This window comes from Triturus cristatus, chromosome 2_2, assembly GCF_964204655.1.
Source record: "Triturus cristatus chromosome 2_2, aTriCri1.1, whole genome shotgun sequence".
In the NCBI taxonomy this organism is placed as follows: domain Eukaryota; kingdom Metazoa; phylum Chordata; class Amphibia; order Caudata; family Salamandridae; genus Triturus; species Triturus cristatus.
In genome coordinates this window covers 480,928,542-482,081,974 of record NC_140582.1, presented here as the reverse complement: position 1 = coordinate 482,081,974, position 1,153,433 = coordinate 480,928,542, and the positions used below count along the sequence as shown (strand labels likewise).

Sequence of the window (1,153,433 nt, the reverse complement as noted above, 5' to 3'; positions counted from 1 at the left end):
ATGCTTCATAATTAGGAACCTCCTCATATCATGATGCCTGGTCACGATACAGACTACGACTCCCCTCACTGAGAGGGAGGAGCTATGGGATGTTTTCGTACTAAGGGAGGTATACTAAATATGCAACTGATGAGCTCAGGATAGTGAGGGCAGCAAAGCAAGTGAAAGTGATGGTTCAAACTAACTACAGGGTTCACAGACAACATTATTGGGGCAACCCTGGGCTACGATTAAAAACAACATAGCACTGCAGGAGTGATGAAACCCACTTTAGTGTCACGAAAAAGGTAGACATGTTTCAGCATGTGACTCAGAAGGGTGTTGAGGTTTGCTTCAGGACCTATAAATAAGCGCTGCTGCTCAAAAGTGGTAAAATCAAAAGACAAAAAAACATATTGTCGATAGATACAAAACCATCAAGACCTGGCTTTTTGACTGAACCTCCATGGACCAGCAGCCCACACCCCCCCCCCCTCCAGTGCCTTGAGACCCTCACGGGTGAGTAGCCGCACGATACAAGACCCTGATTGATTGAACCATCCAGTGATTGACCTTTTTCGTGACACTGAAGCGGGTTTTATCACTTCAGCAGTGCTATGTTGTTTTTAATACTGGCCCAGGGCCACCCCAATAAAGTAATCTGCAAACCTTGTAGTTAGTTTTAACCATCACTCTCACTCGCTCTATTGCCCTCACCATCCTGAGCTCATCAGTTGGGTATTTAGACCTTTGTTCTGGCCCTTTCTTCTCCCTTCTGACCTTTATTTTGCTTCTTTCAGCTTCTTTCTGACCTTTATTCTGACTCTAGTTGCTCATTTCTCACCTTTTTTCTGCCTCTTTCTGCTTGCTTCTGACCTTTAGTCTGCCTCTTGCTGCTCGTTTCTCACCTTTATTTTGCCTTTTTCTGATCATTGCTGACCTTTATTCTGCCTTTCTGTTCGATTTTGACCTCTATTCTGCCTCTTTCTGCTACTTTCTCACCTTTATTTTGCCTCTTTTTGCTTGTTGCTGTTCTTTATTTTGCCTCTGTTTGCTCATTTCTGACTTTCATTTGACCTCTTTTTATCCGTTTCTCATGTTTATCTTGCCTCTTTCTGCTTGTTGCTGACATTTTATTCTGCCTCTTTCTGCCTGTTTCTCACCTATATCTTGCCATTTTCTCATTGTTTCTAGCCCTAATTATGTCTCTTTCTGCTCCTTTCTGACTTTTTCCGGGACCACGAGGGGAGCCTCAAGGCCCCGGCGGTCCCAGCCGGCTCCCCGCCCCCAGCAGGAGCCAGCTTTGGTGCTGCATGGCAGGAGCTGCTGGAAATGCATGCAGGAGCAATACTTTCATCTCTTTACCTGACCGAACGTCTGTGGGCAGTGAAAGAGATGAAACCTTCGCTTCCAGCAGGCTGGTGCACTTTGATAGCTCCCACCCGCTGGAACCGGAGTGTTTGCTTTTTTCTTTTTTTTTTGACGCAAACTGTCAGTTCCTGCCAAGCATAAGCAAATAGCAATGTCCCATGGGTGAGCACCCCAGGACATAGCAGGAGCTGGCTCTGTGGGGGTGGTGGTCCCTGGGCCTTTATTGACTTCAGTAGCAGCCCTATTCCTTCTCTTTTCACAGGCTGGCCCAGGAGAGATGGTGGTCCCCGGGGCCCTACATTGCACAATAGGGGGGCCATATGACCCCCTCCCATAAGTATTTTACTTGCTGCCCCAGAGAGATTGTGGCCCCCGGGGTATGGGGGTCCATGTGGCCCCCGCAAATTATTCATATTAATCCCCGGGAAGGTGGTTGTCCCTGGGGCTCCAAAGAGCCTTAGGAGGGGGGCTCGTGCACCCCCTCTTTCTTAAATAAATGTCCATTGCTGCAGATTCACTGCTCAGTCGTTTTCCCAAAGCAACCTTTTTTTTAAAGTGCTTTTTGGCCCTGTCAGGGTCACAGAGGGGCCCCTAGCACCACAGTTAGGGGGTCAGGGATTCCTACCCTGCTGCCTTTTCTTTTTGTTAAACGTTTTTTGTGGGACTCAGCTGCAGCAGAGTCCAAAGATGGCTGCCAACACTTCCTGGTTGAAGTGTTGGCAGCCAAACAGTTTTCAAAACGGGGGACTGTCTGATCATCGAAGGATCTGCGTCCCTACTTATTAATATATATCTCCCAAACCACTGATCAGATTTACACCAAATAACAAACATAGGGTTCTTTCTGGCCCAGGAGCTCCACCTTACAGGGAGGTTATACATAGGCTCAGATTTCACTCATACAAAATTATAGAAATTCAGCAGTTATAGTTAACTGAGCTAAATATAACTTACACCCCCCGAAATGCACTGCTTATGACCTCACATATTACATCACTCATGATATGGTCAGTGACTTCACTGATTACATTTCAAACGACACTAAACTGTCTGGCCCCCATGCAAACTCAGCTACCATAGCTTAAAAAAAACTGTTAGTATCTGCGGTTTCACCTCTCCAATGATCATGTGTGAGCTGATGCTGCACCAGTATTCAAATCCTAGCAGACAGGACCAGGCTAGGTGGATAAGCACCACATAATAATACCAGCATCCTGAGCAACAATGGTACCTGGTTGGTATCCTGTACTGTTTTTCTGACGTGAAATATGCTTGATGTAGGAACTTGAAATGAGAAAAGCATTCCTATAGTTCATGTAATGCATGCAATATTTTTTCAGTTTTACATTTGCACCCCAGCTCCGTGCAGATATTGGTTTCCCAGGCCTGTTTGCTATGACTGAAGCCACCTTCTCTAGCAGCAGAAGCCATTGTGAATAGTTTAGGCACCCATCTTGTAGTGTCTGGGAATCTCATCACCTGGGCTAATGCACCGAATTTCCATGGTTCCTCATGTCCCAGATGGTGTGCCTTAGTGGAAGCTAAATACATATCCAAGGAAGTGGAGTCACAACTCATCTTGATTTTATGTGAGAAATTTCCCATCAACATACAAGTGGCCCATATTTGTCAATCCAGCCTTAGTCAAAGCCTGCATCACCATGTGTTCTTTGGTGAGTAAAAGGAATTGGTTTTGAGCCAGGGGTATTGCCGGCGAGTATGGAATAAAAACATTTAAGGGGCCAATTCATGAAAGCAATTATATGTATGAAGAAAAGTGCTACAGGAATACCTTTTTACATACTCTAACATGCATTTGTGAATCGTCCCCGAAACGGCCAGCGCCCTATCAGTAAGAATGCAAAGAGGACACATTCCTTTCTACATGTAGGAATTGTGTTGGACTATTCCCCAAATATTTCCATTTTATTTACATTTTAGTTATTTTGGGGCAAATACACAAAGGCAGGTAAGTGAATCCAAATGATTACTAAAGGAGTATTAATATACATACTCTAAAGTTTCATGCTCAACAGAAGTAGGGGTGGGCGGAATTTGCGGAATTAACCTTCGCAAATTATCGCGAGAATGTTTAAAATTATCGCAAACAAGCAGAAATATCGCAAAGATGCGGAAGTTTTTTTCCGGCATGTTCGCGAGATTTTCTGCATGGTTGCGGGTCGCCAACTTACCCATGTGGTTGCTTGCGGGCGCGGCCATCTTGTTTTGAGTTGTTCTCGCGGTGCATGATCGCGAGAAGAAAGACGTGATCGCGCGACGCATGACGTCACTGCGGGCGCGAACTGTCGCGAGACAGCGCAAATGGCTAAAAACAATACAACATCTCATGGAGAACGCGACCGGATCAAGAAAACTTGTCGGCGAACGCAGGGATTCAGGTAAGGCGATCGCGCGCGCGCGAGAATGTATCATTTTACAGCGCGAGCAAGAAACAAATTATCGCCAAGCTGCGGAAACCGGAATTTTTGACATTTTCGCGCTCTCCGCGGAACGCAAAAATGTCAAATTATCGCAATTTCCGCGAACGGAACGAAATTTTTGCCCAGGCCTAAACAGAAGTGCCCAGTGGCACCCACACCCAGTCCAAGCTGCAATAGTGAAGTATTCTTTACGCTCCTATAGAGGAGCACTCTTTGAGAGTACTTGACACATTTGACAGGTGGTCTCATGGGTAGTCGACATGACCCTCTGTTTTATGATTCCTTCTATAAGGGAACCCTGGACTCCAGAAAGAGAAGCATGAACACGGTGATAGTGAGCCATGGATGCTGATTTATGTAAAACATCCAGTGTTATTAAACTTGGCATCATTGGCATAGTTTTCCCTAACTTTATTGCCCTCAGACCTCCTGTGTTAGCTGAATTCCTTTTTGCTGGCCTTAGGACTCTGCACACTTTACCACTTCCAACTAGTGCTAAAGTGCTTGTGCTCCTGCCCTTTAACATGGTAAAATTGGCTTATACCTAATTGGCATATTTGATTTACTTGTAAGTCCCTAGTAAAGTGTCATTACCTGTTCTCCGGGCCTGTAAAATAAATGCTACTAGTGGGCCTGCAGCACTGATTGTGCCACCCACTTGTGTAGCCCTTTAACCATGCCTCAAGCCTGCCATTGCAGAGCCTGTGTGTGCAGTTTTAAACTTGCATATCCACCTGGCAAAAAAAACTTTTTGTCATGACCAAACCTTCATTTCGAATACATACAATCCACCTCTAAGGTAGGCCATGGACAGCCCCAAGGGCAGGCTGCAGTATATTAAAAAAAACTTAGAAATGTACATCTAAGCTTTACATGTCCTGATAGTGAAACACTTTTAAATTCGCTGTTCACTACTGCAAGGCCTAATTCTCCCATAGAAAAATATTGGGATTACTTTTTTAAAAGTTGAATTCTAAATTCCAAATGGGAACAAGTGGCCTGTTCATGTTTGGTGCAATTGTAATGAAAAATCTTAACTTATGGTGAAGTTGCATTTCAAATTACAATTTTGAAAATTCCACTTTTTGAAAGTTGGCATGTTTTTTGCCTTTGCCATTTGGTGCCTGCAGTGTGTCTCGTAGTCACATGACTTGGTGTGGCTGGCAATTAGGCTTTTTGTGTTCCTTCTAGATAGCCAGACTCAATGGGAGCTTAGGTGTGACTGGATGGACCATCACTAGCAGGATGGGAGGAAGGAGCTCGGCCCAGCACCACTTACACTTGAATAGGCTGTGTCCTGTCTCCTCACAAAGGGATCCATACCTTCTGTAGTTAGTCTGGAGATAGGGGCAGGAAGGCAGGGCACATGTGCCCTACAAAGGTAAGCCGTTAGAAGCTTCTCCCTACTTGAAAGGCACAACTGGGTATAAATAATGGACCTCAGACACTACCACTTGAGTACACATCCGGACTTGTGGATACTTTGCCAGGAAGAAGGATTGCTGTGCTTCAACAAGGGCTGCCACTCTACTGGACAGCTACTCTGAAGAAACTGCTGCCTGATACCTTCTTGCCTGAGTGAGAAGAACTTGACTTGCATACGTTGAACCCAGAACCCAGAGTGACTCCAAGGCCTAATTGGCTGGCTTCCTGTTCTGAAGCCTCAAGGACATAACGGGCTCCTGACAACCTTGCACCTATACCTGGACTATGTCATATTTAAGTCTACCTTGTCAAGTGGTACCACCCCAGTCCTGGACCCTTGGAAGTGAGCTTAAGGTGCTCTGGCAGACTCTGTGGGTTCAGCAGAACTGATGCATTTACTCTGCTGTGTAGTGTAAACCCAATCAGAACCAACACATCTCAGCTGTTGCGTGGATTAGACCCATCACAAAAAACAGCATTGCATCACAGCTCTTCAAAACCACTGCATTGCCGACTGTGCAACGCTTCCACAGCGCAGGCCTTCGCATCCGTCATCAACAGCAGCTGATGATGACATCGGATTTTAGGAGCTGACACATTGCCCAGACTGCACGCTGCATCCTCGACCCTGAAATTTGCATCGCAAGCCCCATTGATGGGATCCTCGATGAAGATGCAGGTCCTCGAATCTCAGTCTCACCACATCTCAGAACCGATGCATCACTTCAGCTCCACAACGCATCTTGAACATGGATCCTTGCAGGGCTCCGCAAACCAGAATTAAAAATACTTTGTTCAGTGGGCCTAATAGGATCCCTGTAGCCGGCCCATGCTTCATCATGGTCAGCCTGACTTGTGGCGTTGTCCTGGTCCGGCACGACCAGATATGTACAGTTGGAGATTTGTGCTTTTTGGAACTATTTTCTCTAATAGCTTTAAAATTGTATTTCTGCGATTCTACTAACTGGATTTTTGTCATTTTCGTATTGTTTTACTTACTAAAGAAACTTCTCTTTTACTAACTTGGTGTGGGATCCTTTTGTGTGTTGTTTTCACTTTATAACTGTTTTAAGTGTTGCACAAATACTTTATACATTGCCTCTAAGTTAAGCCTGACTGCTCTGTGACAAACTACCAGAGGGTTGAGCACAGGTTGATTTAGAGCTGGCTTGTGCCTCACCCTAACAAGGATTGTGGTTGCTGCTGGACCAGGGCTCACCCCCACAGTTGTAAACATCACCCCACAACTTCATTTGGATTTTAAACCATATGTTGATATTGGACCTTTTTGACAAAAGAGGAAGGTGCACCAGAAAAAAGTCCAAAGCTTGAATGAGTCCTTAGAGTTCCTTTTAATTTTCATATATGTTACTTTCTTTTCATAGAGTAAGAGATCAGCCAACGCGTTTCGTTCTTTGAGATAAGAACTTCTTCAGGGCTGAAACAAGTAACAAACAAATATATAGACATAACTACAAATATATACGCAACATATATATACATATATATACATATATATACAACCAAAGTATTACATACATTACATAAGACCATACACAAAAAAACATTATTAAACATATAGATATAGACAAATATGCATAAGTATATACAAAAAAAAAATATATACAGCGAAATTCACATAAAAACGAGAATAATATAAGTATGCATAAAAACAGCAGAGTAAAAAGACTATATATATATATATATAAAATAAGAAGAGAAAAAATCTCATTCATTATTCAAAGAGTACTAGTGCAGTAAACAAATGCACATAAGTATGGGATTTATGTGAGTGTATTCAAAAAAATATATATAGTATAGAGAGGGAATACTGTCCATAAATCACAGGACGTGGACGGATTAAAAAAATCTCAAAAGATGGCCACTTATAAGAGACAAAAAAGTATTTCAATGTATCTCACCGGTGTTTAAGCGTAGTAGAATAAGAGAAAAGTGGTCATTTCTCTCTAATGTTAAAGAAACTAAAAAAAGATTTCAGTATAGGGGGTATGATAATAAAATTTTGGATAAAGCTGAACAAAGAATCCTGTCTACGGCCAGGAATTTGACACTACTCGACAAACCTACAGCTAACAACAGTACCAACAACAGAGCAAGATTTAATACACAGTATACCACACACAGTGATGGTATCTTTAAAGCTCTTAAGAGAAATTGGTACCTCTTAACCTCTATTAATGGCTTGAAAGATTGTATTTCTATTACACCTTCCATTACATACAAAAAAGGCTTATCATTGAGAAATGAACTGTGCCCTAGTTATCTTACTACTTCACGAACTATGGGTACTTGGCTCCCTGAAAAACCTAAGGGATTTTTTGTCTGTGGTAGTTGTAATATCTGTCCCATGGGCAAACATAAAACCAAGACGTTCTCTTACAACAGTGGACGCAAATTCAACATCAACCATTTTATTAATTGCAATACTACCTATGTTGTTTACATTCTTGGTTGTGACTGTGGTATTATATATGTGGGAAGTACCATTCGCCCCCTAAAGATACGTATACAGGAACACAGGCGAGCTCTTCTAAATGATGACATCAGATACCCCATAACTGAACACTATAGGATCAAACATAATGATCACTCCTCTTTCTGGTTTCATGGCATTGAACATATTCCTATATGCAAAAGAGGTTCAAACAGGGAGCTGATCCTTAGACAGGTGGAAGCGAAATGGATATGTCGCCTACGGGCTACTACTATGGGACACAATTCTGATACCGAGATGCATTATTTTTTGTAATTATGGATAATTACTTTCTATTATGTTTGTTAGGACAGCTTGTGTTATCATATTTGACTCGACACTTGTTAGGCATAGTTCGTTCTTTAATCTTTGCTTGCCAATACTTTCTATATATATGTACATGCTTTATTGTTTTATTTTGCTCTACTGTACATTGGTTATACAACTATGTTTTGCCTGCATACGGGCCCTTCTCCATTCTTTACATATCTGTATATCAAGATCAATCTGGACATATTTCTGACAGTACTCAAATATGATGTCCCTTTAGTACTATCTTAGGATTCATTCTTTAGCCATTACTTTATTATTATTCTGTTATTACACATATCTTCTCCTACTTCTGTCCGTTTTCTGTTACTTATTTCCATATTTATTTTTTATTATACTCTCTTATTCTCCAATTGTTCTCCTTATTATGTAGTTGCCGCCTTGGAAATGTGTAGTACATATTCAGTTCGATCTCTTTATTATTAGCACTTGACCTGTGGATACGTTTTTCATATATATCGTTTGCACTTACATATAACAACTTGGAAGTGGTTATAGTTTTTTCAGGCATACCATACATATTGTAATTCTATAAATATGGAGATTTTTTTCTTTACATTTATATATGGGGTTAAGCTATTATCTTTTTCCCCTTAGTATCATGATATACATGATTAGCGTGTTATTTCTTCATGCGCACTGGTATACTCTGTGGTTTGTATATCTAGTTGGTCTTCAACTTTGAGTATTCAATTCATTTTGCCCAATACACCTTGTATTTTGGTGCTTGTTTCAAACTTTGTATTTTTAGACGATGTCCGTATATGGTGTTTATCTTTAATCTTTGAGTATACCACTTTTTTCAAATATGGCGCTTTTTTTGTGTAAAGGTGACGTTTCTAGCTTGGACATGTATATTATGTGGTATGCATATCCGGTTGGTTTCTCAATGTCTGAGTAAACAATTCGATATTTCCCAAACACCGTTAAACTATGGCGCTTTTTTCATACTTTTTACCTCTTGACATTGCCCGCCTCTTTTTGTGTTAGTTTTCATTTTATTTGTATACTACTTGGTATGCTCTCAACACCATTCAAACATGGCGCTTGTCTTATTCCTGACGTAATACTTGACGTTCCTACCTTGGTCAGGTGATATAATGGAGTACTTGCTCCGCGGCTCTTTTCAAGCTGTGCTTGCCGATCTTATTGTGGTATCGGTCTCACGCCCTCTCGTATTTCGATTTGGGTAAGTTTCTCTAATATTTTACTTACTAGTGTGCTGCTACGCTTTCCGTATACCCAGTTATTTCTTATTTCGAGATAATATTACTCGGCATGCCATTAACACTGTTCTAACATGGCTCTTGTTTTTAAAACATCTATTCGTGACGTTAGGTTATGTCCTTACCCTGGTTAGGTTTTATCTTGACTCACTTTGTCCGCGTCTGTTTTGTGAATTTGTCTATTGATTTGACCACGGTTTTGCTTTCATGACTTTTTCGTATCTTGAATTGTACAAGTTTCTCCTATTTTTGCTTCCTTGTATACTGCTGTATTTACACTCGCGTTTGAGAGATGTTATTCTTGTCCTCGGTGTGGTACTTCGACCAACATGTTTACATTATATTGAGTATACGGGTTTGACTCTTGAGGTCATAAAACAGTTATTATACTGCTTGCAGCACTGTTTCTCTTTTTGGTGTATTCTTCTCTTTTTTTCTCCTCCTTTTATTTGTTATATTATTCTCGGTTCATTTGTAGTACTCCTTTGCTTAGTATCTTTCTATTTTTTGTCATTTGGTTACCTTTAGTGCGTGGAATTTTCATGGTATATACCCATGAATCCATATTATGGGATCATGAGGATATGGACTCTCTAGTATCCTTCGCCGTGCAGTGATTCTTATTTGTTAGCGTCCTACCATTTCAGGTGAGATTTATTGTTATCTTTTTGGTATTGTCTTGCATTTGGCATCCATGCAGATGTCTTAAAACTTTGGAAGACTTTTTTTGTGCTCTTTGTTATTATCATTTATTACTTTTTCATTTTCCTTTTCTCTCTCTTTTTCTCCTTCTCAATTCTGTTCCCCCCCCTTTTTTTTGTCCTTTTCTCTTCCTTTTCCTTTTCTCTCTTTTTTTCTCCTGTTTCAATTTACTTTACAGCATATTGGAATCCTTGCAAAAATTATCCAGTTGAATCTATATTAAGGAATTTTCCTGTTATTGATTGCACGGCGAAAGATATATGTATTACAGACTTCTGGATGACCACTTTTCTCTTATTCTACTACGCTTAAACACCGGTGAGATACATTGAAATACTTTTTTGTCTCTTATAAGTGGCCATCTTTTGAGATTTTTTTAATCCGTCCACGTCCTGTGATTTATGGACAGTATTCCCTCTCTATACTATATATATTTTTTTGAATACACTCACATAAATCCCATACTTATGTGCATTTGTTTACTGCACTAGTACTCTTTGAATAATGAATGAGATTTTTTCTCTTCTTATTATATATATATATATATATATATAGTCTTTTTACTCTGCTGTTTTTATGCATACTTATATTATTCTCGTTTTTATGTGAATTTCGCTGTATATATTTTTTTTTGTATATACTTATGCATATTTGTCTATATCTATATGTTTAATAATGTTTTTTTGTGTATGGTCTTATGTAATGTATGTAATACTTTGGTTGTATATATATGTATATATGTTTTCCAAGAGGTTGCTATCCAGAACGTTGAATAACTACCAGCGGCACACCCAGGGACGAAGTCAATAAAGATTTATTGCCTCAGAAAAACAACAGTACGACGCGTTTCGGCGAAGCCTTTGTCAAGCAAATGACCTGTGCCCAACTCCCCATAGAAATAGGGGGTTACGGTTAGTCAACAGAAAGGAAATACTTTCAAAATAAGGGGCTTTTGGGAAAACAGACTAAGGACATCGCTTAGAAAATATATAAACATAATGTAAATTAAATACATTGAAAATATTATGCATTGGTTAGAAAAACAATATTATGCTTCCATAAGCAATTGCTTTCAGAGAAACAAAAATTACATTTCATTTCTTGACTCGCGGTCGCTACATAGCGCATTTCCTATTCAATCTGATAGATCATTAAATATGTCAAGTAATGGGAGCCACCTGAAAGTAAAATAATGGGTAATGTACCCTTTACAACCAACATAATATCTGATCAATGTATCAACACAAGGGTAATGTACCCAGATTACGTTCATCATTGCGATGCAAAGTTAGTACCCAATATCGAGCAAATAAATTAAGAAAGCAATAATTCCTTCTAGACTGCATACCAAGAATTCCAATGCATTTGTATGTGATACATATAAGAAGGATTTCAAATAATCACAATAGAATTCAAATGAATTGATAATAAGATCCTGATCTGCACATAAACATTGCAGTTAAGTACATCAATCATCGAATTAATTGGTTCCAAAGGGGGCGCAGGTAAGTTACTGTTGTAAGTGCAATTTTTTGTGAGATGATAATGTGCAGAATGTAAATAAAAATAAAATGAAGTGAAAGAAAGTGTAATGAATTGTAGTAATTACATTCAAAAAAGAGACGAGGAAAAAAGGGACCCCGGGTGAGGTTAAATGCAGAAAATTATAGCATGAAACCAACTACACTATTCCTAGTGCGGTGGTCATGGGTCGTTTGTTAGAAACTAATTACCGGATCCCACGGCCAAAAACTCATTGGGGGTCACTATCTCGACGACTCAGACATAAAAACGTGATACAGCAAATGCTGAAACACCATACAGGCAAAGTGGAAGGTGGAGACAAGAGATGCAATTATCTGTGGCCAATGTGAGTTGCTAGCTCCTCCCCATAATTCATGCCAAACGGGATTTTCGTGTTGAGATCTATGATGTATTTAGATTCTGTAATGCGTAGGAGTTTCTCTCGGTCCCCCCCTCTTGGGTGTGGTGGGATTCTGTCAATACCATAGAACCTGATTAGATCCGCATTTCCCTGATGTTTTTCTTGGAAATGTCTTGCGACTGGGTAATTGAGATCAATGTTAGTGACTGCCCTCATATGTTGTAGTACTCGCAATTTAGGTTGTAGTTTTGTGCTCCCTACGTATCTTAGGCCACAGGGACATTCTAAGACGTAGACGCAAAATTCACTTGTGCACGTTATGAATTTATTGATTGTTTTTTGCTTCTTTTTTCTATTCTGGCCTGTAAAGTAGCTATCTCTGTTAGTGCTGTTTTTGCAGGCCTTACAGGAATTACATTTTCTGAAACCCTTTGTAGTTTCCAACCAGGTAGGTATACTAGGTGTTTGCTGATAACTGTGAACCAAGTGGTCACGCAGTGACTTGGCTTTCCTATACGTGATCGCAGGGGCTTTACCTACTTCCTTGCCAATTACGGGATCCATTTCTATGAGTCCCCAATGCTTTCTCATTGTTCTCCGTAATTGATTGGATCTTTGATTAAAGGTGGTAATTAATCTGGGCCTTTGGTTGTCATTAATAGCTGTTTTGGTTGAAAAAAGAGCTTAATTGCGAGTGAGAGCTTTAACTTTGTCGCTGGCAGATTTAATGACCTTATGTTGGTAACCCCTTTGCCTGAATCTATCTACCATAGTCTGTTGTTCTTTCTCAAAATTGTGGTTGGTGCTACAGTTCCTCCGAGCCCGGAGGAACTCCCCATAGGGTATACTATTTTTTAGGGGGGCAGGATGGTTGCTGTTTGCGTGTAATAAGGTATTCCCAGCCGTTTTCTTACGGAAAAGGCTTGTAGTCATTTTGCCTTCTTGGATGGTAATGGCAACATCAAGAAACTCACAATAGGACTGACTGATGGAGTGGGTGAATGTGAGATGGAGATCGTTTTTCCCTAGTTCTTGGATAAATTCCAAGGCCATGTCGATGGGTCCATCCCAAATCAGGAACAGGTCATCAATATACCTGATCCAGATAGGGATGTGCTCTGTATATTTGTCGTTGGCTTCCACCCACACTACACTACATTTAGCGGAACTGTGTCCGCTGCTGGCACCGGCGTCGACAGGAAGGTGAACAGCTTCTCACAGAACTTTCTGCACGATATATGTATATATATGTATATATATGTTGCGTATATATTTGTAGTTATGTCTATATATTTGTTTGTTACTTGTTTCAGCCCTGAAGAAGTTCTTATCTCTAAGAACGAAACGCGTTGGCTGATCTCTTACTCTATGAAAAGAAAGTAACATATATGAAAATTAAAAGGAACTCTAAGGACTCATTCAAGCTTTGGACTTTTTTCTGGTGCACCTTCCTCTTTTGTCAAAAGTGTTTCCTCATCTGATTTTCAGTGGAGTCCCTCCGCGGCGGACTTTGGAAGAATTGTGCACAGGACATTTACTATTGTATACTAGGTTTGAGGTGCTGAACCAGTGGTCAGCCGTGGTGGTTTCTTTTGTCAAGTTGATATTGGACCTCATTAACTGGTTTCTCAGTAGAACAATAAGCATGTAAATAGTAGTAGCCTTTACAAAACTTCATGTCAGCAAAATATGGTATTCTTAAATAAATTATACAAATGATGCGTAAATGGAGGGAGTCTAATGACACTGACATACAAAATTTCCTTTGGATAATTAAGGAGAGCTTTTACACAATAAATATTAAGTAGAATAAAATTACAGTTGAACACAAGAAGCATGGTCTTCCTCAAGAGTACAATTCAAAGTCCTGGGTTACTAGAATCATTATAGAGAAACCTTCTCTTTTTGCCGTGAGACATCGTGGAAGCAGTGGCTAAAGCAGGACATTGGAACAGGGGCTGAATCTAAAAACCCCACCGGACGCCACAAGCAACTACTCCTCGCATTTCCTGCTTCGCGGGAAACGCTCGCACCGGGACCAGCGAGTAGTCATTTCAAACTTGACTACATCTCCCATAAGGCAGTGGGGCACCTTGAACATCGCCAGCAACGCCCAGAGCAGACCAGGTGCTTTAAATCTGCACCGGAGGAAGAACCTTTGGGAAACCTTCTCTTTTTGCCGTGAGACATCGTGGAAGCAGTGGCCAAAGCAGGACATTGGAACAGGGGCTGAATCTAAAAACCCCACCGGACGCCACAAGCAACTACTCCTCGCATTTCCCGGTTCGCGGGAAACACTCGCACCGGGACCAGCGAGTAGTCATTTCGAACTTGACTACATCTCCCATAAGGCAGTGGGGCACCTTGAACATCGCCGGCAACGCCCAGAGCAGACCAGGTGCTTTAAATCTGCACCGGAGGAACAACCTTTGGGAAACCTTCTCTTTTTGCCGTGAGACATCGTGGAAGCAGTGGCCAAAGCAGGACATTGGAACAGGGGCTGAATCTAAAAAGCCCACCGGACGCCACAAGCAACTACTCCTCGCGTTTCCCGCTTCGCGGGAAACGCTCGCACCGGGACCAGCGAGTAGTCATTTCAAACTTGACTACATCTCCCATAAGGCAGTGGGGCACCTTGAACATCGCCGGCAACGCCCAGAGCAGAGCAGGTGCTTTAAATCTGCACCGGAGGAACAACCTTTGGGAAACCTTCTCTTTTTGCCGTGAGACATCGTGGAAGCAGTGGCCAAAGCAGGACATTGGAACAGGGGCTGAATCTAAAAACCCCACCGGACGCCACAAGCAACTACTCCTCGCGTTTCCCGCTTCGCGGGAAACGCTCGCACCAGGACCAGCGAGTAGTCATTTCAAACTTGACTACATCTCCCATAAGGAAGTGGGGCACCTTGAACATCGCCGGCAACGCCCAGAGCAGACCAGGTGCTTTAAATCTGCACCGGAGGAACCACCTTTGGGAAACCTTCTCTTTTTGCCGTGAGACATCGTGGAAGCAGTGGCTAAAGCAGGACATTGGAACAGGGGCTGAATCTAAAAACCCCACCGGACGTCACAAGCAACTACTCCTCGCGTTTCCCGCTTTGCGGGAAACGCTCGCACCGGGACCAGCGAGTAGTCATTTCAAACTTGACTACATCTCCCATAAGGCAGTGGGGCACCTTGAACATTGCCGGCAATGCCCAGAGCAGACCAGGTGCTTTACATCTGCACCGGAAACGCGTTCCGCGGGACGCGCGCGGGACACGCCGGGCTAAGCCTGGGCAAAGGGCGGGCCCTCTTAGGCCCTCAGAGGCCCGAGGAGACTGGACTGGGCCAGGGACTCTGGTTGTTCCATCACATGACCATCGGACATTGTAAGCAAGCTTATTTTAATATTTTGCATTTAATATAGGACTGTTTTACATTAGTGCCTATATTTAGATGTGGAAAGAATTGTTTAGAGGATATTAGATATTGGTGTACCACCATTATTCTTCTAAAAGGGATTCCATTGCTACTACTGCTATTGGCATAGCTGTTAGTTCAAAAGATTCAAAACCCTCTTTTGCATTTCATGTATTTGTTATTTAGATCATATCGATATGACTTCACGCGAAACAAGAAGTAGTAAAGCCGTGGCAGGTAGCTCAAAATTAACAGGAATATTAGACGATTTTATAGTACGTACCAACACACTAATAGACCAGGGTATTGTCCTCATGGAGAGAAGGGTTTCTCAAGACCTCGCTTTAGCTAAAAGGTCCTCCATGGGTCACATTGCTACAGTTCGAACCCCAGTCCGCACCCCTGATAACACCTTAAGCAATTCTAACATCTTACATATAAATGCGGTGGTCCATAGCACTACCGGTGCACATTCTGATTTTCAAGACTGTAGTGTTCTTGACTTGCAGGGTTTGGTAACAACAGGAAGCACCTTGCTAGCCCCACAGCTAGATATCCAGGCAGATAGCAATAATATCTTAATAAGAGGGAAAAGGGAGGGAGCTATCCCCCCCCCAAAAAAAAGTACGTGGATTTACAAAAAATATCCCTCTATAAAAACCATTAAAGTTGTAGAGATAGGGAAGTGTCATGAAAATGATATAGTCAATGCAAGAGCGGCAAGGGAAAGTCAGGGCCATGAATCTGGGAAAGAAGGGGCTGGCCCCAAAATATTACCGCTGAATATTATAGATGACATTTCTATAGACAATTCCCTAGCTGATATCCTATCAGATAGCCCAACAGCTGATAGTACAAGTATAAGTATAGGTAATGAAGATCCACTTATATCATCCTTGACAAAAATATTTAAGACCCTACTCACTCCTATAGAAGTAAGATTAGATGGGATAGAAAAACAACTTATAGAATTGAAGAAAGAGATAAAAAATGATTACACTAGCCAGTCAAAAAAGGTAATTCAGGTACCAGTCCCTATTAGTAAAGTGCAGATATTAAAAACACCTGATAATGAAATGGAAAAAGGCAGAAATTCAGCATCTAAGGTCCCTACATCTAACCTTACCAATACTGATGTAGGTAAAACCAGTGCAAAGTCTCCTCTGGCACATGGAACAGTAGTAAAAAAAAACGCTCTCTACAGTATACCTACACATAATGATGATAAAACACACATAGAAAAGCGTAGGAATATTAATCTACCCCCAGAAGCATGTGATTACGTAGTCATCCTAACTGGGGTTCCGGAACTAGGCCCTTCAACAATAGAACCGTATGGGGCGCTCAAAAACAAAGTGTCACATTGGCTAAATACTAATCACCCATTACCACCAACAACAAGAAGTAACATCTTAATGGTAGAGAGGGCCCCCTGGGTAGGTTACAATAGAAAAAGAATACAAGGGGATTGTGTGGTCGTATCATTTGAAGACCCTCGGTCAGTGGGACATATTTGCTCGGGGGTGCCTAGAAAAAACGGTTCATCGATTGTGGCAAGACCCCTGGCTTATTTTTATACGCCAATGGAACAGCCTGATAATAGATGGAGCTGGACCAGGGACACAAATCAAGTTAGGGGTGGAATTGGGCGGGAGTTGTATAGGGACTCAAATTTTAATAGTTGGGAAGTGGGGGGGATGACGGCTGGACTGTAATACAACGTAGGGCCGGGAGGCCTCAATACGGTAGTATGCAGCACCGTGGAGAATGAATGGGCCCGCAGTTTGTTCAACCCTTCATCCCCTGTTACAATAGGTTCAGTGGATTGGAGGCCGTTTATTGACTCACAGTACATGGGGAGGAACATACATTTATTTTCTGCCCATCCGTCTCACCGGTCATTTCTGTCACGTCTGTTACCAGTCAACCCAGGTCATCTGATCATCATGATAGCTCGCCTCGATTGCTGTCGCCCGGTATACAGGGGGAAAATACCACATTTACAAAAGAACTTAAGGAAGTTTCAGGGCCAATATTAGGAGTCGACCGTATAGACCAACCAGAGCTGAGTGAACAGAACTGTACCAGGCCAGGAGCACCTAGGAGGCCAAGTAAAACCTCACCAGCCGTTAGCAGCAGTTTAAATCATGGCCCCTCTTTAGCTAAGGTTGTTTCATGGAATGTTGCAGGAGTGGGCTCACAAATAGGTGACCCTGATTGGAACCATTATATAAATTCTTTTGATATCTGTGTTCTACAAGAAACATGGGCTACGAAATCCATGCACAGAGTTGGGTATAGAACTTATCAGTTGGATGCAGTTCCATCAGTGAGAGACCGTCCATCAGGAGGGTTGATAATATGGGTTAGTGTGTCTATTAATATAGCCATCCAGCAACTAAGAATTGATTCATTAGATATACTTGGACTGGAAATGGTTACCGTTGATAAACGGGTGATCCATCTTTTTAACGTATACAATAGACCGTGCCCATCTTATAAGGAGTCACTATGTATTGACAAACTAGAGTCAATACTGGATACTCTGGACCCGGAAACAAGCACGATTATATGTGGGGACATGAATTGCAATTTTGAGCCCATTGTAGGAATTAACAATTTGTATGAGGATGAAGATAATGCTAATGGTATACCATCCTTATCTAGTAATGGGGTGGTTGCTGGTACTACCTTAGCTTTTCAAATCACAAGGGTATTGGCAAGCCATGGACTGAGGGCATGCAATGGGCGTTTACCATCTGATAGCCCCAAGGCACCTACTTTTTTGAGACGCAATTGCCAAAGTATAATTGACTATGTTATTATTTCCTCGGACTTGTGGCCATATACAAAAGACCTGACGGTCAAAGTAAGGACTGACAGTGATCATCGTCCCCTTGAAATTAGTTTTGTAAAGAGTTTAATAATGGGGTTGGAAGCTAAAGAGGGAGGATACCAAGCAGCCCCAGATAATGTTACATTAAGCAACAATCGACGGTCTGGTAAATGGGCATATATCCTAGAACAAGAGGAGTTAGTGGCAAATATTTATAGCTGCCTTACCAACATATTCGATACCTATGATCCCTTTAAAAGTGAACCTGGTCAATTTCTTAAATTACACAAAGTGTTCTTTAATGAACTATTAGAACTCATGACTAAAAGACCAAAAAAAGGGAGGGGTGTTGTGAACTTACAGCCTGTAGGTAAATTATGGTTCAATAAAGAATGTTGAATAGTAAAATCTGTTTTGATTGAATCGGTTAAAACCAAAAACCCACTGGCAGTTAAGGAAAGTAGGAAATTATACAATAAGGTGCTGGCCAACGCAAAGTCTTTATGGGACGAGGAATTATGGTCCTGTATGCTGACGGCAGCTAAAATGAAGGACCAAAAGTTATTTTGGGAAACAGTGGCCAAGGGTAACAAAAGGGAGAAGGGTTCAAGAGAGGTTTTTCTTGATGAGGCAACTTGGACTGACCATTTCACGAATTTGTATGCCGCTCAAGGGGCCGAAGGTGCAGTGCAGGAAGAGTATACTTTGTCGCTTGTAGATGACGAAACCACACAAATAGTTTTTGACTTACAGGAAACATAATTAGCTATTAACTCAGTCAAATACGGGAAGGCTCCAGGGCTTGACAAAGTACCAGGCGACCTATTCAAGCATGAATTGGACGTCTGGGTACCATACCTTAATCATTTGTGTAATACTGTTGCAGCTGGGGAAGCAATTCCGGATACATGGAATGGAGCGGAAATTATTACTAATTTTAAAAAGGGCGATAGAAGCAATCCTGCCAACTACCGCCCTATAAGCCTTTTAGATATAACCCAAAAAATCTATGCTAGGCATATATTAAATCGCATTAATACATGGTTGGAAGATGAATTAATTTTAACAAAATACCAAGCCGGGTTCAGAGCAAAAACAGGAACCATTGACCAAGTCCTAAGGTTTTGTTGTTTGTATTGGAAATATGTCACCCTTCGCAAAGGCCACCTGTATGTGGCATTTGTTGATTTACGGGCGGTATTTGACCTTATCCCCCGAGAACTTTTGTGGGAATCATTGAAAACTCAAGGACTTCCAGTAGATTTATTAAAATTGGTCATGGGGCTACATATGGACAACTATACCAAGGTTAGGTGGGGTCCAACTGGGGAACTTACAAAAGCTATTCCGATTAAGAGGGGAGTACGCCAGGGGTGTGTACTGGCCCCGACTTTATTCTCCCTGTTTGTTAACGACATTCCGTCTTACATGGAGAGCAGTGATAATGATTCACTAAGACTGGGGGGCGAACGGGTTTCGTCCCTCCTTTTTGCGGACGATACCATCCTTATTTCCCAAACACCACGGGGCCTTCAAAACCTACTGGAAAGGTTTCAGTCCTATTGTATCTCGAAAGGTTTAGAAATTAATATGAAAAAAACTAAATACATGGCCCTGAGCCCGCATAAAAATTTTAGGAAATATTTAATGTTAAATGGACAGAAGCTTGATTATGTGCAGAATTGTATTTATTTAGGTGTATCTATAAATTCATCCTTAGCATGGAGATCACAGCTAGAAAGGACTAAGATAGTCTTTAAACAAAACTGCCTCCCAATCCTTAAAAGACATAATAAATGCTTGAACAAGGCAGTAACCCCTGCCCTAGAGATCTTCAAGTACAAGGTACAATTAGCGGTACTATATGGGGCAGAATTATGGGGACCCGCATGTAGAAGTACATTTGAAAGCCTTGAGAACAAGTTCCTCAGGGGGTTGTTAAAACTATCTACTAATACCCCATTGACACCCCTCCTCCTGGATCTAAACATTAAAAAAACAGATCAACACGCAATATTAAGACCATTCTTGCTGTGGGTCAGACTGTGGACGATTCCAGAATTACTTGACTACAAGAAAGGCTTGAAAGAAGTTATGGATCTCGATTGCTGTAATAAAGTTTATTGGTTCAAGCACGTTAGAACTTGGCTGGGCATGATTGGATTAGCCCATTTTTGGAATGATCCTGAGGCTATGAACTCGTGCTCTAGGAAAATTGTTAAATTATCATTTTGGTCATACGTGAGCTACGAGTCAGTGTACATAAAAACCCATGGTCCATTGGCTGATCATTTTTTATTGTTTAAAGATGTATCACTTTTTTAATCTTTTTTAGATGAGATCCATCCGCCGTTATCAAAAACTCTGTACCTAAAATTTAGATATGGTACACTTAGAACCAAGGCGCTTGAAAAAAGCTGGGCGAAGTCAAGTAGTGATCTTTGTACTTCATGTACTCATGATACAAAGGAAGATGATATACATATACTTCCCTTTTGCTCCAGCTATGTAACACCAAGGAAAAAGTGGATAGTGCCGCTTTGTCTTAAAATTGGTTCGAGATCCTATAAGGAGGCTGGCAGAATTCTAAAGACTGACACCAGCCAGGTGATAGTTTTTGGAGTCAGTAGATTTCTTCTTGCTGTTAACTTCATTAGAATAAAGTTGGGCCTACATTTTTAATATAAATGCACAACTATTGTTCATCAAATATCTCAAAATGATTAGGATGATCATGTACTCAAATCGCATGTCTAATTATCCAACCTGGAGGATTGCTCAAAAGTTTTAAACTTATTTTTTTTTAAATTTGGTATAACCTTTTAAAATTATGTCCTAGCGGTTAGTGATTTAATTATTCTTTTTAATAGTTCTTAAATTGTATGTATTATTAATTGTATTATTAATTGTTGTATCATTTTCGCCCAGGTAAATTGTGTTTGTTAAAGAATCTTGTAATTAGATATTGTGTACTCGGACGCAATGAATACACATAGAAATAGGTTAGCTTAATTGATCCTGTCATCCCTTTTTTGTGTTAGGAAATGTCAAATTGTAAGAGAAATGAATGTTTTTATTGTATCTTTTATGATGCCAATGCGTCGAAATAAAGATTTAAATGAAATGAAATGAGTTAATAATTGATATTCAGGATTTTTCAAAACCTTGGAAAGTTATGTATGACCAAACTCTTAATTTCCGGACCCTTCCCTGTATTTCCTAATTACAATGTAGTGGGAGGGTATTTAGCTTACAACTGAGAAGGTTTCTTCTATTCTGTCAAAAATCTAGATCGACGAAATACAACGGTTTGCACCAACGTTAATGTGTAAATATTTCCACTTCGCTTGGGCCGCCGTTGACACACAGAAGCTTATGCAGTTAGTGAAATGTCTTCTGATTATGAATGGACGTCGGTCCCTTGCTCTCCATGCCACTGGAATCAAGCTATCCTGGCTGAAGAGGGGTGAAACCCCGAAACCGGTCCTAGGATGCTTGTTTCCAGTCCAGGGAGGACCTGGCTTGGCAGTTCGGCCTGGACTGTTCCCATGAGGCACAGGGTCAAGACTGATTTGCATATGGCTGGGTTCAAATTGGAACGGCATGGTGAGCAAAAAAACGATGGATTTAGGCCCAGATCTCTGTACTGGGGTGAATGTATGACATTGTTCTGCATTCTGTCCATCAATTGTTGTTTTTGCATTTGTCACCCCGAGTGGGAAGGGTATGCCCAGACGTGGGTCCCTTGCTCTCCATGCCACTGGAATCAAGCTATCCTGGCTGAAGAGGGGTGAAACCCCGAAACCGGTCCTAGGATGCTTGTTTCCAGTCCAGGGAGGACCTGGCTTGGCAGTTCGGCCTGGACTGTTCCCATGAGGCACAGGGTCAAGTCTGATTTGCATATGGCTGGGTTCAAACTGGAACGGCATGGTGAGCAAAAAAACGATGGATTTAGTCCCAGATCTCTGTACTGGGGTGAATGTATGACATTGTTCTGCATTCTGTCCATCAATTGTTGTTTTTGCATTTGTCACCCCGAGTGGGAAGGGTATGCCCAGACGTGGGTCCCTTGCTCTCCATGCCACTGGAATCAAGCTATCCTGCCTGAAGAGGGGTGAAACCCCGAAACCGGTCCTAGGATGCTTGTTTCCAGTCCAGGGAGGACCTGGCTTGGCAGTTCGGCCTGGACTGTTCCCATGAGGCACAGGGTCAAGACTGATTTGCATATGGCTGGGTTCAAACTGGAACGGCATGGTGAGCAAAAAAACGATGGATTTAGTCCCAGATCTCTGTACTGGGGTGAATGTATGACATTGTTCTGCATTCTGTCCATCAATTGTTGTTTTTGCATTTGTCACCCCGAGTGGGAAGGGTATGCCCAGACGTGGGTCCCTTGCTCTCCATGCCACTGGAATCAAGCTATCCTGGCTGAAGAGGGGTGAAACCCCGAAACCGGTCCTAGGATACTTGTTTCCAGTCCAGGGAGGACCTGGCTTGGCAGTTCGGCCTGGACTGTTCCCATGAGGCACAGGGTCAAGACTGATTTGCATATGGCTGGGTTCAAACTGGAACGGCATGGTGAGCAAAAAAACGATGGATTTAGGCCCAGATCTCTGTACTGGGGTGAATGTATGACATTGTTCTGCATTCTGTCCATCAATTGTTGTTTTTGCATTTGTCACCCCGAGTGGGAAGGGTATGCCCAGACGTGGGTCCCTTGCTCTCCATGCCACTGGAATCAAGCTATCCTGGCTGAAGAGGGGTGAAACCCCGAAACCAGTCCTAGGATGCTTGTTTCCAGTCCAGGGAGGACCTGGCTTGGCAGTTCGGCCTGGACTGTTCCCATGAGGCACAGGGTCAAGACTGATCTGCATATGGCTGGGTTCAAACTGGAACGGCATGGTGAGCAAAAAAACGATGGATTTAGGCCCAGATCTCTGTACTGGGGTGAATGTATGACATTGTTCTGCATTCTGTCCATCAATTGTTGTTTTTGCATTTGTCACCCCGAGTGGGAAGGGTATGCCCAGACGTGGGTCCCTTGCTCTCCATGCCACTGGAATCAAGCTATCCTGGCTGAAGAGGGGTGAAACCCCGAAACCGGTCCTAGGATGCTTGTTTCCAGTCCAGGGAGGACCTGGCTTGGCAGTTCGGCCTGGACTGTTCCCATGAGGCACAGGGTCAAGACTGATTTGCATATGGCTGGGTTCAAACTGGAACGGCATGGTGAGCAAAAAAACGATGGATTTAGGCCCAGATCTCTGTACCGGGGTGAATGTATGACATTGTTCTGCATTCTGTCCATCAATTGTTGTTTTTGCATTTGTCACCCCGAGTGGGAAGGGTATGCCCAGACGTGGGTCCCTTGCTCTCCATGCCACTGGAATCAAGCTATCCTGGCTGAAGAGGGGTGAAACCCCGAAACCGGTCCTAGGATGCTTGTTTCCAGTCCAGGGAGGACCTGGCTTGGCAGTTCGGCCTGGACTGTTCCCATGAGGCACAGGGTCAAGACTGATTTGCATATGGATGGGTTCAAACTGGAACGGCATGGTGAGCAAAAAAACGATGGATTTAGGCCCAGATCTCTGTACTGGGGTGAATGTATGACATTGTTCTGCATTCTGTCCATCAATTGTTGTTTTTGCATTTGTCACCCCGAGTGGGAAGGGTATGCCCAGACGTGGGTCCCTTGCTCTCCATGCCACTGGAATCAAGCTATCCTGGCTGAAGAGGGGTGAAACCCCGAAACCGGTCCTAGGATGCTTGTTTCCAGTCCAGGGAGGACCTGGCTTGGCAGTTCGGCCTGGACTGTTCCCATGAGGCACTGATTTGCATATGGCTGGGTTCAAACTGGAACGGCATGGTGAGCAAAAAAACGATGGATTTAGGCCCAGATCTCTGTACTGGGGTGAATGTATGACATTGTTCTGCATTCTGTCCATCAATTGTTGTTTTTGCATGAATGGAAACTTAGACACATTTAACCTATCTTATTTATTGATCTATAGCCTAATCTCTGAAATGCTAGTCATAGTAAGCGCAACACGCTTGCTCTGCTTAATGTTAAAGAGCAAACGTTGCTAAAAGTAGATACCTTTAGTGGTGATACATGACCAGATTCCCACATTTCATACCATGTACCATTTAATTCTACATAAAAGTGAGAAGCATGATGTGCGCTGTCCATCATCTCCTTGTGTTAGGTTTGTTTGCCCCAAGTTAGCAGGGTATGCCTAGACGTGGGTCCGTGCTCACTTTGCCTCTAGATTCAAGCTAAACTGGCTGATGAGGGGCGTTACCCCAAAACTGGTCCCAGGATGCTTGTTTATGGTCCAGGGAAGTCCTGGCATGGCAGATGGGGCTGGGCTGTTCCCGTGAGGAACAGGGCCAAGACTGATTTGCATATGGCTGGGTCTGAACTGGGGTAGCGAAGTGAGCTAAAGAACAATGATGGATTCAACCCAGATTTGTGACTGGGGGTGAGTGTCTGAATAGTTCCAGTGCTCCGTCCATCATCTCCTTGTGTTTGCTTTGTTTGCCCTAAGGTGGCATGGTACGCCCAGACGTGGGTCCCTTGCCACTGGATTCAAGCTAGCCTGGCTGATGAGGGGTGTAACCGCGAAACCAGTCCCAGGCTGCTTGTTTCAGGTCCAGGAAAGACCTGGCTTGGCAGTTCTGGCTGGACTGTTCCCATGAGGAACAGGGCCGAGACTGATTTGCATACGGCTGAGTCTGAACTGGGGTGGGGAAATGAGCTAAAGAATGATGCTAGATTCAACCCAGATCTGTGACTGGGGGTGAGTGTCTGAATAGTTTCAGTCCTCTGTCCATCATCTCCTTGTGTTTGCTGTGTTCACCCTAAGTTGGCTGGGTATGCCCAAACGGGGGTCCCTTGCTCACTTTGCCACTGGATTTAAGCTAGCCTGGCTGATTACGGGTGTTACCCCAAAACCGGTCGCGGAATGCTTGTTTCCAGTTCAGAAAAGACCTGGCTTGGCAGTTCGGGCTTGACTGTTCCCATGAGTAACAGGGCCAAGACTGATTTGCATATGGCTGGGTCTGAACTGGGGTGGCGAAGTGAGCTAAAGAACATTGATGGAGTCAACCCAGATCCGTGACTGGGGTTCAGTATCTGAACATTTTCAGTGCTCCATCCATCATATCCTTGTGTTTGCTTTGTAAGAAACCATCAGGGCCTGCACTAAGTATGGGTAGTCTAGGCGGCTGCCCGTGGCCCTCTCTCAGCTAATTTATATGAGGCCCTTCGCCTGTGTTCTGCTCTTTTTCTTGCTCCCTCTGCTAGACATTTGTGCTGGTCCATACCTGCGAGGCCCAGGGTCAGGAACCCCCCTCCTTGTGCCTCACAGCTGTGACCCAGAGCTGCGAGGCACAGAAGAGGGAGAGAGAAAAAACACCCATGCCCCTGGGCCTCACAGTACTTAAACCATTGCAGTGTGGCCCAGTGAAGTGGTCCCCCTTCACTGGGCCAATAGAGTACCAGGTTGTAGCATCAAAGCCAATGGGAGGAGAGTTCCTCCTATGACTCACAGTGCTTGTTCATAGCTGCGAGGCCCAAGGGTGGGAACTAAGGGGTGGGCAATCCTCATGAAAGGGTTAAGCAGAGTTTCGCCAGCAGTTGAAAATAGGCATGTCGCACTGCCCGTGCTATGAATTTGTGCTTGGAGTGCAATCCATGCTGAAAAATCAACGCCAATGGCACCAAGCGGCATCCCAGAGGATGTAGGTACTCGAATTGATTTTGCTGCTGCTCGAGTAGATTTTCTACTTGAACAGCAGACTTCTGGTCACCCGTGTTAGATAAATCACGCCAGATGTTTTCCTAGCAACTGGAAATAATGCTAGGGAATGCCAAATCTTGCTTGTGCGTGCCAACTTACTGTTCTAGAGCTGTGCTCAAGAATAAATTCCACCATGCAGCAATTAGCGAAATATGGACGGAACTCCACGCAACTCACCAAAATGTTGCCAATCCCCTAGTGGGAACCCCATTCTCAGGTCCCACAGCTATAACCCATCATTGTGAGGCCAAGCTGAGGAAGGGAAATAGGGCCCTCCTCCCATTAGCCTCACAGCACTAGATCAATGTGGGAGACCCCAGGGAGTGTGGCACTAAATCATGGCTGAGGCCCCCTCCACTGACAGTGATGTGTCAGAGCCACAAGGCCTAGTGAAGGAGAGTCTCTTGCTTTGGGCCTCATAGGGCTAGCCCATGCCGGTGAAGCGATGGGCCTTGCAGTGCAGAAACCATGGCTGTGAGGTCCAAGAGAGGAGGACCCCTCTCCATAGCTGCCAAGTTTTCCGTTTTCTTTTGTGGGACATTCAACTGCCAAATGTGTGACACTTAGGTTGACATTTTCTCACGAGTAAAACCAAGCAATGAAGTGCTTTGAAAGAGATAAATATTAGAAATTACAACATGTTGAGCAATGAGAAGCTCAAAAATAACTTGAAATGCCTGAAATGAAAGGTCACCAACCTACAGCCTCTTTAACAGATGACCACACTGCAAAAACACAAATGGGGCACCATCTTACATTGCAATTGAGACATAATATGAAGACATTTGCAGTGGGCCTGCAGAGCCAATTACATAGCTTGACAAGACACCAATGGTGGATCAACACCCAGCAATAGGCATTGAGTACGTTTTAGAGACCAATGCATCTGAAAATACTAAACTGTTAAGAAAAACATGCCTCTGGTTGTCAGTAAAATATAACAAAAACTGGAAGGGTGGCCTGGTTAATGCACATGGTGCTTTGATGAGTGGAGTCCAGTGTAGAAAGAGTGCTCGACTCACTGGAATAGACTGTGCCACCACACCTAAGGAGAGCCTCTGCCAGAATCAGTGTCTTCCAATTTCTTTGGCAGGGCTGAGCAGGGAGGTCACGAGGCTGCTGCAGCAGGCAGTGCTAATTCATGTAAGGCTAAGAAGCTGTGGCCGGCCCAGACCTGAGCTGTCAGGGACCTCACTTGATCAGCCAGAGAGGAATCGTTTATAAACCCCCACCACCCTCCAGGTCGAAATGAGACAAAATCATACCAAAATAAAGGTGACACACATTAGCAGATCAGATAGTTAAAAATGTGGTCCACATTTACATAACAAGCAGTTTTGAGCCTGTGAAGACATGCTGTATAGATGTTTTGCACGGTATGGGAGACTGCATGCATTTATATTTGATGCCAACAAGGTTTGTGGTAATATCAGTGAATCAAGGCAAACAACCTTTACATGGCGGTCATTACACCGCAATACATTTACATCGCAGTCATTACAACGCAAGTCGTTGACTTGCGCTGGATGGTGCTATACACAAAGGAATAGTATGATTTCCTATTCCAACACCTTCCCTACTGTTACGTAGGCTGGAGTTGGAATAGTAAGTCCTACTATTCCTAAGTCCAGTGCCTCTAGCGCAAGTCATTGTAACAACTTGCGTTGTAATAACCGCGATGTAACGTACCGCGATGTAAATGATCGCGTTGTAATGTCACATATTTGTGAATCAACAATAAAGCTTGGCACAGCAAACTGAACCTTTAACACCTGCCTTTTGGGGACTGTAGTGGCCCGGTGCGGCAAGGAAAAAAGAAACTGCAGCCCACCTCCTCATACGCTCTGTAGGTATTTTGCAAGGTATGAGAGACAGCGTGGAGATTTGAGATTGCTGCAGGAAAGGTTTGTGATAAAATCAGGAAAATCAACAGTAAAACCCAGTGCAGCAGACCCAAGAGGCCCACAAACAGCCAAAACATGAGCCCACACACTCTTACTTTGGAGACTGCGTTGGGGGGTGGCGCGAAAGGAAAATAAAATTGCTGACTCAAAGTGTCAACAAGGTATGGATGGGGGAGCACTAGCTTTAACAGCTTGTTGCAGGCGCGTTTTGTTGTAAAATCATGGAAATCAAAAGTAAAACCCAACGCAAGAAACCTAACAGGTCAAGAAATGCCAGCCCACAAACTGGTCTGTTCAAAACCCTTACCGCTTCTGAAGTTCTTGCTGATCCATAATTTTTTTATTTGCAATTTAATGTAGCGCCAACATTTTCCAGATTAGTGTGGCACAAACTCGAGCAGAAGGTATCAGCGCGCTGTACATCAGCACCAGTAGCACACATTCATTTTGCGAAACGGAAAATGGGATTAGCTCAGAATAAAAGGCTGTTGAGCTGAAGCTGAGACTCAAACCTGGTTCCCGCGCTTCAAAGCCAGCCGCTCAAGTAGTTACACCACATCTTCTCCTAGTGTTTATAAAAGGAAGCGCGTAGCTAGGGGGGGGCGGTGGGGGCGGACCGCCCCAGGCGGCACTATATTTAGGGCGGCTGCGGCGGCGGCGGCCTTTTAATTTATTTAGGGACACAGTGTCACTAAATAAATTATAAAGTCCGCCGTGGCCGGGCGGCCCAGGTATAGTGCAAGCAGCGCGCACTAACCTGTAGTGCTGAGTGCGCCACCATGATGATCGTTAATCTCTCTGCCCGCGGCGCCGCCCATCCCAGCCTGCTCCACTCCAGGGCCGTCAATCGGAGAGCGCGCGCCAGCGCTACCAATGACGGCCCTGGGCTACATTTTTGCCCGGCCCTCGCGATGAGAACGTAGCGGTGACGCGTCACGCGCTTCACCACTACGCACTCTCGTGAGGACCTTGTGGCCTGGGGCAGTCTGCTGAGCCTGCTGCGTGGATAATTCGTTTTAGTGCAGACTGCAGTAGTAGGTAAGAGAATGTGTTTCTTTTCTGTTTTTTAAATATGCGCAGGTCCAGCAGGACACGTACTTCGTGTCCGCTTCATTTAAACAGTTTTTATCATTATCATGGCCGATGCATTGGGCAAAATATTCCTTGCCACCACCTCCTGTTTTTACCGGACGAACTTTCCACTTACTGCACAGGCACATATATGAGACTGTCGTCCCAATTGCCCGATTTCCTGTCAGGTCAACACCGGTTTATTCCAGTTCTTGACAAAAGATAGCTGATGTAACAGAGCAAGAGTGGCTCTATCAATACTTGTAGTATAGTTTGATAACATTAAAGTTGTGTGCGCACTTGATGGTTCTCATTAAATGACACTGCACATCATTGTAGCTAGAGTCGGGCTTGTTGCCCCACAAAATAGTAAAACAGTTATGCTCTCATACTGCCCAACAAACATGCAAATGGTCGCCACTGGCAGTCATTACATGTGCATTCGATTTATGCATATATCTTATAGAGTACCCAGGATATCTACCTGGATTTCACTACTGAGTGGGTGGATGAGCCCAGCTTTGGATAAACATTGAACATCTGCTCTCCCTTGTCAGCCTGGATCCTTAGCACTGGTTTTGCACAGTAGATTCCTACTATAATCCTTGCTGATTGCTGTCGCGCCTAAAGTGCTCCGAGGCAGGCGAATGGTGATTAGTAAAGCCCTGCAGAAACCGTAAATAAGTAAGAAACAAATAAATTAAAAACATTTGCAGAGAATCGAAGCATTTCAAATAAAATGTTACTGAGGACCGTTTTTTTAATCTATTGATTTTTTTAAAGCCTGTTTACCACTTTAAGCCCACTCCCTGGTGCATTGGTGCCAGGGATTTGAGAAGGTTTGAAGAGGCGAGAGAGGTAGGGGCTGGTGGATCAGACTGATTTGCGCTCGAAGCAATTCCAGACCCGTGATTGGGTTGGGTGGACTGCAAGGCATGTGTTTTTGGGTGTTTAGTGGGTGGCTCTACGCTGCTGCTCCTATAGATCCAGGCCATAAGCAATGTGGAGCAGGAGGAATTTGAGACCAGGCCTGATGTTCATGAAGCTCTACTCTGTGTGGAGGTCCTGGGTGCGTGCCTTGCACAGGATTTTGGGCGCAGAGTCCTTCCCTCAAAGTGCTTGGGAGCATATCAGCAACAACCGGCGATAATTATCGCTAGGCACACTTAGCGCTAGGATAATTATCGCCGGCTAACGTGGATTTTTATTGCTGAGATAGCGTGCTATCAGCAACGTTTATCTCAACAGTGATAAAAATCCTAGCGCTAACTGCTTAACGTGAGATTATCACTGGAAACCCAGTGATAATCTCATGAAGTTTGGCGTTAGCTTGTTGATAGGGCCTCACATACTTAGCCATGATATCCACCTTCCATAGGCTATCATGGCTAAGTCAGTCCTGAAGCAGACGTAAGGAAAGTAGCGATAACAGGGGTTATCACTACTTTTCTTGCCACTACGCTTCATAGCGTGGGGCTTGATGATAGGAGAAATGTCGCTTAGTGACATTTCTCCTGTCATGTTAGGTCAGGAACGCCCACTTAGCATCTCATTAGAGATGCAAACCTGGGCGTTAAGAATCTGGGCACTAATGCAAGGTTTCACGCGATAGCGTGACCTTGCTAATTAGGCGATTAAATTAGCGACACTTTTCGCCCGACAACGGACGCAAAAGCGGCGATAATTTTATATCGCCTCGTTGCTGATATGCCCCTTGATTTCACCCAGTGGAGCCACGATCTGCTTTGGAAGTGCGTCTGACTAGTTATTAAATATTTATTTATTTATTTGACTTAAGATGCACCAACATGTTGGATAGGCCATTTCACAGCGCAAAGAGGAAGGTGAAGGGAGGAAGCAAGTAAATCTTTCTTATACATTTTGGGAAGCGTTTCATGTGTCCATATTATGTTACATTACCCAGAAAAGGAATTTAAATGTGCGATAACAAGTCTGTTGATGAAATCGTTGATAGTTAAGGAAGTTGGGCATATCAGCAGGCGCGTAGCTAGGAGGGGCGGTGGGGGCGGACCGCCCCAGGCGGCACTATATTTAGGGCGGCTGCGGCGGCCTTTTAATTTATTTAGGGACACAGTGTCACTAAAGAAATTATAAAGTCCGCCGCGGCAGCAACGGCGCGCGCGGCCGGGCGGCCCAGGTATAGTGCAAGCAGCGCGCACTAACCTGTAGTGCTGAGTGCGCCGCCATGATGACTGTTAATCTCTCTGCCCACGGCGCCGCCCATCCCAGCCTGCTCCAGGGCCATCAATCTTGGAGAGCGCGCGCCAGCGCTACCAATGACGGCCCTGGGCTAAACTTTTGCCCGGCCCTCGCGATGAGAACGTAGCGGTGACGCGTCACGTGCTTCACCACTTCGCACTCTCGTGAGGCCCTTGTGGCCTGGGGCAGTCTGCTGAGCCTGCTGCGTGGATAATTCGTTTTAATGCAGACTGCAGTAGTAGGTAAGAGAATGTGTTTCTTTTCTTTTTTTAAATATGCGCAGGTCCAGCAGGACACGTACTTCGTGTGCGCTTCATTTAAACAGTTTTTATCATTATCATGGCCGATGCAGGACAACAATAAGACAATAAAAGATGCCCCAATAACGCTGGTGATTAATGATTGGCTTGAGAGCAATTATTTGTCTGTTAGTAGTTTTTAAATTCTTATGAACTGTATTTTGTGTGGAAGCTCAGTGGGTTGCTGCCTTTGCCACAGAGATCCTTGTGTTACTTGCAGTTCAGAAGTTACAATCCTAACATAGGACAGTGACCAATGAACTGAGTCTGTCACCAAAGAGCTGCATACAAACGTGAATGGTATAGATTTGTTTTGTGATATAGTTAGAACTTCCTCAGTCTTTCATCATTCTAATGTTGCTAAAATGAGTATGTTTGGGCAGAGATACATTTTTATCAGTAAAGCTGACCCCCATGGAATACTCTTTTAAATCCTAAGGTTGTGTTTCCCCAGACCAAACCCTCTCAAAATATACTGCCCACCAGTATGGATGACACGGACCTACTTTGAAATACAGTGCGGCAAAGGCTATCGGTAATGCTATTTCCAGGCCTGCCTCTCCACAATATTTTACAGCCCATCTTAATCTGAGCCCATGAGTGAAAGCTCCGAGATCGAATGCTATGTTAGCTTTTTCTCAACATTAAGCAGTTAAGAAACCACAAGAGTCTATCACCTTCCTCCGTCTCCAAATGGATTTGAATGAGCTTACGCTCCATTTAGAACAATATATTTCAGCAGTAACGAGGGGTGACATTCTAGACTGGCACCATGTACATCTTTTTTAGCACTGATTATTAATTCAACCATTAAGTGGCTCAGAAAACATCCTGCAGAGTAAAGAAGTTGACTATATTTTCCATTTCCTCTTTTTTTAATCCCTGACAGGCAACAAGATCAATTGCCCTAGGAGTAGTTGAGAAACATCTGTGGCCAATAAAGCACGTTTCTTCTTCCTTTTTAAAGAATAATGACCATGTTTTGGTCAGAATAATCATGTTACGAGTAGGCCTATGCATTACCATTTAACACCTGCTGGTCATGGCAGAAGTGTAAGTGATTAAATGAAATTTAACTAATTTCACCTCTGATGTGGCTATGTGATCTTCAGCTGCTTTCATTTCCCTTTGTGTATTATAATTTTTGTTTAATTTAAAACATGTATCAAGCTGTGCACGCTGTGCAACGTTTCAACAGTACATTGTATGGCAGCTGTTTGATGCAAGTTCCTTCAGAATAAAGCAAAAATAAAAATTAATTATGCAGGGTAATGGATTCAATGAAATACGTTTGTAGCTGGTCAGGTACAGTTCACATTAAATCACACAAATTAATAATTAAATGTGGCTTCAAAATAAATTATTGAAAAAGAAAAAAGGTATTAGGATTTTGCAGCAAGCAGGAGTGTGTGCAGTTGAAATAGCATACACATAAAGCAACACTTGGAGTGTTTTGCTGCAAATAATCTTTTATTGGGGAGGTTTTTAGAGACATTTCATAACAAATCACACTTTTGCTTCCCTCCTCGGCATGTTTAATTCCATTTTGCTAACATTACAACGAAATCATTGTATCTGTAGCAATGAAACAAGATGAAAGAGGGTGTGGATGAATTCAAATGTGAGCGCTTTGCAGAGACAAGAAAAGACAAACAGGGGCATATTTATCAAGGTTTTGCGTCGTCGAAAGGGCAAAAAACGGCGTCACAAAACCTAAATGAGATTTATCTAGTCCCGCAAGGCCACCTTGGTTTGAGGAATCTAGAGTAACACTAGGCAGCGCAATCGCTGCCTTGCGTTAATCTGCAGCAGGGAGGCATGCCTCAGGTGGAGTATAGGTGTTCCAGCACATTTAACTATGGATTCTGACACATTCCCAGATTCACCACCATTAGTAGACATGGGAATGTATCAGAATTGTACGCCTCCCCACCAGAGGCACAACGGGGAGAAATATCTTTATTTATGGTTGTTGTGTCCTCTTTCTAAGTATGCAGCAGATTCCTACACCTTGTAATCCTCATTGGCTTATGTGACATTCCCTGTAGACTGATTTACATACTTGTATGATTCATTGTCTCTGTATAATGTGTTCGTGGTGTAAAGTGCAGACACACTACACTGATATGAGTAGCGCTAAACAACAAATGCATATGAGAGAGGGGCTACGGAGCGATGAGGGGCACAGGTGGAGGGTGGCAGTGAGGGAATCTGAGGAGGAGGTAGTTGGAGGGGCTGTGGAGCGATGAGGGGCACTGGTGGAGGGTGACTGCAGGGCTCGAGTCTGGGTACCAGGCGGGTGGATGGCGTCCCCTCACTTATTTTCACGGGAGCTCGATAACTGGAGCCACACATTTACTCTTTGGCCTCTCTGGGGCGAGATCGGAGCTCATTCAGAACGCTGCTCACGCGCTGGCTTCTCTGATGCAATGGCATCTAAGGGGTGAGCGAGGGGAGGCAATGAGTCTGATGGTGCAAGCCACCTTTCGTGACATCACTTGCTGTTGTGACGTCAGCGTCCCCCCACTTCTTTTTATAGGACTTGTGCCCTGGGTGACAGTGAGGGAATCCGAGGAAGAGGTCATGGTGTGGAGGGGGAGCTAGGGTGAGATGAGGAGCACTGGTGGAGGGTGGTAGTGAGGGAGTCTGAGGAGGAGGTCATGAGGGGGAGAGGCTACAGAGAGATAAGGGACACTGGTGGATGGTGGCAGTGAGGGAGTCCAAGGAGGAGGTCATGAGGGGGAGGGGCTATGGGGAGAAGAGGAGCACTTGTGGTGTGAGGCAGTGAGGGAATCTGAGGAGAAGATCACTAGGGGGGCCATGGAGGGATGAGGGGCACTGTTGGAAGGTGGTAGTAAAGGTATTTACGGAGAAAGAGGTTATTAGTGTGGCGCCAAAAAAGACTTTCGCATCAGTGCTAAAGCCGGCCCTGTCATGGCCTTTCTGTTTTTGTTTATTTAATTAGCAGTCGGGTCATAAGGGCTACTGTGGAACATACTTTAAGTGCATGCTAATTATATTTACTGCTATATTCAATGTTTTAAGTTTGAAGGTGATTTTACTAATGTTTTTACCGGGAAAAAGCAAAGTGGAGCCCGATGGGGCCTGATATGGGGCTGGGGGCCCAAGGTCAGCTGTGAGATAAGGTGCACTGGAGAGAGGAGTAGTGGATAATCAAGCCTGTAAGGGAGAGCGTTGCCGAGTCCGGGGTCAGGTGGAGGTAGTAATGAAGAGGGATTCTCCCTGAAGGCTCGCACAGAGGGAGCCTGTAAGGGAGTGCGTTGCAGAGTCCGTGGTCAGGTGGAGGTAGTAATGAAGAGGGATCCTCCATGAAGGCTCGAACAGATGGAGCCTGAGTAGTATCACTTGCCTGATACTCCCACCTCAGAAACCTCATCTTCCCATCAAAGGAACATTACATGGAAAGTGATAATATTTAGAAAGAGATTTGGAAAAGAGTGAGTTTTACTGGTCCTATTTTTCTGGTTTCTTCTGAATATTCAAGGAGTGCCGCAGCGCCGGAACAGTTTGTCCTGGGTCTTGGATAGAGTTGAACAAGTTCCGATGGCCCCCACAACTGTGTTTAAGGATTGTGATCATAATGTGTCGCCCCTCGCTGTATTTTAGCTTTGGGCCCCCAGGCAGGCTGTGCACCATGTGTGTGCTGAGGCTGCTGTGAAGGAGAGATGCACTATTACAAGCTGGTTTTGGGTACCAAGAGCACATGTCTTTTCATTCCCAGGGAGTTGGTTGCTGCTGCTTGGAAGTAATGACAGGGAGCGACCCCTGGTTGTTGCCTTTGGGCCACCAGAGTGGGCTTTGTATCCGGTCTGTGTTGGCAAGGTGGAGCTGACTGACCCCTTTGTGCTTCGTTTAGTTTTAAGGGCACACAGTGAGTCATTCCCTGTGAATAATTAATTTGCTGTTTTTGAAAAATAAAAAAGAATCACAGGCTTCGACACTGTTAAGTTGGTTTTGGGTCCACAGAGCACATCACGTTTGTGCAGGTCCCCACTGCTTTAATGGGGGGGACCATGATGAATGGTCATTTAATGTCAGCTGTAGATGAAGGTCACATGAACAGTGTCATGAATGTGCATGTTTGCATTGTGTTGAGGGGATTACCAGGTAATTGTTCACGCAGCTCTCTGATGGATGTCACATGCAGTTTTTATGAGTCCCCAGATAGATCATGCAGTCTGTGTGTTCTCTTTTGTACTGCCAGTCACCGGTGTTTTCAACTGTGTAGCCTTGGACCGTGTCATGTATGTGCATGTAACTTGTATGATCAAGGTAACTATTAGCGGCGATACTACGTGTCTCTCGGACCTCTTTGAAGTGCATGCCCTCCCGCCCCCCCCTCCTCCCCCCCCGGGGGGGGGGGGGGGGGGCGGCAATCTGAGGGATAGCCCCGGGCGCCACAAGCTCTAGCTACGCCACTGCATAGGGGAACAGTAAAGGGGAAAGCTTTTGACAAACTGGGAGACAAGTATTTCCCCTCCACACGTCGGTTGATAATAAATGCAGGCGGTGGCAAGCAGCAAACATTGAAAGTATAAAACAAGCCAGGATTTGACAAGAATCACAAGATTTTAAGTTTGCTGCCAAGACTTGAACCCAGTTTCCCATTTTGAAAGTCGGCTGATCAAGCAGCTACGCTACAGCCTCCCTAGTGCTTACAAAATAAGCATAGTTGAACAGTAAACAGGAAAGCTTTTAACAAAATAGGAAGCAAGATTTTCCACTGGACACACATAAAAAATCACATCAACCGACCATATTGATTCATTGATAACACTTTTAAAATCACTGCATAAAAATGTTCCCCCAACACAAAATCATTCTGTCAGGAGATTTCAACATGCACCTCTTACAAACAAACAGCCACCCACCCAAACAACAACAGTATGTGGCAGCTATGAACCTATTACCACCAGTACTTGCACATCTTAAAAAAACAGACCGCTATGGGTTATGTACAAAACCGCCCTTGAGGAAATTGGCCTGTGTTCACTTCCACAAGATCAACCAGCCGCCTTTACTAGGACCTCAAACAAAATTATTCAATATCGGATTAAACATTTGTCGTCTCACAAATATTTGATAAGGTCATGAGTTATTGCATAATACCCTGAGTCGATCGCAACCACTTCCCCAGGATGTAGAGCTCTTAGTTCACCCCGCAAGTGCTTCCCATACCAACAATCTGATGGTGCAACCTTGTGTCTACAATCTAAAACGCCTAGCCTGGAATGGAAGGATGACTGCCGAGATAATGAACTATGCAATCACGTTCCCTTCCCATACAACGGACATCGAACAGGCGCGGTGGACTTAATGGTAATCTCTTACTGCAGCACTAGCTACCAACTGGCCAACCAATTGCTTGGTACTAGATAGTCCTTCGGAGAAAAAAAAGGGAGCTAAAGAAGGAAATTAGGCAGCTGTGAAAAAATGACCCAAACCTTAGTCATTCCACCAAGAATCAAATGGCAGTACTGAGGCATACTTATAAAAAGGCAATCTGGTCAGCCAAAAAGCACATCAAGAAAACATATGGTTAAAAGTACTGCACACAAATAAAACAAAGAATAGCAAACAGTTCTGCGCAGAAATCAACACACTTGCAAACAGCAAATTTTGAAATCACAGTGCCAGAATTTCAGAATAAGTCTGGGCAACTCACATCAAAGCGGCCTGCCCAGGACAGGTAGCGAACAACACAATCATGAAAGGCACAAACATGAAAGGATCAACGTCCACAGAGATACTGTAAGAGGGAAAATGGTAGAAAAAAAGACAAGTCGAACACTCCTTGAAAAAACTGAGATCAGATTGCGCTCTGGGACCAAATGGTCTCCCAAATGCCCTTTTCAATTCCGATCAAGCTTTCGGGGCCTTGTACCTTACCCCCTATTTAACCTGGCACTCTCCACCAATACAATTCCCACATCGTGGAGAGGAAGAGGAAGCATCCACCATCCCATCTTCAAGTCAGGCTCGTGGACAAACCCAGCAAACTACAGATTAATTGGCCTTATGGCTGTCGAAGCCAAACTTTATGCCGCCAATGTATTATGAGATCTGGAAGCTTGGGCATCAGCCGAAAACATCTTCCCGGCCACAGAAGCTCATTTTAGGGCAGGCATTAGCACAAACACCAATATTCTTGCCCTCAGTCTCCTCATTGAAAAGGTCAAGCACAAATCCTCCAACCTATACACTTGTTTTGTTGATCTGAAAGCTGCATTCAACATGGTATCACAGGACTTTCTCTGGGCAAAAATGGCCAGATGGGGTGCCCCACCGAAACTCCTCGAAGCAATAATCAACTTATACACAGATGCCTTGGTTTGAGTAAAAAATGGGTAGGGGTGATGGAAAGACAAAAAATATACCCACTTTCATCTTCCTAAAACAAGGATGTGTTCTCGCTCCCTGCTCTTTCAATAAATATACAGCAGACTTGGACAGCCCTCTATCAGAAGCTTCGAGTGACCCACCAAAACAAGCAAAGAGACCAGTGTGTAGCCTACAATATGCAGACGACATTATCTTATGCAGCCAGAGCCCAATCGGCCTCCAGCGCCAAATTACAACTCTCCTCAAATTCACTGAATCACCAGGCCTCAAATTAAATTATAGCAAAACAAAAACCATCTGTTTTTTGTCAAAAAGCAGCCAGCAAAACATAAAATTTAAATGGAAAGCAGCAGGGAACAGCCTCGATTTGGTAAACACAAATACTTAAGGGTAGAAATGGACACACGATTACCTTTCAAACAGCACTTAGTACAAAGAAGGGCTCTAGTTAACAAGCTACACTTCGCTTTCAACCAAATATAAAAAAAAGTTGGGGAGCTTAACTCAGTCAAATCTGTTACAAATTATGGGAGTGAAGTTTTACCCTCATTGATTTATGGCTCAGTGCTGCTAAAGGGCAAGGACGTAACCACCGTAAAACAATTATAGTCCGTTTTGTTCAAACAAATCTTCCATTTACCACAACACATTTCTCAAGCACAAGTGCAACTGGAATTCGGGCTCTTTCAACAACGCCTGGTAAGAATGGCTGCCATAACCAAATTGTGCTGGAAGATGAGAGCTGCACCCCCGAATCCCTGGCTGCCTTGTAATGGGCTGAAATGGAGAGCCAGCACACCCAACAAAACGACTTCCAAACAGTGCTCTGACAAGCCCTAATAACCCTTGATCTCTCCAAAGTCTGGGAGTTAAACATAAGTTTCACAGCTTTTAAGAAAATTGCTACCAAAGCGGGCAAGTTAATCCTGGATGCCCGACAAAGCAGAAATGGCTAAGAAAAAGCAAGGCTCATCAGTTTTACAATCCTACACCAACTAGGGCCCCCAACCATACCTCATATACCACATTTCCCAACCCATCCAACACTTCCTCCTACTAATCTGTATGGGAGTTTTCTTCTCAAAAGATCAGGTCCCACCCTGAAAACAAGGTTGTCCAGATTCCCTTTTACTGTTTATGTGGTCAATTTGAGGAAAGCCAGTTACACTTTCTATGCATTTGTCCTGCTGTGAACCAACTTCGACTGAAATTACTTAGCCCATATTTATCAATAAATCTTTTAAAGTTTGAGAAAGGTCAACATACTTGACCAGTTCCCAATTACGAAATCATTTTCAAAGAGTTCTGTGGCAGGAAGTTTGTAAAGATCAAAGTTGACTGTTGTCATGGTGCTGTGCTTGTTTAATATTAAATGCATGCCCACTTTGTACAAATTTAGGTTTCGTTGTTTAGGAGGCGGCCTTTCTCTCCCCTTCTGATCTGTGAGAGGGCTAATGGTACCCCACTCACACTAATACGTCCGTGCACTCACTTCACAACACCTTCACTCCTGGTCCTGATGAAACGCCAAGGATCTCCTAGACCAACATAGGCGTGAAACATGTTGACCTCAGCATAGTTACCCGGGTACATTGCGCCTCCGCTGGTAACTCTCAACCTACGGGTTTTTTATCCGCCAAGGGTACCTCATTATTAAAACTCCCTTTTGGTAACCCTTAGGCAGTTTTAACACACACTGCACGCACTACCTTCACCTCTCACAGAGGACTTTTTACCCACACACCCACATGCACCCATCGGCAGTTCTCTAAAAAGATCTCCGCCAAAGAGACCCTTCTGGGGACCCGTAGGGCATTGCACCGCCGGCCCGACGAGGAGCAACCGCCCGATGATAAAGCATGACATCCCCCGGGATGTGTGAGGGCAACAAGAGACAATTTGTGTCTCTCCCCACCTCGATCACTAAGTCCCTGACCTAGTACCTCCTTCTGTCCCCTCCTCTACCTTTGTAGTGTAGGTTGACTCTCCGCAAAACTCAGTACGGAACAGTGCCCCCCTTTTTGATTACCTCATTAACCCTGCGGAGCAGGGGCACTGGACCATCAACAGGCTCCTGGTCCCTCCTTCTCTCCTATTTTGACTTGGGCTCATGTCAATGTACCCACCCCTTTTCCATGTGCCTTTCAACCATGCTACAGGGCCGCAATACCCAGGAAATGTCCTTTATGCCCAGAGCCTCAAAGCGGTGGCTGAGCCTTGCATGGCCCAGGGAGTTGGGGCCTTCTCATGGACGTCACAGTGCTGAATAATGTCTGCAAGGGCCCTGGGTTGGGGTCACTTTTAGCAGCGCAGCAATCACCCATGCAGCAGGGACTGTGGCACTATGGCTCAGGGATGTTAAGGACCCAATTGCACCAAATTATGGCTCTGTTTCACTTACCACCAAGTAGAAGGGAGTGCAATTTACTTTATTTGTATCAAGGCCAAGTTGCAAGTTGAGCACCCTTGGCACCTTTCACACAGGCCTCATAGCCAAGATCCAGAACTACAAGGCCCAGGAGAAGCACCTCCTACCCTGGGCCTCACAGTACTGGAGCATGGATGTGAAGCCGAGGAGAAAAGGCTTTCTGAGGGCCATATCTTTCAAAAGTGTAGCAGGTGCAGTGGCACCATGGCTCTTTGGGGTTATAGACCCATGGCATCCACATTACGTTTGTATTTTACTGCCATCCAGTAGACAGGAAGGCTATTTACTTTGCTTGCACCAGGGCTTATAGCATTATTGCTATATCATAGGCTCCCTTCCATGCGACTCTCAGTCATGGTTCTGCATTGAGAGGCCTACGAAAGGGAGACCCTCCTCTGGACCTCACAGTTGTGGATCATGGGCGTGAGGCACAAAGGATCTCACCTCCTACCCCCTTGGTCCTCTCACACATGGCCAAGGGCTGCGAGGCTTAAGAAAGGGAGGGCCATTCTCCGATCTTGCAGAAATGATCATAGATATAGACCTTCCTGTACCAAGCATGAAAACAGGTTTGTGTTGATGAACTATTTTGAATAAAAATGTATGTAGTCTTCCACTTTCCCATGATATACTTAGTGTACATGACTTTCAGTTTAACCGTTGCTTTCTCACTTTCTAGTGCCAAGGTCTGGAGATAAAATAGACACAATGATATGCTACATTTATTTGCAGAGCGCACTTACACTAAGCTACTTCGTGCAACAATGGGTAAGATAACTATCCTATAGAGAGACATACAATTTATTGATTAAAGAGCCAGGGTTTGATGGTTTTCCTGAATTTGATTGAAATAGGTTCTGAATGAATGGTAGCTGGGAGAGAATAGTGCAATTTGCAGCCGAAAGAAGGATATTTCCCCTTTGGTAACCATTCTAGTGTGTGACATGGTTAGTAAGAACTGATTGATAGAGTATGGGATTCTATGTGTCCGATAAGGTGAAAATATGGAGGATAGAAAGGTAAGACAGTGGTGAGGTAAGGGTGTTATATGATCATAAGGGCTCTGAAGGAAATTCTAGTTCAAATTGGTAGCCAGAGCAGTATTCCTAGGCATTGTGATATTCTACTTTGGCTTAGGATGCCCAATATGAGCCTGCTAGCAACATTTTTCTGAAGTAGGAGCTAATAAAGGGGTTTGTCAGGGCGAGCTAAATAAATGACCAACGCGTAATACAACGTATACTGAATCAAGACTTTAACTATTGGTATGTGCTAGTTGCTGACTGTCTAAGGTAAAGGTTTGTTCAAGATCTTGAGCTGGCCAAAGCATATACTGGACACTTTTGTTGTTTGTATTTCAAGTGATAAATTGGTGACAAGACGGATGCCCAGACTGCGTATGACCTTAGATGGGGATGGAGGAGGTTGCATACATTCAGGTGATCAGGCCGTGAGCCAGGAATATGTTTTACACATTAGCACCACCTCAGTTTTGGTAGAATGTAGCATCATGAAGTTAGAGGGCATCCACTAGTGTGTTAGAGCAAAGCAGTTGGTCAAAGTCTTTCCATCTTGTGTTAGAATCTCATTTGATATCAGATTAGATTGGCTAAATATGATTTGAGTATCATCACATGCATTTAGAAATGGCCCCCAAATGTTGCAGCAAAATGGATTAAAAAGTGAGGGGCAGGACTGACCCAGTGTGACATCACTGTTAATTGCTTAGGTGTGGAATGAAAAAGTGGTAACTTGTGATCTGCTGACAGTCAGATAGAAAAAATGGAATCCATTTGTTACTAAGCTGCCTAGTCCCACTTCATCCAGGGAAGGCTGCTGGCATTTCTAAACGAACCAGCGCTGACCAGGCTGCTAAGACCATCCAAAACCTGTAGGATCACCAGTTCTTAACTATGTCCTAGCAGGAATCTGGATTGGAAGGCATTCAAATGATTACTGTCTTTGAGAAATTGCTGGAGCTGTTTTAAAACTAGTCTTTCCAAACATTAGCCAATGATTGGCAGAAGAGAAAAAGGCAACTTGTGGGTCAAGGGTGGGTTTTACAATAGCACTTTGCTATGTGATGGAAGATATTGGTTGTCCTGTAGGACAGTTAGACAAGTCCAGCAGTTGGGTTTTTAGCAAACAGAAAAGAAGTTTCATTAATTTAGATGAGCAAAGGCAGGTCGGGAGACAGCTTGTAACAGAAGCATCAAGACTGGCGTCTATCAATTCTGATGAAAGTTTGTAGTAGTCACAATTTGGATTTTATGAGTGGTCTTTAGAAAACTATCAGGTGAAGGGTTTTTCTGCCTGAGTGTTGTCAAGTATTTGCTTAATCTTGTTGAAGAAGAACTGAACATGACTATCACATAGTTGTTCGGAGTGGTGTAAGATAGCTGAGGAAGTTGAAGGTGATTGTAGTTCTGAAACAATATGGAATAATTATGTTGACCTGACGAAGCTTGGGAGATATGCTTAGAGAAGTAGATTCTCTGATTTCAGATCTATATGTTGCAGCTCTGGTGTTGTACTCTATTCTTTTATTCATGTCTTTACATCATTGTTGCTATATTCTTCACACTTCCAGTTTTAAATAGAGAACCAAGAAAGGTTTGTTCTATATGGTTATATTCCATGAAGTTCTTTTAAGATGTTTGGTTTTTTTGTTCTGCAGAGAACACAAAAAGTGATCCGAGGCAGTGGTGTACGAAACTGGAGGGGGCCCCTGCAAAGTAATTAGGGGAACCTCTCACCCTCCAGACTCAGTTGGGAGCTCTTAACCACTGCCCGTGCACAGTGCCGGAGTGGGCAGCCTGGTGTTTGGGATCGCCCACACCGCGGGGCCTGCAAGGCTTTTTTTATAACGCCACTGATCTGAGGAATCCTTGAATGAATCTCAGACACTGGTCATTACTTGGGTGGAATTCCAGTCCATGTTTCTAATTCATTGCAAATCCTCCTTAGTCCTGCTCAGATAGGAACAGTGACACCATGTCATGTCCCCTCTCAACAAAAACACAGGCAACCCCAAGCTGGCCTCACCTTTATTAGGCCTCCTGAATGAGGTACAGATTGAGAATTGTGGTCCAATTAGCTCTAGAGTCCACATCTGGGTATCCCTATTGCACTCAGAAAGTTTCACTGAGAGGAAGAACAAGGTGATGGGCATAATACTTGGATTAAATGTATCCCTCTGGAATTTATTGTAGTACAAATTCCTGGCAATCATTTTTTGTTCAGTGTGCTACAGATGTGGACCAACCATATGTAATAAGTCTTCGACTTCCTGAGTAAAATGGAAAAATACTTGCTTTTTCTCCTTTTATCCACTTTTCCTCTTATTTAAACATGAAAACAGTGGCCAAGCTGATACAATAATGGCCAGGTAGCAGCTCCTTACCTGTTCTTGGCAGTTATAGTCCTAAAGAAACCAAGGTCCCTCGAGTGCAAGATGAAAAACTGGTTGACACACAGAGATACAATCACGTCTATATCTGATATCCAAGTGAAAGAATCTTTGCATTTATTAAATCAAAATAAAATAAGACATTACAGCAGGAAAACAAACAAAAAGGCACAAATAGGTACACAATGCTGAAGTCCCAAACTGTAAGCACCTATGCTATTATGGACAAATGAATAATTACAACAAATTGAGTCAAGGTACTCTGGTCCCTGAGAACCCCTGGGTTTCCCTTGTTCTTGGAAATGTTGCAGTTATAGTCCAGCACTGAGGCCTGAGGAGAGTCGGGTTAGAGAGCCCGACGTGCAGCATAGTTTAATTGCATTTGGAAGTTTCTTTTCTAGGTCCGTTGTAAAATTGAGAAAAATCACTGTGTGCAAGTGAAACTATATATATCTCCAAACTACTAATTAAATATGCATCATGCTAATATTATATAAGAAAACGTACTCTTGAACTTGCTATGTTTATGCTAATAATTAGTGTCAGAACTTTAAAAGTTGGGGAGAGGCTCAATTGGAAATTTGTGGCCAGAACCCAGGGCACATGCGATTGAATCGTTTTAGCCTACATTTTATGGTTTTCTGGTATTCTCACATTTAACAATGTTAGTTTGGGTGAACAAAATCCCAAAATGCTAATACCTGTTCAGACAAAACCTTAAAAAAATCATGATTTGTTTGTACAGAACTTTTCCTAGGTTTGACCTATCCTTTATTAATCTTTCAAAAAAGGGTACATGTATCAGAACTTAGATTTAACTCACTAGATACCCATTACTTGATTTTACAGTGACTCGAGTGATGCTTTTAATTGAAGTCAAGCTGTTTTCAACTGTTTTGCTTTGATATCTTTCTTGCACAGGAAACATCTGTGCCACACACCTTATCTTGCACTAAGTGTCTGGGAAACGTTGAACTCTTAATCCTGCCTGCCCCCTAAGAACATTCTACATGCTGCAGCACATCTCAGTAGGAATTAGGAAGAAATATGGCCACGTTTTCCGAATCCTTGATGGACTGTTACGCTACACATTAGAGAGGTCTGGTTTGACAGTGCAACTGTATGCAAGACCTATTGCATGCAATATACGCTGAGTGTTTTTTGTGACGTGCATTGTGAAAGCTGGGGTGACGAGGAGACTATGAAGCCCTCACTCCAGTTCACCTAAGGAAATGGGGACTGAATTCCCCTGCGCTTCAAGTTTTCAAAAACCTGCTTCGCGCAATAACTACACTCCACGCTGTTTCTTGAAGCGCAAAAGGCCATTTTATTAGGACAAGGTTGCAATCATCTAACTTTTATTAACAGTACATCAATGCAAGAAATATACGTTCCCATCCCATACCCACTCATTCTCCATTCTGCCATCTCAAAACCATCTCACCTGTTTGACTCTTCCCCATTCACTCGATAACCTTCTTCCTTTCCCCATTCTCACCTTCACTTGCCCTCCAAGCATCCTCTGTTGACTTTGCCTTCATTGCTCATTGCCTCCCGCGCCCCGCTAACAGTCACCTTTGTACTGTTCTCCCCCCCCGAGGGTGGACCCGCCCATATGTGACTCCCCACCCCTCCAAAGTACCGTAACGCCTCTGCTCCGCAACCTGCCCTAAACTGGCACTCTCAGACCCAAAAACCAACCTTAGTCCGTCGTTGAAATCCTGTAGGGTGGGCGGGTGGAAAAACTTTCTAAACTTCCCGGCGGTGCTCAGGTGTCAGGAAGAGGCCGGATCTACCTCTCCTGACACCTTATATGCCCTCCCAATCCCACCCCTTCCTTTAACCCCTTTAGTCCCACCCCCACCTTGTCCTTCCGCTATTGCGTGAATACCCCGGGGGAAGACTGGTCTGCGACCTTCACTTCCCCTAGGGGCCGCATCGCGCAATGACTACACTCCATGCTGTTTCGTGAAGCGTAAAAGGCCATTTTATTAGGACAAGGTTGCAATCATCTAACTTTTATTAACAGTACATCAATGCAAGAAATATACGTTCCCATCCCATGCCCACGCATTCTCCATTCTGCCTTCTCAAAAACATCTCACCTGTTTGACTGTTCCCCATTCACTCGATAACCTCCTTCCTTTCCCCATTCTCACCTTCACTTGCCCTCCAAGCATCCTCTGTTGACTTTGCCTTCATTGCTCATTGCCTCCCGCGCCCCGCTATCAGTCACCTGTGTACTGTTCTCCCACCCCCGAGGGGTGGATCCGCCCATATGTGACTCCCCACCCCTCCAAAGTACTGCCAACCAGGGAACCCCCGTAGGGCGGTTACCTGCCCCACCCCCCATTGTCCTGAGCACCTTTTGCCTCCTGCCAGCTGACCCTGCGGCCCACTAGTGGACGACCATCCACCACCTCAACCTGTGTCCTGTAGCAAAAGTACCATTCTTGGGACAAACGTTCATCGCGAAAGGTGCCCATTCGACATGGGCCCACGTGCCCTTCAGTCCTGTGCGCCTAAATCTGCCCCCATTCTGCAGCACCTGGTGAATGACCATCCACCTAAACATGCTTCCCCTGCAAGTCAGGAACGTTCCCGGGCCAAACCCCAGCAAGGTAAGATGCTATCAACGCGGTGATAGTCCATCACCCACCCATACCTGCGTGCCTAATAAACAAACAACATCCCATGGGGGCCTCTCCCTGCCGTAAACGGCACCCCCCAACGCGGTGAACGACCATCCACCACCTGGACCAACGCCCTTATAAATCAGCAACATGTTCGGGCCAATCACTTGACCGCAAAAGGTGCCCCCTGGCCTGCATCCCGCGGAAACCGGTAACCTTTCAGGGCCAATCTCTGTCTGCAAAAAAGGCGCCTCCCTCACCGTGAACAACCAGTCACCACCTGGACCTGGGTCCCATGTACAAGCAACATTTGTCAGGCCCAATCCTTGACCAAGAGACAATTGCCACCCTTGCGGCGAACGACCATCCACCACTTGTACCTGTGTCCAGTGGAAGCAAGCAACATCTGCGGGCCAATCCCTGTCCACCACCAAGGTACCCCCCAATGCAGGGCCCCCCATACACCACCCAGACCCCTGTCCCAGCAACGCAAGCAACCTTTTCGGGCCAATCTATTGGTCACCCAAGGTGCCCCCCCCGTCGAGGTGAACGACCATCCACCCCTTGTACCTGCATCCCTTGCGTCCCTTGTTAACATCAAGATTTTTGACCACTCCTGGCCCGTAAAAAGGTGTTTCCCCCCCGCAGTACAGCGAACGACCATTCGCCACCTGTGCCTGCCTCCTGTACACAGAACATTCTGGGTCCAATCTTCATCCATGAGAGGTGCCCCCGTGGATGACCATCCACCACCTGCACCTGTGTCACAAAGTAAGTGAGGAACAGTACCCGACCATTCTTTGACCATGACAGGTGCCCCCTCCCAGAACAAGACTCCTCTGCCCTTTCACCTCTAAACAGTCATCACCAGTGTGCCATGACCTGGCCCTTCAAATCCATAACCCCTCAACCCATTTTCTGCAAAGCACAATTCATGCACGTGGCCAGATTGCCCCCACGCTCCGTTCCCTCGAACCATATCCCCGGGCCAAGCATACTAGGATAACGCCAGACCTGACATATCCCAAAAACTTTTTCCCCCGCTTGTATCCTCAGCTCGGAGCAACCTCGGATTCCCTGCAATCCAATGTCAGCCGTAATGGCCACAAACACCCCCCACAAATTTCATTTGACTGAGTCCCCCATCCTCTCACAGTCCGATGATTGTGGCCCCCGCCCATTGATGTCTGTACATTTGCTAGTGCGCCTCTTGTGCTGTCCAAAAAGCCGGGAGAATGGCAACCCCATACAGGCGACTGCCCTGGCTCCCGCTCTACTTCCAGGTCCTATGGCAGAAAAAGAAAAGTTAGTCCTGCAAGAAATGCATCGTTGTCCCCCAGCCCTCTTACGGCAGTCGTCCTAAACCCCTCTGAAAAACCCATAACTAGTACCTACGTCACCACAGACACCGTACCGTACTCCCGTCGCCCTCAGTCAGCAGCCCCCCCCAGACACCACAGCCGTTACTGCCCGAGTACCCAAGGACCATATGCCTCCGCAGGATAGCCCTGCCACAAAACACCCTGCCTACACACGAGGCCAATAATGACCAATAGAAATGCCTCTCCCCCTCGGAAAACAACGTCCCCCCCAACGTCTGTCACCGCCAAAGTCCTGTAATGTTGAAACACACCCCCCGCGAACAAACCAACACCAACAATGCCTCTACCCCCGGCCCCAACTGCCCAACGTCCGGGCACACCTTTCACCTCTGTACCGCACCGCCGCTGCTCTGCTCGAAATGCATGTGCCCCAGATGGCACCCCCAACCGCCCGGCACTACCCAACCTGTCCCTCCCCAACCATCCTCTTATCTGCAGCTCCACCTGCCCCATAACTCCCGCCTCCAGGGCGCGCAGTACACAACACCCAGTTATGAAAAAACTCGAAGACGATATAACACAGTGGCTCTATCCCTCTACCAAAGCGTTCCATCTTCCTGCCCCCTCACTCTTCGGCCATCCCCGCGCAAACACCACATTTCGCGCCCCTGTCAGATCATGCGCGCTTCTCCAAACAATGGCCACCTCAAGCTTCCACCTGCACCCCTGCCTCGGGCCTTCAGAATCTCCGCCCAAAAAATACCACCCCCTATAATACGGCAAAAATTCCCCTATCCATGCCGACGCGTCAGTCGCCTGTCAATTTAATACTTTCATCCCACGTAACCCTTTGCGTAGCACGGTCAAACCGGTGTTCTGTCGTAGACCGTGCCTTCCATCATGCACTCTGCTCAAGTGACCCCCCGCCCTCAGGAAAATGCAATGCAACAAGTCCCAGATACTAAACCCTTGTACCTTCCCTTATAGCACGTCGCAACCGACTCCCCCCTGGGGTGGACAGCCTATCCGCCAAGCCTCCACCCCCACATATGATGAGCCATGACGTGAAGCATGCCGCCTCCTACGACATGCACCAAAAAAACTTGGCTTCCTCTCAAGAGACATCGAGTGCCATGAACCCATGGCCTCCAGTTAGCCAGGAAGGACCCCCTGGCCTCCGACTTCCCCCCCCCGCCGCAACCGTGGTGGGGGGGAAGTCGGACCTGTCTGTCATAATATGTACTGCGGAAACCTACACCCCACCCACTCTGCTCTGTCCCCCTCTCTGCTCCTGCCTTGAGCCCCACGTAATGCTGCCAAACTCGCCAGCACGCCTGGCTGTAGGTAGTGTCTGCATCTTGCTGTAATGCCCCCCCACTGCCGGGGCGAGTGACCAACCCTTGAGCCCCACCATCATATGAATCCCCAATGTTCAGCCACCAACGACCGCTTGCGAGCCGACCGGCCCCTTTGGTTGCCATATTGTCCTCCCTGACCCATGCCCAACATTGGTATACCCATCATTTTTTCTGCAGCAGCAGTAGTTGTATCACCGCAACATCCCCCCACCCACATAACACGCCTCAGCCGACCAGCCAATGTCCCCCCCAAGCAGCTTTCTGCTACCCCAGGCCTCAGCTGTAATCCCGTACCTGAGGGTTAATCCAGTACATCTTCCATTTGTTCGGAGCCGCAGCTCCCTCAGTGGCCGTGCCCGCTGGTCATCCCATGGCCGTACTTGACCCCTGCAACCACAAAGAAAGTCCGGTTACCATGCACCCCCCCCTGCCCCCGCAGCCATCCACTCGGCCACAGCTTTTTCCACTACACCTTCCATTCCACACATCCACCCCATCGCACACCATCCCAGAGCCCACTTCAACTTTCACAACCGTGTCAATCGACCCCCACTTTTCTTCAACATCTATGCATCTCTCACGCCCTATATTTGTAACATTGTCCAACTAAGAAAGCTGTATTGTTTGCTGAGCGATCCCCCGATGGAGGGCAGGCCGCCGTGGACCCCCCTACTGCTTCTGGCCAGCGCTCTGAGGCCATTGTGCGCCCCGCTGGCATCCCCTTACTGCCGGGATCAACCACCGGCCTTGGTTCCCCCCCCACCGGGTCGCCACAACCAGGTAGGCCCAAGCACCACCGGGCCTCATGCCGTGCTGGCAGTCCCTCACCCCTGTCCTAGATACCCCTCGCAGCACCCCAACACACAGACAGCAACCCGACACCTGACCCCCCCACCTCCCTCCTATGCCGAAACCCTCCGGGTGGCTCCAGTGCACCCTGAACCAAATAAATGGTGTAGGTCCAAGAATTGATGGGCCCATACCTCCACCTCGCCACTGGTAATGGATAAATGCAAGTGGGCTCTACTGCCGGCTCCGCGCATCGTCAATAAAAGATACTCACAAACCCCTGCCTGCCCAACTTTACACGATGCCTGCTACGAACATAATGTGCCCCTTATGGAATGGAATACCACCGAAAGCGAGGAACCGCTGCAAAGCTGTATTTTTTTTGCATAATTATATAGCGCAAACTCGACTCGAAGGTATTGGAGCGCTTTACATAGCTCCGTATTTCCATTACACATTCAGGCATGGGGGGTTAAGTGATTTGCCCAGAATCACAGGATGTGGGCGCGACCTCGAGGCTCTAACCCTGGTTCCCTGTACCAGAGGCGGCAGCACAGCCGATCTCGCCTTCCCCGCCTCAAACCCCCCGCCTGCCGCCTCTACGGGGCCCACAGCAGCAGCGTGCACTGGCTCCAGTCCCCCCCCCCCCACGGGCGAAAGCAGCATTCAACAGCACCAGCCGGTGGGCGCGTGGCAGGGCTCTGCCGCCTGCTCCCCCTCCCCGGAGAAGGATACCCCCTCCCTACCTGCCACATCCAACGTTCTGGTGGTGGCTCCTCCTCACAAGTCACCACCGCCGCAGCAGATGATCCGTCCCTCGCATGCCACCATCCGCACGACACTCCAGCCCTGCGCCTGCTGGACACACCCGGCCGCAAACACCTCACCCAGCCCGATCGGACTCGCGCACACATTACGACCAAGCCAGCCGCCGCGCCGTATTTTTTCCTAGGGGCATCGCAATCAGAGACACTCTCCCTAGCCCAGCCGGGACATATCGCTAATCCCCGACCACCAGCCAATCGACCAATCGGCCTCCTGCCCCCAGCCACCCTCCAACCTACAAACTTCCTAACAACAAACTTTCTAAACTTCCCGGTGGTGCTCAGGTGTCAGGAAGAGGCTGGATCTTCCTCTCCTGACACTTTATATGCCCTCTCAATCCCACCCCTTCCTTTAACCCCTTTAGTCCCACCCCCACCTTGTCCTTCCGCTATTGCACGAATACCCCGGGGGAAGACTGGTCTGCGACCTTCACTTCTCCCGGGGGCCGCATTGTTGAAAGCCAGTTGAGATGGGTTCGCGAAAGTCAATGGCAGGCTATGATAAAGATCGCCAACTTAATTCTTCTGTTGCTTCGTTCCTAACTAACGGGATGGGGCAATTAATCAGGAGATAGTTACTGTGGAGCAAAGGCTCGGTACTGTTAGGAAATCAACAACAGGAACTGCAACCAATGAGCAGCACACAGACAGGACAGTTAGTGATCCCACTTCCACTACAAGCTACATGGCTTGCCCAGGTTTACTAGAGGCAAGATCAAAGGGGAAGATGGCTAATCCTTGTATTTCTTTTACGTCTTACTCTTGATTTACGGGATAGTACTGGTGCCACTCCTGTAGCTGACCTAGTGGGCTTGCCCTCAGCAAAGAAGAACAAGCATTTGCAATACAATAGGTCTTGAATTTGCGAGAGTTAGAGCTATTGGCGTTGTAAATGTAAATGTTTTTTACTTATGTGCTTTGCAGTGGAGAGGATTTATGTGGTGTGTAGTGGAATGGCATGCAGTGGAGTTATGTGGATAGTATTTATGTGGAATGGGACTGCGTGTTATGGAGAGTAATTATATGGTATTTTATTTTTTGTTGTGGGTTGTTATGCAGTGAGGTTTAATTATGTGGTGTGCTTATGAATTTTGTGGTGCGATGTGGAAGTATGTGGTGTGGATTGTATGTATGTCCTGTGTAATGAAACTGTTGGCATTGAGTGAAATTATGCTGATTGGAATTATGTGGCATGGTGTGAAATGTATTTATGTGGATTGCTGCTATGTAGCATAGATTTGTTTTATGTTCAGGGTATTTATGTGGTAGTGACAAAATACATGCACTCTTATGGGGTGCTTAAGAAAGGAAAACAGCAGTTCACTAAAAGTAAGCAATGGAATGATACAAGTAAATTAGGAATGCTCCAGGGGAGGAACAGACACAAAATGGACAAGGCAATCCCTCAATTAAGAAGCATGAAAATGACTCGGTTACTTACCGGTAATCTTCATTACACCGATGTTAGACTTGGGGGTCTCTAGTGGCACAGGTATGCGCTTGTGACAAATAGGGACCCTCTCCTCCAGTCAGGGTAAGGGGGTACACTCCTAAAACAACCCCTGCTCACCCCCTTGGTAGCTTGGCACGAGCAGACAGGCTTATCTCAGAGGCAGTGTGTAAAGCATTTGTGAACACATACAGTAACCAAGTGACAACACTACAAATGGACACCACACAGGTTTTATTTAAAAAATAAGTACTCTTTATATAGATTTACCACAAGACCATTAAACGACAAAAACACACAATACTGTTACTTTAGATGGTAGAATTTTGCTTAGTTCTCTTTAGTTCTTAAATGCGACACTTTAAGTCAATGTACCTTTTAGATGCGACACGCAGGGCAACGAAAGTGTTGCAACGATGTTGATGCGATGAAGTTTTGGTGCAAAGAAATAAAGACGTGAAGATCTTCCAGAGGCGTTATGCTTCTCCGATGTTGCGAGAAAACTCGACTCGATCCTTTAGCTGCAGCGGCGACACCCTTTACGCGATGCGACGACAGCGGCCTTGGCAGCGACACTCTTCTCCGATGTTTGCGAGACGCTTCCGCTCGATGCGATGTTGCAGCGGCGACACCCCTTTACGCGATGCGACGACAGCAGTTCCGAAGGCGGCACGCTTCTCCGTGGATGCGGTGCAATGCGACAACCATGATGGCTGCGATGGCGACACGCTTCTTCGGCGTTGCGAGACACTTCCTGGATGATGCGGGATGCTTCCGCTCGATGCAATGCTGCAGCTGCGACACACTTTACGAGATGCGACGACAACAGCTCCGACGGCGGCACGCTTCTCCTTCTTGAGTCACGCTTCCAGCTCTTTGCGACACGCAGTCCCTCAGAAGGCCCAACAACAGCAGCAGGCACTTCCAAAGAACTCTGGGGAGCTGGGGGGTGAAGTCTGTTGTTCCTGAGACTTCAGCAGGAGGCAAGCTCTTTTCCAAGCCCTTGGAGATCCTTCACAAGTTGAGTAAAAGTACACACAAATTTCCTTTCTCCTCTCTTTGGCAGTAAGGCAACCACTGCAGGCCAATCCCCCAGGTTCAGGGATAGTTTCCTCCTCAGCTTCTTCTGGTTCCTCCCTCAGCAGAGGTTCTTCTTATTTTCCCAAAGTGATCTAATTTCTTGGGATCAGGGTCCCAATATTTATACCCAGAAATCCTTTGTCCTCTGAAAGCAGAGGGGCCTTTGCCCAGTCCAAACCAGTTCCTGAGCACTCTGTTTACCAGACTTCTCCTTTCCTTTCACAGTGCAGGGCAGGAACATTAGACGCCACACAGGAGGTGGAGCCAGCATTTTGGAAGGCAAGTACAGCCTTGGAGCACTTTGTTGACAGGATTCCTTCTCTTCATTCACTGTGCAGGGCAGAGACATCAGCCGCTCCCTGGGAGGTGGAGCCAGCATTGTGGAAGGCAGGCACAGCCCTATTCAGGTCCCAGGTACAACTCCTCCCACCCATCTAGATGCAGATCTCTCTATTCACCACTGGGGCACCTCACCCTGTCTCTTGGAATTCCCTAGCCCTGTCACTCAAACTCCAGACAAAGGAATACACAGCCTAGCAGAGGCAGGTTTGAATGGTTAGACAAGAAAATGCCTACTTTCTAAAAGTGGCATTTTCAAACACAGAATGTTAAAACCAACTTCACTAAAAGATGTAATTTATCATCCCGAGTTCAGGCATACTAAATTCGAATTTCTACCATGTTCTCTGAGTCAGTTAGGATTATAAGATGTAATAACCAAACTGCCCATTCTGGCCTATGGAGAACAGGTAGCCTTGCAATAGTGAAAAACGAAAATGGCTGTAATTCACTAATAGAACATGCCACACACACCAGGGCATGTCCTACCTTATCCTTATAATGCACCCTGCCCTTGGGCCTACCATAGGGGTGTCTGATATGAAGAAAAGGGAAGGTTTAGGGACTGGCAAGTGGGTGCACTTGCCCAGTCAGCATGACAGTACAAGACTGCACGCAGGCTCTGCAATGGCAGACCTTAGACACATGTTTACAGGCTGCTTCTGTGGGTGGCACAACCAGTGCTGCGAGCCCACCAGTAGTATTTGGATTACAAGCCCTGGGCACTCCTGGTGCACTGTACTAGGGTCTGACAAGTAAACCAAACCAACCAATCATGGAATCACAAATCATACTTCAATTTACAATAGGGAGCACTTGTACTGTGGCACTGGACAGCAGTGGCACAGTGCCCTGAGCAACTAACACCAGCAAAAAATACATGAGGCACAGCGAAAAATGGAAGGGAGACTTACGCCAATGTGCCAGGTCTAACAACCGAGTTATAGTCTTCCTCGTCACAGTCACCCAGGAGCACCTGGTGTTCCAGGCACAGCATTCACAGATAAACAACATGTCCCCATCCAATATGGTGGCCTGACAGGAAGTATCTGTCACCTGACCTATAAGGGTGGGGCAAACACAGGAAACATCCTGAAATACACAAGCAGAGAAAACCAAAAAGAAAGCAAAACATTTTGTTCGTCCCCCCACACCCAAGGGCTGGCGGGAGGGAATAGGACTGTGACGTGGAAGACTATGACTCGGAGTAATGAAGATTACCGGTAAGTAACCAAGTCATTACCTTCCTCCTCCATCTTCCTTGTCACAGTCACCCAGGAGTGTATACCCAAGCGCCAGACGAACAAAAAGACACCAAAGATGCCAAGGAATATTTATTGCAGACAAGTACACACAATCAGTGAACAGCCGCAAGGACAGCGGAACCAAAATCCCCAGAAGAAACCTCCCTATCTGCAACTTATAATGGAAGATGAAGGTATGGGGGGAGGACCAAGTGGCTGCAGCAAAAAGATCTTTCAAGGAGGCCCCTTTAAAAGAAGGCCAGGAGGAAGACATACCCCGGGTGGAACGACCCTGAATGACCAGGGGAAGAGAGACCCCCAAATGCAGGTAGGCCAAGGAGACAGCGGACCAAACCCTACGTGAAAGAGTAGCCGTGGTAGGCCGATGACCCTGGCGGGCAACCCCAAAGGTGACAAACAAAAAATCCACCTTGCGAAGGGAGGCCATACGCTCAAGGTAGATCACCAGAGCCCGAGTCAAATCCAGGGAATGGAGACGGATCTCCTCCTCCGTAGAGGGTGCAGGAAAAAAGGCAGGAAGGAGTAGTAGAGTTTGAATTCCTAACTTTATAACTGCTAAATGCCATTTGTGAATACCAAAAATCGTAAAGTTAGGATTTTGTCACAGTTTAGGAGTAGTAACTTTAGGAATCCTAACTTTAATACTCCTAAATGCCTTTTGTGAATACCGAAAGTCGTAAAGTTAGGATTTTATCTCAGATTACTTTTGTGAATCGGGCCCATTATAACTATAGTTAGATGAAAATATGTAAACCACTAATTTCACTAAATCTTAGTGTAAAATAATGTGTTTACACATATAAGTAATGGTTATGTGTGTTACAAGTCAACATATTGTTAAGTGCAAAAAATGATCGCGACTGCATCACCAATTTTCTCCCTCTGACGGCTTGCAGAGCCATCATACAAAACATTCACAAATGTTTTCAAGAAACCATTTGTTGACTGTTGTTGCTTAGTCCTAGAATCCTCTACCTTCTTCACCTCATCATAGACACAACAATGAATGTCTTCCAATTATATTTCTTCCCTCTTTCTTTTCAATCCTTTGCATTTGGTTGATTTCTCTCCAACTTTCAGTTCTGTATTCTTTTCCCATCACATCGACTTTAATTCCTTTATCATCATGAACAAATAAATCCTACAAAGTCTGAGAATGAAATTAGGTTTTAATATAGCTCTCAGAAGTCGACCACTTAGTCCCCTTAGCCATTTACTTACTGCTGAAAATCCCTTCCATATTACTTCCATAGCACCATGATGCTGGCAGATGGGTACACACATATCAATCCTTTGCTTGCATCAAACGAGAATACTCAAGCAAAAGGTTGAAAAATACATTTGTTGTCAAAATTGACACTGTTGGACTTGGCCTCTTTTGGCTAAAGATCCCTAAACTTTTTGCCTTTCACCTAGACCTTTTTTTCTGACATGATGTTGCCAACTTAGATGCTTTGGGCACTTTGCCACTGCTGATCAGTGTCAAATTGCAAGTGCTTCCTGTATAAAGTGTGATGATATTTGGTTGTCCATGATTGGTATGTTTGCCTTACTAGTAAAGTCTCTAGTAAAGTGCACTATGTGTGCCAGGGCTAGTAATGCAAATGCTACCAGTGGGCCTGCAGCACTAATTGTGCCACGTACACCAGTAGCCTTGTAGAGGAAACTCAGGCCTGCCACTGCAGTGCCTTCACACAGTTTATTAAACTGCCATGTTGTCCTGACAAGTGCACCCACTGCCAGGCCTTCCCTTTTTTTGCACATCAGACACCTCTATGGTAGGCCCCAGGTACCCCCCTGGGCAGGGTGCAGTGTATGTGAAAGGTAGCACATGTACTGAGATGTCTACCATTTCCTAGTAGTGAAATACTCTACATTTCGTTTTTCACTGTTGAAAGGCCATCTTGCCCATAGGACAAAATGGGGAGGCTGTGTAATATGTTTCCAGCCTATCTCCCCATAGGCTTAAGATGAAGAGGTGAAGTTTAGTGTGCCTGAACTCACAATTTAATAACACATCTTTTTGTGAAGTTGGTTTTTGCATTGTGTGTTTAGAAACCACTCTTTTAGAAGTGGCTGTTTTTTTGTGTTCTAACATTTCCGTGTGTCTCTGCCTGGTTGTGGATTGACTGTCTGGATTTGAAAGTGATAGGATCTGGGGAATGTCTTGACCCAGGAGAGGAGGTGAGACAGCAACAGGCTGACCTGCATCTGGAGTGCAGGGGGGGGAGGAGTAGCCCCTGGAGGTGAAAAGGCCTGGACTGCTGCCATAAAACAACGGCTCCATCCCCTGCTGAGTGATTAAGGATCCAGACCCCCCACTATCAAAGGAATAAGGTGTCACTGGCAAAGAGACACCCAGAACTGGTTTGGACAGGGGTCAGTGCCCCCCTGAACACAAAGACTTAAACGACATTTAGGGGTATAACTATGAGAGCTGAAACCCCTGAACGGGAAAAATGGAATTGGACTGATCAAGACTGAAAAGGATTGAAACTACTTTGTGGTCAAGAGGAACCTCTGCCAAGGAAGAAACAGCAGAAGCGACTGAAGGAAAGGACTGCCCATTGCTGTGTGTTCTGGGGCTGGCCTGCAGTTTGCTGATTTAACCAAGGAGAGGTTTAAGGGACTTTGCTGTGTGCTGTGTCCCCCTGCTTGAGAGGACTTTGCTGTGTGCTGTGTCCTGAAGTAACTTATTCCCAAGAGCCCGAGGAGAGCTGGCCCCCTGTTGTGGAAACTCAGGAACATAAAAGTTTCCAGGAGAGTCTCAGCGATGCTGTGTGCGTGTGCTTTATGCAGCCTGAGACCCTCATCTCGCATATGTTGGATTTTTATAGTGTGGTCTCATCGTATATTCTTTTATATAAACACATAATTGTTTTTAAATAAAACTTGTGTGGAGTCCATTTGTGGTTTCATCATTGGATTGCTGAGAGCGTGGCTGAAAATACTTTACACACTTGCCTTGAAGATAAGCCTGGCTGCTCGTGCCAAGCTACCGAGAGGGTGAGCAGAGGCTATCTGAGAAGGTGTCCTTCCTTTCCCTGACTTAGAAGTAAGTGTCCGTATTTGGCCTAACGTACCTACCTCCACCAACTAGAGAATCCCGGTTCTAACATTGGTGGTCAGCGGTTTGGGATTTGAACGTGTATTTGCAAATTCACTCACAGTGATTGGTGTACATCACTAGGTTAGCGCAGACCACGACGTAACCACATATTGTGTTTTGATTTTTTGGTTCTATTTTTGAGCGACTTTTGTGCCACACATCAAGTCTCAGAGGAGTCAGGAAGCCAGTGAGGCTGCAGAATTAGAGTTCGTCATTGAGGCTTTGCTCACCTACAAAGTTGATCAATTGAGGCAATTCTGCAGAGCTTTGGGATGTCCCATAAAAAGTAGCGCCAAGAAGGAGGCTCTGCAGATGGCCTTGAGGGTCTGGTGGGAAGCCAAAGAGGCTCAGGAGACAGGTGATGTTGAGGTGGATGGGATAAGGATGGTCCAGGGAATGGATTTGGTCCACAGGATTTGCCAGTGGAAGGACCAGCCTCAGGGGCTGGTAGTAACCATTCAGGGAGGTGTTTTCCCCCAGAGGAGCTGGAGGAAAACCAAAGGGTTAGAGAGCATGAGTTGGAGGATGTAAAATCTTAGGGCTCAAGCAGAAGAGAAGAAGCTGCTCATTGAAAGTGAAAATCGAGTAGAGGAGAGCAGGAACGCTCTCGCCTTGGTAGAGAAAAGGATTCTCTTCGCTCATGAGTTAAGCATGAGGGAACTGGACATTAAGGTTAAACAGGTGGAGTCCGAATTAAATGGTGGCAGCGCACAGCCAGTGCAAAGTGTGGATGAGTACAACCGTGCACTGGAAGATTGGGTGTTGGTTAGCCTGGCATATGATTTGAAGGGGCTGCTCAATTTGTCCCCCAGGGAGCCTAGGCTCAGTAATTGTTTTCCAGGATTGAGCCAACCCGTGTTAGGGTGCGAGCTCTTTGTTTCCCGGGAGCTGGCTAAAGAGTCCTACCCCTGGTCATGGGTCCAAGGGTCTGAGGAGGCATTAGAGAGGGAAGAGAAGGGAAGTTGTGCAGTTAGGTCCCAGAGTAGTGGGGGAGGCATGCGGACTAGCACCCTGTCTCAAAAGAGAGGGAGGGAGTGTAAGCAGCGTCCCCAGGGGTTCACCACCCCACCCCAGAGACTGGAGGGTTCTGCAGAGGAGCACCAGGTGGGAGGCCTAACAACTACTTGCTAGCTGTGTGAGGAAGAACACCTAGCGTCAGGAGAGCATGGGACATCTGTAACCAGAGCTCCTGCGGTCCTGAAGTTTGTGGGTGCCATTCGTAAATGGCAGGCACAGAAATCTAAATGGAAGGTTAAGAGAGGGAAGTGTCCCTCACTGGGAAACACCGTGGGACAGTGCCCAGCCAGTAGGGCTAGGTCTCCTAGAAGTGACCAGGGTAAACCCACTTCTAACCTGGAGGACAGGATGACTCGGGACAGTATCCTGACTGATGGGTCTTCCAGGGGTGCCGCTCTAGGTCGGAGTTGGCAAGGGAGTACCCATGGAGCAGCATAGTTGGCCCAGGGAGTAGTGACCAAGAGAACCCCCTGGGGTCAGGAAGGCATAGAACAGGGCGGTGTCCCTGCAGTAGCGGGCCTGCGTCTGTTTTCTATCGCCCCAAGCAGGGAAGTCCATCAAGGTAGTTGATTGGTCTACCCTGGCTTTAGGCTGGGAGGGGGTTGTGTTGGACTTGGTCCTTTTTGGCTAAAGTTCCCTAAACTTTTTGCCTTCTCCCTAGGCCTTTTTTCTGACATGCTGTTGCCAACTTAGATGCTTTGGGCTCTTTGCCACTGCTGATCAGTGTCAAAGTGCAAGTGCTCCCTGTATTAAGGGTAATGGTAATTTGTTGTCCATAATTGGTATGTTTGCTTTACCAGTAAAGTCCCTGGTAAAGTGCACTATGTGTGCCAGGGCTAGTAATGCAAATGCTACCAGTGGGCCTGCAGCACTAATTGTGTCACCCACACCAGTAGCCTTGAAGAGGAAACTCAGGCCTGCCACTGCAGTGCCTGCGCGCAGTTTGTTAAACTGCCATGTTGTCCTGACAAGTGCACCCACTTGCCAGGCCTTCCCTTTTTATGCACATCAGACACCCCTATGGTAGGCCCAAGGTACCGCCCTGGGCAGGGTGCAGTCTATGTGAAAGGTAGGACCTGTACTGAGGTGTGTACCTAGCAGTGAAATACTCTCCATTTCGTTTTTCACTGTTGTAAAGGCCATCTGGCCCATGGGACAGAATGGGCAGGCTGTGTAACATGTTTCCAGCCTATCTCCCCATAGGCTTAAGGTGGAGAGGTGAAGTTTAGTGTGCCTGAACTCACAATTTAATAACACATCTTTTTGTGAAGGTGGTTTTTGCATTGTGTGTTTAGAAACCACTCTTTTAGAAGTGGCTGGTTTTTGTGTTCTAACATTTCTGTGTGTCTCTGCCTGGTTGTGGATTGACTGTCTGGGTTTGAAAGTGATAATATCGGGGGAATGTCTTGACCCAGGGGAGGAGGTGAGACAGCAACAGGCTGACCTGCATCTGGAGTGTAGGAGGAAGGAGTAGCCCCTGGAGGTGAAGTGGCCTGGACTGCCGCCATAAAACAATGGCTCCATCCCCTGCTGAGTGATTAAGGATCCAGACCCCCACTATCAAAGGAATAAGGTGTCACTGGCAGGGAGACACCCGGAACTGGTTTGGACAGGGGTCAGTGCCCCCCTGAACACAAAGACTTCAAAGACATTTAGGGGTATAACTATGAGAGCTGAAACCCCTGAACAGGAAAAATGGAATTGGACTGATCAAGACTGAAAAGGAGTGAAACTACTTCGTGGTCAAGAGGAACCTCTGCCAAGGAAGAAACAACTGTAGAGACTGAAGGAAAGGACTGACCCTTGCTGTGTGTTCCGGGGCTGGCCTGCAGTTTGCTGATTTAACCAAGGAGAGGCTAAAGGGACTTTGCTGTGTGCTGTGTCCCCCTGCTTGAGAGGACTTTGCTGTGTGCTGTGTCCTGAAGTAACTTATCCCCAAGGGCCCGAGGAGAGCTGCTCCCTGTTGTTGAAACTCAGGAACATAAAAGTTTCCAGGAGAGTCTCAGCGATGCTGTGTGCATGTGCTTCATGCAGCCTGAGACCCTCATCTTGCATATGTTGGAAATTTATCGTGTGGTTTCATCGTATATATTTTTATATAAACATATAATTATTTTTTTATGAAACTCGTGTGAAGTCCATTTGTGGTGTCAGCATTGGATTGCTGAGAGCGTGGTTGCAAATACTTTACACACTTGTCTTGAAGATAAGCCTGACTACTCGTGCCAAGCTACCGAGGGGGGTGAGCAAAGGCTATCTGAAAAGGTGTCCTTCCTTTCCCTGACTTAGAAGCAAGGGTCCCTATTTGGCCTAAGGTACCTATCTCCCCCAACTAGAGAATCCTGGTTCTAACATTGGTTGTCAGCGGTCTGGGATTTGAACGTGTATTTGCAAATTCACTCACAGTGATTGGTGCAGGGGCGTAACACAGGCCCCCGCAGCCCCCGCAGCCCCCGTGGTCCGGGGGGGCCCCCAAGCTCCAGGGGGTTCCACCAGCACAGCACTCTGGCTGCAGAGCACCTGATTGATCCCGGAGGGGGCCCCTCAACGTGCCTTGCAGGAAGGCTCCCTCGAGTTTCATTACACCAGTGTGCTCTACCCTGCCACAACTTTTCATGTTACGTAGTAAATCACATCTTCCTGTGTGATTTGATAGTGTTTGCATTCCAAATTTGAAAACTCATACACACACAAAGTATAACTGGGAGATCTGTATGTTAGATATAAATAACATAGACGAGAGAGTCAGGGCAACAGCTGCACGTCATACATTCCTATCCAGGAGAGATACGTCTGCAGGGTATGATGCCTGCAGAGTACAATCAGCACCTGTAAGACGTCTGGTCTGTAACAGCAAACGCTCGAGAGGAAACAATGTAATGTTAAATTGGGTAAAATGCATTTTGTGAGTTTGTCATAGACAAAGAGACATGAACCCATCCACAGTATGCCAAAACGTGGTAAAGAATTTACCTGTCCATTGGCCGATTTGATTTCTGGTCTTCTTTCAGAAAGTGACTGATGAGAAATTTTACTTTTCACATTGATAATAGGGAGGAAGGGAGCAGGTGTGTAATGTATTGTGACATGGACAAAGGTTAGGTGTGTTTTCTGTCCTTAATTTTACTTTTTTTTATTTGTGCATTACGTCTTTCTATGTTTTTATTGCATACCGAACCACCACACCTGCAGTTCAAAGTTATGTACTTTGCACTATCGAAGAGGAGAGGCACCGTTGTGTCATAGTCTCGAGCCTTCTCTCGATCCTGCTCACGCTGCCACATGCTCTTGATGCAGCGCGGAAACCTGGGTAACGAGAATCAGGACAAAACCCCGTACATAATATCCTCCCTTCGTCACAGACCAAATATCACATTAACACATTCACTCGTACAATCATTGGTGGGGCCCATAACACCAACATTCACACTTCGCTTCTCACTGGTCTGCACTTACAGGAGAAATGAATGTTCCAAGCGCTGACATGAAAGGAATACCTTATAAACTATAGAGAGAAAGATTATTTACATTTCTATACACTAACACCCTTATTACTGCACATCTTAAACCTAGACATTAAGATACTCCTCCCACGTAATCGACGGATCAATTAGTTGATTTGGTATTGATGATTTAGTCCAGCTAAAGCATACTCAATGATCCTGATCTACCTCCTTTCAATAAACGACCAAACACATTTTCTTGTTTATCAATATTTTTGTTTATCTAAACAATGCAAGAATTTTAGTTCCATCTAGTAAATTTATTAATCATTATGCAAATCACAGAACACCATATGTACCTATTCTGGCTATCGGTCGTCCTCTAAGTCATCTAATTTGTCGTCAGCACGCTACAGTCCCAAATATCGGGTCAAGGACCAGAGACGTGCAGGTATTGATCAGTGCCCATAGATTTTCGGAAGTCTTTAGTTCATCAAGAAATTGAGCAGCAATTCAGTCTGTCAAGATTCAGGAACACAGCCGTCACGTAGCGTCACCGTCGTCTCCGTCAGCAAAAAGGAAATACGAGATAGAGATGAACTGTCCTCTCTATTCTAATGTCATTTATATAATAGAAATAAGGTCTAAAAGATACAATTTAGAGAATTTGGGCTCATCCCATTGGTCGGTTGGGATAGTCTGGTGAGGTTTCACACAGTTCTGGATGTTAGGTCATCCTACATGTTCCATCCGGTTTTTATAAAAGTCTTTTGTCGAAACACTTGGCAGGCATCCCGTTGTGACCTTGCTTGGGTACATCGAGTCTGGGGTCATATCGAGGCCACTGGTACGTGTGGTTGGCGCAGGCGTACTTCACCCGAAACCTCGTGGAATGGTGGCCATCGCGTCGAGTATGTCAGGCGGCCATCTTGATTTTAGGCCCAAAGGACAACTTAAGCGAAACAAACACAAAAAGTAATTAAAACATAGAAATAACGAATAAAATGTTAAACCCTCACTAATTCCCCTATGTGCTTGTAATTATCTAGCATATGGCGACATTTAAAGCGTTCATATTCACCCAGTGATGTCATCTGGTGCAACTTACGATAACGTCACAAAAGCAACATATATCATGCGATATTCTATTTTTCTAGTATTAGTATGCGTACATATGTTAATTACAAATTATTTTAGCCATGCAAAATGCAAATCCCACGTGTATCTCGTACATTAGTAATGTTGGTTATCTTCACACAAACACATTAAAAGTATTACAATTAATAGATTATTCAAATTAGTATAAACATGCAGAATGGGGGGTATACAAAATTTTGTACTACCCGCTCCATCACTCTAGATACCAAACTTTCAGAATTAACATGCCAGGATTTCTTACACCCTTTTGATAGCTTTTCGGCTGCAATTCACTGCAATAAAATCTGGTTATTAAAGGTTCAGCGGAATCATCAGCTCCACTAGCCTAGAGTGATTATTTGAGTGTCTGATTTTAACTATTTTGTCATAATTCCGGTTTTTTTGCTTTTTTTTTATAGCGAACTCGACCCGGAAGTATTGAAGCGCTTTACATGAGCACAAGTTCCATTATACAAGGAAGAATTCATTTTTTTTGTAGACAGAGGAAGATTAAGTGATTTGCCTAGAATCACAGGATGTTGAGCCAGCGCCAAGACTCGATTCCGGTTACCTAGTTCCAGTCGGCAGCTCTAGTTGTTACACCACATCCTCTCCCCTTATCTTTGGGCCGAGTGCCCACACCCCCTCGAGGTGTCTGCGAGAAGTGAATGCAGCCCAGCAAATGTGCATATGCACTAGTGGGAAAATATGCGTGCACATGTGCACAACTAGCGGACTTTCCACGAAAGAAAATATTTTAAAAGCAGTGCTTAATTTGTAGAAAATTAAGTACCAGAGCCCTTGTCAGGAGGCCACTACAGCTAGCACCACCCATTGCCCCTGACATCACTGCCAAGGACAGTACCAACCGAACTACAAACCATCACATTTCTACAAGTGTGACAGTTCAGAATATTCAAGAAATGCAAAAAAAACAGTAATAGCCTGGATGCAGGTATTTGTCATTTCTAATGTATAATTTATTATTAAACAACTGTTGCTGTTCTGATCTGTGAATTAGACAAAGAGCACCCCCATGTGGCAGACTGTCATAAAAGCCAGTGTAGACAATAAAGTGCCTTGGCTGAGCACCAGAAACCACTCGTTCAAATAAAGCACTGTTCACTGTTCAAAAGACGCCCAATGATGCATTCTTGCTTGTGCTGTGTGCGTCTGTGGGTGGGGCATGTGCACAGCACAAGCAATGACCTTCTCTATTGGAGCTGCATCATGATGCCGTTCGATGAGGACTAAAGATGCACATATGTTCTGTTTATTTTTCTCTACATTGTACTATCTACAGCACATAGATTAACTCAAAAGATCTTGGGGTTTACTGCATGGCTTTGGACTGAACAGCTCGGAAATACAGGGTAGTAATCAGTGCTTAATTTCAGCCAGTGGTTTCTGGTGATCAGGACCAACACCGGTGCATTTCACGAGTACAAGTTAAGACACATTCAGTTATGGTAGACAAGGGGAGATTGAGTGATTTGTCCAGAATCCCAGGATGTAGAGCTGGGACTCGAACTTGGTTCCTCAGCTCTGAAGTCAGCAGCTCTGGCAACAAAACCACGTCTTCTCCCCACTTTCATGCTAAGTAGTTGGTTCTGTTCTAGGCAGGTGCAAAGTCAGAAAAGAAAGGAGAAATAAAAACATTTCTGTTAGCGCCAACTCGGCGATGCAGCGAGCGCAAGTTAAGTGGTTTTCTTTTTAAAATTTTATTTTCCCTTGTTGCCGTCTGTTGACTCCTCTCCCCTGCCCTTACTTGCACCAGCCGCAGCTACAATTGGGATTACCATGTCAAATGCATCATAAATTAAGGAGAGAGCACTGGCACTGTGGCCTGGTAAGCAGGCTCCAGTAAATACCATCAGCATTGGGGAAAGAATTGCGGGGGTGACCATACAAAAAGGGCAGTTTCCTCAGGGCCTTATCTGCCCACCCTCTGGAGATGCCAGTAGCAGTCAGGCCTGTGGAGTATATGCAGGGCAGCAGTGCAACAGGGAGGTCACGAACAGCGATGCAAAACAAGCACAGCAGGTAAGTGACAATTACTGCTGTGAATGGGGCCCGAAGGGGGCAGGAGTGTAACTTTAAGTGGCTTAGGATCTCCAGAGAGCTGCATGAACCAGCGTTCTGGGGGAATGGCCGGCATACTCTATGGCAAATTCGGCGCTGCACAGGCAATAAGTGCTGTGCCAGTGCTTTCATGGGTGTAACACAGGCCCCCGCAGCCCCCTGCGTTGCGGGGGGCCCTGAACTCCAGGGGCCCCCTCGGCACACAGTACATTCACTGACAGCAGGGTCCGTCTGGAACATAGTTTTAAAGTTACGCCTGCTGCCCCGCCTCATGAATGAAATGGTGCGTACGTGCTGCATGGTGCGCTGCACGCAGCTGCGTGGTTTTCAGCCTCATGGTGAGGGCTAGGGTGGGGCAGGGCTGGGCCAGTATTGTCATGAGCAGCGTAAACTGCATGTGAGGTGGCGAGTGGGTCCCAGGCACTGAGACGGTCAGACCATAATTTAATAATTGTTGGCCATGGTCTTTTGCAGCCCAGCCGTGCCAGCCACCGAAGCTGCAGGCCTCAGCTGAGTCAGAGACAACTAGCAGTAGAAACCTATGCTTGTTCTACTTTTCTGCATTGAGGGAATCTGATTATAGGCAGTAATGCGTTCTAGGGGTTCAGATTGCTACTATTTTCTTTTGTTGCCACTTTCTTTTGCGCTACCACCTATTTGTAGAACCAACCTATTGCTTCCTTATAGACAGCTTTCTGAAGGCTGCTTACATTGAAGTGAAAAGAAGTTTAATTATTTTCAACACAATTCTGAGTTGTGTCTGAGGACCTCTGTATTCCCTGGTAGGCTAGCAGTAGTTAATCACAAGTTATTGTGAATGTGTGTCTTCTTTAGTTTGCTCCTGCTTGCATGTTTAAGCACTTAATATTGGTAACTAAGCATAAATCCAAGTCTTATTCTGCTAATTTGCCATTTGTCAAGCCAGAGACACAGCCCCAGGAACTCTGATAAAGGCCCTCTCTTCTGCATTCAGGTATTAGTGGTCCACTTTATGGAAATTTTATTTTCTTCCGTGTCACAGCACAATTTTAGGGGTGGTCTCTCTGTCCAGCATAGAGTGTAAGAAAACAACAGTGAAGGGCCTGCATTGTGTCTGTAGAATCATTTAGAAATTCTTGGGTTCCTGCAGGAAGTATAGTGTCACAAGAAGAGACGAGGTGACTAGGCACTACTGGAATGAGGCCATGTCTACATCCAAGGGCAAAGACCAAGCAGCGGCGACCGTAAAGGAGAAGGCAGCAGGAGCACCAGGCCAGTGGCATAATATAGGAACCTGTAGCACCGGACGGGTGGGGGGGCAAGCTCCAAAGGCCCCCTCAGCACAATACCCTGACCTTAGAGCACCTATTTCAGTCCAGGGGGCCGCTTCCACGTATCTAGCAGGGGGGCTCCCTCAAGTTTCGCTATGCCACTGGATTGGTGTACATCACTAGGTTAGCGCAGACCACAATGTAACCACATATTGTGTTTTGATTTTTTGGTTCTATTTTTGAGCGACCTTTAAGCCACACATCATGTCTCAGAGGAGTCAAGAAGCCAGTGAGGCTGCAGATTTAGAGTTTGACATTGAGGCATTGCTTACCTACAAAGTTGATCAATTGAGGCAATTCTGCAGAGCTTTGGGATGTCCCATAAAAAGTAGTGCCAAGCAGGAGGAGCTGCAGACGGCCTTGAGGGCCTGGTGGGAAGCCAAAGAGACTCAGGAGACAGGTGATGTTGAGGTGGATGAGGATGGTCCAGGGAATGGATTTGGTCCACAGGATTTGCCAGTGGAAGGACCAACCTCAGGGGCTGGTAGTAACCATTCAGGGAGGAGGTTTTCCCCAGACGAGCTGGAGGAAAACCAAAAGGTCAGAGCATGAGTTGGAGGATTTAAAACTTAAGGCTCAAGCAGAAGAGAAGAAGCTGCTCATTGAAAGTGAAAAGAGTGCAGAGGAGAGCAGGAACGCTTTCGCCTTAGTAGAGAAAAGGATTCTCTTAGACCATGAGTTAAGCATGAGGGAACAGGACATTAAGGTCAAACAGGTGGAGTCCGGATTGAATGGTGGCAGTGCACAGCCAGTGCAAAGTGTGGATGAGTACAAGCGTGCACTGGAAGATTGGGTGTTGGTTAGCCTGGCAAATGATTTGAAGGGGTTGCTCAATTTGGACCCCAGGGAGCATAGGCTCAGTAATTGTTTTCCAGTATTGCGCCAACCCATGTTAGGGTGCGAGCTCTTTGATTCCCGGGAGCTGGCACAAGAGTCCTACCCCAGGTCATGGGTCCAAGGGTCTGAGGAGGCATTAGAGAGGGAAGAGAAGCGAAGTAGCGCAGTTAGGTCCCAGAGTAGTGGGGGGGGGGCATGCGGACTAGCACCCTGTCTCAAATGAGAGGGAGGGAGTGTGAGCAGAGTCCCCAGGGGTTCACCACCCCACCCCAGAGACTAGAGCGTTCCTTAGAGGAGCACCACGTGGGAGGCCTAGAGCCTACTTGCCAGCTGTGTGAGGAAGAACACCTAGCGTCAGGAGGGCGTGGGGCGTCTGTAATCAGAGCTCCTGCGGACCTGAGGTTTGTGGGTGCCATTCCTAAATGGCAGGCACAGAAATCTAAATGGAAGTTTAAGAGAGGGAAGTGCCCCCCAGTGGCAAAACTCGTGGGGCAGTGCCCAGCCAGTAGTGCTAGGTCACCTAGAAGTGACCAGGGTAAACCCACTTAAAACCTAGAGGGCAGGATGACTGGGGACAGTATCCTGACCAATGGGTCTTCCAGGGGTACCGCTCTAGGTGGGAGTTGGCAAGGAACCAGCACCCCTGGAGGGCCCAACTGTGAGGAAGTACCCATGAAGCAGCACAGTTGGCCCAGGGAGTAGTGACCAAGAGAACCCCCTGGGGTCAGGAAGGCATAGAACAGGAGGCTGTCCCTGAAGTAGCAGGCTTCTGTCCGTGTTCTATCGCCCCAAGCAGGGAAGTCCATCAAGGTAGTTGATTAGTCTACCCTGGCTTTAGGGTGGGATGGGGTTGTGTTGGACTTGGCCCATTTTGGCTAAAGTTCCCTAAACTTTTTGCCTTCCCCTAGACCTTTTTACTGACATGGTGTTGCCAACTTAGATGCTTTGGGCACTTTGCCATTGCTGATCAGTGTCAAAGTGAAAGTGCTCCCTGTATAACGTGTAATGGTAATTTTTTGTCCATGATTGGTATGTTTGCCTTACCAGTAAAGTCCCTAGGAAAGTGCACTATGTGTGCCAGGGCTAGTAATGCAAGTGGGCCTGCAGCACTAATTGTGCCACCCACACCAGTAGCCTTAAGGAGGGAACTCAGGCCTGCCTCTGCAGTGCCTGTGCACAGTTTGTTAAACTTCCATGTTGTCCTGGCAAGTGCACCCTCTTGCCAGGCCTTACCCTTCCCTTTTTATGCACATCAGACACCCCTATGGTAGGCCAAAGGTACCCCCCTGGGCAGGGTGCAGTGTATGTGAAAGGTAGGACATGTAGTGAGGTGTGTACCATGTCCTAGCAGTGAAATACTCTCCATTTCGTTTTTCACTGTTGAAAAGGTCATCTTGCCCATAGGACAGAATGGTCAGGAAGTGTAATATGTTTCCAACCTATCTTCCCATAGGCTTAAGATGGAGAGGTGAAGTTTAGTGTGCCTAAACTCACAATTTAATAACATATTTTTGTTTAGGTGGTTTTTGCATTTTATGTTTAGAAACCACTCTTTTAGAAGTGGCTGGTTTTTTGTGTTATAACATTTCTGTGTGTCTCTGCCTGGTTGTGGATTGACTGTTTGGATTTTAAAGTGATAGGATCTGGGGAATGTCTTGACCCAGAGGAGGAGGTGAGACAGCAACAGGCTGACCTGCATCTGGAGTGTAGGGGGGAGGAGTACCCCTGGAGGTGAAGAGGACTGCGCTGCCGCCATAAAGCAATGGCGCCATCCCCTGCTGAGTGATTAAGGATCCAGACCCCCAGTATCAAAGGAATAAGGTGTCACTGGTAGGGAGACACCCAGAACTGGTTTGGACAGGGGTCAGGGCCCCCCTGAACACAAAGAATTCAAAGACATTTAGGGGTATAACTATGATAGCTGAAACCCCTGAACAGGAAAAATGGAATTGGACTGATCAAGACTGAAAAGGATTGCAGCTACTTCGTGGTCAAGAGGAACCTCTGCCAAGGAAGAAACAACTGAAGAGACTGAAGGAAAGGACTGACCCATGCTGTGTTTTCCGGGGCTGGCCTGCAGTTTGCTGATATAACCAAGGAGAAGTCAAAGGGACTTTGCTCTGAGCTTTGTCCCCCTGCTTGAGAGGACTTTGCTGTGTGCTGTGTCCTGAAGTCACTTATCCCCAAGGGCCCGAGGAGACCTGGCTCCTTGCTGTGGAAACTCTGGAACATAAATGTTTCCAGGAGAGTTTCAGTGACACTGTGTGCGTGTGCTTTTTGCAGCCTGAGACCCTCGTAAGAATTGCCCTGTGGCCGTGGGCTCCTGGAATCCAAGTGAGTCTCAGCAACGCTGTGTGCGTGTGCTTTGTGCAGCCTGAGACCTTCGTGATAATTGTCCTGTGATCGTGCACACCCGGAGTCCAAGTGAGTCTCAGCGACGCTGTGTGCGTGTGCTTCGTGCAGCCTGAGACCTTCGTAAGGATTGCCCTGTGATCATGCGCACTCAGAACACAAGTGAGTCTCAGCGACGCTGTGTGCGTGTGCCTTGTTGCAGCCTGAGATCTTAGTCAGCGCCAATGGCCCGGGATCAACAAAGTCGCATCGGAGGCCCAAGTCACGAGGAGAGGAGAGCGAGGTCGCGCCCCCCAGGTAATGTGTGTCACCGCCTGGGACGGGGTGCGGGCTCGGAGAGAGACGCTCTCGGCCTTTCCCATTCTCACAGCGCAAGCCTCTGCTCAAGCTCATATCGTGGCCCGTACTTGCAAGGAGGGGCAGTACCAGGGCCGGAGTGTGGAGCTGTACTTTGGTTTACACCATCCCGTGTTGGGGGAAGATGTTGGCAGAAGCTGACCGCGAGTCAGTACGAATGGCATAGAGACCGTCCAAAGCACCGTTATCGGTGCCAGAGCGCATTATTTTTGCATTATTTTTACATACAGAACTGCCTGATTGTTGCATTATGCATTGCATTATTTTTGAATAACGAACTGTCTGATTGTTGCATTACGCATTGCATTATTTTTGCATTACAAACTGCCTGATTGTTCCATTACGCATTGCATTATTTTTTGCATAACAAACTGCCTGACTGCTGCATTACGCATTGCATTATTTTTGCATTACGAACTGCCTGATTGTTGAATTACGCACTGCATTGTTTTTGCATAACGAACTACCATATTGTTGCATTACGCATTGCATTATTTTGGCATTACGAACTGCCTGATTGTTGCATAACAAACTGCATTAATTTTGACATTACAAAGTGCCTGATTCTTGCATTATGAACTGCATAGCATTGCATTAGGACTGCAGGGGATCAAAGAGAAGTGCTCATTAATACTGCAAGAATCTACAAGGGCTTGCTGCCCTAATAACCTGCAAGGTGAAATATTACAAATACGCATATGTTGGATTTTTATTGTGTGGTATCATCATATATCTTTTTATATAAACATATAATTGTTTTTTTTATGAAACTCGTGTGGAGTCCATTTGTGGTGTCATCATTGGATTGCTGAGAGCGTGGTTGCAAATACTTACACACTTGCCTTGAAGATAAGTCTGGCTGCTCGTGCAAAGCTACCGAGGGGGTGAGCAGGGGCTTTCTGAGAAGGTGTCCTTCCTTTCCCTGACTTAGAAGCAAGGGTCCCTATTTGGCCTAAGGCACCTACCTCCGCCAACTAGAGAATCGGGGTTCTAACAAACACCTATAACTTTTTATCCCCAAAGGGGTGAGGTTTTGTACTTTCACCGTACTTACAATAGAACAGGTAGCATACTGTCAATTGAAAAAGATATGTGGTGGTTATGCACCTCTCCTTTACCATTCGGCCCACTCTGGCCTACCTTCAAAATGGCACCAACTGTGTAATCTTCTTCCCCTTTCAGTCAACACCATTATGATGGACCAGACACTAGATCTCTGAAGGTTTAGAAGACCAGGAGCTGTTGAAAGGTGTCTGAACTCTGGAATGGGTTCTACTGAACTTGGGAACTCTGACTCGCAATAAACCTCTTGGTATAAAAATAATACTGCTCAAGCGGGTTGGGGCATGTCAGGATTAAACGGTCGTTGAATCTGCATATTTGGAGCTGGCATAACATTCACATTAGGCCCTTGACCATAAAACTGAACTTAATTTGGATTTGATCAACACTTGCTTTTCCATTGGCCCAACTAATTTTAAAAATGACACGGCGTGGGTTTCTTCAGCACGGTTATATCCATCCCCTAATTTTAATAAACTCCTCCTTGTAGGAAGCCATTCCCACCCTGCATCATCAGACTTCCACCTCCATATCCAATTCCCTGCATTCCCTTACCACTGCTGAAACCATAACTAGGTGGGTGCTGATCACTCCGAAATCCATACTGGACTAACTTTGTCTCACCCAACATGAATTTCTCATTAATTTTCTTTTCTCTGCTTTCCAAATCATCACTGCAATATTTTGCATTTCACAGGATTTCATCTAAGTGCTTGGACTGCCAACAGATCACATTCTGCTAGATGTGTTAACTAATCTCTTGATGCAACCCAAGAACACACTGCAACACAAAATTACTGAGATTTCCTTGCTCAGGATTATCAAAAGCCACTATGCTGACAGAAAACCTGCATAATATGCTTCTGGGCAACCATAGGGCCTGATTATGATCTTGGTGGACAGGGTCACTCTGTCCCAAACATGACGGATATCCCATCAACAAGTTTGGAAACCGAGCAAAAGGGTTTTCTAGGGAGTCAACAAACATGTGAAAGTGCTAGTGCACATCGAACAAAATATTTCAAATTGAATTCCAGGTTTTCATATTTTCTCTTTATTTCTTGAAAGAAACTTCTTGGATGCAAGCCCACTGCCAGCCAACACGTGTTTCGTCCTGACTAATAGGTCATGGACTTCATCAGGGCTGGAAACAAAGAAATAACCGAGTTTCATAACGAAATTACTTAAATGTAACAACAGAAAGTAAATGAACATAGTGACATCTGACATTAAGGCAAAATATGGAGCTATTAGGGCATTACAAAACCTAATAGGTAAACATCGTGGTTGGAGCAAAGATGTGAGATAAATTGTCAAACAACATTTAAATTTCGCAAATGGTGTGCAGAGGAAAGAAGGGAACCTGCAGAAAAAAGGTGCTAATTGTAAGAGGAGAGGTGGTTCGAGGCGAGGCATATCTGGGGCCCTTCCGGTGCCAGCTGGCAAGAATACATAGTGTTCCTTGGTCGCTACATAGATGACTGTCTATTAATATGGACAGGGAGCATTGATGAACTCAATAGCTTTTTTGAATATTTAAACAACAACCCATTTAACATGAAATTCACGATGACTCACAGTAAACATAGAATTGTGTTTTTAGATGTGGAACTTTTTGTTGAAGACATGTGTATTTATAGCCGTATGCACAGAAAAGAGACAACTTGCAACTCAGTATTGCACGCAGCGAGTGCTCATCCTAGGACGCAAATAAATTCTATTCCCTATGGAGAATTTCACAGAGCACGTCGCAACTGTAGCAAGGACATTGATTTCATTAAAAATGTTAATGATATAGAAGTCAGATTTTTGAACAGGGGATATGATAAAGATATAATCAATAGAGCAAAAAGACGAGCAAATCAACTGAATAGAAATGATACTTTGAAAACATATCATAACCCTGATGATACACAAGTACATCAAGTGAGAATGATTACAAACTTTCACCCTTGGTCCCACAAAGTGTTCAATATCCTCAAACGACATTGGAAACTCCTAACATCAGATCCTGATCTTAGCAAAATATTGACTAACAGCCCTAGTCTTGCTTACCGGAAGGGTTTATCTATTCGAAATATGGTTAGCCCAAGTTATCCAAAGAAAAATGTGGCCACTGTGTCTTGGCTCCATAGTAGAAGTTTGGGTTTCCACAAATGTGGAGACTGTAGTATGTGCAAATATGCCTTGTCTGGAACAAAAGAATTTTCTTATAATGGGTCAAGAAAGTTTCACATCACTGAGTACATCAACTGCAATACGAAGTATGTAATTTATGTTATTATTTGTAAATGTTCCATGATTTATGTGGGTAGCACAGTTAGAAATCTCAAAACCCGTATTGCAGAACACTTCAGAGCGTTGAAAAATATGGATGATAGATACCCAATAGTACACCATGCACTAGAATGCTCAGAGCAAAATCAACAACAGAGCTTTAAATTCCATGCTCTGGAATCGGTATCTAGTGACATTAGAGGTGGCAACCGTGAACTAAAGCTGCGGCAGACTGAAGCTCGATGGATCTTGAGGTTGCATGCGGTTAAGATGGGAATTAACATTGAAAATGAATTACAGTATTTCTTGGGTACTTAATTTTATGGTAATATTCCAATCATTCCCATTATATGAAAATTTAAGGTTGTGAAGTTGAATTAAATCTGTTTTTGTAAATATTAGTACTTATATTGTGGCATGTTTTTGAAGATTTATGATGTATTTCTCTCCTTATGCCTAACCTTGGTTTACCAGATAATTGTATAATTTGTAAATTTGCAATACTTACTAATTGATTAAGTACTGTACATTACTTGAATCTTGTATATGTATGCCCTTTCTCACAGAATTTTGTACTGAGGTGGGGTTGCTATGGTTTTCTTAACTCCTTTTCCGCTGATCAGACTCCTTTTACTGTTTTTTCTTCATTTATTAAATTCCTACATCTTACTTTATTTATCAGACAAAGGGTAACCTCCCTTGGGGTCGGTTCAGCGATATATAATAGTATCAATTACATTAGCATACACACGCAGGACTTCTTAGTTCCTATAAGATGGCATGTACTTTGGTTTATTTCATAGTAGTTTGATCCCTTTCCAAGATGGCGCTCAAATTTAGACGCCCGGATAATATAGCCCTAACTTTATTTGTTGAGTAATAGGTTTTCGTTTTAGAAGTCGGTTTAGTGATATTTGATACTTTCAATAATTTTCTATATATATACGAGGGGCGTCTCAGCACTTGTAATATGGCACGTAATTTGTATCTTTACACAGTAGGTAGTTCTATATCCGAGATGTCGCTTATATTCAGACGCCCGATATAATGACATATGACTTTGAATGGTTTTAATACTCTGCGTTTTGGCTATTGAATCCTTCAACTGTTTCTATTGATTTAACGTAATTACTAGCTCAATATGGCGCCCATACTAGGAGCTAGCACCTAATATGTAGTCCGTCATCAGTCAGTCTATATAATCCCATACGAACATGGCGCCCATTGCAGACGCCGGTACTTTACACGAGTGGTCATGATATAGGACCCTTCGCTTTACTTTCAGGTATTTATGAGTGTACACGTATGATGATTTCTTTTATTTGATTGTGAAACTTGAATATTAGCTTATTATTAGTTCTTAGACGTTAGTATATTTAATCTATGGTCCATGTTGCTGATATATTAGTGATGCCGTCTTAGAGTTCTGTTACTAGGTCACAAATTCTACTGTTATATTTAATTTACCAGCAGCTTCCTTAGTATTTTCTGTTGAGATTGTTAGACATTTATGCTTGTACACTGGCTGACAACGTGAAATTTAGTTTAACTTTCGTTCTAGGTTACTCGAATGACACCTTCTACCGAATAATTGCACCAACTGACCTTGCTTTAATTTGAATTTATTGGATATCGTGGAGCCGTTATTTCGAAGTTTGATAGGTATGTCTTTAATACCTACTTGTTGTAGTTTACAACATTTTAGTGAGTTGGATTGATTGAAAATATTATTTTACATGCAGGTTGCGATCGCTAAGTCCTTGGCTCCTGGACTAACTATACTTATAGATTGACAATACCAACATGGTGAGTCTTTAGCCACATATGTTTCGTGTACAGGTTTTTAGAGAGTTTCTCACACTGGTGGTTAGCTGCAATTTTGGTAGCTTTTCTTCGTATGGTTTGTCTTGGTTTAAGAGACACTTATTTACATTTGTGCTTGGATTATAGCACGGGTCTCAAGTGTCACTTCTTTTCTTCCCACTTAATATTATTTCCCTTTACTTCTTTCTAAATTTATCTTATTATGGTACTCAGTTCACTGGGTTCGCTCTCTCCTCTTACAATTAGCACCTTTTTTCTGCAGGTTCCCTTCTTTCCTCTGCACACCATTTGCGAAATTTAAATGTTGTTTGACAATTTATCTCACATCTTTGCTCCAACCACGATGTTTACCTATTAGGTTTTGTAATGCCCTAATAGCTCCATATTTTGCCTTAATGTCAGATGTCACTATGTTCATTTACTTTCTGTTGTTACATTTAAGTAATTTCGTTATGAAACTCGGTTATTTCTTTGTTTCCAGCCCTGATGAAGTCCATGACCTATTAGTCAGGACGAAACACGTGTTGGCTGGCAGTGGGCTTGCATCCAAGAAGTTTCTTTCAAGAAATAAAGAGAAAATATGAAAACCTGGAATTCAATTTGAAATATTTTGTTCGATGTGCACTAGCACTTTCACATGTTTGTTGACTCCCTAGAAAACCCTTTTGCTCGGTTTCCAAACTTGTTGATGTTTGTGGTTAACTGTAGTTAGCTTATATTACGATGTTAGTGGTCGTCGTATTGTTAACCTGTAGCAAGGGTTTGTATTGATATATCAATTTGACTCATCATTTCTTTGCGCAATTGTCCCTACCACTGAGGGTTTAGGTTATGACGGATATCCCATCTGCCAAATTACAATTCTATTATATCCTATGGAACTTGTAATATGACGGACAGTATATCCCTCATGTTTGTGATGAAGTATCCAATCCACCAAGATCGTAATCAGGCGCTTAGTTTTCAAAAAGTTAGTCATCAGATACTATTTCTTCATAGCTGCTGCAAAGGGAGCTAGAGTTTCCGTCTGAGGCTCTGAATATGCCCTGCACAGACACCTTACGCTCAGCCCACAAGCCACTGGGAACAACAATTTTAAAGAAAGTATTCAGATTTACCAAAGCACCTTCAAATATTTCACAAATCTGTCATCCTAGGTGTACAATAGAGCAGGTTTTTCTCTTAATCTCTCAGTTTCAGAAATGGATTTGTAAATGTGAAACAATCACCACAACTCCAAGTCACATTCACATATGCATCCCCATGTACCTTTCTCAAAGCATAAGCTCTAACCTTTGAGTCATTTTTGCTAACCCCACCCTCTGGCCCTCCAGCATCACTGTCCTTGCTCTTGGTATTTACCTTGTTAGCCTACCACTCTTTGATCTTTGGGTGTCATTCCAATTCTGAATGCTTCCTACCAATTCAACTATGTTCTCATATTTGAAAGGATGTCCTGGGTTAATAACATCCTCACGTTGCAGTGCAGAGTTTAACTTTTGGACAAATCGACTCCATATTTTGCTGCTATTTCATGAGCCTCAGAAGCAGGTCTAGCAGACTTTCTACACAGGATAAGGAGTTCCTCTATGTTATACCCATTTATAAATTCCAGCTTCAGAGTCCCCTTTAAGGTTTCCTCAAATTCAATTTTTGTCTTTACTGAGGTGTCCTCCTCCTCTGGGGCATCTGGCTCCGAGACTTAGTTTACTTCAATAACAGACACACTCGCTACAGGAGTCATTGTTGCCCAGGGTCTCTCTCCGGGATCTACAGTGGTGCTAGTGGTCGGGATAACTGGAACAGTTACACCTGGAGTACTGACTGAGGTTGGGGTTATTTATCACACTCCAGACATTGGCACAAACTCAGTTTGAACAAAGGTGGGGTTGCTTATTTTGGTTGATGTTTCATTTGAGGGAAAGGTTATGTGGTCTTCTTTGAATTCATCACATTTTCATTTATTTTGGATTGGGGAAAACAAAAAACAGTTTTGCTGATCAATTTTTGTAATGGTAAATTTGATAGATCTAATTCTGATATTGTTATTTTGTTGCCTGGGACACTAGATCTTTCTTTTGGAAGTCATGTCTGTGATGTCCACATGGTCTGGTGGGGGATTTTAATATTCAACTTTGTAAGTCCCTCTCATCTATTTCCTGTGGATATTCTAGCCCTATTGGTGAGGCTCTGACACACTTCCGATACTATTTATGGGGATGATTTACTCATTTATTGACTGAATATAATGTCCAGTTTACCTAAGATATGAGCTCTGATTCTGTTGCCCAGAAGTCAACTTTCACTTGTAGGGGCCATTATAGATTATATCTTGTTTTCAGGTGCTATTACTGATTGAATCTTCAATTATATGGTGCATGAAAATGTTTTGAGTGATCACAATTATCTTTCAATTTTTTTAAGATGGAGTGGTAAAAGCTGTAAGATCATTTGAATCTGACTGTTCACATGCTCACAGCAGACTTATGGAGGCATTCAAATCAGAACCCAGAGATGGGAACACCGTTCATTATATATCTGCTTATCAGAAGGACCTTAAACACAGGGGAAGCGTGCGTCGTGGCAGGTTATCAATCTTCCCTTTTTTAGGGATTCAACTCACTATACCCCAGATACGCTGATCTCCTTTGACAAATGGGTGAGCAACATCACCGAGGTTTATACATGTTTACCAAGTTACTTTGAACCAAATTGTAGGGTTGGGACTTTCTCTGTGATACATCCTCAGCCCTTGATTTTGAACCCGCTGATGAGTCAGCTGCCATAAGTAGGTGCCGAAATGGTAAGGCACCCAGCTCTGTTGGGGTACCAGCACACTTATTTAAGAATTATCTGATGACAACCAAACATGAGCGACCACATGCTAAAATGTGCTGCAAAGTGCACACCGCAACAGTCCTGGGCACATAAGACTATAGTATTGAAGGGCGAAAAAGGTTAGCTTAGATGTTACCATCCTATCTCTGCATTGATTCAACCGCAAAAATAGCACAGAGACTTTTACTGGATCGGCTTTAGCAATGGGCTGAGGGAATTCAGATTTTGTTTGGCTATCGTCCTGGGTAGGTTACTAAAGAGCAATCTGTGAATTTGCACCTCTTGATAACTAATTACACTAAAGCTAAGCCTGGAGATTCATATTTGTTTTTCATGGATCTGAGCTTCGCTTTCGACCATGTAAGTTGGATGAAACTTTGGGGCATAATAAATGAAATGGGGATTGACAAGCACATTGTGAATTTCTTAAAACAACTGCACTTAAACGTTACTACTAGTGTGAGCTACGGTTCAAATGGGGAGACAGTCTCTGTCTTTCAAGCTTGATAAGGGTTGTGACAGGGCTGTGTACCTGCCTTGTTTTTATTTACACTATATATTAATGGATAGTAGAAATATCTGTTAAACTTTAGTATTGATCTTGCCCAAATAGGCTCACAACAGATTCCAGCATTGCTGTATGCAGATAATGCAGTGTTGATGGCCAGGACACCCATTGGTCTGCAAAAATTACTGGATAGGTTTACTTCTTTCATGGCCCAGCTTGATTTGACCATTAATCAGAGTAAAATACACATAATGATCTTTGGTTTTACACATCTGCCTATACAGTTAACACGTTGCGGCTTGGTATAACATCTCCTTTCATAACGGGGGGTCTTGTTTGATGATTCTAAAAGGTAGGATTCTATTGGTATCACCAAGAAGGCCAAGTATGTCAATAGCACTAAACCTTTTATTCGGCTGCCATCCCTGCTTACTTTGATGACAAGCTCAACATCGCTGTGGCTCTCTGCACACCTGCAGCCAGGACACAGGTATGAGACGAAGATGTGCAATAAAGAAAAAAAAAAAAGGCTTTCCTCATTTGCGCACTGAGGTTCTGGATTAATTTTAGGGGTGGGCGCAACTCGTGGAGTTTCACTCTACAGAATTATGCGGGGTTCCACAAAAACTCTGTGATATTCCTCAGAGTTCCAACAATGGTCAGAAACTATGAAAGTTGCGCTGTTTGTGCTGCAATGTAGCACCAGTAGTGCAAACAGTGCTGAAAAATAAGCACAAACTGCAAACGTGCACTGCCATTCGAGTTTATTTTGCTGCTGCTTGAGTAGAAAATCCACTTGAATGGCAGCAGCCATCTGACTGCGATCAACCGCCACCACCTACACTGGAGAATGCCACTAGGGGATGCCAAATCTGGCTTGCATTTCTGGAGCCTCGCAAAACAAAAGTCTGACACACAGCAATTGGCAGTATTTGGCTGGAACTCTGTGTTACAAGAGTAATGCGATGTTGCAAAATTCAGCCAACACCCCAAATTAATATCCCTGTATCCATCTGTAGAGCCAAAACCAGCACCAATTTACAGCTGCATACTCACCTTTTAAAGAAGTCTACATCATGATACCGTGATAGTCCACAAAACAGTAGGCTACTTCTCACTAAAACATGCTGTTTGCTTCTTTGCCTTTACAGCTCTCTTCTGCACATCTGAGAGAAATGGGCCATGCTTTTCAACCAAGTCTGACTAATATGATGAATTTTTACTTAAGTGGGGTTTAAGATATACTTATTTTATTAGGATTATCATTTCATCATTTAATGATACCTGGACCTGGGCAGCTCCTTCTTTTAAAGTCACTTCAACAAAGTATTAATAGAAAATTTATAGTATAATTGAGGACACTTCCTGATTGTGTCATTTCCTGTGATGTCACGCTGTATGCAACTTAAAGGGGCCTCACACATGCCCTTTCTGACCGAGGCCCCAAAAATCCTAGATACGGCTCCGGAAACTATTGAGTGGTTGTACAGTATTTCTAACTGCTTGAGTATTACAAGTGTTCTTTGGATGCTTAGAGGACCCTGTAATTACCTCTACCTTCTGAGTTACTCAGGACACCCTTTTGTACCCCCACCTTTCTTCGTCTAGCTTGAAAGTGTAACTCTCGTCAGATGTAAGGTGATCAACCTAAAAACAAGATTTCAAGGTACTACAGAGACGTATGTTGGTACTGCCCATATGTTGGGAGCCTGAAGTACATGTTTTGATTGGACTAAAGTTGTGTTCTTTGACAGAAGACAAGTGCTTCCCCTCCATGAATATGTGATTATTTTGTTTATTTATCCAGCTGCCTGAGCCAGAACAGTGTGGCTACCTGAACTTGAACCTTTGAGGGCACATACATGGAATTGTAATGCTGGTAACGTGTTTTACATAACATGATAATTTACAGTGTTTTTCTCTAGCAGGAGATTGTAAAAGGGAAGTCAGGAGAAATATTTGCAGTCCCAGTTCGTATCCCTTCCATCATTATCATTAGACTTCCGACTACAGTTTTGTTTTTGAGAGCAGTATGGAATGATCGGAGCTACAGTAATTTACATGAAGTTTTAGATGAGTCTTGACAGTACAGTGGTGACCTGACCTTATCCGATCAACCAAAAATAGCTTTCGGGGGGGGAGGGCGTGGCTTGCCGACAACCAAGATGGCCGTTCTGGGGTAGGGATCCGGTCGGCCGCCGGCTAATTCCCCACAAAAATCCGTTACACAGATCCGCCAGACCGGAATCATCGAGGTCAGAAGAGCGCCTCGAGCCACTGATCATCCGGAGCTATCCTTGAGTCAATTTGGTCAGCGGACGCCAGCGCCAGCATCAACTTCATTCCACAGCCACGGGACGAGGGCGGGCCTGGCGGTGACGACGCACGACCTGGGCTGAGGCTGGGGAGCGTGCTGTGAGCCGTCGGCCCGGTAAGATACCTGAGGCTGCCGAACTTCCTTGCCGGAGGAAGGCACGGACTGGACACATCTGACTACACCGGGAACCATTGAGCTGTGCTCCGGACTGCCGGTGAGTTGCACGAGCCCGGGTCGCCCTGCTCAATGCACCTGGGCTGGGCAGCTTACACAGGACATTGCTGCTTGAATGATCCGATCGCTGAGTGACGGTCGGTGGACGGCCTTTACAGCTATGCGACCTCGCCTGCTCTGGGGGATAATGTGGAGACCCATGGACGCCTAGAAGCCAGTGGGGTGGTTCTCTTGGTCCAACTTCCCCCCCTCCCTCCCTTTCTTGTCTCCAGCTGATGATCTGCCACTACGTGGAGTGGGGGGCACAACTCACCAGCAGCGGGTAGTGACGCTCCTCGGACTTTCCTGTGCACTGTTACCGGGGCGGCATTAACCCCGAGAAGAAGATCTGCGAGGCCCAGGCTGCACCGCTATAAACTTCACCGGCTGCCATTTTGGGACATGTGCAACCCATCGCAGTAGGGACAAGTGCCCAGCAGCTGAAAGACAGTTTGTGATTGTGTTCACGCGTCCCCTGCATATCCTGACTCCTGCTATTTCTTGCTTGAGGTGGAGGAGCAGGACACAATGGCCACATCAAGGGGACCAAGCCATCCACTCTCCAAAAGTTGTCTAAATACGCCAACTCCAAATCAGGGGACTCTGAGGTGAAGCAACCGGAACAAGTAACAAAACGGCAGTCAACTGATGAAGGCCTGACACTAGCAGACATAATGGAGGCGGTACAGGGGGTCCACACAGCGCTGGAGCTCAAAATCGATACTGTCTCCATCAATGTCAATTTGATCCGTACTGATCTGAGAAAAATGGGGGACCGAGTCAAGACAAATGAAGGGGCCATCGCTATGCTCACGACCTCCACTGCACGCCTGGAGTCGGTGGTCAAGAATTTGCAAGCCCAGACTACTGATCTCAAAGCCCGGCTGGAAGATTAGGAAGGGCCCGCAAGAAGGAACAATGTCCGCATTTTAGGAATTCCCGAACCGGTGGAGGGGCCGGCTACTGATTTTTTCATTGAGGACTTGATCCAAAATCATCTGCAACCACATCCCTTTCCAACTACTTCTCCGTCGAACGCGCCCACAGAGTACCGGGTGGTCATCCGAAGCCGGGCGCTGCGCCTCGTCCCATCCTGGTGCGAATCTTCAATTTTAGGGACCGCAACATCATCCTCCAGGACGCTAGGAATGGACCACCCTTCAAATTTGAGAATTCCAGCATAACCTTTTTTTCGGACTTCACTCACAAGGTGCAGTTGAAACGTCGCTCCTTCCTGGAAGTCAAACGCGCTCTTCGGGGGGACAATTTGAAATATGCCATGCTCTTCTCAGAGAAGTTACGGGTGCAGGTGGACGGCAAGTCGCTGATCTTCCAGTCCCCAGAGGAGACCTGGGATTGGCTGGAGAGGTGGAGACCAGGACGCTACTTCCCGGGAACACACACAAGACTCCCAACGTCCTCCAGGGAGACTTAGTTGAACTCATGCGGTGCAGGTAGCAAAGTAACCAACGTATAGTGGGACTCATTTCTTGTATTTTGTAAGTGATTGAGACATTGTTTGAGCCCCTGGGTTGCACTCCTGGGGTGCTGTGGACGAGATTCGTTGTTAAGTGCATATGGGGTTATGTATATTTGTCTTCAGGTGATTATTTTTGGTACATCTTTAGTCCACTTGAAACAGACTCTTGGAATGTATAGAAATGGTGGGATGAGGTTTATTGAGGTGCTCGAGATCATAGACTCCCACTTCGAGTTGCCCGTTCTTTAGAGTTAGATTCTGGGCAGATATATGGTTCTTTTGGGGGAAGAAGGGCGAATCTTGGGTCACGATGGTTGGGTAGTGTTTCTCTCTAATTGGGTTCTTTATGGGTATTCAAGCGCTCGCCAAATTGGGGTGGTGGGCAGTTCTGCATCCACGTTGTAGGGAGGCAGGGTGGGGGGTGATCCAGGGCGTTCTACAATGGGGGTTGTTTGTTTTTTGTATTATGTCTTAAGCAATCTGTCTGTGATGCTCATATACATTTATATGATGGTAGCTGATGCATATGGCGATTTTATCTATACGTCCTGGTATGGTGTCCTATTGTATAATATGTTTCGCTGGGCCCTGTGGGAGGTGGGGCTCTTGTTTCAAGATCCTAATGGGTGACACTCTTGCATTCTCCACTCCCAGGGGTCGAATCAAATTGATTACCTGGAATGTTAACGGATTAGGAGATCGAATCAAAAGGGGGTTAGTCTTACAGTATTTGAAGCTACACTCCCCAGACCTTATACTGCTTCAGGAGACACACATACAGGGCACTACATATAAGGCACTGAACCGCTGGGGCTACAAACCACTCGCTCATGTGGGGTACACCAGGGGATCCAGGGGGGTGGGTATCCTTGCAAGGTCCTCCCTTCACTTTCAGGTTAAGAAAGTCACACCCAACCCGGATGGACGATTTGTCAACATCTCCGGGGATTGGGAGAGTCGATCGCTCAATGTGACCTCCCTGTATATTCCCCCTAAACTTCACTCTTCCACTCTGACCACGTTGGGTTCACACCTGTTAAATTTACCTGAAGGAGACACCTTATTGGGGGGGATTGTAATGCCGTCATGGTCGGAGAACTAGATCGTTTGCCATTCCGCCGACCTGAGCCACAGGGGAAACTGCTATAGGAATTTTTATCAGCCCATGGACTAATTGACAAGTGGCGTACTCTCCACCCCTTAGATCGGTAATATACCTTTCTGTCCGGGCTCCATGGGAGTCTGCCCCGTATTGTTTATCTTTTTTGCCAAGCCTCTTAGCTTTCCATGTTTAGCCACATTTCATTTTTACCCAGGGGCATATCCGACCACTCCCCGATCCTGGCGTATTATGGTGGTGCTCCTCCCCGCTCACAGTGAGAGATGGCCCTTAACCCATTGTATGTCAGAGTTCGGGACCTATGAGATAAGTTGATAAAGGCCACATCTGACTATTTTGCAGAAAATGAAGGCTCCGTCGATTCAGATGTAACGCTGTGGGAGGCATATAAGACGGTGGTTCGGGGGTGTGGGGTGGCAGCAGTGGCAGGCCACCGAAAGGAAAAACGTAAGCGACTAGAAGAGATTGAATTAGAAGTGGTTAATCTTGAATGGGATCTTATTACATCTGCCTCCCCAGACACTTCGCATAGGCTTGCAGTGAAGCAAAAGGAATACCACGATATTGCTAGTGAGGCAGCCCAGGCGCATTACCGTTCTACTCTATATAGGGTGTATGAAATAGGAGATAAAGTGAGTAAATTATTGGCATGGTTAGACAAGCGAGAAGCAGCCAATAGGTGGGTGGCTGAAATTACAGCTCCGGACGGAAAGAGACGTAGCGACCGGGACGGAATTGCAAAGATTTTTGCCAATCATTTTGGACGTCTCTACGTCCCTACATCTACTTCTACCCAGGAGGAGGCCGCCGACTTACTTTCCACCCTCCCCCTACCGAGCTTAGACCCCCAGGATGCGGCGGAACTTGACGCTCCTCTTGATCCTGAGGAGGTGTCAAAAGCTATTGGGGCCTTGCGTTCTGGGAAGGCCATGGGGCCTAGTGGCCTCCCAATCGAGCTCTACAAAGTGGCCCCACCGGTTATAGCTCCGTACCTCCTGCGAATGTACGATGAAAGTGTGGAGCATGGGACCCTCCCCGAGACACAGTGCTTGGCTAACATAGCAGTTATATACAAGGAAGAGATCAATGCGGCTACTACCGACCGATTTCCCTTCTCGACCCAGAGGTCAAAATCCTAGATAAACATTTGGTTCTTTGCCTGCCTCCCCATCTACATAGGTTGATCCACCCGGACCAATCAGGATTTATGCCGACCAAAAATACAGCATCTCTGCCACCTCTCAGGGCTGTCCCCTGTCGCCGCTGCTCTTTGCGTTAGCCCTGGAGCCCTTAGCGGTGTGGATTAGAGGGGACCCGTCTGTCCATGGACTAAATTGGGCTCCGGATTGGTCGGATAGAATATCCCTCTATGCAGATGATATTCTTTTGTATTTAGCCAGGCCCTGGTCTTCGTTACCCTCAGTGCTCCGTATCTTGGCTCTTTTCCGGAAATACTCGGGCTACACTATTAATTGGGATAAATCCTTGATATATGTCCTCAGTGGGATTCCTCCATGGCTCCCCTGGGGTTGCATGGCCGGTATTGTCACGGAGGGATTCCGTTATTTGGGTATCTATGCTACGAACGACCAAGATGCCTTTCACAAGAGAAATCTCCTTCCTCCCCTACATCACCTCTCAGCGGATGTGCAACATTGGAAGATGTTACCCCTTACCCTACTTGGAAGGGCTGCCCTTTTTAAAGATTGATTCTGAGGTCCGCTCTCTGTTATGGAATGGCGGCACTCCCTGGATTGGGTTGGATAAACTCCCACGTAGTTGGTACGATGGCGGTATTGCTCTCTCCGCAATTAAAACGTATTATTGGGCCTCTCAATTGGTGGTCCTCAATCACTGGGCCCATCTCCCTGTGACAGATCCAGCGTATAGAATGGACCGTCTTAATATGCAGGCAGGTAATTATATGAGGGCACTATACGGTGGGCCCAAGCATGTACCTATATTCCCACCCACCTCCACTACAGTTTCTGTCTGGCATGCAGCCACCACCACGCTGGGTTGGAAGGGTAAAATTACGCGTGTTACTCCTTTATTGGAATCCTGTCACCTAGGGATGTTGTCAAATCCTCCTGGTTTTGATAAATGGGACCTGATTGGTCTCTCTGCAGTTGGGGACATGTGGGGGAAGGGCACGGTGGTTCCATTTGCTGAACTACAGGCTAAATACCAGTTGCATGAGGGGGAAACATTCCGTTATCTACAAGCACGTAGCGCAATCACCAAAGCCATCCCAAAGGGTCTGATCTCCCCATTTCATCACCTCTAGAAGATAGACTCCTAGACGACTACCTGCCGGATAAGGCTATTTCCCTAACTTATCGTAAGATACTTAATAATCTGCCAGAACCACTTGATAAAATTTGTATGAAATGGGTGGCTGACTTAGGGGACAAAGCAGATGAGGATTAGAGGGAGGCGCTGGCATCTCCCAGGTAGGCGGCCATCAGGTCCCGATTTAAATTCATCCAAATGAAACTATTACATAGAGCCTATTACACTTCCACAGCTCTGGTTAAGATGGAATTCACAGCCTCCTCACTTTGCCCCCGTGATTGTGGTGCCATGGGTACTTTTCTATATCAATGGTGGGACTGCCCGGTTCTCCAACACTACTGGAACAAGATCATATCCACTATGTCCCAAATATGTCAGAAACCAATATAGCTTTCCCCTAGGCTCTGTCTCTTAAACATCTGGGACGCCACAGATCTGAATCGCACCGAACAAATGTGGGTCTCTCTGGGCTGTATTGTAGCAAAGAGGATTGTTGCCAGAACATGGAAGGGAGGAGTCGTGCCCCGCCACATGGACTGGGCTGCAGATATGGATTGGTACATGGAAGCCGAGAGGGTGATATACCAAGGTAGAGGCTGTCCGGGCAAATGGACTAGACTATGGGGCCCATGGAATGAATATAGAGGACTTTTATATACCCCCTTCGCAGATGATACTCCATATAATGTGGATTGGGAGTCCACTTAAAGATTTGATACTATGATATATCTATATGTCATCGCTACTGTTTACTTTGACTTTATTGATCATATATGTGAGGCATTTATTTTACATTAGGTGTCCTATTTGACAATTGCTTCTTTTATGTGGTTGTTTTTTATTGTAGTGTTATTTTTTGTTTACAATAAAAAGATATTTAAATAAAAAAATATAGCTTTCAGAGTACCACTGAGAGACGGGCTTAGTCTCCATGCACATGTTGGCTGACTACAGGATTTGATTGGGCTAAATGTGTGTGCATCTACTAAAAGGACTGCTCATATTACATGTTTTGGCTTGTGGCAAAGCTTATACTTGATACAGCAGGACTAAGTTAGTTATGGGGAAAGCCAAAGATCATGGCTATAGGCCCAATCCATTTTTTATGAAATGCTATGATAAATGTACTAGGCCTGACATATTTATTATAAAAATCATATGTTGAAGTCTATATGCATTTGAGTGTGCATTGTTATTACTTTAGATTGCAGCCTTCCGATAGATATTTTGTTACCAGGAATCTTACGGATAGTAGGCTAGTGTTTTGGTGTTAGTTACCTGATTTGACAAACCATGCATATAGAAGGTTTTCTCTGTGCTAATCTTTGTTAGGTGCTCTTAGCTGGGATAGCACTTTGCTTAGCCAACTATACTTTTGTATACATTTCTATTTTTTTATTTTATGACTGTGTGCCTGATGGCTGCCTTGTGGAAACGTTTACAATCAATACTGTAGGCCTGAGTTGTTTATAGTGACAAGCTACTGGCCTGATTGGTGCACTTGTAAATGTTATGTCCGATGTCATAGATCTGATCTGCTTACTATGAAATGCTATGACAAAGCAGTTGGCCTTATTTATTATGAAAAGTATTTGTTACAGGCAGTAAGCCATTAGCAGTTGATTGTTATCACATTGTGTTACAGACTACAGGCAGGTAATTTGTTACATGTTATCTCACCGATTTTCATAGTAGGCAAGTGTTCTAGCTTTGGTCACCAGCACTGACAAACTTTAGGCGTTTTTACTATAATGAGTATTGTTAGGCCCTCGTTGAGTGGGGCCGAAATTTTTTGCAGGCTGTATTTCTCAACTTGCTTGTAATTCTGTAACTGTATTCATGATGGCTGCCCGTTTATGTGTATTTAAATAGGCCGGTGTTGGTTATGGTGCAAAGCCAATGGTAAAGGGTATAGGTTTCTTCGATTCACTGAGAAAAGTAATTCCAGATTTCATAGGTTTGAGTTGGTGATGGTGACAAGCCGATGATAAAGGCTTTAGGCCTGGTTACTTAATATGAACCATCACAATGAAGGCAATTGACTTGGCATAATGCTTGTGAATATGTTAAGTCAGTAGGCATTTAAGGGTAGATTGTTATTATTCTATATTAAAACCTACTGATTTTTAAGTACGTGGAAAGTCACAAATTACATTAGTAGGCAAGGCTTCCGTGCTGGTGATCTACCTGAAAAGACCATGTGGATAGAAGAAAAGCACTAAAATAATCTTTGTTAGGCGGTCTTTGGAGAGATACTACATTCCATTGGTGAACATTTGTACTTTTATTACTGTATACCTGCTCATTGCCTTGTGTGGAAAGCTTTTTACAGTAGTCTTGAGTTGGTTATGGTGACATGCCAAAGACAACAGCTGTAGGATTGGTTGTTTTGAAGGGACAAGTTATGCAAGATGCCGTAAGTCTGGTCTGTTTATTATAAAAAGATATTACAAAGACAGTAGGCCTAGCTTATTTATTGTGAAGAGCATATTGTAAAGCCAATCAGCCTTTTTATCATATTACATTACAAGTTGTAGAAAGGTATCAAGTTACATGTAATGTAATGGATTACCATGGGTTTTACTGTTGGTCAGCCACTCTAAGGGCCCGATTCACAGAACAAACTTAAGACTAAATCCTAAACTTAGTACCATTCTGGTATTCACAGAATGCACCTAGTACTTCTGCTATTCACAGAATGAACTTACTACTTTTGCTATTCACAGAATGAACTTAGTACTTTTGCTATTCACAGAATGGATTTACGACTCCTAAACTTACGTCCGCACTCGGGCCGGAAATTCCGGCCCGGAGGCGGAGCTTCCGGCCCGGAGGCGGGGCTTCCGGGCCGGAGGCGGAGCTTCCGGGCCGGAGGCGGAGCTTCCGGCCCAGAGGTGGAGATTTCGGCCATAGCTAAATCGGCCGGAATCCCCACCTCCGGGCCGGAAGCTCCACCTCCAGCCCGGAAGCTCCGCCTCCGGGCCGGAAGCCCCGCCTCCGGGCCGGAAGCTCCGCCTCCGGGCCGGAATTTCCGGCCCGAGTGCGGACGTAAGTTTAGTAGTCGTAAATCCATTCTGTGAATAACAAAAGTACTAAGTTCATTCTGTGAATAGCAAAAGTAGTAAGTTCATTCTGTGAATAGCAGAAGTACTAGGTGCATTCTGTGAATACCAGAATGGTACTAAGTTTAGGATTTAGTCTTAAGTTTGTTCTGTGAATCGGGCCCTTTGAAACCCTGGAGTAGAACTCACTGTCGAGATTGTTGTTAGGACCTACTGAGAGGGGTTTTATATCGTTCTGCCACTGTAATTTTGCACAAATTTGTAAATATTTGACAGTGTTGTATACATGTATGCCTGAAGGTTACCAGCTTATGTGCACTTCAGGAGGCCTGTATTGTACAAAGTATCAAGCTATTGGTAGAGGCTTATCAGTTCACCTGGAAAAGTTATTTTTTTATTCCTGAGGTGTGATCTGTTTCTAATGAAATGTTATGACAAAGCTAGTAGGCCTTACTTATTGTGAAAACCATGTGTTAAAGACAATAGACATTTAAGTGCGTATGGTTATTTAACTATTCTAAAGCTTCTAGGCAGGGGTTTTGATACTTGGAATCTCAAAGAGTAGTGTATTAGGCAAGAGTTTTGGTTTTGGAGACCCACACAAACAAACCATGGGGATAGACAATTTGTACTATATTAATCCTTATTAGGCTCTATTAGGAAAGATTTTGTATTGTTGTCACAACTGTATTATGTACAAATTTATAATTTTATTATGGTATACTTGATGGTTGCCTTGTGAGAAGGCTTATGACGAACACAGGAGGTCTGAATTGGTAATGCTGGCAAGACAATCTAAAGGTTACAGGCCTCATTGTTTATAATGAACAGTTATGATAAAGGCAGTAGGCTAGATATATTGACTGTGAAAAGCATACACTAATGTCAATAGGCATTTAAGGGTGGTTTGTTATTTCTATGTATTAAAGTCAATGGGTAAGTATTTTGTTAGATGGAACCTCACAGAATACTGTAGTAGATAAGGGTGTTTGATGCTGAGTACCTCCTATGACAAACTGTCAGTATGGGAGATTTGCGTCCCTGTTAGGCCCCCATAGGAGAGAGAGTATTTTTCTTTGCCAACTGTAATTTTGAGTGCAACTGATAACAGCTAGAGGCCTGATTGGCTTTCTAGGAAAACCATATTTCTGATGCCATAAGACTGATATGTTCTGTTCATTATGAAAAGTCATGATGAACGCAGTATGTCTGACATAATGATTGTCAAAAGCATATGTTAAAGTCAATAGGCATTTAAGTGTGGGTAGTTATTTTTCTGTATTAAAGCTTACAAGTATCTTGTCAGCTCTGTTCTGCCATTGGTCTGTTTGAGTGTCATTCACACTCTGCTTCCAATCATGACAGCGTACTGTGTGAGGTAATGGTTCAGTCTTCAGCAGTCAATGGCTCTCTTGCCTTCTGAGTGACACCAACTTCTGATCACATGTATACATCCACCTAAAAATTAGTGAGCATCAGTGCCAGGGCTGGTTGGCCAGTCCTTTAGTTTTCAATGTTCTAAATGTATAGTTCCCTTTTCATTTGTTTGCTTCTCCTTTTATTTTTATGTTTCTTAAGAGGATACTACAGTTGCCCAGACAGCGCTAATGGGTTACGTGGTTGATGCTCAGTTCATCAGCACTGTGCCACATCCCATATTGGGCCTCATTTACAAGACCATTGCGTCACCGATGCATCACTTTTCTTGAAGCGCAGTGTGCCTGCCCATATTTACAAGGCCACATGAAGTCACCCTGTGTGACTTTTCATGGTCCTGTAAATATGGGCCCCTTTCACGCATCAATCTGCGTGAAAGGGAAGTTCCATGGGTGTTGCAGTGGTTGTTCTCAATCAACATCCATGGAACCTGACACATTCCCAGATTTACAAAGTTTTGTAAAGCTGGGAAGGCATCAGAATCCTACACCTACCTAGTGGCGGTTTATTAGTGGCGCCAGGTGAAGTACAACTTATATTTCTCCTCATTTTTCCTCTTTCTATTCATGCTGCAGAATGCAGCATGCATAGAATGAGGAAAATGCCATCAATTATTGTTTTTGTGCAGGAAGGAGTCCCTTCCTGCACAAAAACATAATCCCCGCAACATAGGCACCTTCGCAACATGACACAAGGGTGCCTGCGCTAGTGCATGGCAACCAATTGTGCACCAGCACGGGGAAAGCACACAGATGCGTCGTATTCTTGTTAATGCGATGCACCCCTTTGCTTTTAAATTGATGCAGCTCGCATCAGCAGCAAAATGGCTTGCGGCGCCATGCTGTGTCATTTTCCTGTAAATGAGGCCCATTGATTCTAAATATGGTGGCCGTGCTGGAACAATAGACTATTTCCAATACCTCTTTAAGATGGACACACAGTACTATCTTGAGTTTTGTTATTGCAAACATATGCTTGCCATGCTTAGACGGCAGTATGTTTTCTTTTTCTACTTGTATTCTTTTCATTTATCTTGGATATATATATATATATATATAGTTGAGTTTGTGTGTGTTTTTTGTGTCAAGGTTCAGGACCGGACTGGGAAAGCAAACCAGCCCTTGCAAAACCGGCCCTCAGTAACAAAAACTGCTCCTGCTGGTCCAGAACCAGCCCCCACCCTTCCGGCCCACTGGGAAAATGTCCAGTGCGCGCTACGGTCAGTCCGGCCCTGCAGAGGTTGAATGCATGAATAAGTCAGTGGATGGGTGAATCGATGCATTAGTGTAAATTGATGACTTAGTTTATATGATGACTCAATGAGTGCCTTAAACTATTAATGACACAAAAGGCACTTCCATTCACAAGTCAGATCTATTGGTATGCCAATGCGTTTTCGTATTTACTGTGAAATTGTCAAATCAGTTGCTTTGCCCGAGATGGGCATGTCTCCAGAATTATGCAGACGGAGCTCAGTTATTGTTCCAGTGACCTATGATTGCTCAAATGATATAAAATCAGTGCAGGGCAACTAAAAGGTTATTTACAGTTTGGCGGATGTAGGAGGGAGGCTGCTGGGTGACTCTACAGCCAAATATGCACTCGAAATTAGGGCAGATGCTCTGCTTTTGCTAAACTCTAGTAACACACTAAGGGCCAGATTTATATTTTCGTGGATGGGATACTCCCGTCCGCCATATTACAAGTGCCATAGGATATAATGCACTTGTAATACGGTGGATGGGATGTCTGTCACGTTTATAGCAGCGTATCGCAACCGCCACGATCTAAAGTCTTTGATGGGTGATGTCCGATTGGTTCAAAATGGCGATGAAACATAAGTCTTGGTATTAAAGCTTTAAACATCATTGACTATTTTGCACCAGAGCATGAACCATTCTCAATTAAGGGTTGCAGTGTTTTAACATTGCTTTAGAAGGAAACATTTTATTTAACACCTGGCCCAGAGCATCCTATGGCTAGAAATTGTTACTATTGCCTCGTTCATACAGAGAGAACATTCTTTTTTGGAGAAAGCGGATGCCACATTTGATGAAGCAAAAGCTGGTTCATGATTTGATTGGTGCAATGTTCGGAATCTCTGTATTTAAAAGATACAAAACTGATGGCGCAAGTGCAGCCTATCCAAGGCATAGTGTCTAGTACTGCAAAATGTATACAACACTGTTAAATATTTACAGGCTTCATTTCTTACCCGTCAATCAGCAGACCCATTTAAACATCAAGGCCCAGATTGATCAAAATTAGACAAAACGCAGCAAGACAACTTGCTGCACTGCATCAAATGGAGAGGGCAGGAATGCGCCATTTCTATCGAGATATGGTGCATTCCTGCTCCCTCCATGCACTTGTATGCTCAGTGCAGCCTAGCACCATGCATGCATCCTTGCATCATGGTGCACTGGTGCCTGTGTTCCTGGCAGGATTATTTTTGTGCAAGAAGTGAGGCCTTCGTGCACCAAAACAGTCATTGGAAGCGTTTTCCTCTTCTTTCAAAGTGTGCTGTAGAATGCAGCACACTTAAAAATACGAAAAAACAAGGAAAAATAAAGATATTTCTCCTTGTTGCACCTCTATCAGGAAGGCGTAGCATTTAGACAAAGTCCCAGATTTACCTGTCTTGGTAAATCTGGGAATGCACCAAAATCCATGGGTGGATGCATGGAAAGACCCACTCTTCACTCATGTAACAGCTTTTCTGCACAGAGTAACGCAAGGCAGCGACTTGTGATGCGTTGTGTCACTCCAGATTTACCAAGCAACGAAGGGTGATGCAAGGTGGCCTTGCATGGCTTGGTAAATCTGACTTAAGGATTCTGTTGCCCTTGTATCACCCAGAATAACGCAAGGGCAATGAACTTCTAAGATAAATCTGGCCCCTCGGGTGTACCACACGAGATTCTGGTCCTCCATCTTTGTTTATTTGTAAAACATATTTAAAGGTGCAAACCAACTGGGCAGGAAAGATCTAGAATAATTCTAGAAGGTTCTAAATTCAAAACAAGCATGTCAGGTGACTGATCCTTGATCGTCCTAGTGATACATTTTGGAACAATATTCCCTGAAACTTTCACCAAGCGCTACATCCATTTTACAAAAAAAAAAAAAAACTAATTGTCCTCATTCCACTGGGCTCCTATTATGAAGGAAACTCGCCCAATTCTAAAAGTGCATGGACGCTTCAATATGTTTAGCACTCGACCAGTGATACAAACCAACAAAAATTAAAGTAGGAAACACTATAGAAACAATGTGTACCGAACATTAACACAAACTTTGAACAGGAATTGTCTGGGTCTTGCTTTTGCAGTGAGAATGTTTGTTTATTTATAGTTGTATAGTCCGGTGAATGAATCTAAAAAAAGATTAGGACCCAACTCAAAACACGTTTGGCTCCTTTTCAACATCTTAGGACTTCTGCTTTATTGTCACTGTTGCAAATACGTTGGTTTTACTTCACATCAGCGTAAGGTATGTTTCTGCTGAGTTTACTTCAGGCCGTTTCAAATTGTTTATTTTACTAGAATCGAACCTACGCTATTAAAAAGGTGTGTGACTTTCTCAAAATTATTTAGAAGTATTGTTGTTTTAGACTGAGCTCATATTTGTAAAGGGTTGCCCCAATAAGATCAGGTGTGTCTCTTTGCACAACGGTGGCCTGGCCCCTAATTTGCAAATAGACTACTGTCTTTTTTGGCCACCATTGTAGCTAATGTAGTTTCTGAGTCCGTGCCATGCAGCATTGTTTGTATTCGCTGGCTGCGAAAACAAGCATATCCAATGTAAAGAAAGCTATAGGAAAGCCTCAATATCCTGCTGCCAAGCAGCATTTTTTGATTTGGTAAACAGCACGATTTATGTTATACCTCTGTTGTGACAGTGGGTGTGTCGCTTCTGTGGAAAATAATTAGCAGCTACACATACTGTAAGTTGTGAACATTTTAAGATGGTGCATCTCCAAAGAAAATACCTGAAAAACAAGAAAGGACACCACAATCAATAGTATGTGCACAATGTGACATTCACCCTTCACCATTTCCAACATTTTTCTACCCCCGCTATGTCCAATAACTCTCAGAGTCATGTTGTCCAGGGCGTAGCCTTTTATTCACATTAAACCAGGTAATTCATCACAGACCAATAGGAAAAAACCATCCTGTTAGGATATATACATTATTCAGAGCATCATGCTTTAGCCGCATCAACCTATCAAAGGCATTAATTAAACCAGGCACGACATTATTTGAACTTCAGTTTTGGCCATACACTTTAGCGGCAACATGTCAACAATAGTAAGAACATGAGGCACAACATTTCACCAGCACTTGAGCTTGACCTTACAATGGAACTTGACCAATTCATCCCGCCAAGCTCTCCACTCAGCTGCGCACATTGCGCTGGCAGGCCCCAATGCACAACAGTTGCATCACTTGAAATCCAGGGCACCGCATAAGCCCAACCTTTCACCAGCACTTGAGCTTGGCCTTACAATGGAACTTGACCGACTCATCCCACCAAGCTCTCCACTCAGCTGCGCACATTGCGTCAACAGGCCCCAATGAGCTACAGCAAACAGTTGCATTACTTGAAATCCATGGCACCGCATAACGCACCGGACCACCAGGGTGCCTGAACACAAGGTTTGACTCAGTCCATACGTTGCGGGTTAGTGCAGTAAAGTCCAGGACCTGCCTACCCTCTGCACACGTGGATCGTACCCCCTCCTGGGGTCCATCCAGTCGCTTAACTTCCCTTGTTGTGCATCCTCCTTTGTTGTTAACTGTCAGTGCTCCACCACAGGGTGAGAAGCTACCCGGCGTACTCACCCTCTCCCCTGGTGCTGACAGTGCTCCCTAATCGCCACCAGTATAATATAGGTAAAGAGCTTATGTGCAGATGCCCCCCCTCTTTGCAGAACGAGTCCCATACATCTACTAGAGCAAGTTGTGCCAACTTGCACCTGTTGTGGCGCCCGCCAGAATTCCTATAATGAAATGGGTTACCTCTACCGATATTATTGCCTGAACAGGGACACCTTCAGCCCATACTGCTTGCGGTATTACTTCTAACCAAATGTGTGAACCAGGCCTGCTGGAAAATATGCTTTCCTAATTAGATTAGCACCTTACCACCATCAACAATGACTAAGGCACTGATTGGGGAATGGCGTTTGATTGTAGAGCTTGTTTAAGCCAACCCAACCTAACCTGGAATGTTATAGACTTTAATTTAATGGCTGTAAGAAAAATTAGGCACGGCCAACCACTTGAACCTGGGCTGGGGTACCTGCCTATATAATGTACTCCACCCAAATTAAAGGACGTGCTGCTTTGCTCTGCCCCCAAATAATGGCTATCTTAATATGTTGCCAACGCTGAAGTGTCAATGCTGGAGACAGAAACCCTACATGCCACCTATTTCCTGCTAGTGATTGCTTTATGTATGAAAGGAAGCCTGTTCAGAAAACCTAATTTTCCCCCTTGTCCAGGCTCTCTGTCACCCCCAAAAGTGGGGACTCTAGCGCTACATTTTCTAAGAATCACAGACCAATAGGAGAAACCATACTGTTTGGATATATCTTCATAACTTATGCTTTAGCCACATCAATCTGTGAAAGGCATTAAGCTAATCAGGCACGACATTAGAAAATTAGGCACCCAAATAATGGCTATCTTAATATGTTGCCAATGTCGAAGTGCCAGTGCGGGAGACAGAAACCCTACATGCCACTGATTTCCCGCCAGTGATGGCTTTATGTATGAAAGGAAACCTGTTCAGAAAACCTAATTTTATCCCTTGTCCGGGCTCTCTGGCACCCCCAAAAGTGGGGACTCTGGCCCTACATTGTCTAAGAATCAGAGACCAAAAGGAGAAACCATACTGTTTGGATATATATTCACAGCATTATGCTTTAGCAACATCAATCTGTGAAAGGCATTAAGTTAATCAGGCACAACATTAGAAAATTAGGCCCCACCTTATACCTGCATTTGAGCTTGGCCTTACCATGGAAGTTGACCAACCCATCCCGCCAAGCTCTCCACTCAGCTGCACACAATGTGCCGGCAGGCCCCAACGCTCTTCAGCAAACCGTGTCAATACCCGAAATCTAGGGCACCGCATACCGTACTGGCCCACCGGGGTGCTTGAAACTGGGTTGTATTGAGTCCATACATTGCTGGTTAGGGCAGTAGGGTCCAGGACCACCAGCAGGTCAGTCCTCCCATTGCCCCTACCTTGGCCATAGAATAGAGCCCTCATAACGTCACTGGATTCCCGGAATCCCACTATGCTTGACAATTTAGTAAAGCCACCCAATTGTTGAAATGTTACCCAGCAATCCCTATTGCATGTGGAGTATGCCTGAAATAACTCACCACCCGTTGCTAGGATGTGGGCCCCACCCATTGCTCCACATTATGCTGATAGTGCTACATATAACCAGTCTTTTGTGAAGTCTGCCGATAATGACAAGAAGAAGGAAGACTTGGCTGGTAAATAATAGGCAATTGCGTTTAGCCCCATAACTGAATCTGTTATTGCGATGTGCTTATATAATTAATTTCCATACCACCCCATTGCCCCTACCTTCACAATAGAATATAGCCCTCATAATGTAAATGTATTCCCTAAATCTCACTATGATTGACAATTAAGTAAAGCCACCCAATTGTTGAAATGCTACCCAGCAATCCCTATTGCCTGTGGAGTATGCCTTAACTCCCCACCCGTTGCTAGGGTGTGGGCCTCACCCGTTGCGCAACATTATGTTGATAGTGCTGCATACAACCGATCCTTTGTGAAGTCTGCCGATAATGACAAGAAGAAGAGAGACTTTTCCGGTAAATAATAGGCAATTGCATTTATCCTCGTAACTGAACCTGTTATTGCGATGTGCTTATATAATGAATTTCCTTCCCAAGGCCCACTCCCTAGTACTTATGTTGCATCCCAACACACCTCCGCTATTATGATGCATGCCCTTCCTGAGGCCCACTGCATGTTACCCTGTGCTCACTAGGAACTACTGACCTTTAACAGAATAACGGAAATTCTGATTATAATTATTTGGTAATTGAGCACATCCCAATTAAGGAAAGCCCTGTTAAGTAGCACATATATGGTAATGAATATGCGCAATGTATTTCCTTCCCAAGGCACCCTATGGGTCCTTACCAAGGACTGTTGACCATTCCTCACAAAACCTGTGGCTTATGACCCAAACAAAGCGCTACTTGTTATTGAGATGAATTCCTAAATTGTATTCCTTCCCCAAGGTCCGCCCATTGTTAACTGTATAGCAGACCATCCACCTTCGCAGAAGTCTGCTGCCACTTGGAAGAAAAAAGAAAAACCTGCATAACAATGTTTGACAATTACGTAAAGATACATGTTTATCCTTATGGGGATGATCTTGAAAATGCATGTATTCAAAGCCTGGGAGAAGGCAGGTTCCGTATAGCAACGCCACCTCTTCCGGGGTGATCCAGCTCTCAAACAATGGCATCACCCAACGTCTTGTTATATATTGCCCTTTCTTTAAATACCTCTCCTGGAGTATGTGCAGCCCACCTTGAGGTGATGCGCGACCAAGAACACAAACCGAACATTGGACTCACACTGCACCAGAGGTAAAGGGAACCCTATTGCTGTTTTAGATACCTTATATAGGTAGCCCTAGAACCCTGATTTATATCATTTCCGCAGTAAAGAACCCATACAATATTATATACAATTGTTTCAGCGGTTTACCAACTGAAATACACCACAGAAGAAACCTGCGGACGAGAACCTTATAACGTTGATATGGTGTGCCTGAGTGCTGCCATCCTTCTAACCCTTGTCCCAACCGGCAAAGAGTTACTACCAATTTGCTGCAGCCCATCCATATGTCAATACCTAGCATGCTTTGTATTTGCCTTGGGTTGACCCCCCCCCCCCCCCCACAAAGGGAAGCGGCATCTTGGCAATGAATAACAGATGCTTGTTTTGCTAACTGGTTGTTGCTTAGTAATCCACCCCCTGGAGATGAAATGTTAAGCTTACCCACTGGGCGTTGAAACCTGTTACATGAGGTTGAACACCGACCCTTGTAATACATGGGTTATTACACCATAGGAACCACATGTTGACGTGGATCCCGCCACATATCAAAAATAATATTGTGTGCAAGGAGTCACTCCCAAATTGCAGCTGCCCATACCCCATGGGCATATTAGCACTTAATAACAGCTGCTTAATTAACTAATATAATCATGTGATTTGTCTACCTCCATGAAGGTGAGATCCTAAGTGTACCTCACCGGGAATTAAACCCATGACCAAGAGACGGCCCGCCGAGCCCTGCAATGGATGCGGTAAACCATAAATCTCTCTGGCCCTGTCTGACGACCCATACAATAAGCTGTGGAAAAAGGAACTACATGTCTGTTGCCACTATTAAGACATATGAATTGGAATCTGAACACCTTTTGGTGTAGCCCCTGAACCATAAATGCTTATGTGGAGAGAGAAACATGAACCATTCAAAAGGAACGCATTTAGTATACTGGAACACCAACCTAAATGAGGATTGTACCAAGTAATCACTAACATGCGACACCAACGCACCTCCCGACTTTGCAATCACTGTATACAGCAGCTTCTGCACTGTTTGCCCTATAGGGGTGGCTCACTGCATTTATATACATCCAAACATGTATTGTACATAACGGAGCTCTGCCGTGTGTCATGAAACCTGGCCCCCCGGCCTATGGATAGAGGGCCTCTGTGGGATCACAGACTGATAACCTCCCAATAACATATTCGAGTCCAACCAAAAAAGTGAGCCCAGGTTTTCTTCAAACACATCCCGTAAATGAAAATCGCGTCGCTGTCACTTTCCTGAAATTAGTGTATTACCCCGATATCTTCTTTTGTGATAGGTTGTGTTACTAAACATTTAAACTTTAGAGAACATACTTGGTAACTGTTAAAAAAAAAAAAACGTCACCATGCACTGACGCTTTCCGTCTTGCTTGAGCTTCACACAAAAGTTATGTTGGGCATTAAAAATTACTGCCACGGAATGCTTGTCTTAGGAGTCCCCCTGAAGACACTGTGGGAGTCAGAATGGCATCTGGCCACCTCCAAAAGCACCAGCAGCCCTTCCTCCCTGGCAGGTCTGAAACAAGGCCAGGAAATATGGTGTTAGCCAAACATTGAGCCTCAAACAATGCAAGTTTGTAGCATTCATGGCAGCTAAAATGAAACAAGTAACTCACTGTCTCAATTTCAAATGTAATTAAGAAATGCATTACTCCTTAACTGTGGAAACTGACTGCAGACGCAGAGTAGGTGTGTTTAAGTACACTTGCGGAAATGAGATGAACTTCAAAGTACAGCTCACACCAACTGAGTGTGCCTAATGATCGACAAAGCCGTCAATTCACCGATGCAGGGTAAGTGTGTTGAATGTTGCAGAAGTGAGATAAGCTTCAAAGTGCCGAGCATGCCAACTGAGTGTGCATGAATGACTAGTGTTAGTACAAGTCACACATATTGAATACCCAATAAGCCAAGACGTGCTTTGCGGGCCAATAATAACCGCTCAGAATAAGGACCGGGCTTTCCTAATGACTGAGGAAACAACCAATTCACCGTCTCGGACTGCGCAAAATGATATTACATTAGAGACTTCAACTAAATCAACCCCATAACATGAATGCATATACTTAATACCTCTGCCTTGTCAGACTCACCAGTTCTACCAAGGCATGACGCATGGATGTACAGCAAATACAGGAAGCCGACGGCATGATGCGCAGCAAAGACTTCTGATACTACGCGATACAACTACACTCAAAAATACAGATCACAAGGAAATTGAATACAAAGAACTGGACTAATGTTGCCTTGAAAACGTTCTTTGGCATGAAGCGCATTGGCAGATCTCCCGCTTACGTGTCTGGGACCATCCCTATCAGCCGTCCCTGCTCTGGATAACAATGCGGAAGCCGCGGGCCACCTCTCACCGCATCTTAACTGCTACGGGGGCACCCCCCTCTGCCACCGTGAGCTAACGTCTGCCTGTTTTGAGCGAAGCGTGCCTCGCAAGTTGGGAAATAAAGGGGGGGGGAGCAAGCAGACACAAGACCACTTTCTGTGTGTGAAAAAGGCTGCTTTATTGAAACAGGTGCATATCACAAATTTCAACCCTTGGCAATTGCCTTCCAAAACTAAGAACCTCACTATACAAGCATTTCCTGACCCCTTGTTCCTCCCCCCCACCCCTACGATCCCCACATCAGATCCCCCACCCCACACAATACAACATAACATTCCATACCATAATCTTACCCAATCCTACACAATGTAGCATTTCCAAATCCTAAACTCCCCTGACCCTAATCCCTACCTGCCTTTGTGCTACTGTAACTAACCAACCTCTAATCTAAACTTATCCTACCTGGTTACCCTTTTCCTTCTCCTGCTCACAAACTGCCAACATATAACAAAAAACTACAGCCAATCCCGGACAACTGTCAACCACCCCACCTGCACCTGTTCCAAGCGACATATACCATACATAACAACCCCTATGTACCTGTTCCAACAAATGCTGCCGACAAAAGGCCGAAATGACATATAGAAGACCATAAAAAAATGCCTCATCCAAATACTTAAAAACTGGGGAGGGAGGGGGGGGACAAAAAACCTAAACTATGTAAGCGCTCCCAGCCACCAGGTCACCAAACCTAAAATGGTGGCTGCGGAGGCGCGAAATTGACCTAAATACCCCTTGGGCTACATCCTGATATTGGGCTACTCCCAATGTAGCCCAAAAACGTCTAAAATGGCCGCTCGCCGGCCACTCCCCCCCCTTCCCAATGTGCCAGGGGGGCAGACCTCGCCTTGCTCGGCTGCCCCCCAAGCCCCCATTGGTAAATAAAGGGGGGGGCAAGCCGACACGAGACCACTTTCTGTGTGTGAAAAGGGCCGCTTTATTGAAACAGGTGCACATCACAAATTTCATCCCTTGGCAATTGCCTTCCAAAACTAAGAACCTCACTATACAAGCATTTCCTGACCCCTTGTTCCTCCCCCCCACCCCTACGATCCCCACATCAGATCCCCCACCCCACACAATACGACATAACATTCCATACCATAATCTTACCCAATCCTACACAATGTAGCATTTCCAAATCCTAAACTCCCCTGACCCTAATACCTACCTGCCTTTGTGCTACTGTAACTAACCAACCTCTAATCTAAACTTATCCTACCTGGTTACCCTTTTCCTTCTCCTGCTCACAAACTGCCAACATATAACAAAAAACTACAGCCAATCCCGGACAACTGTCAACCTCCCCGCCTGCACCTGTTCCAAGCGACATACACCATACATAACAACCCCTATGTACCTGTTCCAACAAATGCTGCCGACAAAAGGCCGAAATGACATATAGAAGACCATAAAAAAATGCCTCACCCAAATACTTAAAAACTGGGGAGGGAGATGGGGGACAAAAAACCTAAACTATGTAAGCGCTCCCAGCCACCAGGTCACCAAACCTAAAATGGTGGCTGGGGAGGCGCGAAATTCACCTAAATACCCCTTGGGCTACATCCTGATATTGGGCTACTCCCAATGTAGCCCCAAAACGTCTAAAATGGCTCGCCAGCCACTCCCCCCCCCTTCCCAATGTGCCAGGGAGGCAGACCTCGCCTTGCTCGGCTGCCCCCCAAGCCCCCATTGGTAAATAAAGGGGGGGCAAGCCGACACGAGACCACTTTCTGTGTGTGAAAAGGGCCGCTTTATTGAAACAGGTGCACATCACAAATTTCATCCCTTGGCAACTGCCTTCCAAAACTAAGAACCTCACTATACAAGAATTTCCTGACCCCTTGTTCCTCCCCCCACCCCTACGATCCCCACACCCCACACAATACAACATAACATTCCATACCATAATCTTACCCAATCCTACACAATGTAGCATTTCCAAATCCTAAACTCCCCTGACCCTAATCCCTACCTGCCTTTGTGCTACTGTAACTAACCAACCTCTAATCTAAACTTATCCTACCTGGTTACCCTTTTCCTTCTCCTGCTCACAAACTGCCAACATATAACAAAAAACTACAGCCAATCCCGGCCAACTGTCAACCACCCCGCCTGCACCTGTTCCAAGCGACATACACCATACATAACAACCCCTATGTACCTGTTCCAACAAATGCTGCTGACAAAAGGCCGAAATGACATATAGAAGACCATAAAAAATGCCTCACCCAAATACTTAAAAACTGGGGAGGGAGGGGGGGGGACAAAAAACCTAAACTATGTAAGCGTTCCCAGCCACCAGGTCACCAAACCTAAAATGGTGGCTGGGGAGGCGCGAAATTGACCTAAATACCCCTTGGGCTACATCCTGATATTGGGCTACTCTCAATGTAGCCCAAAAACGTCTACTCCCCCCCCTTCCCAATGTGCCAGGGGGGCAGACCTCGCCTTGCTCGGCTGCCCCCCAAGCCCCCATTGGTAAATAAAGGGGGGGGGCAAGCCGACACGAGACCACTTTCTGTGTGTGAAAAGGGCCGCTTTATTGAAACAGGTGCACATCACAAATTTCATCCCTTGGCAATTGCCTTCCAAAACTAAGAACCTCACTATACAAGCATTTCCTGACCCCTTGTTCCTCCCCCCCACCCCTACGATCCCCACATCAGATCCCCCACCCCACACAATACAACATAACATTCCATACCATAATCTTACCCAATCCTACACAATGTAGCATTTCCAAATCCTAAACTCCCCTGACCCTAATACCTACCTGCCTTTGTGCTACTGTAACTAACCAACCTCTAATCTAAACTTATCCTACCTGGTTACCCTTTTCCTGCTCCTGCTCAAAAACTACCAACATATAACAAAAAACTACAGCCAATCCCGGCCAACTGTCAACCACCCCGCCACCCAGAAAAAGGCGGGAGTATAGGCGGTTACGCTGCCTCCCCCCCTTTTTCTGCCCCCCACAACAACACCCCAACTCCCCTCTCAACGCCTGTAAACACCCTGTAACCTGGCCAACACCTCTCTCAACTCCAAGAGGTACAAGTCCATGCCCAAAAGAAAGGAAAATACCTGCCACAAATTGATAAAAGAACAAGGCCCTATACAGGGTCCAAGCAATTAGTACCCACGGCCAGTAGGCAAACCAGGACAATGAACAACGAAGTAATGATAAGAATAGATTTATTGATCTTTTAATTATTTTTATTATATCATTTTTTATATGTATATACACTGATTTTTTGCGTGTATTGGTCAACATCAAAAACCAAAGGTGGATATCAAAACATTACAAGATTCATATACATAAAGTTGCTAACAATCCCACACAGCTCCTTCAAAACAACACGATCATACTAGCACTCACTCAACAGCGACATCATGCACCACATCACATCAGTACACAGAAATAAAAACATATACATGATTAAATAGCAATTCTGCTGTTCAGATTCAATGAATAAAGTTTCAACAGCCCGGTGGGCTAAAAAGCGCCAATGAGCACAATTTCAACAGCCAGGTAGGCTTAAAAACGCCAACGCGTGTTTCGGTGTCAAGCCCCCACAGGGGCTACACCTTCATCAGGGCGAAGGAGGGCAGGTGGGGTGGGACAGAGAAAAAATAGAGAAAATACAGATGTATATATGTACATGTTCAATTGCCCAAATACTGTTAAGGGTCAAACAGCAAATAAATGATACATGGTAAAAATTTCTTCTAGAGTATATGGCTATAGTTCATAGTCTGTCGGTGAGGCATGCCAAAAAGATCAATAGAGCCTATATATTATAGATTAATTGTCACGGGAGGTTTGCCATCGGTCAAAAGGGTTAAATATGAGAGTTTGAGGATAACATCTAAAAATTGGAATAAAGTGCAGAAACAAAGGAAGAACCAAAAACATATACATGTGTGTTTTAAATATATACACATATATATGGGTAGACGTGCAACAAGTCCATGCCCAGCCTGGATAAGTGGACCCCGTAATCCCTGAAAAATTCCGTCATGTCGTATCTAATATCTTTATGCACAATCCTGCAAATCCCCGACTGCCAACAAAATCTCACCATTTCCGTGTTCAATTTCCTCCTGGCCTTGTCCACCGCACCCGCCCCTCTCCAAACCCTCTGGGGGACAAACTCTGTCCAGACAATAGAACAACCAGCCCATTGAGCTTTAATCAAAGCCAAGTCCCTCTTCATGCAACGCATAAGTGCCAAACCCGTCTCCCTGACCATGTCATTCTCCCCTAAGTAGAGTACCAGCACATCCAGGCACCTACCAGCCACCAAAATCCTGTTAAGAACCTGTAAAAGCTTGTTCCACCGCATGCCACCTCTACCCCGCCAACCCACAGAAAAAAGATCTTTATTGAACCCAAAACTTTCCCCAAAATAGCTGGAGCGGGCCTGGACTTGCGTCCTTTTCACAAAGGAATGGCCGATAATCCAAATGGACATCTCCCTGGCGTGGGGACCCATCACCGAACCTGCAACAAGAAACATTAATGAACAACGGGAAAAAAGGGGGAACAAACGCGTTATAACCCCCCAGGTATGCTGCGCACATAATGCTGATAGCAGTCCGAAGACCACCTGCCCAACCTTATGATGTCCCCTCGCTCCCAGCCTCTAGAGTGAGCTTCTGAAGCTGCACAATCCGAAACGAATGCGTCTCAAAAGCCTTCCCGTCGATCCCCAGCCTGCCCAATGCTTTCCGCAGCACCGCCAACAGCTGTGAAGACTTGACGCATCGCCCGTCCCCATGCCCAAAGACAAAACCCCCAAAAGCCCCAGAAAAAGACCTCCACCTCAGACCCCACCGATAAGGACAAACCTGCGAAGCCAGCCCCTTTTACAAAGAAACCCATTTTCCTTTACCCCTCTGATCCGTCTTCGCTTTCCTCAGCCATATGTGCACCCTGTCCACACCAAAAGAAACCTCCCGCCAAGACAACCCCTGTTCAGCTTTAGTGCCCAACAATTCCGAGACTCGAAAGGCCCTGAAAAACATCCAGGACATCAATGTGGAGAACAGGACCACTTCCCCAACGTCAAAGCACAACCCAGGCAACACCCCAATCACCCCTTCCAACAGCTCCCAGGACAAAGAATTCCTCACCCGGGATGCCCGTCCGCATTCACGCAACCAACCTTCCAAAATGCAAGCCCCAAGTTCCCCCGCGGAGGGGGCATAGCCCCACAATAATTTCCTGACAAAAGCAATCCCCGCCAATTTGCCCGCTATCATGACCTTCGTGAGACCCTTCTCCACCAAATCCAGACTAAACTGCAGAACATCTTCCTGTCTAGCCGCCAAAGAAACCTGCCGCCATGCCCCGGAGCGCAGAAATTCTTCCCATGCCGCCCGATAAGCTGTTTTCGTGGAGTGAGCTAAAGAACCTAAAACCAGTTGCAACATCTACGTACCACTGCTGGTGCGGCATTCTGGTCGGGGTCCTGTCCGCGTCCTTGGCGAGCCCACTGTGAACGAGACAAAGCATCCGCAATGTCATTGTCCGCACCTGGCACATGCACCGCTAGAAAAGCAATATCATGCTTCAAACAGCCCAGCACGAAGATCCGCAACAACTTCAGAACCTGCTCATCTCGGGCAGACTGGCGATTTACAATGTGCACCACTGCCATATTATCAATTCGGAAAGTGACTTTCTTTTGCGCCAATAGTTCCCCCAAAGTGTGATTGCCACCACCAGGGGGAAAAATTCCAAAAAGGCAATACTCTTGCCCCCTTCCAACCACTCCTCAGGCCACTGCTCTGCACACCACCTCCCTTGCCAGTACAAACCAAATCCAGTATTCCCCGCCGCGTCCGAAAAAATTTGGACATCCCACAACATGTCAGCCTCCCTCATCAAAGGTATGCCATTGAAATGACGCAAGAAAAACTGCCACATCCTCAAGTCCTCCCGCACACCCACTGACAGTCATACATGATGATGCGGAGGCCTCTGCCCCGTAAGTGCCCTACACAGTCATCTACAAAAGTCCTCCCTACTCTGACTACCCGACAAGCAAAATTGAGGTGACCCAGCAGCACCTGAATGTCTTTAACTGTGACCTTGTGTTTTGCCAAAATTATCTCCAGCAGCCCCAACATCTGCTGCTTTTTGTCTACCGGAAGTCGTGCCTCCATCAACCGTGAGTCCAATTCAATTCCCAAAAAGGAAAGGACCGTGCTAGGTCCCATAGTCTTCTCCAGTGCCAACGGCACACCCAGTCCCCTCATGAGCTCATGGAAACTGTCCAGAGCTCTCTGGCAGTCCGCGGAGCCCGAGATGCCAACAAAAAAGAAGTCATCCAGGTAGTGCGTAACTCCTTGGTGATCAGTCCATTCCGTAAACAACCATTGTAGGAACGTGCTGAAACACTCAAAAAGCGCACATGACATAGAGCAGCCCATCGGCAACGCTTTGTCCACGTACCAGTGACCGCCAAACTGGATGCCCAAAAGATCCCAGTCATCCGGGTGAACTGGAAGCAGCCGGAAAGCCGACTTTATGTCACACTTTGCCATCATTGCTGTTGTTCCCGCGGTCACTACCAGTGACATGGCTATGTCAACAGTTGAATACGACACAGCGGCCTCCCGCTCGTCAATGAAATCGTTCACCGAACCTCCTTCATGCCACGACAAATGTTGAATGAGACGAAACTGACCTTGCTCTTTTTTAGGCATCACACCAATGGGTGACACAATCAAATTAGATAAAGGCCAATCAGGAAAGGGACCCGCCATGCGGCCCTCCCGCACTTCCTTATCCAGCTTGTCTTGCACTACCTGAGAGTGCTCTCTTGCCGATTTTAAATTGTCAGACCACCTCCTCACCCTTGGTCCCTCGTGCCCAAGTCTGAAACCCTCTAGAAACCCCAGTCGCAACCGCTACGCAGCCTCCCTCTCTGGATACCCCTGCAAGGCTGCCAACAAGTTATCTACATTAACCGGAGAATGAGCCCTTGGGCCCAGGCCCCTTAGCCCCTCGCCCCCCTCCCATCTGCTGCTGCTGCTGCTACTGACCCCCTGCTTTAAAACTTCCCGTCTGCCACTGCTGGGAGCCCTGCACCTGCCCCTGGCTGCCCCAACAGTTGACCAAAGCATGTCTTCTTCCACACCCGGAGCAATCATGCCGGAAACGGCAATACTCCCTGGTGCACAACCCTTTGTTATAATCCCAGCAAGCCCCTTTTGCCCCCGGCTGTCCCCTGCCTGCTCCCCAACCCCCCCCCACGGGTGGGGCCCCCTCCTAAGGGACGATACACAAGCAGGAGCCTGCTGGCTGTAAAAATAGTTTTTCCAGACCCCGCTAGCCCCATCGTATGTTGCCACAAATCCGAATCAAGCTCTCCCCATTTTGCCTCCGAGTCCCACGCCATGCGTGCCTGACATTCCTCATCACACTGTGCCCAGGCGAAGCCACCACACATAATTTGAGCCTTCCTAATGACGTCCATGTACTTAAACATGGCCACCGACCTGTCTGGGAATTTTTCGCAGTCTACGCTAGCGTATATGAGAAGTGCCGCCGTCCAATTTTCAATCGTCAACGGCACCTTTGGCCTCTTAGCCAGCTTGAATTCCTCCTCTTTGGAACGCTCCTTTGCCCGCACCTCCCTATGGAGGAGTTTGAGCATCTCAACGTACTCCCCTTTCCAGATCTTTTCCTTGGTGGATAACATCAGATGCGCACTCAAAGGTTTAGTCACCCCATGTACGGCAACCGTTTTATTTTCACCTCCTTACTCTCTAACTTGGTCTCCCCGTCCCCTGTCTAAACCTCCCCGTCACCTTCTTGTCCGTCATGCTCTCCACATCTCTGACCGTCTTACCTGACCCTCCGACTGCACCCTTACCTGCCTCCTCGGTTCCTACCCCAACATACATCACATAAGCACCTTTGTTCAACCTACCCCCGTCCCCTCCTCCCCCCCAGCCCCACCCACTCCCACTGACACCATCACAGGACGCCCGCGCAGTGACTTTTTACCTGGCACCAAAGACTCCGTCCGCCGTTCCACCCTGCGTCCTGGCCGAGGGGCCGAGCTGTCCTCCCATCACGATGTCCGACCCGTGGGCAGCGCCTGGCATCGTGACACCTGGAAAATACTAGACACAACATTACTCGGCCCCCCTCTCCGTCCAAGTCAACATCTCGCACCTCTCCCTCTTCCATACTATCCTCATAATCTAGTTCCTCCTGTCCCACACCCCCAGCGCTCCCCGCTGGTGGCGCCGAAAAAAAAGAAAAAGAACACTCATCCTCAGCATCGCTCCTTCGGCCGCGTTGCCCCCGGGACGTTGTGTGCCCGTGGGAGTTGGGGTCGGCGAGCCCGTTCCGGGCCTACTTATGCCAGCCACGCTGGGATGCCACGCTGGGACTGGGTACGCCGCCCGAGGCTCCACACCCCCTTCTCCTTGGTGCCATTGGGCCGCTCCCAGCCCTACCAAGTCTGGCACCCCGCGATGTTCTGGTCGATGCTCCACCGCCTGTAATAAAAAGGGATGGTCTGGTGTGCTGGGCCTACCTCTCTTCTCTCTCCCATCCCAACCCCTCTTACTTGCCGCCCCCAACGTGCTCGCCACCCATGCCTGCCCTACCGCGCTGAGGTCTACTACCTCCTCCTCGATCCCTCCGTCTTCCTCCCCGCCACTCCACACCAATCCCCTTGCCCCAGACCCCCTGCCATCTTGGTCCAGCCCCTCCTCCTTGAAATCCCCACCCGCGTCGCAAAGCCATCCCCCTTACCATAAACCTCTGTACCGACCCCCGAACGCAACCCATCCTGTTCCCCCGACCCTACCGTCCCAGAAACCCCTTCCGCCCACGATGGAAATATGTTCAAACCCCCCCAATCCTGTTCGCTCCCGTCCGACTCTATGAGGAGAGGTGACTCCCCCCGACCGCCCCCCCCCCACCCCCGAGAGACCTCCTTCTCCCCTTTCAGGCCTCCCTGCCCCCGCACCCCCGCTCCCCATGCCAAGTGAGCCTGCGCCCCTAACCCTAGTACCCCACCCCCTCTCCCCGTCGCAATAGGCACCTGCTGTCCCCCCCCATGGCCGTCAACTGCATCTGTGCCATAACTGGGCTCCTTGCACCTCCCCAGGACTCCATACCAAACCCCCCACCTGTTGCCCCAACCGGGGCCGCTCTTCTCATATAAGAGTGGCCCCTCTCAGACTGTGAACGCGGAGGGGAGCCACGCGACGCGCTCCGCCTCCGCTGCTGACCCCCACTTTGAGCACTGCCGGCAAAATCCCCCCCGCTCCGCCTCTCTAAAGAAGTCGCGTCTGCGCTTTGCAGACAAAAAACCTAAACTATGTAAGCGCTCCCAGCCACCAGGTAACCAAACCTAAAATGGTGGCTGGGGAGGCACGAAATTGACCTAAATACCCCTTGGGCTACATCCTGATATTGGGCTACAATTGGGCTACTCCCAATGTAGCCCAAAAATGTCTAAAAGGGCCGCTTGCCGGCCACTCCCCCCCTTCCCAATCTGCCCGAGGGGCAGACCTCGCCTTGCTCGGCTGCCCCCCAAGCACCAACTGCACAGATAGTACCGCTCCCCCCACATACGGGCTCGGCCCCACTGTGTAGAAGCGGGAGACCAGTAGACTATGTTTAAAGAGGCGCTTTTACCTCACCTCAGCCAGCTGCGAGCAGCTTCCAATGCCCATAGGACAAAATGAATAGTGTGCTGTACTACACTGTTACATCGAAAATTACATTGCAGCCGCAGGGGTCCATTCCGCAGAAATCAGTTGTGTAACACGGTATAGACGCTGCTTTAAACAAACATTTGCACCATCAACCATGAGTGCAAACGGCAAAATCATTCAAAAACCCTCAGCGGGAAACCAAGCGAGAACAGAGGCGCGTCCCCCACATATGGCAGTGGGACGCTTCTCACCATGAGCCACATCTTTTCTGTGACGGTGCGGGAAACCACGTGACAACAAAGGCGTGTCCCCCGCTTTAAAACAAACCACTGCACCATCAATTATGTGAAAACAGCAATATTATTCAAAACCCTTAGTGCAAACGGCAAAATCATTCAAAAACCCTCAGTGGGAAACCACGCGAAAACAAAGGCGCGTCCCCCGCATATGGCAGCAGGATGCCTCGCACCACGAGCCGCATCTTTTCCTTTACGGCACGGCCCTCTGAAAGGAAATACACATGTAAACAAAGGCGCGTCCCCCGCATATGGCAGCGGGACGCCTCGCACTCCAAAATGAAATATTTTTTTACATACACGATCGTAAACGTATCCGATAACTAAAAGACCCAATGTGGGCGAGCTACGGCTAGGCCTCCACAAACCTCCCATGCCACGCATGGCACGTCACCGACTGGAACTCTCTTATGGTCGACGACGCGCCTCTGGAGGTTGCCAGAGGTCTGAGTGGACAAAGAGGCCGACTATTCCAGGGCGCAGCCTTAAATAACTCTCCCATTGCACCCTGATGACGTCACGTCCCGCCTCACGATACACCCCATTCTTACCCAACCCGTATGGGGCTCAGTCACATGGCACAAACTAAGGGCGCCCCTCCCCTAGGCACAGGGGGCTCCTGTTCATTACAGTAAAACAAATTTTTGAATAGAAAGAAAATATTTTGTTTGTGGTTAAGGAATTTCACATTATTGTTTTGTTAGTTTGAGGCATTCTAAAGCATCTGAACAGTCTGCATGCCTTTTTTGATTTGGTAAACAGCACGATTTATATTGGACCTCTGTTGTGACAGTGGGTGTGTCGTTTCTGTGGAAAATAATTAGCAGCTACACATACTGTAAATTATGAACATTTTAAGATGGTGCATCTCCAAAGAAAATTCATGAAAAACGAGAAAGTATTCAAAGACACCACAATCAATTACAGTAAAACAAATTTTGAATCGAAAGAAAATATTTTGTTTGCGGTTAAGGAATTTAACATTATTGTTTTGTTAGTTTGAGGCGTTCTAAAGCATCTGAACAGTCTGCTTGCCTACTGAATACGTTCATATATTTTATCTTCATTGCAATGAAGGCCTGGGGTTGCTTGGATGTACTGCCTGGTAACACTCAGCTCAGAGCTAAAAATGTCTTGAATTGTCTTAAAATGCATTACCATGCCATACATGCTAATACTTAAACAATCTGATATTGAATTAAAAATGAATTATACAGCTCTAAATATCACAGTTTTGTGTTTCTAAGCACTATGATGTCCAGGAGTTACTATAACATAATTTAGGGGTACTCATTTTTTTAACCTCAGAAGGATGAAAGAATGAGCTTGTTCTCTTAGGATTCGAATTGTTGCATGCAAATAACAGTAATGATCACTTAACTCACTACATCATCTTGTCATACCAGTTCCTAAGTTTCAGGAAAGCTTTCAGGGAGATTTGCATAAAAGAGTATTTAAAACAAATTTGATTAAACTTAGAGAAGATCATCTTCCTTTCCAAAGATTTACTTCAGAATATGTAATGCAAATTTTAGATGCATTCCATCTACCAGAGGCAAGCGTTTGGTGCCTCTTAGCTTTTGTGATGTAAAGGTGATATATAAGTATATGTATGTATTCACTGAAAAAAAACAAAGGTTACATGGACTAGGATGACATTTCACTTGTACAAAACCAGAGAAATTCAGCAGTAATAGTTAGCTGTGCTAACTATAACTCGCGCTCTCGCAATGCACTGCTTATGACCTTATATATTACATCACTCATGACATGGTCAGTGACATCACTAATTAAATCACTGATGACATCTCAAATGACATCACTGATGACATAAGCCACAGAATCTGATGCAACCGCTCATACTCCCATGTAACTATTCATACACCCACTCTACTTAATAGCTAGTTTTATTTTAAATAATTTTGTAAGTCGACACAACATTGATGCATTTACAGTAGAGATTCTGTCATCAGTAAATGTACTTCACCTATTGAAAGATACTCTTAAAGACATTTTTTAAACAAAGTTTAACGCTAAATATGTAGTAGAATATTCCTTTAACTTTTCTTTCTATGATCAATTTAGAAGAAAGCCACCTACTCGCAACAAAAAAATGTATTTGCGACTAGTGATGTAATTGAGATGGTGTCCGTAGTTGTGAAGCGCACGTGGTTTATACAAAGTGTAAAACATATATATAGACATATTCGACAGTATATTCAACAGTAGAGGTTTATAATGTGAGTTTCCAGAATAATCACCTCCAAACACTTTTTCCCTTTTCTGCAAAGGCAGCGATAGTCAGGATGACGTCGGTAGTCGTGGATAGCGCGTGTTTTTTAACAACTCTAAAACATTTATTTAAAGGTAGTGTTACAAAGTTTAGTTTCAATTTTAGAGACAACCACTTCAAACTTTTATTTTGCATTTGCGCTTCACCACAGTATCCGCAACTATTTCGGTCACCGCGAGTATCACTGGATAATATTCTTTTCAACAAAATCAAAAGGAAGTACACACCCACTGCTCCTTCTTGAATCTTCTTTCACAGAACTTTATTATGATCAGGTGAATTAATTTTTCTGTGCAAACTTTCTGGTCGTTTTTTTTATATCAGAAATGGAAACACAGCAAGGAGATGGGGGTCAGCAAGAAACACAGCTGGACCAGGATGTGGAGGAGGCAGACACTGAAGATGTGGATGAAGAGGAACCTCCACAAAAGAGAGCCAGTGTGGCACTGGATTATTTTACAATCCCATCAGGTCAATAACAGCTGCCACGGTTTTGCAACGCACAATCTGCAAGAAGACCCTCTCTAGAGCAAATAACAAGAAATAATCATGTGGGACAACGTCCATTTTTCTAAACACCCATCATAAAAAACCTCTCCAACTGGCAATCAAGCAGAGGGAAGCTGGATGACCATCTACTTTAGTGGCAGCAGCAACAATTCCTCATCAAAAACTCCCTTCTGAGGTGGAGAGTACTGCAACATATATGGCTCCAGAGATGTCACGAATGTCCACGTACTGCATGGACTATAGTGTTGTCATAAGTGCTGGTGAGCAGTCTCTTACAGCTATTCACAATGCTGCAAAACAACATAAATGTTAATGTTTTCCTCTTTTATATGTTTTGCACATTTTTCAGTGCACGTTTCTTTAATTCCTGCTGTCCCAGTTGCCAGTTTTGTTATCAAAAAACAAAACAAAACAAAAAAGTTTAAAACTTTACAATTGTTTTTAAAAAAAGGTTTATTTTGAAACCGCCTTTTACAGTTAAAAAAAGATAAAGTATGTATATATGTTGGATTTACTGTATGACTGGTGTTTGGATAATTGAATGAGTGCACAACTGACAAATGGTTGTTACTATGAGTGCAGCAATGGTGCCTGAGTAAATCTATGAGTGCATAAGTAATGCCTGAGTGATTGTATGAGTGCAAACATAGTGCCTAAGTGATTAAATGAGTGCAAACATAGTGATTGGGTGATTGCATGTGTGCATGGGTAGTGTGTGGCTGAATAAATGAGTGCATATGTAGTGCCTGAATGAATGGATGAGTGTCTGTATAACAGTTGGGTGAATGAATGATTGCATAGATAGTGCCTGGGTGATTGGATGAGTGCATGGATAATGCCTGGGTGAATAGAGAAATGCATGGGAACTGGCTGCGTGAATGGACGAGTAGAAAGGTAGTGCCTGGGTGATTGGATGTTTGCATGGGCAGTGCCTCGGTGAATAGATGAGTGCATGGGTAGTGTCTGAGTAAATGCATGATGGCATGAGTGAATGAATGAGTGTAAGGGTAGTGACTGGGTGATTGGATGAGTGCATGGGTAGTGCTTGAGCGAATGGATGAGCGCACGCGTAGTAATTGAGTGAACAGATGAGGTCAAGGGTAGTTCCTGAGTGATTGGAAGTGTCCATGCATAGTGCCTGGGTAAATGGATGAGTGTGTGGGTAGTGCCTGAGTGAAGAGATGAGTGCATGGGTACTGGCTGAGTGATTCGATGTGTGCATGTTTAGTGCCTGGGTGATTGTATGAGTGCAATTGTAGTGCCTGGGTTTGATCAGTGTTTGGATAGTGCATAGTGCCTGAGTGAATGGATGAGTGTAAGGGAACTGCCAGGGTGATTGGATGAGTCCATGCATAGTACCTGGGTGAATGGATGGGTGAATGGATAATGCCAGAGTGAATGAATGAGTGCATGGGTAGTGTCTAGATCATTTGATTAGTGTATGGGTAGTACCTGAGTTAATGGATGACCGCATGTATACTGCCTGAGTGAATGGATGAGTGCAAGGGTAGTGCCTGAGTGATTGGAAGAATGTATGAGTAGTGCCTGGTGGATTTGATGAGTGCATCAGCTAGGCCCATTGCATCAACAGAGGGTGTCCACCAGGGATGCATACTAGCACCTTTTTTTAAATAATTTACACTAATGGTCTAAAAGCGTTCCTGGTACAGAAAAATCTTGACTGTCCACGCATTGAGAATGTCCAAGTACCGCTCCTCTCTTATGCAGACGACACTGTTCTCATGGCCCTAACAGCAAATGGCCTTCAAAAATCTCTTGATGCTTTCTCCGAATTTATGCTATCGCTGTACTTAAAGGTCAATTCTGTGAAATCATATGTCATGGTCTGTGGACCTCAAACGACCGAAACCAGAAATCATGAAGTTGGCTCATTGAGAATTGATAAAATGAAAAGTTTTAACTATTTAGGGAATATGTTTACTAACAAGCTGAAATGGGATTCGCTTGTGACATCAAGAATGCATAATGCTAGTAGGGTGGTTGAGGGACTTTTTCGCATCTAAATTAGGGCAAAACCTGTGACCGAGCTTGTTACAATTTATAAGGCCAAATGTGTCCCGGTGGTAACATATGGTGCAGGTGTCTGGGGGTACCATAACAGCTGCCAGCTGCAAACTATGGAGAATACATTTATTAAAAGGCTGCTGATGGCTCCAAAAGGTGCCCCTCCTACCTTCTGTCATCATGAGGTGGGGATTGACTTTGTTCAAGATTCTATAAACATTGCTCCCCTACTTTGGAGGAGCTAACATTTACTAGAGATATTATCATACACTGTCTTAATCTTGATGGTGTATTAGATATTCGCTGGCTATCTTTTGTCAGGGAAAATTTTTATAAGTTGGGCCTGGGACAATATTTTGATTGCCCTGCAATCATTCCTGACAATGCGAAAATTATTATTAAAGAGGCATGTTACGGCAGGTCAAATGCCCGTCATTCCCAACCAGAGGTAGAACATCCTCTGTGCTTATTTCCGGCCCAACAGCAATTTTATTTAACGTTTATCTCAAATATTCAGACTCACTTTTACCTAACAAGATTATGCTATTGACCATGCATTTTTTAGTAGCTTTTCCGACACAAGCTGGTTGGACCGACAACCTAGTGCCCTGCCCCTGCAACAATTTGGCAGTTCAAAGCACATTGCACCTTATGCTTTTTTACACCCTATATAAGGAGCCTAGGAGCAGAGTTTTAGTCCCAATTTTAAAAAGCTCTAGGCCAAGCTCTTATACTGAAGGTTTTAATCTCTTGTATTCTTTGGCCACATCAGACATATGTATTGGGGTTTTCAATTTTATTAAGGTGGTAATTGCTATCAGAAAACGATATTGATATCTGTAATTGATTCACATTATTTAGAATTAATAATGAATTTCCTTTAGTGTTGTTTTAGACTGATTTTAAGGATGTTATTCTTAATTTGTATTTCTTTTAATAGTTGAAATAAGTGATTATCATGTGTATGTAATTGAGCTATGGTAACTACAAAATGTATAGTTGATTTTATGTACTTTTATGTGGTTTTTTTTTCTCTGAAACCGAATAAAGTTACCTTGATGATGAGTGCATCAGTACTGCCTGAGTGAATGGATGAGTGCATGGATAATGTCTGGATAAATAGAGGAGTGCACGAGTAGTGCCTGGGTAAATGGATGAGTAGATGGGTAGTGCCTGGGAGATTCGATATGTGCATGATTAGTACCTGGGAGAATAGATGAGGGCATGGGTATTGCCTGGGTGAATGGATGAGTGCAAGCATAGAGCTTCCGTGACTGCGTGAGTGTGAGGGTAATGGGATAAGTGCACAGGTAGTGCCTGGTTGATTGTATGAGTGTGTGAGTACTGCATAGGTGACTAGATGTCTGCAAGAGTAGCACCTGTGTGATTGGATGAGTGCAAGGGTAGACCCTGGGTCATTGGATGAGTTCAAGGGTAGTCACTTGATGATTGGGTGAGTACACAGATAGGGTCTGAGTGATTGGGTGAATGCATAGATATTGTCTACATGATTGGGTGAGTGCATGAATAGTGCCTGAGTGATTGGATGAGTCCAAAAGTAGTGCCTGGGTGAGTGGATGAGTGCATGGGCAGTGCCTCAGTGAATAGATGAGTGCATACATAGTGCCTGGGTGTTTGCATAGTGCATGGGTTATACCTGGGTGATTGGATGAGTGTCTGAGTAGTGGCTGGGAGCTCAGATTATTTCAAGTACAGTACCTGAGTGATTGGATGAATGCTTAGGTAGTGGCTGGATTAATTGACTAGTGCAACTGTTGTGCATGGGAGATGGGATCGGTACATGAGTAGTAACTCAATGAATTGAGGTTCTGGACTTTTAAGAGTCCAGAGGTGTCAGGGAAACAACACCCGAAGACCCCTGAGTTCCTCCTGTCTCGGTGCACAAATAAACAGAGACACGGGCTTCTCGATGGCGGCGTCAAAGACCAAGGTTTATTTACTGCAGGGACACAGAAATCATAGGAACCACACAGAGGCAGAATCTACGAGACTGTTCAAATTGCATTAAGTGGGTCACTCCTTAAATACACGCAAATTGTCTTTAGGCAACATTACACGAATATTTCTCATGCCCAGCCCGGTATCCCAAACAAACAGTAAATTTGACATCAAACAATAATTAGTCGTAGGTTTTCAGTATTCGATCAGATCCCCTCGACAGTTCTCCATTCTTCGCCCGATCCTCCCCATCATAAAAATCGTAACCTCCCCATTGTAAAAGCCCAGAAGGAAAGGAGCAGAGCCAGGTGCAAAGGATTGAAATGTAGGATAAGAGGTGTTTATGGATCATAAACGGGCATGGCTACCGTCTTCGGCCTTTCAGTCAGGACAACGGACACAAGAACCAGTATAGCAGGACTGGCCTCAGGCAAGGGAGGCAGCTTGATTCTGCCTAGTCATGCAGCGTCAGCCTTTCTCGGGCTCGAGCTTACGTGTCCTTAACAAGGTGATTCTGCCGAGGTCATCGTCCGTTCATTGACTATGTGAGGGCAAGAAACAAGATGGATGCCGTAACTAAAATGGATGCCATGACTTTTACGACAGAATGCCCTATTTCCCAGTGAATTCATGCTAGTTGCGCAGCGAAAACACTGTCATGTATACAATGGATCATTTGCGGTTCATTGGTACCGAAATCGTGTCAGTACTACGATACCGAATTCACGGGTTCGGATCGCTACAGAACCTCAGACCGTCCTTTTGCCCTTACATAGGCAATAACTCACTCTATGTCAGAGTCCATTTCTATGTTCATCAGGTCACTGATGTGTTGTTGCAGCATTACTCTATCTCGTGGCGTATCTCTAAAAACAGGTGGTCTTCTTACGCATGTTGAAACGCAGAGATTACATAAGGCAGGACCACACTGAACAATGAGACAGCACGAAAATAAAAATACTAACGCAACACCAGTGACTATCAGAACCTTCCATCCCCACGCGGACAACAGACTTCAGAACCATCCCATTAATGACCAGTTACCTTCCTCTACATGAATAGAGTCAGAAATCTTATGTAACTTAGAGATGGCCTTGTATACTGTTGGCGCATTATCTGGAATAAAAACGCAGCAACTTGATTGGATCATCTTACATACTCCACCTCGATCTGCAAGTAACACATCAAGAACCATACGGTTCTGTAATGTCATGAGGCGATCCGCTTGAAGCTCAGCTGTCAAGTTACTAAGGGCACCCGCAGTTTCAGTGATGGTGGATTCAACTACCCGTGTTAGTTGGCGTAAGTTTCTACTGTTGGCCATAGGCCCCCAGAATGGGAGGAAACCCTTGAAAAAGTCTCCTGCCTCTTGGCCAGCAGTATCTTCTTTACTGAAAACACCTCTCACAACTCTAGTTTTGTGATAATCCGGTGCAGCAGTATATGTTGGAGGTAACAGTTGAGCGATATAACATGAGCCTGAGAAGTCAGCAGGCAGCCATGTATATGCTCTGTCTTGGCAAACAAAATAGGTACCCTTAGCACCTAAGAATGCAGGGGAAGACTGTGACGGGAAAACATATGTTTCGATACAGTCACTTTTCCCTAGTCGAGCTTTCGGATTCCTCCCATTTCCTTGCAAACAGACTTGACCTTGGTGGGGTACGACCCAAATCGGAGTTGAGCTCTTACGTTTGTTCTCACCCAGAGTAATGCCGTATTCCGTAACATTCCAACCCATGTAAACTCGCAATTCATCCTTGGGAATGTACGGAGTATTATTGACATCTCTCACCATGTCAGTGATTCCTTTTACCAAGGCTCTATTAGCAGAGCTATACCGGGTGGAACGCGGAGGTCGTGGGGGATAGGTCTCTAGGGCATAAGCGAACATGGTCTGAAATGCCCAGAATGATCCATTATAACTAAAAGGCAGAACCAAATAAGGGATGCCCTTGTCCATGGTATGTGGTATCAGACCACATACCCAGTAGTTTGTTGTGTTGACCACTAGTTGATGTTGGTGCAAGAGCTGAATGAAAGTGTTATTTATAAACTCAGAGCGTCGAGCTTGCTCGTGGGCAGAAAAAGGATGGAAAGAATGAAGAGAAACAACAGTCGGAGAAACAGGAGCATGGGGAGATACTGTGGATGCAACAGGTGTAAAGATCAACTGAATACAAAAAATAATTCCGCCTACCAAGGTAATTAAGACAATCAGAAGTGTCAGAGTGCATTGCATTAGGAAACATTTACTGTACAATATGTCATGTAATTTTGTCTTGTGCACATTTATGACATTAACCCGTCGTAATTCAGGAAGCTCCATCTTCTACAACCGTTCGCAACGGATGGTTTGTACCTGTTAAAAACTTGCCTCTGTTTATCCTGGGAGTTCCCAAGACAAACAGAAGAAAACGACCTAGTGTCTGATTCCCTGCAAATTAAAACAAGGCACACGTTACGACCCTACGGTAACCCAGATGGCAAGGTGAGAGAAACAGAAAAAAATAAAAAGATAAAAATTCTAGCAAACTTCCTGATTGAATGGAATGCAGTACGATCAAAACAGTTTTACAGTCTTCAAACAGAAGGGTAATAATGCAATGTCATTAGTTCATAACATGAGAACGTAGATTATATCTGTACTTTCCGGGTCTTGTCTGGTCTTGGAATAGTTGGTCTACAGGTGTGGAAATGTTCAACTCCACAGGTGACAAGTGTTCACTTTGTACGATACTCGGTTCAGGGTTCAAAGGAGCAGTTCCTGCTGAAGTGTCAAAGTTCTGTGTTTCTGTTCGTGGGTGGTCCGTTAGGTACTCTGCGTCACTGAAAGGGATGTGCCTAGGAACAGGTTCTGTCTCGGATACACCAATTCCCTGTCTAACCCAGTTGTCATAGGGGAGTGGAAGAGGGACACGCTTCGTATGGCTGGCGTGCACCCAATTCTTCCTTCCAGCTAGGCGTACTGCAGTTCTGGTTGCGAGGAGGACCTGGAACGGGCCCACGAATCTTGGCTGAAGGTTCCGGGTACGTTCAAAGTTCCGGACTACAACCTGGTCGCCGGGTTTCAACGTGTGGCCTGGACTCTCCGGCAGTTTAGGCAAGGATTCGAATACCTGTTGATGAATAAGGCTCAATTTAGCAGTCAGATCATAAAGGTAATCAATCAACATTGGGTATTCAATCTGTTTAAATTCCTTTGGCCTAGGGACTCCCCAAACATTAGCAGGGCGGCCAAACACAATCTCATATGGGCTAAGCCCTACTCGAGAGTGTACAGTCGCTCTGGTGGACAGTAAAGCTAAAGGCAGTGCGTCTGGCCAAGAGAGACCAGTGGAAGCTTGAATTTTCGCAAGTTTCCGCTTCAGGGTGCCATTGTACCCTTCAACCAAACCCGCTGACTGTGGGTGATTCGCACTGTGGAATTTCTGAGAAATACCCAGGCCCGCACACACACTCTTCATAACTTTCCCTACAAATTCACTTCCATTGTCCGACCAAACAATCCGTGGCATACCATACCTAGGGAAGTATTCTTTGAGGAGGATTTTGGCAGTGGACATAGCAGTGTTATCCTTTAACGGATATGCCTCAATCCATCTTGAGAAGGCACAGACTACCACTAGAACGTATTTGAGATTGTTACACCTGTCCATGTGGATAAAATCCAACTGAATCACTTCAAAGGGACAAGAAGGGGGAGCAAAATGACCAGTTGGGGTTGGGGTTCCCTTGCCAGGATTATGCATCAGGCATATCATGCAATTTTTCACCACTCTTTCTGCACACTTAGTAATTCCATCGTTCTTCCATACTGGAGCTAACATTTTACAGATCACTTTCGAACTTATGTGCGCCGCTCCATGCGCCATCGTGACTACTGCAAGTACATACGCATCAGGTAACATCCAACGCTGCTGTTTAGACAAATCGACCCAACATCCACTTGAATCCATTTTACCCGTTTTCTCCTTCCATTCATTCTTCTCATTTTCAGTTGCTTCATTCTGGATTGCTTTCACGCTGTCAATCATATTCTCACACATTCCTGATTCAGCAATCCATCTTGCAGATGTTGCAACGTACATTCGGCTCGTCATGTTCTTGGCCGTTTCTTTAGCGACCTCATCAGCAAGCGCATTTCCACGGCCAACATCATCCGTAATCTTCCGATGTGCACTGCACTTCACAATTGCAACTTCATTCGGTAGAGTCAGGGATTCCAATAGATCGCTGACTAACTGTCCATGTTGGATCTTAGTCCCATGTGACGTGAGAAAACCTCTTTCTCTCCAGAGACGCCCAAAATTGTGTGCAACGCCGAAGGCGTACTGGCTATCAGTAAACACATTCACTCTCTTTCCCTCAGCTAAAACACACGCTCTTGTTAATGCAATTAATTCTGCAGCTTGGGCAGAATTCTGACTCACTCTTGCAGTCTCAACAATCGTACTCAAAGTCGTAACTGCATACGCGGCCGTCACATCACCATTCTGCAACTTAAAGCATGACCCATCGACATATAAGGTGCCGTCTGGGTCTAGTAACGGAGTGTCTTTTAAATCAATCCTACCTTTTGTCTCTTCCTCAGTTCTGAAACAACAATCATGGGGCTCTGAATCACTCGACTCCTGAGTAGTCGGCAACAGCGTTGCTGGATTCAATATTTTGCATCGCTTGATCTGAATGTGACTCGCCAAAAGCGTCAGCTCATAGCCTGATAGTCTGGCACTGGTGAGGTGCTGAGTTTTCGTTCGATTCATGAGTGTATCCACAGCATGTGGAACCATGACTACTAACATGTTGTTCATGACTAGTCCAGCAGACTGTCGAATAGACACTGCAGCTGCTGCTGTAGCTCTCAAACAACTTGGCAATGCTCTGGCTACCGGATCTAATGTGGATGAGAAATATGCACAAGGCCGCTGCTTGTCACCAAATTGTTGCGTTAATACACTCAATGCACAACCTTCTCTTTCATGGACATATAGAGTAAACGGCTTACTGTAGTCAGGAGTACCCAACACAGGAGCTGAACACAGCGCATCATGTAAGTCAGAGAAGCTCTGTTGACATTCATCAGACCATGGCAAAGGGCTCGGAACACCTTTTCCAGTCAGGGCTACCAACGGTTTTGCCATGAGAGAAAAATTTGGGATCCATTGCCTACAGTATGACGTAATACCCAAAAACGCACGCACTTCTCTTTGTGTGCTTGGTACAGTCATCTGCGAAATTGCTTTGATTCTCTCTGGGGTCAACCTTCTTCCCTCCTTTGACAAAAGATGACCTAAGTAGGTCACTTCTTGGCAACAATATTGCAGTTTAGAAGGTGACACCTTGTGATGTAAGTCTGACAAATGACGCAATAAAGAAATTGTAGCTGCTTTGCAAGTTTCCTTGTCATCAGCGGCTAGTAAAAGATCGTCTACGTATTGGATCAGAGCAACACCATGAGGAAGTACAAGGGTATCTAATTGACTCTTTAATGCTTGACTGTAAATTGAAGGGCTCTCACAATAACCTTGTGGAGCGCGTTTGAATCTGAAACTGCGACCTCCTAAGGAGAAACCAAAAATGTCTCTACTTTCTTCGGCTATCGGAATGCTGAAAAAGGCCTTTTTCAAATCAATCACTGTAAACCATGAAGCTGAGGCAGGAATCAACGTCAGTAATGCAGTGATATCTGGTACCACAGGAAACTGTGGAATCACTATTTTGTTAACTTCTCTGAGGTCAATCACAAATCTGTAAATTGGAGGTTTGGAAGGGTCAGTACGTTTCAAAATCGGAAGAACAGGACTATTGCAGACGTTTCCTTTAGTTTCCTCAATCACATCTTTCTGTATTAGGTCTTTCACAATCAGTAAGAGTGCTCGTTCACCCTCATTCGAAATCCGATACTGTGGGATTCGTGGAAATTTAACATTAGCTTTCAGACTTACCACATAAGGGGGAATTTCCAAGAGGCCTACATCGTTAGGACCAGTTGCCCAAAGAGTATCAGGGAGAGAACGCAGCTCCGGTGGGAGCTTATCCATCGACATATACATTGGAGAGATGACTCTTTTGCCTAATGTGAGCTGTACTCCCGAAGGAGAACAGTACAGTGTCGCATGCAGGCGTTTCAACAGATCTAAACCAAGCAGATTCTCATTACAACCGGTTGTTAGAATAAGGGGTGCTTCTAGTTCGCATGGTCCAACAGAAATCGACAAAGGACTAGAAACAGGATTGTGAACAGGGGCGCCTGAGAAACCTACTGAAGTGTTCGTTAAGCCAGACAAAGGTGCGCCAGGGAGTTTCGTATGCATAATTGAACTTTTTGCCGCACCAGTATCCAACAGAAACGGTTCGACCACGCCTGAGGTAACTACTGCGACATAAGGTCCACTCTGATCAACTGGAACTGATACTACTCCCTCTCTCTGTCTGCGGCTGTCCTATTGCTCGTTTCTTTGAATCTCTTCATTATGATCATAGTAATCTTCAACATGATACTGTGGAGATCTACCTGGTTGCGTAGGTTGTATATTTCGCTGATCGAAATAATTCGATTGGCGATCAGTCTGTGGTGTCATCATACCACGCCCTCTACCTCTAGGAGCTTGCATAAACCCAACATTACCTCTCTGAGCTGGGACACCACTAGTTTGTGGGTGCAGAACTGGACACTCATTCTTATAATGACCCTCCTTTTTACAATAAGCGCACTGGTTCCATGCTAACTGCTGTCGGGGAAAACTATAATTAAACCTTTGGGCTATCCCTTGCTGGAATTGTGGCTGCTGCTGAAACTGGGGTCGTTGCTGTGAATCTGACTGATTTGAACGAGGCGGATATGCCTGTTGCAGAAGAACTTTGGTTATTAAATCTTTCGTTTTCTTTTCTGATTTTTCCTTCTCTTCTTTCTCTCTATTCTCGTAATACTGAGCAGTTGCAAGTATCTGTGCTGTCGTTGACACTGCCCATGCACTTTCAGAATCTTTTAACTTGTTACTAAGCTCAGGTAGTAAATTAAACACGAACTTGTCGACAAACAATCTCTGGCCTCCCTCAGTACTCATATCTTGCCCACTGTGATCTACAAAGGTCTCTTCAAATCTAGTGAAGAAGTCAGAGACGCTTTCGTCCTTCTTTTGCTTGCATGCCGATAATTTATCCCAATTGACTCGTAACGCTGGCATCAGCGTTTTCATCAGAGTAATTATTCTGCCAGGTAAGTCAGCAATCAGAGGTTCAGGTTTAGCACCGCCAATTTGTTGCGCATCTGCCGCTATAATAGCTGGCCAATCACCTCCTAAGGCGACTGGGTGGTTCTCTTGCCGAATTTTGGCCCATATAGGCTGTGGCACCACATTGCCAAATAACATTTCAATGTCTGCCAAATTCATGATACACGCTTGAACTGTCTGCGTTAACTCTTTGTAATAACCAGCAGGATTTTTACGTGGGTCTGGTAATGCTTGTTTTACTGCTAATACTTCGGCCCGTTTCCAAGGGATGTGTATCCACACTCTTTGGAAATGTGCCGGGGCAGCTACAATATTATTAGCCCCATCAGCTTGAACTGCATCACGCCATATCGGTGGAACTTCCCTCATTGGATATTGTCCTCGTTGTTTCCTAGTAGTACTCGGTGAACCATCAGAGTCTCTTGTCGCTCGAAGAGGGGACTCATCCCTATAAGCTAAAATCAGTTCTATCGCTCCCCTTACTTCTGGACCTATCACCATTCCTGCGGCAAATTTCTGCTGAATATTTATCAGGTCAGTGGGGACGGAGTCTAAATCATCATCTTCCCATTCCTCACGCACAAGAGAACACATCACGTCAAAAACATAACGTTGAGTCGGCTCATTCCATTGCATAAATGTCTCTAACACTCTTCGTGCATCATACTTCGCAGCTTTCGACATCCACCTAAGAGCTGTCGAATCTAAATTGTCTCGTTCTTGGGAACCAGGAAGCTGGCTACGTCTCTGTATAGAGTCAGAAACGGGGGTCCCAATTAAAGACCCGTAGAGAGGAGTTAAGATTTTAGTTACAGAGTCGGTTATTTTCCGACGAACAGAAAGCGGAGTTAGAATGTTCACAGGGTTCGGGGACAAGGTAGTTGGAGCAGATGAAATAGTAAGGGTGGGAGTAGCAGGTAAAGCAGTTTGCGAAACGACAGGCAAAGGTGGAACAGGCGACCCAGGAAGAGGGGGTGCCGAAGGAACATTAACCACGGGAAGGATAGGAGCTGCAATCAAGGGAAGTGGAGCAGCTATTCCAAGCTGGCCAGCAGCTGGCTGTACAACAGGTAGTAACTGTGGTACTGTAATACCCTGTGCATACGGTGGAGGTGAATTCAACAGGTAAGACAACAGAGGATCCTTTTCATGATCCTCCATTGGCTTAGCAGGACATGATGGCAATACAGGGTAACATTTATCAATTGCCAAATTATATTTTCTATTCGCCATCTCCATTGCTTTCTCGGTCTCGTTGACATGCAGCTGCCTAGCAGACTCCATTAAAGTCAACCCTTTCTCTTTCTGTTCTTTCTTCGTTTTCCTAATTTCTCTCTGTTTGGCTTCTTTACGCCATACGCAAAAAGAATCAAACATTGCCGGCCGGGCTTTTCTCTTGAACAACTTCATTTCTAGATTGTCTAGTATTTCCGTTTCGAAACTACCATGCGGTGGCCAACTAAGGACACCATCTTTTTTGGTATAACGCACCCATACTTCATTATACGTGATAGGACCCACACCATGTTTACAATAGAGCTCATACGTAGGAGTTCCAATCGGAGGAACCGAACATGAATCCTCCAACCGGGAATCCCCGTTGCAACGTAACCAGGACAAGAAACAATTACTACCGGTAGTCATGACAACAAAAACAAATTCCAACAAATATGCGCAAAGAACTTAGGCCTACCAAAATGAACCAATACCAAAACAAAGATTATCTAAACAAGAGCAACCAATGATAATCTACGAATCAAACCAGAGCAACAAGGAACAACCAAATCGAGCGTAACTAAATACTTAACTGAAATATGGAAGACGTCACCAAGGAGAACCCGTCTACGTCTCGCCGTACTAAGGTCTGCACCTCGGGTCCAAGACAGGGCGACAGTCAAGGCAGCGGTCCTCTGTAGCCGTCTGGGAACGGGAACCCTCGTGGAAGAGATCGTCGGGCCACTTTTACGACATGCAGGGATCGATGAAGCGTGGTACCTCCCTCCGGAATCTTCACACGAAACTTCTCGAACTTTTCAGGCTTTGGACCGGTACCGGATGACGTCGCCCCACGTTGGGCGCCAATTTGAGGTTCTGGACTTTTAAGAGTCCAGAGGTGTCAGGGAAACAACACCCGAAGACCCCTGAGTTCCTCCTGTCTCGGTGCACAAATAAACAGAGACACAGGCTTCTCGATGGCGGCGTCAAAGACCAAGGTTTATTTACTGCAGGGACACAGAAATCATAGGAACCACACAGAGGCAGAATCTACGAGACTGTTCAAATTGCATTAAGTGGGTCACTCCTTAAATACACGCAAATTGTCTTTAGGCAACATTACACGAATATTTCTCATGCCCAGCCCGGTATCCCAAACAGACAGTAAATTTGACATCAAACAATAATTAGTCGTAGGTTTTCAGTATTCGATCAGATCCCCTCGACAGTTCTCCATTCTTCGCCCGATCCTCCCCATCATAAAAATCGTAACCTCCCCATTGTAAAAGCCCAGAAGGAAAGGAGCAGAGCCAGGTGCAAAGGATTGAAATGTAGGATAAGAGGTGTTTATGGATCATAAACGGGCATGGCTACTGTCTTCGGCCTTTCAGTCAGGACAACGGACACAAGAACCAGTATAGCAGGACTGGCCTCAGGCAAGGGAGGCAGCTTGATTCTGCCTAGTCATGCAGCGTCAGCCTTTCTCGGGCTCGAGCTTACGTGTCCTTAACAAGGTGACTCTGCCGGGGTCATCGTCCGTTCATTGACTATGTGAGGGCAAGAAACAAGATGGATGCCGTAACTAAAATGGATGCCATGACTTTTACGACAGAATGCCCTATTTCCCAGTGAATTCATGCTAGTTGCGCAGCGAAAACACTGTCATGTATACAATGGATCATTTGCGGTTCATTGGTACCGAAATCGTGTCAGTACTACGATACCGAATTCACGGGTTCGGATCGCTACAGAACCTCAGAATCCATTACTAAATTAGTGATTTGACACAAGTTATGAAAATAAAATGATTCATGTGCACAGTACAATAGCCACTTATGAAAACATACACTAACCAATGTATACATAAATAGTGTTACAGCGTATGAGGCATTGGTATTACACCATCTATTGAACAGGATATTTATGGTTTTTTACTCTCTTCCAAATGGTTGCTATTTTTTCCCATGCATTGATGCAGTTTGTATTGAGAAGTCCTACTTTTGTGTTATTTCACCTCTATGTAATGCACTGTCAGTATCTACTCGTTGTGTGATCAAGTCAGTTTTTGCTGCCGAAACATGTTGCAATTGAGTAAAGATTTGTACAAACAAACTCTTACACCGAGTCTGCGCTTTATTGCACTCAATGCTGTCTTTCACAGTGTTGAAAGAGTCTTCATAATAGTCAAATTCTCCAAGTAGCAAACTTTCAGATCACTATGGCTTAAACAAATGTAACAAGGCTAAATAGAAAAACTCTCTTTGTCAGGAGTTTGGCAGCTTAGCTTTCGTTGGTTGATTACATTTCCTTTGTTATGTCTCACCAAACATCCTTCATATCGAGCTATAGCAAATGTACCTTCATCTATATTTTCACTGACATTACTTCTGAAAGTATAATGTTGAAGTATTTCATAAAGATACATCCTTCCAAGATGATGACGTCTTCATGGATAGTACGTATCCAGCATGTTACTCTTTAGAATAACTGTAATGTGTGCCACAAATTCTGCAAGATATCGAATTTCTGAAAATACTTCAGTACTCTGTTACAAGTATTAGCAAGGCTGAAATTAACCCATATAACTCCTTTAGATTTAGAAAATAAATCAGCTGAGCTTAACCGGTCTACACATTCATAGGAGCCTATCTCTCTGTGAGAAAGCATTTTCAAACAAAAACTGTACAATTTCTTCGTCAGACTCTTTTCTGCTGAAATCTCCTCCCACATCTCTTTCATCTCAGTTTTGTATGACTTATGTTATATAAGATACCAAGCAACTGCAATTGAGTTGTCTGTAACAAACTGCACATCCGTGTTTGCATTCCACATCTTCAGAATCACAGTGTTCTAGTCATTAATGTACTTGGAGGCCTATGTTCTTCTTGAAAGTATTTTTCAGTGCTTTTCCTGTATTTCTTTTTTTTTTTTTTTTTAAAACCTTTATTCGCATAAATCAGATACACAGCTATTCAGCCGACATCCCGGAGGTTCGGCAGCTAAACAGTCAACACGTGAAGTCCTCCATAGCTCTAATGCAGGAGAATGACAAAGGTCTCATTTTTGAAAACTACCTACAATAAACACAACAAGCAAGGCAGTATACACCACAAAGTCGTGCCAGTTTCCAGCGGGGGCGCGGCCCCATTTCCAACATCAAATCAAAGCCACCGATCGGGAGGATGAGGGAGAGCAGAGGCACTAACATTCTAACGGAGGTGCATCAGAAAAACCCAAGTCGGAAGTGAGGCTAGGGGGAAAGTTGCTCCTCTGGCGGTTCAATGGCAGGAGGCAGACATATGCCTCCCCTATATTGGTTCCAACTTCCCCATACCTTATGCCATTTCTTAGGCCTCCCCCGTGCACTATACACCGTTTTCTCCCGAAACATGCTCCAGTCCATGTTTTCCTTCCATGCATCCAGGGTGGGCGGGCTATGGGATCCCCACAGTCGTGCTATATCTCGCTTAGCCACCATATTGCCTAGGGTCACCCATTGAGTCTGCGCTGCGTCATAATCCGTAGGACCCCACACATTCAAAAGACAGCGCCGTGCCTCTGGGTGCAGTACTATACCCGTGACCTCCTGCATCACCACGTGAATCCGCTTCCAAAAGTCCGCAATCACACCACACTCCCATATGATATGTAGAAAGGTGCCCACCATCCCGCAGCCCCTCTTGCATAACCCATCCTCGGAAAAGCCCATATGAACCAGCCGGGGCCCAGTGACGTAGACTCTGTGCAGTATCTTAAGCTGGACCAGCCGTAGTCTGGCGGGGATCGCGACCTCCTTAGGAGAGGAGACGGCGTATTGCCAATCTTCATCGTCCAGCTCAAGGCCGTCCCTAGTCCACTGATCCCGAACCCCCATGAGGAGGTCGGTCCGGACATTCACAAGCTTTTTGTAAATTAGGGAGATTGTGCTCTCCGGCATATGGCCGTCCAGGATCCGGTCCTCCAAGGGAGAGGACTCAGGCACCCTTTGCCCCTCAACGAGCACCGACAGCAGCGCATGGCGCACCTGCGCATACCGGAAATATTCCGTGCCCTCCAGCGCATATTCCGTCCGTAGTTCGTCAAACGACTTAATCCGCCCCTTGGCCAGCAGGTCGCCCACCCTGGAGATGCCAATCAGATCCCATTTCTCGAATCCCTTAGAGTGCCAAAGTTTCCCCAGCATATCTGAGTCATACAACGGAGTGGCGAGGGTGAGCCTATCTTTCCAGCCCAACGAGTTCGTGACTGTCTTCCACACATTCACCGCCACCCCGGTTGGCCCCGTGAGGGACCCAGCTGGGGGCCTCGAGTAAAGTGCTCTATAGTAGCCACCCCCACGCAGCAACCACCGGTCGATAGCAAAGCCGGGGCTAAGCGCCGGGCCGTAGACTCCATGGTTGATCGCACTCAGCTGGGAGGCCCAATAGTATCTTCTGATGTCGGGAAGCGCGATACCCCCATCGTACCAAGGAAGAGTTAGTTTTGCTATCGCTATACGCGGACGGCCGTCCCACAGCAGCGAGCGCTGGAGACTCTCGACCTCCCGAAAGTAGCTGGCCGGAACCAGCTCCTGGGTGTTCTGCAGGACATAGAGAAAACGGGGAAAAGACATCATTTTGAATAGCACAGCGCGGCCAAGGAGGGAAAGCGGCAGCCGCCGCCAGCCCGCTACATCTCGCCGCAAGCGCGCCAGCGGAGGGACCAGGTTCCTCTCATACCGTACCATTGGGTCGGTGGAGATATAAATCCCTAGATACATGAAACCCTCCCGGGCGATCTGGATCGGGCAATTCCGCGGGGGAACCGGGACGTCTCCACACAAGGCATACAGATATGACTTCCCCCAGTTAATGGTTAGTCCCGAATTCCTCCCGAAGGAAGTCAAAATGTCGCAGACAACTATGAGGGACTTCCGGGGTGAAGCGAGATAAAGCAGGATATCATCAGCATAGAGGGAGATGCGGTCCTCGTGGTCAGGTGACCAGCGAAGCCCCCTCACCTCCGGGTGCCATCGTATCCAGGCCGCCAGCGGCTCGAGAGCAAGAGCAAACAACAGCGGCGACAGAGGACAGCCCTGCCTGGTACCTCTCCCCAGCCCGAAAGGGCGGGACGCCCTACCGTTGACCGCGACTTTAGCGAGAGGCTCTTCATATAATAGTCTCACCCAGCCCATAAATCCGGGTCCAAAGCCGAATTTCGCAAGCGCAGCCCACAGGTATTCCCACTCTACCGTATCAAAAGCCATCGTTGCGTCGAGCGCTGCCACAATGTCCGGCTCCCGCATCGTCCCCACCCTTGCGATCACTCCGTGGATGCGCCTAAGGTTCAACGCGGTGTTACGATGCGGGATGAATCCGGATTGGTCAGGGTGGATCAGATCACCGATCACCCTGACCAAACGGTTAGCGAGGTTTTTAGCGAGGATCTTCGGCTCGGCATTAAGGAGCGAGATCGGCCTATATGAGCTGCACCTGTTCCTGGGCTTACCATCTTTATGTATGACCACGATTGTTGCCAGGCGCTGGTCGCGTGGGAGGCATCCCGTCTCCCGCGCCTCCACGAACATAGCTCGCAAATGCGGAGCGATCTTATCTGGCCGGAGTTTGTAGAACTCAATTAGCAGGCCATTCGGGCCCGAGGCCTTGCCCGAACGTAACGAACGGATAGCCCCCGCGATTTCGTCGACTGTGATATCGCCATCAAGATCGTCCCTGTCTATGTCGGAAAGGCAAGACAAAGCAAGATCACGCAGGAGTTCACACGAATCCCCCACTGGCCTGTCCGACACGGAGGTATAGACCGTGTGGAAGTAATCCGCAAAGCACTGGACTATGCCATCCGGCTCCGCGACAACGACGCCATCCTCCGTCACGAGGTCTGGCACAACACGATTGACCCGCTCCTTTCTATCCAGCCACGCGATTAATTTCCCGGCCTTGTCCCCGACGTCGTACAGACTGCCCCGCTGTTCCCTACTCAAGGCTTTGGCCGCGTCCGTCACAAGGGCCTTGTACTCCGACTGCTTAAGGGTCAAATTGTGCAGCGCCGCCGCCGTAACCTCCCCCTCCAATGACAGCTCCAATTCCGCGATCTCCGCCTGTTAGACCTGGCATCATTGGCATGAGTCTCTCCTCCATTTTTTTCTGTTTGCCTCCTCTGTTTACGATGTTTTTGCTGGATTATTGCTTTGGGCACTGTGCCACTGCTGATCAGTGCCACAGTGCAAGTGCTCCCTATGCTACCTTGTTACGTTGATTGGTGTTACCATGATTGGCTTGGTTGACTTACTGTTCAGACCCTAGTCTAGTGCACTGCGCGTGCCAAGGGCGTGTAAGTTAACTGCTGCTGGTGGGCTTGCAGCACTGGTTGTGCCACCCACAGAAGCAGCGTGCAAAATGTGTCTCAGGCCTGCCACCGCGGCGCCTGCGTGCAGTCCCTGACTGCCATGTCGACTTGGTAAGGAAACCTACTTACCAGTCTCTAAACCTTCCCTTTGCCACATTTCAGACACCTCTATGGTAGGCCCTAGGGCAGGGTGCATTGTTGGTAAAAGGTAGGTCATGCCCTGATGTGTGTGGCATGACCTAATAGTGAATTACAGCCATTTTCGTTTTTCACTATTGAAGGGCTACCTGCCTCCAATAGGCCAGACTGGGCAGACTGATTATTAACTCCATTATAATCTATCTGACTCAGGGAGCATGGTAGCAAGTCGAGTTTAGTATCCCTGAACTCAGAATTTAATAACACACCCTTTAGGATGGATGGTTTTTAAATTCTATGTTTGAAAATAGCACTTTTAGAAAGTGGCTATTTTCTTGTCCAACTATCTACCGGTCTCTGCTGGTTTGGTGTGTGTGTCAGGGGCTGGGTGGCTCCAGAGGCCTGAGTGAGTCAGTGTGGGGTGAATGGGGCGTTTACACGTAGAGTGAGGGAAGAGTAGCCTGCCCTGCCTGACACAATACTGGCCCCGCCTCCTGCTGGGCGACTGATAGCCCTGCTCCTACCAGTGACAATACTGGCTCCGCCTCCTGCTGGGCGGCTGAGGACTCTGCCCTGCTCAGTGAATAGGCCAGGTGCCTCTGCCTGGCAACACCCACAACAAACCTGAGATGGTGGGAATCTCCCTGCTTGGACAAAGGGAACAAAGGGAAAACGGGGTATAAGAGAAGGACCCCTGAACCAAGAACTCAGATCACTTCTGACAAGGAAACCTGTACCAAGGACAAGAAGCCTGCTGATCTAAGGACTTGCCTCCCCTTTCTGCCAGAGTGCTGTTTTGCTGTGGAGGAACCTGAAAGCTGCTTCTTTATTTTTGCCAAGGAACAAGGAGAGAGGAACTTGGTGTGTACTCTCTGAACACTTGCTAGAAAATCTCCAAGGACTGGAAGAGTGCCAGTCTCCTGTTGAAGTCACAGGGCCAAAGGACTTCACCATCTACTGAATTGCTGAATTGCTGGAAAGTGTTGTTTCCAGTACACAAGGGAAAATCTGCAGTCTCGACGCCAGCAGCAACGCCAGTGAGCAGTGGGTATCGGCCCCGGCTCCAAGTGACCCCGTCTCGACGCCGGTATCGACGCCAGTGAGGAGTGAGTATCGGCTCTGCCTCCAAGCGACCCCGTCCCGACGCCGCTGCTGATCGCATCGACTCGACGCCCGTCTCGACGCCGTGAGCGCTGCTCCGGCCCGACATCCCTCGACGCCGCTGCGGATTGACCCGACTCCGAGGCACGATCGACGCCGACCTCGACGCCGACACCTCGACGCCGACATCTCGACGCCGTGGATCATCGTCTTCTTCGTTTCACAAGGTACTGTACTTGTGGGGTCTGTTGCGACTCCAGGCTTGACGTAGCGCTCCTCGCGGTCGACGCCGAACCTTGGGAATCTTGTAGACTCGACGTCGTGTGACTCCTGTGGGGGTTACATTGTTGCCAAAGAACTGTGCAGAAGAATACTTTGCTAAAGAACTATTTGCCAAGAAGAAACCTTACTTGAACTATTATTTTTCCTTCCGAAGAGTACTTATTAAGACTGTGGTATATTTTTGTCGTTATTTGGTCTTGTGCTAAGCCTTATATAAAAATACTATTTTTATAATAACTTCTGTGTCGTGTCCATCTGTAGTGTATTCACTTTATTACTGTATGTGGTCATAAATGCTTAACACACTGCCTCTGAGATAAGCCTGTCTGCTCTGCCAAGCTACCAAGGGGGTAGCAGGGGTTATCTGAGTGTGTAATCCCCTTTCCCTGACTAGAGTTGGTTGGTCCCTATTTGTCAGAAGTGTATACCTCTGCCAACTAGAGACCGCCGGTTCTAACATTGGTGGTCAGCGGTGAGGATTTGAACTTTGCATTTATGACTCATGTGCAGTGATTAGTGTACGCTACATAGTGAAAGCAGACCATAACGCAGCCACAGTCCGTTTGGTAGGATATTCTATTTTTGTTCTCCGCTTTCCTGGAGCTTATTTTCTTAAACACTGCCAGTTTTGACCATGGAGAATGCCGGAGCTGCTACACCTGTGGAGAATGTTGTGGGGGAATTCGATAAGGAGAAGATAGATTCCTACACGCTAAAAGATCTAAAAGGATTTTGCAAGCAGTTTAAAGTTCCTACCTCAGGTGTCTCAAAGAAAGAGGGCTTCCTCAAAGCGCTGAAGGCCTGGTTAGAGGCCAGAAATCCCTCTGATCCGGTGGTGGTACCGGAAGAGGAAGAAGAAGAGGAAGAGGAAGAGCCCACAGGTGGGCCAGTGTCATCTCCAGGCAGTAGTGCGTCCTCTAGGAGCCTTTCCCCCGAAGAATTAGAAGACAGGGAGAAGGAGAGGGGGTACAAGTTAGAAATGGCAAAACTTAAATTAGGAGGGCAGTTGGAATTAGAGAATGCGAGAAGCAAGAGAGAAGCTGAAATGGAGAGCAAAAGATTAGATTTTGAGAGAGAGAAATTAGCGTTTGAACGTGAGAAGATGGTGAGGGAGATGGAGCTTAAAACTAAGAGTTTAGAGTTGAATCCCTCTGGTGGCAGCACTCCATCTGTGCCTGCAGAAAGTAGGTTTTATTTTCCTAAAGATGTGATCAAGGATTACAGTAAGAATGAAGATATTAGCCAATGGTTTAAAGCGTATGAGTTAGCATTGTTGGCCCACCGGGTCCCTGAGAAGGATTGGGGAACGGGGTTGTGGAGCCGCTTTACAAACGAGGGGAGAGATACCTTGTTGAGCCTTCCTGCTGAGGATAGGATGTCTTATACTCATATGAAAGATGCTTTAATGCTGAGATATGGCTTAACTCCAGAAAAGTACAGACAAACCTTTAGAGAATGTAAGAAGTTGCCTGGTACTACGTGGGTTGAATATGTGTCTTTTTTCTGCAGAACCATGGATGGTTGGATAAAGGGTAGCAAGGTTGATAGTTATGATGATCTTTATGATTTGTTCGCTTGGGAGCACTTGTCTAATAACTGTTTTCCAGAGCTACGCCAGCACCTTGTTGATAGCAAGCTATCTAACCCTAGAAAACTTGCTGAGGAGGCGGACCGCTGGGTCAGTACCAGGGTCCACAAGGGTCCAGTGGGAGACTCAGCCAAAGGTGGGCAGGGTCCCCAGCAGAAGAGTGGGGGGGACAGGGGTAAACAGAGGGAGTTTCAGAAAGGGCCCCAAAGTAGTCCCCAAGGGAACCAAGGGAAGGGTTCCCAGCCTCCCCCTGTAAAGAAGCCAGAGGCCCCGACAGGTAAACCTGTTCACAGGGGCCCCATGACCTGCTATGCCTGTAAGCAGGTGGGACACCGTTATTATGATCCCCAGTGTCCCATGAAGGATTCGAATGCACCGCCGCGTGCACCCCCTCGTCAGGTAGCGAGTGTAGCTCTGGGAGGGGAGGAGATGGGTGCCCCCGGTGGGTGGGGTCCCGCAGAAATGTCCCTGGTCTCTTTAGGAGACGTGGAAATGGTCCCTCCTACCCCTCTGCCTAGTAACACTAAGAAATATAGGCAGTGGGTGACCATTAATGGCCATAGGGTGGAAGCTCTCAGAGACACCGGAGCGAGTGTGACAGCTGTCAAGTGTCACTTGGTGTCCAGAGAGCAGGTGGTCCCTCATGCATTCTACCCCGTTGTAGCTGCTGACAACTCACAGAGTCAGTGTGAGGTAGCTCAAGTTCCCTTTGAGTGGGGAGGGGTCTCGGGTACTCTTCAGGTTGCTGTGAGGCCCGCCATGCCTGTTGATTGTCTCTTGGGCAATGATTTAGAAGACTCCCCTTGGGCTAAGGTGGAGAGAAAAGCGCATCTGGAAATGTTGGGTCTGCCTGAGTGGGTGTGTGCGACCACCCGGTCCATGTCAGTCAGTAAGGGTGTTGATGGGGGCCCGGAGCCTGAAAGTATGGCCCAGGTCCCAACCGTGAAGAGAAGAGGCAGGGGGCGCGGGAAACCGTCCCCCATCGTTCCCGCGGTCCAGGAGGGAGCAGACCCTGAGGGGGATGCCCTGGAACCGACAGGAGAACAAGTGGCCGAACTGGGAGACCTGCCCGAGCTGACCCATTGGCAGCAGGATGGTGGTCCCTCCAGGGAGGAATTTTGTGCTGAACAGAAAGTGTGCCCTTCTCTTGTGGGTATGAGGCAGCAGGCCTCAGCCCAAACGACAGGTGATCAGTCAGGATCACATTGGGTCTACTGGGAGAACGGCCTCCTGTATAGCGAGCCTAAGGCTGCTGAGCCTGGGTCAGCCCGTGTGCTGGTGGTACCCCAGCGCTTCAGAGCCTTCCTACTGGGGTTGGCTCATGACGTTCCGTTAGCTGGACATCTGGGGCAGGACAAGACCTATGACAGGCTTGTCACCCATTTTTATTGGCCTCAGATGAGAAGGGATTCAGATATCCATTGTAGGACCTGTCAAACTTGCCAGGCAAGTGGGAAAAGTGGGCGGAAGCAGAAGGCTCCCCTCCAACCTTTTCCCGTCGTCAGTACCCCCTTTGAGCGAGTGGGAATTGACATTGTGGGGCCACTGGACCCCAAGACAGCCATGGGCAACAGGTTTATCCTGGTCTTGGTGGACCATGCCACCCGGTACCCGGAAGCCATCCCTCTCCGAACAGTGACGGCCCCCGTGGTGGGACGGGCACTGATGGGTGTTTTCTCCCGCATGGGGTTCCCCAGAGAGGTGGTGTCAGACCGGGGCACCAACTTCATTTCGAATTATATGAAGTCTCTGTGGAAGGAGTGTGGGGTAACCTACAAGTTTACCACTCCTTACCACCCTCAAGGTAATGGGCTGGTTGAGAGATTCAACCGGACCCTAAAAGGCATGATCATGGGTCTTGAAGAACCAATGAGGCGTAAATGGGACGTCCTCTTGCCATGCCTGCTGTTTGCTTACCGTGAGGTGCCACAGAAGTCTCTAGGGTTCAGCCCCTTTGAGCTTTTGTATGGTCACCCGGTAAGAGGACCTTTGAGTCTGGTCAAAGAAGGCTGGGAGCAATCTCCCAGGAAACCTCCCCAGGATGTATATAGTTACATGCTGGCCTTTAGGAACCAGACTCGGCGCTTCAGAGATCTTGCTCAGGCAAATCTGGAGGCCAGCCAGGAAGAGATGAAGCGGTGGTACGATCAGAATGCCACTCTGGTTGAGCTTCAACCTGGTCAGAAAGTTTGGGTCATGGCCCCTGTGGAACCTTGTGCGCTCAAGGACAGGTGGACTGGACCATTTGAGGTTGTGGAGAAAAAGAGCGATGTCACCTACTTGGTGGACTTGAAGTCTCCCAGGAACCCCTTAAGGGTCCTGCATGTCAACCGGTTAAAGCCCCACTTAGAAAGGTCCGAAGTGGGCATGCTCCTTGCCACAGATGCTGGGATGGAGGAGGAGAGTGAGCCTCTTCCTGACCTCCTGTGTGCAAATGAAAAAGATGGGTCAGTGGATGGTGTTGTCCTCTCTGACACACTGACCCCTGAGCAGCAGCAAGATTGTCGCCATCTGTTGGTGCAATTCCCTGATCTGTTCTCCTTAATCCCTGGTGTCACTCAGTGGTGTGTCCATGATGTGGACACTGGGGACAGCACTCCTGTGAGGCACAAGGCCTACAGGGTGACTGAAAAGGTCAGAGCATACATCAAGGAGGAGGTCTCCAAGATGTTTGCCTTAGGGGTGGTTGAGTCCTCTAGCAGTCCTTGGGCCAGCCCAGTGGTCTTGGTCCCAAAGGCTGCAGCGCCTGGTGCTTCACCAGAACTTCGGTTCTGTGTGGATTACCGAGGACTCAATTCGGTCACCAAGACTGACGCGCACCCCATCCCCAGAGCTGATGAGCTCATCGATCGGTTGGGGGCTGCCCGGTACCTTAGTACGTTTGATCTAACGTCTGGGTACTGGCAGATCGCCTTGACTGATGGGGCAAAAGAGAGGTCTGCATTCTCCACACCAGATGGGCACTACCAGTTCCGTGTGATGCCCTTTGGGATGAAGAATGCCCCTGCCACATTCCAGAGGTTGGTTAACCAGGTACTGGCCGGGCTGGAAGATTTCAGCGCCGCCTACCTGGACGATATAGCAGTGTTCAGCGCCAGCTGGGAGGAACACTTGCGCCACCTCCAGGAAGTGTTGTTGGCCCTGCGCAGAGCAGGCCTCACAATCAAGGCTAGTAAGTGCCAGATTGGGCAGGGTTCAGTGGTGTACTTGGGGCACCAAGTAGGGAGTGGCAAGGTGGCCCCCCTGCAACCCAAGATAGATACCATCCTGGCTTGGGAACCGCCCAAAACCCAGACTCAGGTGAGAGCCTTCTTGGGTCTCACGGGTTACTACAGGAGGTTTGTCAAGGGGTATGGCAACATTGTGCACCCCTTGACCTCGCTGACTTCCAGGAAGCAGCCGAGACTTGTGATCTGGACTGACGCCTGTCAGAAAGCCTTTGACACCCTGAAAACTGCAATGTATACAGCACCGGTCCTCCAGGCACCCGACTTTTCAAAAGAATTCATTGTCCAGACGGACGCTTCAGAGCATGGTGTGGGGGCTGTTCTAGCACAGATGAATGAGGAGGGCCGAGACTTACCTGTAGCCTTCATCAGCCGGAGGTTACTTCCCAGGGAACAAAGGTGGAGTGCGATAGAGCGTGAGGCATTTGCTGTGGTCTGGGCGCTGAAGAAGCTAAGACCCTACTTGTTTGGGTCTCACTTCCGGGTTCAGACGGACCACAGGCCCCTCAGATGGTTAATGCAGATGAGGGGTGAGAACCCAAAGCTGTTGAGGTGGTCCATTTCCCTACAGGGGATGGACTTTACGGTGGAACACCGCCCTGGTACAGATCACGCCAATGCTGATGGTCTGTCCAGATTTTTCCGCCTTAGTGATGAGGACTCCCTGGGTGAAGGGTAGTTCTCCCCACATTTCAGCTGGAGGGGACACGTGTTAGACCTGGCATCATTGGCATGAGTCTCTCCTCCATTTTTTTCTGTTTGCCTCCTCTGTTTACGATGTTTTTGCTGGATTATTGCTTTGGGCACTGTGCCACTGCTGATCAGTGCCACAGTGCAAGTGCTCCCTATGCTACCTTGTTACGTTGATTGGTGTTACCATGATTGGCTTGGTTGACTTACTGTTCAGACCCTAGTCTAGTGCACTGCGCGTGCCAAGGGCGTGTAAGTTAACTGCTGCTGGTGGGCTTGCAGCACTGGTTGTGCCACCCACAGAAGCAGCGTGCAAAATGTGTCTCAGGCCTGCCACCGCGGCGCCTGCGTGCAGTCCCTGACTGCTATGTCGACTTGGTAAGGAAACCTACTTACCAGTCTCTAAACCTTCCCTTTGCCACATTTCAGACACCTCTATGGTAGGCCCTAGGGCAGGGTGCATTGTTGGTAAAAGGTAGGTCATGCCCTGATGTGTGTGGCATGACCTAATAGTGAATTACAGCCATTTTCGTTTTTCACTATTGAAGGGCTACCTGCCTCCAATAGGCCAGACTGGGCAGACTGATTATTAACTCCATTATAATCTATCTGACTCAGGGAGCATGGTAGCAAGTCGAGTTTAGTATCCCTGAACTCAGAATTTAATAACACACCCTTTAGGATGGATGGTTTTTAAATTCTATGTTTGAAAATAGCACTTTTAGAAAGTGGCTATTTTCTTGTCCAACTATCTACCGGTCTCTGCTGGTTTGGTGTGTGTGTCAGGGGCTGGGTGGCTCCAGAGGCCTGAGTGAGTCAGTGTGGGGTGAATGGGGCGTTTACACGTAGAGTGAGGGAAGAGTAGCCTGCCCTGCCTGACACAATACTGGCCCCGCCTCCTGCTGGGCGACTGATAGCCCTGCTCCTACCAGTGACAATACTGGCTCCGCCTCCTGCTGGGCGGCTGAGGACTCTGCCCTGCTCAGTGAATAGGCCAGGTGCCTCTGCCTGGCAACACCCACAACAAACCTGAGATGGTGGGAATCTCCCTGCTTGGACAAAGGGAACAAAGGGAAAACGGGGTATAAGAGAAGGACCCCTGAACCAAGAACTCAGATCACTTCTGACAAGGAAACCTGTACCAAGGACAAGAAGCCTGCTGATCTAAGGACTTGCCTCCCCTTTCTGCCAGAGTGCTGTTTTGCTGTGGAGGAACCTGAAAGCTGCTTCTTTATTTTTGCCAAGGAACAAGGAGAGAGGAACTTGGTGTGTACTCTCTGAACACTTGCTAGAAAATCTCCAAGGACTGGAAGAGTGCCAGTCTCCTGTTGAAGTCACAGGGCCAAAGGACTTCACCATCTACTGAATTGCTGAATTGCTGGAAAGTGTTGTTTCCAGTACACAAGGGAAAATCTGCAGTCTCGACGCCAGCAGCAACGCCAGTGAGCAGTGGGTATCGGCCCCGGCTCCAAGTGACCCCGTCTCGACGCCGGTATCGACGCCAGTGAGGAGTGAGTATCGGCTCTGCCTCCAAGCGACCCCGTCCCGACGCCGCTGCTGATCGCATCGACTCGACGCCCGTCTCGACGCCGTGAGCGCTGCTCCGGCCCGACATCCCTCGACGCCGCTGCGGATTGACCCGACTCCGAGGCACGATCGACGCCGACCTCGACGCCGACACCTCGACGCCGACATCTCGACGCCGTGGATCATCGTCTTCTTCGTTTCACAAGGTACTGTACTTGTGGGGTCTGTTGCGACTCCAGGCTTGACGTAGCGCTCCTCGCGGTCGACGCCGAACCTTGGGAATCTTGTAGACTCGACGTCGTGTGACTCCTGTGGGGGTTACATTGTTGCCAAAGAACTGTGCAGAAGAATACTTTGCTAAAGAACTATTTGCCAAGAAGAAACCTTACTTGAACTATTATTTTTCCTTCCGAAGAGTACTTATTAAGACTGTGGTATATTTTTGTCGTTATTTGGTCTTGTGCTAAGCCTTATATAAAAATACTATTTTTATAATAACTTCTGTGTCGTGTCCATCTGTAGTGTATTCACTTTATTACTGTATGTGGTCATAAATGCTTAACACACTGCCTCTGAGATAAGCCTGTCTGCTCTGCCAAGCTACCAAGGGGGTAGCAGGGGTTATCTGAGTGTGTAATCCCCTTTCCCTGACTAGAGTTGGTTGGTCCCTATTTGTCAGAAGTGTATACCTCTGCCAACTAGAGACCGCCGGTTCTAACACCGCCTCAATCTGGGCGACCTCCGCGTCTCGCCGACGCTTGGCCGCTACTATCAAGGAGAGGGCCTCTCCCCTAAGCACTGTTTTGAACGCTTCCCACAAAGACACAGCCGACGTGACCGAGCCGAGATTCTCCTGGAAGTAACGATCGACCGCCTTCAGCACCGCACTACGAGTCATAGGGTCCCTGAGATACCACGGGTTAATTGGGGCCACCCTACCCCCCATTCCTCTACCAACATCCATACAGATCCACACGTGCGAATGGTCAGAAATACCCCGTGCCATGTGCCTGGCCTCAGAGACAAAGGAGGCGTGTGCAGCTAGGGTAAGCACATAATCAATTCTGGAGAGACTGCCATGCGCCCCGGAATGGAAAGTGTATTGCCGCTGTGTGGGATGCAGTAGTCTCCAACAATCAACCAGTCCAAGGGTATCTACAAAGTCCGGAAGCCATTTCTGAGCCCCCCCCGAGCTCCTTGGCGGGTGTCTGTCAAGCAATCCGGAGCCTACCGCATTAAAGTCGCCACCCACCACCAACATTCCCTCTGGGAGATCCAACAAAGTCCTCTCTAAGTCCGCAAGTGTGGAAGGTTGCAGTGCAGGAGGGACATAAACCGACACCAGGACCAGCGTCCTGCCCTCCCACCTCCCCGCTACAGCCGCAAAGCATCCCCTCTCGTTAACAGTAGTGGAGTCAACCTCGAAGGGCAGGGAGGACCTGACGAGTATTCCAGCCCCTCTAGACCCCGAGGAAAACCCGGAGTGTGCAACAAACTTGTAGCCTTTCCTATTGAGTGCATAGCACATGTTACCAATCAAGTGCGTCTCTTGCAATAAGACAATATCAGGGGTACATCGCTTCAGGAATTGCAGGACAATCCCACGCTTAATACGATCCCCCAAGCCATTTACATTCCAACTGAGTATTTTTAAGCCCCTACCCCCCATCCCAACATGTAAGGAGACCACCCCCCCGCGTGGAACCGCACTAGAGTCACAGAAGCTTGCATCCTTACGCCTTGCATAACCAAAAACAACAACAACCCCAACAACAACCCCAATCCGGCCCCCACCCTGCACCCCTGCGTAAGCTCTAAAATGCCCCCCAACTTGCAGTGTGCCTGTCGCCCCATACAAAGACTAATCTACAAAAAGAACCCCAGAGGAGGAAAAAGCTCCCATACTGCCCCCGCTACCCCCCGGACTGTCACCCTCCCGGGGAACCGGAGATCTGGTACTTAAGTCCAGGCTCATTGTTCATCGCCGCCACCGTCTGCTCCACCGGAGCGTTCCACGTTAGTCCGTCCTTGGGGCAATGTGTCCAGCCAATCTCCGACCATGTCTGGTGATTCAAAAAAGAAAGTCCGCTCTTCGAACACCACACGCAACCTGGCCGGGAAGAGCATGGCATATTTCAGTCCCATCTCTCGTAGCCTTCTCTTGACCGCCAGGAAGCCTTGTCGTTGCTTCTGTACCATCTGGGTAAAGTCCGGATAGAAACTTACAGTGGTGTTCTGGAATAGCGTCGGGCCGGACACCCGTGATGCTTGCAGAATGGCATCCCGGTCCCTGAAGTTAAAGATCCTGGCGACAATTGGCCTCGGAGGGGCCCCCACCTTGGGCCTCCCGCCAGAAACTCTGTGGGCCCTTTCAACAGTAAAAAACTTACTAAGGCCTTTGGGCGCCAGATGGTTCACCACCAGGTCCTCCACAAACAGGTCCACTGACTGTTCCTCCGAATTTTCCGGGACCCCAATAATGCGCACGTTATTGCGCCTTGCGCGGCCCTCGAACTCTTCCAACCGTCGGGCAAAGTGATCATTTGCAGTCCGCAAGGTACGGACTTCCAGCTGAAGGCCGGAGACGTCGCCCAGGAGGCCTGCAGTCTTGAGGTCCAAGGACTGAATCCGCTCATTAGTTTTCCCCAGGTCTGCCCGAATCAGATTGACGTCGATCGATATGGCATCCACTTTATGCGCCAGGGTCTCAAATTGTTGTCCGATAGAGGACTTCATCCCCTCGATGGCCCCCATGATATCTTGCAGGGTTGGTTCCGCGGAGGGGGGCGACACGTCCTTCAAGGCCTCCAGTGTCTGTCCCGATCCGCCCGGTGACCCCTTCTGGTGGGCATAGCGGTCCATGTTGTTAGTCTGGGTGTAGCCTCCCCGCCTGGTACTTTTGGGCTTCTGTTTTTCGGCGTCCGATTTACTCAACATCGCTATCTGCCGCGGGGACAATCTCTTTGCCCATACAGAGTAGACAACCATGCAGCCAGTGACTGGCGCTACCCACGTCCAGGCCGGGCGCGGTGGAGACAGGAAAGCGAAAGCGAAAGTGAAAGTGAGGACACCTTCCTTCCGACGACTCGCCCCTCGCGTGGCCGCTGTTGTTCAATTAGTGCACGGGCACTGTGCCAACGCAAGTCCCGGGCACCTTCCGGGGAGTAGGCCACAAACTTCCAGGCAGTACAACTTCGGTCTCCGGTGGGCGATTTCGATCCGGACAACGGCTCTCGCCTCAGCAACGGCTCCCCTCCAATATTCCGGGCATCAAAAGCAGGATACTAGACAGGATATCTGCCGGAGGGAGCGAGGGTCTCGGGAGCTCTAGGCTCACGCGGCCATCTTGATCACGCGCTAAGCTCCTCCTGATTTCCTGTATTTCTGACTGCAGACAAAAAGCTTCCTTGTGAGATGAGCGGTCATAGGAATCCAAATCAACATCTTGTATAAAATGTCCCTTTTGCTCTGTATCTTTGCTGACAGTATTTCCTGCATCTATGATTTTGGAATCGTAGAACTTGTTGTCTTAAAATGTTGGCACTACTCTCTTTTGGGATGGAGCAAGTTACATACTGCTCAATAAAAGGCAACACGGACTCATCACTGTCTGTTCCAAACTTTGGGGCATCTTTTGCCCACAACAACATGTGAATATGGAGAGTACCTCTAGCTTGGTACTCTCTTTATTCCAAAATAAATCAATGATTTAACCAAGAGGAGGTTTTGTTTTGTTCAAGATGAAAGCCATCATTGCTTGAAATCTGTCATTAAAATCTGCAAACATTGGCAGGATCTAGTGAGCACAATTTGCTGGTGTCTTCAGATGAATGTCTTTTGTATTTGAATTTGCCTCCTGCAAGAATTCTGGCAGGTCATCCCACACATATTCAGCACAACTCAGCATCAGGAAAAAAGTAGGTTCTCCAAGGTTCCTCAACATGCACTTGAGTTCACCATGACGCAGATACCAATATTCATTAGTCCCACGCTCACATGCCAATAGGCATTTTAAATTAGATTCAAAGTGCTAATTTTTTCCTTGAACTTTTTCCAAACGTTCTCCTGCTGATATATTATACAAATTAGTTCCTGTTGTCAGAATATGATTCACTATATATGATTCAATGTAGAATACACTTGTGAAATCTAGGGTCTTCTGAATAAAGTCCATGACATCTATACTCAGCTGCAGTCATTTGCACAGGCCGCTCGTCATACCTGCCAACTACTCCAATGGGGAAAAGATGTGGGAAACACCAAGCTTCTAAACTTTTTGTCCCACACACTGAATGTAGCTCCTGTTGCTTCCTTCATTTGAAACAGCTCAATGGCATCACCAATAACCTTTTTAGAATGCAAAGTGTGGATGCTATAATGTTGATCAATTTCTCCTGTCCTGGACTGATCCACCCACTCAATGTGACCTGTTGATGGGAATGTCTGATCCTCCATATGTGGGATATCTTGCAGGGTTTCCACATTTCTATAGTAAACATTGTTTTGTACCAGATATAAAGTTGCTTTTTTAACTTTGGTAACATCTACTAACTCCTGCCATATCTTCTTTTTCTTGGTAGGCACACCATTTACAAGAATTAGTAGTCCTTCCTCTAAATCTCTATCTACCCCTACCGTTTTCATGTTTTTCTTGACATCTAATGGCAAATACACTACTCTACCTTTTAGACCTTTTGCAGCTCTGTTGAGGGTAACTTGCCTGTCTTTGGCTCCATAAGTACTATAGCCTGAAATGGATGTATAGTTCGGATAAGAATGGACTCATAAGTATTTAACCCCTTGGGTGCCAGGCCTTTTCCCCCTCCTGTGCCTGGCGTTTCCTTCTCGTAATTGGCACAGCGCGACTGTGCTCCATGACGAGACTATCTCGTCATGGGCACAGAAGAGGTTAAACCTTGAAGTACTTCTGGAATGGGAACTAGTTCTAACTTGTTATGCACAGCTCTAGCAGGCATTTTATTTTCCTCTAATGTATTGCAGCAGTACTTACATATAACTTGTTGTGTGGACAAGTAAAATTTTTCATCTACAAAGAAGTACAGTGCAAACTTTTGCGAGTTATCATTATTCTCTATTTCACGTTTTAAATATAAGTCAACAATCTGCGTTTGAATCTTGCAGTGAGTGCGTCAACAGCGTATATAAAACATATTCTGTTTTTTCAGCACATACTGGCTTAAATTTTGTAATCTCTTTTTCAAAACTATCAATTGTAGTACCTGTGTCCTGTTCTATAACTCCTTCTGTTATCAACTCATTCCTGGTCTGAACCAAAGAAACGAAACTGCACATCATCACAAACCTTTTCCACCTCTGCCACATTACCATGCAAAAGTGCCCTATTCATTTCTCGTAAACATAAAGCAGGAGTTTTCACATAAAACAGCCTCCTAACTAAAGTTTGCATTGTTGAGCGGTGTACAGCTAACATCCTAAAATGATGAAATGTGCTTGGGCACACTTTCTTTGATAAACAAGCAAGTGAGTTGCCCTGCAAATTTGTATGCTTTCTCAGCTTGCAAGGATCCAAAAATTGTAAAGTACTTATTATGTTTTTAAACTTTGTATTGAAGATGTACATAGGATGATATTTAATATATCAATGGATTGCTGTCTAATACTACAAATACTACTACAATTCCATTTGTATACAGGGGCCTGACTACGTCTTCCTTGTACATCTTCTGCTATAACTTCTTCTACATTTCTAGGTGCAATCACCTCTTTTCTTATAGGACTGCCATTCTTCATTTCATAACACCGTCCACTTTCCTCAATAGCATGAACTAATCTGTTATCCTGGAGATAGCTTTCTTCATTAAAGAAAGGTTCTGTACTAGAAGTATACATTAATTCTCCACTAAAAACTGTACAAAAGTTACTTTTATTCACTAATCTTTTCTTCTGGTTTTGTCCCTTCATGCACAACACTATTTTGTCATTCTATTTAGAATCAAAATGAAAAGCTTCCTCTTCAAAGCAAAGTCCTTATCAACTATTCTCTCAGCTCTTCTCTGTTTCAGTGCCTCCCTCCATATTCTATACTTTTTCATGATTCTCTGTAGATTTATAACCACTCTACTACAAAACAATCTGGCTCTGATATACTAAAACTGCTTCTGTCTCTTGCTTAAGTAGCGTCCATGTCTTTTACAATATTTTCTGTTCTTGCAATGTACAGTTTGTCTACTATTATTGTTTCTTATAGTCATAATTTCATTTTTTATTTTGTAATTTTTGTAAGTAAGTGCATATACTTTTAAGAAATTACTTTGTCCTCTTACCAGTAGCTCTTTTTTCTTTCACCAATTTTTCAGCATATGGCTTCTTTTGTAACTAATTTCTGAAAGCATACTGTAGTTGCTTCTGTTGCTTCTCATCCGAGCTTTTGTTGGCATTGTAACTGTGTAGTTGTGTAGATATTGTTCTGTAAAAAATATATATATATATATGTTTTAATTTTTACCCTATTCAATCTACCAAATACTTTGCTACTACCTTACACATAATACAAAAACAGTCTTCATGTTATGTTGCAGACTTAAATCTACAGATGAAGCTAAAAATATTACTACATGCACTTACTTCAATTTAACAAACACAGGGCAAAACAAAAATACTTTTTTATTAGTTATCTTTTAACATTTTTGCATCCTCTTGTACAGCACAGCTACAGAATATCTCACTTCTCTCTTATGCATGGTGGAAGAACAGTTTATCCCTGCTGTAGTAAATTTTAACAAGGCAAGAAGGCACATTTACCAGCCCTTTCGTAATGTGGTGCACTATATTTACAAAGTCACATAAAGCCACTCCACTTAGTTTATCCTGGCTTTATAAATACAAGTACTTTTCAGGCAGCACTTTGTGTGAAAGAAGCATGGCATGGGTGTTGCTGTGGGCGGTGCTCCCAAGGGGAGGAGTAGGGAGACGCAACAAGAACAAATACATTTCCTTCTCCTAATTTTTTCCTGTTTCTATGCATGCTGCATTCTACAGCATGCATAAAAAGAGAAAAATACCTCTTATGCTTGTTTTGTACAGAAAAGTGTCCCTTCCTGCACAAAACAATCCTCCTCACTAAACAGGCACCATGGTTCAAGGGTTCCTCCGTTAGTGCATGGCAGCCAGTTCTGCACCAGCACAGGGGAGAGCATGGGAATCCATCATATTGTTGTAAACATGATACATCCCTGTGCTTTGAAAGTAATGCAGCATGACACAGCCAACAGGCTTGCAACTCCGCACTGCATTACTTTCTTCTAAATGTAGCCCCAAGTGTACAAGTACATACAGTGCCTCAACACTATGAATACAAGCACAACATAATAGATAATGGATGCCTCTCTACCACTGTGTTAGTGCTCTATTAACTATCTGAGTACTGTTCTACTTAAATGTATCAAATTTACATTTTGGGAAACGGTGCATATGAAAACCTGCACGTTAATGTCTATCAAAGCATGCGCATCACTAATTCTTCCAACTGCATCTAAGAGTAAGTCACAGCTTCATATATAATTCCCCAGATGGTTCTAAAAGACTATATATTGTTCATTAATACTTGTAAAAATATGTATTTGTGGTTGAATACATTAATACTCCCTGGATGATTGAACTGGTGCATACACGGTACCTAGGTGATTCTTTGAGGATACAGGCACTGCCTACGTGATTCCCAGAGTATATCAGAACTCCATGGGTCGTTCCAGATCTGCATAGTTACTGCCTGCATGTTTACATGAATATAGGGGTGGGCGGAATTTGCGTAGTCACGATACGCAAAGCTCTGCGAAACAGTATAAAATCTCCGTGAGCACGCAGAGTTCCGCAAACAAGTGAAATTGCTTGATCTACCTGTTCACAATGCTTTTTTCCTGTTCGCGAACGCTATTTGCGTGCTCGGGGGGGAATATCTCGCAAACACGCATTTTGAAAGCTCGAAAAAGCAAAAAATTCCACGAAGCCACGGATCGCGGAAATTTGGGCATTTTCGCATTCTCTGCGGAACGCTAAATTACCCAAATTCCGCAAGCGGAACGTAATTTACCGCCCAGGCCTAATGAGTATATCACTACTATCTGGGTGTTTGGATGAGTGCATGAGTAATGACTGGGTGTGTGGATGAGTGCATGTGTAATGCCTCAGTGAATGAATGAGTGCAAGGGTAGTGCCTGCATCTTTAAGTAAACTCAAAAGTCCCACCGTATATATAGCTATGTGCAACCACAAGAACCATATCTCACCATCTAAGCATATGCAAAGCGGTCATATAAGTTAAAAAACATATTGGCAAACACTTCCTAATACATACCTAACAAGTATTACTTCTTTCTAATTCATATACAGGCGGACAGCATGTCTCATCTTTTAATTGTGGCTGCCCTACTTCTGTGATATATCTTTTCATATTACTGTGATACTCTTTATTACCAAACTCCCATACACATCTATTTTTCTTATGAATTTTTTTTAAAGAATTAAAAAGTTATGTACATACCAGTGAATTCAGTTTGTAGACTATATTGTTGCTTTAACTCTTTGTGGATAGTTTTGACACTGTTAGGTTTTCTGAAAATTAAGCACAAGAATGGTACACCACTCACATACAAAGCAACCATAAAATGGCAACCACTTCATGAGAAAGGCAGCAAATGAAAGCATGTCTTTCATTTTACACTATATCTCTTCATGTAAATGGTTAGTATCTGTTAACTCTTTCCCTCTCTTTCAAAGAGAGTCCTATCTATGTGTGTTTGCAATGTTTTTGCAATGTTTTTGCGATCATCGCGGAGAAATCGTGAAAATTAACGGGAGTGTACACCTCTATCTAGCTTCATCGTTTAAAATTTTTTAAATACTACATAACAGTTTATTACATAGTCCTGAGTTGGAAATTAAATCTTGCCATTACTTAAATTGTGTCATCACTCTTCAACTTTAAAAAAATGTTCTGTCTCTTTAACACCCTTCCCCCCAATACACTCTTACCTCAATGGACCTACCAAACCAGTGCAACCAGTAGGTCACAAGTTTATAACACATCATAGAAGGAACATGCTGCTTCCAAGTAAGATACAGCAGGTGTGCTTTACTCCACAGATTCAAAAGCATATCAATGTCTGTATTACATTTCTTTCCTTAAACAACAACCAACAATAAGACTTCTTGCTAAGACATCCAACACTCTACCAAAAGATCTTTAAAATAAAACCACTACATTTTAACTGATTTTTATTTGGGGAAAACTACCTTATTCAGGTCCAGCCTTCTCCTAACTGCTATTGCTCTTTCACTTCAAAATGCTCAGAGTATGGATTGTGGGCCACAGCTATATCTATTGAGCTAAATAGGCTGCAAAAAAGAGAGGTATTGACAGAGACTTGGGTTTGCAAAATGTGCAGATTACTTGGTTTGACCAGAGTTGGTTAAAGTTTCATAATTTGCTGGCTTTGGTTAAATCCATTGTGGATTCCCAAGCCCCTCACCTTATGATTGTGCACTGTGGTGACAATGACTTAGGCACATTGACTGGGGTTGGGCTGGAAATCCTAATGAAAGAAACCTTTGCAGAACTGATGTCCCTTTTCCCTCACTCTGTCTTGGTGTACTCTAATATATGCCAAATACAGAAAAGGAAGTGGTCAGATCAGTTCTGTCCACATAAGGACAAAGCCAGGAAATATTTTAATAAAACTGCTTCTGCATTCCTCAGAGACCATCGCATGGGCTATATCTATAATAGCAATCTGCGTTTTGACATGCATGGAATTTAAGGAAATTATGGATTGCACTTTACAGATGAAGGCAACAGGGTGTTTTTAACTAACCTTAAACTCTGCATTCACTCTTATGTTTAGCAGCCATATACACACAACCAAAGCAACGGCTCTTGCCAGAGCCACCCTAGTCCCCGAAATATTGTGAGGTTTTTTTTCCTCTTAGTTTTTGAGGATCTTCACGATGATGATGCGATCCCTGTACGTCACAAGAACGGAAAACAAAAGCAGACATTCAATGACCACCAACACACCCAAAAATATGTACAAAATCCATTCTGAACATTGCACTACACATATTACTATGTACATACTTCTTTCAAAGCATGTTTAAATCCATGTTTTTGTACTACTTTCTTTTAAAACCATCTTTCAGACTTATTTCCCGTTTTCATGGTTATTCTGAACATAGAGACGACGTCGTTAACTGCGACAATTTTACCTTCTCCATAAAGTGAAAACATATGCATGCATAGAAATTACAGTATTTTACACACTAGAGGTTTAGTTGAGATTCAGAATCTCAATATCTCTATAACAATGTGCATAAATGATTTACAAATATTCGCAACAACACCTTTAGTCGCGACGTTACACGGCGTTGTTGCGAATTATGGGCACATAACTTATGTGACTAACACCTCCATTTCTCAACCATGGGGTCAGAGTATCTCCACCCTGACTTCTTATGTGGGCTTTCACGCACATTTTCAGTCCCGTGAACCATTCCTGACAGATAAAATGGCAGCCGCAACTTTCTATTCAGGTTGCGACCAGCCAATCAGAGCATTCCCCTTGGTGCGTGCATTTGCTATTCATTGCGAAACCTCCACAAAATATCCGTGGCCAGAGATACCACTATAATTTTAAACTTACATTTCTGCAAAACTACTGACTGGATTTACACCAAATAAGTAAAAGGCACTTCCTTGAACCGACATCTACCTCCCTGCCAAATTTGGTGTAAGCCCATTCAGCGGCCCGGGCTGAAGAGGTGGCTAAAGGTTTCTAAGGGAATTAACATTACAAACACCACCTTATATCATGGCCCAAATTCTTGGCCCCCACTGTACGGATCACCCACAAACTTTCTGAATCAATAGAACCCACTGTGACACTTTTTGGGCAAAATTTCATACAGATTGGTCAAACGACCGTAAAGTTATAGCCAAGTCAAAAAATGCTTATCATATATATGTCTGTGTGTATTATCTACTGGCGGAAGCGGCGGCCGCCATTTTCTCTCTCGCACTCTTAAGCGGAGAGGAAAAACAAAGCCAAAAAACATGTAAAGGGACTGTTTAGACAGCTCCTTACCACCTAGCCTTGATTAATGGGTCCCCACAGTTCCACCAAGATCAAAAATTTCATTTCTTTATTTTTACGAAAAATCGCCGTTTACGCTTACCGTACGCGTACAGTAAAAATAATAAACTAAAAAAAAAAATATCCACACTCTCCCCACCCCGTGTTCAAATGGTGCCCGCAGTGCACCATTTGGGCATGGCCCATAACATATGTCGCAAATGTAAAAGCTTACATTTCACAGCGAAGCGCATAATATGTCCCGCATGTGCGCACGGTGCGCGAAGCGCATCCTGCGTACATGGCACATCCACGGCACTAACTGCGTAAAGTGGGCGCACCGTGTGCTCACTGCGCACGCACGGTGCGCAAAGCGCACCTTGCGCGCACGGAACGAACTGCGTTAAGTGTGCGCCACCCCGTGTGCAAATGGTGCCCGAATGGCACCATTTGTGCATGGCTTATCATTGTTGCAGAAAATGTAAAAGCTTACCTTTCACAGCGAAGCGCATAATATGTCCTCCATGTGCTCACGGTGCGCGAAGCGCATCGTGCGTACACGGCCCATCCACGGCACTAACTGCGTAAAGTGGGCGCGCGGTGCGCGAAGCGCACCGCGTGCTCACTGTGCGCGCACGGTGCGCGAAGCGCACCGTGCGCGCACGGAACGAACTGCGTTAAGTGGGCGCGCACGCCACGAATGGCGTAAAGTAACTTAGCATTTAAAAAAACGTACAAATTCACTGAAAAAACCATAGGTTTCACACACGTTATAGTTAGGAATTAGCATTTAAAAAACCTTAGAAATTCAATGAAAAAACCAAAGGTTTCACACATGTTATAGTTAGCTGGACATTTCACTCGTAAAAAACCAAAGAACTTCCCCCGTTATAGTTAGTGCAGGCAACTATAACTCACGTGACCGCAATCCTCTGCTGATGACATATGTGTCTTTATGAAAAAAAAATATTTGTAATATATGTATAGCTAAAATTTAATGGAAGAAGACATGGGCAAATAAGTGTCTAAATACAGTATTAGCATCAGCAGAGGATTGCGGTTGCGTGAGTTATAGTTGCCTGCACTAACTATAACGGGGGAATTTCATTGGTTTTTTACGAGTGAAATGTCCAGCTAACTATAACATGTGTGAAACCTTTGGTTTTTTCATTGAATATAGATATATGTATATATATTCACAGAAAAAACCATAGGTTTCAGGCATGTTATAGTTAGGAATTAGCATTTAAAAAACCTCAGAAATTCACTGAAAAAACCATAGGTTTCAGGGGTGTTATAGTTAGCTGGACTTTTCACTTGTACAAAACCATTGAAATTCCCTCGTTATAGTTAGTTCAGCTAACTATAACTCGCGCGCCCGCAATGCACTGCTGATGACGTCACATATTACATCACTCATGACATGGTCAGTGACATCACTCATGACATCACTGATGACATCTCAAATGACATCACTGATGACATCATCCAGTGAATGTGTGTTTTTCTGAAAATTAAATATGTTTTATATATGTATATCTCAAGGTCGATGGAAGAATAAATGGGTGTATAAGTGTCTAAATGGATGAATTGTTTTTGAAAAATTGATTGTGTAACTGACTGATTAAGTGTATCATAGTGAATACATGGCTTAGTGAGTAATGATTAAATATGTAAATATCAGTATCAGTCTCTCACTTTGTGTATAAGTGGCTGCATGGGTTGGTGAGTAGCTACATGGGTGTCTATATAGGTTATTAGTTGGTTTTTTGAGTATCAGTCTGAGTGTCTGCATGGTTCGGTGGGGGGTATTACGTAGTGCATAGGTGCATGAATGAGTGACTCACTGTTTGTGTGTGTTGAACACAGCATGTGTGCAGGACTGTATGGGTGGATGAGTGTGTGTATGGGTGTGTTAGTGAGTGAATGACTGTCTCAATAGTGTCTTTATGAGTAACTACATATGTTTTAAACTAGTATATGTGACTATTGGTGTATATATGTGAGTATATGTGAGAGTGAGAGATTGAAAGAGTTCCTGTATGAATAAGTATGTGTTTCTATAAGTGATTGTTTAAAAGACTAAGTATGTGTAAGTTTCCGTAGAAGTAAGTGTGGTGGTGTGTGTATAACTGTATATGCAAGTAAATGTATGTTTGATTCTTTATTAGCATGAGTGACTATGTGTGTGAGTAACTCTATGGATGAGTGGCATTGTGTAACAGGATGTATAGGTGTATGAGTACATATGATGAGTGAGTACATGTATGAGTGACTGTATAGGACTGTTGGTGAATGATGGGATGTGTATGTGGATCTTAGAATTACTGAAGAGGTTGTTGTAACTGGTATTGGTATGTCCATTGTTTTGAAAATTGTAGTCTCTATTTTTGAATGTGTGTATCAAAGGTTATATTAGGGCGAGAGGAGGTCTGCCACTCTATCACAAGAATGATGTCATCAGTGATGTCATCATTGATGTCATTTGAGATGTCATCAGTGATGTCATGAGTGATGTCACTGACCATGTCATGAGTGATGTAATATGTGACGTCATCAGCAGTGCATTGCGGGCGCGCGAGTTATAGTTAGCTGAACTAACTATAACGGGGGAATTTCAATGGTTTTGTACAAGTGAAAAGTCCAGCTAACTATAACACCCCTGAAACCTATGGTTTTTTCAGTGAATTTCTGAGGTTTTTTAAATGCTAATTCCTAACTATAACGTGCCTGAAACCTATGGTTTTTTCTGTGAATTTCAAAGGTTTTTTAAATGCTAATTTCTAACTATGCCTACAGAGATAGGACATGTGAAGAAAGAAGAAAAAATGCACAGAAAGAAACAAAAGAAGTGCAGAAAGAAGCAACAGAAGTCCTCAAATATGAAGATAAGTGCAGGAAGAAGGATAACGTGCAGAAAGAACAAAAAGAAGAGCAGAAAGAAGCCTTGTTGCAAAATCATCCTGTACCCTCAACTTTTTCAGACGGATACTGGTGGTAACTGAGTCTGACTAACCAGTCCTAGAGCCAGTGCTATGTTAAAAGACACTTAGAATACAGTGAAAACACCTACATACACTAGGGAACATTATGTGTTGGGGTCCCCCTGTTATTAGCATGACCTCTTTTGTAAGCCCTTAGTATATAATAGGGCATGGGGATTAAAACTACCTCTTAAAACAGGCCACAGGGCGTTTTTGCACACGTTAACTCAGGCACCGTCCCCTCCCTTCACCACTGTGTAAACACGCCCTGTGTCCGTTTTTAGTTGGGAGATTAAGTTCATTTGAATCCTGAGGGTCCCTAGGGTCCAACTAGCCCACTAGGTACCTCCAGTAAGTGCCACAGAGCTGCGTTGCAGAGAGGTGTAAAATGTGGCACGGCCTGGACCACCTCTCTGCAATGCAGCTCAGTGGCGCTTACTGGAAGCACTTGGTGGGCTAGTTAGCCCCCAGGGGCCCTCAGTATTGAAGGGAAATTATATCCCCAATTTAAAACGTGCCATAGTGCGTGTTTGCACACGTCACCTCAGGCCCCGTCCCCTCCCTTCACCACTGTGTAAACGCGCCCTGTGGCTGTTCTAAGTTGAGAGATTAAGTCCCCTTGAATCCTAAGGGTCCCTAGGGTCAAACTAGACCACTAGGTACCTCCAGTAAGCGCCACAGAGCTGCGTTGCAGAGAGATGTAAAAAGGGGCTTGGCCTCAGAACACCTGTCTGCAGCGCAGCTCCCTGGCGCATACTGGAGATGCCTGTTGGGGGCGCGTTTGCAGAGTGCTGCAAGGAGGGGGCATGGCCTCCGGCACGATGCCAGTCTTTTATTTATTTTAAATTTTTAAGAAGGGGGGCTGTGTGGTTCCCCTTCTTATTCTAATTTATTGGCCCTGATGACCCCATCCCCCAGGGCCTGTCTCCTAATTATATTTTTTTGACCCCAATCCCCAGGGCCGGCCACTGTTTTTTAATATTTTAAAAAAATATATATTTATAGACACACCTAGGACATGCTGGACAAACCGTACGTACCTATCACCATGACGATTTGCGTGATATTCATTAAAAGGCGACTATCCATGCAATGAATCCACGTAGAATGTATTTACACCGCTAGTGAAGCTCTGACATGTCTGATGCCCTACCGTGCCTAATCCCGGTAGACACCCTTGTCGTTTATTTATACAAACATGGGTAGCTATTGACGGGCACATTTAATACACATGCACACCAAGCCATTCAAAGGGGATTCGACAAAAATTCAACCAAAACTATGCAAGAAACCCCCCTCATGGTTAATAAAACACACATCCACTGCCGGATGTGTAATACTTTTAATTTTACTCTCTGGAAAGGGGACGAACATCACTTGAGAGTCACAGCGCGCTCCTGACAGAGCCCAATGCTGTGTTACACCCACCATTTCCTGCCGAGTGCCACACACCTCTGTGTTGTATTCCACTAGCTAGTGCATATGCTATGACACTCTCTAGCCCATGTGCACTGTAACACCACCCCGTGAATATGTCATGCCACACTTGTCTTCGCACGGGTTATATTGCCCCATCTAACGTGCCTTCCTCGATGCCTATGTTATAACGCACAGTGCTATGCCATACATATTACAATCTGGGATCCATATCTTTGTCACAGTGCATATGCAACGTTACACTCCCCAGCACATATTTTATATTACAACTTTAGAGACTAGTTAGGTTACACAACACTGCCCAGTGCATATTACACTCCAAGGCGCATATCGCATAGCACGCGCTAGTGCCTGTGCTATCTCGCGCTCTCCAATGAATCTGTCATTGCGCATAATGTATTGCATATTATATTTCACGCCCAGTTCATCTTATATCACACTTTTTGGTGCATAGTTTATACCATACAGTCATACACTATATCTAGTTTTCATTTTCAATCGTGCTCTCAGGACTATGTTCTATATAACACTGTGTTCACCTACCCTTTTCACGGGCATTACATTTTGCGATAGGGGGTGGAGGGTCAGGGGGTGTTTCTGCCACGTGATCCCGGAGTCACAGTCACAAACGTCCTCTTCTTCCTGAATAAAAGTGAGATTATGCTGCATACTTGTTCATATTTTAAGTAGTTCGCACAGACACAATGTTTTAAAAACAATAAAGTTCCTAATACCCGCCTTCTCTGAACAGTTAGCTTGCTGCCCCATCCCCCTCCTCCATATCCTCTGTTGTGTGAATCCATGGACTAGCCTCCTCCCTCCTGCCATGCATGGTCTGATGTGCTGCCACTGCCTCAATTTAGTATGATGTACCAGTCCACTCCCCCTGCCCTCCATTGCCCAATTCTATGCCCCATCATTGACCTCCTGCTTAAACTCTGTGCTTAGCTTGCTGCCCCTATTCTCCTTCCCCCTGCCCTCCGATGTCTTTGTGCATGCCCCTGCTCCATCCTTTTTGCCCACCATGTCCCATGGACCTGCCACTCCTATCTACTCTGAGTGTTCTGTTGAACTGCCACTCCCCTCCCACCTGCCTAGCATTGTCAGATGACTGTAACCTGTCCCTGCCACCTCCACCCTGCCTGTCCACATGCCATGCCCCTATCCTCTTCCTCCTGTCCTACATGGTCCATTGTACTGCCACACCGTTCTGCCCTCCCTGGTCTGTTGTGCTGCAACTGCTCCTCCTGCCTGCCCCGTGTGGTCTTTTGTGAGGCCCCTTTCCCTGAACTCTCTTGTCTGTGCACAGGTTCTGACCCTCCCTTCTATCCTTCATCGTCCTTTGTGCATGCCCCTGCACCCTCCTTCTTGCCCATCATAGCCATTGTGCTGCCACTAACCCTCCCACTTGCCATGCATGGTCTTCTGTGCTGCCATGGCCCCTCCCACCTTCCCTGTGTGGTCAGTTAGCTGCCCCTGACCCCCTCCCACCTTCCCTCCATGGTCTGTGTGTATGCCATCACAGTCTCACTGTTGCTCTTCATGGTGTGTCTTGCTTCTAGTGCCCATCCTGCCTGACCTCCATGGCTATCTTGCTGCTCCTGCCCTGCCCCCTTGCCCCCAGCCCTCTGTTTACATGTGCAGACCCCTACTCCCCCCCTCCTGGCTTGTCTGTTCCATTGTAATGCCCCTGATCCGTCCCTCCTGCCCTTTATGGTCTGTTATGCTGCAGCTTTCTCTCCTGTCTGTCCATTATGGTCAGCTAGCTACCATTGCCTCTTGCCCCTCTGTTCTATGTTGTCCATGTGCATGGTCCTGTCCCCTCCCTCTTGCTTTCTATGGATTGTTGTGCTGCACTCCCATCCTGCATGCCCTGTGTGGTGTATTGTGCTGCTGCAAACCCTGATGCCTGCCCTGCAGGGTCAGTTTGGTGCACCTCTCCATGTCCCTCCTGTCCTCTGTTATCCAAGTCCATGTCCCTATCCCATTTCCTTGCATGATCCAATGTACCATACTTGCGAACATTTTGAACTTGGTAAGAGGGAGATTTTGAAAATAAACTGGGGTATTGATTTTCCCCTTTGAGTTACATTGAAAAAGAGGAGATTGTAGACAGGAGACAGATCAAATAAAGCCCATTTGAGCTTAAAAACATTGGACGTTTCCTGGCTGAATCGGGTCTGTTAGCATGTATGGTTGTACTACCATTGCCTCTTCCTTCTGCCCACAATGCTCTATTACATTGCCACAGCCTCTCTTGCAAGTCCTGTATTGTTGGTTTGTTGCCCCTGCCCCCCTTTTCACTGCCCTCCATAGTCTGTTGTGCTTCCACGGCCCTTCCTGCCTGCTCAGTGTGGTTAAATTGTTGCCTTTGCACCCTCCTACCTGCCTTCAATTTTCAGAGTCCGTGCCCCTGGCCTCTGCCTCTCAACAGTATCCTAATGAACAACTAGATTGCTAACATTCTATATTTATTACATAAGTGTGGAACGCCTGACATCATCTTGATGTAATCAAAACTGTAATACCTAGAGCATTTCCTTTAGAAAGTACATATATGAGAGGGTCTTATTGGCATCAAAATTATGGTTAGTGCTCTAAAAGACTAAAATAAGGACATATTTTCTGAGTTTTCAAATAGCGACAAAGCACTTTTAAATTATTTGTTATCTTTATGTTTTTTTATCCAGTTGACCACTTGATTAAATGTTGCACTTAGGGGAGAGGATGTGGTGTTACTTCCAGAACTGCAGACTTTGCAACTGGGGAACCAGGTTGAAGTTTCTGCTTCAGGTCGACATTCTGTGATTCTGGTCAAATCACTAAGTCTCCCCATGTCTACAACCAAAATGAATTTGTTCTTGTGTGATGTAACCAATGCTCATGTAAAGCACTCCAATACCTGACAAGTCTGCACTATATAACACTGCAAAAACACAAAATAATAAGTGTTTTGCACACTTCTGTCATTGGGCTATATTTCGGCTACATCTGGGTGATTTTGGGCTACATTTGGGCTCTTTTGTCTCCGGTGGCCATCTTGGGAGATTTATTTGTAATGAAGTTTCCTAATTTCCTCATGTACTGCAGTCTCCTCAGTAGGAAATGCTTTCAGTTTTTTACTTTGATTCCATCATGAAGGTATTCAGATATGTCACACATTTGCCATAAATTCTGAATGTTAGCACTCTAGTTGCTCATTAGATCACTGTAGTAAAACTACTGTTCACCATGGAAGTCTGCTCCTGGTATTAAAAGTGCATGTTTCAGTCTGCATGTCAGAATATTTTAATGAAATAGAAGAGGATTTGAGAAGTCACTCAAAATGTGCCCTCATTTTCTTTCTTCAGCATTAATCATAATTTCTATGGCAAAATGAACCCCCTCATTGTGTTCCTTTTTAAATTAAATGTTTTAAGTGTTCCCAGTTTATTCCAATCAAGATGGCTTCAGGTGTGCCATACTTTTGTCATAATGAAGACAGTAAGCGCTCTAGTTGTTTTTAAGAACATTCTGGGACATTCTGTCATTGGGCTATACTTGGGCTACATCTGGGTGATATTTGGGCTACATTTGGGCTCTTTTGTCTCTGGTGGCCATCTTGGGAGACTTATTTGTTATGAAGTTTCCTAATTTCCTAATTTACTGCAGTCTCCTCAGTAGGAAATACTTTCAGTTTTTTACTTTGATTCCATCAAGAAGGCATTCAGATGTGTCACACATTTGCCTTAAATTCAGAATGTTAGCACTCTTTTTGCTCATTAGATCACTGTAGTAAAGCTACTGCTCACCAGGCAAAACTGCTGCTGGTATTGAAAGTGCATGTTTCAGTCTGCATGTCAGAATTTTTTAATGAAATAGAAGAGGATTTGAGAAGTCACTCAAAATGTGCCCTAATCTTTCTTTCTGCAGCACTAATCATACTTTTTATGGAAAAATGAACCCCCTCATTTTGTTTCTTTTTAAATTAAATGTTTTAAGAGTTACCACTTTAATCCAAGCAAGATGGCTTCAGGTGTGCCATACGTTTATCATAAGTAGGACTGTTAGTGCTCTAGTAGTTCTTTGGAACACTCTGGGAAGCTGCAGTAGAACACAAAGGAATCAACTGGCAGTCTCTGCCCTTGTTGGATGTACATGTTTTACTGAGAATGTCAGACTTCATTCTCACATGACTGAAAAAGATAATGTGAATTTACAGAAAATAAGCTCTCAGTTTAGCTTATAGATCACCTTCCAAACCTCTGTGGTAAAAGCATGAGAAAATATTTTTCTCTCAATCATGATATCCCAGCAGAAGGCTTTTTCACGTGGTGAAATCACCTTAGAACATACCATAATTCCTAAAATTAGTATGGTACCATCAACAAATGATTTATAATGTAACTAAAGTCTTAAAACCTTCTATTAACTGCAATGCGTTTTAATGAAGTGCTATCATGTATATTGGTCCCAAGATGGCTGCCAACACTTCTTGGATGAAGTGCTGACAGCCAATCAGATCTCAGGATGAGATGTGTGGTTAGGCTCCGCCCACATATATATATGCTTTTAAATGCTATTTTCTCAGGAAATACTGAACAGATTTACACCAGACCTGCAAAAGGCACTTCCTTGACCTTATGGCTACCTCTCTGTATTTCTGTTCAGCCGTTCGGGCTGTAGCTGTGTCTAAAGGTCCTATGGAAAAATGCAGGGGGAAAACGCGTTTTGGGACCCCCCTTTTTTCTCGGCCCCTGCTCGACGAATCACCCCGAGACTTTCAGGGTAGGAGCTGAACAGAGCGCCCCATTAGTTTTGAAAATTTCGCGAGGATTCGTCAACCGGCGCCAAAGTTATTCAAAATAGAATTTTGAGATTTCCTATGGAAACTAGGTTGTAACTATAACTATCTACTGGCGACCGCCAGTAGATAATATAGATATGTGTGTGTGTGTGTGTGTGTGTGCGTGTATGTGTGTGTGTGTATATATATATATAGGTGTGTGTGTGTGTACATATATATATTATCTACTGGCAGTCGCCAGTAGATAGTTATAGTTAGGAACTATTTTCCATAGGAAATCCGCAACATTCTATTCCCAATAAGTCTGGCGCCGATTGATGAATCTCGACTCCACTCCAACCCTGAAAGTTTCGTGGTGATTCGTCAAGCGGGGGCTGAGAAAAAAGGGGGGTCCCAAAACGCGTTTTCCCCATGCAATTTCCCAAAGGATCTGTTATCGCAGCTACAGCCCGAACTGCTGAACGGAATTACCCCAAATTTGGCAAAGAGGTAGTCCTCAGTTCAGACTCGTGCCTTTTGCATAAATGGTGTGAATCTGTTCAGTAGTTCCTGAGAAAATTAGGGCAAAATAGTTAGTGATATCTATGGCCGGGGAGGATCCGCACACCCTACCCGCACCGTAAGCGCACCCTCCCGAACTGAGTGCATACCCTGACAATCACGTGCTGAATGCTAATTGGCTGTTGAGTGTCTGTCTACATTCGAAACCAGGAACTGTTGGCGGCCATTTTCTGCCTCGGTAGAAGCGAGGCTGAAGAAGCAAGGGGAATAAGTGTGTAAAACCTATAAAGGGGGCAGAGTGGAAATACTCTGACCCTCTAGATCTGCTTAGGGGGTCCCAGAAGGACCCCCTGGGGCTCCCTTTTTTTTTTTAACAGCAAAATGTGCGCAGGGTGCGCGCATCGTATCGCGTTGGGTGCACGGAGTCTCTCTCGTTGGGTGAGCAGTTCCTAACGCGTTGGGTGCGCGGTTCCTAACGCGTTGGGTGTGCGGATCCAAAAAACATGGAAAAAATATATAAAATAAAGTTTTGAACATATAGTTAAAAAAATATTTTAAAAAAAATATGTTTGAAAAGCCCAATAAAAAAATTTATATTTTTTAATTTTGAAAAGATTTAAATGAAAAAATAGGTTAAAAAAATAGTGCTAAACAAGAATTTCAAAAAAACATAATTAATGAAATTGACACACTGAAATTGAAAAATATAGAAATCCAATGAAAATCATTAAACATGATATCTTTAGAGATAAGTTATAGATAGGAATTAGCATTTAAAAAACCTTTGAAATTCACTGAAAAAACATAGGTTTCATGCACGTTATAGTTAGGAATTGGCATTTAAAAAACCTTTGAAATTTACTGAAAAAACCAAAGGTTTCAGCGGCGTTATAGTTAGGAATTGGCATTTAAAAAACCTTAGAAATTCACTGAAACAACCATAGGTTTCAGGGGCGTTATAGTTAGATGGACATTTCCCTCATACAAAACCCTAGAAATTCCCCCATTATAGTTAGTTCAGCTAACTATAACTCACGCCCCCACAATGCACTGCTGATGACGTCACATATTACATCACTCATGACATGGTCAGTGACATCACTGATGACATCTGAAATGACATCACTGATGACATCACTGATGACGTCATCAATGTGATAAATTAGTGCATCTTCTCACACCTTTTGATATACTCAATCAAAATTTCAGACGTCCATTCTCAAAACCATAGATACTCCAATACCAATAACTACATACCCACTCATTGACTCTTAGATAAACACACACATCCACTAATTCACCTGTACAGTCACTCATACTTACAGTCACTCAGTACAGGACTATCATATGCATTTATACACCTACATTGACACTCACACACCACCAATCATCCATAGAGGTACTCTCACACCTAGTCAGTCATGCAAATAATTAATCACACTCCCATTTACTCACCTATGCAGTTATACACACACAAGTTCACTTACTCATAAACATAGTACCACATTCTTACGCTCTTATACAATCATTGATACAAGCACACACTCATCCATACAGCCACTCTCACAATCATACACTCTCACATATACCCACTTATATACTCTTACGCACATATATACTGCCTTTCACATATGTAGTTAGTCACACATGTACCACTGAGATATACATTCAATCCCTAACACACCCATACATACACTCACCCAACCATACAGTCCATCACAGATGCACTCTTAAAACCATGCACCCATAGAATCACCCACTCACACATGTATGTACAGAGTCACGCACACCCCACCCACACAAACACTCAGGCACCCATACAGATACTCAGACAACCAATCAATAACCCATAGAGACACTCATATAGCTATTCACAAAACCATGCAGCCGCTTATACACCAACAGACAGACAGATACAGACATTCACACAGTTTAGTCACTAGTCTGCAGTAGGATACGTTTAATGACTCACTTATAGAGTCAGTCACGCACCTACTAAATCATCCATTCTCACACTTATACACCCACTCATTCTTCCATAGGTTTTTCCCTATATATATATTACACATATTTAAAATTTACAGAAACACACACTCACTGTATGACGTCATCAGTGATGTCATCAGTGATGTCATTTGAGATGTCATCAGTGATGTCACTGACCATGTCATAAGTGATGTAATATGTGACGTCATCAGCAGTGCATTGCGGGGGCGTGAGTTATAGTTAGCTGAACTAACTATAACAGGGGAATTTCTAGGGTTTTGTACGAGGGAAATGTCCAGCTAACTATAACGCCCCTGAAACCTATGGTTTTTTCAGTGAATTTCTAAGGTTTTTTAAATGCCAATTCCTAACTATAACGTGCATGAAAGATATGGTTTTTTTCAGTGAATATATATATATATACACACACACAACTGATCAAAAAGGAAACTAGAGAGAGCTTAAATGATATAGATGTTTAAAACATTTATTTAGCAAAGATTCTGATAAGTAAAATGGAAACCCCAGATATCCATTTGTTGGGCCACAGCAATATCGAACCCCATAGCATTAAATCAGTGTAAGGATTTAGGCGAATGAGTGGGTGCAACACAGCTTGATGTAAACAGCCAGTTGCAATCACCCTGTACTCCAAAAAAGATTTAGAAGACCCTTTACAGGGTGAAGAATCATAATATCCACTCTCGGTCATATGTTTTGTTGTGTGATTAGGCATTCCTACAGAACCCTGAGTCAGGTACTATCTGTTCAGTCCACTGACAGTACTCCACCCCACACACCATTCCAATATTGACATCAAGTACAACACAAAGTCACTTATTGACAAGGGGAATACAAATAGGGAAGAAAATCACCCTAATATGGCACCTTATTTACTTACTTACTTTAGTGCAGCAGCGGATGGCCTGCTCAGATTTGTCTAAAGCACTTTGCTGCAGGCAACCCCATTGCAAACTATGCTGTTGGGGACCATGTCCTTACTCAGCAGGTGCCTAAAAGGGCAGTGTACTTATCTCGTAGCGCCACCTCAAGGAAACTGCTCTTAGCTTACCCCTGCTTGGATAGCTCGCAGCGCCACACGTCTCACTGTAGGCTCCAGACGACCTGCCTTTCCATCACACAATATCCTCAGAGCTTGGTGCTCCACAAAGCAACGGGAATCAAAAACTAATTTGCGCAATTCTGCCCCTGCATAAATCCAAGAATTACTTAACGGGAAAAATGAGCCACACTGTATTTTCACACACCAAAGCCAGCGAGTATTAATCCAAGAAGTATGGTCAGAACTAAGCCTGCATCATGCTCCTTGGCTGAGGCCGCTTCCGGCAGCACGTGGGATCCAAGATGGCAGGCGCTGCATTTGGCCACTCCTTGAGGGAAATATAAGCCTCATACAGATATCCTTCTAGGTGTAGCTGTGCCGATTTTTGGTAACGGCATTCTGTGGAACTGCTGTATTATTATATACATTTTGCTATTTTAAAGTTTTATTTCTTGTTTTATTTATTCCTTATATGAAGGGTTTTCTCATGATGTGTTACACTGTTGTGTATTTATAAATAAACACGGTTGAGTTTGATTGCCACGGTGCGTGCTGTTTGGTTGGCATTCCTTTTTGGACGGCTGATTTGGACAGCAGCTCTCCCGACTCTTCGTGGGCTTGATGATTACATGTTAATTAAACATTTTGGAGACTCAGCTGGACTGGGTGTCTTTCTTTTCCTCTGGAATGCAACATTGTTTGGCGATGAGTTGTGGAAGCTAACCCAATATTGTTTTCGAGTCATCAGCCCATCGAGGAGTCATCATGTGATTTAGTGTACCACATCGCCAGAGCAGCGGGCTGGAGCCTGTTTCTGCAAGCTGGACTTTCTTTTTGCAATTGTTCTGTGTTTTTGGGCTATTTCTTCTTCTGTGGCTGCCCCATCGGTGGCACGAGTGGTGTTAGCATGCAGCTTTAAGTCCCTGTGGGTTTTATTTCAAATGGGACTGGCGTTCGTACGCTTGTGCGGCCACCTCACATGATATCCATTGTCAGCTGGTTATTAGCAACTGTTCTGATATCTCTGTGAGCCAATAACATTTACACAGCTTCCTTTTATATGTGCCGTCATCTTTGTTTGGTTTACTCAGTCAATTATAATGGTTAACTGCACTGTTTTCCAACATATATTATTATAGAGGATTATGGGGCTTTTTAGCCACTGCTTTGGGATATCTCTACTTCAGCTACTTGTGCGGATTACTAGAGCTTACATTCTTCAATGAAAGTTTATTTTTCACTTTGTACTATTCTCAATTTTAAAGGCTTTCTATTCTTATTTGGCTTTTTTTGCTTTTGTCACATGGCTTCTTCGGCAGTTCATATCTTGGGATGAATAAACTGAAGCAGTCAAGAGGTTACAAACAAGATTTTCTGATCAGCCTGACATCATAATTGAAAGGCACAGTTTCTTAAATAGGAAGCAATAGGTTGATAAAACAATTAAGGAATATGCATTCAGTTTGAGCATTATGACTTCCAAGCGAGATTTTGGTATGAACTTTGATGTATATTTACGTGATCAATTTGTCTTTTATTGCTCCAGCAAGAAAATACAGGAACAGTTACTTGCTTGCAGGAATCCCACACTTGCTGAAGCAATTGCGAGATTTGGGCTTCTCCATGCTGATGATGCCCTGATCTACTTGCGAGATGTGGGTTTCTCCCTTTGGGTCTGAAGCAGTTCTTGGACAATTTTGGTACAATCTCTGGCCTCCGGGTCAACTGGACCAAATCTTATTTGTTCCCCCTGGTGCATGTACCACAAGACGACCGTGCGGCACACCATGACTCTCGATTGCAATGGTGCTATGACAACTTCAGATACTTTGGCATACAAATATACCATTCTGAGCACGATCTTAAGGAGGGGAATCTGGACAAAGCAATTAGTTCCACCCTTCTGGTGCTTGCTTCTGCTATCCCCAAAATGTTATTACTTCCCCACCTGCTTTATTATTTTGCAGCCCTCCCCATCATAATTCCTATGGGTGATTCCCGTGACCTTCATGGATTACTATTGGAATTGATCTGGAACACGGGCTATCGTCAGGTGGCAACACCCACTTGCTGAGGGTGGACTACTGGGAGCACTCAATTTCAAGTTATACTACATCGCGCACAACTACAATGGCCTCTGGCCTGGTTGAGCACACCGACCAACCCTGAATCTACCTGACCTACTCATACCTGCAACGCTACGGGCACAACTATTTACACCTGTCTTTCTGACTCGATCCCCCGTCCCGTGCTAGAATTCCATCAAATGACAGTGGCCTGCTACTGCTGGCGTAAGTGCCTACACCCCAAGGGCCCACTTCTGCCGCACTCCCTCTGGATCCCTGGACTTACCACTCTAACAATGGTCGCCAAGGCATTTTGACCCGTCCCCATGGACTGAGGCTACAATTACACAAGCAGATGATCTCTATAATGAGGGAAAACGTATGTCTTTCCAAAAGCTGACTGAGTTATATGAACAAAGCACTTGTCAATTTTTTACATATTGCATAATACAGCGGGTGCTCCATGAGACATGGGGCATTGGTGAGTCTGAACCACCTACGAAACAGGCTTTACACACACTATTAACTTCTGACACCAAACGCCATGCCATCACTTTTCTATACACCTCTCTCAATACTGCTCAACCCGATCACGCCGCAAGAGCACAAGCCTTATGGGATGCAGTGCTACAACTTCCATTAACGAATACAACATGGACATACGCTGTGCAGATGACCAAGAACATATCCCATAACCCTAGGTTGCTCTTCACAGCATTTAATTGCATTCACCAAACTTGTATTACCCCAGCACACATACAGCATATGTTGCCTGCACTTTCCCAGGCCTGCCAAATGAGAACTTTATGCAAATGGTATGGGCTTGTGTGCTGATGGCACATGCATGGACGGAGGTTACCTCTGTGCTAGGGGACTTTCCACACATTTTCTCATGCCAACCCCTGAATCCTGCTTACTGGGGCTGCACACCCGGGCAAAAGGGCGACAAACACTTACAATGACTTATTGACTTGTCGTTTGTTTTATTTAAGCGAACCATAGCTATGGCCTGGAAATCTCTGGCTCCCCCAGCAATTCAGGGCTGGCTTTGTGTTTTATGTACATGACCAGAGCGGAAACACACACTATAAGAATGCTATGTATGAAAGGGGACTCTCGCACCGATGGTGAGGAATTGGGAAACATACTTAATTGCTGTTGAAGCCAAAACTGATGAACGCCCACCCTGAACACGCTGAATTTTAAATGCATGCACTTTAGCTGCAGTAATAGACAGCCCCTCAGGGATTAGCACCATACTCACCACTAACTGTTCATGGACCTACTCAACATACATTCCTCCCATGACCTCCTTTCTCCCAACATGTGCTCGCTCGCCTGCGAACACCCCCATCGGTCTCCTCCCATGGCCTGATACTTCCTGCTCCATAGCGTGTTCGTGATCCCATGGGGCTCCATGTCTGTCCCCCACTGGTAAGGACACACACTCGTATCATCTTTTGGAACTGTGTAGGGATATGCAGTTGTTTTGAATATGAACGGCCTTAACATGCTAAAATTCATGTGACATGTACTGTAGAGCTCTCATCATGTTGGATTGTTGTTCTTTTTTGTTTTTTCAATTTTTGCTTTTTTGACTCTCCCTCATCCCACTTCCCTTTCTTTGCTTCCTACACAGCAGGAGTCCATTGCCTTATCCTACTGCACTTTTCACAGCTTGCTAAATGTGTTGGTTACCATTGTAATGTTTGTAATGTGTCTAGTGGATTGAATATATTCGCACTGTAACTTACAACGCCAAATATGTGATATGCTACATTATTCTATGTGCCCAACCCAGTTTCGGAGCCAGTGCTCACCGTTCTACACTGTAATTAAATACATTAATAAAAACATCTTTAAAAAAGAAAACAGTTTAATAAGTCACTATTGCAAACTGATGTTCATTTAAAAGCCTTTGGGGGGAGGGAGGAGCCTAGCGCGCATCCAAGATGGTCGCGTGAGCACAGGGCTCCCCGGACCCTTTCTGCTCCTCGGAATAAATCCTGAGAATATCCTGCTTTGGTGTATGGAATCTGAGAGATGAAGACCAGCTGACTATATATCTCTTTTCAAAACTCTAATCGGACCTGGGAATCCTGAGTTATCGTCGCCGGAACTTTTGGGACCCACCCGACGGAGGTGGCCGGGGTGAAGGTGACCCGTGGGGCCGGGCTGCAATTGAACAACAGCGGCCTCAGCGCGGTGCCAGTTACCGATTCAGCACTTTCGGTTTCGGTTTTGGCCTTCAGGAGATCAGCTGGCGTGCGTGCTCGAGGTGGCGAGGTGCCTCCTGGGCCTCTGCCCGAGGTTTGCTTCCATCTGCTACTGGCGGGTCTGACGCCTCCGACCCCTACACCGACAGTTTGTGGTCCTTTCGCTGGTACCCGCGCACCCCTTGATCGGAGGTCCCATTGAGTGACTGCGCTCACATGGCGGGCAAAGGGGGTCCGGAGGGGCGCAAGACCAAGGCTTCACTGCGCGGGGGAGCGGTCCAGAGCAACAACATGGACCGCTATACCCAGGGCAGGGGGTCCCCTGGCGCTGCTGGCCTTTCCCCGGATGCTGCGGGGGGAGGCACGACCGTCGCTGCGGAACCTTCCCTACAGGACATTATGGGTGCCATCGAGGGCATCAGGGAAACGATCGCGACGCAATATGAGGCCCTGGCCCGTAAGATCGACACTGTCGCGATCGACGTCACCCTGATTCGGGCCGACCTCTCTAAAACCAACGAGAAGGTCCAGGCCCTTGATACACGGACCTCCACCCTGGGTGCGGAGGTGTCGGATCTGCGGGCCGCGCTTGGGGACATTAGAGTGGTCAACGACCATATGGCCCGGCGGCTTGAGGACTTCGAGGGACGGGCCCGACGCAACAATATCCGCATCATTGGGGTACCGGAGTCCTCCGACAGCCGCCCGGTGGACCTCGTGGTCGAGGAACTTATCCTGCAACAGTTGTCCCCGGTTGGCCTAAGCAAATTCTTCGCTGTGGAGCGGGCCCATCGAGTTCCGGGCGGCCGGCCGCGGCCGGGGGCCCTCCCGAGGCCCATCGTGGCTAAACTGTTCCACTACAGGGACCGCGATGCTATTCTGCAGGCTTCACGGACCCGTGGCCCGGTCCGCTACGAGAACTCGACCATCAACTTTTACCCGGACTTCACGCAACTGGTCCAGAAACAGCGGATGGGATTCCAGGGGGTGAAGCGCCGTCTCCGCGAGCTAGGCCTGAAGTATTCGATGCTCTACCCGGCGAAACTTCGAGTGGAGCATGGAGAGCGGACAGCCTTTTTTGACACTCCTGTGGCCGCAAGTGACTGGCTGGACTCGCTGCCGGACGGGGGTGGCCGGCCCGGGCCCTCTGGGGGCACCGCAGGTGACGGGTCCCCTTAGACTGACCTTTGGTCCTTGCTTTTGCGGTTTTGCACTGTACAGTTGGGTCTTACTTCTTTTGCATACTGTGTTTTACCAGGACCCGTGAGGGGTGCGGGCGGGTTCGGGTCCCTTTCCTCCTCCGGGGTCTTTTTGTAGAATGGGGTTAGTGGGGCGACAGGCACACTGCAAGTTGGGGGGGGTCTTTGGCCCGCAGGGGTGCAGGGTGGGGGGCGTTGGACTTGGGGTGGGGTTGGGGGGGAAGAGGGGTTGTTTATTTGTGTGTTTTTTGTTTACAGGGCGAGGTATTGATTTTTATCCATATTTGGGAGCGGTGCTGCGGGCTGGGGGCCTCTTGACCCATTGGAGGGGATGGGGGGAGACGGGTTGAGGCTTATGTCGTGGAACGTCAATGGGTTGGGGGACCGCATTAAGCGGGGTGTTGTACTGCAATATTTGCGTCGTTTGACTCCTGATGTGGTGTTTCTCCAGGAGACGCATTTGGTCGGCAATGTCTGCCATGCGATGAACAGGGGGGGATACCGCCTCGTAGCCCATTCTGGTTTCACAACTGGCTCCAGGGGGGTGGGCATTCTCCTGCGAGCCTCCCTTCCGGTGGAGATCACGAGGATAGTCTCAGATGACAGAGGGCGCTATGTGTGTCTGATTGGGAGGTGGGAGGGGCAGCCCCTTACCCTGGTTTCAGTCTACGTCCCCCCGGGCCTCCAGAACTCCACCTTTACTGATTTGGGTCGAATGCTGCTTGACCTCCCGGACGGCCTCCTGCTCATGGGCGGGGACTTTAATTCTGTGGTTTCCGGTGAACTGGATCGTCACCCACCGAGGACCCTCCCCGCTGCCCAGTCATGGCTGGGTGGGATGTTGGAGACCTTCGGCTTGGTGGATAGTTGGAGACTAATGCATCCGACCCAGTGCCAGTTCACCTTTCATTCGGGGGCGCATGGGAGTCTCTCCAGGTTAGACTACTTCCTTATGCCCGCGGCGCAGACTGGTCGGATTCGAGAGGTCAGACACCTGGCGCGTGGTATCTCCGACCATTCTCCGCTGTGGCTTGTCTTTGACACCGGGTCGCGGTCCGTAGGGCGGATAGCTCCCATTAACCCCTGGTACCTGCGGGACCCTGTGATTCGTGACAGCCTGGTTAAGGCCATGGACCAATACTTCAGTGAAAACGAGGGGTCGGTGTCGTCTGCGTTGTCCCTTTGGGAAGCCTTTAAAACTGTTATACGTGGACACGCCCTCGCCCAGATAGTGGTGGCCAAGAAGGTTAGGAGCGAGGCGGTGGTGAAGCTGGAGACTGACATCTCGGGGCTGGAGTCGGCCTTGGAGGCGAATGTTACTCCGGACGGGCTACATGCCCTTAGCCTGAAACAGTTCGAATATAGGTCCCTGGTCACTGACGCGGCCAAAACTATGTATAGGGAGCAGCAGGGCCGATTGTATGACGCGGGGGACAAGGCGGGAAAGTTGATTGCATGGCTGGACAAAAAGGAGAGAGTGAATCGTGTGGTCCCCGAGTTGCGTGCTGCGGATGGTGTGTGTGTGACTGTGCCGGATGAGATTGTGGAATGCTTCGCTGACCACCTCCGGGCGGTGTACTCCCCGGTGACTGACAGGGACGAGGACGACTCTCGCCTCCTACTGAGAGATATTGCTCTGCCCGGCCTGTCCGTTGAGGACCGGGAGCGGCTGGACGCCCCCTTATCGTCGGATGAAATAGCGACCGCGATTCGTTCCCTTCGCTCGGGCAAGGCTATGGGTCCTAATGGTCTGCCCATTGAACTATACAAATTGCGTCCTGATAAGCTTGCGCCCTTCCTCAGCCGCATGTTCCGCGACTCTCTTGCGGCGGGTTCCCTCCCGGCCGACCAGCGCTTGGCCACTATAGTCGTTCTCCCCAAGGAGGGCAAGCCGCGTGACCGCTGTACCTCTTACCGGCCTATTTCACTGCTCAATGCGGAGCCTAAAATCCTGGCGAAAGTCCTGGCCAATCGATTGTTGAGTGTCGTGTGCGACCTTATTCATCCGGACCAATGCGGCTTTATCCCGCACCGCAACACCGCTCTTAACTTGCGGCGTCTGCACGGGGTCCTCGCCAGGGCGGAGCTCCTCACCGAACCGGCCGTGCTGGTTTCTTTGGATGCCACGATGGCATTTGACACTATTGAGTGGCCATTCCTCTGGGCCGTCTTGGATAAATTCGGCTTTGGAGAGGGATTTATTGGCTGGGTGAGGCTCCTTTACACGGGACCCATGGCTCAAGTGGTGGTGAATGGGCGGGTCTCTCGGCCCTTTGCCCTCGGCAGGGGCACGAGGCAGGGGTGCCCGTTGTCCCCGTTGCTTTTTGCTCTCGCCCTGGAGCCACTCGCTGCCTGGCTCCGTTGGGAGCCCTCGCTCAGAGGGATCCGGTGGGGCCCGGGCTTTGAAGATCGGGTCTCGCTGTATGCGGACGACATTCTCCTGTATCTCACCTCACCGCGGCAGTCACTCAACGTCCTCTTTGACGTTCTGACCTCCTTTGGGAACAATTCGGGTCTCACGATCAATTGGTCTAAATCCTGCGTTTATCCCATCGCTGGTGGTCCTCCTCTCCTGCCGCCTCGGCTCCCGATTCAAATATCTCTGAGCGGCTTTAAGTACCTGGGGATATACGTTTCGCTGGACCCGGTGGCTCGCTACGAACAGAATCTTCTGCGTCCACTTCGGCGACTGCGTGAGGACACGGCCCGGTGGTGCAGGCTGCCCCTGTCCCCGCTGGGTCGGGCCGCGCTGTTTAAAATGATGTCCCTTCCCAGGTTCCTCTATGCACTCCAGAACTCCTTCGACGTTATCCCAGTGGCCTACTTTCGGGAGGTGGAGAGCCTGCAGAGGAGACTGGTGTGGAACGGCCGGGCGCGTATTGCTCTTGCCAAGCTCACTCTCCCCTGGTATGACGGGGGCATCGCGCTTCCTGACATTCGCAGGTACTATTGGGCCTCGCAGCTATCTGCCATTAACCACGCCACGTATGCGCCCGGCTCGAATCCGGCGTATGAGATGGACAAGTTCCTGCTTCCCGGCGGGAACTACAACAGGGCACTTTATTCCCGCCTGGCTGACCGGACCCTTACGGGTCCTACTAAGATTGCTGTGCGGACCTGGAGGGCTGCCACTGCGGCCATGGGCTGGAGTGAGCAAATGACATGTGCTACTCCCTTGTTTGCCTCCGACCGCCTGGGCAGCTTGTGGACCACCAAGGGGTTTGACCAGTGGGACACGATTGGTATTAGCAAAGTGGGAGACCTGTGGCACAAGGGCGCGGTCAAGACTTTCGCGGTGCTCCAGGCCGAATACGAGCTGACCGACAGGGAGTTCTTCCGCTACGCCCAGGTTCGACACGCCCTGCTCTCGGTCTTCCGGGAGGGGACCAAGATCCCTGTTTCCTCGCCCCTCGAGGACCGCGTACTTGACGGACATGTCCCTGATAGTACTATTTCTTTAATTTATAAAAAATTGATTAATCACCGGGCGGATCTCCTGGTGCGCCTTCGGGAGGCTTGGACTGGGGATGGGGTCGAATTGGACGACGAAGACTGGCAGTCTGCACTGTCGTCCCCCAAGGAGGTTGCCATTCCGGCTCGTCTCCGGTTGGTACAGCTCAAGATTCTCCACCGGGTGTATGTTACGGGTCCGCGCTTGGTCGCGATGGGATTTTCCGACGACGGGCTCTGTAAACGAGGCTGCGGGCTCAGCGCCACCTTTCTTCATATCCTTTGGGAGTGCCGCGAGGTGGCGGACTACTGGCGCCGGGTCCACACGGTTATGGGACAGGTCACCGGGGTTGTGCTGCTGCCGGAGGTGCGTCGCTGTGTCCTGAATGTGTGGGAGCCCAATGACTACAACGCGGCTCAGACTCGGTGGGCGGCCCTAGGGAACATGATTGCCAAGAGGGATATAGCGCAACTTTGGGGCGCTCACCGGCCGCCCACCGTGTCAGTATGGAAGGAGAATATGGACTGGTGTATGTTTCGGGAGAAGACAGTGTATGTGGCCCGTGGCAAGCCGGGGGCATGGGGTAGAATTTGGGGTCAATGGAATGCGTATCGCGGAGGCATCTGTACGCCCCCCCTGGTAGACACTGATATCGCCATGTCCCCCTGACCCTTGACGGCTCCTGGCGCTTTTTGTAACAACTACATATGGACGTTCATCTCCCTTGACCCCCTTTCCCCCCCCCCTCCGTCCCCGGCCCCCCGGTACTCCTCTCTTTAGCGGATTGCTCAAATGTTCTGACTGGAGTTTCCCGGGGGGAGCCTGAACCGCACTGGTATCCCTCGTAACTCGCCTTTTGTTTTTATTGTTTTTCCTTTTGTTTCTGTTCTTGCTGGACTGACACTTGCTGTTCTTCGAGAACTATCTTGAACCACTGCGGGGCAGTGCCCTGGGAACGGACTGCAGCCTTGATATGTGTATATTTCCTTATGTACCTAGCGGCCGGCCCGGGTGGTTGTAGGCCCATACTTGTAACCGAATTATTGTTCAATAAAAACTTTTTCAAAAAAAAAAAAAAAAAAAAAAAAAAAAAAAAAAAAAAGCCTTTGGGGGACAAGACATTGTGATGTTGGGATATTTTGTTGAGCACCTAAGTGTTCGTGGATGCAAAATACTTAGTTGGCAAGAAGGATTTGGTTATAATGGTATCATTCTCAAGCCAGGAAGTGATCAATCGCTTGTTTTGGGCGAAATGCCTATTGCCTCAATTGATTTATCTGAAGATGAATATACTTGTGAGATCAATTATATACATAGTAAATATAAAACCATATTTGAGAAAAGAGTAGGTTGTGTTAAAGGTGTAGTTCATGACATAAAGCTCAAATCTAATGCTGTTCCTGTGAGGCACAAAGCTAGACCTGTTCGGCTTAGTGTTAGAGATCAATTGAAAACACTAGTGGATGGATTGCGCAAGTATGGTAAAATTCATTCTGTTGATTCTTCTGAATGGGTTTTTGGCTATAGTTTTGGCCAAGAAAAAGGATGGAAATTTGAGTTTATGTGCTGGCTTGAGGCCACTCAACAAGAACTTTGTGGTGGATTGCCATTTATTTCCTAAGAGCCAGGAAATGCTAATGGCAATTGGTGATGCTAACTTCTTTTCCATCTTGGATCTCAAATCAGCAAACCATCAGGTAGCCGTTACACCTAAATCATAGGACTTGACAACGTTAGCTACACCCTTTGGCGCCTTTACATTTTTTAGACTACCATTTGGACTAGCATCTGCCGCTAATGTTTTTCAGAAACATTTGGATTCATTATTTAAGGGCGTCAAGGGTGTACAGGCGTTTCAGGGTGACATCCTGATTTTTGGCAGAAACATCATTGAACACAATGCTGTGCTTGATAGAGTTCTGAGTATTTTAAGTAGTTAAGGTATGATGGAGTCCAAAGAAAAGTGAAAGTTTCTTGTTAAGGAACTTGATTACTTGGGACACATGGAGGTATTACGCCTAAACAGGATTTAATTGATTCCATCCGTAAAGCACCAGCACCATCTGAAAAAGACTCACTGAGATCTTTTTTAGGTCTCAGTGAGTATTATTTTAGGTTTGTGCAGGGATATGCCAGGTTTGTGGAACCCTTAAGATGACTTTCAAGAAAGAATGCAAAATATATTTGGACTGAAATGCATGATAAAGCTTTTTCTCTGGTTAAGCACATGATTTTAAATGCGCCAACTTTGCAACCTTTCAATAGTGCATATAAGAGTTCCGTCATTGTGGATGCACGTCCCGTAGGTCTAAGAGTTGTGCTCACACAAGTTCATTATGGCAAAGAAATCACCATAGCTTTTAGTTCAAGAACTCTCAGTAAATCAAAAACACTCTAAAGTGAGACATTAGCCTGTGCATGGGCTGTTGAGAAATTTAAGACTTATGTTTGGAGACAAGATTTTGATTTAATTACGGATCATAAACCTCTCACGTTTCTAATGAATGATAATGACACAGGTGCAGCTTCATCTAGGTTAGTGTGATTATTATCTAAATTGCAGGAGTATACCTTTGATGTGAAGTATATTCCAGGATGAAAAAATTACAGAGCAGATTACAGCGAGGGACGAGATTAATGGGAGAATTCCGCTAACCTTTCGTTTGGTCCCTCTTCCTCACTTTGACCAGCGGCGTCAATATGGGGGTGCGGGGGATGCGGACCGCACCGGGTGACACCCTCACATGGGGTGACACCAACAGGGCCAGTGTGCGCAGAGCAACCTAACCTTTTAGGAGGAGCAGGTGCCTGTGCACAGTGCGCACTGTCTCCTCTCCTTTCTTTTATTTGCTTCCCTGTGAAATGGATCAAAAAAAGAAAATCACTTTTGCTGGAAATCAATGTCGTATTTTTTGACATTTAATTCCAAAATGCAGCATCGGGAATAAAAGTTTAAAAATATGGAAAATAAATAACTAAATAAAGTAAGACAGAGTGGTGGCAAACTGTCCAGATTGATTTTATTCACACCCAAACACATTAGCGCCACTTTTACAGAGTTTGCCAGTGAAGTGCCATTTTTGTTGGCTTTGTTTTCCCTGGGCTTGGAATTAGTGCACCAATCCTGGAGGTACTGCAATGTGAGGATTGAAAAACAAAGTTTTTCTGCTGCTCTGTATCTAGGGATGTTGTCTTTTTTTACCATACTGCTTACGTTTTGCAAGGATATAAGCAATGGCCATTAAAATGGGTCCATTCAGGGCCCTGTTGTCATGTCCTTAACTTTTCAGGCAAAAGCACTCACTGATTTCTGAACAGAATGAATGAATGAAATGAATGAAAGGAGACTTGTAAACGCGCAACTTAGCCCGAAGGCGTCAAGGCGCCTAACCAAAGACAATGCAAAAAGTATGGCAGATCATGTCTAAGCGTAGGCCTTGGCGAAAAGCCATGTCTTAAGAGCCTTCCTAAAAGCAAGCGCCGAGGGAAGAGATTTTATCTCCGAGGGCAAGGTGTTCCAAAGCCTTGGAGCAAGAGTAGAAAAGGCTCTACCTCCCCAGTTGGCCTTACGTATCCTGGGAACTTGGAGCAAGAGCTTATTGGACGACCGGAGGGTCCTAGAGGGTGTATAGGGGACTAACAGGTCCCTAACACCTCCGGACCGATTAGTGGCCAGGGCTCTATAAATCAAGATCAGGGACTTGAAGGAAATCCTGGCCTCCATTGGGAGCCAGTGTAGAGTCCTTCTTGCCAAGTGAGCTGAGGCCCGTTTGGGCAGGTCCAAAACCAGTCTAGCGGCGGCATTCTGCACCATTTGGAGACGGGTTACCAGACCCTTGTTAATGCCTAAATAAAGAGCATTACAGTAATCGAGTCTGGAACCTATCAATGCCAGGACTATATGTTTCCTGGCCTGGAAGGACAGATAGTGCCTGATCCTTCGTAAGATGTTTATAAGGCCCCAGCAGGTTGAGATGGTCCTCTTTACCTGCTGATCCATCCTCAAGAGGGGATCGATCAGTACACCCAAGTTTTTAGCCAGAGTAGTCGGTGAAGGGCACACCCCCATAGTGGAAGGCCACCAATCAGCCGACCAAAAATCCTCCTTTCCCCCGAACACCAGAATCTCTGTCTTTTCTCCATTAAGCTTCAATGAATTACAGACCATCCATTGAGCGACCGCCTTCATACAGTTTTTAAATTTAGAGGCGGCCAAGATAGCGGGTTGGGTAAAAGACAGCAGAATCTGTGTATCGTCGGCATAAGAGATTACCTCCATCCCAAAAGATCTAATAAGCCTGGCAAGTGGGGTGACATAGATGTTGAAAAGGGTCGGACTTAATGCCGACCCCTGAGGGACCCCACAATGCACAGGAAGGGATGGAGATAAGAACTCCCCCAGCTTTACTCTCTGTTCCCTCTGGTTCAGGAAGGATGCCAGCAAACTAAGAGCCGTTCCTTCCACCCCTATCTCTCTCAGCCTTGATGTTAGAACAGAGGGAGACAGGGTATCAAACGCAGCCGAAAGATCCAAGAGGATGAGGAGAGTGGTCAGTCCCTTGTCGACCCTGGTGCGGATGGTATCAAGCACGATGGTAAGGGCAGATTCGGTGCTGTGTTCTCTCCTAAATCCGTGCTGCGAGTGATCTAACCTGTCATGGGTTTCCAGAAAGTCGACAAGATGCTTATTTAGATGAATTTCCAGCATCTTGGCGGGAGCTGGGAGCAACGAAATAGGGCGAAAGTTTTTGAGCACACCCGGGTCCAGTGTGGATTTTTTTAAAAGAGGTTTGACCACCGCTTTCTTCCACTGTGGGGGAAAGGACCCTTCCTTCATTGCCCCGTTCATCACACCCAGTAGGGGTGGGAGGAGACAGTCCTTGCACTGTTTAAGGAGTTTAAGAGGGCAAGGGTCTAAGGGGGACCCTGACCTAACCTTGGCCAAGAGAGCTTCCAGTTCCAGTAGGGAAAGGGAAGGAAAACTAGACAGACTCCCATGGGACACCTCCTCAGATAGAGGCAACAGGGTGATGGGAGAAACTGTGGATATAGATAGAGCAGCCTTTTGTAGCTCCAGTGCTGAATGAATATCTACAATCTTGGTGTTAAAGAATTGTGCAATATCATTACATAGCTGTTGAGAGCTAACCACAGGATCTGGCATCTTTAATGAGATGAGCGTGTCCACGATTTTGAAGAGGTCTTTGGGTGAGGAAAGGGAAGCGGTGAGGGAGGTAAAGTATTCCTGCTTGGTTTTGATTACCTCCTTCTTATAGGACTTCAAAAGAGTTTTATGTTTGTCCCTCTCGCACAAGGCTCCACTAGACCTCCAACGACGTTCCTGTCTCCGTAATCCCTGCCTAAGCAGTCTAAGTGATTCGGAGAACCATGGGGCCGAGGGGGTTTTTCTGGCAGAGTAACACAAGGTGGCCGGTGCAAGTTCATCCAGAACTGATATAACACCCTTCTCCAACCTCTCCACTGCCGCAGTTACGTCCTCCCCAGGAGTAATCAAAAGCCCTGTAAGTTTGGGGGCGAGTAGATTATTAGTCAGGGTCTTTAAATTACGTCTCCGTTCGAATTTACTAGGCTTATTGCCCCTATTACTTGACAAGGAGGTCGTTAAGACCAGGGGAATGGCATAATGGTCTGACCATGAGAGGGGCAGAGGTGATTCAACGACCAACCTAGTGTCGTTGGAGAATACCCCGTCAAGCGTGTGGCCCGCCGAGTGGGTGGGTCCTCTGACTAACTGTATCAGCCCACACCCAGAGAAGGTGTCCAAAAGAGATTGGGATTCCGACGAGTCCGCCTTCTCCAAATGGAAGTTTACATCCCCCAAGACAGTGAGTGTAAAAGCGTTAAGGTAACCATGTTGTTCCTGCTTACATTTCACATGGTTTGCAAAATTTTGCATTCCCTATGATTGTTTGCTTTTTCCAGGATGCTGTCACTTTTTTTTGTAGGCCACATATTGCTCTTGCCCAGTGCGTAATTTAAATTGAGCCGCATCCAGGTGTTTATAGATGGCAACAATTGGGTTGTAGTTGAAGGCAGTCTGAGTTTTTCTCAGTGGGGCAGTATGGTGTTCAGTGGGGGAGAGGATGTGGCACTATGGCCAGAGCTGCAGAATTTGAAACTGGGGAACCAGGTTCAGCCTTAATAACCAGTCCGCCAGACCACTCTCCTGAGAGAGCACGATCTCATGCTAGACCTAAGAAGGCTTCGCAAGACGTTAGAAGCCCCGGTGTCGTAGCACCAGCAGGTGGACCCTAGCATGACAAGTGTAGGTTAATCTTCAAGGCTTGTTCCCCACTATTCATACTGAAGTTCACCTCCAGTCTTGCGGACAGGCCTATGAAGCAGTACACCCTAGAACAGTGACCCTGTCACTGAGATCACAGGACCCTTGAGAAGGGCCAGCTCTAGGGCGGTGCAACCGGTGTGACCGCACCAGGTGCTCACTTTAGGTGGAGGCATCATTTTTGCAAGTATATTATGCTTTTAAAAGCGCTTGCTGCCTCCTTCCTGGCCTCCAGTAATTTTTGGTAACAATAAAAATGTCATGATGACTCTGGTGATTAATGTTCTTCCTAGAGAGAGATCGGAATTTTGTCTAATGGAAGATTTGACTCATGGAAAGGTAGCTCAGAGGGTTAATGTACCTGCTGCAAAGAACATGTACCATGCAGATCACAAAGTGCACATAATGTAAATAGGTCAGTGGGCTACTGCTTTTGTCAGAGAGATCATTTTGTTACTTACAGTTTATTAGGTAAAATCCTAACATAGAACAGTGAGCTATTAACTGTCATCTACACCGCAGCAACACAAGTCACATTTTTTATTAACTTTTGATACGTTTGAGCTACAAACAATTTATTAGTTTAAATGGTCAGATCATGCTGCAGATCTTGCATTATGAGGCAAATATGGAAGAGCCATTATTATTTAGAAAACATTTGCAAACTAGGATTTTTAGCCATTCATGTTTGCACTGCTGTTTTGGAAAAGGGAGAAGTGCTGATGACATAAACTCCATGGCTCGGAGACAAATGGCTTGTGCTTCCACATTTTATCGTATTTGGGGACATTCTGTGATTAGAAGCATATCTCACTTTGTGAACACATTTTACTGTCAATAACTCATTATAACCTTAAATAATCCTGTGTATCCATTGGTTGATAAAACTAGGCAGTGAAACCAAACAAATACAAAAAATTGGGATGTTTGCGCATTCTGGCCACGCCTCTGGCTCTGCCCACTGATCCAATCCTTGGGTTATTCCCGCCCTCTGATTCTCCGCCCACAGTTCCCCTACTTCTTTCCCCCCACTTCGACCACTGATATATCGTGTTGCTGGATAGTGGGAACACCACACCAGTAAAAAGTACCATACCTATGATATTATAAATTCCAATAAACTGTTGACTAGCAGGTAGCCCACTGTACAACCTGATTTATGAATCATTATCACACTGTTTTTAACAGGCACATTTTGTAAATATAGGACCTACATTTACAAACGTTACTAAGGATTCTGTATGGTCCTGTTATTTGCCAACTGTGTCCACTGGCGGACTCGGGGCAGAGGAGGTCCATGCGGTAAGTCGTGACACCATGAGTTACCCGCACCGGGTGACACCAACCCTAGTGACGCCACTGACTTTGACCACTCAGAGAACTGGCTTGAAATCGGAACTAGCTTGGCGCGGTGATTAAGGTGGCTGCAGACACTTGGGGCCAGATATACGACGTGATTTTGTATGCTCAAATGGGTTTGCAAACTGGTTTGCGCATGCAAAATCACTGCTGGCCATGTACAATTCCTAAATAGCGAGTCACAATTTATTTGCGACTAGGAATTGTGACTCGCAATTAGGAAGGGACGTTCCCTTCCTAATTGAGTCCACAATGCTATGTGTGAATGTTTTGTGACCACAATTGCACTTTGTGACTGTCTCTAAAAATATTTTTTAAGGGCAGACAGTGGTCCCAGGGACCACTGCCTGCCCTTAAAAAATGAAACGAAAACATTTAATTTCCTTTTTTTTATTTGCATCCCGTTTTCCTTTAAGGAAAACAGACTGCATTTTTTTTTTAAAAGCTGCTGTATTAAAAAGCACTCCCAGACATGGTGGTCTGCTGAGCCCAGCAGGTCACAATCCCTGGGCGGGCTGGCATTCCCAATGGGCTCGTAAATTGCGTGAGGTTCATTAATATTAATGAGCCTTGCAATTTGCGACCCCATTGGGAATCGCAAAACAGTGTAATAACACTGTTGCACATTTCATTTAGCGACTCGCAATTTGCGACTCGCAATGAGTCGCAAATTGCGAGGCGCTAAATGAAAGGGACGCACATCTGGCCCTTGGTCATTTCTAACAAAGCTTCCTCTCCCTATCCTCTCCTAAGATTTTCTAAGCCACTCTTCTGAATCACCCTGTAACTTTTTGGTTTTTGTAGTAGTATCTGGGCTGGATCAGGTTGGCTTTTACCTGTGGAGAGAAGACGTGAGTCAAGTGTGCAGTAAGAGGTGCAGAGCAAGAAAACCTATAGGGAAGAACCAAGTCACTGCGGCAAATCAAAAACATTTCCGTAGTGCTATCTTTCCTGATTAATCAATGAGTACTCACAGTTTGGTGTTCTAGAGTACGCTACACTAGGTTGATCAGCAGTTTACAAGCAGCAGTAAGATCTGCAACTCAGGGGTGAGCATTAGGCTCTCCTTGGGGTGGAGTAAATTGGTGGATAGCCATTGATGCGGCCTATGTAGTCACAGGTGTAACTTGTGGAACCCACTTGCATCTCCCAGTGCTGGGTTCAAATTACAATGAAAAGTCTTTCAGGAAACCCAACAGCTTAGACTCGCTCTACTACCAAAGTCCGTGCACAGAAGGAAACATTGCAATTACACATCCTTCACTAGGGGAGCCGGACTTAGATTCCACAAATTAGAATTCCCTAATTTGTCACTGGATTGGATATCAGACCATTTATTTGGTCTAGGAAAGGACAGATTGGCTCTTGAATACCCAAGGGGAGAACACATCCAGGATAAAGAACCCTAGACTTCTAGGGGAGTCAAAGCGAAGGGCTCCTCGACTCTAAATGCACCGTGACTTAAGCCAGCCCCAAATGGTATGGAACCCAGTGTGTGTACAGTGGAGAGTATGCTGGAACTTCTTGAAGTAGGTGAGTGGGGGCCAAGCCACCCTCCAGATTGCGTTTAAGGATTCAAGATGCAGCAAGTATACCACTTGTTCTCTAACAACAGCTCGAAAAAGCAACGCAAGGAGGCAGGCCATTCGACGACGAAAGACAAAGAGTTTAATATGGATTGTGACAAGCTTAAACCAACTCCCGACACTCAGGATGGTGGAACATGCCTACATCAAGCACTTAGCATCCCCTCTTTAGCTATGGTATGGGATAGCTTGAAGGTGAATGATGGCACTGTGCCACAAATATTGGCTGCAATTTCCAGCCCCCCACCGCCACCCCAGTATAAGCCCAAGCACAAACCTTTGAGGCAGGAAAATCCTAAGTTTTATCAATAAACATACTTCTTCATCTGATCTTTCGTGAATTAAAGTCAATGAAAATCTCCAATGATGAGGCACACAAAACTACAGAACAGTATCCGAACAATAATATGCAACAGCTTACTGCACGGATCTCTAATGCTGAACAACGAGTTTCTGATCTAGAAGATGCCAAGCCTCAGCAGAAATTACAAGCTGACAAACTACAATCTGAACTGGCAGAGACATCACAGAAAATAGATCACATCAATCCAATCTAAGATTTACATGGATACCCAAAGGGCATGAAAACAACCAAACAGTTGATAGCTTAATTTCGGATCTTATTACTAAACAGGTCTACCACAAAGCGGATGCTCAAAATCTCGACCTAACTATTAAGTGAGCCCATTGTGTTCCTGCTGTCCAACCCCTCAACACTAAATATCCACAGAAGATTCTAGTCAACTTTGGTGAATATCGAATTAAGGAGCGTGTCGTTGCCAACACGAGCAGAGGAAAAACTTAACAGCCCTCTGAGGATTTTTCTTTAAAGATTTTTTCCGATATGTCTGTTTTTTCTGTACGACCATGTAAAGAGTATAAAGGCATGGTCAGCTGCTTCCAGAATCTCGGGGCCCCTGCAGGCATTGTTGAGCAATCAAAGATGAGAGTTCTCTACAAGGGGCAGTCACACATCTTACAGTGTGTAGAACAAGCCGGGGACTTTTTGCACTCTGTCCAGCATCCTGGAGAGAGAATAGGGAGAGTGGGATCGGGACAAGCGACTGGCAATTCGGGGATACCTTGAAATGTTCAGTCTAAGCTACCTCCTTTTGTTTTTTTTCTTTAGTTTCTTGATTCAGGTTGGGGAAGGAAAACACTCCACCTAGGTCCAGTTGCACTGGTATTCATACTATTGCAAATATTAAGGGATCTTGGGGACATGCCAAACATTGCATGGTCTAATCAATTTCAAGTTGGCTGGAAATTCAGACCTTTAGGTTTAGTGTCAGAAGTTGACACTAAGGTATGCAAATGTAATAAGATAGCATGCTCAACTCCGGGATGGTAGTGAAATATAAGAGGGTTGCCTCTTGCGACACCAATGGAATCAATAATTATAGCAAGTTTAAAGATCTAAACTGTCATGGCATGAGTCTGCTTGAACTCAAACAACTTTGCTCCAGGAGACACATTTGAAAGTTTCTGCTAAGCTACCAACAATGCCCAAATTCGTATCTCATGCATTTTCTGCATCCGCAAATGCGGCAGTCAGAGGGATGGCCATTTTGTTGACCCATAACTTTCCTGGCAAAGTGATGCAAGTAGTTTGAGATCGCAAAGCCAGGTGGATTCTGGTTAGCCTGCAGGTCTACGAGCAAATCATCCATTTAGTTCGTTTTTACAGACCTTTAGAGGATGAGGCGTCCTCCTTAGAGGAGGTCTATAAAGTCCTAGTCTCTCTCATGGGATTAGTATTAATTGAAGGTGATTTTAACGTCGGACAGGATGTTAAATAGGATTGCTCTTGCCAAAATAAAAGATAGAATAAACCAAAATCAGCTAGGGTTCTCGCTAATGGGACAAGACCGTGTTGTGCTTTGGTTGATCCCTGGCCTGCTGACCACCCTACGGGACACGAATATACTTGTTTTTCTAAAGGTTTCAACTGTGCATGGCGCTTTATTTCTTAGTATCATATAATTGGGAAAAAGCTTGATCGGACATTCTTTCTAACCCTTTTTCGCACCAATCTGTTCCTTTTGCGGAGCTAAAAATGAGCAGCTTGCTGAAAGAGTATCCACAATGGTCATTAGATAAATCTTTATTAATGCAGGATGGTTGGATTTCAGCCATGCGTGTGGAGGAGTTCTTTCAGAGAAATGTTGGCACAGCCTCCAGCTTCTCTTTTTGGGGGTGCGTGTAAGGCCTTTATTCGGAGGAAGCGATCTACTGTACAGCTCAGGCTAACAAAGCAAGAAGTGAGGAAATTGCCGCCCTGCAACAGGACTTAGAACAGGCCCAAAGGCAGCTGCGGTCCATGCAGGTAACATCGTGGGGCGGTGGGGTTGGGTAAGAGGGGATTTCGAGGGACAATGCAAAGGGAAATTAACTATTTAATTAATTTTCCATTGGCATCGACCCTCGAAATACCCCCTTACCCGGGCCCATCACTGTTACCTGCACGGACCGCAGCTGCCCATAGGGATCATGTAAGTTCTCATTGTATTGAATCCAAAGCTAACTTGATATTGACAAATCAAAGACTTTAAAGCACTTTTCACCTCCAGAGATCTGGTCAATCAGCAGTCCTGCTTTCAGCAATTTTATGAAGAGAGTGAACATGCATGGTGCTATTTGGCGTGGTTGGTCAACAAGGAACGTAATCAAGGGACCATCAAAACAACTTTGATGAAAAGCAGAATTGTATGATGGGTAGATTGGTAGGGTGTTTTTAGAACACTAAGCGGACCTTTACGCTTCTTCTTGTAACCCCTCGTCAAGAAAGATCAGAGCCTTCTTCCACCTGATTAAATTACTCTTGCTCAATGGTGAATTTCTAGAAAGGGTGGGGCCCCAATTTAATTTACGGGAATTAAAGATGCCATCAAGCTTTTGCCTAATGCCAAAGCATGCGACAATTACTTCTTTTCTGCCGAATTCTATGAATCATTGCGCCAACATTAGCCCCTGCCAGGGCAGGACTGGTGATTCTGGTCACCTGGCAATCCTCCGGTAGGCAGGATGGTGTGTGGGCCGGTTTTATCAGAGGGGTCGGTTTTGCTGGGGCTGTCTAGGGTGAACACATGGCGCTGACTCTGCTATGATCTTGCGCCCTCCCCGCCCTTCTTCACACAGATGGAAAGTTAGGCTCCTTCCCGTCCTCGTATTCCCTCAGTTTACAATAGTTTCTTCCGAGTAGCACTGTCCCTGGGCGGTAATCCTTGTAGTTATTAAAAATAGACGTACCTGTCTCCGGCTCTCAGATGTTTTCCTGTTATGTCTCCAGACGATGGCCTTCCCAGGTCCAGGCATGATGACTGCATCACGTTAGTGATGTCAGCAGTGCACGCCTGCCTTTCACCAGGGAACGTCATTATTCCAATTGGAATATTTATATGGTTGAGGGCGTCTGGTGGATGAGTTGGGTGCGAGGCAGGCTGGGAAAGTCTGTTGAGGTCTGAGAAACTGAAAGTGCATAGCATACTTTAACAGCTCGCACTTACTTACCTTAAAATGAAACCAGATGAAACAAGCCACACATATCGTGGCCTGGGCCCACCACCAAATGCAGGCTGACATCAGTGATGGTGTGCAGTGCACATGCTGCTTTGCACTCGCAGCACTGTGTGAAAACTGCCAGCTCCAGCATGGTGCCTCCCAGCAGTGCAAGGTAAGGGAAGTTTAGAAAATGCCTCAAACAGGTGTATTAATAAGAAGGTGCACAGATGTAATTGGCAAGAACTGTAAGTTATGCTTTCACGCTAGAGCCTAGATAGAGGTTGATTTTTCGATAAAAAATCCTAGATACATTGGTGCAAGGGAGAGTATGTTTCACTGAAGGCAGATCAGAGTAAAGGGAGGCTTAATGGCGTGGAAACGATGGTAGGTGTCTTAAATAAACTGAAACAAATATACTTTGTTGTGAATTTTTAAAAAACAGCAAGGTGCCCCTTGTCCAGCGGCCTGCAGAATGTTGCACTGTGTGTCCGCACAGCTGCCCCAGGGCCCATGTTGTGTGCAGCACCTTCAGATAGACCAGGCTTTGTAGCCAACAGCACTTTGCATCCCGAGACTTGAAGGCCTGCATCTCTAATGGAAAGTCACTACAAGTTCCAGAGCGCATCGTGCTGCTCAGCTAGACTGGTGCTCGGGCTCTGTCTGCTGGATTCTGGTGCAGTCCTAGTTTACTAGTCTGAAGCTCTTCTGAAAAGCGTGGACATGATATTTTGTATTCTGCTGCAGACGTGGACCTGACTGCGCAGGACTAATCGATAAGCCAAGCACAAGGGCCTTTGAGAGATGTCTGCGCCACGAGGTAAAATTGTTTTTCAACCGTAACACCACAGTCAATTTTCCAATGTTATTGTATTGTTTTTTAATGCACAATAAAGCCCAGATATGTTTCTGTTACTTTATTGCACCATCACTGATGTACCAAGGACGAAATAAGTGTAGGCTTTAGAAGGGATGTCTTGGCACGCGGTGCAGGGTTCTTGTCAGCCACCCCTGGTCTTCTGATCTCCCTCTCTTTTCCTCCCTTTGACCCCCATTCTCTCTGCGGTATTTGGTGGACATAGAAGAAAGAACACTCCGGGAACTCATAGACTGGGGAGTCTCGGCCCTCAGATTTTATTTATGATACATTAAGCTTAGAGGGTGAATGTGCCAGTACTTAATTTGTGCCAGTGGCTACAGGTGGAGCCTATCGGCACTTGTTTTTGTGGACCAACACTTGTTTTAACTCATCACACTTGGCCGCAAAGCAAGAGGGAGAAAAACAGAAGAGGAAGAGACGGACAGAAAAAACTGTGACAAACAAAGATAGCAAAGGTGAAAGAGAAGCTGCAAGAGTGAGATCAAGAGGAAGGGGATGTCTGGGGGTGGATTAAAGCGGCATGAGGTTGCATTAAGGCTATGCAGCCTTGGTGTTCGACTCCTCTGACATTTTGCAGCTTTGAGCAGCACTGTGAGCACCGGCACTTATTCTTTTACAAATTAAGCACTGGATCTTGGGCAATACTCTATCTGGTTGTGTCTCGTTACTCTGATCTACCGAAGTTTGCATCATTTTAATCTCGTTCATAGGCTCGCACTAGGCTCTATTTAATAACAGAACGTTTACATATTTCAAGTGTTCTATGCACCTTTACATCTCCGCTCCAATTACTCATCAATCTTTGGAAACAATAGTGTGCAAGATCACCCTCGCCTTGGCCCAATGTATGCATCTTAAGCCTTCACGCTGTACAACTACAGTACCATTTATGCATCTCTTGATTTTTCACCAACCACATGTGACACGTCATTCTGGACCACACAGTGTTTGTTGCTATTGTCTTTTTTTTTTTTACAGAGTTTTATATAGCACAAACTTGACCCGAAGTTATGGGGCGTCACAACTCTTTACACAGGGACCAGTAATGTTACATGAGGACACATTCATCTTTTTTTGTTAGGCACAGGTACATTAAGTGATTCGCCCAGAATCACAGGATGTTGCGCATTCTTGCTAAAACTCGAACCCAGTTCTCCAGATTTGAGGTCGACGCCCTATGCCATTAGGCCAACTCGATAGAGTTCTGATAAATACTAGACATTTGAAAACTTGCATCCTTAACATAAAATACACAGCTTTGAAAACAGTCATTGGTGTAAGCCAAAGTCCACTTGCTCTGAATACTCACAGAGGGGGGATTTGGGTCAGAGCCATGAGCCATTGGCTTGTTTGGGGCTTCAGACCATCTCCCAAGCATTGTAATAATATTAACTTTTGTTTTACGTAGAACTATATACCGCACTTCTGCAACACGAAATAATGGATATTGCTATTGCCCTATTCATGGTACTTAATTTATTAACCAGGATGGAAGATCAAGTTTGTCATCCCAGAATTCAGAATCATTCTCACAAGCACATCACACTTTGACCACAGTGTATGTTCTATTCACTGAGCCATCACGTTGCTTATGATCAATGGTGAATTTTCTATCTCAAGTTTATCCTTCCTTGACCTTCTGTTGTCACTGGAAGTGTCTCACGGAGGGAGGCAGATAAGCCGTCACCACATAATGTGAAATGTGCTGCTGATGGACTGGCCAATGATTTATCTCATGTTGAAGCTTTACCTACAAGTTTGCTATCTTGGCCGATGCCCCTTGATGGAATTTGTGTGATGGTAAAGTGCACTCTAGACCACTTATTGAATAGCGCTTCCCTCCTATAACATGCTTGCTGCACTCTTTGCATTTTGTTATGTGCCTAGGTCTATTCACTCAGTAAAGTCAGCTCTACTAGTATTAGGGAAAGTCTAGGTGGCTGCTATGGAGACGTTGTCATCATTTTAATTCAGTTTTAGCCTGGGTCCCCTTGGTTGGGCTAACTCCCGGCCGTGATTGCCCTTTTGAGTTGGTTATACTTCTGTAGTAAAGCATTGCAGAGCTAATCTGCAAGTTCTTCCTTACTGGTTTTCATCAATGTGGCACAACATCCCTCTGATACTAGGAGATTGTAAGTGGATGGGATACCATTGTCTGCTGAAGGCCACAGATTGTCCGACAGACTGTGTGAGATATACAGTCATATATTCCATGCAAGAACTGAGAGAAAGCTCTACAAAAGGATGTAGGTTGTGACACAGAATCAGCAAGGCTAGATGTCTTTACCTCATACCTGCATAATACAGAAGTTGTGTTTATTTGTGTCTTTTAAATATTAAACAAGATAATAAATGTTGTTTTTAGTGAAACTGAATCATTCTAAGGATAGGTTTTTCAACTGCATTTTAGCCTTTATTTCACAATCCGAGTTTTCTATGCCCACACTAACATCTCTTGGAAGCCTAGTACTCACTACCATTACAAATACTGCCCGTCAAGTGCTTGAGGGGTTGTATTTGACAGTGTTGCTAAAGCAGAATAGGATGGATCCTGGAACAGGTGGACCAAACATGCCTAGATTCCAGAGCTGAGGCCCACTAGGTCAGCCCTGCCACGTGGACCCCCAAATCCCCTGACTTCACTCTGTATCAAGAGGCCACTCAATATTTCTTAGGTATATGAATTAAAATAAAATCAGGAGCCTTAATTTCATTTTTTTAATTCCAATGATGAAAACTGGAGAAGAGCTGTGAGAAATTGTAAACATTAACAAAGAGCAAATGTTCAGTAGCATCATACAATAATGTATATAGTATATATAATTTCCAAAGAGTCACAATATTGTATTAAACATTTTCTTCAAGGTGGCGCAGCAAGATCAGCATCTTCTGCCTCAACAGTGTTTCCACTCAGCCGTAGGATGCAAGATCCCAAGCCTTCAGTGGGATCAGCACTCCTGTCAATGTGGATTGTCTTAAAGCTGAACATGGCCCATCAGGTTTATTTGGCCCGCACCCTCGGCCTCTCCCTCTCCCTGAGGACACCAGATCAACAACATCCAGCAGAGTCCTATCCCCATTACCTACATCATTGCCCACAATCCTCACACCTTCAGCACCTGTCACGGTTCCTGTGTGAACCAGAGCCATACCATCTGCTGTGCAGTCAGAACACATACTATACCTGTGACCATGCATCTGCTGCTAGCAGTGTCTCAGAAATATCTACAGCAGGCAGCTGCACATAATGCGGGACACTACTGCCCACAAGGCCATGTGTCATCACCCCCCTTTTGACACTCAAGCCACTTCAGTATCCCTTAGGATCAATTATTCATCTGGCCCAGTTGTAAACCAACACCGACGTCACCCTCAGCTCTGCCGATCACCTGCACTTCCAGATCCACACCGATCCCAACACCACCCTCAGAGGAACCCTCATCTACAGACACCCCGGACCACGAGCACAGTTCAGCGACTCCATCACCGACTTAGTCAGCACACACGCCCTCGCCTCCACGGACTACATCCGCCTCGGGGACCTGAACTTCCACCTCGAGAACAAAAACGACACCAACTCCTCCACCCTGATCGACAACCTCGCCAACCTCAGACTCAGACAACTCTTCACTACACTCACCCACTCCGCCGGCCACACGCCTGACCCCATCTTCTCCGCAAGCTCCCACGTCTCCTTCAACCACACCAGCGAACTCCACTGGACCGATCACCGCTGCATCCACTTCACCTTCCGGAAACTCACCACGCACCACCGCACCCAACAGATGCCACACTGCTGCTGGAGCAAAGTCACCGAAGACCAGCTTTCCACCTCCCTCACCCGGAACCCACCCACAGATCCAACCGACCCCGACACCGTCGCTCACAATCTCAAACAGTGGATCAACGACTGCGCCAACACCCTAGCCCCCCCAAAGAAGCCCTCCAACACCCACACTAGCAAGAAAGCCAGCTGGTTCACCAAACACCTCCAGACCTCCAAGCGAACCTGCCGAAAACTCAAAAAAACCTGGATCCGCGAACGAACACCGGAAAGCTACACCGCTCACAAGAACGCCACCCGCAGACACCACCACCTCATTAGATCCGCCAAAAGGACCTCCTTCAAAGACCACCTAGACAACAACACACACAACAGCAAAGAACTCTTCAACATCGTGAAGGAACTCTCCAACCCCAGCTCCAACAGCAACAACATCCCACCCTCACAAGACCTGTACGACTCGCTGGCCACCTTCTTCCATCACAAGATCGCAGACATCCACGACAGCTTCGACACCGTCACCACCCCAGCAACCACTGAGACCCGCGCTCCCATGAAAACCACCCGCCTGATCTCCTGGACCAATATCAACGACGACGACACCATCAAGATCATGAACACCGTCCACTCCAAATCCCCGAAAGACCCCTGCCCACACCACATCTTCAACAAAGCCAGCAGCACCATCGCACCCCATCTCCGGAAAACCATCAACAACTCCTTCGAGACAGCGACCTTCCCGGAGAGCTGGAAGCACACAGAGATCAACGCCTTACTCAAGAAACCCAAGGCAGACCCCAAGGACCTCAAGAACTTCCGACCCATCTCCCTGCTCCCGTTCCCAGTGAAGATCATCGCAAAGGCCGTCAACAAACAACTGACCAGCTTCCTCGAGGAGAACAGCATCCAGGACCCGTCCCAGTCCGGGTTCTGCAGCAACCACAGCACTGAAACTGCCCTCATTGCCGCCACCGATGACATCAGGTCCCTGCTAGACAACAGAGAAACTGCGGCCCTCATCCTCCTGGACCTGTCAGCCGCCTTCGACACAGTCTGCCACCGCACACTACGAACACGCCTCCACGACACCGGAATCCAAGAGAAAGCCGTGGACTGGACCTCCTCCTTCCTCTCCGGCAGAACACAGAGCGTCCGCCTCCCCCTTTTACTCTGAAGCCACCGACATAATCTGCGGCATACACCAAGGCTCATCCCTCAGCCCAACGTTGTTCAACGTCTACATGGCACCACTCGCCCACATCGCACGACGGCATGACCTCAACATCATCTCCTACGCCGATGACACCCAGCTGATCCTCTCCCTCACCAAGGACCCCCACACCGCTAAAACCAACCTCCACAAAGGAATGAAGGCCGTCGCCGACTGGATGAGGAACATCCGACTGAAGCTGAACTCAGACAAGACGGAGGTCCTCATCCTCGGATCCACCCCCTCAGCCTGGGACGACTCCTGGTGGCCGACTGCACTAGGAACACCCCCAACACCCACCGACCATGCACGCAACCTGGGAGTCATGCTCGACTCTACCCTCTCCATGACGGAGCAGGTCAAAGCCGTCTCCTCCTCCTGCTTCAACACCCTCCGCATGCTTCGTAGGATCTTCAAGTGGCTCCCCACTGAAACAAGAAGAACGGTCACCCAGGCCCTCGTCAGCAGTAGACTGGACTACGGAAACGCACTCTACGCAGGAGCCCCAGCCTAACTCCTGAATCGGCTTCAACGCATCCAGAACACCTCCGCACGCCTGATCCTCGACATACCTCGCTGCAGCCACATCACACCCCTCCTGAGAGACCTACACTGGATCCCTGTCAACAAGAGGATAACCTTCAAACTCCTCACCCATGCACACAAGGCACTCCACAACACCAGACCAACGTACCTCAACAGCCCACTCAGCCTTTACACCCCCACCCGCCAGCTCTGCTCAGCAGACCGCGCCCTCGCCACCGTCCCCCGCATCCGAAGAGTGACCGCCGGTGGCAGATCATTCTCCCACCTCGCAGCAAAGACATGGAACACCCTCCCCATCCGCCTGCGGCAGACTGAAGACCTTCTGACCTTCAGAAGACTTCTCAAGACCTGGGTCTTCGAACAGTAGCTGCTTCCCCCCACCCCCCTCCCCTAGCGCCTTGAGACCTTCGCGGGTATGTAGTGCGCTTTACAAATGCCATGATTGATTGATTGATTGATTAAATAACCTACTACCAAGAGTCAAGAAAAGGGATCTCCCTATGTGAGCATCTATACTATTCTCCTTGTCCACCTGATGATCAAGTATTTTCCATCGGCTCATGGACTGTTGCCTGGAAAATGACTTGAAGCAGCTGTCCCAGGTTGCTTGCGCTCCAGTATAGAGAGGATGTGGCTTGGCAGTTCAGGCTGGACTATTCCCATTGGAGCAGGGTCAAGACTGATCTGCATATAGCTGGGTCCAAACTGATGTGGCATGGTGTGCAAAATAAATATAAACTGGGATGTGACCCGAGTAATTACCAGTGGCCAAGATTAATTTTGGAATTTTATATATCACTTTTTGAATACTTTAGTCTAAGCAGTTATTTGTTATTTTCTCAGAAACATACAACTAAACATTTGTTTTGAAAATATTACAGGGTGTAAACTTATTTTAACATTTTTTTCATTATGACTGAGTACATACATGAGTAGAAATAATGTGTGCAATGACCTCCTTCTTTTAAGATTTTGTCGAATTATATATTTGTTCACATCCCATACATACTACCAAAAAAGTTAAAACGTCTGTTAATCATATAGTCTACACACTCAGTACACATTTTATGACTACAACTAAACCCAATATGTAAAACAACACCAATTGTGGTTTGTCAAAATCCAAATTTACATTTAGGGCCTCATGTAGGTAGCCAAATACCGGTCGGTAACGGCCTATTTTCGGTAAATATGCCGTTACCGACCGGTATTCAGACAAGTGAGATGTAGGAGTCCAAAAACAACTTTTCGGTAAATATGAGGCGGTAAATACCGATTCATATTTACCGAATTCCAAAATACCGAATCAGATTTACCGAATACATAATTAACGATTCGGTAAACATGAAGTGGTAAATATGAAGTGGTAAAATTTAAAATGACATGTAGGAGCACTCGGTAATTAAGAAATCCAGGAAAATCGGTAAATAAGAGTCGGTAATTAACACGGATTGAAAGCAGGTGGTAACCATCAACAATGCATATAGGCAATCCCAAAATGCAACAGCGTGGACAACATGGCCGCCATGTACGTCATTGCAAGGCGCCTACGTCTACAGGCAGCAGGACTGAGGGTGTGGCGACGGGAGGAACAAATCTACAGACAGCGCATCACACTATTCCAGCTGACTGATGCAGAGATACATGAGAGGTACAGGCTACACCCCGAAACCATCATGGACTTAATCAGGGACCTACACCCACTCCTGGACCATCCAATAAGAAGGGCGCACGCCATACCCCCACATGTGCAGGTGCTCTGCAGCCTACATCTGTTGGCATCCGGCAGTTATCAGGTGGTGATAGCTGCGGTGGGTGGGGTATCCCAGAGTTGCCTGTCACGTTTCTTCAGGAAGTTCCTGGATGCCATGATGCAGAGAATGCACCACTACATAAGCTTCCCAAACACACAGGCTGCACTGCAGAAAACAAAAACAGACTTTTATCACATGGCACAGTTCCCCCATGTCATCGGCTGTATTGATGGTACACACATCCCAATCTGTCCACCAGCTGATACAGAGCACATCTACAGGAACAGGAAGTCCACCCACTCCATCAATGTGCAGGTGATCTGTGATGCAGGGAACATCATCACAGATATTGTTGCAAAGTTTCCTGGGAGCACCCACGACTCTTACATCTTCAAGAATAGTGGGATCTACACACGACTGAGTGCCGGAGAATTCGGAGAGGGATACCTGCTAGGTAAGTAACAGTGACGCCCCTTGAAACATGCAAATCATAGTGTATAGAGGCATGTTACTGATGGTTCCCTTTTACTCATCCAGGCGACAGTGCATATGCATGCCGGTCATTCATCCTCACTCCCTACCTACACCCAGCAACCCAGAGTGAGAGACGATACAACGTGGCACATAAAACAACACGCAATGTGGTGGAGCGCACGTTTGGACTACTGAAGAGCAGGTTCCGCTGCCTGCACAAGAGCGGAGGCGCACGCCAGTACAAACCCATCACCTGCTGCAAGATTATTGCCACTTGTGCAATGCTGCACAACCTTGCCACGAAAAAAGGCACAGATGTGGAACTAACATATTTTGAGGACAACGAGGATGAGTCAGGCCAGCCAGAGGGCAACGCAGCTAGAGTGCCAACTGCAATCGATGGGAGAGAGAGATGGGCAGAGATCACATGCAACTATTTCTGAGTAAGTGAGGGGACACAGCGAGTTGTGAGAAGTCCTGACGTAGTTTTAATGTGGCACCACGCCATGAACACATGAACAGGCCAATCAGGCAATATACCATCTATACAAGGAGTATGTCCAGGGTTACGTCACCCAATGGGAAGTGGCTTAGCAGGGCTACATCAATGTTTGCGCATACGCGCTGCAGTGGTGGATTGCACGGCCTGTGCATCCTCACTAGAGCCAACCCCAAGCCGCCTGCTGCTCCTGCGTGCTTCTGGGACGGGGGGTGTGATGCTGCTGCTGGTGTCGATGCTCTCCGCAGCATCCCCTGCAGCAGTTGTCGACGCCTGACTAGTCAATAGCACCCCTAGTGCACTTGTCACCTGCACCATCCCCCGAGACAGGTCGCTGCAGCACTGTGTTAGGCCCTCCTGCATCGTCACAGAGCGCCGGCACAGTAGAGAAGTCGCAGTTGCCAGACGGTTGAGTGCCCTGCTGGTAGTGTCCCTTCTCTGGCGTTCCCGGCGCCGTGCTTCAATGTCAGCATCTAATTTGCTGCACAACTGCTGGATTGACTGGGACATGTCCCGAATGCCCGCAGCCATGCCGCTAATGTTAATGTCCATGTTGACTAATGTTGTCTTCATCACCCGCATGTGCCTCTGGACTGACATGACTGCCTGTGATTGCAGGCGCTGTTGTTTCAACATTTGGCCCTCGAGCCCCAAGAAGACACCATGGCCATCAGTGGGTGCTGGTGGACTCTGGACACGCGACCTGCGGCGCCCTCTTGCTCCCGTCTGTGCTGCCTGTGAGGTGTGGGGCACAGTGGCATGGCTCCCTTCCTGGGGCCCGGTGCGGTCTTCTGGGCCCATGCTGTCGTCTGACGAGGTGTCTAAGGCTCGTAGCCTGGCTGCTGGACGCCTCCTCATTCTCACACCTGCAAGCGGAGATGTGGCCGGTGATTCGAACATGAGTGGCGATGCTGGCTCTGGTTGTGGTGATGCTGGCTCTCGGTGAGGTGATGCTGGCTCTCGGTGAGGTGATGCTGGCTCTGGGTGCGGCGAGGCTGGCTGTGTTGGTGGTGCGGCTGCCAGTGGGCCTGCTCCCTGGTCTGAACTTGTGCTGGCTAGAGGTGATATTTGTGGCCGGTGTGCCGTCTCTCCTGCAGCATGCCCTGTCCTGCATGATGTCACATCTGTGGACAGAAATACAACATTGGCTCAGTGTCCCCGAAGGGCTGCATTGCAAGCGTCACAATCAATCATTTCACATTCCAATATGTCCTCTGTCTCCTTGTGCCTCGAGTGCGTGACATGCCTTGTTGCCCTGTAACATTTACGTCATGGTTAGTGTTGCCCTGACTACATCTCCCGGAATGCATTGCCTGTCTGCACTGACACGTGTGGACTGCAGTGTGATTCTCGTTTCACAATGGGGGATGTGGGATAGGGGTAGGGGGGGCTACATTGCTGTGCTTTCGTCTTACCTTGGTGTGTTGCGGCTCTGGCAGAGCTGTCGGCGTCCCCAAGACCCACGACGCTCTCTTGCTCAATTGTGGCCGCCACCAGCTCCTCCAGTTCGGTGAGGGCAGGTGCCCTGTTGGTTCCACCTCCGGTCTGGCTGGCCTCCTTCTGGATGTCGCCCATCTTCCTCTTGGTTACAATCCTCAGGTCATACCAGCGCTTTTTGAGGACCTCAATGTCCCTGTGGGTCACTCCCACAGCATTGACCTGCGCCTGGATGGCCAGCCATATGTTGCGCTTTTCCGCCTCAGGCACTTGCAGGGATTGCCTTCCAAACAGCTTCTGGTGCTGCTTCACCACCTCCTCCACCAGCACCTGGAGTTCCTTGGGGCTAAATTTCAGCTTCCTCCTCCTTTCCCCTCCGTCTTTCTGTGTTCTCTGGCTGGACATGCTGTTCGTTTACCCGCTCGCACATGCAACGGCTCCCTGCCTCTCCTCTGCACTCCAAGCCTCTCCAGGGTCGGCTAATTATGTACACCTGCCTGGGTGTGGCCACTTCGGCTAATTATGTACACCTGCCTGGGTGTGGGCACTTCCTGGTTGGGTGGGCTGTCGTTGCACAGGATTAGCTGTTTCGTCAAGTCATGTGATTTTATTTACCGAATCCGTACATACCGATTCGGTATTTTCCGATTCGGTAAATACCACCTCGGTATTTACCGATTCGGTGAATTCCGATTCGTGATTACCGAATGTTACCGAATCGGTAACTGTTACCGAATTTTTACCTACATATAACTTACCGATTCTAATTTACCGATTCGGTACGGCTCGGTATTTAAGAACCGGTAAATTTTATTTACCTACATGAGGCCCTAAATGTGTTACACATCCAAAATCCCAGCAACAGAGGTGGAAACATCAACAATGTGTACAGACAATTGTCTACATACAGACCTTGCAGAGAAGACATAGCATTAAGAAGTATATATCTGAATAGAAAAAGTTGTACGGGGTATGATGAAATATGATTGTTCTAATGAAAGGTATGTAAGGAATATACCTATTGAGAAGAAATAAACTCAGAGTTACATGCCAATGACAACTGGCATGTCTTAATACTGTAGGAGCACTGAGAGAGTCTTTAGACACACATTAAACTGTCCCTATGTTTTCCACAGACATTATGCTCAGGCACAGCCATATGCTACACCACATTTCCACAGATTTGCTACAGCTGATAATATCAAGTCCACGTTCTAGACTTTGACACACACACCACATGTCAGACATCTTTACGAAACTCATATACATTATCATCACTCCATTACTGCGAGGAAGTGTACTGCTAAATGGTCACAGCCATTCCACCAACAGTCAGGCAACATTTGCTGCAGATCTGTCCAAAACCTGTATCTTTGCAACACTCCAAAGTGTCCAAAATGGTGTAAACATAATGGCTGTAACTTATCATCAAGCCAAGCTCTCCTCATTGCATGGCCTGCCATATTTTGTGGAATGCAGCTGTTCCATGGCATCAGTGAGTCATGGCTGGTACCTGGAAATGTTGTACAGACACTGGTCTGTCATTGCAAACCAACTGCACATTGATGGAGTGGAAATGATTCCTATTGCCGTACATTTGCTATCCAGTTATGAAGTGGCATCAGTGCAACATGGGTTCCATCTAGGCACCCCCCACATGTGGAATTTCTCCCAATCCATATAACTTGGCCTTTATATTGTTTAGTGTAGCATTATTCATTTGAAATTGTATATAGTCAATCAGGCCTCTAAACATAACATCCAGGACCCGGTTAAGTACTGCTGAAAAAGCTGGCTGATACATCCCATTAGAGTACTGTACCTGAATTGAGCCAGTAGCACAGAAAAGTAACAATGCCATAATCTTCACAATGGGTGGCATGGCAGTCTGAACTCTGATTTATGTCACTACTAGTTATTTCAAATTATTTTTATTGGGTTTTTCAATAAATCGTTAACTATTTTGCACTGTTACACTGTTCAAAATTAAGCATCACTCCACAATGAACATATGATAATGTTTGTTAAACAAATGCAACACAAGTATTCTACAGAAGGTAAATATGCTGTATTCTCAAGCTTTCAGTCTCCCATATAATGTTAGACACTTGCTTTATAATGATAGGGCTGCTGCAAGCTAATATCTCACAACCATAAAAGGTTCCATCCCAAAAAGCTTGACTGATGCATATGGTATGCAACCCTTGGCCAGAATGTCACACATGCAAACATTCTATGTGCTCCTGTTGTTTGTCAGATGACCTGGCACATTGTGGCACCATTCTTTGCATGAGTGGTTCACAGTTTCAGCCCCAGTGAGTGATTGCTTGGACTACTGACAGGGAGCTGGCATTAAACTGCAGGTTAGGAGAACTTGTGGAGATGATGCACACTTAGAAAAAAGGATAGTTTATTTGGAAATTCAGCCCCTATAATAATAATAATTCCTATTTGTAAAGCGTGAACATACCACCTCTTAAGGGTTTCTAGGCACTGGGGGCTGTCGGGGAGATTAAGTGAGCTATTGCCCAGAGTCACATAATACTGAGCTGAGCTGCCGCCGCAATCGAACAGTGAACCACGCGCTCCAGATTCAGCCACTCTGGCCTCTGTACCACACCTCTCCCTTGTATGAAGAGGGTGTATTCACTGTATTTTGAGAGAGCCCACCGACTATTTTCACATTATTTATGCAAGAAGGTAAGCCACTGTACATAAAGTTTGCTCATGTTGCATGGATTTAAATAGTGGGCACTATAAGCAGCACTTCATTACACTAATACTCACTTCTTAGTGCTCTGGTAGACTGCTCCTACATGTGTGTGCTTTACATATACCACCTTTATTCTGTTTTGCCCTTAAAATGCTATTAAAAAGTATTGTTCTGAGAAGCCAGTGCCTTCTAGTTCACAGTTCTATATGAGGTCAGCACAGAGCTTGCTACTCCCTAGCCTTGAAATAAGGTGGCAAACTCAATACTACAATAGTAACTAGTTAGGAGACACATATGAGCATGCAACACACCTTTAAATGCAAGAGAGGTGGAATTTTGATCCTCCATCATGTTTGTATTACACATACCTTAGCAAAGCGGCAGTTTAAAGAGTACAGTATGACTGAGAACTGTAGTGTGACAGTGACAGACTATTACAATATGTCAGTGTTAAATCAGCCTGTGTTGGAGAGTTATGATCGCATCAAAATACAAGAAAATGTCTCAGACTTATTAGGAATGTGACAGCGCCAATGAATTGGCCATGGGATGAGGGTGCTGTAACCAAATAAATGTGAGAGCTAATCTCAGAATGAGGCACAGAGGCTGGCAATGAAAATGAGAAAAGGCGATTTTCCAAATCATTCCTTGGTCAAGTTATCCATTGAGGTCATACATCTTACTCAATCCAATTGTCTGCCATTAGATATTGAATAATTCCCGACAAACGCGTATAGTACAGTTTCATAACAACTATCCATGGTTTCTGTAGGTTTGTACCATTTTTGTTGGATTTACCATGATTTGGGGAATGCAGTAGGCGGGGTGAGGGGCGGGGTGATGAAAACTTTGGGTGATATTAGCTTGGTACGGAGTATCCCCAAATCGTTCGACCTTTGTAAGCTCCTAGATTTCCAGGTGGTCACATGAGAAAGATTTGTAATGACCAGTATACCAGTTTTCTCCATGAGGAACCCTCTTCATCGACATCTCCACAATGTTTGGGGGTGGTGGTCTTTTCCCTTTCCCATCCTGGAAAGGGATTTACTCAAGCCCTTGGCAAAAGCAAACATTTACAGGGTGGAAAAGGCTAAGAAGGAAGTTTGTAAATGGCTACAAACAGGCATGTTTCTGGGTTTTCCCAAATTTTTAAGATATACCATACCTTGAAACGCCCACTACCAACTCCTTGCACTGGATTTGCTCCCATGGAATGTTAAATATGGTTTGTGTAATATTCTGTGGGTGTTAAATGGTTTACAAGTTCAAGGTATCCTTCTGTGAACATACTACGCTGAAACATCCAGGTATTTGCTGTAGTAACGGAGGTTTACAAACACAAATTAGTTTGAGGATTATGCTCTGGGGCGCTCATTTAAGAAAACAGTGCATTCTGAAAGTTGTAGCGTTGGTTAAAAATGTGCACCTCGTTGAATGTGCTGGAGCAGAGTTTTCATTTAGAAAATTCAGGGGCTTTTGAAGCTCTAGCATGTCTATTCGTTGTACTAAATTTTTTAATAATTAATAATTAATTATTTGTCTTGTGCAAGTGTGTTTTTATTAATCAATCCGTTAGTCTTAACATAAGAGAAAGTTACACGAGGGTTAGCATGCGTGTGCTGTTTCTGTTTTCTAAAAAATAACGTGCAAGTTTTCATGTTTAAACGTTGCTGTGTGCTGTTTATTTTGAGCACAAAACGCTGTCTGAATTAATGCTTTTTTATGTTGCAAAAGCTAGATAAATACATACACATAAGGGTATTAGTGGGGTTAACACTGTTTAATCACTATGCTGTAGTAACGTTTATTTTGTCTTTTAATTAAGATGGTCTATTGTGGCCTATGGAGGCCTGTGTAAAGATGGCTGAATTTTGAAGCCTGCCCGTGATTTGTAAAATGAAAGACGTGACGAGGGAGACCCCTGCTGGAAATGGTCCTGAAGTCAACTGACCATGGTTCTTGAATGAAAACTTTCCATGAGGACAGCAGCAGTTTTGGAGGATCTCCAAAAGAAATGGAACATTCAGGGTAGCCTTGGGAAACAAAGGAGTTTTAGAAATAAACAATGAACTGTGGTTCGGCTGCCGAGGGAAGTTGAACAAATTAGATACTTTAATAGTATCTTGGTTCCTGTTCCGTAGTTTTCGTCGTGTGACTTTTCCTGAGCGGAGATTTTCAGATGTAGCAATGTTACATTTCTTCCTTTTCGCTCTGCTCAGTGATTCAGTTAATATTGTAAGCTTTATGTGTGTTTCCATTGTAATTTTTACTATAAAAAATGTTAGCTTAGGGAGGCCGTGGGCTGATTTTCTGCCACTTGCCATTTTGCCTTTGCTGCGTGAATCTACGTTGCTGAGGATCGATGCTGAGGACTTCGTCTTGAGAGACTTTACCGAGAGACTTGTCCTGACCCGTTCTGACACTTAGTTAGAATAGGTAACTATGAGAATTGATTTATTCTGATTGATTTACTTAGACTAATTTAGATAAAGCAATATAATTTTAAACATGGTGTTGAATATTATTCCGTGTCAATTATTGGGTTTATATTTTTGATCATTATTGTATATGTTGTATAGATTATGTTATTGATTAGGACAGTCACAAAACCAGATCTGATCGACCTGATATCGATGCAGGGTGTTTAGGTGTTTTCTTTCCACAGGTTTATTGCTGGTAGAGTATTTGAGCGTGTGTTTGTGAAATGGGCCCTAGCGTATGATGAATGTATGTGCGTGTAACTGTGTGATTACTCTATCCGTGGTAGTGGGCATATTTTGGATACCCTTTTCCCTACCAATTTCCTGGTAGCAGAGTTTGATGGTTTTGATGGTTGTCTTGATCTGATAAGATTGCTTGTACATTAGCTTATTGATTATTGATTTTATTTTGACGATATTGGTATATGTACTAATACTATATGTTGAAGTCGTCATGTTGAGTTATATGTAGTGCTTCTGGAATTTGGAAGCTGGTAGCAGTTCCGTAGTAGGGCAGAGGAAGGTATATGCTGCTCTCGGGAAAGACGGAATTGGGGAATAACGTGTGACAATTGAAGTTGCGCGTCACATTGTCTGGGTTCGGAATTAGTGACATTGTCGTATGTTACTATTAGATATTTCTAGTATATAAGGAGTGTGTATGATAGTGAAGGTTATCTGTGAAACTCTGGTCTTAAGTCCCAGGGATCCGTAAAGATTTCCGTTAAAGCTTATCGCGGGAGGAGTAATAGGTATTCTCTGAGCTTGTTTGAGAAACTGGACAGAGGAGAGCTGTTTAGTTGATGTATGTTATAATTCTGTAGTAGAGCAGATTGTCTGTTCTCGGGAAGCAGGATTCTGTGCATATGTACTATATTTTCTTGTAGGAGTGAATGTGCGTGAATGTTTGTACATTTAGTTGATTGTAAGACTCTTTGGATAAGTCCTAGAGGAAACAGTTAATGAATGTATGTTAGTAGGGCAGAGTAGAGGAATTGCTACTGTGTCAATGAAAGGTTTCTTATGAAATAGATTCTTTACTATTCTGTGGTTAGCGAAGCAGACAATGGAGATGTTTTTATGTTGTAACTAATAGATTTTTGTAGAAATTTTGACACGAAGTCTACTGAGAGATTTTGTAAAGGAGGGGTAGACGAGTGACAGAAGACAGGAGACAGAGGCTGCAGTCAGCGACTGTTGACGTCAGAAAGTCCGCGCTCTGATTGGATAGTGGATCAGAATAGGGTTTGCGCTAGGATTGGTGCGTTAGTGTGAGTCGCGCAAGGATTGGAAGAGCTATTTAGTGACGTAGACGCTCCAGGATTGGTGCGTTAGTGTGAGTTGCGCTGCTATTGGTTGAAAAATTCGTATTGTATATTTATAATACGGGAAAGAGTAGAGAGTTTTGGTAAGCGCTAAAATGTATTACCAAGAAGAGAAAAAGGAAAAAACGTTCTTTGGAAAAGTTAAAAAGTGGTTTAGCAAGGATAAAGAGGTTAAAACGAGAGAGGGTGAGTTGCTACCTCCAGCGAAAACACCTGCATCCTTCATGGCTGCGAAATATGGATTACACACCTGTATATGGTTAGAGAATTGGGTTAGGTATACTAAAGAAGATGGTGTTCTAGCATTTCCAGAACATGGTTCATTTAATTTGGCCGTGTTGAGAAATTTACGGGAAAAGATGGTATGTCTGGACCCAAAGCCAAGACCTACACAGTTCGAGGCTTTAGTGGAATGGGAAGAGGAAGTTCATGAGCGAGAAAAGCAAAGATCTGGAGGGTACTACAGGCATATGTTTGGGAGGAGACATGATCGTGAGACACATCATGATCGAATGAAGAGATGGCGAGATGCTAATATGTCAGAGGGATTATATCCAATGAGAACAGTTGAAGGAGGAGCAGAAAGGGTTCCTGAGTCAGAAATGAGAAAATATGGAGAGTATGAGGATGAAGTCTTGAATGACATGATTTACAAGAGACCACCTCCATATAGACCAGAACCAGATGAGAGTACACCAGTTGTTTCTCCGATAAGAGATACAGTCTGTATTATTGAGAAAGAAAAAGTGACTCCTGAATCAAGAACTACCTCTTGTAGTAATTCTTTCAGGGAGAGAGAGAATTGAAGTGGTGACGAAAATGCCAGACAATTAGCCAAAACGACAACAGAACTGACTGAGAAAATTAAAGAGTTAACGAAGAATCTAGAAGCTGTTACGGTGCCTGTAACTATAGGTCCGGTTATTCCTGTGTATGATAAACAGAGGACAGGTGAAAATGGATTGGTGATTCCATATGTTTGGAATGATTTGACAAATTCAGTTGGTCCTTCAGGAGATTCAGGTAAAAGAACAGAAAGAAGTGACCTGAGACAAACTAGACATGACACATATAGTGGAATATTGGATGCTAATGAACCAAGTTGTTCAGGGATGCCAATTTTAGAACCGCAGAAAAAGGTGGTTCCAGTGAGAAAAACTGCTGAAATAACAGTTGATGATTTGAATGATTGGATGAAGGTTCTTCAGAAAAAGGATAAAGATTCGCAAGCAATTGATGTGGCTAAGTTACGGGTAGAATTAGAAGAGCTTGTTACAGGAACAGTTCCAACAGAAATCCTGAAGAGTCATCATGATGGTGAGCTGATGTTTATGAGTAAAAGTATTACCTGGAGAGCAAGACATACACATGACAGGCTGAGAACAATAGCAAATGAGCTAGGAGTTGACATTGATAAAGTGAAAGCTTTACAAAAAACCTACAGGATGGATTTTACTGAAAAGGATATTGAAAATTTGAATGCTTCTGGTAGAACAGGACAGATTAAAGAAATGGTGGCATTATTGCGAAGATGGGGTGATGTAGAAAAGTGGAAGGATAGGTGGTATAAGAAAAGAGAGGAATCTGAAGATAGAACAACGTATTCAGCATTTCCAGTGAGAGAAAAGGAGAAACCAGTGGAGCATTATCCTATGAGAGAAATACCTGGAGGAGGATATGTACATGTTCCATGGACCAGACAGGATATTTTATCATTCACGAATGATTTCCCTCGATTGAGAGAAAAGCCCGTCGAGTGGTATAGGCAAGTAGACAGGTTTGTGAAATTGTCAAAAGTGCTGTGGGTTGACCTGAATAGTCTGTTTGATATAATTGTTCCAGCAGACTTGTGGACTGAGTGTAAAATAGTTGTGAGTTGGCCTACTGAGGAGTATCCAAGAGATCCAAGAACAGGGGCACCAGATCCAGAAGTAATGAGAAAATATGATCAGGTGATGGTATACCTGAAGAGTAAGGTTCCTCCAAAAGAGACAGACTGGGTTAAGATAGATCGAACGCAACAGGAAGCAAAGGAATCAGTTCATGCTTTTTACGAGAGGCTGATACTGGCTTTTAAACAATTCAGTGGAGATGAACACCTGGGTGACAAAGATTTGAGTCATTTTGTATACAGATTTGTATATGGCCTAAGACCTGAAATTGGTGAGAGAATTCGTGAGCACACAGTGGATTGGCAGAGTAAGAAAGTAGATGAGATCCTGAGGCATGCAAAATACTTCAGTGATGAAATTGAAGCAAAACAAAGAAAGCTGAAAGAGAAAGCAATGTGGGCACAAGTGAAAGTTGCAGAAAGACAGGAAGCACAGTTGGTGGAACAGGCAAATAATCCAGGAAATAATGCAGGGAATAGACCTAGGTATGCAGGAAAAGGAAAGGGAAGTCTTGAGGAAGCAAAGAAAAAGTTCCCGTGTCACAACTGTGGCCAACTGGGACATTGGAGATCTGAATGTCCTAATCCACCATTAGTGAATAATGAGGGTAAATCCTTAAATCAACAGGTGCAGAACGAAGGAAATAACCAACAGCAACAACAACAGAAAGTTGTGAGACAGCAGAGTCAAGAGCCAAAACCGCCCTTGCCGCAGAATAGAGGGGTACAAAAGTATAATCAGGATTCAGGATTCTACAATGATGAACAGGTAAACAAACCAAGACGTTCTAACAAGGTACAACAGTACTTGTTAAAGAGTGAAGGGAGTGAATCTGAGGGTGATTATTGACGGTGCCGAAGAGAGGAGGAAGAGTGCATACTTGGTGCAACTCTAGAAATAGACCAGGCAGGACCATTTGTGGATGGGAAAATAAATGAAGAGAGTGTTACTTTTTTGGTAGACACAGGTGCGACAAGATCAACTGTCAGGTCAACAGATGTTAGAAATCTTCCTCTCTCGGATGAAGCAATCCAAGTAGTTGGTGTAGCCAATACGCAAATCAGAACACGTCTTACTGAACCTGTAAGAGTACAGATAGGGAAATTTTCAGACATGCACAGATTTATTGTCTGTGACACGAGTCCAGTGAACCTGTTAGGTAGGGACTTGTTGTGCAAAATGAACTGCACAATTTTCTGTACACCGGATGGAATAGCTTTTGAAACACCAGATGATGATGTTTTCTACCGAATGACTCTAGAAAATAGAGAAAGTGAGTTAATTGGTGCATTTGCTGTGTTTAATCCGGAGGATTTGCCTCAAGAGCTGAGGGACACAGTGAAAAGGACAGTTTGGGATTTTACTGGAGAGGATGTGGGATTGATGAATAATGTAGATCCAGTGAAAATTGCAGTAAAGGAGGGAATTACATATCCTAACATTCCTCAGTACAAAATGACACCAGAAATAATAGAAGGGATAACTCCTATAATTGAGAAAATGATTCAGCAAGGAGTCCTGAGAGAACTACTGAGTAGTCCGTGTAATTCACCGATAATGGGACTGAAAAAGCCCAATGGCAAATTTAGGATCGTGCAAGATCTGAGAAGAGTTAATCAAATTGTGGTGGCATGTTGTCCTATTGTGCCAAATCCATCAGTGATTCTGTATCAAATACCACATGATGCTGAGTGGTATACAGTGATTGATTTGTGTCATGCGTTCTTTTCAATTCCATTACATCATGATAGCCAGACGATTTTTGCATTTAGGTTTGGCCAGCGTATTTTAGCATGGTGTCGAATCCCACAGGGGTATACAGAGAGTCCTTCGATATTCAATCAGTTATTGAAGAAATCGTTGGAAAGTTTGATCATGCCCGAGAGCTCAGTACTAGTGCAGTACATTGATGACCTATTGGTGGCATCAAAGACACGTGAAGCTTGTGAAGTGGATACCATAGCTTTACTGAATCATCTGGCAGATGGAGGGTTAAAGGTATCTCCAGCCAAATTGCAATTTTGCAAGAAAGAGGTACATTATCTTGGACACAATATTGAAAAAGGTCTGAGAAAAGTGACTGATGACAGAATCAGAATCATCAGAGAAATGAAAGCTCCAAAAACCCAGAGAGAAGTGAGAATGTTCCTGGGTATGGTGGGTTATTGTCGTCAGTGGATAATTAATTTTTCCTTGATAGCAAAGCCACTGATTAAACTGACAAAAAGTGAAATGACAGATCCATTGAATCTGGATGCAGAACAAATGGCAGCATTTGAAGAGCTCAAAAGTAAAATGTGTGAGGCTCCAGCTTTGGGTATGCCTGACTATGAGAAAGAATTTGAGCTGTACTGCAGTGAAAGAAATGGATGTGCACTTTCAGTGTTAATCCAGAAACATGGACAATTGAGAAGGCCTATTGCATACTTCTCATCGACACTTGACCCTGTAGCTGTGGGTTTACCAGGTTGTCTGAAATCTGTGGCTGCAACATGCAGAAGCCTGGAACAGAGTGAGGGAATCATAATGGGATATCCTGTAAGGGTATTCGTACCTCACAACGTGGCAATTCTTTTGACAAGAAGCAGAACTCAGTACATGTCACATAGTCGGTTGACTAAGTATGAAAAAGTGATCCTGGGAGCATCAAATGTGTCTCTTGAGAGATGTGTGAATGTGAATCCAGCGACACTTTTACCAGATATTGAAAATGTGGGTGTGAAAATGGAAGATGATCATGATTGTTTGGATGTACTTGAGTACTGTACAAAACCGAGACCAGACATAAGGGATCTTCCCTTACATGAGAGTGATCATGTGTTGTTTGTGGATGGATCATGTCTGAGAAATGATGATGGTGTGTTATGTGCAGCATATGCGGTGTGCAAAGTTTCAGAGGTTATGGAAGCATCACCATTGAAAGGAGTGAAGTCTGCGCAAGTTGCTGAATTAATAGCATTGACAAAAGCTTGTGAAATTGGGAAAGATTTGAGGACGACTGTGTTGACCGATAGTCAGTATGGATTTGGAGTGGTGCATGATTTTGGCCAACTTTGGCTACAGAGAGGTTTCTTGACATCAAGTGGAACTCCAATAAAGAATGCTGAAATGATTGGTAAATTGCTTGAGGCGATACAGCTGCCTAAGGAGTTAGCAGTTGTAAAGTGTGCTGCCCATGGTCAGGGGGAGGATTTCATAACGATTGGAAACAGATATGCCAACGATGTTGCGCAATACTGTGCCAAGACGAATCAGTCCATCAACAGGGACAGAGAAGGGGAAATGTCTTTTCTCTCTGTGATGTTTACTAATGTCTTAGAGACCTGGGATGAAGTAAAGCAGTTACAAGATGAGGCAGGAGAAGAAGAGAAACAAGATTGGATTAAGGCAGGATGTGCTCCAAGAGAAACAGACCATGTTTGGGTCTACAGAGATGGCAGACCAGTAATGCCCAACTCAATCTTGTCGTCAATGGCAAGGATGTATCATGGCCAGGGACATTTGGGGAGGGACGCAATGGTTAGGTCGTTCAAACAAACCTGGTACAATGCAAAGTTCAGGACAATTGCAGAGAGCATCTGTCAAAGGTGTTTAATTTGTCAGCAATTTAACACTGGGAAAAAGACAGTGGTGAGTCTAGGGACAATAGGCAGAGAAGGAGGTCCTTTTACAAGAATGCAGATTGATTTCATTGAGATGCCCCAAGTAAACAGACTGAGGTATGTTCTAGTGGTAGTCTGTTTGTTTTCAAGGTGGGTGGAAGCTTACCCGACTAGAAGAAATGATGGATTAACAGTGGCAAAATTACTGTTGAGGGAGTTGATTCCTAGGTACGGGTTTCCAGTTACAGTTGAGTCTGATAGAGGTAGACACTTTCAAAATGAACTCATAAGTTTGATTTGTGAAGCATTGAAAATACAGCAGAAGCTACATTGTGCATACCGACCAGAGGCTTCTGGTGTGGTTGAGCAGATCAATGGCACAATTAAGAATAGGATTGGAAAGATGTGTTTAGCCACTGGCATGAAATGGCCAGATGTTTTGCCTCTAGTTCTGATGACTATGAGATCTACTCCAGATAGAACTACAGGTTTAAGCCCGCACGAGATAATCATGGGACGTGCAATGCGCCATGCATTCGTGCCTGTCAATAAGTTGGTGACAATAACTGATGACATGATTTTGGATTACTGTAAAGGCCTGGCTGACGCAGTTCATTCTGTGTTTCACCAGGTTGGAGAAGAAGCTACCACACTTGAGAAGAAGCAAGCCCATGATCTGAGTCCAGGAGACTGGGTGAGGATAAAAGTTCACAGAAGAAGAAATTGCTTGATTCCAAGGTGGGGAAGGCCGAGACAAGTTATTCTGACTACGACGACTGCAGTAAAGTGTGCTGGAGTGAAACACTGGGTACATGCAAGTCATACTCTGAGAGTTCCAAACCCGAAAGAAGGGACTGGTAAAGAGTATTTTGAAGAGTCAGATTCCAGTGATGATGAAGATACAGAATCAGTGGGGAAAGAAGTAGGAAAAGCTTCGAATGAACCACTGCGAGTATCAGAGAAGAGATCAGATTCTGTAAGAGAGCCTGAAGTTTCAAACAGCAGTAAAGGAAAAAGAAAAGAAAAGAGAAATCACACAGAGACTACTCCTGAATCAGAAGAGGAGGAGATTGAAGAACCACTTGAGATTATACTTGAAGAAGTAGGGTCAGAAGAAGATAGAGAGGGACAGATTGCGGAAGACCCCCGAGGAGGTGTAGGGAACTCTTCTAATAAGCTAGGTGAAGGGACAAGTAGACAGCAAGAAGATTGCGTGTCGGAGACCCGAGGAGGGACAGAAGTAGGGAAGTCTCAAACAGTGGTGAAAAAATCTGTGGAAAAGAAGAGAGCTGCTGGAAAACGGAAACAAGAGGCACTTGAAACAGATGATGAAGATGAACAAACAGAAGGTCGAGTTCTGAGAAAGAGAACTTCGATTGGAGAAAGAAGTAATAAAGAAATAAAGCCGAAAAAGGTGTTAAGAGGAGATCGTTGGCCTAACAACAGAGTTAAGAGGCTGAGATACAAAATAATAAGAGCAAATACATCGAAAGCTGAACAAGTGAATGAAGTATCAAGTCAAAGTTCAAAAGCTGAAGGAGAAGAATCAAAGGAGTCAAAAGAACCAGTAGAAATAAAAAGAGTAAGAAGACCCAACCAAAAGTACAGATCACCGGAATGGTCTTATGTGGCACTGTCTGAAGGAGGAAAAGAAGAAACAGTGACTCGAGATAATCCGGAAGTGGTCTTGAGAGAAGTGGTTGAGGAAGATACTGGTGAAATTCTAAAAGTACTCTTGACTGACATTGGAGAAGAGTCGAATACTGAGGATCTTGATGTCGGAGATCTAATACAATTTGATGTCGAAGAAATTGAAGTGAAGAATGACAAGTATCCAAACTGAATAAAGGAGGATTCACTTGGATTAAGTGAACGGAAAGATCATTTGGAAAACTGAAAGCTGAAGAATTACAGAAGAATTGAAGAAGTTCAAACAGTAGTGGAGTAGTAGAGGCTAAACTAAAATGGCTAACATAGAGGATAATAGAAATAGATGTGCCTTCTTTAAGAGGTGGTGTAGGATGTGCTGTTGCTGTACTGGATTATTAATGCTTCTATGGGGTGTTTTAGTCTTATTAGTGACTTTTAAGGTTGAATTAGAGATGAATACAGAAAATGTGACAAATATAGAGAAGAGTTCACAAAAAGTAGTTCCAATTAGAAGTAGTAGTTACATACACGAAGATAGGTCAATTAATAATTTTTCTAGTAATGTTTTTTCTAAACTGTTATATGAATATGTGAAAACAATGGAAGTGAGGGATTGCTACGTTTGTATGCTATTACCTGCATCCGTTTCAGAGGGTGTTACTTATCACCATTTACCAGCTACATATGGTATTTCCTGTAGTATTTTAAGTAGTGTTTTTTATTTGTTTGGGAAAGTAGATTATAAAATGTCTAACAGAGATAGTATTTTTGGGCATTTGCCAATGAACAAAGAGCTGAATCCAGCTAAAGAAGCTAACACTTTTGGTGAAATTTTTATTGAAGAAAAAGGATTAACCTTAGATTACATTTTTAAGAATAATTTAACTTGTAGTTTGAAAGAAGAGGAGAAAGCTTTCCTGGATATGGTAGAGGAAAGGAGAGTGAACATGCAGGAAAAAGTGGGAAAATATAAAGTGAGTGAGACAATTTGGGACATTGAAATGGGAAAAGAGTTGAAGAATGGGGCTAGTCCAACTTTAGCTCTAGATGCACCGCAGAAGGGTAAACTATGCATTACCAGAAGGAAATCCCAATATGATACATATTTTGTGGGGACTAGTGAGTGCCATGATACATACTTCGTTGCGACAGGTTGGGGTTTCAGAGGTGGAGAAGATACAATTTTTCCAGGAATGTACTATGTTTGTGGGAACAAGGCTTATTACAAGTTGCCTGACCATTGGTATGGCACGTGTTATGTGGGCCTGGTTTTTCCTAAAATTTTTCATACAGATAAAATAAGAGATGTAGAAGATATTAACTTATTAACACGTTTTAAGAGAGAAACTTGGTCTGAAATTGTGGGTGACATTTTTGGGGTTTTGATTCCAGCAGTGGGAATTTCTTTAAATGCTTATGGAATTCGGAAACTGTCCACAGTGGTTGATCGCTTATCGACAAATACCGCTGGAGGGTTTCTTTTGGTGAATACGGAATTAAGTGCCGTACGTGCCATGTCTATGCAAAATCGACTTGCCCTTGATATTCTATTGGCCAAGGAGGGTGGAGTCTGTGGAATATTGAAAGTTCAACATTGTTGCACTTACATTCCAGACGAAAGTAAAGACCTGAAGGTCTATATCAAAAATATTACTGATTTGCATGAAGAATTAGTACCACTTGAAGCTGAGAGTTTATGGACTAAAATAGCTAATAAAATGATAGCTGTTAAAGATTTTATTGCAAAAATAGGTAGTACTATTATAGGTAGAATATTGTTTCCTTTGTCTTGTATAATTGTTGCTTTATTGATAATAAGATTGGTGTGTGTGTGTTGTAAAAACAGGGGAGGGAAGAAAGTGAAGAAGGAAAAGAAAAATAAGAGATTGAAAAGAGAACCTCAAGAAATTGAATTAGAAGAATTGAGGGAGAGTGTTTATTTAGAGACAAAGAGAGATGATGAAAGAGTGACTGGTGTGTAATGTTGTCTAAGGGGAAAAGACATTTCCGATTTCTCCTAAAATGGGACTAAATTTTCACTAATTTTTTTTTTGGGTTTATTTGGTGATAAAATCACCAAAGGGGGGATTGCTGGAGCAGAGTTTTCATTTAGAAAATTCAGGGGCTTTTGAAGCTCTAGCATGTCTATTCGTTGTACTAAATTTTTTAATAATTAATAATTAATTATTTGTCTTGTGCAAGTGTGTTTTTATTAATCAATCCGTTAGTCTTAACATAAGAGAAAGTTACACGAGGGTTAGCATGCGTGTGCTGTTTCTGTTTTCTAAAAAATAACGTGCAAGTTTTCATGTTTAAACGTTGCTGTGTGCTGTTTATTTTGAGCACAAAACGCTGTCTGAATTAATGCTTTTTTATGTTGCAAAAGCTAGATAAATACATACACATAAGGGTATTAGTGGGGTTAACACTGTTTAATCACTATGCTGTAGTAACGTTTATTTTGTCTTTTAATTAAGATGGTCTATTGTGGCCTATGGAGGCCTGTGTAAAGATGGCTGAATTTTGAAGCCTGCCCGTGATTTGTAAAATGAAAGACGTGACGAGGGAGACCCCTGCTGGAAATGGTCCTGAAGTCAACTGACCATGGTTCTTGAATGAAAACTTTCCATGAGGACAGCAGCAGTTTTGGAGGATCTCCAAAAGAAATGGAACATTCAGGGTAGCCTTGGGAAACAAAGGAGTTTTAGAAATAAACAATGAACTGTGGTTCGGCTGCCGAGGGAAGTTGAACAAATTAGATACTTTAATAGTATCTTGGTTCCTGTTCCGTAGTTTTCGTCGTGTGACTTTTCCTGAGCGGAGATTTTCAGATGTAGCAATGTTACATTTCTTCCTTTTCGCTCTGCTCAGTGATTCAGTTAATATTGTAAGCTTTATGTGTGTTTCCATTGTAATTTTTACTATAAAAAATGTTAGCTTAGGGAGGCCGTGGGCTGATTTTCTGCCACTTGCCATTTTGCCTTTGCTGCGTGAATCTACGTTGCTGAGGATCGATGCTGAGGACTTCGTCTTGAGAGACTTTACCGAGAGACTTGTCCTGACCCGTTCTGACACTTAGTTAGAATAGGTAACTATGAGAATTGATTTATTCTGATTGATTTACTTTGACTAATTTAGATAAAGCAATATAATTTTAAACATGGTGTTGAATATTATTCCGTGTCAATTATTGGGTTTATATTTTTGATCATTATTGTATATGTTGTATAGATTATGTTATTGATTAGGACAGTCACAAAACCAGATCTGATCGACCTGATATCGATGCAGGGTGTTTAGGTGTTTTCTTTCCACAGGTTTATTGCTGGTAGAGTATTTGAGCGTGTGTTAGTGAAATGGGCCCTAGCGTATGATGAATGTATGTGCGTGTAACTGTGTGATTACTCTATCCGTGGTAGTGGGCATATTTTGGATACCCTGATCCCTACCAAATGTTTTTTGTAGGAACCGCAAGGAAGTAGAGTCACAGTGGATACTTTCTTATTATTGGTCTTTTCACTGATCATTAGGTAAGAAAGGATTGTAGGAATAACCCAAAGCAGCCTTAGAGATGGAATGTGACTCTTGCAAACAGGGAAGGGTTGAAGCAGATATAAAGATCTCTTGGGAGTCTAGGCAGTGTCATGACCTTTTGCGTGCTTATCAGTTCATATGCTGTTCTTGCACTTGCTCGGTGTTAAGGGACATTACCGTAATTTGTGTATGATCAGCTTTGTAAATAAATTGAACGATGAATGCGTCATTACAGGCTGCTCAATCTTGATTGTGTATATGAAGGGTCAAGTTAGTTCATCCTAGCGGCAACCATATGATGCATGCACACGCACGGTGGTCATCTTGAAATGTTTTTTCCATACACCTTCATAAAAGGCATTTTAAAATGATCACCAGCTAGCTAAAAAAGCATTGGTACAGCCAATAAGACTTATCCTCAGTATCACAGGCGAGACTTATTGACTTTGCCAGTGCTTATTTCTCATGGCCGTGATCCATTGCAATCAGTTTATTTCTTGGAATCTGCAGCGTAGCCTTTTTCTATTTCTACTTTCTCCCTTCCTCTGACTCCTTTGTGTCTATAACGTACAACTCTCATGAGCGTAACAACTCAGATTCTTCAATCTGCAGTCTCCCGCCGGCAGCTCGTATCAACGCTTGTGTTTCCACCTGCACTCTACGCTGTCTCCCGGTTCCTGACTCCCTTCCCCTGGATTTCCGGTCCGGTCCGGTCTCCCCAGTATCCCCAGCGCTCCCGTCCTGGCATCTCGATGATTGGATTCAGCCCACTGCTCCTGCCCAGGCAGTCAACGGGCGATTGGCAGCAGCAGTGGTAGTGTTGCTGGCGATAGGCAGCTGGCAGTGGAGCTGGCGGTGGAGCTGGCGGAGGAACGGCATGGGGGCCCAGTGTGGAGACCCGGCAGTCTAGCTGTCTAGCTGCCCAGAGCGCCCGAGCCCAACCAGTGGACATGGCGGTGAGCCGGTGAGCCAGGGGAGCTGGGGAGCTGGTGGGCTGCTGGAGCGGTGGGGAGCTGGTGGGCTGCTGGAGTGGTAGGGAGCTGCTGGGAACAGGGAATAGGGGACAGCTGAGCAGTGGAGTGAAGGCCGGCAGGGGCAGAAAAAGGCCCCAGAGTTATTAGTACGGGCCCAGTTGACTAACAACAACAATGTAACTACTGAGTTTGGTGCGGACTATAAGACCAAGTAAGCTCAAACTAATAAAGCTGGTAACGTCATCAAGTCTGTAGAACAGACGGCAGAGACCCACACAGGACCTTAACACTGTTTTGGATTACTCTTGGACTATTGGCTCATTATGAGATCTAGTCGACAGTGTGGCATATTGCCAAAACCCCCACCAAAATGGCGGCGAAAGTGTGAAGAATGTTTAGGCATAGGAGGGAAGTTATCGCAGGAGACAGCTAAAGAAATTCCCTCTAAGGCTCCAGTCACTCCAGCGTCTGCCTTTAAAACTATGCTCAGAGAACACGATAATTCTGCCCAGCCCAATCAATTGTCAATTAAAGGCTTCTTGAAGCTGCAGCAAAAATCTGCAGATAAGGATAACTGCAAATGGCCGTCTGCTGCATCGTCTCCATTTATCAGTCCAAAGAGGGATTACCCAGAGCAGACGATTACAGGTCCTTATTCTCTTCTTTCTTCAGAAATAAAGGTGACGAAAGATGGTAGCGAAAGTAAAGCCTCCGGTCCTTGTTCGACATCTGCGAATTGAAACCCGCCTTTAAAACCAATCTGTAAGATACAGACAAAAGCTCAAGTGCATGCTCATGACCATGACCATGGTTTTCTGGTCCCAACGATATCTATGGCTGAAGCATTTCCATCTACACTATCAACCGGACAAAAGGACATTTTTAACTCACAGGTTTGCTGCCAAGGCTCAAATGGTTCTGTGACAAAAAAAAACCCCTGGCATGGATCAAAACTTAACTGATGATGTTTTTTTGTTTGCCCCCGCCTCACTTGAGGAAGAATGCAATAGGGGGGGAAATACATCAATACCATCGATACCAGAATCATCATCCAGTCCTAATTGCCCAAATAGTAGTAAAAGGTTATTTAACCTGGACCAATCAAGCATAATGTTGGAAAACTGTTTTATTAATATTGATAATAAGCCAACAGTTATTGCCAGGAAAGTTGGATTTGAAAATTTGCCCATCTCAATGGAACAAAGCAAACCTGCACAAGTTCAAGCAGCTTCAAATAACTTCTTCAGCGCTGTTGATCTATCATTACTCGCCAAACTTGGAGGAAATGGTTGCGACAGGGAAAGTAATTTTAATAAACAAGATCGAGGCATATGGAAGAGTCTACTTAATACAATGGACAGTATTACTAATGCTCTTAACTTCCACTCGGACAAATTAAACATACAAGTAGACTTATTAAATATACTGGCCATCCACATAGTTGAAATAGATGCACAAATTCTCCAACTGACTTATTTAATAACCAAAGTTCAATCAAGCAAAGAGAATCAATTGATATCCTGTACTTGTGAGCAGCTGATTGATAAAATTTCAGATTTACCGTACAACGTAAGCTCTATGGTACAGGAAGTAAAAGTGATGTCGGGCAGAATGGGCCAAAAGAAAATAATTTCGAACGATCTCTTAGATGATTCATCCTTGGAAACAAAGTCCTCCAATCCATTGGAAGAGAATGGGATCAAACAAAAAAATGAGAACGGAGGTGATACAAATAGAATAGCTAATTCTCCCACGGGTAAAATTCAAGTACAAAACTCAATTTCATCAATGTCCAATGTTGCAGAAAAAAAAGATCGACTTCCAAACAATTAAAAGTTTTAAGGTATTCGTGTGTGTTAAAACAAATCACCACAAGCAACATGTAACAATGAATTGTAAGTCCAATCTTCTCTCTTTTTCTTTTTATTCAAAAGGCATTCACAATAGTTCCCAACAGCCAACACGTGTTTCGTCGCGTAAGGAATGTAGTCCCACGACTTTCTCAAGGCTGTACAAGTAAAAAACATACAAGAGGCCAATGTATGGAATCCAATTTTAAATTAAATAAATTACAGTCATATTAAGTTTAACACCAAAGTAAATACTGTGTATTCTAATATACAGGTGAACTGTTATCTTCATAGAGTATTTCAAATTGAAAAACTCACGATATTAAGAATGATTGTTAATACCAGCGATGATAATGGGGATTTGAGGCTATAACCCAAATATAGATGGAGAGAACAAAAGGTTTGGGCCATATAGACCAGACAATTTCGCCGTTCATTTTCAAGCTTCTAGTGAAAGTTCTAATGAGTGCGTCACACCAAAGTGCATTTAAGGTCTTAACACACATTCCGTGACGTGTACCCGTTTATTAGAGGTGCCTAGTGTCAAGCTAGTAATTAAAGCATCCATAACATCACACCATAACACCCTTTCAAGTACTGAAAAATACCTAATTTCTCAGTGTTTGTAAGCTCCTGGAAATAAATGAAAAATGGGGAAGGGGTAGAAAAAAACGTGTGTCAGTTCAAACTGGAGAATCTGGTTATATCATAATCTGCAATCGTAGCTCAGATAATACCCCCATTACCTACTCAGTCTGTGGTGATGATTTCGGACCACAACGGGTTTCTGTTTCGACGGTGTCTTTGCGAAAGTCTCACTTCGTGCTTCCCAAAAACACGCCACTTTCAAGTATGCTGTAAAAATTATATATATACCTATATAAGTTTCTGAAATGTGTGCAAAACCAACCATAATGATATGAGTAAACTCTGAATAGAGTATGTAAACTATAAAAGGCTGATCCTATCTCGTCACTGTGATCGCGCTAGAACCATATTAACATGAGCGGAGCAGCGCACTACTCAAAATTATTATTATCGTTTTTAAGGCTAGAGAACTACTCACACGTACAAGTCAATCGACAAAATATTTGACCATATCACAGAGTCCTCCTTAATATTGTTACAATTATAACCCCACTAACGTTATGTTAAGCCGGTATTATCACTTCCTCACCTATGGGTATTTTCGTTAGAGTCTGGACACCGCCATACGGACGTGAAGCATGCAAACCGAGTGCAGCAGCATGAATCGTATCCAACATCCGGCTGCCTATAAACCGGAAGACTCACTCACGACGACGTTAGGCGTCTGGCGTAATCCAATTCTAATAGACATAGAAACAAGACTTGAACTCTCCTCTCTCTTTCAATACTTGTGTAGTGGGAACATTGCCTTAATCTCTTAGAAACATTTCTATTTATCACATACACAAACATCAGTACTACTCACTCTTATCCCGGGTGCCATTCATTTACTATTCCCCTTTATTAAAGTGTTTAACCGTTATAGTGATGCTCTCATACTATTTTTTTTCAATGTAAATGTCGTGATTTGTGTCCTCATAAAATAACGCCGTAAAAAACGGAAATGTCTGTTATTGCTGCTCACTTCACACGTGTCATTCCTATCCTGAGTTGTGTCCTCAAGTCTCTCCATTCATTGAGGTCAGTACAATAGTATAGTTAAGATTAGCAATCACTTGTGTCACATGGCAAATACATATGGTTACATCACAAAGCATATAGTGGAAGGTTGTGTATAAGATACAAAAGGACATATTGCATTTATTATTTTCTTTGTGTTCATCTCTGTTTACATGAGGTTCTGAAGGCAATAATATGGTTAGAACATTTTGGTGTGGTAAGCTGTATAACACCAAGACATGCTTATGGTCAGATGGTAAATCCTATATTGAAATGTCAAAACATGTTAGTATAGTTCATGAATCGTTTAATCAACTATTCGAACAAACATCTTATCTGCCTAAGAAGGAGTGTAGTTCCTGATCGATATTTAAACCACACTCCGTGCTTCTCAATTTTAAAATCCAAAAGGCTTCCTTTCTTCGTAGTGTCAGTTCTCTATTACCCCCCCTTGGGTGTCTGGGTACATGGTCTATTCCATAAAAGTCAAAACGTTTGTTAGTAGTCTGTTCCGAACATATTAATATGTGAGCAGCTAAAGGGTATCTCATGTCCCCATGTCTTACTGCCCGTATGTGTTCCCCAATTCTCTCCCGTAGTGTTCTGATGGTAATGCCAATGTATCTCTTGCTGCATCTACATTCAATGGCATAGACAACAAATTTTGTGAGACAATTGATATTTGTTCTAATCTCATATATTCTACCACCTGGTCCTTGGAATTCTGTTTTCTTGAGATAGGCCCACTTGCATGCCGCGCAATGTCCACAGCCAAAGAAACCCCGAGTGTGTTGGGTTAACCAGTTCTCCCTATTCTTAGGTATAGGATAACTCGGGCTTAAAATGTTCTTAAGTGAGAGGCCTCGTCTGTAGGAGATGTTTGGTTTGTCTGTAATGACGTCCCTAAGGGATCCATCGGCCTTTAGTAAATGCCAATGTTTGTTCATGCTGCGTTTGAGCACCCCTGACCAGTTGTTATATCCAGTGACCATTCTCATCTTGTCCTCGTCCTTTGTTGTCACTGACCTGTCTTTCAAAGTGTCATTTCTTTTGATACGATCAATTCTTTGTTCTGCTTTTCTCAATGTCTTTCTGTCATATCCCCTGTTCTTAAATCTCGTAAGGACTCCCTTCTTACATGTCTCAAAATCTATGTCCACACTGCAGTTCCGTCTAACCCTGACTAATTCTCCGTAAGGGATAGAGCGTATCTGGTGCGGTGGATGCGAACTGGAAGCGTGAAGTAAAGAGTTGCAGGATGTTTCTTTCCTAAAAAGTCTGCTCTGTATACAGTTGTCCCTTACATAGAATTCTACATCCAAGAACGAGATTTTACACTTGCTCTGTTCAGAGGTGAAGTGAATGTTATATTCATTTGTGTTAAGATGTTCGATAAACTCAGTCAGTTTGGCTTGAGATCCAGTCCATATCATGAAACAATCGTCTATATAGCTTCCCCAGTACAGTTTGGAGTCATTCCAATTGGTACCCAATGGGCCTCAGATTCTCATCGCCTCGACCCAACCCATGAAAAGATTCGCATACGAGGGAGAAAATCTGGAGCCCATTGCCACACCTTGTTTCTGCCTATACCATCTCTCTTGAAACAAAAATACATTGTTATCCAGTATTAGTTCCACCATCTCCATTAGCATCTCTGTGTGATTCCAAGTGCTAGCAGATCTGCTATTCAGCATCTTTCTGATGGCCACTAGTCCCACTTCTCTCTTGATGCTAGTTTATAGTGCTGTTACATCTAAGGTCACCATGATCATATTCTCATCCCAATTAAAGTCTGCCAGTATGCTCAGAATATGTTTAGTGTCTCTGATGTATGATGGTAGGTTTGACACCATTGGCTTTAAAAATATGTCCACGTATTCGGATATCCTTTCAGTAGGGCCCCCAATGCCCGATATAATAGGTCTACCTGGGGGAAAGGGTAACGCCTTATGAATCTTAGGTAATGTGTAAATACACGAACATCTAGGCCTATCCACTTTTAAAAATGTAAGTTCATTGTCATCTTTGAGACCCTGCCCATGCCAACGTCTCAATTGTGTGTTAATGTGGTCAGTGAGAGCCCAGATCTGGGAATTCTGTTTTCTTGGGATAGGCCCACATGCATGCAGCGCAATGTCCAGATCTGGGCTCTCACTGACCACATTAACACATAATTGAGACGTTGGCATGGGCAGGGTCTCATTGATGACAATGAACTTACATTTTTAAAAGTGGATAGGCCTAGATTTCCGTGTATTTACACATTACCTAAGATTCATAAGGCGTTACCCTTCCCCCCAGGTAGACCCATTATATCGGGCATTGGGGGCCCTACTGAAAGGATATCCGAATATGTGGACATATTTTTAAAGCCAATGGTGACAAACCGACCATCATACATCAGACACACTAAACATATTCTGAGCATACTGGCAGACTTTAACCCCTTCCCCGCTCATGACAGAACCGTTCCGTCATGAGCCACGGTTGGCGTGTGCTCATGACGGAACGGTTCCGTCATGACAATCCTGTTGGCGGCCGCTCCGCCTGCGCGGCGCTGTTTCCCCGCCTGTGCGGGGCGACAACGCAAATGGGCGGAGTCATGACGGAACCGTTCCGTCATGAGCACAGCTCAACTGTGGCTCATGACGGAGCGGCTCCGTCATGAGCACAGGCCCACCGCGCTGCCCCCCTGCCCCCCCCAGCGCTGCAGCGGAATGTCCGCAGCAGCGAAGGAGTTAATTGGGATGAGAATATGATCATGGTGACCTTAGATGTAACAGCACTATACACTAGCATCAAGAGAGAAGTGAGACTAGTGGCCATCAGAAAGATGCTGAATAGCAGATCTGCTAGCGCTTGGAATCACACAGAGATGCTAATGGAGATGGTGGAACTAATACTGGATAACAATGTATTTTTGTTTCAAGAGAGATGGTATAGGCAGAAACAAGGTGTGGCAATGGGCTCCAGATTTTCTCCCTCGTATGCAAATCTTTTCATGGATTGGTTCGAGGCGATGAGAATCTGGGGCCCATTGGGTACCAATTGGAATGACTCCAAACTCTACTGGGGAAGATATATAGACGATTGTTTCATGATATGGACTGAATCTCAAGCCAAACTGACTGAGTTTATCGAACATCTTAACACAAATGAATATAACATTCACTTCACCTCTGAACAGAGCAAGTGTAAAATCTCGTTCTTGGATGTAGAATTCTATGTAAGGGACAACTGTATACAGAGCAGACTTTTTAGGAAAGAAACATCCTGCAACTCTTTACTTCACGCTTCCAGTTCGCATCCACCGCACCAGATACGCTCTATCCCTTACGGAGAATTAGTCAGGGTAAGACGGAACTGCAGTGTGGACACAGATTTTGAGACATGTAAGAAGGGAGTCCTTACGAGATTTAAGAACAGGGGATATGACAGAAGGACATTGAGAAAAGCAGAACAAAGAATTGATCGAATCAAAAGAAATGACACTTTGAAAGACAGGTCAGTGACAACAAAGGACGAGGACAAGATAAGAATGGTCACAGGATATGACAACTGGTCAGGGGTGCTCAAACGCAGCATGAACAAACATTGGCATTTACTAAAGGCCGATGGATCCCTTAGGGACGTCATTACAGACAAACCAAACATCTCCTACAGACGAGGCCTCTCACTTAAGAACATTTTAAAGCCCGAGTTATCCTATACATAAGAATAGGGAGAACTGGTTAACCCAACACACTCGGGGTTCCTTTGGCTGTGGACATTGCGCGGCATGCAAGTGGGCCTATCCCAAGAAAACAGAATTCCAAGGACCTGGTGGTAGAATATATGAGATTAGAACAAATATCAATTGTCTCACAAAATTTGTTGTCTATGCCATTGAATGTAGATGCAGCAAGAGATACATTGGCAGTACCATCAGAACACTACGGGAGAGAATTGGGGAACACATACGGGCAGTAAGACACGGGGACATGAGATACCCTTTAGCTGCTCACATATTAATATGTTCGGAACAGACTACTAACAAACGTTTTGAATTTTATGGAATAGACCATATACCCAGACACCCAAGGGGTGGTAATAGAGAACTGACACTACGAAGAAAGGAAGCCTTTTGGATTTTAAAATTGAGAAGCACGGAGTGTGGTTTAAATATCGATCAGGAACTACACTCCTTCTTAGGCAGATAAGATGTTTGTTGGAATAGTTGATTAAACGATTCATGAACTATACTAACATTTTATGACATTTCAATATAGGATTTACCATCTGACCATAAGCATGTCTTGGTGTTATACAGCTTACCACACCTAAATGTTCTAACCATATTATTGCCTTCAGAACCTCATGTAAACAGAGATGAACACAAAGAAAATAATAAATGCAATATGTCCTTTTGTATCTTATACACAACCTTCCGCTATATGCTTTGCGATGTAACCATATGTATTTGCCATGTGACACAAGTGATTGCAAATCTTAACTATACTATTGTACTGACCTCAATGGATGGAGAGACTTGAGGACACAACTCAGGATAGGAATGACACGTGTGAAGTGAGCAGCAATAACACACATTTCCGTTTTTTAAGGCGTTATTTTATGAGGATACAAATCACGACATTTACATTGAAAAAAAATTAGTATGAGAGTATCACTATAACGGTTAAACACTTTAATAAAGGGGAATAGTAAATGAATGGCACCGGGATAAGAGTGAGTAGTACTGATGTTTATGTATGTGATAAATAGAAACGTTTCTAAGAGATTAAGGCAATGTTCCCACTACACAAGTATTGAAAGAGAGAGGAGAGTTTAAGTCTTGTTTCTATGTCTATTAGAATTGGATGACGCCAGACGCCTAACGTCGTCGTGAGTGAGTCTTCCGGTTTATAGGCAGCCGGATGTTGGATACGATTTATGCTGCTGCACTCGGTTTGCATGCTTCACGTCCGTATGGCGGTGTCCAGACTCTAACAAAAATACCCATAGGTGAGGAAGTGATAATAACGGCTTAACATAACGTTAGTGGGGTTAAAATTGTAACAATATCAAGGAGGACTGTGATATGGTCAAATATTTTGTCGATTGACTTGTACATGTGAGTAGTTCTCTAGCCTTAAAAACGATAATAATAATTTTGAGTAGCGCGCTGCTCCGCTCATGTTAATATGGTTCTAGCGCGATCACAGTGACGAGATAGGATCAGCCTTTTATAGTTTACATACTCTATTCAGAGTTTACTCGTATCATTATGGTTGGTTTTGCACACATTTCAGAATCTTATATAGGTATATATATAATTTTTACAGCATACTTGAAAGTGGCGTGTTTTTGGGAAGCACGAAGTGAGACTTTCGCACTGACACCGTCGAAACAGAAACCCATTGTGGTCCGGAATTATCACCACAGACTGAGTAGGTAATGGGGGTATTATCTGAGCTACGATTGCAGATTATGATATAACCAGATTCTCCAGTTTGAACTGACACACGTTTTTTTCTACCCCTTCCCCATTTTTCATTTATTTCCAGGAGCTTACAAACATGGAGAAATTAGGTATTTTTCAGTACTTGAAAGGGTGTTATGGTGTGATGTTATGGATGCTTTAATTACTAGCTTGACACTAGTCACCTCTAATAAACGGGTACACGTCATGGAATGTGTGTTAAGACCTTTAATGCACTTTGGTGTGACTCACTCATTAGAACTTTCACTAGTAGCTTGAAAATTAACGGCGAAATTGTCTGGTCCATATGGGCCAAACCTTTTGTTCTCTCCATCTATATTTGGGTAATAGCCTCAAATCCACATTATCATCGCTGTTATTAACAATCATTCTTAATATCGTGAGTTTTTCAATTTGAAATACTCTATGAAGATAACAGTCCACCTGTATATTAGAATACACAGTATTTACTTTGGTGTTAAACTTAATATGACTGTAATTTATTTAATTCAAACTTGGATTCCATACATTGGCCTCTTGTATGTTTTTTACTTGTACAGCCTTGAGAAAGTCGTGGGACTACATTCCTTACGCGACGAAACACGTGATGGCTGTTGGGAACTATTGTGAATGCCTTTTGAATAAAAAGAAAAAGAGAGAAGATTGGACTTACAATTCATTGTTACATGTTGCTTGTGGTGATTTGTTTTAACAAACGCGAATACCTTAAAACTTTTAATTTGCGTGTGCTGGGGAATAAGTTGAATATATGCTAGCTGACGCTTTCTTTTGTGGAGTTTGTGGTTCTCCGCACCTTACAGCACCGTCATAATAATTGGATGATAGGAGATTTAATGTGTGAATCTTTTCAGTGGCGCAGAAATACCTATACCCAATACCACGTGCCCAATTTTTAAACGACTTCCAAACAAAGCTACATCTCAAGACGAGTCCAAAGGCAGTAAATCTACGGTCAAAACATCAGATGATGTGCTAAATGAAATGCAAATTAATGCCAATCAGTCCTGTACTACAAGCAAAGACGGTTTATCGAAAAGGGCGAGAAAAAGATTGAGAAAAACTCATAACAAATTAACTAAAACAAAAAATATCAAAAGTAATGACGCAACTATTGACCTCAAAAAGAAAGAGTTGTATCCGATTTTCAGACGCTCTGAACCAAGCAAGGCCAAACTGTCAGTTGAGTCAAAGGGTCAGATTACCAGACTCCCAGCTCCCGACGTGTTTAATGACAGTATATGGTCCAAAATTACAGTAGCATTAAGGCCAGGAGATATCGGGCAAAATGAGGCACTTAATGGAGTTGATAAACATTGTGTTGAGTAAAATCCAACTACTCAGAAAACCACGGATATTACTCATGAAATTCACAATGATTATAACACTAAGGTGATAACCACCCCTGAACAAATTATAACTAATGTTCCCGTATTGGGAAACTCATCTACAACGGCTCAGATACCTATTGCAAGGAAGAGGGAATCATTCAATCATATAAATAAAGATAAAATAAGGGCTAGTGATTACTTCGGTGAGTCCAGAAAAGTAATTTTTTGCCCACAATATACAACAAGAGGATCTTATGATAGATTGAACCGTGGCAATATTTTAAAATTACTGAATGCAATTTCTGATTTGAAAGATGTAACCTCAGATGACTTAGATTCTGTCGAGTTTAGGAAAGATCAGATTAACCCTAACAATGAAATAACAGTAACGACTTGGCATCATGAGGAAACCATTAGCAACATCTTAGCCAATATTAATCAATTTGAGAAATGGGGTATTAAAGTTTGGAGATTGTGTGAGACTCAATACCCTACACTGCTTATCTCGACGACAGTATCTGATAGCCCTGACCAAAAGATCAGTGTACACAAATCAAGACTGGAATCTGAAGTCATAGTTCTGAAAGGAGCCGTAGGTCCATCATTAAAATTAGACCTGTCACTTGGGATCAATGAAGTACTCCAATTTTTGAGACCCCAGAGGTGCTAGGGGTAGCACCCTATGACTTCGAGTACTTCCTGATGTGGTATTATAAAATTCTGCATATCTTGATAATATAACAAAGAACTTGGCAACAGAAGCTGAAATATGAAAAGACATCTTTATTAAACTCAAATGAGTGAGACTACGTCGCACAGAAGCCTTAGCAACTGAATGAGGCAGTCTCCAGAACAGAAACCAGTCTCCTCTTTTATGGAGAATGTTACGCTCTGGGCAACACCGCCCTTCTCTTGCAGTTGGTCATTCACATGTATACATTGCAAACGAAAAGGCAGAGTCATGATGACCATCCCACATTCCAGTTAAGCCAGCCCGTAATTATTTACCCAGCAAGGCTCAGATCCCACATCAGATATCGATAGGCCCCAATAAACATGAGCATCTCCTGTTTTGGGAAACAAGAGATAAAGCAGGAACAGTCAGGTGTGAAAGAGATTAGCCGGAGGCTTGTGTAGGATGAAAAGACTTTATGGTGTGTCAAGCCCTGATGCTAATCACAGGTGGCCAGAGGACGGGGAACTCGTGAGACCAGTTTGACCTGGGGTGGCGGAGCCAAGCTGCCCAGGTCACAGAAAAGTCAAAGAAAGGCACATGTGCTCTAAAAGGCCCGTTTTCGCTTCATGCTATATAGCCTATGTGAGGGCAACCATAAGATGGCCACCGCTACAAAATGGAACCCACGGAGTCAATGTATAATAACGTATACATAGTGCATTCATAGCTAAAACGTTACACAAAGCACTTGTACATACCGCATTGACCATTCGCGGTTCGCTAATACCGGGATAGACAGGGGTAGGGCCCTGCCTCCTACGCGGTCCCAAATTTTAAAGTACGACAGACCCTCCTTTTGCCCTTACATAGGCAATAACTATACTCTCATCAATCCGAGTCCAGGTCTACAGACATGAAGTCATGGAGATGTTGCTGTAGCATCATCCTATTACTTAGCGACTCTCACGGGACACGCCTCCTTACACATGTAGTAGCACAAAGGCCACATATGGCAGGACAAAATATGGAATACCTCTATCTAGGTGGCATAAGATCACACCCCCAACAATTAGTGATGTTTACTACTAACTAGTGTCGATGCAGAAGCTGTACAAAAGAATTGCTTACGAATTCTGATCTTTTAACCTGCTCATGTTCAGGAAAAGGGTGAAAAAAGTGCAAAGAAACAGTGGTAGGGAAAGAGATAGGTTGGGAAGAGGGTGCAGAAGTCAATTGAGTAGAGAAAATCAATCCCACCCATAAATGACAACGTCATGTTTCAAAAAACACTAGAAAACTCGTTATTAAAAACATATAGACAACGGGAGAAAGTAGTGACCACTATTACAAATGAAATGATAATTTTTATGTTCAGGTGAAACAGTGGTGACCCTCATCAATGCTCTGAGGTGAAAAGGGGGTACCCTTCCACAGAAAATGGATTTTATTCTGCTTATACTAGACAATGCCAGCAAAACAAACAGTCTTCTAACACCTAGTCTATACAATCACACGGAAACCTCTTGTGAAACCACCTATGCCCAGAGTCCGTTCAAAAAGCCTCTCTGGCAGGCTTCTATTGTCCATCAAATCTTCTTCTGTTGTTTTCTTTTGCCTGGGCCTCTTCATTCAAGCCTTTCATGAGAAAAGTACTGCTTAGTTGGAATGCCCTCCTGGCAAACACCCACAGCTCACTCGAAAAAGTCTCAATGTCTCAAGGCAGTGCGCCAGTATTTTTCCTTTGCGGCAGGCACTACAGGTAGTGTGCTCTCCATTGATCAAGGGCACAGGTCATCTCGTGCAGATTCGGGACCATTCTCAGACTCCAACACTCGTCATTCAATGTCAGAGGACACTCAGGCTGCTCTTCCATGGGCACTGGAATGTAGTGCCTTCTGTCAATCTTGGATCCGCCGGTGCACTGCACTTCCATTGAAGCAAAGGAAAAGAGGGGGGGTGTGTGGCCAAAAACTCAGGCCAAGGGGCTCAAGGGACTGCACACTGTCAGAGGTTACCAGCACATGACAGGCGCTCTTTTGCACTGGAATTCTGGTTCTGTGGCAAAACCAGCTCCTCCCTCTTTTCTGATGTTGAACGCCTTCTGATGAAGCAAGTGTGATGCTTTAAACAGTTCGTTGTATAACAAGGGGACTGTAAACACGTGGCCTGTGATTTTCAAAGGAGTGGCCACACGCCATGGGACAATTTTCGTCTAGAATACACTGTCTTTCTCAGGAAGCAATACAAATAAAAAGGCAGTGGGCAAAACAGTGCCTCTAAGCTTTTCAATTGGGTTTCCGTGTGAGAGCCTCCATCATCTAAGGGTAGATAACTACACGAGAATTCTATCTAAATGGATGTCTTCACATATGGTGGCATTGTCTAATAGGGCAAACACATTTTTTTCAATGATTATATATAAGTGTTTCTAAATTCCTTATCTAGGACATCTCAATAGAGAAATCACATGGTACAGATTATCATAGGCAGGTAGGAACCTTTCACATCAGGTGCACTAGGCAATACACAGGCTAATAGTCAGATATGAAAACAAAAGACAAGAACTAGAGGGTCCTGATATTTGCATGATTAGAAACTTCTGATCCCACCGAAAATTAAAGCAGCAGGAACAAAAATGGTAAAAACCACATTAAAAAATAGACATTGAAAATTCGTCATGTTCAAAAAAGGTAAACGTAAGTTATCTCCTATCAGGATGGAAAACTTGTCTTACTATAGTATAATATACTTGACAGTCAGGCTGGAAAACATTGAAGCAGGCCTAGGGACAATTCTTGAAAACCAGTCTGGTCATACAAGAGGGCATTATACATAATATGGAGGTTCCTGGTGCATCGCTGCAGTCTGGAAGTGTGTACCTGAACAATACACCTACAATAATAAATGGGCTGACTGGTGAAAGGAATACGGAAAAGGGAATTGAAACTAGGACACAACTAAAATCCCCAATAACTAAGCATGATGCGACATAAGACGCAACAAAAGCAATAAAAAAATAAAAATCTATAGGAAGGACAAGAATTTACTTGGGTGATAGTCACTACACCAAGAGTACGGGTGGTACACAAAAGGCCAAAGTTACATACATTTTACCTCTACCGCTGGCGACTACACCATATACGGTAATCTTAGCTAATGTTCCAGTTCCTTCTGCAGGGAAAAATGAAAACCTAGTTTTCTTTTAAGAAGCAAAGGCCATATGCTACTTAGGAGACAGGACACCATTAACTAATGTGATATAGAAATTAGGCCACCTTGAGTCACAGATCTATAATTTCATCCTTAGGTCCAATCAAGGATACATAAACGTAGGGCTGCCTGTTCCTTTAAAGGAAAAGGGGCAGTAACGTGACTAACTGCAGGTGACACACTTTGATCCTGTAGATCTCTTTTAGTTTTCTGTAATACCATTATAGCCAATTTAGACATGCACTGGTGAAGTGTTGTCTCTCATGTTCACTGCATGAAATATCATTAGCTGTGGAATTTAGTAACCAGAACAAGTTCAACCAACTGTTGCGTAGCGATGGGCATCGTCATGACCATCCCCTCACAACACAGGTAAACTTGTAATAGTATAAAAAGCAGCAACAAAAAACAACGAAAACATGCAAAAAATAATAAAAACACACAAAACGTCAAGCCATCAGATATACTTGCTGTATATCCAGCACAAAAAGCATAGACAAAACAATAGCATATGTAAAATAAGCGGTGACACACAACACCATGTCATGTACTTTTATGCACTGTAAACCTGCAGCCCAAAACCCAATATTTGGGCCTGTTTAATTTGTCAGGTTTAAAATCCTTACCCTCCTTTTTGACAGTAGATCACCAGGCAATGGAAATCTGCTGTCAAATATACTGTCTCTCTTCTAACATACAGGACTAACAAGAACAATTCATGATAGCAATTCGTTCACATTTAGGCATGTAGCCTTAAAAAAAATTTAGAATCTTTTTGTCTGTCTAAGACTTAATGCAACACTCCGTTTTCTGTTAAATAAGAGCTAATAGCAGGCATCATTCTCTTTTTTTTAAATTGTTTTTAGAGCGAGACGCAAATGTATCAGTTCTGCAAAGCATTTAACATGATGTTTGGGCTTCCAAAGAAACCCCTTTGCTATATTTTCCCTTTGGAATTAAGTTCTTTAGTTTTATTGATGTTCTTATGGAGAAACCAGAAACCCCACCTTCAGAGGCCCGTGTAGCAAGGTCATTCTGCATTCCACAGAGGCAAGGCCCTAATTTAAAAGGTCATAAATGTCAACGTGGCAGCCTACTCCATTGAACTAAAGATAGCATCTCAACAGCGTAACTTGAGCCAGCCTCTGCAGCTCTCCAACCCCCAGCTCCTGCCACTCTGAATTTGTCAAAGCCAGAAGGCCTTCCTAATTCCTCCTATCTTGCAATAATTCACTCTATTTTGAAAAATAATTTCTCCTTTTTAGGCACTAAAAAAATTATCTCTATTCCCAGATTATTAAACTACATTTACTGTGAATAATTCACGAAACTTAATAACACACATACCACTTTTTAGAATAAATCCTTGTTACAATCCTATGTAATGGTACACATTTCAACAACCTTAAATGAATGAACGTCTCAGTAGGCCCAGCTAAAGTTAGACTGAACTCCAGCAATTGGGACCGCTTTCTGCCCCAGTCCACTGGCACTGCGAATTGCATTTGCAATGAGTTTTGATATTTTCTTCATCATTTAGTCACTTGCCTTTATTCAAGCTCTGTTTGTCGCTTTCATATTAGCATATGAAACTCAGTGCCTCCCGTTAGGTAATTACAATATTTTCACCCCTACTGCTAGAACCTGCAATCTCATCTTTCCCCTCCTACTTACTCAAACCGATACCGCATTCCTTTTTATTCCCTTCGTCAATACAACCTTCCTCACGCTACTCTTCATGTCTTTATTACTCCCCTTCATCATCTCTCTTCCCTCCACGGCATTCTATTTTCCCAATTGTTCTTCTCCTTCCTACGTATTACCTAGTTCCTATAACCGTAATTCTACATTTCTCCACCCCTCTATCATTACAGACTTCATCACGTACCTGCTCACAAACATCCTCTTTTTCCTTCATCAAAAAATAATTCTCCATTTCTCTTTCTCTATGTGGGTGCTAACTCCATTAAGGCCGTTTTTTATTAACATCAAATAGTTGCGGGTTGCGACACCATATTTTATTTTATTTCTCCAAGTTTTAAAAAGGTCCTGTTTTTCATAGCGTGTTCAGTAGTATCGTGACAGACACAGCTAAAGTTAGAACCTTCAACCCTGATATTAAAACAAGCCTTTGTACTGGCACATTGACTCACTGAATCATAAGAAGGCACAACCTGTAAATATATATCAAACCTAAACGTATGCATTTACTGAAGTCTGAGACACTTTAAAAAGTACTCTGAATGGAAGAAAATGCAGTTCAAACAGTGTTTTCTACCCAAATTCGACTTTCATTCTTTTGGCATTAAAAAATGAATATCCTACAATTTTTTTGCATAATATGCATTACCAGAATGTTTATTACATAACCCATGAGTCAGGCATTGGAAATAATAACTTATACTTTATAGAAATGAGCTTGTTTGCGCCTGCGCCAAGGGAAAATTGTACACGCGAATGCTTGTCATTGTAGTGATGCAACACAACTTAAATCAAATTTTAATGCTAGGAGGTCATAGTATGAGTATTAAGCTTTATAAATATCAAAAAACGATTTTGAAAAGCACTTATTTTTTTAAAATAATTTTTCCATGATTAATAATTTTCTTTTTAAAAAAATCCCAATTGTTCGTTTTTGTGATAAATCCATGTATAAAAAACAAGCTGCATCCCTAGCCTATCATTTTGGACACATTAACTCACACGCCTAAGCGCATAAGCCCAACTTGAAACGCGTCACATTTTTGCGCCACTTTCATTTAAAAGGACGGTTCTGCAAAATTCCACCCGTGTTCAACTGGGAAGGTGCTGGCTGAATGAACATTTCTATCAAATATACTGCAGCTGAAAAGTTTGCCTGTGAACATCTAATACAATGCATCTAAGGAAAATGCTGTAAATTTATTTACTTTTGATAATTTCGTTTTTGGGGCCTGATTTATATCTATTGAATGTGTTTCTAATTTTATCCTTTAAGCATTTAACGGCAGTTTTGTATATGTGCACAATTGCTCATTCTATAAATTAAAGAGCACCATATAGCTATTTTAGCACGTCACATGGTTCGTTTCTGGATTTCTTTTTTAAGTTTCTACTTGATATTAATTAACCAACAATTTGCTTAACAGACTGAAAACATCAGATGACCCACAAACACATATTGAGCTCATTTCAGACATAAACAGAAAGGGGGGTCAAACAGACAATGCAGCGTGCTTTAGCCATTTTTCATAAATAGCGCCGTCGCAATTTACTTACGGAAGTTGCACTAATGATAAAAAAACCACAGACATTTAAACACACAGTTGACTTACAAATCAATACGCATGACAGAAAGAAAGAACAGCTCACAGACTATACTTGAAACAAACCATTTGCAAATACTAGTTGTAAGTCATATTTACAAGAAACGCTTCTCAATAGTGTTCCAAAAGGCTGCATAAACAGCCCCACAGACAGATGCATGTCCAAGAAGTAGTGAATGCGCTCAATTCACTAGCTTTGCCTAGCAGAACACCACACAAAATCGTTCTGCATATCTTTATTCATGAAACTGCGCAGAACGAAGGATCCTTGTTTTGTATTATGTCATATTTTAATTCCCTGGGGATACAAAATCACCAAGGAAGAAATATGTTTTTAAATTTAACCTATTTAGATATTTCCCACACTATGGTACCTTTCAAAACAAAAAGCAACACATTTTTCCATGTGAGCTCACAAACAGGCATGCCAAAAATACTGCGGAAAACGCAAGTATTATAATCAAAACCAAATGGAGAAATATCTCCTCATTACCTGCCTACACAAATTGCAATTCGAATATCCAAACCTATACAAACCAAAAGCTACATTTCCAAATTTGCTAAGATCAGGCATCTTATAGCTCACTAATCTAGCTTCAAACTTCAAACTTCAAGGGGTTATCTCTACCAATACACTCGCAAATATGCGAGACCCTCGGTTTTGGTAATTGCAATGACCAAATCAGAAACCAAGAAACCAACCCCTCGGCTTTGGTAATTTGCGATAACCAAATTAAAGACCCAAAGAACCAAAGGACTGGGAGCGACCCACTTATACTTAATTCTTATTCTTAATAATCAAAAGGTTATCCAAATTCTAATTGTCAAGTTCTACATGACCAAACGTCTTCTATAATACTCACGCCAAAAGGGTTCTTTTTCTCACCTTTTGAGTGACATCATGTGGAGGATCAAAATCAGGAAGAGCAGAAATATACCGGGCTACATAATCAAAGAATCTCCAGAATCCCTGTGCACAGAGTACCTTCTTGGTAGAATCCCGTTCTGTCCTCCTCAGTAGATTTCAGTCTCCTGACAAGATCACTCCCACAGACAGTCACTTCTCTGATGAGGCCGCGCTGGTGGGCGCCAACTGAAGTACTCCAATTTTTGAGACCCCAGAGGTGCTAGGGGTAGCACCCTATGACTTCGAGTACTTCCTGATGTGGTATTATAAAATTCTGCATATCTTGATAATATAACAAAGAACTTGGCAACAGAAGCTGAAATATGAAAAGACATCTTTATTGAACTCAAATGAGTGAGACTACGTCGCACAGAAGCCTTAGCAACTGAATGAGGCAGTCTCCAGAACAGAAACCAGTCTCCTCTTTTATGGAGAATGTTACGCTCTGGGCAACACCGCCCTTCTCTTGCAGTTGGTCATTCACATGTATACATTGCAAACGAAAAGGCAGAGTCATGATGACCATCCCACATTCCAGTTAAGCCAGCCCGTAATTATTTACCCAGCAAGGCTCAGATCCCACATCAGATATCGATAGGCCCCAATAAACATGAGCATCTCCTGTTTTGGGAAACAAGCCATAAAGCAGGAACAGTCAGGTGTGAAAGAGATTAGCCGGAGGCTTGTGTAGGGATGAAAAGACTTTATGGTGTGTCAAGCCCTGATGCTAATCACAGGTGGCCAGAGGACGGGGAACTCGTGAGACCAGTTTGACCTGGGGTGGCGGAGCCAAGCTGCCCAGGTCACAGAAAAGTCAAAGAAAGGCACATGTGCTCTAAAAGGCCCGTTTTCGCTTCATGCTATATAGCCTATGTGAGGGCAACCATAAGATGGCCACCGCTACAAAATGGAACCCACGGAGTCAATGTATAATAACGTATACATAGTGCATTCATAGCTAAAACGTTACACAAAGCACTTGTACATACCGCATTGACCATTCGCGGTTTGCTAATACCGGGATAGACAGGGGTAGGGCCCTGCCCCCTACGCGGTCCCAAATTTTAAAGTACGACATCAAGATCAGGGACGGCAAACCAGGCACTTGTACATGTGAAGAGCTAAAGAAATATACCCCTTTTACTGATGATTGGAGCTGGCTCCCAAAAATTCTGGCTACAGGGAGTCCCACAAAGCATGATTGATGCCCAAATTCCACTAACAAAATACTAAAACCACTGAATATTTGCTCCTGGAACACAAATGGCCTCAAAACACTTGTAGAGGATCCTGATACAATAAGCTTCCTTAGGGATTTTGACATATTAATGCTCCAGGAAACATGGAATGAGGAAAGTGAACCCCTTATTGGCTACTATGAATATCCAAATGTCGCTCGCCGTAAGGCTGCTTTTGGTCGGGCAAGTGGAGGCCTCTCCACCTACATTGCATTAGGCTTGGATGTAAAACATTTCAAAATTGATTTTCAAGTGGCATGGCTACAGTGTATTAAATTCGTTTTTAACCATCCTATTATCTTTTTAAATATTTATATAGGCGCAAAAAATCTGGACAAGGCTACTCAATTCTCAAGCTTGTGGGAAATAGTAAAGGTGCTATACTATGACCATTTAGACTCAATGATATTTATTTCTGGCGATTTTAATATGCACTTTTTTACTCGTAATAACCACAATATACTGACGAAAACGCTATCCCAATTGAATAATTCACAGTTTTTAAAATGTAATCTTAAACTGCTATTGGATGTTGGTCAAACCCCTACATTAAAAAAAATGGGTAATTCTACTATTATTGACTATTCAATAATCTCGAATGAGCTAGTGAACTCGCTCTGTAGCTACCATGTAATGCCAAGGATAGAAAGTGACCATAATCCGCAAAAAAATTCTTTGGCACTTCTGTTGGATTACTTACCAGAAGCGAGAATAATCAAAACTATTCCTACATCATTTAATCTGAAAAGGCTGGTATGGAATCAGAGAAATAAAAAGGACATATTGAAAGTTTTATCTTCTTTAATCGAAAAAGCTCAAGAAGAAATAGTAGCAGGAAAATCTATGGTTGATCTTTGGCCTCGTTTGTGTACTGCCCTTGTGGACCATTTTCCTACCCAGTCAAGTACGAAAGGTGCGACTGTGAGAACAAAAAAGTCAGGATGATTTATTAACCAGCTGCTCCATCTGAAAAGAAACCTTAATAGAACAACTAGGGCATTTAGTAGAAAAACGAAAGGATCACTTACATTTTTTGAATCACAAGAATTGTTAAAGCAAAGAAAACGATATAAGAATGAAAAATGGACAGCTAAACAAGTGTACTTTGAAGGAATCTGAACCAAATTGCATCATTCATGTAAAATAAGAGATTCAAAGAAATTTTGGGGCATTATTAATAATCTCGAACTTGGCAATAATAGAGGGACCAATGCTAATATTGAAGAATCAAGTTGGGCATCATTTATCTATAATCTTTATGTTGCTCGTTCGGTTGGTCACTCCAATCTTAATGGCGTTTGCCAAAGAATGAACTCATCGGGAAGCAATGAATACAGGAGATTTTACTCTGGGCAATGTAACGAACGAGAAAAATCAAAGGATGATGGTTCGGGCTTCGAAGCCTTCAATCCGCACAGCATACAAGACAACGAGCCTTGGCCGGTAGTGCGAGTTAAAAAGGCAATAAGGAGGATAAGATCAAATGGAGCACCGGGACCAAATGGAATTCCTAACTTCCTATTTAAGGCAAATCTAAATCACTGGCCTGAGATTTTAACATATTTATTTAATGAGGTTCATAAATCGGGAACTGTCCCTGAGTCTTGGCAAGGAAGCATTATACAGCCAATATACAAACGCGGCACACAAGACAATCCGGCTAACTATCGTCTGATTGCCCTAACGGATGTAGAAGCAAAAATATTTGCGAGTTGCCTTCTTGAAGAATTGGAAGCATGGGCATCGAAGAAAAATCTAATCCCGATTTTTCAAACCGGCTTCAAAAGGGGCGATTCGACAAATACGAACTTGATCTTATTGTCTTTATTGGCCGATAGGGACAAATATAGGAAACAAAAGTTGAATATATGTTTTATTGATTTAAAAGCCGCCTTTGACTCGGTACCACGAAACCTATTATGGGCCAAGCTTATGAATTGGGGTATCCCCAATCACCTTTTAGATATGATTCAGCTTTTATATACTGACACTTGGGTCCAGATTAAAGTCGGCGATGGTAGAAGTACAACACGCCGGCTAGAAACAAATACAGGTCTAAAACAAGGCTGTGTTTTAGCCCCTTGTCTTCTTAATCTTTTTATGTCTGACCTCCCTACCCATTTTAAAGATGTTAATGCCCACTCCCCAACTATACTAGCTAAAGATATCAAATATTTGCAATATGCTGACGATGTCATTTTATTGAGTCAGTCAGCTATAGGTCTAAGAAGTATAGTTGACTCTTTTAATCAATATATTACCCTGACTGGTCTCAAAACAAATGCTAAAAAAACTAACATAATGACTATAGGAGGAAGAAAATCAGATATGAAAGTATGGAACATCAATGGGTTATCTATTGAATCGGTAAAATCGTACAAATATTTAGGATTTACATTTGATGATAACATGTCGTTTAGGCAGCATTTTAGTAATCTTGAGGCAAAGGCAACATCCTTATCATTTGCTTTTAGAAAGCTAAGAGATAAGTTATCATGCCCAAATCACGAGCACCTCTTGAAGGTAATGAAAACCAAATTGATTCCATTTTTTGATTACGGCTTGATAATTTTTCGAGGCAATGATGCAAAAATCCTCGACGACATCCAAATAAAAGTATATAAATCAGTTTTTAGGATTCCCAGATACATAGGCCGTGCCAATGTAAGGTTAGAATTTGGTCTGAAAAGACAAACCTTGGCACGGCAATCTACTTACTTAAAAACGTTATTGTCATTATCACGTTCAGAAGAAGGTTCTCTCGCAAGTCAGTGCTGGCATGAGATACTGAGGAGTAATTATGCAAGTAGTTGGCGATCATTTTTAAATGATTGTTTACTTAAATTCGAATGCCCAAATCTAGAAGATCAAAAAGTTGAGATATCACGCACACCGGTTTTATCCACAGTCATTGTTGACATCGTCTTATCTTCTCATAGCGTTTTTTCCCTTTCAAAGATGGCCGCCACACTTTTAGTCCATCTTTTCTGTCCATAACCCTTTTTTCTGCTCATAACCCTGTTACACGCATAGCAACACTCTTCCGTATCGTCCCGAGCATTTGGACAATGCTCGTCTAACGTCTAACCAAGGTAACTTTTCTTTAACGAACACTCGGGTGTCTATAAACTTTGGAATTCGGGCTTACTTTCACTTTTTGGCGCATATCTTCAACTCACTGTTTGTTGTCCTTTGGTGCACCTTTCGGCGTGTTTTTCGATAACATGAATTCATCACAACGCTTTAGTTAGCTATATCGTTACAACAAACAAATGATGGACGGAATGCTGACAATGCAGACATTCTCCCCCAGCCAAGAGATCTGGGTTAAATCCATCGTTCTTTTGCCCACTACGCCACCCCAGTTTAGACATGGCCATATGCAAATCAGTCTTGACCCTGTGCCTCATGGGAACAGTCCAGCCCGAACTGCCAAGCCATGTCTTCCCTGGACCGGAATCAAGCATCCTAGGACCGGTTTCTGGCTATCAGCTGTCATCAGCCAGGATAGCTTGACTCCAGTGGCGTAGTGAGCACGGGTCCCACGTCTGGGAATACCCATCCCACTTAGGGCGAAAAGCGTTACAACAAACAAATGATGGACGGAATCCTGACAATGCAGACATTCTCCCCCAGTCAAGAGATCTGGGTAAAATCCATCGTTCTTTTGCCCACTACGCCACCCCAGTTTAGACATGGCCATATGCAAATCAGTCTTGACCCTGTGCCTCATGGGAACAGTCCAGCCCGAACTGCCAAGCCATGTCTTCCCTGGACCGGAATCAAGCATCCTAGGACCGGTTTCTGGCTATCAGCCGTCATCAGCCAGGATAGCTTGACTCCAGTGGCGTAGTGAGCACGGGTCCCACGTCTGGGAATACCCATCCCACTTAGGGCGAAAAACGTTACAACAAACAAATGATGGACGGAATGCTGACAATGCAGACATTCTCCCCCAGTCAAGAGATCTGGGTTAAATCCATAGTTCTTTTGCCCACTACGCCACCCCAGTTTAGACATGGCCATATGCAAATCAGTCTTGACCCTGTGCCTCATGGGAACAGTCCAGCCCGAACTGCCAAGCCATGTCTTCCCTGGACCGGAATCAAGCATCCTAGGACCGGTTTCTGGCTATCAGCCGTCATCAGCCAGGATAGCTTGACTCCAGTGGCGTAGTGAGCACGGGTCCCACGTCTGGCATGGTGAGCAAAAAAACGATGGATTTAGGCCCAGATCTCTGTACTGGGGTGAATGTATGACATTGTTCTACATTCTGTCCATCAATTGTTGTTTTTGCATTTGTCACCCCGAGTGGAAAGGGTATGCCCAGACGTGGGTCCCTTGCTCTCCATGCCACTGAAAATCAAGCAAGCCTGGCTGAAGACGGCTGAAATGCCAGAAACCGGTCCTAGGATGCTTGTTTGCAGTCCAGGGAGGACCTGGCTTGGCAGTTCGGTCTGGACTGTTCCCATGAGGCACAGGGTCAAGACTGATTTGCATATGGCTGGGTTCAAACTGGAACGGCATGGTGAGCAAAAAAACGATGGATTTAGGCCCAGATCTCTGTACTGGGGTGAATGTATGACATTGTTCTACATTCTGTCCATCAATTGTTGTTTTTGCATTTGTCACCCCGAGTGGAAAGGGTATGCCCAGACGTGGGTCCCTTGCTCTCCATGCCACTGAAAATCAAGCAAGCCTGGCTGAAGACGGCTGAAATGCCAGAAACCGGTCCTAGGATGCTTGTTTGCAGTCCAGGGAGGACCTGGCTTGGCAGTTCGGTCTGGACTGTTCCCATGAGGCACAGGGTCAAGACTGATTTGCATATGGCTGGGTTCAAACTGGAACGGCATGGTGAGCAAAAAAACGATGGATTTAGGCCCAGATCTCTGTACTGGGGTGAATGTATGACATTGTTCTACATTCTGTCCATCAATTGTTGTTTTTGCATTTGTCACCCCGAGTGGAAAGGGTATGCCCAGACGTGGGTCCCTTGCTCTCCATGCCACTGAAAATCAAGCAAGCCTGGCTGAAGACGGCTGAAATGCCAGAAACCGGTCCTAGGATGCTTGTTTGCAGTCCAGGGAGGACCTGGCTTGGCAGTTCGGTCTGGACTGTTCCCATGAGGCACAGGGTCAAGACTGATTTGCATATGGCTGGGTTCAAACTGGAACGGCATGGTGAGCAAAAAAACGATGGATTTAGGCCCAGATCTCTGTACTGGGGTGAATGTATGACATTGTTCTACATTCTGTCCATCAATTGTTGTTTTTGCATTTGTCACCCCGAGTGGAAAGGGTATGCCCAGACGTGGGTCCCTTGCTCTCCATGCCACTGAAAATCAAGCAAGCCTGGCTGAAGACGGCTGAAATGCCAGAAACCGGTCCTAGGATGCTTGTTTGCAGTCCAGGGAGGACCTGGCTTGGCAGTTCGGTCTGGACTGTTCCCATGAGGCACAGGGTCAAGACTGATTTGCATATGGCTGGGTTCAAACTGGAACGGCATGGTGAGCAAAAAAACGATGGATTTAGGCCCAGATCTCTGTACTGGGGTGAATGTATGACATTGTTCTACATTCTGTCCATCAATTGCTGTTTTTGCATTTGTCACCCCGAGTAGAAAGGGTATGCCCAGACGTGGGTCCCTTGCTCTCCATGCCACTGAAAATCAAGCAAGCCTGGCTGAAGACGGCTGAAATGCCAGAAACCGGTCCTAGGATGCTTGTTTGCAGTCCAGGGAGGACCTGGCTTGGCAGTTCGGTCTGGACTGTTCCCATGAGGCACAGGGTCAAGACTGATTTGCATATGGCTGGGTTCAAACTGGAACGGCATGGTGAGCAAAAAAACGATGGATTTAGGCCCAGATCTCTGTACTGGGGTGAATGTATGACATTGTTCTACATTCTGTCCATCAATTGTTGTTTTTGCATTAGTTAGCTATATCGGCACACTTGGGTCTAATTCTCGATCTGTTTTCTTGTTTAAGCTTTCACAACTCAGTGTCTGTTTTTTAGTTCCTTTATTGGTGACCATTCTAGCACTCGTCTTACCATTTCACCCTATGGATTTATCAATGAACTTTCACATCTGTTGTTAATAATATTGACTGTTAGTTTAGCACATTACGGGGCAAGCTACATTGACTCCTATTTCTTTCGCAGGATTCCTCCTGACGAAGGGTTAACACCCGAAATGCATTGGGGATTTTCCTTCATTATCGTTTGAAACAACTTGTGATATTCCAAAAATTAAGCGTTAAGAATGCTGTACCATGATTAAATGAACATGATTTAAACTTCATTGGAGTTACAACATTTTTCAATCTGGTAACTTCGTTACCCATCAACGCTGTGCTTAAAGAGGGACACTACCCTTGACGGGTTAGTGCAACATTCATCAAATCTAGAAGATGAAATTCGTAGTAAATCCGTTTAAAAAAAACAATAAATCAATCAGTTAACCTACTGTCAACTATAACTGATAACGATGAGCTTAGGAAAAAAAAATCACTCATGGTCAATTGCCAACTCTTTTAGCAATTTGAAACCACAACCGTATTTGTTGACTCACTTAAAACTGATATTTAAGAATAAATTTATGCTGGTACGGTTTGGGAGATACCCAACTAAAGATGGATTTTGTCAAGAATTCCTGTCATGCGAGGGGAGGAAAACACGCCCTTATGTAAACAGGAGAGCTGTTACATAACCCAAGGAAAGCACGCCCTTATGTAAACAGGAGAGCTGTTACATAACTCAAGGAAAACACGCCCTTATGTAAACAGGAGAGCTGTTACATAACTCAAGGAAAACACGCCCTATAAAGGGAGGAACCGGGAGGTACAACGCTGTCGGATATTGTGTTTACACCGACGTACCTGCTTCGTGAAGAGCAGTGTTCCGGAGTGGAGCTCCAGTAAGGCAAGAACGGAGGTAGGTCGAGTCGTTACTCCCTGGGCCGTGTCTTGCCCCATCGTCACCTGTGAAGGACCCGGAAGCTCTACCGGTCAACCATTGAGCTTCGCTTTTTGACTCGGCTGAGTCAAAGCGCAGTGGCGCTTTTGCTGGTTGGAGTCGTAACTCCCAGCCCGACCAGAGATACAGGGACTGCCAGCTGTAACGCACACCAGGAGGTGTTTATCGCGTTACAGACTCGGAAGTCCACAGGATCGATCGAGCGGCTGCTCTCGGTTCAGTCTTCTTGGTTTTGATTGGGGTATCGGTGACGCATCACCAGGAGGTGACTCCGCGTCCCGGTGCAGTCTGAGGAAGAGGTTGAGCGGCTGCTCCCTTCAGGTAGAGACCCCGGCTGGGTGTTTCCCTGACTCCTCGATTCTCCCCAACACTCTTCGTGCCCCTCACAGCCTACCGATTGGTATTGTCGGCCATTTCATTTCTGCCCTCTGTTGGCATACGCCGGGACCGGCGTATATGCAGAGGACGGTTAGGACCACCCGTGCTGTGGGCTGGTAACGTACTTAGCCTGGAGGATTCCAGTGACTATAACTTTTGTTTCTTCTTTGTGTTATTTTTGCCTTCATTAAAATAACTAACCCTTCACAAGTGGTTGCGTCCTCATTATCGTGTCTGTTAAACGATCCCGAGACGTTCAGGGCGTTACAAAATATCCGACCTTAAATAACACTAACTGTCTCCCGGTCGATAACAGACATGGCAACACTTGATGATGTGCTGGCTGCTTTAGCGACCGTGCAAGCTGAAGTGGCTGCCTCTAGGCAAGAAACAGCCGATGTAAAAGCCAGACTGGATGCTATCCAATTGGACCCGCTCACGCCCAGCACCTCCCTCACGAACCCGACCCCTGCGGTAGTAGTGGAAATGCCGGTAGCCATCCCCTTGGCAACACCAGAGAGGTACAGTGGGGATCCTAACACAGTGCAGGTATTCCTCACACAAGTGGCGCTACATTTAACGTGCAAACCAAGGGCGTTCCCCACGAGTCAGGCTCGTGTGGCTTTCCTTATTTCCTATTTGGCTGGAAACGCGGCACAATGGGCCGTACCTCTGGTAAGCAGGGACGACCCCATCTTATGTGATTGGGGTGCTTTTCGCGAGGAATTCCTGAAGGTGTTCGACAGAAGGGCTGACTCGTACACGGCGGACCGTGAACTGCTTGAGTTGAGACAGGGATCCAACGACCTGGTGCAGTATCTCAACGCGTTCCGAAGGCTGGTTGCGGAAACCAAGTGGCCTGTTGCTAAACAGACGGCGCTCTTCTATCAAGGGCTGTGTGATGAGCTCAAGGACGCCGTGGCTCATATTGACCCTCAACCCAAGACATGTGAGGGCCTTATCAACCTGGTATTACGGCTGGAACATAGGCTAGGTGAAAGAATGGCCGGTGCCCCAAAGCGTGAAGGACGTCCAAAGTTTCATTGGCTTCGCCAACTTTTACAGGCGGTTTATAGATGGATTTTCAGGATTGGTGGCCCCAATCACACAGCTACTGAGGAAGTCCAAGGAGTTTGTCTGTTCCCCTGAGGCGAACAAAGCCTTTGAGGCCCTGAAAAGCGCCTTTGGTAAGGCGCCGGTGTTGGCTCACCCCGATCCGGATCTCCCCTACGTGGTGGAAGCGGACGCATCGGATGTGGCGCTGGGGGCTATCTTGTCCCAACGCAACCACGACACAGGGGTGCTTCATCCCGTTGCGTACATGTCCCGCAAACTCAACGACGCCGAACGCAACTACCATATTGCGGAGAAGGAGCTTCTCGCAATCAAGGACGCCTTCACCGAATGGAGGCATTGGTTGATGGGGGCAAGACATGTGGTATCGGTGTACACGGACCATCGGAACCTGCAGTTCATGACGGCCACAAGACACCTTTCTCCCAGGCAGCTGCGGTGGATGATCTTCTTTGCGGGGTTCAACTTCCGCATCACATATCGGCCGGGGACGGAAAACCGGAAGGCGGACGCCCTGTCCCGTCAATCTGCAGTTAAGGAACCATTGCCTGCGACCGAGCGTTCCATCATTTCCCCGAGGATGGTATTGGGGGTTATCCAACCGGATACTTTCCTGAGGGGAATAAAGAGAGGGATCAGGTCGTTCGCATGGCGGAGGTGGCTCCTCAGTCACAGAGAATGGCAGCTGAAGGACGGGATACCCCTGAAGGGCAGGTGCCTATTGATACCCACGCCTAGGCTAAGGAAACAAGCATTCATCTGGTGCCATGACTCTCCATGCGCAGGTCATTTGGGCTTTGAAAAAACGGTGGCTAGCATGGGACGGCATTTCTGGTGGCCAACCATGAGAGTGGATGTCCGGAGGTGGGGACAGGAGTGTCCTACGTGTGCTACCATGAAGGCCGACCATGGCCGAACCCAAGGGCTCTTACATCCACTTCCGACCCCGGATAGACCATGGGATAGCATATCACTGGACTTCGTGGTGGGCCTACCGGTAGACCAGGGGATGACGGCGATACTGGTGGTGGTGGATTACTTGACGAAAATGGGGCACTTCATCCCCTGCAAGAGAGTCCCTACGGCCGGGGAATTGGCGTCACTACTCCTAAAGAATGTGGTACGACTGCATGGATTACCGGGGGTGATCGTGTCGGACCGGGGGTCGCAGTTTACTGCGCAATTCTGGAAGACTTGGTGCACTGCGCTGCATGTTAAGACCGCCCTGTCCACCAGCTACCACCCTCAAACGGACGGCCAAACCGAGCGCCTGAACCAAACGCTCAAACAGTATCTGCGATGTTTTGTGGACCAGGGCAGGGAAGAATGGGTCGACTTGCTATGGGTTGCAGAGATAGCCTATAACAACGCCACTCACAGCTCCACACAGTCATCTCCGTTCTATAGCAACTATGGCCAACATTCCAGGTTCTTGCCATTTCTACATCCGTTCAGAGAGGACAGGATTCCCGCCACAGCGGACAGGGTGGCACACATAAAAGACACGTTGATGCGCTCAAGGGCTGTCCTAATTGAGGCCAAGAGAAGATACAAGGCTGCGGCAGACAGGAAGAGAAGGCCCGGGCCACTGTACCGCACTGGAGACTACGTCTGGATATCCACAAGAAACATGAGGTTTCGAAAGAACAGTGTGTTCCATCCCAAGTACATGGGCCCCTATCGAATTACCAAGTGTATGGGTCCCGTGAACGTGAAGGTGTGCTTGCCCCAGTCATTGCGGATACACCCTGTCTTTCATGTATCATTGCTCAAACCAGCACCCTCCAAGCCGTCTGGGACACCTAGGCCGGTATGCGTGGAGTCGGAGGTGGAGTATGAAGTGTCGGGCATACGGGCGTCCAAATGGAGCAGGGGGAAGCTGTGGTACCTGGTGGCGTGGAAAGGCTATGGCCCGGAGGAGCAATCATGGGAACCGGCTGAAGGGGTTCATGCTCCGCGCTTGGTCTCCTTGTTCCATCGGCGTTTTCCTGCCTGCGCTGGACCCGTGGGGAGCCGCTGAGAGGGAGGATGTACTGTCAAGAATTCCTGTCATGCGAGGGGAGGAAAACACGCCCTTATGTAAACAGGAGAGCTGTTACATAGCCCAAGGAAAGCACGCCCTTATGTAAACAGGAGAGCTGTTACATAACTCAAGGAAAACACGCCCTTATGTAAACAGGAGAGCTGTTACATAACTCAAGGAAAACACGCCCTATAAAGGGAGGAACCGGGAGGTACAACGCTGTCAGATATTGTGTTTACACCGACGTACCTGCTTCGTGAAGAGCAGTGTTCCGGAGTGGAGCTCCAGTAAGGCAAGAACGGAGGTAGGTCGAGTCGTTACTCCCTGGGCCGTGTCTTGCCCCATCGTCACCTGTGAAGGACCCGGAAGCTCTACCGGTCAACCATTGAGCTTCGCTTTTTGACTCGGCTGAGTCAAAGCGCAGTGGCGCTTTTGCTGGTTGGAGTCGTAACTCCCAGCCCGACCAGAGATACAGGGACTGCCAGCTGTAACGCACACCAGGAGGTGTTTATCGCGTTACAGACTCGGAAGTCCACAGGATCGATCGAGCGGCTGCTCTCGGTTCAGTCTTCTTGGTTTTGATTGGGGTATCGGTGACGCATCACCAGGAGGTGACTCCGCGTCCCGGTGCAGTCTGAGGAAGAGGTTGAGCGGCTGCTCCCTTCAGGTAGAGACCCCGGCTAGGTGTTTCCCTGACTCCTCGATTCTCCCCAACACTCTTCGTGCCCCTCACAGCCTACCAATTGGTATTGTCGGCCATTTCATTTCTGCCCTCTGTTGGCATACGCCGGGACCGGCGTATATGCAGAGGACGGTTAGGACCACCCGTGCTGTGGGCTGGTAACGTACTTAGCCTGGAGGATTCCAGTGACTATAACTTTTGTTTCTTCTTTGTGTTATTTTTGCCTTCATTAAAATAACTAACCCTTCACAAGTGGTTGCGTCCTCATTATCGTGTCTGTTAAACGATCCCGAGACGTTCAGGGCGTTACAGATTTCCAAAATGGGAAAAAAAGTGGTCCTCTAAATCATGTAGGCTGTGTGGTTCATGTGATGAAACATTAGTACATATTGTAACTCTGTGTCCCCAATTGCTAGACGAGCGGAAATTTCTCTTAAGATCCTTTTTTAATGAATTGGGGGTAAGAACTTGCAGAAATGCTATCATCACATGCCTTACTGTCGCCTCGCCTCGAATGATTTTTTGATTTGTTAAGTTTATTCAAATAGCTGAAAAGAAGCTATTATTCTGTGAAGAATCAGCATTATAATATAGGGATAAATATTATTGAGGCGGTTGTAATTATGAAATGAAAACTAAGTAGTCAATTATTAAATTGCTATAGTATCTGTCAATCAGTATAAATGAATTTTAAAAAATGGTTGAATTATAGCAAGGATATTACAATGATTTCAATTGCCAAGTATATTTATAATATATAATTTTAGGTCAATGTATTGTATATTTTATATTATTACCACCAGTCAATACGCCTAGAGAAAAAAAAGTTGCATGAATTATAGTCGGGATATTACAGTTGCAATGTTAGCACAAATTCACTTTACTTTTTGTTGTTCTTGTCTATTGCAGAGTATATTGATAACACACAATTTTAGGGTTATATAAAGTATATTTTAAATCTTAGCTATTAAGAATTGTTACCACAAATGCACCTTACTACCCAATGTCCTCTATTGCTGCTAAGTCAACTGTGTTAAGTTTCCTTTACTTAGTGTACATAATGATTTTGTAAACTTTGTTTTTATGTAAATTTTACGCAGTAGCCGCCAATAATAGGAATTGGTCAATTATTCCCATGCTCTATGTGATTTTGATGCTATATTGTTGTTTTATTCTCATTATATATGTGTGGTTGCTATTGATTGTAATGATTTTATATAATCAACAAATAAATGTACATATATTATTATATTATATTATTGACAGATTCTTCAATCTAACCCATGCAATGCCATGTTCACCAAACTGAACTTAGAAAACTTTATGTTTACACATACTTTTCATTAATACTACATTGAGGCTTACACAGAGTGCCTATTAAGAACTTTAAAGTCTTCCATGGCAATCATTGGTACATTTCCCATGAAGGTATCTCTCAGCGTGGCTCTATTTCTTCTGTTCTCCAATAAACCATTTTTACTACCACAAGTATAATTTTGTTTTTAATGTAAAAATGTATTACCTTTAGTACAAGGAACTCAATGCAGATATCACAAGGAATTAGGATAGCTTAAGTAGGTAACAGTTGGCAATTATGATAAAATGAAGGGGTAAAAGTAAATGTAATACAATAGATGTCAAAGGAACTAAAGTTTACAAAACTTGATTACAATGCCATTTCCTCCTCACCTGTCTGCTTGTCCCAGTTCCTACCTGATGTGCATTTGTGTCTATACAGAGACATTGTTTATCTATGTCAGCAAAACCAAAAAACCCTCTTTGAAACCCAATCTTCTTCTCTTTGAGATACTAAAATATAACGCCAAACCTACATGCTTCCTGTTTGATTTTCTGTCTCCTAGACAATCGTGTTGCCTAGATTAGCACATGCTTAAGGTAAGAACGTTTTTCATAGTTTTGATTATTATTTATATCTGTAAGATAGGACCTGGTTTAGCAGTCCAATTTATGGTGTATATATATATATGTGTTACCTACTGGCGGTTGCCAGTAGGTAGTTATAGTTAATGGTTCGGCCCTCTCAGTTTCTTTGTTGAAAGTTTCGGGGTGATTCGTGAAGTGGGGGCCAAGGAAAAAGGGGGGTCCCAAAGCGCCTTTTCTCCATTTTAACAGGCTACAGTCCGAAGTGCTGAACGGAATTACACCAAATTTGGCAAAAAGGTAGCTCTTGGTTCAGAAAGCACCCTTTTTTTAAATGGTGTGAATCCATTCAGTAGTTTTTGAAATATTAAAGGAAATAAAATATAGATATCTGGGCGGAGCCTGACCACACATCTACTCCTGAGCACGAGCTTCATTCTAATTGGCTGTCAACACTCCAAACCAGGAAGTGTTGGCAGCCATCTTGTGCCTCGCATGGAGTGAAAATCAAAAAGGTGAGACATACATTGCAAACAAGAAAAGGGGGCATGGTAAAAACACTTTGACCCCTCAGGCCTGCTCAGTGGGGACCCCAGGTCCAAAAAAAGCATTTGTTTAAAAAAAGTCCGAGCGGGGCCGCGCCTGTGCGCAAATCCATCCCAAAATTTAAAAAATGAAGTGCGGGCTCCCGTGCTTTGTTTTTAAAAGCCCCTGGGTGGGCCAGGTCCCGGGGCAATTCGATTTATGCAGCAGGGGCCCCTGCAGCCTCGGGGACCACCACCTCTCCGGGGCCTTCTAATTTACTTGTGGGGGGCACATGGCCCCCTGAAGCCCCGGGGACCGCCACCTCCCCGGGGCTTGAAATCAATAAGGGTGGGGGGGCCTCTATATTTAAATACGGAAGTCCATTATGGACCCCCTGGGACTACCACCTCCCCAGGGCTTTAGAAACATTGGGAGGGGGCCACTCCCAGGGCTGGCTCCTGCAATGTCCTGGGGTGCCCACCCCTGGGTCATTGCCATTTGCTATGACAAACTCTGCTTCGGTTTTTGGAAGCGAAAGCAGGAATCCTGCTCTTGCTTCCAAAAACCGAAGCAGAATTGCTTTTGCACAAGGGGAGCTGCATGTTAGCAGCTCCCCTTGTGCAAAAGCAATGCCGGCTCCCTCAGGAGGCAGGGAGCCAGCTGGGACCGTGGGGGCATTGGGGCTCCCCCCAGGGTCACCAACAGTGAGGCAAGGCCCCGGGGAATGCGGTCCCGTTGTCAGAAGTGGCCCAGGAGGGGGCCACGTGGCCCCCCTCGTCTTTATTTTATTTTTTAAATGGCTGGGCCCCGGGAGATGGGGTCCCCGGGGCCAATAGTGGAATGAGGAGGGGGGCCACGCAGCTCTTCTCTAAAATTAAAAATAAAGGGTGGCCAGACCCAAGGGAGATGGGGTCCCCTGGGCCAGAAGTGGCCTAGGGAAGGGGGGCCATGCAGCTCCCCTCCCGTAATTAAATAAAAAACGGACAGCTCAGTGTGAAGAGAGCCTGCTGCAGAGACCTAGTGCTCAGCCTTTCATCTTTTAGGAGCAGGCAACCATGCTGCTACATCCGTTTGGCAATTTTAGACTATAAACTACTGCTTAATGTGCGCCGGGGTCCACCAGTGCGCACATAGGCAACTTAATCATTAGCACTTGCTCTTTGGACATGCTGTGTAACAGACTTGTTAGGGAATATGCTGTTTCTGTTTTATAACACACAACACACAAAGGGGTGAGTGTAATGATGCTAAGGCACAAGCCCACATAGACGGACAGCTCAGTGTGAAGAGAGCCTGCTGCAAAGACCACGTGTTCTAGTGCTCAGCCTTTCATCTTTTAGGAGGAGGCAACCATTCTGCTACATCAGTTTGGCAATTTTAGACTTTAAACTATTGCTTAACTTGCACCGGGGCACCGGGGTCTATCAGTGCGCACATGGGCACTTAATCATTAGCACTTGTTCTTTGGGCATGCTGTGTAACAGACTCGTTAGGGAATATGCTGTTTCTGTTTTATAACACACAACACACAGACTGATGCTAAGGCAGAAGCCCACATGGATGGACAGCTCAGTGTGAAGAGAGCCTGCTGCAGAGACCACGTGTTCTAGCACTCAGCCTTTCATCTTTTAGGAGCAGGCAACCATGCTGCTACTCAGTTTGGCAATTATTGACTTTAAACTACTGCTTAATTTGCGCTGGGGTCTACCAGTACCACATGGGCACTTAGTCATTAGCACTTGCTCTTCGGGCATGCTGTGTAACAGACTCATTAGGGAATATGCTGTTTCTGTTTTATAACACACAACGCACAGACTGATGCTAAGGCACAAGCTCACATGGATGGACAGCTCAGTGTGAAGAGAGCCTGCTGTAGAGATCACGTTTTCTAGCGCTGAGCTACCAATCAATAGCTATGCACTTATCCAACCACTCTGTGAATACTCAGGCAGTTATAAAATCACCATGCACTATCCTTGCACTCCTCCAATGACCCAAGCAATACTCATGCACTCCTGCATTCACCCAGATACTAACCATGCACTCAAACAATAATCCAGGCATTACCCATAAACTAATGCAATCGGTCAAGCATTAGCAAAGTAGTCTTCCAATCACCCATGCAGTACCCATGCAATCCTCCAATCACCCAGTTACTATCCAAGCACTCATACAATCACTCCGCCACTACCCAAGCACTTATAAAATCGCCCAGGCAGTACTCATGCACTCCTCCAATCACCGAGGCACTACTCATGCGTTCATGCAATCACCCAGGCACTACTTATACATTCATGCAATCATCAAGGTATTACCTATAAACTCATGCAATCACTAAAGCATTACACATGCACTTGCAAAATTAACGAGGCATTATGAAAGCACTCTTCCAATCACCCAGGCACTACTCATCCACTGATACAATTATGCAGGCACTACCTATGCACTGCTGCAATAACCCATGCACTATCCATGTACTCCTGCAATCAACCAGCTAGTAACCATAGACTTATCCAAGCATTCCACCAATACCCAAGCACTTATAAAATACACACTGCTCTTCCACTCTTGCAATCACCTTGACACAACCTGTGCACTCATGCAATCATCCAGACATTACCCATAAACTAATGCAATCAGTCAAGCATTACTGATGTACTCTTCCAATCTTTTAACCAAGCAGTTACAAAATCACCCAAGCACTACCCATACACTCCTACGATCACTCAGGCACTACTCATCCACTCATGCAATAACTCAGGCACTACTCATGTGCTGCTCCAATCAACCAGGCAGTAGACATGTACTCCTCCAATCACCCTGGCAGTAGTCATGCACTTATGTAATCACCCAGGCATTACCTATGCACTCATGCAATCACTCAGGCACTACCGATGCACTCATGCAATCACCCAGGTACTACCCATACACTCATGTGATCATCCAGGTATTACCCATAACCTCATGCAATCACCCAGGCATTACCCATGCACTTACAAAATCACTCAACCAATACCCATGCACTTACAAAAACACCCAGGCATTACAAAAGTGCCCTTCCAATCAGCCAGGCACTATTCATGCACTGCTGTAATATCTCAGGGACTACCCATACAGTGCTCTATTCACCTGTGCACTACCCATGCACTCCTCCGATCACCCAGCTACTAGACATACAGTTATCCAAACACTCCACCAATACTGAAGCACTTATAAAATCACCATACACTACCCTTGCACTCTTACAATCATCCAGATGCTACCCATCCTCTCATGCAATCATCCAGGCATTGCTCATAAAGTAATACACTCAATCAAGCATTACCCATGCAGACTTCCAATCACGCATACATTACCTCTGCACTCATGCAATCACCCAAGCAGTAAATAAGCATTTTCAAAATCACCCAGGCACTACCCATGCACTCTTCCAATCATTCAGGCAGTACTCATCGACTCATGGAATAACCCAGGAACTATCCATTCACTGCTCCAGTCACCCATGTACTACCCATGCACTCCTGCAATCACTCAGTCACTAGCATGCACATAAAAAATCACCATGCACTATGCTTGTACTCCTCCAATCATCCAAGCACTACCCATGCACTCATGCAATCCCCTAGGCACTACTCATGCACTTCTCCAATCACTCAGGCAGTAGCCATGCAATCACCAGGCATTACCCATGCATTCCTCCAATCACCAGGCACTACCCATGCACTCATGCAAACATTCCACCAATATCCAAGCACTTAAAAAATCACCACGGTTTACCTTTGTACTCATGCAATCACCCAGGCACTACTCATGCAGTTATAAAATTACCCAGGCATTACCCATGTACTCATGCAATCACTCAGGCACTACCCATGCACTCATGCAATGAACAAGCATTACCCACACACTCGTCCAGTACCAGTCAGCAAAAAGCTGGGGGGTGCCCAGGGCACAGGATGACTTTGCAACAAGGCCTCTTTCTGCACTGGTGATGGTTCTTTCTGCATATCTCTTGCTTCTTTCTGCACCTTTCTTCCTCTTTCTGCACATGCCCCACCTATGAAGGCAGAGTTAGAAATTAGCATTTAAGAAACCTTTGAAATTCACTGAAAAACCCATAGGTTTCAGGGACGTTAAAGTTAGAAATTATCATTTTAAAAACCTTTGAAATTCACTAAAAAAACACAGGTTTCAGGGACGTTATAGTTAGAAATTAACATTTAAAAAACCTTTGAAATTCACTGAAAAAAACATAGGCTTCAGGGACGTTATAGTTAGAAAATAGCATTTAAAAAACCTTTGAAATTCACTGAAAAACCATAGGTTTCAGGGACGTTATAGTTAGTTGGACATTTCACGCGTACAAAACCAGAGGAATTCTGCTGTTATAGTTAGTTGAGCTAACTATAGCTCACGCCCCCGAAATGCACTGCTGATGATGTCACATATTACATCATTCATGACATGGTCAGTGACATCACTGATGCCATCACTGAAGACATCACTGATGACATCACTCAATCAGGCTGACTGTTTATTACTAAGATTGGACTGCGATGGCTTTTCAGGGCATGCTCTAGGGGTCGCATCTGAAAATCAAGAAGGACTTCCCCCCTCTCAAAAATGTAGTTGAGGAGATGCCTGCTTCACCCAATCAAGTGTCTCCTTTGGCTGTTAGCATAGTGTAAGCTGTCCCCTGTAGCTCCTGAGGAAATGGAGAGGTAAACATTGTTAGGGAAACATCGTTTACAATGATGTCTTAACAAATAATGCCTTTACAAGGAAGGTGCTACAAGTAAAATGGCTTAACAATGGATACCTTTACAATGAATTTTGTTGTTAAAGCATGAATGGTGAAGGCATACTTGTGATAAAAAAAGTTCCATGTAAATGTAAGTATTCTTGTAAGTATTTAAGGTAAATATTAAGTGGTTTATATATTGTAAGTTCGGAAGTAGAAACAGATAATGAGGAGGCATGGCACATGGTTCAAGTGGAAGATGAGCTGCGTTTTTTACTATGGAACTGCAATCTAAACCTCCGACCCCTGGTGGAACGTGGCAGGAATCCAAGAGGGGGAGGTAGGGGAAAGGAAATGGAAAAACAGAAGATTCGGCCAAAAAAGGAAACAAACAATCAATTGGACAGAATAGGAAGCAAGAAATGATGACATCAGTGAAAAGATCATCAGTGTATCGGATTTGGAACTGAGCAGTGAAGAAACTCTAATTCTATCATTAGGATTATCATACTGAACTCTGACAAAATGGAGATCCTCATCCTCGGGTCCAACCCCTCAGCATGGGATGACTCATGGTGGCCCGCAGCACTGGGGACCCCCCCGGCCCCTACCGACCACGCACGCAACCTGGGAATCATCCTCGACTCAAAACTCACCATGACCAAACAAGTCAACGCAGTGTCCTCCACCTGCTTCAACACGCTCCGCATGCTCCGCAACATCTACAGATGGATCCCAACAAACACAAGGAAAACAGTCACCCAGGCCCTAGTCAGCAGCAGACTCGACTACGGAAACGACCTCTACGCCGGAGCCTCATCCAAGCTCATCAACAGACTGCAGAGAATCCAGAACACCTCTGCACGCCTGATCCTCGACGTCCCGCACCGCAACCACATCGCCCCCCACCTGAGGAACCTGCACTAGCTCCCCGTCGACAGGAGAATCTCCTTCAAGCTCCTGATCTACGCACACAAGGCACTCCACAAGACCGGACCAGCCTATCTCAACAATCGACTCTCCTTCTACGTACCCAACAGGAAACTCCGCTCTGCTGACCACACCCTGGCCACTTCCCGCGCATCCGTAGAACAACTTCCGGAGGCAGGTCCTTCTCCCACCGTGCCACCAGGACCTGGAACACCCTCCCCCTCTACCTTGACAAACCGAAGACCTGCTGACCTTCAGGAGACAACTCAAGACCTGGTTCTTCGACCAGTAGCTGCACCCCTCCCCCCCGCGCCTTGAAACCCTTACGGGTATGTAGTGCGCTTTACAAATTACTTGATTGATTGATTGATTGATTGATTGATTGATTGATTGTTTCAAATTTATTAGAAAGCTGAAATTATGTCGGTTTTTCAATAATAATGTGACTATGAAAAGTAGTTTACAGGATCAAGAAGAAAGTGTTAATCTTGCTATCTCAGATCTGAATTCTTTACGTGATATGAATAGTCTCTCTAGAGAGGATCAATATGAGGCCTCAGACGATTGGCTTATTCAGCAACAAGGATCAAATGTCAAATCCATTTTTTCACCTGTGATGCCCAGAGATTCAATTGACATATTTGCTGAAGCTATAGTGAACGATTTAAATACATTGCAAAGCAACAAACAGACCACCCAAAAGATGTGTAGAGATAACAGACAGATACTGTATAAGTGTTGTATACAGAAAATACATCGGAGAAAAGATATTGCGGTGAGACAGGCAGACAAGGGTGGCAACATTGTACTTTGGCCTCTGGCTATGTATATGTAGAAGGCCAAAGGACAATTGGGTGACACACAATGTCATGACAAAATACAAAGTAGTGAGGCACTAAAATCAACAATGATTTTCATAGTGAACTCTCTAGCTGGAGATCATCAGTTTAATCACACAAAATAAATTCTTTTTCCTCAAAACATTCAAACCAGTGTTACCCATTCTTTATCTGATACCAAAGGTACATAAGAATCTTAGTAAACCTCCAGGTCGGCCGATTATTTCAGCTATTGGAAGCCTGTTTGAAAATACTTCTAACTATGTCTTTTTTTTCTCCAGGACTCAGTAAAAATCTATCATTGTATATGAAAACACCAGGGATTTAAAAAAAGACGATGAGTACAACTTAATGACATTAGCTGTATCATCACTTTACACAAGTATTTCCTATGAGGATGGCATAAGAGCAGTTAAGGACTCTTTGAGCTCAAGGCCACTTACTTTGTATAAACAGACATAGATGATCAATTGGTGCCTTAATAACAACATTTTCCGATTTGGATTAGACCTCTTTCGCCAATTGAGGGGGAAAGCGATGGGCACCTGCTTCACCCCCCAGTTATGCTAATTTGCATATGGACTGGTCAGAGGAACAGGTGCTGGCACAGACCTTTTCACAAGAATTATCTGAGAATGTTGTTATATGGTGAGGGTCATTAGATTCAGCTGAGAAATTTGTCACGAAAATCAACAACAATGAACTTCATCTTCATCTACATTTTACTTCTCATATTAGTGAAAAATCAGTGGAATGTTTAGACCTAACTGTATATATTGATCAGCATAAGTTACACACGAAAACCTTTAGGAAGTGCACTGCTGGTAATACAATTTTACATGCTCAGAGGTTTCATCCTAACAATCTTAAATACAACATTCCGCATGCTTAGAATCTACGCATGCAAAAAATTGCAGTGATGCAATATAATTAGAACATGCCCAACGGGAGCTGAAAGTAAGATTCTCTACATGTGGATACAATGATAAGGTTCTCAAGATGCGAAGTCTATAGCAAATTTGAAAGCATGAGATAAGCTACTTTTTACATAAGGTTTGCAAGATGAGACAAAAACATGAAATACGTTTTATTACAGGTTACAACACCCATCATGTAAAATTGAGAAAAATCTTTCAAGAGCAATGGTCCTTACTATGCAGTGTTCCAATTATTGGTTCAAAGATTCATAGCTAACCCTGATGACTTTCCGAAGAGCAAGATCAATGAGTGATGATCTTGTAGAGAATAGCCCAGAGATGCAGCAGGGAAGATCATGGCTTATGGGCAGAGGAGGTTTTAACAAATGCCATAGATGTGAGGCCTGCAAATATGTGGTAAACATCACGCAATTGGCTATACCATCACTGTATAAAGATTGGGAAATCAAGCAGGCACTACATTGTAAAAGTGATTATGTGGTATATGTATTGAGGTATACCTGCCATAAAATGTACATTGGCAGCACAATTTTACATCTGAGAATACTACAGCACTTACGAGCAATTGTAAATAGAGACCAAGGGTATGCAGTGGTTATGCACTTTGAGGAAGTACTCAGGAGTAATGTGGAAAATCTGTAATATTTTGTCATAGATCAGGTGCCCGATCGAGTAAGAGGAGGTAACAGAGAGCAATGTTTGAGGCGTTTGGAGTCAAGACACATTCTTAGATTCAACACCAAGATTCCAACAGGTTTGAATATTGAAGAGGACCTTTATGTCCTATTGTGAATAATAAACTAATGGATTAAATGTTAAAATTGAGGTCAGTCTGTAGTAGGAACTGAAATGAAAAAAAATGTTGTTTGTTTTAGGTTTGGACACAAGACAATTTATGATTTTGAATTGGTGAATTTAGATAGCATTTAAAGTTGTTGCACAAATGCACATTGCACTTTAAGGAACTTGCCAAGAGGCGATGTTTTTGAATTAATACAGATTGCACTTTCAAACATTGGGCACTTGCCCTAGAAGGATGTTAGCACAGTTTTAACAACAATGTCAAGATATTTATGACAATGAGTATAGAGTTCGGTGAGCCCCAATTTAGTTCAAAATTGCTATTTATTTTTCTTATATATCATCTTGCACTTTGCACTTTAATTTGTGGAAAAATAGTAATTTGCACTTTATATTTGCTTATATATTTACATTATAAATAAGAATGATTAAGAGAACGCAAAGGGGACAAAAATAGAAACAAAATATGAAAGCAATATTGATAGGTAATGTGGTTATTTAAAACATATGCTGCTAAATGTGAAATGTTCACCAATCACTTTAAAAAAAATACTTTACAAAAAGTTTTTAAGGACACGCTTCAAATTGTAACTATGTGAGTTTTTATAATTTAGTCAGGCCCTTTTGCAGAGTGGTTGAGAAAGTAGGCAGGGCCTCCAATGATGTCTCAGCAGTCCTGCTGTGGGGGACTTACTGGTCGCAACAATAGGGGTTCTTGGCCCCCAACGACCCTCAACAGCAAAGGGGACTTCATCCCCCAACCAGTAGTATGCCAGGATGCTCCCTGGGCAGAGTGGCTTGGGAAAGGCGGTGGGGTTTCCAATGATGTCTCAGCAATCCAGCTTGGGGGACTTATTTGTGGCAACAATAGGGGTTCAAGGCCCCCAACACCCTGAGTAGCCAAGGGGACTTCATCTCCCAGTAGCACGGCAGGAGGCCTCTGTGCAGAGTGGTTGAGAAAGGGGGCGGGCCTCCAACTACAACTTAGCAATCCCACTGTGGGGGACTTACTTGTCACAACAATAGGGGCTCTTGGTCCCAAACGACCCTCAACAGCCAAGGGAACTTCATCCCCCAACCAGTAGTACACCAGAAGGCCCCTGTGCAGAGTGGTTGAGAAAAGAAGCGGGTCCTCAGATGAAGTCCCAGCAATCCAGCTGTAACGGACTTACTTGTGGCAACAATAGGGGTTCTTGGCTCTCAATGACCCTCAGCAGCCAAGGAGGCTTCACCCCAGAACCAGTAGTGGGCCAGTAGGCCCTCAGCAGTCCAGGGAACTCTTTTTGGTCATTTCTGAACTTTATTCTGCCTCTTTCAAATTGTTTCTGACTCTTATTTTGCATCTTTCTGCAGGTTGTTGACCTTTATTCTGCCTCTTTGTGCTCGTTGCAGACCTCTTTTTTCCCTATTTCTGCTTGTTGTTGACCTCCATTTTACCTCTTTCAGCTCGTTTCTCAGCTTTATCTTGCCTCTTTCTGCTAGGTTCTGACCTATATTCTGCCTCTTTCTGCTCCCTTCCCACCATCCCCAGTACTGTGGGGGTAGCCTGAATGCCCCAGCAGTCCCTGCCAGCTCCCCACCTCCTGTGGTATCCAGCATTGCTCTCATGGACAGGGAACTGCTAAACATGCAGCTCTCTGTGAGAGCAATCCTTTAATCTGTTTCTCTGCCTGCTTGAACAGTGGGCAGGATCTACGGTATATGTACAAATGGTATAGAGGGATAGATCATGTTTACTTTCTGCACAAGTGTTTATTAATTACCTCGGCAAAAAATCAATTTCTTCTGACAAGATTAAATGATTATAATACAGGCACAAGTATCAATCGGTGAACATCCAAACACATAATGTAATACAGTACAGTCAATACATCTAATACAAAACAATTTCTATTTACACTACAGCACATATATACAAACTCATATACAAAATAATTCAATCAAAACTCCTTTCCCTATTGGCTCATTTCATCAAACATGTGTGCACTTAACATTGCGTAGTGCTACACTGGAGGTAGTCCTATCAGCAATACACAGATATAGTATTTCCTCTAGATTTGTAATGCCAATACAATTTATGTATTTATTCCACAATACAGTGGACTCCTCCTTAGTCAAGGTGTCGACGCGTTCGCGTTTCAGCCTCCTACTTTCGTTATGGCTTCCTCAGGACAGGGATATGATCTACAAAAATAATAACGCTAAAGTGAACTTTAAAAACCTATGTTGTACTTTTTATCTATTTGCGCTGTGTTCTATCCCTTATTTGCCCAGACAGTGCTGTTGGAAGAGGAGAATCTGCGGGGATGTGTGAAAATGACCTCCAAGCCATTTATGAACATAAATCAAATTAAGAAACATAACATAAATCATGCAGGCTAGTGGAAGGAGAATCCTACTAATTTGCTTAATAAGTGTCAATGTGAGTGCTCAGAACGCGCACTTATGCATGAGGAACAACAAGCACTATAAACGAAGCAACCTGAAGGACATGGTTCCAGACGTCACAGAACCCAACCAGAAGAAGTGAAACACACGCGGGGTCCTAAACCCCTTCTATACACCGCCACCGACTAAAGTGCAAGGCATCACCGTGAGGACCTAAGATAAACGGGTCCTGACTCGGTTGGGGGCCAAAGTACCTGTGGGTTCTAATGTGGCAACCTGGTCTCGTTAATTACCGGTCAGCTTATACTCCGGTCCCACACGTCAGTTGGAAGCTCCTATATACGGGAGAGAACATCTATGAAATATCTATGAAATATCCCCTGTGCATCAGGCAGGGCACTATGTCAAGGCTACTAAAATAAGGCACCAAACCTCGGCACTTGTATCTTCTCAGGAATTCTGGGTATCTTCGATTCCTTCGAGCAATTTACGGTCACTAAAACCAACAAACAAAAACAAAAACAAACCACCTGTCATACAAATGTCCGGGTAGTCTATCACTCTAAAAACTCTGCTGCGTCTCTCAAACTCAGGGGCACTGACAATCTCAACTTACATGTATTATAAGTCCTTATCACCGACACTGTGCTCCTTCGGCGTCCGTCATCTCCACGAGTTGGCGTTACTGATTAATGGCGAACCGTCATTAAATACGTAAACGCGTGATAACGTGGGGCGTCTCTGGTTAACCAAACACAAACGAGGGACTATTTTTCGAGTAGCCGTACAACTTAAGTCCCTGTTAAACTGGAGACCGTAATTCTGTCTATGTCCATTCTGGCCGTAGCGGAGTGGCCCTACTGTATCCACTAGCAAATGCGTGCGTCAATTCCAACTCTGCTAATTTGGAACCATAAACAAAAAAACAAAATCATATTAAACCAAATGAAGGCAATAAATGGCAACACATCCGAACCAATTCTCAACTCCTCCACATACGTCTAGAGCTGTACAGTGGGCAGGGGCACAGACAAAACCTCAGATTCCAGCAAGTGAGAGCATTTTCTCTGACTTGGCGTAGCTGTCAAAGCTCCCGCCAAGGCACTGCAAATAGCTATGTCCCAGAGGGTGGGCACCCCTGGACATAGCAGGAGCCAGCCTTGGGAGGTGGCCGTCCCCAGGGCCATTTATGAATTCAGGAGATGGGCAGCGGGCCCCCTTACTTCTCTTTGCATGGGCCGCCCCGGGGAGGTGGTGGTCCATAGGGCCGAGAACAGCCCAGGAGGAGGACCACGCAGCACCCCTCCTTAATTGAAAAAAGGGAAAGCCACGCAAGGTGGTAGTCCCATGGGCACGGGGTTGTCCACACCACCCGCTCTATAAAAAAGCTAGCCACGGGGAGGAGGTAGTCCCTAGGTCTTGGGGGTCTGCGCAGCCCCCCTAAGCATTTCTTGAAAGCCCTAGGAAGGTGGTGGGGCCAGGGGCTCGCCGGGGTCCGTGGATCCCCTTAAGCATTTAATTAGAAGCCCAGAGGAGGTGATGGTCCCCAGTAACTTTTTAAGTCCTTGGAAGGTGGCCCTGTGCACACCCCTCCATTTTTATATTAATCCCTGCATACTACGGAACCTGGCCCATCCTGGGGCTGTAATTGAAGCAAGTGCAGGAGCCAGCGCTAGTTTTTTAAAGAAAATTATCGCAAATTCACGACATTCGCAAATTCACTACAATTGTTTTTTTTTATACCTTTATGTCATGGCTGGGTCCCAGGAGACCCCAAGACCAAGGCTTGAGGGTCAGGGTATTCCTATCCAGGCCACTTTTCTTTTTTAACAATTTTTGGGTGGGACTCGGTTGAAGCCGAGACCCAACATGGCTGCCAACACTTCCTTGTTGAAGTGCCAGCAGCTAATCCGAGCTCTACATTTCTCTGCCTGAGCCCTCATTTTTTGCAGTAACCTCATAGGATCCATGGCCACAGAAATCACTAACTGTATTTTCTTACATTTCTCAACAACTACTTAACAGATTTACACTAAATAACAAAAAGGACAATCTGTGTAACCAAATCTACCTTTCTGACCAAAATGGTGTAATTCTGTCAAGCGGTTTGGGCTGCAGGCATGTTTAAATCACCTATAGGAATTAACATGGGGAAAAGCACTTTTTTTGGACCAATTTTTCTCAACCCCACCCCTTATGGATCACCCTGAAACTCTCCATGAACAACAAGAATCACTATGAATTTTTTTTGTGTCAATTCTGTGAAGATTCATCAAATGGCACCAAAGATATAGGCAAGTCAAGCAATGCTTTTTTTATGGAAACATGGTCCTAATTATAACTACCTACAGGAAAGCTTTTTATTGTTTTGCCAAGAACTTTTGCGCTGTCTGACAAATTTTAACAACATTTTCGAAATGACTACAACAGTTGGTTCAGCTGCTGTGTTAAAAGTTTCAGGGTGATTCTTCAAGCCAGGGCCGAGAAAAAGGGGGGACCCAAAATGTGTTATTCCCATGCAAAATCCATAGGGATTTTAGACAGGACTACAGCCCAAACCACTGAACGAAATTACACTAAATTTGGCAGAAAGGTAGCTCTTGGTCTAGAAAGCGGCCTTTTTGTAAATTGGTGTAAATCCGTTCAGTAGTTTGGGAGAAAATAAAGAAAAAACAAATTTGAAAAAATAGGGACGCAAAGGCTCTGCTAAGATCTGATTGGCTGCCAACACTTCAACCAGGAAGTGTTGGCAGCCATCTTGGGACTTGGCTTCAGCCTAATCCCTTAAGAAATGTTTTAGAAAAAGAACAGGGGGCAGGGTAGGAATACCCTGACCTCTTTACTCTAGTCCTGGGCTCCCAGAGGGACTCCACCAGGACAAATAAAGCATTTAAGAAAACATAAATTCCTTAGAATCACAGCAGATCTGTAACTCCAGTAAAAAAAATTAAAAAAGGAAGCTCAGGCTCCTGCTCTTGTTTTAAAAACGTCACCCACGTGTGCCAGGTCCCTGGGGCATTTTATGAAAAAAGGAGGGGACGCACAGGACCCGCCTCCTGAGGCTCTCTGAGCCCAGGGAAACACCACATTACCAGAGCTTTATTTTAAATAATGGAGGGGCCCCCTCCTGGGATTCCCAGATGCCACGGGGACCAACACCCCCCTGGGGCTTTTCTTTTAATAATGGAGGGGGGCCACGCGGACCCCACTCCTGGGCTTATTAGAAGCCCAGGGTCACCCGCTTCCTGGGGCAATACATTAAATAAATAGTGGGGCTCCCCATGCACCCCTTGGTCCACCTCCCAGGGTCCAAAATAAGATCTTAAAGTATTAGGGGAGCCCATTTGCCCATTTGAGATGTAATCAGGGATGTCATCAGTGATGTCACTGACCAGGTCATGAGTGATGTAATATGTGAGGTCATAAGCAGTGCATTGCGTGGTGTAAATTATAGTTAGCTTAGGTAACTATAACTGCTGAATTTCTAAGGTTTTCTATCAGTCATAACGTCCCTGTAACCTTTGCTTTTTCAGGGCTGAAATGCGTTATGGCTAAATGAATTGAAGGAAATTGAAAATCTGCAGCTGAGTCAGCTCCATTTGTGAGAATTCCTTTCAAAGGTGTAGTTGATTATATATATGCTGTTGGATATGTTACTATTCTGTTTGGACAATAATCTTTTTTTATTCAATGGCCAAATGTACCAGCAGACACAGGGTGTAGCCATGGGGGCCAGTTTTTCTCCCAGCTATGCTTGTATTTTCATGGGCTGGTGGGAGGAACTGGTCCTCATGCGCCAATTTGAACACACTTACAACAACAACGTGATTTGTTGGTTAAGGTTCATTGACGATTTATTTATTGTGTGGAGGGGGACTGAGATTGAAGCCATTGAATTTATTGATCAGATTAACCATAATGATATCAATTTAAGATTTACTTACACCATCAGAAAGCAAACTGTGTCCTTTCTTGATGTGCAGGTTACAGTGGAGAATAATAGTCTAACCACTACACTATTCAGAAAGCCCACTGCAGGGAATACTGTTCTGCATGCATCGAGTGCCCACCCTCCGCATTTAATTAAAAGTATACCATACGGGGAGATGCTCCGTATACGGAGAATATGCAGCAGTGAGGAAGATATGAAAACTAAACAGTCAGAGAGTCGGACTAGGTTTTTAGCAAGAGGGTACAACATGGGAATAGTGGATGCAGCCATCAGAAGGTCACGTTCCAAGGCAAGGGAGGAACTTTTAATATACAAGGCCAATCTATCAGAGCAAGGGGTCACTGCCGCCGCTCAACCTGTGAGATTGATTCTCTCATATTCTAAACATGAAAGACAAATCAGAAGTATTGTCAAGCGGAACTGGCATTTTATTAAAGATGACCCGGTGATAGGAAGTCATATGCTTGTCAATCCTTCTATCACTTTCAGAAAAACTAAAAGTTTGGGAAACAAATTAGCAAGCAATAGACTAGATGAGGGTCGTAAATATATGTGGCTCACTGCAAGAAAAGGTTTTTTTAAGTGCTCAACGTGCAAAGCTTGTAAATTTGGAAGCAATGTCAAAACATACACTACAGCTTTCTCATCTAAGATCCGTGAGATTAAGCAACACTTAACTTGCAAAACTGAGTACGTGGTGTATGTTTTAGAATGTAGTTGCCATCTATAGTACATAGGGAGTACTAGATTAGCTGCACACAAGAGAATACTACAGCACATACGAGCGATCATTAACAAGGATCAAAATTACCCAGTGGCCAGACACTTTCAAGCCATTCACGATAGTGATCCCAGTCATCTTAAATACTTTGTCATAGAGGCTATCCCTATCACCAAAAGGGGAGGGGACAGGGAAGCTAAGTTAAGACGTCTGGAAACCAATTATATATTGGAATTTGATTCCAAATATCCTGGAGGGCTTAATGCAACCGAAGACCATTACACATATCTGTAAGTTCAACCATACCAGCATAGAGAGCCAATCTAGAAAGTGAAATTATGAATTGTTAATTATGTACATCGTTCTTGTTTGATTATAAGATAACTTATTGTTTTTAGTATTTATATTGTTCTTATTCCAATATTTATTGAGGCTTAGACCTTTTTAGAATAACATTTTAGACATATAGTTTTTACTTATTGTGTGTCTATTATTTGTTCTGATGGTTTACAGTCTTAGGATATTATATGGTAATTTGAGCATTATCTAAGTTACTATGTTCCTCTCTAGAACCACGGGGGCAATCCAACAACCCTCTCCTTAACATCTTTATGAACACTGGCACATATGCATATTTATTTACATTCCTCTGTACATATCTATCTCACTATATATGTTTTGCACTAGAGGTCCATTTGGATCAGTATTGCACTATTTGCACTTCCTTTTTGCGCCTTCGGATTTTATTATTCTTCCATCTATTTTTGATTTTATATCTATTAAACATCTGGGTATTCTGCAATGATTATCAATCAGTACACCCTTTTTTTTTAACTGCATACAAGATGAGGCCTCAGGTATATGCAGTTAATTTCAAATATTATCCGGGGTGCATTCACCAGGTATTTTGCACAGGTATTGGGCAAGCACATCTCTTTCTTTTTTACACACACACACAGGTTCGAGATAATGAATGATTAAAATATCCCTACCAGGTCTTATTCTTTTATTGGTATTTAACAGGCATCAGTAAATATTATATATGTTCAAAACTGTAAACATTTGAGTTTATTGGTCCATAGGATCTGTGTAAATTAGGTATTTTACTTGTATGTATTTTTACACACAAATGTCGTACATATTTAATGTATTATTTTATCGACATTAATCTGGTACCTATCAGTCTGTTCTCTATCTCTATGAACTCAGACCATGTGTGTGGAGTTGTTTTTTCAAAGCACTAGCACTTTAAATTCTGAGTAAAACTCTCTGAACATTGTCATGTGATCAAGGCCGCTGTGACGGCTGAAACGCGTAATGGCAGACGAGGAGGAATAAAGCATCTTTGAAACTATACAAAGAAGGTCTACGTTCGTTCTTTTTTCCCTGGAGAAAACTGTGAGCGAAGAGAGCTCATATATATATATATATATATATATATATATATATATATATATAATCTACTGGCGGTCGCCAGTAGATAGTTATAGTTAGGACCGTGTTTCCATAGAAAATCTGAAAATTCTATTTTGAATAACTTTGGCGCCGGTTGACGAATCCTCGCGAAATTTTCAAAACTAATGGGGCGCTCCGCTCAGCTCCTACCCTGAAAGTCTCGGGGTGATTCGTCAACCAGGGGCTGAGAAAAAAGGGGGGTCCCAAAACGCGTTTTCCCCATGCATTTTTCCATAGGACCTTTAGACACAGCTACAGCCCGAACGGCTGAACAGAATTACTTGAAATTTGGCAGAGAGGTAGCCCTCAGGTCAGGGATGTGCCTTTTGAAGGTCTCGTGTAAATCTGTTCAGTATTTCCTGAGAAAATAGCATTTAAATCAATATAAATATCTATAGGCGCGCTCCGAGCGCGTACCGTAAGCTTACCGTACGCGCACGCTGCCGTGCGCGAGCGCGATTCTGATTGGTTGTTAGATCTTAGTAAACATTCGAATCGGTCGAATCCAGGAAGTGTCGGCCGCCATTTTGTCTCTCGCAGTCTGAGGGGGTGAAAAACAAAGGTGGAGAACGTGAAAAGGGGGCAGGGTGGACAGTTCCTGACCCCCTAGCCTTTGTCAGGGGGTCCCAGAAGGACCCCCAAGGGCAAAAATTAATTTAAATTTTTTTTTGAAAAATCGGGGAATGCGCGTAGCGTGCGCGCACAGCGTAAACGGAGAAATTCCGCGAGAAAAATTCCGCAAACTTCGCGTAACTATTCCGCGATTACGCGTACCGTGCGCGCACGGCAAAAAAAAAAAATTCAAAAAGGAAAGCTTAAAAAAAAATAAAAAAAATTGTGAGGTAAGGTTGGCTCTTAAAAGAGCCGTTGGGTTAATACAGGGATAGAGGAAAGAAAGAATGGGAATATTATGAACGTCTACAAACGTGCTGGTCTATCTTATTGTTAATAAGGGAAACACTGGTCTCCCCAAAAACAATAAGACCACAACACGTTGTACACCTCATTGAAACCCTCCGAAATCGAGGGTTAATGTCCAGAGGAGCTGAAGAAGGTGATGCTCCCACCTCAGAGGAAGGGCTCAGCTGAGCTGCCGATGATGTACTCGGCTGAGCTTCTGAGGTTGGGCTCCGGTGACTTACTGAAGAGTTTTCTTCAGTATGTCGAGCAAAGGTCCTGGGATGTTTATCCCTAAGGTGTCTCATCATAGAGTGATTTCCAAAGGAATACTTCTTCCTTGGATCTCCTCTAGATAAAACACGCTCACAAAGTCTGCAAGTGACCAATGGAGCATTGACCTTTTTCTGCCCCTCTGGAAAAGTAAAATACTCCCACACAAAAGAATCCTTTTGTTTCCTCCTTCTCTGTCTGATGATGGTGCTGCTAGGCTCACTCTCAGAAGAGGACTGCTGTTCTGCCATTGTATCTCAATGTCAATTCAGCTCCTTCTCCCAGGGGATCTCAAGCAGTAATGAGGGGAATGGGTGTGGTGTGGGAAGTTGCTGGAACTGAAAGGAGTTTCAACCAATGAAAAGTGTTCTTTGTGGATCACATGACCTACCGTGCGCGCTCCGTAAGCTTACGGTACGCGCTCGTAAACAAGTATGCATGCGCAAACGTGAGGTAAATATGCGCTTACGGAGCGCTTACGGAGCGCGTACATAGGACGTACTCGCGCATGCGCATTACACGCACCCGCGTAACCGCGACGTTGGTTCCGCGCAACGCGCATGCGTGTACGCATACGTCACGTACGTATTACGTAAGCGCACCATACTTATGACGTACGGAGCGTGTAGCGTCAGCTTACCGTATGCGCATCATATCACGTAAGCGCACCGTACTTATGACGTACGGAGCGCGTAGCGTCAGCTTACCGTACGCGCACGGCAAAAAATGCATAAAAAAAAAAAATACAAGTTTCAAGAGTTGTAGAAGATAACAACTGTATGTAAACATTAACCATTCCATAATGCAGGATATAGTACATATATTATTTTATACATAGGTTGGATATTATTTTTTACCAAAAATCTCCCCAAAAAAATTTGCATTTAAAAAACCGTACAAATTCACTGAAAAAACCATAGGTTTCACACACGTTGTAGTTAGGAATTAGCATTTAAAAAACCTTGCAAATTCACTGAAAAAACCATAGGTTTCACACATGTTATAGTTAGCAGGACATTTCACTCGTGAAAAACCAATGAAATTCCCCCGTTATAGTTAGTGCAGGCAACTATAACTCACGCGACCGCAATCCTCTGCTGATGATGTCAGATATTACATCACCGATGACATATGTGTCTTTATGAAAAATAAATATTTGTAATATATGTATAGCTAAAGATTAATGGAAGAAGACATGGGTAAATAAGTGTCTAAATACAGTGATGTAATATCTGACGTCATCAGCAGAGGATTGCGGTCGCGTGAGTTATAGTTGCCTGCACTAACTATAACGGGGGAATTTCATTGGTTTTTCACGAGTGAAATGTCCTGCTAACTATAACATGTGTGAAACCTATGGTTTTTTCAGTGAATATATATATATTATATATTATATATATATATATAATTGAAAAAGTCCTGTCCGCCGAATTGAAAGGCGGAAAACCTCAGGCTCGGACCTCCCAACTCCTTGTGGAGACAAATTACGGACTCCCACACTGAAATAGTGGGTAATGCAGTGCAAATTTATTTTCAGCATGGATGAATGCTAGGACCAGTGTCCTCCATGATGCGTTTCGCTCCTCCTGGGAGCTTGATCACATGATATATATATATTCACTGAAAAAACCATAGGTTTCAGGGACGTTCTAGTTAGTTGGACATTTGACTCATATAAAACCAGAGAAATTCGCCCGTTATAGTTAGTTGAGCTAACTATAACTCGCGCGCCCGCAATGCACTGGTGATGACGTCACATATTACATCACTCATGACATGGTCAGTGACATCACTGATGACATCATTGATGACATCTCAAATGACATCACTGATGATATCGCTGATGACACCATCCAGTGAATGTGTGTTTCTGTACAGTTTAAACATTTTTCATATATATCTATGCCAAGGTGTATTGAAGAATGAGTGAATTTACAAGTCCCTGAATGGATTATTTAGTAGGTGTGTGCCTGACTGTATAACTGAGTGATTGAACATGTGTTACTGAATGTATGGGTTAGTGACTAAACTGTGTGAAAGAATGTATTAGTGTCTCAGTTGGTGTAAAAGCGGCTGCATGGGTTGGTGAGTAGCTACATGAGTGTCTACATGGGTTATTGATTTGTTGTCTGAGTATCTGTATGAGTGCCTGAGTGTCTGTGTGGGTGGGTGGGGGGTGTGACTCTGTGCATACATGTCTTAGTGGGTGATTCACTAGTTGTATGGATTCAAAAGCACATCTGGGAAGGGCTGTATGGGTGAGTTAGTGTGTGTATGGGTGTGTTGGTGAGTGACTGAATGTCTCACTGGTATATGTGTGAGTAACTACATATGTTTTAAGGCAGTATATGTGAGTGTTGGAGTATATAAATGAATACACGTGAGAGTAAGTTATTTGAAGGAGTGGGTGTATAAAAGTGTCTGCTTGTATCAGTGATTGTATAAGACAGTAAGTATGTGTTAGTATCTGAATAAATAAGTGATGTGGTGTGTGTATAAATAACGCAGTTGGTGTGTATAAATGTATACATGAGTAAATGGGTATGTGATTGATTCTTTGCATGACTGACTAGGTGTGTGAGTAACTATGGATGAGTGGCGGACTGTGACTGTATGTATAGGTGTATGAGTGCATATTATAGTACTCTATTGATGAGTAACTGCATGTATAAGTGAATGGACGTGAGTGTAGACCAAGGAAATAGTGGGTGGTGTGTAGCATCTGGCATTGTTGTGTGTATGGTTTCAAAAATACTAGTCTGTATTTTAGAGTGCGTGTATCAAAGTTTATATTAAACCATCAGTATGTGCATCAGATTATCAGGTGGATGATATCATCAGTGATGTCATCAGTGATGTCATTTGAGATGTCATCAGTGATGTCATCAGTGATGTCACTGACCATGTCATGAGTGAATGTAATATGTGATGTCATCACCAGTGCATTGCAGGCACGCGAGTTGTAGTTAGCTCAACTAACTATAACGGGCGAATTTCTCTGGTTTTATATGAGTCAAATGTCCAACTAACTATAACGTCCCTGAAACCTATGGTTTTTTCAGTGAATTTCTAAGGTTTTTTTAAATGCTAATTCCTAACTATAACGTCTGTAAAACCTATGGTTTTTTTCAGTGAATTTCTAAGGTTTTGTAAATGCTAATTCCTAACTTTAACGTCTGTAAAACCTATGGTTTTTTCAGTGAATTTCAAAGGTTTTTTAAATGTTAATTTCATATTTTAATATTTATAAAACGTATATTTGTTCTATTATTTTGTAATATTTAGGAACTCTATTATCCTTTTTTGTTTTTAATTTGAAAAATATGTAATGTTTGATATCTTCAAAAGAAAGTATGTATATCTTTTTTTTTTTTTTTAGAAAACTGAAGTCCCGTACCGGTAGTGTACCAAGCTCCATCAGCACGCAAATCCTATCAGCCATATTGCTAAACTTGTAAAGGATGCGCATTTCGTATCTGACGGGTTCGTGGTACCGCGTCCTGCGTAACATCATATACGTATGTGGTCGTGCCAGCTGCTACTTTGGTATGCGCCTTACGTCATGTACATATGGGGTCACGCCCGCTGCGCGTTGTGTATGCGACGAGTGCATGCTGCCAGGCCCTGTGTTACGTCATAGACGTATAGTGTTGTGCCGGGAACACAATTCCCTCATTTTTTTTTTCATTTCAAAACTATATCTAAATAAGTTTAAAGTGTATATGAGAACAGGCGATAATCTAAAATATTTTAAACATTTATATATTTCTGACTGCAATAAACTTATATTTCCTCAAAATCGCGTCGGGTGCTGCCTCCTTGCGCGCTCGCTGCGACATTGCCATGTGACCTTAAAGAAAAGCATTTGATTGGTTCATAACATTTCCTATTGTAACAGTTGGAGGACCCCACCCATTTTTGCCATTCTCTCTACAGCATTTGATGAGAGACTCCTCTTCTGCTTACACAGCTTTTTTGAAAACTTTTTGCTATGTACACATATCTGACTGTACACACAACAAGCAACCATCATCTTCATCAATATTCATGCTCTGTAAAGCAGCCTTTTACCTGTGATAGCCATGCATCTAAAAGCTACATAACAGAACTTTTACCCACTGCCAGAGGTAAAGTGGTTGCATACGCTGTCCACAGCACAATGTAATGTGGTACGGCCCAGCGGCAGTATCATGCATACATAATGAACACACGGACACAGATAGATAGTGGAAGTGGGTACGGGCACGTGCGCTCGACTAGTTTTTATTACCAGGGTCACATAATCCAGTGACGTCTGTGCTGAATGTGTGTGGGGTGAGTGTAAACCAGCCCTCAGGGAATGGTTGCTGCTAGCATCAACTACAACAGTAATCATTGGATCACACCCAGAGATTCAATAATAAAAGGGTCAATAGTTTGTGCTGCAGTAAGGTAGGGACACTAGATGTGATATAATACAGAAAAGATTCTATCGTAAAAGAACCATAACTTGTGGTATACAGGCAGTAGATCTGAAATAATACACAAAAGGGTCCATCAGGTCTAGTGCACTTAGATAGCCACATCAAAAGCATTCAGCATGTGCACAGCCAGCGATGATGTGTGCTGTGGGCGGGCCGTACTAGGAGCAATGTCTGTTGCCTACAACATTACATCCTCTGCAATAGCAACTCGATCTGAATTGTAAACACTGCTGTCTGCAGTGTAGGCCAGAGAGCGGTCAGCAAGGGCCCACAGCCATGTGGCGTTGACTTGAGCTGTGCTGTTTATCGTACCCGAAGCAACAAAAACCGTGTGCGGACCCTGTGATGATGCGTATGCGTGGTGCGAACAGAGCACACTGGAGCAATGTCTTTTGCCTACAGGACTGCGTCATCTACAATAGCGACTCGATCTGAATTGTAAACACTTCTGTCTGCAGTGTAGGCCGGAGAGTGGTCAGCAATGGCCCACAGCCACGTGGCGTTGACTTGAGCTGCCCAGTTTGCCATACGCGAAGCAACAAAAACCGTGTGCAGACCCTGTGATGATGCGTATGTGTTGTGCAGACAGAGCACACTGGAGCAATGTCTTTTGCCTACAGGTCTGCGTCATCTACAATAGCAACTCGATCTGAATTGTGAACACTGCTGTCTGCAGTGTAAATTGAAGGCAGTAGTGAGCACTGTCTTCCATCAATACTTTTTCTCACGTCCTCTTCACAAAATACAACATAAATTACACAAAACTCTGCAATAAATAAATTAAAACAATTCGAATTGCGATCTCTGCTGTCCACTGTGTACACTGTTATTTAGTGTTCTCTACCACTACCAAGAAGAATTTGGTCATTGTACTAGACCTATAAGTCATCTTAAAAAGCTTCTTCAAGCAAGTATACTAAAAGGCTATTGTGTACATTTCAATAGATGTTGTAGTTAGTTGCCTACTGGATTCTGTAATTAAACAATCACCACTCGATCTGAATTGTGAGTCCTGCTGACCGCACTGTATGCCAGAGGCAGTGGTCATTAACGCCTCACAGCCACGTGCCGTTGGTTTCGGAAGCACGCAGTTGGTTGCACCTGATTGGAGTGGGTACACAGAAATCATCACAAACTATATCTTCTGACATCCTCAATCACAGAATCAAGACCCCGTTTCACTGTTCCGACCTACTGTACCACGGTGTACTCCATCGACTGCAGTCAACCAAGCCCAATAACCATGTGCAGCAGTTAGCTACGGAAGCACAGAGTCTGATGAACCTCAACAGAGGGAGTTCTCTCAAAACCAAGCAGCAAGTAATATCGGACATCGGCCATTTTGGGATCAAGACACCGTTCCACTGTTGGGACCTAGAGTTGGTTGCACCTGGTCGAAGGGACTACCTTCATCTCCACTCTCAGATACAATTCTAACATCGTCCATTGTAGGATCAAGACCCCGTTCCACTGTTTGGACCTACTGTACCACGGTGTACTCCACCAACTGCAGTCAGCCAACCCCAATAATCATGTGCAGCAGTTAGCTACGGAAGCACAGAGTCTGATGCACCTCAACGGAGGGAGTTCTGTGAAAACCAAGCTGCACGTAGTATCGTACATTGTCCATTTTGGGATCAAGACACCTTTCCACTGTTGGGACCTAGAGTTGGTTACACCTGGTCGAAGGGAGTACCTTCATCTCCACTCTCAGATGCAGTTCTAACATCGTCCATTCTGGGATCAAGACCCCTTTCCACTTTTCGGACCTGCTGTACCGCGGTGTACTCCACCGACTGCAGTCAGCCAACCCCAATAATCATGTTCAGCAGTTAGCTACGGAAGCAAAGAGTCTAATGCACGTCAACGGAGGGAGTTCTGTGAAAACCAACAAGCAGCAGGTAATATCAGACACCGTCCATTGTGGGATCAAGACACCTTTCCACTGTTGGGACCCAGAGTTGGTTACATCTGGTCAAAGGGAGTACCTTCGTCTCCACTCTCAGATGTAGTTCTAACATCGTCCATTGTGGGATAAAGACACCGTTCCACTGTTGGGACCTAGAGTTGGTTACAGCTGGTCGAAAGGAGTACCTTCATCTGCACTCTCAGATGCAGTTCTAACATCGTTCATTGTGAGATCAAGACAGCGTTCCACTGTTGGTACCTCTTTGACTACTGTGTTAGTAGTATACAGAGCACTTTACGGTGCTGGGCCTCAGGCTGGGTGCTGTCTGCCTGTGTCGCGGTGGCCAGCGTTGATCTGAGAAACCTTCCGACCTCCCAGACCTCGCCCCAGGAGCTTCCGCCGGCACGTGGTGGGCCCTCTTTCACATACGATGGTGTCGAAAGGTGAACAGTGGGGCATATGTGTGTCGCAGCGGCCATGACGTTTTCTGGGTAGCAGCAGGCTGAGAGCATTATTCCCGCAGCCACCTTCACTCACGGCATCAGCCTTGTGGCGGTGTAAGCTGCGTAGACCTGACAGACATGTTCGCCATTCTGGAAGAGAACCACACCCAGAGAAACGTGCCTTTTATTCATACCCCTACGCTAGCCTGGTGTACGCCGAGCCAGCCCACTACGCTAAAGATTTGGGGGGGGAGGGGGCACATACATGCTATGTTTTCGTAATCTTCCCTACTGACTGTACTATTATGGTTGCGTCCACTGTCGACTTCACTTAATAGACCATCAGTGTATGTTGACATGTAAATGTCTGTGCTCTGCATACTCAAGTCTGTCCGGCACATCCCCTCAACACTTTCCATTGTATACTTTTATAATCGAGAATCACTTGCCACCTTCGCACATGCTTTGCTCCCATCTCTCCCCGCATTCTGCATTGTGTGGCAGAGGTGCCATGCTATGTTTGGTTTGTGTACATGGCTGGCCACGGTTCCCACAGTATGTAGTGTTGTTCTGTCTGCTAGGTGGAAATGTTGTCATGTTGCATTTGATTATATAAGGTAGCACGTTTATTCACGAGCAGTGGTTTCTCCCCTTTACATATCGCTGTCTTAAAGAGGATACCGAAGTTTTTCTCACAGGTGAAAAGTGGGACCACATTGGCAATAATTCCTTACTAAGCAAGAATGTCCAACTGCACGACGCTTCTAAGCTTACAGCCCCCAATCGTGCGTGCTTTCTTAAAAGCACGCCAACTCCCACAATCAGACCAACATTCACACAGCTTTCTAATGGCAGTTATCTGCTTCTTAATAACATGGACTGCTACACAATGTGAGCTGGCATACCGTATGTCCTTACTGCTTCAAACCGTATAACTTCCTCTGGCAATCTCTATTCCCACCCACACAAAGTAACTCCCAAAGTTCAACTTGGCCTTCAATACCTACTTTGAAAACAGATTTTATTAAACGGAGCAAACTGAAAGCGCTTTTGTTTAAAAAAGAAGTGTCCCTCACTTCTCCAAAAGTAATTTATCGACTGCAGATAGCACGAACTTCAAGTAAAATAAACTCCCTTTTAAATATGAATCTCCCATTACACTTGACATGTAAGGTCTGGCACACTTTTTTAACATTGTCTCCTCCGGCCTTCTCACAGGCTTTCAAACTGTTTTTAGTCTAATACCAGACTTCATTCATTCGATCATCTCTGGAATAACAGCAACAGTGCCCATAATTCTCGCTCTGTTTGCGGCCATCCTACTACTATTTTAGCTTGTTAAAAATGGCTGCACTCCCTGTGGTAACAAGCATGTCCGACAGAATAAGCCTCTACGCTAAGCTACATCAATACCGTGAAAAAATGGAACAACTTTTCGGCTGCCTGCCTCTATCTACTAATCGGAGCCAGCTACAACATGACATTTATTTACACATATACAATCTGCGTGCAACCATCTTTTTATTGCAAAACTTGCCCAATCGACTGGCGAATGGATCTATGCCTTGCCAACATCCCACCAAACGCTCCCAATATCCAGCAGGTAATGGAGTATCATGAAAACCATGAACTTAATTGTTCGGGCAGTGGAGCAATGGCGGATGCAACGCAAAAAGGTATCCTGGCGGAATGGGATTTCTGCGCAGCCGCGAAAGATCTCCTGCAACGTGCAACCTTTGACAACATCGCAGATTGCCTGCCAATTCAAATTGCTGCTCCAACATTCGAGGAACATTACTGTCCCTTCGAGGATATGAATTGGATCGCTTCGCTTCGCTACGATGGCAACAATCGCCTCTTGGAACATTACGCATCTCAAGCCGCTGAACAACTTCCGGGCTGCAATCTCCAAGACTTGTAAGAAATTCACTTTATTCTTGGATTTATTTTTTCCAACTATTTTTACTTTTTCCTATTACATTTTTTAACACTCTTCAATTGAACTATTTTCACATAATAACTTTCTAAGTATGCTTAGCCATTTGAATTCTGTTTTCATTATTGGCCCTTACCTCTCCACACTAACCAGGGATGGATGATGTATGGCCTATGCAAATACGCTATTTACTTGCTAAATTAGCCTAAATCCGACATCCATTTTGAAACCATTTCCATTCTTTGTACACATGTCTCTCTGCCTGCCTGTTTTCCATGAAGCCCTTTTACACAAATTAGCTCATCCTCAGCCTCTGCTTACGAGCTGGCGATCAATATAAAAAAACACTGCATTGTTTAGGAATTGGTCGGCACAGTGTGGTAATCGTATCCTACCTTTATTTTCATTATACAATTTACAGTCATTCATGTCTAATAGGTATTGTTTATGTCACATAGAACTGTAACATGTAAATGTGGAATTGACTGATGCAGGAGCTTAGGTTTGAATACAGCAGAAGGGGTTGGAGTTTGTCTTCTGTGGCATTGCAACATTCTGCATTATATTCCTCACGATTATTTCTTTATTCCTACTTGCTAAAACACTTCATTCGAGTCTTCAGACCAGTAGGGGTGAGTAGTTTGCTTCCCACTCCTGCTATAGTCTAAACCCATATTAACACCACTTGCACAGCTATGCTACAGCTGCCAGTATGCTACAGCGCCCAGAGCACATCAGTTTACAGCAATCAGCTCACCGTTTCATCACAGAGTGTACCGGCACTTCACCTCAGCACCATTTCACTCTGGGAAAAACAGCACACTCCCTGTATAGCACACCCTAACCACCCCACAGACCTCACAGCACTCCTACCCTCCTCTTTCTTACTCTTTTTGCCCTTTTTCCCCCTTACTCATTTCGACGGAATCACAAAATGGTGGCCAACACTTCCTAGTTGCAACCGCTCGCAGCGCTCACAACCATTAAACAGCAAGCTCGTGCTCGTAACGCCTCAGCCAATCAGATGGCAGAATTCCCAAATATCGATATCTGTACATTTTGATTTTTTTCAAAAACTACTGAACGGATTTACCCCAAATAAACAAAAGCGTGCTTTCTAGACCAAGCCCCATCTCCCTGCCAAATTTGGGGTAATTCCGTTCACCCGTTCGACCTGTAGCCTTTTCTAAAGTTTCCTATGGAAATTAACATGGAGAAAACATGTTTTGGGACCCCCCTTTTTTCTCGCCCCCCCTTGATGAATCACCCCCAAACTTCCCACATAGGAGCTGATATGAACAAAGAATTAGTTTGGAAAATTTCATGAAGATTCATCAAACGACGCCAAAGTTATAAGCAAAACAAAAAATGTTCTTCCTATGGAAACTTGGTCCTAACTATAACTACCTACTGGCGACTGCCAGTAGGTAAAATAAATAAATATATATATATATATATATGAATGAAACTCCATACACGGCTTCGTCTTCTAGCGGTAAACACCAATGGAGGACGGACCACAGATAAGTGCAAAGTTTTTATTTTTCCGCTCCCTTTCAACCTCTCTCTCGCCTGACCCGTTTCGATCCTCTAGGGATCTTGATCACATAAATATATATATATCATAGGCAGGGACCCTGTAGAAGCCCGGCCACGTCCACTTGACAGGGCTGGTGCAATGCAGTGGGTACGGGTCACGTAAACAATGTAGAAGTGGCGCCTCACATGTCAGTGGGTCACAAAGGAGATTTCACTCAGCGTACTGCTTTCAGATTAATATATTTCCGGCATGTATATTAATAAAAAATAGAAATGGGATTAGGATTACCTGTTACTTTTCTACCACAAATATTCCTTTACCATGCAACAGAAATGTAAGTATTTTATAATAAGTATAAACCCATTATACACACATACACATATATATGTATAAACTTACCTGTAAAATACTTACATTTTCGTGGAAAAGGCATTTGTAGTAAAGTCATACTCATGGTAAAAAATTTAGCTGTAAAGACAATTGCTGTAAAAACACTGTAGTGGTTCTAGCATAGTTGTAATGGCATTCGTGGTAAATGCCCTCGTTGTTCCGTCATTAATCCAATTGTTTATAATGCAATCCTCCGCAATAAAAAAATATGCAAATATGTGGTAAGTTAGTTGCAGTAAAAAAATATGCAAATATGTGGTAAGTTAATCTTCCTATTACTTGCAGTTACACAATGGAAATGTTTATAAACTGCCAACTTGTAATATAAAATCTCTCTTGAGTCAACACTATTATGTTTTATAAAAAGATTAGATTATTCTCGATATTATTCACAGAAAGCTCATGTTATATCATATAGACCTGGAAAACAATTTTGATCTAAATTTACTAAGCGAAAGAATCATTGTGTCATTTTGTACAGCACTGGGCTAGTATCCACAGCACACAATTATTGGATTGAGGCAGATTAATTTAAGAAGTTCACAATTATTTTGTCTGCTGATGACCTTTATCATTTGTCTATATTATTCTAGAAATTTATTTGCTAAGCCATTGCTTCATATTTGTTTCAATATGTTTCAGCCTGTCACATTATTTTAGTAAGACTCCTTTAGGCTGTACCTTCACTGGGCTCTCTCTGATTGAGGCAGTTAGGGCATCAGAACGCCAATCTATTTCTGTACTGGTATCTCATCTTCTGAGGTTTTTTTTCCCTGTGGAGAACAGTCATTCATTTGCCTAGTCCCTTTCGGAATCTTCACGCTAAATTCAGTTGACTTTAAATTCCTTTCATTTAAGTGTTTTTGTGGCAATTTGTTCAAGTAGGTAGATTGAGTGATCGGCCCTTTTGTAGTCAGAACCATTTATCCATGTTTCTATACAGACTGTGTGGTGCAACATCCAGTTCCCTTTTTCAAAATTTCATTGTGCTTAGGGTTTGCTTCTTTCAATTTTTTCTCAAACCCTTATTCTGCAGCAGATTCTAGCCTTCATGAACTGAATGTACATAGAGCACTGTGAATTCATTTGACCAGAACAGCATCTCTTAGCAAGGTTGAAGCTTTGTTTGGAGCTTTTGGAAGTTCGAATTAGGTCTTCATCCCTTTACTTCACCTTGTATTCACTTGCTCAAGGAACTAATTACCCGTCTTACTCTTCTAGAGGAGAGGTGTGTGTCAAGGCAGATCCAGTAGGGTGATAACTGCTTCATTTACTTACCACTTATCATCATTACTCCAAGTCTTACTTTTCGATCAGCACAATCCTAGTCTTTCCACTTTCCGAGTCTGGAAGTTGGTGGGGCATCTGAAGTATAATTATTTTCTGAGCATTAAAGGAAGCATTCAAGTATCTAAATGGGGAGAAGGCTGGGCCTCAAGGAGGAAGCCAAATTGAAGTGTTGTTTTGGTTTTGCTAGGACAGGTAAACAATGTTTATGCAGACAAATGCTCATCAAGGAAGGGAAGTGATGAGGAAGAACTGCACTAGGAGTAATGAAGATTACTGGTAAGTGTCCTGACCATTCACACAAAAAAAGGTAAAGGATGACGAAGTGCAGATTTCAGCATTGTACAACAGGATGGGCAAAGCACTACGCTACGCTCGCGTAGTTTGCGAAGTTCGCGCTACTTCGCACTACGCGAATTGCACGTAGCACAGTGCGAACACGCGTAGCGTAGTGTTGCGTAGTGCTGCGGTCATTTTTTGCTTGCTCGCGGTCCTCAACGTCAAGTTGGTGACCGCGAGCAAGCAAACCGACATCCCGGCGAGACTTTTTCCTTGTTTGCGATCAGCAACATCAAGTTGGCGATCGCGAGCATGGAAAATAAACCTCCCGGCGAGATTCCCAACGCGAGGACGTCAGGTTTCTCATTGCGAGTGGTCGGGTATGCTCGCGACCGCTCGCGATGAGAAACTACCAGTTCGCGTTGAGAAAGCTGCCGCTCGAGTAAAAATCTACTCGAGCAGCAGAAAACTACAGCTCGCACTGTGCAAGATGCCATTTTCAATGATTGCACAGTGCCGGTTGCTTGTCCGTACTGTGCAATCATTGAAAACGACATCTGGCACAGTGCGAACAAGGTGCTACGCAGTTCGCGAAGTGCTACGCGTAGCTCGCGTAGTGCGAAGAGCACTTTGCGTAGCTTCGCGAAGTGCTACTTCGCAAACTACGCCCAGGGTTAATTACAAGTTAACTCAAAACAAAAGCCCCAAATTGTTAGCAAGATATAATACAGAATATGTCAACATAGATACACAAAGCAGTCGCTATGGGAAGAGACAAAAACACGTATAAAGGATAACTGCTCTTTTTCCAAAGGTCGCATCACTTTTTCAATTCCTTGTGTCAGTTAGTACTGGGTTTTTATTCGGTTAAACAGTGGGAAAAGGGATGCAGTTGGATTCCTTAAAGCTTAATGTTTGCCACAGCAGACATCTTACAAGAACAAGAAGCAAACATTGACAATTTTTGAGTTTGAGTTTTCAGAGTATTTATAAAGCTATAACATTCAGCTCAGGATATTTTGGCCCTGATATGATTATATCTACAAGAGAGATCAACGGAAGTCATCTGTGGGCAAAAGAGCAACATCATTAAGAGCTTCTTTAAGCACAAGTAAGAGTGTTTGCGAATCAATGGGGGGGGGGGTATTCCAGCACCGAATAGGTTCTTACTCCTGCAGTGATTTTACACAATTTGGAGACACTTTCAGCATGAAGGCCTTTTCTGTGCTCAGATTATGCCTCTGAGTAAAAGATGAAAAGTCTTTAGACAGGGGGCTGATCCTACTGCTATGAAAATATTTATGGACAAGGCACTGGCTTAAAATGTAATCCTTTGGCCAATCAGTAACCAATGGAGCTAAACTAGGCCTTCCATTATGGAATCACATTTCTGCACATTTAACAGTAATCTGGCAGTTATGTTTTGTACCAATTGAAGGTTATGGATTGCTTTAGCTTGATGAGTGAGATATATTGAATTAAAGTAATCCAGTCTAGCAGAAATTAATGCACTTACAAACTGTAATCTTTGTTGGATGGAGAAAAACTAGATGACCCTTTTCAGGATCAGCATCTGGAAGAAGCAGGTCCTGACTGATGAATTGATCTCATCTGCTAAAGTCACGCCTGTGTCTACTTTGATTCTGTGGTTCTTAGCACAAGACACATGAGTGGGCTTCTACCCTTAGAAACAGGCCAGAATGCACAGTCCCAGACACAGGATTGCTGGATAGGGAGAAAGATTTCTGTTTTACTCCATTCAGCTGTAAGTGATTGTAGGCCATCTATTTCTGGGCATTGGATACACAACAAAGCCAGTAGGTCTGGAAATAGCAAAATAAGGCATAAAATACTTGTAAAATGTAGGATAAATAAAGGACTGGCCCACAATCCAAGGTACTGGAGTGTGTTCCTTTTGGCAGCTACACACATGTGGTCCACTGAAGTGGGCTGACTCATTGTCCAATGCAATGTCCTGTGATGGGGGATGCAAACAGTGACTGATGCTTGAACAGACAAATAAATTAAGAGAGATTACTGAAAAACCCATCTATGTAAATATTTTTATTATGAATGTTGTTGATTACATGAAACTTGGGAGACATCTAGAGATGTGAGTTGGCCAGGCCCAAAAAGGAGGCCAATAAATGATTTCATTTTATCCCAAACCGAAGCTCATAAGGGGCATCAACCAGGCAAGGAATGAAACATACTTGAATTTGGTAGAAGATTAGAGATGGGTAAAATGAGAAATCATGACTTGAGACCAATAAAAAGGATTTAGCAGAGACATTTTAAGGCAAGGGCTAATTGGGTATTTGCCAAGGGCCCCCACCTGCCTGCGGACCCCGTTATAAAATAAGAGGAGAGCGAAACGAAGCAGGAAAAGAGAATTAAGGAGAAAATATATAGATTTCACCCTATGGAATGTGGAAAACCTCGAAGCAGTGTTTTGATTTTCATCGCTGCAGCAAGAATACCAGTTGTGAAGGGGGATTCATTTGCCATTATGATTTTCTGGCAACCAAAGCTAAAACTTCAAGCTACATGTTTTTGTGACTTGTATTAATATTATGCACTAGCCCACTAAACATCCACCAAGATAACCTTACTGTATTTTTCCTACAACAGGAGGAAGAGACACAGAATGCCACAAAAATGATTGCAAAACAAAAGAAAATAGATCCTAGTGCAAAACGAGCTTCATCAATGCTTGTTCAAGCCTTCTTTAAGCGTGTTTTGGCTGGTGGATGCTAGGCAGCTTGAGCTTTCAGCTGTTTTTTCATGCACCCATTTTTGAAAGTTTAACTATAATTAAATGTTTGTTTGGTGTCATGAGGGTTTGAATTATCCACATTTTTCCAGCCCGGCTCGAGCTGTGTTGGAGATGCCACATTGGTTTGCGGTCTTGTGGCCACAGCCGCCTTGGAAAAACTGCACTGCCTTGGAGAACTTACCCCACTCCCAGTCACAGCTCTTTCCTGTCGGCACTCGCCGATGTTGCCAGGTGCTGGAGAGGGTGCTCGATCGGAACGGTAGATTAGCGGTTGCCGCGTCTACCACGTTTACTGTGTCTGCCATTAGACGGCACCTGATACCCTGCTGCTGGTTCCCTGCATCAGGTGGACTTTGCGGGTACCTGCCAAGGTTTACTTGCTATCCCATTTACTGCGACGGCCCTTGGTTACCTGCTTCTGATTCCAGGGAATAATGCAGCACCAACGTTCTATACGCCTGGAGAGAGGTGAGCACAGTGTGAGAGGAGAAAGGAGGAGTGTAATTGACTCAAAGGGCTTCTATATCTGCGGTGAAATTGAAATAAAGGGCATTTATATCTTACAGTACCTCTGGCATTCTATACACAAATACTCATTTAGAACTGGTTTTCCAGGGTGTTGGAAGTGCTTTTAGTGCTCTGCTCTTAGGGTAGAGTCGGCAGGGTGCGGAAGTGGTCAATCTAGGTCTGTGGTGCAGCTTGCACTCTGCTGCTTACTCCCAGACCCTTGGCTTTTATCTGTGATTCAGCTTCCGGCTATAAAATCTGCCACATCTCTTCATATAATAAGCATGACAGCCCGGAGATTACATTCAGGCAGATTGATTCTTATGAGAGCTTCTAAAAAGACTAAATCCAATCCACTTAGAAACAAGATGGCTAGTTCAAATTTGTTGAAAGGCTCTAATCCGATCTTCTCCTTTTTTCAAAAAGAGAGCTTCCCGCACGAGGCTAAGCATGCTGACCCCCTTGAAATATGGAAGTCCTTTCTACTCCTGTAGTGGCAGAGTTCATCTTAAATTATGCTCCAGCCCTTGCTTAGCACTTACCTGTTTTGGGAACCGTAAACTTGGCATCTGACGAGTCTGGAAACCTTCTCATTGAGGACTTAACCTTACCAGATGTAGACATCAAGATGAGAAGTCCTATACATATGACCAGTGGTTTCCGAACGACCCCATCCGATTCTTCGCAGGTTACCGATTTAAAGCTCTATAGTAGTACTCCATCAGATCAATCATCAATAGTACTACTGACTTCTGTGACACCCAACTTAGAAATCCTTCCAGCTCCATCCTGGGGACTCCGTCGAAGAAAAACCCGTGCAGAGAACCCGCCCCAAGGGAGAAGAGTGGAACACGGTGGCTGAGAGAGGCGAAAACCCTCCTACCAGCAAGAGTGGGCAGCTGATCAGTGAAGTAGAGGCCGTGACTATGAGGATCCCAAAATGGTGGCGCCCACTGGAAGGCACTGAGGGCAGCGCCACGGAATAACTCAGACAAGCGAGCAGGACACTTGGTGGACAGGAGTCGCACCCACCTACGAGATTTGCAAATAAGGTCCCCCTCCTTCTTTTGAGCAGCACGACCCCCAATGAGGAACCAAACAAGGAACCGGCCGGAGTAGAAGAGAGTACCACGGGGCAGCCCAGGGACCTCTCCTTTGGTAGACTATGCGCCGAAACGAAGAAAAGATGAGCTGCCCCAGCTGGAGAGCCACAAAGGAATTTGACGGGAGTCGGTGACGGCGTCCCCCGGACTCCTCTATGCCACGAGGTGAGACTACCTGCATGCGGGGCTGGGAGGAAGATGCTCCAATGGTGGAGTACCGGACCTGACATAGCCCGCACGTGCAGCGCTGCAGCAAAGGAAAGAGTCGAAGGGGTAATAAGACTGCGGGGGACCCTGAGGCCGAAGCAGAGCGAAGAGTGTGGAGAAGCTCTCCTCAAGTGTTCCAACGCGGCCTGGAGAATAACGAAAGGGAAGAAATGGGCTGTCTGGAGGTCGGGCAGAAGGGCTGCCAGAAGTGACTGAGACCTTCCCAGAATAAAGAGCACAAGTGAGAAGGGGCAGCCAGGGAAGGAACCGGCCCAAACAAAGTGAAGCCCTGGGTTGAGTACATAACTAGCCCCCAGGTGTCATTTTCTTTAGGCTAGTCCTGTCATGTATACCCCTATTTACTTATATTGTCCCATTCAACACGACAATAATGGTTCTAAACAGGTGACTTTTACCTAGTAGCTTGCTCCTGTCTCTTCGACACAAGACACCTAGTATGCTATCATAAACCCTGTACCTGACGTACATAAACATGTCCTCAAGCGCAGCATAATTATTCTGTATAAGGGTCACCACTTTTTTCAACCTTGGCCAACAACCCGTTGTGTATGATCGCATTTGTTTGGAAAAACATTTATGATTGTTTTCAAAACATTTAGGATTGTTTTCAAATATCAATTCTAGAAGGAATCCTGGAGTTACCACTCTAGTATTTAAGACCCTTATTTCCCCCTAAAAATTAGAGGAGAATTCCTTCCAAGCTGACACAGGGTCCTGCATGCTGAATCTTTGACACGCAGCAGTCTGACATCCCTTGTGGGGTGTCATCCTTTAAGCAGATACGGGGTCCTTCATTCTCAACCATCAGATGAGGTTGATGGTTCTTGCCGAGGGTTTTTTTGGCTATACATAAGCATATACATGCTACACATACAGATCTGGGCCAGGTACATTTAGGCAAATTACTTCGGGTGCACATTTTAGGAATATGAAAGTGCTACTGTTTTTATCTGAACTGCTTATGTTCATCTTATTATTAGCACTATGGTAGAAATGTATCTACTATTTACTATATTGGTACTTGCAATCTCTTTTGTATGCTTCTGTCTCCTGATTGTCGCAGCAAATATGTTTTACAAAAGACTGACGCTGGACCAATAAATATATTGATATGTCCCAATCGCCATCCTGTGTATTTTCTGAGAATAAGCAAGCACGAGTAACTGAGCGAAAAGTACTGTGCTGTTTTCCACGATCCCTGAGAAATCAAGGTTGTCATGTTCAGTGGTTGCCAGAAACTACCTACACCACTGTAAGATACAGGAGGGTAGTAGTGGCACTGTAGAGCTAGGTGGTCTAACGGCTGACATATCCTGCAGGGGTATCCGGAAGCAATTTGGACACCAATCCCTCAGTTTAAGTCATCCTAAACGTGCTGGTATTGGGGATTTCTAGGAACTACATGATATGGCGCCACCAACGTTGGTATGGTTTTTATATTAACAGGTAAAATAAGTGTAATTCAATCGTGCTTTCCGCGAAGGAAAATACACCTCAGCTGAGCAGATATATCCTGTGTATTGGCTGAAGTCTTAAACAAGCTTGTGAGGATAAAAGGTTTCCCACATTGTGCAAAATGGCATAATTAAAAAAAAAATAAACATTTATTCTTCTCCTTTTTAGAATGACTGAGTCCACGAGAAGTGGATCAGGCACAGGGGAAGACGAATTTGCAAATGCTCTTAACATTACAGAGAACTGCAGAAATGCAGTAACTATTAAATAGAACCCGGCATACCTGCAACCGGTGACTGTGTTACCTTTGTTATTGAGGCACATGAGGTGTTCGGATCAGCTGTATTCTATTCTTGGGTTGTTTCTGCCTGCAGATTCTCAGACTAAATTGTTTCTCACATACATTGTAGTTGAACCACTGTAAGAATACATTCCAAACAAAGATATTGAAGTCCCATTAACTTACCAACAACACAGACACTGGTTTAAAGGTGCCCTACCACACACAACATCTGTTGTGATACTCGGTCCACTCAGTGTAGAAGGAGCAACCTGGCCAGTCTTAGCGACATACACTCCACATCCAGAGATAGAAACACTACCAATAGATGAAGTCCTTACAATATACAAAGACATATTGACACTGTACAGACAAATTGTTCAGTTCGTCATGCAAACATTAACAGTTTAACCTGCAAGAAATGCTCCAATCGGTCCATATCAGACCATACCAACCATTAACCCACAGACACTAAAATCAGTGACGGGAGCAATACCTTCTAAAACAGGAGCAAATTCCGTTCTGGATAGCACAAAAAAATGGTACAGCTGGAAGCAGTATTTCCCCCATACGGGTCCGCAGGAAAAACAGAATGCTAACTATTTGCTTGCCAATGGGAATGGTTCAGTTGAATGAAGATTGTACCACTTGGGGAACAATCTTTGCTGCCGTATACTTTAGAATACATTAGAATACATGGTACCCCTTCCATAGCAGTCGTTCCAGAAGTATTGAAACAGATACAGAATGAATTTTGGGCAGGACCTGCTCTGGACTTGGGAATGACACTGATGAGTAACTTTGCCCAAGACATAAGGAGCAGGAATTACTAAAAGTTATTGAAGAAACCTATGCTGTATTAGGTAGAGATAGTTTGGGACCCAAACTAGGGCAGATACAAATGGCGGGTAGTCCTGAAAAGGACAATTCGAAGCAAGCAAAAAAGTAATGGGAATATAAAAACTCTGAAAATAACAATTCAGAAAAGAATTCAGGATCAAGGGGTGGGTCTCCCCAATGGGTGTCCTCTGAAAAAAGGAATCGTGATAACATTAGGAAACCTGACAGGTATCAGGACACTGATGCACGTTCCTTTTGTTCCTTTCAGGGTTTATAAAAAAAAACAGAGAGGGATGGGCAATCAGAACAAAAGGAGGAAGATTGACCAAAAACAAAAAGGGAAACACATCGAAATTCACATAACATTTTCAAACAGGAAAAGAAATCTAATGCAAAACCTCAATTCAAAAAGAAGAAAGTATCTGGCTTGAAAATAAAATTAGACATGCCCAGGTTACTGAGGACTCAGCTTCTGAACGGAGAGTGGGCTCTGACGATGCTAGACAGCGCAGCAGAAGCAAAAATAGCTCACCAGAACCTGAAGGATTTTCTGACAGCAGTATTGAATGAACACATCACGGTGGAAAACACCTGATTCAAGAGTTAGTGTCCCACATCGATTACACAAAATTACACTCCAAATACAGGGGGACATCTCAAGAAAGGGGAAAGGTCTCTTTTGGGAGAATTTAACATCTGAATGTGACATACTACTAGCAGAAAAAGATTGGCCACCTGAGTTTGTTATGGATTGCCCAAGAGGGGAAAGCATAATTGTGCCTGCTTTCTTTGAAATTGTTCCAGAATTTTTAAAACATTCATACCCACAGGAGTGGGCACTAGTGCTCGCTCGGGCATTATACCGCAACCATGTAGAGTGGGACGTTAAGTTCATTCATCACAAAATCCCATTAAAATCTACTCCAAACCCACAGAGACAGTACCCTATTAAAAATGATGCAAAAAGACAGGTCAAAGAAATCTTAGACCAACTTGAATACCAAGGTGTTATTGAGACTTGCACCTCCCCAATTAACAATGCTTTGTTTCCAGTAATGAAATCTGACAACACATATCGTCTAGTTTTAGATTACTGACATTTAAACACATGATGAACACAAACCTTTGCAGTTCAAAATGCACAGAGAGCAGACATTTGACAGCATTTTCTACCCTCTGCACTCAGAGTCACTTCCGTTGTTTGCCCCAGGGGTATAAGAACAGCCCGGGCCTATTCTCGGCAAGAGTGTCAGAATTATTACAAATAGGTGACGAGGAGGCAGTGTCCTATGTAGATGATATCTATCTGATGGAGGATGAATTACTTGAACACATGAGCAGGGTAAACAACATAATTGTGGGTTTCGCCAATTTGGGCTATAAATTTAATTTTAAAGAAACAAAATTTGCCCATCTCAATGTCCTATATTCGGGATATGAGCTCTCAAGTGAAGGCAAGAGCCTGGTAGCCAACTTTTTAGAAAAGTGCGTGCTGCTCCAACCTCTAAAGACTCTTAAAGGCTTGCAATCCATTTTAGGTTTTCTAAATTGTGTCAGAACATCCATTCTGGATTACGCAGAAAGAATAAAACCTTTCTACGACTTAATCAGACCTGATTTCACAGCACATCAGTGGGCACAGCAACATACACATTCTCTCCGTTCAGTTCAGGCTGACATGATAGCATCAAAACATTTGCACACACGTGTGAATTCTACCAACTAGGTGATCCGGGCGGTCCTAGGTTTATTAGGATACATCACTTTCAATGAAGGTGAGACAGTCCCAATTGTACACAAATCACATTTATATACAAATGCTGAAATGTGACTTGCAGCAACAGAAGAAAATACTGACAGCAGTACAGACTGCTGTAGTGAGATAAAGAGCACTAGCACAGGGGAAACGTATATTCGTTGTTACCCCAGTACCAACTTTAGAAGCTTTTACCAAAGCGAGCATTCCAAATGTAAAAGCACCACATCTGCAATGGATACACTGGGCTAATTCCCTCACTGCAACAGATGTCGATTACAAATATGATTCTACACTAAAAACACAAGCTTTCCTGCAGTACGAACAGGAATACCCTCTCCCGAATGAAATCTTGCCTCTAGAAAAGTATGAATATATCATCTAACCTGACGGTTCTGTTCAGCCTGCCATAGGAAATTAACAACAGTATAGCGCAGCATGTGCGATAGTGAAGGGATGTGTGCAGGACGGTAAGTTCCTTCCCAGCAATATGACTACGCAAACTCTAGGCGATTGTACGGCACAGCTGGCAGAGCTGAAACCCCTGATACTAGCACCACAGTATACAGATTGGGAATTCTGCACACTGATAGTGTGCGATTTGTTTTACTGTGTGCAGTCCTATAATGAATATCTTCATTACTAGGGCCTGAATGGGTTTAGAGATTACAAGGGTTGCACATTTGAACATCAATTGTTATGGGAACAAGTGGCAAAGCTGAAAGCATGCCTGCCACGGGCTCAAGTTATTCACACCTTGAGTGAACAGTGTGTTGGCATACACGTTGAAGGGAATTCAGTGGCTAATAAAGCCGCCAAGGCGACAGTGCGAACTGCTGCCTTTGCTGCGATCACTCATTCTAGCACGAGGATAGACGGAGACATATTGATAGCTGTCAACACCTCAAAGAACGGCTCTGCCGTACTGAAAGGCTTCCCACTCAAATATTCCTATAAATTAGATGTGCAAAATACACTGTGTGCTCAAATTCCAGGAGTGGGGGATAGAGTTTTGCCAAACATAGATCGCAGATTAGATTTAATTCTAGCTGCACACAAGGGTCTGGACTCAGCACATGCAGGAATCAGTGCTATAATTTTATTACTGAAGCGGCGATACCGGTGGCTAAGTTTGTCTAAACAAACAAAGACTTATGTCTTAAGGTGCGACATCTTTCAGCAGATGAAGGGTTCCACCTTAGCACGGCCACCGCAAACACCATGAATTATTTCAGGCAGACCTCTTGCATGTGTTTATTTGGACCACTGCTGCCTCTTAAATTCAGATGGGGCTTACAAGTACATCTTGGTGGTAGTGGATTCATGCTCTAGATTTCTATGGGATTGGCCTCAAAGCTGGGCTGACGCTCAAACTGTTATAAACGATTTGCGAGTCTCCATCAGGACAAACACAATTGGCACGTTACATTCCGAACGTGGGCCTGCATTTAGCTCACTGGCTTAAAAGGAAGCCATGGAAGGTATTGGCGTGGCCTTGTGGTACTCCTCCGACTACCATCCTGAGGGAAATTCAGTGGTAGAGAGGAAAAATGGGGACCTAAAGCAATCCTTAACAGCAAGGGCATTAGTTGCAGGTGGTAGTTGGATCAATCACCTATATGGGGTCCAGATGGCAATAAACAATATGCCAAGAAATTCCTTAGGAGGACGTACCCCCTATAAGATCCTGTTTGGGACAAGAATGTTGGTACCTGGCCTTGATTGTGCCAGCGCAGTGGCGGATGTAAAACCATTTGAATTGAATGATCGTTTGACTGTTTTACAGGAACTCAATAAATTCTGGGCATTACAAAGCAATGTCCTAGTAAAACGCACCGCCACTGGGGAAGTGAAACCGGTACCGGCAACACCTGTCTGGGTCCCAAAGCTTGGGGACCTGGTCAGAGAAAAGACCGTGGACAAGAAGGAGTTTGGGCCATCTTACAGAACACCTGCACCTGTCCTAGCGGTTCAAGGAACAAAAACAGTACTTCTTTCGCCTCTTGCCGGCAAAAAAGAAAGAAGATTCGTCTCCATTGCTCTGATCAAACCACACTATGTGGCCGATTCTCAACAGTAGGCCATGTGGAGTCCTGAGTAGCCGCATATCTCCTCTTGCTACTATACAGTAAGTTCAGATGGAAAGACTAATAATGCTTCAAGACTCCTCTGCTCAAGATGCAGGAGTAACAAATAACAGAGTATGAATTACACCAGTTGAAACTAAACAACATCCAAATACCACTGAAACGCAAATTGCAATTCAGCCCAATAATGAAATTTACCTCAAAGTGCCTTCACAAGAAGCACCTGCCAGTTCTACAAACACAGCTGAGCTCCCAAAGATAGATCGAACTGCTTCTGGTTATTTCATCAACTTCGATGATTTTTCTTCAGATCCAAGTGAACCTGAGCAAATGCCACCAATTTCCTGAAAAGAGAAATTTCGACAATTCTATCTTTGGCTGAAAAATATCAACTTTGTCTCCCATTGGTTGCATCTTTGGTTTGCATTAGGGATCGTGTTCCTGTTAATTTGGATTGGTATAGTAACTGTCTTTTTCCTACTACTGAATGGATATTACCTCCCACAACGCTCTGTAGTGCAAGCTGTGAACTTGGTCCTGAAACCACATACGTCATCACATCATGAACAAAGAGACCTGCCCCTGGTGAACATTACAGCCATTCCAGTACCAGATGGTATAGTGTTTCATGTGATGTATTTGGTCCTACTGAACATTTGAAAATACGTGCGTACATTAGAGGGTTCAATACATCAGACCCAATGTCATATTATTATAGGTTTACGCAAACGAATGCAACTGCAAAGAAAATGACGCTGACAAATACCAAGCATATAAATTCAGCACCTTTTATCTCCCGAATCTCTATACAAGGTTTCGACTATTGGAGGGACACAATAGACACAAAATTCATGTGGGTGATGAAAAATTGGCAGATTCAGGTAACAGAGGCTTTATTTAGGGCTTGTCTCATACCGTTACATATAATTTTCCTGAACAGAAAAGTGCAACAGACTACCTGTGAATAAAGTGGCCCGATTAGGGTCACCCGGGTCACTCACAACCACCTCTCAGCCTTCCATACCGAATGCAGCGTCGGTCGGACAGTAGAGGATACAAACCAATATCTGTTTATTCAGGTACACTCAGAGTGGAGCCCAGTCGATTAGCAGTGCTGCAGAGGGACTGGCATCAGCAAGCATAAATATACATTATGTACATCCTGGAACCAATGAAGGCATGCCCACTGTGGAATTTTCCAAGCAGATACAGCAAAACAGTGAAGTACAAAGAATAAGTTTTGATTATGAGCCTGGGTACACACCATCTACTACTCAAGGTCGCTCTGCCTGTGCCCGCCACTGGACAAGTAGGAGAAGGCCTCTATCTAGAGGGAAAGGTATGCGCTAATAAGAACAGTATTTATTAGTGAAGCAAAACTTAGCCTAGGAGAAACACAACTCAACAGAGGCCTTTTCTCAGTAATAGCAAAGAATAAGTTTAGATTATAACTCAAAATGGCGACGACATAGAAAATGGCACCGCAAATGCTAGCATACATAGAACAATGCGCAAACATGAATTTTTCTATTCTAACAGACCCTCCTTTTAGAATGAACTAAACATTTTCTAGTAATAGCAAAGAGCATATAAATCAATAAAACAGAGAACCATATGTAAACTTCTTAAGAGCACTCCATATTGTCAGCATCAGGAAGGGTGACCATAAGGTGGGAAGAAGTCTCGAACATGCCCTCATCCATCTGCATGAGGTAATCGATCTCCTTTTAAACCATAATTGCAGCAATGGTATCATGAATCAATATTTTCCTCTTTGGAGTGAGAAGAGTGGTGCAATAAGAACAACAGAAGTGAAGGCATTGAACAAGGACACAGCAAGAGACCAAGATCACATTGAAATAAATCCCCTTTTCAAGGATCCAACCCCAGCTGCCAAAAAGAGACCAACTCCAGTTCCCACTTTCCATTCCTTCAACATTTTTTAAGATGTCTTAAATGTGTTGGGTAATATTATTTTCCATATTTGTGATCCCGACTACACACTGGTCTCCTACTACGACAACACACACCACCACTCTTAGCTAGGATAAAATCGACTGCATATCTAGTCTGCTCGGAATATATTTGCATACTTTCCAATTGGGTGGTGATGTCACGCAAAGCTGCTACTGTGGAGTTAGACAATATTTGCACCTTACATCCAAAATATTCTCTAGTTTTCTCACCCGGGCCATAGCAGTACCACCAAATGTAATTATGGAGGAAATAATGTATCCAAAGTAATACCATTACTATAGTTATTGATTTCGAGATCTGCCACTCCTTCACAGAATGCTTTGATCAATGTCCTCTAAATCCATCTTACTTTATGCTTCACATGTTTGCAAGGTACAGACAAAGGCAGTACCATCCCAAGTGCCACATCATCTGTACCATTATGGACATTCAAAGAAGTCCCATTAGACAAAGAGAAAAACCCTGAGTGTACATACACCAGTCTATCATAATCTAATGCTGAATACCTGGAATTCCTTCCAAAGGTACTGGGGTCCTTTGTATTTAACAAAGAGTACATGCCCTTACGCAATACTATCCCTGAACAATTGACATACAATATAGTGTCAGTAAAATTGATAATTGGACAACAAGCAGGGTAATAACCAGCTTCTCGGGGAACTGTCAAATACTTATTCTGGCAACCCACCAGAGTTACAATCTGTTTTCCCATATAGATGTTGTCGAAAAAAGTGTTGTTGTCACACCCCGGATACCCCATGCCTCGTGGGGTTCTATGATACAGACAAGGACCTGGATAGCCAAACCCAAATACTCCTTGCACTTCTGCGAAGTCAAGGGGCAGAGTAATTGACAATTTACAGTGGATATGCTGTCCATAGACTACTGGCAGATTCAGTGGGGTAACAAGCAGTCCATTCTCCAAAGAACCTCTTGTGTGCATCTATGAACACATTGCTTGGGGCTGTCCTTTTCTTTTAGACTTGAGGAACAACCTTATCCTTACTATGTAAAGGTACACTTTGATCACGTTCCAAATCCCAGGATACCCCACATAACATGATTAACCACAAAATCACAAGGGCAATACATGTTAACTTTTGTTTACAGGTCAACACTGCATTGTGCTGGGCAACAAGAATCACTGGCTGCTCTTCCTCAGAAACCATTCTACCAAAGGGATGCATAACGAATAATGAAATGGTGGCAAAATACAAGGAAATATGCAAGCTCCCAGTGTGTGTCAGAGCCTCACTGGTACAGGCTCCCATTGTCCATCAATATGTTGGTGCTCTTGAGCACCAGCATTGGAGCTTGCTCTTTCTTAGGCTAGTATTCTACGCCAACCAGGATAATATCCACCCAAGGGATACTTCGATCTATCCTGTCCAATGTTCAAACAGTGCACAAAACTCTCATCACCCTAAACTAACTCTGTTGGTACTATAGCAAAGTACGTCCTGAATTTCACAGTCCATCCCTAACTAATCTTTCTTCTCCTTTGGTACACCGTCCCCCAGCCGAGGGCGCAAATTGTACCTGGCGGCCCTAGGCATTTTAGGATCAACAAACAACGGCTCTTTGATAACTCGTATTTCCGGAGGAACAGCCGCATTCAGCACATTTTCATTCTCCTGATCCGTTTGAGTCCAAATTAGCTGGGTATCGCTGGATGGGACAAACCGAGGCACCTGCTCAGTTTCAGAGTCCCTGATGCCGTCTTTCACCCACTGATCATAGGGCAAAGGCAGAGGGACCCTGCGACAATGAGTCGCGTGAATCCAGTTCTTACGGCCAGCGACTTTTACTGCGGTGCTCGTTGCTAACAAGACCTGTTCCGGCCCACTCCAATGTGGCTCTGTCAAGAATTCCTGTCATACGAGGGGAGGAAAACGGTAACCAGCGAAAATGGACTACATCTCCCAGGATGCTTAGCGGTTGAGAGGTTATGTAAACAGGAGAGCTGTTACATAACTCAAGGAAAACACGCCCTTATGTAAACAGGAGAGCTGTTACATAACTCAAGGAAAACACGCCCTTAAGTAAACAGGAGAGCTGTTACATAACTCAAGGAAAACACGCCCTTATGTAAACAGGAGAGCTGTTACATAACTCAAGGAAAACACGCCCTATAAAGGGAGGAACCGGGAGGTACAACGCTGTCGGATATTGTGTTTACACCGACGTACCTGCTTAGTGAAGAGCAGTGTTCCGGAGTGGTGCTCCAGTAAGGCAAGAACGGAGGTAGGTCGAGTCGTTACTCCCTGGGCCGTGTCTTGCCCCATCGTCACCTGTGAAGGACCCGGAAGCTCTACCGGATAACCATTGAGCTTCGCTTTTTGACTCGGCTGAGTCAAAGCGCAGTGGCGCTTTTGCTGGTTGGAGTCGTAACTCCCAGCCCGACCAGAGATACAGGGACTGCCAGCTGTAACGCACACCAGGAGGTGTTTGCCGCGTTACAGACTCGGAAGTCCACGGGATCGATCGAGCGGCTGCTCTCGGTTCAGTCTTCTTTGCTTGTGATTGGGGTATCGGTGACGCATCACCAGGAGGTGACTCCGCGTCCCGGTGCAGTCTGAGGAAGAGGTTGAGCGGCTGCTCCCTTCAGGTAGAGACCCCGGCTGGGTGTTTCCCTGACTCCTCGATTCTCCCCAACACTCTTCGTGCCCCTCACAGCCTACCGATTGGCATTGTCGGCCATTTCATTTCTGCCCTCTGTTGGCATACGCCGGGATCGGCGTATATGCAGAGGACGGTTAGGACCATCCGTGCTGTGGGCTGGTAACGTACTTAGCCTGGAGGATTCCAGTGACTATAACCTTTGTTTATTCCTTGTATTATTTTTGCCTTCATTAAAATAACTAAACCTTCACAAGTGGTTGCGTTCTCATTATCGTGTCTGTTAAACGATCCTGAGACGTTCAGGACGTTACAGGCTCCAAACTTTTCTTCCTCTGGAAGTTTTTAATCAAAATGAAATCACCAGGCTGGATGCTGTGCCCAGGCCCCTCTGGCCTAGCTTTCAGTGTATCCTGGACCTGTTGGTGAATAGAACGCACATTTTCTGTTAACTGGCCAAGATAATCAACCAACAATGGATATTCAATATCAGAAAAATGCGAGGGTGCGGGACGCCCCAGACATTTGCCGGGTGTCCAAACACAAAATCGTATGGTGACAATCCTGTTCTAGAATGTGCTGTCTTTCTCATTGACAAAAGAGCTAGCAGTAAAGCATCTGGCCACTTTAACCCTGTGGTCTCCTGAATTTTTGCCAGTTTGAGCTTGAGAGTCCCATTGTACTTCTCAACCAAACCTTCTGAATGTGGATCATTGGCAACATGGAATTTTGGCTTTATGTGTAAAGCTTCACAAATCAATTGGATCACTTTTGCATTAAAATGACTTCCGTTATTAATACAAATCAATCTGGGCAAACCGAAACGAGGAAAAAACTCTTTCAGGAGTACCTTTGCAGTCGTAATGGCTGAATTGTCTTTAGTGGGATAAGCCTCAACCCATTTACTAAATGCACAGAGGACCACCAAAACATAATTCAAATTATTGCATCTCTGTAGTTCAATATAGTCCATTTGAAGGACTTCAAAAGGAAAGGTGGGCGGTGCAAAATTACCAGGCGGTGTAGGGGTACTCTTTCCAAGATTGTGCATCATGCACACCATACAGTACTTCACTAAATGTGCAGCTGTCTTAGGGATATTGTCATTCTGCCATACAGGGTCCAACAACTTGCAAATACCCTTAGCACTAATATGGGCTGGACCATGGCCATCCTAACAACAGGGAGAACATATGCATCGGGCCACATCCATCTCTGCTTCCCTGACTTATCAATCCAACATCCCTCATCGTTCAATTGTGCTGTACTTTCCTGCCACACTGCTAACTCTTCTATCGTGACTTCGCTTTGTATCTCTTTTACATTCGCAAGGATGTACTTGAACTTGACAACTTCAGGCACCCACCTAGCCGGACCTGCTAAAAACATTTTGTTCATCTTTGTCTAAGCAGTTTCTTTAGCTGTCTGATCTGTAAAAGCATTTCCCCTACCTACATCATCCATGACCTTCCGGTGGGCGCTACACTTCACTGTTGCCAATTTCTTGGGGTGCATTAAAGTGGACAAAAGTCTCAATATAAGGCGCCCATGCTGGATTCTGGTGCCATGGGAAGGTAGGAACCCACTCTCAGCCCAGAGTCACCCAAAATTATGCATGACCCCAAAGGCATACTGGCTGTCAGTATAGATATTCACAACCAGACCCTCACTCGATTTGCAAGCTCGAATAATGGCAGCAAGCTCAGCAACTTGAGCTGACTGATAAGGGACTCATGATGTCTCTACTACTGTTCGCAGCGTTGTAATAGCATAAGCTGCAGTTGTAGTTCCATCAGGTAATTTGAAACAAGAGCAATCAACATATAGTTCCCCTTGTGGGTCAGATAAGGGAACGTCAGTCAAGTCTACCTGTTCTTTTGTCTCTTCTTCCGTCTGGAAGATACAGTCATGTTTGTCAGCTTCATCACTCTCAGAAGGGTGGGGTAGTAACGTGGCTCGATTCAGAGTAGCACACCTTATGATCGTGATATGTTTAGCAAACAATGTCAATTTCCTAGCCAGTAAGACGTGCACTGGTGAGGTGCTGTGTCGTTGTCTTATTCAGAAGTGTATCCACAGCATGGGATACCATGACTTTGAGGTCAGTATCCAGTACAAGCCCAGCCGATTGTCTGATAGAAGTGGCCACAGCCGCGACCGCTCTTAGACAACTTGGGTGGGCTCTAGCGACTGGATTAAGGACAGCAGAGAAATAAGCACAAGTCCGTTGCTTATATCTAAATTTTGGTGTTTTGATTAGTAGGGAGTAGTTAGGTATCCACTACCGACAGTAGGATGTGATACCTATAAAAGCGTGCACATCTTTCTGAGTCTGTGGAATAGGCATTTTAACAATGGTACTGATGTGCTCAGGGGTCAACCTCCTACCCTCCTTCGACAGTAGGTGACCTAAGTATGTTGAGCCAAATGCAACACTAATTTAACTGTACTAACTTTACAACCCAGCTCTGTATCAGAAGCAAAAAGGAGGTCATCAATATACTGCACCAATACATGACCTGCTGGAAGCGAAAGGGAATCCAACTGACTCTTTAAAGCCTGACTGTAAATACTTGGAATCTCAGTATAGCCCTGATGAGCTCGACAGAATCTAAAGCTTCTATCAGCTAGTGTAAAGCCAAGCAAGTACTGGCTATCTGAATGAATAGGAATACTAAAAAGTGTGTTTTTCAAATCAATCACAGAAAAGAATTTGGCAGTGGAAGGACTCGTCGTCAAAAGGGTGGTAATATCTGGAACCACAGGAAACTGGGGAATCACTATTTTATTAAATTTGCATAAGTCAGTCACAAAATGGTAAACATCTTCTTGATCATCAGGAGAACTCAAGGGTGGCCGTTTGAGAATCGGAAGAATGAGACTATTACATATACTGGCAGACGTCTCTTCAACCACTTCTTTCTTGATAAAATCCTGAATCATTTGCAATAAGGCTCGCTCGCCTGCCTGTGGTATTTTATACTGAGTAATACGAGGCAAAATAGCATTGTCTTTGACCTGTATCAAAACCGGTGGTATATGCAACAGCCCTATGTCTGTATCACCTGTCACCCACAAAGTGGGTGGCACATCAGCAAATTCAACAGGAAGAGGCGCGTCCTTGGACAAACACTGTTTAACACCTACGTCTGGGCCCATTGTCATATAGACACCTGCCGGGGAACAATAAATAGTGGCATGCAATTTCTTCAACAAATCCAAACCCATCAAATTCTCACTACAATTAGATGTCAGCAAAAAATGGAGAATCCGCAGTGAAAGGACCAATAGTTAATGAAATGGGGCTCACAACCGGTACACCTGAAAAGCCTACCGAAACATTAATATGGCCAGACAGAGTTGCCACAGGGACCATATTTCGAAAAACAGAACTTTTTGTCGCACATGTGTCCACCAAAAATTCCTTAGTCGAACCTTGCAGATCCACTGTTACATGAGGACCACGCTGGTCTACAGGTATCGGAACTGGTCCTCCACTCTGTGTCTGGCTGTCCTAGCCGTAAGACATTCCTATTGTTTCATCCATATCATAGTCATCATGGTAGTACTGCCCATCGCGGGGGGGTCATCAAAATATTTATCATCGGAGCGACCCTGTGGGGCAGCAGCAGCCTGAGCCCGATCAGGCCCTCGCGGAACCACGACCTTCTGCAAAAGCACTCGCTACGCAAATGGCCCACTTCCTTACAATATGCACACTGATGTGGCCCCAAAGGAGTTGTGGGGACTGTCTACTAGTGCATGGAAGTTGTCTGGCAGGACCACCACATCCTCTACCATTCCCTCTAAACGCTCGCTACAACAGCACCTTCGTCTTGAAATCCTTATTCCTTTTATCTGTCTTTTCTTTCTCTTCTTGATTATGGTGCTCATAGTATTGGGCCATATTCAAAATAACAGAGGGGGTGGAGGTGGTCCAGGTACTCTCAGACGCCTTTAAAAGAGTCAAACAAGTCGCAATTTTGGGAAGCAAATTAGAAGAAACAAACCTGTCAATAAACAATCAAACACCTCCTTCAATATACATATCCTGCCCGCTATAATCCAAGAATGCATCTTGAAATCGAGTAAAGAAATCAGACACACTTTCATCTTTCTTCTGTCGGCTAGCCGTCAGCTTGTCCCAACTTACCTTCTTAGGGGGGATAAGAAAGTGCACATATGTAATAATGCGACATGGCAAAGCAAGTATCTCAGCTCGAGGCTTATCACCTGGCTTTCTTTCCTGGTCCCATTCTTTAATTACATCCCATGTACCTCTCAGCCCCGCAACATGGTCTAGAGTATGAAACTGGCTCCAAATATCAACCGGAACAGGGAGATCAAAGAACAGTTCAATGTCAGCAAGTGTCATTACAGTGGAAGAGGCAGTTGCAGTCAATTCTTTATAATAAGCAGTTGGATTTTCTAGGATCAGGCAAAAGAGCTTAAAGGGCTAAAACCTCGCTCTGTTTCCACGGAGTATAAACCCACTGTTCTTGGAAACGTGCCGCTACACCCCGTCTGATGACAATTCCATGCTGATCCGTTAATTCTGGTATTCCTGGGTGATATATAGGATGAACCTCTTGCATCGGAAACTGAGACACTGGGGTAGGGCTCTTCTCATGCAACCTACCTCTATAAGCAACCAACGTAGGAATGTTTCCAAAAACTTAGCCTGGGTCCAAACCACTGGAATACTTGCGATCTCTAATATCGAATAACATTTGTGACATGTCGTCCCCAAAATGTTGCTGCCAAAGGCCAATCAACATAGAGGACATGCTGCTGTATAAAAGACTCAATCTTTCATCACACCCCAAACATCCTCCATGCTGTAAATAGGATTATGAGGCCACTGCGCAGCCTGATTAGCTACTACCTTCTTCTCCTCATCCCCCACCGCAGACCATACAAAAGGGCCCATACGCTCATTAAATTTGGTCAAATCTCTATCCTCAAATCCACGTGTTGGCATCTCAACACCCAATAATGCTGGGAAATGAACCATCAAAGATAGAGAAGTAACAGAAGCATTTTCGCAGGCGGGTGTGCTGCAGGAGAAAGAGCTGAAGACAGGGATGCCGAGACAATAGGTGTGATAGGAGTGTTAACACTCACAGTTGCCACGGACGGCAAAGACAAAGAAGGAGGAGGAGGAGCCGAAGCCACAGCCGTCGAGACCACAGGAGTAGATACAGGGACAGTGGGAACAGCTCGAACAGGTGGCTGTGATAGCACAGGGACAGTGGGATATATTCTTAGCGGGGCATATGGGGGCGGGGGGCGGGCGTCTAACAATTCTTTCAACAAAAGTTTCAGTTTCCTCTTGGGCCATATACGATTTATTGACATGCAATTGAAATCTCCTATCTTCACATTCAACTCCCTTCTCCTGTTTTCTCTATCATATGCTACAGCTTTCTGAGTCAGTGTCTGCATCGTCCCTTTCTCCATCTTCAATCGTCTCTGCCTAGCTGCTTTCTGCCAATTTCTAAGGGAATCAAACATAGACTGTCTAATTTGCCTCTTGGACAAATGTTCCAGTAAATACCCAATCTTTTGTTCATCGAAAGTGCCCGTCAACGGCCACTGCTACTCGGCATTGTCCCTCGTATATTTGTGCCATAATGTACTAAACATAATAGTGCCAAGACTACTCTTCAGATACATATCAAAATTAGGAGTGCATTCTGGAGGGGCCGGCTGAGCTTCTTGCAATCGAGCATCTGCAGAACAACAGTGACAGCACAAAGAAACCTGTTCAGTGATACCAGGTATTCTCAAAAGAAAAGCCCGTACCAAATTCAAACCAAAATGGTACCATATCCACAAAGAACCAAGGCAAACTCACCAAGTCTGCAAACTAATTCTTCACTGCTGACTCTTCAGACTAAACAGTCAGATCCAAGGGTTTTGCCATTTAGGGCTCCAGTCGGAATGACTGCTGGGCGATGAACCGTCCGGCGGTACAGAATGGGCAGCTGCAAGCATCAAAAATTCTTTGTGCAGGGATCCCTAATTCGTCAGTCTGACCCGACGATAGCCTCGACCTACCCCTGGCCGCGGAAGGGGATGGGTCATTCCCCCGAAGGAGTCCCTGTTCAGGCACAAACTGAAGGGAGTGGCCCGATTAGGGTCACCCGGGTCAATCACAACCACCTCTCAGTCTTCCATACCAAATGAAGAGCCGGTCAGACAGTAGGGAATACAAACCAATATCTGTTTATTCAGGTACACTCAGAGTGGAGCCCAGTCTGCCCAGTCGCTTAGGAGTACTGAAGAAAGACTGTCATCAGCAAGCATAAAGACACATTATGCTTATAATAATAACAACATTCCGAGGCAACTGAGAACCTGGCGAAAATCAGGTCCTATACATATAGACTGATAAATACAGGCTCAGTGTACTACCATGAAGCTGTTAAAAACAATTCATTTTATTCATACAAAATTTTAAAAGAAGTTCGACAATACCATTCGTAATGACATAACAATGACATCACAACCAATATAACAATGCATAAAATTAAATTAAATTCACATACATATCACAGCAATATATAAAACAAACATGCATTTTGAGGTGGTATGAACCACAGGTGGCTAGGCTTTGTAGATCGAGATATTATTCTCTACGCGCGTTTCAGCATGACACACGCTTTCTTCAGGAGAGGCCACTTTAATTTCTACACGAAAAAAATCATACAACATGACATCAAACATATAACAATGCAGTACACTGAGACTGTAACAGATTATACACTGTACACTGTCCATACATGCGGTGAACTCCATATATACAAAAAAATAATAATAACCTGAAAAAAACAACGAATATCAAGTGTTTCAGGTCTATAAAACAAGATGGAAGCAAGAGGAAAGAAGAAAAACCTGAGATTTTCCACCTGATAAGTGAATGAAAAATATAATTGATTCTGAGGCCGGGCACACACGATCTACTACTCAAGGTTGCTCTGCCCGTGCCCGCCACAAGACAAGTGGGAGAAGGTCTCTATCTATGTGCTAATAAGAACAGTGTATTCATTACTGAAGCAAAACTTAGCCTTGGAAAAACACAACTCAACAGAGGCCTTTTCTCAAAAATAGCAAACAATAAGTTTTGATTATAACTCAAAATGGCGACGACATAGAAAATGGCACAGCGAACATACATAGAACAATGCGCAAACATGATTTTTTCTATTCTAACACCTGCGACGGGTTTGCAAAAATAATAGACCTGAAAACACCAGGCATCTCCTTGCCTATATATATTAAAGGTATATTAAAAGACACACTAATAAGTGAAGAGATGCTGGGTGCAATGATACAGAATGGTACGTACAATGCATCAGCTCCCAATTGGAAAGGTTGGTTGGTTTGTACTATAGACACCAATAGGTGTCAGCCAAGATTCAAGGGTACCACCCGAGGGTTTAGTATCCATAGGCCTGACCCACGCTATATACACAGAGGCTATCTTAGGGATTTTTTGTTAGGTCCCAAGAAACAGCGTAAAAAACGCTTCTTATATGCCATCTACAATGAACTATGGAAAGTCTCCCAACAGGATGCTGCTGAGAGGTTGCGTGAGATTGATAGAATTAACCTAGAAAAGGCCGAAGCTGTGGTAGGCAATGGAATGACCACACTTTCCTCACGTATTTATTCACTGGGCAACATTATGTCCTCCGCCATTGATATAATGATTTGTCTATTTTACAACATAGGCAATCTCAATTGCGCTCCATTGTGCTTTTAAGCTGGACACTACAGTCACTGCGTTCTGGCCACGTGCCATGGTTGTACATTAACGTCACAAATCTGTTTTCAGCTTATAATCTGACCGACAGACAAATGACCATGGAATGTAGAGATGCAAAGTACACCTTGCTGCTCATTGAGAAATTAGAAAAGTTAACCTTTTACAGTAGAAGAGTCAAAATCTACGGAATGGTTAATTCATAACTATATCACACTGCCGAGCATGACATTCCAGTTCCAATACTGCCTTAAATACCTCCAGGTAGGCAGGTATGAAGCATAGGGTGAAGGGTACATACAGGACACCTGAGAGTTACCATACAGATATAGGGGTAGAAATAAGGACACTGAAGTTTTCTTAAGTGGTACAGACTGTGAGAGGGCTCTAGGTGGGTCTTTTGTGTGTAAGGAGGTCTCGCTTCACGGAGCGTGTAATGCTTCAATACCGAACTTATCTTGCTACTTGAAGGGCTCCCCAGCTGCAGTGATTCATCCAGTTTTTGAATTATTCTTGAATGGGAGTTATTTAATGCTGAATGATCAAGGCATCGCATATCTTGTCACAGTAAACTCTAGGGTTATTTGTTGTAAGCAAGTATTGTTTCCCCCAGCTCGCCTAGTTAGGGAGGCACCACTGTGGCCTTCGCTGATTCTTTCCAGAATAAGGTTTGATTCGCTGAGCAGACTGAAAGCCATGTTGTTTGAACAAAATGTGGCCTTAACTTCAGCCCGAGAGACTTTGGATCTCCAGTTTGCAAGATCTTCAGCAGAGATACAGGACCTGGTCCGTACGAACTTCCTGATCCATTTCGAAAAGATGGTTCAAAGTATCTTTAACATGTGCGATACGAGTGGGATTGTATACTTATTTAAGAGTCTTGGATCAAGTCTCTTAACCACCTTTCAGACCATCTGTCATTCCCCCGAAGGAGTCCCTGTTCAGGCACAAACTGAAGGGAGTGGCCCGATTAGGGTCACCCGGGTCAATCACAACCACCTCTCAGTCTTCCATACCAAATGAAGAGCCGGTCAGACAGTAGGGAATACAAACCAATATCTGTTTATTCAGGTACACTCAGAGTGGAGCCCAGTCTGCCCAGTCGCTTAGGAGTACTGAAGAAAGACTGTCATCAGCAAGCATAAAGACACATTATGCTTATAATAATAACAACATTCCGAGGCAACTGAGAACCTGGCGAAAATCATATATCATATATGTGGTAAATAATTTAATTACCGGTACTTAATTTGATGCGGAAAACTAATAAGATCAGCTCAGTAAAATAAGAGGCAGAATCCGTGATATTAGAGGTTCGGAACGGGCTTTATTCCTATACAAAGGAACATAATTCGAATTATGGGCCTTCTATTCCATCACCACGAAAGTTCAGGAAGGAAGGAACAATACATTATTGACAGGTAGGCAGTTTTATAGAAAATACATTACATTGGGTCATTGAAACATATTGCATAAATACCTTGTCAGCTCAAGCAGCAGAGCTCATCGCTCTGACACAAGCCTGTATTCAAGCCACAAATAAGAAAGTCAACATATACACTGATTCACGTTATGCATTCGGAGTTGTACATGACTTCGGCGTGCTGTGGCGAGAGAGAGGTTATTTAACTTCTCACGGTGCCCACATTCAGCACGGACCCCTCATTCATGCCTTATTAGATGCAATACATCTACCTACTGCAATATCAATTATGAAATGTAAAGCTCATACGAAAGTTACTGATATCATTTCTCAGGGTAATGACCTAGCTGACAGAACAGCTAAACAGACTGCTCAGAATAAAACTCACACATCTGACATGACAAAGACAATAGTTCCGACACCAACACATTGCATGACAGTTAAGGATCCCGCTCTTGACGTAATTGACATACAGACACACGCTACACCAGAAGAAATAAAGAAATGGACTGAATTAGGAGGGATCCAAACAGATCAGGGATGGATGACGAAGGAAAAATCTATATGGTTTCTTCCCGACTCTATGGTTCAAGTTATCATTAATACAATACATAGTCCAGCGCACCTAGGAGAAAAAGCTATGCTAGACAGCATTCAACACATTTGGTTTAACAAACACTTGCGAGCCGCAGCTAAACAAAAAGTTCGTACCTGTATGATATGTTGTCAGTTTAATCCAGGTAAAAGCATCCCCGTAGAACAGGGTGGATTTCAACCTCCTAATCATGCTTTTGAAGTCCTCCAGATGGATTATATCCAGATGGAACGATGTCGAGGATTCAAATATGTTCTCGTAGTTGTCTGTGCTCTTTCCCGTTGGACAGAAGCATACCCGGTTTCAGATTACACTGCCCCGACTACTGCCAAACAGTTAGTTCGAGAATTCTTCCCACGGTACGGTTTACCACGTGTTGTCTATTCAGATAACGGCCAGCCGTTCTCATCCGAACTAATGAAACACGTTTCCCTTCTATTAGGATATCAATGGAAATTTCACTGTGTCCGACATCCCGAGGCAGCAGGTCTCGTAGAACGCCATAATCAAACTTTGAAAATTAGATTGTCCAAAATATGTAGAGAAAAAGGAGTCGATTGGATAGTAGCCTTACCAGTTGCGCTCTTTTACATGAGAATGGTAGCACATTCTCGAACAGGGCTATCCCCGTATGAGGTGATCTTCGGTAGACCACCAAATATGTGGGGGACGCCTATACCACGCAAAATAACTGACGTTGACTGTAATATGCTGACAGATTACCTGGCTTCCTTGATGTCTGCACTACAATCTTGTCGTTCACAGGTAGCTGCAGCCTTTCCCGACAACACCGAGGTGAAACCCCATGACGTAGTTCCCGGGGACCTGGTGTTAGTGCGAAATTTTGACCGGAAGACTCAGCTGGATCCTAGGTGGAAATCGCCTCAACTTGTACTGCTCACCACGAGGACAGCCGTGAAGATCGAAGGTCGCAAAGGTTGGATACATTCAAGTCATATCAAGAAATTTTATGGACTACCATCCGATATAGAGACTAAACCCTGTATTTCCTCAAAGACAGACTCAAAGCTCCCTTTGGTTGAGCAATCGAACTCAGAACTATATAGACTAAAATTGAGGTCCAGTCAGTCAGACAATTTGATTGTTTAAGTCCTCTCCAAGGTGAATCGGTTGAATGTGTCTCTGACATGTATCCTCTGGACCGGAATAGAGAAAGAAATAATCAAATGTTGCTCAAGAAACATGCGTACTGTAAATCACTGCGTAGTCATTGCACAGTGACGTTATTAATTTTGTTTTTCTTAAGTCTTCTAATAATCACTGCAAGTATATTGTTGCACATATATTATCCTATTTCTAAACATGTTTACAATGTTACGGCTGAACATTCTTTTAGTGAATTACCCCCGCATGAGTTGTCATATAGATTTGCGCTGCGCAATAACACTTTTATTAGTATGTTACATCATTCCCATCAGACTAGCAATGCTACAAATTGTTGGATATGTGGCCGACTCCCTCCCTATCAGAACTATAAGGGAGTTTTGCCCCTCTTTCCCTATCCGTTCACACACAATGGCTCCTGTGGAGCATGGTTTAGTTTGATCAATTCCCTAGATTCGAATTCCGCAGTTTATCAAGACAACTGGGTATGGGGAAACCTGAACTTAGTTTTGCTTAAAGTCTGCTACCCTAACAAGGAGGGACTTCCTAAAAGAACAGGAACTGATCTAGAAAATGAAGTATACGGATTAGGTAATTTTACACTTAACCTCATGATCCTGAACGTTGAATATGAAGCTACACCAATCTTGTCCGCCATGCCCGTATTCCCAGTAAAAGGGTAACTATGTATAAGAAAGAATGGCTCCATACACATGGGCCATAGTAAATGCACCACTGTAATAAAATTCAGTGATCAAGGCAAGTCTACATTTAGAGCTTCTCGTCATCCCTACTTTATATGTGGCCAGACCGCATATATACGCCTACCTCTAGATTGGGATGGTACCTGTTATATAGCATTCCTCCTACCACCTGTTTTCCTAGCTCCTCCTGATTATCATAGAAATACCCATTTAGTACACAATAGACAGCAGAGAGATCTCCCAATCGTCGATTACACTGAAACAGCATGGGAAAAATACACAGATTTCAATAAAGGTTTCTTCCCCTATATAGGTACAGTCACTAATAGTAAGCTGATACGTAGATTAACGAGAACCCTTGAAGCAGTAGTGAACGAAACTATTTCCGCCTTAGGCAATTTAACAGAAGAACAGTCTGCTATGCGGATTGTTGTGCTTCAAAATCGTCTTGTCCTTGACGTCATCCTGGCCGATAGGGGCGGAGCTTGTAGGGTCATCGGATCAAGTTGTTGCATTTTCATACCAGAAAATTCACCGTCAGTATATAAAGCCATAACCCGCCTTCATAAGATTGTAAGCCAGATACACCAGAGTCCAGGCACCTGGACTTGGTCCGGTTGGTTCTGGGGCGTGTTGTCAGCCTGGGGATGGAGAATGCTCTCCTTCCTAGGTATTGGCTTTCTCATCCTATTCAGTTGCTGCTTATGTCTACAATGTGGACCAGCGATTTGTGGTCTGTGTGCCACCTCGTGTATCCCACATCCAAGTTTTCGTTCAAGATCCCGGAAGAAGAAAGAAGAACAAATGATGTTATATGAACAGATCGATGGATTGATGAAGATTGATATCTCCTAAGGGCCAGTAGGGGACAAGAAGGGAATGTGGAAATATGGATTTTTATGGTCGGTTATGTCCCCTATCTTGGACCCCAACGGCTTCATGTATAAATCACAAGTACATGTATGTTCCCTCCAGTTCCAGTTATGAAGACGCAAATACATGTGCGTCCACCATCAACATGTCCTCTTTCAGATCCGCCATGAATGAGCCGGATATTCTATTCCTAAGTATGAAAGGCCACCGGCTTTATATGGTTCATTTATCCCATTTTACAGTCCAGGTGAGTAGGCCCTGATTCTGCCACCAAGCCTTTTCTTGCCTTCTGCCTCTGAAAGCTCCAGTCTGAGCCTGCATCTGTGACCATGAACTTTGTCTTACTCCCTGCGCGGCTAACGGTGCCTGATCCAGCCTGTCTGCCTGCCAAAAACTGTATTTCACCTTCAAGATTATCTGCTCTGCTCCGCTCCTCATCCAATACATTCCTGTCTAGTAGTTTAGGTAAACATTCCTCCAACTACCGTGCAAAGGGCCAGGCCTCGCTGCCCTCATGCAAGTAATTCATAACCCCGTTACCATGGAATATTCCTACCCCCTCGCATCTAGTGTAGACACTTAGACGCTTGTACACGCACTAACAGTCAGTATAGTCAGTATAGAATAAGATTCTATCCTAAGAGACCTCTCTTTTTGGATAACACAGTTCTTTAAACATAGGATATTAGATATGATTTGGGATTAGGTTGACATAACCCCAGACTTTTGTCTCCACATGTAGAGCTAAATGTCAAGCCCCTTCACCCTCTCGTTGCACGTCAATCACACGTCATGCGGCTGCGCGCGCATCTCTGCCAACTATTTCTGCTGACATTGCAGGATTCTCTTATGGATCCACCCACTCATGACATCATGTATGATGACGTTTATTAAATTACGCCCTCTATTAGCTACGTATGCACCTTTATCAGCTGTTACGCCTCTTGCATCTGCTTTACTGTAATGTATTTTCTATAAAACTGCCTACCTGTCAATAATGTATTGTTCCTTCCTTCCTGAACTTTCGTGGTGATGGAATAGAAGGCCCATAATTCGAATTATGTTCCTTTGTATAGGAATAAAGCCCTGTTCCGAACCTCTAATATCACGGATTCTGCCTCTTATTTTACTGAGCTGATCTTATTAGTTTTCCGCATCAAATTAAGTACCGGTAATTAAATTATTTACCACAATAGCACAGGGACAGTGGGATATATTCTTAGCGGGGCATATGGGGGCGGGGGGCGGGCGTCTAACAATTCTTTCACAAAAGTTTCAGTTTCCTCTTGGGCCATATACGATTTATTGACATGCAATTGAAATCTCCTATCTTCACATTCAACTCCCTTCTCCTGTTTTTCTCTATCATATGCTACAGCTTTCTGAGTCAGTGTCTGCATCGTCCCTTTCTCCATCTTCAATCGTCTCTGCCTAGCTGCTTTCTGCCAATTTCTAAGGGAATCAAACATAGACTGTCTAATTTGCCTCTTGGACAAATGTTCCAGTAAATACCCAATCTTTTGTTCATCGAAAGTGCCCGTCAACGGCCACTGCTACTCGGCATTGTCCCTCGTATATTTGTGCCATAATGTACTAAACATAATAGTGCCAAGACTACTCTTCAGATACATATCAAAATTAGGAGTGCATTCTGGAGGGGCCGGCTGAGATTCTTGCAATCGAGCATCTGCAGAACAACAGTGACAGCACAAAGAAACCTGTTCAGTGATACCAGGTATTCTCAAAAGAAAAGCCCGTACCAAATTCAAACCAAAATGGTACCATATCCACAAAGAACCAAGGCAAACTCACCTGATATATGCAAGTCTGCAAACTAATTCTTCACTGCTGACTCTTCAGACTAAACAGTCAGATCCAAGGGTTTTGCCATTTAGGGCTCCAGTCGGAATGACTGCTGGGCGATGAACCGTCCGGCGGTACAGAATGGGCAGCTGCAAGCATCAAAAATTCTTTGTGCAGGGATCCCTAATTCGTCAGTCTGACCCGACGATAGCCTCGACCTACCCCTGGCCGCGGAAGGGGATGGGTCATTCCCCCGAAGGAGTCCCTGTTCAGGCACAAACTGAAGGGAGTGGCCCGATTAGGGTCACCCGGGTCAATCACAACCACCTCTCAGTCTTCCATACCAAATGAAGAGCCGGTCAGACAGTAGGGAATACAAACCAATATCTGTTTATTCAGGTACACTCAGAGTGGAGCCCAGTCTGCCCAGTCGCTTAGGAGTACTGAAGAAAGACTGTCATCAGCAAGCATAAAGACACATTATGCTTATAATAATAACAACATTCCGAGGCAACTGAGAACCTGGCGAAAATCAGGTCCTATACATATAGACTGATAAATACAGGCTCAGTGTACTACCATGAAGCTGTTAAAAACAATTCATTTTATTCATACAAAATTTTAAAAGAAGTTCGACAATACCATTCGTAATGACATAACAATGACATCACAACCAATATAACAATGCATAAAATTAAATTAAATTCACATACATATCACAGCAATATATAAAACAAACATGCATTTTGAGGTGGTATGAACCACAGGTGGCTAGGCTTTGTAGATCGAGATATTATTCTCTACGCGCGTTTCAGCATGACACACGCTTTCTTCAGGAGAGGCCACTTTAATTTCTACACGAAAAAAATCATACAACATGACATCAAACATATAACAATGCAGTACACTGAGACTGTAACAGATTATACACTGTACACTGTCCATACATGCGGTGAACTCCATATATACAAAAAAATAATAATAACCTGAAAAAAACAACGAATATCAAGTGTTTCAGGTCTATAAAACAAGATGGAAGCAAGAGGAAAGAAGAAAAACCTGAGATTTTCCACCTGATAAGTGAATGAAAAATATAATTGATTCTGAGGCCGGGCACACACGATCTACTACTCAAGGTCGCTCTGCCCGTGCCCGCCACAAGACAAGTGGGAGAAGGTCTCTATCTATGTGCTAATAAGAACAGTGTATTCATTACTGAAGCAAAACTTAGCCTTGGAAAAACACAACTCAACAGAGGCCTTTTCTCAAAAATAGCAAACAATAAGTTTTGATTATAACTCAAAATGGCGACGACATAGAAAATGGCACAGCGAACATACATAGAACAATGCGCAAACATGATTTTTTCTATTCTAACACCTGCGACGGGTTTGCAAAAATAATAGACCTGAAAACACCAGGCATCTCCTTGCCTATATATATTAAAGGTATATTAAAAGACACACTAATAAGTGAAGAGATGCTGGGTGCAATGATACAGAATGGTACGTACAATGCATCAGCTCCCAATTGGAAAGGTTGGTTGGTTTGTACTATAGACACCAATAGGTGTCAGCCAAGATTCAAGGGTACCACCCGAGGGTTTAGTATCCATAGGCCTGACCCACGCTATATACACAGAGGCTATCTTAGGGATTTTTTGTTAGGTCCCAAGAAACAGCGTAAAAAACGCTTCTTATATAATAATAATAATAATACTGATATTTGTAAAGCGCGAACAGCTACCTCACGAGGAGGTGTCCCGGCGCTATAGACCGCTGGGGAACCCGTCCCGGCTATCCCTGTGAGATGGTCCCTTTCTGGGTATCTCCAAGGTGAAACCAGGCATCCCCAGCATCTGTGGGGGGCCGTTGTAGAGATGAGGCAAGCTTAATGCCCAGAGTTGCCGAGTGTGTTCCTGGTTAGAGTAGGTACCGAGGCGAGAATTATCGAGTCCGTTTTGACCCTGGTCCACAACCCTGCCGCGTCGGGAATTGAACCCTGGTCCCTGGCCAATTCTCTGCTTACGGGTCTGCCGCCTCTAACCAGTGAGCCACACCTCTCTACATCTACAATGAACTATGGAAAGTCTCCCAACAGGATGCTGCTGAGAGGTTGCGTGAGATTGATAGAATTAACCTAGAAAAGGCCGAAGCTGTGGTAGGCAATGGAATGACCACACTTTCCTCACGTATTTATTCACTGGGCAACATTATGTCCTCCGCCATTGATATAATGATTTGTCTATTTTACAACATAGGCAATCTCAATTGCGCTCCATTGTGCTTTTAAGCTGGACACTACAGTCACTGCGTTCTGGCCACGTGCCATGGTTGTACATTAACGTCACAAATCTGTTTTCAGCTTATAATCTGACCGACAGACAAATGACCATGGAATGTAGAGATGCAAAGTACACCTTGCTGCTCATTGAGAAATTAGAAAAGTTAACCTTTTACAGTAGAAGAGTCACCATCTACGGAATGGTTAATTCATAACTATATCACACTGCCGAGCATGACATTCCAGTTCCAATACTGCCTTAAATACCTCCAGGTAGGCAGGTATGAAGCATAGGGTGAAGGGTACATACAGGACACCTGAGAGTTACCATACAGATATAGGGGTAGAAATAAGGACACTGAAGTTTTCTTAAGTGGTACAGACTGTGAGAGGGCTCTAGGTGGGTCTTTTGTGTGTAAGGAGGTCTCGCTTCACGGAGCGTGTAATGCTTCAATACCGAACTTATCTTGCTACTTGAAGGGCTCCCCAGCTGCAGTGATTCATCCAGTTTTTGAATTATTCTTGAATGGGAGTTATTTAATGCTGAATGATCAAGGCATCGCATATCTTGTCACAGTAAACTCTAGGGTTATTTGTTGTAAGCAAGTATTGTTTCCCCCAGCTCGCCTAGTTAGGGAGGCACCACTGTGGCCTTCGCTGATTCTTTCCAGAATAAGGTTTGATTCGCTGAGCAGACTGAAAGCCATGTTGTTTGAACAAAATGTGGCCTTAACTTCAGCCCGAGAGACTTTGGATCTCCAGTTTGCAAGATCTTCAGCAGAGATACAGGACCTGGTCCGTACGAACTTCCTGATCCATTTCGAAAAGATGGTTCAAAGTATCTTTAACATGTGCGATACGAGTGGGATTGTATACTTATTTAAGAGTCTTGGATCAAGTCTCTTAACCACCTTTCAGACCATCTTCGGAGTAATTCCAGCTTTTATACACTCCATATTTGGAAACGATTTTGGAGGGCTTCCTTTGGTCCTGCTATCAGTGGCAGGCATCCTGATTTTAATCCTATTGATTCACAATGGACATCTCAAACCCTCAAGACATGGCAAGAACACTGCTGGAACCACGTTGTTGTGAGCGTATGGTGCTCTACGCTGAGTGAGCATTGGTGCCTGTCTTTTAGACCAGTCTGGCTAGACTGTGTCCTGCCTGTGTTCCGCTGCCTCTTCTGCAGATTTGGGTGCATGTTGGATCTGTGTCTGACACTTCCATTGGTTGCACCACCGAACATAGACGTACTCCTGGAGCCCTTGCAGGGGCACATGTACAGTTGTCCACAGCGTATTCCCATGTTGATGACAGCATTTCTAGAGCATCCAAGCTTCCACTCCTGTTAGCAGGGAAATTGGCTCGGCTCCAGAGGTACAGGCACTCGACATTATATTGGAAGTAGTGGAGGGATTACCACCTGTGGATGGAATGTTCAGCGATGTTGATTCTTAGGCACAGGATTCATAAACAATCTGACCTTTCCTGTGGTGGGAACTATTCGCCATTTTTTAAACATTTGCAAAATTGTAGGTCGTAACTGACTTTGTTTTATTTTTCTCCTCTGCTCTAGCTGAGCTTAATGGCTTTCAGGGTGCTCAGTGTAATAACCACATATACAAGTTTAGAGAACCTTTTGAACGCTTTTAGGGAAAAGATAACTTTACTTTTATGGACATTTTTTTCCAGGTTTTTTAAAGTGCTTTAAGTACTTTAATGATGGTTTTTATGCTTTTCAATGGCCTTAGATTTATCATTATCTAGCTGACCCTGTTGACCTTTTGATGAGGAGTGGATGTCATGTCCTTTATGCTAGTCCTGTCATATATACCTCTATTTACATACATTGTCCCATCCACACGACAATAACCGTTCTAACCAAGTGACCTTTTACCTATTAGCTTGCTTCTGTCTCTTCGACACCAGGCTCATAGTATGCTATCATAGTCCCTATACCTGACATACAGAAAAATGTCCTCAGGCACGGCATAATTATTCTGTATAAGCGTCACCACTTTTTTCATTCTTGGCCAACAGCCTGCTGTGCATGATTGCATTTGTTTGGAAAAACATGTATGATTGTTTTCAAAACATTTATGATTGTTTTCAAAACATATCGATTTTAGAAGGAATCCTGAAGTTAGCACTCTAGTATACAAGACCCTTATTTCCCCCTACAAATTAGAAGAGAATTCCTATCACGCTGACGCAGGGCCCTGCATGCTGAATCTTCGACATGCAGCGGTCTGACATCCCTTGCTGGCTGTCATCCACAAAGCAGAGACGGGGTCCTTCGTTCTCAACCATCAGGTGAGGGGGATGGTTCTTCCCTAGGCGTTTCTTGACTATACATACAGATCTAGGCTAGGTACATTTAGTCAAATTACTTAGGGCACACATTTTAGGAATATGTAAGTGCTACTGTCTTTATCTGAACTGCTTATGTTCATCTTATTAGCACTATGGTAGAAATGTAGCACTATGGTAGAAATGTATCTACTATTTACTATATTGGTACTTGCAATCTCTTTCGTATGCTTCTGTCTCCTGATTGTCGCAGCAAATATGTTTTACACAAGACTGACACTGGACCAATAAATACTTATTGAAAAGTCCCAATCGCCATCCTGTGTATTTTCTGAGAATAAGTAAGCACGAGTAACTGAGTAAAAAGTACTGTACTGTTTTACACGATCACTGAGGAATCAAGGTTGTCATGTTCAGTGGTTGCCAGAAACTACCTACACCACTGTAAGATACAGAGGGGGGGTGGTAGTGGCACTGTAGAGCTAGCTGGTCTAACGGCTGACTTATCCTGTGGGGGTGTCCAGAAGCAGTTTGGACACCAAGCTCTCAGCTTAGGACATCCTAAACGCGCTGGTCCTGGGGAATCCTAGGAACTACATGACACAGGGACATATACCTACGTAGTACTAACTAATAATACTTACAAAGGGCGGAAGTGACATGCCATCCCATAGCAGCGAGCCCCACCAAGCAGCAAACCAGCACCAAGAGGGCTAGAAGGGACAAAAAGACCTGGCAGTACAAAAGCTGCCCACCGAGGGCCGGGAGGCTCTGATAATAGTTCATGACCGCAACTGCATGCCCAGGCGAAGAGGCCTGGTGCCAGAAAGACAAACATAGGACATATACGGGTCAAACCTGCCTTGAGTCACCCACAGGGTGCGAAAACTGGATTCACCAATTGAAAACTGCCCATGCGAATGCGAACTGGACAGACTGTAACAGTAAGTGGGGTCAACATCTTGGGAAATCAAACAACCGGGAAGGAAGACACATGAGTACACAGCGTACAGGGGGCAAAAGATGGGAAAAGTACCAAGGAAGAGGGACAAAGAGAGAGCCATAGTGGAGAGAGCGACAGAGGGGAATGAAAATCCCCAATCCAAATAGAACGCCCGACAGACCCGACACTCCAAGACATACAACAGGTCATAACCTCTTCAAGAGAGCAGCTAAAGGCCAAGATAGATTCCATAGATACAGACCAGGGTATCCTCAGAGTAGACTACAAGCACTTAACGGAGCGAGTATGTTGCTGCAATGAAAAAGCAACTGGCAGTCCTTGAGACAAGCATGCGCACACTTGAATCCCGAGCAGAAGACGCCAAAAACAGATCGCGCAGGAACAATCTTCCCATAGTGGGCCTGCCTGAAAAGTGGAGGGCCCCAGCATCGTGGACTATCTTGAAAATGGATAAGGTCCGACGAAGGACTATCAGAGTTCTACGCACTAGAGAGAGCCCTCCAACGAGACCGCCTATACCAGGAGCCCCGCCACAGGTGGTAATAGTGAAACTAGTCCACTATAAGGGCAGAGACCATATTTTAGCCCAGGCACACCAAAAGGGAGACATAAACGTGAACAATGCAATAGTACGAATCTTCCCGGACTTCTCCAGAGAAGTGCAGAGACAATGGAGCTCCTTCCATAGCGCAAAGCAAAAGCTGTGTCAACTAAATTACAAGTACATGATGCTTTACCAGGCCCGACTGCAGGGGACCGCGTCGGGTGGAATGGTGCTCCCCGACGTGATGCCACAAACAGCAGACAGCCTTATTTAAGACACACATGGCTCCAATAACCAAACGGGGACCAATAGGGATACATGAAACACCTGATTAAGCAACACGGTATTGGCGTTCCTATGGGGATAATGTCACAGGGGCCTCTTCAGGTTCCTGAGCTGGGGGGCGGCTGTGGGTACTGGAGGAGCAATGGACCACCCCCTTTGACTGAACGAACTGTAAGCAGTCACTTGCGGACTCACCTTTCTAGTTTGGATGGGAGGCGTTTACCTACTTGTCCTGGGGAGCGGGAGTTGGGGATTTGTTTATTGTTACTAATGGGGAAGGCCTTGAGTTGCCCTGACTGCTAGGAAAGCATGCCAGCTGAAGAGGGGGGAAAAGGTCCCACATTTTTCGGGGACCATAACATATGGCAGACACACATAAATATGAATATATGACCTGGAACATTAGGGGCATGCATAAAGTGGCGAAGAGATATAAAGTGCTATCCCACCTTCGCTGGCGGGGGGTCCAGATAGCTCTACTGCAGGAGACACACCTCATGCACAAAGAGGAAACAGCTTTACAGAGGTGCTGGATGGGCCAAATTTATTACACCATGTACTCGGCTTATGCACCGGCAGTATTGCTATGGATCCAGGCAGGGGTCCCATTCCAGCTCATAGAATCACTAATTGACCCGGAGTGCCGCTATGTAGCAATTCGGGGACAGTTAGACAGCCGCGAACTGAACATAGTGAACGTCTACGGCCCCAATACTGAATAGCCTGCCTTTTTTTACCCAATTGAATCATTTCCTGGCACCATATTTGACCAGCGCCATGATAATTGGGGGACATTAATAGCGTAGGCGATATACACATGGATCGATCCCAATCCCACTGCGAGGCTCTCAAGCCATGCAAGCTTCTCCAGCATTTAGTGCTTGGAGACACAGCTGGGGATTGTTGAATACCAGCAGAACCCTTCATCCCCGAGACAGGGATTACTCCTATTTTTGGCAGTCCATGAGGAACACACGCGACTAGGTGCCTTCCTATGCGCAGCAGACATACAAAGTCTAGTCCTTAGCACAGAATATCTATCACGCACAATATCAGATCATAATCCAGCTGTGCTGACTCTGGGGTGGGCGTGCCCCAGACTGGCGATTCCCACCTGGAGGCTTCGCCCAGATGTTCTAGAGGATCAGGTGTCCCAAGAAGAGATCAGAGGTAAAATCACACAATACTTACCTGACAATGCAGGACGGCATCTCCACCGCAGGCGGAGTGGGATGCCTTCAAATTGATATTACGGGACCAGTGTATAGCGCAAACAATGGGGGTCATGGCACCCTCTTAAGGGAGTTCGAAGAGACAGGTGAGACTCTCAGGGGATTGGAACGCAGGCGGCCAGACCACCCAGAACTCCAGCAGGCAGTACTGGTGGCCAAAGAGGAGGTAGCGAAGCAGACAGAGGCTCAGGTGCTTTGATTACAAACATTATCTTGACAGACTCACACAGAAAGGGGCAAGTCTGGGTCCCTTCTAGCATGGTTGGTGAATCCAATAGGTATGGGTGCCCCATGGGTTGAACTAGAGGACGAACAGGGTACCAGACACTATACACAGGCAAAGATTATTGATGTCTTTGCTAAATACTATGCTGGGTTGTATAAGGGATCAACGCAATGTGACAGAGCCATGGCCATAGAATATCTGGAGGGACTGCAGCTGAGATGCCTAGATCCAACAGAGACAGAAGAATTAGGAACTGATATTGAGTTGTAGGAAGTGCAGGCTGCCATCAAGTGTATGGCCGGTAACAAGACCCCAGGCACCGACGGGTTACCAGCGGAATTGTGGACTACATGGCAGAACTGGCCCCCAGACTGGTTTCATTATATCAGACTGCCCAGGATACTACCAGAGAGCACCAGAGAGGCCCTCATTGTCCCAGTTTTAAAACCAGGGACGCTGGCTCATGACTAAACGGCTTACAGGCCACTCCCCATGCTGAACATGGATTATAAAATATTAAGTAAGATACTAGCAACCCGACTTTTGCCACACATGCCGACATTAGTCCACACGGATCAGACTGGGCTTATCCCAGAGCGGAATACTGCTGTTAATATACATCGACTCCTAGCTATCATGGACCCAAAAGATTACGACAGGCCAAAGGTGGCAGTGTTCGCTGTGCACATCGAAAAGGCTTTCGACAGCCTGGAGTGTCCCTTCCTGTGTGAAGTGTTGATGGCAATGGGATTGGGGTGAGGCTTCTTTGCATTGGTAAAACTGCTCTACACAAGCCCACAAGTATGCACAGGGAAAACTATCTCCCTTAGGCAGGCAGTGGAGAGGGGTACAAGGCAGGGGTTTCCCCTCTCCCTGCAGTTGTTTGCCCTTGCCATGGAACCTCTAGCTTGCAGGGTAGAAGCGGGCAATATTACAGAGGACTGAGGTTCAGGGAGATGAGGCATTACATAGCCCTATATGCTGACAATTTCCTGCTGTTTCTCTGGAATACATCTACAGACCTGACAGGACCTTGCCGCTTTCGGTGGCCAGACGAACAGCTGTCCTAAAGATGGTGGCACTTCCAAAACTGTTGTACTTTTTCGGTACCCTCCTCATGTGGATACTGTGAGCGACATTCTGGGACTTAAACTCAGTGATTTTATCCTTCATTGGGGGGGTGGGATGCAGGAGGGTAGCGCTGACCACCTTGCAGCATGCCACAACAGAGGGTGGTTTAGCAGTCCCGGACTTTGAAGTATATTAAATAGCAGCTCAACTGAACTGGATGATCAAGTGGCTGGTGGCTGGGAGGAACCTGGATAGAGAGCAGTACCCACTCACGCCGACCACCCCAAAACTCGCGAAAATAATGTTGAGAGTACAGAGGAGCTTGTTGGGAGACACAATCGAAACTAGGGTGGTGCTGGGCTCGGTACTGGAGGCAGGTGAGTGCACGAATACCCTATTCTTCGGTCCTACCCATAGCTCTGATTTGCTGCCTCCTGCAGGGAGGGCACTGGGCGGGACTGGAGGACTGGGAAGAGGCAGGTATGAGAGTGATGGGGACCACTACCGGGACTCCCCTTTGAAGAACTCCAACGGAATATGACTTACCAAGAGGCCAGTTCTTAAAACATAGTGCTCTCACACTGAGGATACGGAAACACTGGGGCACGGGCAACACTGAACCCTGAGCGCTTGAGGGTTGCCGGTACATCACGCTTTCGGCAGGAACGATAAAAACGGTTTCCTGCCTCTACAAGGTGATCAAACAGGACATATAGAAACCACTGGACCACTTGCAAGCGCAATGGGGAGGATCGGAAAGACAGATCTCTGAGAAAGACTGGGAGACTATAGTGGGGAGAACCCCGAAAGCATCGAGAAATGCGTGGTTCAAACTAATAAATTACCACATGCTCCACAGATCATACCATACCTCGACTCGAATAAGACGATACTTTAAAATAGAAATGGCAGCATGCCCAGGTGAAGGGAGAGGGAAGCCCATATTCTGTAAATGTTTTGGGATTGCCCTACTTTGCGTGCATAGTGGTAAGAGGTACGACACACAATAGAAGACGTCAAAGACAATGACCTGCCGCAAACCCATGACCATTACCTACTAGGGTGGTTCCTGCATACAGCCAAAAATCAAACAACTGGGAAATCCCAAGACTGGGCATATGTCCTGGCCAAACAGGAGATAGCTAGACATTAGAAAGCTCCAGGGGGACCTCGAGCAGGAACATGAAAAAAGGAATTAGAAAAGTGGGCGGGCGAAGGGAGACTTTTACTCAGAGAAGTGAGGCGGGGCATAGGCAAAATAGACACGCAAGAGCATGGGAGCGCCTAGTCTGAGAGCGGAAAACTAATGAGCACAAAACCAATAGAGCAGGATCCCCACAGTTTATAACACTGGACTGGCAAGGGGAGGCAAATGAGTTGGTAGACCAGGGGTGGGTTGACCAGATGACTGTACCATAGCGATATGAGAACTATAACATCAGGGACTAAGACAAGATCCATACCAGGCACGCAGTGGCTGAAGAGACATTCATCTGGAACTGAGTGCAACTCAAGGGAGGGATGGGGGAGGGAGGGAGTTTATTTGTGTTAATGTTAGAATACACCATATCATACATGCCAAATTCTATATGTGTAACACCAACGAGATTTGAGGTATACTACGAATATCTGAAAACCCAATAAAATCTGGTAAAAAAAACAAACATACTAAATCCTCTAGATTGTAAAGAGGTCGAACCTCCTACAGCTGATTAAGTTTCTTCAGATCAGGGTCTTTGGAACTGAACCCTATAGCGGATCCTTTTTTTGCTGTGCCAAAGGGAACCTCAAACTCCATGCGATGGAGTGGAAGTACACCTCCATCCTCCTATGTATCCTCTCATGGTTCTGCAAACACATTTAAGTTATATTTTGTGGCTTTATTGACTCTGATTTGACTATGACATCTCTCTTGTGTATTTATTGCACTTCCACAGAGTGCGGAAAACAAGGGTTCAGTTCTATTAAAAAATTGTTGTAAATCTGATTCTTCAAAACAATAATTTGGTCCAATGTAGATATACCGATGTAATCCACATTTTTGGGGAAAATATAATATTTAATTGGCACCATGTTACCTCAAATTATGCAATGTCTGATTATCACTTATCTCTAAATTAGTTAACTACTGGTGATTTAAAAAGCTTGTCTGTCTCCTTAGTGAATGGAGGGAGATTAGTAGGATATCTTCGGTCTAGTGTCCCTGGTATTTCTTCCACCCCAGTAAAGGATGAATATATGAAATAGAATTGGTTAGCCGGTGCACTTAATGGTACCCGGGCATCGGGTCACAAACCAAAGCCCCCTCATTAGCAATAACATTAAAGTGGCTTCCTGTAATGCAACTGGTCTAATGAATATTCCAGAGAAAATAGAACTTTTAAACAACTTAAAAGCAGATTTGATCTGCATCCAGGAAACCTGGTGTGCTTTGGATATTTTGTGTGATGGCTATTTTGTCTTATGTTGTAATGCCCTCCCTTCTAAGAAAGGACATGCAAAGGGAGAAAAAGCTATCCTGCTGACTAATGAGTTAAAGTGGGAAAATAATATCTTTAAAGACCCCTCTAGCCTCTTCAAGGATATAAAGATTTCTCCAGCTGTAGATGGAGGTGTGAGAGTTCCACTACTGGTGGTGAATGCTTATATTCCCCAAGATAAAAGCTATAATAAGATGCGTCTTGATATATTCTCCTTCTTATCGATAATTAAGAACATTGAGGGGGAGCATCAAGTCTTGTTGGTTGGAGTCTTAAACTGTAAGGTATTCAACCATTCCATTATTTTATTTTCTGACATTGAGAAAGAAGCTGCATTTAATATCTCTCCATTACTTGCTCCTTTGAATCTGAGAACTGACATAAGAGGGCTTTCACTACTTGGCCATCTAAGAAAGAATGATTATGTAACTTTAAAGGGTAGATGTATCCAGGATTTCCTGGCTCATTTCACTCTTAAATCACCCCAGGAACCTCTATCATTAATTATATTATTGGTTCCTCCAGTACAACAAAATTATTGACAGATTTGACAGTTGTAGATTCCCCACTCAGTGACCACATATTACTTGTTTGTTCTCCAGAATTCAACCAGTCCCCAGTTGGGCCATAGACTTTTGATGGAATCAGCACTCAATTTGATAAGAACTTGATTAGGACGCAGTGATCCCCTTCTAAAATCTCTAGTTTAAAAGGGCTACTTGAGGCGGTAGGCCTTGATTTACACATTAATGAAACGGATTGTAAAGGATAACTGTTCGATATACCCAAAGTCCTCTCGTAAAGTGTTATGTCAGCCATTGCTTTCCCTGAATAGGGAAATCAGTAGGTTGACTTAAATGTAATTTATTTCCTTTTCGAAGGAAAGAGATAGAGTTATTTCCCTATTAAAGAGAAGGAGGGGGGTGGCTTACCGCGCAGTGAAGATGGGCGCGTCTTTGTGAGGCTCCGGTGGACGACACGGATGCTGGCGATGCGACGACGGCCCCCTAGCATTATTTTTAGCTGTGTGACCCTTTTCCAGTGGAGATGCACGGCGGTTGTGTTTTTCGCCCTCTAAGTCTTGAGGGGGCTCACAGAACAAAATTAAAATGACTGTTTCCTCTACCTCAGTTCCAGCCGCCATCTTAACTGTGAGAGAGACCTGCATGTTATCTGAGGAAAGAAATTACCAAGCTCCTCTCCAGAAGGCCGTTCATACTCCTTAAAGGAAATGGTTATTGTGAAGAACCCTGGTGTCTTAAAGGAAGTGTTTCATATGAGGTTTGTTTTCTGTTTTCTGGACTTTCTTTCAAATTTTGACCTACATCTTTGCTCTTCTCCCATCCGGACGCCAGAATTAGGCTACTGCGACATTTTAGGCAGGTGTCTTGCTATTGAGAGAATGCTGTGGAGATTTTTTTTCATTGATATGCCTTTCTTTTTTCTGTTTTTTGGCATGCCCGTAATTGAACTCTTTGAACTCTTTATCTGCTATGTCAGAGCATGACATGTATGTGGAGGAATAGAATTACCATTAAATTGAGACTGGTGTTTGGTATTTTTTTTTTTTTTAATGTGACGCAATTACATGGGCAGGTCCAAGTATCTTCTTTCTTCAACTCAAACTTCCTCAGGGAAGCTGAGAAGACAATCTCCATCGCAATGGATAGCCTCACCTCAAACGCTGGGTCAACCATGGCCTCTTCTCCTGTCTTGCCTCAGGGCCATCTCAAGCCCAGACCAACAAATGACATGTTAAGCGGCTCAAAAAAGATCCCCACACCTACAAAAACTGCACCTGCTGCCTCACTAGATATTCTATTGGAAGACATTTGGGCTTTGTGCCCTTTTATCGTGGACACTAATGCTAAATTACAAACTCTGACAGTTGGTCACTTATGGAAGAAAGTTTTTCTTTGGCGGAGTAACAAATAACACAGCTTAATGATACTCCTTGCAAGTACAAGTCTCCTCACTGCAAAGACAAGTCGAAGACCTTAAAAATCAAAATCGACGTAATAACTTACGCATTTATGGTCTCCCTGAAGGCACAGAAGGGGTAGATAGGATTTCTTAATTTCAAATCTTTTATACCTTAGATCTTACAATTACCGGGGAACTTACAACTTAACATACTAAAAGCTCACAGATTAGGGCGCCAAAGCCACAGCCGATGAGACCTGCCCTGCGTTCAATGGGAGCCCAATTTGGCTTTTTTCACCCATGCTCTTTCAAAGCCACACACAATAATAAAACAATGACTTACGAGGACCTCTCCTGTTTGCAAGACTTTCTTGCATACCAGGGCTGATGTTATGGATATCGTTCCCTCAGTATCTACAAAATGACTGCCTTTTGCTGTAAGTTCTGATGTTGCTAACATGACCTTTCAGATGTAACTACGCTATTTTTGTTATGGATTAATTTTTCTTGTTGTGGTATCATTGATTAATAGATTGGTGTTTCTCTTTTAAATGTTCTCAATTTTCCCTTTCATCCTTCGGGTAGTGTATTTTTGTCACGAAATGTCTCCGTTCCCCACTTTTTGTCGCATCGCCTCCCTTTTCGAATCATGTCACCCCCTCCAGATCGGATGTGGTGTCTTCCTCGTGTGGTCCCTCCCTCACCTCTATAGGGTTTTTGTTCGGTATGTTATCCTTATTGTCTTTTTGCTTACCCTATTGTGTTTTCTTAATGTATGTTGCAATCTCTTGCATTCCACGAGTTATTACATTTCCTTTTTTTTCCTTCTTTCCTGTTCTCTACCTTTTCGTTCCTCTCTTTTCTTACAATTTCGAACCCATCTTATTTGCTGTAGATTATTCTCTTTTCCTTCTCTTCTCAGATTTAGTTATGCTCTTTTTCAACCAAGGTCTGATTGTTTTATGCATTTTTGTCTGTTTACCATGGTCTTGACAATGGTTTCCTGAAATGTCAGGGGCCTAAACTCTCCTATCAAGAGACAACATGTTCTCACTCACTTAGCAAAACTTAATGCACATATAATTTTTAGAGAGAATGGGTGGATGAGGTTTTTTACTCTTCCGCTCTGGGGAAAAAGCACAGAGTTGCAATACTTTGCCATAAGTCCTTGAAAACTCAACTGATTTCTATGGAAAAAGACACAGAGGGTAGATGGTTAATACTTAAAATGCACTGCGATAAAACACCAATTGTTATAGTTAATGTATACAGACCCAATGCACCTGATTGTAAATTTTAAACTCTAATTTCTCAGAAGCTCTTACAATACCCAGATGACAGTCTAGTTCTTGCTGGTGACTGTAATTTACCCATTGATCCTTTTTTGGACAGACACTCTACATCGCATTACGTTCCTCACAAATTGCAGAAAACATTTGCACAAGCTATCCAGTGATGTAAACTAACCGATGCATGGCGCCTATGCAACCCCCACCCTGAGGGCATACAAGTTTTTCTCTCCTATTCACCATACGAATTGACTATGTCTTTGTATCACATCATCTCACTCGATCCTTACATTCAGCAGATATTGGTTCCATTCTGATATCCGATCATGCCCCAATTTTTGACCATTTAGACATCATACCTAAACCTATTTCCCCCAGAAGATAGAGATTCAATATCTTCTTTCACCTCCTCATTCACTGCTTTTGCTCCTCAATCAAACAGAAGACATGTCTTTTCCCATTATTTGGCACACATTCAAGGCCTCAGCTGGTATTTTTATCATGAACTTTGTTTTAAAAAAAAGATGTCTGTCACAATCCCAATTCAATTTACTTATTAATGAAATAAAAGTTTTAGAACATTCTTATTATACATCCAATTCGCAACAAATCCTAAATAAGCTAATTAAAGCCAAAATTTATTTCAATAAAGTCTCCACTGACAATGCTGCTTCATACCTCCTCAAATCTAGTGCTAAGTTTTATTGAGATCAAAATGGATCTGGAAAACTCCTACCTAATTACCTAAAAATTAAGCAAAACAAATTATTTATTGAATCAATTATTGATGGCGATGGTTCCTCTCATCACAATGACCAAGATATCTTAACAGTTTAAAAAATGTTATACAGACCTTTATACACCGGAGCATTCATCTTCTGATTCTGACATTTTAAATTACCTCTCCTCTACTTCAGAGTCGGATTACTCTCAAGTCGATTTCTCATCCTTAGAGACAGATATTACTCAAACTGAGCTTCAACCAGCGTTACTTTCTCTTAAAAAAGGCAAGGCACCTGGGCCGGATGGCCTTACAGCTGAGATTTATACATATTTTTCCAAACTGCTTCTTCCTAAACTTTGTTCGTTAACTCGCTCTTTCCCTCAATTCGGACACTTCTTCCAGCTCGTTTCTAGATGCTTATATATGTTTAATCCCAAAGATAGGTAAAGATCCGCACTTTTGTAAGAACTATTGTCCCATATCTTTAGTTAATTTAGATTATAAAAAAAATGCTAAAGCATTGGCCTTGAGACTGGAAACTCTTCTGCCTGACTTGTTAGGTAAGCAACAATCTGGCTTTGTCAAAGGTACATTTCTTTCAGATAATACTCATTTATTTTTTTATATTATTTATAGATCTGCAAATTTACCCAATTCCATAGCGGCCATTGCTTTAGATGCCGAGAAGGCTTTTCATCGTGTCACTTGGTCCTTCATTTTTCAAGCTTTAACTTGGTTTGGACCAAAATACATGACTCTCATTTCTTTTCTTTACTCTTCCCATAGGGCAGCTATTTGTGCTAATGGACTCATATCCTCCTTTTTTAATTTACACAGGGAGGTCCGACAAGGCTGCCCTCTTTCACTCTTCCACTTTAATCCAGCACTGGAACCCTTTTTATCTCGGATGCGTCAGAACATTAACATAACAAGTTTCATCCACGGCGCGGATCAGGTTAAAGTAGCTGCATACGCTGACGACATTTTATTATTCATTTCTCAACCGAACTACCCGCTTCCCGCTTTTATGTCAGAAGTTGATTCCTATTCATCTGTAGCTGGGTATAAGCTAAACACTGACAAATGTGAACTTTTACATCTCAATAGATTTACTTTTAGACACAAATTTTCTCCCTCCTAATTTACCCAAACAACTTAAATATCTCAGCCTTCAATTCTCATCCTCCATCGGTACATCTTCTTTGCCATACTGTAGAATTCTTGTCTTTTGTAAAGAAACCTTGGAAAATGTTCAACCCTATTATCAATAACACTTCCAAATTGTTATCTTCGATAATTCATCTTTCACCCACTGATCTCCACAACCTTTCTCAAATCTACAATATGGAATAACTCACTTATTCAATTGAAAGAGCATCTTATTTATTGGCATTGCTGGAGGATTAAGGGAATGATTTGGGTGCACCAATTACTCGATCAGGATTCTTTTCTTACTTTTCCTCAATTACAGAATCTTTTTAATCTTCCATCTACCTTCCTAACTAAATTTCTTCTTTTACAAGAGATTGTGATTCAAGTCTATAATAATTTCAAAACCACCTCTTTCATTAAATCTCCATCACCTACAAAATTATCTGAAATTCTACCTAAGTGCCCTAAAGCATCACTTATTTATTCTCACATAATCAATTCCACTATTTCAAGATCCAAAACCACGACAGAACTTAAATGGGAAGAGGACCTATCTACCACACTATCTATACTCTCATGGAAACGTATTTGGATTAAGATTAGGAAATCCTCCTGCGCTGCTTATACTACACAAACACTTTTCTTCATTTACAACAGACTTTTCATTACACCTCATTTCCTGCATAGTATTAACCAAGGTATCCCTGACACTTGTTGGACTTACTCTGCACCACAAGCTGACTTGATGCATTTACTCTTTACCTGCCCCTTAGTTTCAAATTTTTGGTTACAAGTTTGGCGCCAAATTAATCTTATTTTTCAAAGCATCGTCTCTTTTTCCTTCTCCTAGGTGTTTTGGGTAGTGTTTCCGAGGACTGGGCTAATGCTCCTTTTCATATGCCAATGTTAGATTTGTTATTAGCACTTGCTTTCCAACAAATATTGGAAAGATTTTACACAACTATCTTTTAAGGCATGGTGGTATGCAGTTTACCACAGTCACCGATTAGATACTGCTTACATGCACCCTTTATCTCTTGTGTTAAAACATAAAGCCCTATGAACACCTGGCACTCAATTTCTAGATCACTCCACTATTACAGCTTTTGCTCCCCCACCTATTCTTCAAGACGTTTTACAACCTCCCTGACTTCCGCACAAAAGTTCTCTAAGACCTGTTAGTATCAATTATCTCCTTATATTCTCTCAGGTTTGTAAAGTTGACAAATTATCAGACTGTAATGTTTTGTTTAATATGCAATGTACTTTGTTCTCTCTCTCTTCTGCTTTTCTTATTTTTATCTTGCCCTTTATGTAATTCTTGTTTTATTGCTTTGTACTATTTTAATGTATACCATTTTAAGTTGAATAAACTTTTTCTTAAAACTTAAAAAAAGAGAAGAAGGAGGCGTCTGAAGGTTGGTCTTAGAAGGCAGAATGCCGAGCATAGGTGGTTTGACCTGAGAGAAGCGGCTTCTATGAAAAATACTAGGACAATTTGGGCAGGGCCGAACTGGGAATGCAAACCAGCAACGGAAATTGAGCCAGCCCAGCTGTGGTGGACACAGAGGTGAGGTAGGAGGGTGCTGGTGGGAAACACTGCTGCTGCTTTTGGTACAGGGGGTCAGTATTGCAGCACTGCTGCAAAATCGGCCCTCTGTCCAAATAAATCCCCCCACCTGTCCAAAACCAGACCCCACCCTTCTGGCCAACCGGTAAAATGCACGGTGCTTGTTACGGCCAGTCCGGCCTTGATTTTTGGCAATTATTGCCGATTATTGTGGTACTAAAGTGAGGTCTTATCCATCTCCCTATCCTGAAGACATTTGGAAAGGTTTTATTCTTTCGTTATAGACAGAAAAACCTGAGGTTAAATTTCAACTTGAAGATACATCTGTTGGCTTTAAGATGGTAACTGTTAGTTATGGCCCCCCTTTAGAGAGTGAAATTGAGACCTCAATGACAGCTCTGCGATCTTCAGGCTCAATGGGCACTGATGAGGTCCCAATCTCAGTTATCAAACAAGAGGCAACCCTCTAGGCAGTGATTCTTCAACCAGGCTTTGAATATTGTAACCTTAAAGGTCCCCTCTTCATGGGTTGGAGGAGTCATTATCCCATTATATAAAAAGGGGATAGAAACTCACCTGCTAATTACCGTCAAACTACTCTGTAAGATGTAGTCAGCAAGGTCTTTACCGTGTGCCTATTAGATTACCCTAATACCTATGTAGAGAATAGTATGATTATTCAGTTGGAACAAACTGGCTTCAGGAAATGCCACGTTATGCTAGCTAACATTTCTTCTTTGCAGCACATAAATGAAAAATACATAACTATCAGGGGCTCCTCAGTCTATGCCACGTTTATAGACTTCTCCACAACCTTTAATAAGGTTGATCGTCCAACATTGTGGGAGAAGCTATTTAAGCTCAGCATTCCAGCAACTTTTCTGAATTTAGTTATAGCTTTGGATCGTCAATGGATCGGGGCCTATCCATTGATTTCCCTACAAAAAACTGTCTGAAGCAGGGGTGTTTACTTGCTTCTTTGTTATTTTCATAATATATACATGATTTTCCAGCTTCATATCGAAAGTTACTGGTTTTTCACCAAGTATTGGAGGTTGCTCTTTCACCTGCCAAATTGATGCAGATGATATTGTAATTTTCGATCTTACTCCGAAAGACCTAAACAGCTCTCAAAACAATGAGCGGCCGTATATTACCAGAAGATAAACTCATCAAAAAGTCAAATATTATGCTTCCATAGGAAAAAAAGTGTGTAAAATTATTAACTTCCCATGGCATGTGGGCTCCCAAAAACTAGAGAAGGTCAAATAATATCACTTTCTATGAAAAATTATGTCTAGCACCCTCAGTGACTTACATCATATATCAAACAATGTGGGTAAAGCCACGTCTCACGCTAAAGGGTTAGATTCATTTTTTAATGCAATAGGCAGGAGACATTTTCACATCTTCTCATGTATATCAAGCCAAGATCCCTTACACCTTGTTGTATGCAATGGAGGTAATAGATGTGGCCCATTGGAGTTTTCTGAATAAGACCGAAGGTCAAAAGTTACGATGACTGACTTCATGTATTACCTTAGCGTCAAATGCCGCTCTAAGACTATAGTTTGGGATCAAATGTTCTTTTGTACAAGGGTTAGTAGGAGTGATACGATAGGCTTCTTGTTAGATGCGAAGCAACGCTTCCTTACTAAGGCACTTTATATATAAGGAGATATTTGACCTGAAGAGACAGAAGTTAAATACGCTCTAGAACAAATGGAGTTAGACCAAAATCTGATATCTTTTTCATCACCAACACAACTACAAGCATGCCTAAAACATGTTTTTATAAACTTAAAACATTGGCTGGATACTGTTTACTGTAGTCAAAAAAGATATAGGAGGTTTTAGTAAAATCTGCTATTGCAAAAAGTCCGCCACCATATCTGGCATGGAATTTGTAGCATGGGATTAGGCATTTTTTGTATTTTAATAAGATTGGACATGCTTCCATTAAATGTTCTAACTTCTTAATAGTGTGGTACCTCAGATGTTTGTAATCTATGCCAAAATGGAATCCAAGATTTGAAACATGTCTTATTTGTCCTGCTGTGTTGTTATGTTGATAAAAGTTGTTGAGACCTCCTTTTTTGAAGTATTGCGTACGAACCACAGCAGAGGCTCTCCAATTGCTATATATTATGTTTTGGTATCATGTTTTTAACTTTTTTAAATCTATTTTAAATTTGTACTGAATATTTTAAAATGAATCTCCAGCTTCCAAATCCGTTAATTCAATGGTTTAAATTGTGGGTAGCACCTCAATCTGTTATTAAGAATTATTTTTTATGTGTTTTATAATTGAATGCCTTTTTGGAGCTCCTAGGAGTTCCAAAGCATAAAATAAACCTTGAAAACTAAATATTATTTGTAATATATTTAATGTTTTTCGCTCAATGGGCCTCAAAGTATGTCCTGCCCAGGACCCCAAAAATCCTTAAGATGACACTCGGAGTTAGGTGGCAAATAAATCTGTAAAAGTGAAAAAGAATGAGGACATTTCGGAAAGGCATGATGCCTCATAAGTCAAAATATAAAGTATAATCCTCTGGAAAAGTATAAAGTAAAAAACACTTAGAAGTGGTGTGCTAGGGAGGAGCCTAGCGCGCAACCAAGATGGCCGCGTAGGTGCGAGGCTCCCGAGGACCTCCGCGACCTCCTGAATTAATCCTGGCGATATCCTGTCCTTGTTGAGGGGACTGTGTTGGGGAACCGGAGCTGAGGCGCCACCCGTTTTTTGGGCTCGAATCGGACCCCGGACGCCGGTGGGAGCATCGATCGAAGGTTGTGGCCTTCTCCTCGCCGGCCCCCCGGATTGGAGTAGTGGGGCGATCCGGGGACAAAGTGAATAACAGCGGCGAACGGGGCTGGGCGGCGACTGGCGTACCCCGCACTTTCACTTTCGCTTTTGCGCCCTCCTAGCTCTCAAGCGGGGTCGGACTGCGGAGCGGGGTGTGGTGGTGTGGCTTTGTCCAGGAGCCCGGCTGACCCGCCGGCGGTGGGTTGACCCGCGGTTCGGTGGTCGCCCCTGCCCCCCCCCTGGCACCCGTGACTGGGTATAGCGGCCCGTTTGGGGTGCTTGGTACGACGGTGGAAGAGCCAGCATGTCCACCAAACAAGATGGCGACCGGGCGAAGGTGAAGACGACCCGCCGTGGCACGGCGCACCAGGCCAACAGTATGGACCGCTACACGCTCCAGAAGGGTTCTCCGGAGACATCGCGTACATCCCCGGTGGGCCCGACGGAGGCATCCGCTCATCCGGTGGATCTGACCCTTCGGGACGTCATGGGCGCCATCGCAGAGATGAAGGCCTCGGTGGACCAGCGTTTCGACACCTTAGCGCAAAAAATAGACTCGGTCCTGGTGGATGTGAGCCTTGTGAGGGCAGATTTGTCCAAAACAAACGACCGAGTCGACTCCCTGGCCCACACCACGACGAGCCTCACGACAGACGTGGTGGCCCTCCAGAAGGAGGTGCGCCGGCTTGGCCAGGCGAGCGCCCTGATGGACCGGCGACTGGAGGACTCCGAGGGTCGGGCCCGGAGGAATAATGTCCGTATTGTGGGGGTGCCGGAGGGACGAGAGGCGGAGGCGGCGGATCTTTTCGTGGAAGAGTTGATCCTGACCCATCTCCAGCCCCGGGGGCTGAGTAAGCTTTTTGCGGTGGAGCGTGCTCACCGGGTCCCCGGGGGCAGACCTAAGACTGGTGCCCCGCCGCGGCCTCTCATTGCCCGGATTTTTAATTTCCGGGACAGAGATGCTATCCTCCAGACCTCCAGACAACAGGGACCGGTCAAGCTTGACAACATGGAGGTACATTTCTACCCAGACTTTACCCCGGCGGTCCAGAAGCAGCGGCAGAGCTTTCTTGGTGTTAAACGTCGCCTGAGGGACCTGAACCTCAAGTACTCAATGCTCTTTCCAGCTAAGCTGAGGGTAGAGGTGGATGGTCGCACGCACTTCTTCGACCGGCCCGAGGCGGCTGGGGACTGGCTGGACACTCTGCCTGGAGATCGGGGCCGGGGGGGCGGGGGGGGCGCGGCTGGCGAGGAGGGCCCGCCGGAGCAGAATTGAGGGGTGACTGCATAGGCCCTGCTCTGGACGTTGTTCCTTCACCATTTATTGATTGCGTATTTTTTCCTCCTATGGAGGTCGTGCGGGGTCTGTTGGGGGCTTCCCTCCTCCTCTGGGGGACTAGTTAGTATTTTAGCTATGGGGCGACAGGCACACTGCACTTTGGGGGGGCTGTCTGGGCTCATGCAGGGGTGCAGGGAGGGGGGAGTTTTGTTGGGACCGGGGGGTGGGGGGGGTGTGTTGTTTGTTAGCACCGCAGGGCAAACCCGCTACTATGTTGTTGTTTTTAGGATGCTCGATGGGGGACGACCGATTGTTTCGACGTATGATGGGGGGTAGGGATTTGGCTGTGTTGTCATGGAATGTTAATGGCCTGGGGGATAGGATTAAGCGTGGTGTGGTCCTGCAGTACTTAAAACGTATTTCACCAGATGTTGTCTTCCTGCAGGAGACGCACCTTATAGGTAACTCCTTTCATGCAATGAACCGGCGGGGATATCGTTTGGCGGCCCATTCTGGCTTCACCTCGGGCTCGCGGGGGGTGGGTATTATGATCAAGAACTCGCTCCCGTTGGAGATTGATGAGGTGCGCCATGATGAGAGGGGACGCTACACGGTTCTGGTGGGAAGAATGGAGGGTAGAGTGTTTATCTTTATATCAGTGTACGTCCCGCCTGGGTTACAAGCCACCACATTTGCGGACCTGGGGCGCCTCCTTCTGGACCTTCCGAGTGGCCTGCTGGTGGTTGGAGGGGATTTTAATGCGGTAGCCTCTGGGTCTATGGATCGCCATCCCCCTAGGGACCTCCCCCGGGCACAGGCGTGGCTGCCCGGCCTTCTGGACACGCTTGGCCTGGTGGATTGCTGGCGATTAAAGCATCCTGCATTGCGACAGTACACCTTCCACTCGGGTGCCCATGGTAGCCTCTCGCGGCTTGATTACATCCTTGTCCCGGCGGCCCACGCAGGGAGGGTGGGGGAGGTGCGCCATCTGGCGCGGGGTATCTCAGACCACTCCCCATTGTTGTTGCACCTCGACGTCTTCCCGAGGGGGGATGGCAGGGTGGCCCCAATCAATGCATGGTATTTGCGCGACCCCACCATTTGTGCCGATTTGATCAAATCCCTACAGCGATATTTCGATGAGAATGTGGGGTCGGTCTCTTCGGCCATCTCCCTGTGGGAGGCTTTCAAGGTAGTCCTTAGAGGGGAGGCCCTCTCCTTTATCTCCCATGCCCGGCGGCGCGAGCGGGAGGAGGTGACCCGGGTAGAGGCCGAGATTGCAGAACTGGAGGGTGCCCTGGGAAGCGGGGTAACAGACGACAAGTTGCATGTTCTACACCTAAAACAGGCGGCCTATCGGGCCCTCGTCACGGAGGCGGCCAGGGGCCTCAGTAGAGAGCAGCAGGGGCGATTGTATGATGTGGGTGATAAGGCTGGCAAATTGATTGCGTGGTTGGATAAGAGAGCGAGCCGTGTGGTGCCTTTGATTGAGAGTGTTGATGGTGCGTGTGTCACTGAGCCGGAAGCCATTGTCTCCTGCTTCGCGGATTATTTCCGCGAAGTCTACTCCCCGGTTTCCCCCTGCTCGGAGGCAGACTCCCATGCCCTGCTTCGGGACATCGCACTGCCCTCCCTAACGGTGGAGGACAGGGATTCGCTGGACGCCCCTCCCACCTCGGACGAAATTGCCTTGGCTATTCGCTCGGTTGCATCCGGCAAGGCCATGGGCCCCAATGGTATTCCCATCGAGCTCTACAAGCTACGCCCGGATGTGTTGGCGCCCCACCTGCGCGCGATGTTCCTGGCGGCCCACTCGTGGGGTTCCCTCCCGCCGGACCAGCGTCTAGCCACAATTGTGGTGATCCACAAGGAGGGGAGGCCCCGTGAACGGGTCACATCCTATAGGCCGATTTCGCTTTTGAACGCGGAGCCCAAAATCCTCGCCAAGGTGTTGGCCAACAGGTTGGTTGGCGTGGTAGGCGATTTGGTCCACCAAGACCAATCTGGCTTTATACCGCACCGCAACACGGCGCTCAATCTGCGGCGCTTGCACGGGGTGCTCGCGCGTGTCCCATTTGTGCGGGAGCCGGCCATCTTGGCGTCCTTGGACGCCACCATGGCGTTCGATACGCTTGAATGGCCATACATCTGGGCGATGCTGGCAAAATTCGGGTTTGGCCCGGGTTTCATTAGCTGGGTCAAATTGCTATATTCGGGCCCATTGGCGCAGGTGGTAGTGAATGGGCGCGTCTCGGCCCCATTCGCGCTGGGGAGGGGTACGCGACAGGGCTGCCCCCTGTCGCCTCTCCTGTTTGCTCTGGCCCTGGAGCCCCTGGCGGAGTGGCTGCGGTGGCACCCTTCTATCCGTGGTCTCCGCTGGACCCCCGAGCATGAGGACCGTGTGTCCCTCTATGCTGACGATATCCTTCTGTATCTCGCCTCCCCGCGTAAATCACTGATCGTCCTGGTTGATGTTTTGCGTTCATTCGGTCGCAACTCAGGCCTGGTCATCAACTGGGCGAAATCCTGTGTATATGTGCTTTCCGGGGAGGCTCCGGCCTTACCACGGGACTGTCCGATCCAGATTGCCTCCCAAGGTTTTCGGTACCTGGGTATTTATATCACTCTTGACCCGGAGGCCCGCTATGAGCGGAATTTGTTACCCCCCCTTCGGCGTTTGAGGGAGGACGTGGTGCGCTGGCGGCGTCTGCCGCTCTCGCCGCTCGGCCGAGCGGCCTTGTTTAAAATGATGTCCCTGCCACGCTTCCTCTACGCCCTCCAGAATACTATGGACTTGGTCCCGGCACGCTATTTCCGTGAGGTGGAGGGCCTCCAGCGGCGCCTGTTCTGGGACGGGAGGCCGCGTATTGCTCTGGCTAAATTGACGCTCCCGTGGTACGATGGGGGGGTCGCCCTCCCTGACATTAAACGGTATTACTGGGCCTCCCAACTAGCTGCAATTAATCATGGCCTTTACGGGCCCGCCTTGAACCCGGCATTTGAGATGGATAAGATGCTCCTGCCCGGTGGCGATTACAATCGAGCGCTCTACGCGGGCGCGCCCGACTCCCGTTTGACGGGACCGACGCGTGTCATGGTGCGTGTCTGGCACGCGGCTAATGCAGCTATGGGGTGGAAGGACCGTTTGACCCGGGCGTCACCGCTGTATGCGTCTGAGAGGTTGGGCTCCCTGTGGACGTCGAAGGGCTTCGAGAAGTGGGACACGATCGGAATCAGCACGGTGGGAGATCTCTGGACGAGGGGGGGATTCAAAACCTTTGAGACGCTGCAGGCGGAGTTCCAGCTGCAGGGCCGTGAGTACTTTCGGTACCTACAGGTCCGGCACGCGCTGGGCTCCGTCTTCCCGGATGTCGCATCCATTCCGGAGTCTTCCCCCCTGGAGGACAGAGTCTTAGATGGCCATGTCCCGGACAGCACGATCTCCCTCATATACAAAAAACTGATCAACGATAGATCGTGCCTGCTGACCAATCTCCGCGAGGCTTGGGTTGCCGACGGGCTGGAGCTGGACGATGAGGATTGGATTTCCGCGGTGGCCTCTCCGAAAGAGGTGGCCATCCCGGCTCGCCTTCGTTTCGTCCAGCTCAAGATCCTTCACCGGGTTTACGTGACGGGGCCAAGGCTTCTGCGTATGGGTTTTGCTGGTGACGGAATGTGTAAGCGTGGCTGTGGTGCGTTGGCGACTTTCATGCATATACTGTGGGAGTGCCCGAAGGTGGAGCGATTCTGGCGTGGTGTGCATGAGGTCCTGCGTGTGGTGACGCGTGTTGCGCTGCTGCCTGAAGCGAGGAGATGCTTGCTGAATGTATGGGAACCGAATGACTATTCGGTCCCGCAGACGCGGTGGGTGACTCTGGGATACATGATAGCCAAGCGCGACATTGCTCAATTGTGGGGATCCCAGAGGCCCCCTGCGGTGTCGGCCTGGAAAGAGCATATGGATTGGTGTATGTTTCGTGAAAAGGTGGTGTATGTGGCGAGAGGTAAGCCTGGGGCGTGGGTGAAACTCTGGGGCCCCTGGAACGCCTACCGCGGGGGTATTTGTGAGCCACCACTGCTACTGGCTGCCTCGCCTGCTCCATCTCCCTAGACGGCCCCCCTCCCTCAGCCGCGGGCGCGCGGTCCCCCAGTCCCTGATCTATTCCCATTCCCCCCTCCAGAGTTTTGCTACTGGTTTGGATCCCCCACTTATGGAGCACGTGCTGTTATTTTGGATTGCGGGTTGCCTTGCGGGTGTGGTTTTTTGGTGTTGTTTTGTTTCAAGAAAAGGGAACCGTACTGTGGGCTTGGAGCTGTGTGGCCTGCACCATTGATTACTCCTGTTTCACTGCTCTGCACTGCCTAGAGACTTTTACTGTATGTGTGCAATATGTTTTTGTCATTCTAGCGGCCGGCCGGATGGTTGTAGGCCCATACCTGTAACTTTTACGAACTGCAATAAACGGTTTCAAAAAAAAAAAAAAAAAAAAAAAAAAGAAGTGGTGTGCTAACACACATAGCCAGAACAATCACACTTTAGATCTTTGATGTTACAGTGAAAGAGGGGAAAGATGAGAAACGTCTGTGAGGCAGTTAGAAAAACTGCAGGATGGTCTGATTGAAAATGTTTGATTGACATTCTGTATGTTTCCATGCAACAAAAATCAGTTTTCTTGAAAACTGTACGAGAGCTGGAAGAGTGAAAGGAGTTCACTAAGAATATCTCAACAGCTACTGACCCGAATGACTGTTGCATCCAGGAACGGTTGGCCTTTTACCTCTGGTCCCTCAGCATGCTCATGTTGGACTTTTTTTCCTCTGATCCCTCAACATGCTCATTATGTAGGACCGTGTAGACATTAATCTCATGTCAGAAGATGGAACTCGCCCTGGATTGGGCTTGGTGAAGGAATGGGGGAGCTGGATAGAGATAACCTCTAACTGGGCACCAACAGTTCGATTATCAAAACTTTCCATCTTCGTATTTAAGCTTCTCTCGAGACCCTGTACCAATCAATCTACAATCACTCAGTCTGCTGCTGGTTTCTGGGGTAGTTAAAGGGCATGACAGTTTAACACAAATGCTTTAATCCCACTATTGCAGGTAACATTAACTGGTTGACCATAGTTTCTCATTAAATGCACATCTGTCTCTTCAGGAATCCACCAACACATCAGCTAAAGTAGCATGACTGTAGAAGACGAGTAAGGGGCTCACCTATACAGGAAAGATGATGATAGACTCACACTCAGTCCATGCTCTGGAAAACACCAGCTCACTCTGATGAACAAAGATTAGATAGCAGCAGTTCAAAATTGTGGGACAGGCTGTGTAGGCCTGGGTGGGCACCAGTGGTCTCTGCTCTACTCCTGCTTTTATTTGCCCTTTTGAGTGCACATCGGCCATCAAACTAGAAGCCTGAAGGGGGCAAATGGCCTAGTGTGTCTCATTAGTGTATCAAAAGCATGTTCATCTTGAACATCCTATGAATTCTATTTTCTTACACCCTCCATGAATCAACAAGTGATTGGTTATTTGATTTACTAGTCAGTCCCTAGTACAGTGCACTGTGTGTGCCCAGGGCCTGTAAATCAAATGCTGCCAGTGGGCTTGCAGTACTGGTTGTGCCACCCACACAAGCAGCCCTTCAAAGGTAACTCAGACCTACCACTGCCAGGTCTGCACGCAGTTTGTAACTGCCATGTCAACTTGACACCCACTTGCCAGGTATACCCTTCCCTTTTCTTACATTTTAGTCATCCATAAGGTAGGCCCAAGGTACCCCTGTGGGCAGGGTGCAATGTATGTGAAAGGTAGGACATTCCCTGATGTGTGTGGCATGTCCTGATAGTGAATACTGCCAATTTCGTTTTTCACTATTGAAAGGCTATCTGGCCCGTAGGAAAGCATATGAGCTAATTTAGAACATCTTATAAATATAACTTCCCATTGGGACTAGATAGGAAAATAAAGTTTAGTATACCTGAACTCAGAATCTAAAGATGCATCTTTTAGTAAAGGTGATTTTTACATTCTGGGTTTGTAAACACCACTTTTAGATAGTAGGTATATTCTTGCTTAGCCATCCTGTGTGCATCTGCTAGGATGTGTATTGACTGTCTGGCTTTAGAGTGACAGGGGCTGGGGAAGTACAGTGGCTCCAGAGAGTCTGGTCAGGGCTGGGCTGAATAGACCTTGGCTGCATTTAGAGTAGTGGGAAGAGATTTCCTTGCACCTGAATGGGCCTGGTCTGCTGCGGACAATACTGTCTCCACCTCCTGCTGGGAAGCAGGACCAGAGAGGACCAAACAGGTTTGGACTAAACAATGACACTCTCTGCCTAAGAAGACAAAGGAATTTGGGGTATAAGTATTAGGGACCAGACCCCAACTTTAGAACGCTTTTAGAACCAAGAAGACTGCCAAGAAGAAGAGCTTGAGAAGCTGTGAGGGGCACTACAACTTTACTGTGTGCTTTGATGTGTTGGCCTCCAGTGGCTGCTTTTGTCTTGGGCAGTGAAAGTACTGGACTGAACTTTCTACAATTTCTTTTTGTGAGTTTCTTCAAGGGCCTGAGGTAGAGCTTGCCCCCTCTTCAAGAAGTCTCAGGAACAGCAAAGATTTTAAGTTATTCTGCCATCAGTACTGGGGACAGGTGTATTTTGTGCTACAACAGAAGAAAAAGAAACTTGACGCCGTCTATGACGTCGCTGCTGGCTCTATTTCCTGAAGGCACCACAGAGGGCACCGCCGCATGCTGCACCACAACCCTGGTCTCACTGATGACATCACCTGACGCTGCCACCGAGCCGCTGTTTGCTCCACGACCTGTGGGCCCCGCACTCAGCCCCGCTGTGCTTCACACCGTCGCCTTGGTATCCCCGACGATACTCCATGCAGACATCTACGCTGCTGCTTGCACTGTGGTTCGAGGGCACCACTCATAAGTTACACAATGCACCGTCCTTATCCAGCACCGCAGCCTTGACCTACCAACGCCCTTGTGACCTGCAAGCACCGCGACCAGCACCCCATCACTTTGCACCGCAGCCATGGTCTCATCGACGCCGCTGGACGACCGTCACCCAGCTGCTGCCTGCACCACGACCCGAGGGTACCACATGCCGTACTGCTGCACTTTGCACCGCAGCCCCAACGCCGGTGCTCCCGACTTCAACTGCAAGGAGTTCAATCTGCAACATTTGTGACTTCAAGGGACCGACAACTCCTGCACCGACATCCAGAATTGACGCCTGCAGATGCCAGCCCTTCGGGCCTCACCGAGAGGTCACCGATGCCCTACATTTCTAAAGATACTGTTTTGCGGGTCTTCCCAACACCGTCGTTGGTTCGCAACACCGCAGTCAGCCAGAATTGTTTGGATTTGTTGTTCATGACGCCGTGATAGCCCCAGACATAGCTGTTGACTTCAAGTAACTGTATTTCACGTCTATTTTGATTAAGGAAGATGTCTGAGAACTATATGGTAGATTTTTATCGTTTTTGGTCTTGTTTTGGATATATAAAAATATTGGATATTTTTCTAAACTGGTGTGGTGTCCTTTTGTAGTGTCTTTACTGTATTACTGTTGGTTATGTGCAAATGCTTTACATAGTGCCTCTAAGATAAGCCTGACTGCTACCATGGGAGTGAGCAGGGGTTATTTTAGAAGTGTAACTCCCTTATCCTGACTAGAAGGAAGGGTCCCTACTTGGACAAAGGTGCAAACCCTTGCCAACTAGAGACCCCAATTTCTAACACCAACTCTTTTATGGAATCCCTGGGTGTAGGGCCAGAGTGGAAACCAACATCAGCAACTTGAATGGTTGAATCATGGCAGTCCAACATGCTCTGAAATCAGCAACCAGCCTGCCTCCTACTGGGGTAATGCCAGAGCAGCAGAATGACCCAGCCTAGTTGTGATTCCTCTTGTTACTATGTTGGCACTACCACATCACTCTGTCTCTATTGCACCACACTGCCACTTCTGGCAGCAGATTACACTGTGGAGTCACTTGATGTATGCTAGTACAAACACCCTCAGACCATCTACTACCATAGCAATTTAGAGTTTTACCTGAAGACCACAATTCTTTCTCAGAGCACAGATCCTGAACTTCCAAATATATTGTGATTTGGACTTCTGAAATAAGGAGAATTGCTGATGCATGCAGGCACTAAGAGAAAAGAGTAAGAAGTCCTAAACTAGAGCACGCATTTTGATGCAGTAGCTACGAGGCTATTATGTCACTGTTTTAATCACTGTAGAGCAGTGTTTCCCAAACTGGGGTCCGAGGACCCCCAGGGGTCCGTGGCTCATTCCCAGGGGGTCCGCAGGCAGCAGTTTTAAAAGCACTGCAAAGTTCCTTGTAAAATTAGCAGTTTTTGAGCAACTATAAAAGTGTCAAGAAAATGCCAGTGATTAATGTACATGCTGGAGAGAGATGAGTGTTTTGTCCAGTGGCAGCTTTAACTTATCTAATGTTACACAGAGGGTTAATATGTCCTACTGAGAAGAACATGTACATGCATTTTAAAAAACAGTATTTTATGTGCACAGGTCAGTGGGTTACTGATTTTGTCGCAGAGATTCTTTTGTCTTTGTGCAATTCATAAGGAACTATCGTAATCTAGCAGTGTCCTATAAACTGTCATCAAAGAGCTGCTTGCAAACTGCATGGTAAAAGTTAGCAACATATGTTTATTCCCAGTCCATCATTATCCTGATGCTGCTATGTTCCCACTTCCTGCACATGAACAATTTTGTAATGTCGTTTTGTCACATCTATGTGTGCTGCCTAATGCAGCCCACATGGAAGTTATAAAACGTAATTTGTATTAAAGATTGTTTATGTGCAGGAAGGGCCACCCTCCTGAACATAAACAATCAAAGGTGTTTTGCTTTTTCCGTTGGAAAAAGCAAAAACGAGGAGAAATAAGGCAATTCTCCTCATTTTGCCAAGTTAAGACCAGGTTTTTCATGGTCTTAATTTTGGTGCCGTCTTCTATTTAAGCTGACCTTGTAAATAGAGGGCAGCGTCAAAATTAATGGGTGTTGGAGTGAAACGCCCACTGCAACTCCCACTGCCCACCTTTTTCACGCTAAGCATTGCGTTAAGGGGGGCCTTATTTACAAGGCAGCGTTAAGCCACAATAAATGGCTTAACGCTGCCTTGTAAATAAGGCGAAGCCCCCATTGCCACAGGAACATCGCAAAAAGTGACGTTCCCATGACGATAGAGACTTGTAAATATGCCCCTAAAATCCTTAGTAATTCGAGTATTTGTTTTGTGTGCACACGTGTGTTTATTTTTTTCGAATTACTGTTTTAATGTTTGAAATTTAAATCCTACAAATTGCTTGGGGGTCCCCGGCTCCCAGTGGTGACTCAATGGGGGGTCCTCAGGAGTCAAAATTTTGGGAACCACTGCTGTAGAGTATGCAAGTGTGCAGAGTGGTATTTAGCTGCACTATTTTCTTAGCACAAAATGTGGCCTCACATCCATTTTTGGACCTAGGGGTGCATTTTCCACAAAGAAAATAGGGCCAAATGCCCACTCCGACCCCTTGTGGAATTCTGCAGAATCAAGCGACATTTTAATGTAATTCTGCATAATTCCATGGAATCAAACTCCAGGAATTCCGCTGACCCTACCAAATAGCTAAGCATTGTTTTGATTCCACCTGATGCATCTTTAATCCACCACAAGGCACTTTCACCTATGCTTTCTCCCTTTGTCACTGTTTTATCCATCTTTCTCTTCTTCCTTCTTTCCCCCTTTCATGTTTTTCTCTCTTTTGCTGTAGGGTAAAGTCTGTTGAGGTACAATAAGTGTAGGTCTTCAAAATTTTGCTTTATTTGAGCTTGTGGTCGAGGTGTGGGCCACTGGCACTAACTATATGGGGACCAGCACAACTTTTTACTCATCAGACATTTCCCAAAAGCAAGAGAGGGATATACACAGAAAAGATAAAGAAGGAGGAAGACAAAGACGGAAAAAACCATCACAAAAGGAGAAAGCAGGAACCTGCAACAGCAAGGTAAAGAGTAAGGGAGTGTCTAGTAGTGGATTAAAGAGGCATGAGGTTGACTAAAGACTACACTGCTAACCAAGCTCATGCAAACTGACACTGCAGGCTGCAAGTCTTGGTGCAGACAAAATTAAAAACACGACATGGCACACAGCCTGTGTCCCCTTCTGCTGACACAGCATGCATGAGCAAATATGCCCCTGTACAGGTAAGTTCCATTTCTGCCAGTACAAGTGACGAGAGACGCCGTTTTAAAAGCATGTGCTGGACACTGGTGAAAAAAGTTCCCCAGGTACACGAGGGCATCACTGAAAATAGGGATGTTTGATATCAGGCATCTCGTATTAATCAGCCCATGCTGATGCCAGTGTCTTATTTAGTAATACAAGCACCCAGGGAGCACCTTAGAGGTGCCACCTGAAACCCTACCAGAGACAGGTGTGCTGACTGACTCGTTGTCAGCCTGCTACCAGAGACAGGTTTCTGACCCACAAGGTTGTTCTCCGGGGGCCATAAACCAAGTCTGCTCGGGCAGAGGATGCTTGACACCACCACCCGTAGGATGACCTGCGGTTTAGAATTCCAAGTCCAAGGGAGATTCCAAGCGGCCCACTGCCTTTGGTATGCCAATCTGGCTTCTCTCACAGGAAAGGAAAATGACCCCCTTTTGTCCAGAGCCCTTTGGCACCAGGACAGGCAGGACAAATTACTAGGCTAAACAGGTGTGTCCACATTCAGATGAGCACTACGCCTGAACTGGGCTTACTGAAGTGGATGTTACTTTTCAGATGGGACCCTCTTGGTGATGGCAGATTTAGGATCTCTGAGACAGGTTTATACCCACTTCCCCCAGGAAGCAGTCATATAGGTGGTGTAGTGGCCCTAAAGGTGAGTGCCCATTGGCTACTCCCCTATGCCTCTAAATTCAGTATTTAGGGGAGCCCTGGCATTGGGAAATCAGATCCTGCTGACCAAAAGAAGAAGAAGGCCCGAAGAGCTGTGAAAGGAAGAACTGCAGAAGAAGCAACTGACTTGGCACTAGCCAAGTCAGTTGGAGAAGGGGCAGAGGATGCTTAGGTGGATGACGTTGACAATAACACCAACAGGAATCTTACCAAAAGCAACACTGGGATACTGACGGTACCTCAGGAGAAGTGATCTTCAAAAACTAGCCAAGAGGCTAGCCTTAGAGGTAAAACTCCTAGCTATAGAGAAAGAAAGAGCTGAGATGTGCCTATGGCCGATCTTTGGCGGCTGCAAAATAATATATAGTGAGAAAGATGAAGCTTTCAAACCTAAAATCCCCAAAGGGATTGCCCCAAATATAGAGAGTGATGATATTACCAAATGGTTTACAGCCTTCCTGAGGGCTTGTAAAATGAGGCAACTCAACCAAAAATATTGGGGCTCTCTTCTCTGGGAGCTGTTCTCGGGGAAAGTGCAGGGATAGTCTCCTGACACTGAACAAGGCTGATCTTGAGTCCTATGACCTCATGAAGGATACCCTGGTTGAGGGCTTTGGAGTCACCGCTGAGGAATACAGGATCAGGTTCAGGGAGACTTGAAAAACCCAGAGTCAGACCTGAGCAGATTTTGTAGACTTTTCAGTAAAAACACAAGGTGGCTGGATGAACGGTAACAATGTGCATGACTGTGATGGGCTTTATAATCTTATCATGAAAGAGCATCTGCTGAGTAACTGTGTGCCTGAGAAATTACATCAATACCTGGTAGAGGTAGGTCCACTTTCTCCTTAAGAGTTGGGGAAGAAGGCAGACCACTGAGTCAAGACAAGGCAAACCAAGACAACTTATGGTGGGGGTGACCAAAAGAAAGGGGTCACTATGCCCTCAAGGGAAAGATGGTGACCAGTTGAAAAACAAAACCAAGAGTCTTCTCAAGGCCCCTAAAAACCTGTTCAGGAGGGTGGGCCCTGAGCCAGTACACAGTCTACGGTGGGTACCAGAGTAACAACTAGGATCCCAAAAAGTCTTGGTGCTTTAACTGCAAGGCCAATGGTCACTAGACTAAAGACCCTAGCTTCCCCAAAACAAAATAATCACCTTAGTGCACCTGCAGTGAATGCAGTGATAAGTCTCCAGAAGGGATCCCAAGTGTGCCCTGACCATGTCAGAGAGCTCACTGAAGCAACTTTAGTCTCTGAGGGTGGGGTGGATGTAGCTGTCCTGGCTGTCTGGCCCATTAATATGGAAAGATACAGACAACAGCCCGATATAAATGAGATAAAGGTTGAAGCGCTGAGGGATACAGGTGCAAGTGTCACAATGGTAACTGGAAAACTAGTATCCCTTGGACAATACTTGACTTGTGAGACATTCACAGTCCACAATGCTGATAATCAGGCTAAGGTCCATTCCATGGCGATGGTGTCCTCAGAATGGAGAGGGGTTACTGGCCAAAAGAAGGTGGTGGTATCCTCTTCAATTCCTGTAGAATGTCTGCTAGGCAATGATCTGGAGTTCTCAGCATAGGCTGAGGTCAGGAAATCAGATGCCGCAGACCAAAAGTAGAAGGTCCGAAGAGCCACGAAAGCAAGCAAGAACTGCAGAAGAAGTAACTGACTTGGCACCAGCAATGCCTGCCTGTTCACGTATTCTCGACAAGTGCATCAAAGTCATCTCATCCCTGCAAGCTGCTGATCCTCCAAAACCTGAGAAGAATGCCTGCACTTCTCTAAAGACTCAGGAACGTCTGTGGAACAGCTGAGCTGTTCCCCTGAATTTTGCAGGTACCGAAGACTGTGGAAATTTGACACCAGAAAGCACCACTGCACCTGAACCGCCTAGCCCGAGCTGAAGTGGGCCATTGGTGCCAATGTGGTCCCCAGATTCCTGCCAACCTATGAAGAAGGACACTGAAGAGCCGCAAAAGCACAGACTAAGAAAGAAGCAACTGACCCAGTGTCATCCCCACCGGCCTGTCTCCTGTTCCCATCAGTGTGCGCCAATGGTTGTCTTGTCCTGCAGCTGCTCTGCCTTCAATTCCTGCCTGCCTTCAACAAAGAACCAGGGACTCCTGTGGAGCAGCGGAGCTGCTTCCCTGCATTCTGCAGACAACCTAAAGAAGACTGTGAGACTTTTGGAACCACAAAGACCCAATGCTGCACAGCACCAGTGTACCCGCGCTTCCTACCCCGAGATTAAGTGAGGCAATGGAGCGAATGTGGTCCCCCAGGCCCCCAGAGACAAAGTCCACCTTGGACTTGCCTATTGTGGACTTCCTGACACCGCCTGCAGCCTATGTTTGCAGGCCCCCTCTACCGCGGGTGCTCCCGGTGATGAAAATCAGATGCCTAAAGACACCTCTGCACCCACTGCTCCTGGAGAAGAGGACCAAAGGCATCCCCCATCCCCAAGCATCGCCCCCATGTTGGTTCAGCCAGACTGGTTCCCTGGTCCAAGCCTGCAGCCTCTTTTCCGAAAGACTCATCTTCATAGACTTGAATGGGCCACCCGACACTGTAAGGCATCTCTGCACCCGGTCGCCCCAGTTCTGTCTGAAGTGAACTGTTGGTGGTGCCTTGGCCTATGTCCTATACTTACCTTAAGTCCAGATGATTAGTCCCGCAAGTCACTGTTGAGAGCTCGAATGTAATAAATGTTTGTCCTTCCTAGGTTAACATTGACGCAAAGTGCCTCAATTACAATTTAAAGTATCAAAAACCTGTTTTCTTCAAGCCTGTAATTGTAAACAAGCATTGGAAATGCAATCAGTCTTGCATTTGTTTGAGTTAGAGCTTTTGGCATTGTAAATGGCAATGGGGCATATGCATCAACATTGGCATTTGCGATTCCTTATTAGCGAAAATTAAGGATTCGCTAATAAGGAATAGCAAAAGGCTATGCATGTAGGAATCGCTATTCAAATAGCGATTCCTTAACTTTCCTTAATTGCTACTAGCAAATTGCGAGTAGCAATTAAGGAATGCCATCCCAATCATTCCTATGGGCCTCCAGGCCCATAGGAATGAATTGGAGATTGCATGAGCAAATAGCGAGTACCAGTAGGTTCTCGCAAATTGCTCATGCAATTTCAAGGGTGCAAGGGTGTCAAAATGACACCCCATTGCACCCCTGAAATTGATATGTGCACATATGTTGCACACACACATGCTCTAAGGGCATGTGTGTGCGCAACATGAAACTTTGAAAAATGCACAAAAGTGCATTTTTCAAACTTTTAGTAAATTACCATGCAGTTCATCTTCATGGTAATTTGCTCCCCCTATTAGCGAATTCGCTAATTTTTGAACTTTCATGCATTGCATTTAAGGAATCCCAAATTGAGATTCCTTAAATTAAGGAATCTCAATTTGGGATTCCTTAAATGCTATCGCTATTTAAGGAATCGCTATTTAAGGATTCCTTAAATAGCGATTTTTGCTTTTGGGTTGATGCATTGGGATTGGGTATTTTTAACTCAATACCGGGAGCTATTAGCGAATCGGTATTTTACCGACTGGATTTTGGCTTGATGCATGAGGCTGAATGTGTTTTACCTATGTGTTATGGAGTGTATGTATGTGATGTGTAGTGGAGTTGTGTGGGTTGCATTGGCTTAGTTAGTTATGGAATTGTGTGGTGTGGAGTGGGTTTGTGGAGTTGATTTATGTGGCATGGTGTGCTGTGAAATTATGTGAATTATATTTGTGTTATTGATTGTATTATTGATTGTACTGGAATTCGGTGGATTGGGATTGTGTGTTATGGAGTGTAATTATGTGGAATGGTATGTAGTGAAGTTTAATTATGTAGTTTGCTGTTGAATTTTGTAACATGATGTGGAATTATCTGGTGTGGATTGGATGTATGTGGTGTGTTGTGTTATTGTGTTGTTGAGTTGAATTATGTGGTTTGGTGTTAAATTATGTGGTGTGGATTGGAAATGTGTGGCGTAGAACTGTGCGGACAGCTTTGACTTTTTGGTGTTAAAAAAATCAAATAGGTAGGAGCTAATCTCTAGATGCATGTTTGTGGGTGTTTTTAAAAATAAGAAATTGTGCAATAAGTACACAGAGAAATGGACATGACAATGATATAGTCGGATAAAAACACATGTGCACACACGAGGACAGGGAGATCCTGACAGTAAGGACCCAGACGGGTGTGCAAGGAAACATTACTGCTTACACAAGGAAAGTGAATGATTGGTTCACAGATTACAAAAGGGAGGCACCATACAGTCACACCAGTCTCATTAAGAATATTCCACACCACACCATCCTTGTGCAGACCATTGCCACCCAAACTGTTCCATCTTAACCATTTGTCAAATTCCTGGCTCCAATTTCTGTGTACTCTGTCTACATAAAAGCTACCAACACACACGTGCCAGATACAACACCTCTGACGTTCTAGTACGTTGCCACAATATCCATGTCAGAAATTGTCAGACATAAATATGGTTATCGGTTACCAAAATATCACCACATTAGAATTAATAACAGAAAATCTCCACATAATGGGACAATATTTTGGGGGGGGGGGGGTAGGTGGCCAAGCCGACCAAGATGGCGGGCGCATCTCCCTAGAGCTCCGCTCGGCAGCCCGCGCCTTAATCATTTCTCTAATCCCCAAATGCCTTAAATCTTCGCCAAAACCCTATGCCTGAAAGACAGCTACAAAGGGGACAACCCGGGGCGCCTGGGCGAACGGCAGCGACCGCAGTCTCATGAGCAACTTCAACGGAGCCGCCGGATCATTCCCCAAAATGGTGAGCCCGCCGTAATCCGCAAGCTTACTGGGACGGTGAGCGGAGCGGGGATCAGACGACTGCCCCCCGGTCCTGCAGTGTCACGAAACACAGGTTAAGCCGTATGGGCAGCACCGGGCAAGAAAGGTGAGAGCAACAAGCGCGCAGGGGACGGTCCGGCATACCCAGACGAGCGGCAGCGACCTCAGCCTCATGAGCGACTACAGCGGAGCCGCCAGATCATTCCCCAACATGGCGGGCCTGCCATAACTCTACAAGCATACTGGGGCGGTGAGTGGAGCGGGGATCAGGTGACCATCCCCCGGTTTGGTAGCGACACAGAACGCGGGCTGAGCCGTGGGGAAACACCATGCGAGAAGGGTGAGAGCGTTGTTGACACTCGACCCCGTGCAGGCGGGAGGGCACGCCATCTACCAGGCCGCGCACAGGCCCAAACCCCCGCATGTGACAGGCCAAACCACAGGGGTCCACCACCAATTCAGCGCCGAGACACCCCCAACAGCAGCGACCCCCTCCTTGCACGGCGCCGGGACTTGAGGTGCGCAAGGGAGGGGGGCATCTCACAGGGGACGTGGCAGATGGGCTCCCGTGGTGCACACGACAGGAAGGAAGACAACCCCCCGCTGGGGAGGACACCCAAGCAGCACACAGGCCCCATGCAAATCACTCCTGAACAGGTGCAGCGATCGGGGGAATCCTCACCTCGCCTTACACACGAAGAACCGGAGCTGAAATACGGCGACCCCCCTGCGGACGGCACCGGGACTCGAGGTGCGGGGGGGAGGTGGAACAGTGAGGAGGAAAAGAGGAAGTATCGACGCCCACGAGTAATCACAGTGAATCCAGTGAATATAACAACTCACGAGTCATTGGTCCGTTTGCAGGTGCTCCGAAGAGACAGACCAAGGCTCGAATCTAGGCGCAATTGAGTTGCGAGCAACCGGAGGCTCCTTCTGACTCCCTGAATCGCGGAGGCATTACAGGAGACAATCTCAAAATAACATGCTCTAGACCAGAGGTCTTCAAACTGTGGGGCGCGACCCCCAGGGGGGTCATGGAGTCCTAGGAAGGGGGTTGCAGATTCCCCAGCTTCACTTGTCTCTGTAAAAAGACAGCCGTCCTGGAACGGCTAATTGAGATCGTTATCAGCTACTTGCCTGAATGAAAGGCAAATGCGCTGGTAATCTGCAAGTGTAAAGGATGCTTGGGAGCAGTTTTGGCTCTTTCTGAAGACAATGATGTGTGTGTTTTTTTTAGTTGAAGTGCGAAGAGTTAACTACTGGGCTGGGAAGTTCTTGCTTTTAATTTTAACTACATTTACACAGCTATGTAAAAAAAGGAAAACTGCATTACATACGCTCTGGTATTATTAAAACTTACATTTTGAAAGCACCATTTTATTGTAAAACTATTCACAAGTTTTGCAGCATTGTATCTTACACTGTGTGTAATGCAAGTATAAAAAATTTACTTACATATTCACAGTGCTTTCCGTCACAGGCTGTGACTTCGTAGCACTAAAAATACACATCACTATTCTCCACTGCACTAATCAAGATTTAATTCTGCGGTTCTCTGGTTACACACAGACCACTGCAGTGCATTAACTAATAGATGTTTCATAATGTACTACAGTCCATTTCCCACTGAGCAATAACTTATTTTATTTATTTTTCATTTACACTGCCCATTATTTTATATGTAGATACCTGAAGGTGAAAGACCTAAAAACTTACAGAATATTTTAGGTTTACTTATGAGAAGCTTGCATTGCCAGAGCATCACTTTTTTTGATGCTCCGGTGGCGCAACCATCTCAACCATACCTTGAGGCAGTGCAAAGCCACCCTGCATGGCTTTGCATTGCCTCATAGATACGGAGTAATCAGTAAGACATAGCAGCGCAAGTCACTGTGTTGCCTTACTCTGCGTCAAGGAGGTGGTCCATGGGCTTTGCGTGGGGTTCCCACGCAAAGCCCATGGATTTTGATGCTGCCCCAAGAAGACTTGCAGCGCTGTCCTACGCCAATTCCTCATAAATAAGGCTCTTTCTAGCACATGCATCAAAAATGCCATTTGCGATTCATTATTAGCGAAAAATAAGGATTCGCTAATAAGGAATCGCAAAAGCCTATGCATGTAGATATCGCTTACAAAATAGCGATTTCTAAATATTTCTTAATTGCGAGTCGCAAATTGCGAGTCGCAATTAAGGAATACCTCCCCATTCATTCCTATGGGCCTAGAGGCCCATAGGAATGAATGGGAGGACGTTCTCAATTTGCGATTCTCAATTAGAGAATCGCAAATTGAGAATGCAATTTCAAGGGTGCAAGGGTGTCAAAACGACACCCTGTTGCACCCCCAAATCGATCTGTATACAAATGTTGCGCACACACATGTCCAAAGGACATGTGTGTGTGTGTAACCTACCACTTTGAAAAATGCATTTTCGTGCATTTTTCAAAGTTTTTGCAAATTACCATGAAGTTCAGCTTCATGGTAATTTGCGCCCCCTATCAGCGAAATCGCTAATTATTTTACTTTAATGCATTGCATTTAAGGAATCTCAATTTGCGAATCCTTAAATGCAATCGCAATTTGAGAACTCGCAATTAATTGCGAATTCTCAAATTGCGTGTGCCTTGACCCTTCATGCATCGCATATGTCCTTTTTGCGAGCGCAAACGGCCGATTTTTGCGAATCGCACCGTTTGCGCTCGCAAAAATGGTTGATGCATGTGCCCCTTTGTTTTTAGCTACACCTTTGGCTACACCCCCCACGCTCACTGACCATTGGTTTGCTAAACACTGTTTAATACAATTTCCCCACTGTAAAAATATTTGCTGTGGTAATTGGGAGCTGTTAGAAATGGGGGTCTCTGGTTGGTAATGGTTTGCACAATTGTCCAAGTAGGGACCCTTCCTTCTAGTCAGGGTAAGAGGGATACACTACTGAAATAACCCGTCTCACCCCATTGGTAGCTTGGCACGAGCAGTCAGGCTTATTTCAGAGGCAGTGTGAAAAGGATTTGCACATAACCAACAGCAATACATTGAAAACACTACAAAAGGACACCACACCAGTTTTGAATATATAAAGTATTGGATATTTTTCTAAACAAGACTAAACCGATAAAAATCGAACATACAGTACTTAAAAATATGCACTTTGTGGGGAGCAGGCGTCGGTCGGTTGGTCCAGACTGAGGTGTGGGATGGGGTAGTGTGTCGCAAGGCTTCCGAGCAGTGCCCCCAAGCCACGGTGCGGTCACGGTTGTCGAAGTCAGTGACGGCGTCGTTGAGAACAGGGCGACGAAGTGAAGCGAGGCGGTGCGGAGTGCAGTGCCCACAGGTCACAGTGCAAGCAACAGCTCAGCGATCGTCATCAGTGAGACCAGTGTTGCGGTGCAAGATGCAGCAGTGCCCTCTGCGGTGCCTTCAGGGCATTGAGCCAGTGGCAGAGTCAGTGACTGAGTCGGTTGCTTTCCCCCCTCTGTGGCAACTGAAACCACAGTTCCAGAGGTGGTACCCAAAGGTCAGTGAAGACTTTGCGGTCCCTGAGACTTCAGAACAGGGGGCAACATGTAAAGAAAATTCAGACCAGTCCTTTCACTGCCAAGGCAGAAGCAGCAACTGCAGGCCAAACCAACAAAGCAACAACACAGCAAAGTTGCAGTACTCCTCCTGGCAGTTCTTCCAGCTGTTCTTGGCAGGTTCCTTGATTCCAGTGAGTTCTACAGTTCTAGGGTCTGGACTCCAATATTTTTACTCAGTTTCTCTTTGTGCTTTTGGGCAGAGAGTGCCTGTGCGCAGCCCAAACCAGTTCCATCTTCTCTGGCCCAGCTTCTTGGCAGGAGGTGGATACAGCATTGTCCAAGGCAGACCAGGCCCAATCTACTGCAAGATAATCTCCTCCCACTACTATAAATACAGCCCAGGTCTATTCAGCTCAGCCCTGACTCATCCAGGAAAGGAAGGACACACCTTGACCTCCCCAGTAGCTGTCTGATGAGAATGCACATCCCCAGCCCCTGTCACTCCAAAGCCAGACAGTCAATCCACAAAGACTGACATAACCCAAGCCCTCTTTCAAAGGGAACAACGCTGGGTGTTCCGCTTACGTACATGGGACGTAGGCTTGAATGACGCAATTCCTTGGCTTCAAGTGGGAAGGTAATTACCTGACATATAAGGATGGGAATAAATAACAACTAGAAACATTCGTTCCATATTCCCTACACAACATATACCAGATACTCCGCAGTGGTTTCCTCCCTTCTGCGGCTGTATGGTTTACATACCCCCTTTCTGTCTGGGGTGGCGCCTTTATATCAAGATCACATATGTCAGGGTGGCCCCTCTACATTGAAATCATATTAGCCTCTTTTGAACATAGTGTCTCCCCAGCTAATACAAGCAGTCCACACGTAGACACTGAGATTACTCTCTCACACCATTCTATGTGTACTTTTATTTATGGTACACATGGTCTTTCCATATGTAATGTTTACCTGACAAGTATATCATGATCGTAAATGTCAGGATGGCTCCTTTACATTAAGATAGTAGTAACCTCTTTTGAATATAGAATATCTCCGCCGCTAATGCAAGCAATTTATATGTTGATATTGAAATAACTGTCTTACATCACTCTATGTGCACTTTAATATTTGATATACATGGCCTCTCTGTATGTAATGTTTACTCGAGAAGCCCCTGACAGTTGAGCAAACAATGTTTTAACGAGGCTTACTCTCGGCACTGTGCCTGACTTCCGCTCCCTCCAGCACTCGGGACGTAGTCTTCCGGTTTTTGCCCCTCCCCCGGTGGTAACGTTAGTGTCTCTTAGCACACACGAAGCGGTGTTGCCGTTCCCTCCTTTAAACGCGCATCGAGCTTTTTCTGATCCCAGTAATTAGACACCTCCTTTGGGACTACTTGGATGTTTTGGGCAATGTTTCTTCAGGTTATCTTGATATATTGCTCCGTAGCGTCACATGTTATGACGCTCTTTCCCCCGGAAGACAGGCCGAGCCAGGCAGTTCCAACACTGAGAATGAATGGGACACCGGATCTCATCATTGGGTCTCGTAATTACATTACTATCGAGTACCTCCCATTAATTTACCAATTAAGATGGCTATTTAACAGAGAGCTCTTCCCCCACTTACTTGTCACCGGGGAGTGTGGTACACAGCTAGGTGATCCCGAGGAAAACGCACCTTGATGAAGTAAGACGCAGCTTTCTGGATGAATGAGAGTGGGATGCATGTCGAGTAGGGTATGGTGTATAATATCATGCCCCCCTCTCCAGTTTTTATCATTGTTTGGCTTCAATATACTGCCTAAATTAGTTTCTCTTTTTTGCCATTTCAGAGTTTGACTATAGCGGTTCTCCTTTACTCCCCCTCCCATGGAGTACATGGAGTTTAGGTTGTAGGTAAGAAATGGGGAGTACTTGTGTTCCTCGTGTGTTTTCTCACTTGTGTATTCACGTATGCCAGTCACGTGTTTTACACTTGCACTATGCGCACATTAGATAAGATACAATTGCGCCTGTTCTGATTCTTTGAGAATGACCCCATAACCTATTGGTTGCTGCGTTTGTGTTATTTTATATTTCCTTTTTTTCTACAGGGTACTTTTCTGACCCATATACACACAGTGGAGAGTAACCATGGTCTCTCCACCGATGATTCCATTTAACCAATAATTTGGTAAGAGTGGAGCCCGTTTCTTGGTAATATATTTAGGTCCTGATGAATGCCGAGTACCTCTGTTGACATTAGGCAGAAACATGTCGACCCACTTTCAGACCAATGACCACACGGCGAGGGAATAATAATTTCTCCCAATTGCGCCGTACACCTGTTTTTATAGACCATATAGTTTCCGTAACCATTAAATAGAGAATGAGGTTACTATAATGGCTTTTAATCTCACTTATTCACTTTGGGCCCCACTTAGTTAGAAGTGCATCCCTGTCGTCAGGTGTATGCCCGCCCTCTATCAAACCAAGTTTTTAGAGGGCGAGGACTGGCCGATGATGAAGCATGACACCAGGTGGTGTGTGAGGCCAGTCCGTAATTTTTAGTGAGATGTCCACAGTCACATAACACTACTCAGCTGTTCGCTAGGTCATTCGGATAGGAGCGGCCCCATTTGTGTATATCAAGTTGTGTTGGAGGCAGGCCGTCTCCTATTACCCTAATCAGCCTCTAGTTCCCTCCCCCAGCGAATCTGGGGTTAGTGTGCATAGTCAATCCACAAACCCAGCAGAGGCACACAGGATGGCTGAGCAAGAAAATGCCTATTTTCTAAAAGTGGTATTTTTCAAACACAACATAAAAAACATCTTTACTAAAAGATGCATTTTTATATTCTGAGTTCAGGCATGCTAAACCCCATTTCTCTATCTTGTCCCAATGGGAAGATATGCTCATAAGACGTTATAAGTAAACTCCCATTATCCTATGAGACAGATAGCCTTTCCATAGTGAAAAATGAAACACACTGTAATTCACTACCAGGACATGTCACAAACACCAGTACATGCCATACCCTTAATATACACGGCACCCTGCCCACAGGGGTACCTTGGGCCTACCTTAGGGGTGACTTACATGTAAGAAAAGTGAAGATTAGGGCTTGGCAAATGGGTGCACTTGCCAGGTCAACATGGCAGTTACAAACCATGCAGACTCTGCAATGGCAGGTCTCATAACCTTTTTCAGGGCTGCATGGGTGAGTGGCACAATCAGTACTGCAGGCCCACCAGCAGCATTTGATTTACTGGCCCGACACCCTCAGTGCACTTCACTAGGGACTTACTAGTAAGTCAAACATGTCAATCATGGAAAAACCAATCCATAATACAATTTACAATATGAGCACTTGCACTTTAACACTGAACAGCAGTGAGAAAGTGCGCAGAGACACTGAACCAGCAAAAACTAGGTCAGAAAGGAAAAAAACAGGGCAACATGCCAAAAGATGGCAGGTATAACAGGGGCATTTATAGTTATCGATAGATGATGTTGATGATGAGGAGAACCAGTTTCTAGAAACTTTTGTCCGAAGGGGTCCTGACACCTAAGAAGGTCTGACAAGGGGGTCTCGACAGCAAAAAGTTAGAAGACCACTGCTCTAGACATAGATGGCACCCCTTCCCTATTAGGACCCCCGGCTTCCCCGGGACAGCCGGATGACCTCTCCCTATTAACATAATTTACGGATCATGGCAAAGCCCAACGAGCTGGGTGTCCCCGCTTTCCAAACACCTGGATCCCACGGCTCAGATACCGAATTACGAAGCGCACGCCAGGAACACCGGATTGAACAAAACACATCACTGATTCACCGCGCTATTCTTCAGGGACCACTCTGATCCCCTGCAGTGACTGGAGCCAACCTGTGCAGGAACACCACGATAGAGGCACGCTTCGGGTCCGCACAGAGGACTAAGATCTACTGGGCAGTGAACGACAGTGGACTAAAAAGGCGCGGCGGGGCAGTGACTGAAGAAGGGACAGTGGACTCTAGGGCTGCGAACACTTGCCCGACCACCGATAACTCCCATCCGTACCGGAAGGAGAAACAGGCGAGATCAGACCCCCCCCTCGCAATCTCTAGAACATACAGCCAATAAGACCCACGAGGAGCCTTGGGCGGACATGAAACAACGCTATCCGTTGATAGACTCAACACGGGATTCCTTCCATACGACAGAGAAAGGGGATAGCACCCCAAGAGGCGCTGGACACAGAAGTCCGCCATCCCCAAAGCAAGACGTAGAGAAACACGGCTCAAGACCCCGTCCACTACAGACCACGAGAGGAGCGACTACCATAGGTCACCAATGCGCAACAGGAACAGCGCAAATCTAGGGCATCAGAGAATGACTTCCCCAGACCCCAACGGCGCCCGATCGCACGGAGAACCATCCCACCAGTATCCATGTCTGACAAACTAGATAAAGTCATCGCAGCCATAGAACATTCCAGAGTAACTATGGAAAATAAATTTGGCGAACTGGCCACGGACCTCAACCTACTCTGAGACGACCACAGGAAACTGGCAGACAAAGTCAACCAAGGGGAAAAAACGCTACACAACATAGAACCACAGATACAGCAACAACAAAACGTCTTGAAAGACCTACAATCTCGGATAAAGTTCCTGGAGAATAAAACAGACGACCTAGAAGGGCGCACTCGGAGGAGCAACATACGCATCATGAATCTCCCGGAAGGCGTGGAGGGGTAAAACCCGATCCGATACATCACAACATGGATCGCAACGTTTACACAAGCAGCAGACTTGACCCCTTACTTCTCTATAGAGACAGCGCACCGAGTCCCGGCCCGTAAACCACGACCAGGACTACCACCCCGACCATTCCTGCTGAAGCTATTCCATTACCAAGACAGGGAAACCATCTTCCATGCAGCCAGACATATTGGGACGCTTTGTGTAGGAGACAAACAGGTCATGCTATTCCCAGATTATTCCCGAGCCGTCCAACAGCAGAGAGCTACCTTCCTGGAAGTTAAACGCACCCTGCGCCAAAAGAACGTACAATATGCTCTATTCTTCCCTGCCCGTCTCAAAATTATCCATGAAGATGCTACACACTTCTTCACAGACCCTGAGGAAGCACAGGCCTGGGTGGAACACCACGTGACAACCCCGGGACACCCTAGAAGTATGCAGAACTACCGCTCATCTAACCGCCCAAGGCGTCAACTTAAGAGAGTCACCCTCACGCATCTAATTACACGGACCTGCTCAGCTACTAACATCTCTCCTGATCTAGAACAAATCATAAAGGAGCGCAGGAGAGCACTACAAGAAGTAACGGAGGTGAAGTTAATGGGAGAGAGCTCAGACGGAGACAGAGGCCCGCTCTTGTTCAGCTCGGAAGAAGAAGATAGCAGCGATGCACACACGTCCCGAGAGGGCTCAGTGACCCCCCCGATAGTGACCCCTTAAACGGTGGACACACTAATATAATAGACATAATGCTCCGAGAGACAAAGAAAGCAAAGATTTGAATGGCAATCAGGACGTCCAGGGCAAAGAAAATGCCACATCCAGATGTAACAATGCCACAGGCGACTAGGACTATCGCGAAACCACAAAATGAATGCTAAACTTAGACTGAAGTAAATGGCAGTGACCAGGAAAGGCACCTTTGGGTAGACTCACTACGCCGTCTATGAGCGGGCGGCCGCGTGGCAGCAACCGGCGAAGATGCACGGCCACCCTCCCTCTAGCAACAAACGAAAGTTTGTATATGGAATACAGTTTGGACGAATCACCTCGCACGATAGGTCCCCCATGTTGGGAATGTTTCCCGTTGTTTAATGTTACCCCCTTCCTCTCCCCAAATCCTCAGAAATCCACAATGGAGAGAGAACTCGGACATGGTAGAAACAGACGATGTGCAAGCGACTGGCGATATGCTGAGGGAGGAGGGCAGTGGGCGGGGAGGTCATTCTATAAAGGGAAACCCCGACTAACCATCAGACAGGCTGACAACTAAGATCCCTAACACAGATATCAAATTCATCACATTAAACCTAAGGGGTATGTACATGGCAAACAAACGCTACACCATATATGCTTACATAAAACCGCCTACATAAAAAATGGCGCGGCATAATATGTGCCACAACATACTCCACATTTGCCAGAGATGCCCTCATCTGGATTAGACCAGGGGTGTCGTTCCGGGAACAGACACATGTAGTGGGCAAAGAAGGGCGATACTCTCTGCTAGTAGGGTTAATAGAGGGTCAACCATTACTAATAGGAAGCATATATGCACCCAATGTAGAACAAGATCAATATTGGAGATGCCTCACAGGAATATTGACCCAACACACACCGATCCCATGGCTCCTGGGAACACCTCCGAAAATGGGCGGATCATTGGGCATTGGTGGACGCCTGGAGAGCACAGAACCCAACCACGCAAATATACTCCTTCCATTCAATACCACACAACCTACGAATGAGTCTAGATAGATTTCTGTGATCCGCAACGCTCCTCCCTAAGGTACAACACACAGACTACCTGGGTAGAGTGGTCTCAGACCACGACGTGCATGCAGTGACCCTTAGATGGAAACCACCTCACCCCGTGTACCAACATAGAAGCTGACATGAGAGTGTCTTACTGACCAGGCATATACATGGAGATCATATTCAAGAACAATTCACACTTAACACCGGCACGGCATCCTCCAGATTAGTAGAATGGGATGCATTCAGGGTCGGAGCCAGGGGGCACTGCATCCAGCAAATAGTGGGAGTACCTAGAACAGTGGAGAACGCGCTACAAAAAGCAGACGCTAAACTGACAGGTCTATCGAAAGCCCTCGATAAAGGGGAAGCCACCCCAGCCCAAGTATCAAACGCTGAAACATCGCATGCTGAAACCATGCGCGACCTCCGTAAATACAACTTCAGGGCCTACGCAACCAGAGTGCACAGTAAGGGTAATAGAACCGGGACACTCTTAGCTTGGTTAGCTAAGCAGGACACAGAGGTAAAACCAATCACGGAACTCGGAGACAAAGAAGGAAGCCCTAGATACTCTCAGATAGACATACTACATGTATTTCAAGGCTATTACTCTGAAATTTATAGATCCCCGACACAAGCAACACATCAGGAGCTGACTAAGTTCCTAGGCCCATCACCTATGCCCAGCGTCTCACCCGCAGATAAAAAGGAGTTAGAAACGAGAATCAAGCCATCAGACATAGCACGCGTGATCAGAACGCAAGAGCGTAACAAAGCGCCAGGAATGGACGGTTTCCTGCTCGAGGATTATAGCACTTTCGCGGCCCAGCTAATGACTCGGATGGCAGCCATGTTTGAGGATGCGTTGACCAGGGGTGAAATCCCGCGCTTGCTCCGCGAATCGATCTTAGTGACTTTCCTGAAACCGCATAGGGACCCGACATTACCCGCTTCCTATAGACCAATCACACTATTGAACGCGGACTGCAAAATACTAGGTAAGATACTAGCAGATCGTTACAGTCAAATTCTCCCAACACTGGTACACCCAGACCAATGCAGGTTTGTCCTAAGGCGCAACACCTCGCAGAACCTACGCAGACTGTTCCACATCCAAGATAGGGCAAGAGACCAATTCCCGCGGGCAGCATGCCTAATCTTAGACCTTGAAAAGGCCTTCGATACACTACTATGGCCATATTTGTTCGCAGTCCTCCGGAAAGTAAATGTAGGCTCTACTCTACTCTACTGGCGTACACACAACTCCTGTATGGGGGCCTACTGGCGTACACACAACTCCTCTATAGGGGCCTCACCTCCAGGGTCAGGATAGGCAAACTTATTTCTGCTTCTTTTCCGGTGGAGCGGGGAACAAGACAGGGATGCCCCCTATCCCCCCTCCTGTTTGCTTTTGCGGTAAAGCCCCTAACAATACGGTTAAGACGGGAGGGGGAAGTATGGGGAATTCCAATAGCTGACACGGTGCACTGTGTAACGCTATACGCAGATAATCTCCTGATCTACGTCCGACACGTTACCAGTGACCTCACCCCCATATGGTCAACACCGTAAGACTTTGAAGCAACCTCCGGTCTCAAAGTCAACTATGACAAATCTACGATCTTCCCGCTTAGCCCCCACCTGGCACCTCTAGACATAACAGTTGGAACCCAGACAATCACCTAGAGTACCGTAGCCCCACGATACCTGGGAGTGCGACTGTATCACTCTCCCGAAGATCTATACGAAGGAAATCACCGAAAGACATAAGCAGAACTGCGAACAGCGGTAAGCTTCTGGAAGGCATTACCCCTGGATCCCATTGGGCGCGTAGCCATCGTTAAATAATTATGGTACCTAGACAACTGTATCAGTTCGCAACCCTCCCAGTCATACCACTGCGTTCCTTCTTCAGGGAATTAGATACACTACTCACAGCATTGATTTGGGGGGATGGACGACATAGGATAGCCTTATCCACACTACAATTGCCTACAACCCGGGGGGGGGGGGTTGGGAGCTCCATCCTTCGAGGCGTACTTCCTTGCGGTGCAACTCCAAAGGCTCTCACTGGACAGCAGAACGGCACATAGGGGAAACAATTGCAGGCGAAAGCCTGTATACCCCTTCCAGCTATCCGGAGGCTGTTGATGCCGGGTTCCAAGCCATTGCGCACACACCCCCTACAGGTGTCCCTAGCCCGCAAATTTATGCTACGAATACACCGCATGTCGAAAGGAAAACCCCTGTACTCCACATTGCTCCCACTAGTGGGATTTCCCCGAAAGGACAAATAATATACTACAGGAGCCCTTCGAATATGGACGGACCAAAATATGACCGAAGTTGCGTCCCTATTTGAAGGAGGACAGTTAAGGACGTACGCCCAACTGGTGGAGCATTATGACCTCCCACCAGGACAATTCCTAACACACAGGCAACTCTTAGATAACGGCCAACACTACTGGGATCTTCGAGAGGGGGAGCCCCCGACACATCCAGTCTTACACACAGTACTTTGTATGGGCACAGGCAGACACCTGGTTACCTGGCACTACAAAGCGATCTGAGAGCTGACCAATACTCCCCTAGACACGCTGCAACAAACATGGGAGGACGAGGTGGGACGGGTGTTCCACGATAAAGAATGGGAAAAGGTGCTGGAATACCCAAAAAAGGTCTCTAGGAATGCGTGCTTCATAAACATACAATTCAATGTCCTAGAAGAGGCACTAAGAGAAGAGGAAGTGAAAGGAACACGAAGCATCCCATCTCAATGGAATGGGCACAGCTACTATTCCAATTCACACAGGAAACGACATCTCTAATTCCCATAGGATAGATACCAGCCTCCCCTGTATAGCAATTAGACACACACAACCAATAACATGTCCAAGATGTGTCAGACGCATCCCTACGTGACCCTTCATACGGCCTTTCCTCCCCCCTACACACGCAACGGCACAGTCACGCAGAATCACAGCCAGTCACATCACTGATCGCCACGGCGCATAATCCGACCGCTCCCACTCCTCCCTTACACCTGGCTTCCCTCCCACAGTTCACAGTTTTGTTTGTCCCCCTTTGGCATTTCCAAAACCATCTTCAACCGCCAGGGAATACAGTCACGAACCCTATAAGAGGTGACATACAAGGGTAAAGGTGAGGGCGAAACACTAACCCACACCCCCGGGATACATGCCCAACAAAACATCACATAACATATTAAAGTATGTTGAGTCAAACTAGAAGATAACCCCCGGACTATTGTAAGCTATCTTATCCAAGTTGTATTGATGTATGAGAAGATTGTGGACTACACTGGTAAAAATAATAATAACCAAATGCCTGCAAATGTATTATATAACATGTCAATGATGCAATAGCAACTTGTAACAGGAAATGTAAAAATCCCAATAAACAGATTTTTTTTAACCCCTTCAGTGCCACGCCCTTTCCCCCTCCTGTGCCGGGCGTTGCACTAGTGGGTGGGGTTCATGACGAGATAGTCTCGTCATGGGCACAGTGCAACCGTGCTCCATGACGAGACTATCTCGTCATGGGCACTGAAGAGGTTAAAAAAGACAGTATTTTTGCAAAAGATATTTAGGGCACGATATTTATGTCAACAACATTTTGGCATACAAATGACGCTCCAACCTACACTTCACACCATTTCTATTTTGTTCCAACTTTAACAGCCAAAGTCCAGTTCACTTTGCAAAGTGTTAGTGTCAGAAGTAGACTCAAAACATATTTTTTTCTAACGAACCAACCAACTATTACAACCTCTACAGCATGTTCACAAACAGAATAGTGGCAGAAAAAAACATCTGGCAATGTACCACTTTCAGTAATACATAGATACACCTCACCCCAGTGTTGCCCTCTTCCCCCAGCATTGCCGCCGCCTAACAGATCATACACTGCATGAACACCTCAATAGGTACGTGGTCAGCATGCACATCACTTTCTTCTAGTCTGGTTGCACCTGCATCAACAGAACAGCCTCACTCCCTGGGGCGGATCTGGAGCCTTCCAGATCCATGCAGTTACACAATTATCCCACCTGAAACTGTAGTAACACACCCAATGCTTAAGTACTGCTGGTTTTTACAGGTGATGGGTGCCAACAACCATTTTAGGCGACAGCAGGGATGCAACAGAAACTTCAAAAGTGATATAAACAACAGAAAGTGCAGCAAATCTAGGCAGTTAGGGCAACTGGCGGAGTAGTAGCGAGCCCCAAAAGAAAGCTTTGGGGCCCTGCATTTATGATTTGCAATAACTAATCAAGAAGCACGCCAACAGCAAAAAAGGTGTGGTAACAAGAGGCCACAATAGCCCAGATCTTGCAGCAACATAGAAATAGCCAAGAACGTTCAGTAATACGTGGCTGGTCAATCCAAGCCTGCAATAGCACACACAAGTGTGTACTCGGACACAGTTAAAATGGCAGGAACCTACAGCAATGCACAGTCCAGGATACACCATTTTTTGCGGTTATTCAGCTGGAGGAAACGAAAAATGTGTAATAACATGCAGTCCAGACAGCCTACAGACTGCTTACAAGAACTGACAACCAACAATGTACCGTGGCAGAGATTCCATTCAGTGCACAACCAGCTCACATGCACAGTCAGTCAACACTGAGTAGTGACACGCAGTCTACACAGTACACAGCCTACTCACACCGACGGATAGCCTACAATGTGCAGTAGAACACAGTCCAGACAGCCCACAGCCACACTCACTGACAGTCAACCTTGTGCAGTGACAGTGTAGACAGCCCACAGCATGCTCAAACACATTGACAGCCAACCATGTGTGATGAAGCATAGTCCAGACAGCCCACAGTGCACTCACATGCACGGACAGCCAATAATGTGCTTTGGCTTACAGTGTACACAGCCCACAGCCTGCTCCAAAGCACAGACTCCCAACCATGTGCAACGAAACTCAGTCCAGACAGCATGCTCACACTCACGGACAGCCAACAATGTGTAGTGACGCACAGTGTACACAGCCAGCAGGCTGCTCACACACATGGGCAGCCAAATATGTGCAATGTGCAAAGTTTTATATCGCGCTGGCTAGACCCGGCTGGCTTTACATGCGGTAAGCATTATCAAATAGTTAAATCAGTTACATTTTTACATAGTTACATCAGTTACAAGAAGGAATCATGGCATGGAGAAAAGCCGAGTTACATAGTTACTTACATCCATTACTAGAGCCTTAAATATCATAGAAAACAAGTCCAATGGTGCATAGAGTGGGGATAGTGGGGAGTTGGAATATAAAACAGAACTAGGCAAATGGTCATGGAGGATCGAACATCAGGGGAACACAACACAGTAAGCGAGTAGAAAACAAACCGGAAAGTGTGAAATAGAACAGCAACATCCAAAGCCGGACCCCTCGCTGCATCGGGTTGGATTAGAAATGGGAAGGGATGGGTAAGGAGGGGGAGAAAGGGAGCATAATGGCGACCATATGAGTAAAGCGGGGTGCAGGAGTTCCAGCGGAGAGATCAATTGAGGCAATGGTCAGACTGGAACGCACAAGGCGCTGACCGGAGGAAGGAGTCAATTTGAAAAATTGAACAGACCGCAAGATGGAGGATCCAGGAATGAACCCCGTTACTTTTGCGAAAAAATGGAATAGAGAACAAAAGTCTGGTCAACAAGTTCTTAAGAAAACCTACCCACCGGAGCAGGGCTGAAGGGAAAGGCAGTCACCAGATCTGGCAGGGGAAGGCTGTAGTTCATCGATCGTTGTAAGGTCGTCGAAGTCAGGGGGAAATCAGCATGGATGAATAGGTAGTGGCCCCGGGAGAGGAAGGCAGCTGCGGGTCAGCTGACTTGGATGAAGAAGGGGGAAAAAGGCTCATTGGTACAGGGCAGCAACGGTTGTGGCAATCTCGTTGTTGCTGTCGGAGGGGCTAGAAAATCCAGCCGCAGTCCCAGTGAGGTGAAGCAGGACACCATGCAGCGCTGTCTCAGGCCCGGGAGGCAGAGGAACGGCCAGAGAGGAGTTCCCCCGTCAACTCACCAGCAACCACGAGGCAGAGATTACTAGCCATGTACCTGCAATGTGCGTTCTTTTAGCAACATGGCGCCCACTGAGCTTCATGAAACATGATGCCCGGCAGCCGTGAAGCGGGCGCTGTGCTAATAAAAGGCGCGCAGCCGCACATGCACCCACATAAGTACACATTGAAAATAAAAATAAATACTTAATAAAGATAGTTTGAATTTAGTCAGATTTGGTTTGTTTTACTGTAGTGTCACTTGTGAAGATTCCGTTTTTTTTTTAACTTGGCGGCCGCATTTCACTAATTGGGGCCTTAAGAGTTGATCGAAGTGCCGAAGTGCCAAAGTGTGAATGTTGCCATAGCACCTGTGGTTGTAAAGCCAAATCAAGTGAAACGCTTCTGTTGCATTGGGGCAAAGTATACATACCGTCAAAAGGTTTCTTTCAAGCTCATCATCGTGTGGCAATTACCTCGACGCGCCAGCGATATGCGGCCACAGCGTTAAGTGTTTTCTGCATCTGTTCTTTTTAAATCGCCACGGCACGAAGACACGCAGCTGCAGCCATGTGGATAGGAGCAGCGACGGCGCACGGAGAGATTAGGTGCTGATGGGCAGGGGCACCGAACAAGGAAGTAGTCCCTAAATAAAAATATAACAGCCCAGCAGCGGAGCTAAACAGTAGTTGGTCGGTGCTGCTTCCTGCAAAAAGGAAGCAAAACGGAAGTGAGGTATCGGACCACCAGCCAATCAAGGAGCGATATAAAAAGAGCAATGCCACATTTAACCAATGGCAAAAGACAAAACAAATAGAAACGCAATGGGTGGAGTTTCACCACTTATACTGATTACTTGATGCTTCGTAGAGGCAGTGCATGCGCTGCCTATGCGAGACCTAAAAAGTACTTACTGGATTTTGATGATTTTAGTGCCTACAGTATATAAAGATAGGTGTTATTTTTATAAATTGGTATGAATCTCCTTTTTGAGTCATGTGCATCAGTTGTTGACTGTGTATACCACAGATGTCTAACACTCCTCTCTGATAAGACTAAGGCTGCTCGACCACACTACTCCTACGGCAAGTCACTGTCCACACGCAAGGAAATACCTGGACCCTTTGCATGGTATACTTCTTTTTGGTATACAGCATAAAGAGACAGCTTCCTACAACGAGCCAGCAATAATAATACATGCTTACATATAAGAACAAGCAACAAAGCGAGAGGGGGTTGGGGTTGGGGCATGGAACAGGTGCCCTGTGAAAACAGCATCTGAGATTTGATTTCGACCTTTGAATGCCATATGCGAAAATTGTCACCAAAAGCAATAGGAGAACACGAGCAAGCAATAATAATAAAAGACATCACCAAAAGCAATGGGAGAATACAAGCAAGCAATAATAATACATGCTTACATTTTAGAACAAGCACCTAGGCGGGAGGGGTTTGCTTCACAGAACCGGTGCACTGTTAAAACAGCGTCTGACATTTCATCTGTCGTTCAATGTTCAGCAAATGTGAGGAGATAAGAACACGTTTTACAGTCCTGTTTACAGCCACGCTCGGAGCAAGTGAAAACATGACCGCTTCTGAAGAGGGATCTTAAACAAAGAAAAAAGAAGCTCCCAAAATGGTCATTAAATGGGAGCAGTGGTTGATAGTAGTAATTGGTCCATGCTCTCGGGGAGGGCTAAGCACAGGAAGAGGCATGAGGCAAAAGGCGAGAAACAATAGAAGAGCAATGATGGAGCCAACAAATGAGAAGCCGACTGGCAGGTTGAAGCCACCAAAATATATAGATGTCTCTTCCGAGACAACGCATGTGCTGTCGAGAGCCGAGACCTAGAAAGGGCACAGTCAAAAAAAGCACAGAAAGAGACAGGTTATAAAGAGACACAGCACACTTTTTGTGCATGCCTTCATTTACATGCGTTAGCTACAAACTGCCATAATTTTGTCCCAGTAGAGGGCTGAAACTGCCATATCACTGTAAGCATGATCGGGTTGCACTTACCATTCAGCTCACTGGTCACTGCAACTATCATAGGCCCAAAAGGGGCTAATTCTATCTTTATCACCATATAGAACTGCATTTTCAAAGATCACAGTTTACCTGATAGGGTCTGCTACTGCCATCGGCAGAACGGGGCCACACCACTGTGGTCCAAGACAACCACTGTGGCCAGATCTGCAACACTGGCATAAATGTGAAAACACAGGACTGAGTTAGGATGGTGCGGCACAGACACACATTCCTGACCTACTGGGAAGACTGCAGTACTTCTAGCACAATACAGGACACAGTTACTACCACAAGTGCTTCAGAGCAATAGAAGTGTTTGGTCCCTTATTGACAATGAGGACTGAGATGGGGGTCCACCAAGGCAAGAGGGATAGATTTAGTTTTATAAGTTAAAGTTGCAAGATGAATATCAGATCTGTAAAAATCAAAATATTACAAATATTTTGCAGTGTTACCATTTCATCAAACTCATCTCAATTTTTAATGACAAATGTTAAGCCAGAAACAAATTAACTTAAAATGATTAAAGGATAAAATATCATAGAAAACAAAACTGTAACCACTGTATCGGATTTGCTGCATATGAAAGTGCTAATAAAAATTATTTGGAAAAAAATACCAGGCTATCTTGAGGAATCCTCTCTCCACAACAGCTGCATTAGTGGGCCAATCCACACTGTTTGAGAGGTACGAGAAGCAGACAATTACCTACCAAATAGAACAGAAGGGGTAAGATAAAAACTATCTCGAACTGAGTGCACATGACTGTGGGAACTGTAAGCGACTGCACCTGACCCTGCATCATCCTTAACATTATTTCCAGAAGGGGAGAGGCAAACAAAGCAGGGCCATCAGGGTATGAATAGTAAAGGGGGTGAATCAGGGGTATAGTGACATGGAGGTTCACACCCAGGGACACTACCCTGTATAACAAATGAGACTATGAGGTATCTAGTGTCACTGTGTGATTAAAAGTACTTTCTTCCCCTGAAAATCCAAGCATTTGGCAGGACATCAATGTTTTTGTTTTGTTGATTATTGAGTGCCAACCTCGAGCACCCCACAATACTTTCTGAGATGCTTGTGACTTCTCACCCCTGCTACCTTAAGAGTAAAATGCAGAAATGCTTGTACTTGGCTCAGTTTCAGGAGCCATAGTTGGATGGGCCCATGGACTTGAGAGGCAAATGACTTCAATCACAACAGACGGGACCCAGCTTACCATGTCTATATTCGGGAGAAGGCGTGTGAGATCTGCAAATGCCAGTTAAAACTTTCTTGAACAGAACAATACGTTCTGAACACAGCTTTACCAGCACAGTACAAAGGCCGACACAAGGCTAGTACAAGCAGACGTTGACACCTTGTACTTAGATTGGTTAAGTCATTAGTGTGTGGTGGAGGACTCCCAGGAAGAAGGATAGGGAGGTCCTTCTAGTTTTCTTGAGGACCAGTTAGAGAACCAGGATAGTAGGGTAGAACCAGTGATGAGCCGTACAGAGGGTATCGTGGAAGGAACCCTAGGAAGCAGCACGGTGGTGTCCCTAGTGTGTCTCTAAATATGTTGTCCAGAATTTCCCCAAGGATGCCCTGCACCAATTTCATTGTTACCACCATCATCAATTGCAAGAGTTAGTCCCTTGTATGGGTTAAGTCCAGCTGAGACCCTGAACTTGCAGTCAGCTCTTCAGAAAGCTAAGACTGAGGAACAGGAGAAGACCAAGAAGCTCAAGAGAGAAACACTGACATTAGCTCTCCAGGAACAAGAGGAAATGAGGCATATGGACCAATAAGGAAAGAAAAAGGGAGTGAGGGAAAGGGAAACTCAGGAAAAAGGGAAAGCGAGATAATTGGAAAGAAAGAGACAGCTTTGGTGAAAAGGAAACTCAGTATGGTAGCAGAGAATGCTAGATTTGGGAGAAGAAATTCCCCCTCAAACACGAGTACCTGACTAGACTCCAAAAGAGCTTGAGCACATGTATGTTGATGACCAGGATATTTTGGAATGGTGATATGGCTTATAGACTGCAGGCTTCAAACAATGACTAAGAGAGGCAATTTTATGAGTCACCTGCCAATTGAAGGCAATGCAGTCATTAGGAGAATAGATGTAGCTGGTCAAATGAACCATGACTGAATGAAGGAAGCTTTGATCAGATAGTTTGTTTTGAAGCTAGCTCAGTACCTTCAAAGATTAAAAGAGAACAAGAGGGCAGGAGTGTTCCATTTGAAACCCAGTTTCATTGTGTATCTGGAGTGAGAGGGATGGAGGCTCACGATTTTCGTGCCGTTAATTACTCAATGGGGACAAAGCAACTCAAGCAAGAGTGCTCAATCTCAAAAACACAGTACGTCTTAGACTCAAAAAAGGAGGATACAGAGAAATCTGCAGTGTTGGCTGACAAGTTGTTTGCTGACAGGCTTAAACAAGCATTTGAAAATCTAATAGGTCTTTGCCAATGTATTTTAGCCATGTTGTACACCAGTGTGGCTGCTGTTCTGCACAACTAACAGTTAGTGGCATAGAGGAGATTGGCGTGGAATGTCGTAGAGAGGAATGGCGAAGAGGGAAATAGAGTGTCGTAAAGTGGCATAGAGTGGCGTGTATTGGAGTGGCATAGAATTGAGTCAGATAGTGTGGCGTACACTGAAGTGGCATAGAGTGGTGCAGCATAGAATTCAGCGGTGTACAATGCAGAATTGTATGATGCAGTGTTATAGATTATAGTGTTGCATAGTAGAGTGCGGTGGCGTAGAGTGAAGCAGTGCAGAGTGGAGTGGTGCAGATTAGAGCAGAGTAGTGTAGAGTACAGTGCTGTAGAGTGCAGAGTAGAGGGGCATAGAGTGGATTGGTGTAGAGTGGAGTAGTGTGGTGGAGAGTGTAGTATAGTGACAGAGTGCAGTGGTGTAGAGTGGAGTGCTGTAGAATGCAGTGTCGTAGAATAGAGTGTTGCAGAATGGAGTGCAGTGGTGCGGAGTGGTGTAGAGTGCAGTGGTGTAGAGTAGAGTGGCAGATTGGATTGGTGCAAAGCAGAGTGGCAGAGTGTGGTGGAGAGTATAGTATGGTGGCATAGAGTGCAGTGGAATAGAGTGGGGCGGCATAGAGTGCATTGGCATATAATGCAGCAGTGCAGAGTAGGGTGGCATAGAGTTCAGTGGCAGAGGGTGCAGTGATGCAGAGTAGAATGCTGTAGAGTGCAGTGGTGTAGAGTGGCGTAGAGTGCATTGGCATAGAGTGCAGTGGTATAGAGTAACATTCAGAACAGTGGCGTAGAGTGCAGTGTCGTAGAGTGTTGCAGAGTAGAGTGCATTGGTATATAGTGGCATACCGTAGAGTAGAGTAGAATGGACTGGTGTAGAGTGCAGTGACAGAGTGCAGTGGCATAGAGTGCAGAGTGTAGTAGCATAGATTAGAGTGATGCAGAGTAGAGTGCAGTGGTGTAGAGTGGTGTACAGTTGCACAGAGTAGAGTGGACTGGTATAGATGCTGCTTAGAGTGCAGTGGTGCAAAGTGCAGCCACATAGAATTCAGCGGCATACAATGCAGCATCGTAGAGTGCTGTGGCATAGATTAGAGTGGTGTAAATTGGAGTGCAGGGGTGTAGAGTGCAGTAGTGCAGAGTAGAGTGGCATAAAGTGCAGTAGAAGGGAGTGCAGGGACTTACAGCGCAGTGGTGCAGAGTAGAGTAGACTGGCAGGGAGTGGCAAAGAGTGCAGTGCTGTAGAGTTGTGCAGAGTGAAGTGTCGCAGAGTGGAATGATATAGAGTGCAGTGATGCAGGGTAGAGTGGCATAGAGTGCAGTAGTGCAGAGTAGAGAGAGTGGTGGGGAGTTCAGTGGTGTAGACTACAGTGTTGCAGAGTAGATTGTCAGAGTGCAGTGGCTTGGAGTGAAGCTGTTTAAAATAGAGTGGCATTGAGCGGAGTGGCGCAGGGTAGAGTAGAGTGGCATAGAGTGTAATGGAGTAGAGTAAAGTAGTGTAGAGTGAAGTGGCACAGAGTGCAGTGCTGTAGAGTAGATTGGAGTGGTGAGCAGTGGATTGGTGTAGAGTGCAGGGGCGTAAAATGGAGTTATACGGAGTAGAGTGCATGACAGAGTGTAGTGTTGCAGAGTGGCGTAGAGACAAGTTGTGTAGAGTAGAGTGGAGTGACCTAGACTGGAGTGGTATAGAGTGCAGGGGCGAAGAATGCGGGAATGTAGAGTAAGGTGGCATAGAGTAGAGTAGAGAGGCATAGAGTGATGTGGTGTATAGTGCAGGTGCATAAAGCTGAGTGATGCAGAGTGGAGTAGAGTGCAGTGGCATGGAGTGGGGCAGAGTAGAGTTCAATGGTGTGGAGTAATGAAGAGTGGAGTAGCGTAGAGTGGAGTAGCGTAGAGTGGAGTGTGCATGGTGTGGCAGCACTGTGTCAATACAGGCAACACGTTTTTAATTGAAATGACCATTACATTTGCATAGAGATACAGTTTTACTAATAAAACTATAAAGTGCAGAAGCGATTATGTGTGGAAATTGCATCACCTAGTGTATTGATTTGTTTTGATCAAATTAAAGTACGTTTCTAACACACTTCAGAATTAACAAAAAGGGGCTTCAATTGTGCTTTCCTAACTGTGATATAAACTGAAATACTTGTACAATTCATTTAAATGTTATTTAGGGATCTTGGCCTCAAAGGACACGAACATTGCAGAGAGCTGGTTTTACTGGCTCCCTATGCTGCGCTAGCCTTTCACTTTGTTCCTATCTAGGCTTCTCTCACCCTTTGCACAGAAGCCCAGTCTTTCCCCCACTGGTCTTCAGAGGGTGTAAGGGGACAAACCTCTCTTGTCCTGGGGGACTGCCCAACTGGTCCTGGGGTCAATCAGAGGCAGAGTCCTTTATCCAGATGGCAGTCAGAGGGCTCTTTCTTCCAATTGCCCATAGCATCAGCCTCCAGTCCCAGTGTTCAGCAGAAAAACACATCCAAGAGAGATTCACCCTACTGCGCCTGACCTTTTAAGTGGGGGCGAAAGTGACCAGCAGGACTGCATCTCTGGCTTATCTTGAGGTGCCTCATCACCTCTCCGCCCCGGTTTCCACCTTCCTACACAGCTTTCTGGGATATTTCAAGATGGCTTCACCCAGGAGTCACTTGCCACATGTGCTCTGGGGGTCTCAGCTTGACCCCTCGCTGATATCACTGCCGGGACCTGCCACAGCAACACTTCAAAAGGAGCCCCACTCATGGTTTGGCTTCTGGGCTCCATCTCTTTGTTTAGTGGGCTTGAGCATGCCCTCTTCCTGGCACAGGGTAACAGCTGGCTGATTGATGCAGAGCAATCGACCCCACCTATTCCTATTGAGGAGGACCTAATCAAGCTTAATTGCTTCCTTTGTGGGGTAAGGCCTTTGTTCCTGCTGCAGGAGGTAAAGGCATTTAACCCTGCCGAGCAGGGTGATAAAAGGCCTGGGCTCTCAGAGCTTCTGAAACCTTGGCTGGTGTTGTGGAACATTGTAATTGTAATTGTAATCAGTCTTATATAGCGCGTAGTTACCCTCGGGCATCCCAGCGCTTGATCAGACACACCCTGGCCGAGACCTAGTCAAACACATCACAGAGGAAATAAGTAGGATTTCAACAGCTTCCGGAAGCGAAGAGTGCCAATTTCTGAACGCAACTCCAACGGGAGCGCGTTCCAAAGGGTGGCTGTGTGGACCACAAATCTTCTACCGCCCGTACGGGCCTTAGACACCCTAGGAACCTGGAGAAGGAATTTCTGGTCAGAGCGTAAGGCTCTGGAGGCTTTATAGGGCACCACCAGCTTTCTTAAAATAGGGGGGCCTTTACCCTGCAGGATTTTATGTGCTATGCAGAGGGACTTAAACTTGACCCTCTCCCGCACAGGGAGCCAGTGCAGAGTCTTCAAAGCTGGTCTAGCCGACTGTCTCCTAGGCACATTGGTCAATAACCTGGCCGCGGCGTTTTGTACTTGTTGGAGCTTCCTCAGCGTTGCTTCCGGGGCACCAAGGAAGATCGCATTACAGTAATCAAGCCTTGATATAATCAACCCCTGAATGAGTAACTTCCTTGAGGTGGGAGGAAGAAGGGGCAGGACTTTGCGGGCAGAACGAAGGAGCCCAAAGCAGATCCCTGCCGTTTTCTTCGCCTGGGTCTTGAAGGAGAGATCCTGCTCCAACCAGACTCCCAAGCTCTTAATCTCCTGCTTAGGGCAGGGGGGGTCCCCCAGGCAGCTAGGCCAGCTAGACATAGGGAGTGTGGAAGCCTTATGCCCTAGCAACATAATTTCGGTTTTTGAGCCGTTCAGTTTCAGCGCTGATTCGCACATCCAGGAATACACCTGGGACATGCATTGGTGCAGTACATCCGGGTTCTTCACCAATTGGGAAAGAGCCACCACCAACTGGGTGTCATCGGCGTAGCTAACGATTTTTATCCCAAATGGTGACACAACATCTTCCAGGGGGGCCACGTACACATTAAATAATGTGGGGCTCAAGGAGGAGCCCTGTGGCACCCCACACTGGAGGGGGATTGGTGAAGACCGCTCGCTGCCCTCCCAGACCTGATAAGTCCGGCCAGTAAGGAAGGAGCGAAGCCACTGCAGCGCAACGCCTCTCACTCCCGCATTAGACAGCCGTTGGATCAACACTTGGTGGTTGACAGTGTCGAATGCTGCACTGAGGTCCAGGAGGATCACTGCCACTGACCCTCCTGAGTCCAGAATGCTTCTGGCTTCGTCCACAACTGCCAAAAGGGCGGTGTCGGTGCCATGACCCGGACGGAAGCCGGTTTGAGTCTCTCGTAGCAGACCGTTGGACTCCAGAAAGCTGGACAGTTGATAATTAACCAGCCTTTCTGCGATCTTACCAATTCCCGGCAGCAGAGAGATGGGCCTGAAGTTAGCCAAGTCCGAGGGATCCAGACTAGGTTTTTTCAGGAGAGCCTTAACAACAGCTCTTTTCCAGCCCGATGGTACCACACCTTGAGTAAGGGACATATTGATGAGGTTCATGACCGGGGCCGCGATGACAGAAGCCACTTGTTTCAGGAACCTCATCGGGGCAGGGTCCCCTGGAGAGCCGCTCTTCATAGCGCTAAGCTCCTTTATCACTTCCAACTCTGATATCGGGTCAAACAAATCAAGTAAAGCATGTACCCCTCTTCCTTGGCTCACTACGTCAGTGCTCTGTGAAGCCCGAGGGAGCAGAGATAGAATATTCTCGATTTTCAGATGGAAGTAGTCCGCGAGTTCCCTGCACTTCTCAGCGGGATTGTCATAGGTAACTGGTGGCTCAGGTATTTTAAGGAGCTCCTTGACCACTTTAAAGGTCTCTCTAGAAGAGTTGGACGCGTTTTTTATTTTTTCCTCGAAAAATTGGGCCTTAGCACCGCGTAGGGCATTCTTATACATCCTAATAGCTGCGCGATATTCCCCCCGACTGGCCACCCCCCCAGTCCCTTCTCCAGGTCCTCTCCAGCTTCTTGCATCCTCTCCTCAGGGTTCGCAATTCTGGAGTATACCATGGGGCCGAGCCCGTTCTGATCCCACTCTTGGCCACTCTCTTTTTCGGCAAAATGGCATCTAAGGAGTTGGTCACTCACTGATCAAAGGCCAAATCGGCCACTGCCGGGTCAGCAGCCAAGGGAGGGCATGAACTCTGAAGCTGCGCAGTCCAACTTTCAACTGAGAGTTTAGACCAAGCTCTTTCCAAAGAATAGACTCTGGGGGACAGAATGGACCTTGGGTCACATTGCAAGGTCATAGGTATCAAGAAATGGTCTGACCATGGTATAGGACAAGCGGACAAAACCTCTAGGTGCGGAATATTTGCAATGATAGGATCGAGAAGGTGACCCTTAATATGAGAGGCACCGCGATTGCTTAAGTTCAGGTTGTATGCTTTCAAGTCACAGCACAAATCTGCAGCTATTAAATCTGAAGGCTCATTAAAATGGAGATTTAAATCCCCCAACACCATGAAATTAGTGGTAGAAGAGGCCAGCAGCGTGACAGTTTCCATGAGGGAGCTGATAAAGCTCCCCAAGGCCCCTGGAGGTCGATATATCAGGACACCTGAAACTGTGGCGGTAGGGGAGGTCCGTAAGGAGAACTGACAGCTTTCACAATCCTGTGTCTCACTATTTTGAGCCCTGCATACGAACACCTCTCTGTAAATGATGGCTATGCCTCCCCCTCGGACCCGGGAGCGATCCAAATTGTATATTAGAAAGCCTGGGGGGAGGGCACGAACCATATCCGCCCCTGAATTGGCCGTAATCCAGGTTTCTGTCAAAAACAGAATGTCCACTTCATGGTCCTGTATCAGAAAGTTGATCTCTAGCGCATGACAGGACAGAGATCTATGATTTAACAGGGCCATTGACAGAGTGTTCTTGCCCCTGTCAGCTTGTGTCACCTTACAGCTCCTACATGCAAAAAAGGGTTTGGCTCCCTTGTAAATGTACTTACATGCTGCTCTTTTAGGGGCGCGCAGCGACATAATTTCCTCCCGAGAATATTTCAGGCACTTTTCTGTAGATGGGGCCAAGAGTCCTGGCCCTAAGCCCGTCCTGGCTCGGACGGGCGCAGACGGGCTTGCCTCTGGCGCGCCCGCTGCGCGCTTGCATTCCCCTGGTTGAAATAGTCCCAGCCACTCAAGCCCAAGCAAAGATGGCGCCCGTTAATTGGCCCATCGAAAGAGGAGGATTCTCGCAAAAGCGAGTGAATAGTCTGTTTTAAAGTGCGGGTAAGCGGACTGTGCAAATTTTTAAAAAGTATATAACACAACGTTCTCCTAATAAAACAGATTAAAAAGTTTAATTAGCAGCAGGTTTTAAGGTTAAAAAGCGCAAAGCTAGGGCTTCCAACCCTCGTGGTTGTCCCCGTTCAATGAGAGCGTACTGCAGCGATGTGCGGGTGCAAAGTTGACTGTCTCTGATCGTAGGCTAGCGCGCTTGCATTCCCCTGGTTGAAATAGTCCCAGCCACTCAAGCCCAAGCAAAGATGGCGCCCGTTAATTGGCCGGATCGAAAGAGGAGGAGTCTCGCAAAAGCGAGTGAATAGTCTGTTTTAAAGTGCGGGTAAGCGGACTGTGCAAATTTTTAAAAAGTATATAACACAACGTTCTCCTAATACAACAGATTAAAAAGTTTAATTAGCAGCAGGTTTTAAGGTTAAAAAGCGCAAAGCTAGGGCTTCCAACCCTCGTGGTCATCCCCGTTCAATGAGAGCGTACTGCAGCGATGTGCGGGTGCAAGGTTGACTGTCTCTGATCGAGGTTGACTGTCTCTGGAAAGGGTCTTCTGGAAGAAGATCCAAAAGTTTGAAATCGCTTTGAGTAGTCTTGTGAAAAAGCTTCATAAGGGGAACGAACTGTCGTCGAGAGGCAAGCCAACTACTTCAAACCACAACTAATCAGCTGAAAGCACCAGAGTTCTTCATCGTCAACGATGAGAACCAAGACCTCCAGCAACTCAAAGCTTCTGGTACCTTGGCTGGTGTTGTGGAACCTTTAAGACCCCCAAAGGACCTTCTGGAAGAAGATCTAGAAGTTTGGAACCGTTTGAAGAAGTCTTGTAAAAAGAATCTTCATAAGTTGACCGACCCGTTGTCAAGAGGTAAGCCAAATACTTAAAACAGCGACTCAGCCTGAACTTCAGGTTCGCCCAGCAGAAAGCACTGGAGTTCTTCCTTGTCAACGATTAGAACCAAGACCTCCAGGAACCACCAAGGCCTCGAGCTGAAACAAGCCGCTGCTGTTGAACCACAACCCAGCCTGCTAAGGAGACTCGTTCGACATCGAGGGAAAACAAAAATAGTGGATACGTGCAAAGTTAAACTTTTGCATAAGCCCAACCACCCCTTCGTTTCTCACCTGTCCTCCACCATGGTCGGCCTGAAACTTTGACTTGGTACCGGTCAAGTGCGACCAAATGTCCCCGGTTGGTGCTTTATGCTTTTAAGCAGTAGGATGCACATTTGTAAATTTAATCTTAAACAATTTATATCTCCAGTTACCTCCATTGGATTTGTGTTATTTTAGTGTAATTTTAAGTATAAAAATATTACCTCTTTTAATAAATTGGTGTTGCATATTTATTGTGTGTTGTGTCTTACTTATTCACTCTTTTGGTGATATTAAATGCTTTACACACCTGTCTAACTAAGTAAGCTGCTCATGAGCCAAACTACCAAGAGCATGAATACATTTATTGAGACTTTAGTGGAGCTGATTTGGGATTGTGATGTTATTACTAGCTGTGGTGTACTGTATGATGAGCCTCAGGAAGTTGATGGAACAATACATGAGTCATGGGAAAAACATCTTCAGGCAAGCGAAGAGCTGATAAAGGAGTGGTAGGACCAGAAAGCAGCACTGTCTGGGTATCAACATTCAGAGGTAGCACAAATAGGTGACCAGGCAGAACACTCCCTTGATGATGTAAGTGTGATTGTGGTGAGGCTCCATTGACCTCAATCCCCTCTTCAAGCTCTACACCAGCTTTATATTTCTTTATTTACAGTAATCTTTCGCTATAGCGAGCTCTACATCTACCACTCTCTATGCGGCTTAGCAACTATGATTAGGGTAAGACTGACTAGAGTATGAGTGCATTACAACTCTACAAATTATAAAGAGTGAGCTGAGTCCAGAGTGAGCATTATCACTACTTTGCATGCATTTGCAAATATTTTTATTATTTTCTATGGAGCACAACCTCTTTTGGCACATTAGCATTCAAGCAGAGTGATGTGACTCCTAGTGTACCAGATATATATATATATATATATATATATATATATATATATATATATATATATAATACAAACACATTCAACAACAAAACAACAAAACAATGGTTAAAACTTAGTTATAGTTAGGAAAACGTTATTTATTGTTTCTATATAAACCAAACTTAAACTACACAAACATTAGAAACACTACAATAACTAACTAAAGCCTTTACAATGAACAGTGTTTTCACGAATGATAAAAGTGTTGTTATGACAGCTATGATTTCACACAGTTTAAGTGTCGTAATATGAAAGGGTATATTCAGTGCATCGTAAAGGTGTGACTTATAGTAATTTGTAGTGTGGCTAGTGAGTTAGCAGCACTGTGTTTGTAGGTGGATGAGTTATAGTAATTTGAATCTGGTGGATAATTTATACATTTACGGTTTAACTAGAACTTTAGAAATTTTTAAGTTTGGTTTGTATGGAAAAAATAAATAAAGTTTTCCTAACTATAACTAAGGACCTAATCTAGGTGTTGGCAGAAGGGTTATTCTGTCATAACGATGATGGATAGTCTGTCTGCCGAAATATAAATGCCATTATATCTTATGGGATTTATATTTCGGCAGACAGGATATCCGTCACCGTTGTGATGGAGTAACCCATCCGCCAAGAGCTGAATCAGGCTCTAAGTTTTAATCTTTGTTTTTTTCATTGAATTTCAATGGTTTTTATTTTGTAATAAAAAAAGTGTTTAAAATCGTATTGTGGAGTGTCATCGACTGGAGTGTTGTTAAGTGGAGTGTTACAGAGTATAGTGGAGGACAGAGTCATACAGTGTAGTGTCATATAGTGGAGTGTCGTCAAGGAGAGGCGAGTGGTGAATAGTGGACTAACATAGAGAAGAGTGGCGTAGAGTGGTGTCCAATCAAGTGGGGTAAATTTGAATAGCTTAGACTGGAGTGGCCTACAGTGGAGTGGAATAAAGTAGAATGACAGAGTGGAACAGCATCAAGGCATAGACTGGAGTGGCATAAAGTTAAGTGGCATAAAGTTGAGTGGTGTTAACTGGAATGGCATGAGTGCAGTGGCATGGAGTGGAATGGCGTGAAGTGGAGTGGCATAAAGTTGAGCGGCATACAGTGGAGTGGCATAAAAGTGGAATGGTGCAGAGTACAATTTGTATAGTGGAGTGGAGCTGCATACAGTGGAGAGGCCTGCAGTGGAGTTGCCTATAGTGGAACACCATGGACAGGAGTGGCGTAGAGTGGCATACAGTGGAGTGGCCTACAGTGGAGTGGTGTAGGGTGAAATAGGGTAGAGTGGAATGTCGCAGAATGTCGTACAGTGAAGTGGCATAGAGTGGAATAGCAGAGTGGAGTGGAGTACAGTGAAGTATCATACAGTAGAGTAGAATGAGAGTGGAGTGGCGTAAAGTGGAATAGCATAGAGTGGAGTGGCATAGTGTAACTAAAACACATACAAAAATGGATGATGAAGAGCAATTGAAAGCCTCATTTACAAGGTGCAAGGATAACGATTACAAAACTAATGGTTACTCTAGATTAGTAAAGGAATATACACACGTCATGGAAGCAAAAGGCTGCTATTTCTGTGCTCATTTACAATCATCAGCCACTGAGGAAGTCACATTTTATTGGGGAACAACCTTTACAACGCAACTTTTACAACGCACTACCTTTACAACGCATTTTTTACAACGCATAATCCATTACAACGCATGACATTACAACGCATGACACTACAACGCATTTTTAAAAACTACCTTTACAACGCATTCCATTACAACGCATACTACCATTACAACGCATACCATTACAACGCATAATATTACACTACACTATCCAACACTTACCCTACTGTTGCACCCCCTGGAGTTAGAATAGTAATTTTTACCCCTATACTATCCAACACTTACTCTGCTGATGCACCTCCTGGAGTTAGAATAGTAATTTTTACCCCTATACTATCCAACACTTACCCTACTGTTGCACCCCCTGGAGTTAGAATAGTAATTTTTACCCCTATACTATCCAACACTTACCCTACTGTTGCACCCCCTGGAGTTAGAATAGTAATTTTTACCCCTATACTATCCAACACTTACCCTACTGTTGCACCCCCTGGAGTTAGAATAGTAATTTTTACCCCTATTCTATCCAACACTTACCCTACTGTTGCACCCCCTGGAGTTAGAATAGTAATTTTTACCCCTATACTATCCAACACTTACCCTACTGTTGCACCCCCTGGAGTTAGAAAAGTAACTTTTACCCCTATACTATCTAATACTTACCTTAAATGTAATTTAATATTATGCGTTGTAATGGTATGCGTTGTAAAGGTAGTATGCGTTGTAATGGAAATGCGTTGTAAAGGTATTTTTTAAAAATGCGTTGTAGTGTCATGCGTTGTAATGTCATGCGTTGTAATGGATTATGCGTTGTAAAAAATGCGTTGTAAGTGCATGCGTTGTAAAAGTGTGCGTTGTAACGTCATACATCCCATTTTATTACATATCATTATCATATGCAATTTCCTGTTTCATACTGCTTTCACTTGTATATAAGCAAATATTTACATTCCAACCATGATATAATACTTCCTAGTGCCTCTAATGAAAAGCATGAATTTGCCCCCACAAGCAAAAGAAATGGACGCAGCTTGGTAATACTTTAAGCCACAGAGGCCTATAGCTAGTGGTCAGGGTTATCAAAACAATGTAACCTGCGTAGTAACATCACTAGAGAAAAGAAACACTAATATTTCACGTAGTAATGGCAAACATAGTGATATTTTTTTTAATGTTTGGAAGAAAGAAGAAGAGGATGGTTTACCCAAAATTAAGACTAGACAGTCAACATAAAGGAAAAGGAAACAAAATAGCATTTATATTTAAAAAAAACATCTAAACAAACCAGACATGTAGGGATTAATAGTTGTGAGCACACAGTTGAATTAATGGGAGGATCACGGCAAAGTTTACAGGGAGAAGTATTTGAAATTCCAGGAGTTTATTTTGTTTGTGGACAGAAAGCATATTTTAGTTACCTGCTGATTGGGAGGGTATTTGCTATTTAGCTGTATTGTTTCTTAAAATGTACCATGTGTATATTATAGATACATTAACCATGACAACAGCACAAAGACACATGCATAGTACAGAAAGTGAAGTTCAATCAGTAGGAGACATATTTTGTGTATTCCTACCACCTGTAGGATTCATAATAAATGATTAAAAGATTAGTAAATTGTCACGGTCACGGTTATTGACAAGCTGGCAACCAGAATGCAAGATGCTCAAATTAGCCCACTGTTGTTCATAGATACCTTATGAAAGTAAAAAAATAGAGGAAATTACAAAGAATTTTTCAGACCTGAAACCTGAATTAGAAGAGTTGGAAACACCTTGAATTTTAGAAAAATCTAAAAACAGTTTTTTACAATTGTAAATTAGATTTCCCCCAATTTTATGCTTTCCAGACTCTTGGTTTTCTGGCTTAAGGATTCTGTACACTTTACCCCTGCTAACCAGTGCTAAAGTGCCTGTCCTCCCTCCTTTAAACATGGCAACATAGGCTTGCACCCAGTTGCCGTATTTAATTTACTTGTAAGTCCCTAGTAAAGTGGTACTGTGTGTACCCAGGGCCTGTAAATTTAATGCTACTAGTGGGCCTGCAGCACCCATTGTGCCACCCACTTAAGTAGCTCTTTAAACATGCTTCATGCCTATCATTACAGCCTGTGCTCAGTTCTGAAGACGCTAAGTAAGATGCAAATTATTTAGAATTAAGCCACATGTGCAATGATTAACGTACATTTTAAAGATGAAATCATGCATTTTAAATGTGCAGATGGCACTATGCAGACATTATTATTAATATAGACCACAGAAACGCTTAAATTAAAGTTTTTCTTTAGTTAGAAGTGAACTTGACAATGCTGAAATGTGCACAATGGAATTTAGAGACCTGACATTAATAATGTGACATTCCTGGAAATATTGGTCATAACTGCAGAATGTTTTGGTTTAACAAACTGTTAGAAATGGGGGTTTCTGGCTGACAGAGGTATGAATCTTGTCCAAGTAGGGACCCTTCCTTCTAGTCAGGATAAGGGAGTTACACACTTTAGATAACCCTACTCACCTCCTTGGTAGCTTGGCACAAGCAGACAGGCTTATCCCAAAGGGAATTTGTATGTGCACCCAGACACACAGAAACACAGTGAAAAGACTACAAATGGATGCCACACCATTTACAAAACATAAACTATCTGTATCTAAACCAAACAAGACCAAAACGACAAAAATCCAACATACACAATTCAAAACATGACTTTTGAAAGGTTTCAAGCAATTCTGTCCGTAGAAAACTATGGATGACTGACTTTTACACAAAGTACCTCAAATGTGTCGAAATCCACAAAGCAAAACAGCCGCAGAGCAGAGATGCGTTGGAAAAAACAGTTCCTGAGTCCTTGGGGAGAGGAGGCAGCAGTTCTGCTGCATGCAGGAGAAGTGATGCATCGAATCCGGACTGTAGGGGGAAGTGATGGGTCGATTCCAAGATGGTTCTGGTCTTCGAGCGATGTGTTCGAAAACTTGCTGCACTGGTGCGATGCGTTAAATTCCAGGATGCGCTGGAGGTCGATGTGGTGGCAAACAGGGGACATGCCGATTTTTTCAGCCGCGGTCCCATGATGCGTTGATACCTTCAGCCTCACAGCAGGGTCTGCGTCAGAGTTGGTGCGGTGATCTCGGGCTTCGGAGGCCGGTGCACCGAACTGGGTGTGTGGCACATTTTTCAGCTGCTGGCAGGTGCTGCGTTGAGTCTTTAGCCACATGGTAGTGGAGCGTGGAAATTTCTCACGCTCTGTGGTCCTGCGTTGGAAAACAGGCGCTGGAAGGGCAATGAGCCCAGTTTTTTTGGTTTCTTCATGCTTTTTCAGCTCCCTGCAACAGGAACAACCTCCAGAGGCCCAGAACTGGGACAGGCACCTCCTGGCAGGTCAGAACTCCCAGCAGTGGAGTTAAAGGAAGCTGGTGGTGAGGTCTTCATTAGGCCTGAGCCACAATTCCGTTCTGTTCGTGGAAATTGCGATAATTTGGCATTTACGCGTTCCGCGGAAAGCGCAAAAATGTCAAAATTTCCGCATTCCGCAGCTTAGCGATAATTTGTTTCTTGCTCACGCTGTAAAAAAATACATTCTTGCATGCGCGCGATCGCCTTACCTGAATCCCCGCGTTCGCTGACAAGTTTTCCCGACCCAGTCGCGTTCTCCATGAGATATTGGATTGTTGGTAGCCATTTTGCGCTGTCTCGCAACAGTTCACGTCATTTGTCACGCGATCACGTCATTCTTCTCGCGATGATGCACCGCGATAGTATGAGAAGATTGAGATCTCGAACACGTCATTCTACACCGCGAGCGAAAGGGTGAGGACGCGGACACGTCTAATCGAACGCGAAAAGGAGTAAGAGACCCCAAACACGTCATATCCAACGTGACAGGGAGCAAGAGAACGCGATCATGTCATTTTCGACATGCCATTGACATCCGGCGGAAGTAATGTGAAGTTCAAGAACTCGAACATTTCAATTTGGAGAAGAATATCAGCTCTAGCAGCATGAAACCTTCTGCAAATGCTGATTTTGGATGAAAACAACTCCTCAGATTGACATTTGGCTGTCCTTTTTTGTGCAAGGAGTCCTTTTTTAAAAAGGTGGGGAGAGGGAGGAAGTGACACAGAATCTCCAACTTCCTGTTCCTGTCCAGCGGGCTCCTCCCAGTGCTTTGTCCATCTCCTGCTCATTCTGCCTTGGGATTTGGAGCTGGAAAGATCACTCTTTTTGTCTGCTGCATCATTGCAATTGGATTTGAGGATTTTTTGAATAGGATATTTTACAAGTAAGTGGTTGTTGTGTCTGTTTGATTGTGGGCATTGCAGTTGTAACTACAATTTATTTTTTATAACTATCATCATTCCTTTTTTTTTTTTTAAATGTTGTGGGTAGTAGTAGTAGGCCCGAGCTAGTCATGGCCTCATGGGTGTGTGCATGATGAAGCAACTGTTCCTTTGGTGTTTTTTTAATGTATTTCATTTTCAAGCATCATTTAGGGCATGGATGGCATTGGATTGAGTTGGGGAAGTGTGTTTTTTTGGGGTGGGCTTTCTGATGTTGTTGGGCCTGGCCATGTGTCTGGTGGCCATTTTGAAGCCTAGGCCTGCAAGCTTGCCTGGCCTTGTCTGCCAACAGGCCTGCTTTCATCCACTAGGATCAGAGCAGGTAGCCACAGCTTTATTAATCAAGAGTTTTCTGTGTGGTCTGTTGAATTTAGACATCATTTAGGGAATGGATGGCATTGGATTGAGTTGGGGAAGTGTGTTTTTTTGGGGTGGGCTTTCTGATGTTGTTGGGCCTGGCCATGTGGCTGGTGGACATTTTGAAGCCTAGGCCTGCAAGCTTGCCTGGCCTTGTCTGCCAACAGGCCTGCTTTCATCCACTAGGATCAGAGCAGGTAGCCACAGCTTTATTAATCAAGGGTTTTCTGTGTGGTCTGTTGAATTTAGACATCATTTAGGGCATGGATGGCATTGGATCGAGTTGGGGGAAGTGTGTTTTTTTGGGGTGGGCTTTCTGATGTTGTTGGGCCTGGCCATGTGGCTGGTGGCCATTTTGAAGCCTAGGCCTTCAAGCTTGCCTGGCCTTGTCTGCCAACAGGCCTGCTTTCATCCACAAGGATCAGAGCAGGTAGCCACAGCTTTATTAATCAAGTGTTTTCTGTGTGGTCTGTTGAATTTAGACATCATTTAGGGCATGGATGGCATTGGATTGAGTTGGGGGAAGTGTGTTTTTTTGAGGTGGGCTTTCTGATGTTGGTTGTCTTAAAGACATGCTTTTGTTGTATGTGTCTGGTCACTGGTGTGTTGTTGGTGTGCAATGCATGCACCCTGCAGACCTTTTTGGGGCCTGTGAATGTTCGTATTTCCATTGTGTTGCATTAAAAAGGCAGAGAAGTGTGCTTTAGCATGCATCCTTTACCTGGCTTTTATAGGCCTTTTGTCAGCTCCTGGTGTTTCCCAGGCCCCCGGCTTGTTTGTGATTTGTGAGTGTCCATGTGGGTGGTGGCCTTTTTTTTGTGTTTGGACTGGGAGTTATTAGTGTCCTGCTTTTGCCATAGGCCTGCATGGTTTTCCTATTGGCTATTTGGCTTACTGCTTCCATCCATCCACCCCCTTTGCCAGCAGCAGCTCCATGGATGCTGAGATGCTCAAATAATTTAATGGCAAATAGGGTCCACCCCACTTCCATTACATTTTTATTTCGGTGGTTATTATTAACTTTCCTATCCTTCCTGAGAGTGTAGTGTGTGACACAGTAGTATAACATAGCCCTAGTTAAAAAAAAAAAAAGTCATAAATGGCTAGACTCTCTTTTGTTTGCACTAGTACAGTACTAAGTAACTGAACCACAACAACAAATGCAACATTTCACTGATGTTCTTCTCCTGGCGTATTTGCTTTTAGGTGCACAAAAGACAGAGTAGGAGGTGTCATCAGTATCACCTGGCTACCCGTTGTACTGACAGCCAGACAAAAGTCCTGCTGCGCATCACATCCACGTGTGACCAGAACTTGTTGTGCATCTGCATCCTGCCTGACATCTGAAGAAGATGGCCCCAAAGAAAGGTACCAGGTCCAGTACCAAGAAAGTTGCTGGTGAGAAGAAGAAACAGAAAAAGGAAGTGCCGTTAACCACGACTGGTGGTGTGCCGGCCAATGTTTTTTTTGGCACCAAAAAAGTTACGCCTGCAGCAGCGTTGTCCGGGAACCAAGCTGGGAGCAGCATAGCGGTCCAACCCCACCAACCTCGGCCCAAGGGCTTTAGTGTCGCAGAGGTAGCCAGTCTACTAACGAGCCGCGATGTTGAAGAAATGTCATTACCGCAAAGTAGTACACAATCAAGTTAAACGCAGGCGCAAACTCAGCAGATCAGTGTGCAGCCGCCACAAGAACAGCAGCAGCCGCAACAAGAACAGCAGCAGCCACAACAAGAACAGCAGCGGCCCCAACAGGAACAGCAGCGGCCCGCAACAAGAACAGCAGCTGCTGCAACAAGAACAGCAGCAGCCGCAACAAGAACAGCAGCAGCCGCAACAAGAACAGCAGCGGCCGCATCAGCCCACCATAGTAGTTGTTGCTCCTGACATAGGGGCATTTCAGGAAATCGAGCTTCCTGCAGACAAAGTGAAGCAAAGTCAAACCACTGTTTCAGAAGATCTATTGTCTTCCAGACCACCAGCAAGGAAAAGGAGGCTTAGTCCATCATCATCTTCTTCAAGCCCCGCTTCTGATGATCATGATGCCACTTGGCTCCCACCAGCTCAGTCTGAGAGTGATATACGCCACAAGATAATGTTTCTGAAAAGGAAGGTCCCAGAAAAACTTAGAGTTATGGAGGTAGATGTAGAAGAGGGGGGTGATGATGATGATGAAGACGAGCCAGTCATCACGCACATTACTCCCGCCCCAAAGGGATTGGAGACCAACATTCTCACCCTATCCAGAAAGGCTGCTACTGAGCGGGATGTAGCACGGATATCACCAACACAGGTTACACCACCACTACCTCCAGCTGCCATATTTTCCAAGGCCCGACAGGGACCTACATCCAGCTCAACCATCTCAGTAGGTAGTGGTAGTAAAAGTCACAGTCTAGGTGCACAGGGTCACATTTCAAGCACACTCTCCAGTTCATCTGGTATTGAAAGTGGCACATCCAGCAGTGCCAGAAAGTTCTCCTCCCCAGTTTGGGACTTCTTTTCTGTTAGCGCCAAGGAGGAGAACGTTGCTATATGCTCAATTTGTCGGCAAGGTGTTCGGCGTGGTAAGCTTGGTACAAACTATGGTACCGGAGGACAAGCAAGTCATCTTAGAATACACCACACTATCGTGTGGGAGGATCACCTACTTAAGTTAAAAGAAAGTAGAAAAACTCGACCCATTGAAGTTGGTCAGGATGAATCAGGGAGCGATATTATTGCAGTGGCAGGTGAAGAAGAGGGAGGCATTTCTAGCCCAGTCCCCAGTAGTGCAGTGGGAACGCCCACATCCTCCTCAGTAACATCAGAGTGGCACCGCAGTAAGAGCCATACTCAGAGTCAGGCTGAGAGTGAGACACCAAGGCGACCGAGTACCGCAATGAGACAATCTGTGTCGTTGAGCCTTAGTGGGTTAATGAAAACAGCACCACAAAGGAAAGTAATCCAGCCTACCACTGAGAGCATGTTTAGGTTGGAGGGGCAGTTCCAACACAACCACCCAGCGGCACGATTGTACAATGCGAAGCTGGCTAAAATGTTAGCGCTGGACCTTCTTCCTTTTTCATTTGTGGAAGGGGTGGGTTTCCTTGAATTTGTGTCTGCCATCTGCCCTAAATGGAAGGTTCCCAGCCGGTCCTATTTCGCAAGAATTGCTGTTCCGGCACTACATCATGATGTGCCCAATATCCACCTGACAACAGACATGTGGACCAGTTGCCAAGCCACAGATTACATGTGCATCACTGCACACTGGATCTCTTTTGTGGGGGTTAGAGATATGCTATCCGCACGAGGTGCTGTTGACACAGCTGCGATTTTTAAAGGTACTCGGAAACATGCAACTGTAGCCATGTTTGCCATGGAGAAATCTCATACGGCTGAAAACATTTTACACATATTTCGCAGCAACGTTTTGGAATGACTGCGGCCAAGAGGGCTTGGTATTGGTTTTGTTGCAACAGACAATGGCTGTAATGTACTTAAGGCCATGGAACTTGGTTCCTATTTCAGGGTTCCGTGTTTGGCGCGCTGCATAAACATTATAGTTCAAGACTTTCTGAAAAAAGAACCCATAGTCAGCAATTTACTGGCCACCTGCCGAAGAATTTGCACTCATTTCAGCCATTCTTTTAAAGCTCGGAAGCAGCTGAGGATCATCCAACGTGAACATAGGATGCCAGTCAAGGCACTCATCCAGGAGGTGGCAACACGTTGGAACTCAACGTATTACATGCTTGATCGTCTGTATGAGCAGTACAGGTCACTCCATGAATATGTCTGGAACAGAAGCGGGGATGCTACTGTTAAAGGCATGAACCTTGAGATGGATCAATGGAGCCTAATTAAATGCCTGACTGATATGCTGTGTCCTTTTGAGGTCTTCACACGTGAAGTCAGCAAGGAGGACTGTACAATGGGCCAAGCTATCCCATTATTGCAAATGCTAGAGCATCAGCTGAATAATGTGTCTGAATCATACAAAGGTGTAGAGGACAAAAGGCAAGCCCATGACTTAGTGGAGAGCTTATCCCGGCGCTTAAATGAAAATGTAAGGATACAAAATAAAATTTTGTCACAAGAACATTACATTTGTGCCACAATTCTGGATCCACGTGCAAAACTTGGACTGAAGACATTCTTTGATTTTTCCGAGATTGATGTTGCCCGCTACAAAAGTTGTATAGCTGAAGCAGCCAGTAAGTTGGAAAACGAACGGCTGCCAATTAAAAGCCCGTAAGATCAACCCACAAGAAGTACTGAAGCAGGCCATGCAGGATCAAGTGCAACTTAGTCGGCTGAGGGCAGTGCGTTTGGATCACAACACTCACCATCACTATCGACCACAGAAACAATAACTGGATCATTAGGCCGAGTACAATCAATACAGGATTGGTATGTAAAGTTAAGCATTAATAAGCACAGTGCTGATGCACAGAAAAAAACAGCACGAAAGCTTACCAGCAGCAACCCTGAACATTGAGCGGATGGTCCAGGCCTATCTGGACGACCCAACAGAGGTGTACATTGATCAAAACCCATTGCAGTATTGGTATAGGAAACGGTCTGAATGGCCACAGCTCAGCAGGCTGGCGTTAAGCCATCTGGCTTGCCCTGTCGCAAGTGTCTCTTCCGAACGTGTTTTCAGTGCTGCTGGTTCCATTGTAACATTGAGAAGGACCAGTCTCTCGCACAAAAATGTGGAGAGGTTAACAATGATCAAAATGAATCAGCACTTCATACCACCGAATTACACAATACATGAAGCAATGGAGGAAGATGAAGACAGCGGCTCAGGTGACGGAAGTAGTATGTCACATGATGATTACCTACTACTGGCTGACCCCCCAGAGTTTGAGGACGAGCTATACTTCCCTGACAATTAGGCTTGCACTTACTGTCTTCCTCCCTTTTTTCCCACCGTTGTTTGTGTGTCTGTCGTTCCGGTTACAAACTTGTGAATCACAACAAATCCATTACCACCGTCTTCTACTCTTCTTATTTAATATACAGTTTTCAGGTGTCTGCAATTTGACAGTACAATCCTCCGAATCCAGCTCCTCCGCTCCATCATACTGAATCTGCCACCCAAATCCATTGCCCTCATGAATGATGATTGGATGATGGTAAAATAGTACTACAAGAAAAAAATCAAACTTTCCTAGTCCTGCCAAAAGAAGTGGAGCATGAATCAGATGACTACTATAGCTATCCTCCTTTTAAGAGCCAAGAGAGACTGGCCATTACCTGAAAATAAGATAGAACAGGTAATGATTGATGCCATGCTTTGGACGCAGAGTCGCAGACAGAATGATTTTGTTGTGTTTGTTGTGCATGAATTTATGTAATTGTGCACTGCCACTAATCAACTTTCTACAGAATACACTAAACTTAATTCAAGGTGAATTCAATTTTTCCCTTCTTGCAAATAAGAAATTGCTTTTAATTCAATACAGGAAGGGGACTCACTATATCTGCGCAATGAGTATGATGACACAACAGCACCGCCCATCATGATGATGGCGAAATAGACGGCCCGTTATTTTAAGATGAGAAGGAACAGGTAATGACAATTAATGGCATGCATTGGACACCTGGCTCTGAGCGATTGGTCTTTGTGTTTTTGTTGTTTGTTTGTTGTGCACAAAGTGAAGTCAAAGTGTACTAGTAATCTATCTTTCTGTACACACTAAAGACTGACTCAAGTCAATAAGATTTCTACTCTTGTTGTGTAATAACAATTTTACTTCTACTGCAGGCCGATCTTCACAGTCAGTCAGTAAAAGTATCGGAAATGATGATGAAGTCAGGAGGACGTTTCATGAGTGGCATAAACTTAAAAGCCTAAAGATAAACACGCCAACAACAACCACAGCAGACCCAAAAGTCTGTAGAAGTGGAATAGAGTGTAGCGGTGGGATGACTGCGGTGCATTGATTTACTAACTTAAACTGTAAAATGCTATGTTTGGAATGGATAATGTGCTTTGCCTTTGTCCAACTCTTAAAAAAAATAAAAAAAAATCTAAAGTCTTAACGTAGGATGTGCTACTGCTAAGCACTGTGGGCCTGCTCTCTCCTGTTATTGTTGAAGGTCAATGCTGGAAACAGACTAGAGTAGAAATGATACATACATGCCACCTCGGAAAGTGTTCTTGTTGCACTACACCATAACTTGTGCATTTGTTTCAACTTTGTTTCTCAATATCCCCTTTGGTTTTCCACCTACAATTACAGGCCGGGCCTTGCCCTATACTTTGGAAAACATTACAATGCACACTTACCTTACCAATAAATCGGCATTTGTGTTTCCAGCCAGGCAGTGGTGAGGCGACACACCCAAGATTGATGGACGAGAGGAGGACCAAGAGGAATGCTGAGATGCATATCCAGTCCACATTTTTTACCAGGATAACACAGTAACAGTATACACTTTTATCTTCTTTTAAATAATTTGATTAATATTTTGTATACAATCTTTACAACAGTGTGTTCTTGGAGTTGTTATTATAATCATTAGGTTTGCTCTCTGTCTACGATTCTGCCCTACCAATATTTAAAATTTCTTTTTGCTATCTATAAAAGTATTAAGGCCGGAACAACAGAACAAGAACTAGAAGTGTATGTAATCCGGGTCTCTCATCATCATGCATGCATTTCCTTTTTCTCCCTTAACATATGGATATGGTCGTCTTCAATGATTGTCGTTTGTTTGTCCATGCATACTGTTTTTCTATGTCAAACCTTTCCCAAAAACCCCCTTCCCATCCATTCAGCAAACCCTAACCCTCTTCCCCCGGGCTGTGTGACTTATTGTCGAGGTGTGACTAAATTAAATGTACACCAATACCTAATGACACACTTGCTGGGGCGGATGTGGCGAAAGCAACATTACTTCAATTTCAAGGCAGAGCGATGATCTTCTTCTGCTTGCCCACCCATGAGTAGGATATTTTAGGTTATTTTATTTAACAAAGGAACATATACCTCAGCATGAATTGCCGGCATTGATTGGATTTGTTTGTTGTCATTCCTCATATACAGCACTAACTGTTAGGCTGTACGCCTAGTCAAGTGACTCGACACAACTATAGTTTGTAACTCTGTCTAGTAGGCTATCCCAACCACCATTATGTTTTGTTGTCTAATATTTGAGCATATTATTGTTACTCGGTAAGTTCTGTACTGTACTTCATTCTACTACTCCTCTAACAGTCTCTCAAAGGCGATTGACTGTCTCATTTTCTTTTTTTGCAAATGCTGCCGCCCTGCCAGTGTCTACTACTACTACTACTATACTATCACCACCACCACCCCAATTATGGCATGTTAGAAAAAGGAAACCATCTTCACCATGCAGCCATTGCTGTGCCACAGTTGGACATAAACATCAAGCACAGGTAAGAGAGAAGTTTGGGGGAGGCAGAATTAATAATGGACATGTTGTTAATGATTTCATTTTCACACACCAGTCCAGATAAAGAATGCATAGACTAGAGGACAGACTGAAAGTACTAGAAGGACAAGTCAATCACTGAGGTGTGTCGCATCTATCTGTTTGTGTCTTACACAGTCAGCCAATTATTTAAATCAAACACAGGCTATGGGCGGCCATGCACCAGCAAGGAAACAGTGTGATGTAAAACAGTTACCCCACCTACAAAACATTAACAACATTGCATGTAACATAGAAAAATATATTTAATTTTCCCTAACAAAAATAAACTAAACCCACAAAAGCTGACCCACCCCCCTCCCTAACCCCAACCAATGTCCAATTGTCCATAGGAGAAAGTCCGTAAAGAAAAAATCCCAAACCCAACGCCCAAACAAGTTCCCACCCACCCAAACAAGAATTAAAAAAGGGGCAGAACTTAATGACAGGGACTATGGTGTGGGGCGGGACTCAAGGAGGACACGCATTTGGTGCTCTAGGCGGGCGGCGCGACGTCTTAGGGCGCGGCAGTTGCAGCCACAGTGGGGGGGGCACCAGAGATGGAACTACGGTGGCGGCGGGCAGCCGCCAGACGGTGGCGCCGTACCACCGGAGGGCGGTGGCTGGGGCCCGGGGCACTGGAGGAGGCTTGAATTGCTGCCGCAGTCTCCTCCTCCTCCTCGGCTAAGACCACCAGCCGCCGGTATTACCGCTGGATTGCCTCCAGCTTCCGGCGCCGTGCCTTGGCGGCCAACTCCTTGCGGTTTAGTTTAGGAGTAGCTGTGTATCAAAAAGAAAAAAACAAGACAATTGTAAAATATACCCTTAGAAAAACAGTAAGACAAGTTAATTATTTATACACATAGTGGCATGGTAGAGTAGCACTATAAAGCACAGTAGTACATAACATTTTAAATCTCGCCCGTCCTTCTTACTTCTACCCGTCTTTCACTTTTTAGTTGAACAGTGCACCAGGTGCTCTTCTCCATAAAACTTTCAAAGCGGAGTTGAAATCAGATAGATGAGGCCATTGGTTACTCAATACTCCCGCTCCTATGCAAATTAAAGGGATTGTAGTCTTCTAGTTCACTCTTCAAACGTCCCCAACAACTCATACTTACTGGAGAAGTGTGGCTCAATGATTAGAGCGGCAGACATGCAGAGGTCTAGCCCGGGACCATGGTTCAATTCCCCGCCTCGGTGGGTCTTGGGCTCAAACAAATTCCACGGACATGATAATTCTCGCCTCGGTGCCTATTCCAATCATGGAGTCCCACTCTGGGCAATAGCTTGCTTAATCTCCACAACGGCCCCCACAACGCTAAGGATGCCTGGCCTCCACCTTGGGGGTGCCCAGGAGTGGACGCCTCACAGGGAAAGCCAGGATGGGTTCCACAGCGGTATTCGTACAAGCGCCTTGAGACCCTTGCGGGTGAGTAGTGCTCTATACAAGTATCAATTTACATTTACCTTTTACTTATGACATCGGATGGCGGCCGGACTTTGTCCGCCCACCATGCTAAAAAGGGTGTGGGTCCCGTGGGGACAATTAATTAGGATGATGCGCCCGGCACAGTGGCGGGCACATCCTGTTTTTTTTTACATTCTGGTTGGCGGTGCCGAAAGCAATGCTAAAAATACATGTTGTGCTGCTTTTCCAAGCACAACATGATGGGCCCCGCACGGAGCCTGTCACGTTTTGCTTTGAAAGGCAGGGGGGTACCATAGCATAGGTAGGTACCCTCCATGAGGGCCCCCAAGCATACTCTGCAATGTCTGCATGCCTTTCCGTGGTGGACGGCAATGCCGCCACGCAAAGGCATTCCAAAATGCAGATTATATGGCTGGCGGTGTGTTCAGAGAGACACCACCGCCATATTGAACCCTTTTCCGCCTGGTCGACATATGGGGGGGTCTGACTCGTTTCTACAGGGATGGCGGTAGGTTTGCCCCTGTGGTGTCGGCGGTGAATACCGCCGGCCCGGCGGGGCCAATACGCCCGCCATCCTAATGGGGCCCTAATTCTCAACAGTACAGTATACATATACATACAGTACACCCTTGCAGTGAGTGTACTGTCAAGTTCAACAATAGTTAAGGATTATGAATCTAACTTACCACCGCCCACCACTGGTGCTGCCACTCCCCCTACCGCTCCGTTGCTATCTGCAGCAACTGCCGCATCCTCACCCTCCGCGTCGCCTTCGCTGGCCCCGACAATGGTGGTCGGTAGTGCGCCTAGAAAACATTACACATTGATTAGGCGTCATACACACCTCCCCCCTATTGATCAGTAGCAAGGTTGAAAAATGAGTTAATACTAACATACATCACTAATACAAATCAGGTAGTAGTAGAGTCGACACTAATAGTTATATATGGTCATTATTGTAGCCTTTGCTTAATTAGCCCGAGCCATGCTACCATTTTACCTTTGTGTCTTTTATTTTTGCACATGTGACGTTACCTTGCAGCTTCTTGTTTAAGACACCTTTGAGCCCACATGACCTGCCTCACACTGCTACTGTCTAGTCTACACGCTGCGTACAAGCGGTCAACAAAAACATTAACAAGCCACTTTTTTAGGAAGTACTGGTGTACTGTTAGTTACTAGTCCATATTGCTTATCCATAAATGCTACACTTTTTGGCACGGCTGAGAAATGCTTGTAAGTTGCAATATACTAACGCACACCATTTCATTTTTCGCATTACAGACGGAAGATTCCCTTCTACGAACCAGAGCTTTGCAGAGCTTCTGAATGATGCAACAACTACCAGTACTAGGTTCTCTTAAGGTGAGGGGTCCCTTCACTCACATCTTCATTTATAAATTTATATAAACTACATTCCTAGGGGATGCTGGTGCTGCCTTCCACCACTGTTCAGTTATCATGATTTAATTCCCAACTGTATAAGTGTAACAATGTTTATTGTTTTAATGTTATTGATTTTCCAGGTTGGTGCTACATTTTATAATAAAACAATGTACAGAGCTTCTCAATTCAAAATAAACATTTTGAACTTACATAGACGTGGTGGTATTTGGTGTGGACTAACTTACACGAGTGAGCAAATTAAAGTAAGGGTGTGCATGTGCATTGCTTCCACGACTGAGAGGTTGGGTGTGTTATGTTCTGAGTTGTCTACTTGTTGGGTATCTTGGGGGGAGGGTTCGGAGACCTAATAGTTATAACAAGACAGTACTATAGTCGAGCAGTGGAATTGTGGTGGGTGCTGAATTTCTGATTGTGGTGTGTGAGGAAGGTCCAACCTACCATCACCAACATCCTATTTTCTTGTGCAAAGGTCTGTGTATGTGCAAGATCCCTACAACAGTAGTTGTATGTCATATAGGCTATCCTATCAAAATAGTAATAAATCTGGTTGGGCTTTTGTTGCTGTGAATTTTCAATGCCTCAAGATCAATAAGACTAGAAGTAGTACAAGACGACGACCCAAAGGATTGGACTCAATGGCTAGAGCTACTGGTGAATATGAGTTTTATATTACAACCTTTCACATAAAGAGTGGCACTGGCCAACTCGGCAAGACTAGCTACTACAGTACAGACAGACTGATAGTATTAGTAGTACTGTCTGAGAGTCATCATAGCATAGGCAGGGATAAGATTTTTGAAACTGTACAGATCGAAGGATAATTGTTGGTAAAAAAACAGCATTTGGAAACTGAAACAATAGTTTGTGAAAAATATGGTGCAGTAAACGTTATGGAATAAGAAATATTATTAAAAACAAGAAGACTTACTGGGGCCAGCAGAGGAGCCCTCATTGGTGTCCTCCTGGTGCTGTTCGGACTGTTGTCCCGCCGAACCCCCACTCCCTGTCTGTCTGCCCCTGGGTGCTGATGAACAGAAAAGATATAAGAAAGAGACAAACATTGATGGATGGTGTCAAACAAATACAATATTTTTCAACAACGGTCAAAAAACACTCATGTAAACAACAATTGCAATAGCTAAATTGACCAATCTCATCTGGTCAACAAGTAGTATTGGGGGATTCGCGGATCGACTACTTAAGTTACTATTTATCAACAGTAATCCTGTCTTTCATTCTGATTCCAGAATACTAAGTTACAACTAAGCCTAAGTATGACGTACCACCCAACCTAGCCCACCTATTCCAGGCATGCCAATTGTACATTAAGTATGCATTTCCACTTCTTTTATTCCTCAACAATGCATATGGTCAAATGGAGGACACATGACTACATTTTTTGTATACACCAAATTTTGGGTTGATTGATTGATGCTGATGTTCTGCTAGTGCTAAGCCAATTACCACCACTCATTGAACAAACTAGAAAAGGTTCTCATAAAGACTGCCGTAGTCATACTTGCAGCACGTCACGTAACTGAGGGGGCATCACGCATACCACTAACAAATTAGAAACTCGTACAAAGTACCTAAACCTAAGTATCAATCCACCCCTATCTATTAGTGACAGGACAAAGTAAGGAGTGGACTAGAGTCACTGTAGCATTACCCAACTTAATTTCTCTAAAATAAACTCGTACAGAATCACGCTAAGCGAGCGCAAATGCAAAGTTGCAAACAATTAAGATTAGTAGTAGCGCAGAAGAGCACCTGTGTCATAAAAAAATCACAGAAGATTTTTAAACGTAATTAACCTGGAATGGAAGCAGCAACATTCTAGCTGGTTGGAAGAAAAAAAAGATATTCGCAATATATAACACAGAGCAGAAGAACAGACACAAAGTAGTAATAATTAAATAGGTACTCACCAAGCCCCGGGACCTCCACTCCTAGCGCAACTTCCCCCACCGCTGCCGACGCTCCCGGAGGCCGTACCCAGACCCAGGCCTGCCACCTGCTGCCAGGGTTGAGGGGAGGTGGCGCTGCACAAAGAAAATTAGTGCAGCCAACTCCACCTCCCCAAATAAGGCCCGTGCCTGCACCCCTTGTGGGCGCCGCCTTCCGCAAGGAAGGCGGTTGCGGCTCTGGCTGCGACGGCGACCAGCCCTACCGTTAGACATGGTTCTGGGGTAAGAAAAGGTAATAAAATTAAAGAAGTAAAGGAAATAAATAATAGCAGGCAATAGAAAGAGAAAAAGTAGCTAAAAAACAAAAAAAGGAGACAAAAACCAAAAATATAGAAGCTGGAAAATAGTAAGAGAAATAATAAATAAGAAAGATAAAAAAAAGTAGGTTGAAACAAAGGATTGAAAAGATTTGGAGAGGATTGAAAATCAGGCCCCAGAACCATGCAATAGAGTGAAAAACAAGATGGCCGCGCCCACTGCAACCACGTGCTCAAGTTCGCGCGATATTTTCTCCCCGAGCAAGCAAAAAGCAACGCGATCAAGTAAAAGCGGTCGCGAACAGGAAATATCTATCTCGAACGGGTGCGAACATGCATTGCACGACCCGGAACAGGAAGTAAGCATCGCGAGAGGGTGGGACAAGTGAAAACAAGATGGCCGCGCACATGAGCAACCGCATGGGTAAGTTGGCGACCCGCGATCACGCAAAAATTACCGCAAACAGGCGGGAAAAAACCGTCCGCATCTTCGCGATATTTCCGGCGTGTTTGCGAAGATTTTTAGCATTTTCGTGATAATTTGCGAAAGTTAATTTCGCAAATTCCGCCCACCCCTAGTCTTCATGTCCCCGAGACTTCAGAACAGGAGGCAAGCACACAAAAGCCCTTAGAGATTCTTCACAAGCAAGTTCACAGCAAAGTTCCAATCCTCTGCTTGCAGAAGCAGCAACTGCAGATCAACCCAGCAAAGCAACAGAAAGCAAAGGGGCAGTCTTCTCCTCACAGCTCTTCAGTTCTTCTTCCTTGGCAAGGGTTCCCCTTTATTCCAGAAGTGATTTAAAGTTCTTGGGATTTAGATCTAAAATGTATACCCCATTTTCTCTTTATAGTTTTTGTTGCAAGAGTCTCTGAGCTCAGTATAAAACAGTTGTGTCCTCCCTGGCCCAGCTTCACTACTAGAGGTGGAGACAGCATTGTGCAGAGCAGACACGGCCTGTTCAGGTGCTAGTGAAAGCTCCCCCCACCACTCTAAATGCAGAAAGGTCTTTTAAGCCTGGCAATGAGTCACCCAGGAAAGGCAGGACACACCTCAACCTCCCTTGTGACTGTCTAGAGTGAATGCACATCCCCAGCTCCTCTCACTCCAAAATCAGACAGTAAATACACAAACAGGCAGGGGCACACAAGCTGGTTAAACAAGAAAATGCCACTTTCTAAACACACAAATTAAAAACCAACTTTAATAAAAGGTGTGTTATTAAATTCTGAATTCAGAGAGCCTAAACTCCAAATCTCTATCTAGTCCCAATATAAAGTTACACTTGTAAGATGTTACAAGGCAGCTTCTATGTTAACCTATGGGACAGACAGGCTTTCAATAGTGAAAAACAAAATGCACAGTATTTCATTATCAGGACATGCAAAACACACCAGAACATGTACTACCCTTCACATACATTGCACCCTGCCCATGGGGTTACCGTGGGTCTACCTGAAGGGTTTCTTACATGTAAGAAAAGGGGAGGTTAGGGCCTGGCAAGTGGGTGCACTTACCAGGTCGACATGGCAGTTAAAAACTGCATGCACAGACACTGCAGGGGCAGGTTTGAGTCACGTTTGAAAGGCTACTATTGTGGGTGGCACAACCAGTGCTGCAAGCCTACTAGTAACATTTGATTTTCAGGCCCTGGCATACATAGTGCACTTTACTAGGGACTTACCAGTATATCAAATACACCAATCATTGATAACCAATCATGATCACAATTTACACAGAGAGCATATGCACTTTAGCACTGATCAGCAATGGTAAAGTGCCCAGATTCCTTTTTTTTTTCCTTTTTCATGAATACAACACAAAAGAAAAATCATAAACACATACAATATCTCTCAAAACTTATGAAATAAAAGTACACAATGGTACCATACTAAATTCAGTCTGATGAAATAATAACAAGCAATGAAGGCAGAATCCAACATTAAACATCCCAATGAGTTGAAACTATAAAAGATTACAAATTTAAGAAAAAATGAAACAAACATTTGAATAATGCGGACACATCCCAAATCCAGGCATCTAGCCTGCCACTGGTGCCTTGATTCCAGTAGGGATCATTCTAACTGACCAGCCCCCCTCGTAGTGGCAGGTGGAGAAGGAGTCTCTCGAGCTTGAGATGTCATATAAGTGGTGTACAGACTCCAAATGTTTTAGGGCGATTCCTGGGAGGCAACAATTCACTATACACTTCCATTTGGTTATTACAAAACAACATATCTCTGGACCACTGCGCCAAGGTGGGAGGGGGACCACGCGACCAGTGCATTGCAAGGTCGCTCTTAGCGATTGACTGGGCCATATCAACCAAAAGCCTGATTGGTTTTTGCAATTTCTTGGAATAGCCAAGCAGAGCTAATAACGGATCAAGGCTATAGTGGGGCACAACCAGGCGAGATGTATAAAGTCAGCCTCCCGCATCCCACACCTCTCACAGTCAGCTGTCTCTCGCAGCCCAAATCTGCGCAATCGCACAGGTGTGTGGTGTATCCTATTAAGGATTTTAAATTGTATAAGGCGGTGCCGACCATTGAGAGAGATTCGCTTGGTAGCCTCACAACAATATGTCCACATGGTGTCATCTATCATGATATCTAGGTCAGCCTAGCATTCAAGCCTAGCTTTTGTGTACGTGTAACGCTGCAGCTCTATGGTTCTAGAATAGATCAGGGAAACCAGTCGCTTTGGGGAACTAGCTCGAACCAAAGCAGTGAAGGAGTGTACCTCTGGGGGTTCCTGCATTTGCTCTCCGAGCAATTCTCGCAGAGCACTGCGGGCTCTGAAGTAATGGAAGGTGGGTAAAACAGACGGTGAGGGCTCGATCTGCAACAAACAGTCAGCATCTCTACCAGCCCCATCCTCAAAGAAATCCCCAATAGTATCCAGACCCAGGGAATGTAATGTACTAATCATTTCTGGTGCAGTGAGCGTCAGCAGCCATTCACACCAAGCAATCGGGGTAGCTGGGGAGTATAAAATTGAAAGCGCGTGACGATTAAGAAGGTTATGCCAGGCATGCGTAGTGGCGTTGATTGAATCAAAGACACCTGTCGTGCGACGCGGGGCATGGAAGTTCTGTAGCCAAGGCTGCGGGGGTTGTAGATAGTCGCTCTATGAGCAGATGTGGACAGGGCGTCTGTTGGTGTAACCAGTAATATGCATGCAAGGCCTGCGCCGCTCAATAGTATAAGTCAAGGTCGGGAGCACTAAGACCTCCCATAGAGTATGGTAAAGTGAGAACGTTCCAACAGGCCCGTGGTTGTTTGTCAGCCCAGGTCAGCCTAATCAGCAGTGTCCAAAGAGTTTTAAAGAACTATGCGGGTAATACCATCGGAATATTAAGAAACGGGAATAAAAATCTGGGAAGGACCACAATTTTTATGAGGGATATTCTGCCCAAAAGAGAGAGAGGAAGGCGGATCCACCTCGCAATATCCTCCTTGAGCTTACTAATAGCCCGACCGTAATTCTCTTGGAAAACCTGGACCGGGTCCGTGTGGACCTGAATATCCAGATAGCGTACTGGGTCTGTGACCCACTGAAGGGGGAAATCTAATTTGTCAGGAAGCGTTGCCGGGGTGAGAGGAAATATAACCTGGACTGGGTCCGTATGGACCTGAATACCCAGATAGCGTACTGGGTCCATACCCACTGAAGGGGGAAATCTAATTCATCAGGAAGCGTTACAGGGGTGCGAGGTAATATAACAGATTTCTCCCAATTAACTTTCAGCCCAGAGCATTCACCAAACCGCACCACCTCACGGAGGACAGGAGATAAGTTTTGAGCAGGGTCGCGAATATAGATCAGAGTGTCATCCACGTATGCCGATAAAATGAGTTTGTACCCCGGGTATCGAATCCCTCTGTGGCTGTGATATTCACGCATTGCACAGGCCAGCGGTTCCGCCACTACTGCATAAAATAACAGGGAGAGCAGGCATCCCTGTCTGGTTCCCCGCGATATCTGCAGTGGGGCCGTGACTACATCTCCCACCCCCAAAGTGCCCGGATTCCTATAGCCAACAAAAACAGGGTCAGAAAAATAGGAGGCAAAGGGCAAAAAGTAAGGAGATTATCCTGCAAAAAGGGCCAGGCCTAACACAAAAATTAAATTTTGCTAAGAAACATCTGTTTGTGATAACCAAACTTCCTATTTACCCCATATTTCACATAATGCTTGAATAGACTAGTTGTATATTTATTTTAAAACAGTATTTCTTGTTTGTGTTAATGAAATGCATTGCTAAACAGTATTTTTGCAAGATGATGTTTCTTTTCTTTAGCATTGTTCATTGTTTACGCAATTAAACATTTAACATGAAAAGATTAAACTGTAATCAATGCCTATGGGAACGAAGGCTTAACAATCGAGAAGCTACATACGTAAGATGTCTGTAACATACTTTGTGATAAAACTTTGCAAACTACATGTTATTTCGTGGGAAAAGAAGAGCTGCACTCTGACAAATTCTGCTGCTTGATTGGATCCGAAGAGGAGAGACCGGACACACATTTTGCAACATTAATTTTGCCCTTTATATTAGTGTGTGTTCCAAGTGTAGAACACTCATTTCCACATTACTATTCCCATACACTCATTCCATTCCCCTTGTTCTCGATTGATAGCAATGGCTACCACTTCTGCTGTTCTTCCCTTCCCTTATTATTGATGCTCTATTTTAATAGATTTCTTCTACAACTGTACACTTATTTGCTTGAATTATTGCGACTCGATTGAGTTTCATGAACTACTTTTTGATGAGCGGTTTGACTACTTTAATTGAATTTTGGGCTTTATGCTTTCGTTATCTCACTCTTTTCCTTTGATTTCGAACTTATCATGAGTTCTACTGAATCTAAAACTCTGGTTCAGTCTTAGAATAGGGTATTTGTCCTTTATGGAACGCACTCTATGCATTATTTGATGTTTTATTCTAAATATATTTTAATGAGATGTCTGTAAACTTACTTGAATTTATCTAATTAAAAAGAGCAAAAAGAATCCTAATAAGAAATAACTTTAACTAATTTTAACTCTCCCCATTGACTGAACTTAGAAATGTAATTGTGATTTAATGATGATGAAATAGCTCCAGATTTAAATCACAGCGGCAAAGAACCGCCACCTGAAGCGTATTGTACTCTGAAGTCATCACGGGAATGGGGCTTATCCCTGAAATTGATGGGAAGAAAAAGATTGAAAATTACAAAATGCATGCCTGGTACTAAATTTATAATGCAAATTATTTAACATACTTGTAATGGAGCTGCCAAGAAAAGAAGGAAAACCTTGTTAATACAAGAATACTTACTCGCCCGAGCGTGACATGCTTCATCATAGGGTTTCCTCCTAACACCCGGACTGCAAAGTCCATGGTGTGGGCTACAACTCCCATTCGGGGAGGAGCTGAGGTGTTTTAGGATGAGTGATGTAATGTGGTCAGTGAGGGACAGAGTGCGAGAGATGTAAAAAGTGACTAAAACTATCTCGAAGGGGTCAAATAAGCTTTATTGGTGGTCCGTTGGGACAGAATAAAAGAAATGGGACTTGGGGTTTTCTTAAGCAAATATACCCCTCTCAATGGTCAACATGTTTCTACCCATATATGACCCCAGCGGAATTCCGGGGAATTCGTCTGGACCTAAAGAAACGTTTCTATTGTCACTCTGTATGGATAGAAGCAAATTAAAATCAAAATATACTGGCCACCATAGGAACTGAGCGGCCAGAATAGTGATGGCCTGCATATATTCTGGGTCTTCATCTTTCTGATAATAGGATGGATAATGCCCACTCTCAAAGCCCTGAGATTGTCTCAAAAACGCTCAACTCCTTGGTCGGTGCGGCTTGCAGACTCTGTACCTAAGGCTGTGGCTGATCGCGTTGGTGTAGGTCTGTCGTGGCAACCGACACAGTTGCGATGTGAAGCGTAGCCCTCAGATCGCGGTGCAGGCAGCGGCTCGGTGATGGTTGCCCAGCGGCGGCAGTGAGACCAGGGCTGCGGAGCAAACGGAAGCGGTGCTTGTTGCAGTGCCCACAGGTCACAGTGCAAGCAGCAGTGTCGGTTGATGGAATCTGGCATCGGTCAGCCCAGACTGCAGTGTGGGATGGGGTGGGGTGGTGCATCGTGTGACTTACGAGCAGTGCCCCTAATCCACGGTGCAGAAACGGGTGTTGAGGTCAGTGAGCAGAGACATCGCCGGTGAGACCAAGGCAGCGGAGTGAAGCGAAGCGGTGGGGAGTGCGGTGCCAGCATCGGTGTTGATGACGTTATCGGCTGCTTTGCCCCTCTGTGGCAACTGAAACCACGGTTCCATAGGCAGTACCCAGATGTAAGTGAAGTCTTTGTTGTCCCCGAGACTTTGTGAACAGGGGCAAGCTCTATTTCAATCCCTCGGAGATACTCAACGACAAGTGAAGAAAGTTCATTCCAGTCCTTTCACAGCCCAAGGCAGAAGCAGCAACTGCAGGCCAACACAGCAAAACAACGACACAGCAAATGGGCAGTAATCCTCCTGGCAGTTCTTCCAGCTCTTCTTGGCAGGTTCCTTGATCCAAGTGAGTTCTAAAGTTCTGAGGTCTGGGTCTCAATATTTATACTCAGTTTCTCTTTGTTCTTTTGGGCAGAGAGTGTCTGTGCTCAGCCCAAACCAGTTTGGTCCTCTCTGGTCCGGCTTCCTGGCAGGAGGTGGAGACATCATTGTCCAAGACAGACCAGGCCAATTCAAGTGCAAGGAAATCTCCTCCCACTACTCTAAATTCAGACCCGGTCTATTCAGCTCAGCCCTGACTCACCCAGGAAAGGCGGGACACACCTCGACCCCACCTCCAGTGGCTGTTTGAAGTGAATGCACATCCCCCAGCCCCTATCACTCCAAAGCCAGACAGTCGATCCACAACCCAGCAGAAGCACACAGGATGGCTAAGCAGGAAAATACCAAATTTCTAAAAGTGGCCTTTTCAAACATAGAATATAATAAATCGTCTTTACCAAAAGATGAATTTCGACATTTTGAGATCAGGCATACTAAACTCCATTTCTCTATCTTGTTCCAATGAGAAAATATACTCATAAGATGTTATAAGTAAACTCCCATTATATCTTTTCCTTTCCCTCGTGACCCCGTTCCGCCCCGGCTCTGTGCCGTTTGTGCGGCGGGTCAGCTTGAGGAGCGTCACTTCCTGCTCGTGACACCACTTCCGCCCTGCACGAAACCTTCGCAGGTTAGCGGTCTAGTGCTCCCTCACCCCCTAGTATTTAATGGCAGTATGGAGGATGCGCAGCGGACGAGCGCAGCGGGAGCGCAGCGGGAGCGCCGACTTCGCACCGAAGTCGCGCACAAGTCAAGCCCGTCTGCGCCCGTCCGCGGCCGACCAGGCCCAGGGCCCTGTCGTAATGCCCAATCTTACTCTTATTCCTCCTCCGATCTCCTGAGACTCAAATCCTCAGGACCCATTCCCGCCCGTGCTTTCAGAGCGGCTCAGGCATGTGGCATATTTGTTCCATCTGACTTCTCGGCACTTGATTCTCTTCACGACCCTTCCCCCTCACTACCGCAAATCTCCGCCTCTTTACTGATTTACTATCTTAATACCCGTTCCCTTATCCGCCATCAGCTTGAGATCTTCCAACTATTGCATCAGAGCTCCATCGATATCCTTCTGTTAGCAGAAACCTGGATCACTGAAGACTCAGCCCCCGACATTCTCGCAGCAATCCCTACGGGATACTACATTATGCACGCCAACCGGCCCGCGGGGAAGACTGGTGGAAGCTATCATCCGCTCTGAACATATCTTCTCCGAGATCACGGTGACTTCTATCCCTAAAACTGATTACTTAGCACTAAAATTTACCTCCCCTAAGTCGTCTTTTATTTGTGTTCTTGTATATAGACCCCCCGACTATATGCCTCTCTTTCCCAAACTCTTCAGCGACTCTATCGCCCAACTAGCAATCAACCACGCCAACATCGTGGTGATTGGTGACTTTAATTATTGGCCTTCTGATGTCCATGAAAGCCAATCGTCGGTGGAATTCACTGACCTTCTAAAAGGCATGAATCTCTCCCAACACATTCACACCCCCACCCATCAGAAAGGTCATATCCTCGACCAAGTCTGGACATCTAACCTCGACATTTCACCTCCTTCAGTTCTCCCTTGCTCCTGGTCTGACCATTACTTCATCTCCTTTCACTTACATCTGCACACTCTGTGTCCTCCCCCCCGTATTAAGAATCTTATGGCTCGCAACTGGAAAAGAGCCAATCTGCCTGAATTTCACGACTCACTGGCTTCTACTGCACCCACGTCTTTGACCTCACTAGAGGATCAGGCTGACAAACTTGATGAATGGATACGTCAGGCTAGTGACAAAGTTGCCCCTTTAAAAAAGATCAAAGCTAAGCGCCCCCACGACGCACAACGATGGTTTACGGACCAACTCAAAGCGGACAAACTTGCCCTGCGGCAAGCTGAACGCTGCTGGCGTCGCCACTATTACCCACAGCTTAAACTTGTTTACACTGAGGCTTTAAAATCTTATAAACAATCGATCCTGGTAGCTAAGACGGCATATTTCTCACAAATAATCCTGGACTCAAACAACAAAACGAAAGATATTTTTTCAATTGTAAATGAGCTCTCCTTGCCGGATAGGGTCACCCCCCAACCCCAGCCGACCCAAACCCTCTGTGACTCGCTAAACTCCTACTTCATAGAGAAAATTACAACAATAAAAAACAACATCCCGACCCCGGCATCTCCTACTCCCCCTCCTCTTCCCCCTAGAAATACCAGCACCTTGTCGGAGTTCCCACCTATCTCTTTACAAGAATTCGCCTCACTCCTTCACAAAGTCAGTTCGGGATCCCCCAATGATTGTTGCCCCCCGCAGATCCTGAGAGAAGCCTTTCTCGCATGTCCAGGCCCCCCCCTAGCACTACTTAACAACTCTCTTGCTACTGGGGAGGTCCCTCTTTCCTTCAAGCAAGCTGCCGTCTTACCTATCCTAAAGAAACCCAACGCAGATCCCACAATACTCAGCAACTACAGACCCATTTCCCTCCTCCCCTACCTAGGAAAGATTCTGGAGACCTACGTCACCCGCTGCCTGAGCTCTTTTATAGAGAAATCCTCCTTCTTGGATCCTCAACAAGCGGGATTCAGACCCCTCCACTCCACCGAGGCGGTCATAGTAGCAGTCATGGACACCCTCAGGAAGGGCGCTGACAATAACACCTCCCAGGCCCTTGTCCTATTAGATCTCTCGGCGGCATTCGACACGGTCGATCACACCCTCTTGATCGACCGTGTCCACAATGCCGGCATTCAGGGAATGGCCCTTGACTGGCCCAGATCTTTCCTTCACCAGCGATCACAGTCCGTCCATCTTTTCACTTTTTCCGCACCCTACACATCCCTTCCCTGCGGCGTCCCACAGGGCTCTGCACTATCCCCTCTTCTTTTTAATTTGTATCTCCAACCCCTCTTAGCCTCCCTCCGCAACTCCCCGGTCACAATTTTTAACTACGCGGACGACCTCCAGTTAATTTTTCCCAGAGATTCCATTCCTTCCTCCAGTCTTAACTTCCAGTCCACCATGCTGACCATTGCGGAGTGGATGTACCACAGCCACTTAAAGCTGAACCCTACCAAAACTGAGCTCGTCCTGGTAGGAGGCCCCAATCACCCATGGAATTCCACCTTCTGGCCAACATCTCTGGGGACAGCACCCACTCCTGTGACCTCAGTCAAAAGCCTGGGGGTGATCATTTCTGAAGATCTTTCGATGAGACCGCAAATCAACGCGGTCACCTCAGCCTGCTTCTTCCACCTCAGGCGGATCCGCAAGATCAGCAGGTTTCTCACCAAAGAAGCCCTGACCCAAGTTGTCATTGCACTCATCACCTCCAGGCTCGACTATGCCAACATGCTGTACGCGGGAATTCCTGCATGCCACCTTCACCGACTACAGCTGGTGCAGAATCAAGCTGCCCGCCTGATTTTCCGCCAGCCCAAACATCAGCACGTCACTCCCCTCCTCCATAGTCTGCATTGGCTCCCTATTTCCAAACGTTGCATTTTCAAACTGGCATGTTCTACCTTCAAGGCCCTCTCGGATGCAGCCCCCGCGTTCATCTCTTCGGGCTTGACCCGTCACATCCCTTCTAGAGTTCTTCGCTCAGCATCATTTAATCTCCTTGAGGTCCCCAAATTCAAAAGAAAAAAGCACGGTGGCTTGAGCTTTTCTGTCCAGGCCCCCTCCACCTGGAACTCCCTGCCACCTTCACTCCGTCTCTGCCCAAAGTACGACTGTTTCCGCAGACTTTTAAAAACCCTGCTTTTTCAATCCGCATATGACTAACCCTCTCATCCTGGATCACGTTACCTGTCAATGAGCGCCAAGAAACCGATGGTGATAGTGCGCGTTACAAATAATTTTAACGTAACGTAACGTAACAGATAGCCTTTCAATAATGAAAAACTAAATTCACTGCAATTCACTATGAGGACATGTCATACACCAGTACATGTCCTACCTTTCCCATACACCTCACCCTGCCCACAGGGGTACCTTGGGCCTACCTTAGGGGTGACTCACATGTCATAAAAGGGAAGGTTAAGCCTTGGCAAGTGGGTGCACATGCCAAGTCGACATGGCAGTAATACCTGCGTGCAGACACTACAGTGGCAGGTTTGAGAACCCTTTGAGAGGCTGCTTGTGTGGGTGGCACAACCAGTGCTGCAGGCCCACTAGCATTATCGGAGTTATAGGCCTTGGCACTCCCAGTGCACTTTACTAGGGACTTAGCAGTAAATCAAATACACAAATCATGGAAACACCAATCCATAATACAATTCACAATAGGAGCACTTGCACGTTACCACTGAACAGCAATGAGAAAGTGTGTAGAGATATTAAACTAGCAAAAACAGAGTCAAAACCAGGAGATCACAAAGCAAAAACACAGGGGAAACACGCCAAAAGATGCCAGGTCTAACAAACTGCTACTCTAGTGCCCTGCTGCCCTACTGTCTGAGTGAAATTCTGAACCTGCATCTTGAACCCAGGACCACCAGAGTGACTCCAAGTGCCAGTTGGCTGGCATCCTGATCAGAATTCTCAGGGACAGAACAGGCTCCAACCACCTTGAACTCAGGACCTGGACTCAGTCTTCAGTGTGTTCTGTTCCCCCCAAGTGGTACCTCCCCAGTCCTGGTCCCTTTGGAATGGACCTGAAGGTGACCCGACAGCTGTAGTCCTTTGAGAAGAATCGATGCAGCGCTACGCATCTCCTTGCAACCGCTTCGGATCCACCACAGTGCGACTCATCCCTGACAGTGAATCTTACATCGCATCCCGTTGTCTCCTAGGAACCGCCACTGCACGACACATCCTCGATACAGGCATTCGCATCACAAGTCCCTCGTTGACAGCATCCTCAATGACAACACAGGACTCTGCATCGCAACCGGGCATCTTCTTTGGAATTGCTGATGCATTCTGCATCTTCGACACAGGACTTTGAATTGCAAGCTCCTCGTCGACAGCATCCTCGACGACCATGCAGAATTTGCAGATTTCTCTGAACTGCCGCTGCGGAATGCATCCTCAATGCGAGATCTTGCAATGCTCCACATAATCAGGATTTAAGGTACTCTGTTCAGCAGGCCTAACCTGGTCCCTGTCTCTGGCCCACTCTCTATCACAGTCGGCCTGAACTTGTGACTTTGTGTGGTCCGACGTGACCAGATAACCACAGTTGGCGCTTTGAGCTTTAAGGCACTATTTTCACTTCAATCTTTAAAATTGCATATCTCAGTTTCTACTAATTGCAATTTTGCCGTTTTGGTCTCAAATAATTTGAGACATTTTAATCTGTTTTTCGAAATTGGTGTGGAATTCTCTTGTGTGGTGTTTTCACTTTATTACTGTTTGAAGTGCTGCCTAAATACTTTACACATTGCCTCTAAGTTAACCCTGACTGCTTTCTGCTGAGCTACCACAGGATTTAGCACGGGTTCATTGGGGGTTTGCTTGTGGTTCACTCTGACAGAGACTGAGGTTGCTGCTCGAGTATGGTTTTATCCCCGTAGGATGCTGGCTCACTATATAGTGTCCTCCTATGGTGAGGGAATGTGCACTGAATCCAGGCAAAAATGGAGCCCTGGAAAATGAGGGTCAGGACTATGGGCCCCAGTTTCAGGAAGAACAGGACAAGGAGGACCAGCAGCAAGATGATACGGACCAACAGTAGTACTAGGATCTGTGTAAACACTAAACAACCAGGACCATGAAGACTGAAATAAGCAGGACCAAGAAGACTAGAAGGACCTGAACCTGAATGATCAGAAAAAGATGGTAAGCAGGACCAGGAAGACCAAGGCCTTGTGAATCAAAACTAGGAATATGAAAAGAACCAGGAGAACAAGGCTGCCAGAAGGATCAGGAGGACACAGGACTGGTTGACTAGTGTAGGTAGGAAAAGGATCAAAAGGACAGTGTTGTGAGAAAGAGGATCATGGAGACGAGCACCAGGAGGTTCATTACAAGGAAGAGTACAACAAAAAGGATCAACAGAAACAAGAGAAGCAGGAACATGACTAGGTCTAGGAGGGGCAGGTTTCTTTTTGGGAGGGTGGGTGAGGTTCTTGGCCAGGAAAGATTGAATTTGACCAGGGCCAGGAGGAACATGAAAAGAGGGTCAAGATCCAGAGGACCTGGACCAAAAAGATGAAGAGAATGAGGACCAGCAGGACAAAGACCAGAAGCAGGGTTGTTAGAAGCCACAGGGAAGTGGCGGCTCAAAACTTGATGGAGGCCCTGGGGATGCTTCTTCCGTTTTGGCCAGGTGTGATAAGCTGCTCCGGTTTCAAAGTACAAAAGAAATATACTTCAGGGAAAGAGAAATCATGGAGTCTAGCTCCATCTAGCAGTCGGGCAAGACATGGTGGCTCATTGTTAATAAAGGGGGCTGGCTTGTTTGGAATTAAAAATCTATAAATAATTATTGGTGAATGAGAGTGGGGCCCTTAAGGGTGTGCGGGGGCTGGGGCATAATGCACCTAATGCCCATACCCCTTGTAATAGCCCAGCCGTGATGAGGCACCATGGATACCAGGATAAGAAGGCCCAGGAATGTGAGAGGCTAAAGTACCAGCATCATGGGCGCCAGACCCAAGAGAACTAGGACCAAGACCAGGACCAGAACAGCCAATTCAGGACAACGAAGAGGAAGACCAGCAGGGAGAGGAACAGTAGGCAAATCAGGATGACTGGGAGGAGAATCTGGACTAGGAGTAGAAGGACCAGGACGAGGAGGAAGGCCAATGAGAGGGGGGCCAGGACCTGTGGTGAAACAGTGTTAGGATGACAGGGTTCAGGACCTGAAGAAACAGAAACAAAACTAGGATGCAGGGAAGGGTGCAAGTATTATGCCTGGAGGAAAAAGGACACTGTGCCAGGGCCTGGAAGAGGACAAATAGAAAAGCAGAGGTACTCTGGCGAGACTCACCGCCACCCCACTTACTACTGTTTTTGGCGAGGCACGTGATTATTATGAGATGGGAGTAAGGTAAATGTGCGGAGGTACGGGTGCAAGGCTGGTATGACGACACAATTGGCAGATGCAAATGTGCGGGAGGGGGGCGAGGGGTTAGGTTTGCATTTAGTAACAGGCAGTAGCAACGCGAAGGGGTATGCGGAAGTAAGCGCATGGGTGTCCTGAGAGGTGCACAACACGGTAACTGCATGCAGCGCGGGGGCAGTTCTGAAGCTGAATGCGACCAGTAACCGCGGTTCCAGGAAAGCGGCTCCCTCAGAGACTGAGGGAGGAAGCGGGGCGGGCTGCTCTCTCCGCTCGCGACCAGTGCCCTCGCTGCTAAGGGAGGAAGTCGCAGTGTGAGTGAAAGCGGTAGACCAGCCAGTGGAGGCGGAAAGCAACGGGTGAATGCTGCCAAGCGGCATCACCCACTGAGAGAGAGAGAGTGGAAAGGCAGGCTGCTCCCGCCGCCTCCCCGGGGCCAGAGGAGCAGTCTCACCGCAGGGAGCAGGTGTGCAGGCTGCAGAGAGACGGCGCACGGGCACCACCGCCTTCAAGCTGCCTGGGTGTTCTCGGTCTCGGCGGAGGACTCTCGCAAAGGCGCCGTGGCAACCTATGCCATGAGGTTGCGGAATGGCAGTGCGCTAACACTCCTGTGCCTAGCCACCTTCGTGTCCGTCTCGTGGATCACCACCGCCTGGTTCAAACAGCGAGGTAAGGCAGGCTACTAGAATGCAAAGCCGCTGCTCGCCGCCGGATCAGTTGAGCGCACCGGCGGCATAGATAAGTCTCTCAGCAGAGCGGGCTTGGCGTGTTTAACGGATAGCAGGTGTGTGCACATCCTCGTGCTTTTCCACAGGGTCTGACTCTGAACCGATCTCACAAGTCAGTGTGTGGGCCCGTTTATTATTTACTTGTTTGTGGTCGGTTTTTACTGTCGATTACCCCGATGTGATATTAAAACAAATGTTTCCTGCAGCAAGCTCAAATAAATATATGCCACCTTTGCAAATACTAAAACAGCGTATCATCATTAAGAGTTAAAAACTGGACCACTTTTTAGATTTCTATTTTACAAATGGGGACACTTTTAATTTTGGTACCCGGGTTTATTTTCTGTCCCAGTGGAACCTGCTTTCCAGTTTGGTCACCGGAGAAGAACTAGTTCAGCCAGGCTCGAACGACCTAGAGGGCAGTCTGACAGTGCCAGAGGGGCTGACCTGACTGGTTTGACAGTTTGTGGTCCTGTTTTATTGTCTGGTGGGCGGTTTTTTAGAGCTTATTATCCTGACAAGCGTTACCTGCAGCAAGCGCAAATGCATGCAGATTTTGCACAATACGTATACAGCATGTCTTAATACGTTAAATACTACGCTGATTTGCTAAAGGGGCTACTTTAAAAAAAAAAAAATTATTTGCTATAGGGGCCCAGGCATATTTCATGTCCCAGTTTGACCCTGATTGCATCCGTTTACACCACCTACCCTGGGATAGATGTTTACACCTGTGTGGCGGAGCTTTCAAGTGGGTCGCCAATCATAATAATACTTTAGAATAAAGTTCAAGGCTGCAGTTTTGCTGTTTCTACGTGCACAATTTAAGAGGAATTAATACCACCTGTTTGATGTTACTAAATGGACTGACCCCCAGTATGATGAGAGGTCGAGTTCGCCTGTTTTCAACCTTGTTTCCTGCTGGTCACATAAGATGTCAGAATCAAACACTCAGCTCCCTGAACAGGGTGGGCAGGTTGACGTCATCCTTCCAGCTCCTTTTACGTCGCTGTACAGCGGCCACGTGGTTTCTCGTTGGCTTTAAGGTCATGGATCATACATACAGTTTTCGTGTACCCCTCCTAGCATAGGCTTAACTATGGTGAAAACTAACGTGGCAAAACCTTCAAGTAAACAGCAACTGATCGGTGGCCGTGAGCAGTGAATATTGACATTGTGAAATGGAAGGGTGAGGTGATGCCAATGGTCGTGGACCAATGCCATCCTCAGGTCAGCCCCGCTGTTTCACATCACCCGTTTTGCAAACCACAAATTTGAGCTCTGAACGTAAAGGAGGTCTTAAGACCTGTGAGCACTTTGATAGCAACGCAAACACAAAGGGGAAAGGTAAATTCCCTTAAAGAGTCAGTCAGCTTTCCCAGAATAAGTGCCTGTAGATTACATTTATGTAGAAAACAACAGGAGCGACACTGTTGGACATGCGTACAGTGTACTAAAGCAACAGGGTCCAACCATGTGTCATTAAATATCCAAATTGGAAATGCAAGACAGTTAAGAAATATATCTTTGACTCCATCAATATATCAAGCATAGTTTTAAAAGGAGTCCCGTATATGCAACAATAGTTATTGTATATTTATACAAAAAGCAAAATTAAAGCAGGAAAACTGGCAACAGTCAACATAAAAAGGTAAAAGAACTGAAAAGTGAGGATGATCGCATGGTGCTAGTGAAAAAGAAAGTATTTCTGAATAAAGTGATTGAGTGAGAACAAGAGCGGTAGACAGAATATGTAAGCAAAAACAAGTTAACAGAGCATCCTGTAATAATTTGATCAAGTTGTAATCCATATAATCCTTAGGGAAAAGTGATTTTTTAAAAATGTTTCTTGTGCCTTAGGTGTCAGCGGCGTTTTGACCCCTGAAAGAGTCACAGAGTCATCATCAGGACAAACAAAGGACAAGAAACCTCAATTGCTCCTATGTCACAAAGTGCAAGTAGGGCTCAGTATGCTGGCTTAGTCATAAGTAACCAGGAGGTAAAGGGGTTGCAGCCCAGGAGCTTATATGTGTTACTGTCAAGGGACTCTAATGACAAAGAATCACTGCCTGTTGCTTTTGGGAAGCCGTACCTGTCTGTATCTGGACTCCTGTTGGCCTTATGTTTTGAGGCAGTCCATGATCAATGTAGCTGCCCCTATGGCTGCAAGCTTTGAATCCATCTTTATTCTGGATTTAATACCTTATTGACATTTATTATTTGGGGACTATCTTTCCACGAACAGTCCCCAAAATAAATTGTGCCCTTCACTATGGCAGCTTCAGGGTTAACTTAGCTGCCTTGGTTTAGATTTAACTTCCTAAGACCAGCAACCATTGATTCTTCGGTACAGTAGTCCCTCCAGAGAAACACCTATAAGCTGCTGGGCTCCAGGCTCTTTCATAGTTGGAGTGGCTGTTTACGACAAGATCCGCATACTGCAACCTACTTGCAGTTAGTGACATAGGACCGATATAGTGCTTGTTAGAAATGTGGTTTCTGTTTGGCTAGGGTATGCAGCTAAGCCAGGCAGAACCCACCACTCTAGTCAGGGTAAGTCAGATATACACCCTAAATTAACCTGTTCACCCTCTGGTGTCGGGCGTGGAGCAGACAGGCTTAACTTAAGAGCCAATGTGCAAAGTATTTGTGCAACACCCACATAGCAAATCACTGAGACACCACAAAAAGACTCCAAACAGTTGTACAAAAATAAAGGATGTTTAAATAGTTAGACTGAGGCCAAAAACGATAAAAATCCATTTAGCAGGTCAAGAGGTGTACACTGGTACAAATATTAAAGCAGTACATTTGTGACGGAATGAAGCATTGCTGTAAAATCAGCAGGGCTCCTTTTAGAGCCTTTACGGTAATTCCCTAGCGTTTTATGAACAGTATGTGTCCTTCGACATGCAAGGATCGCCATAAAACAATATCAGGGCTACTCTAGTCTGATTTTAGTCACAGGCAGCATAGAATTACACTCTGCTGTGAGGGTTGCAGTGAAATCCTTCAGACCGCCTGGATCACACAAAGAGCACAATAGTAAGCACAGTTACTGCGGGGAGTGTGTCCTGCCCCTTTGGAGTGAGAACACTTAGCAATATCCCCAGGTCACTCCATGGGGCACAATACAATCTCTTGGAATGCCCTGGTCCGCAAACACAGACACTAGGGAGCGGCAAGGCGGCGTACACTCATTAACTTTTTAGTGGTGAGGGCGACGACGAGACGACTCACGGGGTCGCCGTGCTGGCTGGGCACTCTCGGTGGTGTTCCCTGGACCCGGAACATAGTGTAGGTCCCCAACCCCTCGGCTGGAGCAAAAAAACAATGTCCGGTCCACCGAGATTGGGTGCACGAGGGCCGTGCTGAAGGGGGATTATGTAGGTGTGGCAGTGAAGGTGTCTGCAGCTTGCTCCATAAGGGGGGCCAGGCAGCAGGGGGATTTTGTGGTGGGGCATTGAAAGAGGACTGTTGCGACCAGGGAGGCACTCAATGCTTGGTGCTGGCCGATTGAGTCGCAATTGACTATCATGGGGCATTAAACAGCGTGAACTTCTTGTAGGCCCAGTAGTGTACTAATTTGCTAAGGCCAGAGCCCTCTTACTTACATCCCAAAATGTCTTTGATGTAGGGGTGACTTCAAAGGGGCCTTCAGAAGTGCGCAAGGGTCCCTTTTGGTCCAGTCCTAGCTCCAGACTACTGGTGGAGGGTAGATTAGCCTTTTGTGCGAGAGCAGGACACAGCCCATTTAGCTGTAGGTGTGAATCACCTCTCCTTTTCCTAGCCCAGGAAGGCTGTCAGTATGCAGATGTGTCCCCTGTCACCCAACCCTTCCTGTGTTTGTGGCTGTCTAGAGAATATGCATTGAAGTGTAGCTGTCACCCAGGCCACACGTGGTTTGGAGACAGACTGCAGGCACAAAGAGCAAGTTAACAGCAGAGTAACATCCACTTTCTAAAAGTGGCAAAATAGTTCTGATAGATCCAGCTGTACCATTAAAGAGGGGTTATCATTACCATTTTAACCATACCAACCATGACAGAGCTACTCCTTTTCTGATCAGGAATTGCTACTTAAAAGTATAAAAGGGAATTCCCAATGCTGGCCTGTGGAGGAGTAGGCCTCACCGCAGTGAAAAACAAATTTAGCTGTTTGTCACTCCCAAGATATCTAAAACCTGAAAGTACATTGCCTGCCTTTTTTTTACACAGCACCCTGCTCCTATTGTCACTTAGGGCCTACCTCAGGGGTGAGGAGAGGAGTTTAAGGACTTGGCAAGAGGTTTTAAATGCCAAGTCGCAGTGGCTGTACTCTGCACACACAGGCCTTTCAATGACAGGCCTGAGACAAGTTTGAAAGGCTACTCGGGACTGGGGGTTGCACAACCAGTGCTGCAGGCCCACTAGTAGTATTTATTTTACAGGCTCTGTGTATATGGTATACCACTTTACAAATCACTTATAAGTAAATTAAATATGCCAAACAGATGTAAACCAATTATACCTTTTTTTAAAGAGGGGAGCACACGCACTTTAACACTGATTAGTAATGGTCAAGGGCCCTGAGTCCTAAAGCCAACAGACAGAGGGTGAGAAAAATAGGAGGAGGGAGGCAAAAAGTTTGGGGTAACCCTGCGAAAAGGGCCAGGCACAACAGTGCTCTTCCCCTTTCGTTTGACCTGATAATGACCCAGTGACTCTTTATGAGGTTGAAACGCCATGAACACTTATGGACGCAAAGACATTTTCCAAAATTAAATCTTCCCTAAAAAGCACATGAATTATGACTTGACCAAATTATTACAGGATGCTCTGTTAACTTGTTTTACATATATGTTATGTCTACAGCTGTTGTTCTCACTTGATCTCTTTATTCAGGAAATAAGTTCTTCTTTCCTAGGACCGTGGGATCAACTTCACTTTTGAGCACTTGTACATTTTGTCATTGATTAGTGCCTACCTCTCATGCTTTAATTTTGCTTTTTGAACTAAAAAAAAATATTGTTGATATATTTATTGTCTTATTTTTTTTTTTATTTAACGTGCATTTCCAATTTGAATATATAATGACACCCGGTTGGACCTGTTTTAATATATAAGTAAAATGTATGCACAAAGGGCCTGGATGGCGCTGGGCCATGTGCATATAGTTAGTGAGGTTGAAGGTCTCTCTTATTGCCGTCTTCGGGGGACATACATCATGGAGTACAAATGCTGGGAATGGTACCCTCGTGTCTTCTTTCAAAACTATCAATTCTCAGGATTAAAGAAAATCCGAGAATTTGCGTTGGTAAGTTACACGATTTGTTTATATTATTGAGGCACCGCCATCAAATTTTGTATACAGAGAATTGATTCAAATCTCCCCATACAAGGGGCGTACCGCGTGCCCTTAGATCTCTGTGTGGTCGGGGCCCCGTGTATATGTGAGCAGCGCTTGCATAGATCCCAGTAGTGGCATTTGCACCTTGTATGTTAGGAATTCCAGCTGTTCCTGACCTAAACACATTAACAGCAGCAAAGGGGGCCATTGTCATGAGATGTACGACACTTTAAACCAGAGATGTTTTTTATTTTATAACTTATTGCTCATTCCAGGCTGGAATTTTGAAAACGAGGTATTAATTCAGTGGTAAAAATGAAACTGCAAGTCCCAGAATGCAAGTAGTTTGATTAAACAAAAAAAAGACTATAATACAGGTGTCACAAATAACGTGTGGTACACTTGGGTGCTGTGCATTTCTTGCAAGGGCAGGGGCTGCCATTGGAGCGTTGGACCCTCAGTGTCCCATTCGTCGTCCTTTTTGTGGAAAAACACCCGTTTATGTATATACAGTTTTTGAAAAATGAAATGTTTTTACTGAAACTGTAGTGAAGTAACTTTTACTTTAGGACAAATTGTCATTTACTCAAGCCACAACTCCCTGGCAAGAGTTTATCATGTAGTAAGCACTGTAAATTATTAGCCCTAACGTTAATGTCTTACCATCAAACTGGAGCATTCATGTATTTGAAAGTGCCACAAGGGTTGTTTGTCTGTCTGATGTTCCCAAATACCTTCGCTGCAGACACATGGGTGTGGGTCTAGCTTCCACATGTAGGGCGCAGTCTTAATTACATTTATTAACAACAACAAGTCTGTATTTATCATTGTAGCTGCTGATTACACAACCAGTCACTGACTGTCGTGTGTGTTTCATTTATTGCGAAACTTATCTGAATTGCATTGTTGCTAGGCTACTCTATCATAGATTCCGGTCGCTGACAGCCATACAGCAAATTTCTACAACCAGCCCTTGTGCTCAACAGCACAGCACGCGCTCAAATCAGTAATGACGTTCAATATGCATGAATTATCCTAAATGTATTAGTGCCCCAGAGAACTGTCAGTCACCACTTGTAAAGTTGCTGTGTTCGTCCTGCCTGAAATTGCCTTCAATTCATGCTCCGTGGCATTAACACGCGCACATACGATGCATAAAATAAATAATGCAGCGCGGATGGGGTTTGTTCAGTAAAATACCCCCTTGAGTGCTGAAGGCTATTCTAGATATTGTCTACAACTCGATAGCATAAAAAAGTAGTTTGATGTATGTTTTTTATTATCAAAGATGACACAGTCTGTTCCTGATTCTTTACTGGTGTGTTCAGTACCACTTGCCAGTAGTTTCTCACTTTGGGAACACTTGCGCGTGTTACTCCTGTCAAGGGAAGAAGTCAATGCATTTCAAGAATGTGAATAAGAAGCAAAACCACAACATTTAACAGGTGCGCAGGGGTAGGGATTTTCCACAGGCGATATTTTTTTCTCCCAGGAAAAAAAACCCCATATTGTATAAACTTTAATTTGCACCAGATGTGTGCCTATGCATAATTTCCTACATTGATGTATGTGAATACACCTGGAAAATTAGGATTGTCATAGGATTTTAAAAATACTCACGTCATTCTTTGAGAATGTGTACTATGCCTGAAATTTGCTTCAAGCATAGGTGTAAGCACTGGGGCACAGTTCTGAAGTTCTTTTTCTTCCTCCTAATTATTTTTAGCCTTTTGTACCTTTTCTTATGTTTTTTATATGCCTGTATAACATCTCTTCGCATTATATTTTTACTTCCTCCAAGCTATGACCATTTTTTACAAATTCCAAGTATATTGATCTGTCAAACTTTTTGTTATTGTTCTAGCTTCAGTGATCTACTGGCGGGATCATGTTAACTCATTGTATAGCGATTCTTGGACTGTCGAGATCTGCTACAGGACTTGAAACGCGCTATGGATGGTTTCAGGGTTCGCCAATTCATGTTTTCTCATAGGGTCTGTACTGATACTGATGTTGTTTTGAAGTTTTCTTTTTGATAGTGAGTACCACAGGATATCACTTCTGTTTTAGTTCCCATCCACGCTTCGAGTCTGTATTGTACCTGATAATATCTCATTTAAAAAAAACAAATTGTCTTTATAGTTACTGTACAAAACTACACGTTTGGCCTGCTAACCGTTCATCAAAATACTTTGAGATCGGACAACCCAAATAACAACATGTTACTTACGCGAGTGATACCTAGGCAGTTTGACCACTGGTCTCTGCACTGTGAATTGTAATCCACCTGTAGCTATTGTTTTAGTGTTGTAATAGGTTAAGATTTGCAACTCTTGTTTATATGTGTCATTGTTTTGGATATGTCAAATCTAAATCCATGGTCCAGGTTTCTTTTATGGATGCTTTTGATGAACTAAAATTCCATTCCTAGTGGGAATGAATTCATTCTCATTCAAGCTTGAAATCTCTAGCAAAAAAGCAAATGTCTCTGGTATGTCAAAGATATCTAACTACAATAAGTTAAGTTCTAAATAAATAGTAAATATGTTTTTATCGGCAACGACCACAGTATCTTGTGCCAATATATAATACACTGACTCAAATTCTTTAGACTTAGATTTCTACTGATACCACTTTGGGAGTACAGTACATCATGGGAATCCAATAGTTGCAGACACGATAAATGCCAGATAGGTCAAACATCGAAGGAACCTCTTATAATTTCTGGGCTTGATTTACAAAATAATTTACGAGTATGGGAAGTAGTAACAAAGGACTACTCTTTCATGTTTTCTTGCATGCCTTCGTGAATTGACCTTGAAACAGCTGTCTGTTTGTAGAACACAGTTCTCTCTATTTGTACTAATTGTATATGAATATAACACAAATATTCCCGTTTTAGATGTTCTGGAGCATTGGTATTGTGAATCGTTTCCATTGTGTATATATGCCAAGGGAATTTCCAAGAGACCTAAAAATGTCTCAAACCAATGTTCTTCCAACGAGATTCTTTTTTTGGTGTTGTCAAACTCTGTTTATTCATTTTTTTGTTGATTATGGGTGCAGCATCGTTCAGATAACATACAGCTGAAGGAAGTCAATGAGCATCATATCGAAATAACAATGACGTATAAAGGTGCTCTAAACATAACTATTGCCAATAAAATATACATAATCCAATGTAGCAGTGTCATCTGAGTAGCAATATAAGAGCAATTCCAGTGCCCAATAATCCCCCCACCCCAATGAACATTAAACAATAATCCATCGGTGACAATAAGAAACTCATATAGTGTGCCATGTTTAAGGGACTTTGTTAGGGCCAGGGTCACAGGAGCAGACCCAGGTCCTCAAAGAAGCGGTCCCCAGGGTTGCCTAGAGGATCAGATGTGAAAGAGATTTAACAGTCTCGTTCGAGTTGGGCAGGCCGTAAGTGGTAGTCTTTTTGAGAGATAGATAACTAATGGGCCCCAGAGGTTTTCAAATTTTTTGTATGTTCTGCAAGATGTCTGCCGTCCTTTCCATTGTGAGTGTGTGCCAAAGCGTAGTGGGCCATTATGTGAGCTAAGGTGCAGTGGGATTCTTCCATGCGTCTGCCCAGGCTGTCTTAGCGGCTCCTAGGCAGAGCCACATAATGGAGGGTTCACTCAAGGCTGGGCGTTTTAAGGTAGGGAAGGTGATAGCCCAGTATAGTTTTAATTTGTCCTAAAATTTAATTCCAGAATGGTTGAATGACTGGGCAGTCCCACCAGATATGTCTAAAGTCCCAGAGTAAGGAACGAACCCTCCAACAAAGATCATATTTGTTAGGGAAGATCACTTTCAATTTAGTGGGTTAGAGGTACCAGTTAAAACAGAATTTTATAATGGGCTTCTCGACATCTCATAGAATGATCATATCTGGGGTTGTCTTTCCACAATTTCTGCCACTGTTTCTCAGCTATTGGGTCACAGAGGTTCTAATCTTAGAATTGAATATGTCGTGGTGTGGTCACATGGAAGATGTTAAACAGGTGGGAATACAGGAAAGAGATATCGCCCTCGGCACCACCAGCTTTTCGTACACATTTTTCGATTGGGGAAAGGCTCTTAGTGGCTGCCAAATGCATTTCAGGTTGTAGGACCCAATGGTTTAATTGAGTGTAATGATATCTTTTGGAGTCAGGTAACCCTAAATTGCGCTAACAATGTTCAAAGGTAAGAATGCACCACCAGTGAAATAAAATCAGAGATGACAATGGATCCACCTTCTCTCCAGAGAGCGAAGGGTTCCGGTGCAAGGGCCAGGAAGATGGCATGATTGAAGTGAATAGGGGTATTTGGGGAGGGAAAAGAGGTCCACCCTGAAACTCGAGTAACTGTATCCCACACTTTTAGAGTTGTTCAGGTAGGCATTCTCAAATATGCATTGGGGGTTTGATCAGATTTCAGCTTTCAAAGGACATCCCACACATATTGGCCCACTACTACTCTGTCCATGTGGAGCCAATGTTTATCTGATTCTCTCTGGCCCCGTTCACAAATGACTCTTCATTGCGTAGCTTTATAGTACAAGTGGAAGTCAGGTAAGGCTAGGCCCCAGCCTCCTTTGGTAGCTTTAATTGTTTATAGGGGAGTTGGGCTCTGCCATCCTGCCAGATGAAGTGTATCACTAGGGAGCGGACCTTTGTGAAAAACTCCCTGGGGCACGTCAATTGGAAGACCTTGGAAAAGGTATGAAATACACAGCAGAACTGTCATTTTAACTGCATTAATGTGTCTCAGCCACAATAGGTATATGGTGGCCCAACGTTTAAAATCCAGTTTCAGCTGATGAAGTAGTCGGGAGGGGTGGGGGAATTATGCGTCCGTCTCCCTGGTACGAATCCTGATTGGTCAGGGTGAATTAAGTCGGACAGAATATTTTCTAATCTAGTGGCCAGAATCTTGGTGTAGAGTTTCACATCTAAATTAAGCAGGGCTATGGGCTTATAAGAGGCACACAAATGTTGGTCTTTCTCCAATTTAGGTATAACTGAAATGAGTGCTTCACTCATTAGGGGGGTAACCATTTTAGCAGCTGCCATCTGATTAAATAAAATTGTAATGTGGGGTATGAGTTCAGTGCCAAAGGTTTTGTAAAATCATGCCGAAAACACATCGGGTACAGGAATTTATGTGCCTTGAGGCCAGTGATGGCCATTCTAACCTCATCTTCCTTGATTGGACTGCCTAGTTCCTCATTCTGGTCCACTGACACTTGGGATAGCTTCACCTCCTGTAGGTATTCCCTTTGAGTTGCTACGCAGGATGGGTCAGAGGTATATAGGGTTTTGTAAAAATCATGAAAGGCTTGAGCTTTATCATACTCTGAGGTAGCCAGCTCCCTTGTATTCTTTTTGATTTGTCTAATATAATCTTCCTCATGCTTTATTCAGAGCTGGCATGCCAAATGGGTGCCCACTTTGTTCCCCTTACTGTATATTGTGTGTTTGAGGCGTAATAGGTTGAATTCGGCTCTGTTGGTCCATCTAGCATTTAGCATCTCCTTTTGCAAAAAAAACCACTCCCTTCTGATTCACCATAAGCGGTTAGGTGTATAAGGACACCCATGTATTTTACAAGCTAGTGCTCCCGTGTATTTGTAGGTCGTAGCACACACCTGTCTATAGAGGGCAGGGTTGGACCCAATGATGAAGCATGCCACCAAGGGGAAACCCAGGTGGGTGAGGGTTTTATGAAAAAGAAAAGAATTTCTTTTCAGTTGTTTTTCTGCAAGGTAATATCATTTCTTTCCCTTCTTACTCCTTCCTATAGAGGGTACCTCTTTTGATTATTTGCATAGAACTGTGGAGGACAGGTCCCTTAATTTCCTATCTCTACTCTCCCCTTTGTGTTTTTGATGTTATATAATAGGAACAACATAATAGTTTATCAAAGGAAACACAAGATAAGGTTTTGTATAACACACACACTGAACTTGTGAAGTTCAAGGTGCTCTTCTATGTGGTAATGAAGAAAAAGGAGTCAGAGTGAAATTAACCATATACCTAGGATCACACAGTTTGGTCAAATGTGGAAGCCAGGACTGATGCCAGGTTTTCTGGCTTCACATTTTGCAATTCAGCCATCAGATGAGCATCTCTCTCCCTCTCACATTGTACATTAGAAGTTAATGTTTTGTCTTTAATTCTTGGTGCATGAGAATAGAGCGTCAGTGGCAGGCAGAAGTCACATGAAGGCTTGGTTTGTTGCCCACACCATGCATCTGCATCGCGTCCCCCTATGCCCACCTTTCATCACCCTGACCCTCGCCTGGCTGGCATCAGTGCGGGCCTCGGTCAGGCCACAGACAGTACGTTGTGGCCCCCGGGGAAATGTTTCCGAGTACCCATGGCCCAGAGTGTGGGAATTTAGAGAGAAATTGAAGAGGAGGGCTACTCTGTTATGTTTGGTGGGGGCTGAGTACCAACAGATAACCGAGTAGGCCTTTTGGCAAAGCCTACTTTCAACGCTGCATTTAAGATGGGTTTCTTGTAGTGCCATTATATCATAGCACTTATCAATAAGGTCTTTCCATAGTTTTTGTCTTTTGGCTGGGGAATTGAGGCCTTTAATGTTCCAACTTAGTGTGGTCAACCCCATTGTCATGGTGGTTGGATAACTTGGTTAAGTAGTGTCTCCATGTCACTCCCGCTGGGGCTTTGCTGCACTTTACCGCCTACCCCCACCCCACCAGCACTTCAAAAAAGTGTCAGTCACACAACTACAAATGAATAGCAAACCAAATCTTAAGGGAACAATGTTTCCCAACATTTGAGAAAGAGTCGTAAAAACTGGGAAAATGCGTGCATGTAAGTCATGAGCCAATTAAAACGTTTATATCTGAGTAACTAATAGTCAAGGTAACAAGTTATACATCGAAAACATAAAACATTGGTTGGACTCTTAGGGCGCATTAGGCGTTAGATATGCCCATGCTTTCAAATCATCCTCCAGTCTCGCATCTCGACTAACATGCCCCATGTGCACAGATTACAATAGTAGGCTTGGGATTTGATGGTGGTTATCCCCTGTGACAAACCATGGTGATAGAAGATTTGCACTGCAATAATCAATGTTCGGCCCTCTTAGGAGAGAGTGTATTTTCCTTTGTCATCTGTTATGTTGTATGCATTATTATTTTATGATTGGATGCTTGACAGTTGTCTTGTATGAAAGCTTACACGGAATACACTAAGTCTGAGTTGGTTATAGTTACAAGCCAATGATAACAGCCTTAGGCTTGATTGGGTCACATGAAGCAATGTCCAATGTCATAGGTCTGATCTTTTATTATGGAAAGTTATGGCAACAGCATTAAACTTGGCTTAATTGTGAAAACATTTTTAAACCTAATAGACCTTTAACAGTGGATTGTTACAGCATTGTGTTACATGCAGAAGACAAGTATTTTGTCTTATACATTACTGTAGTAGGCAAGGATTTTGTTGTTAATCACCACCTCTTGCAAACTCTGCAGGTAGAAGATTGTCATTGGCATAGATTTTGTTGGGCCCTTTTGAGATATATTGTTTTCTAACTGTAATTGCGTGCATATTTGTAATTTTATTACTCTCTTCATGATGCTTGATGACTCCGGTGCACTTCAGTAGGCCTTCTTTGGTTATTATGTAAAGCCAATTGTGAAGGCTATAGACCTTATTAGGCCATTGGGAAAAGTTATGGAAGAGGCAATAGGGTTAATCTATGTATTCTGAAAAGGTCAACATGTTTTGTTACATGGAATCTTACAGGTTACTGTAGTAAGGCCAAAGATTTTGGTGACCCACTTGAACAAACCTTGGGGATAGATTATTTACATTATAATAATTCTTTTTAGGCACTCATAGAAGGGAATTTATATTGTATTGCTACTGTGCATGTGTACATATTTGTCATTTAATTACAATTTACATGATGGTTACCTTATGAGAAAGTTCATGTTCAGTGCCGTAGTTCTGAGTTGGTTATGGTGGCTCGCCTTTAAGCCTGATTAGTTCATTGAGAAAAGATATTTCAAATGTCATAGGTCTGTGCTGTTGATTATGAAAAGTTTTGTTAAAAGCTGTAGGTCTGCATTATTTATTAAAAAAATAATATATTTAAAGCAATGGGTCTTTAAGGGTGGATTGTTATTCCGCTGTTTACTCATTTTGTTACATGAAATGCTGCCTATTCCTTTTGTAGGAAAGCATTTTGATATTGATTTGCCACTTTGACAAACCCTTTGGGTGAAGATTTGCATTGTAATAATTTTTGCTAGAATCTCTTTGGAAACTCTCTCTTTCTTTTTCCATTTTCATTCCCTCTTACATTACACAATGACCACTGTGTAGTTATAGTTAGGTCAAAATTTTCCTACAAAAAGCATTTTTGTTTTGCTAATAACTTTTCCTTCAACTCTTCTTCTTCCTGGAAAGTTTTGGGGTGATCCATCAAGCAGGGGCTGAGCAAAAGAGGGTCCCAAGTCATCGTTTTTCCATGTTTTTTTAAGTTAAATGTTTTTATTGACAATACAGCTATCACGTTACAACACATGTCTGTGGAGCTTCCATCATATACATACATGCATACATTCTGACATTGGGGCTATTGTGTTGCATTAGATACGTTTACCACATTGAACAGTTTGTGGTAGTAATGACAGGATTGGCTGTATGGCCTTCAACTATGTAAAGAGAAAAAAGAGAGAAGAAGAGAGGAAAAAAGGAAAGAAAAAAGAAACCGTAATCAAGTCGTCCATTTGAGAGCTCTGAGGTCCATAAGAGACAGCTGGTAAGATATGGAAACATCACACATATTTAAAAATGTTGTTTTTGTTAGTCAAGACAGAAGCCGGTACATCATTACTGCAAGTATATATAATAATGCGAAGGGATACCTTGTTTGCAGGTCTGGTTTTAGCCCTGCGTGCCACAGGAGGAGAGAGAGAGAGGTGACAGGGTCACTGGAGGTAGGCTAGGTGGGTGGTGTTGTTCAGGGAGTGGGCGGGCATCAGGGGGCTTGTGGGAGTGCCACTAAGGTAGAAAACATTGTGTAATAGATAATAACGTTGGGACATTCATGATGCCATCCATTAGTTTGCCATGGGTGTCTGTGGGTAATATGTCATTAGTTCATGGAGGTCGTTCGTATCGTTTTCCGATGTTAATTCCCACAGGAAATTTTGGCTAATGAAACAAGGCTGAACTGAATTGCACCAAATTTGGCAAAGAGTTAGAACATTACTCCGAAAGCGTGCTTTTCATTATGTAGTATAAATCCGTTTCAAGAAATTTACGTTTAAATAGGTGTTTAGAGTGGCCTTGAATTAGTTACCAAAAGGTGTTATTTCTTGGTGGTTGGTCCCGCAAAATTCCCACAGTACCGAACATTTAAAAAAGAAAATTGAGCAATCTGTTCGGCCGAGTGAGCATTTTGTTCCATCTTGGTTCCAGCGGTACCAAGTAATCTGACTAGCTGTCCACAACTTCAACAAAAATGTTGTGGCCGTACTTGTAAGACTCATGAATTCAGTCTCTGTGTCCAGAAGACAAGAAAAAACATATGTAAGGGGAGAGGGAAGGGACATCATGACCCACAGGCCGTTATATGGGGATCCAGAGGAATCCTTCCAGAGGCCAAAATGTAAAAAACAAAATTGAGCATGGGATTGCAAAGGTACTCTCCTGGGACACAGCGTGGCCCTCTTGTGCAATACCACTGTATTCTTCAGAGAGCAAATTGTAGGATTGTGAAAGCTACACTTGTTGAAGTTTGCACCATTCTGTGGTACCACAGGGAGTGACACTTTGTCATAGTACCACAGGAGTACAGAAAAATTAGTTTTAAACATAAATCTGATTAATGTAGGGTGGGGTAAGCGGGGGCATGGGCAGCCACAATGGGTTTAGTGGCGTGCCTGGCCACAGACTAGACACTGTGGCCAACCAGACGCCGGGCACAGACACAGACTGTGCATAGCGGGGATGTTGGCCACTGGGCAAGGCTTCATCTCAGACTTTGCGCCCAACCCCAACCTCCAAAGTTGGGGACTCAGACCCTTTCTCCTGGAGTTCAGTAAAAAACACATGCACAGGTGCAGAATAGTTGTGGCATTCCTATTGCTGGATGCCTAGGGCATATTGTTTGGTGTCAAGGACAACAAGATTTCATGTTTATTTTGTCCAGTAGCGTAACAAAAGCACCTGCTGTTCGGGGCCCTCCGGACTCCATGGGGCCCCCCTCAGCAAAAGTTGTATTTATGGTTCAGTATACAAAACTTTTATTATTAGGTAAAGCGCCCTAAGGAATGTTGTAAGTTCTGACTGCACTACGGACACTGGTTCCATTTTAAAAACATGTACACACGTTTGCAAAGTTTAACAATAAAAGGTTTCGTATAATGCTTCCAGGATGCTCTCTGATTATATGAAAATCTACGCAAAATCGTGAAAGCAAGATTGATGATTCTTTGCTTTTGAACTAAAATGTTCATAAAAAACATGAAACCAGGAAAGAAATGTTTTGCTGAACTACTGTGAAATTTTAGGTACAAGTTTTTGAAGCATCATTTAGTAAAATGTGTTGATGCATGCTAGTATTTCCCAAAAATATTCATAATGGAAAAATCAATGTAACCGGTTTCAACAAAATTATTGGAAACATGAAAATAAACAAACATTGGCAAAGGAAATAGTTATGACATTGGTTGTCATCCCTTTGGTTTTGTAAATGAGTGTCTTGTTTTGACATGGTTTTTGCAAAACGTTATTGTTGTGGGAGCTGCCTGGCCCTCATCATTTTAACAAACATTTGTAAAAGCAAAAATAATTTAGGTCTCAAAAACCATACATTGCCAGAGTAGTTGCTGGTATTGAACCACACTACTTTGCGTGCTGATATGCTCCTTGTGAAAGAGCAGAATGCTGTCACTCACAATAAAGACAGAGAGAGAGAGATAGAATTTTAATAAAAACAAAAGGTCTTGTTAATGCCAGACCTAAATATGTGCCCAATTCTTAAAGCCACAAAAGTGCACCCATGGTATATGTTCTTGCATTAGTGCAGATCTTTGGCTTTCTTGAATTCACAAGAATTTACAGAAGTAGGTCGAGAAATCATACTCCTAGAAAAGATTTGGGAACTGCATTTTAACACGAGCAAATATGCATGTGTAGATTTGCTCATACGAAAATCTGTTGAGCGGTAACAAGTTCACATTTCCACCAACCACTCTTTTCCCCAACTCTGGAAGAAGTTTTACTTCTACCCTTGTCGGGAGTAAATTTCCTACATTTCTCTGTATGGGAAAATATTAGAAATGATCTAATGAAAACCCATAAAGCATGCAAGTGAGTAGGTGTGCAGAGACTCAAAAGGGCATTGCAAACATGGGGAACTGTTGTTTACTGCTACCTCCAGCCCCAGTATGTAGACCTACGGAAAGGTGGCAAAATAAGGGAATTGCTAGTATTTAAACCCTACTCTAGCCTATTCAGAAAGGCTATTATTAGAGCTATTCTATAATTTTTCTTTAAAACAGAAGGCATGGAATAGCTTTCCGGTAGCATAGTGATGGCAACATCTTTGTCTAACATCGAATAAGTTGCCCCCCACCCTTACCTGTGAGTCAGTACATAGGAACATACATTTTCTCAAAAGTCATTGCGTCTGAATGCCTCAGCATTGGGCACTCGGTGGCGGGGGAAGGAGGGGGTCCTAGTTAGTCGCCAAAGAAGTTCCTTCCCCCCGTGGACTCGAGTAAAAGATACGTTGTCACAAGATGAGTGGCAGCTGAGAGTTACGGCAGTGTTCCTGTGGGTGAGGGTGCAGGTGTAGTGGACTCAGGATATAAAGCTGTCTGGAAGTGTATTTCATACCCGGGCTGTATCCAGTTTGCCCACCCCACGTATGGCCTTTCTCTGCAGTACTCTCCCCTGCCAGCTCGCCCACTTCTCATCTCCCTTATCTATGTAGCTAGTCAGGGCCCCCCCAGTCAGGGCCCACCCAACTTCCCCTCTGCCTTCCCGGCGCCTTCCAATTTCTCATGATTTCTCGCTTGGCCAGTATGAACACCAGGTCCTGGAATTTGCTGGTGGCTCTCTTCTTAGACGTATGAGGGAACCATCCTAATGGCCAGTGGCCTGGGATATAAGGATCTGCCTTTCAATAACAGCCTCAACCGTTTTGAATGATTTCCTCCCAGAAAGCGCCAATTGCTTGACAGGACCAGAACATATGCAAAAAGGGGGCCCAAGTTACGCACAGCGTGGACAGGATACCTCAGTCGATGGAAATACCTCATTATATGCTCTGGAGTTAGATACGACCTATGAAGGACAGAGTAGTTTATGGGCTTGAAATGGGTATTTCTAGATACTTTTTGGGATCTCTCTAAGATAGTGGCCCAGTTCTTAGCTTCTATAGGTGTCCCCAAATCTTCCCATCTCCGCCGTAAACGCTCCAGTGGGTGGCCAAGTTCCGTCCGGAAAGCCGCATATAAGCACTCAATCACCTTTATGGTACCTGCAAAGAGGGCCATATAGTGACATTCTTGGTTTGGTGGAGCCAGCCCCCCAGTGTTTTGTAGGCATTGCCATCAGCCCTCTGTGGAGCATAAAATGGCCTCTTGGTAGGTCAAATCCTTGCAGAGGTCCTTGAACAGAACCAGTTCATAGTCTTTGTATAAGTCTCCAATCCTTGACACTCCAGCCTCCATCCACGCATCAAGACCCCTCCAGCAACGCCCATGCGGCAACTCCCTCAGCATATCAAGGAGGAGATCAGGTGAGAATAGCACCTTTGTATGCATTTTCTACAAACATTGGTTCCAGCATTTAGCAATCACTCGAAATTCGTGCGTATCCTCTGTAGCCGAGCGCCACACCCCGAGGGACCCCCTAGTGAGAGAGATGAGATTCGGTGTGAACAGGTTTTGGGGTTTAGTGGGTCTCTTTTACTTGCCATCCATTGCACCATCCATTGTAGGTACGCCGCGAGATAATACACCTCGAAGCAGGGCCGGACTGGGAACCACAACCGGCCCTGGCAAAGTGCTCGGCCGCCCCCCCACCCCGGTGGGCTTCGAGATTCGAGATAATTGAACAGAGGCCTTGGGATCCAAACAAGAAATGCGTTAAAAAAGTAGACAAGGCAAGGCAGTGTCACCATTTTTCTCAAAGCTATTCACCTAAAACTGCAGCGTCTTCTAAAAGTCCATGTGGGACCAAAGGGTGCGGGCAGCCTGCACCGCATTATCTTCCAAGAGATCCTGGCGATCATGGTAAATCTTGACCACCAGGTAGGTCAGAAAACGGGGCTCCCTTTGGAGATGATCCAGACCCTCGTGGGGGGGGGCACCACAGGTAAAAGCTTATCTTTTTGCCAGTTCATCCATAGCCCAGACAGGAGCCCAAAAAAGTCTAGCATAGTCCTGGCACCCTCCAAGTCCTCCACAGTATCGCAGAGAAAGATTATTAGGTCATACGCATAGAACGCAATGTGGTGATGGTGATGATGAATGGACAGTCCCCGAAATGCATGGCCCTCCTCTGGCATATCTGGCCAAAGATTTAATGGCCAGCGCAAAAAGCAGGTGGGACAAGGAACAGCCCTGTCTCGTACCCTACCTCACTGAGTTCCTATCTGATATGATCTTTCCGGTGCGGACTCTAGCGGTCAAATTTGTGTACAGCAATTTAGTCCAGGCCAAGAATTTCCTGCCCATCCCCATGCGCAGCATCACCGGATATAAGTAGTGCCATTCCAAGCTGTCAAAAGCTTTCTCTATGTCAATAGCAAATATTGCTGCACGCTCTTGATTGTAATCCTTGGCTTCCAGTATGTGCAGTAGCTTCTGATGTTGGTGCCTGCATTGCGCCCAGGTATAATCCCTGCCTGGTCGTATACGCTTAGTCATGAATGGTATCTATCTAGCCACTAAAATACTATTAAGGTTCTTATAGTCTATGTGCAGCATTGAAAGTGGCTGTTTAGCCCTGTGATCAGAACCAGGTTTTACCGGTTTCAGAATGGAAACCATGCTGGCTTCACAGGTGGTATCCAGTTCGCATGTTGAGTCTCCGGCCGCTGTATAAACGGCCACCAATGTGGGTGTCAAATCCTCAGAGTAGGCAGCATAGAACTTTGCTGGAAACTCACCTATTCCAGGAGTCTTATTCCGCAACATATTTTTTATTGCACACTTAAACCACTACTGTGGAGTCATAGCCCCTCCCAAGTCGTCCGCTTCGTGTTCCTCAAGATGCGGGAGATGCAGGTCTCCTAAGTAGGCTTGCAACGCCAAGCTGTTGTGAGCTGCGATACTTTGTCATAGAGTCGAGTAATATTGAGTAAATTGAGCATTTATACCCTGCTGGGAGTACACTTTATTTCCCCCGTCTGCATCAATTTCCACTATGGGAGAGTCCCGCTTAGCTGGGTTAGCCAGCCAATTCAGGAGGGATCCAGTCCTGTCACACTCAGCGTATCTTGTTGGTGTACTGCCGGTAGTCAAAGCCCCAGAGCCTTTCGGTGTGAGCTGCTACGGTCTTTTTTTGCCCTTTAAGAGGTCGGGCTGCAGCTCTGGATGTCCCGGCCTACGCTTCTCTGCCTCCCTTGTGCGCTCCTCCGCCAACAGCACGTTCTGCATTATTGATTGTTTGATCCCCTTTTATTCTGCTATACAATGGCCCCAGATGACTGCTTTAAAGGATTCCCACTCCACGTGTGGGAGAGGATGTTTGATAGACGTTAGCATCCAAATATTGGCTAGGTCTTTCTGTAATCGTTTCCCTAAAGGCCTGGTCCACAAGGGATTCAGGTTTTAATCGCCATGTAGGGATGGAATGATGTGCATGAGCCCATTTAAGATATAATAATATAGGGTTGTGGTTAGATATTATGCGGGCTAAGTATTCGACCGAGTGCAGAGCACCATGTATATTTGGAGTGCATAGGAACGTATCAAGTCAAACATGAACTTCATAGAGGCTAGGGAAAAAGGAATAGTCTCGCACTCGAGGTGTATCTGCCTCCAGAAATCGATAAGTCCCCAGTGTTGTTGCCATGCTTGGAATGCTCGGGCCGTTCGGTTTGCTTGAGAGTCCTGTAAGGGGGGGTGACCTATTTAGTTGTGTGTCCACCATGCAGTTAAACCCCTCCCCCTCCCCATGATGGTTGGTTTGGTAAGGCGTGGTGCCAGTGGTCATGACAGGCCTTCCAAGAAGGCACTCTGGTCTGAGTTTCGGGCATAAACATTCACCATTACTGCATCCCTACCCTCTAGGCGACCCCACACCACTACATCCGGGTCTATCAGGATGTCTGTACAATGGAAGGGCACTCCCGCAAAAATCCATATGAGGACTCCTGTCTCATAAGTGGAATAAGTGGTGTGGTACACCTGGCCCCTGCAGCGGCCTCGTAGTGCTTCTCCCTTCTTGGTCGTTAGGTGCATCTCTTGTAATAGTGCTACCTGGATACCCTTCCTAGTCCGATAAGAAAACACTTTATAGCGCTTGGACATAGTGTGCATTCCCCGGATGTTCCAAGAGAGGCATTTATACATTAGTGGGGTTGCCATCTATGAACCAGGTCAGGTGTGTGAGGACATACAGTCTTCCCCTCCAGCCCCCCAGTCTGTAAATCCCCCTTCCACAAATGCAATTCAGACAATCTGATCATCCTAGTGTGACTCAAGCATCCCAAACTGATAAAACAAAAACCCCAACTCGCACTCCCCAGGACAAGTAGGTCTCCGCCCCCCCATCCAAACAACTAAACTATAACTGAGTAAGTGCCGGAGATCCCCTGCGGTTGTCTAAGAGGGGACAGGCATGAGCTCCTCCCAGACAGTGAGCCCTCCAACTGGTATAGAGCCTACAAACTGTTTACCCAGCCCAGGTGTAAGATATCAAGAAGAAAATTTACACAGATCCCCAGTAAGCATAGGTTCATATCGTCCATCCCATAGTCATTTACTAATGTGGCCACATGCTATATTCTATCACCCGGACGACCTAGGGGTAATTTTAGCCATCATCAGGCTTAAGGGCGCGGATATACAGGAGTTTTGATCAATCATTTAAGGCAGCACACTGGAATATCCTCCATGGCGCCCAGATAACAGGAAGCAAGTGTACAAATTCACAAAAGTTTGACGGGGAGGGCATCAGGGGCATGTCTGCAGACACTCCTCTCAGGCCTTCACACCTGATCCTCAGTTTGGGAGTAGCTAGGTGGTCTTCCGCCCCTCAGTATAAAGCTGCCGGGCCAACTGTTGATATGCGTGTTGTCTCAACACACACCCCCAGGCCTCCCACAGGCAAAACCCAACACACAATCAGGGGGGCAGAGGCCGTGCTATGGCACCAGTGTCACCGCCAGGCGCAGCCAACACTGGCCCCGGGAGAAGATCACCACAGGCCCCCGTGATCACAGGTCCACCTCGCTCCTCTCCCTTCGTTGATGTGAGATCCAAGGCGCTGCTCTCTCGACGATCTGGTTAAAATATCTTGGGGTGGGCACTGCCTCCGAGGCCCAGCACCCTCTTCTTCAACACCAGGCAGTGTCACGCCTCTCTAGTGCTGCCCAAGCAGGGGTCAGGGCGATGTCGCTGCAAGGGGTATGTGGTTCTGGAGCCTCCAACACCTCCATCAGGTGTAGTTCACCCACTCCATTAAATCAGGGCTCCAGCAGCAGGAGCAGTGCAGCACTACAGGTTATGTAGTCAGGACTGCAACCACCGCCATCTTGGGCAGCAGCTTCGCCACACATCCACGGCTAGAGCAGACCCTGGGCCTGCTCGCCCACCGCCAAGGGACAGCAGTGCCCAAACCCCCGCAAGTAGATAGCAGCAGGCAGACTTTTGGGGTCCCAGGGCTGGTTTCATGTTGTCAGAATGGCACTAGATAGGGCTCGGCCGTCGTAGCTCAGAGCAATGCTGCTCACTCCACACTCTCAGAGCTCTTCTATAATAAGATTACAGCCATAATTTGTCACCGTACAAGTAGATTTGAAGCAACCTGTCCCATTAACAAGTAGATATTTTATTAAGTTCCACACCCTAGCACGGGATTGTGTTGCATGACCCAGCAGTCCCATGGGAGTGATGCTTCCTTTCAGTACTATGGGAGTTCTGTGGTACTGAAAATGAAAATAAAAAAATAAAAAGATGGAAAAATGTGGGATGGATATCTGCAGGAAATTTGTAATCAATGGGGGGTTGGGCAGGCCTGCTGGCCAACTAACACCATTAATGGCCTTCAGTGTGCACGGCAGGGGTTTGGCACCCACTGCAGGTGTGATGGAGGATTTCACCTCAAGTCGGTTACTGCAGCCACCCCGTAGCTGGGCAGAGGGTTGGGACCCACATGGGGTTGGGCAGTTGCGGGTAATTGGGCGCAGGTCTTAGCCAGAGGTCAGTTACTGTGGCCAACCTACACCTGTGGACAGCCAAAAGCTAATGTAATTTTAAAAAAAACAGAATTTACTAAAACAAAAAATGAAATGGTTAAAGGGACGTTTTAGTGAGTGGTTGAAATGTTTAAAAACAATAAATAAAACACAGAAATAAACCAGTTATAGTTTACTGAGATAACTAAAAGTTGCACTTCTGTCATGCACTGCGTAGGACCTCCCGTATTTCATCACTCATGACATGTTAAATAACATCATTGATGTCATCTTCAATGTAATCAGTGATGCAATCGTTGATTACATCACTAATCATCGTATAGTCGTCGTGACTTCATCCTGCAGGACTTGTGGACGTGAAGTCATTGAACACACTACACCAGTGGACAGATTTTTACTCACCCTAATGAGATTACCCTTTAAAAGACTTCACATGAACTGCAAGTTTAAGTCAAGAAATTGACAAATATATATTTGCCACAGTAATGATACCTTCTGTTAGGCCTTAAGGAAAACGATTTGTAAATACACTACAGACATTCCTAGGATGGGCACAATAGTATACAGCATTAGAGTCCTGCTCCTAGCTTTAGTATTAGATAAGCCACCTCTAAGTGGGGCACCCCTACCTTCTAGCATTATTCAGTGATCTGCAGTGCCTTAAAGGTTTTAGTGAAGTTCTAGAAATAAACTTGCATAGCTTATAGAATTTGTCTGCACCTTAGTATTACAACTATTTAATATGGGACTGCACCTTGATATCCACTGGTGCTTAATGTATTGTCAATCGAGGCTTTGGCCTTTCTCACTGACTTTTTTAGATCAGACTTCGGCTTTGAGCCACAACCTACGTTCAAACATACCTCTGCAACCAACATCAGTTGCATGAATTGTTTTTAATCATTAATTTTGTACTATTTCAACATCTAACTAGAATATCTCTTTAATCTTTGTTTTTTTCAGTAAATTGCTGATTTCTAAATATAAAGTAACATCCTATTACCTTACCTAACTTTCACTTTAGTTTTTTTTCTGTGAAATTGTATATTTTATGCATTCTGCGTTAAATTATATATGTCTGCTGTAATGAATAGATTGTGGTACATTAATTTGAATCTTACATTTTTCAGCATAGATTTTGAGTATAAATGATTTGTGTTTATTCCTGGTAAGTAATATTCTCATTAACATCAGTCGCGCATGTATCTCTTATCTCTCGAAGACTTTTTGTCAACTTAAGTAGTACCATCAATCTGGTTAACCCTTTTTTCTTGTGGCTCATTTCCAGCACTGTTTCCAGTATGGTGTAGGTCATGTGGGCTACTGAGTTTTGTGACATGTGCTTGTGTTTTTCTTAATTTATTTTTTATTCTGATCAGGGCAATAATGGTTATGACTTGACCTGCCTCGTTGGGTTATTCCTGTAATAATGTATGAAATATGTGTAGTTGTCTAGCTTGCCTATGTTTGTCTGCAGTCCTAGAGGCTTCTGAGGGTACTCCATAAAGACAATAGAGTGCCATAGGCCTCCTTTGTTTTAGTCTTATATAAAACTCTATGCTAGCAGCAGTTAGAGACCATTAGGGCTGTGATATCAACACTTTCTTTTGGTGGATGCGAGAAAATGCTGATCGATAGCACCAGTGATGTTTGTATTTTGAACGCCTCTGGAGAGGATGGTTTTTTAGCACATCGTGCAATCTACTGCAATCATCTAGCTGTATAATAGCTTTTTTAATTTGGATGCATCCAGGCCTGCCTCAGTTGAGGACCTTGTACTTTGGTGAGGGATAAGCTGCATCTTTGGGCTCGCCATGTCAAGTCCATCAATACCATGGCTATCATTGTTAAGCACATAAGTGGGTATAACAGTATGGTGGCAAACAGGCAAAAACACACATGTTATGAGAACTATCTTGGCACTGGCTATTCTTTGCATCCACAAGATGGGGGAGGGGATTATTCCAAAATGTCACAGATGTCAGAGTTTTCATCAACAGCTTACAATCATTGTTCAATATGGAAATAGGGTGGTAGGATGACACCTTCAGTGGGTCTAGGTGTGATTTAAGCACAGCACCCAATATTGCTTACCTGCGGGTATTTGGAAATGACCATTGCTTAAGGCGAGCTGGATGAGATGCCAAGCTGGATGAGATGCCATAAAGTAGGGGAAAGTATGCCACTGTATGTAGTGTAGAATTCATATGTCACACCGTTACTGCTTGGGGTCTTGCCAGGCAATTGCGTTTATAGCTGCTTTAATTTCACCCAGCCTTGGTGTTTCATTTAAAGTTGGGTTTAGTGTGAATGTGAGCTGCCACAGCTGTAATTGGTTTAGAGGCTTGTGTATTTTATCTGGGTCAACCATTGAGATGCACAGCTCGTACCCGTCCAGTTGCGTTTGTCGGACTATATGAATGTCGGGATTGTGCCAGACTGATTCTGTGCACAACCTCAGGATATTTTGGCCTGTAGTCCTGAAAGCCCACAGTGCACCATCCATAACCCTAACCTCACCGGGTGACAAATGTGTGTGCAACCCTAGAACATGACAACCGTGAAACCCCACGGAAATCGTGGTTACGAATCTAGAACATTTTGTTTAGAATCTCATCCATACCCAAAGAAATACAGAGAAGTTACGCAGCAAGGCGTTTCTATATTTATTGAAGCATTGTGATTTTTTTGTATAAAAAATGTGCTCTGCTATAATTAGTAGAATGAAACAGGTTAGCGTAATTAGCAATACAAGAACAGTAAAAAGGACGAACAATTCCACCATTGTGCTAAGACAGTCTCTATATTCTGGCATATACGTACTAAGTATAGTGTACTCCTACGTAACCCTCCCTAACCTAGTCTTGCCTTGGGTGGGTGATGTGCCAAATCTCTGCCAGGTGGACTAACTCCCCATTACCCGCAGGTAAGTTTAATCAGGCTGTCATTCTTGGTGTAGAGCTGGACATTCTTGGTGTTGGTAAACGGGAATCAGCTGAGCTGGAATTCTGGCATGCAGTGACCTCACATTGTCAGCTGAGTGCTCTTCTCTCCTAAAGAGTAAAATTGGTACAGTATATATAATAAAGAGCACCCATGTCGCCATGTCGCTACCCTTGTCAGGCCGCAATTGTTTATTCTAGTTGGATAGTGTCGTCGTCTACTGGTCAATAGCAATAACGACATTTGTGCAGTAAACTTTATCTCTTGTCCTGAATGTTCAAGGCGTCGTGATAGTGTGCCTATGAAGTAGAAAAATAAGCAATGCCGATTCAGAGAATGTTATCCTGAATTGTCATTCACACAAATGTATGTCAAAAGTCATCTTGTGTGAAGAGAAGGCAACATAAGCATGTAAATGGCTGTGTTCCTTACCAGGCCTATCCTGACCACATGACACCAAAAACACCAAAACCTGTCATCTCAGTTATTACAAAACAACCTTCACCTGCTATAAAACCATCAATACAGATGTTCTGAAATCATCATCCTGAGTATCCTACAATTACCATCATGAGTATGCTAAACATCACCATTGAACGTGTCCTAACTCCACTATCACATGCACCTGTAAACAACATGCAGGATATTCTAGATCCACCATCAAAGATGTCACAAAAACACTTCTTTGATCTCTCAACATCACCATTGTATCTGTTGTTGAAGCACCAGCAAAGGTGGGTGTGGATTAACATCATGATAGGTCTCCTACAACTCCTATCAGTTGTGGCCCAAAATCCTTTATCACAGGTGTCCCAAAACCCTCATCATGTGTGTCCTGAAACAATCAGTGGCTTATTCAACCCAATAATTACACATTTTATTACAGGAGCAGCTTCAAAAGCGTTTCACAGTGCAAAAAAGCAAAACAGCTGGCATTGGCAGTGAGTGTTTCCAGTAAGGACCAAGCACAGCACTTAGACATCACTTTAATATTAGATTGCAACTATCGTGAAAAAAGATTCTGTTTTTGTGTTTCATTTGTGGCATTTAGATTGTCTTGTGGAGCCATAGTTAATGATGACGTTCTTGCTGCATCTACAAATGGGATTGAGGTGTGGGCCTGAGCATAATGCACAAGTATATTTTTCTGATTCTGTTGTAAAGCTCTCTAATGCCTTGTGCCAAGCTCGCACTACATAAAAAAGATTGTGGCAACTCTGACGGTACAAATTGAATTGGTAGGACATTAAGGCAAATTCAAATGCTAGAGTAAAACTGTATGTCAATTATTCAGGGTTTCGGATACCCAAGCCCTCATTAATGGCAAGCTGGGAACTGAAATGTTAGAGTTATGTATCAGAAAAAAATTGGAGTCAATTTATGACCAGATTGCATTACTTATTATCACACCTCAACCCTTGCACCAGCAGCACATTGATCATGGACCATCTTAAAAGGAGTTTAGGGAGTGAAATGGTGGAGGGCTGTATTTTATTCTGCTTTTTTATTTGTGTGGCATATCCTTGCTATAAACAAATAAAAAAGAACAATCATATATCAGTTTTCCAAGGCGAGACGTATAGGATTTTCCTATGCTTTTTCTAAAATTGCATTGGTTTATATAGCTTTTACACCCCATTTACTCTGGACAGGGTGACGCACGCTCACTGCACTCTGGCACTGGGTTCCCTGTCTAGCTGGTATGGCCATGTTTTGGATTTTGGTTGCCAGCTCATCAGTGGATGCAGTTCAAAATCTTCATCTTTCATGTGCACAAAAACCAGCCGAGAGGCCGCCTGTACAACAGTCTGACTAGGAGTTTTGCGGAAGTGTTGAAAGATTGTAAAATTCTAGTGGCTACGTGGTTAACAACCTAGACAACGAGTGTACACACTTTCATTGTTCTGCAAAATGATCGAGAGCAGAGGTTGTAGGCCTTTACAAGGGGCGTAAAGAGTTCATTTCACAATGCCTCTGCGCATGTCTGAGCAGAATCACTAAAGCTGACCAACAGCTGCTGATCACAGGCACTGTTGTTCTGCCTTAAACCGGTACCGCTTCTCTTCTGCAACAAAACACTTCCTGTGCGTCTGCCTTAGAGACATTCGAGGCAACCAAACACTGCTTCTTTTTCTACATCACATACTTCCTATACCTCTGCTTTAAAGGGGCTGTGGGTAAACAGCACTGCTTTTCTGCACCAAATACTTCTGCTTTAAAGAGGGCTGAGACCACACACAAAACACTGTCTCTTTTTTGCAACTTCCGCTTCCTGTATTTATATTTCAGAGAGAAGTGAGGCTACCCAACACTCACTGTCTCTTTTTTTTAACACCAAACACCTCGTACGCTACGTCCAAAGAGGTAGCATTGGTGATTGCTTGAAGACGTTAGCATGGCTAGCACTAGCTAGATAGAGAGATTTCTTGCCAGATGTAGCAATAGTGATCTATGTAGATGGACATGCAGTCTGTTTAAATTCACTTTAAATCATATTTTGCAAGCTAATGCAATGGAATATTCTCGTAACTACATGCATTTCTGGCTGTGTGAAACCTCCTGGTACAAATAAACGCACTTGTATTTATTCACAAATTTATTTTCTTCAGAATTGAAGTGTAAATTCTGAGAACAGTAATTACCGCATTAAGATTAAACCAGTGTAGCCACAATTCTTTTGGTCTTTTCCCAGAAAAAGCTGACCGTTTGTTTGCTAGGTCTTGAAGCTGCGGTTTGATTGGTTGGTCAACAGCTTGTTATCGGAAGCTATTATTATTAAGGAAAGCCAGTCTGGAAGGAGCTTATTTTGTGTTTTCAGATTGAGGAATGTTGAAACTCATTGGATAATAAGCATTGTAAATGCTGCACCGTATCGTCCCCTATTTCATGTGTTTTGGCGTTAGGTACCCCATCTACTCAAATGCAGCGTCCCATTATCTCTAAGCTATACGAGGAATTCCAGCCTCAGCCTTTGTCAGTCATTGTATTTTCAATGGAAATGCTGCTGGGAGCTAATCTCGTAAGGGTATATAAAAGACGTGTAGCATGGGAGAGCTCAGCAGGGTGATGGTGGATAATGCACACGTTGAGCTATTGAAGATGGTTTCGCTATCATCATGGGGACATCATCAACAAGCTTAATGTTATCATCAACAGTTTGCTCGGTCTTGAAGCTACGGGTTGATTGGTTGGGCAGCATCTTGTTATCCGAAGCACCAGGGAGTGTTAGGATAGATGTTTGGCCCGACTGTGAAGAACACATGAAGTCTGTGGCACTAAAGCGAGGTTAGGCAGTAAAATCAGTTTGATTTCTTGTTCCTGTCCATCAGTCTGAGGAGGGCTAAGCGAAAGAGATTTCAGTTTTTTTCCAATACTAGCAGCCTGGAAAAATCATCTATCTTAGCACTCTCTTTTCTCGTGGGTGCATGCCACAGAGCAGCGATTGACAGGCACTCTGACTAATCACTCATCCACTCACCTTAGGCAGTCTCTGAAACTCTAGCCGCTTAGTGTGCAGGGAGGATCATGCACACATTCAACCATTGTGGATGGTTTCACTAGTCATCATAGAGATATAACAGCCTACCTCACAGACTCTCTGCACAGGCAGACCACAAAAGGTGCATAGAAGATCTCAGCTGATTTCTTCGGTTTAGCAGAACTGCAACCTAGAGGCTTGAAGTGCAAAATATTCAGACCTGTAGATAGTATACAACAGAAACCAAACACTCATAATTCTTCATTCACTCACAGGTTAGCCTTCAGTATGTCATGGCTACATATATATTGCTACAATACACGGAAATTGAGCTTCAGTTTAAACATGATATATCTAGAAATACAGTGGTGAGGAGCGATTCTCTGAGAGGAAAGAATGAAAATTTAAATAGTGCTTCAGGAAGAATGTTGTAAGAAAGCAAGACCAAGATGTATTTATATGAGGGTACTTCTTGTCTGGAAAGGCACAGTGGACAAACAAAGATGGATAGGGATGCAGCTCAGATTAGGAGCCAGTGGCTGAAAATAATTAAAGCAATCCACCTGTCACCTTTTTGTTTTCTAATGCAACACTCTAAGTGTGACGGGCATGCCCATTCTTGAGTCCTGTGCTCACAGTACCCTAGGAATCAAGTAGCACCTCATTAGCCAAATAGGGTAATGCTAGTTTGGGGTTGCTGGTTTCCTGTCACAAGGGGCGCGTCTAACTGTTTTGGACTGGACATATCCTATTGCTGAAGGTTCATGCTTGATTTGGGTAGGGGTGGGTCTAGTAAGGGGTGGTACAGTGTGCAGACATATGATGTGGCCCACAGTTGTAACCAGTGGGTGAAACTAACTCACGCTTGTCACACATCTCCTTTTTGTTTTCCCTCATGTTATAAAAAGACTATCAAAAGAGGACACCAATGGGTATAGAAGTGCTCTAATGGTAGAGCTATTTTGAGAAAGAACGGATAGCGGATGTGAAATCAGTGTGCAAGGAGAATGGTAGAGTAGACATGCAATAAAACCTTGAATAATATCAAGACCATACTCTTAAGATTTCGAGACATTGATCAAATCATCAGGAAATTGTCAAACTAACTATTTGCTGCTAGCATGACAGAGTTAGAAAGGTATGCATTATGACCTGGAACAGAGGCCACATTAAAAGACAGTGTGTGTGTGTGTTGTTCATCAACTTCACTACAGCTAAGGATGTTCGCATCACAAAGGCATTCACCTCGCATAGTTGAAGGTCTGTGAGTTGCTCAGTATGTGGGAGAAGATGGCTGAGCTGTTTGGCACCAAGTTACTCAACCATTTTCTTCAAGGTATCTCGCCAGTAGTTTACCTAATTCATTAACTCCCTCACTTTTTCCAAAAATTATTGTGAAATGTATTCACCCTCTCAATAGCAACTGCTGACCAGTTGTTCATTTCCTAGTGTTGCCATTTCCCCCTAATTAAGAAACGCTGGAAACAATGTGCCTCGACTGAGGCGACATAGTTTGAATGAGTTTCTGAACTCACCTCTTTTTTTAAAGAAACCTTCAGTGGCCTGGAGGACAGACACGTCACGAGATGGACATTCTTTGTGAGCACGAAACATCACACCCTCCTCAGAACCTCCTTGTAATTGATTTTGTGTAGTTAAAAACATCTCACACGCTGTGCCCTGGGATATATATAAAAAGTCGCAGGATGCAGATTCTGTGAGACGATTTCGAAGGGCAGAACCAACGCCCCCTTTCCATTACGAGCACGTCGGCGGCATTCATTCTTCCAAATAGAAAGTTGGAAAAAAAAAAATTGGGAACAGCCTGGGGGTATGAACGTTGCCATATTTTTGCAACTGAATGTTTCCTTTACTCGCCTTCTCAGTTCAATGAAAGTTAAGCATTTAACCTGGAGAGCTATTTTTAGACAGGAAATGGCGCTATCTATATATTCACCTTGTGCCCAACCAGGTTTTGGTGGCCCTGCAGCACGTGAGGGGCGAAGGGGTTGTGAGTTTGTGAGAACGGTCTCTACACCTGCTGGAGCCGGAGTCCACAGCACCACAGAAGTGACTTATCCGTGTAAAAGAAGGACGAGACGCCATCACCCTACGTAACCTTTGTTGTGGCTTCCTAATTATTTAACAGTTTTCGGAGAGAACGGAACCCCGTGCCAGTGGAACTAGAGAGCAAACATCAGGGCCGTACTTTATAAATGTGCTAAGACAATACCATACGAATGCGGGTAGCCTCGCAATGGGTGCCTAAATATATCAATAGTCGAGCAGGTGCATTGACACTGTGGCCCAGTGTGTGAAGTGGCCATTATTTCTCAATCAGTGACTTTTTTTATTACCACAGCAGGGGATGGGGGAGGGTGGCAAATTCCGTGCTTGCATTAGGGCTTGCATTCACTCTAGCACTCTGCCACTTTTAGGTCTGGCGTTGGCCAAGGCCTTTCTGATTTTACTGACATCCTATGTATAAATATACTTACTAATAGTCTTTCAGCCAGCCCTGTTCATCCATTGATCTGTTGTTTTCATTCACATTTTACTTCTGCCCTCCACAGCATTCAGCATGGGCCCGTGGGTCAGTTTCCTTCAGCCACTCTGCCCTTTCCATCCATATCCCCTCCGGGTGCTAGTAAGGCACTGTCTGCTTTTTGAGACCTAAACATCTGTTTGCAAATCCCTACGTTTTTCGTATTCTTAAATTGAGGGAAAAGGCTGACAGCCACAGCCAACGCCAGACCTGTTGGCTTTGCCAGTGCTTGTTGTGAATGTCTTTGCTAAAAGCTTGCCCTTCAGAACTTTTCGGAAGATAAGCAGTTCAAACAAAACCAACATGGTGTTTGCCAGGTGAGATTAGATATGATTGTTTCCTTTCTTAGGGAGTTCTTCTCAGCCCACTGTTGAGCATAGTTGAGTTATGCAGCAAGAAAGGGGAGTGTATTAGATGTTTCAGCGTCTCGAATGAAAAGCAAAACAATCTTGTCATAAAACAGCAAAAAACTAAATGACCTGTGATCTCATCGGAGCTCTCAGGTTTTCCAGCCCCGTGCTTGAGTCGCTCATGAAGCCAGTGGTTTGCTGTCCTGTGAAAGCCATTTTAAACCCAGGACGACAAGACCCAGAATACAAAAGTCTAACCTGGACTGTTCTGCCTTCTATGTTTGTGTGTACTAGGGAGTTTCAGGCTGATTGCCCGAAGGCAGGCCTAAAGGGGTGGAATGCAACATTTTCAGGGTTATGGACAATGGATTGTAAACGTTCACTGTATTTGTCTCACAGAAATCATCGGGCCTTCACCGCGTTGCTGTGTTCTGAGTATCTATTTTTCAAGATTATTGCAGTTTATTTAGCCCACACTCTGTTGACCAATTTCCTTTGATCAGTCAATCAACTAATCTTTTCTTTTTCTTGGTTGTTGGGATTAATTGGCCTCCACGATCTCTGTGTTTTGTCACATTGTTTGGTGAAATATCATCTATGTGGAGAGATATTTTTGTTTAATGAGTTGAGTGGGTCCAGGCAGCACCTTGTTTCAGGGGAGAGCAGCATTTGATGTTTAGGTGATCAAGAATGATTGAGTGAGTCGCCCTTGTCTCGGCAGATATGTATTGCAGTTTGTGGGGCTCTGCATTTTGGGGACATTTTACCGTGTGGTTTACCATGTGGATGCAGTCAGTATGAAAAACATCTTTTGTTAATTCTAGTTGTATACTATTCTCCATTTGTTGAAGTCTGATATACTGTGTCGTGTATTGTTGTAGTGCTAATTCAAGGACTTTTTATAGGAAGAATGTGCCTTGTCCTATTGTGCATAAAGCAAGCTCAGTACAATGTTCCCCTTGCCATTAAATGGTCACTGCTTTCTGTGATTGTAAGTTCTGACAGCGAGGCCTTGGATGTGAATCATTGTTGTTGTCCTTACCTTCTCCAAATCCAGCCAGCTGTTTTTTTTGGTGTTCATATTTCTCATTACCTAGTGCATCAGAAGACCTCATAGCCTTAGGGTCTAAAGTGTCAGCTAGCATGGCAACCTCATGTCAATGTAATTATGAGTATTTGGATAAAATATCGAAAGACAGAAATATCGGGAAAATATTATCGTGATACAAAAATATTGTGATGCAGAAATATTGTTGTCAACCATATAATGTTTTCAGGTAAGAATATTTTAGTTGTTAATAACATTTTCAATAATAAAGTTGTAAAGAATATAGGGCTTGATTACGATGGCGGAAAGCCCGCCACTGACAGCCTGTCAGTGGCAGGCCCTCCGCCATCGCACAACGCTTTTCCGCCCGCCATATCATGATGGCTGGGGTAAGCGTTGGTGAAGCGTGGCGGTCGGTCTTTCTGACTGCCTGCTGGAGCAGCAACATAGGGCAGCATTGCGGTGGTGCCTGCCAGGCACCGCAGTTGGGATCATGATATCCCTTTCCGCCCTCTTTTTCATGGTGGTTAACCTGTACTGAACAAGTTGGCGGAAAAGGACCTTGGGGGCCCTAGCGGGCCCCCCTTCAGCACAGGCACTTTCACGAGGGAGTCGAGGACACCTATGGTGCCCCCCTACATTTCCATGCACCATGTGGCAGGCACCGCATAGTGCCTGCCACGTAGTACAGGGAAATGTAAACAATGCGCAGTGGCGGTCGCATCGTAATGCAGTAGTTTGGTGGGCCAGTCCCACTACCACTGCGATGGCGGTCGGACAAAAGTCTGATTGCCATCATTATGACTCCCATAGTTTTTTAAATATTTCTATGTGTTTTAGTATATATATATATATATATATATATATATATATATATATATATATATATATATATATATAATATTATCTACTGGCGGTCGCCAGTAGATAGTTATAGTCACAACCTAGTTTCCATAGGAAATCTCAAAATTCTATTTTGAATAACTTTGGCGCCGGTTGACGAATCTGCGCGAAATTTTCAAAACTAATGGGGCGCTCCGTTCAGCTCCTACCCTGAAAGTCTCGGGGTGATTCGTCAAGCGGGGGCCGAGAAAAAGGGGGGGTCCCAAAACGCGTTTTCCCCATGCATTTTTCCATAGGACCTTTAGTCGCAGCTACAGCCCGAACGGCTGAACAGAATTACATGAAATTTGGCAGAGAGGTAGCCATAAGGTCAAGGAAGTGCCTTTTGCAGTTCTGGTGTAAATCTGTTCAGTATTTCCTGAGAAAATAGCATTTAAAAGCATATCAATATCTATACGTGCGCACTGTGCGCGCACCCTGCCGTGCGCGAGCGCAATTCTGATTGGTTGTTAGATGTCGGTAAACATTCGAATCGGTCGAAACCAGGAAGTGTCGGCCGCCATTTTGTCTCTCGCAGTCTGAGGGGGTGAAAAAAAAAGGTGGAGAACGTGAAAAGGGGGCAGAGTGGACAGTTCCTGACCCCCTAGCCTTGGTCAGGGGGTCACAGAAGGGCCCCAAAGGGTGGAAAAAACCATTTTTTTTTAAAATCGCGAGGTGCGCGCACGTTGCGCGCACCGTGAAAAACCTGAAAATAAATAAATAAATAAATACATAACTTAGCATTTAAAAAACCGTACAAATTCACTGAAAAAACCATAGGTTTCACACACGTTATAGTTATGAATTAGCATTTAAAAAACCTTGCAAATTCTCTTAAAAAACCATAGGTTTCACACATGTTATAGTTAGCTGGACATTTCACTCGTAAAAAACCAATGAAATTCTCCCGTTATAGTTAGTGCAGGCAACTATAACTCACGTGACCGCAATCCTCTGCTGATGACGTCAGATATTACATCACTGATGACATATGTGTCTTTATGAAAAATAAATATTTGTAATATATGTATAGCTAAAGATTAATGGAAGAAGACATGGGTAAATAAGTGTCTAAATACAGTGATGTAATATCTGACGTCATCAGCAGAGGATTGCGGTTGCGTGAGTTATAGTTGCCTGCACTAACTATAACGGGGGAATTTCATTGGTTTTTTACGAGTGAAATGTCCAGCTAACTATAACATGTGTGAAACCTATGGCTTTTTAAGAGAATATATATATACCCGAGGGATCGGATATCGCAGGACCGCCACAGAACTAAGACAGGCAAGCGACTACTGTCATGGACAGCCCGTGACTTCACGGGGTAGCTGGAACACTGAATCCTAGCTACATGGCTCGTGTTGACTTTGCTTTGGTTTTGGGGGCTGGAACGTTGGGGACCCGAGGGAATGCTGGACTGTAATCTACGGGACTGCTTCATATCTATAATATCCCCACCATTTGCCAAGGATCTACAGCGTTCATATTGAAATTGAACATTTTTTGTCTCCACTAACGGAACTTACCAGAATATTGCACCATGGGAGCTGAAGTTCACAGACATTGAGCCTCAGCTGACGGTGATTAATGGGTGGAGCCAGCTGACCTCCCCTGATTGGGAGGGCCTCAGAATAACAAGGGTGGTAGAAGGATGGTTCCCGTTCAAGTTAGCGGCATCTGACGAAGGCAAAGACGCCGAAATGCATTATGCCACATCTAACCGTCATTAAAGCATTCCTGAAACGCTTCCCGCTGTGTCCTCTGGCTTCTTATACGGAGGGGTCTTTGTTGGATATATATATATATATATATATATATATATATATATATATATATATATATATATATATATTACCTACTGGCGGTCGCCAGTAGGTAGTTATAGTTAGGACCACGTTTCCATAGGAAAACCTCAACATTCTATTTTGAATAACTTTGGCGCCGGTCGACGAATCCTCGCGAATTTCTCAAAATAGGTGGGGCGCTACGCTCCGCTCCTACCCTGAAAGTCTCGGGGGGATCCGTCAAGCGGGGGCTGAGATAAAAGGGGGGTCCCAAAACGCGTTTTTCCCATGCATTTTTCCATAGGACCTTTAGAACGAGCTACAGCCCGAACGGCTGAACAGAATTACTCAAAATTTGGCAGAGAGGTAGTCCCTAGGTCAAGGAAGTGCCTTTTGTAGGTTTGGTGTAAATCTGTTCAGTAGATTCTGAGAAAATAGCCTTTAAATCAATATATATATCTGAGCCCGCTTACGGTACGCTTACCGTACGCTTACGGTAAGCGTACGGTGGCGTGCGCGAGCGCGATTCTGATTGGCTCTTAGATCTTAGTAAACATTCGAATCGGCCGAAACCAGGAAGCGGCGGCCGCCATTTTCTGTGTTTCACTCTGAAAAAAAAAGAGTGAAAACAAGAAAAGGGGGCAATGAGGAGAGTTACAGACCCCCTTACATTTGTGAGGGGGTCAAAGAAGGACTGTAAAGTACAAAACAAACCTTTATTGATTTTTAAAAAAAATCACGGGGTACGCGTACGGTAAGCTTACGGTAAGCGTACGGAAGAAACATGGCGTGCGCGAAGGAGATTCTGATTGGCCCATAGATCTTAGTAAACATTCGAATCGGCCGAAACCAGGAAGCGGCGGCCGCCATTTTGTGTGTTTCACTCAGAAAAAAAACAGAGAAAACAAGGAAAGGGGGCAATGAGGAGAGTTACAGACCCCCTAACATTTGTAAGGGGGTCAAAGAAGGACAGAAAAGTACAAAAAAAACATTTATTGATTTTAAAAAAAATCACGGGGTACGCGTACGGTAAGCTTACGGTAAGCGTACGGTAAAAAAATAAAAATAAATAAATGAAAAGCAGATTTAAGAGTTTAGATATTAGGGAGCTCTAAAAACTGCGTAAAGTGGGCGCGCGGTGCGCGAAGCGCACCGCGTGCTTACTGTGCGCGCACGGTGCGCGAAGCGCACTGTGCGCGCACGGAACGAACTGCGTTAAGTGGGCGCGCACGCCACGAATGGCGTAAAGTAACTTAGCATTTAAAAAACCGTACAAATTCACTGAAAAAACCATAGGTTTCACACACGTTATAGTTAGGAATTAGCATTTAAAAAACCTTGCAAATTCACTGAAAAAACCATAGGTTTCACACATGTTATAGTTAGCGGAAATTTTACTGATAAAAAACCAATGAAATTGCCCCGTTATAGTTAGTGCTGGCAACTATAACTCACGCGACCGCAATCTTCTGCTGATGACATATGTGTCTTTATAAAAAAAAATATTTGTAATATATGTATAGCTAAAAATGTATGGAAGAAGACATGGGCAAATAAGTGTCTAAATACAGCATTAGCATCAGCAGAGGATTGCGGTCGCGTGAGTTATAGTTGCCAGCACTAACTATAACGGGGCAATTTCATTGGTTTTTTATCAGTAAAATTTCCGCTAACTATAACATGTGTGAAACCTATGGTTTTTTCAGTGAATATATATATATATATAATCTCCTATACCTGGTAGACCCATTATTTCTGCTAGGAATAACTTATTGGAAGCCATGTCCAAATATGTTGACTTTTTTCTTCAGCCCCACATGACCGCCCTGCCATCTTTTATAAAGGATACGGGTGACTTCTTGAATAAAATACAAGCAGTGGAATGGAAGTCTGGTTTTGTACTAATTACGCTTGAGATAGCCTCCTTGTATACTAGCATTGTACACACGCAAGGTTTGGTAGCTGTCAAACACTTCCTTAATTCTCGTGCCATCAACCTAGATGAACACAACTCTATGCTTCTTCAAATGATTGATCTCTGCCTAAACAACAATGTATTCCTATTTGACAAAACCCTATATCGACAACTGAGGGGGTGGCTATGGGGGCTTGCTTTTCTCCAACCTATGCCTGCCTTTTGGTTGGTTGGTGGGAGGAGCACATCCTCATGGTCACCCATAAGGAAGCTTGGGACATGCATATTCGTTATTATGGCAGATACATAGACGATATATTTATCGTTTGGGAAGGCACTGAACAGGAGGCGGCTCTATTTATAACATCCATAAAAGACAATGCCATGAATTTACAGTTTACTGCCACCCTCAGTACTCAGAGGGTGGAGTTTTTGGATGTGGAGGTTTACATTTTGGAGAATCAAATAGAAACCAAACTTCACAGAAAGTCTACTGCTGGCAACTCTATATTACATGCCAGCAGTGCCCATCCTCCTCATCTTATTCACAGCATACCCTATGGTGAATTTCTCAGTTTACGGCGCATATGTAGCCGTGAATCGGATTTGGAACACTGTCAAAAAGAAGCATTGAATCGCTTCTTAGCCCGGGGTTATAAATTGTCTAATTTGGAAAAAGCCCTAAACAAAGCTAATGCCCGTCCCCGTGAGACGTGCCTTGTGACCAAACAACAGCAAATTACATCGAACATGGGTGGTGTAATTAAAGATGATATACAACCCATCAGACTTATCACCACATATTGCAGACAGGACAAAACCATTTGCAAGATAATTTATAAACATTGGCCTATCATTCTAACTGACATTACTCTAAAATTTCTATTGCCTGTACTCCCCAACATTACTTTAAGAAGGGCACCAGTCCTGAACTTATGTTAAAAACTACTTGGCTATCTCAATCTGGTTTTTTCAAATGTTCGTCCTGTCGAGCATGTAAATTCGGAATTAATGTATCTGAGTATTGCACAGCCTTTTGTGACATCCCAGTCCCCATTAAAAACCATTTTACATGTCGGACGGATTTTGCAGTATATGTGCTTGAGTGCTTGAGTGCACTTGCCATCTCAAGTACAATGGCAGTACAAAATTGCCAGTCTTCAATCGCATATTACAACATCTGCGTGCGATTGTGAACACGGATTCAAATTATCCAGTTGCTCGACATTTTAAAGCCATTCACTCAAAGTATTTTGTAATTGGGGCAGTTCCCCCATCAATTCGTGGGGGGAACAGGGAAAGACAGTTACGTCCGTTGGAGTCTTTCTTCATTCTTTTACTCGATACTAGAATGCCTAATGGACTAAACACCAGTGAAGATCTCTATAATGTTTTATAAAATTTCATCATTAACTTATTTGTTAGGCCTCCTTGATGTGCGATTTTTCTGCAGTACGTAATACTCTAGCAATTACAAATTACTCTTTGCTATTGGGTTCTTCCATCCAAATAATGATGTGATCACATTGGATTTGATCTTACCAGTTTACCTTTTGCCCGCTGATTGACCTTTTAAGATAATTTATATTATTGCACATTTTTGCACTTTTTCATTGGCAGCTATAAACATAAGCATTAGCACTTTATTGAGTGTTGTTTACAATGTACAGCTACCTCTGGCACCAGCCCCACCTTTTATATGTGTTTTCTATCTATATTTATTTCGGTTTTTTATACACTTCACTACCTGCACTTAGTTTGGGGTATATTATTAAGGAGCTTTATCACATTTGTTCATTAGCAGCCATTGTATAACAAATTATCTACATTCAAACTCATAAGTCTCCTGAGTAGATCGTTAATGAAATTATTTTTATCATTTTGCAATTTTGCTACATATATTTATATAAGCATTTGTGAATCGTCTTTAGCACTATTGGGCACTTGCCATTATTTTAGCTATAGTTGGTACACGCAAAATGAAATTCATATATACAAAAAAGTTTTATGTTACGATCTGCCATTTTTCAATTTTGAATATTTTTGTAGGTACTCTCAATCACAAGATGAGCTTATTTGTTTTTTAACATTTTAAACATCATGGTTTGCTTTTAAATAATTTTTGAGATTGAATTTTCTCAGTCTTTCTCCTTTTGTGATTTTATGCCTCCTTACTTATGTATGTCTTCTTTGTCTATTATCACATTGTTACCAATCTGCCCTTTTGATTGGATGCACATAATTTAAAAAAAGGTTGTCTGGCATCAGCGCGTCATGTGATCAAGATCGCGGAGGCGATCGAAACGCGCCTGAGGCGGACACTTGTCTGGATTAACATGGTGATTAAACAAGCAAAATGGTACTTTGGAACCGCCTTCGTTTAATTTCTGGGAAACAACTTGATTGTGGTCTGTACCTTCTCTGCATTCCCTACGTGGCACTGGAGGGTCAGGAATTTATATATATATCTATAAATACATATCATTAGTCCCCAAACAACCTGTGAGTTCTGCACTAAATCAAACAAATGACAAATGTAGATTTATCCAATGCTGACTTGAGTTCGAAGGCAGCTCGTCCATTCAACAGGTACAGCTACCAACGAATTTCACCCCCTCTGAGGAATTGGGTTTTTTAATCGAAGACCGCCCCCACACATTGCGGCCGAGACCTCCCCAGAAGAAAACCGGCGTAGGACAAATAAACGCCGCAAGCAAAGGCGCAAATGCAGGAGGCAACAACAGGGGCAGGAGGGGGAGGGGAAAGCAATGGTTCCAACAAGAAGTAATCCACCAAGTGCTGAAAACACTGTCATCAACCTATCGGAAATCGAGTTGAGTGCTGCCGAAACGCATCTGTTATCACTAGGACTGTTCTTCTGTCCAAAAAATGGTTTTAAATATGTGCAATCTCGCATTGACGTCTTCAAATTTATACGGAAGCAAAAATTGTTAAAGCATTAAAAATTAAATAAAGTCCGAGAGACCGCCGCATCAATCATTGCTTCAAATCAACCAAGCAAAACCCTTCAAGCTTCAGACATCACTACGCTGAGATCGTTGTATGCATTGGCTGAGAACAATGATGAAACTATTTCAGACACACAAGAAGAACTGCAGGAGTTGGGTATTCAAAGTACTTGTGCAGCTGGTAGTCCTTTTCGCCCCCCGTCTACATTCATTCCCCGTATGCCAAAGGATTCGATAGACACTTTCAGTGACTGTGTAATTGAAGACCTGAAAAAACGAAATCAGTGTTCTGCGCAAATAAAATCAAAGGAGATATTCAGAAATACAGTACTCCAAATTAATGCGGAAAATCAAGGATAATGGGAATGTAATTGTGAACAAGGTCCACAAAGGAGGGAATATAGGGCCAGATGTAGGTAATCCACAAATACCGAATTCTTAATACCAAATTTCACTGATTCGGTATTAAGAAATCGGTATTTCTAATGTAGGTAATGAATCGGTAAAAAATACCGATTCCTTAATATTCATTATTACCGAATCGGTATTACCGATTCGGTAATCAGGAATAACTACCCATTCATTCCTATGGGCTTGGAGGCCCATAGGAATGAATCTAAAGCCATTCTGTATTAGCGATTCGGTATTACCGAATCTGTAATACCGGGAGGTATTTCAAGGGTGCCAGGGTGTCCAAAGGACACCCTGCTGCACCCCTGAAATGTGCTTGTCTGGCACACATACATGCCCTAAGGAATTGAAACAAATCAAAGATCTAGTGTTCAAGGAACTAGCGCAGTGGAAAAGAGAAGGACTGCTAAGTAAAAATGAGTAAAATTTTCTTAAGAATGATCATCCTATTACCCCGACCTTATATTTCATTCCTAAGGTCCATAAAAAAGTCACTCCAGTGCCTGGAAGGCCCGTCATTTCTGCGCAGAAAAGCCTTCTTGAAGCAATGTCCAAATATGTGGATTTTTACTAAAGACACAGGACATTTCCTCTCAAAATTACAATCAGTTACCTGGAATGAGGACTGCCATTTTATAGTTATGGACATATGTTCCCTGTATACCAGTATACATCATACTAATGGTTTGGAAGCTGTAAAATATTTTCTAGCTAAAAGGAACATACAATTCTTCAAACACAACGCTATGTTATTGAAAATAATTGAACTATGCTTATTGAACAACATCTTTTTGTTCAACAAAAAGGTACACCAGCAGTTACCTGGGGTGGCCATGGGGGCATGCTTCTCTCCCAGCTATGCAAGTTTGCACGTAGGTTGGTGGGAGGAGCATGTCCTCAGGCACACCCATGGGGAACTGTTTGCGACCCATGTACTCAAATGGTGGCGATTCATAGATGACGTGTGTGTGATTTGGCAAGGTTCAAGAGAATCTGCACAAAATGTTGTAAATGCTATTAACAGCAATGATTTAAATCTTGAGTTTACACCTAATATAAGTAACAAGCGGGTTGAGTTTCTTGATGTGGAGTTATATATTGACAACAATGCTATACAGACAAAACTTCACAGAAAAAGTACAGCAGGAAACTCTATATTACATGCTAGTAGCTCCCACCCCAGACATTTTATAAAGAGTATCCTGTATGGAGAATTTTTAGGAATTAAAAGAATCTGCAGTTCAAATATAGACCTTGTTCAATGCCAAGCAGAAGCATTACAGAGATTTCAAGCATGGGGTTACATAATAAAAGATTTAAATACAGCATTACTTAGGGTCAACAATACTAACAGAGAGACATGTACATCTAATTCGGTCGAAGAAATAACTCCCAAAAGTGTTGAGACGAATGGCAACCCACATAAAAAGAATGACACGGTTAGATTAATAACCACATATAGCCGCCATGAAAAACAAGTAAGGAGCAATATTTATAAAAACTGGCCAATAGTAAGAACAGATATAACTCTTACATCAATTTTGCCAGAAGTATCCTTGATTACCTTCAGAAGGGCACCCTCCATGAGGGATGCACTGGTTAAAACCAGCCCAGAGGTACTTGCTCCTAGTCACTGGCTATCAAACAGGACCGGTTTTTACTAGTGTAGCTCATGCCCAGCGTGCAAGTTTGGAGTCAACAAGCAGGAATACACCGATGCATTTGGACAGATTCCCTCTAAAATCAATGGAATGTTCACTTGCAAAACAGAATTTGCGGTGTACGTACTCGAATGTTTCTGTCATTTACAATACGTAGGCAGCACTAAGCTGCAGGTGTTTAATCGTTAATTCTGACCCCAGCTACCCTGTTGCTCGGCATTATAAGCTAGTTCATAACAACACCCTAAAGGATTTGAGCTACTTTGTAATAGATGCGGTACCTAGGTCAATAAGGGGAGGCAATAGAGAAAATACATTGCGTCAGTTGGAAACACAATATATCTTACAACTTGACACCAAGATGCCGAATGACCTCAATACCGGAGAGGATTTACACAATGTCTTGTAAAATAATGTATATATGTCTCTGCATCCGTTTCCCGCCTTATATGAATTGTGGTGATTTGTATATTCCAGTTATCCGATTGATTTTAGCCCTGGTTTAGCTCAATTTTTACCTGGTTTTACCTGATTTTATCGGTATTACTTGGTTTAAGTTGGGCGTTTACTTGGTGATTTTAATCGGTTTTAGAATACTGTGAAGGATTCCCCGAATCATTGATGTACTGTATGACTATCGGCACTAGGTAACAGTAAGGTCCAACATCTGCTAATTTGCACTGCCTATTTTGCACATTAGACCGACATCACTCTCTGAATCTGCACCCCATTAAACGTCAAGCTGTGAATCAACTTTGGTGCAGTATCTAATGGCTATCATTGATGTCCGGTTTTTGCACTATGTTCAAATAGTGCACAAGCACTTTTATATACTGAAAACATGTTTACAGGCATAGCACAGCCATCCATTTATTTCTATCAAAGTTTCAGCTATGATGAATTTAATAGCTGGTTTTACATTTGACACAAGCATTTTTTAAGCACTAGCTCTTTAATTTTAAATTTGCACTAATTTTCTTCCCGATTCACGATATCTGCTTAACTATGGAGAAATCTTTCAATTTAAATGCAGTTTTCTTCTCTGTGTTGTTATCCAGCTCTGACAGTGAACTATCGCATTTAGCAACTTGCCTTTATATATAACATGAATTGTTCTAATTGTATAATGGATGCTAATAGTCGCTACATTTTATTGGTTTTCATACTTTTTGATTAGATTATCCGTAAATGTACACATGTAGTATTTTGTTTAGCTCTATCGTGTGAGAGGGAGGGGCTTTAGAATCAATGTGTTACTATAAAACACCGTTACAGGTTTAGGCACGTCATGTGATCAAGACCGGGGAGACCCAGTCGAAACGCGTCCTGCTGTGGATTTTGCAATAAAGCACTTCAAGTTCAAAGGAAACAAAGAAGGGTTTACAGTAATGCGGTATGCAATGGCGCCTGCTCATGTGTACGTGCGTGTGAAGCAATTGTAAGTTGGAGATGGTGCCACAGGCTGGGGGATAACCCTGAACCCCAAGGCAGACAAAAGTCTATGACTAAATGATACAGGTGGCCTGTGCACACGTAATCTATGTGTACAGCATAAAGTACAGACATACAAATTCACAACAATAACAGTAGTCCAATGTGGCGTTTTTTTCTTTGTTTAATGTAGATCAGACGCCCAGCCAACACGTGTTTCTTCAGGGTATGGACCCACGACTTCTTCAGGGCTACAAGGATGTACAATGGCATTGTGTCAAACACTGTTACATACTGCCCAAAAACACTGTAAAACGTAGGCGAAGACTGTGACTAAAGTGAAACCTACACCCGAATTGACAAATTCAAAACCATTAGACTTCGTGAAAAACAGGAACGTAAAGAAATGTGGATCACTGAGGGGCCCGTGGGGTGTGGGTGTGTTAAAACATTTTTTTTCTATGATGCTAATACACAGACAAATCTATTTCAGCGCAACTACATAGGTATTAGATATGCCACTGTATGTATACCAAAGGTTAGTGGATCCTCAATAAATGGTTAATTACTAAGGTTGAATACATGGTTATTCTAAATATATGAGCGAATTAACTGGATCAGCCAAACATTAGGTTACATATGATAGAAGGACAGAGGATAGTCCAAGAGCAGAAAGAAAATTAAGGGAGAAGGGGTATTTAAAATGTATCTAAATGTTCTCGACGAGAAAGGTTCACTAATGACTGGGAAATATTCTTCCCTATTGGACTGATGGACTGAGAGGAGATCAATCTGTAATTACAAAAATGTGTGATAGCCCAATACGTAATGGACCTAGCCACAAATTAATAATGTGATAAGGATGAGTACATAGGGGTCTGGAGGCTCACCTCTCTGCCGGTTGTACTTCCGTCCCGGCTGCAAAGGGTGAGTGCCTCCGGAGGATGGACGTCCATTCAAGGAGTGGTGAGTACCACAAAGGAGTGCACTGAGGACAAAGGTGGGAACGATACGTGTCAGGACAGAGCAAGGATGTTGGTGCCAAATAATGCACACGACCTAAAACAAAAGCTGCGCCAAGCATTACTTGAGCCCTGTTAGTAACGTAAATCGAAAGAGACTGGTGCCACTGCTGTCAGTATATTACTGTAAATATGGCCAAAGGCTGAGATGAATTGGTGTAATGACATGGAAGCTGCTTCATTCGAATAAAGAAGGGGAGATCCAGCATGCGTGACGCCACGGAAGCAATGTGGTAGGGAAGTACTACTCCTAGGTCACCTAAAATCAGGCCACATGTGCTGGAGTGGATGGCGGGGTACGCCAGGTAGACACGGTTATACAGGGCGCCTACGGAAGGCAAATAACCCAAGCCAGCATGGGTAAGATTAACCTCTAAAATACAGTGGCACGTAAAATAATTAAAACAGACGGAATTGTCCGTAGCATAAGATAAGCTGCTAAACGCCGGTATAGTTTTAGCGTGCACTCCAGTGATGTGCGGTATAGGCAAAATCTGCAACAAAGTTAGTTGCACTTGTACTTCCACAAAAGGAATTCTTATAACGATTTTAATCTCCAAGTTCTAAGTTCATCATTGTCAGTATTTCTTAATTTATTAAGTTCCCCTTGATAAGGTCTCCATTCAGGCTGGAAGCCTTCCTGTCCTTCTCCTTCTGAATCCTAACTTTAGAAGATAAAAAAAGGAATAGCAAAATCAAGAGACTATAAAAGCCCTGAAGAAGCACAGTGGAGCGCGAAACACGTGTTGGCTTTGTACAGACTGCGGCTATGTTTTGACTGCTTAAGAAAAAATAAATAACAAAAAGAAATGAACTAAGAAGATTTGATTTTTATTGATGTCTTATGTTTGTATATCTCAGTGATGCTTTTTCATATACTATATATATTCCATTTACTCGTAAACTCCTTCTGGAAACCAAAGCCCATTGGGGGGGGGGGGGGGGGTGGCGCATTTTGCTGGCGGAGAAGTACCAACATTCGAATCATGCAGTGAGTTCAGTATAACGCGCTCTCAGGTCACAAACTTCAAACAGCGTTCCAATTAAAGATAAGGGGATTTATTGCTCATCATAACTCCTCCGTATGATGTGCAATCCCCTTATCTTTAAATGGAACGCTGTTTGGAGTTTGTGACCTGATAGCGCATTATACTGAACTCACTGCATGATATATTTATATATATATATATATATATATCAAACACCACACAAGTTGCCTGCTGAGGAAGACATCGCACCACTGGTAAGTAGATTGCCAAAATTCGTTTATTCATAGAGAGCTGCAGCCTGTAGATAACTCGGTTCACAAGTCAAAGGTCCAACCCGACGCGTTTCGTGATATACTTCATCAGGGGCATTGGACTCGAGTGAAGCAGCAGAGCAGTTTTGGCGGCAACTCCTGTCTTTCAAATACCCTGCCTCAGTGGGCGTGGCCTTCGCACGAAGGCTTGCTGGTACTTGTGGTTCCGCTGTATTTCTCAGGTGAGTTGCCTGCTGCTGACTCGAAAATTAAAAGTTCATATCCCAGTGGATCGTGGCCCAAGGTTATTGTTCATGTCACAGATGTGGATCTCTTGAAAAACGGCACCAGTGCCATACGTCAGTCTGCCGGTTAACGGACCAACAGGAATGCTGGAACAGCATCGGAGCGTCTTCCGCGGCTCAGGCCAGCCGCTTAACTTCAAACACCACACAAGTTGCCTGCTGAGGAAGACATCGCACCACTGCTAAGTAGATTGCCAAAATTCGTTTATTCATAGAGAGCTGCAGCCTGTAGATAACTCGGTTCACAAGTCAAAGGTCCAACCCGACGCGTTTCGTGATATACTTCATCAGGGGCATTGGACTCGAGTGAAGCAGCAGAGCAGTTTTGGCGGCAACTCCTGTCTTTCAAATACCCTGCCTCAGTGGGCGTGGCCTTCGCATGAAGGCTTGCTGGTACTTGTGGTTCCGCTGTATTTCTCAGGTGAGTTGCCTGCTGCTGACTCGAAAATTAAAAGTTCATATCCCAGTGGATCGTGGCCCAAGGTTATTGTTCATGTCACAGCTGTGGATCTCTTGAAAAACGGCACCGATGCCATACGTCAGCCCGCCGGTTAACGGACCAACAGGAATGCTGGAACAGCATCGGAGCGTCTTCCGCGGCTCAGGCCAGCCGCTTAACTTCAAACACCACACAAGTTGCCTGCTGAGGAAGACATCGCACCACTGGTAAGTAGATTACCAAAATTCGTTTATTCATAGAGAGCTGCAGCCTGTAGATAACTCGGTTCAGAAGTCAAAGGTCCAACCCGACGCGTTTCGTGATATACTTCATCAGAGGCATTGCACTCGAGTGAAGCAGCAGAGCAGTTTTGGCGGCAACTCCTGTCTTTCAAATACCCTGCCTCAGTGGGCGTGGCCTTCGCACGAAGGCTTGCTGGTACTTGTGGTTCCGCTGTATTTCTCAGGTGAGTTGCCTGCTGCTGACTCGAAAATTAAAAGTTCATATCCCAGTGGATCGTGGCCCAAGGTTATTGTTCATGTCACAGCTGTGGATCTCTTGAAAAACGGCACCAGTGCCATACGTCAGTCCGCCGGTTAACGGACCAACAGGAATGCTGGAACAGCATCGGAGCGTCTTCTGCGGCTCAGGCCAGCCGCTTAACTTCAAACACCACACAAGTTGCCTGCTGAGGAAGACATCGCACCACTGGTAAGTAGATTGCCAAAATTCGTTTATTCATAGAGAGCTGCAGCCTGTAGATAACTCGGTTCACAAGTCAAAGGTCCAACCCGACGCGTTTCGTGATATACTTCATCAGGGGCATTGGACTCGAGTGAAGCAGCAGAGCAGTTTTGGCGGCAACTCCTGTCTTTCAAATTCCCTGCCTCAGTGGGCGTGGCCTTTGCACGAAGGCTTGCTGGTACTTGTGGTTCCGCTGTATTTCTCAGGTGAGTTGCCTGCTGCTGACTCGAAAATTAAAAGTTCATATCCCAGTGGATCGTGGCCCAAGGTTATTGTTCATGTCACAGCTGTGGATCTCTTGAAAAACGGCACCAGTGCCATACGTCAGTCCGCCGGTTAACGGACCAACAGGAATGCTGGAACAGCATCGGAGCGTCTTCCGCGTCTTCCGCGGCTCAGGCCAGCCGCTTCATACGACGTAACTGCTTGGAACATCGGGAGCCAGTTGTTGGAGGAGCGAGCGAGTGGTGCAGTATTATCCAGCCCCGCGCCACAATCCACTGTGATTTTAATAAGTGCTTTTAATTTGGACAGAACGCCAGCTCACTCGAGAAGATTTAGGCACTTCAATTACCACAGGCCACTGGGGTGGCCACGCCCACCTGGGCGGGGACTATTACACTTAAGGCTGTGCCGAATTCATGGCTGCTCTGTTCATTGCAAAGCTGAGAGCCCCAGAAGAAGTGAAGCACTCACGAAACGCGTCGGGCACAATGCTGGTGGACTGGGCTGATTTGCTGCATCTCTTCCTCCAATAAAGATCGAGGCTGATACTCACCTGGTGTTGGGCCTTTTTCTTCAGCAGGCAACTTTGTTTGATGGTATTTAGCGGCTTGCCTGAGCCGCGGAAAAGCGCCCAGCTGCTGTTGTGGCAGTCCTGTGGAGGCGTCATACGACGTAACTGCTTGGAACATCGGGAGCCAGTTGTTGGAGGAGCGAGCGAGTGGTGCAGTATTATCCAGCCCCGCGCCACAATCCACTGTGATTTTAATAAGTGCTTTTAATTTGGACAGAACGCCAGCTCACTCGAGAAGATTTAGGCACTTCAATTACCACAGGCCACTGGGGTGGCCACGCCCACCTGGGCGGGGACTATTACACTTAAGGCTGTGCCGAATTCATGGCTGCTCTGTTCATTGCAAAGCTGAGAGCCCCAGAAGAAGTGAAGCACTCACGAAACGCGTCGGGCACAATGCTGGTGGACTGGGCTGATTTGCTGCATCTCTTCCTCCAATAAAGATCGAGGCTGATACTCACCTGGTGTTGGGCCTTTTTCTTCAGCAGGCAACTTTGTTTGATGGTATTTAGCGGCTTGCCTGAGCCGCGGAAAAGCGCCCAGCTGCTGTTGTGGCAGTCCTGTGGAGGCGTCATACGACGTAACTGCTTGGAACATCGGAAGCCAGTTGTTGGAGGAGCGAGCGAGTGGTGCAGTATTATCCAGCCCCGCGCCACAATCCACTGTGATTTTAATAAGTGCTTTTAATTTGGACAGAACGCCAGCTCACTCGAGAAGATTTAGGCACTTCAATTACCACAGGCCACTAGGGTGGCCACGCCCACCTGGGCGGGGACTATTACACTTAAGGCTGTGCCGAATTCATGGCTGCTCTGTTCATTGCAAAGCTGAGAGCCCCAGAAGAAGTGAAGCACTCACGAAACGCGTCGGGCACAATGCTGGTGGACTGGGCTGATTTGCTGCATCTCTTCCTCCAATAAAGATCGAGGCTGATACTCACCTGGTGTTGGGCCTTTTTCTTCAGCAGGCAACTTTGTTTGATGGTATTTAGCGGCTTGCCTGAGCCGCGGAAAAGCGCCCAGCTGCTGTTGTGGCAGTCCTGTGGAGGCGTCATACGACGTAACTGCTTGGAACATCGGGAGCCAGTTGTTGGAGGAGCGAGCGAGTGGTGCAGTATTATCCAGCCCCGCGCCACAATCCACTGTGATTTTAATAAGTGCTTTTAATTTGGACAGAACGCCAGCTCACTCGAGAAGATTTAGGCACTTCAATTACCACAGGCCACTGGGGTGGCCACGCCCACCTGGGCGGGGACTATTACACTTAAGGCTGTGCCGAATTCATGGCTGCTCTGTTCATTGCAAAGCTGAGAGCCCCAGAAGAAGTGAAGCACTCACGAAACGCGTCGGGCACAATGCTGGTGGACTGGGCTGATTTGCTGCATCTCTTCCTCCAATAAAGATCGAGGCTGATACTCACCTGGTGTTGGGCCTTTTTCTTCAGCAGGCAACTTTGTTTGATGGTATTTAGAGGCTTGCCTGAGCCGCGGAAAAGCGCCCAGCTGCTGTTGCGGCAGTCCTCTGGAGGCGTCATACGACGTAACTGCTTGGAACATCGGTAGCCAGTTGTTGGAGGAGCGAGCGAGTGGTGCAGTATTATCCAGCCCCGCGCCACAATCCACTGTGATTTTAATAAGTGCTTTTAATTTGGACAGAACGCCAGCTCACTCGAGAAGATTTAGGCACTTCAATTACCACAGGCCACTGGGGTGGCCACGCCCACCTGGGCGGGGACTATTACACTTAAGGCTGTGCCGAATTCATGGCTGCTCTGTTCATTGCAAAGCTGAGAGCCCCAGAAGAAGTGAAGCACTCACGAAACGCGTCGGGCACAATGCCGGTGGACTGGGCTGATTTGCTGCATCTCTTCCTCCAATAAAGATCGAGGCTGATACTCACCTGGTGTTGGGCCTTTTTCTTCAGCAGGCAACTTTGTTTGATGGTATTTAGCGGCTTGCCTGAGCCGCGGAAAAGCGCCCAGCTGCTGTTGTGGCAGTCCTGTGGAGGCGTCATACGACGTAACTGCTTGGAACATCGGGAGCCAGTTGTTGGAGGAGCGAGCGAGTGGTGCAGTATTATCCAGCCCCGCGCCACAATCCACTGTGATTTTAATAAGTGCTTTTAATTTGGACAGAACGCCAGCTCACTCGAGAAGATTTAGGTACTTCACTTACCACAGGCCACTGGGGTGGCCACGCCCACCTGGGCGGGGACTATTACACTTAAGGCTGTGCCGAATTCATGGCTGCTCTGTTCATTGCAAAGCTGAGAGCCCCAGAAGAAGTGAAGCACTCACGAAACGCGTCGTGCACAATGCTGGTGGACTGGGCTGATTTGCTGCATCTCTTCCTCCAATAAAGATCAAGGCTGATACTCACCTGGTGTTGGGCCTTTTTCTTCAGCAGGCAACTTTGTTTGATGATATATATATATATATATATATATATATATATATATATATATATATATATATATATATATTCCACACACCGTCTTCAAGTGACAGAACCCCCATCCCTGCAGGACGACTTCGGAACGGGCATGGAGCAGCCCGTGATAAGTCATTCACAAGAAGAACATAACGAAGCTCAACTCAATGGCATAATGGCATTTTATTCTTCAGAAAATGCTGGCAGCATGTCCTTACGCGTTTCGGCTGATTAAAAGCCTTGATCACAGGTGAGCATGTGCATCATGCAGGTAATTGCGTGCTTAAATCATAACCAACACGTCACCAAGGTCAAATCCTGCAATTACCACAATGCACCATTAAAACCAATACAATATCGAAGACTAGTAACACCGTGTAATTTGTGCTGGATAGCATTTTTAAATGTTAGTCTCCAAGTAGTAATTCATCTCGGAGCCTGTGATTGAAAGTAGTAGTCACGGTCATTTTCCAAAATTCCATATCTCTGCATTGCTCATTTTACTGCTGCCATTCAACACAATCCATGTAATGAAATGTAACCAAGGAGGCTGCTATATTTAATGAAAGACTGACAAGTTTGCACATTTCGCAGAAGTAACACGACCCAGAAACTGCTGAATAAAAAGGTGTTTTTTTTCAAGTAAAATCACGTGGTCAGTCAGAGAAGGAGAGAGCTCACCTGTGATCAAGACTCTCAAGAGAGTTGAAACGCGTAAGGATTTGGAAAGTAAACTGCTGCATACTCCGAAGAAAAATAAAAGCACTTGAAATACTTCAAATGGGAAGTCGGCGTCTTCTTGTGTGTAAGAAGGTTTGTTTTATATATATATATATATATATATATATATATATATATATATATATATCAACAAGAAAACCTCCGAATGGGGAGCCCCCGACCCTGCAGGGCGGCCTCTTTCAGAAGGGCACGGAGAGGCCCGACAAATCCACCCCAGTGAAGAGACACACACAAGAGGCCCGCTTCAGCAGTCAGAAAGCATTTAATTGGGATTTCAGCACAACGTTCCTGTTTCCCTACTAGTTTCGGCACTTGCAGCCTTGATCACGGGCAGGAAGTTTCACCAGAGTGTTTGTGCCTACGAATTTATAATGTTTGCAGTCACCTGACTGATTATAGCATACAGTTCCAAGAATGCATCATATATTGCGGGTAAGTGTTATTTTGAAAGTTCCTCATTTCAGCTGTCAGTCGGTAACATACTGCTCAGCACCCTGATGTAATCACAATTTTTTAATACATCCAAGTTGGAAATCAGTCAGATTCCTCGTGGTAGCAAATGCTGCGTAATCAAACATCTCGACCAACGCGCTTCTGTCACCTGAACGATTGGAAGGGGAGTCAGCCCCAACCAAATCCCTTCCAGCGCTGCCGTTGTTTTCACCATGTTGGCATCTCCTTTGTAGGTTTGGCGGCAGCGTGTGGGTCATGCTCCCCCATTTAACATCAACAAGAAAACCTCCGAATGGGGAGCCCCCAACCCTGCATAAAAGGTGTTTTTTATCAAGTGAAATCACGTGGTCAGTCAGAGAAGGAGAGAGCTCACCTGTGATCAAGACTCTCAAGAGAGTTGAAACGCGTAAGGATTTGGAAAGTAAACTGCTGCATACTCCGAAGAAAAATAAAAGCACTTGAAATACTTCAAATGGGAAGTCGGCGTCTTGACATGGAAAAGGAATTAGACATAAAACTACAAGCATCTACCATCCAGCTGGCAACGGAGCCGTAGAGAGATTTAACAGGGTGATAAAAGGAATCATCCAGTTGGCTAACAATAACAAAAAATGCTGGAGAAAGGAATTGGGAAAAATGGTATGGAGCTACAGGATAACACCGGGAGAAAAAACCATGGTGAGCCCGTTTGAGATGCTGAGAGGGAGAACTCCCATATCCAAGGACAATATTGGTTGGCTTAAAAGCGCAAGGAAATCAGAATGGTCTGTGGAAAATGTGAGAAAGAAGATACAAGAGACTAAAGACCAGAGTAAAGGGAGATTTGACAGCAAACATAACTGCAAGGAGATCAACCTGGAAGAAGGGGACGTGGTGAGAGTAAGGAGAAGTGGTAATGTTGGTAAAGGACAAAACAGGTTCTCAAACCCGTTAATAGTGGAAAAAGTATTTTGCAATTCTGCACGACTCAGCGATGGGAAAGTATGGCATGCCTCAGCATTGTCGGTTTGTAAAAGGAAGGATAAGGGTCCTAATGACACAATGAGTCATATACACATGAGAAAGGAAGAGAATAGAAAAGAGTTAGACAAGCTGAGTCGAATAGAACTAGACTCTACAGATTCTGAGGAAGATGGTGATCACATGCAACAGCAACACGAGGGACAAAGCAGTACAGACGGACAGAGAAGTGAAGTTATTGAGACCATAGGTGTTAACAGAGAAGTGACCACAAGTGAATCTGGGTCTTCTGTGAGTCATGGTAGTGATAATGAGTTGGAGAGTGAACAGGAAGCTGTGGAACTAAGTGGAGACAGATGTGTTCCAATTGCCGGTACACCTGGAGATTCCAAGGAACCTAACGAAATGCAAGACCCCAATCGTGAACCGGGGTGGAAGATGGACAATGTAGAAGAAGATGCTACCACAAGTAGATGTGGACGTGTCGTGGTTAAACCCAGCAAATACAAGGATTTTGTTTGTGAATAAGTTGCTTGTTACTCACTATTATCCATGCTTTCCTTTTTCACATTTTTTCCCCTTCCTTGAGGCAAGTAATATATGTTACTTGCCTCGTTCCTCCGCGCGCCCCTCCCTCCTGCGCGCGGCACCTCCGGCTGGAATGTTGACAGCCGGACATTCGAAGTGACAGTTGTGACAGTTGGTATGTAATGTCATTTTGTGCTGGTTGCACTTAGCCTCCGGTTGAGTGTGTCGTTACGTGAGTAATAAACTTGCTTAAGCTTAACCTAGTGACGCCTCGTCTTTACAATATTATCTACTGGCGGTCGCCAGTAGATAGTTATAGTTAGGACCGTGTTTCCATAGGAAATCCGCAACATTCTATTTGGAATAACTTTGGCGCCGGTTGACGAATCCTCGCGAAAATTTCAAAATAGGTGGGTCGCTCCGCTCCGCTCCTACCCTGAAAGTCTCGGGGGGATTCGTTAAGCGGGGGCTGAGAAAAAAGGGGGGTCCCAAAACACGTTTTCCCCATGCAATTTTCCATAGGGACCTTTAGTCCAAGGTACAGCCCGAACGGCTGAACAGAATTACTTGAAATTTGGCAGAGAGGTAGTCCTCAGGTCAGGGATGTGCCTTTTGCAGGTCTGGTGTCAATCTGTTCAGTAGTTCCTGAGAAAATCAAAAGTAAAATCATATATATATGTGGGCGGAGCCTAACCACACATCTCATCCTGAGATCTGATTGGCTGTTAGCACTTCATCCAAGAAGTGTTGGCAGCCATCTTGGGACCAATATACATGATAGCACCTCATTAAAAAGCATTTCAGTTAATAGAAGGTTTTAAGACTTTAGTTACATTATAAATCATTTGTTGATGGTACCATACTCATTTTAGGAATTGTGGTATGTTCTAAGGTGATTTCACCATGTGAAAAAGCCTTCTGCTGGGATATCATGATTGAGAGAAAAATCTTTTCTCATGCTTTTCCCACAGAGGTTTGGAAGGTGATCTATAAGCTAAACTGAGAGCTTATTTTCTGTAAATTCACATTATCTTTCTCAGTCATGTGAGAATGAAGTCTGACATTCTCAGTAAAACATGTACATCCAACAAGGGCAGAGACTGTCAGTTGATTCCTTTGTGTTCTACTGCAGCTTCCCAGAGTGTTCCAAAGAACAACTAGAGCGCTAACAGTCCTACTTATGATAAACATATGGCACACCTGAAGCCATCTTGCTTGGATTAAAGTGGTAACTCTTAAAACATTTAATTTAAAAAGGAACAAAATGAGGGGGTTCGTTTTTCCATAAAAAAGTATGATTAGTGCTGCAGAAAGAAAAATTAGGGCACATTTTGAGTGACTTCTCAAATCCTCTTCTATTTCATTAAAAATTCTGACATGCAGGCTGAAACATGCACTTTCAATACCAGCAGCAGTTTTCCCTGGTGAGCAGTAGCTTTACTACAGTGATCTAATGAGCAAAAAGAGTGCTAACATTCTGAATTCATGGCAAATGTGTGACACATCTGAATGCCTTTGGAATCAAAGTAAAAAACTGAAAGTATTTCCTACTGAGGAGACTGCAGTAAATGAGGAAATTAGGAAACTTCATAACAAATAAGTCTGCCAAGATGGCCACCAGAGACAAAAGAGCCCAAATGTAGCCCAAATATCACCCAGATGTAGCCCAAGTATAGCCCAATGACAGAATGTCCCAGAGTGTTCTTAAAAACAACTAAAGCGCTTACTGTCTTCATTATGACAAAAGTATGGCACACCTGAAGCCATCTTGATTGGAATAAACTGGTAACACTTAAAACATTTAATTTAAAAAGGAACACAATGAGGGGGTTCATTTTGCCATAGAAATTATGATTAATGCTGACGAAAGAAAATGAGGGCACATTTTGAGTGACTTCTCAAATCCTCTTCTATTTCATAAAAAAATTCTGACATGCAGACTGAAACATGCACTTTTAATACCAGGAGCAGACTTCCATGGTGAACAGTAGTTTTACTACAGTGATCTAATGAGCAACTAGAGTGCTAACATTCAGAATTTATGGCAAATGTGTGACATATCTGAATACCTTCATGATGGAATCAAAGTAAAAAACTGAAAGCATTTCCTACTGAGGAGACTGCAGTACATGAGGAAATTAGGAAACTTCATAACAAATAAATCTCCCAAGATGGCCACCGGAGACAAAAGAGCCCAAATGTAGCCCAAAATCACCCAGATGTAGCCCAAATATAGCCCAATGACAGAAGTGTGCAAAACACTTATTATTTTGTGTTTTTGCAGTGTTATATAGTGCAGACTTGTCAGGTATTGGAGTGCTTTACATGAGCATTGGTTACATCACACAAGAACAAATTCATTTTGGTTGTAGACATGGGGAGATTAAGTGATTTGACCAGAATCACAGAATGTCGAGCTGAAGCAGAAACTCCAACCTGGTTCCCCAGTTGCAAAGTCTGCAGTTCTGGAAGTAACCCCACATCCTCTCCCCTAAGTGTAACATTTAATCAAGTGGTCAACTGGATAAAAAAACATAAAGGTAACAAATAATTTAAAAGTGCTTTCTCGCTATTTGAAAACTCAGAAAATATGTCCTTATTTTAGTCTTTTAGAGCACTAACCATAATTTTGATGCCAATAAAACCCTCTCATATATGTAATTTCTAAAGGAAATGCTCTAGGTATTACAGTTTTGATTACATCAAGATGATGTCAGGCGTTCCACACTTTTGTAATAAATATAGAATGTTAGCAATCTAGTTGTTCATTAGGATACTGTTGAGAGGCAGAGGCCAGGGCACGGACTCTGAAAATTGAAGGCAGGTACGAGGGTGCAAAGGCAACAATTTAACCACACTGAGCAGGCAGGAAGGGCCGTGGCAGCACAACAGACTATGGAGGGCAGTGGAAAGGGGGGCAGGGGCAACAAACCAACAATACAGGACTTGCAAGAGAGGCTGTGGCAATGTAATAGACCATTGTGGGCAGAAGGAAGAGGCAATGGTAGTACAACCATACATGCCAACAGACCCGATTCAGCCAGGAAACGTCCAATGTTTTTAAGCCCAAACGGGCTTTATTTTATCTGTCTCCTGTCTACAATCTCCTCTTTTTCAATGTAACTCAAAGGGGAAAATCAATACCCCAGTTTTTTTTCAAAATCTCCCTCTTACCAAGTTCAAAATGTTCACAAGTATGGTACATTGGATCATGGAAGGAAATGGGGTAGGGACATGGACTTGGATAACAGAGGACAGGAGGGACATGGAGAGGTGCACCAAACTGACCCTGCAGGGCAGGCATCAGGGTTTGCAGCAGCACAATACACCACACAGGGCATGCGGGACGGGAGTGCAGCACAACAATCCATAGAAAGCAAGAGGGAGGGGACAGGACCATGCACATAGACAACAGAGAACAGAGGGGCAATAGGCAGGACCATAATGGACAGACAGGAGAGAAAGCTGCAGCATAACAGACCATAAAGGGCAGGAGGGATGGATCAGGGGCATTACAATGGAACTGACAAGCCAGGAGGGAGGGAGTAGGGGTCTGCACATGTAAACAGAGGGCTGGGGGTAAGGGGGCAGGGCAGGAGCAGCAAGATAGCCATGGAGGTCAGGCAGGATGGGCACTAGAAGCAAGACACACCATGAAGAGCAACAGTGAGACTGTGATGGCATACACACAGACCATGGAGGGAAGGTGGGAGGGGTTCAGGGGCAGCTCACTGACCACACAGGGAAGGTGGGAGGGGCCATGGCAGCACAGAAGACCATGCATGGCAAGTGGGAGGGTTAGTGGTAGCACAATGGCTATGATGGGCAAAAAGGAGGGTGCCGGGGCATGCACAAAGGACGATGGAGGATAGAAGGGAGGGTCAGGACCTGTGCACAGACAAGAAAGTTCAGGGGAAGGGGCCTCACAACAGACCGCACGGGGCAGGCAGGAGGAGCAGTTGCAGCACAACAGACCAGGGAGGACAGAAGGGTGTGGCAGTACAATGGACCATGTAGGACAGGAGGAAGAGGATAGGGGCATGGCATGTGGACAGGCAGGGTGGAGGTGGCAGGGACAGGTTACAGTCATCTGACAATGCTAGGCAGGTGGGAGGGGAGTGGCAGCTCAACAGAACACTCAGAGTAGATAGGAGTGGCAGGTCCATGGAACATGGTGGGCAAAAAGGATGGAGCAGGGGTATGCACAAAGACATCGGAGGGCAGGGGGAAGGAGAATAGGGGCAGCAAGCTAAGCACAGAGTTTAAGCAGGAGGTCAATGATGGGGCATAGAATTGGGCAATGGAGGGCAGGAGGAGTGGACTGGTACATCATACTAAATTGAGGGCAGTGGCAGCACATCAGACCATGCATGGCAGGAGGGAGGAGGCTAGTCCATGGATTCACACAACAGAGGATAGGGAGGAGGGGGATGGGGCAGCAAGCTAACTGTTCAGAGAAGGCGGGTATTAGGAACTTTATTGTTTTTAAAACGTGTGTCTGTGCGAACTACTTAAAATAAGAACAAGTATGCAGCATAATCTCACTTTTATTCAGGAAGAAGAGGACGTTTGTGACTGTGACTCGGGGCTCACTTGGCAGAAACACCCCCTGACCCTCCACCCCCTATCGCAAAATGTAATGCCCGTGAAAAGGGTAGGTGAACACAGTGTTATATAGAACATAGTCCTGAGAGCACGATTGAAAGTGAAAACTAGATATAGTGTATGGTGTAAACTATGCACCAAAAAGTGTGATATAAGATGAACCGGGCGTGAAATATAATATGCAATACATTGTGCGCAATGACAGATTCATTGGAGAGCGCGAGATAGCACAGGCACTAGCGCGTGCTATGCGATATGCGCCTTGGAGTGTAATATGCACAGGGCAGTGTTGTGTAACCTAACTAGTCTCTAAAGTTGTAATATAAAATATGTGCTGGGGAGTGTAACGTTGCATATGCACTGTGACAAAGATATGGATCCCAGATTGTAATATGTATGGCATAGCACTGTGCGTTATAACATAGGCATCGAGGAAGGCACGTTAGATGGGGCAATATTACCTGTGCGAAGACAAGTGTGGCATGACATATTCACGGGGTGGTGTTACAGTGCACATGGGCTAGAGAGTGTCATAGCATATGCACTAGCTAGTGGAATACAGCACAGAGGTGTGTGGCACTCAGCAGGCAATGGTGGGTGTAACACAGCATTGGGCTCTGCCAGGAGCGCGCTGTGACTCTCAAGTGATGTTCGTCCCCTTTCCAGAGAGTAAAATAAAAAGTATTACACATCCGGCAGTGGATGTGTGTTTTATTAACCGTGAGGGGGGTTTCTTGCATAGTTTTGGTCGAATTTTTGTCGAATCCCCTTTGAATGGCTTGGTGTGCATGTGTATTAAATGTGCCCGTCAATAGCTACCCATGTTTGTATAAATAAACGACAAGGGTGTCTACCGGGATTAGGCACGGTGGGGCATCAGACATGTCAGAGCTTCACTAGTGGTGTAAATACATTCCACGTGGATTCATTGTATGCATAGTCGCCTTTTAATGAATATCACGCAAATCGTCATGGTGATAGGTACGTACGGTTTGTCCAGCATGTCCTAGGTGTGTCTATAAATATATATTTTTTAAAAATAATAAAAAACAGTGGCCTGAGGCCAAGCCCCTTTTTATATCTCTCTGCAACGCAGCTCTGTGGCGCTTACTGGAGGTACCTAGTGGTCTAGTTTGACCCTAGGGACCCTTAGGATTCAAGGGGACTTAATCTCTCAACTTAGAACAGCCACAGGGCGCGTTTACACAGTGGTGAAGGGAGGGGACGGGGCCTGAGGTGACGTGTGCAAACACGCACTATGGCACGTTTTAAATTGGGGATATAATTTTCCTTCAATACTGAGGGCCCCTGGGGGCTAACTAGCCCACCAAGTGCTTCCAGTAAGCGCCACTGAGCTGCATTGCAGAGAGGTGGTCCAGGCCGTGCCACTTTTTACACCTCTCTGCAACGCAGCTCTGTGGCACTTACTGGAGGTACCTAGTGAGCTAGTTGGACCCTAGGGACCCTCCGGATTCAAATGAACTTAATCTCCCAACTAAAAACGGACACAGGGCGTGTTTACACAGTGGTGAAGGGAGGGGACGGGGCCTGAGTTAACGTGTGCAAAAACGCCCTGTGGCCTGTTTTAAGAGGTAGTTTTAATCCCCCTGCCCTATTATATACTAGGGGCTTACAGAGGAGGTCATGCTAATCACAGGGGGACCCCAACGCATAATGTTCCCTAGTGTATGTAGGTGTTTTCACTGTATTCTAAGTGTCTTTTAACATAGCACTGGCTCTAGGACTGGTTAGTCAGACTCAGTTACCACCAGTATCCGTCTGAAAAAGTTGAGGGTACAGGATGATTTTGCAACAAGGCTTCTTTCTGCTCTTCTTTTTGTTCTTTCTGCACGTTATCCTTCTTCCTGCACTTTTCTTCGTCTTTGAGGATTTCTGTTGCTTCTTTCTGCACTTCTTTTTTTCCTTTCTGTGCATTTTTTCTTCTTTCTTCTTTCTTCACATGTCCTATCTCTGTAGGCATAGTTAGAAATTAGCATTTAAAAAACCTTTGAAATTCACAGAAAAAACCATAGGTTTCAAGCACGTTATAGTTAGGAATTAGCATTTAAAAAACCTCAGAAATTCACTGAAAAAACCATGTGAGTAACTCTATGGATGAGTGGCATTGTGTAACAGGATGTATAGGTGTATGAGTACATATGATGAGTGAATACATGTATGAGTGACTGTATAGGACTGTTGGTGAATGAGTGGATGTGTATGTGGATCTTAGAATTACTGAAGAGGTTGTTGTAACTGGTATTGGTATGTCCATTGTTTTGAAAAGTTTAGTCTCTATTTTTGAATGTGTGTATCAAAGGTTATATTAGGGTGAGAGGAGGTCTGCCACTCTATCACAAGGATGATGTCATCAGTGATGTCATCAGTGATGTCATTTGAGATGTCATCAGTGATGTCATGAGTGATGTCACTGACCATGTCATGAGTGATGTAATATGTGACGTCATCAGCAGTGCATTGCGGGCGCGCAAGTTATAGTTAGCTGAACTAACTATAACGGGGGAATTTCAATGGTTTTGTAGAAGTGAAAAGTCCAGCTAACTATAACACCCCTGAAACCTATGGTTTTTTCAGTGAATTTATATATATATATATATATGTGATCAAGTCCCCTGTGAGGGACGAAACGCGTCATGGCTGCTGCGATCTTTTGGGAGCGAAAATAATTATTGCAGTATGACGAACTTCAGTGGTCCGTGCTCCTTCTTCACTATTAAGAAGACTGGCGGAATGAGAAGGAGTGTGTTTGGATATGTATATATATATATTCACTGAAAAAACCATAGGTTTCACACAAGTTATAGTTAGCTGTACATTTCACTCGTAAAAAACCAATGAAATTCCACGTTATAGTTAGTGCAGGCAACTATAACTCAAGCGACCGCAATCCTCTGCTGATGCTAATACTGTATTTAGACACTTATTTGCCCATGTCTTCTTCCATTAAATTTTAGCTATACATATATTACAAATATTTTTTTTTCATAAAGACACATATGTCATCAGCAGAGGATTGCGGTCGCGTGAGTTATAGTTGCCTGCACTAACTATAACGTGGAATTTCATTGGTTTTTTACGAGTGAAATGTACAGCTAACTATAACTTGTGTGAAACCTGTGGTTTTTTCAGTGAATTTGCAAGGTTTTTTAAATGCTAATTCCTAACTATAACGTGTGTGAAACCTATGGTTTTTTCAGTGAATTTGTACGGTTTTTTAAATGCTAAGTTACTTTACGCCGTTCGTGCCGTGCGCGCCCACTTCACGCAGTTCGTTCCGTGCGCGCACTTTAGGCAGTTAGTGCCGTGCACGCACGGTGGGCACGCGGTGCGCTACGCGCACCGCGTGCCCACGTTACGCTTGATGGGCCATGTACGCACGATGCGCTTCGCGCACCGTCCGCACACGGAGGACATATTATGCGCATCGTTGTGAAAGGTTTTCTATTACATGCTCAGTTCTAATATGCCATGCACAAAAGGTGCTCTGCGGGCACATTTTGCATACGGGGGCGGGGAAAGTGTGGAGTTTTTTTTTTTTTTTTGGTTCATTTTTTGCCGTACGCGTACGGTAAGCGCTTTTGCCGTTTTTTCAAAAAATAAAAAAAAATTATTTTTGGCCTGGGGGGGGCCTTCAGGGACACTACGACCAAGGCTAGGGGGTCAGGAGCTGTCTAGCCTGCCCCTTTTCATGTTATCCAACTTTGTTTTTCCAACCCCCCCTCAGAGTGCGAGAGAGAAAATGGCGGCCGACACTTCCTGGTTTCGACCGATTCGAATGTTTATTGAGATCTAACAGCTAATCAGAATCGCGCTCGCGCACGGCACCGTACGCGTACGGTAAGCTTACGGTGCGCGCTCGGAGCGCGCTTACAGATATATATATTGATTTAAATGCTATTTTCTTAGGAAATACTGAACAGATTTACACCAAACCTACAAAAGGCACATCCTTGACCTGTAGACTACCTCTCTGCCAATTTTCAAGTAACTCTGTTCAGCCGTTCGGGCTGTAGCTGTGTCTAAAGGTCCTATGGAAAAATGCATGGGGAAAACGCGTTTTGGGACCCCCCTTTTTTCTCAGCCCCCGCTTGACGAATCACCCCGAGACTTTCAGGGTAGGAGCGGAGCGTAGCGCCCCATTAGTTTTGAAAATTTTGCGAGGATTCGTCAACCGGTGCCAAAGTTATTCCAAATAGAATGTTGCGGATTTCCTATGGAAACATGGTCCTAACTATAACTATCTACTGGCGACCGCCAGTAGATAATATATACATACATTGGGTTTTAGGGATTTTTATTCATCAACTCTTTTAAATTTAAATATATATCTATTTATTGACCTATTTATTAAACATGATAACATATTGTTCAAACATAATATTATCTATTTTAGACTATATTATGATATTTACTGATTTGTCCTTTATGTATCACGATATTCATTTATAGATTCATATATGTATTTATTTATTTATTTATTCAACCATCGAGTACCCTACCCTCCTAGTGATTATATGTAAGGCTACACATCGTTCATTAAAACTTTATAAGCCTGATCTCTTCAAAGGAAACAATACCATCTACAGCCACGCACTAGTCCTTAATATTAATGTTCACCTTAGGAAGACACTCGTGTGTACTCATACAGATTATTTCAACTTTGATCCTGTGGAAAGGCCATCTACAATCACTTATTGTGTTCTTGATACATTTTGCAACTCATTCTGTTTAACTGAAAAGTATCACTAGATTGTCTTTGCAAATGTCATTCATATTTTACATATCTGCGTATTTGTGACCTATATATTTCATTTTACTTTCTCCAAGGCAATCTGCATCCTAATACTCCAATAAGAGCTGACCACATACAAAAAATACATCTAAAAAAATTTTGTTTTATCAATTACTAGACTCATGTAAATGATATTGTGTTTATGCTGGACAGACCGTAATTGCAACTTCAAACAGTATCACTGGGGCTCCAGTAACCATTGTGAGGGAATTTTTTCCTCATGGATATCTATATGCATACAATCGCATATATTTGCTCTGTCCAGATGACAGTTTTCGCAAAGAAACTTACCTATTTGCATTTAAACTAGCGGAATTACATATATTTACATTTGCCTTTTTGCACTCAGAAATTATGCACCAACCGGGGGTAATATTGGTATAATAATCAAACATTGGCATATGCTTATAAACTATGCCCTACTTGACATCTATATTATTCACCTTGACCAAGGAGGTATCTTATGGTTTCCTACTATGTACCCCCACAGGCATTCATGCACTTTTTTGCACCTTTTTGCACACTTTTTTCTTACATTGGTTTTAATCTTAAATATTCAGAGTTCAAGCTCATATGATCGATTAATATGCATTTAATTACTGTCAGACTAGCATTTTGTTCCAATGAAACCATGGCCTGTGTATTCACACCAGAAATCTATTTTATTTAATGTTTTATGGTTTTAATTGTTTTTTATAAACTTCTCTGGCTAATCACATGTAATTTTACCTATTGTATTTTACACGTAATTTTAACCGATAACGAGTATGTAACTACCAACTACTTGCTAGCAGTCTGTCATCTATGTCATTTGTTATTTGCAGTAAATGCCAATCAACTTGCTTGTTACTCACGTCATATAAACCAATGAAATGTATTGTTACCGTGTCATGTGATCAAGGCCCATGCTCGGGCTGAAACGCGTCATGGCGGCATGGTGATTTTTGCAATAAACTGAACTTTTGCACGATTCTGTGGTCCGTATCCGTTTGTCTGAAGCGACACTATCGGAGTTCCTGGATATATATATATATATATATATATATATATATATATATATTAAGAAACAATATTTTTTTACTTTTTTTTAAACAATTTTAGTGTGAAATAATAATTTGTTTACAATATTTTTGTACTTAGCATCACAAGGATTTGGGGCCATATGTATCAAAGGGTTTTACCCATTCTGTGTCTATGGGAAAATGAGGTCATACATATGGCCTTTGGAAACCATATTTTTGTAAACTGTATTTTTGCCACAATATTTTAGTTACAGAATATTATTGATTCTGATATTGTGTTAGTGATCCTCCATTATGATTTCTAAGAGCCTAACCACCATTTAGGTGTGTCCAAACACTAGAGTATAGTATCTGTAAGACACAATCGAAGGAAGCGTCTGAACATTATCAGTTGTGGAGAGCTGGCAAAGTCAAGGAACATCTTCACCCTTTCCACTCATTTATCAGGATGGAGTAAAAAACAAGAAGTTGAGCTATGGGAGTGTCTTGCTAGAAAGGGTTGCTTCGACTCGCTTCCTCCCGTTATAGACTCCAGCATTATCTTCCTCATCCACTGCTCTTGCTTTAGGTTGCCCCTAATTGGCACACCTAACAATATATTGTGTGTCAGCTGCAAACAGTAAGGATGATGGGCTGGGCTAAGCTGTGTCAGCAGGGAACCAACTTGCTCTGTCTTCTTAGTGTGGGACGCTAGCCTGTGTTATGAGACAAGTAGGAGAGGTGTTGGGAGAGGAGTTGGCCTAACGGCTAGGGCGGTCGACATCGAATCTGGGGAGATGGGTTCGAGTCTCGGCAATGACGCTGAACATCCTGTGATTCTGGGAAAATCACTTAATCTCCCCGTGCCTAACAAAAATTAATGTGTATCCTAATGTAACGTAACTGGTGCTATGTAAAGCGCTCTGATACCGTTTCGGGTCAAGCTCGCGCTATATAAAACTCTGCAAAAAAAAAAAAAATGTGAATTGGGAAACAAAATCCAGTGCTTGAAGGTTTCCTTTGCCAAGAGACTGCCAATTTATTTACAGGCAGACCAGTGTTCCTTTCACACGTGTGAGATAACCTGAGGTAAATGTGCTGCTATCTCTGGACTGGCTAATCTAATATTCCCATCACACATCTGCGCCTGCCTTTCGAAAGGGAGAGACCTTTGCTGCCTCTATATAGGTCAACACCTATTAAGAGTATGATGTAGGGACAGTTATTGATACTTCCTGTTGCTCGGATTTAACTTTAAACTATCCTCACTGTGCATTTCAAGTTATAGCTAAAGAATATCACTCAGGTAGCCATACAAACAAGGCAGGAAGACGTACACCCTCACAGTGTGTACTACCCGATTGCATATACTGCCTTAGATCAAACTGTGGCTTGACATCAGGTGACAGGGTTCAGGCTTGTACTATCCTCCTTTGAACATTTCAAGTCCTTTCAAGCTAATGAACCCCTTCAAATAATTAGAAATAAACACCTACTTCAATTGGGGTGATTCGTTTGTTTCTCGCCACCAGATTTATTCTCATACTCTCAACCCTGCACATTTCAAGCTTCAAATGATTATTCTCTTCACCTTATTCTCCTTATATGCCAGGAACATGTTTTTAAATTCCTACTGCCTTCTTCCATTTCTTACCATATCGGAAATTCAGAACCGTGCTCTTGGTGTCCCCATCCTCTGATGCAAGTACAGTCCTTATATCATGACATTCCTTGAAGACACAACCCTATCATTTATTTGTATAAATTACACAAAGACTCAGCATTATTCTATAAATCCAATCCTGTGTCATCCACCTTAATTTACCACTCTAACCTCCATGACCCTTCCTGCACATCTAATTCCTCTGGCCAGTCAACTTATTGGACCTGTTTGTGGTAGCCATAAAATTGATGAATCGCTTTTGGTAATAAAACATGTAGGGAAAATGTAAAATATTGATCACCTCAGGATCTCTCTTTGTTTCATATTTATATTATTTATACTTCTACTCCAAAAATCACAGGATAATTATGGACAAATTGTTCTGCACTCTTGCCTCTTGCATGTTTTAAAGTCCTCAAAAGGACATACTCAACTAAACCAAGGTTATCGCAGCTAAACGCTTTATCACAGGTTGATCTAAAATCAGAGAGTCATCTTATAAACATCATATATCCCTAAACATGAATATTTACAACGGTAAAATAATACTGCAAGTATAATATGAGCATCTGAAATCATCTTAACTTAATTTCAGAGACATCAAGATGGTCACTGGTTTAATAAATTGCAGGACAAAATGTCCTAATCTCTATTTACCAAAGACCTACCCGGACCCTCCGAATCAGTGTGTCCAATGGCACCAATTGTGTTAAGAAGAACTCCTCTCTCCATTAAATGGAAGGTCCTACCAGTTGTGTCATCCAAAGTCTTAACCACCTCAAGGCAGGTGTGAACATTTTCTCATTCCCAGACATCACCTGCAGTTTTGAAACCCATTTGGCCACCTGTTTCACACCCTTCAACTTTATTTACTAAACCTACATCCACATGAACCAGCCTAGAGAATAATAATCATTTGACACCCCCCTTCCAAACTATTTGGTAGGAGGACTCATCAACGAAAGCCATAAATGCCTACCTACATCTAACAACTTGATCACTGATAAAACACTACTTTTACTAGCTTTCATGCAGCGTCGATTCAATTGCAGGCGCTTGCCTTTTATCACAAACTTCACTTCACCACTTAATGTTAATACATCTAATGTATAAACAAAATTTGAGGTATGACAGTAAGAAGTAATCCTCCTCTACCAAACCTGTACAAGGTTTAAGCAGCAGTCTGTGCTGTCATTTGGATTGCTTGAAAGGTTGCTGGTCAAGTGCATCATCAGCACATCCTTTTTGTTTCCACATTGGTCTAGCACTCTGCGAAAATTGCGTTAGCTCCTTCAGACTGACCTTCATGATTTGGCTTAATACATTCCAATGGTCTCGAGGTAAGCATTTTTATTGGGGCCAACTTGCACATCAGGGCAACACAGTCACTTAATTCAATTCAGTCGACCTTATTCGGTCTAATTAGACCATACAAGTGTATAAACGTTACACAGAACATCGATTAGATAAGAATCATCAAATAACAATGTTACAGCATCAGAAAACTGTGAACCGCAAAAATAAATAGTCAAGAAAGACATAAAGACAGTAAAAGCAGTTCTAAAAGGAGGATTAAAATGCCACATAAGAGCAACAGCCCTGTGCATGATGGCACGTTCAATGTGAACAGCAGTTGAAAAGCAAATCTTGACAGAGGGAAAAGTTTGCAAAAATGTGAAGGCTTCCCGAAATTAGTATATATTCATCTCCTTTAAAATGAGTAACAGATATTGTTTTCTCAATAATTAATAATATTTACAAAAACACATAAAATGTATCGAGCTCTGGGCTGAGCGGTCATCACAAGGACACACTGTCAAAAAAGAGAAATGGGAGCCCTGAACAGGTAAGGCAACAAGAAAGTGAACCGTGCATAATCCCATTCTGATTAGTAAGAATGTGTGATGCTGGCTGCCCACCCATGTTAAATATGGTTCAATGCTAGTACTAGTGCAAATCCCCATTTAAGTCAGGACCATTGGTTGTCTACAGCCCTCCGCATTCTCTTCTCCAGGCACCCAGTTAGAAAGGTATTCTTCACTGCGGTGAGAACACTAGCTGACATAGCACTTGGAGAGGTTAACAGATCCTCCGGGCCCATACTAAGGCAGATTTTTCTAATGTACCTTAGCCAGGGAATACTCAGGCATCGGTCTAATTTCAAGCAATCAGCAAGGACAGACCTGTTGACAGAGGTCTGGCTCTGTGTTCAGATTCTGAGCCATACGAGGTGTGGCTGCAATTTAATGAGCTCACTAATGTACCCAATCCCAGCCTCTAAATGGCAAATGAAAGAGCTGGCACTCTTTTGAACAGCTAATAGCCTCTTGATAAAATCATTCTCTATTGACTCCAAGTCCCCCCCGTTCACTAATACCTCACACCCTGTCCCATAGGAAGCAACAGCACAGCACTTAGCTTTGTATATGACTGTGAGTTCCCTAATAGGCACAGTCACTCAAAAAATCATTGAGTGCTTTATACAACTGCTCAAGTATTCTAATGGTTTCACTCTAAATCTCTTCACTAATTCAGGCTCTAAGATTACTTGTTAAACCCAAATTAACAATGGAAAATAATGCACAGGAACAAAATCAAACAATTGCCAAAGTCCTCTCATACACAAATCCTCTCACATAATAATCTGAACAAATCCTTAACTGGTTTTGTGCCTTATTGGTTAAAACACTACTTGACCAAAGAAATGGTTGTAATCCGCTACAAAAATCTACATTTCTTTAACAAAGGTGAGCCAACTACTAAGCTTGGTTCATATTGAGACTAAGGAGAAACTTTTACATACAGGATTTTAAAATCTCTAACCTCTGAGTACCCCATCTGGCAACTCTTCCCTCCCAAATCCTTGATCAATTTTTTGTCATCACAACTCATCTGACACATCTAAAAGCAGGTAAATGAAGAGCTGTATCAATAAGGATAAAATGTGCCTTAATGATGAACAACAATTAAAGAAACTCTGGGGTAGAGCTCTTGGATAGCATTGAAAAAAGTGACTGGTACCTACAGACTGCAGCAGCAGCAGAAAGCATTCCTGCAGTTACAAGTTAGCTTGCCTCAGAGTCAAAAAGTATCTCTAGACATAAACATTTCTGGATCTATAGGGATTTGGTATCACTAACCCTTCACAGTATCATTAATCCCTCCCAAATTACCTCTACAGTAAATAAAACTGACATCCGCAGAACAAGCATTGCCAAGCCCGCATCCCTTGTGACCCCCTGCAGCTCCCCTGAACTCCAGCCTCCCATCATACTGTGAACTCATTCCTATCTGCAAGCCTCTAAATTCAATAATCCTTCAAAATGTCTATTAAATTTACATTTGTAACCTAGCAATGGTGAAACTAGACCTCCCCATCTTGGCGCCAAGCATGACCAAGCTTATTAACCTGTTGAATTACACAGGCAAAACATATCTTTATCATCCCGATCCAAAAAAACTAATACTTTTTCTGAAATACTGACCTTAAGCCAGTGTCTGGGATTAGTCTTGGTAGCTAAACTCTTCTTCCACCTCAAGAAGTATAATTTGCTGCCTGGCTTCCAGTCTGGCACCCCCTTTCCACAGTACTGAATGTACACTTGTACATATCTCAGAGTAGCTCTTCACCACCAGAGACAAAGCACAAGGGTGCAACTTGATTTGTCTCTCTCAGTAATTCGCTATGCAGCGATTCATAAAAACCGAAATGTTGAAGTGTATAATTTATGTATTCTTAACCTTACTCCTATCACAATGTGTGACACAAACCCAAGATAATATTTTGCCTTCTCTGAAACTGGACAAGGAAGGAGAGAAAATAGGTCTAGCAAATTTCAGTGAAAACATCATTTTGTTCTCTTTTTAGGGATCAGGTGAAGTTGAATGTTTGTTGGCATTTGTGTTAAATAAATTTTGTAGTTACATTGAATGCAGTAATTTTGAAATGCATGTTTGGGTGGGAAGTGGTTAAAATGCGCATCAGAAGTACGGAATGTAGTTATATTTGAGCTTAAGATAAGGATAAAGAACAGTGAATAACAAAGTAATGACACTCCAGTGACGTGAACGCTCTGAAGTAGGGTGATAAAAGTGTCAACATTAGGAAAGCGTGTTGTGAAAGATACACTAGCAAAGAGAATGTGTGTTAAATATGGTGAAGGACAAGGTGGTGATAAGAGTGCTAAAGAAACTGCATCACTGTGCATGCATCTCTTCTGGGGCATGCTCTACACTACAGTGTGCACACAAGTGGTGTAGCTACTCAGTTGTCAAGCGTTTAATAAACAGTTGTTACTTGCGGCTCACATTGTATTGTACAATTTTGCAGTGCAAGTTACCAGTCACCCTCGACTTGTTTCTTTTCAGCAAACATTTGACCAGTTGCTGCAGGGCACTTTTCTGGTTTCACGAACATTTAGGGTTGTTTTGATCACCTTTCTATGTGTGTGAAGGTTTTTTTTCCCTTGCATTTCTGCAGTCGGAATTTCAGTCCTTTGCAGGATATGGAAATATGGTATCTCTGCGGAGAGCCCAATAGAACAATGGAAGCAGGAAGTACAGCCGACTAATTCTCGGATATTTTTAAATCTGCTGCTTCAGATGTGGCCACGTGAAAACTTAGAAAGAGGCTACAGTTCTGCTGCCAAGTTATTACAGACAATGAAGCTCATTTATAGTATCAAAGATTTCCTTAATTCAAATATATCACTGAGGGGTTTCAGCAGCTTATTTAAATCCAGAGCGCCTTTCAAAATGGTACATCTTGGAGAATAATGTGAAATCACGAAAACTAGTTACTAATCGGTGATATCGAGGTGTAAATCATAGATAAAAAAGATGATTTTTACACAAAACTATAAAATGCCACACATTAAATTGGTTACATGTGTTAAAACGCAGTGTTGCGAAACAAAATGACATTTGGTTATCACATTTTACCCAAAGCATTATGTATGTAATGACGTTTAAATGTGTGCGTATAATTGAAGAGTAAATGATGGGTCTAAAAATGAACACATGTAAACATAGTTACAAAGAATCTCCTGGCCGGATTGTCAAACCTGCCCAAACGGTGTGAGTTTGGATCGAGCCACCACTCATTACATTTTAGAGAGGGGGCTATTTTGCTCCATTACATTTTCTGGTGCTGAGCACTGTTTTTATGCAGCAGTAATTAACTTCCATGTTCTGTTTCCTTGTACAAAATCATTACTTTACCTTTTCAAAGTATTTCGTTTCCTGCGGTGGCGAGGCAGTTTATTTACATTTAGTGTTGATGCATTGTATTTTTATTAGGTACGTTGCTCTTTGCCCGGCTAAAATAATTGTTTTTGTGCCATCCCAACTCCCTAAAATTCTGATTGAATATGTGGGAATTTCTTTGTAATCAAAGTGATCTTTTTAAAAATAGCTCAATATTGATCCCAATTTTTTTTTCTCAATGCCGTAATAAGGAGGTAGGGTTTCTGTGATTCCCAGTGAACAAACTGTGGGAGATAACCAAGACACTGTATGCGTCCCATTTTTGGGAGTCTGGAAGGCTGACAGGTTAGAAGCAGTGGTGGGGGAGAAGCTCGCTTGAAGCTGTGGCCTCATTTGCACGGCAGTGATATTCTACAAAGGACCATCATAAACGTACTCATCTTGTGTTCTTGGTGTCTTCCCTTTTCTAAAGAAGTATTGGATTACCAGGTCTGTTTAAGAAGGTTATTCGACACTTGAACCGGAGAGCCTGTGAACAAGAGGTGGATGTATAGGTGTGGTGTAGCTGCTTGTACTCTGATTACAGTGCCCCTTCCACGTCTCACAAAGAGGGTTTGCAAACAATAAAATAAGTAGGCCTGGTTTTTTTTTTGTTTTGTTGTAAATGGCCCGGCCCTTGTTTGTCCTTGATACATTGGAGCGCATGACCTACTTAACTCAAATGAAGCCTTTTGGTATTGTTCTTTCATGTTCTAAGTGCCACTTTTTACCTTATTTCATATATTTCATAGTGTTCTTATACAGGGCAAAGTTTACCATAACTGAGAAACGGTGCACGCGTTATATTTGTTTCCCTATAACTATTACACATGTAAAATGTCTAAACTGAGTAGAAGGGTACTTGTCCTGACGATTAATTGTTGATATTACACCTTTGATCTTTGAGAATGCTTTTGTGCCCCAAGCATCGTGAACTAAATTTGAGGAACTACAAACGCATTGTGACTTTCAAACAGTGTCAGAAAAAACCACTTCTCACGACCTTAACAGGGATGCCTCTAGTACTGTGCATTGATACTGAAATAAAACCACAGCTGGCTACTGAAATACAGCAATTTGCGTTACATGCATGCTTGCTTAAGTGTGTCACTGTTTGAAAGGGCAGCTACTATCAGGCACTCGGTACCTGCAGTTCTTAAATTTGGACAGGATAGTACAGGCACTTCTCTGCAGCAAACGGGTACTATGGAACAAGGAGTAGCCACACTTTTTTAAATTTCCATTTCAAGCACTGAGTAGCACTTGCATATTATGTTTATCAATTTTATGTACATGTTTTAAGAGATATTCTATTCTATAAGCACTTATATAGCGCATAGCTACCCGGAGGCATCCCAGCTCTACTAGTGCGGAGCGAATGTATTGATGCATCAGAGGGGGTTGTTCTGGGACAGCCACGTTTTAAGTAACTTCTGGAAAGCTAATTCATTTGTAGTCAGTCTTAAAGAGGTGGGGAGGGAGTTCCACAGTCTGGCCACATTATAGCGGAAGGACCGGTCTCCCCATCTAATTTTTCTGGTCAGAGGGATCTTGGCCGGGAAAGCAATGGAAGAGCGCAGGGTTGCCCGGGGAGGTATGGGGAGATCAGTGATCGGGAGATCGTGGGCCCTGTTTACGAGAGTTCTCTATGGGCAATGCAGAGTGATTTGAATTTGATCCGTCTGCCACAGGAAGCCAATGAAGGGTCTTGAGGCTTTGGCTAGCAGAGTGGTGTCTAGGGTCATTCAGAAGAATTCGGGTGGCTAAATTCTGCACCACCTGCAATTTTATTTAGTGCCTTTTTAGGAGCATCCAAGTAGATATTTTGGGATAAAGCAACTTTCCAAACCATGACAATGAATGAAAAATGAGTATTATGTTGAATATCTTAAGAATGTTTGCTAATACCAGAGCATAAGGGCATTGAAAAGATAATAATATAATTGGCCGTAATTAAAAATGAAACAATTCTTATGAGGCAGTTACTGGAAAGGTATATATTGTGTACAACTTCTGTGACAGAGAAGGCTGTGCATCAAGTGTCTGAGGTCTCTTACTAAGGAGTCCTAATAGAATGTTAGTACAGTAAATAATGTTAATATGGAGGATTCATTGTTGTAGCCGCATTAAAGCATATTGGTCTAAGCACTGCAGTTGTTGCACTGATTGCCTTGATGTTGGGATTGATATGCTGGTCTGATTGGGGACTTAATGTGTAAAATTATTTATGGGGTCCGGCATGGCTGCTGGTCATTAGTGATACCAGTAGCCCTTACTTCTGGCATGAGCAGCTCCTACACCCGTTGGAGCTGGTGGTGGTGAATAGGCCTTGTACTAGTAAGCTCAATAAAAATCCCCCACCACTAAGAGATAAAGGTCAGGTCAGGCTGGCAGATCCAGCAAAAATCAGCAGAGTAAGGTGATCAGAAAACCGCACAACACCGGCGGATACTTTTTCTAGTCCTGGGATTCCCTTCAATAATCTAATCCATTCTGGGAGTGATAGTCGAGGTTATTTTCAGCTCACTCAAATCGACAAAAACTCCTGAAAACAATGATTGGTAAAAGGAAAGGCAAGAATCTGGTATCTCTGAAGCCATTCAATCACCTCAATACCATACTGTGGAACAACATTGATCACTATCAGCACAGTAGGGCTACTGCGGGCACTGAGATATCTCATCTGTCTTAGAAAGGCTTCAAGGACAACTAAATGTTTGTTGGATATGGTGCCGAAGAGTTAGGGTGACAATAGTCTGGTTTCCTGCATCCATATGAACAATGAAGGTCTGATCAGTCTAAGGAAAGGGCAGTTCTTTTGCATTATTGAGACAATTGGCTCTCATAGAGATGGTAGAAAAGTGAACTGGTATTTTGTCTATACCTTCTGTCTTCAGTATTGAAATGAGGAGGAGGCTCTGAAGTGTTGAGGGAGGTAATTCCATGCCATGAGTGTGATGTGGGAGATTGAGCAACCTTCTGTTTTTTCTTGCGGATGCGAGTGAGGAAGAGCGTAGGTGTCTGGTGGGTTGGTGAAAGTGTATGCGGGTGTTAAGGTATTCTGATCCTGTGTTGTGTAGGGCTTTGCAAATAAAAGTTAGGACTATAACTTTATAATTTCCAAAGTTTGTGTAGTCTAAGTTTGGTTTTTATAGGGAGAAAAGGTTTTCCTAACCATAACTAAGCTTTGACCTTTGTTTTTTTACTTACTCATTCTGGGATCTTGGCTTTGCATTGCAACAGCAGGCTACTCCGTTGTTTCTGTAGGATTATTTGCTTCTCTATGTGGCCAAACAGGAAGATATGACACGTTTTGACACAGAAACGTCTGATCGCATGATACCTCTCTCTCCAATGAGTGTATTTACAAAACTGAAAATGGACTGTGAAACAAATCCATCATGGAAACTTTCCCAAGAAATGAGCAATGACATGGATCTATCCCAAAATAATTCTATCCATCAAACCTCTATCTGCTTAAGAAAAAGTGTGCAAAAATCAACAAAGGGCCTGATTTAGATTTCGGCAGACGGGATACTCCGTCACAATGTTGACGGATATCTTGTCCGCTGATATATAAATCCCATAATATCCTATGGGATCTATATTTCGGCAGACATGATATCTGTCGCTGTTGTGATGGAGTAACTCGTCTGCCCTAAGTTTTGAAATACTCTTGCACATGAGTCTATTATTTAGAGCATATAAATACTTCAAAATAACATTAACAAACTAATTACTGTAATTGTCAAACTCATATTGCATTCATATATTTAAGGTGACGGTGATATAATATATAACAAAAGTCATACAGTAGTAGCCCACAATCCAATGGTTTGCCATCCGCTTTTAACCTTAGTCATGGCACTGGTGGCCCAATACTTGGCACTTATTCGGTATTATAAATAAACATCACACATTTTACATTCTTCCATGTTATCCACTCCATAGTCCCATCATCCTGCTCGAAGATGTAGCAGAAACAAGGAACAAACTGATTGGGACGGAGAGGTGCAGTACAGACACTGACAAATTTTGGTGTGTGAAAAAGGCCGCTTTATTGAAACATGTGCACATCTCAAAACTTCCTGGCAAAACTGAAACCTCGCTTGCCCCTAGACCACCCCTATGCCCCCCCAACATTCCCACGCTGCAGCAAACTCATTTATCTGAATTACATTTCAACATTTACAACTTTCTATTCCTCCAACATTCTATGAGCATCTGTATGAACCTGTAAGTAACCAAATGTCCTAAACTGAACCTTGAACTACCTGCCGACCCTCCCCTTGCACATGGTGGTCCAACTGCCAACTCCTGTCAAACTTTTCATGCCCCTGGAGCACCTGTTCCAAGCAACAGCATACACATACCTTACCCCTGTGCAACTGGCTCAACAAAGAGAGCCCCAACCAAATACCAACCAGTAATTTGCACCCCTGGAACCCCTGGATAAAGGGATAGGAGGGGAAAATTCGCTAAACTAAGCTCACGCTACCAGCCACCAGATCACCTGAACCAATCATGGTGGTTGGTAGCCCAACCTGACCCCTAAACATAAGTTGGGCTACAATACAAAATGGCAGTAGCTGAACTGCACCACCCTACCAATCTGCACAGGGGCAGACTTCCCTCCGGTCAACTGCCCCCCAAACCCTTATTTTACTCTATTTTTGCTGCTGTCATAAAAAGTAGAGGGCAAACTTATTTTGGCTCCTGCTTATGACCAAATTTTTACATTCTATATTCTATCTTATCTAAAAGCAGTGAATATAGAACAAATTCCGTTAGCTCTAAATTTTCTCTGGTGTAGGTAACATTTTACAGTATGTATTAGGACAAATCCAAATTGCTGACATTCCTTTTAAGCAAATAGCAAAAATTATCAAAAACTATTCGATCAAATATTATTAGAAACACCACAAAATAAAAGATGTCATCTGGCCTGAGCCTTCAGTAATGATGATAATCTGTTAAAAGCTGTACCTCCTACAAAGCAAACTGAATTGTATTAAGTTAATATTCGATCAGCAGCACTACACAAGCAAATGGGTCTCTCTTTTACACTTTTACATTTTTGTTTTATCTTTATTACTTCAAAATTAAGCAAGTTTGGGTCTGTCCTACTAGGGCCAACCCTTCTTTATAGTGTATGAGTTGATGCAAGGAAGTAGCACCGTCTTTACTCTGTCGGAACATTTACAATAAAATAGATTATGGGCAGTGCTTAATTTGAGCCGGTGTTTGCAGGTAGGTCTCACTGGTACTCCTTTTTGGGGACCGCACTTATTTTTCCTCAACAAACTTATATCCAGAGGAAGAGAGAATAAAATCACAAAAGGAGGACAGAATGAGGAATCAAGACTACACAATCTTAGTTTGTTATATAATGTATTTGATAATGCAGGCGGACGGGTTCTTATCTCATGAACAGTTTTGTCACCTACAGAGGTCTGTGGGCTACTTTCATGAAGATGATTGAGCACCTTCTTCTACAAACAAGCATTTGCAATGCAATCGGTCTCGCCTTTGGGACCTTATATTTATTTAGCTATGCAGCACATTAGCCTGGGTGCTGAAACATCTACTGTTCTTTAACATGGAGAGAAAGCAAGCACCAAACTGTGTGACATGCCAGGTATGGGAACACATAGAGAGAAATATTGCCTTTCAGCTGGAAATGGTATAGTCCAAAGCTCTGTTTTTAATATAAAAGCAGGGCCTTCAGTGATCATATCACTGAAAATACAAGATTAGAAAAAATTATTATTGTCTACGGGTGCTCGTGGAAGACAAGTTCTATGGACTGGAATCTAGAGAATGCAAACTTATTCTGGTATTTTACTGACCTCTGCTGGTCGTTTTCTATCTAAAAAGTTAAATAGAGGCAATTTCCAGAAAAAAAAGAAAGTCCCTCAGCAGGAATCAATTGTGATATTTTACTGTCCTTTGCTAGTCGTTGTCTATCAAGACAGTGAAATAGAGGCAGTTGAACAGAAAAAAAGTCCCTAAGCGGAAGCAGGCAAGTCCTAGGGCTGATCTCCACAAAGTACATACACATATAAGTATATACTAAAGTATATATACTAAAGTACATACAAGAGGTCTTGAATGCTCGACCTAAAAAGCAGAGCCTACAGTCCCACAGGAGCATGCTATCTCACTGCTGATCACATCATTGTCTCAGATTGCAGCCTCTTAGGCCACAGATGATAAAATGCTTTTTGCAAACCAGAGCCTACTTACAGCCCACTGTTGCTGAAAAGATTTTCTCAAACCAAAGCCTCTAGTCTTACTGCTCATGTAATCAATGTTCCAGGCCAGAAGCTACTGTCCCCTCTATGAGGACTTTAATGACTTTAATGTCCCAAATGAGAGCCCGTGTCCGACAGGTGATGGCAGCATTGTCTCAAGTCTGAGTCCGCTGTCCCACATGTGATGACATCACTGACTGAAGCCAGATCCTAGGTCGCACAGTTGATGACATCACTGACTGAAGCCAGAGCTTACAGTCCCTTTTCCTATTCAATCAGTTACCCAAAATAGAGGCTGCTGTCTCACGTACAAATGACATGAGAAGGCAGGCCCTGGTGTTCTGAGTGTGGGACAGGTTTGACTCACAGAGGAGAACCGGAGAGAGGCCACTGAAAATGTCACGTAGTTTAATTCTTGAAGTTGAAGTCAAGGTCTCGACCCAGAGCCCTACCCTCTACCCTGGGGGCTGCTGAGCTGAGACTCCGAGCCCTTCTAAATCAGAGGTGAAGAATGGGAGATTACAGGGGTGGGACTGGCCCGAGGAAGCCGTCATCACACTAAGCGCACAGCTGGTTTGGAGACGAGAAGGGCAGACCTGAAAGTCCAGTTTTGCAATAGAGACTGGGCGTTAGACCTCTGAGCGGACTAATAAAGTAGTACTGCCCCCAGCAGAAAACACAGAGGAAAATGACAGGCCTTTGAAAGGACAGGAGGACAGGGGCAGAGTCAGCTGCAAGTCGGGTACAGAGGAAGGTGGCGACATGATAATGCTCCCAAAGTCTCTAAAATAGCAATATTGCAAATTAACAAGGACTTTATCCAGCTGCAGAACACAGGGAACGCGAAGGCCATTCCCTAACAGTATAGACAAAAGTTGTTTCTACTTCCACTGTGAGTTTGTGCCAAGGCCTCTTCTGCTGTGCTTTCCTCAATTTGCATTAACTCCAGGTTTTGAGTAGAGTGCGGTACTTGCTGCCCCGATGCCAGCAGAACAAGTGACGCAAGGGTGATCTGAATGCGGAGTTCGAATATTTGGGCTTGGCCCAGCACGCATCTAGCGCTTGGAGGTAAGACTTCAATCACTGAGCCCTGTTCCTTCACTCTTTGAACCCAGCCCTAACATCAGTACATTTTTCTTTTTTTCTTTTAGAGCTGCAGTTGTTAAAACTCGGTTTCGGCAGAGGCCTTACAGACTCCCCGAAGAACAAGTTGCTTAAATGTACCTCATGCAAAAACAACAAGCGCGCGCGCAGCAGGGTGGAGGGGAGAGAGGAGGGGGCCTGCACCTGTTTCCCTTGCGGGAGCGAGCAGGAAGCATCTGTCAAAGCTCGCTCCCACAAGGGAATCGCCAAACATGCAAGCGTTGCCAATCAAAGCAATGCAATGCGTGCACGTTTTTGCCTGCAAAAGTGAATCAATTGCTAAAGGTCTTGTTTCAATGGTGGTGTCAGAAACACAGGGAACACAAAGTGCTCATAATCAATCAATCAGGGATTTATATAGCGCGCTACTCACCCGTGAGCGTCTCAAGGCGCTGGGGAGGAGAGGGGGGGCAGCTCTGGATCAGTTGAAGAGCCAGGTCTTGAGATCCTTCCTGAACGTGTGCAGGGTCGGGGAGCATCTTATGTTCACAGGGAGCACGTTTCAGGTCTTGGCTGCGATGTGGGAGAAGGCTCTCCCGCCTGTTCATTTTCTGTGGATACGGGGGACCTCTGCGGTCGGCTGTTCCTCTTGGGTGCGTGGAAGGATAATCTTTCATTGATGTATTTGGGTCCGATGTTGAGTGATTTGTAGGCGTGTGTGAGGAGTTTGTAGGTTACCCTCTTCGCGACAGGGAGCCAGTGGAGGTCTCGTAGGTGTTGGGTCATGTGTTCGTGACGTGGTGTCCCGAGGATGAGTCTGGCTGCAGAGTTTTGGATGGTTTGGAGTTTGTGTAGAAGGGTTCTGTTGATACTGGCGTATAGGGCGTTGCCATAGTCCAGTCAGCTGGTTATGAGTGCGTGGGTGACGGTTCTTCTGCAGTCGGGGGCATCCATTTGAAATTCTTGCGGAGGATGCGTAGGTAGTTGAAACTGGTGGAGGCGACGTTGATCTGGCGGTTCATAGAGAGGGAGGAGTCGAGGATGATGTCGAGGGTTTGTGCCTGGTCTCTGGGGGTGGATGGGCTCCCGAGGGCGGCGGGCCACCATGTATTGTCCCAGGCGGAGGTGCAAGGTCCGAGGATGAGGGCCTCTGTCTTCTCAGAGTTGAGCTTCAAGCAGCTGTCTCTCATCCAGGCTGCCACATTCTTGAATTCCTTCTTGGAAACAGAGTCTGGTAACTTCACGCTTCTTCGTGAGTGAGAGGATGAGCTGGCTGTCGTCGGCGTAGGATACAATGCTGAGCCCATGCTGTTTGACGATGGCGGCGAGGGGGGCCATGTAGATGTTGAATAGCGTGGGGTTGAGCAACAATCCTTGGGGTACTCCGCAGATGATATTGGTGGGTTCGTAGAGGAAGGGAGGGAGTCCTCTGGGTTTGGCCGGAGAGGAAGGATTGTATCCAGTCGAGGGCGGTTCCTTGTATCCCTGCGTCGTGAAGTCTGGCTGCGAGTGTGCGATGCGAAACGGTGTCGAAGGCTGCGGAGAGGTCCAGAAGGATGAGGGCTGCGGTGGCTCCCTGATCGAGTAGCATGCGGATGTCGTCAGTTGCGGCGAGGAGGGCGGTCTCGGTGCTGTGGTTGCTGCGGAATCCAGACTGGAAGGTGTCCAGGATGGAGTTCTCTTCGATGAAGGCGGTCAGTTGCATGTTTACGAGTCTCTCGTGACTTTGGCAGTGAAGGGGAGGAGAGAGATGGGCCGGTAGTTCTTCAGGTCCGTTGGGTCGGCCGTTGGTTTCTTGAGTAGGGGTTTAATCTACGCCTTCTTCCATTCGCCTGGGAAGATGCCGGACCTGAAGGACGCGTTGATGGTCCGTCCAAGTTTGAGTGCGATGGCAGTGACAGCCCTGTGGAATATGTGCAGTGGGCAGGGGACCGTTGGTGCTCCTGAGTGGGTTTTCTTCATGGTGGCGGTGATGTGTTCTATGGTGTTCTATGGTGGCAGGATTCCAGGTCAAGATGGACGGCTTATTGGCGGCAAGGGGGTGGGGGGTGGTGTCCGGCGTCTGTTCGTTGAAGTTGTTGTAGAGGACCTTGATCTTCAGATGGAAGTAGGAACTGAGCTTGTCGCAGAGTTCTTGGGAAGGTGTGACGTCCGTGGCTTCACTGGGGGTTTTTGCAAATTGCTGTATGACTTTGAACAGTTCCTTGGCGTTGGTCTCGACTTTGTCTCTTATGAAGTTCCGTTTGTTGTCTCTTATGTGCGGGTGGTAGTCCTTCAGGGCTCTCCTGTGATTGTTCCGTGCTTCCGTGGTTTTCTGGTTTCGCCAGATTTTCTCTAGGCGTCTGCAGGAGTGTCTGGCTTCTTGTAGTTTGGTGGTGAACCAGGCAGCCTTCATGGAGCGTTGTTTGGCAGGGCGGCGGAGGGGTGCGAGTTTTTCTGTGCAGCAGGAGATCCAGCGGTGGAATTCCCTGGCTGTGGAGCTAGTGTCAGTCGAGGCACTGGGAGGGGGGGGTCAGCCTAAGGGTGGAGAAGGTTTGTCTAAGGAAGCCATGACCGTCCTTGTTGGTGGTTGAGGATGCTAGCACTGGTTATCTGTTGTTGACAGTGCAGCGTATATGCACTACAGTATCTATTAATTGTCTTGACTTTGAGTTGTTTTTGGACCTACTGAATTATGGGACAGTAAGACTGTAAGGATATGTATTTTTTTTTTATTGCAAACTTGATGCAAAAAGTGGGGAGCAGAGGTTTTTTTGCATGTTGCTATACTTCATGAAGGGGAATGGGAGTGGATTAGCCCAGTACTTCGGTATTTATTATCTTGGGTCCTCTTGAAAGAATTTTTGGGGATTGGCTATTTTGATCTTCTTATTTCGTCTTTAAGTTGGTGGGATTCTGACCGTGGCATTTTTCTATATAAGTTCACACTACCTTTTTCAGCCATGTGAGGATAAAGTTTGATATTCTGCGTAAATTATTTACTTCCAACTGCAGCAGAAGTATTTCAATTGATTCCCCAGTGTTCAACTGCAGCTTCCCACAGTACAGTAATGAACAACTAGAGTGCTAACATTCAGTTTTCAAGACACAACGGTGGCAGTCTGAGTGCCATCTTGATGGAATCTAAGCTGTAACACTGAAAGGAATTTCCTTTTGAAATGCCCAAAACGTCCTATCGCAGGTAAAAGATGATGCAAACAAAAAGGTTGCTCTTTATTTAGATTTTGAAAAAGTCTTTGATAGGGTTAAATGGCTTTCCTTGTTGAGGGCTCTAGAGAGGCATTGGCTCAGTGAGAAGTTCTTCACCAGAATCTGATGGCTATATACTACCCTGAAGGCAACTGTGTGCTCCTTATGGCGATACCTCCACTCAGTTCTAAATTCACACAGGTACGAGGTAGGGATGTCCACTTTTCCATCTACTATTCACCCTGGTGCTCAAACCATTGGCTATAGTCATCAAGCGAAACAAGAAAAAAGAGGGGATAGCAACAGCTGGGGGACCCCTTAAAGCTCTCTTATACACAGACGACATACTAATTACATGGTCCAAACTGACCACTTTGCTCCCTAGGTTAATCATGATGATATTTCGGTTCTCTGTGTTTTCCGGCTACAGAATTAATTGGTGCCCCTTATCTATACCACAACCATAACCGCAATTGGTGTCCACCACTTCAAGTAGTAACAGACAAAGTCCAAATACCTATGGATAAACCTGACCACAGGATAGCCCCGAACATTGAACAATAACATAGACCGATGATCTTAGGCCTCAAAACGGACCCGTCGAGATAGTCTCAGCTCCATCTCTCCATGTGGGGGAAAGTTCAAGTTTTCAAAATGAATGTGATGCCTCACCTGAACTAAATATTTTCATTGATACCACTACGGACATCATCCAGTGTGGTCAAAGAATGGATTAATATGATGAAAACTGTGTGGAGGGGCACAAGCCATGACTCAAACTGTGGAAGCTTCATGCTGCAACAGAGAACGGCAGGCTACTGTTGCCCCACTGAGAGTCCTACTGGCTGGCATTCCAGCTCACCCCAATTGAACACCTGATCCACGACACTGCAATCACCCCAATGTGGGTACCCTCTGAAAGTTAATTCTCGAAAATGGTTGAACCCCTGCAAATACGGTACACAACAGATACTGAGAAACTAACCCCCTCTAATCTTATTATCCGAGCTATGATGTATGCACAGGGGGCACACCTTAGTGGGTGAAAGCATCCTTTTACATACGTAAGCCCTGCTTTGGCATAATACCTGTCTGAAACTTGGAAGCGTAGAACCTTCAGGGGCATGACTATAATCACGGGCCATTACAATCTTAGACGACTTATTGGTGGACGGTGAGGTGAAAACATTCGTGGAGGCCCAGTGGGAATTTCACCACCTGGATACAGCTTTTTAGAGATTTTACTAAATAAGCCACAGCAACCCAATAGCTTTGGGTGACACGAACATACTCAAATTTCTTCACACTTGGGGAACATCTAAGGGCACAGTCTCGGGTCTCTACCAGATCCTTATAAAACATGTTTTCTCTGCCCCCAGTAGTACAACGTCTGAAAGACTTGTGGTCGAACAGATTCAAGGTACAGTTCACAGGAGAGGTGGACAGAGATTCTAAGCACTCATGATAAACCTCTTCATGACGCCTTACTGCAGCTAAGCTACTTTAAAATTCTTCACAGGTGCCCAAACGTATGAAGGATGTGCATATTTGGGGAGAGGAGTTGGGCTAACGGCTAGGGCGGTCGACCTCGAATCTGGGGAACTGGGTTTGATTTTTGGTAATGACGCTGAACATCCTGTGATTCTGGGCAAATCACTTAATCTCCCTGTGCCTAACAAAAAATGAATGTGTGTCCTCTTGTAACATAACTGGTGCCATGTAAAGCGCTCTGATACCCGATTCGGGTCAAGTTCACGCTATAGAAAATTCTGCAACAAAAAATATATATATAACACCGAACACGAATTGCTGGATATGCAATACCCAGGATGGCGACATAGTCCATCTTCATGGAATGCCCCAGTTTGGCATCATCCTTCAAAGGAGTGTGGGACATAATGAAGATCACGCTAGACATTCTTGGACACACCGCAGTAAGGCAATTCTCCTACATTACTACACGGACTTCCCTGACAGAATGCACCAAAGAGCCTGATGGTTTGCCACCGGTCTCGCGGTGGGCAAGTTGGGAATCCTTAGATAACAGAGAGTGTCCTGCATCCCAAATCTCGAATCCTGACTGCGGGAGATGTATATCACAGCACAGTGTGAGCAGATAATAAACAGCCTAAATGACAATTTGGACAAGATTGGAGCAATTTGGGGAAGATTCCAAATTCTTCCCTGAGATTAACCTAGGCACTCGTGGATAGGAAGTCTGTCCATCACTAGGGTGTCTGCAATTTCGAGTCATGTCTAGGAATGTCATTTTAATGTCACATGTTACATATTATTCCTCCATACATATTACAGCAAGCTCGGTATGATTTGGCTGGGGCACCATTATCTTCTGATCAACCCCTACCACCCATCTTCACCTCCTCTCAGGGGTGGAGGAAGGATAGAAGGGACAATCCTTCATCCTATTCTCAGCCACTCTGTATCTAATTTTGCTGCCTTCCAATTCACTGCACTGAACCTGCTTGTTGGAGTCCACCGGCCCCCAGCAATTGTGACCTCAGAGATGGGACTGTGAAGATGAGGTTATAGCAGGAATGGGTCTCCCTTCTTTGTGGTTGTCCTAGGATCTTTACTTCTAAATGCGGAATGTTGGAGATAAAACCGGTATGTTTGTTTATCTTTATTATTGCTTATTATTATTGTATGGTTATATCATTTTGGCTGTGATGGATAGTATGGATATGACCCATTGAAGTATGTGAAATCCGTATGAACTTGTGGTACATGGGTGAACACATGACAGTGAAGGGGTGATGGAGATTGGAGTTTTTAAACTTTTTGTTCCAATTGCAATGCAAAATACTTGCACTATTCTGTAACCATTCTATTTGATTTATGACAGCTGTAACATGTTCCTCGACAGGAATTAATAAAGAATTGAGGACAAAAGGAAGAAATTAATGAAACACGGAGGCTCATTTTGTCATAACAATTATGGTTAGTGAAAGCTAAAATGAAGTCAGATTTTGTATGTAGTTCTCAAATATCTTTCTCATCCGTGTCAGTAAAACATTCTGACATGCAGACTGAAACATCTACTTTAGGTTTAAATCTTTTATTAAGGTTTTCAACAGAGAAAAATATAGCAGCAGGCAGTTACACTGTCCCCCGACCCCATCAGGGATAAGATCAACTTAGCTCGCTTCCACCACTAACAGCCGGGTGGGAAATCGAAGGGACGCTTGCTAGGCCCGGCAGCCGCAATACTTTTCCTCCCCCCACCCCTAACCCGAACCCCCAAATAACCCCCCCCCCGCCTTCCCTCCACGCCCACCCCCATACCCCTGTAACAAGAAAGTCAGAGAAGAAAAAGAAAAAGGAAGGAAGATAGGAAGTGAAACCGCGTCTCAGGATCAAAGGGACCTGAAAGCCGAGCGTGAAGAGCCACCCCTGGGCCAATGTTCCAATCATGATGTCTAAGTGGTTTCCCTATCTTCCGGGTCAGCACTGAGCCGGAGGAGGCGCAGGTATCGGGGACAAGTCAGCTCCCGGAAGTCCTGGGTAAGAAGGGACCGGAACGGTTGCCACAGTTCCGCAAAGGAGGCACCCTTTCCCGCCAGTGTCAGAGAGATACGATCCATCCCTAAGATATGCCAGAGGCGATGCAGCCATTCCAAGTGTGTGGGTATGCGGGATGCGTTCCAGCAGGCTAGCAGGCACTGTGTGGCCGCCCCTAGTGCCAGGGCTATCTGTTTCCCCCTATGGGACTTCAAGGGATAAGTAATGGCGTTGGGGACCCCCAGGATGATGTATGCAGGGAGTCGGGGCAGCTCTGTATCAAAATATCTATCCACCTCATCTAGGATTTGTTGCCAGTACGAGGATAACAAGGGGCAGTCCCAGAGAATGTGTACCAAGGTGCCCAGCTGACCGCACCCCCTCCAGCAATCTGCGCTGCGTGAGCTGTCCATGCGATGTAGGCGTTCCGGTGTGTAGTACCAATAGGTCACCAATTTAGTGAATGTCTCAGTAAGCCCTGTGTGTGTAGCCGTATGGCGAGCTCTGTAGCAGCTACCCTCCCATTCCTTTTCCAATAGGTCCTTTCCCAGGTCCCTCTCCCATCGTGCCCTCCCTGCGTGGTATGAGTGATAATGTGACGAGAGGAGCGTCTTATAGAGATCCGATGTCAGCTTTTTGTCCGTATGCCGTGTGATCAGCCAGCGTTCGAACGTTGTGAGCCGGCATTGCGCTGCCCGTTTCTCCCGCGGCTGCGTGACCCAGTGTTTGATCTGCAAGTAGCCGATCTGGTCCTTAGCCGTAACTCCATAATCCGCTGCCAACCGCGCCAGGGGGAGGAACCTGCCCTCATTGTACAGGACCCCCAGTGCTCTGCAGCTGGAGTATCGCCAACCCGGGAAAGAGGACTCCGGGAGCCCCTGCGGGAAATCGGAATTCCCGAACAGGGGGGTCAGGGGTCAGGGGAATGACGTCAGCTCTTGCCCCTCGCCGGTCTGATCCCAGATCCGGACCACTGCCTGGGTCACCCAAGAGGCATATAAGTTAGGGGGCCGCTGTTCCCGGTGCAGAAACGGGATCGCGGCCAGGGTAGTCCCCGCCACCGCCCGGTCCTGGAACAGCCAGTGTTTTTCGGATTCAGGCCTCATCCATTCCACCAGATACCGTAGCTGAGCGGCCTGGAAGTAGAGCTTGAGATTGGGGACTCCGATGCCCCCGTATTCCGGCGGGAGAGAACTAATCTGGCGTTTGAGGCGGGGTTTCCTGCCTTGCCAAATGAAGCCCGCTAATTCGGATTGGACCCGTTTGATCCAGCCCTTCGGTGGGTATATGGGAAGCGTGTGGAACACATACAGTATCTTAGGCAGTATCGTCATTTTAAGGGCCGCCACCCGCCCAAGCCACGGGAGCGGCAGGTGTCGCCAGCGCTGGAGATCTGTTTTGATGGTGGAAGAAAGACGCTCGTAGTTCAGGGTCCGAATGCTCGGAATCGTAGGGGTCAGCTGCACCCCGAGGTAGGGGACCGGCTCCGACGACCAGGGGACCGGGTAGGTTGCCCGGAGGTCTGCCAACGCTCCCGGTGTGAGAGAGAGGGAGAGCGCCATTGATTTAGCAACGTTAATTTTGAAGCCAGATATTTCCCCAAACGCGGTGAGTTCCTCGAGGATCGCTCCCAGGGACACTAAGGGCTCCCTGAAGGTCAACAGAACATCGTCGGCGTAGAGGCAGATCGTGTGGGTGTCCCCCTCGAAACGAATGCCGGTGATCCGGCTGTTTTGGCGTATATGCTGGGCAAGGGGCTCCATGTACATTGCGAAAAGCAACGGGGAGAGGGGGCAGCCCTGCCGAGTGCCCCGTGAGATCTGAAATGGCTCAGAAGTGTGGCCATTAACTCGGACCGATGCGTGGGGTTCGCGGTAGCAGTTGAGTATTCGTGCCCGCATTTTGTCCCGCATGCCAAACCGTTCCAGGACCGCTTCAAGATAGGGCCAATGCACCCGGTCAAAGGCCTTCTCGGCATCCACCGCCCGGAGGGCATAGTCGGCCGGGCAATGAGATGCAGGACCCGTTTCGTGTGATCGCTTGTTTGGCGGCCTGGTATAAAGCCTGCCTGATCCGGATCTATAAGGTTCGGCAGATGCGGCGCAAGACAGGCCGCTAAAATCCCCGTGTACAGCTTAAGGTCCACGTTTAAAAGGGAGATCGGTTGGTAGGAACCGCACTGTGTGCTATCTTTCCCGGGCTTGGGGATCACCACTATTGCGGCGTCCAACAAGTAGGAGGGCAGCTCCCCGAACGTGTCGAACGAATTGAAAAGTCGCGTGAGGATCGGGGTGACCAGGGGGCAGAATTGCTTGTAGAAGAAAGCCGTAAAGCCATCGGGGCCCGGGGACCTGCCGAGTTTGAGCCTCGAGATGGCCGAAATCACCTCCTCCGGCCGGATCGGCGAGTCCAGCAGCTCTGCCTGGAGTGTAGAGAGGCCTGTCACCCGTGCTTGGTCTAAGTACGCGTCCAGCCCACTGCCATCGAGCGGCTGCTCGTCATAGAGCCGGGCATGGAAATCCCGAAACGTCGCAGCGATCTCCCCGTCGTCGGTGTGCAGGACCCCGTGCGGGTCTACTATTGCCTTGACACCCTCTCTCGATCTGCGCTCCCGAAGGCAGCGAGCCAAGAGGCCCCCACATTTATCACCTCCCACATAGTAGCTATGCCGAAGGCGTAGCGCTGCATATTCTGCCCTGTCGCGGTCAAGCGCTTCCAACTGCGCTCTCTGTGCTTTCAACAGCCGCCAGACCCTCGGTGCCCCCATACGGCTATGCATACGTTCTAGCTCCCTGACTTTCTGTGATAGCTCCACGCGCTTCGCCTGCCGTTCTTTGTTCTCCGCCGCGGAGAGGGCTATAATGGCCCCCCGACCACCGCCTTCAGAGCCAGCCAGCACGTGGGCAGGGCTGTATCTCCGTTGTCATTGAATCGAAGGTATTCCTCAATGACCCCTTGCAGCTTTTTGACCACCACAGGGCGAAGCAGGAGTGTATCCCGCAGACGCCATTGGCGTTTCCTCCTGCCCATGGGCGGGAGCTTCAGCGTCATAACCACCGCTGGATGATCAGAGAGGGATGCCGCTAAAATCTCCACTTCAGAGGCCTCTTGCCCGAGTGCGCGGGTGGCCAGGAAATAGTCCAGGCGTGCATACGTGCCGTGTGCACTTGAGGTGTACGTATATTCCCGGGCCGAGGGATTATACAGCCGCCAGAGATCCACCATGTCTAACTCCTGTAGCGCCGTGCGACCCGTCTGTGACAGAGCGCCTACCTGCCCCGTGCGTTGGGCAGAGCGGTCCATCACATTGTCGAAGACCAGATTCAGGTCACCCCAAGTAGTAACCTCCGGTCTGTGGAAGCCGACAACTCCGTCAATGCCGTGTGGAGGAAGCGTTCAGGTCTGTCGTTTGGTGCGTAAATCGTGCCCGCTGTGAATGTGTAATCTCCCAGCTGGAATTGGTACACCAGCTGCCTGCCCTTTATCTCTGCCACCTTGTGCATCGAAAGCCCCTTGAACTTTGGTGCTAGAAGTATCGCCACCCCCGCCCGTTTTGTGGAGTCGCAGGAAAAGAACTGTATGGGGAATGACCTAGACTGCATCCGGTGCACGTCTTTCGTAAGCAAATGCGTTTCTTGGAGCAAGCAGAGCTCCGCCCCTGACTGTGCAAGAAGGGAAATTATGGATCTTCGTTTAATAGGATTGTTAAGGCCCCGGACATTGAGCGTAAGGATCTTAATTGTTGTTGGAGGCATTCCCACCGGTCAGTAAACGCAAGCTAGTGTTATGCATCCCTGTGGTGAGCGAAGTGTGCCCGAGCCTTCCAACCACCGCCCCTCGAGCCCGACCCAGGAGAAAGAAGGAAAAGGAAGAAAAGAAATAGAAAAGAATAAATCCCCAACTGACCCCGCGCATCCACCCTCCCTCTCCCCAACAGTCTTAGGCGAACCAAAAGTCCATCTTCCAGGGAAGATCGAAATGTTCAATGTCAAAGGGGGAAACGTGGCGTCCCAGAGAGCCTCCCCTCCCCCGCCCGCCCACCCTTGTGCCCGCCAGTGATGCCCCAGCGAGCTGAGGGGCAATGTAAACCAGAAGGGGACTACCATATCACCTCTCTCCGGCGGCCCCCCTCAAGGGGCTTCGACCTTTGGCGCCAACGAGTCTGCCACCGAGGCTAGGGCCTCCTGACGTCCCTGGGCAATCTCCTCGGGGGGGAGCCTCCGCCCTCTGGCCCCCCTGCGCCGCTGCTTCAGTTGGCTCCAACCTGAGCTTGGGCCACCGGCTTTCTGAGAGCCCGCTACCTGACCCTCCTCCTCCTCCTTCGGGCAGTCAATGTCCAATAGCTTGCACGCCTCCGTCAGGGAGCGAAGCTGATACAGCCGGTCCTTGTGCCGAAAGATAAGACGAAACGGGTGGCCCCAAGAGTATTTAATGTCCCGTTGGCGGAGAGCTTCCGTGACAGGGCGGAAGGTTCTGCGTTTTTGTAGGGTCAGAGCGGAAAGATCCTGAGCACTGGGAGACAACCCTGAAAGGTGATGGGGTGTTGTGATCTGGCCTTGCGGAGGATCTCCTCCTTCGTGGTGTAGTCCTGGAGACAGACCAGGATGTCGGCCGGCAGGGCACCATCCGGGCGGGGGGGGCCCACCCGATGGGCCCTATCCAAGACGAGCGCCGAGTCCGCCGGCCTCCCTAGAATCTGGTTTAAGAGCCCACGCGTGAAGGCGAAGACATCCCCCTCTTCGGCGTTGCGTTTCACCCCCCTGATGCGGATATTATGCCGTCTCGACTGGTTCTCCAAGTCCTCCAGGTGTGTTTGAATGTCCACCTGCTGGTCATGGAGGCGTAGAAGATCCTGGTGTACTAGGGAGAGCTCCGTGTCCTGTGCATCCATCCTGTCTTCCACCGCTTGCACTCTCTACCCCATACCATCCAGGTCCCTCCGTACCTCCCGTAGCTCCTCCGCGAGTTCCTGCTTCATGCATTTGAAGTCCTCCCGTTGTTCCGCAAATAGCGACATTAGGAACGCCTTGGTGATCGGTTCCTCCCCGTCGTCCCCGGCCCCCTTCGGCCGCGTCGTGTCAGCCACGGTCGTCTGGGTCTCCGGAGCCGCCGCCGCCGCCCCCCCCCTGGGACTTGGCGAACAACTCCTGCAGCGACTTGCTCTGTGCCTTGTCTTTGCCTTTACCCCGTTGGGTCGCCATCGTTCCAGTGGGCTCACCGTGGTATCGTCCCTCTTGGCGTGGCACCAGGGATCAGGCCGCAAACCCGCCGGTCAGGCCCCCGAAGACTGTTCTCCACAGCGCTCTGCCCGCTGCAGGTCCCGGCCACTGCTGGAGGGATGCACGGCCCACCCTCGTGTTCGGCGCCGTCCACCCCCTCTGCTGGGGGAGCCCGTCCCAGTGGCAACGTCCGTGGGCCCCTGTACCTCTCTCCGAAGCGGCCTCTGAGGGGGGGCAGGCAGCGGCCGCAAGTGTTCTCCGACTCTTGGGGGTCACTTCCCCCCCTGGTGTGGGGTAAGGTGGCGGCCGCCCCCGCCCGCTCCTGTCCCGCTGTCGTGGCGGCGGGGCCCGTCCGCTCCGACCCCCGCCCCTCGGTCACCTCCCGGCTCCTCCTCGCTCCTGGGGGTTCGGTTGTCGCGTGGCCCCGTTGTTTCCTCCGCAGCTCGCAGGCAAAGAGCTGTCGCACCTCTGGGGGCCCGGCGTCACCACCGCACCTCCGGCCTCGGGCACGGACCCTCCGCCGCCGGCCCTCTCACCTTCGGGCCCCAGTCCGTCGTCCTGCGCAGATGGCCACCAACCAGACCGGCTCTCCGTCCGTCACCAGCCAGGTGGCCCCCGACTCCAAAGTGGATGCTGGGCCTCCGCCTCCACCCGCAGGCGCTCCAGACGCGTCGCCTCCAGTCTAGGCCGGCGCCGCTCCGCGCCCGGCTAGGCCTCAGGTCCTCCCGTCGTCCAGCCGCCCCTGTGTCCTCCGGGCCCGTGCTGCTGGCTGTGGCACCCTGCCGCTATACCCGCTGGAGTGCCGCCCCCACCTCCTCCTGGTCTCCGGGGGTCGGCAGAGCGTCCACGCGCTGCTGGAGCTGCCCGGGGGTCCCTCACCTCCGCCGGCGTCTCGGAACTTTAGGCCGTGGCTGCCGCGCTCGTCACTGGGCCGCGGCCGGCCGCAGACCCCTCCCGCCACCAGACGGTCACCACGGCTCCAGGGGGCACCGGAGAGGTATCGATAGGCTCACCCCTCACTCCGGCGCCGCTGGCGGTGCTGTGTGCCAGAAACGGGGGAAGTGATCGGCCCCGTTTCAGCGCTATTCTCGGGCGTGCGAGGGAGAGACAGGGAAATGCGTCTCACCTCGCCGCCATCTTGGCCACGCCCCGAAACATCTACTTTAAACAGCAGCAGCAGGATGTCAGTTAGCACCCTAGTGATCAATTGCACTCTCACCACAGAGGTCTAAGGAACAACTAGAACACAGCACAACACCTGAACGCCATCTTGATGGAATCAAAGCTGTAAAACTGAAAGGAATTTCCTACAGAGTATGCTACAGGAAATTAACTAAATGAGGGATTATTTTTATCCTAGAAATTATGGTTAGTGCTCCATAAAGATTAAAAGAGGACAAATTTTCTATGAGCTCTTAGATAACTTTCTTGTCGAGTTCAGTAAAACTTTCTCACATGCAGAGTGAAACACATACTTTCAACACCAGTATCAGTCTGCCAGTTAAATCCCTAGTAATACATTTCAGCTTCATCATAGAGTTCTAATGGACAAAGAGAGTGCTAAATGTTTGTATTAAAGATAAGTGTGGCACTCCTGAACCTCATTTTGATGGAATAACAGCTGTTGAGTTTAAAGTCTTTCCTGAGGCTCCTACTGAAGTAAATGAGCACTGCGATGTTAGTTTAGCTTTGAAGAAATTTGCTACACTGCAGGAAGTTGACTTGAAAGTCATTTATTGCAGCTTCAATAGCTCCACTGACGCGTTTGTCAACGGTTGGTGAGCCCTTCATCACTGCTCATTTTTATACTCAATCCCATGTTACAGCATTTTTGGAATTGTAGTTTGCAGTGTCATTACATCAATAATTCTAATGAATAACCAACTCAATTCAATTCAAATACCAGAGACTGATTACAATTGTTCATTGCCTTATAAGTCATGATAGCACATTATCAATACAATGCATACATTATTATTTTAAAAATCAGTTTTATCTATTAGATGTGTTGCCGTCCACCATATCAGCCTCAATGCCCTGTCTAGATTGATTTATTTATAATAAATCTTGCCACCAATATATGCAATATGATATTGGGAATCCTAATATAGGTCTCAATGAACCAATTACGAGTTTGTCTTGCAGTGTAAGATGTTAGATTGATTTGCGACAGTTGATTCCTGTAATCCACATACTCCATGCTGATTTCTATAAATGTACATAGAGCTCTTCGTCATTGTTGTCATCGTTGGTTGTTTGGTTTTTACTTCAATACTATAGCGAGATTCCAAGTGCCTCAGTTTTCTGATTCTGTTTCCACCAAGTTCCCAATATCATATTACACATATTATACTCCCTGCAGCCCTCAACATTTTTTTTTTATTTTAGCCCTCCACAACATTAAAAATTACTTGATGGTGCCCCTGCTCGGACCAGGATCAAAAAATATAATATGACAGCCCTTTCATGGCATTATGGGGCGTTCCTTGCCTGGAGCAGTGAATAACAGAGTGGCTCCTGACACTCATTTATTATTCCTTTACCGTGTAAATATTTTTGCATGTACTTGTCCCACCCGGGACACCCACACTTTAAATTCACTTTGGGACTGTGGGGGGAGCCTCAAGTGCCCCTCAGCCTCTGCTGGCTCTCCAGCCAGCATATATACTGAGTGCTGGTTGAAGCCGGTCATTATTTTACTGTGAGGGCCCTGGTGCCACCCGGGGCACCCACACCTTTGATAAATGTTGGAGGCTGCGGGGGTAGCTCCAAGGCCCCTGTAGCCCCTGCCAGTTCCCCAGCGAGCACCCAACCTGGGTGCTGTCAGTAGCCGTCCATTATTTTACAGTGGGTGCCACCTGGGGCACCCACAACATACAGCTGAGTAGTGTCTTGCAGAGATCTGCAAGTACATCCCCTGGGTAGGCACTCCAATGGGTAATCAAACTAAGTTGATTCATGCAAAAGTGAATCCTTTTAAGATGCGTGTTTTTAAATGCTTTTATTCAGCAAATTAGTTCAATTCGATATTGTTTGGCATATCAAATGTTCATTTGTAATCCATACTAGCAGATCTATGAATCTTGATCTCCTATGCATTTCGGGCTGGGACGCCCTTGGTCACGGAGCACTGTTGAGGAAGGGAGGGAGGGATGAGTCAGTGAGGGTATACCGCCTGGATTTACACGTGCTCAATGTGACTAAGTGCAACAATAACTAAAACGGGTGTGTTTGCTAACGTTTTAGTGACTGAGTGAAGGTACTGGGTAGTGCAATGGAAATTACTGCGTGTGTTGGTTGAATGCGCGCTGCGCAATGACATGCTGGGTTCTGTAGCGCTGTGGGCGAAGAACACTTACTTCATAGATACCGGTGGCAAAGCGTGCCGTCCATCGCTTAGTCGAGGGGTCTGCGTGTGGTACGGGCGGGTGCTCGTTATGTTTAAACACTCGGTGATGTGACGTGAAGAAACGTAAACATAAACAAAGGACTACTCGGAAGTATGCACGGTGGCGGCCATCTTAGAATGTGGGGAGATAGAGTACAGGTAATGCAAACTGGGGAGAATGCAGAGAGACAATGTCAAAAAACAGAAGTAGTATTACGTGAATAATCAGTAACATAATAAGCAATGCATCATATTAGTATTACAGGTAACAACTATACTCAATACGGTCATTAAGACCATGCGGCTTCAGAGTCTGTAGCAGATAAATCCATTCAAGTTCTCTTTTTAACAAGAGTTTATGATTGTCAATCCCTTCTCGTTTGGTGAGGGTTTCAAGTACTATGAATTTTAATTGGGCGATGGAATGCCGAGCCTCAGCAAAATGCATGGCGATGTTGGATTTCTCAACTTTCAGCCTGATGTTAGATTTATGCTCGTTGAGACGAGTTTTAATTTTCCGTTCGGTTTTACCGATGTACAGCTTTCCACAGGGACATTTCAAAGCATATATCAAATTCATCGAGTCACAGGTAGCATCAACTTGAAGTTTAATGTTGTGACCTTTCATTGGGTGCTGGATACTGTTGCCTTTGATGACACTATTGCAATGATTGCAATTGAAGCAAGGTATGGTGCCACGGTGTTGTGTGTGGGTTTCAGTGGGTTTAGACAAAATTTCCTTGAAATTTCTGCTTCTTGTGTGTGCAAAAATTGGTGGTTTCTCAAAAATGCCCTTGAAGTCGGGTTCACTTTGTAAGATGGGCCAGTGCTTCCGTATAATCTTCTTGTATGTAGGGCTGGCTGTGGAGTATTTGGATACTATCACCATACGTTGTTCTTGCACTCTATTGCTTTTCAAAAGGCTATCTTCTCTGGTGATGAGAGCAACTCTAGATTGTGCTTCATTCAGAGTATGTTCAGGATATCCTCTAGCACGGAATCGTTCACGCATCTCATTAATGCGCATGATGTATGTCTGTTCGTCTGAAACGATGCGTTTAACACGCAACATTTGCGAATATGGCAGGTGTTGCTTCAGGGACCCTTGGTGGAAGCTGGAAAAATGTAAGGTATTGTTTCTGTCTGTGTTTTTTCTGTGTAAATCGGTAATGAATCCCTCTGGTGTGATCTTGATATTGACGTCAAGGAAGGAGATATCTGTGTCACTTATGTGCCATGTTAGTTTTATTCTTGGATCTTTGCTGTTGATTTCTGTTAACAGATCCTGAAGAGACTCTTTGGTGTTGGACCACATGAAAAACAGGTCATCTATATATCTGACGTACATTTTGGCATAATCTTTGAACTTAGAGTTGGTATATATGTACTGTTTTTCAAAGTTCTCCATGTACACATTAGCATACGTTGGGGCAGCACAATTTCCCATCGCCATTCCGGATAGCTGTAAAAACCATTGATTGTCTAGCTTGAAGTAACTGTGATAGAGAATAAATATCATCAGTTCCATGAGGAAGGCCTGCATGTATGTCTTTATCTCACTGTTAAGCAAAATTTGTTCGATGGCTTCAATGCCTCCAAGGTGAGGTATAGATGTATAGAGAGAACTCACGTCTGCAGTGCATAAGATCAGTGGTGGCATATTGTTGACTTGGATGGATGATAGTTTCACAAGGAAGTCTGTAGTGTCTTTGATATAACTAGCTGTGTTAACAATGAGAGGTTGGAGGTACTTGTCGAGAAATTTGCCAGTATTCTCATGTATGGATCCTTTTGTTGACACTATTGGTCTACAGGGTGGGTCTGTAAGATTCTTGTGTATTTTGGGACACATGTGGATCGTTGGACTTCTTGGATGTTCTGTTATCAAGTAATTTTTAGTTCGGTCTTCAATTGTACCAGCTTCATGGGCTCGATTAATGATTTCTTTAAGTAGATTCTGGAACTCAATGGTGGGATTATTGTCCAGTGCCTGATAGGTCTCCGTATCTTGTATATGTTCCCATAGTTTTTGTGTGTACATACTTGAGTTCATAATTACTAATGCACCTCCCTTGTCAGCCTTGGTACATTTTATTTTGGGGTTGTTGGCCAGTGCTTTAAGTGTGTCACGATCCTTGTTGGTAAGGTTGAATGCTCTCCTTGGTGCTTTGTAATTGATCGTCTGTAGATCGTTGCGTACTAGTGTTTCAAATAAATCAATACATTTATGACTACATGGAGCCTGGTAGGTGCTGGGGGGTCTTAAGCCTTTAAGCTCATCCTCTCTTGTGCTAGTTGTGGTGTTTGTTACTGGTAAGACATTGTCAAAGAAATGTCTAAGTCTTAATTTCCTTGTGAACTTAAAGGTACTGACCTCTAGTTCAAGCACATTAGTCACAGTGGTTGGAATGAACGAGGTACCTCGTTCAAGCAAGTTCATTTCATGGCTCGAGATTTGTATGTCAGAGATGTTAATCACTAGACTGTCTTTTTTGGTTTCAAGTCCTTTTTGGCTACCATGCTTCGGGTGTTGGGTGGGCTTTTTTCTTTGTCTTTTGGCCTGGCTGCGCCTGAGTCTTCGAGTTCGGTGGTGTCCACCTCTAAAAAATGACTCGTCGATGTTTGCTCATGACTAGTGGTTGAGGTGCTAGCTCTTTCAGAACTTGGTGCTGGTCTTGGGCCAGTGGTGGATTTTCTTGAAGTGCGGCTAGTGGTATCGGAGTCAGAGGATGATGTGTCAGTTTGAGCATTAAAGGGTTTGTTGCGTCGCCTTTGGGCGTACACGTCGGCCCAGGAGTAAACCTCATCAAGCTTGTAATCAAGCGTGTCCCGTCGGAACTTTCTAATTTTGCGTTCATTGATGTCTTTTTGGTGTTTGTCCAGAATGCCTTTGATGTCTTCTAAGGTAGACGATAGTTCCTCGGATGTGAGAAGATTTTTCATTTCATTGTCAATTTCTTTCATCTCTATTTCCAACTCTTTTAGAATGCCGGCTAGTTCCTCCACTATCAAGAGTATTAAGTCCAGGCTGCACTTATTCAATATTCCATTCCATTTTTCTAGGAAAGGTTTCGAATTTTTGCAAAGGGAAGGCTTCAATGCTATGCGCAATCCACGTGGGATTCTGAGTGCCCGGTGGTATCTCAGTAATGTGCTCGCGTGGAGCTTTTGGTTGATATGACGCTTGGATAGGTATAACAACTGTTTAATGCATTGCTCCTTGTTACGACTGGTAGGAGCAGGGGTGATGTCTTCCTCAATCAGTGAATATATTCGTTGTCTCTCAGTTTCATCATATGCTAATGTATGGGCTCTCGCTTCGGTGCTTTTACTAATTTCCTCGAATTGCATTGTGCTTGAAGTGCGTGCTAAACCACCTCGGGGCGGACAAACGTAGAATACAGAAAGAGGCGTGGGTGGTGCACTGCATAAGCTAGGTGAAAGGTATTTTCGTTCAATAAGGTCTGGGTGCGCAATCAGGGTGGTGTTATCCGTCCTAACACCATCAATAAACAGCTGAGTAGTGTCTTGCAGAGATCTGCAAGTACATCCCCTGGGTAGGTGAGGTTTACTCCTGGGCCGACGTGTACGCCCAAAGGCGACGCAACAAACCCTTTAATGCTCAAACTGACACATCATCCTCTGACTCCGATACCACTAGCCGCACTTCAAGAAAATCCACCACTGGCCCAAGACCAGCACCAAGTTCTGAAAGAGCTAGCACCTCAACCACTAGTCATGAGCAAACATCGACGAGTCATTTTTTAGAGGTGGACACCACCGAACTCGAAGACTCAGGCGCAGCCAGGCCAAAAGACAAAGAAAAAAGCCCACCCAACACCCGAAGCATGGTAGCCAAAAAGGACTTGAAACCAAAAAAGACAGTCTAGTGATTAACATCTCTGACATACAAATCTCGAGCCATGAAATGAACTTGCTTGAACGAGGTACCTCGTTCATTCCAACCACTGTGACTAATTTGCTTGAACTAGAGGTCAGTACCTTTAAGTTCACAAGGAAATTAAGACTTAGACATTTCTTTGACAATGTCTTACCAGTAACAAACACCACAACTAGCACAAGAGAGGATGAGCTTAAAGGCTTAAGACCCCCCAGCACCTACCAGGCTCCATGTAGTCATAAATGTATTGATTTATTTGAAACACTAGTACGCAACGATCTACAGACGATCAATTACAAAGCACCAAGGAGAGCATTCAACCTTACCAACAAGGATCGTGACACACTTAAAGCACTGGCCAACAACCCCAAAATAAAATGTACCAAGGCTGACAAGGGAGGTGCATTAGTAATTATGAACTCAAGTATGTACACACAAAAACTATGGGAACATATACAAGATACGGAGACCTATCAGGCACTGGACAATAATCCCACCATTGAGTTCCAGAATCTACTTAAAGAAATCATTAATCGAGCCCATGAAGCTGGTACAATTGAAGACCGAACTAAAAATGACTTGATAACAGAACATCCAAGAAGTCCAACGATCCACATGTGTCCCAAAATACACAAGAATCTTACAGACCCACCCTGTAGACCAATAGTGTCAACAAAAGGATCCATACATGAGAATACTGGCAAATTTCTCGACAAGTACCTCCAACCTCTCATTGTTAACACAGCTAGTTATATCAAAGACACTACAGACTTCCTTGTGAAACTATCATCCATCCAAGTCAACAATATGCCACCACTGATCTTATGCACTGCAGACGTGAGTTCTCTCTATACATCTATACCTCACCTTGGAGGCATTGAAGCCATCGAACAAATTTTGCTTAACAGTGAGATAAAGACATACATGCAGGCCTTCCTCATGGAACTGATGATATTTATTCTCTATCACAGTTACTTCAAGCTAGACAATCAATGGTTTTTACAGCTATCCGGAATGGCGATGGGAAATTGTGCTGCCCCAACGTATGCTAATGTGTACATGGAGAACTTTGAAAAACAGTACATATATACCAACTCTAAGTTCAAAGATTATGCCAAAATGTACGTCAGATATATAGATGACCTGTTTTTCATGTGGTCCAACACCAAAGAGTCTCTTCAGGATCTGTTAACAGAAATCAACAGCAAAGATCCAAGAATAAAACTAACATGGCACATAAGTGACACAGATATCTCCTTCCTTGACGTCAATATCAAGATCACACCAGAGGGATTCATTACCGATTTACACAGAAAAAACACAGACAGAAACAATACCTTACATTTTTCCAGCTTCCACCAAGGGTCCCTGAAGCAACACCTGCCATATTCGCAAATGTTGCGTGTTAAACGCATCGTTTCAGACGAACAGACATACATCATGCGCATTAATGAGATGCGTGAACGATTCCGTGCTAGAGGATATCCTGAACATACTCTGAATGAAGCACAATCTAGAGTTGCTCTCATCACCAGAGAAGATAGCCTTTTGAAAAGCAATAGAGTGCAAGAACAACGTATGGTGATAGTATCCAAATACTCCACAGCCAGCCCTACATACAAGAAGATTATACGGAAGCACTGGCCCATCTTACAAAGTGAACCCGACTTCAAGGGCATTTTTGAGAAACCACCAATTTTTGCACACACAAGAAGCAGAAATTTCAAGGAAATTTTGTCTAAACCCACTGAAACCCACACACAACACCGTGGCACCATACCTTGCTTCAATTGCAATCATTGCAATAGTGTCATCAAAGGCAACAGTATCCAGCACCCAATGAAAGGTCACAACATTAAACTTCAAGTTGATGCTACCTGTGACTCGATGAATTTGATATATGCTTTGAAATGTCCCTGTGGAAAGCTGTACATCGGTAAAACCGAACGGAAAATTAAAACTCGCCTCAACGAGCATAAATCTAACATCAGGCTGAAAGTTGAGAAATCCAACATCGCCATGCATTTTGCTGAGGCTCGGCATTCCATCGCCCAATTAAAATTCATAGTACTTGAAACCCTCACCAAACGAGAAGGGATTGACAATCATAAACTCTTGTTAAAAAGAGAACTTGAATGGATTTATCTGCTACAGACTCTGAAGCCGCATGGTCTTAATGACCGTATTGAGTATAGTTGTTACCTGTAATACTAATATGATGCATTGCTTATTATGTTACTGATTATTCACGTAATACTACTTCTGTTTTTTGACATTGTCTCTCTGCATTCTCCCCAGTTTGCATTACCTGTACTCTATCTCCCCACATTCTAAGATGGCCGCCACCGTGCATACTTCCGAGTAGTCCTTTGTTTATGTTTACGTTTCTTCACGTCACATCACCGAGTGTTTAAACATAACGAGCACCCGCCCGTACCACACGCAGACTCCTCGACTAAGCGATGGACGGCACGCTTTGCCACCGGTATCTATGAAGTAAGTGTTCTTCGCCCACAGCGCTACAGAACCCAGCATGTCATTGCGCAGCGCGCATTCAACCAACACACGCAGTAATTTCCATTGCACTACCCAGTACCTTCACTCAGTCACTAAAACGTTAGCAAACACACCCGTTTTAGTTATTGTTGCACTTAGTCACATTAAGCACGTGTAAATCCAGGCGGTATACCCTCACTGACTCATCCCTCCCTCCCTTCCTCAACAGTGCTCCGTGACCAAGGGCGTCCCAGCCCGAAATGCATAGGAGATCAAGATTCATAGATCTGCTAGTATGGATTACAAATGAACATTTGATATGCCAAACAATATCGAATTGAACTAATTTGCTGAATAAAAGCATTTAAAAACACGCATCTTAAAAGGATTCACTTTTGCATGAATCAACTTAGTTTGATTACCCATTGGAGTGCCTACCCAGGGGATGTACTTGCAGATCTCTGCAAGACACTACTCAGCTGTTTATTGATGGTGTTAGGACGGATAACACCACCCTGATTGCGCACCCAGACCTTATTGAACGAAAATACCTTTCACCTAGCTTATGCAGTGCACCACCCACGCCTCTTTCTGTATTCTACGTTTGTCCGCCCCGAGGTGGTTTAGCACGCACTTCAAGCACAATGCAATTCGAGGAAATTAGTAAAAGCACCGAAGCGAGAGCCCATACATTAGCATATGATGAAACTGAGAGACAACGAATATATTCACTGATTGAGGAAGACATCACCCCTGCTCCTACCAGTCGTAACAAGGAGCAATGCATTAAACAGTTGTTATACCTATCCAAGCGTCATATCAACCAAAAGCTCCACGCGAGCACATTACTGAGATACCACCGGGCACTCAGAATCCCACGTGGATTGCGCATAGCATTGAAGCCTTCCCTTTGCAAAAATTCGAAACCTTTCCTAGAAAAATGGAATGGAATATTGAATAAGTGCAGCCTGGACTTAATACTCTTGATAGTGGAGGAACTAGCCGGCATTCTAAAAGAGTTGGAAATAGAGATTAAAGAAATTGACAATGAAATGAAAAATCTTCTCACATCCGAGGAACTATCGTCTACCTTAGAAGACATCAAAGGCATTCTGGACAAACACCAAAAAGACATCAATGAACGCAAAATTAGAAAGTTCCGACGGGACACGCTTGATTACAAGCTTGATGAGGTTTACTCCTGGGCCGACGTGTACGCCCAAAGGCGACGCAACAAACCCTTTAATGCTCAAACTGACACATCATCCTCTGACTCCGATACCACTAGCCGCACTTCAAGAAAATCCACCACTGGCCCAAGACCAGCACCAAGTTCTGAAAGAGCTAGCACCTCAACCACTAGTCATGAGCAAACATCGACGAGTCATTTTTTAGAGGTGGACACCACCGAACTCGAAGACTCAGGCGCAGCCAGGCCAAAAGACAAAGAAAAAAGCCCACCCAACACCCGAAGCATGGTAGCCAAAAAGGACTTGAAACCAAAAAAGACAGTCTAGTGATTAACATCTCTGACATACAAATCTCGAGCCATGAAATGAACTTGCTTGAACGAGGTACCTCGTTCATTCCAACCACTGTGACTAATTTGCTTGAACTAGAGGTCAGTACCTTTAAGTTCACAAGGAAATTAAGACTTAGACATTTCTTTGACAATGTCTTACCAGTAACAAACACCACAACTAGCACAAGAGAGGATGAGCTTAAAGGCTTAAGACCCCCCAGCACCTACCAGGCTCCATGTAGTCATAAATGTATTGATTTATTTGAAACACTAGTACGCAACGATCTACAGACGATCAATTACAAAGCACCAAGGAGAGCATTCAACCTTACCAACAAGGATCGTGACACACTTAAAGCACTGGCCAACAACCCCAAAATAAAATGTACCAAGGCTGACAAGGGAGGTGCATTAGTAATTATGAACTCAAGTATGTACACACAAAAACTATGGGAACATATACAAGATACGGAGACCTATCAGGCACTGGACAATAATCCCACCATTGAGTTCCAGAATCTACTTAAAGAAATCATTAATCGAGCCCATGAAGCTGGTACAATTGAAGACCGAACTAAAAATGACTTGATAACAGAACATCCAAGAAGTCCAACGATCCACATGTGTCCCAAAATACACAAGAATCTTACAGACCCACCCTGTAGACCAATAGTGTCAACAAAAGGATCCATACATGAGAATACTGGCAAATTTCTCGACAAGTACCTCCAACCTCTCATTGTTAACACAGCTAGTTATATCAAAGACACTACAGACTTCCTTGTGAAACTATCATCCATCCAAGTCAACAATATGCCACCACTGATCTTATGCACTGCAGACGTGAGTTCTCTCTATACATCTATACCTCACCTTGGAGGCATTGAAGCCATCGAACAAATTTTGCTTAACAGTGAGATAAAGACATACATGCAGGCCTTCCTCATGGAACTGATGATATTTATTCTCTATCACAGTTACTTCAAGCTAGACAATCAATGGTTTTTACAGCTATCCGGAATGGCGATGGGAAATTGTGCTGCCCCAACGTATGCTAATGTGTACATGGAGAACTTTGAAAAACAGTACATATATACCAACTCTAAGTTCAAAGATTATGCCAAAATGTACGTCAGATATATAGATGACCTGTTTTTCATGTGGTCCAACACCAAAGAGTCTCTTCAGGATCTGTTAACAGAAATCAACAGCAAAGATCCAAGAATAAAACTAACATGGCACATAAGTGACACAGATATCTCCTTCCTTGACGTCAATATCAAGATCACACCAGAGGGATTCATTACCGATTTACACAGAAAAAACACAGACAGAAACAATACCTTACATTTTTCCAGCTTCCACCAAGGGTCCCTGAAGCAACACCTGCCATATTCGCAAATGTTGCGTGTTAAACGCATCGTTTCAGACGAACAGACATACATCATGCGCATTAATGAGATGCGTGAACGATTCCGTGCTAGAGGATATCCTGAACATACTCTGAATGAAGCACAATCTAGAGTTGCTCTCATCACCAGAGAAGATAGCCTTTTGAAAAGCAATAGAGTGCAAGAACAACGTATGGTGATAGTATCCAAATACTCCACAGCACTGGCCCATCTTACAAAGTGAACCCGACTTCAAGGGCATTTTTGAGAAACCACCAATTTTTGCACACACAAGAAGCAGAAATTTCAAGGAAATTTTGTCTAAACCCACTGAAACCCACACACAACACCGTGGCACCATACCTTGCTTCAATTGCAATCATTGCAATAGTGTCATCAAAGGCAACAGTATCCAGCACCCAATGAAAGGTCACAACATTAAACTTCAAGTTGATGCTACCTGTGACTCGATGAATTTGATATATGCTTTGAAATGTCCCTGTGGAAAGCTGTACATCGGTAAAACCGAACGGAAAATTAAAACTCGCCTCAACGAGCATAAATCTAACATCAGGCTGAAAGTTGAGAAATCCAACATCGCCATGCATTTTGCTGAGGCTCAGCATTCCATCGCCCAATTAAAATTCATAGTACTTGAAACCCTCACCAAACGAGAAGGGATTGACAATCATAAACTCTTGTTAAAAAGAGAACTTGAATGGATTTATCTGCTACAGACTCTGAAGCCGCATGGTCTTAATGACCGTATTGAGTATAGTTGTTACCTGTAATACTAATATGATGCATTGCTTATTATGTTACTGATTATTCACGTAATACTACTTCTGTTTTTTGACATTGTCTCTCTGCATTCTCCCCAGTTTGCATTACCTGTACTCTATCTCCCCACATTCTAAGATGGCCGCCACCGTGCATACTTCCGAGTAGTCCTTTGTTTATGTTTACGTTTCTTCACGTCACATCACCGAGTGTTTAAACATAACGAGCACCCGCCCGTACCACACGCAGACCCCTCGACTAAGCGATGGACGGCACGCTTTGCCACCGGTATCTATGAAGTAAGTGTTCTTCGCCCACAGCGCTACAGAACCCAGCATGTCATTGCGCAGCGCGCATTCATCCAACACACGCAGTAATTTCCATTGCACTACCCAGTACCTTCACTCAGTCACTAAAACGTTAGCAAACACACCCGTTTTAGTTATTGTTGCACTTAGTCACATTAAGCACGTGTAAATCCAGGCGGTATACCCTCACTGACTCATCCCTCCCTCCCTTCCTCAACAGTGCTCCGTGACCAAGGGCGTCCCAGCCCGAAATGCATAGGAGATCAAGATTCATAGATCTGCTAGTATGGATTACAAATGAACATTTGATATGCCAAACAATATCGAATTGAACTAATTTGCTGAATAAAAGCATTTAAAAACACGCATCTTAAAAGGATTCACTTTTGCATGAATCAACTTAGTTTGATTACCCATTGGAGTGCCTACCCAGGGGATGTACTTGCAGATCTCTGCAAGACACTACTCAGCTGTTTATTGATGGTGTTAGGACGGATAACAACCACCCTGATTGCGCACCCAGACCTTATTGAACGAAAATACCTTTCACCTAGCTTATGCAGTGCACCACCCACGCCTCTTTCTGCACCCACAACATACACATCAATGCGGGCTGAGGGGTAGTCCCAAGGCCCCGTGACTCCTGCTGGCTCCAAAGCCAGCACCCATCCTGGGTGCTAGCATGAGCTGGCTCTGTTGCTTTGCTCCCAACCAATCGGGAGCAGCTTTTTCTCTGCTCCCAATGGGCAGGAGCAAAGCTGAGTTAAGTTTATATTTACTGGCCACACTCTCCTGGGCAGGACAAAAGAAAATGTCTCAGTGGATGGGGTTCCTAGGACACTAGATGGTTCAGGGAGGGCCTGCGCCTATATCACCTTCAAAAACCAAATAACCTTGAATGAGGCTTGGGAGGGGGGCCACACACTCCCTTCCTATGATAATTACTTTCGCCCTGGAATTCTGTCCTCTGGGTCCGTGGATGGCTTGGGGACAGGGGCCCTACTTCCGTCTCCTTAAAGGTGAAGGTTCAGTTAGGGGGGAGTGCCATCAAAATTAATTCAGCCCCCAGAGATGAGGTCCCCAGGGCCTTTTAGTGGTTCAGCAAGGGGGGGGGGGTGCCACATGCCCCATCCTTAATTTTAATAACTGCGCCGACCAGCCTCCCTTCCCCGGGCCCTGGACCACCTTTGGGGAAGTTTATTTAAAAAGGGCACAAGAACGACATTTTACTTTTTTTAATTGTGGATACTAAGCTGATCTGTACCGTTTGGAAAATAATTTGGTTTTGGCCTAGCAGCACAATGTACTTCCTCACAGATTTACTTTACAGACTAGTAAGTCAATAGCCTCCTCAATGTGATTTTACCTTACAGCTGAAATGTAACCTTTTCATCCTGGTTTTGGTTAAATACTTTTTGTAAAAGCGTGTACACATGAAAAAAACACCCATGGCTTAAACCATATATGCGGATGTGCAGCAGCATGTAGTATGTTATTGATTGCCATTGATAAAGGAGGGGAGGGGCATCATGATTCACTTATAGCTTTGCCTCTTGGTGTCATGGTCCCTCCTCTCACTCAACCGTGGTAATAAATAGCATTTATATCGGCCTAAAAGTTCTCTGATACTAAAACGAAGGACTGGTTATCAAACCTGCAAAGGTTTTGCATATGTCTGTTTTTATTTTCACAGGCTGTTTTACTGAATGGTCTGTATAATCATTAACCTAAGACTTTCCCTTTTTGTTTGCCTAGTTACACCCTGGGTCACACTCAATTAACTTTAATTTCTGTTCTTTATTCAATGAGTAATTTCTGGTGTTTGTGGTTTAAGCAAATATGGTCAAACCGCAGGTTTTGTGTGCTGTGTGAGATGTTTGGAGACCTTGTGCATTATCTCAATGTTGAAAGCGTGAGGGCTGCAGCTGTACTGGAAAGACAACATTCTATTCAAAGCGCATCAGCACTCTTCATTTCCGAAAGCCATAAACCTGGCAACCCATCTCCAGACCACATCTGACCAGACAGCAAACACACTCTCAACACTTAAACAAAAAATCTTGCCAAAGGGGTATCCTTGTTTCCTCAGTGTCTGGCATAGGGGCATACCACTCCTGGGTGCAGCAGAAACCGTGGCACCTTACCCCAGGGCTCTAATGGGTGTTTTGCACCCCAATTATTTTTAATGTTCAGCATTGTGATTTATTACTAATTTGCTAAGAATATGTGACCTTACAACGCGGTCGTTAGACCGCGGTACGTTACATCGCAGTTATTACAACGCAAGGCATTACAATGTAGGGAAGGTTTTGGAATAGTAAATCATACTATTCCTTAGTGAATATCCCCATCCAGCGCAAGTCGTTGTAACGACTTACGTTGTAATGACCGCAATGTAACCATACCGCAGTGTAACGACCACGTCGTAAAGGTCGTTCTCCATTTACTAACCAGATCCGAGGGACCCAGGTTAGAACCTCAATGGAAAGCTTGGCGCATCTGTGTATAGCATCTCTGTAGATTTTTATATTCTTCATTTTGATTTTGAGTCTTATGGGCTGGTTCAATTTTTCATCCAGGTTTTAGTATAATACCATGATAAACTTACAAAATCAAATGATATTCATTGTTTGGGTAAACAAAAATCTTCACTTTGCCTGGGAATAAGAAGAACATCTAAAAGGAACAGTAACAAATGGGATCAAAACAAAAGGAATTAAAAAAAAAATAATCATTAACTTTCATTAAAACATGTTAAGGAATATCAGATAGACCAGAACAAAACCATCAGTTGATTAATTACACTTAAAAAAGAAACTGAATGCAATGAAATATGAATAGCAAATCCAAGGATTTTCAGATGACCTGTATAAAAACAAAAACAGAGATGTTTGGAGACGACTTATTTCTGAAAGAGACCAAAGCGGCCTAGAAAACATTTCTGCAATCTACTTTCTTCATTTATGTATGTGTCTGTCATCGCGTTCCTGGAGCAACTGCTCAGAAGGCAATTCAGATCAGTTTAAGGTCTTTTTTTGGGAGAGAGTGTTCCCCAGAACTATGGGGACCTTCAGGATGATTTATTGGATCACACCACAGCCTTTCCAATGCATAGTAGATGAATGAGATATCTGCGTTTTGTGGCATTAGTTTCTGAGAGAAGAATGGCGATAGGCTTTTCAGATAAACTACGGTGTAGAGGAAATAGAAACATATGAAGGAGGCACCAGAGTATGACAACCCTACCTGCTCATGTATGGATGCAGTATTTGATAGGAGCAGGGTAATAGAAAGAAACATTAGAAGTTTACAGCAGGCAGGCTTCAAAGAGGGTTCACAATTAAGACAAAGTGCCATGATTGTTGGTGATTACATGATGTGGAAGCACAGCCATCCTACTACACCTTCTATGGGGGATAATATTGAGTCACTGGGACTGCGCATGAAAATTTAGTTGTCAAGATGGTGCAGTCCGTTAATTCTAGATGTTGACATCTGCAGTGATCTGAAGGTCGTTGGAGTCCCGGCGAGACAATGTCAGTCTTGCATCATTCCCAGGCCAGTAAGTTGGCTACCATTAAATTAGTGTGGTAACTAGGGCTGGCACCATCTCATTTAGCATGTATGCTCACCATGTCATGGAATTGTCATAGTTGGATTCTGTGTGAAATGTTAGTGTTTGAAGTAATGAACTGCTGGCCTACCCTGTGGAGGATGGCTGAGATGTCTTTCCTGTATTGAGAAACATAGTAAACCTTCCACCTCCATTACTAGCTCCTGACCCATGATTATGCAGCTTTAACACTGGTGACGGGATTAAAAGGGAGAAGAGGAAAGGACATCTCAACATCAACATTCATCTCCACTTCTTTGCTGTATGTTTTATTCGTGACCTGTGGGACGCACACTGCTGTGATCTTGCCGCTGGACTATGCAACACTTATAACATCTATTAAAAGGTACTGTGTGTGCTTACTTGTATGCAGGGAGATTTTGAATGGTGGTTGACAGCGGCTGTCAACGTGCATGAGAGACACTGTGACATCTGCACAAGTCTCATCATTGGCACCAGTCTTGCAGGCCACGAGACAGGAGCAATCGTAACACCGAGAGGCAAGAGACTGTGTCAGCTGGAGGAGTTGTGTGACACTGCGGAACAAGGAGCCAAAGCTGCAGGCTGAATGGTGCTTAAGTGCCTGACTGTGATGTGCATGCATGTGAGACAGGGTTGCAAGCTGGAACAAGCTCAACTTTCTGTGACATGTGCACACGAGGTGAGGCCACAGGCTGAACCAAGCTCTACGTCCAGCAGGTAGCTACCCAGATGGATATCAAAGCGGCCATTTTAAAGGGTTGGGTTCAACCCCATTGATTTACCTGGTGGCTACGATGAACAGCGCGGCGATAGGCATATCACGATTGGTGACTCTCCGGGCATCTGATGTTATTGATTGGAACCTGCAATATTCACGGCGATAGGCATGCCATAAAAGTGCCTCCCCTGGCAGCCATCTATAATTATTTATTGCTGACATTTTTACGCTTCTGGATTTTGGGAGTTATTTTGTGCCTTACACCGTGATAGGCACGCCTTTACAGCATTTGATTGCTTAAATGTCTCTTTGGAGAGAATGTTGGACCATGCCTGGAGCAGTGGCCACCTGGATGAATAAGTCCTGCTTGAAGCTTAATGGAACTAAGACAGAACTAATGATACTGGGAAACAACTTCTCTACTCAACAAGTCACAGGCTGCCCTTCTAGCCTGCCCCCACTCCCAGTCCCCAAGACGGCCATAAAATATTTAGGCATGTGGCTTGAAAACACCTTAAGATGGAAGCCCAGGCTATTAAAATTTCCTCAAGCTGGTTTAGACTGTTAAGGGTGTTGCGTAAGATCTTGCCTGTGCTTCCACAAAACACTAGACAGGTGGTAGTGCCCTTGTTCTCTCGTGTCTAGATTATGGCAACTCACTGTACTTGGGTCTCCTAAAGGAGTGACACGTACAAAAGTAACTTATTCGCGGGATGAACTCATGTCACTAAATAATGGTAAGTGTTTGTTGCCGTGCTTGCTGCTAACGCATGATACAGTCGGTTCCAACTGTTGTTTAACATGTGGCCTAAGAACATCCTTTTATCCATCTACATGCATAACCAACATCATATGCAACACCTCTACTAGTCAGATGGCCTGCCGCACAGACTGTACAGATACTTTATCACCCCACCTAATTTCTAGTAAGACTGCATTTAGCACTAACGAGCTTAGTTGCGTTTTATTCAATACAAGATCGATGTCCAAACATAAATACGAATTAGAGGATCTTATATCCTCAACCAGTCCGGACCTGATTTTCCTTACGGAAACATGGTCAACAATCTCTTCTGCACCAGATTGGCAAATAGCAATTCCCCTAGGCTACTCACTGGCACAAGTAGACAGGACCTCAACGGTTGGGGGAGTTATTGCGCTCATTTATCGCTCCCATCTACAAACTGTTTTTAAACAAGAACTCACATTAGAAGCTGAAGCTATGTCATTCACGGTAAAATTCAATAACCATGAACTCCTATCCGGTCTACTGGTATATAGACCCCTAGGAGCAAGAGCTCCTTTCATTAAATCCCTCCAGACCTTCTTAGAATCCTGCTATGACACTGCAACACTTACGGTCCTAGGTGACTTTAACTTTCATTTAGATGACTTAAATAACTCTGACTCATCTAATCTAATTGACAACTTGGCAGGTTTCGGACTGGGGCAAATTATATCACGGCCCACCCACGTAGCGGGGCACATACTTGATGGAATCTTCACAAATAACCAAAAGATTGAAGTGAAAGACATATTACCGGTCCCCTGGTCAGACCATTCAGTAATATATTTTAAAGTTAACTTGCCTTTGTCAGCAATCGGACGGAAAGTCCGTACTCGGCTAACAAATACTCACCCATGGAAGGATATAAAAAGTGAGGAATTGGTCGGTATTCTGACTAACTGCCCTCCCCATTTGGAGAACAGTGATGAAGGGGCCACTAACTTCGACTCCTGGATCCAAAAGGCAATAGATAAATTGGCCCCTGTAAAACCCACTCAATCCAAAAAACGATTACTTACCTCGCCTTGGTATACAGCTGAGCTTAAGCTAGCTAAAATACAATGTAGGCGACAGGAACGCCTATGGAGACTAGACTATAGCCCCACATCAAAGAAGGAATACAATCTCACTTTGGAAAAATATAAATCACTAATTAAACAAGCCAAAGTGACTTATTTCACTAACAAAATCCAAGAGGCAAAAAATTCTTCTAAGGAACTTTTTAAAGTAGTCACCACTTTAAGCAAAAGTCCTAATGACACCACTTTTTGTCCTGATCAAAATTTTGTTGATAGTCTTGCTATCTTCTTCCAACGTAAGATCCAAGACGTCTACAATGATCTCCAGAAGCTACAGACTGAACCCAACAAAGACACAGGCAAGCCCCGGGAGAACCGACTCTTGCTAAACGGTCTGTCTAAATTCTCAACTTTTAGCATAAAACAGGTCAATGACGCACTACTTCAAATAAAATCAGGTTCCCCCCTTGATCCGTGCCCCTCCTATATATACCATTTGGCCCCCATGGAAATAAGTGCATCATTAGCCCCCTTGCTTAATAAAATCACTAGTTCAGGTGTTTTCCCATCAAGTTGGAAAAAGGCCTGCATCAGACCCATTCTCAAGAAGCCTTCACTAGACCCACAGGATACTAAACACTATCGCCCCATCTCCTGTCTTCCATTTCCTTCCAAAGTTGCAGAAAAAATGATCAACCAGGAGCTGATGCAATTCATTGATTCCAACAATTTACTAGATGCAACACAACACGGCTTTAGATCACGCCATTCTACAGAATCAGCTTTAATTATGGCTACGGAGGAAATTCGAAAAGTCATGGACAGTGGAGGCAGGGCCACTCTTGTCCTTCTTGATCTAACAGCGGCTTTCGACACTGTTAACCATAGAGTGTTACTGGAAAGATTGAACGAAATAGGTATTAGAGACACTGCTTTGGCGCTTCTGCGCTCCTTCCTTGATGCAAGATCACAGCAAATCCACTGGGAGGGACTTCAGTCTGCTGAACTCTCTCTCCCTTGTGGTGTTCCTCAGGGATCAGCACTATCCCCTACGTTGTTCAATCTATATGTTACCCCATTGGCTAACATAATTAAAAATCATGGCCTAAAGTTAGTGTCGTATGCAGATGACACCCAGCTGGTGGTGTCCCTGACACAAAATCATGAAGCTACTGCGGAGAGATTTAGAAGCTGTCTTGCCGGAGTAATGAGATGGATGAGTTCAAACTTTCTTAAGCTTAACACCGAAAAGACGGAGGTGTTGGAATTCGGTCAAAAACCATCCATCTGGAATGACCTCTGGTGGCCTCCAGAGGCGGGCGCTTGCCCTGTTCCTGCACACAAAGTGAAGAACCTAGGCTTCATGGTGGACAAAGATCTCTCATTAACCCACCAAGTTAATCAGGTCACCTCTGCCTGTTTCCTAATGATTAAAATTCTTCGTAAAATTCTGCCTTTTATCCCTCCGTCCCTAAGGAAAACTGTAGTAGGAGCTCTGGTCCTATCTCGTATAGATTACTGTAATGCACTATACTCTGGGATTGGTGAGCGACAACTCTCAAAACTCCAATCTCTGCAGAACGCAGCTGTAAGAGTATTGCTGGACCTCCCAAAACATCATCCCACCTCAGCAAGCATGAAGAGGCTTCATTGGCTTCCTGTGCGCAATCGTATTCAATTCAAGATCCTATGCCTAGTGCACAAAGCAGTATATGGAGGCGGTGCAGATGACGTGGAAACGTTATTTCCTCGGTACGTTCCTAGTCGTACACTCAGATCCATGAGTAAGGGCCTGGTTGGCATTTCTAAATTCAAAAGGGCCCGTTGGGGAGGCAAGGCTTTCTCTTTCCAGGCAGCAAGCCTATGGAACAGATTACCTACAGAACTTCGGCTAACAACAAGTAAGTCTCAGTTTAGAAAGGCCGCGAAAACCTGGCTCTTTACCAAACCATAGATATTCTCCTCGTACCCCTTTCCAGCTCAGCGCCAAGACGCCTCGGCATAAGTGCGCTTAACAAATATTTCAGTCAGTCAGTCAGTCATATTGCAGGTCCTGCAAAATGCAGCTGCATGCATGGTACTTGAGATCCGTAGATTGCAATCAATCAGACCTTCACTGGGTCCCCATTGCGCAGCGAATAGAATTGAAGTTGCTGTGCAAGGACAAGGTCCACCTATTATACGCCAATTTGTTTCCCCCTGCATACCCAAGAGACGATTACGGTCGTCAAAACTCCCTTTGGCCATAGCCGTCCCCAGTGTCAAAAGAGCCGGATATAGAGGATGAGCTTTCAACCTCAACGCAGCTAAGCTCTTGAACTCCCTTCCGCTAGCTATTCGAGCAACAGATGAAGAACTATGCTTTCAAAAAGTCCTTAAAACTTCCCTTTTTAAATAGTAACCATATTAAGTTGCCATTCTGTTCTGTATGGTACATCTTCTCCAAACCTAGCGCTGGGATGCCTTCAGGTCTCCATGCACTTTACAGATCCTATAGTATAGTATAGTGTCTATGTATGAATTCCGATAGGCGCACCTCTACCCTTCTCATCAAAAGGTACACTCTTGCACATATCTAAAAGTACTACTCGCATGAACAAGTTTCTCATGCTTTGGGGCCCTGGTGTATACACCTTTTTCTGATTCTCATCTACAAAGTATGTTGTGGCCCTTGTGATGTGGGTCCTGTGATGTGCTTCCTTTTCATGTAATGTAGCTTATGCCTATTTTTTTTTTAACTGGAAAAAATATTACCAACATTTAAGGGGCATAGGGTTGGTAAGAGAGTCACCCTTTTGGTATTTTGCAGAATGTCACGGCACCTTTATTTTTCTTGTCCAGTCCTGGAAATCCACCCATTAAATGGGCTAAATGGAAAAAAAGTGTTTGCGCGCTATGCGAGGGTTTGGGGCACTTCTTTAAGCACTGAGAGGAGAACAGCACTTCTGTTTCACTGTCTTGGTTCGGAAGGACAGGAGGTATTTGACAACATTCCAGATGTGCCAGAGAGTGAGGCTGTTGATCTTAATGAGTACAAAACTTGCATACATAAACTGGACTTACATTATTTCCCAAAAGTAAGCACCATCCTGGAACGCTATTATTTTTGGCAAAAGGGTGCAAAAAGAGGGTGAGTCAATAGAAAATTATGTCACGGAACTTAGGCGCTTAGCGTTCTCCTATAAGTTTGATTCTTTATTGGATCAAAGAATCAGGGATCAGTTCATGTTAGGTTGTTACATTGAGAAAGTGCAAGATGAATTGTGGCTCTGAGATGAGCCCCCCCCCCCCCCCCCCATTGATGAGGAGTTGCTCATTGCTATGAAAATTAAACATTCCATGAAATGTATGGCCGTGATGAAGAAAGACTCCACTGAGAAGGTGCATGCTGTTGGATGTGGGAGAAGAAAAAAGAGTCAGTTAAGGTAGACATAAAGAAGGAGTATAAAAACACTGGGGGTACAAGTAAACAAGCTGATGTGGAGAGGAGATGCTTCAGGTGTGGTAGGGCAGGTCATCTTGCTAATGACAGAGCGTGTCCTGCTCTCACAGCAGTTTGCCTTCATTGTAAGAAAAAGGGGCACTTTGCTTCGGTCTGCAGAATGAAGAACTTAAAACAGAAAGCAAATGAAGTGGAAGCGAGTGACATTGAGAACAGAGAAAGCTCATATATAGAATGCAGACAAACAGTTTAACAGGTCGGAAGCAATGGTAATAACCTTGACCACATTGAGGTTGAAGGAAAAAGAACCAGAGTTTTTCTTCACTCTGGGGCTGATTACTATAGTGGCGAGTAAATTCTATAAAGACAAGCTGGTAGGGTAGGTGAGAATGCATACTGTGTGCTTTAAGTGAAAAGACCATGAAGCCCAGGGTGCAACTGATGGTGATCAGAAAGTGCCCTAGCGGTCCAGGTAAATACATTTCCTGGAGATTCTAGGGGCTCATCCACGGGTAAGGTCATAAAAGATAAGTTATTGTCGTGATGGAATTATTTTCCGGGCGGTCATAGGTATGTTTTTCCCAGGGCATTGTGACACGACATGTAATTGATTTCTTCAAAGACTAAATTGCAAGGGAGGGTTTTCCTGAAATGTTGTTAACAGACAATGGGGTGCAGTTGATGTCCAGGTAGATGAAGAGTTTTCTTCAAAGGTGTTGTATTAGACACAAGAAATGTGAACTCTATCATCCTGATTCCAACAGGATGGTAGAGCTGTGATCATGTTGTTTATTTATCCAACAGCCTGAGACTTTCAGGGGCACACACATAACATTTGAATGCTATTAAAGTGCCTTAAATAACTAGACAATTTATGTTGTTTTTTCTCTGGCAGCAGCACAGATGGGGGAGGGCAGTCATTAACCTATATGGACCTTTTAGTCTGGCTTGACAGTGTAAACAGTATAACAGTCACATAACCCTGTTTTTATTTTAATATGTTTATTAAAGTTATAATAGAGTATGCATAAGAACAAAAATACAATTCCATTAGCACAATATTCAAAAGTAAAGAGAATAAGTAATCAAACATGGTTAACAGCAAATGAAAAAATAATAAAGCTTATCTCTAGATGCATCTCAATGGAAGGGCAGCAATATGAATACGTTATGAGGAGAGTTGGAAGGAAGATAGAGAAAGTAGAAGGATATAGAGGAGAAGAGAAAGGAGAAAGTACCCAACAATATACAATTCCTATAACAGTATTTGAATTTATCTATGATAAAAAAAAGTCAGGAAAACATAAAAAACAAATAAATATGAAAAACAAATAAATTAGGAACAATATGCTATACCTTGGAAATCAATCAAGCAGTATCACATACAAATGAAGACAAATATCTGGTAAGTAGTGCCCATGAAATATCACCTTTGACAGATAAATGATAAGAATGTAAATTACATCAATCCAATCGATATTTATGACAGACTAAGTTCCACCGCTGTTGGCGAGTGATATTGTCTGTAGATTTCCATTTGGAGGTAATTACCTTTAAACCAATCGCGATTAAATGATCCACCATTTTTCCGAACATTTAATATGAGACCAGAGAGTGTGGAAACCACCCAGGAATAAAGGAGCCATTGAGAATGGTGTACAAATCCCAGTAATAACTTCAAATCTTGTCTAGAAATGTGCCCAAAATTCAGGTAAAGAAAGAACAGATGTGAATAGGTACCAGAATTGGTGTTGCATCTCCAACAGACATCTCGTTTGATAAGTTTTAGTTTAAAAAGGTGTGCTGGCATCTAAAAAAGTCAATTGTAAAAATAATATAGGGTTTGGGTATGGTTGGCTGGACGAGCAGTAGAATTAATCTTCTCCCATATTTTATTCCATAAGGTAATAGGTCAACTAGATTGTAATTTGAATTCCCATAGAAGTTCAAATTTAGATTTAGGTCTGTCTGTCTGAGGCTTTCTTAAGGTTTTATTTATGAGTGGAACTTTAGAGGGATTTGTGATAGAGATTGGGGTGATCTGCAAACCATTACCCTGAATGAGAGGATAAGAAGAACCCAAGTGCAACTGTAAGCACTGATTCTAAAAGTTGATATTGTTTAAGACACTTAGGAAGAAGATTAAAGGAAGATGAAATTGATTTAAATGGAGTAACTGCAATTATTATAGTATAGTAATTGAGTAACTGTAAAGGGACCCATGTCCAACCAAGTCTGCCAGATGAATGACTTTCCATTTTCTTGAGTCAGTTGCTATACCAGATGGGACTTTGGGCATATTGCTCATATGGGAGAAAATGAGCAACCAAATACGGCCTAAATATAGAACCGAAATTAGATATAATTGAAGGAATCCAGTATTTAAGAAGGTGATACACATGAAGAATGTGCTTGTGAGAAAAAGGTGAAATCATGGCTAGCTCCAAGTGATAAAAGCAAACACATGGAGATGATGGATGGAGAGCTGAAACTTTTCAGACACTTACCCCCAGTCACAGATCTGGTTTGAATCCATCATCTTTCTTTAGATCACTTCGCCACCCCAGTTCAGACACAGCTATATGCAAATCAGTCTGGCAGGGTATGCCCAGACGTGGTTCCCTTGCTCACTTTACCACTGGATTCAAGCTAGCCTGGCTGAAGAGGGCTGCTAGCCCGAAACCTGTCCCAGGAGACTTGTTTCCGGTCCCGGGAAGACATGGCTTGGAAGTTCGGGCTGAACTGTTCCCATGAGGCACAGGGTCAAGACTGATTTGCATATAGCTGTGTCTGAACTGGGGTGGCAAAGTGAGCTAAAGAATGATGATGGATTCAACCCAGATCTGTGACTGGGGGTGAGTGCTTGAAAAGTTTCAGCACTCCGTCCATCATCTCCTTGTGTTTGCTTTGTTTGCCCTAAGTTGGCAGGGTATGCCCAGACTTGGGTCCCTTGCTCACTTTGCCACTGGATTCAAGCTAGCCTGGCTGAAGAGGGCTGTAAGCCTGAAACCGGTCCCTGGATGCTTGTTTCCGGTCCAGGGAAGACATGGCTTGGCAGTTCGGGCTGGACTGTTCCCATGAGTCACAGGGTCAATACTGATTTGCATATAGCTGTGTCTGAACTGGGGGGCAAAGTTATGTTATGTTGTGTTACGGAGATTTATATAGCGCAAGATTACCTGAGGGTGTCCTGGCACTACCCATTATTCCTGAGCATGGGGACGGAAGTTTGCCATTACACATTAAACAGACAGTCTCTTCCTAAAGGCCAAGAGATCAGGGCACATTCTTGGGTATGGCGGAAGGGTGTTCCATGCCTTTGTGGCTCGCAGAATGAAACTTCTTCCGCCCCAGGAAGCCTTCCTTATCCATGGTACTATAACGAACTTGGCTTCCATAGAGCTTAACGTCCTTTTAGGCCGATACCATTGGATATTTTGTTTCAGGAACTCCGGGCCTATGCCCTGAAGGGCCTTAAAAACAATACAAAGGGCATTAAAACAAACCCGCCTTCTAACGGGAAGCCAATGCAGTTTACTGATTTCTTTAGAAATGGACGCAAATTTGGCTGTGCCTGACAGTAGCCTAGCTGCCGTGTTTTGAAGCATTTGCAATTTATTCATATAACATTCCTGTAGGCTCAAATAGATACCATTACAGTAGTCAATCTTGGATATCAGAAGTGAAGTAACCACTGTAAGTTGACTGTCAGGCGGTAAAAAAGGGAGGATCTTTTTAATCATCCTAAGGACGAAAAAGGTGGCCGATGAGATAGAGTTAATCTGGTCACCAAAATTAAGCTTGTCATCTATCAGGATTCCTAATTTTTTTTTTTTTTTTGACGGCGTGGGAAGAGTACCAAGGGTGGTAGGCCACAAATTTGGGGTCCAAAAGTTTACATCATTCCCAAACAGGATAACCTCAGTTTTGCCTGAATTCAACTAAAGGCAATTTTGTGACATCCACATTCCCACAGCTTCCATGCAATCATGGAACTGATTTCCAGCTTCCATATCCTGACCTGGCCGCAGTGACACAACAATCTGTGTATCATCTGCATAAGAAGTCAATTTAAAACCAAAAGAACTGATCAGTGAACCAATTGAAGAAACATAAACATTAAAAAGTAGGGGACTAAGAGACGACCCCTGAGGCACTCCACAGGGCAGGGAGAAAGGCTTAGGATGAAAATTATCCAGTGCTACTGTCTGTGAGCGCTCTGATAAAAAGGTCTTTAAGAACAGCCAGACTTTACCTTGAACACCACAATCTAGCAAACGGTTCATCAATAAGCCATGATGGACTGTATCAAAAGCTGCCGATAGGTCAAGCAATACCAGAGCAGCCTTCCCTCCCCCATCTAAGGCTTCCCTGATCTCTTCTGTTGATTTTATAAGTGCTGACTCCGTGCTGTGACCCTCTCTAAAACCATATTGCGTGGGGTCCAGCACTTTGTTATCCCGTAGGAAAACACTTAGTTGCCTATTCATTTCCTTCTCCAAGATCTTGGCTGGGAAAGGAAGGCGAGAGATCGGGCAAAAATTATTTGGGTCCTTGCAATCAAGATTTGCCTTTTTTAGCAAGGGTAAAACTGAAGCGATTTTCCACGTTTTTGGGAAGTGTCCTATGTCAAAAATACCGTTAAAAAGGGGGGTGAGAACTTGAACTACCGGGTTTGGGGCGGATTTAATTACTGCCACCGGGCAAGGATCAAAGGGCGAGCCTGATCTTACTGCCATGAGGAGTTTATTAGTGTCTGTTGGGGATATATCGGTAAATGTATTAAAAACCTGGGGGGAATCCTTTCAAAGTTCTACTCCCTCCTGACGGGGTAACTGGTCTGTACTAATAAAATGCGTGAAAGCGGAAAAAATTATCTCCACCTTGTTCAGAAAGAAACTCGCAATATCCTCACAGAGTTCCTGACTTGATTCAATTTTCCCTGACCGAGGGGAGACCAGCTCAGATACTGTTTGAAAAATTTATTTCGCCTAGTTTTTTGCCAGGTCAATTTTATTTGTGAAGAAACATTTCTTGGCATTAAAAATTAAACCCTTATATAATGCCAAACTCTGTTTATATCTTCTTCTGTCTGACTACTCATATTTTGTTCTCCAGCTACGTTCTAACGATTTACATATACGTTTCTGGTTTTTCAGCTCCTCCGTGTACCAGGGGGTTGTTGGATGCTGTCTTTTAGGAGTGCAAAGTTTTTTTGGGGCTAGTTTCTCACAGGCTGCTACCAGCCAATTCGTATAAAAGGGTGTTGCCTCCTCTATTCCCATGGGAAGCGGACGCAACGTTGCTACCAGTTCTTCCTCTAGATCTTTACCCTCAATTTTATTCCACGATCTGCTCTCATATTGTCTCTTGGACTCCCCCTTGTTGAGCCCGTGATTTGGACAGGTGAGTTAAAAAAACACAGCACAGTGATCAGTCCATGTAAGAGGAAGCACGCCTGTACATATCAGCTGAGGATCATTAGAGAAAATACCGTCCAATGTATGGCCTGCTGAATGAGTAGGCTCAATCACTCTTTGGGTCAGATCTCCGCTCTTCATTGTTTCCATGAGAGTCCTAGTATCGGGATCATCAAAGGCCTCTAGATGGTAATTGTAATTACCCAAGATCGTAAAGGAATTGAGGCATAAGCCCGCTTCAAGCAGATTTCCCAATGGACCCAAGAAAGTTATTTCTGGGCCCAGGGGGTCTGTAAAGTAAAATACCCTTAAAAGTGTAGTGATCCGACAGGGAGAGGCTAAAAGAGAGCGCCTCACAAGAAGAATTCACCACCGCACAAAAACCTGTCTTCAAAGAGTTGTGAAAGATTATAGCTAAACCCCCACCTTTCCTGACTGGTCTACTCATTATGGCACAGAAACCCTGGAGGGGTTGCTTTAACAATATCAGGCCCAGATGCTTCATCCATTCAGTAATGAACGCAATTTTGATACCTTTTTCCACAATTAGATCAGCACATTCTATACTGTGTTTAACTAAGGATCTGGCGTTCAATAAGATACACTTAACAACTATATTCTCTGATGCTGTTTTGTTCACCCTCTTGGAAGTAGTGGGGTTAATACTTTGGTTGAAAATTTTGGGTAGGATACAATTACAGTTTGTGCAAATAATCTGGGGTGTGGAAGGACATGAATCACACCTAAGGCATAAACAGGCAGGAAATATCAGAGTAGATCTCACCTTAAGTAACTGTTCTTTGGTATAACTTTGAGCAGGATACAATCTTGGTTTGAAAGGAGCAGGGGGGCTGACGCTGAGCGTGGTCCGGGCATGGACGGGCGCAGACGGGCTTGCCTAAGGCGCACCTTCGGTGCGCACGCTGCGCGCGTCTGCAGCGCAGCCGCCTCGGCAAGCACATTTAAAGGTATCCCGGGCGAAAGACTAGCCAGCTACCCTGTCCTGTCAAAATGGCGGCTCTACTCCCTCACACAGCCCTAGTGCGAGCACCACCTACAACGAATGACCCCAGGGCGGTCCGGCACTGAGCTGTGCAACGGAGCTCCACTGAGCTTAGGTAAGTTAATAAAAAGTCCCCCCAGTCATGGACTTGATTAAAAACGAACTAAAAACAGGTAGAAGCAACAATAATAAACTGGAAGCCGCAGCAATAATAACATCAAAGATTAAAACGGACCTTCCTAGCAGTCCTTGAAAAAAACAACAAAAGAACAACAACAATATGTGCAAAAGCGCAGTGCAAAATACAGTCTCCTGGCTCAAGCCTCAGGAGATAATAGATCTGCGTGGCCGCCTCGGCAAGCACATTTAAAGGTATCCCGGGCGAAAGACTAGCCCGCTAACCTGTCCTCCCAAAATGGCGGCTCTACTACCTCACACAGCCCTGGTGCGAGCACCACCTACATCGAATGACCCCAGGGCGGTTCGGCATCGAGCTGTGCAACGGAGCTCCACCGAGCTTAGGTAAGTTAATAAAAAGTCCCCCCAGTCATGGACTTGATTAAAAATGAACTAAAAACAGGTAGCAGCAACAATAATAAACTGGAAGCAGCAGCAATAATAACATCAAAGATTAAAACGGACCTTCCTAGCAGTCCTTAAAAAAAAAACATAAAAAATAAAAAAACAACAATATGTGCAAAAGCGCAGTGCAAAAAACAGTCTCCCGGCTCAAGCCTCAGGAGATAATGGATGGAAAGTGAGCTAAAGAATGATGATGGATTCAAACCAGATCTGTGACTGGGGGTGAATGTTTGAAAAGTTTCAGCACTCCGTCCATCATCTCCTTGTATTTGCTTTGTTTGCCCTAAGTTGGCAGGGTATGCCCAGACTTGGGTGCCTTGCTCACTTTGCCACTGGATTCAAGCTAGCCTGGCTGGAGAGGGCTGTTAGCCCGAAACCGATCACAGGATGCTTGTTTCCGGTCCAGGGAAGACATGGCTTGGCAGTTCGGGCTGGACTGTTCCCATGAGGCACAGGGTCAATACTGATTTGCATATAGCTGTGTCTGAACTGGGGGGGCAAAGTGAGCTAAAGAATGATGATGGATTCAACCCAGATCTGTGTCTGGGGGTGAGTGTTTGAAAAGTTTCAGCACTCCTTCCATCATCTCCTTGTGTTTGCTTTGTTTGTCCTAAGTTGGAAGGGTATGCCCAGACGTGGGTCCCTTGCTCACTTTGCCACTGGATTCAAGCTAGCCGGGCTGAAGAGGGCTGTTAGCCCGAAACCGGTCCCAGGATACTTGTTTCCGGTCCAGGGAAGACATGGCTTGGCACTTCGGGCTGGACTGTTCCCATGAGGCACAGGGTCAAGATTGATTTGCATATAGCTGTGTCTTAACTGGGGTGGCAAAGTGAGCTAAAGAATGATGATTGATTCAACCCAGATCTGTGACTGGGGGTGAGTGTTTGAAAAGTTTCAGCACTCCATCCATAATCTCCTTGTGTTTGCTTAGCTCCAAGTGATACCACAATTTGGAATCAGAATCGGGAAGGGACTGAATTACATAACCTTTTAACCTACACAATGCTAGTCTACAGTACTTTGACACAAATCTATTAACCTGCTGTTTACTTGTAATGCTTCACATTACCATACAACATTCCTTTAAAGCCAGACCTATTGTTCATGTCAATGCTTGTTACTTTCGTAAAGCAAAGTTTTTATCCAGTTGGTTTGCAACATAGTAGGAAAACAGTGTTATTGCCAACCAGACAAATTCAGTTTTAGCCTATCTAAAATAACTCGCTTTCAAAATATTTTTACATGTAGGATCAGCTGGTGACAAAGAATTTAATTTTCTTGGCAAACTAATTCAATTTTAATACAAGGATAAAACCCTATCGACTTCTGTAGACATAATATTTGTTTTTATACATAACAAAAGTTTGTTGTTTGTTATGTGCACCCACATATGGAGTGCTTTTGTCTAAGTATTGAAGGACAGCATAAGTAAGCAATTCCCTCAAGAATGCAAAGAAGTGGGGGAAATGTGCTTTGAGTCACTTACCGAATCTGAAGTAGGTTTCTTCCCTTCTGTTCCTTCTTCAGAAGGCAAAGAGTATGTTCCATCTAGAAAGTTCTAAAATTGGAAAGATGTGCATTCTTTGCAAAAGTCTGAGCTGACCTGAACTACCTGGTACAATCAAGATACTACAGAATAAAATCTTGCAAGGGCATAAATGTAGAAACTTGAATGGTGCCTGGTTGAAGGGTATGATAACACCCCAATCAAGCACTGGTGACTACAACTAAGCTTTTATCATCAGAACCACAGTCGTGACCATCTTGTAACGGCCCAGTTCACCCTTATTACATGTACTGAGCTTCTTTTCACTCCAGCCAACCTTGTCACTTTGTTCCATGGCTAATCAATCTTTAGACTCTTTCGCTGAGCTACCACAGAAGCGTTCCTATGTAATTGCACAGTAACTCTGCAGCATCCAACTATACTTATTTATTCATTTAGAAAAAGGTGTGCATCACCAGATGTGTGCCAGCACAACCTTTCAAGGTCTCTTTTGAAAATAAGAATCACTTATAACAGCTGGGAACTGCACCAGAGTGATCCCTTGCATTCATTCGTCAGTTGGGCATCATAAAATGGTTGCAATCTCATCACCTACCAGCAGGCAAAAATCTATCATAATCTCTAATCGGAATCTGAGATATATAATCTGAAACCCATCCCTGAAAATAGTTTCTAAAAATTATTTCAATTATTCTACAAGCCAGCAGACACCAACATAGTTGATTGAGGGATTGCTTGGTAAAATAAACGGCCTGATTTAGAGATTGACAGGCTGGATCATCCCTCAAATGTGACAGATATTCCATCCGTTTTATTACAAGTGCCATTGGCTATCATGCACTTGCAATACGGTGGACAGGATAACCCCCCATGTTTGTGGTGGAATATCCCATCCGTCAACCTCTAAATCAGGCCGAAAGATACAGTCTCCTGTACCTTTCAGCTCACTTTTTTATTTTTTCCTAAACTCTGAAACACATTACTACCAGAATCTTACTTGATTAGGACACTAGCTTAAAATACTATCCTCTGCCAACCACCTAAATGAACGGACTCGTTCATCAACTTTTATATTCACTTTCCAACTAAAGATTAATGATTCCAGCACCTTAGCCTTATCTAATGCCTTGAAAAGGAAGCCTACCAACTATCAGTGAACACACACATGAACAATGTTACACCTTTGTATGCTTCCAAAACCACATCCCCCAAGTGCCATAATCCAACCACCCAATACTTTGAACAGAGCAGCACCCCTACTCCAAACAAAATATGGTACCCAGAACAGAGGCAAAATGAACAAGAAAAATCTCCAAGACAATAGAAGATCACAAAGAGCAACCCCCACTGATCTGAAGAGAAACTAAGCCTTCACCCAACCTGTGGCACTCACGAACAAGAACAACTGTCATTCAACAAAATAATTGCTGTCACTTTGCAGTCTTAAACTTGCAGTGTGAGTAGCAGGTGCTTAATGCATCACTGAAAAATGAAACATTTCCTACTGGTATAAGTGAATGTTGGACGAGAGCACAGATTTCCAGAGCTCAAACATGCAAGTGACCCAGTTTCATACTTGAAGCCGCGGTTAGCTCCCAAGCGAAGAATCAAGCTGATGGAACCCCGCCGTTGTGTACATTGAAAATCCGTCATTTCACTAATGCTTCTGCGTTTGTTTTGCAAGTCATGTGCATGCACAAGCATGTGCATGTGCGCACATACACACACACACACACACATATATGTTCACCTGTAGTCAATAATGACAGAAACCAAACTCATACATAAAATGTGAATATATTAGTGTAATGATCTACCTTTGTCATGTCTTACCTCCTCTGGTCTGCTAAACTCGTGTAGTTATGCTATGGAGTCACTGTGTTGCTAGATTGGCATTCTGAGAGAGTGGGTTAGCAGAGACAGTAAATGTGACTACGTGTCTCTGCTCTTCAGACAATGTGCAGCAGTGAGTACGTTTTTGGCATTTGTCCCTGGTCCTATGAGAATGCAAGGAAGGGAGTGTGTGCAGTGTCAGACTACAGTTCTACAACTGTGTCTAGTAGCGGGTAAGAAATGAGTATGTCATTGGTTTTCCAAGTGGTAAGTGTAAAGCGTGAAATTGCTGTATATGTCCCCAGTCCTGCAAGAGTGTGTAGTAGAGAGTAGATCTTTGGTCCTACGATTGAATTCAGTAGAGAGTGAGATACTTTGATATGTCTCTGCTTCTAGGTGTAAGTGCAGTACAAGGTGAGAGCTTAGTATATGTTCCTGAGCCTGCAAGAGGGCACCCTATAGGTTAAGGGTAAGGCCATGGCTACCTGGTCCTTGAAGGTAATGTAGTGGAGGATATAGGTGAATTACATGTTCCTGCTATTGTGAGCAGGAAGGGTGAAGGCAGTATTCCTTAGGTCCTGAGTACAGTGAAATGATATTGCATGTCTCAGTTCATTGTATGGGGTCTGAAAGGTCTGTGCAAGGGTCTATGTTCCTGTGCGTGTAGCATTGCTACTTCCAGTGCTCAGACTGTCAGGGAGCGCGCGCGGGCTCGTCGTTCCGGGTCTTTATAGAGATAAAAGGGAGGTGGGAAAACTCATTTTCTCTTTTCCTGACAGGTGCACCAGACAGCCCAGCAAATGCATCAATGACAAAAGAGGTCTATTTCTTTGATTTAAGTTAGTTTTTTTTTAAGAGGCCAGCAGCACGCAGTATCAAACATGTGTGATGTTTCACGTTGGAGTGAGAGGGCGAGTATGTGGAAATACTGCCAGAGCTGCTGACTTTGGAACTAGGAAAACAGGTTCCAGTCTTGACTGGACGCTCCAATGCTTTCGGTGTTTGCTACATAAAAATACAAAAACTAAATTAATCTTTTAGGAGCTTTCTCAGTTCAGTTAACAAACTAACTTTTAGTAATTCCTTTGCATGCAATCCGATGTACTATGGTCAGGGCCACTGGAATTATGCTGCAAGGGAGCACCAAATTACGTTGCAAATTTGACTAAATTATGCGACAAGAAATCCGTTTGACCTAGAAACAATTTTTTTTGTCAAAATCTGCAGATTATGCAACAGATGATGGATTATGTGTCAAGTATGGCAAATCCATAATTATGGGGAAAAAGCCATGGCCGCAGAATCAAAAAATTCCAGTGGCTTGTACTAAGGTGAAACGATTCACGTTTAAATATTTGAATTTTGAAAACGATTTACCATATTCTTACATGTTCTGTGCTGCATGATTGAAATACCACATATTGTCAAAGCTCTGCTTAAGCAGGGGCTCTTAAGAGCTAGAGCCAATCCTTGGATCTGTTGTCCCTGTTAAATTGTTGGCTCTCCCACCTGAACTTTGCACCATAGTCAGGGCCACTGGAAATATGCAACAGGAGAGAACCAAATTATACATCGGGGTTAAATTATGCTGCAAGAAAAGGCAAACTATGCAGCTCAATGTGGCACATTTTGTGATAGTACTACTATATTATTTTGCCATTTTCACAATTGTTAACACTGTCTGCGCAAATGTTGGACCTCATAAGTACCAATTCAACACCCAAATACAACAATTAGCAACGGAAATGTGACCAGTTAACCTTTGCTAAGAGTCTTCCACTTTACAGCAATACATGTAGTCAAATTTCTTTTTTTTTACTTTTGATCAAGCTAGAATCCCTTTTTTTGGTTTAAAATCTGCAGATTATACCGTAGATGATGGATTATGTGGCACATGTAGCAAGTCCATAGTTACACGGAAAAGGCCATGTCCTTGCATAATTCCAGTAGCCCTGACCTCATTATAAGAGTGTGAGAGTTCTGCCAAGCATAGGTTTTGTTCTGAATGGGGATCCTTCTAGTAATAAAAATGTTCTTCAAGACTTGTCCTACTGCATGCATACATATTTTTATTGGCATTTCTAGGTTTCATTAACAGGATACATTTGCAAATATGTGTATCAAGCAACTTTGTATAGCCCTCAGTAACAATCCGATCAGAAGCCTCCATTCATGGAAAATCGTCCTGACATACAATAATCATTGCGCACACGCATCCATTGTTGCCCGATGACGCGCAGGTGGTACTACCCACATGTACCGCAAATCCTTGCAGTGTGCCACCCACTAGTTCCGCCCTCATGCTTCCTTATCAAGGTAAAAGATGGCATCATGAATAACAGTACAGACATGCAGAAGCTCCATCTCGTAATCAAGGAAAAGAGCAGCAAACCTAACATCTCTACCAAACTAACTCCCCTCCTCCCTCCCTCCTCCCCCTCCCCCACAACTCCCCCGGCATGACTTATTGGTTGAATACATAACAAGGCATTCAGTTCTTTACTCAGAATAGCAGCTCCTACCACTACGAGTTACACCCTGGACTTTCCTAACACAGGACCGCTAACAGCCTAACTGGGATAACGCCTACCCTCGCAACTCTTTTCTAACCAGACCCAGGGGAAGGCGGATCTTGCGTTTCGCTCGTCCCCGAGCCCACATCAGTATCAGAGTCTGTGGGTTTCAGTAATTCTGTCAAAGCTCCCCAGGCTCGGGCTGAGTCCATTGCCCTATCACTATGAGCTTGGGTAGCCGCCTGCAGCCGGAGAACCGATTCGCACCCCGCCCACCGAATGAATTCCGCCCTCCACTTCTGTAACCTCGGCCCATGCTGAGCCTTCCAATTAGCAGTAATTTCCCGCTTGGCCAGTACCAGCCGCAAATCTATAAATTTACTAGTTATTTTTGTCTTCGAGGTGTGGGGAAACCAGTGTAACAAGCACGGACCTATACCAAACTCAATCTCCCTTTCCGTAACATCGCATAGCAACATCCACACCTCCCGCCAGTAAGCCCCAATCCGAGGACAGCTCCACAACATATGGCGGAAGTCTGCCCCCTCTTCGTGACACCGGGGACAAGGCGCCGCGAGTGTGTGAAAATAGCGTTGGATTCTAACTGGAGTAAGATAAGCCCTGTGCAAAATAAAATATTGGATCTGTCGGAAACGAGCATTCCTAGAGCATTTCCAGGGACGTTCAATCAACTCAGCCCATATTTTATCAGGTATTTCCCCTTCAATATCCTCCTCCCACCGCTGCTTCAGCCTTATAAAGGGGGCCAGTTTTTCACAAGTCATCAGTCGGTATAAACAAACAACAGCTTTAATGGTTCCAGCCACCATCACCACATACTGACAAGCCATGGATGTCTTAGGCTCAGATAGCCCTCCCTGCCTTCCACCCTCGTTGTATAGCCGACACCAAGCCCGCATGCAGGAGATAGTCCCCGCGAGGGAGATCGAATCGCTCACGAATGGACTCGTAAGGCAACAAAACATTGTCTTCGTACAGATCTCCCACTGCCGTCAAACCCAAATCACACCCCCCCTCAAGCGCCGACCAGTTGCCTCCATGGGGCAACTGCCGACACATTAACAGTGGGATCTCCGGCGCGTACGGGCAGGTGATCCGCGCCCTCTGCTGGCTCCTATTCCAGCACAACCGCAAGGTCTGCACCTCGCTAGAGATACCCCCATGGTGCATCGGCTGTTGTAAAATAATCCTAGATAGCAGGTAGGCAGGAATCCGCCCCCCCATCCCGGCCCCACCCCTCCGAACTCTCCACCGCCTGGGTCAACCACTGCAGCTGAGCGGCTAAATAATTAGGTTTCCAAGTCCAGAACTGCTAACCCTCCCTCCCCTCGCATCAACGCACGCAAAGCTACCCGACGTCTGCCAGCAACCCAAAGAAACCCCGTTCTCATCTGTTGGAGTTTGTTAAACGTCGACGCAGGGATCCAAACAGGGAGCGTCCGACAGTAGTACAGCAACCTGGGGAGTGCCACCATCTTAAGAAGCGCTACCCTCCCCATCAGGGACAGCGGCAGCGACTGCCAAATGTCCATACTGCCCCGAAGACCTCGCACAGCTCTGCCAATATTACCCTCCACCAGGTCTTTACGGTCATGGTAAATACGTGTCCCCAAGTATGTTATACAGGTGTATTCCCACTGTACCTCCTCCGTATATCGAGGACCCTCAGCTAACTTGGAGGTGGGGAAAAGACATGATTTTGACCAATTCACTTTCAGCCCCGCCAATTCTTCAATGCATTGAAGCAGTCGCTTAGCTCCTATCAACTCCCCCTGGGTATCGGCCAAAAACAGAAGGGGATCATCCGCGTAAAGGGCTATGTAATGGGTATCATCGTGCACCTGGAGCCCCTTAAACCATCTTCCCATTCGGGTTTGGGCCTCCAGCGGTTCTATGGCCAACGCAAACAACAGCGGGGATAAGGGGCACCCCTGGCGCGTCCCCCTACCCACCGCACAGGGGGCTGATATCTGACCTCCTGACTTAGTTCTAGCCGTGGAGTCTCTGTACAGCAGAGCCGTCCAAGCCACAAAGCGTTCCCCCAGCCCAAAGGTACGCAAGACCTGGAACAAATAAGGCCACTCCAAACTGTCAAAGGCCTTTTCTATGTCAACCGAGAACACAGCAGCGGTGCATACGTTTCGGCCTCCAACACCCGGAGCAGGCACCGAACATTACCAGCTGTATTGCGTTTGGGTATAAACCCCGCCTGATCTACATGGACCAGTCGAGTCATATACGGCAGGAGGCGCGAGGCCAGTATCCGACTCAGGATCTTATAGTCGGTAGTGAGCATGGATAGCGGACGGTAGGAGGTCATGTCAGTGGGAAGCTTCCCTGACTTCAATAGCGGAATTATAAGCGCCTCACGCATCATGGCCGGAAGCTGGCCCACCCTCCGCGACTCGTTGTAGAGGGTCACCAGCCTAGGAGCCAACAACTCCACGTATGATGCATAAAATTCAATCGGTAGCCCATCCACCCCTGGAGTCTTCTTTTGCGCCATATGTTTGATTGCACCCCGTACCTCCCCCAGAGTGATGTCTTGACCCAGCTCATCTGCTGCCGCTTTGGGAAGGGCCGGCAAGTCTCCCCCAGCCAAGAATCCCCCCAGTCGATCCTCATCCAAGTCCACCCTACTAGCATATAGCCCCTCGTAATAGCTGGCAAAAAGACGATTAATACCCTGCTGGGTGCGACACGTATGCCCTTCTGGGTCGCTTATCGCCAATATGGGGGCCGCCTGTTTCAGTGGACTCGCAAGCCACGCCAACAATGCCCCCGCCTTATCGCGCTCTGCATGGGCCCGTATCAAATACTGGTTGTAATCGTAACACCGTAGCTTCTCGACCCCCACCGCGACTGCCTCCCGGGCCGCCAACTCTTCTCCCTGTCCCTCTGGACGCTCTGGGCGAGCCCTCTCTAACACACGCAATCGCTGGTCTGCCGTATCTATGTCCTGAAGGAGAACTCTACGCGCACCAATCTTATGAGCTATACATAGGCCCCTCACCACCACTTTAAAAGCGTCCCACTCCACAGCCAACGAGGAGGCTGAGCCTGTGTTCTCTTGAAAGTATTGGGTCACCCCCTCACTTATCGCCTCTCGGAATACCGAGTCCTCCAGCAGCTCCAGGTTTAAATGCCATAGCGGGATCTCTGAGCGCTGGGGGACCCAGCAAAGCCTCAGCAGCAGGGGGTTATGATCTGAGATTGTTCTGGTCAAATATTCACTGTGCTGAACCACCGTGTGTATATCAGGTGAGCAGAGAATGGCGTCTAATCTAACATGTAACTCATGAAGTGAAGATAAAAAGGAATAATCCCTCTCACCTGGGTGCTGCTCCCTCCAAGTATCCAACAACCCCCAATTCAGTTGCCATGCCCCTCGAGCCCTAGCAGCCGCAGCAGACGGCACCGTCCGAAGCGGCGGATGGGACCTGTCAAGAGCGGTGTCCGTCACTGAGTTAAAGTCACCCCGAAGCATGATTGGGCCAGATAGGTAGGATGACAACTTACGGGACAGTAAAGTAAAACATGCCTGCTGCTCAGTATTCGGGGCATAAATACTGCCCAGTGTGACATCTCTCCCATTCAATCTACCTTGCACTAGTACATACTGCCCTTCTGGATCCACAATCTGATGCACCAGTTGAAAGGGGACCCCAGCTCTAATCCACACCAATACTCCTCGCGCAAATGCGGAGTACGAAGTGTGGTAAACCTGGCCCCTCCACCTGCGCCGCAGCGCCAGACCCTCTGACCCCGTAATGTGAGTCTCCTGGAGGAGCGCTACTTGTATCCCCCTCCGCACAAGGTAGGCGTGGACCTTATGTCGGCGGCTCATGGTGTGCAGTCCCCTGACATTCCACGTTATACACTTCAAATCACTCAGTGCCCCCATGGTGCATGATACTTCCATCACCTCATCAATAAATCACAATTGTCATGCCAGAGACCCCAATCATGTGTCACTAACTACAGATAAACAGACTACCTTCCCATTGCATTCACATCGTGCACCCAATCATTTCCCTGCAGTGAAGCCCCCAATAGATTCCAACCTCCCCACCATAGGGTCATATTATCTCATCCACACTTTGGGGTGTAACCACCGGAAGTTTCGTGCTGCTACCCGTAGAATTGTCCGTTCCACTCTCCGCAGAGTCCTCAGCAGACCCCCCCTCTCCAACCAACAGAGGTGGACTTGCAGAGCCCGACACAGACTCCACCGCCCATAGGGCAGCTGCCCTCTCCAGCCCTGTCTGCACAGTGGAGGGCCTCGTCCAGGACCCCCACCGCAGCCGCCGCGTTCCAATCCCGCCGGTCAATCAACTCCGTGGCACGACCTCTCGTGTCTGTCCGTGGCCACCCGCCCGCCTGTATACCTTTCCAGCCACTCCCAGGCCTCCGCAGGAGAATCAAAGAAATGGGATGCACCCTCAAAAGTAACTCGTAGCCGTGCTGGGAACAAGAGGGAATACTGCAAGTTCTCCTTCCTCAGCACCTTTTTAACCTCCAAGTAAGAAGCCCTCCATCGTTGGACCTCCAGGGTATAGTCCGGGAACAGCGTGACTCTACTGTTATCCACGATAAAGGGGCCCATCGTTCTCGCCCTTTGCAATAGTAGATCCCGGTCCCGGTAATGGAGGAGGCGAGCAATCACCGGTCTCGGTGGCCTGCCCGGCTCAAGCGGCCTAGCCGGGACCCTATGGGCCCGCTCCAGCGTATAGAAAACGGAGAGACCCTCCGGAGCTACCACAGTTTTAAGCCATGTCTCTAAATACGCCACCGTGTCAGCTCCCTCCACTCCTTCCGGGAGCCCCACTACTCGGACGTTGTTCCTCCGATTTCTGCCTTCCGCATCGTCCGCTCTGCGTTCCAAGGTGTTCACTCTCGCTGTGAGTGCGGTCAGCTGGTGGGCCGTATCTTTGCTAGCCGGTAGCAATTCCGCTATGCTGGTTTCAGGTTCTTTGACTCTCCCCGCCAACTTCTTATGTTCGTCACGCAGCAGGCCCAGCCCAACCGCCACCGTGGTAATTTCCTGGTGGAGGGTAGCTTTAGTGTCTGTAATTGCTGCCAGGATTTCTCGGAGCTGTCGCTGTATAGGGTCTCCCGCATCCACCTGCGACAAGTCTGTCGCCACCTCCTCGGACTCTCTGCCCGTGTCAGTGTTCCTGGGCCTAGGCTTACCCATAGCGGCGGACCAGCGTTCCAAACTCTACTCTAGAAGCCACTCGTCCGCAGGCCAAGAATCCTCAGGTCGGGAAGGCTCCGCCACACCCCTCTCCGCTCGCCTCTCAACGTCGACAAAGAGGCCCCAGCGGCAAGAGTTCACAGGTTCCCCCACGACCTCCCAGTCCACACTCCTCACTTTCCAATGTCAGAGAGGGGGCCCCCGCCTCGCCCGTGGACCGCAGCCAGGCCGCAGCAATCTTCGACCCACAGTTAGGGCCAACCAGCGTGGGGCCACAAGGAGCTCCGGTTTAGGGTAACTGCAGTGCCAGCACCTACATATCCCCCAGTTCCGTCGATCCAGCGAACCGCTCATCGAACCACTGAGCGCCGTCACCACACTCAGGCCCCAGCACCAACCAATCAGAGACCAGGAAGGGCCACACCGGCAGTATCCCCCGCGGACCCCTCAGTGCCACAGAGAATTGTGCTCCCTCTCCGCTCAGCGGCGGCGGGCCGCTCCAGGCCAACGATGGACTCCCCGCAGGCACTTCAGCCAGCTAACCGTCCACAGCAACGATCGTCAACGATGCCAGGGGGATGCAGTAAGTGGCCTGATCACTTCGTGGGCCAGCAGGGCGAATGCCCAAGTCCGCGGTTTCAGTGCCCGGTGTGCAAAGGCACCACTCCCTTCAACTGCAGGTAAGCACATCCGGCAGCGTCTGCAGCGCGGCCACCGTCGAGGCGCCGCACATACCACAGCCTTCAGCGCTCCACGTGAAGCCCAAGATCTACCGCTGTGGACTGCCGCTGCACCCCAGTGCCGGCCAAGGGCAGGGCGTGACAGCCCCAATCTCCGTCCTCCAAGTGCGTGCTCTCCCTGTGTCACTCACAGCCTGAGCGAACGTCGCACGCACCCCCCCCGGGGGCCGGGGCCGCTACATCCGCAGGCAGATCGTCACAGCGCATTGCCGGGCTGACGGCCCCCAAGCCACCGGGCACCAGCAGAAGCCCCCACACAGCAATCGAGGGCAGCCACTCGCCACGTCAGGGGGCATTTGCGGGCAGCGCCTCCAGATGCAGCTCCCAGCAGGGGTCCGATTGCCGCAGCCTCACCTCCTCGCCAAGGATACATCTCCCGGCGCCGTCCCCCAGACAGGGGCCCGCACGCCTCGTGGGCACACCGACCTCTCCCAGTGGCGCACGCCCAGTCGCGGCTCCAGGGGAAATAGCCGGCACCGCGGCGGCAACTCGCCAAAGGTAGAACTCCAGCGCCGCTTGCCTCACGCAGCCCAGGATCGCAGTGAGGGTGGTAAAGGTTGTTAACTCCTTGTAGCGGGAGTTTGGCAGGATCAGTATCAGTTAGTCAGGAGAAATTAGCGGATGACTGAGCCGAGCTGCAGGAGCCTCACCACAGCGCAGCCATCTTGTTCCTGCGCCACCTAGCGCCCCCACAAACTTTGACATTTATGGAGACTTTTAAAATTTGTTCCACTGTTATTGACTGCCTTGAGGAGACATACTTGTTTTGCTAACATCCCTGTTTGTAAATGTTAGTAGATAGGGATTTACCTCAGAACCCATGCATGGGAATGACCATGTACCACCCATGGTACGCTCCCTTGATGTAAAGAGGCGCAAGGTAGAGCATTCTACTACTTTGCTTTAATGTGGGCAACTTTTCCACACAAATCATGATTTGTGTTGGAAAGTAAAACCCAACACAACATTGTGTGCTGGGTTTGCATCACTTTTGTGATGCAAACTCAGCACAAGGTGTCCGTTAATCTAGACCTGAATCTCTAAACAGCAACTTGTCAATATTATTAGGACGCTTTGTTTTCTTACTGCAAGCTAATGCAAGGTTACTAATTGACCAATTCAGAGCAAATGTTCCTGTACTGTGTAAAAATAGAAGGCAATGGTGGTCTCTTCCTCTGGGAGGGGTTCAAACAGAGAATGAAACAGGTCCCAGGCAGGCACTAGTAAAACTCAAAACAGAGGATATGGCGGAGCAGAGGCCAAACATTCATTCAGTGGGCTGTGCAGGAGCTTGTCATATGGTAGAAAAGAGGACAAGGAAACAGGGTGGAAGTTGATAGAGGAGGCCAAAACGCAGCAGAAATGAAGAAAAACAGAAGGGTAAGATTAAATGGAGGTGCCTAGAATGAGGGGTTAGAAGAAGGAGGTCACCTGTGGAGGCAAGATATTAAGGGTGGAAAGAATGGAGGGTTGAGATTGTGAGATGAAGTGGGGAGAGTAGAGAAGGAGGAGAGAGTGTTAGAAAATGAACAAGGAGATAGTAAAGACAGAATGGAAAGAAAAATGATGGAAGAGTAGAGAAAAGGAGAAAAGATAAATATGTGTATTGGAAAGAAAGAAAAGATACTAGATAGGAAAGGAGAAAAATAATAGGAAGATGTAGAGGAAAGAAGGTGTGGGGGTGTGAGGGAGATGGGAAATGTGAGTATAGAAAGAAAAGGTGGCAAGTGAGATAGAAAAAGGATCAAGTGAATGTGCAGAACAGAGAGAAAAAGAAAGAAAGGGGAGTTACCTGTAGAAAGAAAATGAAAAAGGTAGGGAAAGACGTATGGAAGAAAAGGTCAATGAAACAACTAAAAGGAGATAGGTAGTCCAAGAGGTGACAAACAAAGAGGTCGAAGACATGAAGACGAATGAGGTGGGTAGAGGGAAGCATATTCAAGATATAGATTTCACAGAGTTAAGATGGAATGAGAGAGAACAGGGAGATTAGAGGGAGTATGTGGCAGAGAGAAGGGAAGCAGGGCCGGACTGGTAACCAAAACCGGCCCTGGCAAAGAGCTCGGCGGCACCCCGGTGTGCCGCCGAGCTCTTTGCCAGGGCCTGTTTTCCGCCGATTTTGTTACAGGCCCGATTTTGCAGCTATGCTGCAAAAACGGCCCTGTAACAAAAACGGACCCTGGGGGCCCAAAACCGGCCCCCACCAGTGCGCGCACCGGGGGATTGCCCGGTGCCCGCTAGGGCCACTCCGGCCCTGAAGGGGAGGATGTAGATTGAAGAGAGGAGACAGGACAAGGGAGAAGTGGAGTAGAGCAGAAATAGAGAACGAAAAGTGAAGAGGGTAAGAAGGAGCAAGGCTAGAAGAAATAATTAACAAGCATTAAAAATGCAATAGGTCTCGCCTTTTATTAAGTTAAAGCCATTTGCTTTGCTATACAATACCATTAGCAAAGCAAATAGCTTTAACTTAATCAAAGGCGAGACCTATTGCATTTTCAATGCTTGTTTTGGTTGGTCACTTCTGGCCATGTCTTGACTCCTCACTCGCACCCCCTCCCGTCACACTCAAATGCAGCGTCCATCCATGTCGTTATTTAGAGGTGGAACATTTAGGACCTATTCTACCGGCCTCTGGCCTGCTGAAGAACTTCATGGGATCCCGGGGGTAAGATAAGATTGAAAAAACATCTGCAATGAAATAGATTTTGCATGACTGTAAGTTTGACCTATTGGCATTGCAAATAATAATGCAACGCCAGTAGCTCAAACACTCAGTAATACGAGACCTACTGCATTACACATGCTAGTTACTCCTTTGACTTGTGTAGAATGTGAAAGTTGGGGCAGATAATTTTTGGAGAGGCATACATAACATACAATGATAGATGGGTAAAAAGTAATATTACAGGGACGTTTTTAGGTCTCGGCTAGCGAAGGCTGCGCTTGCGCAGTCTCGCTCGCGAGATTTAATGACTTGGAGAAGAGGGGCTTGAACCCGCCCCTCTTCTCCATTGGCTGGCCTCTTAAATGCTGGCCAGCCATTGGAAAAGAGGTTTGTCTCGCAAAACAGGCCCCGTCCTTTTCGGATTCGGGGGCGTTTTTTTTTTATACTTTTCGCTGGGCGTGTTTTTCTCTACTCCAGCCAATGGCAAGAGGAGAGAAAAAGAAAAACACGCCCCCGAATCCGAAACCGCCGCTGCCTTTCTCCGAGGCATTTCTGCTTCACCTCGGAGAAAGGCAGTGGTGTGCTTGTTTTCTTAAGCCACTATCCGACTTTCGTCTCCTAGACCATATTACACAACCAGACTTTGGAAAAGCTAACTGTAACAGTTTGTAATCCTATTCATTCAGCTCACATTTACTGGTTTTGTGCACTTCTGGTCGCACGCGCAGAGAGCGGGAGTCGAACGATAATATTCACACGCATTAGAACAAAATTGCATATAGGAAATACCAACCCCCAAAAAATGACGTACTCACACGTTACCCGAGCCTCTGAGAGGATGACAGCCAAAGGGAAACAGGAGAGAAAGCCAAGGCAGCGAACACCGAGCCACCTCATCCTCGGAGCAAGGAAGGGAACTCGCGGGTCACGGTCCTCGCGCTCCCGTCACGCCTCAGACGTTCCTCTCAGGCCGTTCTCCTAGTTTGCGAAGAGTGTCGCAGTTACCAGTCTCCTTCCTCCCCCGCTGTGGCCCGTGGGAAATAGATTCTGCCTGAAAGTGTTTTCAGCTGCCAGAGGGAGTGCTGTGGTGTAATACGAGGGGAGGAGAGGGCCCGGGCAATGTGATGAGCGGCTCAACAAAAGACCTTTCCCGGAAACATTCGCTTTGAGCTAAACTGCGAGGTTTGCCAAATGTTCCTACTTGGGAAAATATCATTTCTGGAGACGGGGGATCTACGTGGATCTATTTTAACTTTTTGTTTTTTCCCGGAGTTTAATATAGCACTTTACACGAGCACCCGTTGCGTTACACAAGGACACAGTCATTTTTGTTAGACACAGGTAGATTAAGTGATTTGACCAGAATCATGGCCGTCAGCGGTGGGGTCTGCGGATTCCGCGGACACGTCGGATCCTTCTGCGGGCAGGCGGGGACATTTTTTGTCTGTCTGGGTGCCCCGTGCCACCAAACCAGGAAGAAAACTACCGCCGAAAAGAGTGCACGGACAGAGATGAAATGCCCCACTACGGTTACTTTTAATTGCATCAAAAATGAGGGCCCCTATTAGACGGAGGCGGGGGGTTCGCGATGACAGAGATCCGGCCACAGTTTGAAATTTTGGCGGGACGGAGCGGGCTTTGTGAAACCGCTCAAGTCGAGGTTCATCATCCCCTCCACTTTAATTGGAATATTGTACGCAGTTAAAAAAGTTTGTATACGAGCCCTACTCACCCACTGCTGTCGCTTTAGCCTCAGACTCCCTCCACCCAGGATGGCTGTCGCAGCAGTTTACATTTTGGTATTTATTTTTGTAACTCCCCCGCCACCTTTGCTGGGACCATCATTGCATCGTCCAATGCACCTTTCCCCGTACATTGATTTTACTACTCATACCGGTGACACTGTCCATTCTGCGCACCTCAACCTTATGACTTTACGAAAAAATTGCAACTCAGGATTTGGTTAGAAGGTGTGGATAGACACCGGGCGTTGGGGCAGTAAGGCGGGAAGCGAAGGGAGTGGAAGAATACCGTGGTCGGGAGACATTCGGAGATGGCGGGAGAGATGCTTGTAAGTTGTAATCCATTTGCTATGTTGCTCTCACTGCATAACGGAATTGCTGTAGCCAGGGCTTTAAGTGGGTTGGAAAAACGGGGGGGGGGTCGCTCAAAGGGGCGTGGCAAATATAATTAAGGGCGTGGCTTAAACACGTAAATTAAAAATCTGTGCTTAGCATAGTATGCCACCCGGCTTGTATTTTGCTGTTTCTGTCATTTTATCCAGATATATGATACAACAAGTAGCATCAGACCTACAACAAGTAAGGACTATTGGCTTTGTCAGTGGTTTAGTTGCACAAGATAAATAAGCAGCAACTATGGCTTAATATATGTAATATTGAAAAAGCTTCCACTTTAAGCCCTGGCGACAACACGACGATGTTGCTGCTCCTGAGTTTCAAGAGAAGGGAAATCTTTAAAGGATACAACGCTGAAGCAAATTTCTCCACTAGAGAGAAGTGAGCACGCACGTCAATGTGCCTGCTGTGACACAAAACTGAGAAAAAACGGACCGCTGGTGCCAGGGCACAAAACAGAGCCCGATAGAGACCCGTTTCGAGGCACCATTTAAAAAACTGCCGATGCTCTTCACTGGTGAGACCCGGCCCTCTTAAAGTCCTGGCTGTAGCGTATATGTGTGTGGGAGGTTCTGTGTGTGTGTGGGAGGCTGTGTGTGTGTGTGTGTGTGTGTGAGGCTCTGTGTGTCTGTGTGTGTGGGAGGATCTGTGTGTGTGTGTGTGTGTGGGAGGCTCTGTGTGTGTGGGAGGCTCTGTGTGTAGAGTGCTCTATGTGAGTGGTGGGGGTAACTGTGTGTAGGTTGCTCTATGTGAGTGGCTCTGTATGTGTAGGTGGCTCTGTGTGTAGGTGGCTCTGCGTGTGTAGATGGCTCTGCATGTGGCTCTGTGTGTGTGGCTCTGTGTGTGGGTGCAAATGCAATAGGTCTCGCATTGGAGAGTGATTAAGCTATTGACATTGTAAATAACAATGCCAATTCTTTAAATGTTTTAAAAACAAAAACATACAAGAATGTCATGAGCAATGCCAACAGCTCTAACTTTAACAATGCCGAGACCATTGCATTGTAAATGCTTGTTTAGCTCTAGGTTCAGAGTGACATCATAGCTTGAAGTTCGCACTTGCTATCTGTTTGAAGTCACTCAAATCACCGAAAAACCTCCCTGAAATTCAGTTGTCCATCTATAATTCCACAGTTTCCAAATAAAGAAGGGTTTGTTTGAGTTGCTCAGCCAAAGCGGTGGCAGAGACTCTAATCAGCCCTAGGTCAGGTCTGCCGTCTTTGATTTACGAGCTAGACCCTCGGAATTCTCTCCATCCACTGCTTTCCCCGCCTCGGCATTGCATCACGATGCGTTTCCTCTACACAATGTGGCTGCTCGTCACTTGCACGCCCCACTCTCACATCCCAAATCCGTCATTTGCTGTCTTCTGGGATGTCATTCGCATTCAGGAGTCTGAATTGTGCCGGAATAGTGATTTTTTATGAAATGTCAAAAACCTTTACCTTTGTTGCGTGCTTTTCAGTCTGACAACGCTTCAGCTCCTAGTCTGCGATCTGCATAAGATTTCTGCAAAAACCCTTTCCCATATCCTCACAATTCTGCTTTGAAGTTTAAAGTTGCAGATCTGCTCATATTTTATGCACCAAACCGACAAAGGATGGCATGGGGGGGTCGGTGAGTACCAGCGCAACGTGAATAAAACAGTGCTAACTTGATCAACTTTGAACGCAGTAACTTTGGGTGAATAAGCTGCACTGCTGAAGCGGCATTTTCATTGCTTTGACAGTGAAACGAAAGCTTCGCAAGATGGCGTCGGACTGTCCACAGTCCGACGGACAAGCGCATGCTGTCTGCTATGGACAAATGGCAAGAGCAGCCATGTTTGTCCATGCAGACGCGTGCACGCAAGCCCTTCGCAGAATCGATTCTAAATGGTACTCACAATAGCGAGCGCACTGCATGCGCTGCTTTCGCTAGGCGAGACCTAAAAAGGGGGCATCAGAGTGGGTGGTTATCACACCAGCTAAGACATCACCCTGACTAAGAGTTCACCTGTCCGTAGACGCGATCACACACATGACCTGCCGGTTTATCTGCTTAACTCTGAATATGCGCCTGTGATGTAAGCTGTCAGGACACCATATGGTCTAGGTGCTAAATTACTGGCCCGGGAACCCAGAGTTATCGCTTTGGCCATTGACTACATTGTGGGCAATCAAAACGTACGATTTTACTCAGGATTTTGCTGGAGAATTTTCATAAATCTTACTAACTGAATTTTAAACGATTATGTTCAAATCTCGATGCTTGATGTGTATTATCTAGCATGGTAAGTGCAATGGAGTTAATTTTTTAAAAAAAATCCGTTAGGTGCTTATAAGGTAAATAACAAACGTGGCGTAAACACATCCATAGGAAGGACAACATTTGTCAAGTATTAAAAGGACATCGACGCTTAGTTGGTCATTCTGCAAACGGTATAAAAAATAGGGTAGACTGACAGGATGCATTTGGAGATTAAGGGGGGAAGGGGGCCAAGCCGACACCAGACCACTTTATTGTGGGTGAAAAAGGCCGCTTTATTGAAACAGGTGCATATCACTATTTTAACTCCTTGGCCACTGCCTTACAAAACTAACACCTCGCTATACAATAATTTCCTGACCCCTTGTTCCTTCCCCCCCACTCCTACGATCCCCACATCAGTTCCCCCATCCCCCAAAATACAACATAACATTCCATAATCAACATATAACCCAATCGTACACCATGTAGCCTTTCCAACTCCCAAACTCCCCTGACCGTAACCCCTACCTGCCATCTGTGCAACTGTAACTATCCAACCTCTAATCTAAATTTATCCAACCTGGTTACCCTTTCCCTGTTCCTGGACCCAAACTACCAAACCTATAACAACAAACTCTCGCCAATCCCGGCCAACTGTCAACCACCCCGCTTGCACCTGTTCCAAGCGACAATACATCAAACTACCCCTATGCACCTGTTCCAATAAATGCTGCCCACCAGGATTCCCCATTCTCAGTCCAACGCCCCTAAAACTAACGCCCCTTCAACCCCTAAAACCTTAGGGTGGGTGGGAGGGGAAAATTTTTTCTCTACTAGCGCTCCCAGCCACCAGGTCACCCAACCTAAAATGGTGGCTGGGAAAGCGCGTAACTGGCATAAATACCCCTTGGGCTACTTTTCTGAAATTGGGCTACATTTGGGCTATCCCCAGATGTAGCCCAACATTTACAAAATGGCCGCTCCGGCCACTCCCCCCCCCTCCTCCCCCCTCCCAATCTGCCCGAGGGGCAGACCTCGCTGTGCTCGGCTGCCCCCCAAGCTCCCATTCTACGTAGAATACAGACAGTTTTAACTTTCATGACAATGTGCACGTAAAGTTCGGCAACACCACCACAGTACGAAACCCCTCCCTCCTACGTCAGAAGCCATGAATGCTGCTGCTTTGGGTTCGAATCAGACACTATTTTGGCTCTAGCGTTTGCTTGATCTACACACCCATAGATGAACATCATTAGAAAAGGCCATTTCTGCAGTTGAAATAATTTATTGCATTCTACATTAAAGATGGAGCAATTACACCCTCCAGATGTAAATCCATTCTGAAATGCTTTACGATCAGGCAGCAACCGTCGTTTACTTAAGAAAACCGTCAGAGTGCCCTTGGACACGACCTCTCTCCACGCACCTTATGATGTCAAGCAAGGTTTTCCAACGCCTGTGGAGGTGACACAATGGACAAAGGGCAGATATTTCCTGTTGAGTATGATAAGCGCAACTTTGAAAAACGGCAAGAAATAATTTTCTGAAGTCGCGCTGCAGAACGTGTATGTAACCTAGAGTTTTGGGCTCCCATTTCGGCTTTGGTACCTAATCAAATGTTTTATTATTGTGGAAAAAACTCCATCATACTGTGTCTGAATTTACCGACATGTGTAATGTAAGTAAATATTAAAAAACAAGCGGCCGCGAAAGTGATCGCGATCGCGATCAAACATCAAAGTGAAGGTAATTGCGGAAAAGCACGGCGCGCGCCCGTGCACATGCACTGTAGCTCTAGGCTGGCCTGGTAGCACTTTTTGGAGCCGGACGAGCTCATGCGCTGGGTCAGTCGAGACCTAAAAATGTAAGAAGGAGATAAGGACAAGGGAGAGGGATTGAGTGGTAGTGGACAGAGGTAAGAAAAAGGTGCAAGGAGGAGATAAGAACGGCATGGAGAGATCAAATTGAGAGGAATTGTGGGTAGTACAATTAGGGCAAAAGATGCAGTGGCCCCCATGGCCAGGGATGCAAGGAGTCCACTGCGACCCTGTAAGGGTGTATTTTAATACCAACCCGAAGGTAAGAGGGGCATTTTTTCTCATTTGCATTAGGGCCCAGAACACCCTTTCTAAGCCAATGATTTTCGTAGCTTGCACACCGCACATGCTTGCATATAAAGTTGTTACTTGTTTTCAGCGCACGCAGCCTTAACTGCAGTGCACGGAGCACCTTTATTGGCGCACACAGAGGAAACATTTTGAGGGAACATTGGTAAGGGTATGTTTTCGGTTTTGTGTTGATGGATTTGGAATCAATTGCTGTGTTTATAATTGGTTAAGCTTCTCTGTATAGGTGTCTTGTGCTTTCATTTAAGAAATAATGTGCATTGTGATCTTCAGTTGTTTTCAAGCCTTCTCTGCTCTGCTTAGCCAAGCTCATGAGGTCAGGCAGTGTTAGAGAGTCACCATATGTCTGGTCCGGGATCTCCAACCTTTTCTGTAACACATAACAGCCACAGCAGCAATACCTCTGGCACCAAGGTTATAACATATGTAGAAAGTATCCCAAAAGTCATATGATTTATAATTTAAATATCCGCTTTAAATATTTTTGGAAAATTCAACCATTTTCAGTTATGAGTTCTGAAAACAAGCTAATTTTTGTCTCAAATATACACTGTCAATTTTGGTATACCTTTACTAATTCAGCCAATGAAAAGCTTCTAATTTAAGTAGGCGGGGCTGCAGGTAGGAGACTGCTTCCAGGTAACCTATATCTCATGAGCTACTCGTTGGATAAGCCTGATCTGGGTAGACTGTTGGAAACAGTGTGGGCCCAGCAGACAGTGTGCTTCTGCTGAACCTGGTGGGGTATTCTACTGTGTAATCTGTAACCTGCTTCCTACAATAAATATCTTTCTCACCTAATCTGCTATCCATTGAATTGACTGCTTGGCTCCTGCTTTGCAAAGGCAGAATTGGTTAAGACTCATAGATCTTTTTTTTTGGATAAATTGGCAATCATCATACGTGTTGTTAATATTATAAATGTTACTTGGGACTTCGCGCTTATTCGGGCATGCATATGACATCGCACTCCACTCTGCCCTAGGGCACCTTGCAAGACCCTCATTATTTGTATGTATTCACCTCTCATAAAGTGCGTATGGTAGCTGTTTGCTTTTGACAGTCAAAATATTTACCTGAAGGACAGGGGTCAGGGTTCATGGCAGGGGTCATGACTTCAAAAGGCCAACACAACTAATACACATTCATTCAGGTAACCGGTGCATCAGGTCTAGACACTCTTCTGCAGACAGCCCTGTTTACTCTGTTAGAATGAGCCACTTGGACTTGTTGGAAAAAGGAGGGGTGAACTACGCCTGCTATCAGACAGCGGAAGTCACTGCACACATATAGGAAGCACAGCCACCCGCACGGACATCCCCTCTGCTGCCTCCCCCCCCCCCCCCCTACACACAGTGTGTGCAAGGCCACCGTAGTTCATTGTGCTGTTGCTGTTGCTCTAATTCAAATACTTAAAGTATTTTTAGGATAATGTTCAGAGGTTGCCGAAACGGCTTCAGAGATGTCATATGGGAGAGGGCAGACAGCTTCGACAAGTGTGTCTTCTTCATGAGCAACCGGTCTAAGGAGTACCGCTGAGGGAGTTTCAGATACAGCTGTGACGCAGCATATAAACGTTAATTTTACAGGGGCGATAGCTCTGCTCGGCTGGCGTATCTCGAGTCAGTTGCCAGGACCGATAAAGTTCAATAAACCTTTATCTTGGAAGTTGCAGGGTATGAACGAAGGTCGTATTACACACCCCGCCGAAAGCAGAGCTGGTACGGATTGTGAAAGCGGTTCCAACAGAGTTTCAACAGTTAGTCCCGTCCTCAGCGTCACTGACCTAATACCACATCAAGAATTCTGTTGCAAGAAGCATGCCCATTAATTTACATCACGTAAGGAGGATATTTCACAAAATGGAGAGAGCACAAGACTGGGAGTAGGTATTTGGACAAAATGGGCCTCAACTCAGGGCTTGATGTGTGTCTGTTAATTTTAGTATTTTCCAGAATCTGTGTTCTGTGTGATCGAATGGCAGTACTAAAAGTGACCACAGGTTTTCAAGTATTGTTTCCCGGAGCTTAATTTCCCTTTTTTACCCAGGCTGCCTTTTGCTTTGCACGGAGAAAAAGCACTTTATTAACTTTATTAAATAAATAACTAGCCAAGGGAAGGAGGATCTATTGATAACGTCCAGAATAAATCAACAGAAACAAATCACCTCAGCTCGCTGACTAGTTTAAACCTATTCTAAACAACTGTACATGCCATATAACTAACGTCCAAGCCCTTATTTTCCTATGCAACACCTGTTAATAAATTGGCTTGTTGGCCACCTGGACCCTGCCTTCCACCCCAGGCAGAAATACCCTGTTTAGTCTAATCCTTCAATCCACTTTAATCGAAATCGCTTTGACTACATAACTAATTCCTGAACGTGCGGTTGTCCTTTGCTCAGTTACATTACAAATGAAACGTCCACTCTGAGAATTTATATGCCTATTTTTTTCTTAATACAACATACTATAAGATTTTAAATTAATGCCTTTCCTTTACCTTAAATTTCTCTATTCTTCTTGTTTTTCGTTAACAGGGGAGTTACTTTGTGGTTTCTGCTTTACAAACAATCTATACATAGTAGTATGTAATAAACGTTTACCTTTTGTAATTGCCCAAATAGTACTGGATTTAAAATCCAAACATCAGAGGAAATGTGGTCATCACCTTGTTAATGGTATGTGGTCTTACTGAGCGCTCTTTCACCACGTGCTCCCCTTTGGCAGGATAGGTCTGCCGACTAGAGAACACTGATAGCTACCCTAGCTCAGTGAAGGAAAAGGAGAGTTTTCAATTTTTTCCCTAAAAGGAAGTAAGTTGCTTTCTAGGTTTAGGTGTAATAGAATAATGATGGTCCAACGTTTGGCTGCGAAGATGCAGACAGATCACAACATTGGACTTTATAATTTACCTGCTGCATAAGAAGCAGAGTGCCTCACTTGCTGGCCAATAGTGAGACATGCACCCTGACTCGGATTTTAACCTAAATCTGTAAAAGATGGGGCAAGGATTCTGAATTAAATCCATTGTTTAACGGAACAATTACAGGTCATGCATAAGAGGCAAAGTATGCTTTATTGGTTTGGAACTGGTTGGTAGTCATACATTGAATATAGTGCAACTTAGACCCCTTTGCAGTAGTCTACCCTGAAGTGAATGGCAAGATCACTTATTACCCATTTGGAGTTTTTGGTAAAAGTGAAAGCACTTAGTGAAAAGGATTACATGGTAATGAGAGGACAAGCCAACCTCATTATAGTGAAGGCCAAGTGTAGGTTCTCGATCGATATTTACACCTAGGGGCTGCAGTGGAAGTCTCGAAGGAGGAAACAAGTTGATATAGTCTGGCCTGTGTTTGAATGACAGTGGCTTGCTGGCAAGAGAATGGAGAGCCATGAGAGGAAAATCAGTCACAATACAGGCACTGGCTCAAGAAACAGTATTTGTATGGAGTTTTCCTTGGAGCCAGGTTAGAAGAAGACTGCCCCAGGCTCCTCCTGTACTCCTCTAAAGGCCAGCACCCTGGGCATGGGCTCAGCTCGCACATGTTAAAGGCCGGCCCTGGCTAGTGTCTCCAGGGATGTGGAATTGTTTTTGTCAGCTGTGAGATGCAGATTAAATAGTACTGATAGTAGGGCAGGTTCTGTGCTGTGATGAGGTGCAGGTGTCTGACGCCTAAAGAAGGCACTTAGGATGAAGCACTCTGGCTGACCAATGGTTACTTTCCTAACTGTCTAACCGTTTGCCAAGTTAGAGTAGATTTGAGAGTACACAATGCCGAGTTATTTCTAAATGGTTTAAGAGAGTTTTTTATTTTTTGTTACCGAAGGTGACTTGACCACCGGCGTAATCTCTTTTTAGATTGAATCATTGCTGTACCACATGACTGAGGGTAGCTGCAAGTTTTTTCTAGAATTATTACAAAAGAAAAGTCAGCCGGGGTCCCTGAAAAGTTTGTGTTTCATATGAGGGTTAAAGTTTCCTCATGCAACAGTGGGGACAGTTGGTTTAGGAAGCAATATCAACAACACCACTAGTTCATGGCACGGCAGCAGGACCGCAGAACGAGAGAGGCTTAGTGGGAGATAACTTTGCTTGATCCAATGCCATTTTGACAGAACTGGACTTACCCTTGAAATACACGTAGTATGTTGCCACCGAGGAGCATAGCAGGGAAGAGGGCTAACAGTAATTCATTGGAGGCTGGTGGTTATCCCGAGAGATGGAGATATTGTGGGCTGATTTATATGAATAGCAAATTATGTATTTCTTTACCCCCAAGGATCTTGGCCTTGTAAACTTTAAAATGATATAGATTGTACAGGGTTTGGTGACCTGAGTCACCAGCATTTTGTGGCTTGTTTTATTGGCTTTTATATGTCACTAGATCATTAGAATAGCATTTACTAGTTTGTGATCCTGCCTTGACCCCTAGAGTATCAGATGAAACCAACTGCTCAAAGCCCAATTAGAAACCTATTGAACTAACCGAGAAATTAGGGGTAGAGAAAGGTGATCAGTTCAGATGTTGCAATATCTTGCAAGCACTAGCCAGTTGGATTTGATGATTAATGGATAAAAATGAGAGCGACCCCACTTTTTAGCACAGGTTGCCCGCAGGGTGATCAAGCACAATCAAGGGAACACCAACTGTGAGGAAGAGATCAACCAATTTAATTAGGATTGAAAACAAGCATTTGCAATGCAATTGGTCTCGCATTTGTGAAAGTTAGAGTTATTAGTGTTGTAAATGACAGTGTTTTTACTTTTGTTTTCTTGTTTGCAGTGGAGTGATATTTGCATATCGCTATGGCCATTTGTATCACCTATTGGCGCTGGAGAAGTAGAAAATGTGTAAAAGGTTACGAGGAAGGGGAGGTGGAAAATAAATGACAGAAATGGAAAAAGGAATTAAGAAAATAAGGAAGGATTTGGTGTAAAGGGTTGGGGATAATGCATAACAGGAGAGAGTTTTATACCAGAGCAGGATATGAGTGTGAGAGACAAAGAGAGCGAAATGGAGTTTATAGAGAAGTCTGCATGAGTGACAGGGAGAAATGAGGGTTGGAGAAGAATGAGGCAGGGGAGAAGGAATAGGCCCTGAGGGCTTCGTAGAGGGTGGACCTCCTGGAAAAGGGAGATTGGCAATCTACCTCAATGGCACCTAGACAAACAGAAGTAATGTTTTTTCCAACTTGTTTACTTTATAGCTTTAGGATTCCTTTTCTATCAAACTGTGGGATATCTAAATGCTAGATAATGCTGCACTTTACCACATAATCAAAAAATATGGCATATTACTGGCCTTGCCTTTCTAAATAATCTGGTCCTGAAGTGCCACATCATCTTTCTACTTCCAAAAGTACATATTAAGAACTCTTAGAAATAGTGTGGAGGCCAGAGTCACACCCAAGCTGTTGGTCCGACAGGTTACAGTGAATTGGTCCAGTGGCTGGCCTGGAACAAGATTCCATTTAATCACTGTTACCGATCAGCAGTCTCTAAATAAAAAGAGTAGTAAGATTTATTCCAATAAGTCAAGAAATCATCAGCCTTCGGTGTATACAGGTAAGTGCTGCGGTGCTGGGCGCATGTTCATGGAAATAGACACCCACGAGCAGGGGCGCAGACTTTACTTTTCACTGTAACATGAGTATGAATAAAACAACCAATGCAACGCATGCAAACTACACCTGCGGCCAAAATCTTCCTTTGCGCAACCATTATAAGTTTCCACGTTATCACTGCTTGCTCCTCACAGCTCTCCAGAAACTACAGCGTCCGACAAAGGCCCACAGATGCCAGTGGTGGAGTCCTGGGATTAACAGCAATGGTACTGGTGCAGTTTGTGTTCCTCTATTTCCCCCTATTACCACGGACAGAATGATTCCTCAGTCTCACACACACACACACACACACATCATACGCTGGTGGGGCCCATAAAACCAACATTCATTCTATCAATCTATCCGTACCTTACTCAGAAGGGAATATTGGTTCCGAACCACACGGTTTCCTTGATGGGAATTTATCACTTTCCCTGCTTCAAACCCTAGCATCCCTTCCCACCAAGAAATAGGTCGATAAATCATTTAGTTGGATTTAGTTCAATGACGCCTTTATACTCTAAATTATTCGAAATACATTTCAAGGAAAATAACCACCCAACACATTGATTCAATTAAGGTTTTCTTTATCTAATTCAAAATTGCAGGTTAAATCCTAATAATTCAATTTATAATCTTGTGTCATATTTACCTATTCTGGCTAATTGTCGTTTTCTAAGTCAGAATCTGGTCCTTAATCAAATCGTCAAAGTTCTGTTCTATCATGCAGAGTCACCGTCCTCTCCGTCAGCATAACTTCAGGATACTGGCTATGACGTTCTCTTCTCTCCGTACCGTCAAGCATCAAAAGGGGTGTGGTTACCTCTCTATTCTACCGTTATTTATACTAATTTTCATTTATAAAAGTATCAAAAAACAAGTTTAAGGGGCTCTTATTGGTCCATTGGAACACGTCTTGGTTCATCAAGAAACATTCGATGTAGTTCCCATGCGGGAAAAGTTTCAATGAAAATGTCTATTGTCAATTTTATTAGTGTAAAGTATCTTTGTTGCACATCCAGGTGAACTGGCGCTTCGCCCGGGTGGCCTTGCTTGGTACAGTTGTGGCAGGTCACCGAGAGGGTACGGCTGCTGAAGTCTACGCAGGCGCACTTCTCCTTGTTCCATTCACGGATGTCACTCTATGTAGTCGAAATCAGTCGATAGCCATTTAATGGCAGGCCCAAATGGTCAACTTAAGCAAAGAAACACAAAACGTAATTAATACATTGAAATGTTTTAAACAGTGTTATTCCCTTACTAATACCCATACGTGTGTGTATTTATCTAGCCATTTGCACCGTTCAAAGCCATTAGTACTCGTTTATTTAAGCATAAATCACAATAACATCACATAAGCAACGCTTATCATATTAATATGCATACAAACTTAGTTCACAAATTATTTTAGCCATGCAAAGCATTCCCACGTGTATTCTTTCTGTTAATAAGGTTGATTAGTCTCCATACAGCAAACCATTAATTATTATAATTAATTATTAATCGATTTAATACAAACATACATAAATGGATTGGGTACATAAAAAGAAAACATATTACCCGCTCCATCAATCCCCCCTTTGGTGATTTTATCACCACAAAACAAAACCCATGAATTCATTTTATCTTCCCCTTTTACGGAAATTCAAATGTTTTCTTGCTCAATTAAAATTCTGTTTCCCCTTCATCTTCTCTTTTAGTTTTGTCATACATACTCTCCTTCCATTCTTCCAATTCTATTTCTTCAAAATCTCTTTCTTGATTCTTTTCCTTCTTTTTGATAATTTCTCGTCTAATTTTCTTTTTATTTCTTTTATGTCTGCAACACATACATCCTAGTCTAAATATTAATAATATGAAAATTACACACGTTAATGGAAATAATATTTTCCCTAATATAGTACTACCTAATTTACCTAAGAAATTCTTAATAGCAGCCATTATTAATTACTAATTTTAGTCCAGATACTTTCAACCTCCAGTGGTACTATTTCATCATGCAATTCTGTAATATGTTTGATATAAACCTTTAGATCTTTGCTTTCATCAGGATTGTAAGTGCAACAATGTTGAACTTTCAGCATTCCACAGACTCCACCCTCTTTTGCCAATAAGATATCAAGGGCAAGTCGATTTTGTATTATCATAGCACGCATAGCAACCATTTCAGTGTTTACCAAAAGAAATCCTCCAGCGGTGCTTGTTGACAAGCGATCCACTATTGTCGACAGTTTCCAAATATTATTTGCATTCAAAGATATTCCCACTGCTGGTATCAAGGCTCCAAAAATGTCACCTACAATTTCTAACCAAGTTTCTCTTCTACTACACATTAATATGTTATTTTGTCCATTATTTTCTACTCTATCCATGTGAAAGATCTTTGGAAAGACCAGGCCAACATAACATGTGCCATACCAATGGTCGGGCAACCTGTAATAAGCCTTGTTCCCACAAATGTAGTACAACCCAGGAAAGACTGGATCATCTCCGCCTCTAAATCCCCATCCGGATGCAATAAAATATGTATCATGGCACTCACTAGTCCCTATATAATAATAATCATATTGGGATCTTTCCCTCATAATACATAATTTGCCTTTCTGTGGTGTATCTATAGCTATTGTTGGACTAGCTTCATTTTTCAGCTCCTTTTCTTCGTCTATGTCCCAAACAGTTTTCCTCAATTCATGTCCTTCTGCCTTTTTATGCATTCTTAATCTCCTTTCCTCAACCATATCTAAAAATGTTCTCTCTTCTTTCTTCAAACTGCAAGTTAAATTGTTTCTTAAAATATATTCTTATGTTAGTTCCTTAGTTTCTATAAAAATCTCACCTAATACATTAGCAGTTTTAGCAGGATTCAATCCGTTATTCATGGGCAATTGCCCAAGAATGTTATCTATATTTGACAAATGATATTCTAATTTCCCTACTTGATAAAATATACTGGTTAAAACACTACATGTTATTCCATAAGTTGCTGGGAGGTGATGATAAGTCACTCCTTCTGAAACAGAGGCAGGTAACTGCATACATACGTAGAAATCCCTTACGTCCATTGTTTTTACATATTCATACAATAATTTTGAAAACACATTGCTAGAAAAATCAGTTATAGACCTATCCTTGTGTATATGTTCAGTGCTTGTTTTAAATGGAACTACTTTTTGTGAACTCTTCACTATGTTAGTCATATTCTCTGTATGCCCTTCTAGTGTATCTAAAGTTACTTTGAAAGAGATCAGTAGAGCGAGTACGCTCCAAAGAAGCATTAATAATCCTGTACAACAACAACACATTTTACACCATCTTTTCATAAAGGTGCATCTACTCTTGTTATCATCTATGTTAGCCATCTTGTTAAATTGACCGTGTCTTTTGACTTAGCCTCTTCTACTCCACTCCTTGTTATTTCACCTGAAAGCACTGAGCACTTATCAGGTTATCCCAGTCCTTCGATTTCTTATTCAATTCTTTATTATTATTTTTTTCTACAAAGACCTTTTTGAAATTACTCAGTTTGGCATTTCATCGTTTTTTACTTCCTTCTCGTCATCCAAATACAGAAATTCCTGAATTTCCACTTCTTCTCCAATATCGGATAAGATAACTCTCAGGATTTCCGCTGTTTCTTCTTCCTCCACCACTTTCAGTAAAGTCTCCTCTGGATTTCCTTGACTATCTACCTCTTCTCCTTGTTCAGGCAGTGCCACATACGTCCATTCAGGTGACTTATACTTTTGGTTTGGTTTTCTTGATCGTTTGTTTTCTTCAGACACCTCTGTCTCTCCCTCTTTTGCTTTGTGCTGACTTGTCACTTCGTTCACTTGTTCAACTTTTGAGGGTTTAACTCTTGTCAATCGATATCTCAGTCACTTTATCTTATTTGACCAAAGGTCTCCTTTAGCATTTCTTCTTAGTTTGCCTTCTTTAATGTTTCTCTCCTCGATCCAAGTTCTCTTTCTCAGAACTCGACCCTCTGGTATTTCATTTTCACTGTCTTCAGATTCTGTCTCAATTGGCTTCTCCTTTCCAACAGTTTCCTTTTCCACCTCTTGTTTTTGCCCTACTTCTGTCCCTCCTCGGGTCTCCGACACACAATCTTCCTGCTTGCTACTTGTCCCTTCACCTAACTCAGTGTTGGATGTCCCTACACCTCCTCGGGGGTTTTCTGCAGAAATCTGTCCCTCTCTCTCTATTTCTGTCCCTTCTTCCCCTTCAAGAATTTTCTCAGGTGGAACTTCTCCTACTCTTTCATCTGGTGTAAATGTCACCTCTGTTGGAATGTTCTTTTCTTTTCTCTTCTTTTTGTGTTCGCCACTGGTATTTTGCTCGTCTCCAGAATCTGAACTTGTATCTGAAATTTGCAATCTTTTCCTCAGGATTTCTCCTCGTGGAATTGGAGCTAGTCTTGGCTCTTTCTCCCCCCTTTCGGGATTTTCTCTTGTCTTTGAATTCTCGTTGTCTGAATCAGCACTCGATTCTGAATTATCAAAATATTCTTTTCCAATGCTGTCTGCTGGATTTGGAACTCTCAAAGTGTGACTTGCATGTATCCAATTTTTCAGTCCAGCACACTTCACAGCAGTTGCTGTGGTCAGGACAACTTGCCTTGGCCTTCCCCACCTTGGAACCAAGCAATTTCTTCTTCTGTGGACTTTTATTCTCACTCAGTCCCCTGGGCTCAGGTCATGGGCTGGTTTTCTTTCAAGGGTAGTGGCATCCGCTCCAACCTGGTGAAACACAAAATGAACTGCGTCAGCCAGGCCTTTACAGTAATCCAAAACCATGTCATCAGGTATAGTCATTAACTTGTTGACTGGAACAAACACGTGTCTCATGGCGCGTCCCATGATAATTTCGTGGGGACTCAACCCTGTGGTTCTGTCTGGAGTAGATCTAATCGTCATCAGGACTAGAGGCAAGACATCGGGCCATTTCATTCCTGTGGCTAAACACATTTTCCCTATTCTGTTTTTGATCGTACCATTCATTTGTTCAACCACACCAGAAGCCTCTGGTCGATAGGCACAATGTAGTTTTTGTTGTACACTCAATGCTTCATAGATCAATCTCATGATTTCATTGTAAAAGTGTCCTCCTCTGTCTGATTCGTTTGTCACTGGGAACCCGAAACTTGGGATGAATTCTCTTAACAATAGCTTAGTCACTGTTATTCCATCGTTTCTTCTTGTTGGGAATGCCTCCACCCATCTGGAGAACAGACAGACTATCACCAAAACATACCTCAACCTGTTACAAGGGGGCATTTCAATGAAATCTATTTGCATTCTGGTGAAGGGCCCTCCCTCTCGGCCTATTGTACCTAGTCTCACCACTGTTTTCCTTCCAGGATTGTATTGCTGGCATATCAGGCATCTTTGACAGAGACTCTCTGCTATCAACCTGAATTTTGCATTGTACCAGGTCTGCTTAAAGGCCCTTATCATGGCATCTCTCCCTATGTGTCCTTGGCCATGATACATCCGTGCCATGGTTGACATTTGTATTTGTACTTGTATTTGTAGGGGTATTTATAAAGCGCGGCGTTCGCTCCGGAAGGAGCATCTTGGCGCTGAGACTCCTTGATGACCGGTCTGGGGACAGAGAGGGATTAGATGGCTGCTTTAGTGAGATCATCGGGGAGGCTGAAGATCCAAGTCTTCAGAGCCTTTCTGAATGGTTTTTCTTGCGTTAGTTGCCTGAGGTGTTTGGGCAGATTGTTCCATGCTTTGGTGGCCAGGTAGCTTAGGGTTTTACCTCCCTTCGTCTTCAGATTATACTTTGCAGGCAAGATGAGGTTGTCCTGGGACGAACGGAGAGATCGCCTGGGGGTGTAGTGGGGAAAACGTCTGTGGAGGTATTTTGGACCGGATTTATTGAAAGCTCTGAAGGCGACGATTAGTATCTTGAATAAAATTCTCTTGTGGAGAGGTAGCCAGTGTAAGGATCGAAGGGCTGCGGAGATGGAAGCTCTACGGGGTAGTTTGAGTACAAGTCGAGCAGCTGTATTGAGCACGCTCTGGAGTTTCGCGAGAGTGCTCTTTTTTGCCCCTGCCAGTAAGCCGTTGCAGTAGTCTAGTCGTGAAATTATAAGGGCTACTGTTACACTCTTTCTGGCGTCGAGAGGGAGGAAGTTGAAGAACTTTCTTAAGGATATTATTGTCCCGAAGCATTTGCCGGTTACAGTCTTAGCATGTTGATCAAAGGAGAGATCTGAGTCGAAAATGACGCCTAAATTCCTGGCCGTAGTTACAGTTTGGGGGGGGGCGATTGAGTCGTCTGGCCACCAGAGGGCTGGGCGGAAGGAGGTGTTCTTTCCAATTGGGAGAATCTCCGTTTTATTTGAATTACACTTCAAATGATTTGCGTTCATCCAATGGAAGACCTCCGTTAGGCAGTTCTTGAGGTTGAGTTCGGCGCTGGTGGAGTTACCATCCAAGGGCACGATGAGCTGGGTGTCATCTGCGTAGGAGGTTACAGGTATTCCAAAGGATTCAATCAAGGACAGGAGAGGAATGAGATAGATGTTGAAAAGGAGGGGACTTAGGATAGAACCCTGCGGGACGCCTGAGGAAATCGTTTTCTCTTTTGAATGGAAAGGGCCCAGAGCGACAGTCTGTGATCGGTCAGCAAGGAATGATTTTAACCAGGATAGACCATCCTGATAGACCCACACATGATCTTTCTCCCTTGGTGCACAACCTGCCTTTACCCACTGTTTCATTTCTTCATCTCCTGCTTCATCCTGTAACTGCCTCACTTCTTCCTATGTTCCCACAACGTTAGTAAACATTAAGGAGCAAGAAGACATTTCTTTTTCCTTTGCCCGATTGATTGAATACTGGTTTCGTGCACAATACTGGGCCATGTCATTTGCATATTGATTCCCTGTAGTGATGTAATCACTACCTTGACTATGAGCAGCACATTTTACAACAGCCAGTTCTTTAGGCAGCTGTATTGCTTCAAGCTATTTCCCAACCACTTCTGCATTCTTTATAAGAGTTCCACTGGAGGTCAGGAAACCTCTCTGCAGCCAAAGTTGGCCGAAGTCGTGGACAACTCCAAAGCCGTACTGGCTGTCAGTAATCACAGTCACTCTCACATTCTTCCCAATTTTGCATGCCTTTGTCAGTGCCACTAATTCTGCTACTTGAGCGGATTTAACTCCTTTCAAGTGCGATGCTTCTATGGCAGCTGCAACTGTGCATATTGCATAGGCTGCACTCAACAATCCTTCATCCGTTCTCAAACAAGATCCATCCACAAACATCACATAATCACTTTCTGGCAATAGTAAATCTCTTATGTCTGGTCTGGGTTTCGTGCAAAAATCAAGCACATCCAAGCAATCATGATCAACATCATCTCTTACCTCCACTCTCTCTGCCTCTGGCACTAGTGTGGCTGGATTCACATTCACACATCTCTCCAGACTCACATTGGTTGCACCTAGAATGCCTTTCTCATACTTAGTCAGCCGACTATGTGACATAAAATGTGTTCGGCTCCTTGTACAAAAGGATCGCCACATCATGAGGTACAAACACTCTTACTGGATCTCCCATCACAATTCCTTCACTTTGCTCTAGGCTTCGGCATGTAGCAGCTACTGCTTTCAGACATCCTGGCAAACCTACAGTTACTGGATCTAGCATTGACTAGAAATATGCAACTGGTCTCCTCAATCTTCCATGTTTCTGTATTAACACTGAGAGTGCACATCCGTTTCTCTCACTGCAGTACAACTCGAACTCTTTCTCATAGTCTGGCATACCCAGAGCTGGGGCTTCACAAAGGCTGTCCTTTAATTGTCTAAATGCTGCCAATTCTTCTTTGTTCAATTCAAGGGGTCCTTAACCTCACTTTTTGTTAACTTTACCAATGGTTTGGCAATCAGGGAAAAGTTACTTATCCACTGACGACAGTAGCCAACCATCCCTAGGAACATTCTCACTTCTCTTTGTGTCATTGGGGCTCTCATTCCTCTGATAATCCTGATTCTGTCTATTGTTACTTTTCTCAGCCCTTTTTCCATGTTATGTCCTAGGTATTGTACTTCCTTTTTGCAGAATTGCAATTTTGTCGGGGATACTTTTAGTCCTCCATCTGCCAAATGATTCAGCAAAGCTATGGTGTCTGTTTCACAAGCTTCACGCGTTTTCGATGCCACAAGTAGGTCATCGATGTACTGAACCAAAACTGAATTTTCAGGCATTGTTAGACTTTCCAGAGATTTCTTCAGCAACTGATTAAATATTGAGGGGCTCTCTGTGTACCCTGTGGGATTCGGCACCATGCCAAAATACGCTCTCCGAACCGAAATGCAAAAATTGGTTGACTGTCATGGTGCAACGGAATGGAAAAGAAAGCATGACACAAATCAATTACTGTGTACCATTCTTCATCATGGGGAATCTGATACAAAATCACTGATGGATTTGGTACAATGGGACAACATGACACAATTTTGTTAATCTTTCTCAAATCCTGCACTATTCTGAACTTTCCATTAGGCTTCTTCAGTCCCATTATAGGTGAGTTACATGGACTGCTCATTATTTCCCTCAAAACTCCTTGTTGAATCATTTTCTCAATTAAAGGTGTCACTCCATCAATTATTTCAGGTGTCAGTCTGTATTGTGGAATGTTTGGATAAACTACTCCTTCTTTTAATGTAATTTTTACTGGATCTATATTTCTCATAAGGTCTACATCTTCTCCAGTAAAATCCCAGACTCCTGCTTTCACAGACTGCTTCAATTCTTTGGGCAATTCATCAGGGTTAAATACTGCATAAGTTCCTGTAACTTCATTCTCTTGATTAGCTATTGTCATTTTCTACAGTACATCCTCATCTGGTGTCTCAAATGCTATACCATCTGGGGTACAGAATACAGTGCAATTCATCTTGCACAAAAGATCCCTTCCTAGCAAATTCACAGGACTGGTGTCGCACACCACAAAACGATGCATGTCTGTAAATTTCCCTATTTTGACATTTACTGGTTCTGTAAGGTATGTCCTAATCTGTGTGTTTGACACACCAACTACTTGGATTGTTTCATCCGAAAGAGGAAGATTCTTTACATCTGCTGACCTGACAGTTGATCGCGTAGCTCCAGTGTCTTCTAGAAAAGTAATATTTTCATCATTAACTTTCCCATCCACAAATGGTCCTTTCTGATCTATTTCTAGAGTTGCGCCAAGCACGCACTCCTCTTCCTCCCTTCGGCACCGTCAATAATTCTTCTCTGAATCACTCTCGTCATTTCGCAGCCAATATTGTGAAACAGCGCTTGCGCGTTGCGGTTTGTTTACCTGTTCTTCATTGTAGAATCCCACTTCTTTACTATATTTCTGGGTGTTTCTGCTTTGCGGTAATGGTGGTTTTGGCACCTGATTCTGTGGATTAACATCCCTCTGCTGTTGCTGCTGTTGGCCACTCACCTCACACTGCACCTGTGGATTCAATGATGGATTTTCATTATTAGTACTTGGTGGATATTTACACTCAGATTTCCAATGCCCTAACCTACCGCAATTGTGGCATGGAAACTTCTTTTTAGCTTCTTCTATATTACCTTTCCCTTTTCCTGGGCAAATCTTGGTTTGATTCCTGGGTTATTTGCTTGTTCGACTAACTGAGCTTCCTGTCTTTCTGCAACTTTCACTTGTGCCCACATTGCCTTTTCTTTTAGTTTTCGTTGCTTTGCCTCAATCTCATCACTAAAGTATTTAGCATGTCTCAGGATTTCGTCAATTTTCTTGCTTTGCCAATCGACTGTGTGCTGTTTTATCATTTCACTAATTTCAGGACGTAATCCATATACAAATCTGTATACAAAATGACTCTGATCCTTTTCACCAAGATTCTCATCTCCACTAAACTGCTTGAAAGTTAGTATTAGTCTTTCATAGTAAGCATGAACTGATTCTTTCACTTCCTGATGTGTTCGATCTATTTTTACCGAATCTGTTTCTTTGGGAGGCACTTTGTTTTTCAAAAATACCATAACTTGTTCATATTTCTTTATTACCTCGGGGTCTGGTGCTCCTGTTTTGGGATCTCTCGGGTATTCTTTAGCTGGCCAATCTATGACTATTTTGCATTCTGCCCATAAGTCTGCTGGCACTATTATATCAAATAGGCTATTTAGATCAATCCACAGTATTTTTGACAGCTTAACAAATCTGTTCACCTGTCTGTACCACTCGACGGGCTTTTCTCGCAATCGAGGGAAGTCATTTGTAAATGACAAAATGTCCTGTCTCGTCCATGGGACATGCACATATCCCCCTCCTGAAATCTCTCTCATGGGAAACTCTGTCACTACCTTCTCCTTTTCTCTCACAGGAAATGCTGGGAAAGTTCTGTCTGAGGTATCATCTCGCTTTCTATACCACCTACTTTTCCATTTATCCACATCTCTCCATTTTCTCAACAATGTGATTATTTCCTTAATCTGCCCTATTCGTCCTGTAGTGTTCATGTTTTCAATATCTTTTTCCGTGAAATCCACCCGAAAAGGCTTTTGTAAAGCTTTCACCTTGTCCATGTCAATTCCATTTTCACTTGCTATTTCTTCTAACCTGTCATGTAAGTTCTTTGCTCTCCAAGTGACACTTTTGCATAGAAACAACAGCTCCTCATCCTGGTAATTTTTCAGCTTTTCTGTGGGGATTGTCCCTACTATTAATTCTTCTAACACCATGCGTAATTTTGCCACATCAATTGTTTGGGATTCCTTTTCTTTTCCTTGCAAGCCCTTCAGCCATTCGCTCAATTCGTCTGTAGTTATACCTACTGATTTTTCTACATTCCCTTGTTCTGTCACTCTTTGTGGTTCTAATATTGATCCTCCTACTATTCTGTTTCTTTCTACAGAATCAGGACTATAAAATGGGTTATTTGACACATTCAGTTCACCATCACTCATTGTATGTCTCCAAGGATTCTCCCTTGCTCTCATTAGGGGTTGTTCCACTTGTCTATTGCTTACATATGGAACTGTTAGGCCATGCTCGCTTTCTTTCTGCTTTTCAAAAATGGGCATAACTGGACCTATGGTTACAGGGACTGTAACTGCCTCTAGATTTTTTGTCAATTCTCTTATCTTTTCTGTTAGTTCTAACGTGGTTTTTGCTAATTCCCTGGAATTTTCACTACCAGCCTTATTTTCCATCTCTTTCTCTCTTTCCCTAAGGGAATTTCTTCTCTTCACCTCTGGAGTCATAACCTCTGTTTTGATGATTCGCAGGGTTTCTTTCACTGGAGTACCGGAGGTTAATATCTCTGATTCCGGTCTATACGGTGGTGGATTTTTGTAAAACATATTATCTAGAACATCATCCTCTGATTCATTTGCTCCATACCTTCTAGGTTCTACATTATGTCTTTTCTCTATACATTTTCTTCCTTCATTTTCTCCTGCAGCTCTTACGGGAAACAGTCCTTCAGTCATACTTGTGTCTCGCCACTTTCTCATTCGATCACAATGAGTTTCACGATCATTTTGCCGTCAAAACATATATCTATATCTACTGCCATTTCTCTGTTTTTCTCGCTCATGCATCTCATCTTCCCACTCAGTCAATGCTTCAAATTGTGTCGGTCTAGGTCGTGGATCTAAACTCATCATTCTTTCCCGCAAATTCCTTAAAATTGCCAAATTAAACGAACCATTTTCTGGGAACGCTAAAACTCCGTCTTCCCTTGTGTACTTTGCCCAATTGTCTAACCAAATGCAAGTATGGTATCCATATTTCGCAACCATGAAGTAACTGTCCTTCCCTTGTCACAATCTCGTTGTCTTTCACAAACCATCCTTTTATTTTACTAAACAAGCATTTTTTCTTCTTTTCGGCTGAATGATAATACATCTTCCTTTCTTCCATGAACCCCTAGTCTTTTCTTCAACTGTACAATCTTTAGTCCAATAGCAGCGCGATTCTCACTAACGCACCAATCCTGGCGCGTCTACGTCACTGTTACAATCCTCAAATCCCAGCGCGACTCACACTAACGCACCAATCCTGGAGCGTCTACGTCACCCTGTTCTTCTTCCAATCTCTGCGCGGCACACACTAACGCACCAATCAGGGCGTTTCTGCTGTTCTGACCCACTGTCCAATCCCAGCGCGGTCTTTCTGACGTCAGCAGTCACTGCGGCAGCTCCTGTTTCTGACTCCTGTCTCCAGTCTACCCCTCCTTTACAAGACTGCTCAGTAGACTTTGTTTCAATTTTACAATACTGTTAGTTACAACATATAAACATCTCCATTGTCTGCTTCGCTGACCACAGAATAGCAATAGACCTTTCTCACAAGAATTCTGTCTTTCTCGAGAGCAGCGCTTACCTCTGCCCTACTACAGAATCATTACTTCCGTTGATAAAGTAGCACATCCCTCTACTTTACCCTTCTATCAAGCATCCATTAACTGTTTCTCCAGAATTAAGACACATAGTTGGAAACGCAATGCTCCTGAGAAATAAAACCAGAGTTTCACAATTAACCCGAATGCCTTTACATTCACGCACATTCATACAAGAAAATGTAGTACATTCACACAGAATCCTGTCTTTCCCGAGAACAGCAGCGCTTCCCTCTACTTTGTCCTTCTAACAAGCTCAGAGAACACCTGCTACCTTTTCAGTGATAAGCGTTATCGGTATGCCAATTGGTTTCCTGGTACTTAAAGACCAAAATTTCTCACTTACCCTTTGCTATCATACACACTTCTCTCACACAGAAATGTCTCTAACGGCAACACAAAACGATGTCACCAAATCGAACCCAAGCAATGCGACGCGCAACTTCAATTGTTACACGTTTCTCCCTGTGTACTTACAGGGCCAACAATTCCGCCTTTCCCGAGAGCAGCATTTTCTTTTCTCTGCCCTACTATGGAACTGTTACCGACTTCCTACATCCCAGAAGCCGTACAGACTACATAAAACTCAATACGACTTCAACATATAGTGTTAGTACACATATCAATACCAATCAATAATCGATAAGCTATATACAGGCAAAAATCATTAAACCAAAACAATAAAAACCATCTCTAGCTACCAGAAAAACTGGTGCAGTTTGTGTTCCTCTATTTCCCCCTATTACCACGGACAGAATGATTCCTCAGTCACACACACACATCATACGCTGGTGGGGCCCATAACACCAACATTCATTCTATCAATCTATCCGTACCTTACTCAGAAGGGAATATTGGTTCCGAACCACACGGTTTCCTTGATGGGAATTTATCACTTTCCCTGCTTCAAACCCTAGCATCCCATCCCATCAAGAAATAGGTTGATAAATCATTTAGTTGGATTTAGTTCAATGACGCCTTTATATTCTAAATTATTCGAAATACATTTCAAGGAAAATAACCACCCAACACATTGATTCAATTAAGGTTTTCTTTATCTAATTCAAAATTGCAGGTTAAATCCTAATAATTGAATTTATAATCTTGTGTCATATTTACCTATTCTGGCTAATTGTCGTTTTCTAAGTCAGAATCTGGTCCTTAACCAAATCGTCAAAGTTCTGTTCTATCATGCAGAGTCACCGTCCTCTCCGTCAGCATAACATCAGGATACTGGCTATGACGTTCTCTTCTCTCCGTACCGTCAAGCATCAAAAGGGGTGTGATTACCTCTCTAGTCTACCATTATTTATACTAATTTTCATTTATAAAAGTACCAAAAAACAAGTTTAAGGGGCTCTTATTGGTCCATTGGAACACGTCTTGGTTCATCAAGAAACATTCGATGTAGTTCCCATGCGGGAAAAGTTTCAATGAAAATGTCTATTGTTAATTTTATTAGTGTAAAGTATCTTTGTTGCACATCCAGGGGAACTGGCGCTTCGCCCGGGTGGCCTTGCTTGGTACAGTTGTGGCAGGTCACCGAGAGGGTACGGCTGCTGAAGTCTACGCAGGCGCACTTCTCCTTGTTCCATTCACGGATGACACTCTATGTAGTCGAAATCAGTCGGTAGCCATTTAATAGCAGGCCCAAATGGTCAACTTAAGCAAAGAAACACAAAACGTAATTAATACTTGGAAATGTTTTAAACAGTGTTATTCCCTTACTAATACCCATATGTGTGTGTATTTATCTAGCCATTTGCACCGTTCAAAGCCATTAGTACTCGTTTATTTAAGCATAAATCACAATAACATCACATAAGCAATGTTTATCATATTAATATGCATACAAACTTAGTTCACAAATTATTTTAGCCATCCAAAGCATTCCCACGTGTATTCTTTCTGTTAATAAGGTTGATTAGTCTCCATACAGCAAACCATTAATTATTATAATTAATTATTAATCGATTTAATACAAACATACATAAATGGATTGGGTACATAAAAAGAAAACATATTACCCTCTCCATCAGTACCCTTCAGTTTCCTCGCCAAGCGCTTGCCATACCCCGGCCCAACTGAAGCAGGAGGCGGGTGCTGAGGATCCTGCAGCTGTTGGACATGCCCAGGAGCAGGGGACTGCAGAGGAGTCTACTACTTCTACGTCGGCAGGAAGTGGAGGGAAGGGAGCTCAGGTGGTTCCGCCTCCTCTCGCTTCCCAGTGTAGGCCAAAGGACTCGCACAAAAGCTCCCGCCAAGGACCGGGCCAGGCTTTTCTTTCTGCAGAGGAAGGGCAACGCGGAAAAGGTGGTGTCAGGCTCTACAGTCATCCGAGGAGGGGCTGAGAGCCGGGTTACGGCCTCTTCCAGCATGGCCATGTTGGCCTGGGACGTCAGTCGCTTCTCTTAGTGGGACCTATGCCGGGAGCTGTCAGCTGACGGAGATTTTTTTCCTAAACGAGAGTACGTGTCTCCAACAAGTTTCTTGCCAGGATCTTCATCATGGGAGCGAAGGAGATCTGGATGTTTGTTTATCCTTTACAAATAAGTTGGTTAAGTGGTCATTTTTTATCAAGAAAAGTGGAAACACATATAACGGTTTAAACTAAAATACATTCAGAAGATTAGGTAGACGCTTGTAAGTTATCATTTTAAAATTACTACGGTACATAGCGAGGACATATGTTCTATGAGACTGCAGAGCTCTTTTGATATCAATTAGCTGTCTTTTTAAGTTCATGTTGGGGGGGGGGAGGGGAGGCGTGTCAAGAAGTTAAGGGTTGGTCACATACAATTCCCTAGAATTTTTTCTGAAAAATTGGTTAGTGAAAGTGACGTTGTTGAGTAAATACATACAGGAGCTACACGTGCCCTGGGTAATCCTATACTTGACCTTAGTACTGTTTCGGAAAGCTCTATATAAATAGTCCCTTTGGAATATGCTACAAACACCCTTTTAATGATAAACGCCAGATAGGCATACTTTTCGCCAGCATAATCCGTGTGGAGTAATTGGCCGTGAAGATTTGGCCTAACCCTTTCTTCCGATGCGTCTTTTAATGGCAGCGTGGTTTGTCTCTGCAATGCCCAGACAGGAGGAGGGAGGAAGGGCCATCACACGCTGTACAGTGCGATGACCAACCAAAATGTTTTCTGTGCGAAATCCACAGAAAGAAAGTGAAGCACACAAAGGAGGGACATTTACAGAACTGCAACAATAACAGGCAGCATTTCTGAATGCCATAGATAACAACCAGTGGCAATTGGTGGGTGTGTCGGAGCCCATAGAAGAGGATGCAGCAGATCTTAAAAATAGAGCAATCGCTTTCGAGGCTCGACTAGGCTGGGGCGTGCAGTTTCTCTCGGGAACTACTTTCGATAATTCAGAGAAGTTCCACTTTTACAGATTTAAACCTGGTGAAAGTCTCCAAAAAGAAAGATTGGTTACCTGAGGATTTTGGCCCAATATTGCCATCTAGTAATATGGTGAAGGTTACACCCACCCCACAATACTATCTCTGACTCAATGAGGTGCCATTCAAAATTATTTTTAACAGTGTGGGGTACTAAATTCCTCATTACACATCGGTTGTAAATGCCAAATCTCTGTCCTGGACAAGGAGCTATATAGTTCATGTGTCCCTACAAAGTGCACTGGCTGCGAGGCATGATTAAAAACTTTGTTTGTTTTCTACTACTTATACTTCCCCGAACACATTGATTTTTTTTTTTGTTTTGGGGTCATCATCCTCCAACAATTGGTCAGAGATTGGCATTACCCCTGTGCCTAAAGTCCTTCTCTTTTTTGTAGTTTGTTGCCAGGTAGATGTGGAATGATAAACCTCTGAACTGAATTTTTCCCATATAACCTACCCCCTTTTATCTCCGGTTTTTCTCCATCCCCCTCACATCCTTCATATTGCATATTTGTAGCCATCAGATTCTGAGGTGTTCTGTTGAGCATGGCTTGATGTTAGGGAAACGGGAGCAGATAACTGTAGCCATTTGGACTCTGTTTCCTGTTTCTTCCTGGGGGTGAAATAGCCACACCAGGGCTTTAGTTTGGGACACATGTTGGTCCCTCTTTCTACAAAGGCAGAATTGGGCTCTATGAAACTGTGGTTTGTCCAACCTTGTGCCCCATGTTTAAGACCTTCCATGTTCATGTAATAAGGTAGCGTTAGACTTGCCATTGAAGAAATGGAGGTGTGGGATTGTGTTGGGCTTCTACTTTCTATGGACTATGGCAGAGACGGGGAAGAGAAGCCACTCACATAAGCCCCTCGGACCGCCGAGGTCCATCTCTACCTGTGGGTGAAGCCATAGAACAAAACCCTTGAACCCCACTTGGTGGCAGGGAGGTAGTCACTATGAGATTTCTACTGACTTGTAATCATAGTAAGCAAGAAGTTATGAATTTATCTAATTAAAAACATATTCCTGTCTCTGAATGTACCTCTATCTAGCAAGTAAATAAACATAAATGTTTAACCTTATAAGGAAAAACTAATATAATTTCCCAGGCTGACGGACAAGGATAACAACCAGTTCTCGCCTTTCAGAGGTAGGTGCCCGAGGAATGGGGTGGTAGTGCATTTGGCAATATTGGATCAGAGTGTGTTGGAAGGATGGGCAGGCCATTGAGTGGCATTTTGTACTGTTTGATGAAAAAATATCTGTAGAGTAGGAAGTCAATGACCAATTAGTATATTGAGTGAATGGCTGCAATTCACACACACACATAAACACACACAGAAAATCGCCAATAGACACTCCCAACAGCACTGGAAGATAAAGTGGTTTATCCTGGATCTCATATAATGATTAAGTGTCACGGTCTGGCACTTATGTACTAGGTCACATCCCCAAGGGACATTGCAGGATTGAAGGTTAGGGGCTGTTTTCTTTCTTCAGACTGTTAGCAATGCAGTTTGATTTCAAGAAAATAAAAACGAATGTTTAAAGAGAAAAAAACATGCGCCTATGGACAAATATTTCATAGCGCTAATGGCAAGTGAATCTTATTTGGAGGGCTTGAGCCCCATAACACTGTGCACCTACAAAATATTCTTCCAATTAAATAGATTTTAATGGAAAGTTCAAGGTGCAGCATCATGAATTGTATTGTATTGTAATTGTATTTATATAGCGCTTACTACCCCTTTGTCCTGCACTTCTAAATGCTAAATAAAATGGCAAGGACATATGCAGACCTGCGTATGCTGCCCAAGCTCGACCTAAACATGTACAAAGGCGATTAGTGGGAACCGTTTACACATTTTTAACCGCCTTTTTTTTTTTGCCTCCCCTTGCCATACCGTTACCATGGAGATTAATTACTTCGCAATAAATTATTAATCCATGACACCAGTTTTGGTATGAAAACGCACATATCTTGAAAGTGCAGCAAATACAAATATTACAGGAAATGACAGGCCCAACGCCCTAAAATTACTGTAATTATATTATCGCTACTGCGCATACGAACGACATGATACAGCACTCTGACGAGCGTCTGGCCCTCCCAGCAAATACAATATGTCTTCGCACTGTGTTCTAATGGCACTTTGGACTAGAGCACTTTAGGAGCACCCATGTGGTTCACTTTAAATTCCTCGGTGATGAGTGTGAAGCGTCGGTCAGAAACCGAATGCTCTCTAAGGTGCTTTATGCAAAGTGCTGTAGCTGCCGCCTTCCTTCTTTGTGGTTTCCTGATGTTTGACAGCCAACTAAATAAAGTCTAATTTGTGTGGCGATAAGGGCTGGCTGACATTAACCACAATTTTAGTTTCTGAGAAATGTTTATTCAAAGGTTTCCATTGCAGAAAAGCACCCACGCCAAGTTTCAGTAGAGGAAATTCACAGTGCTCTTCAGAGAGCTTGTTATTTTAAATGAGTGTGTGTGCGACCAGGTTGTTTCAAAGCACAGGTTAGAAGAAAATGGAATAAACATTTTTGTCTTAAGATGTGCTTAAAGCTGCATTGCATCTTGATTATTTATATCCGCCTGAATTTGGCGTTTCTTAGGTGCCAAACTTTTTATTTTAACTGAGATCCAAAAAACAATGCTTTTGCACCTTAGTGTATTTTTTAGGTCTCGGCTGATCCAGCGCTTGCGCTGATCTGGCCGAGACATTTTGTATACAGGCTTTTCAAAGTGCTGCCGTGGCCTAAAGCTTCAGTGCACGTGAACGTGCACGCGCGCAGCGCCATGTGTCTTTCCTCCGTAGCACGCGATCGTAATCTCGATCACTTTCACTTGTGTATGTTAATGCTTTTGTTATCGCGGCCGCGTCTGCTTCACTTTCGCGGCGCCGCCCATGCTTGTTGTTGTACTACTTGATATCAGGCTAGTCATGCTGGAAATGAGCAGTGAAAGGTTTTCAATGTCGCCACTAGTTTCCCTATGATGTCGCATCTCCTGTACCCTACTGATCTTAGACACGGGTGCAAAGAGGTGGAACAATGGCGTTTCAGCTAGCAACAGTCTACGGAGCTGGTCTGTGCTGCGGCATCACAGCGGCACAGAGCTGGCCTTTGTTAATACTGCTGAGATAGCATCAGAGCCTGCACTGAGAAACAGTAAGCGCAGGAGCCCAAGGATGTTCTCGTGAACTCGTAGCCAGAGCTTCCTAACACCAGGAACACCAAATACTGGGGCCACGTGGTCTTCATTCCGCCATAAGCACTTTATTCCAGCACCCTACTCTTTCTGCCTCTTCACGCCACTTTTGAGGGTTCTTTTTCCTCTTTCGCCCTTGTCGTTGTTTTCCTATTTTTCTGTTCCTCCGTTTTTCGTCTTTCTTAATTGACTGGCTCATTTTCTTTTTTTTGTATAAAAAGAAAGCTCGTGCCTGCCACGGCGCAAATTATGCTCTGTCCTTGCATCCAAGACCTAGAATGGATCGAGTGGACAGTGTGTTCTTAACGAATGCTTCACTTGCTTTTTATGTTACCTTGAACAAAGAGGTAAACCGAATTAAAGAGAAAAGTTTCATTTCCATAAAGTGCCGTCCTTTTGGCACAGACCTGGCAATGAAATAACACGTGTCTGTAAAGCAAAAAAGGCCCTCCTGCTGGTGTCCGTTTTTCCAATATCAGTTGCTATGACAGCATATTGGGGCGATGGCATCCCCTGTACATACAACATCTCCATGGAGAGAGGGAATGAGAGGCTTGTTTTCTGTTGCTATCACTCACTACATTAGATCCTCCTGTGACCATGGGCAGAAAGGACATTGACGGGATGCCATATTATACATAGCTGCTTAAACACTCTGCTAATGCGACGATTGTGTGTTCTAAACCCACAACTACGACATCTCCATATTTTATTATCCCATAGATTGCATTTAATCTACTCCCCAAAATCTCCCAAACCGAATCCATTCACTTTCGGCTTTTGATTGAAAAAAACAGAAAGGATTCCTTGAATTACGCATACTTTTTTGTTTTTTTGTAAAGGCTGCCTCTTCTTTTCTCATTGTTGTTTTTTAATACATAAAAAAGCGGCAAACATCACCATATTCACCAAAACATTCACTCTGTTGTCCTGTTCACACCTCAGTGTGTTTTTTAAATATTTGTTGTCAAATCTCAACTTTATAAAAATATTTTTGCCTGTAAATTTAATTTGGTAATGGTGGCACTCTTGACCCACAAGTCTCCTTTTTTCGTGGGCATCATTCACATAGTAAACCACAAAGCAATTCTCCACATATTAAAAAAAAAATGAATTTAACTCATGCTGCAGCTGGAACTCAAGAGAAGCCCTACACTGAGATAATTAGTATGGATAATAAAAGTAAACAAAATAATACAGTTGTCTGTACAGAACTATTTGAACAAGCAAGATTCAAATTTCAAGACTAAAAATTAATTTTGAAAAATATTCCTTTAAAAAACGCAGGAATAGAAATTGTACACAATTATAACAAATAATAAATGTATGATTTGACTGTGGGATTCTAAAATGGGGCTTGTCAATAAAAGCGTAGTGCATAGGTATAGGACTCTAAGAAAAAAGATAAGTTGTAGAAAAATTACTGAAATGTTCGTATAGAGCATGGACGACATTTAAGGGTCACTAGCGTTGACATCTGTGATCTGGCTTGCGCTTGCTACCCCTGACAATGCTCTTGCAACCCATGGCCTCAGAGTTTGAAAAGGCAGCACCAGTCACTGAGGAGTTGGACACTTTGGCAGCAGAAATACATTCAAAAATAAACTTGGGATGAATTCATTTCTTTCCCGTTTATGTAAAAAAATATAATAAAATGCAAAATAAAAAAATCAGGCCCTCGAGGGTGCTGCTGGCTGGGGACAGGGTACAGTTGAAACCTGTTACTATTTCATCTTGTCAATCAGCAATGTGCCACCTAGCAACATGCATGTCAAGGCTTTGCAGGACCCGTGCTCCCCTAAGCACTGTGAATGTTTGTGCTGCAGGCTAGGGATTTTTATGTTTTTCTACACTGGTCTCTAGTGGAAAAGGTATGGATTAGAAGGACTTGTAGCTTCAGCAGTTTTCCTGGGTTTCCAGTTTTGCTGGACCCTAGAAGTGATTGTGGGCCTGTGAGCTGTCCTTCCAAAAGTTCAAAAATGCAGCATTTTTCAACCTACTAACTGTCCAGCCCTGAAAACACTCAGCATTTTCTTTTTCCTTTTTTCATTTGCAATAGTGTTCCTTTATATTGCCTCCTTTGGTACCTTATGGGTGCCATACATTCCCTATGCTTATTTGTGATATTTTCTGTTTGCTTACGTGAGGTTTTAATGCCCTCTATGCAGCCCATTGACATTATGAGGCAATGGAGTCCCAAATTATCTTGTGTGCACTTTCTGTGGTAAAATTAGTATTCCATTTTGACATTTTAATATACGTCAATACTGTCATTAGGACCAGTTTGTCAGAATCATATGATAGACCTTCTGTTCTGTCATTGGGGTCAAATGATGTGACGCCCATGACAGAACACCTACTATTTTTGTCAATCACGTCCAGGGTATAGAGACGTACCTTTTGTGAAATTAATGCAGGATACCCCTCTCAATTGCTAACTAATTCTATTTTGTCTTGAACGCAAATCATGCCCTTTTCTGAACAACTTCCAACAATGACCTCAATTGACCAGATATGTGTGTGTACATTTCTTCTAGTTCATGTATGCCTCCACTGCTCAATCAACATGTATTCCTTTTTTACTCTCAAAGGTTAGTGTGTAGACTTATATAACTCGATTGTGTTACTGCACATAGGCTTTATCTTTATCACAATTTTAGAACAGCTGTCTGAGATATTTTTATCTCACTAGTGGGCATAACTAAGCTTTGCTATCAGCATATGTCAGAGAAACAAGCAAACGTTACTTGGTAATACGCATCATACGTGTGCTTCAGGAGAAACCAAGGCATAGGCAGGTTTGACTCAGGATGGTTTTGCCAGCGGTGAATCATCCCACTCACATTGGAGCAGGATTCCGATCTCTGCCTATTTGGATCAAAAAGGTTGCCCATAGCACTATACTTGAGGTAGTACCAAACAATGGAGGGTCTTGCATAGGAGCAACCAATGCATTGGACAGCACTACAAAGAGTGGTCATGACCAATAGTACATATCTGTCCCCCAAGCTGTGATCACTTCCACAAATGCTTTCCATACTATGGGAAAACAGGTAGCATAAGACTTCATTGTTCTTGAAGCAATTAATTTGACACACATGCCAATAGGAGAGGCATTTCTGCTCCTGATGATGAAGTGGTTAGCTAAGCAAGTGATGCATAGGCAAATGCACTACATTAGAAAGTAGGGAAGAGTCAAAATCTCTTAAATTAGTGCTAAAGAGGTAGTGTCCTTTTTTGTTGGCCTGATCTGTTGCCTCGGTTTCTAGAGTAGAATATGGTTAAAAATGGCAATTGATTTATAGAAGGGCATATCTGCCAAAGTTTGGCCACTCTTTCAGCTCAGTATGGAGCCCTATCTTCCCATAGATTTGCATTGATGTTCTGTGTACCCGAATCGTATGAAAAACAAGCATTGACATAGCCAATAGGTCTCACCTATGGGACCTTACAAGTGTTTAGTTATCCAGCACAATATCCTTTGTGCAACAACATCAAGTTTTGCAGGGCTAAACACTTATAAGGTCCCAAAGGCGAGATCTATTGGCTATGCCAATGCTTGGTTTGAATTTGTCTCGGTATGAGTTTTTTTCCTTAAAGTGTCTATCTGTGTGTCTTTGCAAGTTTGTGGCTTTGTGCGTCAGTGTGTGTGTGTCTCTTTGGGTGCCTGCTTTTGTGTGAAAGTGCATCTGTGGGTAGATTTTTAAGTGTCTTTCCAAATTAGTCTGTGTGCATGTGTCTGCCTGTGTATGCCTATGTGTGTTTGTAGGCGCACCAAATTGTAAACTTATTTCCTGTTTGTAATCTGTAGACAATATCTCAAATGGCACATGTGGTTACCCTGTTAATTTAGACACATGAGACTCCATGTAATGTTACACATGTTCTGCTGAGTCTATTTGTGGCTGTTTTATTACCAGAATGGTATGCTTTTCTAAATTCTGTACTTTTGAAATACGTAAGTAGTGGAGGTACTGATCCTAACAAAAAGCAGAGAAAACAAGCATTTGCAATGCAATAGTTCTCGAATTTGCGAGAGTTTAAGCTATTGGCATTGTAAATGACAATGCCTTTTATTTATGTTTTAAAAACCAAAACATAAATAAAAGGCATTATCATTTACAATACCAAGAGCTCAAACTCTCGCAAATGCGAGACCTATTGCATTGCAAATGCTTGTTTTTTTTTTTTTGTGTAGTGCCAGACTGATTGACTGGAGAACTTTTGAGTTGCTATTTATTCCATAAATACAGTTTGGCGGAGGGTAAATGAGTGTTCTCACAGGTAATTCATAAGAATCCTCCAACTCACATAGCCTTGTTGAACAGCCCATCCAAGTGATGACTAACCTTGAAAAATACATGAAAGCAAGTGGCTGAAGGGGCTGACCCAAAACCCACCATCTCTCTGTGCTTTTTATTGTACAAACTATATAAGCTTTACATGACCAGATAGTATAAAAAGTGGCAAGAAACGTGTGACCTTATCATGAATGGGTGCATTTTCTTTTGGGAGTTTTATATAGCGCGAACTAGGCCCGAAGGTATCAGAGCACTTTACATGAGCTATTATGTTTACAAAGGCTATTGAGAAAATGTTTTCTCTTGCCCAAAGGGTAGAGAGGATTATAGGTCAGAGTAACTCCTCCCAATATAAACAATTACACAAATAATTTTACTCCAACTAACCATTCGATGGTCACTATTGTCACATGTAGATGGAACGATATGAAGAACTAGGGAACTTATAACTTCACCACTAGGTGAGCAAGGAAGCAATTCCTTTTGGTTTAGGTACCCTCACACACCCTAGTGGTGTCATGCTTCATCATCGGGTCACCCCGACGCCTAAAAGTCGGGGTGGGCTCAACCACAATGTTGGGAGCTCACTTTACATGAGCACCAGTTGCATTATAGACAGACACATTCATTTTTGCTAGGCACGGGGAGATTAAGTGATTTGCCCGGAATCACAGGTTGTTGAGCGTCCCTGCCGAGTTTCGAACCTGGATCTCCAGCGTCCCTGCCGAGGCTCGATCGGTTGACCGCTCTAGCCGTTTGGGCCACATCCCCTTTATGGCAGATCATAGCTATGTCAAGGCAATGACTGTTCTGTTTCTGAACTGTGCTGTTTGCAGTTCATGCACTAACATGGAGAATTTCCTAGTTAAATGTATGCATTTTAGACAGAGAAGTGCCTTAAAAGTGATACACAGCTATGCTTTCCTCCAGCTCACACAATCACAGTTTGGTTCCAGAATTTCAAAAACTGAAACTGAAAGTTCACTGAAAATACCCCCAGTTTTCTGCACTTTAGTGCTTGCATAGATTAGAAGATAATTGTATTTACAGGGGAGAGGCAACGTAAGAAAACTAATGTCAGATATACCCTCATCCTAGCTCCCTGATAGCCATCCCAGGCAGAGCAGGAAAGTGGTGCCTCCTCTTTCCTCCCGCCCCCCCATGTAGGGTTTACCAAAGGAAATAGCCTTTTTATCCTATGTGGCTTAAACCTAGAGAGAATAATGTCCTGAGGAAACATTGTTAGCTTCATATTAAGATAAGGATTAGAACCAACTACTGTGCTTGCTCATCTACACCTTATTCAGTGAATAACATGTATAGATAACATTTCTACTGAATTTAAAATCGTTTGATAAGGGGGCCCTGAAAAAGTCTTCTGTTGTGTCTTAAATGTTAAAATCTTGAGTAAGAAACAGAGCCTATGAACATTTGTAAACATATTACTCCCTCATGTGAGAACCATAATGTGATGAAGGTGGTAATGTAGGATGCATGATGACCAACCGACAAGCAGACAAGGGACACAAAGTAATATAAAGTATTTGAATTTGAAAACAATGTTCCACCATATCTAGGCCCAAAGGCTTTATTTTGGTGTTCCCACCTGACAAGACTGAAAATATTCAATGATCAGAATGCATAGGACATGTGCCCACAGAGACAGTTTTTGTTTATTTAAATATTCTTTATACATTTAAAAATGTTAGCCTGAACAAGAAATTAACTACATTCCCATTCAATAGCACATTATCCCAATGCTCTAGATGGTTGTAGAAACAATAACCTGAAAAAACAACAACATATATCAGAGAGATTGCGTTTAGTGCTCTAGAAAGTTAAAATGAAAACACATGTTTTATCAGTTCTCAAATATCTTCCTCAACCATTTCAGTAACATGCATACTGAAATATACTTTCAAGGATAGCAGCAGTCTGTCACTTAACTTCCTAGTAATCAACTGCTGCGTAGCCACAGAGTTCTAATGAGCAATTAGATGACTAATATTTTGTATTTTGTAAGACAAGTGAGGCACTCCTGAACTCCATTTAGCTAGATGTTGGGGCGGGGAGAGTAGTGAAAAGAATTGAGCTCATTAGTCTATGATGTGTATTCTCCAAAGGTAAGTCTTCAAATATTTTTAGAAACATAATTGGTTACAGTTGAGCCCATTTGTGTCTTGGGTGTGATTCCAATATCCTGTTCCTACATCCTGGTAGAGTAAGACAAGAGCAGGTGTGGTCTTGATTCTTACTTCATTTTTTATTTGTATTTCCAGTAGTAGACAGGATTTGCAGCTTTTGTTCTTTTTGCTTCCTGTGGTCTGCTTTTTGCCCTTGTGTAGGTCAGTAAACTAGAGTAAAGAGCTTGGTGTGTTTTGCGAGCCACTAAAAAGTTAATTCTTGCCCCAAGATGGAGCCAATGAACCTATTTTACCTTACGGGTGATGTGGGGTGAATGTTTTGTGCTGTCACCTGTATTTGCAGTGTCACATCACAAGTGGTGGGATAAGAGGCACAATATGAAGAGTGAGCTCAGCACCAAGCCGGATGATTCTCTTCTCATGCTAAGACAGAACTTCAGTCTGTGATTGACAGGCCAGTACCAACTCTGCTCCTAGATTTTTAGATTCCATTACTAAGTGAAAAACGTGAACAGGTCTGGATTCTCTCACTTCCTCTCAAAGAGTTACCCCTTGGAAGACTTAGAAGAACAGTTTCTGCCTACTCCCTTGGTGAATTTTCTCTCTGGCTGATGCATGCACATTGCTTCTAAGGAAGCTATAACAGAATCCTTTCATCAGACAACCAAAGTTTGACTAAAGTAATCCTAATTTGGTATGAACCTTTCATTGAGAGTGGGTTCTTATGCCATGCATGCCACTCAGTTGCTCTTGAAGGATTATATGACAGTACGCACAAGGGTAAAAACTGCATTTTTCAGCTAACCTTCTTGGAACTCGTGAGTGCGGTCCAGTCCGGATGTCTTTGGATAGGCTGTGACCAGTGGCAACACCTGTAAGGGCTATAATAGATTCAAGGTGGCATCTATGGATAGCTAGGTCAAAATTGGAGACTGCTAGGAGACCTTCATCATCCTTCCAGCCTGGGGCCCAACATCTTTTGGTAAAAGCTCTTTGGGCACAATCCAAATAACTTGAAGCAAACGGCAGAAAAGATGCTTCAGCCTTTTCCTCATCACAATATTCCTTGTCATTCTTCCTTAAGGCAGAATATCAACGGCATTGAGGGTCATCGTTGGAGGCTGTAGTCCTCAAAAATGTCAGTCCTCTTGCAAGGTACTGCCTGTATCTAAGGCATGATTGACTCAGACAGCTTGGTGGGTGTCCATCTTTTCAGATATTGTTTCAGGTCAGACACCATTAAGAGTTTACTTTATGTTTCCATGATCTTATTGTGTTGCACTATATCATCGATTTTAGTAGCCTTTCTTCACATCCCCTTTTCCATCATACCCACATGTCCGGTCAACCTACTGGCCAATGGAGGTCTTGTTTTGTCACTTTTTACAGAAGAAACCTACAAAGGAAGAGTATGCAGTGAGGAGTGTTGGTTGAGGAATGTGGGTTGAGTGTTAGTTGAGGTGTGAGGTATCAAGGGATATGGTTACAACACTGGAGGAGTAAGGGGAGAAAGGTGAGGGCAAGGAAGCACAAGGAAGGCCAAAATTGGATGAGCGTCTGCATAGACCTTCGTCCTTTCCCGGCTATTTCCAGTGAGGCATCCATAATGTTGGACAGCTAAACTGGAGTTTGTGTCGAAAAAAAGGTTCTATGTAATTCAGCTTCATGCTTATTGTAAAATACATGTTGATATATTCAGGTGCACTTAGGATTATGACATTGTTTTTGCATAGGACAGTTTGTTCTGTTAAATTATTAACCTATGTGAAAAGGCCAAAATCAATTGGACTTGAATTTAGAAATGGTACGATGTTTGTACAATACTGCGCAACATTGTTGGGTCTTTCCATCATTATTTCCTAACAGTAGAAGACTAGATGGAGTTTGTTTCCAGTTCAAATTATCAGTTTTAAAGAAGCACTACAATTTTTCACAGTTTTGTCTAAATAATAACTGATAGATATGAGCATAGAATCTTTATATTTATGTAAGTGTTCTTTAAAAATGTATCAATTATGAGTGTAAGATTGAATGTTTAGTTACATCCATGCTTATTCCGCAAACATACTGAAAATCGGTAGTATTACACAATTTTAATTCATATTTATCCGTGATATTTCAAGGCAAAACAACTTAGAAGTCTAGCTCCTTGTCCATTATACTTATACATGTTCGAAACAGTTACGGCACCATGAAAATATTATGTTCCACCACTTTCTTTCTGGCAATACCCCCTTATGATTGGCTGAATGTGTCTCCACACCCCAGCCATTTACTTGGCCCTATTATGCTCTTCAAATCGTGGTGTTAGTTCTGAAATTGAGAAACTGAGTCAGCGAATAAAATAGAAATTATCAAAGAATGGCACTGTGACTGCGCGCTCTCTGTCACGGTTTTGAGCAGCTTCTAAAGTCATTGTTCCTTTTCTCAGGGAATCTGTAGTATAGACGTTTAGAAATTCCCAATGGTAGGAATCCTCAAAAGTTTTTCATTCTTCCAAGCATCATGAAATGTAGTCTCTTTTAGACATACCTAATGACGTGGTCCTCAGGGTTCTTTGTGTAGCCTCATCACTTTTCCACAAAAAACTCTGTTTTTCAGCAGATATAATTGTTCTTCCTCTCCAGCAACCGAAGCAGTAGTCAACCTGTTGCGTAGAGGGTTTGGCAATCTACACTTTATGTCCTTCTTATTGACATAAATTCAGTTTCTATCATGTACCCTTTATTTTCTTATCCTTAAGAAAATTCCTCACCCAGAGATTAAGGCTGCGAGTGATATGAGGACAATAACAGCGGTGGCTCCTCCGCTCTTGCGGCGGAGCTTCGGCCCCCTCTGCAAGCAGCCTCAAATAAATTAAAATAATAAAACAATGATAAACCGGGTTTATTATTGTTTTATTTTGTTTCCGGGCCGAGTCTTTAGAGGCGGAGTCAGGGAGGATGACAAGCCTGAGGGAAGTGCTTAAACACACGTATCAGGATGGACAACTGATGTGCACTGAAGCTGTTTCTGCAAGGCTGCCAGGGGGGGGGTTGCGCGGCAGCCCCCCCTAAAAGGGCGACCGCCTTAGTGCCACAGGAAGGCACGGGAGGCACCGGTCCAGTCCCTGGGCCACGGCCAGGGAGGACGTCCGGTTGACCCACTTCCGGGAAAGGGGGGGGACAAGGGTATTTAGGTTGTCCCCCCGTGATGTTCGCCCTCTTGTCCCTCGACGTCTCGCCTTACGGTCGTGCGACTCAGCCTTGCGGTCCTCACTGCTCGTCTCGCCTGATTCTTCTGGTCGCGCTGTCCCCGGGTTGCGACAGTGTATAGGTCGGCTCCGGGGCTGGATCGCGTTGTGCCACTGGTCGAGTCCGATTTGAGTACGGTGAGTCAGGGCAGATCTTTAGCCTGTGGTGCAGTGTCGGGGGGGGGGCGCGAGATGATTGCCCCGCGGGGGTTTCCCCCCTCCCCCAGCCCTCGCCTCGTGGTGTGATAGGCCTTGATTGTTTTTCAGGCAGATTGCGTGAGGCGGCTTGGACTGCAAGAATGGACCAGTGCTGCTCCTTCAGGGATGGGGCGCTAACTTCAAATCTTTACGATGTGGGCAAATCACGGCACGCGTTTATGGTTGGGGCTGGGGGTGTGCCGGTTATATTCCCGGTCTCGTAGTCGGCACCCCTTGTTTACTTAATTTAATTTATGTAGTGCAATTTTGATTGCGTCACACCCGCGACCGGAGTATGGGGCTGGGCAACTCCGGTGTGCCCCGCCCGTCGCGGCACTGGGTCGGGACTAGTATAACCTCTCCATTGTCAGCAGCCCCGGAGAGGAAGTACCTTCCCGGGGCTGGTAATAGTGTTGGGCGGCCTGGCCCTGGTCAGTTTGGGCCTTGGCCCCGTGGGGCGCTCTTTGAGATTGCGGTTGCTGGATCACATGTGCTGTTGCGGTCTGCCCCCCCTGCAGCATAACAGGAGGGGGGGGAACCAGCGTCGGAAGTTTGTTCAGCGATGCTGCTTTACTGTGATTTCAGCCGCCATGCCTCAGCAGGCTTGCCCTGTAAGCCTGCGGTGCGCTCCGTGCCGTGTGGTGCAGTGGGTGTTGTGTGAAGAGCATTACGCTGGTTAGAAGCATAGCCTATCGAACGCACGATCCTGGGGGGACCTGAACCGCACCGGGTCCCGAGGTGGGGCGGACGGGCATTTTGTGTTCTCTTGCGCACGCGACTACCTCCTAGAATAGGCAGCTTTCGCGGTATCCGGATGCCCCCACATGCTGCTGGCTGTCTCAATAGGCGAGACTAGCCCATGTGATCAGTTTTGCCCCGCGGTGCGACGAATGAGGGGCCTTGCTTCACTGTCCGTGATGTGAGTGCACGCAGGTCGTGGTATGTCTCATTGTAGAACCTGCGCTGGTATCAGCACGAGGGGGAAACATGCACCACCGCAGTCAGCGTCGGGGCTAAGAACAATTAGATTTGCGTGCTGGTTGCCCAGGCTATTGTGCCTCTATATATGATCTGCTGGCAGGCAGGCAATTCGCTCTTGCCCGTAGGTTGCATTGTTTTCATGTGCTAACGGCTATTGTGACGCCATAGATGAGCAGTTAGGGAGGCGGGTAAGTTACTTGTGCCCATATGAAGAATTGTTGTCACATTGGTGACATAGCCCAAGCGTGTAGAGTTTAGGAACCCAGGTTCACGAGGTGGTCCGATCCCTGAGGGGCCTTGGGGTGCGACGATAATTGGTATAGTATCGCACATCTGAGCAAAGGCATAAGGCGGCGTTCAGGAGAGCTTGTCGCTAGGCTGTCCGGAGTACTTGGCGTTTTGGGTGCTTCTGTTGATGTATCACGGGAGCTATGAAGTGAGTAGCGGGTTTTCAAGGCTACGTGCTTATTTGGTTATACATAGAGCACTAAGATTGGGTAACGTGTTAACAGCTGCCGACCGCTGCTTGAATGAGTCGTAGCGCGTGGTTGGAGGGACGAGTTGATCATATGTCGTCTAGCATACCGATTGTAGGTGAATGGAGGTAATTGCCTTGCCTATGTACTAGGTAGGGCAGAGCATGCAGCGTTACGTTATAAGCCATTGGCGCTATACCATTGGCCAACTGCATATCCCGAGTGGGGGGGTTGGCAGCGCGGGTCGACATGCACAATGAGTTCTCTAATGCCAATGTTTATTTCAACCCGCATCTTGTGTGTTTCAAGGACGTGGTAGCGCAAGTTGGGACAGGGGGACATGACGAAGCACATGGGCGGAGGACAGCGTAGGGCTTATACGTGCGCCCGACGCTACGCGCGGGCAACATTGATTAAGTTGCGGCGGCGGGGTGTGGCAAAGCCCGAGACACAGGCGCACAGCAATGGTGTGGGGCATTTTGGCGGCCCCAGGCAGCTTGCCTATGTAAGCGCGGCGCTCGCTGGTGGTAAGTCCTGTAGAGCTATCTTGGTTTATTTAAATGGCGTGTCGATGGCAAGCTCGCCGAGCCGTCCTCTTTCACCATGATAGTCCTGCAGCACAAGATCAACACTAGTTCTGTCTCCTTTCCTGTCGTTCGAGCATAGGACTTGTGCCATAGGTTATGTAGGTCACTGGGAGGTAGCGCTGCTCTGTTTGACTGTTATTATAACGGCAGGTTGTGGAGCACTGGGAACATCATTTAGGCCTTCGCGTGCTCCTCTGTTTTTAGTAATATCATGCGGCCGGAATTGGGAGAGGAGGTGGTCTATCGGCTGCGCTGCCGCCTCTGGTGCAGGAAACCAGGGTTCGAGCCTCGAGCTTGCGTCCACATCCCGTGAGTCTGGGCAAATCACTTATCTCCCCGTGCCTGAGTGTGTAATTTAAATACGTTGCTATGTATAGCGCTCCTATACCTTCAGGTTGAGTTCGCGCGATATATATATGGTGTGCAGTAATGCAGAGCCTGCCTGGATCTGTGTGGTGTAAGGAAGGCGGTGCGTCAGGGTCGCCCAGGCTTGGAAGGGGCTCTTAGTGGCAGCCAGGTAAAAGGTGGTCAGCTTCATCGCCAGCACTAGGTGCACATCGCCAGCTGGCTGCTGCTTTCCAGTCCGGGCACGCGCACTCTGACCCTGTTCTTCATTCACTTCTGCTGGTCTCAGCTGGTTAGTCAATAGTTGGCCTTGTGGTAGGTGGTGCTATTTGTAGTAAATATAGGGATGCAGCGACATGTGCTCAGTATGGCATGCAACTGGAGCTCATGTTTACGTTTCTACACCTTTGTGTGCACACACATTTACTTGTATAACTGAGATGTAATTCTCAATGCGCGTTAGATTAACGTTATGAATGGTGTTCAGTTAGGCCTTTCATCGAGCGGGACAACTAGCAAATGTACGGTGTGCTGGTGGCCGGGCTGCATGCCATAGTCTTTGCCTGAGCTAGTTGGGGAGCCCTGCAGACCAGTTTTAACTTTTAATCATTCTTGAAGCTTGTGCAGGGCGCACGTGGCTCTGTTGGTTCTTTCGTGTAGAATTGGCTGTTTACTGGTGTGGGGGGACAGCCCAGCTTTCGTATTCGCAGGCAGGCTGACATGAGGTAGAATACTCTCGGTGGGCCTTGCAACTGAGCTAGGATGGGGAATTATTTCACTATATGCAATTATAGGCACTGATCAGCCAATAGATGGGCTTGGTGTAGGTAGTGCTCCTCGCGTAGTAAATATAGGGATGCGCTGTTATGTGCTCAGTATGTCATGTAACTGGAGCTCATGTTTATCGTTTTAACACCTTTGCGCCCACATACACGGACATTTGTATAATCAAAATGTATTTCTCTATGCGCATTAGAGTAACGCTATGAATGGTGACCATGCAGGCTCTCAAGGAGCGGGACACCTAGTATATGTGCGGTGTGCCAGTGCCGGCCTGCAGGCCATAGTTATTGCATGAGCTGCTAGGGGAGCATTTATAGTAGGCATCTAAGAAGCAGTGACGTAGCCAACATATGGGGCCTTGGTTGCAGGGACACAGGAGGAGAGATGGGAGGTTGATTGATAGTATTTCGTGCCGCAGCGGGGGACTGGGCCTGTTTTTGGGGGGGGCTTGGTTGCACTGCTTTGTTTCATTGGCAATTGAGACCGAGTGGACTTGGAACACCTAGTAAATGCGCGGTGTGTTGGTGGCTGGTCTGTGTGCCATAGCCAGTGCCTGAGCAAGCTGGGTAGCCCTGCAGACCAGTTTTAACTCTGGAAAACAATTGTAGCTTGCGCAGGGCTCCCTCGGTTCTGTCGGGGTCTTTTATATTAGCCGGGTGCTCCTGGGACGCTTCACCGCTGTAGTCGGGAGCAGGTGGGAGGTGTCCCTTTGCCTTCAGCATCTATGCTAAGCGAAGAGTTAAGCTTAGTGTTGAGTGAGTTTTACTGTTCCCGGGTCGTTCATTGGGGTCCTTTGGGTAGGATGACCTAGCGGCTAGGAACAGCTAGGGTGGTTTACGTGTGCTTTAGCGATCATGAAGAATGTATGCATTGCGGGCCCTGGCTCACACTGAAGTGGGCTAAGATCACACACATCACAGGTGCCAAGGCCTGCACTGATGCCTGGCCTTGGGGTCCCAGGTCACGACTGACATGGCTAGGCCTTCAGATGCTGAAAGGATGTCCGTTGTTATTTACTCGATTATTAAACGATTGGTTATTTCCTGGGTTATCCGCAGGTGTAGAGCGTTAGGCTCTTGTTGTCTTTCCATCGGGTCTGTTTGATGCGGGATGGTGGTTTTTGGGCACAGCCGCGTGGTGGTTCTTTCTGTGTCAGATTGGGGTTAGCCTGCCTTTAATCTCCCTGTTTGTCACACACGGTTTTGAGACGGGGGGGCAACTAGCCCGGTGATGATTGAGTTGTTAGTACTGTTATTAGTATTAAACACCCCAGGTACTTGTGGTACTGATATTTGCACCCAAACAATAGGTACTCTAGGACACATGTCCTCCATTACACACATCTCCACCAGGACTGCCCCTCCCTGCCCCTTCCCCCCCCCCCCCCCCCCTCCACCCTCCAACTTTTGGAGCAAAAGGGGTCCAAACACTTGTGGGGTTGTAAGGCTTTGACAGAGGTTGGTGGCGAGCTCTCACATCATTCGGCATAGGATGATTCCATAGAGTTTTGGGGCAGGTCACAGGCCGCTTCCTCTCGCTGTGTTTGTTCTTCGAAGTGTGGCCGGGTCCAGTGACGGAGGAGAGCAATCATCGCATGGTATATCTGGGCATGAAGGAATGCCAGGCAAGATTGTACCGTAGGCAGGTAGTGGTACTTATCGGGGATTGGATGTTTGTCTCAATGGCATGCCGCCATGCAAAGGGACCATATACTTAGGTCACGTACATCAGGCAGTGACAGGTCAACAGGGACCATTTGTACTAGAATATACAGGAGTGGTTCCCACCACGGTTGGTCAGATGGGAGGCTGTCATCTTTATTCGCACTGGATACCCTTACTCCAACACTCCTATTGTAAGCTGAGGATGCCTGTTGACGCTGTTAGACCTGCTATTAGTTATTAAACTCACCTGTGTGCCTTGGCATGGTCTGTCTCGCATCAGGGCCAGTTGGGGGTTACTGTTCAGGATACGGTTAGACTTCTTGAACATAGACTTGTCGACATTCTCCAAGGAACCCCTGATTAGCAGGAAGGTATTGTACCATGGAGAGCCTATGGTTGTGGGTTCGTGCACAACAGTAGTAAGGGAATTACATTCTGCTTCAACAGGCTACGTGTTCCATCATTAGCACCAGCAGCTGTAAAGCTCCTATTTTCACCCGGGACTGGGACTGGTAATGTCATACAACTCTTGCAGCCAGACACGGAATAGGCAAAGACATACATTGATGATGCAGTAGCATTGTTTGTCTCGCTTCCAGGCCAGTCGGGGGTTACAGTTCTGGGTACGGTTCGACTTTTGGTTGCGTTGGATACTTGGACAGGTGCCCGTGCACCGGTCCAAGGGGACATGAGCACGGCGATAAGTGGTTCAGTTGCTTCAGTTATGCGCAATTTCCTGGCAGTTGTCAGCGAACATTCAGAATACTAAGGTTGGTGGTTAGCCCGTTGTCCTGCCTGTCAGAGGTGTTTTAGCTTAGGTGTGGCCACTTTCTGTCTGCTGGGGGCAGGGCGTGTGCAAGTGCCAAGAGGGTGCGGGTTGCCTGGTTAGGCCTGAGATGTTTGGAAGGGAGCACCAACACTGGCAACCACTAGAGCGCATTTGTCAGTCATAGAAGGTTAAATTGATAACTGATGGCAGGGTACCAGCCACTTCAGTTACGGGCATTTCTCCTGGCATGGCCATGCTGGGGATTAGATGCCTGTGGTTTGCCCTGGGATTCATGCTAACAGGCAGGTCGAGCTTTCGAGCTTAGATGGGCTTGGGTCCGACCTCGGGTCACAGGTGCAGATCCTGGTAGGTTTACTTAGTATCCCGGCCTGGATCTCGATTGAAGTAGGTATCATTGATTTGAGTAGCGGTAACGGGTAATTTCCCTCGCCCTGCAGCCTTGTATGGCAGCTATGCAGGTGTGTTTTAAGTTGCCTGCCAACCAGGGCGACATGGTACACGGGTTTGGGGGGAAACACAAGATGCAGATCCTGGTAGGTTCACTTAGTATCCCGTCCTTGAGTTCAACGGAACAGGTGCCACTGATTTGAGTAAAGGTAACGGCTACTTTCCCCCGCCCTCCAGCACTTATTAGCTGTAGTGCAGATTGTGGAAGTTGCCTTCCAACGGGGGCGAGTTGGTCCATAAGATAGGGGGGTAACCCCTGGTTAACACATTTGGGCTACAAAGTAGCAGGAGAACTATTGGCATTCCCAGTATTCCAAATAGAGAGGTATTGTAAGCGTTGGTTCTCCTCTAAGGCACTTGCCTGTTTGTTCCCTGGTATATTAGCAGAAACTTGGGAGGGCAAGGCTTCTCATTGGGTGGTGACTGACGGAATGCGATGGACATACTCCGACTAGTGCTAGACTCAGACAACTGAGTAACAGAGGGAGTAAGGCGGCCTTGTCAACTCTTACCTCCTCCCGCTTTGGCACTGCCTGTCAGGAGTGTCTTGTAAAAGGTATTGTTCTTCAGTCATGCAAAGGTACCTTGGACTATCGCCTATTTAGGTTTCAGGTCAATTCAGTGTAAAACCGACAGGGAATTTAGAGAGGATGGGGCATCTGTCCTGTTGGGCATGCTGGCCTCCGGTCCTGGATTGGTAAGTCTTGTTTTGGTTGGACCTGGGAGGAGCCTGGTAAACAGCATGTTGTAGGGGGCATACCTTGGTGGGGGGCCCTGGTAGTGACGGTGGCCACTCCCAAGGCTGTGGAGGAGTTACAGGGCGATCCAGAGTCTGCAGATGCCAAGGGGTACTTCATGCAGCAGCACAGCTTGGTGCTAAGCCAGGATACCCAGGGACGTTTAGCGTTGTCTCCTGGAAGAACGACGGCGCCCCGTTAGTCCTACGGGCGGTTGTGGGTCTGTGCAACCGGGGGCTGCCATAAGACGCTCCGCCCACCTCTTTCGGGGGGGGGCGTGAGTAAGCGAGTGGACTGGTGGTCCACGGATGGGAGGGGTGGCCCCTCCCAAGATTTGGTATGCACCAATTGGCGACTGCCACGGTGTAATTTAGGCTTATCAGATGGGCAGGCGGCATAGGGGTTGGCCTGCCCTGGGATCGGATCGCCCGTAAGATAACCCACCATGTTTGCATATTGGTTATGCTAATAAACCTGCAGCAATATTTCTCCACTTATAAAAGTGTTGTGTGGTTTATTGATGTATGATGTGTGTTATGTGACTACAGTTGCCGATATTGGCACTATGCAAGGCTGCCCGGGGGGGTTGCACAGCAGCCCACCCTAAAAGGGCGGCCGCCTTAGTGCTACAGGAAGGCACGGGAGGCACCGGTCTAGTCCCTGGGCCACGGCCAGGGAGGACGTCCGGTTGACCCACTTCCGGGAAAGGGGGAGGGGACAAGGGTATTTAGGTTGTCCCCCCCGCGATGTTCGCCCTCTTTTCCCTCGACGTCTCGCCTTACCCACCCCTCCGCTTACCCGGCAGCCGGAGGTACAAGGAGTGAGGGGGGGGGGGTTAGGTTTTCTAACCTGTTATTTCGTGTTGCAGGAGGAGTTACAGGGCGATCCAGAGTCTGCAGATGCCAAGGGGTACTTCATGCAGCAGCACAGCGTGGTGCTAAGCCAGGATACCCAGGGATGTTTAGCGTTGTCCCCTGGAAGAATGACGGCGCCCATTTAGTCCTACGGGCGGTTGTGGTTCTGAGCAACCGGGGGCTGCCATAAGACGCTCCACCCACCTCTTTCGGGGGGGCGTGAGTAAGCGAGTGGACTGGTGGTCCACGGATGAGAGGAGTGGCCCCTCCCAAGATTTGGTATGTACCAATTGGCGACTGCCACGGTGTAATTTAGGCTTATCAGACGGGCAGGCGGCATAGGGGTTGGCTTGCCCTGGGATCGGATCGCCCGTAAGATAGCCCACCATGTTTGCATATTGGTTATGCTAATATACCTGCAGCAATATTTCTCCACTTATAAAAGTGTCGTGTGGTTTATTGATGTATTATGTGTGTTATGTGACTACAGTTGCCGATCTTGGCACTATAACCTGAGCTGCGCTTCCGGGTTGGAGACAGCCACCACAGGCTCCCAGTCTCACTGGGAGTGCATATTGACCAGTCCCGACGCGGCTGTCATGCTGCCAGCAGCATGAGAGCAGCGTTAGGATTTGCTGCCGGGGTGTATGAAAGTCTGTGCATGCAGTGGGCTGGAGCCAGAGAGGAGCGGAAGACTGGCGATGCAACAGGTATATTTTTTTTATTTGTGTGTCTGTTGTCCTCAGTCCCCACCCCCTCTCTCACCCCGCCACTTTGCCCGGACACCGGTCGCTACTGACAATAAGAAATAGAAAATAAAAATGAATGCCCTTATTCCACAACCATATACTTGCGGCTAGTGTTAGGCAGCCTGGTTTGTGCCAATCCCCCTGCTCCTGGTTTAGAGAAGCTTTATAATGGAAAGTGGGAAGGGAGGAGATGCCAGTGACTCCACCATCCTGGCCTATAATTTATTACTGTTTATACATTTATTTATTTGATTTTATAGCGCTTTTATTCACAATATTGCACAGAAATACAGCATAAAACAAAAAAAAAGGAAAATGCAAAACTTGGCAGCAGTAGGGAATGAATCCTAATAATATTGGCAACAAATGCTCCGTTTAAGAGTGTGTTAAGTGTTATCAGATCCGACTAAGCTTCTCCAACAAGTAGCTCCTGAGTTACTGGCAGTTTTCCAGCCAACTGTAGCACTCTTGTGTGTATGTAGCCCAGCCTACTAAATCATAAGCTTTTGAATTAATATATGAATAACAAAATTGAAAAGTGTGTATTCAAGTTGAAAATCTGTGTATTTTCAGAAATCATAATTTGCAAGTTATATTAAAAACTGATATTCGAGTGATAGATCATTTGTCATTGGAGGGACTTATTACTAATATTATGACCTTGGTGTCAGGGTCATTGTAGTTATAGCTCCATACATTGCCCATGTAGAGGCATTCAAATTGACAAATCCTTTTTTACATTAATGCTGGCAACCCTGCACTGAGGTGATTAGTGCTGGTATCTTGCCATTGTAGCCGCTACTGTAATCTTGTCTAATGTGGTCACTGTTGCAACACTAATAATATTGGTAGCATGGGATGTTTTTAATTGAACATATGTAGCTCTGATTAATGAAGAGGTTGGAGACACCTGGATTAGATGCTGATCTCAGATAAAAAAGAATGCTCATTCAGTAATTTGGGAGACAAAAGCAAGAAAGACTTGGAACCAGATGGTTTGTGGTGGGGTCAAGGTACATCGGTAAACATAAGGGTCAGAACATAACGAGCAGACAGAAGTGTGAAGCGAAATTAGGGAACAGACATAAGCCATGGCCAGGGAATAAAAACAAAATACACAAAAAATTCAATTTCGATTGAAATGAAAAAGGTGGACAACAAAGTTGATGGAGATATGGAGAGGTATAAGAATGCAAAGGAAGGGAAATGAGAAGACAATTCATGTATTCTGGATGGTTTGAAGTAGGGTGGTCAGATATTTCAGAGAGCCGAAACACTGCGACAAATAGCAGTTGAAGAGAGATAGAAGAAGTGTTTGGAGTAGTAACCTAACAGCAATAAAGGGAATAAAAGGTTTAAGTTTATGTATGCTGAACAAATGGAAACAGGCCTTAACCTCAATTAAAATATAATGCCAATATTACGGGCAGAAGAAGAGAATGTCACGCCAGTGGGTTGAAAAAGAATAGGTGGCAGAATGAGAGAAGAAAGTTCTGGGAATTTTTTTTGTACTAGAGAGCATGGGTTTGTTTGCGATTACTGGTTCTGCGGTAGTCATACCCGTCAAATGTTAAGTACCCTCCTGACACACTACTTAAAGAAAATGTAATTTGGATGCGGGAAGCACTATACAATGATATGCGTAGCTTCTTCTCATTTCCCTTTACATTACACTTCTAGTCAACACAGTAAGTTCACAAAGACGTGCAAAGAGGCCAAGAAGTGGGTCTTTGTATTTTATAGGATGACAGATTGAGGTTATAGCCAAAGCGTCTTTTGAAGAATACTCTGCTTTATCAAGGCTACGCAGATTACAATCTGTTTTCAACTGAGCGTACATTCAGTATGTGTTCAGGTCATTACTCATCACAGCGCCTCAAGTGTATTTCAAGTATTAGTAAATGTCCCTTTTATTAAATTGCTCCTTGAAGTAGTTTATACTATTTGTTGTCAGTTTCATCTTGTTTCATGTTTCTCGTTATAGCTCAAGTACAATGTCCATGGTAAGGCAAATAAAGTTATGTGACTGTTAATCTGCGACCATATTGGATCACTAAAAACAGGTTATGACTCTGTAGCCAGGAGAAAGCTGAGAGTTCCATGAAAGGTGTTGGTTGTGATCTAAAACTGTGTAATGTGAAGTGTGTTTCACTCCACAAAGTAATGATCTCTTGGACTTTTTGTACATCTTTGTGAATCCATTGTGTTGAATATGCATAATGTGAAAGGGAATGCAAAGGAGCTATGAATATATACATAAAATTCTCTCCCCATCAGTTTAGATTTTGGAAAAAGGGACACTCATTTTTCTTAGTGTGAAGCTTAGGAAAATGCCTTCCAAATCACTAATTCCAGTAGACACATTGCAACATGTTCACGGAGTAAAGAAGCCAAAATACCATAGGCAAGGCATAGAAATGGGAATTATAGCAAATACTCATTTTTTTAATTTTTTTATAGCTAATAAATTTGACTCTCTAACAAAAATCGGCACAATTTTCCTGAAAAATAAGTATGTTTGCCAATAGCAACACTCTTGAGGGATGGCGACAGGTAAAAGGCATAGAAAAGAGCATATCAGATTTGCCATTCAACCTCAGCATGTTATTTGTGTATGAGAAATAAATTGCAGGATAGCAAAACAAAAATGTCAGCGTATAGGACTCCCAGCTTTGGGCCAAGTGTACTGAGCATTTTAACTTTAGCTGTCACAATGCTCCAATTCTGTGATTGAAACCGTTAAAATGCTTTTTCTACATACTAATCCCATTTTAGGAATCTGATACTCTTTTCGGACTCATAAAATGAGATTCAAAATAGACACCATTTTAAACTCGGTATCCCACATATCAATGTTTTGTGACCAAAACTGGCCGCCAATCATTGAAATTTTACTGACACCTCAAGGATGGTGATAATGCATTTGTGGAATGTAAGAGATCCAAGGAAAACGTAAAATATAATTTTTTTAAAGAGTAGGCAGTGGTCCAGATGCGAACTGCCACCTCCTGGGAATAGTTCAGCCCGAACTGCCAGGCCAGGTCCTCCCTGGACCGGAAACAATCATCCTCTGGCTGGTTTTGGGGTATCACCCCTCATCAGCCAGGCTAGCTTGAATCCAGTGGCACAGTGAGCAAGGGAGCCACGTCTGGGCATACCCTGGCCACTTAGGGCGATGATAGCAACCCAACAAGATGATGGACGGAGTACCATTTCAAGATCTGGATTCAAACCATAGTTCTTTTGCTCGCCATGCCAACCCAGTTTTGACCCAGCCATATGCAAATCAGTCTTGACCCTGATTCTCTTGGGAACAGTCCAGCCTGAACTGCCAGGGCTGGACTGTTCCCATGAGGAGCAGGGTCAATACTGATTTGCATATGGCTGAGTCCAAACTGGATTCAATCCATTTCTCTTGACTGGGGGTGTGTGATTAAAAAGTTTCAGCACTCCATCCATCATCTTGTTGTGTAAACCTCAAAAGGTACATAGTAAATATTACAGTACCAATAGTAATAACAGTAATAATAACTACAACACTGCCAAATCTATGCTCTGTAAATAACAGCCGCTACAATGATTAATTTAATGATACTAAATGTAACCACCTTACAAGGATGGCAGGCTGAGTTAGCTTTGCCAGCATTGAAGCTTGAGACCTGCAGATCCATAGATGTCGGCAGCAAGCTTTTAACTCGCAGTCACTTGGCCACCGTGGCATCCACCTTCAACATACAGCACAAACGATTCATCCGACATTAGTTGCAGTTTGACACCCCATAACCTTCCTCAATACAACACTAGAAATGCCCCGAAAAGCACTTTAGAGGACAATTAGCCCAAAACAATGAACAACTACTTTATAGCCCTGTTTATCTACTTATTAACGATATGTTAGGTCCCACGAGTAGGGAGTTCCGTGTACCAGGGCAGCAGAAGTCAAGGCATAGTTGAGAGTGGAAGCACACTTGATAAATGAGGAAGATAGTAGGAAAACTCTTTCATGTGTATTTTACATCACCAAAATTGTCACATTCCAATCCCTGCCCATTGTTCAGGATGCAAAATGTTATTTTGCCCCATCCTGATGCAACACTGAGCATGTCAGTCATAGTTCACCTTTTGATGCTCTAGTTTGCCATTTTTACAGGGTAGCAGTCTTCTTTTGGGTTTTCGCTTTGGAAGTGGATTCAGAAGAGGATAATTTTAATCTCCCTCTGAAACTTGTAATGTCCCTTCTGTTAACTCGGCAAAGTTCTGTTTGTTGCAAGTTATAACAAATTGTATTCTCAGAGTTTTACCTCAAGCATTTTACCCATTGTAGGGCACCGGGGTGATCCTACTATACAATTACAACCTAAGATTATGGGATGAAATATAGCAGACATCATTTTATTCTGGTTTGGGAATGCAGTTCCAAGAGTCCAATATGGATCCTTAGCAAGTCGGAATAGCTTGAAGAGTTTGCATTATTCTGTTAGCAGCCAGTGTAAAGTCCATAGTAACAGAGTGGCATGCTCTGATATCAGCAGGCTAAGGGTTAGTATTTGAGGCTTGGTTTGTACCAGCTGCAGTTCTTTTAGGGATTTCTCTGGGAGAACTATGTTTGAGGTTGTTCTTCTAGACCTCGTCAAACAAACCTTATTGTGCAGTTCTAAAAAACAGATGAGACTATTGAATGATCCCAATTAAGGCTATGGTTTATTCATAGACCACAGAGCATCCCTTTTAGGATGCACAAGCTCTCACCCACCAAGGTGGCATGCTTCATCATTGGGCCATGCCCCTTGTTTCGTCAGTGCTGCGATGTCCATCAGGCCCCACAAGGAGCACTTTTTTCAATAGCCATCTGTGTGCCTGAAGATCCTAAGTTCTCTGATATCAGTCCAACAGGATTCCTCCTGCCAAGTTAGAAGTAGAATGAGGGGCAAATTAGAAAATATTAAAGTTAACTAAAGACATAGAAAAAATACCATTATTTTCCAGAGAAGTCCCTATTGAGGTTACGTTATGTTATGTTATTAATTTCTTGTAGAGCGCACGTTCACCGGGTTGTTTCATGGCGCTAGCAGTAGCGTGTGCCGGGAGCTTGACAGAATTACACGTGGGCCTGTGTTAACAGCCATGTTTTGAGCATTTTCCTAAAGCTCAAGAGGTTATTGCAGGATCGAATTTCTAACGGAAGGGAGTTCCAAAGTCTGGGGGCCAGCGTTGCAAACCTGCGGCCACCCTGACGTTGTAGCTTAAAAAACGGGGTGACCAGGAGTTGGAGGTTAGCGGAGCGAAGATTATGGGAAGGGGTGTACCTGGTTAGCAGGTGATTGATAAATTTGGGACTGCGGCCGTGAAGAGACTTAAAAATGATACAGGCCGTCTTGAATGATGTGCGTTGGGGGATAGGGAGCCAGTGAAGATTTTTTAACAGGGGTCTGGCAGATTGCCATCTAGGTTGCTGATGGATCAGTTTGGCCGCCTGGTTCTGGACCAGCTGGAGGCGTTTGCTGAGGAAGAGTGGTAGGCCCAGGTATATAGAGTTAGCATAATCCAGGTGAGATAGTACTAAGGCTATCACAACCTGAATTAGCACCGAGTGGGTGAACATGCGACTAATCTTCCTGATCCTGCGTAGCTGGAAGACGCAGGTAGAGACTACTGTGCCTACTTGGGTTATTAAAGATAAGTCGTTGTTAATGGTCACCCCTAGGCTTTTCACCGAGGTGGAAGGAGTGGGGGGGGGGGAGCCGAACTCGGTGGGCCAATAATGTGGGCCCCAGAGAGTTTGCCTATTCCCGTTCAAGACTAGCTCGGTCTTGCTGTAGTTCAGCTTCAGGTGGTTTCGGTCCATCCACTGGCAGATGTGAAGCATGGTGCCCTGGAATTCCAGGACTGATTCAGGGGAGTTGTCTATGAAGATCAGCTGAAGGTCATCAGCATAGTTAAAAGTGGTCGTTTTTTCGTTCCTTCAAGGACTGGATCAGGGGTAGCAGATACAAGTTAAACAACAAAGGAGAGAGTGAGGATCCCTGAGGGACCCCACATGTTGTAGATAGTTTAGGTGAAGTGAAAGGGGCTAAGTGTACCGCTTGAGTGCGGCCACTAAGGAAGGACCTAAGCCAACTGAGGGCTGAGTCACGGATGCCGGCCTGTTCGACACTGTCCATCAAGATGACATGGTCAACCGTGTCGAACGCGGCCGAGAGGTCCAGAAGGACCAGAGCCTGAGGGATTCCTTTATCAGCATTTCCTCGAAGGGCATCCAAAACTGCTAGAATTACTGACTCAGTAGAGTGAGCAGGGCGGAACCCTGCCTGATGAGGGCCTAAATAGTCAGACTGCTCAATAAAATTAGACAGACAAGTTGCTACATGAGCTTCAAGGACCTTAGCCAAATAGGGGAGCAGGAAAATGGGCCTGTAGTTGGAAAGATTCTGGGGGTCTGCACCTGGTTTCTTTAGGAGGGGGACTACGACTTGAGGACCCTGCCCTGAGATAGGGATTCGTTTAGAAAGGTCAGGATGGGGAGAGAAAGGACAGAGAAAGCGTCTTTTAGGATATGCGGGGGACAGCAGTCCTTTGGTGAGCCAGATTTCACCCTGGACAATAAAACCTGCAGGGATTGATCTATGAAGGGAACATTATCTAGAGTATAGGAGTTAGATTTCATGGCAGAGGAGTCCTCCTTGTGACACGAGCTAGGAATACTGGCTTTGATGTTGGCAATTTTTTCCAGAAAGTAATTATTCAGGGAATCACACAAGTCTTGGGTCGCAATGGGCTTAGGGAGAATTCTCTCAGCGTTGGATAGCTCGTTCACTATGTCAAAGATATCCTTTGATTTATTATTAGACTCTGTGATTCTTGCCGAGAAATAGGTGGCTTTGGCTGAGATGATGGCTTTTTTATAGTCTTTGCGGGCCTTCAAGTAGTGATGTTTTCCTTCCTGGGTATACGTGGGTCTCCATTTCCTCTCTTTTTGGCGTAGATTAAAAACAAAGAGATGACCCCAGAAGGAGACAAAGTAACTTGAATTCAATTTTAGTGTGAGAGTCAACATGTTTCTTTCCTACGTGTCCCTGCCTGGGATCAGTAGCAATTCAACAAGTTCATGAAAAATTCCTAACCATCTATAGGCGAGGCTCCTATGCTGTTTTGGTGGTGCTCACACTAAGTGTCATATTTAGCAAAGTGTCATCTAATTAGGGAAAATAATCTGTGTATTTACATCCAAAAGCTATATTTACCCCCGATAGAGTACCTTATAATAAAGAATACAGTTGTGGCCTGTAAAGAAAAACCAGAAACAAGCAAAATATTAATAAATGCCTCAAATGGTAACAAAATTCCCCGGTATATCAACCGTTTGTTTTCCCAGATCTATGATGATCATCATCAAAGGTGTGCCCATCAAGTACTCATACATGCGCATGCTCTGTGCGTTCATACCCCAAATCTTTAATACACCATGCATACACAATGATTTGATATATTTTCAAGTTTTAGAACCTACCAATATGGCTTACCTGTAGCCATTGTGAAACTCATCCTTTGGGTTATCGTGGATTCTGAACGTTACCTGTTAAGCATCTGAGGCAAAAGATTTAAGGTAGTTCCCATTAGCGGGCACTGTTTGCACAAAGGAAAAAAATGTTTTTTCCCCTAGAGAGCTACTTACTTGCCGAAGCCAACAAAATCCTCTGAGAATCTACCCCTACCATGAATCCGGATCTGAAGTGCTCCTGAACCGGCTGAGGTCAAGTGCGTCCTAATAATGTGTGTGTGTCGTGATGAACATTGTGGTAACTGCATGGGATAGGGTTGGTGTGTTTCCCATTCATTGTACTCATTTTGTAAATCCTGTGTATGTGTTTTTTCAACAACGTTTTTTTTGTTAATATACCACTAAGCATAGTTAAAGCAGGTTATAATCTCTTAAGGATTTGCTAGATTTCTATGTTAGGGGAACATGATCTATGTCACGTCTATGGAGGTTCGGAATAGCATCTTGATCAATAGCTTTGGCCAAAGGGAACAAGTGAGCACTGAAGGTACAGGGAATAACCTTGATGGACCCATTGGGCTCTTCTAGAGCTATTGAAGTGCTATATGTGGATTGTGATTTTGTTGGAGAGATTCATGCCAATGCTCTCTCTGTGCTGCTTATGAACGTCTAGAATTGTCAGAATAGACTAGAGTGATTGAGTGTGTAATGGGACTGCTGGCTAGTTCTGACAAAGAGCTCTCAGAAACTCTTTAAGTATGTCAGAGAATGTGTTTTTTGGATATCTGGGCAGAATTTACTCACTGTAGATCATAGAGGTCGGGTTGCTCTACCACATCTAATTGTTGTTGCCTGATTATCTTACTGTATAGATTGTTCACTTCAGTAGGGAGGATAAATATCGCATAGTAATTTAAAAGGTCACTGACTCCTGCTTTATTTTTGGTCAAAAGAGGTTAGACTAGGGAATTTATCAATTGGGATATACACTCACTGTGTTGGAGTGATCAGTAATGGTACCTTTCATGTCTGGTGAAACAGTATTAACCTTAGTAACAGTGTTAGGTTATTCTTCACACACTCATTGCCAGGGGGTGCCTATGAGCTGAAAATACTTTGTTGTTCCTTTTGGTGATGTCTTCCACTCAAATTGTGAAAGTCAGAATGGACAGCATGAATGATGTGTTTTCAATGTGATAGATCTTGCACAATACTAATTTTATTAAATATCTTTAAGAGTTCAGAGGTTGTCTTTCCAGATTTCGCTATCTGGTGTTGGTAATGTAGATGGCTTCCTTTTTGCAAATCATTTGTTCACTAATTTTCCTTTCCAGTATAATTGGTTTTGCCTTATTAGTTCCTCATAGAACACTACGACACGCAAGAGAGACTACTGTTCAGTGTGTAAAATACAGTGTACATCATAGAACCACAATTGTACCCCAAAATACAGAATTGTACACCACAAATCATAGTTGAACAGTATCAAGGCATTGTGCTTTGACAAGAACCACATACTAATAAAATCCCTAATGGGGTGAACAGCAGTTCATTCTGGGTCTGAATGGCCAGGAGGTGAGTAGAAACACTTGTTGCCTAATCACTTGTCAGGGGAGGAAGGTGACAAGTGCTGAGGCTGTTTTCCCAACATCACAATGTAGGGTTAGTAGGGAGTGAATGTAAGCACCGCCTTACCCATTGATTACTTGTTGAAGGGAAATTGAATCAGGCAGCGAGTTTTTGGGGCATTCAGTCAGAATTACCAATTGATTGGGGAGCATTTGTGTTGTGACAAATTTCATATAATTTTCTTATACCTCCATTTCTCGTATTAGTACAGTATATTTATTTACAAGCCCAGCTGACACAGGGATCAGTTTAAAAAAAATACTTACCTTTTACTAATAGTAGATTGGTTTTTCTTCATTGGTATTAGCATTGCTAACCGTCTACCACTCTAATGCGAGTCACATTATTGGGTCTGTGCCACAATGCACGTTTTATCAAGAAACGAAACATAAGGAAAATGATGAATGCTGATTGGAGGTAGCGAGGGGTAGCTAATGCTTCCCTTGGCTTATTCTCTGACACATCTGCACTGCCCTTGCTACCTCTGAACTCAGAATAGATAGGGAAGCTGCTGGAACATTAAATAAACCTGCTTTGCAAAGCCTTGTTTAAGTTTGTAGCTTTCACGACTGCCATTTGTTTACCTTCTCAGCACCAAATAGGACCCCAGTAATAGACTATGAGTTGAGGTCCATCCATTAGTGTATTGCTTCTCACATATGGCCACAATGCTTGTCTTCTGTTGAGCCTCAGGGTAGGCACTGAAACTCCAGTTATGAACCAGCAGAGGTTCTACCTTTGCTTTATGTTCACCAGATCGTAGATCTACTCCGCGTCAGGCCACTGAATCAAGCATCCTCATCCCCGGAAGAAATGTACATTGGCTGAAATGTTAAAGAATATAATACAATGATTTTAAAATAAATATAATGACAAAGTTATTAATTGTACAGATAGAGTTCACTACACATTAAGATACATTGGACCACATAGAGCTGTGTCACTGCTGATCATAAACACTGTGGGTGATTATAAGAACCAACTATCTCTATTAAAGGGAGATTTTATGAATAATGTTTGTATCTGGAGCTCTGTATGCTGTAGCTGTAGGACATTCTTTAGGCACAATGCAACTTACATGTAACCAACATACGTGTCCCCAATTGGAGGGGGGTTAGAGAAAGATATAAAAACAGTTAGGCATTGGCTTGTGAGTAATCTAAAACTGATTCTCTATCTCTCTAGAGTTGTTAATACTTATGACAAGAGTGACAGAACTTCAGTATAGCAAATTGCTGACGTTTAAATCTATAAGAAATTGCAACTACAGAACAAATTGGCAGCTTTCTGGAAATTAGTAGCAAGGGAGAATATTCGCATTGTTAACCGTTCCATCAGACTGTATCAGATAAAAACGATGGTGTGACTACGACATAAAGATGTGTGAAGCAATAGCAGCTTGTGATGCCTATACATTCAATTAAATTGAGTTTTTTAGATTTACGTAATTGTACTGATTGGGAAACAAACATAAAAGATTCATGTGAAAAAACATATTGCCACAGGTACTTTAGAGTGGGAGGTTTGCAAAACAAGTGCCGAGAAACAGCCAGTTAGTGCCTCACACATATTCTTTAGTGTAGACAACAATGGTCCTCAAAACATAGGTGATGCAAAAATAAATATAGTTCCGAATCGATACTATATTCCGGAAGTCCAGCCGGACAACCGATTTAATTATAAATAATTGAAGAATGCATACATATAGGAACAAATGTACGTGAGACACAGTCCTGTGCCCAAGGTAGAACAAAACATTAACAAAACAAACAAGGCATTTCAGGCAAGACAAAGAGTTAAGCTTATTTTGAGATACAGTGTTATAAGCTTTTTTTGAAAAATAGCTGTTGCACTTTTTAACACATTGGAGTAACGTGCATGCTATTTTTAGAGGGGGTCGACGGCGTTTCGATCCTTTTTGTAGGGTGTCAGGATCATCATCAGGACTTAGATATGTACATGCCTGATTGTAAACGAAATTGCCTGTATGAGCGGGCAGACGGCGACCGTACACAGACGGCGACCACTACGGTGAGGGCTCCAAGGAGAATACTCGTGGAGAAACCGCGATCGGTTCAACGATGGTGGAAGGTTCTGCTATTTTCACAATGGAAAACTCCCGTAATGTGGGAATGGATATTAACGATACTTCAATTGATGGCGGCGTGGCAATGCACAGTGCTCCGCCAGGTCCTGGAGTTAGTGGTGAATCGAGTCGATTCACCACTAACTCCAGGACCTGGCGGAGCACTGTGCATTGCCACGCCGCCATCAATTGAAGTATCGTTAATATCCATTCCCACATTACGGGAGTTTTCCATTGTGAAAATAGCAGAACCTTCCACCATCGTTGAACCGATCGCGGTTTCTCCACGAGTATTCTCCTTGGAGCCCTCACCGTAGTGGTCGCCGTCTGTGTACGGTCGCCGTCTCCCCGCTCATACAGGCAATTTCGTTTACAATCAGGCATGTACATATCTAAGTCCTGATGATGATCCTGACACCCTACAAAAAGGATCGAAACGCCGTCGACCCCCTCTAAAAATAGCATGCACGTTACTCCAATGTGTTAAAAAGTGCAACAGCTATTTTTCAAAAAAAGCTTATAACACTGTTTCTCAAAATAAGCTTAACTCTTTGTCTTGCCTGAAATGCCTTGTTTGTTTTGTTAATGTTTTGTTCTACCTTGGGCACAGGACTGTGTCCCACGTACATTTGTTCCTATATGTATGCATTCTTCAATTATTTATAATTAAATCGGTTGTCCGGCTGGACTTCCGGAATATAGTATCGATTCGGAACTATATTTATTTTTGCATCACCTATGTTTTGAGGACCATTGTTGTCTACACTAAACGATTACCCAAGGTCCTCATTTACCTTTTTGGGTCCCCTTGTTCTAATGAATATCACACATATTCTTTAGCATATGTGTCACTGTTTTTATTTTTTTAAGGCTGAAGTGGAAGCATAGAATGATGTGTTGTTCAATGGCTTAATCAGCCCGATCAACCATATTACCCTCTTATTTGTAAGAGGGTACCCTATTAAAGCTTTTTAGAGACTCAGCTCCAGGGTATTGGAAGGAATATTATCTTCAAAGTAAAATCATTTGGGCTTTTTAGTCAATATCAGTGTTCCCAATTATCAGAGCTACTGATTAGAGATTCCACTTATAACTATAAAAGATTTGTTATATTTTTTAGATTGTAACATCTTCTGGTCTGCATGGTAGAGTGCCCCTAAGTGAATGTCCTACATTTTGAAAGAGCCTGTTAAGTTTGTAAGCTACACTTAGAAGATGGAAACTATAGGCCTCATTTAGATTCTAGTGGGCAGACCACCTGCTGCTCAGATCAGTGGAAACAAATAGTCCCTGCTCCCCTGGTGGAGGACTTCACACCAGATTTAGAGATCTCCACCTGTCTTGTGGGATTTCTGTTCCTGCAGTGGAGCTGCTCCTGCAGCATCTTTATTGAAGGCACTGATATTTTCCTGAGCACTCACCATGATTGATGCACCTCCTCCAAAAAGTGTTTTGTTCTACAAGAACAAACTCAGAAGGGAGGAGTTTGCCCTTTTGTTGCTGAATAATAACCCACAAGACAATCGGGTAGTCTTCTCTCTGTGTATGAGGACCACTTTGCAATTTAATGGCCTCTGGAGCCATGTCTTCTTTGGCAGTCTTGAATAGGGATGATGAGTGGTGGCCACCCTATCTTAAATAGGGTGGATTGATTGCTACTAAGACCTGGTGGTCTTATGGTAGACGGACCATCCGATCAATGCTTTCCACTTTCCACTAAGATGGAGTCAGTGGAAACCTAGAAGTTTCCCTTTCTAAATAGAGAAGGAAACAATAGTTTTGACAGAATTGTGCACCCAGGTGCACAGTTAACCAATCCCAAATGACACTCTTTCTGTCTTGTTTTTTTTTCTTTCACACCTTATGTGCACAAGTATTCATTTCTGCAGAAGACAATAAACACAGGTGACCAAGATCAGACTTACCTGCACAATGATTGATATGTTTTGCAATTTTGTGTTTTTGACTGACTAATTTGATACAAAACTGTAACTAATTAGTGATCCTTATACTCAAAGCATTGTATTTGAAATATGTTATGCTTTTTTAAAGAATATATAACAAAACCTAATGCCCTTCATTTCACAGAAGATTGCAATTTTACAGCTGCTGGTGAATTGTAACTAGCTTTTTCCACTAAACCAGAGGCATTAAATATAGTCGGATATAGACAAATTATATATGTGATATTAAGAATCATTAAGTTACACCTGAAATTGGACAGTAGTAAAGAAAATTGCATTTGAGATAATATGTAAAATGAATGTGTGCTTCTCAACATCATGCTCTTGTTGCTTTGACATGAGCTCCTAGCTAAGTTGACCATGCATGTCCAACATCGGGGAGAGTAGGAGAAGATTCCAGCTCATTACAGGTCAACCTTTTGGAAAATAATCCAGTCCATCATTAGGAATTATGAGGGATTAGAAGGGATGTGTAAATGATGGTCATGGATTGGGCTTCTTTCCTTCTTCCCACTTTCCCTCATCCATAGGGATTTCAGTATGCACAGTATCAATCCATTCAACTGAAAATATTGTTCCCACGCACTCACTTTTTCCCCTTGTACATTTCTTTGAATGCCGTTGATACACCTAGTGGGTTCTTTTGTAATGACATTGTTGTATATTAAAACATATGATTGGTGGGCAAGAGTGCTAGAGCTTTATAATTAAGATAGGGGGTAAAGTAAGGTGAATATTTAATGTTACCTTCTGGTACACTGAGCAATTAAAGTTTATCAAATTAGTAGTATTCCTGTCCTCAATAACATATTGAAACGGGTTATTGGTGTCTAATAACGTCTATTAGCTTTGGCTGGTATTTTAATTCAACCTGTAAAATTTCCTTTGTGCTTCCCACTGGACATATAAACTCAATTGTCCCAAATTCCATTTGCTGCTACTGGATTGAGTATAAGCCCTTGGCATGACTGATTAATTGTAACCAGCCGCTGCCCATGTAGGTAAGAGCGGTGGGGCCGGGTTGGGGATTCGACAGGCGACCAAGAGGGAAAATTAAATAAATTATTCATTTTTTCTCATGATCATCTGTCGAAATCCCCTCCCGGCCCCACCACTCTTACCTGCACGGGTCGCGGCTGACTGCAACATGTAGCTAGAGGAATAGGTTATGTACTGTAAAATATGAGTAATGGAATCCTCACTTTTGTTTACCATCATGTACAGGGTTCTACTACAGAGAGTGTTCGGCTGTAGCGCAAGTGACATTGCTAGGTTGGTGCACAGTGCAGCAGTAGGCATAACTGTTCCAGGCAACTTATATATAGGAGTTTTGAACGTCTCTGGTTGAAACTGAAGAAGCACAGACATAATATTGTCACAAAGAAACCATTAACAAGGGTTCTCTTCTGTTTTAGGAAATGGAATAGATGAGTATCAAAAGGACTTCCTTGAACTTCGGCAGAGACTATTAACGGCAGAAAGAGAAAATCAGAAAAAATCCCATTACTTGAACAATCTCCTGGAGGACATTAAGAAGGCACTGGCAGACAGGAGAAATAACTCAAATAATCATACAGGTTTGTTGGCTTTATGCTGTAAGTTTTATTGATTCTTATGTCATGCTGCACCTTCATACAGTGATGTGAAAATACATTCTTATGTTTGGGAATTAGAACGTTTCTTTGAACACCTTTCAGTGGAATTGAGCAACATTTTCACTTAGGTGAATTGCGTTTTATACTTTTGTTTTTTCAAGTGTTTTAATCTATGTCTGGCCTACTTTGCGCCAAGGTGCATCCTGCATCCTGCTGATGGTAAAATATAAATGTGCAAATATACAATGGGAATGGTGCGTTTATTAGATTCTGCATATGACTAGTCTCAGTTTGTGTTGCTTGTGACTCCCCTTTACAAGGGGGCAGTGATAGTTTTTAATTTACAGTAAAAGCATCTTTTCAACATTCACCAGAAACACTATTGGTGTGTCTCCAATACGTCCAGCTAAACCGTCCAGATAGTGTTGCTTTGGGTCTGTGACTAAAATTGTATTTATATAGCAATAGTGTTTGCTTTTGCAGCCTGTACAGGGCGAAAAGTTCCTATAAAGTACATGAAATTGTCAACATCATAGATTTCAAATGGGTGTGGTGTGAAGAAAGATACAACGTGGAACAACAAATCAGTATCATTGCAAGTAAGATTAAAAACAAGTCCCAAGTCCTGGCCTACATCTTCGGAAATCAGTGCATGCTTTGCACTTATTTACCAAATTCATAAACTCACATCATAAGAAAGATTGCAACTCACAGAATGAGGTACATTGTTAAATAAAAGATGATGACTAGAATATTGTTCTTGTTGTGTTAATGTTAATGTTAAACCATTTATAAAGCGCACAGCTGCCCCAGCGAAGGGGCGTCCCGGCGCTGACAGCAGTTTCCAAGTGGAGTCAGGTTAGGCCATGGGGAAAAGAAAAGTTTTGATAGCCTTTCGGAAGGATATCAAACAATCTAAGCTGCGGATCTGCAAGGGGAGGGAGTTCCACAGCTTAGCGGCAAGAAGACGGAAGGACCTTCCCCCAGCTCTAGTTCGCTTAACTCGGGGGACAGTAGACAAGATCAGTTCGGACGAGCGCAATATGCGGGCAGGGACATTAGGAGTAATCAGGCCCGACAGGATCTCAGGAGTAGAAAACTTTAAAATTTTAAAGGTGAGGCATAAGGTCTTGAATTCGACCCTTTTTGAGATAGGGAGCCAATGGAGGCGGCGTACGGCACCCGTTCCAGAGCATGTTCTTGAGAGTCCGAGTAGGACCCGTGCGGCTGTATTCTGGACACGCTGCAGACGGTTCAGTTCCGCTTTATTGGTGCCTAGCAGCAAGGAATTCGCATAATCAAGTCTAGATAGAATGGTAGCCTGGACTATTAGTTGACGTGCCGTCGAATTGAAAAACCATAGAATAGGCCTCAGACCCCGTAAAAGGCCAAAGCAGGTGGCAGCAATTTTCTTGGTGTGATCTTGGAAACCCAGGGTAGAATCAAACCAAAGCCCAAGATTCTTTACCACCTGCTTAGGGGTAGGGGCAGGGCCCAGAGAAAGAGGCCACCACTGAGTGTTGCAAAGTCCCTTATCCTTCCCCACCAGTAGCACCTCTGATTTACTGGCGTTGAGCTGGAGACAGTTTTTCGTCAACCAGCCTGCAACCGCCTCGAGGCCCTTCCGAAACTGGGTGGCGTCGATGGCATGATCATCCGAAAGGGCCACCACCATCTGGGTGTCATCCGCGTAAGAGACCATGGTAAGACCATGGTCACATGCGACTACTGCCAGGGGTTGCACATAAAGGTTGAACAGAGCCGGACTTAAAGCCGAGCCCTGCGGGACCTCCTGTTCAATGGGCTGGATGGAAGAAGCGAAAGGGGGGGGCATAAACCTGAAATGATCTATCTGACAGGAAAGATCGAAACCATTCCAGAGCAAGATCTTTTACTCCAGCTACTTCTAGCCGGCGCAGTAGGATCTGATGGGAGACCGTGTCATACGCGGCGCTCAAATCACGCAATATGAGTGCCGCTGTATGACCTTCATCTAGAACGGAACGCAGATGCTCACTCACTGGTAAAAGAGCTGTTTCGGTACTGTGGCCGGCACGGAAGCCATTCTGAGATTGGTCTAAGATCTTATTATTATTTAAAAAGTCAGAGAGAACTTTATTGACATGGGCCTCCGCCACTTTAGCAACCCAGGGCAAAAGAGAAATCGGTCGAAAGTTCTCGGGCTTGGTGGGTCCAGTAACGGTTTCTTTAGCAGTGGAAGCACCTTGGCCTGCTTCCAGGACAAGGGGAATATTGCCTTGCTGAAGGAGGAGTTAATGGTCTGTAGAAGAGGTGTGAGAAGTATGGATAAGCAGTCTCTAAATTGAGCCGGCCTCATGGGGTCAAGAGGAGAGCCTGATTTAATTTTCGTGCTCAAAGCAAGAAACCCCTCCTGTGAGATGGAAGGAATAACCTCCAGTCTAGCATTAGATATTGATATTAGAGGACTCTCTGAAACCCTAGGGCAGTTAGGGAAGGTTTTATAGATGGCTTCTACTTTTTGAACAAAATAGGAGGCAAGATCCTCACAGTGTTGCTCGGAGGTGATAATAGAGGTAGGCGGATCCTTCCTCTTTCTAAAATCACTGAGAATTTTAAAAACGCATTTCGTGGGGTTATTTCTAGATGCTATGTTGTTGGTGATAAAGGCGGCTCGGGCTGACTGTATAGCTTTGTGGTAACATTTAATGGCGTCCTGGTACTGCTTTTTATCTGAAGGGCTATAATTCTTCCTCCAGGCTCGTTCACGCTGTTTACAGACAGTCCGCATGGCAGCTAGGGAATCCGTGTACCAAGGGTTAGAGCCGGAGTCACGGCCCTTGGACCATTTGGCCGGAATAAGAGAGTCTAATGCCGCATATATCCACTCACAAATAGTTTTATAAGCTTGTTCCGGGTTGGTATCAAGGATAGGGGGGCGAGAAGCCAAAAGGGTCAGCAAATCATCCGGCTTAAGTTTGTGCCAACAGCGTTTGAGGCAGCTCTGGACGTAGCCCCCACCTGGGGGAGGGAAATGGCTATTAGATAATGATCGGACCAGCATACCGGGCTGGGAGGCTGAACCTGGAGATAGGGGATGTTAGAGAAGACTGGATCTAATAAATGTCCAGCTATGTGTGTGGGTCCCATTACCAGTTGTCTTAATTGACAGGCTTCAAGAACCGCAATCAAGGTACTGACTTCCGAATCCGAAGAATGATCAAAATGAATATTTAAGTCGCCAATTAAACTAAAATTAGCTGTTCTCATAGCCAATGTGTGGACAGCTTCCATAATCGCTACTTTGAATTCTGATGAGGGACCAGGAGGGCGATAGACCAAAAGGCCAGAGAAGGAAAAATTAGCGTTAAGTAAGATGGTAAAGCGGGCGCACTCACACCCTACCACATCCTCCCTAACAAAAATACAATGAAGGGGGGATTTATAAATCACCGCCAAACCCCCACCTCTGGTTTCTCTATTAATATTTAGAATGTTGAATCCCAAGGGGAGTGCGAGGCCAGGTTCGGCTACTGTGTCCTCAGTGAGCCAAGTTTCGGTGACAAAGAACACATCCGGGGATTCGTTTTCAATGAGATCATAGATCTCGCTATAGTGCTTGACTAAGTAATTTGACACTTTTTGCTATACGTTGTAGTCTGTGTGCTGTAAACTTAGCAGGCTTACTTTTCCTCCCATTCAGACATTTAGGGCCCATTAGAATTTGTTTATCATCTCCCATCAATAGTTAACAGGCTCAGCGAGATTACGAGTAATGCTAAAACTACAGTTCTGGCTGGACAATTCCCCTAGGACTCTGGCTGCCCAAAAAAACGAAATTCTTCAGACGAAAATGTTGCCAAGAAGTACCAGTGATATGCAGTAAATCAGACCCCCGCCCCCATATTTTCCCATTTCTAAGCGAACCGTCAGCTTCCAGGTTGTAAGGAAATGGTTTTCCGGCCCTATGAGTTATCCTACCAGCTCTAAAGTAAACTCAGTGGATCGTCCTTCTATGATACTTCGTTTCTTAGTTTCAAGCCTTTGAACTCTTTATATTGCAAAAATGTATCAACCCTAGTCCACAGGCGTAACCATTCCAAAAAATCACAAAACTCTGGAACCCCTAAATTTGTTAGTCATTACAAAAGTCTAAAATATCAAGTCAGTCATCAAGATTAATGACTCAAATCCACACAAGTCTTTATCCTTTAAAAAGGAGAACACTGGCTGGTTCAATATCACTCAACTGAGATAAAGCAAATTAATACTCCTCCTTAAAGGCCTGTAAATTACATAGGAAAAGACACACAATTGATGGACGAAATGCAGAACAAATCAAGACATTCTCCCCCAGTCAAGAGATCTTGGTTAAATCCATCATTCTTTTGCTCACCATGCCACCCCAGTTTAGACCTGGCTATATGCAAATCAGTCTTGACCCTGTGCCTCATGGGAACAGTCCAGCCCGAACTGCCAAGCCAGGTCCTCCCTGGACCGGAAACCAGCATCCTAGGACCGGTTTTGGGGTTTCACCCCTCTTCAGACAGGATAGCTTGAATCCATTGGCAAGGTGAGCCCGGCACCTACGTCTAGGCATACCCGGCGCACTTAGGGAAAGAAAGCAAAAGAGACACAATTGATGGATGGAATGCAGAACAAATCAAAACATTCTCCCCCAGTCAAGAGATCTGGGTTAAATCCATCATTCTTTTGCTCATCATGCCACCCTAGTTTTGACCTGGCCATATGCAAATCAGTCTTGATCCTGTGCCTCATGGGAAAAGTCCAGCCCGAACTGCCAAGCCAGGTCCTCCCTGGACCGGAAACAAGTATCCTAGGACCGGTGTCGGGTTTCACCCCTCTTCAGCCAGGATAGCTTGAATCCAGTGGCAAGGTGAGCCTGGGACCTACGTCTAGGCATACCCGACGCACTTAGAGCAAGAAAGCAAAAGACACACAATTGATGGACGGAATGCAGAACTAATCAAAACATTCTCCCCCAGTCGTGAGATCTGGGTTAAATCCATCATTCTTTTGCTCACCAGATCAGTTGACTGGGGGTGAGTGATTGCAATGTTCAACACTCCGTCCATCATCCCCTTTGGTTTTGCTTTGTTCGCCCTAAGTTGGCAGGGTATGCCCAAACGTGGGTCCCTTGCTCACTTTGCCACTGGATTCAAGATAGCCTGGCTGATGAGGGTTATGAACCCGAAGCCAGTCCCAGGATGCTTTTTTTTACCAGTCCAGGGAAGACATGGCTTGGCAGTTCGGGCTGGACTGTTCCCATGAGGCACAGGGTCAGACTGATTTGCATATGGCCATGTCTGAACTTGGGTGGCGGAGTGAGCTAAAGAATGATGATGGATTAAACCCAGATCAGTTGACTGGGGGCGAGTGCTTGCAATGTTCAACACTCCGTCCATCATCCCCTTTGGTTTTGCTTTGGGCGCCCTAAGTTGGCAGGGTATGCCCAGACGTGGGTCCCTTGCTCACTTTGCCACTGGATTCAAGATAGCCTGGCTGATGAGGGTTATGAACCCGAAACCGGTTCCAGGATGCTTGTTTCCGGTCCAGGGAAGACATGGCTTGGCAGTTCGGGCTGGACTGTTCCCATGAGGCACAGGGTCAGACTGATTTGCATATGGCCATGTCTGAACTGGGGTGGCGGAGTGAGCTAAAGAATGATGATGGATTAAACCCAGATCAGTTGACTGGGGGTGAGTGCTTGCAATGTTCAACACTCTGTCCATCATCCCCTTTGGGTTTGCTTTGTAAAAGACATAGGTGCTTCCTTCATTCCTCTACATCACCCACTCTTGCAGAATCTATAGCTTAACAAATCACCAGCATCATAAATGATGGACTCGCAGATGGTAATGTATGCAACTCCCTTAGGCACTCTTTCACCTCCCCTAACCTGCCCTAAAAGACGTTCACCCTAGACCCCATATGGCTCAAGAATTACGCCTGGAAAATACTCAAAAAATCATCAACAACCAACTACAAAATGATGTTGGATCAAAGAGAAACACTTAATAAACACCAGTCCCAGTTTAGGCCCAAACACAAAACTAGTTACATGTGTGGAACGATCTACTTGAAACCGTGGATGAGGGGTCTCTTAATGCAAACACTACATGTCTTATCTGCTTTATTTAACACAATACATTACAACACCCTACTCGATAGCTGCTCTGAGGAGTGGTCAACTTGTCAAACAAGGTTAACAGATGCTTTAAATCCTTCCTAGATAGAATGCTTTCAGAGAGTGAGACTGGGACAACTGCCCTCCTCTGCACACAGAGTCATGTGGAGAGTGCCCAATGGACCTGCTCCGTTCCCACCGCCCCTGCTGTCACTCCAAAGTGTACAAGTGACCAGAGCCAGATAGAAACAATATTTGAATGCCTGACTGCATGATATACAATAACTTAAAAGTGAATGGCTAAATACAGAAATCCTCGCGCTAGGTGCAGTGCACCTCCTCAAAAAAGCTGACACCATATGAGCACCTCCATCCTTCTTTGGTGAACATTACCCTTCAAAGTAAGGGTACTTGTCCTGAAAGTGATGTGGGATGCTGACATAAGCCTGCATCCGCAAGTGGGGGCAGTTGTCAACACATCCTTCCACCAAATCAAACTTATGAGAAAGAGTTTCTCTTTCATCCCTACTCAGCAACACTCTGCAGCAGTTGGTGGTGTAGTCAAGGATGGACTACTTTAATGACCTGCAGCAGAGACTCCCAGCAAGTTAAATAAAATAGCTGCACAAGGTACTAAACGTGACTGAGGACTAAATTTAAGCCTAATATACATTCCAGTATCAGCTCACCTCAACAGTGTACAGTACCTCCCAGTAAAAGACAGAATCACTTTCGAGATTATCGAACTCGCTTATATTCCTCGAAGGGGCCTCTTCAAAATACCATATAAATGTGCAACACACTCCAGCATGCTACTTAGAAGTCAGTAGAAGATCTACTCCTGGTCATCCTCAACACCGGACGCAAATGCAGTGGTAGATAGCAGTTCTCTGTAGCAACTTGTGCCTCTAGAACAGTCAATTCTGCAGTTAAGATTTTGACTGATTCATCTGTTCCAAACATTTTGCAAGCATCTCGCGCCTTCCCTCTCCATCCACAGTCTAATTAATCTATTTTACATTGCCTTGGTATACATTATACATATCTTTCACTGCCTCTCTTATTTTTTTGTAATGTTCAACTGTTTTTACAGTGGCAAGGCCGGATCTTCGATGCTTAAATATTCAATTTTATGTATCTATGCCTAAAAGCAATTTAGTTCAGCCAATCGCGCAATACAGGCAAACTAAACTTTCCTAACACACAGCCAGGACTTTAGGCTTTGCACCCAAGGGGATGTTGTTTTGAGATTCTTTGAGTCCACTCACATTTCATCCCATTAAAAGGATTAGTTATACATACCTGGGGTTGTAAAGTATATTTTCTAGACTTTTGTTGTGAATTTTATCTCACTAAAGCACTGTTGCAAAGTCATCCTTGTGCCCTGGGACCCCCATTTTTTCCTGACAGGTACTGGTGGTAACTGACTCTAGCTGTCCCTGGGCTCTGCCTAACCAGGCCCCGGGCCAGTGCTCTGCTGAGAAGACACTTAGAATACAGTGAAAACACCTACATACAATAGGGTACACTATGGGTTAGGGTACCACTATGATTGGCATGATCTCCCCTATGTGGCCATAGTACATAATAGGGTAGGGGGACCAAAACTACCTTTAAGTTCCTAGTATATAATAGGGCATGGCAGTTTAGAGGCCAGAAGCCCTTTCTGCACTTGCATGTGTGCACTGCTGAGGCCCGAGGTCAATTTAAAAGCAGCTTTGTGTTGCAAGACTGCTTTTAAAATGCAAATTGTGGCCAAACTCGACTTTGGTGTTTGGGGCACTTAAATGGTAATAAACTAAAATGTGTGGGTATATTAAGTACCCCAAGGGTCTCCCCTAGTTGTACCGGGGGGGCAGGGGGGGTTGTCAGGTATTTATAAGGTGGATCCTTATAAAATGAGTTGTATATGCCCTAGGTTTAGTGAAATTTCACATTTCACTCCCCACATTGTAGTGAAGTGATTATCAAAATCAGTTTTGTACTAGGAGCACTGTGGGTTGAGGATCTGCAATATTTGTATATATTCAGAACCCCTAAAGTCTCCCCTAGGTATTCCAGGGGTGGGGGGTCCTGTAGATATAAGCAGGGTCCTTATAATAGATGTTTTATAAGCCCTGGTGTTGGAGAAAAGGCGCAGTTCATTTTCCCCATTACAGATCCCTAGTCACATAGGTTAACATGGCAGGAAGTTATTACATAATAACTAATGTCAAGGAGGTGATAAAGATATAATTCAGGGACTTCCTAGAATGGTTTTGACAAATCCAACAATATGCTATTGTTGAATTTATCCTAAAATGTACAGAAAATATGTTTACAAGATTTTCTTGTCTCTAAGCCAAAATTCAGCCTTCCAGTGGTCTGCCCTGATTGGTCAGAGTTAAGTGGATTAGCCAGGCTCCTTTGATTAGGTGATTAGTAGCCCCTGGGGTTATAAAGCCCTTCTAAGAGGCCAGAGTTCTGCTACATAGGAATGCCAGAGCAAGGGGAGGGGTCGTAAACAATGATCTTCAATAGAAGGAGGAGACAGTCGGGGGAGGCCAGTTTCATTTACCCCCTACTCTTGGAACCCAGCCAGTTGGTAGGATTAAGGAAGGGTTAAGCAAATGCAAGGGGGAGAGACTATGGAAATTAACCATCCTTGATATGTGTTTAGCCAGCTCTTCTCTCTCTGCTGGAAAACCAGCCATGTTCAATTTTGGAGAAATGGTGCTCTCTGGGAGATTAAAGTGCCATACTTTGGAGGATGTAGTTATACCCTGTCGTGTTGCCCTGCACCTCATTGGACAGGAGTGTGCTCCTGCTTGACCCAGAGAACTTGGAATAAGTATCTGAGGGGCAGAGCATTTCAAATCTGCTGCTTGAAACTTAAGGAAGAAGAAGGGTCAATGCTGAAAGTTTGATTTGCACCGACCAGGCCCTGCACTCGGACTGACTGCACCTGCTGCCCAATCTGGAACTACAGCCATATGGATCAAACCTGCTTCAAAAGGACTAAAGAGTTGAATCCCTGTAAGCTACAAGTTAACAGAGCTCATCTGTACCATCACCACCAAGAATCCCCAGCCTGGAGTACTACCTGTGGATTTGTAAAAGGGTTTTATCCAAGTGGATTGTGGGAAGTGATATCCCAAACTTTCAAGGACCAACTTTGAGCTTCCAGACCCTTGGAGTAAGTTTTGGACACTTTGGGACCCTCAAAAGAACTCCAGGAAGACGTTCCAGAAGTTTGGAGCAACTTTGGATAAAAGCTCCATAAGTGGACCGACTCGACGTGGCCAGCCTAGCTGTGGACCTTCAATGTGAGCCAGCCTGCTGTCCAGGTTTGTCCCGCTAAAAAGCTATGGATGTCCGACTTCCAGAGTTTAACTGGGAGTTGGCTGAAACCCAAGCCAGTAAACCCTCACCGAAGCCAGCCTGGTGAAGAGCAGCGAGGGACCCCTGAAGAAAAAGCTCCGTAAAGTTTCTAAGTCTGAATGTAGGGGAAGTGACCGGACCAACCGCGAGAGTCAAGCTGCCCACCTTCAACCGTGAGCTAGCCTGGAGTAAGGGGTAGCCGCGCAGTCAGCCTGAAACTTTGACTTTGTCCTGGTGTTGCGCGACCAGATGGCCCAATAGGCCTATAATTTTCTATGTGCTATATAGTGCTAAATCTTTACAAATTCATATCTCTAGTTCCCTACATTGGATATTTTTCATTTTAGTGTCATATTAAAGATAAAAATATTTCCTATTTCTATAAATTGGTGTTGGATTTTTACTGTGTGTTGTGTCTAAATTATTTACTGAATTGGTGTTTTTAAATGCTTTACATACCTGTTTTTGAAGTTAAGCCTGTCTGCTCGCAACCAAGCTACTAAGGGTTGAGCATCGGAATAGTTTTCTAAGACCTATACTGAGCCCAAACTGTGTTAGTGGCCTTATTGCTAGTGGTAGATATATATTTACCACTACTAATAACCCACTTTCCAACAAGCACTTTGAGTAAGCCTTGAATGCTGACAAATACAGTACAGGGTTGGACTGCCCATTTATTCCACCAGGTATTTCTATAGTGGGCTGTAGTCATAGAAGCTTTGCTTGTTAAGGCATAGAGCTGCTGCTGGCACCTCTGCTACTTTCTCCAGCTCACCTGCTGACACAGAGGGTGCTTTAGGAGAGATAGAGGAAAGAGAGAGATTAAAGACAAAAGGAGAGAGATCAGGAAATGAGCAGAGCTGGTCTGAGGCTTTTTTGTTCGCCTTACAAGTATTGCGCAAGGGACATTTCTCTGAACAGATCTGCATGTGTGCCACATGTGCTCTATCACACCAGCTATATGCCCTCTTCAAACCTGAACTAATGCAGGCTGGCACAGGGAACAGATATATTTCCGTCTTATCTCAGTAGAAGCTGCCTGTACCTCGCATTCCTCCCCAGAGTGCCCGACTCACTTTGCCCCTCCCTTTTCTATTGCATTTTCTGTCCTCAAATCCTCTTGCGCCTACTGTATTGATGCCCTATTATATATTTAACGTAGAGTTCCTTTATACAGAACAATCTCCACCAAACCAGTTCCATAGCACTGCATAGTGCCTCTTATTAAATCATAATGTTGCAATAGGAATTAATTATTCTTAGATCATGCAAGATCAGTCTTGTTGGAAGAACACGGCAAAGTTACGAGGTACAACCACTCCCTTCTTCTACTTCCTTACCCTGGCAGTCACCATCTGCTTTTTAGGTGTGGTTTCAGAGAGCAGCTATCAAACTGACATACTGCTAAGAATATGCACCCCTTTCTGCCTTTGATTATAGACTTTGTCAATCATGCCTTGGCTCAGCACAGTGGAACATTAATTGCCCACCTAATGCTATTGGTTGTTTTAGTATACCCTTCCACCTTCACGCGAGTGCTTCCATTAAACTACCTGAGGAACTGCTTTACACCCATAGCCATTTCTTCTCACTCCTACTGGTCCCCCGTTTGTCTCACTCTAATGTACTAATGCTCCACCTATTAAGCCATTAACCCCCGACCTGTTGGCTTTGCCAATTGTTGTTTTATGAACTTCACCATCGTGGAGTCTCCCTCATTTGTTGGTTGCCTTGCCTCTGGATCTCCATTCCAATAAGGTGCCCTTTTGGACAGAGCCTCTTTTCTGCTTTGTCTTTGGCCAGGAAGCGCTTTCCATTTCCTTTTGTGGCTCATTATTCTTCCCATGCAATTTTATTTGTATTGGCTGATTTTGAATGCTCAGTCTATTAATATGTGTGTCAGGCAGTTTATTTTGAAAGTACATCTACATAGATGTAATTGTCAAAGAGATCATTTTGAAGCAGTGAGGAAACACTAGAACACTGACCTGCCGGGAAATAAAGCAGCCATGATCCACCCCTCCCCAGGCTGTCTGAGTGATTTCCTGTAGTGTGAGTGCTCCTCCTGTGAGGAATCCACTGGGTCTTTCTGGCAGAGGGGGAATGACGCTCTTTGGGAGGGGAGCAGGGAAAAGGTTGCTAGATTCTTATACCTTTTAATTTTGAAAATAAATCTAGAACCTTGAATACAGTAGTTCTGAATTTTTTTTTTATCATCAAGTGAAGCTACATATTATTATTCACCCCTACTTCTTGGGTATTTAGGTTCTGGGCTATTTTAAACGCTGTCTCGGGCATTACGGTAAAAAACAGGCTTTCCTTTATTGTCGCCCAGTTCCTTATTGCAGTGCCTACAGAGACCTTTAGGGGCTTATATGAAGGTCCTGGGTAATTCGGGTTTGGTTTTTAATAGGAGTTACCACTTTAATTGGAATTATTAGGCCTACAGTAGCTCTGCGAATCTGTGGTATTTCCCCCAGAGACTTCACCTCACAAAACAGTCCCTGGGTGAATTATTAGGGGTGAGGAATTTCTGGGAGAAACCGGGCTGGAAGTATCAATTCCAAAGATAATCCCAATTTTAAGGGACCCCCAGGGTCCCACTTGCGTTCTTCTGTGTCTCTATCCCTGGAGATAGCAATCCCCTGGAATCAGTAACTCAGAGTCGAAGGTCTACCCCAGGTATGTCATTTTGGGGTCTCCAGGGGTCACAGCTGCGACCCTGGCTAGTTTCCTGCTACTTGTCTTTGTGCCCCATGGCCTCAGGTTGCAAAAGCCAACTTTGGGATTCTCCATCTGTAAAACACACCTGAAACATTAAAGTGTTTCAGTTTATCCCATCAAGTCAGGTTTTGCTTAGCGACACTTAATCCTTAATTTATTTTTATACCAGGGCTACTCTACTGCGGTGTACCATAATAATCAAATTGTGTTAGTTTAGAAACCTCTAAAATGCTTTTAATCGAATTTCTTTTGCATTGTCTGTTTAGATTTCATAGTGGAAAAAGTACCAACACCAGCCATTTTTGTAAAATATTTACAACGTGGTAACCATAAACTGTATCAAAAAAAGGATGAAATCACAAGGACTCGTGCCGATTTCTGACACGTCATCAGTTCTTACGATCATGTGATGTCTCAAACGCGATGTCACAGAGCCAAAGGCCATTTGATGTCACATCCGCTACCCCAGGCATTTTGGTGAATGGACGTCACCCTTGCTTATACTGAAGCCCTTGCCGAGTTGTGCTTCAAGGTCATTAATAATTATACGAACCAGCTTTCGCCTCACCCGTTCATTAGAGCAAGAATGTAAACAAGCGACAGTTTTCAGTGATAACAAGAAAAACGCTGGTTGCGTTCTCACACAGATTATAGGCCAGCGACACAAGGCAGCAATGTTACCATCATTGTATGTGCATTACTGAGAGCGCCCAAGGCAAGCACACAACTCAAGCAAACACTGTGGCGTTGAACATTGAAATGTAGCATATCAAAGGGTGTTTACACTTTTCCTGCGCCTCCTTTCTGCAAGGATATGTATTCTTTCTTACTCTTATCTGCTTTTCTTGCAATGGAAGAAACACCAACACAGCCAGAGCCACAGCGCTTCGAAACCTGTTCATGGCATCATGCCACTCGGGCAGGGTGAGATTCGAACCCAAAATCCGCAAAAATATTTAAACCCACCCGCACTGCAGGGGGTCCTGACAAGAATGGTGCCCTGGGGTCTGTCACATGGGCGCGATGCCAGCTCGTCTAGATTCGAAAATAACACCTGAGTCCGCAGCTCACTTGGGACATGTCAGAGCAGCACCCTCGGCAGCCCAGCCTGCACTCAGGGATGGCAAACAAATGATTGCACAAGGACTTGCCTCCCAGCACAAAACCTCTTTGTTTCACAGTTTTCATTGACATTGGTCGGTGCAGGATTTACAATGTGCGATTTATAACTTACAATCATAGTTTTGCTCTCAGGGCAGTGTCTTATCTTGTACCCAGTAATCGTAAAAACATGATGTATAGACACGTTTGCAAAGGTGTGGCATAAAATGAGTAGATGACCAAAGGTCAATGATGATGTGGCTAGTGCAACTGAAGCTCGCATTTTGATTGAAAACAAAGTATTGGATCGTAGCTACTTTATTTGAGTGATTTTCATATAATTTACAAAGTAAATGTTGGAGGAGTCAAACCAGTGCGCCATCAATTTTTAAATTCACTTAACCAAAGACAAATTCCTCCCTTCATTTTCAAACCTGTCTTTCTGATCTGAGTTGACAAAAAAGTAAGCCCTTTATGTGGGTCTTCTGAGGTTGGTGACAATCTCGCTTAATCAGTACTTTTCAGTTGCACATCAGTTTCAGGAGCACGTCGATATTGCTTTTTATTCAACGATCCTCCCTTACATATTTTATTGTATTAATCTCCAAATAATGTGTGCGCACAATTCCCTCTCAGATAGGATCTGTCCAGGGCTCGAGTCGGGGTACCACGCGGGTGGACGGCGTCCCCCCCACTTATTTTACCGGGAGCTCTATACCTGGAGCAAATGGAGCCACACATTCTCTCTTTGGCGTCTCTGGGGCGAGATCCGAGCTCATTGAGAACGCTGTTCATGAGCTGGCTTCTCTGATGCAATCGCATCTAAGGGGTGAGCGAGGGGAGGCAATGAGTCTGATGGTGCAAGCCACCTTTCGTGACGTCACTTCCTGTTGTTACGTCAGCGTCCCCCCACTTCTTTTTTTTAGGACTTGTGCCCTGGATCTGTCTTAAGAATTTTACTTGGAAATCCTCTTGCATGGTGATTGGGGGAGGTGTTACCGACTCATTTTTAGGTCGAACCTAGAGTCAGCACGCAAGCGCTGCTCTAGGGAAGATCTGGGGTGGTTCAGTAGGTGAGGGAAGCCCTGCCCACTCCTCTGCCTATATTTTTCATTGGCTTGTGCCTTTGTCCTTCGTAAATGCTGTCTTCGGATTTGTTTATAGGCTTGTTAGTCTCTCCTTATAATGGCCGCGTCGTCATTATTATCCTCCCATGTCTACTGGCCCCTTTACTTTCAGTGTTACATGGTACATGTAATTTAGACTGTGAGCACTATTTTCGTGCCTTCTCACCCCCTCCCACCCTGCCCGCACTGCCGTTGTCCGTGCCTTCTACCTCCTTACTCCAGGTGTCCGTGCCTCCCGCTCCACCCCCTTCCCCGCCGTCCGTGATTACTACCGTTTGCAATGCAATAGGTCTCGCATAAATGCAAGTCCTATTGCATTGCAAATGCCTGTTAACTTAAACAATGGCAGACGCGCAGCTCGATATTCTTCCTCGATCATATAACAGTCAAACATGGTATTGCGCACAGGTCTTTCTGCAGAACCCCCCACACGGAGCTGCCCACATAAAGCATATTTTAATTTATTCGGCAAATCCATGGTGTTTTCTTTGTGCCGTTGCTTAAATTGTGTTTTCAATACACATGTTAACAGCAAAGTCGGGAGTAGGCGGAATTTCATATCTTTCATTTCCACTTGAAACAAGCAACAAGCTGGGACAGTCTCCCAGCACCGTGAGGATGCCCCTCCCAGTGCTTCACAAACATGACAGGGTGCACTGAGGAAATAGAGGAAGCTGTTCCTTCCTCTTCCTTTATATATTTAGGTTTTTAAATTGTTTTATATAACGTGTATATGGGGCAATGGCACCACAGCACGCAATTACATTACGTTATTTAAAAAAAAAACATTTTTAGCATGGGGAGAACAAGTACACTGCCTCAGATTACGAGAGCTTTAGCCGCTAGGGCATGATGTCATTCTGATCTCTGTACTGGGGTGAATGTATGACATTGTTCTGCATTCTGTCCATCAATTGTTGTTTTTGCATTTGTCACCCCGAGTGGGGCGGGTATGCTCAGACGTGAGTCCCGTGCTCTCCATGCCACTGGTATCAAGCTATCCTGGCTGAAGAGGGGCGGAACCCCGAAACCGGTCCTAGGATGCTTGTTTCCAGTCTAGGGAGGACCTGGCTTGGCAGTTCGGGCTGGACTGTTCCCATGGGGCATAGGGTCAAGACTGATTTGCATATGGCTGGGTTCAAACTGGAATGGCATGGTAGCATGGATTTAGGCCCAGAACTCTATACTGGGGTGAATGTATGACATTGTTCTGCATTCTGTCCATCAATTGTTGTTTTTGCATTTGTCACCCCGAGTGGGACGGGTATGCTCATACGTGAGTCCCGTGCTCTCCATGCCACTGGAATCAAGCTATCCTGGCTGAAGAGGGGTGGAACCCCGGAACCGGTCCTAGGATGCTTGTTTCCAGTCCAGGGAGGACCTGGCTTGGCAGTTCGGGCTGGACTGTTCCCATGGGGCATAGGGTCAAGACTGATTTGCATATGGCTGGGTTCAAACTGGAATGGCATGGTAGCATGGATTTAGGCCCAGAACTCTATACTGGGGTGAATGTATGACATTGTTCTGCATTCTGTCCATCAACTGTTGTTTTTGCATTTGTCACTCTATTATGAGCACCTTTCTCGCTGTGCACGTGTCTCAACCCTGTTGCTGGCTGACTGAGGGACATTCACTGATTTCCGGCCATTCTTGCTCCGACCTTTTGCCAAGATGGCAACTCTCAACCGAAGACTGAGTGGAAGTCGGTGTCAACCTTGTTTCTCACTGAAGTGCATTCACATAACTACTGCAAAACCTTGCCCAATTATAGGCAGTCGGCTCCACAAAAGAACAAGTCCCCTTTTATTATGTAGCGTCAAGGGTGGAGGAAAGTCCAAGTGCTAGAGAATGTTTCCAGAAAGAAGATTTTATGCACGTTGCAAAAAACATCCGAAATGTAATGCATACAGTGCATATTGTTGTACAATCTGATTCCTCACGTTTTACGCCCACTACTGTATATTCCCACCCGGAAGCCTCTAGTTACTTGTTTTTTTCTTTTCCTTTAAATCATTTAGTTTTTACTGTAAACATATGGACATTACCCTTGAGTCGTAACAGTTTTACTATTTATTACTTTTAATGCCACTTTCATATGTCTGCCAAAAAAGGGCTGTTCCTTGCTTGTTCTTTTTGTATCTACCTACCTCCACTTTAGCCATTGCTCACTGTAACTGTCTACTTGCTGTCATTTTCATTTTTTATCTGTGTGTCTCCCTTGTTACCTTTGCTTTCTGTCTCTCTTTTCCCAATTACTACCTATCTTAATCTTTCCTGCCTACCTTTTGTGACCCTTGATCACTCTATCTCATTTCTTGTTCTCTGCCCATCTTTTCCCATTTTCTAAGTGCGCTCCTTCTTTCATTTCTACTTTACTTGACTTTTTTATAACACTTTGACTGGCAGCCTCCTCACACCCCCGCCTGTAACTAAACACACTCATACATAAGCAGGCATGCACACACGCACAGACGTCCAATTGTGTTTAGTGCATTCTGGAGCCAGCACTACAACCTTTTTAGGCTTCTAGGAGCTGCCTAAACTTAGACGCCCAGCTGAATGTGTGTAGGATGTGTATGTGCAGATAATCATGCAGCATTATGAACTGGATTTTTTTAATGGTAGATTATGGTTTTGATCTTCTGAGCAAACAAATGCTACTTGTTTACTTTCCTTCACATGTCATGTCCCTGCAATTTGGCATACACTTTTCATTTTGTGTGCAGCTAATTAATTTTTTTATAAATGGATGCAATTTGTGATTTATTATAGCCTTACACATATTCAGGAATTAGGCTATAATTGAAGTACCCAGGATAACATACTGTATGGCTAAATAATTATACAGTCCCGTCCCAAAGGCGAGACCAGTTGGCTATGCCAATGCTTGTGTTGGCAAGCCACCCTGAATAATCTGCACAACATTAATATGCACACTGCTTTGCTGATAGCAGTCATATTTGTGCAAGTCCCTAGTTCGGATAAATAGAATGAAATACTCTTAGGTTGAATCTCAGCATGCTCTCATCATCTCTAACAAACCGATTTGCATGCGGATTGTAATCTGCAAACTCATTGAATTAATTCATAAACTGCCTGCCTCTGGAGTCTAAGGAGCTCACAAGGACTTACTTTTCCAGTAAAACTATAACTATCTCAAACCGTCGTTGGCGCAAATCTTTGCGATCTAGTGGATTCCTAAGAGAGTTGTTCCTACTTCACATTCTCTTTCAGGCAGCAGCGCAGCCATGCCGTAAGACTAGTGCCAGGCAATGGCACTGCTCACTATTTGGTGTTCAGGTTCACGTTACCAAGAAATTTGGCATATATTTACAGATACACAAGGACTACTCCTTGGCAGTGCAGGTTGTCCAATTTCGCACAAACAAACACATTTTTCAAATGAAAATCCAACATTGGATCCAACCGACCTTCACACAATATCCAGTGTTACCTGCCCTGCAAAGGTGTTTGGATCAGCAGTCACTGACCATGTAGGAGGCGTGATCAGAACACGTTGTTTATTGGATCAATTTTCAGTGTGCATTGTGCCTATCTCCATGGACCTTAGGATTATGTTAGATTGTGGTAGTGTAGGTGTTGTGATCCTCTTAAGATATATGAGCTGTGTTTACTTCTTCTGACTGAAACTGCTAGCTGGAGTCAACAGGACCATCCAACAGCATCCAAAATGCTATGGTGTAATATCAGGGGGAGAAATGGCAAATAACCACAGGATTTGGTTGCATTGTGTTCGATTCCCCTGGTAATACCTTATTAACTCGCTCAGGGAATGTGGTTGCTCTCACCTTAAAAGCTGACTAGCCAGGGGAAGAAGTATCTGCCAACCACCAATTTCGACAATTTAATGAAGAACCCTGATCCACAACTTAAATGGAGTATGACATGATACCTTTTATGCAACACTGGTCAAGGCATTTTGCCTAAAGCAGGAATTAGGTGCACTGCCTTCCATTCTGCAGATGATCTCTATAGGTGAAGTGAGGTCTGCACCAAACTAAATATTTGGGCATTTTTTAGATTTTCTGCCGACATTGAGTTAAACAGTAGTTTGTGATTATAGATAGATTGAGGGTAGAGGCTATAAACATCCGCACCTGACAAATATAGTATCTGAGTATAGCATGCTAGTGCAAAGAACCAAGGAGCACTCCCCTCGTTACTCCTCACCAAGGAATACATTCCTATAACAACATTGAAGCAAAAAGGTTCAGCACTTTCCAGTGTAATAATAAGACCATGTCCAGAACAGTGAGCACACGAAAGGATGTTCAAATTCCAGATGTTTTTTCTTTTTTTTGTACAAGATTGTTCTTTATTGAGTTTTAAAATTCAAAGGACCATAGCCAACACATTTCGTCTCACACTGAGATTTCTTCAGGGCTCATTCAAGTCGCAAAAGCGTATTCAGAGGTGATAAAGCGTTTCAACAAAGTGTCATGGTTTCCAGGTTCAGAAGACTTTTATACAGTATATGTTTCCACGGTTGCGGCTCGGTAACCGGCAGCATGTGTACTCATCTGTTTCTCACTGAGAACTGAACTGCGACTTGAATGAGCCCTGAAGAAGTCTCAGTGTGAGACGAAACGCGTCGGCTATGGTCCTTTGAATTTTAAAACACAATAAAGAACAATCTTGTACAAAAAAAAGAAAAAACATCTGGAATTTGAACATCCTTTCGTGTGCTCACTGTTCTGGACATTGTCTTAATGTTACACTGGAAAGTGCTGAACCTTTTTGCTTTAAAAAGTAGTTTGTAATTGTTGAAAAAAAGCTTTTCTGTGAAATCAGTCCAGAGTTAAACATTGCATATGTGATATATTTCCTTATCTTTCATTTCATTCTACATTTTTTGGACATAAACATTTTGTCAAATGAGTTTTGGGGGAAAATGTGCAGCCCGTGGTCAATGGTATCACGATTACATGAAGTCATTTTAGGGATAGTAATTCCTTTTTTTTGTCTGCAGATGACGTCAGATGGAAAGAGTTAAATTTAACTACCAAGGTTTCTATGCAGTTTGTCAACCTCTATTATTACCTGCCTCACCTCCTGGAGCACGAAGACAGCCTGCACCCCAATATTCTCTTTGGACAAGGAAGAGGCGGAGGTGAGAACAAAACAATATGCATTTTGCTCCTGTAAACATTGTGTGAGCTTTAACTTTCGGATGATGAAAAATAAAACACTTGTTAAGGATGTATACTAAACCACTTGGATCCACTCATACACAAAAGTAACCATAAACCGCCTGCACCTTTTCATCAAATGGTGATTCTTAAGAATTGTACTGGAAGTTGTTTGTTAATATTAAAAGGAAATGTTAGCTGTGTCGGGGTATACTATTCTGGAAAACCCAAAGAGGATAAGGATTGCGGGTTTCCAACTTACAGCAGGCAGAAATGCACTTCAGGCATGCAGCTTCATAGCCACAGCCAAGTCTTTGTGTGAAGTCCATTTTCTAATTCATCTTCTTTTAGCCTCTCAGCACAGATTAATTTCAAGGATCAAGCGGTATGATGTAATGAAGAGGGAATATACAATTTTCAAATAATCTATTATCTGATAACCACAGTCAAAGAGTACTCAACTTCTGTCAAGTCAATAAGAACATGCCCTTCTTCTCCTTCTGGAACCTGAGAGCACGACTAGTTATTTTAAGCAGTAAATAAAATTACTAGAAAACATCTGCTCACAAAAAGCAGTAATCATAAAAGCATTGACTTTATTTTATATGATAATTTCTAGCTCAACCGTGACACAAGGGGTTATGATTTTTAGAAGATCAACTGTATCTGGGAGAGCGGATAGAAGATGCTGGTGGAAATAGCAGCAGAAGTGCAAATTAAGAACACGATAGGCATTACCTAAAATAATGGGAATAGAAAGTGGACTAAAGAAAATGTATGTGGTCTACCCCAAGTACAAAGAAGAACTAGCATGTCAAAATGGAAATAGATGAAAAACATCACTGTATTGAACCATCAATGTTCACATCTGGAGGCCAGTTTATAGATAATATTTGCATTTCTGGTCTGTTTGGCTTGCTTGATTCTAACACAAGAAGCCTGGAGCCTTTCATTGTGTGATAACTTAGTTTTAGGTAGGAAGTAAACTATATGAAGGTCTGTGGGGCAGAGAAGGTTTAACCCACTCCACTAGTGAGTAATGAATTTGAGAGATGAAAGGATTAGAACAGTGATGATTTCTGACATTAATTTTTATATCCGTGATAATAAATTACAAGCACATCACTTTGATAATGATGTGCCGGGCTTTATGACACCAAACGGATACCATATTACATAAATAATGGCGTATACATGTTGGATTCCTGCACTTTGACTGCCTTTTTCAGATATATCAGATCTTCGAAAGGATCACATTGAACCTAGATCTATTCTCAGTGTAACTCCACAAACAATTTGCTTTGAACTCATTTCTTTGAAATAATATTTTTTTTCATTTACGAATGTCGGACCCACAGTGCAAGCAGGGGTACTGGGCCACATCCAATGGGGCTGGGGTAGATTGACTCTGATATACTGCTGTCATGCTGTGGTTTTGCAAACTGAGCCAAGTGTAACGTTTGACCACTTGGGCCTCAGTGGTAGAAATGGTGAGCAGTAACAAGCTTCTCAGGGAGAATAGTTGAGGGTGCAACAGGTTCAGCACTCAGTAGATACCACCAGCACAATAACGTGATTGTCTAGCTCAGAGTCTATTTATCTTTTAAAAGGAAAGTACGTTTTTGCATAGTAAAACTTAATTCTGCACACCATCAGAAAAAGTAGCCAGTACCTGACGTACGTGTGCCAGACTATTACATTTAGGAATGGATGCCCACCCCTCTGCAACCTTCCACCTCCCTTACTCCTAGGTCATTCTGGTGTGTGTCTCAGAACAGATGCAGTGCAGTACTCGGCTTCTCATCCTCAGTTTGGTACTGTGATTGACCGCACACAAGCATCCTGCACTTCAATCCATGTTCCTCTCTTGTTGGGGAAGAAGGATCACCAGCTGTGGTCAGGCCAGTTGACTTCTCTACTGCCGATGGGCAAACACAGGTTTCATGACTGTGTTCTGGAGGTAACAATGACATCCGGCTGTCTTAAGGCAACGACCCTCTTCTGGACAGTCATCATCGAGAGGCGGGGGAAGGGAGCTGTTTGCAGTCATGCCTCCTTCATCTGGATTGGGTGAGTCTTTGGTTCAGCCACCCAGGCCTCCCTTTGTTGAGGCGATGATGCAGCTCTTCACCAGGTGGTGGTCTGGGGGTCAGCAGGAGGGTTGCTTTAAGAGCTGTGGAGCAGCAGCAACTAGGTCAATTAGGTGCCATTCTTGGATAGCACCAGAGGCAGCCACTCAGTTGCTTGGCAAATGTTGACAAGTTCCTTGATGTAACTGCTTTACTTCCAGTGGCGTGGTCTGTATGGCATACCTTTGGCAAGAGCCGTGGCTAGCCACAATATCAATCCATTCGGGCATACTTGGTGCACGTGACACACCTTCACTGTCATCTTCAGTAGTGCAGACCACTCCAATACACCCATCAAGAGATATGGCTGCAGAGCAGGGTTAATAGGGAGAGCTGCTTAGACACACTTTGGTAGTGTTGCTAATCCACCACGTTTGGCAATAGTGACAGTCTCAGCCAGGAGCACACCAGTCACACTCTTATGTGTCTAAGCTGAATGGACTACCACAACCCCTGCTCTTGTCCATGCCAGTTGTCTTCTGCTCTTGCAGGGATGGATTCCTCTTTCCCCTTCTTTCAGACAGGTGTTCCAGGACATGAAATCAGCTCTTCCTCCAGACCAGGTCCTCTCGCCTATGGGAAGCTAGTTGTCAGGCAGACAACAGTTCTGGTTGTGCAGTAGCCCTCTGAATTCTCTGAGGAACACTCGATCCTTGGTCCAAGATAAGTGTGTTCTTTTCAGGCTGTCTTGCAGATTCACCTGCTGTCCAGAGTAATGCTCCTGACAGCAAGGCCATTTCCAGACTGAAGCACCCTCCACATAGAGACAACAGCCACACCTGACAGTGATTAGGAAGAGAGAATAAAGATTGACCAACTTCAAAAGGACACTCCATGCTCTGACAGCAGGAACTGAAGTCTTACCCTTCACCTCTACTGTCCAGCAAATGGCAACTCCCTGAAGACTAATCTGCAGTCCTCTGAATCAAAAGGACCAAATTAAACTTCTAACGGGATGCCTGTCTCCTTCCCCGTTTGACTGTCTGGGTTTCCTCCCTCCTGTCTCAGGAATGTTAGCAATGCGTTTCCACCATCAGCGTCTGGGAAAGGGATCTCACCTCTATATTGTGCACATGAACAGGCCAGAGATTTCCTAAATACAGCCAACAGGCCTGTATCACTCTGGTTCACTCAGACACTCACTTATGTATCCGGTATGTATGTATTTCGTGTGCTAGGGATCTTAGTGTGAGGATTCGGGCTCATGTGTCGCAGGAGAACTTTATATTGGTGGGCCAGTAGACCTTCACTACCGTGACACGGGTAAAAGTTATGTTCACATGATAAATTCCTAATGCACGGTATGCTGCCACCACTGTGCTACATGTATGGACCTATTTCGGGGACAGTAGTCCTCTGCCACTATGGAGAGCATGCTTGGTGCTCCTCCCTCTATGTCCAGGATGGGTGCAGTACGGGACTCTTATCAAAAGGCATGCCGAAGCCTACACGCAGACAGTATATTAACTTAAGGCTAGGGCCAAAATCCAGGATACCAGATACTCCCAATTGGGCATGCACGGCAGGGTACATGACTGCACAGGAGTACACCAAGTAAGACACATTCCCATCACAACAGAAAACATCCATACCCACCTTACCCCGCCTTTCCAATACGCACTCTTGTGGTTGATCTGGTTGCCCAGTTCCCCACTTAATCTAGTCGCTTAATTTCAAACTGCCTGTCCTCCCCTTTCTGCTGTGCATTGTTTGTGTTCCTCTTCCCCCCTCCCGTATTTTCCTGCTGTCTAGTCTCAGTAGTCCCATACTGCCCATGCACTCTTCCCTGTACCTGTGAACAGCCGCAACTCTGGCGGGTAAGAGCGGTGGGGCCAGGTGGGGGAGGGGGGCCGTATTTCGACAGACGACCACGAGGGAAAATTAATTATTTATTCAATTTTCCCTCGACACAAGATGCAACTCCGATCCAGTTTGGGTCTACTCTGGTTCTGCACTTTGAATTCCAGCCCTTCCCTCAAGGTAGCTTTGAAGTTACACCCCAGTGCATTATGAGGTTTAAACTATCCCTTCCCCTGTAAAATATTTACCCAGACCGGGGCTATTAAGCTATTAAAAGAGCCAAATCATTTAAAATGTAAATACGGTGCTCATGTAAAGCGCTCCAATACCTTCGGGTCGAGTTCGCGCTATATAAAAAAAAAAAGGAACCCATGAGGGGCATGCGCCACAATTTAGAGTAGAAAATATCACCCTGCCAAAATATAATAGCTAAAAGATTAAATATTACATACCATAATATCAAATATAAGCATAGATTTAGATGTATATAGAGTATTCTTAATTACACATCTTCGTACCTTGACGGTGCAAGCATCATTAAGGTATATGTATCTGGAGATAGGAATACTAAGTCTGTACTCACCTAAATATCCTCACCTTCAGAATATTGTGGCAGTTGATATTTCTCTATAATAGCATGGCAAGACGGTATTGAATCTTAGCATTCCTGTGTAATACTCTCACAACTGCTGCACCTAAACATTGACCATGTCCTTCGTGCGTGAATAGTTGGCATAGAGGGGCTCACTCATTGTCTCACATTAAATTAATTAGTCAGAGACGTTTTGGATTATAGAAGGGTTGTTATGTCAAGTGACATCATCTCACAACAACAAGAACAAGAGGGACAACATTATGTTGTAACACCTGCTACCCAAACTGTTGTTGCATGTATGGTGCTGAAGACCCGGATGCCCCAAATAAAGACGGCATCCCCCCTTGTGACAAACAAATTAACAGGCAGGAAAAAAGGTCTAAGAAAAGAAACAACAGTCTGTTGAAAAAATAGGGGAAGGAGCAAGATGTTTTTAATCACACCATTGTAACCCTGGCTTAAATTTCCTTTATAGGTTAAAAAAACAACCTTGAATGTCTCGAATACAGAGGAAAGAAACCCATACCAGAAGGGGCGGTTTCTCCATTAGGACTTTGTGGCTGCTTTCCCCTAAAATTCCTACACATTCCTGTACAAATATTTAATAGATCGATTTATTTAGAGGTACTATTGTATCTCTGAACACATCGATGTATTTAACTCTGGGCTGTCTGTCCCAGGCTGCCTGCTCCGCCACGCTCTGAAGCAGGAGAGGGATGCCAGGCAGTAAATCAACTTTCTGAACTATGAAGCTTGATGCAGGGCTCAACATTCTAAAACCCGTCATTGCCATTGTAGTACAATGGTAGTATCCACCCTAGGCCAGTGACGCTTTAGAGTCTCCATCCTTGTGTGAGAGCAGCCTTCCATCATTCACAGCCATACATCCCACCCTTTCCCAGTCATCACACTTACGCGTGGATATATGTGTTTTGCTGCCTTGTTCTCTGTAATGGTAAGTGTTAGAATACTAATCTTCTATTATGTATATTGTACTGAGAACCTCCCCACTGTGACACCCCAGGCCCTGCAGCCCATCGCTGGCCCCGTTAGAAGTGGAGCTGCTGCATTTGTTCCCCCTCAAAATTCATCCACAAGACGAGCAGCCAGGGTTTTTGTTCCCTTGCGAAGTTGAGCCAATTATCCGAGTTCAAACACAAAGCTAGAGAGATGTGCTTACTCTAGACAGTTATCTGCTGTATGACATTAAAACTGGCCCTATCTTCATTCCTTTAACAACATTAATGCCAAAATCATGGATTGATATACGAACAATGAGTGTTAAAAACGTTAAGGCAATGCATGTTAGCAATTTAGTTCCTCTCTTATTTCATGTTATACTTAATCTTGCTTTCTTTAAGAGTTGCCTACTTAAAATTGTTGTGGTTCTGTATATTTTTTTGTGCCTACTATTATCCGGGCCAGGTGTTTGAGGGGCTTTGATTGAGAGCTCTTACGCTATGCTGAAGCCAAAGCAAAGTGTCTGTCAGTGGGTTGGCCTCTCTGCAGAGCACTCAGAACAATGGTCATGTATTCTAGTTGTAATTGCAATTCTGTGGAAATGTGTGTGAAGATGGTGCACAGATGGCAAAATATTTACAGGGCAAAAGCAAATGGAAAGAAATTCCTTAAATGTGAGTGAGAGCAATGTATGTTTGGAAGTAGTGAAGTGAGGGAGATGCGAGGAAGTGCATTCAGGGAAGCGTGAAAAGAGAGTGCTGAAGAGGAAAGAGAAGTGGTTGAAGATGTGCAGATGGACGAGATAAGCAGACAAAAAAGGCATACATATCTACCACAAAGCGCACACAACTGAAGGCCAAAATTCCTTCCACAGGCCTCATTACTATTTAAATATCAGAACTGAAACATTTTCAAGGTTAATTATTTGTAACAAATCCTTTTTGTTACTCGTATATCTTAAACAGCTAACAACCATTGACACAGCCAATCGTACTGACAGGCTTTAGGTGTAGGTCAGTTGCGTTATATAGCTGGATGCAATTACTCTCAGAGAGAAACCAAAATACTGGTCGTGTAGCACACTGTAAGAATCACGGAAATGTATTTTACATGTTCCCTTTTAGAGAGCCCCCACATTTTTCATCCCACTTAAAGACCTGTCTTTATATATTTCTATATAACTGATTCCAGTCAGCAGCTGTGGGTCCTTCCTGAAGCCTGGTTAGAGCATTAGTTTCCAAAGTTGATACCACATGCAGTGCAAGATGTAGGTAGGTGTTTGAAGATGTGACTTTGGCGGGGATGTTGAGGACCAGTCTGGCTGCGGTGTTTTGAACGTTCTGTAGTTTCTTGAGGAATTTCTGGGAGACGCCTGTATAGAGTACTTTGCCATAGTCGAGTTTGCTGCTGATGAGTGTGTGGGTGACCGTCTTTCGAGCCGCAGTGGGGATCCTTCTGAAGGTCTTTCGAAACCTGCGAAGAGTGTGGAAACATGATGAGGAGATGGCGTTGATCTGGCGGTTCATGGTGAGTGAGGAGTCCAGTATAATGCTGAGGTTTCGTGCATGGTCTGTGGGTGTGAAGGGGGTTCCTAACGCGGCGGGCAACCAAGAGTCTTCCCAAGCGGAGGTGTTGGGCTCGGGGATGAGGATTTCAGTCTTGTCCGAGTTAAGCTTGAGGCAGCTGTCTCTCATTCAGGTGGCGACAGCCTTCGTTCAGTCGTGTAAGTTGTTTCCGACGATAGTGGGCTTGTTGGTGAGGGAGAGGATCAGCTAGGTGTTGTCGGTGTAGGAGACGATGTAGGAGATGATGTTGAGTCCGTGGTTCCTGACTATGGCAGCCACCTACCCAGGTGGATTAGCCCTGATGTCCTGGCCGAAGGGACTAGCAGGACTGAGTGTACTCCCTCTTCTGCTGCCCCTGGGGGCGGTGTGCCTTCTGACTTTGCCTGACCAGCCAGACTCTTGGTGCACTCCTGAAGACATCCTGGGGATCGCTCCACCCGGCTTGTGGTTGTTGGGGTTCCATAAATTCACACATGGGGGTCTACGAGGAGATTTAAAGGACCTGCGTGGGTCTTTTCCCCACTATATCACAGTCAAACACTCAAAAGGAGCCCACAGGTCCTACAGGTAAGTCTACTGGGCATGTGGAATCTGCTCATCATGCTTGGGGGGGTGGGGGGGAAGCGGGGGATCTCTTTTAAAGGACGGTTGCCCTCACAGACCAGAGGTGTCATGCTTTATCATAGCGGTGCCTCCTTGCGTCCAGAGCCTAGTCGTGATGCGGGCTACAACCCCCTTGCTACGAGGGAGGAGCTCAGGGATGGTTTGTGTAGGAAAGGATGGTCCTAAAACCCTACGTGAGCGTGGTGTGTTTAAGGTGAAAGGTGAAGTGCAGTGCTATAGTGAATGGTGATTTAAAACGGCCTACAAGGTTAGCTTAGGCAAACTTTATTCTATTACCCTGTGACAGGATTGAAAACAAATAGCATGTAATGTAGCTGCCAACATTAGAGACAGCAGCATTCAAAACCGGAGCCCCCGGGGAATCCCAAAGGGGAGCTAAGCTGGAAAAGTAACCAAGCGCCATTGAACCCCTCAATTTGGCCCAAGTTTTAGCCAGGCCCTGAAGAACCTTCAACTTGACTTTTTTTTAAACTTCTGGGTCCCCGAATTTAAACAGGAAGCCCTCCTCTGAAAATTTGGCGCCTCTAAGCATAGCCAAAAACATCTCCCCGCGCCAGTGTTCAAAGGCATTCTCAACAACATATGGGAATGTGAAAGTTGGAAAGCCCAGGCGTATAGCTGGAGATCTGGTAAAGCTAGGCCTCCCTTTTCTCTCCTCTGCCCCAGCTTTTTCCAGGCAATTCTGGGTGGTTTATACGCCCAGACAAATGAGTTGATTTCGCTCTGTAACTTATCGATGGTAGATTTCGCAAAATGAAGGGGAATACAGTTAAAAAGTAAAGTGATCTTAGGGAGTATCGACATCTTAATCAAATTGACCCTGCCTATAATGGATAGGGGAAGTAGGGCCCAAGATTTCATTAGCCTCTGACAATCCCTTGCCACCATAGCCAAGTTGGTCTCAGCGATCTTAGTGATGTCTTGAAGAACTTTGACTCCCTAATATCTCATTTTGGAACTGATCTGGTGCTGGTGCTGAGTCCCTTCAGGGTTCCAAGTCATGATTTCCGTCTTCGAGGCATTAATTTCATAGCCTGAGACAGAACCGAACTCCTGGGCTAGACTAATGACAGCTGGAGAAGCTGACTGTAAGTTAGCTGAAAAAACGAAGATATCGTCAGCGTACAGGGAAACCTTCCTCTCCCACTCCCCATACTTAAAAGGCTGGATATTAGGATCATCTCTAAGCCGTTGAGCGAACGGCTCAATATATAGATCAAAATGGAGAGGGGAGAGTGGGCAACCCTGTCTGGTACCTCTTGAAATCTTAAAGGAGTTAGTAATATTCCCATTAACAAGGAGACTGGCAGTTGGATTCTGATAAATTAACAGGACCATGCAACAGAAATTTTCCCCTAGGTTAAATTTCCTCAAGATCTCTGACAGGTAGATCCAATTCACTCTGTCGAAGGCCTTGGTAGCCTCTAAAGTCATGGCTGCTAATGGAAGGGAATATACAGAAGCCAGATCAATTGCGCTGATAAAGTCATAGGTGAGGTCCGAAAGCTGCCGGCCCCTGCCGAAGCCCTTCTGATCTGAGTGGAGAATATCTCCCACCACGAGACCCAATCTCGCTGCTAAAATCGAAGTAAAATCTTTATAATCGGCGTTCAAGAGTGATATGGGCCTATATGACCCACAGCTTGATGAAACGTTCCCATGTTGTAAAATCAAGATTATTATGGCATCATTCCACGAAGCTGGGAGCCCTAGGCCAACCTCTAACACCTGATTGAAAAGCAACGTCAGAGTGGGGATGATCTTATCCCCCAACCTCTTATAGATCTCGGCTGGAAGGCCGTCAGGGCCCGCTGCTTTCCCCTTCTTACAGTGTTGGATAGTTTCTCTGACCTCGGTCTGAGTAAAAACCTTGATCTAAATGCAGTTATTGATCGAAGTTCAGGGAGGGAAGAGGAATGTCTCCCAGCCATCTCTGAACACTGAGAATATCCAGGCTTTTATCTTCGCGATATATGTCCCGAAAATAGGTATGAAAGGCCTGACTAATTTCCCCATTTGAAGAAAAGGTATCATTACCACTAATAATTTCTTTAATATGGTTCCTCGCCTGGTCTGCTTTAGTTTTCCACGCAAGGAGCTTGCCTTCCCATTCCCTATACTTGAAGTGGGCAATCTTACTTGCCTCCCATCTCCGAGTAAGCCTGGAGTGCCAGATGTTCTCTAACTGGCCCTTTAGACTATCCAACGTAGCCTTTTGTTCTTGCTGGATTTCAGGGGAGGCTTGGCTTATTAAGTCGGCCTCGGCAACCTACAGCTTTCCCTCAATAGATAAAATCTCTTCTTTGTATCTTTTGTTTCTGAAGCTTGACCTGCTGGTAATTTGGCCTCACAAAAAGCTTTTAGAGAGTCCCATACATAAGTTATGGAAGTCGACCCTAAGTTCGTTTTCAGAAACCATTCGGTTTCTTGTTGTAAAAAATTAATCACATGACCATGTGCTAATAGGACGAGATGATGGACATTCTAGACCCAAAAGGATACCTGAGTGATCTGAAAGATGGTTAGCCAGGTATAAGATTTTATTGACTCTGCCTCTTAGCGAGTTACTTATCAGCACATAACCTATTCTAGATTGGTGCTGATATTTGTAGTTTCGTTTAAACCTATTCTAGATTGGTGCTGATATTTGTAGTTTCTAAACGAAAAGCCTGGCAGCTGAACTGATCTTTCCCTCCAAATATCTGAGAAAGCGAATTGCTTCATTGCCTCTAATAAAAAGTCCAGAGATTTTGAGGGGACCATGGCTCTACTATTTGGAGTCTTATCCAGTACAGCGTTCAAGACGATTTTAAAGTCCCCAGCTAGAATTATCGGTTGAGGAAAGTCCAATAAATGCGAGAAAATAGTCTTAAGACAGGAGGGATCATCTTGATTGGGTCCATAATATCCAACCAGGGTAAACAAAGTCCCCATTATCATAACTTTGATGATAGCCCACCTGCCACCTGGGTCAACTAGCTGCAGTAAAATATACGCCTTGGCTGATTTCTTGAATATAATTAGGACCCCTCTGATATTTGCTGTCTGACTTGTGCAGACATACGAGCCCACCCATCTTTTATTTTTAAAGATAGAGACTGTCTCTTCTTTGAGAAGATGTGTCTCCTGAAGAATGATTGCCTGAGCTGATGAATCTTGAAGATACTGATTCATCTTATCTCTTCTCGGTCTAGTACGCAAACCATTGATGTTCCAGGACAAAATCTGTATTAGGCTCATGGTAGATCAAACGGGAAACCTAAAAGAGGAATTTGAATTTGAAATGACCAACACTTAAAATCAACCTAGTTCCAAAGCCAAATATTTTAGGAATGAGGTAGGTACAATCAAAATAAGGGAGAATGAGGATTTGTTTTGTTTTTTTAAATCTGCTGCACCCACCCCCTACCCCTGCCCCAGTGCTCCCCCCCAACCCTGAACCCCACCCCTGGGAACCCTTACCCCAATTATCTGGATAAATGGAGTCCAGGCCATGCATACTGGAGATGCCCCCCCAACCAGTTACATTAGAGAAAGAAAGGAGACAAAAATGCAACAAAAAAAAGGGAACATGGCGGCTGCACGTTGGTAGTCGCTAGCACCTGGAGCTCCCGCTCCACCCATTTGATTGTATCGAACGGAGACAATGAGATAATCTAATCGGAGAACAGCAATACCTTATAGGCGTGTGCTTTTCTGATTCCCTGCCTTTCTTAGTCTTCTTCCCGTCTTTTTGGTTTTTTTTTTTGCTTCCGAGGCAGACTTGTTTCCTTTTTTTTCGCGGCTTGGACGGCTTCGGATTTGTAGAGGTGAGGCGGGTAGACCTCTACCTGGGCCGCCCCGCTTGTTGGAAGCTGCCCTGGAGCTCCGCAGAGGACGCAAGGCGGCCGCGCGAGGCCATCTACGGGAGAGCGACGGCAGAGTCAGCATCAGCGGCTTCTTTCGTCAAATGGCTGATCAGAGGACTCTGCGGGAAGGGTGCGGTAAGACTGCGGACGTCTCTGCCGTTATAACGGAGCTAGGCGCCGGGGCAGAGACTAGGACTGGGGATCAGCTCTTCAATTTCAGCAGCATTTGCAGGGGGTTTTGGGGTCAAACCACCAGACCCTTAGAACCACACAGGAGGCTTTCTCTCCCATTAAAGTTACACCGCAAGTAGCCACTACTACTAGAAGGGGCCATAAGAAGCAGAGGAAAGGTGCGGTGGGGAGCTGCAGACGGGCTAAGGCAAATATAAAAAATGCCTCTGGCAGTATAGATAGCCTTAGAAAGGATTCAGAGCTCTCTCAAGATCCGAGCACTGGTAAGGTCGTCCTCGGGGGGGTGGGGGGGGGGGGGTCAGAGTCCCCTTCCGCCGTTGATATACCGGCTCCAAGTAGCAACTCTGCCTTTCAGATGTACCAGGTCAAGGGCAGATCTATAAAACCTAAGAGGCAAAAAAGTAATTCCGCAAACAACTTAGTTAAGGTGACCCCGCCGCTGCGTTCATATTTCAGGGTCCAACCAGAGGCTCTGGTTATTACTGCACAGGCCGGCTCTCTTGAGCGGAGCTTGGCAAACATGGACACCTCCGTAGCATTAACATCACCATTGATAACGGTATCTGACAGCAGTATGGAGTTAGCACTAGACCAGGTCTCCCATCGGGGTAACTTAGGGGTGCCTTTGGGGCCCGAGAACAGTGCGAACACTAACTCCTTGGCTTGTTCTCTGAACCAGACTCAGCTACAGCCACAGCAACAACCACTGCAACCACCACAGCCACAGCCACCAGCAGTTCTTAACGGTAACTCTATGGGGGAACAAGAGGAGGGCTCCTTATCTTTATCATCTTCACCCTCAGGCTTGGAAGCTCTTTTTACTACATTATCTGAAGATATAAAAAAGGGCTTTGCAGTATCTGCAGTTAATCAAGGAGAAATCAGGAACTTTTGTGAATCCTTGGAAAAAAAGTGGACCTCTTAAATTCCAGGACTGTAACCCTCGAGAATAGTGTCGGTGAATTAAAAGAGGACCTTGGGCGAGCGAAGTCGGACATTCAGTTGCTAAAGATAGAACGCATGGATCTCAGCGACAGAATAGAAAAGTTACAGAACAATGCACGTAGGAATAACCTACGCTTACTGAATGTTCCGGAAGGCAGCAAAGGATCCGATATCCAACTATATATTGTCTATTTACTTAAGACCTCCCTACAGCTCAAGGACTCAGAAGAAGCACTAAGTCAGGATATACAGAGGGTGCATAGGGATCCTTTTCGAAGAAATCCCAATAGATCCAAACCCAGGAAAATTCTAATTAATTTTCTCACCTTTGCTCTAAAAGATAAAATTCTTAACGCAGCATTGAAATTGAAAACAGTTTGGGCATAAGAGTTTTCATTTGAGATCCGGTCAGACCTCTCGAGGTCCACTTGGAGAGGCAGTGGGAGCTGGGTAAGAGGTTGGAGAATTAAAAAAAAAAATAGGTGCAGTAGCCCAACTAAAATTCCCGGCCTTCTTAAAAGTGATGCACAATAATAAAATGCACAATATAAGAACGGTGCAGGAGGCTGATGAGCTGCTTGACAGTATTAGCAAGGGGGGATCATAAGGGTTAGGTTCAGTTGGGGGGTTCAGTTGGGGGTAGCGTTTGGTCGGGGTAGTAGTAGCATTACTATTAAGTGACCGGATTTCAAATGATAGCCTTCTCCTTCTCCTTATGTGCTGAAGAGACAGCATAATAAAGGATCATGGGTGAGAGGGGCCCATATTAAAAAGGAAATAATAACACTAAAGAGAGGAGAAGAAATGGGAGTAAAAGAGTATATTTATCCGTTTTTCTTCCCTACTAATTGTGGTCCCGACTGCCTCATAGGGTAGATAGGGTCCCTCTGCATTTCCTTTCTTTTTTTTTTTAGCATGTGTATTATGTAGTAGTACATTTCAGTATATTACATTGGGCATATTACAACATATACTATAAGTTACATTTAATGTTGAAAGCAATTTGTATTCTTGATCGTGCAATAGACAGCATGTTTGCGATCTTTAATTCTGACCAGGAACTGTCATGTATTGGTCCAATAGAGTCTGTATCAGATGTTATAAACCTCTGTTGGTTCACACCATTAATAACAAAACAACCCCCTTAACTAACTAGCAGGGCAATCACTGTAACAGCCAGTTGTGGAAAATGTCTACTTATTTCTGATTCCCAAGCCAATACATTGAGTAGGTGTCAATTCTGTGGTATTGGAACGTCGTGAGGTGTGTAACGGTCTAGTTGTTTAGAACAACTAGCAGCCCCGGAAGGACATTCACACACTGTATCACTCTCTAGCCAGGCGTGGCCAGAGAGAGCATAAATAAAGGGGCCGGGGTCGCTCGTGAACTTCCGGCCCGTACCAGCATGCGAGAGTAACGTGTCATTATTGCAGAGCCAGTTAGCGTACACTCCCGTAGCCGAGGCCTACCTGTGTCCCGCTCCAGGGACCCTACACTGGCGACGATGGGTGGGATCTGAACCTTCGATGAACTCATCGTGGAGTGGTAATGTTCCCCGGCGAGCGAAAATCGAGCCCGATGCAGTGCGAGACACACGCGTGACCGCTGCCGCGTGGAGGACCCTTCGAGCAACACGAAGGTAATTGCACCCCGAATCCATCTTTGCTGCTCCAGGGTGCGAGCAGAAATCGCCCCTAGGCTCGTGAACCGCAAAGACAGCAGACGCGAGCGAGGCCGAGTGAGCGCGTCAGCAGGAGGAGGCGCGCAAGCGCTCTATACGTGGCCCGCTACCTCGGCAGAACGCCGGCAAGCCCAGCGGAGGACACGTGCGCTAAAGAACGGTAGCGCTGCCAGCAGTGCGCGAGGCATTAGAAGGCTCAGACGAGGAAGGAAACCAGGCAAACACACATCGGGGAACACAAGGACAGCACACTGCCAACAAATTACAAGCCAAGCACAATAAATAAGCATTGGGAAATGCAACAAAACAAACAAGCATTGGGACATACAAATAAAGCACCTTGTTAACAATACAAGCTCTATCAAATGCTGCAGGGAATAAACACAGGGCAGCACTAGTGGAAAGCACAGACTCCAGCTGCCAGACAAACAAGCATTGGCAGGTGCAATCAGCAAGTCAGGGACAACTGCAGTCAAAAAGCGGTGCACCTCAGCGACATACTCCACGAAGGCAGAATAGGTGACACCTAACACTGGTGATAAATTTCGGAAGCATAATCAACACAGAGCAGAAGGGAGCAAGCGCTAAAGATGGTGGACCAAGCAGCAGCAGGGCCAAGTCAACAACCAGTGGCACCGGTGACCCCAGCAGCTCACATACAATCGCAAGTAAGCGCACTACCCCCATTCAGCGAACTAATTGACCCAGCAACGGCGTCACCCAGATGGAAAGTATGGATTGGCCGTCTCGATAACTATTTCATAGCCACCAGGGAAACCGACGGAGCAGTAAAACGGTCACTTTTGTTGCACTTTGCAGGGGACGAAATATACAAATTATTTGCGCATCTACCGAACACAGGGCCAGCAACTGACTACGATGCAGCGGTTAGGGCATTGAATGCCCACTTTGACCCACAGCTCAACCCAGACTACGAGCGTTTCAAGCTGCGTCAAGCGCGGCAGAGGGAAGGCGAATCAATGGATGCGTTCCACGCCCGTCTCCGGGAATTAGCCAGTACATGCACAGAAGATGATCCGGTTAAAGAAACACGAGCACAGCTAATTCAAGGGTGCCAAAACAAAACCTTGAGGACCCTCATTCTTCGACAACCTCGTATTCTGCTGGAAGACATACTAATTCTAGCTAGATCACATGAGCTCTCGGAAGTCCGAGCGTCCGCGATGGAAGCTGCCCTTAACTCCAGAACCGAGCAAACAGTGACTGTCAAGACTGAGCGGGTCGATGCCATACGCACAACACCGCGTGGAGCACGAGGAAGGTGGCCCATCAGAACGCCGCGAAGGTCGCAATGCGGGTACTGCGGGAAGGAAGAACACCCACAAGACAGCTGCCCGGCAAGAGGAAAAACATGCACGAGATGTGGCATTCCCAACCACTTCGCGAGTGTGTGCCTGGGAGGCGCGAGACCAAGAGGGACATCAGGGCGAAGAGCACCGTATAGGCAAGTGAAACAGCTGTCACTGGACGAACCTGCACAGTTGAGACCGACAAACTCAGGAACACCGCATCGCCAATACTTAGAAGATTCATCAACAGAGGAGGCGGAAGAATGCCACTTCGTGTCATTTGTAAATGACCTCAAACGACAGCGTCGCCCGCAGCCCACATGTGCCATCAAGATAGCTGGAACACCGGTCACAGCTCTCATAGACACGGGAGCATCCGTGAATGTCATGGGATACCAACACTATCAAGCGCTAAGACCTAAGCCAGAGCTGACACCATCCAAAGTGAAGATTCTTACATATGGAAGCCAAGTCCCACTCCCGCTGAGGGGCAAAATGTCAGTACCTGTTCAATCAGAAGGCCAGGAAGTCACCACAACGTTTCACGTCGTAGATAAAGAAGCTGATATTCTACTGGGGAGCCATACAGCCGAAGACCTCAGTCTGGTCATGTTCGCCAATGCCGTGAAAACCACTCAAACCGAGGACATCCTAGACTCCTTCCCACAATTGTTCAAAGGGCTAGTAAGCATAAAGAGGCCACCCATATAGCTGCACATTGACACGGCAGTGAAACCAGTGACTCTACGACATCGGCGGATCCCTTTTCACCTGAGGCCAATAGTTGAACAAGAACTGCTGAAGCTTGAACAGCAAGGTGTCATAGAAAAGGTGACAGGCCCGACCCCGTGGGTGTCTCCCATGGTGATCGCTGAAAAGCCCCGCCAACCGGGAAAAATTAGGCTATGCATAGACATGAGGATGCCTAATCAGGCGACCAAAAGGGAACGGCATCTGACGCCCACTGTCGATGATATCCTAGCAGACCTGAACGGGTCACAATGGTTTTCTAAGTTGGACTTAAACACTGGGTACCACCAGCTGAAGTTGAACAAAGACAGTAGATACATCACAACATTTTTGACACACCTGGGCCTGCGGAGATACAAACGGTTGAATTTAGGAATATCCTAAGCTGCGGAGATATTCCAAAACACAGTTAAGGAAGTATTGACAGGTCTGCAAGGGGTTATAAATGTGAGTGATGATATCCTAATACACTCTGCAACACTTGAGGAGCACCGCAGTCGACTCAAAGCAACTCTGAAGCGGCTGACCGAACACGGAGTGACACTCCACAAAGAGAAATGTCAATTCTTTCAATGCTCGATTGAATTCTTTGGGTATGTCTTCAGTCAAGAAGGGGTGAGGGTAGATCCCAAGAAGTAGCAAGCAATTCAGCTAGCACCAGCGCCCACCACTGCTTCGGAAGTCAGAAGCTTCATGGGTATGGCAACATACTGCGGAAGGTTCATCCCGAACCTGGCCACCATTGCAGAACCCTTACGCAAGTTGACAAAGAAAGACTCCATGTGGCGATGGACTCGAGCAGAAGAGGAGGCCTTCCAGAAGGTAAAGTCAGCGCTGCTTGCCAGCACGACCATGGCATATTTTGACGTCAACCGACAGACGGAGTTGATAGTTGATGCCAGCCCCGTAGGGCTAGGCGCTGTGTTAACCCAAGAGACAGAACCAGGGACCTGGGCACCATTGGCATTCGCCAGCAAAGCATTAACAGCGACAGAAGCTCGTTACTCTCAAATAGAGCGGGAAGCACTCGCCATAAAATGGGCATGCAACCATTTTCACTTATACGTCAGTGGGCACCCGTTTCGAGTAGTGACAGACCACCAACCACAACTCCCACTTTTCAGAGGGTCAGCGCCTCATCCTCCACCCAGGATTGAACGATGGGCAATACAACTCCAGCACTATCAGATGGAACTAGCATACCGACCCGGAGCCAAACATCCAGTGGATTTTCTGTCGCGCCACCCAGCACAACCAGCAGAAACAGATGCCGGTCAAGAACGAAAGACTGAAGAGTTCATCAACATGATCTCTCAGTCGGCGTGCCCACAAACAATCTCAAAGGAGGAGATAAAATCCCACATGGAGTCAGACATGGTCATCAGAAGAACAACAGACGCAATACGAAAGGGATCCTGGGATGGGTTCCTTCAAAACATCCAAGGTTGGAACGAAGTAGAGAGGGCACGATTAGGAAAGATGTGGAGAATCCAAAACGAGCTAAGCACTGCAGAGTGCTGCATCCTGCTGAGAGGGTCACGCATAGTCATCCCTCAGAGCCTGCAAGAAAGGATGACCATACTAGCACATGAAGGTCATCAGGGCACGGGAAGGATGAAGTCCCGGATGAGGGAAAAACTGTGGTTCCCGGGGCTCGAGGAAGCCGTAGACAAGGTAGTCAGGAACTGCCGAGCATGTCAACTCACGGGGAGTGCAGAATCACCGGCCCCGGTGATAACCGAAGACCCTGCCCCAACACCTTGGTCATGGGTGAGTCTGGATTTCGGGAGCTTCCCTGACGGGAGGGTCTCAGCAGTGCTAGTGGATAGCTACACCAAGTACCCCTGCATTGAAATCCTACCATCCACAGCCTTCAACCATCTCGAACCGGCACCTACAAAAACATTCGCACTGTTTGGTCTACCACACGTGATCAAGACTGACAATGGACCTCCGTTTCAAGGGAACGAGTTCAAAGAATTCCTATCCCGGTTAGGAATAAGACACCACCGCATTACTCCACAGTGGCCACAAGCCAATGGAGAAGTGGAACGTTTTATGCGGACTATCAATAAGATCCTACGTATAGCTGTAGCTGAACAAACAGACCCCGCAGTGGAATTACATAAATTCCTACGGGAATATCGCAGCACACCACATTGCACAGCCCAGAGATCTCCATGGTCACTGATGTTAGCCGGACCTCGGCGTGACAATTTTCCAGTGGCTGACAGCTGGGAACCTGAGCCCTACAACGCATCCTCTACCCAAATTCGAAGGGCGACAACCAATGAAAAAGCAAGCCAACGTAGACGAGCCAAAGTCCGCACACTCATGCCAGGCTGCAATGTACTAATACGAAACCGGAGGAGTGGAGGAAAGTTCCGCACCCCATATGATGTTGGACTGTGGTCTGTGCGAAAAGTCCAAGGAACAGCAATAACGGTGGAGCGAAATGGAGAAGTAATAACCAGGAACATCTCATGGTTTAAAGAAGTACCTGGGCCAGGTACTGGACAACTGAGTTCTGGACAGGTAACGGACTTCGACATGACACTCAATGACACGGGACCTGCTCGCAATGAGGAACCGTGCCAGAGCCAAATTCCAGCGGTACAGGAGGTAGAGTGTGGCTCGCACATGATGACCAGCGAAGCAGGAACTGCCAGCCCCACCAGAGGATCGAGCACAGGCCAACATCAATACAACCTGAGGCCGAACCCGAGACCGAATCGCCAGCTAGCTGAGTTTGCATGGGGACGCAACTTCGACGCAAAAGAAAAGAACTGATATGAAATGGGATGTAACGGTCTAGTTGTTTAGAACAACTAGCAGCCCCGGAAGGACATTCACACACTGTATCACTCTCTGGCAACGCGTGGCCAGAGAGAGCATAAATAAAGGGGCCGGGGTCGCTCGTGAACTTCCGGCCCGTACCAGCATACGAGAGTAACGTGTCATTATTGCAGAGCCAGTTAGCGTACACTCCCGTAGCCGAGGCCTACCTGTGTCCCGCTCCAGGGACCCTACAAGGTGGACAGGCATTCAATAGAAAAACATTGCTGTCTTCTTCCTTTCCCCCCCCTTCGGCTGCTCGTCTCTGTTGTGTGTGTCACATTGTAGAGCTAATTTACGGGTGTTGCTACGTGTATATCCTCTGCATGCCTGTGGCGTTCAGTTGTGTCCAGAGCTTTGAAAGATTCCAATAGTGTATCCCAGGACATGGCGATGGGTATTTTTTGTGTGATCCCTGTGGTTCCTCCCTTCCTATTGCCCCGCTTTCTGCCAGCCCCCAGTGTTCTACCTCTTCTCTCCAGGTTGCCACTTGCCGATTTCCAACGTCTTGTAATAAGGCGATTCACAAGTATGAGCTCTAGGCCTGCAAACCTCGCTTGCACTCTTTCATCCCTTGGGGCGTGGATAAAGACCTAGTATACAGCTTTCCGCTGTAGTCCATGTATGTCCACTTACCATCTCCAGCAGTGAGCATGTTCTCTGTGTCCAGTAGGCTGACAAGGTGGGGCATGTCCACAGTATATGGAGGAAATCAGTGTCTTATACGCATCTAGGGCAGTTTGCTGTCACCGTAGGGACCATCACATGCAATCGGTGTGGTGTGAGGTAAGCTCACTGAGTAATCATGTTCTGTATGAAATTGAAGCAGGAATTGCAGGAGACCGCACTAGGGTTTGCGGGAAGGGATGTGCAGTCTTTATCTGTGAGGACTTTACCTATATCCGCATCCCATTTTGCTTGCAGCGTGCCGAAGGATGGGAGCATATGCACTCTAATGCAAACAGAATTTACACCTGGAAAAGCCCTGGAGCATGTTGATTTCACTCCATTTGTGCTGTATTATTCAATAACTAAAATTGAAAGTAACATGTTTCCATGTGTTCGATTTAAAAGTTGCCATTATATAGAGACACAATCAGTTTGCTCTTGTTAGGGCTATTTTGTGATGCATGATTACTGCGTTAAAATTTGAGTCAGTCATTTAAAATGACATCTATGCAGTGCCTGTGCCATGCATGGGTTAACAAACAACCCCGCCTACTATAGGCAACCAAACACTCCAGCTGATTTGTGCCACGGTATCGAAACGCACAGTTATTTTCGAACTGCATCTTCAGTTTCAGTTCGAGCCTATCAGAGTCCTTGAACATAACGTCAGATTTTTGATTTTTTTAAAGGAAATGGTAGGAACAAGACTTTCCTGTTGACTGTAGTTTTAGTTTACTTTTTCACTCGAGCATGGAGTGTTGGCTAATCAGTTCCTTTGTTTCTGCAAGCACTTCCTTCCCCCTTACTCCCTCATCACACGTCCAGTGCTTATTTTGTTTAATAAAGATTCACACCCCTGGTTACAGGTTGCCTTTTTTTTATAGTTATAACGGGCTCTCATTTACTTGCTGCTTTTTTTGTCGTTTTAAAAGAAAAAAAATCATAAACGTTTTTTTGAAAGTCACAAGCAGTTACAAGTGAAATAAACTGGCCTATTCTAGATGGAAGACTTTCTCTAAAAATATTCAGGCTCCCCTTCAGCCATCAACCTTTAGTAGAAGTCGTAGATCCATGTTTTAAAGCAAAGGTGTATCTTTAAATGCTAGCTGGTTGGTTGAGACTAAAAGGTAATTTTTGGTAATTTCATCCAAGACTGGTGTAGTAGCTCCACAATCACTCACCCGCTTCCACTCCTGCACTAAAAATTCCCCCGACCTCAAAGCACAGAATGCTAACAGTCTTGACCATGGTAAATACCAGTCATCAAGAGACCAACCACAACTACTACAACCACATGCACAGCTTATCCTTAGCAAATAAAAAATCTAAACCTAATTCATTTAAGAACATCTGTTGCAGAAGAGTATAAAACCACATCATCAACACAGCTGCGTAGAAAGGGGGGTGTGGTGGGTGCAGGCCTCCCCAGGTGTCATCACTGAGGGGGGTGACAAAATGGCAAAAATATGTTTTTTAAACATATTTTTGCCATTTTGTCAAGCCGGGTGTGACAAGAAATCACTGAGGGGGTGACAAAATGGCAAGGTGACAAGAAAGATTCCGCACCGGGTACCACCTGACCTTGCTGCGCAACTGCATCAACAGTTTTTGCGACCCACGACTCTCTGGAATCTGTCACATTATCCTTGGCTGGTGATTGAAAAAGAAAAAGGATTACATTTATTGAACTTCAACAAACACTATAAAAGGACCACCATTTACTAGTGTTATAGAAATAACTTTTACTGATTTCCATCCACAATAAAAGAGGTATTAGTGAATTGTTGAGGAACTAAACATATATATGTGGAAAAATCTGCTGAATAGTTTGCCTCCATGTCTCACTTTCGCCACCAGTGCATACTAGAAGGATTATTTCAACAACCACTTTTAATATTTTATATGTTATATAAATTATTTTAATATTTTATATGCTTACGTTTGTTGTTTTAGTTTGGATTCTTTATTTAAAGGTTAATAGTTAATTAGCTACCATGTATATGCAGGTAGTTTCTACAAAGTTCTGGGGCGACATCAATGGTATGGGAATATCAGAGCCAGTCAATCAAAGATAACTTTATTCGGTTCCAAGAACCAACCAGACAGGCTTAACAAATGTACATAATACTTTTAAAAGATTTTTCCATACCAAGATTGTGCAACAAATATGGTTAAAACCTCACATTTCATATAATTTATGCAATTTACCCTTTTCAAAAAGTTATAATCCCACTTGCCCAATGCCCAGAACAACAAGCTGTAATGACAATCATCAAATGTCATTACTAAATGACAGTTATGATATTAGAAATATAAAAAATAAAATAAAATGCCTACTTATCTATTGTGACTCGAATCGTTTTCTCATTGACATTGCAGTTTTAATATAACTGGAAACAGTAGTGCAAATAGAAACAGTTGACAAAGAGTGCAAAAAGTTAAAACCATCTATGTAAGTACAAGGATGAAGTCCTCTCAAATGTGTGGCTAAAATTTGTGCCCTCGGCTCTTTATAAAGAGGGCAAAACAGCATAAAGTGCAGGGTGCTCTGAGCTGCCAAATTGGCACATGGGCAGGGGATGAGTTTAGCAGCCTAACCTGACTGTGTGGGAAATGCCGCTAAAAAGTGCAAAGTGCATAAGCAAAATCTAGTCCTAAAAAATCGTATCTTTGTTGTAAAAGATAGATAAAATTGCTGTTGAGTAAAGGGCAAACTTGGGTGACCTAGCCCCACCAATTGTTGCCGATGTTTATTCACCTCAGACTTATGAGCCTCTTTTTTGATGGTTTTTGCATTCATATGGTTGCGGGCGGGATCATCAAAGTAGTGCCTCAAACCAATCTTATGAAATTTATCTCTGACAAATCGTAGCCAAGGGATTGCCCAGGCGCTATCAAGATTGGTACAGTCCTTGATAACTTCCCTTGAAAACGTTAAGTCCTCCGACAGCCATATTTTGACCGAAAGGAATAAAGGGGCAGTATCAATTCGATCCTCTAGGTAATCCAACCCCACCTCGGAATGACAAAAATGTGTGGGGGCACTGTCTGGGGTCATCGATAGACTTTTGATAAAAATTATTTTCCACAACTTGTAAACGGCGGCTTTTATGATGTCCCCACACTCCTGCTTTAAGATGCGACAGATAAGCATTTAGCTTTATACACGGTGATCATCTCCGTCATGTTATGGCCTAACTTACAGGCAAAGCGGAATAAACCCTCCACTACCTGACTAGTGTGTTATACCCTTGATGTAATGAGAGAATCCCAATTCATTTTGTTATTAAAAATGTTTCCCAAATACGTAAAATTAGAAAGCTTATCAACAGTCTTGCCCCCTACTACACATTTTCTTGTTTTTGTTGGTCTGGGGCCGCATACCATGATATATGATTTGATAAAGTTCACTTTTAGGTCCAATGCTAATATAAAATCTGTGAAGGCATCCAATGATTTTTGGAGACTGTTGGCTGTCAAGGCCATTAATACAGTATCGTCTGCATAAGACAACAGGGGGACAGGGTTGCCTCCTATTCTGGGAAAATCAAGGTCCTTCCCTATTACCAAGCATTTGCAATGCAATAGGTCTCCCATTTATGAGAGTTAGAGCTATTGGTGTTGTAAATGAGAATGTCTTTTATCTATATGTTTTGTTTTGGAGTTTAGTGGATGTATGAATAGAGACACAGCAAGTTTGCGAAGTCTAACGGCATGCAAAGATATGTAGACCCTGTTCGTTGCAAGCTATCTTTTCAGAATAGAAATGTTTACACATAAGCAACCACGGTACTTATTAACTACTTTAATTTATGAGGCCGGTGGAAATGGCAATTTATTATGTTCTCCCAAAAATACTGCAGCAAAACTTTTGATTCATGTTAAAGTTAATCAAACCAAACAGATTACAAACCCGAATAAATAGGTTTTGGGCACAAATGAAGCCTTATATGAGAGAGTGTCTGCTGCAGTGTTGTATTGATGTGAAGATATTCAGATTAAGAAGAGAATTTGGCAAGCAGTCAAATGAAGAGTGCAGAATGAGTTAGAATCTATTAAACAGTGCACAATTATTATGATTGTGGCAGCAGTAGATGACGTCTCGCACATCATTAGGGAAGAGTGTGCATTTTGCTCTAAATGAACCTCCCACTTCCTAAATCCCCTTTCTCCTTCTTCATAATGAAAGAAACACATGTGTTCACAGCACCAAAAGATACTGTGTAAAGCGCAGCCCGGTTTGAAAACCATGAATAAATTGATAAATATGTCACATGACAAATAGGGCAGCAAACAAATGGGAGCCTGTGCTGTTAAATTCAAACCCAGGTGTGCACACACAGACAGCCACGGCAGCTCATAGCGAAGTGAACTCGCAGCAGCACCGTGGGCACGTAGCAAACAGTGGGCAACACTACTGCCCTCTCGTATGTTTCACTTAGAACATGTGTAATGCTAATAATCAGTTATCATTCACCTGTAAGACGTGAAGTGCAATGTTGTAAAGTAGCAGGGGCAGTCTTGGGGCTGGCAAACACATACGCGGAGGGTGGGGAGCAAGGAATGTGCAGCGGAAGGAGGGATGGGTTAAGAGAAAGGAGGGGGTAGAGTGATAAAATGTTGGGCAACCCAGTGGCTGAACTGTTAGCAGAGGAAGAAGTAAATCTGAGTTTACAGTTGAAGGTTTGCATGCTTGAGGCTTACAAATATAACTCCTAGCAGTCTGAGTTTTAAGTAATTGCCACATTTATGCTGCCATAGGCCTGTGACATTGCAAGGTGCATCGGCTCCCATACTCCGGTAACATGAGAGGGTTTAAACATCAGGCTAGTCCTCTTCTGTGCGAGTAAGCACAGTCCTCCCCTTTCATGTAGACTGCAGTTCCCATGGTGTTGTCTGCCTGTGTATGTGAAAGTGAAAATAAGCGGCCCTCATTTTTGCCTGGGAGGCAGAGCCTTCTAATATAGGGAAACGGTGCAAAGATCAGGAAGAGGGCTTATTATAAAGCGGAAGGGTGAAGCACAACCTGCAATCCTTTGGTGAACAGTAATTACACAACGCAGCAGCACGTTTACCTCTTGCCTCTTTCAGAGGCACTGTGTGTACTCTACTGTGTTCTTATATCAGCCATAGTATTAACTGCTTTCCCCTGCGTTTTAAAAACACGGGTTTTATCACCCCCGCAATACAAATTCATGTATTTGTGCTACACTACGTTAACTTCGGTAACAATGAATGCACTCAACGTATCACAGCTTGCATCTTAGTAAGCAAAGCAAGGAGTCAGTGTGTGCAACTATTCTTGGGACAGGAGTGTTTATTACAACCCGTTACCTGAGGAGGCGGTTACGCAAAATGCTCTTAAGTAACCCCGCAAAAATGGCGCAGAGGAGACAGAAAGACAAAAAACAACGAGGGCGATATTACTCTTTCTGGGCAGGCTTCCGCCTCTTTCGACTTGCATAAATGGCATTGGTGTTTATCGTGAGCTCCTCCTGCGACGACGGCGCCCATTCCATGGTGAAGATGCACTTTGACAGAGGTTCCCTTCATCTTTTTACACTTTTGGCTCGGCTGGCGGGGCTGGCTCTGCACGGCTGCCGGAGACGCTCTGCGCCGCTCCACTGGTGGAAATGGACGGTAGGGGGTACCGGTGTCAACAGTCGTAAAGGAGGCTGTGCTACAGTGACAGCTGCTACCTTCAACTTTGCAGGCAAAATAATTCAAGCGCCGACAGTTGAGAGCCGGAGACGCACATGACATGCTTCATTACTGTTATAATATGTGCGCAGAACCAAGCCCAACTTGGAGACACCCAGCCCACTAGAGCATAGAGCTGGAATGCAGCATCGAGGGGTTATTGACAGGCCACAGTACGGGCGAAGCGCCGCCGAAGAGCGTTTTAAAACGGATATGGCAGATCCGTGTCCACGCAGGAACCTGTCGGCAGAAAGAGAAACTCAATAAATAAAAAGTACACGCACCTTGTAACAACCAAGTAAAGGGGCCAGTAGCCATGGGAGGTAACAAATGAGGTCATGGCCGTACTAAGGAGGAACTAACAAGCCTTTTGATGAATCAGAAGCCACCATTTATGACGGACAATGACACAGGCCAATGAAAAATATGGGCGGTGGAGTGGGCGGAGGTTCCCTCCCATACTGAACTACCACAGATCTTCGCAGAGCAGCGCTTTTGCGCTGGCTCATGCTTGACCTAAAAAGGACTTTAGGCCATTAGTACACAAAAAAAGAAATGGAGCTAAAATGCACCCCTGTCGCACCCCTTCTGTAGAAACAATAGGCCTTCTCCCCACGAGGGCCATATCATATTGCAACAGTGGTGGAAGCGTGAAGCCTATGCAAAAGAGAGATAAGCGCTTCTTCAATACCATTTTTCTCTATTAGTCCCCACAATTTCTCCCGATTGACGGTGTCAAAAGGCCTGGACAAGTCCATGAAGGCCAGGTGGATAGAGCCCCTCCTGGCCTCATGTACTTGCCCATAATCAGGGACAAATTGAGGCACTGTGCTGTGGTACCTATCCGCCTCTTAAAGCCATACTGCATTTTTTTATATGATCCCAGTATTGCTCTCCCAGTTCTCAAGACGAGCTAGAATGACCCTCCCCAGAACTTTTACAGTCAATAAGGGAAATTGGCCTGTAACAGGCTGGGTCATTCCTATTGCCCTTTTTAAACACTGGGGCCAAGATGGCCTCCTTCCAGGTTGTTGTGATGGGACCAATCACCACTGCTTTGAAAACATTATTCAGGAGGGATGCCCAAAGGTTGGGATTGCTTTTACACAAATCTAGTGGGACCCCATCAGGGCCTGGGGCTTTCAGGCAAATACCCTTTGCTAGGGCTTCCTCAACCACTGTAAAGGAGGTGCTAAATTGGGAGGCTTGGATTAAATCTGATGGCAAATCCCCTCCTTTCTCTTGGGATAAGATTGAATTGGGATTAAATATGGCTGAGAAGTGGGATTTCCAGGCTTCCCCCCAAATCAAAGAATCCGCACGCCTAACCTCCTCTGAGAATAGAGGGCAATTTATGACCTCCCAAAAGCTTTTGGTATCTCTGAGAGCACTGGCCCTCACCAGATCTTCCCAGGCTAACTTCCTCAATTCCTCTTTCCTTAGGCTGATTGTGTTTTTGTAAGCCTGTCGGGCGCTTTTAATTTGACACTTGTCCCGTGGGTTCGCATGGAGGGCCTTTATAAGATTCTTTTGGGCTCTGGAACACTCAGCGTCAAACCACCTTATCTCCTGAACTTCTCTACTCTGTACTGTTCTTGTTAGACTTTTCGCCACATCCGCACAGATCGATTCACAATCCTGGACAACCTCATCGGGGTAAGAATCGTGTTGGAGGCATCTCATAATGGGATTTACGTTTGCCTTAACGGTTTTCTCCTCAAGTTGGATAGGATTTATTTTATCCCATTTTAATCTTACCTCTTTATTGGGGTTGTAGTGAATGCGGCATCCATCTCCTTTCCCAACCTGGGCTGTTATACTAAGGGAAACGATGAGGGGATTATGGTCGCTAGCAGTGTTTGGTTCCACCTCAAAATGACCAACGAGAGGGGAAAACATTCTTGATACGAACATAAAATCAATTAAACTTTCCCTGCCTCCATCGACAACAGTGGGGCACTGTAATGAGGGGCATCTGACCAAATTATTGGTTAGACACAGATAATTTTCAAGGATAATGGTGTTTAGGGCCTCGCCCTGTGGTGTGTGAATAAAATGCGACTGGGGTTGACACTCTGTACCACCAACCCAGATACTCGTTTGGTACTATATGAGCAGATAGTACAATTAAAGTCCCCCACCCAAAGGATGCACAAGAGCTGCCACTTCCCTGCTAACTTGTTGATATCTGCCTGTAGCACGTTGATGACATAAAAGCTATTTGGGTCAAAAATGTTGTAATACCAGTTTACTAGTAGTAACTGTACCCAAATCAGATTGGAGATCAAGGTAAGTTGGTACCATGGTGATGGGTTCACAATCCGAGCTTTTACGGACCCATATTTAACTGATATTAATGTCAATAGCCCTCCTTTTGCCCTCCCTGTTGGTGATGGAGTTGCGTGGATAAAAGAACAATCACCATCCAACACAATGTCAATCTGATGCCATGTCTCCTGAATACAAATGATATAAAAACCCCTAATAGCCATACCTCGTTTGATAATTTCAGACGGATACCTGCGATATTCCAGGATATAATTTTGAATGGAGATGTTCTAGGTTCCTGGTTCACCGTGTCCTGCCGAGTGCAATTTGTAACGTGCCTAGTGGGGCTAGTTGCTTGGTCAGGCCCCATCCAGAGTTGTAAACAGGGAATAAGGGGGTGGGCAGATACAGGTCTCAGGTTTAATTAGGTGGTTGCCAGTGCTAGTAATGTTTTGGACAGATGAGCCCATTGATTTTACATCATGCCTATTTCCAATGTCACCACCGTCAACTGCCTTTAAGACTCTCCAGGGGTCGTCACGTTTGGAACTTACACTTCTCAGCTTTACTGAACTGCCAGATTGCTCAGAGGCAGTCATTCAAAACATACTTAGTAGAAGCAGTGAGTGGTAATGTGTTTGTTCCTAAAAGATTGGAGGTAGAAGGAGAATTTTGAAAACTTGGACCATTCCATCAAGGCATGTTAGAGAAAATACTGTGGCATCAGCTATGAAAGAAAGATCTGATGATGAGTTTAGGAATGCCATTAAAGCTTCAGAAGAGAACTTTGCAAGAGAATTAGCATGCTGGAGGAAGGGCACACATTTTTCCCTGAACACAATTATAAGCGAATCCATTGAACATAGACATGCAAATTTTAAAGATCTCCATGAAGAAATTATTAGAGACCACTTAACAAGACATGCAATTTAAGAATTTTCGGAGAAGTTGTTAGGGATCTCTCTTTAGATAAAGCTATAAGTATTGCTGGGTGCTTGAAGAATACTTCACGTTATATTGAAGAACTAAACACTGGACAGTGTAATAAAAAGAACAAATGTGGTGACAAAGAAAGCGTAAACATAATGCATAATACCCCATGAAGGAAGGAGAAATGTGATCTCAGTAAAACAGTTGACAACTTGCAGATTGGGTCTTCCACACCATTTACACTGTGTTTCTGTTGCACCATCATACATGGCCTAAAAAAATGTCCTTGGTTCTTTCATTTGAAACATTTCGCCTGTATGTCAGAGCATGAAGCGGACACTGCCATATGGTTAGTACTATCGCATCTGTAACATTGCTGCCTTTTACCCTCATTCTCCATATTCTGGGTTTCTTCTATCAGACTTCCAAGCATTGTTAGCCGTTGTATGCGATTTTGGAGAAAAAAACTTTTAAGGAAGCTTGTGGAGAAACTTTCTCACAGAGCCTGTTTCTTCAATTGTTTTAATTGAATGCTATTGCCACAATGTCGTATCAATCCTATTGCAAACCCTTCCTGTTAAAATTGTGCTCGTAATCTGTTTTGTCCTTGTGTCACATAAGCTGCATGTCTACCCTCCTTCCAACTCTCGGTTTACTCTTTTTTTGTTCCTCTCATCTTTGCCCCTCCTAAACCCCGGCCCGGAGAACATGGTGGTTTATAGGAAGAGTAATGAAGAGAGAAACTGAACTATGTTTCTTTACTTCATCTCTGTCTTCTACTTGTGCCATGTGCCATAGAACGTACACACCTAAGATAAATGTTTTACTCTGCTGCCCATATCCATCTACCTTTACCCATACCTTCATCCATGTTTCTCTTGCCTACGCCCTCATACTTCTACCTCTGTTCCAGCACATGTACCCCTGTGTGTACCATAGTACCTCTACTACTGGCTATACCACAGCATCTCAGCCTGTGTCTATATGATGCCTTTACCATATTATCCACTAACTATGCCTTTTCAGTGCTGCCACTGCCTATTCCCTCACCACCCCTACCCAAACCGTAGCATATCTAACCGTACCTGTTTCTAAATGCCTCTAGCAAACCCTGTGCTACAGTTTATGAATAATCTGTTTTACCCATGCATCTTTACCCCTACCCATACCCGCCTGCCTCCACCCTACCTTTAGTCCAGTGCCTCTGCAACCACTGCTTTCACTCTGGTACCTCTGCCCGTGCCTGAGCCCTAGCACCTTCAACCCTACTTATACTATAGTGTATCTACCCATGCCTTTTTACTTGTACCTCCTCTTATACCTAAGCACATCTAACTCTGACTTTATCGTAGTTTACGGTAGTGCTCTATTTATCCTAGTGCCTCTACATCAATCTGTAGTTTATTCCCTCAATCTGAGCAGAGACTCTACCACTTTTACTCCTGCCTATATCCTGTTATCACTGCCCTACATGCACCCTAAAGCCACTAGCCCTTACTTTATCCAAGGACACCTACCTATACTCTAGTATGAGTACACCCATCTATACCTCTACACTCCTGTGCTTCTCATACCAATTTGCAAGCCGTCTATCTCCTGCCAATACTTTGTTACACATAGCCCTGTCTATCTCAGCTTCCACCTACACATAGTGCTTTTACTCCTATACGTGTGCCTGACCCTATCAACTATTTTCTAAACCCATATCTATGACATAGCACTTTGTCCCTTGCCTTTCCACCAAGACCCTTTGCATTAATGATTTCTTTGTACCTCTTCCCCTACATGTACCTTACCATCTCTACCCCCTGCATAAACTATAGTCGCTCTAGTATTAGTTATAATTTAGTACCTCTGCACCTATCTCTTTGCTAGTCCTTCAACTCTTAACTATCCCAGAAATCTCCTCTCTCCTCCCTTCCATTAATCCTACCCCTTTTTCAATGTATTTGTTTTCTTAACACTTATGCCCCCTTCTGGTGTTTTTAGGTCTGGCCTATAGCTTTAGAAATAAGTTCATAAAGGAAAAAAACATATATATCTTCATACAAAGGATGTCTTTGGCTCAACCCTCTTCATCCATTGGTCTGTTCAAATATCATTCATAATTTGATCCCCCCAATACAGCAATGCAACATGAGGCAATAGGCCAGCCCACTCCAGCCATTAGCTTCTTGCGCTCTGAATGTAATTAGTTCTGTGTCTTTAAACTATGTCTTCATGTCACCGAACTTTGAAGCTAGTAGCGGCTGTTTCTGGGCGCCAAGAAAAAAACACATTTGTTACATTCTTGTGGTATGTACTTGAAAACAATTGCTCAAACCTGCAAAGACCAATACTTGTTTTGTTGAATTTCTCCATGGTAAAGTATTTCCTTCATATTGAACATTTTCCAAAATGGAGGCTTATTCAAATTAAGATAACCAAGAGGGTGTTTTTCACTTTGTATTTTCTTGAAATTCATTTCCTTGTTTTGCAGTTTCACTGGTGATGGGAATACCCACTGTGAAAAGGGAGAAGAAAAGCTATCTGATGGACACACTAAGTTCTCTTTTCTATGAGTTGTCTGAAGAGGAGAAGAAGGACTGTGTGATTATTGTCTTCATAGCAGAGGTGAGTGCATGTATAGGAACTTATTTTATTTGAATGGAGCATGCAGGAGTCACGGGTGCTGTACATTCTGAGAACAGCAACCCTGGGCGATGGCTGATTACTGCTCCTGTTAAGTTGCTGCAGAGTCTCTGCTGGTGTATCTCACAAGAAACAAGAAAGCATGATACAGTTAGACAACACAGAACAAAAACATAAATTGCCAAGTGATGGGCATGGTCTGGTATTTGGTGACTATGATGAACACTAGGAGTGTAATAATGATTCCCTCACAGCTGCATGATTTCATGGCTCATTTTGGAAACAAATGCATTGCGACATGCATATGCGTGGAAAATGTGTATGACTGCACTAAGCAATAAATCGCACAGAAAACATTAGTCCTGCAGAACATAAACGTAGGGCCCAGTTCACAAACGATTTAGCGAACCTAAGTGAAAGTCGTTTCAAAAAGTGCATCTTTTACTCCATCTCCTCGATACCACAGTCTTACTAGACCCCTTTATAGATAGGTTTCAGGTTTATTGTTTATGTGAATTTTTGTCTTTTGAGATGAGTAGGCCCTGTTTGAAGATTAGTACTTTTTCTTGTATACATTCATCTTGCAATCTTCTAACTACAATGTGCTAATGCTGTGTAGATGACTTCTCTAGTGAAAACTGAAATACCCCTTCCATTCTTGCCGTCTCCTTGTTTGGATGATATGATACCTTCATCTGTAATAAATATGAAGCTTTTGCCTACCTTGCCAAACAGGTACCACTTTCCTTTTCTATTTTGTTGCAGTGATAATAATGCTGTTTCCTTCTTTCCCGTCTTAGGAGGGAGGTGTGTAAAATCCACATAAAATTCCATTAGTTATAGAGAAAATGTCAACTTTTTTCGAGAAATGATTCAGGCTATGCTATGAAGGAATGTTCAACATTACAGTGGCATCCATCCTGGACCCTTGGAGAAGAAATGCCACATTTTTTTCCTGTAGCAAACACCCCCGTCTAACATAAATGGAACTTTCCTGCTTTATGTAGAGAGTGGCAGGAAGAGGAAACACGAGCGGGAACGAGTGGCCACGCATTTCTTATATATCGCCATCTATTTTTCAAACAGCATCCATTTCTTTCCACCTGATTTTGGTCCTCTTAAGGTTCCCGTCGCCGTTCCTTTATTTGGCCACTGGTTGGTTACTGCATTTCAGTACTGAAGGCCTATTCACAGAGCCATTTGTACAGGTCTATGACGGAAAATGTTTCCATTTACTCCTGAAAGCTATTCAAAAAGAGCAATTACTCTGTAGTAAACACCACACAAGAGGCGGGGAGTGAGTTTGTTGGCATTCACAAACTCCTATTTGGCCATTTTCCACAATGGTGGTCAATTTTTTTCTGCAGTAATTACATTTACAGTATAGGAAACAGAATTGCTCACAGTAGACTTAATGGGGGTTAAGGGAAAAAAATGAACAAAAACGTGCCTTTCCACATAGGTCTACCTTTCCAGAGTGCTTAATTCAACACAATGTACAGTTTTACAATGGACACATGGTAAGTCATAAAAATGTTACAAGACGTTAAGAGTAGTAGTCCTGGAAACTTGGTGTGACGCTCCTTGAGCATTAATTTGGATTACAAACAAGTGTAAAATTAAGTTCAAGCAGCGGAGAAAAGTTCTGCATGCAATCATGCACGTTTCTTTGTGAATAGGGCCCTGAGAATTCCAGTCCATATCTACATTATGCTTTGTACTTAAATCAGTTGATTTTCTGCATATTTGGAAATCAATCTTTGAGATTTTGGAGACGAAAACGGATGGCTTTGCCCTGCTTGTCTCTTCTTTCTGGGATTGAAACTCTTTATTATTATCCTGTTTCACTGTGACAATCTACCAATGTAGGACAATCTTTAGAGGCGATTTATGTTGATTTTGTATAGCGTACTCATCACCAGAGAGGGTATCATCTCACGCAAGGGGAACCTCCCACACACCCAGTCCTACACACACTCTTACAACTGGGAAGGGGTCGACACCTTATTACATGGTTGTATAAATCAATCGGGAACCTAACACCCCCACTGCTGGTGCATCTCCGAGCCTTATGGGAGGAGGAGACGGGACGACCATTTCACGACAGCGAATGGGACAGAGCGATCGAATTCCCTAAAAAAGTATCCAGGAATGCCCGCTTTAAGAATATACAGTTTCACATTCTCCATAGGGCCTATTTGACGCCAGCGCGCCTTCAACGTTATTATCCCGACACTACATTTCTATGCCCTCGTTGTCAGGCGCAGGATGCTGCCTTCTTCCACATGTTCTGGACCTGTCCGGGCATCCAGAACTATTGGACCTCTATCCACTCAACACTCAGAGACCTCACTGGGCTGACCCATTTGACTACCTGGGAGGGATGCGCGCTGGGTATCCTAGGGCGGAGAAAACGACACAAGGTATCGATGCGCTTCGTCTTCCTGGCCCACCTATTGGCTAAACGCTGTATAGCAATGCACTGGCGGTCCCCTACTGGTCCCCCGCTTGCAGCTTGGGTAGGGGCGGTTCTTAAATGGGCTGCTGCGGAGGAGGTCGCAATACGAGAGGAGGAGGCTAAGGGTACCCGTAAAACCCCAATCTCTTTAGAGTGGGCGCTCCTATTACACCAATTCCGACAATCCCAGACCCCAACAACACTGGTAGCCAACATGAATACCCCCAACGCCGCACCGCCTCCCGCGATCCGAGTCTTCGCGGCGAGGGATCCCCCCCAGCGTCCCCCCGCAGCACCCCCGGGCCGGCTGAGTTCCCCCCTCTACTCATCTGATACACCCCACGGCTCCTCTTCCCGGACTGTGCACACACCCACCCCCCCCTAGATGGTTGGCAGCTATACAGCCGAGCGGGCAATGGCAGACTTGGGACACAGCCTAGAACTAGTCACTCAGAACTCCATGGCATCCCCCAGTTTGGTTCTCCTCCCCAGTTTTCTATACAGGCAATGCTCGGTAATCATACAGACCACTTCCACATGGAACAAGACACGTACGTACTCTCTATATTGATGTTGGTCTATTTACCCGCTAATGTAAAGTACCCATTTTCACGACAAGTGATGTATGTATGCTCATATTAATAAATGCCAATAAAAAGAATTTTCAAAAAAAATCACCAGAGAGGGTATCAAAGTGCCTGGTAAAGGTGTGTGGTCCCAAGGTGAATATATGACAAGCCAGGTCTTCAGCTTCTTGGGAGAGGATGTGGCTTAATGGCTAGGGCAGCCCACTTTGAAGCTGAGGAACCAGGTTCAAGTCTGGCGGGAGGCTCAAACATCCTGTGATTTTGTGCAAATCACTTAATCTCCCTGTGCCTAAAAAACAAACAAACAAAAATGATGAATGTGTTTGTCTGTAATGCAGCTGGTGATCATGTAAAGTGCTCTGATTCCTTCGGGTCAAGTTCGTGCTATATAAAACTGCAAAAAAGATGTGTTGAGGGAGGTTGTTCCATGTCCTGGGTGCAATGTAGTAGAATGAGCCACCTCCAGTTTTGCTTTTGTGGGTGTGGGCAATGTGTGCAAGAGAGAGTAAAGAACAGCGTCAGTACGTGATGGGTTGGTGAAACTGTATGCGGCTGTTCAGGCATTCTTATCCAATGTTGTGTAGGGTTTTTGTGTGTCCGTGAGAAGGATGGATTAGTTGCACATTTGAATGGAGAGCCAGTGACGCTTCCTGAGGTGCAATGTGATGTGGCGTGGGAGGTAGAGTGAGTCTTGCGGCTGTGTTCTACATGGTCTGGAGTCTTTGTAGGAGTTGTTTGGAGATTCCGGTATATAGAGTGTTGCCATAGTCCAGCCTGCTGGTGATTAGTGCTTGCATGACAGTCCATCTGGTGTTCGGAGGCAAACATCTAAAGATCTTTCACAGCATGCATAGGATGCTGAAACAGGAAGTGCACACTTCGTTGACTTGAGCCGTCATATCAAGCTTGTCATCAAGAATTATCCCTAGATGTCTTGCCTGGTCTGCGGATGTGTGCGTTGGTTCTAGCTTCGACGGGTTCAAGTGGAATCCCATGGTGAGGTATTGTTGCTGAAGACCAGTATGTTTTTCTTGGTGATGGAGCGCCTAGATAACCTCATGGGTGATTAGCTAAGCTTTATAAATCCTGTTTGATTGATTGATGCAATTAGAGAAGTTGGTTCTGGGGGGTTTTGACTTGTCCGTCAGAGAAAGGATGAGATGGGTGACATCGACGTATGAGAAGATGGTGATGTCTTGTGATCGGATGATGTTGGCGAGTGGTGTTATATAGATGTTGAAAAGGGTGGGGCTGAGGGATGATCTCTGTGGGACACCCCATATCAGTTTCTTGGTCTCTGATGTGAAGGGTGGCAGCCTGATCCTTTGAGTTTTTCCTGTGAGGAAGGAACAGATCCATTTAACAGAGGATTTATTATGGCAATCTTGTGGAGTCTTCTGATGAAGGTGTTGTGGGAGACAGTGTTGAAGGCTGCAGAGAGGTCAAGCAGAATAAGGACTGCTGTTTCTCCTCGGTCCAGTATGTTTCGAATGTCATCGGTGGCTGCATTGAGTGCTGCTTTGGTGCTGTGTTTTTTTCTGAATCCTGATTGTGTGAAAAAGGTGAAGTTCGAGTTTGGTTGTGATTAGATTGTTAGTTGTCTTCTCAATCATTTTGGCTGGATAGGGTAGCAGGGAGATGGGTCAGAAGTTGCTCAGTTGATTTGGATCCGCTGTGGACTTCTAGAGGAGGGCATTTTTTTCTGAAAGTGGCGGACATGATTGAAGTGTTGACATGGGTCAGGCTGGTGCTATTTAGTAATGTTCCCCAGTTGTAAATGTGATGGGGGCATGGATCCATTGGTGCCCCTGAGTGTATGGTCTGCATGATTCCTGCTGTGTTGCTTCCTGTGAGGGTTCTCCATTCAGTCAGGTAGCTACCTTGGTTGGTGATGGGTAGGTTAGCAATGAGTTATGAGGTTGGATTGGTGTGTGAACTTGCTGTAGATGTTTGTGATTTTGATGTGAAAGAAGTTGGATGGGTTATCGCAGAGGCAGCATGTTGTTGACAGTGGCTGAGGATGAGGTGAAATCATGACGATCAAGAAGATCTCCGTGCAGCTGTTGGGGCTTCCTTTGAAATGAAATGAATGAAACACAGATTTGTACAACGCAGCTCATCACCCGTGAAGGTATGCAGGGGCAGTCCATAGCCGCGGCGAGATTAAATGATTTGCCCAGAGTCACTGGATGTTGAGCTGATGCCGAGACTCGAACCTGGATTACCAGCTCCTAAGTCTGTAGCTTTGGCCATTAGGCCACATCCGCTCCCTCTGCACGGTTCACTAGTGCTTTTTTAGATTGCATGCTTCCTCTCCTTATTAAGAGGAGAGATAATCTTCTGTTTAATAGTGTAAATACTAGTTGGGTAATTTATAGGCTCGTCTGGCCTTTCCTTCCAGTCAAATGTAAAAGGCCAGAAGTATTTTGAGTCCCCAGACATTGTAAGAATCTTTGGGTATTTCCCCAAAAACACTTTTGCACTATTTTTAGACTTTGATATTCTTTCTTGTCCCGAGGAGCAACATCAGGCACCCACCACCAACGAACTGAATTCTACTATATTTTCAACAGTAAGGGGACGGTCTGACATTCATATATTTGAAGTTCTTTTTGAAAGGTTCTGGAACCATTAAGTTATGGAAGTATTAAAGCAAAATGTTCAGGGCTCTAAGAACATGTGCAAATATCTGTGTGAATTCTGCACTATAAAACTGTTCTCTAACGCTTGCTACGGTACACAAACATTACGAGAACATTTCAAAGCTGCCTATGAAACAGACTTTCTTTGAAACTTAGAAGGCTTTTTTGTAGACACCAAACACCTGATGGGAAGAGAGCAGTCGTTCTTGTCTCCGAGCCAGCCAGCTGCAGGACCCAAAAGCAATACCGAAGAAAAGTTTCAGCTGGTAACTGAATAAATAAATAGATTTTAGATGCAAATTGAAGAATTCGGGTCTGAGGGGAGGCTCATAGTAGCCGATGGAAGGAATACTTTTGTTGAACAACTGAAGGACAGAACTATTGAAATCTACAACATCAACTATTGAGAGATGTGCAGCCCAGGAAAAACATAGATGTTTGTAGTTAGGGCAGCATTTTTATTTTTAAGATATATGCAGTCTAAATTGGAGGATCATTTAACTGGAATATTTTTTGTGGGCTACACCATAATTACATTCACTGTTGAAAAGTTAAAAGAGGACTTTAAAGAGCTTCAGCTTGATGGTTATTCAAAGAAAGACATGGAAGAAAAAGAACGGGAACCTGGTTGAAAAGAGGGAAATAAAAGTAGAGCTGAGGTAGAAATATCTTGTGATTGAGAAAGGCAGAAAATCAGCTTCACTCGCTATTCCTATTTGAACATAGGAAGACAAATACCGGACATCACTAGACCACTGAAGATCCAGGAGGTATGAGACTGAAACAAGATTAAAGATAATCAAAGAGGTCACAAAAGATGTAACAGAAAGCAAAGCTCATGCATCTAGGAAAGGAGATCCAGAAGCCAGGGTCACAGGCCTCAGCAGCACTCAAGCAGAAGATGAGATGGTGAATAGGAAGCACCCCAAAAGAGTCATTAAAGCAGATCTCTGATGAAAAGAGTGGAAACTAAAGGATAGAGGGTCAACCTAACCCCAGACTAACACCCACTAACAACCATGGGCAAAATCACAATTTAGTAATGCAAGGAACAAACAAACAGTTCATAATGAATGCTCCACTCCCATAGGTCATGGCGGACTGACTAAGGAAGCCCTGGGTAACACATGCATACACACCCACACACACACACACACACACACACACACACACACACACACACACTCACACTCACACTCACACTCACACTCACACTCACACTCACACTCACGCCCACCCCCACCCCCACCCCCACCCATACCCCTCTCCCATAATTGCCAAAGGGTTGGTGCTTTGGGTGAAGATGCCTTGAGTAGCCACAGGATGGAAGGAGGACTGGCCTGATCTTGACCTGCTTCTACCCCAAGCCTGTCAAGTTTTCACAAAAGGGTCAAATGATTAAGTCCCATATAGCAGAAGCTATGACAACTTCCCATCCTTATTTATTTATTTGTTTATGTGGTTTTATGTAGCATAAAATGCACTAGAATGCTTGCACAGAAGAACAGATAGTATAGTAACCTTTTGGAAACTAACATCAGCAATAGCAAGAACTTGAGTGAGAGATTAGAAACTAATATCAAAAGCGAAAGAATTGGGAATCTATACATGTATGCAAATAGTACGATTCTAAAGCCAACAGGAAGGGGAGACTGTCCTAACCCAGGAGCAGGTTCCAGTAATGAGAAACCAGTGTGATGCACGTGCTGTACATTAAGACCTAAGAACTATGCTTACAGACATGCATGCATGAACATAGTGGAGAAAAAAGGTTTTTGAAAGTCAAAGAAATATCAATATTTCAAACAGCTGGAAACACGAAGTTTCAACCATTGAAGGCAATGCTGTAATTACCACAGCATTAACAGTAGCACTGGTAACAAAGTTTGCAGGAAAGCATTGTACATCAATTATGGCTGTCTTTGATACCTTACCAAGAGCAATTTTCCTTGCTTGACTTACAGCTCATGTACTGCTTCTTACACCATTGCAACCAATGTATTTATTTTGCAGTTTTATGTAGCAAGAACTAGATCCAATAGGCTACAGGACGTTACTTAAACACTTCTGTTTCATTCATTTAAGCTTTACTACATTTCGAAAATAAGATGATTTGAGTTGCATGGTACAATCATGCAACAGCAATTTTAAGAGGCTATTAGTATGGCCATTTTCCCTGCAGTCTGCTCAACCAAACTAGTGGATCATATGAAAGACGTCCGTCCCTAGATCGTAACTCATTTACTTACTGCAGTGCCTAAAGGGTTTTTGGTTGCCATTGTATATATTGCATACCTGGCCGAAGGTCAATTGAGTGCTTTACATGAGCGCCATTTACATTGTGGAAGCTCAGATTTATTTTTGGTTAGGAAAGGGAAGATTTAGCGATTTAGCCGTAACACCAAATCCTCTCCCAAGACTTGTACTCACCACATTTACTTGCCTGTGCTGACTTGTGCGCATAGCTTCTGCCTACTATTCTCACCTGGTGCTTGCATTGACACGGTTCATGGAGCTTTACCTCAACTGGGCTTGCTTGACCTGCTGCATACTGGGACAGTCTTTAATACTCTGGCACCCAGAGCCTAGTCTGCATCCTCCTCTGACATGCGAACAGCCACTTCACACCGAAAACATAGGTTCTGGGAGCTTCCCTGACTGATCCCCAGGCTCTCCGATTCACCAGGATTTCTGAACACACTCACATGGCTCTACTTGGAAGGAGTTTGAAGCGTGCTTTTGGGTTTGATGATACTCTGTTATAAAGAAAGGCTGCTGACTTTTCACCCTTGATCACAGGTGGCTGTGTTTATAAATGGCCTCAGTGACTCATGCATGATTTATAGTTGCACACATAAACACATTATTTTGCAGTGTGGCTGCTCTCTTAGCCTTTCTGGGAAATGCCAAATTGCTGAAAAGCAAGACTCAGTAATAGGACTTGTCTTTTTTTGTCTGCACAGCGCTGGTGCTGTACTTGTGAAAACTCTTGTAAAGAAAAAAAATCGTAAGAGGGGCTTAGAGCCTGCCGATTACTTACCTTTACTTCCCATTGGTTGGCTCCCACGTCACTCTGGTTTCTTTGCTTCACATTGGACACCACCTCCTCCTTGCATCTGCCTTCCTCCTGGGTCTAAGTTTTCGTCCCTGCCGAGGAGCATGGACCAAAGACAGCTTCCTGCCTGCGGCTAGTGTCCTTCCACTGGTCGCAGACTCCTGCATATACTCTTTTGTTACTTTTCGTGATGCTCTCATATTATGTGCATTTCTCTGTAGTGTTTCCCCCTCCACTCTTCCTGCTGCCAGTTGTTTCTCAACAACCCCCTCTCCTCCTGCTGGCTATTATTTGCCAGCTACCCCCCTGCACTTTCCCCTCTCGCTTGTCGTTGTTAGTCAGTGCTGGCTGTAACATAGTGCTGTTTTTTTAATTTTGGTTTTTTACCTTAAGCTATGTTGTGCAACAGTTTGCACTCCTGTGCAACATGTAAAAAAATTGACAAAGGAAATCGATTGTGCATAGGTGAAACGTATTTGCTTTGCCAATGCTTCTTTAAACTTATGATTTCTCAAACTTAAAATGTTTTTGCCGGTAAGTGAAGGTGTGTGAAAATGTGTGTGGAGTTCCGAGGGTGGATGTGTCAGCGCCCACAGTTTGTGTGTTTATTGCTGTGCCCGTGGCTTCTATTCCGCTATTTTCCTCAGAGCACTCGGGTGCACAAAAATGTACAAGAATCACAACTTATCAGAGGTAAATATATATTTATTTAGCATGTGCTAGTTAGATGGAGCAAGCTACACTGTCAGATTACACAAAGTAAATGCATGAGACTGAAAAAGCTATGGCTGAAGGGGTACATTGTACAGAAATCAATCGACTTCCAGTGATCAGAAGCACAAGTGATCCTGAGTAAGGGATTGGGAAATCAAAATTGGAAGGCTTGAAAGTTGGATTTAAAAAAACATAAACGTGCAGCTTCCTGAAATGAGGCCTCTTTAGCCGGTGGAGTTGCACAGGCCCTAATGGGAGCCAAGAAAATCGCCCACTTCCTCCAGGTTGGGAAATAAAATGCAGGCTGATGTGGGTGCAGTGGGCCCTCCTCTCTTAGGGGCCTGTGTCACTGCCCCTACTGCATCAATAACTCCTACTCCCCCGTCTTTTACTTCGTGTTACGTCATTCTTTTTGGAGTAATTCTGCCTGTGTTGTGTATATTGTATGCATTAACAAGTATGATGCGGACACAAACAGGTTTTGCTCAGGAGCTGTCGGCGCATCCCTGAGGTGTCCTTATTCACAGAGTGAGAGCCCTTCTGATCTTACATTAGAGCTTGAGTGTTTGACACTTGCCTTCTTAGACTGGAAATGAAACTACCACTCCTTATTTCAAGGAAACATAAATCCAGCTGAAAGATACAAAAGAACAGAAAATGGAGCACAAAGACAGCAGGTGGATATCGTTTCATTCGATGAAGCTGATCTAAAGATGGCAAAGTTAAGTCACACCCTACCATGGTTATTGATACTGTTAAACTGATTGCTACTGCAGAGCCGCACTGATGTCTTCTTTGTCTCAGAAAGTCTCTGTGCCATTATGCATTTTTTACAGTATGTTAAATAACCTTTGCATGACTTCTCGGAGTAGTTTTTGAAAAAATAACGCATGCCAATTAAAGTGTGTATTTTCATTAGCACGGCTAGTTTTTAAAAAAATGACTTCGCAAGACAGCATGTGTTGTAGATGCACATGGCAATGCGCATCACTGTGGTGATGGAGACACCGCCTAACAATCCCCGCACTAGGCCCACTCCAACTTGCATAACATTACTCGCACACATTTGGGATTTATTTGCCAGGCACGTGTCTCATGCTTGTGGTAAACGTTGGCCGCAGTTTATTCAGTTCACATGTATGAAATTACTTGCACCTTACTTTTTATATGCATCACAGTACTACAGTTATAAACCCAATATAACAGGGCCATCAATCAACATCATTGAGTCATAAATCAATTTTGAGAAGGTCGTAAATCACATATGCGACAGGTCAAGAATCAATCCCATGTCAGGTAATAAATAATTTCCGATAGGCTCATAAATCATGCGAGTGACCGGCCATAATCAACAACACATGACAAGTCATAAATTGTTTATGACGCATTATAATCAAGTTCTGCTATCTGCTTGTCATATGTGTGACCCCTTTTAGATTGTTCCGGTCCTCATACATGCCTTTTATAGCTTCATAAAGTTCTTTGTTGTTTCCTGACGATTGCATGCTTACTGGATGCTTCTTACTGGAGTTAGGCCCCAACTCGCTACCTTGTCCATCCATTTTGTGCCATGCCATACTGGGGGTCTGGGCTGCGAGTGCCGTGCTCCGTTTACCCCCCTTTTGGTCTACTTGCCCTGCCATAAGCCATCCCCAGGTAAGTGGCTTTCCTCTAGCACACCGCCCTGCTGGTGTGCCTCCTTATCCAACAAATGTACCCTTTTTTGTCTGCCTCACTCGCCGCCCAGCCCTGCGACAAGGCTGCTGCTGCTCCCTGTGGGTGTGTCTTCTGATGTCGATTTGCGCACTGCCCCTGCTCTCGAAAAAGTAGTTTGTGCTGGGGCAGCACGTTGCATATAAGTCTCCCATTGTCCCCTGGCTGCACCCCCCCCCCCCAATTGGGCAGTTCAAAACATCACCTGGCCACTTATTGGCTAGGTGTTCACGCCTGCCTTAGCGTGCTACCTTATTGTTGGGCGCAGCCGAACAAACCAGGATTTCCGGGCCCCCGGCAGTTGTATGATGGTGGCTTCTGCTAATCCTACCAAACTCCCTCTAGAAAAAAAGGGGTGGGAGCACATTGTTTTCCATTTCCCAGTGTCTCTTTGACACTATTAGCTGCTGCTGCTCTTGTTGTAATGTATTTCTCTTAGTATACTGGTTTTCCAAGGATTTCTTTTTTTTAAAACAATTTTATTTTGAATTTAAAAAAAAAAAGAACAAGTCAATACATTTCCAATCGAAGAAGTGTATGGTACATGAAATGGAAAGTACGACCCGTGCTCCCTTCCCAAGACAGTTAACATTTATGAATAACATTCTCATATAAGGTATGTATATATAAAAACATTATCTCCTTCATAAAATCCCAATAAGACAGTGTCAACCAAGTGGAAGGTTAGTTTATTTATTTCATTCTGAACTCCAGGTACATATATAGTACCCAATATCTTTTATCAGTTTGTAGTCAGGCATTCCTGCAGCTGGTAATTTAGAACCCTCATTAGGTACTACTGTAACCTTAGACGTTATGAACAAACTTCCAATTATTTTCACTCAACACAAACTCAAACTTATAATCACAGTAAACAAGCTAGTGAACAACAGCCAGCCACAGCGCAACTCTGTCAAAGGTCAACCTATCACAACACAGTTTTGTCAGCAGCCAACCAATCAGAGCACAGCTTTGTGGTGACCTCTGGCCAATCCAAGTGCGGCTCCCTAGCTGCCTAACCAATAACGGCACAACTTCTCTGTGAACAGGAAAACAATTGCAAAAACTCTTTCACTTAAAACTAAATAGACCCTTGTCTGTTTACCCTGGAAAGGAAATAAAAATCAGTAAATCAAATAAGACAATTCATTCGCAAACCATGAAACTTCAGAAACAAGGAAAACAATATTTGTAGTCCAGAACTAGAATCGGAAAGCCCTGTTGAACCACGGTTCTCACTAGATAGACTCTCATCCAGGGGCAGTCCACCGTTCTTAGTGCTTTCAGTCCAGCGGATTCAGGAGCAAGATACACCAACCCAAATTAGGTATACACCCTAAAAAGAAAGCTAGTTCATTTAGAATCCCTATCAATGTGCATGCAGCGCCTCGCATGACACACCACAATTACAGACAAGTAAAGCCAATATATGTTGAGATTTTGAATTTTGACAATTCGGATAACCAAACCAACCAAACAGAATCAATAGAACTGCAAATGTGTTTACAAATATGAATAATACATTAACAAAACAGTGATCAATCCACTAACTAAATCCATAACCAGCGTCACATACTGAAACAACTCACACAGCCAACGAAAAGCCATATCAGCTCATACTTCAATGCACACCAACAAAATGATTCCACCCTATTCATATTTACACTCCAAATCATTCAGGAATTCTCAGCACACTAACTCTCTATGGACCTTTTGGGTGTCTCTAACATCAGACATTTTGGAAAAGATTCAAAAATCCTTTCTCCCTCAGAGAATGCATTAACGACTGGGAAAACGTTTGGGATTATTTCTAAGGGCCTAGGAGTACCTCATAAAAGAGGAGGTGTTATTACACAACCATCCTCTGCTACCGATTTGTGGAAGCAGAACCCCAAACCTCAAATTCTACTGCACCCAGTTGTGATCATTTTCAGTATTTCATCACCCCAAAACCTGCCTCAGGTGGTTCTGCTTCTACGCCCTTGAAATTGCGATAACAAACACCCTCCTTAACTTCAGGCCCAGCGTAAAGTTAGCAGAGTAATAAGTAACTGGGACCACTCAATAATTGGATTCTAAATCGGGGGGGGGGGCGGGGGGGAAGGGGGGAGTTAAAGTGTTTTATTTCAAAATCCCAAAAATTAAGTGATACAGAATGAAAGTTAAACGAAAGTTAAAAGCCATGAAGATGTAAATGCAGAAAACTTATTGAGGAGTCAGAATATTTCTAAATCCCAAGAAAGCAGCAAAATCAACCCAGAAATGGACATAAACACCGGAGAAAAGAAAAGTCATTATAGTCAGACAAAGGAAACCAACAACCTCTCCGATGGAAAAGGAAATTCACTTGCTCACCCCCCAAATCAGCGATTTTTATATACATTTGAAGCATACAGATTAATGAAAAAAGGCTGCCTCAAAATGGCACTTTTACAAATAGCACAACATTAACCAATTACAAATTAAAAAGTCATCAATTCTAAAAACCTCTTTCTATGAAAGACCTCTAACAGTTTCTCTAGTGGTGCTCTCTGGAGATGAAGAACATAATGACACATTTTTAAAACACTTGATGCACACAAGTGAATTCTGTCAGGCGCGCAGCTGAACTATATCGGAAGTGCCCTTGGACACTGGGCAACATTTCGGACATGAAAAAAGCTCTATTCATAATACACGCACTCTAAGGAAAATAACTAGCTACTTCATTGTCCTCTGCTCTGGAAAGCCGATGAGGAGTGACGATATGCAGGGCGACATTGATTGGGTGGGGGAATGAGCAGGACCAGTTTGAGCAGTCCATCAGAACAGCATCTATATTAATAAAAATGGCGAATCTGTGAAAATGTGGCACAACTAAAATACATTAAAGGACACGCTTCCAAACATCTGATATAAATCGTTTTAAGCATAATGTTATTAATTCATCAATTATGACTACAATTCATCATAAAACTCATTACAATTAAAAATTGTCACTCAAATTGCACATTAAAAAAGACTCAACACCTGTAACATGTTTGGTTTTCAGTGCTGGTCAGATGGTAATCATTCAATTCAACTCAGAGAATAGATGAAACAATTTTAGTGATGGGAGACAATCTACCTTAACTCCAAGTGAGAAATCCCCCTTTTATTATGATCTGACTCATGACCTCACCTCATGCCACCCTACCTGCAGATATTTGTGCATACATGTGCAGCATGCCATCTATCAATGAGAAGGGACAAAAGAGTGGTTGGCTTTCAACTCTTTTCTGTAAAAAGAACTGCCCACCATTAACTCTGTCATTGCTCAACACGTTTGGAATGATTCCGACCATTGAAAAAGGTACTTTTGTGCTTTGAGTCTAGATACAAACGCAAGCAGGAAATAAACACAATAACCAAGATAATAACCATTGAAAAGTGACCATACACATTTAATGATGAATTTTTTTAATGTAAGATCAGCTCCCCTCTTCATATGTGTTAACATGCATGTATTTTTTCAAAAAGTGCAAATCAAACCTTAAAAATGATGTTCACATTTCTTTTTACATTAATATTTGTTTGGTGTTTTCGTATATAAATCTCCTAGTCAGGAAACAACATGATCACAAACCTTACTCAACATGTCATTTGTAATGTGTTGCACAGGACATTAAGTGGGATAATACAAGTGTATGTGAGTGGGGGGGGGGGGGTGTCTAAATGTGGCATGGCCAAAGAGGCCTGACCTGGAGTCCTTTGCAATGGTTGTGGCCTATCTGACTAAGGGCATGGCCTAAATCAAGGGAGGCAAGTATCCAATGTCTCTGAAAATTGTAAACGTGAGCATGCTGTCTGAGGTGTTGAAAGATGCAAGGACACCACAGCCCTGTCAAGAACATGAACACACTAAAGACAAGGCTGAAAAAAATACGGCCAGGGATCAGAGGGAAAAAGTGTCTTGCCCCATTAAAAAAGATTTAAGCTCTCAGTTTGTTTTTTTCTTTTGAGACTCAGCCACAGTTCTGCTACAGTGTGTGTTAGGAGAAACCATAGACACATTCCATCTATTTTCATTATCATTGTTCTACTCATCTCTGTACCGGACCCAGCCAGCGTTGCTGAGTTCTTTGTTTTACAAACACATTATTTCCCTTCTTACTCAACGCAGAGCCCACAATGGGCATAGGACCACCTGCCTCCTTCAGCTGCTGGGCGAAGGAAATCCTTGTCTTCGAAAGAGCAGAGAGGAAAACATCTCGGGCCTTCTCCATTCCTTTTGTTATTTCCCTTTTGTTATTTCCCTTGGTGCAGGCCCAGGAAGTGCAACAGTGAGTCAGGCAACTGCCGGCAGTCGCACAGGGAAAGGCTTTGTTTGTTTTCCCACCTGTTGCAGTATGCTTTTTTGCTTTTTTCGGCTTCGTAAGTTAATGGGCTAAATGTAGAGTCAGAGAGGAATCCGTTCTAGTTACCTTTATAATTACTGCCAGTGCTCAGACCCGACAGGACCTGGCCCACTTACAGCCCTGGTGTCATAAATAATTGCCTTTGTCTTGATACATCATCCTTAACGTCAGCTTGATGAGTTTGGAATATACATATTTTGAATGGGAGCATAGCATCATAAAACCATTTCTGCATTCCTTAATTTATATTTAATCCTCCTACTCCTGTTTAGTCCTTCTACTGACACAAATGCACCAACCTATCCATCCACAAACATATCTCCTTTCTCCCTTTCACTAACAAGTCCATGTGTTTGGCTCAGTGAAACGGGATATGTGACGTGGGAAGAGAGACACGCTCCCAAAGGGGTGTGGTAGAGAACGCTGCAGTTTCGGGGGTTCAGCAGTCAGAGAGCCTGGCTCTGTTCTGGTCCTGAGAGCATTGAGAGACGCTGTGGGAGGCCCGGTGTACAATGATCTTTACCCGCAGCAGCCAACGAATTTGGCTGACCTTTTTGGCCAGATATGATCAACCAGGGCAGTGAAGGCAGCGTAGTAAGTTAATTTACCAGTTCCCCTCACTTCTCTCATTCCTGTGCTCTCCTTCGGGCAGACGATTCACCCACCAACCCTGCCTCCACGCCAGTGCTTAATTTGTAAAATATTAAGTGCCAGGGCCCTGACCAGGAGGCCACTGCAGCTTGCACCAACCATCGCCCTTGTCATCGCTGCCAAAACAACTACTAACCATCTCTCTCGCATGTAAATGCGACAGTTCAGATTATTCCAGGTCCCCATAGCTAAAGGAATGCCTGGGGAGGCAGGTATTTGCAATTTTAATGTATATTGTATTCCTAAACAACCGTGGTTTTGCTCATCTCTAAATTAGATGAGCAGTGCCACCATGTGGTAGACTACTTTAGGTATGGTTGTTGACAATTAGGTGCTGGTGCCGAGCACCGGAAACCAATTAAGTGCCGGTGCTTAGCACCGGAAAGCCCCTGCTCAAATTAAGCACTGCTCCACGCCATTCTCCAACCCACTTCAAACCTGCCATCAGAGGCTGGTTCAGCTGCTCAGATCTGCTGATGGGCGGGCTGAGCCTACTGTGGCATGCAGGGGCCCAGAGGAACGCAGCTTTAAGGCGAGGCCCTAGGAGGCTGCAGTGCTTTGCTGGTCCATACGGAGGTGGCCGGAATTAGTCCGGCACGGCTTACACTCCCCTGGTAAACTGCTTGACCCCCTGCCCGCTCTACCTGCTTTGCCCCCGAGCTAGTTTCTGGCCTCTGCACCACACCAGTGTTCCCTGGTACTAAGTCACCCTTTTACCCTTTGAACAAGACTCCACTGCCATGCAAACGAGCCAATGAACTGCTAACCTACATAGGTCTGCCCGATCACTGCCCTCCTATTGTAAAGGCCTCCTCAGCTTTCCAAATAAGGCTGTAGGCACAGTTACCAGTCAACCTTTCAACTTCCAGTCAGGCGAGCTTCTTCCATCGGGTGGCGTACGCATTTGAGCACTTTCCTGATCTCTGAATGAGAACCAGGGGCGCTCTCCTAGTGGTAGGTACAAGAAGGAAAAATGCCCCACCCAGATAGGCAGTTCAGGATGAGCCCATCGCCACTAGTTTCATGGTGCCCCTAAGCCCAGTAGCAACCAACACAGAGAACTCATTACAAAAACCACAGCAGCACACTAGCTACATCAACCCTTTTCCCCTTCAAAAAAACCTAACAACCAAAATGCCCCAACCAAAATTCACAGCATATTCTTCTTTGTTAAAGATCAAGCATCAGTTTTCTTCGCGTTTAATGCTGACATCCGTGGCTTACCATCCCCCCTGGAACCAATTGCCATCAAACAAATCGCTCTTATGGTCATGCACAAGGTGTGTATGACAAACCTGCTTCCCTGCATCTAAATTCCAACTAGCGGAGCAGAGGTGCAGCAAGCTCCCGACGAATGCATAGCTGGGAACGAAACGATGAGTGCAATCACCCCTAGTCAGGACCCTACAGGAGTGGAAAAATATCTTTGTGATTCAGCAATCAGAGCAAAAAACTCCAATTTACAGCCACAGCCTCTGTGCAATTGTATGCGGGCACAGACAAAAAAGACGTCTCATTGCAGCCGTTTGACTGTGAGGACAATGGATACCCCTCCCTCATACTTTAAGCTATGGAAGCAAAGGAATCCACTGAAAGCAAAATGTTCCATCATTCAACCTCAACTCCTACAAACTCCTCTTTGTCAAACCGGATGACAAGCAATCGCAGTCCAACCGGCCCCCAACCTGAACTGTGTACCAAAGTGAAAGTCCAACAGATAAACACTAGTCGTACTCTCCCTGATAGCTCGATGTAATCAGGCACCCTGCCATCAGCATGGGCAGCAATGATAGCCATATACTGTGGAAACCTGCTAGAATTTTAAAACTTTTCCTGAACCAACCCATGAACTGCTTAACATTAGCAGTACGCAAAGCCAACCGAACCAACAGACATCTGAACCACATTGCTAAGAACACTGAAGTTGACAGTTGAACCTCTCAATTACCAGTCCATGAAAATGGACACTCAGATCAAGTTACTAAACACCATGACAGTTTGCACCTCGGATCGACACAAATATAGCAAACGTAAACCATCCCAGAATCAAAAAATCTAACAAACATTAGAAGTTATGCAACCAATCGGTTTTTGTGCCCTTTCCCCAATCAAGGACAAACTGCATTCACTTCCCACAGCCTGTCAATCTGGCAATTCATTTCAATCCAGATACAACCTCAACCATACAAGTCCCCAAGGGACCCATTCAGTCTGCTCCTCCACCCGCACATGAGACCTAAGAGAGCACGTCTAGAGGTTGTCAAAGCCGATCCTCCCAGGATATGCCAGCTCCCAAAAGAACAGAAACTCAGGCTGAGAATATCCCGGGAACCTCAGCAAACCATCACTTCATAGAGGGTACTATCCCCGGTATCGGTAACAAGACCCCTGATGTAAATCAGGAAACAAAAGTTGCCACTGATCGACAACCAGAAGGCCCAAGAAGGAAGAATCGGTGCAGAGTACGGAAGCAGAAGGCTAATAATCCTGCGCAGAAAAACGTTTACTCCTTTTTTTAATAGCTCAAATTGTAATCCAAACCTATGTTGCACTCAACATAGTAAAAAATACTTTCGAAAGACAAGTAACAAACTCTGACCCAGATCCATTCAACAACACGGCAACTCAAGCTGGTAATCCTGGAACCAAAAAGCTGCAGGGAACCATTATCGTACATGAGGAAGAAAATCAAGTCTGCAGTACAAGCAATCAAACAACAAACCAAACAGGAAATTTGGACACCACAAAGCCTCTGCTGGGTGTCATAACAGAAGAAAACAAATAAATCTTCAACACTGGCAACCAAATGGCACCACAAATAGAAGGCTGCCCCACCATCTGGCCTGGCAACAAACATTGAATTGCCTGCCCTGTGACTATTAGCAATTCCCCGGAGGCAGGAAATGTAATGCCAAGGCCGGAAACAGAAAAGGAGTTGCTGGCACAACACATCAATCACAATTCATGGAAAAGTAGGGTTCCAAGATGGTACCAAGCTAAAAACTATACCTATTGTAGCACGGCCCAGTGGACAATTGGACACTAGACATTTATCTCCTGGCAAAGAGCCCCAGTAGCTCTAAGTCGCCCAGAATAATGCTACAAATGTTGTGACCTCACACCAAGGTGCAACAGTCAGTCATGGCATCTTAATGTATGTAACTCAGAATACCAGTTGAGAGGTCACTTCGACTTACTCAACCATGGCAGCATCCTTTTTCTTCGAAGACAAATACCAGACACTGTGGACTTGAGTTCAAACGATATTGCTTCTTTCAAGTTTATGGCCCCTACATCAGGATGAACAATGAGAAAACTAAGGTGGCCTGGATATCATCTGCAGCCTCCAACAAGTTACTAAGGACAATGGAAATATCGAAATGCTGGGGTATACTGGTGTCACCCAAAAGAGAACCAGCATACCCTCACTTTCTATCAGCACTAAGAAGTGCGCTTAGTAAATCATCCAAGCCCCTCAGCTCCCATGACCTCCCACCTGAATACTAGACTACGACTGGAGCTTGATTTCTGGAGCCCTCAACCAACCCAAAAGGTAAGCATAAGTATGTTCTGTCGCAGGAGCTGAGACCGGTTGGGGAGGTAACCCCAAAATATGCTTGTGGAACATCAACGGTCTGTCAGACAAGTTAGCTGATAATGAGACTTTAAGCTTCTTGCTCTCCTTTCAAATCATCCCGCTGCAGGAAACATGGATGGAAAATGTCCCCATGATACCAGGATACATTGGTTGCTTCTGCTAAGCTGGTCCCCAGTACCTGTGTTCTTTTCCCTGAGGGCAGTAGCACGAACTGTGCCACCCTAAGGGACCCCTCACCAAACACCCCCAAGATCGCCGTTGCAGGCTGCATGTCTTGGTGCAGACAAAAGTGAAAACACAACATGTCGCACATCTCTGTGTTAAATCAATGAGGACATTGTTCCATGTTGGCGGTGAAATCAAAATTAGTGAACACCTGCTCAACAAAAGAAGGAGTAAAAAGACAAAGAAGAGAAAGAGAGAGTGTAGAGGGGAGGTAGGGGTGAAGGAGAAAAGAGGCAGAGAGAACTATCCCCAGTATCAAGGATCCAATCCCGAAGGGGAGGACTCAGTATGGCCTCTTGTTGGCCCTCACACACCCCGAAGGATGTCTTGCTTCATCATTGGGCTTGTTATTGCTCCTCGTCGGGCCGGCGCTGCAATGCCTGACGGTCCCCCGAAGGGTCTCTTTGTCGGAGGTCTTTTAAAGAGAAAAGCCGATAGGTGAGTGCGAGTGTGTGGGGTAAAAAATGGTGGTGGATCCAAGAGGTAGGTGGTTACGTGCGTGCAAAGTGTGTGGATAAAATTACCTAGGGGTGTCCAAAAAACGCTGTTTTAATGTAACGGGACCCCTGGTAAAGTAAAAAGACCGGTAGGTCGGGGAGTCACTAATAAGCGCAAGGTGCTAGTGTGACTCATAAAGAGGTCGACATGTTTCACGCCTAATAAGCCTGGGAAGGTCAGTGGTGTTTCTTCAGGACCTAGTTGAGTGAAAGGGTGTGCACAATACAGACGGGGGTTCCAGGAATTGGAAGGGTAACCTGCGTCAATGGAAGGTGGTGTAAGGTACAGAACTGCGGGGTACAATGCCCGAGTTAGCAGTGTGAGTCAAAGAATATTATTTCTGAGCACTCTGTCCTTCATCTTGCTGTGTTTGCAATATCACATGTGAGGGCATACCTGCATGGGTAGACCTGCCCCTGACCAGTGACCAGGGAAGGTATTTTAGAACATATGCTGAACACTGTTGAAAACAGGTTCCCTAGCTACATGATGGCTTCACTGAAAATATGGGTGTTTGGTATCAAACATCTCGTATTGATAAACCCACAACGATGCCAGTGTCGGATTTAACAATGAATGCACTCAGAGGGCACCTTAGAGCCCCCCTGAAAACCTAGCAGTCTCTGGTGTCCTTGCTGACTGTTTCCTGCCAGCCTGCCACTTAAGATTGTATTCTGCCTTCCAAAGGTGACAGCCTTTTGCTCTCAGGAGACCCAGAACAAAAGCCTGTCTGGAAAGAGGGTGTACCACCCCGTTACACAGAATGACTGGCTTATTAGCCTCATTGGGACGGCGAGCTTCAGAGAAGCTGCCATCTTTGGGATGCAAATCTAACTCCCTCAGAGGAGAGGAAGCCACCCCCATGTCCAGAGCCCCCTTGGCACAGGGACATGTGGGAAAATTAGCTATTCAGGTAGGTGTGCAACCCCCAGTCTAACACCCCTAAGATGGGAAGATGGGCTACTGTGAGGTGGATACAATTTTTCAGAAGTAGCCGTCTTTGTGATGGCATACATAGGAATTCTGTAGCAGGGTTATGCCCCCTTCCCACAGGAAGTGGTCATATAGGGGGCGTAGTGACCCGAAGGGTCAGTAGCCCATTGACTACTACCAAACACTCTCCCCCAATGCCCCTAAATTCAGTATTTAGTAGAGTCTCTGGCACCAGAGAAGTAGATACGTATGACCTAAGAAGAGAGAGGACACCGAAGAGCCGCAAAAGCCGAGAAAAGAGAAGAAGCATCTAACCTAGCACCAACCCTGCTGGCCTGTCTGCATCCCTCGTCGGATTGTACAGCAAGCCCTGTCCGCTCATAAGGGAACCCCTGGACTCTACACGGTATATAAACTTTTAGATATATCACATAAAGAACCAGCTTCCTACAATATTCAAGTAAAAAGCTGCAAACAGGCTGCATTTTAATATTGATAAATGTGTTTTACATTGGTGTTTTTATAAATTATGTCATCAGAAATTTGTTAATCCAGGCATTGATTTTTCTAGATTTTTATACTCTCGAGTTGAGTACAGTGAAATATTATTTGGGTCCATGTAATGAAACTGCAAACTGTTCAGAACAAGACCATTAGTATAATGTTTTGTTTTATTATTTGTTATTTATTTATTTATTTATTTACTTGTAGAGAGAATGTACACCTACATAGTCATTTTGGCACTAGAAAACAGTATATGTATGTGCTCGGTGGGTAGCAAAAGTGATGCTTTTTAAAAACACTCCAAAAATTTAGATGTGACGAAATACTCTTAATTTGGAAGGGAAGATTGTTCCAAAGCCATGGCCCAATGGTAGTCCAAATTCTCAACAGCATGAATTTAGGGCAAGTGAACAGGATTTGAGTTTTCAAACATAAGTGTATTCCAGCAGAATATATAGTGAAATAAGGTGAAAGTGGAAAAGTTTCATCATTGTGATTAATTCCGTTTATAAGATAAATTGTCTTACAGTGAACAATCTGGTAGCCAATCTAATTTCATCCAAGCCTTGCTTGCCGACTCAAATTATTTACCCTACATACTAATTGGTTGGCAAAGTTTTGAATTTTCTGCAATTTACTTATCAGACCATCAGGCAGTCCTGGATAAGGATATTACAGTAGTGAATTCTTGACAAATACATGCAGAGACTACTTGGGCATTCTTTGCAGTAGAGGGAGCCACACCCATCAAAGGTGGCCAAGCAGATTGAATCAGCTTTCAACTGCTGTTGCCTAATATAAAGATTTCTGATTCACTGGCATTCAACTTAAGAAAGTTAAATGCCATCAGTGACAAGTGGTCTGATTTGAAGAGAGATGACAAGGTTGTCATGGGCATGGATGACTGCTTTGCAGCCAAACAATTAAATATGTTTCACATGAGGTTGAACATAAACATTGTACAAAATGGCAGATACTGATAATACCTGTAGGACTCCACAGCAGACTGATAAAGACCAAGAACTAGAGGGAGGAAGTGCAACAGTTTGAAAGAAATCAGTGAGCAAGGAGGAAAAACAATTGAAGATTGTTGCTCCAATTCCAAGTTCAATGAAATGGCCCAGATGCCTGGCTTTTTCCACCACACTGTACACAGATGATAGGTAAAGGAAAATAATTGCATCAGAATCACCATGGTATATGACCGATCTGACCTCAACCACTGCAAGCTGGAGGGTTATTTCTGTGTCCATGTTGACACGCACAACTGTACATCAAGGTTGTTTGAATTTTCTAAGACGCAATGGTTTTGCTACACTTCATTCTGTAAGCTTCCCTGACACTAGACTGACAGTGATTGGTCTATAGATTTTTACTAACTCTGTGTCTAAATTCTGTTTCTTTTCAAGACAGGAGTTATTACTCCATTCTTCCAATCAAGTAGAACTTTTCCAGAAGACAGTGAACAGTTCACACTATTTCTCAGGATTTGGAACAAAATCTCCAGTACTGGAAACCAAAAAGGAGACTGGACAAATAACGTCCAGGGGTCTTGATGTGTGACATTAGTAGTTGAGGTAACCTCTTCTAAATTGATAGGAGAGACTTTAAAGCAGTTTACTGCTGAGACAATATTTTTAGTTGGAAGTGGGTCTCAAAGTAAAGATTAGTGAAATGTATTTGTTTGCAAGTAAATTTTATGGATTTTAGAGAAAATGAAATGAGCCAGTCCTTCACACAATTTCTGTGAATAATTGGTTTGAGAGAGTAGAGAGTGAGACATTAAAAAGCAATTTCAATCTGTAAATAATTTTGGGTATAATTAAATGCTCCTCACATGTACTTGCAAATCTTTTGTGTTCCCTTCTGATGAGTAATGCATCCTCCTCTAAATAAGTTGTTCTCAATTTTCATTCTAATTGTGTTTGTTTTAAATGCTGTTGGTTTAATGTTTCTGAGAACCATTGTTCTGGGTTTTCGAGCTCTAGTTTTAAAGGCCTTAATAGGGGCCTCGGTGCCAAGAACACTTTTGGGAATTTCATTTAAAAAGTACAGTGCTTCTGAGATTGAGGTAAAAGCTGTAGTAGTTTCTATGAGGTATTTTACACTCTCAATGTAACTGGCTGAATAATTTTGTTTCAGGAATGGGCTGCACTGATTGTTGAGGTAGTTTGGACATTAATATTTCTATATTCTTGACTTTGGAATGGTATTAAGCTATGATCAGACCAAGGTAAATGTAATAGTTTCTATACTTGTACTGATAAGATTGAGAGTAGGGCCAATGATATGGGTTGCTCCCTGATCAAATTGAGATATTGAGATGTACCCATAGATTCAAAGAAATCTCAGATGGCTGGAATTTGATCATTATAAACCTGAGCATTCAAATCCCCTAAAATGATCACATTTTGAAAAGAAAGAATAACATAATATCTACATTAATAACGTTTTGAAAATGACTACTCATCTCTAACAGGCTTGAGATAAATCAGTAAAATTGATTGTGAGTCTAAAGCAGATAGTGAACAGCAACTTACGAGAGCCACAAAATAATCAAATGTGTGGTACTCAAAAACTGTAAATCTAAAATATTTTTTCTAAACAATTGCAACACTTCCTCCTTTGTGGAGTAAACACTTTGTAACCAATATGTGATAATTTTCAGGCATTGAATTGTCTCAGTTAGGGTTTGAATTATTGTTTGGCCATGTTTCAGATATAAAATAAATAAATAAATCCCATGCATACTGCTGGAGAAGCTCAAATATTTCTTTGCTGTAGGTAGGCAGGGAGCAAACGTTAAGTTGTTGAAGCTGTCGCTGCTTAGGGCAATAGTGCATATTCCATAAATAGGCTTGACTGGAACTTTTAATACATGTGGATTAGGAGACTTGGGGTAGGGAGCAGAAAGCAGGAAACAGAGTATAATAAGGTAATGTCCCTACCACAATAGCTGTTCCTACCTTGTAACAATGGGGAGATGTCAGAAAAATGGGCAACATAATGTGTAAACTCAGTCAACTCAGCGCAGATGGGTGCAGACAAGCATGCCTTTTGTGCATCAGTGGCACACCTGCTGCAGCCATTCATTTCAGATCCATGCAGCATGTGTGTTTAAACGGGTATGCAAACCTTTACACGTGCATTTTTGCACATAGCCTTCCCAGGGATAGGACCCCACTCACCCAAAATGGCAGATCAAGATTGCCCACGAAAGGGGGCATTTGAAGGTGGTGGCTCATCAATGCTAATCTAAAAAAGTGTATTTCTGCTAGTAAATGCTATAACTCTGTCCAGCACTTGGACTGGGAAACGGAATAAAATCACCTGCAGTGCAACTAAGTAAATACTTAAACTGAGGTGATAATATAAGTAAACATGCTAAAACCAGATTACATTTTAAACTAGTTGCATTTAATTAAATTCAATCAATCAATCAATCATAGCATTTGTAAAGCGCACTACATACCCGTGAGGGTCTCAAGGCGCTGGGGCGGGGAATTAACTCAAACAATAGAACTGTTTGTAACAAGAGAACCTCATCACCAGCATTCCTAGTCAGTCAGCTCTGCATTTTTGTTTAAGCAGTTATGTAAACTTACACATTCAAGGACTAGAACGCACTCACCTACAATGCTGGGAGAGATGGCACATTAAAGAGGGTCTTTAAACATGGAAGCTCATCAGTGCTAATCTGAACAAGCATTTACAATGCAATAGGTCTCGCAATTACATTATTTTGAGCTATTGATATTGTAAATGGCAATGCCTTTAAAAAAATTAAAAGGCATTGTTATTTACAATAACAAAAGCAACACCTATTGCATTGCATAGCGCGGTGTCTGTGAAGACGGCGCCGCGCTTATTAAAGTTATTTAAAAAAAAAAAAGTGTGTGCTGGGGGGAGAGAGAGAAGAAGAAATTACGAGACGTGAGATGGGAAATAAGGTACGGAGAAGACAGTATGAGGAAGGCATCACTGTGCAGTGAGACTCTATTCTTAACTAACAAACGCTGCAGACCAAATCGCGAAGGTACTGGCGCCTAAAACGCTCTACTCAGAAAGAGCATTAAGTGAGCGAGTGTATCTGTGTGTGGGTGAGTATCTGCATGTCTGTGAGTGAGTCTGCCTGTACCTGTGTGCTAGTGTCTGGGAGTGTGTGAGTGAGGGTGAGTGAGTGGGTGTGCCTGTCTGAATGAGTGAGTCTGTGTGTATTTGTGTAAATGTTTGTGAGTGTGCATGCGTGTGGGGAGTGTGAGGAGGCACATGTGTGTGGCTGTGAATAAGCTGGTGTGTGAGTGTGTGTGCACCTGTGAGAGTGTATGTCTGTGTGTGGGTTTGTGGATGTGGATGTGAGTGTGTGTGGATGTGAGGGTAAGAGAGAGCCTGCGTAAGGGAGTGGATCCTGTTCACGTGCCTTCTTGTCACGAAAGCTGCCGCGTATGTGTCTTGCGTTATTGCCGCTGGAATGAGAAAGCGAGTACCCAAGACCCCTTATATTCCGGTCTGAAAAATACATAGGAAAAGAGTTGTCAGGATTCTCCTGAATTATTTGAAAAGCCGCACTGACACCTGACTGAAAACTCCTGCTCGCAGGAAGGTTGGATTTCGAGGCACATTACCCCGCATGATACTAGTAAAGCTTTTCTTGCGTTTCCAAAAGCTATACTCCCTTAGTTCACAAGGAAGGATATATTGTATATTGGCAACCAAATGGCACCACAAATAGAAGGCTGCCCCACCATCTGGCCTGGCAACAAACATTGAATTGCCTGCCCTGTGACTATTAGCAATTCCCCGGAGGCAGGAAATGCAATGCCAAGGCCGGAAACAGAAAAGGAGTTGCCGGCACAACACATCAATCACAATTCATGGAAAAGTAGGGTTCCAAGATGGTACCAAGCTAAAAACGATACCTATTGTAGCAAGGCCCAGTGGACAATTGGACACTAGACATTTATCAACTGGCAAAGAGTCCCAGTAGCTCTAAGTCGCCCAGAATAATGCTACAAATGTTGTGACCTCACACCAAGGTGCAACAGTCAGTCATGTCATCTTAATGTATGTAACTCAGAATACCAGTTGAGAGGTCACTTCGACTTACTCAACCATGGCAGCATCCTTTTTCTACGAAGACAAATACCAGACACTGTGGACTTGAGTTCAAACGATAATGCTTCTTTCAAGTTTATGGCCCCTACATCAGGTTGAACAATGACAAAACTAAGGCGGCCTGGATATCATCTGCAGCCTCCAACAAGTTACTAAGGACAATGGAAATATAGAAATACTGGGGTATACTGGTGTCACCCAAAAGAGAACCAGCATACCCTCACTTTCTATCAGCACTAAGAAGTGCGCTTAGTAAATCACCCAAGCCCCTCAGCTCCCATGACCTCCCACCTGAATACTAGACTACGACTGGAGCTTGATTTCTGGAGCCCTCAACCAACCCAAAAGGTAAGCATAAGTATGTTCTGTCGCAGGAGCTGAGACCGGTTGGGGAGGCAACCCCAGAATATGCTTGTGGAACAACAACGGTCTGTCAGACAAGTTAGCTGATAATGAGACTTTAAGCTTCTTGCTCTCCTTTCAAATCATCCCGCTGCAGGAAACCTGGATGGAAAATGTGCCCATGATACCAGGATACATTGGTTGTTTCTGCTAAGCTGGTCCCCAGTACCTGTGCTTTTTTCCCTAAGGGCAGTAGCACGAACTGTGCCACCCTAAGGGACCCCTCACCAAACACACGCAAGATCGCCGTTGCAGGCTGCATGTCTTGGTGCGAACAAAAGTGAAAACACAACATGTCGCACATCCCTGTGTGCCATTTCCCCTACAACTGCTTGTAATATTTGTAAGTCACCCCATAACCAAGCCTAACAGCACTAAGGCAGGGTGCTGAATATTATTTGTGAGCACTCTGTCCTTCATCTTGCTGTGTTTGCAATATTACATGTGAGGGCATACCTGCATGGGCAGACATGCCCCTGACCAGTGACCAGGGAAGGTATTTTAGAACATATGCTGAACACTGTTGAAAACAGGTTCCCTAGCTACATGATGGCTTCACTGAAAATATGGGCGTTTGGTATCAAACATCTCGTATTGATAAACCCACAACGATGCCAGTGTCGGATTTAACAATGAATGTACTCAGAGGGCACCTTAGAGCCCCCCCTGAAAACCTAGCAGTCTCTGGTGTCCTTGCTGACTGTTAACTGCCAGCCTGCCACTTAAGATTGTATTCTGCCTTCCAAAGGTGACAGCCTTTTGCTCTCAGGAGACCCAGAACAAAAGCCTGTCTGGGAAGAGGGTGTACCAACTCGTTACACAGAATGACTGGCTTATTAGCCTCATTGGGCCGGCAAGCTTCAGAGAAGCTTCCATCTTTGGGATGCAAATCTAGCTCCCTCAGAGGAGAGGAAGCCACCCTCATGTCCAGAGCCCCCTTGGCACAGGGACAGGTGGGAAAATTAGCTATTCAGGTAGGTGTGCCACCCCCAGGGTAACACCCCTAAGATGGGAAGATGGGCTACTGTGAGGTGGATACAATTTTTCAGAAGTAGCCATCTTTGTGATGGCATACATAGGAATTCTGGAGCAGGGTTATGCCCACTTCCCACAGGAAGTGGTCATATAGGGGGCGTAGTGACCCGAAGGGTCAGTAGCCCATTGACTACTACCAAACACTCTCACCCAATGCCCCTAAATTCGGTATTTAGTAGAGTCCCTGGCACCAGAGAAGCAGATACGTATGACCTAAGAGGAGAGAGGACACCGAGGAGCCGCAAAAGCCGAGAAAAGAGAAGAAGCATCTAACCTAGTACCAACCCTGCTGGCCTGTCTGCATCCCTCGTCGGATTGCATAGCAAGCCCTGTCCGCTCATAAGGGAACCCCTGGACTCTACACGGTATATAAACTTTTAGATATATCACATAAAGAACCAGCTTTCTACAATATTCAAGTAAAAGCTGCAAACAGGCTGCATTTTATTATTGATAAATGTGTTTTACATTGGTGTTTTTATAAATTATGTCATCAGAACTTTGTTAATCCAGGCATTGATTTTTCTAGATTTTTATACTCCTGAGTTGAGTACAGTGAAATATTATTTGGGTCCTTGTGATGAAACTGCAAACTGTTCAGAACAAGACCATTAGTATAATATTTTGTTTTGTTTTATTATTTGTTATTTATTTATTTACTTGTAGAGAGAATGTACACCTACATAGTCATTTTGGCACTAGAAAACAGTATATGTATGTGCTCGGTGGGTAGCAAAAGCGATGCTTTTTAAAAACACTCCAAAGATTTAGATAAGAGACAAAATACTCTTAATTTGGAAGGGAAGATTGTTCCAAAGCCATGGCCAAATGTTAGTCCAAATTCTCAACAGCATGAATTTAGGGCAAGTGAACAGGATTTGAGTTTTCAAACATAAGTGTATTCCAGCAGAATATATAGTGAAATAAGATGAAAGTGGAAAAGTTTCATCATTGTGATTAATTCCGTTTATAAGATAAATTGTCTTACAGTGAACAATCTGGTAGCCAATCTAATTTCATCCAAGCCTTGCTTGCCGACTCAAATTATTTACCCTACATACTAATTGGTTGGCAAAGTTTTGAATTTTCTGCAATTTACTTATCAGACCATCAGGCAGTCCTGGATAAGGATATTACAGTAGTGAATTCTTGACAAATACATGCAGAGATTACTTGGGCATTCTTTGCAGTAGAGGGAGCCACACCCATCAAAGGTGGCCAAGCAGATTGAATCAGCTTTCAACTGCTGTTGCCTAATATAAAGATTTCTGATTCACTGGCATTCAACTTAAGAAAGTTAAATGCCATCAGTGACAAGTGCTCTGATTTGAGGAGAGATGACAAGGTTGTCATGGGCATGGATGACTGCTTTGCAGCTAAACAATTAAATATGTTTCACATGAGGTTGAACATAAACATTGTACAAAATGGCAGATACTGATAATACCTGTAGGACTCCACAGCAGACTGATAAAGACCAAGAACAAGAGGGAGGAAGTGCAACAGTTTGAAAGAAATCAGTGAGCAAGGAGGAAAAACAATTGAAGATTGTTGCTCCAATTCCAAGTTCAATGAAATGGCCCAGATGCCTGGCTTTTTCCACCACACTGTACACAGATGATAGGTAAAGGAAAATAATTGCATCAGAATCACCATGGTATATGACCGATCTGACCTCAACCACTGCAAGCTGGAGGGTTATTTCTGTGTCCATGTTGACACGCACAACTGTACATCAAGGTTGTTTGAATTTTCTAAGACGCAATGGTTTTGCTACAATTCATTCTGTAAGCTTCCCTGACACTAGACCGACAGTGATTGGTCTATAGATTTTTACTAACTCTGTGTCTAAATTCTGTTTCTTTTCAAGACAGGAGTTATTACTCCATTCTTCCAATCAAGTAGAACTTTTCCAGAAGACAGTGAACAGTTCACACTATTTCTCAGGATTTGGAACAAAATCTCCAGTACTGGAAACCAAAAAGGAGACTGGACAAATAACGTCCAGGGGTCTTGATTTGTGACATTAGTAGTTGAGGTAACCTCTTCTTTAAAGCAGTTTACTGCTGAGACAATATTTTTAGTTGGAAGTGGGTCTCAAAGTAGAGATTAGTGAAATGTATTTGTTTGCAAGTAAATTTTATGGATTTTAGAGAAAATGAAATGAGCCAGTCCTTCACACAATTTCTGTGAATAATTGGTTTGAGAGAGTAGAGAGTGAGACATTAAAAAGCAATTTCAATCTGTAAATAATTTTGGGTATAATTAAATGCTCCTCACATGTACTTGCAAATCTTTTGTGTTCCCTTCTGATTTGTAATGCATCCTCCTCTAAAAAAGTTGTTCTCAATTTTCATTCTAATTGTGTTTGTTTTAAATGCTGTTGGTTTAATGTTTCTGAGAACCATTGTTCTGGGTTTTCGAGCTCTAGTTTTAAAGGCCTTAATAGGGCCTCGGTGCCAAGAACACTTTTGAGAATTTCATTTAAAAAGACAAGTGCTCCTGAGATTGAGGTAAAAGCTGTAGTAGTTTCTATGAGGTATTTTAAACTCTCAATGTAACTGGCTGAATAATTTTGTTTCAGGAATGGGCTGCACTGATTGTTGAGGTAGTTTGGACATTAATATTTCTATATTCTTGACTTTGTAATGGTATTAAGCTATGATCAGACCAAGGTAAATGTAATAGTTTCTATACTTGTACTGATAAGATTGAGAGTAGGGCCAATGATATGGGTTGCTCCCTGATCAAATTGAGAAATTGAGATGTACCCATAGATTCAAACAATATCTCAGATGGCTGGAATTTGATCATTATAAACCTGAGCATTCAAATCCCCTAAAATGATCACCTTTTGAAAAGAAAGAATAACATAATATCTACATTAATAACGTTTTGAAAATGACTGCTCATCTCTAACAGGCTTGAGCTAAATCAGTAAAATTGATTGTGAGTCTAAAGCAGATAGTGAACAGAAACTTAAGAGAGCCACAAAATAATCAAATGTGTTCTACTCAAACTGTAAATCTAAAATATTTTTTCTAAACAATTGCAACACTTCCTCCTTTGTGGAGTGAACACTTTGTAGCCAATATGTGATAATTTTCAGGCATTGAATTGGCTCAGTTAGGGTTTGAATTATTGTTTAGCCAGGTTTCAGTTATAAAATAAATAAATAAATCCAATGCATACTGCTGGAGAAGCTCAAATATTTATTTGCTGTAGGTAGGCAGGGAGCAAACGTTAAGTTGTTGAAGCTGTCGCTGCTCAGGGCAATTGTGCATATGCCATAAATAGGCTTGACTGGAACTTTTAATACATGTGGATTAGGAGACTTGGGGTGGGGAGCAGAAAGCAGGAAACAGTATAATAAGGTAATGTCCCTACCACAATAGCTGTTCCTACCTTGTAACAATGGGGAGATGTCAGAAAAATGGGCAGCATAATGTGTAAACTCAGTCAACTCAGCGTGGATGGGTGCAGACAAGCATGCCTTTTGTGCATCAGTGGCACACCTGCTGCAGCCATTCATTTCAGATCCATGCAGCATGTGTGTTTAAACGGGTATGCAAACCTTTACACATGCATTTTTGCACATAGCCTTCCCAGGGATAGGACCCCACTCACCCAAAATGCAGATCAAGATTGCTCACGAAAGGGGGCATTAGCTCATCAATGCTAATCTAAAAAAGTGTATTTCTGCTAGTAAATGCTCTAAACTCTGTCCACAAATTGAAAGCACTTGGACTGGGAAACGGAATAAAATCACCTGCAGTGCAACTAAGTAAATACTTAAACTGAGGTGATAATATAAGTAAACCTGCTAAAACCAGATTACATTTTAAACAAGTTGCATTTAATTAAATTCAATCAGTCAATCAATCATAGCATTTGTAAAGCGCACTACATACCCGTGAGGGTCTCAAGGCGCTGGGGGGGGGGGGAATTAACTCAAACAATAGAACTGTTTGTAACAAGAGAATTTCATCACCAGCATTCCTAGTCAGTCAGCTCTGCATTTTTGTTTAAGCAGTTATGTAAACTTACACATTCAAGGACTAGAACACACTCCCCTACAATGGTGGGAGAGATGGCACATTAAAGAGGGTCTTTAAACATGGAAGCTCATCAGTGCTAATCTGAACAAGCATTTACAATGCAATAGGTCTCGCAATGACATTATTTTGAGCAATTGATATTGTAAATGGCAATACCTTTAAAAAAATTAAAAGGCATTGTTATTTACAATAGCAAAAGCAACATCTATTGCATTGCAAAGCGCGGTGTCCGTGAAGACGGCGCCGCGCTTATTAAAGTTATTAAAAAAAAAAAGTGTGTTGGGGGGCAGAGAGAGAAGAAGAAATTACGAGACATGTGAGATGGGGAAATAAGGTACAGAGAAGACAGTATGAAGAAGGCGTCACTGTGCAGTGAGACTCTATTCTTAACTAACAAACGCTGCAGACCCAATCGCGAAGGTACTGGCGCCTAAAACGCTCTACTCAGAAAGAGCATTAAGTGAGTGAGTGTATCTGTGTGTGGGTGAGTATCTGCATGTCTGTGAGTGAGTCTGCCTGTACCTGTGTGCTAGTGTCTGGGAGTGTGTGAGTGAGGGTGAGTGAGTGAGTGTGCCTGTCTGAATGAGTGAGTCTGTGTGTATTTGTGTAAATGTCTGTGAGTGCGCATGCGTGTGGGGAGTGTGAGGAGGCACATGTGTGTGGCTGTGAATAAGCTGGAGTGTGAGTGTGCCTGTGGGAGTGTATGTCTGTGTGTGGGTTTGTGGGTGTGGATGTGTGTGTGTGTGGATGTGAGGGTAAGAGAGAGAGCCTGCGTAAGAGAGTGTCACGAAAGCTGCCGCGTATGTGTCTTGCATTATTGCCGCTGGAATGAGAACGCGAATACCCAAGACCCCTTATATTCCGGTCTGAAAAATACATAGGAAAAGAGTTGTCAGGATTCACCTGAATTATTTGAAAAGCCGCACTGACACCTGACTGAAAACTCCTGATCGCAGGAAAGTTGGATTTCGAGGCACATTACCCCGCATGATCCTAGTAAAGTTTTTCTTGCGTTTCCAAAAGCTATACTCCCGTAGTTCACAAGGAAGGATATATTGTTTAGTTATTCTGGAATAGCTACATGAATTATCTTGTCATTTGTTCTGCAAAGAAATAAATCAAAACCAAAAGCCCGAACTCCCAACCCACCCACACGCCAGCTTCTGTGACTTGCCTCTTACCTTCGAGTGCAACAAGCAAAGTGTATACATTGTTTGTGTGTATGTAAGTACATATGTTTTAAAGTAGCATTGTGTCCTGAACATTGCATTTCATCTGAAGAAGGGCTCTCTGGGACTTTGAAAGCTCGGGCATTAGATCGTGGGCACGTTGTATTAATTCAAAAAGAAATAATGAGAGGATGTGGCGTAACCGTATAGTGGGCTAGATGTGAGCGGCGGACAGGCGGGTGCAGAACTGGGCGACGGGGGCAGCGGACACCAGCAACGCCGAGTTCAAGCACCAGGTGCAACAGATAGCTCCTTGCGGCCCAGAACCCTCACGATGAACAACACAACAATCAAACATCCCAAGACATTTAAATGTGGTTAAACAAAGCTGTAGAATCATGGGAGCATCCGAGAGAGGCTGTCAGCAGGGCGAGTTCTGACTGGGCTGGGAGTCCAACAGCTCACGACAGAGGTGGGGGTACTCTCCCCTGCCGGGGTTGGAGGGGAGGGGGCACCTCTCTCTCCTGCCAAGGGGAGAGCGCCTCCCTACCTGTTCTGTGATTGGGAAGCATGAAGGAGGGGTGGATCTTTGTGGAGGGGGCTTTGTCTGCACTTGGAGAACAATGAACCGAGAGCCCCTCATTCACCCTCCCCTCCTGTCGGCTCTGCGCCCTGAAGCAGGCAGGATGCGTGTGTGACACAGGGTAACACCAAGGGCTGTACGCAGTGTTAGCAGCGGGCGCACGCACACCCGCTGGTGAACCAGAGGGCACACCCAGACTGTGCAGAACACACACCGGCCAATACACATCTCTGGTGAACCCCCGGCTGCACAGGTCGCGCCCCCACTCCCAAAGGGATACATCTTGTGAACCCTTGGACGCAGTCCCGGCTGCACTGGCCATGCGGCCGCATGTGGACACATCTGGTGAACCCGGGGGCGTAGTTCTACAGTTCATGCAGCCGCCCCATGGACACATCCGGTAAACTTGAGAGCCCATTTCCGGCTGCACTGGTCACCTCCAGCCACCCATGGGAATATCTGTGGGTACCCCAGAAAGCACAGCTGTCCATATCTCACATCTGGGGTTTTGAGGAAATATGAATTTTTATGGTCAATTGTGTCCCCTATCTAGACCCCAACGGCTCCATGTACATGCTACAAGTACATGTATGTTCCCTCCACTTCAAGCTATGAAGACGCAAATACAATTGTGTCCAACGTTAATATGTCCTCTTTCATATCTGCCATGAATGGGCCAGATATTCCGTTCCTAAGTATGCCTTGCCACCGTCTTTATATGGTATACTTTTCACGTTTTCCAGCTCTGGCAAGGTAGGCCCTGAATTCTGCCATCGAGCTTTTCCTTGCTTCTGCCTCTGAATGCTCCAGCCTGGACCTGCATCTGTATCCATGAACTTTGTCTTACTTCCTGCGCGGCTAACGGTGCCTAGCCCGGCCTGTTGCCTGCCAAACTGTATTCAGCCTTCAAGTTATCCGCTCCGTTCCTCAAGAAATGCATTCTTGTCTAGTAGCTTAGGTAAACATCCCTCCAGCTGCAGAGCAAAGGGCCCGGCCTTACTGCCTCCATGCAAGTAATTCATGACTCTCGTTACCATGGTAGGCCCATGCCCCCTCGCATCTCATGTAGACACTTAGACGCTTGTACACGCACTAGCAGTCAGTATAGAATAGGATCTGTCCGAGAAGACCTTTCCTTCCAGATAATATAGTTCCTTAAACACAAGATATTAGATATGATTTAGGACTAGGTTGTCCTGACACCCCAGACTTCTGTCTCCTCATGTAGGGCTAAATGTCAAGTTCTCTTCACCCTCTAGTTACACGTCAATCACACGTCATGCGGCTGCGCGCGCATCTCTGCCATGTATTTTTTGCTGACTTTGCAGGATTCTCTTATGGATCCACCCACTTGTGTCATCATCATAATGACGTTTTTAGTATACGCCTCTATGCACGCCTATTGTAACGCCTTTTCTATTACGTATGTGTATTCTTATCAGCTGTTATGCCTCCTGCATCTGTCTCTACTGTAATGCATTACTATATATGCTATAACCTGTCAATAATGTATTGCTGATCCCTTCCTGAACCTTCTTGGTGACGGAACTCGATTGCCTGGTTCGAACCATCATTCCTTTGTAAGGAATAAATTCCCTATTATACCCTCGAATACCACGGATTCTGCCTCTTATTTTTACTGAGTTATTCGTAATGTATTTTACCGCATAAATTAAGTCTAGGTAATTTAAATTTACCACATAATTGGCGCCCGAATAGGGACACCTCTCACACCCCACGCGCCGGAGGTGCGTTGCAGACCCGGTCTCCTGCCACAGCCGGACGGACAATTACGCGTACCCGCAGGATTTCCTGGTCCACACTGTTTTAGCAGTGTATCTGTACTGTTTAGCAGTACATACAGTATATTTAGCATTATGCAGTTAACTAGTTTTATTCTAATTATTATTGTTCGTTCTAAAATGTTTTGATATGTTTTAAATGTCGTGGTATGAGTGATTGTTCGATCTTCATTAGTGTGTTTATTGTAACTATTGTGTTAAAAAACCGAGTAAGAATTAAGTAGCAAGGTTCAAGATGCCGTTATTTTCAAAATTAAGACAGATAAAAACTAGAAAAGGGATACTCGAGGAAGCTGTTCCCATCCCACCTAGGGACACTCCAGGGTACTTTATGTACCATAAACATGGCCTAGATGCCGTATTATATCTTGATCTATGGGTGGACTACACCAAGGATTTAGCAGAGAGTCAGAGATGGCCCGCTGCCGGAACATGGGATGCAGATTGCATCATGAGAATAGAAGAAGCGTTATGGAAAAAGAAAGCCAGACAGTCACAGAAAGATGCCATTGAATTATGGCGTAAAGAATCGCATAGGCGCACAGAGAAAGCGCTCAGAAAGGAAGAGAAGAGTAGGGAAGATTCAGAAAAGGCCCGAGAAAACATATTAATCGACGAAGGTACCCGAGTAAAATCAGAACAAGTAGACAGACAACGAAACACTCTTATGAATGGTATGTATCCTCTTCTGGCCGAGGGTTTGCCTAAGGCCACCTTGGAGGTACCAAAAGATCTGCCACCTCCGTTACTCCCGATTAAAGTACATCCCAAGACCGCAAAAGACATTTTCCTTTCTTCCTATTTAGACGATGCAGCCCCCGAATATGCAAATGGTGCGCAGCCACGCACACCACCCGTTAACGACACTCAACCCCAAAATCAGCTGCACCCACCTCCGCAGCAACAAACTCCTACTCAAGTTCTAACCATTCCATCTGTTTCTACAGTCCTTCCTGCACCCACACTCTCTACCCTACACCCAACAAATCCTTTTGGACTTGGCACCTCAGGAGGTGCGACAGGAGGTTTTTCCACGCCACCGCCAACAACTAGATTAACTTATAGGGATTTAGCATATCAACGTACACCCCAAAGAATATCAGACAATATATTAAATGAGCCTCTTTCCGATTGTAGATATGATCCAGTGCCAGGAAAAGACGACAGAATGTTGCTGTCTTCAGTACGTTTGCGACGAGCTGCAAAATATTTAATGACGTTACCAGGAATGGTTGAACATCTAGACAAAATATATCGCTTTATCCAAACAGGGCAAGGTCCTGAAAGTATTGCCGAAGCCATGGAATACCAGAAAGTAGACATTATTGTTACGCTTTTTCATAAACTGCTTGATCAGAAACAGAGATAGGCCTGAGGTAGATTCGGAGGAAATGCAAGCACTCACCAAATGGGGTCAGAATATAACAGACGGGAGACATGATAAACAGAAGTGTATAGAAGCCATGTGCCGAAGGATCAGAAAAGAAGTAGAACGAATACATGAAAGCAGAGTAGATGCAGATAAAACTGAATCAGAGGAAGAGGAGGAGGAACAGTCAGAAACGAACACAGGACAATATGAATTACCAGCTAAACAAATGATAGCTTATGTAGGAAAAGGAAGATCTTTTAATAAAACAGTACGTCCGATACGTCCAGAATGTAACAGAATTTTTCAAACAGTTATCTCAAATCCAAGGACCCCTGAACACTTATTCCAGGCTACTGATAAATTACTTCGAGAACGAAGGGGGTACCATATGCTCGATTCTATGGATGAACAAGAATTAGCCAGGTCAGCAGTACAATGGGCTGACAGCTCTGAAAAATACAGTGATGATGCGCTAGCACACACGTTTCTGAATCTCGCCCCAGACGAACAGCGTTTGGCTAGTATATACATGATACAACATCTCCTTATATTATATAAAGGCCAACACTCCGATCCTGGTCCCCTACCTGATATATTGATAGAACTGCTCATGAATTAATGGAGAGGTTTAGGTACCGATCTAATTAAAGTAATTCTAGAATACAGACATAGATATAGTGCCTTTTTGTGTCCAGAACATGATCCAGCTCCTTCCATGGAGAGAAAAACGTATTACATAGACAGACAGAATCCCTTACGCGAAGTACACCCAGTAAGAAATGATGACAATACGTTTAGATGCGTGTTTGTGTACACGCCCATAACCAAAATAGAACTATTGGAAATGAAAAAATTAGTGCCCAGCCATGACAAAGATCCAGCAGGTTTTCACCGTGAACTAAAGGACATGTTACTCATGGGTGATTATACCTATCCTGACATTATGAAAATATTGAAAGTATTATTGCCTGCCGGTATTTATGAGAAACTCAAGGAAAAAGAATGGGAGGTGGGAGACCAAAAGATTGATTGGACCGCATTAGAAACTGAAGAAAATAGCAGAACTGCAGGCGTAGGGCTTGGGGACAAAACAAAAGCATTGCCAGGACTATTAGTACAAGTATTGCCACGTTTATTAACTACGAAAAAGGAAGATTGGGGAGCAATCTCAGCTTGTAAACAGAAACCCGATGAAGACACTAGTGATTTTTATTCCCGATTTGAAAAATGTTTTGGTATTAATAGCGGCCTGAAAGCAAATAGTGAGTCATATCCACATCTTTTTGTAACAAAACTAGTCGAGAATTCCCTGCCACAGGTTAAAAACAGAGTATTGAAAGTTGAAAGCACTTGGCAAGCTAACACTCCTTCACAAATGTTACAAATGTTACAGTATCACCAGAATAGAATTAGAGAAGAACAAGAACACGAACAAAGACGTATGAAAGACACGAAAATGAAAATGCTTGTCGCTCAGTCAGTTCCAGCTGACGGTCATAAAAAGGGTGCGACACAGTCCAGTAACTCAGCGGTTCCCGTTAAAGGGACATGCAACTATTGTAAACAGCCAGGTCATTATATAAACGATTGTGCAGTTCTGAAACATAATATCTCCACGGGTAAAACCAAGGAGAGACCACGTCCGCCTAGACAGGATCAGATCCAACAACCAGTACCTCAGAATATACAGCCTATGCAAGCTGCACAACAGACCGTACCACAACCACAGCCACAGCCTATTGCTGCAACACAAAACACGACCCAACAGATGTACCAGTATGCACAAAATGACTATCCAGAGTATCAGCGTTATACATGAAATAGCCTAGAGAGGGAAGTTGGCTTACCCCTTATTGAGGTTCCTGTAGATCAAGAGGGTCCCTATGTACAGAGTCAAGTATTAGGGAAAGACAGAAAGTTTCTACTTGATACAGGGGCAAGCAGAACAACTATAAGTCACGACGAAGTTCCAGGGGCACCCCTCTCAGGCTCACAAAATATTTCCCTTGGTTTTTCAGGAAAGCCTACTATTAACGAAGTATCGCAACCACTTGCATTTACAGTCGGTCCATTGACACGGACTACAGATCTATTGCTTACGAAATCATGCCCAGAAAACTTGTTAGGTATAAAAACATTGAAAGCTCTAGGAGCTATAATATGTTGTTCTCCGGACGGAGTACGACTATTTTTGCGTGACTTTAAAGGTCACTACGTGTCTAGAGACATGGATCACAGGTTACAGAATCTACCTGCACATTTATGGGCACAAGGCCCCACTGATGTAGGTTGTATGCACATTACACCATATCGAGTCACACTCAAAACAGGAGTGGTACTACCACGAATGCGACAATACAAATTACCGCCAGATGCTGTAGTGGCTTTACTGCAAATCATTGACGAGCTCATTGCACAAGGAGTGGTTGTAGAAACCGACTCCAATGTATGTAATTCTCCGATTATTCCGATTCTTAAACGAACTGATCCAAAAGCACCCCCAGTATATCGATTAGTTATTGATCTGTGCGAATTGAATAAATGCATTGTACCACAATATCCCGTGGTCCCAGATATCTCTTCATTACTGACAGCTATTGATTCAGAGGCAACGTTCTTTACTGTAATTGACCTCAAGAACGCCTTCTTCAGCGTCCCAATAGATCCGGAAAGCCAATATTTGTTCGGATTCAGTTTAAATGGACGAAGTTTTAAATTCGCACGCGCACCTCAAGGATTTACAGAAAGTCCTAGCATCTACAGCCAAGCACTGAAAAGACAACTTGACAGTATCCACATGCCAGTCAACACTGCACTGCTTCAGTATGTCGATGATCTGCTGATCACCGCCCGAAGCGAACCCGAATGTGAAAAGGCTTCACTGACGGTTTTACATTTCCTAGCCGACAAGGGGCACAAGGTGTCCCCTTCAAAGCTGCAATTTTGTGCCCAGCAAGTTGTGTACCTAGGGCACTTGCTGTCCAAATGGGGGAGACAGCTCACACCTGACCGCATCCAGTTAATTGTAAACATGCCACCACCCAAGACACAAAAGGAGGTACGGGCCTTCATAGGCCTCACTTCGTACTGCAGGCAGTGGATTCCCCAATATGCATTTTTAGCAAAACCACTCATTCAGTTGACAACCCAGGAGGCAGCGACATCGACTGTCCTCCCTTGGACTCCAGAACATACACAAGCTTTTGAAGACTTAAAGAAAGCTTTATGCCAAGCACCTGTTTTAGCGACACCATGTTACAGTAAGCCTTTTACACTCTTTGTTACAGAACGTGAAGGTACTGCCTTGTCAGTACTTACGCAGGAACAAGCAGGATCATACAAGCCATGTGCTTACTTTTCTAGCACGTTAGATCCCGTAGCTCAAGCTCTTCCTGCGTGTCTGAAATCAGTTGCAGCGACAGCTCTAGCGATTAGACAAAGCGATTCCATAGTACTAGGACATCAATTGACAGTACAAGTACCACACGCAGTAGAGGTTCTCTTGAACCGGACACAAACACAACACTTGACTATAGCACGACTGACAGGTTACGAACTCACATTGTTTCAGCCACACATAGAAATCAGACGTTGTAGTACATTAAATCCTGCCACACTTTTGCCATTAAGTGGAACAGACCCACTGGCACATGATTGTATTGAAGTCATTACTATTACGACGAAACCCAGACAAGACTTGACAGATGTCCCATTACCAGACCCCGACCTGACACTTTATGTAGATGGTTCATGTATGAGAACAAGTACAGGAGAGTTAGTGGCCGCTTATGCAGTCACGACAGACACCGAAGTCATAGAAACAAATTGTATTGACACATTATCAGCTCAAGCAGCCTGTATTCAAGCCAAGAATAGAAAAGTTAACATATACCCAGATTCACGTTATGCTTTCGGAGTCGTACACGACTTCTGAGTCCTTTGGCGAGAGAGAGGTTATTTGACTTCTCACGGTGCCAACATTCAACACGGTCCCCTCATTCAAGCTCTGTTAGATGCAATACATCTGCCTACTTCGATATCTATCATGAAGTGCAAGGCCCATACAAAAGTCACCGATATCATTTCCCAGGGTAACGACCTAGCAGACCGAACAGCTAAGCAAACAGCACAGAATCAGACTCCTGCAACTGACTTGACAAAGACAATAGTTCCGACGCCGACACACTGCATGACAGTTAAGGATCCCGCCCTTGATGTAATTGACATACAGACACATGCTACACCAGAGGAAATAAAGAAATGGACTGACTTAGGAGGGATCCAAACAGATCAGGGATGGATGACGAAGGGAAAATCTATATGGTTTCTCCCCGACTCAATGGTTCAAGTTATCATTAACACAATACATAGTCCAGCACATCTAGGAGAAAAGGCCATGTTAGACAGTATTCAACACATTTGGTTCAACAAACACTTACGAGCTGCAGCCAAACAGAAAGTCCGAACTTGTATGATTTGTTGCCAGTTCAATCCAGGTAAAGGCGTACCTGTAGAGCAGGGTGGATTTCAACCTCCCGATCACCCTTTTGAAGTCCTCCAGATGGATTATATCCAGATGGAACGATGTCGAGGATTCAAATATGTCCTCGTAGTTGTATGCGCTCTTTCCCGTTGGACAGAGGCGTATCCCGTCTCAGATTACACTGCCCCGACTACTGCCAAACAATTAGTTCGTGAATTCTTCCCACGGTATGGTTTGCCCCGTATCGTGTACTCAGATAATGGCCAGCCGTTCTCATCCGAGCTAATGAAACACATTTCACTCTTGTTAGGTTATCAATGGAAATTCCACTGTGTCCGACATCCCGAGGCAGCAGGTCTCGTGGAACGTCATAATCAGACCCTGAAAATACGACTTTCTAAAATCTGTAGAGAGAAAGGTGTCGACTGGATAGTAGCCTTACCGGTTGCACTATTTTACATGAGAATGGTAGCACATTCTCGCACAGGGCTATCCCCGTACGAGGTGGTCTTCGGTAGGCCACCAAATATGTGGGGGACGCCTATACCTCGTAAAATAACTGATGTTGATTGTAATATGCTGACAGATTACCTTGCTTCCTTGATGTCTGCACTACAATCTTGCCGTTCACAGGTAGCTGCAGCCTTTCCCGACAACACCGAGGTAAAGCCCCATGAAGTGGTTCCGGGGGACCTAGTTTTCGTCAGAAACTTCGACAGGAGGAGCCCGTTGGAGCCTCGCTGGCAACAACCAAAGCTGGTTCTTCTAACGACGAGGACAGCAGTGAAGGTCGAGGGTCGCAAGGGTTGGTTACACTCGAGTCATATCAAGAAATTTCATGGACTACCATCCGATCTGAACTCTCAGCCCTGCCCCCTTCCAGAGACTGATTCAAAACTCCCCCTGGTTGAAAAGACCAAATCTCAAAACTATAAACTGAAACTAAGGTCTAGCAAGTCAGACAATTCGATTGTTTAAGTCCTCTCCAAGGTGAATCGGTTGAATTAAGTCTTTGACATGTATCCTCTAGACCGAATAAGAGAGAGAAATAGACAGAAACAGCTCAAGAAACATGCATATTGTAAATCACTTCATAGTCACTGTATAGTGACATTGTTGATTATGTTTTTTCTAAGTCTTTTTATTATTGCTGCAAGTATACTGTTACACATGTACTATCCTATTTTCAAGCGTGCTTACAATGTTACTGCCGAACATTCTTTTAGTGAACTACCTCCACATGAGTTGTCCTATAGATTTGAGCTGCGCAACAACACATTCATTAGTATGTTACATCATTCCCATCAGACCACCAATGCTACAAATTGTTGGATATGTGGCCGACTCCCTCCCTATCAGAAGTACAAAGGAGTTCTGCCTCTCTTTCCGTACCCATTTACACACAATGGTTCCTGTGGAGCATGGTTTAGTTTGATTAACTCTTTAGATTCAAACACAGTAGTTTACCAGAGCAACTGGGTATGGGGAAACCTGAACCTAGTTTTGCTTAAAGCCTGTTATCCTAACAAGGAGGGACTTCCCAAAAGAACAGGAACTGACCTAGAAAATGAAGTATATGGATTAGGTAATTTTACACTTAACCTCATGATTCTGAATGTTGAATCTGAAGCTACACTAGTCTTGCCTGCTATGTCAGTATTGCCAGTTAAAGGTGAATTCTGTGTAAGAAAGAATGGTTCAGTACACCTGGGTCATAGTAAATGTACTACTGTGATCGAATTCAGTGATAAAGGCAAGTCTACATTTAGAGCTTCCCGTCACTCCTACTTCATCTGTGGCCACACCGCATATATACGCCTACCCCTAGATTGGGATGGTACCTGTTACCTTGCATTCCTTCTGCCACCTGTTTTCCTAGCCCCTCCTGATTATCATAGAAATACCAATCTAGTACACCATAGACCCCAGAGAGATATCCCGATTGTTGACTACACCGAAACAGCATGGGAACAATATACAGACTTCAATAAAGGTCTCTTTCCTTACATAGGTGTTGTCTCAAACAGTAAACTGATACGTAGATTAACCAGAACCCTTGAAGCAGTAGTGAATGAAACTACCTCTGCCCTAGGCAACTTAACAGAGGAGCAGTCTGCGATGCGGATTGTTGTTCTTCAAAATCGTCTTGTCCTTGACGTCATCCTAGCAGATAGGGGCGGAGCTTGTAGGGTCATCGGATCAAGTTGCTGTGTTTTCATCCCAGAAAACGCGCCATCCGTATATAAAGCCATAACTCGTCTTCACAAGATTGCAAACCAGATACATCAGAATGCAGGCACCTGGACATGGTCCGGTTGGTTCTGGAGCGTGTTGTCAGCCTGGGGATGGAAAGTCCTATCCTTCCTAGGTATTGGCCTTCTCATAGTATTCAGTTGCTGCCTATGTCTACAATGTGGACCAGCGATTTGCGGCCTGTGTGCCACATCGTGTATTCCACGTTCAAGTTTTCGTTCAAGATCCCGGAAGAAGAAAGAAGAGCAAATGATGTTACATGAACAGATTGATGGATTCCTGAAGATCGATATTTCATGAGGGTCCGTAGGGGACAATGAGGGAATGAGGAAATATGAATTTTTATGGTCAATTGTGTCCCCTATCTAGACCCCAACGGCTCCATGTACATGCTACAAGTACATGTATGTTCCCTCCACTTCAAGCTATGAAGACGCAAATACAATTGTGTCCAACGTTAATATGTCCTCTTTCATATCTGCCATGAATGGGCCAGATATTCCGTTCCTAAGTATGCCTTGCCACCGTCTTTATATGGTATACTTTTCACGTTTTCCAGCTCTGGCAAGGTAGGCCCTGAATTCTGCCATCGAGCTTTTCCTTGCTTCTGCCTCTGAATGCTCCAGCCTGGACCTGCATCTGTATCCATGAACTTTGTCTTACTTCCTGCGCGGCTAACGGTGCCTAGCCCGGCCTGTTGCCTGCCAAACTGTATTCAGCCTTCAAGTTATCCGCTCCGTTCCTCAAGAAATGCATTCTTGTCTAGTAGCTTAGGTAAACATCCCTCCAGCTGCAGAGCAAAGGGCCCGGCCTTACTGCCTCCGTGCAAGTAATTCATGACTCTCGTTACCATGGTAGGCCCATGCCCCCTCGCATCTCATGTAGACACTTAGACGCTTGTACACGCACTAGCAGTCAGTATAGAATAGGATCTGTCCGAGAAGACCTTTCCTTCCAGATAATATAGTTCCTTAAACACAAGATATTAGATATGATTTAGGACTAGGTTGTCCTGACACCCCAGACTTCTGTCTCCTCATGTAGGGCTAAATGTCAAGTTCCCTTCACCCTCTAGTTACACGTCAATCACACGTCATGCGGCTGCGCGCGCATCTCTGCCATGTATTTTTTGCTGACTTTGCAGGATTCTCTTATGGATCCACCCACTTGTGTCATCATCATAATGACGTTTTTAGTATACGCCTCTATGCACGCCTATTGTAACGCCTTTTCTATTACGTATGTGTATTCTTATCAGCTGTTACGCCTCCTGCATCTGTCTCTACTGTAATGCATTACTATATATGCTATAACCTGTCAATAATGTATTGCTGATCCCTTCCTGAACCTTCTTGGTGACGGAACTCGATTGCCTGGTTCGAACCATCATTCCTTTGTAAGGAATAAATTCCCTATTATACCCTCGAATACCACGGATTCTGCCTCTTATTTTGACTGAGTTATTCGTATTGTATTTTACCGCATAAATTAAGTCTAGGTAATTTAAATTTACCACAGTTTCCGCCAGGTCACTTCTCCACAGATCGCGCACCAACCCACGGGCATACCAGGTGCAACCGATAGCTTCTTGCGGTCCAGAACCCACACAAAGCACCCCGAGACTGACACATCCGAGGGGGCCACTTCCGCGCCCGACTCACCAGCTGCATGCAGCAGAGGCCCACCAGTGTGCACCGCCCATTGCACTTCGCCATGGTGTAAATCCTCAGCCGGTCCGCGGTGAAAGGTTCTTTATCCGGGGGCGGTCTTCTCCTGAGCCCCGGGCTGGGCTACCCTCTGCGGCTAGTGCCTAGCAGCTGAGCTCGCATGCCCACCATCCAGTCTTGCTCTGCCGGGTGGCCATCAGCAGGCCGCGTGGAAGGCGGGAGGCACCTCTTCGCAGGCTCTCCCAGGCCCTGCCACACCTCTTGCGCATTCACGGGCTGGGGGGTGTCGACAGCCTACCATGCATGTGAGTGCCAGCTCCAGCTGCCGGCGCTGCCGCCGTCTGTTCAGGGAGGGAGGGACTCCCCGCGCCCCTAGCTGCACAATTTGCAATATAGATTGGCTGCACTACTCGACTGCTTTCTCAGTTGTGTACACCAGCAGGAGGGTGAAGGACGGAGGAAGGAAGGAGGGAAAGGGGCCGAAATCACTTATCTGCGTAGGAAGAGGGGGTGCGCAGGCCCATCCATACTTGATCCTTTGCTTCATGGCTTGTTTAGATAACACGCATACTTTAGATAAGAAATAGCTTCACAACAGCCGTGAAGCAGACGATCCAGTCCGGTTGAGCCAGACGAAAAGGGGAAAGGGCGGCAACCAAAAAGGCTCAGTTCCTATCGGAAGCCAGCGTTTTACATAACCGATGGTGCCAGCCAATGAAATTGAGGGGCGGGGTTTCAAGTCCCCTTCTGAAAAATCCTCATCTACAATATGTCTCGCCAGAGCCTCTGCGCATGCGCGCTGCAACGCTAGGCCAAACCTAAAAAGCTTGTAGGTACTTGCAAATGCTCTAAACTCCCTCCAAGAATCGAAGGCTAAGGGCTGGGAGCATCAGCATTTCAACTAAATAAATACTTAAATTGAAGGAATAATACAAGTAAAAGTGCTAAAATCAGATTACAGATACAATATACAGATACATTTGTGGAGTGACTTCGAGTATATCCCGATTATGAATGGCCAAGCAAAATGTTTGTGAGTAACACACAACTACACGATTGTGCGTGTTAAAGCATTGTGCACTGGCATATCCCACAACTTCTCGCCTGTAACAATATGTTTATGATCGTTCAAAATACTCCACTGTGACTGATTTTTCTACTTCATCAGCACGCTTTACAATTCGAAAATTCATTTTTTTCAATAATTTGTAAATCAACTTATCGAATATAGGATAGTAACTGTCTTTTATGTGCACACAACTTATTATAAGGTGCAGCAAAAATGCTTGTGTACTGGAACTGTGCTTTCTTTACGGAATGCCTTATACCTTCCACATGGAGTTGTAGTACATTTTAGGTAAAATACTTTCTGCTGTACATTAAAAAGGTACTTTGTCACTGAGGAGCACTGCAACTGTATAGAGGAGTGTGACCAAAACTTCGATGTGATTTGAAATATACTTGTAACATTGAGTAGGAGGTATTTAATTAATTATAGTTCCTGATCACACTTTTAACAAACCTCTTATATTTTTGTGCTTATAAACATCAAAGATATAGTATGGTTGTTGAAATATAGTATGCATGTGAATTACGTCTATTGAAGACAAACACCTGTGGAGCACCTTGTAATTTATATACGATAATATATTTTAAAAACTTTCAAAAGTGACTGTATGGCGAAATGTTTTGTTAAATGCAGAGATATTCCTGTGTTCATGTAATGGACGGCAACAGTGCACAAATTAACACATTGTAATACTGTTTTCTTTCTCTACTACTGAGTGTTAATTTTCAAGGAAACATATTTTTGACTGTCTGTTTGTTCCGTCTGCAAGTACTGTGACATGCCTACTGAACTGTGATAACTTATTACAGTAGAGTAGCAGTGCAATTTTCTTGCTACAAGTGATGCTACTATTCAACTATTTTAAAAATATTGTTAGGCGTTTATTGATTTATTCTGGGGCTCCTTGTATTATATAGCTGGTATGATTTCGCCACATAAACCATAACAGTCAAATGTGTCAACAGTAGAAGGTTGAGGAAAGCATTTGATTCCCCATATTCAGATTTAAGTAGATTGGATGTAATTGTTTCTTTAAATAGGTACTTATTTTTTCGCGAAATTGAACAGAGCCAGCATTGTGCAAAGTATATATACTGATTATACTAAAAGGTTTTTGAACAAAATGCTGTTATTTAAAATATTTGTATTGAAGCTAGATAAAATGCCCACCTATTTGATTCTATAGTATTCTGGGGCTTTGCAGTATTCCAACAAATGAGTAAGCACACGAAGGGCGGTGATGTACTCTCTGTGATGTACTCTCTGTAGAGGTCTTAAATTGCGGATTTTTATTGCATCATTAATGCAGAGAGCACAGCAAAAATAATTAGGAAATTATACCAGCATAATCGATGTATTTTAAAGAATTTCTCGTCACGCTTGTCATGTGAAATTTCCAAAATGCCAACATTACATCACGTTGTGTATTTACAAGCTGCTTGTAGCAAAATTTTACCAAAGGTGCTTGACAGCGATGCAAACAGCCGGAATGTGAACAACTGCTGGTCACGGCACTTATGTTTTTCATGTAAATGTTTTAGGCGAAACGTATCCTCGCTTAAGAAATTGACATGAGTATGCATTTCACACTAAAATGGTGCACTAATTGCCAAATTTGCATTTTGTGTAATGTAGCTTACTTGAAAAAATATCAAATCACATGAATTTTGTACACCCCTATAACTAATAAACTGTCTTCAGCGTGCACAAAGGGAAAATTGCTCAGCTTGACCTCTCACAAATGGATCATAAAATATTTCAGGACTTTTACTCCATTTTTGGTTGTATTTTAGCTTTCTAATTTGAGTAGGTGGACTACCATGTTAGTCAACTAAAATAATTATGTGATCCTGCTTTTGTTGTAGACTTTGAAAGCCTAATAGGCCCCTTCCTCAGTCAGTTCTAGTTCGGCTCAGATACCCATTTTTGAGGAAGAGGAGTCTTAATTGCACATTACTAATTACAAATCAATACAACATTAAGAGCAATTAGCACCTGAAAAGTTTGGAGCTCCCTTGACAATAATGGAGTGCTCCAGGCTTCTAATGGCTAGTAGAAGCCCAGAGCTCCAACAATCCAATGTTTGTTCACAGCAACAGCTGTTGCTGTGCGTTGCTGTGAACAAAAGGCCAAAGGGATTTCAGTCCCCTTGGGCTCCTCGAGGCCTTTGTTTTACAAATTAGAACATTTTGCACTCTGGGGCGGAAGGTTCCAATAACCTTAGAGCCCTCCGTAGTGGGCTCTACCGACCATCTAAGGCCCGATCCCTTGTTAAAGGCCCTCGCCTTCAGCTTGGGCTTTTAATGCTGGAGCAGACCTTTATTGGTGGGCTCTAAGACTATATTAGACAATTGGTCGTTGAGAGCTCCATTGAAGACAATGGAGTGACTTCCAGCTTAAAACGGCTGGTATAAATCTACCTTTAGTGGGTGAAATATCCTAATACGCTTATAGCCCTTCTGCTTCGGACTATACCGGTTGTTAAAGGCCCTCGCATGCGGCTCAGGCCTGTGACTGATTCAAGGCCTTTAACAACTGGTAAAGCCCTCAGCAGCGGGCTTTAAGGCTATATTAGCCAGAAATAAAGGATGCGTGATGGACATATTGTGGCCCCCTTGTATTATAGCGCAATTAGCGATGGCAGTCTTCCTCAATGTTCAGAGAAAATGCTGGTAAACAGGGGCTCTACTTTTAGTCGTTCGGATGTATGACTTCTGGAACAGGCCAAAAACACTGTATTTGTAGACCATGCGTATCCTATATTTAACAAGGTCCGAGCTTCCCAAGCTGTGGCTGGGTTGAGCAAAAGTTTGGTAGGTTGGGAAAGTCCCAGCAACTAAAGATGCTGTTGAATTCGGTGTTTATCTTGTCACATTTGCCATGGTTCAAAGACAGAAATTAAACGTCAGGCTATGTCCTCTGAAAAATTGCTGCTTATTTTACCATGGAGATTTGTGCTTACTTTTCTTTCTCTGACTGCAAAATGAGAGGAGATTTTAAAGTTAATTAGGTCACAATCTTGCTGGAGTGCAGTGAGTGTGAAAGGTGAGGCAGTAGTTTATCATTTTGCAGCGCACAACATTTAAATACCTGTGAATAAACTGTATTCATTCAGCAGTTAGGAAAGTAAAAATTGAGCCAATTTTTAAAATAATTCTGAAGTGTGCTGAAACCAATAAAAAAAACCTGTACTTGGTGATGCACAAGGGATAAATATTCACAAGAGCCCGATTTCCACACATTATCATTTGAATGCTCTGCAGTTTTACCAATAAAACTGCATCTCTGTGCATGCCGTCTATAAATTACAATGTGCTGCCTATCTATCACACGATTGTTTAGTTGCATTAAAAAATCACACTGCTTCATTCCCAATAAAAATAGGTGGGTTGTGAAGTTTCTGTTTCTAAAAAGTGGGATGTGGTTCTAAAAGATGTGGGAAACACTTAGCTAGATGTTTATTTTGTGTACCTGGCCTTTTAAGTCTCTCTAGGTGACAGTCGTTTTTGCTGGCAGTTCTTATAAAACTGATGTTTCTTTACAAACTCTTTGAAAAGCGGTTAGGTTAGTCTTTCTTTAAAAAAGGTTCTGTATGATTCAGTTGTGTTGTGGCGAGGAAGGGACATTTTGGCGTGTCATGGTGCTTGCTTTCGTCAACAATCAAGTACAAACATTAAAACTATTGGCTTTACAGTTGCTTGTTGCTTCTGGAAGCTACAGAGCACAACGTGTTTCTGGAACACCTGTTATATTTTGCTTTTTCAGTAAAAAAAAATTGTAAATTGAGTCATGAAAATTGACAGACAACAAAGGTGACTTTCTGTCTGACTCGTATATGTTTTTGCACAACAAAGTGCCACTTACGTGTTCGAAAGGCAGTTTGAGTCAACATTTCACAATTTAACAGAATCAGGATTACTGCAGATTGCAAAGTGCACCTACAATAGTTGATAATCTGCCAGTATTCTGTATTTTTCACTGTTATAGGGTTAGAGGTGGGAAAGGGAACGTTCAGGTGAGGTGGGGTGTCAAGCAACATACATTGAAGGCCCAGTTTGTGGCTATTCACAATTATTTGAAAGTTTCCTTTCTTGAAAATGTCATGCAAAACCACTGTTAAAGACAGGACCAAGTTCTATTTAAGGATCACATAGGGACTTGAGCATCCCCATATTTCCCGAGGGCCGGTGAACGGATTTGGGCTTGAGAAACTTACTTTGCCTAGGGTGCAAAAATTAAATTGCAAATTCAGTATTCTGTATGCTTTATCCATGCAAAATTCCCCCCCGTAGAAAGCTGGTAATGTACGAAGAGAGTAGAGAAAACCTAAAGGGATAGCTAGGTCTCAGACTACTTCAAGCACTCTTTGTGAATCAGCTCGCAGATCCGCCTTCCTTCCTACTGGACGATGCAAGACCTTTCCTAAATATGTCCAACTCATTCAATGCATACTGTGGCAGGGTTTCACCTGTATGAACTACAAAATCAATGAGGTAAACAAGTGATCATAAATGTCAAATGAATAGTAAAAGTCAGCCCTTCTTGCATGCACTTTAGAGAGCCTGCCCGTGTTTGTTGGCTGGCTGCAGGATGACCTGCTGTATTTGCCTTGTCAAGGTGTGTGTACTTTGGAACATTTATGGTAAGTTTCCTTTGGGGTTGTTTGCAGTCTATCAGCCTTTGCACAACACTTAGTAGGTTAAAAAAACTTTGAATCCGTAAATATCTAGATGTTCTTAAAAGGCTGCTTCAATGACAGGAATGAACCTTTCAGAATCTACTGGAAATTAATTCTGTTTTCCGAGTCTGACTGCTCGCATAGTACCTGGATTCTCTGTGGTGGCACGCTCGTGGAACATGCTTGTAGTTTGAGCTCTAATATCAATGAATTGCGAATGAACAGCTTGTGGGTTGATTAATGCAGTCACAGCATCCCTAAACGTGTGTATCGAGCAACCAGTCTCAGAGCAAAATATTGTTTCTTTAATTTAGTGTCACTGTTGAAACAAGCATTGGCGAAGCCAATAAGGCTCATCTATGCAAGATCTATTGGCTTTGTCAATGTTTTTAAGACATGTTGCACAGAAGTGCGAGCTGCACTGTGGCATATCTTAAAGACAAGAAAAAAAGCACAATCACATGACCAGCATTAACCGGGTCGTAGCGCTTTTTAAAACATATTGCAAAGCAGCCTACGCTGCTCTTTAAAGTTGAGAAAAACAGGAGGGGAAGGGAGCACGTCTAGTCACTCCTTGAAGAAAAGTAATGCAAGACTGTGACAGGAGACGGACGTACATGGACTGAATGTGTAAAAGTACCCTTCGGCTTGCCTCCAAATACACACTGCTCAGGTGTACAGACGGAATTTAAACAGCATTTAAACAGTAGTGAAAAAAAAAATCTTCACCTATGTCCTTAGGCGGATGGTCAGATCAGTGCAAATGGCTGGAGTCCATAGATGCAGGGGCAGCTCCAGTGCAAGGCAGGCAGGTGTCCAGAGGAAGAGGCATTGACAAACAACTAGCTGCTCACTCCATCAGCTGTTCAGGTCTGAGATTCCATAAAATAAAGCGCTATAATGCGGCCAGCATTGACCGTGGTCTAGCATTTGTTTTTTTAAATATTGCACAGTAGCCTATGTTTCTGTGCAATATGTTAAAACGAAAAAAAAAGTGGTGGGGCGAAGAAGGGAGTGACCACAAGCCAAGGGCAGGGGCAGTGGGTGGGGCAAGAAGAAATAGTACCTCAATCACCACACAAGTAGTGGACCGGCACTAATTAAGTGGAATCAATCTGTGCTTGGTCCATGCTCCACAGAAAGGAAAGGAAGTGAATCTTCACACGTGCTTGCCAATTAGGAGGCAGAAAAAAAGTCACTGAAGCCAACAAATGGTAAGTCGTGGGCGGCTCCAATCACAATATTGAAAACAAGTCTCACAAGTGATAATGCATGAGATGGTGCCTGCACATGCAGGCTCGACTTAAAAAGCATCAGAAGCACAGGAATTGATGATTGGTTTTGACGCCTTAGTGGCATAAGGCATCTGCCATGGGGTGCATGCAGTTTAAGTGTAGGACTTTAAGGAGAGGCCCGTAAACAATTATCTGAACTACAGTGATGACATCCTGGTGTTCAGTCACAGAAAAGAAGAACACAACAACGCTCTAAGGTAAGTATGCAGTTGTCTGGAAGAAGCTGGGCTAACGCTCAATGAGGACAAGTGTAAGCTAGAGAAGACGGAACTCATCTTCTTTGGGCAAATCCTAGCCCAGGAAGGAATTCAGCCATACCTGAACAAGGTGGAGACACTTACAGAAACCTGAGCCTCAGCTGATGTAGTAGACGTAAAGTAATTCCTGGAATTAGGAAGCTACTGCTCCCGCTTCATCAAAGACTTTGCAACAGTAAGCACTCCACTCCAAGAACTCACCAAACAAGGACAGACATTCACATGGAGTGAGGAAAGGCATTTGCATCGGTGGACCACCTTGCCTACTGATGCATCACTGTGCACTGAGTTCACAGTAGACTTCAGTCCCGTGGGACTAGGGGCAATCCTGGCCGGGGCATGACTCCCCAAGGAGAGTTGTCGCATATGCGAGCAAGAGCCTGTCTGAAGTAGAAAAGCCATACTTGCAGCCCCCCAAAAAATGTCTGGCAGTTGTGTGGGCTTGTAAACACCATTACATTTTCCTGTATGGAAAGCCGTTCGCAATCATAACAGACCACCAAGCGCTGGCCACCATCTACGGCAACCCAAACGCCAAAATTCCACCACGCATTTAGAGTTGGGGCATACGGCTGATGGACTATGATTTCACGATAATACACAAGCCAGAGAAGGAACACAACTCTGCTGACTTCGTTTCAGGACACCCTCTACCAAGTATCCAACCGTCACCGTCCATGGATGAAATACATCAGCTTTGTGCTCAGGCAAAACACCCCAGCTCAGATCACTGTGGAGGAGCTCATACACGAATCTGAGACTGACAACTCACGGAAAGCATTGAAAAGCATCATGAAGCAGCAACAGTGTAGGCACACCAACAACAACTGCCAGTTCAACTAATAGGTCAATAAAGAGGAGATCCTTGCATTCAAACGCATGCAGGAAGAATACTCCTTCAAAGCACCAGGACAGTCATACCACTGGCTCTTCGGCGATAAACAATTAATCTCATGCATGAGAGCCACAGGGGGATGGGTTCATACCAAGAAAATGTTGAGAGAGAGTATGGTTTCCGGGCCTGTACCGCCTGGTGAAAGTAGTGATCCTGGCTTGCCGCCTCTGCCAGGCAATGGGGAGTCCCCCCAAGTTGGAGCAACTACAAATGTCTGACCTCCAGGACGCCATGTGGTCTATACTTCTATGGGCCTCTAGACACTGGGCGATAACTAAAGGTCACAATTGATTAATAATCTTGTTACCCCCTTGTGGCCAGATGGCATCCACATAGGCAGCAATCATTTTACCCATCCTAGACAAAATCTTCTCAGCATGGGGCATCCCACTAATTCTCAAGACTGACAATGTACCCCTGTTCTCAGGGGAGGAATTTCGTATATACTCATGAACTACCTAGTCATACAACATTAGAAGATAACTCCAGTGCGTCTGCAGGCAAATGGCATGGCTGAGCGGTTTATGGGCAACATAAAGAAAGTCCAAAGAGCCAAGCTCACACATACCTCAGTTGGCTAAGCCCTCTTTCAAGTTCTGCAGGATTACCGCGACACTCCACACAGCTAAACTGGGCATTGCCCGGTGGAATTCCTACTACGAACAAAGAGCAGGACACGACTGCCACAACTGGAGAACACAACCCCATCAGGCCACAGTGCCATAGTCGCTTGTGACAAAGAAGCCAAGGTGAAGATTAAGAAATAAGCAGAAACTCACGGCAAGCAACTAAACTCGGGCTCAAGCCCGGAGACATTGTGCTGGTATAGTGTCAAACACGGAAAGTCAGACACACCATTCTCATGCAACCTGCTAACCCATCACAAATATCAAAGGGTTAGTTATCACGGCAGCGGCAGGACTCTACTCCATCACCAGGAACAACTCTCACTTCAGGGAGTTCCTGCTGCCAGCACACAATGAGGGCGATGGGAGTAGGCATGCACAAGTGCAAGTCAGACGTGACGTCTCCCAGGGAGCTGATGATACGGCTCAACCCAAGAGTGCTGTTCCCTCCATGATGAAGGAACAGATCCAGGGTCAGGCGGCTGCCCGCTCGCGAACCAAGGAAGCTTGTGCCTATTGCGAATGATTTGACAGCCCAAGAGACTGATCGAAGAAATGTGACCCAAGACCAGAAGGACTGAGTCTTACGTTTGGTCCATCTTTCTATCTCTCTCTCGTCCACACAAAGGTCTTTTTGTTTGTCAGAAAGAGGGGGGATGTCACAGGGGTGGAGAAGTGGCAGGGCACTAGGACCTTCCATGCACAGGACAACTGGACACCACTTTCGAGCAGCAGGAGGGAGGAGCAAGAAATAACACACACACATTTACATGCAGGTCACGGAAAGAGGAAGGACTGGTCAGCACCATGGCTGCTGATTCCTGGAAAGACGTATAAAGAAACACGCCCACTAAACTACCTCGAAGTGTGTCTTCATGGTTGGGGGCCCACCACCGGGGACACAACACCACCTGATCCCTGGCTCAGGGCTGGCACTTTAGGCTTTCACTATTGTGTTAACTTTTAACACTTTGTTTGCTCTGGTGGTGTATTGTAGTCATTCTGTGTTATATTGTATGTGCACCGGTCCACCACCAGTGTCTTCACGTTGTATTTTGAAGCTGGGCAGAATGGAAAGCCCTGTAGTTGATGTGTGCAGTGGGGCTGTTTCAGAGTTGGGGGCCCAGTAAAGTGATTACCTCCTTCGCTACCTGGACTGTCACTATGCACACTTGTGTGCCTTCAGAATCTGTGAAAGTAAACACAGGTATGCTTCACATTTGCCCTTCCTCTATACCACCATTTTGTTAGACCCAGCAGTTCCCGCTAAATATCCCACAGTTGGAAAAACATAACGTCTGGTACAGAAGGGGGCAGGTCTCATCTGCTCTCAAAATGTATGTCTGCTCTCCTCAAGTTACTAAAATTGGGTGGAATGAAACGTGGCGGCCCGTTTTGAAATGAACAAAGTAAGCTTTTGTTCTTTTAAAGTTTAAGGGATCCCTCGCCCATCCTGGTGAGTCTCAGTCTGGGACATTTGCTGTTTAGAATAAGCAATCCTTGAGAGAAACCGGATCTAGCCCTGCAGCCATCCTGGAGCGGCTAGTGTTTATTCCCAGAATAAAAATGGGCAACCCAGGGACCTGGCTGGACAATTGCTATATGATAAAGTGGTCCCTATGGGGGAAGTGTAGCCCTTGACTTCCACGGCAATAGTTTTAAAGCGGGGATAGACAAAAATCCTATGAGTAAGTTTTAGTTATGCGTTTAGTGCATTTATTTATACATATCTCATTTAAGAATATAAGAATCAATTCACAAATATAGAATACTACTTATACAAGGTGATCCTAACAGGTGACGGCGCAGTGAAAGTGATATATGGTGAATAAAAAGTGAATACGTGCTATGTACAAAAATATATCCATGTGGTTGATAGGGACAATATCAACCCTGTAAGACGAGTGTTGATATCCACCATTAAATTCTTAAAAACACAGTCCACATATGTTATTTGTCAACATCTCAACACATGAGCATTGATATTTAAAGCAGGGTCATGATCAGGACACAAAATATATATCGGAAGCACCAAAGGATAGGGGCTGAAATTCCCACAATCAAGCAAATGTCAAAATATCCTGTAGCAACTTCAAAATGGGTATTGGCATGCCACGGATTTGTGGGAAAAAGAAGAATTTTATACATGTGAAAGTGTCACAGATTACTTCCAAGGACAACTTCAAAAATGGATCATCGCACACGGGGATCTCACAGGTAAATAGATAGATAAATTAGTCTCCGATGATGTCACTTAAAATTGTAATGCATTCAGCAATGCGTACCAAATTACTTCAAGAGAGCCTGCGTAGGGTGGTATCAGGACCAAGATTGAAACCAATGTGCTAAACAAGCCCCTGAACTTTGCTGTCGGAAAACACTCTATCCATCTCCTGAGGCTTGTCCCCCCTCTGCGATATTGGATTATTAATGAATTACCCACATCCCCTTAATACAGGTTCCGGCACAACATCCCTCCGGCCAACACTCTTATCTCGGGATGCCTTGCACCTTCCATTTTTGTGAGGTTTCCTGCCTAGTACACGAACATCGCGCCGTCAGAGTGTAATCTTAGGCAATTGTTTACAGGCACTTTAGTCCTGATGATGATCTAATATACTCTTGATAAGGATTGAAACGCCGTCGACACAGTTGTCAGCCTTACACACAGTATTTCTTGTACATAATTTTGTGTGAAGGTGACCTCTTGTATATTAGTTGTTCCGCCATTTAAGTATTTACTGAATGAAACAACCACGAACTGCATGAGCCTTTTGTACTTTACTGTTTGTCTCATATGTAGGTCCTCGGATACAGGCTTGTATCCCACTGTCATTTGACTTGCATTTTATGTACCATTGTCGAATTAATGTATATATTAAAAGTGCCTCTGTCCGGCTGGATATTGGCATAAATATAGCACTGATTGAGGCTATATTCATTGCATAGATACTCTTTAACTTTTCAGGGACCCTTGTCTCTTGTAACAAAACAGCTGCATTAGTCATCCGAAACAATGCAAGAAGCTTTCTGTCAAGATGTGTTATCTATTCGGTTTTTGTAAAATCTAAATGGAGCGCGCTGCCCGTGCTCAGCCCCCTGAGTCACCCTGTTTATTCTCGGCTTTTCTGTCCAGTGGGCCGTGCCGTTTTATCTTTGGGTAGGTGGCTGCTGGTCAGCTGTCAGAGGGTTCTACCTCTGGGACCTCCTCTCGCCCTTTGTTTTTATTTTTTTACTAAAAGCCTAGAAAAACCATAATGGTCGAGTCTGGTGGCTTAGTGGACTAATGCATCCACTGTAGGGGCCTGTGTTCGACCTCATGGTCAGAGGTTCAAATCCCGGTGGGTCCACTCAACCTTTCATCCTTCTGAGGTCGATAAAATGAGTAGCATTGAGTTGGGGAACAATAATCATCTTTTATTCAGCGCCAAGATACACTTGGGTGAACGTGCACTTTACAAATACGTGTGTAATAATCTGCTTGACCTAATTGTAATGCTCTTGACCCATAGACTGGTATCAAATGATGTAATCGTGGGCAAATATTTGAATTATCCGAGCTGCCATTTTCTTCATTATCACATATGAGAGCACCTTCACATATGCAAATTCAGCATGTCTGCTGTACAAAAAACTCTTATGTTTGATTTAATAAACTAAACTTTTGCTCCATATAGAATACAAATCTAGCACATATAGGATACAGATGACCCCTGACTTGCCTCTTAGTTAAGCATTGTCTTTACGGGGGGGGTTCCAGAATATTTCTCAAATCATGTTTAAAACTATCACTTTTAATAAATACATAACTAAAGCATGAAGTGGTAGCACACTATCATTTGCAATTAGCAGATTTTACTTTGGAATGGCTACAAAATTTCCCATGAATGTGCGGTTTTACTGATAAAATTATATAGTGTACAGACAATAATGTTTGGAAATTAAGGGCCATATGTATGAAACTTTGGTGTTGCGATTCTCAAATAGCGATTTTTAGAGAATCGCTATTTGAGAATCGCAAAATGCTATGTATGTAGGATTTGCAAATAATTCTGCGAATCCTACATATTCCTTAATTGCGAATTGCAAATTGGAATTCGCAGTTAAGGAATGCCTCCCCATTCATTCCTATGGGTCTAGAGGCCCATAGGAATGAATGGGAAGACAATCTCAATTTGCGATTCTCAATTAGAGAATCGCAAATTGAGAATGCAATTTCAAGGGTGCCAGGGTGTCAAAAGGACACCCTGTTGCACCCCTGAAATGTACATGTGTGCACATGTGGCACACATACATTCCCTATGGGCATGTATGTGTGCCACATGGCACTTTGAAAAATGCAAAAAAGTGCATTTTTCAAAGAAATCGCAAATTACCACCAACTTGAAGTTGGTGGTAATTTGCGATTCCTTAAGGCCAAATTGCACTTGCAAATGCAATCGCAAAATAAGGAATCGCAAATTTTGCGATTCCTTATTTTGCGAGGCTGTTTTCCTTACATACATACCACGTAGCCAAATTGCGATCGCAAACTCCGAAATTCTGCGAATATCGGCGTTTGCGATCGCAATTTTGAATGATACATAGGGCCCTAAATTTCGGCAAATATGTGTCATTTGCACACGACCAAGTAAAGTGTTCTGAATTGTATTGCTCCTATTTAAATCTTTGTTTGCATCACACTACTTAATTTAAAAAAAACTTTGCTTTTGTAATTCCCTTCACCAACAGGCTATTTAAAAGTTATGTGTTAGAAAAAAAACTGTCATCTTTAGACAGCTCACTTGACAAAAACCTTTAACTGTTGTAAGAAAAAGAAAAATAAGGTCTATTGCCATGCAGCAATTATGCAAAATACAAACTGACATTTTACCTCTTTCCTTGAAGGACAGCAAACATAACAAGATTTAATGGCATCTTTATTACTCATTCACTCTCTGAATGAACAGAACTCCTGCTCCTATCCAGCTAAAGATCACTCATGGACTAGTAGCTCCGTCTGATAACATTTGGCTTTTCGAGGCCTGTAAAAGCAGGGGGCCGCATTCTGGTCACAGCCCAAGCTGGTGGTCTTTCACACAAAAAGGCCATCTGAGATGGAGGGCCTGGTTGCAAAACAGCAGGAGACAGACATCGTCAAAATTACATGGGGCACAGCACGGACAACTTCTACAAAATGTAGAAATATCACATTTTAGACTGCTTGTGGACTGTTTATAAATTAAGGATGGAGGCTAACAAGCCTTGATGAAATTCGTGTGCAGTACTTGTCATTAAAATTGTGAGGTGGACTGTGCATGAGGTGAGACCGACTCCACCACAGCCTGACCTTTTTCCAAGCCTTCATTATTGATTTTGCAAATCAACAAGAATTTGCAACTCAAGTCAATTCTGAGAACCTCCTTTTTGAATATTATGATTCATGAGAATCAAATCAAATCAACATTTACTAAGTGGTCAATTGTCTTTTTAGGTCTCGCTGAGCCAAAGGCTCGAAGAGACATTTTGTATGTGGGAATTTCAAAGTGCTGCTGGCTGGCCTAACGCTTCCGTTCACGCGATCGTGCACGCGCGCAGCCGGCCGCCAGCAGCACTTTGAAAACTCGTGAGTCATCGCGATCACTTTCGCTTTCAGAGCGATCGCGATCACGATGACGCACGCGCACACAGAACTCCCACTTCTCCCCCTCCACATATTGCGTCTCCGGCCGCTCGCGCGCGGCCAACGCTTGTTTAAAACTTTCGGCGCGCGCTTTTTGTGCTTGCCGTTGCTTGATCCCAACAACAATGCTCTTCACGCTTATCTTGTTTAGTATTGACGGGGTTTAGGGATTTCAACCATTTCCGGCTTCCGTCCCTATTTCAAGTCTGCCATGGTTTAATTTTAGCGTTACGATCGGCATTCGCTTTGCACTGATCTAGTTTACTATTTAAAGGGAGTTCAACCATTGCCGCTAAGTCTGCCATTCTTCAATTTTATTTTCACAATTGGCCTTTTTTTTTTGTAGGCACAGAAGAGCCGAGACTCGAACCTGGTTCCCCAGTCACTAAGTCGGCAGCTCTGTATGTTAAGCCACATCTGTATCATAATAACGTCATTTTGGGGGTGGGCTTGTTCCGGTTTCTTTCCCTGGGTGTGGCTTATTGTGGTCTTGTTATAGTCCACAGATGTGAGGATAGGAGCCAGATTATGAAATACCATCTCAGCACTCTGGGATGTATTGTGTTCAGCTACAGAGCAGCTATGCATTGCAAAGCTTAATCGGTCTTTTGCCAGTTATCCATACTTATTATATGTTACTTCAGTTCGTCACTGCCGCTTTGCCGTTGTATTTGCTTTCCCGTCCACCCTCACTCCTCTGGCGCAATTGCTTGTTTAAATATTGCCTTCAACTCTACATCAAATTATGTTATATTTGTTAATTATGTGGAATCTATATATGTGTGTTTGCACACAGAGAGGCTATGTTGTTAGTATTGTGCGTACGACGCTTACTAACTAAAACAGGCTTATGGGCAGAGGGGAGGAACACATTTAATTGAAAACATTCTGCATGGTATTTCCAATAGCATCGGAATGTTGTTTACTTCTGCATTTGTAATATCAAATGTTTGTTTTGGTTTTCACTGCTGAAGCTGGTTAAACCGCCACTCACAGGCTTTCAGGCGGGTTCACCGCCTCTTGGAGAAAGATACCCGTGGAGCCTGAAACAATGGCGCGTGGGTTCTTATGTGTTTCTACAGTACCTACACCATCTTTAGTGCGTGGTGTCCTGGCTTCCTAATCCAAGGGATGCTTCAGCAGCCCTGTAAACCGTCTTGGTCAGGGGCGTATTTTATCCAGCTCAGGTATTTAACGTTGCAGTCAGTGGTTTGTAATCCTTATGACATGGGTACTTCAAGTCCCATGATGCAAGGAAAATACCTGGCCTGGATGAGCTATTCAAGTATACCCTGGCATAGGAAACTTTGTGAGAGGTCTGGCAGTGAAAGCACAGCCAGCTAACCGGCACAGCAGTGGTTAACAACATGGTGCCACTTTTGGTTAAAAAAAGGGTTTTCATGAATATAATTATGCCCACCATAAGCGTATGGCAATGGCGCGGGGTCATCTTACAAATGTAAACAGACCACAATCCGCGTTTATAACCTTATCTGTTCCTGAAGTAGAAGTAAATTGAAGAACTAATAATATGCAGAATATAGCATTACCGACCAGTAGAATTTGCTTTTATTTAGTTGAATTTTTACAAACATAACTTTCGAGTATTTCAATAACTTAAAACATAGCGAGGATGATGATTTGCATACGGAATTAGCACATAATAGAGAGCGGATGGATGCGTACTTTTGACTATTCGGGAACGTGCAGCTCGATGTCATGTTGGTATCCTATTTCTTCCATTTCTGTGAACATGAGGCAAGGTGATGTTAATTCCTCATGATTGACGGCACAGCGCAATGTTACAAGGTAGAGCAAGGGGCGGACGAGAACAGCATTGTTTCTGTTCTAAAACAGGTTGGAGATTTGACTTGATTTCTCTATATAGGTGTGCAGCAGACACGTTCAGTTTTTCAGTTGTGTTCCCCAAAGCATTTGAAATTATGGGCCATAGCTGCCAAGTTTTGAGCTTTCTTAGGTGTGACATTTCCATGTTTGTATAGTGCTTAGGTGAGACGTTTTAATTCCTTCTAAATGACACATTGAGTGACACTAACTAAATCGTGTCTAGAACAGAACATTAATCTCTGCGTAATACATTGTCTCCTAGCTCATCACAACGTATTTCTATACATGCTTTTTTAAAGTGTGTTTATGTGTATCTGTGGCTATATTGTTTTGCATGTATCTATGTGTATGCGTGTCTGCACCAAATTAGAACAAAAATAGATACACCAGTGTGTAAATAGCACCATCTGTGCATAGCTGCATTTTTTTGCATCAAGTGGAGGGGGTGGTTTCCAGTTATGGGAGATCTGAGGCGCAGTACTCCGTCTAAGGCTTAAACGCCAAATAAATCACCTGTGTGCTCCCACACATGTGTGAGACTTTTTTTTAGCATGGGCCATCTTGGTGAGTTACTGTTTCTGTAACACACCACATACATACAATCCACACCACATAGTTCTACATCACACCACAAAATGAAACAGCACACCACATCATTAAACTCCACTACATAACACTCCACATCACAATATACCATAATACCACATAAATACTCTCTCTAAAACACAGTCCCATTCCACATAATTCCTTTACACTATATACCACATCATTTCTATCCACATATTTCTACTGCACCACATACTACACAATTCCACTACACACTGCATACATCTACTCCACTCTAAAACACAAAAGTAAAAAACATTTACAACACCAATAGCACTACGCTCTACTCTAATTTACAAACCTTCACTCAACATCCCTTTACACCAAAAACATTTAGCCATACTACGTAGCAACAACACAAATCTTCAACAAAACAAAACAATTTGTGGGACAAAGTCACAACAAGCACAGCTATAAACTGTCCAACCGTTATACGTTAGTCGGAAACAAAAATGCTTATAATAATTGTTTATTATAACTTTTCAGCGTGCTAGACAGCAGCCACACTGCTCTACAACATAACGTTACCACAGCTAGTATCTCTAGCTACAAACTTAAAGATCCCAAAAGCGAGACCTATTGGCTATGCCAATGCTTGTATTTTTATGTCTTTGTATTGTTTTTTATGACCGTCTCAACAATATGTGGTAAGGATACTCTGAAAGCAGTAACTTGTTCAGCAGGTGAATTTCCAGCAAAGCTTCAAAATGGATGAGTGCCACTCGTTTTTCGGTATAAATAGACTTTTCTAACTCCAAACCAATTTGTGTAGTGCATCCAACCAATTTCAGCCTTGTGTTCCCGGTCTCAAAACCACTTTGGAAACACTCTTCATCTTGTGACAACTATAATAGAAAAGCACGGGTGAAACACTAATGTGGAGTGTGGGGATTGCACAGAAGCACACTGGGCTTGCAAGTGACATAGAATACAATAGATACAGCTAAATAAAAAAACACTTCCAAGGTGTGCTTCAGATAAAAGAGTTCCTGAAAACAATCACTCGCGGAAGAACAAAGGAGCCGATTGGAGAGGTGGCAAATACGCTATGCTCCATGGGAGGAACAAAGACACGCTAGATGGGCTAAAATAAACAGAGCCAATGAATAGAAAGCAAGCAACTGTGAGTGACAAAACAAAAAGCCAATGGTATGCAATGGGTGGAATGTATTCCTATGTAAGCTTTCAGCTTGTCCCCAGGTGTGCTGTCTGGTATGCTTCGACCTAAAAAATGACAACTTCACGAAGAACAGTTTCAAATGGACACAATGTGGTATATTGTGAATTAGCAGCAGCCGGGTAAACAAAGGCCAAACAAAAGGAATATACAAATCATTAGCAGAAGATAGGAACTGCTAAAGGCTGAAATGAGCCATGTGCTTAACATGGAAGAGCTGGTATAAAGCAACCTGCTATCACATTAAACTCTAAACAGAAATGCAACACCAAAGCAATAAAGTAAGAACAAATACACTGGCACTGAAGAGAGCTACCTTGTGAGTACAAATGTGCTCCTTGTGAAAGGGCAAATGCAGTCACTCAAAGGAAAGTTATCCAGTGGCTGAAGTGGGCAGCTGCCCCATGCTGTATGTAAAGTGTGAATGACACACCATGAGACCAATGTATGAAGACGGCTGGGTAAATGTTCCCTTAAAAAAGTCTATTATACATATATACTTTTAAAAACTCAAAAGGTCTTGACTAACACCAGACCTCAAAAGGATAGCAACCTGGAAGGGGTAAAATGCGGAAGAAAGTGCAAAATGGAGGGTTTTCAGTAGGCCTGGGCGGTAAATTCCGTTCCGTTCGCGGAATTTGCGGAATTTGGGTAATTTCGCGTTCCGCGGAGAACGCGAAATTGCCCAAAAATCTGCATTCCGCAACTTCGCGAAATTTTTTGCTTGTTCGCGTTCTCAATATGCGTGTTCGCGAGATATTTCACCCCGAGCACGCAAGCAGCGATCGCGAACAGGGAAAAAGTATCGCGAACAAGCAATTCCGCGTGTTCGCGGAATTTCTGCATGTTCGCGGAGATTTTTTACCGTTTCGCGGAGATTTGCGTAACGCGATTCCGCAAATTCCGCCCACCCCTAGTTTTCAGATACTGATGAGATTTAAGGTGATTAACAGTAAATATTAATTCGACCTAATCTAGTTTTTTATTTAGCACACCAAGGTTCGTAAGGGTCAGTTGACTGATAGCATTGCTTGTGGTCTAGCAGTTAGGTTTTAATGATTTTTTAGTCTTAGAATTGTGCCCCTATTCAGTATGTCTCCATAGCCTTATGATTTGTACTCTGGGTAAATGATTGCCTTTATGTTCATTGTTATTTGGTTATTGGAGTTAGTGCATACTGGAGAACATGCTTACGGTAGATATATTGATATTCTCTGAGGAATCTGGATCCCAATTTGTGTTAGGGGGTGGCGAGGTAGGTTGAGTTGTGTGTGTTAAAAGCAATGGATTGACTGTAAGATCCTCAGATCTTCCGGTGTGGCTCGCTTGTTAATTAATTATTGCTTGCTCACTTGCCACAGCTGGAATACATTATTCTGTGTATGAAATATGGGACCTAAAGGATCCCTGTTAGCCGCATTGACGGGCCATTTATGTTAACCAGCCTCTGAGAAGACGATGGCTTAATTTTGGTTTCTGAAGTAACTGCATGTTCCATTGTAAGACCTTGTGTGGTTTGAATCCTTTGTGCTCTCGTTTTGGAGCCACTAGAGTTCCCATTCACAGTGACTACTACCGCCGACTCTGGGCCATTGACAGATAGCTTAAAGTAGCCCACACAACAAGCAGCACTAGGACCGCCAGCTGACTGTTCCCAAACACTCAGGTATGATACCTCCCTACAACGATCTGCACCAACAGACTTCCCTGCTCCCTCATGTTAGCTGCTGCTTCACGTAAAACACACACCACAACAGCACCAACTCCCTAGGACTTGCCGGAAGCTTCCGCCTCAGGATGTACCATTGCACAGTGTTGGGGAGCGAGATGAATGAGCTGGGGGGCAAGGCAAGGGCCCCCTATGGGCATCCACCTGTGGGCTGGAGACAAGCTGTGGCACGAGCGCCCAGTCGCTTCTGAGCGGGCGGGGACGGTGAGCATCCGGTGAGCGTTGCTGGACCAGGGAGCCTGTCGGTTATTTTCCTCACCAAGTAGAAATGCCTTTAGAAAATGATGTGAAACAAAAAGTGTAGAAGACCTTCGTTTCTTTGATTAATTCAAAGAAAACGAAGGTCTTCTACACTTTTTGTTTCATCTCAAAATGTGTTCTCATAAAAAAGTTGAGATATAAGAGCAGTTGCAGTATTAGCAGTTTTTTTGTTATATCTGATTAGCGGCCTAGCATTACTGCTTCCGGCCCACCTCCAGTGTTGGTATTGGTTTAAAAAATGATGACACACCAACCAAATTACTGAAACCACATTGGTTTTCAAGGTATCTAAATATAATCCCACATGTATAAACATTGAATTAATCTAACAACAGCCTACCTGTACGTCTCCGATGGCTGCTCCAGATCTCTCAGGACATCATCCTGCTGACACTGCTTGCATCTCACATATGTATGCAAAGTGATACCTTTGTAAAAACAATTGGGTGGTGGTCCCCGTAATTTTTCGCCCACTTCTCCACTTATTGCCACCCACTTCCCCCAGGGAAACAACCCATTTACCACCATATTTACCACCAGCTGCCAACAGGGACAATGCCCCAGGCTGAACTGCAGCAATCAAAGTGAGTGAGACTGCCATCCTCAACAGGATTTATAGGGTTCTTCCCCACTCCTAAGAAAATGAATATGAAAAAAGTAGGCCATGTAGTACTTTTTATAACCCAATTTTCATATAAATTGCTAAAAAGCCAAATGCAGTGAAAGTACGCCAGTGGATGTGATAGTTATATCGCCATTGCCAGTGAACACCTGTTAGAATCAGGTAGTGGCTGTAAGAGTCAGCCGGTTTGGTGAGTGGTATGAGAAATGTTCAGTGGGTGTGAAAACAGTGAGCCGCTTGAAGGGGCTGAGAGAGAGGACGCTAGTGATTAACATGAGCCTTGATTGGGTGTGGCTGTCAGCAGCTACGAAAGGCACTCCGGTGATGCAAGTGCATAAATGGCTGTATTGGACATGTTTGGCTGAAACAAATCAGTGCCTATGTGAGTGTTTGTCAGTGTAACTTGGAGTTATTTAGGACAGCTGGCACATGTGCACAGCTCAGGCCCCCTTATAGCAGTGTTGACATCAGAAGGGGAGTGATAGACTTTTTAGATAGGTAAATGATTACTGCACCAGAGACTTTAAAAGGAAGTGGGTAGTACAGTACCATTGTTGTAGGTGAAGCACTTTGACATCTGGTGCACAGAGGATGGCTGGCCTTGGGTGGGAACTGGCATTTTTGTAGTATGGTTGTTTATAAACACTGTTATGCTCAGCATAGTACCCTGCAGTGTGACTCAAATCACTGCAGAATACAGAGTGCAACTGGGAGTGGTGGAGTGCCCACGTAAAATAAGTTAAGAGGCGCTTGCCTTTAAATGGAGCTGCTTCCCATGAGCTGTATTTTTGAAGTACTGTACTTGTACTAAGTACTGGACAGTGGAGTATGGCACTTCAACAATACAGTACAGTGTAGAGGAGGGCACGACTACAGGCAGGCAGTTTTAAAAATGATACTCTACCTGGTACTGTAGGCATACACACATCAAAAATGTTACCGCGCATTACAGGACACAGTAAAGGGGAGTGTGGTATGTTTAACATATAGCATTCCATCTTTTAGACACATATCTGTTGAGTTAGGTAACAATAGAACCTATCTGCATTCTCATATCCTAGTCATAAAAAGGCTTGACAGGTATAATGCGTGCAGTGCAATCATAGTACAACAGGGATCTGAGTTCAGTGGAGGTTTTAGTGAGGAACAGTTTTTTTTCTTGCTCACATAGCTGTTCATTTTCGGTTCTTGCAATCGTGTTTCCCATTATAAGTACAAGACCACAAGTCCCAGATCGCAGTAGTAGTGTGTGTGCGCCTTGATAGTAGGAGTGACACTGGTTGAATGTTGTGCCCTCCTAAAATACGCTTTCCATACTACCCTTGTAAATGCATGCAATGGGTGGAATAAAGGCCCATTTAAAAATAGTTAATGGGCATTATTGCGCTCTGAAGTTTACATTACTTGCAGTAGCACTTTACAACATGTAAAATAAAGCTTAAAGTATGTATCTGGCTTTCATGAAGCTGACAATGCCTGTGTTTTCTATTGTGGTTTAACTTACAAAGTACTTCGCTTTAAGTCAGAGCCCACATTTTTTTCAATTTAAAGCAGTTTCTAGTAGTACAGAATTGCCATGAGAGACTTTTTTTATTATGTGACCTAGATATAACACCTAACCAGGACCCGTCCCCATCAGTCAAGTCAAGCCGAGCAAAAGGAATTGTGATGTATTTTATTTTTGAAATGCAATGAAGTCATTCGGAAAACTGGACACCTGGGGCCGTATTGCAGCAAGAGCGCAATGCCTCCCTGTGTGCAGCGCGCGCACCTTTAACTAGATGAGCTGGGTCATAGGGGGAAAACATTTGCTACTGCTGATAATGCACTGACCCATGAACAGTAGTAGCAAAACGCTGCCGTGGGGACAGTACATTAGTGAAAGACAGATATGCTTATTTAAGCTGCTGGTCCTTTCAACAAGAAGGTGGAACGTGCTCTGTACTTCCAAGTGGGCTAAAGGTCCCCCGGCAGGTGGCTGCAGTGCGTGACTGCACCTGCCTGCAGGGTGATGTCGGGGGGAGGGAGGAGTGGGCTAGTGGGATCCCCTGCACCTCTCCAGAAGAGTGCCTTCATGGGGTGCACTGAGTGTGCGCCACCCATTTATAATGCACAGTGAGTGCGCCTCCTGACAGCCTCTTTGCCTCTTCACCTATAAGGCATGGGTGCAGAGGAAGAGTTTCCCGTATTTGCATTGGGCCACATTTCCTTGCAAATGAGAGTACTTCTCTGGAAAGTAGTTCCGACACTTCATGTGCGCCAGCTCTATTTTTACCACAGAAGGTCCAGAGTATGTGTCTGTAATGTGCCCCTGGGACATTACAGACGCATACTCTAAGAAAGACTACATGGAAGTCAGAGTGCGAGCTGAGCAACAACAGCCATAGAGGGCGTGCTGCTATGGGAGCACTGTAGTCGGTCCCTGCTTGCGCCCCAGGGGCACTGTAAAGTGCACACTCGATCAGAGCTCAGGAATGCATAAGACAATGCTGAAACATAAAGCAAGCAGCGTCCCTGAAGCGGGCGCCGTGCTCAGGTTCAAACTTTAAAAAATAACAACACGGTACGCTGAAGCAGCAAAGGGAGAGGGGGTTTGTAGACTAGCTTCTGGAGTATGTGGCGGGTGGGGAGGAAGGATAAAAAATTAGCTAGCATTCGCGACAAGAATTTTCAGTTCTATTAAGGACACGGAGGCGAAGATTATGCTTTCTCTTTCATTTACTGCAAACAAACAGCAGCCAATAAGATCATTTGTAACACTTGTAAACACAACATTCCCAAAATGCTTAGTGTGAAAGAACAATAACCATAGAGACTAGCCCTATATAACAGTCTTTAAACTGGAACACCTCCTCTTTCTTTGCCGAACGAGCAGAGTCCAAGTCTATAATTAACAGTCCAAGAAAAAATGATAATGTATCCATCACCACGTAGAATGCTGAACCAACAGGAACTGTAGAACTTGAAACTGCAGATCGCAGAGCCAACATCTCCTAGGACCATGGTCTATTCCCCTTTCTGGTCAGCGCCTGAAAGAAAATTACATACCCGTAATAATTGTCATCAACTGGTAAAGTAGGGTGGGTAAACAAGAAATTATGATACATAATAGCAGTTTTGTTTTTACCTGGGCGGGATAATCTTCGCCTCCGTGTCCTTAATAGAATTGAAAATTCTTGGCGCGAATGCTAGCTAATTTTTTATTCTATTACAGGACCGGAGGCTTCAGAGTATGCTAGTTTAACGCTTATCCAACACAACTGAAGCTACATCGCCCACAGGTTTATAATAAAATTGTTTGAAAGTAGAACTGGACGACCAGTCTGCAGCTTTCATGATATCGTTTATACTGGTACCAAGCATGAATGATTTGGAGGCCATAGCACCTCTAACTGAATGTGCCCCAAACAAGTTAATGTCAACACCAGCCTCTGACATGACAAATCTGAGCCACCTGGCAATAGTAGCGGAAGTAACAGGTTTAAATGGTTTCTGTAAAGCAATAAGTAACCTGGAACAACGAGCAGGGCGAAGTGGTCGAGTACAATCCTCATAGGTCTTGAGACATCTGACCACACAAAGTTTATCATTTAAAGGAAACGCATTATAATCAATCGATCTGGAAAAGGTCTTGGTACGAGCAGTAATAACAAAAGACACACCTTCAAGTGAAAAAATCCTACTCTCTAAATCAAGTACTTTAACATTTGAGACCCTGCGGCAGGAGGATAAACATAATAACATAGCTAATTTAGCCGACAATTGCTTATGAGACAGTAACTCATTATTAGGCCATGCATCAAACAGATTCAAAACTTTTGAAACATCCCATAAGGAAGAATACGTAGCCTTACGTGGATTGGCTACCCAAATTCCTTTTAAAAGCTTGCACACCACCGGATGCATGCCCACAGGCTTGCCATCCAGTTGCGAGTGACCAGCTGAAATGGCTGACCGAAAGTTGTTCACTGATCGGTATGGTAAACCCTCAGCAGTCTTCGGAGAGAGAAAATTCAATATGTGAGAGAGATCTGCTTCCACGGGATCCAGGTGTTTCTCCAAGCACCAACCCAACCAAGTCTTCCAGGCAGACCCGTATCGCTTTCTGGTTGAAGGAGCCCAGGCTTGTTGTATAAAACTGGAAGCTTGCTCTGAAATTCCTGGCAACGACCACTGTTGCCGGAAAGCCTCCAGGCCATCAGGGTTAGCTGACCCACCAGAACTAGCGGGTGGAGCTCTCCCTGAGGGTCCTGGAGCATCCGAGGGAAGCATGGGAGGCGAAGCGGGCAATCACATGCCATTTCCAGGAGAACTGGGAACCACGGCTGCGATTTCCAAATCGGAGTAATCCGCACAAACTCCGCTTCTTGCCAAGAAACCTGATTCGCCACCCTGGGTATCAGAACAAAAGGGAGAAAAGCGTAATGAAGACTCAGGGACCAATCCTGAGTGAATGCATCCGTTGCCTTCGCTAAGGGGTCCGGCCTCCAGCTGAAGAACGCCTCCAACTGAAAGTTCAATCTGGAGGCAAAAAGATCTGTGTGGAACGGACCCCACAGAGATTGGATCTGGTGAAACGGGGTGGATGAAGCTTCCAATCGCTGTAATCCTTCAAATGGCGTGAGTGTCAATCTGCCACAGCATTGTCTTGCCCCGGAAGATATTCCGCAATCACCAATATCTGATGCGCTTGGCAATAATGCCAAAAGTCTTTGGCGATCTCCGCCAACATCAGGGATATGGTACCCCCCAGTTTGTTGATATAGCATACAGCTGATCTGCTGTCCATTCGCAACAGAATACAACATGAAACCTTCCTGGGGGAGAGAGTGTGAATCGCAAATGAGCCCGCCAGGAGCTCGAGACAATTGATATGAAGTTCCAACTCCTGGAGAGACCACCTTCCCCCCTTATCACCTCTCCGCAGCGGGCTCACCAGCCCGACCTGCTGGCATCCGACTCTATGATCAACTCGAGGTGAAACCCGAAGATCGTCCGACTGTTCCAGGCACCCACATGGGTCAACCACCATTGGATTTCCATTCGGGCTTCCTCCGTGAGCGGGACTAGGTCTGCATAAGAGAGGCCCTTCTGGAGGTGTCTGATTTTCAGACGCTGTAGGGCTCGATAGTGTAAAGGACCCGGGAAGATCGCTTGTATTTTCGAGGTCAGTAGGCCCACCAGACGAGCGATCGCCCTCAGTGACATCACCTGTGTATCCAGAGTCTTACTCAGTTCCTTCTTCAGGTCCCTGAGTTTCTGCTTGAGCAGAAGCAACTGTGCTGACCGCGTATTGATTACAAACCCCAAGAAATCCAGGGATTGCGTCGGAGTGAGTACCGATTTCTCCGTGTTCACTACAAAGCCTAGATTCTCTAGTAGCGACATCGTTATCTGAAGATGAAGGGATGCTAGATGCGCCGAGGGAGCCATAATCAGGATATCGCCGAGATAGATCACGAGACGTATACCCTGCTCCCGGAGATGCGCTACCACCGGGTTCAGGAGTTTGGTGAAGCACCACGGAGCCAAGGAAAAACCAAAAGGTAGGACCAAATATTCCAGGCGCCTGCCGCGCCACAGAAATTGTAGAAATCTGTGATGGGGAGGAAAAATGAGTACAGTAATGTATGCGTTCTTTAGGTCGAGGTGGACTCGCCAGTCCGCCTGCCTCAAGAGATCCGCCAGAAGATGGATACCCTCCATCTTGAAATGCCAGTAAAGAACAAAGCAATTGAACCCCTTCAGGTTGAGAACCAGCCGAAACCCTCCACCCCTCTTTTGCACGAGGAAAGCGGTGCTGTAGAAGCCCGCCGGTCCGTAGTCTTCGCAATAGGCAACCACGTGCTTCTGCAGCAACTCGTCTAAATCTTGATCTATAAAATGCTCGTCTTGTTGGGAAAAATATAGAGGGGGAAGAGGGGACCTCTGAAAAGGAGTTTGATAAAAGTCTATGTGCAAGGCCTGCACCGTTTGAAGAACCCAAGCGTCCTGAGTAATGGCCTGCCAATTGTGAAGGAAATGGCGAATCCGTCCCCCCAGTGGAAACACAGACAGAGAATCTGAGGACGGGAATTTCCTCTTTGGCCACCACGGTGGAACCCACGACGGTTGGAACGTCTGGTTAGGTAGAAGGTCCCGCCTCTGGTGGAGTCCTGAAAGTCTCCGCGGCCTCGGCCGTAACCGCCTCTCGCGGGACCCTGGTGGTACTGGCGGCCTGGCGAGCGGCCCCTGCCTCGCCCGTCCCGTCCAAAAAGGCCCGCGTGAAACACTCTTTTGATATTAGACTGAGCTTTGTCTAGACTGGTGAAGGTCCCCACGTACTTGGAGACGTCCTTCACAAAGCGGTCACCGAACAGCAATCCATCTGCCAAGGGATCCGGCTCAGCTGTAGCCAATTCAGTCAAATAAGTATCCATGCGCGTCAAGAGAGACTTCCTGCGCTCTGCGGAAATGGCGCAGTTTGCATTGCCCAAAAAGCAAATAGCGCATTGGGTCCAGCCCGCCAGAATGTCTGGGTCGATCAGAGCACCATTCTCTTTGGCCACCAGGGACATTTCAAGGATTTTTGACAAGGGGCCAATGGTGTCTAACAACTTATCCTGACACCCGCGCCAGGCCCTATCAATGCCTTTCTTGGGATCCTTTTAGAACTTTTTAAGGAAGGCCAACATATTAGGATCAATATCCGGGGTCTCAGTGACCTTATCCGGCACATTGGGACGGGGACATTTCGACCTCAGACGATTCCTAACATCTCTGTCGAAACTGCGCCGCAGGTTTTGATGGATATAATTTGTCACCTCAGATGGAGGGGCCCATTCAGAAGACCTGGGGTGCACTATATCTTGGGAATTAAAATCAAAGGGAGTAGAGGGCTGATAAACAGGGGGGGATTGAGGTCGTACCACCGACTTCTTTGTTTTCTTAGGGGACATGGTGTGGCTGGAGGAGTCCGAGTCCACTATCGGTATCAGTAACCACCTTGGAAGCTGCGGGCATAGGGCTCGAAGACCCTGAGAAGGGATGACCTCTATTTGTCGGGGGAGGCAACTTGGTGATGGTCTGTGCATGCCGCCAATTGGATGTCTTGGAAGATGCAGATTTACCCCCAGACGTAGAAGCAGGCGCATTATCTTGTTGTAATAAGCCATGGCGTTTCGCAAAACTCTCTAATTGCGCCGTAATAGGCTTCAAAGCCGCCGCTAAAGCCTTATTCACGGTCTTAGGGACCGCCACCTCCACCGCCTTATTAATGGAGTCTTGAACAGAGGCATCTAAAGCCTGCACAAGGTTGTCTTCTAGGAGGGGAGCGTACTCCTCCTCATAGTACCCATATTCGTCCTCCTCGAAGTAGGCCCAGTCTTCCATGTCTACCGAGTATAAGGTGAAACCAAAGACTAAATATCCAGAATCCCAAAGGGATGAATCAAGGGGGAGCAAACCCTGGTGCAAAATTAATTACAATAAGAACAAAAGTGCTCCTCAGCAAAGCTGTAGTCAAAAGCAGCCCGAAGGCATCAAGAGCCTCTGCAAAAACAGATATATAAGCCTGCACACAGCTTGGGCCAGAAACTTTTAGGCAGCCAAAGTGAGGCGTCACTGAAGGGCACAAGAACAACCCGCAGCTCCTACACGCATAGAAAAGCGGGCGGAGCGAGGAGGAAACACAGATTGGGCGTCGCATAGCCCAAAAGAAACCCAAAACGAGCCCAATTGAACTAGGCGACCTGAGGCTCTGGGAAGCGCGGGCCCGTACGAGTGAAGGCACCGCCAGCCGCTTCAGATGCGGCGAAAATTGCCGGGAGAGCAAACTGCAATCGGAAGGTGAGGCGCGCTCATAGAGTAGATCGCTCACCTTCCGAGAGCGTGAGAGACTGCGCGGCGCTGCGCGCGCCGAATGCACCACCGGATCGGCAACAAGGCAGAGTAACACTGCGCACACCACAATAGGCTGCAAATAGAATAAGTAATTGGTAACAACAGCAAATACAAGCACAATAAATCACTGAATATCCAGAGAAGGGCAAGACAAAAAAATCGAGCACTTATCTCTGAGAGGAGCAGCAAAGAAAGAGGAGGTGTTCCGGTTTAAAGACTGTTATATAGGGCTAGTCTCTATGGATATTGTTCTTTCACATTAAGCATTTTGGGAATGTTGTGTTTACAAGTGTTACAAATGATCTTATTGGCTGCTGTTTGTTTGCAGTAAATGAAAGAGAAAGCATAATCTGAAGCCTCCGGTCCTGTAATAGAATTATAATGCAAAGCAGAATTGAGAAGCTAAATTTAACAAGCAGTGACTGGAGGAAAGCAAGATTTCAAAAAAGAGTTCTGCCAAATACAGAAAGAATGTTCGTTTATGAAAACTGTAATTGGCAGGTACTCCTCACCCGTAAATGGAAGTTAGGTATCGGCTGCAGGAACGAGTTAGGAGGCAGCGAAGAAGAGCGATGTTGCAGTGAGCCTATGGTAAGCAACAGGTGGGAATAGAGTACTAATATTGATTACAGCAGGGCTTGGCGACAGTGCATCCGCACTGCTTAGGCTCGCCCTAAAAAATGAAAGCCATATGGGCAAGAGAAACGGGGCCCTGGCTTATGAAATTACTGCATAATGTTGCTCTTTTCGTCTTCCCATAAACAATGCATATTAGAATAAGATTATTCATTTTATGGGTTGTATAATTCTGCAGTATTTATTCTGAGGACTGATAAAAGCACCTGTCTGTGTAAATGATCCATGCTCAGGCCAAAGGGAATCTAAGGTTCGTGATTGCAGGTCTGGGTATCTACAAACACGACTCCCATGGTTTTATTTCTTATTGACCATACAGGCTAAGTAATATACCTTTGTGTTTTAATAAGTATACATTTAACAATATATATGTACTCAAATAAGCATTTTTATAACTAAAGAGTAAAGGTCACATTATTTAACCCTTAGCCTGAAAAATGAGCCCATTATCGGGTTGTATGTTTGCTCTGTGGTGTGGTACCTGAATATCATTCTCTAGATACCATGTCATAAATATGGTGTCTAAATATGAAAAAAATATCTATCTTTTGGAGCTAATAATAGTAAATCTACACACAGCGCAGAAATATTTTTTGGGAACGTTAATTAGGACACAATGTTAGTAAGATGATATTATGCTTTGCAATCTGCTACAATAACGTTTAATTATATTACGGAGATTATACCCTAAGCATTGCAAATGTTAAGGAGATTTTACCCTAACCCTAAGAATACCCATAGAATACTTTCCTATTACGAACTCGTTGATGCAGCAATGAGATTCTAAGAGCACCTTTAAGATCGCTATAATGTAGGAGACATGAACAATTTTTATTTTGAAGTACCTCAAGTCTGCAGGTCCTGTCGATACGAGCGGGTTTAATCTCCTGGGTCATAGTAAATTACACCCTTCTGCTGAAAGTGTGTAGCCTAGCCTCCAGAGAGAAGTGTGTCATTGTTCACTATTGCAGATTATGAAAAAAATAAAATGCCATAAAAATGCATATTAATTGATTCACATCTCAATAGTCTGCTGCATAAAATGCTTTAGCTAAATACCATTCCACAACTCTCAGTAAATATACATTTCAAATATTGACTGGGTAACATTGAACTTTACACAAAGCAACTAATCACTGAGTAAGCAAGTGAAACGATGCGTGCTTTGGGTGGCAACCATATCAAGAGCAATCATATTAAACTTGCACTGTTCTTTTACATTGCCGTTTCATATGCTGAAAATGTTATTCTTTCCTTAAGACAGCTAACAGCTTTGCAAAACAAAGAAAACAAAAAAAACAAGCTCACCTCTCCCTACTCATCTCAGTACTTCAGCAATGCAATAACCATATGCCTTAGTGCAGTGACAAAGATCTATAGTACATGAATGATTAACAAATTACTGATGAAAGTGATACATGACACGTACAATAAATAACCAATGGGTATGGAGTGGCTGAGTTCAGAACTCTTTCCATAAAGATTGTATGCACTCTCTCTGAGATAGACCAAGCTGTCTCTACCAGACATAGTATGTGTTAAATCCTACTGCACATGCCTAAACTGTGATACACTCACATTTTTTAGGTTTTGCCTACACAGCGTTTCGCTCTGCTTGTGAAATCTCTTGTATTAATACATCTTAAAAGGGTGCTCTTATCAGTTCCCATGGCAGAAGTACTGTGTTCATTCACTTTTGTGTGGAACTTTTTTTTGTTTACTTTTCCTCGCTGCACCCAAGGAAACCATGCTTTTGTAGATGCATCACTCATATGTTTTTTGTCTACATAACTTCTTGGTAGCCTAAGTAACACACAACTCGTTGCAGCTCAGTGATTTCCTTGTTTGAATTGTAACAACACCATGTGCTATGAAGTTGAACTGTGTTTCTGTCTGAACCAAAGAAACAATTAAGCAACGTGTCTGTGAATAAAAAGAACATAATAGCTTTGGAGAGGCGTGTTTTATTATTATTATTATTATTATTATTATTTTTATATAGGAACAAATTGACAAACATATTTTATATTGGCTAAATGATAACAATAGTTATAAATATGTAGAAAAAAAGTTTGGACTCCTAAACAGGGATTTGAACCCTGGACCCTCCTAGTACTATTTTCACCTTACATATATTCACTTCAACCCCCCACATTATATTTTTACAGACACAATGTACAAACTCACATGTTACACGTGTTTGTTAGCTGCATGCTCTTGCTTTGTCGCCTTCAGTCACCACGCATTTTAAGCATTGTTAACAACTAAACTATTTTTAGAGATCTTCTGATGCATTTAAAAAGATTTTCTTATTTTATCTTAAAACCATTTCAAAATTATTTTGCCGTATTGACACTCATTTACAGCATGTTTGTTGGGTGAATTTCTTTTTGGTTTATACTCTACCCTTTCTCTATTTTACTACTATCTGCCCACATTTACTTTATTCTAAAAAAATGTTCTTATGGACGAATAGTATATTTTGCTTGATGACTGCATAACATCAATACAACACGCATTTCTTAGATGCAGAATGTCGGGCCAACACACATTTACAATATTTTGCAGGTTTATCTCTTGAACGCAGCACATGTTTTGTTATGCTTGCGTATACTATGCAAACTTGGATTAAAGGGTTATAATATGGTTGCACAACGTTCTCACCTCTATTTCATTTCTGAAAAATACTAGGCTCTTTACATTATCTCCCAGGGTTCGCCTTACTACATTTATGTTTCAACTGTATGTTTTATGTTTACAAACAACTTCTTAATTTCAATAATTGCAGCACACATTTACTGTTGGGTACCCTCAAACTCACAGATGTTGCACAAGATTATTTACAGCTTCATATTATTAAATTTATATTGTTTGCTGTTTACATTATATCACCCTGGCTGCACGGATAGACTCAATCTTGCCCCTTAAAGTCCCGCACGTCAGACAATTCTGTTTATGGCTGTATAGTATTGTATACTTGTGTACTCCATATAGTAAACTAACACAAATTGGAGGCACTATATTCATCTAAAACTGCTTTTTGGATATTATCTAACACTATTTAAATAATCTTTTCCTTATATCAACAGCACATTTTTAAGCGCATGAACTCGTACACATCCCACACGAACATACTTCCACCACTGTTTACACAATATTAACCCAAAAAACAGGACTAGTGGCCTAGAACACATTTTACTTCCAAAAAATAGAACACCAAGATTTAAAACAAATTCTCATGGCAATCACATTGTCACTGAACGTTTGCAGGAACAGATTATTTTTGCAACACTCACGTCTTTGGTTATTCCATTTGGCGGAATATTTAATCTCTTCCTCCATTCATTTTAACCAATAAACACTGTCAAAACTTGTGGTATTCTCATACTCCGCTAAAAGATCGCATCACCTCCAGTGCTTTAAATGGGAAAAAATAAGTGCAGGTACTCATTAAAAGGAGCTAGAGGTGTGTCAAGTGCGCAGGGCTAGGGGCGGGGCTAAGTGCAAGACATGATGATACATAATATGATATATAACAGTAAATAAAAGCATAAATCACTCAATCACTTCAAAAGTGCCAAAGTATTCTGTATATATACATATATATATTTATAAACGGTAATGAAAGTTACAAGAATTACAGAAGATTTTGAACTCTGCACTAATTTGTGTTAAAATGCAATTTTTGAGCCCCGATTTCAGAACTGAACAACAGAACACATATCTGGTTCTTTTAACTGAAAAAAAGTGCCAATCCTAACGTCAGCTGTCACCTCACCTTTATACACCCCTCCCTCCCCTTCCTTCAATGTCCAGCATCTCGTTTCCAACCCAGCCAGATCCATTGGCAGTTGTCGTGGGAGGTCATTCCTGGAGTGCTGCAGCGTTCCCTGCTATGCATTGCTCTTTGAGCAGGGCTACCTTCACACCCATGGATCCCTTGCTGTTATGTAAATGCAGCGATTAGTTGATGGGGCACACAAAGGAAATCAGCTCCTGCGCTGTAAAAAACAAACATGAAAAGAAAAGGTTGATGATTGTGTTGAACTGCCACTCGCTGAAGTGTGGCCAGTGCAGCACCAGCCCAGGCTATTTCATGCACCTGACGGAGAGGGAGCTGGTGGGGGGCGCTAATTTGTAGCTGAATGGTCATTACACGCTTAATCTGTCAGGCTAGACCCTGCTCTGTTAATCACAGCGTGTGACGCAAGCCCTCCCAAACACCTCCAGTGTGAGGAATTGCAAAGGGGCGCCTCTGGACTTTACCAGCGTCTCTGCAAAAGTTGATTTCATGGCTCAGTGTGATTGCGAGATCCAGAAGCAGAGCGGCATCTGTCCTGCGTTGTAGGGGATACGGAACCTGAGCCTGCTGTGCCACCAATCAGGGTACCAGTACTCTCCTTGACAAAAGAAAAGTGCCGGCTCTGAGGGCTGGAAAATTTGGAAGTGCCGGTACTCAGTACCGGTGAGTACCGGCCCATTTAAAGCACTGATCACCTCCTACTTTCTCTGAGAAAGGATGACCACAGTTGCAGATTGATACTTATTTGCATGCCGCCCATACCTGCTTCACCCACCACATTTACAACATAGAGTTTTCACCTTTTAAGAATTCTTCTTTTTCAAGCACATCCCTCATTCTTTTGCAATGATGATGTAATGTGCTCACAGTATTTCTGCAAAACAATTCTATAGGAATACAAAAAACACACACAGGGCTCAAAGTCAGTGAATGAAAATGAGTTCAGGCTCCTGTGATAGGACATTTGCACCAGGAAATATACTTAGCTTTGACATCAAAACAAACACTTGAACATACTTTCAGTAACTTATATTGCACAAGTATTCACCAAGCTACAACTTACAACAAAATACAGCTTATTATTAATCACATAGGCCTAAACTAATGCATTTACCAATGCTTGTTGTTTCAGGTTGACCCTCAATATGTGAACGCCATTGCTGACAGCATTAAGGAGAGGTATGATTAATTTCATTGTTCTTTCAGTTTACATAAAATATTTCTGTAGTTAGTTACTAGTATGACATTGCAATGTAAACAATACTGGTGCTTGAATAATTTGTGTCTCCACTAGTAGATGTGAGCTTTAGGATGCTTTACGAATCAAAGAATATTTGAGCTCAAACCAAGGGCTTTGGTGCCTTATTGGCGTGCTTGTCAGAATACAGCAGTTTTCCACCCTTCCCTGAAAGAGTGTTGGTTTTGAGTTTAGCACAGGTTTTGGGGTTGGGATGTGCTGGTGGAAATTAAATAGAGCGATCGTGTCCTATCCTTGTGCGTATTCAAATTAGCTAAGCTCTCTCTTAGACCAGTTTTCTTTGAGTTTGGGATAATATGGTTTTTGTAGGCTGTTAATGTTTGAGCTGTTGGGTGACTTTTTTTAGAGACTGCCTTCCGTATCCAAGAAATTGAAGATCAACATAAACTATATTTTTTGTGCTGTTACAGCAAGATATTTTTCTTACATGTCATCACTATAACCACTGTGGCAGTATGATTCTTCACCTTTTGTTGGGTGTTTATTCTTCATCAGAAGCCCAAGTGAACAGTACTTGTATTAATCAAAGTATGAGCCTAGAACAAGCAACTTTTCTGGTAGGGATAAATAAGTATAGCAAGTGTCTCATCAGTCGGAGATGGTGCCCAGCGCTTTCACTAAAGTATTCAGTTTGATAAATGAATGACTGGCAGCTCTGTTGAAAATCACTTCCAAATTTCTTGCCACCTTCACTGGTCTTGGGCTATAACCATCAAAGTGGCAATGAAGGTATTACCCTAATGTTTTTTAAGAGAGTGATCTCAGGTAGGATAGGATAATATTTATAGAGCGCACTAAACCAAAAGTTGTCAAGGCGCTAGATTTGCAGAAGAAAGAATAGCAACAGCAGCTAAAATGACATCACAACTGCCTCTGTTGCTCTGTTAGGAATAACCAACTTGGTAAATACATACAACACTCAAGCTGAATGAGGATCATGTAATCTGGGGGGCTTAACATGTTGCAGTTGTATACCTAATATGTGTAGGACTAACATAATCCACAAAAACATCAGTAATCATGTTGTCATCACAGATTAATTTACTTGTACAGAATATATAGGTTTATACTCGGAAAACCTGAATCCTCGTTGATCATTTCAGATTGATTCAGCATTTTGTTACCTAGCTACAAAATCTGGCCACCAAGGGCCCAGAAGAACAGCATTATTACCAAATGCTCCAAGCAGGTGATGAGTGTAGGGGAAGGTGGAAGAGGCATATGCACCCTGTAGAGTAAAGTTTGTCTGGTTAGTAAACTGGAGTATTATTTCCTATCAAGGAGCTAACTCAGTCGAAATCTAATGCAATGAAAAATGTAAATTATATTAGAGTTTACCTCCTGGTGTGAAATGCAAGCTAGGAATATGCCAAGAAAGCTTTTAATTAAATACAAGTGAAAATGTTTTAATGGGTCCAGTTGGGTACATACGGAGGACCTGAAATCTTCCTTATTGGTGTTTCCAGTGGATAATGTTGTATTTTAAAACGTTACCAGTGTGAATAGTTTTGAAAGGTTTAGAACTGCACCACCTTGCCCATTCATTCCCCTCGTTGCATTGGAAGTTTGGCATATGAAAGCCATTATCTGGAAGTCTTTAAACATGTTTCAAGCACCTAAATGAATCCTAGACCTTTCCAGGTTGAAAATCTGCTGACATTCGTTTTTTAAATCTGTGTATTTGGTTTATAAGTGCAAACAACAAAGTTGGGCATGCACCCGCACCCGTAACGGCAATAAACATCAGAGGGAGGTTACCTTATGCACATACATTTCAGGGCTTCCGGCAACACATTAAGTACAAAAGCAGACTTACAGCAGACGTAGGTACAGAATGTTGAGCTTTTCACTTTGGAGGCCGACCTCGCCATCAGTGGGGTCCAAATCGTTATTCAGTACCCCCCTACTTTGAACAATTTGTGGGGACACCCCCTGCTTTTATAGGTCACCTTCTCTGCCGCCATATACATGTCCATCCCAGTTCTCTACTCTTGTAATGTTGGAACCTCCGGCACCCCCCCATATTTAGCCACATCTCTCTGTGCCACCACCATACCCAGGTTACTAAAGAGAAGTTTGACCCGGGGGGACATCCACATGATTTGGAATACCAAGGAGAATGGACTTTTCTCTATCGGAATGTCGACACCCAGGATGGTACGTAGTTCTCGTATTACCTTAGTCCAGCAGACTTGAATGATAGGGCAACCCCAGAATGTGTGCATAAAAGTACCTCTGGCCCAACTACATCTGATGCAGTCCGAGGGACACTGCTCTCCCCATCTTATGTAGTCAGTCACTGTCTTAGTAGACCCGGTGCAGTATCTTAAACTGGATCAGCCGTAATCTGGACTTTATCGCTACCACCCTTGGATGCATCACGACCTCCTCCCAGTCCATGTTGTCCATCTCTCCCACATCTCTCACACACCTCTCTTGCAGCCTACTTAATGTGTCAGGCATGTTATTGTTGAGAGTTTTATATGTGTGGAAAACTGCCTCTTTCTCGAGCTCTCCCATGAGTAACCTACCCTCTAGCAGAGCAAATTCTTGTACATCTACTTCTTTCAGCCTCTTGGTCTGCCACACATGGCTTAACTGCACATATTTTTGGTATTTATTCAGGTTGAGATGGTAGCCCCTCTGAAGGGAGGGGAGGGGCATAAGGTCTCTGTCTTCCAAGAGGGCCCTGATCTTGGAAATTCCTATTGTGTCCCATGCCTTAAAACCCCTCAGCGTTTCCTAGTTCCTGCATTATTCCCCCTTTCCCACAACCCCGTTTCTCTGGCCACTTTGTTCGCCCATCCTATACATTTGGTGGCTTTCGTCCAAGCCTCCAGTGCCACCTGTGTCGCCAGCAGCAGTTGTCGGATACCCTTCCTACGATGCATGTACTACAAATGCGATTGCGTCAGGCACTTATCCCATTCTAAATAGTATGTCGAGTGATACTGGGGTGCGAATATCCAGTTGTTTATTGCTATCAGATGCACGGCCCAATAGTAGGTCCTCACATCTGGGAGGGCAATCCCCCCATTATAAGGTTACACTGCAGCGCCTTCAGTGCTACTTTGGGGTGTCCTTTATTCCACAATAGAGTTCTCAACTCTCCATCTATTTTGGTAAACATCTCCTCTGGGATTTTATAATACATGTTTTGGAGGGGCATAGAGTAGTTAGGAAGCATGATTATTTTGAAGATGGCCACCCTCCCCACAATTGCCAGGGGTAGCCAATGCCAGCGCTCCACGTCTCCTTGGAAATTCTAAATTACCCTCCTCAGGTTCCTAGACAGGCACACATCACTAATCTGAGTCACATTGATTCCAAGGTATTTAAAACCGTCTCCACCCATAGTCTCCTGGGGAGAGCATTCAGGTCAAAGGAGCAATGCGGCTGGAATAATACTCCCTAGTTTATGTTATACCCCGAGTAACTGCCTCAAAGGTCTGCTAGACGTCCAGGATCATTGTCGTGGGCTCGGTGATATAAAGGAGGAAATTGCCCGCATATAGCTAGACCCCTTCCTCATCTGTGCTAGTGTCAACTACCTTGAATCCCCCGTATTATGGGGTGGGCATGGGCAATGCAGGCCAAAGGCTCAATTGTGAAGGCAAATAAGAGAGGGGACAAGGAGCATTTCTGTCAGATCCCCCTCTCAATCGGGAATACTGACAGCAGGAAACCATATACCCTCACGGCCAATGTTGGAGCCTGGTATAGCATTGCTATCTACTGTCTATAGTAAGGCCGAAACTGAATTTCCTCAGTGTTTGTTGAAGAAGAGGGCAGTGTATAGCATCACATGCCTTTTCGACATTTAGCGAAAGGAAAACATGGGGCTCCTCCCTATCCTGAACCTTTGCCATCCAGTTGGGTAACCTTAAATAGAATCTGGTAGACCTACCGGGCAGAAAGCCTGACTGGTCTCTGTGTATCAATAGGACCACAACTTTGAGAAGCTTAGTGATCAATATCTTGGACAGTATCTTTTCTCTTCAATGTTTAACAATTAAATTGGATAATACTTGTAGGAAAGTAGAATCTGCTTTCATGGCTACCCCCATTTGTTTGCTTGTGTCATCATGTTTGTTTGACTAGTCTGTCTGGGATCCTGCTAATCAGGACCCCAGCCACTGTGCTTCCTCCCTAAATTTGACATGATAAGTACATTTTTTATCTCCACAATTGGCTACTGGTGTACCCTTGTAAGTCCCTAGTATATGGTACTAAGGTACCCAGGGCATAGGGACACCTGGGGTCTCCCATGGGCTGCAGCATGTAATATCCACCCATGAAATACCACTCAAAATGTGACTACAGGCCTGCTATTGCAGCCTGTGTAAACTGGTGCTAGTGTTACTTATGACAGATATAAGTTTCCCTATATCTGAGGTCACTACACTTGAAACCTAAAAGTCACCCCTAATGCAGGCCTTTCAATTTTGAACGCAGGGTGCTTGTTTGTAAGTGTGAGGGTGCCCCTGCATGAACAGAACACCCCTACAAACCCCAGAGTTGATTCTCCAGGCTTTGTAAGTGTGGTCAGCCATTTTCAAACATATAGTGGACATCAGTCATTACAAGATGTCTAACTATATAGTGGCTCATGTCACCCAGTCATGTTTCGTATCAAACTTGTTGGAATCATACTTCAACACCGATTCCAGTGTTAGAAGTATGATCCCATGTAGTGCGAGGCTCCCTTGTGGTAGCCCCCTGTACTCCTGGTTACCACCTTTCAAGGTCTGACAGCAAGCTAGTGCTGCTGCCGACCACAGACACGATTCTGCCCTCCTGCTGCTCAGCCAAACTAAAGCAGGGGAAGATAGAACAAAAGGTTTACTGTCGCAGGGAGTTGTGTGACCACCTCCCCAGACAGGAAAAATTGTATTGGGCTGGGGTGGGGGCATTTGCCAGCACCACCAGACTGCCATGAAGAGCACATTTGGCACCCTTCTTGCATACTCCAGTGGGAACCAGTTCAGGGAACCCTTGGCTCCTGCTCTGGTGTGAAACTGTACAAAGTACATGGGAGTATCCTCCCCTCAGTCCAGCCCCTCCTCTGGGCGGGACCCCTTAATCGTTCCAACCCTCTCCCTAGGGTACTTAAGGGCTTACCTGTAGGTGGCTCTTCAGATTCGTTGTGGGACAAGACTTAAGCCTGAAACCATGTCACTCTTTGACTGTCTGGACACCTGGACTTCGCCTGGAACCAAGACTGTATCAAAGAAGACTCCTGCTGCTCCTGGTCTTGCTGTTCTGCAAGTCTTCTTTGTCGTCTGTGTCTGTGCTTCTTCCAGGATCTTCAACAGACCTATGGGCATCAAGAACACCTGAAGTAAAGGAGCCACTCCCATGCATCTGCAGGCACCACAGCTAAGCTGACCGGCCTGCTGCTCCTGACGTCCCACGGACTTCTAAACGCTCAGCAACACAGGTGGTGGTTATGCAACTTCTCCGAGGCCTGACCTGTCCTCTCTGCAACTTAGAGGCTAGTATCCCGCGTCGGAACCACCGAGACTGAACCCCTTGTGCACTGCGTTGACTTGCTGTTTTGCCAAGGCTTGTTGGCTCTGCATTCCAGAGATCTCCAAGGTACAAGAAGCTCCAGCCTCCAGCATCTCTTCCTGGCATGATCTTGGTCCTCACCACATCCTTTGCATCGTGGGCCTTCATCTTTGTTGATCTGCTCGAGGTCCTCTTGCGACGCCTGTGCCTTTCGCATGTGGGTCCTCCTGAGGGTCTTTTCCTGCTTCAAAGGGCTCCCCTCCTTTACTGTATCATATGTCTTCCTTGGTTTCTGCACAGCATCCTTTCTGTCTGGCCTCCTTAAGGATCGTATCCTGGTCTGGAAAGTTCATAAATCAGGCAATGATCAGTCATGGGGTGCTCCTGGCACGGGCCTACCACAGAGCCCTTTCTCTGACAAAGCAGGTGGAGAACCTTTCAGTGGAAAAGGTGGATCGGAGCCACTGGTCCAAGAACTGCAACATATTTCCATTTTCAACTACCTACAGGAACCCACTAGTCTCACATTGCTTCTCCTCGCTCTATTTTTGGCATTGTTCACTCTCCAGGCAAGGTGTTTCATGATCTCCATGACCTCAGACACCCCCTGTTTGAGGGTGTGAACTGAGTCCTCCTGCTCTGAGATTCTGCCCTCAGCATTAGTCACTCGCTCAGCAACATTGCGCAGATCCTATAGCAGGAGGGACACCCCGGAGCGCACCTCGCCAATTTTTGAATCTAGGGCTAACCCTGAAGGTTTAGATTGCCGCCATCAGTACAGCGTTAGCCGGCATCTCGGGGGTGGGGTCCCTGGGGCCCCTCAAGGGGGGGGGGGTCATTGTTTTAGTGTAGTAATCAGTCTTTCCCTGTCGAGTCAGTTTATCCTCCCCCATGGGCGCTAAGAGTCACTCCACTTCCCCCTCCACACACAGCCAGCCCCTTCCCAGAAGTGGGTGCCTGTCGATGGTGCAAAGGGCGGGGTTCCCCCCAATGTTCACAGAGTCTGACCCCTGGTTCAAGGACAGCGGTACACACAGGGTCGCAGGGGTCACAGGTCTTTACCACCACAGGATGCCGTGACAGCCCAGTCACAGTGGAGTCCTGCCGACACCAGTCTGCAGGTACCACGCCGTAGCAGGGGGTGACATAGTATTTGCATGCTATTGCATCTGCTGCCAGGCGGCCGGCCCTGCTTGCCGACTCAGTCTGCTTCTTATACTACTGGCCCAGGCAACAGTATAATCAGCGCTGCATGGGCAGGCCCCAAATCTACCCCCAGCGGGGATGGGAGTAGAAAGGGAAGGGTAGAAGGATGGGGTATTTTTTTTAAAGAAAACTTTGTTTACTGGCATTTTAAGTTATACAGTACAGGCATCAGTTGACTCAAAAAAGCAGCCATTAAACCTTTTTTTTCCATACATCACATATCTACAACATTATTATGGCATGCTATTCGTATCATCATATTTCTGGCTTCTCACACGTATATACTGCGATTCTGTGGTGCCACTCGACGTGGTACAACGGGTCATTTTATAAACACTGTCCTGGCGTAGAGATTTAGTCCACATATCACTCTACATTTTTTCTAGATATAATCCAATTGTCAAGTATCTACTTTTCCTCCTCAGCACTTCCTATACGCTGTAGGTAACTCTTGCAGGGTTCCCATATGTCTCGGGGCCAGGAGCTAGGTGTGAGTAACTCCGCATATATACTAGTTTGTTTCTGACAGTATGTCATATCTTTAAGCCATTCTTTGAATTTAGGAGCCCTTCCTCTTCCCCATCTGCATGCTGCTCTGCGTTTCGCCATTAGCAATCCTAGCGCAATCAGTCGTTTGATTTTTCCTTCAATCTTATTCGTGTAGCCTAGTGATCCCATCACCGGGGTCAGGTCAATTTGTACCTCTGCCATTTCATTTAAAGCCCTCTCCACTTCCTTCCAGTAGTTAGTAGTAGCAGTACATGACCAAGCCAAATGCATGAAATCTGCACCTTCTTGTCAACACCTGTCGCAAGTGTCATTTCCCCTCGGTTTGAATATGTACATTCTTGCTGGTGAATAGTACATTCTGTGTAGAAATTTGAAATGTATGACTCTCAATCTGCTTCTCGCTGTGATTCTTTCTGTTTGCTGACAGCAGTATGTCCATATCTCAACCCCAATTCCTGCTCCCAACCTGCTCTTGCCCTTCCAGTGTTCCCTTCTCCCATGCCAATAGTTGCTTTGTATATTTATGACACTGCATGGGATGGCACACCATGTAATAACAGGTGTAGTGGTAACAGAGTGGGAGGTTCCTCCGGGAACAGCGGTGGGGCTGCTTTGACATCTTGTCTAAGCCGAGTGTATAGAAAGCGATCCATTGTGGTAGGATTTTTCCTCCCAAAGAAGATGGGCTAGGGATGCCCGCCGACCTCTTGAATATTGTTATCAGGTTGCATGATGAAAACTTTTCCCAAGTTCGCTGGGGGAACCAAGGGCAGGTCACTGATAAATATAAAGTAAATCGGGGTGTCAGGCAAGGGTGCGTCCTAGCGCCAACTCTTTTCTTGTTATTCATAAACAGAGTTGTGCAGTATTTTTCATCTATCTCAACTGACGCCCCCTCCTTGGGTGGTACTAAGATCCCACTGCTCATGTTTGCTGATGACACCCTGTTATTGTCTCAGAGTTAGATGGGGTTGTAGGCGGCTTTGAATAAATTTGACACCTTTTGTCTCGATCATGATCTGCAAGTTAACGTTTCTAAAACCAAGTATATGGTTTTCAATTAAGGAAGAAGCGTGGCAGGTCATGTTACGATGAATAACGAAATGCTTGAACGTACGAACGTTATGACTTATTTGGGGATTGTTCTGGAAAAAAAACTGAGCTGGAAGCCCCAAATTGATATCTTATCCCTTAAGTTTGCTCAGCTTTCAGGGTGTTTGGTAAAAGAACAGAGACTGTCTCAGACCAAAAGGATAGGCCCAGCTATTAAGATTTACAACTCCAGGATCAGTTCTGCGATTCTTTATGGCGCAGAACTCTGGGGTTTTGCCGACCTATCCCCTTTGGTCAAGGTGCAAAATAAATTTTTGAAGAACCTCACGGGCCTTCCCAGTTCAAGTCCAGTGAAACCATTATTACTGGATCTTGGTTGTCGTTCAATTGAAGATATTGCCCGGTTCAAACCTTTGGCCCTATGGAGAAGACTGTGGCCTACCCCGGAATTAGCCCCCTATGCCAAGGTATTTCTAGATGTTCGTTCCATTTTAGGTTCTGGAAACATAGTTTGGTTTAAGCAAGTTAGATTGCTTTTGGAATCTATGGGCTTGGGAAATCTATGGTCGGACCCTGCTAACAACCTTTTTCCCCCCAAAAAAACTATTTAAAGGCCTCTACTGGTCCCAGTTATACCAGAAACAGTCAACCCAAATGTTGGCAGAGTCATTGACCGGCAGGTTCCTTGTGCGGAAAAATGTCCCACTTTTAGAAGACTACTGGGATATTATTAGTAGGTCCAGTGACAGGAAACTCTATCACCAACTAAGGGTTGGCTTCCTACCTACCAGATTGTTCACCAAAAGCTGGAAGGGTGAGTTGAGTGAATCCTGTCGCTGGTGTACTGATTGTGTTGAATCTTGAATCTGTTGGTCACATATTTTTCGCATGCCCGGCCTACGCAGCACCTCGGGCGAAATGGCTCAAACCCATTTGTCGCAATAAGGGCACTAGGGTGGGGTTCGTGGCATTAGGAATTCTAAGATTCGACACCAGCGAATCTATTGTAATCGCTGTGGCCACATTTTTAGGTTGGGTTTGGATTATTAGAAATAGGACATAAAGGCACCCAGTGTCCTGTTTTATTCAGTTCTTATCCTGTTTCTATCTAAGAAATGTTTTTATTTTTTGATTTGTACGGAATTCTTTTTTACTTTGTATTGTCTTTTATGATGAATTTAATCGAAAATAAAGACTGATGATGATGATGATGTCCCCCTGTTTAAATTCCCCCTCTTTGTACATGTCTCCCCACGTGTGCATTCCATATTTTAAAAGCATACGTCTACATATTTCCACATGTGTAACAGGAAGTGCCTGTTCGTGTGTTAGTGAGAGTAACAGGGAATATGACATCGGGGTTTGTGATTTCTTTGCAATATTTTTCCATGCGGAGTTGGTACATGTTACCGTTGAATATTTGCCTCCCGCTACCGGACTGTTTGTTCCCAGAAACCCAGTCAGAGGGGTGGGCGACATATAGCCTTGCTCGACTGCTAGATGTGTCATAAATGGTGGAGGCTTAAACCAATAAGTTGCATATTGTACTTGCGCACTGAGATAGTATAATTCAGGATCTGGTGCCTCGAATCCCCCCGGAGCAAAGGGCAACGTGAGGGTACTCCATTTAATACGAGGCTGTTTTCCTCCCCATACTAGTCTAATTAATTTACTTTTTAGTCTTACGAAGAAGGGTCGGCCTGGCGGGTACCGTATGTTTATGAATAAATATAAGAATATGGGCAATATCACCATCTTCATTAGAGAAATGCATCCAGCCAGCGACAGCGGCATTGCAATCTATCTGGTGATGGCCTCCTCTACCGAGTTTAGGACTCTGCCGTAATTATCTCTCATTAGTTCCTCCCTATCTTTGGTAATATTGATACCCAAGTGTCGGAGCTCTGTGTCACACCACTGTAGTGGGTATTCCAGTGGACTGTTCGGGGTGTTTTGGGTGAGAGGGAAGATTTGTGTTTTCCCCCAGTTTATTGTTATGCCTGAGTATGCACCAAACTTGATGATTTCACAAATAATGTAATTAATCCTGTTTCTGGGTTTTGTACATATAATGTGACATCATCTGCATACAACAAGACTAGCACCGGCCTGGTTGGGTAGTTCAATGCATGTTTTTTATGATAGTGGCGGAGATTAACCACCAAGGGCTCCATTTCAAGCGCCAACAGTAGGGGTGATAGGGGACAACCCTGTTTCATTCCCCTAGTTATTTCAAATGCTTGAGTGTGTACCCCATTTATTAGTAACTTGACTTTCTGGCTTGTGATATAATAGCTTCACCCACGCCAGGTATCCTGGCGGAAACTCAATGTGTGTCAGGACTGATAATAAGAGGAGCCAATAAAGTTCCACCAGAATGGGAGTGATATGATCATATTTCGTTCAGCCTTGGATGAGACAACCTGCGGCATCTAGGATGCCCTCAGGGGTGCCAAAGTGGAGTCTGGGAGGATGTGAAGTAGGGCATTGCCACCATCCAGAGGCAAGAGTAGAAGGTCTTGCACAGCAATTCTTAAGTTTCATTTTGGAGGAATCAATGGTGAGCCGAGGAATCCATAGAGAACACTGGTTTTAATCTTGTTGGTTTATGTTTGGGCAGGCGGAGTTGCTCAAGCACAGCTCACGCCAAGTCAGTGAGCTCATTCCATTTACGCAGTCAGGTGCCCTTAGCTGGTGCGTCAGAGTCTGAGTTGTCACCCAGGTACATGCCCTGACCAGGGATGGCTGGCATCTACGGGGGAGGGGGGGCACACGTGCAAAAATATATATATTTTTTAAAACACTAACACTTACCTGAAGACGAACATGACGTCCTCTGCTCCGGACCTCTTCTTCCAGGAACTCGATGCTGAAACTTCCTTGATCAATCCTGGCGCTGCTCTAATGCGGCGTAAGAGCAGTGCCCTGATTAGAGGTAGCGGCTTCCCTTGGTGCGCAACCCGCTCTGGAGGCCTGCACTTGCTCTAACCCAGCTGTCTAAAGTCAGCTGGGTTAGAGATGTTTAAAGTGCGCATTTGTGGGTGGCCGTTGCAAGACAGCTGGACAAAAAGACATGCGCACTTTAAACAGTGCTTAGACAGCCCACCCTCCTCCATGCTGGCGTCACTCAGCACAGTGGCTGCCTTTGCTAAGGCGGAGGAGCGTCGCACACCTGCTTTTAAGCAGTGTAAATAGAGGAAACAAAAAATGATAATAACATATTTATTATAATGTTTTGTTTCCGTGCTGCTTTGCGGGCAGGGCTTCTCTGCTCTCAAGACAGGGGAGGAGTGGTTTGCCCACTCCAAGTGCGCAATGACTGTTTGATCGTCCCTCTGGGGCCAGCCAGAACAGTCATGCACACTTTGAAAGTTCTCCATGCAGGCAGCATTACAGGCTGCATGGGGAACGTGCCCTGGTCCCCATTCCCTGGCTGAGCGCCGATTCACAGTGGCGGCGATTAGGTGAGTTTTTTTTTTTTATACAACCCCCCATTTTTAGACATCACCTTTCCTTGTTCCTCCATTATTCCAGAAGACAAATGAATTGGAAAGTGCCGTGAAAACAGGTTGTGATGCAGTTGTATTTGAATTCAATTTTATTTCTGAATTTACATTTTCTTTTCCTTGCTTAATAACTTCCTTATTTTGTCAGATTGGTTTTCCATTAGAAATTTCATAGTGAGTAAATTAATTAAGCATGAACTTGTTGCATCAATTTAAGGACCGGTGCATGTCCATCAGTGCCGTCTCCGAGGGACAGCATCTCCACCAGAAAATATGTAGAAGTGCCTTAATTTCCAGAGCCTCAAGATTAGTGAATTCAGTTGCGCAAAAACCTGTGGCCTAAATATGTGTTTCCTGTTGGTGCAAACACCCGGTGGCATTTCCTTTCACAAAGCAGCTTGTAAGAAAGGTGAAAAAGTGCTGTATTATTACATTTTCCCTCATATCACCTCGTCGACCTCCGGTTCGGGAGGAGGGGGGGTGGGGCGGGGGGGGGGGGGGGGGTCGGGGGGTGGCCAAGGCAGGGTTATAGGTATTTCTCGCGGCGGTATTAACTTCCAGTAAAAGTAGTTGTACGAGGACCAACATGCGAGCTTGGCTTTGTCAAGAAAAGATTATGAGCCAGTTCTGGGAAGTTTATCCTCTCTCAGATCAGATTAAGGGGCACGATGACTTTGATAATTAAGGTTTTCGTAGTCCGTGAACTCTACATAAATATTAGATTGTGTCCTGCCTTTCATGAGCAATTCACTCTACTGCGATGTAAATGTTCCCATAAACCCAGCTCTCCCGGTTGTGCACTCAATCAAGCTTTGGAGCGGCTCACGAGGAGCTGGGAGTGGAAGGAGGCCCATTGGCCTCCTGTTACCTGGAACACGAACAACATCAACGAGACACAAATAATTACAGTTTTACTTCTGGTGTAAAACTCATAAACTAATTTATTTAATTTCAAGTTGTGCCAAGGAAGTCACACCCTATTTTGAGGGTTAAGCTCCTCCAACCCCAAAGAAAGCTTACCTAATGATGTTAACTGGGACTTTCCACCACTGTTTTAACAACTGTGTAAAATTGTTATAGGTATCACAGGTAGTTCCAAAAAGCTTGGCATGCCGAGGTAAAAATTTCGAAATTTATATATCATAATTTTTACTCCTAAATTCCATTTACCATCATTTTTCCATCATGATCATTTCAGTAATAATCTCAGTCATATGACCGATAGCCCGCATATAAGAGGCTGAGTTGGTAAAAATGCCTCTATGCAAGTCTTTACAGACCCACCACAGAAGCAGGTACTATTTGGTACTAAGGAGACCATACCACTAATATGTTGTGACCTCAGCGTGAACTAGGATTCAAATATCACCTCTCCCTTGATTATGCAACCAGATGAGATTGCTAACAAATATTTGGCATTGCGAATTGTTGGCACAAAGCAAGTTGTACGAATGGTTCGTACATAACATGAAGTGACGTCTTTAAAATACTGTTGTGTGGTTCCTATAAGCCTATATAGGATCTGCGCATTTAGACAACTTAGACTGTGGGATTGGTGTCCAGACTGATTCCAGACACCCCACCGAGTATGTTTGCCTGTATACCAGCTAGCTCACAGTGCCACTAAAAACCCCTCTTACCAAGGAGAGAATAGTTCTTGGCAACTATCGAACATGACATCTCTGTCCCATCAGGGATCGGAGAAACAGTGCAGTACTTTTTGCTCAGTCACTCGTGCTCACTTTGTCTCAGAGATACACTGAATAAAGCATTTATTGAATCATCATCATTCTAGTGAAAAATAGGTGTGCTGAAATAACCATAAGACAGAAAGAGATATAAATGATTAAAAGCACCAACAAAGTAAAAGGATGGTTGATTCCTATCATAGTGCTAACACAATGAATACAGGCAGGTATAGAAATACATGACAATAAAATGCGGACTCCTATGAGGCAACCCTAACTAGATGTACCTAAGTGTACCTAGCATATATGTAGGTCTAGAGCCAAGAATCCCTCTAGGATAAAGTCAACCCCATTACCTGAAGTGAGAGACTGTGGGACTATGTCTTGGCCTTGAGATGGACACCCCGTGGGGGATGTCAGACCACTGCGAGCTGGAGTGTCTGTGTGCAGGAACTTCAGCGTCTTGCGTCAGTGTGTCAGCATGGAAGTCCTTTTTCTCCTTTCTTTGCCTCAGCAAAGATATTGTGTTTATATACCCAAAGTGGTACACCCAGGGGATCGACCTTGCTGTGTCATGTCGGACTTAGGATGACGGAAGGAATGACCCTTAAACATAGTTATTATGCAGGAAATGGTAGTCCTGTTGAGATTCCAAAAATCCTCATGCATAATGAATGAGGCTAGTATTCAAAGGAAACCCCACGTCCTGTAGGCAGTACCATAACTAGGTAAAAGGTCAGTTCCCAAGAACGGTTAGGTAGTGTAATTGCAGGGGAAATATAGGTGAAAGGTCTGGTTACTACCTCAGCCTATATCTGTGTATCTTTATGAAACATAACAATACCACTTGCTTTGAGCATCATTTCATCAGAGCAACCTGGAGCAAATCCTTCAGAAACCCCTGTCTGTAGTTCCAAACATGTTTTTAATCTTACCCTTTATTCGACAATAAGGCAAATTGTGCTATGGTAAAGAAACATTACATTTATTTCACATTTGAATGATGGGGAATATTTGTTCTTAATGTTTCAATTTATTGAACATAGAGCAAATAGTGTGGAATAGTTTGGGCCAGCCTTTTCTACTACACATGCAGAAAAAGGGGGCATGACCAGCGCAATTCAAGATGGCCACAGAGCGCAACCATCTGTGTCCCCAGTAACCCATAAATTATAAAATATATTTTCACCCAACGCCGACCCTGGTTTTGAATGGTTGGGTTAGAGCTGTGAAGCTCACTGGTTCAGAGTTAGAGAGCAATAATGTGCACTCAGCTACAGGGTTCTGCTGCAGGCCTAGACTCACCAGGAGCTGACAGTGTTTACTAAGAACATATATACCAACATTTTAGAACAGGAAAGTGAGAGATTTTGGAAAAAATATCTGGGGAATATATTTTCCCTACTGACTTCAATTGTTGTACGGGCAATTTTAAGGTGGGAGATGGATAAAATAAAGCTGCTTTTGATTAAAAAAAATCAGGAGTCTCCCTCTTGAATCAGGTCTGTTGACATGTATGTAAGAACAAGTGGGTAAATATGAATATGGAAAACAATGGCTCACCAGGGACTTCTTTGTCAGGGGCTGCTGGTGAGCCTGAGGCCACTTTTGTACCTTTGGTGTCTTGACATCCAGGCTAAGCCTCTCTCCACACCTGATCCCTAAAGTGATGGTGCTCCTCCAATCAGACACTAGTCGAGGATAGGGTTTAGTGTCGCCCCCTCAGCACTGGTGGCTTCCACACCTGAGACGAGCATTGGCCATGTTAGATAAAGTGAGAGGGTGCTGATCATCATCTTGTGGATTGATCTTGCTAGGTGGTGAGTCACACAGTAGCCTCACCTCCTGGACATATACCTCCTCTGAGGTTTTCAGGATAACTGCTTCTCCCAGTGCGATGTGTTTAAGAAGGCTACCGGTGTGCATGCTATATTCACGGTGCGTGCACTCTTTCAGGAGAACAGTGGTAACCGGGAATTTCTGCATTTGAAGCTTTGTTATAGTACAAGCTGTGGGATTTGGTTTGTTCCATACCGTGCTCCGTGGCTTGTATTACGTCTGTTTAGAATTGTAAGTATTCTGGGCGTTGGTGTATTTTTTACTGTTAGATTAACTGATTGGTTGCAATGTCAGTGTGGGAGGTTGTTTGGGGATATATGACATCCATGGATATGTATGTAGTTTTTCGTTACACAGGTTGTAATGCTGGAGCGCTGCCCCCTCCAGGGGGAAGGGGAATTACTGATGAGGCAAACAGTAGAGGCACAGAGAAATTAAATATGAATTTATAGAAAATGAATGCACTGTGGTTGGTTTTACTAGAGTTGCACCTTTAAATCACGTTTTCAGGCTGCTTGTCGTCACCCAGCATTGAGAGCCAGCGCCCTCCTTGTTTACTACACGGCATTATTTAATTATTTTTTAAAACCTTTGTATTCATTTTACAATACAATATACACAACAGAGTGATAAGTAGATTAACTGATTGTTTGCAAGGTCAGTGTGGGAGGTTGTTTGGGGTTATATGACTGATATAATCTAGGTGAACACTCGTCGTCTACAGTTGAATACAATAACGAAACAAATAGGCAATTCAGCATTAGCATCTATGCAGACTACTCAGAACAGGAAACCAATCACAATACTGTCTTGGAATAGGAGAGGATAATTAACAATAAAAAAAAACAAGGGAAGCCATAGCTATTAGATAGATTACCAACTAAGTCTGCACAACTTGCTGATAACTGGGGGAGTAATACATTTTTCACTTAATTCACTTCATGTTTATGCATTGTAACCATCATTATACATAAATCCATAAAATGTGAATGTTGCAGGCTTACAACTGACTGGAATATTGTGTGCGGCAGTGGTCTTGTGTGATGATAATGTATGCTACATGCAAGACGGGTTAAAACCTATAAGTAGGGCTCTCGGTTTTATGGTATTTTTGTTTTATATTTCCATCTGTATTTATTCATATTTATTTTGTAGCCATCTAATTGATATTCAACCATATTTAGTTTGTGTTCTGAGAACAAATGGAGTCAAAAATGGTATGTTTCCACATTTATTTAACTGAAAAAGTAACCATACTTTGCTACCTGTTGTGTTTTAGCAGATTAAGCAGGAAATATTGGGAAACATTACACCCACTAGTAAATATTACCATTATAATGCAAATATATGTTATCATATGCAGGTATTTAGGGAAATTGCAACCTGTTTTTTAACTTCCCATGCTGTTTATCAGCTCATCTGTTCACCTGGAAATCACGAAAGACAGCACAGAGTCACCCACAATAAACACAATATTCCGTATTTTTCCACTTTTAAAAATGAACAGACGGGAAACACATTCTGTCTGTATTTCTATTTAAAAATCAGTAAAAACGTAAATCTGGGAGCCTTAGCTATAAGTCATAGCTAAGGTAGGCAACAAAACAGCCCATAGGACAGGGTGCAATGTATTCTTTGGACATGTATTTTTAAATTTTACATGTTCTTGTAGATAACAATTCTTAAATTCATTTCTCACTACTTCAATGTCTGCCTCTCTGTAGGATAACATTTGGTTACCATAGTACATTTAATAAGTGGTAACTCTCAATTGAGAGAAAATATGAATGTCGAGTTTGGTGTCTAAAGAATTATAATTTAAACTCTCTTTCATGGTAAAGTCAGATTTTAAGTCGCAACTCTGAAGATGCCGCTTTTTGGTGCCTGCAGCCTGTGTCCTGGATCATATGACTAGGTGTAGCTAGCAGATGGGCTTTTTGTATTGCTCCCAGACAGTGAAACAAAGGGGGGATAGGTTTTGGAAGAATGGGTCATCTCTGACTGGATAGGTGGCAGAGCTGTCACCTACCTCTCTAGCACACCACAAACGCTCTGCCTGAGCACATTCACAAAGGATCTGACACTAGTCTTTTATGTCCCAGACAAGCTTGGGCATGTGCAGGGAGGGAGTAAGTTTCAGACACCTCAGTGGGTAGAAGCCTCTCGAATCATTTCCTACTACAAAGCTGGCACCAGGTAAAAATATTAGACCCTCAGACTCAAACCTTCAGTACACCTCTGAACCTGAGGAAGACTCAAAAGGACCGCTGTGCTGCTCTGCTGCAGAAAGGCCTGCTACTCTGTTCCATGAGGGAAAAGTACTGGACTTGCATCATGAACCAAGGACCATCCGAGTGACTCTAAGCGCAAGTTGTCTGGCCTCCTGATCAGAGCCTCACAGACAGAAATGGTTGCAACCACCTTGAACCCAGCAACTGGGCTCTGTTAGCCATGAGTCTTACCCCCAAGTGGTGACACCCCAGTCCTCCACCCTTGGAAGTGGTCAAGAATGTGTTCTACCAGTCCAGCTGTTGTCCAACCAGAACCAATGCAGCTTGATGCATTGCCTCGCAGCTCCCTTACAGAACTGCCACTATGGGACAAATCCCCAATGCAGGACCCCTCAACTCTTCAGAACCATGCTGCGTAGTGCCTTCTCAATGCATGACCTCACATCTTAGCCCCTCAGCTCCCTGTAATCGCTGCTGCGCAATGCAGCCTCAGTGCAGTACCGCACATTGCTGCCCACACTCATCCCATCAGAACCGCTGCTTTGCGACACATCCTCCACGCGGGATCTTGCAATTCTCCGCAACCTGGATATAAGTTAATTTGCTCAGGGGACCTAACTTGATCCCTGTTCCTAGCCCATGCTCTGTCATATTCCTCCTGAACGTATGACTATGTCCCTGTCCAACGCAGCCAGATGGCTCTTTGTGCTTATAGGCACTTTTTCACTTAAATGTTTACAATTGCATATCTCTGGTTTTCCTGATTGGATTTTTGTAATTTGGGTCTTAAATCATTTATTGCATTTTACTGTATTTCCCTACATTGGTGTGGTATTTTTCTTGTGTGGTGTTCTCTCTTTATTACTGTTTGAAGTGCTGCAGAGATACTTTCCATATTGCCTCAAAATTAAGCCTGACTGCTTTTGTGCCAAGCTACCTAAGGGTTAAGCACAATTCAATTTGAGGTTTGCGTGTGGCTTCACCCTGACAAGGATTGCGGTTGCTGCTTAACTAGGGTTTCACTCCCCAGTCAATTCAACTAATAACATCATTTCTTAAAATTGGTATTAGAGATTGCATACATAAGCACAAGGCCTAAAAAGGCAGACCAACTATTTGAATATTAATGCCGGCAAATGTGCACTTGCTTGCATATTTTCAGTTTAAAAACCCTACGTTTTCTGATACCATTTAACCTAACAAGATAGATAAAGAAAACCTTCCACTTTCCTCTTACACATGTTTTAATCATGGCTGTTAGGGAAGATGATCACCTAGAGATCTGCCTAGGAAGTAGGAAGGAAGGAGGGAAAAGTAGCATCAGCTTCTGCAGCTTCCACATGCAGAGGAGCATTGCTTGACAGTTTCAGCGTAGTAAAGCAGGGGCAGAGCATGAATGACCCGTCTCTCCATTAGACACCATTATCAGTAAAGATATTTAAGTTATCTGCGCAGGGACAGGGTGAGACACATGGATATGTTGCTGAAGGCAGATGCTGGTAGGCTGAATTTTGACTGCATAAGATAATATGGTTAAGCTATACATGGCATTGCATTGTAAAAATATAGTGAAAAGATAGTCATTTGTTAGATTGCAAAGGCTATTTATTATAGAACCGGTGGTTATGCAATAGACTAACAGGATAAGTATGTGTTATGACATTTTATTGGGGCTTTCTTAACCTTCGCCTTAATTTACATACTATGTGCTGAGTTGTTAAGAATAATCATGGTCATTCTGATACATTCACTGTTGCGTGTCTCGCAGACTGGCTTTTGCCTGAAACATTGAATGGAGACGTGTTGTTGGTAGCCTCAGAGCACATTAAAATTCTTTTAGACCATGGTGAATCAGTTGCCCTGGTTCTTCTTGACATGTCATCAGCATTTGATATGGTGTCTTACACTGTCTTGCTGTAACAAACATAGGGCCACATGTATGAAGCCTTTTTGAGGTTGCAAATGGGCCGATTCACAGAAGCAAAAATGGCTTTCCACATGTACCAAACCCAAATTGTGATTCGGTAACATGTTACCAAATAGCAATTTGGGTTTGCGATTCGATATTAGGAAGAGGCGTATTTAGGGCGTCCCTTCTTAATACTAAATTGCATCGGTATTTATGAATGTTTTGTGACCACAAAATATTCCCATTTTACCACCTACTTTAAGTAGGCGGTAACCCATTCACAAATAGGAAGGGGCCCCATAAGACCCCTTCTCCTTTGTGAATGTTTGTAAAAGCATTTTTAAGAGCAGGCAGTGGTCTTAGAGACCACTGCCTGCTCTTAAAAAATTAAAGGAAAACATTTTGTTTTCTGTTTTGTAAACCATCTTGTTTTCCTTTAAGGAAAACGGGCTGCTTTAAAAAAAAAAAAAAAAAGATTGCCTTATTTAAAAGCAATCACAGACATGGTGGTCTGCCGACTGCAGCAGGCCACCTTCCCTGGAATTTTTAGGATTCCCAATGGGTCGCAAATTGTGACCTACCTCATTACTATTCATAAGGTTGGTAATTTGGGACCCACTGGCAATCGCAAAAAGTGTTCAAAACACTTTCATACATGCCGTTTTGCGATTTCCTAATTGCGAATCTCAAGGATGTGCAATTAGGAAATCGCAAAACCGTTTCTGCACACATGGCCCATAGAGAGCTCAGCCAGATCCATTCCTTTCTCTCCAGCCATGCTCAGATAGTCAGTCTTAGACCAGTTTCCTCTTCTAAAACCAGTTTCGAGTAAAGGGTTCCACAGGGCTCATTTTAATTCAGCCTTTTTGTATCAAAATGTTATCTTACATGAAAGATATGCAACTTATCATCTTGATCACTTATAATACCTCGAAAGATCAGGACCGCTTCACAGCTGGGCTTTCAGCAATCTCCAAATGAAGGAAGGACCGTTATTTTAAGCTAATCTCTAATACAACGGAGATTCTCACCTTTGGCTCTGAGAACTCCCCTTGGTCCCATACCTGTTCGCCTTCAGAATTAGGGTTAAAATGTATTACAGTCTCTCGTTTTCTGCTCCGATTTCTTCCTTCTCTTACCTAGATCCTAGACATCTTGCCAGTGGAGACTCCCAAAACAACCATACCTGCATGGATTACCACAATATTGAACTATAACAACTCATTATATTTTCGTCTTCCTAAAGGTCAATTCAGTGCCTTCAACGAGTCCAAAATTTCGCAGCAACACCTTTTCTCAACAATAAACAGGGGCAGCTGATTACCAGGTATGTTAGGGCCTTTCATTGGCTACCTGTTCACAGAACAATCCTATTGTAAGCACTCTTGGTCGTCCTTACTTACTGCACGAGACAGGACCGGCCTATATTAGTGACTGGATTCAACCCTATTGCTCTCCCTAACTCTTAGATTTTCCAGTGCAAACCTCCTTGCAGTACCAAAACTTGCTTGTCTTGGAACCGGAGTTTTTAGGTTCATGCTTCAGGTAGCTCCCCCCTGGAACAACTCGCTCTTGGACTTGTTAGTACAGCCACCGGAATCCTGTTTTCGAAAGAAGCTGAAAACGTGTATTTTCAAAGAACACTAACTTGCTGCTTCCGTCTCGTTTACGTCTGATCCCAGTGGGCTTGCTATGTTGCTCAGTGCAGGGATGCCCTTTTTTGAGGGGATATTGCCTTCTTCAAATACCCTAGCATAATGAATGCATTCATTCACTCATTTTTTGTAGACATGTATCGCATAATAAATAACCATATCATTGTAAAACAGCAATCGATGTGTGAGTGTTGAGTCAGGAGACAGTCGTGTGGCTTTACATTATCATCACATTCATGTAAGACATTCTCTGTCAGGATTGTCTGGCCCCTAACATTCCCTTTCTAACAGAACATAACTCGTTATAGGAAAAGTAAGAGATACCTGCTAGTTCTCTTATTCCCCAAAAAGGGCACATTTCCTTTTGGGTGTAATGGGATCCACCAGGTGAGGACATGACACGATACGTGGTTGTACTAGTAAGCTGCACATTGTTTGACAACTCATAACATTGACTCATGTATACAGTCCTGAGACTGACTTTTCTGATACATTCAATGAGATATTTGATGCATATCTTGTCTCATATTTTATGCCCTTAAGCGTGAAACATTGTGGGGCGTATGATTACATCCTAGTGCTAGTTCCCACTTGTGACTGTTGATGCCAATCCCATATCCAACATGGATTACTGGCTCCAGGAGATTTCCTACTCAGGGTTTGAGGGACGCGGTTTTAACCATGAGTTGTTTAAAACTATCAAAGAATTTGATGCTTCATTACCTCCTTGTAAGTCTTCCTCGCCACATGATTACTGAAGTGAGCTTCAGCTGCACACCAGAACCCTCCAAAGCAAAGGTTAGGCTCCCATGCCTCCCATCCTTTCCCAACATGGCCTACCCATATCACCCTTAACCTCTATAAGAAGAGGGTCGGGCCAACCCTCAGCCTGTTTTTTTGGTTCTGCGCACGATTGCTCTCCAGATGCGCCGTCAGGTAAGTGGTTCCTGCTGTAGCAGGAACATGGGTCCGGATTGGTGGTCCTGCTCTAGCGGGCCATGGGGATTGAGGACTACCCCCCCCCCCCCCCCCCTTCCCTTCCCCCGGTTTCCTTTAGGGCCGGTTAGGCTCTGCCTTAGCGAGCCAAGGATCTACTGGGGGGCGGCCGGGGAGGTCTGGGGCTCTGCCTTACGGCCCCTTCTGTCCCCCGGCTGTGTATGCTGTAGTTTGTCTCTGCATGTATGCTGTGGTTTGTCTCTGCAGTATTAAAGGACATGCTTGCCGTATCACCGATTGTGCCATTGTCTGTGCCTTGGACCTGGGTTTAAACTTTTGTCTCTACGGTAGGTGCGGGCTGCTTTTCATGAGTCTCCAGTTCCTCCCTAGGAGGACGTCCCGGCATGAGACGTGACATTGGCAGTATTTGGCACAGGGGCCCGGCGGTCTGTTCTACAAGCCAGGGCCGCGCCCCCATTTTGTCTGTTTTCAAGGGGCCTCGTGGCGCGCTCTCAGTCCCCTGGGGCTTCCCTTCTTTTGTTTTCCGAGCTCCTCGGAGCTCATGGGGCTTACCTGCTTGTGTCCGTGGCGGATTCAGTCCTCGGCACTGGAGGCTTTCTCCCGATGCGTTCACGGCCTCTCCTGCGGGACTTTCTCTCGGCTCTGCTACGGGGCGTGGTGCCGGTCGTTAACTGACTAGCCTCGACCGGGTCTACTTTGACAGCTTCTTTGTTGAGCGTGGACTCTGCGGCCTGGGTTCACTTCCGTGCGGCACCCGCTGCCAGAGTAGTCGCGCGAGCTGAAGGGTGCCGCGAGCACCTGCATGCATCCCGGAGCCACACGCTGCTGCCGTAACCTCAGTCGTGCCCTGTCCCGTTTGGACCCGCTCACCTCTCCTGCTCCTCAGGCCAACGGTGTGGCACCTGTTCTTAGGGTGGATTCCTTCGGCGTCTTTTTCAGTTCATTGTGTGTGGTGGTACTGTCACCTTCAGACGTGTGGCTTTCTTTGTGTTTCGTTTGTTTGGCGTATCTTGCACACACACATTCACACTACTTTCAGCTCATGCAGCGTGACTATAAACCCTGGTTTCAATCTGGCTGTGGTGGTGAGCAAGTGCTGTTGGGTCTCTCGAATCTGCTCAGCTCTTCTGCTGCTGTCACATTAAGCTCTCCTATATCGTTGCTTTTTGGGTCGTGGTGACCTGATGCTGTATAACGGGAACAATGCACTCTGGGTGAGTGCTATATCTTTGTCGATATATTTATCTTTTGAAATTCCTGAATGGGTTTCAGGCGCCAGTTGCGGCGGTATGTCTGTGTTTGCCTAGCACCACCACCTGCTTCACAACGCAGTATGAAAGGGGCTAATTACGATTTGTACTTTTTGTAAGTAGGCCCTCTGCGTCCTACTTTTTTTGATTAATTCTTGGTTTACTGATTTTTTGGGAGCGGCGTATAGGAGCCGTGGGTACACTGTACCGTGCTCTACTACACACGGTTTGGGGCCTTCCAGGTGTTTTCTCGACCTATCTTTATTCTAAGGTTCCATGACGGGTTCCATCTGGTGGTATAACGCACTTCTTAGGGGTGCTATATGTTTTGCCATTCATGTACATGCTGGTGGGAGCACATACATCGAACTTTGGCCCTGTGGGTTGTGTGTTTTCTGTCCTGGTGTTTTGCTGGCATTTTGGGGTGTGTTGCGGGGCCACGGCTCTGTTTTGTTTCCGAGGTTATCCCTGACTCCTTCCTCCCTTCCGGGCTTTGGGCCTGCGGTCCGTCCATCCTGCTCTCATTTATTGTGCAAGGTCTGGCCTGGTTGGTCTCTGGTTGGGCTTCCTCCTGGGGATTCCGGGGGCTGTGAGCTGCTGTGTGTCTGATGGTGGCGGGCTGCTGTTGGTGCTTGTCCGGCCTTCTCTGGAATACTTTGGTGGTCCCAATATGGGCTTCTGCTTCTGCTCCTTGAGGGCTTGCTCTTTCTTGTCCAGGGCCGTGGCCGTGGCACCCTCTCCACCTCCTGCACCCTGGCTCGACAGGCGGCTCATGCGCCCCCATCCTGGTTGTGCTTCTCCTCACTTCCTGGGGGTTGGGGGCCTTCTGTTACCTTTCCTCCCGTCCTGGGTGGCCTCTGTCTCGGTTCCATGGGTCCTGCCCCCTGCCGGGCCGCTCCGATTGTCGGTTGTTGGGCTCCCCTGCTCGTGTCCAAAGTGCTGTGGCTCTTTGATTATTCTACTGCCTTTGGGTGGTGGCGGCCTGGTCGGGCCAGGGGTTTGGCGCACGCCTCTTCTGGGGTGTGCGTTTTGACCTGTTCTTGCGGGGTCGCTTTTTTGGCTTTCTCTCTGGTCCTTCTCTAACGTATCCTGTTCGTCCGGTTCTGGTTTGCCTGTGGGGTGTTGGTGTTTTCTCCATCCTGTTCTGGTTATTCCGATTTTTGGTTGCCTTCCTTCTTGTGCCGGACCCCCTTCAGATGATTTTGTGTGGCCCCCCAGCTGTTTGTGTTTGGGTTCTCTGCCTTGGTAGGGGCCTTCCACAGGGAGTGTTTCGGGTAGTTTTGTGCCTTCTTGGGTGGCAGTGCTTGCCCGGTCTGCCCATTGGGGGTTCTTCCCGTCCGAGTGGTCTCAGTGCAGCTGAGCCCTCCTTGGTTCCGGTTCCTTCCCGGCTTTGCCTGTTCCCATAGGTGTCCCTTCTCTTGCCCCGATGGCTCCCTTCCCGCCCTGTATTAGAGTGCGGCCAGTGGTCTTCCTGTTCTGGTATCCCCTTCCCGGGTGCTGGTGGCCTTTGCCGTCTTATGGGGCGTGCTTGGGTTCCCGGTCTGTACTGGGTCGGTTGGTTCACCTGATGGCGGGTTTCTCGTCTGGCTTCTGTTGGCCGTTTCTTGGCTTGTCTGGGGTTTGCCCCTGCCCTGCGGGGGCTTCTTGTTTCTATTCTGAGTGGTTTTTCAGCTACCTCGTTCGCCGGGTGGTTGCTGGGTTTGCAGCTTTGGCTTTTTGACATGGTTGTGCCATTCCTTGGCCTTGGCTGGGACACTTTGGTTCCGGTTTCGGGTGGCGTCCCCGGTGGTGACTCTGTCCGGACTCCCGGCTTTGCGCTTTCCTCTGGTTCTTTTGCTTGCACGGGTTGTGGGCTTGTTTGGCCTGGACGGGGCGTTTGACCTGTTGGTGGTGCTCGCCTGGGTGCTTCTCCCTTGCTTTCTGCTGCTGTGGGTGTTGGTCTGAGGAGCTTTGGCTCTGTGGTTTGTATTGTGCTTCTGGGGGCACAAGCTCGCACAGGACGTGATTTGGTTCCTGCCGTTGCTTTCATAATATCCCACGGTGGTGTGTTCGAACGGTGCTTTTATTGGCCCGGGGGGGGGGGGGGCACTGGATTTCCCGGTTCTCCTTACCCGTGGCCAGTCCCTATGCTTCCTGTGTGGATTTTGCATCCTCTTCTTCTTTGTCCCTGGTTTTGGGGTGCTGGTGCCTGCTGGTTCGGGTTTTCTCCCTGGAGGTGTTGGCATTGCTTGGGCTCGTTTCGTCCGGCTCTTCTGTCCTTCTCGCTTTTGGTGTGTTTCTGCTTGTGGCCTTCCCTCCCTCTACGCTCCTGTTCCTCACGGCTCTCCGTGGTTCGGCTGGGTCAGGACTGGTTGTTGGCTGGCTGGGTGGCCTCCTGGGTGCTCACTTCAGCAGCTCGTTTGCTACATGTGGAACATAACAGGGTCGGTTTGCGTGGCCCCTGCGCGGGTCTTTCTCGTTCTTTCGTGCTGCGTTCCCTTTACGACCGGGTTCTGTATGCTTTCTTGTGCGTGGTGGCCCCTGGTGGGTTCGTATTCCTTTCTGGCGGCTTGGCCTTGGGCCTGGTCCCTTCTGCTCTTCGGGCTCCGTGGGCAGCCTTGTGGGCTTTCTGCTTTTCGCTGTTGCCCGGTGTGGTTCCCTTGGTGGCCGGGTCGTTTCCTGCAGCGTCCTGGGGCTGTTTTGCCTTGTGCCTGCTTAGGTTCTTTCGTTGGTTTCGGTCTCCCTTCCGGGGGTCCTTTGTGTGGCTGGGGTCCATGCCCCACCTGTTTCTCTACATGCTGGTGGGGTTTTGGTGACCTTCATTTTTTTATTGTTCGGTTGGGGTGCTGGTTTCCTTTCTGCACACTTGATCCGTTCTTGCGGCTCCTGCCAGTCTGTTTTGACTGTGTCTGGTTCCTCCAATTCGGTCCTCATTTGCCGCCAGACCTGGTGGGTTTTGTTTCCTCTTTCCCTCCGGTCGTTAGATTTGGGGTGGTTTCGGATCTCTCGCTGTTGGTAGTCCGCTGTGCGGTGTTGCTGTGTTTCAGTCGGACTGCGTCTCTTTCTTGCTGTGACTTCTTGTTGTGTCACTGTGGTGGGGGTGCCCTCTGTGTCGGATCCGGAGTCTCGGTTTTTGTTTCCCTCTCGGTTTTGGCTGTCCGTTGGGCGGTCTTGGTGTGTTTTGTCCGACTTGTTGCTTTCTGTTCTGGGGCCTGTTTTTTGTTGCTTTTGGCTCCCTACAGTCTGCTCCCATGCCTTCTCTGTCAGCCTTCTGTCGATGGTTCGGGCCTGCTTTCTTTCTGGCCTCCGGGTCCCGGGGTCTGGGTTTTCGACCCTTCTGTCCCGGGCTGGTTCTTCCTGCTCATGGTTGCCTGTCTCTTGGGTGGTTTTTCCACTCATCTGTGTTTTCTTTTTTTGTGGGTTTGCCATGCTTCTTTGGAATTCCCTTCTTTTCTGTTGGTTTCTTTTGAGTTTACATGAAGCCGCTTGGCTTGGGTATGTGCTCACTTTGTTAATCATGTGGCGAGGAAGACTTACGAGGAGGTAATGCCCTGGTTACTTACCGGTAATCTTCATTACTCCGAGTATAGTCTTCCTCGCCACATGAGTTCCCATCCCTCCCTCCCTGTGTTTCTATCGGCTTCATGTGTCTGCTTGGTAGTTCTCAGGCTGAGGGTTGGGCCGACCCTCCTCTTTTAGAGGTCAAGGGTGATATAAGTCGGCCATGTTGGGAAGGGATGGGAGGCATGGGAGGCTAACTTTTGCTTTGGAGGGTTCTAGTGTGGAGCTGAAGCTCACTTCTTTAATCATGTGGCGAGGAAGACTATACTCGGAGTAATGAAGTTTACCGGTAAGTAACCAAGGCATTACTCTACTCTCTTGGAGGCATTCGGGGCAATAATAAGAGGATCACAACTAAGCAGGAGGCAGGTGTCCAAATGTAATTGCGGGGCCAGTTAAATAAACTAGAAATAACATTAATAGATTTAGCAAAGAAATGTGTTAAGAAGGAGGCTGGTAAGCACTAGCAGTATTGAATTTGTCGGTAATAACATTTAAGGACACAGATGATAGGGCGGTGGTCTAGTTAGGCTCGAATGCCCCAGCAAGAAGGTGTTGAAAGAAGAAACAACTCAGGAGAAATTTGACTTGACTGATGAGAGAACCAGCCAAACAAAATGCAGTGATAACCATCACAGATGAGCAACGCGACAGTATAACAAACACTGAAGACATTAGGAATGGCTTTCCTTGATATTATGACTCTATTCCTCAAAAAGAAAGGTGACTCAAAAGAAATTATCCAATACTTGGAAACATTTAATAGTCTGGATGGACAACAGTTGGGCAGAGGAGTTGGCCTAACGGTAAGGGCTGTCAACCTCAAAACTTGGGGACTGGGTTCAAGTCCCAGTAAGGACGCGCAACATCCTGTGATTCTTGGCAAATCACTTAATCTCCCCGTGCCTAACAAAAATGAATGTGTCCTCATATAACGCAACTGGTACTCGTGTAAAGCGCTCTGATACCCAATTCCTTTGGGTCAAGTTTGCACTATATAAAACTCCATTAAAAAACAAATCTGTGAAAGGCGATCCCTGGTGAAGCTCCTTTTTTAACAACTTTTTTATTGGTTTGCAAACAGCGTGTGATCGCATTTTAACAATCAAGATACATCTGTGTGCCAAATATAAGACAATAAATTAACTTCATCTGGGTGATGATGAATCCAAGCCTTCCTAAAATGGGGTTATGGGAGATTACACTTCATGGTTATGATCCTTTTAGCGAGGATGAGGGCAAGATCAAAGAATTGTGCCACTGTGTTTGTCTCCTTGATTCTGGTAGAGCCCCTTAATAGGGAAGAAATTAACATGGCCATAGACGATTTGTCTTCAAAGGTTGGGCTGGACTGTTCCTATAAGTAATATAGTCAAGACTGATTTGCATATGGCTGGGTTTGAAATGGGGTGGCGAAGCAAGCTAAAGAACGATGATGGATTCTACCCAGATCTGTGACTGGGGGTGAGTGTCTGAAAAGTTTCGGCGCTCCATCCATCATCTCCTTGTGCTTGCTTTATTCGCCCTAATTTGGCAGGGTATGCCCAGATGTGGGTTCCTTGCTCACCTGCCACTGGATTTAAGCCAGCCTGGCTGATGAGGGGTGTTACCCCGAAACCGGTCCCAGGATGCTTGTTTCTGGTCCAGGGAAGACCTGGCTTGGCAGTTTAGGCTGGACTATTCCCATGAGGAACAAGGTCAAGACTGATTTGCATATGGCTTTGTCTGAACTGGGGTGGCAAAGTGAGCTAAAGAACAATGATGGATTCAACCCAGAACTGTGACTGGGGGTGAGTGTCTGAAAAGTTTTCAGTGTCCGTCCAGCATCTCCTTGTGTTTTCATAGATGATTTGGCTACAAGTAAAGCTCTAGGATCAGATGGACGCACTGCTGAGTAATAGAAGATGTATTAGGAGCTGCTCAGCCCACTCATGCCGGCAATGCAAATGGAGACACTCCTTCACTCCTCTCGAGAAGGGAGAAAACCCTCCCTGTTGAAATGTGACAAAGATAGTCAACAGTGCCAGCCTTAAAGGCCACTAAGTGTTTTAAAATTAGACGCAAAATTTTGCGCTAATAATTGCTAATTGGCTCACCCCCCTAATTCCTGGCCTAGTCCTACCTCTTCAGTCAGGAGAAATGTACTAACAAAAAAATGGCTCTGGCGCAAACCAAAGAAAAAAAGGATACCTATTCACTTGACACATTTTTAAAATCTAAGAGTAAGGTATACCATTAAACCCATATATTCATACGTCCCTGATGAGCCACCTGACTTACAGGTACTGAGTAATCAATGTAGAGACTTAAGGCAGCAAACTGCTTATTGAACAGTACAATAATCACAACTGAAAAAGAAACAACCAAAAGATACTTTTTTATCCAAAAATACAAAACATCATTTTATTATTACTAATCAATACATATTACAGTGAACGACTCACTCATGCTATCTCACTCATGTCCACATGCACATATCACATCAAACCAATCATTTTAAAAAAAAAATATACTAAAAGCATGCAAAGGGTGGTTGATATATTTGTTAACCGGAGCTTAACTATTTCCCTCCAATGATAATTGAATATGTTGATACAAATTCAAAAATAGGTTAAAAATTCCAGAGATTTTTCATTAGGACAAATGGTGTGGCACAAGCTCAGTTGACATTCGATGGTTTCTGTAGAGTAAAACACACAAGATGATGGATGGAATGTTGCACAATGGCAAAACATTCACCCCAGTCACAGATCTGGGTTAAAGAGTAATACAACTAAATAAAACTGGGGGGTGGATAGCTACATTTTATAACCTGTCCAATAAAACGTGGATGGACACAGGCCTTCCTCTCATGCACTGATGGGCAACTTATGTGGGAAACCAGTTGATGGAGGATAAATGGACTATTTTTTCATATACTACTGTAGAAATTTGATGTAAACAGAAATAATACCTGCCATAAATGTACGGCACCATATGCTGACTTCATCTCCTAAAGTTGCTATTATGAATTCATCCATGGATACTGCCACTAATCTCAGAGATCATAGATTACAAACTCAAACTACTCCATTGGTGGTTTTACAGGCTATATAACAGAAACCCCCAAGCTGGTGAGTTGCTACATTACTGCTTTTCGCCAACCGCTGTGTGGCTTTTTTTGCTTTATGGGCCATTTCTCATAGTTAAAGGTTGTCGATAGGAGGTGGTATGGTGTAGCAAGAACAGCAACACATAACACATTTGGAACAAAATATGGTCAAGTGACATAAAACATGGGATCCATTTTGTACATACCTACACAGTAGGATAATGGTGCAGAGGTGGCAAATGCAAAAACAACAAGGTGATGGATAGAATGCTTGAATTAATCTCAGCCTCTGGCAATTGCTCGGGCCACATCCCAATCTATCATTCTTTTGCCTACCATGCCACCCCAGTTTAGACCCAGCCATACGCAAATCAGTCTTGACCCTGCTCCCCATTGGAAGAGTTCAGCCCGAACTGCCAGGCCAGGTCCTCCATGGATCGGAAACGAGCATCCTGGGACTGGTTTCAGGGCATCACCCCTCATCAGCCATGCTAGCTTGAATCCAGTGGCACATTTAGCCCAGGATCCACATACCAATTTGGCCGGCAAATGCAAAAACAACAAAGTGATAGATGGAATCCTTGAATTAATCTCAGCCACTGGCAGTCACTTGGGGCCGCATCCCAATCTGTTGTTTTTTGCCCACCATGTCAGCCCTGTTTAGACCCAGCCATATGCAAAGCAGGTCCTGACCCTGCTCATCCATGAGAACAGTCCAGCCCAAACTGCCAGGCCATGTTCTCCCTGGACCAGAAACAAGCATCCTGGGACCAGTTTTAGAGTATCCCCCCTCATCAGCCAAGCTAACTTGAATCCAGCGGCATAGTTAGCCCAGGAGCCACATCTGGGCATACCAAGTGCTCTTAGGGCGGCAAATGCAAAAACTACAAGGTGATACATGGAAAACTTGAATTAATCTCTGCCACTGGGTATCACTTGGGCCACATCCCAATCCATTGTTTTTTTGCTCACCATGCCACCCCATTTTGAACCATCGCTCAGAACATGATATCTGTATCCCTATTGCCTGAGTTTACCACTATGTTTAGAAGACCCCTGTATGAATTAAATTGGAAAGCCATACAGCAGAATTGAATGTCTTGGTAACTGTAAGCCTTCCTTCCAAAGCCTCTGTCTCAAAGTCTTCCATGATATTCTTGCCCCTTTTGATCCCCAGATAATACTGTTAATGGTTTCTTGTATCCTTTGAATAATTTTCTTCAAAAAAGTTAATGTGGTACAAATTAAATTAAATAAGAAAGTGAGCTTTAGGAGAATACTCATTTTAACCAGATTGACTCAGCCATGTCTCATCAGGAATAGATTCTGCCACCTTTTGAGGGTTTTGTTTAACTCAGGTGAAACGTTTTTCAATTTAGCCTCTGCAATTGAGTCAAACTCGCAGTTGACCCAAAATACCTAGCTAGCTCAATTCCTCTTTTACTAAGTTATTCTTCATCTGTGAGTTCCAAACTGTTGTCTTGGTCTTGTCTTGGTTGATTGCATATCCTGAGATTGCCCCAATCTCGCTAGCCAGATTCTCAAACCTTCACAAAGCTGTTTTGGCATCAGACATATATAGTATTTAATCATCTGCATCGTGGCCAATCATTTTTTGGGTATCCATGTATTTTAAATGGGCTATTATCATGCTCCTTCCTCACCTTTTAGCTTAAGGTTCAATATACAAGTTAAACAATAGAGGGGATAAGGGGCAGCCCTTCTGAGTATCACTAAATAGAACAAACATTGTGTTAAACCACCATTAAACAATACTCTAGCCAAGGTTTATAGGTAAAATACCTTTAGGGCCTAAATATAGGAGTTTGGAATACTAATCTTTTCTAGGCAAATTCACAAATAAGCCCAAAGCACCCACTCAAAAGCTTTGGCCGCCTCAAAGGTTAGTATTGCCAGAGAAGTTCATAGGTGTTGGCCAAATCAGTGGTACCTATTAACAAGCGAGTTAAATTGTGCACTTGTCGTTCTTTCACAAAACTTTGTTGACCTTGATGGATAATTTCATTTACTACCCCTCGCAAACTCTTTGCCATTATGCCTGCCAAGATTTTATAATCTGTATTTAAAAATGATATAGGACGTTAAGGCATATTTTTTTAAGAGTTTTTATTGGGTTTCAGAATTACTGTAATGGTTGCCTCATACTAGGACTGCGGCGGCTGCTGTCCAGAGAATAATATTCAGTTAAACAGTGGATTTAATAAGGAGCGAATCTCTTTACTTAGGACTTTGTAGAATTCTCCTGGTATCACATCTGGCCCCCTCGCCTTCCCCTTGCTCGATCTTTTACTAGCTTCCCTGATCTCGTCTTTGGTTATCTCCTTCCCTAACTCCGCGTTGCTGTCATCTGAAAGAAATGTCATTTGCATCAAGTCTAACCACTTTCTAATGGTTTGTGAGCCAGTAAGCATATTGTCCTTGTATAAATCTCGAAGGCATCTTGGATTTTTTCCATCTGCACTAACTCCCTCTCATTCCCACCGGGTGCCTTAGAATTCACTGAAATACATTTGATAATATTACAGGTGGTCTCTGTTCCTGCACGCCATGCCAACATCTTACCAATCATCTTCATATATACAAACTGCTCGTTCTTTCTAACTTCCCATTTCTCTTGTTTTAATATTCTATAAGTCTCCTATATTCATGTTTGCAAATAGTTACTTCCTTTTTCAGCTGTTCATATTGACAGCACCTAACCGGGTCGCTGATCAGATTTTCTACTTGTTGTATCTCGGTCTGTGAAGCATTGTTCAGCTTTCAATCTTCTATATTATAATCTTTTGCCCATTTAATTTTCATTCCCCTTATATAGGCTTTGTAAGCATTCCTCACTATCCTTTCCCCACTGCTACCTCTATTTATTTCCAATAACTCCTTGATGTACAGCAGTGGGGATTGTGTGAATTCTGTGTAGTCAAGATACCCTCTTTCCATCGTCCACCTCCCCAATCAGGGTAGCTGTCTCATTTCCTTCTTCTCCAGTGCAATACAGACTATATTATGATCCAAAATTGCAGATATTTAATGTGCCTCACTTTCCCCTTATATCTATGATCTACAAACAAATAGTCTGGTCTTGAGTAGTGACTATTTCTAGAGCTATAAAAGGAATAAACCCTTTGATCACACATTTTTTCCCTCCAGATGTCTCCCAACCCTGACTCTTTCAACATAATCTTCATACTGCCAGTCATTTTAGGAGAACAAACTTATTTCTGGGGACTAGATCCATCTAATTTGTTACCCATCAAAATGTTAACATCACCCCAATATAATGGGGACTTTATGTTGCAACAGTTTGCAGAACAGGACCTATAGGGGTTCCAGGTCATCTAGGGCTATAATATTCAGCACAACTCATTTTGTCCGTCCTGAGACCAACTCTACTATTACCCATCTTCCTTTTTCATCCACCTCCAGTCTTGTCACCTGCAGCCCGGAATTAGTTGATACTAAAATAGCCACCCCTTTTCATTACATAGGTTGGAGTTGTAAAGAAGGCTTCGTGAATCCATCCCTGCAACATGAACAGCCTCCTTCTGATACCAGTTAAATGCATCTCCTGCACAGCCACCACATCTGTTCTAAGATCTTTTATCTGCTGAAAAACAATTGTCAGCCTTTACTTTACTGGGAGACCATTTACATTCCATGACATATGTTTTATGAATTTTATGACCTATGGTTTGATATTTTCTGTAATATACTCTACTACACCCGCCACATGCTGCGCCGCCCATTTACTAGAACCATCCTGCTTCTTATGATTCAATGTATTGATGGTGATGAGGATTCTTTTTTTCAGATTCCGACCATATTCTGCACCCAGCGCACTCCATCAAGCCCTCCAACTAGGTGCTACCCCATAACCCTGAAGAACCCTCCAAATGTTTCTCGGCTCGTACACCCATTTGGGTGTGCTATGGTGCCTCCCTCTCCTCTATAGATACTGGGCAATTCAAAGGAGCTTTCTAGATTTAAGGGTTAAACCCTGGCCCAACAATGATGCTACACTATACGGTTCCCCCTTCTCTCTGTGTTCAACTATGCTTCATCATTCACCATTTTGTGGTCTTGTATCTGTAAATCTTACAGCAACATACTAGGTACTGACATACTACCCAGATATATAACAACAACTTATCTCCTCTGTTGTAACTGCTCTCAATAGGTCATCTGCCTCTTCTCCTCGATTCACAAAATGCATTTTGCTCTTCCACTTGACCTTCAGTGTCACTGGAAATTTCAGCTGGGCAGGCACCCCTCAACTCCTTCAATTTAACCATCTTGACCCCCATATTCCACCTTTTCCTTCTGTTGCCTGGCACAAGTCTAGTCTTATGGAGCATGAGAACCTGTGACTGTGTCACAAAGGAAATAAGGTTGTGGGTTGAGTCTAGTCCGCAGATGTGAGTGAACCACTTTCCTCAGCTATTGAAATCTGGAAGTTTGATACCCCTTTTCTGAAGCCCCTTAGTCTCCCTGCTCTACCTACCTGTTATTGTAGGGACTGCACTGGTTGTGGCAAAATATTTTCCTGGTTGAATGTGGATGCTTGAAGTTAGGATTGCGCAGCCCAAAGCCTGCTTCGGCTGCTGCAGCACTATGCAGAGACCGCTTTGCAGTCTGTAGATTCCCCTTCCAGGGCACAACAGGAAGCTTCAGTGTCAGCCGGGGTGGAGATCAAGGCTTTGGTCTGAAGGTCAAAGAGCAGACAGGACAGTATGGTGAGCCCCCTGGCGTTGATGAGGAGATTGCTGCAATACTGCTCCAGGCAAGTGCTCTGAAAGTGTTGAGCTGGTGGAGTCTGTTTACCCAGTTGAGGTTGTAAGCCCCATAGGACTTTTTTGTAACAGGATACCAAGCTCCCAGTGTGGATTTATGTCCAGTAGAAGTGTGGATAAAGTGTGGGGGGGGGGGGGGGGGGGAGCGGGATTAATTAAGCAACAAATGAGATATCAGTTGACGTCTGGAGCATTAACTCACACACGCTCTTGTGAAACTGGTAATAGCCCAAAATAACATTTTGCATGCAAATCTCCAGAGGTAGATGGAGAAAGCTGAGAAAAAGAAGAGGAAGGGTATTCAGCAGTTAGAAAAAGATGGCAGATGTATGTATACTGAGAGAGAACCAGAGAATTAAACCTATTAGACCCATTCAACCCCCAAAGTCTGCTAAGCCCCTGAAACCAACTCCTTCCCGGCATGCTTTCTTTCGGTTATCTCAGAAGAGCCACAATATGGTCTCAGCTACTAACAGAGATCCTGATTGAGATCCCACTGATAAGTCAACCTCTTTGATGGCTCAGGGAAACAATGCATGGTAGCTGTGGCTAAAGGTTTAATTTGGTGAACGAGCTAGAAGGGTCTGGTGAACTGGAGACTAGTGGAAAGACAACCTAGGGAAATATAGTAGTAGCAGCAAATGCACCTACACAGGAATTGAATTCTGTGCTAACAAAGGGGAACAGTGGTAGTGCCTTAGGTACTGGACCGGCTATAAGCCTTCAGATATAAACACAAACTTCTTCATTGAGGCTCGAGACACCACCAACTACCCAAACTGAGGAGAACATAAGTGAAACTGAGAGGGTGTTATTAGATCTCACCAATGAGGGCAAAAATAGATTTGAAACATCAGACTGCAACCAGAGGGAGATTTGTGATACTTGTCAGAAGCTCTCAGAGAAGATTTATGAATTGGCCGGAGGTAATAGCAAAGAAGACAGTAGCTGTGGGAAGGAATTCCCGGGATTTGGAGGAACTTAAGACACAGAATGAAATAACGCGAACAGCATGGAGAGATTAGAAAATCGAGCAATATGTAACATTATCAAGATCCTGAATGTCCTGGAAGGAACAGAAGGATTAGAAGGCCCAGATATCAAAGCAGTTGTCATTAAATTGTTTAATGAAGGGCTATTTGAGGGGATATGCCATGAGGATTTGGGCATAGAAATTCAAAGTACAGAGATCCGTTTCAGGTTATGACCAAATGTAGAGAAACCCAGCAAATTTGGGTGAACTTTTGTGTTTCAGGTGAAGGAATGAATACTATACTATGCTTTTCTCTTTGAAGTGTGTTGTAAACATATATTTTAATAGGATAAAAACCAATCAAGAAGTGACATTATCGTTTGCGCTGTATATTTTTATGAGTAAAACTGTATATTTGTGCAAATTTAGTGGTCATTTCAATGGAAAATGTGCTGCCTGTAAATGAGAGTATGCTACCACACACAGCTTTAATAATATGCTTGTGACAGTGTTCGCCTAAACACCAGCTCCTTACTACATCCTTACCACTCTCCTGCTCAATAAGTCAACATTTATGGAGTGCCGCAAATCCCCCGTGAGGGTCTCGAGGCACTGCAGAATGAGATTTGGGTTTATTTACACTTGTTCTTTGTACAGTGCTTGGATGTTTCAGAATCTCTATGAGGTCAGTGAGTTAACATTGATGACACCCCCGGCCTGAAAATTGTTCCAGCACTATTTGCAAGAACACAACAATGGGCATGTTGGGAAAGGAGTGTACCATGCAGAATGTGAAACATTTGCGAGAGACATACAAATGTACTCCTGTAATAGGTGGTAATACATTTAGATCCGGTCTGGAAAAGGATATGGTGCATCTTACATTCTTCAAGGACCTATAAAGGATATCGTTTCTCAAAGAAAAAGTGTGCTTTAATACATTTTTCCCAAGTGTGCTCCAGTGGATTTGGCACATACACATTTTGCTGAAGTATACATGGTAAACATGGAGTATACCTGAAATTATGTGCCTGCGTACTCCTATTGTATTTTCTGAACCACTAAAGGGAGAAACTGTAGATGGATGTCTACTGCTCCCCGAGTAGGCGTGTTTTGTGATTCAGGACTAAGACTTTGCTGAAAACAAGATATAACAAGACAGTGAAGCTCACATGGGAAATGGGCTTTGTAAAATTAATTTACATAACACGGAAGGAAGTAGTCCCATCAAAGGAAATATTTGTCTTATTTGGCCACAGTTGGTCATATATTTCTCTCTTATGGAATTCTAGGCTCTAGACATTAATGAACAATGAAGTTGCTCAAATGCTATAATGGATGCAAAGTGCGCATGACCTGAACCACTTACTCAACTTTTGCAAATTACACCCAGACTTCCTTAAAAAAAGCAGAAATCCAATTCAACGTGCATTTTAGGAGAATGTTGTCACATAGCGATGAAATTAGTGACCTATCTGAAACTGCCCATGAAACGGAACCAAATAAAAATCTGTTGAGATCAGAGGTTTTTCAGAAAAAAATACAACAAAAGTAGTTCATTAACCATCCTGCTAGCATCTCTCGCCTAGTTTATTTGTGAAACAAATGTATAGAATCTCTAGGTCTGGCTCCTTTTAGAGGAACATGCCCTGTAAACCACCAGGGATACATAGTAGGAAACAACATTTTCTTCACTCGTTTGAGTGTGAAAGGTCTTTAGGAGTTCCTGGTTAGTGGTTATCAATGGTTCTTTTATTTGTATGCATCATTATTTCCTTGTTTCTCTGGTAGCTCAGATGGCATTCAGTGTCAATTCCATTTTGCTCTAAATATTTGTTGAGTGCTAAGGTACAACAAATGAGCCTCAAAAACATGGAAGTTATTTGCTAATGTAGAGGAAAGAATATGCTTCAACTGCTTTCTGTTTTCAATGCACTTATTTTCCTACTGAGTATTTCCACCACCTCCAAACTGTTCAGCTAAATAACACTGTTCTGAAGAAGTGGTTGTGAGAGGAAAATTTGGAATCATTCCATCTTCAAATCTTGTGTTATCTGTACTTTTTAGATTTTGTTGTTGCCGGAATGCTTGAATGACTACTTTGTTAACGGAGAGATCAGTGAACAAACAACTTTTATATTCTGGTGTCAGCTGAATGGAATCAGCTTGAGACACCAGGGAAAATGGCAGAATCATCTGAGAAACCATGCCATATACACATGGTTTATCATCATTATTTTTAAGTGTTTGTCTGGAATATATAAAAAGTAACATCATGCACTCTGTGTTAAATGGAGGAGCACATTCTCCAGGGCCAGTGTTCTGCTGAAAGAAACACTTAGAATACTGTGAAAATGCCTATATACACTAGAGTACACTATGGGTTAGGGTACCCCTATGATTGACATGACCTCACCTATACTGCCCTAGTACATAATAGGGCAGAGGGATTAAAACTAGCTTCAAGTCGCTAGTATATACTAGGCCATGGCAGTTTAGAGGCCAGCAGCCCTTTCTGCACTTGCATGTGTGCACTGCCGAAGACTGAGGTCAGTTAAAATGTGGCCCTGTGTTGCAGGACTCCTTTTAAAATGCAAATTGTGCCCAAACTCAACTTTGGTGTTGGGGGCACTTAAAAATTGATAAACTACAATGTTAGGGCATATTAGGTACCCCCAGGGTCTCCTTTAGGAGGACCCTTATAAAATGTGTTTTATATGCTCTTGGTTTAATTAAATTGTACATTTCAATCCCCACATTGTTGTAAAGTGCTTTCCAAAATGTACATTTGTGCTAGGAGCACTGTGGAGTGAGGATCTGCATTATTTTTATATATGCAGAACTCCTGAAGTCTCCCCTAGGTATCCCCGGGGTGTGGCGTCCTGTAGATATAGGCATATAAAATATGTTTTTATAAGCCCTGGTGATGGAAAAATTTCCCACTTCACATTTCCCATTACAAATTCCCTGCCCTGCACATAGGTTAACATGGCAGGAAGCTATTAACTATTAATTCCCGCTAGCAGAATCATAAAAATGCCATTCAAAGACTTCCTAGAATGGTATCGATAAATCTAACAATATGGTTTTGTTGAATGTCTCCTAAAGTGTACAGGCAAGTAGTTATAAGACTTTCTTGTCTGTAAGCCAAAATTCATCCTTTCAGTGGTCTGTCCTAATTGGTCAGAGTTGAGTGGATGAGCCAGGCTCCTTTGATGACGTGATAAATAGCCTTTGGGGTTAGACAGCTCTTCTGGTAGGGCAGGGTTCTGCTGCATGGGAATGACAAAGTAGGGGGCGGGGTAGTAAACCGTATTTTTCAATGGAAGGAGGAGAAAGGCAGAAGAAGTCAGTTTCAATTTACACCTTGACTCTTTGAACCCAGCCAGATTGTGGGATTAAGGAAGGAATGAGCAGAGGCAAGGGGGAGAGACTATGGAGATTACCCATTCTGGGATGGAGGGTGTATAGCCAGCTCTTCTGTCCCTGCTTGAAAATCAGCCATTATGAATTTTGGAGAAATGGAGCTCTCTGGGAGAAAATGTTACCACACTTTGGAGGATGTGGTTATACCCTAGGGTGTTGCCCTGCACCTCATTGGACAGACGTGCCCTCCTGCTTGACCCAGAGAATTTTGAATAAATATCTGAGAGGAGCAGAGCCCCTCAGATCTGCTGCTTGAAACTGAAGAGAAAAGAAGGGTCCATGCTGAGGAGTTTGATTGGCACCAAACAGGCCCTGCACTCTGAAGAGTGCACCGACTGCACAACCTGCACTACAGCCCTGTGAACCAAACGTGTTTCAAAAGGACTAAGGAGTGGACTCCCTATGAGCTACAAGTTAACAGAGCTCACCTGGGACATCACCACCAAGAATCCTCAGCCTGGCGTACTACCAGTGGATTTGTAAGGGTTTTGTCCAAGTCTCAAATTTTCAAGGACCATTTTGGAACTTCCAGAGCCTTGTAGTACGTTTTGAACACTTTTGGACCATTTGAGGAACTTCATATCTTGGATTCCCTTAATTGGATTTTTTTTGTTTTGGTGCCATTTTAAATATAAAAATATTTCCTATTTTCATAAATTAGTGTTGGATTTATATTGAGTGTTGTGTCTTAATTATTTACTGAATAGGTGTTGTTAATTGCTTTACATGCTGGTCTTTGAAGCTAAGCCTGCCTGCTCGCAGCCAAGCTACAAAGGATTGAGCATGGGAATAATTTACTAAGGCCTGTACTGAGCCCTTTATTGTGTTAGTGGCCTTATTTCCAGTGGCAGATATACATTTGCCACTACTAATAACCCACTTTTCAACATGTACAAATATTAAATAGATCAATTTATTTAGAGATATGATCGCATCTCTAACCAAATTGATGTATTTAAGTATGCACTGCTTGCCTCTCTTTGAAGCAGGAGACGGAAGCCAGGCAGTAAATCAACTTTCTGAACTGTGACGCAGGATGCAGTGCTTACTGTTCTAAAGCCCTTCATAATGAATCAATGCCATTCTAGTCTATGGCAGTATCCACCATGGGCCAGTGACACTTTCTGCATCCCAGTGTGAGGGCAGACGTCCATCATTCACAGGCATAGATCCCACCCTTTCCTATTCGGCACACGAAGGAGTGTATGCAAGCACCAGTGTTTTGGTGCCTTTTCCTCTAATTGTAAGGGTTTGAAATGCCAATCTTCTGTTATGTATATTGTTCTGAGACCCCTCGCCACCCTAACCTCCCCCACTGTGACACCACTAGCCCCGGCTGCACGTCGCTGGCCCCGTTAGAAGTGAAGCTGCTGTATTTGTTCCTCCGTAAAATGGATCTCTCTCCAGCCCAGCTGAGCTATGTTGGCTCATTTGATATAAATGCATTGCAGTTCTAATGCGGTCTGTCAGTATATGTCTTTAAATCAGCTGCATACCGCATTACAAGTACTACATTCATGCAGGTGCATGGCCATGGTGCTTTGTCTTGAGACCGAGAGCATGCAGTGCAGACTTTAAAAATAACATGGTATTAATGGCACAGTTTTATGTTCTCAAGGTTTGATAAAATAGTACTCTGAAAAGAAAAGCGTTGTGTGTAGCTTTTAAATTTGGTTTACAAGATAAAGGTGGACATTAGCGATCATAGTTGTGCGAACCATGGCCCTGCAGCCTGCATTACCGCAGTCTTGCATGGCAGTGACATACCCATAACAACATTAGTGCCTGAAACATGGATTGATTTATGAACAATGAGTGTTAAATAAGCTAAGGCAGTGAATGTCAGCTATTTAGTTTCTCTCTTATTTCAACAGTGGGGGCTCCTCCACTAAGGCTAAGGAGCATCACCCCACTGCTTTTTAGCAGTGAAATAAAAAAAATAAAAAAAATGATAACTCAATGTTATTATCATTTACTAGTTTCTGCAGGAGAAGCTTTGCATGGCAGGGTGGGACTGCTCTGTCGACAGGAGCAGGGGGTGTGGTGAGCAGACTTGGTAAGTGCACATGAATGTTTGGCCGGCCGTGCTCCACCCAGGCTGTATTGCAGCCTGGGTGGAGAACATGCCCAAGCTCCCTTTCTCTGGCTGAGTGCCAAAGCATTGCAGCATTGTGATTGGATATGGGGAGCCTGGGTGTTCTTCCTGTTCCGGCAAGAGCGAGGGACTACGGAGACGAGACCTGGTGAGGAAGCGACGAGAGGGTACTTACACCCGCTAACCCCCGGGAAATACAACGCCGGAAATACAACGCCGGCCGCCACTGTTTTTCAAGTTTTACTTAATCTTGCCTCCCTGAGAGTTTGTTGTTTCATCATGTTCAGTGGTGCACTGTGACACTCAACACTGGAGGGGCGTGGGGGGTGGGGGTGGGGGCGACCGACAATACCTGGGGGGAGGGGGCAAAGAGATAATTATTTAAAATAGGACTTACCAGCATTTCGCTCGCATTTTCTTCTTCCTTCCGGAGTCAGCTTGAAGGCACCTCATGGAGCTTCATGCAACCCCCTTCTGCAAATCACAACATGAGAGCAGCAACAGGATTGGTTGGAGCGGGCTGCCTTGAGGCTCCAGCAGGCACAGGAGGCCTGTGCCTGCTCTACGCCCAGCTGTCTGAGACAGCTGGGTGGAGAGTATACACTGCGCATATCAGGCTGGCCCTCGGAATATGGCCGGCCAAAGTGACTTGCGTAGTGTAAGGTGGGGAGTGAGCTTCACTCCCCTTCTGCCAGTCAGCAGCAGCCCCGCCCCCAAACACTGCTCGGGCTGGGAGCAAAGAAAAATAAAACGGCAATTCATTTTAATACCATTTTTATTCTTCATTTTTGTTGCACTGGCAACAGGGGAGCTGTGCTCCTCTGCACTAATGGGGGGGGACGCTGCTGATCATGTGTTTCTTTCTGTATTTTTTCCATGTAATCTTTGAGCTGTGCAGGTGTTTATGAGGGGCTTTGATTGAGAGCTCCGACTCTTAAGCCAAAGCAAAGTGCCTGTCAGTCTGTTGGTCTCGCTGCAGAGCACACAGAACAATAGTCATGTATTCCAGTTGTAATTGCATTTTTGTGAAAATGTGTGTGAAGAGGGTGCACAAATGGCAAAATATTTACAGGGCAAAAGTAAATAAATTGATTTAATGTGAGTGCAGTGTATGGAAGTGGTGAAGTGAGGGAGATGCAATGAAGTGCATTCGGGGAAGAGTGAAAAGAGGGTGGTTGAAGATATGCAGACTGACGAGATGTGCAGAGAAAAAGGATACATATATCTAACATAAAGCGCACATAACTGAAAGCCAAAACTCCTTCCACAGGCCTCAATACTATTGAAATTTCAGAATTGAAACATTTTGAAGGTTAATTAATTATAAAAAAATCCTTGGTGTTACTCATTTATGTTAAACAACTAACAACCATTAACAATATCCAATAGTACTGACAGGTTTTAGGTGTAGGTTAGTTGTTGTGTTCTATATCTGTATGCAATTAAATCTCAGAGAGAGACCAAAATACCAGTCGGGTAGCATACTATGGGAATCAAATAAATGTATTTTATGTGTTCCCTTTTAGAGAGTCAACACATTTTTCCTTCCACTTAAAGACCTGTCTTCACATATTTTTATATGACTGATTGCAATCAGCAGCTGTGGGTCCTTCCCAGAGCCTGATTAGAGCATTTTCTTTCAAAGTTGATGCCTCATGCAGTGCAAGACACTGGGCAACCACACATTTTAAAAGGTTGAAGTTGTCGCATCGTACAATTTGCAAATTACAGGAACTGTTTATCATATTACTGAAGTAATATATAGGGCAGTTTTTTTAATGTGTTTAGTATTTCAAAACTGTACGTTTCCACTGCTTTATAAGCCTTGCTTTACCACTAAATTAATTTGCTTTAAAATACACCATTTGGCAAGCTTTTTTTCAATTTTTTTCTCTGGTGAAGGATCCAGCCTGGATCCATGTTTGTCCGTTAAGCTTGCCCGCCTTGTTCACTACATATAAGTCATACCAAACTTTTATGCCCCACCACTTTCAAATTTCATCAGCCGACACTAGTTAAATGAATATGCCATGTGCTCAGTGTCAAAATAAATATCCCCTAATTGGTGGCCGACTCGCCGATAATTTGATGCAAAGAGGACACGTAAAGAGAGAAATGTGAATGTTACAGGGAGTGAGCAATAATATACAATGAACAGTATGATTCAAAGTAGGAAAAACATAGAACATGTTTTCATATATCGACCACTTCATATGCACATATGGGCACTCTCGCTGATATTATTAAAACAGTATCAATAGTTTCAACCAAGGTTCTTTGTATAAAAGCTCAAATAGAGAGAAGGAAACCTGCCAATGAAGAACATTTTACATTGGTATTTAATGCAATTAGGAATGTGTGAGACAAATGTACAATTATTCTAACACAGATTACATATTGATCAATCTATTTTATTACACTCTTGGAAAGAAAAAAAATAGAGACAATAAAATGACAACGAGACCATGCAAGAAATTAAACAAATGTGCAAGAACAATTGCCATGGCTTCACTGCATAAACTGGTAGCAGGATGTTTGAAACTTCTGGGACTTTCCTGTACTCAACAGAGATGTAAATGATGAACAGAGATTCTTAGAATAGTATTTCAATGATACCATATTTTCGGGAATGTTTTTTTCCTTTGCTTCTATTTTTCGAGTAAACCAAGTATAAGACTGAATAGACGCATGATATCAGAAATTAAATTAATCTAGACAGTCGTTCTTGTTTTCCACATCTGAAAAGACGGTCGATTTTGGAATTGAAAGGAGTACGGCGTCGCAGCAAGGAGTTAGACCAACACCTGTGGCAGTCTGTAAACACAACACAAAGGCTCGCGGTTGGATTACAAGCATTTAAAGGGGTTTCTCCGAGCAGAGATACTGGAGAAGGCCTGAAGCAGAGCTTGTGTGACCTGGCCGTTCCTCTTCTCTGCTTCTGCACAAAACATTGCACTCCGTTTAAACCCCTGCAGGTTAAAAGTAGAGCTTCTGTATAATTAGCAAGAAATGCAGCAAAGTGGTTCCTGTCAAGAAATGCCAGGGTTTACGCGAGGTTTGGGTGCAACTCTGTTGCAACATTTGTCGCTTAAATCAGTTAAAGGAATGGTACCATTCTCAGTGACATCATAAAAGTATATTGTAATGCAATATATTTCACAGCTGTAAGAGTAATTATATCTTCTCCATGATCTCAAATCTGCTTTGTAGCATGAATTTGGTATCTTAGACTTTTTAATCAATATTCATATCCAAAAGAATAAATGAAGAGTGTACATCAGTCCCTCATTAAGAGTGGTCCAGAGTGGTATCCTTGGTGTGGCTACCTCTCTGGCCAGTCCAAGTCTCCTGCTGCCTCTGGGCCTGGAATTACAGTGTCCGCAAACTCTGAACCTGATAAATTTAGAATATAATCAAATGAGAGGCGGAGTGCAGTATTCCATTCACTCACATTTATTTATAAGTAGAAGCTGGATCTGGGCAAATCGGCCTGGAGCCATTGAACCCAGACCATGGAGTGGAACTTCAGGTCTGCAGGCAGCTGCTGCACCTAGACCCCAATCGCTCTCTAAAAGGTGATGAAAACAGCAAACTCTTCCTCCTCGCCTAATCTGCCCTTCCACCGCCCCTAGCAGAATGGGCTTCCTGACAGCCCATAAGTGGAGAAGCCCCAGCAAAGGTAAAGCTGGTGGTTCTACCACTCATGCCAAGTTAACAGTGAGCACCCAGCTCTTAATGTAAAACCATCCTAAATAACCCTGTGGGTGAAATGATGGTTGCAAAGACCTGGTTTGGCAAAGCTTCTGGCCCATTTTTGTTTCTGATTCATGAATCTCAAAGTAAGGTCTGAGCTGACCATTCAATAGAGCAATGGGATGCTGTCTGTAGTGTGTGGTACTAACAGAAAAGTGACATGGGAGCAGGTGGATTCAATATCTGCTTATTTGTCAAGTTCCTACTGTTAACTAGAATGTAATCTTCCAATATTATAGTTTTTGTAGACTTTGATTTTCGGTTCGCTAACACTCTGGATAGGCAGCTTTGAGTCTATAGGTGATGCCAGAAGTGCTAGGCTCGAAAGGGATCTTCAAGCATAGAGAAAAAAGACTGTTCTCTTTACCCAACCCTGGAGCTATAAATATCCCCAAAAACAAGCATTCTGTAATGTTCCCATGTCTGATGAAGTCTGCTTGGGCTAGGACTGTTGTGACATCATTCACTGGATGGCTTCTTTAAACAGGAATCTGTTAGGTCTGTTCATCAAAGTTATCACATTTAGGATTAGATCTTTACTATGTGTCTTCTTGATAGTGTCCTGGTTAGTCGCCATTTACCCCAGAAGTAATAGCTATAATTTGTCGGTATGATGTACTGCACGGCACAGTCCAGAGCATCGTTAGCAATATGTAGCAGTATATGTCACTGCGACTTGGATCCTTTTAAATTAGCAGTATGCCTCATGCACCTGTCAGTTATGCAGTAAATTAACAACTTGAAACCTGACTACAAAGAGTTAGGGCCTCAGTCACACAGGTAAAATGACACTTTTGTTGTAAGCCTACTACTTTTTTGCTATCCACAAACTACATATGTAGTGTTACGTGTGGAATTTGTATGACTTCAGAGAACTCCAAACATAAAAAGATAGGACAGTGTCTGCAGCCGTAAAAATACTACACATAAAACTGCACTTGTGGTTTTTGAATAGCATAAAAAAAATAGTAAACTTACACCGAAAGCGTAAGTTTACAATTGTGAATAAGGCCCTTAGTTTCACAAATATCTCCACATTAGCTCAGGCATAGAGAAGAAAATGGTCCGAGCGTGCATGCCAAAATTTCATATAATTTTGAGTAGCTATCAAAATGGTCACTAGAAAATGGAAGCGGGACATGGATTGGTGTATGATTGCTGAAGCGGAAGTTTACAAGAATAGAGGTTGCCCCTGGAAGTGGGACTGGATCTGGGGAAAGTGGAACACTTTTAAAGGTAATGTATGTAACCCTCCTCATCCCCGGGGATCTCCTACTGGTAGAGGGCCCAATTGAAGATATATGAGGTGGCTTTACATGTTAATGCCAAAAAATGTCTTGGGAGGCATAGTTGACGACAGAGCCCATGTGGGCTAATCAATACATTGCTGCGAAATTGTTTCATTTTATATGTTCAATAAAAATATGTATTTTTTTAAACGGTCACTGGCGACTAACACAGACAAACCAAACTATGGGGTTGTCATTTAACTTTTTACCTCCTTCCCCAAATAATCTTTATGTAACTTTTAAGGTTCGACCAAAAGTCAAATGTGTTTTTAAAAAAAACTATTGTGAAGATAAATGAAACTGCTCCAAAGTAATTTGAAAAGCATGTGTTTTTCTATGGACTGACATAGTTTACAGTAGCTACAGAGGAGCTATAACCACTACTGCAATGCATTACATTTGGATCCTTTCTAATCATTAAAAGAGAGCCAGAATAAACAACATTTGGGGATTCACTATGTTTATGGAAGTGGCTGAGTATATTTCACCCAATAAACGCGCTCCCACAGTGCTTGTAAATTTTTTGTAATCCGTTGTATTCTTACAACTTTAAAGATTCGATAACCACAAGTTCATCTCTCATTTTGTCTCCTGACAGCACCAAAACAGCCATGTTGCAAATCAGTAACAATCTATTTTCTATAATAGAGCTTCAGGCCAAGCCCTGTTGATAAATTCCGACCTTTCAGCTGAATGTGGCACTAGTAGACAAACCATGTGGAGTTTTTGGCCCTATTGTCCATTCTTCTGAACATCCTTTATTCAAATCTGTCAAGCCCTAATCTCCCCAATTATTGCCCCAGCTCTAAATACCATAGGTTGTATTTTATCATCATTGCAATTTAAATTCTACAATTTCTGAGAGAAGACACCAGTACATTTTTTGTTTACTGCATCTGTTATGTTATTTTATGTTAGGGATACTTATAAAGCGCACAACTCACCCTGGGGCATCTCGGCACTGTACCTAGTAGGCGGCTGAGGAGGGTAGGACAAAAACAACGTGGCAGCGTAGTTAGATCCCAAGTGATCAGAACAAAAAAGTTTTCAGTTGTTTCCTGAAAATAGTGAGGGAAGGGCATATGCGTATGGAAATGGGAAGCATATTCCAATAGCGCGGAGCCAGATATGAAAAGGCCTTTCCCCCGGAGCAGGCGAGGCAAATTCGAGGGGTCTTCAGGAACCCAAGAGAATTAGACCTAAGGTTGCGAGTTGTAGTCTGTTTAGTGAGTCTGCTTAACAGATATTTGGGACCTTTACCGTTTAAGGCCTTGTATGTAAGGCAGCAGGTCTTGAAGTATGCTAGTTTCGCGATCGGAAGCCAATGAAGGTCTAGCAATAGAGGGGCTGAAGGTGAGCCCGCCGGGCGATTTATAATACTTCGCGCGGCGGTATTTTGGATGAACTGTAGTTTCTTTAGCAACGTCGGACCTAATTCTGCCAGCAGAGTGTTGCCGTAATCGAGGCGACAGATCACCATGGCCTGGACTAGGGTTCTGCGATGCTTGGTAGGCAGATAGGGGAGGATCTTCCGTAAAAGCCGAAGGCTAAAATAGCAGGAGCTGGAGATTGCTGCTATATGTTCCTTCATAGAAAGTGCCTGGTCAAGTTTAAACCCCAAGTTTTTCTTACTTGTTTAGGGGCAGAGGCGGCACCCAGCTCTCGAGGCCACCAGTCATGGGACCAAGAAAGAGGAGCTTTCCCAATTAACATAATTTCCGTTTTGCTTGGATTCAATTGAAGATAATTCTCAGTCATCCAATTGGAGATGGCAAGCATTCCAGCTGTGAAGCGTAGATGTTCTGATTTTGCTTTCGGGTTAATTTTGAAAAGAAGCTGGGTGTCGTCCGCGTATGAGATTATCTCAAAACCACATGACTCTGCTATCTTAGCTAAAGGGGACATGTACAAATTAAACAATGTGGGACTGAGGCAGGAACCCTGGGGAACACCTTTGTCCAAACAGCCTTTATTTGAGCGATAAGGTCCCAGCATGATTGTTTGGTTTCTGTCAGACAGGAAATTCTCATCTCCCTTCTGAAACCCATATACTCCCATTAGTTCAGAAAATCCTTGGTCCTGCACACCTCTGCAGCTTTACTCATACTCAACACAAGACATGGAGACAAGTCTTTAAATCTCTACACTGGTTACCAGGTAATTAAAGACAATGACAGGTCCCTGAGTTCAGCCACAAAGTTTCCAAATGCCTCTTGGACCTCTTCACTTTGCACTTTGCAGCCAGACAGTTAGGTACATTGACCAAGAACGTCCTTGAACCTCACCTTTTCTGAACCCCTCTGCCAGCGGTAGAAGTTTTGGTGTAAGAGGTTCTGCATTCAGGAGTATACTTACTTAGTCCCTACTCTGTTATCTCCAGCATATCTAGCTCTTCATTGTTATCTCTTTTTGCCTAAGTCTCGCTCCTCTTTGCCTCACTTTCACCAAGCTCAATTCTAGCCTTTCTCTTCCTATCTACGGGTGCCTTTAAGTGATTGTCTGCTGCCTACAAATGTTTGTTAGAATTGAATAATTGAGGAATGCCATTGCGCCGTAATCATTTCTTACATGTTTTAACACTAGAATGCTTGTGATAACACATTTGGCACAAGAAGATAGAGTTCTTCTGTGCATAGTAATTCTGTGGATCATGGTACGAGAGACTAGTTAGCACAGAAAATATCTCATTGAGGATGTCCCCTACTGGTATCTGACAAGACTTTTTTATGTGCTCATTTCTGTAAAAAATAAATAAAAAAAGAGACTCCCGAAGTTGTGTGTGTCATTAAAGGGAGATAACTACATGATCCAATATCCCAGCAAATATTTCTACAAAAATGTAATTTCATGAAATTCTTATAGAATTTTGAGAAATTTCAAGGGAAAAAGTACACATTTTCACACACCATCATTCGTTATTTGTTTGATGAATAGTCATGTAACTAAGTGAACAGGCTTAGGTACATTATTTCGTGACATAATTGTTTTTGGGATTTTTTGTTGGCTACTGCTTGTTAGAATGTTATTTTTTTATGTTTTGGATCAGTCCATGGTATAATATACAGAGAGTAGGATATTTTTAAGATGCAATCACAGTGGCAATGTAAGGGCATAAGATCAGCATGGAGCCATTGCGGAAAATTGAGCATTAACTAGAGTGCTGATCATAATCATCAACCAATCATCACATCATTGAAATGTGAGGGAAATCCCCTCATTTAAGGTGGCCGCTGTGTCAGTGTCACATAGGACCATTGCATATATGGGGATTCCACTTACAATCCGCCAGCTGGCCGTTCTCATATTAATGTGTCTCCCCTGAGTGTTTTCTAACTCCACATTAAAATGGCTGTACTTACTTTTTCGCTGATTTGTCACCACGCTTCACACTTACATGTGACCTTTGCACTGGGGCATGGCTCTGAGCCTGGATCAGGGAAGCAATTTGCATTATTTACAGTAGGTGATGTAAATGGACCTTTACACGATGAGTTGTGGCCATGATTTTACAAATGCAGCTGTTGAAGGCAGCAACACACGGGCAGTGGTAAGCTTTGCCGTGGGGAGCATTTACGATGTAGATAGTAGATGAGGGTATCATGTAAACCTGCACAAGCAAGCTGAGATTTCAACCAAGCTTTCCATTTCCAGTGAGTGCAAGTAGTAGAGAACTGAATACATTTTGTTGATTCTAGCATGACTTAGACCTCCTTGTATAAAGTTGATTAGGAGATCACTCCCTGTGTAGTGAACACCACGCTTCTGTTCCTAGACTCCCTGACTTGAAACAGTTATCCAACTGGCACACAGTGATGATCAGCCCTGTATGTAAGGACAAGTGGAGAACTGGATGTAGCACTATGTTATAATGTAAATACCATCCATGAGCCAATGAATGCTCAGTATTGGCATGAGTTAAATGTGTGGCTGTAGCCAGAGTCTGTGTCCCATCTGAAATAAAACCCTCAGCCATACCATAGCACTGCCCTCTCTATTCTCCCTGATGTAAAGTAAGATACATATAGTAGTGCTAAATGTAGGTTATCTGGTAGTTCTAAGATAGATTGGTTGTGGAAGCAGGATGGCCAAGTTCTGTGTTAGAGCAGAAAAACTGATGATAAGGCTAATCTAGCGCAGGATAATTGGGGCATGCTGATGGTGTTTGCATACACTCTTCAAAGCATGTCATAGCAGCTTAGCATTCGCCGACTAGGCCTGCGTGTTGCCCGAGTTGTTGCCACAGCTGAAGCTTTTGGAAGAGGTATTGAATTCAGCGCGTGCAACAAGAGTTGGTTAGTCAAGGAATCCTTCCTTCCGCTTTGCATGTCTCAGTTGAATGACAGTTTAACTGCTCTTGTGCTGGTGTCAAGTGAGGTAACCATTGATGAAAAACTATATATACACAATAGTGTGTGCTCAGTGCCGTGGATCGATATCCTGCTAGGAGATACACAATGTTCTCAGATGAGAAGTACATGTCTGTCTGGGTGAATGAGGTGGTGTGGCATTTAAACCTGATAGCTCTATTGACATGATGGAAGTTTGCAAATACTTTGTGTAATCAGAGGTGCGCGTCCTCATCAACTACAATAACAGAGGCAATGAAAAATGTAGCACCTTACAACCGTCTCCCTACCACCCTTTACCCCAGTTGTCAGATACAGAATATAGAACTCTACTGTTGTATAATTTCCCAGGTTAATGGAACGTTCCATTTCATATCCACCATAGTTCTATACACACTAATGTGTTCAGTCATTTATATTGTATATACACTTACCAAAAAGCAGCACCCGCTGCTTTTAAACTACGCAAAAAAACACAATCATATTTATAATTGCCAAAAAGGCCACTAGCTGTCAACTAAAAGCCAGAGCATATTATGTACTGTGCTATTATGACAAAATTGACTCAAGATGTAACTGTTGGGTGGCAGGAGGCATTTAATTTATTGCCAAATAGCATGTTTGTCTTAAATTATTTTCTGAAACTGTCATGTCTGCTCTAAATGCAGATGGTATTTTGAGAATATGGCTTAGAAGATGGGTCTCCGCGTACAGCGTGGATGCTGAAGAGTCTGGCATGTAAATCTGGAGGTTATGAATGATGGTCAATGCTATGGAAGGCTTGATGCAGAATTAATTCAGCCATTAACTCATTCTTATATTTACTCTATCACCCATCCATACAACTGCAAATGCAAACCGGTCAATTCATTAAGAGCACTTTCAAATACCAAGTAGCCAGAACCAATGGCTTTGCCAAGGCTTGTTCTGCCTTGGTGTCTTTCTCTTTCTTATGAATTTGACCATATTTAAGTGGCTGTTGAGGTGTGGCAATATGTAGGATTTCACAAAAGCTCAAACTCACAGCCAGAATGGTATAATTCTCTAGACACCAGGCACAATTGCAACTACCCCAAAAAATCGCTGTGACGAAAATGAATGTTTACAACCATTGCTCTGAATGTGAAAATAAGTGTTATTAAACATGCTGAATTAACTGCCCCAGTCTGTGAAAGGGATTAGCTTTGAAGTGAGAATTGAGGTGTTAACTCTCAAAGGCAAGCCTGCTCACATCGCTTGACAAAGGATGTAGTCTGACAATACTACAACCGCTTACTAACATCCCTTTATAGTAGATTGGCAGTGCCGGGGTGGCCTAGGAAATGTGGGCTGCCTACGTCATTGTTTCTTGAATCACGCGACCATGACTTTTCTGTAGCTCCTTTCTCCAACTGCTGTATACATACCCAGTGTTCAGATGTAGACTTCATCCCTGGTCACACAGCAAGATTCAAGCCTATTATTCTTGGATATCTTTGCAGGTAGTGATATCATACACAAAATCGTGGTTCTGTATTATTGTGCATCACAGGATGAAACCTATAGTTTTCTAAATGCAGCATAATCGTATGAAAAATGAACACAAGTCACCATATAACAATTAAAATGTTTTGACAATGGGGCAAGGCTTCATTTGATGCAGGTTAGTAATTTCAATTTGCTGTTTGGCATTCTATGAGAGCACCAGGAGACAACCATAAGCTCTCCTTGAAAGGAGGCACAAGCCAATGTTGCATTGTAAGTATTGATTCTGTTACTCACATTCGAGCCACAGTACTTTCTCTAAAATTCCAGCCATCAAAGCAAAGTGCCTCAAAAGAGCTAGAACAATAGGTTTAAAGTTATTGAAGGTCTACATGTTCTCTTGAGAGTATCAAGCTTCATATAAACTCTACTTTAGAACTTTTTTCTGTGCAGTGACCAAGTTATGGAATAGGTTACTGCTGTACATTCACCAAGAACGGGATCTAGTGAAGCTCAAAAAATGAGTACACATTTCTAGCTCATCCTTAGTGACGATTTGTTTTCTGGTCCAATAGTACTAAAATGGCATCAGGCAAAAACTGTGCTGTACAAAAACCCAACGAAAAATTACAAATATAAATGACCTCGATCTCTGATACAGCTGTTATCACTTGCGGGTGCAGATTTGTTCTCACTTTCTGCTTCTTCTTTCAACTTGCGTCCTGTTTTTCACAATAAAGGATGCTGGTACTCTCGGTACAATGCAGCGTGAATGCCCTAGTAATTATGGTAAAAGACACACAGATGATGGACGGAATACAGAGCAATCAAACATTCACTTTTCTTTTACTCACCATGCCACCCCAGTTTGGGCCCAGCCATATGAAAATCAGTCTTGACCCTGTTCCTTATGGGAACAGCACAGCCAGAACTGCCAAGCCAGTTCTTCCCTGGACCGGAAACCAGCATCCTGGGACTGGTTTCGGGGCATCACCCCTCATCACCCTGGCTAGCTCGAATCCAGTGACACAGTGAGCCTGGGACCCACGTCTGGGCATACCCGACGCACTTAGAACGAGGAAGCAAAAAAAAAAACAATGGATTTAGACCCAGATCTCTGTACTGGGGTGAATGTTTGACATTGTGCGGCATTCTGTCCATCAATTGTTCTTTTTTGCATTTGTCACCTTGAGTGGGACGGGAGTAGGTCCCGTGCTCTCCATGCCACTTGAGTCAAGCTAGCCCGTCTGATGAGGGGTGATGCACCGAAACCGGTCCCAGGATGTTTGTTTCCAGTCCAGGGAGGACATAGCCTAGCAGTTTGTTTAGGATTTGCTCCGTTACTCTCTCGTTGGAACTTCTTTTAAGAATTGCCTCCTAGAGTTGTTTTCATGTCAACAGCTTTTTCCTCCATTCTGTGATACTTAGTAAGAAACCGGTGCGTTGCCCTCATATGTTACTTATACTTCTTGGCCACAGAGTGCTACAAGAAGGGGCCACTGATATCTCTACCAATTTGGACAAGAGAATAAGACTCAACAGTTGCATCCAACGATTGACAAATGTGTGCATACCTAAAAGCACTTCAAAATTATTGTAACATTGGGTAAGGTTTCAGGAACATGAGCAGTGGTGGCTCCTTTGCTAAGGCGGAGGAGCATTGCCTCACTGATTTTTGCAGTGTAAAAAAAGGAAAAATAAAATGCTAATAACTTAGGTTATTATTATTTTAGTTTTCCTCGTTGCAGCATCTTTGTGCGGCAGAGCTGCTCTCAGAGCAGGGGGAGGAGTGGTTTGCACTCCCCATGTGAGCATGAGTGCTTGGCCGGCCCTTTCGGGCGCCCAGAACAGTCATGCACACATACCGTGTCCTCCATGCAGGCTGCACTACAGCCTGTGTGGAGAACATGCCCACCCCTCCAGCCTCCGGCTGAGTGCTGGGTCACAGCGCTCAGACCAATCAGAACATTCCATTGTAGGGTTGTGATTGGCTGCAGGGAGCCTGGGAGGCCTGGTGCTTCCTGTCCCCCCCAAATAACAGAAAGAGGATGTAGGAGAGGCAATGGCCAGCAACCAGCCGTGAGGCAAGTGATTTATTTTTTAACTCATCTCCCTCCCACCCTTCCCCCCCTGCTGCTTCCAGGTAGCAGACACCACTGAATATCAGGACATGGTGTGCTTCAGAGGCACTGAAGATATGCAGTGCACAGCCAATCCCTATCTGTCTTAGAAATTTTGAGGCTGCTTATGTAGTCTGGGCTAATGGTACCAGGACGTTTGTGTACAATCCCGGCTTAAGAATCAGAATCTTTCAACAACTAAAAATACTTAGAATCATTGAAGTTTTTCCCCCCTGTAGCAATACCTTTCAATGGGGTTTTCTTTAGGACAAATAATGGTAGCACCCTATTTGTTGTTCTCAAAAGAGCAAAGAGATTTGAAAAACAAAATCTTGTAGTGCGATAATAGCTATAACATTAATGTTGAGAGAATTAATCTTGCATTTTCAATAATCTTGAAGGCCGTGGCCTGCTCTGTGTGGCGACCGAGCCAAACTGGACTGGAGCGTCTGCAAAGTTGTAAAAAACTGTATCCATTAGGAAACCTTGATTTTTGTAAAGACTCCAATTCATAAAATGCAGCTGACAGGCATACCTGACTGCCCTGGGCTGCAGGCAGCCCACCAACTAGCCTGCTCTTTGGGAAAATCATGAAAAATGCACACCTCCCTGAGGTTCAGGATCAAAGAAAACACTGTCAAGAGAAGGGATCCCTGAGTTAGTGGTAGTAAAGGGAGTAGCTAATAGGAAGGTAAAGCTAGGAGAAGGGAAGAATTTGGAGGAGGAAATGGGAACTAAATAAGACAAACGGGCAGAGCAGTCCGGAGTCACAGGCTTTGAAGTTCAATTGGCACATTTCAGTAGCGCCTACTAAGCTATTTCTTCTGTACCATGATACACGCAATAATTTTGCTGGTACTATTTTCATTTAAATGGTTGTTATTGGCATCTCGCAACAGTTATTGCGGCCTGGAAAAGCATAAAACAGTTACGCCTATTACAGAATACCAACCTGCTGTTTGATACATCAAGTGCCATTACATGGATATTTCTTGTAAGATATGCCCAGCGAATGTGTCAGACCCCTTGAAAAAACCCCACCAACCATAAACATGAGGCGGCAGGTAGTATGCCAACCGCAGAACATTTACAAATTATGTGCCAGAGTAATCCACTGGCAAATGCCAAATGCCTAGCCCCCAACAACCAGCACACGCAGACATTGCCCTTGAATAGGTCACAATCAAAAGTGGACATTCTAAAGTGGCTAACAAGCCATTGTCTCTATGTCTAAGTGACTACATGTGGCACAGGACAGAGTTTGTACCAAAAACGGATAACATACAGGTGGAACGCCTGGAACACACACAGGCTAGTGTGCCAACTCCAGCAAAGAGAGCCATGGGTTAGAAAGGCTTATTTTAATTTTAACGCATATTTGTAGTTGCTCAGTTAATTCCTCCCATCTATACACTATGGTCCAGAGTGAGAAAGTATTGTATAGTATAGTAAAATGGGCCAGATCCACAAACCTCGCTATTGCCCTATCAGACTAAGGTTTTTAAAAACTCCCGAAAGGCAACTTCTGCAGTGTGTAGGTTGGGCAACCCAATGTTGCGTGTGAGAAGATATTATCCCAATATCTCACCAGTGCAGGACAAGCCCATAACATGTATAAAGCCAGTTTCCAAAGATCGGCATCTTGGGCAGTACGAGGGAGCATTTGGTAATACCTTGGGTATTTTAGCTGTAGTAAAGTTTACTCTATGTAGTATGTATAGTTGTATCAATTTAAATCTAGAATTGCATGTTTCTACACCATTTCTTATCGTTAAATTCTCTCTCGATATCAGCCCCTATTGATCTCTAAGCGATGACATTTCGTTGTTGGAGGGCTGCAGCTGTGTCCTGTAGAGCCATCAGACTAGTTTACGGCCATCACCAAACATCTCCCCTACCTAGTTGATGTGAATGGCGAACCATTGGGTCAACACCTTAGAAGTGAGCCAGCCAGTGTGCAGGGAGAGATATGTCAATGGCAGGGCTAGGTCATAAGGCACTTGTTGTCTGGTCAGCAGTAGACTTCGGTTCAGCACAGAGATAGCAACGCTCGCCAGTCTTGAGCACTGCATTCATTGGTGGGAGTCAGGGAACAAGAGCGCCAAAAGCACTCCAGAGACGAGTAATGCCGGAAACGGTTTAGTCTCAGTCAGGGAGTGACTTTCCAACGGTCTGGTGGGCTGTTGTAGTTGAGATGCAACGTTTCTCAAAATCTAGGACACCCAGCCCACTTCTGTCAGCAGGCAATCTCAGTTTTGACAATTTCACTCTTCTCCCTGCATCCCAGAGTAGACCCCCTAAAAACTGATCCAACCTTTAATAGGATGATCGTGCTATAAGTAAAGGTTAACTGCTAAAGTAATATAAAAGTATAGGCAGCATAACCCTCTTGGTTACCACAACTTATCCTGCCCCTGACAGGGGAGCGTGGGCCAAAATTTTATTTGTGCTGTCAGCAAACGCACAGCACCACCCAGATTGTCCTATAGTGTATCCACTTCAAAGTGGTATATCTTTACACTGATATCATTAAAAACAATCCAGGGCCCACCTCAGGGCACTCAAACCTGTATCGAGCATCCTCGGGACAGTGCCCAGACACAAGCGAAAGACACACTACTTGTCTCAGTTGATTTTGAGTCCTGATTCTCAGTGGAATTGCTCCAACAAGGGTTCGATCCTACTCAGATTGCCTGGCACTAATTTGTTTGATACTGTTGCACTTCAGTTTCTAATCTATTGAAATTATTGTCTCCTGAAAAGTAATTGGCATGTACAAATATTTAGCAATCGAGCTGTTGGCTGATACGACAAGCAGTTTTCATCCATACTTTTCCAAATGTCCTCAAAATAATGGAATGATAAGGTTGAAAACCGACATTTGCACAGATATTTTAGTGTACAACACATCTATGTCTGGTATAAAAATAATGTTACAAATTCGTTATTGCGGTGCTCTTTGGAACTGCAGTAGTGACATTAAAAATGATTGGCTTTGAAAAGGAATTTTTGATTGTATTTTTTGTGGGTTTATTAAACGCACACCACAGAAGAAGTTGTACTCAGCACTATTTAGGTGAGCTAGGTCTGAAAAGGAAGGGTAAATCACAGAGACAGTCACACGAGGTGGTAAAAATGCCTTTAGATGTGTAGGATGGAGGACCAAGTAGGAGGGAGAATTTTAAGCTGATGTAAGTAAAGGAGCTATTCGTATTTGCCCAGAAAAGAGCTGATGACTTGAATAAAGCCAGATGTACATGTAGGTACAGAAGAAAGAAAAACAGGTCAGCTCTTCTTTTCACCTTACAAGTAGCATGTCTATAGTTTCCCCAGAAATAATCTAGCAAGAAATATTATAATTATCGCCAGCAGAACATATTTTTCTTGTTCGAGAAGGGAGATTGAGAAAAATAAAAGGACCACTCTCCTCTTTTCTTGGTTAGTATTATAGGGTCTGTGGGACAGTATCTACCATACTGTTGGTGATGTATATAAAGTTGTGAGGGAAGCTCAATGAGATTAGCTTTCTCTGTCATCCTGGAATACAGATATGCGGGTATGTTTCAGTGTGCGATTCTGTTAACAGGGCCCTGAAATGTTGCTTGGTCTATGAATTATGCATACATTGATGCCTCTCTGCATTGATAGATGTCTTCTCTCTGCTGCACTCCGCTGTACAACTGTATTAAGTGCTCATTCTGAACATCGGTGGTCAGAGGAGTGCAGCTTCTGAGGAAGACATCACTTTCTCAAAGAGGAGAAATGCCCCATTCAAGTGGAAAAAGATGCAGCTGCTCCCCCTTTTAAATATACATGAACCATGAATTCTTGCTAATGCACAATGAAAGCGTGGCTGTTCCTCACCAGGAGAACGTGAATTTACAAGATTTATTCTTGCAACCTTCGCAAACTGTTTGAAAATCATTGCCTCCTTTGTGTGAAAGGAGTGACTTTTGCACCAATTTATGTTGCACGTATCCTTACCAAACACTAACAAAATGGTGTGCATAAGACACACTTTTACCGAAAATGTATTGCTTCCTTCACAATGCTATGCAAATAGTAAGCCTACAGAGTAAAATGTTTCAAATATGCAAATATTTGCCACTGTCAATATAAAGTATGTGTGACAGGCACACCTGTACAAAAAATCTGTACGCATTTTCCAGCTTATTTGTGTTTAATTAGAGGGGAAATTAACTTTCAATACAGTGATAGTGATGGTGCAATCTGAGATATACTATTGTGAAGGCAATGGTAAACCTGAAGCCTCACCACATACACTAACACTATGGGGTCTATTAGGATGGCGGGCGGATGGCTGCTGCTGGTCCGCCGCAGTGTGATTTTCCACCCGCCACTTTTCCGTCGGTTGCAGTCCGCCCGCTTGCCTGGCGGGCAGAGCTGGACTGCTGCAATCGTTGCGGATCAGGGCCAAGCACTGCCGGCACGATTATGATGCTGGGCCGGCACGATTATGATGCCGGCGGTAGCCAGCCTTTCCGCTGCGGTGGAACCGCCATGGAAAGGCATGCGGAGAATTTCTCTGGGGGCCCATTGTGGGCCCCCAATCTGTTGGGGATGTGTGTGGGTGCACTGGGGGGGTACACATGTACCAGTGGAGTGACATGTATGACGTGCTCCTTTTTCACACTGCGGCGGTGCTGCTGGCAGCACCAACCGCCTCAATGTTATCGCCAGAATCCAACCGCCGCGGTCGGATTTCGACTGTGGAGCATCCTAATTGGACCGGCGGTTATGCCGCGGTCCTTGCGGGCGGACTTTTCCCGCTACCATGGCGGTCGGGAGATTTTCCGACTGCCATCCTAATAGACCCCTATGTATCTTGAACTTCACAAGTAGATTAACAGGTACACAACCCATATTCCTGTCGGATGAAAGGGAAGCAAAAGATTGACATGTTGCCACCGGGCGGTAGTCTTTGCATAATACCCTAACCACTAACATTTCTAAAATATTTGCATAATGAAAAATCTTAATTATTCTTAAAACATCTGACAGGAAGCTCACAATTTTCCAATTACAGTACTTGAAATCAGAGATGGTAGAAGCATTACCTGAATTTTGAAGTAGAAATATGCCTTATAGACCACTAATTAACGTGGGAGAAATTAGAAACATGTAAAATTGTTTATTTGCAAATTCCTTGTAACAAAAACATGGATTTGCCGATTACAGTGTGCCCTGCTTCGATTTTCACAGTGGTGTAAATACCAAAGGAGGAGCGAGATGGCATTCTGTAATCGATGGCCTGATGACAAACATTGAACACCCTATGTCAGTTTTATTTTGGATTGTTAAGTACATCGTCGGGTAGGAGGGGTGAGATGTCTTAGGAACTGGGCAACACTCTGATGCTGTAATATACCTCTGACAATAGAAAAAAGTTTTATTCACAAATGATGAAGAGTCATCTAAGAGTTGAACTAATAGCAGGCAATACTCATTCATACCGAATCTATTTAAATTGAAATGTAAAAGTTAAAAATAGGTATGTGACAACAGTATGGGATAGATAGCTTGGTAGGTTAATATCCAACTGTTGAAATCTCTATTCAACGTGAAAGTCACAGGTTCATAGATTATTGGAACCAGTACAGCTTTTCATCATCCTTGGTAACAAGTGCCATGTAAAAGATACACGTGTCATATGTGTGCCTAGATATGTGAAAAGTGGTGTTCAGTAACGCCATGAATATATTTGTGGTAACTAAATCTAGGAGAGTGCGATATGTGTAGATCATAATTCATCACTACGAGCATTTGCTGTTTATGGAGTTTGACATGCTTACTTACTGCATTTTACCCACATTTCAAGCTATTTAATTTAATGCGACTTAAACCTGGTTTCACAAACTGGCAGAAGTGCATGATCTATTGCAGGGCGGGGGCTGGTGGCTGGTTGTGCATGGAGGGTGACACAACTAAGCAGTTTCTCCTGGCTACCATGTTGCCTAAAAACGGCCCTCGCTCAGTATGGCAATCTACGTTTGTTGCCATAGGTCACAGTTTGCCACATGACCACAACATATATTGCATGCTGTGTTTTATTTGCATTAGATTGGGAGATAAAGGCATATGTGGTTTGAGCACCAACCTTCCAGTCTGCTAAAATACAACTTATCCGAGGTTTTCGTACTGGCAAGGGTGATTTAGACGTGTCTGTGGTTGGGGAAATGTTAGACACCGGCTGATATAATAATTGCTTATCAATCTTCTGAGCTGAGGGAGGGCGCTTGCCATATTAGCCATGTTTGATAGTCCAGACTCCTGAAGCCGGCACACAGGAAGCAGCTTTAATGTGCGCGCTCTGCTATTATGTGTTTATCTAGTGACCCATCTGCTGCTGACACATTAAATATTCATTTGCTAATTACAGATTTCCTAATGAAATCCAGTCTGGGCTCCTTGAGGTCATCTCCCCTCCTGCCGGCTATTACCCGGACTTCTCTACAATCAAGGAAACCTTTGGAGACTCGAAGGAGAGAGTGCGGTAGGCCGGCCCGCCATGCGCAGCTGTAACAAATGGATGTTAAATGGATGCGCCCGCCCTTTGCCTTGTGTGCAGTGTGATCTTTGTTTTGCGGTAGCATTTTATTAGTTCAGGGCATTACTCAACCCAGCTAATGGTTTGTATCCTGACTAACGCACCAGCTGTTTATTTAACACACTTACACTCAACATTGATGACATCATGCCCCGAATTACAGATCATCTCTGCGGACTAAGTGCAGATGCACTCAGACTGTGTTGCCATCTCCGCAGAGCGCCTTAAGCCGAAGCTTTACATTGTTTTTGTGGGCTGTACTATTTTTATTTCTTTCCAGGCTCGCCGACCCTACCGTTTCTTACAACCTGGCACAGCTGGGCACGAAAATATAAATTCTGGGAGCGTGAAGAGGATGAGTCGCTACAGGTACAACGGGGTCACGACCCAGGATACAGTCCATTACGTCCTACGCTTTTCACCCGACGTCGCACTCATCCTTCCTTTAAAGATGCAGTGCAGATGTCAGCAAAACATACAAGTCTACCTCTGTCTGCTCGTCATTATAAGGGGAGGTTCCTTTACTGCGATGAAATGCCAAATGGCTGTCACATTTTCCGCTCTACTGTTTTTTTTAATTATAAGAAGCAAAGGTGTTGCAATTTGTTTTTATGGTCAACATTTTTCTTTCATTTAAGAACAGGCAATTACTACGAACCGTGAAGTAATCTAATTGCAAGGTGGCTTGCTATAACTCTTTTAAAGGTAGCATACGAGCTCTAGTCATATCCCAAAATGAGAAAGAGAATAGCTCCAAAGAGCAGGTAGATTAAAATAATATGTAATTTTCGAAGAGATGTGGATGTAACAAAACCAAACACTAATAGAGACTCGGAGTAATATTACAGTCCTAATGATTTTATTCATCTGAGCAATATACATGAACCAAAAAATCACATACGGAATTTATTTGTAATAGACATTGAAGTATTTGAAGGAGAGGAAAGGGCAAATTCAGGTATGCACCACGTACTTATGACGGCTCACGTGTTGTCGATGCGGAGTTCTGTCCATGCCGCCAGAACGTCCGACCTTGGAACCGAGGATCGAGGTTTCGAATCCCGGCCTTGATTCAACAAACTTAATTTCTGGGCAAATCACTCAACACCCCTGTAACAAAAAACTAAAAAAAAATAAGGTGTGTATTCTGATTCTCGTGGATCCTTGGGCCACTTTCCTGCTATATAAAAGTGCAAAATTAAAATAAATGATCGTTCACATACTAAAATAGGAAGTAATCGTTCAGGATTTCGCAATGATAATTAGGTGTCTAAAAAAATATCGTCCAGCAACAAGCACCCTCTTGTTATCCACTTGTAGAGAATACATTTCAAGTAGCATGATGGCCGACCGATTGCGCACAACATGTGGCCAGCAATGTGATAGAACACTGCATGGTGCAGATGAACATCAAAGCCACGGCTACACAACTCAAGAATGCAGCTTGAGAACAAACATTATTTGGTGTCTTGAAGTTCTCTTTCCACCCAGGTATCAGCTAAAACTCACACTTTGTGGATAGTGAGTAGAGAAGGCAAAACTTTAATGAGCACATGTCTTTTCACTATTCAGTAACACTACCATGAGTTGGGCCTAGTGGCGCAACTGGCAAGCCTTTGCCTGTAGTTAAATTAAAAGAAAATGTAAACTATATTTTCTAGTAGGTTGGGCTAATGTTTATTGCAGTAAAACATTTAGTTGACCAACCCATGTTCTAATGGTCAGGTACATCCAGTCTGGTTATTTATCTGCTGAATATTGTTAGCTGGAACGTACATGGGTTGCTCAATAACCTTTGCAGAAGGCATCATTATTTTCCATGATGCCACTGTGATGATTTTGAAGGAGCGACGTATACCACAGTAGGCAGTGTGGACGCTCCTGTGCAGTGATTCTGCTGTCTCAGGATGTAGTATGTTAATGTGCCCTCAGGCTTTCCCCGTACAGATCATACACCACCGTCATGGTAAATAGATCACAGGACCCCGTATCATCAGGGATGGGGTATCGCTGGCTTGGGCTTTGAATTAACAACCGAATGTATTCTTGTAGCTGTAGCCTTGGTTCCCATGAATACAATTGTAAAAATCTAACAGGCTACAATTGATATAAGTGGAGCCTGTGTCTGTAGCTTTGTGTCAGTGCTATCATAGAATCATCTGGTAATCTAACCTCCGGGATTGCTAGATGCACTTGTACTAGTGGTAGAAGCGGGCTTGCCAACAAAGTTTTCACAGGCCAAAATCACGTCATGTTGGCAGGACACCACTTTTCTAACCCTAGGCTTTCACCTTACTCTTCAAAACCCCCAAAAGTTTCAGGACTGGATAGAATCTCCCGCTGACGTGTAGTGATCTGGAAGTGCAGCACGCTACCCTAAATCCACCGTGTGCGTGCAGATCCTGCACCTGAAGCAGGACATATACCATGCCACGTGCACAGTCATTCATCTGTGTTAAGTCAGCACTTGGAGCTGAAGAATATACTCAACGTTTAGGCATTCCTCGGTGCAAAGACAGGCCTAGGGGCTGAAGCTGGCAGGTCTGCCGAAGGAGTTCCTTAGTGTACTAGCAGAAACTGAAACACATGTACCAGTCTCGGTTGTACAATATACGCACATAGAACATAGTAATCCAATTTTACTTACTGTTACTGTAGTCAACTTTGTTAAGGCAGCAGCCAATGTGGCTCTCTGTAGTTCTAGGCAAATAAACCATCCTGTAGTTCTAACAAGGAGATAACACAGGGCCCCCTATCCTTCACATTGAAAGGGGGCCCAGGACTCTTGGACCTGGGGGACCTCCTCAGTCACTTGTCATCTTCCCTCAGAACGTCTGCCTGGATGTCGGAGGTGGGTTTTCAGCATACTTCACAGGGTGCCCCGCTTGGATTGCATATGCCATAGTGTACAAATGAAAGATACGAAGCTTCATTCAACGTAATGCATTTGTGGTACCTTTCGTGAAATCACCCTGTGCAGTTCTGATATAGGAGGATTACATTTGTGGGTTGGGTTTTTTGCATGCATTCCCCTCTGACCCTGAGGCCAGGTTTGAAGCATGCTGGCAGAAGACGCCCTAGGTGTGGAGAAACAGGAGTGCTTTAGGTCAAGGCTGAGTTCTCTGGGGAGGTGTGTAATCTGTCCCGGCGTGGAAATCAGGCTAGTAAATGTTGGACTAGAGGTGCCTTGGTTCTTTACACTGATGCGCAAAAGTAGTGGCTTCTGAATTTCATAACTGAGAACTATTGGCAGTGCTTGGTTCTCGGTATTAATGTATGAAAGCAGGATGGTGAACGTCAAAGCTTAGGTGAATTGGCAGATTGTTAAAATACCATGCTTGTTGAAGTTTATTCCATAAGCACAGCACCGCTAACACTGTCAGTAGCCCAACACATCTCCCAGCCTCCAACTGCCACCACTAGCACGCTTCCACCCAAAGGCTGTCAACATTCCATGCATGCGCTGCTTAATCATAGTAGGAAGGAACAATAGTTTAACATCATGTCTAAGCCCACAACAGCCCCGCTCATTAAACAACATATAAAATGAGAACACCGAAAAAAAACTACACAGTAAAATTGAAAGGGTAGAGCTATGAGCAAAGATTAACAAACACTACTAACTATTCATGGGCGCATTAATGCATTACATAGTATTTGAACTGAGATGCTAGCTTCCTAGATCTGGTGAACTATTTAGATTGGAAGCCATTACCAGTAGAACCACTTGATTGAACTTCAAAATGTTGGTCCACCCCCAAACCACACACCATCATCATGAGTACCCCCCCCCCCTCTTACCCCCATCATGAGCATTCGGCAATTCAACACGCTACTCTCCAGCTTGATGTTTGGTGTGCAACTTGAGTAATCATCAGAATACTTCACCAACCTGGACATTCTCCATGTACTACCCCTGTGAACAGTGACAGCGTTTTTTTTTATAGACTCATTTCTGAAGGGAGCCATAAACTGGGTCACACCTTTCCTTTCCCAGCGTGTCTTCTTTATCAAAACTAAATCCCCCACGTTCCACTTCTTGCACTTGACTGAATGTTTTATGCTGTATCTCTGTTGGTACTTTTCATGGTAACCTCTTTATTTGCGGCAAGTTTTTCCTTGTCTTCACCATTAGTCCTCTTAATGGGCAACCAACCCAGGTTTAATTCAGAAGCCGCCATTCTTCTCCTCAATGATTCAAATGGAGATCTCTGGGTCACACATTTAGGAGTAGTAGGATGTGCCCATTTCGTTTCTCTTAGCCCATCCTTAAGTGGGACTCTTGACTCCACAGCTCTCTGCACACAAGACTTCACTGCCCTATTCATGGGTTCTGCAAAACCTGTTGAGCGTATGGAGATGTCTTTTGATGAACAACGCCAAAAACGTTTAAGACCCCCTGCATTTCCCATAAGGCAAACTGCACCCCACTGTCATCACCAAATATTTGGGCACTTCATCACATACAAATACATCTCAGAGAAAATCCCAAACTGTTTTGATACATACCATACTCACACATCTAGTTGATACCCATTTCGACGAATAGTCCACCAACAACAAAAATCTTTCTGCTGATGGTAACAATTCAAATGGACCCATAATGTCTAAAGCCAATTTGGTCAATGGTTCTTCTGGTACTACAACAGATGACAAGGGAACCTGATTGGTGACCTGAGGCACACATGAAGCATTCCTCGACAACACTCTCCACTTGATGATCAATAGTCGGCCACCAACACTTTATCCCTTACCCAAGCCTTAGTGAGCTTCCTCCCAAAATGTCCCTCATGTTCCAAGTTGAGATTTTCCTCATGTGTCAAGTTGATCATTTTGGATCTTACATTCATTGGGGATATACCTCTCTTCCCCCTGGCAAGCAGTGAGTTAATTTATCACACACTAATATGGTATCAAATCTGGACTGAAAATCTTATAGTCTAACCAATCATTCGCCACACATGCCTTAATCAATGGAAACCACACACCCTCCGTTTTACTCTTTGCCCACTCATCCTTGGTAATAGCTGTTTTTTTTAATCCAGTTCATACAGCTCATGTCAGCCATAACTTCACCACTGCCCTTCTTATCCAGTAAACGAGACAAACAATCTACCACTATTTTCACCTGGTAAGTATTGCACTTGGAAATTAAACTCCTCCAATTCATCACTCACCTCTTAAATCTGAGAGTCAATCTCTCACTACGCTTGCACAAAAAATTGCACAAAATGACGATGATCCATACGCACAAGGGAAGGGATACCCCACAAATGGAACTTAAAATGGCACAATGCCCAAACTATGAACAAAGCTTTTTTTTTCAATATAGGAGTAATGTTACTCTGCATCCTTAAGTGTCCTAGAGGCAAATGCCATCACTTTCTCATCACTGTCCACAACTCGGGTAAAGACAAACCCCAATCCCTTAAGATGGGTGTCTGTGGTTAATTGCTTTTTCACATCAAATGCACCAGCGTAGGGTTTTGCTAATTTTAGTTTTTTGTCTTAAGTGCAATGTCACATTCATCCCACCTAACAAAGGAACTCCCTTTTTCAAACGTTTTCTAATGGACTCGCAACACTCGCAAAACCGTTGATAAATTTTGAATAAAACTCAGCGTGGCCTAAGAAGGATTTCTCTTGCTCCTTATCAGCTGGCGTGGGGGCTGAATTAGGCTGAGTACCTTCTCCTGGTATTATATGACCAAATAAGTCACAGATGTTTCCCCCAATTTGCACTTCTGTTTTTTTACTGCCTGACCTCTCTTTGCTGGTTTCCTCAAAACTTGACTCAGGTCAAAATACTTTATTTCCAAGAAATAAATTCTTACAAAAATATTGCACATTTTCCAGCTTATTAATATAAGCACCAACAAATCTCATAAAATCAAAATTACACTACTCATAAATCAATTCAACCCATAGATAAAAATCATAAAAAAATAATTGTACTAAAAAAAATTAAAAAGTGCAGTATACATATCAGCTTGTCACCATCACAAGAACACTAAGAGGAGGGAAGGGTAATGCGGTATGTTATGACTTTGCTCAAATATTGATCAGTAGCAATGGCTACATCCTGATATCCAAAGCTGAACATAAATTTAAACCGATTTCTCTTGACCGTATTCCATACTTTTTAAAGAGAGTTCAGAGAATCTTCTTTCTTTATCCCAGTAGAAATGTGCAGTCCATCAATAAATAGGGGCACACGTGATTTTTGGCTATTTCTGTTTTTATCCCTGTAAACACTAACCGGGGTAAACTCCTAACCTCAGCCGCAGAATTTCATTTCATAAAAACTTATTAGGAATTTTGTACAATACGGGAAAAGGTCTATTCTCACCTGCAAGTCTAGGAAAGGAATGACTGAACTCTTACCCTTGAGATACTGAAAGTCCTCCATCCAACTGGTTTCAATAGCACATTACCCAAGGTTGCCCTTTATTTGACTGATTTGAACAGATTGCATGTCAGGGACTCCTAGTCGCTTCAACATTATAATCACAGGGTTCCTCTTTCTGGAGACAACGGACAATATCTCAGGTAAGATCACTACCGACAGCTTGTCAGCTGGAGCCCCTATCTTACTAAAAAAAATAATAACATAAGTCTCTGGCATCTGCCAGTGCACCCCGGGCTACAGATCTTAAATCCTGTCTTACAGCTTGAATAATCACATTTTTAGGTAAATCTATGAGCAATTTCAAAGCACTACCTTTTTAGCCTTCACATGATACTATTCTATTAATTACCAGGACCTCTGCTCCGTATAGTTCTTGAGGGATTAATTTGCCCTGAACAACTTTACTTAATGGTCCAAAGGTGTAGCTGCCATATTTACGATCAATTTTTTTCAAGCCATTCACTTCTTCTGATAATACAAGTCTCCGGTAAGCCATATGTTTATCCCATCTCAAGTCTTCTTTGAAGATCATACCCAGATACTTATATTCTCTGACCTGCTCCAGCCCTACCTCACCTTAAAACCAAGTGAAATTATTTTTCTTTCTAATGAAACAAAATGTCTTTATCTTGTCAACATTTATCATTAATTTGTTTTCAAGACAATAAGAATTCAGGGAATTTAATTTCCGTTGAAGCCCTATAGGCGTAAGGTCCATAACTACTAAATCATCAGCATACATAAGGCTACTAATATGCCTACCCCCTTTCTTTGGAGAATAATCATGTGTGCCACTTAATGTCAAGGGGGGTCTGCAATGAACAAACCAAATAGCAGGGGTGCAAACACACACCCCTGCCCTAAGCCATTCAATGCTGGGATTTTCCTCGATAGGCTGGCTCACCTGTCCAGGTCGACTTGGACTCAGTTATCACAGTGAAGCTTCTTCACAAGCTCTAACAGGGCTTGAGATATGTTCCACTGCTGAAGTTTTCACCAAAGTGTACCTCTGTCCATCCTGTTGAAAGCCGCTCAGTGGTTAACGCAGCAGCATCAAAGGCCACCTGCCAACTCCATTGACTTCCTTGGGACTCCGCAAAGCGTGAAATAGTGGTCCATCGCTGAATGCTTTAGTCTGAAGCCTCCTTGCTCCACAGGGATCAGTCCAGTGTCAAAAGCCCAGGCGGCCAGATGTTTTAATAATGTATGTGCAGAGTTTAACAGGAATATCAAGAAGGGAAATCAGATGATAATTAGCAGGCTGATCTTTTTTGCCTTTTCTGTGAAAGGGCTTCACTATGGCTCCTTTCCACGAATCTGGAAGGATTTTTGTACGAGTTACCCACTGGAAAAAAACACGCAAAATAAGTCCCATTTTGTGGGTTCTTTCTTGAATATCACAGATGTTAGCCCACTCAGAACACCAGCCCTAGAGTTTTTTATATTACTAATTATTTCGGACAGTATTTTTCCCGTCTGAGTGCTCGCAATCTCTCCTGCCTCCATTTCAGAGCTGGCTCAAACCGCTAACAAATTCTCAGAGTTTCCCCCACTGTATGGAGAGTAGATAAAAGTATACCAGTCTTCTTGCTTATCTGGGCCTCAAGGGTGATGGAGATGAGAGGATTACAGAGTTCACTAGTTGCCAGAAACGTTTACTATTATCGGCTATGGCAGCTAGAATTAATTTCCAATTTACTCTATAAAACTCTCTCTTTTTATGGGCACATATGTTTTGGTTGTCAATTTTTGAGGTCACCATAGCTGTTCTAAGGCAGGTAACAAATCGCCAACAACTCCTATGTACAACTCTTCTACTCCTGGCAATCATCATCAAACCACCTGGACTCTATCACTTGTATCACTTGTTGAATGAGGTCCCCAATTTGCTTGCTTAAATGGGTGAATAGTTGCCTGTCCAAGGCATCTCAACCGACTTCTAGGTTGAAATGCTCAAAACCAATTAGAGAAAGAGCCTGCAGTGCATCTTCAGTGGTCAAAACATGTGTTCTCTTATGATAGACTACCTCTAATGGCACAGAGGCATTTGGACCAGGCAGGAGAGCATCTTTAAACTCCAAACTGAGGGCAAGATTGTCACTAGGCCCCATGGCAAGAACTCTAAAGTTTTTCACCCTAGGAAACTGGTGCATTGGGACCAACACATGCTATTACCATATTTAAAGGTTCTTGCAGCCGGAATGGCATCATTACACCAATCGTTCAGGTTGATCAGATTCAATTGGAACTAAACCAGTCCTAAGAGTATCTAACTTGCTTCTTGTCAGTCGGCGTGAGGGCCGAATTAGGCTGAATACCATCTCCTGGTATCACATGACTCAAATAAGACACGAATGTACCCTCAATTTGCGCTTCTGTTTCTTTACAGTCAGACCACTCTTTGCTTGTTTCCTCAACACTTGACTCAATGTATCATCATGCTCCAAAGCAGGTTTCTCCAACCAGTAGCTCGCGAGTTACTGGTAGCTCTCCAGCTACTTGAGAGGTTTCCTGTATGCAGTATGCAGCCCAGCCATCTAAATTAGAAGCTTTTGTTGGGTTGAATTAATACATGTATATCAAAATAGAAAAGTGTGTTTTTAAGATGAAAATGTGTCTATTTTAAGAACTCATAATATCCAAAATAAACTTACATCTAATATTTGTTTGATGAATTATACAATATTGGAGACTATTTGTTAATATTATTACATTGGTCTCAGTGGCATTTCAGCTATGACAAAGCCTTTTTTACATTACCGCTGGCAACCCTGCATTGAGGTGGTCACTGCTGCTAATCTTGCATATGTGCACAATAATGTATCATTATCTGATGTAGTAACTAATAACACAAACAGCTATAGTAGATCGAGATGATTTCCATTGAACATAAGTAGCTCTTATTACTTAAAAGCTTTGGGACCCCTGCTCCAATGAAAATGTAATCTTGAAAAAACAAGACATTTGGCACATCCCACGATACCATTTTCATAATCCTCTGGAAGCAAGCTGCCCCAGAAGCTAAACCAATTGGCAACCTTCCAAATCCATAAGCCCACAGAGGCGTAACTTGTTCAATTCTTTCTTCAGTGGCTCAAGCATCAAATTAGGAACCTTGTGCACCTTGTGGACACATGGTTTCACCCCTTTTCAAAGAACAATACAGTGTTCAAAATTCATGAGAAGGCCAAGATCATCTCTGAACACCTCGGGAAACTCCATATAAAAAGTTTCATGTACACCACAATTCTCAATATTAACATTAGCTTGTTACGAGCGTTCGGGTTCAGAGTTGTTCCCATATTCCTTTGGTGTCTCCATCCCAATAAGTTGTCACCTCTCTTCGCCACATAAACCTTGCCAATAGTTTCTCTGTCTTTGAACCCAATTATCTTAAGCAGTATGCTGACAGAATATCGAGTTGGAAATGTCGACTTAAACAAATATCGAGTTGGAAATATAGTGACACAGAAAAATCGACAGCAAGAATATTGTTGTCAAGAATATCGACTTTAAGGTAAGAAGTATTAATATCGTTTGCAAAAGTGTAGTTGTTTGAAATATCGATTTCTTAATTAGTGTTATGTATTTTAGGGGGTCATTATGATGGCGGAAGGACCGCCACCGCCGGGCCAGCTGTCTTTCTGTCATCACATAGTGATTTACCCACCGCCAAATTAGGATGGCGGTAGGTACCGCAGCAGACGCAAAGTCCATCCGATGCTTCACCGCCAAAGGCAATTGCACTGATTGCCTGGCAGACGGAGCAAGGCCACTAATATGGTGGCGGTGCCTAGCAGGCACCGTCCATCAAATTAGGATGTGGGTTTAAAAAGGCCTTTCCATGGTGGTGATGCCGCCATGGAAATGCTGGTGGGAATTGGGTTTGGGGGCCTGTTGCGGGCTCCCCTTGTATGGGGGGTGTCACTGCACTGGGGGGTACCCATGGTACCCCCTGCATTTCCATGCACCAAGTGGCAGGCACCGTGTGGTGCCTGCTACGTAGTGCAGAGAAATGCAGTGCAAGCACTTTTAACATTGTGGACGGAGCTGCAGCCAGCAGCACGGTCCGCAATGTTATAAACCGAGGATGGCGGGCGCATCCTAATCGCATTGGTGGACCGCCGCATGTGTGGCGGACGGTCCCAAACACTGCCATCATAATCAGCCCCTTGGTATGTATTTTAAATGTATGTGATCTATTTTTTTGTATAAGTATTGTTTTTGTTTTTTAATATGTGTTTTTAGTAGTTATCAATTTCAATAAAATTTTACGTATTCTAGTTCGGTAGCAGGTTGTGGGTTTATAGGGGAATAGGGTGGGAAGTAATTTAATTATAATAAATTAATTATTTTTTTGATTAGTAATATTTATTTAATTTAGATTTTATACTGTTAATTGTGGAAAGTAATTTATTATTAATTATTTATTAATTGGTTATTAATTAATTTGTAATACATTATAGTAATTGTGTTATTTTTTTAGGAGCGGTCTGTTAGACTTATAGGGGGTAAAGGGTGGGAAGTAATTTAATTATCATAAATTAATGCTTTTTATAAATGTATTAATTATTTAATTTAGATTTGATAGTGCTAATTGTAGGAAGCAATTTATTTTTAAGTAATTAATTGGTTGTTAATTATTAATTACTTAATTGGTAATTATGTTAATTGTGTCTTTATTTTTTTAGGAGCGGGTTGTGGGATTTATAGGGGTAAAGGGTGGGAAGAAATGTATTGTTAATTAATATTAATTTGTTAATTAATGCTAATTAATTATTTAAAATGTAAATATGGTAATTGTGTAATTAATTTTAGATGCAAGTTGTGGGGTTTTTATTGGTAAAGGGTGGGAAGTAATTTATTTTGAATTAATTAAGTAGTTGTTGATATAATTTTTTATTTTTAAATTATTTATGTAAATTGTGTAATGTTTTTTAGGTGTAGATGGTGGAAAGTAATTTATGGTTGATTAATTGATAAGTGATCATTAATATTAATTCATTAATTGATAATAAGGGTAATTTTTTTTGTGTGTGAATTTTTGTTTTATAGGGGTTACGTTTGGGGAGTAAATTAATTTGTATCTGTTTTAATTTGTTTTCAATTAATATTATTTCTTTAATTGATAGTTAATTATGTTAATTATGAAGGTACATTTTTTTATTCAGATGTTTTTGGAGTGTTATAGGGTTGGAAATAAAGATGACATTTTTGTAATAATTAATGTTTTTGTGTATAAATAATTTCTAATTAGAAATAGTTATTTGTAAATTGTTTTTAAATTTATGTAATATTATATTTCTAGGTATTTGTCATATATATTTAACATTGTAATATGTGTCGTTTTTTAGATTTTTTGAATATTTGTATATGTTTTAGATTTTATTGTTTAATATTTTGTGTTGGTGATTTTTTTTTTTTTTTAACTGACTGGAGTGGGGATAACATTTTTTTACCCTTCTGCTATCCACCACTTTCCCTACTGTTGCACACACTGGAGTGGAAATACTAATTTTTACCCCTCCGCTATCCAACACTTTCTCTACTGTAGCACTTGCTGGAGTGGGAATACTCATTTTTACCCCTCCGCTATCCAACACTTTCCCTACTGTAGCACTCACTGGAATGGGGATAGTATTTTTTACCCCTCTGCTATCCACCTCTTTCCCTACTGTTGCACACACTGGAGTGGTAATACTCATTCTTACCCCTCTGCTATCCAACACTTTCCCTACTGTAGCACTCGCTGCAGTGGGAATAGTCATTTTTATCCCTCTGCTATCCAACACTTTCTCTTACTGTTGCACTCACTGGCGTGGGAATAGTAATTTTTATCCCTCCTCTATCCAACACTTTCCCTACTGTTGCACTCACCGGAGTGGCAATATACATTTTTACCCCTCCGCTATACAACACTTTCCTTACTATTGCAATCGCTGGAGTGGGAATAGTAATTTTTATCCCTCGGCTATCCAACATTTTCCCTACTGTTGCACTCACTGGAGTGGAAATAGTAATTTGTATTCCTACGCTATCCAACACTTTCCTTACTGTTGTACTAACTGGAGTGGGAATAGTAATTTTTACCCCTCCGTTATCCAACACTTTACCTACTGTTGCAGTCCCTGGAGTGAGAATAGTGATTTGTACCCCTCCGCTATCCAACACTTTCCCTACTGTTGTAATCACTGGAGTGGGAATAGTATTTTTTTACCCTTCCGCTATCCAACACTTTCTGTACTGTTGCACTTACTGGAGTAGGAATAGTAAATGTTACCCCTCCGCTATCCAACACTTCACCTACTGTTGCACTCACTGAAGTGGAAAATTGATTTTGAAAGACTTTTAAATAGTTTAATGTTTTAATTTATAATATAATGTTTTTTCATTTTATTTTATGTTACTGGTGTATGTATATAAATATATATATATATTTATTTGTAAATTTTCTTATATACAACTATAAAATAAATTAAAATTAATAGTTTATTGTTTTAAAGTAAATATATATATATATATATTACATTTTATATATGTATGTTTAATTTAAAAAAATGTAAATTTATTTGTTAAAATGTATATTAAATCTCATTATTTTGTTTATAGTTAATCATATTAATTAATATATTTAATATTACTTGTTAACCATATATTAAAGTCGATATTATGTACAACTATATTTTTTACATCGATATTTTTGTACTTACCATTATAAATATAGGATGTTGATATTTTTGGACATCGATATTTATAACTCGATATTAGTGTATGGGGATATTTTGGGGGTCGATATACTATCAATGAACCCTCTGCTTCCTCATTTGCAAATTTCTCTTTTCAAATATTGTCTCCAATCAAGCATTACTCATCTACAGTGTCAAGATAGCACTTGTTGAAGTTTCTAAGAAGTTTATTCCATAAGCACAGCTCCACCAACAGTCATCAGCCTAGCACAGCTCCCACCTTCCAGCCGCCCCCACTAGAACTATCCCATCAAAAGACTGCCAACGTTCCATGCATGCGCTGCTTACTCACAGTAAGAACCAACAATAGTTTAACATCACGTCATAAGCTCACAATACAAAGCTTTGTTATCTGTACTGATATTTGCAAGGTTATCACAGAATGTAGGTACCTTGTCATGTGTAGTAATATGTGAAATACAGAGGGTGCTGAAGGCTGGAGCTTCTTCTAGGGCAAAGGATACGGAGACAGTTTATATAACTAGAGCATGCATGTTATGGCTGGTATACATATAACGGCTGGGCAGGGGTTAGGAGTTCAGGATGTCAAACTTCCTTACACAACACAACATGGCTCAATCTAGATAGCAAACATCAGAAAGTAGAGGAGAGATGCAGGGTGGGACTGGGAGAAAAAAAAATATGTCCATGGACCGAAATAAAATTGGCCCCCATTATTGAACCGGATAACTAAAAAAGTGGTGCACTTTTGCTAATGAGGCCAATTTAGAACTTTTAAAGACACACTGTATGGGTATTTTGAAAGATATGTAAGACCACCATGCATTTTTGTTTGCTGCAGGCAATATTTGTGGTAATATCAGGGAAATCAACAGTAAAAGCGGCCACATTGCCATAAAACAAGAACCTGGCCTACACACTGATCTATCAGATCAGCCTATCGGGCACTGCTTGATTGCCCTTTAGGCCAATCTGACCCTAGAGGGTATTACACATGTATAGATTACAAACATCTTTTTCTATATCCTCTTGATAAAGGTTAAACCTGACATAACAATGAGGAGGAAACAAGCTGAGAAGATTAAATCCGCTTTCTTCAGTTCAAAGGAATTGGATGTAATTTCTTTACTAAAGCACACAGAATTATTTCAAATTTGTTTTGAATTCCTTCATATGAACTTAATTATCTCTGGGCACTCTCAAATACAAATGTAGCTCGCTCTATTGTGTGTCGGACCAATGTCCCCAATCTATATATTTTGATGAAACTGAGTCAGAAAATGCCCTTCCTTTCACCAATCATGCTTACCAAGTATCTCATATTAGTTTACATTTCTAGAACTGTGTAGCTGGTGCAACAGCTAAAGATGTTGAATGTTGACTGCATAAACCTGTGTAGAACAAACAGTTGCAAGTTGGGTTCCTAGATTCTTCCTCTCTCGCTCTTTGGTTGTATGTAAAATCAGTACTATTGAGTTTGAGGAAGATGGGTGATATCTTAGGGCCCCATTACGACCACCGTAACGAGAAACGGGACCGCCAGGCCAATTAGGATGTGCCCGCCACACTGGCGAGCGCATCCTCGACTTTAACATTGCGGCGGATGCTGCTTACAGCACCGCCCCCCGCAATGTTAAAGGCCATGTTGTGCATTGCCATGCACAACGTGACAGGCACTGCCCGGTGCCTGCCACCTTGTGCATAGCAATGAAGGGGGGTACCATAGGTACCCCCCAGTGCAGCCACCCACCACCCCAACCCCCGCCAGGGTTCTGCAATGGGCCCCCAAAGTGATTTCCCGCATGCTTTTTCATGGCGGAGTCACCGCAGGCATCTTAATATGGATGGCGGTGCCTACAAGGCACCGCCACCATATTATGGCCTTTTTCTGCCAGGCCGGCAATCGTAATGATTGCCAACTGACGTAAAAGCAGCAGACGGTCTTTCCGTCCACCGCGGTGCCCCTCGCCATACTGATATGGCAGGATTAAAACAGGAACAGATGGCGGGCGGATCGATCCGCCCGCCATACTAATATGCCCCCAAATCCACTTAGAGGCAATTTCAGTTAGTAGACTGCTATAGAAAGGGATAATTATAAGTAAAGCCAAACTCATATAACTATCTTAATATTTCAGCTCTCTACCTACACTACAGAAATCGGTGACTAAACTGACATTTTTTCCAGTAAATATATCACAGTTTCTTAAGCACACACTCAGTGTTTTTGGGTGAAACACATACACATTTCACAACCTGTGCGCAGCTTAAGAGAAGGAAACGCCTGCACAGACTCCACCCAGGTTAGTGCTCTTAGATGACTGTACCTGGGCATGTGATGGCTATGCCTGAGCATAAGGAGATTGTGTTTCAGGCATTTTTGGCTGTGCTTGGGAGTACGATGATTGTATCTAGGTATGTGATGACTATACAGTTGGTCTGTGATGGTTCTGCCCTTAGCTTAGGATTTCTTTGCCTTAAGCATATTATGTCTGCACTGCTCACTTACCACAGCTTGGTGGTAATTCAAATAGAATGTTGTCTACTTTACTATTGTTTCTATTATTTTGTTAGTCAAGCTTTTATTGTAGGTCTGTAAAGATGTCAATTCCTGAAATTTCACCAGTATCAAAGGCCATGCAACATAAAATTCTGAATGTCATTAAAGTCGGACCCCATGTGCAGTCACTGCCTGGTATTTCACGAGACGAAGGGTTAAAGAATGTCTGATATCACTGCTACTACTCCTGGCACTTTAATGAATTGACATCTATCCAGGTCACGAGCGCTTCTTTTGGAATTGTTATTTTATGTGTATTTGTAAAGCACAGCTAATTACCTGTGAGGGTATCCAGGCGCTGAGTAGGGCAGGCCTGAGGGTGGAGGAGGAGATCATGCCTGTTTTGTCTGGAAGAGACATGTCTTGAGGTTCTGAGGTGTTTCCGGAGGTCATTACAGGTCTTTGCTATGAGGTATGAGATGAAGCGTCCTCTGCATCTGGTCTTCTTGTTTCGAGGGAGCTGTGCTCTTGCCTGGGATGTAGATCAAACCAAACGTGTCTGGTGAGTTGGTAGAAATTGAGGCGGTGGTTGAGGAAAGTTGGACTGGTGTTGTGGAGAGCTTTGTAGACTTGAGTAGCTTGAATTTACATCTCTCCTGTACTGGGAACCAGCGGAGATTGTTGAGTTGTGGAGATTAGATTAAAACCAGGGAAGGTGGATGCAAAAAATCCTTCTTGCTCCATTGAAGTTGATGCAATTTCAAACCTGACACACTGCTCTTGTCTGCAGTGTTTTCTGAAGGGAAGAGTAGTGAAAAAGATGTTCTGAGGATCATGCAAGTGAATTACTTTGTTTGCCAACTACAAATCCTATGGAGCGCTGTGCAAGCCTGGGGCTACATAACTTCAGGATGCACTATGCACTCAAGGTGAATGTTGAGCTGTGTAGTACAGGGAAAATGGCCTCCACTGCACGATTGTACATCAACTGCCACCAGTAATTAATTGTGCCATGGTTTCGTCGTGTCAGTGTTAGTCGTCAATGGGAAAATGAGTAACTCTTTGTGCGGAGCCCTACATTCCAAATCACTCTAGAATGGTTTTTAGTATCAATATAAAAATAATTTAGAGCACCTGTAATGGGCTAGAGACATGAATCTTGTGCCAAGGAAGACACACCTTGGCAGGTAGATGATGAGATGAGGAGCACAGTGGTGCATGGCGATTGAGACAGAGACGTTCAACTCCACAACATTCATGCACATACTGACAAACACTTAAAATACAGGGGCACACATACCGACAAACATGCAGTCATCCATGCACACAAACTGTTGTACATGTCCCCGTCCACACAGGCCTGGACATATACGTTTACACATACAGAGAATGCAGCTATCACTGCATATACTGCTCCACAAATCACAAATGCAAAAGGCAGCTGCAGCTCACAAGCAAGCTTGCACAGAAGGTAATGCATGTACAGACTGAGGTAAGAACATATTGATGGATAAATATGACATCTATATTTAATCTATAGTCCCCACTGAGAAAATAAAAATTGTGGTACAGAAAAGAGTGGATATTTAATGCCCATTCAATCGTGGCAGTTCCATGGATGACAGGTGGTGGAATTTTTCACTGTCAATTACTAACTAGTGCTCAATGTGTAAAGAAACAAAATCCCCTCTGTGAAATGCATCCACACACATGAGCGTGACAAAGCAGACGGACCTTTTCAATTCTTTCCCTATGCTGAGGTGTTAAACGTTTTGTTTATATTTTACGATGACAGTGGGTGTGTTGCAATAACTTGTCATGGGAAATGAGGGATTAGTGTGACTGGTTAGGCCCTACTGTGCACGTATACTGAAAAAGTAAACAGATTGTTATTCCAAAAGTGTTTTTTGTGAATGCTTAAGTTTGGCATTCTTTCTAGAAGTGCTATCGGTGGAAACATTCCATACGATATTGTTAATGAAGCAAAACTCAATTCTTGAAGCAGCTTCCAATCACAAAGCCAGCAATTCCACTTGAAACACCTGAGGCCCCAGTCTTTATTTAACTAAATGGATGGAATGTCTGTACTAAATGGATATGAATGTTGTGAGCAATATTTATGATGCCATGCTTAATAATCAGAGTAAGTTCCCTGTGGTTACTTTTGAACCCGGATAAATGAGAAGAGGGGGTGCAAACACACCATGAATGTTTCTGTAGTAACTCTTTACACCGGTCTTCAACCACAATGGCAGACATATTAGTATGCATTTGTGATGATTTCCGCACCTTATGGTAGATGAAAGGCACTTAACTTATCACATTTCAGTTCACTATATTGCCTGACACGTACTGAGGAAGTGAACATATACAAGACAACAGTGGTTCCTGTGGAATAGTATGGTTGTATATAAATGCAAACGTCATTGTACTTCAGCAAGCAGACAGATGCGGTCTTGCTGTCTGCACGTAGCTTGTCACGTGCCGTTTGAAACTCCATCCCTATTTAGGAATCTTCATCCAGCCCCCATACGTGGCGGTTTCTCCGCATTTCTAGATCGTTTAGTCGACTACAAGCCACTATTAGAGTTCCCCCACCTGTTCCGGCCTATTTGCCATTGTGCTGCTCTATTCTCTGATTGTCTGCTCACACCCTCAACAAGGAACCCGGCTGGGTTCTCTGTGAGTACCTTCCTTTCACTTTAAACACGGGTTGCACACTCCCTATAAACAGCAGAGCATTCAAACGTCCAGATGTCCCTATTATCATAGGTCCTGACGAGACCCTACAACCTCAATAGGGTCGAAACGCCGTCGACAGTAAAGATGAAAGTGAAACAATGTTTCAGTGCTTATGATTGTATATAGTGACTGAATATTCATGTGTAAATTTTGAAATGGTTGCTTTCTGTACTAAGTTTCTACTGAAACCTTGTAAATATTGTCACATTATGTTACGCACTCCTTAGGTTCATGTTTCACTTGGGACACTTTTTTTGCACAATTGTTTATTTTCAATTTATTAATTGAGTAATACAGATATGTGCTAACTAAACCATTGGTGTGTGTGTTTCTTCCTTTCTGACATCAATTATAACCCTTATATCGCTATCAAGCATTGTTGCATTTATACACAACCATACTATTCCACAGGAACCACTGTTGTCTTGTATAGTTCAATTACCCTGGTTCCGTAGTGAGTAGGGTTCCCTTGTCCTCCTTTTCGAGGAAGTGAACATACGCTTTGCTGTCACTTGTGACTTATATGATGATGCCCTTTGGGAATTATTTAGAAATCAAGTAAAAGAAATCCATGCCTGGCATATGCCTGACTAGTGATGGCTGTAGTGCTCTGGCATTTAAAGTTTGAGAAAATTATGTGTATGACAGAAAAAAATCAGATGCAAACTTCAAACATTTACAAATGCAAAATGAGCAATTTAGTTTTGATTTCAAGCCTGATCTTTGAACCTTGTCATTTGTAGATCAAGTGTAAAGTTACTTTGCATTTCAGTTTTGGGAAGCACGGCATTACAGAAGCTATCTTTCCATACCTGGGTCCTATTTTACAGATTCTTTCCCCGCTTAAGTTAGATTCATACATGACAGAAGTAGAAGTTCCTATGAAACTTGAACATTTATTTACCTAAAGATCACAGATTTCCCTATCGATTTTTCACAGTTCCAGAATTCCGTTTTTGAAGGGCTTGAAAAAATGTATGTACATTAAATGTGTCTACATGCTTGCACATAAGTTTCGAAATTCACAGGTCGGGAGCCCGTGGCTTGGAACTTTCTCGAACAGTATTACAGTTGTAAACATGTGCAATGTCATGTCGCACGTTTCTTCATCTTGAGAGTAAGAATCAGTTTTTGTTTCGGGCCTCGAATTTTTATGGGCCATATAATACATCACTTTATTTTGGTGCTTTTTTGTTGGCATAAGTCAAAGTAGCAGCGCACATTAAGTCCTTGGTGGCGAGGGAAAATTGTGTTAAATTGATTGCCTCTTGCAGCCTTTTGAGTGCTGAAAAGAGGAAACTGATGTCATGTTTCAATGTTTTCCAATCCTCACCTACATTCTTCTCGTTGTTATTCAGGTGGAGAACGAAGCAGAATCTGGACTATAGCCTCCTGATGCTTTACGCCCAGCCCAAGGGTGTTTTCTATGTGCAGGTGAGTTCTTGAAAGTCCTATGAAAACCACTCTCCTTGTTAAGGAGCCGCCAAGCCTTACAGGAGCTGGTTAGAAATACTAAATCAAATTATTAAAAAAACTAGGAGTCGAACAACGTAACTCCATGGTGTGTTTAGGATGGTATTTTTTTTATATTTGATGGTAATTTTTTGACATTATATTTTTCCTTGCTCTTATTGGGACGGTCTCAGTACTATTAAAATGTTTAACACTTTAAATGCTACCACTATGCTACCAAGTTCAGCCCAGAAGGACCCAAAGTCATTTAACATCCTGTCGTTTCTCAATTTCTTCTTATCACGCAATGAAAATGTGTCACTTTATGCTGCTCTCCCTGTTTCTCACTGAATATTTACTGACCGTCACAGTCTCTACTTTGCACCCCGCACTCCCTTGATTGAGCGTTGCAAATTTGCAGGTCAGTTTTTGAATATTTTAAAGCCTGTTAGGCTTGCTTATATGAATGCCAGAGGTTGGAAGAGTCTCTTATGGTAGCACCTTAATCTTGAGTTGTAAAACCGTTGTCAAGAGAACTTAGGGGTCAACTTCTATTTTTTATATTTTATATAAAGCTTTATATGAAAATACTTCTTATATGCTTATGTAAAGCTTAAATGAAGATTGCAGAGAGGGTTTCCTAGCTTTAGTAATGTATAGCATTGACACATCCACTCTGGTGCGATCAGTTCCTTGGAGTGCATTGACAATCGCAACAATATCCTAAGCGATGGCGGTGCCTGACAGCGATAGACCCTTTAAGGTCACCATCAGGAGAAAAGTTGTGTCTGATGTGGATTGGGCTGGCTCCAGTAACGACACCAGATTTGGAAATCACTGTTACAGGCCCACTTACTAATTTCAGGCCCATGCCTCTGAAGACATAGAGGGCCTGACGTATCCAGAGAGTTTACCCATTCTCTGTCTATGGTGGAAATGTGCGGATGGGTAATTTCTATGGTCCTCAGTAGTTTACATTCAGTTCTTCCATGCAGAGAGCACGCTTGCGCAAACTGTGGCACTTCATAGCACCTCTGGAAGCCCACCAAGGCCATTGCAGCTCTCATAGTTTAGGACCACAATGCTATTGATTCTGAAATGATTAAGTATGTGCATCTGCGACTGATCGGAACCTGTAGCCAAGACCCCCGCAAACAGAGCTTACTGTGGAAATTTAGCGTGCAAACTGAACATTATCTGCGCCATCTTGCCTCTCCCCAGCGCCACGCACAGCGAATGCACGGCCGCCATTTTAGGCACCCCACTCTCTCCCCGCTCATTGTCAATCGCCAGCACGTTCCCCTTGGCGCTGCGAGCATCCCCCGCGCACTGGCCACCCCCGCTCTCTCATACAGGCCATAAACCCTCTCCTTCTGCGCGACCCTGCTACGGAACCACATCCGACCGACATCCCATACATGGTCATGCCTCTCCTTTGATAACCCCCTTCCTCTGCGCCCCATTGTCTGAACTGGTCCCAGGCCATCACCTAGCCCTGCGGATGCAGTTTATTGCCCCTACTGTAAGGGAAACACCCCACATCAAAGGGATTACAGTAGATCAAAGCCCCTACTCCCTGAGACCCGACCGGTCACACACACCCCCCAGGAATTGGCGGAATACCCTGCTGCGCAATAGCCATCTCCTACTGTGGGTGGGGTGGGAACTTCTACTGTATCTATGTGTGGGATCGGATCTGAACCGGGGCTTCAGGGGATATTCCCCCATACATCAAGGGAATCTCAAGAATGTACTATGTGTAATAAAGCAATAAACCTGTGTATAAGAGACCAGGTCTCAGAGATGCAGTTAGAGCACCTCGTGACGATACCTTGCTGTCTGATCTGATGTGTTCTGCTCCGACGGAATAAAACTTTGTTTCCTGCCTTCCAGTCTCCGGCGCCTGCCTCTTTTATTGGTAAATTATCGAGTGGTATGAGAGGCGATTACCGCCGGGCAAATACTTGAAAGGTTATCGACTGAAACTGCCGCTACCATTTAACAATTGGCGTCCCAAACGTGGGGCCCATCAGCGACACGTGGATCCAGTGGGAGAGGTCCCGACGACAGAGTGAACGACTGCAACGATCGGGAGAGCTCCTGCCCAATAGACCCTCGTCTGGCAGCCGATCATCCGAACTTCACTGGTTCCGAGCAGACCTCTCTCGAGTGATCTACGGTCCTGACTGGGAACCATCAGGAGTGCCGCGGCAAATACGGAGAGTAGAGGACGATCGGGCGCTGGAGGCGGAAGACGAGAAACTGTCCACGCGGTCCGGGTAAGGTCGTGATACACGACAAAATGCGAAATAATTGATTGATTGTTTAAAGCTTTGGAAATACTAGTATTGCTCATTGATTGTTCTTTTTGAGATATTCGCTGTCTACAAACGGGGAGGAGTAGAAATACTCTCTCTCTCTCCCTTTGCAGATAGTGAAGGGTAGGTAACGCAGACTTTTGTCCCCGTTGAAACCCGTCGTGCCTATCTTTATCTCCCCATTGATTGATTGTCCGAACATTGATTGTTTTGGAGAATAGTGCTTTTTGAGATATTCTCTGTTTGCAAATAACGTAGAATAGGAATATTCTGTCTAGTCTTTGCAAATAGTGAAGGGTAGGTAATGCTGACTTTTGTCCCCGTTGAAACCCGTCATGCCTATCTTTATCTCCCATTGATTGATTGATTGATTGATTGTCCGAACACTAGTTGTTCGATATTGGTTCTTTGGAGGTATTCTCTGCTTACAAATAACGAAGAATAGAGATATTCTGTCTAGTCTTTGCAAGCAGTGAAAAGATAGGTAGTGCTGACTTTTGTCCCCGTTGAAACCCGTCATGCCTATCTTCTCCCCACTGATTGGTAGTTGGTTCTGCCCGGACCGCTTATTAGAGGTGAACCATCCGGCTTCACTGGAAGGCACCCCTAATAAGGACATGTTCACTAAATATGGACTAGTCGCCGTAGCTTATAGCAAGCTATGGCATAAATATACAAGGAAGGACCCCGAGAGTCAGTGGCCACTGATGGGATCCTTTGACGACCATAAGATAGAAGCGCTAGAAATAGCTCTGCGTAGCAATAAGACGACGCCTACTATGCTTGACAGTATCGGCATGTGGCGCAAAGAAGCAACGCAACGGAACAAGAGGGAAGAAGTAAAAGCAGAAAAGGAATTACGAAAGGCAGCTCACCTTGCCGCTAGAAAGTTAGAAGAAGACATAAAGGAGAGAAGGGAAACTAAACTAAGACAGGAGCCCGAAACCTCAGGCCAGTACGCTGTTAGGACCCCTTCTTTGCTCTACCCTGAGTTGTCCTCCAAGCAGCGAACGAATGACGAATTACTGTTAGGTCCCCCGATCATTTACATGCCCCCTCCGTATGCACCCTCCCAATCAGTAGTGCAACACCCACAACCCCCGAACACGAGCGAAAGCAGTACAGGGGCCTCGGCCCTCACGGCCTCCGCGCCGGCTGAGCCTCTTGTGCCGAACCCAACGTCGAGTACAACGCTAGATGACCATGAGATAGGAAAGAAAGAGTCCACCAGAATGAATCGACTAACTAAGGATGAACGAGCAGGAATTGATAAGATAGTAGGGACGCTGGTGGAGCGAAAAGAAAGTGAGGAGTATATAACAGACGTGTATAACTCGTATGCCGACAGCCGCAGACGACACTTCGTCGTACGGCTCTGTTATCACGCCCTGAATGCATATGAGGATAGGTACCACGATAAAGGTCCCGAAGGCTTAGCGGCCCTATATAGGAAGGTAGACATTGGGGAAGAAAGAGAGGGCGATGTAACGAACCTCTTCACTCGTACACTCGAGGTCTACCGACACCTTAAAGAACATGGACAGACCACCAAAACAGAAACCCCCATAGCAACTAAACCCCAGGGAGGAAGGGCTGATGCCATGATGCCCATCAAAGAAGCTGCCCCCTACTGGGTCCCCCCACGGGGTCAGGGAACGCACGACGACATCAACCACCAAGATGCGAAGGGAAGGGTTGTATATAACTGGGTCTATCAGCCGTGGGACCGGCAAGATATTTTGACTTTTAGAAAGACTCTACCCGACTTAAGAAAGAACCCGACTGCCTTCTACACGGAATTGGGTACCGCCTTAGGCTCAACGATAATGACGTTAGCAGATATCGACTTGTTCTTTGGGCTATGCCTGCCGGCTGATGTGTGGAAACAAATCCGGAAAGTTGACCACGCTGAGCCGTTCGGATATACCTGGGTACAACTTGATACCATAGATAAACAGCGAGAACCAGGACAGAAACCCCCGAAAGCCATCTTAGAGCTCCCAGACAAGATTGTACAAAAGCTGAAGACTCTAATCCCAGAAAGAAAGGTAGACTGGTCGATAGTGACGGCTTGCCGCCAGAAACCCCAGGAAGATGTGTCTGAATACTTCTCCCGATTCGAGACTGTGTTTTCCGATTACAGTGGCCAAGACATGACCACCGCAACCGGACACCACCTCTTTGTCCAGAATTATGTAAAGGGTCTGTCACAAGAAGTTTCCCAGAAGCTACAGACCAGCGAGAGTAGTTGGGCAGCCTCCAAACCCGCAGCAATTCTCCAGATGGCCCAATACTACGAAAACCAGAAGAACGAGAACGATAGAGCGTCAGAGAAGAAGAAAAAGGAATTAAAGGAGAGGGTGATGATAGCACAGTTGCAAGGGGTGACCATAGGAAGGGAACCCCCAAAAGAGAATTACCAACCAACCGCCCCTAGAAAGCTACCCCTTAGAGACCATACACCTGCACCCTACAACGGACGGAGAGACTTAGATGGGAATCAATGTGCGTTCTGTAGAGGGTTCGGACACTGGAAATCCCAGTGCCCGGTCCTTCTGGAAATGAACAAAAATAGGAACCCCAGAGACACAGCATATGACCCCAGAAATAGAGGACAGGGACGAGGGCACACGAACGACGCCATCAACGACAGGCCAGGCAGACCAAACACCTTTGATCGCCCCCGACAAAACCAGTGTCAGCAGTCCGACTATGAAAGCACTCATGACTTCGCATAGGACCGCCAGGGGCAAGGGAGGGATCCAGTCGAACTCCGTGTTGACCAGCAAGGTCCTTACGTCACCGCTAAGGTCTTGGGCACAAAATCTCCATTCCTGGTAGATACTGGGGCGACACGTAGTGCGTTATCTAAACGACTGATTCCTAGGGCACCCTTGTCTGGCTCACACGTAACCTCAATAGGCTTTGACGGAACGCCCTCCACTAACCCCTTATCAGCACCAATCCCCTTTGACTTAGAAGATAACACCACCGACACGACCTTTCTGCTCTCCTCCAACACCCCCGATGCTATTATGGGACTTGATTTGCTAAAACATTTTCGAGCTACCATCAGATGCTCCCCAGACGGAGTTCGAGTCATCCTACACGATAACCCAGATCTGTCCAGACCCTGTCACACACGGCGTATGCTCTCTATAACCGATGCTGATATGTCCCTACTCGACACATTACCTTCACATCTATGGGCTAAAACCGACTCAGACGTAGGGCGCATGGTGATCGACCCGGTACACATAACCGTCCGACCGGATGCAGTGCTCCCAAAGCTTCCACAGTATCGGATATCGCCCGAAGGCGAGAAGGCATTGGTGGAAATCATCGAGTCCCTAGTCGAGGCAGGAGTGGTAGAAGAAGTAGTCAGTAATGTTTGCAACAGCCCTATCCTACCCATTGTAAAAAAGCAAGGCGAGGGGGATGAGAAAGCCTACCGTTTCATTGTTGACTTGCGAGAGGTTAACAAAGTAGTCGTACCCCAGTACCCCGTGGTCTCAGACATCACCACCATCCTCACCCTGATTCCATCCACTGCCACCATCTTTACCGTTATTGATCTCAAGAACGCATTCTTTTCCATCCCCATCCACCCAGACAGCCGCTACCTGTTCGGCTTCACTTTAAAAGCCCGTTCGTACAGATTCTGCAGGGCACCCCAAGGCTACACAGAGAGTCCTAGTATTTATAGCCAAGCCCTCAAGAGGCAACTAGATGCAGTCCAACTACCCGATGGAGTGGCGTTGATACAGTACGTCGATGACATTCTTTTGGCGGCCGACACCACTCCACTTGCCGTCACAGCCACCATTCACCTCCTCCGCTTCCTTGCGGAGAACGGTCACAAGGTCTCCAGAAAGAAATTGCAATTCTGCCAGCCCCAAGTAACGTATCTAGGCCACCTACTATCCAAAGACGGGAGGAAACTTACCCCTGACCGAATTCAAACCATCCTAGAAACCCCTGTTCCCAAAACTCAGAAGCAAGTGCGGTCCCTAGTGGGCCTCACCTCCTTTTGTCGTCAGTGGTTGCCAAATTTCAGTCTTATCGTAAAACCTCTGCTTTCCCTGCTGGCTAAAGATACCCCCTTCCCCCTCCCCTGGACACCCGAATGTCAATCCTCCTTCAAAGAATTACGAGACGCCCTCTGCTCGGCCCCAGTCCTAGGAACCCCAGACTACACTAAACCTTTCTCCCTCTACACCCACGAAAGGGAGGGATGTGCGTTGTCTGTCCTAACCCAGTCCATAGGCCCTAAGCAACGCCCTTGTGCCTACTTCTCTGCCACTCTTGACCCCGTAGCCAGAGCTTTGCCCGCCTGCCTTCGAGCAGTAGCCGCCGCTGCTGTCTCTATCCGGCAAAGTGAGGGGATCGTGCTCTCGAACCCCCTCACAGTATTGGTACCCCATGCTGTTGATACCCTCCTGAACCAAACCAAGACTCAACACCTGACTAGCGCACAACTGACTGGTTATGAACTGACTCTGCTTGCACCCCACATCACATTAAAACGATGCACCACTCTGAATCCAGCCACACTACTGCCTCTCCCTGACGCTGACCCCAATGCATCCCCTATACATGATTGCGTGACCCTCACCGACGAACAAACCATGAGTAGGGTTGACCTCCGGGATACTGCCTTCCCGGACCCTGACGGAGAACTGTGGGTGGATGGCTCATGCATCAAGCTCCCCGATGGTACCACCTCAGCTGCCTATGCAGTCACCACAGCTCGAACAGTTGTTGAGACAGCCCGCATCACACAGCGATCCGCGCAAGCGGCGGAACTAATTGCCCTCACACGAGCCTGCATCCTGGCAGCAGGGACAACCGCAAACATTTACACAGACAGTCAGTACGCCTTTGGGGTAGTTCACCACTTTGGGCTCTTATGGAAAGAGAGGGGATTCTTGACTTCTCATGGCACACCCATCCTGCATGGAGATCTAGTCTCTGCCCTGACCGAAGCAGTCCTCCTCCCCACACGGTTAGCTGTGATCAAATGCCAGGCACACAAGAAGGTTGACAGATGTCAGGCTTCCTGCAACCAGTATCGGGCGCAGGAATCGGCACCTAGGGGGCCAGACGATGGACAGGGACACCCACAGAAACTTGCACCACAGCAATGATTAATAGATTAGTAACGCACACACTAACATCAGAGTTAAAAGACACCAATCATGCAGCAACCGATAAAAACATGTCCGCAACTACTCGGTGGTTGGGAGAGAGGATGAAGTATGTAAATGTCTTCCCTGCCAACTCTCTAAGACTTTTGTTTCTTGTACCCATTTAAAGATAACGTGCTGCCATCGGAAGGGAGGGGTCGGACGTGACGCACAGCCTGGCCGCAGACCTTGGAACATCTATGACATCGACCAAGGGGGAGGCTACGAAGCAAAAAGGGCGTGGGACGAGACACCATTTTCAGGATGATAAGCGCGAGGGGCTACATCGAGGCCCCCTGCTCACCGACCAGCGTGCCTGAAGTCTCAACCCGTCGGGCCCGATTGATGGGCCCAGTGCTGGAAGATTCTGCTCCCCTTGGTCCACATTTTTGATCTGATCCCACTCCACCCCCTCTTCCCTCGGCGTCCCGAAGCACGTCACACCCTTCTCTTTCTCACCATCTTTTATATGGATTATGAATCTGACCCACCCACAGAAGAACAAAAGGCAGGTACCCTGTCTCAAAGTACCTATGGTGAACTGTGTTAAGGAACAGGGCTGTGATCGGAGAACAATGAATGATCACACCCTGCAACGTGAGAAATTGGATTTGAGCTGGACCTTAGCTCCACCGCCGGTGCTCAACAGTGCCAACGAAAGAAGAACAACAATGAGAGCTTACCAGTGATAGCTCTTTATAAAAAGGACACTGGAAAGAAGAACCCATGTCAAAGTCGAAAATCCTCTCCCAACCACCTTTTTATACTAACTATCTTCTTATCAAGTTTTTATGGTGTTGCATCAATCACTTCCGACTGTACACTGAGAAGTTAAGGAAATGTAACTTTGTATAGTAACATCCATACAACACCAGCCATGTACACGACTACACTGTAACTCTGTATGTACTACCTCCTCGCCTACTTTATCACCTGTAAATAACTATAAGCAAATGTGTCAGATTACTCCTGCATGCCCTAAAAACTCTGTATCTTTAAGGAATGTACGAAAGACATTAACGATATTATAGCTGAAGGTTAACGAAGAATAAATGACGGCCAGGCAAGCTGGCGAGATATGTTAAAAGGGAGGACTGTGGAAATTTAGCGTGCAAACTGAACATTATCTGCGCCATCTTGCCTCTCCCCAGCGCCACGCACAGCGAATGCACGGCTGCCATTTTAGGCACCCCACTCTCTCCCCGCTCATTGTCAATCGCCAGCACGTTCCCCTTGGCGCTGCGAGCATCCCCCGCGCGCTGGCCACCCCCGCTCTCTCATACAGGCCATAAACCCTCTCCTTCTGCGCGACCCTGCTACGGAACCACATCCGACCGACATCCCATACATGGTCATGCCTCTCCTTTGATAACCCCCTTCCTCTGCGCCCCATTGTCTGAACTGGTCCCAGGCCATCACCTAGCCCTGCGGATGCAGTTTATTGCCCCTACTGTAAGGGAAACACCCCACATCAAAGGGATTACAGTAGATCAAAGCCCCTACTCCCTGAGACCCGACCGGTCACACACACCCCCCAGGAATTGGCGGAATACCCTGCTGCGCAATAGCCATCTCCTACTGTGGGTGGGGTGGGAACTTCTACTGTATCTATGTGTGGGATCGGATCTGAACCGGGGCTTCAGGGGATATTCCCCCATACATCAAGGGAATCTCAAGAATGTACTATGTGTAATAAAGCAATAAACCTGTGTATAAGAGACCAGGTCTCAGAGATGCAGTTAGAGCACCTCGTGACGATACCTTGCTGTCTGATCTGATGTGTTCTGCTCCGACGGAATAAAACTTTGTTTCCTGCCTTCCAGTCTCCGGCGCCTGCCTCTTTTATTGGTAAATTATCGAGTGGTATGAGAGGCGATTACCGCCGGGCAAATACTTGAAAGGTTATCGACTGAAACTGCCGCTACCATTTAACATTACCCTCGTAGTACAGAAGGCAAGTGTTTCCTCTTTGTTACCCTTTCAAAGAGGAGGCAAGTGTAGCATATGCATAGATCACTAGAGTGTTATTAAGGCTCCGGTCCGTGTAAGAAATAGCAATGTCAAATCTGGTGTGTTACGTTCTCTGTCATTCATTTCTGTTCAGAGCAGTCAAATGTTGTCTTGTAATAGAAAGGTACCACCTTGATGCAAAGTAGTGGTACAATAACTGCGTCAGTGTAGTTATCCACCCAGAGACAAGGGGTATGACATTGCACAAGGAGTGAGGTAGATGCCAATGTCAGAATTAATGTACTTCTGGCCAGCACTCTGTAAATGTGTCAGACTATCGGACACAGTGACTTTATATCTCGGATTGAATAATGTGCCGTGTTATAGGCATTTGGTTGAGTTTGCAAGGAACAGGGTCAGAAAACGAGGGGCGGCAATCCACAGGACTTAGGGGGTCAATACGATGGCGGGCGGACTCGAATCCGGCTGCCACCGTAGCGGTGCCTGGGACCACCCGCCTCTAACGCGGCGGTCCTGCACGTCAGAATACAATGCAACTGCCCCTGTGGCGGTCGCATCGTGCATGGTTAACATTGTGGTGGGTGCTGCTGGCTGCAGCACCCACTGCAATGCTAAACATGCATGTTGTGCTTTTCATTTTCACTGCACTGCGTGGCAGGCACCGCGTGGTTTCCGCCACTTAGTGCAGTGAAATGTAGGGGGGTACCATGGGTACCCCACAGTGCACTCCCCCCCAACAGTGCATTCTCCTCCAGCCTTTCAATGGCTGTTTACCCGCCACGGAAAGACTGGATGTGGCCAGCATCGCAATCTGGCGGTCGGTGTCTGCTAGGCACAGACCCCATTTTACGCTATCTGGACGGTCTGTCAGGCAATTGGAACGAATGCATGTGGCGGATCCGTGGCGGGCGGTCTTTGCGCCGCCACGGTCCGATTCCCTCCGCCTTCCTAATTTGGCAGGCGGAGAATGGCGGAGGGCCTGCCACCGCACAGCGGGCAGTGGCGGACCCTCTGCCATTGTAATCACCCCCTTAGTTTTGCCAATTCTGGATAGGGTCAGGGAAAAACGTTTGCCTCCATAGTTTGTGTTTTAACAAAAGTTTGATTTTATTCTAATGGTCTCAACATACGGTGCCGTCCGGGGATAAATACTCTGCTCACTGGGCCTCACTAGACACTTCATTAATATGTTGGTTTTCTTATTAATATTGTTGAACCTACTCCCAAGCATTACCTGCTCCGTAGCTCCGACACCCAGCAGCAGGAGTGTGACAACAAAGTAATTTCATGACCTTTAAGAAGGATTTCATAAGATCAGCTGATCTTTTATTGGTTTTACCAAATGTTTTAACCAGAAGTAACAATCCAGACTCACCTCAAAACGTGTATTATGTCTCGGATCTAGAACAACCTGTTGGACATATTTCAGTCTTCCTCGCTCCCATCTGACACCTACTGTCAGCTACACAGACAGACATCAGCGTGCTGTAAAGCAAATGTACAAATATTCGTCCTTTCATGGGGTTTCTACAGTGCTGGTTTTTAGTTGGTGCGACTGGTGCCACCGCATTTCAAACTTCTCATGGAGTTAATGGCACCTGCTGAAGAGTTCCTCGTGTGCCAGCAATTTTTTAAAGATAATATGTCAAGATAATTTGGTGTTTATTGTACTTGGTGGAGGGATCTCGGCTTTGTATAGTCATAGTTTTAACTCATTATAAACGTAGCGCAGTGGCATAATGTTCCTCCTGCAAAGCTCAACATGAAAAATGCAGATCACAAAACTGTATTTTATCTAGATTGCTCAGTGGGTTAATGTTTTTTGTCACAGACGTCCTTTTCTTACTTTCAGTCCATGAGGTATGATTCTATTATAGCACAGTGAGCTATGAACCAGAATCAAACAGCAGCATGCAAACTGCTAGGCATGGGCTTAGAAGTTTTGTTTCCTCAATCTGTCATTATTCTAAGCTTGCTAAAAATACCTCATTGGGATAATAATACATTTTTGTTAGTAGACAATTACATCCACCTTATTATGTTTAAATCCTAAGTTTGTGTTTCTCCAGACCAAGCACTCATAACATATCATTTCTACCTGTATGGATTGCAAATGATTCCTACACCTCGTAGTCCTCATTGTCTTGGGTAATATTTCCAATACATTGATTTACACACATATACCCCGACATAATATGTGCACATGTGTGTAATGTACATCGCTTGGACATCCTACTTTGGGACGGGTAATGGTGTAAAAGAAGTTACATAAATGCGAGAGATGGGCTATTGAGAGATGAGGGGCACTTTAAGAGGATGGCAGTGGGGGGATATGTGGGGAAGGAGGTCATGGGGGGTACCAACAAAGATGTTCGCACCAGGCATCACCAGCTCTAAAGCCTGCCCTGTTTGTTTGGATTAGCTATGCGACACATGACATGACATGAGTTGAACTTTGCCTTTACACACCATTCCAAGACCCCACTCACTCATAGACGAGTAGGGCAGATACTTCTTTTGTTGCTCTTTTGCACATATTACAAACATGGCTGCCACAATTCAGTGGTTTAGCAAGGGTGGCACAGGCACTAATGCCAGTAAGGACAATCGTTTCCTCTAACTCCATTAGAGGAGTAAAACGCAAACATATCTGGTGTGCAGAGAGCCCCTCAGACCCAAAGGTTCTTGCACTACGGCACATGCTGCACTTTTGATAGCTACACTCACTACCCAACGAAGAGCTCATGTCTGTCCTGAGCAGCATAGGAGACGGTTTTACAGACGAGTATTTTCCACATCCTTAGCAGTCAGTTCCTTAAGCCTGGCATCTGCTCCTTTCTCCAATAAGCTGCCACTATTTGTTTGGCTGCCCATATATTCCTTTTGATGAAGTTATCTGCAGACCGTCTCAGTGCCCGGTTCGCCAAGAGGACAAGTAATGAGCTGTTTCCAGCTGCACGAGCAGGGCTGCCTTCTGTGCTTCTATGAGAGATCTTAAATCAGTAGTGGCTCCCTTCAGTCGGATTGATAGAATTATAAAGGCAGATTTATTTTCCTGAACCCCAGCGAAGCTTGTTCTATTTTGCCAATGCTCTGATTGCACGCCGCACCTCTATGGGTCTCGCGTAAGGATGTGGAAGATAGCTTTGCAGAGCATACATTTTAAAACTTGCATTGGCAAAGCCAATAGGTCTGGCAGCGTTTTAGAAGCTGCTGGATCCTCATCAATGTAAAAAGAAACACATTGACTAAATGCAAAAAGGTTTTTGGTCTCAAAAAAGCAGAAATTACCGTAGAACTCCCTAGCACTGAAGGGAAACACTTTGTGTGTGGGTGTGTTTCTTGTGTAAGGGCAGCATGCCATGAGTCACGGTGCCGTCAGCAAATTGCTGAAGTAGGCGGACACATTACTCTTTGATGTAGGATTGGGTGGAACAAAATGTGAATGACGTAAACACAGACTAATGGATGAACTCAGAAAACCCCTATAATAAGTATGTTGTACTCATGATTTTAGAAAAATCAAAAGATCTTGGCTAACACATATTTAAAAAAGCCAATTGGGCTGGCATTGCCTTCCAGGCTTTTGCCTTTGAGAAAGAAGGCAAGAAAGAAAGAAGGCTGAAAAGAAAGAAAGAAATCAAGAAAAAAGGCAAGTAAGTAAGAAGGCAATAAAGAAGGAAAGGAAGAAATGAAGGGAGAGAGGAAAGAAGGAACAAAAGAAAAAAGGCAGAAGGAAGGAAAGCAAGATAAATGAAAGAAACAAGAGGAACAAAAAAGGGAAGAAAGAAAGTGAAAGAAAGACAAGTTAAAGAAGGGAGTAAATATTGAAAGAAAGTACGAAATAATGAAAGAGAGAAGGTCAAAGAGAAACAAGGAAACAAAGAGAAAGAAAGGCAGGGTTTGTCAGCCTGATAGAGAACACTGATTAGCCTATATTCAGAGTTCATGTAAATTGATGTGAAATAGCAGTAATAAGATAAACCAGACCACTTGGTATTGAATTCACAACAACATTAGCAGGAGATGGGATCTGGTAAAGCTAGAATGTGCCCTGTGATCCCATCAAAAGTGTCCTGCAATCACATCATGCTCCAAACATAAAGACCACACTAAAGTAATTATAAAGTAAAAAGCAGAAACCCTGGCACCGAAGGGAACTATCTTTTGTGCGGATGTGTTCCTTGTGAAGGAGCAAAATGCAGCCACTCAAAGTGAAGTTAACCATTAGCTTAAGTAGGCTGACCCATTGTCCCATGCCGTATGCTGTAGTGGGCGGAAGCAAATGTGAAAGACAGAACAACAGACCATGGATGAAGAAAAGTGACTGAAAGGCCCTTTAAGTGAATATATTATACATATAATTTTAGTAAAATCAAAAAGCCTTGGCTAAAGCCAGACCAATAAAAATGGGCTGCCCCCCTCATAGCTACCACGGCCCTCGTGCAGTGTGCTTGCTGGGATTGAGATAGCAATTCCGGTGGTATCCTGGGTGTCTGAAATCCTTGTGCAGTGGTTTACTTTAGCAGGACATTGGAGGCTAAAGAGCGTTCAAAGCCCAGTGGCTGCTGTGGATGACCCAAGGCTATGCGTCCTGGGGTACAAAGACGGGGTGAAGGTTGTTGCCATCCCCTGCATCCAGTATTTGCTGTGAATGAAATTATGTTAATCAGTGGTAGTGGTGAATGAATAGGAGAATGAGACCATGCAGTTTGCATGGACGCCGCGTCAGGCATCCCAAAAGCTGTATGCAATTCACACCTTCCTTAAAGCACCTGCTCACAACTGAAGTACGCCAGTTCTCTAATGAATATGAATTTGTAAATGAACTGTGGACGAGTCCGATGCACTCTTTTACCACACCAAAGTGGAAAGTGAAGCAGAGCTTTTCTTGAAAACAAACCTAATAATGGTACTGTTTTTTTCCTTGAGACATTCTGCAAATGGCACACTCTACACAATGCATCACTGCCACCCGTAGTCCTTGGTGTTTACTTCTTGGTAGCATACTCTAGTTCGGCATCTTTTCTTGGTGTGTTTACTCCATGTTTGACTCTGTATTTTCCTGCATCCATCTCAATTGACAGTATTGCTCTCTTCCACTTGTCATTGTTGTAAGTGATCCACTTTTTTAACATATTGCTTCTGTAATGTGGCTTGTGGCAGCTGCCTGAAAGAATGTGTAAAAGGCAATGATAGCCATGGGGGCATATTACATAAAGTGTCTAACACACACAATGGGCAAGTGCACCTCTCTGTGCACCCCTCTGGGCCACTCTGTCATTACAAAAGGGACCACAGGTGCTTGTGCAGCCGCTTCTGTAAAACTGCTGGCGCACATGTAGTGCCGGTGCTATCGTGAGAGGATGTTCCCTCATTTGCATTGGGAAATCACTTTGACTCGGTGCCCGTACTCTATTACTGATGTGGGCGTAGAGGCAAACATGCCCTAAGGGGAGTCCTCCCAAAAGGTAAAGTGGTGTCCCATGGACCCCCCCAGACATTCCTCCTGCAGATGGGTGTAATCACTCACTGCATCCGCCTGCAAGGGGATCTGTAATTCCTGTTGAAAGTGCAGACGGGTTGCCGCTTGCACCGTGAATCATGGAGCAGCTTTGAAAGAGTTACTCTGTATTTCACTTGAATGTGCTGCCGCTAGTGCAGCGCGCTCATCACAATAGGGCAAATTTTCCCTGTTTGCGGCCCGCATACCTGTTTAAAGTTGCACATCGGTGTAAACAGGAAAAATGCGCCTTTTAAGGAATGTGGGTCCTGGTGTCACATCTGCACTCTTCCCACTGAAATTAGACTAGTGTGGAAAAAAGCTTAAAACATGTTCTTGATTGATTCCTCATGCTAAAGCTCAAGATGGTGGACTCTTGTTAATATTCTGTTAGTGATGCTTTGATTTGTACTTCATTATAACAAAAAGCTGTGAAACCTTCAAATGAAGGCTTTTCTCGTGCTAACAGCATTGGCACCTGTACGTACTTTGCACGTGCACTTGTCATACATGGCAGGGAGAGGATCCTTATAGGAATTCCGCCATCTGAAAGAGTCTATTAGGATTCGTGGCACTCTAAAGGAACCTGCAGCTGCTCAGATGGCTCAACCCACCCTCTACCAGGATCTTTTTACGTGTGGTAGGTGGTCAGGCTGACACAATTTTAGGAGGGCTTCAAAACATTTCCTGGGGTTCTGAGATTTTGGGGGGGGAGGGTTTGTATGTACCTTATGTCTCTGAACCGTTTTGAAGAGATGGAGAATCGCCATGTTACATTTTTCGTAGGAGCAAAAGTCTGTTTTTCCCTTAACCCCGAAAATGTATAGTTTTTTAGGCGATTTATAGGATCCCCACCGCTTTACTGACACATTTAAATAAAGATTAGGAGAATTACAACGTGCTCATCTTTGAAGACAATGGCTGATGATGAGACAATTGCCTTTCTGCAGATGGAATTGGCAGCACTCAGCTGTGCCAATAGTCAGATGTGAGAGAAATGTATTTAATATAGATTTTTGGCGGAAGCTTAAATCATTTGACGAAAAAAAAAACCTAGCAGACAACCTTATTCGATCAAGCAATAAGAGTACGCCCCTTCCCTTCCTTTGTCTCACCCATGAGAAACATTTCCTGATCAATAAGGGATTGAGAAGCTCTTTGGCGGGAGTTTGTTTCCTGGTTCCAGTCGTCGCTGTCGCTGTGTGAAACTCACTCCCAGGAGCCTCTTGCCAAGGGACCTGCTGGCTGGCGTTGCTGGGAGGTGGCAATGAAGGCCTTTCAGGCAAGCAACCTGATCCCACTGTATGAGAAAATGGCTGCAATTATTCGCAGTATCCAATTGGGCCTTTTTGCCTCTGATAATTATGTCTTTCTAAAGCTGGAGGCGTCGGGTGCAGCGTTTGATTGGTCGCCCTCCCTGGACAAAAACAGGGGATCAGGCCTAAAAACATTAGCTCTGACAGTAGCTTTTAACATCCCTATTTGCAAAAGATGTCGGGAATGCAGCTGCTTGTTTGAAGTGATGTTCTTTTCTCGTAGCGAGAACCTGGCCTGTTATCTAACTAATTTGTTCTCGGCCCTGTAATTAACTCTGGTGTTAATCCCAGCAGAGGGCAAAAACAAGCCTAGCCTGTTTTACCTCTGGGAAACTCTAAATTTACGCTTTTTTTTTTTACTAAGTTGTTCATGTAAATAAATACCCCGCCGCATTATAAACGGGCGGACTGTATCAGAAATATTGGGTCTGTATCATGGGGGATTTATTTTGCTGTTGATTTATATGCCTCTTGTGCATAAAGTCAATTTATTTTCCCTGATATTTCTCTAAGTCAGTCCTCTATTTCCAGACAGGTCAGCTCAGAAACAAAAAGAGGCAAACTTTGCTAATGGATTCCTAGCTGTAAGATATGAAAATAAAGCACTAACTCAAGAAATCGACTATACACCACGCAGATCCATCAAACAGGCGCCAGGCCTTGCACTGCGCCAGCCATGCCCATCATGATACAACCCTTCATTCTCCTAGAAATATTGTTAGTCCTTTCTCTAAACGCGTCAATTGCATTATAATCTCAGTGCATTGTTTGGTGACGGATCCCTGACCCATGCTTTGTAATCACAGACTGCATGGGATAATCTGGTAAATATGTACAGTGCAAATAGTCTGCAGACAAGAATACATTAAGTCCATTTCAGCCCCTTGAGTACACATAAGACACCTCCTGACATACTTAGTTTGTGTACTTGTTCTGCAAATTATTTACTTAGATTCCAACCCTTAGATTATCGTATTATGTGTTCACAGCAACGTGGCACTGTTATTTTTTTATTAACTTTATAAGAATGGTGTTCAGTTTGAACGTATGGATTCTGAAAGTATCTTGTTCGGAGGTTCATAAGATGTAGGGGTGGGGGAGGGGAGAGATCCAAAACGCCTATTCAGAGGGTTCGCAAGTACTTAGACAATCAAATATTATGAGTTGACAAATAAATACATAACAAAGCAACACGGAAAATTAAAAAAAACTAAAACGCTGTGTAAATGTGCAGGAATCTGATACGGAATGTTACAAATTGAGTTTAAATTCCTAGATTATTCCATGGAGCAGCACATGTACAGCTAACAGAATCTAGAATGGATGTTTGGTGACCTTGACTGAAGCACTATTTTATCCTGACAAAAAAGAGCATGTACTAGAAGCAAAAAAAAAATGAAATCATATGCTAGAATAAAAATGCTCACTTAGGGGCTCATTATGATGGCGGGAGGACATCAGTCCGCCCAACTTCATAGCATTGCTGGGGCCGCCGGCCAGACGTGTGACGGTCCCACCAGCCCAATTAGGATGCGCGCCTGGCTGCAGCACCATTCGCAATGCCAAAATGCCACAATGTGCATTTCCTTGCACATCGTGGCAGGCACCACACAGTGCCTGCCACCTTGTGCATGGGAATGTAGGGGGGTACCATGGGTACCCCCCAGTGCACCTACAACCTCCCCCACACTTGAGAGGACCCGCAACGGACCCCAAACCCAATTCTCAGTGATGGCGGAAGGACCGCCACCGCCGGCCCGCCATCATAATGAGTCCCTTAGTTATTTTTAAATTAAAAACAGATTTTGAAAAGTTTTTATTTTTGTATATATTTTTTCTGTGAATTAAATAAAATATTTCATAATTTGTGTCTCTGTTTGATGTATACTCGTTTTTGCTTTTTTGTTTATTGTTTTGTGGTTCAAATTGCTTGGGATGAGTTCCCAGCTTCTAGTAGCAAGCCTTTGAATTCAAGATGTCAAGAAACGCTTCTCTAGTTCGACAACGTTTCTCTAAGTAGTCAGAACTGGATTAGGTCATTACATTTTGGCACTGTGGTGACTTAGTGGCAGATGAGAGATATGTATTAAAAGTGTGCATAGAGTGGTGTTTGGAGATAGTGTGGATCTCATATTGCCGCTACATTGAAAGAGCGCATCATGATTCTCTGCCTATGGGCGCACAGAGGGCACCTTAATACACCTGCATGCAGAGTGAGTGATTGTGCCTGACAGTGATTGACTGCTCTACTTCTTCCAGCTAAATAGTCATCGTAAAACAAAGAATTTCCTTAAATACTGCTCCAACAGCCATTCCCTCACAATTTAATTGAACACTTTTGCAAGCAAATTTTCAAACATTTTAGGTGTTCCCAAATTATATAAACAAATGTCATTGTTTGAATGATATTTTTTATATTGTTTGCCATAAAAGTACATTTATCATTAAAAAAATGTGTATTACTTTTGTATATGCGTTGTAAGTTATAGTGTCATTCCTTAGGGTGTAAATGAAAAGTGTATTTTGCCCTATGATTATTGTGAGCACGGTAGAGCATGCAGTGCCCAGGTGCGTATAGCCAATCTGTAAGGGGGAACCTATTTTATTAGTCTGGAGAGAGTAGCTGGTGACTTTGAACTGACCCAGAAAGTTCTTGACATGGGGTAGTGGAATGGCTGAATATCCTGCTGGTTGTTCATTGTCTTACTTCCCCTGTGGCTGCCGAGCTGCTGGCATGCGTGTGTACCTATGCTTGCCCATGTCTGAGGCTGCACCATAGTCATCCACGAGGCTGCTTTCAGAGTCGTCTGTAATGCCCATCTAGAGGCTAGCCCGTTTAAGCCAAAGTTCTACCCTAAATATTTGTCTGCCGCAAACGCTTTGGTCCTAAAGACAGCCAAGAATGTTTGGCCCATTTTTAGTCTCCTCCAGGCTAGGGTGAGGAGAATGGGTTCAGTGTCTAGACTGTAGATGTCTTCCCCATTTTCACATCTCCCTGTTTATGCTGAGGGCTGGCAGAGCAGAAAAGTGCTGGGTGTGTGGCCTTCGGTGTCACTCACCATTTCCCTTCCCTCTTGCAGTTACCTGCCCCTGACTGGACAACCATCATTCACAGCCTCCTCAGGCGAATTGGAATACTCAAACTTGAAGGGTGCACAACTGTCTTCAAACTGTTTCCTTCTTCATTTTCCTCCTGCCTCCCCCCGTTTGCATAGTTACAAACATTGTCACCATAAAGAGACAACGTTTTCAGGTTTCAAAGCTAAAATAATATTTGTAATAAAGATGGCCTCCTAGGAAATATTATCAATCACTTGGTGTAAAGCAGGCAGTCTCCCGTTTCTCCCTTTCCTCCGTGTCTCAAAAAATAAAAGTGGACCGATTAGCGAATCAGAAAACTGAAAAATGACCCACATTCTGCAAATTGATGCAGTTTTGAACTTGTGAAGACATACTCGTTAGGTGTTCTGCACGTTATGGGAGAATGCATGCATTTGTGCTTGCTGCAGGCAAGCTTCGTGGTAATACAGAAAAAAGTACAGTAAAAACCAGCTCACCAGACTATAAAGCCAGCCAACAAAAAGTGTCCCACAGACTGAACTGTCAGACCAGCCCATCAGGCACTGCTCAATAGGCCAGTCCAACCCTGTCCCACTTACTGTTAACCTTTTTCCCTTCTACACTATCTCTTCTTTCTTGTCACTCTCCTCTTGCTTTTGGTCCATTTTCTTAAGGCACACTCTCATTCGGTTATTGTAGCCTCCTAGTAAGTACTCCACACAGCTCTCTATTTTTCTCGCCTGATTTTCCACAGGATAATCTCACCTTGAACTTTCTCTCTCATCCACCAGATTCCATCTCACAGACTGACGTTCTCTCCGAAAATCTCTCGTTTGGGGTTTTCAGCGGTGTACATTTTATTATCCCCATATGGGTGAATGGCTGAGTTTTTCAGACATTTGTTGGGACCTGTAACTTCTGGGATTCACAGTTTTCTGCAAATTTCACTACACATACTGAGCTTAATCCAAAAAGGCAGCAAACCATCCTTTATCTTGTTGATTGCTCACGTCCCATGATTTATCCAACAACACAGGCAAGTTCTTTGCTCTAGGCTCTCCGCAGACCCTGATGTCATACTGGCTTCTGGACACTACAAAGCTGCACATAAAACAGCTGCAAGAAGCAGATACTGTGCTTTTTTTCTTTTTGGCATGTGTTAGACCTGGTACCATTGGTGTGAGTCTCCCTTCCATTTTTTACTGATTGCCTCCTCTGTTTTTGATATGTTTTGCTGCTTTAGATGCTTTGGGCACAGTGCCACTGCTATTCAGTGCCACAGTGCAAGTGCTCCCTATTGTAAAGTTATATATTGATTAGTGTCTCCATGATAGGATTGTTTGATTTACCTGTCAGACCTTAGTATAGTGCACCATGTGTGCCCAGGGGCTGTAAATCAAATGCTGCTGGTGGGCTTGCAGCATTGGTTGTGCCACTCACAGAAGCAGCTTGTAAAGTGTGTCTCAGGCCTGCCATTGCAGAGCCTGTGTGCAGTCTGTGACCGCCATGAAGACTTGGCAAGTGCACCCACTTGCCAGTCCATAAACCTTCCCTTTTCTACATATCAGACACCCCTAAGGGAGGCCTAAGGGCAAGATGCATTGTATGTAAAAGGTAGGTAATTCCCTGATGTGTGTGGCATGACCTGATAGTGAATTACAGCCTATTTCATTTTTCACTATTGCAAGGCTACCTATCCCCATAGGCAATAATGGGCAGTTTGATTATACCATCTTATAATCCTAACTGACCCAGGGAACATGGTAGAAATTGGAGTTTAGTATAGTATGCCTGAACTCAGAATGATAACATACATCTTTTAGTGAAGTTGGTTATTAACATTCTGTTTTTGAAAATACCACTTTTAGAAAATAAGTATTTTCTTGCCTAATAATCTAGCCTGCCTCTGCTAGCTTGTGTATTGTATGTCTGGTTTTGTGAGTGACAGGGGCTGGGGGACTCCAGGAGACAAGGTGTGTCAGCACAGGGCTGAATAGACCTATCTGCATGTCGAGTGGTGGGAGGATAAGCGCCTGGGCCTGACTAGGGCTGTGCCTGCCTTCCACAATGCTAGCTCCACCTGCTGTGGTGTGTCTGAGAACCCTGGCCCACACTGACAAAGGAAGAAGGTGGACACTGGTAGAATGCACCCAGAACTGGTTTGAACTAGGTACCAGACCCTCCACCTTCAGAGGATAAAGGATTTAGTAGTATAAATATGGGGGCCCAGACCCCAAGACTTTAGACCACTTCTGGGAAAACAAGACAAACATTTGCCAAGGAGAAGAACCAAGGAAGCTGCAGGAGTTTGGACTGCCCCTCTGCCAGTGTGCTGTTTGCTTGATTGGCCTGCAGTGGTTTCTTCATTGCCAAGGAAAGGAGAAGGGACTTTTAAGGAACTTTCATCAACTTGCAGAATATTTCTCCAAGGGCTTGAATTTGAGTTTGCCTCCTGTCTGAAGTCTCAGGGTTACAAAAGACTTCACACCTTCTTTTTGCCTGCATCTGGAACCTGCTGTTCTTGTTACTACAGAAGGAATTTACAACACCGACGCCGGCGAGCGACGCCTTAATCTGCATCGAAGCTGTGAGCGCTACTCCGACTTGCAACGTAGACTCGAAGCCGGCCGCCGTGCCACATCGACGCCAGTGAGCGACATCATAACCTGCCATAAGCCATGAGTGCTGGTCCAACTTGCGACGTAGGCCCGACGCCTGCTGCTGTGCCGTATCGACTCCGAAGCCGACATCATCGTTGAGCCGATCCTCGACGTGGGTGGTCAAGAATCCATCGGCATCGTGACATCGTACGGAACCGTGGTTTTGGTGCCATCGTGACATCACCTCCTCTCCGGTAAGGAACAGACGCTTCCCCTGCTTTGCGCAAGCATCGAGGACCCGACGCATCGCCTCCCCCGAAGCAGGGAACCAACACCGCCAGCTTCAACAACACCACATCTCCCCGACGCCGTGAGCTGTCTCTGTTTTCGCTTTTCCAAGGTACTGTTCTTTGTGGGTCTGTTTTGACTCCTGGCCGCCCGACGCCGTGCACCTCGCGGTCGGTGCCGTAATTTGGAATTTTCTTTGACCTCGACGTCGAGATAACTCCAGTTGGGGTTATCTGTTGCTAAAGACTGCGTTTAAGTGAATAGTCTATTTTTGAACTACTTCTACCATCTTTAAGTCTATTTTGATTACAATATTGTGGATTTTTGTCATTTGTCGTCTTGTGTTAAGTCTATATAAAGAATACTTATTTTTATAAAACCTGTGTGGTGTCCATCTGTAGTGTTTTCACTGTGTTACTGTATGTGTTCACAAATGCTTTAAACACTGCCTCTGTGATAAGCCTGTCTGCTCGTGCCAAGCTACCAAGGGGGTGAGCAGTGGTTATCTAGGAGTGTAATCCCCCTTCCCTGACTAGAAGCAAGGGTCCCTATTTGGTCAAAGGTGCAAGCCATTGCCAACTAGAGAGCCCCAGTTCTAACATCATGACTAGCATAAATTATAATAGGACACTATCGGCCACACGTACAAAGCATTTGTGTGGTCAGAAATGCCTGACCGGGCCATTTCCTACTGCAAAAATGCTTTTTCAAATGTACAAAACACAAATTGTGTTTCGGTAACACGTTACTGAATCACAGTTTGTGTTTTTGGAAGGGGCATGTTTAGGGCATCCCTTCCAAATACCGAGTCTGAATGGGATGTGTGAATGCTTTACAACCGAATTATGGTTACAAAACATTAATATTTTACTGACTCCCAGAAGGAGGTGGTAACCCATTCGCAAATTGGGAAGGGGTTTCTATAATACCCCTTCCTTTTGAGAATGGAAAACAAATATTTTTTAATAGCAGGCAGTGGTTCCAGGGATCACTACCTACTCTTAAAAAATTAAACTGCATTGTTTCATTTTTTCTTTTCAAATGCATCCCGTTTTCCTGTAAGGAAAGTTGCCTGCATTTAAAAAAAAAATGATTACTTTATTAAAAAGCAATCACATACATGGTGGTCTGCTGATCCCAGCAGGCCACCAACCTTGTTATGGCTGCGACTCCCAATGGTTTACAAATTGCGACTGACATTAATATGCACAAGGTAGGTCTATTTACAAATCACTAAAAATTGCTAATAAAACATAAGAGTTACATATATTAGGAATACTGATTTCCTAATTGCAATTTTGGAGAGAATCATTATTCCTAATTTTAGTTAATCTGGCTCCTTGTCTTTTGATAATAGCTGTGATTGTCTAAAGGTAAGTGCTACAGGACTGGGACTAATTAAATTATAGTAAACTCTTCTCACCATTACTGTCAGAGAGAGTTGCTTCAGTCTTTGGCCACTCAAGATGGCGACTGGGGGTCTGCTGGGAACATCACAGTGTACTTCTTTTGAAGTATCAATCTTAGAATGGTTTGAGGTTCTCCACAGTCTTTGGCCAGTGCTTAATTTAAAGTGTGGGTGCTCAAAGTTTTTCTCAGAAGTCCACAGCTGGCGCTGATGAATGTTGGGACTGCCGAATATCAAGGATGCATAGCTTGTATTGCACCTCATGCCTCATTCTTCCACCACCATATGCTCCCTGCCCCTTTAGTTCACTCTTGCATGTTCTTTTTCATCCCAGACTTTAAAAAAATTGTCACTGTTTTTCCATCTTTCTCTCCTTCCTCTTTGTGTGTTTTTCTCTCTGTCTTTTGCTTAGGTCAAAGTCTGATGAGGAAAAGTGAATTCTGGTCCTCAAAATAGGTGTCGGCGGGCCGCCCTGCAACCGCTGGCACAAATTAAGCGCCATCTGTGGCTCCTATGCATAGTCAAGAGCACAGTTCATGCCTAGCAAGAAAGATGCAAGCTTCTCTTGAGCCTCATTGCCAGCGATGAAGTACATCATCCTGCTCAGGGGCACCCCTTTCCTACAGGCCCCTATTGAGTTGAGTTTTCACAAGTTTGATAGGCTTGTGCCCACAATGATTAAGTATAATCCCATCGTAATAAAGTCACAAATTCTGGATTTGGCACGGTGGATTCAGGAAGTAGAATACTATGTTGCTTTAGCCTTATCTTCTTTATTTGAATGCAAATGAAAGCAAAGACAGCCGACACGTGTTTCGCCTCAAGGCTGATTAAATGTGAACACAAATATATTCCAATGAAGGAGGGTGTGTGCAAGAAGGGGTAGACACAAGGTCATATAAGGTCAGGTAGCATGTTGAGGCCCGAAGAGGAGCTGGTGTCATGCAGGTAAGAATAGGAAAGATGGAAGGAGAATATAAAAAGAAAAAAAGAAGAAGAGGAAGAGGGTATAGGAAATGGAGGGGTGTGTGATTTAGGGAATTGTGGGAGGTGTGGGAGTGAAAGATGATGTAGTGCGAGTATGAGTACTGAATAAGTTACCAACCAAAATGGGTGGTTAAAGAGACATGCATTGGTGATAACAGATTAGATACAGGTGGGAGTAAAGGTTATCAAAGGTAGAAATATATAGGTAAAAGAATTAATGATCATAAATAATATCCATAGAATTGTACATATACATTAGTATCGTTCATGATAGTCAGGCTATTCCATTAATAATATTATAAATACACAATTGTATTAGTCTGGGGTATGGTACGTTTACATTGAAATGTCTCTCCATTGAACAACATATGACAACTATCAAGAGTGTAGCAATACAAGCATACTTATCGAGTTGATGGAACAACAAAAATTAATAATAAATCGTAGATCACAGTATATGCTAAAGACAAGGAGGGTGCCACTTACCAGAATGTAGCAGTTTCTCAATTTCAAATCTACAGTCTGTGAGAGCCAAAAGACAGAAGAGAGAAAAAGTAAGAACCAGAGGTACACCACAGGTAAAAAGTCCCATGAAGGATGAGTGTCATACAGACCACCAAGACCACCAAGTAGGTACCCACCAACACTGCACTCTCAACCAATCTTGGACCTCCCATAGACACATGACGGATGACTGTAACACAGTCCATCCAGGTAGGTCCCGACCAGCAGAGCACTCCCAACCAATCTTAGATATGCATAGTCACATGATGGACAATTTCACACTTCTAAGCCCTGTGCACCCAAGACAAGGTAAAAACATCTCTCTGTTCACTCCCATACGACACCATGAGATAGGATCACAACAAATACAACACTTTGATAACCGCGTGCTACTCCAGGGTGTAGCCTGCTACACACACACAATACACTTCAGCACCCTGTAATGGGATACTTTTCCTACAGAATAGCAGAAATCTTATCTTGCAGCTGATACTATGGGAAATGGATCTACAGGATCTAAAATGTCCTGTCCTAGCATTTTACGCCTACAGGAACACGTCTAAAACTATGTTTTTCTCCACTGCTTAAAGCAATACGTTATTTCAGATTGGTGCAAGCAATGATCTAGAAAACGTCTTTGACGAGACACGTGTGGACTGTCCTCATCTAAGGTAGCTAAATTCAAGCAGCCCTTCTTTAATTGGGAGACATTTTGTAATGGTTCGAGAGACTTTTCTTTCAGATGCTAAAAGCTGAGCAGAGCTCCGTTTGATACTTATAGAGGAAGTGGCCGAATGCCCAGATTCCTGGTTAGATGGGCACATTAATGCACAATTTGGCAATGTAATGTTGGTGAAACATCCAACTTTATAATATTTCAGCACCAGTTAAAACTGATATACGTCTTAGTCCTTAACAAAGTCTCCTAAAAGTCAACATTCAGGCGTATTAAACATACAAGGAAAGCAAACATCTCCGGATCTCACCTGCGGCCGCTTGGGACTAAGTGAATTTGTGGCATAATTCTCACCAACTGGTGCAGAAGAGCGATTGTAAGGGTTATTTTCCATATAATGTACTTTTTTTCAGTCTTTCTCAGTTTCGATCCTATAGAGCTCGCACTGGTGCAAGAGTGCATTCTAGAAGCATTTACTCATCGCTTTGAGAGATCCCAACAGGAAGCCGCCCCCCTGAAACACACAAAGAAGAAAATACATGGTTTAAGTGCCCACCCTGTCCCTGTGATGTCACCACTCTCCTGCTGCCACGCATCAAGAATAAGCTGGGATAATTAGGGGGTATTCACTATTGGGCTGATTTTAAGCAGGGTCTAGACCTAATGAGCTGGGGAGATATGAATGATCTGTGTAAGGGGCAGTTAACGAGATTTAAGTATTATCATGTAAAAAAATGTAAATTGATACTTGTATAGCGCACTACTCACCCGCAAGGGTCTCAAGGCGCTTGTACGAATACCGCTGTGGAACCCATCCTGGCTTTCCCTGTGAGGCGTCCACTCCTGGGCACCCCCAAGGTGGAGGCCAGGCATCCTTAGCGTTGTGGGGGCCGTTGTGGAGATTAAGCAAGCTATTGCCCAGAGTTGCAGAGTGGGACTCCATGATTGGAATGGCACCGAGGCGAGAATTATCAGGTCCGTGGAATTTTTGAGCCCAAGACCCACCGAGGCAGGGAATTGAACCCTGGTCCCGGGCTAGACCTCTGCATCAGGGTCTGCCGCTCTAATCATTGAGCCACACTTCTCCACATCATCTAAGTTCCTGGTGGGCCACACAGGTTTGGGTGGAGGAGGATGATAAAACAAAAGTTAGTCAGGTGATGAGAACTGACCAGTGGAAAAAAGACGTGTCATTTTGGTATTGGGCCTTTTTGGAAACAGTCAAGGAACTAGAGATCGAAATTGGGAAGCTCTGGGGTCAGGAGTTCGGTGAAGAGGATTTAACGCAACTCTGGCGTATCTCTTATGACTATCTACGAACAGTAGTTAATCCAGCATCACTCAAAATAAATCATTTATTTACTACATGTAGAGTTTACTGGTCACCTGCAAAGTTCACTAAGATTACCAATAATTTATACAACTGTCCTAGATGTATGTTATTAGCGCCAGATGACATCCACCTATTTATGACATGTCCAAATATATCCTCCTATTGGAATTCAGTGTGTGACTTTATCAGGGAAACGACTGGGATGCAGATTACAGTCTGCTCAATTTTTTTTGGTTTAAGTGTGGAGGAAAATGTGCAGCTTTCTGAGTGTAAGGCGAAATTCTTTTTTTTTTGTGATTCTTTTGGCCAGACGGGAGATATGTAGGTTATGGAAATCAGAAAATCCACCTTTGTTTAGCGATTGCCTCAGAAATATAATATATACCAGTGAGTCCGATATGGCATGCGATCCTACGAGTGAGAGGAGAATATGGGCACCATTGGTAAGATGGAGAAATAAGGAAATGTGAATCCTATGATTAAGCCAAATCTGCGTCGGCTACCATTCTTCTCCTATTGGCGGTATCACTGGGTACAGGAGAGGGAAGTGGGCAAAGTGGACGCAGCAGTAAGCTTGTGGGTTACTACTCGTGATTGTCTCATGGTCTACCTGTCAAGTATCCCTATATAAGACCTTGAGGGATCAGAGTAAACCCAAACAAGAATGTTGGCAGTATGAGGATTCAAAAAAAAGAATAAGCTGGGATGCCACAAGATCTGAGGACAAAGCACGTGGCAGCCTCACCCTTTAGCTATGTTATGTGTATCTGTAAAGTGCATTATCACCAGTGAAAAATGGGAGGCCGCTCCACGCTGTAGGAGCAATGCAAGGGAATGCCCACCCTCCTAATCTGGTCCTGTTTATGCTTTGGATGTGTGCAATTAGGAGTTCTGCGGAGCGGAGGTGTCTGGGTGGTTGGTGGAATCAAATGCAACTGTCCAGATGGGTGGGGCCCAAGGTGCGTGGTGCATTGAATGCTTTTAAGTGAGTGTGTTTTTGTGTGTCTCGGGAGCTTCCGGATCCAGGATCGGCTGATTCCCCCTCCCTCGTCTACAGCACCGAGCATCTTGAAGCGCAGCGCACAGCCTCGCTGGATGAGAGGGCTCTGTACAGAGCTTCCGAGCAGAGCAGAACAAATGCCAGTGAAGGCTGCCTCAGCCGTCCATCCTTCCGAGGCCGGGACACTGAGCACCATTCCATTGTGTGCCCATACAGGAATCCTTCAGAGCGCTTAGAGAGGCAGAGCGAGGGCAGGAGGTGCTGTGTAAACACATTATTGTATAGTCCTTGTGTGCAGGCCTTCTGCGCCGTCACTCAGCCCTCCTCACAGACGCCATCTCCACTCCTTCACTCTTCCGAGAGTTCTACGGGACCTGCCTGGAGTGGGGGAGAGAGGCTGAGTCAGGCTGGCTAGGGCAGCCTCAGGACCCCTTCTAAAGCAGGTCTTGGAGGGAATTATACAGAGATGGGAGAGAGGAACCCAGCAGAAGGCGAGGGGGGAGGGTCAGGGGGCAATAGGGGAATGCACAGCTAACTCCATAAAACAAACATAATTCAAGTCGGTAGAATACCCCAGTGGGTTCATGCACGCACTGCAGGTACCTCTCATCTGCAGGTCACAGCTCTGACTCAAACTAGGAAAGACTGGTTTGTTTCTTCTCAAAAGAAAATAAAAGCCTCGTCGACAGGTCAAGGGTCACCAGCAGGCAATCAAAGTGTGCGGTGCCAGGGTAAAGACACCCTTGTGCATGCTGAAAGAGTATAAACCCTGCTGTGCCAGCCTGCCTGGGCTTGGCATCCCCGTCACACCTCCCTTCTCTTTTGTATGTAGTCACTGCCTTAAGGTATTTAAATGCCCCATCACACCTCCCTTCTATATATTCATTGCTCTGGGGTATTTGAGTGCCCCGTCACACCTCCCTTCTCTTTTGTATGTATTCACTGCCTTAAGGTATTTAAATGCCCCGTCACACCTCCCTTCTCTTTTGTATGTATTAACTGCCTTAAGGTATTTAAGTGCCCCGTCACTCCTTCCTTCTCTTTTCTATGTATTCACTGCCTTTAGGTATTTAAATGCCCCATCACACCTCCCTTCTATGTATTCATTGCTCTTGGGTATTTAAATGCCCCGTCACACCTCCCTTCTCTTTTGTATGTATTCACTGCCTTAAGGTATTTAAATGCCCCGTCACACCTCCCTTCTCTTTTCTATGTATCCATTGCTCTGAGGTATTTAAATGCCCCGTCACACCTCCCTTCTATGTATTCACTGCCCTGAGGCATGTAAATGCCCCGTCACACCCCCTTCTCTTTTGTATGTATTCACTGCCTTTAGGTATTTAAATGCCCCATCACACCTCCCTTCTATATATTCATTGCTCTGGGGTATTTGAGTGCCCCGTCACACCTCCCTTCTCTTTTGTATGTATTCACTGCCTTAAGGTATTTAAATGCCCCGTCACACCTCCCTTCTCTTTTGTATGTATTAACTGCCTTAAGGTATTTAAGTGCCCCGTCACTCCTTCCTTCTCTTTTCTATGTATTCACTGCCTTTAGGTATTTAAATGCCCCATCACACCTCCCTTCTATGTATTCATTGCTCTTGGGTATTTAAATGCCCCGTCACACCTCCCTTCTCTTTTGTATGTATTCACTGCCTTAAGGTATTTAAATGCCCCGTCACTCCTTCCTTCTCTTTTCTATATATTCATTGCTCTGAGGTATTTAAATGCCCCGTCACACCTCCCTTCTATGTATTCACTGCCCTGAGGTATGTAAATGCCCCGTCACACCCCCTCCTCTCTTCTATGCAATTATTCCCCAGAGATTTTTAAATGTGTCCATCATGTTTCCTCTGCCTTTCACCTCTAGACCTGCATCCTTGCATCTCACCGCACAGGTTTCAAAGTCACCCCTTGTAGCGCCTTAGCACCTCCTCAGTGGCTGTTCTACAATCTCCCTTCGTCCTTCTAGGGTGTGGAGCCACCGCTGGACACAGGGGGCAGGCGACAGTCACTCAGACGTGACCTGCAAAACAAAGCACAATATTCCAGAGCTGGACACAGAGCCTCCGGTGGGACCCGCTGATGTGGATACAAGACCCCAAACGTGGTCTTCAGCTTCAGCCCCCCCCCCCCCCCCCCCCGAGTAAGCCATCAATGGTAAAACAAACAGCCCCCCCTGTCCACTAGCTAAGCCATCCCCGTGCACCCCAACATGCTCCGGCTCACAACCCCGCCTGAGCACAGCTCAGACATTGGCAATAGAAGTTACCAAATTCCCTCGGGAAACTATTGTCTGTTAACGAAGGTGTGAGCAAAGTGAGGGTCTGGGTGCGCCCCTTAAAATCCATGCTTAGTCCAACAATTCTACGTCAGAGATAGGCCTTGGGAGGGCAGAGAGAGCCCCGCAGTTAGCAGGCAGACATCTACGTCACAGAATCAGTGCTTCCTGCACCATGCAGTGCCGTTTCTAACCCCTCCTCCCTCCGTACTGTGTGCGTGAGCGTGACCCCATCCAACCCGGCGGAGGTGATTCCGAAGCAGCATTTTGCACTGTGCTTGTCTGTCTGGCTGCTCTCCTACGGACTGACCACGAACCATGGTAGATTGTGTTATTTCCACTTAGGATAGTGCAAATAGCCACCTATGGCTCATAGTCTGTCAGCTCAACAGCGAGCCTCAATCTGGCCCAAACTTCTTTATAGTTTTCAAGCCCGGCACATGTGAGGGCTCCTGGGAGGTATGTGCTGCTGTTCATGGCATTCAGAAAGGCCTTGTGAAGAACCCAGCCTTCCATTGTGAAATCTGTAAATGTAGTTCTCATGAAAAGCTATAGCCTACAGCCTAAGTCAGGATTGTTAGCAACAATGCATTTGGAGGCCGCTTCCGTTGAAGTGCCTCCCAGACAGACCCTACTGCCACCAGTACAGGGATGAGACTAGATGTGGAGCTGGATGGCCGAGGCTTTCTGCTCCTCTGAAACGCTCTCTCTAGCAGTCTCATTTATCCCTGGGATACAGAACTAGAGGCAGGTGTGGTAAATGAAGATGCATGGTCGCCAGTAGTAAGGTGAAAACAGAATTAGGTTTATTCTTAAAGTAGAAGTCACTATTTACAGGTAAAATAGGTATGAAGAAATCCCCACCGGCAGCAGCATCCTTGCCGCTCAGTCCACGAATTCAACTGACACTCTCTCAAACCATGCACACACCAGCATGCTAATTACATCACAGTCACTCTGGCTGAGCAGCAGGGGACAAAACACCAAGAGGAGAATGCATGGCAAAGATGAAAATAGAACACTCCTCCCTTGTCTATTTTGTTCATAAACAATATAAATGCAAATAAGACAGTAATACAACTCAGCCATAAAAATTATAGCTTAGAAAGAAAAGTACAAATTCAATCACACAATACATAAAAACAAAAGGACCAGAGAAGAGAACAATGATACAAGGATACGACTAACTCACATAAACATCACTCAGGAGAAACACCCGCACTCTCCCCTTTTCACAGACGATAAACAATGGAGGAGGAACAAAAGTGGCACCTAATAATTGAGTCAAAGTATCACTGAATCCGCAGAATAGTTCAAGGGTGCAATACGTGTGCCCCTACGGGTGCCATACATTTGCCCAATTTTAAAGTGCAAAACATATGCCCCTGTGGGTACAACACATATGCCCCAAAAAATGGAACTGTAAGAATGGTTTGAGCAAAATGCAGATGCCCACCACCAGGAAACATAAGTAGAGTGTGGGGTTATAAACACTATACCCCACCACAGGTAAATGTAAGAAAGGTGTGAGCGTAACGTAAATGCCAACCACCATGAAACGTAAGTACAGTTTGGAGTTATAACCAAAATACCCCATAACAGGTAAATGTAGAATGGTTTGACCGTAATACAAATGCCCACCACCATGAATCGTAAATGTAAGTACGGTTTGGGTTGCAAGATCCCTGCCCCACCACCATGAAATGTGTATGCATGCATGGTTTGGGTTGCAAGATCCCTGCCCCACCACCATGAAATGTGTATGCATGCATGGTTTGGGTTGCAAGATCCCTGCCCCACCACCATGAAATGTGTATGCATGCATGGTTTGGGTTGCAAGATCCCTGCCCCATCACCAAAACAATAAGAATTGATTGGGATGTACTAAACATGATCCAGCTCAAGTGGAAGTACGGTCAAAAAAACATAACCCATAAAACAAGTTCTAGTATCATTTGCACAAGTTGCCACACTCACACCCTATAAAGTATCAATCCAAGAATAGTACTCAAAAATATGCTAGCCTGGCATTACCCACACATACAGGCAACAATTCAGCCTAGACAGATAATTATGCTAACTTGGACTTTCAAACTCATGCAGATAGCATAGAATAATTAATTAGGTAATAAATCAAGAATAGCACTCCAAACTATGCTAACAAGGCTTTCACATACAATCTCAAAATGGCATAGAACTTCACTGTTGATGAATAATGTAGCATAGTTGGAAATGAATTGCGAAGTCATGGAAATGCACGTAAGTACATGGCAACAGCACTCTCTGGTATCAAACAAAAGAATTGGCATTCAAAATAAGCAAAGAGTACCAGGTCCCTTCAAACATTTATGGCACAGCTGTATAAGGAGAGCTCGCTGTCCGATACCTGGAAACCCTTCAAAGCATCTTTTAAAGTAGAGGGAAACCACTAGAATACTAAGGGGTGTGCGTCACACTGGAAGATAGTCATACAAAGAAAACAGGGCAGAGACAGGGACATGAATGCCTCCGCCCTCAACCATCTCCGGATCCGTCTTGCTGAATAGCAGACGCCAATGTAATCGTTTGATTTAGAGCGCGTGTATGAGAAAAAAATCCCTATGCCAATTACACAACGCAAGGCGGCAAACTGCCTGTGTGCCCTGAATACACAGTGCTGAGAGAGCGCACCCCCGCACCACAGTTGAACGCAGGTTGCCAATCCACGCGGTCACTGCTGTCCATGTAGACATAGAGGAATACAGAGTCCATTTGGCAAATAGATCAGAAAGACGTAGGAATCCACAAAAGTCAATAATATGTTTCAGATGAACGCAGCCTGGTCATGTGAATGTTTCCAGGAGCTGTAAGTCTACCTTGAACTGTTTCCTGCACTTTTCCTTAGCAGGGCAGATAGTGAGAGTCTTTGTAGGCACAAAAGTGATGGTAACTCTGTAGCCGCACCTTCGATTAACTATACGCTTGTTTAACTGCCCTAGTCTGCGTCTGTATGATGGAAATAGACACCGGTGGGGCTACCAGGCACATTTGCCATGACCTCTTCATTATGAGTTTCTCTTAGTTTCTTGCATTGGTTCGATTGCCCTTCAGTTACAATATCTTCTCTCCCGTTCCTGCAGTAGGGCTGAAGTCTTCACGCTAGATCCTTCTCTGCTCGTCGCCATTGTGGCAAATAAAGATGCAGGGTAGCCAGTAGTAAGGTGATAACAGGATCAGGTTTATTCTTAAGGTAAGAGTCATAGGTTACAGGTAAAGTAGATATGAAGGAAGCCCCACCGGGAGCACCATCCTTGATGCTCAGCCCACGCATTCAACTGACACTCTCTCAAACCATGCACACACCAGCATGCTAATTACATCACAGTCACTCTGGCTGAGCAGCAGGGGACAAAACACTAAGAGGAGAATGCATGACAAAGATGAAAATAGAACACACCTCCCTTGTCTATTTTGTTCATAAACAGTATAAATGCAAATAAGACAGTAATACACCTCAGCCATAAAAATTATAGCTTAGAAAGAAAAGTAAAAATTCAATCACACAATACATAAAAACAAAAGGACCAGAGAAGAGAACAATGATACAAGGATACGACTAACTCACATAAACATCACTCAGGAGAAACACCCACACTCTCCCCTTTTCACAGACGATAAACAATGGAGGAGGAACAAAAGTGGCACCTAATAATTGAGTCAAAGTATCACTGAATCCGCAGAATAGTTCAAGGGTGCAATACGTGTGCCCCTACGGGTGCCATACATTTGCCCAATTTTAAAGTGCAAAACATATGCCCCTGTGGGTACAACACATATGCCCCAAAAAATGGAACTGTAAGAATGGTTTGAGCATAATGCAGATGCCCACCACCAGGAAACATAAGTAGAGTGTGGGGTTATAAACACTATACCCCACCACAGGTAAATGTAAGAAAGGTGTGAGCGTAACGTAAATGCCAACCACCATGAAACGTAAGTACAGTTTGGAGTTATAACCAAAATACCCCATAACAGGTAAATGTAGAATGGTTTGACCGTAATACAAATGCCCACCACCATGAATCGTAAATGTAAGTACGGTTTGGGTTGCAAGATCCCTGCCCCACCACCATGAAATGTGTATGCATGCATGGTTTGGGTTGCAAGATCCCTGCCCCATCACCAAAACAATAAGAATTGATTGGGATGTACTAAACATGATCCAGCTCAAGTGGAAGTACGGTCAAAAAAACATAACCCATAAAACAAGTTCTAGTATCATTTGCACAAGTTGCCACACTCACACCCTATAAAGTATCAATCCAAGAATAGTACTCAAAAATATGCTAGCCTGGCATTACCCACACATACAGGCAACAATTCAGCCTAGACAGATAATTATGCTAACTTGGACTTTCAAACTCATGCAGATAGCATAGAATAATTAATTAGGTAATAAATCAAGAATAGCACTCCAAACTATGCTAACAAGGCTTTCACATACAATCTCAAAATGGCATAGAACTTCACTGTTGATGAATAATGTAGCATAGTTGGAAATGAATTGCGAAGTCATGGAAATGCACGTAAGTACATGGCAACAGCACTCTCTGGTATCAAACAAAAGAATTGGCATTCAAAATAAGCAAAGAGTACCAGGTCCCTTCAAACATTTATGGCACAGCTGTATAAGGAGAGCTCACTGTCCGATACCTGGAAACCCTTCAAAGCATCTTTTAAAGTAGAGGGAAACCACTAGAATACTAAGGGGTGTGCGTCACACTGGAAGATACTCATACAAAGCAAACAGGGCAGAGACAGGGACATGAATGCCTCCGCCCTCAACCATCTCCGGATCCGTCTTGCTGAATAGCAGACGCCAATGTAATCGTTCGATTTAGAGCGCGTGTATGAGAAATAAATCCCTATGCCAATTACACAACGCAAGGCGGCAAACTGCCTGTGTGCCCTGAATACACAGTGCTGAGATAGCGCACCCCCGCACCACAGTTGAACGCAGGTTGCCAATCCACGCGGTCACTGCTGTCTATGTAGACATAGAGGAATACAGAGTCCATTTGGCAAATAGATCAGAAAGACGAAGGAATCCACAAAAGTCAATAATATGTTTCAGATGATTGCAGCCTGGTCATGTGAATGTTGCCAGGAGCTGTAAGTCTACCTTGAACTGTTTCTTGCACTTTTCCTTAGCAGGGCAGATAGTGAGAGTCTTTGTAGGCACAAAAGTGATGGTAACTCTGTAGCCGCACCTTCGATTAACTATACGCTTGTTTAAATGCCCTAGTCTGCGTCTGTATGATGGAAATAGACACCGGTGGGGCTACCAGGCACATTTGCCATGACCTCTTCATTATGAGTTTCTCTTAGTTTCTTGTATTGGTTCGATTGCCCTTCAGTTACAATATCTTCTCTCCCGTTCCTGCAGTAGTGCTGAAGTCTTCACGCTAGATCCTTCTCTGCTCGTCGCCATTGTGGCAAATAAAGATGCAGGGTAGCCAGTAGTAAGGTGATAACAGGATCAGGTTTATTCTTAAGGTAAGAGTCATAGGTTACAGGTAAAGTAGATATGAAGGAAGCCCCACCGGGAGCACCATCCTTGATGCTCAGCCCACGCATTCAACTGACACTCTCTCAAACCATGCACATACCAGCATGCTAATTACATCACAGTCACTCTGGCTGAGCAGCAGGGGACAAAACACTAAGAGGAGAATGCATGGCAAAGGTGAAGATAGAACACTCCTCCCTTGTCTATTTTATCCATAAACAATATAAATGCAAATAAGACAGTAATACACCTCATCCATAAAAATTAAAGCTTAGTAAGAAAGTACAAATTCAATCACACAATACATAAAAATAAAAGGACTAGAGAAGAGAACAATGATACAAGAATACGACTAACTCACATAAACATCACTCAGGAGAAACACCCGCACTCTCCCCTTTTCACAGACAATAAACAATGGAGGAGGAACAAAAGAGGCACCTAATAATTGAGTCAAAGTATCACTGAATCTGCAGAATAGTTCAAGGGTGCAATACGTGTGCCGCTACGGGTGCCATACATTTGCCCAATTTTAAAGTGCAAAACATATGCCCCTGTGGGTACAACACATATGCCCCAAAAAATGGAACTGTAAGAATGGTTTGAGCATAATGCAGATGCCCACCTCCAGGAAACATAAGTAGAGTGTGGGGTTATAAACACTATACCCCACCACAGGTAAATGTAAGAAAGGTGTGAGCGTAACGTAAATGCCAACCACCATGAAACGTAAGTACAGTTTGGAGTTATAACCAAAATACTCCATAACAGGTAAATGTAGAATGGTTTGACCGTAATACAAATGCCCACCACCATGAATCGTAAATGTAAGTACGGTTTGGGTTGCAAGATCCCTGCCCCACCACCATGAAATGTGTATGCATGCATGGTTTGGGTTGCAAGATCCCTGCCCCACCACCATGAAATGTGTATGCATGCATGGTTTGGGTTGCAAGATCCCTGCCCCACCCACCATGAAATGTGTATGCATGCATGGTTTGGGTTGCAAGATCCCTGCCCCATCACCAAAACAATAAGAATTGATTGGGATGTACTAAACATGATCCAGCTCAAGTGGAAGTACGGTCAAAAAAACATAACCCATAAAACAAGTTCTAGTATCATTTGCACAAGTTGCCACACTCACACCCTATAAAGTATCAATCCAAGAATAGTACTCAAAAATATGCTAGCCTGGCATTACCCACACATACAGGCAACAATTCAGCCTAGACAGATAATTATGCTAACTTGGACTTTCAAACTCATGCAGATAGCATAGAATACTTAATTAGGTAATAAATCAAGAATAGCACTCCAAACTATGCTAACAAGGCTTTCACATACAATCTCAAAATGGCATAGAACTTCACTGTTGATGAATAATGTAGCATAGTTGGAAATGAATTGCGAAGTCATGGAAATGCACGTAAGTACATGGCAACAGCACTCTCTGGTATCAAACAAAAGAATTGGCATTCAAAATAAGCAAAGAGTACCAGGTCCCTTCAAACATTTATGGCACAGCTGTATAAGGAGAGCTCGCTGTCCGATACCTGGAAACCCTTCAAAGCATCTTTTAAAGTAGAGGGAAACCACTAGAATACTAAGGGGTGTGCGTCACACTGGAAGATAGTCATACAAAGAAAACAGGGCAGAGACAGGGACATGAATGCCTCCGCCCTCAACCATCTCCGGATCCGTCTTGCTGAATAGCAGACGCCAATGTAATCGTTTGATTTAGAGCGCGTGTATGAGAAAAAAATCCCTATGCCAATTACACAACGCAAGGCGGCAAACTGCCTGTGTGCCCTGAATACACAGTGCTGAGAGAGCGCACCCCCGCACCACAGTTGAACGCAGGTTGCCAATCCACGCGGTCACTGCTGTCCATGTAGACATAGAGGAATACAGAGTCCATTTGGCAAATAGATCAGAAAGACGTAGGAATCCACAAAAGTCAATAATATGTTTCAGATGAACGCAGCCTGGTCATGTGAATGTTGCCAGGAGCTGTAAGTCTACCTTGAACTGTTTCCTGCACTTTTCCTTAGCAGGGCAGATAGTGAGAGTCTTTGTAGGCACAAAAGTGATGGTAACTCTGTAGCCGCACCTTCGATTAACTATACGCTTGTTTAACTGCCCTAGTCTGCGTCTGTATGATGGAAATAGACACCGGTGGGGCTACCAGGCACATTTGCCATGACCTCTTCATTATGAGTTTCTCTTAGTTTCTTGCATTGGTTCGATTGCCCTTCAGTTACAATATCTTCTCTCCCGTTCCTGCAGTAGGGCTGAAGTCTTCACGCTAGATCCTTCTCTGCTCGTCGCCATTGTGGCAAATAAAGATGCAGGGTAGCCAGTAGTAAGGTGATAACAGGATCGGGTTTATTCTTAAGGTAAGAGTCATAGGTTACAGGTAAAGTAGATATGAAGGAAGCCCCACCGGGAGCACCATCCTTGATGCTCAGCCCACGCATTCAACTGACACTCTCTCAAACCATGCACACACCAGCATGCTAATTACATCACAGTCACTCTGGCTGAGCAGCAGGGGACAAAACACTAAGAGGAGAATGCATGACAAAGATGAAAATAGAACACACCTCCCTTGTCTATTTTGTTCATAAACAATATAAATGCAAATAAGACAGTAATACACCTCAGCCATAAAAATTATAGCTTAGAAAGAAAAGTAAAAATTCAATCACACAATACATAAAAACAAAAGGACCAGAGAAGAGAACAATGATACAAGGATACGACTAACTCACATAAACATCACTCAGGAGAAACACCCACACTCTCCCCTTTTCACAGACGATAAACAATGGAGGAGGAACAAAAGTGGCACCTAATAATTGAGTCAAAGTATCACTGAATCCGCAGAATAGTTCAAGGGTGCAATACGTGTGCCCCTACGGGTGCCATACATTTGCCCAATTTTAAAGTGCAAAACATATGCCCCTGTGGGTACAACACATATGCCCCAAAAAATGGAACTGTAAGAATGGTTTGAGCATAATGCAGATGCCCACCACCAGGAAACATAAGTAGAGTGTGGGGTTATAAACACTATACCCCACCACAGGTAAATGTAAGAAAGGTGTGAGCGTAACGTAAATGCCAACCACCATGAAACGTAAGTACAGTTTGGAGTTATAACCAAAATACCCCATAACAGGTAAATGTAGAATGGTTTGACCGTAATACAAATGCCCACCACCATGAATCGTAAATGTAAGTACGGTTTGGGTTGCAAGATCCCTGCCCCACCACCATGAAATGTGTATGCATGCATGGTTTGGGTTGCAAGATCCCTGCCCCATCACCAAAACAATAAGAATTGATTGGGATTTACTAAACATGATCCAGCTCAAGTGGAAGTACGGTCAAAAAAACATAACCCATAAAACAAGTTCTAGTATCATTTGCACAAGTTGCCACACTCACACCCTATAAAGTATCAATCCAAGAATAGTACTCAAAAATATGCTAGCCTGGCATTACCCACACATACAGGCAACAATTCAGCCTAGACAGATAATTATGCTAACTTGGACTTTCAAACTCATGCAGATAGCATAGAATAATTAATTAGGTAATAAATCAAGAATAGCACTCCAAACTATGCTAACAAGGCTTTCACATACAATCTCAAAATGGCATAGAACTTCACTGTTGATGAATAATGTAGCATAGTTGGAAATGAATTGCGAAGTCATGGAAATGCACGTAAGTACATGGCAACAGCACTCTCTGGTATCAAACAAAAGAATTGGCATTCAAAATAAGCAAAGAGTACCAGGTCCCTTCAAACATTTATGGCACAGCTGTATAAGGAGAGCTCACTGTCCGATACCTGGAAACCCTTCAAAGCATCTTTTAAAGTAGAGGGAAACCACTAGAATACTAAGGGGTGTGCGTCACACTGGAAGATACTCATACAAAGCAAACAGGGCAGAGACAGGGACATGAATGCCTCCGCCCTCAACCATCTCCGGATCCGTCTTGCTGAATAGCAGACGCCAATGTAATCGTTTGATTTAGAGCGCGTGTATGAGAAATAAATCCCTATGCCAATTACACAACGCAAGGCGGCAAACTGCCTGTGTGCCCTAAATACACAGTGCTGAGATAGCGCACCCCCGCACCACAGTTGAACGCAGGTTGCCAATCCACGCGGTCACTGCTGTCTATGTAGACATAGAGGAATACAGAGTCCATTTGGCAAATAGATCAGAAAGACGTAGGAATCCACAAAAGTCAATAATATGTTTCAGATGATTGCAGCCTGGTCATGTGAATGTTGCCAGGAGCTGTAAGTCTACCTTGAACTGTTTCTTGCACTTTTCCTTAGCAGGGCAGATAGTGAGAGTCTTTGTAGGCACAAAAGTGATGGTAACTCTGTAGCCGCACCTTCGATTAACTATACGCTTGTTTAAATGCCCTAGTCTGCGTCTGTATGATGGAAATAGACACCGGTGGGGCTACCAGGCACATTTGCCATGACCTCTTCATTATGAGTTTCTCTTAGTTTCTTGTATTGGTTCGATTGCCCTTCAGTTACAATATCTTCTCTCCCGTTCCTGCAGTAGTGCTGAAGTCTTCACGCTAGATCCTTCTCTGCTCGTCGCCATTGTGGCAAATAAAGATGCAGGGTAGCCAGTAGTAAGGTGATAACAGGATCAGGTTTATTCTTAAGGTAAGAGTCATAGGTTACAGGTAAAGTAGATATGAAGGAAGCCCCACCGGGAGCACCATCCTTGATGCTCAGCCCACGCATTCAACTGACACTCTCTCAAACCATGCACATACCAGCATGCTAATTACATCACAGTCACTCTGGCTGAGCAGCAGGGGACAAAACACTAAGAGGAGAATGCATGGCAAAGGTGAAGATAGAACACTCCTCCCTTGTCTATTTTATCCATAAACAATATAAATGCAAATAAGACAGTAATACACCTCATCCATAAAAATTAAAGCTTAGTAAGAAAGTACAAATTCAATCACACAATACATAAAAATAAAAGGACTAGAGAAGAGAACAATGATACAAGAATACGACTAACTCACATAAACATCACTCAGGAGAAACACCCGCACTCTCCCCTTTTCACAGACAATAAACAATGGAGGAGGAACAAAAGAGGCACCTAATAATTGAGTCAAAGTATCACTGAATCTGCAGAATAGTTCAAGGGTGCAATACGTGTGCCGCTACGGGTGCCATACATTTGCCCAATTTTAAAGTGCAAAACATATGCCCCTGTGGGTACAACACATATGCCCCAAAAAATGGAACTGTAAGAATGGTTTGAGCATAATGCAGATGCCCACCTCCAGGAAACATAAGTAGAGTGTGGGGTTATAAACACGATACCCCACTACAGGTAAATGTAAGAAAGGTGTGAGCGTAACGTAAATGCCAACCACCATGAAACGTATGTACAGTTTGGAGTTATAACCAAAATACCCCATAACAGGTAAATGTAGAATGGTTTGACCGTAATACAAATGCCCACCACCATGAATCGTAAATGTAAGTACGGTTTGGGTTGCAAGATCCCTGCCCCACCACCATGAAATGTGTATGCATGCATGGTTTGGGTTGCAAGATCCCTCCCCATCACCAAAACAATAAGAATTGATTGGGATGTACTAAACATGATCCAGCTCAAGTGGAAGTACGGTCACAAAAACATAACCCATAAAACAAGTTCTAGTATCATTTGCACAAGTTGCCACACTCACACCCTATAAAGTATCAATCCAAGAATAGTACTAAAAAATATGCTAGCCTGGCATTACCCACACATACAGGCAACAATTCAGCCTAGACAGATAATTATGCTAACTTGGACTTTCAAACTCATGCAGATAGCATAGAATAATTAATTAGGTAATAAATCAAGAATAGCACTCCAAACTATGCTAACAAGGCTTTCACATACAATCTCAAAATGGCATAGAACTTCACTGTTGATGAATAATGTAGCATAGTTGGAAATGAATTGCGAAGTCATGGAAATGCACGTAAGTACATGGCAACAGCACTCTCTGGTATCAAACAAAAGAATTGGCATTCAAAATAAGCAAAGAGTACCAGGTCCCTTCAAACATTTATGGCACAGCTGTATAAGGAGAGCTCGCTGTCCAATACCTGGAAACCCTTCAAAGCATCTTTTAAAGTAGAGGGAAACCACTAGAATACTAAAGGGTGTGCGTCACACTGGAAGATAGTCATACAAAGCAAACAGGGCAGAGACAGGGACATGAATGCCTCCGCCCTCAACCATCTCCGGATCCGTCTTGCTGAATAGCAGACGCCAATGTAATCGTTTGATTTAGAGCGCGTGTATGAGAAATAAATCCCTATGCCAATTACACAACGCAAGGCAGCAAACTGCCTGTGTGCCCTGAATACACAGTGCTGAGAGAGCGCACCCCCGCACCACAGTTGAACGCAGGTTGCCAATCCACGCGGTCACTGCTGTCCATGTAGACATAGAGGAATACAGAGTCCATTTGGCAAATAGATCAGAAAGACGTAGGAATCCACAAAAGTCAATAATATGTTTCAGATGAACGCAGCCTGGTCATGTGAATGTTGCCAGGAGCTGTAAGTCTACCTTGAACTGTTTCCTGCACTTTTCCTTAGCAGGGCAGATAGTGAGAGTCTTTGTAGGCACAAAAGTGATGGTAACTCTGTAGCCGCACCTTCGATTAACTATTCCCCTGTTTAAATGCCCTAGTCTGCATCTGTATGATGGAAATAGACACCGGTGGGGCTACCAGGCACATTTGCCATGACCTCTTCATTATGAGTTTCTCTTAGTTTCTTGTATTGGTTCGATTGCCCTTCAGTTACAATATCTTCTCTCCCGTTCCTGCAGTAGGGCTGAAGTCTTCACGCTAGATCCTTCTCTGCTCGTCGCCATTGTGGCAAATAAAGATGCAGGGTAGCCAGTAGTAAGGTGATAACAGGATCAGGTTTATTCTTAAGGTAAGAGTCATAGGTTACAGGTAAAGTAGATATGAAGGAAGCCCCACCGGGAGCACCATCCTTGATGCTCAGCCCACGCATTCAACTGACACTCTCTCAAACCATGCACACACCAGCATGCTAATTACATCACAGTCACTCTGGCTGAGCAGCAGGGGACAAAACACTAAGAGGAGAATGCATGGCAAAGGTGAAGATAGAACACTCCTCCCTTGTCTATTTTATCCATAAACAATATAAATGCAAATAAGACAGTAATACACCTCATCCATAAAAATTAAAGCTTAGTAAGAAAGTACAAATTCAATCACACAATCCATAAGAATAAAAGGACTAGAGAAGAGAACAATGATACAAGAATACGACTAACTCACATAAACATCACTCAGGAGAAACACCCGCACTCTCCCCTTTTCACAGACAATAAACAATGGAGGAAGAACAAAAGAGGCACCTAATAATTGAGTCAAAGTATCACTGAATCTGCAGAATAGTTCAAGGGTCCAATACGTGTGCCCCTACGGGTGCCATACATTTGCCCAATTTTAAAGTGCAAAACATATGCCCCTGTGGGTACAACACATATGCCCCAAAAAATGGAACTGTAAGAATGGTTTGAGCATAATGCAGATGCCCACCTCCAGGAAACATAAGTAGAGTGTGGGGTTATAAACACGATACCCCACTACAGGTAAATGTAAGAAAGGTGTGAGCGTAACGTAAATGCCAACCACCATGAAACGTATGTACAGTTTGGAGTTATAACCAAAATACCCCATAACAGGTAAATGTAGAATGGTTTGACCGTAATACAAATGCCCACCACCATGAATCGTAAATGTAAGTACGGTTTGGGTTGCAAGATCCCTGCCCCACCACCATGAAATGTGTATGCATGCATGGTTTGGGTTGCAAGATCCCTGCCCCATCACCAAAACAATAAGAATTGATTGGGATGTACTAAACATGATCGAGCTCAAGTGGAAGTACGGTTAAAAAAACATAACCCATAAAACAAGTTCTAGTATCATTTGCACAAGTTGCCACACTCACACCCTATAAAGTATCAATCCAAGAATAGTACTAAAAAATATGCTAGCCTGGCATTACCCACACATACAGGCAACAATTCAGCCTAGACAGATAATTATGCTAACTTGGACTTTCAAACTCATGCAGATAGCATAGAATAATTAATTAGGTAATAAATCAAGAATAGCACTCCAAACTATGCTAACAAGGCTTTCACATACAATCTCAAAATGGCATAGAACTTCACTGTTGATGAATAATGTAGCATAGTTGGAAATGAATTGCGAAGTCATGAAAATGCACGTAAGTACATGGCAACAGCACTCTCTGGTATCAAACAAAAGAATTGGCATTCAAAATAAGCAAAGAGTACCAGGTCCCTTCAAACATTTATGGCACAGCTGTATAAGGAGAGCTCGCTGTCCGATACCTGGAAACCCTTCAAAGCATCTTTTAAAGTAGAGGGAAACCACTAGAATACTAAGGGGTGTGCGTCACACTGGAAGATAGTCATACAAAGCAAACAGGGCAGAGACAGGGACATGAATGCCTCCGCCCTCAGCCATCTCCGGATCCGTCTTGCTGAATAGCAGACGCCAATGTAATCGTTTGATTTAGAGCGCGTGTATGAGAAATAAATCCCTATGCCAATTACACAACGCAAGGCGGCAAACTGCCTGTGTGCCCTGAATACACAGTGCTAAGAGAGCGCACCCCCGCACCACAGTTGAACGCAGGTTGCCAATCCACGAGGTCACTGCTGTCCATGTAGACATAGAGGAATACAGAGTCCATTTGGCAAATAGATCAGAAAGACGTAGGAATCCACAAAAGTCAATAATATGTTTCAGATGAACGCAGCCTGGTCATGTGAATGTTGCCAGGAGCTGTAAGTCTACCTTGAACTGTTTCCTGCACTTTTCCTTAGCAGGGCAGATAGTGAGAGTCTTTGTAGGCACAAAAGTGATGGTAACTCTGTAGCCGCACCTTCGATTAACTATACGCTTGTTTAAATGCCCTAGTCTGCGTCTGTATGATGGAAATAGACACCGGTGGGGCTACCAGGCACATTTGCCATGACCTCTTCATTATGAGTTTCTCTTAGTTTCTTGTATTGGTTCGATTGCCCTTCAGTTACAATATCTTCTCTCCCGTTCCTGCAGTAGGGCTGAAGTCTTCACGCTAGATCCTTCTCTGCTCGTCGCCATTGTGGCAAATAAAGATGCAGGGTAGCCAGTAGTAAGGTGATCACAGGATCAGGTTTATTCTTAAGGTAAGAGTCATAGGTTACAGGTAAAGTAGATATGAAGGAAGCCCCACCGGGAGCACCATCCTTGATGCTCAGCCCACGCATTCAACTGACACTCTCTCAAACCATGCACACACCAGCATGCTAATTACATCACAGTCACTCTGGCTGAGCAGCAGGGGACAAAACACTAAGAGGAGAATGCATGGCAAAGATGAAAATAGAACACTCCTCCCTTGTCTATTTTATCCATAAACAATATAAATGCAAATAAGACAGTAATACACCTCATCCATAAAAATTAAAGCTTAGAAAGAAAGTACAAATTCAATCACACAATACATAAAAATAAAAGGACCAGAGAAGAGAACAATGATACAAGGATACGACTAACTCACATTAACATCACTCAGGAGAAACACCCGCACTCTCCCCTTTTCACAGACAATAAACAATGGAGGAGGAACAAAAGTGGCACCTAATAATTGAGTCAAAGTATCACTGAATCTGCAGAATAGTTCAAGGGTGCAATACGTGTGCCCCTACGGGTGCCATACATTTGCCCAATTTTAAAGTGCAAAACATATGCCCCTGTGGGTACAACACATATGCCCCAAAAAATGGAACTGTAAGAATGGTTTGAGCATAATGCAGATGCCCACCACCAGGAAACATAAGTAGAGTGTGGGGTTATAAACACTATACCCCACCACAGGTAAATGTCAGAGACAGGGACATGAATGCCTCCGCCCTCAGCCATCTCCGGATCCGTCTTGCTGAATAGCAGACACCAATGTAATCGTTTGATTTAGAGCGCGTGTATGACAAATACATCCCTGTGCCAATTGCACAACGCAAGGCGGCAAACTGCCTGTGTGCCCTGAATACACAGTGCTGAGAGAGCGCACCCCCGCACCACAGTTGAACGCAGGTTGCCAATCCACGTTGTCACTGCTGTCCATGTAGACATAGATGAATACAGAGTCCATTTGGCAAATAGATCAGAAAGACGTAGGAATCCACAAAAGTCAATAATACGTTTCAGATGAACGCAGCCTGATCATGTGAATGTTGCCAGGAGCTGTAAGTCTACCTTGAACTGTTTCCTGCACTTTTCCTTAGCAGGGCAGATAGTGAGAGTCTTTGTAGGCACAAAAGTGATGGTAACTCTGTAGCCGCACCTTCGATTAACTATACGCTTGTTTAAATGCCCTAGCCTGCGTCTGTATGATGGAAATAGACACCGGTGGGGCTACCAGGCACATTTGCCATGACCTCTTCATTATGAGTTTCTCTTAGTTTCTTGTATTGGTTCGATTGCCCTTCAGTTAAAATACCTTCTCTCCTGTTCCCGCAGTAGCGCTGAAGTCTTCAAGCTAGATCCTCCTCAGCTCTTCGCCATTGTGGCAAATGAAGATGCAGGGTAGCCAGTAGTAAGGTGATAACAGGATCAGGTTTATTCTTAAGGTAAGAGTCATAGGATTACTTCGCCAAAATAACTACCTCTCTTACGTCCCCCAGAGACCTCTTTCGGATTGTTGATTCCCTGTGCTCTCTGCAAACTCCCAATCCGACTGTCAGTTCTCAAGATCTCTGCGATAGGATCGCTCAGTTCTTTCATTCCAAAATTGCGGATATCTATTCCGCCCTGGAATTACAACGGGCCTCTTTGCCCCCCCTGCGCACTCCGGCCATCTCGGGGGCTGAAATGGAAAATCGGATTGCTAAGGCTAGTCTGTCCTGTTTCCCTCCGCTGAATATAGTCCAACTTGATAGGTTGCTTAGTAAAACAAGATCGGGCTCACCCCTAGACCCTTGCCCTCTCAGAGTTTTTAAGGATTGTAGGGATGTCTTATTGCCCCCTCTTCTCGAGATCATGAACAGGGCAATACATGAGGGTGTGTACCCGGCCGTGTGGAAGAGGGCGGTGGTCAAGCCTCTTTTAAAAAAGCCCTCCCTTGATCCTGAAACCCTGAAGAATTTCCGTCCTATTTCGCTGCTTCCGGCACCTGCTAAAATGCTCGAAACACATCTCATTGAACATCTGATGGCTTTTGTAGATGGGCATGGACTTCTTGATCCAGCCCAACATGGTTTCCGTCGGTCCCATAGTACAGAGTCCGCTCTTACTGTTGTGTTAAACAATATCCGTATGGAGGTGGACCAGGGCCATACTACTTTTCTGGTCCTATTAGACCTTACAGCAGCTTTTGACACCCTATCCCCGGTGACCTTGACAGCTCGCTTGAGGGAGATTGGGCTTGAGGGATCGGCTCTGAGCCTTCTGGCTTCTTTCTTGGATCAGAGAGAACAGAGGGACAAACTAGGCGAATTTTTATCTCCATCCCTGCCTGTTCAATGTGGGGTCCCACAGGGTTCGGCCCTCAGCCCTACCCTTTTTAATATTTATGTGGCCCCACTTGCCAAGTTAATAAGATCCTATGGGATGGAGGTGGTCTCCTATGCAGACGATACCCAGATCATGGTGTCCCTCTCACACCCGGACGATTCCTCTGCTCTCAGCTTTAGAAACTGCATGGAGGCAGTTTCTAAATGGATGATTTGTAACTCCTTAAAGCTGAATGGAGAGAAAACGGAGGTTCTTGTTTTTGGTGGTGGGAGTGACCTATGGTCTGATAAGTGGTGGCCCCCCTCCTTGGGAATGTGTCCCTCTCCCACTCACTCAGCTCGTAATCTGGGGGTCCTGATTGATCCTTCACTCTCTATGAACCTACAGGTAAATAGAACGGTGTTGACCTGCTGGGGCATCATCAAAATCCTAAGAAAAATAAAATACTACCTTGCTCCCTCTGCACGCAAACAAGTAGTTATAGCCCTTGTGTCCTCACGTCTTGACTATTGTAATGCTCTTTACTCGGGTCTAGACAAGGGTTTGGTGCAGCGACTGCAAACTGTTCAGAATGCGGCTGCCAAATTTGTAACGGACGCCCCAAGGCTCTCCTCTGCCACTGCTGTCAGGAAAAGCCTACACTGGCTTCCTATTTCGGCTAGGATCACCTTTAAGATCCTTAGTCTAACATAACATACTAGGCCAAGGAGCGAGAGGAATCAATGATCTCTTAGTTCCCGATGTCCCCGCCAGAAATCTTCGGTCCTCAGATAAGAAACTGTTATTGGTACCTCGTTTCAGGAGAACCAGGTGGGGAGGAAGGGCTTTTTCCTATCTGGCGCCCAAGCTCTGGAATGCTCTCCCTATGGAAATTAGAGCTCAACCATCAGTCCCCTTGTTCAGAAAAGCGTTAAAGACCTGGCTATTTGTTATGGCATATCCGTGAGCTGGCCTCTGTGTTCTGATTTTATTGGTAGGCGCCTTGATGCCTTCGGGCTTAGTTTGCGCGATACAAATTGCTTTTCATTCATTCATTCATTCATTCATTCATTCATTCATAGGTTACAGGTAAAGTAGATATGAAGGAAGCCCCACCGGGAGCACCATCCTTGCTGCTCAGCCCACGCATTCAACTGACACTCTCTCAAACCATGCACATACCAGCATGCTAATTACATCACAGTCACTCTGGCTGAGCAGCAGGGGACAAAACACTGAGAGGAGAATGCATGGCAAAGGTGAAGATATCACAGAAGGCTACAGAATTGGAGAGGACCAAAGGAAAAACGGGACAGCTACCTCCTGCACCCACACCACACTTTTGGCATGGAAATGTGCATCTAGCAGATGAAAATGTGAAGAACATGGCATGAAAGTGCACCTAACAGGGGCATTGCAATACTGGTATGGAAATATCTACCTAATGGGCAGTATGATACTGGCATGGCAAAGTGTACCTACCTGAGGCACATATGAAGAACCTGTGGCAAATAGCGGTATTCTCATACTTGCATGTGATTAGCTTCTTAACTCGCATAATGTGGAATAACAATATTTACATTTCTTTAGCAAATGAGAACTACCTGGCATGGCACCATATTGAATAGTACCATTGTCATACTGGCATACAAGAATGTTTCCTTAACTGAAGTAATGTGCCATTGCTGATTTTAGCATGTGTCCCCTTTGGATATGCATTGATAACAAAACTTTAGTTTCTCATCAATTTGTGTAAATGTTTGATTTTTCTCCATAGTTTTTTGCCAACATATATGAAAGTAAAATTCAATATGTGTGTAAGCAAAAGGTGCTGCACAAAAGAAAGGTGCAGCCAGGGTTATGCTTGAGTTCTTACTATAATCGCTACTGGAAGCTTCGAAGCCACTTTTTAAACATAAAGCAAGAGGTGAACTTGCTCCAACTGGTTCTAATGTAGAAGGTCATGATTGAAAAGAAGCCCATGCTCCCCACCCCATCTCATTAGCTAGTGCACCACTCGTGACCCTGCATAGTCTCCGGTTCTATTTTTACTCCGTCTTTTGTTTCCGAGTCATTTTAAGGATTCCCAAATATTCTTACATTCTCAATAATTCGTAGCCTGCTTTTTAAAATGTAAATGGGACCACTATAGGAAATGTTTTGCATTACTAGGTACTGTATTTTTTCGTTTCTGCTAATGTCTCATGTCTCCACTTTACAGCTAGAAGACGACATTGTAGCCAAACCTCAGTATTTCCAGTCAATAAAAACCTTTGCTCTGCAGCAGCCGTCTGACGAGTGGCTTTTTCTAGAATTTTCGCAGCTCGGTTTTATAGGTAAGCTCAAATTCGTTCCTGTTTATTAATGTATTGTTAGATGGTATTATTTTGTTCTCTGGATTCATTTACATATAAAAGAAAATCCTCATGCTTGATAAGCATTCGCTTCATTTTTATCAGCGTGACAGGTGGTTTAATTTAGAAATGTTAATATTCTCCTAATGCAAATCATCACTACAGCTCCCTTGCAACATTTTGGTTGTTTTGCTACAGAATCCAGGTACTTTGTAAGTAAAAGGGTCGCAGAGACCACTGCTTTGAACTATTTTTGCAGCATTTCAAGAATAATCCTATTTTACAGTATTGTGGCTTTTTACCGTTATTGGTCTTGTGATAAGTCTATATATAAAGATACTTTTTTTTCTATAATAACCTGTGTGGTGTCCCTTTGTAGTGTTCTTCGCTGTGTTACTGTGTATGGTCATAAATGCTTCACACACTGCCTCTGAGATAAGCCTTGCTGCTCGTGCTACGTTACCACAGGGTTGAGCAGGGGTTATCAAAGGGTGTAGCCCGCTTACTCTGACTTAGGAAGAAGGGTCCGTACTTGGACAGTGGCCAGCCATTGCCAACTAGAGACCTCCTTTAGCACTTTGTATTTTTACAAGGCGAGAAAGAGCTGCCGCAGTTAAACTTGCTGAATTGCTGTATCGATGCAATTGGTAGTCCCATGTGAGAATGCCAAGTCAATCAGTCCCTCCTTGGTGGTTGTGTTGTTTCTTTTAGGGTGTTGGCTAGAGTTTGGCAAATGCAGACCTTTGCCAAAATTAGTGGCTACCCCATGTGTTTGACCTGACATCCTTGGCGTGTTTTGTCACAGTTTTTTGCCTTCAATCTTCCTGTTTTTGTTGTCTAAGTTTTTGCTGGTTTTAGGACTCTGCACTTTTTACCACTACTAACCAGTGCTAAAGTGCTTGTGCTTATGCCTTTAAACGGATAACATTGGCTAACATCCAATTGGCACAGTTATTTACTAGTCCATAGTAAAGTGGTATTTCATGTACCCAGGGCCTGAAAACTAAATACTACTAGTAGGCCTACAGTAATAAATGTGCCACCCACACAAGTAGCCTTGAAAACATTTCTCAGGTCTGCCATTGCAGCTTGTATGTTCAGTTTTAAACTGCCATTTTGACTTAGCAAGATAAAACGTTTGCCAGGTTTAAACCTTCATTTTTCTTACATAGAAATCACCTCTAGGGTGGGCCCTAAGCAGCCCAGGGGGTAGGGTGCAATATATTTTAAAAGGTGGGCATGTGCCTTTAAGTTTTACATGTCCTAGTAGTGAAAAACACTTAAATTCGTTTCTCACCACTGCAATGCATAGAGTTAAAAAAAGAATGTTTTTTATTAGAGATGCCACTGACATAATGCCATAGAAGCACACACCTATAATCAATTGCATGAAATAAAAATAAAAATAAGGCTTGTTATCAACATCAAGAAAAGGAAAGGAAGGGGCAATAGGAGTTACAAAAAAAGTGTGATAAACTGTGTGCGCTTGACCCTTCTTGTACCCCTGGAATGCATGTGTTTCAAGCCCTGCTTTAGGCAACGTTGGTTTCTCAAGGAAGAGCGCTTCCGCATCTTCACTCAGACATTGACTGCATTGTGAGGCTGATGCTTGCGGCCCCTCTTGGATTGCCTCGTGTGGAGCAGGCATTGCCTCCCGCTTTAGCGATCACCCTCGTGGTTCAGACCTACTGCAGAACCACATCACACTTCAGGTCATAAAAAAGCGGCAATAATTTATCCGCTTTGAAGAATTCCCATTCTGATTACTTTACAATACGGGAAACAGTTTATCCAGCTGGCCATGAAACGACAAGTCAGCATAGTCGCCTCCTCCTGATCCACATCCTCCACATGCTCCGCAGAATCTTCAGATAGATCCCAATCAATGCCAGAAAAACCATCACACAGGCCCTTGTCAACATCCGCCTCGACTACAGCAATGCTTTCTATGCTGGAATACCCACCCAGCTCCTCAGAAGTCTCCAGACCATACAAAATGCTATAGCCAGACTCATCCTGGACCTCCTCAAATGGAACCACATCACTCCACACCTCAGAAACCTCCACTCACTCCCCATCCAGATGAGATGCCAGTTCAGGATCCTCACACATGCGTACAAAGCTCTGCACGACCAAGGACCATCCTACATCAGCCACTGACTGAACTTTCATCAGCCCTCAAGTAACCTGCTGCATTCTCCCTTGCTCACACCCCCTGCATCCGACACAGCCGCAGCGGTGGCCGCTCTTTCTCCTACATTGCCGCCAAGACCTGGAACAACCTGCTCCCCCCACCTTTCGACAGCACCCTCCCTGGCGGACTTCAGGAAGAAACTCAAGACCTGGCTTTTACTGAGAAACGGCACCCGTCAGTGCCCCAAATACCCTTAGGGGTGACAGTGCTGTGCTTTAAAAATGACTGATTGATTGAGTTATCCTAACTGTCACTCCTCGGATGCTATCAGCTTCAGTACTTCCCCATTCCTGATTGCGGGCAGTCCGTGTCTAATCTCTCAAGGGTACGTCTTTACCAATTGATTGTGGCCATTCTCCCTGTATGCCTGATATTAATTCTGTCTCTTTCATGCCTTTCTCTTTTTTTAAAAGTTACTCATACTGGATACCCCGAGTAAGTAACTTTTCAATTTCCTTTTTGAGCACTTTCTATATCCAATTCGCAGTCTAGAAGGAGACGATTAAGGTAGTGTCACATGGTCAGGATAGGCCCAGTAAGGAACACCATCATTTATGTGCTCATGTTTCTTAAGTTTCCTTCTCTGTACACACAATGACTTTTGAGATACATTTGCATACGTGATAATGCAGGATAACATTCTCCGAATCGGCTTTGCTTACATTTCTACTTCGTAGGCACACTATCACGACACCTTGAACAGTCTGTACAAGATATAAAGTTACCTGCGGAAAAATCGTTATTGTTATAGACCGATAGACAATTTTGGCCAAACAGAGGTTGTGACATGGCCGCGTGGGTGCTGTTTGTTATATAAACAGAACCACTTCCTTGTTTGGGGAGAGGAGTACTCGTCCTACACTATGAGGTCACTACATGCCGGAATTCCAGCTCAGCTCATTCCTGTTTCCTGACATGAGGGATGTCCAGCTCTACACCAATACGGACAGCCTGATGACACTTAACTGCAAGTAATGAGGAGTTAGTTCATCCGGCAGGGATTTTGCAGATCATCCACCCTAGTCAAGACCAGGTTTGGGAGCGCTAGCTAGGGGTACACTATTCACATCATGTATATGTATTAACGGTCTTAGCACAATGCTGGAATGGTTCATCCTTTTCAATATTCTTATATTGCTAATTATGCTAATCTGTTTCAGTCTACTAATAATTGCAGTGCATGTATTTTATACAAGAATTGCATGGCTTCAATAAATATTGAAATGCCTTGCTGAGTATTTCTTGTGTGTTTTCTTTGGGTGTGCATGAGAGTTCAAGCGAAAAGGTCCGAGACCGGTTACCAGCATTTCCTTGGGGAGTCAGTGTTGTCATGTTCTCAGGTTACAAACACATTTGTCACCCTATAAGGTTTGGGGCTGCGGATGGTGCACTGTGGGCTAGCAGGACGATAGGCCAACATATCCTGAGGGTGTGCACGAAATCAGTCTTGCACAATCCTCATGTTTATGTTGTCCAACAAACGCACAGTTTTACCGGTGAGGTACAAGCCGTATGACAGTAGACTCTCAATTATTAATTAGTCTGGCACCGCTCCTTCTACTTGTATAGAGCAATCATTTTTGTTGTATTCATTTTTTAGGTATCTCTTTATTTGTTGGTCCTGATGAGACCCAATATCCGCAACTGGGTTGAAACGCCATAGACTCTTGTAAAATGCAAACAAACCAACTAGAGACGCCATCAATTGATATTAGGGTTTGGATTTATTATGATTCTTGGACTATATGGATATATACATATTTGGCTGTTTGTTGTTCAAAGGAACTCTCGTCTATGTTGTTTTTCTGTCATTTGTCTGTTCTCTTTATTATTATTGTTGTTTTGTTTGGTTCCCCTTTTTCATATGGGACACTACGCGCAATGAAGAATAATAAGAATATTAGTTGATATATATTGCTATTGACGACTCTTTTATAATTTATGTTGTTAACAAATACACTTATATAGAGCCATTGTTGCATTCTGTATCCTTGAACTAACTGCATCTCTAATTAGAACCATTGTTTGTTAAAAATGCTTTGTGCCCTGGTTCTTGTTGAGAAGGGGCTGCCCTTGTTTTTCTAAAGAACATTTAGAAAGTCGGCATTTTCTTTTCCTAACCATTGTGTGCCTGCAGCCTCTTTCCTGGGTCACATGACTAGGAGTAACTGGCAGTTGGTCTTTGTATGTTGCTCCCAGACAGTGAGACAAAGGACCATAGGTGTTGGCAGGATGGGTCATCTCTGACTTGATGAGAGGGAGGAGCTGTCAACTACCACACTTGCACATCACAAAAGTTCTGCATGAGCACACTCACAAAGGGTTTGGTGCTCATCTAATGTGACCCCAAACAATCAGGCCAGGATAGGGAGGTAGGAATTTCAAAACTCCTATGGGGTCTAAACCTCCAGACCCTTCTCCTACTTCAAATTTGGCACCAGGTATAAATATTAATAAATATTAGATACTCAGACCCAACTCTTCAGTAAACCTCTGGGCCCGTGGAAGGCTCCGAAAGACTGTTGTGCTGTTCTGCAAGAAGAATGGTGTGATATGTGCATACAAAGTGAGATGAAGCTGTCTGTGACAGCTACAGCTGTCATCTCCTGGAAGTTTGGTGGGTGATGATGTAGTGGAATGTGTGAGGCAGGTGAGGCAGTTGGTGGTTAATGAGAGCTGTTTGTTGACCATTTTGTCTTGATGAGACCTTCTTGTGGAGAATAAATACTTTGTCATCTACACTGCGAGTCCTGCAATCTTTCACGTGAAGCTTGTTACATATGGCTTCTCTTCTGCCCTGCTGCTTGCTGCTCTGCTTCCTGAGTAAAAGTACTGCGCCTCCATCTTGAATCCAGGCCCACTAGAGAGACTCCAAGGGCTAGTTGGATGGTCTCCTCGTCAGAGCCTCAGGGAGAGAAAAGGCTCCAACCACCTAGAACCTGGACTCTGTCTGCAGTGAGTCCTACACCCCAAATGATCTCAACCCAGTCCTGGACCCTTGGAAGTTGGCCTGACAGTGCTCTGCCAGCCCAATGTTCTTAGGATGGAAGAAAAGAAAACATGACTTTAATTTTAGCAGCAAAGCACAGAGTTTATTTACTTGATCGAGGGGGAAGCTTAGAAACCTCTGCTCAGCTGTGACCTAAAACGTCCCGTGGTACATGAGCACACAGTGATATGTATACCTTTTTTATTTCAACGGTGAATAAGTCACATGCATAATTATTGATAGAAACTTCCAGCAAGTGTCACTATTAACAAAAGACAATACTGTTCTAAAAAAATAACTAGTCATGTGTTTATAAATGTCTACACCTGGGGTATGACACATTTCTATGCTAGCTTGGTGTCCTTGGCTTGTCTGGTTCTGAAGCATGAGGCACTACTCCTACATGTCTGGGGTTCTATGAAGCATAACATCCTGGCTGCCTCGCACGTCTATTCTATTCTTATCAACATATTTTATTACACACGTGTTCCCTACAAACCAGGCCTGTGGCCTTCACAGCTACAGTAGCTGCCTAAATATATTTCTCTAGTCTACGAAAACATGCATTTGCTTTTCTCCCTTCAAATCTTAACCCTATTGGTGCTGCTTTTCATTCTGCTGTTGTAGCAAGGCTAGGCCTGTATTGGTCTTTCACTACATACATTTGTAGACGTTTTCCAGCTAAGGTTTGCATTGAAACATACACACTTTCTCCATTATTTACACCAGAAGTGGTACTATGAGCAGAACCGATGCAGCTTGATGCAGCTCTTAGCAACTTCGCTTCAGAATTTCTGCAGCTCGACACAGCCCCGATGCTGAACCTCGCATCGCAGCCTGCAGTCTCCTCAGAGCCACCGCTGCGTGATGCATCCTTGATGCAGGCCTTTTCATCGCATGCCCCTCGGTGATGGCATTCTTGATGACAGTGCAGGATTTCGCATCGCAGCACCGCAAATTATTCAGAACCGCCAGTGCACGATGCATCTTCGACACAGGACTTCAAATCCTAAGCCCCTCGTCAACGGCATCCTCGGTGACACAGGATTCCACATTGCAGACTCGCTGCTCCTCTGAACCACTGCTGCACAATGCAATCTCGAGGAGGAACCTCATAAAGCTCTGTAGACTCTCAATTCCATAGGACAGCCACCTATTGTGAAATTTAAACAATAGTTAAAAATGCATCATTTCACGCTCAAAGCCCCAGGCACAGGAACATGTATTCCATCTGCTACTTTGACCCGCATGCCCTCACCTGCAGCCGACCTTCCCTATATAGCACTACACTCTATATATGTAAATCGGTGTAAATATTCATAATCACTGTATGTAAAATGCTCTTGTAATCACCACTCAACCTTCACATACCATGAACTCTTGTTTATGTATTCACCGCATCTGTCATTTTGAACTGCCTCAGTGCTATGTACTGCTCTTATGTTAGGATAGCTAATCTCAATAAATACAAAATAGGACAATTCAATACACTTAAAAAAAATAGTTCCATATAATAAGTTACTGTGTCCACACAGATGGAAATTTACGTAACATAATTTACACCACCCAAAATATTAATGGCACACATCCAAACGTTCAGGCTGGGAGCTGAAACACAGGAACACAGTAATTTGCTCATGATCAAGGAATGTGCTGAGAATCTCACTATTGATAGGTTTCTGTGGGACCATGTATTATTCTCAACTTTCTGTAGGCTCTTGGATGAAATGTGTATTTCCTTGGATCTTCGCCACAGAGATGGAATATGTTTTCTAGCCTCTTAGCTTGTTTTGGCCAATTCCATAGAGTGGCTAGCCTAACTACATAGGAGCTACTGGTTCATGGATGCTTTAACCAATTAGATCGGATCTGGGTATCTTTCACGACCAGGGGAAATAATGACACTGCGCTTTAGCATCCTCCATCACCACTTCCTTTTTCCTGTACAGTGATTTCTACACATGAACATTGGACCTCTAAATGCACTCTTTCCCATCTATGGTCTTTCTTTATATTTCTGCTATATATGGCAACTCACTTGCTTTCTACTGACAGACTGGAAAGAAGTCCTCTGAAGTAGCACAATTCATCATACTGCAGAGGTAAAATGGAGGGAGGCGTCCATCCTAGTTCTGACATCTTTACATTTTTTTTCTGTACCAGTAACCACAGGAATTCTGCCTGTACCCAACTGCAGGCAGAACGAGCTTCTCTTTCAGTTTCAGGTGCTTTAAAAACAAGTGCATCCACTTTGAAAGCACTGGACACCAGATACCAACTTCCTTTCAGAAGTTACCGCTTATTGTATTTGAGCCCATTGTGGTGCAAATGGCCTCTAAGAATAGTGAGCTGCAGATAGGGAAACGCTATATCCGTACCCTGACCTTGAACTGGCTCTATCAGGCCATGGGGTGACCCCAGATTCCACTTTGACCTTGAAGCTTTTGTTTGGCTTAATAGCGCACTGCCACACCATTATCGACCAAGAGGCAGGTAAATAGTTTAAACTGTCTAGATTGACGGAGTGGTGTATCCTTACACATACATGAACAATATGTGCTCACATGGGACTTCACATGGCAAAAGCGGCCAATGGACTGAACTGGCTTTGATCTTATGCTAATTACTGTGCAGGTGAGGCGTAGGGTTGATTTCAGGAGCTCATTTTGTTTTTTTCTGTTTATGTTCACAGGAAAGCTTTTCAAATCCAAAGACTTGCCTTTGATCGTAGAGTTCTTTCTGATGTTCTATAAGGATAAGCCGATAGACTGGCTTCTGGACCATATACTGTGGGTCAAAGTGTGCAATCCCGAAAAGGACGCGGTGAGTACCTTCTGCTTTCTTGCGTTCACAACAGGCGCAGTGACCCATTGAGATAAGGATGCCTTTAGGGTGTACATAAAATAACAAAACGAGAAATGGAAGAGACAATTAGCACAAAATCTTGTTTGCGCTTTGTAAGGTTTTACTTGTTATAAACGGCCACTTACTGCAAAACGTACAAACATGTAGTGGCCAGAATGAGGTAAGTTTAGTGTGCTTCCCAGGACTTGTTATTACCACCCATAGGAAGCAGCATACCTATCAATTATAGACCTTGATTAGTGTTAACAGTGGCCACACCTGACTTGCCCTGGAGCTGCTGGCGTTACCTTGGGCTAAGAAGTCGGCAAGGATGTGGTCCGCCGGCTAAATTGCCAACTTTGGTGCTGGAAACCAAGGTTCGAGCCTCAGGGTCGCGTCCACATCTTGTGATTCTGGGCAAATCACTTAATCTCCCCGTGCCTGAATGTGTCCTTGTGTAATGTAACCGGTGCTCATGTAAAGCGCACCAATACCTCTTTGGGTTGAGTTCACGCTATATAAATCTGCATTTAAAAAAAAGGCGGCATCTGGAAGCAAACAGGGCTCTTTAAATCCTGGTTATTTTCTGCAAGTTTTTCTAGTCTTCCCTAAAACCCCCTGTGACATAGTGGGCAAAAAGATGGACTGGAATGCAGCTCGATTAATTAGGAGTTCCTGAGATGAATTCAAGCATTGGCGCAATCACTTTTTTATAATATTGTCTGATAAGACCCCTACAACAACTTTTTATGTATATGTTACTATGCAGTGAATGTCTGATTCACCGCATAGACATGAATGGCTGACCACTTTTTGTAATATCAATACCAGTAAAATGCACCATAGCGCCTGTCCATGGGCATTTCTTGACTTGTTCCTCTGCTCTGTGCACTAACGTTTGTAGACTGTTCTGGCACTCATCTATGTGCTGATCAGCAGCGCAAGGCTTTACCTGTTGTTTTTGTCACTGCTTCAATCCATGTACTCAAATTTCAGACAGTTCCTGTGGTGGCCACAGCACGGAAAAGTGTGCAAGGACCTGAATCTCTGAACAGCAATTTTACTGTTACTCTAATCTGTTTGAGAAACTGTACCTTCATTGCTGGATTTGTGTTTCATAAATTGGGACTAGAGATTCAGGAACCTCTGTGGGTTCCAGGGTGCCCCTTCGAATACTGATCTATTGTACAGGTCAGATCCCTAACTCCCAGAATCTGTGAACAACTCTTCAGAAGCATGGACTAATACTCCACCTATATCTGATATCAGCTGTTCCCAGCTATCACCAGTTCAAGTTTATTTCCAGATTTTAGGAGAAAAGTTTGAAAGGGACTTCAAGATCTCACAACAAAATAGAAATTTAGCTAGCTTACAGGGATGCTCCCTATATTGAAAATTATTGGATAGGATTTCCAGGTATTGACTTGTAGCTTATACCCGCTCATAGTCGTATCTACCACGGAGATGTTTGAGAAAGTTGTAAATCTATCTCAATCAAAAACAAGGATTATGAGTTTGCTATTTTGTGTCATTCCATGATATTTTTTAAAGCGCAGTTGTCCCCATCAGCAATGTTCCCATGGTGTTGTTCTGATAGTAGTGGTTGAAACAAACAGGAGAACACGGCTGCGGTGGATTATCTCACAAGATCTTTTAACACCTCGTTTACTGTGTTCTGGATTGTGAGAGCATTTGCCAATTTTTTACTGTGTATTCCCTCCTCCTATTGTTTGAGGCTCACTTGGTAGTTTTTAGGTCTCGGCTCGAAGGCTGCGCTTGCGCAGTCTCGATCCGAGATTTAATGACTTGGAGAAGAGGGGCTTGAACCCGCCCCTCTTCTCCCCTGTTCTCCATTGGCTGGCCTCTTCAATGCTGGCCAGCCATTGGAGAAGAGGTCCCGTCACTCCGATCATGCCCCGTCCTTTTCGGATCGGGGGGCGTGTTTTTTGCAGAAAGTCTAATTATCTCCTCCAGCCAATGGCTGGAGGAGATAACAGCAAAACACACCCCCGAATCCGAAAAGGACGCTGCGTTTCTCCGAGGCATTTCTGCTCTGCCTCGGAGAAAGGCGGTGGTGTGCTTTCCTTTTGCTCTGCCTTGTTGGCTATGAAATAAATAATCCTACGAGTTGGTAGCAAATAGCAGTCTGCCAATCGTTTGCTTCCTCTCCAACGCATAATTCACAACTTTAACTGTGCCTTTCCTGTACTGTGTGTCCCGTGCGTTGTTTTACATCTAAACAATGGGTTTTAGTAGGTTAGCTGACGAGGATCTTGGACGGCTTGCGGTGAGTCCATTGCTTGCAAACATGGGGCTGTGGGATAGCGGAGCCATTTCCGTATGTAGCGCTTACAGGAAGTGGATGATCACGCGCCGGCGCCCGCTGGCCGTAAGTGTCCTGGCAGTCCGTTTTTAGGGAAGACAAGCGTGTGAGCCTGTGCAGAGACACTTGTCCGACTGAGCGGCAAGTGCGTGGGCAGCCGCGGGCGCTGCTCGCGTGACCTGTGGTAGCAGCGGCCCTCCTCCTGCCTTTTCTTTGGCTTGCTCTGGTTTTTCATGATTATTACGGTATAGTGCCGACTTAAAGGGAGCTACTCCAGCTTGGACATGTTAAGGGCTATAGGAAACTCCACCAGCGTTTTGCCGTACCGTGGCGTAATGCATGTTCTTAAACAGCGCTGGCTACTAACATAAAACTCCCTTGTGCTGCATTTTCATGCAAAGACCTACTGGCCTTTAGGGACATTTGGAGATGTGTGTACTACCCACAAAATGGGGAAGTTGTTAGGGCTATGGAAAGTGTATAATGTAAGCCAACACTGCTATCGTTTCAAAACTCCCGTCCTGACTGACTCCTTCCCCGCCGTTATCTCTTTCACCGTCCTGCTGTGCAGTGTCTCGGACGCCCCGTCCTTGCGAGAAATGCCGAAACCACCTGATATGTGGTAAACTGTACTCAAAACTATCGTTTCATCGGACGCGCCGGCCTGTCGCCTGAGTCCAATGGGCTGACAAGTGGCTGACTGCCTGTGCCCACAACACTAGTGGCACCAATTTGTAGAGAACTGCTCTCATTTCCTGATGTGACTGACAGCGCCCCAGCCCAACGGTCCCTTCAGAGGGAACCTGCGTATTTGGAAATGTCTAGATTACCTTTCATGTGCCCGACTTCTTCCCAGCCCTACTGGTCTCTTAGACCCACTTGCTTGTATGAAGCCCCTCAGATTGTCCAACACGTACCCTAGCGAGAACCAGATGTCTGTGTGACAGATCGAGAGAGTTCTCGGGGGCGGGGCGCTACTGCTATCGGGGGAAGCACGTGCCTTGCAGTCATCACTTTCTTGCAGCGCTTTACCGGCATCCGGCGCTAATTCAGGGAAAGCCCACTCATTTACTCAGCGAGTCACGTAGCGCCGCTGGAAAGGAAGTTCACTGTATCAGCTCAGCACTTAGAAATTCATCAAGGCGCTGAGCTAAGCCGTCACGTGACCGCAGTCACAAGAACAGTCCGTCCATTCAGCGCCTCCCCGGATATGGCGGATTTGCATCAGCCTTGGCTGCCCCTGCGCGCGGTGACTCAACAAACACACGTTCCACGTGGTGTCACTTGATACAATATTGGAGGATGTGTCACGTCCTGCTTCCCTGAAGTGGCGGCGTCTCCCCCGCACCCTAAATAGCACCACCCTCCCTCGAGCTCGGTCTATAAATGTTTGGTGCCTCCGGCTGGCACTGTACAGACGGCTCCACGCTGTTTGTTTTTGCTAAATGTATTGAAATGTTATTTGTCAGATGTACCCTTTAGGGAAATTCGGTGCTTACTGTGGCCACAGGGAAGTGCAGCAGCTCTCTGCCCCCACCGGCGAGGTCACAACCCCCATGGCAGTGTACACTTTAATGCTACAATGCAACGGTCTCGGCATTGTTAAAGTTAGAGCTATTGGCATTGCTCATGACAATGCCGTTTCTTTAAATGTTTTAAAAACAAAAACATAAACAAAAATAATGTCATGAGCAATGCCAATGGCTCTAACTTTACCAATGCCAAGACCATTGCATTGTAAATGCTTGTTTGTTCTTCCTCTTATTGTCGAGGTGCTCACATTCCACTGACTGCGAGTATGGAGAGATAGAAAATGTACATTATGCCTTTGACTTTGTAGATAGTATATGGTGTGCATATTACCCTTTTCAGATTTCCTAATTTTACTTTCAATAAATCAGTCCAGTTGCCACCCAGGGTCCAAAGAACGTACTCTTTGATGCTTCCCGCTAGTCCAAGGAATAGTGGGGTGCATGTTGTTTAAGCTTTTATTCCCTATATTCAGCTGCACTGCAAGGATGCCAAAGGTCCAAGACCAAGTAAGAAAATTCCTCCTGAGTGCTTGTTGGGCAGTACAAAACTGAAAGAATCTGGGTTCAGTGGGTACACCAGGCCTCTGGGTTCCGGGGCCACTGCACCTGCTGCACCATTGACTCCTTTATGACAGGGAGAATGAACATCATCAGCTGCGGAGGTTTCAGAGCTATGGCTTTCAGCCTACCTTGCGGGGTTCCCCAGGGCTCATCGCTAGGCCCCATCCTCTTTAATATTTACGTGACCCCTCTAGCTGAGTTGGTGAGATCTTTTGGGTGCCAGGTGATTTCCTATGCAGACGACACGCAAATCATTGTTTCCATCTCTAATGATTTGTAAATGGTCGCAGAGAAATGTAACCACTGCATGGCAAGCAACTATCGGCAGGATGAAGAACAATTCCCTTAAGATTCATGCAGATAAAACTGAGATTCAAGTCTTTGGTCTGCAGAATTCTAGCTGGTTGAGCGCCTGGTGGCCGGCAGACTAGGGACCTCTCTCCGTCCCGGCTAGGACCAGTTAAAAACATGTGGGTCACTTTTGACGAGGGTCAGACCTTTGATGCTCAGGTCAACTGCACTGTTAGCACCTATTTCTACATCTTGAAAACCCTCAGTAAGGTGTTTCCGTATATTCTATCTGAACTGCATCGGCCCACCATCATTGCTCAAGTCACTTCCCGGCTTGATTACAGCAATGTGTTGTACCTCATCATCAATGTGGCCTCCCTGAACAAGCTAGCTTCAGGTCATTCAGAACGCGGTGGCCAGGTTGATCCTTAATATTTCTTAGTATCAATCAGCCAGGGAGGGGATCAGCGCTCTGCATTGGTTCCCAATCAGGAAGCGCATCTCATTCAAAGTCCTTAGTATGGTCTATAAGGCCTTGCACAGAAAAGGTTCGCCGCAGCTGAAAACCATGTTCCAATGGAACACCCCCGGGATGACCCTGAGATCCTCCTCCCAGAGAAAACTGATCTCTCCTAAATTCCGCAGGGTCAGATGGGGCAGATGCTCCTTCTCTCTGATGGCAGCCAAAGTCTGGAACACCATGCCCCCCTCTATCTCTAATGCGGGATGTTTTCCGGTGTTTAGAAAGCTGCTGGAGACATGGCTTTTTTCCACATAGTTGGCAGATCTGTGCCTTTCTTTTCTTTTCTGTCTGCCTAGCGTCTTGACACCCATGGGTATTAGTGCGCTTTATACATTTTTATCCTTTCCTATCCTATTGATAACTACACCCCTCCCATCCCTTCTGCTTAATGCCATTGGCCAATCAGCCATATCTGGTTACACATACAGTTATGTGTACTGCAGCAGACTTAATGTCGCAGGAAATAAAGAATTCTCTCCAGAAAAGCAATTTACACAACTACCTGATCGTGCCAAATTTAGTAAATTCCCAAAAGTTAATTCTTCATGAGGGTCCTGGCATCATTTAATTAGGTGAGTCATTTTTTGACACAGATGCTGTGTCTTGACATGATGGCTGGTTAGACTTAGTTGTCTGGTATTATGCGTGGAGTGTGACAAGAAAATGTTTTGGGCACTCATGCACAAATACATTTAAAAAAAACTTTAAATCGGGGGAGTTAAAAATGATGCATCCTTGCAACTACAATGACTTAGAATGCTACAGCTCTTTGACTGATTGGTTGAAAGTGACACATACATGATAATCAGATATTGGAAGCCCCCGATGGGTTGCCGCCCAATGTGACTACACAACATTACCCCATAAGCAGCCACCCCAATTTGACTCCACCTGACAATAGCCGGCACTATTGATGATCGCGCCTGTAGTTGGGTCATTATCATGAAACCAGAGCCCCCTATTGATACCACGGATACCGATCTGTCCCTTATTTCTCACGTTTTTCCACATAGTTTACCCTCCTGTGTTGTATCAAACTTCCCTCCTTCTTACACTTATGAATACACAAGGCCAGTAGGGACAACTGTATGAGTGTTTCTGATTCTGGAATAGTATCAGACTGGCCTCGAAATCTTTATTGATATAATTGTTGTTATATCTTTGAAAACCAATAAAAAGATTTAAAACAAAAGTGATGCTTACTGTAAGTGTGTTGATTGTAGCTGAGTGGGCAGAAATGCTTGGAAATGTGAGCAGAAGCTGTAGTAGCCTGTTCTGTTACTGAAGGTCACTTTCTTTCATCAATACAAGCAACATATTTTCTATGGGAGAACGGCTAAAGTGTTGCTGAAAATTGTGAAATAAGGAGAATCTGTGTTATTCCCCATAAAGCAGAAGAGTTGACAAGTGAAAGGCTTCATTTTTCTCTGCAGAGCAGGAGAATATGGAATAGGGAAAGACTACTTTGTTCTACGTGGTACAGAGGTTCTTGGCAGGTTGCATTATTCCCCATTGAACAGAAAGGCGGGAAATGGAGAGACTGCATAGTTCTCTGTAGAACAGAGTGGTGGTATAGGCTGGATAATTCCCTGTAGAATAGAAGAAAGGTGGAGCAAGGAGATTCTGCATTGTTCCCTCAAGAATATGCGAGGTGTGGAATATGCGAAGGGTGTAATTTAGACCACATTGGGTATTCATTCTCAGATGCAACACATCCCTCCTCCTCTGCTTCTCAACTCACCCTGCGACTGCAGTGCTGAGGACTTCTCCCTTCCCACCAGCTGCCCCTCTTTCTGTTCACAGTATTCTGAAATGACCTTGACTTAATGCATCGCTTAGCGTTTTACCTGCTGTGGAGGTGCTGTCTTCCTTCGTCGCCACCCAGGAGGGGCTGGCTGCTACCGCTGTTGTATCCAGAGGCGCTGAGGAGGGCTTGAGGCACGACGCGGGACTCCGTGTCCCAGGAGCCCGTGCTCGGTTGCACCTGTGCTCTTTCCCCGCCCATCTGACCTGGCCTGCTGATAAGACCTCGCGGAACCCGCTAGCGCGGGTCCCGCATCGCTTAGCGTTTTACCTGCTGTGGAGGTGCTGTCTTCCTTCGTCGCCACCCAGGAGGGGCTGGCTGCTACCGCTGTTGTATCCAGAGGCGCTGAGGAGGGCTTGAGGCACGACGCGGGACTCCGTGTCCCAGGAGCCCGTGCTCGGTTGCACCTGTGCTCTTTCCCCGCCCATCTGACCTGGCCTGCTGATAAGACCTCGCGGAACCCGCTGGCGCGGGTCCCGCATCGCTTAGCGTTTTACCTGCTGTGGAGGTGCTGTCTTCCTTCGTCGCCACCCAGGAGGGGCTGGCTGCTACCACTGTTGTATCCAGAGGCGCTGAGGAGGGCTTGAGGCACGACGCGGGACTCCGTGTCCCAGGAGCCCGTGCTCGGTTGCACCTGTGCTCTTTCCCCGCCTATCTGACCTGGCCTGCTACGTCCCATAAGAGTCGAGGCGTCAACCGCTACGCGGGACGCGAGCAGGACGCGCCGGACGAAGCCCGGACAAAGGGCGGGCCGTCTGTGGCCGTCCGAGGACGACAGAGGACGGGACGGGCCATTTCTCTTCGAACTGTGGCTGAGTGAGTTTTATATTGATACCAAGTCCGCTAGGCACCATTGCTGACTGAACTACTTACAGCTTCCACCATTACATTACGAACTGCTATTAGATTCTGTTACAGCTCTGTGGTAGCATGTCGAAATCAAAAAAGTCCTTAAATCCAAACACTATGGACAATTATTTGGTGCAGATTGTCAGCAAAATTAATAACGACAGGAGGGTTTCATTGGGGTTAAATTGTTCCTCAAACCTTTCTTTACCGATCCCCCTATCTGATTCGCTGCTGGCTTCTCCCTCATTGGTTAACAGTAGCACTCCAATTGAAACAGAGGTCTTAGATAGCGACATTCTTGAGTTAAGCGTCCACCCAACTGTTAACTCACAACCTACTCCTGACGTAGACTTGGATACGGATGCTGAATTAGTTGATCCTAAATCTCCCGCTCCTCCCCCTAGAATTAGGGAAGTCAGAACCTGTAGGAAAACCCAGGTTAGAAGCAATGGGACCCGCCCAGGGAAAAAAAAGGCAACCTCCGTATCAAAAAGCATGAGAAAGGCAGAGACACCAGAGTCACAAGTTGCTAAAAACTCTGAGAATGAACTATCTATGAAAATAGCAAATATGATTGACACTAAAATTGAGAGCATCATTACTCCCTTGGTAGCCAAAATTGATAAATTAACAGCAGAGGTAGCCAGATTGAGTGCCTTACTAAATAGGCCTTACTAAATAGACCTGTAGAAGAAGTGACCAGAGTTACGTCCCCGGTACTAAGTAGATCTACCTCGAATGTGCTGCCTGCTAGAGGGGAGGGAAGGGCTGTGCTAAAAGAGATAGTGAATCCCCCATCTTTGCAATTGAGAATTGATGAGAACTCCCAGAAGGCATCTAAACCAGGTCCCCCTCTTGACCGTTTTGCCTCGCGCCTAGCGAATGACCAATTTCAATGTACTGTTGAGGCCCTTCCCATTACATTGGTCCTTGCCAATGTTCCTACTTTGCCGCTTGACAAAATAGAAACCACATCTTCTCTCATTAGCAAATCTTTGCATTGGTTGATAAAAAATATGAGGATGTCCCCCTGGGGAGCGCGACAATTAGCTGGGGAAATTATTATGGCAAGAAGAGTCTCATGGCTAGGCCATAATCCTAAAAAGTACGCAGGTGACTGTGTGGTTCTCAATTTTTCTAACCCAGTAGTCCTCCCCAATGTCCTGAACAATATATAATTTCCCCTCAACAGAGACACGGTGCTATCATTCCTCTAACACTAAAATATTTTTATTGTGGGAGGAATTGGGAAGCAAACCGAGCGACAGCGAGGAAGGGGTGGACCCCAATGCCTAATATAGGGGGTGGGAGTGACTCCACTAGGATGTGGAACATCAGTTTAGAAAACAGGTTTGGGGTCCTGTCAGATTTAAATGATTGCGATTGACTTGACGGGGAGGTTAGACTTGAGAATAAAATATTGGTATCATACGATGGTTTATCTACTCCTATAGCCTCAGCCAGCTGTCAAGATAATATTGTAATATGCAACTCCAGTATTACCCAGCAAAATGCATTTGAATCCTATAGACTAACATCGCCCAGCCACTTAGGATTTGGAAACATAGCATCAAAGGCATTAATAAATGAATCATTAGGTATCCCACGCAGTAATGTTGAACACGTGAATAGAATTGATAGTGAGCTTCAAAGTCCATCAACATTAAATGAGTTTCCTCGTCCTCTTGAATCTGAGTCACGCCTGTCTTTTTTATCCTGGAACCTTGCAGGAATTAGCAATAAGCTACATTCAACCGAATGGCATGCTTTTGTTGACCAGTTCGACATAATTTTATTCCAAGAGTCGTGGTCTATGGACCCGGTTTATTGTCTGGGATTCCTTAATTTTTATATACCTGCTACTAAAAAAACTAAAGGTCGTCCATCAGGTGGGCTGATAACTTGGATCCGCCAATCCTTATGTTGTAAGATTAACCAACATAGTCTTCAATCTAATGACATTTTGTCATTAAATATCACTTGGCCTAATGACCAGGGAATGGTCATATCTAATATCTATGCCAGAGGGATGGTTGGAGGCTCCTTATCCGACACGACATCCGCCCTAGATCATCACCTTTCTGCACTACCATCGGAGAAGCTCATTGTAGTGGGTGGTGACCTTAATACGACGTTCGAGCCCCTTGGCCCTGAGGACCAGTTTCTCGCTGAAGAGGAGGACAGTAGATGGGGAGTTCCCCAGCTGGATCTTCCCCCAGTCAAGAGATGGACCGCTGCGGCCATTCAACTTAAAGCACTCTGTTTAGAGAGAGGGCTCAGAGCTGCCAATGGACGTACCCGGTCAGATCGCCAGGGTGCCAGTACATTTGACAATGGCAGATCCACTAGCCGTATAGATTATTTCCTGGTGGATATAAGGATTTAGTATAGATTGAATGATATGACTATAATCGCACGGGAAGACAGTGATCACAACGCCCTGTGCTTGGAACTACAAACTCCCAACGGGCTCACAGAACCCAAAATCGACGGGGTGAAAATTAGCCTGGACATTGTCGTATCAAACAACATGAGGCATGTCAAATGGGGTAGATTTATAGAAAAGCCGGAGAAATTAGAGGATCTCAAAAAAGTGGTAATTGACGAAGTGGCTAAATTAAATGCCCAACCGTCAGATAATAACTTCCCTTCATTTATGGATGAGGTCCATACTACCTTTTTTTCAAATCTCCAAGAGTTTTTCATGAAACCCCTTGAGGGTGGGAAAGCTAATAAGGGCAAACAGCCTGTGGTGGGATGGTTCAACAAATCTTGTAGAGCAGCTCGTCAGAGTTTAAGCTTAGCCCTTAGATCAAGAAACATCGAAGATGTGAGATCTGCTAGAAAGCTATACAGACACGTACAGCTAGTGGCTAAGAAGGAATGGGATGAGGAGCACTGGCAGGACTTGAAATCTGCTTGTCTGGCTAAGGATCAAAAGCAGTTTTGGGCAATAGTGAAGTGGGATAGAGGTGGGGTTGCGCCATCACCCCAAAACAACGTGGCAAAAAATCAGTGGGTTGACTTCTTCAGACCGCAATATGCTTCAGTCTCATCTGAAGGAGAGCACCCACTCCCTCCCGCTATCTATTTTCACACGCAGGTGTTCACGATTAAGGATATTAATCTAGCACTAGATTGTATTACCGGGGGCCGTGCTCCCGGGATGGATGGGATACCTGCGGACGTATTTTTAACTGATAGATCATCCTGGTGTCAGTACTTTCAATGGCTAGCCAATTCCATAGCTATGGGTGCACCTGTTCCCCCCTCATGGAAAGGGGCTGAAATAATCCCAGTTTTTAAAAAAGGGGACAAATCATTACCCAGCAACTATAGACCTATCAGTCTTATTGACTCTGCCCAAAAACTGGTAGGTCGATTAGTTCAAAATAAATTACAAACCTGGATTGAAGAAAACAACATTTTGTCCCCGTTTCAGGCTGGGTTTAGACCATGTACTAGTTCGGTTGACCAGGTATTTTATTTCTTAGCACTCTATTGGAGGAATGTGAAGCTGACTAATGGGACCCTTTATGCGGTTTTTATAGATTTAAAATCTGCATTTGATTTAGTGCCTCGCTCCAAACTTTGGAGGGTTCTCGATGAAGCCGGGGTTGCACCGGAACTATTAACGTTACTTGTCCGCTTGCATGAGAACAATTATGCACGAATTAGGTGGGGAACTCAGGGGGAGGTGACTGACACATTTCCTGTAGAGCGTGGTGTTCGGCAGGGATGTGTCTTGGCACCCACGTTGTTCTCCCTGTTCATAAATGGCATTGTAGAATATCTGAGCCGTTCGCCCACAGACGCTCCTGTATTGGCTGGGTCTCGCGCGCCTGTTCTCATGTTTGCGGACGACACGCTGATAGTTTCGCGGACACCTAGTGGCCTGCAGAAGGCGCTAAACGCATTTGGTGATTTTTGTCGAGAACGTGGTCTTGAAATAAACACCTCCAAAACTAAATTCATGTGTTTAAATCAGCGGCAAAATTTTAGAGGTGTTATTAATTTTAACGGCACCCCGCTGGAGCAAGTTGAGGCATTTACATACTTGGGGATATCCCTTCAGAACAATATGAAATGGACAAACCATATTGACATGGCTGTCTTAAAATGTCATCAGCTAGCAGGAGCAATTGTTTCTAAATATAAATCCTCCTTGACTAAACCCATCACTCCAGCCTTGGAAATCTATAACATGAAAGTTATTAGTGCTGCATTATATGGATCGGAATTATGGGGCTTTGGTAACCTGAATCAACTAAGATTAGCTGAAAACAAGTTTTTACGTTGTTTAACAGGAGTTCCCCGAAGTACCCCAATGATTCCATTAGCATACGATCTTGGCAGGAAAAGAGTTGAGGACCTGGCACGACTGCGCCCACTCCTTTATTGGCGGCGGATTATGGTCACACCGGAACTAGCGCATTACGCCATTGCCCTAAAAGATATCATTAGGGCTGATCGTTTTCATTCCATTACATGGCTCAAAGAAATTAGAGATTTGCTAACAAAATTAGACATGGGGCATTTATGGAATGATTTAAATGGCTTAAATTTTCCTCCTAAGTCTGCATTCAAAAAAATGTACTGGGATATGATCTTAACATCTGCTTTTAGCTCTGGCCAGAATTCCAATCTAACAGGTCGTTATTTTGATATTAAATTTATCCCATCTTGTGAGGCATTCTGGGATTTTATAGAGAGGCCCATTGATAGAAAACTGTATTTTCAGTTTAGAATTGGGTCTCTCCCTGTAAAAGCATTCACCCATAGATGGTTACCTAATCAGGACAACAAATGTCCCCACTGTCGAGATTTGATTGAGGATCCTGGCCATCTATTGTTTGTCTGTCCATTGTATGTCGTTCCACGTTATAGGTGGATAAAACCAGTATGTTCAAATTTGGGAATACGCAGATATAAGGAAGCCCTAAGGATACTTGAGTCTGATTGTACCCCTTGTTTGGTTATTGCTGTTGCAAGATTTTTGGGGTGGGCATGGATAATACGCACTCGCACCCTAAAAATGTTAGAAGCTGGACAATGAGTATCTGACACTAAATGTTATTGATCTTCTTTTAATATTAGGATTTTTTTTTTTTTAATAGACAAATTGATGTCACCAAATTCATTGGAACTATTCGCCAGCATTACGGTTTAATGTAATTTTAAAATGTATACATTGTATTTTAAAATAGTATTTATATTTATGGTATTGTTAGGATGTTGAGATGCTTTTATGACATGCTGTCGAATAAAGCTTTGAAATTTGAATTCGCATAACAACAAATCAGCTTCATGTTGCATTCAGACTACCTACTTGTGTGTCTGTTGTATTTATGTCTCATGTTTGAAAAATGAAAAAGAAAGTAAAAAAAATAATTAAATAACTAATCAAAGATTGACCAAAGCTCAGTTACAGAAGAAAATGACAGTATACTTATGAAATAACTGTATATTTTAAAACTTTGGACTGCTGTACAAGGAAGTAAAGTTTTAACCAAGGTGGTTATTTATTCATGTAGCATCCTGTATATAGTTGGTGTTTGCATGCAATAGATTTTGTGCGTTAGGAAGCAAAAGAAGTAAGAAGGAACAGCAAAATAATTGTCGTCGTTGTGTGTCCAGATCATTTGAAAAATATCAAAATCATGAAAGAAATGAAGATGTGAACATAGAGTGGAAAAAATGAAATGGCTGACAAGAGAATAGTACATCAGATGTAGTTGAAGTAGAAGGGATTGAATGTGCAAGCTCTCCCAATTCCAAAGTTCTAGACCCAGTAAAAGCTGTTATTCATTATAGTGTCAGGCCATGATAAGACATCCATAGCTATAGTGTCTGGAAAATGGACACAGAATTCATGACAGTAAGGGTACCTGGAAAAGACAAATTGTATTCAAAATGAGGTGTTGAAATGAGTCTGTTGTTCTTCAGTCAGACGAAGGCAGTGATAGTAACATACAATATTCATTTATGTACATAAAGTTAATTATATACGCACCGAATAAAAATGGTTACAATGTTGTTATAGGAATGAGACTTGAGCTATTGTTAAAGCACCCAGAAACCACTGGAATACACCAGCTATGCTTTGGTAAACCAACTATAACTTGTGCTCCCGTCATGCGCATCTTAGAAAAAACTCTTTACAGTCCCTCAATTTCATTGGATGACCAATTTGAAAACACTGAAGAAATTTAGTTCAGGCAGTGTGCTATACAAAATGTCATTGGGTTATTAGGCAATAATGTTGCTTCACATACTAAACCAATTTGGGCCTGTATAAAAGGTACACAAAAACCTATTTGTTGAATGAGTCATGACAACGTCGCCAGGACACAACGTTTTTCTTGAATGTTTCAAAGTTCCTTTTTAGAAACTATTACTTAGAATGAATGTCACACAAGTGATCTAATAGAATGTGTTAAAGTGAACCACTTCCAAATGTTAAAGAAATAGCCCAATAAGAATTTTAAGGGTGCTTTATAATGTTTTTCATGATTTACCTTCCAAATCATTTGATGTTTTGACTGATGCCGCAGCTTTCACTGCTCTGGCTCAGCTGTCTATGAGTTTGCTGGCTTGCCCATCTCTAACAAAACCATGTTTGCCATCCTATGAGTGTGTGTTCATGCTAGCTGAAGGTCTTTTCAAAGAGGAAAAGAACAACAATAAACTGCCTTAGCTTAGCGTGGGTGAACAGGAGGTTGGCCTACAAATTATGCCATAAAATTCACCAACTATAATTTGATTGAGTCATTTAGCGGCTTGGGCTTGATTTTCTAATGCACATGATTGTATACACGGCAAGGTCATGTATTTTGGATTAAGTTTTAACTCTCGTTCTGGAACACCAACTTTTATTCACTAGGTTTTAGATACATACCCTCCTTTTTAGAGTACTGTCTTTTTTGTCTCCGCAACTATGGGAATTATTGGTGTTCTAATCATGATTTGTTCTATTGAGAATGTTTATGCTAGAAGTGCTTTTGTTATTTAGATTGCTAAATTATTGAGTAATAGTGAAAAAACCCAAAATGTACGTTTTTGTCAACTGCAGAGCACTATTGTGCGTCTGTAATATTTAAGCATGTGTTTCTGCTGTGTAAATAATGCCATATAACATTAGTCCAAGATGGCAGAATTGCAACTCTTTTCAGAGTACTGGAACTGTTGAAGCTGTTGTTTATGACAATTAAATTTGTTTTAAAATACACTGGTGTCTGCCTGAACGGTGCCCGTGATCCAGGCCGAGATGTGGCCGAAACGCTTCACGTGTATTGCTGATCAAAGTTTGATAAGCACTACTGTTCCGGAGTGCTCAATTCATGAACCATCGTCTGGTTCCACAGAAGCAATTCTAAAGTTATCTGTACCCAGTAACATAGGTGTCAACATTTTCGAAGAGGAAAATGGGAGATTTTCCACCAACTGGGAATCTTACAGAGAAGGTACCAAAGCATCCAACTAGACGAGGCCAAATGGCAGGCCACACAAAGCCGGAACTATTAATGTGGGGACAAGTCAGGGAAAATGTTACATAGACTTTGCCAATACTCCTTGAAACCGACACAAATACCCATAATTAAATCAAGCACAGGAGTGATGATCACTGATCCCTCACAAGTGGCCGGAGCCTTCGCTGAATTCTACCATGCACTTTACACTAAACACAAGGTCCTCTCGGAGTCCCAGATCGAGGATTTCTTTCGGAATATACCACCTCGGCCACTGACACCTGAAGTGCGCAAAGCCCTAGATAGTCCCTTTACACTAGAGGAAATAACCTCAGTGGTCACGGGGATAGCCTCCGGTAGATCACCAGGACCCAATGGATTTCCTAGTGAATTCTTCAAAATGCACATAACTATGCTGGGACCACAGTACCTTGCAACCCTAGAGGAGGCCTTCGCAGCCAAATGTCTACCTCCGGACTAGAGCCATATACGGAGATAGTGGTCTTCCCAAAACCGTGTCGTCCACCTGAATTATGCGCATCCTATCGGCCCATATCTTTATTAAATATAGAAGCCAAGATACTCGCTAGGATCTTGGCAAGTAGGCTGATACCATACCTCCCAGCCTTGATTCATCCATATCAGGCTGGCGTCATGCCACAACGTGCAACGCAACACAATATACGGGGAACCTATAATGCAATAGCTGCCTTTGATAGATTAGACGGACCAGCAGCCTTGCTGTTAGTGGATATGGACAAGGCATTCGATTTGGTTAACTGGTCCTACATGTTTGTTACTGCAACATCTAAACATGGGGCCTAGATATATAGCATTAATCAGACTATTACATAAATCCTGTTTTTTAGGACTGATCCACAGTCTAAACAATCTAAAACATTGTTGTGGCCGCTGAGGGGATCAATGCAAAAACCAAAGGAAATGATGGACGGAGTGTTGAACATTGCAAGCACTCACCCCCAGTCAACTGATCTGGGTTTAATCCATCACCGTTCTTTAGCCCACTCTGCCACCCCAGTTCAGACATGGCCATATGCAAATCAGTCTGACCCTGTGCCTCATGGGAACAGTCCAGCCCGAACTGCCAAGCCATGTCTTCCCTGGACCGGAAACAAGCTTCCTAGGACCGGTTTCTGGCATTTCAGCCTTCTTCAGCCAGGCTTGCTTGAATCCAGTGGCAAAGTGAGCAAGGGACTCACGTCTGAGCATACCCTGCCAACTTATGGCGAACAAAGCAAAAACCAAAGGAAATGATGGACGGAGTGTTGAACATTGCAAGCACTCACCCCCAGTCAACTGATCTGGGTTTAATCCATCACCGTTCTTTAGCCCACTCTGCCACCCCAGTTCAGACATGGCCATATGCAAATCAGTCTGACCCTGTGCCTCATGGGAACAGTCCAGCCCGAACTGCCAAGCCATGTCTTCCCTGGACCGGAAACAAGCTTCCTAGGACCGGTTTCTGGCATTTCAGCCTTCTTCAGCCAGGCTTGCTTGAATCCAGTGGCAAAGTGAGCAAGGGACTCACGTCTGAGCATACCCTGCCAACTTATGGCGAACAAAGCAAAAACCAAAGGAAATGATGGACGGAGTGTTGAACATTGCAAGCACTCACCCCCAGTCAACTGATCTGGGTTTAATCCATCACCGTTCTTTAGCCCACTCTGCCACCCCAGTTCAGACATGGCCATATGCAAATCAGTCTGACCCTGTGCCTCATGGGAACAGTCCAGCCCGAACTGCCAAGCCATGTCTTCCCTGGACCGGAAACAAGCTTCCTAGGACTGGTTTCTGGCATTTCAGCCTTCTTCAGCCAGGCTTGCTTGAATCCAGTGGCAAAGTGAGCAAGGGACTCACGTCTGAGCATACCCTGCCAACTTATGGCGAACAAAGCAAAAACCAAAGGAAATGATGGACGGTGTGTTGAACATTGCAAGCACTCACCCCCAGTCAACTGATCTGGGTTTAATCCATCACCGTTCTTTAGCCCACTCTGCCACCCCAGTTCAGACATGGCCATATGCAAATCAGTCTGACCCTGTGCCTCATGGGAACAGTCCAGCCCGAACTGCCAAGCCATGTCTTCCCTGGACCGGAAACAAGCTTCCTAGGACCGGTTTCTGGCATTTCAGCCTTCTTCAGCCAGGCTTGCTTGAAACCAGTGGCAAAGTGAGCAAGGGACTCACGTCTGAGCATACCCTGCCAACTTATGGCGAACAAAGCAAAAACCAAAGGAAATGATGGACGGAGTGTTGAACATTGCAAGCACTCACCCCCAGTCAACTGATCTGGGTTTAATCCATCACCGTTCTTTAGCCCACTCTGCCACCCCAGTTCAGACATGGCCATATGCAAATCAGTCTGACCCTGTGCCTCATGGGAACAGTCCAGCCCGAACTGCTAAGCCATGTCTTCCCTGGACCGGAAACAAGCTTCCTAGGACCGGTTTCTGGCATTTCAGCCTTCTTCAGCCAGGCTTGCTTGAATCCAGTGGCAAAGTGAGTAAGGGACTCACGTCTGAGCATACCCTGCCAACTTATGGCGAACAAAGCAAAAACCAAAGGAAATGATGGACGGAGTGTTGAACATTGCAAGCACTCACCCCCAGTCAACTGATCTGGGTTTAATCCATCACCGTTCTTTAGCCCACTCTGCCACCCCAGTTCAGACATGGCCATATGCAAATCAGTCTGACCCTGTGCCTCATGGGAACAGTCCAGCCCGAACTGCCAAGCCATGTCTTCCCTGGACCGGAAACAAGCTTCCTAGGACCGGTTTCTGGCATTTCAGCCTTCTTCAGCCAGGCTTGCTTGAATCCAGTGGCAAAGTGAGCAAGGGACTCACGTCTGAGCATACCCTGCCAACTTATGGCGAACAAAGCAAAAACCAAAGGAAATGATGGACGGAGTGTTGAACATTGCAAGCACTCACCCCCAGTCAACTGATCTGGGTTTAATCCATCACCGTTCTTTAGCCCACTCTGCCACCCCAGTTCAGACATGGCCATATGCAAATCAGTCTGACCCTGTGCCTCATGGGAACAGTCCAGCCCGAACTGCCAAGCCATGTCTTCCCTGGACCGGAAACAAGCTTCCTAGGACCGGTTTCTGGCATTTCAGCCTTCTTCAGCCAGGCTTGCTTGAATCCAGTGGCAAAGTGAGCAAGGGACTCACGTCTGAGCATACCCTGCCAACTTATGGCGAACAAAGCAAAAACCAAAGGAAATGATGGACGGAGTGTTGAACATTGCAAGCACTCACCCCCAGTCAACTGATCTGGGTTTAATCCATCACCGTTCTTTAGCCCACTCTGCCACCCCAGTTCAGACATGGCCATATGCAAATCAGTCTGACCCTGTGCCTCATGGGAACAGTCCAGCCCGAACTGCCAAGCCATGTCTTCCCTGGACCGGAAACAAGCTTCCTAGGACCGGTTTCTGGCATTTCAGCCTTCTTCAGCCAGGCTTGCTTGAATCCAGTGGCAAAGTGAGCAAGGGACTCACGTCTGAGCATACCCTGCCAACTTATGGCGAACAAAGCAAAAACCAAAGGAAATGATGGACGGAGTGTTGAACATTGCAAGCACTCACCCCCAGTCAACTGATCTGGGTTTAATCCATCACCGTTCTTTAGCCCACTCTGCCACCCCAGTTCAGACATGGCCATATGCAAATCAGTCTGACCCTGTGCCTCATGGGAACAGTCCAGCCCGAACTGCCAAGCCATGTCTTCCCTGGACCGGAAACAAGCTTCCTAGGACCGGTTTCTGGCATTTCAGCCTTCTTCAGCCAGTGGTCACGGGGATAGCCTCCGGTAGATCACCAGGACCCAATGGATTTCCTAGTGAATTCTTCAAAATGCACATAACTATGCTGGGACCACAGTACCTTGCAACCCTAGAGGAGGCCTTCGCAGCCAAATGTCTACCTCCGGACTAGAGCCATATACGGAGATAGTGGTCTTCCCAAAACCGTGTCGTCCACCTGAATTATGCGCATCCTATCGGCCCATATCTTTATTAAATATAGAAGCCAAGATACTCGCTAGGATCTTGGCAAGTAGGCTGATACCATACCTCCCAGCCTTGATTCATCCAGATCAGGCTGGCGTCATGCCACAACGTGCAACGCAACACAATATACGGGGAACCTATAATGCAATAGCTGCCTTTGATAGATTAGACGGACCAGCAGCCTTGCTGTTAGTGGATATGGACAAGGCATTCGATTTGGTTAACTGGTCCTACATGTTTGTTACTGCAACATCTAAACATGGGGCCTAGATATATAGCATTAATCAGACTATTACATAAATCCTGTTTTTTAGGACTGATCCACAGTCTAAACAATCTAAAACATTGTTGTGGCCGCTGAGGGGATCAATGGGACGCAGTCGGTGGTCAGAAGAACTTCCGACGGTTGCGGACGGCTTTACATATCTGGGAGTTTACGTATCAGCTAATCAAACCACGTCCTGGGAAAATAACCTCGTGGCAACAACCGATAAGGTTAAGATCGAGATTAAACATTGGTCAACACTTCCTCTGTCGTTGTATGGAAGATCAGCTATCTTTAAGATGGTCTCTCTGCCCAAACTGCTGTACCAACTACAATCTTAATTATAACCAGCCCTCTTATATGGTTTCATAAAGTCAATGCAATGCTGCAACACTTCTTGAAGGGGGTGGTGCGGCCAGGGTGGCCCTGCGTACCTGTATACAATCCACTTATTGCAGAGGTATTGCCGCAGCAGACATGCGGTCCTACCATGCCGCTGCACACCTGCAAATACCGAATGAATGGTGGTATGGGTCCAAAGAGGATCCAGCATACAGGCTTGAACAATGGCTCGTGGGGTAGCTTTCTATACACTCATTCCTATATAGTAGGACTGACCCCTAGGATCTTCCCCCAGCAACGAGGTTGGTGATTATGACCTAGCGAAAGACCCTCCCTAGAATCTGGTGGTGGGACGCCTAACGCAGGCCACTCCACTGTGTCAGAACCGTCTGCTTCCACAAGTCACAGATCTCCAGGGATTCAGAAGCTGGGATCGAATTGGAACTCTAGCTTTGGAGATGTCATGAAGGAAATGGTTTTAAAATCGTTCAGAAGCTTCCGTAAAGAATTCTGTATGCCCCAGACGCAATTCTAATTGTTTTTTACAATTATGACATGCCCTTCACCCATATATTAAAGACTTGATTACCATACCAGAATTTAGCCCATTAGAAGGCAAACTGCTGATGGGGGATCTGGGGACCTAGAATTTACGAAAATACCAGTTACCAATAGCCCGCAACATTGGAATCCCTAAGAGCAGCGTGGTATGCTGATATTGGTCCGATTGATGGCGATGACTGGGCGAAGCCGCTCATGTCACCGCCCAGGGCAGCAGTCTCAATCCGACTGTGCCTCATCCAGTTTAAATACTTACACAGGGTGTATTACACCAGACATGGGCTATCGAAGGCGGGGCTTATTGTGTCTCTGCTTTGTCTTTGATGTCATGTGGAAGAAGGTACCTTTATTTATACAGTATGATCTATGCAGTCCTTGAACGTTTTTGGCGTGGGGTATTAAATTGCCTACCTGAGATGCTAGCTTGGGACATATCGAGATCTCCAAAATTAACAATATTGCACAGCACAGACACTTTAGGAGGAAACAGGTACAAAACACATTTGTTGTACCTAGGTCTCACCCTAGCAAAGCGAGATGTTGCAAAACTGTGGAAAGTGGAGAACCGACAAAGTGGCGCTTTGGAAAGCAGGTTCGGATTTTATCATGGAATTGGAACTCCCTGCCTTCATTACCCGGGGATGCCCTCAAAAACATATCAACATATGGGCAAGGTGGGACACTTTTAGAAATATAGCCCTGGACCTGCATCACGGGGCAGAGGATCAATTAGCTACAGAGGTGATAACATAGGTAAGAGGATAGCGGGTCTGTCGACTCACTCTAGAATATAGCACGTTGATGCATGACCAAGATTAAACATATTGACAGGTACAGGCATAGTTAGAGCTTTGTTTTATATTGGGGGAATTTTCTTGCCTCAGGAAGCACTCGAGGAACTGGGCAAAAATGTTGTTATATGATGTATGCTATTAATGTTGAGTTGTTGCATCAAGTTCACATACTCTGTACAATATTCATAAAACCAATAAAATATGTTTTCCAACAAAAAGAAAATGGGAGATTTTAAAAAACATAATTGGGAAATGTATTTCGCCCCCATTTTCGTCTACTGAAACGGAGGCAATTTCGGGCAAAAGAATAAATAGGAGCTATTTTATATGAATGCAAAAATTGTGCATTGCCATGGAATTATTTTGTTGCAGAACTTTCACAAATAGGCGCACTCCGTTCTTTTAAGTTAATATTTTGCAATTACCATGTAAAAAAGCATGCCTTTAGAAAGGATTTTGACATATTGTATTTATTTTATTTTTAGAAACACTGTGACAGGCAAAAGGCGAATCTGAGAATCCGATACCGGCCATCTCTCTTCCAGCATATGGGAACACATTCGTCACTGTCTGGGAAGATACAGAATTTAAAAGTAAGAACATTTCTAGTTTGTAGATCAAGCAAGTTCTGTTTTATCTTTTAAAATGAAGAAGGATTTTTCTGGCATCTTAGACATGGATTTGTGTCTAAAAGGTAAATTCAGTTTTTGTGGTAACAAGATCCAAACGTTTCATTTCTTTTGAGTAAAAAACACAGTTCATTTTAAAGAGAAGAGACTTTAAAGGATGTTATTATCCTCAAATTAGGAAAAGCTGCTTGGCATAATCATCATCATAGTAATTTATTTTAGCAGCATAAATTGATGTAGAACGCGGGTTTCATTGTACACTATCACACAAATGCCAAATCCTTCTCCCAAAAAGTCACTATTAGTGGTTTAAATGTTTATATGGGCCTAGGCATTTGGAAATGCAGGAAAAGGGAGCAGGTGGTATTAATGTAAGATGGGTAGGGCTACATAAACTTTTCCTTTACATATCCAGCTGTCCTTGCCTCCCTTTGCTGCACACAGTACTAATTTGGATGGAGAATCGGAATTTGCGTAGTATCATGACGGTAAGTTCCAATTATATTAAGGACACGATCCCTTGCAAACCTAAAAAATTGTCCAAAGAACACATATTCATCAGTATTCTGTGGTGGAAAGTTCTGGAACTTGCATGGATCCACAAAATTCCACCCACCTCGTGTTCCCCAAAGTCTTCCGAGAAAAATGGTACCTCACTTGTGTGGGTAGGCCTAGTGCCCACGACAGGAAACAGCGTAAAACACAACGTGGACACACCACATTTTCACAGTGAAAAATGACAATTTTTTTGCAAAGTGCCTAGCTGTAGTTTTTGAACCCTAGCTCTGCCGGCACCTACGGAAATCTAGCAAACCGAAACATTTTTGAAAACTAGAAATGCAGGGGAATCCAGGATGGGGCGACTTGACTGGCTCTCAGCAGGTTATGGTACCCAGAATCCCATGCAAACCTAAAGAATTATCCAAAAAAACACATTTTCCTCACTTTGCTGAGGTGGAAAGTTCGGGAATCTGTTTGACAAAAAACACAGCAGCCAGAGAGATATCACAGTAATCACTGAACATCAACTACAGAAAAAACTACAACTCCCTACAACCAGGGAGTACATTCAGGTATATAGTCCATCAACTGTTTCCATCAACCATAATACAAAGTCCTCTGTCTGTCTCCTCCTTTCCTCTTTCTTTGCACAAGTTACGCCATCCCATCATTGGTCCTGTTTAGATCCATCATTCCCTGAAAGAAGCAAAAAAACGAGGTAAGTAATCCGTAACATCGGCAAAGAATGCGATGCAACAGCAACATAGTGCAAGAACATTAATACAGAGAAACAAAAGGTCTGAACAAAGCCATTAATATGCAAACTGGTTACTTACTACCATATGGGCGGGTTCGCACCAAAGTGCCCCGGGAGAGATAATCCTCGCCTCCGTGTCCTTAATAGAATTGGAACTTACCATCATGATACTAGGCAAATTCTGATTCTGTGTCGGGACCGGAGGCTTCGGATTATGCTAGTTCAAAGCTTACTTACCACCAACTGTGCCACATTCAGTACCGGTTTAAAATAAAACCTCTTGAAAGTAGAGTCCGAAGACCAGTCCGCTGCACGCATTAAATCCTCCAAACGCGCACCCAGCGCAAAAGCCTTTGAGGCCATAGCACCTCTTGTAGAGTGGGCACCAAACTGCTAAGTGTCAATACCAGCCTCTTGCATAACCCACTGTACCACCTAGCTATGGTGGGAGAAGAGACTGCTTTTTGTGGCTTCTTGAGAGCTATCAAGAGTTGTCGCTCGCCCGGAGGGCGGAGTTCCTGCGTTAAATCCTCGTACGCTTTCAGGCAGTCCACCACACATAATTTCGGCGAGTCCCGAAAAGCCGGGTTGTTCTTGTATGAGACTTAGTCCTGAGACCTATCGTAAACACAACCCCGTCCGGGGAAAAAGTCCGCGCCGAGATGTCCAAAGCGTGAACATCTGAAACTCTCCTGCAGGAGACCAAGCACAAAAGCATTGTGAGCTTGGAAGATAGTTCTTTCAAAGACAGGTATCTCTTGGCTTGCCAGGAAAGAAACAAATTCAATACCGTGTTAACGTCCCAAAGGACGCAATAGCGAGGTTCCTGGGGTAACGATAACCTTACACCCCGTAGAAGTCTGCAAACCAACGGGTGTTCCCCAATTGGGGCCCCGTCCAAAGGAATGTGGCCGGCCGAAACCGCGTTAATGGAGCGATACGCTAAACCTTCCGATGCCAGATCGGCGAAGAAGTTTAAGAGGGGAACGACTCCTGCGACCACTGGATCCAGACTCCTTCGAAGACACCAACGAACCCATCGTGCCCACGCAGACCAGTAAGGTTTCGTGGTGCTATCTGCCCAAGCCTTTGACAGTAGGGCCTCAACCTGTCCCGAAAGCCCCGGAAACGACCACCGTCGCCTGAAAGCCACCACGCCATGAGTCGGAGCGCCCCCTGTGTGACTAGATGAAGAGGATCTTCGTCCGGGTTCCGAAGAAGCTGAGGATACAGGGGGAGTAGGATTGGAGAATCTCAGGAAAGTTCCAGAAGAACCGGAAACCAAACTTGAGACCTCCAAAGGGGAGTTACCAGGGTTACCTCCGAACACTGCCGGCGGATCTGAGCCGCCGTCCTCGTTATCATTGAAAATGGGGGAAACGCATAGCCTCGTTCCGCACTCCAGTCCTGAAGGAAGGCATTCGTGGCAAGAGCCATCGGATCCAGCCTCCAACTGAAGACTCTTGGAACCTGATTGTCCAGACGGGAGGCAAAGAGATCCGCTGAAAACGGCCCCCAAAGATTGTTCAACCACCGGAAAATCGGAGGGTCCAGCTACCATAGGCTGGAATCGTAGAGATGCCTGAAGTGCCAGTCCGCGACCCGATTGTTCTGGCCCGGGAGATACTCCGCCGTCTCCGATATGTGGTGATCCAGGCAGAACCCCCAAAAGTCTTTCGCCAGATTGGCCAACGCCCGAAAACGGGGCCCTCCCAACCGATTGACATATCGGACTGCGGAGATATTGTCCATCTTCAATAGGACGCAAGACTGCACTCTGTCCTTGGTGCAACAGCGCACCGCGAAAGAACCCACTAGCAGTTCTAAACAATTGATATGAAAATCCTGCTCGTCTAGAGACCAAACTCCTCCAGTGGAAAAATCCCCGCATTGAGCGCCCCAACCTAATCTGCTGGCGTCGGACTCGATGACCAAATCCGGAACGGAGCCGAAAATTGCGCGGTCGTTCCATGCCTCCATATCGGTTAGCCACCATGTAATCTCGTCCCTGGCCTCCGCTGAAAGCGGCACCACATGATCGTACGATCGACCCCTCCTGAGATGATACGCCTTGAGACGTTGCAGGGCACGATAGTGCAAGGGTCCTGAAAAAATCGCTTGGATCGAGGACGACAGAAGGCCCACGAGTCTGGCCAAGTGACGCAAAGAGATAATCGGCCTGGAAGCAGTCCGGCGGAGCTCGTGGCAAATTTTCGCCATCTTCCGTGACGGAAGACTCAGAGTCGCTTGAACGGAGTCCACCACAAAACCAGGAAAGGTTACGTACTGCGAAGGCTGGAGAATCGACTTTGCTGCGTTGATGACAAACCCCAGATCCTGTAAAAGGGATACAGTCTTTTGGAGTTGAAGCAACAGGGTTTGAGGACACTGAGCCATCAGAAGAAGGTCGTCTAAATAGACGATCATGCAAATGCCCCGCGCTCGAAGGAACTCCACTGCAGGATGAAGCAGCTTGGTGAAGCACCACGGAGACGAGGAAAGTCCGAATGGAAGGGTGTTGAACCCGTACACCAGACCCCCCCAACAAAACTGTAGGAACCGTCGATGGGGCGGATGAATGGGAATTACCAGATAGGCATCTTTTAAGTCCAGACGTGCCGTCCAATCGGATGGTCGCAGAAGATCGCGCAGCAGATGGATTCCCTCCATCTTTAAATGGCGGTACACTAACCAAGCATTGAATTCCTTGAGGTTGATAACGGGTCGACAACCCCCGTCGGATTTGTCCACCAGGAATATATTGCTGAGAAAACCGTGGGGGTGCAAAGTTGAGAGAGAAATGGCTCCCTTGCGGAGCAACTCGGAGACCTCTTAGTCGATCAACTGTGCGTCCTGAGGGCTGAAATGTAGCGGATGAGGCCGCGTCTCCTGTCGAGGGTTGTCTAGAAACTCTACATGAAAACCCTGAACGGTTTGGAGGACCCATGCATCGGAAGTTAACGCTGCCCAAGCGTCCTGAAAACACGCCAGTCGCCCCCCTATGCGAATCTGATCTGCGGGAAGAACACTTACCGTTTTAATTTCCGCCGCTGGAATTGGACTTGAAACCTCCACGGCCTCTGAAACGCTGCTCTCGCATTGGATAAAAGTTGTTGTAGTTCGCGGTCGAATTATATTGGCCGCGGCCAGAACCTTGTCCCCTTGAAGGGTCTTGTTGGAAACCACGGCCGGGCGAGCGGTCCCTGCCGAATCCCGGAAAACCCGCTGGGTAAAAACCCTTTTAATACTGGACTGGGCCTTGCCCAATGAAGTAAAAGTAGAGAGAAATTTACCCAGCTTTTTAACGAATGGTTCACCAAAAAGGCCCCCTTGGGCCACCGCCCCAGCTTCCCACAATGGCGACGCTCGGTTGAAAGAGCGCAATTCGCGTTCTCCATAAAAATGATGGCTCGCTGGGCCCAATTAGATAGGACTTCTGGTGAGATGGTTGAACCTGTCACTTTAGCTTCCTCCGCCATGTCTAAGATTTTGGACATTGGACCGATGGCATCGAGGAGTTTGTCCTGACAGGACCGCCAAGACCTATCTATACCCTTCCGAGGGTCTTTCACATACTTCGCCAACAAAGTGGCCATTTTAGAGTCCAACTCTGGCGTGAATGCAATCTTATCAGGCAAAGAGGGTCTCGGACACTCCGCTCTTAAACAACTCCACGCCTCCTTCTCAAGAGGCTTGCGGAGGCGGTTCGCAAGAAAACTGACAACTTTATCCCCCGGGACCCAAGTCGACGACCGGGGATGCATAATATCGTCGGGATTAAGCATGTCTGCATCCTCCTCCGGTGTCGCCGAAGAGGCAGCAGGAGTTGGACGCCAAGGACGAGAGGACCCCGCTTCCTCGTCGGTATCCCCTTGAGTGTCATTATCCGTGGCAGGGGATGGGGGGTCCGGGATATCCTGGGACGCTCCCTCCGATGGAGGGAGAGGGACGGCCGATGCCGCTTTCGCTAAAAACGCCGTCTTAAGCCGTGCAAAGGCGTCTGCGTCCACACCGTCCGGACGCTGTTTCTTGGAGGGTGGGGGGCATTCTCATGACTATCGCCGGGTACCGGCGCAGTGCCTCTGCGCACTGCAGCCAACCTGTTAAACTCCTGAACTATCCTGTCCGAGAGGCGTTGCTCCATAGGACCCACCACTTCATTAACCACCCTGTAAATTGAAGCATCAACAGCATCAAAGAAATTGACTTCATAAGGTAGGTACTCCTGGACCTCCTCCTCATAATATTCTGCCTGACCAGCCATAGAAACAAGGTAAGTACCCAGAGGGAAAACCACAACTTAATGTGCCTGGGAAAAGCACAAACTGCAAGAAAAAGCACACACACACGCAGGTAAAAAAATATTAGGGGCAGGCCGGAGGCTGCAAGAATTTGGGTAGCCCTGAGGACCACAGATAGGGTCGCACCACAACCCACAACGCGCTCAAATCCTCAGGAGCTAAACCTGACCGGGTGTCTGCCCCCAGCACGTTTATAGCAGCAGCGTTGATGCCCAGAGCTGATTAGCTCGCTCAATGCGTGAGGAACAAGAAGTGCTTTACTGCGCTGATAAGCGCGTTCACCGCGGGTATAAACCCACACTACGGACCCCTGCCGGGGCGTTCAGCAAGTAAATGCAGGCAATACGGTCCGCTTCGCGGACGTCCTTGGTTAGGCAGAGTACAGGGACAGGGCTTGGCGTTCGTTTCTCTAGCGGTGCGCTCCTCATGTGAGGAGCCGTGACGCGAGAGCAACGAGACGAATGAGACCCCCTAGCGGCCACAGATGACACCGCACCAGCAGGGAAGCCGGCCACGTGAGGAGCGACAAACATTCCCGTGGCCGGCAGGGGCTCTGAAAAACAATCAGCAATTGTCAAACACTAGCAGTACAATTCTAAGTACGATGCCACAAAACCGGATAAGATAAAACCATTCAGAGTTAACATTACTAGAGACAGATAAAAAGAGCATTTAACTGGCTGCGAAGCAGCGAAGAAAGAGGAAGGGAGGAGACAGACAGAGGACTTTGTATTATGGTTGATGGAAACAGTTGATGGTGATGGTGGATGGTGATGGAAGAGGTGTGGCGCCACGGCCAGGGCGACTGACTCTGGAATCTGGAATAGCTTGCTTAATCTTCCCGACGGCCCCCAGCGCCTAGAGACCCTTACGGGTGATTGTTCGCGCTTTACAAATGTGGATTATTATTATTATTATTACATACCTGAATGTACTCCCTGGTTGTAGGAAGTTGTAGTTTTTTCTGTAGTTGATGTTCAGTGATATCTCTCTGGCTGCTGTGTTTTTTGTCATAATAAAGCGTAGAGAGAGATATGCATAATCCGAAGCCTCCGGTCCTGACATAGAATTTGCGTTCAGACCACGACTCAAAAGAGGTGTATCAACAACACCCTCCACAAGACTGCAAAACTTCCTTAAACCTACGTTTTACAGTCAATTCAAATATAGCTCACTCTACTCCGGCCCACTTCATAGGTGCTACCGAAATGTTTTGGTACAAGAGCTTGAACAAGCTTGAGCTTTAGCTGAAAGATTGCCTCAATAAAAAAAGGTTGGTAGATTTCTAGAGGGAGATTATTACACTTTTTTCCCACAAGATGAGATAAGCTTCAGCATTCTATGTAGTTGGAAACATGAAGGGCTATGTCAGCCCTGCATGATTTGAATATGTGGTCTACTTCTTTACACACAAGCCTCTGCAGGAGGCTCATAACTCTACCGACTACTCGATTTCACCCCTGCTCAGAGGCAGTTCCGGATATTCCATTTCTCCTGGTGTGGGCTCAAGCCCCAAAACTTTACATACCCCAAACTTTACTTCAATCAGAATGCCCACAGTTGGCTGAATTGAAGACAGGTTAAACCTCAATATCATGAGGTAATGTGTCCCCACGGTAAGGCACTTCCCAATACATAAAAATAGCAGAAATGCAGACAGCTAAGTAAATGGGCCCACTCAATAAGTGAGATCTAGATCAGTGGTATAATTAAAGGGTTTAATTACAAAAGTAAAAAATAAGTCAATACAGAGTCGGTGCCATAAAGTCTGTCAGTGAATAGGGCAATACATAGAAATGTCCCAAGTGGGCAGCAGAATCGCGAGAGTAACGGACAGCGTCCCTGGCAGAAGAGGAAGCTCTCTAGCTCACTAGGCCTGGGCTAAAATTCGGTGCCGCTCGCGGAAATTGCGATAATTTGACATTTTCGCGTTCCGCGGAGAGCGCGAAAATGTCAAAATTTCCGCAATCCGCATTTTACCGGAACTTTTTTGCTTGCTCGCGCTGTGAAATAATACATTCTCGCGTGCGCGCGATGGCCTTACCTGAATCCCCGCGTTCGCCGACAAGTTTTCCCGGTCCGGTCGCATTCTCCATGAGATGTTGGATTGTTGGTAGCCATTTGCGCTGTCTCGCGACAGTTCGCGCCCGCAGTAACGTCATTCGTCATGGGTAAGTTGGCAAGCCGCGACCACGCAGAAAATACCGTGAACGGGCGGGAAAAAAACTTCCGCATCTTCGCGATATTTCTGCGTGTTTGAGGAGATTTTTAACATTTTCGGGATAATTTGCGAAAGTGAATTTCGCAAATTCCGCCCACCCCTATAGCTCACCTCCCAAAATCAATGGGTTTTTACACTTTCTGCATGTGAAATTAACATAACTTCAGAATCACTGTGGTGTGAGCAAATGTGTCTTTCTATCTCCAAATCAGAGTACAGTAAAAGAAAATGTCATATTGCCTTAACACCTAAACACTATCCCACTACATGATTAATTATTTTGTCCCCTCTAAGCTAATGTCATCCAAAGATGCTAGAATAAACTAGCAGTAATCTTCTGGAAGAACCTTGAAGAAACAGTTGCAGTTTTGTGACTGAGCTGAGGAAAGTTCCTCTAATCAGAGTGAACAATGACAAAAGAAATACCAAAATATTAATGTGCATGGCTCTGTGATGCACAGACACAGGCAGTGATATATTGGGGGTGGAAACAATTGTGTCAAGAGTAACATCTATCTTGGACCAGATGGCGTTCATACCACACACTTCTACACATCATAGAGAATTTGTTTCAAAGACAACAGTACTATATCAATGTGCACATGTGTAATCAAGTGTAGAAATACATCTGCACCTGTTAATGATGATCAAAAATATGAACATCCAAAAATCCCCAACACTGGTGCCCCCTACACTCCTTCTTCCATGACCTGCAGAGGCTGTAGTGTAGCAGTGAGTCAAGCCGATAGGACCCCTGCAATATATGGGGAATTTGCTCTCATTTTTAGGTCTCGCCTGAGCCAGCGCATGCGCTGCTCTGGCGAGACTTTTAGTAAGTGGGCTTCAAAAAGCCGACCACAGCTTCTGTGTGGCCTAGAGCGTGCGGTTACGCGCACAGTTACGAGCACAGGCGCCATCTGGCTTTCCTGTCTTGTCATGGCTCATTAAGTGCATCGCTCGCGGGCACCCTTACAGCCCACTATCGCGATCACTTTCACTTTCACGGCCGCGCAGCCGCGTCACTTTCACACCGCATGGGCAATGCTTCTTTTTTTTTAAACTTTTAGCGTGAGGCGCACGCACCACTCGCATGCTTGTTTTCTTCCGCTTTCTATTTTCTTGGTGATTCTGCGCTTCTCTCGCTCATTCACTTTCTGTTTCTCCTTCCACCCCTACATTTTGTGGTTCTGTCACTCTCGCTCTATTTTCATCCCCCTCTGTATTTCTGGTCTCATTCTTCTCTGGCCACTTTAAATCTCTCCTTTCTTCCTTCATCTCTCTTGCCCAAGCCTTCCCTTTCCTCTATTGTGCTCTGTTTTTTCTATGCACCTCTGAATTCATGTCTCCAAACTGTCTAGCTTGTCTTTTTATCACTCTCTATCTCTTTGTCTCCCCAGCCTCCTTGGTTAATTCTCTTCGAACTCTCTCCTTTCTTTCTGGTTCTGCTTCTCGTTGGCTGACTCTAGACCTCTCTCTGATTGTCCTCGCCATCTCTCGCACTCCCTCATTTTTCCTTGAGTTTATCCCTCTCTTTCTTGCGCCTCATCTCTTTCTCTTCCCACTCTTTCTTCATTTCCCTCCCTCTCTTTCCCTTCTGACTTTCCTTCTCCATGCTCTTTCCTTCGCAACCCTACTCTCGTTAGTTTTCCCTTTCTACCCTTCTCTGGCTGTCTCCTTTCTTGCCTCGTATTCTCTTTCTCTATATTTTCTTTTTCTCCTGCTCCCTTCTCTCACCCTGTATATCCTCGGTGTATATTTGTCGTCCACTCTCTCCTACAGCCCACTCCCTTTCCAGCATGCCTTCCACCTCTCTCACAGTTTCTTCCGAGTTCTCGCCTTGGCCATGCCTCTTTTCTGATTCTGTCCCTGCAGTGGACCAGACCCTTTTCTCCCCCGCACAGTCAGCTCTGCTGCTTCCTATTTGCTTCCGATATGTAGCACCTATCCAGCCCTAGCCAGTCTCTTTTCAGTCATTTATTTATTCTATGTCTCTTTCTCTTTCTAAGTCTTATTAAGTCTTCGGTCTCGCGCCCTGCACTTCTTTATTTCCCTCTTCTTTTCTTCTCTCTATAGCTCTTCTCTTACTTGCTTCTTTATTTCCTGACGAGGGCCTGTTTGTTACTGTTTTCTAATGCCCTTCTTTTCATGCAGCCTTTTTTTCTTTTCTCACTATTCTTTCCAGTGTTTTCGAGTCTTCTCCTCTACCATTTCCTCCCTTCTTTTCATCTCTGGCTCCTCTTAATCTCATCCATCTTCCTTTTCTTTCCCTTGCCTTTGATCCCTTCATGCCCTCCCTCCTCTTCCCGCCACTTTGCCTCCCCTCCCTTCTTCTCTCCTCCTTTCTCGTCTCCTTTTACACCCCTGCCGTTCAGCTTGCTTCCTTCCCTTCCCATGCACGTTTTCCTTCTTTTCCCATAACTCACTGCAGCGTTTCATTCGTACTTTTCTGCATCAATTCCTCCATTCCCTCTCTTTGCTATATTTCTTTGTTCCACTGTCCTGACCTCCCTTCTAACACCCTGTGGCCCTGTGTATTTTGTTGCTGGCATTCTTTAGTGAAATGTAGCGCACATTGCCCCTATATATTTCATCTTGTGTGTATGGCGTCTTCCCAGCTCTTATTCTGTCGTTCTCGTTCTTGCTTTTTCTCAGCCTCTTCTCCCTCTACGTTTCTTTATTATACCGAGGCACATCTCTTTACCAGGCACATGCACTTTTGACACTTAGGGAGCATGCAGTCCTGAGCAGGGCGTTTGCAATGTGTATGTTTGCTTGTTTGTTGCTGGGATATAACTGCGTGTTAAAGAGTCAGAAACACGGGTGAGTGCACATGAGATTTGTGTGCGTCAGTGTTGCCGGTGAATGTAGGAGTGGCAATTAAAAGTAGATGCAAAGGAGCATCGGTGTGTGAGGACTTACGTGAAATGTGTGTCTGTGTAGATTGCTTCTAAGTGTACAATGTATGCGAGCCTGTGTGACTGTCTACGTCTGTAAAATGTGTATTTCTTTGTATTCTATATATGCGCTTGCATAGAGGAGCATGTTTTTCTGTGTGTACCCCACTGCACGTTACTTGTGAGCTTGTGCACGAGTCATTGTGTATGTAAACACTCATATGTGTTTGCTTGTGCAATAAATGTGTACAGTGATGTGTGTATCACATTTTATGGCGTGTGTGTGCTATGCAAATGTTGTGCTTGTGTCTTTGTGCATGCCTGTGTGTTTGTGTAGATTGTGTACGCCTTTGTACTTAGTATATAGCTCCGTAGTAGTGCTACTATGTGTAAAGTATGACTGTGACTTTGAGCTGTGCGTTTGTGCATGTATACAAAAGCTTCTCTAATGCCTTTGCATGGTGTGAATTCTTTTTTTATATATAGGAATGACTGTGTATATAGATAAGTATGCATGTGTAATATGTGTATGCCCTGCGTGTTTGTGTTCCGTGCTTGGCTACGAACTCTGTTGTTTGTGTGCCCTTCAGCGTATGCATGTCTTTTTGCGAGTACATGTCTGTGTGCATTTGTGTAATGTATGTGCCTTTGGGTGGTGTATGACTGCTCCCTTGTTTTTTGTATGCGTATGATATAATATGTGTGCTTTCTATGTAGTTTTTCGTAAGTGTGGGACATTGTGTTTGCTTGCGTGCGTGTTTTTGCTTTTGTTCAGAAATATGATGTACCCATTTAGTATATAAAAATATGCAGATGCATTTGCATAAAATATTCCCGATTGTGTGTGTTTGCAATATGTGTGAGATGAGCAAAACATTGGGAAATAGAAACATCAAGAAATTGTATTTCCAGTGATTGGTTGGAATACGCCATTTTATTTTCCGTACGAATAAAGAGATGTGCGTGGTAGGTGAGTTTTTTGTCTGCTGCAGGGCTACGTGACACGCATGCATGCCAAGACTCTGCATGTAGAAACAACAGGGTGCTCTTGTTTCCACAGAAATGTGGACACATTCAAATGTTTACAATTCACCATTTTAACATATAACATATTATAGGCAATCAGTTGGCCAACAGATTTCGCTATTTTTTATGTGCAAAGGTCTGGAGCTCGACCTTTGCTATACTAGCCATACATGTGGCAAACATGTGTGCTATCCATAGTGGGGAAGAGCTCTGTTTTATGTAGGGGTTAAAAGCCACACAGAAGACAACATATCAAAATGTACTCCATGCTCATTCAGGAAGGCATCGCTCACAGATACCATCCCATCTCAAGAGCATATCCGAAACAAGCATTGACATAGCCAATAGGTCTCGCCTTTGGGACCTTATAAGTTTTTAGTTATCCAGCACAATATCCTTGGTGCAACAACATCAACTGTTGCATGGCTAAACACTTATAAGGTCCCAAAGGTGAGACCTATTGGCTATGCCAATGCTTGTTATTGTATGCTAGAAGGTACAATAAACATCTTTTAACAATTTGTGACTGAGTTCAGACTACAGCAAAAAACACACAGATGTTGGACGGAATGCAGAGCAAATCAAACATTCACCGCCAGTCAATAGATTTGGGTTAAATCCTTCCTTCTTTTGCTCACCATGCCACCCAAGTATAGACACAGCCATATGTAAATCAGTCTTGACCCTGTGCCTCATGGGAACAGTCTAGCCCGAACTGCCAAGCCAGGTCCTCCCTGTACCGGAAACAAGCATCCTGGGACCAGTTTGGGGGCATTACCCATCATCAGCCAGGCTCGCTTGATTCCAGTGACACAGTGAGCCTGAGGCGCACTTAGGATGAGAAAGCAAAAGACACACAGATGATGGATGAAATGCAGAGCAAATCAAACATTCACCCCTAGTCAATAGATCTGGGGTAAATTCATCATTCTTTTGCTCACCATGCCACCCCAGTATAGACCCAGCCATATACAAACCATTCTTGACCCTGTGCCTCATAGGAACAGTCCAGCCCGAACTGCCACTGATTTTCCTTAAAAAATGTATCAATACTTCGTCATTTGTTTTAGGGTCATAGATGGAAATGGCAGCAACTTCTGGGCACAGTGTTATAATCAGAGTGCTGAATGCCATGACTTGATGTAAACAGGGCGCACTTGCCCTATTGGTGTTTCTTTAGATGTCACAACCTCTCTTGGTTTAAAACGTATAAATACATAAACTAAAATGATATAGTCTACAAACACCAGGCACTGATCCAAAGGTGAGCTAAAAATCAACCCTAAATGTCCTGCAAACTGGTCTGACTTTAAGAGATAAACAACAATTCAAATAAGGAATTCAGGCAAAAACTGCTACCAAGAAAATACTTCCAAATGCATCTAAACTGTTTCTGAAAACTCAACCCTTCCTAGACCATGTACAGGATGCGCCAAAACTAAATATTATCAGCTGTGAAAACTTGAAAACGAAACAGAACTGTCCGCATGCCAGCGGAACAGCATGTCATTGTGCTATGGCTGGGTTGACTGGCTTGCCTTAGGGCTCCCTCTAACCAGCCTCCCATCAAGGGCCCAAACAATGACTGTGACCGTTCAGACTTCCTCTAACGGTCTCCAACCAATCAAATGTCAAATACTTGACACATGTACATGTACAGGGTTACAAATTCAGCAGCCTTTTTAATACTAGATAATTGTTTAACATCTTTGAGGATGAATGAAACCAAACAGCTCAATTGTTCAATTTATGAAAGAGGTGGTGTGCAGCAGTGGAACAGAACTGCCTGGATTATTAAATCCATCGAAGGCCTTGTGATTCCATCCTTGGATTCAATTTAATGCTATCACGTATCCATTGAGTGCTCTCTATAGATCGTCCAAATATGTTGGCAGCAGCCAGTTCTTCTCATTAACATGAGGATAAAGCCCACACTAGAGTAATGCCCATTACCGTCTGTGTGTGCGCTTCACACACAGCTTATGCTCTTAACCATCTTTTACCATCTTTCGTAAGATTGCATGTGTTTTCCAGCCCTCCTTCGTGTGCCTCTCCTCTATCAACTCTGTGAATCTGCCCCCCAACTGTTGCAATCTTTCTCTGATGGGCTTCTCCCCTGTGAAACTCCCTGCTTTCCACAACCGTGTTGCTTGCCCTCCTGTGCTGCTTTTCCCCCTCTGTTGCCCGCTCCTATGTTGCCCCCCATGCCCACCGTCTTTTTATTTATTTATTTTAATTTGTAACATTTTTGCAGAGAAGAACAGACATGTGCTTTCATGCTTCATGGTTTTCATTTTTTTTTTCTTTACCTATCCATTTCGGATCGGAAAATAAAAATAAAATGGCGCCCACTTCATTTTGTAGGCACACATGCATAATGACGCATCCAAGAGCACACTTACTCATACATGCATGTGCTAGAAAATGACCCAGGCACTGTGGCCTTGTCATCATGCCGTTTTATTTACTTTCTTTTATACTATGCTGCACAACTCTGTTCGCTGCTGTGCAGCATCACCAAAAAGCATTGGCAAAGGCAAATAGGTCTTGCATTGGTAAAGAAAATCGGTCCCAAATGCGAGACTTAGTGGCTTTACCAATACTTGGTTTTTGTTTTGCTTCGTACTTGAAGAACACGGTGTTAAATGGTGTTCTGGGACAGGTATACGAGTAGAGGTGCTGCGGCTGCCTCTGCTAAATGGCTGAAATGGAGAAGGCAGAGCATTGGCTAACTGCGCTATGGTTGCATGTTGTGAGCAACAGTCGGGACACACACTTACTGATATCTTGTAAACACATCACTGAGTTGAAAAAAGAGGTATAACACGACATAAACCGCTCTTGGATAAACTATAGAAGCAATTGGTATTCTAGATTTCCCTCTCCTGTGGGCTGCATATTGATTCTAAACATTTGATGCTAAATAGTTTGATAATTGGATGCTTTGAACAGCAGTTAGGTGCACATGTACACTATTTCACTCTTCTTTACCGCAAAAGGTTTATTTTCTTCTTTACCGTATAGGGCATGCTTGGTGTTGACATGTTTAACAGTAATATTGCTCTCCAATAACTGTGCAGCCCACACCTCAAATTGACTTAGTAAACTAAAAAGTTGTTCTTGTTCTCTAACACTCTGGGGCTTAATGTTTTGACCCAAAAGGCATAGTCGATGCCAGCAGGGAATCCCTTTCACAAGCTCTCTGAAGCAGGTGCTCAGCCAACTGAACTATCCTATCATAAATCTCATATGGGCAAGGCACACCTTTTGTGCTTAGGTCCTTCTCCTGAAACTGATTAATTTCTAAGCACTTGTGCATGGTGTTCATGTGGAAAGCACAGGAAAGCAAAACCCTGCCCAGGAGTGCAAGCAGGGGAGTAGCTTAGTCATTGTGATTCAGGGGGTGTGAATCCCAACAAACACTCTAGCGGTACCAAACTAAAAAAAATAGTGCACCGAGGGAGAGGATTGCTGGATCGAACCTTTTTATTCCAATAGAGATATCTCTATGGGGAGGTCTTAGAGATTCCAGTGGGAGGGTGGATATTATTCTTAAAAAAGCAATAAAGAATCACATATATGAAAACAATGAGGTATATATCTGTTGTATAAAATGAGCCTGTGGAAAGCTGTCAATACATGACATACATACTGTGTCACCTTCCGTTACGCGCCACTCTCAATGTGATAGGTCTTTGTATAGTCTGCAGGATACAGGTTCCAATGCCAATAAGATAGCTTTATCAATAAGTGCTTTAGCTCCCCCAGATAATACACAATACCTCGAAACACAGCCTTATTTGTAGATTGTCAACACTCCATCTACTCCTCTTTACCCTCCAGACAAGCAAAATCCATACTGTACAAGAGTTTTATGATCTGCCCATTAACACTGTCTCACTGTCCAAATTACAATTACATCTCCATTGGGTTCAATGTGTTCGCCCCCAGAAGCAATATAATGTCCTTAAAGACTCCGAAGGCTGAGGAGGACTCAGACCGTATAATTCCACTGGTGTAAGGATGGAGCCGAAGAGCACCACAGCACACATGGCGCATTAGTCACTCGAGGGAGAGTTTCCATCCTCACAAACCTTCTTGTGTACCATCATTACATCTGTCCTGCACACATATAAGGCAGTATGGAACAGCACGGCTCAGCCAGCCCATGACAACATGCTTTTGTGACATATATGTGGTGGACACATGTAGTAAATTCACAGTATCTTTCTCTAACATTGGGAAAGCACATAACGTGAACATGTTTCACTTTTAGTAACCCATGGAGCCCATGTGTGTGTCATAGTGATATAGATATCAATCATATTGCATGATTTCATAAATGAATCAACTGCAGTTTTCTAAAACAAAGCCACTTCCCGGCAGTAAACTGGCATCTAGGGCCTCTCTACATTTTATATTACTTACTGGTTGGTGTATTGTCATCCCCAAAGCTGAACTCTTTTGATCTCCCTCCTGTCAAAAAAAGTCAAAGGTCATGCTGCTTTACCATGTTTCTTTTCTGGCTACTGGGCCTCTAAACTCCCTCAGACCTGTCTCTGAGCATGTAAAGCCCGACAGACACTGTCCGGCCTGACTGGTGCACCCAGGACCCGACTCTCAATATGAAAATGCCTTTATTAGAGCGGTGGGACACCCCACAATGTTCTACGAAGCTCCGCCCCCGGAAGCAGGCTTCCTTTCCCTGCCTGCCGGCGAGCACCTGGTAACTGAGGTTCAGCTCCTGCTTCCATTGTTTGGTCAGCTTTCTTTGCTGTGATCACTAATAAGTGTGCAACATTTTGCCTATGTGATGGATTTGAACTTAAGAAAATTGAGACAGGAGTGGATTTACGCAGGGCTGCTCCTCAACTGTGAAATGCTGTTCGATAGAAGACTTATGCCAAACTGGTTCACATTCTTTACATTTGCCCTTAAAAGCTCTATCTCTCCCTGCCCAGAGGCTATGAACTATCAATATGCATAACTTCAAAACCTACTGATGACTACATGAGTCACTTGGGATTCAGGCCAGTGCTTTACAGATCACAAGACTTACATATTGTTTTGGTGGGCTCAAAGCCAGGACTGAATGGAAATATCACATGGTACTTTACCACATGGCAGCACTGGCAGTATTGCTGTCTGAATCATAATTACCCCACCCATAGCTAACTGTGTATGATGTGGGATTCACAATACCCCTACCAGGAGCCTATACCACTTTGCATTCTGCTACTTGTAGTTTCAAAGTCCCCATTCACAGTGTAGGATTAGGATTAAAAGAATGTAAATGGCGTTCAATAAAAACACAATGAGCATAGCTGTCAACTGGAACCATGTCTATTGGGGGACTATCACTCAGTCCTGCTTCTCAACCAAAAGCCTCAAGCATGCTGGTACCTGTAGTTGAAAAGAATGGACTTACAGTATGCATATCATGTTGAGTGTTGTTGGTTGAAAAACAGGAACTGACTGGAAGTCATGCTCATGACAAGGAGCCAGTTGAAAAATAATAAAATCCTGTCCCATGGTCTCACATGGGACAGAGTGAGCTCTGTAGTAAATAGCTGTTGCACTTGGCCCTTTTTGGCTAAAGTTTCTTAAACTTTTTGCCTTCCTCCTAGACCTTTTTCTGACATGATGTTGCCGACTTAGATGCTTTGGGCACTTTGCCACTGCTGATCAGTGTCAAAGTGCAAGTGCTCCCTGTATAAAGTTTTATGGTAATTGGTTGTCCATAATTGGTATGTTTGTCTTACTAGTAAGGACCCTAGTAAAGTGCTCTATGTGTGACAGGGCTGGTAATGCAAATGCTACTGGTGGGCCTGCAGCACTAATTGTGCCATCCACACAAGTAGCCCTAACGAGATCTCAGGCCTGCCACTGCAGTGCCTGTGCGCAGTTTGTTAACTGCCTTGTTGTCCTGACAAGTGCACCCACTTGCCAGGCCTTACCCTTCCCTTTTTATGCACATCAGACACCCCTATAGTAAGCCCAAGGTACCCCCCTGGGCAGGGTGCAGTGTATGTGAAAGGTAGGATATGTACTGAGGTATGTACCGTGTCCTGACAGTGAAATTCTGCCAAATTCGTTTTTCACTGTTGCAAGGCCATCTTGCCCATAGGACAGAATGGGGAATGCTGTGTCCTATGTTTCCAGCATATCTTCCCATAGGCATAAGATGGAGAGATGGAGTTTAGTGTGCCTGAACTCAGAATTTAAAAACACATCTTTTTTTGAAGATGGTTTTTAAATTGTGTGTTTAGAAACCACGCTTTTAGAAGTGGCTGGTTTCTTGTCTCAAACCATATTGTGTGCCTCTGCCTGGTTGTGTATTGACTGTCTGGGTTTGGATCTGACAGGGTCTGGGGAGTGTCCTGACAGCAGGAAGGAGTAGGTGAGACAGCAACAGGCTGGCCTGCATTTGATGTGGGGGGAGGAGTAGTCCCCTGGATGTGAAGAGGGCTGTGTTGCTGTCACCATAGGGTGGCTCCACCTCCTGCGCAGCGTCTGGGTCCCAGACCCTCACTATCAAAGGAAGAGGGTGTGCACTGCCAGGAACACACCCAGGTCTGTTTTGGACCGGTCTCAGAGCCCCCTGAACACAAAGACCTCAAAGGCATTTAGTGGTATAAATGTGAGAGCTGAAACCCCTGAACTCAAGACTGAACTCAAGCCTGAAAAAGGATTGAAACTGCCTCGTGATCAAGAGGAACCTGTGCCAAGGAAGAACAGCTGAAGAGACTGAAGAGAAGTACTGCCCTTGCTATGTGTTCTGGTGCTGGCCTGCAGGTTGCTGATTTGACTAAGAAGAGGACAAGGGACTTTGCTGTGTGCTGTGTCCCCCTGCTTGAAAGGACTTTGCTGTGTGCTGTGTCCTGAAGTATCTTGTCTCCAAGGGCCCGAGAGGAACTGGCTCCCTGTTGTGGAAACTCAGGAACATAAAAGTTTCCAAGTGTGTCTCAGCAATGGTGTGTGCTATTTGCAGCCTGAGACCGTTGTGAGAATTGCCACGCGACTTTGTGCCCCGGAGCAGTCTTGCGCTCTGCTTCGATCGACAGCGTGACCAGAAGTGCTGTGATCGTTATCACCATCGGCCCGGACCGTCGGCCCAAGGGGAAGCCGTGAGAAATCATCGCCGCTGGCCCGAGCCTGCCTTTGCCAAGAAGAGACCTGTGACCCTTCACCATCGTGTGTCCGAGGTCCTTTGCCCAAGATCAACGGAGCCGCGCCTGGGAGCCGATCAGCTTCGAGGCCGTCACCAGGTAGCCCGATCTTCACTGTGAGGAGCAGCCGCCACCAACCGGAAGCCACACAGCGTGACACCCAAGCTGCGAGGAGAGGAGAGAGAGACTGCACTCCCCCAGGTAACGATCAGCAAATGTGCGTGTGTCGCCACCTGGGGCGGAGTGCGTGCTACGAGAGATCGCTCTCGGCTTTTCCCATCTTCGCAGCGCAAGCCTCCGCTCAAGTCAGTATCGCGGCCCGTACTCGCAGAGGAGTGCCAGTACCGGGGTCGGATTGAGGAGTTGCACTTTGTTTCCTTCGTAACAGGATTGGGGGCATATTTCGGTAATAGCTGACCGCGAGTCAGCCAGGAGTGGCATAGAGACCCTCACGAGCACCGCGTTCGATGCCGAATTGTTTTTACGATCTGCATTAGTACGTGCACTACGAACTGCATTATTACTTGCTTTGACGAACCGCATTAGTACTTGCATTACGGACTGCATTATTACTTGTTGGACGTTCCACATTAATACTTGCATTAAGGACTGTCTTATTTCTACATTACGAACTGCATAGCATTGCATTAGGACTGCATTAGATCATTGTGAACTGCTCATTAATACCGCAAGAACCTACAAGTGATTGATGGCCTAATAACCGGCCCAGTGAATTATTATCAATACGCATCTGCTGGTAATTTCTATCGTTTGGCCTCATCGTATTTCTTCTTGATAAAGATACCGCTATTTTCCTAAATCTGTGTGGTGTCCATTTGTGGGGTTATCACTGTGTTACTGGGAGTGTGGTTGCAAATACTTTACACATTGCCTTGGAGATAAGCCTGGCTGCTTGTGCCAAGCTACCGGGGGGTGAGCAGGGGTTATCTAAGAGGGTGTCCCTCCTTTCCCTGACTAGAAGCAATGGTCCCTATTTGGACAAAGATACCTACCTCAGCTAACTAGAGACCCCCAGTTCTAACAATAGGTACTTTACCTAACACTTACACCTGCATTCAGTGAGTGGCCTGAACATGCCCGTAACCCTCTGAGTTAGCTTACTGTATTCATAGTAGGCATAGAGTAAAGTTACTAGATGGCTTTTTGTTACCAAGGACTTAATACTCCAGTCGTGGGCTTTTGTTTAACAACCTAGCGCATTCTGGGAGTTGTAGTCTTCGTTTATTCCAGGTGCTTTCATTAAAATAAAACATCTGAAAACATAAACATAAAATTTTAAAATAAAAGATAGATTAACCTTACGACTCGTGTCACAGGTGGAAAAAGTTTTTATAAGAACTGAGTTTTCATTTAGCCAGCCAGTGCATTCTGGTAGTTGTAGTCTTTATTTGTTTCAAATGAACCTTTAGATTAACCAATCTAATGGAAATGATTTGTGAAGCATGACACCTCCCACGGTGTGTGAGGTCCCTTACTCCTAATAGGAGCTACTCCACCTCTATCTCTTCCCTTTGTGGACACCTGGTATACTGTCCTCCCTTACCTCCCCTCCTGCATCCTCTAGGAACTACATACCCCTGTTTTTGCTACTGTTACAAGGGGCCCGTATGCTGGACCTGTCAAGCTCCAGTCCTCCTTCTTGTGATTAATATTAAAGTAGGGTTGCATAACCGTGGGATCCTTACCTAGGTTCAGCCATCCAGGCACACTCGAGACCAACAGGATTGCTGCCTGTGGTCCCCCTGCGTTAAGAAATAGTTCCCCCTCCCTGTTGTGTCCCCTCTTTTATCTCTGTTTTCCCAGCACATTGCAGGACACTCTTCTCCAGCTACCCAGACTACCCATACCATTATTCAAACATGGAAGGCCATCAAGGCCTTGCCTTTGATGACGAAATGGTATCAGAGATACTCAGAGCACCTTCACTACTAGGAGCGGATGGGACTACCTCGGTAGGCAACCAACATGAGGATTGGACCTCACTGACGACAATGAAGGGACTGTACATTAAAATCACACTACACAGACTTTTGATGACAGAATACCTACAGGCCAGCATTGCACCTAGTGGCCTAATTGTGACGAACATGCCACACATTTTTTTGGAAGACATGGTCTTTTGGAAAGAGTGGCCCCCGGTAGCATGGAAGTGCACCAGGAACTGGCTCATCTTCATCATCAACACTGCCTAACGTCTGGCAGACAACCTGCTTATCAAAATTACTATGGCTGAAAACTCCCTCAAGACAGGCATTCAGATAACTCCCTACAAGACAATAGTTTACTCGGGTATGGTAGTCATCATCCCAAAAACTTACGAGACAATCTCCTGTTTGAGCAGTTTCTACGACTACGCCGCAATTGCAGCACCATTGATGACTACAAACATCAAGCTCAATCCTTGAGCTCAGATCTAGTAGTGAGGCAGTCTCCCCAAAATGTGGTACAAAGAGCCTATAAAAGAGCAAGGAACGATAATAGAGAGGGCCTTCTAGAGCCACGTGGGAGCGAGAATCTACTGATGTTATCACCTGTGTCACGTCCTTTACACCGCAGTCAGACTACATACAGAAAATCATTAAGAAACACTGGGACATACTACACATGGGAGCCATGTCCCCTGCTACACCTCGCTTTGCTTTCAAACAAACTGACAACATTAAGGACATTATTGCACACGGAAGACCAACCATTCAAAACCATAAACAACAACAACAGTTGTGGGGTCTCCCCTCTGTGACTGGCCACCACCCCTCTGGCTCATACAGTGTGTGTCCGCTAACACGACCCGCTAAACAGATCGATCGGAGTCTTACAGATGTGTGGATTCAGAAGTCCCATACAAACTGTAACACAAGAAACTGCATATATATCATTACATGTCCCTGTCAAAAACCATATGTAGGTATGACAACAAGGGCAGTAAAAACCAGAGTCACTGAACACCGTAGTAACGTAAAGGGGGAGGACAGCGACTAAAATGCTTACCCATTACATTGAGATGGGCCATACACCAGAAGACATAACTGGACGATACCTGAGGCCAATGCCAACATAGAACTAAAGAGGCTCTTTTCTTCAAAAGCAGCGATGTATGTACCATCTTCCAACACACTGCACAGGGCTAAATGACGACATACAATGGTTAGAGATGTCACGGTAACACTACCCACTGCCCTGTGATTCCAGCCACTCTGGCGTACCATAGACACCGCTTGTGCCACTGTCACCCATACCTCTCTGTCTGAGCCCTCCACCCTGACCTAACCTTGGTTTAGGTGGTTTAGTATTGATTTGGCTTCTTCCACTCCACTGGACCTACCCCAGTCATCCCATGTACCGCATTGTTTTATTGGATGCTGCGCTCAAGTCTGACATTCCTGCGCCATGCCCATCCCGACAAATAATGCAATTGACTTCCACTAAAGAGCTTGTAACCTCTTGGTCAATCTTAGAACGCAGCAACAGCTTCGAGTCCAGCTATATGTACACCTTCCTTGAAGGCTAAAACCTCAAGTCACTACCAAGTGACGAGAGGTACTGATTATAATGAAGCATGACACCTCTCGGAGTGTGTGAGGGCTCTTGCTCCTAACAGGAGCTTCTCCACTTCTATCTATTCCCTTTGTGGACACCTGGTACACTGCCCTCCCTTACCTCTCCTCCTGCTTCCTCTAGGAACTGCATACCCCTATTTTTGCTACAGTTACAAGGGACCTGTATGCTGGACCTGTCTAGCCCCAGTCCCTCTTGTTGTGATTAATGTTGGATGTATCCTTGAACCATATTTTCTCTTTCTTAGGTTGCCCGGCAGTTTTGGTGTAAGAGCGGGAGAGGGAGAATGGGATCTGCATGTTGTCAGACTAGTCGACTGAAATGGGGTCATATGACTGTAGATTGGGGGAATTGGAGATCATTAGGCCATGGATGGTGTCTTTTTGGTGTGTGGATTTAAGGCAGTGTTGTTGGAGATCGTTGTCTGTGAGAAAGGCTGTCAAGTTTTCCACCAGGCTGTTACCCTTGATTCCCCAGTGGATGTTGAAGTCTCCTTGGAAGATAGTGTTGTCTGAGTTGATCAGTTGAGAGGTGAAGAGATCCATACATTTCCCAATGAGGGATTTGTTATTATCGGATGGATGGAAATCACACTCAGTCTGACATTGAAGGTAGTGGATGTGGGCATCTCCGCCGACATGCATTTGAAAGACTGAAACTGAGGCAATTGGAGGATCCTGCATCTCAGTGAGTTTCTGTGAATCATTGCGAGACCTCTGCCTCGTCTATCTTCCCGGTCTCTATGTAAGATGGAGTCATTGGGAGGAAGTAGAAGGTCTAGAGTGTGGTTAGATGAGTCGTGGAGCCACATTTCAGTGAGGATCAGGATATAGAGATTATGGTCCAGGATCAAGGCCAATATCTCTAGGCAGTATTTGACTGCTGACCGACAGTTGTGTAGAATGCAGTTCAGGTAGAAGCTGTTGACTTTCTGGCTAGGCTGTTGTGGGAGCGATGTTGGGATTTGTATCAAGCTAAGAGGGGATTAACGTACATCAGGATAGTGTGAGTTAGATTGACTGCGGTCTGAGATAATGCTGGGGATCGGGTCGCCCACTGCCAGAGTAGAGGGTGGGGGTGGTACTTAAAGGTGCTGAACTCTCTAGGAGATAGGATGAACGAATGAAAAGGCATTTGTATAGCACATGAATACTCCAAGGAGTGTCTCAGCGCTGACCGTGTGAAGGAAACCTGCCCTCTGCGAAAAGTGTCTTATTATTCATTTTGCTGAAACAGCCATGTTCTTTGGGGAGTTTATTCCAGGTCTTTGGGCCACGAAGGTGAACGATCTTCTGCCTGTTCTTACCCTGCAGATTTTTGGAATCCTGGCAAGAACGCCATGTGAGGAGCACAGTTCTCTGAGGGGTTCATAAGTATATATCCTCCCCTCAGATAAACCTCCCCTTTCCCGTTGAGAGCTTTATGTGCCATTACCAAAGTCTTGAAAAGAATCCCCTTTTTGACAGGCAACCAGTGTAGTGCCTTCAACTGAATGGTCTTGGGCATTCTAGGAGCCAGATTGAGGTTTAATCTAGCTGCCACATTCTGTACCACCTTTAGACGACTGAGAAAGTAGTCTGGAAGGCTCAATTAGAGAGCATTTCCATAATCAAGCCTCTGGGTGATCAGAGCTTGAACCTCTGTTTTCCTCGTCTCTAATGCCAGTAAATGGAAACATTTCTTTAGGATGCGCAGGATACCGAAACAGGACCCCACCAAAGACAGGATGTGCTGTTGAAAAGAAAGGGCGCCATCCATTTTGATTCCCAATTTTTGTACTACCTTTTGTTGTGCTTCCGGGGGTGGAGGATCATGTGGCCACCTTGCTCTCCGTATTTTGGGGGAGATGGATAAGAACAGGATCTCGGTTTTATAAGGGTTACATTTAAGTTGGTGGATTGAACACATTGGAAAGACAGTATTTTAATGGCCTTTCCATCAAATTTCTTTCCTTTTTGACTGTTAGAAGCAACTGAGTGTCATCTGCGTATAATATTACTTTCACCTCAAGAGCTTCTGCCAAACCAGCTAGGGTAGTTAGGTACGCATTAAACAAAGTGGGACTCAGCGCTGATCCCTGAGGCGCTCCTTCAGATAGTTCTCCAATAGAGGCAGCAAAAGGAGGGGTCCATACTTCTTTACTCCTGTTGTTTAGGAATGAGGTAAGCCACTTCAAGACTAGGCCATCGGGGGGAGGAGCCTAGCGCGCATCCAAGATGGTCGCGTGAGCACAGGGCTCCCCGGACCCTTGCTGCTCCTCGGAATTTATCCTGAGAATATCCTGATGTGGTTTATGGAATCTGGCAGATGAAGACCGGCTGAGCACGTATCTCTTTTCAGAACTCGAATCGGACCTGGGAATCCTGAGTTGTCGTTGTTCGAACTTTTGGGACCCACCCGACGGAGGTGCCCGGGGCGAAGGTGAACCGTGGAGCCGTGTCGTAATTGAACAACAGCGGCTGCAGTGCGGTGCCAGTGGCCGCTCTACCACTTTCGGTTTCACTTTCGGACTTCAGGGGGCTGGCCTGCGAATGCACTTGATGTGGCGGGGTGTTTCCCTGGCCTCTGCGCGAGGCCTTGTCTCCACCTGCCACTAGTGTGCCCATCGCCTTGGGTCCCCCCGCACCGCTATATTGTGGTCTCTGGTGAGGCGCTGGTCTGTGGTGCCGGTGCCCCTACGACTCTTGATCGGCGGTCCCCTTCGGTGTCCGTGACCACATGGGGGGCAAGGGGGGCCCCGAGGGGCGTAAGACTAAGGCCTCCCTCCGCGGGGGACCGGTCCAGGCCAACAACATGGACCGCTACACTCAGGGCAGAGGGTCCCCTGGAGCGACCGGCCCCCCCCCGGATGCCGTCGGTGGTGGCACGACCGTCTCTCCGGAGCTTTCCCTGCAGCACATCATGGGCGCCATTGATGGCATCAGGGAAACCATCGCCACGCAATACGAGGCCCTGGCCCGTAAAATCGACACGGTGGCAATCGATGTCACCTTAATTCGGGCAGATCTCTCCAAAACGAACGAGAGGGTTCAGGCTCTCGATGTGCGGACCTCCACCCTTGGTACGGATGTGTCGGACCTGCAGGCCGCGCTTGGTGACATTAAGGCGGTCAACGATCAGATGGCCCGGCGGCTGGAGGACTTCGAGGGACGGGCCCGACGCAACAACATCCGTGTCATAGGCGTACCGGAGTCCTCCGACAACCGCCCGGTTGACCTCCTGGTCGAGGAACTCATCCTCCAACAGTTGGCCCCTGCAGGCCTAAGTAAGTTCTTTGCCGTGGAGCGGGCCCATCGAGTTCCGGGCGGTCGGCCACGGCCGGGGGCCCCCCCGAGGCCTATCGTGGCCAAACTGTTCCACTATAGAGACCGAGATGCGATTCTGCAGGCCTCACGGGTCCACGGCCCGGTTCGTCATGAGAACTCATCCATTAACTTTTATCCGGACTTTACCCAACTTGTCCAGAAACAGCGGATGGGATTCCAGGGGGTGAAGCGTCGTCTCCGTGAACTGGGCCTAAAGTACTCTATGCTCTACCCTGCAAAACTCCGAGTGGAACATGAGGATCGGACTGCCTTTTTTGACTCTCCTGTGGCCGTGAGTGACTGGCTGGACTCGCTGCCGGACAGAGGTGACCGTCCCGGGCCCTCTGCAGGCGCAGAAGGTGACGGGTCCCCTTTGGAGTGACTTTTGGTCCTTGATTTTGCCATTTTGCATTGTTCAGCTGGGTTTTACTTCTTTTGTTCATTTTGTCTCACTAGGACCTGTGTGGGGGGCGGGCGGGGACGGGTCCCTTTCCTCCTCCGGGGTCTTTTCGTAGAATGGGGTTAGTAGGGCGACAGGCACACTGCAAGTTGGGGGGGTTTTCTGGCCCGCAGGGGTGCAGGGTGGGGGGAGTTGGATTTGGGGGGGGTTGGGGGGAGGGAGGGGTTGTTTTGCTGTGTGTTTTTTGTTCGCAGGGCGAGGTATTGATTTTTATCCAGATTCGGGAACTGTGCTACTGACTGGGGGGCCTTTGATCTATTGGAGGGGATGGGGGGGGACGGGTTGAGACTGATGTCATGGAACGTCAATGGGTTGGGGGATCGTGTCAAACGGGGTGTAGTATTGTAGTATTTGCGTCGTCTGACTCCTGATGTGGTGTTTATCCAGGAGACGCATCTGGTTGGCAATGTTTGTCATGCAATGAACAGGGGGGGATACCGCCTCGTGGCCCATTCTGGTTTCACAACTGGTTCCAGGGGGGCGGGCATTCTCCTGCGATCCTCACTTCCGTTGGATATCACTAGGGTAATCTCGGATGACAGAGGGCGCTATGTGTGTCTGACTGGGAGGTGGGAGGGGCAGCCCCTTTCCCTGGTCTCAGTTTACGTCCCCCCGGGCCTCCAGAACTCCACCTTCGCGGACTTGGGTCGAATGCTGCTTGAACTTCCGGAAGGTCTTTTGCTTATGGGCGGGGACTTTAATTCGGTGGTTTCGGGTGACCTGGATCGTCACCCACCCAGGGCCCTCCCCGCTGCCCAGGCATGGCTTGGTGGCCTGCTGGAGACCTTCGGCCTGGTGGATAGTTGGAGATTAATGCATCCGACCCAATGTCAGTACACCTTTCACTCTGGGGCGCATGGGAGTCTTTCTAGGTTAGACTATTTCCTTATGCCCGCGGCACAGACTGGTCGGATTCGAGAGGTTAGGCACCTGGCGCGGGGTATTTCCGATCATTCCCCGCTGTGGCTGCTCTTTGACACCGAGTCGCGGTCTGCAGGGCGGATTGCTCCCATTAACCCGTGGTACCTGCGAGACCCTATGACTCGCGACAGCCTGGTTAAGGCTATGGACCAATACTTCCTTGAAAACGAGGGGTCGGTGTCGTCCGCAATGTCCCTGTGGGAAGCCTTTAAAACCGTAATCCGCGGACACGCCCTCTCCCAGATAGTGGTGGCTAAGAAGCTCAAGAGTGAGGCAGTGGTGAAGCTGGAGACTGACATCTCGGGGCTGGAGTCGGCCTTGGAGACGGGTGTCACTCCGGACGGGCTCCATGCCCTCAGCCTGAAACAGTTTGAATACAGGTCTCTTGTCACTGACGCTGCCAAAACGATGTATAGGGAGCAGCAGGGTCGATTGTATGATGCCGGGGACAAGGCGGGAAAGTTGATTGCGTGGCTGGATAAGAAGGAGAGAGTGAATCGTGTGGTCCCGGAGCTGTGTGTCTCGGATGGAGTGTGTGTGACTGAGCCTGGTGAGATTGTGGAATGTTTCGCTGACCACCTCCGGGCCGTGTACTCCCCGGTGACTGATAGGGATGAAGAAGACTCTTGCCTTCTGCTGAGGGATATTGCTTTGCCCGGCCTGTCCGTCGAAGACCGTGAGCAGCTGGACGCCCCCTTGTCTGTAGATGAAATTGCAACTGCGATTCGGTCCCTTCGTTCGGGCAAGGCGATGGGTCCCAACGGGCTGCCTATTGAATTATATAAGTTGCGCCCGGATAAACTCGCGCCCTTCCTCCGTCGTATGTTTCAGGAGTCCCTTGAGGCAGGCTCCCTTCCTGACGACCAGCGTCTAGCTACGATAGTCGTGATCCCCAAGGACGGTAAGCCACGAGATCGCTGTGCCTCCTACAGGCCTATTTCACTGCTAAATGCAGAGCCTAAAATCCTGGCTAAAGTCCTTGCCAATCGTTTGTTGAGCGTCATCTGCGATTTGATTCATCCTGATCAATGCGGCTTCATCCCTCACCGTAACACCGCTCTTAACTTGCGGCGTCTTCACGGCGCCCTCGCCAGGGCGGAGTACCTCTCCGAACCAGCCGTGCTGGTTTCTTTAGACGCCACGATGGCCTTTGACACCATCGAGTGGCCATTCCTCTGGGCTGTCTTGACCAAATTCGGCTTTGGGGAGGGATTTCTTGGCTGGGTGAAGCTTCTTTACACGGGACCCATGGCTCAGGTGGTAGTTAATGGGCGGGTCTCTCGGCCCTTCGCTCTCGGTAGGGGTACGAGGCAGGGGTGCCCGTTGTCCCCTCTGCTCTTTGCTCTTGCCTTGGAGCCGCTCGCTGCTTGGCTCCGCTGGGAGCCCTCGATCAGAGGGATCCGGTGGGCCCCGGGCTTCGAGGATCGGGTCTCGTTGTATGCGGACGATATTCTCCTGTATCTCACCTCGCCGCGGCAGTCGCTTAATGTTCTCTTTGATGTTCTGACTTCCTTTGGGAGAAATTCGGGTCTAACGATCAACTGGTCTAAATCCTGTGTCTATCCTATCTCCGGTGACCCTCCTCTCTTGCCGCCTCGGCTTCCGATCCAATTATCTCTGTCCGGCTTTAAATACTTGGGAATATACGTCTCGATGGACCCGGTGGCTCGCTATGAGCAGAATCTCCTGCTTCCACTTCGGCGTCTGAGGGAGGACACGGCTCGGTGGTGTAAGCTGCCCTTGTCCCCGCTGGGTCGGGCAGCACTGTTTAAAATGATGTCCCTTCCCAGATTTCTCTATGCACTTCAGAACTCCTTCGATGTTATTCCTGTGTCCTACTTTCGGGAGGTGGAGAGCCTGCAGAGGAGACTGGTGGGGGACGGACGGGCGCGTATCGCTCTGGCAAAGCTTACTCTCCCCTGGTACGACGGGGGCATCGCGCTTCCCGACATTCGCAGGTATTATTGGGCCTCACAGCTATCGGCCATTAACCATGCCACGTATGCGCCTGGCTTGAATCCGGCGTATGAGATGGATAAATTCCTGCTTCCCGGCGGAAACTATAACAGGGCACTTTACTCCAGCTCGGCTGGACGGACCCTTACGGGCCCTACTAAGATTGCGGTACGGATCTGGAAGGCGGCCAATGTAGCCTTGGGCTGGAGTGAGCGATTAACATGTGCCACTCCTCTGTTTGCCTCCGACCGCCTGGGAAGCCTCTGGACAACGAAGGGGTTTGAACGTTGGGACACGATTGGTATTAGTAGAGTGGGAGACTTATGGATTAAGGGTGCGGTTAAAACATTCGCGGCGCTCCAGAGCGAATACGAACTTACGGAAAGGGAGTTCTTCCGCTACGCCCAGATTCGGCATGCCCTGCTCTCTGTTTTTGGGGAGGGGACCAAGATCCCGGCTTCTTCGCCCCTCGAGGACCGCATACTCGATGGTCATGTCCCCGACAGTACTATCTCATTAATTTATAAAAAACTTATCAATAATCGGGCTGACCTCTTGGTGCGCCTCCGGGAGGCGTGGACGGGGGATGGGGTGGAACTGGACGACGAGGACTGGCAGTCCGCACTGTCGTCCCCCAAGGAAGTGGCCATTCCAGCCCGTCTCCGCCTGGTCCAACTTAAGATTCTCCACCGGGTGTATCTGACGGGTCCCCGTTTGGTCTCGATGGGATTTTCTGAAGACGGGCTCTGTAAGCGGGGATGTGGACTCAGAGCCACCTTTCTCCATATCCTTTGGGAGTGTCGCGAGGTGGCGGAATACTGGCGCCGGGTTCATGTGGTCATGGGACAAGTCACCGGGGTTGTGCTGCTGCCGGAGGTGCGTCGCTGTGTCCTGAATGTGTGGGAGCCCAATGATTATAACGCGGCTCAGACTCGGTGGGCGGCCCTGGGGAACATGATTGCCAAGAGAGATATAGCGCAGCTTTGGGGTTCCCAGCGGCCTCCCACCGTGTCCGTATGGAAGGAGAACATGGACTGGTGCATGTTCAGGGAGAAGACTGTGTATGTGGCTCGTGGTAAACCGGGGGCATGGGGTAGAATCTGGGGGCAATGGAACGCGTATCGTGGGGGTATCTGTATTCCCCCCCTAGTGGACACCGATATTGCTTTGTCCCCCTGACCCTTGATGGTTCCTTGCGACTTTTGGAATAACCGAATATAGACGTTCCTCTCCCGTGACCCCCCCCCCGACCTATCAGTACTCCTTCCTCTTGATAGCTATTTGAAGGTCTGAAGTAGAGTCCCCCGGATGTAGCCTGACCCACATTTTTTGCCCTTACGCCTCGCCTTTTGTTTTTATTTGTTATTTATGTTAAACCTATGTATCCTGCTTCCCTAGGACTATCCGGAGCCATGTACGGGGCTGGGCCCCGGGAGTCGACTACTGCCTTAACATCTGTATGATCCTTTCTGAATCTAGCGGCCGGCCCTGGTGGTTGTAGGCCCATGCTTGTAATTGATTGATTGTTCAATAAAATTTTCAAAAAAAAAAAAAAAAAAAGACTAGGCCATCAATTCCTATATCCTGGGGGCAGGCCGATAGTCTTCCATGAGGTACGGTATTGAAGGACGCAGGTAAATCCAACAGTATCAGGGCGGCCTTTCCCCCCTTGCCTAGTGTGTCTTTAATTAGTTCAGTTATTTCAAGTAAGGCTTCTTCAATGCTACAGTTGGCTCTAAAGCCCAACTGACTTGGGTGGAGGAGATTATGATTTTCCAGGTACTCAAAATATTTGAGTTAACATGCTTTTCCAAGATTTTAGAGAATGTTGGAAAAAGTGAGATCGGCCTATAATTAGTTCGAACTTCAGGGTCAGCCTTGGGGATTGTTCAGGATAATTCTGAAATGTCTATGGGAGATTGTGTCCGTTTGGGTCTGAGTATTTGGTTGTCTCTTGGTATGTAGGTGGTTGTGGGGTAGAGGGACAGAGGGACAGAGGTGGGTGAGGGAGAGAGCAGCAACTGGAGGCAAGAGAGACGCTTGGATGGGAAAGAGCAAATGAGAGGATGTCGATTTTTCGAGAGAGGTGCGTGCAACTGTGGAGGGGTCTGCATCCCTACCAGGGGCTTGTGTTGCGATTAAAGCTGATAAAGGGACTGGGGTTCGATGGCAAGAAGTGGCAGATGGGTAGGGGTGGGTGAAAACAGTATGCTGCAAAGTGCGCTTGAGCACATAGTTAATATAACTCCATATCCAGAGCTTCGAACCCTCCCTGCAAAGTCAAGTATTTGGAGATTAACATTGAAAGAGATAAAGCGGAACTCATGCGCATCAGCTATGGTAGGGCATTGGATCCCCTGACAGAGTCAATCCTGCGATGGATCGCTTTGCCCCTTTTGTTGGCAAGGATAATTTTGATGATTAAAATGGTTGTTGTAGAAAAGTAGGATCTGCTTCTTATGGTTACCCCCACTTTCTGCTCGATGTGATACTGTTTTTGACTAGTCTGACTGGGATCCTGCTAATTAGGGCCCCAGTCTATCTTTTTCTTCGTAAATTGTTGTGTTCAGTACTTAGGTACATCCCAGATTGGATTCTGGGGTACCCTTGTCAGTCCCTAGTATATGGTACCCATGTACCAGGGCATAGGTACCCCAGATGTCTTCCATGGGCTGCAGCATGTATTATGCCACCCATGAGAGACCATTCAAAAGGAAACTACAGGACTGCCATTGCAGCCTGTGTAAGTTGGTGCATGCACCACTTACTAAGATATAGATTTACTATATCTAAGGGTCACTGCACTGAAAACCTATAAGTCACCCCTATTGCAGGCCTATACAATCCTGAAGGCAAGGTGCTTTGTTCTACGTGAGAGGGTGCTCCTGCATTAGCAGGACACCCCTGCGGCCTACGGAGTCCATTCTCCCGGGTTGTCACTGAAGCAGTCATATACTATATAGAATGGCACCGCGTAATTGTGCGGTGACCATCTCGAAAACAGCTGCAACAAATCCTATCATGTTTGGTATCAAACATGTTGGAAACATACCCCCACACTGTAAACGGTGTGGGAGGTATGATTACGGCACTGGAGGAGCCCTCCGTCAGGCTCACAGTGTTCCCGGTACCACCCTTCTAGTCCCAGACAGCACAAAATGATTGCTGCCGATCAGAGACACATCTCTGCCCTCCTGCTGCTGGGCCAAGCTCGAGCAGGGGAACGTCGAACAATAGGCATCCTGTCACAGGGAGCTATGAGCACCTCCCAGACAGGATTTAGTGTATTATGGCTGGGTGGGTGCACTTGCCAGCACCTGAAAGTCTGCCTGAGGGGCACATTTGGTGCATAGTCCAGTTCAAACCAGTCCAGTGAGCCGTTGGCTCCCACTCTGGCGCGAAACTGGACAAAGGGCATGGGAGTAATCTCCCCCCTGTCCAGACCCTTCCCTGGGAGGATCCCCTAAATCTTCCCTAGGGTACTTAAGGGCGTACCTGGGTGTAGGTCCCTAGTTTCTTCGTCAGATAAGATTCAGAACTAAAACCACTGCACTTCTACCGTCGGGGCACTCTGGACTTCGCTGGACTTAGTTTGGGCCTGCCTTAGTCTCCCTTCAGGTCTGCTGCATCATCTGCGCCTGTGCATCATACAGGAACCTTCCAAGGCCTGTGAAGCATCAAGAACTACCGAAGTAATCTCCCTTGGAGTGAAGGAGTCACTCCCCTGCTTTCGCAGGCATCGCAACTAAGTCGACCGGTCTGCAGATCCCGAGCTCCTCTGGTCTCCATAAGCTCTGCAACACAGGTGGTGGTTTTCCTCAGCTTCCGAGGTCTGCTCTACCCTCTTGCCAAGATTGAGGCCAGTAGTCCTTGTGGGGGTTGCAATAACCGAACCCCTGGATACCGCGTCCCATTTGCAGTTGCAAAGGCTTGTTGACATCTTTGCAAGAATATCTTCGGGCTCCAAGTGGCCCCACCCTCGAGCACCTCCAGTGACCAGAATCTTCATCCACACCGCATCGTGTGCATCATGGCCTGCATCTTTTGGTGACCTGCTTGAGGTCCTTGCGACTCTAGTGCCTCTGGCCTGTAGGTCCACTTGAGGGTCACACTTGTTTCTTTTGGACTCCCCTGATTGCTCGGGCCTGCCCTGACCCCCCCGTCTTGTGGTGAGTCTCCTGGGCCTTGCTGGTCCCAACCGTGCACCTTTTTGACTTCCTGCGTGGGTTGCATTTGCCAAGGCTTGTTGGTGCTCCCGCTGGACACCGACCTCTCAGCACTGGACATCCTTCGTGGGACAGCTCGTATCCGAGTCTTGGTCGTCCTCATCGTTGCCTGGTCCTCGCAGCTGCAGAATCAAGGTCAACGTCATCTTTCCTGGAGCACCGGACATTGGAGAACATTCGTCTTCCAGTGCTCCTGGTCACTCCCGAGTGATATAGACTCTGTCCCCTCTGCTTGCAGGTACTCCTCTACAAGAATCCATGTTTGGATTCCTCCGGGCACTTTCTCCTCTTCGAGCAGTGGCGCTTTCCTGAAGGCCTCCATTGGGTTTGATGACGGTTTCCAACGGCACTTCACACCTGTGCACCCGGCCTCCCTGGGATAGATAACTTGGGTACCACAGTATCCATGGGTGTGGTGGCTCTCCACTCTTCTGTTTTCCACAGGGTTTCTTCAAGGTCCACTGGGAAGGGTCCCTGATCTTTAAAATTCCAACAGCGACTTGCACATTGATTTGTACGGAGCATGCAGTTGTGTTCTCACACTGCTCACGCTCTCCGTGGGGTGCCTATCTACCTACCTAGGGTGGTTCTGTGGGTCTCCAGCATTTCTACGCGCTCTCTACATTGTCTTGACTTGAGTCATGGTTCTTATACCACTTTCATAGTATATGGTTTGGTCCCCCCCCCCCACGGGCCCAAAGTGTATTAGTGCTATTTACTGCTATTTCTTTGCTAAGGTATTGTGTGCTTTGTGTCTGTCTCCATGTGGGAGATACTGTAACATACCAGATAGTTTTATAGAATAAATACATATTTTTATAAATACTTTGGGCCATATGTAGGTAGCCTAATACCGGTCGGTAACGGACGATTTTCGGTAAATATCACGTTACCGACCGGTATTTAGGCTTTTGCTATGTAGGGGGAACATTTCAGGATTCGGTAATTTACCGAATCGGTAAAATTACCGAATCGGTAATTTTACCGATTCGGTAAATACCGAATCCTGAAATGAGATGTAGGTGACACTCAAATGAGTGATGTGTAGGGAAAATAATTCGGTATTTAGCACCAAATATATGTTGGTGCTAAATACCGAATTCATTGCACAAAGCAATATTTTCCTGGACTAACAGTGCCTTAGGGCATGTATGTGCGCCACATGTGCACACATGCAGGAATCAGGGGTGCAACAGGGTGTCAATGTGACACCCTGCCACCCTTGAATGTGCTTCCCCCATTACCGAATCGGTATTTACCGATTCGGTAATGAGGCATACCTTCCCATTGATTCCTATGGGCCTCCAGGCCCATAGGAATCAATGGGAAGGTATGCCTCATTACCGAATCGGTAAATACCGATTCGGTAATTACCGAATTTCTCCGATTCGGTAATATTTACCGAATGATTACCTACATACGAGTTACCACTTCTTAAATACCGAATCGGTAAAGTTCGGTATTTAAGAAGTGGTAACTTGTATGCTACCTACATATGGCCCTTTGTGTGGTTCTTTTTCATTTAATCTATACTAATAAATTGCATTCTGTTAAAAGAAGCTGCTTTACTCTCCTTCAAGACTAAGCGTGAAGGCTGCTCTCCACAGCTACCACTTGGATAGCATTCTAAGTTTGTCTGAGACCTCCTAAGTCAACAAAAGGGTTGTCTGGACTGGTGCAAGGTGCCCACTTACATTAGTGGACATCATATACCAGGACAGGTTCTCACAGTTGTTCTACAAAAAATGTGTTATCTTTTTATCAACATACCTTATCATCCAGGTCAACAATTTTTTGCAGCCTTGATGTCTCAATTAATACATCTGATATGGGGTATGAAACAGCCGAGACTGGAATTGAAGTTGTTAACACTACCTTTCTCGCAGGGAGGGTTCGAAGCTCTGGATTTGGAGTTATATTGTATAAGTGCTCAAGCTCACTTTGCGGCATACGGGTTTTGATCCGCCCCCCCCCAACCCCTTATGGCACTTCTTGTCATTGAACAAGGGCATTTGGATCCGATCCCTTTATCAGCTTTCATCCCCGTGTTGGAATGCGGACCCATCCATGGTTGCATGCACCTCTGCTGCTTGGTAGGGCCTGGCTAAGTGGCTGAGTGCTCCAATGCTTTACTCCTTCTGCTGGACCTCCCCTACCACCCAGCTATTATGAGAAATTGAGGTGACTAAATGGGAGAACCAATATGAAAATGGAACTTTCCACAATCGTGACCGCTTCTTTCGTGGTATCAACCCCACACCAATGGAACTGATTCTATACATCAGGTTGAAAAAACGTTAAAGGGGCCACCACAAAATTATTTAACAAACCTCCTGTATTTCCTCAGTTACACACTCTGCTCCAGTGCACTAACCCCACACACGTAGTTTCCATGCTTTATCATAATGTATAGGCCGCACACGGGGGCATCTTGAGGGGCATGCACTCGAACTGGGGGATTGACTTAGGTGCAACACTTTCCGACAAACAATGGACGTACTGTTGTCATCAAACTGGGCTGATCTCGGCAAGTAGCTGTTTGCGCATCATACACTTTACGTACATCCACCGGTTATATTACACTCCTGCTAGACTGCATGGATTCCATCTGCGGCAGGGCTATACGTGTGACCGATGTGGGAAGGAAGGGGCGGACTTTCTACATGTGGCATGGAACTGTGAACAAATTAAACAGTGCTGGCAACAGATTTGTGGGGCTCTCGAACAAATGATTAGATCCCCACTGCCTGCTACCCTGATCACAGCGTTGCTGTGTTACACCGAAGAGGTTGAAATGTCCTTCAGGAATGTCTCTTTTGGGTTATTATTAGCTAAGCGCAGGGTGGCCTGTAGATGGGGCAGGGAACGGGCCCCAAATTCAAGGATTGGGTGCATGACCTCACAATCTGACAGGAACAATCACTTTTCAATGCGGTGCTGCTACCACTGACCTCCAGACAAAGGGATTTATGAGACTCCCTGAAGACATGCTTATTGAATAACCAGCTTCCCAACGAGGGAGAGGGAGATGGAAGGTCCAGATGAAGGTGCAGGAGTGAAGGGGTGGCCAGGGAGAGCCTTGGCAGGGAACGTTATGTTCAATCACTGCCTGGACACTGGGTTGGAGCTAGGAGTGTGGCCAATCAGTGGAGCTTTTGACCACATGCTATGGTGTGACTGTCAAATGTAGTGGTCAGTTGGGGAAATCGGGGCCTTGTTGTAAATGATTCACTGTATACACAAAGAGATCAATGCACATGAATGGAATAACCAGCATTATTGAAGTTATATGTTTTTCTGGAATAGAAAAAACTAATAAAGGGATTCTTTTTTTAAACTTCAGGAAATTATTTTCAAGTGGGTAGGGTTGGCCCCGGGAACTTCTTACCTATTGGCCAGACAGTTTCCCCCACCCACAAGCTTGTGCCAGGCATTAAAGTGGCACCCTGTGTACCTTCTTCAGCACAAACCTGGATCTGTGGAAGACAGAAGGACTGCACATGCAGTTAAATATGTGGAGAGAAACCTCAAGGGCTGGACCTGTTCCCTGCTTGTACCCAGGACAGAAGAGTGGGCTCCAAGGGCTAGCTGGCTGGCCTCCTGTTCAGCTCTAGGAACAAAAGAGCTGCAAGATACCCACATCTCTGCTAATCCCAGCCCACTAGTTCCAACTGGATTTGCCCTAGAACCTGCTTGGTGATATCTGGGAGATTTTGAAACTTTTTCTGAACTTTTTGCAAACAGAATCAGAAGCTAACACTGTTCCTTTGCTGATGTTGAATAGCCGGTTGGGCTCAACTTGCTGGTTTACCCCACTGAAAGGATCCGGACTTCCCAAAAAGTTTCTAATTTCGATCATAGAGGACTTCACGCCAACCAACACTGAGCAGCACCGCACCACTGCTGCAGTCTTCCTGGGCCTGATCTTCAGACTTCACCCACTCAGAGTTTTCCTGCCTCGAGCTTCCTGCCAATGCCAAAGTTCCCACCGAGGTCATGCACTACAGCCAGCTGCTGTCAACCAGTCCCTCTTTGGATCCAGCTGGCACCCCAACCCGCTAATGACATGGACAAGGATTTTCTAAAAAAAAAAAAAAAGACTAAGTCACAAGATAAACTTCCTACCTGGATGCACTAGCCCACTGTATCTGTCACACGCTCCATTGAAGTAGGCCTTAACTTTTGATTTTGTCCCGGTCTAGTCATGCCCAATACCAGCGGCTAGCACTTTGTGCTTTTTGGTACTAGAAACACCTCCAACTTTGAAAAAGCAGATCTTCATTTCCCTGCAACAAATGTTTGTCATTTTGGTTTATATTTGATCATTAAAAATTTCTGTTTTTATAAATTGTGTTGTGTTTTCTACTTCTTAACTATTTTGGAATCGGAAAATGCATGAAATATTTCTCCTAAATTAAGCCTGTCTGCCATGTGCTACAGCTACCAAGGTTTGAGCTTAGGTTTAAATTATCGAGACCTAACTGGACCTAGTAAAGAATAATGCCATTATTACTTGAACAGGCATGCCATCCACTTCAGCTAATAAGCCACTTTCTCACAGCCATCATTTGGACTATTATGACAGAACCATTATTATTCCAGGGATTGGTCAAATCATGGAAGGTATGGTCCACCAAATACCTAAAGTGCTACTTACGTGAGGAGGTGTGCCCCATCATGCTAGAGATGCTCAACATATCTGAAAGACTATATTCTTTTGCCAGGTGTATGCCCATCATGGAGAGCCATTCCTATATGCCAGAGCAGTACTTAATGCTGCGGACGGAGAGGCAGCACAACAGGCACACATTCTATCTCACTTTCTCTCATTTACATACATACTCGCACACACATAGAAACATACACACATAATATGACATACTCATTCTCTCTTCCTAACTCATCCTCCCTGAAAGGCTACTTCCCCTGTCTCGGCATCTGTCCTGCCTTCTGCAGGTACAGCACAGTCACATCCTCAGATTTGCACATGCTTGTGTGTCTCACTCACAGCAAGTTAACTGTAATATATACCAAATCACTGTGTAATCCACCCCTCCAATCCACTGCTCACTTGAAGCTGTCTAAGCGAGCTACTGAGGGTGCGAAATGGAGCTCCTGCTACCAAGTGGTTGCTTTATTATTTATTCAAAAGAGTTTTGTATAGTGCAAACTTGTGCAGTGTCACCTTTTGGCTGACAGAGCGCTCTACAATAATAACTAAATGATGTTATACATCAAACGATATGCTATTATTCCTAACGTGGAGTAGGGCATGCAGCAAAATATTAAAACGAACAGAAAGAGGCACAAGTATTCAAACGAAAAGCAAAGTCCGACAGGTGTCGGGCGGTGTGTGGAGGTTTGGGTAACGGACAGAATGTAGATCTCTGAGATGTGCGCATGCGTGATAAGGGAAGCCCCACACGGGAAGGCAGGCAGGCAGGCGGGGCGCTTGAGGAGTGAGGTATGGCCTGGTTGTGCCGAATTACTGCCAAATGTTACCCGATTGTTCGTAAAACGTGTGCTGTAGGAAGAACCAGTGCTTTAAATGGAAAAAAATAAGTGCAGGTACTCACCAAAAATAAACAGTGGATTGGGGGGGAGTAAGGGGCGGGGCTATGTTTTTTACCTTTCTAAGCTTTGTATGCAAAAAATATGCACGCATTTTAAAAATGTCTAACTATTTACATATTACTTTCCTAAGGTTATGGTTATATAACTAATGTTCAGTAATAAATGACACACTGACAAATCAGTACTAGTTAGGCAGTTTTTTGTAAAAATCTTAAATCCATTGATTTAATCTAGAGGGCAGGGATTTTGTTTCATTCAAATCCCTTTCAGTTAAATTGTTAATGGGCGAAGATTTTCGGGCGTTTAAAACAGTGGGCATGCTAACAAGCTGCATGCCCTGAACAATGTGACCCACACTCACGCTGATTAGGTTTTATGGATACCTTCCGACCCCCTCTAAAGACACGCTGCAGCGATACTCCACCTTTCACTCCAGGCACACGCAGCTCTGTGTTCTACTGAAGACGAGCTGCTGAGCTGGCGCTTTTAAACCAGCGCAGCCCAGGCTTCAGCTCCGTTTGAAAGGCGCTGTAACCCATTGCAGGCCGTGCAGAAAGAGCTGCCAAGGATGGAGCTCAGGAGGGCAGCACCAACCGCATCAAAACCGGGCCGTTAGGAGTACCGGTACTCTCCTTTTCCGAGGAAAGGTCCCGGTACTCAAGGGGAGAAAATATAAAAGTGCCGGTACTCAGTACCGGTGAGTACCGGCCCATTTAAAGCACTGGGAAGAACATTGTCTTTTGACTGCTGTGCTGAAACTCCATCCAGCTTTCCTGCACACACGCTCCACTCAACTCCTGCAGGCTTATAATTGAGGTTCTCCAGTCAGCCAAGTGTTTTCCTGCAGCCACACAACAGAGCGCCTGCAGGCACCCGACTGAAACGATACAGACACCCTCTATCACTCAGAGGCAATTCCCATGTTATCTCTCAAGTAAGCTTCTGTGGGGACTCTACAAAGTTCAGGAAGGCACCACACCGCTGAGACTATAGGCAATCCAGTGTCCTCCTAGGCCGTGGTACTCCTAATTCGGCCCCCGGGCCGCCAGCGTCCCTGCAGGCCTTCATTGGCGGCCCGTGGACCTTGCCTTGCTGTGTCAACATTTCTAGTGAGGCCAGCAGTAAACACAGAAGATAACCACAGGAGCATACGTAGTGATTACTTATTAAATAGGTATTCACTACATATTCTCCTACAGCCATCTTCTGTGTTTACTGCCGGCCACTGTGACCTAGAGGCACCAAAAAATACTGCATGCATGAACCCAAGTGTTTGCCTCCAGGGGTCCAACCTAGCACCACTTTGCAGTCCACTCAGTTTCTGAAGGCACTGCACTGAGGTGCAGCAAAAATCAGCTTTGACTATACTTCGTCACCCACAAGATTTAAAGTTATTCTTTCCCGATTTTCTTTTGCACCCTCGCCATTTCATTTTCACATCTCCTAGAGCTTTCTCTTTTTCCTTTTTTTACCTCTTTTATAGCTAGTTTTCTTTGATCCTACTTTTCTTAATCATATTCGCTACTCTTGCTACATTCCTCCTTCTAACTTCTTTTATCTTTAAGCATCTTTGAGGTCTAATATGAACGTTGTCTCCATTACTTCTCTCGTTTTGGAACCCTCGTATTAATTTCGACCGCTCCGACCCTCCCTATTGACAGAGCTTCACAAAGCTCTCCAGCATCACGTTAATATGGGTGAATCAAACTTTAGGAAAGTTTTGTGCATTTTCTTCAAGTGGTGCCAAACGTATTATACATTTAAAAAATGGAAGTAGAGTGTAACTCTAACAATATGACTCTGTAACATATGTCAACCTCTGCTTACTGATCTGCAGACGTGGATCTCAGACACTAGAGTTAACCTTCAAGGTTCAGATACTGCCATTCCAGTGTCTACATTGTCCCAGTATCTAAAGATAGGCATCTGCACTGCCCTACTTTGTACAGAACCCTAGAGAGGGAACTGTCCACATTCCCTCCAAGGGTATGAGGCAGTTTAGCCAGACCAGTACCTCCAGAGTCTACAGGCCCGAGCACACATCCGATATCATGTAAAATTAGGCAAAGTAATATAATGAAAAATAACAGAATAAATTGTTTGTCTTTTAATATTCTTTCTTCTGTTAGTCCAGCCAACACGTGTTTCGTCGCCCGGGAGTAACCCACGACTTCCTCGGGGCTAATGTACTTCGATGGTGAACGGTCAACCTTTGGACCGGTTATGCTTCTGTCCCGGCCAAGAGGGCAGGGATAAATTATTATCTTAGTTCACATAGGTTGTGGTATCATCAGTAATTGGTATATCCGTTTGTATATCCGTAACAGTATATGACCAAATGAATTCCAAACTTCAATTATATGAAAGCCGCACTTTGGTCCTTAGACGTGTTTCCGCGTCCTTCAACGGCACCAGTACGGCCGTTGAGCCTGCTCAGTGGCCGTACTGGTGCCGTTCACCATTGAAGTACATTAGCCCCGAGGAAGTCGTGGGTTACTCCTGGGCGACGAAACACGTGTTGGCTGGACCAACAGAAGAAACAATATTAAAAGACAAACAATTTATTCTGTTATTTTTCATTATATTACTTTGCCTAATTTTGCATGATGTCGGATGTGTGCTCGGGCCTGTAGAAATGAATTGTGTGATACTTGTGATCACTATTTTTGAGGGGTGGATGATCTCTCTTCCCTCGAGCACCAACAGATAGATACATTTATGCTACCTCATACTGGAATTAGTAAGCGCCACAACCACACAGATATATTTTCATCCTGTTTAGTGATCAACTCAGTATCCTCAGTGCTCCAGGTTGCACAGAACCATATCAGGGCCAGCATCTCCATTGTCCCAATACATGAAGCATCACATCCAGGGCAAAATTAATTTTCCCAGTTTTCAAACACTCATAATCAGGCACCATGGACTGTTGGGTCCAGGTCAGTATCAGCAATGTCTCAGTATAGAAAACACTGTCACCATGCCAGTGTATTCTTTGCCTCCCGCATGTGAAGCTCCAAGTACGGTCTTTTACATTCTGGGTCATTGGTCATCCAGGTGCTGCTGTTTACCATATCCAGGCCTATACTCGCATTGACACAGAGTGTAATGCACCACAGCCAGGGCACTACACACAACTACTTGGTCAAAGACGCAAATGTAGAACAGAAACAGAGCATGTGCTCATTACCTATACTGGAATTATTGATGGCTCCAGATGTCTCCCCTCCTTTTTAGGTCTCGGCTCGAAGGCTGCGCTTGCGCAGTCTCGCGCCGAGATTTAATGTTAGGAGTGGGGCTTTAACCCGCCCCTTTTTTTTACCTCTTCTCCATTGGCTGACCTCTGAAATACTGGTCAGCCATTGGAGAAGAGCATTGTCTCTCCAAACAAGCCCCGTCTTTTTCGGATTCGGGGCGTGTTTTTTACTTTCTTTCTCTCCTCTGGAATGTAAACATTCCAGCCAATGGCAAGAGGAGAGAAAGAAAACACGCCCCCGAATCCGAAAACGCCTCTGCGTTTCTCCGAGGCATTTCTGCTTGACCTCGGAGAAAGGCGGCGGTGTTCATGGCTGTCTCCGATGACTGCTTGGAAATATGCTTTTTAGAAAATGCTGCAAGTACTGAGGTACCGAAGATGCTCTGTTGAAGCAAGGCACTGAGTGGAGGTAAAAGGAGTTGTAAATATACAGGCGTCAGCAGCGGAGGTGCAATAAGTGTACTTGCTGATGGTGCAGTGTTGTGGATATATGTAATTAGTTGTCGATATTCCCTCTCGCCATGCCAGCCTGTAACCCTCTAAATGCCCCCTGGTTCTTACTTGGTAAACTTCTCTGAGCCCGCACCAGGTCCTCAGGAGGTGCCCGCATCCCCCCAGCCGGTCGGCGTACCACCTCCGCAGCGTGGACACGGTCAGGTTCCACACGAAGCGGCTGCCGTTGAAGAGCAGGTCCTCCACGCCGCACATGAAGGCTGAAGCCATGGGTCTGGCGGCCCCCTCCTCGGAGCCGCGCCGCGCGCCTGTGCCTCCGCCGAGGGCTCGTGCCGCACTCCGCGCTCTGCTGCGTGCGCTCTGGGAAAGGGCAGGGAGCTCTAGGCTCACACAAACTCCGCTTTCATTGTGTTTCCAGGGCTGGCTCCATCACCTGGCAGTCGCTGACAGCGGCGGCTGCAGTCCCTCGGCAGAGCCAGGCGCTCACAAAACAGCCTTCTGTGCTACTCGGAGGCTTACCCAAATCTCTGCTAAGCCACGCTAGCGCGAGCACTATATTCCAATTGCATTTTAACCCTTCTGCCACGCGCCCAGACAATAGCCACGCGCTCCTTCCGCGGAAGGAAAGCAGCACCTTTTATCCCGTCTCAGAGAATACATCTGCCCATAATCTCTGCCCATATTATTGTGACACAGTTTCATGTCTAATCTTCCCCGTCTGCCTGAAGGGGACTAATATTTGAACATCGCTCGCTCCTTTCTCGGTTTGTTTTTTCAGCTGCGATGGACCGGTGCTAACCGACCTGCATTACAACAACACCGGCCCAGAGCTCCAACAATAAAAAGAAAATCAATGTAATTACAGCTGTGGTGCAAAGACCAGCAACGCCAGTCCATGCCAAACCAGGCTGCGGCCTTGCCCTTTTGGGAGGCAAGAGGCAGAACAACTGCAACGGTGGCGATGCATCAGCCATCTTTGGGCATTCACCTGTGCAGAAAACGTATGTGGTCCTCGTAGGAGAAAGCAAGATCCCATCTGATATATTTAAAGCCTCACAAGAGTTTAGCCATCTTTGAAATAAGATCTTTGTTTGGGTCACTGGTTCAAATCCAGCCTAGGTACACCACGCCTAGGGGGATTCTTGCAAGTCATGGATGATGGTCAGTTACTGACACAAATAAAGTTGATGGCCTGGGTTCTCCCAGGATTGGGAAAATTTGACACTTCGGGCAGCAGTTTCAGCAGAGAGGACAAAGAAGGAATGGGCATGGAATCCAAATACTAATCATGCATATTAGTCTGGGCCACTGGCATTTTGCGATTCTGCAGCTGCAGCGTTTTCCTCATAATTATGGATTTGCCAAACTTCCCAAATAATGCTCGCATAATAAATCTCACATTTGAGAGTGATTAAGCTATTGACATTGTAAATAACAATGCCGTTTCTTTAAATGTTTTAAAAACAAAAACATAAACAAAAATAATGTCATGAGCAATGCCAACAGCCCTAACTTTAACAATGCCGAGACCGTTGCATTGTAAATGCTTGTTATCATTGGCTTTAAGGGTAGATAGGTTAGTTGCATATTGCACTGTATATGATTTTAACAAGTTTTCATTGTTGCAGTTGTCTGATCAGATTCTGCTCCTAGGACCCTTTGCAAAATGCTTTATTGTTCCAAAATATAAAAGTGTGAAGAAACCACCTAGTAATCATTTTAACTCATAAACTAGTGAATGCTGAATAGACGTGAAATGCGGGTTAGACAGAAGGCAGTGTATGGCACAATAAGAAATAAGGTATACCTCTATCCTCTTTTTATTCCTCATTAATAGGGAAGATTCTCTGCTTCAAAGTCTGCAGAGAACTTCAGTCTCAGCAACAGTTTGGAAGCATTCCTCGACTTGCACCCTGCTCTTCATCAGTGTTCTCGAAGGATATCTGCTTATTTTCAAGTTTTCTGCACTTTTATTTCGAATGTTTCCCCACATTGCATACCAATGCTTTTTTCTAGTCTCTGCTGCTTTGGTTTTCATGGTCACATTCTGTCCCCTGCTCAAATTGACTTCACAGCCTCAGACTCTAAAATACAAACACTTATGACACTAATTTCCTATTCACAATGCATCCACTGGTTCACAGTGTATCTACTGAAGTTATAGAATTCTAATGGAAAAACAAACACACACACACAAGTTAGTCATGAATTCTCAGCTTATCTTCGAATCCCTCTAACAAACACAAAAATAGAGGATTACCCTCTATATATTCAAAAGATAAAATAATGCTTCTTGGACAGCAGCCTCTGGACTGAAAACTAAAATCAATGGCACATTTCAATCATACACAGAACCACCGAAGAAGGATGACAGTTTGCAGAATGGTCCTATCTGTGGCATGCATTGCCTGCCCACGTAAGCTTACAAACCAACCGTAAGAAAGGGAATTATTATTTGGGGTGGTCGGTCGCCCACTTCATTGAATAGGAGCACTAACATGTCAGAATGGCCCACAAAAGTAAATTCACCTGAGCTCAAATCCTTGGTAGCTATTGAACAGAGCAGGCAGGCTTAACTTAGGGCAATGTGTGAAGTATTTATGCAGTAGGAAAACAGTGATGAAGTCAAAACACCAAATAACAACAAGCATTTGCAAAGCCAATATGTCTCACCTATACAAGAGCTATTTGCTTTGACAGTATGTTTTAGCCATGTTGTACATCAGCTAGGCTGTCTTTCAGCATGGCTTAAAGTTAGTAGTGTAAAGGAGAGTGGAGTGTTATAAAGTGGAGTGTCATGGAGTAGAGTGGAGTGTTATGGTGTGGAGCAGACTGGCATTGAATTGGGTAGAGTTGAGTGGTGTAGTGTGGCATAGTGTTGTGGACAGAGGAGAGTGGAGTAGAATGTTGTAGAGGAGAGTGGCATACTTTGAGGTAGAGTATTGTAGAGTTGAGTGGCATGAAGTGGAGTAGTGTAGTAGAGTTGAATGGCATAGTGTGGAATGTGGTAGGGTGTTGTCGGGTAGTGTGGAGTGGCATAGAGTGGAGAGGCATAGATTGTAATAGAGTGGAGAGAGGCGTATGGCATGGAGTGGAGTAGTGTGTCTTGGCGTGGTGTAGAGGGAGTTGAAGAGAGCGTTGTAGAGTGGAGTAGTGGCATAGGGTAGAATAGTGTATTGTGGAGTGGTATAGTATGGAGTAGAGTTTAATGGAGTAGAGCATCATAGAGTGGATTTCAATGGAGTGGAGTAGCGTTCCATATAGTGAAGTGGCGTAAAGTACAGAGTAGATGGACATAGATTGCAGTGGCATAGAGTGCATTGTTTTTTTTTGTAAAGTGGTGTATAGATCATTGGCGTAGAGTGCAATGGCACAGGGTGGAGTACAGTGGCGTAGAGTAGATCATTTCAGAGAAGACTGAAATGGCATAGAGTAGAGTGATGCAGAGTGGAGTGAAGTGCTGCAGGGTAGAGTGAAGTGCTGCAGGGTAGAGTGGAGTGTTGCTGGATAGAGTCCAGAGGTGTAGAGTGCAGTGGTGCAGAGCAGATAAGAGTGAGTGGAGTGATGCAGATTAGTGTCGCGGAGAGTGTAGTGACATAGAGTGCAATAGAGTGGTATAGAGTTGAGTTGTGCAGAGTAGAGTGCAGTAGTGTAGAGTAGAGTGGCATAGAGATTAGTGGCGGAGAGTGCAGTATTGCTGAGTAGAGTGTTATAGAGTGTAGCAGTGTGGTGTAGTGTATTGGCATAGAGTAAAGTGGTGCAGAGTAGAGTGGTGTAAAGAGTAATGTGTATAGTGCAGTGGTGCAGAGTAGAATAGAGTGGCATAGAGTGCAATAGTGTGGAGAAGAGTACAGTTGCATGGAGTAGAATGTACTAGAGTAAAGTATAGCAGAGTAGAGTGCAGTGTGGTTGGCATAGAGTGCATCGGCTTAAAGTGCATTGGTTTTGAGTAAAGTGATGTAGAGTGCACTGGCGGAGAGTTCCGTGGTTTAGCGTAGAGTGCAGGGGTATAGAGAAGAATTGTGCAGAGTAGATTGGAGCAGCATAGCGTGCAGTGGCATAGAGTGCAGTGGCGTAGAGTAGATTGCTTCACAGTAGAGTGAAGTGGAGCAGGGTAGAGTGCAGTGGCATAGAACAGTCGCATCGAGTGGTACAGAGTAGAGTGCATTGGCGTAGAGTGCAGTGTTGCATCATAGTGTGGAGTGGAGTGGCCTTGACTGGAGGGGCAAAGAGTGGAGTGGCAAAGAGTGCAGTGGTGCATAGTAGAGTGGGATGGAGTGCATTAGCATAGAGTAGAGCAGTACATTATAGAGTACAGAGGCATAGAGTGTAATGGCGTAGAATGCAGTAAACTTTTGCAGAGTAGAGTGTAGCCGCGCAGAGTAGTGAAAGGGAGTTCAGTGACAAAGAGTACAGTATTGCAGGGTAGAGTGTCATAGAGTTCAGTGGTGTAGAGTGGTGCAGAATAGAGTGGCGCAGAGAGCAGTGGCATAGAATACAATGGTGCAGGGTATAATGGATTGGCGTAGAATGTAGGGACAGAGAGCACAATGGTGTAGAGTGCAGTAGTGTAGCTTGCTGCTGAGTACAGTATTGTGGCGTAAAGTGCAGTGGTGCAGAGTAGATTTGCATAGTGTGCAGTGGTTTAGAATGCATAGTTCTTGAGTAAAGTGGTGTAGAGTGCATTGGCGTAGACCGCAGTGGCTTACAGTGCAGTGGTTAGATTAAAGTGTGGGTGCATAGAGAAGAGTTGGATAGAGTCAAGTGGCTCAGAGCAGATTGTTTCAGAGTATAGTGAAGTGGTGAAGAGTGGAATGGTGCGTGGTAGAGTGGAGTGGTGCAGGGTAGAGTGCAGTGGTGTTGACTGTAGTGGCAATGGGTAGATTGGAGTGGCATAGAGTGGATTGGTGTGTAGCAGAGTGGTACAGAGTAGAGTACATTGGCGTAGAGTACAGTGACATAGAGTGCAGTGTTGTAGAGTGGAGTGGCCTCCACTGGATTGATGTTGAGTGCAGTGACAAAGAGTGCAGCCATGCATAGTGGAGTGGGATAGAGTGCATTTGCCTAGAGTAGAATGGTATAGAGTGAAGTGGTGTAGTGTGGAGTGGTGCAGAGAAGAGTGCAGTGGCATGGAGTGGTGCAGAGTAGACTGGAGTGAAGTAAAGCGGAGCATGCATGGTGTGGTGGTGCACTTCTTTCACAAACAACACATCTTCAATTGAAATGACCATTACATTTGCAAAGGCATACAGTTGTACTGATAAAAGTATACAGCGCACAAACGATAATCACCTATTGTATTGATTTTTTTAATCAGATTAAAATATTTGTTTTTACCACACTTAAGAATTAAAAAAAATGTGCTTCCCTAATTCTGATATATTCTGAAATATCTACACAGTTTATTTACAGACATTTACTTTTTGTTATGTGCTAGAAAAAAAAACCATCGTACAGCCTTCCGTCCAGCACACCCACAGTAGCCATCATGATTGCCATATAAATTCTCTCACTTTAAAGTCAAAGAAAGAAAAGTAAACACCAAGCTCCCTTGGAAGACAGATCCTGACATTTGACCGAATGCACAGCAAATGTGATAAGATAAGAACAAGATTTAAAGGCCAGTTTAAAGAAATCAAGCACTCGTGGAAGGTTACTATCAATAGGGTATGAGCTACAGAAGGAACAAACTCAAGCTGGACAATCTAAAACAAATTAAGTCAGTAAATTGAAACTTAGCAAATGTGAGTTACAAACCACAAAGCCAGTGGTAAGCAATGGGTGGAATGCATTGCCGAGGAAGCTTGCTGAATGTCCCCAAGATGTTAGCAAACCAAATAGCTGTGCTGTCTGGTAGGTTTCGACTTTAAAAAACCCAAAGCAAATTAGAGTAAATAAAATTGTACAAAAATGGCACTTGGTAAGTGGAATCGGAGACATTCATTTTTAGAAATGTGAGTAAAAATAGCACAAAAAGTACTGAGCAACAATGATACTCTATAGATGTGGTAGACTAGGACCTAGCCACGATAAGAGGCCAACCGAAATGGAGCGCTAGTCAGACACGCCAAGTCGGTTTCTTCCGGTCAAACATTTTTCCTTCTATCTCTTTATGGAGCTCAAACTCCAGAAGAAGGTGCATTGAAATTGGACAATTTTACCATAAGGCCCCCCTGACCACTCTAGAGTTCTTGGAAGTTCAAATATGTTTTAAGTTCCAACTTTCCAGGGTTGAAACAGCTCCGCTGCAACACATCTAAGGCTCCAAGGACCTCAGGGACAGCTCTTAGGGGACGGGACTCACTCCGGTAGAGGCTACCAGTAAGTCCAGTCTAGGTCTAGTTGGCAGTAGTCAACTGGCCACTTCAAGAACAAGCATTTGCAATGCAATCGGTCACACCTTTGGGAACCTATATGTCTTTAGCTATGCAGCGCATTAGCCTGGGTGCTGAACATCTACTGGTATTTAAAATGGAGGGAGAGTAAGCCCCAAACTGCGTGACACATGGAGAGAAATTTTGCCTTTCAGCAGGAAATTGTATAGTCCAAAGCTCTGTTTTTATTATAAAATCAGGGCCTTCGGTGGTCATATCACTGAAAATACAAGATTTGAAAAATAGAATTTTGTCTACGGGTGCTCGTGGAAGACAATTTCTATGGACTGGAATCTAGACTAGAGCATGCTAGAGTGATTCTGGTATTTTACTGACCTCTCCTGGTCGTTTCCTATCAAGACAAATAGAGGCAGTTGAACAGAAAAAAAAAGTCCTTTAGCGGAAGCCGATAAGTCAGGGCTGATCTCCAGAGCCCATGTAGTACATACACATAAGTATATAATAAGTATATACTAAAGTATATACAATGCTCGACCTAAAGACACAAAGGGGAAAGAAGGAGGATGAGAAAGACTTAAGTACTGTCACAAAGGGAGATAGCAGGAACCAGCAAGAGGAAACACGAGCATGACATTTATTTAGTAGGGCTTCCGAGCAGAGCTTTGGGCACCGGTACTCATTATTTGACAAATTATTAAGCCTGGGCGTAGTGGGTGTAGTGGGGCTACGTGGAGCAGCGCGTAGTGTGGCAAAATCTACGCACACTCGCGCGTTCTGTGTAGCCCCACTACGCGCTGCCCGCCTCCCGCCCGCCCTAATTTTAAAATAATTAAAAGAAGGTTTAAAGTAAATATAAACCTCTTACCTTCAGCGCGGCGTCCCGGGGCTCCCTCTTCTTGCTGATGGTAACTTCTTCATGCAAATGAGCATGCGCGGACGCCCGCGCATGCGCATTTCTCATGCGGAATGCGCATGCGCGGGCGTCCGCGCATGAAGAAGTTACCGTCAGCAAGAAGAGGGAGCCCCAGGACGCCGCGCTGAAGGAAAGAGGTCTATATTTACTTTTAACTTTCTATTAATTATTTTAAATTAGGGCGGGCGGGAGGCGGGTGGCGGGCAGCTCTGTGTGTGCGTAGCGCTGCCTGCTTTGCCTACTTCGTAAATGGCGAAGCAGGCAGCGCTACGTGCAATCCGTGGGCGAAGCGGAGCACGACGCCCAGGGTTACAAATTAAGCACTGACGCATATGAAAAATACTTTTCCTTCGATGATGCACACAGCACTCATCCCACTGTGGCGCAATGCTTTCCTATTCACATTTCACTCGCAGGCTCCTGCACCCCGCGTATGGAAGTGCTTCGGGCTCGTGCTCTGACCAACTTGCTCCTTTAATGGACGGTAATGGCGTGAAGTTCCTTGTGCGCTGCAGGGCTTGGGGTTTACTGCTCCGGTGTCCCAGTGGGAGAAACACCGAGCAGCTGAAGCACGAGGTAGGAAACGCTGAAATTACCCGAGAGCATTGCTGCCAAGGTTTTAGATTGCTATATGTGACATTTTCATAATTTCTGTGTAATTATGAATGCCATTAGAACCACTATGAGTGAGACTTTTCTCGCCAGCAAAATCAACCAATAAAAGATGAGGAAAACATAAATATCAGAAATCTGACCCACTTGAGCAACGAGAAACTCTAAGATCTTAAAACTGCTGCAAATTCATGAGATGGCTTAGTCATAGTTACAACGAAATTATCAAAATATCATACATAGCAATCTGAAACCTTGGGAGATATGAAAGAAGGCGAGCATCACTTCACATGACATAGCATTGAAGACCATGCCCATACTTCTGTTCTTGACACCGAGTCTTGGTTACTTAAATATTTCATAAAAGTGATAGGAAGTATGTGTTTTATTCTATTGCTATTTTATTGCTTCTCTTGTACAATGCTAATCATATAATAAACTTGTGAATTTTGGTTGGCATAATGTATTGACTAATAAGAATACAAAGGCAGAAGCAATGCCAATTAGACAAAAATAAAAGAAAAGGAGCATGGTAAAACAAGGAGAATAAAACAAATCACTTTTACCAGGTGGGGGTTGTTGTCCAAGACGAGGCCATGCAGAAAATTAATGTGATGGGAAAAGGTTTTTCACTTGGAGTGGGATGAATTAAATTGGTAAAGTTGTCACTGCAGGGGCCACCTTATTCATAAGCGAATGCTGTAAGCAGGAAAGTAAGACTTGTGAAGTAACTATTAATATTAGCCTCAGATGTCACCATTAGGAAAACATAAAAAGCGGACAGCTAGAAAGCAGGACACATGGCTCCGCTAAGAATTAACACTACAAGGAGCAAGGACTTGCGTTTATACTGCAGAACCATCTAACAGGGTGTGAGAGGACCTAACACAGAGCCCAGCTGCCTCGGGGCCTATAGCGTACATTAACTAGAGTCAGCTGACTTGCGAACTCCGGCTGGAGCAGTTAGCAGTGTCATGACAGCATGGTGCTGGGCAAGCCTCAGGAGAGGCTGGGAGATACACACAGCGGTCACAGCAGGCTGTATTATTTCAAAATGTAACACCAGTGAAGTGAGCAGTCCAGGGGTCTGGCGCACCACAGCTACATAATTCACTTACTTGAACGAGTCAATAAACTAAGAGAACTGCATGTACTCTGTAGCAAAGAGAAACCTTTCAAGTCATTTTTAAAACATACTTACTGCATATTTGCTATGCCGTGTGTTTTAGAACAAGCTGCGCACGGTTCACCCTGCAGCAGAGCATCTCTTCCTCCTACAGAGTATATCTTCCTGCCCGCGCTGTGACCTGGGAAATGTCTGGGAGCCCCAAGAGGTTGTCACATAAAGGAGACTGGTCGGGCCAGGAGAGGTAGGGGACACGTTTGTACTCAGCAAGGAATGTTCGAGTACTTAAATCTCAGATTTTTTAAAAATTAAATCCCTGATGTTTATTTTCCAGTGTAAAGAACACTTAAGCCACTCTTTTTAAAGGATGGATAACCTTTCCTCTTGAAGCAATATCGTGCTCGGAACAAGAGGACAATACTCCCTGGGGCGCACAATTGAAAATGTCTGAAATCAGTTCTTAAATGTGTTGGATTGCTGAATTTTACTTAGCCCACATGTATGGAAATAGAGAATTTTCATACTCTGCAGCGTACATTGAAATGATGGTTCTGAGATGGACAGTTTGATTGTCTTGAAAATAAATTGCTGCAAAGTCATTTTGTTTGGAGCTCTGCTGCCCTCTTGTGGGCTCTGTCGGCACTAACATTGGCGCGGCGAATAAGGGAAAGCCGAGAGCATACATTTTCTTTTGTCTAATTGCTGACAGCGGATATTGTCTCATCTATAGCGTAGGTTATATAATGTCGTCACCCTAAAGCACTGCGTGAAACAGAGTAATACCAACAAGCATTGGCAATGCAATAGGACTCGCATTTACGCATGACCTATTGCATTGCAAATAGCAATGCGTGCAGGTGACGAGGCTTGAGGGGGCGGCGGCGAGAAGGCATCGGACTGTGGGAGGGGGGCACAAGAAGAAAGTAGTCTGTGCTGTGAAGGGGTCAGTAGCCGTGGAAGGACACAAATGACTGACATGGTTGTTATGTGGGAGGGACTAACAAGCTTAAAACCAATCGGAAGGCAGCATTTAGAACCTAAGGCAATGAAGAAGATGGGCTGGAGAGTGGGAGGAGCTTCCCCAACGCTGCCACACTATAGTGTATACTGCATGCCTCACAAAGGGAAAGCAGCGCATTCGCGCTGCAACGCTAGGCAAGACCTAAAAAGGACTCTTTCTTGTGCATTGATTGATATATCCATGTAGCCACACAAGAGGTCAGCAAACTAACCCTGAAGTGCACTTATGTGTCCTGGATGCAAGAGGGGGCTGTCCAGCCCTTCAGAACTCCTCTCAGGTCTCCAACAGCAGGTCAGGTTCTCTTTTGATCTTCCACAGGTCAAGAAAGTCTTCTGAGGAGGTTGCCACACATATGGTTGACACTAGCTAGTGGGTGGGCTGACTCCTGGCTCCTCCTTAACCAGTGGGTTGAAAGTTTCCAGGGGCATCCTTACCCACTTTCACAGGGGTTGCTGTTTTCTCTAATGCAAATAATCTCAAAGCGCACCTGTTGGTAAAGATTGAGATGGAGAAACCCTTACTCCCTTGTGTAAAGCCTATACACCCACCCAGAGGTATGGCCAGGGAAATTAGCAGTCTCCTTCCCACTGTTCATTCCAAATAGGTTCTAAGGCTAGCTTCCCTCTCGCTGGCTTTGGATCCAGCTAGTGTTGGCCTGGGATACAAAGTCTTTCCCATCCACATGTCTCTCCTTACACTAAGGCTTCACCTCTGTCCCTTTGAAGTTAATGAAGATCCTGAACTTACCCCAAGTGTCCATCCTGGTCTGATGGGTATCACATGTCCCACACCCAGCCCATTCTGTTTCCAGGCCTAAGTTATGGTTCTGCTGTGGGAGGAAGGTCGATCGCTGGTTGGGCATATGCTGGAAGGGTAATGCAAATGAACCTTCAGGAGCTTCAGCTAAGGAAAAAGTGACTTTCTAAAAGTTACTTTTCCTAATTTTCCTAATGATTTGGAGTTTTAATAAATATGAACAATAGGCATTGAGTTACAATCAAAGCCGTTTCCTTTCAAAAGTTACAGATTAAAGTTTATAATCGGCACTTTGACATTTTCCAGGATGCATTTAAAACCCTCCAACCAGTAAAAATAGCTTTTGGTGTCTAGTCACTGCAGGAACATGCTAACATTATCTTTCCACATCTTCTGCTTTGAAATATAACACAGTACATAAAACAAGAGCTGCCCATGAACCAGAAGAATCTGGAATTCCATACTATAAAAGGAACAATGGGCCAACTGGATTTCATTTAGATGCACATTTTTAATGAGCTAAACAAGATTTTGGCAAACGCTAAATGTTGAAAATACAGGCTACACTGGAGCGCAAGAGAAGTTTTAATGTAGACCATAAATCAAAAACCCAAAACACAAATAATATAAGAGCATAAATACAACATATCCATAAAAAATGGACACACAGATTGTACACTGTGCCTCAAAATGAGGAGACATGTAAACATGAAAATTCCCATATTTTGGAAAACATTTCAAAATGTTGTGTTTCTGAGCACTCTTGAATAGTTGGAATATATCACAATATGTCAACTCTTTATACTGAACCGATATTAAATTATGCACAAAAAGGATTGACGATATCTCAAACCCGGTTGAAGTATAGGGTTCTCTTCAGGACAAAATAATGTAGGGGTCACCTAATGAAAAACAATGATAGAGACAGGGTCTCATTATTTAGCGTTATTTGTCAGGGAAACACTATAGGCTAGACAGTGTGGTAGACAATTACCTGAGGATAAAGAAGTTGCAGGATTTGTGAAGTCTCATGTTACCCATATATGGTGCATTTAGTTACAACCACAAAGTGCCTATAATGCATTGAGTGCTGGTACAGAATTCTTCATGCCAACTCAAAAGTGCAAAAAAGGTGACGAGAGGAATGCTTACTATTTGTCTAACCACTAGCAATCCCTCAGGGTAGCATCCCAACCAATCGTTCTTTTGCTCACCATACCACCTCAGTTTGGACCCAACCAAATGCAAATTAGTCTTGACCCTATTCCAATAGGAACAGTCCAGCCTGAACTTCCAGACTAGCTCCCCTCCGAACGGAAACACAAGCAATGCAAAGCCTGGTTTTGCCCTGGTTAGGGCCCATCAGTCGGGTATAACTTGGTTTCAGTGGCTAAGTGAGAAAGGGATCCACGTCTGAGCATACCCTTGCCACTTAGAGCATCACATAAGTCAATTTCCTCATTCTTAAAGGGGAAGCAGAGGCAGTTTAATTCTGTTTAACATGGGTAATGTGCACAGATTTCAAAATCAGAGAAAAGAATCCCAGAAAAAGATGAAAAATCTTGGGTGACCATGCAGAAAAGGTAGATTTGCTTTACTAACCATCTGGCCTTCAGAGTAATGAGATTGAACACTGAGATTGTGAGGTAAAAGTGTGTAATATAGAAACAATGTGTGAAAAGGACAGAGGTCTGTAAATAAGAAGCAAGTATGTGAAATAAAGGGCAATTGGAGCAAATTATAGAACTGGTGGTTGTGAAGGGATCTAGAAACTGCGAATGAATAATAAGAAAAATATGAACAAAGGGGATGTTAATGAGAGAACCTTGTGCATTCCAGAGGACCGCTGAAATGGGGAGAGCTGGAAATTGGCAAAGTTGAAAGGGCACTAAAATGTCTAGAAATCTACAACAAAATGAGATAGACGCATGGCTTTGGTGAATAACAAAATCAGTCCTGGTAATGTTAGAATACCTGTTCCATTTTGCACCAAGCAAACATATATAGTGAGCCTGAAACTCCTTATTAAAGTTTGGTGGTAGGAAACAGGGTCAGTCTCACTTCAGAGTCATCCATCTGATATTGGGGTTATCTAGAACTGCAGAACGGTGAGTTATTGCATCTTATCCAGATATCTTTCCCATCCCCTTTACTACAGTCTGGAACTGAAAAGATTTTGAGAAGATGAGAGAGTACTGATGGAAAGTTGAGACAAATGGGAAATAATAATATTAATGGGAAATCCAACAGATTTTAAGTAAAATGGTAAGTTGATATTCAACAGAAAATTCAAGGGTATACAAAGATAAGTGAGAGTAAACAAGATTAACAGGGCAACGAAAAGCTGCAGGAATTATAAGAAACAATAGGGATAAATAAATGGGTAACATTAAATATGACTGTGAGGCAAAGAGAGAGGCACTTAGGATATGAGATAGCTCATTATAAAAACTTGCCTAAATTGTACATTTGTATGTGAAAAAGGCCTTATCTTGAGTAAAGTCCACTTCCTCATTCACAGAAACAGGATTGCTGGAATATTATTCTCATAAAGAACTTTAATGAATATCAAAAATCCACCAGTGTGGTAGATTTTTGTTTTAAGGGTTTGGGGAAATAATGTAAGTTCTCAATTAAGGTTTGCCATACAAATTTCTTTAATCAAATGCAAGTTCATAGGTTTGAGGGTAATCATAGACAACTTCCAGCACTTGTATTTTACGTTTTGCACCCGGGGGAGAAATAGGCATGTGCACCCTCTTTGAACACCTCTGGGGCATAGTGGTATTACGGAAAAGGCCGCAGACACTTGTGCATCCCCTTCTGTAATACAGATAGCACTGGCGGACATGTTGCACCAGCGCCACTATGAGTGGACGTTCCCTGCAAATGAGAAAATAATTTTGCCTCTGTGCCCGTGCTGTATTACTGGTGTGCGTAATAATAATGGGGTAACCCTGTGTCCCTTAGAACCTGGGTATCTACACAAAAAAAGTTACATTGGTTCCGTTGGGTAAGAACAATTGCTTAGTGTGCTCAAGATAAACATAAACAGTTTTTTTTAAAGCAGTAACAACATTTGTTCATTACATTAAGCTGGAACATATGAGGCCAACAATTTGTGCAGAGTAGTAAGATTTTACTCTTTCTCTCCCAAGAAGAGGTGCAAGTTGACAAGTTAATAATGTTTTGTGCTGCGCCCTCACCTACACTTCTCATTTGACGGATTTAGAATATCCTTGTAGAGTACACATCAAAACATCCCTGTGCTCATCCCTCTCATAGAGGGGGTTGTAGCCCTCAGAGGAAATAGGCTTTCCTCTGAGAGGAGAATCCCAAATGATGAAGCATGTCACCTCCGGTGGGTGAGCGATTTCGTCCTGAAAGGGATTATCCCACCGTTAGGTCTGCATGATAGTGTAAGTGTCTTTGTTTTCCTTTACTTTTAATAAACCCAAGGATTTTGTGTGATGTATGTATTGTTCTCCCAAACTACCATAAAATTCTTTGGATATGTATTTACCCAAGAAGGGGTGCAAGTTGACCCCAGGAAATCAGGGGCCATCAAAACCAGCACCATGCAACGCCTTAGTAGTACACAGTTTCTTGGAAATGGCCAACTATTGTGGCAGGTTCATCCCCAACCTGGCCACCATTGCAGAACCAATTAGAGCATTAATGAAAGTGGACACTCACTGGGTGTTGGGCCAGAGAGAGAAGGAGGTGTTCCAGAAAATAAAAACAACCCTCCTGAGCAAGACAACAATGGCATACTTCGACCCAAAGTAACAAGCTTAATTACTGGTTGATGCAAGCCCAGTGGGTTTTGGGGCGGTAGTGACTCTGGAAGTGGAGCCTGGCAGATGGGCCTTTTTGGTATTTGCGAGCAAAGACCTTACCTTGATGGAAGCAAGATATTCCCAACTAGAAAGAGAAGCTCTTGCCATTAAACGAACATGTGGACATTTTCATTTATACCTCTGCTGTAGGTCCTTCAGGGTGATTATTGACCACCAACCCCTGGTACCATTATCCTGAGGCACAGCTCCCCATCCATCACCTCGCATTGAACAGTGGGCCATTCCACTGCAGCACTATCAGTTTGAAGTGGTCTATGAGAAGGGGTCGGAAAACCTAGCTGATTTCCTCTCATGCCATACTGCACAAGAGCCGAGGCGGAGGTTGAAGGGGAAGCGGACACAACGGAGGAGTACATCCAAATGCAATCCCAAAGAGCGTGCCTGAGAGCGCTGAGCATAGGTGAAAATTCTAGTGACGCAGTGCTGACAAAGGTGTTAGAGACATTGAGGCAAGGATCATGGCAGGACTTTCTACATGATGCCAGTGGATGGCATGGACCAGACAAGGAGAGGCTAACCTGGCTATGGAGGGTATGGCATGAAGTCAGTGCCACCCCAGAGGGTCTCATACTGAGGGGCCATAGGCTGGTGATTCGTGCAAGCCTTCAACAACAGGTAACAGGCTGGCCCATGGAGGACATCAGGGAATGATGAAGATGAAGTCAAGAATGCGAGAAAATGTATGGTTTCCCGATCTAGAGGCTGTTGTGGATGACCTGGTGCGACAAATTCATGCATGTCAAATCACTGTCAGCCCTGAAACGCCTCCACCGATCATAACTGAGAAATCATGTGTCACCAAGGTTAGCATGGACTTCAGGAGTTTGCTGCATTGGAGGATCACATTGGTTCTCATGGAAAGACACTAAAAATACCCATTGGTTAAACTAGTTGAGCCAACGACATTTGCAAATGTGGTGCAGGTGCTGAAAAAGGTGTTTGCTCTTTTTGGTCTGCTGGAGATCAAAACAGACAATGGATCCGCATTTCAGGGGTCGGAGTTTAAAGAGCTGCTTGACCATCTGGACATCAGACCTCGCCGCCTCACAATCCAATGGCCGCAAACCAATGTGGCGGTTGTAAGGTTTATGTTCACTGTAGAGAAGTGCCCCTTTTTGCATGGTTACCCCCTAACCTTTTGCCAGATACCTGATACCAACTTTCGCAAAACTGAACTGTGGTCTCCACAATTGGCACACATCTGGGCCACCTGTAAATCCCTTGTAAAAGGTACCCTTGTGACCAGTGAAGGCCTCTGAGGGCTGAAGCATGTATTATGCCATCCTCAGAGACCCCTCACCTCAACACCCACACACTGCTATTTCAGGCTGCATGTTTCGGTGCAGGCCAAAGTGAAGAGTCAACATGGCACCGATCCCCGGGTCCAAGCTCACGAACACTGCCTGTGGCAATGGTAAGTCACCCCTCTAGTAGGCCTTATAGCCCTTAATGCAGGGTGCACCATACCACTGGTGAGGGCACTATGCCCCTACACTGTCTGTGCCATTCACAGGCATTGTAAGTGCAGCAAAGCCATTTTTGAGTACAGAACCTGGGAGTTTATCTTTACGAACGCCACAGCTCCATGATGGCTCCACTGAAAACTGGGAAGTTTGGTACCAAACTTCTCAGCACAATAAACCCACACTGATGCCAATATGGGGTTTAATGTAGCATGCACTCAGAGGGCATCTTAGAGATGCCTCCTGAAATGCGACCAGCCCTGATATGGTTCCTGACTGGCTACCAGCCATCTGCCACCATCAGACAAGTTTCGGGACCCCTGGGTAGAGTGGAGACACTGGTCCTGAGACAAAGCACATCCTGGGTAGAGGTGTCATGCCTCCTCCCCCAGGATGGGCAGCCTCTACTGTTATCAGCAGCTGACTCCCACCAGTTTTGACCCCACTTTGGGCGGGAGAATAGGCAGGAAAACCTAGTGCAAAAGGGAGGTGTACCCACCTTTGCCAACCCCACCACTCAGGTGAGGGGCCAAGTGAAACACATATCTCAGTCCCCTCCATCTTGAAGATAAGGGGACTCACCCATTCAGGACAAGGTATATGCCCGCCTCCCACTGGAGGGTGGCATAAGAGGAGGTGTAGGTACCTCAGGGAAGGGACCCATTGTTCCTAACCTGCACGCGTCTGTAACACCCCTAAATCTAGTATTTTGGGGCCCCCCTGAAACTTGCTCCTTGGATTCCAAAAAACAAGATGAAGAAAGACCGAAGAGCCGTGCTGCAGAGAAGAGGACAACTGCTTTGGCCCCAGCCTCTAGTGGCCTGTCACCTGCTTTGGAGACCCTGCAACCTGAAACCCGCGTGACCTGCAGCCAGCAGCCTCCAAAAATCCCAAAGACATGCCCTGCCTTCAAGGAAAGATTCCGCTCTCCTGTGGACACCGGATTTGTCCAACAACCAACTCCAGCTCAGACACCAGGATCCGGGCGGAACCGTGTGTCTGCACCACTCTGCACCCAACGCCCATGGCCCAAGTCTGAGTGACCCAACTCCCATCGAGGTCCCCCGGCGATCCTGACCTGGGATTCAGTATTAAATGACCTCCTCCAACATCCACTGCGATGCCTGCAGACTCATCTTGAAGGATTCCCCCGACCGCGACCGGATCAGGAGAGAAAACCCAACACGAAAGGTCAACCCTTCACCCGATGCCCCTGGCCTTGGGGTGCCCGACCGATGGTGTCCCCGTGGCCAGCAACACTCCAACTTCGCCCACCAGTCACTGGGTCCCTCTTCCAAGCTCCTGTGCCGAGCCTGCAGCATTTCCTCACAACCAACGTGGTTTGCATTTGGAGCCCGATGCCTTCTTTGCACCCTGCCGCCCGAGTGCCACTGGAGGTGCGCTTTTGGTGCATACTTTTTAACCCCTTTGTGCCTACCTTTAATTCCTGGGCGCTGACCCAGAAACCACAGGTGCCTACCTGTGACCAGTGCTTTTCCAAGTACCATCTGTCTCTATAACACTACTCTGGGCCCGACCTCTCCATTGACCTCTGCACCTGGCTGCCCCTGTGCCGCTGAGGGTCCACTGTCTTTACCTACCTGATCCCTGCTGTGTGTAAGTGCTACCAGCCAGAACCTGAAGTTCAAATCCGAGTACTTACCTGTAAGTCACTAACCTTGTTTTCCTCCATAGGAATACATTAAACTGTATCATTACATTGCATTGCATATCTTTATCATTGCAAAGTCTAAAACGGTATTTGATTGACATATACAGGAAGCTTTCTTAAAACTGTAAAGTATTTATTGCATTTACATAACCATAAGCATTCTTGAAATGTATTGCCAGATGTACAAACTGTATAACTTACCTGCATTAAGTGATTCTTGGTTCTAGTAATAAAATTACAAAGTAGCAACTTTTTATACAAATAAATGGTCTGAATTCAGTCTTTGAGTGTGTGACGTCATGTCTTGCCTGAGTGGGTACAATAAATGTTTAACACTACCTTCTGATAAGCCTTACTGCTCAGCCCAGCTACCACTAACTTGAGAGTAAGGTAGTATCGACTTTAACCTCTTAGGGACTAACAGGACTTTGTGCGCACTATACCTTTTTTGGTATAGTATATACAGAGCCATCTTCCTACATGGACCTTAAATAAAACTATCAGAATTGCCACTGTGGAAGGAGTTTACCCAGAACTCCGTCTCCATTCCATTGGGAATATTGAGGGACACCACACTGCACACCATGGACCCTCCCATACATCCCCCTGCAGGCGGCTGCAGTCACTCAGTGCACCAGCCTGCAAGGGAATTCTAATTCCCCCCCCCAGCCCAAAAGTACAGGCGTGTTGCCGCCTGCACAGTGAAATATAGAGCAGCTTTTAAGCAGCTGCTCTGTATTTGACTTGAAAGGGTAGCAAGAGCTTGTGGCTTCCCTGTGGGCAGTGCATTCATTCTAATACAGTGAAAGGTGCTCCGTGGTGCAAACAAGACATGTACGCCATATACGTAATAGGGCCCCTGATCATATCCCGCATTGGAACGCACATCACAATTTACTCCTTAAAATGGCAGCAGTGATTGTCGCTTGATTGGAACTTCACAGTACCTAAAATGAAGACCAAAATCAGGGATGTGGAATTCCTATAGCTCGACGCCTAGGAAATATTGTTTGGGGTCAAGGGCACCAAGTTTTCATGTGTATTTTGTCCTCGGGACAAGTGGGCCCAACCCCCTGCAGCACTGCCCCTTTAGCTGCCAGTTTGCAGTATTACATTATGGACCAGTGGAAGGGTACTGTCTGCAGTTAAGGTAATATTTTTGCTCATATGTTAATGCTGTTCAAACTTGTATTTATGATTGATTGATTGAAAGCCTTTATTATTAGGGTAAATGTTGTAAGCTCCGATTGCACTACTGACAGTGGTTCCAGTATAAAAATGTATACATACGTTTTCAAAGATCAGCAATATGAGGCTATGTATAATGCTCCCAGAATGCTCTCTGATTTGATGCAAATATTTGCAGAAGCTTGAAAATAAGATTGATGATTCTTTGCTTTCAAAATAAAATGTTCATTAACCCCTTCGCTGCGGCGGAAATTCCGCCGCAGCGCTGGAGGGGTTTGGGGGCAGCGCGGTGGTGCTGTGCTCATGACGGAGCCACTCCGTCATGAGCCACGGTTGGGCTGTGCTCATGACGGAGTGGTTCCGTCATGACTCCGCCCACGGCGCTAATCGCCCGCACAGGCGGGGAATTAGCGCCGCGTGGGCGGCGCGGCCGCCAACGGCCGCAGCATGACAGAACCACTCCGTCATGAGCACACGGCAACCGTGGCTCATGACGGCGTGGTTCCGTCGTGAGCACGGAACGAGTTTAAAAAAGAAAGTAGAAAAAAAAAATTGCTAAACTTCTGTACAATTTCAGGTACCATCCCTTCGCAGCATCATTTAGTAACGTGTTGATGCATGCTAGTATTTCCCAAAAATATTCATAACGGAAAATCAGTGTAACCAGTTTCAGAAACATTATGGGAAACAGATAAGCATTGGCAAAGCCAGTAGGTCTGACATTGGTGACCAGCTTTTGAGGTTTATCAATGTGTGACTTGTTTTGGCACGGTTTTTGTAAAACCGTATTGATGTGGGAGCTGTAGATCCCTCACAATTATAACAAACATTGGCAAAAAAAAAATTATTTTTGGGTCTCAAAAAGCACACACTGCCACGGTAGGTACTGGCAGTGAGCAAAACTACTTTGTGTGCCAGTATGCTCCTTATGAAAGGTCAGAATGCTGTCACTCACAGTTAAGCCAGCTGATACAGAGAGAGACAGAATTTTAATAAACACAAAAGGTCACGGTCAACTCCAGACCAAATTAGAGGCCCACTTTTTAAAGAAAATCTCAAAAGTGCACCCATGGTATATGTCCTTGCTTTAAGTGCAGCTATATGGCTTTTGTGAATTCCCAAGAATTTACAGAAGTAGGACAAGAAAAAGTACTCCTAGAAAATGTTTGTGAACTGCATTATCATGAGCAAATCTGTATGTGTGGATTTGCTCAAGTGAAAATCTGAGTGTTTGCAAGTTTACTTTCCCTTCAACCACTTGTTTCCCAACTCTGAAAGAAGGTTTACATCTGCCATTGTCAGGAGTAAATTTCCAACCTTTCTCAGTATGGGAAAAGATTAGAGAAAAGTTGTTGAAAACCCTTAAAACATGCAAGTCAGTAGGTTTGCACAGACTCAAAAGGGCATTCCAACCCTGGATCAAGTATTCAAACACTACTATGGTATATGCCTTGGCATAATTAGAGATGCTATATCATAGCTCTTATATAATGAGATTGCTGCCATAATTTGTCGCTGCACTACATGGCACCAAAGGGGCAAGTGGATCTTGTTACAAGACAAGTAGATTTATGAAGCAACCTGCCCCATGGACAAGTAGATATTTTATTAAATTCCACACCCCTGCAAAATAGATTTTGAGTAAGGGGAACAGAGAGCTGGATTTTTTTTTAACTGAACAGGAAAGAAATAAAGGATTGTGAATAGACTGAGTGGAAATGGGAGTTCTGATTCGATATATTTTGACCTGTGTAGGCCAAAAAAGACCGGAATAGTAGGCAAAATTAACATTTGAAAACAAAAATGGAAAGTGAACTAAAGGCGTACAAGACAGAGACATTCCGTGACTAAGGTGGTATAAGTAACAGTACTGTCCAGCATGTGTCTGTTGGGCAGAGGATTGTCCAATATTTGATATTGTGTCTGAAATGTGTCTTATGTGTGCTGGACAGCATTTTGGTTTGAGTGTATTTTAGACAGTACGGTCTTTTTAGTCTGGTAATCCTAATTAAACTCATGTTTGGTGTGATAAGATGGAGTATTTGACCGAAGACTTCGCTGAAAGCAGCCGAGACCACCAGGTAAAATATCTGGCTAAAAGATGCAGGAATTGGTGTTGAAACACTGATTACTCTGTGCTATTTTCACAAATGCCGTAATCGTGAGTTTCTTTACCCGCCCCACAGTTACCAATTCCCCATTATCAAGGTTTTGGATACAATGCTACCCACAATGTGAACCGACAGTTATTTTTTTTTTTACATTTTTGATATAATACAACCTTAAACAAAGTTCCCATAATCTGTCCCAGGGTTAATTGTTTTACTTCTACATTCTGTATTTTCCCGATTTCTGGTAATATTACATTTTTGACTTTCAACGAACTTCCTTGAATAGGAGTAAAGTTTGTTGAAATAATTCTGAAAAAGTATCAGATCGGGGTCCATGAAAGGTATTCAAAGGATGTGTTGACTAAGACCTTTCTATGAGGGGTCCAAAGACGCTCTACATCACTGGTCCCAAAGAGTAAAAGATCGCCGTCTTTTGTACTGAGAGAATACCTATGGGCACAAAATAGAAGCGTATGGGCTCTGTTGAATTTCTTCAGGATGGCAACTAATGAAGTTAAAATGGATGTAGCTGGAGTAAGCAGATGTCCAATGATCAGAATGAAGTATCTGTGAGCAGGATACAGGCTGAGAAAAAAAAATCCACCTCTGTACCCCTTCGGTTTACATCTGCCATTGTCAGGAGTAAATTTCCAACCTTTCTCAGTATGGGAAAATATTAGAGAAAAGTTGTTGAAAACCCTTAAAACATGCAAGTCAGTAGGTTTGCATGTGAACAATAATTGTATACCCATTTGTTTTGCTATGTGCAGTGTTATTATGGATTGATTCTACATAGACACATTCATTGTTTCCTTCTACACAGGATAAAGACTTTGGAAAACAGGTGCTGCACAAATCACACCCCAACCCTCCAGCAAAAGTATCCACCAGCATGAAAGAGTACCAGCAGTATACCCTGGAAAAAGTCTACAGAGGGGAGGACTGTTTCTGGGCTTTTGCTCCTGTCGCCGGAGATTACATCCTCATCAGCTTCTCAGAGCAAATACATATGGAAAAGTGAGTCCAAATACACAGGAAATAACAGATAATGCACTGTGCGCACTGCTGACACCCTCTTGGACACAGTATGTTCTAAGATCAAATTGACATATCTAATTATCCTCCTGAAGAATACTGTTTACTAATTGAAGTAACTCATTTTTATTCATATTGTGAAATAGCAAAAACGAAACCTCTCAACACAGCGACCGACTGTCTGTTTCTTTGATAAAACAGTGAGATTCAGAATATGGATGAACAAGTACATCATCTAGGAAACATTGACATTAAAATATGCACTTTTCAAGTTTGCTTTTATTTAGACGTTAAATAGGCTATTAAGCATCGAGAGTTTAAGTCTTGACTCGGAAATAATGGTGCCTCCTATATCATATATGAGGGCACCACTGATGGTCTTCGTATTTCTACATGTGCTGCAGTGGCAGTATAATTACGGGCAGGACATATATTGGGTACGTTTTAATTACACAGTTTAACATAACGGGACACATTTTTGTTATTTTCATGTTTTCAAATCGTAAGAGTAACATCTTCAGCTGTAGATTTTTGTGTGAATTTTAGTTAGTTTTCATTGGAAGGTACTGGGCTTAGCTTTCTACCATACTTTTCTCTATCATCCGTTTTTAAACTGAACTTAGTTTTGTAATGGTAAGTGTTGACATTCCCCATACGCCTGATTCCAGAGCCTACTATGCACGGTTCTGTGTACCAAGCCAGGATGTGGTACTTGGTAATGACCTGGGCCCAATACCCCACTACCAGAACTCTGTGTCACTGCCTTTGGCCATGTTCAAGTGAGTACTAAGTGCAGGGAATGGCCTCTGGTCATGCTCTGTGGACATTCACCACGCCCAGTACCAACATTTATTTTGATGCAAAAGTTGTGGAAATATGAATCATAAGGCTCACATTCCGTTTTCATAAACTGCAGTGATGGACAAGCTTGCCCTTTTCAATTCAGTTTGAACTAAAACACATACTCTAGAGTTCGCTCAGATTTAGCTAGAGAAATGACTAATAAAATAAAGACAAGGGCCCTATTGCTATGTGCGGTAAATTACATATTTGAGGTTGCTGTATTTATCGCACTAAGTAAATACGAGTTTGACAAAAGGATTATCCTGGGATAAATTTCAGAAGTTAAAATCGACTGAACTTTATTGGGATGGAAGGTGACAATAACTACGGGCACATGCGGATTTGTGTGCAGTAAACACCAACATCTGCATGTCATTTTGTATTTTAAGAGAAAAACTCAGAATTGGTGTTATTTATCGCACCAAAAAAATAACATACCCCATAGTATAAACATCACACCAAACACAGCCAATCATAATGCGGCGAGAAAAGAAAAAGATAATTTGAAGTTAAAAATAAGTTGAAAAAAGGTGTGGGTAAATTCAATAACATCTATATATCTACATCTCTCTCTATATATATATATATATGATTGGCTGTCAACACTTTAGACAGGAAAATTCGTAATTATAACTTGTGCCGCGCAATGCACTGCTTATGACCTCACATAGAACATCACTCATGACATGGTCAGTGACATCACTCATGACATCTCAAAGGACATTACTGATGCCATCTCTAATTGCATCACTGATAACATCTTCAACAGAGCCACTCACACCCCATGCAACATCTGACACACCCACTCCCACATAACCATTGAAATACTCATTCATAGCCTCATACAAATACTCACACACCTACTCACTGATCCATACAGCCATTCACACATCAACTCACCCATACAGCCAGTAACGCAACCGCTAACTGACATATACAGCCACTCATTCACCTACTCACTGACCACTACAGCCAATCACACATCCAGTCATGAAGACACTTACAAACCCACTCATACACCCATGCAGCCGCTCTCACAATTAATCGGTCACCCAAACAGATACTCCCATACCTTCTCACTCACCCATACAGTAACTCACACAGCCACTCATTCACCCATACAGATACTCACCCATCCACTCACTTACTCATACATATACTAACACATGTAATCATTCACCTATACATTCATTGAGACGAGCACATACTCTCATACAACCTGTCGCGCTCACTAACTCACTGATGCAGCCACTCACGCTCCCATTCACTCACCCATACAGCTACTCACACCCCCACTCACTCACCCATACACCTACTTGCACATCCATTCATGTACCCATACAACCACTCATGTACCCTGTCACTCACCCACACAGATACTTATGTACCTCCTCAGTTACCCATTCAGCCACTCATGCAGCCTTTCATTCACCATTTACAGCCACTGACACACCCACACACTCACCCATACAGCCACTCATTCACCCTCTCATTCGCCATTACAGCCACTTGAACACCCATACAGGCACTCCCACAGACTCTTACCTTAGTATATTTTTAACACTCAGTAACTATTAGAAAACACTCACAATCACTGGATGATGTAATCAGTGATTTGAGATGTCATGAGTTATGTCATCAGCGATGTCTCTGACCATCTCATGAGGGATGGTATGTGTGAGGCCATAAGCAGTGCATTGCATGAGCGTAAATTATAGATTGGCCAGCTACCGATAATTGCTGAATTTCTCTTATTTTGTATGAGTGAAGTGTGAGCCTAACTATAACGTCCCTGTAATTTCTTTTATTTTCAGTGATTTTATCATATTTTTTAAAATTCTATTTCCTAACTATATTATCCCTGTAACCTGTGGTTTTGTCAATTTGTGTGTGTATTACCTACTGGCGGTTGCCAGTAGGTAGTTATAGTTAGGAACTATTATCCATAGGAAAATCGTAACATTCTATTCCCAATAACTATCCTGAAAGTTTGGGGGTGATTTGTCAAGCGGGGGCCGAGAAAAAAGGGGGGTCCCAAAACACGTTTTCCCCATGTTATTTCCCATAGGAAATTTTAGACACGGCTACAGCCCGAACTGCTGAACGGAATTATACCAAATTTTGCAAAAAGGTAGCCCTTGGTTCAGAAAGCGCCCTTTTTTAAAAAATGTTGTAAATCCGTTCAGTAGTTTCTGAGAAATTAAGAAATAAAGATAGTGATATCTATGGCCGCGGAGGATCCGCGCACCCTCCCGATCACAAGCTTCATGCTAATTGGCTGTCAACACTCCAAACCAGGAAGTGTTGGCAGCCATCTTGTGCCTCGGTAGAACCGAGGCACAAGAAAACAGAAAAAGAATTGCAGAAAACAAGACAAGGGGGCAGGGTAGAAACACCCTGACCCCCTGGGCCTGCTCAGGGGTTCCACAAGGACCCCCAGGGCCAAAAAAGCATTTTTGTAAAAAAAAAAAAAAAGCGAGATTCGCGCACCCAGCGCGAATTTCGGCCGAAATATTTTACAAAACGAGGCGCGGGCTCCTGCGCTTCATTAATATTTAGCCCCCGGGTGGGCCAAGTCCCGGGGGCTATCTTTATATTGTAATGGGGGTCCTAAGGGGCCCCCCCAGCCCCGGGGACTGCCACCCCGGGGCATTTAAAAAATATGTGCGGAGGGGGCTCACAGCCCCCCCCAGCCTCAGGGAACGCCACCCCCCGGGGCTTCTAAAATAAATGGGTGGGGGGCTCAAAGACTCCCCCAAGCCCCGGGGACCGCCACCCCCCAGGGCTTGTGTTTTATTTAAAAAGAAAAACTAACCTGTGTGGGGGGGACCGAACCCCCCCACACGCCCCGGGGACCTCCACCTCCCAGGGGCACTAAGTATGCAAATTGGGCACCGGGGACCACCACCTCCCCGGGGCTTTGTTAATGTTGCGAGGGGCTCACACAGCCCCCCTCCTGGAGCCCTGTCATGCCCTGGGGACCGCCACCCCCCAGGTCCGGCTCCTGCAGTGTCCCGGGCTGCCCACCCCCGGTACACTGCAGTTTGCTATGGCAGGGTGGGAGGTTCCCGCCCTGTCATAGCAAACTGCTTTGGTTTTTGGAAGAGAGAGCAGGGAATCCTGCTCTCTCTTCCAAAAACCAAAGACGATTGCTTTTCCACACGGGGAGCTGCATCATAGCAGCTCCCCGTGCGGAAAAGCAATGCCGGCTCCCACAGGACGCGGGGAGCCGGTGGGACCGTGAGGGGATTGGGCCCGGGAGGGGGGGCCACGCGCCCCCCTCCCAAATTATAAAAACATTTTTTTTCAAAAGAAAAAAACAGAAAGGCCGGCCCCGGGGGATGGGGCCCCCGCGGCCATGAATGGCCTGAGGAGGGGGGCTGCGTGGCCCCCCTCCAAAAATGTAAATAAATAAATCAAACTGGCCATGCCCCGGGGGATGGGGTCCCCGGGGCCGATTATGGCCTCGGGAGGGGGGCCATGCGGCCCCCTTCCAAATTTTGCAAAAAAATAAATAAAAGGGGTCAGGCCCTGGGGATGGGGTCCCCAGGGCCGATTAAAAAGGAAAAGAAGGGGGGCCACACAGCCCCCCTTCTTAAAAAAAAAAAGACCGGCATCCCACAGAGGCCCCGTCCCCTCCCTGCAGCACTCTGCAAACGCCTCCCCTGGCACGTTTGCAGATGAGGAACTCATTCCCCTTGAATAGTGGGGGTCAACTAGCCCACTAGGAACCTCCAGTATGCGCCAGGGAGCTGCGTTGCAGAGAGGTGTTCAGAGGCCATGTCCCTTTTTACATCTCTCTGCAACGCAGCTCTGTGGCGCTTAATGGAGGTACCTGGTGGGCTAGTTGCACCCCAGGGACTCTCAGGATTCAAGGGGACTTGATCCCCCAACTTAAAACACGCCACAGGCGCGTTTGCACAGTAGTAAAGGGAGGGGGCGTGGCCTGGGGTGACATGTGTGCAAACACGCCCTGTGGTGCATTTTAAGTTGGGGAATTAATTCCTCTTCAATCCTGAGGTGCCCTGGGGGCCAGCTAGCCCACAAGGTACCTCCAATAAGCGCCACAGAGCTGCATTGCAGTGTTGTAAAAAGGGGCGTGGCCTCTGAACACCTCTCTGCAGCACAGCTCCCTGGAGCATACTGGAGGTACCTGGTGGGCTAGTTGGCCCCCAGGGACCCTCAGGATTGAAGAGGAATTAATTCCCCAACTTAAAACACGCCACAGGGCGTGTCTGCACACATTTCACCTCAGGCCCTGCCCCCTTCGTTCACCACTGTGCACCCCCTGGCGAGTCGTAAGTTGGGGAATTAATTCTCCTTCAATACTGAGGGTCCCTGGGGGCCAACTAGCCCACCAGGTACCTCCAGTATGCGCCAGGTAGCTGCGTTGCACAGATGTGTTCAGAGGCCACGCCCCTTTTTACACCTTTCTGCAACGCAGCTCTGTGGCGCTTACTGGAGGTACCTAGTGGGCTAGTTGGACCCTAGGGACTCTCAGGATTCAAGGGGACTTAATCTCCCAACTTGAAACGGCCACAGGGCGTGTTTACACAGTGGTGAAGGGAGGGGACAGGCCCTAAGGTGACGTGTGCAAACACGCCCTGTGGCGCGTTTTAAGTTGGGGAAATAATTCCCCTTCAATCCTGAGGGTCTCTGGGGGCCAACTAGTCCTCCAGGTGCTTCCAGTAAGCGCTACTGCGCTGTGTTGCAGAGAGATGGTCCAGGCCGTAATCCTTTTTACACCTCTCTGCAACTCAGCTCTGTGGCGCTAACTGGAGATACCTGGTGGGCTAGTTGGACCCAAGGGATACTCAGGATTCAAGGGAACTTCATCCCCCAAATTAAAACGGCCACATTGTGTGTTTGCACATGTCAGCTCAGCCCCCCCCTTCACCAGTGTGCAAACACGCCCTGTGGCGCATTTTACGAGGTAGTTTTAATCCCCCTGCCCTATTATGTACTAGGGTCTTACAGAGGAGGCCATGGTAATCACAGGGGTACCCCAATGCATAGTGTTCCCTAGTGTATGTAGGTGTTTTAACTGTATTCTAAGTGTCTTTTAGCATAGCACTGGCTCTAGGACTTGTTAGTCAGAGTCACTTACCACCAGTACCCATCTTAAAAAGTTGAGGGTACAGGATGATTTTGCAACAAGGCCTCTTTCTGCTCCTCTTTTTATTCTTTCTGCACGTCTTCCTTCTTCCTGCACTTTTCTTCGTCTTTGAGAACTTCTGTTGCTTCTTTCTGCATTTCTTTTTCTTCTTTCTGTGTGTTTTTTCTTCTTTCTTCACATGTCCTACCTCTGTAGGCATAGTTAGAAACTAGCGTTTAAAAAAACCTTTGAAATTCACTGAAAAAACCATAGGTTTGAGGCACGTTATAGTTAGAAATTAGCATTTCAAAAACCATAGAAATTCTATGAAAAAACCATAGGTTGCAGGGGAGTTATAGTTAGTTGGACATTTCACTCGTACAAAACCATTAAAATTCCCCCGTTATAGTTAGTTCAGCTAACTATAATTCGCGCGCCCGCAATGCACTGCTGATGACATCACATATTACATCACTCATGACATGGTCAGTGACATCACTCATGACAGCACTGATGACATCTCGAATGACATCACTGATGACATCGTCCTTGTGATAGAGTGGCAGACCTCCTCTCCCCCTAATATAAACTTTGATACACACACTCAAAAATAGAAACTAACATTTTTAAAACAATGGACATACCAATACCACTTACAACACACCTATTCAGTAATTCCAAGATCAACACACAAATCCACTCATTCACCAACAGTCCTCTACAGTCACTCATACATGTACTCACTCATCATATGTACTCATACACCTATACATCCTGTTACACACTGACACTCACCATAGTTACTCACACACATAGTCACACATGCAATCAAAGTATCAAACATCCATTAAATTGCATATACAGTTATACACACACCACCACACTTACTGCTACAGAAACTTACACATACTTACTCTCTTAAGCAATCACTTATAGAAACACATACTAATTTATACAGGAACTCTTCCAATCTCTCACTCTCACATATACTCACTTATATACACCAATACTCACATATACTAGTTTAAAACATATGGAGTTACTCATAAAGACACTATTGAGACAGTCATTCACTCACTAACACACCCATACACACACTCATCCACCCATACAGTCCTGCACACATGCTGTCTTCAACACATACAAGCAGCGAGTCACTCATTCATGCATCTATGCTTTACGTAATACCCCCCACCGAACCATACAGACACTCATACTGATATTCCAAAAACCAACTAATAACCTATATAGACACTCATGTAGATATTCACCAACCCATGCAGTCACTTATACACAAAGTGAGAGACTGATACAGATATTTATATATTTAAACATTACTCACTAACCCATGTATTCACTAAGATACACTTAATTAGTCAGTTATACAATCAATTTTTCAAAAAACAAACATCATCCATTTAGACACTTATATACCCATTTAATCTTCCATCAACCTTGAGATATACATATATAAAACATATTTAATTTTCTGAAAGACACACATTCACTGGATGATGTCATTAGTGATGTCATCAGTGATGTCATTTGAAATGTCATCAGTGATGTCATGAGTGATGTTACTGACCATGTCATGAGTGATGTAATATGTGACGTCATCAGCAGTGCATTGTGGGCGCGCGAGTTATAGTTAGCTGTTTAAGTTAGGCTCACATTTCACTTGTACAAAATCAGAGTAATTTTTCTTTTTTGCTAACATTGGCAACATTTGATGAATCTTCCCAAAACTTTCCCAAAAAGTTTATATATATTTTTTGAAAGTTTTGCAACTTCACGATCCTCTCATGTTTTACTATTTCTGTATGCCCTTTTCTCTAGTTTACTTAAAGTTGCTTTTTTTAATGATCACAGGTATCTTTTTCGAAGTGGGAACATAGAACACCCTGGAGATAAACTCTTCAATACCACTGTGGAAGTTCTTCCTGCTCAAGTAAGCACTGCTTACACTTCAAAATGTAGCATGTAGTATATGTGGTCTATTCTTCCTACCTATTGCAGAGCTTTCTTTTTCTCATGTACAGGCAATGAAAATAAATGATGCTCTAGGAAAATATCAAAAGACAGACGATGGATTTTTAAGAATAGGTAAGTAATTGTAATTTCTTTTTACAACTGTCCCACTAAATATATTACTTATGTAAGAGAAAAAGTTGTGATAAGACCAAACGGTATGGCATTGATCGGAAAGTGTGGAAGGAGATTTTAAAAAACAATTGAAAATTTGTTTGTGTTTGACCTTCCCATGTAAATGTTATGACGATATTAAATGTTACTTTCTCCAGTATAGTATTCAAACTCAAATGTGCAGTTAATTTTGAGTTCAGCCATTCCTTTTCCACTTAGGAGTAGCCATAAACCTGTTTTGCAAACCATCCACATTGAGTGAACTTTGGGTCACCCACTGACTCTTTTTGGCCATCCCTCATTTATTTTTGTTTCTTTAATAGTCCTCATTTTGGATCAATCTGTGGCATTTTGTGCAGAATTACAATTTGTATCAATAACTGGTCAAAAAAAGGGGCCCATCTCAGCATCGCAGCTGATGAGACAGGCTCCGGGAATGATCATGGGAAGCTGTTCATGCATCATGGCAATACAAGCTCTTCACAGTTATAAAGGCAAATGTTGGCCATTATAAAAGCGAAACAAGTATGCATACTTTGCTCATTGTGTGCAGTATAATGCTTTTTAAAACATTTTTTAAAACGGGTCAGCGGGAACTCAGTATTTGGTCCACAGGCCAGTTGGTTTGAAAGCCAAGCAGTGCCAGTATCAGGCCCACTGAGTAAACTTCGGATTTGACCAACAAATGCGGCCCAAAAATAAAGTGTAAAATCGGGGCGCTTAAAACCACCTTGTGTATATGGTAGTTTGATATAACGAAGAGCTCTCCTTGCACGTCTATAACCCCATATGAAGCTGCCTACGGCACTATCTAGGCACTTAAAAAACATCCAAGGAACTCTTAAAGGGATTGTACGATATAAATATAAGAATGTTGGGAGAATATTCATTTTCACTATGTTACATCTCCTGTATATATTATGAGGAAGTCGATGCCAGCTGCATAATTTTGCCATAACAATTTTAAGCAGTGGCTCATCGTTCAGAGAGACCACATCGTCCACTCGGCTACTAAGGCAGACTCCCAGATATGAGAGAAAGGCTAATAAGCAATACTATATACTAATGCTGGATCTGTAGAATGAGATAAGCTAAAAAAATAATGAAACAGCTATTTTTAACAGTTATTAAAAATCCAATGCAATTGTGAATTCAGATTTTATATAAAGAAAATTGTAAAGTTACTTTAAAAAAGTTACCTCATCCCTGCCTGCCTGAAGTTGCTGGAGGCCAATTTGCATTGGCTCTCCAGCTGCTCCAAGTCAGTGATTACCCGTGAATAGGTGTGAAAAAGGCGTGAAATGCCTCCCAGGAGAAAACAAAAGGAACTCAACAGAATATAAAGGATGGGTGCTGTGGGCATTTTTTTTTTGATTTTTGCAGTAATGTTTTTTTTTTTCTGATTTAACAACATGTCAGCAAAACAACTACAGCAGTACATACCTTTTCTCCCATCTACCCTGGTTGGATGTGTAAAAACAAAGAAATATAGACTAGTAGCAACTATTTTACATTACTTTCCACATGAACAGGGTGTCTTCATTGTCATTCTAGCCTCTTTTTTGTCTGTACATTAACACCCAAGAAGCTCATCACCCCTTTATGCCTCTTTCAGGCATCCTTGGCGATCTCCTTTTCCATCGCCATATATGTGTCCATCCTCAGTTCCCAATCTTGTACTCTAAACACCACCCCACTTCCCCACTTTTGGGCAATATCTCTCTTTGCTATTATAAATCCTAGATTTAGCAATAGTCATTTCTAGGTCGTCGCATCCAGCTCTTTCCAGAATCGCAGCAGGACAGAGCGCACAACCACCTCTATAGGAATACCACATGGAATCATCCAACCTCCTGTTTAACTGTGACCTAATAAGCCGGAATTTTGGAATATTCCAAAAGGATGTGTATTAATGTGCCTTCCTTGGCACAGTTTCGTAGGCATCTATCGGCCCGTGTCCTGCCTATTTTATATAGTAATTATCTACTGTAATATATTCTATGGAGAAGATTCAACTGGATAAGGCGGGACCTTGCTTTTATCTCCATTGGATACCTAATAGTGTCTTGCCAGTCAGTCATCCAGGTCTCCTAAATCTTGTTGCCAGTGGTCTCTTAATTTATATAGCTCTCCCTGAGTGTGCTATGTGTAAGGTAGCTTTCATTATCCTATGACTATCTAGTAATCTCTTCTGTACTGGGGAGTTCCCTTAAGTCTCATTCCCCCCTAAGGAATGTAAAGCATGTACCAGTTGTAAATCTTTGAACATTTGTGATGTCAACATCTCATATTCTGCCTTTGGATGGTCAAAGGGCACTATTCCATTCATATCCCACTCATCTTCCATTTTAGATCAGCCTATGTTTTCGCATTCTTTGAACTCCAATAGTGTCACTACTGGTCCAAGTCTTGGAACCAACCGCAAAGGGCTTAGTCTTACATTCCATTACCCTATTTGGTCTGTGCCATGTGGATAAAACTGTGTTGGTAGCTGGTGGGCTCATAGCTCACCGTCCCTCCATGTAGCACATGTATGTATCCCTTCTTACCCAATTTAATAGGCCATCCTATATGCTGGCTCATCCATTGGTGCATTTGCCCATTCATTTACAATGCTAATTTGGCCTGCTTTATTATTCTTTCTTTGGATGCTGGGGAGCGCTATTCTCCCATCATATATCAATTTCTATAGTGTGGTTAGGGCAATCCTCAGTGCACCACCTGGCCATAGAAGTGTTCTTAGTAGTCAATCGATTTTAACAAAAAGCAAGTTTGGGATAGCATATGGGACACATATATACGGGAGGAACTGGTCCTCACGAAACAATATGCCCATATATAGTCCGATAACATGACCTCTTTGTTGTCTAGAATGGGTCAGAATAAAGTGCACATGAATTTATTGCAGAAATTAACATTAACAACCTGAATCTTAAGTTCACATATAACATCAGTTGTGAAACCATTACTTTTTTAGATACAAAGGTATACATTTCCCACAATGGTCTGGCAACCTCACTTTACAGAAAACCCACAGCGGGGAATTCGATATTGCATGCAACAAGTGCACACCCTCCACAACTAACACACAGCATCCCCTATGGGGAGATGCTGAGAATAAGGAGAATCTGTATTGAGGAACAGGACACTCAAGTCAAACAGCGAGAATGTAAAAACAGATTCCTACAGAGAGGGTACAAGACTCAAGCTATTGACGCAGCAATATCGAAATCCAAAAGCAGGGCAAGGCAGGATTTACTTCAATATAAATCCAGGCCCCAGGTAGCAATGGGTACAACTCCCACTGAACCCACCAGGTTGATACTAGGGTACTCCAGACAGGAAGGACAGATTAGGGTGATTATACGCCGCAATTGGCCAATAGTACTGGGGGATCCCGTCATAGGGGCAGCAATGCATAAAAATCCAGCAATCACCTTTAGAAGAACTGCAACTATGGGTGATGCTTTAGTGAAAAATAACCCAGAAGATGTGGATTCCAGTACATGGCTTGCGCCTAGGACAGGCTTTTACAAATGTGCCAATTGCAAGGTGTGTCAATTTGGTATGAATACCAAGACTTACCAAACGCCATTTAGCCCCAAGATACATACCATCACTAAATATCTGTCATACAGAACTGAATTTGCTGTGTATGTACTAATATGCAGCTGCAATTTATTATATATAGGCAGTACTTAACTTGCAGTGCATAAAAGAATTCTGCAACATACACGTGCCATTGTAAATAATGACTCTAGTTACCCGGTGGCAAGGCACTTTAAGGAACATCATCAAAGTAGCCTTAAATATTTTAAATATTATGTGTTGGACACAGTGCCCCTTTGACAAGAGATGTGGTAACAGGGAGGCCAGACTGCGGCGCTTGGAGACCAGTTAGATTTTAGAACTGAATACCAAGCAGCCAGGGGGTCTAAATACCAGCGAGGACATGTATACTTACCTTTGATAATATTGAGTTACTGAAATTTTCACTGAATATTTATTTAAATATTTATTACACATTTATTTATTTATTTATTCATGTGGTTATTCAGCACCAGATTCTGTTCAGATTGACTACCAGTCTGGATATGGGTTTCTTTTATTTCCCATATTTATTTAATTTACCCATCTGGTAGGGTTGAGATGGCCACCAGGAACGTGCAATAAGTTTTATCCTGAGAGATACATTGTTAATAGGGCTGTATTTTACACACATGAGTCACTATTTTTAGTATGATATGATGAACCATTTTTAAGATCAGGAGTTTTTAGCTAATTTATTGGGATTTTAGGTTGAAATGATTTTATAACAATTCTTACATTGTGTATTTCATTTGTGGGAATCAACCTTATAACCCTCTCAATTATTAGCTTATTGATTTGATCTCCTTTGCAGAATGTACCATGTCTCTAATATTTGTCTGCGAGTTTGATATAGGTTGCCAGACATTAGGTAAAAGGCATTAGCCAGTACCAGTTAGGCTGCTAGCTATCTTTTGCACATATAGAATTATTTTGCACTAATTTTTTGCACTTTTGCACATATTAGTATTTATAAGGGACTTGCACATCAGGATGGAAGGGGGGTTACAAATCAAGCACTTAGTCACTTTTAATCACATACAGCGGCAACATTTACTTATCACTAGGATAGGAAAGCATGCATGAATGAGGGGTTTATATAAATGTATTAAGACATAAACATACCCCACAATTAACAGTATAATTGTTATTTTTAATCATGCAGGTCATTGATCTATGTATTTTACAGTGATTTGATATCCTGGCCGAAATTGTAATTTTATACACACAATGTACATGATTTTAGCAATATGCTCAAAAATGTAATTGTAATGTGTGGTATTTTTACTATGTCTATTGCTGCTGCACTTGCACTTTAAATAGAGGTAATCCCGCCCAGGCGCTGACATGTGATCAAGGCTGTCTCTGCGGGCCGAAACGCGTCATGGCGACATGGTGATTGCTGAATAAAAATCACTATCGAAGAATACGGGTCTACACTTGCCTTATTTCAATGGACATAAAGTGGTGGGCAAGCGCGCAAATATATATGTATATATATATATAGAGACTGAAAAAACCATAGGTTTCAGGGCTGTTATAGTTAGCTGGACATTTCACTCGTACAAAACCATTGAAATTCCTCCGTTATAGTTAGTTCTGCTAACTATAACTTGCGCGCCTGCAATCTACTGCTGATGATGTCACTTATTACATCATTCATGACATGGACAGTGACATCACTGATGACATCTCAATTGACATCACTGATGACATCACTGATGACATCATACAGTGAATGTGGTTTGGTTCGTTATTTAAATATGTATTATATATATAGCAATCTTCATTGAAGAATGAGTGGATATATATATATAAATATCTGGATGGAGGATTTAGTAGCAGTGTGATTGACTGTTTACTTGACTAATTTATAGTGTCTCACTAAATATATTGGATAGTGACTAAACTGTGTGAATATCTGTATCACTTTGTCAGTTGTTGTGTAAACTGCTGCACCAGTTGGTTACTAGCTATGTGAAAGTCTATATTAGTTATTTATTAGTTAACTGAGTATTTGTATGGGAGAGTGAATGTGTGTGTGGTTCTGTGGGGGTGTGTGTAACTGCCCAAAGATGTGTGAATAGTTGATTCAGTAGGTATATGAGGTTAAGACTGCATGTTATAACAGTTTTTTGGGTGAGTGAATATCTTTATGGGTGTGGTGATGGGCAAATGTATCTCTCAATGGTACATGTCCAACAAACTAGAAAAATAACAGGCAGTGTATGTGACAGTTGTTGTATATAAATAAGTATACATAAGACTCAGTGATTGTATGAGTGACTGTATGGATAACTGTATACTTGTAATAGTGATGTTATACCACACTAAGGTGCCGATTCCGATCCTGGAAAAACAGGGTACGAACCGTCGGTCGGAGCGTTTTCTCCGTCCGACTCGTACCCGGGAAAAAAACCCTACAAACTTGCAAGTACGATTCGTACGGAAACACCATTTCCGTACGAGTCGGACAAAACACCGACCGACAGTAAAATACATACGAATGTGATCCGGGACACCGCGGACGTGACGTCCGGACGGAGTTAGGCATGTTTTTACGTACCAGCAAGTACGATTCGTACCGACAGCAGTCCGGACGGCAATATTTTTACGGCACCCAAAAAGTGCCGGAAAAGGTAAGTACGCCGCGATGCGAGCGGTATAGGGGGCCCCTGTACATGCCGCCCCCCCAGCCCCCGTATGTACGCGCCGGCCCTCCCAGCACCCGTGTATGTACAAGACGTACCCCCACCCGTGAATGTACACCCGTGTATGTACACCCGTGTATGTACGAGACGTACCCCCACCCGTTAATGTACACCCGTGAATGTACACCCGTGAATGCACGGGTGTACATACACGGGTGTAAATACACAGGTGTACATACACGGGTGTACATTCACGGGTGGGACTACGTCTCGTACAAACACGGGTGTCCCTACACGGGTGTAAATACACGGGTGGGGGTACGTCTCGTACATACACGGGTGTACATACACGGGTGTACATTCACGGGTGGGGGTACGTCTTGTACATACACGGGTGTACATACACGGGTGTACATACACGGGTGGGGGTACGTCTCGTACATACACGGGTGTGCATTCACGGTGGGGGTACGTCTCATACATACACGGGTGTACATTCACGGGTGTACATTCACGGGTGTACATTCACGGGTGGGGATACGTCTCGTACATACACGGGTGTACATACACGGGTGTACATTCATGGGTGGGGGTACGTCTCGTACATACACGGGTGTACATACATGGGTGTACATACACGGGTGTACATTCACGGGTGGGGGTACGTCTCGTACATTCACGGGTGTACATTCACGGGTGTACATTCACGGGTGTACATTCACGGGTGGGGGTACGTCTCGTACATACACGGGTGTACATTCACGGGTGTACATTCACGGGTGTACATTCACGGGTGGGGGTATGTCTTGTACATACACGGGTGTACATACACGGATGTACATTCACGGGTGGGGGTACGTCTCGTACATACACGGGTGTACATACACGGGTGTACATACACGGGTGTACATTTACGGGTGGGGGTACGTCTCGTACATACACGGGTATACATTCACGGGTGTACATTCACGGGTGGGGGTACGTCTCATACATACACGGGTGTACATATATGGGTGTAAATACACGGGTGGGGGTACGTCTCGTACATACACGGGTGTACATACACGGGTGGGGGTTCGTCTCGTACATACACGGGTGTACATACACAGGTGTAAATACACGGGTGGGAGTACGTCTCGTACATACACGGGTGTACATACACGGGTGTACATTCACGGGTGGGGGTACGTCTCGTACATACACGGGTGTACATACACGGGTGTACATACATGGGTGGGGGGATGGCGCGTACATACGGGGGCTGGGGAGGACGGTGCGTATGCGGGCACATGTCTCCATGGTTGCTATAGAAGTTCGCTCCGTACGGTGTTTTTTTCCATACGGTTGTACAATCGGACACACGGGACGGATCGTACTTGCGCGCTCGGACTTCAGTTTTACGATTCGTATGGAAAATCGTCCGGGGACGTGTCGGACACTTTTCCCGACCCGAGGACGTGTCGGGGAATTTTTCCAATGCGATTCGTATGTATTTTTTCCCATACTAATCATACTTGCCAGTTTGTACGGTACTTGTACGATTCGTACGGAAAAAAATCCGGATACGATTCGTACGGGGAAAATTTCTCCAGGATCGGAATCGGCACCTAATGAGTTACTATCTATATGAATAAATGAAGTGGTGTTTTTATAAGTGTGTAGCTGAGTAAATGTAAGTATAACCTATTGTTTGCATAAGTGAGTAGGATGACTGCATAAGTGAATAGGATGTGTGCTGGTGTGTAATGTCGATATAGGTGTATAAGTATATTTGATAGTGTTCTATTGATCAGTGACAGCATGTATGAGTGAATCTATAGGTAAGTGATTAGATGTGTGTGTACATCTAGGAATCACTGAGTGGGTTTTTAGAAACTTGTATTGGTGTGTCAATGGATTCAAATATGGTAGTCTGTATTTTACAGTGAGTGATGAAAGCTTATACTACTGTATGTTGAGGTGTATCTGATTGTCACGTGGATGATGTCATCAGTGATGTCATTTAAGATGTCATCAGTGATGTCATCAGTGATGTCACTGACCATGTCATGAGTGATGTAATATGTGACATCATCAGCAGTGGATTGCGGGTGCGCAAGTTATAGTTAGCAGAACTAACTATAACAGAGGAATTTCAATGGTTTTGTACGAGTGAAATGTCCAGCTAACTATAACAGCCCTGAAACCTATGGTTTTTTCAGTGAATTTCGAAGGTTTTTTAAATGATGATTTTCAAATGTAATAATAGTTATATGTATTTTTTTATACTGATTTTCTAAATTTTTAAAAAACTTTTTTTGACATATTTTTTTTTAATTACATTATATATTTTTAATATAAATGGAAATAAAAATGTTTTTTAAAATATTGAAACTGAAATATTGTTTTTTTTTGTTGAATGTATAAGTGCAGAGCTATAAGTGTGTTGGTTAGTTAGGGGACTGCATGCATAGTGAATAGGGGTTTGAAGCAGTCCATGTGCTAAGGACTGGCTCAGTGCTTGAGTACTTGGGTACTGACTGAATGATTAGAGTACTGCAAAGAGAGTGCCTGGGTGAATTTATAAGTGGTTGGGTTTTGGCGCAGTGAATGGATTAGTACATGGTGCTGAATGGGTCACTAGAGGAGTGCAAGGGGAGTGACAGGGTGTTTGCTGGAAGTGTATGGATACTGACTGGGGAATTGAAGGTGTAAAAGACAAGTGTGTAGGTGGTTAGAGGACTGCATGCATAGTGGATAGGCGTTTGAGGCATTCCATGTGCTGATGCCTGGCTCGCTGCATGAGTACTTGGATACTGACTGAATGATTAGAGTGCTGCAAGGAGAGTGCCTGGGTGAATTTATAAGTGTTAGAATTACTTTTCAGGATCAAAGATGCAGCACTGAGGTTTCTCCTGATAACAGGTGAGTAAATCGGAATTCGTAGTTCGGCTGATTTTAGAGGAATATTTGTAAGTTTCAAAAATCAACATTTAGAAACTTTTTCAGCAAAAAGCAGGCAATGATATCCTATGGAAGGATATTCAAGTTACTGGTAAGTACGGCTAGAATTACTTTTCAGGATCAGTACTCGGCTCAAAGATGCAGCACTGAGGTCTCTCCTGATAACAGTTGAGTAAATCAGAATTTGTAGTTCTTCAGATTTTAGATGAATATTTTAAAGTTCCAAAACTCCACACTTAGAAGAATTTCCAAGTGAAACCAGTCAATGTTAGCCTATGGAAGGAAATTCAAGTAACTGGTAAGTACGGTTAGAATTACTTTTCAGAATCAGTACTGGGCTCAAAGATGCAGCACTGAGGTCTCTCCTGATAGCAGATGAGTAAATCAGAATTCGTAGTTCGGCTGATTTTACTTTGGTCCAGTATATATAGAGCCACTTCCCTACACCATCCCCTCCCTTTTAAGTTGGTAGATTAAGTCCCCTTGAATCCTGAGGCTCCCTAGGGTCCAACTAGCCCACTAGGTACCTCCAGTAAGTGCCACCTAGCTGCGTTGCAGAGAGGTGTAAAAAGGGGTACAGCCTGCACCACCTCTCTGCAACACAGCGCAGCGGCGCTTACTGGAAGCACCTGTTGGGCTAGTTGGCCCCCAGGGTCCCTCAGGATTAAAGGAGAATTATTTCCCCAACTTGAAAGGCGCCACAGGGCGTGTTTGCACACGTCACCTCAGGCCCCGTCCCCTCCCTTCACCACTGTGTAAATACGCCCTGTGGCCGTTCTAAGTTAAGAGATTAAGTCCCCTTGAATCCTGAGGGTCCCTAGGGTCAAACTAGCCCACTAGGTATTATTATTATTATTAGTAGGTTTTTGTAAAGCGCGTAGTCACCCGTAAGTATCCCAGCGCTAAGATCCGGACAAGCCAGAGGAAAACAGGGGGGAGAGAAGAGGAAAAGGAAATCAGGGAAACAGGTGAGTTTTTAGCCGCTTCCTGAATCGGAGATATTCTGGTTCTGTCCTAAGGTCACGGGGGAGGGAGTTCCAGAGGCGGGCTGTGTTGACAGAGAAGCGCCGTCCGCCAGTGCGTACCCTCTTCACTCTAGGGATAGTGATGAGGTATTCATGGTCAGACCGGCGGGATCTTGAAGCTTTGTAGGTCCTGATGAATTTTTTTAGGATGGGGGGCCTTTGTCCTGTAGGAGTTTGTGTGACAGGCAGAGAGCTTTAAACTTAACTCGCTCTCTCACTGGGAGCCAGTGGAGATGTTTCAGGGCTGGTTTGTCCGAGGATCTAGCCGGGGTATTGGTGAGAATCCGGGCCGCGGCGTTCTGGATCATTTGCAGTTTATTAAGGGTTGCCTCGGGAGCGCCCAGATAGATGGTATTGCTGTAATCCAGCCTTGATAGAATAAGGCCTTGGATTAGCAGTTTCTGGGAGACAGGAGGAAGTAAGGGCAAAATCTTCCTGATAGATTTAAGAAGCCCGAAGCATGTCCCAGCGATTTTTTTGGCTTGAGTCTTAAAAGACAAGTCTTTTTCAAGCCAAATTCCCAGGCTCTTGATCTCAGACTTGGGGGCTGGGGGTTCACCTAAGCAGGGGGGCCAGATGGTCTGAGAGAGGGAAAACCCCTTCTGACCAAGGAGGAGAATATCTGTCTTTGAACCGTTAAGTTTCAGTGACGAAGTATTCATCCATCCTTGAATTTCTGCAAGACAGTTGTAGAGGTCCGATGGTTCTTGGTTTGGGTGAGATAGAGATACCACTAATTGAGTGTCATCAGCATAGCTGATGATTTTCACTCTGAACGGTGTGACAACCTCCTCCAATGGGGACATGTAGACATTGAAGCGCCACAGAGCTGCATTGCAGAGAGGTGTAAAAAGCGGCGTGGCCTCTGAACACCTCTCTGCAACGCAGCTCCCTGGTGCATACTGGAGGTACCTGATGGGCTAGTTGGCCCCCAGGGACCCTCAAGATTGAAGAGGAATTAATTCCTCAACTTAAAACGCACCACAGGGCGCGTTTGCACAATGGTGAAGGAAGGGGGCGGGGCCTGAGGTGAAATGTCTGCAAACACGCCCTGTGGCGCGTTTTAAGTTGGAAAATTAGTTCCTCCTCAATCTCGAGGGTCCCTAGGGGCCAACTAGCCCACTAGGTACCTCCTCTATGCGCCAGAGAGCTGCGTTGCAGAGAGGTGTTCAGAGGCCACGCCCCTTTTCACAGCACTCTGCAACGCAGCTCCGTGGCGCTTACTGGAGGTACCTGGTGGGCTAGTTGGCCCCCAGGGACCCTCAGGATTGAAGAGGAATTAATTCCTGAACAGGGCGTGTTTGCACACATATCACCTCAGGCCCTGCCCCCTCCTTTCACCACTGTGCAAACACACCCCGTGACGCGTTTTAAGTTGGGCGATTAACTCCCCTTGAATCCTGAGGGTCCCTGGGGTGCAACTAGCCCACCAGCTACCTCCATTACGCTCCACAGAGCTGCGTTGCAGAGAGGTGTCAAAAGGGGTTTGGCCAAAGAACACCTCTCTGCAACGCAGCCCCCTGACGCATACTGGAGGTTCCTGGTGGGCTAGTTGGCCCCCAGGGACCCCCAGTATTCAAGGGCACTTAGTTCCCCCTCTGTAAACGCGCCAGGGGGCACGTTTGCATAGTGCTGCAGCGAGGGGGCGGGGCCTCCGCGGGATGCCTTTTTTTTCATTGTTTTTTTTAAGAAGGGGGCTGTGTGGCCCCCCTTCTTTTCTTATTTTCTTGGCTCTGGGGACACCCATCCCCCAGGGCCTGACCCCTTTTTTATATTTTTTTACAAAAATAATTTGGAAGGGGGCCGTGTGGCCCCCCTCCCAAGGCCTTAACCGGCCCGAGGACCCCATCCCCCAGGGCATGGCCTTTATTTTTATTTTTTTATATTTTGGAGGGGGCTGCGTTGCCCCCCTCCCCAGGCCACTTATTGCCCCGGGGACACCATGCCCCAGGGCCGGCATTTAAAAAAAAATATATATATATTTTGAGGAGGGGGGCCACTTATGGCCCCGAGGACCCCATCGTTGGGGACCGTAGGGGGGTCCCCATTCCCCCCACGGTCCCAGCCAGCTCCCCGCCTCCTGCGGGAGCCAGCATTGCTTTTCCACATGGGGAGCTGCTAAGATGCAGCTCCCCGTGTGGAAAAGCAATTTGGTTTGCATTTTGAAAGAGAGAGCAGGTTTCCCTGCTCTCTCTTTCAAAATGCAAACCAAGTTTGATATGGTAGGGCGGGAGCCGCGAGGCTCCTGCCCTGCCATAGCAAACTACAGTGTCCCGGAGATAGGCACCCCGGGACACTGCAGGAGCCGGCCCTGGGGGTTGGCGGTCCCCAGGGTGTAAATATAAGGTGCCCTGAAGCATCTGGAAGGCACACAACGGTGTTCCGCCATCCACCATAAACGTGTGTCTTTGTGCCCAGGAAGAAGAGGCTGATTACCTTGAAACGCGTTGGCAGTGGAAAAAGAAAAGCGGGGCTAGAGGAAAGACTGCATGTTTATGCTGGATGGCGTTGTGTGCCTTCCCGATGCTTCAGGTCACTTTGTTCATTAATATTTGCACGTGGTAGCCTGGCCGCGGGGAAGTGTACAATCGCCAGCTGGGAGAGAACCAGGCTCCAGCTGGTTGAGGCTGTGGTCCTGAACTGTTCAACACGAAAGAACGGCACAGTGTTCCTACTGCGGATAAAGTCTTTCTTACAGTCCCGCTACCTACTAAAGGGTTGAAATGTACAATGTAATTAGAAAAGCATGCTCAAACTTACTTAAAAATGTATTGTTTCACGCATGAAGGACTCCATGCCCCATAATACACCAAAGAAGAAGGTACTGTGTACACGTCCTTGGGGGCGGGGCATGGTAATGAATAAAGCTGGTAACGCTAATCGTGCGAGCCTCAAGTGTGTCTTTGTGCCCAGGAAGAAGAGGCTGATGACCTTGAAACGCGTTGGCAGTGGAAAAAGAAAAGCGGGGCTAGAGGAAAGACTGCACGTTTATGCTGGATGGCAGAACACCGTTGTGTGCCTTCCTGATGCTTCAGGGTACTTTGTTGAATAATATATATATATATATATATATATATATATATATATATATATATATATATTCACTGAAAAAACCATAGGTTTCAGGGGTGTTATAGTTAGCTGGACTTTTCACTTGTACAAAACCATTGAAATTCCCCCGTTATAGTTAGTTCAGCTAACTATAACTCGCGCGCCCGCAATGCACTGCTGATGACGTCACATATTACATCACTCATGACATGGTCAGTGACATCACTCATGACATCACTGATGACATCTCAAATGACATCACTGATGACATCACTGATGACATCATCCAGTGAATGTGTGTTTTTCTGAAAATTAAATATGTTTTATATATGTATATCTCAAGGTCGATGGAAGAATAAATGGGTATATAAGTGTCTAAATGGATGATTTGTTTTTGAAAAATTGATTGTGTAACTGACTGATTAAGTGTATCATAGTGAATACATGGCTTAGTGAGTAATGTTTAAATATGTAAATATCTGTATCAGTCTCTCACTTTGTGTATAAGTGGCTGCATGGGTTGGTGAGTAGCTACATGGGTGTCTATATAGGTTATTAGTTGGTTTTTTGAGTATCAGTCTGAGTGTCTGCATGGTTCGGTGGGGGGTATTACGTAGTGCATAGGTGCATGAATGAGTGACTCACTGTTTGTATGTGTTGAACACAGCATGTGTGCAGGACTGTATGGGTGGATGAGTGTGTGTATGGGTGTGTTAGTGAGTGAATGACTGTCTCAATAGTGTCTTTATGAGTATCTACATATGTTTTAAACTAGTATATGTGACTATTGGTGTATATATGTGAGTATATGTGAGAGTGAGAGATTGAAAGAGTTCTTGTATGAATAAGTATGTGTTTCTATAAGTGATTGTTTAAAAGACTAAGTATGTGTAAGTTTCCGTAGAAGTAAGTGTGGTGGTGTGTGTATATAACTGTATATGCAAGTAAATGTATGTTTGATTCTTTATTAGCATGAGTGACTATGTGTGTGAGTAACTCTATGGATGAGTGGCATTGTGTAACAGGATGTATAGGTGCATGAGTACATATGATGAGTGAGTACATGTATGAGTGACTGTATAGGACTGTTGGTGAATGAGTGGATGTGTATGTGGATCTTAGAATTACTGAAGAGGTTGTTGTAACTGGTATTGGTATGTCCATTGTTTTGAAAATTTTAGTCTCTATTTTTGAATGTGTGTATCAAAGGTTATATTAGGGTGAGAGGAGGTCTGCCACTCTATCACAAGGATGATGTCATCAGTGATGTCATCAGTGATGTCATTTGAGATGTCATCAGTGATGTCATGAGTGATGTCACTGACCATGTCATGAGTGATGTAATATGTGACGTCATCAGCAGTGCATTGCGGGCGCGCGAGTTATAGTTAGCTGAACTAACTATAACGGGGGAATTTCAATGGTTTTGTACAAGTGAAAAGTCCAGCTAACTATAACACCCCTGAAACCTATGGTTTTTTCAGTGAATTTCTGAGGTTTTTTAAATGCTAATTTCTAACTATAACGTGCCTGAAACCTATGGTTTTTTCTGTGAATTTCAAAGGTTTTTTAAATGCTAATTTCTAACTATGCCTACAGAGATAGGACATGTGAAGAAAGAAGAAAAAATGCACAGAAAGAAACAAAAGAAGTGCAGAAAGAAGCAACAGAAGTCCTCAAATACGAAGATAAGTGCAGGAAGAAGGATAACGTGCAGAAAGAACAAAAAGAAGAGCAGAAAGAAGCCTTGTTGCAAAATCATCCTGTACCCTCAACTTTTTCAGACGGATACTGGTGGTAACTGAGTCTGACTAGCCAGTCCTAGAGCCAGTGCTATGTTAAAAGACACTTAGAATACAGTGAAAACACCTACATACACTAGGGAACATTATGCGTTGGGGTCCCCCTGTGATTAGCATGACCTCCTCTGTAAGCCCCTAGTACATAATAGGGCATGGGGATTAAAAATACCTCTTAAAACAGGCCACAGGGTGTTTTTGCACACGTTAACTCAGGCCCCGTCCCCTCCCTTCACCACTGTGTAAACACGCCCTGTGTCCATTTTTAGTTGGGAGATTAAGTTCATTTGAATCCTGAGGGTCCCTAGGGTCCAACTAGCCCACTAGGTACCTCCAGTAAATGCCACAGAGCTGTGTTGCAGAGAGGTGTAAAAAGTGGCACGGCCTGGACCACCTCCTTGCAATGCAGCTCAGTGGCGCTTACTGGAAGCACTTGGTGGGCTAGTTAGCCCCCAGGGGCCCTCAGTATTGAAGGGAAATTATATCCCCAATTTAAAACGTGCCATAGTGCGTGTTTGCACACGTCACCTCAGGCCCCGTCCCCTCCCTTCACCACTGTGTAAACGCGCCCTGTGGCTGTTCTAAGTTGAGAGATTAAGTCCCCTTGAATCCTAAGGGTCCCTAGGGTCAAACTAGACCACTAGGTACCTCCAGTAAGCGCCACAGAGCTGCGTTGCAGAGAGGTGTAAAAAGGGGCTTGGCCTCAGAACACCTGTCTGCAGCGCAGCTCCCTGGCGCATACTGGAGATGCCTGTTGGGGGCGCGTTTGCAGAGTGCTGCACGGAGGGGGCATGGCCTCCGGCACGATGCCAGTCTTTTATTTATTTTAATTTTTTAAGAAGGGGGGCTGTGTGGTTCCCCTTCTTATTCTAATTTATTGGCCCTGATGACCCCATCCCCCAGGGCCTGTCTCCTAATTATATTTTTTTGACCCCAATCCCTAGGGCCGGCCACTGTTTTTTAATATTTTAAAAAAATATTTATTTATAGACACACCTAGGACATGCTGGACAAACCGTACGTACCTATCACCATGACGATTTGCGGGATATTCATTAAAAGGCGACTATGCATGCAATGAATCCACGTGGAATGTATTTACACTACTAGTGAAGCTCTGACATGTCTGATGCCCTACCGTGCCTAATCCCGGTAGACACCCTTGTCGTTTATTTATACAAACATGGGTAGCTATTGACGGGCACATTTAATACACATGCACACCAAGCCATTCAAAGGGGATTCGACAAAAATTCGACCAAAACTATGCAAGAAACACCCCTCACGGTTAATAAAACACACATCCACTGCCGGATGTGTAATACTTTTTATTTTACTCTCTGGAAAGGGGACGAACATCACTTGAGAGTCACAGCGCGCTCCTGACAGAGCCCAATGCTGTGTTACACCCACCATTGCCTGCCGAGTGCCACACACCTCTGTGTTGTATTCCACTAGCTAGTGCATATGCTATGACACTCTCTAGCCCATGTGCACTGTAACACCACCCCGTGAATATGTCATGCCACACTTGTCTTCGCACGGGTTATATTGCCCCATCTAACGTGCCTTCCTTGATGCCTATGTTATAACGCACAGTGCTATGCCATACATATTACAATCTGCGATCCATATCTGTGTCACAGTGCATATGCAACGTTACACTCCCCAGCACATATTTTATATTACAACTTTAAAGACTAGTTAGGTTACACAACACTGCCCTGTGCATATTACACTCCAAGGCGCATATCGCATAGCACGCGCTAGTGCCTGTGCTATCTCGCGCTCTCCAATGAATCTGTCATTGCGCACAATGTATTGCATATTATATTTCACGCCCGGTTCATCTTATATCACACTTTTTGGTGCATAGTTTATACCATACACTATATCTAGTTTTCATTTTCAATCGTGCTCTCAGGACTATGTTCTATATAACACTGTGTTCACCTACCCTTTTCACGGGCATTACATTTTGCGATAGGGGGTGGAGGGTCAGGGGGTGTTTCTGCCAAGTGAGCCCGGAGTCACAGTCACAAACGTCCTCTTCTTCCTGTATAAAAGTGAGATTATGCTGCATACTTGTTCATATTTTAAGTAGTTCGCACAGACTCAATGTTTTAAAAACAATAAAGTTCCTAATACCCGCCTTCTCTGAACAGTTAGCTTGCTGCCCCATCCCCCTCCTCCCTATCCTCTGTTGTGTGAATCCATGGAATAGCCTCCTCCCTCCTGCCATGCATGGTCTGATGTGCTGCCACTGCCCTCAATTTAGTATGATGTACCAGTCCACTCCTCCTGCCCTCCATTGCCCAATTCTATGCCCCATCATTGACCTCCTGCTTAAACTCTGTGCTTAGCTTGCTGCCCCTATTCTCCTTCCCCCTGCCCTCCGATGTCTTTGTGCATGCCCCTGCTCCATCCTTTTTGCCCACCATGTCCCATGGACCTGCCACTCCTATCTACTCTGAGTGTTCCGTTGAGCTGCCACTCCCCTCCCACCTGCCTAGCATTGTCAGATGACTGTAACCTGTCCCTGCCACCTCCACCCTGCCTGTCCACATGCCATGCCCCTATCCTCTTCCTCCTGTCCTACATGGTCCATTGTACTGCCACACCCTTCTGCCCTCCCTGGTCTGTTGTGCTGCAACTGCTCCTCCTGCCTGCCCCGTGTGGTCTGTTGTGAGGTCCCTTCCCCTGAACTTTCTTGTCTGTGCACAGGTCCTGACCCTCCCTTCTATCCTCCATCGTCCTTTGTGCATGCCCCTGCACCCTCCTTCTTGCCCATCATAGCCATTGGTCTTCTGTGCTGCCATGGCCCCTCCCACCTTCCCTGTGTGGTCAGTTAGCTGCCCCTGACCCCCTCCCACCTTCCCTCCATGGTCTGTGTGTATGCCATCACAGTCTCACTGTTGCTCTTCATGGTGTGTCTTGCTTCTAGTGCCCATCCTGCCTGACCTCCATGGCTATCTTGCTGCTCCTGCCCTGCCCCCTTGCCCCCAGCCCTCTGTTTACATGTGAAGACCCCTACTCCCTCCCTCCTGGCTTGTCTGTTCCATTGTAATGCCCCTGATCCGTCCCTACTGCCCTTTATGGTCTGTAATGCTGCAGCTTTCTCTCCTGTCTGTCCATTATGGTCAGCTAGCTACCATTGCCTCTTGCCCCTCTGTTGTCCATGTGCATGGTCCTGTCCCCTCCCTCTTGCTTTCTATGGATTGTTGTGCTGCACTCCCGTCCTGCATGCCCTGTGTGGTGTATTGTGCTGCTGCAAACCCTGATGCCTGCCCTGCAGGGTCAGTTTGGGTCACCTCTCCATGTCCCTCTTGTCCTCTGTTATCCAAGTCCATGTCCCTATCCCATTTCCTTCCATGATCCAATGTACCATACTTGCGAACATTTTGAACTTGGTAAGAGGGAGATTTTGAAAAAAAACTGGGGTATTGATTTTCCCCTTTGAGTTACATTGAAAAAGAGGATATTGTAGACAGGAGACAGATAAAATAAAGCCCATTTGAGCTTAAAAACATTGGACGTTTCCTGGCTGAATCGGGTCTGTTGGCATGTATGGTTGTACTACCATTGCCTCTTCCTTCTGCCCACAATGGTCTATTACATTGCCACAGCCTTGAAGGAGGGTAGATTTTGTATCACAGGGGGCCCCTGGCCCGTTCTGTCCACACCTGAAGTATGAGACCCTTGTCCTTGCCCTGCCAGCCGCATTTGTAGGCCGTATTAAATTGACCAGCGGGTCCTGTGTTGCTATATAATTATCCTGAGACATCCTTACCACTCAGCCAGCATAAAACCCCTGTGTAGGCCCTTCTGTTCAATATGTAGGCCTCTTTGTTAAATTGACCATAGCTCTGCAATTTTAGTGTATAGCAGTCTGAAGGCAGGTCTGCGAGGCCTTCTGCTCCAAACTAGTAGCCCCCACCCGACCCGAGTGCTCCGTGCTCGGTATCAAAGTTCAACATCCCACTGAAGCTGTCGACATACAGTAGGCTGCATCCTGGACTGGTACTTGCTTCCTGGGCAGGTTTCCCGCTTTTAAGGAAGTGGCAACCGCAGAGCGTCAAGTTAGGAGAACTGAGGAGATTTTGTACATGAATATATTGAATTCCCGTACAATACCCATTATTTTCTGCTTGCTCTATGGAACTTACGATAAGCGATTGGCCTGAGAGACTGACCTTTTCACCCAGTCCATTGTCAGCATTAAGTGGGTAAATGACGAAATGTCTGGTAAAATCTGCAGACGAAGCTTTTGGGTAGCATACGTAGGTAGATGTAGCGTGCAAAGGAGCCCACAAAATGATATAAAAAGGGAGCACCCACAGATATCGACGGACTACCTCGCCGTCTGTATGTAGGTTAACAGGTTGTGCAGGTTTTCCCCAAGAGCTGGGAGCTCTTGTCTTCCTTTGCTTAAAATGTCTTGCTCTGCTTTGCTTGAAGTATCTTATTCTATTTTACCTATATGAAATGTCATGTTATGTTTAACCATTGTTCTCTTTACTTTTGCATTTAAAAGATTTTGTATTGTAATTGCAGGAATGCTTGCTCTAAGAGTAAACGTGAGTGTTCCTAGGTAACATTTTCCTTGGTGTAACTTGTTTCTCATGATGCATTTATAGATGTGTTTTCTCTCTTTCTCTGTCAGTACATTAATTGAGATACAGAGAATATCATGACAGCTGTATGATTATCTGGATTCTGTATTTTGTACTTTATGTCTCTATTCTGCGGTTTCTTTGAAGTTGTATCTTCTCATTAAACTGCCATTGTATTCTGCCACCAATTCCATGTCTCATATGTCTGTTTTCTTCATTTTTGGAGCAAGCGTTCCTAGGCACCCCGGCTCAAATTAAGGTGCCCCTTTTGTCCCTGACTCACTCTCCTGCTCAGTTCTGTGGTGGCTCCCGGGGCTCTGGGGACCGCCTCTAGCTTCCTTGACCCGTAATAGATCTTCCCTCCAACAGCCTCTCTTGCAAGTCCTGTATTGTTGGTTTGTTGCCCCTGCCCCCCTTTCCACTGCCCTCCATAGTCTGTTGTGCTTCCACGGCCCTTCCTGCCTGCTCATTGTGGTTAAATTGTTGCCTTTGCACTCTCCTACCTGCCTTCAATTTTCAGAGTCCGTGCCCCTGGCCTTTGCCTCTCAACAGTATCCCAATGAACAACTAGATTGCTAACATTCTATATTTATTACAAAAGTGTGGAACGCCTGACATCATCTTGATGTAATCAAAACTGTAATACCTAGAGCATTTCCTTTAGAAATTACATATATGAGAGGGTCTTATTGGCATCAAAATTATGGTTAGTGCTCTAAAAGACTAAAATAAGGACATTTTGTCTGAGTTTTCAAATAGCGACAAAGCACTTTTAAATTATTTGTTATCTTTATGTTTTTTTATCCAGTTGACCACTTGATTAAATGTTGCACTTAGGGGAGAGGATGTGGTGTTACTTCCAGAACTGCAGACTTTGCAACTGGGGAACCAGGTTGAAGTTTCTGCTTCAGCTCGACATTCTGTGATTCTGGTCAAATCACTTAGTCTCCCCATGTCTACAACCAAAATGAATATGTGCTTGTGTGATGTAACCAATGCTCATGTAAAGCACTCCAATACCTGACAAGTCTGCACTATATAACACTGCAAAAACACTAAATAATAAGTGTTTTGCACACTTCTGCCATTGGGCTATATTTGGGCTACATCTGGGTGATTTTGGGCTACATTTGGGCTCTTTTGTCTCCGGTGGCCATCTTGGGAGATTTATTTGTTATGAAGTTTCCTAATTTCCTCATGTACTGCAGTCTCCTCAGTAGCAAATGCTTTCAGTTTTTTACGTTGATTCCATCATGAAGGTATTCAGATATGTCACACATTTGCCATAAATTCTGAATGTTAGCACTCTAGTTGCTCATTAGATCACTGTAGTAAAACTACTGTTCACCATGGAAGTCTGCTCCTGGTATTAAAAGTGCATGTTTCAGTCTGCATGTCAGAATTTTTTAATGAAATAGAAGAGGATTTGAGAAGTCACTCAATATGTGCCCTCATTTTCTTTCTTCAGCATTAATGATAATTTCTATGGCAAAATGAACCCCCTCATTGTGTTCCTTTTTAAATTAAATGTTTTAAGTGTTACCAGTTTATTCCAATCAAGATGGCTTCAGGTGTGCCATACTTTTGTCATAATGAAGACAGTAAGCGCTCTAGTTGTTTTTAAGAACATTCTGGGACATTCTGTCATTGGGCTATACTTGGGCTACATCTGGGTGATATTTGGGCTACATTTGGGCTCTTTTGTCTCTGGTGGCCATCTTGGGAGACTTATTTGTTATGAAGTTTCCTAATTTCCTCATTTACTGCAGTCTCCTCAGTAGGAAATACTTTCAGTTTTTTACTTTGATTCCATCAAGAAGGCATTCAGATGTGTCACACATTTGCCATAAATTCAGAATGTTAGCACTCTACTTGCTCATTAGATCACTGTAGTAAAGCTAATGCTCACCAGGGAAAACTGCTGCTGGTATTGAAAGTTCATGTTTCAGTCTGCATGTCAGAATTTTTTAATGAAATAGAAGAGGATTTGAGAAGTCACTCAAAATGTGCCCTAATTTTTCTTTCTGCAGCACTAATCATACTTTTTATGGAAAAATGAACCCCCTCATTTTGTTCCTTTTGAAATTAAATGTTTTAAGAGTTACCACTTTATTCCAAGCAAGATGGCTTCAGGTGTGCCATACGTTTATCATAGGTAGGACTGTTAGCGCTCTAGTAGTTCTTTGGAACACTCTGGGAAGCTGCAGTAGAACACAGTCTCTGCCCTTGTTGGATGTACATGTTTTACTGAGAATGTCAGACTTCATGCTCACATGACTGAGAAAGATAATGTGAATTTACAGAAAATAAGCTCTCAGTTTAGCTTATAGATCACCTTCCAAACCTCTGTGGTAAAAGCATGAGAAAATATTTTTCTCTCAATCATGATATCCCAGCAGAAGGCTTTTTCACATGGTGAAATCACCTTAGAACATACCACAATTCCTAAAATGAGTATGGTACCATCAACAAATGATTTATAATGTAACTAAAGTCTTAAAACCTTCTATTAACTGCAATGCTTTTTAATGAGGTGCTATCATGTATATTGGTCCCAAGATGGCTGCCAACACTTCTTGGATGAAGTGCTGACAGCCAATCAGATCTCAGGATGAGATGTGTGGTTAGGCTCCGCCCACATATATATATGCTTTTAAATGCTATTTTCTCAGGAAATACTGAACAGATTTACACCAAACCTACAAAAGGCACTTCCTTGACCTGAGGACTACCTCTCTACCAAATTTCATGTAAATCTGTTCAGCCGTTCGGGCTGTAGCCCTGTCTAAAGGTCCTATGGAAAAATGCATGGGAAAAACGCGTTTTGGGACCCCCCTTTTATCTCAGCCCCCGCTTGACGAATCCCCCCGAGACTTTCAGGGTAGGAGCGGAGCGTAGCGCCCCACCTATTTTGAAAAATTCGCGAGGATTCGTCGACCGGCGCCAAAGTTATTCAAAATAGAATGTTGCGGATTTCCTATGGAAAAGGGGTCCTAACTATAACTACCTACTGGCGACCGCCAGTAGGTAATATATATATATATATATATATATTTACACATACGCACACACACATACATCTGGTCAACACTATTATTTTAAATACTGTAGCACTTCTCGCAATTTGATACTGGTAGTGGACTCCAATGTATTATATCTCTCACCAGGGGCCATATGTTCAAATCATTTTTGCGGTTGTCAAATGGCCTTTTTGACAGTACACAGTAAAATGCTTCTTGAGTGTCAAATCCTGCTTGACAGTTCTGCTGGGCTCAATTATAACACTTGGGAAACACTTGAGAGGGAGTAAACAGGATGGCAAGAGAATTTTGGTGAATCAACTGTCTGGTTGCTGGAGGAATCTGATTGTGTCCTACCAGATTTTGTCTATGTGTTTATCAAGGGTGCAGTACCTACTCCAAACTAGATTTTAATGTCAGATGTGGGAGGGCATTTGGATTACCATTCTACAGCCCCGACACACTCACACCCAACCCTCAGAAGCTGGCATCTGTCATAACAATTTTTTGCTCTTCTGGAACAAAAGCTTGTAAACATGGAGCCTTTCCCGGATCCTCCTTGATAAATTTGTTTAGTTCAAACACTTTCTGACATTCATCATTCCACTTGAAAACTACCTTTGTATCAACTAATCTCCACATGCATACAGACGTCTGACATATTCTCATGAACTTCCCATAATATTAGACCATACCAAGAAACAAGATCAACTCCTCCTTACTTGTAGTGTCCTTCATAATCATGGGTGGTAGTGTAGGAATACCCAGGTACCAGCCTTGGCAGCCTCCCCTGACACAAAGTAGAGCAAAGCACTCTTTTTGTTACTCAAAGGCGATTTTCCTGCTAAAAAAATGCACTGCAAAGCAAGTATCAAGACTTTGCACTGATTGTGTGTGCTTTTGCACCCACGCATAGTCATGATTAATCTGGCCCAGGATATTTAAAACATTTGAGAATGGGAAAATAAGTTAACATTTGCTTCTCACCTCTCCAATTTTCTGTATCCTATTGGTTTGAATAGCCACTAGTAACATAGTCCATTTTTTAATAATAAATGCTTTACAAATGTATCATTTTTTCATTTGATGATCATTCAGTTTTACCAATGATTAATGCCCATTAGGATTAACATTTTAGCTGAAAATTGAAGCGTTTCGCAGTTGAACATGGAAACATAATTTTAACAGAAAGTTACTGACAGAAACAATTTGCTGATCTGTTTCAAAGTAATTTCGTAATTGTTTGTTATAATCTATACTTCAATGAAGCAATTTCATCTCTCAGTTAATATTCTTCCACACTATTTCAGTAAAACGTAGACATATAAAGATGCCTTTAACCCAGCAAAACTGTCCACATTTTGATTTGTACTTTAATGTGATGCTATAAAACTGTGCAGTTCTTTGCATCCTGAATGAACGCACTTCATTCCACATACAATTATGCCCCTAGTGATTTGACATAGATCATAATACGATAAGCTCAAAAATTGACGTATTATTACAGGGGGAATTGATGTTATTTGTCACATCTGATATATAACGATCCACAGGGTCTCCATATTTATCAAGTGCAATAAATATCTCATGGAACACCCAGCCAATATTAGCAAGGGCCTAACCAGCAAGGGCAAAGCCTAACACCAGAAATTTTGAAACTAAACTTCGTGTCCCTACTGAAAACCATGGGGTTGATTCACAAAGAATTTTATAACATTTGGAATTATGTGTACAAATTGGATATGAAACTACATGGGAAGGCTTTGACGTCCTTTCCAGCTATGCCTTTTTAGGTCTCGCGCCTAGTGTTGCAGTGCGTAGCAGTGCTCGCGCGAGGCCTCATGTAGGGGGTTTTGGAAGCTGACCACACGCTCGTGAGTGGGGTTTAGCTTTTGCCGGCAGCCATTGGGTTTCGCTGTTTTTTTTTTAAAAAAAGGCACGCAATTGGGCAAAGGTCGGCGCATGTCCCACCTTTGCTCCGCCCATTCCCGTCCGTGTCTAGCACGCGCATCAGTGCGGCACAGACGACAGGCTCCCCCGCCCCCGCTCCTCTGTGGTGCACGCGCACCACTACTTTCGATTCCCGCCCCCGCTGCTTCTTTTCAGCACAGAAGGGGCCGGGGAGGTGCTGCTGGAGCTGTCTCTGTGCCTGTGGTGAAACATTGACAGCGCCTCGAGACTCTCATCGGTGACTTGCCTCCTTTTATAAATGTTCAACTTATTTATTTATGGACCATAGTCCAAACTATGATCACTTTCAAGATGTTACCTTATTTGTAGTATCTTTCCTAAGTGCCATGTTTACTGTTGCTATTTTCCCTTGTCACTCTTTCTTGTTTTTCGTCAAATACCCAGGCTTCCAAATATCCATATTTTCTAAACATATTTTCTTGTACGGTTCCAATTTCCTTCAGCCATTTCCTCCATATGTATTGTATCATTTTTTAAGCTAGCACACTATGTTACCAATCATCCATATTTTCTCTTCCCTATTCCGTAATTCTTGGCTACGGTTGATTTCTTTTTATAGATCTGTTTGAGTCATAGTCCGCACTGTCTGTCAGATGCGCCACATTTCCGCCCTCCTGGGTTTCTGGCCATGTCTCGCACCCACTTTATTTTCTGACATTGTTGGATACCACAAAACCGAGATTATCCGCTTCTACCCCAGCCACAGCCTCCTGACCGTGAGGCGAGCGATGACAGATTGATCTATGAAGTTCCCCACGTTCCCTAGCTCACACGACACGACTAGCACTGCTGCCGCTCGAAGATGGCGAAGAACAACTGTTTCAAACCCGGCAGTGGTGAAGCGCGACCCGCCTTCTTCTGAACGATGGGGCTTGTAGTTTCCTCTGCTGGTACAGGTTCTGTCTGTCAGACACCAAGAAAGGGCTTTTAGAACTAAGACTTCCAAAAGGCCATGCGCAAAAGGCTGATGGCCGTGCAAGGCAACACAGGATGTGTTAAGGCCTGACGGCACACTGAGCTATCAAAAGGATGAGAGCGTTGGCGCGCTCCCGCACCCCCTGCTACGTAGTCTTAAATAAACACCGGTCATAAAACAAGCATTTGCAATACAATAGGTCTCACATTACTAAATGTTTCAGTTATTGGCGTTGCGTTATTATCAGCAACGCTGATAGCTCAAACATTTACTAATGCAAGACCTATTAAATTGCAAATGCTTGTTTGGTTTACTTTAGCTCTCTGTAGCCACCACATACCCCTCTCTTGGGAACACCAGTTTGACAGTATCGCCGTTACCAGGAAAGGGGCGGGCGGAGGGTAGCAGAGGAAGACGCAGACAACAACAAAAACAAGCATTGGCATAGCCAATAGGTCTTGCTTTTGGGACCTTATAAGTATTTAGTTATGCAGCACAATATCCTTGGTGCAACAACATCAACTGTTGCATGGCTAAAAACTTATAAAGGTCCCGAAGGTGAGACCTATTGGCTATGCCAATGCTTGTTTTTAAATTTTAAATACCTGTCCCAGTTTTTGGGACAAATCTCAAGCCATCATGGACTTACGTTTCCCTTTCCTGGGGCGCCTCCAAAGCTTTAAGTAATTGAAGTGATGCGACTGCTTGTTCCAGACAGCAGCAGGAGGTCAGATACAGAGTGGGGTAGAGGGCAGGGGGGCACTGGGTGGAGGTCCAGTCATAGATAATGGTACGTGTATTCTCAGACACATTTACAAGGAGATAACCCCCACCCAGCCCCTCCCAAAAGGCTGATTGCTGTAGCCTTTTATTTCTGGCCAGTGCCGGTTTTTGCTTCTGAAAACCTGCTCACCCTATGCAGGCTGGCGCCATGACAGACAGGCTCTCCTTTGCGGGCTGGCACCATCACAGAGGCCTTCTCTACTAGTGGGGGTGGCTGCATAGTCCACAAGTCATCCTTGCAGATGCTTGTAGCGGCTTGAAGCTGGCGCCTGGCTCGCGGTGGATTCAAGTATTCAGGGCTGGGTGAAGCCAAGGGCAGAGGCGCGTCAGAGAAGGCAGAGTTCTGAGATGAGCTGGGACAAGGGGGGGGGGTGCCGTGGGGCAAGCCGTGGCTGCTGTAGACGCGGGGGGTATCTAAGGGGAGGGCACACCCCTACCACTCACCTGCCTGCTCTAGCAGCGTCACAGCAGGGCAGGTGCACCATCCAGGAAATGCTTTCACTTAAGATATATTTCCAATAAAGGTTAACATCTTCTACTTACCGTCTGGACCCTCTTCTCTTCCACAGTAATAACTACCATGCTGTACATAGTGAATGAAAACATATTTATAGAATGTGTTTTTGCTGCTCGTGAAACAAAAGGCATTTGGTTGGTTTTCGATTTTACCTACTGAGACTTTCTTTCCAACAGCTCAGAATGCAAAGCAATGGCCTCAATCTTCTGCGCTTTCCTGTGCATCCAAAAAGTGTCCAAAATGCATTTCTAGTCAAATGCTGCAATGCTAGGTTATAAAATCTTGAGACAGCAGCAACTGTGACCAAATGTAAATGTTTATTTACCGTTATTCCACAGACATGTTAAAAAAAAGCATTGGCAAAGCCAACAGGTCTTGCCTACAAGAGCTATTGGGTGGGTAAATGTTTTATATCTATGTTGTACAGCAGCGTCTGCTGTGTAGCATGGCTAACAGTAATTGTGTTTTTTAAAAGCGCTATGATGATTGTTCCCTCGAGGCAACACAGAGTGTAAATAGGCAACACCGAGGAAGGGAGGCAACATAGAGCGAGAGAGGCAACACTGAGGGAGTGAGAGAAAGAGGCAACACAGAGGGAGGGAGCGAGGCAACACAGAGGGAGGGAGCGAGACAACACAGAGGGAGGGAGCGAGGCAACACAGAGGGTGGGAGAGAGAGAGGCAGCACAGAGGGAGAGAGGGAGGCAGCACAGAGGGGGGAGGGAAGCAACAGAGGGAGCCAACACAGAGGGAGGAAGGCAACAGAGGGAGGGAGGGAGGCAACACAGGGGGAGGGAGAGAGGGAGGCAACACAGAGGGAGAGAGGAAGGGAGGCAACACAGAGCGAGAGAGGAAGTGAGGCAAAACAGAGGGAGGGAGGGAGGGAGGCGTGCAAAACACAGAGGGAGAGAGGGAGGAAACACAGAGGGAGGGTGGCAGGCAAAACAGAGGGAGAGAGGGAGGCAACACAAAGGGAAAGAGGGAGGCAACACAGAGGGAGGGAGGGAGGTGGGAGAGAGGGAGGCAACAGTGAGAGAGAGAGGGAGGCGGGAGAGAGGGAGTCAGCACAGTGGGAGAGAGGGAGGCAGCACAGAGGGAGGGGAGGCAACACAGAGGGAGGGAGGAAACAGGGAGGGAGGGAGGCAACACAGAGGGAGAGAGAGAGGCGGGAGAGAGGGTTAGCAGCACAGAGGGCGAGAGGAGGCAGCACAGAGGGAGAGAGGCAGCACAGAGGGAGGGAGGCAACACCGAGGGAGGGAGGCAACACCGAGGGAGGGAGGCAACACAGAGGGAGGGAGGCAACACAGAGGGAGGGAGGCAACACAGAGGGAGAGAGTGAGGGAAGCAACAGAGAGGGAGGGAAGAAACACAGAGGAAGAGAGGGAGGCACCACAGAGGGAGAGAGGGAGGCAGGAAACAGGGGGAGGGAGGAAGCAGAGGGAGGGAGGAAACAGAGGGAGAGAGGCAACACAGAGGGAGAGAGGCAACACAGAGGGAGAGAGGGAGGGAAGCAACACAGAGGGAGAGAGGGGGGACCAAATTACTCCTATGAAAACAATGAAACTGGCCAGAAATACACCGTCGGCCCCTTGGTTTACACCTGCATTTCAAGTAGAAAAGAGCCGATGTAAAAAACTTGAACGGATATGGCATTTAGCCTACGACCATGAAGCCAAAAACACATCTAGAAATGCAATAAAACAGTTTCATAAATTAAAACGTAATGCGATTAAAGATTATATCATTAACCAAATAAAATCAGCTGACAATTCTTTTAAAGACATTTTTTAAATTGTGCAGGCTTTTCTCAAACCAGAGGCACTGAAAAGTAACATTGTCCCCTCTGCCACACCCTGTGAAAATCTTTCGGCTTTCTTCCAGGAGAAGATTCAGGACATCTATGCAACCTTTCCCGCGAAGGATCCACCTATCATGTCATTGCCTCGCCCCACCCCCCTACAACAACTTGGTCTGAATTTAGCCCCTTTGATCTGGCCACATCTCTCAAGCAGTTGGATAAAACTAAATCTGGTTCCCCACTTGACCCCTGCCCTCCCAGGTTTTTTAAAATATTAGCACCACTGCTCAATCTGGCCATAAACCAGCTTTGGAACACCTCACTGGAAACAGGCATCTATCCATCTAGCTGGAAAACTGCTATTGTTCAACCAATTCTTAAAAAGGAGAACGCAGACCCTACAATTTTGAAATTTTTTAGACCTATCTCCCTCCTGCCAGCACCTGCTATGTTCTCGAAAAGGAAGTGCAAAAACAATTATCAACATTCCTTGAATCTAATAAACTTCTCCATGATGCCCAATCGGGATTTAGAGCAGGATACAGCACGGAGACGGCTCTACTTGAGGTAGCAGAAACTGTCAGGGAAACTATGGATAAAGGGAACTGTGCGATGCTGGTGTTATTGGACCTCTCTGCAGCATTCAACACAGTCTCTCATAAGATCCTTCTAGACAGGCTTCAACATTTAGGAGTAACGGGGACCGTCTTGACTTGGCTCAGCTCCTTCATGGAAGGCCGCACACAGAGAATCCGGCTACATCCCCACACCTCTGGATCACGCCCTCTGATATGTGGAGTGCCCCAGGGTTCGGCACTCAGCCCAACCCTTTTTAATGTCTATCTTGCCCCCTCGCCACTTTGGTAAAGAAACACGGAGTTGGTGTTATTTCATATGCTGATGACACGCAGCTCCTTCAAAGCTTGCTCAGAGGCCGTCTTCTCAAACTTTAGGTAGTGTCTCTTGGACATCTCAACTTGGATGTCAGCTAACTGCCTAAAGCTGAATACAGACAAAGCAGAGGTTTTATTTTTCAACCAGCCATCACCCCCACTATCTCATCTCTGGTGGCCTATAGAACTCAACCCTCCACCCCTTCCAGTCTCATCTGCTAGGAATCTAGGGTTCAAACTAGATACCTCCTTGTCATGTAATACCCAAATAAGCCAAGTCTCCTCATCCTGCTTTTGGAAAATGAAGGCCCTCCGGAGATTCCTCTACTTTCTACCAATGGATTGTAGAAAAACAATAGTCCATGCAGTAATCACATCACAACTTGATTATGCAAACAACATGTACTTGGGGCTGCCAGCATACCTACTCAGAAAACTGCAAATAGTGCAGAATGCGGCAGCCAGGTTCATTAGAAACATCCCACTAAGGCATCGAATATCCCCCCCACTTTCGCAGTCTCCATTGGCTGCCTGTCAAGAGAAGAACTGAATATAAGGCACTAATTCTCGCTTATAGAGCACTCAATGATATTGGCCCACAATACTAAAAAGAAGAGAGTTCGTAAAAACCATCAGTCTAGGACCCTAAGATCGAATAATCATGAGTGCCTTATTATCCCCCGTTTCTCTAAATCTAGAACTGGAGGACGATCTTTTTCCATCAAAACTGCTATCTTATGGAACTCCATGCCTGATCATATTAGAAAAGCTAAATCAGAACTCATTTTCCGGAAGGCATTAAAGACTTGGCTCTTCAGTCTCCCGTAATAAACTAGGGACTGACAACTCTTACAAACTCTGCCAAATGATAACTCTAAATCACCTCTCACCGTGTCCGCAAGCGCCGGGACAGCCCAGTTGGGGGTAGCTGCGCGCTATATAAGAGAGGGAGGGAGGCAACACAGAGGGAGGGCGAGAGGCAACACAGAGGGAGGGCGAGAGGCAACACAGAGGGAGGGCGAGAGGCAACACAGAGGGAGGGCGAGAAGCAACACAGAGAGAGGTCGAGAAGCAAAACACAGAGGAAGGGCGAGAGGCCACACAGAGGGAGGGCGAGAGGCAACACAGAGGGAGGGAGAGAGGCAACACAGAGGGAGGGAGAGAGGCAACACAGAGGGAAGGACAGAGGCAACACAGAGGGAAGGAGAGAGGCAACACAGAGGGAAGGAGAGAGAGAGAGGCAACACAGAGGGAAGGAGAGAGGCACCACAGAGGGAGGGAGAGAGGGACCACAGAGGGAGAAGAGAAGGTCCACAGAGGGAGGGAGAGAGGGACCACAGATGGAGGGAGAGAGGGACCACAGAGGGAGGAAGAGAGGCACCACAGAGGGAGGGAGAGAGGCACCACAGAGGGAGGGAGAGAGGCACCACAGAGGGAGGGAGGAAGGGAGAGAGGCAACACAGTGGGAGAGAGGGAGGCAACACAGAGGGAGAGAGAGAGAGGCAACACAGAGGGAAGGAGGAAAAACAGAGGGAGGGAGGAAACACAGAGGGAGGGAGGCAAGGAAATTGGATGGGTGGTTTATGGATCACTGAGGGTGTGCAGGGGAGGCTGGGGCAAGCAGACAGATAATGGAGAGAGGGAGGGATGGATTAGGGGCGAGCAGACAGACAATGGAGGGTTGGTGGGTGGGAGGAATTGGGGAGAAACATGAAGTGGGGAGAAATATACAAGGGAGACATCTGAAAAATATGCTTTCTCGTGCTTACACCAAAAATAAAAAAGTAGTGCCTGAAAGAAAAAATATGCACAGTGGACACCAAATCCCACCCCAACCCGGACCTTAACTTGTGTGTGTATCTAAAGCTTATGAAATCAGTTTTCTTGTGTAATCAGGGAGTTAGGGATCAGTTGTGTAAGAGAATATGGCATATGACAATAAGGTCATTTAGTTAGGACTCTCTCTATATATTTGAGAGAATATCCTAACTGGGCCAGTTCCAGTTTAGCCGTCTCTCTATTAATATTGCATCCCTTCCCACTGCTGTATACCTGTAACACCAGCTACTTCATAACTTCTGCCAGAAATGTGTTCATATTTCATGGATGCCGTGCAGCTCTGTACTCTCTCTCTATTCTCCTCACCCAAGATGGCGTCGCGGGAATCCTTGCGCACGGACTAGCGTTTAAACTATTAATTCACTCCCGTCCCGCTCACACACTGTCACTCGTCGATTCTCAGCGAGGACGCTGCGTGTTATCGGTAAGGCTGGAGACGCTTTTACTTTATTCTTGATATGCCTATGGCTGGAGGCGTTGTTACCTTGGAATTGATATGCCTAGCTCACCCCGAATTGTCCGTAAACTAAAGCGGTTCGGTATCTCTTTCTCCCTAACAGTGCATTGTAACGATGTGTAGATGCGGTCTCCGGATTCTATTAAATAATTTCTCCGGAATTGTGTTATATATAGAGGTGAGCCTGCGCCCGTCCAGGATGTTTTTAATTTTTACCACATTGCACGGTTTCTTAAAACACGGCTCTCTGTTTCTCCAGAACTGATCAACCACACCGCAGCACATCCCAGTCATTGGATCTCCCTTGTAGCGGACAATAGAAGTTGGCTCCCTCACTTGTTGAGGTTTGTGTACATTACTATATGGTCTCGCTGCCTCTATACTTGGCACGTTAGCAGAAGCTTGCGACGTTGATTGCCCAGTGTGCGGAGTTTAATTATTAATGAAATAGAGCATCTCCTATACCTCGAGATTGGTTCTATTGTAGCTGCTCTGACTTCAATCATTCGTCCCTTTACAGTATTAAATTATGTGCATAATTATGAGTCGTCCATGTACCCCTTAAAAGCAGGAGCATGTTTAAGATTGTTCCACCAGCCTCACTCAGTGCTGACATGCACCTCCCCCTTTTGTCTACCACTGATACTGAATCAGTCCTCACTACTGGCATGCCTTTCAGTGACTTTTCGCGCTACCACTCGACTCCGCTCGCCAACCCGCTTTGGGTTCAGCATGTATTGGTCTTAAACCCCAATTCTCACTGTCTCAATTGTTTGGATGCGTAATACTCGCAACATGAGGACTTGTTGGTTTGGTTTTTAGATTTCACTATTAAGTTTCCTAACTCTATCTTCCTTTTCCCTACCCCTCTTCCTCCTCCACAGGCAATTTCTAAATCGTATCAGGCATGTACTTATCAATGTCCTGGAAATGATCCTATTATCGTGTCGAAAGGATCGAAACGTCGTCGACCCATGTTAGACAGCTTTACGCATTAATCCACTGTGTAAAACAAGTCACTGACTGTCTATACTAAGCTTGGTAGAATTTGCAATTTGACAAGCTATACCTGTCTTGCCTGAAATGTCCTTGTGTATGTTTTGTATTTGTCATGTTCCAGAGAGGATACAGGACTGTGTCCCACTAGATTGATGTTCTCAACTACGGTTGTCCAATTGTTCGTATTAGAGCTATATTACATCTATATAGAGCTATATTACACATGTCCGGTTGGACATGTGTAATATAGCTCTGATTTCAGTCTATATTTATCGTGCTTGATATCTGAATTTTTGAGGCCTACTGTTTATGTTTATAGCTCTGTACTTCCAGCCACATGCATCAGATGTCTACACTGAGGCCTTATTGTTGATAAACTCAAGTTATGAACGCTACGGTTATATATAATCAGAGGTTATACTAGAGACTGATTGGGTGCCAAACAGGACACGGATTCCTGTGTCTCCGACAGTTGGGACTCTACCAGCTAAAGGCAAGCCAATCCAAAGCCTCACCTGGCAAGCATACACACTGGAAAATCTCCCGTTTATAAACGAGAAGTTAAATACATTTAAAAGCATGGTGTGGACTGTAGCCCAGGGTTACACCGGGCTTGGGTTCTCCTGCAAGACAAAAAATAATTCCTGACTTTTTTCAAAAGCAAAAATTAGCTTTTACAGAAACAATTTAAAAACCGAGCGGGCCCTCGGTCCCATCCAGTCTTCTAAATGGCCCGACTGTCCTAGGCTCCACTAACCTAAAGTTTCAACAGATTCTCATTAGCGATTTTACTACGTGTTCTCTAGTGTCTGCCCCAATCGTTTTTTTACATAGAAAAGTCACCTTTTACTCAACGCTATAACTGGGGGAGCTTGTGGGATGGAGAAGCCCTTGGGATATTAGCGTTTTATAAGCACCCCCAATGTTTGCAAATGAGGGACTCAAGCATAAAGGCATAAAAGGAGGGAAAATGGTTTGTTCAGGATTGCATAATGTCTTCAAGTAGGGGAACCTTGTATTAGAACTGTGGTCTGCTGGCTCCACAGAATAAATGTCTATTTTTCGGTTAATGGTTCGGTCACCTCAGCTTCTTCTGGGAACCTTTTCCATCCATTCAGTCATTCTTCATGTCACAATAGGTCTGTGTGGCATATTCGCACTGAGCCGTAGCTCAGGCACCACCACACAGACAGAAACACCAGTAATCTGGTGGAAATCGTCAGGCATGATAATAAACTTGTCAGTCGTTACTTAAAAGAAGCAGGAAATTCATTTCGAGGGCAGGCAGGATACTGCATACTTCAATATAAAACAAAGCAAATCGATGCACACAGTATGGTGCTGTTCCACACTATGTACTGCAGAACTCAAAATCATTTCCACATGCAGCTAATTTACTGTGGCCAATTCTGTGTGGTGGAATACACTGCAACTTTTGTAGCATCCTCCCTTCACGCATGGAGAACTGCTTTCAGATAGATTTCTACATGAGGAGCACCACCACTGTTCTAAGTAAAACAAATAATGAATAGTGTCATAGCACCAATACAGCATGGTAAACATGAAAAAAATAAAAAACAAAAAGAGGGTTGTGGTGTGGCGGAAAATGAGATTGAGGGTAGCGCTGACAACTAGAATGCAGAGAGGAAGATGGCCTTCAGAAATAATGCACCCAAAGGAGACAAGCGCGCGCGCCTCGCGCTAAAAGTAAAAAAAAAAAATGTTTTTTAAAAAGTTTGACGAGGAGGCGGAGGAGGCAGCAGGGGGAGAGGAGAGAGGAGGGGGCCTGCGCCTGTTTCCCTTGCGGGAGCGAGCAGTAACCATCTGTCAAAGCTCTCTCCCGCAAGAGAATCGATGTGCGTGCACGTGTTGCCATTGAAAGCAATGCAACGCGCGCACGTTTATGGGGAAGAAAGCGGAAAGATTACAAGAGGTCCTCCCTAAGCAGCGCATGCGTGATGTGTAAGCAAGACCTAAAAAGGGGAAAAAAAGAACCGCATCGCCAGTCTTCTGCTCCTCTCGTGGCTCCATTACAAACACAGGCTCCCAGCCTCCCCTGTGGCCAATCCTGAACCTGCTGTCATGCATGAGAGCAGCTTCATGATTGACCTGAACGTCGAGGATTTGCCCTCCCAAGGAGACTGGGAGCCTGTGGTTTGCTGTCTCCAATGAGATGACCAGACAAACTATCATGTGCACTGATAGCAGAGCCCACCACTCCCTTTGAGACCTATCGTCCCCTTAGCCCCGCCAGAGGACTTAGCCTGGGAACAAAATAAAACAATATTAAACCAGCGTTTATTATTGTTTTATTTTTCCTTTTTTAATGCTGCTGCCACGGGGGTCTATGCTCCTCCGCCATAGCGGAAGAGCTACCCCTGCAGTTTGAACAACTTCAAACTCACAATTGCTGAAAGTCTGAAATGCATTTGGTTTTCAGGGAGTCCAACGTTATTTAAGTGGAACTAAATGTCAGTAGATTGTGATTCTTTAAACTGGGACTATAGATGAAGCCAGCAGGTGGCTCTTCAGCTGCTCAGAATATACACAAAATCCTTGTAAATTGATAATCAAAAGAGTGCTTTCATTGGTCTTAGTTTGAAATTAAGGGAGACTGGGGCATTTCTTCTGGTTCATAGGTAAGCCACTCGTGTTTGTATCATAATTTTCATGGCATCCCTCATCAAGCTATGACAGTGCGTTGCGTATGATGAGGATCTTTCTTGATCTGCAGTTCTTGATTGTAGCTTGTATTCATATCAGTATGTTTGGGTGTTGTTGGAAATGACCATCCTTAGTGTAGGTTTTCCCGAATTTTTTTGCCTTCTTCAACTGGACACTCTTTTGTTGGCCATAGGTCTCTGCCAAACAATGGTAAAGAATTTATGCTCTCCCTTTTATAACACTGTGAAATTTGCCTTAACCTAATTGGCACATTTAATTTACTTCCAAATCTCACGCATATGGTTCAATATGCACCTGGGCTTGTAAATCAAATGCCACAAGTGGTCTGCAGCACTTACTGTGCCAACCACTGAAGTAACTCTGTAAAACATCTCTAAAGTCTTGCCCTTGTGTTTGCAGTTTTAAAATGCCATTTCGACCTGGCAAGTAAACATTGTGCCATTCCTAAACGTTCCTTTTTACTACTTATAGTTCACCCCTAAGGTTGGCCCTAAATGCCCATGTGGCCGGGTGCATGGTATTTTAAAAGTAGGACATATATATTTACTGTTTTACATATCATGGCAGTGGAAAAAAACAAAGTTGTTTTTCACTTTGGCAAGGCTGACTCTCTCATACAAAATGCATTGAGTAATACCTCACAATGCATAACTTCAGTTTGGGACTAGCTAGACAAATGATTTGATTAAAAGATTTGATTCAAAAACTCAATTTAATAGTCAAGTCAAGTCAAAAGGCTTTATTTCGATAAAAACATATCATAAAAGCTTCACAGTTAAAAATAATTTGATTTCATTTAACCTTAAAATCCAATTTTTACAATAAAAAGAAGCACATCATAAATAAGTGTTAAGAACAAATTAAACAATTTCTTTAAGCCTTTTGCTTCTAATGCACCATGCCCATGATAAAAATTTTGAAAGGGCACAAGCATACAAAGGGCGAGAGTCCGACATTAGAATACGTAGCGCCTCAGTGTGATGCCTGGTTCCTAACAGGCGACACAATTGCTTAAGCCATCTTCTTCTTGGGTGTACATACTCCTGGCATTCAAATAAAAAATGCGCCACAGACTCTTGTCTAGATATGCAAGAAGGGCAAAATTCTGTGGTCTGGGCTGGGGGTTTCCACCAAGATGTGAAAGCATGAAGTGGAAGAGTCCCGGACCTGAATTTAAAATAAAGGGTCCTGTCAAAAGGTCTCTCTATAATATCTAGATATAATTCCCGGATCGGCAAGTCCTTGAATTTCAGAAAGTCCTCCGTGAGTCTGCCCAATGTGCAGTTAGTGTTCCGTTGGGTCGCAATCCAGTTCCAGTATAAAGTCTTAAGTGTTGCTTTCGGAGGGGAAGACCTATTTTCCCATGCTGTACTTAGCCCCAGATTGCACAGGAGGGCTTTCATGTCTCTCAACCATTTTATCCTATGCCACCCGGGAAGTGACATAACTTCGGAGAGGCCTTTAGCATATTTAGCTAGCTCTGGGACTCGCCACAACCAAGCCCATAACAGTAGGGGACGAAATTTCGCCAAATCACCAATGGGACGACAACCTAAATCAAGCATCAATGGAGTCATAGGGGTACCTTGGGGAAGTGACATAATGGCCCTGCAGAACTTCCTCTCAGATCTTGACAGCTCACTAGTATTGCATGAGCCCCACAGCTCAGCCCCATAAAGAGCGGAGCTGACTCCCCTTGCGGCATAGATTTCGATAACAGGGGCTATAGGTCTGATTGCACAGGAGCGCTGCTCCTTCAAAAGAGCCCCTGTTACCCTCTTATGGGCTAGCAACATCTTACATAAATGAGGAGCCCACTGCATATTATGCGATAAGCGGATCCCTAGATAATCAAACACATCCACCCTCCCCAAAGCTACGGCATTCAACCTCGGAGGGCGCACAGGTTTTTTAGGGGGGTTCATCACAAGATATTTTGTTTTATCAGTGTTGATTACCAGGCCCCGTTCTACGCAAAAAATGCTGGAAGTTGTTTAGTAATTTTTGGAGGCCCATTGGGGATTTGGAGAGTAAGAGTGTATCATCCGCGAAGAGGAGGGTAGGGATTCGTTCCCCCGCCAGGGGTGGTTCGTCTGAAGGATCTTTCAGCAGATGCTCGACCACACCGTTGACATATAAAGAAAAGAGGGTGGGAGCTAGAACGCATCCCTGGCGAACCCCTCTCTCTACCGGGATTCTGCTAGTTTTCTCTCCGTCCCTGCCCCATCTAATCTGGGCAAAGGTGTTTTCATGCATCCTTACAATTAACAATAGTATGTAGTGGGGTACCCCCATGTCAGCGAGGACTCTCCAAAGAGTCTCCCTAGGTACTAGGTCAAAGGCAGTCTTTAAATCGATAAATGCGAGATAGAAACTGCCTTTGCCCAGGACCACCACCTTCCAGTACACTAGCAACAATCTAAAAGCATGTTCAATTGTGCCAGTGCCTGCTCTGAAGCCTGCCTGGTAGTCGGAAAGGATGTTGTTTTCACCGATCCATTGTAGTAATCTAACCAACAGCACCTTGCCGACCACCTTTTGAGTTATGTCCAGCAGGCTTATAGGTCTATAGTTGGACGGGTCGTCCCTAGCCCCCTTTTTAAAAATAGGGACAACCTCCGCCCCTTTCCAAGTTGTGGGAATAGGTGCACCCCTACTGATAGCATTGAGCAGGCAATGGATGAATTTACCCCATTTCGGGATATCTGAGCGTAGCAGATCCCCAGGGATGCCATCTGGACCGGCTGCTTTTTGGGGCCTGATGGTACTAATTGCATACTCCACTTCTTTAATAGAAAAAACGGGATCTGCCAGATCTACCTCCCAATCTTTAAGGGGTGTAATAGTACATATAGTGCCAGTTGCATGGTCTACTCTCTTTATTGGAAGGTTGGGATTTACTAGAGCCACCTCCCAGGCCTGTTCATCATTGGAAATAGCTGTAGCAATATCACCAGTTTGGCGAGTATACAATTTGGAAAAGTGATTAACCCACACTTGACTGGTGATATTACATGTTATAAGGTCGCTATCAGGTCTACTTTTGGCTCTAATTGTATCCCAGAAGCGCCTTGAATCTTTCCCAGAGCTTGCATCTTTTAAGGTACACCAATACTCTTGTTCCCACTCCTTTCTTGCACTTGCCAGGGTTTCCTTATAATTTTTCCTAGCTCCCTGTATCGCTACTTGAGATTTACTTTTGATGGCCCTAATCAAAAGAGTTTTTGCATGCCTACAAGCAGATGTATACCAATCATGCTTACCCCTAAGGTTCCGAATAGCCATATTCTTGCCCACACGCTCCTTTTTCAAAAATACATTCCCAATAGTCCTAAGGGTTCCCTCGAAAATGGATGTGACCCTTCCAGAAATTGGAGGGGCCGGATCGATGTTATCCAACTCCATTTGTGAGGCAATAAGCAATGCATTGATAGTGTTAAGTTTGGTTTCATCCCCTGAGACCAAATTCCACTTCAATCGTCTCCCACAGGAGGAGACAGAGATTTTATGAGCTAGCTTAGGGGATGTTTTAATCATTTCATTGGGCCAAGGATTCTTGAGAGACAAGGAGAGAGAATTATGGTCGCTTTCGACGGTAGGCAAGACAACCATATCCTGAACCAAGCCCCAAAGGGAAAAATCTAGCATGATGTAATCAATCCTTGAGGTATGGTTAGCTCTATTAAATGTGGCCGCGACCGTGGGGTCTGAACTTGTACGGCCGTTAGTAGCTCTTAGACTGAACTCCAACGTTAGGGCATTCAGCTGAATCGCAGTTTGAGACCATTTTTTAATCGGGGGAATGGTTAGGACTGGGATACCCCATCTAGCATCATCCTCGCCCGGGTCAAGAATATCATCTGTTGTGAGAGGCTCATAAGTGCAATTAAAGTCTCCAGCAACCAAGACTTGGGCTCCAGCTGAATTTTCTCTAAATTCCGTTTCAAGAATAGACACTGTCGGGGACATAGAGCCATGTTTAGTACCTCTGGCATATACATTGAACAAGTTGAGGATTGGTCCCCTTTGGGGACCTCTCAAGGAGATTCCTAAAATGTCAGGGCAGTTAATTTGTTTTGGTTCTATGCGGCAATTCAAGGCAATGCTTACCCAAATGAGTAGGCCTCCCGAGGGACGACCCTTCCCATTTCTGGGAAGTACTGCAGGAACAAAATAGGTGACATATCCCACCCGATAAAGTGGTTCTAAGCTCCAGGTCTCCTGAAATAAACAGATCATATGTGCCTCCACTAAGGCATTCCACTCTGGTAAACACAATTTCCTATGGATGCCTGCTAGGTTCCAGCTTAAGATCTTTAAAGTGCCCAAAAAATCATGAGCATCATTTTTTTGGAAACTTAGGCATTCAATAGAGGGCATGGATGCAACGGGGGACGTAAAATCAGTGGAGGGCAAAGGCAGTACAATACTAAGCCCTGATACAGGAGTAGGGCATGGGCATGGGGCTGAGGCCTGCAAGATTTCTTGATCGATTGTCTTCAGGGTTGGAGTAATATGGTTAGTGCCTATGCTTTTGTCAGACATAGAGCTATCTGAAGATTGAGATGATTTGGAACTGGTGTGTTCAGTACCCTCAGGGCCATATCCTGTGCACGATAATGGTCAATCCACTGCTTCTAGGCAGCTGAATCTATTGGCAAGGGGTATGCCTCTCCAACCTACAGAAAAAGCTGTATCTCTACCCTCATGGCCTGGCCAATCATCCCACTCCCTTCTTTTATTCCAGTTACTTATTTGTGGCCTGCTCCTATCAGGGGTAACAGCGCAACAATTTGTAGGGGGATAGAAGAAGGAGAGCCTTCTCATCTCTATTCCATCATACTTGGCCCACATACCACGACGGCAAATATAATCAGCCGTACGCGGATCGTCAAAATTAACTATGACGCAGTCCCCCCGAGTCATTTTCTTCTCGCTTCCTAACCAGGGCACCCTACGCACCATTAGGATCCTACTACCGCAAAAAGGTGGAAGCGGTCTATTGGTAGTGAACCAATGCTGTACCTTATTTTTTAAGGACCACGTTGGTTCCTCTGTGTTTGGCCTTAACTCGGGAACACCGGTCATAATCACAACGTATGGGTCTGCTTCTACTGGTAAATGTATGTGGTGCCCACTCTCATCCCTATTTTTGTCATTATTATACGCTGGCCCTGATGGTTTGAGTGGTATATTTTTCGTGATTTCAACAGGGACTGGGGATTTAGATGGCTCTTCAACCTTCTTCAATGCAGCTGGCAGTGGCTTTGATTTTGTATTCGGTTCATTGGAGGGTGCTTTCGACACTATCCGCTCCGTCATTAAAGTTGTATTGGTTGCTTTCGGCTCCCCAGGTTTAGCCAACCCAGCACCCGTCTGTGCCTTAGGAGATGCATTCATAGAGGCTATCTGTTTTTTAATATTAGAAAGGGATAGTTCTATGGGTTGCATATAAACTTGAATAAGTTCTCCTAATCTACGTAGAAGTAGGTTATTAGCCTCACAAACTTTACATCCCTCACCCAAACTAACAAGCTCACTGGGATTGATTGGATTTGAGGAAAGGGCTGATATATCCGTAGCTATGTTGGTTGAGCCACTCTGTGTAAATGCATTTTTACTTAGCATCCGACTAGTGGGTTTTTTTTTATTGGGTTTGCGTTTACATTTTTTCACTTCCCTAGGCTTCTTCCGTTTTGGGATAGCACCCTTCCTCTTCCCCCTTGAGTGATCAATAATGGGGACCTCCTGCCTTGGGCTCGTAAAAAGTTCAGGCGTCCTCTCAAGTGCCTCACTTGATTGCATGTCCGAAAAAGCCAGAGATGCCGAAAGATCAACCATATTTGGCACACCATGAGTTTCAGCCTGAACTTCAATTAGAGGCCTAATATCCCTTAGGTTTGTGAGTGTCTTGGCTAGTGCCAAAGGGTCTATCGAAGATCGCCTTGCTAAAGCCAAATCCTGGGAAACCCTACGCTCCAAAAGTGATATACCTTGATTAATCGCTTCATTTGCCCTAGTAATATATTGGTCGATTTGGCCAGATGCGTGCACTGCCCCACGTGCAGTTTTGCTCCTACTACCCCTAGTCATCATATCAAAGATACAACAATGTGGACAGCCAGATAGTAAAACCAAACAGTTAGCAGATTACAGTTAAGCAGATGGAAGGAATATAGCAAGTGGCAGGGCAGTAGATCTTAGAGTAAATATAAGAGGGGGGGCCCAGTCCAGTCTTACCCGGTCTTTAACGGGCTTAAACGGGCCCACCCTTGGCCCGGGCGCTGCCCGCGCGCGGTCCCGCGAGGCGGTAGCCCAGCTGTTATTTATGCGCCTCCAGGCGCGAGACTGCAGGAAGCAGCTTCCTCTTCCGCCGCTAGGAATGCTGGGGGATGTAGTCCCCCTCCAAACAGCGGCCGCGTTGGAATGGCGGCGGCAGGAGGGAGACAAGCAGCGAACGCGGAGCCAGAGACCTGACAATGCAGATGAGGTAAGGTGACAGCTTTCGGGAACACAGAAGAACAAGAGTATTTGGACATCCAACCTAATGGACAAGTCAGATTTTTAATTACTATTTTAAAAATGCCACATTTAGACATTTGGCATTTTCCTGCCTAACCTTACCTTTCTGCCAGTGTTCAGAGTGACCTGACTCCAATGGCTCTCCTTTCGTGGGATTTGTATTGTGCCCTGACAGTGAACAAGGGCCCTAGGCATGAGAAATGGTATAAATCTTTTAGACAGGATGGCCGGGGGACTGTACCCAGCCCCTGCTTGCACATCAAAGGGTAGCCTGGGGCCTGTACTCATCCCCTGCCTGACTTCAGTAGAAACCTACCCTGTCTGTGGTAGTTGCATATCACACCTGGGCATGCATTCCCTTTGTTTCTCTAGTCAAGCTAGCACGAAACCCAGTGTAGTTAGAGGAACCTGCCAGAACTTCTGTAGGGGCTGGATAAAGGCTTGGCCCTCATTCACAGGAGGGCACTGGGCAAAACGTGGTCCCGACAGACCTCTCTTCAGCACACTCCTGGGCCTATGTGGATTAGAAGGAAGACTGAACTGCTGTGTAAAGAACCTGAAGGTAGATTGGACCTGCTTGTCTAAAACCCAGGACACCAGAGGTGACTCCAAGGGTCAGTGTGCTGACCTTCAATGTGTGCTACAGGGACAAAACAAGCTTTCAGAGGCCTCCCTTCCTGCAACTGCCCAGCTGACCAGTTCCAACTGGACCTGCCATGGACCCTAATGCTGGCCTCTGCTGGAGCGTGTCCTAACCTCCAAGTATGGCCCTCAGGTCCTAGACCCTTGACTGGTGTTGGGATGCATTCCTCTTATCCCAACTGCAAAGGCTGGGACGGAGAAATGTTTGTCATTTTTGCCTGGAGAACCATTAGAAACTAGGACCACTAGCAAACCTGTTGACTGTGAATCACCGGTCAGCCCCAGCTTGCTGGTTACTCCTGGTAAAGGACATCTAATTCTAGAAAAGTTTTTAAGTCCAAACTTAGATATTTCCAACTGTATGAATTTAATACTGAAATAAATCTATGAAGTACGACCCAAAATAAAATTCTATAATTTCAGATACTCTCTCAATTTCTGAACATGCTGTAGATTAACAGTGACAGTAATGAAGGAGTTCTTTTTCATATCGAATAGAAGCATGATTGTCAATTGAATAATGTTAAAAATCTTCGAATCACTCAGATCAATTCTAAAGTAATATTTCTTTAATAACTGCACCATGTACAAATATGGAAGGAAGTAGCATATTTAAGAGCTCTCTTTCCACTGCTGTCTGCACTTTCTAATCATTCCACAGAATGCCCTCTTTATGCTTTCTTTATTCTTAAAAAATACAAAATCGATATGCAAAAAAATCCTGAAGAGCCAGATTACTGACATTGTCATTGGAATACAGCATGGAAGTACACTTATTTCTGTACTTGCACATCAATTTGGTATTTCAGAAGGGGCTGAACATGCTTTGTTATCTACACATGTAATAACTATTGTAGGAATAAATTTCATTCCCATGCAATGCAAGTGGTTGGTGCAGTATGCGCATGTGTAATAGGCTCCATTCTTATTGGGGAACAACTTTGCCTGTATGCTAGCTTAAAGATGTACTATTTGTAAAGAAACAAGGGAACCTTATGAGTCAGAAGGGACCTAGGGTATACATAACATTTCAAACGACATTGGTCCCTTCATAAGGGTAGTGAACAGTGGAGCACAGAACTGCAATAAGACCTGACTTGATTTTCTCCAAATGGAGTCTCAGTTCATTTATTCAATACAAAATTATTTGAAACCATAAAGCAAGGAAAGATAAACATTATGTGGATAAAGGGTTGGAAATCATCAGATTTCCAGACCTCAGGCATTTATTTACATAGTGACTTTAACATTAAATATACATTCAGTCAGTCACAAAGGAAAAGGCATCTTATGTGCCTCAAAATTTCAATTGAAACAATTTGGAGTCAAGAAACAAAAGTCAACAATGTAGCGAGGTCGTGTACCTCAATGAAAGCGAGATGTGGAGGCTCTCTTCCATTGAGGTACACAACCTCACTTCTGCGTCTGGAACCTACACCCGGGATCCCCATTGCCGGACAGATGGACTAGCGTGAATCAACACCCGATCATGCCATCGCGGTTCTTTTGGTCAGTGGGAAATCCCTTTTTCATTGGGGACCCGATGTGGAGGGATCACTTGTGGAGCTGGACGGGACTTCACCATCTTGCAGATACGACTCTTATCTTAAGTCACCCTCTACCACTAGTGTAGATCTCTGCCCACGGCAGTGTGGCCACAATGTCTCTGACAGCATACATCATTGTGTTCACCTATATGATATCGTATAGAGCGTATTAACAGGCTTTCACTCGGCTTAAATTCTTTTTGTCCCGATGATAATCCCTTAATTCTAGCTGGGGTCGACTTTTGTGTCTTGACTCTAAATTGCTTCGCAACACAGGTCTTATTGCAGTTCTGTGGTCCACTGTCCACTACCCTTTTGAAGGGACCAATGTTGTTTGGAAAGCTTAGAGATGTAGGCAAATGTGCTGAACGGCCCTGGAAGAACATGAGTATTTAGGTGGTGGTGACACCGAGTGAACAACTTTTGGGGATGCATGTACAGACTGGGCAAGCCTGTGAAGGGTTCCAAACTCAGTAAAGATAGCTTAAGGATGTCTCTGCAGTAACACCAACAGTGTGGAAGGGGCACATGTTTGTGAACATCCTACCCCCATGTGGTTCATTAGCAGGATCACAAAACCCTCTGTAAAAGGCAGGAGAACACAGAACATAAACCACTGCTCATGGTTTATGTTTTGCTCTATCTGTGGTAAATGTACTGAAATGGAGAGTTGGATGAAGAGCAGCGCCACCAATTTTATACTAAGAGGACCCAAGTTCTGGCTAGAGCTGGACACCAGAATGTGGTTGTACAATCCCTTGTCATGCAGCCTTCGAGTAAACCAAATTCAAATACCACAGACACTGGGTAAATAGCTCATGCCTCTAGGTGAATTGCTGATAAATTGAAGCTTTATCGTGCTGCAGCAACAAAAGTTTATCTGATCACCCATGAACAATGCAATAATCATTGAGCACACCTCTTTTGAGACCTGGATTCCACCACACTTCTAAAGACCAAAGCAGTTTACATATCCAAACCCTTCTTATATTTTCCTACCGATTCAGTCAAGTTTGCAGCCATGTTCTTTGCAGTTCAGAAATACATTATTTAAAACGTAATTATTGTAGCATGGTTAAGATTATCTTGGGCTGATGTATTCAGTGTAATTGATTAAGCCATGTAAACAATGAATCTAATAAAGACAGTTAGTTAAAGATTCCTTACCATAGAATTTCCCCCAGGCGTCAGACTGGATCCAGAGAATTTTTTCTCCTAGCAGTACCCCTGTACGTTGGTAGATGGTGTCGGTTGACTCTGTGTCCGTTGTCGGCGTTGTGGTCATCAGGGTGACATTGTGGTGCCTACATAGACACTGCCCCTCGTACTGACGTCAGTTCTTTGTTTTTCTGCGCCAGCCCAGCAAAGATATGGAGAGAGCTTACCCCTTTAGTCACTTTTTGATTACATTTTTTCGGCATTTGTTGACTTCTTTTTTCGAGTCATCGATTCCTGCTGCGCAAGGGATGTTCCATCGTCAGACGGGCTTAAAGCCCTGCGAGGTCTGTCACAAACTGATGTCTGTGATGGACCCGCACCTCGTGTGCCTTTGGTGTCTAGAGAGCGCGACCACGATCTGATATCGTGCTCCGACTGCTGCGCCATGATTCCGAAGTCTTTGCGGGAGTGGTCCCAAAAGCACTTGGAGGCCCAGCAGTCGGCTTCACGTCATTCCCGTTCTCGCTTGAGGGGAAGGTCTCGATACCGCTCGCGAAGCCATCACACCTCATCTCAGTCTTTGCACTCCTCAAGTAATTCAAAGCACAAGAAGAAGGCGAAGAAGCATCGTCGCTCTTCGTCTGCTCCCTGTCGGTCGGCTGACGCTATGTGGGATCCCGGAGCATTGTTGCTCTAGGGCTCCGTCTTTGGAGCCTCCCTCAGGGACAACTAAGTGCCTCCCTCCGTTTAAGGGAGTCAGGGCATCTCCTGCCCAGCTTCCTGCACTTTACAAAGCTCTTCATGACATCTTTGGGCTGGCGCGCCTTCGGGCCCTGTGGAGTCGGTCGGTAGTCCTGGGCCTTCGATGCCGGCAGCTACGGCCCCGGTGCCGGAGGGCCCCTGAGGATCCAGGCCCGGTCCACCTTACACGACCTTCCGCGGTGCCAATTCCAACGATAACGCCCCCGGCATTGGCTGTGCCCCCGGCCGATGCCGTCCCCATCCTCTCCCCTGAGATGGACCCAGAGCCGGACTGACGTCGGCTGACGTTGGATCCGACGCTGGAGTGTACTTTTGTTCCCTTGTTCATCCCAGGTATTCCCTATTGTCCTGAAGGTGGTGAGGAGCATTGGGAGTGGTCGCTGGACCCTTTGGCGGACCAGCTTGAACAGCCAGACTGGAGAGAGGAATTGGGTGACGCCAGTAGTCTGGACACTTCCCCAGACCTTGGCATGCTTTCTCCCCCTGCCGTGACTACGAAGGAGGGAGCTTCCCACGCTGTGGTGGTGTGTAGGGCAGCCAAGGACTTGGGCCTGGAGCTCCCTACAGTGGCAGTCAGGACTAACCTCCTGACAGAGGTGCTTCAACCTGCAGCAACCTCCTCTGAACCCCTCTTACCCCTCAACGAAGCCCTCACTGACTTCCTTCTGGGCACTTGGTCCAAGCCCAGCAGAGGGGCTCCAGGGGACCACATTTTCCTCACCCAACACCCTTCCACAGAGAGCTTGGTGGTCCAAGCCTCTTCTTTCAAGGGTCCATTCCCTTCTGCTCCCCCAGACAGGGAATCCAAGAAGCTAGATCATCTTGAGAAGTGCATGTTCTCTTCCTCCAGCTTGGCACTGCGGTCCGTGAATACCACGTGCCTTTTGAGCCGATACGCCCATAAAATCTGGGATACGGTTGCGCAAGTGCTGCCTCAATGCTCAGAGGAGGCCCGAGCTGTTTGCTCCCAATCAATGGCAGATGGGAGAAACGCAGCAAAATTCAAGATTCGTGGACTGGATAGCACCGACTCACTGGGCAGAATGATTATCACGTCGGTAACCCTTCGGCGCTGCGCCTGGTTGAGAACCTCTGATTTTTCGTGGAATGTTCAAGCAACTGTGCTGGGCATGACTTTTTGCTGTTGCCTTTTTGTTGACAAGGCAGACTCGGCACTAGACCTCTTCAAGGATTTTTGAGCTGCGGCGAGATCCTTGGGTCTCGCTGCGTCCTCTCGTCCACCACAGTCTGCCTTTTGCCCCTTTCGTGGCTACAGAAGGGGCACTCCACCATGTCCAGCCCAGTCCAACCACTAGTTCATGCAAGCTGCCCAGCCTCTGCGTCGCCACGGATGTGAGACCCAGCGATCCCGAGGATCTGGGAACCAGCAGTCTGGCCTCTCCACCCTGTCCCCCCTGTAGCAGCCTCCAAACCCTCCTAGTCTGACTTTTCAGGTTCATCAGTGGCCAGTGGGTGGCAGGATTCGCCATCCGCTCCCCCACCGGCAAACCATTATGTCGGACAGGTGGGTTTTGCATATAGTCCGAAGGAGCTACTCTCTCCCCTTCGACTGGATGGTGGCATTGGACTTGCAGGATGCCTATTTCCATGTCCCCGTCCTTCCAGCCCACAGATTCTACCTATGGGTCACGGTAGGCCACAAGCATTCTCAGTTCACTGTGCTCCCTTTTGGCCTTACCAGTGCACCTCGGGTGTTCACAAAAGTTATGGCGTGGGTCGCAGCTCATCAGCGCAGATCAGGGGGTTCCAGTCTTTCCCTATCTCGGCGACCGGCTGTTGAAGGCGGTCTCGCCCCAGGCTGTCGTCTCCCACATCCAGACTACAGCGTACTTACTGCAATTGCTGGGGTTCACTATAAACGTGCTAAAGTCATACCTGACTCCCTCTCAGTTGTTCCTTTTCATCGGAGCTGTTCTGAACACAGTGCAGTTTCTGGCCTATCCTCCTGAACAGCAAGTCCAGGATATTCGGATTGTGATACCGATGTTTCAGCCTCTATCGCTGAAGCTGCTGGGACTTTTGGCCTCTTGCATCCTACTGGTGGATCATGCCAGATGGCATATGCGGGCTCTGCAGTGAGACCTGAAGTGCCCGTGAAGTTCCAGTGGGAGCAGCATGAGGGCAATCTTTCTGACTATGTCCAGACCTCAGAGGGAACTGCAAAACAACTGCAATGGCGGTTAACGAACCAGGGTTGGGTCAGAGTCAGATCCTTCTCCCTTCCCCAACCAGAACTCATGGTGATGACCGATGCATCACTCCTGGGATGGGGCGGCCACCTGGGAGAGGCAGAGATCAGAGGAGTCTGCTCTCTGGTGGAGTCCGGGCTCCATATCAACCTTTTGGAGCTCAGGGCAACCCGCCTGGCACTGACGGCATTCCTTCCCGCAGTGCAGGTGTTCACAGACAACACCACCGCCATGTGGTACTGCAACAAACAGGAAAGGGTGGGGTGGTGGACCCTATGTCAAGAGGCTCTTTGCCATTGGACATGGCTGGAACATCAGGGCACGACCCTGGTGATTCACCACCTGGCAGGTTCTCTGAAGGCCAGGGCACACAAACTCAGCCATCGGAGCCTGGTGGATCACGAACGGCGTCTTCACTCAGAGGTGGTGCAAGGTCTCTTTCAGCAGTGGGGAGAGCCTTGGTTAGATCTATTTGCCACCGAAGAGAATGCACAATGTCACAAGTTCTGCAGCTTGGAGTTTCCAAGGCGGTACGCGCTCGGCGACGCTTTTCATCACGAGTGGAACTTCGGCTTCCTGTACGCCTGTCCGCCTGTACCACTTCTTCCCTGAGTGCTGAAGAAGACCAAGCTCTACCGGGCCCGAGTCATTCTTGTGGCTCCGGACTGGGCATGAAGAGTCTGGTACCCCGAGTATCTGAGCATGGCCATCTGATCCTCGGATCAGACTGTCCCTTCGGGACGCTCTTCTGTCTCAGCAGCAGGGGACAGTCCTTCACCCGAACCTGTCCAGCCTCCACCTCCTTGTGTGGAGATTGAGCAGAGACAGTTTACAGCTTTTGAACTTCCTCCCGAAGTCTGTAATGTCATCTTGGCTGCCAGGCATCCCTCCACTAAGACGGCATACGGCTGTTGATGTAACAAGTTTGTAACATGGTGCACATCAAAAGCTGTGGTTCCCCTCTCTGCCCCTCTTTCTGAGGGTCTTTTGTTTTTTCTTTCTTTGGCCCAGGAGGGCTCTGCTCTGGCCAATCTTAAAGGCTATCTGGAAGCCATTTCTGCTTTTCTTTGGCTACCAGATCAGCCCTCTTTATTCAAGTCCCCTATTGGAAATAGGTTCTTTAAGGGCATTATTCACCTTGTTCCTCCATCTCCTTTCCTAATGCCTCAGTGGGACTTGAACCTTGTTTTGACTTGCCTAATGTGTGCTACCTTCGAGCCTCTTCACAATTGTCCTCTCAGACTCCTCACTCTGAAGACTGCCTTTCTTGTTGCCATCACCTCTGCTTGCAGAGTGAGTGAACTTCAGGCTCTTTCTTCCAAGCCCCCTTTCCACTCTGTGCATCAGGACAAAGTTGTGCTTAGGACGAGACCCTCGTTCCTTCCTTAAGTAGTTACTCCTTTTCACATAGAACAAACTATCACTCTGCCCACCTTTTTCCCACCTCTGCACCCTTCCGAGGAGGAGTAGAGACTCCACCGTCTGGACCCAAAACATGCGCTGTCGTTCTAGCTAGACCGCACTAAAGAATTCCGAGTGGACGATCAACTCTTCGTAGGCTATGTGGGTTCTAAGAAAGGTCGGGCTGTCCAAAAGCGTACCATCTCCTGATCATTTGTCCTTTGTATAAAGGTTGGTTGTGCTTTAGCAAAAAATGAACCTACAGTGGGGCTGCGGGCTAATTCCACTAGAGCTACGGCAGCCACTGCTGCTTTGTCATGTGGAGTCTCACCGATTGACATCTGCCAGGCGGCCAAGTGGGCATCTTTGCACATGTGCAGCAGACATTACTGCCTGGATAGTCAAGTCGGAGGGACGGCTACTTTGCCCGTTCTGTCCTCCAGGATTTTCTGGTGTGGACTTGGTTCGCAGACCCTCCTCCGTGATTGGGATTGCTGGGGTATCTATTTTAAGGTAAGGAATCTATAACTAACTGTTTCTTTTAGATGAACAAGTTACTTACCTTCAGTAACGATGTATCTTTAAGAGACACAGGTTAGGTATAGATTCCTTCGCACCTCACCCATCCTCCCCGCTCTGCGAACTGATTTCTAGGGATAGGGACTCCCTTTCAGGGCCCTAGTATGGCGCACCAGTGGTCAGTGTCTTTCATGGCTCTGCGTTTTGGCCGTGGAAAGTCATGTCAGAACTGACGTCAACGCGAGGGGCACCGCAACGACAGCCCAGCAAGCACAACGCTGATGAAGGACGTGCATTCAACCGACGCCACGTACCGACGAGCAGGGGTACTGCTAAGAGAAAACATTCCATGGATCCAGTCTGACGCCTGGGGGAAATTCCAAGGTAAGGAATCTTTAACTAACCTATGTCTCTTACAGATACATCGTTACCGAAGGTAAGTAACTTGTTCATTACCTGCATGATCATTGGTATGGTTATGTGCCAATGATTTCTGTTCATCCTTGTGCAGTCCGCTCTTTTTATTTACTATTTTTTGTATATGTGTTTTGTAGCACTTTATTTACAACTTTTTGTACATGTGTTTTGGAGCACTTTATATCTAGCAATGATTTTTTTTACCACTCTCCTTAGTGATACTGTTCATAGTTCATGAACTGTTTATGGAAGCACAATTTGGCTGGGTCTTACGCTCTGTGCCACTAAGCAGCATTCCTCTGATACTGTGTTCAATTCTACCTGTCACTAACCACGTGGAATAGTCTGCAGGTCAGGATTTGGTGGTGGAAATTAGATCAGTCGTGCTGAGACACCCTGGTACTGATTGACAAAGGTAAACGTAGACCTACAGTTTAAGTTTAGACCTGAAATCTAAGGCCCAAACTTACACTTCAGGTCTAAATGTACACTTTAGGCCTACGTTTACCTTTGTGAATCGGACCCCCAGTGTCTGAGAAATTCTCCCTTCCCAGACATGATGCAGAGTGAGAACTGCAGAACAGCAAAGTGGTCACTCCTTTCTGATCCATAAGTTTTAGATTTCAGTCCGAAGACAACAGTTTTACAACATTTACATTTTTAGTTCTTGGCCGTGAGACAGCTTTTAGCTGTCTGCAGGCAAAAGCCTTTTGTGGACCACAATAGTTTAAGTGAGATGAAAAAGGTGGGGTGGTCTCTAAAAGGGGCATGGTTGCTAAAAGGGGCGTGGCCTAAGTAATTAAGGGTGTGGCTAAAACATATGAACTACAGTCCTGTGCTTTGAACAGCATGCTAATGCACAAGCATTTAGATGCATCTTTATAAGTTTTCTGATATTGCCTCCAGACATATCACACAACAACAAACGTATGCCGTAAACAAGTCAGAACCATTGGCTTTGTGACTGGTTGTTAGCGGTTTGATATAAATGAGGGGAATTGGATGAGCATGTAATCCAAATACTGTTCTAGCCCTTTAACTCACACTGCCTTCAGTCTCTGCTCCAGAGTTCTCCATCCTGCCCCATTATGACCACCCTTTCACAGCCAGAACTCACCAGGAAACATAAATCCGACCGTAAAACTCAATAGCTCAGCAGTTTAGAGCTGAGACATCTTGGCTGTACTAATACTTAGTACATTCCAATTAGATTACAAATTCCACTGAAGTGGTAACAAATTCAAAGTCTTTACCTGCATAAATTATGCAATGTATATTCACTAACATATTGCTAAAAACATTGACATAGCCAGTGGGTCTTTAAGGGAAGACTTATTACCTTTGTAATGCTTGTTTTTGATAGCTGCTGCTTTAGCTAGGATTTAACAATCACTGTTCTATTTGTAGCTGCCACATCATTAACTGTTCTTTCCACAATTTTTTTAATTGTGAAACTGTTTAATTTAAAAGGCACCCAGGTTATTATTGTAAGCTGTTGTTGCTTAGCCAATTATGCAATATGATGTGCTGTTATTTATAGCTCAGCTCCTGTCTTTAAAGGCTATTTCGATGAACCATACAGCTGCAAAACTGATTACAGTTTTACTATGTCATTGCTCCGGCGTGGTGTTGCAGCACACCAGTCTCAGAGGGATGGTGCACTGTTAATAAGAGAAACAATAATTTAAGTGACAACTGATTCAGTTTCACATTGTTTCTCTGACATATTGAGTTAAGCTGCAAATCAGTTTTTGCAATACGAAATGTTAACATATTGGCAGACATGCATGGCAGGTAGTAAGGTGAGGCGGGGATTATTTTAAGCATCATTTACGAATGTTGGCGATTATGAGAAAGCCAAAATTGTGTAGCAAATGATAACATCATTTTCTAAAATATATTCTCCAAAACACATCTTCAACAATAACATTCTTTCCCCATAATATCTTATAACAAATTTTTATTGTATTCTATGGCACAAAAAACGAAATCTAATTTAAAAGAATGTATCCATAACGTGGCAACACAGCTTAAAAAATGAGATTATATATAAATATAGTAGGTAGTTATATTTAAAACTGTGTTTTCAAAGGCAAAGCATTTTTTGACTTGCCTATATTTTTGGCGCTGTTTGAATGCTCACGAACATTTCTCAAAGAAGTGCGCAGTTGATTCTACTTGGGCACGGAAGGTTTCAGGGTAATCCGTTAAGTCGGGGACATAGAAAAAAGGAAGGATAAAAAAAGTGTGTTTCCCATGTTAATTCCCATGTGGATTTTAGACCCGACTAAAGCCCAAAATACTGGACAGCATTACACCAAATTTGGAGATGTTAAAAGAAGTTCAAATAAGGATATGTACGAACGCAGATCCTCAGAGGATCCAACAGTCTCCTTGCTAAAATGTGATTTGCTGCCAACACTTCAAACAGGCAGCACTCTTGGGACTCGACTTTGACGGAGTCCCACAATTTTTTTTTTTTTTAAAGAGACGGAGGCCCCCTAGAAGGGTAGGGGGAGAGGGAGTTTCTGCAGTGACTCTGCCTGGGGTGAAAAAACATTTTTTAATCAAACATGTTTTGGCAGGAGTCGAGGTTCTCTACTATTAAGCCCCGGGTGGACCTGGTCCTGGGGGCTTGCGGGAATAATAAAAAATGAGGGACATGGACCCTCTCCTGAGGCTCTTTTAAGCCACACGGACCACCTTCCTGGGCTCTTTTGAGGTCCTGGGACCACCACCTCCCCTTGGCCTAAAATGTAATTAAAACTGGGGGTGGGGGCGTGCAGCCCCCCCTGCCGAGCTGCCATATAGCATCACCTCCTGGGGCTGTCCTGTGCTCACAAAAGGAGGGGGACATGTGTACTTCCGCCTGGAGTAAATAATGGTCCTAGGGACCACCTCGCCCCAGGGCTGGCTGCTGCTTTTTCCCGGGATGACCACCCCTGGAACATAGGTGTCCTCTGTGTCTTGGCAGAAGCTTTGGCATCTTCTGCCAAGTCAGAGCACTCCGCATCCAGCAGGCGAGTGCTGAGAAAATGCTCTCGCTTGTTGCAAGCAGCGGTTTCATCTGTATTCCTGCCTAGTGTGAAGTGGGCAGGGAAACAGAAGAAAGGATTGCTTCTGCACAGAGGTAGCTGCCTTTCAGCACTCCCTTTGTGCAGGAGCAATGATGTCTCCTGCAGAAGGTAGGGAGCTGGTAGGAACTGCAGAGCAGGGATTGAGGTGTCCATGAGGCACCCACGGTCCTGTGTAAAAAGAGCATAAAAATGCAAAATAATGGTCAGAAACGAGCAAAGAGAGACAAAATAAAGGCCAGAAACGAGAAGAAAGAGGCAAAATAAAGGAAAAAAATTATCAGGAGGCAAACTAAAGGTCAGTAAAGAGCAGTAATAGGCAAAATAGAAATCAGAAACTGGCAGAAAGAGGCAAAATAAAGGCCAGGAACGAACAGAAAGAGGCAAGACAAAGGTCAGAAACAAGCAGAAGAGTCAAAATAGAGGCCAGAAACAAGCTGAAAGAGGCACAATAAAGTTTCCGAAAATAGCAGAGCAGGAAAAAAAAGGCCAGCAACAACCAAAAAAAGCGAAATAAAGGTCTGCAAGGAGAAGAATGAGGAAAAATAAGGTCAACATTGAGCAGAAAGAGGCAAAGTAAAGGTCAAAAGTGAGCAGAAAATTGCCGAAAACGAGCAGAACCCACTAGGGCACTAATGCACCCACTTACAGAATCACCCATACTCTCTCTCCCCCACTCAGATGAACTCAGAGACTGACTCACAGAACCCACTCAGAGACTCACCCACTCAGAGACTCACACATTCACTCACAGACCCACTCAGACACTTATGCAGTCACTCACAGACTGACTGACACACTCATGGAGGCACTTGCAAAACGACTAAGACACTCATAGACCCACTCAGACTCTCACACACCCACTTACACACCCACTGAGATGCTCATGCACTCATTCACACACTCACTCTCAAAGGTTACAGATAGGAAAAAACATAGATTTTCACTGAAAAAACAAAGGTTGCATTGGTGTTATAGTTTGGAAATACAGTTTTAAAAACCAGAAAAATTCCCTGAATAAACCAAAGGTTACAAGAATGTTATAGTTAGGCTTGGATTTCACTTGTACAAAACCAGTGAAATTCAGCAGTTATAGTTAACTGAGCTAACTATAAGTTATGCCCCGCAATGCACTGATTATGACCTCACATATTACATCACTCATGACATGTTCAGTGACATCACTGATGACTTCTCGAATTACATCGCTAATGACAGCTGTTATGACATCGTCCACAGAACGACTCACACCAACTCACAGCCCCATAGAACCTCTCATACACCTACTCCCACACAACCCCTTCTCATACCCATTCATAGATCCATACCAGTACTTACAACCAATCACTCATACATAGAGCCACTCTCACATCCACTCACTGATACTGCCACTCACACACCCACTAACTCAACCATAAAGCCACTCATGCAACAACTCACTCGCCAGTACAGGCACTCACACATCCAGTCATACACCCTTACAGCCACTCACACACCCACTCAATCACCCAAACAGAAATTCACACAGCCACTCACACACACAGATACACATACACACACGCTTACCCATGTAGCCACTCACACTGCTGCCAGTGCTTGAAATGGAAAAATCGAAGTGCAGGTACCCTGTACCGGAGTACCTGCATCTTTCTGAGAAATGCCTGTACTCTCCAATGAAAAGTAATACTTTACTCTCGAGACATGCAGGTACTCTCCCTCTCAAAATAAAAAAGTGCTAGTACTCCGCACTGGACAGTACCTGACTATTTAAAGCACTGACTGCCACTCACTCACCAATACAACTACTCACACACTCACTCACTTACCCATACAACCACTCTCACATCCACTCATACACCTGCAGAACCAATTAAGTATCCATTCACACATCCATACACCCACTCACAAACCCACTCACTCACCCTTACATCCACTCACCCCCATCCCTCACCCATACAGACACTCTCGCAGCCACTGTCACCCATACAGCCGCTCACACACCTACACACCTATGAAGCCACTCACACAGCCGCTACCTCACCCATACAGCAACTCACATACTTACTCGCTCTCAATACAGCCACTCACATAGCCACTCAATGACCTATACTGCTAATCACATACCCACTAACACATGCATACTGTCATTCAGACATACACTCACACACTAATACAGACAGTCACACAGCCACTCAGATGAGATATGTTATAAATAGTATGACAAATTCACTGAAGCCTGGATGAAGGTGATGTCTGCCTCCTAATCTTACTCAACATATCAGCGACATTTAATACAGTAAATCACCCAGTTCTACTTGAAACTCTCAGATATCGGATGAGTGTCAATGGCACAGTCCTTAAATGGTTTACGTCCTATCTGCAACATCGCCATCAGCAAATAAAAATCCACAACTGTCTCACTAACCCTGCTCCTGTGATTCAAGGCATACCCCACGGCTCTATCCTCCACCCAGCCCTATTTAATCTCTTCATGGATCCCCTCACCGACATTTTGAGCCAAGCAGGGGTCAAATACCACCAATATGCCAATCACATACAACTGTACTGCAAAATCAAATCACCCGTTGACCTCCAACAACTGAACAACACACAATTAATATATATAGCTAATATACAATCATGGCTCAAAACCAACCATCTTCAACTGTACCCCAAAAAGACAGAACTACTTCTCTTCTCCCTCAGAACTAATCCTTTATCTATCCTAGAATGGATCAAGAATCTGGACACTCTTATTTGTGCTATATCTCTCTATAACTCTGTTAAGTCTCTGGGCATGATCCTGGACAAAAACATGTCCATAGTTGAGCACATCAACAACTCTGCTAAAGGAGCGATTTGCACACTCAGACACCTCAAGAATGTAAAGCCGTTCATCCCCCCAGACGATCTTAATATGGTAGTGCAATGTCTTGTCATCTCAAAACTCGACTATGGCAATTCCCTCCTTACTGGAGCTCCTAAATGTTACCTGGTACCCATTAAAGCTGCTCATAACTAGGCTGTACAGGTTCTAAGCATTTTACCACATTTCTCCTGCCCTCAGTAGTCTTAAATCGCTTCCCATCGAAGGAAGATGCTTTTTCAAGACGGTCTGCATCACCCACAAAGTGCTTTATACAAAAAACACCCAATACTTAGAAACCATAATTCCAAGAGCTGGAACAGCCCGAACACTGAGAGGCTCCAACCCTCATCTTCTCATTCCTCCCAACTTCAAGAAGAAATCATCTCAGTCTTGTTCCTTCTCAGGTAATGTCCTGAAGATATGGAACTAGCTACCTAAAGATCTACGCTGTAACCCTTCTGTCCCCTCCTTCAAATGTTAACTTAAATCTCTACTCCTCAACAGCTACCTAAACATGCACACAAACCGTTCTTCATTTCCCTCTTTGATTAACGCCTTGTATATGGTCACATTACTTGTTCAATCACCTTTAATGTGACTTACTCATTCACCTTTTTGTCCATGATGCCTTTCTCCTCCAAATGCCCTGTGTTATACTTTGTGACTCTATAACCATTAAGTGCTGTTCTGTCTTGTGACTTTCACATGGCGAACTCCAGCTTGTATCTCTTGTAAACATATTTATGTATTTGCAGAACCTGTAAAGCACTCTCATGCTCGCATATTTTATTAATATACAATGACACTATCATATTATTCAGTGGTATTTAATGAGCATTTATATTGTTTCACCATTCATGAATTTGTCACCATTTGTTTAGGCATGTGTATTAGATTGATTATCATCATTATATATTGTCAATCTACTGTGGCATTATTCCAATAGGCATTGCAATCTACTATTCTGTAGTATGCATTATAACTTCTGCACTAAAACGATGTATTGCCTTCTGTAAAGATGGCCGCCACGGTTGTGTATTGTTGTATATACTTTTATTGAGAATTAGTCCCTTTTCTATCTTTATAGCACTATTATAATGGCGGATATGACACTTGCTTGCTTTGAGCGTTATCAAGGTGAAAGCTGAAACGCGTTGATTGGAGCCATTGAATACATTTTCTGCAACTTTCAAGAGTGTTCGAGCAATTTTCTGTTATCGCAGAGGTGTTATTTTTGGATAAGGATGGATATATATATATATATATATATATATATATATATATATATATATATATATATCAGAAAACAGATCGCTCTGCGATTTGAGAGCGCACTCGGAAGCAGAAGAACAACATCTTTATTATCCACCAGGCAAAAGGAGTATATTTGCAAGTTCGGTGAGTCCGCCTGACACGTTTCAGAATGTTCCTTCATCAGAGGCGTGGCTCAATTAAATCGCTCTGCTGCGTGACATACATATTTAAATACTAGCCCTCCAATGGGCTCTCAGATGAGACCCCAGTGTTTGCTGGGAGATGTAGTTTGTCACGCAGCCTGCATTCTGTACCAAGATTGGAATGAGCTATTGACTCACAAACTGTCCTAAATGAACCGCCAAATGTCCCAAATGTCCGTAATCCACCAGGACTCCTTCCCCAAAAGCGAGCACAGCAAATTCAGTGCCCATTGGCCCCTGTCACATCCTTAGGGTGGTGCGCTCTCCACGGCCCGGAGCCGCCGTGAAAACATCAGAAAACAGATCGCTCGGCGATTTGAGAGCGCACTCGGAAGCAGAAGAAGAACATCTTTATTATCCACCAGGCAAAAGGAGTACATTTGCAAGTTCGGTGAGTCCGCCTGACGCGTTTCAGAATGTTCCTTCATCAGAGGCGTGGCTCAATTAAATCGCTCTGCTGCGTGACATACATATTTAAATACTAGCCCTCCAATGGGCTCTCAGATGTATATAATCATGATCATTTGATCAAGGCTCCCTGGAGCCGAAATGCGTAATGGCTGTCAGAGCTTGGGGAAAATAAACCAGATTTTGTGCACTTACTTGTGGTCCATGCTCCATTTGTTGACGAGTTGCAGTCGCTGTGCAGTGGAGTTTCCTGGATACATATATATATATATATATATATATATATATATATATATATATATATATATATATATATATATATATATATAAATTACCTACTGGCGGTTAATAGATTAAGTTTCTCAACGAAGCGCATAATATGTCCTCCGTGTGCGGACGATGCGCAAAGCGCATCGTGAGTACATGGCCCATCCAGCGTAACGTGGGCACGTGGTGCGTGTAGCGCACCGCGTGCCCACCGTGCGTGCACGGCACTAACTGCGTTAAGTGGGCGTGCACACCACGAACGGCGTAAAGTAACTTAGCATTTAAAAAACCGTACAAATTCACTGAAAAAACCATAGGTTTCACACACGTTATAGTTAGGAATTAGCATTTAAAAAACCTTGCAAATTCAGTGAAAAAACCATAGGTTTCACACACGTTATGTTATGTTATGTTATGTTATCAGAGTTTTGTAGAGCGCTCAGCTACTCAGGCAGAGTGTCCCGGCGCTAACAGACCCTTGACCACAAAGCATCTACAGGGGGGAGGACTTACATGCCGAAAAGCCAAGTTTTGAGCTTCTTTCTAAAGGTCGTCAAGTTAGCACACTTTCTTAACGCCAGAGGGAGGGAATTCCATGCAAGTGGCGCAAGGTGTTTAAAGGAACGCCCTCCGATCCGGGCACGCCTGGTTGCCGGGACCACAGTGAGGGACAATGCCGCAGAGCGCAGTGATCTGGTGGGTTGATAAAAACTGATCCTCTTTCTCAAATAGAGGGGGCCAATGCCATGAAGTGTTTTAAATGTCATGGTAAGTGTCTTAAATTCAATACGCTTCGCGATAGGGAGCCAGTGCAGGGATTGCAGTAGTCCCGTGGCATGGGAGCGATGGCTGAGGCCGAAAATAGCTCGTGCAGCCGAATTCTGCACGACTTGTAGGCGCGAGAGAAGGCACTTAGGGAGACCCAGGTACAGGACATTGGCGTAGTCCAGCCTGGAGCCTATCAAGGCCTGCACCGTGATCTTCCTGTGAGCAAGAGATAGAACAGGAAGAAATTTTCTTAGCATTTTTAAAATGCCAAAGCATTGGCCAACTAGACTCTGGATCTGCGGTTTTAATGTGAGACAATTGTCCAGCTTAACGCCGAGATTTTTGGCCACCGAGGCCACATCCGCAGGGGGAAACATGTCAGCAGGCCACCAAGATCTCCAACACGGATCGGGGGGGCACCCAAAGAAAAGAACCTCCGATTTATCAGAGTTGCATTTTAGTTGATTGCAATGGAACCATGTAAAGACCGCGGCCAAGCAACTCTTAATGCGGTCTCCATTGAAATCCAAATTTTTGCTGCATGTGAAAAGAAGCTGAGTGTCATCGGCGTAAGAGACAATCTGGGCTCCAAAGGACTCGACCAGTGCGGCCAGAGGGGACATATAAATATTGAAGAGGATCGGACTAAGTATGGATCCTTGAGGAACTCCTACTTCCAGAGGCGGCACTGTCGCCGAGTGCGGAGGTGCCCAGACTGTCTGTTGGCGGTTGGTCAGAAAAGACTTAAACCATTTAAACACCGTACCTCCAACCCCGATCTCCCCAAGACGGGTCAAAAGGCGGTCATGAGGGACGGTGTCAAACGCCGCCGAGAGATCGAGTAACACCAACAGTGCTTTTCCCCCAGAATCCTGAACTTCTTTGATGGCCTCCACCACCTCTAACAGAGCAGTCTCAGTGCTCATGTTCGTACGGAAGCCGGATTGGGTGTGGTGTAAAAGGCCGTGGGCCTCCACGAAGTGAGAAAGGACAGACTGAACGTGCTTTTCTGTCACTTTGGCCAAAGCGGGGAGTAAAGAAATAGGTCGATAGTTGGCAAGGACATCCTGATCCAATGATGGTTTTTTCAGGAGCGGAATGATCATTGCCTGTTTCCAGGCAGGCGGCACAGTCCCCGTAAGCAATGAACAATTTAGAATGGGGTTCACCAGGGGGTTGATAGCACAGGCTATTTTAGCTAAAAACTTTGCGGGACATGGGTCCAGAGGAGAACCAGATCTTATTTTAGCAAGGAGTTCCAATGAAGATTGGAATGAAATCGGTGGGAAGCTCTCTAGACTAGGATTTACCAGGTCCGAGGTAGCGGCATTAGTTTCAGGCCCAAGAGCTCCTCCCCGTGCGAGCGCAGAGAAGGTAGCCTGAATGCTTTTAATTTTATCCGCAAAAAAACTTGCTAATTGCCGAACCCAAGGTTCAGAGAAAGAGCGTCTGGGTGTAATAGCCATTGGGGAGGTAAATTCTTTCACAATTGTGAAGATTTCTTTGCTGGTGTTAGCCGCCTCCTCAATCCGATGAGCGAAATAAGTTTTTTTGGCTAGAAGAATATCCTTATGATAGGCCCTGGCGCACCTTCTGTATGTCTCCTTCAGCGTATCCAGATACTTTGCTCGCCAAGCTCTTTCTGCTTTTTTACAGAGCCTTCTGCTCGAGTTAAGCGCAGGTGTAAACCATGGGGCAGATGTACGTTGGGATTTTTTAGCCAACTGCCTAGGCGGGGCTAACGCCTCAAGGCAGCGTACAAGCCACTCTTGGAAGCACACAAGGTCCGATTCTAGATTGCCCGTGAGAGGGCAAGGGTGGGTTAGTTGATACTGGTTAATCATTTCCACGGTTACTAAGTGGAAAGGACACGACCACAGAGCTGGACACCCCGCCCCTCTGCTGGTCTTACTGGCTTGTGCCTGGATATTAAAAACCACCAAAAAATGGTCGGACCATAACACTGGGAGAGGGGGCACAACTGTCACCAAGGTGGTGGAAAAAATCTGATCCAGGGTGTGTCCTTTATTGTGGGTGGGCAGCATGACATAGGGAAAAAGGCCTAATGGGCTAGTAATATCAAGAATTTTGATAGTATCAGACGCCTCCGTCTTATCAAAGTGAATATTAAAATCACCCAGGAGCATAAAGTGCTTAAATTGAACGGACATGCCAGAGATCACAGCGTCCAGCTCCTCATTAAAAGATCCGACCGGGCCAGGGGGTCTATAGACCAAGAGACCAGCGCAAGATTGGCCTGGGGAGAGTGTAAGACCGAAGCCTAGTGTTTCCGCCCCTCGAATGTCATCAGTAGGTATAATAGAACACTCAAAGCGTCTGTCTATTACCAAAGCCACTCCTCCCCCTTTGCCTGTGCTGCGGTCCTTCCTTAATATGAAATAGTTTGCAGGCAGCGCATTGGCTATATCTGGGCTAGATGCTTCGCCAAGCCATGTTTCTGTGAGGAACAGGCAGGCGGGCTTAGCATCCGCAAGGAAGTTAAATATGTCCAGAGCATGTTTGCTCATAGACCGCGTGTTCAAAAGGGCACAGCTGAAGGAGCGGGCTGCAGAGGCCAGCTCTGTTGATGCGATTCTAGGTTGGCTAGAATTTGCACTCTCAGTATCCGTCGAACTACCCCTCAGTGACCAACCACAGCTAAAGCAATGATGACTGGTCCGAGTAGCAGGGTCAAAGGTACTGCACCCGCTGTCACTGTGCTGTCCAAGAGCTAAGAGCTGATGGGCGGAGTATACTAAGGTATGCTCATGTTGTCGACTCTCTAATACCCGGCCCCGCCCGCCTCCATCCGCCTCCGGGACGCTGACGGGCGCAGACGGGCTTTCCTTAGGCGCTCCTTCGGCGCGGGAAAGGCGCTTCCGCTGAACGCGTCCGCTGCGCGGAGGCATCCCCGTATCACTTTATAGCTCCCGCCCGTGAGGCAGCAAGCCTAGTCCACGGACTGGCAAGCCTGCCTCACCCAATATGGCCGCGGTGCGAGCGTCCAACCCGATTCACGAGTCGGCAATGCAGGGGACGCCCGGGCAGCGCGGAGGAAGAAAGGAAGGCGTGGGACCAGGGACGAGACCCCTGGAGCACCAACGAGATACTCCAGAGCCCCTCCGGCAAGAGCCGAGATCCCCTGCCACAATAAGAAGTACAGAGAGAGTGTCTCCCGGCTTTCCGCCTCAGGAGAAAGGGGGCAAAGTGCAAAGTGCAGAGGACGCTAGTACAGATACAGATACAGAGAAATACAAAACCATACAGTGAGTTAAAAATTGATTAAAAGCACTAAAAACAGTAAAAGCGGCGCGCAGTTTGTGCAAAATAGGCAAATAGGCGATATTATGCAAATAGGAAAGATTAAGCTATGTTCTGCCACGCGAGGCTCAGGACCGAAGGCAGCCGCCCCGGGAGTCTCTATGGCAAAGGTCTGGACCTGAATGATGCAGGGAGGCTCACTTTATAGCTCCCGCCCGTGAGGCAGCAAGCCTAGTCCACGGACTGGCAAGCCTGCCTCACCCAATATGGCCGCGGTGCGAGCGTCCAACCCGATTCACGAGTCGGCAATGCAGGGGACGCCCGGGCAGCGCGGAGGAAGAAAGGAAGGCGTGGGACCAGGGACGAGACCCCTGGAGCACCAACGAGATACTCCAGAGCCCCTCCGGTAAGAGCCGAGATCCCCTGCCACAATAAGAAGTACAGAGAGAGTGTCTCCCGGCTATCCGCCTCAGGAGAAAGGGGGCAAAGTGCAAAGTGCAGAGGACGCTAGTACAGATACAGATACAGAGAAATACAAAACCATACAGTGAGTTAAAAATTGATTAAAAGCACTAAAAACAGTAAAAGCGGCGCGCAGTTTGTGCAAAATAGGCAAATAGGCGATATTATGCAAATAGGAAAGATTAAGCTATGTTCTGCCACGCGAGGCTCAGGACCGAAGGCAGCCGCCCCGGGAGTCTCTATGGCAAAGGTCTGGACCTGAATGATGCAGGGAGGCTCACTTTATAGCTCCCGCCCGTGAGGCAGCAAGCCTAGTCCACGGACTGGCAAGCCTGCCTCACCCAATATGGCCGCGGTGCGAGCGTCCAACCCGATTCACGAGTCGGCAATGCAGGGGACGCCCGGGCAGCGCGGAGGAAGAAAGGAAGGCGTGGGACCAGGGACGAGACCCCTGGAGCACCAACGAGATACTCCAGAGCCCCTCCGGTAAGAGCCGAGATCCCCTGCCACAATAAGAAGTACAGAGAGAGTGTCTCCCGGCTTTCCGCCTCAGGAGAAAGGGGGCAAAGTGCAAAGTGCAGAGGACGCTAGTACAGATACAGATACAGAGAAATACAAAACCATACAGTGAGTTAAAAATTGATTAAAAGCACTAAAAACAGTAAAAGCGGCGCGCAGTTTGTGCAAAATAGGCAAATAGGCGATATTATGCAAATAGGAAAGATTAAGCTATGTTCTGCCACGCGAGGCTCAGGACCGAAGGCAGCCGCCCCGGGAGTCTCTATGGCAAAGGTCATAGTTAGCTGGACATTTTACTCGTAAAAAAACATTGAAATTCCCCCGTTATAGTTAGTGCAGGCAACTATAACTCACGCGACCGCAATCCTCTGCTGATGACATATGTGTCTTTATGAAAAAAAAATATTTGTAATATATGTATAGCTAAAATTTAATGGAAGAAGACATGGGCAAAGCATCAGCAGAGGATTGCGGTCGCGTGAGTTATAGTTGCCTGCACTAACTATAACGGGGGAATTTCAATGGTTTTTTACGAGTAAAATGTCCAGCTAACTATAACGTGTGTGAAACCTATGGTTTTTTCACTGAATATATATATATATAGCGAAATCCCAGAGTGAGACCACGCCCGGTCAAACAAAAGGGTATAGACTCCAGTTGTAGTGCTCAAGATGTCGATTTATTGAGCAAGCATGGCAAGAAGACGCTTTTCGACCGCAAGCCTGCTGTCTTGTTCACATGTATACATATAGATATACACACACACTAACACACGCACAGGTTGCAAAGTTGGCTGCTCAAAATGCTGGTGCACATGCAAGAGATGCATGTTGCGTTATTTTTAGCAGACTTTTTTTTCACATAGAAAGAGTGCTAGCACTCCGAGACCTGCTATGACTGTTGAATAAAGATCCAAAGCAGAGGGCTTCCATTGACCATGGTTTAATTCTTTCCAATAGTGGGCACTAGACCCAGCCACACAAGTGGGGTAGTGTTTTTATCGCGACAAGCTGGGGAATGCTCGGTAGTAGGAATTTTCTGCATTCCTGCGGATACGGAAGTTTCCAATGATATCTCACCTGTCTAAACCAGTGCTCCTGGGTCTGAGATACGCAAATTACGTCAGCAAACCATGATCGTCATTCCTTCAAAAAAAGACTCTGGTTTGTGGGCAAGCTCTTCCCCAGCAGCCCAATCTAAAAAATTAAAAAAATAAACCCTTTGGTGAGAACACCAGAGTGTCCTTTAGTGCTGTGCCCAGCATCGGCCAATGGCTGCCAGATGCACAGGAGATGGCCATTGACTGACACCACATTTAAATAGTTAGGAACCATTTAATAGGGAAGGCTTGGCCATTGGGTCATTCATTCCATCAAGTTTGGTTATTACTTGAGATGTGTGGGTCTGGACCAAGGATATGATCACTTGAGAAATAGCTGTGTAGGTATTACGTTGCTGTCCATTTGTTCATTCCTTTGTAGGTTTGCTTTGATTTTGACACTTGTTTTTACACTCTGTTGAGGTTTGTTTCACTTGCAAATTTTATCTACCTCTATATTGGGATGCAGGGAAAGGCAAGGGATGGAATCCACGGTCATCCTTGTTGCGGAGTAGCAACATTCTATTATTCCTTCTTTGATTCTGAGCCTGGCAATGTTATGGGTATAGAAGATTCTTAGCATGTTGGACAGATGTGTTGGTCCGTTGTCTTTGGCATGGATTTAATTCTCCAGGACTCTGTCGGCAATCTTATATGATCCACAAGTTAGGATGTCAGGAGATTTCCGTCTTTTGGATCTCCATCAAGCAGCCCTCCTTGATGTCTTGTGGGAGGTCTAAGCACATCAGCAGGCATTTTTGGGTGCTGCTGTTTTTTCTTAAATATTTAATGTTGTTTGTGTCTCTCATGTGGAATCCTGTGCATGGGATGGTAGCAATTACTTCATAAATAATGTCTGTACATTACGGACATGTCATAAATGAGGGCTAAAGTTCTATTCCCCAAACACTTTTGTAGTGGTCTGAAACTTATTTTCAGGAGGAGCGGGTGGTCATTCTTTCAAGGTCCACACTATGTGGAAGCGCTCTCCCCATCCAGGGTGCAGTGAAATGAGGCTGGTCCTGATAAATGGCTTCCTACTATGCTGAAAGCCAGGCAACATCCCATTAATGCTGTGGTCACTTCTCTCGACTGCTGGCCAGCTGGAATTACTTCTGAGTCAGGATTAGGTGTCAGACAGTGACAGATTGTGTGAGTAGTCCACAGGACCTTGAATCAGAAAGAGGGGTATGAAACCAGTCATCTAGTACTACTGACCTCTCTCTTTTGCTGCTTGCTTGTTCCTGGAGATCTGCCACACAGAAACAAGGTGATTTTCGGGTTCCACTCACCCAGCCTGTTATTGAGACAAGTGGCAAGAGGTATGCTATGTCGAATCTATATTGTGGTGTTATTTAGTTGCATTTCCTCCATTTGGTCATATTAAGGGAATTGATTTGTTAGTCGGGTGGTAGAATTTGCTAAGATCAAACGAAGTTCTCACCAGTTCAACAACTTGTAATTACTTCAAACTCTCAAAATGTTCATCTAATTGATATGTATAACAAGCCCATGAAATAGAAACTTAATTTTGAAACTTTTCTTTTTAGTTCTAAAATATAATCTAATTGGATTTGAAATATTTAGATTTTTATAGCAATGTATCTATAATTTGTTTAAGCTTAACTGAATTCCCTAATGCTGTGAGAATCAGGGGGTGTACTAATTTTTATAAGACACCTTGACATACTAATTACGTGCTTATAGTGCTTAATTTGTAAAAAAAGAAAAAAGGGCTTGTGCCCAAAGTTTTGTTCAAAAGCCGCAAGAACAATCAAATGTCAGGGGTGCAGTATACTAAGGTGGTGTACTTTTGATTCCACTGCATGCTTCTTTCATCCACACACGACACTCCCTACCTCTTTATCTCACTTTTACAAGTTGCTTTTCAGCCTTGCTTTCGTTCTTTGTCTTTGTTTTTTCTTGTTTCTATTACTCTCCCCTTTTTTTCTCTCTCTTGCTCTTGGTCAGTTGAGGACAAATAAGTGCCAGTGTGCCCCACCTGCAACCACTGTCTCACATTAAACCCTGCATGCTGACGAGAAGCAGTTGCAGATCAGGTTTTCTGAATGTTGTGGTTGAAAAGCACAATTATAATGACAGCTTTTCTAACATTGTAAATTTATGACTGTGATTATGAGGGGGAAGGCATTTCTGGATGATCAACTTTCCAGACGCATGTGAACACCCAAACAATTGCAAGTTTATTGTGATTCACATACATGTTGGAATTCGTTTTCCACCTTGGAAGCACGCACACAATTTTCCTTATGAGAGGCTGGTTTCAGTGAATTTCCAGGAGGAGAAAGGGAATAGATCGCCCCACATATTTAACGGGGAAAGGATTTCTCCACGGAGAAAAATAGTTTCCTCTGTGGAAGAAAATGTTATGCGGACATACAATTTTTTTGCACAATTTACTAATACAGAGTTTCTACCTGTTGGAAATTTGGAGATTTGCGGTACTCATTAATTCTAGTAATTCTAGTCAGACTGTCTGGATTTTAGTCTGGCTTTACATTCTAACTCGTTTTATTTTTGCTTTTTGTTAAGTAAATGCATGCCACCTATGTGTATGCGTTGGTGGCCTTTGAATTACATTTTATTGCTTGATTTGGGATGCTTTAATTCTTTTGGCCAATTGGTTGACCCCCCCCATCTCGATAATTATAGAATGCTTGTTCACTTCTCTTTTTTCCTTAACCCCTTCTTGTAGAGTACAAACCCATCTAAACTAAGAAAAAGATACAATATCTCATTGTCATTTAATCTTTTCCATTCATCTAGTTTAACCTTTTTTAGCTTGTCATTTCTGTTTAACTTCCTAGTCCAGAGACACACTGTGAGTGGTTTTGTGATCCTCGAATTGTCCTATAACTTAGCAACATAACAGTTCATGATATAACATGAAGTAGCATAGCAGAACAACAATAGGATGATACAGAAGAGTCCCTTTTCCAAAGGAAAACATTGTGCATTGCTATTGTATTTAATTATATATGCATGTGGGCATACATCTATGGTGGTAATCATATAGTGCAAACCTAGCCGTAAAGTAATAACGCTCTGTAGATGTGGAAATGGTTTCTAGGAGCGAAGTGGACTGCATGAAGATGTAGTGGTCTTTAGGCTATTTCCTTATTTGTAGCAGGGTTAGTTCGGTCTTGATGTATATGGGGATATTATTCCAGGTCCTCCTTTGTAAGGAAGCCAGGCTTGTGCAGGATGTGAGGCCTGCATAAGTAATAGGCTCACAATTATCCCCTTACTGGGATCCAAAGCATCCCATTGCAGCCCTTCACGGTCTCAGTGTAGCAAAGCAGAGAAGTTCAAGGCCTACTTAGGGGAGGTGGTGTGAGCTAGCAATCACCATTCTCTGGCCCGTAACAATAGCCCTCAATAAATGTTTGCCCAGTCTGTGATTTTGCTTTCCAAATGGAGAAGTATATATATTACACAGACCCTACTAAATACCACACAGTAATTTGCATAAGGTAGGAGGAAATACCTTTAGTGAAATTCTGAAATCATATTTGACACCTAAAGGGTCATGACTCCAAAAAAGCACTCTACCTTACCCCATTCCAGGTTGCACATTACTATATAGGTGTGTGTCACTTTAAATAAAACAGGCCTATTGGCTTTTATCAAGATCACCACATTAAAAGACCAACCATCACATGTTGAATAAACCATCCCTTTATCACAAACATCAATAATCATGTGTTTTCTGTAATCATTATTATCAATAAAGAATTGCAACACTTGTAAGAAATTACTTTCAGCAATACATCTTATAAATAAAACATTACAAACAACATAACTTGTCTTTCTTAAAACCACTTTAGGCCCAAAACATACAGCCATAGGACCGACTCCTAGAGGTTCCTGCATTTTCAGGCTAAAGAACAGAAGTTCTAGCCTTTGCAGTGCTTAAAACTTAGGCCGCAATCCTGGGTGGGAAGGGGCCATACATTTCATGAGCCTAGACACTTAGGGCCACATTGAAATTCCTGTGCGTGGAGGGTGGGAGTAGCCCCCTGCAGTCCCCCCACAACTCTCTTTGGAAACGTTGCTGGTGCTCCTGCCCTCCTGGGGCCACAACGGAGAAAGACATTTGAAAATGAAGCCCTACTAGGCAGCTTCAGCCATGTCTTCTCTGTGTCTCTGCATCTTCTTTTTTGGGAGGGCTTTGTTTTCTTTGTTGTGGGTGCCTGACCCCAGCCAGGCACCCCAACATTTTTTTTTTTTAGAGCAGTGTGGGAAGCCCACTCCCATGCTCCCCACTCAGTATCTCCCATCGGTGCTGGAGCGGGCTACTCCCTTCCCACACTATGCGAATAGGGTGTTGCATTTACATTTACATTGGCAACCCCACTCCCCCAGGCACAAGCATGGGGAGTGGGTGCAAGACTACAGCCATTGGCTGCATGGGCGTGATGGCGCTACCCCTTTGCTTTCTCTCATCGGGGGGGGGGGTCGAGGAAGGAGTTCCAGGCCACTCCCTCCTGTTGAAGGGGTTTCTTCATTCTCGGGGGACTGGTGATAGCGTCATGGGCCCCTTAGATGCATACGTTGGTTTGGGGTCTAGGGATGGGGTCTCAGGTACGCCCCTTCTCTGACTCATTTAAAATGACTGAATCTTGCACTGACCCCCAGGCTGTGGCCCACCCCGGGGGTATTTTCTGTACATTCAGGCAATCCCCACGCACTCAGTTCCTCAGTAGGCGGTGAAATGTTTAATCATTTAAGCTTGCATATCTCTTGCCCTGTTGGGCCGATTTCTTCAATCTTGGGCTCATTTCGCTCCTAGTGGTGAGCCCTAGCCACCTGGAACCCTTGCAGCAGGCCTGCTGGCCTCTAAAGCAGCACACTTGGCAAGAAGCTGGTTTCACTGGCTCACTACACAAGCTTTTCTCTTTTACTATGTCTCTGGCGCTCCTCTCCTCCAGTTCGGACACACAAGTCCAGATCGTCCCCAGTTCGTCTTTTGGGAGTGTAAGGGAAGCTGCTTCACTGGTCCTGCAGCTATCTATTGGTTTTGGGGTCAGCTGTTGGCCGAGTCCATAGTCCATTAGGGCATCAGGGGGGTTGTCCTTCCAGCTGTTGCTGTCTAATTCCAGTGTCCAACTCTGTCTCTCCCTTGTGCAAGAACCTTTAAGTGCAGGTGGAAAGTTCAAGATGCCAGGCACCCCTGCCCAATCCTAGGGTGCCACATCACCCCTCAACCTGTGTCCCAACCCTCTTGAACAGCCTGCTGGGATAATCCAAGATGGTGCAGTCAAGTGGTCTCTGTTCACATCTCCTCTGTGTGTCTCAGCCATACCCCTAACTGACATAACTGCCAGGCATTTGTGTAGCAAAACTTCAAAGGGGGGCCCCCTCCCCTGCTGGCTCCAGAGGTCTAGTCTTCCTCCTTTGTTCAAAGGGACAACCCTGGTACACTATGACAGCTAATTAACTAATGCAGATTTTCCTACCTTCACAGGAGCTGAGTAAATCACTATTAATTACTCATTTTGTTTGGAGAAGCCTTTGTTTCCATCTGCTGGGAGGAGAGTAATTAACGTGGCCCAGCAAGGTGACAAAAGGCTGGAATCTGATCTTGAGCTGAGCCAGAGAAATATGACAGTTATGGATGAACCATAAAGTGAATATGTAGGTTCTTGGGACCTGTATATTTCAAACTCTGTGTGCATGTTTCAACCCAGTTGATACTTTCCGGAAATTTCTAGGCCTAAAGGAAGTCAAATTGCACTTCAAGGCAGATTTCCTCCATGTATTTAATCCAGTAAACCCTTCTGACCTCACCTATGAGTGCCCACTAATATTATAAGGCTTACCACATGTCACCATTTGTCAGGTGCCCCACAATGCTTACCTCTGCCTGTGGAGCAAGTCCGCAGAGACGACAGGAGCGCCCACCCCTGTACCCACCTGACCCGTGTGGACAGTAGAACCCAGCAAGGATGAGATGGACGCAGGGAAGGGAGCCAGAATGAAAGCAGGGGGTTGAGGTGAAGGGTGTCTCGGAGCCAACTGAAAGACAAAGAGACCCAGATCAGTGAAGGACCCAACTCCCGCGTTGCAAGATACGCCAAACACACACAGAAAAGCCCTGTTCCCAACCTAGAACTCACCAGTGGCTGCAACTATTGAACCCTGAAATACAGCTTCAAGGAAGGTTCAGTTGTGACGAGATGGCAGCGTTAGGCTATCAAGAACTAAAGGAATAGCGCTCCTGCGCGTCAGTTCCACGTGTCTGGGCTTAACAAAATACTGGCATCCCTGGAAAGCAAATAGTGGAAACCCAGGGAGAACGAACAAGAACAAAATAACCCTAAGCGCTCCTGCGCGGATTTACCAAAATCATCTTCAAGCGCGTCAGCGCGGACAAGATGCAAATGAACCATAAAACGCTCCTGCGCTTTCAAGATCAACCAACCCTAAGCGCTCCAGCGCGGATCTAACAAAATCATCAAAAGGCGCTCTTGCGCGGTCAAAATCAATAACTCTAAGCGCTGCTGCGCGGATCTAACAAAATCATCAAAAGGCGCTCTTGCGCGGTCAAAATCAATAACTCTAAGCGCTCCTGCGCGGATCTAACAAAATCATCAAAAGGCGCTCTTGCGCGGTCAAAATCAATAACTCTAAGCGCTCCTGCGCGGATCTACTTCTGATCACCCATAACGCAGCCGCGTTACGGTGACTCCACCAGAATGAAACGAAAGTACCTTATTGTTCCCCCAGAGGGATTACGAAGACCACAGCGGGGCTCCAGTCAGGAAGGCACAGCCCGCTTCCAAGGTCTTCCGTGCAGCAGAAACAGCGTCTCGTGTCGTTCAGCACATCTAGCGAAATCCGAAGCACAGAGCCGGCGGGAAACGCGGTGTTTAAGCGTTTCCCCCGGAAGTGCTTCCGTGAACTGCTATGCTTGTCTAAAGACTAGACCGTGACTCATCTCCCAGCCGGAAGTGAGTCTCTCGGTCGTTTCTGTGTGTGGTAGCGGGGAAGCGGGGGAGCGGGGAAAACGGCAGGCGCCGTGAACATGACAGTACCCCCCCCAAAACAGGTCCCCCCTCAACCCCGCCAGAACCTTAAATGGGGGATACAGGACGAGGACTGAGCGGATGGCTCAGATGAAAGGCACGAACCAGTATGGGAGCATGGCGAACATGGGACAATGGCTCCCAAGAACGCTCGTCCGGCCCGTACCCCTTCCAGTCAACCAGGTAGAAGAGCTTACCCTTAGTACGACGAGAACCCAGAATGGCCTTGACCTCATACTCGACATGGTCCTCCACCACCACCGGAGAAGGAGGAGAGGGAAGAGAGTCACCAGAACGGACCGGTCGCAGCAGCGAGACATGGAAGACCGGGTGAATCTTCATGTGTGGAGGGAGCGAGAGTCTCATAGCCACGGGATTAACCACCCGCTCGACCTCAAACGGACCCACAAAACGGGGCAACAGTTTCTTGGGACCGTGCACATTGAGGTGCCGAATGGACAGCCACACCCGATCACCCACACCGTACTTGGGCTCCTTCTGTCTGTGTGCATCGGCCTGTGCTTTGTAGGTGTCCTTAGCCTTGGCCAACTCAAAACGGGCTTGTTGCCAGATGCGGCGCAAGGATTCGTGATATGACCGGACTGTGGGTAACCTGCTGTCGGGGGGACCCTCCCATGCGGAGGTGCGGGGATGACGGCCATGAAGACAAAAGAAAGGAGACATTCCAATGGCTGAATGTTTACTGTTGTTATAGGCGTACTCCGCCATCCATAACACCTCGGACCATTCCTTTTCAACCATAAGCAGTAAACAACGGAGGTACTGCTCCATGGTGTGGTTGGTTCTTTCGGCCTGACCGTCGGTCTGAGGGTGGTACGCCGAGGACAGGCGCACGTCCAGTTCGAGGATCCTGCATACTTCCTTCCAGAAGCGGGAGATGAATTGCGATCCCCGGTCCGTGATCACCACCGATGGAATTCCATGGAGGCGAACCACCTCGTGTACAAAGATCAAAGCCAGTTCCGCAGCCGTGGGTAGTTTCACCAAAGGCACGAAATGAGCCATCTTGGAGAGATGATCCACTATGGTGAGAATGGTGGTGTGCCCCGTCTTGGTGAGAGGGAGTTCCACCACGAAGTCCATGGAAATGGTGTGCCACGGATACGGTGGCACCGGGATGGGACGTAGAAGACCCCTAGGAGGCTCGGATTTGTTCTTCCCTAAGAGACAGATGGTGCAGCTCGCCACATAGTTCTTGGTATCCGTCACCAGCGATGGCCACCAAAACTGTCGTTGTACGAGCTCAAGCGTCTTGTGGTACCCCGGATGGCCGGATAGAACATGGTCATGGCACAGGCAGACTGCCTTTTGCTGACTGGTCAACCCCGGTAAATACAATTGTTGTCCATGGAACAGCAACCCATCTGCGCACGTTACCCCTCCTTGTCCGTCCGCCAGAACCTCCAGGTCGGACTGCTTCGTGTCTTTTTGTACCTGAAGCATGAAGTCTGAGGATGCTACAACGCCCTGGAAGCGTGTCTCAGCGATGATGGGGACAGGCTCGGTGTTTTCTGCCTCCTCGTCGGATTCTCCTAGCCGTGATAGGGCATCGGCCTTGGCGTTGTCCTTCCCAGGTCGAAATGTGATCACGAAATTGTATTCATTAAAGAATAGAGTCCATCGAAGCTGTCGGGCGGTAAGGGCACGGGCTGACCTCAGGAATTGGAGATTCCTGTGGTCCGTGTAGATGGTAACCGTGTGCTTAGCGTCTTTCAGGAAGTGGCGCCATTCCTCGAATGCGGTCTTGATAGCGAGAAGTTCTCTGTCAGACACGGTGTAGTTGCGTTCGGCTGGTTGCAGTTTCTTGGAGTAGAAAGCCACCGGATGCAGCTGTCCTGTGCTAGTACTCCTTTGAGATAACACCCCTCCAATGGCGTGTTCAGATGCGTCTGCCTCTACAATGAAGGGCTGTTCTGTGTCTGGGTGCACCAGGACCGGGGCTATGGTAAAACGCCTCTTTAGTTCCTGAAAAGCGTCGTCTGCTGTCTGATTCCACTCAAACCGTACTCCTTTCCGCAACAAGCGGGTGATAGGAGCTACCATCCCGGAGAATCCGGTGATGAATCTCCGGTAGTAGTTGGCCAACCCCAGGAACCGTTGAACCCCTTTTACGGACTCCGGAGGAGGCCAGGACAGAATGGCGTCCACCTTCTTGCTGTCCATTTGTATGCCTGCCGGAGTGATGATGTGACCCAGAAACTCCACCGAGGTAACGTGAAAAACGCTCTTTTCCAGTTTCACGTACAAGCGATGTTTACTCAGCTGTCGTAGGATGGAACGCACATGCTGCACGTGTTCGGTGATGGATTGCGAATATATCAAGATGTCGTCTATGTAGACGATACAGAAGACGTCTAGGTAGTCCCGTAACACCTCGTCTATAAAGAACTGAAACGCCGCGGGGGCGTTACAGAGTCCGAAAGGCATGACCTGGTATTCGAACAGACCGAATTTCGTCCGAAAGGCGGTCTTCCATTCGTCACCCTTTCGGACTCTGACGAGATGGTAAGCCCCACGGAGGTCGAGCTTGGTGTATACGGAGGCGTTCTTTACCTGATCCAGAAGGTTGGTGATTAACGGCAGGGGGTAACGGTTTTTTACGGTGATGGCATTCATAGCTCGAAAGTCTATGCAGGTCCTTAGATCACCTTCCTTCTTAGATACGAAGAAAAGAGGAGAGGAAACCGGAGACCTGGAATGACGTATAAAGCCGTTGTCCAGATACTCATCCAAATAGGAGCGAAGGTGGATGTTCTCCTTTTCCGTGAGCGAATAAATTCTGCTACAAGGCAAGGTGGAGCCTGGAACGAGGTCTATACGGCAGTCGAACGACCGATGCGGTGGCAAGGTGTTAGCCCCCTTCTTGTCGAACACCTCGGCTAGGTCCTGGTATTCCTCTGGTATGGCTGGTGTAGTTACCTGGGAGACTATCCCCATTCCTCGGAGAGGAAGCGATTGTGCTTGTATAGCATGACTCCCCAGGAGATCGTCCTTCGCATAACAGGTTTCACTGCAGTATTCCGAATTCAGGTGTACTATTCTCGACACCCAATCGATGTGGGGATTGTGTTTCACCAACCATGGTAATCCCAATATCACCTTGAATTGAGGGGCATCGATAACATCAAAGCTGATTGATTCGGCGTGATGATTAACAAAAGACATGATCAGGCTCTCTGTTTGATGCCGGATAGGACCGGAGGTGAGATCCGTACCATCAACAGCCTTGACGGTTTCAGGTTGGTCTTTTGGCACTGTAGCCATGCCCAGGGCACAGGAAAAAGCAGTATCGATAAAACTGCCTGTAGCACCGGAGTCTAACATAGCTGTCACCTGCCAGGTCCTGCCTGCCTGGTTCCGTAAGGACACTTCCATTCCTACGTGGTGACTGCCGTCAAATACCGCAGGGATCGCTAAGGTGCGAGTCGAAGAACCCAGAGGACGGATCCCCTTGTCTACTGGGTGTTTTCGTTTCCCGCCTTGTCCGTCTTGGTGATGGGCACTGCGAAAGGTCTTCTGCCCCGGGGTTTCGTTGGCTTCACCGGACATTCTCTGACGAAGTGGCCGCTTTTCCCGCAGTACAGGCATTGATTCTGCCTCCTTCGCCTTTCCCTTTCTTGACTTGTTAAGGGCCCCCTGATGCCCCCGATCTGCATTGGTTCGGTTGTCTCGCCTTGGGAAGCGGAAGCAGGGTCCTCTCTGGCTTTTTCTACACTTTTGTCCCCGAAGGATAAGAAACGGTTTTCACTGCCTTTCCCTTTCTCGGTCCTTCGTTCCTGTAATCGGAAATTCATTTTCACCACTAGATCGATGAAAGGACCTATCTCCTCCGGTGGGTTGGGTAATTGCGCTATGAGATCCTTCAGATCATCGCGCAATCCTCGATAGAACACAGACACCTTTTTGTCTTCAGGCCAATGGGATTCGATAACAAGCCTGCTGAACGTGGTGATATAATGAAGGAGGTCCTGGCTGCCTTGCTTGAGGTTGAGCAGCTCGTTGTCCGCTGCTTGCACAAAGGTGTGACGAGCGAACATACGCCGCATGGACTCCTGAAAGGTGGGCAAGTGGTGTAGCATGGGATCGTCGTTTTCTACCAACGCAATAGACCACTGGGCGGCGTCTCCGCCCATGTAGGACAGGATGTAAGCCACCTTGGCTGCGTCGTCGGGAAAAGCCGTGTGTCTGGCCATGAAATGCAGGTGGCATTGGTGCATGAAAATACCATACTTGGTACTGTCCCCATAGAAGCGTTCAGGTGGTGCCAACTGGACTGAATGAGGGGCGATGACTTGGATGGCTGTATTCGGAGTGGTGGCAGCGGAGGACCCCCCAAAGGTAAAAATAGGTGGTCTCAAAAGACCCTCCTGACTGACCCTGGGGCTCGGGTTGGTTCCCCAAGGACTGGTGACTCCAGCTGACATCTGGCCCTGTAGGGCGGTTATGTCATGGCGCAGACTGTGGTTCTCTGCCTGCATGGCAGCCAGCATGACTGCGATGTCTTGTAAGGTAACCTCCGGGTCGCCCATGTCGTCTAGGTGGACTGATAAACGTGGGCTTCGGATTCTGTCAGGTGCCCCACAATGCTTACCTCTGCCTGTGGAGCAAGTCCGCAGAGACGACAGGAGCGCCCACCCCTGTACCCACCTGACCCGTGTGGACAGTAGAACCCAGCAAGGATGAGATGGACGCAGGGAAGGGAGCCAGAATGAAAGCAGGGGGTTGAGGTGAAGGGTGTCTCGGAGCCAACTGAAAGACAAAGAGACCCAGATCAGTGAAGGACCCAACTCCCGCGTTGCAAGATACGCCAAACACACACAGAAAAGCCCTATTCCCAACCTAGAACTCACCAGTGGCTGCAACTATTGAACCCTGAAATACAGCTTCAAGGAAGGTTCAGTTGTGACGAGATGGCAGCGTTAGGCTATCAAGAACTAAAGGAATAGCGCTCCTGCGCGTCAGTTCCACGTGTCTGGGCTTAACAAAATACTGGCATCCCTGGAAAGCAAATAGTGGAAACCCAGGGAGAACGAACAAGAACAAAATAACCCTAAGCGCTCCTGCGCGGATTTACCAAAATCATCTTCAAGCGCGTCAGCGCGGACAAGATGCAAATGAACCATAAAACGCTCCTGCGCTTTCAAGATCAACCAACCCTAAGCGCTCCAGCGCGGTTCCAACAAAATCATCAAAAGGCGCTCTTGCGCGGTCAAAATCAATAACTCTAAGCGCTCCTGCGCGGATCTAACAAAATCATCAAAAGGCGCTCTTGCGCGGTCAAAATCAATAACTCTAAGCGCTCCTGCGCGGATCTAACAAAATCATCAAAAGGCGCTCTTGCGCGGTCAAAATCAATAACTCTAAGCGCTCCTGCGCGGATCTACTTCTGATCACCCATAACGCAGCCGCGTTACGGTGACTCCACCAGAATGAAACGAAAGTACCTTATTGTTCCCCAGAGGGATTACGAAGACCACAGCGGGGCTCCAGTCAGGAAGGCACAGCCCGCTTCCAAGGTCTTCCGTGCAGCAGAAACAGCGTCTCGTGTCGTTCAGCACATCTAGCGAAATCCGAAGCACAGAGCCGGCGGGAAACGCGGTGTTTAAGCGTTTCCCCCGGAAGTGCTTCCGTGAACTGCTATGCTTGTCTAAAGACTAGACCGTGACTCATCTCCCAGCCGGAAGTGAGTCTCTCGGTCGTTTCTGTGTGTGGTAGCGGGGAAGCGGGGGAGCGGGGAAAACGGCAGGCGCCGTGAACATGACACCATTTAACCTTGCAGAGTCCCCTCTGCGCAGGGCTACCTGTGTGCAGTTACCTGGAGGTACACAATGCTAGTCTCCCATATGCTGCACACACATGTGCACATATGTTCATGTACAACTAGTCAAGGGCCCCTAACCTTGGCTGCGTTGCAAAGAGCGTACACTGGCCATAAACACGAGCAGTACATTCTCCATGTGATTACTGTAGATGAGGCACAAGTAGTGAGAGTCACCCACAATAAATAGTCCAAAACTAGATGATCAAAAAGTTAAAAATACGGACAGAATAATTCAGCAGAACCCTTTATGCTAGTGCCACCATCAGCAGCTGAAACTACTAGGAAGAATTGGCTATCACTCATGGGTATTCTTGCCTAGTCACTGGTAACAAATGTCAATGAGTTCTGACCAGACACACCATTCGCCAGCTGTTCACCACCACAAATATCTTGCGCTGGCTGATTTACACCAAGACCACCCTCCTAACCCAACTTTGATGCCAACTCTCAACACAGATAACCCAGACTGCTCTAAGAACCCTCCTGGCTCTAGGTTGAATGCTTCTAGGACACTAACGCCGACATGGCCTATGCAGATCTAGGCCTACCCTTGCCCTAGGTCCCACAACCGTGTGCCCACCACACATTCTCTGGCAAGGATTCAGCACCTCAATACTGATAACTTCACACTGGTTCTCACTCCCAAAGTGTTGTACTGAAGCCGCTAGTTTTTCGACTCTGAAGGTGCACTCAGTCCTGCCAAACATACCTCATTGCGAGTGCTCTGATCCTTAAAATATGTATGCTTGATTGGTTCACCCACAATTGACTTAAGTTCATTTCCTTAAAATTCCCCAGTGTATCATAAAATGAGGATCCAGGACCTGTAAGTTAAAGTATCCCTTGTGGCTGCTACACTTATTGCACCACCACAAGTGTTACAAAGTAAAAGCTTGACTTCCAGCCAGCCACTTAAGGATCCCAAATTGTTTTTGATAATAAAAAACTAGTAGCCCCATTGGCAAGTTCAGGGTTACATGCTGACCACTTAGCTGTGCTATCTTCTGGATCGGACTTATAAGGTTGGTACTTCAAAGTATCAAAATAATTGTTGCATTAAACCCGACTTGATACCAAAGGCAAATTTAATGTAACTTTTAAATGAATGCCAAGGTTACATTGCTGGCTACGAGACAGGTTTCTGCCCTCCTGTTTGTGGTAAGGTGTGAACGGCTCTCAGGAAAGAACACAAAAGGGCCAGCTGTTGGAAGAGGTGTGACCTCTCCCTGGTGGGAAGGACAAACAGGGTGTAAGCCCAAAAGGCACGCTTCAAAGGGGAAGCTGCCTTTTAAGGGCAAATGGTAGGCACACACAAGAAGTGTTGCTCTTTTGTTCAGGTAGACTGGTTGGCGTTGGGGACAGAAAGCGGGAAAATGTTGCGAAGCCAGTTTTCCCATGGGCATGTAGCCTTCAGATAACCACACCTTTAGGGTGGGCTACCAAGTTCCACACACAGATAGTGGGTTTCTGCCATCTTGGGAGTGGGCATTCTATTGCATTCTGGAATAGCTAGATGTCACACTTTGCAGAAAGTCACCATCTTGTGGGAGGGGACATGGTAGCCCACTGGTTAGTAGTCACTGCATCCCCCATGGGCAATTTGTTGGCATAAAAGTGCCACCCCTGGCACACAGACCTCAGATCACGTCTGCACTGGAGAGATGACAAAAGAAGGAATGCCCTGCTGTTCCCTGACCGAGTGGTTGCAACAAAGACTGGAGTGCACCTGCTGCTCCTGGGCTAGCAAAGAGAGAATTCTGCATGTGGTAACATCCTTGAGCCCCAGAGAAAGAAGTGGTGACTTCAGGAGCCAGTTAGATGATTTCATGTTACAGCTACAGGGCCACAAAAGTAGAAGAAGCCTGCCTTGGTGAGTAGGTAGCCACAATTGCTTGCTCGTCACTGACCATCAAAGCACAGCCTGGGAGACCAAGTCTAGACACCTAAAAGTTCCCCCGAGTCTGCGACAGTTTGGTCGCACAAAATGGACACTAGCCTCAGTTAAAAGGAACCACTGTTGATCCCTCTGGTCAAAGTCACCCCACCATGACCATGTACCTGGCGGTAGCCCTAGGAAGACCCATGTCACTGGATCAGCATCCTCAACAACCTTCAGCATCCTCTATCGCTTGCATCAGGACCACTCTATTGAAGTCTATGGGGGATCTCCCTAAGAACTCAGAACTGGACTGGAAACTGCTTTAACTGCAAAGTAACTGTCCTACCTTATTGGTTCTGTTACTCGCTCCCTTCTGGAGTTGGTTGCCCAAAGTGGGCTGGAGTAGCCGAAAACAACTTTACAAACATTTTCAAAGTAAAAGCTAACTGTGTTAGTCGCCATTGTTTGCGTTTTGAGTGAAAAGCAGTGGTGTACTATATGCTTGTGCTCTCCAGAACCCTCTGGTGGATTTTGTTCATTTTGGTATCTAAAAATTCATAAAAGTACAACCTATTTTAATAAATTGGTGTCAGATTGCTTTTGTGTTGTGTATCTTTCTCCCTCACTATTTTGGTACTTCTGAATGCTTTGCGCTTGTTCCTTAGTTAAAGCCTAACTGCTCAAAGCCACGGTTGCCCAGTGTTAGGCTAAGGTTTTACAAATAAGCCTGACTGGATCCAAAACAGGTTTTAGAGTTTATTGCATTGTGGGGTCTCACAACCACGCCATATAATAAACCACTTTCCTCACATGCTTGATAGATGGAGTAGGCCTGTTGCCTTGATATATATTTTTTTGCACGACTCCGTCTCTAGTCTGCTGGAGTCCTGGCCGCTCGTGTGCCACGAGCTACCAGAGAATGTGAGCTTTCTTAGCCAGATAGGCAGGGGTGCCAGTTGTGATGACTTTGTAGATTAATTGATGGTATCCTTGCAAGTAAACTGCTAGTCTTCTTTTCATTATTATTATGATCCTAGAACATAGTGGTCATTTTTTAAATGTTAAAAACTATTCTCAATTGCGCTCTTGAGAAGGCGATTTGCTTACTGTTCTTAGTTTCAGTGTATCTTAATGGAAACTTTGTTGGCTTTTCTACTGTTTTCTCACAGGTGCATTTGTGAATGGTCTTGCGGAAGGATCAGTTGACCAGCTCATAGGGAATATTTTGGCCATTCGTCTGACTATTCTTACTGAATCTCCTGTATGGGCACTCATAAGTGAGGTAAGTCAAGATATTAACTTGAGAGCAGAAGACGTTTTAACCAAAGTACTCAATTCTCATTTGACAGAGGTTGATGTCACGCCAAACCTATTTGTTTTGTGTGATCATTGGAGTTTTGCACCAACATCTGTGACTCTACAAATACAGTATCTGAATGTAGTTGCATCATTTTGGCTTGGCCAGGCAAGTGAAAGTGCCTTTGATGGTCTATCGCAGCCCATTGACAGCACTTTTGCATGTAACAGAAAAAGCACACTAAAAAAGCTGTGAAAAGATGGCTACGCAAGAACTACAGAATATATATGAATTGTCTAACTTCCAATTCATGAGATACCTTCACTTGAGACAGGCCCTGAACAGAGATATACTGATCTACTTGTAGATGCGGAAGATGATGGTCCATTGGAATATAGGGCCCTGGTTTTGCCACTCCACAGGCATGCAGTTTCAGTGATATATGAAACATTGATTGCAAACTGCCTGAAGCCACTGATTTCACTTAGGGCAAGGTGGTTTCAAGATCTGGGGGAACTAAAAGTGGATGAAGAGTTGACTGAGGCATGCAAACATCCCCATGAAAGTGGTAATCAGGGCGGGATTTGAGCTGATTCCGTTTAAAGTTCTCCATTGGGCTTATTTCACGAGAACTAGGTTGCACACCATAAGCAAAGCATCAAACAGCAGGTGCCTGAGGGGATTTGGGGAATCTGGATCCTTAGCGCATACTGTGTGGACTTGCCCAAGATTGCATATCTTCTGGACCCAGATTAGGCAATTCTTTGCTACAGTAATGGGGAGCGGATTACTCTTACCCCACGTCTGGTGATCTGGGGGATATGACGATACCAGAGAGCGAGCTGCTTTTGTGTAATGTGGCGCCAGTGGTTTCCAGGCATGATGTAGTTACAGCTTATGGAGCATTTTCTCCACCTAGTGTTCAAAAATAGAACGACAGCATGGATTGGTGTATGCAGGCAGAAAACACTGTCTACAATGGCAGCGGGTGCCCAAGAAAGTTTGACAAAATATGTGCCAAGACGGCTGGATTGGAGAGAAGAGGAATGAGCTCCCCACATATGGTCAGGTAGGGGTGGAAGAATCGAATACTCATGGGAGTCCTCCATACCCATAGGAAATAAAGAAACAACACCGGGTGGTATATAATACTATTTTCAGTGGAAGAATTGTTTTAGACGTAATATAACGGTGAATATTGAATATGTACCTAGGGGTGAAGTTGTTTGAAATTTTTTAAAGAAAATAGTTAAAAAAACAAAAGAAAATATCGCTAACTAGAGGTATTTGCAATGATTATAGGCGCCAACATTTGGACTTATAATAACTTATTGTGGTCTCAGTGAGTTGTCCTAAGTGAGCAAGCTATGTTGAGACGTGGGTCTTGACCTCATTGTCCTTAGGAACTCATGCTTCATGTCAAAGATGTGCCCAATAAGCCTGAAACATGCCATTACGTATTTGTGTTCCCATTCAGAGGGATAGTATGTTTGGACAGGTGCTTTTCGGTAGTGCGTCAGTTGACTTAAATGCAATGGAATGGAATTCTACCTCGAGGAACCCTTATGGATTAAAGCAGTAGTTCTTTACCTGTGTTACAGCAACCCCTAAGAGTCTGCGGAGCCTATTCAGGGGTCAGCAATATTTAGAAAATTAAATATTAACAGATTAATAAAGTTTACGTAAATTAAAATTAAGAAGCAAAATGAACAACTGAAAATGTTGAAACTTTCTGTAAATATGAAGGAATTTGAAATTGAAGGCTACAAATATCATTAGTATCCTTAGATTGATTTGTGGGAGCAGTGCATGGGCCTCAGACAGAAAAGAGCATGGACGGTGAATGGCCTCAATTGCATTTAGAAAAGCTCCACCCTTCCTATTAAAATATAGATTTGTTTTCATTTGTTTGCAAATTAAATAAAATGGTTCACATTTGTATATGTGTTTGATGAATGTCTGTTTCTGTATTTGTTGCTTATTTGTTTGCGATTCAAATCATTGAAAATACTTCCATTGCTGGAAATTGCTTCCAGTAATGACTCAGGGCCCGATTCACAGAACTAACTTAAGACAAAATCCTAAACTTACTACTTTTGGTATTCACAGAATGGATTTACGACTACTAACTTTACGTCCGCACTCGGGCCGGAGATTCCGGCCCAGAGGCGGAGATTCCGGCCCGGAGATTCCGGCCCAGAGGCGGAGATTCCGGCCCGGAGGTGGGACTTCCAGCCCGGAGGTGGGGATTCCGGCCTGAGGTGGGGATTCCGGCCCAGAGGTGGGGATTCCAGCTGGTGGCGGAGATTTAGCCATGGCCGAAATCTCCACCTCTGGGCCGGAATCCCCACAGGCCGGAAGTCCCACCTCTGGGCCGGAATCTCCGCCTCTGGACCGGAATCTCCAGCCTGGGTGCGGACGTAAAGTTAGTAGTCGTAAATCCATTCTGTGAATACCAAAAGTAGTAAGTTCATTCTGCGAATACCAAAAGTAGTAAGTTTAGGATTTTGTCTTAAATTAGTTCTGTGAATCGGGCCCTCAGTGAGGGTCCCCAGATTCCAACAATGACTCAGTGGGGGCCCCTGGGTTCCAGTACGGATGAAGTTGATGTCCCCAGAAGCCGAAGCGTTAAGAACCACTGGATTAAAGTGTTGTCTCAAGCATGTGCATCCAGGATGTACTGGGGTCTGCGTCTCCTTCAGTGGGTGGGATCTCTGAAGCATAGTGTGGGATCCAGACCTATTTGCATAAGGTGGATCTCTTTCTTTAATGGCACCAATGAGCAAAGAAAGGTGGTAACCTGCCACCGAAGACCTGCCTCTCTGTGTGGCCCATTAAACATGTCTATTGAAGGTTTTGCGTTGCTTCATATTGATGGCTGCCACTGTTTTCTCACTGTGGTGACATGCCATTTCACTCCAGCTAGCTGTCCTGAAAGCCCAATTATTTTGGTATTGCATTTGCAGACTTAGCTGTTATGTATTTCACTGTTGCACAAATGTCCAATGTTACTATTTTTACCTTGACTTGAATCTTGAATTGTCTGGTTAAATGAATGTAGGCAACCCGTTGATGTCAGTTCAATACAAACCTTTCTAATATGGCATTGTCAGATCTTTTGAATTATTAATAGAAAACGGCGTTGTGTGGAGGAAAGAAACGGCCTTTTGTACTTACCTGTTTATTTACCTTAAATACATGTGGTCGATATGCGTTTCACTCTATCTGTATGACGATGCGCCCCGAGTATCACTCACTTCCATGAAGGTTGTTTATGGTATGAGCTGTTCGGCTCAGGCATTGTTCTGCTCTGTGTCAGCAGAAGGAAGGGCGCTCATGCGTAGGGCGATGAATAATCGATGGAAGGCTATTATTGCTACAGGTTTAAAAGTGACGGCGGGTGTAAAGGGGAGATCTCATTTCATTACCGGCTAAAACACTCCTCAGACATACACTGGCACAGACCTGCACTGCGCCAGAAAGGAGCCAAAGGAAACATGTGGTGCTGCGAATATCCGACACGTTCATTTGCTAAAAACATAAGAGTAATTCAACTGAGGAATACAGAAATACTGCAAGGGCAAGTGGAAGTAAACTTATTCAGCCCTATAAACATGTCCTCTAGTGCACATGCAGGTTTGAAGTTTGTCCCACAGTTGCTTCGGAAAGATTTCTGAGGCAACTAGGACTCTTAAAATGATATACACTGGCGATATGTTCGACAAAGCAGCATCATTAAAAGGTGACCCAAAATCAGGGGAAACGAAATGGGGAACATAAGCTACATAAGGGTGACCTCGAAATGCAGGCACAATAAATATGCATAGATCAGTAAATAGTGTTTTTTTTTTTACTTATAGGGTGTTTGCCCCAAGTGACTGTTTTCTGTTCACAGTGAAGAATTCTATGTTGTGCTTTTATTTCAAGCAGAGTTTTAATGATCATAATTTTTACCAGGGTCAGCTTGATAGTTCGCCAGAGAAAGGCAGCTGCACTGTTTGCTTTATAAATAAACCACTGCAATATTTGCTGCGTTTGTAGGAAAATGACGGACTACCTATTCTAAATAAAGCACATCAGAAAATATTGAGAAAGTCATTTTCTACTTGGCCACATGATGGCAGCATTACTCCGCTGTTCATTATATGCAGCGATGGTTATTTGGTATTATTCATTTCATCTACAAAATACAGCACGATTCCAGCTACGTATGCGCATCAGTGTGCGGTATTGACAGTGTTGGTAGATAGGAGAGTCTCGCGATGTAGCCAGCGGTGGCTGGTAACTTTTGAAAGTGGTGTGGCATTTCATGCTCCATGCACGATCTCAACTAGCAGCACAGACTGCATTAAGCACAGTGTTTTAGTTAACTTACCCTACGCCTGCGTTCCACTTAAATATACTGTGCCCAAGCTATTGTAATGTACAGTATTTGTAAAGTGCCAACAATTATCCGAGGGTGTCAAGGCGCTGGGGGCCATCGGGAAGATTAAGCGAACTATTGCCCAGAGTCACATGGTGCTGGACTGATCTGGCGCCGGGGATCGAACCGTGAGCCTCTGGGTTCCGGAGTCAGCTGCCCTGGCCGCTGCGCCACTCCTATTCTGCTCCATAGCCTGCGTTCCCTGCGCCATGGTTTGATCGCTTCACAATTCAAGTACGGATGATGAAGCCCGTCATCTAAACCAACCCTGATGCTGCTTTCATAATTTTTGTATAAATGAACAGTACGACAGCAGCACCAGATTGGTTAGAGCGGGCAGAGACAACGCTTTCAGGAAGACCGAGCTCACTGGCGCAGTGTTAGTTGCAAGAGCTGAAGTACGCATGTCTGGTTGGCTGTGGTTAAAGAAACGGCCAAACTCACATGTGCACTTCATCTCACAGGGACAGGCATGTTGGCTGTCAATCATCATGCCAGGTGAGCAGCTGACTTCTCCATCCTGAGTAAAGTTACAGGCAGAACAGACAGAGAACAATACTTGACCCGTATGTGGCGGCTCGCTGTCACATAGCGGGTCAAGGCCCTGGGGCTCCTTAGGCATGCCGCTCCTGGATCTAGCAGTTGCACAGCAGAAAATCAGATGTTGAACTATGATCATTTTTGAGAACGTTGACCAACTTAGTGACATAAACTGGCCTAACTTGGTATCCCTTCTGCGATATTGCTAAAAGTGCACACATTATTAGATACTAAAACGTGGTGCCAGTAATGAATGGGCTCTAACTGGGGTGCATTTTGGCACCCTTATTGTTATCCCTTTCTTTGTATGATCTTCCAGCAACTTTTCATCGTGTGAGAATGTTTCTCCCATATTATGCAATTCAGGCTCACAAACTCTGCTTTATGCAGATGGTGTAATTGTTTTAGACCTCACCCTCTTATGTCTACACTGCGGTCTCTATGCACCACTATTAGACCTGACAGCCTTAGGATGGTCTTCCACACCTCCTCCACTTTTTCTGACCTCGTTTTTTCTGTAATTAGGACTCTGGGCACTTTCACACTGCTAACCAGTGCTAAAGTGCATGTGCTCTCGCTCTAAAACATGGTAATATTGGCTCATCCCTTATTGGTATTTTTAATTTACTTCTAAGTTCCTAGTAATAATAATAATAATAATTATTTATTGTTTTAATTATTTGAAACCATAACGATATTGGTATTAAAGCATGAAAGAATTACAAGTATAAATATTTTATAAATGAGAGGATAAAATGGCGAAAACATACATACTGATTATAGAACAATCTCATCTCCCAAAAAATTGCCTTTAAAACCAGTTAAATAATTATAAAACTAGTGCTGATCTTTGTATGTGCAAATATAGAATCAATAAAAGGCACCAGTTACAGATAAGTGCAGTCGTGCCTTCTAAACATAGGTCAGTAGTTTCTTTAATACCACAGCCTCCAAGGCCAAGCTTAATAATTACATGACAGTGCAGATTTGTGTTTGTGCAAGTATACAATGTAGATTAAGCATCAGTCAGTCTATGCAGTTCAACATCGGGCGGTCTGTGCAAATATGCAAGTCATACAAGGCACCAGTTATGGAAAATTGCAGTCGTGCCTTCTAAATAAGGGTCAATACCTTCTTCAATACCATAGTATATAAGACCAAGCTTAATATTTGCATAACAGTGCAGATCTGTGCTGGTGCAAGTGTACAATTTAGATTAAGCATCGGTCAGCCTGCGTAATTCAGCATTAGTCAGTCTGTGCAATTCAACCCAGGGGGCCAGGTCCCTTAGCTGGTATCCGGCCCCCCACCCAGTGGCTCTAGTTATGTTTGTGTGAACTTGGGCTGGACTAGCTCAGTTGGGGCCCAGAGTCAAAAATCTCTCAAATTTACGGATGAACTATGGGTCCTCCAGGCTAAGGCTTTTAATTATCGCTTCCCTGCATGTTTAAATGCCTCTCCCATTGAAGCATCTCTGTAATATTAATGAACAAAGATCATGCAGTTTTTTACAGATGCAGACCAAATGGTCAAGGTCCTCCTTTTTTGCCTAGCACAGCATTCATTCTGTGGGGCCAGCTAACACTTTATAGTGATTGATCACCATCCATGTGTGCGATTGAGAGCTACACTTAACTTTGTCTTTGTCAGAAATGGGGGTCTCTAGTTGGCAGTGGTATACACCCTGTCCAAGTAGGAACCCTTTCTTCTAGTAAGGATGAGTAACTGTGTTCACCCTCTGGTAGCTTGGCACAGAGCAGTCATCCTAAACTACAGAGACAACTTGTAAAGCATTTGTATATAGCCCCATGTAACAAAGTGAAAACACCACAAATGGACACCTCAACAGTTTAGAAAAATAAAGTATATTTATCTAAACCAAACAAGATCAAAATGGCAAAAATCCAACATACAGATATGAATCTATGACTTTTAAAATCTAAAAACAGTTCTGTCCATAGGACACTGGATGCCTCACTTTTAGCACAAAGTACCTGGGATGCGTCAAAATGACAAGCAAACACAGCCACAGGGAAGGTGATGCGTCAGTTCCTTACGTGCAGGGAAGGTGATGCATCACTTCCTTGCTCCTGGGGGGTGATGCGTCAGTTCCTTACTGCCACACAGGGGAGGGTAATGCGTTGTCTCCTTACTGGAGAGGAGGTGATGTGTCATTTTGTTACTGTGTAGGGAGGTGATGAATCAGTTTCTTACTGCAGCCTCTGTGTTTTAGATTTGGCACCCAGGTGCGATGCGTGGGAAATCCAGACGCACTGGAGGCAATGCAGCAATGGCAAACCAGGTGCTGCATCGATTTATCCAGCCGCTGACCAGCGGTGCGATTCTCTTTTATTTTTTCCTGAGTTTTTTATAGTGCGTACTTGACCCAAAGTTATCGGATATCAGAGCACTTTTCATGAGCACCAGTTGCTTACACAACGACACGTTAATTTATGTTAGGCATGGGGAGATTAAGTGATTTGCCCAGAATCACAGGATGTTGAGTGTCATTGCTGAGATTCGAACCCGGTTCCCCAGTTTTGAGATTGACCACCCTAGTCATCTGAAAGAAAGATCTACTGATAGATTCCTTACCTTAGAATTACCCCCAGGCGTCAGACTGGATCCGGAAAGGTTTCGTCAGCAGTACCTCTGTGCATCGGAAGGTGGTGTTGTGCGGCTCCACGTCCGTCGTAGGCGTCGTGGTCGCTGAGATGACGTTGCGGCAGCTACTTAGACGCCACCCTCGCGCACTGACGTCCGTTCTTTCTTTCTCTGCGCCAGCAAGCGCAGATCCGGAGAGAGCGGTACCCCAGTCACTTTTTGACTGAGTTTTTCGAGGCCTTTTTGTCTCTTCTTTTCGAGTCGATCGACTCCTGGTGCCGTAGGGATGCCTGGTTTCAAGTCCTGTGGGGACTGTCATTGAATGATGTTGGTGACGGACCCGCACCACGTGTCTCTCTACTGCCTGGGGCGCGACCATGACTCCAAGCCCCGACTGCCGGGCCATGGCGCTGAAGACTTTGCGGGAGCGGTCTCGAAAGTTGCTTGGAGTCCGGCAGTCGTCTCAGCGCCGTTCAAGGTCCCTGTCCCGTGGGAGGTCGAGGGACCCGTCGCGGGGCCATCACCATCGTTCTTTGAGATCGAAGTCTTCGCATTCGAGGTCAGGTAAAGCGAAGCATCACAAGAAGTTGAAGAAGCGTCATCGCTCACTGACTTCACCTCGCCCGTCGTGCGACGAGGCTGAGGGTGCGGGTGGTGCCTCCCCCGTGGCTCCGGCGGAGCCTACGGTGTCGCCGTCGGCCTACCTGCCCTTCCCTGGTCCTTCAGCGACTCCGGCCCAGCTGCAGGAATTTCTGTCTGCCTCTTTGGGCCGTCGGGCCCCGCCAGCGTGCCTTTGGACCCCATGGGCCTGACTGGGGGTCCTCGCCTTTCACAGTCGGCGGCTTCGGTTCCGGCATTGCTGTCGGCTCCGGTCCGGCATTTCAGGGCCCCCAAGGATCCAGGCCTGGATCCCGGTCGACGCCGGTTGACCTAGTGACACCTCCACCGACATCGACCCCACCGGCACCATTCCTGACGTCGCCAGTGCCCCCGGACGACGACGCCCCCGGTTTCAGCCCTGATTTTGACTCAGCGCCGTAACGGCATCGCTCAACGCTGATTCCGACGCAGATGGGGCCTTTCTACCCCTATGTCCCGCCTCCGTATTTTGAGCCTGTCCCACAGCCTTCGGAGGAAGGGGAGGACTGGGAGGGGTCTGAGGATCCCCTCACAGCACAGTGTGAATTTGACCCGGACTGGGTTGAGGAATGGGGGAATACCAGCGGTTTTGACACCCCCCGGAACTTGGCATGCTAACTCCTCCTACTGTGGCTATGGAGGAGGGTGCGAGTTATGCAGTGGTGTTGCATAGGGCGGCTGAGGCTTTCCACCTTGAACTCCCTACAGTGGCCATCAGGACTAGCCTCCTAACAGAACTGCTTCAGCCGGCGGCTACCTCTGCGGAGCCACTGCTGCCTTTTAATGATGCACTTTCGGACGTTCTTTTGGGCACCTGGTCCAGGCCCAAAACAGGGGCTCCTGTGGATAGGAATGTGGCCCAACGCCATCGCCCAGCCCAAGGCGACCCCCTCTTCCTCTCCCAACACCCCACCCCTGAGAGCTTGGTTGTCCAAGCCTCTACGTCTCAAAGTGCCTTCCCTACCGCACCTTCGGATAGGGAATCCAAGAGTCTGGAACAGTTTGGGAAGAAGATTTTTTCTTCCGTCAGTTCAGGGCTGTGGTCAGTGAACACTGCATCCCTCTTGGGCCGTTATTCCCACTCTGTGTGGGATACAGTGGTGCAGGTGCTGCCTCAGTGTCCGGAGAAGGCCCGGACAGTGCTCTCTAAGGCTATTGCAGAAGGGAGAGATGTGGCAAAGTTCACAATACGATGTGGCCTTGACACTGCCAACTCGCTGGGCAGGGCGATTTCCACGACAGTGGTGCTCTGCCTCCACGCCTGGCTGAGGACTACTGGCTTCTCGGGGGATGTCCAGAACACCCTGATGGACATGCCCTTTTTTTCAGCATTCGCCTTTTTGGCAACAAGGCAGATAGTGCGTTGGAGCGTTTTAAGGACTCGCGGGCTACAGCCAAGTCCTTGGGCCTTTCGGCTACTCGCCCTCCTCCGCCTTCTGCCTTTCGCAGCCACGGAAGGGGCACCCCAAAACGTTCACTCCAGAGCCACAGGCCGCAGCAGCAGCAGTCTCAGCTCGGCCTCGGGGCCCGCAGAGGCAGGTCAGGGGGCCAGCGGGCGGGTCAGTCCACCTCCTCCCCAGCCACCACTGCCTCCAAACCTTCCAAGTCTGGGTTTTCAGGCCCATCAAATACCAGTGGGCGGCAGGATTCGCATCACCTCCCCCACTGGCGCACTAACCCTACAGACAGATGGGTTTTACAAATAGTCCGGAGGGGCTACTCCCTCCCCTTTGAGACTACTCCTCCAGCCATGCCACCCCAGTACCACCACATGTCGGGGGATCACTTGGCACTTCTTCAACAGAAAGTTGTGGCCCTCTTGGCCAAGAAGGCCATCAAGCGCATTCCTGTGCCAGAAGTAGGTTGTGGTTGTTATTCCCACTCCTTTCTGGTGCCCAAGAAGGACAAGGGCATGCGTCCTATCTTAGACCTCCGGAACGTAAATCGCTTCTTCCGGAAGGAGAAGTTCAAGATGTTAACTCTGGCTTAGGTCTTGTCTGCCCTCGATCCTGGAGACTGGATGGTAGCGTTGGATCTGCAGGACGCATATTTCCATATTGCCGTCTTGCCGGCTCTCCAGCGTTACTTGTGGTTTACGGTAGGCCACGAGCACTTTCTTTTTACCGTGCTCCCCTTTGGCCTAACCAGCACCCCTTGGGTGTTCACGAAAATGATGGCGGTGGTCGCAGCTCATCTGCGCAGATCAGGGGTTCCAGTCTTCCCCTATCTCAACGACTGGCTGTTGAAGGCGGGATCGCCCCAGGCAGTCTTCTCCCACCTCCAGACTACGGCCGACCTCCTGCATTTGTTGGGGTTCTACATCAATGTGCCAAAGTCGCACCTGATTCCCTCTCAGAAGCTCCTCTTCATCGGAGCAGTTCTGGATACGACCCTCTTTCGGGTCTATCCTCCCGATCGGCGAGTCCAGGATATTCATGCTCTGATTCCAATCTTTCGGCCTCTGTCCTGGGTTTCAGTCAGGCTGACCCTGAGGCTGTGGGCCTCCTGCATCCTGCTGGTCGATCATGCCAGATGGCATATGCGGGCTCTGCAGTGGGACCTTAGGTTCCCGTGGGCGCAGCACCAGGGGAACCTGTCCGAGTCCATCCAGATCTCGGAGGGCATTTGGGTTTTTTGAGTCTCCCCCCAGGTCTTTCATTGTCTTTTTCTCTCTCGCATCCTTTCTTCTGCACAACAATCCACGTTTAATTCACCATCTGACCTCATACAGCAATTGCATTCTACAGCACTTATAACCCCCCTGGACTTAAAGGCCTACCATTTCATCTGGTTTTTAATCTCAACTTTATCCTTTACTTGATTCACTGTAAAATTGAGATTATATTACAATGCAACAAACGAGATCCATTTTGTTTGCAGATACCCCCTGAAGAAGGGTGATGTATTCACCCAAAATGCATTGGGAATAACATTTAAAGCTCGTCATACAGCAATTACCCATTTTATGGACTGCTTGTAATCATCTTTGAATTTTGGATCTTTACTTTGGATTTTCAAGAGATGTGTCATCAAAAAGGAAACACATCAACAAGACGAATATTAAATTTGGTTTTTTGTCAAAACACTTGTATTGTTTGAAAACATTGTAAATACATGGTGAATATTGGATTCTATGTGTTCTTCATTGAGTACTTACAGTCAATTTTTGTAACCTAGGAGTACACTCTTTTATGGGTATTAGTGGTAGTGCATGTCCTGTCTAGAACATAATGCTCTAGTCTACACTTCACTTTTAGAAAGTTGGCATTTTCTTACTTTAGCCTTTTGGTGCATGTTGTCTGTCTCCGATCACATGTCTGGGGTGGTTGACAGCTGGACTTTGTGTATTCGCTCTAGACAGCCACACACAATGGGAGCTTAGGTGTGACTTGATGGGCCACCCTGTCAGGATGGGAGGGAGGAGCTCATCTCACCCTCACTTGCATCTGAGTAAGCTGTGTCCTGTCCCCATGCAAAGGGCTGCATATCCCCTGTAGTGAGTCTGGAACTGAGGCAGGAAGGAAGGACCTTGGTGCACTTTAGAGGCATGTCTCCTCCGTTGCAAAGGCACAACTAGGTAGAAATACTGGACCTCTGGCACTAACATCTCAGTGCACTTCTGGACCTGTGAAGACTCTGCCAGGAAGAAAGACTGTTGTGCTGCTGAAAGGACTGCCACTCTGCTGGACTGCTGTTTTGCTGAACTCCTGCCTTGCTGTGCTGATCTGCAGCCTGCTGCCCTCCTGCCTGGGTGAGGGGACTTGACCTACCTCACTTAAATCCGGAGTAACGCCAAGGGCTAGCTGGCTGGCCTCCTGAACTGAAGTCTCAGGGATATAAAAGACCTCCAGCCAACCTGCTTCTGAATCTCACAATCTGCCATCTGTGAGTCTTCCCTGCCAAGTGGTGCCAACCCAGTCCTGGACTCCTGGAAGCAGGTGTAAAGTGTTTCTCTAGCTAAACTGACGTATCCTCTGCCGATTGACACATCCCTGAACAGAACCAACACTCTCCTCGTCTGAGTGGCGCTTCTTCATGCTGAAGCAGCGTATTACCGCTGTTGCGTGGATTGGACCCATTGCAAAAGACTTGCGTTGCCCCTGCATATGTTTAGGAAGCTGGCTATGTATATACTATACCAAAGTGAGGTATAGTGTGCACAGAGTCCAGTGGAACCCCAAAGGGAAGCAGAGGTAAAAGTAGATAGCACCTTACTCTCTATTTGTGGTAGTGTGGGCAAGCAGTAAGGCTTTATCAGAGGGCAGTGTTAAGCAATTGTTGTACACACTCAATCAGCAAATGATTGTCACACACTCAAAGACTGAACTCAATTTTGTTAGCATAAAAATATTCTTTTAGTTATTTTATTTTTCTAGAACTAAGCAAGCCTGGCACAGGTAAGTGATTGATACTTTGCAGTAATAATACAGTTTGAATTTCAGTTGTATATATACTTTGGCTTGATTACAGTAGAAGCAAAGGTAATGTAATGCTTTGACATATTGTACAAATACTTTGTATTGACTTTTCAATAGGATGTCAAGTAGGTTACTTTACAGATTACTTTTATTACACAGTGTAATATACCTGGATATTGCACTGGGACATTTCCTGTAAACAAGTAAGTAAAAGCTTTTTGGTTATTTGGTTACAGTTTTAAAGACTTTTGTAGATTTTCCAACTCCACACTTTCATAGAAAATGAGTCAATGTTATCCTATAGGAGGAAATAGTGTTATTGGTTAACAGGTAAGTACTGTGTTATGGGAGTTTGGTTTCTGGGGTTAGACTCGGCGGTTCCCCACGGTCAAGGATGCCCTCTTGTTACACCCTCAGCAGCACTAGGGTGGTCGGGTGCAGAGTGCTGAGGCCCAATGTTATCCAACTGGGGGTAGGGGGCCTCAGGTTGGTAGATTATTATGAGCAGGCCAAAAGCTTGTGGGAGCAAAGCTCCTGGACTTAAGCTCAGGGAAAATGGGGGTTCAAGTTAGCCCCAAAGGTACACCCTCAGCGGCACTAGAGCGGCCGGGTGCAGGGTGCAGTTTTGTCGTCGGGTGCCCTGTTACTTTCATTGGGGATTCTACGGTTTGAAAACACACTGCAGGCTCAGAGATGAAGGTCTTCTGGGTGAGACCACCACTTGGAGAGGTAAGTTAGGATGCTGGGGGTTGGCTAGACACCATCGGTTGGGCAACCCAAGGCCGTGGGGCGTCGGGTGCAGGGGTGTTTTTTAGGGTCGGATCTTCTTGCCAGCTTCTTGTCGCGGTTGGAGGGAACTTCCAGTTTGAGGCTGCAGGCGTCGGCTGGAGGCTTGAGGAGGGTCAGGAATTACTGGATCTCTGGTCAGGATTGCTGGGGAGACCTATGCAAAGTGTTGGGCCTCTCGAAATTGGGCCGTGGGCAACGGGTGCAGAGTGGTGCAGGCTTGTGGATTTCGCCGGAGCTGGAGTCTGTTGGTGAACAAATCCGGTGTTCACGGGAGACAAAGTCTTTTCTTTAGACGGCAGGGCAGGTCCTTGGGGTTCTTGAGGATGCTGGCTGCAGGACACACTGGAGTTTTGCTTCTGCAGGTTGAGGTGGGGACAGGCCGGTAGGGCTGGGGCCAAGTCAGTGGACGTCCTCCTCTTCTTAGCTTGGGCACGGCTGTTCGGTCCTTCTTCTTCTTTTCTTCTTATAGTTTCTTGTCTGAGTAGGCAAGGTTCAGGGGTGCCCCTATATACTAGATTTAGGGGTGTTACATGTAGGTAAAAGGTTGGGACCAATGGGTCCCTTCCCTGGGGTGCGTACACCCCCTATTATGTCACCCTCCAGTGGGAGTGGGGCATATGCCTCACTCTGGTTGGCTGGGTCCCGCCATCTGCAAGATGGCGGGGACTGAGAGTTGTGCTTCACCTCGCCTCCCCACCTGAGGGGTGGGTTGGCAGAGGTGGGCACACATCCCTTCCTCACTTGGTTTTTCCACCGGTTCTGCTGCCCAAAATGGGGGTCAGAACCTGTGGTGACCAAGTGCTGGAAGCAGCAAATGGCCTGGGGAAGCTCACAAAGGCCGGAACCCTTTGAAACTTCCCTTTCGTGGACCCTGCCCATCCTGGGGGAGGAGGCTTGGCCCCTCGTCCCAGGTAGTGCATTGTTTCAGACCCCCCAGAGCAGCAGGCTCTCGACCTAGGGGTCCAGAAACGTGTCTGGTGGTGGCTGCAGGGGAACAGCCACTCAGCCTGGACACTAGTGTTAGGCCATTTTTCAGGGGGCATCTCTAAGAAGCCCTCTGTGTGCATTTATCATTAAATCCCACACTAGCATCAGTGTTGGTTTAATGTGCTAAAAAGTTTGATACCAAACATCTCGATTTTTAGGAAAACCATTATGGGACTGTGGAGTTTGTGATGACAAACTCCCAGCACCATATACTCTGACTGGCATTACTGCACTTACAATATCTAAGAATTGGCTTAGATGCTGTAGGGGTACAGGGCTCATACACCTGTACCCTCACCTCTGGTAGAGGACACCCAGCTAGAGGGGTGTCTGATCTATGCCTGGACAGTGGGTTGTAGGCATGGCACACAGGGGAGTGTTCTTAGAGGCATTCCCAGGTCACAGTGCCCTGGGTGTCTGTGGTGCCATTTACAGGGACTGACATGCGGCCAGAGAGTGCCAATTGGGTTTGGTCTTCAATGCAGTTTTAGGTAAAGAACATAGGCCCTGGGTACCAGATTGGCAGGAGCCCAGGGCACACTTAGTCAAAGTGCATCAGCAGTTCAGCAAAAAGTGGGGGCAGCCATGCGGAAAGAGGGCACTTTCTCACAATACCACATCTGGGACAGCCACATTTCCTTTGGAACCGACATTGCGCTACACTTCACCCAGCGCAAGCTCCTTGCATCTCTCTTCTACGGCAACCTCGATGACGACGAATCTCCTCATCCCAGCTTCACTGCTCATCGGAACTGACGCATTATCTCCATTGTGCACACATCCTCGACACCGACCTTTGCATCGCAAACCCTGTTATTAGGATTCTCTACGCTGATGCATAAGGACATCGCACCACGGCCTCAATGAACCACAGAACCAATGCATTGCCTCTGCTGAGCGGCGAATCTTCGACATGGATCTACACAAGTGCTCCGCAGCCAGGATTAAGGTGCTCTTGTTCAGTGGGTTTCAAACTGAGTCCATTGCAGTCGACCTGAACTGTTGACTTTGTCTCAGTCCAAAGCGACCAGATATCACAAATGAAACTTTTTGCTTGTAAGCACTATTTTATAGTTTATTCTTTAAAACATTCATATCTCAAGTTCTATTTATTAAGGTTTTTTTCATTTTGGTCTTGTTATATTTGTTACATTAAAATGAGCTATTTTTGTAACCTGGTGTGGAATCTTTTTGTGTGGTGTTTTCACAGTTTTACTGTTTGAAGTGTTGCACAAATGCTTTACACATTGCCTCTAAAGTTAAGCCGGTCTGCTCTGTGCCAAGCTACCAGAGGGTAAGGACAGGTTAAATTAGGGTGTATTGTGCCTTACTCTGACTAGGGTTGTGGTTACTGTATGACAAGGGTTCATACCCCAGTCAGCCAGGAATGCAATTTATAAAAACCACATACTCATTCAAGCATTAATTGCAGTTGTCTCCAACCAGTCGATTCTGAGCTACCAGTAGCTCCCAGACACCTTCAGAGTAGCTCACAGCCTGGAGTTGATTTTTAAATAAGCACAAGGTCATATTTTCCTTTTAAAGTTAAGGGGAGGCTGTGTTTATTTTACATATTATCATCAGGCTGCAGATAGCAGGGCCTGATAATGAGCAATCAGATTTATGACCCAGTCTCGGTCTCGGAAATAGAGGTGAACAACTAAAGCACTGGGGTATGTAACTGTTAAATAAAAGTCCCTGTAAACTCACTATTGGAGCTGTGAACAAAATGAAGTTTCTGAATGCTTTTAAATGGACGAACAGTAAAATGAAAAGTTACCTTAATGCTTAAATTAACTCTTCATTTTAATTTTCTTCCATTTTAAAGTAGCACATTTGCTGTCAGCAGGATTCTTACGCCCAGTTGCCAGTAGACATTGTGTTATAAATATAATTGACAAATACAGTCCTTTTTTTAAATGAGAAAAATGTTCCATATTATGAACAACTTTTCAAAACATTTTCTGCAGTTTATATTTCTACAATTAAAAAAATGTTTGTTTGTGTTATACATGTAATGGTACCACATATGGCGAAATGTATGTCCTGTGCTGCAAGTACATATGACACAGGCTCTCGGTCATCCATACAAATATATCCCATTGATATGCAAACACATCCCTAAAGACCACGCTGTCACTGACACACATGTCAGCTCTGTCATAGTGCCACTAGTCAAAGTATTTTAATGAAACCATAGCATCTGGCTTTATGGACATTAGGCTTAAATGCAATGAAGCCTGGTGCGGGGGTGTCTGGTAACAATGCACATGTTGTTTAGCCTCCTATAGATCACGATGATTTTCACTAATCAGAAGTAGCTCTCACAAGGGAAAAGATTGGAGAACCCTGATTTATTGTCTTAAGATAAATACATTGAAAGTAACATAATAAGAAGAACCTCGGCCAGTTAACATCGGCTGGGAGGTTGGGAAGGTTTCACTCGACAGAGTAAAGGACAATGTGTATGTAATCACTATTATTTCCCAGAATACAGCTAACAATCCTCAGATATACCAACAAGTTGACTGGGTGTTGTCGTTAGGCTGGAATATCAGTGATTCTGTAATACGACTGGAAAAACCTCTCTCCTTCTTAAATAAAGTTTATGAAGCTAAGTTCCAGCCAGGTCTGTATATGGCAGTGTGCAGTCCCATTTGTGAAGTAAATCCTTCCTTGAAAAAAAGTAAGGAAAATGTAAAAAAATCGACTCTTTCTGAGTGAGACCTTTTCATTCAGGCACTCCCTCTGGAGTTAGGGATGCTAGATCGCAATCGATAGCATATGTTGCAATAACCAAACGGGGCTATCACATTCCACATATGGTCACCCATCATTAAGTGTTGCTGTTAAGCAGGAATTGACATTGAAGACAGCTTCAGGTTTCTGTCAGGTAATGCAAAATTCTGGTTTCACATCCACAGGTTTATCTTCTCAGAAGAATGTTAGGCAGATGAAGCAAGCAATTAACTTAGCTCTTACTAAGAACAGTGTTACAGCAAAGGTAGCCCCCTGCTCAAAAATAAGGCGATTCTGCTCTGTGTGCTATTCTGTTGTATTAAACAATTAGCAGTATCTGCAAATGTTACATCATCAGGAAATACCAATGTAAGAGGAGGAGGTTTTCACTTGATCAGGAACCCTGGTAATTAAGTGGGGTTAATTGGTGAACATCATTTTGGTGTCTTATGTAATAAATGGCTAAAATGTGGAAAGTACTATCTGTCCAGACTTGCAGTGCTGATGTCGACTGATCTTCTGATTAATGTTCATCAATAACAACATTAGAACTGTTAAGCAAGACCTGAATGGTGTGTTTGTGGCTTCCACCGTGACTGATTACTACAGAACATTTACATTTTTCAGATGTTTTTATGCAAAAGGATTTGTTCTGATAACATTACATTACTACTTACTACGTTTGAGTGTATCACTTTTGATCCAGCAGAAGCGTTTTTATAGGTTTAATTTTTTCTCTTACTTCTGTTACTTACTCATTTATTCCTTTAACCGTACTGTGGCCTCTACAGTTAGACGGATCACAGCATTACCCTTAACACAGAGGCAAATGGTCCTGTGATGGATCTCTCTCTGCCGATAGGAGAGGTGGGAATTAGGGTGTCCTAAGCACAACATTGGCAACCCAATGAGGACCATTAATTGGTGACTAACTCACAAGTTCAAGATCAGGTTCAAATACACCACTCTTAGGACCAGGCTATAAAAATAAAGTATCGGAATGGAAACCCCAACCTCTTAAAGAAGATAAGTTTAACCAGATTCATACGCACTAGGAGCTCTGCTACAGCAACACAGAATAAAAGAAGCAGAAAATGATACTCCAAAAAATTGCTGATTTCCCCTACCTTGCATTTAAAATTGAAATGAAAAATAACACAGTTACATGAAAGAACATCAGGACACAACAATAGTATCAGTTTGGTTATTATATTAATCATCTGAAATCAATACAGATAAGCAGTCTCTTGAGCATTTCAGTCAAGAATATTAAGCATGTAGTACAAGACTACACATTTAGTTAGAGATTCCAATCCAAAGAGGATGTTTCAAAAAACAGTCATCAGATATAAGGTTGCAGATTTCTACGATCATTAAAGGCAGAAGGATGGTTTGTTTCTCTAACAGCATCTGAAAAGGAATCAAATTAAAGTCCACTAAGGGTGAGTCCATAAGCATGGGCAAAAAGGGAAAATAAGGCCAAAATAAATAGTTCAACAAAGAAGGATTCCAGCTCGCAGTATCGGTAAAATGCAGTCCAAAATAGGAGCTCAAAGGTTGGTTTATAAAATCACAGGAAAGGCGTTCAGTCCTCTCGCATGGGAAAAATATTGCGTCTGCTCGCAAAGAAAATAAAAAGCATGGTGTAAAGTACAGCTTCCACAGAAAGCAAAATAATGACGATGACCCTTCCTTGGGGTTTCTTGTTTTATAGTCTTTATGACGTTTTAGTGATGTAGCATTACTTCACTAGTCAATTGCATGATTAGCTTACGTATGAAATTAGTAAATACATTTTGGTTATTCCTGCATACTTTCCCATGGTGATCATAAGAAAGAACAGGCTTTCCGGGCCTCACAGGTTTGTCAACGGGTAGAATTATGCAATTTAACAGTCTCTGTAGTCAGGGTATAGTTCACTTTCCCACTAGACTATTTCACAGTGAACTCTAAAAGAATGTCCTTTAAACGTAAGACGATACGTGTACAGAACAAATAAGGCAACATTTGTGGGAATAGCAAAGGACCATTATACTTGGTTGAGGGAAAAATACAGTTTAGGAAAGAACATGTTTCAAAGGCCTTAAAATGCATAGGGCAGTTTTAAATGTTTAAACTCAATTAGAAATAAATACAATGCATTAAATCATAATTTCATAATAAGAGAAAAATAGTAATGCTTCACCAACGTATTATTGCACAAAATTGATTAATGTTAACTATAGTCTACTACCACAAATTTTCAACATCCATGCATGTAGATGATTCATAAAAATATTTTACTAAAATCATTTCTGGTTTTCTATAATCATTATGGTCTACACTATCACATTTGTAAATTTCAGCTTTGTAGCTATTTTCATCGCACAGTCGCACCATAATTCTATTCATGATGCATTTCAATGAAAAGCAATAGAAATGCAAAGCCACATTATTAGAATCATTAGTTTAATCAGTAATGAATAATAAAACATCATTTTCATAAGTAATCTTCTTATGGAAACCTATTTATAAGCATTACAATCAATTAGCGATGAATTTCTCTTTTCCTTACACTTTCAAGCACGCTTTTACGGTGCTGTTATTTTACTTGTCTCCTCTGCTGTGTCATTTTATTTTAACGTGTGACTGTGCACGTTCAGTTTTCTGTCTAAAATCGGTGGTTGTGTTGTGAAATGCATTTTTAAATATTTCGTGTCCATCACACTCATGAGTTAATTTACCGTCCTGAGATGTCATTACCAAAATTAATAAGAATTTAAATTGATATTGAATTAAAATTGTACTGCATTGCCACAATAAGTTTAAAGTATAGTACGCTTTTGGTTTCTATAGAATTACATCAGTCACAGAAGAATTTTGTGTTTGTCAATGTGAAAAGAATATCCATGTATCTGTTTGAAGGTAAAGTTCACTCGTCTTTTCTTTTCTTGTTCTTTGCAGATATTTATTAAAGTCAAAAGCTGAAAGGAACCTGTTGAGTTTGAAATAGTTGTATTCGCTGGGAATTCTTTGGAGATCCTGCCATCTAGTGGACATTCATGAAACTGCTGAAAAGCATCGACACTTTGAACTTTATCTTTTTAATGGGAACGGGAGGGAAGGAGAAAAGCAATGCCTTATTGATATTTCTGTATATTTGGAAAGATTGAAAGAACTTGAATATTTAATTATTTATTTATAAAATGTTGAAGTAAGACACGGGTGACCTCGAAGGAAAGCTGGACTTGTGGCCATTCAAAAGTCAGCGTGTACACGCGCTTCAACATCTCTTCAGGGGGTAGTAAGTGCTATATTAATGCAATCACAGTACAGTCCAATAAAGTACTAGAATTTCGGCCCATGGAATTCAATAAGCCAGTAGGTTCTGTTTGTTGAACTGCAGACAGCTTTTGGACATGCTCCCTAAGTGCACACTTGTAGATACAGACAGGAAAAAAAGTGAAAGACCTAATCTACAAAAGTTTGCCTCTGCTGTTTGATCTTTCCTAAAAACGTATGCCTTCTATGCTTTCAGAGAACCAATGATTATGCAAGTTATCCCAATATAAATGAAGTGGCCTTTTCTTGCCTTCTTTGGGCAGGTTTTGTACGATCATTTGATAGCACCACTTAAAAAGGCATATTTTTAAAAGGATTATTAGCACACTTGTTTAAAAAATGTGTATTTAAGAAACAGGTTTTAGAATCTCTTTTCTGTTGTGATACGTATTGGGTTTTAAACAATAAAGTTAGTTTTATGACAAAAAGGTCTTACATTTATTTGGAGGTTCCCATAAATTTAGAGATTCAAAATGCAGACGAATGCCGTATATGTCTCACAATGTAGGTATTTTTGTTCCGGTTGAGGGTAAAGTGGTGGAAACACTGTAAAAGAAGTGGAAATATTATGGTTTGGTATTTGCTTAAAAAACTGCATAAGCATAAAAACTGAATGGCTATCTGCTCAATCATTAGTTTCTCTACTTGCAATACTCTCGTATTGTGGCCAAGACACCATATATGGTGACCATACGGTATGTATACCACTTTCTAAGCTGTAAAGCCTGCGTAGTGCCATGCGACCTAATGTCAATTCCTCAGTTCAGCACAACTCAGCAGCTGCTGAAACATTTGATGTCTTTTGGTTTGTCTCCATAAGTTTGCAACAAATATATACAGTTGACAGCCTGTCACTCGTTAGCAGGGGTGGCTCCTCCATAATGGCGGAGGAGTGTCACCCCACTGCCAGCAGAGGATAAATAATACGATAATGACATCTTGTTGTTATTGTTTTGGGTGCCGCTCGCAGGCGCAGGACCTTGCTCCCATTCAGACTCACCTGGAGCTGTCTCCCGCAGTGGACCTTGGCGCAGGACAGCACGGATCTTCACTGAACTCTACAGGGGGTTTTAATTTTGACTTTGTGTGATTCGCGGGACTGCGAGGACCAGAGTGCTTTCTTTCCTGCTGATTAATCGCACCTGGCTCCTCTTCCCGCCCCTCATTCCGGCCAGTACTTCACGCCTCGCGGCCCCCTCTTCGCGGGAGCCGCTCGCAGGCGCAGGACCTTGCTCCCATTCAGACTCACCTGGAGCTGTCTCCCGCAGTGGACCTTGGCGCAGGACAGCACGGATCTTCACTGAACTCTACAGGGGGTTTTAATTTTGACTTTGTGTGATTCGCGGGACTGCGAGGACCAGAGTGCTTTCTTTCCTGCTGATTAATAGCACCTGGCTCCTCTTCCCGCCCCTCATTCCGGCCAGTACTTCACGCCTCGCGGCCCCCGCTTCGCGGGTGCCGCTCGCAGGCGCAGGACCTTGCTCCCATTCAGACTCACCTGGAGCTGTCTCCCGCAGTGGACCTTGGCGCAGGACAGCACGGATCTTCACTGAACTCTACAGGGGGTTTTAATTTTGACTTTGTGTGATTCGCGGGACTGCGAGGACCAGAGTGCTTTCTTTCCTGCTGATTAATCGCACCTGGCTCCTCTTCCCGCCCCTTACTCCAGCCCATTTAATCCTTGCCTGCTCTCGCGCTAGCGGGACGCGTGCGGGGCGTAGTCCGGGGCGAAGCCCGGGCCAAGGGCGGGCCCGTTCTAGCCCGTTACAGACCGGGTAAGACCGGACCGGGCCATTTCTCTTTCATTTCAGTGACCATAGCTTAAAATGGCAGCAAGGGAAACCCGTAGTAAATGTCTTGTAAGTAGTGGGTCTGTATCAGGGACTTTAGATGCTTTTTTAATTCGAGCCAATTCTCTATTAAATAATGAGATAACGGTCCTTGAAAAGCGCCTCTCTATAGGCATTGAAAATGCCAAAAGATCCTCTTTGGGTCATATTGCCCAGGCAAGGACGCCTGACAATGTCTCTCTGCCCGGCAAACAGACACTATCTATTGTTAGCCCTGCTACTCCTGTTTTTAACTCCCTTATCGATAATGAGTGTCCCCAGAGAACGATTAATGCTAGGACATCGCCCGTGACAAGCCCCAATCCTAATCCCACTATTAAAAACAGTATGGTTGGTAGGAAGCGTTCTAGAGCTGTTAGGGAGGGAGCCATCCCTAAGAAGAACAAAGGCCCCCCAATAAAGAGAAACAAGTTGCACAAGCCATTAGTTCCTTCCCCTTGTACTGATACAGTTCTTGAAAGCACTTCAAACTCTAGCGCGTCTCCCGTCGCTATAAGCAGATCTGTATCTACCATGACTATTTGTCCAGATCAGGTGGCTTCCCTCCATTCCTTAGTTACCCCCACTTTTAATACTAATTTGGGCATAAATACTGAACCGCTTTACAAAGATGTAAAGGCTTTATTAAAATCTTTGCTTGATCCTCTTTGTTTCAAGCTGGACCAATTGGAGGATAGAATAGCCAAATTGACAAGGGTAATTGAGTCTTACCCCAATCCCCCCATAGTTCCATCCTCTTCTAAAAGGGAGCGGGGTAATGTCGCTGCACTACAGAGTACAAGCGCTCCAATTCTACAATTACCCACACATACTCCCGCATCCTCGACATTGCCAGCCCAGGCTCCCACACTCCCTATCAGCAGCTTCATGCCTCCCTCCTCTACGGTGACAAACACAAGTTCTCTAGGAAGGGTAGAGCCAGATTTCCACCAGACCATTACTACCAATCCTCCCATTGCTGGAGTACATCTTACCCCAAACCTCCCCCCAGAGGCTGCCCCGTTTGTTGTAGTTCTAACGGGAGTCCCTAAACTTACTGAAGGAACCATCGAATCATTCTCATCGCTCAAGAATAAAGTGGTGAGTTGGCTTACAAACCATAGACCTCTCCCCCCAAATTATTCGGGTGAGATTTTGATGGTTCGTAGGGCCCACTGGGTGGGTAACACTAAGAAAGATCTTATCGGGGATTGTGTGATTATAACCCTGAGGGATAAGGGTGCCGTTTTTTTCATCCTTAACTCCCCTCATGTGGGGTCTGAATCTTTAATAAAGCCCTTCCCACTAGCTTTTTTTCTATCCCCCACTGAGAAGACAACAAGAACATGATTATGACCAAGGGTGGACACGGCTGGGTCGTAATGGATTCTATAATGGGCATAGTACTAGATATGAACTACAGGGCTCTTCCCTATATTTGGGGGATTACAATCGATTCAGATGTCTTAGCGAGGTTGATTGACTGGCTCCAAATACATGTCCAATCAGTGGGTCGCTCTACGCTGAACCATCTTCCCAAGGAGATCTAGACATGGGAGCTATTAAAGCCATACCATCAAGTCCGACCTCATATTCAAATCCGGATGAGGATTTTAAAATTTTACCACAGATTGTGTCTCCTGTGAGCTCCCCTATTGGCCCCTGTACCAGGGATAATGTCTTTGTCTTATGCTCTAATTCTCCTTCTATAGCTGATTCCCCAAACCTAAGCATAGATGCCCCTACCATAGGAGAGCCCAAAACTGATGTCAACCTTATCTCTTGGAATGTAGCGGGCTTAAAGAACAAACAGATATGCAATGAGTGGGGCAATTTTATGGACACTTTTGATATTTGTTTGTTACAAGAGACATGGGCCATGGATAACTACCAACGAGAGGGGTTTGCCTCTTTTGGCATTCTGGCTTTATCTAGTGGCAGGGGGAGACCTTCTGGAGGTCTTAGCACCTGGGTTGCAATTCACCTGGGTGCTAAAGCCAGGCAACTCCAAACAGGATCTGATGACATTTTATGTGTTATACTGGACTTGCCTGAGAACAGGCATTTGGTTCTCATAAATGTCTATTCTAGACCATCTCCAGGAGGACGTGAATCTAAGGTCATTACAGCTCTGAATGATTTTATTCTGACTTTAGATCCAGATTATTCCGTCATAGTAGGCGGCGATTTTAACTGTCAGTTTGAGCCGCTCAGTCTCTCAGCTCAAAATGATCCTGTGGCGGAAGACACACATTTAAATATCCCTGATCCTATGATCCCTACGGTCAGAGCTTGGACCCCATTAGTACTTCAAATTCTTTCTCTTACCCTTTCTTTATCATTGAGGGCTTGTAATGGCCGATTTAAATCCGACCAGCCAGGACACACTACTTTTAATAGAGCTGGGCATTTGTCGATCTTGGATTATATCCTGATCGACACTAAATCATGGAACAAGGTCTTAGATTTTAGAGTGGTCGTTCGTGATGATAGTGACCACAATGCCCTTACTCTGAAATTAAAACCAGATCATTGGGGATTCTCAAAGTATGTCAGCAGGGTTTCCCCTTCATTGCAATCTCAAAGTCTCCATAATAACAAACGAAGAGTTAAATGGTCTAGCATCCTCATGCATCCTGAGAAACTGGCAGAAACTTATAGATTGGCACTTCCCTGCCTTAATGAAATGGCCGGTGTAGTGCTAGACTGCTCTTCCGCGGAAAGTTTATCCAGCCCCGTTATTATCCACACTCCGTTATCAACGAAAATCCTGGACGTTTTTTCTCGTTCAGAGGCTTCTAAGGCACCAGTGCCCAACAAGCAATCTTGGTTCACAGGTGAATGTAGGAAATTAAAAACTGAGCTGATTGTGGCAATAAAAGCAAAGGATAAACTTAGAACTAAATCACTCCGTGCCCTTTATAAACAACAGACCAACAGGGCAAGGAAGTCTTCGGAAGACGATATGTGGGAGGAGTTAAGAGTATCTTTACAGAATAAGGACTTTAAGACCTTCTGGGCCATTGTTAGCAATGGTAAGAAAGACTCTGACCCCATTACTGGTTCTAATATTGCCCCTGCACTGTGGGAAGGGCATTTCGGTGGCCTATACTCAATAGCGGATTCTAATTCACTTCCCCCAGTTCATTCTCCCTCTATTACAGCTTGTCGTGCTGCAGCTATCCCACGAATCAAAATTAAGGAGGTTGAAAATGCCATCTCTATGCTCATACCTAACAAAGCGCCGGGCCTGGATAAAATCCCTGGCGATCTTTTTAGGTCTGAACCTACGGTGTGGGCTCCCTACTTATGTGTCCTTTTTAACTCCATTTTGTATGGTGCAGAGCCACCAGTAACCTGGCGTGGCGCGGAGATAGTGCCTATTCACAAAAAAGGCTGCCCTTTACAGCCCTCAAATTATCGCCCGATAAGCCTAATTGATACGACCCAAAAGCTATTCGGGCGCATAATTTTGAATAGACTACAGGCCTGGGAAGAAGAAAATAACGTTTTAAGCACTTTGCAGGCCGGCTTCAGGAAGGGTACTTCAACCCTTGACCAGATATTTCGTCTTCAGGTTATATTCTGGAAGACTGTGAGAGTAGAGGGTGGCAGCCTCTACCTCATTTTTGTTGATCTAAGGTCAGCTTTTGATCTGGTCCCGAGAGAAAAGCTCTGGGCCGTTCTGCAAAGGCTCAACATTCCCCCCTATCTCTTGGATGTTTTGAAGAACTTACACAAGGCCAATTTCGCCCAGGTTAGATGTGGGAAGTATGGCGAACTCTCTGATCGCTTTCCTGTTAGTCGAGGAGTTCGACAAGGATGTGTGCTAGCTCCCACGTTGTTTTGCCTATACATTAACGGACTCATAAAACACCTTCTAGCCCTCAAAGACATTGACGTCCCTAGGCTTGTATCGGGCAAGGTTCCTGCTCTAATGTTTGCTGACGACACCCTGTTGTTGTCACGCACTCCCATGGGAATTCAGCGAGTTTTAGATGGCTTCGTTGACTTCTGTGGTGACAGGGGCCTTGAGATCAACCTAGCCAAAACGAAATTTATGATTCTCAACCCTCCTAAAAGTACCCGCCCGAGCCCAGTATTGAATGGTATCCCCCTTGAAAGGGTGAAAACGTTCACTTACTTGGGGATTACACTCCAAGAAGATCTTGGCTGGGGAGGCCAGGTGGTCAACTCTACACTTAAGTTGACCCAAACTACAGGAGGTATGGCTAGATTGTTTAGTGGCACGGTTTTTAAACCAGCGGCCCCAGTGGTAGAAATTTTTAAAACTCAAGCCCGATCTGCCGCTACCTATGGAGCAGAACTATGGGGCCACTCCCAAATAGATAGTCTAACGAGGGTCGAAAACTCCTTTATCAGGAAATTATTAAGTTTACCCCCTAGTACTCCGCTGGTCCCAATTAGATTAGATCTGGGACTGCTTCCCATTGAAGAAGTGGTGGTGGCCCGGCCTGTCCAATATTGGAAGAGACTATGGTCCAATCCAGACCTCGAAATTTTCAGAGATGAATTTCTGGATCTCTGGCCTACACTCAAACACATGAAGATCCCTTGGTTAACTCACGTTAGGGAAACTTGCTTCAAGATTGGTCGCAGAGAACTCTGGGATACCCCAGAAGCTTCCTGCATATCTGTTTCAAAAACCAATCTTGCTGAAGAACTAAGATACTTTCATCTAACACGCCTGCACATGGATCCTAACATAGGCAGGCTGACCGAACAGTTTCTCCAGATCAAACCGAACTATGGGAGGGAGTTATTCCTGGATCTGATTTTCCCTCCTGTAGCAAGGAAATTATATGTTCAATTTAGAATGGGTACCTTACCACTCAGGTCCTTCACTTCTAGATGGGACATTAAGAATAGTATTTCATGCCCTGCATGTGGCTACAAACTGGAGGATGAAATTCATGTGTTCTTTGTTTGTCCTGCGTACCTTACCCATAGGAAACGTTGGGTAAAATCGATTTGTAGGAACCTTGGTTTTAGAGATTGTGTTAATGCCCTGCGAGTTTTAAAATACGACACCCATCCCCCAATTGTGTTCGCAGTTTCACGCTTTCTTAATGCTGTATGGTTTCAGCGTAGGAAACTTTCCACCAATTTTTAATAATGTGAAAATTTTAATTTGATTATTTTATTCTGCTTTGGTGGTTAAAATGTGATCTGCTCTTGCTTTCGACTTATAAATTGTTGTATTGTATTCTGCTTTTATGGCCCTTGTGGCCGAAATAAAGTTTTTGACTGACTGGTTATTGTTTTATTTATCTGTCTGAAGTTAATCATGTCCAACAGGAGGGGCGGGAGGAGTGCTGTGCACTTATAAGTGCGGCCAAACACACAGACGCATTATGTTTCTCCAATCCGGCTGTATTGGACAGCTGAGTTGGAGAAACCTTGCAGGCTCCCAGGCTCCGAGGCACCGTCTGAGCGGCAAATGAGGCCGCTCAGACCAATCCTGGTACTACTCTTGTGCTAGAGAGCAGCGTCTAGATTGGTTGCGGAGCCTGTGCACTTAGGCCCAACCACTTCCGGCTTCCGGGACACGAGGAGCAGGAGGAACAAGGCGGTTGGCAGCGAGAGCAGAGTGTAGTGGAGCAGCAGGTAAGTGTTTTTTTTTATTTGCCAACCTCTCCTCTCCCCCTCTGCCCTACATGTTTTAATTGGCAGCAGCCACAACTGGTCATTAGCACACAATGAAACAATGTGTGCACTTCATCGTAGCCTGGAACGGATTAAGAGCCTTATGTTCAAAGCTATTTTGTCATCGCAAAGGCTCTGATTTACAAAATCGGAGCCTTTGTAGCTGCAAAAAATCTTTTGGGAATGTTCAAAATCCAAATTTTGATTCACACAAAATAACTTTGCAACTACAAATCGATTCACAAATTGAAAGGGGCTTTTTTAGGGCGTTCTTTCCAATTTGGGATTCCTTATGGTATGTACCAATGGTTTTGCAGTAGCAAATCATTGAGCTGTAACCAATACTTTAAAGGAGGGGGTAACTCACTTCCCATTTGTCAGTGCTGTAAAACATGTTTTAAGGAGTATGGCCTTGGACCACTGCTTACGCTTAAAAAAAAGTTTTAGAAACTTTCATTTTTCTTTTTCTAAATGCATCCTTTAAGGAAAACAGGATGTCCTTTAAAAAAATTGCTTTATTTAAAAGCAATCACAGACATAGCTATCTGCTGACCCTTGAAGGTCACCATCCATGTGATGGCAGCAAATCGTAGTAGGTTGCAATTTACAGCCTATTGCATGCATATTGAGGTAGGTCATATTGCGACCCCCTGCTAATTGGAATTTTGTGAACCAACATGTTTAAACTTATGCCGGTTCTCAAAAACAATGCATTTGGCAAAAGGTGATGTGCAGATTACGACCACTTTTACGTAATGCATTGTACGAACATAAGGCACTTAGATACCTAAGGATAAGGAACAAGCATCTAGATGCCACTGTATGTAAAGTCTGCTCATGCTCAGAAGCAGTGGGCACATGATTTTACATACCATTGTCAGAAATGGATGGCCACAGTGCTCTTCACTGCCAAGGTCTGTATCTGAAGGTATTGGTGGCCAGCAGGGTTACCTACCAAAGATGGATAGACATTGGATCTTCTCTGAGCGCATCATGTATACGACACTGAACAACATTGCACATTTGTTTAAACAAATCTGGGGCCCATGTATGCAATACTGCATTTACCCTCCCCCACCTGATAGCTATATGTTCACTCTGTACTATGCCTCTGATCCTACCACTCTCTGACACTGTAATTATCCCTTTTTATTTAATTCATCTTACTGATGGTTGGGATTTGGGGCAAACATACTAGGATAATCCCTTGTGAAATGGGAAAGGACCATGTGATGTTAATCACAGATGTTAGACTCCTGCCGGACATGACACTTGAGAAACGTATCAATCAATCAGTATATTTATAGAGCGCGCTACTCACCCGTGAGGGTCTCTCTCAAGGCGCTGGAGAGGGGGGGGGGGATCTGCTGCTACTGCTCGAAAAGCCAAGTCTTGAGGTGTTTCCTGAAGGTGAGGTGGTCCTGGGTCAGTCAAAGGTGGGCTGGGAGGGAGTTCCACGTCTTGGCAGCCAGGTAGGAGAAAGACCTTCCTCAGGTGGTGGGTCTGCAAATCCGTGGGATGGTGGCAAGGGCGAGGCTTGCGGAGCGGAGCGGGCGGGTAGGAGTGTAGAAAGTGAGGCGGTTGTTGAGGTATTCGGGGCCCATGTTGTGGAGGGCTTTGTGTGCGTGGGTGAGGAGCCTGAACATGATCCTCTTGTTGACGGGGAGCCAGTGCAGGTCTCTCAGGTGGGCGGAGATGTGGCTGTGGTGGGGGATGTCGAGGATGAGTCGTGCGGATGCGTTCTGTATGCGCTGGAGTCTTTTCTTTAGTTTGGCCGAGGTTCCAGCGTAGAGGGCGTTCCCATAGTGTAGTCGGCTGGTGACGAGGGCCTGGGTGACCGCCTTTCTGGTTCTGGTGGGGATCCATCGGAAGATCTTACGGAGCATGCACAGGGAGTTGAAGCATGTGGATGAGATGGTGTTGACTTGCTTGCTCATCGTGAGGGAGGAGTCCAGGATAAATCCCAGGTTGCGTGTGTGGTCCGTGGGTGTCGGTGCGGTGCCCAGCTCAGTGGGCCACCAGGAGTCGTCCCATGCGGAAGGGGAAGGTCCTAGGATGAGGACTTCTGTTTTGTCTGAGTTCAGTTTCAGACGGCTGAGTTTCATCCATTCTGCGATGTCTCTCATACCTTCCTGGAAGCTGGCTCTGGCGGTGGCGGGGTCTTTGGTGAGGGAGAGTATCAGCTGGGTGTTGTCGGCATAGGAGATGATGTTGAGGTTGTGTTTGTGTGCGATGGTGGCGAGGGGGCTCATGTAGATATTGAAGAGGGTCGGGCTGAGCGAGGATCCCTGGAGAACGCCGCAGATGATCTTGGTGGCTGCGGAGCGGAAGGGGGTAGGCGGACTCTCTGGGTTCTGTCGGAGAGGAACGAGGTGATCCAGTCCAGGGCCTTTCCTTGGATCCCAGCGTTGCGGAGGCGGATTATTAGGGTGCGGTGGCAGACGGTGTCGAAGGCGGCCAAGAGGTCTAGGAGGATGAGCGCGGTAGTTTCCCCGTTGTCGAGCCGGGTCCTGATGTCGTCGGTGGCTGCGATGAGGGCGGTCTTGGTGCTGTGGTTGGCTCGGAATCCGGACTGGGATGGGTCGAGGGAGCCGTTAGCCTTGAGGAAAGCAGACAGCTGTTTATTGACGGTCTTCTCGATGACTTTTGCCGGGAAGGGGAGAAGAGAGATGGGGCGGAAGTTCTTGAGGTCTTTCAGGTCCGGTGTGGGTTTCTTCAGTAGGGCTTTGATTTCTGCGTGCTTCCAGCTCTCTGGGAAGGTGGCAGATGTGAAGGAGTTGTTTATGACGTTCTGGAGTAGGGGTGCGATGATGGCGTTGGCTTTGTTGAAGATGTGGTGAGGGCATGGGTCGGAGGGAGAGCCGGAGTGGATGGTGTTCATCACGTGGGGGGTGTCTTCAGTGCTGGTGGGCATCCAAGCGTTGAGGGTGGTGGTAGGGAGTGTAGGTTCAGTGGCTGGAGGCGCGGTCTGGGCGTTGAAACTGTCGTGTATGTCGGCGATCTTGCGGTGGAAGAACGTGGCGAGGGAGTTGCAGAGGCCTTGTGATGGTGTGATGTTGTTGCTGCTGGCGTTGGGGTTGGAGAGCTCTTTTACGATGCTGAAGAGTTCCTTGCTGTTGTGAGTGTTGGCGTCCAGCCGTTCTTTGAACGAAGTTTTTTGGTGGTGCGGATCAGCTGGTGGTGTATGCGCGTGGCGTTCTTGAGGGCTGTCAGGTTTTCTGTCGTCTGTTCGAGGCGCCAGGCTTTCTCCAGGGTACGACAGGATCTCTTTGACTCCTTAAGGTCTTCGGTGAACCATGTGGCTCTCCTGTTGCTGGGCCTGACTGGAGGGGTTCTCAGCGGTGCAAGGGCGTTGGCGCAGTTGGTGATCCACTGTGTGAAGTTGTGGGTTGTGGCGTTGGTGTCAGTCGTGTCGGAGGGAGGGTTCTGGTTCAGTGCTGTGAATAGCTGGTCGGTGGTTACTTTGCTCCAGCATCTGCGGGGGATCTGTTGCGAGCGGTGGTGGGATGTTGTTTTCTTGAAGGTGAAATGGATACAGCTGTGGTCGGTCCAGTGTAGTCCGGAGGAGTGGCTGAAGGTGACATGGCTGCTGGCAGAGAAGATGGGGTTGAGCATATGGCCGGCGGAGAGGGTGGGGGTGTTCACAAGTTGCTTGCGTCCGAGGATGGCGAGGTTGTCGAGCGGGCTGGTGGTGTTGCTGTCATTGTTGTTCTCTAGGTGGAAGTTCAGGTCTCCTAGGAGGATGTAGTCGGGCAAGGGCGTGCGGACTGATGAAGTCGGCGATGGTATCCTCATCACACCCACTCTCCTTCACCCACCTTCTCTTTTTCAGTCGCTGCCTGTTGCCCATAGATACTGTGAAGTATGAGGTGATCCATTTTGACCCCTTGTTGCATCTTCTTATTGTGATAAAGCTGTTGTCTTGCATAGTACTAGTGGCCTTTAAGCTGTACTTTTGTCCTGCCAGTACGTTCAAAAAAGTTAAACAAAGAAGCACACTAAAAAGATTTCACATCCATGGGTGAGCTTCTGTCATTCACACATTACCTCACATGTGGCTGAGAGAGTCAGCAGCCTGTACATCAAAGGAAGCTTACATAATGGGCACAAAAAAGACTGGTAAATAAACAGCAGGGCATCTGCATCCATGTCACATCTGGCTAGAAATAGACTTCCTTACAAACTCTTATTATTTTAGTTGGGAGCCAGCCCCAGAATCTGTATGCGTGTATATGGTATGTCAAACCTGGGCAAAAGACAGCAGAGCACTGTATAATATGTGAGCCCAAAACCACACAGGGGATAGAACAAATGATTTATTAGAGTTGTGAATTTCTTTTAAGTCTTAAGTGGAATAATTCGCTCAGTTCAGTGTGGAATTCAGAGATAGGGAATGACAAGCACAAGCAAAGATCCAACAAGATACGTTCTGTGGTGAAAAGTCTTATGGGATTGTTTTTTGCCTTAAAACATATACCTACAACATATCCCTGGAACAGTACATTGGTTGCACGCATAATAAGGGAGGGGAAATCCTCGTAAAATTAGCATGACTTCTTTAAAGGCCATCGGCATCACTTCTTACTTTGCAAAATGCTCTGTCTGAGCCACTCCAGTGGAGAGCTGAGAGTAACGGAAGTAAAGAAGACCTTCCCATTGATTATTTGAAGATATACCGACAGACTGCCTTACAGATGCTAGGCAAGAGGGATCTCAGTTGTTATATTGAATATCTGGGACTAGAAAGCTACACATGGGATAACCACATTAGGTTTTCGCTGAACCTAACCGATAATATTTCAACATGTGAAACTTCTTTACGTGTGAAAATGGATTGTAAGAGAGTAGGTGGTACTGGGACAGAGAAAGGTGTGGTCAGCCAGGAACAAGCCAAGCAGATCAGATATATTTATACATTTCCCAGGCCTTCTCTTCTGAAACTTCCCCCTTGGGCACTAGGTGTTTCGAGGATGCGTTTTGAAGGCCAGTGGACAGATGGAGGTGTGCTCTGCAGAGAAATCTCAGTAACAAGTTGGAATTGGACATCTTGCCGTGGAACTCAACCTGAGCTGTGCGGAGCCCTCCTACAGCTTGAACCTGTGGATTAATGTCTAGGAAACTATTCATGAAGATTTGAAATCTTTTGGAGTCAAGAAACTGAATTTATAGAACGATGAAGTACTGGGTATTTTAGACCCAGCGGTGCAGGGGCACACACCCTATGACTTCGGGGTTTCACCCTGTTCCGGACCTACAGAAACACAGAGTCTTCTGGGTGAAGTCAAAGAATCGTTTATTGGCTGCAGACCAATGACAGATATCCTAGAAGTACAACAGCGTGTATGTTCTCAGGAGACTGCTGAAAATCATAGGAACGGACTTCTCCTTAAGTACAAAATATCATGCTCCAGGCACACATTCCTTGGTTTACGATATGGTCATATAAAGGCATACATTACAAACGAAAAAGCAGAGTCATGATGACCATCCCACATTCCAGTTCGGCCAGCCCACAATGATTTACACAGGAAGGTTCAGATCCCATGTTTGAAGTAAATAGACCCCCCAATAAACGTGAGCATCTCCTGTTTTGGGAAACAAGTCATAAAGCAAGAACAAGCAGGTGTGGAAGAGATTAGCCGGGGGATTGTGTAGAATGAAAGGGTTTTATGACGGGTCAAGCCCTGATACGAATCACAGGTGGAGAGAGGAAGGGGAGCTCGTGAGACCGGTTTGACCCGGGGCAGCAGAGCCAGCTGCCCAGGTCACAGAGAAGTCAGAGGGAAAGCCCATGTACTGTGAGGCCCGTATTAACTCCATCATAGCCTATGTGAGGGCAATGACAAGATGGCCACTGCTTCCAAAATGGAACCCGCGTAGTTGAGCAGAATAACGTGTACACAGTGCATTCGTAGCTAGAACAGCACATAAAGCACTCGTACGTGCCGCATTTACCATTTGCGGTTCGCTAATACCAAGATAGACAGGGGTAGGGCCCTGTTCCCTACGCGGTCCCGAATATCAAAGTACGACAGACCCTCCTTTTGCCCTTACATAGGCAATCACTATACTCATCTTAATCCGAGTCTAGGTCAATGTTCACGAAGTCATGGAGATGTTGCTGTAGCATCATCCTATTACTTAGCTCGTCCCTCGATACAGGTTTCCTGACACATAAGGTAGCACAGAGGCCGCATATCGCAGGAGCACACTGTATGCATAGACAGAACAGGAAAAGAATGGCTAAAATCATTCCAATGACCATCAGAACTTTCCAACCCCAGGCAGATATCAATTCCCAGAACCATCCCATCAGTGACCAATCTCCCTTATCCACGTGTATGGCTTCAGATATTTTATGGAGTTTGGAGATGGCTTGATACACTGTTGGAGCATTATCTGGTATGAAAATGCAGCAACTGGATTGGATGACCTTGCATACCCCACCGCGGTCTGCAAGAATAACGTCTAGAACCATGCGGTTCTGCAGAGTCATAAGGCGATCCGCTTGGAGCTCAGCTGTCAGATTACTAAGGGCACCAGCCGTTACATTGACGGTGGATTCAACCACACGAGTCAGCTGTCTCAGGTTCCTACTATTGACCATAGGTCCCCAAAACGGCAGGAAACCCAAGAAGAAGTCTCCTGCTTCCTGACCGGCAGTGTCCTCCTTACTAATCACACCTCTCACAACTCTGGTCTTGTGATAGTCAGAGGCGGCAGTAAATGTCGGCGGTAGCAAGTTCGCAATATAACATGTGCCCGAGAAATCAGGGGGCAACCATGTATATGCTCGGTCATGACAGATGAAATATGTGCCCTTAGCAGCCAAAAACGCAGGGGAAAACTGTGACGGGAAAGTGTACGTTTCAGTACAGTCACTTCTTCCCAGTTGAGCCCTAGGGTTCTGACCATTACCCTGTAAGCAGAACCGACCCATGTGGGGTACGACCCAGATTGGAGATGAGATTTTTCGCTGTCTTTCACCCAGACTAATACTATACCCCGTCGCGTTCCATCCTATATAAGGTCTCAGCTCTTCTTTGGGAATGGATGAGTATGCATCAATATCTCTACTCATATCGGCAACTCCTTTCATCAAAGCCTTATTATTGGTGATGGGTCTGATGGAACGCGGTGGGCGAGGGGAGTATGTATCTAGAGCGTAGAGAAACATGGTCTGGAATGCCCATGACGATCCATTGTAACTGTACGGTAGCACCAGGTAGGGAATACCCTTGTTAATGGTATGTGGCATTAACCCACAGACCCAGCAATTGGTCGTATTCATTACCAGTTGGTGCTGGTGCAAGAGTTGGATAAACGAGTTATTTACGAACTCTGATCGTCGGGTCTGTTCGTGCTCAGGCAAAGGGTGAAAAGAGTGAGAGGAGGCAGTAGAAAGAAATATAGGCTGTTGAGTGGGTGCAATGGGTTTTGGAGCAGAGAAAAACACACATCCTACAATAAACATCATGATACTACACAGTGTAAAAAAGCACAAAAAGACAAAACATTTACTTTTTACAATTCTACACATCCTTGCTTGAAAGTTCATTTCCTCAATCGGTCTCTCCATCTTACAAAACTCCATCCTCTACTCGGGCCGCTCGCGGTGGATGAGTTTCTTCTGCTAAGGAGTACGCCTGTCAGTCCAGGGAAACGCCCTAGACCAACCAGAACCGTTGACCTAACGTCTTCGGCCTGTACCCCAAAGTCTTGGCACCGCGACCCTGCGGCAGAACCCGGATGGTGGTTCGAAAAACAAAAATCAAGAAAGTCCTTCAGATGGGAGAGCAAAAAATGTCAAAAGGGAAATAATGAGGAAATCTTTATTTGTCCATGGGCTTAGGTCTCAAATTATAGCGGAGACGGCCAGGTGCCGTTTGGTCTTGAAACAAGAGTTCAGGCTCAGTGGTGTCCAGTCGATTTGATGGCGGCACAGCTTCCTGCAGAATATTGTCACTCTCTTGGACTGAAGCTGTGTCTCTTAAGCGTGCGTCACTGAATGGTACAAAGCGAGGTATAGTGTCTGTCTCTGAGTCGGCGATACCCTCTTTGACCCACTGGTCATATGGCAGAGGCAAGGGAACTACCTTGCAGTGAGTACCATGAATCCAGTGCTTCTTCCCTTTCACTCGCACTGCTGACCTTGTCGAAAGAAGAACAAGATGAGGGCCAATCCAGCGAGGCTTGTCGTTGCCCTTACGCTGGAAATTCCGGACCAGGACCCACGAGCCAGGGTTGATGGGGTGTCCAGGAGGTTCAGAGGCTTGGGGAAGAGTATCATGTACCTGTTGGTGCAAAACACGCAGTTTAACAGTCAAATCATACAGGTAATCGAGCAGTACTGGATGCTCTATTTCACTGAACTTCGTAGGCCTTGGCACACCCCATACGTTGGCCGGGCGGCCAAAGACTACTTCATAAGGACTAAGTCCCACTCGTGAGTGTATCGTCATTCTGGTGGACAAGAGTGCTAAAGGCAGAGCGTCAGGCCATTTAAGACCAGTGCTCGCCTGGATTTTGGCTAACTTGAGCTTTAAGGCTCCATTGTAGCGTTCAACTAGTCCAGCTGATTGGGGGTGATTTGCAGCGTGGAATTTCTGCCTTATGCCTAAACCTTCACATACATTCTTCATCACTTTACCCACAAACTCACTTCCATTATCACACCATACCATTCTCGGCATTCCAAACCTGGGGAAAAACTCCTTCACAAGGGCTTTGGCTGTGGATAGGGCAGTGTTATCTTTCAGAGGATAAGCCTCTACCCATTTGGAAAAAGCACAAACAACCACCAATACATATTTCAGGTTGTTGCATCTTTCCATGTGAATAAAGTCCAGCTGCAAAACTTCGAATGGACATGATGGGGGTGCAAAGTGACCGGCTGGAGTTGGGGTTCCCCTACCAGGGTTGTACTTCAAACATACCATACAATTCTTGACCACATTCTCTGCACACTTGGGAATCCCAACATTCTGCCATACTGGAGCCAACAACTTACAGATACCTTTCGTACTGATATGTGCCATTCCATGCGCCATAGTAACCACTGGAAGCACATATGCATCAGGCAACAACCATCGCCTATGTTCTGTCAGGTCAATCCAACAACCATTCTCATCCAACTTACCCATACTCTCTCTCCACTTGCTTAACTCTTCTTCTGTAGCTTCAGCCTGAAGCGACTTCACACTCTCTATTGTGTTCTCACACATTCCCACATCATTAACCCATCTTGCGGGGCCTGCAACATACATTCTAGTCTTCACATTCTGTGCGGTTTCTCTCGCGGTCTCATCAGCAAACGCATTCCCACGTCCAACATCATCTGTAACTTTCCTGTGCGCACTGCATTTCATGATCGCAACTTGCAAAGGTAGGGTCAGTGACTCAAGGAGATCATTCACCAACTTGCCATTCTGAATTTTAGCTCCATGCGACGTCAGGAACCCACGCTCTTTCCACAGTCGCCCAAAATTATGAGCCACGCCAAAGGCGTACTGGCTATCTGTGTATATGTTCACTCTCATTCCTTCAGACAACACACATGCTCTCGTGAGGGCGATCAATTCCGCTGCTTGGGCCGAATTATGTGGCACTCGTGCAGTTTCCACGACCGTGTGCAAAGTCGTGATAGCATATGCAGCAGTCGTGTCACCATTAGGGAGCTTGAAACATGACCCATCTACCCATAAAGTGCCATCACATTCAGTCAGGGGAGTATCTTTGAGATCTACTCTCCCTTTCGTCTCTTCTTCTGTTCTGAACAGACAGTCATGTTGCTCAATCTCATCTGAGTCTGCTGGAATCGGCAATAATGTGGCTGGATTCAGCGTATTGCATCTTTTTATGTGTATGTGATTCGCTAACAGTGTGAGTTCATACCCTGATAATCGCGCACTAGTCAAGTGTTGTGTCTTGGTTCTATTTAATAATGTGTCTACAGCGTGTGGAACCATGACAATCAATGTGTTGTCCATTACCAGACCAGCAGATTGTCGGATAGACATCGCTGCAGCAGCTGTCGCTCTCAGACAGCTTGGCAATGCCCTCGCTACCGGGTCCAAGGTGGATGAAAAATATGCGCATGGGCGCGGTCTGTCGCCAAAAGGCTGTGTTAACACTGACAACGCACATCCATCTTTCTCGTGAACATACAATGTAAAAGGCTTACTGTAGTCAGGAGTGCCCAACACAGGAGCTGAACACAACGCATTGCGTAATTCCACAAAACTTTTCTGGCACTCTTCAGACCATGGGATAGGATTCGGTGTGTCTTTGCATGTTAATGCTAATAAAGGTTTTGCCAACAAAGAAAAACTAGGGATCCAATGCCTACAGTATGAGGTAATGCCCAAGAAAGCACGCACTTCTCTCTGTGTCTTTGGCACACTCAACTGTGCAATGGCTTGAATTCTTTCTGGGGTCAGTCTCCTTCCCTCCTTCGATAAGAGATGACCTAAGTAGGTCACTTCTTGTCGACAATATTGCAGCTTAGAGAGAGACACTTTGTGATGGTAAGCGGATAAATGGCGCAACAGTGACAATGTGGCTTCTTTACAGATCTTCTCAGTATCCGCGGCGATCAGTAAATCGTCCACGTACTGAATCAGGATAGCGCCACTAGGTAAAACAAGTGCATCAAGCTGCGCTTTCAAAGCTTGACTATATATGGATGGACTCTCGCAGTAGCCTTGGGGAGCGCGTTTGAAGCGGAAGCTTCGGCCTCCCAGACTAAAACCAAAAATGTCTCTGCTCTCTTCTGCAATTGGGATACTAAAGAAAGCATTCTTTAAATCGATCACTGAAAACCATGCAGCAGAGGCTGGAATCATCGTTAACAAGGCAGTTATATCGGGGACAACCGGAAACTGAGGCACAACAATCTTATTAACCTCTCTAAGATCAATCACAAATCTGTAAACAGGTGGCTGTGAAGGGTCAGTTCGCTTTAAGACAGGTAAAATCGGGCTATTGCAAACGTTGCCTCTTGTCTCTTCAATCACACCCTTATTAATCAAGTCGCTGACAATGTCTAACAATGCTTTCTGCCCTTCATTAGAGATCTTGTACTGGGGAATACGTGGCAGTCTGACATTAGCCTTTAGAGTCACCACATATGGTGGTATTTCCAAGAGGCCCACATCATTGGGACCAGTAGCCCAAAGGGCATCCGGAAGGGATGACAATTCAGGTGGCATCGTGTTTTTAGACAAATACATTGGGGAAACCACTTTCTTGCCTAATGTAAGTTGTACTCCTGAAGGAGAACAATACAGTGTAGCGTGCAATCTTTTCAACAAATCTAATCCCAGCAAATTCTCACCACAACCTGTTGTCAGGATCAGGGGTGCCTTCAACTCGCAAGGTCCCACAGAAAGTGACATGGGACTGGAAATCGGGTTCCTAACTGGGGCGCCAGAAAAACCTACTGAAACATTTATATCGCCAGACAAAGGTGCGCCAGGGAGTTTTGAATGCATGATTGAACTCTTTGCAGCACCAGTGTCTAGCAGAAAAGGCTCCGTTACATTTGCTGTAGTCACCTCAACATACGGTCCACTCTGATCCACTGGCACTGAAACAACTCCCTCTCTCTGTCTATGGCTGTCCTAGTAACCATTATTTTCTGCATCAACATCTTCTGCATAATAATCATTATTGTAATACTGTGCCGTATTACCAGTCGCGTTAGCTTGCTGATCAAAGCTATTAATGGCGCTTTGGGGCGGAAGAGGACGCGCGTTTTGGGGAACACTTCCACGCCCTCTGCCTCCAGGAGCTTGCTGACCACCTCTACCTCTTGCGCCATACGTATTACCGTTCCGTTGCATTAATTTAGGGCAACTATATTTAAAATGACCTTCCTCTTTGCAGTATGAACATTGGTTGGGACCTACAGGGACACGTGGTTGATAATACCCATTCATTTGCTGATTAGTCTGAAATTGTTGGGGTTGGTGATAGACACCTTGGGGTTGTCTATAATTATTACCGCCTCCACGTGGTGGATAGGCCTGCTGTAAAAGGACCTTTGTCTTCAGTTCCTTCGTTTTCTTCTCCGTTCTATCTTTCTCGTCTTTATCCCTGTTTTCATAATACTGTGCAGTAGCCAGTATTTGTGCTGAAGAAGAAACGGCCCAAGAACTCTCTGAATCTTTCAACTTTTTACACAGGTCAGGGAGTAAATTCTGCACAAACTTATCCACAAACAACCGTTGGCCACCCTCAGTACTCATATCTTGCCCACTGTGGTCAATAAACGTTTCCTCAAACCTAGTAAAGAAGTCTGACACTGTCTCATCTTTCTTCTGCTTACATGCGGATAACTTGTCCCAATTTACGCGCATCGCAGGCATTATTGTCTTCATATACGTGATGATTCTACCAGGCAATTCAGCTACTAAAGGTTCTGGTTTCGCACCACCCGTTTGTCTAGCATCAGCAGCAACAATGTTAGCCCATGTATCCCCTAGTTCTGCATTGTGATCTACATTACGAATTGATCCCCATAGAGGCTGTGGAACAACATTACCAAACAACATGTCTATGTCGGCCAGATTCATAATGCATGACCCTGCCGTCTGTGACAACTCTTTATAATAACCTGCTGGGTTTTTACGGGGATCAGGTAAGGACTGCTTAAGTGCTAACACCTCAGAGCGCTTCCATGGAACATGCACCCAAACACGTTGGAAATGCGCTGGCACAGCGGGGTTATTGCCGACAGCTGCAACTGCTTCTTTCCATACCGGGGGAACTTCTCTCATAGGGTATTGTCGCGCTTTTGCCTTTTTCCCCACAAGGACCTCTTGTTCAAACAATGACTGTTGGCAATCGTCATTCCTTAAGGACAATACAACCGCAACTGCTTTATCTACTTCGCGGTCCACAATTATACCAGTTCCAAAATCGAACCTCACTCTACACAATTCCTGCGGGTTCGGATTTCTACCACTATCCTCCAATTCTTCACAGAGAATTTCGCACATTTTCTCAAATACATATCTCTGTTTCGGGGCATCCCATTGATGAAAAGTGTTAACAACCGATTCCACATCATACAGTGAAGGAAAAACGATCCATCTACGCGCCATGTGATCTATTACCTTTTTCTCATCGGGGTTAGGCAATTGGCTGCGCAACTGCTTACGCTGTACACCAGGAGTTGCACCAGATGACCCAAAGAGAGGCGACATTAATGTAGTAACCACATTAGCTAAACGCTGTCGCGCTGAAGGAGAAGCTGAGGCGAGAACAGGGGGAAAAACAGAGGGAAGAAAAGAGGATGTAGAGACAGGTACTGGAGTGGTGGAAGGAAGAGTGTTAGGGGAGGCAGTTACTGGATTAAGCAAAGTCGCAGGAAGTGCGGGGGTAGTTGGAAGCACAACTGGAGGCGCTTGAGAGGACTGCGCTACAGGAATAGGAACTGGTTGCAAAGCAACTGGCGGTTGCGGCAAGGCTTGCAGTATATGCACTGGAGGTGGCATATTTACAAGCTGGGGAGGCGCCGTGGCAGTTTGAGCATACGGGGGTGGCGAACTCAACAAATGTGACATCAAGGGATCTTTCTCCTTTTCTTCTGACTCATCCTGCTTAGAATATGGCAAAGCTGGGTAACATTTGTCAATCCCTAACTTACGCTGCCTGTGCAATTGCTCATTCATTTGCTCCTCTTCATTGTCTTTAAATTGTACAGCTGCTTGCATTACTGACATACCTCTCTCTCTCTTATTCTTTTTCGCTAGCTTAATTTCCTTCTGTTTGGCTTCCTTTCGCCATAAGCGGAAAGAGTCAAACATCGCCGGCCGGGCTTTCGTCTTAAACAATTTAATTTCCAGATTATCTAAAATATCGGTATCAAAACTACCATTTTGGGGCCATTTTAAAACACCATCTTTCCTGGTGTAGTGGATCCACACTTCGTTATATGCAATGGGGCCTACGCCATGTTTCACATAGAGCTCATAAGTTGGAGTTCCAACCGGAGGAACCGGACATGATTCCTCTAGCTGGAAATCTTTTCCACAACCCAAACAGAATAATCTACCAAATAGTCCAGAACCAGGCATCTTCGCTCACTAGTCTAGATCCAAACGTCAAAGGATTATCGATTACGATAGCCTCGTGAATACACGAGTCCTCTGGCTTTGGGGTTTGCAAACACCAAATCACCAATTACCAAATCAAACCAAACGATCCCGAGGGATACCAAAACAAATGGGAGACGCTCCACTTATACTTAACTGAATATTGCTGATCGATGACGTCACCAGAAGACTCTCTCGATTGTTTCCCTCTCTCAAACTTGTCAAGGGTCCAAAACAGGTCGATTAATCAGGGCAGCAGTCCTTCGTAGCCGTCGGGACGCGGAGAACCTCGCAGAAAAGACTTTCGGACCACGTCGACATGCAGGGGTCGATGAAGTGGCGGCCTTCCTCCGGAATTTCCACACGAAGCTCCTCACGAACCTCTGGCTTGGACTGGTACCGCTGAAATCGGCCCCACATTGGGCGCCAAACTGAAGTACTGGGTATTTTAGACCCAGCGGTGCAGGGGCACACACCCTATGACTTCGGGGTTTCACCCTGTTCCGGACCTACAGAAACACAGAGTCTTCTGGGTGAAGTCAAAGAATCGTTTATTGGCTGCAGACCAATGACAGATATCCTAGAAGTACAACAGCGTGTATGTTCTCAGGAGACTGCTGAAAATCATAGGAACGGACTTCTCCTTAAGTACAAAATATCATGCTCCAGGCACACATTCCTTGGTTTACGATATGGTCATATAAAGGCATACATTACAAACGAAAAAGCAGAGTCATGATGACCATCCCACATTCCAGTTCGGCCAGCCCACAATGATTTACACAGGAAGGTTCAGATCCCATGTTTGAAGTAAATAGACCCCCCAATAAACGTGAGCATCTCCTGTTTTGGGAAACAAGTCATAAAGCAAGAACAAGCAGGTGTGGAAGAGATTAGCCGGGGGATTGTGTAGAATGAAAGGGTTTTATGACGGGTCAAGCCCTGATACGAATCACAGGTGGAGAGAGGAAGGGGAGCTCGTGAGACCGGTTTGACCCGGGGCAGCAGAGCCAGCTGCCCAGGTCACAGAGAAGTCAGAGGGAAAGCCCATGTACTGTGAGGCCCGTATTAACTCCATCATAGCCTATGTGAGGGCAATGACAAGATGGCCACTGCTTCCAAAATGGAACCCGCGTAGTTGAGCAGAATAACGTGTACACAGTGCATTCGTAGCTAGAACAGCACATAAAGCACTCGTACGTGCCGCATTTACCATTTGCGGTTCGCTAATACCAAGATAGACAGGGGTAGGGCCCTGTTCCCTACGCGGTCCCGAATATCAAAGTACGACAACGATTTCTAAAAGATGTAAAAGAAAATCATGTCTAGAGGACCAGGACAGACTGCCACAGTAGGTTGAAATAAATGCACCCTCATTGGCTTAGTCTTGTCAGTTTCTCTGCTCTACGTTCTGTTTTTGGCATAAAGTTAGTGTCCATAGCAGATGCCATCATTGTACCACCCAGGTGGCCGCTTGCGTCCAGCCTGATCTTTACATGTGTCTCCATGGTGAACAGCAGCACTGGGCTGCTGTTTACTTAACTGAGCATTAACATTCATAACGTTAAACACATAGACTGTCAAACAATGGAGGGACAAGGAGCTAATTATCAGGTACAGCAACCACGCTCCCTAAGTGTAACAGTTAATCACAGAAGGATGCTGCGGGAAACACCACCGTCCCCCATGAAGTACTTACCTTCAAGCAAGCTGTGCTCAAGGAGGTCGAAGAGTCTAACCCCCTGACACCTTTGTACAACATGTCAAACAAAGAAATGAGTACAGTGAAGACATTACAAAACGACTACAACATCACTATAAAGCCAGAAGACAAAGATGGTGCCATTGTGATTATGGCCACCTCTGACTACAACGATGAGTACCTAAGACAACTTGTGGATAGTAGGTACTCACCAGCAAGATTCAGGCACTGGTCATGACAGCCGAAACCCAAGGGTGGGTCACGAAAAATTAGGGAGAGTTCCTGAACCACCCATTCCCTAAGACACCATACTTCAAAATGATGCCCAAAATACATAAAGGGGTAACCCCCTACCTGGTAGACCAATAGTGTTGGGATTGGGACCCTTCCTAGAACTGTTATCCAAATTCTGTGATCATTTCCTTCAACCGCTCATGACAAAAACTCCATCCATTCTCAAGACGAGAAACATCCTGAACCTCATACAAGAAGCCAACCATATCAATGATATTGACCTCCTAGTAACACTAACACTTGATAGTAACACTTGATGTTGAGGCGCTGTATACCAACATTCCTCAGGATGCCACCATCGAGGTTGTGGAAAACAGCCTTCTCTCCAAAGCCTGAACCTCACCTACACCTGTGAGCCTCATCACTGAGTGTGCGACCATCGCACTCAAAGAAAATGTATTTCTGTTTACGGACCAACATGATCACCACATATATGGTACTTTCATGGAACGTACCTTTGCATCAAGGCTAGCCTGCTTGTATAAGGCTGACTTTGAGAGGGAGCATATTTGTGGCAACCCCAAACCCTACACTACCATATCTTACTGTGGCTTTGCTACATAGACTACATCATCATCCTGTGGTGGGGTAACCACAATACTTGCCCTGTATTCTACACCTAGATCAACTCCTTCAACCCTTACCTCCGGTTCACCAAAACAGTCTCAGACAAAGAACCTCCATTTCTAGATCTTTGAATATCTTTCAACAGTGGCAAGCTATCGACTACTACCTTTAAGAAGACTGCAATAGTGTACTCTTATACAACAGCCACCATCTTAAAGCCCCACGGGACATCCTTCCTTAGGGGCAATTTCTACGAATCAGGCGGAATTGCATCAACATCAACAACTGTGACCTGCAGCCCACTGAACTCTCCACCAACCTGAAAGCTCAGAACTATATTCCCCAGACCGTGAATCAGGTACAAAAGTGAGCCAGTAAAAATCATTGGGCAGCACTCTTAGTATTCAAAACCAGGTTTAATGACAACATTATAACGTGTGTCACCACTACCACTCTGAACTCCAACCGGATGCAAAAAATTCTACAGAAATACTGCTCAATCTTGCATCGAGGTTCCCTTGATATTCCACTTCCTGCTTTGTGTTTGGAAGCAAACTGAATCCCAGAGATATGCTGATGCACACAAGACCACAGGTGGTTCCAAGGATAGCACAACGTCCCCTTTGTAACCTTCCCCAGTCACAGGACACTACCCTTGTGGCATGCCATCTTACAAAAGTGACAAAAGAAATCAGGTAAGATCCTTGGCATACGTGGACACAGAGGGGTCACACCAATTGCAACTACAAGAACCTTCAAATATCTGATCACCTGCCCATGCACCCTATGATACGTTGGCATGACAACCAGACCAGCGAAGACCAGGGTCACTGAACACTGCAGTAATATATGGTGCAAAAGAATTACCACAAAAATGAGCACATATTTCTTGCCAACACCAATACACATGAGGACCTTCAGTGGACCATCTTGGAAACATGCCATTTTTGTTAAAACTGACTCTGTTCTGGAGGGAACAATACTGGATCTTTCGTCTAGCCACTTACATTTCTGGCTTAAATAACGACATCCTGTGGAGCAATCTAGACATCTGACTAAATGGACTCCTCAGATCCACTTTATAACTGATACTATTATTACTGTTGATGTAGGACTACTGACCGTCCTCCCCCTCCTTTTTTACCTACCCACGGAGGTATCTATACCCTCTGTCCCTCCGGCTTCAGATGTTGTGAACCTGGGCCACCATTTTGACTATATTCTGGCACGTCTCAAGTGCTCACTCCTGATGTCTATGCTACCAGATACATGAGCTGTTTACCTAATATATTCTCACTGTAACAGTTATGACATTACACAATATCACAAGCCGACACATTGAGGCAATCCTCTTTTATTTCACTACCAAAACTAAGCAAACTTCAAAACATGTAAAACAGTGCAACTCCCCTACTGTGCTTTTTTACCTTGCTCACATGCAGTAAGACTTCCTTATGCCTATGTGTTTTTAACACAGAACTCAATACTTGGTAGTGCTATAATTTGTTAACACAACACAGTAACTGCCCAATATGAACATCTGTGCATTATGTTTATTACTTTGACCCTGACTCAATTATTCTTCTATTTGGTGATTTGCAAGTTACTTAAACTACTATTCCAAGATGGTGCCCACATTTATGCACAGACTCATCGTGTTTAGTTAAGACGGCCCGGCAGGTGCGCATGCGCCAACTCCTTAGGCACTTACGCCCACCGCTCCACATTTGATTAAAAGGAAGCATTTGTACTACACCAAGACGTCCCCATGGGACACAATTACCCCGATGTTGAAAGCGCCACAAGTTCAACTATCATCCACATTACCACATGGTAGTCGCTGACCAGCATGATAACAGGGCACCCAGACCTTCCATCCGCCCCTCTCAACATAAGGGTCACTGATTTCGAGAGCCCGTTTAGTGGCAGACTGTCTCCCACAGCATGTCACACACCTGATAACTATTTACATATGCTTTCTAAACCCCTTCCCCAGCTTCATTACTTCCAGGTGGCACAGGAGGGTAGGTCACAGGAGATTTTCCGCATTGGACCAAGTGAGTACTGACAAACAAAACCTCTTGTGAGTTTCTCTTCACCAAAATGCCAAATACCATCTAACTGGTATTTTCATGTCTACCAGTTTTTTCCGCAGCATAGCGCTTTTCTCTGCCCAATCCTAAGAGGCACAAACTCCATCACCTGCACTTGGGAATGCAACCTAGTGATGTTCCATGTTTCCTGTGTGGATTTGGTGTTGTAGTTCCACGTGCAGTCACTTCCCTGTTTGTTCATAATTCTGCACATTTCACTGCGGTCGGTACTTCACCCTCAGCATGTTTTTAGTTTGACATTAAGACATAATATGTGTATATAGAGAGGTGTCAACCATTCTCTCAGTGCTAAAAGCCTTGATTAGCTCTCTTTTCTTTTACAGGTCTGACTTCTGATGTCCTGTACCATAGCAGGTATAGTTGAAACAACAAATTAGGTACATTTATACATTTAAGTCACATCTTCATTCCCAATAAGGTGCAGGTTAGGTGTCACTTCTCTGGTCCTGACAAATTGCCTAAGATCTGGTTGGGCCATGCAAGGCATGAAACATGTTGATCCTAATTCACATATTTTGAGCTGTCTAGGTTAATTGATTCCCAGGAAAGCGTTCATTTGTTTTTACTCGTCACCTTATTAAACTGTCTTCGTACCCCTAGACATTTTTAATCACACACTACACTACCCTACATTCACAATAGCTTCACATGCACTCATTATTACGGCATGCAACTTTAAAGTTCCAGGCAAAGAGGGGCCCATTGGTCATTTCAGCACCGGCCCAACCAGGAGCTGCCCCAATGATGAAGCATGACACCCATCTGGATGTGTGAGGGCTATTGCTTCTGATCAATCGGTTCCCCCGATCCAGTTGATCAGCCCCCTCACAACCGACAGCTTCTTTCCTCATCACCCTTCTGCTTGAGGAACAGCATCCTTCTGTGATTGACTGTTAAACAAGTAGACACACAATAGTTTTCAGTTTAAATGAAGTAACGGAAAAGAATCACAGAGGGTGTCCTGCACCACTTATCTTTAAGAACACCTTCATGTTTAAAGGCATCTAACAATAAACATGTAAAAATATGGTAGTCTATCACCTCATTGAGAAGCATTTATTGAAAGTGATGATTGTTAAACATTAACTTGGAAACATTCATGCCCTCCCTATCTCTTATGACAATGTCATTAGTGAGCCTTACCGGTTTGGAAGTTGTCATGGTTACCCTCTATGAGGTTGGGTTCGAGTCTCGGCAGGGACGCTCAACATCCTGTGATTCTGGCCAAATCATTTAATCTCCCCGTGCCTAACAAATAATTAATGTGTCCTTTCTGTAATGCAACTGGTGCTCATGTAAAGCACGCTGATACCTTTTAATCGAGTTCGTGCTGTATAAAACTCAAAAACAAATTTTGAAAAAATCATGTGTAAAGCTCTTTTTTCATAACTGTATTTTTATTTTGGCTTATAGGTGCTCATGTACCATATGCATTTCACTGTGGAAGGTGTTGCTTTTTGATCCAAACTATCCAGGGGTAGCTATAGATTCATCACACAAGTTTAGCATGTAGGGGTTAGATAGCTCTTCTGTAGCTCAGTAACAACTCTCTCCCGTAAAGTTCAACAATCCAATTACCAATTTTTTACTCTTCAATGCTATAAAAAAGTATATTATCAGCAGAACCTGGTCAGCATGCCAAGACAATAAACTGGATGTGGCTGGACCTGTAGCAAAAATTATTGTTGTAGCAGATGAGACGTGCAGCTCTTCCCTGCTAGTTATTATGCATATTTTGACCAATCTGAAGTAAAAGTTCATCTGCTTCCTGCTTAATGCAAAATTAGCTTATTTCATTCAATGGAAAATGATCTGTTGCTTAAGCTAGATCTAAAATTAGCAGAACCTGTCCTCTCTGAAGCTGGTTCCATGGTGTCTTTCTGTATCAATTTACTAAAATGCTAAGACAAATGTGAGACTGGATTTAGGGCCATTGATGAAGCACAATCCTCTCTCTGAAGGTTTGCTCCATAGATTTTGCCAGGGCCACCTAAGCAAACAGAGCAGTAAACAACTCAACTAGCCAATCCTAATTCAATGATAAGTTTCAAAACAGAAAAAATTAATTCAGTCACCAGGAACCCTCAAAATACCTGTTTGGAAGACCTAATGGCAGTGGCTCATTCCCGTAACTAGTATTCAATCTTTTCACCAAGGGGTAGGGCTGGATGTCTTTGCTTTGAAGTGCAATGGCTCTGTATAGAGTACTTGAAAGATTCCGCTCTTATTTTCAGAATTATATACAGTCCGGCACAAGCCTTTGCTGTAGCAGGCTACAGTAACTTAACTCACTGATTGAAGTCCCTCAAGTATAACACAAGCCCTATCTGTAGCAGGCAGCAGCACTTTAGGACATTACGAGAGGTCCCTCGAGTCAAGCACGCGTCGTTTCTGTGAGCAGGTTGCAGTACAATTTCATTGAAAAGATCAAAACACAATAACATTCCCAAACCAATTTAGACACATAGAAATAACGAGCAAAAAAGACTCAAAGAGGTTAAGGGGAACCAGAGATAATACTTTTTGAGGCATTAAGGTGAAAAGTGCCAAGAAAACGTCAAGCATTATGGAAAAGCAACAGTTCAATGTGAGCCAGGACCTAGGCACAATTTCAGGCCGACTGGTGGACGTTGGATACACCAAGTGGATTGTTTCAGTCAAAGGTTTCACCTTCACGTGTAGTCTCAAACTGCTGTAAAAACCTCTTCTGGTCAGTCCTTCAGTCCCTAGCTCCTCAGAGCAGGCATCATGGCATCCGGTCTCTCTCCACCCAGGTGTCCTGCAGTATTTAATCATCTTTAGTTATTTTTGCCCTATTGGAGCTAAGAGTGTTTCTGCTTTTTATGCTCTAAAGCAGGTAAACAGGAGGCCAACCACATGACCATCGGATAGCAGTTCAAGCCCCAGGATATCCGCAAGATTTTGGAGTCATTGAGTCTTTGTGCGAGTCATATTCTTCCATGAGGAGTCAGAAGTCATGATCCTTCTTCCTACATGGCCTTCTTTTGCATATGAAGTCTAGCCAGGTCCAGGAATGTTTTGAAGAGGTGGCATTTGATGTGCAAGATTTACCCTGTGTAGTAGCCTGGGTTTGGAGAAAATCTGTCACCCAGTCCTAGCTCTTTTCTTGCAATCCCCTACACTCTTTTTGCAGCATCTCCTCCTTGGCTTACTGATAAACTTCCCAGAATCATCTGTTCCAACATGGCAGGACCAACATTCCACCTGGCAGGCATGTCTTCAGCTGCTTGGCTGCCCCTCTACATGCTGAGGCGAAAGCTGGTTTACCTTTGTACTTTGGCTGGAGCGGGTCTATCAAGAAGGGCCTGTGGTTAAGTTGGTGGTAGTGCTAAAGATGCCCTTTGTTCTGCAAACTGTTGCTGTCCGCTACCAGATAGCTAATCCCTTAAAAGTGGTGAGAAGTTAATCTCATTTGCCTTTCCTGGCCTCAGTGGTAAGCCATTGTTCTCTGAGCCAGATATGTTAATTCTCTGAGCCAGGGATATGTATACCTTCCTATTGTGACTTAAGAATGGCTGGCTGGCTGGGCGGGTCTGGGAACGAATTGGAAAAACCATGCTGGTCATCTCCAAGTCAAAAGAGGTAGTGCTAAACATGCCTTGTGTTTTACCAACTACTTCTGCCCCCTGCTAATTTGGCCTATTGGCCTTTCCTTTGCTCGAAAGCAAGCCATTGTTCGCTGAGCTGAGGTTGGTAAACCTCACAATTAAAGATGTGTATTACATCACTGGGGATGTGATGAGGGCAGAACTGGTTTTCAGTCAGTTTGGCTCAGACAGTCAAAGTTATATTTTCCAAGTTTGCTTTCTGTCTAAGTTATAAAAATTTGATTTCTCCATAAAGCGGATTTTAAAAACTACAGATGAAATAACTTTGAAGACATTTTATAGCCTTTTCCTAAGTGTAGGTGGAACATAAAGGTTTTTTTCCAAACAAGGCCTATTAGGAAAAAGTCAAGCCAGGCCTACACAGTGAAACAGCTTCTGGATTTTATTTCACTGTGAGGGTATTCTAACCCCAATATGTAGGGTGCCCTATTTTCATATATTAGGATCCTGCCCTGTAAGGTTGCTAGGTACACTTTAGCAGCGAACTTGTGAATATTTAAAAATAAGCTTTTCCTACATGGCAAATGCATTTTCTCTTGCTATGTGTCACTGCAGTGCATTTAAACTGCAGCATAGTCATATCACAGTAGTGTTCTTGGCAAAATACATTTTGGTCACATATATGGGTGATGTAAACATATCCTGCATTCCACAAATTCCATTTAACATACTAAGAAATAGCAGACTTCTTGCACATTTTGGAGTGGACTTATAGGGAAGTTAAATCGTCTAAACAGGGAGTGCCAAAATACAGCATGTTTGAGGGGAACAGAGGCACTTTACTACTGTTTAGCAGTGGTAAAGTGCACAGGGTCCTAGAGCCACCAAATACAGGATTGAGTAAAAGTTAAAAAAAAATATGGGGTAACCATGTAGAAAAAGTACCTTTGCTACAATGCCAGATCATATGAGTGGTGTGCCTTTGACATACAACTTTGTATTTAATGTTGGAATGGAAAAGTGCACTGTATGGTGACAGACATGCACACCTGCCCTGAGCGCTCCAGCTGAATTGATAATTGGATCTCTGGTACTGATTTTTGGTCATGAGTGAACCCTGATGATGCATGTGTGCCAGGACTTAGGCCTGTACCATGGTAATGCGGTCTGCTTAGACCCGGAGGGGCATACCAAGCACTACCCTCGTGAAGGGAGATGGCTTCTGCCCTCTACTGGAGTTAAGTGACACAAGCGCAATGGTGGCAGCATACCGTTTTGAGTAAAATCTGTAATTAATATGAACAACCATTTTACATGTCTCACTGGAGTGGGACATACTGGCCCACTCATGTAAAGTTTGTAGCTGTGTACGAAGCTCACCATTAACCTGCATGGGTTGCATGGAGCACCAGGCTGTGCGTGATACTGGTGATGCATGGTTATGCTGCATGTGTGTGTATGTAGATGTATACAACATGGAGGTCTATCCATTCCATGTTGAAAGCCCAGAGTAGGAGAGGCAGGAGAGGTGAGGACTGCATCCATTAGACGGGAGATGCATTTTGCTGACATTCCTAAGGGCTGGGGTGGGACACACACAGTGGAGTGAGAGGAGCAGAGAATCCTTTGCTCACATCAGAGGGCCCTGTCATTCCACAAAGAGTAACTGGTCAGTGGGGCCGTGGTTCATTGTCAGGGAGATGGTGGGGCTGATGAGGTTGCCTCTACCCGGGAATCTTGATAGAGAGGAAAGCTTAGTCCTTTGAACCTTTATGGGACTATTTCAGTATAATTTGACAGCCAAGTGTTATCCCTTTTTACTCCCTTGACCTGTATGTGGGTCACTTAGATTTTGATCTATTCTTGCAGTGGCAGACTGCCTCTTTGGCAAAGGGCAGCACAGAAGAGAGAACAGAGAGGCTGACACCCCCTACACAATTTTCAGAGGCCAAACACTAAACCACAAACATGTTTGGAGTTGGACAATAAAGTTGGGGCATGAGCCTCATAGTTTGTTGATCAGACCCGTTTCATCAGAGGAGGAAAGTTCACCAGGTTTTTTGCTGCTAAATCCTGGACTAGGGACCAAGGTTTGTCAGCCTTGCATCTGTATGAGGGGCCATCACCCAGTAGCCAAGAACATTTGCCTTGTGTCTTGAGCAGCACCAGCCGTCTGCCAAGACCAATGTGCCCTGTGAAGAGGAGAGAACCTGGAGGAAGTGAGGCCCAGAAGGGATCCAGGTGAGTGGATTCTGGTGAGCAGAAAGTGACATGCATGGTCCAGTCAGGACCAGTGTTGCTAAAGAGCTATGCACTTTGTGAAAGTCGACAAACCTGTCTGGGCTGCTGTGAAGTTGCAGGCCGTGACTGGAGTTGCAGACCTCATTGGGGCCGATGCCCATGCTTGTGATTTCCATGTGCCAGGACGGTCCCACTTGGACTGCTGGAGTTGTCACCCATTGCTACTGAGACACTTGGGGCTGTCGCCCTGGGTTGGGCAGCTTCACATATTGCAGTATTGCTAGCGATCAATAGATATTTGATGACATTATACATGTCCAATTGATCTGGAATACAAGCCTGCTCTTCTTTAAAATATACTCCATGTAACATGGCTAGGTTTATGATTCTTGTAATTAATGGGGGTCTCTAGTTGGCAATGGTATACACCTTTGTCCAAATACGGACCCTTGCTTCTAGTCAGGGAAACGGGCATGCGCTCCTCAATAACCCCTGCTCACCCCCTTGGTAGCTTGGCACAAGCAGACAGGCTTATCTCAGAGGCAGTGTGTAAAGCATTTGTGAACACATACAGTAATACAGTGAAAACACTACAAATGGACATCACACCAGTTTAGAAAAATAAATAATCTTTATTCTTAAACAAGACCAATATGACAAAAATCCACAATACATTTATCAAATTATCTTCAAAAATAGGTAATTCACTTAAATCAAGCTTCTAGCAACAAATAACTCCACTTGGAGTTATTTCGACGTTGTGGTCGGTGGAAATCCAAAGCATGGCACCGACCGCGAGGTGCGTGGTGTTGGGCCCGGAGTCAAAGAGACCCACAAAGAACAGTACCTTGGAATTAATGAAAAAAAAGATAGTTCAAGGAGTTGGGGAGGTGCGGCTTTGTAGGCGTTGCGCGGCATCAGCTCCTTACGACCCCAGGGGAGGTGCAGCCGCTGTTCCTTACTGCAGCACAGGGGAGTTGAGACAATGGTTCCTTACTGCATCGGGGAGGTGACGTCACGATGGCACCAAAACCACTGTTCCTTATGATGGTGCGATGTCGATGGGTTCGCGATCACCCACGTCGAGAATCGGCTCCGTGATGATGAAGTCGGATTCGGAGTCGATGCGGCACGGCAGCGGGTCGTTGTGCCTACGTCGCAAGACGGAGCAGCGCTCACAGCTTTGGTGCAGGTTACGGTGTTGCTCGCCGCGTCGGTGTTGCAATTTCCTTCTGTGGCAGCTAAAATATCAGTTCCAGATGCAGGCAGACAGAAGGGGTGAAGCCTTTGTGTTCCTGAGACTTCAGAACAGGAGGCAAGCTCAGTTTCAAGCTCTTGAAGATCTTTTCTTCAAGCAGGTGACAAAGCAAAACAGCAAAGTCCTTTTTCTCCTTTCCTTGGCAGCAAGCAGCCACTGCAGGCCAACCCCAGACAGCAAACAGCACAGGGACAGTATTCCTCCTCAGCTTATCCGGCTCTTCTCCATAGCAAAGGTTTCCTCTTGATTTCCCAGAAGTGATCTAAAGTTCTGGGGTCTGGGCCCCAATATTTATACTGTAAAATCCTTTGTTCTCTGAAGGCAGAGAGTGTCTGTACCTAGTCAGAACCAGTTCTGTCCTCCTGGGTGCAGTTTCCTAGCAGGAGGTGGAGACAGCATTGTTTGAGAGCCGACCTGGCCCAGGTAGCTGAAAGGAAATCTCCTCCCCCCTACTCTCTACTCTATTCTATGAGTGCTCAGGTGCGTGAAAGGAAATCTCCGCCCCCTACTCTCTATTCAATGCAGGTCCTATTCAGCCCAGCCCTGACCCATCAGACTGCTGGAGCCAAGGCCCTCTCCAGCCCCCTGTCACTCATTTATAGATTTAGGTTATGGAGATAGAAGCCCTCCTATAGCAGCTCCTCACTGAAAAGACATATGTTAATGAGTTTGAAAGGAGGCAGTAGGGTGAGTGATCCTTAATTTCTCTCCTTGTGCAAATAGTGTTTTATATAAGCCTGGGCAAAGCACTACGCTACGCTCGCGTAGTTTGCGAAGTTTGCGCTACTTCGCACTATGCGAATTGCACTTAGCACAGTGCAAACACGCGTAGCGTAGCGTTGTGCAGCGGTCATTTTTTGCTTGCTCGCAGTCCTCAACGAACAAGTTGGCGACCGCGAGCAAGCAAAATGACATCCCGGCAAGACTTTTTCCTCTTTCGCGATCAGCAACATCAAGTTGCCGATCGCGAGCATGGAAAATAAACATCCCGGCGAGATTCTCAACGCGGGGAGGTCAGGTTTCTCATTACAAGTGGTCGCGTACGCTCGCGACCGCTCGCATTGAGAAGCTACCAGTCCGCGTTGAGAAAGCTGCCGCTCAATTAAAAATCTACTCGAGCGGCAGAAAACGACAGCTCGCACTGTGCAAGATGCCGTTTTCAATGATTGCACAGTGCCGGATGCTTGTCCGCACTGTGAAATCATTGAAAACGGCATCTTGCACAGTGCGAACAGGGTACTACGCAGTTTGTGAAGTGCTACGCGTAGCTCGCGTAGTGCGAAGTTCACTTTGCGTAGCTATGCGTAGCGCTACTTCGCGAACTACGCCCAGGGTTAGTTTTATACAGCAGATAGAACTGTAAGAACAGATTAAATATTAGGCTACAGATCAAATATTCTGTTACTGAAAGTTGATTCTAAAGGGTGTAACAACAATGGAAGGCCTCTCATATGTTGATAAAATAGTTAAAGGAAATGTTAAAAAATCGTAAATTACACTACAAACATATAAATACAAAACAGAACGGCGGGCGGGAGGTGGTGGGTGGACGACGCCAAACAGGGAGAATAACTGAATTGCGATGGGTGCCAACACGAACAGGAAATGCAGTGACAGGTGGTAGGTGGTGGGGGGCGGTTCTGTGAGCAGAGTCAAAAGAAAAAGTAGTACACTGAAAGTAACCAAATGACCAGGAGTGAACTGATCCATGTAACAGGGTCAGTCTCCAGAGAGGAATCAAGACAGTCAAAAGGCAGGACAAATGTAAAGCATTTGCCCAAGAAACCAAAGGAATTTTGAAAGGCAGGCCAAAGAACGAATGAAAGTGATGGGTGTGCGATAGGTGTGGTGAAAGCTCAGAGAAGTAGATACAGCATGTTGAGAGACAGCGCATGCACTCTGCCTAGTCTTGACCTAAAGACACTGGCACTGAAGGGAATTAGCCTGTGTGTGGATGTAAGAATGCAAAATGCAGTCACTCAAAGTGAAGTTAGCCAGTGGCTTAAATAGGTCTGCCCCCTGCCCCATGCTATATGCTGTTGAGGGCAGACGCAAAATGTGAATGGCATAACAACTGACAAATGGATGAAGATAGGTGGCTGAAAGCCCCATATGCAAGTATATTATACATATTTTACCAAACCCAAAAGGTCTTGGCTAACGCCAGACTTAAAAACATTTACAAAGCCAATAGATCTTGCATAGGTATGACCTATTAGCTTTGGCAATGTTTGTGGGCCTGTTTTATGGTTTGGTGGGACAGTTTGTATTGTGTAATTCCCAGGTATTACCACAAAAACTGCCTGCAGCAAGCACAAATGCATGCAGACTTCCATAACCTGTAAGACACCTACACGCATGTTTAACCAAGTGGAAAACTGCCCAGATTGACAAATGTGAACCACCTTTTTACTTATCTGATTCATTAATGAGGGTCACATTTATTTTGATGTCTGGCTTATTTTCTACTCCAGTCCGACCCTGCTTGCAGGGATCTCTGAGCACTAACCTACACTAGCACGTCCTGCAATTACAGCTTTTGTTTAGATGAAGTGGTATTATGTACCTTAATTAAAAAAAAAAAAAATCCTTGTAAGACACATTGAATGGGGTTTCAAATTAACTTATTGTCACTTAAAGACATGCTGTCTGTGTAGTCATTTATTGTCCAATCATTAAGCCTGGGCAAAGCACTACGCTACGCTCGCGTAGTTTGCGAAGTTTGTGGTACTTCGCACTACGTGAATTGCACGTAGCACAGTGCAAACATGCGTAGTGTAGCATTGCGTAGTGCAGCAGTAATTTTTTGCTTGCTCGCGGTCCTCAACGTCAAGTTGGCGATCGCGAGCAAGCAAAATGACATCCCGGCGAGACTTTTTCCTCGTTCGCGATCTGCAACATCACGTTGGCGATCGCGAGCGTGGAAAATAAACCTCCCGGCGAGATTCTCAACGCAGGGAGATCAGGTTTCTTATTGCGAGTGGTCACGTATGCTCGCGACCGCTCGCGAAGAGAGACTACCAGTCCGCGTTGAGAAAGCTGGCGCTCGAGTAAAAATCTACCCGAGTGACAGAAAACTACAGCTCGCACTGTGCAAGATGCCGTTTTCAATGATTGCACAGTGCCGGATGCTTGTCCGCACTGTGCAATCATTGAAAACGTCATCTTGCACAGTGCGAACAGGGTAATACGCAGTTCGCGACATGCTACGCATAGCTCACATAGTAGTGCGAAGTGCACTTTGTGTAGCTACGCGTAGCGCTACTTCGCGAACTACGCCCAGGGTTACCAATCATAATAATATTATGATTTTAATAAAGTGCTTGTTAAGCTGATGTTTGTCATTTTGTAGCACTGTTAACAGCAGTTGTTACTATTGCCCAACTCAGGGTGTCCATTAAGGTCATTTTGAGGCCAAATAAAGTGTTGGTAAATGTTTTCTTAAGGATAAGTAAATAATAATTTTTGTTTTCAAAGCTCATTTTCTTAAGTAATTCTCACCTTATGTGTGCTGTGTGAGTTCACAGTGCTGATGAGCACCTTAACATCCAAGCTTTGACATTCCAGCATTAGCTTCAAGTTTAAACTACAGGTCACTAATTTGGATCCTGGCAGCATCCACCATGCCTTTTATCCTTTCGGCAATTGCTATGCTGTTTTTCACAGCTCCGGGAAAATGTCTAGACTAATTATGTTAACAAGTTTGTTCTAGCCTCCAAAATATGGAGATAATTTCAAGTCCAGACTGGAATTTTTCCAGTGGACTACTGACTAGAGAGCTTCTTGCAGAGCTGGATGAGGAATATCGAAAATTGATGGCTGGATTGGTCGAATTAATGTTAGCCATCAGCAATTACTAGTGTGACTTTTTGCTCCTCATGTCACCTCAGACAGGACCCAGCCATATGCAAGTCAGCCTTTTGCTCTGATCCAGTAAGAACAGTCCAGCTAGATGATCAGGAAAATAGGCAACGGAGGAGTCATTTAAGATTCTTTGGGATTCCTGAATGGATGGAGATGGGCAATATCAGATCCTTTATAGTGTCTCTTTTGAAAGGCGCATTTCCCAACTTGACTAAATGGGATTCGGATCTAGAGGGTCAACATGCTCACGGATTTCCATTAAAGCTGAAAAAACAACAAGCCAACAATCCCGAGAGGGTTCGAACAATACTTGTGCATTTTGGAAACTTATTGTTGTGCCAAACTATCTATGATTTAGCTCGTCCAAATGCAAAAAAAGAATATGAAGGGGTGTCCTTTCTTTTTAAACCCGATTTTGTACATGCTACTGTTAGGCATAGATGGCGTGCATCAGCTTTTTGCCCCATTTTAGAAACTGGGGGACAAAGTGTACCTACAGAATCCTGCCCAGTTAAAGATTGTTTTATCTCTTAGATCGAAGATCAGGATTATTTAAAAGAGATTACCGAAGGGCCTGCTGCTACTACTAAGTAGTAATGAGTGGGGTGGCTAGTTTAATGACAATTTTCCCTTAGCGGTGGTGGGGTTGACCTGGTTGTATCTATCGAACATTGAGCTGAGCAACTGGCAGGTTTCCATGGGGTTGTGGTACAAATGGAAGTTATAATGCTGACTAAGGCTGAAAATTGCTGTATAGCGGAGCAGGGGATATGGGAAGGGGCTGTTTCTTCAGGTGTACATTACTCAGGCTGATTCATAGGTGGTAGGAGGGGGCTCAGGGAGTGGGGGGTGGCTCTGGAGAGGTCACTGGGGAGAGAAATGGATAGTGACACACGTAGGTGGGCAGATGAGATATCTACATCACTGAAGGCCTGGTTTACTGACATTTTCTTCCTTCTATTTATGGAGGCTTTGGGGTGGTGTATAGATCCTCAGTTACAGCGATGATCTGGAATGGATAAACTGTGGATAGCTACTATTAACATTTGCAGAATGAATGATTCTAAGAAGAGGCAGAGAGCTGCATGAGGGCTTCAAGTGCTATATGTGGATATTGTATGTATGCAAGAGACTCATATTGAACACAGTGACATTTATTAAACTCCCTCAGGTATAGGTTGATCGGGGGGACTTCACAAAGTGCCCGCACATGTGGTATGGCAATTTACTGTGTGAAATGTCAGTATACAGTTCAATCAAACACAGTTAGGTAAACTTGGAAGATGGGTCATTTTAGAATGCCAGATTTCCATGGAGAAAATTTTTTACTTTGTGTTCAGTTTACAGATGTATCTCTGATGATCCTGGCTTACTTGACTGGCTATCTAATGACTTGTCACTGTGGTCCCTTTTTATTGTTTTGTGCGGGGATTTTAATATCAATTTGCCGTGGAATTGGTCTATGGAAGAATATCTGGTATACACAGGGAGGAAACCCATAGTGTTGCAATGTTTGATGGGTCTCTTTCGAGATTATGGCTTGGCTGACTTGTGGCATATCCAAAGACCCATTCAACATGGTAATACTTATTACTTAGCACTGCACCAATCTCATGCCCGGTTGGACTATTTTTTTCTCAGATCATAATCCTTTAGTGTTGGAGATAAAGGGAGAAGGGTTCAAACCAAAGTTGTCCTTTTGGAGTTTTGAACATGCTCTTCAAGTAAATGAATAATATTGCACACTTATGAATAAATGAATTCCCACCTTTTCCGATATCATTGGCTCTGGCGGTAGAAATGTTAACCATGGCCACTCAACATGGGGGCAAAGTGAGGGAGGCTGGGGGTGGTTGTGACAAAGGCTTCAAATGCAGAAATATTTGCAAAACAAGCTGCGGATAAACTGCCGGTCTGGAGGGAAAAAGCTTATGAGAGCTAACAGATGGGCCATCACAACAAGACAGAAGAATATACCAAGTGAGGTACGGGCAATAAGAGATCCAGCTGAAGGATTGGTTTCTGATCCTGTCTGGATCAGGGCTCTACTTCAAAAATACTACCAATCTCTTTATACGGATAGCACCAAGGGGAATTTTTGTGAGGTGGATGTGATACCTTGGATGTGATACCTCTTGATAAACTCTCTATAGGGAAGCAAGAACTGTTGGAAGGTTCCCCACAGTGGGTAGATATTCTTCGTGTGTTGGCTAGTCTTTCGGCCAGAAAAGCAGCCGGTTTTGATTGCATCCCTTCTGAGTTTTATAGAGTGTTTTCCAGGCAACTTAAAGATTGTATGACCAGTTTGTTTGTTCATATTTATAGGAGAAGGAGTCCTCTAAGTTCTTGGTCTCCACTAAAATGGTTGTGTTCCCTAAAAAGAATAAATCGGCACAGGATCTTGGGTCTTATTGCTCGATAACTTTTATTTAACGGACACTCTAGGATCTACTCCAAGATTTTAGCCTCAAGGCTGTCTCCGGTAATACATAAGTCAGTCTCCGAATGGCAACACAGGTTCATACCCGGGGGAGGCACAACAGATCATGTTTAGAAGAGTTCTCTCTCTTTTTGATGCCGCTCAGGCAGCAGGGGACCCAATGGCTTTGATTCTGATAGATGCTGAGAAAGCCTTTGATAGGGTCTTCTGGCACTTCCTGTGGGCTGCTATGCAAAGGGAGGGTATTGGGAATGGATTTATTAAGGCAGTCAAGGCTTTGCATAATAAACCTGTGGCCAGAGTCCTTGTAACAAGGGAGTTATCAGCGTTATTTGTGATTTTGAGGGGGACATGGCAAGGATGTCTGTGTTACCCACTGTAGTTTGCAATATATTTCCACCAATGCTTGTGTTTTGTTTTTTATTCCTTGCTTCAGCAGCTACAGTGCAGAGTCCGCTGCACACCCGTTGCACCTCGTCACACAGCATATGCACCTTATATTCTTTCCGCACGGCTTCTGTAGCCTCTTCCACCTCTCCCCACTTCCGCGAAACCCCCATCAGGGAGGAAGGTAGGTGACGGTAGAGCTCCATGGCGCCTGAGGAGGATGAGCAATGGCCGAAGCAGCCACGGTGCCCCGACAGCCCCCAATGGAGCATGGGGAGCAAATTTCTCCCCAGCTACTATGCGGGCCCGCCAGCAGTGGCTTGACATGCTCAAGAAGAACCGTCTGCGTGAGTAGCGATCACTGTGGCCAATATTCATCGCAGTTCCACACCACCCTCTCAACCGTTTTTTTAATGTACATTGGTGAAGCGCAAAGTAGGTATTAGAGCACTTTACATGAACATCAGTTGCATTACACAAGGTCATATTTATGTTGTATAGACGGGTAGATGAAGTGCTTTTTATGTTAGGTTAGGTGGTTGACTTTAGTGTAATTTTGTAATCTGCATCTTCTAAAAAATTATATTAGTCCAGCTGAGCACATCATTGATGTTGGCATCCACCATGCGGAATGGCGTTCTTTACACATGTTCAATGTTTTCGATATGTGCCTGTGCTCCTCTCTGTGTTGCTGCACGTTCGCATGCCACCCATTCAATACTTGGGAACCCATCTACCTTGGGTAACCTGCCCCAATGCCTGTGTTTGGGCTTACCTCCTATCCTTCCAGGAATATATTCTACTATTTCTGTTAAGCAGTTAAAACCGGTTGCATAATTCGGCTTTTAATTGCCTCCTCGTGCCTCCGAGTTATCCCCACCAGCATCCGGGCAGTATTTTCACAATCAAATGGCTGTTACTTTTTCCCTCGAGGCATGGACAGCATGTTTGGTCCAGAGGTTTCCTGTGCAGGGAGAGGATGTGGCGTAGTGGCAAGAGCTGGCAATTAAGGGACTGGGGAACCAGGTTTGATTCTCAGCGTTGTCTCAACATCCTGGGATTCTGGGCAAATCACTTAATCACTATGTGCCTTTAAAAAAAAGTTTTCCCTTGTTTGCAATAGGGCCCGCTGTATATTTGCTATGCTGCTGAAACCAGCTTCACAGTGAAGCGGCACACAGGCCCCCACGTCACAGCTATCCTCATTTTGAGCCTTTCATTCCCTCGGTTGCACCCAGTGTTTCCTGATCGTAGTCGGGAGCGATCATCATCATTTATACTGCATGTCAGGTTCAATGTGCATTCAAACCAATCTGCTGACTTGAGGGGAAAACAAACAAGCATTTGCATTGCAATAGGTCTCACATTTACACAAGTTGTATCTATTGGCATTGTAAATGACAATGCCTTTTATTTTATGTTTTGGTTTTTAAAACGTAAATAAAAGGCATTGTCATTTCCAATGCCAATAGCTTAAACTAGCGCAAATGCGAGACCTATTGCATTGCAAATGCTTGTTTTTTATGTATTTGTGATCACCATTTTTAAGTAATGGGTTCTTATGATATTAATTGTACTTTTATCGAGACAGCATGTATGGGAATAGTGCTATAGTTCATGAGGCACACTTTAATTTACAGGCCTTAGGTAACTCTGGTACCATAAACTAGGGACTTCTAAGTAAGTTAACCTATGTCATTTGTGTATGCGCCAATCAAACTTACACTTGTAGGGGTCAAAGCACAGGCACTGAGGTTTGATTAGCAGGCCTCAGTGCACTCTCAGGTGCGAAAAATCAGCAGCATCAGTCCATATCTTTGGGGGCTGATCATGCAAAAAGAGGCATTTGATTACACACTACTTTTAGAATGATCACATATAGGAAATACCATGGGCGGCTGCCCACATCTGACAGCCCCATTAGCTATTATCTGAGGCCATCTGAACCACAGTAGCCAATAGGTGAAAGGGGATGGCCAAACACAACCTTCTGTATGTGTCTCAGTGTATGTGTGGTTGCTCAGTGACCACTAAAGCTGTCAGTAGGCGGCCCCCATAAAGAAGATATTCCAGTCAGGGAAATATTTGGATGGTGATGGGAAAATATATTTAAAACCTGTAAAACATCATTTTACTGAATGAGCATTGAACGACAAGGCTGTGTCTGTCTTTTTAAAGATGCTTTTAATGCTGGTAACACCGGCACTCAATCGTTTCTTTTTGATTTTGCAACTGCTTTAGATAATGTGCTAAATCAATTTGTATTGTTTTTAGTAAAGCTTTTCGCAAACAGAACATGAGTAGAGATGAGCCTACACAGATGTAAAAGACAATAGTGCAATGTTCTCAGCATTATTTATTACATGCTTAGCCAAAGGCAAACCTAGATGAAGAGGATGGTTACTCTAGGATCAAAATGAAAGGTTGATATTAGCATTAAGATGTTGAACACTATGGGTGCAGGGTAACCCCTTGCTTAGCAGAACAATCGGTGAAGATTTCTTTCTTATGGCAATTAACCCGCAACCATAAGTTTGATCGGGAGTCGATCAGGTATTCTGAGCTTAGTCCATTTCAGCTAGGATATTTCATTACTGATTGTTTGAAACGCCGATTTAAAAGCAACTCAGACACTATGCACTTGTAAAGTATTCATACGAATGGTCGTTTTGACCGTGTTAACTAGTGTGAAAAGGCCAATGGCAGCTTGGAACCCTCTCTGGGTAAAATGGATTTCTGTGCCATCATTCTCCCACTTACGAATGCGAGAATGTAGAGCCTTCGGAAAGACTTTGCCGCATGGTCTCAAACTGCCCAAAAGTCTAAGTTTTAGTGTCAATAGCATGACTTTTTCCCATAAAGGGCAATGACTGATGCCTTCCAAACCCCAATCCACCTCCCAATGCAAGCTGCTGCTCTGCATATAGATTTTAAATCACTATGTCATTGGTTATTATACCTACGAAGAACAATACACACAAGGTTATTGTGCCGCTTAGCTTTACATGTTTTGATGAGATGACCATCTGTGAAAAATCAAAGCCAATAGGAAACTGAGGTCAGTTTTACGAGTATTCGTACAAACATTAACAGAGCATCCACCCTCAAAGAACTCTTGATAATGGCTTGTCCACTTATTGTAATGATTTTTTCCCACTTGATTGCCATATTTAGCCACCTCCATACCACTGGTCAAAAACTGAAACAACATTAGAATGTAAACCCACACCTAATGACATAGATTGTTAAAATTAAAACACGAAAATATGGAAGCCGAAAGTTCAACTACCATTTAATGCAAAATAGCAGGCAGCACAGCAAAACAGCAAGGAAAATTGTCATTTTAACTGACCAGGGCTCTCCTCTCAGTTGGAACACAGAGGTGAAAAACATAGAATTTTAGAACCCGTATGCTACCGCTCAATAAAAGTCAATGGTGCTTGTGTTACTCTCAGGTAAAATATACCTGATGAGCAAGTGTCAGGATCTTCTTCCCGAGGAAGCACTGGACATCCTTGAGAAGAAGATGCCATTCATACATACAATACTAGATTCCTTACTCTCCTAAAATCCCACTTTCACTTGCCATGTTGAAAGGCGAGGTTGCGCTTCTCGGAAAAATGATAATGTGCAATACCGAGAATGCTGATATCTGGGCCAACTTGAGCCATGAAAACTAGGACAGATAATGCCACAGGAAGCTTCAAACTACTGTAAAGCAGCATCCATTTTTGATTATAAAATATTGGTGCATTTTTGGTTATATACGTGTTATTAACACGATCTTACATGGAGTATGTGAACAGGATACTAGCAGGATTTCAGTTTTCATAGGCATTATACCATTTAAACTCCTTTGCATCTTTATAAGAAACGGGTTCCAGCAGATGACTTAGGCCCATATTACAAGTTGGGGTACATTACTGGAAGGGCTACCTCGAAGTGAAACTCTTCAATTCATCATTACAAGTCTCTCTGACTCTATAATTATCGTGTATGCAAATACCACATCCGATAATTCTGTCCCTGTAGACACTGGGCTTATTTGCACTGATGCAGGGGCAGGGGCAGGAGCTGTGAGCAGCATTACAGACCAGACCATTCCCAACCTCTTCAGCAGGATGCGGGGAACAGACAATGCTTCCCATATCTGGGCAAAAGCCTGCCCTGCACCTTTGTCTCATTCCTTAACCCCCCCCCCGCCCCCCCCCCCCAAGTCCCTCTTGCTGACACTTTCTGCCTACTCAACACAGGTGGAAAATGTCAGAGATTTAACTCTGCAATTGGGAAGAAGGCAGAGTAAAAGTTCAGGTATATTCAGTTATTTCCCATTCTGGGGCGGAAATAGCCAGTTTTTACTGTGGTGATACCATCTAGAATTATGAATGCCAATCCTGCACAAAAGACCAGTAGGCTTGTATGTAAGGAGGCTTAAAGTAACCTCAAAACCAGAGGCCTCTCATCCACCAACCTCTCAATATTGACAGTCTCACTGTGAAAAGTTCTCAAGTACCCAAAAGCTCCTCAACTATGGGGGACATCGACCACCCCTCCTGCAGTCACATCCTCCTAATCCAACCAAGTTGAACACCCTGTCCTCAAACATCTGAATACTATCCTTCGAACTTGACTTCCTTCTTGGTAAAGCAAGGATAGTTGTTAACTGTGGACTCCTTTCTCAGAATCTGCATAATGATCTTTAGGTCTACCACCAGGCACCTCCAGCTCAGAATGCTGCAATAGCACTGAGGAGTAGAGTGGCCAGGTGAGGGTAAAGGCTTTTTGGGTATGAACAGCGGGGAGGGAGATCTGAAAAGGAAAAAGGTTAAACAAGACTGAAAATACATGAGTTTGCAAACTCCAAGCTTATCTTAATATGCACTGAGTTTAGGGAGGGGTATTCTTATTTCTAGAATGTAAACACTCAAGCCAGGATTAATATCCCATAGGAGAAATCAGACATATGTACTGGAATGATGAATAAGCTCACCTCATACTCGAAACTATCATCCTATGTAAGCCAAAAGACACAAGAAAGGTTCTATTCATTGCTGTGTCCATTCAATGACCCTTGCTGGTGCACAGCTTCCAAGGATTAACACACGGCAGGTCTAACAATTGAAGGCTCGAATCTCGAGTGCTTAAGTCAAGTGCCCCAAAGTGTAAGATCCCTATTAAACATTCATATAAGCCTGGGCAAAGCACTTCGCTACGCTCGCGTAGTTTGCGAAGTTCGCGCTACTTCGCACTACGCGAATTGCACGTAGCACAGTGCGAACACGCGTAGCATAGTGTTGCGTAGTGCTGCGGTCATTTTTTGCTTGCTCGCGGTCCTCAACGTCAAGTTGGCAACCGCGAGCAAGCAAAATGACATCCCGGTGAGACTTTTTCCTTGTTCGCGATCAGCAACATCAAGTTGGCGATCGCGAGCATAGAAAATAAACCTCCCGGCGAGATTCCCAACGCGAGGAGGTCAGGTTTCTCATTGCGAGTGGTCACGTATGCTCGCGACCGCTCGCGATGAGAAACCACCAGTTCGCGTTGAGAAAGCTGCCGCTCGAGTAAAAATCTACTCGAGCAGCAGAAAACTACAGCTCGCACTGTGCAAGATGCCATTTTCAATGATTGCACAGTGCCGGTTGCTTGTCCGCACTGTGCAATCATTGAAAACGACATCTGGCACAGTGCAAACAAGGTACTACGCAGTTCGCGAAGTGCTACGCGTAGCTCGCGTAGTGCGAAGTGCACTTTGCGTAGCTTCGCGAAGTGCTACTTCGCGAACTACGCCCAGGGTTACATTCATAGGGGAAACCGACTCAGGTAACGTGGTTTACCCGCAGAATCGGAATTATATCCAGGATTTAGAATTTACTTCCCAAGTAATCGGATTAAAAGCATAGAATAAATAAGGTTCACTTAGACGACCCGACCAGTTTAACTGGGATTTCTCGAGGTGTTGTGAAGTTCTTGCAAGAGCCACAACACGTCCAGGGTGAAATCAGGAAGAAGAAATATCTGGCTCTCAAGATGATGAGAGAAAAGTGAGTATGTCCCCCTGGGCGGCGCCACTTGTTATGTGCTGCAACACCCAAGATGACCACCCTCCGGGGCATCTGGGAAATGAAGTTCGGATGGGCGATCCGGGCTGAAACAGTGCAGAGTGAAAAACACCATCTCAGATGGCAACAACAGCGCAGATACCAGCGCACTGAATAGGCAAAGCAATGAGGCTTCCCACAAGGCAGCCCCTCCCCTCCCCCATATTACACACCTTACAACAAGGAAGGAAGAACCTGCGGGCTAGAGACCTACCAGGCCCTGGGGAAAGCTTACCTGTGGTGATTGGGGCGGACCCGAGAGCGCCCACCATCGTGATACTGACAATAATATTAAAACTCATACATTGTCCCAATTCTGTGCGTACAACTGATCTCAGCAGCAAAGATGACCCCATAACCCAAAGCCAATCTCAGAGAATTTTTGTTGTAGGCAATGGAGTAAAACAGAATTACTGAGGAACAGTGACCCTCCTACTCTCTCATTCTCTATCTGGGACAGACACTGAAGACATAAGCCACTTTTACAAACCAACCACTACTACAAATGTCTAAAATATTACCTAAATTCAGATATAAAAAAATAGTTTCCACATCAACATAGAGAATGGCTACCATTGAAAACCTAATTATGACACCTACCTTCCTCATCATGTGTGTTGATCATGAATCACTCAACTCAGAACTGCCTCCTGCACAACTGCAAGTCAGCAGCAAACCACAGACTACAGGTAAGAGATTTGTTCTCCTCCCCCATATTCAATCTAGTATTCCTCACAGAAACATGACAGAACGAATTATCCTAACATGTATTAGTTCTAATTCTTCCCACAGAACACTCAATTTATCTCTCAAATCAGCTGTAGAGCATGGGTGGCTTTTTGTCAGTCATCCATAGAAACTAGATGTTGTGCATGGAACTTAAAAATGAACAATTCTTTTCCTTGAAAAGTTTATCAATTGTACTGAAGGCCCTCCAAATTTCACATAAGTTACTACCACTCTTGGGAAAAACACCAATATGTCAGTCATTTCATAGAGCCGGAAACAGAGCAAATGATGACAAAGTAAAAAAATATTTTTCTTTGTGCTTCAAACTTGCATTGGGGAGAGGCCTGAGACCCAGTGGTTTCACCTCTATCCTCAAGAGTCTCACAATAAGTACCCCCATTACTATGCATTGGTCTGACCACCTCTTAAATCCATCTGCATTAATGTTTTGGAAAACTTAGATTAAAGGACAACCTAATAGACCCATGGTAATGGTAAAATATTACTATGAAGATGCCAACATGAATACAGTTGAGAATACACTGTCCAGTTACCTTCAGCATTCAGAAAGTGACCAGAAGGTTACACCACTTGGATCATGGGGGGCTTATTTGCAACAGCAAAGTTTTCCCAGTGTTCAAGGAAAGAAGGCACATGCGCTCCCAGCAGGTAAGTTCCAGATAGTGGTTTAATGAGCAGCACGCTCTACGCCTTTCGACACCAGAAGGGTCTTGTTCACGAGTGAGAAGCGGAAGTCACGGAGAGATTTAAATATCAACATCAGTGCATAAACATAAATAAAGGACATAGCATTGAGAGTGGCTGTGGTGGCCATCTTAAATGAATCTCCATGAAACTTTTCAAAAAGTTGCTGTTTTTGACTAGTTTGTGCATCAAAAGTTTCGAGGTGATCTGTCCAGTGAGGACCGAGAAAATATGGTACTCCCTAAACACAAAATCCCCATGCATTTTCCATCAACTTTTTAGACAGTGCTACAGCAAAAACTGCTGAACAGAATTACACCAAGTTTAGCAGGAATTTAGATTTTGCTACGCAGAATGTGCTTTTGTCATTTGGTGTAAATACGCTCCATAGTTTTTGAGAAATTAAGGTTATAAAAAATATAGATATCTAGATAATCGGGTCTGAGGGACTCTCAGGAGAGTCCCTCGAATCCCCCCCCCCAAAAAAATAGAGCTTTCTGATTGGCCAGGGGAACTTTTTGCCCTTGAACCAATTTGCTATCATAGGAGTCAGACTACTGCGGGGACCAGGACTCTGATTGGCTGCCAGCAACATGAGACAAATGTTGCTGTCAACCACCAAGGATTTAGGGACAAATTCTGCTCCCAGTGGGCAGTACCTTTAAAAATGCTCTCGCCGGCTTGGTGCAGACTTTTGAATTGTTTCCTTGCCTGCACTGATGCAGGCAGGGAAACAGATCATCAGATCAACAGATCAAGAGATTGCTCCTGCCCGGAGAGAGCAGCAAATGTAGCTCCCACTGCATGTGGGGAGCTGGCTGGAGCCGCTAGGGCCCTGGGGCTGCCCTCGCGGTCCCCAATACGTGTATAGTGGGTACCCATCTGGGAACCTACCTAAATTAAATGCAGGCACAAGGGGATGGGGTCGTCAGGCCAGACCCTATCCTTCAAATAGTAAAGCCACTATTCACAAGTTGCACTTGTGAGTAATTTATACATGTAAAGAACAATGAGAGAGCTAGGGAGGCATGGGGTGCGTCCGTATCCCCTGTGGTATGTATTAGTTTTATCAAAGTTGGACGAACCCAAGAGTGTTGGTACAACCACTGTCAAGCAGTGCTTGGGAACCCACTAGGTAAGTGAGAAGACCCCTCACACACCAACCTAGTTGGTGTCATGCTTCATCATAGAGGTCCCAACCGGGTGGCCTAATGCCCCCCGGTTGTGCTTCGACGCCTGGCTACAGCGGAGCTGGTGTGGTGCAAAAGTGTGATGTGGTGAGATATGTTGTATATGTGGTTGGTCCAACCACATATACAACTATTAGAAACTTAATTCTTTAGTAGTTGCATCACATAGTTTTATTTATATTATATCCTGAGCCGCCATTAATAAATTTTCCTCGGCAAGGATTCTCAGAGATATTTTTAAACTCTCACCACATCACACTTTTGTAGCCAGGCGTCGAAGCACAACCGGGGGGCATTAGGCCACCCGGTTGGGACCCCTATGATGAAGCATGACACCAACTAGGTTGGTGTGTGAGGGGTCTTCTCACTTACCTAGTGGGTTCCCAAGCACTGCTTGACAGTGGTTGTACCAACACTCTTGGGTTCGTCCAACTTTGATAAAACTAAGTAATTTATACATGTCATTTACTCTTTCTTACACTTTTGAGTAACTTTAATACTTTTAGCTATTCAAAAGATCCCAGTGCAAAGTTACTCAATGTGTAGATTTACACATCTCCACCCCATGAAACTGAGAGTGGAGTCAAATTTATGAGTGTAATTTGCTACTAAAGTATTAAATCCAGCACCACGCATAGCTAACCACTAGTACTGCAACACCGTCCCATTGAAAATAACGGAGTTAGGGACATAATAGAAAACTCCATGGTAAATAATGTTAAATTAAATTGTTTTAAATAGTTAAATTGTACATTTGTTTTTAATTATGATGTATTTTAATAACTTTTTTTTATTTTAGCATTAATGTAGCAATACATTTTATTTCAATATAATTACATTCTTTTAATTTATTCTATGAATCAATTTTAATAATACTTATTAATGTGCAATATTTGTCTTGATTTAGGTGGAAATTATTTTTTATTTTAAACTTGAGAAAAATCATTTTAATTGGATTTAATATATTTACTTTAGTTTTGAGAATTATTAATGCGACTCAAACTTACTCGTGTTCTCAAAATAACGAATGTCCAAGGACTTTTCCACTGTCATTCTGATGTGGACCTGGAGAAGTACACCAGTGTATGGGTTATTGATTAAATAATGTTTCATAATGTACTGTGCATCTTTGGACAGCAACAACACATACATTGCTTGATGATTTCTTAAAAGTGAAGTAGTGTTATTTACTTAACTCTTATATGTTGTGCTGTGATTTGCCTAAATTGTGTGAAACTACAGATTTTGCTTATTAATTATGCGGACATTGTGCTGAAAACCACCTGGTTTTGGGGGTGAGCCAAAGGTTTTAACTTTTCTACTGGTGATGCTGTCTATTTCCCTTGTGATTCTAACAGATATAGTTTAGAGGACTTTCCTTTTCCACCAGAAACTCTGTCCAATTTATTACAGAGATTTAGAGACACTTTTCCATTTTGATTAGAGATGCTGTCCATTTCTCTTATGATATTGCTTTTGACTCGGGAATTAGAATAATTCTGATTATGTAGTCTGTATTTAAACCTTCAGGGCATTAACATTTATTCTGTATTGTTTCACTGTTGAGATTTTGTAATAAACACTTTATCTTTTCCCTTATTTAGAACTCAGATATTGAATGGTCCAAGCTACTTATTTTTGGTGATCTGAAATTTCAGGGTGTCTGAATTTTGGGGTTTGGGGTTCTGCTCCCATAGCAATGTGACTGCTGTACAGCATGCTAAAAATAACAATAATTGAAAAAAATATGATGCATACAGCACTAATTAACTTAAAAAAATAATTATTTAGCCCTGGCTGCATTATAGCGCTTTCTTAAATTAGTTTTAGTCACACTGCAAAGCATCCACACTGTTGTGCAGCAATGCTGCAAAACTTTGCCAAAGCTAATAGCTTTCGTAGGCGAGAGACCTATTGGTTTTGCCAATGCTATTATTTTCTCTATTTCTATAATTAATTTTGTATTTAGGTAGAATGAATTTGTTAAAAATTTCAAGAGATACATGATTGAAGCATATGCAATCACTTTTGATGATAAGGTCATGTATATTAAATATGAGGTCATGTGTATTAATGATGATGTCATGTATATTAATGGAACAATTCTGAGCTAAGTGACGTAAACCCTATGAAGTATCTTAAGCTGCAACAGCCTCAGTCTCGCCGGGGTCGCAACCTCCTTCGGAGAGGAGATGGCATACTGCCAGTCCTCATCGTCCAGCTCGAGACCATCCCTAGTCCATTGTTCGCGCACATCGAGGAGGAGGTCGGTCCGAACATTAACAAGCTTCTTGTAAATCAAGGAGATTGTACTCTCCGGCATATGGCCATCCAAAATCCGATCCTCCAAAGGAGAGGACTCAGGCACGACCTCCCCCTCGGCAAGGACAGATAGCAGAGCATGACGCACCTGGGCATATCGAAAGTATTCAGTACCCCCTAATTCGTACTCCGTCTGCAGCGTCTCAAACGATTTCACCTTACCCTTAGCCAGCAGATCACCAACTCTAGATATCCCAATTAGGTCCCACTTCTCGAACCCTTTCGTGTACCATAATTTCCCCAATTTATCGGATTCGAAAAGCGGAGTAGCCTGGGTAAGCCTGTCCTTCCAGCCCAGCGAATTTGTAACCGCCTTCCACACATGCACCGCCGTCTTGGTTGGCCCTGTGAGGGACCCATCCAGTGATTTGGAATACAGCGCCCTAAGATAATTGCCCCCGCGCAACAACCACCGATCCATAGCAAAGCCAGGGTTCAACGCCGGACCATAAACACCATGGTTAATCGCTCCCAACTGGGTAGCCCAATAATATCTTCTGATGTCAGGGAGTGCAATCCCCCCGTCATACCATGGAAGGGTCAACTTTGCAATAGCTATACTCGGTCGACCGTCCCACAACAGCGAGCGCTGGAGACTCTCCACCTCACGAAAATAACTGGCCGGGACTAACTCTAGGGTATTCTGTAGGGCATAGAGAAATCGGGGAAGAGACATCATTTTAAACAATGCGGCGTGGCCTAGGAGGGAGAGCGGCAGCCACCTCCAAACCGCAACGTCCCGTCTCAAACGCGACAATGGAGGAAGTAAGTTCTTCTCATATCGAACAGATGAATCGGCGGAAACATATATCCCTAAGTACAGAAAACCCTGCTGAGCGATCTGGATGGAGCAATTCCGCGGGACGATAGGGGTGTCTCCACTTAGAACATATAGATGCGACTTACCCCAGTTAATGGCGAGACCCGAGTTTCTACCAAAAGAATTCAAGACGTCACAGACTACTATGAGGGATTTCCTGGGTGAGGTCAGGTATAACAAAATGTCGTCTGCATACAAAGAAATGCGGTCCTCATGGTCTGGCAACCATCTGATCCCTTTTATGTCTGGCTGCCATCTAATCCATGCCGCCAGCGGTTCAAGGGCGAGGGCGAACAATAGTGGCGACAGAGGACAACCCTGCCGGGTGCCTCTCTCAAGCTCAAACGGATATGACGCCCTACCGTTTACCGCAACTTTAGCAAAAGGTTCCTCATAAAGTAGCCTAACCCAGCCTATAAAACCAGGTCTGAAGCCAAATTTTGTGAGTGCTGCCCACAAATACGGCCACTCCACAGTGTCGAAAGCCATCGTGGCATCAAGTGACGCCAAGATGGCCGACTCCCGCAGCGTCCCAACCCTCGCGAGCACGCCATGGAGTCGCCTGAGGTTCAACGCGGTGTTGCGGTGCGGGATAAACCCGGATTGATCCGGATGGATCAAGTCCCCAATGACCCTGATCAAACGATTAGCCAACAATTTGGCGAGGATTTTTGGCTCAGCGTTGAGTAGTGAAATCGGCCTATACGAGCCACATCTGTTCCTGGGCTTGCCATCTTTGTGTATAACCACTATTGTCGCCAGACGTTGATCAAATGGAAGACACCCATTCTCCAGCGCCTCTACAAACATATCTCGCAAATGTGGGGCAATCTTATCCGGCCTGAGTTTATACAACTCGATCGGCAAGCCATTCGGGCCCGAGGCCTTGCCCGGGTGTAGCGAGCGTATAGCAACTGCAACCTCATCCGCTGTGATGTTACCATCAAGGTCTTCCCTGTCTATGTCAGAGAGACAAGGCAGAGCAATATCACAGAGCAGTTCATGCGAGTCTTCCTCCGGCTTGTCCGACACGGAAGCATAGACCGTGCGGAAGTGATCCGCGAAACACTGGACTATCCCGTCGGGTTCGGTGACAATATCCCCGCCAACTGTCACTATTTCTGGCACAACTCTATGCACTCGTTCTTTTTTGTCTAACCACGCTATTAATTTCCCAGCCTTGTCCCCTACATCATACAGTCGCCCTTGTTGTTCCCTACTAATAACCTTGGCCGCGTCTGTCACCAGTGCTTTATATTCCGACTGTTTTAATCTCAGCTTATGCAGTGTTTCCGCCGTAACCTCATCTTCTAGAACTGTCTCTAATACCGCTATCTCAGCCTCAATCTGCACCACCTCCGTATCTCTCCGACGTTTGACATCCGCTATCAAGGAGAGAGCCTCCCCTCTCAGTACCGTTTTAAACGCTTCCCACAAAGACACTGCGGATGTAACCGAACCAAGATTTTCCAGGAAGTAGAGATCGACCGCTTTCAGCAACGCGCTACGAGTCCTAGGGTCACGGAAATACCAGGGGTTAATCGGAGCCACCCTACCTGCCGCTCCCCGGCCAAAATCCATACAAATCCACACCGGCGAGTGATCGGAGATGCCCCTAGCCATGTGCCTAGCCTCGGACACCAATGAGGCCTGGGCAGCCAAAGTGAGAACATAATCTATTCTAAAGAGGCTACCGTGTGCCCCAGAGTGAAAAGTGTACTGCCGCTGAGTGGGATGCAGCAGCCTCCAGCAGTCAACCAGGCCTAGTGTATCAATAAGGTCTGGGAGCCATCTCTGCGCCCCCCCGGGGTCTCTTGGCGGATGTCTGTCTAGTAGTCCGGAGCCAACTGCATTAAAGTCACCACCCACCAACAACACGCCCTCGAGGAGATCCAGCATAGCCCTCCCCACGTCAGCAAATGTGGCGGTCTGCAGGCCAGGAGGGACATAAACAGAAACCAAAACCAGTGTCCTGCCCTCCCACCTCCCAGCAACAGCCACAAAGCGCCCCCTCTCATCAACAGTAGTAGAATCAATCTCAAACGGCAGCGAGGTCGTAACAAGTATTCCAGCCCCCCGAGATCCCGAGGAAAACCCCGAGTGCGCAACAAATTTGTAGCCCTTTGTATTGAGTGCATGATACATATTGCCTATCAGGTGCGTCTAATGCAGCAAGACTATGTCAGGAGAGCACCGCTTCAGAAATTGCAATACAATCCCACGCTTAATACGATCCCCCAAGCCGTTAACATTTCAACTAAGTATATTCAAACCCCTACCCCCATCACGAAATGGAAAGAGACCCCCACCCCCCCCAGAGAGCAGCACTCGAGCGAAAAAGACTTGCATTGCGATACCTTGCAGAAAGAAAAACAACAACAACCACCCCAACAGACCCATACCACCCCCCACCCTGCACCCCTGCGTAAGCCTAGAAAGCCCCCCCAACTTGCAGTGTGCCTGTCGCCCTAGCAAAAACTAGTCTACAAGAAGAAACCCCATAGGAGGAAAGAGTTCCCATTGTACCTCCGCAACCCCCGGACAATAGCCATCAAAGAGAACGAAAATCAGCGAACAACTGTCCTGGGCATAGTCAGAATGTTCAATCACCGGAATCCTCACTCATGTTTGTCATGACCACCTTCTGCTCCGCCTGCATGATCCCCACTAGTCCGCCGCTGAGGCAATGTGTCAAGCCATTCCCCGACCACATCCGGCAAGTCAAAGAAAAAGGTTCGCTCTTCGTACTCGACGCGCAACTTGGCTGGGAAGAGCATGGCATACTTCAGACCCATCTCACGTAGCCTCCTCTTAACCCCCAGGAAACTCTGCCTTTACTTCTGCACCACCTGGGTGAAGTCAGGATAAAAACTCACTGCAGTGTTCTGGAAGGTGACTGGTCCGGACACTCGTGACGCTTGTAGAATGGCGTCGCGGTCCCTGAAATTGAAGATCCTGGCGATAATCGGTCTCGGGGGGCCCCCACCTTGGGCCTCCCGCCTGGGACTCTGTGGGCCCGCTCGACCGCAAAGAACTTGCTTAGGCCCTTAGGCGCCAGGTGATTAACCACCAAGTCCTCAACAAACAAATCCGCTGATTGCTCCTCAGATTTTTCCGGAACGCCAATAATGCGCACATTATTGCGCCGTGCCCGGCCTTAAAAATCCTCCATCTTGCGGGCAAAGAGGTCATTAGCGGTCCTCAGCTTGCGGACCTCCATTTGCAGATCAGAGACGTCTCCCGTGAGGCTAGAGGTTTTTAGGTCCAATGATTTAACTCTCTCATTAGTTTTCCCCAAGTCTGCGCGAAGCAAGTTGACATCAACTGATATGGTATCCACTTTGTGTGCCAGGGTCTCGAACTGTTGCCCAATAGAGGACTTCATCCCCTCAATGGCGCCCATGATGTCTTGCAGTGTCAATTCCGGTTCGGGGTGCGAACCATCTCCCGATACGTCCTGTGGCCTTCCCGGTCCACTTGGCGATCCCTTTAGCTGGGCATATCGATCCATATTGTTCGTTTGAGTGTAGCCCCCCCGCCTGGTATTCTTGGGCTTCTGTTTTTCGGCTTCCGATTTGGCCGACATCTTCAACTTCGGGAACAGTCAGCTTCAAAGACAAACACCTCAGCCATCCAATTGAGACGAGGTCCGCTGTATCCTAAACGCCCGATTTAGGTCCGGGCATGTGCAGGCCGAGCTGCAGGCGACTATTGCCCAAAACACTCTCGGGCCGAGGCGCGCAGTTGTAGAGAAAACGAAAGTGAAAGTGGGGACAACACCCATCCGATGGTCCACGCCACACACGGCCGCTGTTGTTCAATTAGTGTCCGGGTCCCATGCCAACGCAAGACCCGGGCATCTCCCGGGGGTAGGCCGCGAACTTCCACTTGTCACAACTTCGGTCTCCGGTGAGCGATTTCAGTCCGGACAACGATGTTCGCCTCAGCAATGGTTCGCCTCCAATATTCCGGATATTTGATACAGGATTCATTACAGGATATTTGCCGGAGGGCACGAGGGTCTCGGGAGCTCTGTGCTCACGCAGCCATCTTGGTCCCGCGCTAGGCTCCTTCCCCAGGCATAGCATTTTGATGCATTTCCAGGTCTACCAGTAATGGTAAAACTGTGAATGCCCCAAAATTCATGGGTGGATGTGTGGAAAAACCAACACCGCACCCATGGAATACCTCACTGGGCAGGGTTACTCAGTGCATCAATTTGCGCTACGTTGCGCTACTTCAGATTTATCAAGCCATTTAGGGCCACACAGGCTGGCCTTTCATGGCTTGATAAATCTTCATTTAGTGTTGGATCTCCCTTGCGCCTCCCTTGCGTGGCGCTAGGGTGACGCAACACATTTATAAATATGCCCCTGGATGTGAGGCTCAGGAAGTGTGGTAGTTTTATTTTTAGGAAACTTCAAGGTTTCTCTTTTTGTGACTTGTGAAGCTTCTTTGTTAATATGTTGATAGATTTATTCCTACAATTTGTGTATTTTTTTGATGTATTGGGTGCTGTATGCATGCTATGTTCTTAGATGCTTCTCAAACTGAAAGCGGAATACCTTGTGGCCTGTGGATATTTCAGAAATATTACTCATTGTGTGATGTATGTGTTTATGATGTACGCTTAGCACTTACTTTCAGCTAAATTATTTTCCTATTTATTTACAGGCATTTCATATTATACTAATTCTCAATTTCAAGCTTAACATTGAGCAAAACATATTTCATGAATTAACCCTGGCAAGAATAAATAATGCTTAATGTGATGTAAATTTCTACTAAAATCAATCCAAATGAAATGTGCACTGACAAATTCGCCTGAAAAATTGATTTCACATGGATTAGTGTGAAATAAAGACTGACCTTTTTAAGCCTTATCTGTTTTCAACAGAACGTTTGACCTTTCGAATCCAATATATGCTTAGAACGGGTTTGGGGTCTGCTCCATGATACAATGGGATCCCTGTCTATCTCAGTTCCCAGGTCCAAACACTTTCTTCTTTGTTAGTGGTTGTCCCACTCATGGAGCATTTGGTTGTCACTGAGTTTTAATTGGATTCAGTGTACCTTTCCACAACTGGCATTGCACTTCCTCTGTACTCCCCCTCCCCTTTCTCATCCCCTTCTAGTTATATTATCGGTCTTTCTGAGTTCCTGCTCCACAACAGTACTTTAGACAAAACACACACACGCCCCCTCCCTCCCTCCATCCTTTCTTGGACTAACAAACCGGACTAAAGTATTCCAACATGCGTGCACAGAGACAGTGGACATCCTAAAATGCTTCTCTTAAGCTTTATGAACAACTCTTGCCAGCTGGCCTCCGTGGCAGTCAGCTGGGTAAAAACATTTGCGAAGCAAAGAGAACTGAATCCCGGCGTCAGAGCAGAGATCCATTAGCTTTGCCAATGCTTGTTACAACAGTGTCAGACCCAAGGGGACTGAGCCCGAAAGCCGAGTAGACGTTAGAACAGTAAGTAAGTCAAAGTAATTTATCTTCTTGGAGGCCGTTTCGGAGTTCGGGGTCAATGTAAGATGATTGTGTTAAATTATTTAGCAAACAACTACACTTACAGTTCCAAAAATATTGTACCTTAAATAAATGTAATTAATAAGCAGCAATGAATCGAAGAAGAAAATTATTTAAAAGCAACAAAAAAATGATGATTGGCGGTAAGGCAGCTCTTTACTTGTTGAATACTTCCTTGTCTTTATATAATTCACAGGAAAACTGAGATATTAAACGCTTGGTGATAAGTCTTCTGGATGCAACATTAACTGTAAAAAGGAACAAATTGAAAACGTGAAAAAAGAAAAATGAAAGAGAGCCCAGCGTTTCGGCGCGCGCTGCCCTCGTGTTCTGTTCCTGGCTTCACAGGGCCCCTGGCAGCATCTCTCTCAGATTATTTCTGGGGCTGAAGCAAATTAAAATAAGTGTGACAATCTGCCAACCTTGAGGCATTTGGAGTCACAAACCGGGGTCACGCTACAGCCACCGAGGTTATACAAATAATTGACGTAATATATTGCTTGTGAATTAAGTTGCTAAGAAAATTACCATCGGTGCCACATTTTGGACGTTTTTGACATGTCTAGGGTTACCAGCCTGGCTCAGGCCCATTTAATTTCATACTCCTTCGTTTCATTTATTTTCAAAAGGTCCCCTGGTTTAACATCTCTACACTGCCTCAGATTTATAGGGTTAAATGCTGACTAATAATGGGAATAAAAACTATTTAGTAATAATTAGGGCCCTGTTTTACTTGGCAGCGATTTATTTGATTTTAAACCGTATTAATCCCTATGTGCCATTCGGGTTGCTTCGTCCAATATTCTTTCCCCTTAAACTCTAATCTCCTCAGCCAATAAACACTTCAGCTCTGTCCAGCCGTAGTGGGAATAGTGTACTTAAAACTACTGTCGATTCCATTTGAAGCTGCTGCAGGCGTTTTTTATTTCCAAAAAAGGAATTCAGCAATGGTTGGTTTACAAAAATGCACTCTTACTTTTCTCACAGCCCTATTATATATTGACAACAATTAATACGTTATTTCAGGTAGTTAATGTACTTCTTACTGATACCACTGATTTTGGTAAAAAATAATACCTAGAGTACGCGCGCACTCTCAGGCACTTTCTTCATGCTTGAAAACACAAAAGACACTCACTCTATCACTCACTCACTCAGCCACTTTCTTTGCGCGCAAACACGTGAGACACTCACTCTAGCACTCAATCACCTACTTTCTTTCTAGGAGGTCATTTATTTATCTATTTATTGATTTATTAAGGTGTTTCTTCAATTGTTTTATTAAATCAAAGGGTCTAGTGGCTCAGTAAACTATTGGATTCCCAAAGAGTTTTTGTTTGACCTAGTGGTCACAGGTTCAAATCTTGCCAGAACCTCTCAGCCTGTGATCCTTCCAAAGTCGATAAAATGAGTGCCATTGAGCTAAGTAACAACAGACAGCTGTTATTCAGCTCCCAAAACGCTGCAGGGGTGACTGTGTGCTTTGTAAACGCCCGTTATGTTAAGTATTGGCTTGTGTTAAGTAGCTTCTTTCTAGCACTGATGATTGTGTTGTGGCAGAAGACAGACCGTGCTCCTGTCTCTGTGGAATTATTCAATCTTGGTAGAGGTCAACTGTACTCAAAAGGGGTTTGTTCATTTTGTAGGTTTTTAGATCAAATTGAAAAACTTCCATAATCAAGTTTTCTTCATTTAATTCCAGTAAAATCTGTGATTTTGTTTCTAAATTCAGGGTACAGAGAATAGCCAAATTGATTGCTAAGTGCTCAGACTAATCTGTCTTTAAGTGGTATGACCCAACATTGCTGGATCATAAATTGCAGTAGGTTGTGTAGATTAGGAAAAAATGCTGATAGGTATTTGCGGTTGTGGCACGCACTTTTTTTGAAAATGGCGCAGACTAGTTTGAATGTTATATTCTTACCTACTGGGAGCCTTTAGAACCGATGTGACTTGTGATAATTTCTTTAGGGTGAAGCAGAGTCTCTTTGTATTTCGTTGCAGTCTTGAGAGTTTCACAGTCTCTTTCATTGGGGTCCGTCGGGTAGGCTGTGTTAAAGTAACCAGGCCTTGATAATACAAAGGTCTTGATAAATTCAATGCAATGCAGAAACAGGAGCAGTGTGATTATCTTTCTCATCAACATAATGTAAAGTTTCGTGTTTTTGACCACCACAGCGGGTGACCAAAAGGTAGTTTTTCCTCAAAATATAATTCTTTATTTATTTTCTAGAGGACTAGAGTAGAGTTTGAAAAAAATAACTTAAGACTATCCAAGTTTCCAAAGCTACTCACAGACAAAGGCTGGCCAAGTGCTCTTTGTGATACCCTTTAGTTATGTAGTGTGAGAAGTATTTATGTATTAACTTTTTTGTGCATTAATAAAAATGAGCAAAAATGCAATTTCATACTTGATTTCACATATATGGACTGATGTAGTGTGATTGCTCTTAAAACGATTTTTTATGATGTGTAAAAGTGAGTTTTTCTAATGTATGTTGACCAGGCCACATTTTAGTGGAAATCGCCATCTTGACCAACATGGAAGTCATTTCTGTCACTCATCTTGTGTTTCTTCCCTTGCTGCACATATTCTCTCCCTACAAGATTCACAGCACACAATCAAGTTGAAATGTAATGGGTCTGGTGGCTTGGTAGACCAATGTGTCCACTGTAGTGGCCAGTGTTTGAACTCATGGTCGAGGTGAAAATCCTGGCGAGTCCTCTCAGCCTTTTATCCTTCTGAGGTTGATAAAATGAGTAACAATAAACATCTGTTATTCTGTGCCAAGATACCCTTCTGGGTGAATGTGTACTTTTTCAAATACACATTATGTTATTTTCACTGCTCTTTTTGCTCTGCTCACAATGAACCTTCCCCAGTTCAGCTGTAACTTGCAACATGTTGCAATGTCTCAGCTTTTTCACTGAGGCATGTTCATTCACTCAAGGCATTGTTTATCTATCTTGTTTTGTTCGAACATCTCCGGATGGTACTAGCACAAAGGGTGTTGAATAAATATTCATGCAGTCGGTTAGTTCTTAGGTGTTAAGGTAATATGACGTTTATTTGTCATTTGCTCTGACTTGGTGAAGAAATTATACATTTGCTCACACCACAATGAATCTGCAGAACTTTTGATTTCAAATACAAGAAATGTGTATTAAAAAAACTATTTTGAGGGGCGCCATGAGTCTTTTTCCATTCAACTAGGAATGCTGTACAATTCTTTCCTGATTTTGCTGCCCACTGGGACCTAGAATATTTTCTGATTTTTACATATTCTGTAGAACTCTGCATTTGAGAGCCTTCATGTGTGCAAAAACATTTAGGAAATTCAATATATAGTGGACCTCCAAAGTTTCAATAACAATGTATCGACTCCCAGATGCTATTCATTATCAAAAATATTTTTATTCACATAGCAATATTCTGTTTTTTTCACCTTTTTTAGTTAAAAACCAATGTAAATTCGTTATATACATATACAAAACCTCTTATTCAGTTCACTTTTTACCACATGATTGGTCTATTTCTATACAGGTCCCCACTGGGTATACTTAAGCATACGCCCACATTTATCCAATGCCTGTCTTATCATTGGTGTTATGAGGATACAATACAGTCATTATGAGCAAGTTTTATTTTAGGCAAAACATAAGTTGTCCATTGATTGTTCTTCCTTTCGTATTTTTTCTCAAATAGACTCTGGTTTTTGATGAAAGTATTTTTAGACTTTCCTCATATAGAGTGTCTCATAATCTATTGGGTATATAATATCATCAGTTGAGGTATGACCATTATTTCAGTCAGGAAGAGCATTCATATTTGCCATGGCTGGACAAATTGTGTCCTAGACACTTCCTAAAGGGCAGGAGCACATCACTGAATTGTTAGATACAAATGCTGTTGCCCAGTACTCCACTCCCGAGATTAGCAGAGTCTTCATTGATTTTTATTCAAAACTATATGGGGCCAGGCAGACAGTCTCTGATGATGCAACTAACAAGTATTTGGAAGACATTGAGTTGGGGTGATTATCAAATGGCCAGAGTGAATATCTGACACAGCCCTTCGATGTGGATGATGTTAAGGAGGCTATAATGCCCCTACCCACTAGTAAGGGGGCAGGACTGGACGGACTGCCTAGCGAATTATACAAGGCATATATAGATGAGCTAGCTCCCCAACGATTGAAGTTCTATGCTGAGGCCTATGATAATGATGTACTGCCCTCTTCCATTAGGGAAGCTTTGCAAGTCACGCTGTTAAAGCAGGAAAAGACCGCAAATAAATGGGAATCGTATAGACTGCTGTCCCTCATAAACATTGATGCTTTTCTCTCTGGCACTGGAACCGCTGGTTTGCAAAATGCGCCAGAAGCACACGGATGCCGCCTTGGAGTTTAGGCAGCGCCCACTAGGTATCTCACTATATGCAGACGACATGTTATTATATGTCAAAGATCCGGCTATACATCTAGCATCGGTGCTACGAGAATACGTTGCATTCGAAGCGCACTCTGGGCTGGGGATGAATTTGGAAAAATCCACAATTCTGCCATTAACAGACAGCACACAAGAAATTGCGCTACAATACCCTCTCTCCTGGTGTGTAGACCCTGTGAAGTATCTGGGGATCTGGGTACATAGGGACCCAAAGGCTGTACTAAATATGAATTATGGTCCTGCTGTCTCCAATATCACCAAACAGGTTGCTCGATGGACACGACTGCCTTTATCAGTGGCGGACAGAATTGCGGTGGTTAAGATGTCAATACTACCCAAGCTACTAAATAAAATTAAACCATGTAACCGACGCATAGTAGCTATAGCCACCCTGTTTGCTAAACAAGCTGTTTCTATGCATTGGAATTCCAGCGCAGCGCCTACCATAGTTAAGTGGATTTGTGATCTAGTTATTTGCAGGGAACAACTGAATGTATATGCTGAAGAGCTACCAGAGCCTCTAGGCCTTAAGACTTTTGGGCACCACTCACTATGTATTTATTAGAGCACCCTGACCTAGCATAAAGAATTGGATGTTTTAGGCTGTTGGATGTAACATTGCATTGACAAGACGTGTTGGTATATTGATGCAGATTGTCCCACATGTGATGCATTGCTTTCTCACCGCACCTGTTCTGCCATGGGGTTGTTGGGATGAGGGTGGGGGAGGTAGGGTGGAGTTACCTACCACAAAAAAACAAAATTGAAATCACTGCTCTATAATATGTATTCTGATCTTATTGCAATGTAATGGCTGTAATAATTGCAACTGTATGTAGACTGCGATTCAATACAAAAAAATGGCGCATGTATACCCAAGCTTATATCACATCGTTCACCATGCCATATGGATTTAGCTACATATCCGCATTATGGCCCAACATGGATGAAAAATGTCTCAGGTTGCTTATGTTTGCATTCACAGGGTGTGTAAATGGGAGCTGGACTATCCCTTTTCAAGTTAGCCATCCACAACTGCAGAGAAATAGTGCTCTTTAAGGATTATTAGTTCAAATAACAATCTGTAAATATCTGGGGACCAAAAGTGAACCTTGGATGTCTTGGACATTGCTACACTTGTCCCGGTCACATCTTATGGATGAACCATGAGGACCGATGGCCGAGATGGAAGAAGGAGGGGTGCATTCTCTCAGCAAAAATTATAAGGGGCACTTTACAGGAAGCATATGAGATCTGACATTTGCGGGCTTATGCCACATCCATTTGTTCAGATCAACAATATGACAGCTTTACAAAAGCTCATGTTTGCACTTTTGCCCTGGAAATAGTTTTTGGGATGTTAATTGACTGTTGTCCAGGGACCATTAAAGGTCAATGATTGGCGCTTACCTTGTTGGAAAACGAAGGTATCATCACATCACATATTGGTCAGCGGGTGTTTTTTTAATAGGTCATGCATTGACAGTTTTCTCTGGCAACATATATTCCCTCAAAAGGCCTCAAACACATAGCCGCATTATATTTACGGGTCACTCTACACAGTAATCTAAATGAATGATTCTGCATATTTAATTAAGTCAAACCTGCTTATTGAGAACATTTGAAAGAAGGTCTCCCTCTGCAGGAAGACCTACAAAAGGGCGAAAGCAGTAAGAAAAACACTCTCAGATTAAAAGCCTAGGAAGAGCTTCAGGAAGCATGTTTTAGGAATGTTCAGAAGGCCTTCCGGATGATCATAAATCAGCCATTCCTTAAAGATAAGGACAAACCTTTGATTGAATCTGTCATATCTAGCCATGAATGGGCCACCTTCTTTGGAGGGGGTTTATTGCACTGGCGACAATCATGCAATAACAGAGACTGCTGCAACAAAGGACTGTTTCTTCCCTAAGTATTGTCCATTACTGGAAGAGGTTTTAGTGGCTCTTAAAACCATCCCTAGTGGAAATACCCCCAGCCCGGATGGGTTCTCCTTGGATTTATTTAAGAGGAATTTAGATCTGTGGGCCCCTTTGGCAGTCAACCTCTTGAGAGGAACCAGCTCCTCCAAGATTCCATCATGTTCCAATTCGCCAATTGTCCCTATCTTGAAGAAAGGGAATCAAGAGGACCCCAGTTTTTACTGGATTATTTCCCTCCCCGACTCTATTGTGAAGGTGCTGGGTCATATCTTACTCTCCCGTCTAGAGGTCTGGGCGGATGAGAGTGACAACCTCTAGGATATCCAGTATGGGTTCAGGAAAGGGATGGGGATGCAAGATCAATGTATCAACCTCTGCCTCTTCATGGGGAAATATACAATCACAAAACGTGTTGTGCTGAACTTGGGCTTCATGGATCTGTCCAGTGCCTTTGATCGTGTGTCACACTCTAAACTGCGGGGCAAAATAGAAAGCATGGGCATTGACAGGCCCATTATTAACACCATCAGGGAAATCTACTGTGACTCAAGTGCTGCAATGAGGTTCAGGCTGTTCCAAGATGTTTAGGGTGGCAGGCAAGGGTTCGCTTTCTGTTCTCAATCTATTTCAATAACTGTGAGAGGGAGCTAGTACTAAGGTGTGGGGAATAGCCCCAGATTGAAAGCACCCAATATCAGCCCTATTGTACGCAGATTATGCTGTCATCATGGGCCGCATCCGTATAGCTGTGCAGCGTCTCTTTCAGGGGCAGCTCCTCCACTAGGGTATAGGAGCATCGCCCCACTGCTTTCTCGCAGTGCGAGAAAGCCAAAACATAAAATGGTAATAACTTTTAGTTATTACCATTTTATGTTTGCTTTGTGCATTTGCAGGCGGGCAGTTGGGCGGGGCTGCTCTGCTCTTTCAGCAGGACAGGGGAGGAATGGTTTGCCCACTCCTGAGTGTGCAGAGACTGTTTGGTCGGCTCTCTCTTGCCGCCCAAACCAGTCATGCGAACTTCCCTTCATGGAGAACATGCCCACCCCATTGGCCGCTGGCTGGGCGCTGTCCCGACCAATCACAATGCTGCTTGCAGTATTATGATTGGCTTAGTACAGGGAGCCTGGCTGCCTGCTTCCTGTTCCTGTCAGAGGCAGAAGAGCAGGAGCAGAGAAGACGCGGGTCCCGGCAGAAGGGTAAGTTTAATTTAAGTTCTTTTATTTTTTTTATTTCCCAGCTACACGCCCCGGGACACCCCCCATGAATCACACTCCGCACGACCCACAGAAACATCCAGCTTGCAAGGAGTATTAATGCTGTCTTTTTCTTTGCCACTAAATTAGGCAAAAGGTTGCTTCCCAATATTTAGTCCATTTACCATGCAAAGTGCATTGGTCTTGCAAATTACGGAACAGGGATCTGGGGGACACAGGTGTTGTCGGCCCTATAGGCTACAGAAAACAAATGTACTTGTTTTTCACTTGCCCTCCCACTGTCCACCACCTCTTTTATAAGCCGCAAGGAGTTAGGGCTCTTACACCTTTAAGATATTTTATGCACACAACAAATGCTGTTATAGTGAAGGGTCGGGGTTAACGAGACCCTCACCTTGAACAGAATGTTAATTGAGGATTGTCTGTCCTTGTCACGAGGCCTAGTAATTTCCTTGCTGAGGGACATTGGGCATGTGGCTGCGGCACGTGGCTGGAGGGATTTGTTTGAAGAACCATTACGCTCCTTACCCACAATGCCCAAAAAAACACATAGGGATACATGCTATAAATACTGGGAGGATGAGAAATGGACACATGTGTCTGTACTTTTCTCTGTCACCTATTATAAGCAGCTAAAGCCACACAGGAACATACAACCATTCCTGTTTTTATGCACCGCACTTTCAGCACTTTATTACGCTCAGGTTCACTCTTAGGGTTTCTTTTCCTTGGTGAAAGGACTGGTCACGAAATCTCTGCCTTGCCCATTCGATCAGAAGTCTGCACAGAGCACTTTACATGTGATCTTTTTTGTGCTTTTTATTCCAATTACAGGTCTCTAGTTTTTAAAACTTTATTAATTAAGTACTCCTTACGTCATTGCACAGAAGCGTTGCACATTTCTACCGGCCCTGGGCTCAGAGGAGATTGTTTCTACTATAAATAAATTGTTTAAGCTGGTCCTTAAGGCAAGGAAATTGCTTGGATAGACTCCTACAGAGTGTTTAGCCTTCTGAGTGCCTTGGCTTTTAGATACTTTTTAGCCTTATTATTCTTGTAGCCCAGACATTCTTATACTATTGCTGTGATGGACTGTGTTAACTGTAATTTTAATACAATTATGGAATAAGTTTTAAGTTTGGATCACAATCCCTCTGTGAGATGTAACATGCTATATGTGACCACTCTTACTTCATGGTTCATTCTTTTTCTCAGAAGCCAACGGTAGGATTTTAAATTTGATGATATTAGCATTGTACTTGTGATTGTATTTTCTTTGCACTCTGATTTTGTTACTTTTTTAAGCATTTCCCTCAAATGTGTAGTGTTCTATTGGCGGGAGTCCCAGACGGTTGCTGTCTGCACAAAGAGGAAGTCCCACTGGAGCTTTGCATTGGCGGTCATCACAGGCAGTCGATTCTTAGGGCAAAGAGGTCACTCTGTGGTTGATAGGAGCTCAAAACGTCTGTAATTTCACTGTTGCCTCAGGAGTTGTTACTGATGGCAGCCAAGGACCAAGGACTTGGGAGGACCTCTTGGGGATCAGGACTTACTCCTGCAGAGGCCACCAGCAAGGCTTAATCAGGTCCAGGCAGGTCCGGTTGGCATTGGTCAGCTGGGCAGTTGCAGAGAGGCCTCTGAAATCTTGTATTGTCCCTGTATCTGCCACAGGAAGTTAGCCAACTGACCCTTGTAGTCACTTTGGTTCACCTAGGATCAAGGACAGCAGATCCAATCCTTTCTTTAGTCCTCAAGACCGTTCCTCTTCTTCAGACAGTAGGGCAGTCCTACTGAATCTTCCACAGGGCCAGAAGTGTTCTGATGAGAGGTTCTGAACTTCTCTTTTCTATATCTGGGGCCAACCGTTGTGTGGGGAAATTTCCTGGCCTACCCTCAAAACTGGTTCTGAACAGTTCTTCCCCTTTCCCTGGCCCCAAACTGTCTAGGGTGACAAAATAAGGGCAGGCCTAGTGTCAGTTTCCTTAGTTTATGCTGCAGGAAGGGCCTTTTAAAGTGCAACCAGGGCAGGGTACAGCTCCTCCCCAGCCATCCTGTCAGGAAAAGTTCTCCCCTAACATGTAGGCTGCCTTTCTCTCACTATTTGGAAGTAATACATAACCCACAAAAGAAGAGCCATTCACAGTCATGTGACCTCTGACACTGACAGAAAGGCACAGATGTTTGGGCAGAAATATGGCAACTTTCCAAAAGGTGCATTTTCAAAATTGTGACTTAAAATCCCACTTTAACATGAAAGAGGTTTTTAAAATTCATTTGAGGGGAAACATCATATCTCTATCTTGTCCCTAATTATAGTTAGCAATTATTAGGTTTAATAAGGTAACCAGTGTCAGCTTATGGGACAGATAGGACTTACAAAAGTGAAAAATGACTTTAGGAGTTTTTTACTGTCAGGATATGCAAAACGTTAGCGTCCCTGTCCTACTTTATAAATGCCATGCACCCTGCTTCGGTGGGTCAGGGCCTACCTCAGGGGTGAGGTATGTGTTTTGAAAAGAAAGGTTTAGGCCTGGCAAGAGGTTTATTTTGCCTGATCAAAATGGCAGTTTACAACTGCACTGCAGGCTGCAGTGGCAGGCCTGAGACATGATTTAAAAGTCTCCTGTAGTGGGTGGCACAATGATTGCCGCAGCCAACTAGCAGCATTTAATTTACATGTGCTAGGTACATGTTGTACCATTTAATAGGGCCTTACAACTAAATTAAATGTGAAAGTTAGATGTTGGCCAGTTTTACCATGCTTTAGGGAGAGAACACAATCACTTTACCACTGGTTAGCAGGGAAAAGCTGCCCAGAGTCCTACAAAAACAACACAAACGGGTTCAGCAACGGAAGGAAAATAGTCTGGAGTGACCATACGGAAAGGGCCAGGTCCAACACCACCCCCTAGAGAATCCCTTTATACCACTTTTCTCTTAGGCCAAATTATGTTTCAAGCAAAAAATAAGCAGCTGACTGCAAAGGCGAGCACCAAGCATCACAAAAGTGTTATTGTTTTTAAGAAAATATTCAAAATGGTAAGTTCACGTTTTCCTAAAAAGCCTCTCCTTACCCAAGAGCCTAAGAAAGGCCTGAGTGCGGTCTATATTGAGATTTAAGGTGCATAGGAGATGGTTTGCAAGAAAGAACACTTCCATTTTGGTAGCCATACACCAGCGAGCTTTGCCTTTTCTATTTTCATTGAAAGGATCTGGATGGAGCCAGCATGTATTTCAACTTGTGGGAATCAGGATAGTCAATAAAATATAGATTTTAGATAGTGTTGTTTGTGTGAATTCGGACATGGTACTTGAGGTATTACTTTTTTGGTTTCTTTGCAGATTATTTTGATTGAAATGTTTTTATGATGCTCCTATTATTTATCAATTATTTTTAGGCCTATTGTGTTACTTGCACAGAAAAAATCAAAGATTACGATGCATCAAAATGACATTGCAAGTCTCAAACATTGTTGTGAATTACAATGTATGTTTATTTGCAAATTGCCAGGGAGCAGTAAAGGCAAAGGAGTGTTCGTACTTTCTTTGCAAATGCTGCAGTGGTCACAACACATTCCCATATAGATAGGCTTGCAGCCTACAATGGTGTCGTTGCCTGCCAAGTGTCCACATAATATATCTAGTATATCTTTTTTTTTAGTTCCGAAATAAGTTTATTAAGGGAAATGCAAATCTCAATCCCAAAAACATATTAACAATATACAGTCACATGAATCAACATTTTTTGGATACAAAGAGAAAATAGTTGTGTACAAAATTAAAGTTGGTCTTCTAAAAGAAAAGGATTAATGAAAGTATATAAATACATCAACAAAAAGGCAGAGAGATTTCAATTCACAGAATACAAAAAATTAGAATGCAGGATGAAAATGATCCTGCAATAAAAACATAATGAAGAAAGTCATGGTGCTTTGGAAACTTCTTGTTATGCAGGGGATAAAAGAGAGGAGCGTTTAGCACTAGCTTCAATGAACAATGTAATAGGTAACCACAAATACAGACGTTTTGTTGCCGTGGTAATAGGGTACACAAGAGCTGTATCTAATCTATGATTATAACAAATAGTATACCACCAGGCTTGATAGGATAATTTGGTAAAGTATTTCAAATTTTTAGTAATCTGCTGAAAGGCAAACACCAGTAATAGGTCTACTATTTTTGTGTTAGAAGTGCGTTCTGACCATATTGGATATAAACTTCCCAAAAATACGTTAGAAACAGAGAAAGGATATTTGGAATGAAAAATTTAATTGATTTGAGCACACACCTTTTCCCAAAAACGGTAGACAAGCGGACATGTAAAAAGTAAATGATGTAGATCCGCACGTTGGGAAGAGCATGACCAGCAGTCGTCTAAGATATTAGCATGTCTTTTATGTAGAGCAACTGGAGATAATAAAAGCCTATTATATATAAAAAAGAGTGTCTGTGTAGTATTAGCAGCTCTCGAGAATTTTCTAATTCTACACCATATGTTGTTCCATGTGTTTATGGACCAGTTGACATCTAAATCTTGTTCCCAGGAGAGTTCAGTCTTAGTTTTTTCTCGTGTAGCACATGAAAAATGTAAGTAATTGTAAATAACAGAAGCCTTTGAGTTGGCTTGTAACAGGGAGTGTAAATTACCAGTTGAAGGGGGAGCCGAATCAGTGGAATAGTTTGAAGGTATTTATTGGGTATAGGCAGTCAAGAGAGCTTGTTTTAAGAGTGTATATTTTGATTGGAAGGACATTGGAAGGTCATAAAGTCTTTTAACCTGAGCAAAAGACTTAATCTGATCTTGTGTATATAATTGATGGATCCAGATTAGGCCTTTTTGCCTCCATGATTTCCAATAGAAGGGTTTGTCACGTATCAATATCATTTTATTATGCCATAACGTCAAATTGGAGAAAGAAGTCCAGTTAATGGAATCCACTGAAGAAGTGGGTTTCAGAATTTTGGATGTGTATTTAATTATGGGGGTTGAAAGGTGTTGTGGTTTGCGTGAGAACAATAGATATTCTCGAAAGGAAAAAGGGGAAAGAAAAGAAAGTTCAAGTTTGGCCCATAAAGGGTAACTCCCCGGAGGGATGAGAGAGCTATCTTGATGCTTGACGGAGCAAAAAAGATTTTTGATATATAGGAAAATTGGTAAAATTGACACCTCCCTCTGACTTTGGACGAGTCAATTTTGATACAGCCATGCAAAACTTTTTATTGCTCCATAAGAAGGAGGATAACAAAGAATTTATTTTCTTGAAAAATTTTAAGAGAATGGATAACGGAATATTGGAGATCGTATAAAGAACTATGGGAGACAGCATCATTTTTATGGTATCAAGACGGCCCCACTAGGATAGGTAAAGAGGGTGCCATTTAGCAGTCAAAGAAGTTATTCTTCATATACAATTATCAATACATTTTGAAATTGTGTTTGAAATGGATGGAGTAAAATGTAAACCCAAATAATTAATATATTGAGGGCACCAAGCAAAATTTGAGGAGGCACAGTCATCTTTAAATGTATATTTCGTTAAGGGTAATATTTCACATTTATCTTTATTTAATTTGTACCCGGAGACAGCTGCAAAGGAGTCAACTTCATGTAGGAATGCAGGGAGAGAAGACTGGGGTTGTGAAATGAATAACAATATTTTGTCAGCATATGCTGCCAGTTTGAAATAAGTGCCATTAAAGTTAAAGCCAGGAATGTCCATATTTTGGCGAATTCGCGATAGGGAGGATTCCAGGGCTAAGTTAAAGAGAAAGTGGGACAATGGACAACCTTGATGAACACCCCTACCCAAATTAATATAAGAGGATATGGTGCCATTAGCGCACACAGCTGCTCTTGGGTTAGAGTATAGAAGTGAGATTAAGGAAATTATTTTAGGTCCAAAGACAAACCATTGAAGAGTTTTGAAAAGGTAAGCCCACTCCACTCTATCAAACGCTTTTTCTGCGTCTAATGCAATGGCTGCCAAGGGATGTGAAACATTAGAGGACTTTGACAAAATATCAAAAAATAAAAGGGTATTATCTGTAATGAAACAACCTTTAACAAATCCTGACTGTTCCATCCCCAACAAATCGGGGCAAATGGGAATCCAATCGTAGTGCCAGGGATTTTGAAAAACATTTGTAATCAACAATAACTAGAGATATCGGCCGAAACTTTTTGCAATATCTCAAGTCTTTGCCATCCTTGTGGATAAGACAAATGAGAGCTTCAGAGAAAGAGCCTGAAGATTTACCAGAGGGCAAAAAGGATTTTAATAAAATATGTAATTTAGGGATTAATAGGGTGGCAAAATGTGTGAAGAATTCGACAGTGAAGCCATGGGGCTTTATCTTTTTTAAGTACCAATAGTGCAGCATTTAATTATTTTTGCGAAAGGTCTAATTCTAAGGTGCAAAGGTCTGGTTGAGTAAGAGGTGGTTGTTGGATATCGGACAAAAACTGAGAGATATGCTGCTCTGTGGGAAGGGCTTCTGATGTGTATAGTGTTTTGTAAAAGTGAAAAGATTAATTTAAGATTTCATCGTCTTTATATTTCAATGACTGCTGTTCATCCATAATGGATTCTATATAGAGTTTGTTATGTTTGACCTTCAAATATTTAGCTAGTACTTTGCCGGCTTTATTCTGCCCACCATAAAACTTCACGCTGGATTTTAATAGATAAGTGGAAGCATTATTCGTCGACTCCTTATGAAACTGAAATTTAGCGTTAATAAGTTCCGACAAACAATCTTTTGATCTTGAGGAATAAAAAGACTGCTCCAGTCTCTTTATCTTGGCTAAGAGAGATGCTGTAAGTGTTTGCGACTTTTTACGCTTTTTGGATACATAACCAATAATAAAGTCCCTAGCTGCTTCATTGAAAGCATCCCATATCACATGAAAAGGTAACTCATTGGTTTGATTAAATAAAAAATACTCATTAAAAAAAGAAGTAAATGAGGAAGTGAATAGCGGGTCCAAAAGAAGAGTATTGTTGAAGCGCCATAATATGAGCATGATCAGAAATTAGGATGGAGCCAATCTCTGCTGCCATGAATGATTGGGATATATTTTGTGAGATGAAAAAATAGTCGAATCTTGATTGAGTATGGTGAGCTGGAGAGTAATAGGTATATTCTTTGGTAGTGGGTTTGCAGAGTCTCCATGCATCAATGAGCTTATATTGTTTAATAGTCTGTACGAAGATTCTGTGGGCTTTATGGGGGACAAAGGAGACCATTGAATTACGGTCCAAAAAGGGATCAAAAACTTGGTTACAGTCATCTGTAAGAATAAAATTATCATCAACACAATTTGCAAGTTGCTGAACTAAGGATAACTAAAAGGAGGGGTCACCAACAGTGGGTGCATATATATTTAACCTCTTGCGTGCCCCGCCCTTTCCCTGCCCTGTGCCGGGCTTTCTATTAGCGGGCGGGGTTCATGACGAGATGGTCTCGTCATGGGCACAGCGCAACCGTGGCCCATGACGAGACCATCTCGTCATGGGCACTGAAGGGGTTAATAAAGAAACCGGAGCATTATCAATCTAAAGTTTAGTGAGCAACCATCAACCATTTTCATCAGAGCATTGTGACAGCAGTTTAACAGAAAGTGCTTTACGACATGAGGTCAGAACCCCATTTCACTTGCCATCTCCTGGTGAGTAAAAGACCTCTCCAACACAACCTCTCTTCAATTTTAAAGATTCCTCTGCTGTTAAATAGGATTCCTGCAAACAAGCTATGTCTGCACCCAGTTTGGCCAAGTGAGTCAGAACTCTTTGCCTTTTGATAGGAGAGTGTAAAGCTCTTACATTCCAAGAGACAACTTTTAAAGACATGAGATAAATGGAAGCTTAGGTATGAAACAGCCATCCATATAAGAAAACAAGTAATAAGGGATATGCCAAGAAACTGAACAACGTTCTGCAACATGAAACAATACAATGGTAGAGGAGTAAAGACAAGAATGAGAAAATGAGTTAACATGCGACAATTGCAATGTAAGATAAGAAAGAACAATATGTATGAGATCGAAAAAAGAATGATGGGATAGGAATAAGTCAGGTAAGTATAAATGGAAAAATAGAACAAGAGAAGGAAGAAAGAGTGAGTAGGAAGAGCGGATGTGTAAAGACAAGTTTGGAGCAAAAGGCAAAGAAGAGCTGGAGAAAAAAAACAGAAAGAAGGTGAAAAAGAAATAGAAAGAATTTGCTGATAGAAATAGTGGAAAGAAATAAAGAAGATAAACTGTACCTAGAATGAGTCCATAACATAAAGAGGGTGGGGGGAGAGAGGCCACATGGAACGGACACGTCCGGACTCCACAAGGTGAGGCGGGGGAGACATCAGGATGAGCGAGCACAAGACAAAAGGGTTAGACAATACGGAGAAGAACCTTCAGGAATAGAAACAATGATTAGAACAATAAAAACATTGTTAAATTACGAGCATTTAGCTAATGTTAAAATTACGAAATGGCAGACTCGAACAATAAGTTGCAATAGAAAGAACAAACCAGTGTCTAAACAAGTAAGTGATCTAAGAACCTATAGAAGAAGCTCAACAGGCTAAATATATAAGGCTATATCCAGGAGTTACTGTGAAAGAAGAGTCATCAGGGACATGATTTAGAGATGTCCATCTTTTCCAGGCAGTGTGAGTTCAGGAAACTTTTGAGTTTGATCGGATCTTCATAAGTGATAGTGTTATTGTTAAAGGTCAATTTGAATAAGGATGGATGAAATAGGCCAAATCGTGCACCGATAGAATGTAAAGCTGGTCTCATGGCCAAAAATTCCTTTCTTCTGTCTGCTGTAGGCTTTGCATAATCATGCGAGAAAAAAAGTTGGTTTTTTGATGTCGATATCTGCTTCAAAGACCTAACTGCAGCCAGTACCTTGACAAGATCTGTATATTCGAGAAAATAGATTATGACTCTTCTTGGTTTACGCACAGCAGATGGTGACGAGTGAAGGGGACCCAACCTGTGAGCACGTTGAATGTTAAGGACAGTGTTTTCTGGCGGATTAAGCACCATTGGCAAGAATGATTTGAAATAGGCTATAGAGTCAGAACCTTTTGAACCCTCCGGTAAACCATAAATTCAAAGGTTGTTCCACCTGTTTCTATTTTCAAGATTTTCAATCTGCTTCTGAAAAGATCTAACCTGAGATTGAAGGACTGCAATCTGAGCGCAAGCTGAGCCCAGGGAATCTATGCTTTGTTCAACCGCGGTAATTCTCGCCTCCATTTTTGCCCAACCATCTGTTAAAACTTGTATTTTTGAATTTGTATCTTCCACAAATGGATGAAGTGCACGTATTTCTTTCAGAAGAAGATCCATTGAGACTGACGTAGGCTGCTTCAGTGGAGAAGGAGGGTCTTTTTTCAACTGCTTGGTTGACACTTTGGTGGTTGTAGAGGAAGAGGTGGAGGCACTTTTAGGAGAGGAGTTCATAGAGTCATCCATTTTGACATGATGAGTATAGAGATGTGTGAGGACAATAAATGAGCGATTTGCGGACACCACCAGTGATCTTGCTGTTTTCTGACTGCCCATAAATGTGACAACTAGGATTAATAACAAGTGGAGTCGTTAGCAGTAGTAACAACAGGTGTCCTTAACTCCAGGGCTAAAATTGGCAATAATAATGAAGCATTGCATAGTCATAACCCATAGATATTATCCAGACGAATTCCATGTGATGCAGAAATACTATCAATGGCAAAATGTGAAGGAGAAAACCGCCAATTCAAATACAAGAGATTCCACGAAGCTCATTGGTGACCGGCAGAAGCACTAGTTATCAAAGAGAAAGCAATGTGACATATATATGGTATCCTGCATGCTAATAGTATCACTTCAAAAGAGCAGGAAAGCAAACACTGCCACATTTAATAGAGCCTACTTAAATTTCATTGTAGCAAAAGAGAAGCATGCGAAAAATAATTAGAGTTAACCAAAATAGGCAGTTGTCTGTTGAAAATGGTTAAAATATGCTGGGTTTTGCATATAAACCAGCATTGGAAGGCATGTAATGCACAAAATGTCCACTTGTGACTCCACCATAGAGGGAAAAGCTTATGTTAATTTCTCGAGATGTTAGGCAACAAGTAACTTTACAGAAGCTCACTGGCTTAATACTGCTGCCAAGTTACTCACAGCGCCAACTGAAGAGGCTTCAAGGCATACATATGCAGGGCTGAAGGTTCGTAAGGGCACGAAAAAATCCTCTCAGGTGGCGGGCATTTACAAAATCGCGGGCGCCGCGCTACCTCGAGGAAAGATGAGGAGGTCCGATAAGAAAGCAGGTCTCTCCCGCGTCTAAAAGCGCTCCGTCAAACTCCGACGGCCATCCCAACATCTGCGCCGTTCTTCTCCTCACCGGAATGCTGCAAATTCCTTCGGCTCCGACGCCAGCACCAGGAGCATCACAGAGACGCCGCCATCTCCCTTGGGCGCTAGACATGCCCCCCATCTAGTATATCTTTTTTGTAATTGCAGTAAATGGTGCTTAATTTTATGCCACAATGCAGTACTTTTAGGGATTAGTAAACTCTACTCAAACGGTGGGATAATACTCATCTACATTGTCTTTAATAAAATCAGGACCCTCCTTCACAACTGGCTGGGAGAATCTGCAATTTTATTACAAGGCAGGAGGCTCATATTATACATGTTCAAATTATATACACAAACCTCTCAGCAGAATGCTCAACAGGTTTCAAGTAAAAGGTTTGAAATGTTTAAACTCTAGACCACTCAGTTGGCCTCAGAATGTTCTCCTACCTAGCACCACCAGCCCAAACAATCTTTAGAGGCTATAGCCTCCCAGCAGAGAATCCCCCAAAATGATCTGTACCACTGCTTCCATGGCCATCACCCCATAAACCACCTGCTCAGCATATTTGAAGGTATTGATATGAATGGTTTCCGCAATTCTAATAATAAATTTGGAGCTTAAGTCATTATGCTTTTGCTTACCTCGTCATGTTTCCAGTAAATTGAAGGCAAAGAGCCTTTTAGAAGAAAGCTTAAGACCTGGCTTTTCATACGTTAGTCTCTCAGCACTCCACTCCTTTCTTGCACTCCGCAAAGCACCAGGACACTCTTTTTTGAGTAGCTGCATGCTCAACAAATCCCTTCTATTCATTTATTCTATGACAAAAAAAACACACACAGTTTAGAATGTATAGGTGAGGCCGGAAAAGCCACATTAGTGGAAGCATTTGTAGTATACCTTGTTATATCAAACTGAACCTTCTCTGGAGAATATAGCATTGCAGAAATATCCAATGCCCTAACATCTGAGACCCTCCTAAAAGATACCAAGCATAATATTGTTATAAATGTAGGCAATATTACCTTAAATTATACTTGTTTGTTATCATCCTATGACTGGAATAACTGTAACACCAAATTATCATCCCATATGCTGTATTACTTAGGTTTAGGAGGATTCATGTACCTTACACCTTTCAACAACCTACACACCAATGGGTCTTCCCCCACTGGCTTCCAATCAATCTTTGGATTTCATGCTGATACCACTGATCTGTACCCATTGATTGGCCTCTATCTCTTCTGCTGTACCCATTATGGATGACCAGATTTTTAATATCACTGTGATATCTATTAGAACGGGATGCAGATCCCTTTCCACACACCAGCCGTTCCATATTTTCCAAGCTGAAAATTAGGCTTTGACTGTGCCCCCAGCATAGGTTGCTTAGATGTACTCAGAGGGGTATACAAAAAGCGAAGGAGGGAATTCTTCAATTAATCTCACCACTTTTAATTACTTGGGGCTGTAACCCAGTCCATCATTATCTTGCACACCATGCCACCTCAGTTTGGACCTGGTCATATGCAACTCAGCCTGAACTGCAAGGTTAGGTGCTCCATGAATGGTTACACAAGCAGCCTGGTTAGGGCTCATCAGGCAGGTATAGCTTATTTCCAGTGACACAGTGTGCACGGACACACATTTTGGCTTACCTGTCCCACTTAGGGCAACATCCTGAAGTATACAAAAAGTGATGAATGGAATGCTTGAATTAATCTCAGTCACTGGTAATTATGTGGAGCTGCATCCCAGTCCATCACTATTTTGCACACCATGCCATCTCAGTTTGAACCCAGTTATATGCAAATCAGTCTTGACTTTGCTCTAGTGGCAACAGTCCAACCATGGCAGAACTCCCAAGCCCAATATACTCCCCTCTTAGGATCCTTGCCTCCCTTCCTAGAAAAGTCACAATCTTGGCATCAAGGGTTAGTGCTGCATTGTCCAAAGTGGAAGGCTAGGGCACTCTGCTCTCATTCTGGCTCTGGTTGCTCTATTCATACGACTTCTGGTCATTGTTTTAACATAATCACCCAGAAAAGGAGGTGGGAACCATTCCGCTAAACTTGAGTGCCGTAGCCACCAAGGGTCGAACTTAGGATTGCCCTCAGTATCCAGAATCACAGTTTGCAGTTTCTTAGACTTTTGCTTTTTATTCATATTAGGGTTATCATCCTGATCATAATAGCCATCATATCTTCCAAACATACATCATTAATAACAGTACAAAGTCTTTTATGTTGACCGCTAACCAAATTTGAATCCAAATCATACCAAAAGTATTTAATCCATACCCTTCGGCGGATTTGAACTGCTATCACATCTATGCTCCAGTATATAATGAAGCACTACCACATGTTTATTTTCATTAATCTTTTAACCCCCGAGGGTGCCAAGGAGCTTAATATTTTGTGCCCACTGAATTCCCTATATCTATGATCACCATTCATAAAGAGGAACACACAACATTCTTTAAGGATTTTGACACTGATGTATCAAGACATTGCAGAGATTTTTCTTAGAAATTGCTTCCTCTGCTTCACTGACATGTTGTCATTATTACAATCATATTATTCCAGTCAGGGAATTGAACCCCACAATATCAGTGTAAATCGATTATAGCAATATAAATGCATTTGGCTTTTTACATCCTTAGAAGGAGGGACTCCTTCAGCCAATATTGCTTATTACCACAATTCTTTCTCAAATTAATTAAAAAAACAAAAACATTTAAAACATATATTCACACTGGAATACAATAACAAATATTGAAACAAACTTTGTTTGAAATACACTCAGACCAGTCTTGAAACCGTACATTCTGTGACAACCCTGTGTGTAACAACTTGTATTCAAAATAAAACAAGCCTTCCCAGCCAAAGCACTTCAAAATTAAAATGACGATGTATTGGGAGTGCATCTCCTAGACTACGCAACCCAAAAAATACAATGTATAGAACAATTTGTCCAAGATGAAAGTAACAATGTACTGGGAGCGCATCTCCTCGACCATGCATCCCAAAAGATACAGGGCCATATTTTTGAAGGGGGTTGCGTCACTTTTGCACCACGCTATGTGGTGCATGCGCAACACAACCCCCAAATGCGATTTGTCAAGCCACGCAAGGCTACTCTGTGTGGACCTGAGTGCCTTGATAAGTCATGAGTAACGCAACGTAGCACAAATATCTTTGTTGCATTACTCTGCCCTGAAAAGGTGTTCCATGGGCATTGCATGGGTGTTTCCAGGCAGCTCCCATGGATTTTGAGGCATTCCCTGATTTACAATTGCTGGTAGATCTGGGAATGCGCCAAAATGCTTAGCCTTCCCAGGAAATCTTTATTTATCCTTGTTACTTCCTTTTCTATGTGTGCTGCATTCTGTAGCACATATAGATCGAGTAATGGGCCTCTGGGGATTGTTTTTGTGCAGGAGAGGGCCCCTTCCTGCACAAAAACAAGCCTGCCTGTAGCCATTGTACTGCGCCACGTTTTAATAAACATGGTGCATTCCTGCCCTTTCCCTGTAAAGCAACCTACCAGGTTTTTAGAGAATCCGGAAATCTCACCTACCAAAAAGTGCTTGTTAAATACTACAGTGCATTGACCAGTCTCCCAAAATCCCTTGAGTGGCAACTTTCAAACCTCTTGTAAAATACTGTGTCTTATATACCCTAATCTGCTTGACCAATGTTACTGCCCTAGTAAACTTAAAAACGGGACAATTGTCAGTACACTCATGTATTTCGTAAGGCGAAAATCTCCACAAGCCCGATAAAAGTAGCTTTTAACCACTACCAGTTTTTGAGCATTGTTACTTGCCTGATTTTCCTAGAGGTGCATGTAATCCAATTATCCATAAATACCATGGAAAAACCTCACCTTCAACCCCCCACAATGTGCTATCTGAATCCTTGCTAGATGTGACCAATGTGAACCAGTAAATGTGGCAAAAAGAAAACATTTGTCTCTGAATTATTCCCAATAATGTGGGTGGTTCACAGTCCATGACCTATTTTTTTTATTGTAACTAGTTCCCTAAATATTACTGATTTTGTTTGCACCACTTGCTACTAGATTCCAAATGTAAATTAGAGCGGCCCTGTGAAAAGTGTATTTTAATAGTGTCTTCGAGGGCATATGACAAGTTATGTCCTTGGGGAAATTTCGGCGAGTGGTTCGGTCCAAAAGGACAGACACCGCCATGGGCTACCTTTGGGCTGAAGCGGAATGGGTGTTTGATATTAAAAGCGGTTTTGGTTTGGGC

General features: G+C 44.7%; 1 protein-coding gene and 1 long non-coding RNA gene across 2 annotated transcripts; both read left to right on the top strand.

Annotated features, from left to right (window-relative positions):
* Positions 1-407,769: 407,769 nt before the first annotated feature.
* On the top strand, positions 407,770-1,074,220 carry MGAT4D (MGAT4 family member D). Its single transcript, XM_085641583.1, has 15 exons — positions 407,770-408,348; positions 607,639-607,800; positions 627,248-627,388; positions 658,688-658,821; positions 738,909-738,955; positions 799,655-799,768; positions 819,539-819,614; positions 869,454-869,568; positions 877,462-877,592; positions 899,445-899,552; positions 964,065-964,258; positions 972,084-972,162; positions 972,254-972,317; positions 1,053,205-1,053,317; positions 1,073,415-1,074,220. Exons 1-15 carry the CDS (start codon positions 408,255-408,257, stop codon positions 1,073,436-1,073,438), a joined length of 1,596 nt encoding a protein of 531 aa, XP_085497709.1. The 5' UTR covers positions 407,770-408,254; the 3' UTR covers positions 1,073,439-1,074,220.
* Positions 514,289-523,387, top strand: LOC146862394 (uncharacterized). Its single transcript, XR_014978437.1, has 2 exons — positions 514,289-517,607; positions 520,764-523,387. It is a non-coding gene; the product is annotated as an uncharacterized LOC146862394 (long non-coding RNA).
* Positions 1,074,221-1,153,433: the final 79,213 nt, after the last annotated feature.

Bases quoted from the DNA above. Each gene is read 5' to 3' on its own strand.
- MGAT4D (XM_085641583.1), top strand. From the start codon at position 408,255: ATGAGGTTGCGGAATGGCAGTGCGCTAACACTCCTGTGCCTAGCCACC. The intron at 607,801-627,247 runs GTTTGTTGGCTT...TTTTGTCTGCAG, and splicing joins TAACTCAAATAATCATACAG to ATGACGTCAGATGGAAAGAG. The intron at 964,259-972,083 runs GTGAGTCCAAAT...TAATGATCACAG, and splicing joins GAGCAAATACATATGGAAAA to GTATCTTTTTCGAAGTGGGA.